Source organism: Eschrichtius robustus, chromosome 20 (genome assembly GCF_028021215.1).
Source record: "Eschrichtius robustus isolate mEscRob2 chromosome 20, mEscRob2.pri, whole genome shotgun sequence".
NCBI lineage: Eukaryota > Metazoa > Chordata > Mammalia > Artiodactyla > Eschrichtiidae > Eschrichtius > Eschrichtius robustus.
This window is the reverse complement of record NC_090843.1, coordinates 42150725-43284511: the sequence shown is the minus strand read 5'-3', so window position 1 is coordinate 43284511 and position 1133787 is coordinate 42150725. Positions and strand designations below refer to the sequence as shown.

At 37.2% G+C, this 1133787-nt stretch overlaps 10 protein-coding genes, 2 long non-coding RNA genes, 1 other non-coding gene and 4 pseudogenes across 26 annotated transcripts; 8 read left to right on the top strand and 9 right to left on the bottom strand.

The window, feature by feature from the left end:
- Positions 1 to 161511: 161511 nt before the first annotated feature.
- BRIP1 (BRCA1 interacting DNA helicase 1) lies at positions 161512 to 366184 on the bottom strand. Of its 5 annotated transcripts, XR_011071764.1 has the most exons (23): positions 362414 to 362498; positions 360709 to 360831; positions 358921 to 359032; positions 357122 to 357295; positions 351184 to 351311; positions 349508 to 349627; positions 300724 to 301014; positions 295424 to 295645; positions 293114 to 293313; positions 291073 to 291205; positions 282867 to 283021; positions 280134 to 280299; positions 279863 to 280003; positions 273377 to 273538; positions 226222 to 226381; positions 225092 to 225213; positions 195363 to 195475; positions 175841 to 175923; positions 173343 to 173576; positions 170958 to 171769; positions 168393 to 168472; positions 162726 to 162782; positions 161512 to 161554 (listed from the first exon to the last, which is right to left on the bottom strand). XR_011071764.1 is itself a non-coding variant. In XM_068529684.1 (21 exons), the coding sequence occupies exons 3-21, from the start codon at positions 360799 to 360801 to the stop codon at positions 171021 to 171023; spliced, it is 3558 nt and encodes a 1185-aa protein (XP_068385785.1). In that variant the 5' UTR covers positions 360802 to 360831; positions 364293 to 364401; positions 366095 to 366184; the 3' UTR covers positions 170831 to 171020. The 5 variants fall into 5 exon arrangements, 4 of the variants coding, with proteins under 4 accessions (XP_068385785.1, XP_068385783.1, XP_068385786.1 ...); XM_068529684.1 differs by lacking the exons at positions 161512 to 161554; positions 162726 to 162782; positions 168393 to 168472; positions 362414 to 362498 and adding exons at positions 364293 to 364401; positions 366095 to 366184 and having other exon boundaries at positions 170831 to 171769; XM_068529682.1 differs by lacking the exons at positions 161512 to 161554; positions 162726 to 162782; positions 168393 to 168472 and having other exon boundaries at positions 170831 to 171769.
- LOC137755094 (protein tyrosine phosphatase type IVA 1 pseudogene) lies at positions 275838 to 276396 on the top strand (annotated as a pseudogene).
- On the top strand, positions 320758 to 321138 carry LOC137754954 (LYR motif-containing protein 4 pseudogene; annotated as a pseudogene).
- On the top strand, positions 359549 to 359937 carry LOC137754953 (cytochrome c oxidase subunit 7C, mitochondrial pseudogene; annotated as a pseudogene).
- A 63-nt stretch (positions 366185 to 366247) lies between the features above and the next one.
- INTS2 (integrator complex subunit 2) lies at positions 366248 to 423167 on the bottom strand. Its single transcript, XM_068529681.1, has 25 exons — positions 422928 to 423167; positions 421640 to 422098; positions 420668 to 420806; positions 418326 to 418428; positions 417367 to 417480; positions 415583 to 415713; positions 415164 to 415337; positions 412107 to 412333; positions 410291 to 410416; positions 405736 to 405807; positions 405533 to 405647; positions 403651 to 403719; positions 401161 to 401295; positions 399834 to 400010; positions 398554 to 398662; positions 381264 to 381368; positions 378916 to 379080; positions 377669 to 377870; positions 374464 to 374589; positions 370790 to 370988; positions 368440 to 368691; positions 367978 to 368085; positions 367739 to 367844; positions 366581 to 366757; positions 366248 to 366477 (listed from the first exon to the last, which is right to left on the bottom strand). Exons 2-25 carry the CDS (start codon positions 421930 to 421932, stop codon positions 366308 to 366310), a joined length of 3594 nt encoding a protein of 1197 aa, XP_068385782.1. The 5' UTR covers positions 421933 to 422098; positions 422928 to 423167; the 3' UTR covers positions 366248 to 366307.
- An 8391-nt stretch (positions 423168 to 431558) lies between these two features.
- Positions 431559 to 527867, bottom strand: MED13 (mediator complex subunit 13). Its single transcript, XM_068529824.1, has 30 exons — positions 527643 to 527867; positions 525571 to 525805; positions 517006 to 517174; positions 500251 to 500396; positions 499225 to 499422; positions 497571 to 497765; positions 496842 to 497004; positions 496536 to 496646; positions 487302 to 487985; positions 476757 to 476970; positions 475683 to 475764; positions 473198 to 473319; positions 470946 to 471036; positions 470599 to 470813; positions 470125 to 470321; positions 468484 to 469400; positions 461577 to 461738; positions 457699 to 457922; positions 455872 to 456061; positions 454508 to 454970; positions 453097 to 453316; positions 452246 to 452437; positions 451482 to 451705; positions 449323 to 449465; positions 442959 to 443117; positions 442656 to 442841; positions 440824 to 440972; positions 438995 to 439168; positions 436249 to 436349; positions 431559 to 435598 (listed from the first exon to the last, which is right to left on the bottom strand). Exons 1-30 carry the CDS (start codon positions 527706 to 527708, stop codon positions 435466 to 435468), a joined length of 6525 nt encoding a protein of 2174 aa, XP_068385925.1. The 5' UTR covers positions 527709 to 527867; the 3' UTR covers positions 431559 to 435465.
- Positions 527868 to 539784: 11917 nt separating this feature from the next.
- On the bottom strand, positions 539785 to 668846 carry LOC137755398 (uncharacterized). Of its 2 annotated transcripts, none has more exons than XR_011072010.1 (3): positions 668773 to 668846; positions 667402 to 667452; positions 539785 to 539849 (listed from the first exon to the last, which is right to left on the bottom strand). It is a non-coding gene; the product is annotated as an uncharacterized lncRNA (long non-coding RNA). The 2 variants fall into 2 exon arrangements; XR_011072011.1 differs by lacking the exon at positions 539785 to 539849 and adding an exon at positions 551049 to 551209.
- Positions 668847 to 668926: 80 nt separating this feature from the next.
- RNFT1 (ring finger protein, transmembrane 1) lies at positions 668927 to 680622 on the top strand. The gene is made up of 9 exons (XM_068530738.1): positions 668927 to 669085; positions 670270 to 670727; positions 670920 to 670996; positions 672150 to 672250; positions 674468 to 674621; positions 675247 to 675405; positions 676072 to 676137; positions 678960 to 679061; positions 679719 to 680622. Exons 2-9 carry the CDS (start codon positions 670325 to 670327, stop codon positions 679851 to 679853), a joined length of 1197 nt encoding a protein of 398 aa, XP_068386839.1. The 5' UTR covers positions 668927 to 669085; positions 670270 to 670324; the 3' UTR covers positions 679854 to 680622.
- A 1877-nt stretch (positions 680623 to 682499) lies between these two features.
- RPS6KB1 (ribosomal protein S6 kinase B1) lies at positions 682500 to 719918 on the bottom strand. 2 transcript variants are annotated; one of them, XM_068529668.1, is made up of 15 exons: positions 719691 to 719912; positions 712044 to 712093; positions 710679 to 710799; positions 709405 to 709473; positions 701080 to 701227; positions 698949 to 699006; positions 697396 to 697496; positions 695151 to 695241; positions 694877 to 694967; positions 694262 to 694369; positions 693902 to 693964; positions 693630 to 693707; positions 690648 to 690755; positions 687268 to 687380; positions 682500 to 686342 (listed from the first exon to the last, which is right to left on the bottom strand). In XM_068529668.1, the coding sequence occupies exons 1-15, from the start codon at positions 719829 to 719831 to the stop codon at positions 686105 to 686107; spliced, it is 1578 nt and encodes a 525-aa protein (XP_068385769.1). In that variant the 5' UTR covers positions 719832 to 719912; the 3' UTR covers positions 682500 to 686104. The 2 variants fall into 2 exon arrangements, with proteins under 2 accessions (XP_068385769.1, XP_068385770.1); XM_068529669.1 differs by lacking the exons at positions 682500 to 686342; positions 687268 to 687380; positions 690648 to 690755; ... (4 more) ...; positions 695151 to 695241; positions 697396 to 697496 and adding an exon at positions 698229 to 698316 and having other exon boundaries at positions 719691 to 719918.
- A 336-nt stretch (positions 719919 to 720254) lies between these two features.
- On the top strand, positions 720255 to 743025 carry TUBD1 (tubulin delta 1). Of its 3 annotated transcripts, none has more exons than XM_068531586.1 (9): positions 720255 to 720335; positions 721156 to 721371; positions 722953 to 723100; positions 723895 to 724111; positions 724838 to 725069; positions 729743 to 729907; positions 738308 to 738448; positions 740184 to 740367; positions 742379 to 743025. In XM_068531586.1, exons 2-9 carry the CDS (start codon positions 721200 to 721202, stop codon positions 742485 to 742487), a joined length of 1368 nt encoding a protein of 455 aa, XP_068387687.1. In that variant the 5' UTR covers positions 720255 to 720335; positions 721156 to 721199; the 3' UTR covers positions 742488 to 743025. The 3 variants fall into 3 exon arrangements, with proteins under 3 accessions (XP_068387687.1, XP_068387689.1, XP_068387688.1); XM_068531588.1 differs by having other exon boundaries at positions 720279 to 720331; XM_068531587.1 differs by lacking the exon at positions 720255 to 720335 and adding an exon at positions 720342 to 720492.
- A 10767-nt stretch (positions 743026 to 753792) lies between these two features.
- Positions 753793 to 882307, bottom strand: VMP1 (vacuole membrane protein 1). 2 transcript variants are annotated; one of them, XM_068531589.1, is made up of 12 exons: positions 882202 to 882307; positions 855106 to 855207; positions 853065 to 853200; positions 851576 to 851666; positions 850255 to 850365; positions 827879 to 828046; positions 813599 to 813730; positions 783773 to 783853; positions 779273 to 779389; positions 774615 to 774676; positions 757394 to 757496; positions 753793 to 756260 (listed from the first exon to the last, which is right to left on the bottom strand). In XM_068531589.1, exons 2-12 carry the CDS (start codon positions 855179 to 855181, stop codon positions 756117 to 756119), a joined length of 1221 nt encoding a protein of 406 aa, XP_068387690.1. In that variant the 5' UTR covers positions 855182 to 855207; positions 882202 to 882307; the 3' UTR covers positions 753793 to 756116. The 2 variants fall into 2 exon arrangements, with proteins under 2 accessions (XP_068387690.1, XP_068387691.1); XM_068531590.1 differs by having other exon boundaries at positions 882206 to 882299.
- Positions 782095 to 782167, bottom strand: TRNAR-CCU (transfer RNA arginine (anticodon CCU)). Its single transcript has one exon. It is a non-coding gene; the product is annotated as a tRNA-Arg (tRNA).
- LOC137754951 (small ribosomal subunit protein eS1 pseudogene) lies at positions 803433 to 804253 on the top strand (annotated as a pseudogene).
- Positions 882308 to 882501: 194 nt separating the features above from the next.
- PTRH2 (peptidyl-tRNA hydrolase 2) lies at positions 882502 to 892861 on the top strand. Its single transcript, XM_068529840.1, has 2 exons — positions 882502 to 882613; positions 892231 to 892861. Exon 2 carries the CDS (start codon positions 892231 to 892233, stop codon positions 892768 to 892770), a length of 540 nt encoding a protein of 179 aa, XP_068385941.1. The 5' UTR covers positions 882502 to 882613; the 3' UTR covers positions 892771 to 892861.
- Positions 892807 to 957992, bottom strand: CLTC (clathrin heavy chain). 4 transcript variants are annotated; one of them, XM_068529838.1, is made up of 33 exons: positions 957639 to 957992; positions 938442 to 938649; positions 935474 to 935742; positions 934742 to 934903; positions 932783 to 932896; positions 932180 to 932353; positions 929138 to 929335; positions 928194 to 928394; positions 925609 to 925761; positions 924996 to 925118; positions 924023 to 924160; positions 923617 to 923781; positions 923294 to 923474; positions 921694 to 921857; positions 917339 to 917464; positions 916249 to 916391; positions 914540 to 914774; positions 911561 to 911683; positions 910375 to 910520; positions 909964 to 910147; positions 909574 to 909766; positions 908963 to 909120; positions 908601 to 908765; positions 908366 to 908473; positions 908116 to 908283; positions 907829 to 907978; positions 907606 to 907737; positions 907379 to 907489; positions 906267 to 906437; positions 905660 to 905881; positions 904366 to 904386; positions 900628 to 900703; positions 892807 to 892943 (listed from the first exon to the last, which is right to left on the bottom strand). In XM_068529838.1, exons 1-33 carry the CDS (start codon positions 957678 to 957680, stop codon positions 892909 to 892911), a joined length of 4959 nt encoding a protein of 1652 aa, XP_068385939.1. In that variant the 5' UTR covers positions 957681 to 957992; the 3' UTR covers positions 892807 to 892908. The 4 variants fall into 4 exon arrangements, with proteins under 4 accessions (XP_068385939.1, XP_068385937.1, XP_068385940.1 ...); XM_068529836.1 differs by lacking the exon at positions 892807 to 892943 and adding an exon at positions 897431 to 898476 and having other exon boundaries at positions 957639 to 957990; XM_068529839.1 differs by lacking the exons at positions 892807 to 892943; positions 957639 to 957992 and adding exons at positions 897431 to 898476; positions 956193 to 956269.
- A 10511-nt stretch (positions 957993 to 968503) lies between these two features.
- On the bottom strand, positions 968504 to 1019286 carry DHX40 (DEAH-box helicase 40). Of its 2 annotated transcripts, none has more exons than XM_068530272.1 (18): positions 1019103 to 1019286; positions 1018095 to 1018262; positions 1016923 to 1017068; positions 1015329 to 1015448; positions 1014902 to 1015129; positions 1014245 to 1014311; positions 1013144 to 1013275; positions 1004563 to 1004662; positions 1002684 to 1002770; positions 1002366 to 1002548; positions 997519 to 997599; positions 996150 to 996307; positions 981587 to 981701; positions 980824 to 980932; positions 980023 to 980117; positions 971513 to 971582; positions 970979 to 971207; positions 968504 to 969785 (listed from the first exon to the last, which is right to left on the bottom strand). In XM_068530272.1, the coding sequence occupies exons 1-18, from the start codon at positions 1019212 to 1019214 to the stop codon at positions 969646 to 969648; spliced, it is 2340 nt and encodes a 779-aa protein (XP_068386373.1). In that variant the 5' UTR covers positions 1019215 to 1019286; the 3' UTR covers positions 968504 to 969645. The 2 variants fall into 2 exon arrangements, with proteins under 2 accessions (XP_068386373.1, XP_068386374.1); XM_068530273.1 differs by having other exon boundaries at positions 1019163 to 1019284.
- A 108734-nt stretch (positions 1019287 to 1128020) lies between these two features.
- Positions 1128021 to 1133687, top strand: LOC137755234 (uncharacterized). Its single transcript, XR_011071982.1, has 3 exons — positions 1128021 to 1128078; positions 1129479 to 1130492; positions 1133354 to 1133687. It is a non-coding gene; the product is annotated as an uncharacterized lncRNA (long non-coding RNA).
- The last annotated feature ends 100 nt before the right edge of the window (positions 1133688 to 1133787 follow it).

Sequence of the window (1133787 nt, the reverse complement as noted above, 5' to 3'; positions counted from 1 at the left end):
TTCTCCCTCAGTGATGCCGTCTGTTCCCGACAGCTTCTTTCACCGACAAATGCCAATGCATCGCAAGTCTAATTTCACTTGCCTCTCCTGAGTCTGTCTCCTGGACGGTTCTACTTAAGAAAGGTCAGGATCTCCAACTACCCCTGTTCAAACTTGAACCCATCCTCACCCTCCAAACCTCCCCTTGCCTTCTACTTTTGGGTAAATGGAGCCACCAGCCAACGTCCCATTGCTCTACTCAGAAACCTGGGCTTCAGTGCTGACTCCCCACCTGCCCACCCCAAACGCTTGCTAAATTATGCAGATTCTACTTCGTAAAGAGCGCTTACATCCGCACAACTTTTCTCTCTTCCATCAGGCCCGGCATATCTGCCCAGCAGCAAAACCTTGGGTCTGGGCTGCCCGCCCTCTAGCGCCAGCCGCGTGAGGCTGCAGAGTTTTGGGCTGTTGTGAAGTGTCCATCACGGGGTGACGGCTGTTCAGACACATGAGTCAGGGAACTGCCCAAGCAGAAGACAGGCTAGGAATGCTGCCTCCACCAGGGACTCAGATTGCAGCTCGGTGTGGCCTGAGTCCTCTGCTCTGGCTGCTGTCACAGGTGTGATGAGGAAGCAGTGCACTCCTGCAGCTCAGCTTCAGGGTCACAGACCTGCTCCCGGGGTCCTGAGCTATCTGAGCACCTCCTGCCCTGATAGGCCTGCACCCAGAGCACGATGCTCTCTGTCGTCTTATCCAGTTGCTTCCTAGGGGCAAATAAGCCCCAGCGGTACTAGATTGGGGCTGTTTCCAGCAACTGCCTTCGATGTCCCTACATCTCTTTCTCCTTTGGGGATTCCAAACTATCCCCTCCCCCACCCCCTTCTGTGAGACCACTCAGCCTATGCCAAGAAAGGACTGGTCTTGTCTCTCTCTTAAGAAGAGAGAACCAAACCAAACCAAGGCAAGAAGCCCCCAAACATGGCTCCCTGTGTAAGCCTCTGGGAAGGGCGCATGCTTGGGAAATGATGGTGCACCCTTAGTCCTGCGTCCCCTCACACCTTGACCTCTCTCCTGAGCAGGTGCCTGTATGAGCTGTGGGACAGCAGCAGATGAGACACTCACCATCTTACCTGCACATAGGCTGTGGTGCTAGATGGGCTCCTCCATGTGCTCTAATGTGACACTTCTTCAGGCTTGGCTCTGAGGAATTGGGAGGCCCCTCTAAACATAATTCAGTGAATAACTTGTGGCACTTAGGTTTACGATTGCTTCCACTAACCACAGCCACCCCCCCACGCTGGGCCATGAAGTTGGGTTATCTGTTGCCTCCCAGTTGATCAAAGGAGGGGGGCTGTCATTGTATTAAGCCTCATCCTCTCCATGAGGATGGTCCGCTTGGTCCAAACTAGCAGAGTCAGTAATCCAGGTACCTCTAAAACAACTGTTTAAAGTGTCTGGGACATGGCCCGAAGCCCCACTTGGATTGGGTGGCAGAGTCAGGGTGATTTCCTTGCCTTTTCAACTCCTGGTCACAATGTGCTCCCTTGGGATGACCTGGAAAAGACGTGATTTGGAGTCAATTCTCCTTACACCAAGAATTCCTAGCTAGGGTACCTGAAGCAAGGGCTGGGGGTAAAATGACGTGGCTCCATTAGGAATGGTAGAAACTATGTGAGCTGCTTTTAATAGCATCAAATACAGCATAGCACAGTCTTCTTTCTCCTTAGAGTGCATGCGCTGATGACCTGGTGCATGTGCTCTGCGGCCGGGACTGAAAAGCCAGGGGCTGCCTTTTTAGGGCAGTTGATGGACCTGAATTTACTCCAGACACAGCACTGAAGGGTTAGGCATTGCGTTTAGGCTCTGGCCTGTCATGCTGGAGACCCCAGTGCATTTTCTAGCCCAAGAAAATGAACTTTTGGCTTCTATCTACATCGGTGTAGAGCAGTGAAAAGGGCTTGGGACTGGGTGTGAGGAAATGTGGATCCCACTGCCAGTTCTGTCACATGCTGGCTGTGTGACTTGCTCTCTTTCTGAGCCTCCTCATATCCTTTGCAGCACTGAAAGTCTATGATTCCGTGAATAACGCCTGCAATCGTGAATTCCCTAGTTATATTCCGCAATCTGTCTAAGTCTATAGCAGGACTCTCCAAAGTAGGGTAACAGAAGGAAATACTACAACTTCTTTTTCTATTTATTTTAATCTCATCCTTTTCCAAATATCTAATGTCTATGTTAGTAAGTCGTACATCTATATATCTAATAAATAAGTTTATAAATAATAAATAATATAAATATATTGGGAGTATGTGCTTTAAGACTTTTTGGTAAAGGGAGGTGAGATCAAAAAAGTATGGAGGGCTTCCCTGGTGGCACAGTGGTTAAGAATCCGCCTGCCAGTGCAGGGGATATGGGTTCAAGCCCTGGTCCAGGAAGATCCCACATGCCGCGGAGCAACTAAGACCGTGCACCACAACTCCTGGGCCTGCGCTCTAGAGCCCGTGAGCCACAACTACTGAAGCCCGCGCGCCTAGAGCCCACGAGCCACAACTACTGAAGCCCGCACGCCTAGAGCCCGTGCTCCACAACAAGAGAAGTCACCACAATTAGAAGCCTGCGCACGGCAACGAGGAGGAGCCCCCGCTCGCCGCAACTAGAGAAAGCCCGCGCGCAGCAAAAAAGACACAACACAGCCAAAAAAAAAAAAAAAAAGTATGGCGACTACAGGGTGATAGAGGAATTGCCATGAGGCTCTGATCTGCATGACCTTCCAGAGGTGGTTTACCAGAGCTTTGGATGGAGAGGCACAGGGAGGTAGCGGAGAGAGAGTGAGCCTGGAGCCCCACCACTTATTAGATGTTTGCCACATCTCCCCATGTGTTAATTAGGAGCAATGAAGTGCTACCTATCTTCCAAGGTTATAGAAAAGATTAAATACGATAATAGAGATAAAATTGTGCTCCCCTCCCCCGACATGGAATGCCAGTCTACACAGATTTTATTTTTGATGCTTAAAAGATGTGAGACTTTTTTTTTCTAGGAAATTCCTTTTATTGCTTTTCAGGACTTTATTGCTTCTCCTGTCTCACAGTTAAGCCTGCTTTAACAGATGCCAAAGCCTAGATCTCTGCGCAGTTAGGTATACAATGCCGGGGGGGTGGGAGGGTGATACTGGGAAGAATCCTGCTCCGTCTTCCCAGCCCTCTGAGCACCTCACAACCCCAGGGGTTTGGGGCTCATGCAGCAGTCAGGACGACATTCAAGAACAGTTAGGAAAGGGTGTCCCTGCAAAGGAGAAGTCGGCCATCTTTACCAGTGCCTCCAGGAAGGGACGGGTTGCGTTTTCTGCCCCTTCATTCAGAACCCATAGCCAAACTCAGTGACACTGGGAACTAATCTATTCCTAAAAGAAAGTCCCAACTCTGCCACTCTATTTTTGGAGGCCTTGGACAAGTCTCTCAGTCTCTCTTGGCTTCAAGGTCCTCATTTACAAAAAGATACGGGTAATACCTGTGCCGCCAACCTCCTAGGTTCGGTTCATGGGCCAAATGAGATGCTCTGCATAGAAATACTTAGTAAGAAATGGATGGGATTGCAATTATTAAGCTTCCTGTTGGTCTAGTGTGTACCGATCCATGCTCATTTTTCCATTTTCGTTAAAAAGAAAAAACAAACATCGCTTTTTTATAGACTAAGGAAGGGGAATGGTTGGCGAGGTATTGAGCAATCTCATCAGCTCTGAGGCGTGGATGATTTAGCATCATTACCTGCCTTATCATGATCCTTGTCTTGCCTGCATCCTCAGCTTTTGACGAGGTCAATTGCCGGCTGATGCGGAAAAGCCTGGGGCTGTGATCGGGAACAATCGGCCACAGCGCTCCTCTCTCTGTTGCTGATCCTTTCATTTCCTCCAGCCGACTCCTGCTGGGGACTAAGTTCTGAGCTTTTCGCTACTCTTTTGGACTCGTCCTTTACAACAGCCCTAGGCAGCCAGCCCCTCTCTCACGTTTGCTGTCCAGCTACCCCTCTGGCTGGCAAGATTGCTAGCCGGGACGCGATCCCAGCCAAACGGCAAGAAAGACTCAAGAAGCTGGTTCACTGGACCTTCAATATCCTGCCCACAACTTTACAGCTCAGGCAGCCACGGAGGAAGCATGAGTCATGAGGTGAGGCTGCTGCTTAGGGAAGGCCTCTGCAATGACATTTTTCACACTTTTAATAAACCGCTGTATTATTAGAACTCACCAAAGCTTCATTTAATGAAAGTGTTAGGCCCTAAGCCCTGAATTTTTCTTTTGTGTTGCAAAATGAAACCACCTGGTCCATTCAAATCAACCCCAGCGAATGCATAGACTTTGTTTCTTTCATTCTTTTTCCTTTCTCTCTTTCTTTTTCTCTCCCTTTCTCCACTCTCTCATTTTCAAATTTTGCTGGTGATTACAATCTATTGGAAGAAAAGGAACGTACAACAGGAAGACGAAATAAAATATGAGAAATATTCAGATAGTCACAAGTTTCTCTACAGGATTCTTTAAGGAAAGTTACTGATCAGTGACACAAATGCATACGAGAGTAAATACAAGGTCCCCTCAACTTGTATCAGAGACATAATCTGATTTAAAATTCAATTTTAGGAAAGCTCCTTCAATTAGACCTTCTAAGCATCATTTCATAACAGGCAGTTCTGTACACAACACTGGGTGCTCCCCAGTAAACAAACAATCACTCCAGAAATAATGACAAATCCTTTATTTCAAATTTCTGAGGCTGAGCCCTTGGGAACTACCTTGGCGGAGGTGGGTAATGAAACATGCAGCTGTGCACCTGGCCTTCAACTATTCAGAAGCTTGGGTGGCAGGAAATAGCTCTGCGGCAGCTTCCGTATTTGCAGGAGCTGGTGAAAAGATATCTTTTTTCCCCCTCACAGCTACGTTCACAAACAAATGTTCACTCTCCAACCCCTACCCCAGTTGGAGCATATTTATCCAAGAGAGTGGCCTTCAAATGCCTCCTTGACCTTTACAGAGCAGGTGGCACAAGCGCCCATGCTCCCAGCTTCGCGGCCTCTTTAGGGAATATGCTGTCGGCCCTTCCTGAAAACAGGCCAGCAGTCCTCCAGGGCCCGGACTCCCCACTCGAGTCACTGGACTGCAAAGTCACCCAAGATGTCGGCGAGGGAAACAATTTCAAACGCACTGCCTGCGGCATCAAGGGGCAGGCGGTAGAGGGGGACTGGGAAAAAACCTGGGTGCAGAGCTGCCTTTGTCTTGGCCAGTTCGTCCTTTTGGGGATCAGGCTTAGCTCCGATTCCTGCAGGGAAGTTTCTGCTTGGCATCAAGGCTGGCCTCAGGCATAAGATCCTAATTATTTGAATGGTATTTGTTTTCATAGCTTTCTCTCTCTCTCTCTCTTTTTTTTAAATGTATCCAGGTCGATGGCATTTTAATGCCTTATTAAATGGGGGTTTTACAGCAGTCTGTCTGTTCAGTCTCTGGGCCCATGCCTGTACTTTGTGTGCAGGGATTTTATCTCTCCTGCTGGCAGAAAATATTTTCCGAATTCCCTATAAAAGTTTTCGAGATTTCCTAAGACAAATAGAGCTCCACCAGCTCTAAAATGACCTTGATGCAGTCGGAATTACATTCAGACACATGCTCTCTCCCTTGTTTACACAAAGAACAGAACTTCATTAACTTAATGAACTTCATTAACTGAACTTCATTAACTGCCGTTATGAGCGCACCAAATTTGCTTCACAAGTGTGCTGGTGCATAAAAACACAACTCTACCTGGGATGGCTCCCCAGAATACCATCTTTTACTGGTTTCTTCCGTCCTCTCAGATGGCCGCCTTGCCTTTGAAGGCGGCATCAGTAAAGCCTGTCCTGGACGAGGGGTTTACATAAGAGCAGGCAGCGACACACAGCTGAGGGGAGCAGTCAGCCCTGCAACAGAACATGGCTGCTGTGAAGACCACAGAGCCGCCCGGGAGAAAATCAGCCCAGCCCTTTTGTTTCCTTGCCAGGGCTGAAGATTTTATGAAAATGGATTGTTCAGACGGAAGTTGAATGTAGAAAGTATTGAAATAAGCCACGAGTCAGGCAACTTAGTGTTATGGAAAGAACCTAGAATAGACGTGGGTTCAAATCTCATCTCCGGCCCAATATAGCATATGATCTTGGGCAAATAAAATGGGGGAAATTTTCTATATCTCTATCGATTTTTTGTTTTCTATATCTCTATCTCTGTTTCTATCCCAGGGTCATTGTAAGGACTGAAATGAAAGGATGTATATAAAACATCGAGGGCCATGGCAGACTCAAGTGTTTGTAAATAGCCATCACTACTACCTTGTGAGGGTCCTTAGGACTCAGACAGGCAAAAGCACCATCATCGTGTGTACAGTACTCAGGCTTTGTTAAGGGTTCTGGAAGTGGGAGGGGAAAGGAGGCCTCAGGGATTGGATGCCCAACGCTGGACCAAAAACCAGAATTTAAATCCAGATCTGACTCCAAAGCCTGGTTCCACTGTCCAGCTTGGGGAAATTAAATATGGAGAATTATGTCAGCTGCCTGCAACACAATCCAAGCCTGAATCAGCCAGATGGGACTTATTTTGCTTATGTGGCATTAACAACCCCCTCCAACGCTAACTACTTAGTCACCAGGAAATCTTCCTCTGAATTTCTATTTCTCTGGGTCATTTTTGAGCATGACCTTCTTGGTGGTGTTTCACTACAAATGCCACTTTTAACATTTAAGACAAATACCCTGAAGATGAATTGGGATGCCCAGCCCATTCCGAACATTTCCTGCTTATTTCATGTCTTCTGGTATTAATCATGTCACAACCAAAGATGAAAGGTTGCTTGATGCCTGCAGTTGGAAAGGACAATAATCAGGGGTCATGTTAATGCTTCTATGATTAAAACCTGTCATTTATTTAACTAAGACTTTCCACTTTCATGGAATCAATGAATACTCTCAATTTTAAGGAGTATATGTTTCATTCCTTGAAATTCTATTTGATTCTTCTCCAAGTCAGTTTAGTCTTTTCTTTAAAAGTATTGCTTTTTCTGTTTGTGTTCTCTTCTTTTTATGTATTTAATTATCTTAAACATGCTTTAAAATCATCTCTAGATGATAATTCTGTTATCTGAGGTTCTTGGGGAGGAGGAGCTAATTCTGCTATTTATTGGGTCTACTGATGTTTCACAACAAGCTTTTTTCTTCTATTGTTTTATAATTTTGTAAGAACTCATCCTAAACCAGTCTTTGCCTCCTGTCAGATCCCTTCAGAACAGTTTTGGTTTTGCTTTTGAAGATTACCTTTTATGTTGACTTTTCAGCTTGGGTTCTTAGACTATGCAGGAAGAATAAATTCAGACCGTGAAACCCAAAGGAGGGAAAAATTTGTCTTGTGCTGGCTGGAAGTTTTTAGGGTTTTAGCTATTCCTGAGTCTCAGTATCAACTTCTCTACTTTCCTATCCTTATATGTCAGTTAAAAGCTCAAGTCCCTTACACTGAAGAAGAATAAAACTAGAGGACTTATACTATAAGGTAAGGAGAACTGTCCTAAAACTAGAACAATTAAAGCAGTATGATACTGGTGCAAAGACAGATTTCATAGACCAGTGGAACAGAGCAGAGAGTCCAGAAACAGACCCACACATATATAATACCTGAATTATGAAAAACATGGCATTGCAGTGGAAAGTGATGGCGCTGTGTTGATTGGTTATCCATGTGGAACAAAATGATATTTGACCCCTGACTCACACCATACAGAAAAATAAATTCCAGATGGATTGTGATCGAAATATGAAATATGAAACAATAAAACGTTTAAAAGAAAACATAGAAGAATATCTCCATGACTTCGAGCTAAGCAAAGATTTCTTAAAAAGAACACAAAAAGCACTAACCATAATGGAAGAAACTGATAGACTGGTCTATATTGAACTGTAAACTTATCTTTTTTAAAAAAAAGCTGTAATAAGTGTCAATTTTAATAAGTGTCAGTTTCCACGATAACAGTTTTTTTTGTTATGGGATCCTAGTTCCCTGACCAGGGATGGAACCTGAGCCCCATGCATCAGAAGCACAGAGTCTTCACCACTGGACTGCCAGGGAAGTCCCTAAACTTATCTTTATCAAAAGGCTTCACTAAGAAAATGAAAATCTAAGTATAGAATAGAAGATATTAAAGGTATTTTTTGTATATATTTATGGACTCAACTCCAGAATAAAGAACTCCCATAAATCAATAAGAGAAAGGCAGACATACCAATAGACAAATGGGCAAAAGACTTGTACAGGCTCTTTGCAAAAAAAAGATATCCAAATTTCCAGGAAATGTATGAAAAGGTGCTCAACTTCAATAGTGATCAGGAAAATGCAGATTATGACCATAATGCAATACTACTGTACTCCCATCAGAATGGCTAAAACGAAAACGACAAGGGAATTCCCTGGCAGTCCAGTGGTTAGGACTGGGCACTTTTGCTGCGGTGGCCTGAGTTCAATCCCTGGTCGAGGAACTGAGATCCTGCAAGCCTCGAGGTGGGGTCAAAAAAAAAAAAAAAAGAAAAAAGAAAAAAAAAAAACAATACAGAGCGTTGGTGGAACTTTCATATACAGCTGGTGAGAATATAAATTGGCATAACTGCTTTGGAAAAATATTTGGCAGTATCTACTAAACTGTTTGTCAGTATCCTACAATTATGTTTTAGTAGGAACATGGGAACATACCAGATGGCTAAGCAATTCCCCTCTTAGGTACATACAGAAAAGAAATGCATGTGTGTGCTGACAAAAAGGTCTGTACAGAATCTTAACAGTCGCACTATTCATTAAACTCAAACGTGAGAACAACACCATCTCATCTGCAATAGGAAGAATAAACAAATTGTGGTATATTCATACACTGGACTATTACACAGCAATGAGAATGAAGGAGTGACAACTTAATGCAAAATTGTAGATATATCTTACAAAGATAATGTTAAAAAAGCCAGACTTAAATGAGTACATACCATGTGTTTTCATTATACATTGTCCAGACAGGCAAAACTAATTTGATGCTGTTAGAAGTTAGAATAGAGGTTTCCCTTGGAGAGGTGGGTAGTGATTGGCTGGGATACAAGGGAGGCTTCTGGAGTGCCAGGAAAAAAGTGTGTTTCTTGGTGTGGGTACTAGTTTACATGGGTGTGTTCACTTGTTACAATGCACCAAACTGTACAATTATGATTTGTGCAAATTTCTGTTATGCATGTTACACTTCAAAAAAGTTTACTAAAAAAGTTTATTAAAAAAAGAAAAAACACAATCCTTAACCAATTAAAAAGAGAAAAACTCAAGCCCCTGGGTTAGTAAGATAGGTTCTTTAACCCCAGGTAGTCCCAGCATCAGCTTAAATTTACAACTGACTGTTTCTAGCTCCTCTTACATTTTTCATTTTTGAGGGGTTTTCTTACTTTTTTAAAAGCTCAGCTATATATTTAAGTGAAAATTGCTATATATTTTTCTATTGGGATATAATTGACATTGTATTAGTTTTAGGTGTACAAATTAATTATTTGATATGTGCATGATTGCAAAATGATCATCACAATAAAGTTTAGTTAACATCCATCACACATGTAGTTACACATTTTTTTTTTCTTGTAAGATCCACTCTCTTAGCAGAAAGTTGCTACGTTTTATCCATCTTTCGAGAGGTTTTTGAGCTGAGGCATTTTCAGGTTAAGTCACAATATTGTCAACATCAAAAGTCTTCTGTGAAAAGGTGCTCAACTTCAATAGTCATCAGGGAAATGCAGATTATAACCACAATACAATACTATTATACCCCATTTGTTTGAATTTCCTTAAGCATTTTTACTTCTCAAGTGACTCTGTTCTAACTGAAGCAGGGATCTAGGCTCAGTCAACCATGAGGTTAAAGACCAGCGATTTAGAATAGTCTTAAGTTAAATGATTCTTCATATATCACCCTGGATTCACCTGGATCCCACCCCCACCCTGGTTTTATTGAGAGAGAATTGACACACATCACTGTGTAGGTTGAAGGTGTACAGCATGATGGTTTGCTTTACATACATTGTGAAGTAATTACCACAATAGGTTCAGCTAACATTCATCTTCTCATATGGATGCAATTAAAAAGAAAAGAAAGAAAAAAAGAAGAAAGGAAAAAACTTTCCTCCCTGTGATGAGAAGTCTTAGCAACTGTGCAGCAGTGGTAGCTTTAGTCAACATGTTCTACGGTACATCCTCATACTTGTAACTGGAAATTTGTAACTTTTGACCACTTTCATCTAGTTCTCCCTCCCCCCACATATGCCTCTGATAACCACAAGTCTGGTGGTCTCTTTTTCTATTAGTTTGGTTTTTTTGGCGGTTGTTGTTTTTTAGATTCCATGTATAAGTGAGATCATACAGTATTTGTCTTTCTATGTCTGATTTAGATGTACTAATTACCTTCCTTGTTGCTCCAGGTAATCTATCTGCCAGCAAGAAGGTGAGGAGAGAGAAGTGACAGGAGAGAGGAGACTCTGGTTTGAAAGAGTTTGCTTTCTCTTTCCCTTGACCCTAGTCTGTTTGAGAAGGCTGTCTTATGGTTATTCCAGCAGATTCTTTTTTAAAAGGTCTTTTTATAAAACGTACTTAGTTGAAGCAAAGAAAGTGAACAGGAATGTGGACACTAAATCTTGTCGTGTGGAACTGTTAGTTTTCAAGTTGGGGGAAAGGAGTTAGATGAATGATTTTGATATAGTGGTATTTTTTCATTAGTTCACAAAGTGGTTATTTCCTTCTGTTAAGTCTCTACTTGAAGTTTACGTCAAACTGAGAAAAATGCACAAAAACAGGATGAATAAGGTAGTTTCAGCCCTTTTCCTCTGTGTTTAGCTTTCTAGTAGATTTCAGATTAGAAACAGAAGGAAGGACAGGTCCTGTGGTCCAAAAGCTTGTGGTTTAACTGGGGACTCAGAGCTAACACACGTGCAGCAACAGCAAAAATGTGCAGTGTAATCTCCACCTGTAACAGGGACCATAAGAAAGGAGTTCCTTTAACTTTCTTCTTCTGCATCTCCAAATGCAGCTCTTTCCTTATTTTCGTTTTCATTGTATATGGTATTTATTACTTATCCATTATATTTTCTAAGTGGTTGTTTCTGAAAAAGAGTAGGAAAACAGTTTTTATTTCGTAAATAGATACTATTACTCTCTTGGTTCTAGCAGTAATTATTTGGTTCTCCTGGATTTTCTAGTTAGATAATCTTATCATTTGCAAATATTGATCATCTTCCCACCTCTCCCCCACAACCCCTTCCTTCCTTTCTATTTTTTTGTTGGATGGAATTAACTTTAACAACAATGATAAATAAGCGTAGGGATAGCAGACCTTCTTGTCCTGACCCTGACTTCTACAGAAATCCTCCTAGTGTTTTATCCTTATGTTTTTTATTATATATTTGATTATTGCATCTCTTCCCATTTGTTCTATTCTTTCCAGGAGCAGCATTTATCCATTGAGTTCTATATCTGTCATGGTCTCTCTCAATGTAGTTTTTCTCTTTTTCTTGGCATTCTGCATGACTTCTCTTATAGCTTAACTAGTGGCCTGTACACCAATGATTCCCAAGTCAAGAGACAATGGGCTTCCCTGGTGGCGCAGTGGTTAAGAATCTGCCTGCCAATGCAGGGGATACGGGTTTGAACCCTGGCCCAGGAAGATCCCACACGCTGCGGAGCAACTAAGCCCGTGCGCCACAACTACTGAAGCCCTAGAGTGCAGCTAGAGCCCGTGCTCCACAACAAGAGAAGCCACCGTGATGAGAAGCCCGCGCACTGCAACAAAGTGTAGCCCCTGCTCGCTGCAACTAGAGAAAGTCCGCGCACAGCAGCGAAGACCCAATGCAGCCAAAGATAAAATAAATAAAATTTTAAAAAAGAGAGAGACAAGTTACTTCTCTCTTGAGGACCAACATCTGCATTCCTATTGCCGTTTGAGCATTATTATCTGATAACTGAATATTTATCTGCATTGTTATCTGATATCTGATCGTATGGATACCTGAAGCTTGACATGCTCAAAACTGAACTTTTTTCCCCACAAAAAAAGTTCCTCCTCCTGTGTGTCCTAAGCAAAGGCTGATGATTTACCAACGACTTGGTCACCTAAGCTGGAAAACTTGGAGTGAAAGTCATCTCCTCTCTTATCTTACCTCTCCTTTTCGCATACAGTTGAAATGCAGCTGGTTTTGTTAAATAAGGCCAAAAGAGTGAAACAGCAAGATCAGAGCCTCTCATATGCATGATGCTATGATGTGTGAAAGATATGGTCCTCATGTTTGTAGTGATGTGAAATGACGCTATTAAAAAAATAACACCTGATTGCAGCCACTTCTACTGTAGGGAAGTTGCCAAACTGATTTTCAGGGTACATAACATTATTGTTTAGGAAAACTCTTTGATGGAACTTTTTGGCTGAGAAACGATCAGCCTAGATGTGCTAGACACAGAGAGAGCTGAATTTCTATGTGGAACAAAGAGAGAAGGTCTGAAATTCTGTAAAGCATCATTGTGAAAGAGATGGGTTGGGACCACAAGGTAGAGATGTCTGGAGAGATGAGGAGGGACTAGGGAGAAAAGAGGGCCTAAGAAGATGACAAGAAGCAGGAACCGAAGGAAAGAAAGTTCCTTTCTCTCTGGGAAAAATTCTCTGTAATGGGGATGGCCTGGGGCCTTTGGGACAGGGATGTTCACTTCTAAGTTGTTTGCTGTACTGCGTTGTTAACCTATCTGTGTCCCCCATAAAGATATGCTATCCATAACAGCCTGGCATAAGTGATGTTGCAGGAAACCAAGGGTGAGGGCAATAAAAGAAATGAAGTCTACTCCACATCACCCCCCTTGAGGCAGTGTGGCTGGTAGCAGCAGTGTGTAGAGGACAATTCAAGATTGTGCCCTTGAAACGAAACCCTCTTTCCTCAGGATATCAGAAGAAAGTGATCTTTAAAAGGGGGCAGCCAGGGAATTCCCTGGTGGTCCAGTGGTTAGGACTCCGCGCTTCACTGCTGAGAGCCCAGGTTCAATCCCTGGTCGGGGAACTAAGATCCCACAAGCCGCATGGTGTGGCCAAAAAAAAAAAAAGGGGGGGGGGGCCAGGCAGACATTTAGGTCGCACTTACAATCTAGAAGGGGAGATAACACAAGTAAAATCATAACTATGATACAAAGCGGTATAAAATACACGCTGTAAGAGTGGTATATACAAAGAACAGAATAGGAAAACAGAAACATTGAAAATCACCATATCAAGGGAGGGCTTTGATACTACTGAAAGTAGAATGAGATAGAACTATCTGAATGTATATGTAATAAAAGCACTGTGCATACCAACAACAGATAAATGTGCTATGAGTTACTTTAAACTGTAGCAATGACTTCTGCAATAGTAAATTTAAGAGCACATTTTTTAAAGTAAAACATAACACCCAACACATGTTGATTAAATGAAGAATGAATGAATGTAGAATTTGTTAAAGTAATTCAAAATGGGAAAGTGATAAATGAACCAGTGTAACTGATCAAGCAGGAAAGATTATAAAATAAAGGAATGAATGGCTTACAAAAAGTATCTGAGATCCTGAACTGGTACATTTACTAAAAGTTAAATTTGACTAAAGAAAGACTGAGCAGCATATATGCTAGGTCATCTCATTACCAAGATCACAAGCGCTGGTACTAGCCAGGGCAGGATCAATTGATGAAAAAATTGACCAAGGAGAAAGGCCTTAGAAAGCTTCTTAAATTCTGTGATAAAAAGTAGTAAAGGTGGAATTAGAAGCTTTTAACCAGAACACCACTGCAACTGCTCCTGAGTCATTCTGATCCTAGCTGGAGACAGAGAGAGAGAGAGAGAGACAGACAGACAGACAGAATATGAATGAAAGTCTATGTGGCATTTGTGAGTGGACTTTGTGACTGACAAAATGAAAATCAGAATGTCCAATTGTACTTTGTTGTAAGTGGTCCTCCCTAAGATTATGTGCTTATAAAAATAAAACTGGCTTTTCATTAGACAAATATATGGAACATGGTGACAGAGTTGAGTTGGAATGGTTAAGCACACGGTGCTGATATTTCTGAGTATTTAAAAACATAAGAGAAGGGGACTTCCCTGGTGGCGCAGTGGTTGACAATCTGCCTGCCAATGCAGGGGACATGGGTTTGAGCCCTTGTCCTGGAAGATCCCACATGCCGTGGAGCAACTAAGTCCGTGCACCACAACTACTGAACCCCCGTGCCACAACTACTGAAGGCTGCACACCTAGAGCCTGTGCTCTGCAACAAAGAGAAGCCACCTCAACCAGAAGCCCGGGCACCGCAACGAAGAGTAGCCCCCGCTCACCACAGCTAGAGATAAGCCCGCCCGCAGCAACAAAGACCCAACGCAGTCAAAAATAAAGAAAGCAATAAAGATTTTAAAACTAAATAAATAAAAATAAAAAATAAGAGAAGAATATCGGAAGCCCCAGACAACAATTATTTGTCTACTCTCATCTTCACGTAAGCCAAATGTGAGGTGCAATTTTGGCGAGATTAGTGGAGGAAAGGTTTTTGGCCAAAGATCACAGATGCGCTGAACAGGTGCACTGCTGTCAAAGGACTATGCTTCCTAAGGTGAAGGGAACACATTTCTGAGAGCTGTGTGTCACGTAGGCACTTGATCTGTATCATCTCACTGGGTCTCACGGGGGAGGAAGGCAAGTGTAATTGTCTTCATGTACAGACAAGACTGAGGCTCTGAGAGCTTACACAGTGGATAAGGATTGGAACAGGGTTTAGATGTCAGGTTTGGTGGCTCCATATTGCCACACCACCACGAACCCTAAGTAAGGGTAAGGATTCCTTTTTCCAATTTCTTACTGATTCTTAGGAACAGAAGAATCTTTCTGAGACTCTGATGGTTGTTTGACACTAAGCAGAATTCCCCCCCAAACAGGTGAAAGTTATCAACAAAAGCCTGTACTTTCTGAGAGCCTCTAGAGACATGCTCCTGCTTTGGAAAAAAAAACTGTGTAAAATAAACCGAATCAACTCCAGATCCATCCCAACCAATACTACCCAAGAGGGACTAGGGGAGCCATTCACTAAGGGTGAACTAAATTCCAGCTTATTTTTCCTCCTGTGAGAAGCAACCATGTAAGAAAGGAACAAAGATAGTAAAAACAAACTGTGTTAAAACTTCTGCCTATCAAATGTCAGCATAAATAAGTGAAAATATATTTGCAACACATCAAGTGACAAAGATAAAGCACATAGAAAGAATTTCTAGCAATTAATAAAAGACAAACAATCCCATAAAAAACCGGCTCACAAAAGAACAAATACAGTTGACTGATAAATATATGAAAAGATGCTTAACCTCACTGGAAATCAGTGAAATGCAAATTAAAATTGCAAAGGGATAACATTTCACATACATTAGATTGCCAATACTTAAAATGTCAAACAAAACCAAGAATTTAAAACCAAGAATTAAAAGGATATGGAGCAAGTGGAACAAATACACAGTGCAGGTGGTTGTGTGTAAACATTTGGAAAATAATTTGGAATTTTTTGGCATGTTGAAGATGTGCAAACTCTATGACCTGGCAGAAATAAATTTCCAGAGAAACTCTCGTCATGTTCCCCAAGGGACAGGTACAGTAAGCTTCAAAGCAGAATTGTTTGTGATAGCAAAACATTGGAATCAACCCAAACATCTAAGAGGACAATGGTTGGATATATTTTAGTGTGGTCAAACAATAGAATATTACACAGCAGTGAAAATGAATTTAGCCATGTAGATCAACATGGGTGAATATTGCAAGCATGTTGAATGAATGCAGTAAATTGAGGAAGAATACAGTGTGACACCATTTTTATGAAGCTCAAAAGAAAAAACTGAGCAGTGTAGTTTAGAGATATGTACTCACATAGCTGAGCTACATGCTAGAGAAAAGTCAAGGAGTAATAAACATGACAACCAGCATAGGGTAACCTCCAGGGAAGAGGGAGCAGAGTTTTAAATGGGGGAGGAGCGCACAGGAGTATTTGGGGGTATGGATGGTGTTCTTTTCGTAGCCTGTGTTTTGGGTATACCAGCATTTATCTTATTCTTCTTCTGCCTAATATATACTTTATATGCATTCTTTTGAATGCATAATTTAAAAATATAAAGAAAGAAAGAGTATGAAGGGCTTAGAAACACATTAGTTCTAACAGGAAGCTCACTAACTTCCCCTCCCTAATCAGTTAGTATTCACCAAACACTTTTACTTTGCCTTGATGACTCCCTTCTGAATGGAATTTGCAGTGGATAAAAGGATTAGACAGCAGTAGGTAAAACTGTTAACTGTTGGTAGATCTGCAGTTTGCTTTTGACATTTAAAAAGTAAAAGTTAAACTTCAGGTTTGACTGACCCCTAAATGTTCCATGGACATTTCAGTAGTGCCTCCGTTAATGAAGAAGATGTTTCTGAAAAATCCCTTTCTTGATAGAAAACTTGTTTCCAGAGATAGAAATCACATTGGCAGTTTGGGATTGGGGCTCAGAGCCAGGGATTCCTCTCCTGGCTCCCAGACCAGGCCCCACAGCCAGACATTCCCTCTCTCTCCCCTGAGGTTAGCATTGACTCCCCAAGTCTCTCAGCGTGTTTGGGAAGCAGGGTAACGTCCTGCCCAGGGATGGGTGGTCCATACAGTGGCTGCCCTGCTCCTGCCCTGCCCTCCCTCCAGTTGAGGCATCTGCCTCAGTGACTGTCATTGCTCCTCTTCCTCAGCTGCCAAAGTCCCAACACTTGAGAAGACCAGCCTCTTCTAACTTCCCTCCAATCAGGCTGACTGTTACAAGGAGCCGAAGTGCCCGAGCATTACTTACAGAGCTAAGTTATCTGATTCAAGCCCTCACAAGTCTTGGAGACCCCTGCCATACCTGTAGAATTATTAACTCCTAGTCACTTGTCTGATTTCTCAAAGATTGAGGTTTATAACGTCACTCTTGGGAGCTTTCTCTCGGGAATTTATTTTTCAATTTACCTAATATTTTGAATGTCTTTATAGCTTCAGGGGCCAGTGAGAGGTATTAGGGGAAGAGCGGAATGGGTGGAAATCTTAAAATGAAGAGGTTAGAGGACTTTTCACTCATGACTACCATATACTCATGTCTCTGAGTTACCAATAAGTTGCTACCAGTAAAGGTCAGTCTATTATATATCAGGCTGTGTTGACATACATTATCTTTTCTGTCTGTACCTAAACCTGCAAGGAAAGTCTCATTGAGGTGTAAATATGTATTAGTCAAGACCCAATAACTTGTAAAAACTGGAATCCATTGCTGGCTTCAACCCTCTACCAAACTGTCTCCAGTTGGAAATCCAAATGTCTTTTAGGGAGAGAACAGTTTTAGCCCCTGGTGGTGAGTGGCAGTGAAGGTCACATGACATCTTACTCTAAATATGCAATAACATTAGATTCCACTTACTTCCACTGCCCTAGTTCAGTGTGTAGGGAATCCATATTTCTGGTGGGACAATATTACTGTTTCAGAACAGATTTTCTGCATATTTACAGAGGCAGGCTTTCGCTGCATATAGGCCGACAGCTTAGAAACCCATTTTTATCAAATGAAGTTTTGGGGGTGTTTATAGAAGTCCCCAAAATGTATGAAACTGGAAACATCTCTGTTTTTGAGCACACAAGAACAGCTAAGAGACTGGATGCCAAACTTCAGCCCAGAGTGAATTTTTATGACTTGAGCTGTAAGCCTATGAAATTAAGGGTTTAAAATGGAAACGCTGACACAATCTTTGCACTTCGTAGAACGTTGAGTGCTGGTGGGGGTAGTGCTCTTCTCTTGCTGCTGTTGGCCTCTGCTGTGCTAGGAAACTTCCTGTCCAGCTTTCTTTGGGGCCTCTTGTTCTCCTCTCAGATCTCCCAAGCCTCCCTCTGGCCCAGCTAAGAAAGCAGCTCAGATGCAGGCCCATCTGGAGATGTTCAGTGTGAAGCCTGGCTGGCTGCAGAGCCCAGCCTGTGGAAGCCTTACTGGTTTCCAAGCTCTCTGGTGCCGCCCTGGGACTGCTCTCTACCAGGCCCTCCTAGCCTCAGATCTCCCAAGTGGCCCTGAGTGGTACTGCATCAAGCTATCATTCTAGGTCCAGCTACCACCTTCCTGTGAATCCTTCCCATGATGCAGAAGGGCACCATTCCTGAAGTATCCAGGGCTCCCCCTGATTCACCGATGGCTTTGGCCGGTGCTGAGTTTACATCCTCCTGAAAGAAAACGTCTATCAGAAGCTTTTTCCTTCATGGCAGCAAGAGTGACAGGTAATGATGCCTGCCTGAAAGATACCTCAAATCAGCATGGCTTTAAGCATGCAGACTCTGTCAGGCTGCCTGGATTCAAATACTTGCAGTACCTACCTCACAGGATTGTTTTGAAGATTAAATGAAGTAATATATGCAAAGTGCTTGACACTCACTAGGTGAGTATTGAGTGAGGGCAGTGCTCTTTCTTCCTGAATCAAGAGAGGGGATCAGGACCTACGAGGAATGGCTCTGGGAGGACTGCACGTGAGTGAACCCAAGGGAGAGAAGAGTGGAAATTGATGACTTCAAAACTGATGACTTATTTGCATGGTGCTTTATAGTGTATGGTCTCATAATTTAAGCAGAGCATCCCTATAAGGTAGGTTATCTCCATTTTACAGACTGAGCCAAGGTCATATAGCTAGTAAGTGAAAAGCTGGGGCTTGAACCATGTCCTGATCCTAAGTTTGGTGCTCATTTCACTACTCCATGAATTTTGTGGAACAAGAAAGAGGGGCTAGTGGAGATGGTAGAATCCTCATCACCTTATGGGTTCTCAGTTTAAAAGACTGATTTTATACTTTTTAGAAGACTCACTATCTAAAGAAAGCATGTATCATTTCTTTATTACTGAGAATCTCAGAAAGTACCTTGGAATTGGTGCAATCAAGGCTCAAATGAGCGTATAAGTTTTTTTGTTTGTTTGTTTGTTTTTAATTTATTTATTTATGGCTGTGTTCGGTCTTCATTTCTGTGCGAGGGCTTTCTCTAGTTGTGGCAAGCGGGGGCCACTCTTCATCGCGGTGCACGTGCCTCTCACTATCGCGGCCTCTCTTGTTGCGGAGCACAGGCTCCAGACGTGCAGGCTCAGTAGTTGTGGCTCACGGGCCCAGTTGCTCCGCGGCATGTGGGATCTTCCCAGACCAGGGCTCGAACCCGTGTCCCCTGCATTGGCAGGCAGATTCTCAACCACTGCACCACCAGGGAAGCCCTGCGTATAAGTTTTTAAAAGGAATTAAAACAAGTTGTCTAACTTAATTCCTTTTTCTTTTACACTTTCTCCAATTTTAGTTTTAGTAATTTTCTTTTCCTCAGAGGTTGTTGTATAAAACCTCTTGTTCCATGATCAGAATTTAATTGGAAAACAGTAAGGTAAAACAACAATAAAACAAAGGAAACAACTAGGAAATTTTGCATAACTCAGTAAAATGTGCTTAGATATTTGATGCTCCTGTAGAGATGGGCCTGAAATAATTAGACAACAAAACTCTGGTTTGTTACAGCCAGACTATCATTTCTTCTGCACAGTGGAGACTTTTCAAGTTGTTTCAACCTGGAAACTAGTCTCATCCTTAAAAGAAGAAACAGAGAGACACAGAGAGAGAGAGAACACAAACAAGCGAGGAAGAGCAAGAGATATCAAAGCTGTGCAAGATAAAGAGTGGACAGTGGTGGCATGCATTCTGCAAGGAGCACAGTGAAAGAAAACGAACCTTCATATGTAAGAGCTTTAAATGGTTCTGCTCAGGAGCAGATGCAAAACAGTTTTGCTAGTGCTATGGAAATACAGTTCAAAAGGATTGTAATTAAAGACTAAACTTTGAGCCATTGCAGACAGAGAAGCCTAAAATTCTCTGCGATTAGCTAAAAGCATTTGGACAAGGTCAAAAAGTGAGGACTGCAAGACAGCATGGGACACAGAAGATATGCGGAGAGTGTACTGCCAGGCAATGGAAGAAGAGGGTCTGAATAGGACCAAGAGAGAGCCATTCCACCAGTGCTTAATGTCAGAAATGTATTATTTATTACTATAGTTGTGTTTATAGATTTATGTTTAAATTAACTATTTGATAAAATATACTTCATTCTGTAATACATAGTTATTCTCAAAAGATCCTTTTAAAAGTCTTTATGAAGACTTGAGTTCAAACAGACAAAACCCTTTAACTTTTTTTTTTTTTTTTAAGAGAAGGGCTCTTTTTTTAAAAAATTAATTAATTAATTAATTAATTTTTGGCTGCATTGGGTCTTTGTTGCTGCGTGCGGGCTTTCTTTAGTTGCGGTGAGCGGGGGCTACTCTTCGTTGCTGTGCGCAGGCTTCTCATTGTCGTGGCTTCTCTTGTTGTGGAGCACGGGCTCTAGGCATGCAGGCTTCAGTAGTTGTGGCACATGGGCTCAGTAGTTGTGGCTTGCGGGCTCTAGAGCTCAGGCTCAGTAGTTGTGGCTCGCGGGCTTAGTTGCTCCACGGCATGTGGGATCTTCCCAGGCCAGGGCTCGAACCCGTGTCCCTTGCATTGGCAGGTGGATTCTTAACCACTGCGCCACCAGGGAAGCCCCCCTTTAACTATTGTTGCTACTCAAACCAACAGGATTCCAGTCAAGATTTTATGTCAAAAATTAGCAGAGAGGATAGTTCAGAATAGTGCCTGATTAAGGATGCAGCATCTTGTAACTGAATATATTGTACTAATGTTTGTGCTACTGATTTTTTGTACTATGGTCTTTGAAAAATTGCCTTATCATCTTGGCATTTTTCTTCCTTTTTTCTTTTATGGGTGCAAAATGATAGCCACACTCCATCTCTCAGCTTCTTATGGTCTTCACTCTTCTCTGGTCTCACTGCTACCCCTTCCCTAACGTATTCCAAAATTTATACCATTATATCTCACCTGAGCCAGTCAGCAACTTAATCTATCCAGAAACACAGTGAAAAACCAGGAAAAAAGGAAAAATGAAGGGTGAAGTAAAGAAAGAGAATGAAATTTTGCATATCACCTACTATGTGTCTAGGACTCCACTACATCGTGTGTGTATATATATATATATATATATATATATATATATATCTTCATTTAATCATTGTAATTCTATGATACAGGTTTTATTTTCTCTATTTTAAAGCTGATAAATCTGAGGTTCAGTGAGATCAAGTAACTTGCCCAAGGTCATATAACTAACAAGTAGAGGAGTTAAAATTCAGATTTAGGTCTTACTCCCAAACTCAGATTCTTTCCACTGTACACACTATTTTCTGAAAAGGTCTCTGAATAACCAAGACTTGTGTTACAAAGTATGAGCTCAAAATAGGTGATCATATATTTTACTCACATTAGGATTCTGAAACCCTCATGCAGAACTTGGTTGCTCTCACTTTACATGTAATTCTAAGTCATGGTTGTCTGGTGTCTAAGTCCAGAGCTGATTAGAAAGAAGTGGTGAATTAAAAGATGGGAGAAGGGTTTCTGTGAGCAAGTACAATGATTACAGTGAGAAGAGACCAATGACAGCTTGATGGTAAGACCACATTAGAAAGCAGATATAAGATTGGTGCAGCCACTATGGAGACCAGTATGGAGGTTCCTTAAAAAACGAAAAATAGAATTGCCATAAGATCCAGCAAGCCCACTCCTGGCCATATATCTGGAAAAGATGAAAACTCTAATTTGAAAAGAGACCCCCATGTTCATTGCAGCACTATTTACAATAGCTTAGATATGGAAGCAACCTGTGTCCATTGACAGACGAATGGATAAGGAAGATGTGGTATATATGTATAATGGAATATTACTCAGCCATAAAAAAGAATGAAATAATGGCATTTGCAGCAACATGGATGGACCTAGACACTATCGTACTAAGTGAAGTAAGTCAGACAGAGAAAGACAAATGTCATATGATATCACTTACACGTGGAATCTAAAAAAATGATATAAATGAACTTACAAAATAGCTGACGTAGAAAACAAACTTATGGTTACCGCAGGGGAAAGGGGAGGGAAGGGATAGATTAGGAGTTTGGGATTAACAGACACACACTACTATATATAAAATGGATCTATGAGGATCTACTGTATATCACAGGGAGCTATATTCAATATCTTGTAATAACCTATAGTGGAAAAGAATCTGAAAAAGTGTATATATACATATATATATATATATGTATATATACACATACATACATATATATATATATAACTGAATCATTTTGCTGTACACCAGAAGCTAACAAAACATTGTAAATCAACTATACTTTAATTTAAAAAAAACAGATATGAGAATAAAAGCACAAATATGAATAAAAGCTTCACATGAAGTGATGACAATACTAAACTGCTATCCTTTAAATATCAATAGTATCTACTACGTGTCAGGCTCTGTACCAGATGCAGTGACTTTTAAAACTCAGAGCATTTCCACTTTTATTTGTTCACAATGGGGCTCTGCGTAAGATTTCATTTGTAAAAAGAGTTTTAGGATGAGAAATACTTAAAAACCACTGCATTATATCACTTAATCTTCAAATCATCACTGTTAAGTTTCATTCTACCATTGTCATTTTATAAATGAGAAATTGGAGCTCAAAAACTTCGAGACATTTGCCCAAGATCACATAGCTATGACGAGCAGGAGCCAGTATTCAAATGCAGGTCTGCAGACTTCAGAGCCTGTGCTTTTTCCGCTGTCATGCTGCCTCAACATCCATAGGCCTGGCTCTGAGTCACTAAAAGAAGATTAACTTATAACTGTTTAAAAAGCCAGGGAAATTGCATTGGTTAAACTAATGGAAAAGTGTACTTAAATGGCAAGCGCCCAACTGCCTGGAAAACTTAGCTCTCCAGAATGACCACATACATAGTGACACAGGAGCTACCATATAACCAGGCTCCTTACACTTTTCCCAACTTTATGTCAGTGCAGTTTTATAGTTTTCATGTCTGTCTTTCTAGTAGATGATCTTATATGGTCCTCTCAGTGGACATTTTGAAGAAAATCCAAGCCAGGAAGGATTTTGTCATAGAAATCATGAGAACTGTATACTTTTCAGCTGGTGTAGGTGTTGTCCTGTCTTTGTGGCAATGAATTCATTGAGCCACTGTTCATTACAAGCACATAAATATAATTTATGGATTATTATTAATAAAAGCATATTTTTCACAAAAAATAATCTGTGGGCTGCAGGAACAGTATCTTTCATGACATCTTTCTAATGATATTGTTGGAGGGAGAAGGAGTAGTTATAAATCATCCCTCAAATCCCCTAAAGGTTGAAAGGTAAGTAGTAACAAGTCATCTTCAGAACTCACTGGATTTACAAGTTTATCCTTGAATAGGTTCGTGACTGAGAGTAAGCCTCGTTAATCTTAATCATATCAATCTGAGTATCCAGTAAAGTTAGCTCAGAAATGGCTGCTATCAGAGACAGTCAGGACATACTTCAGACAAGAATGCACTCACTTCTTAGACACACATACCCAGGCCAGATAACAGCCAGGGATTTAGGAGAGATTCACTGGAGACACAAATAGTCTCAATAACGACAATAGCTAGAGAGAGGATCCCAGAGCCAAACACACAGCTAATAAAACCACTGAGGTGCAGGGTCAGACCAGAGTTAACTGCAGAGTCATCCAGAACATTACCGGCTCTATTTAAAAAAAAAAAAAAAAAAAAAAAAAAAGCAACAGAAACCTTGTGTGAAACAAGTGGCCAGTTCGGGGCTCCAACAGGTAAACTATGATTGTCGTAGGAGATAGAGATTGCTATCATTAAGGTCAGGAAGAACTCTGCTCTGAGCCCTCCGCTTAGATGTGGGGAGTTCAACACGAGATGATGAAGGAAAAAGGGTAGAGGAAACGAGAAACCACATAATGCAGACAGACAGATTGTTGCATTTGTTGGAGGATCTGAACTCTAAAGTTTAGATTGACCTGACCAGACAAGTGAAAGAGAATCATCCATCACACAGTGTCATGAACATAACCAGTCGGGTTAGTATTTTTTCAATTTTTTAACCTTGTGAAACATGAAACTTGCCAGGAAACTTCAGGGTAGATATTCTCTCCTCCCTCCAGTTCTCCAGCTCAAAGAGCTTGGTCACTTACTCTGTCGAATCTCTCCGAGAGTCTGCAAGCTCCTGATGAGCAAGGAAATCATTTTTTTTTTTCATCTTTGTGTTTCCTACAAAGCCTAGAACAAAACATAGAGCAGGCTCTCAATTTGCCTCTGGGGATTTTAACCCCCCACTCCATGCCCCAAGAAGGCATTCTCCCTCTTCTCTCATTGTTATCACCAACTAAACCCTTTACTTCTTGGTCAAAAATTTTAAAAGAAGTGTGAAGAAACACAGGACCTGAAACTGACAATGGAAGCCCTTGTGATATACGGAAAGATCTCAACACATGGGGTGAGAACTTACGTTAGGTGATTTGATTTTAGCCAGCCTCGATTTTGTGAGCTTTCAGATTTGTACCTCACTTAACTTTTCTTTTTTCTTTCTTTCTTTTTTTTTTTTTTCAGATTTAAGCTTCGTTTTTTTTTTTTCGGCTGTGCCACACAGCATGTGGGATCTTAGTTCCCCGACCAGGCATCAAACCTGCGCCCCCTGCATTGGAAGTGCAGAGTCTTAACTGCTGAACTGCCAGGGAAGTCCCTAAGCTTCGTCTTTTTAAACACTTGGAAAACTTTTATTTGTTCCTTCTTTGTTTGGCCTAGTACTAACAGGAGTAGGTGCTCTAATTATAACACTCGCTGCCACAATTGCATTTTTTAAAAGCTTTTTTTGAGATATAATTCATGCACCATATAATTCACTTATTTAAAGTGTACAACTCACTGATTTTTAGGATATTCACAGAGCTGTCAACCATTACCATAATCAACATTATGGACATTTTCATCACCTCAAAAAAAGCCCTGTATCCCTTATACCTCACACACTCCACCTTAGGCAACCACTAATCGCTTCCTGTCTCTATAGATTTGCCTCTTCTGGACCCTTCCTATAAATGCAATCATACAATCCAACTGGGTTCTAACTCCAGCTTCTCTACTTACCAATAATATGGACTTGGAAAGTCCATTTTCTTTCTCTGGGATTCAGTTTCCCTATTTGTATAAAGAGGACCAATTTAGACCAAAGGACTTCTAAGGCTATAGGATTGATTTTAAATTCCAGTTCTCTCATTAACTTGAATAAATTCCTTTAATCTCTCTGAAGCAAGTTTCCTTTTTTCTAAAATGGGGACAATAACATCTTAATTTGCAGAATTGTCTTAAGAATAGAATAACATATGCACAGTCACAGCCCATGTTAAGCTCTCAATAAATGAGTTTTGTTTTTTAATGATGATAGTTATCAATTTTTCCTACAGTCCAGCAGAGAGATCTAGTAAACTCACCCTGGCAGCAGGGAGGCAAATTCTCTGAAGCTGTTTTAGGAGTTGGTTTGGAATCACTTGACTTTCTCAGTGGTTCAGGCCCATCATAACCCAGCAGGCTGAGTTCATCTCCCACAGAAACTTCTCTGTTTGGCCTTTGCCCTCCCAAGCCACTAACTGATATTAGGATCCCACATGTATAACATACTAGAAATGAGACCTCTTACGGTAACATCAATCTGAGCGTCAAGGAAACTTTTTTACACAATGATATTGACTATTTTGTATTTGATGTCTACTTTCCTCCTTGACAATCATGATGTTTCATAATTGTTTGCTTTACTTACTGGGTAGAACTTCTCTCATCTAGAGGGTGTACGATCAATTTTTCTAAGATACGTAGAAGAAGCAGCCAAAGAAACCTGGAACTCAGAGAAATATTAAAACATGCTAGGTCCTTAATCCAGCAAAAAACAAAAACAAAAACAAAAAAACCCTCTCATTTTAATAGTTTTGACAGCCAAAATTTGTAGGACCTATTTGTCTTTAGTCAATCGCTGAGAACGAGGAAAACAAGTAGACTTTGAAACTCGGCAGGAAAGAAAGAAGAAATTCCTGATCAGACCCTACACTATATGCAGATGTAAAATCTACCATTCAGTACTATACAATACATGTAGATACAAGAGGTTAAACCCGACAGTAGGACTTAGAACACCAAATTCAGAGATCTTATAAATACAGGGAGGCTGGGAGAGCGTAGGAAGCAGGGGAAGAAAGGTCATTACCCACCTGATGCTTGCTGAGATTACCTAGCTACAGATAACAGAGAAATCAACTCAAGTTTGAATAGTGAGTGACTGTAAGTTATACCTCTTGAGTAAAATTCCTGAAAACCCCCAGTGTGGGATACTATGGTAGAGAATGAATAGGAGAGTGGTAGGTATTACTCCAGGTGTTTAAAATATGTTTTTCTGATGAAATATGGTTCTCAGATGTGCCACAAAAGATGAATCTGTCACAATCCTAATCTGGGTGAAGAGTGAGTAGGAAGAACCTGTAGAAGAAGTTATCTCCACACTCTCTCTTTCTTTTCAAAGATCAAGTCTGTTAGCAACTCCAGTATCACAATTATTACAGGTTTTGGCAACACAGGAAAGCAGTCAAGTATAATTTATTCCTGGACAAGAACTTACCAGGAGTCTACCAGGTATCCCATGCCACATCCCAGAGAACAGCAAATTCACTGGAGGAATTGGCAGCTATTGTAAACCTCTCCACTGGACCAGGCCTCCAAACGTGTAGCAGCCACAATGCTTTCCTTGGACCAGCCTCCGAGCTTTTATTAGCTTTTTGCTGTTTTTCTAGGTTAAACCCATTGGAAATTGGATTCTCGTTAAAAAGAAGTCTATGTTGGTAGAGAATACAGAGCATGTGGAATAATCAAGTCAGGTAATCTCTGGGGCTTTGGATCAAGGATTCTCTGCCCATGATGCATCATATTTAGCCTTTATTTGGGGGAAAAGTTAGTCTAAGAAATGGTATAGAAAAATAAACAAACAATCACAACCTTTGGAAGATTAGAAATGATGTCTGACTTTTAGCTATTCAGTGAATCTTGAGGATTCTGGCTTTGTCCTTTTTGCTTGTTTTAAGTTGACAGGTGTTTCCAGAAAAAACGAGTCATGTTTGTTTAAGGCCAGTATTGGAAGCCAATAAAAAGGCTGGACTTTTTTGGCTCTCAGATACAGTGTGATTTTGGATTTTTCTTTCTACTACATTAACCACGCATTCCTTAAAGAGTACTTAGAGTCCTAGGGAGGATGTAAAATGTCAACACTGAACTAAGATCACAAAATTCCTGGAATCATAGAAAACATGTTGTTAGGGATCAAACCGAAGATGTGCAAATCAAAAACAATACTTTAAACATACTCTCAGCTTTTCAGTTTCTCCTAAAAACTCAACTCTTGCTCCCAATACAGGGTAACGACACCTCCCTCCCTTTCTAGGTACTTCTCTGAAGAGCTCAGAGCACTTTCCAGACATGACTTCATTCACTCTCCCAGTAAGGAACAGTGCAGGAGAAGGGAGTGAGAGCTGTTCTCTCTATATTACATAGTGAGGAAATGCGGCTTAGAAAAGAAATTAGGCTGGAGTCGCTTAGGAGTATAGACGGAAGAGTCTGCGTGCCTCTCGTATTCCCCTGACTTCCCAAAGCAAAGTCCATAGGATGTAAAAGCTAGGAGAAAACTTAGATCCCATCTAGTCCAGTGGTTTCCAATCTTTTGGATTTTATACAAGTAAAATTTCAAAAACAATTTTAAGGATTAACTATAATACTTGCCCCAAAAGGACATTAGCAAAACAATACCTGTCATATCATGAAAAAAGGGATATCATAACACCCTGAGACCAAAAATTGTGATAACTGCTGATATAGAGGGAGAAGAAATTTTGGACTTTTTAGAGCAGAAAGTAGTAGAATTTGTAATAATGGAATTAGAATTAGAAGTGGGTTTGAAGATGGTAGGCACTCAAGCTATGAATTAATATCGTAGAAGAATAACCTCAAAATAAGTGATAATCCTTCTCAATAAAGGACTGTTTACAACTTCATATTAATATATGCATACAAGTGCAATATATATTCCTAAATTTTCTTGTTTTACCATCAAAGGCCAGCATCAATACAAGAGTAGACATACAGGAGTTTCACCTGCATCTTCATTTTACTTACGAGAAAATTAAGACCTGGAAAAGGAAGTAGGGCTGTCAGAAAAAATGCAGGACACTCGGTTAAATATGAATCCCATGCAATATTTGGGACATTCTTATACTAACTAATTATTCATTGTTTATCTGAAATTCAAATTTAACAGAGCGTCCTGTATTTTTATTTGCTAAATCTAGCAACCCTGAAAGGAAGTGACTTCTAGTTACTTGACTTGAAGTAACTGTTGCTTAACGGTAGAATTAGGAGAAATCAGTTTTGACTCCAGTGATTTTTTTTTTTTTTAATACATTGTGCTATCTTGTAATACATCATAGTTTTGCCCTAATTCAAGACAATCCATCAACCATACTAACACACTGGTTACTTTTTTCTTTAAATCTCGAAGTTTCTTCTCTGTCTATATGAGCGGACCAAACTTTTTGGTCTCAGGACCCTTTACTCTTAAAAATTATTCAGGACCCCAAAGACTTCTTATGTATGTAAGTTATATCTATTAGTATTTACTGTACTAGAAACTAAAATTGAGAAAAATTATATATAGCTATTTATTAATTCATTAAAAAATAATGTCATTATATGTTAATATAAGTAAGATTTATTTTTAAAAAAACTATATTTTTCAAAACAAAAAGATAGCAGGAAGAGTTGTAATGTTTTATATTTTTGCAAATCTCTTTAGTGTCTGATTTAATAGAAGACAGGGGATTCTGATATCTGCTCCTGCATTTGATCTGTTGTGAAATGTTTTGATTGAAGTATACAAAGAAAAGCAGCCTCATACAGACCTGTAGTTGAAAAAGTGTTTTAAGTAGGATTTGGAGATAGTTGTGGCTATTTTTCTTTGATGCGACACGAAAAATTGACAAGTGGTAATTTCTTAAAGTTTAGTTGCCAGGTGGAATCTGCAACCTTATCAATGAACTTTTTGTACTCTCTTACATTAAAATCATTGGTCTCTCATGCACTTAGAATGGATCATTTACCCATTTTTTAACATCATTCGTTGGTAATTTGGAAAATATTGGTTCACTGATAATGTGATACTGACTGATATTGACAATAATGTGTCAATATTGGTTGACACATTTCATTATATAATATCAAAAAATCACACGTTAATATCACTACTGATGTGATTAAAAACATCTAAAATTTTACAAAATTTTCTTCTTGCTTGGAAGCTGGGCTTTTATCATTGGCAACAAATACTATATTAGTTGTTGAAATGACTGGCTCCCTTTTTTCATCATTAAGAAAATATCTGGGACTTCCCTGGTGGCGCAGTGGTTAAGAATCCGCCTGCCAATGCAGGGGACACAGGTTCGAGCCCTGGTCCGGGAAGATCCCACGTGCCGTGGAGCAACTAAGCCCGTGCGCCACAACTACTGAGCCTGCGCTCTAGAGCCCGAGATCCATAACTACTGAGCCCGTGTGCCACAACTACTGAAGCCCACGCACCTAGAGCCCATGCTCCGCAACAAGAGAAGCCACCGTAATGAGAAGCCCATGCACTGCAACGCAGAGAGCCCCCGCTCGCCACAACTAGAGAAAGCCCACGCACAGCGATGAAGACCCACCGCAGCCAAAAATAAATAAAATTTAAAAAAAGAACAAAAGAAAATATCTGCCAAATCTGAGTAACCACAACTTGTCTGTCAGTCATTTTTTCAAGTAAAAATAAGGTTCTGTGAAAAAAGCAGCTAGTTCAACTTGAAACTCAAACAAGTGCACAGTAATTTTCCTGGAGCTAGCCATTACATTTTAGTATGCAGCAGAAGAGCTTTATGCATTTTTTTGTTACACAGACTATTCAAAAAGTCCTGTACTTGAGTTGAGATTTAATAAAAATTAATGATTTTTACTGCTTCATCAAGGATTTCTTAAACAAAACTGGCTGTTTTTATCTGTTGCTGTTTCTTTGTGTGTGTGTGTGTGTGTGTGTGTGTGTGTGTGTGTGTGCAGTGGTGAAGAATGCAATGATTACTACTGCAGTTTGGTGTCAGCAGTTTTATCTACCGTTGTTTTGAAACATCAATGCAAATATCTACATAGCGGAAAAGGCAAATGATGTTTAGTATTGTTAAGAAAATAGTTTTGCCCTTGTGGACCCCATGAAGGGATCTTGGGAACTCCCAGAGGTGCGTCCAAGTTGAAGCACACTGCTTTACACGGCCTTTGTGCTGACACACCCACAACCAATCGAAATGCTTAGCAAGAAACGTAAATCCAAAACTCATTAAGAAAGTTAAACCCTTTGTTCCAACACATCACCATAGTACATAACCTGCAGGGAAGCCTCTGGAAGTCCTTTTCTCTATTAATTATCAAAAGATAGCTGTGGTCTACATAGAGAAACCTAGACTGTGAACTGTTCCCAAACACATGTTGTTCCTTGGGCCTGGAGTGTCCTTGGCCCTTCCCTACCCCTCTAACTACTACTTATTCTTCAAATTTCAGCTGAGTATCACCTCTTTGGGAAGTTTTCTTGAATCCCCTAAAACTGTATTCCCATAGCGCTGTGCTCCGCACCAGGAGAAAAGGTTAGCATGGGGGTAGGGAGAGAATAACATTATTAAGTACCTCCCATATTTCAGGTATCGTGCAGGATACTTAACATTTAATGCTTACAAAAACCTTGTGAGATAATTCTATAGATGAAGAAACAAAGTTTAGAGAGGCTGAATAACAAAGCTAGTCAGAGGTAGAACAGCTGAATCCAAAGCACATGTTCTTTGTATTTGATCATTAGTTAGTTTTCCATCACTCAGAGAAACTTGATTTAGTTAAAAATTTTCTCATCTTCATATCATTTATGAAGAGGTTTAAATCAATAATCTCTGATTCCTTTTAGCATTAAAATTTTTAAATAGCATTAAAAGTGTATGAATCTTGACTCTTTATAGAGCAACTGATCATTTATTTGGCTATCATCTGCATAGAGATAACCCTATTTTTTACATTTTTCTGGGAATCAGAGCAGGCAGAAGAAAGACTGGGACGGAGATGGAGTAGGGGAGGAGCAGAGGCAGGAAAGATATAATCTGTGCGTTTGTGGAAATGATCAGAAGCCTAGAAAAGGATATTCAAATAAAGTCCTACCATTAGAAAAGCAGGAATAATCACACTTTAAAAATCCAAGGACCTCATTTTGTCCAAGGACATCTCCACAAGGTGGAGAAAATTGTCCCACCCCAAATCAAGATTTATTATAAAGCTATAGTAATCAAGACATAAAAAGCATAAACTATAAAGAAAAGATTGATATATTTGACTATTTTAAATATTGAAACTTCAGCTTACCAAAGGACACACCACAGAAAAGGTGAAAAGAGAAGACACAAACTAGAAAAACGTACTTGTAATACTTAGAACCAAAAAAAGATAAGTGCTCAGGATATATTACAAATCCGTATGAAAAAGACAAATAATCCCCTTGCCCCCCACCAAAGGACAAAAGACATAAACTTATATTCCACGGAAGGTAAAACATGGGTGGCCAATAAACAAATAGATATTAAACCTCACTAAGTGATCAGGGAAATGAGCTGTTTCACATCCATCAGATTAACAAAATTAAAGTCTTATCATATTAAGTGTCGGTGAGATAGTGAAGCAGAACCTGCTGGTGGGAGCTGAATTTCGTTCAACCACTTTGGTGAAAAAATTGGCAATAAGTAGAAAAAGTGAATAGGCATTTACTTTGGGGATATATTCTAGAAAAATCCTTACATGTGTGCATAAAATATATGCACAAGAATATTCATAGCAGCAAGGTTAATAACAGCAAACAATAATAGGCTGAATGTCCATTGACAGGAAATGTCTAAATAGGTTGTGGTATAACCATGCAGAGTAATACCTCACGTCAGTGAAACTTAATGAGTCAGAGCCACATATATCAATGTGGACCAATCTCAGACACAAAATGTTGAAAGAAAAAAGCAAGTTTTGTAAGCAAGTAGGATAACATGTATATAAAGTTTTAAAAAATGGATATTAATACTAAATATCATTTAGGGATACATACATATGCAGTAAAAATATACAGAAATGCCTGGAAATGATAAACTCCAGATTCCCTCATCTAGAGGATTGGAAGGAGGATGCAATTAAGGAGAGGGGGCACACAGAGAACCTCTATTTATTGCTAATGTTTCATTCCTTAAGTTAGGCAGTGAGTAGAAAGGTGTTTGTTGTATTATTTCCTCCCCCGGTTTTGTACCTGTAACAACAATTTAAGAAAAAAAAAACAAACCTTAGGGCAGATGCCTGAAGAAAGTCATTCTTTAGGTATACCAAATATATATATCCAGGCAGCCAAGAACTTTTTTTTTTTAGTATTCAGGATATGGATTTTAACAATTGGATTGTTTTAAAGAATAGTTTTAGACAAAATAACACAAAAACCACATTCTCACTAGTTTAGTTTCACATTATGTGCTTTCTGGATTAAAATAATGCAATGCAGAATCCAGCTTATGTCATATGAGGTCAGGGGAAGAAAAAATAACGATACCTGGAAAATAGCACAGGGAAAAAGACGCTGTATGCACACAGCTTATTTGTTCAGGCTTGTAGCAAGGAGTAAGGGAAACATGAAAATACCTTGGTCATAAATTGTCATGTAAAAGACAAAGAGAAACTCTGGAGTATTATGAAATTATAAATTACTTCTGCTGAAAGGGTAGAATTTGCAGTATCCCCTTAACTGAGGTTTCACCTCCCCACTTTTGACAGAATAACTCCTGTTCTTTGGAGAAAAACACATGAAATACATGTAAAACCCGAGAGGGAAATCATCTAATATGTATACCACCTGCCTAATAAAATGACAATAAATTTGGCTTTTTGGCTAAGTAGATTTGCTTATGTTTTAACTTAGAGGCACAAGCCACGTAAATTACATATATATTTTTATTTCAAAAACCCAACATGAAGGGACGAAAAATAATTTCATAATGTTTAAATGATCTTGCTTTCAAAGCAGGCATCATACAACAGAATTCATGTTTATAAAATGAATAGGCCACCGTCTGCTCTTAGGTTAACATGAAACCATGTTCATTTATTAGCAACGCTAATGAGATTTCAATAAAGCTGGAGAAAAGGGAATATTGAAAAATGCTAATGAGTTTCTGAAACATCACTGCTTTGTCTCCAGCTCAGTCCTGGGACCTCAGACCTGCGGCGTAGACACCTACTTTTACTCCCAAGATTGCCAGTGCTTTAGTTCCTGAGCTAATGGCTGCAGGTACCAAACAATGACTTCTCAGAAGTAAACATCTCTACTCTTTTAAAACTCTCTCTCTCCCAAATCCTAGAAGGTGACAGACCTCATGAAGAGCTACCTGCAAAATCCTTCCTTTGAAGAAATACACAAATGAGTCAATCCCCCGTTAAAGGATTTGCTAAAAACAAAGGTCCAGGAAGCCACGTAAAAATGATTTGTGAGGCTGCTTGATGCCTGACATTAAAAACAAAAAACAAAAAAACCCTTCCTATGCCCCATTTCAAAAAATGCATCTGCAAGCAACTTGGCTGCTATTTAAGACTGAATGCTGGTCTCAGATGTATATGTGAGGCGTCTATTCAGTCTGGAGTTTACTACAGCCAAGATCTAAACCATAAAAATGGAGTTGGTAATGAAAACATGGAAAACTTTTAACTAGAGTCAGAGCCAGATCCCTATCCTGACTCCTCCAGCACCTTTCACTTACGAGTAGTTACTGCCAAATGGAGAGGAGGGGTTGCAGAGTGAACCCCCCTTCACTGGCCGATGTGACTCTCACACTAATGGAACACTGCAGTACCTTGGAGCTATTGGTTTTTGCAGCTGTGTTGGTAAGTTGTGAAGCTAGAACTTCAAAAACCCATTCTGAGCGTGTTGCATTGGCTCCATTCTATTCATTATATTGGGTGGTAGAAGCACAAATATATTTTCCAACATTCTGCATACTGTACAGGAGAAAGAATGGCCAATATCTGAGTGTCAAAATGGGCCGTCTTTTGAATACCAATTAGTAATTATTTTGATTATTGGTAAGAAAAATTACAAGAAAATTAATTCAATAAGCACTTACTGTGAATAATAAGAGCTATGATTTTTGAGGACTTACTTACAAGTTAGCCACTCTGCTTAGTGCTTTTCAGACATTGCGTTGTATAATCCCCTCAACATTCCTAGTGATACGACTATTTTATAAATGAGGAAACTGAGGCCCTGAGAGATTAAATAAAATGACCCAGATCATTTACTAAGTGGCAAATTTGGGATTTGAACCCACATCTAGTCAAACATTAAAACTCTTTTCACTACACTATAATTCTTCTTCAGAGTTGTTCTGTATGTGAACTACTAAAGATGCTATGAGATCAAAACATTAAAACACATCCTGTTCTGATGAATAATGTACTGCAGTGGTAGGTACCAAAACCTCTATTCTGTAGTGGGACTCCTAACATACGAAGCGGTTAGTTATTTAGTCTAATGTTACCCTGTAAGGAAGAGCTGTGGTCTGGACTTGACCCTTTGACTTTACTGGTCTAAGAAAGTTATAAAATACTCCTTATATGACTCGTCTTATTCTATTCCTGTGTTTGATCTGACAGTAATAGTTTACAAAACTTGCTTTGTTTCCAAACAATGTTAAATAATAGAAGGGGAAAATTACAGTTTCTTCCCCCGCAAAGTCATGCACAGATAAGTTGGCTAAAAATACAAAAAGAAATACACAAAACGTATAAGCTCTTTTTGGAATTAATTCATTGAAAGAACCATTACAGTATCTATATCCCTTTCCATCAGACTTCCCATCTGGAATTTATTTTTTAGGCGCTCATTGCTTCTCACAGGTTCAACGTTACCCATTTCACACCATTTAACTATTGAAAGCACTTGAAATTCCGCGCCCTAGAAGCAGAGCCAGTGTATTTCCCCGTGATGCAGCTAATGTGTCAGACTTGTAAAATAGCTCTTAGTGGCGGGCCTCCATTTAGAGAAAGACGGAAACTAGCTTTAAATACTTAGAGCTTTAATATCTAGTCCATTATACTGAAGCAGGGTCTTGTAAAGAGTCAATTATGGGATACTTCTGATTTGATCCACATGCAAGGGAAATCCGCTGCTTTGCCTTTAAATCCCTGTTGTAAGTGTCTTGTTTAAATAATTAGTGACACTTTTTCTTTGATCAAATTGATTCATATTGTTATTCTTCTATGCTAATTTAAAACTTAATCCATGTAAAAGTCTAAGGCAGATTTTAATCTCTCATGAAGAAAGCTTTCCCAAAGAACGTAGTTTTCCAGAAAACATTTTAATTTTTAAAACATTGTTAACTGATTGAAAATAAATTAATTTTTCTATAAGGGAATATGAGTCAATCACAAGCCAAGATGGTAATGTTATTTTTTTGTATGTAGAGTGATGTATTTCATACACACACACACAAAAACACACACACACACACACACACACAAATACATAATAGTTGCTTAATAGCATGTTTAAGCAATTAATATTACTGAGACTTCTAAAGGCAATCAAATGTAATCTTAGTTTACAGCTGGGGGCTAAAAAGTTTGTGTGTTTGCAATATACTGTCAAAGGGTTAATATCCTTAGTATTAAACTTTATTCATAATCAAAGAATTGATTAGCATGAATAAAAACAAATGCCAGACTTTACTTATTAAATTCATATTTTTTAAAATTGCAATATCCAGTGTTGGTCAGGGAACTGGGAAACTGCTACTCTTATGCACTGCTGGTGGGTATTAAACAGTAATTTACCAAAAGGCTTGTATAAATACACATCCAAGGCCTATAAAAGGCACATTGCATCTGATCCAGCAGCAACGCTTCCAGCAATTTAAGCATTAGTCTGAGGAAATAAAATCACAATAATGATTTAGTTAAAGAGGTATTTCAACACTGCAAAAAATTGGGAGAAATCTAAAAGTACAACAGAAGATTAATTAAATACATTATACTTTAACTCACGATTGTATTCCTAGTGCTTATTGAACAAATGAAGGGAAATATATCCTTTCAAAAAGGATATTGAGCACAAGTAGTTTTATATTAGGGAAGATGGTCACAATATACAATGCCATTTGCATTTTAAAATGCATGTATATGAATAAAATAATTTGGCAGGCTATACATCAAAATGTTAATAGTGGATATTTCTGGATTACAGGCTAATTTTTATTTTCCTTCTCCAAATTTTCTATAATAAACATGTATTACTTTTATAATAATGGTGTCATTTCAAACATTTACATAAATTTAAAATTATTTATGTAAGAAATATAGTCTCAGAAAATTTTTAAAAATGTGCAAGTGGATAGCATAAATATCAGAAAGTTCTCTCTTCCCATCCCTAGCTCCAATTCTACTCCCTCCCTAAGATATAACTACTCATAACAGTTTGGTATATCCTTCTTGACTATTTTTCTACATACTTATATCTTATATATGTGTGTTTATATATTTTTATATTTAGTTTTGTTTATAAGTGGGATCATATTCCATGAATCCATAGAGCCCTAGTCTACTTAGCTCTGGGAATATTTATGTTATTTCTCTTTTGTTTTTTGCTATTATAAACAAGGCTTCAATAAACATCCTCATATATATTTCAATACTTATAGGTGCAAGGATTTATCTAGGTTAAAAACCAAGAAACTGCAGAGATAGGTTGATGAAATGGTTGATGAGAACTTAAAAACACCTTTCAAACTCCACTAGTTCTCAGTGATTCATACAAGTGCCTACTGTTTACACTCATCAACAGTGGATATTACCTATCTTTTTTAAAATTTTGGTCAATCAGATGGGCAGAAAGTGGCATTTCATTGTTGCTTATGTTGGCCTTTTCCTGATTACTAGCGCATTTGAACATCTTTTCAGATGATAATTGGTCATTTTTATTTCTTCTGTCAATTGCCATTTTTACTCTTGTTTTCTAATTTCTCTAATTGCTTTTTATTACTCTATATTTTGAATGTTACATTCAATGAATTTATTACATATGCTGCAATTATTTTCTTCCTGTCATTTTTCTTACCTTTTAACAAAAATTGAGGTATAATTTACATATGGTAGGTATAGAGTTCAAAAGTTTTTATACATGCTTACACTTGTGTCGTTTTTTAAAAACTTTGTGTGTTTTCAGTTTCAGTAGTTTTCATTTACTGTCAATCTATTTTATGGCTTCTAGATTTTTCATTATGCTTAGGAAGGACTTCTACAGACCAAATTTAGAATATTCATTTACATATTTCCTGATATTTTTATTATTATAGCTTTCTAATTTATTTAGAATTTAGTTTTATATTTGGTGTGAGATTGTGATATGATTTTGTTTTATTTCTCTAACTGACAGTTAATTACCTCAGCAGTATTTTCTCACTCATTTAAAATACCATTTTTTTTTTTTGAAAAAAGATGTTTACTGAACAATTTTAATTGTCATAAAATGACTAAAATGGGTTTTAAAAATTAAGGCTCTTCTCTTTCTGTGGATTGCCAGAACAATGTAAAAATAATATCAATCAACCCTGCTGAACGCTTTGTTCCTAAAGTTAAATTTCATAGATTCCTAAACATTTTATGATTAAGATAAAAAGTTGGACTATAAATGACAATTAATGGCCGTTCGTATTGAACACACACTCTGATCAGGTGTACAATATTCTAATTGAGTAGTTAAGCAAAAATATTCCAGTTAAAGCAGAAATTTTAATTTTAGCATTTTAAAGTCATAAAATACCATTTTTATCATAAACTAAGTTTCTGTATATAAGTAAGTGTGTGTTGCTGAGCTCTGCATTTGTTCCATTAACCTAATTGCCTATTCTTGCACCAGTGTCAGAATGTTTTAATTATCATAGGTTTACAGTATATTTTCATATCTGGTAAGGCAATTCCCCCCTCATTGTTCTGTATCAAACCATCCTCTTATGGTCTCAGTCAGTTTCTCTTCACTAAATGAGAATCAGCTCGTCAAGTTCCATGAAAAATACTGGGATTTTGATTGGGATTGCATTAAACTTATAGGCAATGTGAGGAGAACTGACGTCTTTACAATTCAGGGTCTGCCAATACAAGAACATGGTATTTGTCTCCACTGATTCTTCTCTTATGGCTTTCATTGAAGTTTAGCAGTTTATATAGGTCATACACATTTCTTGTTAGGTTTATTCCTAGGAATTTATCTATTACATGTAATTTCTGGGATATAAGAAATCTATTGATCTTTCTATATTGATCTTTAGTTAGCTACTTTGCTATATTCTCTTAGTTTTTAGAGCGGTTGATTTTTCTAAGCAGACTCTCATGTGGTCTGCAAACAATGACACTTTTGTCTCTGTTTCCAATATTTATTATTCTCATTTCTTTTCCTTTTCATATTGCATTGGCTTTCAGTTATAACATTAAACAGTAGTTGTAGTGGGCATCCTACCTGGTTCCAGATTTTGAAGGGAATGCTTATATGTTTGCTGTATATTTCTTTTTTTTTTTTTTAGTTTTAATTTCTTTTTTTTTTTTAGCATCTTTATTGGAGTATAATTGCTTTACAATGGTGTGTTAGTTTCTGCTTTATAACAAAGTGAATCAGCTATACATATACATTTATCCGTATATCTCCTCCCTCTTCCGTCTCCCTCCCATCCTCCCTATCCCACCCCTCTAAGTGGTCACAAAGCCCCGAGCTGATCTCCCTGTGCTATGCAGCTGCTTCCCACTAGCTATCTATTTTACATTTGGTAGTGTATAGATGTCCACGCCACTCTCTCACTTCGTCCCAGCTTACCCGTCCCCCTCCCCCGTCCTCAAGTCCATTCTCTATGTCTGTGTCTTTATTCCTGTCCTACCCCTAGGTTCTTCAGAACCATTTTGCTGTATATTTCTGATAAACTTGATCAAGTTAAGGAAGTCTACTTCTATTTCTAATTTACTAAAAATTATTGGGTTTTGTTTGTTTAATGAGGAATCGTGCTCAGTTATAGTAAATGTTCTTTTCTGAGGTGGGGACTTTGGAGACTACCTTTTTTTCCTCTGTTAATCTGATAATTTATAGAATATTAAATTATTTTTGCATTTCTGAGATAAATATTAATTGGACACAATGCATTTACCTTTAAATAATCATTAGGTTTGATTTTTGAATATATTACTTAAAGTTTTAAATCTTTCATAAATGACATTAGTGTATATCTAAGTGTATACTGCCCTTGTCTAGATTTGGGTTCAGCCTAGGAGGCTGAGTTAGAAAGCCTGAACTCATTCTTTATGTTTTAGAGCATTTTATCCATCAAAAGAAACAGTTATTCCTTAAGGCTTTGTAGAATTCATCTATAAAAAACTGGGCTTGATGCTTTCTTAGAGGAAGACTTCTTCCCACTTTTATAATATTTTTATTTTTGATATATTAAATTGTTTATCTTGTAGAGTAGATTTTGCTAAGTTATACTTTTCTAGAAAGTCTTTCATTTCATTTAGATTCTCAAATTTGGGGTATGTAAGTACAACTTTAAATCTTTTCCAGTGAGTTAATTTGTGTTTTCTTTTTTCTGGATCAGATTTGCCAAAGCTTTGTATTATTTATTGGTCTTTAAAAAAAAAAACACCTCCAATTTTTGGTTTATTGATTTCTAGTTTGATCTTCCTATTAATTTCTGCTTTGGTCTTGATTAATTATTTCTTCCTTTTAGGGTTTTTTTTTCTTTAATTTTTATTTATTCATTTATTTATTTATTCATTCATTTATGGCTGTGTTGGGTCTTCGTTTCTGTGTGAGGGCTTTCTGTAGTTGCGGCAAGTGGGGGCCACTCTTCATCGCGGTGCGCGGGCCTCTCACTGTAGCGGCCTCTCTTGTTGCGGAGCACAGGCTCCAGACGCGCAGGCTCAGTAGTTGTGGCTCACGGGCCCAGCTGCTCCGCGGCATGTGGGATCTTCCCAGACCAGGGCTCGAACCCGTGTCCCCTGCAATGGCAGGCAGACTCTCAACCACTGTGCCACCAAGGAAGCCCTAGGGCTTATTTTATGTTTTTTCCCTTAGTTTTCTGAGTTGAATGCTTAATTAATTCATTTTAAATCTTTATTATTTCCTAATAAATGCAGTTAAGGCTCGAAAATTTCCTCCAAATATCACTTTGCCTAATCCACCAGATTTTGATATGTTGTGCTTTTATTGGTTTCTATTTCTAAATAGTCTGTGATTTGATACAATAGCATTTAGGACATTTAATTTTTTTCCATGCAGAGAGATTCGGGGAGGTATCCTTTAATTATTAATTCCAAATCATTATTTTTTTGCATTGTGGTCAGAGATTTGTAGAACATAGATTTTTCTATTCTAGTATCTGTTAAAATTTCTTTTGTAGTTTAATACATGGCTAAATTCTAAGAATCTTTCATGGATGTTTAAAAATAGTTGTATTCCATCTTTGTTGGGTATAATATTCTATGTGTATCATTAAAACAGAGCTGTTTGATTGTGTACTTTAAATCCTCCCTATCTACTTTTTGTGTGTGTACTTGATTATCTGATTTCTGAGAAAGGGTTGTTAGAATCTCCCACTCTAATTGTGAATTTGTCAATTTCTCCTTGCATTTCTATCAAATTTCACTTAATATTATATATTTCAAAGCTATGTTCTTAGTTGATGAAAGTTCAAAAATTTTATTTCTTCTTGGTGGACTGTACTTTCTATCAGTATGAAAAGTCCCTCTTTGCCCCTTTTGTTGCTTTTCACTTTTTTTAGACTGAAACTAACATTTTGTCTGAAATTAATATTCCTATATCTGCTTTCTATCTGTTAACATTTACATGAGATATATTTTTCCATTTCTTTATTTTAAACGTTTATCATTTTATATTTTATATATGTATATATATATATTATATAAATATATATATTTTTAAACAGCATACAGCAAGATTTGAGAAGCCCAATTAGATTTTTATCCTTTGATTGGAGAAGTTAACCTATTTACATTAATTGTGATTACTGGTATATTTGGACTTAATCTTCCTACCTTATTTTATGTTTTTTATTTACTGTGATTTCTTCTTTTTTCTTATTTATTGCCTTTTGTTGGATTGATTTAGTTCTCCTTTTTCCCTTTATTGTCTTGAAATCTATATACTTTATTTTTCTAATGATTACTCTAACATTTTAAATATTGATTTAAACATTTTAATTTTTCTACCATTTTTCCTAACGATTAGTCTATATATCAATACACCTCTTGTCCCCAACAACAGAAGACTCTTAGCAAGCATACATTCACTTCCCTCTGCTCTCATCTTTCGCCTCCTATTGCCCATACTGAAATTATCTGGCGTTTTAGTTCCAGGTTGTTGTTAATTATTTCTTATTATTCATGAGCATCATTAGACTTACTTAGGTTTTGTTTCTTTGCTGATCGTTTGTTCTTTATATCTCATATTCCTATGAATTCCTTTTTTGGGGGGAGGGGTTGAGTTACACTGTTTAGTAATTCTCTAAAGAGGAAGTTTGTGGGTGATTAACTTTCAAGTCTTAATACGTCTGAAAATGTTTAATTTTGCACCTCCACCCCACCCCCATTTAAATGTTAACTTGGGTGGGAATAAGATTTTAGCTTTAAAATACTTTTACATCTTATATTGAGATATTGTTTCATTGTCTTTTAGCATCCAGCCTTAGTAATGAAACATATAATGCCCGACTGATATCTATTCCTTTGTAGATAATTTGTTTTTCCTCTCCTTATCCTTGGTATTCTGAGATTTCTCTTCATCCTTGGTATTCTGATGTAAGCCCTTTCTGTCTGAAGGCTTCTGTTTTCATTTAGATCTAGGAAACTTTCTTCTGTTATTTCTTTAATTATTTTCTTCCTATTATCCTCTGTGTTCTCTTTTAGGTGTTCTTCAAAATATCTAATCTGATGAATTTTTCTTCCTTTAACAGATGTTTTCTTACATTTTACATGACTTTTTAAGAGAGGAAGTAGGCACATAATCAGATCACAATTCTAATCTAGCCTCTCTATGCATTATAAAGAGAATTTTAAAATGAATTTCAAATTACATCTTTGAATGTGATTGAATTTGGGCTCTGGCAATTTTCTCAAAGAATCTTATTTTTCCACCTTTGGATGAATTCCCTTCAGAGAATCCTATGAAATATTTTACTCATTGAACCATATTTATTTAGCGTATAATTCTGGTTGACATTGTTCTACATCCTGAGGATCCAAAGTTGAAAAAAGACGTAAGTTTATAGTCTGGCAGAGTTTCTCAGCCTTGGCATTATTGACATTTTTGATTGGGTAATTCTTCATTGTGGGAGATTGTTTTGGGCATTATAGGATGTTTAGCTGAGTCTCTGTCTCCTTCCCCACTAGATGCCAGTAGCACTCCCTCTCCGCTGTGTGACAATAAAAAAAATGTCTCCACACATTGCCAAATGCCCCCGCTTCTCCCCAGAACCACTGGTCTTGCAGGAGAAGTAACTAATATAATATGAGGAGTGTGTTAGTGGAAGAATATATACAGTAGAGTATTGGCACAAAGAGAGTAAGGGCTAACCCTGCCTGGGGTTTAGGAAAGGCTTTTCAAAGCAGAAGATACTTGGCCAGGATCTTAAAGGAAGAGCTAGGTGTTTGTCACGCAAACAAGGAGTGAGAGAAGAAAGAATAGTAGTATTAGAACAACAGCATGTAAAGACAGAAAGGTTGAAATAATTTGATGCATTTGAAGAACCCTAAGTAATTCAGTACATGGTTGGAACATAGGTTTGAAGGCTGTGGTGGAGGGAGAAGGAAGCAATAAAGCTGGAGAGGTAGTTAGGGGCAAGGTTATAAAAGAACTTGCAGGCTATGCTAAGAAAATTTGGGCTTTATTGAGTAGTGATGGCAAACCACTGAAAATGTTAAGCAGGGAAATGGCATTTCAGAAAGGTGGTTTTGTAAATATGCAGGGAATGGTTTAGAAGGTGAGATTGGAAATAGATTAGTTTGAAGACAGTTCCAATAGCTAAGTTAAAGGTGCAAGCAAGAAATGGTACAAGCAATATTCAGGAGATAGAATTGAAAGATGTACTGATTGTTTAGCTATGGAGAGTAAGGAATTGGGAGGAATTAAGGATAATGTCAGATTTTGGTGAAAAGAGAGGATAAGTGGGGTTGTTCTCAGTGAATTGTGTTTATGGGCAGTAAATTCAAGTAAAAACCCCTGGGACAAAAACAAAAACCAAATAATTTACCCCCTCCCTCCTCAAGGATCTTGTAGATACATAGTTCTTAACACAAAGGGCAATAAATAATTTGGCATTTTTTAGAAAACCAGAACTGGTAACCCCTAAACCGGCACACACCCCAATCATTGTTGTCCTTCATCTCAAGAAACTTTAAAGTTTTCTCTAAATAGTTTCTCATTGTCTTTCCAAAATTTCAAGAAAATGATTTATATATTTATATATAAATAAATTTTTATATATTATATATATAATAAATTTATGTATTTTTTCAAATACCCCACCATTGAGTCAACTCACTTTGACACATTTCAACTATTACAAAAGATTGTGAAAATTTAAGCCAAGATCAGACAATGCGAGCTGAAATTTTTTCACTTATTAATGACATAAAAAAATAGACACTGGTATCCACAAAATGACTTAAATTCCACAAGCACCTATAAATGCCAAATAATTCAAGGGTGGGAGAATTTTTCAGCATCTTAGTTGAAGAACTGTGGCACTGAGGACCTCTACTGTTGAGAATATGAATGGCTTCAACTCTAGGATTAAACATTCGGAAAAACATCAACCAAGCATGTGCAATCTGCAGCCTGCCAAAGTTTGGAAATAATTTTCAGAGGCACACGGATAGTTGTGTCACTGGAGTCTCTGCAGATATGCTTATAGAATCTCGGTCTCCTCCCAATTCCTGGAACTTCTTCTTCATCTCCAGGTGCCTGTCCTACTGCTATCTTCTGGCCGAGTCTGTATTGGGTCTGATTGCTATTTTTTTTCTTTTTTCTTTTTCTTTTTTTGAGGCTTACATCTTTTCTGAGGCTTTTATCGAGGCAAAATTACAAGCAAATTTAATGTTTACACAACTTAAATCCATTGATGCGAAGAGTTGGAAGTAATCTATTATCTTATGTCTCCCAGTCTATGCTTAGATCCCTTTAGAAAGGGGAGAGGGTGTTTTTTTTTTTTCTTACATCCATTCCTGCCTCTAGAGAAAAGTGCTCCATCTAAAATGGTTAGTGCTTAGAAATGCAAAATGGTCAATAGAAATAGTTCCCTTTTCAGATAATTTTTCCTTTACTCTACCCAGATGCTGAAATATGGACTGAAAACACCAGATTCTCTTACAATTTATTCCCCCACAAAGTCTGAATCCAAAAAATGTTTGATTCTTCCAAGCCATTGAGCCTCTGACACTCATTTTCCCTGATTTCTCATAGTTACCTCAGAAGATTTTAAAACAGTACAGTTATTTTTAAAAGTGGTGTTTTGTGAGAAGATTTCTCAACTGCCGCAACCTATAGGATTGGGAAAGATTTCTTTTGTGTTTATATTTAATATCTGCATAGGTACAGCTCTCTATATAGTGGCCTTTCTTTTTAAGAGCACCTTAGTTCCATTATTTCCATGCTATTCATCTATAGCATTTAAACTAACCAAGGGCCTCTCCGGTATAGTTTAGCTAATAACTATCAGACACACTAGGGCTTGAATTTGGGCTCTGCTATTTATTAGTTCATTACTAAGTAACTTGTCCAAGTCACTTAACCTCTCTGACTCTAAATTTTCTCCTCTGTTAAAATGGGAGAAAATAATGTTTATCTTGCAGGTTTTAGGAGGTTTGAATAAGACAGCATTTATGAAAACATACATGACAGAGACTGGCACAAAATCAGTGCTCAATGTATCTAAGTCTCCCTTCTCTTCCCTTCCCTTCCTTTACAAAGAACACATTAAATAATCACTTCAAAATAAGAGCTATCTGGAATATTACTTAGCCATTAAAAAGAATGAAATAATGCCATTTGCAGCAACATGGATGGACCTGGAGATTATCATACTAAGTGAAGTAAATCAGACAGAGAAAGACAAATATATGATATTGCTCATATGTGGAATCTAAAAAAAATTTATACAAAGGAACTTATTTACAAAACAGGGGAGTTCCCTGGTGGTCCAGTGGTTAAGACTCCGCACTCCCAATGCAGGGGGTCTGGGTTCGATCCCTGGTCAGGGAACTAGATCCCGCATGTCGCAACTAAGAGACTGCATGCCGCAACTAAAAAAAAATGCTGCGTGTCCAACTAAGAACTAGGTGCAGCCAAATAAATAAATAAATATTTAAAAAAAAAAAAAAACAGAAATAGACTCACAGACTTAGAGAACAAATTTATGGTTATGGGGGGAAAAGGTTGGGAGAGGGATAGATTGGGAATTTGGGATTGACATGTACACACTGCAATATTTAAAATAGATAACCAACAAGGACCTACTGTATAGCACAGGGAACTCTGCTCAATATTCTGTAATAACCTAAATGGGAAAAGAATTTTTAAAAGAATAGATACATGTATAACTGATTTCCTTTGCTGTACACCTGAAACTAATACAACATTGTAAGTCAATGATACTCCAATATAAAATAAAAATTAAAAATAAGTTAGAGTTATCTGTGTTTAAAACTATGCCTAGGTGGGGTTCTTTATCAACAACATATTTTCAAGCCAAATGTGAATCAAACCAAATTCTTCTCTTCATCAGATTGTGTTTTTATCGCTAGAAAGGCAGTTAAACAAAGGTTGATGCTGACCAAAGGAACTGGGTTTTAGAGGGTTTGGTTGTACATATAAGTACCAAAGGCATAATCCAAATTTTGTATAAGGAATTCGATAGAATTGCAAAACAGTTTAGTCAGCTCCTACAGTCACGTGTGAATATGTGGTTTGGTACAGGGGCTGATGAGGGAAAGAATCCAATGAAAGCTCAAAACAAGAGAAACTGAAGCCCCAGACATAAAAGAGGCTCCCGCCACCTCTAGCGTCATCCAATCACATTCACAACATGCAACATGTGTATTTGAGCAGCCTATACAAAGAAAGTTCAGCAGCGCCATGCCTCACCTTTGACGGCTCAAAGTCAGGTCATTCTGTCACAGACTTCTTTGTTACAAGGTATGTCAAGCCATATGCAGAGAACGGTGTGCTACAATACAGATTCAAGGTAGTGCATAGATATATTTCTGTTGTTTTCAGTGCTTGGGGTGAAACGTGAAAGCTGATGGCTCCGATTCACTTTGAAAAATGAAGAGGGACCAGCAATCTTGTTGGAGGAATAGAGGGTTAGCAATCAGGAGATCAAAAATCTAAACCTTGCTTAGGCCACTGCCTGTCAGTGGGACCTGAGACAAGTCCTCTAAATACAGTGCTTCAGTTTCCCCGTCAGAATGCTCTAAATAACAATTCTGGCTTATACCTCAAAGGGAGGACACAATAAGCATAAAATACTTTGCAGTCTTCCTTAAGACAGTGTTACATAAATCCCGATCATTACTACCACTAATACGCTAGGATGATAGTACCTGCAGGGAGGTAATCATCACCTTGGAGAGAGAGAGGGGGAGAGCTGTTAATCACCTTCAATCCCTCAAATTGTGTGTCAAGTCAAGGGCAAGTGAGAGATATGCAAACTATAGTGTTGGTGTCAGAATGATTTTGTATAGGCCTCAAGCCTTCACTGTGAACATTTCGCTTCTAAGAAAATGATTCTGAATTGCTATGAGAAGATATGATCTTGACTACTTTACCTCTCTTGAGGCTTTAAATCTTGGCAACAGTGCTGTGACTCCCACTTAAGCTGAAGTACATGTGCAGGAGACTGCTGTCAACATAACCAGGAGGAAAGACACTTACACTAACCAAGAAAACCATTTCCAACCCAGGATTATAAAATGTCTCCCTAAATCCAAACTGTAACTTTTATCTTGGACTTCGCCTCTAACAATATGGTCATGTACAGATCAAATGTCTAGATTGATAAATGTGGCTTACTTGCATAAGGGACTCATTGACAGAGCCCAGAATCCAAAGGTGATTAGTCGACTAAAGAGAGAAGATGAGCACCAGACAACCTTGTTTGTCATTTTGCCACTTAATCACATAAATCCCTTAACACGAAGTGCATCTGCATGGCAGGAAATTAAACACTGACAAAAATAAAACCAAAGCTCCCAAATCAGTTCAGACACCTGTTTCCCAAGAGTAAGTGTGATAAGATTGTCTGTTGGTAGCAATTTCTTTTCTGTAGACAGTCTTAACATTTGAATATTGACACACATACTTTAGGATTTATTTTCATAATGGTGGCTGCTTTTTCTATAATGTAGATAAGTGTAAAATTCCAGGAAAAAAGCAGACCAGATTCTAATCAAAAATAGAGTAACCTCTAACTGTGGTTACTAATTCAGAAACAGTATATTTCCTATTTCAGAACGAAGCCGATTTTGAGATTTCCTTTAAAAAACTCTAAAAGTGACTTACGTTTCTACACACACACTTATTTGATTCTGATCAAGATTTTCCTCTTGAACCTTACATTGCTTAAATGAATTCTTCATACAGGAGACTTGAACGTTTTAAAGTCCTAGTACATGAGAGTATTATTTAAAGATATTTTTACCCAGTTGAAAAATATCAATGTAAAGACCATATTTTCTTCTTAACACACACACACACACACACACACACACACACACAGAGCCACAGTCTTGTACCATCATTTGATAACTGTTTTTCTCCTATGTTCCATTTATTAGTTAAAACCACGGGTATAAAAACATGTGCATATCAGCTAAACCTTTAAGAGAGTATTAGTGAAAGCTTAAAGTAGAAAATCTTCTGAGAAAAATCTACCATTTACAGGCAGGGTTAATTAAAACGTTTTAAAATTTAAAAATGATTTAAAATAGAAGATCTTTAAAGAGTTAACTTTAAGCAGAAATCAGTTTTCTTTTAACAGTGCAAATGTGCAGAAAATCCCAGAGATGTTCAAATGCACCAGGCACCTACAGAGCAACCTCCAAGCAGATAAAACTCAGAAAAGATCCGTGGAGGGTTTTCACGGCTACTGGAGAGAGTCGGCACAGAGTACCAGAACTCTTTTCAAAACATACCAAAGTATGGAATAAAGCATTCCAAGCACAAAATGAGCACTCAACAAGAGCTGCAAACGAGTCTTTTACCTAATTAAAAGCTTAACTTTACAGAACTTCAGAGCATTGCCATTTCAGCTTAACTTTGCCAAGATAATCAAGCAGAATGAAGCAAAACAAATAGGGGAAAACAAGCCTCCCACTCTGGTTTTGATTTGCTGCCCATTACAGTGGAGCGGTTTGGCCTGCTTGGGCTAGACGGCTTTCAAACATCTTCCAAATGCCCTGTAATGACACCTAATTTTACATTTAACTCTTGAAGGAAAGAGTTGTTTTTCTTGCGATGGTATTTGGTCTATTTGAACATTATCAAACCATTTGTTCTAATCCATTAGAAAAAAACACAGTAAGGCTCATCTAGAGGCTTTTCTCAGTTAGGAGCGTGACTGAAAAGATTTAGGCCTTTAGCCTGTCTTTAAATCTTCTAAATGAAAGATGATTTACAATTAAGCTATGAAAAATGTGAACACACTCAAGTCTGGAAAGTGTCAGTCTGAATGTCGGTATCCCAAATCAATGCAGAATACTCTGTCTCACAGAACTAAATTTTACAAAAATCAGCCTCTATGCTCAAATCTTGTTAATAAATTATAAAGGGTTCATGTACTATGTTTAAGTTCAACTAGTTTCAGCTGATACACTATCAGTGTTTCCCTATAATGTGCCATGAAGAGAATAATAGGGCTTGCTTTTAGAGGTAAAATGACATAAAGTGCCAGACAATTGTCACACGAAGATCATTTTCCTTAGGAAAAAAATGATTACATTTCTAATAATTTGATTAATTGGAATAGGAAGATAAGATGTGTCAGGCTCTTCAGAAGACTTCTCCAGGTTTAGTTGCAAATTAAGGTCAATTTTTAAAATTTTTTAACAGTTGTGGATTATCAAGTTTGGGAGCCTTGTCAGCACAAACTTTTCGCTTTCCCTTCTCTGTACTCAACTAATGCCCTTGCCCTTGTTCAGAGATCTTATTTTCATTCCACAAGCAATGTAAATAGTAGAAGGACCATTGTTAGAATCCTAGATTTGGATCCAGGCTATATAACTTTAGGCAAGTTTTTTTTTCACCAGAGCTCATTCTCCTAATCTGGAAAACAACAGAATTAGACCAAGTATCTCTAATAATTCATCCCAGTTTAAAACCCTCTGAATTCTCAGCAAAGAAGGAGTACCAGACAATGGTGCCCACATATCACATCACCCAGGTCTGTCAGTAGACCTTTGGGTAAGTGTTATAAAATGACCCAACTAGCTATCTGAATATTGAAATAGGAACTAAAGGCCAAGAAACTAGGAGATTTGAAAAACATGATGGTTAGATAAAACCCACTAGAGAAAGAAAATTGCATAGAAAAAGTTATTGTAACAGTACCTGGTGCAGGTGTGCGTGTGAGTTACACTTCAGAGAGTGAAAGCAGACAAAGAAAAGAAAAAGAGAATACAAATCCAGGAAGAAGACTATGACATGAACACTGAGATTTACAAAACTGTGTCAGAAATGGCACTTCCCAAAAATGAATAAAGAGAATTTCTCAAAAATGAGGGCGATGTATTCAAACTTTTTTGTCTTAGAGGCAGTAGGGGTAGTGGCCAGAACTAGGACTCAGAAGACAGATTTTATTGCAGTTTAGACTCCGCCATTTATTAAGAATATGTGACAGAGAAGCCAATTCATCTGTCCAGATATCATTTTACTTATCTGTAAGAGGAAGGGGAAGAACCCTTTAAGGTCCCTTACAGATCTTCAATTTTATAATTAGATTAAACAAAAGCATTCTTCAATGAAGTTAGCCAGCTATCTAAGAAAGGCCTTAAAAGTTGAGATAATCATAATATCCACTCCATCCATTTTGGAAATTTTAATGAAACGAGAGAGTTTTGGAAGCTGCAAAATGCTGTACAAACAACGGTGGTAGTGGATATTATTATTTATTAGCATTTTAGAAAATCGAGGCGTTAATGTTGGTGAAAATTTCAGCAATGCCATGGTAGGTAGTCAAAACATACTTTCTGAATAAATAAACGGATTCAAAGTAACATGTCCAATCTCATGGTGAGAACAATTGATAAACAGATTTGCTGGTATAAGAAGGACAGCTCATCTCTACATTGTGGAGAATGTGGACAAATAGGAAGCCTAGTTCAATTACAAAGCAGGAGAATGTTTGGAAAGATGCTCCCCCTCACCAGAATTTCCACTTTGAAGATCCTTTGGTTTCAAAATATATTGTCAACCATGTGAAAGACTTTCTGTTAATTTCTTGAACATGGAGAGTATGTGTTCCACCATAAAGAAGGCAGTTCCTGCCTTCAAGCAGCTTACAATTAATTTGGGAGAATGACGAATATATACTACCTGTAATATAATATGACAAGTGCTGTAATAGAAGCAGTACTAGACCCTACAGAACCACAGAGTACGGGAAATAATTCTGTGGGGGAAGAATGGAGGGTGGGAAACAGAGAAAAGTTTCTGTAAGAGATAATATTTAATATTACTCAAAAGATGAACAGGATTTTATTAAGCTAAAAAGGTGAGAAAGGCATTCCAGGCAGACAACTGAAAGTGTCCCAGAGTGGAAATATAAGGGAGAATCAAAATCCAAGAAACAAAAATTGAGTGTGAGGGTGACCAAGCAATGGTTAAAGTTTTAGTTGTTTGAGCCATGTGAGAGAAGTCATCATTTTCACAATCATAATCCATTTTTTAAAGGGTGGTTTTCTTGGGCAGATGGTTTCATATAAAAGTATTGTTAACTCCAAAAAGTGTCAGCATGAGTACATGTGTTTTGCTGGGTATTTTACAAAGGAAATTAAAAAGATAAGAAACTGATCCTTTCCGAGCTTAAATTTAGACTTATGCAGTTTGGAGGGACGTCATTTAATTCAAACTCTAAGATGGACTTAAAGGCAACATTGCCTACCTATAATAAATTACACCAAAAATTATATAGCTAAATACATATACTTAGGGCTTGGACTCTTAGTCTAACTCAAATCACGTTTAGGAGCTCTCACTTCTATTTTTAAACAACATGAGGCAGGCAATGGAGCTAACTTTTCTCACCATGGCTCCAGCACATATCTTACTTATTTCCATCTTTTCCCAGTGCAATTTTTTTAGTTCCCTTCCAGAGAGGTGGCGTATATTTTACTCACTTTTCTGTCACATCTGACTGCTTGCTAATTAGTCTGGTTGAAATATCTTTCCAAACCTATCTTCACCACTAGTTAATCAACCTAAGTAGTCAATTTTGAGCGCTGCCATGTAAGGCATACTCTCCCTGACACATTCCCAGATCCTACTGGCTTAGGTCCAGAGTTTGGGACTGCAAATTCAATCAGAACCATGCTTTCCTATGGAATTTGACCTTATATTATTTTTAACACATACAGTCCAACAGAAACAAACAGCCATGAGAAGGAACTTCACATGTTAAGCACGTAGCAAGCCTTTAGGTAAACATGCCGTATTATACCAAGTATACAGCTGCTAGGGACAACATTAACCGGCAGGTCTCTCATGTAGGACATTCAGTTCGCATTTTTGCTGTTAGAAGATATAAGCCTATCCATCTGAGTAATACTAAAGCAGGTGGCCTGCTTGAGGGATCCTTTGGAGAAGCTGGTTCTGGAGAGAACCCGGGGGCTTTCTTTCAGTCCTTTTACATTTCCCATGTTCCACAAAGGTCAAACTACTCTTATAAAAGGAAATTAAATGTTAAAAACCAGCAATAAAATGAAATCACTCTATTTTGTCACCTAACCCCACTGACGTCAGGGTGTTTGGAACTCATATCTCTCTATTTCCACTAAGTAGGGGATCCCAATTTAGGATTTTTTAAAACTGTGTCTGGGTATTTCATATGCTATAATTCTTCAGAAGAGGATATAAGGCTGGTATTTCTTATTTAAGAGGTAACGAATTAGATAATAATGAACTGGAGACTTTGATTTCTAAATCACGATTGAATTTTTTGTTGATTTCCTCTACTGAATAAAACATATGCATAAGTACATTTAGTATATAATGTTATTCTATCTTTAAATACATGCCTTTTAAGAAGGTAAGCAAGTTATTTAAAGGTGTCAATCCTGAAAAGTCCTCACTTGCATGACAGGTATATTCTGCTTTGTAACACTTCCTTTTGGTTCCAAATGGAATAAACCCACTTTGATTAAAGCATATATAATTTCAGATACATGCAATGTAAATGGCAAGATTTATGTGACAAAATTCCCCTGTAGGGAGCACACAGCAAGTAATTTAAAATAACTAATATTTGAGAGGCAGCACAGCATTGCTGTTAAGCACGGTTGGCTGTAGACTCAGATTGCTGTGCTTGAATGCAGGCTGCATCACCTACTGCTGTACAGTCTTTCTTTGCCTTGATTGTCTATCTTTAGAGGAGATTACAGCAGTACCTGGGATTAAATTAATTAATACTATGTGTAAGTTTCTTTGCACTATGCACAACACATACTAGTGCTTCAAAAACAATAGTTATTATTATTTGCATAATACTATGTGCTTTACCAAGTGTCCTTACTGGCATCTCACTCGGTCCTTCTGAAAACCTTGCTCCTGTGTTGCAGCATAGTGCACTGTTGAAAGTCTGAATTCTGGAATCTGACTGCTTAGGCTGGAAGGCCAGCTTCCCCACTTACTAACTATGCAAAATGGTTAAATTTCTTTTCTTATGCTTCAGTTTGCTTATCTGTCAAATAGGGATGATAATAGTACCTACCTCACAGCATTGATGGGCACACATGCAAAGTACTTAGAAGAATACCTGTAACATAGCAGGTGTTTAATAAATATTAGCAATTATCATCTTCATTTTAAAGATGAAAAAACTGTTTCAAAGAGGCAAGTGATTTGCCCTAGGCAATTAGCTAAAAAATAGTAAAGCGATATACAAGAAAGAAAATACCTACTAAACTATTATATGTTTACTCCAGAAAACATACAAATGTATGCATTAAGTTCAGTATTAGGCACTGAAGACATAAAAGAGAAGACATAGCCTCTCTCTATATGTATATGAATGCTTTCAACATACATTATATGCTGATAGAGATTTTCAGAGATCATTATGGGATCACAGAGAAAGGGACTTTTAAGTTCAACCTAGGACCTCAGGAGAAAGTGAGGCCTGAATTGCAGTCTTAAAAGATGAGTAAGAATTAGACAAGCAAAGATTCATGGGAAGGGCAATCCAGGTAGAGGGAACATAAGAAAAAAAGGCACCAAAGGTATGAAATAGTATGTGTGTATATGCAACAATAAAGAAAATCCAGTATAACTAGAACATAAAAGTCTAGATGGAGCGATGCAGAAGAAAGGATTGGGCAATGAGGGGCCAGAGGTCTTCATGCACATTAAAGAACTTGGGCTTTATTCAGTTGGCAATGAGAAACTGCTGAAGTTTTAAGCAAGCAGTTGTAGGCAGATTGTTCTGGGTGCAATATGGATGACAGATTTAAGAGAAGATAAGATTATAGAGAGGCAGGAAGTCTAGCTTGTAGGCAAGATATGATGCAGGTTTGAATTAAAGTATTTGTAGCAGAGATGGAGAGCTTTGTCCTTAGGCTATGTCTATAGGGCCTTGACAAAACTTGGTGAAAGCATTTTGCAGTGGTGGTTCCTTCAAAACATGTTAATATATTTTATAGTTTTTTTTAAACGACTTTTCTAATTGTTGACAGTTTGGCTGGCTATTATTTTGGTGTCATGTGTATTTTTAATCCCGCACATACTATATTAATATATGTTAATGTCATTCCCTCAGATTGTAAGCTCCTTGAAGGCAGTAACCATTTCTTATATTTATCTAACACAGTACATAGTCCCGTCCTAAATATGTAATAGGAATACTATAAATACTTGATTAGTGCGCTTAATTATTATATTAATATAATGTGACCTTATGAAGAAAAGTATAATTCTGACTATATTAAAACTTAATATCAGTTAATGACATGACTAATAGCAGAAGTTAGTAAATTTATCTAAAAAGGAGAAATTCTAAAAGCAGAATGGCCAAAAATTTCTTTCCAAATTACTTTTATTGAGTTTTTAAAAAAAAAAAACTAATAATGATATCAAGAAATTTCCAGAAAGAAAAGCTATACCTTTAAGAAAAGCTGCTGCAACATATTTGGGAAAGAAAACCTTTTCAGAGATATGATCAAAGGATAACTGTATTCAGTTTAAAAAGGAACATGCACACCTGCTGAAATATTAGTTTTCTATTAATGTTTACATGGTACTAGACTCTTCAGTCTTTTACAGCTCTTCTATAGGATGGGAAGTTGACAAAAGGTTATTTCTTTGTACCTTTTGAAAAACTCTACTTTTGTCTAGAGGCTGAAACTTCTTTTGCGCCTCTCTTTTGTTCTATTGTACACATTCGTGGATTTTAGTTTAAGTGATTCGTCATTGATGCAACTTGTGAAAAGTTCAGCATAACTGGTAATTAAATGAAGGCATTTTGGAAAACATTACAACTTTTGTGTTAATGGGTGTAACCCAAAAGATGTCCCTAGAGAAAGTACTCTTTTATGTATTATGACTCTACCACATTAAAACCAGATGATAAGTAAACACTAAATACACTTTAAAGTGAAAGGCATTATCAAGCAGAAATCATTGATCTTGTACCTAACATGTTAACAATGATCAAACAATATTACCTATGAGTAGGAGAGTGCTGCATTCTATAGAAATTGTAAATTGTTTGAGCTCATTCAAAAGTATTTTCAACTTGCCTTGAACTTCCTTTCACTGGAAACAATTATTATTAGGAACTATTATCTCTATGAAAACCAACAATGAAGATGAAGCACAAACAAGCTGAAAAGTTCCTCAACGAACACCTATTTTTCTGTAGAGTTGGGAGGTTGTATGTTTTAAAGCTAAAAGAAGTTTCAAGGTTAATCTAGGGTGTTCCTAGATTAACACTGAAGTTGACTTCTCTACCCGGTTTTAAAACGTGTTGATATCCAGGACAAGAAGCTGCATGCTAATTGACAGGGGTTTCATTTCAACTGAAAGTTCAAAGAAGCACACTTTGGGAGGTATTACAAAGTTATGGTGACTAATTCTACCTGAGAACTATTAGGCATCTTTGTTTTCTTTTAAGTGTTTCACGTGCATATTTGTTACTCAAAAGCCAATTTTTACCTTAGATGTCTTGAGCTCTTGGTGGGAAGCATTCCCCACCAACCTCCACCTATCTTCTTCTTTTTTTTTTTTTTTTTTTTGCTTGCACACTCAATACCGCCCTCCCCCACCCCATGAAAAGAAGCCAGAAAGAAATATTACAATTGTGCAAGTCATTACTATAAGCACTGAAAATAAAGTGTTTCTACAGGTTCAGATTTAGCTCATTTATCTCCTTTGTGTTTACCTAACCACACCTATGTTGATATAATGATTCACAGGGAAAATTAAGAACCCATATTTAAGCATAATGATCAACAACAAAAAATACCACCCAGGAAAATACTGTTATTGAGGCAGATCATGCATAGCCAGAAAGATGCATAAATAAATTGCCAACCTAATGCTCAGGTACTGGAGGATATTAATTGGAGCCAAACCTCTGGTCCATCTTTGAGTTCTTGTAGCTGACAATAAGAGCACAATATGAGATGGGAGAGGGAGGAGAAGATCGGGGCCTTACATCACACTCCAGGTCAGAATAAATGTATTTCCTGAGCCAAAAGAGAGGTTGCCTTTGTCACATACTCAGTAATGAAAAATAGCCAGACTCCAGTGGGGTGTAGGGGTACCTGAAGGATGTATAAAACCAACAAACACCAAAGTTCACCGCTTGATAAAATTAGCTTCTCAAAACAAATATGGTTGAAGCTGAAGTATTGGTCTGAGAATACACCTTTGCAAGTTCTGATTTAAAGATACAAACACACAGAACCATGTGTGTTTGTTTGATATTAAATATAGTTATGATCTAGCCCATACTTTTGACTTTGTATGGTTATCTGCATGGTTTTATTGCCAAATTATTTGAATACTTTGAACATACTTACATTTCTCAATAGTGTTAATTTTTTAATAAATACTTGGATTACATGTATGGCCAATGTTCTCCAGAAGTTGAAATATAATTAAACGAAGATTCTTGGGTACTTGTTGAACCTGTTAACTATGATTTTCTTTGAATGGTTTATGTCTTATAGCTTAAATTCTGTAATTTTAGTTATAACAGAAAAGTATGTATAACATAGTAAGACTATTTTTGGACTACAGAATTGTTTTTTATGTCATATATTACCTTGATTCATTAGAATTTTCAACTGATGAAATAGTTAAACAGGGTTGCACTGGAGATAGTGGAACACTAAATGGAGGGAGACCAAGTTAGGAGACATTTGTGACAGTGTTATAATGTCTAAAAATTACATAAATTTTATAATATATTTAAAAAGTTGAGTGATAAAAGCAAAATGCAGCTGGATAGGTGTGATACTTTTCATATAAAGTTTAAAAATCACATCAAACAATACTATATATTGTTTATGGATTCAACATGTAAAAAAATATTAAAAAATAAATGGGATTGAGTCACACATACCAAGTTCAGGACAGTGGCTGTCTCTGGGGGCAAGAGGGAGGGAAATGGGATCAAGGAGGGATACAAAAGGGACTTCGCCTGTAATATTTTATTTCTTGAGAAACAAAACTAAAACCAACACAGCAAAATGTTAACATTTGTTGAATCCATTCATTAGTTGATGGATATTTGAATTATTTTCACATTTTAGTTATTATGAGTAGTGTTGCTTTGAAGATTTGTTTACGTTTTGTTGCTTTGAAGATTTGTTTATGAACACATGTTTTCAATTCTTTATTCTAGGACTAAAATTTGTGGATCATATGGTAATTCTATACCTTTCTGAGGAACCACCAAACTGCTTTAATATAAAATGGTGCAGCTGCATCCATTTATATTCACACAGACAAAGCACAGTGTTCCAATTTCTGTACATCCTTACCAACACTTATTATTTTCTTTTTCCTTTTTTAAAAAATTATAGCTATCCTAATGAATGTAAAGTGGCATTTCATTGTGGTTTTGCTTTGAATTGTCCTAATGACAAATGATGTTGAGCATCTTTTCATGTACTTATTGACCATTGTCTATTCAAGTCCTTTACCCATTTTGAAATTGAACTGTGTGTCCTTTGCTGTTGAGTTGTAAGAGTTCTTTTTTTTAATACCTTTTATTTTTATTTTATTTTATTTATTTATTTATTTTGTCTGCGTTGGGTCTTCACTGCTGTGCACGGGCTTTCTCTAGTTGCAGCGAGCGGGGGCTACTCTTCGTTGCGGTGCACGGGCTTCTCATTGTGGTGTAGTTGTGGCGCACGGGCTTAGTTGCTCCACTGCATGTGGGATCTTCCCTGGCCTGGGGTCGAACCTGTGTCGCCTGCAATGGCAGGCGGATTCTTAACCACTGTGCATCCAGGGAAGTCCTGTAAGAGATCTTTTTATATTCTAGATACTAGACGCTTATCAGATACATGATATGCAAATAATGTCTCCCATGCATTAGGTTGTCTTTTCATTTTCTTGACAGTGTCCTTTGATATACAAAGTTTTAAACTTTGATGAAGCCCAATTTATCTATTCTCTCTTTTGTTGCCCGTACTTTTCATGTCATATCTAAGAATCCATTCCCAAATTCAAGGTCATAAAGAATGACACCTAAGTTTTCTTCTAAAATTACGCTGTTCTAGTGCTTACATTTAGGTCTTTGATCCACTTTTGGTTAATTTCTGTATATGGTGTAAGGTAGGAGCGCAACTTCATTCTTTTCCAGTTGTCCCAGCACCATTTGTTGAAGAGATTATTCTCTCCTCATTGAATAGTCTTGGCACTCTTGTCAAAAATAAGTTTGACCATGGACACACGGGTTTATTTCTGGACTCTTAGTTCTATTCCATTAGAACTAATGTCTATATGTCTATCTTTATTCTGCCATGCTTTCTTAAACACACTACACAGAACAAATTGTAAATGCTTTCATAATGATACAGGATCATTACTCTTAGTAACAATTATATTGCATTATGTAGTAATAGTGCCACTCAAGGTACACTGAAATAAATTGGATGTTTGGCTCCACAGGAAATGGTCCCAGACTGGTATTTTTAGTTATTTATGTTTTATGTGGTTTTCTATCTTCCCCTTGCTGAGAGCTGTCATTTTTGCTAAAATCAGGATGCCTATCATAACTTGTAATCTCATTTTTCCCTTCCTAATTCATTATATATATATATTTTAAGGTAGTGAGAAAGTGGCCTGGTTTTATTTTATTTTATTATTTTTTAACTGCAGTACAGTTGCTTTACAATGTTGTGTTAGTTTCTGCTATACAATGAAGAGAATCAGCTGTATGTATACACATATCCCCTCCCTCTTGGACCTCCCTCCCACACCCCCCACCACATCCCACCCATCTAGGTCATCACAGAGCACCGAGCTGAGCTGTTACACAGCAGGTTCCCACTAGCTATCTGTTTTACACATGATAGTGTATAAGTGTCAATCCTAATCTCCCAGTTTGTCCCACCCTCCCCTTCCCCACCCTCATGTCCACATGTCCATTCCCTACATTTGCATCTCTACTCCTGCCCTGCAAATAGGTTCACCTGTACCATTTATCTAGATTCCACATATGTGCGTTAATATACAATATTTGTCTTTCTCTTTCTGACTTACTTCACTCTGTATGACAGACTCTAGGTTCATCCACATCTCTACAAATGACCCAATTTTGTCCCTTTTTATGGCTGAGTAATATTCTATTGTATATATGTACCACATCTTCTTTAACCATTCATCTGTCAATGGACACTTAGGTTGTTTCCATGTCCTGGCTATTGTAAATAGTGCTGCAGTGGACATTGTGGTATGTGTGTCTTTTCGAATTATGGTTTTCTCAGGGTATATGCCCAGTAGTGGGATTGCTGGGTCATATGGTAGTCCTATTTTTAGTTTTTTAATGATTGTCCATACTGTTCTCCATAGTGGCTGTATCAATTTACATTCCCACCAACAGTGCAAGAGGGTTCCCTTTTCTCCACACCCTCGCCAGCATTTATTGTTTGTAGATTTTTGATGATGGCCATTCTGACCTGTGTGAGGTGATACCTCATTGTAGTTTTGATTTGCATTTCTCTAATGATTAGTGATGTTGAGCATCTTTTCATGTGCCTCTTGGCCATCTGTATGTCTTCTTTGGAGAAATGTCTATTTAGGTCTTCTGCCCATTTTTGGATTGGGTTGTTTGTTTTTTGATATTGAGTTGCATGAGCTGTTTGTACATTTTGGAGATTAGTCCTTTGTCAGTTGCTTCTTTCGCAAATATTTTCTCCCATTCTGAGGGCTGTCTTTTCATCTTGTTTATGGTTTCCTTTGCTGTGCAAAAGCTTTTAAGTTTCATTAGGTCCCATTTGTTTATGTTTGTTTTTATTTTCATTACTCTAGGAGGTGGGTCAAAAAAGATCTTGCTGTGATTTATGTCAAAGAGTGTTTTTCCTATGTTTTCCTCTAAGAGTTTTATAGTGCCCCATCTTACATTTAAGTCTTTAATCAATTTTGAGTATATTTTTGTGTATGGTGTTAGGGAGTGTTCTAATTTCATTCTTTTACATGTAGCTATCCAGTTTTCCCAGCACCACTTATTGAAGAGATTGTCTTTTCTCCCTTGTATATTCCTGCTTCCTTTGTCATAGATTAGGTGACCATAGGTGCATGGGTTTATCTCTGGGCTTTGTATCCTGAACCTTTGATCTATATTTCTGTTTTTGAGCCAATACCATACTGTCTTTTTGTTTTTTGTTTTTTGGCTGCGTTGTGTCTTCGTTGCTGTGCGCGGGCTTTCTCTAGTTGCGGCAAGCGGGGGCTATCTTCCTTGCAATGCACAGGCTTCTTGCTGCAGTGGCTTCTCTTGTTGCGGAGCATGACCTCTAGGTGCACGGGCTTCAGTAATTGCAGCATGTGGGCTCAGTAGTTGTGGCTCATGGGCTTTATTTCTCCACAGCATGTGGGATCTTCCTGGACCAGGGGTTGAACCCATGTCCCCTGCATTGGCAGGCAGATTCTTAACCACTGTGCCACCAGGGAAGTCCCCATACTGTCTTGATTACTGTAGCTTTGTAGTATAGTCTGCAGTCGGGGAGCCTGATTCCTTCAGCTCCCTTTTTCTTTTTCAAGATTACTTTGGGGCTTCCCTGGTGGTGCAGTGGTTGACAATCTGCCTGCCAATGCAGGGGACATGGATTCGAGCCCTGGTCTGGGAGGATCCCACATGCCGCGGAGCAACTAGGCCTGTGAGCCACAACTACTGAGCCTCTGCGTCTGGAGCCTGTGCTCACAACAAGAGAGGCCGCGATAGTGAGAGGCCCGCACACCGCGATGAAGAGTGGCCCCTGCTTGCCACAACTAGAGAAAGCCCTTGCACAGAAATGAAGACCCAACACAGCCAAAAATAAATAAATAATAAATAAAATAAAATAAAAAAATGAACAGGTTTGAGAAAGCATAATTCTCAATAACCTGATTAATTTAAAAAAAAAAAGATTACTTTGGCTATTTGGGGTCTTTTGTGTTTCCATACAAATTGTAAAAATTTTTGTTCTAATTCTGTGAAAAATGCCATTGGTAATTTGATAAAGATTGCATTGAATCTGTAGATTGCTTTGGGTAGTATAGTCATTTTCAAAATATTGATTCTTGCAATCCAAGAACATGGTATATCTCTCCATTTGTTTGTATCATATTTCTCTCCATCTGTTTGTATTGATTTCTTTCATCAGTGTTTTATAGTTTTCTGAGTACAGGTCTTTTGCTTCCTTAGGTAGGTTTATTCCTAGGTGTTTTATTATTTTTGTTGAGATGGTAAATGGGATTGTATCCTTAATTTCTCTTTCTGATCTTTTGTTGTTAGTGTATAGGAATGCAAGAGATTTCTGTGCATAAATTTTGTATCCTGCAACTTTACCAAATTCATTGATTAGCTCTAGTAGTTTTCTGGTGGCGTATTTAGGATTCTCTACGTATAGTATCATGTAGCTGTAAACAGTGACAGTTTTACTTCTTCTTTTCCAGTTTGGATTCCTTTTATTTCTTTTTCTTCTCTGATTGCCGTGACTAGGACTTCCAAAACTATGTTGAATAATAGTGGCAAGAGTGGAAATCCTTGTCTTGTTCCTATCTTAGAGGAAATGCTTTCAGTTTTTCACCATTGAGAATGAAGTTTTCTGTGGGTTTGTCATATATGGCCTTTACTGTGTTGAAGTAGGTTCCCTCTGTGCCCACTTTCTGGAGAGTTTTTATCATAAATGGGTATTGACCTTTGTCAAAAGCTTTTTCTGCCTCTGTTGAGTTGATCATATGGTTTTTATCCTTCAGTTTGTTAATATGGTGTAACACATTGATTGATTTGCATATATTGAAGAATCCTTGTATCCCTGGGATAAATCCTACTTGATCATAGTGTATGATCCTTTTAATGTGTTGTTGGATTCTGTCTGCTAGAATTTTGTTGAAGATTTTTGCATCTATGTTCATCAGTGGTATTGGTCTGTAATTTTCTTTTTTTGTGATATCTTTGTCTGATTTCGGTATCAGAGTGATGGTGGCTTGTAGAATGAGTTTGGGAGTGTTCCTCCCTCTGCAATTTTTTGGAAGAGTTTGAGAAGGATAGGTGTTAGGTCTTCTCTAAATGTTTGATAGAATTCACCTGTGAAGCCATCTGGTCCTGGACTTTTATTTGCTGGAAGATTTTAAGTTAGTTTCAATTTCATTACTTGTGATTGGTCTGTTTATATTTTCTAATTCTTCCTGGTTCAGTCTTGGAAAGTTGTACCTTTCCAAGAATTTGTCCATTTCTTCCGGTTGTCCATTTTATTGGCATATAGTTGCTTGTAGTAGTCTCTTATGATCCTTTGCACGTCTGCAGTGTCAGTTGTAATTTCTCCTTTTTCATTTCTAATTCTATTGATTTGAGTCTTCTCCCTTTTTTTCTTGATGCATCTGGCAAAAGGTTTATCAATTTGGTTTAGCTTCTCAAAGAACCAACTTTTAGTTTTATTGATCTTTGCTATTGTTTTCTTTGTTTCTATTTCATTTATTTCTGCTTTGATCTTTATAATTTCCTTCCTTCTATTAACTTTGGGGTTTTTTTTTTTTTTGTTCTTCTTTCTCTAGTTGCTTTACGTGTAAGGTTACATTGTTTACTTGAGATTTTTCTTGTTTCCTGAGGTGAGATTGAATTGCTATAAACTTCCCTCTTAGAACTGCTTTTGCTGCATCCCATAGGTTTAGGGTTGTCATGTTTTCATTGTCATTTGTTTCTAGGTATTTTTTAATTTCCTCTTTCATTTTCAGTGATCTCTTTGTTACTTAGCAGTACACTATTTAGCCTCCATATGTTTGTGTATTTTACAGTTTTTTTCCTGTGATTGATTTCTGATCTCATAGCATTGTGGTCAGAAAAGATGCCTGATATGATTTCAATTTTCTTAAATTTTCTGAGGCTTGATTTGTGACCCAAGATGTGATCTGTTCTGGAGAATGTTCTGTGTGCACTTGAGAAGAAAGTGTATTCTGCCGCTTTCAGGGGGAATGTCCTATAAATATCAATTAAATCTATCTGGTCTATTGTGTCATTTAGCACTTGCGTTTCTTTATGTATTTTCTGTCTGGATGATCTGTCCATTGGTGTAAGTGGGGTGTTAAAGTCCCCCACTATTATTGTGTTACTATTTCCCTTTTTATGGCTGTTAGCATTTGCTTTATATATTGAGGTGCTCCAATGTTGGGTGCACAAATATTTATAATTGCTATATCTTCCTCATGAATTGTTCCCTTGATCATTATGTAGTGTCCTTCCTTATCTCTTGTAACAGTCTTTATTTTAAAGTCTATTTTATCTGATATGAGTATTGCTACTCCAGCTTTCTTTTGATTTCCATTTGCATGGTATATCTTTTTCCATCCCCTCACTTTCAGTCTGTATGTGTCCCTAGGTCTGAAGTGGGTCTCTTGTAGACAGCATATATATGGGTCTTGTTTTTGTATCCATTCAACCAGTCTGTGTCTTTTGGTTGGAGCATTTAATCCATTTACATTCAAGGTAATTATCGATATGTATGTTCCTATTACCATTTTCTTAATTGTTTTGGGTTTGTTTTTGTGGGTCTTTTTCTTCTCTTGTGTTTCCTTCCTAGAGAAGTTCCTTTAGCATTTGCTGTAAAGCTGGTTTGGTGGAGATTAATTCTCTTAGATTTTGGTTGTCTGTAAAGATTTTGATTCTTCCGTCAAATCTGAATGAGATCCTCATTTGGTAGAGTAATACTGGTTGTAGGCTTTTCCCTTTCATCACTTTAAATATGCCCTGCCACTCCCTTCTGGCTTGCAGAGTTTCTGCTAAAAAATCAGCCAATAACCTTATGGGGATTCCCTTGTATGTTATTTGTTGCTTTTCCCTTGCTGCTTTTAATATGTTTTCTTCGAATTTAATTTTTGTTAGTTTGATTAATATGTGTCTTGGTGTGTTTCTCCTTGGGTTTATCCTTTATGGGACTCTCTGAGCTTCCTGAACTTGGGTGGCTATTTCCTTTCCCATGTTAGGGAATTTTTCGACTATCGTCTCTTCAAATATTTTCTCAGACCCTTTCTCTTTCTCTTTTTCTTCTGGGACTCCTATAATTCATATGTTGGTGAGTTTAATGTTCTCCCAGAGGTCTCTGAGACTGTCCTCAATTCTTTTCATTCTTTTTTCTTTATTATGCTCCTCAGCAGTTATTTCCACCATTCTTCTTCCAGCTCACTTATTTGTTCTTCTGCTTCAGTTATCCTGGTATTGATTCTTTCTAGTGTATTTTTCATTTCAGTTACTGTGTTGCTCATCACTCTTTGTTTGTTGTTTAGTTCTTCTAGGTCTTTGTTAAACATTTCTTGTATTTTATCGATCTCTGCCTCCATTCTATTTCTGAGATTTTTGGATCACTTTTACTATCATTACTCTGAATTCTTTTTCAGATAGGTTGACTATTTCCTCTTCATTTATTTGGCTTTGTAGGTTTTTACCTTGCTCCTTTAACTGTAACATGTTTTTTTGTCTTCTCATTTTTTTTTTTTTTTTGATGGGTGGAGCTGTGTTCCTGTCTTCCTGGTTGTTTGGCCTGAGGCGTCCAGTACTGGAGTTTGCAGGCAGTTGGGTAGAGCTGGGTCTTGGTGCCGAGATGAGGACCTCTGGGGGACCTCACACCGATTAATATTCCCTGGGGTCTGAGGTTCTCTGTTAATCCAGAGGTTTGGACTTGGTGCTCCCACCACAGGAGTTCAGGCCTGACCCCAGAGTGGGAATCAAGATCCCACAAGCGGCACTGTGTGGCAGGAAAAAAAAAAAAAAGAGCCGAACAATAACAAAGAATAAAAAAATAAAATAAAATTAGAAAAATAAAAAATATGTTAGAAAAAATAAAAGTATAAATGAAACAACAACAACAAGGCTAAACAGAACCACAAGAGCAAAAAAAAAAAAAAGCCAGAAAAGGCCTTGGTTGGGGGCCAGGGCTTAGGTGGGGGGCGGGGCCTAGGCTCAGCCTGGAAAAAGAGGGCCCTGGAGGGCTGAGGTTTAGGCCTGGGACCCCAACAGGCTCTCTGGGGCTCAAGCAGTTGGGGGAGACCCTAGCCTCATTCCCCTCTGATCCCCTGATACCCCAAAAGCCTCTCCCCATCCCTGTTAATCCCCACTCCATGGGTGGGCCCCTCTGAGTGTGGGAACCCCACCCCTCCCCCGGCTGCCCCTCAGAGGTGCCGGTCCTATCCAGCCTCCTCTTTTCCTCCCCTCCTCCTTGGCCCCCACATCCTCGGGGATTCCTCACCGGTCGCTTGGGGATTCCTCCCATCACTTTAGGTGTCTGAGGTCCCCCACCAGTGCCTGGCAGGTGCCCTACTTGTGAGGAGAAGAGAACTCTGTGTCTTCCTAGTCCACCATCTTGACTCCTACCCTAATTCATTATATTTAATGCCTCTGTGAATTCAGATAACTGAGCTTTATTCATTCAATAAACATTCTGAGTGTCCAGCAGTTTAGTTTTTGAGGTACTGCTAATGACTTTCATACCCTAAGGTGAGCATGAACACACTCACAATTTAACAGGCATATATGTACACAGCTAATTGTAAAACAAAACACTAAGTGCACTAATAAAGGTGACAATAGTATTGTGGTAGTATGAAGAAGAACTATTAATTTAACCAGGGAGAGAGGGGAAGATGTCACAGGGTTGCTGACATTTAAATATGCCTTGAAAGATGAACTGGATTTTATCAGATCATATCAGATAGAAAAGTACACTTTAGGGGAAGAGAACATACTATGTTCAGGGAACAATAAATACTCCGGTGTGACAAGAGTCATGGTAAAAGGGAAGGGGATGAGATAGAGAGAGACACAGAGATGGGGGGTGGAGACAGAGGAAGAAGAAGAGAAAAATGGAGAGGGAAAGACAGAAGAAGTGGGAGAGACAGAGGGAGAAGGAGAGGGAGAAAGAGGGGAAAAGGAGAGGGAGAAGGGGAGAGAGGGAGGGAAGGAGAGAAAAAGACAGCTAGACAAACCCAGGTCTAAGTGAATAGCCTTGAATACTATGCTAAGGGGTTTGAACTTTATGACGAAGAAAACTGGAAGGCAGTAAAGGTTTTTGTTTGGATAATTGATGTGACTAGTTCTGTTTTAGGAAAATGACTTCAGTTGTATGCAGTGTGGTGCTGATGGTAAGACTGAGGCAGAGAGAGGAAGTTAATTTTTAATCTGTGTCTGAGATGTTGAGCAGTAGGCAATGGGACTGGATTTGTGATTTATGAAAGTAAACCACCAGAGTCAGAGTTCAAGGAACTTTCTTACGGGTGAAGTGCGTAGGAAGTCATAGTGTTTAGACTTAGCAATGCTTAACTTTTGGCTCCTATGAGGAAAGAAAGTGATGGGGTTCAGGACCTGCTACCTGTTGGCATACTGAATATCTTAAGCTAAAGGAATTTGAGATGCAGCAAGTACAGGAAGAACATTCTGACCTCTCCCTGAAGCAGGTCATAAGACCCTCATGTGAGAGGTTCTCCCCTCCAATACCTGGAGGAAAGGAGCATCCTTATCTCTGAAGACAGAGGGACACTGAGAGGACTCTGACCGAATAGGCCCTGCTAAGTCTCCCCCAGTTTACTACATTTGCCTTATACTCTTTTTGTCCTATCACATTCTCCCACGACTTTCCACTCTTCATTACACTTGCAAAAAATCATTCTTAGGGTCTTCATTTCCTTACAAAGCTTCCTGTGTCACATAAAACTCATATTAAATAAATTTGTATGCTTTTCTCTTGTTAGTCTGTCTTTTGTTACAGGGATCCCAGTCAAGATCTTGGAAGGGTAGGGGGGAAAAGATATTTTTCCTTTCCTACAAAAGCATAAGAAGAGCATGGGCTTTAGAGTCACTGAACCACCAACTCTGTCTCTACCTTTTCCTAGCTTGCCAAGGGCAAGTGCCTTAATGTTTTTAAGTCTTATCATAAAACAGGTACATTAATATTAATATCACAGAGTTAATGTGAAGTGTTGAGACAGCATGAATGCTATTCAAGAACTGTCAGTGTTCTTATTTTCTTTCCCCTCCCAGGGGAAACTAACTATATTTTTGATGGTTAAGGTTGTAATGTAAGTGTCCTTGAGATTTAGCATTATTATAATAGGTTTTAGGTTATAGCAAGGGTTGACAAGAAAATAGTGACCCTGATTCTTCCCTTTGAACTCAATAAAATTATTTTCTAAATTTTGCACTTTAGTATTAGAGCTAGATTATGTTATTTAATGTGCATACCATGCTGTCTTTGGTTTATGCTGCTCCTCTGTTTGGAATGCCCTTCCTCTATCCCTTCCAATTGGCTCGTCCAGCCTATAAGACACAACTGAAATATTTCCTTCAAGAAGGCTCTCTTCTCCTCTATCCCAGGTAAGATTTGCCTTCTCTGTGTTACCACATTACCACATATTACAACGTACTAAATGCAATGATAGACTACACTGTGTTATGTTATAATCTATGTGTGTTAGTTTCTCCCTACAAAAAAAGACTACAAAAAGGCAAGAACTATGTATGTTAGACTCTGCCAGTGTTTCCTCAGTTCTTATCCTGGGCCTGGAACATACCAGACGTTTAATAAATATCTATTGAATGAAGAAGCAAATTTTAAAAATCACCCACCTACCCATTCCAAGTGCTTACAAATTATACCCATTTTCCTGTTTTAAATCCCTCATGTCTTACCAATCTCCTCAGAGAAGCAGCTATAATGGCTCTGAAGAAACTGATCTGAGAATAAAAAACCTGTATTGCAGCTTGGCTCCACCACGATTAGATGTGAAATCTTGGGCAAGTCACTGAACTCTTTGCCCTTGCTTCCTTATGCACAAAATAAGAATACCATAGGTTTGTAACAAGGATTAAATGAAAATAAGATATAAAAGGGCCATACTTAGTATGTGCCACATAGTGAGTTTTCATCATTTGTTGATTACTTATTATTTTGCTTTTGTTAAAAACAAGTTTGAATATAGTTGGAAATGAAAAAGGACTTTTCACGAAAAATTTGGGTCTTTAATGCAATTAACTAGATTATTCCAATCATCCAGAGAACTCTGTAAAACTGCCTTTATTTTAGGCTATACTATTATCACTAGCACCGGAATGAACCTGTTAACAAAAATAAAACAAAGTAAAACACCCCAGCCTCAAAGTCATTGCCAGTCATAAATAACTTGAAAGTTATTTAAATGAAGATATATTACCTCTATAATGGGGTGCTGTCTATAAATCAGGAAGAAAAACAAACAAATAAAAGACCCATTAATGTGAAATGCTGACAAATCTGGGTTTTCAAAGGCCCTACAACTGGTATTTTCAGAAGCTCTAATAAAATACATATCCTTTGTGTCTGCCAAACCCCACAACTAAAGGAACACGCTCACAGCCTTGAGGATAAATCTAAATGTAGTGAATTCAGAGGTGGATGCTTGCAGAGTCAAGGAAAGTTTTCATCCTTGACAAAGAAAAATTGTGGCTGGTTTCTAGTGAATGAACTGTAGTCCTCCAGGCACCAGAGCTTTTAGCATCTTTCTCGCAAATTCGCCCTAGGAGGCTTTCGAATGGATGTGTTAGTGTGATGCTGCCATCTACAGCCAGAATTTTCCCTGGGCCTTGATAAAATAATAAAAAATAACAATTCTAGGCCTGTCCAGTCAGCATACACTTTAAATATTTTTGGTCGCTTCGTGGAGTAAGTTCCAAAACTCATTAGTTCCAAAAGAATTTTTGGCTGAGGTTTCTTCTGACTACCAAAGGAATCCATTTTAGTTTCACTTCAAGAGAAATCTCATACAAAAGATATTTCCACCTCATATGAGTTTTCCTGAATTTCCACAGCATATATTTCTATCAGATGGTATTACTAAAAAAATCTTTTAAAAACAATTATGTTTGTTACTCTAATGATGATGTGAGCTCACTTCAGAGTGAAGTTATAAAACAGTCAGACATAGGCAGATGATTCAGCCCATGGGGTGCTACTAACAGAATTTTCCAGTACTGCTCCCCAACCACTTTTCTTGGGTTTTGCCCTTTCCCTCCTATTTTGACAGCAAGCAGAGGAAATAAGATGACAGCAGAGGGCATCAGTCTTTTTTCTAGAGAACAATGCTGCCTCAGTAAGTAGCATCCAACTAAGATATAGATCCTATTTATAAAATACAGAACATTCCCAGAAATAACCAACCAATTTTACAAAAATGAAAATCATGCCCAATATTTCCAGTGTCTATTGTATCCAAGTTTGTTTTTTTCTCAGCTAAGTATTTGATCTCTGCTAACTGTCCCACACTTTTTCTGAATATTTCTTATGTCTCATTATGAGTCATTTTATTTTCTTCAAGCTAACTTTGCTTCTTATATATCTCAATGCTCACCTAAAAACTCAAGAACAAAAATCAATGTTTATAATGTCTCTACAATACCATAATATGAGTTAATTTATTTATACCCTTACAATGTTTCAGTGTATTTTAGATTGTGTTCAACTAGTTCCCCAAATACAGATAAAGGTATCATAGAAAACTTATAGTCATATTGAAAATATTAGTTTTTAATGTCTTTCTGAGGGACAAAATATATACAATTAGTTGACGTTATATTTTTGATCATCATAAGCAACCACCTAACTAGACCACTCTTCACTCTCGTTTGGTGGATGAGGAAAATAAGGCATGTGAATGTTAAATGACTTATTCAAGGTCATTTCAAGTAATTTGCATAAACATTTAGAGAAGAGGCTCTTATCATCACAGTCTGTCCTGAGGTCCTAGAAGGAATGTTAGGCCTCTTCTTTTTCACCTCTCTAGTGAGAGATTTACTTCAAATTTTCCATGCGTGAGAGAATTTAACAGTGAGAGAATAATTTATGACAACCCATTCAATTCTGAAGAGATGGGCTGGAAAAGAAAAATGAGATGCTACACTGGAGAGTTTATATTGGAGTGTTAAAGAGAAAAGGTTTTATCTACATTTACAAAGGTAGTATTGTGTTTTTTATAGCATCAGTAGTACAAGTTACTAAAAAGTCATTCGATGCAGTAGTAAGTTATTCAGCTTGTTTACAAAATAGTTAAGAAAATATTACTAGCAAGCTTATTGCAAAGGCTTACGTAAAAGAAAAATCTAGTTAACTCTTTCATAATTGATCTTATGAAATGTTTAGGATAAAAATATAAACGTCTCAGTTATTATTATTTATCACTTTGAATCATACCTATGCTTTCTCAAAATATAAGAAGGGTTTTGTTGTTCTGGGTTTTTTTCATGGCTTGAAAAGACAATTATTATCCCTCTATCACCTTCAGATGTTCCTCCCCTCCCCGTCCCCACCATCTCTGGCCTTGATATTTAATCATCCATTAGAATTCTAAGTCAACAGAGGGAGGCAAAATTTTTAAATGACTCTAAATATTTTAAATAAATTGAGAAACACATGAATCCTCCTCAGCCTCTTATTCACCTTTCATCGTATTGCAAAACCATCAGACAAACACACTTTCAATTTTTCTATATTATGTAAACAAAAGATTTCAAAGTAGGATTCGGTAGATGGTGGATTTTGAATTAAATTGAAAATGTGCCCACAACACAGCAATTATTTCATTAACTCTGAAGAGTTTAAATTCTTACAACTGAACCATGTCTTGAGTGAAAAAAAAAATCTACACGTAATACCAAATCCAATAAACAGAAGTAAGCAGTTGGTGTACTGTCTACACGCTTTCATTTTGTTTTAAAAACACATCGATGGTGATGGTTTTACAACTCAGTGAACATACTAAAAACTACTGAATTATACACTTTAAAGGGTGAATTTTATGATATGTGAATTATATCTCAATAAAGCTGTTATTTTTAAAATAATCTAGCTAAAAGTGTTCTGTAAGAAAATCCTCCTAGGAAAAAGATATATGATTTTTTCTTTGTCAGCATCATATTTAAGAGTGTATACAAAAGTGAAATAAACAAGATAAATGTTCACTGCAGCCCAGATAAGGTGTTGTTACTATCTTTTGAGACAGGATATCTACTGTGCTGTAGTCATGACTCCCAAATTCTAATCTGAGAGATCTGTATTAAATTCCCACTGAAACCAGTGACCATTATGCTACAAAACTTAGGAAATAATTTGGCACATTCTGCAGTATACTTACATTTTTTAAAGGATTCTTTGTTGTAACTTTCTTCTGTTTTTGTTTAACTGACAAAAGGATCACACAAAGGTTATGCTCTCATCATGATATTTCTTTAAAGTGAATTTGGATAGGAACATGAAAGTTACGCCAGTATAGACATATAGATTTGAACCCACTGAAAGGTTTTGGAAATAAATATTGCAGACACTCTCCACTTGGATTTCGGAAGGAGGAGTAGTTAGAAAGGTCATTCTTTTCTGGAAAAATGGTTTTGATAGCATCAAAGAATCTTAGAGTCAGAAAGCACTTTAGAGATAATCTGGTTAAATCCACTGCCCTCCTTGATGAAGAAATAAAGACCCAAAGAGGTTAAGTAATTTGTGCAAAAGGTCACACAATAAGTTAGTGCACGAGTAAAATAGAAAGTGGGTCTCCTGATTCTCTAACCAAAAATTTTCATCCCCTCCTTCCCTAAACTACTATCATCTGGAGAAAATAAAAATTTGTTAGGTGTTCCCTGTTAAAAAAAATACTTGTAAAAAAAAAATACTTGTCTGTAGAATAACCTCATGCACAGCAGGTGCTTAAGGGATATTTTTAAATTATGAGTTATTTTCCATTTATTTTTACTGCCTTTTCATACAATAATTTTGTGAAATATTTTGTAATTCATCTCATGATGAAGAAAATTGTACATGGAGAGATTAAGGGGGTTAAGGAAAGGGCCAAACTTCAATCACATCTCTTTCCAAATTCCACTGTGCCTCACAGAATCCCAAGAGAGTTTAAAAAGTCAGTCATTTGAATGAACCATGAAAATGAATAATATCACACTCTGCTAGAGAGAGTGTAAATTGAAACAACAATTGTTCTGGAAAACAATTTCACAGTGTGTCTCAAAAGCCTTTAAAATTTTTTTATAGTTTAAACTAATACTTCTATATCTGGAAACCAGTTTAATAAATATAAAGCAAGATCCAGAGACACAGCTTTGCAGAGAATTGTTCGTTATCATGAGAAGAAGTGGTAAACATCCATGATGGAAAGATTAAGAACATGCTAGTACTTTCATTTGATGATTATCATGGTAGCTAATAAAAGGAAATTTAGAATTTAATACGAAAAATATTATGTGATATAGTAAGTTTTAAAAGCAGAATACAAAATATTATATGTGGTGTATATTTAAACATATAAAAACTTCTGCATAGAAAAGTATATTGGTTGCCTTTGGGTAGTAAAAATATGGGTGGTTTTGCTTATAATTATCCAATTTTTAAATGAGAACTATGTATTGCTTTTATAGTAGAAAATCTTTAATAGATGTTATTATTCAAACAAACATAAAATGAGCCAACCAATCAAAAAACAATTCAGAAAATATAATTAGAATCTACCTTTGGAATGAAGTATTTATAGGCATTGGGTTCAGATGCCTTTCCACTCACTACATCATATTATCCAATGCCATCTTTTCTCATGTTGTTGCCAAGTGCTTTTCTTTACAGAATCACGTACGATTAGTATCTATCATAATATATCGTTCTTTGAGATTCTAAAGAATACCATTCACTCTAGATCTTATAAATACTTCATTCTTGTGATTTGCTTGGTCAGACCGCACCAATTAAAACCAAACTGCACGTCTCCCAAACTTAGTTCAGGTGGAGAGGCTCTCTGGCTGCTTCCTGAGAGGTTTCCTAATTCAAGTCAGTCCCTCTTTTACTGCACATGGTGAAGTCATGTTTTCTCTTTGTACTATGGCAGCATCCAAACTCACACAAAACCATGAGGGGCCATAATTCCTCATTTCGCAAGTTAATCGAAGTTGTCACATATAGAACTGGAAAAAGAGCGAACACTTTAAAAGTTATAGCAACCGTCTGAAAGGACAATAAAACATTGTTTTAAACAAGAAAACAGGTTCTAGTGAAAATGTTCTTCATTTAAGAGGAGAATTTGTTAAAGGGCATTTCAAAATTTCTGAGTCTCACCTTTAGAAAAATTCCCTCTGTTGCTTACACTTTGGAATAATAAGGCCAGATAGAAGGACCTTTTATTTTTCTGTCAGCATGATTCATGTCCCAACATTTGAAATGAAGAGGATCCTTTCCTGACTAGATCTCAATAAGACAAGCATGAAGGCAAAATGGCAACATGGGTTTCTGCTGTCAGAGGTTTGCACATCAATCAACGAGACTCCAGATGGCATCTGTTTTCAGTGATCATGTCACTTACCATCAACATCACATTAAATCCTTGCAGTAAAAATGGGTTCTTTTCCCCACATTCACAAGCAGATGATCTCTGATTTCATCCTCAGGCCTCTCATGTTGGGAAGAAAACAGTGCAACAGTGTCTCCTGCTGCCTATTAGTGTGGCGACACGTGTGCACCGGAGGGACTCGTCCTAGTGAAAAGGAATGAAGACTTAATCCTTGGCAGTACTTGACTTCTTTCCAATGTATACTTTCTCTACATTCAACTAAACTGTGCTTTGAATTTCACATTGCTCATTTCTAAGTGTAAGAATACCATTATCTCTGCTATTAGAGCTCTTCTATTATTAAGCAATTGCTCACGTTCTTTTAATTTTTCACATGTTCACTCCCATACTTGTCTGCTCAGCACTCCTCCCCTCACCTAGCAGAGGCAATACAGGATAATTTTATTCGGAGAACAGTTCTATCAACAGAAGGATCTGAATTTTGGATGCCAGAGAGAAAATTACTGTTGTCAGAATATATCCTTATTGTTTTACAGGTTTGGCATAACATTCAGTGGGAAATCATTCTGGATGAGTGCCGCTAAAACCCACACAAATACAAGTTGGCTTTTTGGTATTATTTCAGATCCTTGATGGAGGAAAAAATGCATGTCTGGGAGCAATCACACTCAAGCATATATCTTCCCCTGATGCAATTTTGTGAATCCAAAGTGATAAAAAGAAGTTGTGACTTTTGACATTACTGAATAAATTCTGAGGTACTGTTTGAATCAATCAGGTTACTTTTTCCCCTGAAATAAATCCAGTATGTTTACACTCTTACCATATGTTAAAAGAATGCATTTGAAAATCTCATGATGAGTTAATTTATTTTTTAAAAAGGCCGGGGGTGGGGGGAGCTCATGTAGAAAACGGCACAGTATTGCCTCAACTCTTTTTTTTTCCTCCAAGTTTCCGATCACGCTTCTAATTTTGAAGATCTGCTTCTGGGGAAAGGCTAGTTTTTACTGTCTCTTGTTTTGGAAAAATTTGACAAGCAGTGCTGCACCCATCTTAGATGCTAAAGTAACTGACTTTGAGTACAAGGCTAGTATGTTCCATATGTGTGCAGAGTTAGCTGAAGGAGGGCAATTACCTTCCCTGGTCTCAAAGTAACTACTGAAGTAGTTAGGGTGGAAGACAAAATCATGGTATATTAATTCCTCCTGTTTCTAAGAAGCAAAATGCTCTTTGCTCTAAGATAAACTATAGATCTGGTTTTCTCTACTCTGATCTATAGCATTTATTGTCTATTTTGGTACATAATCATGTCCAATCTTGAAGATTCCCTAAATTTCCAGAACGGCATATCTTACTTCCAAAACAGGGTTAATTTTAAGGGTGTCTTGAACGTGCTATAGTCCCCTCAACCCAAAGTACACTCATTGAAATGATCTCTTTTCTCTTTGCTTTAGAAATCTCAGGGACAACACTAACAAACTTTACAGAGTGTTACGGAATCAGTTTGTTAGTATTTGTGCAGCACTTCAGAAATATAAAGCACTAAATATTGTAGTGGATAGCAACTTAATAAGATAAGTAACCAACCATTTCTAACACAAAACTGTGTAAGTATGGACATGTTTAACTTCTGAATATTTCAGTCTTTCTTCGTTTTATTGGCTTAAGCATAATACCGAACATTCTGATGATTCAATTTGAGTGAAAGAAAAAAGGACATTTTTGGTTTGAATAAGAATTATCTTACCATTAAACAGCATCGTTTGCTCTCAGTGTACAGAATGTTTTTTCATTTTAACACGCCATTTTTTATGCCCTGAGTAGGACGACTGTCAGAGGTAAACACCTAGCTAATCTCTAGTTAGGAAAGCATTTGATCACCAGCTTTGTTTTACTTTTTGAACCAGGACACTGTTTAAGAAGACAACCAGCCCCTCCCAGGGTGGGAAGTGACTATTCATTTCTGTTTTATACACAGCTAAACCTTCTATTATGTATCCTATTAGTAATTATATTTGCTTTTGTAGTGTGTACCGTCTCCTGATCTCTGAGCTCATACCTATTATAATCCTCTCTAAATAAATAATATCCAAGTTCCAATCCCCATAGACCTGCTGGCAGAGAACATTTCCCTCCATTTTTCTAGTATCTTAGGACCCAAGTATACCATGAGATTCTAAAATTATTTTAAAGCAAACATTAGAGTGGAATAACAATTAGGAGTTACTAAAAACTCATATGCATTTACTGGTCATTTTTTTTTTCCTGGCAAGTTGTGGTGTTTAAACCATAAATAATTCTTAGCTTAAACTACATTGAAGACAGGAAAGCAGAAAATAAATGAAAAAATGATTTCAAATCCATAAGGAAAAAATAGAGAAAATCTTTAAGATTTTATTAAAATAATTTTCTCATTTACCTTGCTGAATATTAAGTTTAATGCTATCATTACTATAATATTACTCTTAAGAGAGAGTTCATTCTGTTTTGTACCCTCAGTCTTTTTTTTTTTTTAATATCTTTATTGGAGTATAATTGCTTTACAATGGTGTGTTAGTTTCTGCTCTATAACAAACTGAATCAGCTATACATATACATATATCCTCATATCTCCTCCTTCTTGCATCTCCCTCCCACCCTCCCTATCCCACCCCTCTAGGTGGACACAAAGCACCAAGCTGATCTCCCTGTGTTATGCGGCTGCTTCCCACTAGCTATCTATTTTACATTTGTGTACCCTCTGTCTTAACGCACAATGCCTGGAACAATGAAGGCATTTAATAAATATTTGAAAAATGAGTGAGAGAATGAATGAATGAATGAATGGCAAATGTACTCTAAATATACACTACAGTTTATGAATAAGTCTGTACCTTACCTTACCCACTGATGTTCAGTTTACAGATGTATCTGAAACAAAGATCTAGGAGGCAAACATAAAGAACCAGAAATCAAACACCTTTAACCCAGACTCCTTGAAACTAATCTTAGACTCTTTTGAGAGTATTTGGGAGGGGGTTTGGTTGACGAAGCCATTATGGAAGAGAAGAAAGGCAGAATCCTAGGTGTTTGGAAGGCTCCAAGTAGATTCTTAGGTTAAAGTTGGTGAACTTTATTGCCAACAATTCTTCAACTTTTGTTTTAAATAACTTCTAATATTATTTCACAAATCTCATTCAGTCCTATACTATATGCAAATAATATTTCTAAGTAAAGGATCATATTATTTCTCTAAAGTATATTTAATTTTTAAAGCCATAACCACAGGGGGAAAAGCACACGGAAAGTGATCTTGCAGAGAGGGAACACATTTGAAGTTCTCATTGAGATCAGGGCCAAGAAAACCCCCAGAAGTGTGTTTATTGAGGGCAATACAGAAAATCTTGGCATATGTTATCAATTTGGGAACAAGTACATGTATCTACATTGGCATCAGGCAATTTGTTAGATCCAGAGGCAGGATATTAAGTGATGTACTAACAAGGCAAAAATAAGAAAACCATTTAAAAAGCACATCATTAGATTCAGAATAAAAACACTACCTCAAATATTTTATACATAAAACACACCACCTTGCGGAATGAAAGATAAATACTTTACTATGTTCTGCCACTTGTGAATGATGTCATCACTGTGATTCCATGAAGAAGAAACTTCTTAGCTCCAGATGGTCACCATTCTCTCTCTCCGGTAGCCCTAGGATTCATATGTTAGTATAATTTTTGTTCAATTCAATTGTATAAAAACACATTGCCTTTTCTCACTGACATGGGTGGATGAGCACGCTGTTTTATCTTATTATTCACTTCAGTCTTTGCTAATGTGTTTTCGGCAGGATTTATTCTTTTACTGTAGTGATCACAAGCTTTGCCTAGATAACCAGAACAGACTCTCAGAAACCTCTTTTCTTTTAGTTCCTAAGTGGGGTCAGAGATTTTTTAAAAAAGGTTTATTAAATCCTCTTACATTCAAGCAAAGGTACTGCTTTACTTCCTACCTACATGATGAGGGGTACCCACTAATTAATGCAGAAAGAAAAAAGTGGATAATTTCTGTTTGTTAACATTTGTAGACTAAATTATCTCACACCTCACTATTCCCAAGATATTATGGAATTTAGAAACCATGTGGTTTAATATCTTCATTTTTTAAATTAGGAAACCAAGGCCTAGAAAGGTGAAGCAAATCACCCAAATTTACATTATCAGTTGATGGATGAGCTAAGCCCAAATCCCAGGCCTTTTATACTGTCTGTTGTACTATACGACACAATATTGCTTAGAAGTAGAACGAATTTTTAAATGGGTTCTCCAGATGGCAAAATTCATAATGCTTAGTAATAATGTTACTTATTCAAAAATTATCAATTTCTTGTGATTTTTATATTTCATGTCTTAAAAGTAATGCTAAAATTTCACTCTGATGAAAATAAAGTTATTTTATGTACTTCCTAACTGCAATTTTTAAAAAACATGCATTTTACTTTGAGATTTGGTTTGTTGTATGTGTATTTTTAAAACCAGGAAAACAGAGACACTTCTGATGTTTCCATTAGCTATAAAATCAATGTATATGCTTCAAGATGAGAATGCATTGTAGGTTTTTGATCTGTTGCACATACGAATTCTCCCAGATGCTTGGTTGATCCATGTTACATAAGTTTGATGACAACTATCTTGCAATTTCTAATTGAAGGAGCTTTAAGTAATTGTGCTAAAGCCATGTTCAGTGTGTGTAGCAATGAAGAAGCCCAGACACTAGAGAGGAAACTTTCACCAGAGCTGTTAATAGAATCCAAATTCCAGTTTGTAAAGCAGCCAGCTGCAATCCACTTGTGATATGCCATATGAAGAAGAACAGATGAATTTGACACAAATGATTTATTTGTGAAAGCAGAAATCTGATATTCAAAACTCACACTAGTTGATTTTTTAAAAAAGCAAATACATCTTTGCTTTTGGGCTATCACTAGAAATAAGAACAAGAAACCTAAGTAAAGACTCTTCGGCATCTTAAAAATATGGAACATCACTTCCTTCTTTGGAAAAGTTTTTTTGAAATGGAGTTAGCATACCATTTGTATCATGTCTTTTGTTTTAAAAATTGGGTATAAAATTCAGAAAAAAATGTTTCTTGTATGATTCATAGCTGGTAAACACAGTGTTCTACATTCCCAGATGAGTGTCATAGTAAAATATGAATTCAAGTACACTAGGTTTCTTTGGAAGAAAATGTACATAGTTGTCAGTGAGGGAAAAAATGATCATATTAAATATCTCTTACTAAACTTGACTTCGACTAACCTATGTCATCATTAACTTATTCCTTTTTTTTCCTCCTCCTCCTTCTTTTTCTCCCCCTTGGTAGATATGGACAATTTAAAGCAGTGATTTGCAAACTATGAATTTTCACCCATTTATTAGGTCCTGATCAGAATTTTAAAAAATGAAATAGAAATAGCATCAAAGGTGCATTACACATAGTGAGGGTAACTACTTTGAGTCTTAAGATAAAATGTAGCTGTTAATGTGAATCATGGTTTTAAAAGTTTGAAAGGCACTGATTTAGAGTAAAATAATTATGAAAATCATTACTAGTTTTCTTCAACATTTTGTGCATGTTTCTCTTCTTTGGTTTTCTTCTTAGTAACCCTTGACTCTTTTATTACTAATTATCATATGCTAGAATTTATTTTTCACACTTAAAGCTTTGCAGAAGGAAGAAATAGGTGTACTAACAGATAACATATACTAACATATATATTAGTATTCTAACGTGTAATAATGCTGTATACTAACAGATAACAAAGGAACATGTAGTTAAACCTCCTTAGAAATCATCTTATTTTTAGTAAATAATTAACTAGAAGTCAGGACGTCTAAATATTATTTCTATGATTGTCAGGAGACCTTGTACAAGTCCTGCTGTGATTTAGTTCCCTAGTATATTTGGTAAGAATAATTCCTGCTAATAAATTGCTTTCCAAAACCCTTGGAAAATTAATACTAGCAGACTTAATACTGTAGGCTGCTCTGAGCAAGAGTAGGATAAATATATGGATGTAGAGAACTGCTAAAACAGCAATTTTAAGATCCTTATTAATTTTCTTCATTGCATATTCTCTTTTTGACTGTTCCTTAAAAAAGTCCTTAAAAATATTTGTCTTAGGTAAGTTTTTTTTTTATGTGTGTAATCTCCCTATTACAATCCAAGAAACTTTTTGAGAATATAGAGCATGATTTAGAAGGTTCAATATCATTTTAAGGGCTAGAAAAGAGCTCTATGAACAGATGTGACTTAAGAGATGCTCATAATAAATAATTAAATCATGATGAAGGACAGATGAAGAGTTAAAATTTATGAGGTGCTGGAAACAGACTCTACTGACCTTAAAATAAATGCCATGAAATCAGTCAGGAATAGAGACAAGAGGAGAAACACAAAAAGGTGGGGTTAAAGTATGCTAGCTTGTAAATAGGTAAAAAAAAATATATATATATAGTTTGGTATATATTTGAATGTACTGCTGATTTTTATGACACAAATCTTTACTATTCTTTTCTAATTTCCTTTAGCTGGGTGTTTCCTCGTCATTGGGCACTAAAGGCTCTTGCATCATAGTCTTTTTGCTAGTTTTAAGCTAGAAGACAGAGATAATGTGTCAAGCTACCTATCCAAGACAAATACTTTTCTCCAAGGGTATCTAGTTAAAAGGGAGATCAGCTCGGTGCTTTGTGACCACCTAGAGGGGTGGGATAGAGGTGGTGGGAAGGAGATGCAAGAGGGAGGAGATATAGGGATATATGTATATGTGTAGCTGATTCACTTTGTTATAAAGCAGAAACTAACACACCATTGTAAAGCAATTATACTCCAATAAAGATGTTAAAAAAAAAAGTGGTAAATAAATTTGGTTCCATCTACATAATGGCACAATCGAGATGGAGATACGACAAAAATGTTATGACTGTCAATGTATTCTGTGGGAAACTGACAGTCTGTAGCAAGGTAAACATCCAAGTTGGAGTCTTTGCTTGGACAAGGTATAGACATCAGATTTAGTAACTGGAAATGTCCCATCAACCACCACCCCCATTTCCCATAGAAGACTCAATATCAGGTGGCAAGAAAAACCCCCAATAAAGAAGGATTGGTGCATTACCATTCTATAGGAAGCAGAGATCATGGAAAGTTAGTTTCCATAGGGCAGGTCATAGAAGCAGGATATGAGCCTTAGTAACGACTTTTGGGGCAATGAAGTTAGAAGTTAGGCACAATTCTTCAAAGACAGTTACTGAGAATGCAGTCAGAAAACACTCAATTTTACAGTAAAAAGTTGAGAAAAATATGCTTAATAGAAAACTCTTGATGCTCATTTTGAAGAAAGTAGAGGCACCAGAAGACTGAGACACTGGTGAGAAGATGGGCCACAAAAAGAATTAGAGTGATAGAGGTGGGATTTAAAATGTACTGTCTTTGCATATGATGTGGCCTTAGTTCATTAGGTACTTTGAGTAAAGTGGAAAGAACTGGGGCTTTGGAATTATGTAGATCACGAGTTCCCAGTCTAACTCTTCCAACTGCTGGATGTATGATAATGGACAAATTAATTAACCTCTCTTGGCTTTGGTTTCTGAAATGAAAAAATAATACTTGTATATGAAGTGCTTAATTTAGCATAATTTCTGGCACATAGTGGGGGATCTAAATGAGATCTATTATTTTTGCTTTTAATAGGGAAGATAGATTTATTTCTGTAGTTCTGGTCTTGCCCATGATTTCCCTTGTGACCAATAATACATATTTTTGAGAAGTCTGACCAGAATCTGAAGGCACCATCTGTGGCAGTTGGTCTCACTCATTAACTTCAATAAACTGAGCCAACCAAATCTCACAGTGGTTGGTACCCTTGAGAGCTATCTTATTTGGCAAAGGATTACTCTATATTTCATAACATTTTTGCTGGTGGAGGTAGTTAAGTATGTGGGCTAAAGTAGCTTTTCTTTGTGGTGATATGGGCCAAATTATAGTGATGATTAAATTGTAAGTGCTTTGCTCATTATTAAATGTTCTCAATAATGGTGATGATAAGTAACATTTACTTAACATTTTTGGGCTCTGTGTACTACTATATCATGCTCTTTCTGAAGCTTTGAGTAAAGTTCATACATTGGTAGAAATTGTATCTAAAGGAAACAAGAATTATTAAACAAAACAAAACATTCCTGACTGTATACATCTAAATGAGCAGTGCCCCCTGCAAAGTAGTTCCCTTGGGAAGCTATACAAACATTCTAACAATCTTGCCATTGCTCAAAACATTTTTGAAACTTCTCATCTGGAATTGCCTTAAGACCCAGTTTATGAGCCATACAAAAAAGTCAGACTCATTAATTTACAGTCATACATAATTTTTCACCTCTGATAGTATTACCCAGATTAATTACCCATCTTGGCTCTGAGTGATTTTGCTACTTCCAAAATAAGATCCAACCTCAAAGGGTAAATATTTGCCACTGTCTAGGGTATTTAAGAGAACATATTGCATTTCTGAAGGTAATTCCAAAAACTATTCCAGAATTACAAATACTTGAATAACATCTTCCATGTCAGTTAGCTCGCTGAGGACAATTCTGCTCCAAATAGAAAGTTGTAGTGTATTTTTTTAAACTGTTTCATTCAACAAACATTTATTGAGTGCTAACTATTCATTCATTCACTCACCAAGTATTTATTGAGTACCTACTATGTGATAGGCATTGGGTTATGGATCCAGCAGTGGGTAGGACAAACATGGCCACTACTCTTATAGAAACTTCATCTAGTCAGGAAGACAAATATTAAATAAGTAATTACAGTAAAGAGAGGTGTAATGGGAACATGTTTCAGGGAGATCTGTCTAGGGATAGGGTTAACTCTCCTGAGGAAATGACTTTAAAGCTCAGATTTGAAAGATGAGTAGGAGTGTTCCAGTTAGGGGGAATGCTTGAGGGCAAGCATGTGAATGCTTGAGGGCAAGGAAGGATGGTGTTCTAGGAACTGAAAAAAATTCAGTACAGCTAGAGTGTTTGGTGGAATAGCAAGAGTAGACTGGCAGAGGCCAGACCACGCAGAGCTTAATAAGCCATTTTACTAATTCAGTTGTACACACACTGAAGCTTGAGTATGCAACTTTAGTTGCAGAATAAATTGGTAAGAAGAGAGACTGGAGGTAGGGAGAACATTTAGCAGGTTATTACTACAAAAATTAGGAGAGAATGATGGTAGTAGAGATGGAGAGAAGTACATGGGTTTGAGAAATACTCAGAAGGTAAAAAAAACACAACAGGACTTGAAGATTCATTGGATGTCACAGATAAGGACAGAGAAGTGTTAAGAACAATTATTAGGTTGTTGGTTTGAAAATAAGGGTGTGATGGTGCCACTCACTGTGCTGGGGACACTGAAGAAGGAGCTCTAATCATTCAGTGGGGGAGAAGTGGTTAGTTCATTTTTGAATATGCTATGTTTAAGGTACCAAAGGGTTATCCAAGTGAAGATGTTAAGTAGGCAGTGGATATATAAGTGTGTGCCTCAGAATGAAGATTGGACTTGGAATTACAGATTTGTGAGTCATCAGCAACAGGAATGAATCAGATCATTTAAGGTAAGTGTACAGACTGAAAAGAACACCAAGCTAGGAAAAACACCTGAGATATACCAATGTTCAAGAGCTGGGCAGAAGAGGAGATGCCCACAAAGGAAACTGAGGAGTAAGCCAGAGAGAAAGAAGACCAGGAGAATGTGGTAGCATGGAGACCAAAGAAAGAGAGCATTAAAAAATACAGATGTCAATAGTGTCAAATATTGCCAAGAGGTCAAGTAAGGTTGGCACTGAAAAGTATCTACTGGATTTACAGAATATAAGTTATAGATTATCCAGAGTATAGTAGAAACACTTTTAATTAATGTTTTGTGAGTGGGACCTGGGAATTGGTCAATAATTCATTGAAAAAGTGATTAAATTGGATAATCATAAACAAAGTTACATTCTTTCACATGTTATTTTAATCTAAAACATATAACTGTACATTTATTTGCCAATCTTTGATATAGGGCCTAAACCTTTCTTTATGATCTGTTATTGGTATATGTGTATTGAAATCAGTCTCAGTTTTCTTGCATAAATAATATCCATAAATGCATTGTCTATGATTCCCTGTTTTGGGGAATTATTTAAAGTAAATCAAGAAATTAAAGATACTCATGGAGAGGATTCTGAGAAGACGGTGAAGTAGGAAGCACAAGGAATCTCTCTCCCATCTAGACAAAATTACACTGACAGAATCTGTTTAACTATTTTGGAACTCTAGAGTCTACAGGAGACTTGCAACTTCCAAGGGAAGGTTTGGACGGTAAATTGTGGTTAATCTTGATCAATTTCAGCTCTTAGCACAGTAGCATTTACCCATCCCCCCACCTCTCAGCTCCCTGGCAGGCAGCTGTGCACGTATTCCAGGAGCAGCTTGCAATGCAGCTTGCAAGAGCCAAGGTAGCAAACAGAACTCTGTCCACAAAATATCAGGGATCTGTGGCCATTGTTTTTGCACCTCCCCCAATTGTTGCAACCTCCATCCCTTTAGCTGAAGTGACTTCCAGGGGATTTAAAAGACTGGACCCTTTCTATCTCCCCTTCACTCTTCTTTCCCTTTTGGTAGCCAGACATTAAAAACTAGGACATTCAAAAGCAACTGCATATATGAGGGAAAACATAAGGTCATTGTGTATGGCCAGGGAAAGGCACAGGCTCAGAAAAGACCTGAGAAGAACTTAAACACCTCAGACTAATCCTTGGTACAGAGACACTAATAATAATAATAATAATAATGATGATAATAATAATAAACAAAAACAAAACTCAGCCAATTCTTGGGAAGGAGGAGAATCTGATTTCCAGAGTTACTACATTATTCAATGTCCAGTATTGAATAAAAACCCACAAGATACAAAGAAACATGAAAGTATGACCCATTCAATAGAAAAAATAAAACAACAGAAACCATCCTTGAAGAAGACCTGATAGTGGATCTACTAGGCAAAGACTTTAAGGGACTTCCCTGGAGGCCCAGTGGTTAAGACGCGATGCTTCCACTGCAGGGGGTGGGGTTCGATCCCTGGTCAGGGAACTAAGATCCCACATGCTGTGCAGTGCAGCCAAAAAAACGAAAAACAAAACAAAAACAAACAAACAAAAAACAATTCCCTTAAAGATGCTCAAAGAACTAAAGGAAGATGTGGAGAAAGTCAAGAAAACAATGTATCAATAAAATGGAAATATCAATTAAGAGATAGAAAACCTAAAAAGAAACTAAAAAGAGATTTTGGAACTGAAAAGCACAATGAATGACATTAAAAATTCATTAGAATGATTCAAAGGCAGATTTGAGCCAGCAAAAGAATCAGTAAACTTGAAGATAGGACAATGTAAATGATTGAGTTTGAGGAACAGAAAGAAAAAAGATTGAAGAAAAGTGAACAGAGTATAAGGGACCTGTGGGACACAATCAAGTGGACCAACACACCCACTGTGGGGTTCCCTGCAAGAGGAGAGAGATAGAAAGGTGTAGAGAGAATATTTGAAGAAATGATGACTGAAAACTTCACCAATTTGATAAAAGGCATAAAAATAAATATCCAAGAAGCTCAAGGAACTCCAAAGAGATGGATTCAAAGAGAACCACACCAAGACACATTATAATTGAACTTTTGATAGATAAACACTAAGAGAGAATCTTGAAAGCAAAAGAGGGAAGCAACTTGTCACATACAAGAGCTTTTCAATGGGATTATCAGCAGATTTCTCATTAGATACTTTGGAAGCTGGAAGGCAGTTGGCTGATATATTTAAAGGGCTAAAAGGAAAAAAAAGAAAAAGCTCAAATCAACAACCTAACTTTACAACTTGGAACTAGAAAAAGAAGAACAAATGAAACCCAAACAAATGAATCTAGCAGAAGGAAGAAAATAATGAAGATGAAAGCAGAGATAAACAAAATAAGAATAGGAAAACAATAGAGAAAATCAATAAAACAAGTTGGTTCTTTGAAAAGATGAACAAAATTGACAAATCTTTAGCTGGATGGGCTAAGAAAAACAGGGAGAAGAATAAATTACTGAAATCAGAAATGAAAGTGGGGATGTTACTACTGATTCTACAGAAATAAAAAGGATTATAAGAGAGTACTATGAACAATTGTACACCAACAAATTGGATAACCTAGATGAAATGGACAAATTCCTAGAAACACAAAACCTAGAAACACAAAATCATGAAGAAATAGAAAATCTGAATAGACCTATAACTAGTAAAGATATGGAATCAGTAATAAAAAGTCTGACAAAGAAAGTCAATGAACCTGATGTCTTCACTAGTGAATTCTATCAAATATTTAAATAAGAAGTAACATCAATCCTTCTCAAACTTTTCTTGAAAAATTGAAGAAAGAAAACACCCTAACTTATTCTTTGATAGCAAAGTCAGACAAAGACACTACAGGAAAAGAAAACTATGGTCCAACAACACTTATCAATGCAAAAATTCTCAACAAGATACTAGCAAGCCAAATTCAGCAGCATATTAAAAGGATTATACACTGACCAAGTGGGATTTATTCCTGGAATACAAGGATGTTTCAATGTATGAAAATCTATCAGTGTAATACACCACATTAACTGAATGAAGGAAAAAATCCACAGGGTCATCTCAATTGATGCAGAAAAAGCATTTGATAAAATTCAGCACCCTTTCATAATAAAAACACTACGTAAATGTGCTATATACATACAATGGAATATTATTCAGACTTAAAAAGGAATGCAATTCTGACATGCTACAACATGGACAAGCCTTGAGGACATTATGTTAAGAGAAATAAGCCAGTCACAAAAAGAAAAGTGCTCTATCATTCCACTTACATGAGATACCTAGAAGAGTCAAATTCATAGTTAGAATGCAGAGTGGTGGTTACTAGGGACTGCAAGAGAGGAGGGACTGGAGAGTTAGTGTTTAATGGGTATAGAGTCTCAATTTTACAAGATGAAAAGAGTTCTGAAGATGGGTGGTAGTGACGATAGCACAACATTATGAATGTATTTAATACCACTAAACTGTACACTTAAAAATGGTTAAGATGGTATATTTTATGTTATGTGTAGTTCACCACAGTAAACAAAAAAATTGGAAAAAAGTGATTGTAAAGCAATCTGAGTGCAGAACCCTAGATATGATTTTCCCCAATCTTCTTTTGCCCACCTCAATCCAATGAAAAATTTTAAAGCCATTTTCCTTTTATGAATTTTTCCAAAACATTCAATTCAATTTTCATAGAAATAACCATTTTCTTTTTCCTGTTTATGATTTCATATAACAATAAGTAATGGTTTACATAATAATCAACTTCCATAATTACCTAACATAAACAGATCGAATAAACACAACTGATTCTTGGTAAGCCTACCACTATCTAGTGAGAACAAAAATCCATAAGTATACTAAGCAGCAGCATATTACCCATATGCGTTCAGTGTGCTGTAGGCATCAGTTGGTATGTTTTATAAAGGTAATGGAGAGTACCAGTTAATTTGTATTTTGTTGGTTGAATGGAAGTTAGTTATGGGAATCTCTATTTTAGAGCCAGGAGATGATCAGGAGGAAGTTAGATTGCAGCGGGCTAAAGAGGAAATAGGAGTTGAAGGAATGGAAAAATTGAATTAGACTACTCTTTTGAGAAATTTGTGAGGGAGAAGAGTGCAGTAACTGAAACATAACTATAGTTGGTGGATAGATAAATACATATTATTCTTAAGATAAAAGAGACTTCAGCAAGTTTAAATACTAGAAGGAGTAGCTAAATATAAAGAAAATGTATAAGATGATCAACAAAGGCTCTGAGAATTAGGCAGGAATGGAATCCAATGAACACATAGAATAATTAATCTTGAATATTAGGAAAGGCATCTTTTTCCTTGTAATAAGAGAGAAGGAGGAAAAGATGGATATAGGTGCAAGTAGGTTTTAGGTTTCGAGGCACAAAGTCAAAGGAGTTCATATCTGATAACATCTATTTTTTTTCTGCAAAGTTAGAGGAACCATCTGCTGAAAGTAAGGGGAAGGCAAGACAGTTAAAGGTTTATGGACCATGGAAAATATTTGAAATAGTTGTTGCATAGGAGGGAGGAAATGATCCCTAAAGAAACACAGTAGGATTGTGACTCAGTGTTGAGGTCCCAGTTGAGATAGATAAGCACTGTGTTATATGTTGAGTTGAATAGAGTTGGAATGGAAGGGGGATGCAAAAATAGGTAAGACATAGTTCCTATTAATCAAATGGAATAGGGACATATAAACAAATAACTTTTAAAGCAGGGATCCCCAGCCCGCGGCCTGTTAGGAACCAGGCCACACAGCAGGAGGTGAGCAGCAGGTGAGTGAGCAAAGCTTTATCTGCCGCTCCCCATCGCTGGCATTACCGCCTGAACCACCCCCTCCCCACTTCCGCCACCCCCTCCCCACCCCCCCGTACCGTCCGTGGAAAGATTGTCTTCCACGAAACCGGTCCCTGGTGCCAAAAAGGTTGGGGACCGCTGTTTTAAAGAACAGAATGTATAAATTTTGGCATATTGTGAAAACTAGGGCTACACACAGTACTGTGAACAAATCTTAAAAACTTAATGTTGAGTGCAAGAGGCATGGCACCAAAAGTACATATAGTAAAATTACATTTCTATAAAGTTCAAAAACAGATTAAACTATATGTTTTAAGAGCGCATACACATATATGTGATAAAATATGAGGAAAAGCAAGTGAGTGATTTCCGTAAAGGTCGGGTCATGGTTACTTCTGGGAGAAAGGAAACAAGTGTGATCAGGAAGGGACATATGGGGGACTTCCTGGGTGCCAGTGATATTCTGTTTCTTGACCTGGATAATGGTGTATTTAGTCATAGTTTAATCAGGGAAGCAGAACCACTTTGGGTTAGAGAGAGGAATTTATTACAGAAATTGGACCATAGGTAATTGTAAGAGGAGCTGGGGAAGTGAAGTTCTTTAAGAGAGAGTTGGAGGATGGAAGCGTTACCAACCGATCTATCTATGAAGCCCAGCTCATCCAGCTGCTGAAATGTGACTGCAAAGAAATAACTAGTGGAGAAGTCTATGAGAAGCTATTGCCTCTGGGGGTCTGCAGCAAAACATCTGGTAATCAACCTGGGACCACTGTTGGGAAGAAGAGCTGCATGCAGAGCAGAGAAGAGCAAGGACAGGTTAGAACCAAAGGCTTTCAGAGAGTAATGGATGCTGCTTCACCTCCATCTCCCAAATCTCACACAAGATGCTCTTTTGGCCAACTCTATACCAGAGCCATTCAGGGAAGGGGATTCTGGGAAATACAGTTCCCAGATTAACAATCTGAAAATAAAATGGTCCAGCCCAGGTGGCTACATGAGTTTCACTTTATAATTATCTGTTATAATATACATTTATGGTTAAACACCTTTCTGAAGGTATTATAATTCACAATGAAAAGACCATCAAGTAGTCAATCAAGCAATAAAAGAACAAGAGTGTCATTTCAAATGCTATGTATGATATGTTCCCATAGTGCTATCAGAGTATATATAAAAGTGCTATGAAGCTAAAGGAACAACGCTGCCTGACAGTGTCAGGAATGGTTTTGCAGAAAAGGAAACATTTAAAAATAGTAATAAAAATAATTAGCTACCATTCATTGACCATTTACAATGTGTCAGACATTATAATATGCTCTTTAATTATATCATTTCATATAATTTTCACAACAATCCTATGAGGTAGATATTATACTTCCCATTTTGCAGATAAAGAAACTGAGGTAAAGAGAAGTAAATTAACTTGCCAGTGCCGCATTAGCTAACAAGAAACGGAGCAGGAATTTGAACACACATCTGATTTAGTCCAACCACTCTTAACCGTTGCTCTCTACGATCTTCCATCTGAGTCTTGACAAGTAGAGAATATTCCTGGCAAGCAGAGGGAATGGCATGAGCAAAGAACTGGCAATGTGAAAGAGTGTGGTTGCTTGCAGAACACTGAGAAGGCTGGTGTAGCTGATGAATGTCTGTGTGGGGGATGGTGAAAGAGGTGAAAGATAAAGCTATAAAATTTGCTGAAGGTTTTTTTATGCCATGACAAAGTATTCTGAACTTATCTTACAGTCAACAGGGAACCACTGGCACTTAATTAGAGGGAAAATAGCACAATCAGATTTACGTTTTATAATTCTGGCAGTAATTACTTAATAGTTATATACCCCTTTGTATATGGCAATGCATAGTATATTTGGACACTTCTTAACTCTTTACACAGAACTTTTAATCACATTATTTCTTTTGATTCTCACAACTAACTAGCCTATGAGGAATGCAGAATAGGTGTTATTATCCCCATTATATGGATTTTAAAGCTGAGTCTCAGTAAGGTTAAATAATTTGTCCAATGTCACTTGGCTAATAAGTGGCACTCTGAATGAGAACCCAGGTTTCTTTGACTCCTTGTTTTCTCTTCTTCTTCCTACAACATATTGCCCAATTTGACCTAGGCAAATGCAAAAGTAAGGAAAACAAAATGAATCTAAATCCCCAAGCGTTTTCCACTGAGCCATAGCCAGATCTAGTGAATTTTCTATTTCTTGTAAGAGAAATTACATCTTTTGAGAAATTAAATTTTCGTCATGGAATTTCTATTTGATTTAAAATTACATGACTCACAGATATACTTTGATTTAAACCTAACGACAGTAAATTGGTTCATAGTGGGAATATAATAATTCTGGACAAACATAAATTTTGTGCTTCAAAATGAGACAAAATTTTCTAATTTCAATGAGCAAGAGAATTTAAATTAGTCTCAACTGCCAAATGAGACACTGTGCCAGGAATTTCAAGAACAGAATAAAAAGAAAAAGGAATTGTATTCAACATGGAGGCCAGGGAAAAAATGCTTCCAGGAGGCTCTCAGACTCTCCACGGGAAATCAGTTCCTTTTGTTCCTTAAACTTCCATATCCATACATTTCACCAACACTGAGAATTTGCTCGATTTTCAAATTCCTCGTTTGGAATTCTGATTTCCTTTATTAAAACTCCTGTCATTGCTCTGAAATCTCCTCCTCAGTTTATAAAGTCTGAATTTATGAAGGTCTTGAAGATTTTGTTTTCCAATAGTATCAAGTTTTCCCCTTTCATGTAACCAGTGAGGAAGAATATAAACAAGGGCTGGACAGAGTCCACTGGCATCCAAAGAAATTGCACCTTTTTCTTTATCTCTTGCTTGTTGCCTTCCGGATCTCTGTCTGAGAAAACGTCAAAGTTTCTGTCCTGGTAACTTGCTGGGTCTGTAAAGGGACTGCTGATGTGAGGCTTCCCTGTATCCCTGAGAATGATTACAGTGAAATTCAGAACCTCACCAGAAGACAGTTTTTCTCAATTCATCACCCTTCCAATGACATCACTTTCCCAGAGTGAGCCACAGCAAAGCAACATGGAAAGATGCCACGTAAGGCTTCTGTCCCTTCCAATTTATCTAGTGGCTTTTTAGCTACTGTAAGTTTGCATTAATATGGTCTCTCCTTGCCAAATTGCTTAAGTCTGAAGATTTAAAAATAAAAACAAAGAGGGGACTTCCCTGGTGGTCCAGTGGTTAAGACTCCATGCTTCCAACGCGGGGCGTGCGGGTTCGATCCCTGGTAGGGGAAGTAGGATCCTACGTGCTGGGTGGTGCGGCCAACAAAATAAATACACAAAAAATAAAAACAAAGATAAATAATTATATGTTTGTTTTATTTGTTTTATATATACTTGTGTATATATAAATATATATGTGTATATATACACTCACTGCTTAAGTCTGAAGATTTAAAAATAAAAATAAATATATATATATATTTATTTTATTTGGATTCTCAAAGGATTCTTCTCCAAAGCCATCAAAGATAAATACATTTTCTTCCCATGCACTTAAAAATTGGGGATAAGTGTCAAAGCATCATGGGATTCTAGTATCTTATTAAAATTGGTGTTTTTACCTATGAAAACTTTCTCATTCATTATTCTCACTTGGCTTGAAAGATGCTGCTTTATACTCAGCCGAAAATACTGAGCATTTAAGTATTGAGTATACTGAAGTATGTGGTGCTGGCTTCACCAGCTATTGGCTCCCATTCATCAGAATTCAAAATGGAAATTGTACCTAATGAAGGTTTATACATAAATTCTGGGAAACCTCTCCGGATTTAATTTTTAAAATTTTAACCCTATTATTCATTTCATATACATAGTCTCAAAGAGATCTCCATAAGTGGCCAGCTTTAACTTATATACCTTTGGGATTCACAGCACTGTAAATAGAGGGGCTGGCCCTGGTCTTAAGATGACAGCCTGCTTGGTTACAGGCAGAATACCGTAGTTTGACATTAACCAAAATTAACAGAGCTATATATTCTACCTCCTGCTTATTTAGCTACCTGAAAGGTTATTTTAACTGCATCTGATTACATATACTAGCTGAACTAGATTTAATCCATTGTTCAATAGCAGTTCCTTATGTAGCAACAGACAAATTGTTTAAACGTCTTGTCTTCTCTACACATATAAATGGAGATTACACTCTTGCATTCTGTGATGAAATACTAAGCTCCTGCTTTTGTTGCCGCCACCCAATAGGTTAAGGATTCTTCCTGTGTTCACAGCTTGGAACTGATTCACAGTTTAAAGTTCACAGTTTAAATTGTCTGTAGCAACACACCCTCAAAATACTTATCTTCTTTGAATGGGAAAACATTTTTTTACTACTTACTGAGATTTATAAAAAGAAAAATAAGTATAGGTTGACATTATAGTAGGTAAAGTAGCTCCATAATCCAGCTTTTTGTAGCACAGGGAACAAACCTAGTAAAAGATCTTATTTCTGGGGCTTCCCTGGTGGCGCAGTGGTTGAGAATCTGCCTGCCAATGCAGGGGACACGGGTTCGAGCCCTGGTCTGGGAAGATCCCACATGCTGTGGAGCAACTAGGCCCGTGAGCCACAACTACTGAGCCTGCGCGTCTGGAGCCTGTGCTCCACAACAAGAGAGGCCGCGATAGTGAAAAGGCCCGCGCACCGCGATGAAGAGTGGCCCCCGCTTGCCGCAACTAGAGAAAGCCCTCGCACGAAACGAAGACCCAACACAGCCAGATAAATAAATAAATAAATAGATAAATAAATAAATAAATAAATAAATCCTTCCCTCTACTTTGAAAAAAAAAAAAAAAAGATCTTATTTCTGGGTACTTCTCTTCAGTCACATAGCCTACTTCTCCAATCAGTCTAATCTAGACCATTTAATAGTCAGTTTGAGAATGAGATAATATTAGTCCAACCTTCCTTTTTTACAGCTAAGAAAGAACTTATGAATCAGGCTTTTGGGCTTTGACTTATGCTCTTCCCTCTGTAGTTATATATTAAAATCCTACTTATATCTTTAAAACTGATATTTTACATGAGTAAAAATACATGTAAAGCACTTAGAACAATACATAGTACTATATAAACTTTTTTTTTTTTAATTCAAGACCCATTTATTCTCTAGTTCTGCCCACATGGAGACACCTCCTTGAAAAGGCGTTGAATCCTTCCGTTCACTTTAACACCTTGTGCTGAAAACACGTGTTCTGAGGTTTCAGCTATGAGATCCACATTCTTAAAGCACTGATTCTTAAACCTCATCTAGATTTCTCCCCTTGGATGGGGGAAGACGACCCAAACACAGCGAAGCACAGCTCAGAACTGTGGGCTCTGCTCGCCCAGAAGACCTTGCAGCTCCCCTGCCCAGCCGGCTGGAGCCAGGATTAGGGCCCTGAGACGAGGGGCGCCTGCTGGGCTGCCGCCACCGCCCCCAACTCCTGTCCTCTTCACTAGGCTGGCTGTCACCTTTAGTTTCCCAGGAGTTCGGGGATTCCAGACGGTCTCTGCTCACACTTCTGTATCCCGCCTGCTGCCTCAGCACTGCTGAGCCACACCAAGGGGGAAAAGCACACAGAACTGCTTTTCAACACACCAACGTTCCACACACAAGTTATTTTATAAGCCTGCAGGTTCTTTTTCATCAGAGGACATCCCCAAGGCCACGACTTTCCCGAGCTCCCCACTGTCCTTGCAGGCAGACTGGACGTGCATGGCCGCCACGCTGAGTCGCGCACACCCCCTGGCTCCACTCCGGCGCGCTCTCCTGGAGGACTGAGGACGGTGCCCTGGCCTCATCAGCAGGATCTGTCCCGAAGCCAGTCCTAGAGTGACAAGAGCCACGCCTGCAGGTCTCTTCCACTGACCAGCCGCCCAGGACCGAGCTGGGCCCACGGACCTTGGTCTGGACTGTGTCGGCTGGTCATTCTTGCCGAGGTTCACAGGCCAACAGCCAGTGTCCTTCCTTCCCTGCTCATCACCGCACCAGCGGGTCACTCCTACCTGCTGCCGTCACACACTTGGCAACCTCATGTTCCGGGGCCAGCCAAGAACTGAGACCCCAGCAGGCCCCTAGTTCCCAGCAGGCAAACTCCCCATTAAACTACTGCTGCCTAGCCGTGTTCTCGAGGCTTCTGAGCCGGGAGAGTGCGGAGAACACAGCAAGCCGGGGCGCCCGCAGCCCCGGACCCGCCATGCTCCGCGGAGGCGCCAGAACCTCGCTGCACCACCCCCCAAACACAAGCGACCTCTGGGCCCGCCTGTCCTGCGGACCTGGGCGCACCTCCGGCCACCGCGACCCAGGACGGAGGCGCAGGGTGCGGGGCTCGGCCGGCGACGGGCGGTGAGTCGGGCGGGGACCCAGGCTCCGGCCCCGAGGTCCCGCGGACCCGCCAGGCCCACCTCCGTCCCCGCCGCCCGGAAAAGCTATATAAACTTTTAATATAGTTTTATTCCAACTCCTTTGCGAAGTCTTCCTTATCCTCATCTGGCGACTCCTCCCTGTACAACCATGAGTTTCTTGGGCTTGTTTTCCTATTTCTATTTCTATTGAACTTAATTGTTTATTTTTCCCTCTCCCTCACTAGACAGTAAGTTATTTGAGGGCAAGAACCATGAATTTTCTTTGAATCCTCTCCTCCCCAGTGCCTAGTCTTGACCTAAAACAAGTAGACTTCCAGCTATTTCTCCAGAAAAAAAATAGATTTATTCAGGATCAACATAGTATTACAATTCAGGGTCTGCAACTTTGGCAAGCCACATGTAAGACCCCCACACAGCAAGGAGAGGAGAATTCTTTTAAAGAGTGCAAAGGGTAGTTGGGAGGCCTACAGTAAAGAGTCCATTGGAGGATTTGAGAGTTTGAAGTATAGTGGCTTTTCGTTGGCTGTGTTGTGACAGTCTCTCATTGGTTGTACTCTTGCCAGGCAAGAAGAAGAGGTCTTTCTTCTTCCTGTTGGGCTCTGCTATTGTTGTAGGGCATGAGAGCTCCCCCTCTGGCCTCCCAACTCCAATTTTGTTGTTGTTGAGGTCACTATGTGTGTGTGTGTGTGTGTGTGTGTGTGTGTGTGTGCGCGTATAATTGAAGTATAGTTGATTTACAAAGCCTGATTCTATTTTAATTGAGGTTTCTGTTTATTAACTTTTATACTAGCATATTAATTTTCAGGCATTACATCCTTAAAGAAGTGTTCATTGATTTAACTGTAATGATGACCTTCAAAAAGAGTAGGAAGTTATCAACCAGTGCAGGCGTCTCTGTTAGACCTGCCTGCAAATACTAATAGATACCACATTAGTTTCTTTATGAAGACAAGTTGGAGGTGCAGTAATATTAAGCAAGTGGCATGGTCAAATGGCAGGACCTGGAAAAAGGTGATTGCAAAACAACAACAGCAAAAGGCACAAACAACGGGATTAACAATGGGATTAATTTAGACTGGAACTCACTAAAGCAACAGACAGATTGAGACAAGATTAGGGACAAGGATAGATATAGGTAAGCGAATAGGGCAAGCTGAAGCATGGTTCAGACCCCATTTATAGATACGAAAGAAAAGCTGCAATCTTAAGAAAGCATCCAAAATGGCTTTCAAGTGTTGCATCAATAGGTGATCGTGGGATAAGAGATAAAAAGACTATAGTCTAATAACTACAAAGGATAAGTCTTTCATCATTAGTTCTGCCCACAAGATGTTTGTTAAAGGATCTTAGTTTATTAGAGTAATTCCCATTTACCCAGGTTCATCTTCATGACAATACCTCTCATAGCCGTGTCCAGATAGTAGTGTTATTTCTTCAAAGAGGATCAAATATATAATCATGACTTAGAGACCACTTCTAATTTTCTAAAGACTCCAGGAATTTCCATATGGAATCTGTTCTCTAGAACTCCTAATAACTGGGCTTTTGACCACAGTACCAATACTGTTCCCCCACCATACTCACCAAGTGGACTATCAGATGCATACATCTCTAGAGGTTGTTTGGTTGCAGATAGCAGGTCCCCAAATCTAAAAGTTATCCCTCTCAATAGAGTACTCCTAAGAAACATTGAATTGTGCAAACCTCAAATTCCACAGCATTGCTTACTTGAATCAGTGAAGGAAGAAAGGGAAGGGAGAAAGGGAGGACATTGTACAGGAGGAAATGTTAGGGGAAACACTGACTGAAACCTTCCACCCTGGCCAGGCACCACAGTAAACATTTGCATGAGTTATCTTAACAACAGCAGGTCCTGGTAAGGAACACGGAACTAATAAGCCACCACCAACCGGAAGAATTCAGGAAAGGTCAAAAGGAGACAGGAGACGCCAGTCCATATGTCCTCCCAGAATCCTCACTGGAATCCATGTTGGCTGAGCACGCCACCAGGAAGGACCCTGAGTCGGAATGATTGGCCAGAGACAACCCAGAAACTAATCCCATCACCATAAAACCCGAGACTGCGAGCCACGTGACAGAGCGGTCCTCCTGGGTTCCCTTACCCTCCTGCTCTCCACCTGGGTGCTCCTGCCCAATAAAGTCTCTTGCTTTGTCAGCACGTGTGTCTCCTCGGACAATTCATTTCTCAGTGTTAGACAAGAGCCCACTCTCGGGCCCTGGAAGGGGTCCCCCTTTCTGCAACAGAAAGATATTTAATATTTAGTTTGGCGGGACAGAGAAGAGAATAGGAAAACCGTGTAGACTTAAGGGTCACTAGGAAGCTGAAGTTAATTGTTTTGATAATAGGAGAACTCAATAAAATGTTTTCTAGTCTTTAAGAGGGTTAAAGAGGACTATAAGGACCCAAATGGTTAGAAGTACTTGGCCTCCAATCATTAATACGCCCTGGGGACTGCAGTTTATTCCCAAATTTGCTTATTTTTCCATTTGCAGAAGGGTACCCCTCGTTATTTTATATATATATATATATATTTTTTTTTTTAGGCTAGAGAGTCTGCAAAGAGTTCATGTCCTTGGGTGAAGAGGCCTTTTATGTCTCTATCATTTAGACCCTCTTAATACTTGAAGAGGGTTGTCAAAAAAAAAATTAAGCTGAGTAAATTTGTAAATCTAATTGCCTTTATTCAACAATTCATGAGTCAAGCAGCATCCCATCTAGCAACTAGAAGGGCACTCAGAGAAATGATACAAAATGGAAAGCTTTTGTAGAAAGGAGGGTGGGGCAAGGAAGTAATTAGCAAAAGAAAAGAAAGGATTATTTGGGGCTATGCATCTTCTTTGGGGGAGAAGAGAACTGGCAAGCGTTTTATCATGCAGATTGCCTCTTCTTCCTCTGGGGGGTGATGGAGAAGGCCCACATGACAGATTAACCTGATTGATGCTGACCAGAAAATTTCAACCTGATTAAGATTACATTTCTGGGGAAGGTGAAAATTGCAGTTAGCTTAGGTATTAAAGATCTAGGTTTGATATCACAGGTTTTAGCACAAGTGACATCATTTTGGGCCCGTGGTTTTTCTCTTTAACAGGATTAGCCAGACATGTGTGTTTTTTAAGTCTGAGAAAAGGAGTCATCCTTGCCGCCTCCCTCTCTGTGGTGTGCATCTGATATTTCTTTGGCTAACCCAAATTCAATTTCCCTTTCTAACAGCACCTTAGTTTTGTGGGTGGGGGTGGGGTGGGGATATCCTTCACTAAATTTTGTGCAATTTCGAGGACTGTAAGTTAAGGTAACTTGCCCTCCCTCTATGAAAGCTGAAGGGGTTCCCAGATTCAATCAAAGCTTTCTTCCACTCTTATTGTCTTGGTATATCAAAAGCCAGGCATACAGCTCATGCTCAGCTAGTTGGAGTGCCTTTTCTGGGATTCTGAGTTACAGGTGGAGTGATACAAAGATGGGAACATCAGTTAGACTTCGTTCATTCTGGTGGTGGTAGCCTGAAAAGACTCTCAATTAGTTCCTGCTGACCTTGCTCCATCATTTCTAATCTTTCAATTTTGTGGGTTGACCATAATCCTTATTTTCAAAATTCCCTTTTTGTTTTAAGTTAGTCAGAGTTGGTGTTTATATCTTGCAACCAAGAACTCTAACTAGCCATACGATCCTGCAATCCCACTCTTGGGCATATATCCGGAGAAAACTATAATTCGAAAAGAGACATGCACCCCCATGTTCATTAACAGCGCTATTTACAATAGCCAAGACACGGAAACAACCTAAATGTCCATCAGTATGTGAATGGATAAAGAAGATATGGTACATACAGACAATAGAATACTACTCGGCCATAAAAAAGAATGAAAATAATGCTATTTGCAGCAACATGAATGGATCTAGAGATTATCACACTAAGCGAAGTAAGTCAGAGGAAGACATACCATGTGATATCACTTATATTTGGAATCTAAAATATGACACAAATGAACTTATATACGAAACAGACAGAGAAAAGACTGTGGTTGCCAAGGGGGAAGGGGATGTGGGAGGGATGGATTGCGAGTTTGGGATTAGCAGGTGCAAACTATTATACATAGACTGGATAAACAACAACTGTATAGTCCCCTATACAGTCCCCTACTGTATAGGGAACTATGTTCAATATCCTGTGATAAACAATAATGGAAAAGAATATTAAAAAGAATATATATATATATATATATGTGGGTATATATATATAAAACTGAACCACTTTGCTGTACAGTAGAAATGAACACAATGTTGTAAATCAACTATATTTCAAAAAAAAAAAAGACCACTTAGATCAGTTACTGGGAAACCCTCTCTGAATTGCTGTCTGAGCTAAAATTGTGTTGAAAATGAAATAAAGAAAAAGGTTGCCTTAAAAAAAGAACTCTAATTAATTAGTATCCCTTTTCCCATATGTTTTATTCAACATTCAGTCTTGTTAATTCTATTTCCAAGATAGATCTAGATTCATTTCTATACAGCTATTCTGACATCACCCCTAATCTAACCCACAATCTTTTTTTTTCTTACCCAGACCACTGCGAGAGCTTTCATGCTTCCACTATGGTCATCCTCAAATCTAATCCATTCTTCATATTGCAACCACAGTGATCATTTTTTTGGCCACACCATGAGGCTTGCAGGACCTTAGTTCCCCGACCAGGGATTGAACCCGTGCCCTTGGCAGTGAAAGCACTGGAGCCCTAACCACTGGACCACCAGGGAATTCCCCCCACAGAGATCTTCTAAAACTCCAATCTGGGGACTTCCCTGGTGGTCCAGTGGTAAAGGATCCGCCTTCCAACGCAGGTTTGATCCCTGGTCAGGGAACTAAGATCCCACGTGCTGCAGGGCAACTAAGCACACGTGCCACAACTAGAGAGCCTGTGTGTCGCAAACCACAGAGCCCATGCTCCCTGGAGCCTGTGCACCACAACTAAAGAAGAAAAAACCCGCACACCACAACTAAAGAGAAGCCCACGTGTGGCAACGAAAGATCCTGCACACAATGAAGATCACACGTGCTGCAACTAAGACATGATGCAACCAAAAATAAATAATAAAATAAATAAATAAATAAATAATAATAAAAAGAAAAGCTACTAGAGAAAAGAAAAAACAAAAACAAAACTCCAGTGTGATCATGCTAGACCTCAGTCTAACACTCTTCAACTGTTTCCCATTTTTCTTAGGATAAAATTTAAAATCCTTAAGAGAGCTTACATGACCGTTCACAATCTGGTCCCTGATGACTTCGCCAATCTTGTCTTATAGCATTGCTCACTGAGCTGCAGCAACTCTGGCCTTGAATACACTAAGCTCTTTATTTTCTCAGGGACTTCAAACATGGTGCTCCCTCCACCTAGACTACTTTTCCCTATCAACTATGTGCCTGGCTGGTCTTTCCTTATCTCCTAATCTAAACTAGTTCTTGCTCTCCTCTTTCAGAGAACTTTGTTCCTTTCTTTCATGGTATTTACCACAATTTTTATTTATTTATTTATGCAATTATTTGCATAATGTCTGCTCCCCCCAATGCCTGTAAGCTTCATGAGGGTAGGAACCACATCTGTTTTGCTCACCACTGGATTGCCAGCACCCAGTAGGGTGCCTGACCTACAGAAGATCTTTAAGAATTATCTTTAGACCCAATGGTTAAATGAATGGATGAAAGACATCACATCACATTCTCTTCTCTTACCTTAACCATTATTTCCAACCTAAATCAATTACTAAATTATTCATTCCTTCAATTAATCTCCAAAATATGCCTCCTTTATCACTGCTACTGGTTTAGTTCAGGCCACCAACATTATTAACCTGAGCCTTTGCAATAACTTCCTAAATAGGCCTCTTGTCCCTCCCTAAACTATCTTCCACACTGCAGCCAGAGTGCTCTCTCTAAAGTACCAAACTTACCACATTTAATTCTCCACTTACAGTACTTTGAGAGCTTCCCATCACCTGCAGGATAAAGACCAAATTCCTCCTACAAAGCTCCAAATGCCTTGGTTCCTATCTATCTCTAACTTCATTTCCCAAATACTCTCTACTTCTAACTTTCAGTTCTCTTTCTTTCTCTTGCTGCTCCCTTTGGCCCTTTTCTTCACCTCACCAATTCTAATATCTCACAGTGCCCTGTGTCCTATCACAGTTTATTGTGTTGCATCTAACTTTATCTATTTATGTGTCTGCCTCTGCCATTACAAATGAAGCTCCTTTAGGACATGAACCTTGCATTATTCATATTTTTATTATCCTTGTATAATCTTTTCAACCTGCAAGTTGTAATCTATTACATGGCCATTAATCAATTTAGTGGGTTATGACTAATACTATTTTTTAAATAACATAGAAGAGAAAATATAAGAATGCAACACATGTAGTAAGCTAAATTTTTGTGTATGAAAACTTTTTATATGCACACACATATAAAATATGTATAAGTGAATATGCGTATTGGGTCTCCATGTACAATATATTACTTGCTGTAAGATTGTGGTAAAAATTAATTTTTTTGAAAAAACACTGCTTTAGTATTTAGAACATAGTAGGTACTAAATAAATGTATCTGTTTCAAATCCTTTTTGGAATTTTGTAGAGCGAAAAACAAGTGTGTTTGAATAAAGCTAATTGCAGTGAGCTCATGATTTCTCTTGCTTATCTGACATCTTACTTTCAAGGCCCAAATAATTTCAGTTCATTTCCAGAAACAAACCCACGCACTATGGTCAATTAATCTATGACAAAGGATGCCAGAATATGCAATGGAGAAGACAGTCTCTTCAATAACTAGTGTTGGGAAAACTGGACAGCTACATGTAAAACAATGAAATTCGAACATTTTATTTTTAGAATAATAAATTACATACACACACACACACACACACACACACACACATATATATACACATAAACTCAATATGGATTAAAGACATAAATATAATACCAGAAACCATAAAATGCCTAGAGGAAAACATAGGCAGCACACTTTTTGACATTAATCGTAGCAGTATTTTTTTGATCTGTCTCCTAAAGCAAAGGAAATAAAAGCAAAAATAAACAAATAGGACCTAATTAAACTTAAAAGCTTTTCGACAGCAAAGGAAACCATTCATAAAATGAAAAGACAACCTACTGAATGGGAGAAAATATTCGCAAATGATATGACCAATAGGGGTTAATATCCAAAATATATAAACAGCTCATACAACTGAACATCAAAAAAAAAAAAAAAAAGATTAAAAAATGGGCAGAGGGCTTCCCTGGTGGCACAGTGGTTGAGAATCTGCCTGCCAATGCAGGGGACACAGGTTCGAGCCCTGGTCTGGGAAGATCCCACATGCCGCAGAGCAACTAGGCCCGTGAGCCACAACTACTGAGCCTGCGCGTCTGGAGCCTGTGCTCCCAACAAGAGAGGCCACGATAGTGAGAGGCCCACGCACCGCGATGAAAAGTGGCCCCTGCTTGCCGCAACTAGAGAAAGCCCTTGCACAGAAACAAAGACCCAACACAGCCAAAAATAAACAAATAAAATTTTTTTAAAAACCCAATAAAAAACAGAACTCTTTAAAAAAAAAAAAAAAAAAAAAAGGGCAGAAGACCTGAATAGACATTTTCCCAAATAGGACATGCAGATGGCCAACAGGCCCATGGAAAGATGGTCAACATCACTAATCATCAGGGAAACGCAAATCAAAACCACAATGAGACATCACCTCACACCTGTCAAAGTGAGTATCATCAAAAAGAACACAACAAACGTTGGAGAGGATGTGGAGAAAAGGGAACCCTGATACACTGTTGGTGGGAATGTAAATTGGTGCAGCCACTGTGGAAAACAGTATGGAGGTTTCTTGGAAAACTAAAAATAGAACTACTGTAGGACCCAGAAATTCCATTCCTGTGTATATACCCAAAAAAAACAAAAAACAAAAATACTAATTTGAAAATATACACGCACCCTGATGTTCATAGCAGAGTTATTTACAATTGCCAAGATATGGAAGCAACTTAAGTGTCCATCAACAGATGAATGGATAAAGAAGATGTGGTATATATATATACATATATATATATACACACATACATACAATGGAATACTACTCAGTCATAGAAAAGAATGAAATTTTGCTATTTGCAACAACATGCATGGATGGACTTAGAGGGTATTATGCTAAATGAAATGTCAGACAGAGAAAGACAAATACTGTATGATATAACTTATATGTGGAATCTTAAAAAATAACCAATATTTTATAATAAATATAAATGGACTATAACCTTTAAAAAATAATTTCAGTTCATCAAGATGACAATCCTAAATGTTTCCAATTTATCAACAGAGCTCCAAAATACATGAAGTAATAACTGATAAAACTGAAAGGAAGATAGACAAACCTACAATTATATAGGAGATTTTGAAACCCCTCTCAATAATTGATAGAACAAGTTGACAGAAAACCAGTATAGGTACACAAGACTTGAATACATTATCAACCTTGGACATTCCAACCAACAACAGCAGGATGCACATGCATATCAAGTGCTCATAGAACATTTACCAAGATAGATCACATTCTGGGCCATAACACAAGTCTCAATAAATTTAAAATGATGTAAATAATACAAAGTATGGTTTGTGATCACAATGCAATTTAATTAGATATCAATAACAGAAAGACATCTTTACAAACCCCAGGTATTTGGAAACTAAACAGTATACTTCTAAATAACCCATGGGTCAAAGAAAAAAATCACAAGGGAAATTAGAATGTATTTTGACTAGAGAGAATTTTTTATTTTTATTAATTAATTAATTAATCAAATTTATTTATTTATTTTTGGCTATGTTGGGTCTTCGTTGCTGCCAGGCAGGCTTTCTCTAGTTGTGGTGAGTGGGGGTTACTCTTTGTTGTGGTGTGCAGGCTTCTAGAGCACAGGCTCAGTAGTTGTGGTGCATGGGCTTAGTTGCTCTGTGGCATGTGAGATCTCCCTGGACCAGGGCTCGAACCCGTGTCCCCTGCACTGGTAGGTGGATTCTTAACCACTGCGCCACGAGGGAAGTCCCTAGAGAGAAATTTTTAATACTAATAGCCTATACTAGAAAAGAAGAAAGGTCTCAAATAATTGACCTCAACTTATACCTTAAGTATAGAAAAGGAAGAGCAGATTAAACCCAAAGTAAGCAAAAGCAGCTAATAATAAAGAACAGAGTAGAAATCAATAAAAGAAAAGGAAGCAATAGAGAAAATCAATAAAACCAAAAGCTGGCACTCTATGAAAATCAATATAATTGATAAACCTCTAACCAGACTAATCAGGAAAACAAAAGAGAGAAGACACAAATTACTAATATTGGAATAAAAGTACATTGTTATAGATCCTACAGATATTGAAAAGATAATAAAGGAAAACTATGAACAATTTTATGCTCATAAATGTGATATCTTAAATTAAGTGGAAAAAATCCCTTGACTCAATCTACTAAAACTCAGTAAAGAATAAATAGATAACCTGAATAGCCCTATATCTAGAAACTGAAACTGTTAAAAACAATCCCACAAAGAAAACTCCACTGTGAATGCTACCTAACATTTAAGGAAGAAATAACATCAATTCTACACAAACTTCCAGAGAAGTGAAGAGTAGGTAAAATTTGTCAACTCATTCTATGAGGCTAGCATCACCTTGATACTGGAGCCATCAAAAATATTACAAGAAAAAACTACAGACTAATAGTCCTAACAAACATAGATGTAAAAAAATTATACATAAAATTTTAGCAAATCAAATCCATCAATATATGAAAAGGATATACATGACAGTAAAGTTGGGTTTCTCCCAGGAATGAAAGGTAGGTTTAACGTTCAAAAATAAATCAATGTAAATCATTTTATCAACACATGAAAAAAAGAAGAACTACATGATCATCTCATAGATACAGAAAAAGCAGTTGACAAAATCCAACATTCATTCCTGATAAAAACACTCAGCAAATGGGAATAAAGGAAACTTCTTCAAGTTGTTAAAAATTATTTACAAAAAAAATCTATATCTAACATCATACTTAATGGTTAATGACTGAATGCTTTCTCCCTAGAATCAATAACAAGACAAATTTGTCTCCTCTCACCATGCCTATTCAATACTGTACTGGAGGTTTTATCCAGTGTAATAAACAAGTAGAAGAATTTAAAAGCTTCTTGTTTGAGAGGAAGTCTTTATTCACAGATGACATGATCATTTATGGAGAATATCCATTGCAGCATACAAAGCTCTACTAGAACTAATAAGTGAGTTTAGCAAGGTTGCAGGACACACGGTAAGTGTAAAAAAATCAGTGATGTCTTTTTTACATACTGACAACATACACTCAGAAATTTAAATAAAAAAACAATAGCATAAAATATGAAATATCTAAGAATAAATGTGACAAAAGATGTGCAAGACCTATACATGAAAACTATAAAACAGTGCTGAGAGAAATTAAACAAGACCCAAATTATGGAGAGATATACCTGTTCATGCACGGATGATGCAATATTTTTAAGATGTCAATTCTTCCAACTGCAATCTTAAAATTCCTGTGAACTTATCTGTATAAATTGCCAAGCTGATTCTAAAATTCATATGGAAATGCAAAGGATCTAGAATGGTAAATTCAACTTCAATAAAGAAGAATAAAGTTGGAGGATTAACACTACCTGATTTCAAGATTTATAAAGCTACAGTAATCAAGACAGTGTGGTATTTTGAAGAGAGATAAATAAATAGATGGAACAAAATAGAGAGTTCAGAAATAGACCCACAAATATACAGACAACTTATTTTTGACAAAGCTGCAAAGGTAATCCAGTGGAGAGAAGATATTCATTTCAACAAATGTTGCTGGAACAATTGGATATAAAAAAATAAACTTGGACCCATATCTTGCACCATATACAAACATTACCCTAAAGTGCGTCATAGACCCAAAACTTCTAGAAAATGTAGGAGAAAAGTCTCTGCAACCTGGGGTTAGGCAAAGATTTCTTAGTTATGATACCAAAGTATGATCCAAAAAAGAAAAATTGACAAATTTGACTTCATCAAAATCTAAAGCTTCTGTTTTTTAGAAAAACACTGTTATGAGAATGAAAGACAAGGCACAGACTGAAACAAAATATTTGCAAAGCATATATCTGATAAAGGACTCGAATCCAGGTCATACAGAGAGAACTCTCAAAACTTAACAATAAGAAAACAACCCAATTTTCTTAAATGGGCACAAGATTTGACCTGACGCTTCACCAAATAAAATATATAGACAGCACGAAAACACATGAAAAGATACTCAATATCATTAATTATTAGAGAAATACAAAACAAAATCACAATAAAATACTACCACACACCTACTAGAATGGCTAAAATTTTAAAAACTGATCATACCAAGTGCTGGCAAAAACATGGAAGAACTGAAACTTTTATGCCTTGTTGGTAGGAATGTAAAATGGTACAATGACTTTGGAAAAGTTTGGCAGTTTCTCAAAAAGTTAAATATGCACCTAGCATAATATTCAACCCTTCCATTCTTACATGTTTACCCAAGAGAAATGAAAGCATATGTCCATACAAAGACTTGTTCACGAGTGGTCATAGCAGCTTTATTGGTAATAGCAAAAACTGGAAATAACCCAAACATCTATTGACATGTGAATAAATAAAGTTTAGTATATTCATATAATGGAACACCACTCAGCAATAAAACAGAATGAGCTATATTGTTATATGCAAAAACATAGATGAATCTAAAAATAATTATGCTAAGTTAAAGGAGCTAGACAAAAAAGAATACATACTCTATGATTCCATTCATATAAAATTCTAGAAAATGAAAACTAATCTACAGTGACAGAAAGCTGATCAGAGGAGGGACGAAGGGACTACAAAGAGGCATGGAACAACTTTTTGAGGTGGCGGATATGTTCATTATCTCGCTTGTGTTGATGGTTTCATGGGTTACAAGTATATCAAAACATGTCAAATTGTACACTTTAAATATGTGCAATTTATTGTATGTTAATTATATGTCAATTAAAAATGAATAGAAAGGACATAAATGGAACAAAACTATTGAAGCACTAGAAGAAAATAAAATATATTATTTTCATAATCTGGGTGAGGAAGACCTTTCTTAGCATGCACTAAAGCTAGAAACTATCAGTAAAAAGACTAACAAAATTGGCTGCATAATGGACCACAAATTGACACGTAACATCAATCAAGTTAAAGGATAAACTTCAACATATGATATACAGAGGGTTAGTATTGTCATTACAAGCCTCTTACCAATCAATAAGAAAAAGATGAATACTTAGAAAGTTAGGGAAAAGGCATGCATTTCCTGGTACTGCACAAATAAAGAAATCTAAAATTATCAATAATTGTGTAAGATGTGCTACTCCATCACATCTAATGGGCAAATATTAGAAACATGGACTGTACTCAGGGTAGGGGAGGGTGTGGAGTACTCTCAAACACTGTTGGTGGCACTGTAAATTTGTATATCGATCAGCATAACTGAGCATAACTGAGCATAACCTTCAGAGAGCAATTTGACAAGATATATAAAACTTTAAAATATCTAAACACTTAATCCAGTAATTTCAATTTTTAGAAATTTATTCCAAAGAAATCATTAAACAAATGCAACATTGTTTATAATAGCACAAAATTGGACACAACCTAAATGTCCGTCAATAGAGAGATTCATTAAATAAATTGTGGTTTACCTATAGGGAGTTAACTATCTCCAGAATACTATGTCATCGTTAAAAATTATCATTGCTATCTGTATTGACATGGAAAGATACCTATGATATATTAAGTGAAAAAGGCAGCTTGCAAAGTAGTATGCATAAGTATATTTTAAAAGTATTTTGTTAAAAAAAATCCTGGATGGATATACTGCAGAGTTTTAACAATAGTTTTCTCTGATAGATGAGATTATAGGTAAAATTTCCAGTTTTGAGATTTTTGTATTGCTTGATTTTTACAACAAAAATGTATTATTTTTAAGTGTGAAGAATCAGTAAAGTGTTTCCATTTTAGAAAAATTTCTGTTCTAATGTTATTCAATAATAATTTTATAATGAAATTATGAATAAAATTGACTCCTACCTAGGTTTTTAAATGTTCTCCTTTTGTTCACTGAAAGCTTTTAGAAAGTGTTTCTTCTATTGAAAGATCATGAGCAATTTTCTTGAATTGTGACTTTTAAACGTTTATAGGCAATTGTTCCTAACCAAACAGTTTTGAGCATGAAAAGTACAAGATGTTGGACTTGTATAACCAGTTCTGAGTAAAATACATCTACCATCACTTTGTGAGATGACTTCCCACTAAACAAACACCTGGGCTAAGAAAATTAATGGATAAACCAATATTGCAAGCCTGGGCTACATTCATATATATTGGATTAGTTTTCATTCACATCATTATTTCTTGTTGAAAAGTATCCCATTTAAATAGTTTAAAAAATCACTTTTCACAATATATTGTCACATTAAATGTGGCAATTAAATATACACTGAAAATGCTCTGGATATTGTTACACAAAAGCTATGAAACTCTGTAATCATTTTTAAAAGTAATCATATGTGCTATATATTTACACATGAAAACAAAGCATTATGAAGAACACCAGTTGTTAGAATAATGTGTCTTAAAATGAGCTATCCTCAAATTTTAAAAATTCACATTATGTAATGTTGGCAAGATTAAGGCATGATTAAAGATAATGATGTTATATACCAAATATGAATTGCATCACTTTTTTGCACCAAATTTTATCACTGCTGCCTATGACAATTTAAACAAACAAACAAAAAACTCAAGCACATTATAAATCATGCACCCTCATACACACTCTCTTAAGCAAAAACACCTACCAGGTATACAATCAAAACTGTAGGAGAGATTTATTAGTTTGTAGATGTTCCTAATTATCTGAAAAACTTGTCTTATGTTCAACAGCAACATCATTCAAGAGCACATTTCAATCTTAGAAGCTGGGATCAAATCATTATAAAAGTGATCATAGAGAGCTTTTATTGAAGTCACATTTCAGGGCAAGGCAAATTTTTGGCAAGTATTATGGGTTTTATTCTAAAATACACACAATAGTGCTGAGCCTTTGTTACTATCTAGCAAGATTGCTATGTATAGGAAATAGAATAATAGAATAATGTAGAAGGTATATTGGGGTAGGAGCAACACAGAGGGAAAGGGGGTAAGATTTATTACCTTCAATTATATTTGTTAAGAACCCTCCTCAGGGCAGAGGTACATAATATATTGTACTTTCCATTAGTGCAAATGTAAAACATATCTAAAAAACACATTTCATCCTTATAACATATTAAAATAACAAGTAGGATGTCATGACGTTAATTTGACAGATGGACTGTCATTTAGCAATGTTGTACGACATTAGTTAACAACAAATTAATATCATCATACCTAATTTTTCTTAACACCTGGAAGCTATCAGATTGGGAAAAGTTCTCTAGTAAGGTATCTTTGATTTGTTTACTAATCTAATAAGACAACATAGCCATCTGAAAATATGCAAATGTAATCCACATATAATTTTAAAATAGCTACTTTCAAAAAATTTAAAAACAAATGGTAGAATAATCGAAAAACTCTGATGTTAGCCATCCCTCCCAACTTTATCCTTCACTAAGGTATTGATTTCTTTTTTGACAAGTTCACGTGTACATTATGAGTTGACTCATAAAAATTTTCAGCATATTGTACTAGGTTTACTATAACCACCCTTACTATATATGAAGACCAATATCTTTTCATCAACACCAGCTGCTAAACAAACTCGAGTGACATAGTAGATTCATGATTAGTCCACACAAAAGGAAGCAAAAAGAGTGACATAAATTTAATTTCATTACACTTTGGCATCTAAAACCACATTTTATGTCCCACTGACCACAAATGACTTCTCTATTGTAAAACAATCTTGATCTATACAATTCTAGTTAATAACATTCACCAAATGGATGTTAATTTTAGTTTAAAGTTTTCATATTAAAAATTGATGTTTTCTGAAATAATTTTAATAGTTTTGGAATAACATGAGGAATTATTTCTTGAAAATTTATCTCCATTGATAATTTAAGTGTTTTTGTATGTACTTTCTATTGATATTTTTTTCTTCATCTATTATATAAAGGGGAGGGGCAAAAGAGAAAGGAGAACTTGCAGCCTAATATCAGGGATTGAATGAAAACATCAACTTAACTTTATCTGGTTCTTGAAGCAGGAACAGGAAGGGTTACAAAAACAAGGCTTTAAATCTTTAACAGCTACATTCTAGAAAAACAAAAAATAGTGATGTTTTAGCATTAAAATAGACCTGCTTCTCTGTAAAAGGAATTGCGGTAACCATAGTTTTAGGAAAGAAGTTATAATTTCCTAGTGAAAACAAAGAAGATCTGATTTCAGGAATGTTTGTATAAAATTTCAGGAAGGAATTTGCACGCTTTTTGTTTAAAACTTACAAATTCTACCTCATTGGAGAGGCTAACTCATTCCACACCAATATCATATAACTTACTTCTCTAGTTGTCTTATACACTTTAATTCAATCACTCCCTAGGTAGGATACACACACAGACACACACAGACACACACACACACAATACAAAGTATATAACATTTCTCCAAAATTTTATACTATTGGGTGGTCCAGTGGTTAAGACTCCATGTTCCTAATGCAGGGGGCCTGGGTTTGATCCCTGGCCAGGGAACTAGATCCCGCATGCTGCAACTAAAGATTCTGCATGCTGCGACTAAGACCCACCACAGGCAAATGAATGAATGAATGAATGAATAAATAAATATTTTTAAAAAAATATTTTTAAAATAATAAAATATTTAAAAAATAATAACGAAAATTATATACTATAAAATATATTATAATATATAATTGATTAGAATTTTATATATAAATAGTAAGTATACTTTGTTCCTATCTTATCGCCTTACAAGAAATCTAAAAAACTAAATAAAGACTTTTTTTAGGTTATCTGAAATTGATTTTTCCCACTAAAATCACTGATCCTCTCTTCTAATGGTTGGTCTACATTATCCCATAATACAGCAATAATTTCACTCAAATAATTCACTACTTAAAACATTTAATTTTATTAATTTATTGAAAACCGTGTGTTTTACTACATTTGTCAATTCCATTGGAAGAAAGAAATGGTTGTTACTGATAAAAGAGGATTTAAAAAAAAAATCATTCTTGATTTCTTCTCATGATGGTGTTAGCAGTCTTATCTCAACTTTAATGCTCAGCCATTCCTAGATTATAAATCCTCCTATCTTTCTGTAACTTATGATTGTTTTAGGAGAAAGAAGGTACATTTAGTATAGCAATTTATACACAGACCCGGAATTTAGTAGGAAACCTCAACTCAACTCCTACCCTTCTAAAATAAAAACAGCATGGTTGTTCAGTATCTATGTGTGTAAGATCTGAACACATTCATTCATTCATTATTCATAAGTAAATCTATTATGTCAATTGGAAATGATATTAACAAAAGTGTAAGCAGATAGCATAGGGGGTCCCTGGAGGAAGAGAACAGGAATGGCTTTCTTGACATAAGAGAAGCCATTTTTGGCCTAAGCCATTTTGTGGTCTAAGCCTGGTCACAGTGCTTGTCCTTGAACAGGTCTCAGTAATTCATGATCCTAAGGGAAGTGAGGGAAATCAGGAACAAAGGAAAAGTGGTCAAGAAACAACAGTTCAGCAATAAAACAGAGTCCTGGTTCCTCCTCAAGGGATGCACATAACAATCTGATACATGTCTTTGAGTTCTGCAGAAACTAAGGCCCCCTCCCAGGTGGAGGATGAAATGATGATGTTGACCCTCTTGACTTCAATCAACTAAAGCTTGGATTCTGTCGACCTTTGCCCCAATTCTATGCTGAATTTTCCTCTGCTCAAGCCCCTTCATGAATATGCATGTACCCTTAGCTTGAAACTACCCCAATTTTGCTGTTAAGGGAGACACTGCTTTGGGACAGATCCCCGGCATTCCTCTTGCTTGCTGCAAGTAATAAATCCTTCCTTCTCCTGCCCTTTGGCTTGGTTGTGTCTTTTGGCTTAACAACACCTTCCAAAAGGCGAACCCAGTTTTTTAGGTAACAAAAGGAAAATAAGATTTGGTAATGTGATACGTACAATGCAATATTATTATATCATGCTATCATCTGAACATCAAATTATTTTACAGAAAATTGTAGTTTAATAACTTGAATTATACTATGGATAAGCATTTTGAGCATAAGCTTATGGAAAATCAGTTTTCAGATCTGAGTTTCTGGCACTAACAACGTGTGTCTGAAGAAATAAACTGATCTTTATGTTAGCAAATTGCAATGACATGGATATCATAAACACAAGTTGCCTAATGATAAATAAAAAGTTTTCAGTGGGTAGAAACTGCATATTTCTAGTACCCTGAATGATGTTTGGCGTTTACTTTATGAAGTTTAAGTTGTCTTTTAAATGTAAGATTGTAATCAGAACATTATTTTCATGATTCTGCATCAAATAAGTAACCAGTTACAATGGATCTTTAAATCTACTTTAAATGTAGAAATAGAAATTAAAAACTTGCATCTCCCATAAGAGACTTACCTAGTGTGACGGCCATTAATTTACTGATTACCTCTGCATGTGAAATTCCATCAGAATTATCTTTTTAAATATCTCTTTGTGTTTTATCCCAATGACAACTATTTATAATTATGGCCATTATAATATGTAAGTGTAGTATAATTAAAACCTATATCTGAACTTTGTCCCTGGTTCTTGGCACAGAGTTTCAAAAACCCTGGATATTTCCTGAGTGATAGGAGTGTCTTTGTTATGCTAAGGAGGTTACTCAAGACAGGGCCCAAGAAAGCTTCAGGATAGGGTTAATCACCAAAAAGAAGAAGGTTGAGACTTTGGGCCAGCCAACCTTCAGGGAAAGGAGATAGGCTTGAACATTCAACCAGTATCCTCCGATTTGAGCAATTTTGCTTATGTAATTAAACTGTCTGGACATCCAGGCCCAGGGGAGCTTCCTGGTTGGTGAACATACAGATGTACTGGTGGCACACCCTGACTCCACAGGGACAAAAGCCCTGCACTCCAGGCACTTCCAGATTTTGCTCTATGTATCTCTTCATCTGACTGTTCATTTGTACCCTTTATAATAAAATGACAGTCATAAGAACAGCACTTTCTTGAGTTCTGTGAGTCATTCTATTGAATTATTGAACCTGAGGAGGCTGTGGGAAGCCCTACCTGAATTTGTAATAGACCAGGCAGAAGTTGGGTGTTTTGGTGAAAACACAAAACTTGTGACTGGCGTCTGAAGTGGGGGTAGTCTTGTAAAGGATGTTGTCCTAAACCTGTAAAGTTTGACTCTAACTCTGGGTAATTGGTATCAGGATTGAATTGAATTGCAGGCCACCAATTTGGTGTCAGAGAACTGGTGTTGGAACCCAGCAACAAACAATGTTATCTCAAGAATTGTAAGGATTTCCCTGGTTGCACAGTGGTTAAGAATCCACCTGCCAATGCAGGGGACATGTGTTCGAGCCCTGGTGCAGGAAGATCCCACAGGCTGAGAAGCAACTAAGCCCGTGTACCACAACTACTGAGCCTGCACATCACAACTACTGAGTCAGCATGCCACAACTACTGAAGCCCACACGCCTAGAGCCTGTGCTCTGCAGCAAGAGAAGCCACTACAATGAGAAGCCTGCACACCGCAACGAAGAGTAGCCCCTGCTCGCCGCAACTAGAGAAAGCCCACGTGCAGCAACAAAGACCCAACGCAGCCAGTAAATAAATAAATAAATAAATTTAAATTAAAAAAAAAGAATTATAAACTTTTGGGTTTATTTCCACCCTGCTCCCTTCAATATCTAACCAAACAATTTAAATAGTCTTTAAAGAAAATATGTCAGAGTGATATCACAGCCATTACTCCAGTTGCTTTTTCTAACTGTTATTTTCATCTTAAATAACAGAACAAATAAATAACAGCAACAATTTTTAAGAAACCAACTATCATCTACTAGTACATATGCAGAATGCATGGGGCATGAGAATAAAAGCCACTGTATATATATATCCAATGGTCTTTATTACAATTATTTTTTATACAGGTAAAAATTGAAGCCCAATAGCCTTTGATTTAATGGAAAAGCAAGAGCTAAAATGCCAAAAACCCAAAACATTAGGAATTTAAAAATATAAAACATATTGCAGTTGGAACTTTCTGTTTCATTAATATCTTTGTGAAACTGTCTTTGTTAACTATACAGTGTTAATTCTGCTATTTAAAATAGAATTTACATTAAACCTTAGATAAAAAGCATTCTAATTTTTGTTTTGCAAAAAAAATGCACTGCCATGAAAAAGATAGGATTACAAATTAAGAGTCCTTATATACAAGACTATACAGAGTTAAAAATCTTTGTAAACATTGGCAAATGCCACACGTTTTAAAGAATTATCAATTTTAGAGACTGATGAGAAACAGATCATGTACACAGTAAAGTTGCCACAAGGGCTAAGTAGAAGTCCTGGCTACTATTTTTGCCAGCATTTAATAGTCAGTAGCTCTTCTTAGAGCTAAATTTATTTGCTAAATTTACTCACTAGAAACTGAGGGATGTGGAGAGTTACTCATAAAGAAGAAATGCTAAAGATTCAGGAAAAAAATGTCAGTATCTTTATGATACAATGCATTTCACAATTAAAATAACTCGTCTGCTGGTAAAATCTGAAAAATACATTTTCCAGCACACCTATCCACTTATCATAGTATAGGAAAATAAGTGGATTTCAATTTGGTAATTTAATCTATAGCTTTAAATCTTTAATAAACAAACTTGAAATTCCAAACTTTAATAATGAAAAGGCCATAACTGAAATGATGTCAACCCTGGATATGAATCTCTTACTAACACAATGAAAGCCCCACTTGCAGAGCTGCCCTTCTGGTCAGCAGCTGCATTTTTGTTTTAATAAAAGGAGAAAGGGTGCCAGCACACCAATGCGATCCAAGACATGGTTGATACATAAGCAGTAGGATTAATTGCTTTTCCAGAAAGCCAGAGTAAGCTCTCCTTCCACTGTCCCATCAGGATCAGCTTCCATAAAATGAGTGTAATAAGATAATGTATTACATACGCCACTAACTCCTACCAGCAGTATTCAGCTGAACAAAGCCATCCATATTTATATCAATCAATAAAAACTTCATTGCTACATATATTTCAGGCATCACATTTTAGTTATGTCTTTTAGGTGGAGATAAGGTAGGCTATAAAGAAGCAAAAGTGTATTTCCTTACTCTCTGAAGAATCTGTCCACCTTTCCTCTAATATCCTCCTTGACTAATAAGATGAGGAAAAAAAAACATGTATCAGGGATTTTGAAAAAATAGCTCTACCAATATGAAGGCTCTGATTGACAAACATTAGAACTACAGACATTTTAATTGGCACCAAAATGGTCATACTAATCATAATTAGTATGATTTTATGATTGATAAGATATGGAGATGTCATTTGATTATACCAGATATAGCCACGAGAAGGTACATTTAGGTCGTGATGTACCTTGATAACTTCATAGGCTTGCACTATCCTTTGGAAGTAAATATAGAAGAGAAATTATTTCTAAATTTAAGAAAAGCGCAGAAGGAAGCATGACAAAGGTCACACTCCAGCCAGAAAAAGAAATCTTTTCTTCTGGTTCCACAGTCAGGAGCTTATCCACTAAATCATTTGGATTTCCAGACCACAACCTAAACGTACCTTCTTATGTCTATATATGGGGTAATCAAATGATCTCTCCAAAACCCATTAATCATTTTGGAAACTATTGGAGAGCCTAAAAACCACAGATTTAAGTTTGCTTCATAGGTAAAAAAGTTCTGAGACTATTCTTAAAGTTCTAGCCCATTTATGAAAATGACACAATATACTATATTAGAAATGGAAGGCTTCCCTTGAAGATTTTGTTTTGTTTTGTTTTTCTGTTTTTCTCTTTTTGTTTGTTTGTTTTAAATAAAGAAGATGGGTCTTTCTCTTTAGGAGAGCACATGGATTATTGTCATCTAATGAAATCTAAACCATCCCAAGAAAACCTCTTTTCTCAAATGGATGCTATCTGTTGAAATGGTATGAGAATAATTTAGGTCTCTGATTCAAATTTGAGCAAGAAATAGAGATAAAATTACGATTAAACTACAAATTTTAATCTTTCATACCTTCTTAATGCACGTGCGTGTTTGTGTGTGTGTGTAGCACTAAAAGTAGGCAAAAGCAGAAATAACTACTTTTACTCAGAAATACTCCATGATAGCTTTATGAACAATATTATTATTTTCAAAGCAAGCTATCAGCTGCTTAAGAGGTTTTAACCATATCAACCCAACATTTTCTAAATTCTTAATAAATTTTTTTGTTGTAGCCTTTACCTACACTGAGAAAAAACATACAGTACCATCATCCTCTATTATGATGTCTGTGATGATTTCCAAATGTTTCTTTGCTATGCAGCAGAGGTATATGATTTCTGATCCAGATGCTTTAGAAAGCAATTCTAACAAAGAAACTTAATCTGAGCTAAACTTGGCACAGATTCTAAAAACCTATAGGATGATGTTTTGGAAGCTGCTCAAACAAAAGTTGAAACAGAAATATGCATCCACAATCATATATCCCTGGCTGGTAGTAATAAATGAAGGATACAGACTTTTTCCATAAGTGTGGGTGAATAGAAGTTAATGCTTATAAAATACAAACTACCAAAACAGTATTTGAGATTGATGCTTCTTTTTTTAAAGCTGAAACATTCATTTAATTGACAAGAAGATATAAATCAAATAAAGAAAGATTATACTTACTCTTTTGAAAGTTATTCAAAAGCTTTGGTACCCATCTTAAGTAAGGAATTATTTTTGTTATAATATGCAACAAAATTATAGCATGATAGTCTAAAAAATATTAACATAGAGAGATGAGGGCACTTCTAGTCAATTTTTTCCAGTAAACATGGAATAAGCTGGGTACAAAAATTCTGAGACTTTTTTGAAGTCCTAGAAGGAGAGGAAAGGCAGAATGGGACAGAAGAAATATTTGAAGAGATAATTCCTGGGAATTTTCCAAAACTCACAAAAGTTGTCAAGCCACACTTTCAAGAAGTGCTAATACCCCCGGAGCAATAAATACAAAGAAAAGCGTACTAGGAATATCACAGTAAGAGTGTTGAAAACCGAAGACAAAAAAAAAATTTTAGAAGTAGCCAGAGGAAAGAAAGGACAGATGACATTCCAATGAAAACAATGGAAGTCAGAAGACAATAGACTGCTATTTCCAAAATGGTTCTAGAAAATAACTACAACCTAGAATTCTACACCCAGTAAAAATATCTCTCAAAAATAAATGTGAAAGAAGAGAATTTTCAGACGACTGAACACTGAAAAAATTCATCACTGGGAGACAAATACTAAAAGGAATACTACTATATAAAAATATAATTTACTTTTGTAATGATTTTGTATTGTAAGACCTCATTAAGCACACTGATTAGTTCCAGTAGCTTTTTTTTTTTTTTATATACTCTTTATGATTTTCTACACAGGTGATCATGATGTCTGTGGATAAAAACAGTTTTACGTATTCCTTTACAATCTGAATGCTTTACTTTTTTTTTTTCCTCATTGCACTGCTGGGCCCTCCAGTACAATGTTGAACAGAAGTGGTGAAAGCAGATATCCTTATTTTGTTCCTCTTAGAGAAAAGTGCTTAATCGTTCACCATAATTAAGTTTATTCCTGGTTGAAGTTATTACTAATATTATTAAAGACTATTTTTTTAAATAGCAGTTTTAGGTTCACAGCAAAATTGAGAGGAAGGTACAGAGATTTTCATTATACTGCCAACCTCCACACATACATAGCCTCCCCCATTACCAACAACACTCACCACGGTGGTACATTTGTTACCATAGATGAAGCTACAATGGCACATCATAATCCCTCAAAATCCATAGTTTACCTTGGGGTTCACTCTTGGTGTTACATATTCTTTGGATTTAGACAATTACATAATGACATGTATTCTTCATTATAACATCAAAAGAGTATTTTCATTGCTCTAAAAATCCTCTGTGCTCTGCCTATTTATCTGCCTCATCCCAACTCTTGCAACCACACTGATCATTTTACTGTCTCCATAGTTTTGCCTTTTCTAGAATGTCATAAAGTTAGAATCATACAGTATGTAGGCTTTCCAGATTGGCTTCTTATAATTAGTAATATGCATTTAAGTTTCCTCTGTGTCCTTCCAAAGCTTAATAGCTCATTTCTCTCTGGTGCTGAATAATATTCCATTATAACATTCCATTGACTGAATGTATCACAGTTTATTCATCCATTCACCTACTGAATGTATCTTTCTTTGTTATCTCTTGGTTGCTTCCAAGTTTCGGCAATTATGAATAAAACTGCTATAAGCATCCTGGTGCAGAATTTGTGTGGACTAAAATTTCAACTCCTTTAAGTAAATACCCAGCAGGACAGTTGCTGGATTGCATGGTAAGAGTATATTTAGTTTTGTAAAAAACTGCCAAACTGTCTTCTAAAGTGGCTTTACAATTTTCATTCCACCAGCAATGAATAAATTCCTGTTGCTCCACATCCTTGTCAGCATTTGGTGTTGTCGGTGTTCCTGATTTAGGCCAGTTTAATAGGTGTGTGGTGGTATCTCATTGTTTAAATATTCATTTCCCTGATGATATGGGATGTTGAGTATCTTTTCATATGCTTACTTGCCATCTGTATATCTTCCTTGGTGAGGTGTCGGCTAAGGTCTTTGGCCCATTTTAAAATTGGGTTGTTTTCTTGTTGAGTTTTTAAGAGTTCCTTGTATATTTTGGATAATGGTCCTTTATCAGATGCATCTTTTGCAAATATTTTCTCTGAGGCTATGAACTGTCTTCTCATTCTCTTGATATTGTCTTTCACAAAACATAAGTTTTTATTTTAATGAAGCTCAGCTTATCAATTATTTCTTTCATGGTGTTGTATACAAAACATCATCAATATACCCCAGGTAATCTAGGTTTTCTCTTATGTTATCTTCTAGAAGTTTTATACTTTTGTATTTTACATTTAGGTCTGTGATCCATTTTGAGTTAACTTTTGTGAAGGATGTAAGGTCTGTATCTAGATGATGATGATGATCATGATGATGATTTTGTGTGTGAATGTCCAGTTGTTCCAGCATCATTTGTTGATGAGACTATCTTTGCTCCATTATACTCCTTTTGCTCCTTTGTCAAATATCAGTTGACTATATTTATGGAGGTCTATTTCTGGGCTCTTTATTCTGTTCCATTGATCTATGTGTCTGTTATTTTGCCAGTACCACACTGTCTTGATTACTGTAGCTTAGTAAGTCTTGAAGTTGGGTAGTCTCAGTCCTACATATTGTTCCTCAATGTTGTGTTGGCTATTTGGGTCTTTGGTCTCTTCATATAAATTTTAGAATCAGTTTATTGATATCTACAAAATATCTTGCTGGGATTTGATTAAGATTGTATTGAATCTATAGATCAAGTTGGGAAGAACTTACATCTTGACAATATTGAGTCTTCCTAACCATAAACATGGAATATCTCTCTAATTATTTAATTGTTCTCTGATTTCATTCATCAGAGTTTTATAATTTTCCTCATATAGATCTTGTACATATTTTGTTAGATTTATAACTAAGTATTTCAATGAGCAATGTTGAAGAGGAGTGATGAGAGAGGACATCCTTGCTTTGTACCTGATCTTAGTGGGAAAGTTTTGAGTTTCTCATCATTAAGTATGAGGTTAGCTGAAAGTTTTCAAAAATAATCCTAATCGTGAGTGAGAGGGGGTGGCGTGTGGCCAAGATGGAAGAATAGAAAGATCATGAGCTCACCTCCCACCAAAATTACAACTATTTACAGAGCAACTATCAAAGACAAGAAGAAAAGATTTTCAACAAATAAAGAAGGAACCAACAAGATGGGTAGGAGGGGAGGAGACAGGGTACAGTCAAGACCCACATCCCTGGGTAGGTAACTCACAAATGGGAGGATAATCACAACTGCAGAAGTTCTCCTCAATGAGCAAGGGGTCTAATTTGGCTCCCCCATCCAGGGGTCTTGGACTAGGAAGACAAGACCCCAGAATGTCTGGCTTTGAAGGCCAACAGGTCTTGAGTATGGGAGAGCTGGAGGGCTGCAGGAAACAGAGAATCCACTCTTAAAGGGCTCACACAAAGTCTCATATATTGCGATACTCAGTGCAGAGGCAGTAATTTGAAAGGAGCCTGGGTTAGACCCACTTGCTGATCTGGAAGAGCCTCCCAGAGAGATAGGAGGCAGCTGGGACTCCCCCTGGCAATATAGATGGTGGAAGCAGCCATTTTGGGGAGCTTGTTCTATCATGAGGACACTAGTGTTGGCAACACCATTTTGGACTCCTCCCTTTAGGCTATTAGTTCCAGGGTTTTAGCCACCTACCAGTTGGTTGACTCCAGTCCTGGGACCCCCAAGGCCAAGCAGCAAGCCACACGAGAACCCAGCCACACACACCAATGAGCTAGCAGCCTCTGCACGAGGTAGGAACTAACAGCCACCTGGGTCAGGGGCCAGCCCTGGCTAACAGCATGCCAACAGTAGATGGCCCCACCACAATAGAAGGGCACATGCAGCCCACATAGAGGACACCTCTAGAGCACATAGCTCTGATACCCAGAGGGGAGGGTGCTGCTGGGCCCCACTGGATGTCTCCTACATAAGGCTACTTCTCCAAGATTGGAAAACATAGCCAACCAACTTAATACATAGAAATAAATGGAGAATTAGGCAAAATGAGGAGACAGAAGAATATATTGCAAATGCAGGAATAAGGTAAAACTCCAGAACAAGAACTAAGTGAAGTGGAGATAAGCAGTCTACCCAATAGAGTTCACAGTAATGATCATAAAGATGCTCAACAAACTTGGGAGAATAATGGAAGAACATAGTGAGAAGTTTAACAAAGAGCTAGAACATATACAGAAGAACCCAACAGAGCTGAGAAACACAATAACTGAAATAAAAAATGCACAAGAAGCAATCAACAGTAGATTTGATGATACAGAGGAATGCATCAGCAATCTGGAAGACAGACTAGTGGAAATCACCAAAGTTGAACAGAAAGAAAAAGAATTAAAAAAAAATAAGGATAGTTTAAGAGATTTCTACAACATCCAGCATACTAACATTCACATTATAGGGGACCCAGAAGGAGGAGAGAGAGAGAAAAAGGCAGAGATCTTATTTGAAGAGCTAATAATCGAAAACTTCCCTAACTTGGGGAAAAAAACCAGACATCCATTTCCAGGAAGCACACAGAGTCCCAAATAATAAAAATGCAAACAGATCCATCCACACCAAGACACATTGTGATTAAAATGACAAAAATTAAAGAGAAAATCTTAAAAGCAGCAAGAAAAAAGCAACTATTATAGTTATATACAGGGGGAAAACCCATACAACTGTCAGCCGACTTTTCATAAGAAATTTTGCAGGCCAGAAGGGAGTGACATGACATAATCAAAGTGATGAAAGGAAGAAACCTACAACCAAGATGACTTGACCCAGGAAAGGTATCATTCAGATTTGAAGGAGAGATAGTTTTACAGACAAACAAAAGCTAAAAGAGTTCAGCACCATAAACCTGGCTTTACAAGAAATGTTAAAGGGACTTCTCTAAGTGAAAAAGAAAAAAACAAACTAGAAATATGAAAATTATGAAAGGAAAAACAAAAACAACAACAAAAATACCCTGCAAAAAACACACACATGGAGGCTAAACAATATGCTAATAAACTTTGAATGGGTCATTGAAGAAATCAAAGAAGAAATAAAAAAATACCTGGAGACAAATGAAAATGGAGACAAAATGATACAAAATCTATGGAACACAGCAAAAGCAGTTCTAAGAGGGAAGTTTGTAGTGATACAAGTCTAATGCAGGAAACAAGAAAATTCTCAAATAAACAACCCAAGCTTATATTTAAAGGGACTAGAAAAAGAAGTACAAACAAAACTCAACGTTAGTAGAAAGAAAGAAATAATAAAGATCAGAGCAGAAATTAATGAAATAGAAACAAACAAAAAAAATCAATGAAACTAAGAGCTGTTTCTTTGAAAAGATAAACAAAATTGATACACCTTTAGCCAGACTCATCAGGAAAAAAAGAGAGAGAGCTCAGATAAATAAAATCAGAAATGAAAAAGAAGTTATAACTGACACCACAGAAACACAAAGGATCATAAGAGATTACTACAAACAATTATACACCAATAAAATGGACAACCTAGAAGAAATGGATAAATTCCTAGAAATGTACAAACTCCCAAGACTAAATCAGGAAAAAATAGAAAGTATAAACAGACCAATTACCAGTAATGAAATGGAATCAATAATAAACAACAAAAAACAACTCCCAACAAACGAAAGTCTAGGACCAGATGGCTTCACAGGTGAATTCTGCCAAACATTTAAAGAAGAGTTAACACCTACTGTTATCAAACTATTCCAAAAATTGAAGAGGAAGGAACACTTTCAAAATCATTCTACAAGGCCAAGGTCACCCTGATACTAAAACCAGTCAAAGACACCACACACAAACACACACACACACACACACACACGCACAACAGGCCAATACAATTGATAAACATAGATACAAAAATCCTCAACAAAATGTCAGCAAACTGAACTCAACAATACATTGAAAGGATCATACACCATGATAGAGTGAAATTTTGCCCAAGGATGCAAGGATGGTTCAATATTCAAAAATCAATCAATGTGATATACCACATTAACAAATTGAAGAATAAAAATCATATGATTATCTTAATAAATGCAGAAAAATATTTTAACAAAATTCAGCATCCATTTACAGTAAAAACTCTCAATAAAGTGGGTAGAGAGGGAACATACCTCAAAATTGAAAAGGTCATGTATGACAAGCCCACAGCTAACATCATGCTCAATGGTGAAAAGCTGAAAGCATTTCCTCTAAGATCATGGACAAGACAAGGATGCTCACTCTCACCACCTTTCTTCAACATAGTATTGGAAGCCCTAGCCACAGCAATTAGACGAGAAACAGAAATAAAGGGAATTGAAATTGGAAAGGAAGAAGTAAAACTCACTGTTTGCAGATAACATAATAATGTATACATATATATAGAAAACCTTAAAGACACTTAGAAAATCTTAAAAACTTTAGAACTAATAGATGAATTCGGTAAAATTTCAGAACACACAAAAATCTGTTATATTTCTATACACTAAAAACAAACTATCAAAAAGAGAAATTAGGAAAACAATTTCATTTACAGTTACATCAAAAAGAATAAAATAATACCTAGGAATAAATCTAACCAAGGACGTAAAAGACCTGTACTTAGAAAACTGTTAAGATATAGATGAAAGAACTTGAAGATGAAATAAGCAAATGGAAAAATATACCATGCTCATAAATTGGAAGAATCAATATTGTTAAAATGACTATACTCCCCAAGGCAATCTACAGATTCAATGCAGTCCCTATCAAAATACCAATGGCATTTTTCATAGAACTAGAACAAATAACTCTAAAATTTGTATGGAAACACAAAAGACATCAAATAGCCAAATCAATCTTGAGAAAGAACAAAGCTGGAGGTATCATGCTCTCTGATTTCAAACTATACTACAAATCTACAGTAATCAAAAAAAGTATGGTATTGGCCCAAAAATAGGCACATAGATCAATGGAACAAAATAGCCCAGAAGTAAGCCCATGCTTATATGTTCAATTAATCTACAAGAAAGGAGGCAAGAATATACAATGGGGAAGAGACAGTTTCTTCAATAAATGATGTTGGGAAGATTGGACAGCTACATGTGCAAGAATAAAACTGGACTAATTTGTCACACCATATACAAAAATAAACTCAAACTGGTTTAAAGACTTAAATGTAAGACCTGAAACCATAAAACTCCTTGAAGAAAAACAGGAAATATACTCTTTGACATAGGTCTTAGTAATATTTTGTGGGGGAGTATGTCTCCTCAAGCAAGCGAAACAAAAGCAAAAATAAACAAATAGAACTACATCAAACTGTAAAACTTTTGCCCAGTGAAGGAAACTATCAAGAAAACGAAAAGGCAGCCTACTGAATAAGAGAAGATATTTGCAAATTTTATATAGATAGTTAGATAAAGAGGTTAATATCCAAAAAATACAAAAAAACATATACAATTCAACATTAAAAAACCCCCAAACAACATGATTAAACAATGGGCAGGGGATCTGAATAGATATTTTTCCAAAGAAGACATACAGATGGCCAATAGACACATGAAAAGATGCTCAGCATCACTAATTATCAGAGAAATGCAAATCAAAACTACAATGAGATATCACCCCACACCTATCAGAATGACTACTATCAAAAAGACAACAAATAACATGTGTTGGTGAGAATGTGGAGAAAAGGATTCAAAATAATTTGTTTAAGGAAGATCAATAAGCAATAAGCAAACATAGACAAATCAACAAAATCAGGAAAAAAATATACATGAACAAAATTAGAAGTTCAACAAAGAGACAGAAATCGTAAAAACCAACGAGATATAAATTCTGGAATTGAAGAAACAATAAATGAAGTGAAAAAAATGCAACTGAGAGCATTAACACTAGACTTGATAAGACAGAAGAATCTATGAACTCAAAAATAAGTCATTGAAATGATCAAATCAGAGGGGGAAATAGAAATGAGAATAAAAAAAGAATGAAGAAAAACTACAGCATGTATGGGAAACCATAAAATACTAATATATGCATTATGAGAATCCCGGAAGGAAAAGAGAGAGAGAAAGGGGGCAGAAAGCTTATTTAAAGCAATAATGGTTCGGGGACTTCCCTGGTGGCGCAGTGGTTAAGACTCCATGCTCCCAATGCAGGGGACCTGGGTTTGATCCCTGGTCAGGGAACTAGATCCCACATGCACGCTGCAACTAAGAGTTTGCATGCCACAACTAAGGAGCTGGTGAGCCACAACTAAAGAGCTGGTGAGCCACAACTAAGGAGCCAGCAAGCTGCAACTAAGGAGCCCTCTAGCCACAACTAAGGAGCTTGCCTGCCTCAACTAAGGAGCCTGCCTGCCTCAACTAAGGAGCCCATGTGCCACAACTAAGGAGCTGGTGAGCCACAAATAAGGAGCCCATGAGCCACACTAAGACCCGGCACAACAAAATAAATAAATAAATATTTTTAAAAAAGAAATAATGGTTAAATACTTTATTGGGATGCTAAGTATCTCAAGATATTGAAGACATATTAGGAGGAGTAGAAGTAAAACGAATACATGTGAGAGGAGCATAGAAATGGAAAAGATAGAAAAATAAGAAATGATAACTTCTTTTTAGAAAAATGTACTTATACTGAAATAATAACGAATGAAATTCTTTTTCACTCATTGATGATTATGAACTGTGAGATCGATCACTCTTTAACTACTCGTCAAAGGATTTGGAAATCTAATAAAAAGTCAAAGTATCTATTGTTAGAAGTGCACATTGACTAATTAAATATTTTTTCATGAAAGATAAAAAAAGAAATAATGATTGAAAACTTCCCAAATCTGGGGAGGTAGATAAATATCCAGGTACATGAGACTCAAAGAGTCCCAAACAAGTTTAACCCAAGAGGGCTTCATGAGGTCACATTATAATCAAACTGTCAAAAATCAAAGACAAAGAGAGAATTTTTAAAGTAGCAAAAGAAGAGACTCATCACATACAAAGGAATCTCCACAAGACTATAAGGAGACTTTTCAACAGAAACCTTGCAGGTCAAGATAGAGTATGATACATATATTCAAAGTGCTGAAAGAAAAAAACCTGCCAACAAAAAATTTGCCCAGCAAATCTGTCCTTCAGAAATAAGGAGCGATAAAGACTCTCCCAGACAAACAAAAGCTGAGGAAGTTTATCACCATTCAACCTGCCTCACAAGAAATGCTAAAGTGAGTCCTCCAGGTTAAAACAAAAGGATGCTAATTAGCAATATAAAAAAAACGTGGAGGGGGAATTCCCTGGCGGTCCAGTGTTTAGGACTCCACGCTCTCACTGCCGAGGGCCCAGGTTCAATCCCTGGTTGGGGAACTAAAATCCCATAAGTCATGTGATGCAGCCAAAAAAAAAAAATAAAACAAAAACAAAAAACAAACAAACAAACCAAAACAAAAAACATATGGAGGTATAAAACTCACTGGTAAAGGGAGGTATACAGTCAAATTCAGAATACTCTAATATTGTAATGGTGGTGTGTTCATCACTTTTAACTCCAGTATAGAGTTATAAAACAAAAGTATTAAAAACAACTATAGCTAGAATAATTTGTTAATTAATACACAATTTTAAAAGATGTAAATTTTGACATTAAAAGCAAAAAATATTGGGGGGCAGGAAAAGTGTAGAGTTTTTGTTTGCAATTGAGGTTATCACCTTAAACTAGACTGTTATAACTATAAGATGTTTTAGGTAAGCTTCATGGTAACCACAAATCAAAAACCTGTTGTAAATATACAGAAGATATAGAAAAAGAAATAAAGGCTTACCACTAAGGAAAATAATCAATTCACAAGAAAAGCAGCAATAGAGAAAGGAAGAAGGAAGCTACAAAAACATCCAGAAAACAGTTAACAGGATAGAAATAGTCCTCACCTATAAAACATTAAATGTAAATGAATTAAATTCTCCAAACAAAAGACATAGAGTGACTGAATGGATTATTTTTTAAAGCAAGACCCAACTATATACTGCTTACATGAGATTCATTTCAGCTTTAAAGACACACATTGGGAACGACCTTCAAGATGGCAGAGGAGTAAGATGTGGAGATAACCTTCCTCCCCACAAATACATCAAAAATACATCTACATGTGGAACAACTCCTACAGAACACGTACTGAACGCTGGCAGAAGACCTCAGACTTCCCAAAAGGCAAGAAACTCCCCACATACCTGTGTAGGGCAAAAAAAAGAAAAAACAGAGACAAAAGAATAGGGACGGGACCTGCACCTCTGGGAGGGAGCGTGAAGGAGGAAAAATTTCCACACACTAGGAAGCTCCTTCACTGGTGGAAATGGGGGGTGGACGGAGGGGAAGCTTTGGAGCCACGGAGGAGAGCACAGCAACAGGGGAGCAGAGGGCAAAGTGGAGAGATTCCCGCACAGAGGATCGGTGCTGACCAGCACTCACCAGCCTGAGAGGCTTGTCTGCTCACCTCCTGGGGCAGGTGGGTGCTGGGAGCTGAGGTTCCAGCTTTGAAGGTCAGATCCCAGGGAGAGGACTGGGGTTGGCTGCATGAGCACAGCCTGAGGAGGGCTAGTGCACCACAGCTAACCAGGAGCGAGTCTGGGAAAAAGTCTGGAACTGCCTAAGAGTCAAGAGACCATTGTTTAGGGGTGCGTGAGGAGAGGAGATTCAGAACAGCACCTAAACGAGCTTCAGAGATGGGCGTGAGCAGAGGCTATCACCATGGACATCAGAGACCGGAATGAAACGCTAAGGCTGCTGCTGCAGCCACCAAGAATCCTGTGTGCAACCACATGTCACTATCCACACCTCCCCTCCTGGGAGCCAGTGCAGCCCACCACTGCCAGGGTCCTGTGATCCAGGGACAACTTCCCCAGGAGAACACACGGCATGCCTCAGGCTGTTGCAACGTCACGCTGGCCTCTGCTGCCACAGGCTCACCCTACACTCCGTACCCCTCCTTCCCCATGGCCTGAGTGAGCCAGTGCCCCCTAATCAGTTGCTCCTTTAACCCCCTCCTCTCTGGGTGAAGAACAGACACCAGAGGGTGACATACATGCAGAGACAGGGCCAAATCCAAAGCTGAACTCCAGGAGCTGTGCGAACAAAGAAGAGAAAGGGAAATTTCTCTGTGCAACCTCAGGAGCAGTGGATTAAATCTCCAAATCAAATTGGTGTACCCTGCATCTATCTGTGGGATACCTGAATAGATCACAAATCATCCCAAAACTGAGGCAGTGGACTTTGGAAGCAACTGTAGACTTGGGGTTTGCTGTATGCGACAGACTAGTTACTGATTTTTATGTTTATCTTAGTATAGTTTTTAGCGCTTGTTATCATTGGTAGATTGGTTGATTGGTTTGATTGCTCTCCTCTTTTTTTTAAATTACTTTTTATTTTAATAATATTTTTATTTTAATAACTTTATTTTATTTTACTTTTTTCTTTCTTTTTTTTTCTCCTTCTCTTCTGAGCCGTGTGGCTGACAGGGTCTTTGTTTCTTGGCCGGGTGTCAGACCTGAGCCTCTGAGGTGGGAGAGCCAACTTCAGGATATTGGACCACCAGAGACCTCCTGGCCCCATGTAATATCAATCGGTATATCAAACAATACCATCTCAATGCTAAGAACCAGCTCCACTCAATGACCAGCAAGCTCCAGTGCTGGACACCCCATGCCAAAGAACTAGCAAGACAGGAACTCAACCCCACCCATTAGCAGAGAGGCTGCCTAAAATCATACTAAGTTAACAGACACCCCAAAACACACCACCAGACATGGTCCTGCCCACCAGAAAGACAAGATACAGCCTCGTCCACCAGAACACAGGCACCAGTCCCCTCCACAAAGAAGCCTACACAACCCACTGAAACAACCTTACCCACTGGGGGTAGACAGCAAAAACAACGGGAACTACGAACCTGCAGCCTGTGAAAAGGAGACCACAAACACAATAAGTTAAGCAAAATGAGAAGACAGAGAAATAAGCAGCTGATGAAAGAGCAAAGTAAAAACCCACCAGACTAAACAAATGAAGAGGAAATAGGCAGTCTACCTGAAAAAGAATTCAGAGTAATGCTAGTAAAGATGATCCAAAATCTTGGAAACAGAATGGAGAAAATACAAGAAACGTTTAACAAGGACCTAGAAGAACTGAAGAGCAAACAAACAATGATGAACAACACAATAAATGAAATAAAAAATTCTCTACAAGAAATCAATAGCAGAATAACTGAGGCAGAAGAACGGATAAGTGACCTGGAAGATAAAATAGTGGAAATAACTACAGCAGAGCAGAACAAAGAAAAAAGAATGAAAAGAATTGAAGACAGTCTGAGAGACCTCTGGGACAACATTAAATGCACCAACATTCGAATTATAGGGGTCCCAGAAGAAGAAGAGAAAAAGAAAGGGACTGAGAAAATATTTGAAGAGATTATAGTTGAAAACTTCCCTAATATGGGAAAGGAAATAGTCAATCAAGTCCAGGAAGTGCAGAGAGTCCCATACAGGATAAATCCAAGGAGAAACATGCCAAGACACATATTAATCAAACTATCAAAAATTAAATACAAAGAAAAAATATTAAAAGCAACAAATAACATACAAGGGAATCCCCATAAGGTTAACAGCTGATTTTTCAGCAGAAACTCTGCAAGCCAGAAGGGAGTGGCAGGACATATTTAAAGTGAGGAAAGAGAAAAACGTACAACCAAGGTTACTCTATCCAGCAAGGATCTCATTCAGATTTGACAGAGAAATTAAAACCTTTACAGACAAGCAAAAGTTAAGAGAATTCAGCACCACCAACAGCTTTACAACAAACGCTAAAGGAACTTCTCTAGGCAGGAACCACAAGAGAAGGAAAAGACCTACAAAAACAAACCCAAAACAATTAAGAAAATGGTAATAGGAACATACATATCAATAATTACCTTAAATGTAAATGGGTTACATGCTCCAACTAAAAGACACAGACTGGCTGAATGGATACAAAAACAAGACCCATATATATGTTGTCTACAAGAGACCCACTTCAGTCCTAGAGACACATACGGACTGAAACTGAGGGATGGAAAAGGATATTCCATGCAAATGGAAATCAAAAGAAAGCTGGAGTAGCAATTCTCATATCAGACAAAATAGACTTTAAAATAAAGACTATTACAAGAGACAAAGAAGGACACTACATAATGATCAAGGGATCAATCCAAGAAGAAGATATAACAATTGTACATATTTATGCACCCAACATAGCAGCACCTCAATACATGAGGCAAATGCTAACAGCCATAAAAGGGGAAATCGACAGTAACACAATAATAATAGGGGACTATAACACCCCACTTTCACCAATGGACAGATCATCCAAAATGAAAATAAATAAGGAAACATAAGCTTTAAATGATACATTCAACAAGATGGACTTAATTGATATTTATAGGACATTCCATCCAAAAACAACAGAACACACTTTCTTCTCAAGTGCTCATGGAACATTCCCCAGGATAGATCATATCTTGGGTCACAAATCAAGCCTCGGTAAATTTAAGAAAATTGTAATCATATCAAGTATCTTATCCGACCACAATGCTATGACTAGATATCAATTACAGGAAAAAACTGTAAAAAATACAAACACATGAAGGCTAAACAATACACTAGTAAATAACCAAGAAATCACTGAAGAAATCAAAGAGGAAATCAAAAAATACCTAGAAACAAATGACAGTGGAAACATGATGACCCAAAACCTATGGATGCAGCAAAAGCAGTTGTAAGAGGGAAGTTTACAGAAATACAATCCTACCTCAAGAAACAAGAAACATCTCAAATAAACAACCTAACTATACACCTAAAGCAATTAGAAAAAGAAGAACAAAAAAATCCCCCAAAGTTAGCAGAAGGAAAGAAATCATAAAAATCAGAACGGAAATGAATGAAAAAGAAATGAAGGACACAGTAGCAAAGATCAATAAAACTAAAAGCTGGTTCTTTGAGAAGACAAACAAAATTGATAAACCATTAGCCAGACTCATCAAGAAAAAAAGGGAGAAGACTCAAATCAACAGAATTAGAATTGAAAAAGGAGAAGTAACAACTGACACTGCAGAAACACAAAGGATCATGAGAGATTACTACAAGCAACTATATGCCAATAAAATGGACAACCTGGAAGAAACAGACAAATTCTTAGAAAAGCACAACCTACTGAGACGGAACCAGGAAGAAGTAGAAAATATAAGCACACCAATCACAAGCACTGAAATTGAAACTGTGATTAAAAATCTTCCAACAAACAAAAGTCCAGGACCAGATGGCGTCACAGGCGATTTCTATCAAACATTTAGAGAAGAGCTAACACTTATCTTTCTCAAACTCTTCCAAAATATAGCAGAGGGAGGAACACTCCCAAACTCATTCTACAAGGCCACTATCACCCTGATACCAAAACCAGACAAAGATGTCACAAAGAAAGAAAACTACAGGCCAATATCACTGATGAACATAGATGCAAAAATCCTCAACAAAATACTAGCAAACAGAATCCAGCAACACATTAAAAGGATCATACACCATGATCAAGTGGGGTTTATCCTGGGAATGCCAGGATTCTTCAATATACTCAAATCAATCAATGTGATACACCATATTACAAATTGAAGGCTAAAAACAATAAGATAACCTCAGTAGATGCAGAAAAAGCTCTCAACAAAATTCAACACACATTTATGATAAAACCCTCCAGAAAGTAGGCATAGAGGGAACTTTCCTCAACATAATAAAGGCTATATATGACAAACCCACAGCCAACATTGTTCTCAATGGTGAAAAACGGAAACCATTTCCAATAAAATCAGGTAGAAGACAAGGTTGCCCACTCTCACCACTATTATTCAAAATAGTTTTGGAAGTTTTAGCCACAGCAATCAGAGAAGAAAAAGAAATAAAAGGAACCCAAATTGGAAGAGGAGTAAAACTGTCACTGTTAGCAGATGACATGATACTATACATAGAGAATCCTAAAGATGCTATCAGAAAACTACTAGAGCTAATCAATGAATTTGGCAAAGTAGCAGGATACAAAATTAATGCACAGAAACCTCTGCATTCCTATAAACTAATGATAAAAAATCTGAAAGAGAAATTAAGGAAACACTCCCATTCACCATTGCAACAAAAATAATAAAATACCTAGGAATAAACCTACATAAAGAGACAAAAGACCTGTATGCAGAAAACTATAAGACACTGATGAAAGAAATTAAAGATGATACAAACAGATGGAGAGATATATCATGCTTTTGGATTGGAAGACTCAACATTGTGAAAATGACTATACTACCCAAAGCAATCTACAGATTCAATGCAATCCCTATCAAACTACCAATGGCATTTTTCACAGAACTAAAATTAAAAATTTCACAATTTGTATGGCAACACAAAAGACCCTGAATAGCCAAAGCAATCTTGAGAAAGAAAAAGGGAGCTGGAGGAATCAGTCTCCCTGTCTTCAGACTATACTAAAAAGCTACAGTAATCAAGACAGTATGGTACTGGCACAAAAACAGAAATATAGATCAATGGAACAGGATAGAAAGCCCAGAGATAAACCCATGCACATATGGTCACCTTATCTTTGATAAAGGAGGCAAGAATATACAATGGAGAAAAGACAGCCTCTTCAATAAGTGGTGCTGGGAAAACTGGACAGCTACAAGTAAAAGCATGAAATTAGAACACTTCCTAATACCATACACAGAAATAAACTCAAAATGGATTAAAGACCTAAATGTAAGGTCGACACTATAAAACTCTTAGAGGAAAACATAGGCAGAACACTCTATGACATAGATCACAGCAACATCCTTTTTGACCCACCTCCTAGAGAAATGGAAATAACAACAAAAATAAACAAGTGGGACCTAATTAAACTTAAAAGCTTCTTGCACAACAAAGGAAACCATGAACAAGACGAAAAGACAACCCTCAGAATGGGAGAAAATATTTGCAAACGAAGCAACTGACAAAGGATTAATCTCCAAAATATACAAGCAGCTCATGCAGCTCAATAACAAAAAAACAAACAACCCAATCCAAAAATCGGCAGAAGACCTAAATATACATTTCTGCAAAGAAGATATACAGATGGCCAACAAACACATAAAAGGATGCTCAACATCACTAATCATTAGAGAAATGCAAATCAAAACTACAATGAGATATCACCTCACACGGGTCAGAATGGCCATCATCAAAAGATCTACAAACAATAAATGCTGGAGAGGGTGTGGAGAAAAGGGAACCTTCTGGCACTGTTGGTGGGAATGTAAATTGATACAGCCACTATGGAGAACAGTATGGAGGTTCCTTAAAAAACTAATAATAGAACTACCATATGACCCAGCAATCCCACTACTGGGCATATACTCTGAGAAAACCATAATTCAAAAAGACACACGTACCCCAGTGTTCACTGCAGCACTATTTACAATAGCCAGGACATGGAAACAACCCAAATGTCCATCAACAGATGAACGGATAAAGAAGATGTGGAACATATATACAATGGAATATTACTCAGCCATAAAAAGAAATGATATTGAGTTATTTGTAGTGAGGTGGATGGACCTAGAGTCTGTCATACAGAGTGAAGTAAGTCAGAAAGAGAAAAACAAATACTGTATGCTAACACATATATATTGGATCTAAAAAAAAAAAAAGGTTCTGAAGAACCTAGGGGCAGGACAGGAATAAAGACACAGATGTAGAGAATGGACTTGAGGACACAGGGAGGGGGAAGTGTAAGCTGGGATGAAGTGCGAGAGCAGCATGGACATATATATACTACCAAATGTAAAATAGATAGCTAGTGGGCAGTAGCCACATAGCACAGAGAGATCAGCTCGGTGGTTTGTGACCACCTAGAGGGGTGGGATAGGGAGGGTGGGAGGGAGATGCAAGAGGGAGGGGATATGGGGATATATGTATATGTATAGCTGATTCACTTTGTTATACAGCAGAAATTAACACAACATTGTAAACCAATTATACTCCAGAAAGATGTTTAAAAAAATAAAAAATAAAGACACACATTGGCTGAAAGTGAAGAAATGGAAAGAGATATTTCATGTAAATGTAAACAAAAAGAGACCGGGGGCAGTTCTTTTTAAATCAGACAGAATAGACTTGAAGTCAAAAACTGTCACAAGAGACAATGAAGATCATCTCATAACGATAAAGAGGTGAATTCATCAAGAGGCTATAACAACTGTAAATATATATGTACCCATCATCACTACACTTAAATATATAAATCAAATATTAACAGATATGCAGGGAGGAGTAGACAACAATACAATAATAGCAGAAGAATTCAATACTCCACTTTTAACAAGGTATAGGTCATCCAGACAGAAAATCAATATGGAAATAATGAACATGAACTACACTTCAGACCAAATGGACCTAACAGAACAATCCATCCAACAGCAGCAGAATACACATTTTTTTCAAGTGCAAGTGCACACAGAATTTCCCTAGGATAAATCATATGTAAGGCCACAAAACTAGACTTAAAAAATTTAAGAAGACTGAAATCTTATCAAGTATCTTTTCTGACCCAAATGATATGAAACCAGAAATCAGTAACAGGAGGAAAACTGGAAAATCCCAAAATATGTGAAAATTAAACAACATGTTCCTGAATAACCAATGGGTTAAAAAAGAAATCAAAAAAGAAATTAAAAACTATCTTGAGACAAGCAAAAATGGAAACACAACATAAATCTTGAGAGATACAGCAAAAGCAGTTCTTAGAGAGAAATTATAGCAATAAACATCTATATTAAAAAAGTACAGTGAGGGACTTCCCTGGTGGTCCAGTGGTTAAGTCTCCGCACTTCCACTGCAGGGGGCACAGGTTCGATTCCTGGTTGGGGAACTAAGATCCCACATGCCGCTCAGCCCAGCCAAAAAAAAAAAAAAAGTAAAATGACCTCAACTAAACAATTTAATTTCCCACCTCACAGAACTAGAACAAACAAACAAACAAAACCTAAACTCAAAGTTAGCAGAAGGAAGGAAATAACAAAGATCAGAGCAGAAAAAAATGAAATTGAGATTAGAAAAACAATAGAAAAGATCAATGAAAGTAAGAGTTGGTTTTTTTAAAAAGTAAATGATATTGACAAATCTTTAGCTAGACTAAGGAAAAAAGAGAAAGAACTCAAATAAAATCAGAAATGAAAGTGCAAACATTACTGCTGATACCATGGAAGTACACAGGATCATAAAAGATTATTATGAACAATTATATGCAAATTGGGTAACCTAGAAGAAATGGATAAATCCCTAGAAACATACAATCTACCAGGACTAAATCATGAAGAAATAGAAAACCCAAACACATGAATTACTATTAAGGATACTGAAGTAATAATCAAAAACTGCCCCACCTCCACCCAAAAAAATCCCAGCACCAGATGTTTTCATAAGTGAAATACACAAAATATTTAAAGAAGAATTAATATCAATTCTTCTCAAACTCATAAAAATTGAAGTGGAGGGAACACTTCCAAACTCATTTTATGAGGCCAGCATTACCCTACCAAAAAAGCCAGACAAGTATACTACAAGAAAAAGAATTACAGGTCAAATCCCTGATGAATATAGTTGCAAAACTCCTCAAAAAATATTAGCAAAATGAATTCAACAGCACATTAAAAGGATCATACACCATGATCAAGTGGGATTTATCTCTGGAATACAAGAATGGTTCAACATATGCAAATCAATAAATGTGATGCACAACATTAAGAGAAAGAAGGATAAAAATCATATGATCATCTCAATAGAAGCAGAAAAAACATTTGACAAAATTCAACATTCTTTTATGATAAAAACTCAACAAATTAGGTGTAGAAGGACTGTACCTCAACATAATGGTGGCCATATATGACAAGCCTATGGCTAATATCATACCCAATGGTGAAAATCTGAAAAATTTTCCTCTAAGGTCAGGAAAAAGACAAATATATCCACCCTCACCTCTACTGTTCAACATAGTACTGGAAGTCCTAGCCCAAACAGTCAAGCAGGAAAAAGAAATAAAAGGCATTCAAATTGGAAAGGAATAAGTAAAATTACTCTGTTTGCAGGTGACATGATCTTCTATATAAAAACCCTAAAGACTCCATCAAAAAAATGTTAGAACTAATAAATAAATTCAGTAAAGTTATAGGGCACAAAATCAACATATAAAGATCAGTTGTATTTCTACACATTAAGAGCAAACTATCCAAAAAAGAAATCAATCCCACTTATAACAGCATCAGAAAGATAAAATACTTAAGAATAAATTTAACCAAGGACATGAAAGATCTTCACACTGAAAACTATAAAACATTAATGAATGAAATTGAAGAAGACACAAATAAATGGAAGGATATCTGTACATGGATTGAGAGAATTATTGTTAAAATTTCCATACTACCCAAAGTGATCTACAAATTCATGCAATCCCCATAAAAATTCCAATGGCATTTTTATAAACAGAAATACAAAACAAAAAAATCCTAAAGTTCATATGAAACTAGAAAAGGCCCCAAATAACCAAAGAAATGTTGAGAAAGAAGAACAAAGCTGGAGGCATCACACTGCCTGATTTTAAATTATATTATAAATCTATAGTAATCAAGACAGTATGGTACTGGCATAAAATCAGACACAAAGGCCAATGGAACAGAACAAAGATCCCAGCAATAAACCCATGCATATACAGTCAGTTAGTTCTTTGGCAAAGGAGTCAAGAATACACAGTGAGGAAAGGATAGCCTCTTCAGGAAATGGTGGTGAGAAAACTGGATATCCACACGCAAAAGATAAAACTGGATCCTTATTTTACATCATACATGAAAATCAACTCAAAACAGATTAAAGACTGAAATGTATGACCTGAAACTGTAAAACCCCTAGAAGAAAACATAGGGGAAAATCTCCTTGACATTAGTCTTGGCAATAAGTTTTTGGATATGACACCAAAAGCCTAGTAAAATCAAAATAAATAAGTGGGACTGCATCAAACTAAAAGAGCTCCTGCATAGCAAAGGAAACAATCATCAGAGTGAAGAGACAACCAATGGAATGGAAGAAAATATTTGGAAACTATATATCCAGAAAAATATATAAGGAACTCATACTACTAACAGCAAAAACCCAAATAATCAAATTTAAAAATGAGCAGAGGAACTGAATAGACATTTTTTCCAAAGAAGACATACGAGTGGGCAATGGGTATATTAAAAGGTGCTCGACATCACTTATAATCAGGGAAATGCAAAACAACAATGAGATATCGCCTCACGTCTGTTAGGGCACCTATTATTTAAAAAATAAGAGATAAGTGATGGAGAGGGTATAGAGAAAAGGGACCCCTTGTACACTATAGTGAAAATGTAAATTGGTATAGCCAATATGGAAAACAGTATGGAAGTTCCTAAAAAAAATTAAAAATAGAACTACCATGTGATCCAGCAATCCCATTTCTGGGTATATATCTAAAGGAAATGAAATCACTATCTTGAAGAGATGTGAGTACTCCTGAGTTCATTTCAACATTATTCACAGTAGCCAAGATATGAAAACAACCTAAGTGTTGTCAATGAATGAATGGGTAAAGAAAATGTGGTGTGTATGTATATGTGTATATGTTATATGCATATATATTCAAATATGATATAAAATATTACTCAGCCTAAAAAAGAAAGAAATCCTCCCATTTGCAACAATGGGGATGAATCTGGAGGGCATCATTAAACTGAATGAAATAAGCCAGACACAAAATACAAATACTGCATGATCTCACTTATATGTGGAATCTAAAAAAGTTTAATTCATTGAATCAAAGAGTAAAAAGGTGGTTACCAGGGGTGGGGCAGGGAGAGGTGAGAAAAATAGAGAGACGTTGGTCAAAGGATACATACTTTCAGTTATAAGTTCTAGAGACTTAATGTACAACATGGTAACTATGGTTAATAATAATGTATTGCATTATTATTACTTGAAAATTACTCGAAATTGCATACTCGAAATTTGCTAAGAGAGTAGATCTTAATTGTCTCACCACACACACAAAAAGGTAACGATGTGAGGTGATGGATATATTAATTTGGCTGATGGTAGTAATTATTTCGCAATGTATCAGATATCAAAACATCACATTGTATATCTTAAATATACACAATTTTATTTGTCAATTATACTTCAATGAAGCTGGAAAAAAACCTCAGATGTATTGTAAATCTAAATGAAAATAGTAAAAAAAAAAAGGTACTAGATAATTTTTAAAGTGAATATTTTCACTCAAATAGGTACTATAGTAATAAATTTTACAGCCTATAATAATTGCTTTACTTATAAAATGCTTGACAATAACTCATTCTTAGTATAATTTGCAATTTATGAATTTGAGAGGATTCAGCTCCTTGATAAAATATAAAATAATAACTATTCTTCCCTAAAACTCACTGGTGAGTTTCCCTTTTCTCACTGGTGAGAAAAGATGAAAGACAATCACCTAATTCCATCTACTCAAAACATTTAAACCAGATTATAAAGCTAAGTCGACCTGAACCCTTCATGGGTGAGGATTTCATTTCTACGGCTGCAATAATTTCATTTGTGGCCAAGTCTCAGCTCCAGGAGCAGACAGATTACCAAAGATGTTCTAGATCAGTATGAAGCACATTCTGCATAAACCAATTATGACGAAATTGTCATATCACAGATGACAGCCAATTTCATGCATTTCATAGCCACTGAATTTATGTAATCACAACAGTAATAGAAATTGAACAAGAAAGATGTCATTACATATAATTCAAAACCTTAGACAGATATTTTACAAATAAAATTCTGTGGGTCAGCAAATAAGATTTTAAGGAAAATATGTTGTAGGAAACTGTAGAGATATAAATATATTGTTTAAAACTTATACTTTCATGATTACTTTTTGCTTATTTCTATCTCATTGTTTCATTTTAAGAGAAAACTAACATGTAAGTTTAAATAATATATTTAATCATTTTTCCCTCTATATTATTGCATTAATAAAAGTGGATGATAAAACATACCAAGGTAGAAGAGCAATGCTTACAAATTTCTCACTTTCATCCTGCTTTTAACCCATGGATTCTGAATGGTGTGCTATAATATACACAAAAGGAAACAGTTTAATAAACATAATTAGCAATTATTTCATGCATCTTTCAATATGAAAGCCTGTTACAAACTAAGAAGAATTCATATGAGCTTTTCCTAAGACTGTTGTTTATAGTGTGTTTGCAATAATAATAAGACCCAATCTGTTAGAAAACAAGTAAAGGACAAATTAATGACGTCATCGTTTTGGTCTAATGATGCTTAATGCAGTTTTAGCAATCTGCTCAAGACAAAAGGTGGCCACTCAGACATAACCAATTATGCATTTGTGTGGCAGATGAAATCTTTAATGATGGATCTGATTAACATTCAATAATAAACGTACAGGCTGAGAAAATGACCAAGCTACTGCCTCAAACATCAACTAAGGCTTTGTTCAGATTGAGGTCAGACTGGTATTCCAGAAAGGCACATAAAAATAAAAGTTTATCAAATGTGTTAACATAGATTCCCCTAAAAAAACACAAAATCCTTGTTACACAAAGGTCACCTTTTTAACAGCTGACTTGTCTGATCAGTTAGGAAAATAAAAGACCAAACTTCTTTATGAGTTGTATGTATTTAATTTTTTACAGAAGTTTAAAATCAATTTGGTGTGCTCTCCAAACACTAAAAACATGATAAAATCATGCCATCGGAGATTTAGTAGTCCTATTGCTTAAGTTTTTCTACCTATGGTCCTTTCTGAGCAACTTGAAGGGATTGTTTCACTCAGATTTATATTCCTAAAATGCCTTGGATCCAACGGGGTTGGATAATTGTTTCTTATCTATATAAGCACTAATTAATAAAGTATGAAAGAGATTAGGTGAGGATATCTCAAACTGTATTTTTTAAATGTTTTATTGAAGAATAGCATACCTATAGAAAAGTGCACAAATAAAAAGTTAAACACTCGATTTTCACAGAGTGAGCACACCCATTGACCAATAACTGGATTAAAAACACTAAACATCAAGAAACAGCATCCTAGGGCTTCCCCGGTGGCACAGTGGTTGAGAGTCTGCCTGCCAATGCAGGGGACACGGGTTCGAGCCCTGGTCTGGGAGGATCCCGCATGCCGTGGAGCAACTGGGCCCGTGAGCCACAACTACTGAGCCTGCGCGTCTGGAGCCTGTGCTCCACAACAAGAGAGGCCGCAATAGTGAGGGGCCCACGCACCGTGATGAGGAGTGGCCCCCCGCTTGCCACAACTGGAGAAAGCCCTCGCACAGAAATGAGGACCCAACACGGCCATAAATAAATAAATAAAAATTTAAAAAAAAAGAAAGAAAGAAAGAAACAGCATCCTAAAGGCCCCTTCTGGTCACTATATCTCTTCCTTCCAGTCCATTAACCTCACTTTAAACACCATACATTAATTTGGCCTGTTTTTGAACTTGTGTCTGGCTTTTTATCTCAACACTATATTTGTGAAATTCTTCAATGTTTTTGAGCACAGTTATAGTTCATTTAGTCTCATTGTGCAAATAGACCACAATATATGTATATCCATTCTACTATAATGGTAAATTTTGTATTATTTATCCATTCTACTACAGTTGCCACTTTATAGCTATAATGAATTGTGCTGCTACAAACAATCTTGTACATGTCTTTTGTTAAACATATATACACATTTCTGTCGGGCATATATCTAAAAGTATTTCTGGGGCTTAGGATATACATATATTCAATTTTATTAGAAACTGTGAAACAGTTTTCCAAAATGGTTATACCAATTCACATTCCCACTAACAGTGTCATGAGAATCTGGCTGTTCTACACTCTTGCCGATCCTTAGCATTTTGCTGCCTTCACTTTAGCCATTCTTATAGGTATATAGTGGTATTGCATTATGGTTTTAATTTGCATTTACCTGATGATGAGGTTGACATATTTATTGGCTATTTGAATATCCTCTTTTTGTGAAGTACCTATTCAAGTCTTTGGTCGACATTTTGCCTTCCAAGCCAAACTGCAACATATGCTGAAAGTGATTATATTAACCAACATGTAAATAAAATTTGAGTTTTTATTATATTTTAATTAATTAATTAATTAATTTTATGTTTGGCTGCATTGGGTCTTCGTTGCTGCACACAGGCTTTTCTCTGGTTGTGGCTAGCGGGGGCTACTCTTCGTTGCAGTGCATGGGCTTCTCACTGCGGTGGCTTCTCTTGTTGTGGAGCAAGGGCTCTAGGCTGTGGGCTTCAGTAGTTGCGGCACGCAGGCTCAGTAGTTGTGGCTCAAGGGCTCTAGAGTGCAGGCTCAGTAGCTGTGGCGCACGGGCTTAGTTGCTCCACGGCATGTGGGATCCTCCCGGGCCAGGGCTCGAATCCGTGTCCCCTGCATTGGCAGACGGATCCTTAACCACTGCACCACCAGGGAAGTCCCTATTCTATTTTTAAAATGTGAAAGGAATTGAAATATGTCACCATGTTTAAGTTTCTGAGCTTATAGTGAAACTGAAAAACAAACAACCAAAAATCATCAAAAATGTAGGATGCTAGTGAACCAACTCATTATAATAATTGTGGTAAAGGAAGATATCAAGTATTTACCCTGACTTTCCTATTTAAACTGTACCTCTGAGGAACTAAATAGCACATAGGGAGAAGTTCTTCTTCATAAAAGTACTCTGTATAATAACCGAATGAGAGAATATCACTATTTTGCAATCCCTAATGAATTAATGGCTCTAGGTGTTGAATATCAATGGATGTTAACACCATCAAAAGAGAAGAATACAATAACACCTGTGAAGTAGATTGTTAAAAAAAATAAAATAGGGCTTCCCTGGTGGCACAGTGGTTGAGAATTTGCCTGCTAGTGCAGGGGACACGGGTTTGAGTCCTGGTCTGGGAAGATCCCACATGCCGCGGAGCAACTAGGCCCTTGAGCCCCAACTACTGAGCCTGTGCGTCTGGAGCCTGTGCTCTGCAACAAGAGAGGCCGTGACAGTGAGGCCCGCACACCGCAATGAAGAGTGGCCCCCGCTTGCCAGAACTAGAGAAAGCCCTCGCACAGAAACGCAGACCCAACACAGCCAAAAATAAATAAATGGTAAAAATAAGTAAATTAAAAAAAAAAAAAAGAAACTACATTTAACATATCATCAGTAAGCAATTAAAACATTCTCCAACGATACAATTTAAAAAAAAATAAAAAAATAAAAAAATAAAAATAAAACACAACTAGGTATACTAAAAGACATAAACTTGTTTTTTTGAAGAGACAGAGCGTTAAAAGCAGACTCAGATATGGCAGAGATGTTGAAATTATCATACTGAGAGCTTAAAACATATATGATAAATATATTAAGGGCTCTAATGGAAAAAGTGGACAGCATGCATGAATGGATGGATAATACAAGCAGAGAAATGGAAATTCTAAAGATAATCTAAAGGAAATGCTAGAAATCAAGAACACTGTAATAGGAATAAACAATGCCTTGATGGGCTCATCAACAGATTGGAGACACAGGTCAGGAAAGAGTCAGTGAACTCAAAAAAATGTCAACAGAAACTTCCAAAAGTGAAATGCAAAAAGCAAAAAAGAATGAAAGAAAACAGAATATCTAAGAAACGTGCAATAATTACAAAGGGTGTAACATATGTGTAATGAGAATAGCAGAAGGAAAAAAAAGAGAGAAAGGAACAGAAGAAATGCTTGAAACAATAATGACTGACAATTTATCAAAATCAATGATAAACATCAAACCACAGATCCAGGAAGCTCATAAACTACTAGAGAGGAAAATTCCAGAAAACCTGCACCAAATCATATCATATTCAAACTTCAGAAAATCAAAGACAAATGGAAAATCTTGAAAGAAGACAAAGGAAGAAAACACATTACCTATAGAGGAGCAAAGATAATAAATACATTGGGCTTCTCTTCAGGAAATATGCAAGCAGGAAGAGAGTGGAGTGAAATATTTAGTGTTAAAAGAAAAAAGAAACAGACCTAGAATTCTGTATCCAGCTAAGTTATCCTTTAACAGTGAAGAAGAAATAAATACCTTCCCACACAAACAAAAACTGAGGGAATTTGTTGCCAGTAGACAACTTTCAGGCTTTGCAAGAAATGTTAGAAGAAATTCTTCAGAAAAAAAAGAAAAAAAATTTGCTCAGTGTTATGGGCTAAATTGTGTTCTCCTCAAAATTCATATTTTCCCATATTTTTTTATCTGCTTGCTTAGTGACTGCTCTGGAGATTACAATTAGCATCTTAAAACAATCTATTTCAGATTAATAGTATCTTAATTTTAATAGTATACACCATCTTTTCTCTGATATCTCCATTCCCCCCTCCTTTGTACTATTATTACCACTCAATTTACATCTTTATTATAAGCTCATCAACAGTTTAATAATTGTTATTTTATGTTGTTGTTATTGAAAAGAGGTAGATAAAAAGGATTATGAACAAACATACATTTACACTGTCATATATATTTATTTCTGTAGTTACTTTTACCAGTGCTCTTTACTTCTTCATGAGGATTTGAGTTACCACCCAGTGTGTTTTCATTTAGCCTGAAGGACTCCAGTTAGCATTTCTTGTTGGGAAAGTTTGCTAGTGATGAATTCTCTGTTTTTGTTCACCTGAGAATGTCAGAATTTCTCCTTCATTTAAACAATTTAAACCTTTTATTTTGAGATAATTATAGACTGATATGTAAGATATAGTAAAGAGATCCCATGACTTTTAAATTATTATTATTATTTTTTGTTGTTGTTGGCTGCATTGGGTCTTAGCTGTGGGATCTTCGTTGAGGCATGTGGGATCTTTCGTTGTGATATGTGGGCTTCTCTAGTTGTGGCATGTGGATTTTCTCTCTCTAGTTGTGGCACGCGGGCTGTGTAGTTTGTGGCATGTGGGCTCTCTCACTGAGGCGCGTAAACTCAGCAGTTGTGGTGCGAGGGCTTAGTTGCCCCACAGCATGTGGGATCTTAGTTCCCTGACCAGAGATCAAACCCGCGTCCCCTGCATTGGAAGGAGGATTCTTTACCACTGGACCACCAGGGAAGTCCCGATCCCATGACTTTTTACTCAGTTTCCCCAAGTGTAATATCTTGCAGAACTTGAGCATATCAAAACAAAGATGTTGACACTGAAACAGTCAATATGCAATATTTCCATCGTGACAAGGATCTCTAGTGTTGGCCTGTTATAGCCACACCCAATGTGCTCCCACCTGAACTTCCTCTTTAATCCCCCACTAGTCTGTTCACCATTTGAAAAGTTTAGCATTTCAAGAATTTAATATAAATGGAATCAAACAGTATGCAATCTTTTGAGATTGGCTTTTTACTCTGCATAATTTTCTGGAGATTTGTCCAGGTTGTTGTGTGTATCAATAACTCATTCCTGGGGCTTCCCTGGTGGCGCAGTGGTTGAGAATCTGCCTGCCAATGCAGGGGACACGGGTTCAAGCCCTGGTCTGGGAAGATCCCACATGCCGCAGAGCAACTAGGCCCGTGAGCCACAACTACTGAGACTGCGCGTCTGGAGCCTGTGCTCCGCAACAAGAGAGGCCGCGACAGTGAGAGGCCCGTGCACCGTGATGAAGAGTGGCCCCCGCTCACCGCGACTAGAGAAAGCCCTCGCACAGAAACGAAGACCCAAAACAGCCAAAAATAAATAAATAAATAAATAAATTTATAAAAAAAAATAATAATAACTCATTCCTTTTATTGCTGTGTAGTATTTCATAGTATGTATATAATGTTTGTTTAGTCACCTATTGAAGAACACCTGGGTTGTTTTCATCTTTTAACTACTATGAATAAAGCTCCTATAAACATTTGTGTACAGATTTCTGGGTGAACAGAGTCTTCATTTCTCTGGGATAAATATCCAGGAGTACAATTGCTGTTATATGGGTGTTGCACCCTTAGTTGTTTTGTTTTTTTTTAATAATTAAGACAATTTTTAGAGCAGTTTTAGGGTCACAGAAAAATTGAGAGGAAGGTCAGAGATTTCACATATATTTCCTGACCCCACACATGGATAGCCTGCCTCTTACCAACATCCCCCACCAGAGTGGTACATTTGTTATAAGTGATGAACATACATTGACACATCATAATCACCCAAAGTCCACAGTTTACATGATGGTTCACTCTTGGTGTTGCATTCTATGGGTTTGGACAAATGCATAATGATACTATAATAATTACATGTATCCATCATTATAGTATCACACTATACTATACTATCATTGCCAAAGAAGTCCTCTGTGCTCTGCCTATTCATCCTTTCCCACCATTCCCAAACCCTGACAACCGCTTATCTTTTTATTGTCTCCATAGTTTTGCCTTTGCCATAACGTCATACAGTTGGAATCACACTGTATGTAGCCTTTTCAGATTGGCTTCTTTCACTTAGTTATATGCATTTAAAGTTCTTCAATGTCTCTTAATGGCTCAATAGTTCATTTCTTTTTAGTGCTGAATAATATTCCGTTGACTAGATATACCAAAATTTATTTATGCATTCACCTACTGAAGGGCATCTTTGTTGCTCCCAAGTTTTGGTAGTTATGAATAAAGCTGCTATAAACATCCATGTGCAAGTTTTCAACTTTTTTGAGTGAATACCAAGCAGTGCAATTGCTGGATTTTATGGTAAATATATGTTAAATTTGTAAGAAGACTGCCAAACTGTCTTCCAAAGTGGCTGTACAATTTTGCATTCCACCAGCAATGAATGAATTCCTTGCTCCACATCCTCATCACCATTTGGTGTCGTCAGTGTTCCTGATTTTGGCCATTTTAATAGGTGTGTGGTGGTATCTCAGTGTTGTTTTAATATGCACTTTCCTAATGACACAGGATATTGAACATCTTTTCATATGCTTATTTGCCACCTGTATATCATCTTCGGTGATGTGTCTGTTAAGGTCTTTGTCCCATTTTTAAATTGGGTTGTTTGTTTTCTTCTTGTTCAGTTTTAAGAGTGCTTTGTATGTTTTGAATAAAAGTTCTTTATCAGATGTGTATTTTGCTAATATTTTCTCAAATATTAAGATAAATATCAAATATTTCTCTAAAAGTCATCTCCATACCCAAGGTCATCTAGGTTTTCTCCTATGTTATCTTCTGTAAGTTTTATAGGTTAGGTTGTTTATTTGATTTTTTTCTTGTTTCTTGAGGTAGGATTGTATTGCTATAAACTTCCCTCTTAGAACTGCTTTTGCTGCATCCCATAGGTTTTGGGTCATTGTGTTTTCATTGTCATTTGTTTCTAGATATTTTTTGATTTCCTCTTTGATTTCTTCAGTGATCTCTTGGTTATTTAGTAGTGTATTGTTTAGCCTCCATGTGTTTGTATTTTTTACAGAATTTTTCCTGTAATTGATATCTAGTCTCATAGCATTGTGGTCAGAAAAGATACGTGATATGATTTCAATTTTCTTAAATTTACCAAGGCTTGATTTGTGACCCAAGATATGGTCTATCCTGCGGAATGTTCCATGAGCACTTGAGAAGAAAGTGTATTCTGTTGTTTTTGGATGAAATGTCCTATAAATATGAATTAAGTCCATCTTGTTGAATGTATCATTTAAAGCTTATGTTTCCTTATTTATTTTCATTTTGGATGATCTGTCCATTGGTGAAAGTGGGGTGTTATAGTCCCCTATTATTATTGTGTTACTGTCAATTTCCCCTTTTATGGCTGTTAGCATTTGCCTCATGTATTGAGGTGCTCCTATGTTGGGTGCATAAATATGTACAATTGTTATATCTTCTTCTTGGATTGATCCCTTGATCATTATGTAGTGTCCTTCTTTGTCTCTTGTAATAGTCTTTATTTTAAAGTCTATTTTGTCTGATATGAGAATTGCTATTCCAGCTTTTTTTTGATTTCCATTTGTATGGAATATCTTTTTCCATTCCCTCACTTTCACTCTGTATGTGTCCCTAGGTCTGAAGTGGGTCTCTTGTACACAGCATATATACAGGTCTTGTTTTTGTATCCATTCAGCCAGTCTCTGTCTTTTGGTTGGAGCATTTAATCCATTTACATTTAAGGTAATTATCAATATGTATGTTCCTATTACCATTTTCTTAATTGTTTTGGGTTTATTTTTGAAGGTCTTTTCCTTCTCCTGTGTTTCCAGCTTAGAGAAGTTCTTTTAGCATTTGTTGTAAAGCTGGTTTGGTGGTGCTGAATTCTCTTAACTTTTGCTTGTCTGTAAAGGTTTTAATTTCTCTGTCAAATCTGAATGAGGTCCTTGCTGGGTAGAGTAATCTTGGTTGTAGGTTTTTCCCTTTCATCACTTTACATATGTCCTGCCACTCCTTTCTGGCTTGCAGAGTTTCTGCTGAAAGATCAGCTGTTAACCTTATGGGGAGTCCCTTGTATGTTATTTGTTGCTTTTCCCTTGCTACTTTTAATATTTGTTCTTTGTATTTAATTTTTGATAGTTTGATTAATATGTGTCTTGGCATGTTTCTCCTTGGATTTATCCTGTATGGGACTCTCTGCACTTCCTGGACTTGATTGACATTTCCTTTCCCATGTTAGGGAAGTTTTCAACTATAATCTCTTCACATATTTTCTCAGACCCTTTCTTTTTCTTCGAATGTTGGTGCGTTTAATGTTGTCCCAGAGGTCTCTGAGGCTGTCTTCAATTCTTTTCATTCTTTTTTCTTTGTTCTGCTCTGTGGTAGTTATTTCCACTATTTTATCTTCCGGGTCACTTATCCGTTCTTCTGCCTCAGTTATACTGCTATTGATTCCTTCTAGAGAACTTTTAATTTCATTTATTGTGTTGTTCATCATTGTTTGTTTGCTCCTTAGTTCTTCTTGGTTCTTGTTAAACATTTCTTGTATTTTCTCCATGCTATTTCCAAGATTTTGGATCATCTTTACTATCATTACTCTGAATTCTTTTTCAGGTTAGCTGCCTATTTCCTCTTCATTTTTTTGGTCGGTGGGTTTTTACCTTGCTTCTTCATCTGCTGCATATTTCTATGTCTTCTCATTTTGTTTAACTTACTGTGTTTGGGGTCTCCTTTTCACAGGCTGCAGGTTCGCAGTTCCCGTTGTTTTTGGTGTCTGTCCCCAGTGGGTGAGGTTGGTTCAGTGGGTTGTGTAGGCTTCCTGGTGGAGGGGACTGGTGCCTGTGTTCTCGTGGGTGGGGCTGGATCTTGTTTTTCTGGTGGGTAGGGCCGTGTCCAGTGGTGTGTTTTGGGGTGTCTGTGAACTTAGTATGATTTTAGGCAGCCTCTCTGCTAATGGTTAGGGTTGTGTTCCTGTCTTACTAGTTGTTTGGCATGGGGCATCCTGCACTGGAGCTTGCTGGCTGTTGGGTGGAGCTGGGTCTTAGCGTTGAGATGGAGATCTCTGGGAGAGCTCTCGCCAATTGATATTACGTGGGGCTGGGAAGTCTCTGGTGGTCCAATGTCCTGAACTTGGCTCTCCCACCTCAGAGGCTCAGGCATGACACCAGGCCGGAGCACCAAGACCCTGTCAGCCACACGGATTGATGATGTAGCTCCCCGGAGAGAGTTGCTGTTCTCTGTAACTTATAGGTTGGATTTAATGACAGGAAAAGACATCAGAAGCCTTGTTGGCCAGAACTTCAAAACACCTGCTCACCTCAACCGTTTCTCACTGTTGCACCACTGCCATCATCTCAATGACACTCAGAACCATCCTTGTCCACGTGCTATTTCATTCACATCTGCATGAAGAGGAGGAGGAGGATGGCTGTGGACCAGACGGGTGGAGAAAACGGCCAAAGAAGATAGCACCTGGTGACATCAGGCCAGCTCCCACTCAGGCCCTCTGCAGGCACTACACACCTTATTTTCTGATTTCAGAATGGAATGGCCGTTGGGGTTCGCTGGGGCCTTGCCCCTTAGCAGACAAGGGGTTGCACAGCAGAAGCCGCACAGCCACGGCCTTCTGGAATCCTGGTGGGTTGCAGAGTCTGTCCTCTTTTTTCTAGTTAGCCTGGCTAGGGGCTTATCAATTTTTGATATTTTCAAAGAAGCAGCTTTTGGTTTCATTGATTTTCTCTATTTTCTATTTTCAATTTCATTGATTTCTGCTCTAATTATTATTTTTCTTCTGCTCGTTTTCCTACTTTTTTAAGATCGAAACTTAGATTTAAAATTTTAGATCTTTTTTTTCTTATAAATGCATTCAATGCTACAATTTTTTTCTAAGCGCTGATTTCAGTGCATCCCACAAATTTTGATAAGTTGTGTTTTCATTTTCATTTAGTTCAAAATATTTAAAAATTTCTCTTGAGATTTCTTCTTTGACTCACGCGTTATTTAGAAGTGTGTTTCTTAATCTCCATGTATTTGGGGATTTTCCTGTTATCTTTCTGTTATTGATTTCTATTTTAATTCCACTGTGGTCTGAGAGCAGATATTGTACGATTTCTATTTTTTTTAAGTGTGGTCTATTTTGGTGAATGTTTATTCTTAGTTTTTAAAGAAAATTCCAAATCGTTTTTGAGAGTGGTTTTACTATTTTATACTACCACAGCAATGTAGGAGTGATGCAGTTTCTCTGCATTCTCACCATCATTTGTTTTGTCACAATTTAAAAATTTTAGTCTTTTATTTGTTTAATTTATTTGTTTATTTATTTATTTTTTGGCTGTGTTGGGTCTTCGTTTCTGTGTGAGGGCTTTCTCTAGTTGTGGCAAGTGGGGGCCACTCTTCATCGCGGTGTGCGGGCCTCTCACTATCGTGGCCTCTCTTGTTGCGGAACACAGGCTCCAGACGCGCAGGCTCAGTAGTTGTGGCTCACTGGCCCAGTTGCTCCACGGCATGTGGGATCTTCCCAGACCAGGGCTCGAACCCGTGTCCCCTGCATTGGCAGGCAGACTCTCAACCACTATGCCACCAGGGAAGCCCCTAAAATTTTAGTCATTTTGATAGGTATGTAGTGACATCTCATTTTGGTTTAATTTGCATTTCTCTAATGGTTAATGCTGTCAAATGTCTTTCCATATGCTTCTTTGTCATTTGTATATCTTCCTTGGTGAAATAGCTCTTCATGTCTTTTGCCCAAATTCTAAGTGGATTGTTTGCTTTTTACTGTTGAGAGTTCTTCATATATTTGAGATAGTAGTCCTTGGTCAGAAATGTGGTTTCAGATATTTTCTCCCACACTATAGCTTGAATTTTCATTCTAAGCGGGTCTTTTGCAGAGCAAAAAATTTTAATGAAGTCCAATTTATTAATTTTTTCCTTTTATGAATCATGCTTTTGGGGTAAAGTCTAAAAACTCTTTTCCTAGCTCTGAATCCCAAAGATTTTACTAAGACTTTTTTCCCTAAAGGTTTAATAGTTTACATTTTACATTTAAATTCTTGATCAATTTTGAGCTAAATTTTGTATAAGATGTGAGGTTTATGTCTAGGTTTGTTTGATTTTGCCTATGGATGTCCAATTGGTCTAGCCCCACTTGTTGAAAAGGTAATCTTTCTTCCACTGAATTTCTTTTGCATATTTGTCAAAAATTAGCTGGGCATATTTGCATGGATATATTTATGAATTTTCTATTCTGTTCCATTGATGTATGTGTCTATTCCTCCACTAATACCACAAGGTCTTCATTACCGTAGGTATACAGAAAGTCTTGAAATCAAGTAGACTGACCTCTTCCACTTTATTCTGCTTTTTCAAAATTGTTTTAGCTATTCCAGTGCCTTTGCCTTTCATACAGATTTTAGAAAAACTTTGTCAACTAAATCCTTGTTGGGATTTTGACAGGAATTGCATTAAACCTGTACATCAATTTGGGGATAACTGAAACTTTGCATCTTCCGATCAATAAACATGTTATATCTATTTATTTTAGATCTTTGATTTCTTTCATCAGCTTCTTTCATATCAGACTTTTATGCTGCATAGTTTCTAGCATACAAGTCTGATACATGTTTTGTTAGATTTACACTTAAGTTTTTCATTTTTTGAGCAATTATAAATGGTATTGTATTTTAAACTTTGGTGTCCACATGTTAATTACTAGTATATAGAAAAACAATTGACTTTTATATATTTATCTTGTATCTCATGACCTTGCTGAACTCATTAGTTTTAGGAGGTTGTTTTTGTTTGTTTGTTTGTCTTTGTTTTTGTTTTTTTAATCCCTTGGAATTTCCATGTACAAAATAATTTAATATTCAAACATCTCCATTTTTTATGGAAAGTTTGGCTGCATATAGAATTTTTGGTTGATAGTCTTGTTCTTTCAACATTTTGAAGACATTATCCCACTGCCTCCTAGCCCCCAAGGGTTCTGATAAAAAATCAACTCTTAGTTTATTGAGCATACATTGTATATGTTGTTCTTGCTGCTTTCAATATTTTCTCTTTGTCTTTGACTTTTGTCAATTTGATTATGATGTGTCTAAGTGTAGATCTTTTGAGTTTACCCTATTTGGAGTTGGTTGATCTTCTCAGATCTGTAAATTTTCAGATTTAGAAATTTTCAGCCATTATTACTTTAAATGACTTTCCTCTCCCTTACTAATTTTCTTCTCCTTCTAGAACTTCCATTATGCATATGTTGTAATACCTGATGGTGTCCCACAGGTTTTTGAAGCTGTTAATTTTCTTCATTCTTTTAAATTTGTTTTTTATACTAGGAATCTCTATTGACCCATCTTCAAGTTTGCTGATTCTTTTTTCTGCCAGCTCAAATGTGTTTTATTAAGCCCGTCTAGTGAATTTTTCAATTTATTGTTCTTTTTAACTCCAGGATGTTGATTTGGTTCTTTATTTTTCTAATAATTTCTATCTATTTGTTGATATTCTCTGATTTCATGGAATAATACTGCTATACTTTCATTTAACCCTTTAGACGTGGTTTCCTTTAATTCTATATATAGATATAGTAGACAAAGACTTTCAATTAGTATATATATATTATATATTAGTATATATATTATATATTCAATTGGTATATATATTTTATATATACTAATATATAATATATATGTATATTATATATTATATATATGTGTACTTTGTCTATATAGTAAAGACTTTCAATTAGTATATATATTATATATTATTAGTATATATGTAATATATGTTATAAAATATTATATATGAAATTATATATTATAATTTAATAATATATTATTAATATATATAATTACAATAATTATAATTATATATATTATGTATAAATATATCTAAACATTATATATATAATATTATACATATTATTAGTATATATACATATTTAGTCTTCATCTACTAAATCCAAAATCTGGGGCAGCTTAAGGATATTTTCTTGGCGCTTTTTATCCTGTGCATTTTGCCACAATTCCGTTCTTTGCATATCTAGTAATTTTTTGTTGAAAACTGGATATTTTAGGAAAGTAACAACTCTGGCATTTGGTCCATTCCTCCCTAGGGTTTGTTGTTGTTGTTGATTTGTTTAGTAACTTTTGTGGTCTAAATGTGTAGGTTCTGTATTCCCTGTCACTGAGTTCTCCTCTAGCTTTTTTTCCCCCCCCTTTTAAGTTCTTAAACTTTTTTTTTTTAAGCCTGGGTTCCTAGTAGTCACTTCTAGGTCACTAGAATTTAATGATCAGTTAGTAACCCATCAAAAGATTTCCTAAAATACCTTGACTTTTATGTTTTCCACCCTTTGCCAAGGGAATCTGTGTAAGAAGAGATAACTTCAAACTTCAGGCAGTTTATAAGACAGACCTACCTTTCACTTCCTTCTTGTGTAGGACCTCAAAGCCACCTAGAGATGATTGACTGAGGCTTTCTCCTTTCCCGTCTTTCATAAACAAGCACATAGACTTGTTCATGTGTGCAGCCTTTTAAATCCCCAGGAATACAACATAAGTTTTCAAAGTTCCCCATGGCTTTCTACTTCTCCAGGATTTCCTGCTAAATTCCTGGCTAGACTCTTTACTCCAACTGAAATCAAAGCCTTAGGTAGTTCTAAGGTTGCTAGAAAGTAGCTATTCTTTCAGTCATGTCCTAGAGGTAGGGATTTTTCGGTTTTGTTTTTTAATTTTCACTCATTTAAATCAAATAACTACAACACTCTGGGAATACGTATTTCCTAGGGATCTGGAAATTCAAACAAAATCTTCACTGTGCTGTGGGGATGTTACTTAATTATTATTTTAATTGTGGTAAAATACAAATAACATAAAATTTACTATCTTAACTATTTTTAAGTGTACAGTTTAGTAGTGGTAAATATATTCACATTGTTGTGCAACCCATCTTTGGAACTTTTCAGCTGGCAAAACTGAAACTCTATACCCATTAAACAACAACTCTTCATTTTCCCCCTCCCTCAGCCCCTGGCAACCACCATTCTACTTTCTATTTTCTAAGAGTTTAAGTGTAATCATAAGGCATTTTTCTTTTAGTGACTGGCTCACTTCACTTAGCAAAATGTCAAGGTAATGTGTCAGAATTTCTTTCCTCTTTAAGGCTGAATATTCCATTGTGTATATATACCACATTTTCTTTTTTTAACATCTTTATTGGAGTATAATTGCTTTACAATGGTGTGTTAGTTTCTGCTTTATAACAATGAATCAGCTATACATATACATATATCCCCATATCTCCTCCCTCTTGCATCTCCCTCCCATCCTCCCTATCCCACCCCTCTAGGTGGTCACAAAGCACCGAGCTGATCTCCCTGTGTTATGCAGCTGCTTCCCACTAGCTATTTTACATTTGGTAGTGTATACATGTTCATGCCATTCTCTCACTTCATTCCAGCTTACCCCTCCCCCTCCCTGTGTCCTCAAGTCCATTCTCTACATCTGCGTCTTTATTCTTGTCCTGGCCCTAGGTTCTTCAGAATCGTTTTTTTTTTAGATTCCATATATATGTATTAGCACGCGGTATTTGTTTTTCTTTCCAACTTACTTCACTCTGTATGACAGTCTCTAGGTCCATCCACCTCACTATAAATAACTCAATTTTGTTTCCTTTTATGGCTGAGTAATATTCCATTGTATATATGTGCCACATCTTCTTTATCCATCTGTCGATGGACACTTAGTTTGCTTCCATGTCCTGTCTATTGTAAACAGAGTTGCAATGAACATCGTGGTACATGACTCTTTTTGAATTATGGTTTTCTCAGGGTATATGCCCAGTAGTGGGATTGCTGGGTCGTCTGGTAGTTCTATTTTTAATTTTTAAAGGAACCTCCATACTGTTCTCCATAGTGGCTGTATCAATTTACATTCCCACCAACAGTGCAAGAGGGTTCCCTTTCTTCCACACCCTCTTCAGCATTTATTGTTTGTAGATCTTTTGATGACAGCCATTCTGACCCCTGTGAGGTGATACTTCACTGTAGCTTTGATTTGCATTTCTCTAATGATTAGTGATGTTGAGCATCCTTTTATGTGTTTGTTCATGTGTTTGTTGGCAATCTGTATAATTTCTTTGGAGAAATGTCTATTTAGGTCTGCCCATTTTTGGATTGGGTTGGGTTATTTTTTTATATTGAGCTGCCTGAGCTCCTTGTAAATTTTGGAGATTAATCCTTTGTCAGTTGCTTCATTTGCAAATATTTTAACCCTCAGAATGGGAGAAAATATTTGCAAATGAAGCAACTGACAAAGGATTAATCTACCACATTTTCTTTATCCATTCATCTGCCAATGGCCATTTATGTTGATACCACCTCTTGCCTGTTGTGAATAATGCTTCTATGATTAATGAATGTACAGCTATCTCTTCAAGACTCTGCTTTCAATTCTGTTGGATATATCCAGAAGAGGATGTGCTATATCATATAGTAATTCTAATTTTTAATTTTTTGAGGAGTGATGTTGCTTTTTAACTGAGCTTTAGAGAGGTCAGTCCTCTCCAATGACTCTAAAACTGATAGCTTTTCATGGCTACTGCACTACTGTGCAGGACAGGGGATGGGTATAGCCCCATGTTAAAATGTCACTGACACTGTTTTCTTACTGAGGTACAGTAATTTTTCTTGGATAGACGATTTTTTTCAGTTCATTCTGTGGCTTTGCTACATTTCCAGAGTTCTGTAGTAGCTGTAAGTTGTTTTGCTGGTATTTTCGTTATTTTTGTGGGAGAGTGAGTTTATCAAGATCCTCATTCCACCATTCCAGAAGTTGATCTCCTATATTGTTTTAATTATTTTTAACTTTGCTGTATGTTTTTAACATCTGTAAAGGTGAGATTCCTTCATTAGTTATTATATTTGAATCAGTTAAACCTATACTTTAATTTGTAAAGAACTGACATCTTCACATTTATTTTTCTCATCCTATAACACAGTATCTATTTAAAGCTGTTATCCTCAAACTTCTCAGCCTCTATGTCATTTACATATGTAAACAATTCCATCAGTAGTAGCTCTCATTATATAGAAATTCTTGGGAGTAGATGTTCATACTCTTCCTTCCACTTGAAAATCACTGCTTAAGATCTTTCAGAGAAGTTTTATTATTTTCATTACCTAGGTTCTAACGATTTCCTAAATTTCAATGGACTTTTAAAATCTTGCATGAGAAATTGATATTCCCAGTGTCTTTAACTACTCTAAAACATTCTTAAATAAAGGTAAAAGTGAAAATTATCTTGAATATTAGTTATTTCAGTTGTTTCGTTCTCAGATAGAAGTTATTTTAATTATGACTCTCATCACAAAAAAATCAGGACTTGCATTTTTTTAATTTGCTTTTTATACAGCAGGTTCTTATTAGATATCTATTTTATAGATATTAGCGTATAAATGTCAATCCCAATCTCCCAATTCATCCCATCACCACCACCATCTCCCCCCCACCCCACTTTCCCCCCTTGATGTCCATACGTTTGTTCTCTACACCTGTGTCTCTATTTCTGCCTTGCAAACCAGTTCATCTGTACCATTTTTCTAGATTCCACATATATGCGTTAATATACGATATTTGTTTTTCTCTTTCTGAAGGACTTGCATTCTTAAACATTTATTTATATACTCATTAAGAAAGATTTGAAATAATTAGTTTGAAATTATGGAGCTAGTGTGCAAGTTTAAGATTAAAATAGAAAAACTGAATCAGGCAATTATTTAAAATAATTACTAAAACATTTAAGTGATCAATTATAATATAGTTGCTTAATCATTTCACTAAAGATTACTAAGACTGTGTGAATGGTTTCTCAGGTGTATTAAAGTATATTCTAAACAGTCTAAAAGTTTACAAAGACAAATTCTAAGGATAACAACATTAAAGCTTTCTGAAGTTTTAATGAAATATGAGTAAAGGATGAATTAAAAAGAGCATTTTAAAATCATTCATTTAGAACTAACTCTTTTTCTTTCCTTAATACACACATACAAACCAAACTGGGAGATGTGAAAGAAAGCAGGTTTTTACCAGTTCCCTATGGACCATTACTCTTGTTGCTCTTTGAATGCAACTCGAGATTTTTGGTTCATCCTTCATTCTGCTTTAGAGATATTGCCATGGCGGTGATATAGTGATCCCAGGGTATGCTTAGTTCTTAGGAAGAAGTGCTATCTTAACTGAGGAGGATTTGTATGTTTTGGATTGACACAATGTTCTAATAGTTGCCAAATAGGATGCAAGTGCTTGCTATAATATTTTGGAGTTTTTTCCCTCCAGATTTTCTTACTCACCATTGAATTACTCTTGGTTTTCTAATGCTGTCCACTGAAATAAAGGTTTCAAGCTATATACATGTAGGTCTATAATCAAACCATATATGTGAACTGCAAAAACATTCCTACTACCTTTTCTATTGATGTAAGAGTGTTATACCACCTAAAACAGACAAGATATTCTTATGGTGTAATGTGATTTTTTTTATTGATGCAGTCATTTAAGGAGTACTAGTATGCAAGTACTAATTTAGTATAAATAGGAGCAAAAAAAGAGAGAAGGGTTATAAATAGGCATAAATGAGAGAAATAAGTCAATAAGAAAAAACAGATTAACAGAAAATGTTTAAAAACTAATATTATTCAGTGGGTGTTTTAAAGATAAAAGGAAAAAGGGAGATGTTAAGAATTGTAAATCAGAGAAAATGTAGTTTGTTTATCCTGCATGGTAATAAAAATATTAAAAAATACATCTTCTACAAGCTATTAAGGTACATATGATGCATCTGGGTTAAAAATATTAACGTCTCTAGAGAACATCTCATTTTCCTCAATAAGATGCCAACAATAGCTATAAAAACCACCCTCAGTAAAGCCAGAAACAGCAGAACTAACCTTTCATTTGCATGTAGTACATTTACACATACAGTCATTTCAGATTTTAGATCTCCAAATATCTTCAATGCTTAAAAAGAATCATTATATTAAAACAAGCAAAAAAATAATATCTGAATTTTGTTGTGCTACTATTAGGTAAGATTAAACAAGAGAATAAAAAGTGAGTTATCTCTCAGTAACACAGGTGATGGTTATGTTCGGTTAACATATGATAAATGATATAATTTTCTGACTCACTAATAAAGTGTGTGATATGGATAGATATGATATAGGCATAACTATAAAAGAGAAAGTCATATTTGAAAGTTAATCCCCAGTGGTCCCAACCAAAATAAGGTTATGCTTACCCTCCTGTCTAAATTTCTTATCAGGCAAGACAATGGAAAAAAACCTTGTTACAAAATCTTTATTACATTTCCAGTTGGGAAGAGTAAATTAAAAGAAATAAAATATATAACCCTGCCAGAACTTTTCAGTGTTCCCATATTGCCAATTTTACCTTCCTTTGAAGAAAGACTAGCTCTATTTTTTTCCCACAGAGAAGTATTAATTGTAAGGCATAATTCACCAGCCCACCAAGGAATAGTACTTAACTATGCTCTTCCTGCGAGCATTCAATTAACTGTATGCTTATAAATGGCATTTCCTCTGAATGTGTATTGAAACTCACCTTATAAAATCCACAGCAGTAGAGCATTTCTTGTTGCTAAGGGACTATGATACTATTTCATGATGCTAAAACAGGAACATTATAGTTTAAATTGTTCATATACCTAGCTATCATCAGACAATTTAAAAACTAAAATGGTAAATGTTCTAACCTCTAATTTTGATAATGCTGGGATAATGAATGATCTTGTTCTTTTTAATAACTAAAGACTTCTAAAGTAATATTAATAACAATAATAATATACCATTATTATCATTATGATTATTGTTGCATGAGCTCTTGCATCATCATTCCAGGCACCATTCTAAGTGGTTTATAGGAATTAACTCATTTAATCCTTATAACAACCGTATTGGCTAGGCATTATTATTTTCCCAGTTTTGCACAAAAATAAACTAAAGCACAGAGAAGTTAAGTAACTGGCTCTAGGTCATGGAGCCAATAAAGAGGCAGAAGTAGAATTTGATATCCAACCAGTCTCACTGCAGAGTTCACATTCTTGCCTGCCACACTATATTACACTAGGAAAATATTTTAAAAAATCATACTACACTTGGTTACCTGGGATTTTATTTTATTTTTTTAAGTGATGTTATTCATAGTTCTTTAAGAACATACTTAGTCTTATTCATAGAACATATTTGGTGAAAGTACTTCCATCCTCTGATGGAACTGTAAAGTCTATAACAAATTGCTTACATTACTATTACAACTTTGACTCTGCTTGGTTTAGGATGTGCGCTGGCAGTTTACCTTGAATTGGAAATCCGATCCTTATTTTACAAGGCTAATCTTTGGCTCATGTCTTTGTCTCCAATGTATATTTAATCCTGATTAGGCTTAAAAGAACAGATTAAAAAACACACAGAGATAAGAATTACTTTAATAACGCAAATTTTTAAAGTGGAATTTCACTGCAATATGGAAGCACAATGTGTCTAATTTTTCTATGCTGCCATACTAAATGGCTTTTTAGTTTTAGCTTTAATACTTCTGCTTTAATGCCAGATACTAAAGTACTATACTAGGAATAGCTCATCTTTAATAGTATACATATTTTATATATTTTTTAATTAAAAGAGAGAATGGGCCTTATTAATTATATTTATCATCAGCATAGCAGTATAGTTATGCATAAGCAGCTCCATATTAAATTTCAAGGACAAACATATATAAACTTACCCTTGATTCAGCAGGTTTCTAGGGTCACTTATTTCAGCACCAATTAAAGGACACGGGAATAGAGACAGGTTGATACAATTTCTACACTGCAGGTAGCTGGTTAAAGAACATTCTTCCATATTCCAGATGGCATTTAAAGATAAACCTGTCTCCATGCCTACAGAAAATTTAAAAAGGCCTTTCATAAACCCTGAACTACTAGATTCAACATCTCAATTTCACTTATAAAAGTCTAATAGAAAGTGAACGCATGTTAAGACTGGATAATGTTTTTGAAACCATTAGTTTAACGTATTCTTTTAAAAAAGGGAAAATTTTAACGTTAATAATCTTTAGTCTAACAGAGACAATTACAGAAAATAAGTTTACAAAAAGAGTCATTGCTTACACTTGCTAATGTCTATTGTGTAAATTCATTATTTAATTTTACTCTCATAGCAACTCTGAGGTAAGTATTATTGTCCTCATTTTATGGATAAGGAAACTGGGTTTCAGGGAGTATAAGTTAAAGTTAGAAAACAGTAGGCTGGGATTTAACATGTCCAAATCCAAAACCCATGCGCGATCCCTTCGGCTTAGTGCCCGCCTAAGAATCACAACTGTTTTCAAGAGAAAAATATAATTCTTTGCTTTCAAATAAAACCATGTATAATTGAGAACCCTATGAACAAATCTCTATAGTCTATTGTACAATAAGAATAATCTGTTTACATTAATTAAATGTGAAACGGTACCTCTAAAAATTTTAACACCAGTTAGTTTTAAAACAGAAATTTGATTATCACATAAAAATATGAGAATGCAATCTTTCCCATAATAGAAGCTATAACAGAAAATACATGAAGATTCATATTCTAAGAGAAGGCTATTTTAAAAGAATATTACTTTAAATGCAAATAGTTCCTCAGCAATTAGAAAAAGCAAAGTAATTTTGCTCAAGCTTCTACACTGTAATATGTCTGTGGGAGTAGCATTGTTCCTTTTACAGTACATTCATAACAATAATAGGTATCACCATTATACATCTGCTTTCAGGACAAAAAGTTTCTCCATATTCTTTAGTTGAACAATCCACCAAACAAACCTCAAATATGCAAGGACAATCTTTTATGTTGGACTGCCTTTTTAATAAAGTGAGTAAAACTCCAAGTTTTTATGAAGAAAGTGAGAGCTCCAGGGGTTAAATGAGCACTCGCTATCTTTGGTAGGAATTAATGGTGCTATACAACAGAGGTGTTCAGTTATGGCGGAGAGAAGACAATAGACCAAGAGAGAACCTCCTATACACTCCACTCTCCCAATCTCTTTTGGGATTGAATTGCATTTGTGCCTGGAAGTCACTGAAAAAAGAGTAGTGGAAACGGAGAATGAGGAGACATTGCATGATGTAGCTAAGAAAAAAAATTAACAACATAGCCTTTCACTTCAAGCTCAAGGGTATACAGATGAAATGGGAAGGATTTGTGTAACAATAAGACTATGAATCTATGCAGAGTTGTAGTTCTCAAAAAAACTTCTTATAGTCTTCCATATTGCACTAAGCCCAAAAGTTCTTAACAACCATATATTCATTTTTTGATAAATGAGTACATTCCCACAAGAAAGAATTTCCAATTCCAGGAAAAAATATTGAAATTGGTCAAAGCTGCAAAATACTAAAGGGAACATTATTAGAACCATATGATCTGACCATGTTTCTGCAGACATTTGTAACCTAAGTAAACATTCAGACTTGTCATGAATGGTCCACCTTTGAGGGGGTAGCAGCAGGGAAAATCCCAAGTTATAGTTTTAAGTGTTTTTTATGCTTAAGTATTGAATGAATGGATATTATCACAGAACTTATGACTCTCAGTTTTTAAATGGGTAGAAAAGAAAGTTTAGATGAATCCATTGATGTTGAAAATGGGTAAATAGATGCTTGGTTATCTGAAGACAGGACTTTGGAATAAAAGTAATGTTTCTCCTTGGCCATATTGCTTCTAGGAATGAGTGCAGTTTAGGATTATTTCTGAGTGAGTGCAGGGCCTGGGATAAATCATAATGTGTGGCCTAGTCCCTTCTACCCAACATTAAAAACAGGTATTGGAAGAAGAAAAATGAACATGATGAACAGCTTTGAAAGTGGCCAAGAAATTGTAAAAGGGCAGTAGGCAACCTGAGACTTATTTATGCAAAAGAAAAAGGACTTGGGTTTATAGGTCATTTGTTTGTATATAATAAGCATCCATCCCATTGTTTTTTAGGAAGAGCTGGCGGAACCCAGTCCCTTTTATCCTGTAGGTTGCTTCCATGAGTTACTGCCCATCCTTTACCCAGGTCAAGCCTGTTGACACATGCATGAGATCTGGATTTGTAGCCCTTGGGAATACTTTTTGGCAGTCATTATCAGACACAGATAGATCAATGCCTCATCTGTCCCAATGTGGCATTTCTTATTTATACATTTTTGTTTTGAACAGAGTTTGAGATTCTGTTTTATTTTTTCTTCCTTTGCAATTCTTGAGACAGTGGAACTTATTTTAAAAAGCGAATTAAAAATTGCTTTTCATTTTAGAAGTCACATGAAAATGAGAAAGGTGCCTTATTTACACTTGAAGGCTTTAGAAAACAAGGAAGCTATGTAGTCATTAAGTTTACCTTCATTATTCACTGAAGTCTGATAAACCATTTATGTGGCTTTTAAATGGTTAAGGGCAGCAATGTCATTGGTGACATAAAATACATTTTTTTCTTCTGATCTGTACTCAACTTTTGTACAATTTAACATTCAGAAAGATTCTCTGGAATCTCATCAGCATGGTATTCTTAGAAAAAGCTTTCCAAAAAAAATTCCTAAGAAAAGAATAAGATGAAAAACATTTAGGAAAGGCATAGCACACTAACAATGGTATTAGTTTCCTAAAAACAAACAAACAAACAAAAAACTACTGGATGCAGTAATTTATTAAGGTGTTTGTATATGTATGTTAGTCAATCAGAAGACAACTCAATGGAGAATTATTGCACATAGTGGTAACAATAAAACAAGTATATTATCATTAAAATATATTATCAGCAATATGTATTGCTTCTCATAAAAAACTCTTTAGTTAGATGAAGTCCAAAGAATGAGATTGAGGGGCTTTATAATTGGTATCTTAATTTTTAAATTCTTGGTTGTCTAAAATTGTACCTTTCTCTTAGACTGCCTTGAGGCTAAGTTAATATGAATTAAACTATGTTAAAAACCGTGTGGCGTGTTGCTATCAATGTCCTTTGCCTAGGTACTAAATCACTCTGGGCCTCAGTTACCTCATGTTTAATATAAGGGAAGTAGATGACTTCTAAAGTTCTGGCCTACTCTAGAATACTAAAACAGTAATAAAAGTATAATAAACAAATAAAGACAGTACCTAACTAGAAGTTGCCAGTCTCAAGATAACATGATTCAGTTCAGTTTGTGGAACTAAACAGTTCCATAAATTGGGTACTTACTATTTTAAAGCATGTACCAGATGCAAGAGTGCCAAAGCAAACAAGGTCTTAATTTGTACAAACATACAAGTCTGGTACAAAAGACAGAAGCAAAAATAAACAACTTAATGTTGAAAATACTATGTTGAAGTTGTGCACTGCAGGGGGGAGCAAGAAAGTTATGTGAAGTATACTTAATGCAGTTGGGAGGACATGGTAAGTTTTCAGAGGACTAATGCCTTAGTTGAACTTCTCAAGATGAGTATGAGTTTGTCAGATAAAGGAGAAGGGAACTCTGCACAGATGGAAGAACACTAGCACAGGCAATGGATGTGAAACAGCATGGTTTTGTTTTAAAAGCTATTCTTAAGTATAAAGTTAGCACAGGGTGCCAGGAGACGTTAGCAAAGACCAGATCACAAAAGTCTGGTATGTCTTAGAAAACAAACTTATGGTTACCAAAGGGGAAAGGGCAAGGGGATAAATTAGGAGGTTGGGATTAACACATACACACTACTATATATAAAATAGATAACCAACAAGGACTTACTGTACAGCACAGGGAACTGTACTCAATATCTTGTAATAACCTATAAGGGAGAAGAACCTGAAAAAGAACATATATGTATATATGTATTTGTATTTATATTTATATATATATTAAACTGAATCACTGTGCTGTACACCTGAAACTAACATGACATTGTAAATCAACTATACTTCAATAAAATGAAAAAAAAAAGTCTGTTATGTTTTCATGTAGAGTTTTGACTTGATCTTGTATATAAAAAGATTTTAAACAGGTGAGTGAAATGATTTGCTTTTTAGACTAGCTAAACGGCAACAAAGTAGAAGGGGGACTTTCGGGGATGGACTGGTGGCAAAGTGACTAGTAAAGAACTATTACACTAGTCTAGGACTTCCCTGGTGGTCCAGCAGTTAAGACTCCATGCTCCCAATGCAGAAGGCCTGGGTTCGATCCCTGGTCAGGGAACTAGATCCCGCATGCTGCAACTAAAAGATCCCATATGCCGCAAGTGAAGATCCAGCATGCCGCAACTGAAGATCCCACACGCGGCAACGAAGATCCCGCGTACTGCAACTAAGACCCGGTGCAGTCAAATAAATAAATAAATAAATATTTTTAAAAAAATAACCATTATACTAGTCTAGAAAAGAGATTATGAAGGTCTGAATTAATGCAGTCACTGTGAAGATGGAAAGTAGGGGATAGTTGAGCGATATTGCTCAACTCAAAAACTTGGATGAGCTGATAGCAGTCAGCTGGATGATGGGTCAGGAATCATTAGCAAGTAGTTCAAAACAGGATACGATTATCCAGAGGAAGCATATCAACTGGGAAGGGAGCTGGGGTGAGAAAAGAAGCAACATGTAAATTTAGTCCAGTTACTGGTGGGTTAGGGAAGAGAGGGGAACTACTCAGGGAAAATACATGAGCTGAAAAGCAATGCTGAGAATCCAATCAAGACTAGACGCCATCTACTGTAGCGGCACCAATCCACACTACTGTACATAAACTTCAGCAGTGCTCAACTTTCCAGTGTAGTAACAGCAAAGACAAACTGATATTAAACTAGGTTTGGGGATTTTGCAGGACTGGGATAGAATGACAAAGGTGGATAGGAGTTCAGGACACCAGCGGGAGAATAGTTCCAGTGACTGATTATGAAGTCCAAACTTGGAAGTAAGGAAGAAAGACTGACGGAAGGAGGCTGAAAAGCTGGGAGAAAACTGAGGAGTAGGTATAGGAGGAGGAATGCAGTAGGGTATAGTGAATGGAAAAGGGTAGATGAAATGGAGGTGAAATCATAGGAGTTGAAGTCAGAAACTGAGGCTTTGGTATTAGGTATGTTGGTAAGGTGTTAAGAATCTGGAATTGAAAGTTATGACACTTTGGTACTAGTTCTGACTCGAATGTCACTAGTTAGCTATGTTACCCAAGGTAATGTTAAGCTTTTTGAGTTGTTTTAAGGAGATTCTTTTTGTCGAAAAATATTTACTAAGTACCTACTATGTGTCAAGCAGTATACTATGCTCCTGGATGGTTTCTACCCTCAAAAAGCGAATACTCCTTAATGGATGTTAATGTACCTTCATTTAATATTATTAAAATGTTGTAAAATTATTCTGGAAAATGCCCCTTAGGATAAAAAGTAGGATCGTGAGACTTGCTTTCAGAATTCCAAGACTATACCTTTCATAGAGAGATTCTGGAAAACAAAGGTGGACTAATAAAATCAATACAAAGCACAAAAATACGTCAACCATGACCTTGATTGTGGTCTCATTACAATGTTTTATTTTCCTCATTTATACGAATGAGGATAATACCACCTGTGTTGCTGACTTTGGCAGGCTATTCTGAGAACCAAATGAACTAACAGTTGTCAAAGCTCTATGATACACTATACTACATGCTATACTCTAAGGCACTACAGATGTACTTGTTATGTTCTTGTTTTGTTCCGTTTGGGTAAGATAACACTCAATAATCCAGAATAGAGAGGTTAAGAGATCTGAAGATGGGAACTTCAGGAAATGTAGCATATCCTGAAATTCCTCAAGAATATATTTTAAAATTGTGAGCATTTTTCCATTAAAATTAAAACAAAAATCTGTTAAGAATTTTCCTGTGTAACATAACAGATTATGCTGTTAACTTACAGATCCTCTATAATCATAATTGTGCATAACAGTATGCATATACTCAACAAACACTGCCTTGCCTGTATTACAGCTCCTACCACACTGTACTATAAATAAGTAAGTGTTTACTTATATGTGAATTAGGCTGTGAATTCCTAGTAGATATATCCTCGTCATACTCATCTTTGGTATCCCTAGAGTATAGCACAGCTCTTAATACAAAGTAGGCTCTCAAAATACATCAGATGAAAAAGTAGATGAATGATTAAATGCCAGGTAATATGAAAAGTGTCTGGATTCTTAGGGGTCACAGTGGGCCAGAGAGACAGACTTCTCAACAATTAATTGCAATATCAAACAACAAATACTACACTGGGACAAAGGCAGGAAAAATTAACTTTGTCCCAGGGTCATAACGGGCTTAAAAGGTTTACAAAATAGCTGTATTTTTGGCTAATCAATTAGTTAACATGAAATTCAATTCCTATTTTAGAATCCAATGTGTCAGAATAGTACTGTTTATGAACATCTCAGAGAGAATGCACAAAAATCTAACATTCTTTGTAGGTTAAAATTGGTAAAATCACACCCTTTGGAAAAAGAGAAAAAGAAAAGACAATCTCTGGCCCACAGCTGAAGGATTAGAGAAAATGTAAGGGATTTAATGCTGTTAGGGTAAGAATAACAAATTTGGAAAGAGAAGGGTCACTAGTCTAGAAATTAGTCAAACGAAATAGGCATTTATGAGAGCCAAGTATCCATATATAAAGTCCTGATAGAAATACATTATTAATAGAATGTATCAATTAATTTAGTCAGTAAATATAGTGTTGGGAGTACAGCAGTAAACAACACAGACTGCCCCCACCCCCACCAAAAATCCCTGCCCTATGAATCGTACATAGAATGTTCTCAGTGCAAATTACAGATTTCAGTGTTCTGCTGATGACATTTTTGTTTGTAATGTGCACACATTTTAAGATATAAAAATGAAATGTAAAAAATGGAAAATACATTTTCACAATATTTAACTACACAGAATTTTTAATAAAGCTCAAAGTGCCTTTCAGTGCTTGGACCAAATTCTAACAGGTTTATTAGTCCTTTTGAAGGTGCAATTTCAGCATACTGAGATAACAATTGTACTAGATTATTGTTGCAGTTTCCTAACAACTACCATTTGGACAGTGGTCCAACATTTATAAAGTACTTTCACATATTGCATATCATCTCATTTAATCATCACGATACTTTTCTTAGGTAGATACTGCTCACTTTTTTCACCCCCAGAAAATAAAGCTGAGGCTCAATGAGTTAAAATAATATGACCAAGGCCACTCAGTAAATAGCAGGGCCAAAACTCAAACTCATACTTTTGACCCCCAATTCTGTTATCTTTCTCCTTGTCTGATGTTAAAAAAAAAAAGCTTTTATGCACTCTATTGCATCTGATACTCATAATGTTTGATTTATTTCTTATGAAATTATTTCTTAACATTTTAAGGTGAAAAAACAGAAGTTCAGAGAAGATAAGTAACTTGCCCAAAGTAAGTCAGCAGGTGGTATCAGAACATGTTTCCATGTCTAATGGTAACAAAGCCCATGTATATTGCCAATCAACTTTAAAGACTGAAATATGGAAATATTAATACATCAATCTACCTTACTGTAATTTAGGTTGGTCCATACTAAGGATGGCACAGAGTAATTTTTTATATTTCCTACTGCCTTCTGCTTTAGGTAACCACAAGCAATAAACTCCTGACTGGCAAGGTGGATTCCTTGGGTCCTTTTACAACAGATACAATAAAAGAGAACAATGTTTGAAAGGATGGTTAACATTTAAATATGAATACCATAACACTAATTTGAAAAAAAGGGAAAATATACCAAGACAATACTTGATCCAAAATAACAACAATCAGTATTTAATATCTCTAAATCTTTTCACTATATATGAATCAAACATAAAAGACGATGGCATCTAACTTAGTTTACATAAACGACATGCCACCTGTACAATTAGTACTTTGTAACAGAAAGGAGACAAAGGAAACCTTTTAAATTAAGCTTTGTAAATACAGATGTAAAATAATGTGAAATGGTGAAATTTTGGGTAAAAGCACAAGAGAATCAAAATCACACAAGACCAAAATTAAAAAATACAAACTATAGGGGCTTCGCTGGTGGCACAGTGGTTGAGTCTGCCTGCCGATGCAGGGGACATGGGTTTGAGCCCTGGTCTGTCTGGGAAGATTCCCACATGCCACGGAGCAACTAGGCCCGTGAGCCACAACTACTGAGCCTGCGCGTCTGGAGCCTGTGCTCCGCAACAAGAGAGGCCCGCGCACCGCGATGAAGAGTGGCCCCCGCTCGTCGCAACTAGAGAAAGCCCTCACACAGAAACGAAGACCCAACACAGCCAAAAAAATCATAATAATAAATAAATTTTTAAAAAATGTTTAAAAAATACAAACTATAAAGCATACTAAAATATGTACCTCACTGTGCCTTGTTAACAAATATTCCTTTTAATCAGAATTTACCATTAGATTTTCAAAGGTTAATTTCTGGGAATGCAATTTTTGTTTTCCTTGTAATACATTGAAACTTGTTTATTACAGAATAGAATTTGGTATAAGATGGGTTGTTTTGGATCTTGTCCAGGAGTTCAGTTACTGAAAGCACTTCATTATAAGATGGTTTCACCAATAAGGTGATCCACTGGCTCAGATCACATGGATATTATAACAAGGCCCCATTGTAGAGTACAGGAAGCCAGGCAGCTAATGGTCTATCAAATGAAACCTTAAGAAACAAAATGCTTTTTTTTTTGGTAGACATGAAAATTGTTTCAGGCTAGAGAATCATAAGCTTAGGTCATCTATTTAAATTTCTGTTTCCTGAAGTGATGTCTTCATGTTTAATCGCTGCACAGATACTTTATATTAAAGTTTTAGCTTCCTTAGACATTCACTATTTGATGTGGTGTTAAATTTATTTTTTATTATGAAAAAGTTCAGAAAAAAAAGTTGTTTTAATACTGCCTTTCTATTTACAAAAAATTGACTGCATTTGTCTATAAAAATAGACAAGACTCTACCACAAATTCGTAACGGTTAAAGTAAAATCTTGTGCAGCTTACTGATAAATCTGAGGCTAAAAAGATCATGAGCAAGAATAATTGTGCAGTAAGCAAATACCAAAATAATGCCATCAGAGATTAAATAACTACAATAACCAGTCTTTCAAGTGATTTTACAATAGGCGTTTTGATTTCATGAAGTTTTATAAGCAATTTCAAAGAATTAAATATTTTGAATGTGTTTTACTATAGGAACATAGCATGAGAAGGTCATATTGCAGAAAAATAATATGGAAAAGCATGTGAACTTAGAAACAATACAAAATTAAAAACCACGTAATAATTAAATGCAAAGTAGTAGCACAAAGAGTTGTCATTAATTTCCAACACAATTATTAAAGGTTTTAAATGATTCATGTAAACTTTATAAGTCAAGTCATGAAGCATCTACTCTTCACAATGTACCTTTCTTCCATGAACCAAGCCCTTTCTCCAGCTGGTAGTTTTCCTGGTTCGTGGCCTGTATGTTCTATGTATTTTCAGCCCTTAAATAAATTCAGTATTAGATGATTATTTCATATGCATGGAATGGGTAAGGCAAATTACTTGATAAACAATTTCTATCTTATATATCTCAGCCTTAAAAAATAAACGAGCCAAATAACTTACCCTTCCTACTATACAACGATTCTTTATTGTCAGTTTATCTCCTATCTATCTATCTATCATCATTAAGGAAGTCTTCATATAAAGCGAGAGTGTACTCCAGATACATGATTGATTTACCAAGTAATAACTGAGGGCTTGCCATGTGTCAGATACTCTTTTAAATGCTTTTACATGTTTTAACTTAAACTTTCTAAAACATCTCTTTAAAAAGTATTTTATCACTAATGAAAATGTTTTACCGCACACTCTTTATAAAGGCTAGACTTTACTTCTTGCAATACCATACTGGTCAAAGCTGTGATCTGAGGAGACTATATACCTGATTCAACCGTGACACCATTGTACAAAATTTTTGAAACACCTCTTGGAATTACTAAAAGCTTGTGCCACATCTCTATGTACATTCTCAGTAATGGAAATTTTTAGCCTCGGAGAGAATTAGATTTTGGAAAGAATAAATTATATCTAGGGAAAGGGATGGTATTTGAGATCAAGCTGGAAAATAACACTAAGATATGACTAAAAAATAATGTGTTTGATTTTTCTCAGGTAGTTTACCAATTCTTCTAAGGGCAATTTTAAGGATTCAAAAATATTTTAATTGCAGCACTGGTAAAATAAACACTTGCTTCCCAAGTTATTATGTACATATTCATACAATTATTCATGTTACCTTTTATACAAATGGTTTGCTTTATTTTAAGCATTTTGCAACCAAAGCAAATGAAAATTGATTCAGAATAAAATATCAACATATATTCCTTTAAATTATGGATTTTTAAAGCTGAAAGGGATTTGCATGATTTTATAGTACTAAACTACACATTTCACAGATGAAAATAATTCCCCAAAAGGCATGGTGATTGTCAACATGACTTAGAAAATTAGCGGCAGAGCCAAGAATAGAGCCCAAGTTTCTGGTCTTCCACCTGGTATTTTTTCTACTACCACACCACCCTTTATGTGTGGATTAAGAACTATTCCAAAGAGGACAAATGATTTCACCCTTTCAAAACAATTTAAACATTACCTTCTAATCCAGTGTTTAAAACTTTTTACTGATCACCTAAGAAAAAGATCTAATACTAGGTGAGACTGAATATATCCCAATCTGCAGATAAATTCTTTAACTGGTAAATTATCAATTTAAATTTCTTTGAACTATGCTTAGAGTTGTAACATCCAATGCTATAGAAACAACTAAGCTGTATTCAATATAAATGTCATCAAAATGAAAGTAAACATATGCATGTATAATAAATCATTGTTCCAAATGAATATAAAAGATACCTGACTGCTGAGAATTTTGACTTGAAAATAATAAACCGCATCAACAACTTGAACAGCTCATAAAATTTCAATTCAAATCACTCCAAGAAGCCTAAATGTCTATTGAGTAACAGATGTTTCTTGGAAAAGATTGGTGAATGTATTTTTGGAATGATGTCAGAGAAGAGCTACTTTTATAACCATTTTTGATCAGAAGTGTAGCTTCATTCACAAAAACAAAGAGTCAAAATTTACAGAAAAGTTTACTGAGCTATAAGGGAACATTTTTCAGCTACAGTTACATGTTTAGCTTTACTTATTAAATTTATATTTGAAGTTTTCTATCTTAGTTGCATAACTGAAGCCTTTATGCTAGAACATGTCACTTTTTTCCACAATGGTGATGAAGCTAAATAATTAGAATTGAAAATTTGCAGTCCTTCGTTTGGCATTTTACAATTTTACATAAATTTGTTTAAAACATGCTTGGTTTTGGTTTAACAAACAAAAAATGTAAAACAATTTCAATTAAAAATGCATGTAGTTTTCTTCCTTAATTCTTACTTATAAGTAGGCAGTTTAATACAGGAATATACTTTTCAAGAAAACTGATTTCTAAAAAAAAAACCTCAGACTGATCTGAGGTAAAATCTACAGTGAAACATGACTGAGGGGTGACTGGATTAGATTGCTATTAATTTCTACGCATCAGTATGAAAAGAAATGGATGAAGAGGACTACAAAATACAAATATTTATGTGAAATTTAAAGTGCCTTAGGAAACTACATATCTTCCGGATTGATTAATTTAATATTGCATTTAGCTAAGGAAGACTTGGAGGAAAATATTTTTTATGAATCAATTTATCAAAACTTGAGAATAGTAAAACTTATATTTCTAAACATAATATAGACTTTGGATTAAAGTGAATTATATATCTCAAATTAAAAAAAAGCTGTCACTTATCCAACATACAAATTATCATTTACAATAGAGTTTAATATAAGCATGACGACATGTTTTTTTTTGTTTTTTGTTTTTGTTTTTTTTTGACGACATGTTTTTATACCTTGACAGTTAAGTATTATTACCTAATACCAGGGAACACATCTTTATTTTTGGAAGGAGACTGTTTAAAGTTCTTTATATCCGTTTCATGAGTTTTTTCCCAGTTCCAATTCACTTATATGAGTCGTTTTTACATTACTACCAATGTCATCAACTTTACTTTCTTTAATATGCATGAGTCTATTCAACTTTGTGCCTGTGCAATCCTCAGCTTTCATTTCTCTGACTGAATCCACTCCTTTCATAGTTTTAATTTCAAAAAGATCTTCAGCTAAAATGCAATTTGAATTATTAGCCAACCTGTTGTCTCTATCAGTTCCAACTAGTTTATTCTTTTCTTCATTTGTATCTATGGGATCATAAAGTTCGGGTGTAAAATAGATAGATTCATCCTCCGCTTCTGTTTCAAAAGCTGTATTTGAAGTAGAAAGTTCAGCTTCTTCACATACTAGAGACAACTGAATGTCTGGATCTTCTGGATTCAGAAGAGTAGCATTAATCCTTATTGATGGAACAATGGTTTCTGATTGAGGGCATGGTCCAAGTGATGTGTTTACTGTCAGAGAGGAGGACTCATATTTACCAGTGAGGGGCAAAACTGCTTCACATCCCTTTTCTGTTTTGAAAGTGGAAGAATTAGAGGCACAGTCCTCTGATGACCTAAACTTAGGTGTTCCAGTCAGAATTTTACCAGTAAGATACCGTTCCAGAAAATTACTGCCAGACCAGCTAACTCTGTTTGTTTGTTTGTTGAAGGTTGGGCTTGTGGATCTGGAAATCACAATTTTTTCTGCTCCTACTGCCTGGGCAGACTCTTCCAACACTAACGGATCATCTACAAATACAAAGATATGAGTGTTAACTTTCTGCTCCTAATGTAATATTTGTTATATTAAAACAATTTTTGTTAGAAATACTGAAATAACTGTATAGGATACATAATTGAGAGCCCCATAACAAGTAGTAGCAGGACTTCCATCCTAGAATGGAAGCATTCTAAGCAATCCATCTTAAAGCACAACATGTTAACTCTGAAAGGAATCTTAGGTCTCCAGTGGTTCCCAGCCCAAGTTATAATGCTGTCTGGTAAACTATCAAATTCCACACCTCAGAAGGGACCTCAGAAGTGAACAAGAAAAGACAGGGCAAAAAGGAAGAGGAAGAGGGATGAGTAAAGGAGGGAACAGGCTGTAAAAATGCCTTAAAAATCCACTAACCAGTGATTGAGAAAAACTGACCTAGACTAATTCCCTTAAGGAAACTGACAACCACAAAGACTAAGTTATTTGTTTAAAGTTATAGAATTGGTTGGTAATCAGACCTGGACTAGAACCTAGTTTTCCTGATTATCAGTATAATGGCCTCGAATTCACTATGACATTTAGTTAGGATAGAAGCATATACTATAAAATAAATATTTAAAAAGTGATATATTAAACTACTATTATATATTAATTAAAATAATTAAAATGATATCCAATGATACAGAACAGTTTGGCAAACTTTTTCTATAATAGGCCAGACAGTAAATATTTTAGGCTTTGTGGATCACACTGTATCTGTTGCAACTACTCAATTATGCTGTTCTAGTGCAATACATACAACTACTCAACTCTACTGTTGTGTACAATATATAAATGATTGGGTGTGACTGTATTCCATTAAACTTTACTTACAAAAACAGCAGGCCGAATTTGGTCCACAGGCCATAGTTTGCTAATCCCTAATGCATTATATTCTAATATATTTTAAACTATATTTTAATTTTCTAAATTATATTTTAATCCAGTATATTCTGATATTTTAAAATATTATTTTTTATCATTTAGAATAAATGACTCTCACGTCTCTAAAATAAGAAATTCATGTAAGACAATTATCTATAAATCAGGTCAATTTTTAATATCACCTTTAGAAAAACATTACCATTTGCATAGTGCTTTACAATGTTGTGATATTTATCATCTTATTAGATCTTTACAAACCAACCTGGAGGGATAGGTAGGCAGATATCCCTTCTAATAAGACTCAAAAAGCTAAGTGACTTGCTCGGTGGTGGGGTGGCGGGGGGGGGGTCACAAAGTTAGTTAGCGGCAAAGCTTCTAAGTGGAAAACCAGAAAATATGTGTGGCTCTCCTGACAAAAATTTGTTCCCATTCTGATACATCATACTATTTCATTATTTTATGATAACACCTTATATTACAATAACCAACATATTTAAGGACATTAATCTGTAGCATAACAAATATCATTTCACTAAACACAATGAAAGACTTTTCTACCAAATGTAAATGGTTAGAACTTTTCATACTTTTCTCCTTTCTGGAGATGATGCCTCTTGGTAAAGATGGACTTTTATCTATCATTTTAGGATACTGTAGCTCTTAGACACATTTTTACTTTACCTTCCCTAGGATACTCTGGTGATAGATGGCTTGCTGCTTCTAATAAATAAGTTGAGGTATTATCCTTCAAACAAGCCACTGCAAGCGTAGACTCATTGTCCTGTATAGATTTTCTTTCTTCTTTGTATATATCATTGACCTTTTGGTGCTTTTTGGAAAATTCAGCCAAGGACTCCAGCGCACTCTCAAAGGTTGAATGGTGCTGAATCAGCTGCCGAACCCACTTAGAAAGTCCTAAGGCAAAAAGTAAACCCAGCAAAGAAACTTTGGTTATTCAGTGAAGATATCATGTATTAAGAAAAAAAAATTAGGTAACTTCTCTGGTGAGGTAATCTACTTTGAATTTACAGGATACAGGGTGGTTCTCAGCATTTTTCCTGCCTTTTTACCTTCATATGTACAATATGCTCTTGTATCAGTAGCATTTCTCTTTACATGCAGTGATTGCCAACTCGATGGAGGGAAGAGGCAGTGGGAGTAGAATGGAGATGGGAAAATGTATTATTTTTCAATTCAGAATAACTGGGGAATAAGGCAAATTTAATTTTATCATAATTCCCCACAAAAAATTACCTACCTTTTAATTGCAGAGAAAATACAAGTTCTAAACAACACAATCTTTTATTCCAACTTTTAAATTTGACTCCTTGAGCAAAAATAAATTCAAGATTACAGTCTCATAGGTTTTTTTGTTTGTTTGTTTGTTTGTTTCCCTTCTCCTTCCAATTCCAAATATATCAAACTATTCTGGGAGTAAAAGGAATAACACTGTTTTATGGGCAAATCATGTCCTATCTGAATATTTATTATATAATTATTTTTAATATATAAATAATCAAGTTTTAAGGGACAAGATTTGACCCTGTGACATGTGAAAACTGCATAAAAATAAACCATATTAACAGTATAAGGTGTTTCGGAGTATGACTCACTTCAGAATGAAATTCAGATATTTGGACTTTAGAAAATAAATATTCTCTGCTGATGTTACTAAAACTATCATCTTTTGGAGTAATTTAAAAAGTCACTATGGTATTTTAAGTTGAGAGAAAGGTAAGACAGGGCTTCAAGCAACTTGAACTATTATACTTTCATTTCAAATACATTCCTTTAGTTTTTTTGTTTAATGGAGCTTTTCTATCAATTATTCTTATGCGAGTTGAATTTAAACAAAAATTAGTCATCAAATGGAATTTGTATGTTGTTGTGCTGTATTGCCTAGATAAGATTTCAAAGTTTATGAGTCTCAGAAAAAATAAAAACCTTACAGAAAATAATGAAAAATACTTAATTCAAAAAAATCTCTCAACAAATCTGAACTACAAGGTAAAAATTTCAGTTCTAGATTTTAAAATAAGAAAAAAAAACTTAAAACAGCATTTCTTTAAAGTTCTTTATTTTTGTTTGCTTGGGGAAAATAATTATACCAAATAAGAATATGAAAATTTCCCAAATTGAAAAACTTAGCGTTATAGTTATTGCTTTCATTTTGAACTTTTTGTGATCAAAGAAAGCCTTTTCAGTGTAAACTGTCAGTTTACTTTTGAAAACTTGAAAGAATCTGAGCTCCACCTGCTGACTAAACATAAGCACTTAACATTTGTTTTTGGTTATATCTTGGCCTTGGCTTGCTTTACAGGGAAACAGAAGAAAAGACTAATAAGGCAGCATTTCCTGCTTCAATCCAGGTGGATATGTTTTAATATTGAACCAAATATAATAACTAGGCTCTGAAATATAAAAAGTAGAGTCCATACCCATAGACAGCTAATCTGAAACAAATTTTAAAAATTAGCATCTTTTCATTATAGTATGGTATGAACTTTTTAGCTCTAAAGATAACAATAAAAATGCAAGTACTTTCAACAGTTCTTTAATAACAGATGGATTCCTGGTATTGATTCGGATGAAAACTATAGGCACACAGTATTTGTTCATTTGAGTGGGGAAAAATGACCATGTACTTGATCTTGCAGCATGCAGTGGTGCTTTTTTTCTTTTTAGAAAATACTAGCTCTAATATAAACTCTGTAACAACTGAAGCATTTCTAAACAAACAAACAAACACACACACATACAACAATAAAACTCAAATAATCCAGAATGAAAGAATAAAAAGAATCCTAAGCACCAAAGGATTGCTTGTGTGCTTAAATGTAAAAACTTAATATTTCTTGGAAAACTCATTTCTGTGGAATAGCTTTTTCCCTGACAATGGGAAATAAATTACTGCTATGTTACTGAATCAAATTCCACATTCTGGTGAAATTGAAGGATCTTGATTGATTAATACTACGCCAGTAACCAGATTCTCCTCTATAAAGATTTTTTGTAAACACAGAAGCATTAAAAGGCTAGATTTCCAGTCAATGTGAATTTTTCCATGTTTGATCTAGTAATTCAAATTCTCTATCCAATTCTTTGTCTTTAAAAATAGAAGTCATTAAATACCAGAGATTGTTACTAATTCTTACTCTAAGCCCAGCTGAGAATCTTACCAGATATGTATCGACTTGGGTTACTCCTGAAGCGATCATCCACTAGAATAAGAGCTCCCCAATCATTTTTGTGTCGAATACACCTATAAAAAATAGGGAGAAAATGAAATAAATATAACAGTGAAAATAAAGCCACATTTCTAGTGGGACAGACAGAAGGTTGAGAAAATCAATGATGTGTCAGGTATCAAAATCAATGACATGTCCTTTAATCAAAGTCATTATTATGAGTAAAGTTTTTAGAAACTACTCAGTACAATGTACCAAAGTAGGTGTATAAAAAAACTCTCCTACTTTTGCCAACTACTGATAACATACCCAAAAATGTTACATGCATTCTATTTTGAAAGACAAGAAAATTATAGAAAATATTTCCCAAAACCTTCTTTACACACACAATATTTTTTTACCTTAAGTATTATATTAGCTGTAGGTTTTATGTACATAACTTTTATTCTGGTTTAACAAGTTTTTATCATAAATGAATAAGTTTGTAAAAAAATTTTTGCACCGATTGATATAATCATGTAGTTGTTCTTTTTAGACTGTTAATATGGTGGATTATACTGGCAAAATTTCAAATACTGAGCTTGCCTTTCTTTCATCCCTAACCACCATGGTCATGTGCATTATTCTTTTTATAGATTGTTGGGTTCAATTTGCTAATTTTTAAAATTTTAAACATTATTAAAATTTTTTAAATTTAGTGGTTTTTCAGTTTGCAGGGCAGAAGTTGAGACACAGATGTAGAGAATAAACGTATGGACACCAAGGGGGGAAAGCGGCGGGGTGGTGGTGGTGGTGGTGTGATGAATTGGGCGATTGGGATTGACATGTATACACTGATGTGTATAAAACTGATGACTAATAAGGACCTGCTGTATAAAAAAAAAATTCAAAAAAAAATTCAGTGGTTACATTTACAAGGTTCTGCAACCTATACCACTGTCTATTACAGAACATTTTTACCTCACCAAAAAGAAACCCTGTGCCCATTAGTCACTCCCAGTTACCCAGATTATTCCTCCTAACCCCTTGCAACCACAATCTACTTTCTGTCTGTATAGATATACCTATTTTGGACACTTCATATAACTAGAATCATATAATATATGTCATTTTGTGTCTGGCTTCTTTCACTTAGCATGATGTTTTCAAGGTTACTTGTATCGTGTATCAGTACTTTGTTCCTTCTTATGGCTGAATAAGATTCCATTATATGGATATACCATAATTTGTTTATCCATTCATAAGTTAATGGGCATTTGGGTTGTTTCCACCTTTTGACTATTATGAATAATGCTACTATAAACATTTGTGTACAAGTTTTTATATGGATACATTTTAAAAATTCTCTTGGGTATATACTTAGGAATAGAATTGCTAGGTTGTATGGTAACTCTATGTTTAACTTTTAGAGGAACTGCTACATTTTTTTTTTCCAAAGCAGTCACATAATTTTACATTTCCATTAGCCATGTATGAGATTTCCAATTTCTCCATAGCTTCACCAACACTTGTTATTGTCCATCTTTTTCAATAGATGTACCATAGGAGGTATGAAGTGGTATTTCACTCTGGTTTTGATTTGCATTTCCCTAATGAATAATGATGTTCTGCATCTTTTCATGTGCACAATGGCCACGTGTGTATCCTTTTTTGGAGAAATGTCTATTTAAATTATTGGTCCAAATTAAAATTTCATTATTTATATTTTTATTGTTGAACTGTAAGAGTTCTTTATATATTCTGGATACAAGACCCTTATCAGATACATGATTTGCAAATATTTTAGAAACCGCTGCCTAATCCAAGGTCAAGAAAATTTATACCTTGCTAGTCTTCGATCCATTTTGAGTTAAGTTTTGTATATGGTGTGAAGTAGGGGTCTAACTTCATTCCTTTCCAGGTGGATATCCAATTATCCAAGAATTATCTGTGAAAAAGACTATTCTTTCCTCATTAAATTGTCTTGACACTTTTGTCAAAAATCCATTCACTGTAAATGCATGGGTTTGTTTCTGGACCCTCAATTTTACCCCTTGTTCTACATGTCTGTATTACATCAATACAATACAGTCTTGATTATTGTAGTTTTGCAGTAAGTTTGAAATTGAGAATTGTCAGTTCTCCAGTTTTGTTCTTTTTCAAATTTTTTGTGGCTATTCTGGGTCTCTTTCAATTTCCATATGAATTTTAGGATCAGCTTCTCAATTTCTGCACCAAATCCAGTTGGAATTCTGGTTGGGATTATATTAAATCTGTAGATCAATTTGGGGGAGAATGCTATCTTAATAATAATGTTTTCCAACCCATCATCATGGAATTCTCCCATTTATTTAGAAATTTCTTTCAACAATATTTTGAAGCTTTCAGGGTACTTTCATTAAAGTTATTTCTAAGTATCTTGTTCTTTTTGATGCTACTGTAAATAGAAGTAACTTGATTTCATTTTTGGATTGTTCACTGATAGTATATAAAAATGTAACTGATATTTGTATAGTGAATATGCATCCTATAACTTTGCTGAACTTGTTTTAGCTCTAAACAGTTATTTATTATGGATTCCTTAGGATTTCTATGTAGAATATCATGTCATTTGCAAATTTAATTTTACTTCTTTTCCAATCTGGATATCTTTTATTTCTTTTTCTTGCCTAATTGCCCTGGCTAGAACCTCCAATACAATAATGAATACAAGTGGTGAGAGTGGCCATCCTATTTTATTCTCAAACTTAGGAGAAAAATGATGACTTTCACCATTCAGTATGATGTTAACTATTGGATGCATAGATGCCCTTTAAGGTTTAGGAAGTACCTGCTATTCCTACTTTGTTGAGTGTTATATTGTCAATTGCTTTTTCTCATCTTGAGATGATCTTGTGGTTTTTGCACTTTACTCTTATAGTGTTACACTGATTTTAGTTGAACCAATAAACTGGCAGGGTGTTGAACCACCTTGCAGTCCTGAGATAAATTCCACTTGGTCACTGTGTACAATCCTTTTAGTAAGTTGCTGGATTCAGTTTTCTACTTTTCTGTTGAGGATTTTTGCATCTATAACCATAAGAGATACTGCTCTGTAGTTTTCTTGTGATGTCTTTGATTACTCTTGGTATCAGGCAACACTGGCCTCATAGAATACATTGGTACATGTCTCCTGTTCTATTTTTCATAAGCGTTTGTAAAGGATCCTCTTTAAATGTTTGCTAGAATTCATCAATGAAGTCATTCTTTCCTGGGCTTTTCTTTTGTGAAATTTTCGTATTACTAATTCTTCCATCTCTCCACTTGTTATACATCTATTCAGACATTCTACTGCTTGAGTGTCAGTTTCCATAGCTGTGTCTTTCTATGAATTTGTCCATCTTTCTTTTTTTAAAATAAATTTATTTATTTATTATCTTTTTATTTTTGGCTGCGTTGGGTCTTTGTTGCTGCACGTGGGCTTTCTCTAGTTGCGGCGAGCAGGGGCTGGTGGCTTCTCTTGTTGCCGAGCATGGGCTCTAGGCACACAGGCTTCATTAGTTGTGGCATGTGGGCTCAGTAGTTGTGACTTGCGGGCTCTAGAGCACAGGATCAGTAGTTGTGGCACACAGGCTTAGTTGCTCCACGGCATGTGGGATCTTCCCAGGCCAGGGCTCTAACGTGTGTTCCCTGCATTGGCAGGATTCTTAACCACAGTGCCACCAGGGAAGTCCTGAATTTGTCCAACTTATCTAAATTATCTATTTTGTTGTCATACAATTGTTCAAGTATTATCATATAATGCTTTATATTTCTGTAAGTTTGGCAGTAACAACCCCTCTTTCATTCCTAATTTTAGTAATTTGAGTCCTTTCTGCATTTTTTCTTGGTCAGTCTAGTTAAATGTTGTCAATTTTCTTGATCTTTTCAAAGAACCAACTTTTGTTACCCTGACCTTTACCTTTATTTCCATTCTAATCTCTACTATTCCTTTGATCTGCTTGCCTTGGGTTTGATTTGCCCTTCTTTCCCTAATTCCTTAAGGTAGAAGGTTAGAGTACTGATTTCAGATTTTTTTTTTTTCTTAATATAGGCATTTATAAAAATAAATGTCTCTCTGAGCACTGCTTTCACTCTACCCTCAAAATTTTGGTACACTGTGTTATCATATTCATTTATCACAAGGTATTTTCTAATCTCCCTTTTGATTTCTCCTTTGATCCACTGGTTAGGAGTATGTTGTTTAATTTCCACGTATTTATAAGTTTTAAAATTTTCTGTCTGTTACTGATTTATACTATCATTCCACTGTGATCAGAAAAGATACTTTCTATGATTTTAACCATTTTAAATGTATTGAGACTTATTTTGTAGCCTAACGTATGGTCTATCCTGAAGTATGTGTCATGTACACTTGAGAAGAATGTGCATTGTTATTGTAGGGCAGAGTGTGATAAATACGTTAGGTTTGTAACTGTTGGTTTATAGTGTTGTTCGCGACTTCCCTTTTCCGTTGATTTTCTTTCTAACTGTTCTATCCATTATTGAAAGTGGGGTATTAAAGTCTCCAACTATAATTGTTGAATTAATGGAGTGAAAATTTTTTTAGAAAATTTCTAGTAACAATTTTTGTCTTAAAGTTTATTTTGTCTGGTATTAGTATAACCAAATTAGTTATCTTTTGTTTACTGCTTGCATGGTATGTCTTTTTCTATCTGTTTACACTTGATCTAGTTGTGTTTTTTAACCAAAGCATTTATCTTTCAGGCAGCATATAGTTGGATCATGTTCTTTTTAAAAAAATTCATTTTGCCAATCTTTTTCTTTTGATTTGAGTGCTTAGTCCATTTACACTTAATGTAATTACTGATAAGGTAGAATTTACTTAGCTATTTTGCAAATATCCACTTTACTATTTGTTTTCTATGTCTTTTTTGTTATTGTTCTTCCACTATTCCTTCATTACTGCCTTATTCTGTGTGCAATAGATATTTGAGTTATTTTATTAATGGTTGCTTTGAGGATTATAATAAACACCTTAATTTATAAAAATCTATTTTGGATTGATAGCAACTTAATTTCAGTAGTATACAAAAACACTGCTCCTGTATAACTCTGTTTCTTCCCCCCAACCCTTGTGCTATTACTTTAACGTAAATTATATCTTTAACATTGTACACCTGTGCAGAAAAGAGTTAACACAGCAGGCCAACTTGATTATCCCTAGAAAGGCCTGCATATAAGGTAAGCCCTTGGTTGGTGTTTAGATTTCAGGGAGGGTTCCAATCACTAACTAAGAAGAAAGTCTCACTGTGTCTACAATGTCTGTGGGAAAATATGGTTAATGCTGAACACCTGCTTTGCTTCTGAGAGTCTAGAGTTTGGGGAAATGTTAGGCAGAGGCTGCCTATACGACCAGCCCAAATAAAAAAACCGGGTGCTGAGTCTCTAACAAGCTCTCCCGATTGGCCATTATTTCACACGTTACCACAATTCATTGCTGGGAAACTAAGTGTGCCCTGTGTGACTCCATTGAGACAGGACCCTTGGAAGATTGTACCTGGCTTCCCCTGGAGTTTGCCCATGTGTCTATTCCCTTTGCTGTTTTTGCTTTGTATCCTTTCACTGTAATAAATCCTAGGTGTGCATACAGCTATATGCTGAGTCTATCACTGCTCCTGGTGAATAGCTGAACCTAAACATCGTCTTTGGGACTGCCAAGACAATGCCTATTACCACAGACTTAAGTTTATTGCTTTATGCAGTTGTTCTCAAAAATTAAACATGAGAAAAAGTTATTAAAATATAGTTATATTGTTTTTTATATTTACCTATGAAATTACCTTTACAGATGCTCTTTATTTCTTCATGTGGATATAAGTTACTGGTTAGTGTCCTTTCATTTCAGACAGAAAAAGACTCCCTTTAGTATTTCTTGTACAATAAGTTTTCTAGAGAGTAATTCTCTCAGTTTTTATTTGGAAATGTTCTACTTTCTCCTTAATTTTTGAAGGATAGTTTTGTTAGATATAGATTCAATTGACAGTCTTTTTCTTTTCTTTTGGCATTTTAAACATGTCATTTCACTGCCTTCTTCTCTCCATGGTTTCTAGTGAGAAATCTGCTTAAATTATTGAGGATACCTTGTATAATGAGTTGTTTTTCTCTTGCTGCTTTCTAGATTCTTTGTCTTTTGACAGCTTGATCATGACATTTCTATGTATGGATCTCTTTGAGTTCAAACTACTTGGAGTTTTCTGATTTTCTTAGATGTGTAGATTAATGTTTTTCATCAAATTAGAGAAGTTTCCAGCCATTACTTTTTCAAAAAAATCTTTGTTTCTTTCTCTCTCTTCTCTCCAAGACTCTCTTTATGTGTATGTTGGTATGCTTGATGGGTTGTACAGGTTCCTGAGGCTATCTTAATTATTCTTCATTCTTTTTCTTTCTGTTCCTCAGACTGGAAACAAATTCTTTCTTCTTCCTGCTCAAAACTGCTGTTGAGCCCCTCTAATAAATTTTTCATTTCATTTATTGTACGTTTCAACTCCAAAATTTCCATTAAGTTCTTTTTTAAAAAAATTCTATCTAACTATTGATATTCTCCATCTGGTGAAACATCATTCTCATAGTTTCCTATAGCTCTTTAGACATAATTTCCTTAGTTCCTTGATCATATTTAAAATAGCTTTATATACTAACTACAACATCTGGACTCCCTTAGGGATAATTCTTATTGACTGCTTTCTCCCCTGTGTATGGGGAATATATTCTTTGCACATGTCATAATTTTTGTTGAAAAGAGTACATTTTAAATAATGTAATGTGGCAACTGTAGAAATCAGATTCTTCCTCCCTCCCCAAGGATTTTTGTTGTTGCTGCTGCTGTTGTTGTTGTGACTTTTCTGAAATCATTTTGTAAAGTCTGTATTCTGTCATGTGTGACTATTGCTAGGTCAGCTTAGTGGTCAGCTAATGATTAGACAGAGATTTCCTTAAACATCTGGAATCCACAGTCTCCCATTCTTTGCCAAGAGGTTTTGCATGTGTTTTTGGATACATTTGTGAGCCTTGATCAGGCAGGCAAAAACTCTAGCTTAGTCTTCACTTCCTGCTTCAGCAGAGCCTCAAGGTCACACAGAGGTGAGAGCTTAGGACCTTCTCAGGTCTTATGAGCATGTGCACTTCCCTGGGTCATGTGCACAGTCCTAAACATTCCTACTAGAGTCTCAGGAATATGTCGGAACTTTTAAAGCCCCCATGGACATCTCATTTTCCAGCTTTTCTCTTTAAGCTTTTCAGTTAGTTTGTTATTTGTCCCAATTTTCATTCATTGTCTCAGGAAGCTGTGAACTTAAACAACTGCTTAAGTGAGCTCTGAGACAGGTGAAAATTTCCCCATATTATACTTTGAATGTCTGCAGGATATGTAGTAATATCACCTCTTTTATTCCAGATATTGGCAATTTGTGGCTTCTCTTTTTTTTTGTCAGTTTACCTATAAGTCAGTAGATTTAATTGATCGCTTTAAAAATGGATTTTATTGATTTTTTAGTTTCATTGATTTATATTCTTTTCTTTTTTCTGTTTGCTTTACATTTACTTTGTTCTTCTTTTCTAGCTTCTTAAGGTAGAAGTTTAGATAACTGATTAGAGATCTTTCTTGTTTTTGAAAATAAACATTTAATGATATAAATTTCCCAGTGAGCTCTGCTATAGCTGTGGTCCACAAATTTTGATATGATGGTTTTCATTTCTGGTGAGTTCACAGTATTTTCTAATTTTCCTAACACATCCTGTTTTTCCTATGGATTTTTTAAAGATGTTCTTAATTTCCAAGTACTTGGACATTTTTATGTTATCTTTCTGTTATTGATTTCTAGTTTGTTTATTTGCAGCATGGTCAAAGAACACACTATGATTTCAAATCCTTAAAAAAAAATTTAAGTTTATCACCCAGGATATTGTCTAAATTGGTGCATATTGCTTGTGTTTATTCTGCTATTGTTGGGTGGAGTGCTCTATAATGTCAATTCAGTCTAGTTGGTTAATAATATTGTTCAAGTCTTCTATCTCTTTATTAGTTTTCTGTTTACTACTTCTATCTATTACTGAGAAAGGAATTTTAAAGTCTCCAACCATGCTTGTGGACTTGTCTATTTCTCTATTCAGATGCCAGCTTTTGTGTCATGTATTTTGAAGCTCTATTTTTAGGTGCATACACATTAAGGATTGTTATGTCTTTTTGATAAATTGACCCTTTTATCATTATGTAATTTTTCTTCTAACACCCCAATAATTTTCTTTCCTCTGAATTCTTTGTCCTGATATTAATATAGTTATTCCAACGAGTTCATTGGTATTTTGAATTCTGGTCTTCTTCTGCAATCTGTCTACTATTATTCACTTTTCACGGTACTCAAATAGCTGCTCCATGAATTCTATCTAGCTTTTAAAGACAGTACAGAATGCACTTACTCCATCTTATCTAGAATTGAAACCTCCAGACTCTTTATTTTTTTAATGTTTATTTATTTTCTTATTGTCATCCATTTTATACACATCAGTGTATACATGTCAATCCCAATCTCCCAATCCATCACACCACAACCCCCACCACCTGCTGCTTTCCCCCCTTGGTGTCCATGTTTGTTCTCTACTTCTGTGTCTCAGTTTCTGCTCTGCAAACCAGTTCATCTGTACCATTTTTTGGGTTCCACATATATGCATTAATATACGATATTTGTTTTTCTCTTTCTGACTTACTACACTCTGTATGACAGTCTCTAGATGCATCCACGTCTCTACAAATGACCCAATTTCCCTCCTTCTTATGGCTGAGTAATATTCCATTGTATATATGTACCACATCTTCTTTATGCATCCGTCTGTCAGTGGGCATTTAGGTTGCTTCCATGACCTGGCTATTGTAAATAGTGCTGCAATGAACATTGGGGTGTATGTGTCTTTTTGAATTATGGTTTTCTCTGGGTATATGCCCAGTAGTGGGATTGCTGGGTCATATGGTAGTTCTATTTTTAGTGTTTTAAGGAACCTACATACTGTTCTCCATAGTGGCTGTATCAATTTACATTCCCACCAACAGTGCAAGAGGGTTCCCATTTCTCCGCACCCTTGCCAGCATTTGTTGTTTGTAGATTTTCTGATGATGCCCATTCTAACTGGTGTGAGGTGATACCTCATTGTAGTTTTGATTTGCATTTCTCTAATAATTAGTGATGTTGAGCAGCTTTTCACGTGCTTCTTGGCCATCTGTATGTCTTCTATGGAGAAATGTCTATTTGGGTCTTCTACCCATTTTTGGGTTGGTTGTTTGTTCTTTTAATACTGAGCTGCATGAGCTGTTTATATATTTTGGAGATTAATCCTTTGTCTGATGATTCATTTGCAAATATGTCTCCCATTCTGAGGGTTGTCTTTTTGTCGGTTTATGGTCTCCTTTGTTGTGCAAAAGCTTTTAAGTTTCATTAGGTCCCATTTGTTTATTTTTATTTCCATTAATCTGGAGGTGGATCAAAAAATATCTTGCTGTGATTTATGTCAGAGTGTTCTTCCTATGTTTTCCTCTAAGAGTTTTATAGTGCCTGGTCTTACATTTAGGTCTCTAATCCATTTTGAGTTTATTTTTGTGTATGGTGTTAGGGAGTGTTCTAATTTCATTCTTTTACATGTAGCTGTCCAGTTTTCCCAGCACCACTTATTGAAGAGACTGTCTTTTCTCCATTTTATATCCTTGCCTCCTTTGTTATAGATTAGTTGACCATAGATGTGTGGGTTTATCTCTGGGCATTCTATCCTGTTCCATTGATCTATATTTCGATTTTTTGGTGCAAGTACCATATTGTCTTGATTACTGTAGCTTTGTAGTATCGTCTGAAGTCAGGGAGCCTGATTCCTCCAGCTCCGTTTTTTCCCCTCAAGACTGCTTTCGCTATTCGGGGTCTTTTGTGTCTCCATACAAATTTTAAGATTTTTTATTCTAGTTCTGTAAAAAATGCCATTGGTAATTTAACGGATTTCATTGAATCTGTAGATTGCTTTGGGTAGTATAGTCATTTTCACAATATTGATTCTTACAATCCAAGAAAATGGTATCTCTCTCTATCTGTTGGTATGATCTTTAATTTCTTTCATCAGTGTCTTATAGTTTTCTGCATACAGGTCTTTTGTCTCCCTAGGTAGGTTTATTCCTAGGTATTTTATTCTTTTTGTCGCAATGGTAAATGGGAGTGTTTCCTTAATTTCTCTTTCAGATTTTTCATCTTTAGTGTATAGGAATGCAAGAGATTTCTGTGCATTCATTTTGTATCCTGCAACTTTACCAAATTCATTGATTAGCTCTAGTAGTTTTCTGGTGGCATCTTTAGGATTCTCTATGTATAGTATCATGTCATCTGCTAACAGTGAGAGTTTTACTTCTTCTTTTCCAAACTGTATTCATTTTATTTCTTCTTCTTCTCTGATTGCCATGGCTAGGACTTCCAAAACTATGTTGAATAATAGTGGTGAGGGTGGACATCCTTGTCTTGTTCCTGATCTTACAGGAAATACTTTCAGTTTTTCACCATTGAGAATGATGTTTGCTGTGGGTTTGTCATATATGGCTTTTATTATGTTGAGGTAGGTTCCCTCTATGCCCACTTTCTGGAGAGTTTTTATCATAAATGGGTGTTAAATTTTGTGAAAAGCTTTTTCTGCATCTACTGAGATGATAATATGTTTTTATTCTTCAATTTGTTAATATGGTGTATCACATTGATTGATTTGCGTATACTGAAGAATCCTCGCATCTCTTAGATAAATCCCACTTGATCATGGTGTATGATCCTTTTAATGTGTTGTTAGATTCTGTTTGCTAGTATTTTGTTGAGGATTTTTGCATGTATATTTATCAGTGATATTGGTCTGTAATTTTCTTTTTTTGTAGTGTCTTTGTCTGGTTTTGGTATCAGGGTGATGGTTGCCTCACAGAATGAGTTTGGGAGTTTTCCTGCCTCTGCAATTTTTTGGAATGGAAGAGTTTGAGAAGAATGGGTATTAGCTCTTCTCTAAATGTTTGATAGAATTCACCTGTGAAGCCATCTGGTCCTGGACTTTTGTTTGTTGGAAGATTTTAAATCACAGTTTCAATTTCATTCCTTGTGATTGGTCTGTTCATATTTTCTAATTCTTCCTGGTTCAGCCTTGGCAGGTTATACCTTTCTAAGAATTTGTCCATTTCTTCCAGGTTGTCCATTTTATTGGCATAGAGTAGCCTGTAGTAGTCTCTTAGGATGCTTTGTATTTCTGCGGTGTCTGTTGTTAACTTCTCCTTTTTCATTTCTAATTTTATTGATTTGAGTCCTCTCCCTCTTTTTCTTGATGAGTCTGGCTAATGGTTTATCAATTTTGTTTATCTTTTCAAAGAACCAGCTTTTAGTTTTATTGATCTTTGCTACTGTTTTCTTTGTTTCTAATTCATTTATTTCTGCTCTTTTATGATATTTTTCCTTCTGCTAACTTTGGGTTTTGTTTGTTCTTCTTTCTCTAGTTCCTTTAGGTGTAATGTTAGATTGTTTATTGGAGATTTTTCTTGTTTCTTGAGGTAGGCTTGTATAGCTATAAACTTCCCTCTTAGAACTGCTTTTGCTGCATCCCATAGGTTTTGGACCGTCGTGTCTTCATTGTCATTTGTCTTTAGGTATTTTTTGATTTCCTCTTTGATATCTTTAGTGATCTCTTGGTTATTTAGTAATGTATTGTTTAGTCTCCATGTGTTTGTGTTTGTTACGTTTTTTTCCCTGTAATTCATTTCTAATCTCATACCGTTGTGGTCAGAAAAGATGCTTGATATGATTTTTTTCTTAAATTTACTGAGGCTTGATTTGTGACCCAGGATGTGATCTATCCTGGAGAATGTTCCGTGCTCACTTGAGAAGAAAGTGTAATCTGCTGTTTTTGGATGGAATGTCCTATATATATCAATTAAATCTATCTGGTCTACTGTGCCATTTAAAGCTTGTGTTTCCTTATTAATTTTCTGTTTGGATGATCTGTCCATTGGTGTAAGTGAGGTGTTAAAGTCCCCCACTATGATTGTGTTACTGTCGATTTCCTCTTTTATGGCTGTTAGCAGTTGCCTTATGTATTGAGGTGCTCCTATGTTGGGTGCATATATATTTATAATTGTTATATCTTCTTCTTGGATTGATCCCTGGATCATTATGTAGTGTCCTTCCTTGTCTCTTGTAACATTCTTTATTTTAAAGTCTATTTTATCTGATATGAGTATAGCTACTCCAGCTTTCTTTTGATTTCCATTTGCATGGAATATCTTTTTCCATCCCCTCACTTTCAGTCTGTATGTGTCCCTAGGTCTGAAGTGGGTCTCTTGTAGACAGCATATATATGGGTCTTGTTTTTGTATCCATTCAGTGAGCCTGTGTCTTTTGGTTGGAGCATTTAATCCATTCACATTTAAGATAATTATCGATATGTATGTTCCTATTACTATTTTCTTAATTGTTTTGTGTTTGTTTTTGTAGGTCCTTTTCTTCTCTTGTGTTTCCCTCTTAGAGAAGTTCCTCTAGCATTTGTTGTACAGCTGGTTTGGTGGTGCTGAATTCTCGTAGCTTTTGCTTGTCTGTAAAGCTTTTGATTTCTCCATCAAATCTAAATGAGATCCTTGCCGGGTAATCTTGGTTGTAGGTTCTTCCCTTTGATCACTTTAAGTATATCATGCCACTCCCTTCTGGCTTGTAGAGTTTCTGCTGAGAAATCAGCTGTTAACCTTATGGGAGTTCCCTTGTATGTTATTTGTCATTTTTCCCTTGCTGCTTTCAATAATTTTTCTTTGTCTTTAATTTTTGCAATTTGATTACTATGTGTCTCGGCGTGTTTATCCTTGGGTTTATCCTGTATGGGACTCTGCGCTTCCTGGACTTGGGTGGCTATTTCCTTTCCCATGTTAGGGAAGTTTTCGACTATAATCTCTTCAAATATTTTCTCTGGTCCTTTCTCTCTCTCTTCACCTTCTGGGACCCCTATAACGCGAATGTTGGTGTGTTTAATGTTGTCCCAGAGGTCTCTTAGGCTGTCTTCATTTCTTTTCATTCTTGTTTCTTTATTCTGTTCTGCAGCAGTGAATTCCACCATTCTGTCTTCCAGGTCACTTATGCGTTCTTCTGCCTCAGTTATTTTGCAATTGATTCCTTCTAGTGTATTTTTCATTTCAGTTATTGTATTGGTCATCTCTGTTTGTTTGTTCTTTAATTCTTCTAGATCTTTGTTAAACATTTCTTGCATCTTCTCGATCTTTGCCTCCATTCTTTTTCCGAGGTCCTGGATCGTTTTCACTATCATTATTCTGAATTCTTTTTCTGGAAGGTTGCCTATCTCCACTTCATTTAGTTGTTTTTCTGGGGTTTTATCTTGTTCCTTCATCTGGTACATAGCCCTCTGCCTTTTCATCTTGTCTATCTTTCTGTGAATGTGGTTTTTGTTCCACGGGCTGCAGGACTGTAGTTCTTCTTGCTTCTGCTATCTGCCCTCTGGTGGATGAGGCTATCTAAGAGGCTTGTGCAAGTTTCCTGATGGGAGGGACTGGTGGTGGGTAGAGCTGGCTGTTGCTCTGGTGGGCAGAGCTCAGTAAAACTTTAATCCCCTTGTCTGATGATGGGTGGGGCAGAGTTCCCTCCCTGTTGGTTGTTTGGCCTGAGGCGCCCCAACACTGGAGCCTACCCAGGCTCTTTGGTGGGGCCAATGGCGGACTCTGGGAAGGCTCACGCCAAGGAGTCCTTCCCAGAACTTCTGCTGCCAGTGCCCTTTTCCCTTGGTGAGCCACAGCTGTCCCCCACCTCTGCAGGAGACCCTCCGACACTAGCAGGAGGTCTGGTTCAGTCTCCTATTGGGTCACTGCTCCTTCCCCTGGGTCCTGATGCGCACACTACTTTGTGTGTGCCCTCCAAGAGTGGAGTCTCTGTTTCCCCCAGTCCTGCCGAAGTCCTGCAATCAAATCCCGCTAGCTTTCAAAGTCTGATTCTCTAGGAATTCCTCCATCCATTGCCAGGCCCCCAGGTTGGGAAGTCTGACGTGTGGCTCAGAACCTTCACTCCAGTGGGTGGACTTCTGTGGTATAAGTGTTCTCCAGTTTGTGAGTCACCCACCCAGCAGTTATGGGATTTGATTTTATTGTGATAGCGCCCCTCCTACCGTCTCACTGCAGCCTCTTCTTTGTCTTTGCATGTGGGGTATCTTTTCTGGTGAGTTCCAGTGTCTTCCTGTCGATGATTGTTCAGCAGTTAGTTGTGATTCCGGTGTCCTCGAAAAAATGAAAGCATGTCCTTCTACTCCGGCATCTTGAACCAATCTCCATACTTTTTAAAAAGTTAATTTTAGCTTGTAAATTTTAATTTTTAATCAAATACACAAGCATAGTTTAAAAGTCAAATAGTATAATAGTTTTAATAAAAACAGAATTTTCTTTTGCCTACCCACACCACATCTCCAATTCCCAATCTCAGAAACAATTAATTGAAAATATTTTATAGTTCTTGTGGTCATTTGCCTCCATATTTCTAAATAACATTTATACTACTACTATTTCCTGGTTTTTTACCATTAGAAATCATTTACTGACTCTTCCTACAGAAGATGTTTATCTCACATCACTGATAACTTCACTACCTCTACATTCTTCTAGCAGCATTATATCACAATTCTTTTGTAAATTAATATTCAGTGGATTACCATTTAAAGGTGAATTACATGATCCACTATGATTACATGTCCTTTCCCATACAAGACGTTTTTGTCTGCCTTGGAGTTAATAACTCTCCCTTCTCTCCTTTTTTGCTTAATTTTCTCTGTTTCTATCATTAATTAATTCCCACTTTGTCACAGCTGTAAGAATTTTTCTCAATATGGGCAAAACCTTCCATCCTCAAAAACCAATCTAGACTAACTACTATGGGACTGCTGCACAGATTCATCCCAGAGCTTTCTTTCTTGGTTGTTTTGGGAATTTCACTTTTCTGGGTTGGAACTCCGGTTTCCTGCATCCTTGGTATTCCTCTTTCTGAATTTTCTCTTCTTTGTTGGAGAATAACTTTCAGTTGGATCCTGAGAAAGTGTGCATTTGAAGCAAATGTTTTAGGTCCTTTAATACTGAATACTGAAGGCTTTAGTCTGTCTTACAGTTTATTGATCATTTGGGTTGCTAAGAACTTAGATTGCAAGTCAAAAATATCCCTCAAATAATTGAAGATAATTTTCAACTGTCTTTCAGCTTCTAGTGTTGCTTTTAAGAAGCCTGTTTCAATATTGATTCTATATCTTTTGTATGAGAGTTATCTTTTTCTCTCTGGAAGGTTTCAGGACCTTTTCTTTACCTTGGGTACTTTGAAACTGCATAGTGAGGAGCTTTGTAGCTTTTCCCCCTTTACTGGTGCTTGAGTGGATGCTTTCATCAGGAAACTATGTCCTTCAATTCTGAGCATTTTTCTTGAATTATTTCTTTGACATGTTTCTTTCTCTATTTTCTCTAGTCTCTTCATATGGAGCTCCTATTTATCAGAAGTTGTTTCCTGCATACTGATCCTCTAATTTTCTAGTTATTCTTTCCCATTTTCTTTCTCTATGATTTTTGGATGTGGGAAATTTCAATTTTCTCTCCTAAGCCCAATTCTGCATTTAAAATTTGTTGCTACCATATTAATGTCTAGGAGCTTTTTCTTATTTTCTGTTCTTGTTTTATGGAGGCAATATCTTACCTCCCCCTATGGGTATTACTGATAAAATTTTTTAAAAGTTTTCTTCTATCCAACAGTTGGCAAACTATAGTCCACAGGAAAAATCTGGTCCATATCATGTTTTTGTATAGCCTGCAATCTAGGAATGGTATCTACATTTTAAAGGTTAAAGAAAAAACAAAGAAGAATGTGGATGCAGACTGTATGTGGCCTGAAAAACATAAAATATGTACTTGTCTGGCCCTTTACAGAAAAAGTTTGCCAACTTCTTTTCTATTGCACTGTTTCTGTTTTCTACAAGTTCTTCCACCCTGCTTTTGTTTTGTTGGTATTGTTTTGGTCTCTGTTTTTCATATTACAGACATTCTTTGAATATCTGGTGAAGACTCCATGCACTTATTTAAGAGTAAGGCACTAAAGTGCTGATTGGTAGCTTTGTGTACATGGGTGGGACTTATAGGCTGGAAGGCTTTGCAGTAAGGTAGAAACAGGGCCACTTTGTTACTATCTGTAGGCCCTTATTCATGGGGTGGTCAGTTTTCTTAGACAGGAACACTGTACTTTCTTGCCGTGAAGATATAAGATTGATTGTCAGCCTACTCAGAGCTGAGAAAAAGAGAATGGAGCTCTCACATTCAGTAGGTAGACTTTTCTTACCCCCCATCTTTAACACATCCTTAGCTGTAACTGTAGTTAAAGAATATACAGATGCTCTAGTTCATTCTATCCAGAGAGTAAACCTGGGTGGGGGAGGGGACTGCCTAACTACTACATATACTAACTTGTAACCAATCCTCTTTAGTTTAACAGTACTTTAACCAACACTTTAGAGTACCCCCAAGTCCTAAGCTTTTCCATGCTTGAATCTGGAAGATCTTGTTAGCTTTCATGATTACAGATTTAAATTTCAGCTTTCTCTTGCCTGCTAAGTCATTCAATTGTTATCTGTTTTCCAGTGTTCAAAATTTATTGACAGCTCATCTGTGATTGTCTCTTCTCCCACTCTTTTCAACTTTATAGGTTTGACATTTTTATTCCTTAACTATCATGGGATTTTGAGAGGGGGTGAAAATTAACATAAAGGTTTGATTATTCCATAGGGACATTAAAAATCTAAATTTTATATGATGTTCTTGTGTGATATTTTAAAGTAATCCATAGGTTCCGAGGCATCAGAACAACCATAAAATTGGGCAGGATAGGAAGATGTATATTGCCAATATCATATAACAGTGTTGAAAATCAATGCAAAGTCAGGGTGCTATTCTATTTTGGTTTATGTTTAAAGTGTCCTATGGCAGAAAGGCATTTAAGTTAACAAAACAGTTCAGAGAAAAAGGTTTCACCTTCTCTTTTTTCCATTGTTTTCATACTGCCTTGCTCAAATGAATTATGCCCACTTGAGACAAAGATTATACTTTAGTAAAGCAGACCCTTTAGGAAACTTATAGTGCAGTTGTAACCTGGTCACAAAACCACCTGGTACATTCCTGAAAGCTGCTATTACATTTTATGGACTTACATTACTTCAAATACTCTAATAGTCCCATGTGGGCTTAAAAAAAGATAACATTTTTTTAAACTCAATTTGTTTCTGCTTACTTTAGTCCTTCTAGACATATCCCTTATAAGAACAGTGCATTAGTATAAGCACCTTTTATGTCAATCAATACACATTATGAGTTTTATCAAGTGATGTAAAACATTCACTTGATTTTTTTTAGTGGATATTTCTTTGGAATAAGTTGCTACTTGTTGATACTGTTTCCCTGAAAATCAGTACAATGACAGTTGGGCTATCCACTTTTTAATTAATAAAACACTGAAACTATAGTATTCTACATCAATATTATAAACACATGCTTTATCTGAAATTCTTGAAAAGTATGTTTTGAAGCTCTAGAAGCTCTCTGGCCAATATGCTATAGCTGGAAAAGCACTGAACCTGGCATTTTTCACTAATTCAACAAGTACTTATTGTGCATCTATGTCCCAAGATGAGGCACAGTTGGTTGCTGAGAATGTAAAAATGTCTAATACATGTTTAGGGAAGGAGACAGATAAACAGGCTACTCCAATACAATGAGATATATGCTATAATAGAGATAAGTATAAAGTGCTATGGGTTTCCTAAGGAGTAAATAACTCTAGTTGGAGAAATAAAAAAAGTCTTCATAAAGGACATGACCTTTTCAACTAGGTTTTGATTGGTAAACTTGCCAAATGAATTGTATGGTAACTTGTATGCCAAGGCAAAGAATAATGAAAGGATATGGTACATTTAACAGTTTAATAGTGAGATGTTTATATTTAATAGTGAGAATTTTACTGGATACAGGTAGGCATAAGGATGAAAAAGCAAGTCTTAAGGTTTTAAATGTAGGTGGTGTCAAGACATGAAGGTGCATTTAGTAGCTATGTGACATTAGACAAGAAATTTCGTCTTTCACAACCTGTTTAATATATGTAGAAAAGGTTTATAAATAACAAAATAGGATACAAATGTACTTTTGCTTCAAATGGTTTCTTAAAATTCAAGGCATTAAGAGAAAAAATAATCAACTGAGGTAAAAATATTTATTTTCCTGAAATTAAGCCTAATGAACTAAAAGGCAAGAATTTTAAAACAAATATTCAGGCTCCCCTAGAAACTATTTGCTGAATATTAAAATAAAACAAACAGGTCAATCAACAGGGAGAGACAAAGTAAGTAGATGAAATGCTTCAAGAACAATTTCCAGTGAAACCTGATGCCAAGTACCAGTGGGATTTCTAGGCAGAGAAGGGCAGTAGGTTAAACAGAGAACTGAATCATTCAGTTTGAAGAGAAACAACTGCAGAATATCATTCTGAAATGATGGGGAGGGGAGTGGGTGATGTGTTCTAGGACTTAAATCCAGCTGTTGCAGTCATGTCATCAGCATATGTAAATCTGAACTCAAATGCAAGCTGGTCTGCTTATGTTTAAATGAGCTAATGTGAGTAAACAAGACACTTGAGAAAAGTCCAACTTCTAGATTGGTTAGGGCAGATAATGGTTAGCTGTGGGTCTTCTGGCTGAACTGAAAATCTGTCAAATGGCCATATTTTCATGATTTTACTCTTAACCTGTGTTCTTCTATTTGAATTATCTGAATTTTATTTGTACAGCTTCACAGGAAAAAACTACTATATGGTTAAACTAATTATAATTTCACAAATAGAGAACATAAAATGTTAAATTAGATTATAAATAATCTAATAATTATAGTGTTTATAAATTTAAAGTGTTGATGTCCTGTGAACTTATGGTATAAAATGGTGATTTAAAAACTAGTTCCACAAAGCACAAATCTTAATGGACCAGAATCTTTAGAAAAAAGAGTATTATAATTAAATATTACTGTTAGTTGGTGTGAATTCTTTAGTAGCATGAACACAGTTTGTTTTAACTCTTCTTAAATGGTTTGCTTTTTACCCATAAAATCATCATTTAGGTTCTGATGTTCACAAGATAAAATTTTATTGTTTGGTGGTGAGCTTCTATAAACATTTACTGAGCACTCTGTCGTACACTCACTGACCAATCATAAATCTTTAAACTTTAGCAAATATCGACTTTTATTTTGGGTTTCATTTATTCCATTGACTCTTTCAACTTTCACTTCTGACATCTATCACTGAAAATATACCAGTTCCCAGGGTTCTAGTGAAATAAAATTCCATCAAATTTATTATAAGGAATAAAGTAGCAAGACTAGCTCTACATATAGTCCTGGTCAGAGATAATATTACAGTAATATTACATTAAATTTCACTCCACTTACCTACCTAGGGCCTGGTTTAAGGCCCTGTATGCTTGAATTTCGTACCATTGACGACCTGGTAAAAGACCTCTTAATTTTGAATGCTGGTCATTATATTGTCGCTTTAGTTCAACCTAATAATTTTAAAAAATTAAAAAAATATATAGTAGATAATTAAAGCTCATTTAAAAACTCATTAACTTCTAACATTTTGAGTATCATTTAATTAGGGTAGAAAGATTTGTTTTTCAGTACTAAACTTTTTTCAGTTCATTTAAAACATTTCTATTCATCTTTACATTTCCTAAATGCCTACATGAACTTAATTAATTAGCTGTGTGATGTCAATCAGTTTTATTGAGAAATAATTTATATATGACAAAAATCATAAACTTTCAATGTACATGTAGATAAATTTTAATAAATGTATAGTCATGTAACCACCACCACAATCATAATTTAGAATATTTTCACTACCTAAAATCTCCTTCCTATCCCTCCTTCAATTTCCTTTATTGCTGACCCGGTCAACCAATGGTCTACTTTCTGTTTTGCCTTTTTTAGAATTCTATGTAAATGTTATTATACAGTATGTAATCATTTGTGTCTGTCTTTTTTCATTTAGCATAATGATTTTGGAATTCATTCATGTTGAAACATACATCAATAGTTCATTATTTTATGTTTATCCAGGCTGATAATCTCTGTTTTTTAATTGGGATGTTTAGACCATTTACATTTAATGTTAATTATTGTTATGATTTGGTTTAAATCTACAGCATAGAATACACATTCTTCTCTTCTCAAGTGCACATAGAACATTCTCCAAGATAGATTATATGTTGGGCCACAAAATAAGTCTTAAGAAATTTAAGACTGAAATTACATCAAGTATCTTTTCCAACCACAATGGTAAGAAATTAGAAATTAATAACATGAGGAAAATTGAAATATTCACAAATACATGGAAATTAAAGAACATGCACCCGAACAACCAATGGGTCAAAGAAGAAATCAAGAGAGAAATCAAATAGTATCTTGAGGGACATCCCTGGTGGTCCAGTGGTTGAGAATTCGCCTTCCAATGCAGGTGACACGGGTTCGATACCTGGTTGGGGAACTAAGATCCCACATGCCACAGGGCAACTAAGCCCGCGTGCCGCAACTACTGAGTATGCGCCCGCAACTAGAGAGCCCATGCTGCAACTACAGAGCCCATGTGCTCTGGAGCCCACGCACTGCAACTAGAGAGAGAAGCACGAGTGCCGCAATGAAGAGAACGCATGCTGCAATGAAAGATCCCACATGCCGCAAGGAAGATCCCACGTGCCACAACTAAGACCCGACGCAGCCAAAAATAAAATAAATAAATATTTTTAAAAAAGTATCTCAATACAAATGAAAATGGAAACACAACAAACCAAAACTATGGGATGTAACAAAAGCAGTTCTAAGAGAGAAGTTTATAGCAAAAAATGCCTACATTAAGAAAAAACAAAGATTTCAGATAAACAACATAACTTTACATCTTAAGAAACTAGAAAAAAGAACAAGCAGCAGAAGGAAGGAAACTACTAAGATGAGAGCAAAAATATATGAAACAGACCAGAAAAAATGACAAAAAAAAAAAAATCAATGAAACTAAGAGTTGTTTTTTTAAAGATAAATAAAACTGATAAACTTTTGCTAATTAATTAAGCAAAAAAAGGACTCAAATAAAATTACAAATGAAAGCATAGATTACAGCTGATACTACAGAAATACAATGAATCCTAAGAGACGACTATGAACAATTATATGTGAAAAAAATGGATAACTTAGAAGAAATGGATAAATTCCTAGAAACAATCAACCTACCAAGAATAATCATAAAGATATAAAATATCTGAACAGACCTATAACAAGTAATGACATTAAAGCAGTAATCAAAAACCTCCCAAACAAAGAAAAACTCCGGACCAGATAATTTCATTGGTGAGACTGAAATTCTACTAAGCATTTAAGGAAGAATTCACACCAGTTCTTCTCAAATGCTTCTGAAATACTGAAGAGGAGGGAACACTTCCAAACTCGTTTTAAGAGGTCAGCATTATTATCATAACAAAGCCATGTAGGGACTTTAAAAAGAGAAAATTACAGGCCAATATCCTGATAAACATAGTGGCAAAAATCCTCAGTAACAACAACAACAAAACTGAATTCAACAGCACAGTAAAAGGATCATACACCATGATCAAGTGGGATTTATCCCTGAAATACACATTGGTTCAACATACATAAATCAATAAATGTGATACACCACTATAACAAAATGAAGGATAAAAATCATATTATCTCAATAGATGCAGAAAAAGCACTTGACAAAATTCAACATCCTTTCATGATAAAAATTCTCAAAAATTAGGCATAGAGGAAACACACCTCCATATACTAAAGGCCATATAGACAAGCCCACAGAAACATCACACTTAATAGTGAAGAGCTAAAAGCTTTTCCTCTAAGGTCAGGAATGAGACAGAGATGCCCACTCTTACCACTTCTATTCAACAAGGTATTAAAAGTCTTAGCCAGAGCAATTAGGCAAGAAAAAGTAATAAAAGGCATCCAAAACAGAGAAGAAGAACTAAAATTGTTTGTTTGCAGATACATGATCTTATATGTAGAAAAGCCTAAAGAGCCACCAAAAAACTCTTAGAACTAATAAATGAATTCAGTAACGTTGCAGGATACAAAAATCAGTTGTGTTCCTACACACTAACAACAAACTATCCAAGAAATTAGGAAAACAATCCCATTTACGATAGCATCAAAAAGAATAAAATACTTTAGAATAAATTTAACCAAGGAGGTGAAAAATCTTTACACTAAAAACTAAGAAACACTGATGAAAGAAATTGAAGAAACACAAATAAAACAGGAAAGATCCTGTTTATGGATTGGAATAATTAGTATTGTTAAAATGTCCTTATTACCCAAAGTGACCTACAGATCTAGTAAAACCTCTATCAAAATCCAAGTGACATTTTTTACAGAAATAGAAAAAAGAATTCTAAAATTTGTATGGAACCACAAAAGATCCTGAATAGCCAGAGCAATGTTAAGAAGGAAGAACAAAGCTGGAGGCAACACATTTCCTGGTTTCAAACTATATTATAAAACTTTAGTAATCAAAACAGTACGGTACTGGCATAAAATCAGACACTCAGGCCAATGGAACAGAAGAGAGAATTCAGAAATAAACCCATGCATATATGGTTAACTTACCTTCGACAAGGGCACCAAGAACAGACAATGGGGAAAGATAGTCTCTTTAGGAATGGTGGTGGGAAAACTGGATATCTGCATGCCAAAGAATGAAACTGGATTCTTATCTTATACCATATATAAAAATCAACTCTAAATGAATTAAAGATTTAAATGTATGCTCTGAGACCATAACACTCCTAGAAGAAAACAGGAAAAAGTTCCTTGGTCTCAGCAATGATTTTTTTGGATATGACACCAAAAGCACAGGCAACAAAAGCAAAAACAAACAAGTGGGATTACATTAAACTAAAACACTTCTGCACAGAAAAAGAAACAATCAACAAAATGAAAAGACAACCTATGGAACAGGAGAACCATAACGTGATAAGAGATTTATATCCAAAATATATAAGGAACTCATGCAAAACCAACACCCCGCCCCACAAAAAAAAAAAAAAAGGAAAAAACAAAAGAAAACCTGATTAAAAAATGAGCAGAGAGAAGCAAGAAAAACTACAATCCTGCAGCCTGTGGACCAAAAACCACAGTTACAGAAAGATAGAGAAGATGAAAAGGCAGAGGGCTATGTACCAGATGAAGGAACAAGAAAAAACCCCAGAAAAACAACTAAATGAAGTGGAGATAGGCAACCTTCCAGAAAAAGAATTCAGAATAATGATAGTGAAGATGATCCAGGACCTCGGAATAAGAATGGAGGCAAAGATTGAGAAGATGCAAGAAATGATTAACAAAGACCTAGAAGAATTAAAGAACAACAAACAGAGATGACCAATACAATAACTGAAATGAAAACTACACTAGAAGGAATCAATAGCAGAATAACTGAGGCAGAAGAACGGATAAGTGACCTGGAAGACAGAATGGTGGAATTCACTGCTGCAGAACAGATTAAAGAATAAAGAATGAAAAGAAATGAAGACAGCCTAAGAGACCTCTGGGACAACATTAAACACACCAACATTGGATTATGGGGGTCCCAGAAGGTGAAGAGAGAGAGAAAGGACCAGAGAAAATATTTGAAGAGATTATAGTCGAAAACTTCCCTAACATGGGAAAGGAAATAGCCACCCAAGTCCAGGAAGCGCAGAGAGTCCCATACAGAATAAACCCAAGGAGAAACACGCCGAGACACATAGTCATCAAAGTGGCAAAAATTAAAGACAAAGAAAAATTATTGAAAGCAGCAAGGGAAAAACGACAAATAACATACAAGGGAACTCCCATAAGGTTAACAGCTGATTTCTCAGCAGAAACTCTACAAGCCAGAAGGGAGTGGCATGATATACTTAAAGTGATCAAAGGGAAGAACCTACAACCAAGATTACTCTACCCGGCAAGGATCTCATTTAGATTTGATGGAGAAATCAAAAGCTTTACAGACAAGCAAAAGCTACGAGAATTCAGCACCACCAAACCAGCTCTACAACAAATGCTAAAGGAACTTCTCTAAGTGGGAAACACAAGAGAAGAAAAGGACCTACAAAAACAAACCCAAAACAATTAAGAAAATGGTCATAGGAACATACATATCGATAATTACCTTAAACGTGAATGGATTAAATGCCCCAACCAAAAGACATAGACTGGCTGAATGGATATAAAAACAAGACCCATATATATGCTGTCTACAAGAGACCCACTTTAGACCTAGGGACACATACAGACTGAAAGTGAGGGGATGGAAAAAGATATTCCATGCAAATGGAAATCAAAAGAAAGCTGGAGTAGCTATACTTATATCAGATAAAATAGACTTTAAAATAAAGAATGTTACAAGAGACAAGGAAGGACACTACATAATGATCCAGGGATCAATCCAAGAAGAAGATATAACAATTATAAATATATATGCACCCAACATAGGAGCACCTCAATACATAAGGCAACTGCTAACAGCTATAAAAGAGGAAATTGACAGTAACACAATCATAGTGGGGGACTTTAACACCTCACTTACACCAATGGACAGATCATCCAAAATGAAAATAAATAAGGAAACAGAAGCTTTAAATGACACAACAGACCAGATAGATTTAATTGATATATATAGGACATTCCATCCAAAGACAGCAGATTACACGTTCTTCTCAAGTGCGCACGGAACATTCTCCAGGATAGATCACATCTTGGGTCACAAATCAAGCCTCAGTAAATTTAAGAAAATTGAAATCATATCAAGCATCTTTTCTGACCACAACGCTATGAGATTAGAAATGAATTACAGGGAAAAAAACGTAAAAAAGACAAACACATGGAGGCTAAACAATACGTTACTAAATAACCAAGAGATCACTGAAGAAATCAAAGAGGAAATAAAAAAATACCTAGAGACAAATGACAATGAAAACACGACGACCCAAAACCTATGGGATGCAGCGAAAGCAGTTCTAAGAGGGAAGTTTATAGCTATACAAGCCTACCTAAAGAAACAAGAAAAATCTCAAGTAAACAATCTAACCTTACACCTAAAGAAACTAGAGAAAGAAGAACAAACAAAACCCAAAGTTAGCAGAAGGAAAGAAATCATAAAGATCAGAGCAGAAATAAATGAAATAGAAACAAAGAAAACAATAGCAAAGATCAATAAAACTAAAAGTTGGTTCTTTGAGAAGATAAACAAAATTGATAAGCCATTAGCCAGACTCATCAAGAAAAAGAGGGAGAGGACTCAAATCAATAAAACAGAAATGAAAAAGGAGAAGTTACAACAGACACCGCAGAAATACAAAGCATCCTAAGAGACTATTACAAGCAACTTTATGCCAATAAAATGGACAACCTGGAAGAAATGGACAAATTTTTAGAAAGGTATAACCTTCCAAGACTGAACCAGGAAGAAACAGAAAATATGAACAGACCAATCACAAGTAATGAAATTGAAACTGTGATTAAAAATCTTCCAACAAACAAAAGTCCAGGACCAGATGGCTTCACAAGTGAATTCTATCAAACATTTAGAGAAGAGCTAACACCTATCCTTCTCAAACTCTTCCAAAAAATTGCAGAGGAAGGAACACTCCCAAACTCATTCTATGAGGCCACCATCACCGTGATACCAAAACCAGACAAAGACACTACAAAAAAAGAAAATTACAGACCAATATCACTGATGAATATAGATGCAAAAATCCTCAACAAAATACTAGCAAACAGAATCCAACAACACATTAAAAGGATCATACACCACGATCAAGTGGGATTTATCCCAGGGATGCAAGGATTCTTCAATATACGCAAATCAATCAATGTGATACACCATATTAACAAATTGAAGAATAAAAACCATATGATCATCTCAATAGATGCAGAAAAAGCTTTTGACAAAATTCAACACCCATTTATGATAAAAACTCTCCAGAAAGTGGGCATAGAGGGAACCTACCTCAACATAATAAAGGCCATATATGACAAACCCACAGCAAACATCATTCTCAATGGTGAAAAACTGAAAGCATTTCCTCTAAGATCAGGAACGAGACAAGGATGTCCACTCTCACCACTATTATTCAACATAGTTCTGGAAGTCCTAGCCACGGCAATCAGAGAAGAAAAAGAAATAAAAGGAATACAAATTGGAAAAGAAGAAGTAAAACTGTCACTGTTTGCGGATGATATGATACTATACATAGAGAATCCTAAAACTGCCACCAGAAAACTGCTAGAGCTAATTAATGAATATGGTAAAGTTGCAGGATACAAAATGAATGCACAGAAATCTCTTGTATTCCTATACACTAATGATGAAAAATCTGAAAGAGAAATTAAGGAAACACTCCCATTTACCATTGCAACAAAAAGAATAAAATACCTAGGAATAAACCTACCTAGGGAGACAAAAGACCTGTATGCAGAAAACTATAAGACACTGATGAAAGAAATTAAAGATCATACCAACAGATGGAGAGATATACCATGTTCTTGGATTGGAAGAATCAACATTGTGAAAATGAGTATACTACCCAAAGCAATCTACAGATGCAATGCAATCCCTATCAAATTGCCAATGGCATTTTTTACGGAGCTAGAACAAATCATCTTAAAATTTGTATGGAGACACAAAAGACCCCGAATAGCAAAAGCAGTCTTGAGGGAAAAAAACGGAGCTGGAGGAATCAGACTCCCTGACTTCAGAGTATACTACAAAGCTACAGTAATCAAGACAATATGGTACTGGCACAAAAACAGAAACATAGATCAATGGAACAAGATAGAAAGCCCAGAGATTAACCCACACACCTATGGTCAACTAATCTATGACAAAGGAGGCAAAGATATACAATGGAGAAAAGACAGTCTCTTCAATAAGTGGTGCTGGGAAAACTGGACTGCTACATGTAAAAGAATGAAATTAGAAGACTCCCTAACACCATACACAAAAATAAGCTCAAAATGGATTAAAGACCTAAATATAAGACTGGACTCTATAAAACTCTTAGAGGAAAACATAGGAAGAACACTCTTTGACATAAATCACAGCAAGATCTTTTTTGATCCACCTCCTAGAGTAATGGAAATAAAAACAAAAATAAACAAATGGGACCTAATGAAACTTCAAAGCTTTTGCACAGCAAAGGAAACCATAAACAAGACGAAAAGACAATCCTCAGAATGGGAGAAAATATTTGCAAATGAATCAACGGACAAAGGATTAATCTCCAAAATATATAAACAGCTCATTCAGCTCAATATTAAAGAAACAAACACCCCAATCCAAAAATGGGCAGAAGACCTAAATAGACATTTCTCCAAAGAAGACATACAGACGGCCACGAAGCACATGAAAAGATGCTCAACATCACTAATCATTAGAGAAATGCAAATCAAAACTACAATGAGGTATCACCTCACTCCTGTTAGAATGGGCATCATCAGAAAATCTACAAACAACAAATGCTGGAGAGGGTGTGGAGAAAAGGGAACCCTCTTGCACTGTTGGTGGGAATGTAAATTGATACAGCCACTATGGAGAACAATATGGAGGTTCCTTAAAAAACTAAAAATAGAATTACCATATGACCCAGCACTCCCACTACTGGGCATATACCCAGAGAAAACCGTAATTCAAAAAGACACATGCACCCGAATGTTCATTGCAGCACTACTTACAATAGCCAGGTCATGGAAGCAACCTAAATGCCCATCAACAGACGAATGGATAAAGAAGATGTGGTACATATATACAATGGAATATTACTCAGCCATAAAAAGGAACGAAATTGAGTCATTTGTTGAGAAGTGGATGGATCCAGAGACTGTCATACAGAGTGAAGTAAGTCAGAAAGAGAAAAACAAATATCGTATATTAATGCATGTATGTGGAACCTAGAAAAATGGTACAGATGAGCCGGTTTGCAGGGCAGAAGTTGAGACACAGATGTAGAGAATGGACATATGGACACCAAGGGGGGAAAACTGCAGTGGGGTGGGGATGGTGGTGTGCTGAATTGGGCGATTGGGATTGACATGTATACACTGATGTGTATAAAATTGATGCCTAATAAGAACCTGCAGTATAAAAAAGCAAACAAAACAACTAAAAAAAAAAAAATGAGAAGTCCTGAATAGACATTTTTTCAAAGAAGCCATACAAATGGCCAATGGGTATATGAAAAGGTGTTTAACATCACTAATCATCAGGGAAATGCAACTTAAAACAACAATGAGATATCACCTAATACTTGTTAGGATGGCCATTATCAAAAAGACAAGAAATGACAAGTGTCCGCAAGGGTATGGAGTAAAAGGAATACTTATACACTGTTGGTGGGAACGTAAATTGGTATAGCCATTATGGAAAATGGTATGGACGTTCCCCAAAGAATTAAAAATAGAACTACCATATAATCCAGCAATCCCACTGCTGGGTATATATCTAAAAGAAATAAAATCACTGTCTTGAAGAGATGTGTGTAGTTTTATGTTCATTGCAACATTCTTCACATTGGCAATATATGAAAACAACCTGTATTATTGATGAATGAATGAATGGGTAAAGAAAATGTAAAATATATATATACATACACACACACACACACGCATGTGTATATATAATGGAATATTATTCAGGCATAAAAAGGAAATCCTGCCATTTGCAACCACATGGATGAACCTGGAGTATATTATACTAAGTGAAATAAGCCAGACAGAGAAACACAGCCATGACCTCACTTATACGTGGCATCTAAAACTGTTAAACACATTGAACCCAAGAGTACAACAGTGGTTGGCAGTAGGTGAGGGGTGGAGGAAATGGGGAGATACTGGTTAAAGAGTATAAATTATCAGTGACTTTTGGTTATAAGATGAGTAAGTTCTGGGATTTGAACGTATAGCATGGTGACTATACTCAATAGTAATGTATTGTATACTTGAAATATGCTAAGACCTTAAGTGTTCTCATCATACGCTGAAAAAATGGTAACTATGTGAGGTGATGGTTCTGTTAATTAACCTGATCACAGTAATTTTACAATATATATTAAGTCACCACATTTTACACCTTAAATATATGGAATTTTTATTTGTCAGTTATATCTCAAAGAAATTGGGGCGGGGGGAAAAAAGAGGTCCATACAGTGTTGTGGCAAACTTTCTGCTGGCCTTGATCCTGGTTTTGGAAAGATGGACCTCTTATTTCCCTAGTAAAAACCTTTCATGGCCTCAAAATACCATAAATAACATTGAAAGCCAAATGAAAACCTGGAGAAAAAGTTCTGTTAACTAATACACAATGAACTCATACACAATCAATGACAAAATCTAACTACTAAAAGTAAATAATCTGTGAGAAAGCAAGTCATCAAAGATGAATGATAAATGGCTGGTAACCCACATGAAAAGATGCTCAACTTTACTAGTAAACCAAGAAATGCGAATTTAACATTTCCATTGTTTTTGTCTGTAGAATACTGACAAATATTTACCAAATGTATTTATATTTTCCAATAAGTACAGATAGATAATATGTACGAGAATATTCATTGCATCTTTGTATTGAAGAAAATTAAGAAACAACCTAAATGTACATCAAGTGGATCAATGAAATATACTACAATTATTCCGAGATAAATATTGGGCTATTATATAGAAAGAAATAGATCTATATGTTTTGACATAGAAATTTAGCCAAGATATAGATTTTAAATAAAAAATCAAGTAAAACACAAACACACAATACAAATGGCCAGGTGTCATGTTAGGAATAAGGACCACAATATAGAGCAATACCAATTTTAAACTAGCCCCCCAAAAGACTTAAACCAAACTCTAACAAGAACCACAGGGGAAACAGAGTTTAAAGACTGTACTTTGAGCTTTTCCCAGATCTCCCCTAATATATTGTCAAATCGTGTCCATATAAGTTCAAGATGATTACCTACTAATTGAACTGCCTACAAAAACAAGAGTATATTTTTGTTTCTATACAATAGAAATTGTATTGTATAATTTCTATACAATAGAAATTACTAGAAAGACGATCCATAATCAAGGAAAAACAGGCAGTCAATAGAAACCAATCTAGAAAGGGCTCAGCTATTGGAATTAGCAGACAAAGACTTTAAAGTAGCTGTTATAAATATATTTAAATAACTTAAAAACATATGGTTTAACGACTGAACTTTGGAGAATCTCAGCAGAGAAATGGAAATACAAAAAAGACCCAAATAGAAATTCTACAACTGAAAAACACAATAACTTAAAAAAAATTCATTGGATGGGTTTAACAGCATATTGGAGAAAGCAGAAGAATTAGTCAGTAAATCTTAAGACAGATCAATAGAAATAATGAAACACATCAACTGGAGCAAAATAACTTCATACACACCAAAGACACTGGTTGGTGTAAAAGAATCAAAGCATAAAAAAGCAGTCAGAGGGACTTCCCTGGTGGCACAGTGGTTAAGAATCCGCCTGCCAATGCAGGGGACACATGTTCAAGCCCTGGTCCGGGAAGATCCCACATGCCTCAGAGCGACTAAGCCCATGCGCCACAACTACTGAGCCTGCGCCCTAGAGCCCATGAGCGACAACTACTGAAGCCCGCGTGCTTAGAGCCCGTGCTCTGCAACAAGAGAAGCCACTGCAATGAGAAGCCCACGCACTGCAACGAAGAGTAGCCCCCGCTCGCCGCAACTAGAGAAAGCCCATGCACAGCAATGAAGACCCAACACAGCCAAAAATTAAATAAATAAATAAATAAATAGCAGTCAGTGATGGTCTAGACAAATTTAAATATCAGAGTTGAAACAGTGCTAATGCATTTGATACAATATTTATTGACTCAAATGCTCCACTGTTAAAGGACATCAAGAATTTCTCACTTTTCCAAGTGACCGAATCTACGTTCATTTTCTATCTAGGTAATAACACACAGAGACTGTGTTAAATTAAACTTCTGCTTCTTTTCTGGAACAGAAATCATAATAAATTCTGCTATCTAGTCCTTGAGTTTGATATTATAATCATATCCCTTTCAAAAAGACTCATAATTAAAAAAAAAAAAAAGACTCATAATTAATTACAGGGCATAAAACTACATTCCTATTAAAAGAAATGTCACACCAAAGGGTACCACATACCCAGCCTTCATCTGGTCTTCATAAAAATCTTTAAAATTACATCATCTCAAAAGTGAACTACTTTTATACAAGGTCAGAATGTATGGTATACACAAATCAGATTGACCTATTCAAATATATAAGTTAATGAGCTTTTTCCTGTAAAAAGCTCTCCTGTAAAAAATGAGTTGTTTTTTTTTTTTACTGAAGTATAGTTAATTTACAATGTTGTGTTAGAAAATGCAAGTTTTGAGTGAAAGAAAATTATGTATTATGATTTCACATTTTTCATACACTAACTGAATGAAAAAAGGGAGTTATGTTTTAAGCTGCTCTCAAGAATGCTATAGAGTCAATTATGCCTCAATAAAGCTTAAAAAAAGAAACTAAATAAAAAAGAATGCTATAGAAACATTAAAAATATGCATTTAAAGTATAAAAATTGATATAATGAAAAGAAGAAATTTTTGGTAACTTAAAAAAAATACTAATTCCATTCAATATTTATAGTTTTGGCTGTGTGTAAGGTATCTGTGATACGCACTAGGAATACAAAGACAAGTTGAAAATATTTTCTGCCCAGCAAGAGATTACAAGAACAGAAATGAATGAGTACAAATGGCCATCAAGTAAATATAAGTGTTAAAATATTAACTTTGATTACAGTGTATAAAAGTAAGAGGAGTTGAGAAACAAAGACATGCTATGAATTTGATACAAGAGTAATGAGGGCCTTACCTGGAAAGCCAAAGGGAATGGAAAAGAGACCCAGTTCATAACACATTGTGGAGTTACAGAACTTAAGTGACAAAGTAGATCTGGGTTTATTAAAGGGGGAAAAGTCAAAAATGACTCCAAAGTTTCCAGCCACTGAGAGAAGGAATCCAGTAACCCACCAAGAGAAGACAGAAAGAAAAGTATGTTTAAGGAAGAAGATAAACTTGGCTCAAGCCATGTTAAAGAAATAATTTCTAAACCAAGAATAGAAATTGATAATGAGTTAGCTAATCAGAAAGTCAAAATTGTAAAAGTGGGGAACCAAAGATCTTAATAATAAATGATAACAATATCTGTCTAGCTGCTATAACATTCCATGCACAGTGCAGTGCTTAATAGGTGTTATTATCTCATTTAATCCTCATAACAATCTTAAAAAGTAGGTACTGTTGCCTCATTTTACAGATCAGAAAAATAAGTTTAAAAAAATTAAGTGACATGTGGAAGGTGACCCAGTATGTAAGTAGTAAAGCTGGGATTTGAATCTAGTCTGTCTCCAGACCTTGCTCTCTTAAGAGTAAAAACCCCAGAGTCAGGACACCCTACAGCTTCTCTGAGTGAGATCTTAGGTAAGTCAATTCTATTGTGGCTTTCTCCTTATTAAAAATGGAATGAGTATTAAAATCTAATTAAAATAAAAAATGGTTCTCAAATTTAATGACAACAATTTATTCACATAACAAACTGCTAGCATTGTAAATTCACAAATTGACTATAATTCCTAGCAACTAGTTAATCCAATGTGAAACAGTAGGAATTGTTCTTTTCAGTCAGTCAGCTTTTAAAGATCCCCTATGTGGTATTCCTGGGCAAGTATTTATTAAATAGTATATTTTTGTAGTATAAGCCTAATCAAAGGTATAAAGTTATTTTCTTGAAAAAATTTCAGACTTTCAAGATAAATTAACAATTTACAGTTTTAAGAAGTTGTAAAACTACATAAGAGAAAACAAAATCTCTTCAAAACACTCTATAATACTATTAACCTGCTGACATATATATATATATAAGTACACTTCTGACAAGTAGCTTTCAAATTGGTATATAAGACATTTTATTTTATATCCCCTCAAAGAACCTGTAAAATTTCTAAATTAAAACTTTATAACTTGAATATAAAGTAAACTTTCCTTTAAGCGTCACAGAATATGCTTTTTAAAGTAGTATAGTGAATAATATGGCACCATAGGAAATATTAGGTAATATTAAAAAAATAATTTCTGACAATTCAGCAATAAAGTATATAAAATATTTAGAGATTAGAAGAATACTTAAAAATTCTATCCAACTATACATTTCCTACCTATCTCTCAAAATGTAACTAAGCATTTCTCTATATTAACATTATTTCCCCTCCCCCAAATTTGCATTTATCCTTTGTCAGACATAATAGCTTAAGGATTTTCAAAATTTACTGTACCATGTTGAAACAAATACTTTATAATGATCACTCTGCCTATGACAACAGTTGCTTTAGGAAATATTAGTTATAAATGAAATATTTGGAGGTAATATAGCAAATATTAGATTAAATAAACAAAATTCTCTCTCCTTGGTCTTTTATTTTTCATTAAAATGAATGAACTTTTATGTATGACTACATTATTTCAACTTCTTGCAAATTTTCAAATAATTTTTACAATCCAAATGGCCTTTAAAATACTGCCAATATTTTACCTAGGGAAATTATTTGAGGTAAAAAGTAAAGAAAAAACAAAACTTTTGAAAGTAAATATATATAAAGGCTAACTTTGAAATATATTTTATTATATAAAGAAGCAGATTTTTAAAAATAAATTTAAAAATTGTCTTTGGGTGAACACATTTAATTAGGGAAAGCAAAACTAAGGGTTTGGAAAAGGTAGAAAGACAGTACACCTCTTTTTAATGACATCAGAATCTATTTCATTGTACACTTAGGAATTATCAGGTACGAAAATCAATGCCCAATTTAAAATGACAAAAAGCATATGTGAAAAAGCCAGTTTCTCCTGCCAGCAAATAGCCTAAATGTTAAGTAAACCAAAGGCTAGAAGGGATTAGTTGAAATGTCAAAAGACAACATTTTACTTTTACCTGCTCATCCTTATAAACAGACTCTCATCCCTCAGGCATGCTTTCCAAACAAATAGTTTCAATGTGCAGCAGCAAAAGGCCCATGGCAAGCTCTGCCATCTTGTAACTGTCAAAGAGATTAGTCTTTGATCTATTTGGGAGGTCATGTCCACATTCACATTAGCTATACAGTCTAATAGCATTATACCTGTTGACCAATGCTTCTTTAATGCCTAATGAGACAGACATTTTATGTTATGGAAGTTAACTGTGAATGTTTTTTCTAAGTTTTGACAGAAAGTAAACACCATAAAGTAAGCTCAAGTGTGGTTTGGAAAGATGATCTTTTAAACCAGTTAATATTACTTTTCAAATACATTTTACAAGGCTTTCCCAAAATAGAAAGCTATATTTAATTGTACACTCTGGAAGGAGTTTAAACCACTTGCTCCCCATCCCCAATAAATTAGTGTATGTGTAATTTTGGAGGAGTATGTGAACAGCAGGGAGAAGGCAAACTATTTTATCAGAGGTTGCAAAGTGAAGGCCCATGCCAACTCTCAACTAGCTCACTCATTTAAATAATCTATTTAACTCCTGTAGCAGCTTGTGTTTGTAGCCCATTGGTTCAGATGCTACACTGATTCACAAAACTTTTTTTCATAACTGGAGTTCAACATTCACACAAAATGAAAAACACCCTTAATATGGTAGTTTCTAGACAGCTGAAAATATCTCTGCATCACAGGCTAACCTGATATAAGTAGAGATGAGATCCTGAATAGCAAAGATAGATAATCAAGACTGAAGTGGGACTTAGGGAATTATGTTAAAATACCCATATAGCATTCAAGCAGAAGTTATATGGGTTTGGATTCTGATTTTAACATTACAAAATGCTTGAGATCAAATAGTAAGTTCCTTAAATCCTTCAATGACTCAGTTTTATTGGAGACTGTATAAGTAGTATACTAATGATAGCAGTAGTATATATAAAATAACCAAAAGGATCATACTGTATATGTCAACAAAAAATTTAAGTCACAAGTTTGAATATTATTTTTTCCACTTAGTCAAACCCAACAGTGCTGGCTTTAAATAGGTCTGTACAAGAGTAGCCTCTTACAAGTTTCATAAGTAGCTTCTGAAGAAATAAGTGGTGTGATAAATATGAGCTGGAACTATAAATGCATCTCTTTACTACTGCCTCATATGAAAGACGGTGGAATTTGTCCCAATTCGTATACATATGTATTATGATTTCAGTAATAAATGCTTTCCTAAAAGCAATCAATATAGGCAGAATATACTTTTATTTTCTTGTATGTAAGCTTTATGACAAAAGTTCAAGCCTGGAAATAAGACTAAGAACAAATGATCAGCTAAACTTACTAATTAAAAATATTAAGAAAACTTAGCCTCAGAAAAATAAACACATTTGTCTAGCAAACACTCAAGAAGAACAGTTTTATCTTTAGCCAAGGTATAGAACCTAAAATGTAAACATTTATAGCAAACCAAATCTGGAAGACAGAGACTGTGCATTAGACATTTATTGCTCCATACCATCACAGTGTAAACACTTTTATCAGGGTATCACAATATAAATTCCAATGGTTAGAGTTCTAAACTCAGCGTAAGAGCTTGTATATGAAATAAGTTAGCTAGATAAAAGGAATATAGCTGGTTTTATTTCATCTGGCATATTTTCAAAATTTCTGAAACACCAAGTTAACCAAATATAGTATATATATTGTTTTAAATGGGGAAAAATGGGTTTCTGCCAAGAGTTAAGAAGCCAGGCTCCCTTTTAGACTTAAATACACACACACACACACACACTCGAAATGGTTTTCAATTGTTACTTACTCTCCTTGTTACACTACACTAGGAGGTGACCACAGTAATCTACCAAGAAATAAGAATCAAGACATAGTAACAGACATAGTAACTAATATAACTTATCTCACATAGGCTTGAAGGTTGCTTTCAATAAGACACTTTTTGCAGAGAAACCTGTTATACTTTGTGTCATAAATTGTCAGTGTTGAAATAAACAGCCTAAAAATTTCAAATATAAATAAAAGAACAAAATATATTCCCCTCAAATCAAGCATCTCTTGCTCTCAACATATTCAACCTTAAGTGGTTATAATAATTTAGCTACTAGCCCAGAATAGTTTATTGGTAACACAGTAACATTCAAGCAATTCTGAATAAAGGCTTTAGATAATAATAATGCAAAAACATCTGTCAGTATGGAGCATTAGATCTTAGTGGTTTTTTTTTTAATTATGAAAATAATTTGTCAAGATAAGAGCCCAGGAAAAAAGCAGAAATTAATATTTTTCTATTAAAAGAAAAGAAAGACAGTTAATACTTTAAGACATGCAAGAAACAACAATATATGCTTATTCTGTCAATATATGCTTATTCTGTAAAGGGTTAACTTTAAAATTTTTTTAAAGAAAAATAGGCTTTGTTGCAATTTAGTTAGGCTATCCATAATAAAATATTATACAGATAAACCTGAAAATGCTTAAATTATCATCTCTACAAAATACTATATATATGTATATATATATATTTTTTTTTTTTTGAGGAAAGGAGATATAATGGAAAAAGCACACGGCTTAGAGTCAAAGCTTTGACATTTATTAGTTGTTTGAACTTGGGTAAGTCACAGTACCCCATTTAGCTTTCTTTCTCAGTTTCTTCCTCTGTAAATGGAAGAAAATAATTCCTGCCCACATTACCTCATAGAGCTGGTTCAAGAAAGAAATGACAATGGACACAAAACTGTAAAGCATCATATGTTAGAGGTAAGCAGGCTGGAGAGTCATTACTTATCCTGCATTTCTAAAAACCAATATAGGTTTGGGTGGCATGCTGTTGTAATATATTGTTGCATGTAAATGAAAAAAGTCATAGGACTGACAGACAACGTAGGCCAACTACCTTAGAGTTCTGACACTTAGATCAACTCTCTCTGAAGGCGCTCAACCTATACTACTAAACATAAGGACACATTATTTTAGGTGACTTAAAAGTTTCTTCAGCTTACGGAGTGGCTACTTTTTCATCATATATCAATGAAAATATGTACATTGGCAGGACTCATAGAGAACAGTATTTAGTTTTGAAACATACCTTTTTCTAAATGACTTCTGCAATTGATCTTAAATTTTCTGAGAAATTATAACTAACATTAGCACTCTTTAATATTCTTCAAAATATTTTTTGACCACTTTGCAACCTATGAGCTGTATTTGAAGAGAACTATATAAAACATGTTAGTGGTGTGATCTACAGAATGAGTACATGATTGTCCTCTATTAGTCTAAATATTATTCCTTACATATATCTTACAATCTAGAGCTTCCCTTGTTAAAGTCACATACAAGAGCCAAATACTATGAATAAAACCCTTCTAGCAATAATAACTAACAAAATGAAATATTGTCTTACATAAGAAAGCAATGTGAGACTGTATATGGAACCCTAGGCTCTTGAAGGAATGTGCCAATATTTAGAGGTTTTGTTAAGCGGAATGAGTAGTGCTGTATTCAGCAAGTGATAAAGATCTGCACCTGCTCCTATACAACCCTGGAAGATAAGGAGGTCTCTCACGGAAGAGGCTTGTGGATGCGAGAAGATGTAAAACTAAGCACTGAGGCCCTGGGAGGACTCCACAAAAGTTTAGTGGCAATGGCAGGCAAAGAAAGTAGAAGCTAATCCTAGTGAGAGGAGGCTCAGACTCAGAGTTCACATGATTAAGTACCATTAAAAATGAACATGAGCAAGAGAAAATGTGTAAAAGATTACGTGAGGACTTCCCTTCTGGCGCAGTGGTTGGGAGTCTGCCTGCGAATGCAGGGGACACAGGTTCAAGCCCTGGTCCAGGAAGATCCCACATGCCGCAGAGCGACTAAGCCCGTGCGCCACAACTACTGAGCCTGCGCTCTAGAGCCTGCGAGCCACAACTACTGAAGCCTGTGCACCTAGAGCCTGTGCTCTGCAACAAGAGAAGCCACCTCAATGAGAAGTCCACGCACTACAACGAAGACCCAACACAGCCAAAAATAAATAAATAAATAAATTTATTTAAAAAAAAAAAGATTACATGAGTACTGGAAAACACTGAAAACATACTAAAACATACTTAAAACTATGTTTATTACCTCCACAGCCCAACAAATGAATTCTGATACTTTTGCCATCTAGATTTTTATATTATTATATCCAAACATCTTTCAAACATAAGTAAATGTTTGATTTTTAAAAAGCATTTGTTACTTTCTACCTTTGCAATATTATTGTTAGGAATGTTTGATTCAGAGCTTCTCAAAAGTGAATGTGTGAGCGTGGGAATAAAGCATGTGGGATCATAGCACTTCAAAGTCTCATACTTTATCTTAGAAAGTAATGAAGACTTCTGGTTTCAGGAAGGCAAAAAAAATTTTTTTTTTCTTTCCTTGCCTCTTAAAAACCGACCCCAAATTAAAAGATAAATAAGAAAGAGAAATAGTCTCTATCTTCAATTAAACTAAGACATCTGTAACCTTAAACCCAAATATATGACTGTGAAAAGCAGACTAAATGACTAAGCAGAGAGGAGAAAGTTCAAACCGAAGTACCCACAGAGCTACTGATGGGAAATAAGCCAGTTAGGCCAGCAGGAGTCCAGAAAGGCTGAGGAAACTGATGCATAGGGCAACTGCTGGAGGATATGTACCACAAAGATGAAATAAGAAACAAGAAACAGGAACAAGGTCTGAGATCCAGGAAACTTGGGACCCAACACAGAAGACAAGCAAATCAAATTCCTAGGATGACAGCAAAGGGAAATCTCAGGATATTGGCAGTTAAGTGAGTTTAAAGAGCAACTTAAGTCTTGATTGAAGCAGGAGATCAGAAGGCTCCAAAAGGGGTGTCTTCAGGGGGAGAAAAAGAACTGACCTATTATCTGACAGGTCTCATAGAAAAACTGTATTGAGAGGTGTTGCAGATTTATTAAAGATTTCTTTAAAGATATATATATTTAAAATATTTATTTATTTGGTTGTGCTGGGTCTTAGTTGTGGCAGGTAGGCTCCTTAGTTGTGGCTCACCAGCTCCTTAGTTGTGGCAATGCGAACTCTTAGTTGTGGCATGCACGTGGGATCTAGTTCCCTGACCAGGGATCGAACCCGGGCCCCTTGTATTGGGAGCACAGAATCTTAACCATTGTGCCACCGGAGAAGTCCCTAAAGATATTTTTAAAAGAAAAACTAAAAAAGTTAAAGGAAGGAAGGAAATCATTTGACTACAGTGAACAATATTTTCATAGTCATGATAATGTGAATATTGACTATGGATTTAATAAAAAATTGTGATTTAACGATATTGGGAGGATGTAAGAAGGGCAAGGCGGAGTAAGTGAGGTAAAATCCTATCTCATGTAGGAAGTAAACAGTTAATGTCTAAAATTGATTATATGGATGTAAATACCAGATGAAATAGATAAAAGAAGTGAAAGTCACTGCTTCTCAGAAGCAGGGGCTGGGAAAGGGGTAGAAGCCAAGAGATTGTTAATATAAGAAACCATCTAATGTTTTTAGTATAAATCAGGCTCTTAGTAAAAGTTTTATTGGATTTTTTTCAACTTGATAAAAAATAACTAAAAAATAAATGTAGATTGTTCATTTTAATTCATGACATACACTTGTATGTTTCACTATATAAAACAATGGTGTTCAACTGAGAGTGATTTTGCCTACCAGAAGATATTGGCACTATCTGAAGACATTTTTGGTTGTCACAACTGGTGAGGGAGAAACACTTGCTACTGGCATCTACAGGTAAGTCCAGAGATGCAGCTAAACATCCTACAATGCACAGGACATCACTCACAACAAAAAATTATCCTGCCCAAAATGTCACTACTGCCAAGCTAGAGAAACCCTGCTATTAAGTAATTTTAAAGAACAAATCTGGTCATTTTGATGTGATAGGAATTACACTATGACTTATTACGTAGCTTACTATATTCCTTGGCACACCGGGAGTATCTGTTCCAAAGGTAGAAAGCATAAATTGAACTCATTCCCAAGGTATCAAACCTTAATCTCAGTGAAAAACAGGGAAGACTGATGCTGTAAACACTGAACACTGATGTCTACTACAGTTTATATTATCTTTGACCTTAAGGCTTTATAATTGGGAAAAAACAAGTGACACAATTGCTTCTTTATTACTTTAAGTTCAACATTCCTCACAAGAGTGTAAGCTCCATGAGACAAGGGGCTATAATCTGTGAATGTATCACCGTGTCACCAGTCTATAAAGTACTTGGTACTCTAGCCAGATATTCAAAAAATGGTTGTTTCACTATTCTGAATAGTCTTAATAACTTGAATAGTTTTATAATCTGGCCTTTGATGAGGCCATTCCACTTGATCAAATGTTTGTATGTTTGAATCTCAACGTAGACAAATCTCATTTCTCTGAGATTTGAATTTCCACCTATTTTAGGCAAATCACTCAAAGTAAAAGGATATCTGGATGGGAGGTGAAAGGTGTTGCTCAACCTCACTTTCCCTAAGCATTGGAACACCCAGACCCTATCCAACCAAAACATCCTGTTACACGTTCAAGTACTTTACTAAATTATAGACATCATTAGAAGTAGCATCTTGTTTATTTCTGCACTTAACTGTATTTAGTACAAATCAGGCTCTTAGTGAAAGTTTGTTACTGAATGAATAAATGAATGCTAAAACACTCAAGATCATTAACACAATGATAAAAGAGATTCAAAAGGAAAATATGAATCTACTCAAAATTATTAGGAAAGGTTTTTGTTTCTGAAATCAAGTTGGTCTTGATATGCTATAATCCCTTGCATTCCCGCCTTCATTCATCTACTCAGGAATAGTCATACTGCTGCCAAAACAACAAGAATAATGAAGGAACAACATCAGTCTACTTAAAAAGAAATGTCAGATTCAAGAATTCTAATACTGCCATCATCTAATAATACTTTGACACTTGAAAGCACTGGTTTAATGTGCACTCAATTTTATTAATGCTGTTATCCTCTGGGGCAAGCAAGGGATAACAGCCCTTTTCTGAGGTTTATAAAACGCCAAGAATGCATGGTAGCTTATAAATTTATGTGTGTTTGTTATAAAGTCAATAACTAACTTAACAAAATTAAAATAGATGCCAGTATCTTTCAATCATTAATGTAATTTTTCAAAATTGATTAAAAAATAATACACTTAAATAGTCCATTATCTTCAGAGCTAAAAGAAGTTTCCCAAATGAAAAAAGGAATTCATAATGATTATCATATGCCAATACTGAGATAACTAATCAGATCACTATTGGAATTTTAAATAGTTTCCAAATGAAATCTATCTTGGTGACTCAACATACTATATTACTAAAGCAAAATAATACACAAACATAAAATTTACTATTTTAGTTATTTTAGTAATTGTAAGAGCTCTTCTGATATCGAATATTACCATCAAATTTTATTAAACCTGTTATAGAAATCTAAGATACCAACTGGAACATTTTTAAAGCATAAAAATTTTTAGGCACATGCCATGGTTTTATGCATTTTTCTTCAGAGGAAAAGGCACAATACCCATGAAGGGAGAATATTTTTATATACTACTAAACTGTGCTAAGGAATACAAATAAAATGGAATTTTAAACTCTAAATATCATACCTTACAACATCTCACAAATTATGCCCATGCCACCAACTTGAGATGTGGATGCCTGAATTATAAAGTTGAAGGCTGTTATAAGTTTTTATATCATACTAATTGGCCAAAGGATTTGTTTTAGACATCCACTAAAAGGGCAGAGTTGTTATACTGTGACTTAATTGCATTAAAAGAAAACAACTTTTCTTTTAGTTATATTTTTCCACCAACATCTAATCATATAAAGGCCTTGGTTCACTCTCCTGCCCCTCAAATACTTTGCTTTAGTGCACAGAAAGTTTTCTTTTTAGCTATTACACGATTAAGTATGTCCTTATAGAATGATCAGAAGCATCTGGGAAAGGTGGAACTGAAAAAAATCCTCACCAGCAAAGTCAGCTTAATGCTTGTCCTTCAGAGTGGCCCATTATCAACATTTCACAGTGGGTTTCTTTATTTTCAGGTCCCTGAGGTATGTGCAATAAATTATGACTTGAACTAAACAAGCCACACTTGGCTCCAAAATGAAATTTTCCTACCTCTACTTTCTAGTCCCCAAGGTGGGAAGAGGAAATCCTGGTCACAGCCAAACAAGTCATATTTTTGGCTCTAACATACATTTTCCTGCTTCTCTAAAAGCCTAACTCTGCAGTTGAGACTACAAGAGTCTTAAGTTAGTATTTTAAACTGTATTTTAATTTTTACTTCCATAATCTGTCTCAAATTTAAGAAAAAAATTTAGTATCATAAAATTAAGGTCATTGCCCTCTTTGTCCCACTCAAATCACTTTTCTAACTCAGACACTGACCTTAACTCCTTAAAACAGGAATTCAAATAAAGCAATAGAGAAAACAAGACAGAAATAGATTGTTTTGTTTTCATAAGATAGAATATTTCTGGTTCTCATTTATAAATAATTTCCACTTATTTTGCATGACAGACTGAGTACTAATGTAAAAGAAAACCGTAAAGTCCTAATTTATGGTCCAGTAATTTGAAGTATTGTTTTAGGTTTGGAAGAGCCACTTATGGAAATCATTTAGTTCATCAATTCATTTTATAGAAAACCAGAATATGGCAGACACACCCTGAGGTGACTCCCAGAGAGTCATGTCTTGTATAATTCTCTCACCTTGAGTGTGAGCAGAACCTGTGACTTGCTTCTAGCCAACAGAATATGGCAAGGGTGATGGGGTAGTCACTCCCTTGATTAGATCATGTTATAAGGCAAAGGTGTGAGGAAGTTACTCCTGTTATTATGTTGTTGTATGAATCCATCTTAGGAGACTGGAGCTAGACAGTATCTTGTTGGCCTTGAATAAATAACCTGCCATGCTGTGAGAGGGCCTGTGAGAAGGCCACATAACAAGGAACTCTGAGTAGCCTGCAGGAGATGAGAGCAGCTCCTGGCTAGATCAGTCCTACAACTATAAGGAACTGAACTCTGCCAACATCCTAAATGAACTCAGAAGAAGACCCCAAGAGCCAGATGAGAAAGCAGCCCAGCCAACAACATTGACTGCAGTTTTGTGGAAACGTGAGCAAAGGACCCAGCTAAGCCACACCCAGGCTCCTGACCCATGGAAACTGTAACATAAGAAATGTGTGCTGCTGCGCTTCCCTGGTGGCGCAGTGGTTGAGAATCTGCCTGCTAATGCAGGGGACACGGGTTCGAGCCCTGGTCTGGGAAGATCCCACATGCCACGGAGCGGCTGGGCCCGTGAGCCACAACTACTGAACCTGCGCGACTGGAGCCTGTGCCACGCAACGGGAGGGGCCGCGATAGTGAAAGGCCCGCGCACCGCGATGAAGAGTGGCCCCCACTTGCCGCAACTAGAGAAAGCCCTCGCACGAACCGAAGACCCAGCACAGCCAAAAATAAATAAATAAATAAATAAAAATAAAAGTAGCGACTAAAAAAAAAAAAAAAAAAAGAAAAAGAAATGTGTGCTGTTTTAAGCCACTATGTTTGTGGTAATTTGTAACACAACAATAGAACACTAATATAAAGAGTGACAGCCAGTATAATTAATATACTCTCTCCATTATTATGTTCTACTATGTATTAGGGTGTAAAATGCTATTGGAATTGAGCATTCCCTTCATAACTCCTTTAATGATTTATGATTGTAACAACATACTGTACTGCCTTATTATAAGTCATATTAATGTTTACTACTGTCCTAGTCATTATCATCAAATAATGATTACTATCATTATGATGCCTTAATTAAAGAGTCCAGGAATGGAGGGTTGTTGTTTTTTAATAACAAGGTCAAGTAAAACAAACAACAAAACCAAATACTATTTTGATAACTTATATTAAATATATTGAACTTTTAGTTTTATTTTAATTAATTTTACTTAATATTTAGTATATATTTAATACTTAGTTATATTTAAATATATAAGTATACATATTTAAGACTTTAAATATAAATATATTAAATAATAAACATATTTAATCATTAATTAAATCAATTTATTGAACACTCACTATATTCCAAGGCAATATTTAATTGTAGAGACAAAGGTACTTAAGAAATTGTCCTAATCCTTTAGGTAATCTAACAGATTATAAAACATATTTATAAACACTAAAATATAACATAATGAAGGCAGTGTAAGTATGTGCTTTAGGAAGTAATAAAAAACACTGGTAAAATTAACTATGTAGGTAAATATAAAAGCCAATATTATCATACTTTTGGTTTGTAACTGGTTGTTTTTCATGTGATTTAAAAGGCAAAAGCATAAAATGATAATTGTAAATTATGTTAATGGCACACAATGTATAAAGATGTAATCTATGACAATAACAATATAAAAAGGGAGAGACAGAGATTAACCCCAAGGTAACACTAATTCCCAAGGTAACACTAAGAAAATAACTGAAAAATATACACAAAAGGAAAGAAGGGAATCAACATAGTACATAGCAAAAAACAGCTAAACACAAAAAAGGCAATAATGAATGAACTGAGGAACAAAAAGCACATAAGACATGCAGAAAACAAATAGTTAAATGGTAAAACAAGCCCTTCCTTATCAGTAATTACTTTAAACATAAATGGATTAAACTCTCCAACAGAAAGGCAGATATTGGCAGAATGAATTAAAAAACATGATCCAGGGCTTCCCTGGTGGCGCAGTGGTTGAGAGTCGGCCTGCCGGTGCAGGGGACATGGGTTCGAGCCCTGGTCTGGGAGGATCCCACATGCCGTGGAGCAACTGGGCCCGTGAGCCACAATTACTGAGCCTGCGCTTCTGGAGCCTGTGCTCCGCAGTGGGAGAGGCCGCGATAGTGAGAGGCCCGCGCACTGCGATGAGGAGTGGCCCCCGCTTGCCGCAAACTAGAGAAAGCCCTCGCACAGAAACGAAGACCCAACACAGCCATAAATAAATAAATAAAACCCAAAAGTTAAAAAAAAAAAAAACAAAAAAAAAACATGATCCAGGACTTCCCTGGTGGCGTGGTGGTTATGAATCCGCCTGCCAATGCAGGGGACATGGGTTCGAGCCCTGGCCTGGGAAGATCCCACATGCCATGGAGCAACTAAGCCCATGTGCCACACCTACTGAGCCTGCGCTCTAGAGCCCATGAGCCACAACTACTGAGCCTGCGCGCCACAGCTACTGAAGCCCACACACCTAGAGACCGTGCTCCACAGCAAGAGAAGCCACCACAATGAGATGCCCGCGCACTGCAACTAAGAGTAGCCCCTGCTCGATTCAACTAGAGAAAGCCCACGAGCAGCATCGAAGACCCAACGCAGCCAAAAATAAATAAATTAAAAAAAAAAAACATGATCCAACTATATGATGTCTACAAGAGACTCATTTTAGATATAAGGAAGTTAGACTCATTTTACAACATATACAAAACTTTACTCAAAATGGATCAAATATTTAAATTTAAGAGCAAAAACTATGAAACTCTTTGACAAAAAACATTAGGGGCAAATCTGCATGACCATGGATTTGGCAATGTTTTCCTAAATATAACACCAAAAACACAGGCAACAACAACAAAAAATGAAGTGGGCTTTATTAAAATTTCAAACTTCGTATTTCTTTTATATCTTATAGAAGTGTACTATTATTTTCAATAACTTATTTGATCATTTATAAATTTTAAGAAATCCATAATGGTGCTCTGAGTTATTTCAGATACTCAGATATTTCAGGTCCTATTATATTCTGGTCATTTCCAGAAGATAAAAGTCCTTAATTATTATAAAAATTGCATATCTATACTCTTAAAGCTTATAAACATCAGTCTTTTGAATGAATGCTTTATAAATATCCTTTAGTTATTGAAAAAAAAGGCCAGGACTCCTTTTTGGAGTCCTTATTCTAAGCCCTTTGCCATGTGTGGTGGAAAATACCCCCTCCCCCCAGCCCCGCCACTGCTGTTGACTTTGGGCTTGCGCATGTGACATGCTTTGGGCAATATGTTGGTAGATGTGACATAAGCAGGTATTTGAAAAGTGCTTACACAGTCAAGCCTGCTCTCTTGTACCTCTGCCATTGCAATAACATGTTTTGGCTGGTCTGTTGGTCCACAAAGGATGAGATCCATCAGCAGAGCTGATCCAGTTGAGTGCAACCTATGTTGGTCAAACCATAGCAGGGTGACTGAGCCCAGGTGAAATCATCTGTTGCCCACCCCACCCTCATAGATGCTGACCCATAGTAAATGACTGGTATTTTAAGCCACTGAGCTTTAGAATTGTTTGTTAGACAGGAAGAAGTGATCCAGACATATGCAACAAGAAATACACTTCCAAGTCTTTCCAATAATGACTTTTCCTCTTTATCTGTCTGTCCCTTGATCCTGCAGCTCAGACTACTCTTGGGTCCACCCTACTTGTCCCTTTTAGGAACCACTAGGGAAACTCCTTTACAATCACCCTCCTCTCCTCCCCTATGCAGACCTCATTGAAGCTTCTGTTATTTTGCTGTTTTATACAACTAGAGCCATTGGAATTCAAATAAGCACAACTATGACAAGTAGGACCATTACTGAGGAATGTCAGAGCAGGTCACTGGTATCTTTTTTTTTAAGACAGACTGAGATGTTGCCTGGGAAGAACTTATCCTGAGGAAAGAAAGCATTAAGAAATCCAAGATTGGTGCAATAACAACACCCAGAATCACAGTTGTTGGGAATGACAGTAGAGAAAGTAGAAGGTAAGTGTAATTTTTTTTTTCACAAGTAACACTTTATTTAATTTTAAGGATTTTTCAAAGAATAACATAATAAACACCTGTGTTCTCCCCATATTTTCTTTAAGCTTGTTTTTTAGTAAAACAGCTATTATAGGAAAAGCTGAAGTCCCTTTTGATAACTACCCCCAATATCATTCCTTTCTCTTCTCATACATAATCACTATTATGAGTTTGATGTGAATTCTTTCAGGGCTTGTTACTTTGTGAGTGTAATATTTAGTACAACCTAGCTATGAGCCATAAAGCTCCTTTTCCAGCTCTGAAGGACTCATACATACATAGGTCCAAGAATGAAAGAAGATACAAGCAAAAGTTGAAAGAGCTAGTTTTAGGGGGAAAAATTTATATTTAAGACGTGGGAAGAATGCGGGGTAGAAAGTGTGGGGAAGAGATTCTCTCCACTTAAAAGCAGTGTTAGTACAGTAATATAGGGCCAAGGTAAAATGATAAGACATCAAAAAAAGACAGTACCACTGCCGACAGCAGGGCAATCTGCAGAACTCAGCTTCAGTGGAATGAGCACTAATGCTATTGATGGTGAACACAACAGTTTTCTTGAGTCGATGTCTACTGTTTCATCAGTAGTAGTAGTCAGAGGCAGCATCAGCCACTTTAGAATAGGAGCCCTGGGAATGGTCATCAGCACTCTCAGTGGTAGCACTGGTGGCTGGAGAAAGGCAGTAGAAGCCACCAAAGTTACTGTAGGCTGAAAGGATTAAATACCTCCTGAGGACTTTCAGAAATTTTGACAAGGTCCAGAGGTTAGGGAAGAGTAGAAGCTAACTAGAGAAATATTATTACTATTAATACTATATAATTCACAGTGTCTAGTAAAATATTATCAATAAAGAACATAACTGCCTAGGGAAAGAATTCTTGTTTTAGTATGAGATCCTAACAGGTTGTATCCTGCGAGGGATATGGATTATACTCAACGGAGTCAGCTCAGTGGCCAGAAAACCTCAAGTCTTGGTCTCAGGTTGCTAGGAACTTCAAATTCCTGCAGGAAGTGAAAGAAAATCCTCCCCTATAAAGATAACATCACCTTAGGCTTCAAATTATTACTCCAAATAATTTTTCAAGTATGTTTAGCAAACAATTAGCGATAATGAAGCAAAACTCCTGTTTCTGACCAAGGTAGAATACCTGGTTTAGGAATATCCCTCCCACTGTAAGTAACTGTAAAACTGGACAAAACAGATAAAGCAACTGCTTTTAGGGAGTAGACACCAGGCAGCCTAAAACTGTAATCTCATAAGATCCATTAGGTGAACTCTATGACTCTCAGCTCTCTTCCTAGGTATAATTTTCCGACAGTAGCACAGAGCACTGAAGTACAAGCAGAGTATGGTGTTTCTGCCAAGCTGAAGTGGAAAATATCAGAACTTGAAACAGCGAAAATCACTAAAATCTGCAGGGCAAGGCATGGCATTGGAGAGAAGGGAGATAGATAGAGAAAGGGCCCTAGAATTCCCCGGGGGCTCCCTGTCAGTCTGTGGCTAAGAGTTTGATAAAACACAAATTGCTGGGCTCTACCTCCAAAGCTTCTGATTCAGTAGGTCTGGATGGAGCCTGGAAATATATATTTCTATTAAGTTCCCAGATAACAGTGATGCTCCCGACCCAGGACCACACTTTGAAAATCACTCTTATTAAGCAGAAGACAGGGTAAGTTAAAAATAAAATAAACCCGTATCTCCTAAACCTTTCTCACTCATTCAGAGTCACCAGACCATTAAAATAAAATGTCTGGGGCTTCCCTGGTGGCGCAGTGGTTGAGAATCCGCCTGCCAGTGCAGAGGACATGGGTTTGAGCCCTGGTCCGGGAAGATCCCACATGCCGCGGAGCAACTAAGCCCGTGTGCCACAACTACTGAGCCTGTACTCTAGAGCCTGTGCGCTTAGAGCCCGTGCTCTGCAACAAGAGAAGCCACCGCAATGACAAGCCCGTGCATCGCAATGAAGAGTAGCCCCCGCTCGCCACAACTAGGGAAAGGACTGTGCAGCAACCAAGACCCAATGCAGCCAAAAATAAATTAATTAATTAAAAAATAAAATAAAATAAAATGCCTGAGGATACAAGAAAAATGCCTAATTAACCTTACACAAAATCAACAACTTCTGTGAGAAATAAAACTTCTTAAGGCTTTGCTGGCCTACCTGTAGATCTTTCACATTTGGAAAAGGAATTCCTATTGTTATGACAGCACGGGCGTTGTCATCTGAGAAATCCAGACCCTCACTCACTTTACCACGACAAACTGCCACCAGGAGGGCACCATCTTAAGCAACAGAAAATCAACATTTTTATAAGCACACTCAAAATTCCCAGAAATTCTTATTCTTGTCATTTTGAAAAGATCTGATTATTAATTATAATACCAAATTTTAAGAATCAAAATTAAAAACTATTATAAAGTTTTAAAAATTCAATGTCTTCAAATAAATAAAAGAAACAAAATTACATTTAGGTGCAACATGGTGGAACCAATTTATAAACTGTGTATCTCTCAGTTAAACTGTACAGAAAAACCATGTCAGAGTAGTAACTTGCATGTAAACTGAGCATCTGTGAACCAACTGTTTTAACTTTAAAATACTGAAAGTGAAATCATTACCTTTACCACCAGAATGTAAAGTTATCAGAATGATTTAAATAACTCTAATATATACTATATATCATATTGAATCAATATTATATTGAAAAGTATTTAAAACACACATACACAGAATACTCTGTGTATAATCTTACCATACAAGGATATTGACAATTATGTTACAATATCTTTATGATGTTGCACTGTTCATAAATTACTATTAGCCCTTTTTGTCAAACTTTTTATGGGCATTCTCTAACTTTGAAATTTAGCCTTCAGTTATGTTTTGAAAACTCAAGTTTACCTTATGTAATAAAATATAAGCACAAAGTATATTTTTTACATAAAAATGTAGGGCTCATTTGGCTAGTAAGGAAGATATTAATGCATACTCTACCTACCTTCTTTAACAAAACATTTTAGTTAGCGTAAGGAAGTCTATGGGATAATACCTGAACGCATGCCGTTTCATAAAACTGAACTGGCATCTTCAAGTGAAAATATTCATAGGAGAACAACTCCAAATAAAAGAATTTCTTTAACCTATTTTCTTTTCACTCAGGATTATAAAATATAATTTTTCTCAAGTGCAATTCATTTAAAAAAGATAACAAATAAAATTCTAACAGCACCAACTTTTCACTTTATGGGAAAAATTTTTTTTTCACTGACCATCGAATAATTTCCAATTACCTTTTTCTCCTTTGTACTTGATCGCATCATAGTACACCTGCAGTAATTCATCAAAATCAGTTTTTTCTCCTCTCTGTGGTTCTACAATGACTGTCTTCACCAACTCCAGATTGTGCCATACACCAGTGGAGAGCCAACGTTCTTTTAACTTTTCTAATAACTGGAAAGGGGAAAGAAAAAAAATGTTTTTTGTGTGTGTGTCCAACTGAACTTACATTTATTTGTTGAAAGACAATGTGACTACAATGGCAAGAGTATTAACCTTTCTGTGCTTGACTCCATAAAATGAGGAAAACAATTATATGTCATAGAGTTGTTACTGGGTAAATTCATTAACCGATACAGAAAGCTTTGAATGATGTCTGGCACACAGTAAGAGCTCCATAGATGTTAGCTGTTGTGGCTGCTGTTACCACTACTATTACTACTAACATTACTGCTGCTACTGCTACTACTTCTATCATTGCTATCCTAGGGATTTCAAAAGCAGGAAAAAATTACTTCTGTCAAAATTCATAAATTTTAAGTTACCTCTAAATCTAAGGTGAAGTTCTTAATATCTTTAACTAAAGATACTTTAAATGAAGATTCTTTAAGATCATTTTACCTAGTCCATAGGCAGCTATGCTGTTTGAAAATTTGATCATCATTAATAAACTGAATTGAGTAAATATATAAACAGAGACTCAGGTAGCCAACAAGTAGAAAATATAAAGGCACAAATGGAACATTTACAAAAATAAACATGCTAGATTACAAAAGGACTTTCAACAAATTTCAAAGAATCCTTACCAGATTAACCACATATTCTAACAATGCAATTTTAGATTAAAAGTCGATAATATAAAGTTAGTGGGAATAAACAAACATACAAGCCAAACACTAAAGATTGTATTCTTAAAGAGCATATGTGTTATATGTCAATTATATCTCAATAAAGCTGGAAGAAAAAGAAAATAAATAACAAAAAAGAACATATGGTTTACAATTTATTTTATTTTTTTGGCTGCACCACACAGCATGCAGGATCTTAGTTCCTCAACAACGGATCGAACCCGTGCCCCTTGCAGTGGAAGCACAAAGTCCTAACCACTGGACCGCCGGGAATTCCCAAGAACATATGGTTTAGAGAGGAAAACACAATAGAATTCATGACATCTTTAGATATGAATGATAAAAAAAGCACCCATAATTCAAAACATGCGGGATGCAGTAAAGGCAAAACTTAGAAATATGCTTATAACTTGAAATGTATTTATTTAAAAAATTTAAAACTAATGGAATTAAGCATTCTTTTTAAGAAGCTAGAAAATTAAACAGAAAATGCAAAGAAAGCAGAAGTTATTAAACATAAGAGCTAAAATAAGTTTAAAAAGACAAAATCCAGTAGTAGAGATTATTATGATTTAAACTGAACTGCTTTACCTACTTGTTTTATGCAGAGTTCTATGCAATATGAACCAATTATTACAATACAGGCAAGCACCAAGAAATTACTCCAAATTCTCTAGAGAACAAAAACTAATTTTTATAAGATGGTTTATTTCCTCAGAATTTTACCTTATCTATTTTCAGAAATAATCTTAATAAGATTGTAAGACAAAATTTTAAAAAAATCACTGCTATGGTCTAAATGTTGGTGGTCCTCCAAAATCATTTTTTGAAATCCTAATCCCCAAAGATGAAGGTATTAGGAAGTGGGGTCTTTAAAGGTGATTAGGTCATGAGGGCGGAACTTCCACAAATGGGATTAGTACTCTTATAAAAAAGATCCACAAAGCTCCCTTGCCCCTTCTACCACAGGAGGACACAGCAAGAAAGCCACTGGCTTCTGACAGGAAGAGGGCTCTCACCTAACCACGCTGGCACCCTAATCCTGGACTTCCAGCCTCCAGAGCTGTGAGAAATAAGTTTCCGTTGTTTACATGCTACCAAGTCTGTGATATTTTGTTATAGCAGCCAGAACACACTAATCACTAAGAAAATCACTAATTGCTAAAATAGTTCACTGCATATTATACATTGATCATGGTGTCCTGATCAATAAAAATAAAAATTCCCCATAACACCATGTTAACAGGTAAAAAAACATAGGGATATTATTAATTAAAAAATCTTCTTTGAGTGCCTCAACATCGGCTATTAGAATTTGCTTTTTGAATATGCACTTTCTGAATCAAAGTTTCTCACCATGCAAATTCTTAGTCTGTTCTGGCTGCTGTAATTCAGTTAGAAGAGTGTAAAAATACCCCAAGGATGTAAAACCAGATGAAATGTGTCATGAATTTGCATAATTGTTAATTCTTAGTAGAATGAAATTCAATGATGGTATACCTTTTTCTGAAAACATAGATAATATTTCAACTCTTTTTCCTTGAGTCTGAGATAATAGCAATTTCAATGTTTTGAACATTCAAGATCTGGAGAAATACCTAACACTTTAATTAAGGAAGACCATTAAGTTGATGATTCCAAAATATATTCTATTTTAATAGACTAACATCTATTTAAGAAGGGAAATCTGAGAAATAAGAAAGAAACTGGTTCAATGCACAAAATTCTCCCCAAAGAAATCCAGTAGGGATTTTTTTCCCCATTATACAGAACAGAATTCTGTATATACAGAATTCTATTTATACAGAACAGAATTCAGAATATCAAAGAGTTATACATGATTATATATACAGAACAGAATTATACAGAACAGAATTCAGAATATCAAAGAGTTATACATGATTTAGAAAACATCTAACTTTGTGTTTACAAAAGCTTAGAAAATTTTAAAGCAGGTATGATATATGCAATATTTCAAAATTTGTTACAAAAAAAGACATTTTATCCACTGATTTTGGATTCTAAGAACTTCAGAAATTTATGGACAATGAAAATGGTCACAGGTTTGTAAATAAATCGTGCGTATCACAATTAAAAAGTACGATATGCACTATCAATCACTTCAGAAAACGTCTATAGCAAATACAGATTAAACTGTCACATGTTACTGGGTCTTTAAAAAAATTTACCTGCAAAATAAAGCTGTTAAGCTTGTTGACATATCTGAAGGAACTTTTAGCTATAAAGTTCTTTGATTCTATTAAATTTTAAAACTGAATTGTCAGGGTACAATACTGACATATAAGATTACAATTTGGAGAATAGAAGACAACGAAAAGGAGAAAGGTGGGTCACTCAAAAACAAACTACTTTTTTCTAGGCTTGCATTAGATCTGAAAAACTTTATTGTTAATGTAAATTTTATAACTTGGGCAAAATTTTTTCCCTATATAAATCATTCAAATTTGCTTTCATTAAAAAAGGAAAGACTATTTAAACTATCTAAACATAGCTAAGAAGTTATTAATTTGTTTCAAGAAAAAATTAATGCAATCTGACACCTATTACCGTTTCCAAAGGTATATTTAGAGCCAGGTCCAGAGGTATATTTTGGGCAACTCTAGCAAAGCTGAGGCAGCAAGAGACAAAATATCGATCATGACTAGGAGAACTCTTATTCAGAAATCTGCTCTTCAGTTGTATCTATTTTTAATGTGTTGGTGAGAATATGGAGAAATTAGAACACTCATACACTGTTGTAGGAGTATAATATGGTGAGGGTGCTTGGGAAAGAAGTCTGGCAGTTCTTCAAAAGGTTAAACATAGAGCTACCATATGACCCAGCAATTACACTCATAATAAATATCCAAGAGAAATGAAAACATATGTCCACACAAAAACTTATATATCAGTGTTCACAGCAGCCTTATTCATAACATTCAAAAAGCAGAAAAATCCAAATATCTTTCCATTGATTAACAGATAAGTAAAACACGGTATATTCATACGATGTAATATTATTTGGCCATAAAAATGAAGTACTGATGCATGCAATAACATGGATGAATCCTGAAAACAACATACTAAGTAAAAGACGCCAGACACAAAAGACCACATATTGTATAATTCCATTTATACGAAAGTTCCAGAATAGGCAAATGCATAGGGACAAAAGTAAATTAGAGGTTGCCCAAGGCTGGGGAAGGGAGAAAATTTGGTGGAAGACAGGATTAAATGAGTAGGGGGCTTCTTTTAAGAGTGATGAAAATGTTCTAAAATTAGTGAACTTTGTAAATCTAATAAAAACCATTGAATTATACACTTTATATGAGTGAATTGTATGGTATGCAAATTATATCACAGTAAAGATATTTTATTAAAACAATGATAAATAGGATACAGAACTTCCAAACCACTAAAAAGGGAGGGGGGCAAAAAACCCAAGTCAATAGAATAAGATAAACAAGAGGGGAAAGGAGGTAAAAGAATGCACAAAATAAGATGGTAGAAAATAAGTCCAAATATGCCAAAGAATCAAAGCAAACATAAAGTTAACTCATTTATTAAAAATGAGACAATCAGATTGTTTGGAAGAAGGGAGGGAAGGAGGAGAGTGGGAGAGAAAAAAAGAAAACCAGCTATATGTTGTTTATCAATAGAGACACTTAAAATTAAACAACAAAGAAACCTTGAAAATAAAGATATGGAAAAAGATATGCGAGGCGTGTATTTATCAAAAGAAATCAGGTGTATCACAGTCATAAAAAAATAGACTTCAAAGTAAAAAGCTTTAAAAGAAGCATAGATATATATTCCATACACATAAAAACTGCATCCACCAACAAGATATAGCACTCATGAATCTCTATGTATTTAAGACATAGTTTGAAAATATGGAAAGAAAAAACTGGCAAGAAATACAATGATAAACTGACCAACTCCCTAAATACTACAGAAGACTTCAACATACCTAAGACATCTACAAATGAATTAGATGAAATTAATATGAATATGGAAGATTTAAATTTATAAGAATCATCAACCTTACTCTAATTATATATAGGAAACTTGGCGCTGAATGGAAAATAGTAATTCTTTTACATGTGGAACAATATACATAAATTCACAAAGGACATATCAATAAATTAAAAAAATCTGGAATCATATACAGATTCACTGGAAATAGATATTAACAGAAGGGTCATTCATACCAAAACAAAATAAATTTATCTACATAGAAATCTGAAAAAATTCCCATAAAATTCTAGGTTGAAGAGGAAAACAAAATGGAAAAAAAAATTACTTAGAAACACTAACTATTCTAGGTCCTTTGCTTTTCCATATGAAATTTAGAATCGGCTTGTCATTTTCTACAAAATGTCAATAGCAGCATTATTTAAACAGCAGAACATAAAAACAAATAAGAAGACTAGAAAGGTCTTAAAAATATTAAAGGTAATGTGTAAATTGTGCTATAGGAATACAATGGATTATAATAAGTAATGAAAATAAATGAACTTCTGTCATGGATTAAAAAAAAGCAAAATGGTAAAAATTATATACAATATCATGCATTTTTTAAAAACTCAAAAGAAAGCAAAACTAAGTAACATTGTTTAGAAATACATATGTATTGTGGAACACATGTGTATGTGGTAAAGCCACTTTAAAAAAATAATGAAAATTATAAACTTTAGGACAGCATTCCCCAACCTTTTTGGCACCAGGGATCAGTTTCGTGGAAGACAATTTTTCCACGGACCTGGGGGGGGTTGGGGGGGGCGGGGGGGGGATGGTTTCAGGATGATTCAAGCACGTTACATTTATTGTACACTTTATTTCTATTACTATTAAATTGTAATATATAATGAAATAATTATACAACTCACTATAATGCAGAATCAGTGGGAGCCCTGAGCTTGTTTTCCTGCAACTAGATGGTCCCATCTGGGGGCGATGGGGGACAGTGACACCTGAAGTGTGTTGCTTATGTCCATTCTACTCTGTAATCTCATTTTGGTTTCTGTCACTGTAGAAAACCCTGCTTCACAAAGATAGGATGTTGGAAATGGAAGCAGGTTTTTCTGTGCTTCTGTGGCAATCTCAGGATATTCTGCCTTGACTTTAATCCAGAATGTATGGAGATTTGAAGTTGTCTCAAACATACTCTTAAGGCCACTGTCACCTGCAATCTCAAGCAGCTGATCCTCTTCTAGCACAGACAAAGTCGATTCACCAGGCTTATATCACAAATGGGTCACAGGTCCATTCCTTCCCAGTTCGGGGGTCTTTTGTGGTTGGGAAATAATGCTCAAACTCTTTTGAAAGCTGAGACAGGTGGTCATGCACCAGCTGGGAGAAAGAAGGCCCTGGCTCAGTCTCTTTCAAAATCTCTGCTAATGTTTGAAACATGTCAAAAATCCCAATGTTCACTCGTCGCCCCCATAATTCCATTTTGCCTTGAATGCAGCCACTTTATCTGCCGACTTGAACACAGTTGTCGTTCTCCCCTGAAGTGACAGATTGAATTTGCTGAACAGGTTGAATATGTCACACAAGTAAGCAAGTTTTGCGACCCATTCTGTGTCACTGAAATGTGCTGCCAGTGGTGACTGTTTTTCTAAAAGAAATCTCTGGAGCGGCTCTCGTAACTCAAAAACTCTGGCCAGTGATCTACCTTTAGAACGCCATCTCACTTCTGTGTGTAAGAGAAGACGTGTGTGCTCTGCGTCCATCTCCTCACAGAGCTGCACGAACAGACATGAGTTAAGGGCATGTACTTTAATGTGGCTGACAATTTTAATCACATCCTGCAAAATGTTGTTAAATTCAGGTGCCATTTTTTGGCTAGCCAGCATTTCTCTATGGATGACACAGTGCGAAAACTCACATTCAGAAGTGACCTCTTCGACCCGAGTAGTCAGAAAGCCATCCAGTCACGGCAGCCACTCTGTCCGTTCATATACCAACACAAAATGGCCAATTCAGCTTTCCTGATACGTAATCATTCAAAGACTTGAATAGTTCTGCAGCTGTGGTGTTGGTTGGCAACAAAAGTGCACATAACATATTCTCATGTACATCCTTCTGAAAAATATATCGCACAAAAACAAGCAATGTTGCCTTGTTGTCAACACTGGTAGACTTGTCAACCTGGACTGCATACCACGGTGATTCATTAATCCTAACAATTGTGCCTCAATATCCTCTGCTATTTCATCAGTTTATCCAGTTATGGTGCTAGCCAAAAGAGGAACACATGCCACCTTTTGAACTGCAGCCTCTCCTAAAGTTCATGACAAATGTCCTTAGCAGCAGGCAGGATCAACTCTTCACCAATAGTAAAGGGCTTCTTAGCTTTAGCAATGCGGTTTGCCACTAAGAATGATGCTCTCAGTGCAGACATATTTGATGAAGTGGTAGCCTTCAACAGTTGCTTCTGTTCGTGTTCACGTTTTTTTCTTTTGAAAAACTCCAAAGTCTTGTCTTTTAATTCAGGGTGCTTGGTCTCCAAGTGGCTAAGCAGTTTTGAAGTTTTCATGGCTTCACTGGATAGCCTGTCACCACATATTATATACAAAGCGGGCTTGGAGAATGTGAATCACCTGTTGCAATGAACCCATAATTTAAGTAGGATTCTTGGTATTTTCTTTCAAATGCAGCTTTCTGTTGGCAGTCTTAGAGTATTCTGCTGTCTCATCATTGGGTCTTTCCCCTTTTTCAAAAAAGCTCTCCAGTGACATTTGTTTTTCAGTCATTTTGGCTAGGGTTAGCTTGTGGGCTTACCAAAACTGTGACTGAGACAAGCGTGCAGTGCAGGAAAGAGGTGCGGATAGAAGTGGTAAATAAAATAATGGGCAGGCCACGTGTGGACGAAAATAAGTGTCGGATTCTGACTTAAAGCCTGCCACCAGATGCAGCTGTACAATTGAAGTACATCAACTCACTTGCCACTATAAAGCCTGCCACCAGATGCAGCTTAATTGTCACTTGCCACTTACTGATAGGGTTCTGATATAAGTCTGCAAGCAACTGATTTATTATGGTCTCTGTGGAGTCAAACCTCTCTGCAAATGATGATCTGTATTTGCAGCCACTCCGCAGCATTAGCATCGCTGCATCAGCTCCACCTCAGATCATCAGGCATTAAATTCTTATAAGGAGCGTGCAACCTGGATCCCTCGCATGCACGGTTCACAGTAGGGTTTGCGCTCCTATGAGAATCTAATGCCACCACTGATCTGACAGCAGGCAGAGCTCAGGCAGTAATGTGAGCGATGGGGAGCAGCTGTAAATACAGATGAAGCTTCGCTTACTCACCCATCACTCACCTCCTGCTGTGTGGCCTGGTTCCTAACAGGCCATAGACTGGTACCGGTCCATGGCCTGGGGGTTGGGGACCCCTGCTTTAGGACAATTATTAATTCTGTGGGAGAGAACAAAGTGATGGGAATTTGAAGGAGCATCCAGATAGCTTTAACAGTAATATTTAGTTCTCAAGTGATAGTTTTGATGTTTTCATTTTATTAATATAATTTATGATTCATATATGTATATGATATATTATGTGATCTTATATAAATATGAAATATCTATTTCTTATTAATGTTTTTAGTAATACCAAGACAGTGGGGATAGAGGATGAAGATAAGAAAACAAACAAAAACAACAACAAAAAATATTAATCCCTACAATGTACCAGAAACATTAGAAATCTAAGAATAAAGCAGAGAACAGTGCAGAAAAAGTCCTTGCCTTCATGGCACTTATAGTGAGAGAATATTACATACCTAAAGATGCAGAATAAACATAGCCTAAAACTCCAAATTTTGTATGTATTTAAAGCCCCAACTGCTCCTCTACACGAATATTCGTATGTCCGATGGCCTAATAAAATTCACCAGTTAGATATCTCAAAGGCACCTGAAATGTTTCATAAAAGACCAAATTTGTACTATTCCAGTATTTTTTTTTTATCAACAAAGGATATCACCATCCACTGAGTTGCCTTGAACATTGAATCATCCGTAACAATTCCCTCTCCCCCCCATCACCCATATTCAAACTATTACCAAGCCTTATTAATTTCTGTCTTCCAAATAACTCTCCATATCCAAAGCCACCAGTTCAATCTAAGCTATCATAATCTCTTGAAGGTCTACTCTGATAGGTTCCTAACTGGATTTTCTGTTTCTTATCTATCACTCCTAGGTCTTTACACTTCAGCCAGAGCAATATTTTCAAAATACAAATCCTACCACTTCATCTACTCACATCTCCACTTTAAAAATTCAATAAGGGGTAAGTCAACAGCTTCTCCTTGCCTCCATGGAACCCCTGATTCAACAACAACACATGGACCAGTTACTGTTGTGAGAAATCCAGAAAACAGTTAAGAGCTTCCTACCTCCCAGATGAATATAAAACCAGCTGCAGTGAAGATTGTAGGAAAATTTGTGGCATAACTTTTGTCTTTATCCCCCCGCCCATCTCAGCATGGTGCAACTGGGAGAAGACTTCCAACTCCCAGCTTCTCCCTAAGGGAGTTAAAAGGAGATTGAAACATATGTCTAATGTGCAGACTTTTAGGGGGGCTACCCAGGGGACTGGTTTCTGTCTTGCCTGAATCTATGCACTAACAGGAAATGTTGCCAGGTTGGGGGCCGCTGAGTACAAAGGCAAAGATTTAAACTAGCATGCACTCACTTGCCATAGTCTCTTCCCCTGGTTCAGCACTTAACTACTGTGATAAAATCCCCAACTCCCAGCTTCTCCCAGAGGATGGAAATTATTGGACCATACGTCCAATGTTCAGGCAGGGAGCTGCCTGAGGGATTGGTTTCTGTGCCACATATCTCAGAGTACTGACAAGATCCAGCATACTCTAGATGCCAAGGGGCCACTGAGAACAAAAGAGAGCTGAGCAGCTTGCTGCCACTCCAGAGGACTAGCAGAAAGAGGCCAGTACAGCTTGGCGGTCTCTACCTTGGATGGGGACAAGAGAAAAGTGGAGAATGTACAACATTCCACCTTTTTTTGGAGGGGGGTGGGGGGGTGGCCTGAGGGACTAGTTTCTGCTTGCTCAACTCAGAGAGCTGATGGGACCTGGCATATTCTAAAGGTCTGCAGAGAACAAAGGAGAGCTGGGTGGCTTGCAGCAGCTCCAGAGAATCTGTAGTACCACAGACAAAAACCAGAGGGAACAAAAAATTACAAGCTCTTGGAAAAAAAAAAAAACTGGAAAATCCTTCTAATCAGGAATCTACACACTCTCAAGTCAAGAGAAGGCACATCCACAGAAAAGGTTTGAGAGGCCTCCAGAATCTGCAGCTGAGCTAACTGGTGAAGATCTTTCCCTGTACAAAGTCAGTTCATAAAAAACTGGGAGAGGTAGCTGTTTTTTCAAATGTGTAGATACAAACCCGAAGTTATATGGAACATGAAGAAACAGGGGAAAATGGTCCAATCAAAGGAACAAAATAAATTCCAGGAATCAACCATAAAGAAATGGAGGTATATGAATTACGTGAAAAAGAATTTAAAATAACCATCATAAAGATGCTCAACAAGCTCAGGGAAATGATACATGAACAAAATGAGAATTTCAAAAAAAAGAGACAAAACACAGAGCCAAACAAAAATTTCGGAGCTGAAGAATACAGTAACTGAAATAAAAAACTCACTAGAGGGGTTCAACAGCAGCATAGTCAATCAAAATAAAGCATCAGTGAACTCAAACACAGGTCATTTAAATGATCTAGTCAGACAAGTATAAAGAAAAGAGAATGAAAGAGCATGAAGAAAGCCTGGAGGATTTATAGGACACCCTCAAGCAGACAAATATACACAAATGGCAGTCTCAGAAGGTGAAAAAAGTGAGAGAAAGGTACAAGGTTTATTTAATGAAATAGTAGCCAAAAACTTCCTAAAAAGGGTGGAGGGAGGGAATGGATATCCAGATTCAAGAAGCCAACAGACAGCGAAAAAGGTGAATCCAAAGGTTACACTGAGACACAGTATAAACAAACTGTCAAAAATCAAAGATGGAGAGAATTTTGAAAGCAGCAAAAGCAAAGCAAAAAAGGAGTGGGATGATATATTCAAAGTGCTGAAAGAGAAAAAAAAAGTCTACCTGCCAAGAACACTATGTCCAGTAAAACTGCCCTTCAAAAATGAAGGAAAGATGGAAGAGGGAGGAGTATAGAGGCGAAGGGAAGGGGGACAGGTGGAGGAGGAGAAACACTTTCACAGAATAACAAAAGCTGGGGGAGTTCATCACCACTAGAGCTGCCTTACAAGAAATGCTAACGGGAGTCCCTCAGTTGAAATCAAAAGATGCTAGACAGTAACACAAAGCCATAAAAAATGGACTTTAAGTCAAAAACTGTTAGAGACAAAGAATAATATTATATATTGAAAATGTGTCAATTCATGAAGATATAATAATTATAAATATAGAAATGCATAAGAACAGAGCCCCAAAATATATAAAACAAAAATTGACAGAATAGAGAGAAATATAGTTCTATAATAATAGTAGGAAACTTTAATATCCCAATGTCAATAATGGAAAAAACAACCAGACAGAAATTCAAGAAGGAAAAGAGGACTTGAAAAATACCATAAACTAATTAGACCTAACAGACATATATAGAACACTCTACCTAACAAAGCATAATACACATTCTTCTCAAGTGTGTGTAGAACATCCTCTAGGATAGACCATAGGTTAGGCCACAATACAAGTCACATTTTAAAAGGATTGAGTGGTTTTTCTGACTATAATGAAATGGAAATAGAAATCAATAACAAAGAAAACTGGAAAATTCACACATAAATGAAAATTAAACAACACACTCTTTTTTTAAATTGAAGTATAGTTGATTTACAGTATTATATTGCTTTCAGGTGTACAGCATAGTGATTCAGTATTTTTGCAGATTATATTCCATTATATTACAAGATAATGGCTATAATTCCCTGTGCTATACAATATAAACAACACACTCTTAAATAATCCCTGGATCAAACCAAATATCACAAGGAAAATTAGAAAATACCTTGATACACATCAAAACAAAAATACAAACATATCATAACTTAGAGATACAGTGAAACAGTGCTATGAAAGATATTTTAGCTGTAAATGCAAACATTAAAAAAAAGAAAGATCTCAAATACCTAACTGTACATTTTACAGTATAGCAAATTAAGCCAAAAACTAGCAGAAGGAAAGAAAAAATAAAGAGCAGAGTAAATAAAATAGAGAATAGAAAAAATAGAGAAATAACATTTACAAAACTGACAAATATTTAGCTAGACTGACTAGGGAAAAAAGGAGAAGACTCAAATTACTTAAACCACAAAAGAAAGTGGAGATATTACTAGCAACTTTACAGAAATAAAAAGGATTATAAGACAATACTATGAACAACTGTATGCCACCAAATTGGATAATAATCCAGATGTAATGGATAAATTTCTATAAACACACAAGTCTTAAAAAAAAAAAACTGAATCATGAAGAAAATAGAAAATCTGAATAGACTTATAACAAGTAAGGAGACTGAATCAGTAATCGAAAACCTTCCAACAAAGAAAAGCCCTAGACCAGATGGCTGCACTGATGAATTCCATCAAATATTGAAGAAGAGTTAATATCAATCCTTCTCATACTTTTTCAAAAAAATGAAAAGAAGGGAACATTTCCTAACTCATTCTAGAGGCCAGACTTACTCTGATACAAAAGGCAGACAAAGACATTCAGGCAAAGAAAACCACAGACCAGTATCCTTTACGAATATCACTGCAAAAATCTTCAACATAGGGGACTTCCCTGGTGGCACAGTGGTTAAGAATCCGCCTGCCCATGCAGGGGACATGGGTATGATCCCTGGTCCAGGAAGATCCCACATGCCGCAGAGCAACTAAGCCCGTGTGCCGCAACTACTGAGCCCACACCCTAGAGCCCTCATGCCATAGCTACTGAGCCCGCGCGCCACAACTACTGAAGCCCACGCATCTGGAGCCTGTGCTGTGCAACAAGAGAAGCCACTGCAATAAGAAGCCCACGCACTGCAACGAAGAGTAGCCCCCGCTTGCTGCAACTAGAGAAAGCTCACGGGCAGCAATGAAGACCCAACGCAGCCAAAAAATAAATAAATTTAAAAATTGATTTTAAAAAATCTTCAACATATACTAGCAAACAAAATTCAGCAACATACCAAAAGTATTATATATCAGGACCAATTGGGATTTACTCCTGGAATTCAGGGGTTGTTCAACATATGAAAATCAATCAATGTAATACACTACATTAATAGAATGAAGGAAAAAAACCCATATGATCATCTCAATTGATACAAAAAAATAATCTGACAAAATTCAGCACGCTCTCATGATTAAAAACACACACACACACACAAAACAAAACAAAACAAAACAAAAAAAACAAAAAAACACACACACACACTCAAACTAGGAATGGAAGGGAATTTCCTAAACATATTAAAGGTCGTATATGAAAAGCCCACTTCAAACATCATATTCAGTGGTGAACAACTGAAAGCTTTTCCCCTAAAATAAAAGGTATTCAAATTGGAAAGGAAGAAGTAAAACTACCTCTATTCACAGATGACACAGGCTTATATCTAGAAAACACTAAAGAATCCACACATACACACACACACACAAACTAAAACAAACAAAAAATCACAGTTTTTAGAGCTAATAAATGAAATCAGTAAAGTTGCATGACATAAAATCAACATGCAAAAATTGGTTTCATTCCTATATACTAACAATGAACAACCATAAAAGGAAATTTCTAAAAAAAAAAATTCCATTCACAATATCATCAAAAAGAATAAAATACTTAGGAGTAAATTTAACCAAGGGATAAAACACTGAAAACTACAAAACTGTTGAAAGAAATTAAAGAAACATAAATAAATGGAAAGACATCCAATGTTCATGGACTGGAACATTTAATATTGTTAATGTGACAATATTACCCAAAGCAATTTACAGATTCAGTGCAATCCTTACCAAATAACAATTTTTTTTTCACAGAATGAGAAAAACATATCTTAAAATTCATATGGAATCAAAACGGTCCCAAACAGCCAAAACAATGTTGAAAGAAAAAGGACAAAGTTGAAGGACTAACATTTCCAAATTTCAAAACTTACTACAAAGATACAGCAATCAAACAGTGTGCTACTGGCATAAGGACAAACATATAGACCAAAGGAATAGAATAGGGAGCCCGGAAATAAACCTTCGAATATACAGTCAACTGATTTTCAACCAGGGTGCCAAGACCATTCAATGGGGAAAAAAAATGAGTCTTTTCAACAAATGATGCTGGGAAAACTGGATAGCCACATACCAGAAAAAAAAAAAACCAAGTTAACCCTTGCCTATACCATATATAAATTAACTCAAAATTACCAAAGTATAAGACCTAAAAACTATACAACTATTTGAAAAAAAAATAGGGCAAAATATTCAGGACACTGGATTTGGCAATGATTTCTTGGATACAACACCAAAAAGCTCAGGTAACAAAAGAAAAAATTGGACTTGATCAAAATTAAAAAATTTTTGTGCATCAAAACATACTATTAAGAAAGTGAAAAGGTAATCCACAGAATGGGAAAAATATCTGCAAGTCATTTATCTGGTAAGAGATTAATATCCAGAATACAGAAAGAATTCCTACAACTCAAAAACAAATAATCCAATTCAAAAATGGGCAAAGGACTTGAATAGACATTTCTCCAAAGAAGGTATACAGATGGCCAATAAGCACATGAAAAGATGCACAACTTCATTAATCATTAGGGAAATGCAAATCAAAACTATAATGAGATACCACCTCAAACTCATTAGAATGGCTGCTATCAAAAAAACAGAAAATTAGTGTTGGAAAGGATGTGGAAAAATTGGAATATTCATACATTGCTGGTGAAAATGTAAAATGGTACAGCTACTATGGAAAATAGTTTGGCAGTTCCTCAAAAAGTTTATAAACATAAAATTACAATATGATCCAGCAGCAATTTCCACTGCTAGGTATATCACCAAAAGAACTGAAGGCAGGGACTCAGATAGTTGCACATCAATATTAATAGCAGCATTATTCACAACAGCAAAAAGGTGGAAACAACCAAAGCATCCATCAACAATGAATGGATAAACAAAGTAGTAAATACATATAATGAAATAATATTCAGCCATAAAAAGGAATGAAATTCTGATACATGGTACAATGTGGATGAACCCTGAAAACATTATGATAAATGAAATAAGCCAGACACAAAAGGACAAATGTGATATGATTTCATTTTTATGAGGTACCTAGAATAGACAAATTCATAGAGAAGGTAAGTAGAATAGGAGTTGCTAGGAACGGGGTGGGGGTGGGGGGGGATGGGTGGGGAACGACGAGGGGAGAATGAGGAGTTACTGTTTAGTGAATACAGAGTTTCCGATTGGGATGATGAAAATGTTTTGGAAATGTTTAGTAGTGACAGTTGTACAACATTGTAAATCTACTTAATGACACTGAATGGCTAAACAGCAAGTTCTAGGTTATGTATATTTTACCACCATTTTGTAAATTGAAAAAATATAAACACACCCACACATGCATAAAGACAAATACTACACAGTAGTATAAATGAACAAATTAGTTAACAGTAGCATAAATGAATAAATTAGTTAACACATGTATCAACAAGGATGAACACGATCTATAGATGTTGAGTTAAAAAAGCAAGTTACAGATAATTAACATACAAATGATTTCATGTATACAAAGTTCAAAAACAAATCATGTAAGTGTATATAATATATATAATTATATAAACTATTTTTTAAAAAACAAGTAAAACTAATATCTCTAGAGATGGGAAGATATGATTGGGAAGGGGCGCATGCAGGCCTCCAACATATGAGTAATGTTCTGCTTCCCATGTTGGGTGGTGGATACTTGGATGTCCATTTTATTATTATTTTAAATGTGCATATTAATTTTATACACTTATATACACATTATATTTCACAATTAAAAACATAAAGACTAAACATTACTCTGGCATTAATATGGATGAGTTAGAACAGGGGTTAGAGTGGGTATATTTAGGCTACCAATATATTAATCCAGAGATGTAGCTTGGATTAGAAAGTAGTAAAAAAAATTACGCAAAACTTGAGAGTAAGGCCAAAAAAAACCCAAAAAACAACAGCATAACCTTTCAATTTCATATGGAGGCAAAGGCCCATCCAAGGATTACACAGGGAAATGCACTTTATTGAACTCACTGTTTACTGTCGATTAAGATCCAGACTTAGTGAAATTACATTTTAACTGTATATTTTTGTCCAGTGGAAATGCAAATTATTTCTGTCCAGGAGAAAAGATAACCCCAAAGGTTACAGTTTATTGACCTGTAGTACATGAACCAGATTTGTATTCAGGCCAGCAATCTTATATTCTATTCCTTTATTATACTGCCTTTAAGTACACAGCTCCTTAAATGCTCTCTGAATCAGCATTAATATCATACTCATTCCCCCATTAACCAATAAACTGAATAAACTCTTTGATAGGTGTTCACTTTATATTTACACATGATTCATGATTTCACCTTTTTGAAATTATACTGTAGAGAAAGAAAACTAAACAGATTACAAAAATATTTAAAATTTAAAATGAACAAGGTGTGATGTTAGATTGGATATGATAGGAAAAGGAGAAGAAGGTTCATAGATGCCTCCTGGTTACCTGACTAGCCCCAATATAAATTGTGGTACCATTCACTCATAAAGGCAACACTGGACAAGGACCAAGATTGGGAGGAAAGACTACAATTTTATTGTCTTTGAGATGCTCAGATTGATATGTTATGTAGCAATGTGTAAGGTTGTGATTTATAATAAGAAATACATATATATTTGGTCTTTGTCCCTGTCTGGCACAGAGCTTCTAAAACCCCTGGAATTTTCTGAGCAATAAGAGCTACAGGGGCATCTTTTGTTCTCAGTTCCTGAAATAGCTTCAGGGCCATAAAGGTGAAAAGATTTATTCACAGCAAGTCCCTTTCAACCACACCTGAGTGTAGGTTAATTAGGTGACTTTTGGACAGCCCCCAGGTAACCTAAGGACTGGTTGCCAGTCTGTGGCTGGTTGCCAGCAGAACTGCGATATTGTGATTTATAAGAAAAATATACATTTGGTCATTCAGGTAACCAAAATATATTGCTCATATATATTTGGTCTTCATCCACCATTCCTGGCTCACAGCTCCCCAAATTCTTGGAATTTCCTAAGTGTTGAGAGTGATAAAGATGTCTTTTGTTATACTAATGAGGTGACTTTAGCAAAGCAGCTTAGGATGGGGACTAGTTGTCAATGGGGCCAACCACCTGATTAGCGGGGTGAAACTATCAGTCCCAGCCTCTCTGTTGTTCAGAACCTCGCGCTGTGTATCTCTCCATCTGGCTATTGATTGATATTCTTTTATAATAAATTGGTAACCTAGTGAGTAAATGAGTTTTCCTGAGTTCTGTGAGCTGTTCCAGCAAATTAACTGAACCCAAGGAGTGGGTCGTGGGAACCTCTGATTTACAGCCAGTCTGTCAGAAGTATAGGTAACAACCTGGGCTTGTGACTAGTGTCTGAAGTAGAGGGTGGTCTTGTGGGAATGAGCCCTTTACCTGTGGAATCTGATTATATCTCTGGGTAGATAGTGTCAGAATTGAGTTGAATGTTCGCAGACGTTGCACAGGCTGGAACAGAGTTGGGAACCCTTTTCAGGAACCAACCATATGAAATTTTCAACCCCACCCCCAACCTCCAGGGAGGGGAAAGGGGCTAGAGGTTGAGTCAACTGCCAATGGCCAATGATTTAACCAATCGTGCCTATGTAATGAAGCCTGCATAAAACCCAAAAAGAATGGAGCTCAGAGAGCTTCTGGGTTGGTGAATGCAACCACATGCCAGAGGGTAGTATACCCCAGTTCCACGGGGACAGAAGCTCCTGTGCTCGGGACCCTTCCGGACCTCACCCTATATACTTCATCTGGCTGTTCATCTATATCTTGTATAATATCCTTTATATTAAACTGGTAAATGTAAGTCAATGTTTCTCTGAGTTCTGTGAACCACTCTAGTAAATTAATCAAACTTGAGAAGGGAGTTGTGGGAACTTCTAACTTATAGCCAGTCAGGCAGACACAAAGGTAACAACCTGGACATGAGATTGGTGTCCGAAGTGGGGGCAGCCTTGTGGGATGAAGCTCTTAACCTCTGGTATCTGATGCTGTGCTCTAGGTAGATATTGTCATAACTGAGTTAAACTGTAGGACACCCAGCTGGTGTCACAGAATTGCTTAATGTATGGAAATCCACACATCAGGTATCAGAAGTGAAGCTGTGTTGTAGTAGATTACTGAGAGTAGAGGAGACACAAAAAAGGTGTTTTTTCTCTTGACTATGGTACTTAAAGAGGAAAAGTCAGAAGTGAATTATAAATTGGGAAACCAAGACAAATAGACATAACTAAAAGAATGAACATAGATGAGACTGACCAGCAGTAGAAGACAGATAAAGAAAAAAGCCCAGCAAGAAAATCTTACTCCCTCTCTTTCTATCACACTGCACATCCAATCCATCAGCAATTCCTGCCAGCACTACTTTCAAATGATACCTAGACTCCAAACACCGCTACCACAGTGGTCCAGGCCACCACCATCTCTCACATGAGTTATTACAGTCAACTCGTACACAGTCACGTGCTGCTTCTTGTACTCTCTACAGTCCATTTCCATATAGCAGCCAGCACAATCCTTTTAAAATTAAGTCTAAAGCCTCCAATGGCTTCCTATTGCATTAGAATAAAATCCAAATCCCAACTGTGGCCTGATTTTACCATAGCTACTTCTCTGACCTCATGTTCTGCTACACCTCTCACCCCACCCCTACTCTGCTTCAGCCCAGGTAGCCTTCCTGTTGGTCAAACAAACCAGATACTCTCCTACCATAAGGTTCCCTCTGTCTGAATATTCTTCCCCCATAGGCCTTTACTCAATGTCACCTTCTCTGACAGGCCTTCCAGAACCAACCAATTAAAATTTGAAACTACCTCTATCCACTCCCCCAGGAGTCTCATTTCCCTCTTCTTTGCATTATTTTTCTATACAGCATTTACCGTTATCCGTACTAGTCCATTCAGGCTACCATTAAAAAAAACAAAAACAAAAACTAACAAAAAGCAAAAACAAACAAAAAACCACATAATCGTTTCACAATATATACACGTATCAACTCATCACATTGTACACCTTAAACTTACACATATATCAATAATATCTCAATAAAGTTGGAAAAAAATATACTGCAGATGGGGTGGCTTAAACAGAAATTTATTTTTCACAGTTCTGGACACTGGGAGGTCAAAGATCAAGGTGCTGGCTGATTCATTTCCTGGTGAGACTCTCATTCAGGCTTGCAGATGGCCACCTCGCTGAATCCTCACACACCTTTTCCTCTGTGCTCATGTTGTGGGAAGACAGCAAGATTTCTAGTATGTCTTCTTATAGGAACACTAATGTTATCAGATCAGGGCCCCACCCTTATGACCTCATTTAACCTTAATTACTTCCTTAGAGACCCCATTTCCAAACACAGCCACACTGGGGGTTAGGGCTTCAATGTATGAATTTGGGGGGAGGGGGACATAAACATTGAGTCCATGACACCATCTAATATATAAGTACCTTTCTATGTGTCTGGTTTATTTTCTGTCTCTCACCCCTGGAATATAACCTCCATAAGGACAATGATTTTTGTTTGTTTTGCTCACTGCTGACTGTCCAGTACCTAGAACAGTACCTTGACACATAGAAAGTAGGGAACAAATATTTGAACTAATTTAATAAATGAATAAAAAAGGAAGATTCAAAAGAATGGAAGGTCAGAGAGGGGAGTAAGGAGGAAAAAAAAAACCCTGTAAAATCAGGTGCCAAAGTCCTTAATAAAAGAAGAGTATTCATGTGATTTGTAAGATGTCAGTAAAGATGAAGGGGAAAGAATGACATGATTAAAAGACATGAGCTCAGAGATCAGAGTTTTTTTTTTAGTGAGTTTCTCTCTTTTTCCTTCTTTCCTTCCTTCCTTCCTTCAGAAAAAGGTGGAGAGGTTAAGGTTTAGAAAGAGCAATGGAGAGTAAATAGGATACCAAACCTGAGGTACTAGAGAGAAAAAAGTGGTCACAACATGAAAGGGCTGACAAGAAAATGACATGTCCTCTGGGTATATCCAGGTTTTAGTTCAGGTATGGAGGTACAAGGAACACTGTGAAAAAGGGGTAGGGGAATTTGGTAACTATGAGACAACATTCCCACAGAACACAATGTGTTTATTTTAACTGTTTCAGTGAAGATTTTTTTAAAGTAACTTAAAAGCCTTCTGTTCAGGATTATACAAGGGCTACATGCAAATCTAGAGTATAGCTCTACAGCAAAAACATACTGATTATTTTGGTGAAAATGGTCTGTGGCAAATTGTCAGTTTTCAGTTAAAAAAAAAAAATTTAGGTCTATAGCTTTTCCATTCTCATTACAGGTGACACTCAAATTGCACATCTATACATCTTAATTACTTCCCCCTTGCCAGAAAATTCATACAAAAAAACCACACACACACATACCTCAACTTCTAAAATTTTCTTAAGTATCCCAACTAGGCACCTAAAAATCAAATAACTTGAAGAAAGTACACTGACACAGAACCATCTCTCAGGTTTTAAGATTTACATATATGAAAAGTGTGAGGTACCTCTGTTATAAAATAGGTTATTTAGCTCATAAAGAGCAAATACTATTCACATACAGAGAGACTAGCCCACATATAGTGATCAGATGATTTAATCTACTAACTGATGTTCACATCACTTAGATTTGGTAAGTTCAGAATTTTTTTTTTTGAGTCAGATCTCAAAAATTAAAAGACACTTTGGAATGTTTATGCCTTATCTGGATATTGTCATTTTACTTTTTCAAACTTCTTAAAACCAGTTTCTCACTAGGGAGGCAGTAAGTTAGAATGCAACCTAGTGGGGAAATCCTGCATTTGCTCAATGTCTATAGCTTTTACACAGTTCCAGATGTTCAGTACATTAATAATGCACTAACTCAAAGCCTCTTTTTGAAACTTTAGAAAGTGCAAACTGCATTAAGACCTCTTTGCCCTCATTAATGGTATTGTTACAATCCCGGTCCTCTGGAAAATGTTTTTTTGCATGTGTTTAACTTTATAATATTGCCATTTACTCACTTTAATAGCCAGTACTCAAGTCTTAATGCTTTTAATAGGCTGCCTAAACAGACTACCATCTTTTGTAATCTTTTTCACATAATTTATTTCATAGGTAAAACCTGTCATACTTTTCCATCTGAAGATGATTCTTCACATTCATTTCATGAGGTACTAATATTTAAGAAATACCTACTTTCTTTTATGCAGTTGATATGTATCCATATGTATAAATTTTGGCACCTGATATACAGTTCCTTTTAAATAGTAATAAAAATGGAAAATAAGTGGTAGTGTACTTTAGAACATTTTAAAGGAAAAATGGGTACCTCCTTAATTCTTGCTGTATTCATATCTAAAACATGAGAAAACCAAAAATATTAATTTCTACTGAAACAACTTCCTATACTCTTAACTATTTGGTGATATCTCAAGAGGCTGGGTTATAGTTCAGGATCAAACATTCAATGAATATACATGCAGTCAGTAATATACTAGGAAGAATAATATGGAGGAATACTGTCCTGAAGTGAAAGTAAGATCACTTGTAGTTGTGGGCTATCTATATGGAAATGAAAGGCCATACAGTCTCTGACAAGGAATATTCCCCCTCACAAATCTGTTAAAAGAATGAGGACTATGAAAATGTTAGAGCTGCACTATTGATACTGATATGCTTATTTGGAGTCATTTATTGATATATTTTAATAAAAATATACAATACTTACATTGTAAAAATTTTCAAAGAAAACTGAATTTCAGAAATAACTCATACATTTCCTCACCGACTTTGTTGAAATCTCTTGAAAAGAAGATACTAAGAACCCAATAGCTATTTATGCACGGAACAAATTCTTAACTCTTTAAAACATGAATTCTGAATTTCTGTTGATTGATCAACATAGTTGGTTCATCAATGTCTGAAGTAACCATGTGGTTAAAAATTATGTATTTAACCAGTTTTGCTACTTTAGAGTCAAGAACTGTTGGCTTAATAAATGTTGGCTGAAATCCGAATCAATAAATTTATTCACACAAATTCATTTATGTTTCATTTCTTACCTGAGTAGGTTGATTATAGTTTAAAAGTGTGTGTGGGGGTGGGGAAGCAATTCATTTTCTATCCCTTTGTTAAAAGGCTAATAATTAAAGTAAACCAAACAAGGTCAGTGCTCCTGCACTATTAGAATCTAAGGTAGAATCCAGGCTGAGAAAAGAAAATGAGTAATAAGCAACCACTACAATGTTTCCTAAAACGTACTACTTCCAGGTATTGCCAACCTGAATCTGTTGTAAACCTGTCGTTATAAAACTTGAAGGTGAAATGCTTTGGAAAAAACACCACTTCATAATCTAGTGGAGAAGACCTAAAAGAAAAATGCTTAAAATACAATGTGGTAAGCGCTATTACAGATGTATATGGTTAGGCAGAGGAAAGAGTGACTAACTTTGCCTGTGGGTTAAGGATGGTTTAATAGAGTAAACCTTTGAGCTGGATAGAGAGTATAAAATTTCTGGCTAATAAAAAAGTCACAGAGAGTGGATTTCAAGCAGACACAACACTATGAACACTATTGCTGCATAACAAATTATCCACAAATCTAGTGACTTAAAACAAGACTCACTTTTTGAAATAATTTTTAAAATTTTGGTAAAATATACATAACATAAAATTTGCCATCTTAACCATTTTTAAGTGTATAGTTCAGTAGTGTTAAGTATATTCACATTATCGTACAACCAATTTCCGAAACTCTATTCATCTTGCAAAACCGAAACTATATCCATTAAACAACTCCCTTCTTCCCCCAGCCCCTGGCAACTTCCCTTCTACATTCATTCGGTCTCTATGAATTTGACTACTCTAGGTCTCTCACACAAATGGAATCATACAGTGTTTGTCTTTTTGTGATTGGCTAATTTCACTTAGCATAATGTCCTCCAGGTTCATCCATGCTGCAGCATAAAAACAACACCCATTTTATTATCTCAGTTTCTGTAGGTCAGAAGTCCAGGCATAGCAAAACAGATTGGATTCTCTGCTCAGGGTCTCACTGGGCTAAAATTAAGTTGTTGGCCGGGGCTACAGTTGTTATCTGGGACTTGGGGTTCTTTTCCAAGGTCACTGGTTATTGGCAGAATTTATTTCCTACTGGCTGTAGGACAATTGCTCCCATTTTTCTGCTAGTCGTTGGCTGGGACTGCTCTCAGCTCATAGAGGCCACCTGTAATTCCTTGCTATGTGCCCCACCCTCCCACCAGTCAGTTCAGCATGGATGTTGCTTTCTTCCAGACCAGCTAAATGTCATACCTCTGACACTCTCTTCTGCAACCAGCTTCAGAAAACTCTCTGCTTTTAAAGGGTTCATATGATTATATAAGAGACAGCTAAATAATCTCCCTATTTTAAAGTCAACAAATTTCATTTGAAAAATCCCTTCACAGTACCTAGATTAGTATTTGACTGAATAAATGAGGGAAGGAGTGTGTACACCAGGGGCCAGGAATCGTGGGGGGCCATCTTAGAACTCTGCCTACCACTTTTACGTAGGTATGAAAATACACGGCAGCTGAAAGCACTCATAATAATACAATATACCTTAAAAAAGGATATATATAGGATGGGGGAGTGCTAGGCATAAGGCTGAAAAATAACCAAGACTTCCAGGAAATGCAAAGGATTTTCTTTTAGAAAACCGGGGTGGGGGCGGGGGTGGGGGGGCTTCCCTGGTGGCGCAGTTCTTAAGAATCTGCCTGTCAATGCAAGGGACATGGGTTCGAGTCCTGGCCTGGGAAGATCCCACATGCCGTGGAGCAACTAAGCCCATGTGCCACAACTACTCAGCCTGAGCTCTAGAGCCCGCAAGCCAGAACTACTGAAGCCTGCACACCTAGAGCCCGTGCTCCGCAACAAGAGAAGCCACGACAATGAGAAGCCCACGCACTGCAACAAAGAGTAGCCCCCGCTCACCGCAACTAGAGAAAGCCCACGCACAGAAACAAAGACCCAACACAGTGATAAATAAATAAGTAAGTAAGTTTATTAAAAAAAAGAAAACTGGGAATTATTAAAGGTTTTTAACCCTTGGTATACCATTAGGGTCCAATGGATCCATTTTTCATTTCTGAACATTTCTAACTATTTGTAAAGATATTTCATCACTTTTTTCTCTTAGCACACTTCCAACAAAAACCAAGAGAAAATGTACTTTAATAAAATAGGATAAAACCTACTGTATCTTGCAATTACCATATGGGTTAACTGAACTCTTCTATAATTCTAAGAAATATTATGGGATCTTACTGACATTACTCTTCCTACATCTTGAAACATTCAGCTGTTTCAATATCCTAAAAATAATTCCATCATTACCCATTATTACTCATCAAATTATTCCTAATAATTCTAAAAAAACTAAAATAATAAGAGAAGAATGATGGAGTCACCTATGCTGATGCAATAATTATCTGCCATTCTTTCTTCTTACAGTATTGTTCAAAGTATTGCATCATCTTTCCAGAAAGTAGAAAAGAAAACTGAGGACACCATGTTTGTAAGCTGCTTTCAGCTTTCACTGAAGTGTTGAGAACTAAAAATTTTTCATTTATGTCCACAAGAGCAAAGAAAAGGAAATCAACAAAGGAAGATTTATCATAATTATTAGATGAATAAGAAGACAAAAGAGTCAGAGCAACACTCCAATTCTAGTGACAATGGTGAAACTGGATGGTGTAAGTGAAATCTCAGACTATGAATCTTCAGATAACAATATACTGCACAAAACTTCTCAAATTCAAGAATTGATATGTGATCAATACATATCTAAGGACAAGAAGAAACAATGGTATTCTCATCCAGTTAATTATTCAGCAGGAAGGACTTCATGACAATATTTTGTGACAGCAACATTGACTGTCTCTTCCCATCTCATTGTTGCTAAAAAGACACGTGACATTACTCTTTGATTTTTTTATATTAATACACCAAAATTTACTTCTACAAAGAGATTTTATGTCTAACCTCTTTAGTTTCTAATAATGTTGGCTTTTGTTTTTTACTATTCTTCTATTCTTACTTCTATAAATTATTCCTATAATGACTTAAAATATAAAAAAGAAAAATGACAAATGGTTATGACTATTTTTACTGGTTTACTGAGGGTTAAAAAGGAGAGTAATATGATGATCAATATGGGGGAAAAACTGGTGAGCGAAAGACTGAAGGGAGAAAGATCAGTTAAGAATAATTTAATTTAGAGATGAGGACCAAACCAAAGCTAACAGTAGAAACAGTATTTAATAAATGAATAAGAAAACAAGCCACAGACTGGGAAAAAATACACATCTGGGCAAAAGACACATCTGATAAAGAACCATTATCCAAAATATAAAAAGAACTCCTAAAATTCAACAATAAGAAAACAATCCAATTGAAAAATGGGCCAAAGATTTGAACAGTCACCTCACCAAAGAAGTATACAGATGGCCAATAAGTATATGAAAAGATGTTCCACATTTTAGGTCAGCAGGGAATTGCAAATCAAAAAAAACAAGGTAGCACTATACGCTTATTAGAATGACGAAAATCTAAAACACTGACAACACCAAATGCTGACAAGGATGTGGTGGGAATACAAAATAGTACAGACACTGAAAGACAATTCCGCAGTTTCCTATAAAACCAAACATTCACTTACCGTATGATTCAGCAGTTATGCTCCTTGATATTTACCCAAATGAACTGAAAACTTACATCCACATAAAAGCCTACACACAGATGTTTACAGCAGCTTTATTCGTAACTGCCAAAACCTTCAGTAGGTAAATGGATAAACTGGTACATCCAGACAATGGAATAGTATTCCACACTAAAAAGAAATGAGTTATTCAAGCCATGAAAAGACAGGGAGGAAACTTAAATGCATACAGCTAAGTGAAAGAAGCTAATCTGAGAAGACTACTTATTATATGATTCCAACTATATCACATTCTGGAAAAGGCAAAACTATGAAGTCAGTAAAAAGACCAGTGATTGCTAAGCGTAAGGGGGAGGGAGGAATGAACAGGAGGAGCACAGAACATTTTTAGGGCAGTGAAACTACTCTGTATGATACTATAATGGTGGAAACATGTCATTACACATTTATAAAAACTCATTCTATAAGTATTATAGAATATATAATAATAAGAGCAACCCTAATTTAAACTATGGACTTCAGGTGATAATGATGTGTCAATATAAGGTCATCGGTATAACAGATGTACCATTTTGGTGAGGAGTATCGATAATGTCCTAGGCTATGCATGTGTGAGACTAGTACAAAAATTCTCTGTACTGATCACTCAATTTTGCTGTGAACCTAAAACTGCTCTAAAAAAATAAACTCTATTTTTTAAAAAATTACATAATCAATAGACTTTTCTACATTAAACTGCTATCTGTAGAATTTCTTCCTTGATGATATTTTTCCCTTTATGATCTGTTATGTTACCATGATTTCCTAGTTATACCATCTTCAAGCTAACATTATCTAAATGAGGTAACTGAGGCAAATGTTATTTCTAAAAACTCTTAAACAAAATAGTACTCTGTACCAAGGCAAATACCAATGCATTGGTATGGGCTCTAACTATTCATTTACTATGTCCTATAGAAAATGCCGTATCTTTTTCTGAAAGAGTTTTAAAACGTGGTAACCCTTGAGAATCTGGCACCTTAAAATTGAAGGCAAGAAATTGAGAGAATTCACATCTGTAATTTGCATTTGTTGTAGTATTTGAGAATATTCAATTCTATTATAAAAGACAAGAAACCAAATGGATATGTGAAACTCGTAAGATGTTTAAACCATAGATAGAAGTTGGAAACCTATAAGGCATGTTAAACAGATAAAATAAGTACAGCATATATGTATGAACATAGATGGAAAGGGATGGTTAGATCAAGTAGACACTAAGTGTTCAAGATATGCTATATATACATGAAGCAATAGTCAAGATATACCAAATATATCTGAGGCATATGAAACACTCAATTATTCATGAAATCTTAATTCAGCCAACCATTGTTGACATCCATCCTGGCCCCATGTATCCCCCTCCCCAAGAAAGGCAAATAAAAGCCATAGTTGCTCAGTAGGCTAACTGGTGGGCTACAGCTGTGGCCAAGTACACCTGCCCCTGCTTTTCTTTAATAAAGTAAGACCGTGTCATTAGCCTTGAGCACTTTCCATCTACTGGGCCAAGCTGCTCAAACTCATTTCTAGTCTTTGTAGCTACAGTATCAGCAAAAAATGCTGATGCGGCAGAGAATGAAAGACAAGACACATGAACACTGCATAACCCAGGATTTAGGTAATGTGGTCCTTCCACCCACTTGTACCCTCTCCTAAATGTGTTAACTTACCCTCAACTCTTTCCTTTTACTTCTAAGTACGTGTTTGAAATTTATTTAAATAAACTTTGTGATTCAAGCATCTTAATTTGTCTGTTAGCTTCTCTGTCCCATTACCTTTGGGATAGCCTGCCTGATGAGCGTATTTAGGGGTAACCATTGCATCAAGGTAATTTCCCAACTGATGATACCCAAATCACCTAAATTCAAAAGCTGCCAATCTGAGAGTATCAGCCACAAGGAAAAATCCATTGGTCTCTTTTACAAAGATTAACTATAGATGGATATTAAAAGACTGTAACCAAGATGAATGCCTGGAGCTTCCAACTTTGTCTAGCCCACATCAAGTTCAAATAAATTGCTTTAATATGGAAATGTGTAGTAAATTAATCATAAGTTAAATTTAACCAACTTGCCTGTTATTCCCCCAAAAGTGCTTTCTCTAACTATGCTTTTATCCAAGGAATATACAGTTTAGAACCAATGTTGGGGAGTGAGGGATGCACAAGCAATTAGAATGAATACAGATTTATTACTTGATCCTTTGCCAAACTGTTACATGGCCATCCTTGACTCTAGTTTAATCTTAATTTCTCTTATTCTCCCTAGATTTTTCACTTAAAAATTATAACCAATAAATACATATTTTAAAATTTTTATTGGAGTATAGTTGTTTACAATGTTGTGTTAGTTTCGGGTGTACAGCAAAGTGAATCAGTTATACATATAACCAATACATTTTTATAAGGCTTTTTTGGAGCCAGATGTATGCATGTTATTTATAGACGAAGGGTATACATGACTCTATACATGCATATAAAACAAAACAAAGCAAAAAAATTGTTATTTAAATAGCTACTTTCCAATTACTCTATTTTTCAGAATATTTGATCACTTACTCATTGAAGCCGCTTTTCAACCTATTCCTTCAGAGTACCTCTTGTATCTATCTTCCTAACAATAACTGTTTATTTTAGCTCATAAGCAAAGCCAAATGTGCAAAGCAAATATACATACTGAAATATACCAATATGCAGGTATTTGTACACATGTGCATATTGTTATAAACAAAAAGTAATGGATCAAATTAATTTTATCAGATCAACTATATTTCATATATCAAACTCTAGAAATACTATTATGAAGACAGCATTGGACTAGAAAATCAAGAGTTCTAAAGCATGTACATTTACTAATCAAACATATGACCTTGGCCAAGTCATTTGAATTCTCTACCCAGAATGTAGTATGTGCCCAAGAAGTGTTTTTCAAATGAATACATTAATGAAGGAATAAACAAATGAGTGAATAAAAAAGAGCAGAAGTTCTTAAGAACTACTCCTCACTTCTCAGAGATGTACAACCTCCTTATCACCATCCCAAAGGCTTCAACACCATCAATATTCCTTTTATTTAACACAGTGGAAAAAATTCCTTAAAAAGGCTCAGTTGATCACTTAAAATAAGGCAAATCCATAATCTACCGAAACTTCAAGTGTCTAAACAAGAAAAAAGAAAAATGTTTTATGTGGAACAATTTGGTTTCTCCTTTAAATTAAATGCGGTATAGCTTAAAAATGAGAAACGTCAAACTAGTAGCATTGCAAATTTCTCAATATACAAGCTTAATATTAAACAATATTTATAAAAATTGTAACTAGAGACTGAAACATTTTGCATTTTATTCCTTATCTGACAATCAGTGGTGAAGGCAAAATGTCCCCTCAGGGAAAATAGTTTTTACTCATAAAGATGTAAAAGAAAATCAGAGTCTGAAATGTACAAATAAAAAGATCCAAGTTGCTACTTTGGCACCAGAGAGTCTCTTTTCAAAATGATTTAATGGAAACTTCTCTATCCATAAAAAGAGTTTAAAAACTCTTATACCCATAAAAATGATCTCTCAGAGAGTTCTAAAGCAGTGGTGCCACTAGTTAAATGACAATAGGGTCAAAATCAAATTTATCTTAGTGGAGGAATGGTATTCTTCATGAAACTATTACAATATTTAGTAACTTTAGAAGACTCTGAAAGAAGTGTGTGTGTGTGTGTGTGTGTGTGTGTGTGTGTGCGGGAGGGGAATCTAGAACGACAACTTTCTCATTTTTATCCTTACACAAATGCTGCAGTTTATAACAAAAGGAAATTCATTTCATTTCTCTCAGTAAAAGAGTAAAGTTTTGAGTAAATCATGGATTGTAATTATCTAGACATACAGGAAAAAATTATTTACCACTGCAATGTGTGATTTGAAAACTTAAATTTGTTATGTCCCAAATTTCCCCCGAAATAAATTCTAATGTAAGCTCTCATGTCTTCTGCATGTCCAATGTCTAACACCTTCAAAATGCAAAAGAGATGACATTCAATGACTCTAGCCACTGTAATGTGTAAGAGTTGACAGTGGTACAGACAAAGACTATTACAATGTGTTGGCTTTATCTTTTAAGTAAATTATATCTACATTCTGAAACTCAGTTGAAAATACATTTTTAAAGATAAAATTAGGACTTCCACTTTCAGCTCCAATATGTAAAGAACTCAGAAGTCATCATACACATCTTACACCAAGAAAAAAGCTAAACAAACTGAAAATCAATGACTTGGACACATCAGAGAACTGAGGTCATAAGGCAAACTGCTATCCTAAAATCTGGAGAGATAGTGAATACAGAGAATCACAGTCCAGAACTGCTACTGGGCGCAGAAGACACTAAAACCATAAATTGGTAGGAATGCTTAAATGATAATTTGGATGAACTGCTGGAGGCACAGTGTATACTAGTGTAATAGTGAGAAACTCCTAGGGGCCACATCCCTAGGCGGCCTCCATATTTTGTAGATACTACCTCCAGGAACATCCCCCCCAAAGTTATCACAGTAAAGAGTTAAGAAAAACCCTCCTTTTTCTGGCAGGGAGAGGGGGAAAACAACCATTTTGAAATATACTCTACGCATTCCCCATAACAAAGGCCAATCTCCCAGTAAGGGAGAAGACTTTGCCACAGCCTTATCCAAAATTGGGGAAAAGGAAAATTATCCAAACTTCAGCTCCCTCTAGACTTCCTGTCTCATGTAAGGAGATGAATAAAGAGCTGAGAAACATGTGAAGGTTACAGCCCAAGGACACAGGCCCACTAAAGGACTGAGACTTAATCAAAGAATTATAGGATGCTTTGCCTTTCCCAATACCTTGCCATCAGATCAAAAGGGCTCCATGATAATGACAATGGATTACAACTGAGAGAGGTACAAGGCAGACTCTATTTAAGAATGAGTGTTTAGAGACACTAGACAGTAACTAAAATCTACAGGAAGAATTAGAGTACTGGTAAAAGTAACAACATACGTAACTAAAAAAAGGCAGTATAAATATATCTTTTATTTGTAACTTTTTGTCTCCTGTATCATTTAGAAGACAAATGCATAAAGCAATAATTATAAATCTGTTTTGACAGGCATACAGTGTATAAATATGTAACTTTTATGACAAGGATAGCACAAAGAAAGTGGGACATAATATAGCTATAGAAGATCTAAGTTTTAACATACTATTGAAATTAAGTTAGTATCAATTCAAACTACATTGTATAAATTGTTTATTGTAATTCCCAGGACAACCATTAAGAAAATAACTCAAAAATATATAGGAAAAGAAATGCTAATGAAATTAAAAGAGCACACTAGAAAAATTTAAATGGCACACTAGAAAATATATATCTAACAGAAAAGAAGGTAGTAATGGAGGAATAGAGGGAGAGAAAGATAACATACAGAAAACAAATAGCAAAGTGGCAGATCTAAAAATTACCTTATCAATAATTACATTAAATTTAAATGGAGTAAACACTCTAAAAAGGCAGAGACTAGCAGAACAGACTTTTTTAAATGATCCAACTACATGCTATCTACAAAAGACAAACTTTAAATTCAAAGATACAAACAGATTGAAAGTAAAAGGAATATCATTCATCCATAAAAAGGAATAAAGTATTGATTCATCTTACAACACAGATGAACCATGAAAAAATTATGCTAAGTGAAGAAGCCACACACAAAAGGCCACATATTGTATGATTCCATTTACATGAAACATCCGGAAAAGGAAAATCAATAGAAACAGAAAGTAGGACATTTAAGTATGCAATGTTTATTATAATAAAGCCAGCACTTTTTAAATTTTACTTAAATTTTCACTTATTTAGAAAATGTACTTTTACTAGGAAGCTATGTTACAATTGTCATTTTTAAGATATTTTTACTGTTATGAGACAAAGTGAACATACACTAAAAAAAAAATGTATCTATGGTAAAATCAATAGCAGTGCTAGCAAAAGTAACTTTTGAAAATGAGTATCAGAACTGATACTCAAAGGGTATCAGAGTATCAGAAAGTAAAAAGATGCTTTTAAACAAGATTAAGATAAAAACCATTAGTGTACAAGTCATCAATCTGTCTACATTAAGATGTAAAAAGGCCTGGGACCTGTTATCTTATCAAAGACAAAGTATCCAACAAAGAGAAAAGGGCTAATGCCTATAAACTTCAGTTGATTTATCATCACAGCTACTGATGTTTCTATGGAAGCTGTTTACTATGTCACTGTAATTAGATATGTTTTAAAATTGTGAGTTATACATCTGTAAAGCAATAATAATACTTTATTGGGACTTCCCTAGTGGCACAGTGGTTAAGAATCCACGTGCCAATGCAGGGGACACAGGTTTGATCCCTAGTCCGGAAGGATCCCACATGCCGCGGAGCAGTTAAACCCGTGCGCCACAACTATTGAGACTGCGCTCTGGAGCCTGCGAGCCACAACTACTGAGCCTGCATGCCACAACTACTGAAGCCCACATGCCTAGAGCCTGTGCTCTGCAACAAGAGAAACCACTGCAATGAGAAGCACGTGCACCGCAATGAAGAGTAGCCCCTGCTCACCGCAACTAGAGAAAGCCCACATGCAACGAAGACCCAATGCAACTAAAAATAAATAATAAATAAAATAAATAAATTTTAAAAAACATTAAAAAAAATACTTCATCAATTATTCCCATTATGTCATAATTATGGATTGGTATCTAATATTAGATGTTAATAGCATTCTAGTCTTAATATTGTATATATAGACATATTATTCATTAATTAAAAATAGCATTTCATTATTTTGTTTACCATTTTAAAATCTTATAACATCTTTCCCTCCCTTTTTTTTTTTTTTTTTTTTTGGGGTTGATAATTTGCTTTAGTTGAACTCTTGCCTGCCTCTTGCACCTACATTATTAAACATTCTAGACTTCATGAAGGTGAAAGTAGAAGCTTGTTGGGAATATAAACTATAACGTAAGATTGATTAACTAAAAACTCATGGCATGTCAATTTGTATAAATAATTCAACATTCATTTTACAAGTGAATTTGAACTACATTCAAACACAGATTTTCATATCAAAAAGTTAATTTTTCAGCTATTTATTTACAGTAGAATACCAGCTAACCTAATGAAAAGCAGAATGTATCTATTTATGTACTTCTGTTAAAGGCAAAGTGGTAAGGGCACTGTTTCATTGTTGGTTTAACTACCTAATTTTACTGAAGGATACAAAAACAATGCGTAGTATAGACACACACCCTATTCCTGTGTGGGAAAATCCTATATTATCCTTTCCAGATAAATATATTTTAATTATTATTATTTTTTTTTAATTTCTGGGTGCATGGTGTAGCATGAGGGATCTTAGTTCCCCAACGAGGGACTGAACCTTTGCCCCCTACAGTGGAAGTGCAGAGTCTGAACCACTGGACCGTCAGGGAAGTCCCTATCTTAATTAAATTTTAATCAGATTTGCAATGAGAATTTTTATTTCTTCTGTTTTATTTGAGTTGATGTTTTGCTGTTTAGAAAAGCAATTTTATTGAGGTATAATTTACACATAACAAAATACAACCATTTTAAGCAAACAGCTCAATGAGTTCTGACAAATGCATGTCCTCAAGAAACTCCTACCATAATCAAAATATGGAACATTTACGTTTCCCCCAAAAGTTCTTTTGTACCCTGTTATGGGCTGAGTTGTTCTTCCCCAAAATTCATATGTTAAAGCCCTAACCCCCAGTACCTCAGAATGTGACTATATTTGGAGATAAGCTCTTTGAAGAGGTGATTTTAGTTATGTTTTAGCTTTTATGTTTAGGTATGTGATCACTTTTGAGTTAATTTTTATAAGGTTATAAAAGGTTATAAGGTATCAGTATTCATTTGATCCCAAATGGATATACAAGTGTTCTGTCTCTTGAGAAGACTGCCACTTCTCCATTAAATTACCTTGACATCTTTGTCAAAAGTCTGTTGACCATACATATATACATGTGGATCTATTTCTGGACTCTGTTTTGTTCCACTGATGTACACATGAACAACATGGGCTTGAACTGCTTCATACTTAAATATGCAGATTTTTTTCCAGTAAATACATACTACAGTACTACACAATCAGTGGTTGATTGACTCTGAGGATACAGGACCACAGACACGAAGGGCCAATTGTAAAGTGATAGCAAGTTTCTGACTGCTCAGAAAGTTGGTGCCCCAACCCCCACATTGTTCAAGGGTCAACTGTGTTGTCTATTCTTATACCCATACCCAACCCTTGAATTTTGTAGCTTTACAGTAAATCTTGAAACCAAGTATTCCACAACTTCTAGCTTTCTCTTTATTTATTTTTCTAAGTTAAAAAATCAAAGTAATTGCATTTTTGTGTGCATTATAGAATCGTTCAATTTCTAAAGAAAAAGCCTATTGAAATTTTTATTTTTATACTAAGATTGGCTTGAGTGTACAGATAAATTTCAGGAAAATAGACACCTTAGCAATACTGAGACTTCCAACTCATGAACATGGCATGTCTCCACATTTATATAGATTTTTATATGTAGGCTTTAATTTCTCTCAGCAATGTGTTATACTTTTTAGTGTTCAGGTCATGCATGTCATGCACATAATTTCATGCTTTTTAAGTGTTTTTAAGTGGTATTGTTTTAAGTTTTATTTTCCAATAGTTCATTACTAGTATAGACATACAATCTGTTTATGTATATTGACTTTCTCTAGACTGAGAGGTTGCTACGTTCAGTTATTAATTCTAATAGCTTTTTGGTAGATTCGTTAGGATTTTCTAAGTACACAATCACAATGTCTGACCAAAAACAATTTTACTTCTTTTCAAATCTTTATATCTTTTATTTCCTTTTCTTGCCTTACTGCACTGAATACAACGTTGAATGCAAGCAGTGAGAATGGATATCTGTGCCTAGTTAGGCAAAAAAGCATTCAGTCTTACAACATTAAGCAGGATGTTAGCTCTAAGTTTTTCACAGATTCCCCTTTATCAGGTTGTTCTCTGTTTACTAAGAGTTTACATCATAAATTGGCACTGAATTTGTAAAATGCTTTACCTGAAATTTTAGATAAACATGTACTTTTTCTAATTTATCCTGTTGTGGTAAATTATAATGCTTGATTTTTAAAGACTGAACAATTATTGGCTCCCCAGAATGAATCCCACTTGGTCACTATGTATGATCCTTTTTATATTAATGGATTAAATTTACCAATTTTTTGCTAAAGACTTTTAGGACTGTGTTGGTCTACAATTTTGTTTTTTGTAATGTCCTTGTTTGGCTCTGATATCAGAGTTATGCTTGCTTGATGAGTTGGGAAGTGTTCCTTCTTCCTCTATTTTTTGAGTTTGTGTATTTTTTTTTTAATATTTATTTATTTGGTTGCACAGGGTCTTAGTTGCAGCAGGTGGGCTCCTTAGTTGCGGCTCGTGGGGTCCTTAGTTGTGGCATGTGAACTCTTAGTTGCGGCATGCATTTGGGATCTAGTTCCCTGACCAGGGATTGAACCTGGGCTCCCTGCATTGGGAGCGTGGAGTCTTATCCACTGCGCCACCAGGGAAGTCCCCCAAATGTGTGTATTCTTGATAGAATTCAGCAATGAAGACATCTGAGCCTACACTTCTCCTCCTTGTTGAAAAATTTGAATTACTACTTTAATTTTTTCAACAGATATTTTATTTGAATTACCTGGTTCTTGTTGAGTCAATTTTCAAAATCCATGTCTTTCAAGGAATTTGTCTATTTCATATAAGGTGTTTAACTGCTTGGCATAAAGTTTTTTGTTTTGTTTTTTTAACATCTTTATTGGAGTATAATTGCTTTACAATGGTGTGTTAGTTTCTGCTTTACAACAGTGAATCAGCTATACATATACATATATCCCCGTATCTCCTCCCTCCGGCATCTCCCTCCCAGCCTCCCTATCCCACCCCTCTAGATGGTCACAAAGCACTGAGCTGATCTCCCTGTGCTATGTGGTTGCTTCCCATTAGCTATCTATTTTACATTTGGTAGTGTATATATGTCCATGCCACTCTCTCACTTCGTCCCTGGCATGAAGTTTTTGAAATTATTTCTCTATTATCTTTTTAACTCAACAGAATCTGTAACAATGTTCCCTCTTAATTCCTAATATTGGTAACATTTATTCTATTTATTTATTTATTTATTCTTAATTGTCTTGTTAAGTTTTTAATTTTATTAGTATATTTTAATAATGACTACAGCTCTTAGTTTCATTTATTTGTTTCTATTATTTATCAGTTTTCTATTTTATTGATTTTTGCTCTACTTATTTCCTCCTCTTTGTGTTTATTTTCCTCTTTTTTTAATAGATAATGTGGAAACTTAGATTATAATTTTAAGATCTTTCTCTTTTTTTTCTAATAAGCATTAAAAGCTATAAAAGCAAGCAAGAGAGAAACAACTCAACACATACAAGGATCCTCAATAAGATCATAAGCTCACTTCTCATCAGAAACCTTGGAGGCCAGGAAGCAGTGGGATGACATATTTAAAGTGCTGAAGAAAAAACTATCACCTGAGAATTCTACATCTGACAAAACTGTCCTTCAAATATGAGAAAGAAATTATGACATATCCAGATAAACAAAAGCTGAGAGAGTTCATTACACTAGACTTTCCCTACAAGAAATGCTAAAGGGAGTCCTTCATTATGAAATGAAAGGATTCAAGACAGTAACTTAAGACCATATAATGGTATAATAAACATCTCCAGTAAAGGTAAATATATGGGCAAATACAAAGCCACTATTACTGTAATTTTGGTTTATGACTCTATTTTTAATTTTCTACAGGGTTTAAAAGGCAAATGCATAAAAATTATTATAATCCCAAGTTATCAGGAACACATGTATAAAGAAGTAATTTGTAACATCAGTAACATAACGGGGAAGATGGAGCTGTCTACAAGTGGAGTATTTGTACACAAATGAAGTTAAGTTGGTATCAATTCAAATCAGACTGCTATAGGAACATGAAAAGATGCTCAGCATCACTAATTATTAGAGAAATACAAATCAAAACTACAATGAGGTACCACCTCACACCAGTCAAAATGGCCATCATCAAAAAATCTACAAATAACAAATGCTGGAGAGGGTGTGGAGAAAAGGGAACCCTCCTACACTGTTGGTGGGAATGTAAGTTGGTGCAGCCACAATGGAAAACAGTACAGAGGTTCCTCAGAGAACTAAAACTAGAGTTGACATATGATACAGCAAGCCCGCTCCTGGGCATATATCCAGACAAAACTATACTTCAAAAAGATACCTGCACCCCTATGTTCATAGCAGAACTATTCACAATAGCCAAGACACAGAAACAGCCTAAATGTCCATCGACAGATGAATGGACTAAGATGTGGTACGTATATACAATGGACTACTCAGCCATAAAAAAGAATGAAATAATGCCATTTGCAGCAGCATGGATGGACCTAGAGATTATCGTACTAAGTGAAGTAAATCAGAAAGAGAAAGACAAATACCATAGGATATCACTTACATGTGGAATCTAAAATATGACACAAATGAACTTATCTATGAAACAGAAACAGACTCACAGACATAGAGAACAGACATGTGGTTGCCGAGTGTGGTGGGGGGAGGGATGGATCAGGAGTTCGGGATGAGCAGATGCAAACTATTATATGCAGAATGGATAAACAACAAGGTCCCACTGCATAGCACAGGGAACTATATTCAATATACTGTGATTAACCATAATGAAAAAGAATATGAAAAAAAATATATACACACACACACACACACACACACACATAACTGAATCACTTTGCTATACAGCAGAAATTAACACAACACTGTAAAGCAACTATACTTCAATAACATAAATTTAAAAAAAAATCAGACTGTTATAACTTTAGGATGTTATAGGCAATCCCCATGTTAGCCACAAAAAAAAAACCCTATGAAATATACACGAAAGAATATGAGAAAAGAATCAAAATGTGTAACTACAAAAAAATCAACCGAACAAAAAAGATAATGATGGAGGAAATGTGAGGTACATAATAGTTGTAAAACATACAGAAAACAATAAAATGGCTGAAGTCTTTTCTTATCATTTATTACTTTAAAAATAAGTGAATTAAACTCTCCAATCAAAAAGCAGACATTGGCAGAATGGATTAAAAAATATATACGGTCCAACTATATGTTGACTACAAGAGATTCACTTTATTAACAGGTTCAAACTACTATATATAAAATAGATAAGCAACAAGGATTTACTGTTTAGCAGTACTAAACAGTAGTACTGTTTCCAGCAGAGTACTGGGAATTATACCCAACATCTTGTAATAACCTATAATGGAATATAATCTGTAAAAACCCAAGTCACTGTGTTGTATACCTGAAACTAACGCAATACTGTAAATCAATTATAGTTCAATTTAAAAAAGAGACAGAGATTCACTTTAGATCTAAAGATGTGAAGGTGAAAAGTAAAAGGATGGAAAAAGAGATTCCATGCAAATGATTACCAAAAGAAAGGTAGGATGCCATTACTAATATGAGACAAATACACCAAAACTTGTTACAAGGGACAAAGGATACTATATATTGATAAAATGGTCAATTCAGAAGAACATATAACAATCGTAAACAAAACCAAAACCAGAGCACCCAAGACATATGAAGCACACAATGACAGAGTTGAAGGGAGAAACTGATAATTCTACAATAACAGTTGGAGATTTCAATACCCCATTTCCAATAATGCATATAAACTGGACAGAGATAAATAAGGAAATAGAGAACTTGAACAACACTGTAAAGCAACTGGACCTAACAGACATATATAGCACCCCACCAAACAACAGAATACACATTTTCCCCAAATGCACATGGAACATTTTCCAGGAGAGACCACATGTTAGTCCACAAAACAAGTCTTAATAAAAGACTGTAATCATACAAAATGTCTTTTCTGATCACAATGGAATAAAACAAGTAATAAATAACAGAAAGAAAACTAGAAAATTCAAATGTAAGAAAATCAAACACACTTTTTAAGCAACCAATAGGTCAAAGAAGAAATCACAAGAGAAATCAGAAAATACCTTGACAAATATGAAAATGAAAACCAAAACATACCAAAATTTATGGGATGCAAAGAAAGCAGTGCTAAGAGGGAAATTTATATCTGTAATTGCACACTTGAAAAACATTTTAAATCAATAACCTAATATTACACCTGAAGGAACTAGAAAAAGAAGAGCAAACAACCTAAAACTAGCAGAAGGAAAGAAATTGGATAACCTAGACAAAATGGATGAATTCCTAGAAACACGATCTACAAAAACCAAATCATGGAGGAATAGACAATCTGAAGAATTTTAAAGCTAGTAAGAAGATTGAATTAGTAATTAAAAACCTTGTTGATGGGCTTCCCTGGTGGCACAGTGGTTGAGAGTCTGCCTGCCGGTGCGGGGGACGCGGGTTCGAGCCCTGGTCTGGGAGGATCCCACATGCCACGGAGCAACTGGGCCTGTGAGCCACAACTACTGAGCCTGCGCGTCTGGAGCCTGCGCTCCGCAACAAGAGAGGCCGCGATAGTGAGAGGCCCGCGCACCGCGATGAAGAGTGGCCCCCACTCGCCTCAACTGGAGAAAGCCCTCACACAGAAACGAAGACACAACACAGCCAAAAATAAAAATAATAAATAAGTAATAAATTAAAAATTTAAAAAACAAAAACAAAAAAAAACCTTGTTGAAGCCTAACAGAAAATGAAATTGTTCATTTACTCAACTGGGCAATTCCTGGCTCACTTTTTGTGATTGTGATTGGAAACTATAAATATATAAAAAGGTTTTCTTTCTTTTCAATTTTTTTTTATTGAAATATAGTTGATTTACATTGTGGTGTTAATTTAAAACATTTTCTTAATGTGCTGAGACCTTGCTTTTCTTTAATTCCAGGCTTAATTATTAGTTTTCCTTAATATAACTTTTGGTGTAGGTGTTCACACTCTGGAATAAATATTGCTTTGTATTAAGAATTTTGAATATGTATATGTCCATTTTTAGACATTCTTATTAAAAAAAAAACCTATGTGATTTAATTTCTTCTGAAAGTAATTCCTTCAATTTATCTACAGGAGAACTAATTTACTGCATCTTTGGCAAACAAAGTATGCGTCTTAGTCCCATTCCAGCTGCTATAACAAAGTGCCAGGAACTGGGTAGCTTATAAACAACAGAAATTTATCATTTACAGTTCTGAACACTGGAAAGTACAAGATCAAGGCACTGGCATGGTCATGTTTGGTGAGGGCCCTCTTCCTGGTTCATAGTGGGTACCTTCTCACTGTGTCCTCACATGGTAGAAAGGACAAGGAATCTCTCTGGAGCCTCTTTTGTAAGTCATTAATCCCATTCATGAGGACTCTATCCTCATGACATAAGCATCTCCCAAAGGCCCCACTTCTTAATGTCATCATCTTTGGGGGTTAGGATTTAAACATATGAAATTTGGGGGGAAACATCAGACCATACCAGTATGTAGAGAGAAGAAGAGCCAAAAGTATCAATATTCCCATTCAAATATATTACTTATGCTAATGTCCTTACATATATAATAACTTCCTATGAAAAAAGCAAAGGGAATGCCACTTCTCTACATTGAAATTTAGCTTAGATTTTCATAAAGTATGATATTACTCTCAGGAATTATATGTGCTTTTAATGCTTTGAGTATTAGGAGGACTAAAGTACAAGATATAACTCAATTTAACACAAGAAAATATTATTAAAACTCAGAGCGACTCTAAAAACAAGAAAAAAAATTTTTTTCTACTCAGATACATGAAGTAAAAAGACGGCCAACAGGAGGTGGAGTCAAGATGGCAGAGTAGGAGGATGCGGAGTTCACATCTCCTCATAACTAGGGCACCTACGAGGCACTGGTGGGGGAACCTCAGAAACCTAAGGGGATGGGAGGAATCCCCACGCGACCAGGTAGGACTTGGGGGGGAGGGAGGGGGGTGAAGTGCAGGTGAGACCAGACCGGTGCCCCTGAGGGGTAGCTGGGGCAGGGGAAGGGTTCCCGTGCTAGGAAGGGCCCACTCACAGTGAGGAGATCAGCGGGGATGGTGAGAGACCTTTGAGAGATCAGAGGACTGGAAGGGCCAGCATTTCCACCTACCCACTCGGACCCCAGGGAGCCTGCTGGGGTCCTGGGCCTGAACCTCCACCCTCTGAGGTCCCCTCCAGCTGTGCTGAGTCCAAGCCCCACCACCAACCCCCAGGACCTTTTCTGGCCACACTGGTCCTGAGCCTAGGCCCCACCCCCCACCTAAACTCCACTCCCCAACAGTCAAAGCATTTTCTGGTCACCCCTTTTATTTTTCCTTTTGTGGTTCTGTTTTGCCTAGTTATTGTTTCATTTATATCTTAATTTTTTCTAGTATATTTTTAACTTTTCCAATTTTATTTTATTTTTTATTCTTTCTTATTGTTCAGCTCTTTTTTTTTTTTCTGTGCCGTGCAACTTGGAGAATCTTGGTTCCAGGCCGGGAGTCAGGCCTGAGCTCCTGTGATGGGAGCGTCGAGTCCAAACCGCTGGACTAACAGGGAACCTCAGACCCCAGGGAATATTAATCAGAGTGAGGTCTCTCAGAGGTCCTCATCTCGGCTCCAAGACCCAGCTCTACCAAACTAACTGCAGACTCCAGTGCTGGATGACTCAGACCAAACAACCAGCAAGATAGGAACACAACCCCACCCATCAAAAAAAATGAGACGACAAAAAAATATGTTAATAGATGAAGGAGCAAGATAAAAACCTACAAGACCAAATAAATTAAGAGGAAATAGGCAACCTACCTGAAAAAGAATTCAGAGTAATGATAGTAAAAAAGATCCAATATCTTGGAAATAGAATGGAGGCACGGATTGAGAAAATACAAGAAATGTTTAACAAGGTCCAAGAAGAACTAAAGAAAAAACAATGATGAACAACACAATAACTGAAATGAAAAATACCCTAGAAGGAATCAATAGCAGAATAACTGAGGCTGAAGAACGAATAAGTGAGCTGGAAGACAGAATGGTGGAAATAACTGCCGAGGAGCAGAAAAAAAGAAAAAAGAATGAAAAGAAACGAGGATGGTCTCAGAGACCTCTAGGACAACACTAAACGCACTAACATTCGAATCCTAGGGGTCCCAGAAGAAGAGGAGAAAGACAAAGGGTCTGAGAAAATATTTGAAGAGATTATGGTCGAAAACTTCCCTAACATGGGAAAGAAAATAGCCATCCAAGTTCAGGAAGCACAGAGAGTCCCATACAGCATAAACCCAAGTAGAAACACACCAAAACACATAATAATCAAACGAACAAAAATTAAATTCAAAGAAAAAATATTAAAAGCAGCAAGGAAAAACCAACAAATAACATACAAGGGAATCCCCATAAGGTTATCAGCTGATTTTTCAGCAGAAACTCTGCAGGCCAGAAGGGAGTGGCAGGACATATTTAAAGTGATGAAAGGGAAAAGACTACAACCAAGATTACTCTACCCAGCAAGGAACTCATTCAGATTCAACGGAGAAATCAAAATCTTCACAAACAAGCAAAAGCTAAGAGAATTCAGCACCCCCAAACCAGCTTTACAACAAATGCTAAAGGAACTTCTCTAGGCGGGAAACACAAGAGAAGAAAAAGACCCACAAAAAGAAACCCAGAACAATTAAGAAAATGGTAATAGGAACATACATATCGATAACTACCTTGAATGTAAATGGATTAAATGTCCAACCAAAAGACACAAACTGGCTGAATGGATACAGAAAAAGACTCATATATATGCTGTCTTACAAGAGACCCACTTCAGACCTAGGGATACATAACAGACTGAAAGTAGGGGATGGAAAAAGATATTCCATGCAACTGTAAATGAAAGAAAGCTGCAGTAGCAATACTCATATTAGATAAAAGAGACTTTAAAATAAAGACTGTTACAAAAGATAAGGAGGGGCACTACATAATGATTAAGGGATCAAACCAAGAAGAAGATATAACAATTACAAATATTTATGCACCCAACATAGGAGCACCTCAGTATATAAGGCAAATGCTAAAGCCATAAAAGGGGAAATTGACAGTAACACAATAATAGTAGGGGACTTTAACACCCCACTTACACCAATGGACAGATCATCCAGATAGCAAATAAATAAGGAAACACAAGCTTTAAATGACACAACAGACCAGATAGGTTTAATTGATATTGATAGGACATTCCACCCGAAAGCAGCAGAACACACTTTCTTCTCAAGTGCACACGGAACATTCTCTAGGATAGATCACATCTTGGGTCACAGATCAAGCCTTGGAAAATTTAAGAAAACTGAAATTGTATCAAGCATCTTTTCTGACCATGACGCTATGAGATTAGAAATCAACCACAGGAAAAAAAAACCCATAAATACATGGAGACTAAACAGTGCGCTGCTAAATAACCAAGAGATCACTGAAGAAACCAAAGAGGAATTTTAAAAAATACCTGGAAACAAATGACAATGAAAACACGACAACCCAAAACCTATGGGACGCAGCAAAAGCAGTTCTAAGAGGGAAGTTTATAGCAATTCAACCTCACCTCAAGAAACAAGAAAAATCTCAAATAAACAATCTAACCTTACACCTAAAGCAACTCGAGAAAGAAGAACAAAAAACCCCCAAAGTTAGTAGAAGGAAAGAAATCATAAAGATCAGAGCAGAAATAAATGAAATAGAAACAAAGAAAACAGTAGCAAAGGTCCATAAAACTAAAAGTTGGCTCTTTGAGAAGATAAACAAAATTGATAAACCTTTACCCAGACTCATCAAGAGAAAAAGGGAGAGGACTCGAATCAATAAAATTAGAAATGAAAAAGGAGAAATTACAACTGACACTGAAGAAATACAAAGGATTATAAGAGACAATATGACAATAAAATGGACAACCTGGAAGAAATGGACAAATTCTTGGAAAGGTACAACTTTCCAAGACTGAACCAGGAAGAATTAGAAAATATAAACAGACAAATCACAAGTAATGAAATTGAAACTGTAATTAAAAATCTTTCAACAGACAAAAGTCCAGGAACAGATGACTTCACAGGTGAATTCTATCAAACATTTAGAGAAGACCTAACACCTATACTTCTCAAACTCTTCCAAAAAATTGCAGAGGGAGGAACACTCTCAAACTCGTTCTACGAGGCCACCATCACCCTGATACCAAAACCAGACAAAAATATCACAAAAAAAGAAAATTACAGACCAATATCACTGATGAACATAGACGCAAAAATCCTGAACAAAATACTAGCAAACAGAATCCAACAACACCTTAAAAGGATCATACACCATGATCAAGTGGGATTTATCCCAGGGATGTAAGGATTTTCAATATATGCAAACCAATCGATGTGATATACCATATTAACAAATTAGAGAATAAAAACTATATGATCATCTCCATAGATGCAGAAAAAGCTTTTGAGAAAATTCAACACCCATTTATGATAAAAACTCTCCACAAAGTGGGCAAAGAGGGAACCTACCTCAACATAATAAAGCCCATATACAACAAACTCACAGTAAACATCATTCTCAATGGTGAAAAGCTGAAAGCATTTCCTCTAAGATCAGGAACAAGACAAAGATGTCCACTCTCACCACTATTATTCAACATAGTTTTGGAAGTCCTAGCCATGGCAATCAGAGAAGAAAAAGAAATAAAAGGAATCCAGATTGGAAAAGAAGTAAAACTGTCCCTGTTTGCAGATGACATGATACTATACATAGAAAACCCTAAAGATGCCACCAGAAAACAACTAGAGCTAATCAATGAATTTAGTAAAGTTGAGGGATACCAAGTTAATGCACAGAAATCTTTTGCATCCCTATACACTAACAACGAAAGATCAGAAAGAGAAATTAAGGAAACAATCCTATTTACGATCGCAACAAAAAAGAATAAAATACCTAGGAATAAACCTACCTAAGGAGGCAAAAGACCTGTACTCAGAAAACTGTAAAACACTGATGAAAGAAATCAAAGATGACAGAAACAGATGGAGAGATATACCATGTTCTTGGATTGGAAGAATCAATACTGTGCAAATGACTATACTACCCAAAGCATTTTTCACAGAATTAGAACAAAAAATTTTACAATTTGTATGGAAACACAAAAGATCCCGAATAGCCAAAGCAATCTTGAGAAAGAAAAAAGGAGATGGAGGAATCAGGCTCCCTGTCTTCGGACTATACTACAAAGCTACAGTAATCAATACAGTATGGTATTGGCACGGAAACAGAAATATAGATCAATGGTACAGGATAGAAAGCCCAGAGATAAAAGCATGCACCTATGGTAACCTAACGTATGACAAAGGATGCAGATTCTATACAATGCAGAAAAGACAGCCTCTTCAATAAGTGGTGCTGGGAAAACAGGACAGCTACAGGTAAAAGAATGAAATTAGAACACTGCCTAACACCATACACAAAAATAAACTCAAAATGGATTAAAGACCTAAATGTAAGACCGGTCACTACAAAACTCTTAGGGGAAAACATAGGAAGAACACTCTATGACATAAATCATAGCAAGATCTTTTTTAATCCACCTCCTAGAGTAATGAAAATAAAAACAAAAGTAAGCAAATGGGACCTAATTAAACTTAAAAGCTTTTGCACAGCAAAGGAAACCATAAACAAGACGCAAAGACAACCCTCAGAATGGGAGAAAATATTTGCAAATGAAGCAACGGACAAAGGATTAATCTCCAAAATATACAAATAGCTCATGCAGCTCAATTTCAAAAAAATAAACAACCCAATCAAAAAATGGAAGGATGACCTAAATAGACATTTCTCCAAAGAAGACATACAGATGGCCAAGAGGCACATGAAAAGATGCTCAACATCACTAATTAGTAGAGAAATGCAAATCAAAACTACAATGAGGTATCACCTCACACAGGTCAGAATGGCCATCATCAAAAAATCTACAAACAATAAATGCTGGAGACGGTGTGGAGAAAAGGGAACTCTCTTGCATTGTTGGTGGGAATGTAACTGATACAGCCACTATGGAGAACAGTATGGAGGTTCCTTTAAAAACTAAAAATAGGACTACCATATGACCCAGCAGTCCCACAACTGGGCATATACTCTGAGAAAACCATAATTCAAAAGTCACATGTACCCCAGTGTTCATTGCAGCACTATTTACAATAGCCAGGACATGGAAACAACTTAAATTTCCATTGACAAATGAATGGATAAAGAAGATGTGGTACATATATATAATGGAATATTACTCAGCCATAAAAAGGAATGAAACTGGGTCATTTGTAGAGATGTGTATGGACCTAGAGTTTGTCATACAGAGTGAAGTAAGTAAGTCAGAAAGAGAAAAACAAATATCATATATTAATGCATGTATGTGGAATGTAGGAAAATGGTACAGATGAACCTAGTTCGAGGGCAGGAATAGAGACGTAGATGTAGAGAATGGACATGTGGACACAGGGAGGGAAGGCAAGGGTGAGATGAACTGGGAGACTAGGTTTGACATAAATACACTACCATGTGTAAAATATTGGGTTGGGCCAACTTAATAGATAGCTAGTGAGACCCTCCGGTATAGCACAGGGAGCTCAACTCCATGCTCTGTGATGACCCAGATGGGTGGGATGGGGGGAAGTGGGTGGGAGGGAGGTCAAAGAGGGAGGGGATATACGTATACATATAGCTGATTCTCTTCATTGTACAGCAGAAATTAACACAACATTGTAAAGCAATTATACTCCAAAAAAAACCAGGATGGGCAACAAAGAAAGTCTTATTCAGATTACTGAAACATTCAAATAGTGTAATTTATCAAAGTGAAAATAATGCTTTTTCCTTTAACCATGAAAATATCGACCTGCCCCTAAGAATAAAAATCACATATACAAAAATAGCTCTCTTATATAACTAACACTGTTCGAAGACCTTTAGTCTTTTCGACTTTCAAGTAAAACGGTGGTAGAACAATCAGGCAGCATCTTAATAAACAAGTAAAATAATATATGAAGTTTAGGAAACTGTAATTCCCCTGCTGCTTGTGGTGATAATGCCACATGATCTTTTAAAGGCAAAAGAAAAAATAAATATTCCTTTACCTTGTAAGATGGCAGGAAACACAAAATTCCTTGGCTCACAGTCTGGCACACAGATAACACAAGTGCTCCCACTTCATCCTGGAACTCAAATGTTTCCGTGTGCTGGAAGGTAGCACAGAGATTGCGACCCTTGGGGCCTGACCCAATGGTGCCAACCCAAACCTGGAATATAAATATGTCAGTATTAGAGTTATGCTTAAATGAGGCAGGCAAATTAGCATTTAATTTGGGAGCCTTAATTACGTGTATGTCAAAAAAAGATCAAGCAATGAGTTTAGAGAAAATTTACTTTTAAATTGTTGGGGATTTTTCCTATTATCTTTAATTAATTATATATAGATTTAATTTATGAAAGTTTTACTTTAGGCAGACCACTGAATTCTCTTAGGATGAAAGAAAAACAGGTTATATTTATGTATTTCCTCAATAGCTTTACAAAATTAAGCAGGTAACATTTTATTAGATGATAGGAACAAATGAAATGAATAAATCAGAAATGAATCCAAAATAAGAGATGAGGGCTGGTACGATCTGCTATAGTTAAGTCTCTAAGATTCAATTATGACAGGAACTACTGTTTCACAAATTCCCTGATGCTCAAAGATCTATAGTCAGAAAATCAGACCCACCAAATTTTACAGTTATGTGCAATTCCTCTACATTCACATAGGTCTAGCCTTAGTATAGCTAATTTGACTAAGAGAAAGTACAAATTTTATTAGTATTCTAAAGACAATACAAACACTTCAGATTGTTGAAAAATGTAATAGTCTTATATTTGGAAATGATATACAAGATTAGGTACATCTTGCAAGATGACATCTGATGGATACCAGTTTAATCAACTTTAAATCAAGTGATCAACTAGTAATAAGACAAACTGACAGTATGTGTTTCTTGATATGATACAATGGGAAGTAACAATATCACTTGTATAGTATTCTTACCAAACACTTTAACTTGAATCTTATCATGAGAAAACAATCAGAAAAATCCAGATTATAAAATATTCCTAAGGACAACTGGTGACTTGAATTCTTTAAAAATGTCATGAAAGACAGAAAAAATGGGCAAGAAAACTATTTTAAGGACTAAAGAGACATGAACTGGTGCAGCCACTATGGAAAACTGTATGGAGGTTCCTCAAAAAACTAAAAATAGAAATACCATATCATCCAGCAATTCCAATTCTGGGAGTATATCTGAAGAAAACAAAAACACTAATTTGAAAAGATACATGTACCCCAATATTCATAGTAGTGTTATCTCCAATAGCTAAAGATATGGAAGCAACCTAAATGTCCATCACAGATGAATGGATAAAGAAGATGTGGTATACACACACACACACACACACACACACACACACACACACACACACACACACACAATGGAAGAGTACTCAGCCATAAAAAAGAATGAAATCTTGCCATTTGCAACAACATGGATGGACCTGGAGGGTATTAGGCTAAGTGAAATAAGTCAGACAGAGAAAGACAAATACTGTATGTTATCACTTACATGTGGAATCTAAAAAATACAACACAAATGAATATAACAAAACAGAAGAGATTCCCAAATAGAACAAACTAGTGGTTACTAGTGGAGGGAAGGGCAAGATAGGGGTAGGGAATTAAGAGGTACAAACTACTATGTATAAAATAAATAAGCTACAAGGATATATTGTACCGCATAGGGATAATAGCCAATATTTTATAACTTTAAATGGAGTTTTTATAATCTATAAAAACTTGGAATCACTATGTTGTACACCTGAAACTAATATTGTAAATCAACTATACTTCAGTCTAAAATAAGAAAGAAAAAAAAAAAACTAAAGAGACTTGAAAACCAAATGCAATATATAATACTTGACTGGATCCTGAATCAAGAATAAGAAAAATAAACAGGTATAAAAGACACATTGGGAGCATTCGGTGCCCTGAGAGTGAAGCTACAAGAGTGGACCTTTCTTGGGATAACCAAACCTACGCCAAGAGAACAGGCTAGAGAGGCAGTTCTGTGGTGTTCTTGGTCACACATTTATGGAGTTTCTGAACGGCAGTGGAGACTACTGCCAGGCACAGCACGACCTCTATGCAGACAAGTGAACTGTAGAAATTCATTACTACTCCACCAAGAAGCCCCCATAAGAGTGGCTAACCTGGACACAGAAGTGTTGAATTGAAACCCACAGAGCATTTTTTACAAGAGTTCTGACCTGGATGGGGTAAACCTCAGTGCACTTCCTTTCTATTGCCTCAGTATTACTGGATTGAAGAATTGCTGCTTCTTGTTAGGAGGTTCATTTCATTTCCCATTACTCCCAACTTCATACTCGAAAGCACTAAGAATTTCAAGTGGAGTATATTGAAGTAGACTCAGTTTCTTTGCATCATTTCTGTATTCAATTTTTAAAATTCTTTCATAACCCTACCGAGTGTTTTTTAACTAAATTAACATGGCTCAAATGAACTGTCCAGCTCCTGTGGAAGTCACTTACAAGAACATGAGATTTCTCATTACACACAATCCAACTAATGCAACCTTAAACAAATTTATACAGGAACTTAATAAGTATGGTTACCACAATAGTAAGAGTATGTGAAGCAACTTATGACACTACTCTTGTGGAGAAAGAAGGCATCCATGTTCTCGATTGGCCTTTTGATGACGGTGCACCATCATCTAACCAGATGGTTGATGACTGGTTAAGTCTTGTGAAAATTAAGTTTCATGAAGACCCTGGTTGTTGTATTGCCTTTCATTGTGTTGCAGGCCTTGGGAGAGGTCCAGTGCTTGTCGTCCTAGCATTAATTGAAGGTGGAATGAAATATGAAGACGCAGTACAGTTCATAAGACAAAAGCGGCATGGAGCTTTTAACAGCAATCAACTTTTGTATCTGGAGAAGGATCGTCCTAAAATGTGGCTGTGCTTCAAAGACTCCAATGGTCATAGAAACAACTGTTGCATTCAATAAAACTGGGGTGCCTGATGCCATTGCTTGGAAGTGGAACCTAGACAGACGGAATTTGTCGTACATGTTAGCCAGCACGTTGCCTTGGGAAAGTCTGATGAAACTTCCATAGGAGTGTCAAAAAGCAGTTTTACCAGGCCACAAGCCTGGCAGAATTGCAACCTCTATGTTTGGGTTATGATCAACCTACCTAGCCACTTAGCAAAGGATTCTTTCTGTTCAGCATTTAAAATGTGCTTATCGTTTGTACCAAATGACCTTTCCTGAAATCATGCAGTACTGAGTCATGCCTTTAAATCTGTTTCCATGCCAGAATCTTAGCAATATATAAGAAATTTAGAAAGACTAGGTGCCAAAATACCCAGCACAATACTTGTATATTTTTAGTATGATATAGAACTAAAATCCCAGGAACTATGAAAACTCTGGACCTTATGTGGTTTATTCCTTCCAGCATTTCCAACATAGAAAGTAGGGCCTATGAGGTTATTTGCTCACGATATGTTTACATCTTCCACATTCATACCAGTATACATCAGATTTGCTTGTTTTTTTTTTTAATTAACCAAGTCTTACAGTGATTATTTAATGTCTTTCTATAAAACTCATTTTGTGCTGTTATAGAAAATCTACATTGTACAGAAGCACATGTCTTTAATGTCTCCAGACAAAAAAGCCTTACAGTTAATTTTAATGTTTGCACTTTGGGGTGTAACTTACAGGGAGGGCCTGAATAAAGAATGGGAGGGGGCTATTAAGTATTTTTAGTTAAATGTTGCCTTTGTCTTGTGCAGAACATGTAGAATATGTACTTTAATTTAGTAAATATTTTTTTAAAAGGTAGAAATACTTTGTTATTGTAGCTAAAACAATTCTTAATCATAAAATTTCTGAAATTCTTGTAATTTTTTTTCAAACTTATCTGAAGTTGTTTACCAACTTATTTTTGTTTGAAGTGTGATTCCCAACCTCTCTTGCCAAAAAAAAAAAAAAAGTGGGTTTCTGCTAATAAATTGAGCAGACATTTAATGTTTTATGTCTTTTGAGCTGTGTAACTTAATATGTGGATACTTGACAATTTGTTTTATTATATAATTGATAAAACGGTGATGAGTATTAACGTTACCTCAACCATATATTTATACTGTCCCGGAACATGTGGTTATAGTTCTGTGGGAGAAATAATTTGTCAGTGTTCACCAGCTTGTAAAAATCCAGTGTGAGAGCTTAAACATTAAATGATGAAATGTATTTATCATCAAAAAAAAAAAAAACAAAGACACATTGGGAATATCTGGAAAAATATAGATTCTATTGTATCAATATTAAATTGCTTGGATACGATCATGATACTGTGGTTATGCAAGATTATGTACTTGTTCTTGGGAGAAACATGCTAAACTAATTAAGGGCAAGGTGTCACTATGTCTACAAATTACTTTCTAATACCATAACCAAAATTAATGTAATCATCAACATTTTGCAATATTACTCTTCTCTTTCTTTGTCTCATATATATATACAGATGCAAAATGTTAAAAACTGATGAATCTAGGTTAAGGGTATAAAGATATTCACTATATTAATACTATTTTTTCCATTTTTCAAGTTATAATTTTTTAAATAAAAATTTGGGGTGATCAATGAATGAATGAACAAACAAAATGTGACACACACACACACACACACACACACACACACAACTGGAATATTAGCCTTAAAAAGGAAGGAAATTCTGATTCATGTTACAACAAGGATGAACCTTGAAGACACCAGGCCAAGTGAAATAAACTAATCACAAAAACCTTGTGATTCCACTTACATGAGGTATTTAGAATAGTCAAATTCATAAAAACAAAAAGTGGAATGGTGGTTACCAGGGGCTGAGAGGCGGGGGGAATGGAGAATTGTTGTTTAAGAATAGAATTTCAGTGTTGCTAGATGAAAAAGCTCTAGAGATTGGTTATATACAACAGTGTGAATATACTTAACAAAACTGAACTATACACTTAAAAATGGTTAAGATGGTAAATTTTACAACATGTGTTTTTTACCACAATTAAAATAAAAAATAAACTTTTTAAAAGTTGGGGGAAATATTATAACAGAATCCAGCTGAACTAGCATTATTATCATTGTTAATTATTATTTAGCGACATTACAGGTTAAACGGGCTTTTGTGCACTAGACTGAGAACATAGAACCTATAATAACATTCTTTTGAAAAAATACATGCTGAATTTACTAATAACTTCCCATATATATATGAACCTCTAAGGAAAATATCTTGAAAATGTGCAAAATATATTTTTCCTTTGCTATACTGCTTATAGCAATGTTTCTACACAGGAGCATTCTGGATTTTGGAAAGCACAATCCTTGGTTATATAGGAGTTTAGCATTCAAGGCTCTCACCTACTAAATGCCAGTAATTTCCAAAAATACTTCTTGGTTGAAAACTACAGCTCTTTATAAAGAACTAGAATTGTATTAGGCCCACAGGTGGTATTAAGCATGTAGCTAACCACTTTAAATTACTTCCTAAAAAGAAATAGCAGACTGACAAATGACAATTCAAACATTCTTAGGAAAATTAAAGTAACATTTACATGGTATTGTTATAAAAAATTAGAATCTGGGCTTCCCTGGTGGCACAGTGGTTAAGAATCTGCCTGCCAATGCAAGGGACAAAGGTTCGAGCCCTGGTCCAGGAAGATCCCACATGCCGCAGAGCAACTAAGCCCGTGCGCCACAACTACTGAGCCTGTGCTCTAGAGCCCACAAGCCACAACTACTGATGCCTGTGCGCCTAGAACCCGTGCTCCACAACAAGAGAAGCCACGACAAAGAGAAGCCTGCACACCGCAACGGAGAAGCCCCCGCTCACCGCAACTAGAGAAGCCCACGCACAGCAACAACGACCCAACACAGCCAAAAATAAAAACAAACAAACGAATAAATAAATAAATAAATAAATAATAAAATTAAAATCTTAAGTCACAGGACTCATAAGAATACTTTTAATTCATTTCAGATATTCAAACGTGCTGAACACTTGCTAACTAATACCAGGTATTAATCTAGGTGCAGTGGAAAGATGAGGATGTAAAAATTAGAATAAGGATATACCATAGTCTAATGGAAAAGAAAAACACAAATAATTAAACAATCAGGAACTACAGTAAAAAAAAAAGTTGAATTTTTGTTTTCTTTTTAATTTTCATTAAAAAACTTAAAACTTATTTAAATAAGGAAATTGCAATACAGTCTTTGCCTTGAAAGTGTATATTTTTACTCACTGGGCTGAAGGAATGCTATTTATTGGTATTTCCTTTTGTTGACACTACCAAGTAGCTGACAAATTTTCCTTTATTCTAAAACTGAAATGTTGACTTTCCTATCAGGATTTGTTTTGCCAGTACTTCAGTTACCTTTTAATTTGTTTATAATTTTACTGAGGTAAAAAGACTAAGAGCCTTCAAAAAAAAACAACAACAAAAAACCTAACCTGTGAGTTATTAATGACATGATTAGCCTCCAGTTGGATAGTAAATGTAACACCAAGTTCTGATGAAAAGGATTTCATTGGTGATAATGTCCCAGATGTCAAAACAATCGTCCAAACCTTGCCATTAATATCTGAAAAGGCCTAAAAGGAAACAACATTAGATACATAAAATCATCTTTAAAACAGTCAAAAAAAACAGTCAAGCACATTTATTTAATTGTTGGTATTGAGCAAGAAGACAGAATTCTCATTTACAGCATGATATGCTTACCACAGCTGGATTTAAGCACCAAAAATTCAGCACATGAACTGCTGTTTTCTCTCGTAAGCGTTTCTTATTTTTTGGTAGAACCAAGAACCCATTTTTATCTGAAGTATCAGTCTGATTTATCCAAGAATAAGTCTGTTGAATAGCGACTTTATAATCATCTGCAAATCTAAATGAAAATAAAATGGTAATTAAATGGGAAAATTTTAGATAACATTGTCCCCCACCAACAACCCACACCACTAAATTCAGTAATCCTGATAGAAATAAGGCATTAAACCTTAGAGTCAGTCCCCCCTTATAGAGGTTAGATATCACTTAAATATCACCCTTTATCACTTCCCATCCCTATGTTCAAACATTACATAAATCATGGCAGAGCCAGAATTAAAATGCAAGCCTCCTAACTCCTAGTTCAGAGCTCTTTGCATTCTATGATACATCATTAATTATAAAATAGTTAACAGTATTATTGTTAAAGAAACTAAAAAGTGGGTTAAACTTTTTTATTGCATGAGAAAATAGAAAGACAATTTTTACTGAAAGTTTAGGAAACTAATTTTTAAGTTCCTTTAAAATGTGGATCTCAGTCTTCATCTATTTTTAGTGAAAGTACTAAACCAGATGATCTCCATGATCCCATCCAGCTTATAATTTCTCTCAATAAGAGGCTATAAACACTTAAGCTTAAACAGAATGAAATTTGGTATTCTCTACCATGTCCTCACAGTAATACTGACTGTTAATTTTACCCTTAGAGAGATCAGAATTCAAAGTTCAAGTCAGGAACCCTGCACTATGTGGAGGGAATTTTATAAAAATACTGGGAGCTAGAAACTATAAAACTCTTAGAAGAAAACATAGGGGAAAATCTTCATGACATCATATTTGGCTATGTTCAATGGATCCCAAAAGCACAAGCAATAAAAGAAAAAAAAATCGATAAATTGGACTGCATCAAAATTTCAACTTTTGTGCATTGAAGAATACTATCAAGAGAGTGAAAAGAGAACCCACAGAATGGGAGAAAATATTTGTAAAGCAAATATCTGATAAAGGATTAATATGCAGAATAACTCCTACAACTCAACAACAAAACCCCCATTCAAAAATGGACAAAGGACTTGAGTAGACACTTCTCCAATGAAGATATAGAAATGGACAATAAGCACATGAAAAGATGCTCAACATCTCTAGTCATTAGGGAAGTGTAAATCAAAACCATAAGGAGGGCTTCCCTGGTGGCGCAGTGGTTAAGAATCTGCCTGCCAATGCAGGGGACACGGGTTCGAGCCCTGGTCCGGGAAGATCCCACATGCCGCAGAGCAACTAAGCCCATGCACCACAACTACTGAGCCTGTGCTCTAGAGCCCGTGAGCCACAACTACTGAAGCCCGTGTGCCACAACTACTGAGCCTGCGCTGTAGAGCCCAGGAGCCACAACTACTGAAGCCCGCGCGCCTGGAGGCCATGCTCCGCAACGAGAGAAGCCACCACAATGAGAAGCCCACGCACCGCAACAAAGAGTAGCTCCCGCTCACCGCAACTAGAGAAAAGCCCATGTGCAGCAATGAAGACCCAATGCAGCCAAAAATAAATAAATTAATTAAAAAAAAAAAAACCATAAGGAGATACCACTTTATACCCATTAGGATGGCTATGATCCAAAAAACAAAAAATAACAAGTATTGGCAAGGATGTAGAGAAATTGGGAACTCTTGTGCATAACTATGTGAATCTAGAATGTGCAGCTGCTATGAAAAATAGCACACTGGCTCCTCAAAAAGTTAAATACAGAATTACCATATAATCCTGCAATTCTACTGCTAGGTATGTACCCAGAAGAACTGAAAGCAGGGACTCAAACAGATACTAGTACATCAATGTTCACTGAAGCATGATTTACAATAGGCAAAAGCTAGAAACAATACAAATGTCTATCAATGTAAGAATGGATAAACAAAACGTGGTATATATACACATGGAATATTATTCAGCCATAAAAAGGAATGACATATGTTACAACATGGATTTAAGCTTGAAAACATTAGATTGTATGATTCCACTTATATGACACACCCAGAAAGGGCAAATCCATAGAGATGAAAGTAGGATAGAGGTTACCAAAGGCTGTGGTGAGAGGGAAATGGAAGATACTGTTTCATGGGTATAGAGTTCCTGTTTGGGATGATGAAAAAGTTCTAGAAATTGACAGTGGTGGTAGTTGTACAACAATGTGAACATACTTAATGCTATTAAAATGTACACTTAAAAATGGTAAATTTTATATTGTGTATATTTTACCATAAAAAAACACTTAAAAAAATACTGGAAGCAGGTAGTACTATAACTTAAGGAGTAGTGTGTGGGGAGTTGACTGCTTTTCATTTCCCACATTTCATTAAATAGAGGATTTACAGAATAAGAAAGACTTTCTGACACTGGAAGAAACATATCTAGATTATACTTAAAAGAAAACTTAAATTTAGTCTTAGAGGACTTTAATGCTGAATTAATTAATTGTATTTATTTACTGGTTTCAATACTCATTTTCATTAATAAAAAATAACATCAATTGACTGAGTCTGTGCCAGTAAGTAAGAGCAATATTTATACCACTTGTTTATCACTATCCCATGTACTCATATAAAATTAGTAGGTATTAAACACATGCTAGCACTCAATAAGGCTAATATTTTTATGAGGCAGAATACAGACCAGATTATCTTCACTTACCTGCTATTTTGCCTAAAAAGATAGTCAAGCACCATAAAAAGTCCTTTGAGCATTATTTGAGTTGAAGCACTAATAATAGGTACTTCTATTGCCTCCTCTTTACCATGAACTGATGAGACTTTTTCTTCTTTTTGAAGGATAGCAGAAAAATGTCCCTATAAGGAATTACCATATTAAGTGTACGGGGCGGGGGAGGGAAAGAGGGGGAAAACAAAATTCTTAAAACTGTAATAAAACCCAAATGAAATATACATTGAAATTTTAGTCAAACATTAATACACAAATGCTAACAATATATTTTTGAATTCCCATATATTCTCAAATTCTCTTCAAAGACTTATTTAAATAAGAAGTTACACATTTAGGAGGTTCATTACTTCTTCAGGCAATTAGGGTTTTATTCAGTGCCCTTCAAAAGCAATGAACTAAATAAAAATATACCAAATAGTTTTTAAAAAGCTTAAAAGATTTGATATTCCACTTAAATGCCTGAATTATTTCCAGGGAGTACTCTGATGCTGAGAATAATATGACTATGTGACAAGCAAAAGTAAAAGAACAACTCAAAGAAAGAATACATGCTAGATACAAAATGTATGCTAACTGGCTGATTAGTTTTTACATGGCTCATAAGCTTAAATACAAATAGAAGTATGGACATTAAGACAAAATAATAAAACAGAAAGGTATGTTTTCCCAGATTGTGAAACAGAAAACCCTGAATATTGAAGCAATAAAAGATACTGGTGACAACTCTGATGTTTGACAATAAAATGTGTGTTCAATGAAAATAAAATGGGGAAATAGTTAAGATAAATAAGACAGATAAATTTCAATATTCAGATATATTGTGAAATAATCGACATTTAAAAAAGTAAAATTAGTCTCCACTGAACAAAACTTCAAAGGATACAAATATATTTTTCAAAAAGAAACAAAGAACAAAAAAGACAACATGAACTTAGAAAAACATTCGGCACTACAAATTATTAATGATATTAATGAAAAACAAGTATTAAATTGTTCTTTTTAAAAAATCAAGTTCCCTGAGAAACACCTTACAGGAAGGCTACTATTCCTCTCCAACACTGGCAGACAACTGGCAATTTACTCTGTAAAACTACAGAACTTCTGAACTCCTGAAGGTAAGGCACTGGAATAAAAACAACAGGACTGAATGACATTCTACATATTGAACCATGAGACAACTCCAAGGCTACTTCCGGCTAGGTTACCTAAACAATGACAGCTGGGTTTATAGACAAATACAAAACTAAGCAAATGGGGAAACACACACATAGACACAGACAGGTAATTATCACTTCATAGAAACCTAGAGTTGTATTAAAAATTTAATCAAGTAAGTTACATGAGATGACTATCATAAACTATGATAATATATATACATAGCGATATGCACACTGAATAGTAATATAAATATGCTGAGAAAATGGAGAGTGAAGAAAGGGAAAGAGGGAGGGAGGAAAAGGAGAAAGGGAGGGACAGAGAGGAAAAGAGAGGGTGAGTATGAGAGTGTGTGTGTGTGTGAGAGAGAGAGAGAGAGAAAAGTGGGTGTGTGTAAAGGAGCTAAATCATCATCATACTTAATAGGAAGTCAATAGAGAATATCAAAAATTGAAAACTCGAAAGTAGCAGAATCCACATGTTATTTAGAAAATTGGGGTTAAATATCAGAGGAAGCCACTACAGGAGTTAAAAGAGCCACCGAGAATGAAAATTGGGACAGAGGAGTGGCGCAAATGAATGCTTTTCTTGATAGTAGTAACTGACTTTTAAATTATGTTCATATGTTGCTGTGGTAAAATTAACTTGTAAAAAATTTAGTAATCACAACGATGAATTTCTTAAGATCAAAGGAAATTTCCTTAACCTAATTTTAAAAATAACTAAAAATCCTACAGCATCTACGGAATGAGAAAAAGTATTTGCAAATCATATATCCAATACATTGTTCATATCCAGAATACATAAAGAACTTACAGTCAACAATAAAAGACAACACAATTTCAAAACGGGCAAAGGATTTGAATATAGATTTCTCCAAAGAAGATATATAAATGGACAATAAGCAGTTGAAAAAATGCTTGGCATTATGAGTCATTAGGGAAATGAAAATCAAATCACATGAAGATACCACTTCATTCCCCCTGGGAAGATTATAATAAAAAAGAGATAATAACAAGTGTTGGTGAGGATGTGGAAGAAATTAGAATCCTCATACATTATTGATGGAATTGTAAAATGGTACAGCCCCTTTGGAAAAGCTTGGCAGTTCCTCAAAATGTTAAACATAGAGTTACCATATGGACCAGCAATTCTGTTCTTAAGTATATACCCAAGAGAACTGAAAATACATATCCACACAAAAATCTGTCTATGAATGGTCATAGCTGCATTGTTTATAACAGCCAAAAAGTAGAAACGACTGATAATGGATAAATAAAATACAGTATATTCATAAAGTATAATATTATTTGGTAATAAAAAGGAATGAAGTATTGATAGATGAACCTACAACATAGATGAACCTTGAGAACATTATGCAAAGTGAAAGAAGGCAGTCACAAAACACCACATATCGTGTTGCCATTAACATAAAATGTCCAGAATAGGTAGATCCACAGAAACAGAAAGTAGATTAGTGGTTTCCAGGATCCGGGGTAGGAGGAAATGGGAGTGACTAATTGCTAATGGGTACAAGGTTTCTTTCTGAGGTGATAAAAATGTTCTGAAATTAGACAGCAGTGGTAGTTGCACAACTCTATGACTACACGGAAAACCACTGAATTGTATACTCTAAAAGGGTAAATTTCATGGCATGTGAATTGTATCTCAAACTGTTAAAAAAAAGTTTTTTTTTAAATACAGCAGACATATTGCTAAATGGTGTAATACTAGTAATACAGTCCTTTTAAAGTAAGCAACAAGATCAGGATGTCTTTTTACTGTGATGAACCATGTACTGAAAGTTTAAGCTAGCAAAGTAAGAAATGAATAAAATGTGAAGGAAATGGAAAGAAAGAAAATAGTCATATTCATAGACAGGATGACTGTCTACATAGAAAATTTAATAATCTATAGATGAACCTATAGGATAGTCCAACAAAGTGATTATAAGAATCAACTACCATCCTTATACACCAATAACAATTAGAAAATGCAATTTTTGAATTATACCATTTGAAGAAGAAACAAACTTTAACTTACTCAGGAATAAACCTAACCAAAAGTACCTAAAACTTTCAAAAATTATAAAATTTTATTGAAAGATATATAGAAAGAGATAATAAATTATTAGAATTCTATCTTGTTCATGAATGGAAAAACTTCATATTGTAAAGTCAATTCTTTCTAAATTAATCCGTAAATTCAACACAATTCCAGTCAAAATTCCAACAGAATTGTTCATAGAAATTTATAAGCTAAGTCTAAAATTCAGATGGCAGAGTAAGGCAAAGAACAGCCAGGATCATTCCAAAGGAAAATCATGTGAGGAGATACGCCCTACCATGCATCAGCATTTTTCTAATGCTACAGTGATTAACAAATAGGACAGCTTAGAGAAACAGAATCAAAGAACACAATAGAGTCCAGAAATAAGCTTATACATAAACGAAAATCAGATATGTGGCATTACAAATCAGAGTGAAGTGGATGGATAATTTAGTAAATGATGCTGAGAAAATCCATACAGGAAATAAAATGGATTACATATCTCACAACATAAACAAAAATGAATCCCAAGGTGATTGAAAACATTTATTAAAAAAAACTTTAACACTTTTAGAAGAAAATGTTGCATAGTGTAAGAAAAGCTTGCTTAAACTCAAATATCACAATTCATAAAAGAAAAAACAATAATACATTTGAATGCACTAAAATTAAAAAACTTATAAAAAACCACCATAAACAAACCATAGATACAAGAATATACATGTAATACAATAAGCAACAAAGAATTAATATTTACCATATATAATGGAAACAATCAGAGATACATACAAATATATATTTTCAAGGATGTTCATATCAGAACCTTTTCTTATTCTGGGAAAACTGGCAACAACCTGTATTTCAACTGCCAGATTAGTCAAATAATTTAGAATACGTGCACTCACAAAAACACTGCACTGCAACTAAAAATCATGCAAAAGAATTTCTATTAAAATAGGGAAGTACTCATATTACTAAATGAAGAGGTAAAAATAAATATGTATCATGTCAAAAATTTATGTTGGGGACTTCCCTGGTGGCGCAGTGGTTAAGAATCTGCCTGCCAATGCGGGGGACACGGGTTCGAGCCCTGGCCCGGGAAGATCCCACATGCTGCGGAGCAGCTAAGCCCCTGCTCCACAACTGCTGAGCGGCCCCCGCTCTCCACAACTAGAGAGGGCCCACACGCAGCAACGAAGACCCAGTGCAGCCAAAAATAAATAAATAAAAATAAATTAAAAAAAAAAATTTATGTTAAGCGAATATATGCATAGAAGAAGACATAGGTAGACACAAATCTAAAAGTTAATAATAATCATTTTTAAGTTTACGAGTTTTTTTTTCCCTCTGTACCCTTCTGTATTTTCCAAGTTTTTTCCTTTGACATATATTTTATTTGTACATTTTTTATAGAGTGCACTAATCTTAAGTGTATAGGTCACTAAACACAAGCACATACACACACACACACACGCACACACTTGTGTGTGTGATTTTTAAGTCAGGATTCAAAACATTCCTCAAATCCCAGAAAGTTCACTTGTGTCCCTTCTCAGCCCAAACTACTCCTTATCCCTGCACAGTGGTAACCAGTATTCTGACTTCTATTAGCATAATTATGTTTGTCTGTTCTTAAATTTCATAAAAATGAAATCATACAGTTTGTACTCTTTTGTGCTGGTTTCTCTTATGCAACTTTATGTCTGTAAGATTCATTCATATGGTTGTGGTGGCAGTGGTTCATTTTGTAAATTGCTGTATAGTAGTCTACTGTATGACTATCCCACAATTTATTTAACCCACTTTACTGTTGATATGAAAAGTCTTTAGAATGCCAAAAGTTTATGCAAAAAAATGAAAAAGTGTTATATGAAAAAATACTTATGATACATTGCACTTTAAAAATTCAGGGCAAAAATTATAAGTACAGTCTGATTAAAATATATTTTTAATACTCATATGCCCATAATGCTAGTTCATGTTAGCAACAGTTCTTACCTTTTTTGGTTCAAAAACCTCTTTAAAACTATATGAGGAAAACTATAAAACTCTGATAAAAGAAATCAAAGGTCTAAATAAATGGGGAGATACTCCATGTTCATGGATAGGAACACTCAATATTGTTCAGATGTCAGTTCTTCCCAGATTGATTTACAGATTTAATGCAGTCCCAATCAAAATCCCACCAAGTTACTTGGTGGATACTGACAAACTGATTCTGACACAGAAAGCTCGGTGTCTGTGCACCGTGCCAAACTGAATCTCGAAGACAAGAGTTTTAGGTGAAGTAGAAGAGGATAGCTTTATTGCTTTGCCAGTCAAAGGGAGATACAGCAGGCTCATGCCCCTGAAAAACTGTGTCACCCAACCCCTGAGGATTTGGTGAGGGGTTTTATAGCAATAGTTCAAGGATGGCGTTGCTGACAAGATTAGGGTGTGTGCAGGGCCTGTACTCCTTTGATCTCGTCTCAGGTGGTCTCCTCATCTTGATTAGCTTCTCTGGTTCCTTTAATCTTGCCTCCGGTAGTTTCTGGGCTTCTCCTCCCTTGTCTCTGTATCCCCTCCCTTCCCTAGCAACTGTTCCAATCTGCCCTTTGGAACCCAGGGAAGGTCATGGAGGCTGGAGTCTGTTCCCTATATACAAGAAATGGGGGACAGAAAGGCTTCCATGCCCAGGAGCCCCACGGGGGCTCAGTTTCAATTCTAAGTTTATATGGAAAGATGAAAGACTCAGAATAGCAAACACAATGCTGAAGAACGAAGTCAGAGGACTGACACTACCTGACTTCAAGACTTACTATAAAGCTACAGTAATCAAGACAGTGTGGAACTGATGAAGGAACAGACAAGTATATCAATGGAAAAGAACAGAGAGCCCAGAAATGGGCCAACACAAATATAGTCAACTGATCTTTTGTCAAAGGAGCAAAGATAATCCAATGGAGAAAGGATGGTCTTTTCAACCAATGGTGACAGAGTAATATCTACATCCAAAGAAATGAATCTAGACACAGAACTTACACCCTTCACAAAAATTAACTGAAAATGGACCACAGACCTAAATGTAAAATACAAAACTATAAAACTTGTAGAAGAAAAGATAGGAGAAAATCTAGGTGACTCTGGGTTCGGTGATGAATTTTTAGTTGCAACACCAAAAGCAGGATCCATCAAAGAAAAAAATTTGAACTTTATTAAAACTAAAAACTTATGCTCTATGAAAGACTCCGTTAATAGGATGAAAAAACAAGCCACAGGCTGGAAGAATATATTTGCAAACACATATCAGATGAAGCTCTTGTATACAAAATACCCAAAGAACTCTTAAAACTCAACAATAAGAAAACAAACAACTCAGTTAAAAAGTAGGCAAAATATCTGAAGAGATACCTCACCAAATAAAGTATGTAGATGGAAAATAAGCATGTGAAAAGATGCTCCACATCATATGTCATTAGGGAAATGTAAATTAAAACAACGAGATACTACTACATATCTATTAGAATGGCTAACATTCAAAACACTGACAACACCAAATGTTGGCAAGGATGTGGAACAACAGGAACTCTTATTCACTACCTGTGGGAATGTAAAATGGTACAATCACTTTGGAAGATAGTTTAGCAGTTTATTGCAAGCTAAACATAGTCTTACCATACAATCCAGCAATTGTGCTCCTAAGTATTTATCCAAATGAGCAGAAAGTATGTCCATACAAAAACATGCACACAAATGTTTATAGCAGCTTTAGTCATAATTGCTGAAACTTGGAAACCACCAATATGTCTTTCAGTAGGTAAATGGATAAACAAACTGTGGTACATATATACAATAAATATAGTTCAGAAATAAAAAGGAATGAGTTATCAAACCACAAAAAGACATGGTGGAACCTTAAATGTATACTGTTAAGTGGAAGAAGTCAGTCTAAAAAGACCACATACTGTATGATTACAACTATATAACGTTCTGGAAAAGGCAACACTATGGAGTCAGAAAAACAAAAAAATCAGTGGTTGCCAGAGGTTCAGCAGAGGAAATAAAGCATGTTGAAAGGATGAATAAGTGCGACACAGAAGATTTTTAAGGCAATGAAAGTATTCTGTACGATACTGTAACGGTAGATACCTGACTTTATGTTTTCATAACAACTCATAGAACTGTACGTACAACACAAAAAGTATACCCTAACATAAACTATGGACTTTAGTTAAAAATAATGTAACCAATATTGGTTCAATTGTAATAAATGTACTACTATTGCAAGATGTTAATAATAAGAGAATCTATAGTATCTGTGAATATGTGTGTGGTTGGGGGTGGTGGTATATGAGAATTCTGTCCTTTTTGCTCACTTTTTCTATAAACCTATAACAACCACTTTAAAAGTAAAGTCAATTAATATAAATAAATAAGAACAAAAAGAGAAAGTAAAAACATTCTCACCTGCAAAAAACACAAAAAAACAACCCCAAACAAACACTCTTTTGAGAATAATGTAAGTCATGAAGGTTCTATCCAGAAAAACGTACAAAAGTAAATACTCATAAAATTTTGAATGTAATTTCATAAGGCTCACAGTATCCCACAGCCCACCCATAATCTCTATATACCCAGGTTTATAACCTCTAAGTTAAGGAGAATAAAACATGAATTTCTGATCTTTTTATTTTCCAAATTTTTAACTTTTACAATTGACAAAATATTTACAACCTAAAAATACTGACTTCTTTTAGCTTTAAACAAAGCAATTAATTCCGTATTAATTAAGCCGTATATCCTTCAAACTAATAATGCTAGTTTTTCATCCATAATTTATGCCATCACTTAAAGATTATCAAACTTACATAATAAAATAAAATTTTGAAACAATTAATTGCTACTTTTTTTTTTTTTACTCTGGATTAACTATTCACTATTAAGTCATTTCTAATTCACTAAATAAATTTCACAGGTAGAAAAAAAAACTTACCTGCAAAATGGGAAAAGTAGCAGTGGTTATGCCCATTTTGTATAAATTTAAGAGCATTTCACTTCCACTCCATACCTTACAGGATGATTCATAACCCCTTTCCACAAGATGTTCAGAGTTTGCTTCTAACCAACTGGAATAAAATAAAACAATTCCATCAACCAGTATCATCCTTATGTGCACTACTTCAACAGAGCAAAGAAAATGTGATACATTGATCTGTATTCCTTGAAGCTCTGAGCACATATATGTAGATTAATTAAGACATTTTTAAATAGCATGCATGGGGCTTCCCTGGTGGTGCAGTGGTTGAGAGTCTGCCTGCCGATGCAGGGGCGTGGGTTCGGGCCCTGGTCTGGGAGGATCCCATGTCCCGCGGAGCAGCTGGGCCCGTGAGCCACAATTACTGAACCTGCGCGTCTGGAGCCTGTGCTCCGCAACGGGAGGGGCCGCGATGGTGAGAGGCCCGCGCGCCGCGATGAAGAGTGGCCCCCACTTGCCACAGCTGGAGAGGGCCCTCGCACAGAAACGAGGACCCAACACAGCCATAAATGATAAATAAAATAAATAAAAAATAAAATAAAAAAAGACAAAACTGTAGTTCCCAGAGGCTCTCATTATAAAAAAAAAAAAAATAGCATGCATGTTTCATATTGCAAAATAAATATACAGCTAAAAAAGTAAGCTTTTACTCAAAAAAGAGAAAGATGCGTGTGATTCCCCATTTGTGTTTTGTGGATTCACGCTGCTTTACTTGTCTGTCTCTCCAACTGACAGTTAGGTCTTAGGAGCTTATCCCAAATGCGCATAAAAGGAAATACAAAAAAGCCTAATAGGGACTTCCCTGGTGGCACAGTGGTTAAGAATCCACCTGCCAATGCAGGGGACATGGGTTCGAGCCCTGGTCTGGGAAGGTCCCACATGCTGCGGGGCAACTAAGCCTGCACGCCACAACTACTGAGCCTGTACTCTAGAGCCCATGAGCCACAACTACTGAGCTTGCATGCCACAATTACTGAAGCCCGCGTGCCTAGAGCCCGTGCTCCGCAACAAGACAAGCCACCTCAGTGAGAAGCCCGCGCACCACAACCAAGAGTAGTGCATGCTCGCCGCAACTAGAGAAAGCCCGCGTGCAGCAACGAAGACCCAATGCAGCCAAAAATAAAATAAATAAATAAAAATTTAAAAGCCTAATAAAAAGATTATAGTGTTAAATATTAATACAAAAAAGAGAATTACTAGAAAATATATTCATTTATACACACACACACACACAGACATTTGTACCTTCAATGAGTGCTTAAATGCCTATATTATGCCAGACACTATACTGGATAGTGGAAATACAGCAGTAAATAAAATAGGCAAGGTCCTTATTCTCATGGAAATTAGATTCTACTAACAGAGACAGAAATAAACTTAGAAACAAATCCATGAACAAGAAAATATCAGGTAGTGACAGTGATATAATGAAAATAAACTGGATTAATGTAATCTAACTGCTACTTTAATTTCAATGTCAAGGAAGCTCTTCTTGAGGCGACATATATTCTAACTGAATACACAGCCAAGTAAATAAATAAATAATTTTAAAAATAAATAAATAAAATGCTAAATCCATTATTTTACAGTATTGAAACCTTGGTTAAATGAAACTCATCAAACCAGAATCCTACTCAAACTGTAGGATAAAGCGATAAAATAAAGCCATGGTCCAGAATTTTAAAATATGTTAATTAAAACCATGTTTAGTTAATGTTCAGCCCAATATCCTACACACATCCTATGGGACTATTAAATTATCCTGCTAAATTAGGAATAAGATTCACAATTATCAATTTTAAAAATCAGTTACGTTCACTATATTCTTTTGAACAAGACAAACGTTTGGACTAGCCTATCTCTACCTTTAATGGGCAAACAACAATCCATTTCCCAAGTGGCCTGGTCAAAGTTTACTAATTGTAAAATACTTGGCACAATAAAACATGTTTTTAATACAAAGGCAGCACAAATGACACTGAAAGACAAATGTTCTTACTTAATGAGGCTATAGCACACAGCTCGCAGGGGTTCATGGTCTTTCTTCCTTATGTTATTGTTAACCAGACTATCTAGTTCATCCCGAGCAAACCGAAGCTGAACTTCCGTTACACTGTAACTTGCTGATTCCCGAGCACAGTCCTCAATGTTATGAGCTTCATCTAAAATGACAACCTGTTCTTTCAGACTGATATCCATCTATAAGATAAAAGAGTTTTCCTGTAAAACATTCAGCAAAATGGATTTAACAGCAATAGGCAAGATATTTCATTTAAAATTCACACTATAGGCCAATATCACAAGTCCAACTATATAAGCAACTGATTCTCAGTCTTACAATTTTAAAGCACTTAGGCCAACCAAATATCAGCTCAGCATTACAGTTTTCCATTTTTCACTCTCAAAATACTTGTAAACCTATCAACCAAAATAATATGTGTTAAGTGAGCCAGATCAACGTATGGCTGGTTACACAAAGTGGTATAAGGGATCTCCAACATAATATAAAAAGCAGAATAAAAAAAAAACAACCTTTAAAACTAAAATAACAACACAAGATTCAAAAGACTCTCAAAATACTAATACAATATAGTATGTATCTATTTCATTTCAGTCTCTTCTGCAACCCTTTTGAGAAGTGCTCTTCCCCAACTCCCATGTGATGTTTGCAGGACTGTTAATCTGTTAATCAAGGGACATCACCACTCTCACAATGTGGGGAGACTCAGAACCCAGGCTTGTCAATTAAATCAAGTATTCCATCCGTCCATGGTCACAGTGACTGCTTCAAGAATGGGTATGAGATCCAAGCTAGGCCAATCAGAGTAATTATGGGTGACTAATGTGAAATCATATTCTTTTTTCCAGGTTACCTGGCTGGAAAAAAGCTAGCTGATTATGGTTATCTTTGTTCCTACTGGGAAGAACTTGCCTGATTACAAAGTCATCACGATAAAGAGTCAAGTATTTTTTTTAAGCTCTATTGAAGCTGGGTTTGTGTCAAATGCAATTGAAAGAGTCCTGACTAATACAAAATGTCACAAAGCAATTGCCACTGAGTTATTCTGAGGAAATAATAATATACAGAGGGCTGTAGATGGCTGAGAAAGAACCATAAAAGAGTAGGAAATATACTGGGGTTTAAAAGATGAGGAGGATTTGGATTTGGATACACAAAGAGAGAGTAGGGCAATTCAATATAGGTGTAATCAAAAGCAGAGATACAGGAAAGAACAAGGTATCCTCAGGGGACCTTGAGGTAAGTTTTTGAAGAGTTCAAGTTGGGAGTATGTGGCAGAGAAGGCTGAAAAGGCAGATTCAGGTCAGACTACTGATCATCTTGGGAGTAAGCTTAAGAAATATGACTTTATCCCATGAAAAAGGAGAGATATAAGAGATTTTTAAGCAGAGGAAAGATGTTATAAAAGTAATATTAACAAGACTGACTTGGAATTGATATATACAGTTGCTCAAAGGAAAGAGACCTAGCTGAAAGGCAGCCAAATAAGAGGAAGGATAGCAGGGGTATTAAACATAATGCCTATTCATTTTAAACTTATAGAAATAGAAAGCTAATGAAAGTTGTACAGTCAGATCTAAAGAGAGGAATAACAACTGAATATATGAAGTTATTCACTTTTTGTCTTATGCTGTAACAACTGGATGTCTCTAAGAACCACGCAGATAAACACAAATGCTGTATCCAAATTCACTTATTCAAAGTTCACAGAGCATAATTTGCATAGCATGCATATTCTCCCAACGTAAGTTCTTCAAAACACAAGATTCTTTAGATAAATGTTTTAAAATAATTCTTTCTATTCATAAAGAGATCGCTATATAAGGGTCTCAAATGGGGGTAATTTTTTGTACCCCAGGGGATATTTGGCAATGTCTGGAGACATTTTTGATTGTGACAACTGTGAGGGTACCACTGGCACCTAGTGGATAAAACCAGAGATGCTAATAAACATCCTACAATGCACAGACAGCCCACCACAACAAGGAATTATCCAGCCCAAAATGTCATTACCGTCAAGGTTAAAAAACCCTGTTACGATTCCACTTCAGTACTAGGTCCTTAAAAGTACTTATTACTTTGGAAATCAAAATGACAATGTCTAAAATTCAGTTTTTAATACCCCCTAGAATATGTTTTCAATACTCTAATCTGCTTACACATTTCCATAAATTAAATATAAAGCAAAAAATAAAGTAAAAGACATTAAAACATCTAAAAGCTCTACATTCATCACTTATATCCCAATAGTAGGAAAACAGTTCTTTTAATTTTTACATATCTACTCACACTTTCCCTTATTTGTGCATCTAGAAGATAGTTGTAGGGACAAAATATTATGTCAGCATCTTGCATTAGTTCTCGTGCTGTGTAATATGGACATGCCTTTAGTTTTTTCCCCAAGCTGACGAATTCTTCTATATCCCAGGCCTTGCACATCCCTTGGAGAGTCTGTAATACGTGTTGATCACTAATTTTATGAACACCATGATAAAAATAGCAGGATTTTCCCTAAAAAAAAAATGCATAGCTGAAATATGAACCAATACTAGAACAGAAGAAATAAAACAAGTTTACCTCAGAATTTTAGAAACATCATTAAAGCCACAAAGTAAAGATTTAACAGAGGAGACAGAGTACATACACCACATCTATAATACAACCATTTGAAAGAACTATATTAGTTAACTCAGATAGAGCTCCAGATCAGTACAGCTGGAGATACCCCAAATTAACTTGAGAAACATATTTTTAAAAGTATGTTTGTTGTGACTTTGATTCTGATTAAAGTGATATTAGACAAAAATATTTCTGGAAGTACCTGGAAGGATAAACAAGAGCAATGGTATCACTAGTTGCTTTCAAAGATGAGAACCAAGTGACTTGGGGACAGGACTGAAAGACATTTTTCTCTATAGACACTTTTGTACCTTTTCAATTTGAGCCATGAGACAGTATTACTTAATCAAATATAAATAAGTAAAAACAAAGGAAGAATGGAAAGTGGGAAGGAGGGCAGGAGAAATGTCCTAGGGGAAAAAAAGAGTATTCACTACAAAAAGTTGGAAAATACAAGAGTACCAAAAAGCCCTAAATTACCTAAAATCCCATTATACAAAGAATGTACTATCAAGATTTTGATGTATTTCATTTCACATTTCTTCTGTACATATGTACTTGTGGATATATCTCTATAATGTGACCCAATTTTAAAATAATGAGAACAAAGCAAATTATCCCCAGGCACTGAGGATTAGTAACAATCTAGCCACTAAATTTTTTTTTTACAAAACTGGGATCTCCTGTTTTCTCTTAGCCTATTTTATTAAAAATCCTATCAGAAATATTTTTTCATATCACCAAGTGTTTTTTCATTGTTGCCTATATATGTACACTGGATTAATGTTCCATAGTTGATGAACCCGTTTATTACTGGACATTTAGACTGTTCTCAATTTTTGCTTTATAAATAATGCTGCAATAAGAATTTTTATGCTCATTTCTAAATATTTTCTTAGTATACAGTTTTAGAAATGGCATTATGGGATCAGAGAGTATAAATATTTTTAAGTTTCTTGAAAACCATATCACCAAATTATTCTCCAGAAAATGTAAAGCATTTTACATTATCCTTTTTCCACACCTTTATCAACATTATCTTTTCTTACCTTTGCCTATCTTAAAGGTAAAAATAGAAGACTGTTGTTTTGATTTGTATTTTTTACACTTTCTAGCAAGGTTTAACATTACACTGTATGAACATTCTAACAAGTTTCAACAGTAATTTGCATACCTTCTTTCATGTACTATTTACTAATGTCCTTTGCCATTCTATTATTGGAAGTAAAAAAATTTTATTAACATGCACCAATCAAACAATAAGATGTTTGATAAAATCCAGTCCTAGCAAAGGTGTGGCATATCCTATTAAAAGGTGTATAAAGTTAGAAGTATAAACTTCTACTTCCATTAGAAGTGCACAGGAAATTTGTCAGTAACTACCAAATAAAATTTCACCATTTAATTGTACATATACCACACTGTTTAATAGCCCCCCAAATTGGAAATAAACCAAATGTCTACCCACAGGGGATATGTTAAATAAATTGTGGCAAAAATTCATACAAAAGATATAGCCCTTTAAAAATAAGTTAGATTTGTCTATGTGCTGATGGGTTTAAGCTTTAAAAATAATCTATACACATACATTATAGAAAATACATATTTTAAATGTTTTAGAAGAATACCCACAGTAGTTCCCTTAAGGGGATGGAAAGAACTGGAAAGAGAGATCTTTTCATTTAATGCCTTTCTGTAATTTTGAGTCTCTAACCATGCATATGTTACTTTTCTTTTTCAATTGTCATTTGGGACTAAGTGGTGAAATAATGAGCCATTTTAATTCATTAATTTTATATATCGAAAAAAAATTAAATGTGATTTTGAAATCCATATTTATCTTTCCCAGTTTGCTGTCCTTAACCAGTGGGGGGATATGTACATAAATGTGTGTGTGTGTGTGTGTGTGTGTGTGTGTGTGTATTTTTATCTATGAACTATACAAAAGGCAAATCTATGTTTGCCTTTTGCCATACACAAAAATATCTAGACATTGCTAGAAATGGAGTAAATCATAAAAAGGTCATAACCTATAAAAGAATGTCAGCAAATCCAAGGACAAGGCATGATCAGCTGAGGACTGCTAATTCTCCTAAAGCTATGCTGCTTATTGGTCCTCCAAGGTATTAAAAATAAAAATTAGGAAGAAAGGGCTCACCTAACCTTCTTTATTTGCTTCATTTTTATATTATTTTCACTTACTTTGTCTAATCTCTACTACTCTTTTTTACCCCTCATGCCATGTCAACTTCCCCACACCATGATGCCATCTTTCGTTTTTGTTTCTAGTGTAGTGAAAACAGCAATGGTTAGCAGTTAGAAGACTTGCTTCCTTTCTTGCTAATTAGTTGTCTGACACTGGGCAAACTTCAGGGCCCATTTTTCTCATGTGACTAGGCATCAAAAGAGTAGTTGAATTAGAAGCCTTTTAAGATTCCTCTGACCCACTGACTATGCCATTTCTAAGGTTCCTTCTAGCTCTAAAATTCTATGATTCTGAGGTCAAGAGACAGTTGGAGATGTGCCAAGTATCTTTCATACTGAGCTTGATACAGATTGAGCTTAATAATATGACATTCACCATTTCTTCATTCCAAGTATCTTCCATACTATTCTGAAAGCTTTTATTTGTACAAAATGATCACTAAGGTGCCTTCAGAGTCTATGGTTATGGACTGTTAAATCTCATCTTAACAAAAAATAGATATTCTTCTATACCTAAAATAACTTTTTAGAGTTATTTCTAGGGCTAGTTAAGATTATTTTTTCTTAGTTGAAACAAAATTTAACTTTTAGCAGATAAGTGCATTGCTTTTCCAGTACAGGAGCATAAAAGAAACAGTGAACAAAAACACATGTGCCTTTGGATCAAGCCAAAAACTCAGAAAGTTTACACTTTAAGGGCACTTAGAATGACACTGCTGTGGAGGCTGATAGCAAAACCAGAAAAGCTCATCCACTTTAGCAGTGTAATATAACCCTGAGGGGAGTCTGTCAATGGAAGCGTTATCACACTTTAAACTCTTTTTCACTCAAACTGTCAGGTATCTATTTATCATTTCTCTTTGGTAATTCAGCCATCGTAAACATAGACACCTTTAGTGACTTTGTAATTGGCCCTCATTACAATACCAAATTACCCTGAGGGCTTGGAAACAAGAAAAAGAATGTTCATGTATGCCTATGAGCTAGGCATTCTGAGGCAGAATTAGGTCAAAACAACTACAAGCAGGTATCTTCAATTATTTATAATACTAATATTCAAAAATAAAAGAATTGTTTACTTGAAAACAGAACCTAAAGGCCAATGAAAAAGTCTATTGGATTTTTATTTTTACATGATTCAAACTTTGGAGGATAAAGACCAATCAAAAAACATAACCACCACTGCAGGATTCTAGAAGATTACATAAAATAAGATATTTGCTTTCAATACACAATCTTAAACTTTATAATTGTTTTTACTAACGGGATAACAAATACATAATAAATTACATAATAATTTCCTCAATAACAAGTAGTAAAAGATAATGACAACGCCAGCAAGTCTTCTTACATAGACTATTATAGCCAGAAAACAAATTTCAAGCATTTGAGGAATTTAGTACATCAGTTAGCCACTTACGGAAAGAAGTCTACTTAAATATAAAATTCATGGGGTTTTATCATGAACAGCCTTTTCTCTATTTTATTATTTTTTTAGCATTTGGATTTTTAGTATTTTTATCTCTTTGAAGAGAACTTTTTAAACATACAGAGTGAAGAGATTTCACAGTTCCTCAGTTAATTCAAAAGAACTTATATGAAAACAAGTATGATCACAGAATTTCAACAATGGTTTTGATTCAATTATTCTGTATTCTCTTCCTGGTTCTGAACAAGTCACTTAAGTTTTTCCAGTGAAGCCCCTTAGTAATTATACTTCATATTATCAGGTTTGAATATCTGTTGAAGCTTCTTTTGAATAACCCCAAATAAGGCTTGAATAAATTTCCATCTAATAAAAGAAAGCAATGACAAAGAAAAGCATAAAACAAAATAATCTATTCGCATTATATGGTAGGAGGTGATATATCAATTAAATGAAACTCCAGAAGCTGTAGCTCTTAGCCTTTTGTGTAGAATCACTTATGTTTGACAAAATACAGAAAGACAGAACTTTCAAAATATATTAAAATATCATTGGTCATTTCATATACTATCAGCTTATGCTTCACCAATAATTTCTGGGTATAATTCCATATTATTATACTTCCATATATTATTATAACTTCAATTTTAGAGTAAACTAGTTATCAAACTGGTACACAGACTGCCAAACTAATACTGCCAAAATATTATTAAAAAATCATGTCTTTAGTAAGAAAGATTTATCTACCTAGCCAAAATTCGTATTATTCTAGATATCCCCGGAAAATTTCAAAACCATCAACATATCTTCAGTTAATAATTTAACATAATTTTTTGAAAGAAGTTTGTACTAATCAGAATTATTAGACAGTATAGTCATTTCTCAATTAAAAAACATTTTAAAATTTGCTCAAAGAGAGGGCCTACATAAACTATCTTATTTTGAAGTTTTTAAATATGTTAAATACATTAATTAGATCTGGTTAGACTAAATCACTTAAATGTTTTTAATCTCCTCATATGACATCCATGTTTGACTATTTTGGGTAGAGAGATTTAAAAGAAGAAAGTATGAAGACGGGTGACTAAAATGAAAATTAATTTTCAAGGAAATAAATAAATATCCCCAAGCTTTAGGACAAAAACCCATTATTTAAAACTTGAATAAAGATTTTCTTACAGTAAAATTATTTTTAAAAAAATATCAACACTAGCAATCAATTTGATTTTCATAAGTTATTTGATTATCACTGTAAATGTACATATAAAATGAACACATTAAAAAGTAATTTTAATCTTTTCAGCCTAATTTTTCCTCTAAAATACATTAACTTACTCACATTTTTTCCATCTAGCAATTCCATGCACTTTTCATTCCTGTTGAAGTTACCTACTACTTCAGGATGGACACAAGTGTGATCCCTGCTGGAAAGAATAGTCATTGGGACCCCTGAGTATGCTGTCCTCCGGAGCTCTCTAGTAATCTGAGCAATCTGCTTGTGTGTGCGTGTCCCAAAATATATTTTGGGTATCTTGGACTTCCCCCCATGATCCTTCTTAGCGGTGTTTGAAGAATCTTGACTGTTTCCTTGTTTAGTAGAACAACAGCACCTAGAACAGTTACCAGGGGGCTGTAACAAAGGAAAGAAAAGATAACTAATGTCTGGACTACCATAAAATTGTTATCAAACCTCTCATGGAATCAAAACTAAAAGCAGTGAATCACAACTGTCAAATAAAGAGAAATTCATGATGCTATGATGTTACATCATCTAAAACTTGCCATTAAAGAAAAAACTACAAATTCAATTTCAAATTGGTTCTCCTTCATAAATAAATGATAAATGATAAACCATTTTTATCATTATAAATGATGTTACCATATTTGCATTGTTTTCTAACATACTACTCCAACTCTCAAATTCCAAATGTTTTAAGTATATTTTAATTATCCTCTTTCATAAATTATAAAAATAAGATAAAACAGAAGACAATTTTCATTTTTGCTTAGGCTTCAAGTGAAAGCCTAATATAAATTGTGATATTACAATTTAGAGTTGATAGTGCTATTTTTCTTCACAGCACAGTCCATTCAAATATCCTATAATATACCAATATCTTAAAAAGCATTTTAAATATGGCTTACAGAAGAATAGAAATATCAAGTTGAATCTAAAGCATCAGTCAAAAACAAGAAGAGAAAACTATTCTCTAGAAAAAGTATGAAAATGAATGCAAATTATTAATATTTAATAATGAAGGCAGGTTGCTTATGTGGAACAAGTATATCTGAAATTCAATTACCTGTCATGGAATGTAACTCCATCAGTAAAATTACCAGTCAGGATAGCTTTTCCTGGACAATTTTACTCAATTCAGTTTCATAATTAAAATAGTTATATAAAGGCACCATATGGAACATCAGGAGTATAGTCTAGTATTTAGCTGGTTTTTCTCTCCTGTTTCCAAACTCTCAAAAATAAAAAAATTAAAAAAGCTTAATGCTATATATTAGAACCCAAGGATTCTTAATAACTACTCCCTTCTCAACCTCAGTTACTATAAAATGAGACAGAATGCAGCCTCATTTAAGAGAAAGACTATGAAATGGTTAGTTTATAGGAATGGTCACTGATAGGGAAAAAAACTAAATAGCACAGTAGCTTAAGAGAATTTGTACTAGAAAGTTTTAGTTTAGTAGAACAAACACACCATTTAACTGTAGATTTTTTTAAAATTATAATCAGTAAGATTAGCCTTCATAAACAAATGCTAAGTCATAGCATGTTACACCACAATACTGGGGATCAAGCTGTCTTTTAGCCTCAACTCAGTGGAAAAGCAAGTTCAAATTACTCCCAGTCTCGCTCAACCTTGTCCGCCATTAAATATTACAATACGTGATAGAATGGATGTAAATGTGACCCTTCTGGAGCTGTCACTCACTGGGATAAAAGGTTCACTGATGTGCCAAATAAACAGTCAGTCAAAGCAGATAAAGTTACAGCCATGCTGGAATTGTTACATTCCCCTCTCAGGTTGCCAGTAACAGCAGATTTCATTACAGAGTGCTGCCACATTAAATAGCCAGTTCCAAATATCCTGCCTTCTATATTGAATAATTACTTATTCACTGAAAGGATAAAAAGAAGAGTTATGAATGGGGCTCTTGTCAACAGTGAGGCAGGAAACAGCTGACATGTGGTTTATGTTACATATGTTGCAATATCTAACAATTTATGGTCACACAGAAAATGGCATGCAAACTATATCATGATAATTCTGACTGAATTCCTTTCTAGCCTTTGCAAGGATCACACTAATTAATTAACTCAGTAAAAGAATTAAGGTAACTCTTGGTAGCAGAATTAGTTGACTTTTCCATACCTTCAATCTTTCACTCAATTATATTATATCTCTTCCCTATGATACAGTTAAATTCACTCTGAATATTAGAATGCTAGGGCTCAATGCATTGTTATATTCCACATGGATATATTATATACAAGCATAAAAGTAACTCAATAACGTGGCCTTTTTTCAAGGCTCGGAAAACCTACTTTTTGATATAACACTTTTCAACATGAATTCCACTTAAAGCTTTATCACCCACTCCTTTTATTTTAATTCCACTATTTTTCTAAACAAAAAATTCAAATGCTACAGAAAAATACAAAATAAGTCAACCACCACCACAAATAACTTGCAGACCCTTCTACATATAATTATATCTTCCATATTTTTTCAAATAGAAAGGGATGCTATTATATAGACTTGTAACTTGCTGCCTTGTATTCAAATGTTTTAATTTTTAAAAGGGGTATTTGCACTAATAATTTTAAAAAGGGATCTGCTTATCTTAAAATATTATGCTAGTAGCTGTACTAACAAAAATAAAAGATCAAGAACTAGTTTCAGAAAGCTCTTCCCACTAGAGCAGCTTTATTTAGGTAACTTAAATTTGATTTTCACTCCATAACTGAGAAAATTTTAAACCACTGCTAATTTTATACTAAAAATGGTTTTTGTTTGTTAAGTCTTAAAATGCTCTGAAGTAATTATACCATCTATGAACTCAAGGGTGACTCCTCAAAGAAGATGGTTTTTCAGTGGGTGGTTGCACAAGTAGAGTAGAAGATAGAAATTAAGAAAGGTGATTCTTATTTATTTGCAATATTAAAGGGAAATTCTTTCTTCAGAAGTGATCTTCTATTGGAGTTTCTATTTAAAGGATTTGGTATAATCATATTGGAAGATGGAAAAAAATGAATCTGGCAATAGAACAGAGGCTTAAAAAAGACAATTATTTAGTAACAAAAGAGAATTATTTGTACCAAAATCAGCAAGTTTCAATTCTGTAAGAAAACTAGAGAAAGAATCCTGAAACAGCAATGATAGGAAGTCATAATATCCTCCACTCCATTAATAGGCTAATATTTTCTGGCCTCTCTCTGAAACCCTTTGACCTAGGGGTTTTGAAACAATAGAGGAACAAAATTAAGTATTTTTCACTAAGCATTTCTCCTGCTAACAAATGATCAAGTTTATCTTTCATAGGGATGTCTTCCTTTTGTTTTTGCTCTTTAAATTTACAGAGACTGTATTAGGAAACTGGAGAATAAATTTAAAAATATTCTCTCTCATCTAATATATCTGAACGCCAAGAAGATAAAACACATGGGCTCCCAAAACCTGTAATCTCTAAGAACTGTAAATAGCTACACTGTATGGTAGAACCAAACTCTTTAAGAGATGGCTTCTTTTCCCATAGCTGGAAACTGTCTAGAGTTCTTTTACTTCAACAAAAGGCAAGAAAACTTAACCCAAATAACAGCAAAAAAATCTATTATCATTTAAAGAGAAACACAAGAGATACATGTGGGTGTGACAGCTCTATTATTAGTTCCACATGCAGGAAGTCAATTGTTTAAAAATACATCTCAAATTTACAGTAGCCAGAACTGTCCTTAGGAGGTCAGCAACCAAGGATTTTAGAAAATTTTGTGTCTAACAATTTCTATTTATTCTCTCTCTTGTCATACTACATAGAGACATAAATTGAAATTTTTTGAAAGGATAAAGAATATAACATTTGATCTTGAAGGCCAACTGCTGATTCCTTGCCACTATTCCTTTCACAAGGCTACAATCAGAAGTTTAAGTAGATTAAGATAACTACATCAACCTCTAAAGTTTCATAGCTCTCTCCAGCCTTTCCCCACAACAACAAAAATTACTATGCCTAAATACTTGGAAAAATAAAAATTAGCATGGTGACTATGCCTTAAAAAGGAAAATAATAAAGGAGTAGTTAGAAACTATTGCATTGTCAGAGATGTTACTTTGTAAATTCATAAGTCAGGGGAGTATCTAAAAGCAGTTTATGAACTGAATTCTAAAAGCAAGCATAAAAGGATATATTTAATATGAAAGATAAGTAATAAAGAAGTGGAGAGGAAAAGAGACCAAAAGGAAGCTTACTGGTATGAAATAAAGGGAAAACTAGGTCCATGAAATAGTAACATATGTGCATGCATTGTCTTTCAACCACACTCCAAATTCTTTGAGGACAGAAACTGTCTTACATTACTTCATCTACTCATTCATTGAGCATGGTGTTTTGCATATAACTATAACTTAATTTTTTTTAATTGATGGATTGTGACTAACGTCCCTAAACCAAATACTGTACCCATGCACCACATTTTATCTGTAGATGCTTAACTGATGCCCTAATTTGAAGTTCTTCACATATCAAAAAATTACCTCAAAATATAAAAGGTTAGCTTTTAAAAGAAAAAATACAGGACAATTTGTTATTTTTCAAGAACAAAAAGAAAAATCATCTTGTTATGCTAATATCTGGGCCACTTTAGTTGTGGGTGATAAACACATATCCTGATATATTCATTATTAATAGCTTTCATTTATTAAGGCTGCCCCTGTGCTAAGCACTCTACATGTACTCTCTCATTCATTCATTCATTCATTCAAGAAACGTTAGAATTCCTGATATATCAAGCCAAGTAGAAGACAATGACAAGGGTAATTTCACCCCACTGACAAAGAGGGCTTTACTTTTTAATTGTTCTACAAGGTGTGTTTATCAATACCAGTTTCACTCACGAGGTAAAGAACTGTTTAAAGTTGGTACTCTAAGTGCATTATTTCCGGAATGCAACTACAAAATATTCTTAAGGATAAGCTATACAATTTACTTCATAAAAACTATTTTAACTTATTATTAGTTGACATTTAAGTCAAATATTTTCTAACAAGATGGACATTATATTCCAAAAGGGAAAAAACCAAAAATTCTCAAATAAGAGACTCTTTAGAGCAAGTGTCAACAAACTTTTTCTGTAAAGGGCCAGAAAGTAAATATTCTAGGTTTTGTGGGCCATAAACTCTCTGCCCCTATACAGGAAAATATCTTTATGATCTCAACATAGGAAAGGATTTCTTAAACAATACACCAAAGGCACAAATGACTGAAAACACAATCTCGAGAAGACATGTGCACTGTATATAACCAACTGAGGATCATTAGTCACAATATATAAAGAATTCCAGCAAATTAATTTTAAAAAAAAAAACCCAATAGAAGAAAGAGCCCAAGAAGAAGAAAATCAAAGGAGAGAAAAGCGGAAAAGCCAATAAACATCTGAAAAGATGTGCAACCTAATGCTCAACCTCATTACTAATTAGGAAAATGCAAATTAAAACCATAATTAGATTCCATTTCACATCCACCAGACTGGGTAGAGAGGATATACAGCAACTCTCTCATATACTGCTGATCCAAGTATAAAGTGGCACATCCACTTTGGAGAACAAATTGGTGATCTAGTGAAATCAAGGATACATAGACCCTTTGATCCAGCATGACCCTGCTAGGCATACATGCCAGAGAAACTCTTGCAAATTAAGACAGATACAATAGGGATATTCTTTGCAGTACTGTTTTAATAGTGAGGAAAATAAGCCAAGTGTGTCAACAAAACAATGGATAAACTGTGCAGTTCTCTCAATCTGTGGAATATTGTATATAATAAAAAAATATGAACCAGAGAGTCCCATGTATTGACATAGATAAATATCAAAAAAAATTGTTGAGCAGGCTGAGTATGACTTAAATAACATTTTATTCTCCCCATAAACTTCCAAACAAATTGATGACAGGAATAAAACTATGAAAACTTTATGAAAAAATTAGGAATCCCCACTATGTTAGATAACCCTTGGAGCTAAGGACTGTAATAGACAATATACTTGAAAAATGCTAAAAAGTGCTTCAAAAGGAACCTAAAACAGCAAATACACTTGTTCCTCCTCAGCAGCTTAATACCTAGCAGAATAACTTTCATCTTAATCCCTCCTGACCAAAATTTTCAACTAATTTATTAGGAAATAGGTTCTTAACTTACATCCATGGACTGTTACAGAGGAGAGAGTTTGAGATCACCCAGAAACTACAAACACAATTTTGTATGCATTTTTAGAAAGTCAGTCCATAACTTTCATCATGTGCTCAAAGAAGATTGTGACTTATTTGGATGAGGTCTTTATTCCAGAATTTATGTCTGATTTTACAATGGAAATAAAATAGAAATAGCATTTTCTTAACAACCAACTTGGTTAGTCACATTAATTCTGTAAAGGAATAAACAAGTTGATAGTCCAAAGAAAATAATTTTATAAAGGTTCCTCTATTGCTTGTAAATTAATTTCTCTTTTAATGTTTGTTAATTACATAATGTTAACATAATTCTAAAACACTTAGTTCACTAATGTTTATTTCTAACTCCATTTTACAGATGAAAAAGTAAAATCTAAAGTTCTTCAAGTTGCTACAAAATTCATAATTTGTGAGAAGTTGGAAGTCATAACCTTAAATCTTAAAGCTTTAACAGGATCATTTTTACCTACCATTTAACTTGGCAAAAAAGCAAAATACTGCCCTTTTTTATTTCAAAACATCATGCACCTAAAGAGCTAGTGGTAAAAAAGTCAATGAATACCGAATTATACTTTAAGGCATGTGAAGGAGGGTTTACTGTTAATCTTTATCAACCATTTGCTGTTGTCCAAGCCATCTAAACAGGTACTGAATGCCTGTTGTGCAAAATCTCACATAAGCACACACTCTAGTAAGACAGTCAAAGTGACATAACTATACCTTTTCCACTATTCTTTTTTAAAAATTCAAACAGTAGTACTCTACTGCCAGTTTCATGATTAAACTGCACAAGGCAGCTGTTTATCTACTCACAGCAACCAGCAGGTGAACCTGATTCAATATTTATCACAGGCTTTCACAGATCACTGCTAACCAAGCAAACGTTTTAATTAAGCTGGAACTTGCTTCAAAGAGCTCATTCAAGATGTCAATCGGCAGGTAAGGGATCAGATACAGTGTCAGGTGAGAGTGTGTAATACAAATCCACAACTTTCTTCATCCCATTGCTGTAAATTAGCCTGCTCTAAAGTTCAGACTCTGATTGTAACAGACTGCCAGTCTCCTGGAATGTGTAACTGAAGTCACTCAAATTCTATTGTGAAGGTTGTAAGCAATATGTTAAACTGCAATGGGCTAGCACATTAAGACAGATCCTTTTCACGGTTGTTTTTTGATACCGTAAGTGTTTGTTACCCTACTCTCCACTTACTGTTTACTTTCTTGCCTAGTGTAAATGGGAATTCCTTAACACAGTTGCCTCAGATTCTGAAAAGTTTATAATCATGAAAAACCCAAAGTGGTATTTTTAATTTTTAATCTAAATTTATACTAGAACAATTATATTCTGTAAGACTTCTCAGTTTGAGAACAAACACATCATAAAGATGACCAACCTGTATAAAGCAAAAATTCTCCTGGTACAGTAGAACTTATACAGATGTGACTATAGCAATGAGTCTCAAAGTATAGTGATTAGTCACACTGACCAACTTCATGAGAAATACCTGGGGTATTTACAACAACAACAATAACAACAACAAAAAGGAAAAAAGAAGAATCAAAGAAAGGAAATGGGAGAAAAAGGGAAAGTTCTTCCTTAGAGAAGAATGCTAGCTAAAAATTATAAATAGAATGACAAAATTTTAAAAATCACCATTTTGCAACTCCCATGTAATAAGTGATTCCTGCAAGGTACATAAATGGATGCTAAAATCACTGGGGTGAAAAGCTGTTGGGAAACAAGATATTCACATAGTCTCCAAATATCACCCCACAGATTACTTATTAATTACAAAAGAAAAATGTGCCTTTATAATGGAGACCTGGTAGTCACCACTTCAACCAAATGGTCAATTTTAACATTAGCAGTAGTGAGACAAACTGGCATCATGTGCCTCTTGATGTGATATAATAAGAAATATATTTATGTACTATTCTTGAACAAAACTACATGATTATGAAATCCAAACAATCAAGCCATGAATCAAAAAGAACCCAGGAATAGAGAACCTGTGGTAAAAAGACATATATGTATATTATTTAGTTGGTGAAAATTAATCCAGCTGCACTCTTATATTTGCACTTGTATATTATACTTCAAAAATCCTATCCCTTGAGATTGCCTGACATTTTTATTTTCTCCTTTATTGTATAGTATTTTGGTATTTTTCAAACTTTCTTCAACGACCCTTTTAAAATGAGAAAACAAAGCCATCCTGTGACATCATCTTCTACATACTGACCAAAATGCTATAAATAAAACTTATACAAAATAGACATTTTTGCATCTTTCACCACTATTAAAAATTAGTAGACAAGTTGGGACTTTCCTGGTGGACCAGTGGGTAAGACTCCACGCTCACAATGCAGCAGGCCTGGGTTTGATCCCTGATCAGGGTACTAGATCCTGTATGCATGCCACAACTCAAGATCCCACATGCCACAATGAAGATCCCACGTGCTGCAACGAAGATCCTGCCTGCCACAACTAAGATCTGGCCCAGCCTAAATAAATAAATAAATATATTTTTAAAAATTTTTTAAAAATTAGTAGACAAGTTATTATCAATATACAAGCCTCTAAAGCAGCACTACCCAATAGAACTTTCTGCGATGGTGGAATGTTCTTTACCTGCACTATTGAATGTACTTGCCACTAGCCACATATGGCTACTGAGAACTTGAAATGTGATTAGTGCAACTGAGGAACTGAATTTTAATTAAATAGTCACATGCGGCTAGCAGCTACCATAGCAGAAGTGTAGATTTTAAATATTACCACAGGACTAAAGAGAAAACTTTGACTTAGACCAGTGTTCAGTCTGGTGCCAAACTTCCAAAGGAATTCAAATCCGCATAGTAAGAATTTTATTCATAGATGCTATCCTAATAGAGTAACCCTTCAGTTTGCTCTGTTCAACTCTCTTAAAATCTCCTGTTTCAAATAGCTATATTACTTGATGAAGACAATGTTAAAATTAACAATTAATTAATTATTACTGTGGGTTCTAAACTTAATCTGGAAAATAAACTAGTGAGAATAACGAAAAATTTTTAGAAAAAAGATGGTTAAAAATAGTATATATTCTCATATATGTAAGAATTTAGTATATATGATAAAGATGTTATACTAGACACCTCTTTAGACACATGTTCAACTCTTTATTCTGAAAACAGTTCATCAATTATAGCCCCTGCTGAAAAGGTAGACCCAGTATCTACATTAATAACACATGACCAAGCCCAAACACACTCCCAAATATAGCAAAACCAGTAAGATTCACTTTCCTAGGAATCTGTATTTGGGTCATTTAGACTGAGTTGATTAAACTACAGGGAACAGACCAGAACATTTCATAGACTTTAAGCCTTTCATTTTGAGATGTGATGGTAAGGTCGTATGACAGAGAATAAGTATCCAGAAAAAAACAATCTACAAGAAATGAGAGAACTCTGCACACAGAGGCAGAAAAGACACACTTGAGGCCCCAAAGAGAAGACAGAAGCTGCCTAAAAACCTCTGAGTTCCAATAAGGGCAGCTGTATATCTTGCTTGATCTTTCTGGAGTAGGCTTCTAATTCTTCAAAAGCAAATCACTCCTGATTAAGTCAGGGGTTGAAATATCAAAGAAATAACAAGAGAGAATTTCCCTAAATTGAAAACGTCTCTGAATCTTCAATATAATAATTAAACCCACTAAGTAAGTAGCATCGTAAATGAAAAAGACTCTCACTTAAACATCCAGTCATAGAGATTAGAAATTATAGAACAGCCATTCAAAAGAATGCAATGTAGTCATTAAAAATGATGTAGAAAAATATCAAATGACGTCAAAACACAGTACTGATCTATTATTACAAGGAGAGATAATTGGACATTATTTGCCTCCTGAGTAATGTTAACAGCAAGTATACAGGACTTGTGTTATTCTGAAAAACAAAAAAGCAAAAAACAAGGACAAAATCAAACCTGAATCTAATTCAACCTGTAGACCTAACTACCATTACTAGAAATATGGGGATAGAGGACTATCTTAAACGACACCAGGTGGACAAATTCAAACAAATCCTTAATATGAGGAATCCCACAGAACACATAACACAGTTTTTTCAACAAATAAATGGCACCTCTCTTAAAAGAAATGTCATGCACATACCTTGTTTGGATTCTGATATTTAAAAAGCCAACTCTAAAATGACATTTTTTAAGCAATCAAAGAAAATTTCAACCAGGATGGATATTAGACTAAGAATTACTGGTTTTTTTCCAGCTATAATAATATTACTTTTTAAATGTCATTGCTATGTTTTTAAAAGTATTTATCTGTTTTAAATACATAAATTGTTTTATGGGTAAATAGATATATGATGTCTGATAGTTGCTTTAAAATATTCTAGTCCCTCACCCTTTCCTCCACCGATTCCCCCAAAAAAGAAAAGAAAAAAATGGCAGGGGGTAAATAAAACAAACAGGGGAGGTAAAATATATTGATAATTGTTAAAGCTGAGTGATGGGCACAAGAAGGTTCATTATTCTGCCCTCTCTCTGCTTCGTGTATGAAATTTCCTTAAAAAAAGATTCTAAAAATAAGGAGCATTTACAAATACGTTTTTATAAAACAAATCCAACATTGATCCTAAACCAGATCTAGATAAACTTTCTCTCAGTTTATCTAGATTTGGTATAATATCACTAATGAATATTACCTGGCAGGCCAAGATGGCAGAGTAGAAAGACCCTGAGCTCACCTCCTCTCATAAGCACACCAAAATCACAACTAACTGCAGAACAACCATTGATGAAAATGACTGAAACTAATGAATTATTACAACAATGAATTCTAAATGTGATAGCAAATAGGACTCTTCTACACATACACAAAACACACACACACACACACACACACACAAAACCAAAAAGCCAAGAACAGAAGAATAATTCAGTATTAGGACATTTATCAATACACTTTAACATATTAAAAAATAAAATGTGAAAATAGATCATATTCATCTTTACAGTTTAATATTAATCCTTGATGAAAATGCTGAACAAAATAGGAATAAAATGACTATCAAGAAAAAACATATGATAAATATATAATTAAATCAATAATATAATTTATATGTCATTTAACATATAATGTATATATAAAAAATATATAACTTATATGTTTTATTATTATAACTTATATACATATGTAAAAGGTTTCAAAAGCCAGTATCATGCTTACTTACAGAAACTAGAAGCACTCTCATTAAGGCCTCAAATGAGACAAGGATGACCATACTTCCCAGGTGCCTGGGACTATCTGAGTTTATATGTGTTCTTTCAGCTTATATGATCATTCAATCTGTTACTATTAGTACACTTAACACTTTTTTCCTGAGATATTATAAAAATTGCAAAGAAGGTAAATGATCATTATTTACAGAAGATATGATTATATACTTAGAAAACCTGAGAAAATGTATTGAAACTATTACAAATAGAAGAAGTCATTAATGTGGCTCAGGAAAAAACAACAACAACAATAAATGTGGTTTGGGGGAAACAAAGAGAAATTAATATTCTTTATGTATAAAACTACAACTAATTAGAAAATGTAATAGAAGAAAAAATCTCAATTACACAGAAATAAAAGGTAAATTACTAAGAATCAACTTAAAAATTAACTTAAAAATACATTTAAGAAGTTAGTAAGAGGATGCTTAATTAATTAGATACGGGATATTCTTTCACGATCTACATGTATATCAAATCATCATGAGGTATACTTTAAATATCTTACAATTTTGTCAATCATACCTCAATAAAGCTGAAAAAAATTAATAAGAAAACTTTAAACATGACTGAAGGAAATAAAGAAAAAATCAGATAGAAACAAAGCACGGTCTTAAGTAGATGACTTACTATCATAAAGAAGTCAGTTCTCTTCCAAATAATCTATAAAATATATCAAGGATATTTTGTTAACTATATAGGTTAACTCTAAAGTACATATGTAAAAATAAACAAGCAAGAATAGCCAAAAGACATCTTAAATAAAAGGGTAATAAAGAGGAACTAGACACACAAAATATTAATGAACTACAATAATCAAAACAGTATAGATCAATGAAAAAGAAAATATAGAAAAGTCCAGAAATAGAACTAGATACATTAAGGAATTTGGAACATAAACATTATAAACAAAGTCAAAAGACCAAGAACAAATCAGTTATTTTTTTTAAAAAACGCTGTTCTGGAATTCATAACACAAATAAAGGCCTAATTTAATATTGAAGAACCCTGTAAAACAGTAAAAAAGAAAAGAAAAAAAGACCAACAACCTAATTGACAAAGGAGATAACCAGATATTTGAAAAGATACTCAACCTCCCTCATAACAAGAAAGAGAAGTATACATTAAAAGTATGAGATGCATTTTTTAACCAATCAGGCAGAAAAATGATCAAAGACTTTGATAACACACTTATTTGCAAGAGAGTAGAGACACATATGTGTTTCATATGAGTATGTACATGTACCATGTATAATTTGTCTGTATATTATATGTATATCCTTGCTTTTACAATTCTGACAGGATTCATAAGAAACCTATAACAGCTGCATCTGGGGCAGGAAAAAGAATGGCTGAGAAACTGAGTGTGGGAGACTTTTTAATACAAACCCTTTTGTTCTTGTTTTTTACACCATAGACATTATCACTTTTCAAAGACAGGTAAGCAAAATGTAAGTTTTAAAAATTAAAATACCAAATTGCCTTCCTCTGGTATTATAGATATACTAACTCCCTATAATGTTGATAACAATGTATACAGAAGTAGGACATACTGACATCACAATTTCATTCTCAAAAGAGAATGAAGACTCAGTGAACATTACTAATAGTAGCAACAACAGCAACAACAATATCACACTAGTTATAACTGCACAGGATAAAATTTTCTCATTGACTGAAAACTGACAGAAGAACCAATTATGTGACAAAACTGTGACTGGCAAAACTTCACCTAGAAATATTAAATATGTTAGAACAGTGTGGTACTAGCACAAATACAGACAAAAATAATCGAATCAAAGAGAAAAGTCAGAAAGAAACTCTCATACGTATAGTCAAATAACTCTCAACCAGGGTGCTAAGACCATTCAGTGGGAAAAGGACAATTTTTTCAACAAACAATGCTGGCAAAAATGGATATTCACATGCAAATCAATGAAGTTAGACCCTAACCTTATACTATATACAAAACTAAAAATGGATCAAAAACTTAAAAATAAGAGCTGAAACTATAAAACTTTACCAAAAGTATAGGCAACAAAAGCAAAAATAGGTAAACTGGACTTCCTGAAAATTAAAAACCTTTGTGCATCAAAGACACCACCAAACAGAATGAAACGCAATCCACAGAATGGGAGAAAATATCCGTAAAATCTAAAAAGGGGTTAATGTCCAGAATATACAAAGAACTCCAACTCAACAACAACAACAAAAAACAATTAACCCTATTCAAAAAAATAGGCAAAGGGCTTGAATAGACATTTCTCCAAAGAAGATATACAAATAGACAATAAGCACATGAAAAGATGTTCAACATCCCTAATCATTAGGAAATGCAAATCAAAACCACAAAGACATACCATTTCACATCCATGAGGATGGTTATTATTTAAAAAGAAAAGAAAACAAAATAGAAAATACAAGTGTTTGGCAAGGATGTGAAGAAACTGGAACCTTCCTGCGAATTCCCTGGTGGTCCAGTGGTTAGGGCTCCGTGCTTCCACTGTGGGGAGCATAGGTTCAATCCCTAGTCAGGAAACTAAGATCTCGCACACTGCAAGGCACCGCCAAAAACAAAAGAAAAAGAAACTGGAAACTTGCTACATTGCTGGTGGAAATATAAAATAGTATAGTCACTGTGGAAAACTGGATGGAAGTTCCTCAAAAAATTAAACAGAATTACCATGTGATCCAGCAATCACACTTCTGGGTATATATCCATAAGAAGTGAAAGCAGCAACTTGAACACATAGATATCTGTACACCAACGTTCATACAGCAGCATTATTCACAGTAGCCAAAAGAGGAAAACAACCCAAATGCCCACTGAAGTATGACTGGATAAACAAAATGTAGTATAGAGGCATTCAATGGAATATTATTTAATCATAAAAAGGAAGGGAATTCTGACACATGCTACAACATGGATGAACCCTGAAGACAGGCTAAGTGAAATAACTAAGACACAAAAGGACAAACATTGTATGATTCCACTTATATGAGATTCCTAGAGTAGTCAAATTCACAGAGACAGAAAGGAGAATGGTAGTTACCAGCGGCTGAGGCAAGGGGGAAAAGGAGTTACTGTTTAATAGTTACAGAGTTTCATAGATCAATGGAACAAGACAGAAAGCCCAGAGATAAACCCACGCACCTATGGTCAACTAATCTATGACAAACGAGGCAAGGATATACAATGGAGAAAAGACAGTCTCTTCAGTAAGTGGTGCTGGGAAAATTGGACAGCTACATGTAAAAGAATGAAATTAGAACACTCCCTAACACCATACACAAAAATAAACTCAAAATGGATTCGAGACCTAAATGTAAGACTGGACACTATAAAACTCTTAGAGGAAAACATAGGAAGAACACTCTTTAACATAAATCACAGCAAGATCTTTTTTGATCCACCTCCTAGAATGGAATAAAAAACAAAAATAAACAAATGGGACCTAATGAAACTTCAAAGCTTTTGCAAAGCAAAGGAAACCATACACAAGACGAAAAGACAACCCTCAGAATGGGCGAAAATATTTGCAAACAAATCAATGGGCAAAGGATTAATCTCCAAAATATATAAACAGCTCACGCAGCTCAATACTAAGAAAACAAACAACCCAATCCAAAAATGGGCAGAAGACCTAAATAGACATTTCTCCAAAGAAGACATACAGACGGCCACGAAGCACATGAAAAGCTGCTCAGCATCACTATTAGAGAAATGCAAATCAAAACTACAATGAGGTATCACCTCACACCAGTTAGAATGGGCATCATCAGAAAATCTACAAACAACAAATGCTGGAGAGGGTGTGGAGAAATGGGAACCCTCTTGCACTGTTGGTGGGAATGTAAATTGATACAGCCACTATGGAGAACAGTATGGAGGTTCCTTAAAAAACTAAAAATAGAATTAACATATGATCCAGCAATCCCACTACTGGGCATATACCCAGAGAAAACCATAATTCAAAAAGACACATGCACCCCAATGTTCACTGCAGCACTATTTACAATAGCCAGGTCATGGAAGCAACCTAAATGCCCATCGACAGACGAATGGATAAAGATGTGGTACATATATACAATGGAATATTACTCAGACATAAAAAGGAACGAAATTGGGTCATTTGTTGAGACATGGATGGATCTAGAGACTGTCATACAAAGTGAAGTAAGTCAGAAAGTGAAAAACAAATATCGTATATTAACGCATATATGTGGAACCTAGAAAAATGGTACAGATGAACCAGCTTGCAGGGCAGAAATTGAGACACAGATGTAGAGAACAAATGTATGGATACCAAGGGGGGAAAGCGGCAGGGGGGTGGGGGTGGTGGTGTGCTGAATTGGGCGATTGGGATTGACATGTATACACTGATGTGTACAAAATTGATGACTAATAAGAACCTGCTGTATAAAACAAAATAAAATTCAAAAATTCAAAAAACAAATAGTTACAGAGTTTCAGTTTGGGAAGATGAAAAAATTCTGGTTACATAGCAATATGAGTAGACTTAATGCCACTGAACCGAACACAAAAAATGGTTAAAACGGTAAATTTTCTTACATACACTGTATCACATTTTTTTTAAAATGAAGGGAAAGAAAAGCTGAGAAAAATCTGTTAGGAGCAAGCCTGCACTACAAATGTTAAACAAAGCTTTTCAAGCTAAAAGAAAAATTATACAAAATAGAAACGAACCTACGTAAAGGAATGAAGGGCACCAGAAGTAAGAAATAGGAAGATGAGGGAAGAAATAATTTTCCTGATTTGTAAATTTATTTAAAATAACGGAGGTAGACTTCCGGTTTCCATTTTTGAATATAAATAGTTTGGAAGTCACCACTCCATCCTAACAAGTAAAAAGCTGAAAAGACTGAAAAATCAACAACTTTTCCTGGGTTTGTAAGAGAGGGGAGGACAAACCATTGCCTTTAAGATTGGAGAGACAGACAGGTGAATACAGGGGAGTAACAGCGCACAGGAGCAGAGACACCAGTGGAAACCAGTGCAGGAACAAGTGCTGGGCTAACAAAACCTGAACTGTAAGTGATGAACTGCTAGAGGCTCAGTATGCATAACTCTCTGAGTTAAAAATTCCAGGGGTGCCCAGTCATGGAGGGCTCCCAAATATTGTGACATTTACGTCCAGGAGCCAGACCAGGTTCCTACAATACACATCAGAGAAATATACCCTCGTGCTCCCAGTAAGGGGAGCTGGAAAGGAACCATTTTGAAATACCAGGGCACACTGTTCTTCTTAACAAAGCCTGCCCTCAGGGGAAACTAGTTAACCAGAGCCTAACCAGCTGGGGTATTATCGGAGTCTAATCTAATACCCAACTCTAGCAGTCTAGCAGTCCTTTCTATATGGGAGAAGGGAAAAAAACAACTCCAGTCCACTCAAGCCATCCTGTCCCACCTAAGGGGGTGAAAAAACTGAGAAACTTCTGTGAAGTTCCCAGTCCAGAGGCACAGGCTCACTAAAAGACTAAGACCCAATCATGGGACTATAGAACACTTGCCCTCCCTGCCATACCTCACCACCAAATTACTAAAGGCCTGTTTATAGCAACTTTTTTTACCCAGTATGCCATGTCCAGCTAACAAGAAAAAAATTACAAGGCATACCAAAAGGCAAAAAACACAACCTGAAGAGACTGAGCAAGCATCAAAGCCAGATATGTCAGGGATGTTGGAATTATCATATCAGGAATTTAAAACAACTATGATTAATATGCTAAAGGCTCTACTGGATAAAGCATATAGCACATAAGAGCAGATAAGCAATGTAAGCTGAGAGACGGAAATCCTAAGGAAGAATTTTTTTTTTAATGCTAGGAATAAAACACTGTAGCAGAAATGAAAAATGCTTTTGATGGGCTTCTTAGTAGACTGGACATGGCTGACAAAGGACTCTCTGAGCTAGATACATCAATAGAATGCTTGAAAACAAAAAACCTAAGAGAACAAAATCTGAAAAAAACAGAACAGAATATCCAAGGACTGTGGGACAACTACAAAAGTTAAGATGTACATAAAGGGAATACTAGAAGGAAAAAAAAGAAAGGAACAGAAGACACATTTGAAGTAATAATGACCAAGATTTTCCCCAAACTGATGTCAGGCACCAAACCACAGATCTAGGAAGCTCAGAGAACACCAAACAAGATAAATGCCCAAAATATTACATGTAAACATATCATCTTCAAACTACAGAAAATCAAAGGTTAAAAAAAAAAAATCCTGAAAGAAACCAGTTACCCACAGAGGAACAAAGATAAGAATTACATCCAACTTCTCCTCGAAAGCATGCAAGCAAGAAGAGAGTGGAGTGAAATATTTAAAGCATTGACAGAAAAAAAACACCAACCTAAAATTCGGTACCCTGAGAAATTATCCTTCAAAAGTGAAGGAGAAATAAAGACTTTCTCAAACAAAAATTGAGGGAATTTGTTGCCAGTAGACCTGCCTTTCAAGAAATATTAAAAGAAGTTCTTTAGAGAGAGGAAAAATTCTTTATATACATAAAGTAAGGAAGAGCATGGAAAAAGGAATAGTAAATATGAATTTAAAACTTTCATTTGGGCTTCCCTGCTGGCGCAGTGGTTGAGAATCTGCCTGCCAATGCAGGGGACACAGGTTCGTGTCCTGGTCTGGGAAGATCCCACATGCCGCGGAGCAGCTGGGCCCGTTGAGCCACAATTACTGAGCCTGCGTGTCTGGAGGCTGTGCTCCGCAACAAGAGAGGCCGCGATAGTGAAAGGCCCGCGCACCGTGATGAAGAGTGGCCTCTGTTTGCCACAACTAGAGAAAGCCCTTGCACAGAAACGAAGACCCAACACAGCCATAAAAATAAATTAATTAATTTTTAAAGAAAAACTTTCAGGGCTTCCCTGGTGGCGCAGTGGTTGAGAATCTGCCTGCCAATGCAAGGGACACGGGTTCGTGTCCTGGTCTGGGAAGATCCCACATGCCGCGGAGCAGCTGGGCCCGTGAGCCACAATTACTGAGCCTGCGCATCTGGAGGCTGTGCTCCGCAACAAGAGAGGCCGCGATAGTGAGAGGCCCGCGCACCGCGATGAAGAGTGGCCTCCGTTTGCCACAACTAGAGAAAGCCCTCGCACAGAAACAAAGACCCAACACAGCCATAAATAAAATAAATAAATAAAATTTAAAAAAAAAAAAGAAAATAAAATGCTCCCTATTTCACTTACAAAATTAATTAAGAAAAAAAAAACTTTCATTTTTCTTATTTGACCTAACATATAACAGTTTGTTCAAAATAATAATACCAATAATATCAATAAATAATAGTATACAGTTGACCCTTAAAACAGGTTTGAACTGCACAGTTCCACTTAGATAAATTTTTTTCAGTAAATATATTGGAAATTTTTTTGAAGATTTGCAAAAATTTGAAAAAACTCACAGATGAACCATGGAGCCTAGAAATACAAATAAATAAATAAATAGGAAAAAGGTATATCATAAATGCATGAAATATATGTAGATGCTAGTCTATCCTTACATAGGCATAAGGTGAGTGATATTTAATACAAAATTAATGTTAGTTTTCTTACTGTTTTTTAACTTTCAAAGAATTACATTACCATACAATATTCCTCTCTGTTTCATAACTGGAGAAACTGCACATCAGCGTATCATCACAGGTAAGTGTTTTTTAAAAAAATGTAACAATGTTTCCAGTACCATATTATGAATATGACTGTAATACTTTATACCCTAAAATTTTAAATGATTCATTCATTCATGTATAGGTCAGGCTACTGTGAAGCAACTGTATCAATTACACTAAGTTACCATAAAGCAAACATACTGCAGCTTTTTCATTATCAATGTATGAATTTTTATACCTCTAAATAAATATAAATTTCTTTTTCACATCATCTTTTCATTTTTGATGTCCAGTGTTAGAAATGCATATAAAATCTACAGTGCTTTGTATCATATAAGATAATATTGATGTAGGTATTGACAGATGCTTCATCATCTTATAGATGATGTAAACTTACAGTATTGATACAGTACTGTAAATATATTTTCTCTTCCTTATGATTTTCTTAATAACATTTTCCTCTCTCTAGCTTATTTTATTGTAAGAATACATATAACATGCAAAATATGTGTTAATTGTCTTTATGTTACCTATTAGTAAGGCTTCTGGTCAACAGTAGGCTACTAGTACTTAAGTTTTGGGGGAGTCAAAAATTATACACATATTTTTGACCGCTGGGGGGTTGGTGCCCCTAACCCCTGCATTGTTCAACAGTCAATTGTATATGCTTATATATGCATGAAATAAATGACAGCAATGATACAAGGGATGGAGTGAGGAATTAAGATTACACTGTTACTATAAGGTACTCACACTACCCATGAAGTGGTATAGTGTTATGGGAAAGTACATCTGGATTTGCCACAAATACATATTGCAAAACCTAGGGCAACCAGTAAAAAAGAGGAAGGGAGGGAAGGAATATGATGGTTATGCTAGAAAGGAGAGAAAAGGGAATCAAATAAAACACTTATTTAGTGTCTGTGCCACTGCACAGGGCCAGAGCCCACCTGGGCCAGACCCTGGGCCACTACCTGGGCCAAGACACATGCGTGCGTCCCACTGGTGCTCCCTGCGGCGGCAGAAGTTTTGCAGGTTGCATGGAACTCGGGACCTCTGCAAAGAAGACCCACTGGGTTTTATTCGTTCCGAGATTGCAGCCTCCAGCCACGCATGAGTGCTGGATATGTACCAGGCAATGCTGAGGGAGACCAAGCACTTCAGAGCCAACAACTACAGAACTTACACCAGCAGGAGGATGAGAGATGTCTTCAGAGAAAATAAGAACGTAAAGGATCCTGTAAAAATTCAACCCCTAATGAATAAAGCCAAAAGAGACCCTGGGATAATCCACTGACAGGTCCACATTGGCCAACTGTATTTGACTGACAAGCTTGTCAGTTAGAATCAAGAGAAGCCCAGGACCTAGGGAGCTGGGACCAGCCACCACCAGCAGCCATGGACCACCTTCAGCATCCATTCTGCTTCGCATGGGGGCTCCCAGGGGACCACGAGTGGCCTTTGCATCAGCTTTAAATAGGCTCTTGCTGTGTCTGCCCTAAGAACTGATAAACTGAGTGAGGATTCCATTCTTCTGCAGCCTTAGTGACAAAGGATGGCTGTCTCTCCTTGGTTCAAGTGTTAGAATGAAGAGCTGGAGCTCCTCAAAAGACTGTTGTGTATTATTGTGTCTCCTCCACCCTACCCCATTTTTGTAGCTCCTCAGCACTTGTATAGAGCATTTCCAGATTTTGTTTCTTGGTCCTTGACAATAAACTACAAAATGCATAAAAAGAGTGGGAAACAAAAAGAGGAACACAGAACAAGAGCAAAAAATAGAAAACAGTCATAAATATGGTAAATATTAATCCAACCTTATAAATAATCACTTGGAACATCAATGGTCTAAATACACCAATTAAAAGACAGAAATCGTCAGAGAGGATCATAAAACAAGACCCAAATATTTGATGTCTAAAAGAAACCCACTTTAGATATGAAAAAACTTATAGACTAAAAGTAAATGAATGGAGAAAAATATACCATGCTAACACTAATCAGAAGAAAGCAGAGTACCTATATTAATTTCAGACACAGAAGACCTCAAAGAAAGGAAAGTTATCAGAGATAAAAAAAAAAAAGGGCATTACATAATGATAAAGGGGCCAATTCTCCAAGGGAAAAAAAAAACAATCCTTAACATGTATGTGCCTAACAACAGTGTGTCAAACTATATGGGGCAAAAACTAATAGAACTGCAAGAGAAATAGATAAATCCACTATCATAGGTGGAGGTGCTATCAGAAATGGACAAACCTAGCAAGCAGAAAATCACTAAGGACATAGCTGAACTCAACAATATCACCAATCAACTGAATATAACTGACATATATAGACTACTTCATCCAACAGTGGTAGAATACACATTCTTCCCAACTTCACATGGACCATTTACCAAGATAGACCACATTCTGGAGATAAAACATACTTTAACAAGTTAAAAAAAATAAAAATCATACAATGTCTGCACTTAGACCACAATCAAATTAAATTAGAAATCAATAACAGAAAGATAACTAGAATATCCCAAAATATGTGAGGATTAAACAACACATGGCTAAATAACACATGGATCAATGAAAAAATCTCAAGAGAAATTTAAAAATAGTTTGAGCTTAATGAAAATAAAAACACACCTTATCAAAATACATGGTAGGCAGTGAAAGTAGTGTTGTGAGAAGAATTTATAGCACCGAAAGCATGTATTAGAAAAGAAGAAAGATCTAAAGTCAATAATCTAAGCTGCTACCTTAGAAAACTAGAAAAAGAGCAAACTAAATCCAAATTAAGCAGAAGAAAAGAAATAATAATAATTAGAGCTTAAATCAATGAGATTGAAACCAGAAACTCAATGGAGAAAAATCAATGAAACCAAAACCTGCTTCTTTGAAAAAAAATCAATAAAATCAGTAAGTCTCTAGCCAGGCTCACTAAGAAAAAAAGAGAGAAGACAAAAATTACTAATATCAGAAATGAAAGAGCGACATCACTACAGAGCCTACGGATGCTAAGGATAATAAAAAAAAAATACTATGAACAACTCTATGCCCACAAATTTGATAACCTAACGAAACAGACCAATTCCTTGAAAGATACAACTTGCCAAATCTGACACAAGAAGAAATGGACAATATGAATAGGCCTAGATGTATTAAACAATTAAATCAATAATTAGTAACCTTCCAAAAAGAAAGCACCAGACCCAGACAGGTTCACTTGTGAATTCTACCAAACATTCAAGGAAGAAACTATACCAATTCTCTACAATCTTCTTCAGAGGACAGATGCAGAGGAAATGCTGCCAACTCATTCTATTAGGCCAGCATTACCCTAATACCAAAACCAGGCAAAGACACTAAAAGAAAGCTACACACCAATATTTCTCATGAACACAAATGAAAAAATCCTCAACCAAATAATAGCAAGATAATATTAACAAACTGAATCCAACAATGTGTAAAAAGAATTATAAACCATGACCAAGTGTGATTTATCCCAGCTATGCAGGTTGGTTCAACATTTGAAAATCAATTAATATAATCCATCACACATTGGTGGGCTAAGAAAGAAAAATCACATGATCATATCAATAGCTGCAAAAAAGGATTTGACAAAATCCACACATACATGATAAAACCTCTCAGTATACTAGGAACAGAGGAACACTTCCTCAAGTTGATGAAGAATATCTACAAAAAAATCTACAGCTAACATCATACTTAATGGTGAGAAACTTTAAAGATTTCTGAGATCAGGTACAAGGCAATGATATTCCTTCTCACCATTTCTTTTCAAGTGTATGTCCTTCCTTATGTTATAAGACAAGAAAAGGAAATATATGGTATACAAATTGAGAGGGCTTCCCTGGTGGCACAGTGGATAAGAATCCTCCTGCCAATGCAGGGGACATGGGTTCGAGCCCTGGTCCGGGAAGATCCCACATGCTGTGGAGCAACTAAGCCAATGCTCCACAACTACTGAGCCTGCGCACCACAGCTACTGAGCCCATGTGCCACAACTACTGAAGCCCATGTGCCTAGAGCCTGTGCTCCGCAACAAGAGAAGCCACCACAGGGAGAAGCCCGCGCATTGCAACAAAGAGCAGCCCCCGCTCACCGTGACTAGAGAAAGCCCGCGCGCAGCAACAAAGACCCAACACAGCCAAAAATAAATAAATAAATAAATTTATTTTTTTAAAAAAAATTGAGAAGGAAGGTATAAAACTGTCTCTGTTTGCCAATCGTCTTTGTAGAAAATTTGGAAGTATCAACAAAAAACCTCCTGAAACTAGTAAGTGATTATATCAAGGTTCCAGGATACAAGGTTCATTTATAAAGGTCAATTACTTTCCTATATACTAACAATGAACAAGTGGATTTTGGAAATGAAAACACAATACCAATTACATTAGCACCCCCCAAAATGAAATACCTAGGCATAAATCTGACAAAATATGTACAAGATCTATAGGACGAAAACTACAAAATTCTGATGAACAAAATCAAAGAACAACAAAATAAATGCAGAGACATTCCATGTTCATGGATAGGAAGACTCAGTATCATGAAGAGGTCAGTTCTTCCCAACTTCATCTATAGATTAAATTCAATCTCAATCAAGATCCCAGTAAGCAATTTTGTGAATATTGACAAACTAATTCTAAACTGTATATGAAAAGGTAAAAGATCCAAAATAGCCAACACAGTACTGAAGGAGAAGAACAAAATTGGAGGACTATGCCACCCAACTTCAACACTTACTATAATCAAGACAGTATGACAGGCAAAAGAACTAACAAATACATTGATGGAACAGAATATCGAGTCCAGAAATAAACCAACATAAATATAGTTAAGTGAACTTTGATAAAAGAGCAAAGGCAAAACACTGGAGCAAAGACAGCCTCTTCAACAAATGGCACTGGAACCACTGGACATCCACATGCAAAAAGAATGAACCTAGATCCACATCTCACAACCTACACAAAAATAAACTCAAAGTGAACCCAGACCTAAATGTAAAACACTAAAGTATGAAACTCCTAGAAAAGAACAAAGGCAAAAACCTAGATGACCTTGGGTATGGTGCTGACTTTTTAGATATAACACCACAGGCACAATCTGTGAAAGAAATAACTGATAATTAGACTTCATTAAAATTAAAAACTTCTGCTCTGTGAAAGACAAGGTCAAGAGAATGAGAAGGCAAACCTCAGCCTGGGAAACGAATACTTGCAAAAGACACATCTGATAAAGGAATTAACCAAAATATACAAAAAAGCACTCTTAAAACTCAACAAGAAGAAAACAAACAACCCAATTTAAAAATGGGCCAAAGACCTTAGACACCTCACCAAAGAAGACAAAAATGTAGCAAATAGGGGCTTCCCTGGTGGTGCAGTGGTTAAGAATCCGCCTGCCAATGCAGGGGACACAGGTTTGAGCCCTGGTCTGGGAAGATCCCACATGCCACGGAGCAACTAAGCCCGTGCGCCACAACTACTGAGCCTGTGCTCTAGAACCCACGAGCCACAACTACTGAGCCCGCGTGCCTAGAGCCCGTGCTCCACAACAAGAGAAGCCACCGCAATGAGAAGCCCTCTCACCGCAACAAAGAGTAGCGCCTGCTCACTGTAACTAGAGAAAGCCTGTGCACAGCAACGAAGACCCAATGCAGTCTAAAAAATTAAATAATTATTTAATTTTTAAAAAATGTAGCAAATAAGCATATGAGAAGATGCTCAACATCATATGTCATTAGACTAATGCATGTTAAACAACAAAATACTACCACACACTTATTAGAATGGCTAAAATCAGGAAAAATGACAACACCAAATGCTGACAAGAATGTGGAGATCTGGAACAAAAGGAATTCATTCATTGCCAGTGGAATGCAAAGTAGTACAGCCACTCCGAAAGAAAGTTTGGCAGTCTCTTACAAAACTAAACCTACTCTTACCATATGATCAAGCAGTCATGCTCCTTAGTATTTACCCACAGGAGGTGAAAACATATGCCCACACAAAACCTGCACACAAATGATGAGAGCAGCTCTATTCATAACTGCCAAAACTTGGAAGCAATCACTATGTCCTTCAGTAGGTGAATGGATAAATAAACTGTGGTACAACCAGACAATGGAATAGTACCTAGCACTAAAAGGAAATGAGCTATTAAGCCATAAAAAGACAAGGAGGAATCTTAAATATTACTACATACTGAAGGGCTGTAGTCTAAAGGGCTACATACTGTATGATTCCAACTATATATGCCATTCTGGAAAAGGCAAAACTATGGAGACAGTAATAAGATCAGCAATTGACAGTGGTTTGCAGGGAGAGAGGGAAGGGATGAATAGGCAGAACACAAAGGATTTTTCGGGCAGTGAAAATACTCTGTATGATATAATGAGAGATACATGTTATTATACGTTTGCCCAAACCCATTAAATGTACAGCACCCAGAGTGAATGGTAATGTAAACTATGGACATTGGATGATTATGACCTCTCAATGTAGGTTCATCAGTTGTAAGAAATGTATCATTCTGGTGGGGGATGTTGATAATGAGGTGGCTGGGGAAGGGCGTACATGGAAAATCTGTGTACCCTCCCTTCAGTTTTACAGTGATTCTTGAACTGATCCTTCATAAAAATAAAGTCTCAATTAAAAATTCATAATTAAAAAAATAACTGATGATTTAAGGGAAAAAATAATAATAAAATACTCTATGGTTCCCAATACATACAAAAGTAAAGTATATAACAAAAATTACCAGGGCGGAGTCAATATGGCAGAGTAGGAGGACACAGAGTTTGCGTCTCCTCACAACTAGGGCACCTACCAGGCACTGGTGGCGGACCACGGACACCTAAGGAGACGGGAGGAACCCCCGAGCAACTGAGTAGGACGAGGGGAGAGGAGAACAGGAGGTGGGATGGGACCAGCACCCCAAGGGGTGGCTGGGGGAGGGGATGGGTTCCCACACTCAGGAGGGGCCCACTCACAATGAGGGGATCAGTGGGGACAGGGAGAGACCCTCAGGGGATTAGAGGACTGGAAGAGAATAGGCCAGCATTTCCCCCACCCACTCGAGCCCCCAGGAGCCTACTAAGGTCCCAGGCTTGATCCTCTGCCCTCTTGAGGCCCCGTCCAGCCACGCTGGGCCTAAGTCCTGTCCCTGCACCCCCACCCAGGGTCTTATCTCTGCACTACACCACGGCCAGAGGTGTGTATTAGGTGGGGCGGGGTCTAGCCTCAGGACCCGCAGTGGCCAGAGGTGGCCACGCGGGTCCTGAGGCTAGACCCCGCCCCACTTAATCCCCACCCCCGCCTAGGCTCCGTCCCCCACAGCCAAGGGCTTTGCAGGCCCCTTTTTCTTTTTCCATTTTTTTTCTTTTTTTTTTTTGGGTTGTGGTTCTGTTTTACCTTGCTGTTGTTTCACATATTTTTCATTTTTTCTAATAAATTTTTTATTTTTCTAATTTTATTTTATCTTTTATTCTTTGTTATTGTTCTGCTCCTTTTGGTTTGATTCCCCCCTCTTTTCTTTTTGCTGTTGTGGTTCTGTTTAACCCTGTTGTTTTTGTTATGCTTATATTTTTATTTTTTCTAATATATTTTCTATTTCTCTAATATTATTTTATTTTTTATTCTTTGTTATTGCCCTACTTTTTTTTTCTTTCGTCACGCTGTGGCTGGCGGGATCTTGGTTCCCAGGCAAGAGGTCAGGTCTCAGTTCCTGTGGTGGGAGCGCCAAGTCCAAACTGCTGGACTAAAAGAGGACCTCAGACCTCAGGGAATATTCATCAGAGTGAGGTCTCCCAGAGATCCTCATCTCGGCACCAAGACCAGGCTCTACCCAACAGCCTAAAAATTCCAGTGCTGGATGCCTCAGGTCAAACAATCAGTAAGACAGGAACACAGGCCCACCCATCAAAAAAAAAAAAAAAAAAAATTAGAGAACAAAAGAATAAGTTACAGATGAAGGAGCAAGGTAAAAACCTACAGGACCAAATAAATGAAAAGGAAATAGGCAACCTACCCGAAAAAGAATTCAGAGTAATGTTAGTAAAAATGATCCAAAATCTCGGAAACAGAACGGAGGCACGGACCGAGAAAATACAAGAAATGTTTAACAAAGACCTATAAGAACTAAAGAACAAAGAGTGATGAATAACACAGTAACTGAAATGAATAATACACTAGAAGGAATCAATAGCAGAATAACTGAGGCTGAAGAACGAATAAGTGAGCTGGAAGATAGAATGGTGGAAATAACTGCCAAGGAGCAGAATAAAGAAAAAAGAATGAAAAGAATTGAGGACAGTATCAGAGATCTCTGGGACAACATTAAATGCACCAACATTTGAATCATAGGGGTCCCATAAGAAGAAGAGAAAGACAAAGGGTCTGAGAAAATATTTGAAGAGATTATGGTCAAAAACTTCCCTAACATGGGAAAGGAAATAGCCAACCAAGTCCGGGAAGTGCAGAGAGTCCCTACAGGATAAACCAAACGAGAAACACACCAAGACACATAATTATCAAACGAACAAAATTTAAATAGAAAGAAAAAATATTAAAAGCAGCAAGGAAAAAGCAACAAATAACATACAAGGGAATTCCCATAAGGTTATCAGCTGATTTTTCAGCAGAAACTCTGCAGGTCAGAAGGGAGTGGCAGGACATATATAAAGTGATGAAAGGGAAAAGCCTACAACCAAGATTACTCTACCCAGCAAGGATCTCATTCAGATTCAATGGAGAAATCAAAACCTTCACAAACAAGCAAAAGCTAAGAGAATTCAGCACCCCCAAACCAGCTTTACAACAAATGCTAAAGGAACTTCTCTAGGAGGGAAACACAAGAGAAGAAAAAGACCCACAAAAAGAAATCCAAAACAATTAAGAAAATGGTAATAGGAACATATGTATTGATAATACCTTGAATATAAATGGATTAAATGTCCAATCAAAAGACACAGACTGGCTGAATGGATACAAAAACAAGACTCATATATATGCTGTCTTACAAGAGACCCACTTCAGACCTAGGGATACATACAGACTGAAAGTGAAGGGATGGAAAAAGATATTCCATGCAAATGGATATCAAAAGAAAGCCGGAGTAGCAATATTCATATCAGATAAAACAGACTTTAAAATAAAGACTGTTACAAGAGATGAGGAAAGGCACTACATAATGATCAATCCAAGAAGAAAATATAACAATTATAAATATTTATGCACCCAACATAGGAGCACCTCAATACACAAGGCAAATGCTAACAGGGAAATCGACATTTTCCCATAAAAAGGGATATTGACAATAACACAATAATAGTGAGGGACTTTAACACTCCACTTACACCAATGGACAAGTCATCCAGACAGAAAATAAATAAGGAAACACAAGCTTTAAATGATACAACAGACCAGATAGATTTAATTGATATTTATAGGACATTCCACCCGAAAGCAGCAGAATACACTTTCTTCTCAAGTGCACACAGAACATTCTCCAGGATAGATCACAACTTGGGTCACAGATCAAGCCTCAGAAAATTTAAGAAAACTGAAATCGTATCAAGCATCTTTTCTGACCACAACGCTATGAGATTAGAAATCAATCACAGGAAAAACACTGGAAAAAACACAAACACATGGAGGCTAAACAGTACACTGCTAAATAACCAAGGGATCACTGAAGAAATCGAAAAGGAAATAAATAGTACCTAGAAAAAAATGACAACAAAAACATGAAGACCCAAAACCTATGGGACGCAGCAAAAGCAGTTCTAAGAGGAAAGTTTATAGCAATTCAATCTCACCTCAAGAAACAAGAAAAATCTCAAATAAACAATCTAACCTTACACCTAAAGCAACTCGAGAAAGAAGAACAAAAAAAACCCCCAAAGTTAGTAGAAGGAAAGAAACCATAAAGATCAGAGCAGAAATAAATGAAATAGAAACAAAGAAAACAATAGCAAAGGTCCATAAAACTAAAAGTTGACTCTTTGAGAAGATAAACAAAATTGATAAACTTTTAGCCACACTCATCAAGAAAAAAAGGGAGAGGTCTCAATCAATAAAATTGGAAATGAAAAAGGAGAAATTACAACTGACACTGCAGAAATACAAAGGATCATAAGAGACTACTACAAGCAACTATGACAATAAAATGGACAACCTGGAAGAAATGGACAAATTCTTGGAAAGGTACAACATTCCAAGACTGCACCAGGGAGAATTAGAAAATATAAACAGACAAATCACAAATAATGAAATCGAAACTGTAATTAAAAATCTTCCAACAAACAAAAGTCCAGGACCAGATGGCTTCACAGGTGAATTCTATCAAACATTTAGAGAAGACCTAACACCTATCCTTCTCAAACTCTTCCAAAAAATAGCAGAGGGTGGAACACTATCAAACTCGTTCTACGAGGTCACCATCACGCTGATACCAAAACCAGACAAAGATATCACAAAAAAAGAAAATTACACACCAATATCACTGATGAACATAGACATAAAAATCCTCAACAAAATACTAGCAAACTGAATCCAACAACGCATTAAAAGGATCATAACATAACACCATGATCAACTGGGGTTTATCCCAGGAATGCAAGGATTCTTCAATAAACGCAAATCAATCAATGTGATACACCATATTAACAAACTGAAGAATGAAAACTCTATGTCTCAATAGATGCAGAAAAAGCTTCTGAGAAAATTCAACACCCATTTATGATAAAAACTCTCCACAAAGTGGGCACAGAGGGAACCTACCTCAACATAATAAAGGCCACATTCGACAAACCCACAGCAAACATCATTCTCAATGGTGAAAAACTGAAAGCATTTCCTCTAAGATCAGGAACAAGACAAGGACTTCCACTCTCACCACTATTATTCAACATAGTTTTGGAAGTCCTAGCCATGGTAATCAGGGAAGAAAAAGAAATAAAAGGAATCCAAATTGGAAAAGTAGAAGTAAAACTGTCACTGTTTGCAGATGATATGATACTATACATAGAAAATCCTAAAGATGCCACCAGAAAACTACTGAAGCTAATCAATGAATTTAGTAAAGTTGAGGGATACCAAGTTAATGCACAGAAATCTCCTGCATTCCTATACACTAACAACAAAAGATCAGAAAGAGAAATTAAGGACACAATCCTATTTGCCATCGCAACAAAAAGAATAAAATACCTAGGAAAGAACCTCCCTAAGGAGGCAAAAGACCTGTACTCAGAAAATTATAACACACTGATGAAAGAAATCAAAGATGACAAAAACAGATGGAAAGATACACATGTTCTTGGATTGGAAGAATCAATATTGTGAAATTGACTATACTACCCAAAGCAATCTACAGATTCAATGCAATCTCTATCAAATTACCAATGGCATTCTTCACAGAATTAGAGCAAAAAATTTTATAATTTGTATGGAAACACAAAAGACCCTGAATAGCCAAAGCGAACCTTGTGAAAGAAAAATGGAGTTGGAGGGGCTTCCCTGGTGGTGCAGTGGTTGAGAATCTGCCTGCTAATGCAGGGGACACGGGTTCGAGCCCTGGTCTGGGAAGATCCCACATGCCGCGGAGCAACTGGGCCCGTGAGCCACAACTACTGAGCCTGAGCGTCTGGAGCCTCTGCTCCGCAACAAGAGAGGCCGCGATAGTGAGAGGCCCGTGCACCGCGATGAAGAGTGGCCCCCACTCGCCGCAACTGGAGAAAGCCCTCGCACAGAAACGAAGACCCAACACAGCCAAAAATAAAAATAATAAATAAATAATAAATAAAAATTTTTTTTAAAAAAAGACAAAAGTAGAAATCAATGAAATAGAAAATGGAAAAATCATTAAAGAAAAATCAACAAAAACAAAACCGTTTTTTAAAGATAATAAATGTATACATCTCTACCTAGATTGATCAAAAAATAAAGAGAAAAAAATGCGAATTCTGAGTATCAGAAATGAAGAGGGCATATCACTATAGATCCTATAGTTTTTTTAAAAAAAGAGAATGTTTTGAATATTATGCCAATAAATTTAAAAACTTGACCGAAATGGACAAATTTCTTGAAAGATATAATTACCAAAACCAACTCAAGGAGCAACAGAAAATCTGAATAGTCCTATATTTATTAAAGAAATTAAATGTGTAAGTGAAACCCTTTCCAAGAATAAGATGCAAGGCCCAGATGGCTTCATTGGTGAATTCTATCAAAAATTTAAGAATACCAATACTTCCAATTCATAAGGTCAGCATTACTCTCATATCAAAACCAGACAAAGATAACACACACACACAAAACACTAAAGACCAATATCTTTATTAGCAGAGATGCAAGAAATCCTTAACAAAACTCGGCAAATCAAATTTAGCAATATATAAAAAGGGTACTGAACCATGACCAAGTGGGTTTTATTCCAGCTTTCATTTGAATGTGAGATTGGGTCAGCATCCAAAAACCAAACAATGTAATTCAACATATCCATAGGATATAGGAGTAAAACCATATGATCCTACTAATGGATGCAATAAAATTTTAAATACAAAATTCAACATTCATTCATTACAAAACTTTCCACAAACTAGGAACAGAAGGCGGGACTTCCCAGGCGGTCCAGTGGTTAAGCCTCCAGACTTCCAATGCAGGGGGCACAGGTTCAACCCCTGGTCGGGGAACTAAGATCCCGCAAGCTGCACAGTGCAGCCAAAAAAAAAAAAAGAAAGAAAAAAGAAAAAAACTAGGAACAGAAGGAAACTTCCTCAACCTGATAAAGATCATATACAAAACACCTACATCAAGCATCATTCTTAATGGTTTCGTTTCCCCCTAAGATTTGAACAAAGCAAAGACGTCTACTCTCACCACTCCAATTCAACCTTGGCATATCCTAGCCACTGAGATAAAACAAGAAAACATATTAAAAGCCAAACACTAAAAGAAGCAAAATGTTTATTAGAGAATGAAAACATACAGCTCTGTATTCTTAGAAAGTCCTATAAAATCTCCAAAAATATCAGCTAGAACCAAAAAGTGACTTCGCAAATTTGCAGGTTACATGGTCAATATAAAAAAATGAATTCTATTTCTATAACAGCAACACAAAGGAAATTATAAGTGGAATCATACAGTATTTTTCCTTTTCTAACTGGCTTATTTCTCTTAGCATAATATCTTCAATCTTTGTTGCAGCATGTGTCAGAATTTCCTTCCATTTTAGGGCTAAATATTCCATGTATATACCACATTTGTTTATCCATCCATCTCTCGACAGACACATAGGTTCTTTTCACCCTTTGGGTCTTGTGAATAATACTGCTATGAACATTGGTGTACAGGTATGTGTTTCAATACCTGCTTTCAATCCTTTGGGATATATACCTAGAAATGGAATTTCTGGATTATATGGTAATTCTATTTTTAATTTTTTGAAAAACTGGGAATAGATTTTTCACTGAAAATTATAATAAGGAAGAAACAGAATGAACTCTCTGGTGTTGAACTGGAATTGGATGTACTGTTATAAATACATAATTTTGAACATATAAATAGAGAAAAATATAAATATATATCTGTAAGTATATATTTGTCTGTGTGTGTGTTTACGTGTGTATATACACACATATTACAGAGACACGCATTGCCTAGTTCTGTCTGCTGAAAGGGCCTGGAACAGCAACCCCAATAGCAATGGGCAAAGCCAATGCTGAAAACTTGGCTTCTATAAGTATTTAAAAGAAACCAGGGTTCTTTGAAAAAATGGATGAATCCAGGACTGGGGTGGGGAAACAACAAGATGGAGATGACCCTAGAACATCTTATTATGCCAGAAAGCAAGTAAGTGCTCTAAGAATAATCGATACATGTCAGAAAGACACAAGCAACTTAATTGAACCCTCACTTGAGCATTTAAACAAATCATATAGTAACAGACTATCACTCACTTAATAAAATGTAAAATCACAAGTCCATAAAGATAAATATAAAATTAATAAACTGAATGTTTGATGAGGACATGCTATTTATATAGTTTCAGAGTTCCTCCCTACAAAGTCCTCTTTAATTATGAAGGGAGAAAGATAACTTTACAGTGATGCCTAGCAGATATCATATTAATCAAGTTATCAAAGTAATCATCAGTAATGAAACAAAATGAAACTATTTGCCACCTCATAAGATGCAATAGGTAGAATGCAGCATCACTTCTGTGACATTCTTGCCAAAGATATATAACTTTAACCTAATGATAATAAAACCCAAAGTTGAGAGACATTCTAGAAAGGCTATAATCTTCTGAAGTGTCAAGGTCATGAAAGAAAAGGGAAGACTGAGGAACTGTTCCAGACTGAAGAAAATAGCAAAATGACAACTAAATGCAATGTATGATTCTGAACTGGATCTTTCTGCTATAAAAACTTCATAGAGACAACGTGCAAAATCTGATCTGGTTCTGAGTATTAGATAACAATGAATCAATTATAATTTCCTGATTTTTATGGTTATATTGAAGAATGTCTTTGCTTTAGGAAATAGACACTAAAGTATTCCAGGGTGATGGAGCATCACATCAATAACTTACTCTCAAATGGTTCAGGGGAAAAAAATATATATTTGTATTGTATTTCTAATTTTTGTATAATTTTGTGACTATGTGAAAATCTTTAAAAACTTTAATAAATAAATCTATATATCTATCTGTCTGTACTGGTCAGACAATTGGTCAATTAACAAAGTAGTTTCCTAAGGTAAAGTTATCTTTCCATACCGACTATCAATGAGTGAAAAGCTTCTAAAAGGCAATTACAGATTCTACTATCACTAAATAGGTACACACGTCAGCTAGATTGCTATACGTATTAAATATTTCTACAGATCAAGAAAAATAACTGTCAAAGCTTTCTGGAACATTCACCAAGTTCATTCAACATGATGAAGATTTGAAATTTTTGAGAATTATCCTTTCTATTTCCACTGTAGAGGTCACTATTATGTCTCTACAAGCTCTTAAAAAATCATAATTATTGGAGCTGAAGGAAACTCACTCAAGCAATTATTCACCCATTCTATCATCCTGCCCTTAGGCAAATTTTCAGATAAAGCAGGAGGTTCACACTAAGACCACCAACTTCTGGCCTCACTTACCAAGATTAAAATAGCATAGGACAAGGGTTGGTAAACTTTCTTTAAAGGGCCAAAGAGTAGGGCTTCCCCGGTGGCACAGTGATTGAGAATCTGCCTGCCAATGCAGGGGACACGGGTTCGAGCCCTGGTCTGGGAAGATCTCACATGCTACGGAGCAACTAAGCCCGTGAGCCACAACTACTGAGCCTGCGCATCTGGAGGCTGTGCTCCGCAACGGGAGAGGCCCACGCACCGCGATGAAGAGCGGCCCCCGCTCGCCGCAACTGGAGAAAGCCCTTGCACAGAAACGAAGACCCAACACAGCCAAAAATAAAAATAAATAAATAAATAAATAAAGGCCTAGGAGCAATGAACTGTAGTCCCTGATGGAAATTAAAAAAAAAAAAAAAAGTATGCATCAAAATAAGATTTAGATTTCTAAAAGCCTTTTCTATGACCATGATATATTAGGTGAAAAATAAATGCTATATACGCTATATACACTATAATCCAAATTTTGTTGGGAACTTCCTGGCAGTCCAGTGGTTAGGACTCCACACTTTCACTCCCAGGGCCCAGGTTCGATTCATGGTTGGGGAACTAAGAACCTGAAGTGCAGCTAAATAAAAAAAAATTTTTTTTTAATTTAGAAAATTTTTTTTAAAATAATAAATCCTATCCAAATTTTGTTTTTAAAAAAGTATATGCATAATGCATATTATATACATATATATTTTTAATGGCCAAAAATTCTTCTCATTTCTATATGTAAGCCCCCTTTGCAAGGTCACTTTGAAGCTCTTCTCACCAAGAGGTGAACTCCTTCCCTCGAATCTCGGCTTGGCCATGTGACTTGCTTTGGTGACTGGGATATTAGGAAATGTGGCATAAACAGAGGCTCAAAAGGTATTTTGCACATTGGGGTTTGCTCTCTTGCTGTTCCTGGAACCTTGGGGCCACCATATATATAAGCTGGGGTTAGTCTGCTAGACGATGAGAGATACCCACGCCATGGTCCCATGGTCCTAGTCAACTGCCAACCAACCCTAAGAAGCAGAGCCGCCTTGCTGACTTGCAGCTAACCTGCAACTGACCACGGATGCATGAGTGGACCAGCTGAGATCAGCAGAAGAAATGCCCAGCTGAGCCCAGCCAAAATTGCTGACCCTCAGAACAGTAAGCTAAATAAATGGTTGGTTTGTTACACAGCAATTGGTAAGAAATTGTGTGTGTGTGTGTGTGTGTGTGTGTGTGTAAAAGGATAGCAAGCAAAATAACAAGGGGTTGATACTAAGGGGGTAGTTGAATTAAAGATTAATGTTAATAACTTGAGTATACATTTTGGTGGTTTCCAAATTTTCACTAAGGAATAGATAATGCTTTTGTATTCAAAAAAGGTCAATGTCATTAAAATACATATAATAAAATTCCACATCAAAAAAGTATTTTTCATTATTTTCACTAAATATTGAGAGTCTAAAAAATATGGACATTCTTGACCTGATGCATTTGAATGAGTTAACAGATTTTAAGCTCCATCAGAATTTGTGGATAAATAGTTGCAGATATACAGAAAACTAAGTAAATGACAAGACAAATATTAAGCACTAGAAAAAATAAAACCTGGTTTGGGGAAAGAACTGTAATCATAATCTAACACTTGGCTCAGTTTTTAATGATATTTACATAATTACAATAATGTAAACATCAAACATTGTGAGGCTTGAGGGGGAAAAGTAATGAGAAAATTAGAAAGGACAGGGGACTTCCCTGGTGGTCCAGTGGTAGAGAATCCGCCTTCCAACGCAGGGGATGTGGGTTCGATCCCTGGTCGAGGGACTAAGATCCCACATGCCGTGGGGCAACTAAGCTTGCCCGCCACAACTACTGAGCTCATGTGCCTCAACGAGAGAGCCCGCATGTCGCAAACAACAGAGCCCAGGCGCTCTGGAGCTCACGTGAGCTGGAGTGCACGCCACAACTAGAGAGAAGCCTGCACATTACAAGTACAGAAGCCCATGCGCCGCAATGAAAGATCTTGCACGCCTCAACGAAGATCCTGCGTGCTGCAACTAAGACCTGACGCAGCCCCCCCACCCAAAAAAAAGAAAGGACAGTAGGAAGACAATAGAAGGAAGATGGAAGGATCCAAAACTGAAAATTCAAGAAAAAGGCAGTACATGCTTGTTACTTTTTTTAAAAAATAGATAAATATCAGAATAAACAGGTAAAATGATTAAAAGTTATTGACTTCAGATAGTGGGAACTGGTAGAGACTAGAACTAGGGCAGAGGTCTACTGCTTTTTGTTTGAAGCCATGTAGAATTCTTTGACTCTGACTATACATGTATGTTTTGAAAAAAAATAAAATTAAAAAAATAAAGGCCATGAACCAATCCAAGTATATATAGCAATTTAGTATATGATAACAGCAAAGGAAAACTTAAATCACGAAAAATTATTCTTTAGTTGACCCTAGGACAATTGATCATCTATTTGGAAAAGAATACAGTTAGAACCTGGCCTCATACATATATTAAAATAAACCCTATAAGTAAGAGGGTTAAATGTAAAAAAAAACAAAAACAAAAACAAAATTTAACTATAACAGAACTATGAAAATTTATCTGCTGTAAATTTATATAAAAAGATCCAGAAAGATTCTCATGAAAGTGTTCCTCTTGTTTACTTCTGCTAAGCAGAAAGGGGGATGGAAGTAATAGCTTAAGGGAGAATATTTAACTTTTTACTCTGTACTGGTTTATATTGTTAAAGGTTTTTCAAACAATGTATATTCCTCATGATTTTTTTTAAAATTTCAGTTTAAATCTTCCTTTGACTCTTTAGTAGGTAAAATACACAAAATGTTTAAGATAATTTAATCTTCCCCAACTGCAGACTATTTAAAAGAAAATATTTTAATGCCAGACATATTGAATAATAAAATCTCTTTTCTCTTGCCAAGTAACTTTGTTTTTTCCTCATCAGCCAACAGGAAAACAAAAATTTTCCCAGCCATTCCTTTTCTCTCCTTTCCATGAATCTATATTCAGCTCAATTTTAGAACTAGACTTAAATCACAGTTCTACCATATATCCGTAATTATGACCATTGTCAAATAATCTAGTATCTTTGGGCTCCAATTTTCTTATCTATAAAATGAGACTAATATCTGCTCTACTTTCTTCACAGAGTTCATGTAAGGATATATGAGAATGTACAAACTGCCTGGCACACGTAAACATTCCAAAAAGCTATCATTATATCATTATTATTAACTGTCAAAGAAATGCAAGTTATTGTTTTTAAGTGTTTGGCATATAAGAGTTTTCAAAAATTTTGCTGCCTTGAATAAACTATACTTCAACTAGATGGTCATATTATTTAACAGTGTGGTCATAGAGTAGCTACAGAAAACAAAAGTTGTTTCTAATCTTTTGTTTATATTAAGCACCGATTTACCTCTTGGTCCCTGAAATCATTATTTGATCTTTTATTTTTGTGTGCTAGTACATAAAAAACTACAACCAAAATGTACTGCAGAAGAAGCAAAAAAACATTTAAAAACCTGCTTTTAGTCTCCTCTATTTAACAGTACTGTCACACCTCTTTAAGTATATGGATCTGAGTAAAAGCTGTAAGCCACAAGAAATGGTGATAAAGAGTACATTTTCTTAACTTTAGCCATTTTTCCATTCATTTATTCAACAAATATGTGAGTACTTACTAAGCACAGGTCCTGTGCCAGATGCTGGCTATAAAAAAGTGAACAAGAGAGACATTACACTTGTCCTTATGGACAGCCTGGCAAGGAGGCAAGTAAAACCATGAAACCTATAAATAAATATGTAATCATAAGCTTTGGTAAGCATCATAAAGAAAAGAACAGGGTGTTGAGAGAGAGAGAGAGACTGAAAGAGGAACTAATATTAAATGAATTCTCTATATAATATTACCTGTGAAAGTAAAAAAATGAGCTATCTTTAATCTAAAGGCCATCGGGAAGAGTTTATTCAGAGGAAGAATAGTGAGGTGGTTGAGAGGATTAATTCTAGAGCCAGAATGCCTGAGTTTTAAACCAGCCTCTACTCATCAGCTTCGTGACATGAACTTAAACTATCTGTGACTCAATTTCCTCTTCTGTCATTGAAGAAAATATTAACACCTTCCTCATAAGGTTATTATAGGGATTCAATTAAATTCTTTTGTTTTATTTTGAAAACTGTCAAATCCACAGAAAACTTAAAAGGACCTGCAATAAGCATTAACTCACATGAACCTGTATTTACCAGGTAAATTAGTATTTCTGGACTATTTAAGAGTTCCTGAAACATAGTAAGCATTATTTCACTATACAAGCAGTATTTTAAATAAAAAGTAGAGTAAAACTATGAGAAAATGACTTGTAAAATAACAGCTTTTCAAAATAAATTGGTCATTTTCTCCTGAGAATATATCTTCAGCATTAAAGGGAAATAGGGAGGGGAAGAGGGGGAGAGAAAAAGAGAGACAGAGAGAAAAGAAAGTAAAGGTAGGGTTTAAGAGGAAGAAAAACAGCCCAAGGCTTTGCCCAACACCAACACTTTACCTGAAGATCAACAGCGCACTCTGCTGGACCCACCTCTTTTCTACACAGTAGGCAAAAATAAACACTACTTTTTCTAAAAGTATATACACAATGTTAGCACTTGTTTAATAAACAAACAGCAGGTATAAGCATAAGAATGTGTCTGTGAGAATACTTCACTCATTTTGAGGATTTGCTAAAAGAATTATGAGAATACATATAAATAAATTCTAGAGAAAATCGTTATGAGTGGTAAAACAAGGTAATATCAGAATGTTAACATTCTATTCTAAAATATAACGTTTTTTCTTAACTATATTTTGACCACACAGAGACTGATGCCTCACTAGATCCTTGACACATGAATTATCTGTATAAAAACATGAATCTAAAATGTAAAGAGGGACTTCTCTGGTGGTCCAGTGGTTAACACTCTGTGCTTCCACTGCAGGGGGCATGGGTTCAATCCCTGGTAGGGGAACTAAGAACCCGCATGCCGCATGGTGAGGCCAAAAATACATACATACATAAATACATAAATAAATACATAAATAAAATGTAGGCAGGCAAGAATATACAATGGAGAAAAGACAGCCTCTTCAATAAGTGGTGCTCAGAAAACTGGACAGCTACATGTAAAAGAATGAAATTACATTTCCTAACACCATACACAAAAATAAACTCAAAATGGATTAAAGACCTAAATATAAGGCCAGACACTATAAAACTCTTGGAGGAAAACATAGGCAGAACACTCTATGACATAAATCACAGCAACATCCTTTTTGACCCACCTCCTAGAGAAATGGAAATAAAAACAAAAATAAACAAATGGGACCTAATGAAACTTAAAAGCTTTTGCACAGCAAAGGAAACCATAAACAAGACGAAAAGACAACCCTCAGAATGGGAGAAAATATTTGCAAATGAAGCAACTGACAAAGGATTAATCTCCAAAATATACAAGCAGCTCATGCAGCTCAATATCAAACAAACAAACAACCCAGTGCAAAAATGGGCGGAAGACCTACAGACATTTCTCCAAAGAAGATATACAGATGGCCAACAAACACATGAAAAGATGCTCAATATCACTAATCATTAGAGAAATGCAAATCAAAACCACAATGAGGTATCACCTCACACTGGTCAGAATGGCCATCATCAAAAAATCTACATACTATAAATGCTGGAGAGGGTGTGGAGAAAAAGGAACCCTCCTGCACTGTTAGTGGAAATGTAAATTGGTGCAGCCATTATGCAGAACAGTATGGAGATTCCTTAAAAAACTAAAAATAGAACTACCATATGACCCAGCAATCCCACTACTGGGCATATACCCTGAGAGAACCATAATTCAAAAAGTGTCATGTACCCCAGTGTTCATTGCAGCACTATTTACAATAGCCAGGACATGGAAACAACCTAAATGTCCATTGACAGATGAGTGGATAAAGAAGATGTGGCACATATATACAATGGAATATTACTCAGCCATAAAAAGAAACAAAATTGAGTTATTTGTAGTGAGGTGGATGGACCTAGAGTCTGTCATACAGAGTGAAGTCAAAAAGAGAAAAACAAATACCAAAAAAAAAAAAACAATACCGTACGCTAACGCATATATATGGAATCTAGAAAAATGGTACTGACGAACCTAGTGGTAGGGCAGGAATAAAGATGCAGACATTGAGAACGGACTTGAGGATGGGGGTGGGGATGGGGAGGCTGGGACGTAGTGAGAGAGTAGCACTGACATATATACAAGTACCAAATGTAAATCAGATAGCTAGTGGGACACTGCTGCATAGCACAGGGAGATCAGCTCAGTGCTTTGTGACCACCTAGAGGGGTGGGATAGGGAGGGTGGGAAGGAGGCTCAAGAGGGAGGGGATATGGGGATATATGTATGCATATACTTAATTCACTTTGTTGTACAGCAGAAACTAACACAACATCATAAAGCAATTATAGTCCAATAAAGATGTATTAAAAAAATAATAAATAACTAAGTAAAATGCAAGGAAAGGGAAAAAGCAGGGGACATTGGAAGGTAATTCATTTAAGAGAGGAGGTACTGACACCATTTTCTGACCTGAAGAGAGTGAGGAAACTGGAGATGATAAGAAGGTAAAAAGACAACTACCCAATTCAATTCACAGGTTGGAAGCTAAATTATTTTCTTAAAAACTAAGAAGACTTAAAAACATAAAACGTTTAATGTCAAATTTAGAGGAAAACAGAAATCATTAAAATAATTTATCATTTAATTTATGGAGGAGAGTTTTCCAGAAAATAATACAACTGCAGATTTTAAATGTATGAAAACTGTAACATTTATATCTTTGTAGGGATAAGAGAACTAAGCCATTAATTTACCAATCCAAATAACTATTCTTCTAAAAAATAAATGTTCCCTAATATCATCTTATAAGGATCAAAATAGGAAAATTATCATTAGAATTTAGAGGTATCACAGCTAAATGGGATATAAGGTATATTAAATCTAGTCCCACCCTCTTTTTCCTCCCATTTGAAGGAACAGGTCCTAAAAAGAAATGTTTCTTTCCCATGTTCCTCAATTTACTTTATTCAAATCTGTAGATGATCTAGATTAAAATATGATACCTAAATATGAGGCATATGATCTGTCAACATAAGAAAAGTTCTAAAATATGGACTGCATTTCTAAAATTACTTTATCTAAAAGTTTTGGTGATAAACTCATTTCAGAAACTGATATAAAATAAATATTAAATATTATGAAACTACATTTTTCTTCTACTTTTTATGAAATCACCTATCCCAGAATTTACAGAAAATATTTTTTGTGATTTATAGCAAGCCACTTTGCAACAATTTAAAAATGTTATACAATGGGGAAAGGACAGTCTCTTTAATAAATGGTGCTGGGAAAACTGGACAGCCACATGCACAAGAATGAAACCGGACAACTATCTTACATTACCTACAAAAATTAACGCAAAATGGATTAAACACTTGAACCTCAGACCTGAAATCATAAAACTCCTAGAAGAAAACATAAGTGGGTAAACTCCTTGACAGAGGTCTTGGCAATACTTTTTTGAATCTGACTCTAAAAGCAAAAGCAACAAAAGCAAAAATAAACAAGGGGGACTACATCAAACTAAAAAGCTTTGGCACAGCAAAGGAAACCATCAACAAAATGAAAAGGCAACCTACTGAAAAGGAGAAAATATTTGCAAATCATGTATCTGATAAGGGACGAATATCTAATATACGAAGAATTCACACAACTCAATAGCAATCTGAACAAAAAATGGGCAGAAGATATGAAGAGACATTTTTCCAAAGAAGACATACAGATGGCCAACAAGTATATGAAAAGATGCTCAACATCATTAATCATCAGGGAAATGCAAATCGAAATCACAATGAAACATCACCTCACACCTGTTAAAATGACTATTATCAAAAAGACAAAAAACAGCAAGTGTTGGCAAGGATGTGGAGAAAAGGGAATCCTTGTGAACTGCTGGTAGAATGTAAACTGATGCAGTCACTATGGAAAACAGTACGGAAGTTACTCAAAAAAATTAAAAATAGAATAACCATATGATCCAGGAATTCCACATCTGAGAATTTACCTGAAGAAAATGAAAACAGTAACTCAAAAAGATATATGCACTCCCACGTTCACTGCAGCATTACTTATAATGGCCAAGGATATGGAAACAATATGTGTCCATAGATGGATGAATGCATAAAGAAAATGTGGTGTGTGTATATGTATATATACACAATGGAATATTATTCAGCCATAAAAAAGAATAAAATCTTGCCATTTGGGACAACATGGATGAACATGGAGGATATTATGCGTAGTGGAATAAGTCAGACTGAGAAAGGCGAATTTGTATGTAAAATCTGAAAACAAAAACAAAGCAAAAACAAAAAAAACAAGCTCACAGATGCAGAGAACAGATTGGTGGCTGCTAGAGATGGCGGTGAAGAGCAGAAGAAATGGATGAAGGAGGTCAAAAGGTACAAACTTCCAGGTACAAAATAAATAAGTCATGTGGATGTCATGTACAGGATGGTGACTACAGTTAATAACACTGTGTTAAATATTTGACAGTAGCTAAGAGAGTAAATCTTAAAAGCTCTCATCATAAGAAAAAAAAATCTTATAACTATGTAAGGTGACAGATATTAACTAGACTTGTGATCATTTCGTAATGTATACAAATATTGAACCATTATGTTGTACACCTGAAACTAACATATTAAATGTTAATTATACCTTCATTAAAAAAGAGAAAGAGAAAAAAAGTTGTACCAGAAACCAAAGTAAATTTCTAGCAGGGAAAAACATATTACTATACTCAAAGACTCGTTTCTTTAAATAAATTACCCCTACGCATAACCCCATTATTCTTTATTATATTATATCCATGGAAATGTTTAGCCCTGGTTCTCTGAAAAATGAAAAGTATTATTTACTGCTAAATATCCGTGTAAGATTTATTAAAAATACTACTATAAGCTTTTAAAATTAAGATGATAGCCTAAATACAAAAAACTACAGGTTTTCTTAACAGTTTACTAAAATTCACTAACAATTTACTAAATTATAAAAGGAAGGAATATTCACATTAGCTAAAACTTTACATTTTGTACTAATTATGTTTCTATTGTAACTGCTTACTCTATTTTTGTTAGGAACAAAAAAAATAACATTGAAAATACATATCATTTTACCTAAGTATTTGTGGGGGTTTTCATAAAGTTACTTATATTATATATTCATGCTTTTCACTATAGACTAACAAAAAAAGAACAAATATTAGAGCTCAGCCATATGGTCTTTTCTGTCATTGCAAAAGTACTCTGGTGTCTGACAAATTTACTTTATGCATGCTTAATTAGTATGGCATATATCACTTATGTCTTCTTACAAACAAAAGTTCTGTGTGACTAGTGAAATGTTATCATTTGAGTTACTAGAGTTAGTTGAGATTTAGCTTCTTCAATAAATCTTCAAACTTATAATTGTCAGAAACCCATACCTTTAACATTATGAGTAATAAATCACCCATCTATGAAAAATTATTGCATTTCTAAAGCAATGTAGACCTATACCAGCTAAAGCCAAGGAAGAAAACTTGTAACTTCTGGTTTAAAAATAAAACTGATATAAAGATATAGATACACATGTATAGATACAATTATACTTTGCCAATAAGAAGATCATAATAAATGATCAACATAGTACATAACCAAAACAAGAAATCAATCAAAGAACTTAGTTTAAAATTAAGATACCCAGCTAGGAGCACAGTAGCTCTGCTTATGGTCAAGTGGTCTAAATCCTAAACAGGTTGAGCTATAAACATCTTTAACACATATTAAAAGAATTTGCTAATTATAAACCTAACTCCTGAAAATTAACGTTATTAACCAATATTATATAATACCTTTTATCAGCAGCATACAAATATGTAAGTATTTGCTGCTACTACTACAACTGCTGCTGATGATATTTTTACTACCACTTACCACTTAATAAGCTCCAAGATATGCCAGGTATAATCTTAGCACTTTATAAGTATTAACTTGTTTAAGCCTCTAGCAGCCCCGTAAGATAGGTACTATTACCATCCCCATTTAACAAATGGGAAAATGAAGTAGCAATAGTTTAAAAACTTAATCAAGGTTACAAAGGTTGTAAAGAGCAGAACTGTGATTAAAACCCAGGCACTCTGATTTGAGCTCATTCTCTTAACCAGTAAAAACAAAATGAAACAAAAAAAATCCTTAAAGAAAAAAAAACAACTTTATCTTATTTTAGCTATTATCAATCATATTATTCTATACTTGATTTCTTTAGCCTTGAGGCTTCTACATATTTTTTCCCTTATCTTGGTGTTAGAATACTGTTTACATGGCTCCAGAATTTCTGAGAGGCATTTTAGAGAATGTATAATAAAGTAATTAGAGCATCTGCCAGAGCATCAGACTGCTTAGGTAGGATCTAACTCCACTATTTGCCAGCTTTGTGACCTTAGGCAAATTACTTATTTCTCAGTTTCCTTATCTGTAAGATGAGAACAACAGTAGTACCTGCCTCAAAGTCATTATAAGAATTCAATAAGATTCTACCAAAAAATATTTATTGGGCAACTAATATATGCCATACACTGTTCTAGGTAGCAGAGATACCCGTGAAAAAGATTGACATTACATTCTAACAGGGAAAATAGATAATAAACAAGTAGACTAATAAATTCAAATAGTAAGGGCTATGAAGACAATAAGGTACTTTGAAAGAAAATGAGCAAGAAAACACTGGCAAACATAAAGCATATATTTTTACTGACAACATTAAAAACTCCTGAGATGACTTCTCCAAACATAAGGCTTCTCTGAAGATAACTGACAATTCTTTTCCCCCACTCAGTATTTTCAAGAATTTAAAAGAAGACTCTTTGAGGGCAGGGATTATGGTATTCATTTACTCAGTCTACAACTAGGTTCCTGGCACTACGTTAGGTGCTTGAAACAAAAAGATGAGTAAAACAGTCACAGTCTTCAAGGAGGTCTCAGAGAAACTGGTGTTGTCCATAATGGAACTGATAGCCTGTGGAGAGGATATTAAGAGTAAGGTAAGTGTTAAAAACTGAGAAATAGGGACTTCCCTCACGGTCCAGTGGTTAAGAATCCGCCTTCCAATGCAGGGGATGTGGGTTTGATCCCTAGTCGGGGAACTAGGATCCCACATGCCACAGGGCAACTAAGCCCACGCACCACAACTACTGAGCCTGCGTGTCACAACTGGTACCCCGTGTGCCACACTACAGAGCCCACGCACTCTGGACCACACACGACACAACTAGAGAGCCCACACACCACAACTACTGAGCCCTGTGCACTCTGGAGCCCACACACCACAACTAGAGAGAAGCCCGCGCACCGAAACGAAGAGCCCGTGAGCCACAACAAAAGATCCCATGTGCCACAGCTAAGACCTGATGCAAAGAGGAAATAGGCAGTCTACCTGAAAAAGAATTCAGAGTAATGATAGTAAAGGTGATGCAAAATCTTGGAAATGAAATGGAGAAAATACAAGAAACGTTTAACAAGGACCTAGAAGAACTAAAGAGCAAGCAAACAATGATGAACAACACAATAAATGAAATTAAAAATTCTCCAGAAGGGATCAATAGCAGAATAAATGAGGCAGAAGAATGGATAAGTGACCTGGAAGATAAAATAGTGAAAATAACTACTGCAGAGCAGAATAAAGAAAAAAGAATGAAAAGAATTGAGGACAGTCTCAGAGACCTCTGGGACAACATTAAACACACCAACATTCGAATTATAGGGGTTCCAGAAGAAGAGAAAAAGAAAGGGACTGAGAAAACATTTGAAGAGATTATAGTTGAAAACTTCCCTAATACGGGAAAGGAAATAGTCAATCAAGTCCAAGAAGCACAGAAAAGTCCCATACAGGATAAATCCAAGGAGAAACATGCCAAAACACATATTAATCAAACTACCAAAAATTAAATACAAAGAAAAAATATTAAAAGCAGCAAGGGAAAAACAACAAATTACATACAAGGGAATCCCCATAAGGTTAACAGCTGATCTTTCAGCAAAAAACTCTGCAAGACAGAAGGGAGTGGCAGAACATATTTAAAGTGATGAAAGGGAAAAACCGACAGCCAAGATTACTCTACCCAGCAAGGATCTCATTCAGATTTGACAGAGAAATTAAAACCTTTACAGACAAGCAAAAGCTAAGAGAATTCAGCACGCCCAAACCAGCTTTACAACAAATGCTAAAGGAACTTCGTTTGGCAGGAAACACAAGAGAAGGAAAAGACCTACAATAACAAACCCACAACAATTAAGAAAATGGTAATAGGAACATACATATCGATACAATTATACTCCAATAAAGATGATAAAAAAAAGACCTGATGCAGCCAAAAATAAAATAAAATAATAAATTAATTAATTTAATTACATAAAATAAAAATAAAATGTTAATTAAAAAAAAAAAGAAAATGTTCTTGAGAAATACAAGGAACATTCCAGATGGGAATCTAACTCAAAATTGGGGACACCAAGGAAGGCTTCCTGAAGGATTAGCAGAAGTCAGACAAAAAAAAGTGGGAAAGAGGAGAAAGGGCAAAAGAATGCAAAAAGTTTATAAAGGCCTAAAGACTGTACAGGTAAATAGGAGCTTTATAAGCCATCTAAAGACTTCTGGAATTTGTCAATGAGTTGTTTCATCCCCTACCTGAAAAACTAAAAATACAGACAGACTATATGAAACAATAGTTTTTAAGATACAGGACATCAGGTAAGGAAGAGTGATCCCTGAGAGATGGGAAACAAATGAGATTAAGCCTTATGATTCTTTCAGCTTGCTGTCCTGAGAGTTTCCATGCTGTGGCATGGGGAAGGGGAACCCAGATATAGCCCAGCAAACCCAAGTTGAAGAGACACTGCTGAGTCCAGGGAGACCAAGAAGACTAAAGTTCACAGAGAAGAAAGCAGAATGGAGAGTGCTGCACAAAGAATGCACTCCAGAGATCTGCAGAAGGACCTCTCAGTATCTAGTAGAGTACTGATCAGCACATGCCAATGAGGAAACAATCCAAGATAGTGGCAAGAACCACCTGAAATGAAGAGACACTCACAGACAGCATGGAACAGTGCCTGTTCCCACCAGCCAGTCTGGAAAACTTCATAATTCATGGAGCATTAGGTAGAGGACTCAAAAGGAGCTAGCCTCTACTGAGGTAGCCCAAAACTAAACCCGGCTCAGGTCCTACCTAACAAATCCTAAAAGCAAGAACCAAAAGGATCAAGCTGATTCCAAGTAATTTAACTGCATCCCAGAGCAAAACTCAAGAGTACTTATAGAAATACAATAATATCCAGTACCCAACAAGGTAAAATACGCAATATTTGGAATTAAATAAAAAATTCCAGGCATGATTCCATTTATATAAAACTATATAAATGAAACACATTTCATTATACAATATCAAAAAGTCACATATATAATATCACCACCAATAAATATCATCAGAGTCTTTAAGTATCAGAAAACTGCTAAGCTCACAGTAGTATATACAATTTTTCAAAATTCTGATTTTTCACCGAAATCTCAAAGTTTATCAGGCTCACTTTGTTTATTTTCGAGAATTACCGAAGTTAGTCTGTCAGTTATTCTTTCAAGTAAAAACAATGTTCTGTGAAAAAAGTGGCTAGTTCAGCTCACAATCCAAACAATCCTCTAAGTGCTTTCCCTCAAGAAAACCATCCTACTCCTGAATGCAAAAGTGTTTTACGAAAACTACTCTACTCTTCACACAGACTGTTAAAAATCTCAAGGGTGAAGACTTAATAAAATTAGTAATTTTTACTGCTTCATCAAGGACTTAAGTGAAATTGGCTTTTCTTAACTGTGCATTAACGACGGTGAAGAAAATTACTATTAATACAGGTTGATGCCACTACCCTTATTGTGCTAAAGCACCAACAGTATTACCAACCTATGCTTTTGTACCATCAGTGCAAATGTCAAAGACACTAAAAAAAAAAAAAAAAAAGGTAAGTAACATCTTAACATCACTATGAAAATACTTTTGACCTCACAGACTATCTGGAAAAAAATCTCAGGAATCTCCAGAGCTCCCTGGACTACTCCTTGAGAACTGATGCCCTAAGGACACTGAAAGAACTTTAGGAAGTAGAGTTCACAAACATTAGAATGTAAAAGAGGAAAAAAACTTCCAGATCTTGTTCTAGTCCAATTCTCTTATTTTATAAATGAGGAAACTGGGGCACAAAGAGCATAGGTTTACCATCTCACACAGCAGAAGACATGTGACAGCACTTAGGACTTCTGAGTTGTTTTCTACTCTTCTTTGATTACACTATTCTTCATCTTTTTCAAAAATGGGTTTAGCAAATTCCACATTTTCCTTCTTTAAACTGAACAATGGCATAAATACATACATTGTGTGGAGAAAAGGAGTTTATCTTTCCTAATGGGGAGTTGAGTTTTGTGGTCTTTCCTGAAGCAACTTTTGCATCCAAATGGTGCACCTCCTTTTCAAAACAATGACGTTTTCTAATCTGTAAATATAGAACCAAAATAAAATTTATTGTAACTAGGAAGTTTGATGAGGCTAGTTGCTCTCAAAGATCAGAATAGCTATAACATATGCTTTCAGCATTAAAAAAATGACTATTTCTCACTGGCAACAATCAAAAAGTTTCTAAAAACAAATAGGCACCTTATTATAAGACTTAAATAAAACAGAATACAGTAATACCTCTCAAATTCTGACCAAAATAGCTTTAATTAGTGATGTGGCAAAACTATAGCATTGTAAAATGATCTTCCCATAAAACAGTCTCACCACATGGATACCAAGAATAGTATTATGGCAAAGTCTGATTACATATCTAATTGGAAAATAAAAGTAAATAAAAATGGAAACCTTATTCTAAATTGAAAAAAAAAACACAGAATAAAAACTTTAAATGTAAATATTCATTATTTCCTACCTGATGGAACTACTTGATTACTATTATTATATTACTTACTAGATATTTGATAATCCAAATTGTATTTGACTAAATTTCTTTTATAAACACCACTGTTTTCTTTCCAAGCTATCTATGCTTTTTCTTACTTGCCAAAACCTATTTACTTATAAAGAGGAAAAGAAGCATTTCTGTTGATAATTCCATTCCTACAAAAAAGAAATGAGAGCCAATGAAGTCAGGGAATAAATGCTATATGTTGAGCTCTACCTCACAACATCCAACTCTAAGTACACATTTTGGGGGAAAGAAATCTCTAGAGATACTTCATTTGTAATTGGTGATTTTCCAAACATAAAACTAGAAAACGATTTCATTCTATTTCTAAAAACAAGGTTTAATTATGGAAGTTAATAAAGATTATAAATGGAACAGATAAACTACATAAAAATGCAAACACCTTTTGAGTATATTCAATTAAAAATAAACAATTATCTACAAAGGACATGCTAATTAACTAATAATCTTTTTTATTTGTAACTAAGTCTATTAAAGTCCATCCTCCTTACCTCAATGCCATGAACTCTATGAGAAAACATTGTTTTCACCTATGAAAACATTTCATTTAAAATTTCTAGTAATTTAGGTTCTTCAATAATTTTTAGAAATAAACATATTTTATAATGTATTGATACTAAAAACTCAATAAATAACAGTAAACTTTGTCATTATATTAAAACTATCAATACCAAAAGTATCTATGACCTAAATATTCATATCAGAGGTATATTGGCCAAAACAAAATGCCATTATTAGATAAAAACAACAGAGGAGTTAAAAAGTACAAAGTAGCTCTGTTACTAATACATGCCTTAAGTAAATATTTTATTGTCAAATTCCTTATATATAAGAAAGCACCATTCAGTTTCACTTTAATGACATGCTACTATGAATAATTTACTATAATAAACTCCTCTGTAATGAGTAACTCTATACAATGAAATTATAATAATTTACCATTTAATTCACATCTGACACTACCCAAAATAATCTCTACAGATGCCACTGAAAAATGATTGATACTTGACTACCTTGTTCAGCTATAACTAACGGGATTATTCCACTGCCAATAAACTGTTTACCTGCTGTGTAGTCTCTAAGGGTCGAATTCTTTTCTTCTCTACTTGAAAATCATCATTTTCATCTCTGTACCTGGATGCCTGTTTCTTAGCAGATAGCTTTGCAGCCAGTGTAGTTTTTTCAGGAGAGTCTTATATAAGAAGCCATAAAAAATTAGTATAAATAACTTACATTTAGGTAATTTTTTAGAAAAAATTAAAATCAAGATGTAAGACTTTAATCTGTAAAAATACTGAATCACTATGCTGTACACCCAAAACTAAGATAATATTGTAAATAAACTATGCTTCAACTTTAAAAAAGACGTTAGGCCTTATTTCTAAAAAGTCATAACATATTTTAAAATAGGAAATGCTAAACATCTTTAAAAGCACTTATTTACCACTCAGTATACTTTAACAAAGACACAGCAAACATTTTTAGAAATATGCTTTCAAGAGGGAAGTCCATAAATGGTGCTGGGAAAGCTGGACAGCTACATGTAAAAAAATGAAATTAGAACATTCTTTAACACCATACACAAAAATAAACTCAAAATGGATTAAAGACCTAAATGTAAGACGGGATACTATGAAACTCTTAGAGGAGAACACAGGCAGAACACTCTTTGACATAAATCGCAGAAATATCTTTTTCAATCCATCTCCCTGAGTAATGGAAATAAAAACAAAAATAAACAAATGGATGTACACTACCAAATGTAAAATAGATAGCTAGTGGGAAGCAGACTCATAGATCAGCTCAGTGCTTTGTGACCACCTAGAGGGGTGGGACAGGGAGGGTGGGAGGGAGATGCAAGAGGGAGGGGATACGGGGATATATGTATACGTATAGCTGATTCACTTTGTTATGCAGCAGAAACTAACACACCATAGTAAAGCAATTATACTCCAATAAAGATGTTAAAAAAAAATAAAACGGCAGAAGACCTAAATAGACATTTCACCAAGGAAGACATACAGATGGCCAAGAGGCACATGAAAAGATGTTCAACATCACTAATTATTAGAGAAATGCAAATCAAAACTACAGTGAGGTATCACCTCACGCTGGTCAGAATAGCCATTATCAAAAAACCTAGAAACAGTAAATGCTGGAAAGGGTGTGGTGAAAAGGGAACCCTCCTACACTGTTGGTGGGAATGTAAACTGATACAACTACCATAGAAAACAGTATGGAGGTTCCTTAAAAAACTAAAAATAGAACTACCATATGACCCAGCAATCCCACTACTTACAATAGCCAGGACATGGAACCAGCCTAAATGTCCATCAACAGATGAATGGATAAAGAAGATGTGGCACATATATACAATGGAATATTACTCAACCATAAAAAGAAACAACATTGAGTTATTTGTAGTGAGGTAGATGGACCTAGAGTCTGTCATACAGAGTGAAGTAAGTCAGAAAGAGAAAAATAAATACTGTATGCTAACGCATGTATATGGAATCTAAAAAAAAAAATGGTACTGATGAACCTAGTTGCAGGGCAGGAATAAGAAGTAGACATACAGAATGGACTTGATGACATGGGGTGGGAGGGCAAAGCTGGGGCAAAGTGAGAGTAGCATCGACATATATACACTACTGAATGTAAAACAGTTGGCTGGTGGGAAGCAGCAGCATAGCACAGTGAGATTGGCTTGGTGCTTTGCAACGACCTAGAGGGGTGGGATAGGGAGGATGGGAGAGAGGCTCAAGGGGGAGGGGATGTGGGGACATGTGTATGCATATGGCTGATTCGCTTTGTTGTGCAACAGAAACTAACATGGTATTGTGAAGCAATTATCCTCCAATAAAGATTAAAAAAAAAAAAAAAAAAAAAAAAAAAGATGATCAACCTCATTAGTTAGCAGAGAGATAACAATTAAAATTCACAAGAACAACACACAGGCACCATAATGACTAAAACTTAAAAAGACTTGAATATCAAGTGCTAACAAGAATGCTGGGGGCTTCCCTGGTGGCGCAGTGGTTAAGAATCTGCCTGCCAATGCAGGGGACATGGGTTCAAGCCCTGGTCCGGGAAGATCCCACATGCCGCGGAGCAACTAAGCCCGTGCGCCACAACTACTGAGCCTGCGCTCTAGAGCTCACATGCCACAACTACTGAAGCCTGCATGCCTACAGCCTGTGCTCCACAACAAGAGAAGCCACCACAACGAGAAGCCCGCGCACTGCAACAAAGAGTAGCCCCCACTCGCCACAACTAGAGAAAGCCCGCGAGCAGCAACAAAGACCCAACACAGGCAAAAATAAAAAATAAATTAAATAAATTAATTAAAAAAAAAAAAAGAATGCTGAACAATGTAACTTCCATATACTACTAGACGTAGAGTGGGGGGGGGGTGATGAATAAATTGGTTCAACCATTTTGGAAAACGTTGGCAGTATCTACTATAGTTCAACATATGCATACACTATGACCAGCAATTCCATTCCTAGATCTATATCTAATAGAAAGTGTTTACCTATCTGTACCAGAGTGAACAAGAATGTTCATAATAGCTTTAATAACCAAAATTAGAAACCACCCAAATGTCTAACAATTGTAGAATGAAATAATAAATTATGGTATATAATTTATTATATACCATAAAATACAGCAATAAGAACTACTGCTATATACAACACAAATGAATCTGAGAAATATGTTAAGCAAAAGCTGACAGACACAAGAGTACAGATATAATTCCATTTCTATAAAGAAGCAAAACTCATCAATGGTGACAGAGGGAAGATAGCTACCACCTGTGGAGAGAATAGTGACAGGAAAAGAACATGAGAAGTGCCACTGGGGTGTCGGCTATGTCCTATTTTTCATCTAGTGGTAGTTACACGAGTGTGTTTACTTCGTGAAAATTCATCAAGCTATACACATAGAATTTTTGCATTTTTCTGTATTTAGGTTATGTTTTTAAAGAATTTACTTAAAAATGTAAAGAGAGCATCAGAATACAACCCAGATTTACCCCATCTGATCCTTGAAGAGACTACTCTAAACAACTCTAACTCACAATTATATTAAAATTCAAGTTTATTGAAAACTGATTTTTTACAAAGGCACAAAGGCAATGCAGCAGACAAAGGGTAGCCTTTTCAATAAATGTTGCTGAACAATTAGATATTCATACGCAAAATAAACGAACCTGGATCCACATCTCACACCGTATACAAAAATTAACTCAGACTTAAAAGTAAAACCTAAAACTATACTTGATTAAAAAAAGAAACTTGTACTCAAAAATATAAAAAGAAATCCCAAACTTAACAATAAGAAAAAAACAATAATCAGGCAAAAGATTTCAACAGACATTTCATCAAAGAAGATATACAAATGGCTAATAAGCACATGAAAAGATGCTCAGGGCTTCCCTCGTGGCGCAGTGGTTAAGAATCCGCCTGCCAATGCAGGGGACACGGGTTCAAGCCCTGGTCCGGGAAGATCCCACATGCCGCGGAGCAACTAAGCCCGTGTGCCACAACTACTGAGACTGCGCTCTAGAGTCCACGAGCCACAACTACTGAGCCCGCGTGCCACAACTACTGAAGCTCGTGTGCCTAGAGCCCGTGCTCCACAACGAGAGAAGCCACCGCAATGAGAAGCCTGCGCACCGCAACGAAGAGTAGCCCCCTCTCGCCACAACTAGAGAAAGCCCGCGCGCAGCAACAGAGACCCAATACAGCCAAAAACATATAAATAAAATAAATAAATAAATTTAAAAAAAAAAGAAAAGAAAAGATGCTCAACATCACAAGTCATTAGGGAAATGCAAAATAAAACCACAGTAAGATACCACTATAAGCTTATTAGAATGGCTAAAAAGATTTACCGTACCAAGTGCTGGCAAGGATGCAGAGAAATGGGAACTCTCATACACTGCTGGTGGAAATGTAAAATGGCATAACTACTTTGGGAAACAGTTTTGAAGTTTCTTAAAGTTACACATAAGTGATCCAGTCATTACACTCCTAGGTATTTACCCAGAAAAGTGAAAGCACATGTCCATAACGACGACTTATACACAAATGTTCATAGCAGCTTTATTTGTAACCGGAAACTAGAAACAACTCAAATACACATCAACAGGTGACTGCATAAACAATTGGCAGTATATCCATACAACAGAATATTACTCAGCAATAAAAAAGAACCAACTGTTGATACATGCAACAACATGGATAAATTTTAAAAGAATTATGTTAAGTGAAAGAAGCTAGGCAAGTGTACAAACTGTATTATTTCATTCATATAAACTCTAGAAAATGCAAACTAATCTACAGTGACAGAAAACACTCAGTGGTTGTTTGGGGAGGATAAATTATAAAATGGTGGAAAGGAGGGATAATAAAGAGGCATGAGAAAACTTTTGAAGCTGATGGATATATTCACTATCTTGATGTTAGTGAAAGTTTCAGGGAAATACTCTTATGTCGAACCTTATCAAAATGTACCATTTAAATATATAGAGTCTGTTATGTCAAGAATATTTCAATAAAGCTGTCTTTAAAAAAAAATACAGGTTGTACATAAACATTATAAGCCAAGAGTTCTTATATTAATAATTAGCTTAAAATCAATTCCATTCATTCATACAACAAATATTTATCTAGCTCCTACTATATGCCAGGCACTGCTAGATATGCAATGGTGAGCAAACTGACACAGTTCCTGACCTCATGGAGTATACAGTCTGCTAGGGGAAGCAGAGATTAATAAAAGATGCACACAGACACGTGGATAATACGAATTGTAACAAGTGCTATGAAGGAGAGGTACACAGTGAGATGACAGAATATAATAGGGAAACCAAATGTAGTGTGATGGAAAGATCAGTATGGCTGCCTTAAAGAAGTGATATCTAAGCTGAGAGCTAAAGGAAGAGCAGGACAACAAGTTGAAGATGGAATTTTCCTCAGAAGAGACACTAACACAAGCAAAGGCTCTGAAGGCAGCAGAAAGCATGACCCTTTTAAAGAATGGGAAGAAAGCCAAAAATGTTAAGGCTCAAAACCATGTAGACAACACTATTGGTCACCTCTCCGGCATCTATTCCACTTTCTCGTCTTCATTCCTAAAAGAATCACACTTCGGTTCAAGCAGCTACCATCCTCCACACAGTCATGTGCTTTAGAGGAAGACAACTCCATCCTTGATTTTAGGAAGTGGATACTGTTTAGACTTAAGCCAGGCATGGCAACCTCTTTTCTCCCTGCCAGTGATTAGTTAAGGAATGGCATGAGTGAAAGCAGGAAAGGAGTTATTACACGGTCTAAAGAACAAATGGTAGTTTGTACTAGGGAAGTTATCAGTGGAGGTGGAGATTTGCATGGAGGAATAAGGAAGAGCGAAGTGTACAGGATGTCTCCTAGGTTTCTGGCTTAAGCAAGTAATGGTCAATCTTTTCCATACAGTCAAAGCAAAAGAAATATTCTTTAAATTAATAATTTTATGTTATTGATAATATATTTCTCTTAAATAAATCTAGTAAGAACAGCTAAGGATCATATTTGAAACATACCTGATTCTCATATAGGATACTGGTCTCAGAAGTCCAGGCAAACTTATCAAGAATGAATGAGGCTAATTAGATTTTGCCTTACAATACAAATCAAAATGTTTTATAAAATTCTGACATATAATTAACAATACTGCCTACAAATAACATCAATTTCTGAATATCAGTTATTTTGCCTTGCCTTCTTCAAAAATGATTTAAGCTAGCAAGATGTCTGAATCAGTTAAAAGTGAGGCCAAGAATAAAATATTCCAAGGATTTCTGACCACTCTATGCATTATTCAAAATAATTCCAGAGAAATTAGGTGGAAATACATAACCAATTATGCTAACAAAATTTATCTACATTAGGTCTCATAACAGCAATAATTAAGACCCCTATTACAGATACCAAAAGACCCAGACAAAATATAAACTACCTTGACAAGTTGACAAAGTGCCATTTCTTTCAGAAGGTGGTGTACTTGGACTGTTGAAATGATATGAAGTTCCCTGGTTCACGTCATTGTTTGTAAAATTCTTTGAATGGCATGTACAACAACACGACAATGGTACTTCAGCTTTTTTACTTAAGCCTTCATCCACTGGCTTCCCTAAAAATGAAATAACCTCTATTTATAATATTTCTAATTAAAAAAACATTAATCTTCCTCTTCAGCTAGGGTGTGCAACCACCTTATTTTTTGCCCAGGATTGGGAGGTTTCCCAGGATTCAGAATCTCAGTTCTAAAACCAGGAAAGTACCTGGCAAATCTGGACAAGTTGGTCACCCATCCTGCAGCATTAAATTAGGACAGGTGAGAAACACTTATGCCAGAAACATTTATAGAGAAGTTATCAACAATTTACATGATTTACAAAAATCTAATAACAGTCAAAGATTAATAATGTAACAGAGGCACAACCACTTGAGTATTCATTTATATTGAAATATATTAAAATACCAAGTATACCTAAAGTATATTCTTAATTACTGCTATTTCCCTAAATGAAAAATTTGAAAGTTCAATATAAAATAATAATGTAAACACATAAGGGTTAAATCATTCCCACATTATACTTCTATTTCAAAAAACATGTTTCATGATATCATTTCTGATACATGTATCAAAATACATTTTAAAGTCAATATTCAAATTAAATAAAACAGGTAATTTTCAATACTTAAATATAATACAAAATTGTAACAGTTCTATGTGTGCCTACATTGTATAAATATACAATTCATAGATATATAAAAGCTAAATAATTTATTTTATTTTCTATAAACAGTACTGACATTATTTTCCCATCTGCACTACATAAATACTACTAATTTTATTTTCCAGAGTCTCCCATTAAAAATTTATTAACAGATAATCTCATTTTCCCCAAAGATAAACATCAGTAAGAAACAAAATGGACAACCAAAAGCTTATAAAATATTTACTCTTTATTTTTAATAGTCTTACCAGTAGCACAACTATTTCTTTTCAAAAAACATATATATGTGTGTACATATATATACACACATACATACATAAACATATACACCCATGGTTAACTTTAAAATCTCCTAATACTTTAGGACAGAGCCATCTAATTATGTAACTAAAATGTGACCAATATTGTATTTCAGATTCATTATGAATATTAGACAGTCTTTCACAAAAGTAACTAGACATTTGTTAGCAAATAAAGCTATGGGAAATAATATGAATTCATAAAAACAATATTACAATAAACTTCTGCTTATCTGGCATCCAAACAAGTAGAAAGATCAACTAGAATTTTTCTTTTTTATGTATTCCATTTTCTAATGTTGTGAGATAAGCAACTATATTAAAGGATTTACTCAAAAAAAGCAATTATTTGTAATGATATGCTATATAATCATGACAGCCCCATCTCTTGCAACTTTTATATACAAATTATCATCTAATTATTTTCATAATCATTATTATGAAAAATAGTAAAAATAAAATCCGAGATTCTTATATACACGCTGAATCATCAAATAAAGGACTATCTTATGTTCAAAATTATTTTAGGATTAACTGAACATATTTTGCTATATTGAAACTCTTTTGGAAGATATATAACTGATTATAAAGAAATATCTTAAAAGAGAATATTTAAATTAGCTAGAACATGGTTGAAGCATTCTGGGTAAAAAGTACTTTATTAGATTTTTTTCAGGTCCCAATAAGCAACCTGAAGACATCAAACAACTACTTACCACTAAGAGATTGTTGCCATGCTAAAGCAGAGCAAAGTAAGGCTAAGCTTTTCCCACTCCCTGTGGGGCTCTCCAACAAACAATGCTGCTTACTATTTAATCCTCTGACAATCTATGGACACAAAAACAATTTTAAAAAATCAATAAACAACTTACTTCATTAAAGTCTCTCTCCATACAACAACAAGTAAAGTTGCATGCACTTCAAGGAACAGAGCAATAGCAGAAAGGAGAACTAGAATTTAGTTAAATGTAGACTTTATTCCTTTATATCTCTCCCTAAAATTATGTTAGATTTAAACCATATCAAGCACAAAAGAAATGAAAAGCAATTTGTGCCTTACTTATGCAAGCACCATCATTTCTGTAAAACTAGATAGAATACACTAATATCTTTGATGAAAACTTAATGGGGGATACTGTTGGTGGGAGTGTTACAACCACTCTGTACAGAAATTAACAATTTCTAGTAAAGTTAACGATACTGAACTCCAGCAATCCAGTCCTATGTAAACACCCAAAACCTTTCCCACAGGAACACAAGGAAACATGTATAAGAAAGTTCATAGCAGCACTGTTTATAATTGCAAAATAACGTAAACAACCTAAATGTCTTATCAAGAGGAAAATGGGCAAATATAAAATTCTGGTATATTCATACAATGGAATACCATACAGCAATGGAAATGCGTTATCAATCAATAGGGCTACATCTTAAAAATGTTAGACAAGAGAACAAGGTCATGAGGAAAGGAGGGCTTGGTGTGCTGCTGCCATTTCTTCTGCCTTCAGTCTCTGCGCCTTCCACAGGCTTCCAACAGCGCTACGTTGGGACAGAGCATCTGGAGGTTCACAACCTCTGTGGGCCATAGGAGCCACTATGAGGAGGGTCCGGGGAAGAATTTACCATTTTCAGTGGAAAACAAGGGGCGATTACTAGTTACAATGACTTTGTACTTCTGATCTGGATTTGTTTCTCCTTTCTTTATAGTAAGACACCAACTGCTCAAAAAATAATCCATGAAACAGATATGAAGGGGAGCATTTTAAGAGGTGCAATCTCTCTGAAAAAAGGATCCAACTCTTGAACTCAACATACTAGGTACGTCTATAAATAAACTTATGGCATAAACCCTTAAAAAATAATAAGAAGAAGAATGTTAATATTAAGTAAAAAAAAAAAAATCAAGTTCTCCAGAAAGATAAGCATAATATCATATCATTGTGCAAAGTTATAAAAATGTAAAGTATACACTATATTGTTTATGGATACATACCTATGCAATAAAAGTATAAAAACATGGCTAGGAAAGAAAAATAACAAATTCAGGATATTAGTTATCTTGTTACTCATAAACAAGGTATAAAGTAAATATGGCAAAATATTAAGATTTAACAAAGCTGGTAAATTGGTTTACTCAAGTTTGTATATTAATTTTCTATATGATTGAAATATCTCAAAAAAATTATGGTGAAAAGTATAGTAGTCTGCGTAAAAGACAGTAAATACTTTCTATTTCAAAGTAATTCAGTAAAGTAAACAGAAGTTCTAAATGAGCTGAGAACATTTTTCAGGATGTTCTCCTTTACCTCCTAATCATAGACATATACAGTTTAGCAGCAATCAGTATTATTTTTCCAAAGGTTAGATGTTCTTCAATGAACCCAGCAAATATTTTCAATCCATTTACTACCTGAGAAAATGTAGTCACAGACTCAATGTATGTTATGAATTATAAGCATCTGTATCTTAATAAAGACTTAAAATAACTGCTGAACAATACTTACAGAATTCATCATAGCAAGCTGTGATGGATAAGCTTTACAAGGAAAGTTAATCTTCACCCCACCAATTGTATACTCAGAACATACTGAAGACATCCTGCTTTACTGGTTACTTCAGATTCCTAACTGCAACAGAAATGAAAGTCAATACTGAAACAAAGCCATTCAAAGAAAAACAGATACCTGAGACTAGGACAGAAGTCTAGAAACAAAAATTGGAATTAATAATGTATAAACAAAACAAATGGAAGTAAAAGGATTTCCTACTCTTATAAATCACAGTGGTTGAGAGCATGTCTTGGAATCTAACAAATCTGGATTTGCATCCTTATTCTGCCAAAGCTGTGGACCAGGAGTTAGGAAGTAGGTTCTACATCAGGTTCTGACAACAACTCAGATATGTTACCCTGATCATGTCTCTTCACTTCTCTAAACTAAGATCCTTATCTGTAATAATCCGTAATTTAAAAATTGTTCTGAGGAAGAAAGCGCCTTGGCACATGGTAGGTGCTCAGTAATTCTTACGTAAAGGTCAGTAGGGTATAATGTAAAGAAGATTGACTTTGAAGTAAGGCAAGCCTAAATTTGAATTCCACTGTGAATCTCACAGAGCCTGTTTCTTCATCTGTGAAATGGAGATATCCACCTGATAGGGTTTTTATGAAAATTAGCCAGGCACTGACTTAAGAATTAAATATGGTAATGTACAGAATGTGCCTCAACTCCAGCATCTGATACAGAGGAAGTGATCTACTTTAATCCCCACCTCTTGTAAACCACCTTTTCTTAACCTAGGATTCATAGATGTAATTGAAAGACTGTGATCTCTTGATACTGCATGCAGAAGTTTCTGCGTATGACTGCATTTGTCTGGAGAGAAAGTCCAAAGATTTCTCATTCCCAGAAATATATCCTAAGGAAATAACTGAAAACTGAGGGAAAATGATATACACCGTTATCAACTGAAAAATTATTTGCAATGGTGAAAAAAAGGTAAATTCGATCTGGGGATGGAGACATGGTTAAAATACCAACTCAACAGATTATGAAGCCAGTAACAACCATCAACAAAGCTTACGTGTTCCCAAAGAAGTTAAGAACCACTAGCCTAAGGTCTTTTCCAGTTCTAACATTTTGTGTTTCTGTGAAGCTCTGAGAATGAAATTTGGTGGAATCTCACCCCTAAATCTAAACCAACAGCTCAAGGCTGGCCTAGTTACTCAGATATAACCTAGAAACCAGTCGACCCCCCCTCCCCAGTTGCGGCTACAGACATCTCAAAATGGGGAAGCTTCCCCACACACTGAATAAAGGACAAACCAAGATCAGGCTCCCGCCGTCGCCCCCTCCTGCCCAGAGGTAACGCGGGGCCCGGGGCTAATAACAGGCCTCTGTTCCAAGGAGGTAAGCTGCAGTCTCCCCGCTCCCAGGTTTTCTTCCTCACATTCCCTCCTCCCTCGGCAAGTTGGAATCCCCGAGGCCCTGATGATCCAGTCAACCGACGGGCCTGCAAAGCGGGTGGACGAAAGGAGAAGGCACTCTCCTGGCCGACTTCGCGCCCTTCCCGCGAGACAGACTTGCCCGCCCTGAGGAAAACCCAAACACCGCCTACTGCACTCCCACTCACGGGAGAAAAGGAAGCTGAAAACTGCGAGCAACCACAGCGGAGCCCTGGCAGAGAAGAAAGGTCCTAGCCTCTCTTCCTCACCTGGCTGCGACTCCCGGGCCCGGTCGCGGGCTTGCGGCCGCTTTACCTTTTCTGCCCTTCAGCTCTCATCAGTCGCTTCCACAACACTCTCGCAGACGAATTCCCGCCGCCCACCCCCCTCGACTCCCAGCACCAATCGCCGGGCGAGCTCAGACAACCAATCACCCGCCAAGACGAGAAACCAAGCAACCAATCCCGGCTCGAGGTCAGGGGGCGCTCTGGCACCCAACGGAAGCCCCCGCAGTAAGAAAGGACCCAAGCTACTTGGCGGCACCGGAAGGCGATTGCCTCGAGAGTGATGGACTTCCACAGAGCCCAGGGATTTAAAGGAAAAGAGCCTTCGCCGTTGGACTTTTTGAAACCGGTGATTTAATCCGTGCCTCAGTTTTCTTGGAAACTCTAAGTCTCACATTTAAGGTCTGTAGACCAACGAAGAGGAGACACCGGTAAGCCGCGCCGAGCTCTCTCAGCATTCCTCGGGGGCACCCGATTCAAACTTCCGAACTTTCCGGAAGCCAGAGTATCAAAAAGACCCAGGAGGGGGGCTTCCCTGGTGGTGCAGTGGTTGAGAGTCTGCCTGCCAACGCAGGGGACACGGGTTCGAGCCCTGCTCTGGGAGGATCCCACATGCCGCGGAGCGACTAGGCCCGTGAGCCACATTTACTGAGCCTGCGCGTCTGGAGCCTGTGCTCCACAACAAGAGAGGCCGCGATAGTGAGAGGCCCACGCACCGCGATGAAGAGTGGCCCCCATTTGCCGCAATAGGAGAAAGCCCTCGCACAGAAACGAAGACCCAACACAGCCGTAAATAAAAAAAAAAATAAAAAAAAAAAATGCTGACAACTACCACAAACACCACACAATCCAGAAAAAAATAAAATATTAAAAAAAAAAAAAAAAAAAGACCCAGGGGGGAATTGCCAGAGTGCTGAGCCAAATTAGGCGAAAAGATTCGATGACAGCTGGCTACAGAATCTCCTGATAGTCAAGGCTTTCTCAGATACCACGTTCAACCAGAGAAACGCTCTCGAGGTCTCCAGTACCTCCTTTAAGGCTTGTCAGCCTTCTGTCCCTCCTAAGACCAATTTATTCTTTGCCAAGTACACTTCAGTTTCCTCAAAGGTAGGGAGTTAACCGTGATGTCGCCAAACTGTTGGGTTTTTTTAAACTCTAGCCTAAACTTGGCTCAAATACTAGTGCCCCCAAAAAGCAAAACCTGAGACAGTTTTTCACATCCTGAGAAACCAGTTTGGGACAGAGATTTGCTGCAGGTCGGAGCAGCAAAAGGCGAGTTGATTTGTTTGCCTCACTTTGTTTTACTGTATCTTCCCAAAATGACAAAACGTACAATCATAAAAATAAATTCTACCCTTTAATTTAGTAATCTCAGGCTCATAAATTTATCCTAAAGAAGTAATCTAAAAGTAAGAAAAAGTAGTAGTACCTCAGTTGATAATAGTGCCCATTCTGTTTGGAAAAAAATCATTAACTTCCCAGTCTAGTAGTAATAGGGAGATGGTTATATCAATTCAGTCATTCTGGAGCCAATAAAATAATTATAAAAACCAAACAACGTGCAAAAAATTTCCATATAAAGTTAAATGAAAAAAAGCAGATGCCAAACTGGGTATTATGGAATTCCATTATGTGAAAATACATATGCATAAGCAAAGATGAAGGGAAAGTACAAAAAAATGAAATACCGGTAAGACAGTGCTATGGAGGATAATTTATAAAAATAAATCCTTAAAAATACCTTCAAATTATTATTCTGCTTTTACAATTTTTTTTAAATATCAAAATCTTTTAAGTGACTGCTCCAGGGTAACTACTCTGATTTTCCTCTCCTGAATTCCTAAGGCTCTCAACTGACTCTCACCTTGTATTGCCTTTTGATGTATGTAGCGTAACAAAAAGGGATACACATAGTTTCTGGAGCCAGACAGTCCTGGATTCCAGTCCCTTGAACTGTTCCTTTCAGGTTAACACTGGTGAAATGAAACACAAAAAACTACAAGTTCATTTGATAAAGAATATGAATGTTTATAAACCAATATTCAAAATAGCTGCACACATCTGTTTTTCACTTGAATAAAAAAAAAAAATCACATTGTGACAAATGTTATAACCTAAACTTAAAATACATGAATATTAACATTTACTAATATATTTACACATTTTATTTACATCATCAACAAACGTGATGAAACACAGCATATGGTATTATTTTAACACAGCAGGTTTTGACGAGTCTTTGAAAATTGATCCACGAATGTGCACTGCATTTAGTTAGAAAACCTTTTCTGAATTCCTAGAGGTTACCTACTCACACAAGATATTCCAAAGCCTCAGTTTAAACAAAAGAAAACAAAACAGGAGCAGTTGTACTTAATTTTAAAAGGCTACAAAACTGCCTTGTTTAAAAATATGAAAATTCTTATAGTTTGTTTTTAAGTGTACGCTTTTATTTTTTGCATCAAAATTATTTAATTGAACTTTAAGCATCTAATAAAAGTTATAAATACTCTCCTCGATGATACTGTGCACTTCATGATTTGAAACAGATACAAATTAATTCTTATATAATACCCTTTATGAGGTAGGGCCAGCAGTAATCCCGTTTTACACAGAAGGAAAATAAGATGTGACTATTTGCTAGTGAAAAGGCTGAAATTAAATTTCTTTTCTTAAAAACCACAGTTTCTTATTAGCCTGCCTTATTTCTTTTATAAGTGAAGAGGTCTGTTTCAAGTGGGGCGGGAAGGGGGGGTTCATTCAGGTATATCTCAGAAAGCAAAGAGAAGTACCTTCTACACTGGATACTTCATTAAGAAAAAAAATGAGGATTATGGGTTATCTGAATGCATCTACCTAATCAATGGACATTCCTAAAAGAGGACTGCAAAATCCTTCCACAACACAGTATTTTCCCCTTTTTAATTTTTCCTGTGGTCCAAACACTACATATTTTTGTACTTCAAAATCTTCTAGAATTATGATGTGACTTATAATCCTGATGACAAACCAAGAACTTTTTAATCCAGTGGGCTTTATTGCTCTAAACTTTAATTAGATACCAACGTATTTCCCCCCTCTGACCATTATAAAAATAAACTTTAAAAAAACTAAATGAGACATCCTTTCAGGTTCTTCTCTGCACAAAGATGTTTCTGTAAACACTTTTAAACCAGTATCTTAAAATTCCAAATTATTCAAGTATCTCTTTAAACATATGGCTTCATATATTAGTAAAAATTGAAGCAAATATGTAAAATCTTAAAATCCTCATCTGTAATTCCATGAAAATCATTCACAAAAAGCTATTTGCCTTTTTTAAAGCCTTCTCAATACTATTTCTTGAGAAATGGAATTCCATCTTGCATTACTCTTACTTGCATTGCAAGTTTTAGACGTTTCTATTTGGGTATCTAAACTCCTAATTTTTCCTGAATTCTCCCTTCCCTTCTTCTCCCTCTCATCATTGCAACAATATACTCTGTTACTAGCTGACAGGTACATACTAGGGCTACCCACAGACTTATTTTTATAAGAAATTAAATTAAAGGCATGGCAGTTTTTCTTCCCTTCAAAAGCTTAATACAAGGCCATATTCACTTTCCAGTAATGAGTTTCTTAAATGTGCTCCCAACAGAAAAAGCTCAGCTGCTACAAAAAACATACCAGCAAAGTAGATCCAAAGAACTGCCAATCAAATACAAGCAAGCATAATTCTCAAGAGAGTTCTAAATTGTATTCATGTTGAATTGAATCGTTCTAGTGATTCCAAGACGTTACTGTTCCCATTCAGTTTAGCTGTTACAAGATGCAAATTCATGTTGGGTATATGCAGCAAAACAGCTTCATTTTTTTGTTTTAAGTTTTTTTTGTTTTTGTTTAAATTCCACTAACACTCATGTTTATTATTTCAATTATTGTGCTTTCAATACAATGACAGAGCTGTACATCAGGATCCATGCTTCCAGTGTCCCTAGGTCCATTTTTGTAAGATGGATCTTTACAGATTCCAGACCATCCACTTGGCTTCTCCTTTATTTGTTGAAGGCCTAAAAACATAAGGAAAAATAAATAAGGCAAGAAATCTGGAAAGGATTTGGGCCTTTCTGTTTGAGATATTAAAACAACTCTTGAAAATAAGTTACTACTTACGCGTAATAATCGGATCGATGTCTCTTGTCTGAGTGGCAACATCAGAGGCACAGACTTGCCCTATTTGGATCAACAAAGACATAATATCCTCATACAGTGGAGGAAATGCTCGACAAAAAGAGACCAAACTTGGCAGAGTTGGCATGAAGAAAGCATATCGCTTAGCCTGTGTTAAAACTGTTAGAAAGAAATAAAACAGAATTTTTCATTTTACAGATACAAATTCAACATACATGACCTATACAATATACTAAGCACCATGCTCTGTGCTGAGGATACTAAGTTTTCTAAGACACGGCCAGCCCCTGCCTTCAGGGAGCTCATAATCTAGTAGTCAGCCATCATCCAACACACAAATGCTTATGTCCAAACACTGTGATAGGTGCACTGCATGCATTGTTTCATTTAATTCTCACAATCTTATGAATGAAAAAAGTATTTCTATGATACCTATTTAATATATGAGGAAACTCTTAAATAAACCTTAGAGAGATTAAGAAGCTTCTTCAACTCCAGTTAGCAGTGGAGTTGGGATAGAACTCAAGCAGTGTAAGATCTTAACCACTGCAAATAATTATACCATGAAGTGAATACGATGGAAAGATAAATGAATACATTATTATGGGAGCACTGAGAAAGAATATGAAATTGACTAAGCCATAACTTTTAATGGTTGAATTATAGTTCATATCTTTTAGTTTATTTTCATACCATTTTACTTAACAACCTGGAAGGTGGTTAAAATGTTAGGGTATGTTTTAGAACTTAAGGAAACAACTTATATATTTATCTTTTATTTACACAGATGATTATATTTTTCTGGAACTCTAAGCATTTGTAATAGATTGTAACTTGTTTTCTATTGACATAATTATATTCAGAAGGTAGACTTGATTTCCATTTGTAAAATGTGGAATGCTTAGTATATTTACTATAAATCTATATAGTCATTCACAAAAATGAAAGATACAATTTGCCTACCTACTCATCTCCTCTATACTATACATCACATTTGTCATAGGAAAATTTTCAAAAAGAATAATTCAAAAGATGGCATAACTATTAGTGACACAGAAAACACGGTGTCACTAAATTCAGAAAAAATATGTACTACTTTATGTTAGAAATTTTTGTTATTGATGTCGGTTGGCTACACACCTGTTAGCAGAGTTCCCATGACATTGACAGCTAAGCGAGCCACACTGAGTGACTTTGGTAATGCATACTGGATACACAAGTGAGAAAGCAACTGGATAGCAAATATCTGTAACACAAAATCCAAATATTACATGTTTCTGAAGAAGGTCTTTAAGTATGAAAAATTGTAAAATGTTTTATATAACTAGCAAGATTAGAGGGAGATCAAAATTCTCCTTAAGTTCCAAAATGCTCATTACCTGTTTTTCAAGTTCTGGCTGTGCAATCAGCTCAGGTATGAAATCCAGACAGATGTGCATAGATGGAATACCTGCGACCGTCAGAGGCAAAAGTTCACATGGATAACCCTATCTCAACAAAAAAGGGGGGAAAAGTTAGAAATAAAACAGCTGCAAGTCAAATACAGATAAAAATATAAAGGAAGGTTTCACTTCCTTTATGTAACAGTTGCTCAGAAGGCTACAATGCCCTACATGTTTCCTGGCATTTTACCTCTCTGATGCACTAAAATACAAATAAATTATATGAACACTTTATTAGGCTGAAATCAAATTTTTAAAATCTGGATCTTTCTCCAGATTGCAAAGGACCATGATCATTTGCGTGACCTCCAGTTTCTAAATGATTCCTATTAATTTAGTACTTCAAAACTACCCCCAAAATAAAGTTCAACCATAAAGAATCATTCTTTGAAACCAGACCTGAAAGTGAACGAGCTTAGCAATGTTGGGATCCGCAATGTACATTTGGTGCAACAGGCAACAGATAAGGCACTGAACTTCTCGAAGGTTACAGAGCAAATTGTCTTCTCCTTCCTCCATTCCCTTAGTTGGAGTGCTGGCAGTAATAACGCTTTGAACATTCCTTAGCAAGCTGTCTGGATTGACACCCTTTGCCTTCTCATCTTCAGTAGGTAAGCAAATCTCCAAGAGAATCTGGACAGCGGCACTATCCTACAAGCAAATAAAACACAGTGAATTTAAGAAGTTTCTGAGAAGTCTGTTTGAAAACCAAATCTGATTTTGTTTTCACATGAACACATGTGATAAAAATAACAGTTCCTTTAAAAAAACAAAAAGCAAAGAGGTACTTCTAAGAGAAAAAGTGAACAATCTATAGGCCAGTGGTTCTCATCTTTTTCAGGGCCATGAACCCTTTTAAGAATCTGAAGAAAACTGTATACCCTCTCAGCATAAAAATTAACATATGTAAACAAAGCAACATATGGCATAATTTCAGAGTGGTCACACATCTCTAAGGCAGACACATGAACTCGAGTTTAAGAGCATCTACTACAAGAGTATTCTAATTCAGTGTCATCCAAAACAGGCCCTAGGGCAAAAAATGACTTCTAGGAAGGAATCTCCTTTCCTTCCTCTTAAATTCCTACTTCTCCCAGGACCCTATCTTGTATTCCCCTCTTTTTCTCACCTCTGAAGATGGTGGTTAATAATTAATGCCTAAAAGTCACTCCCCAAAGCTCGTTTTCCTTTTAATTTGAAGATAGGCTCTGGAAAGATTCTGCCTTACCATCCATTCCACCTGTACAACTCATTATTGCTCAGTCTACAAGCTTGAGTGCCATTTCATAGAAAAGTAGTTTCTTGAGGGGTGATCTACTTAATGCCCCTGCCTATAAAGGAGAGCTATAATCACTCGCATCTAGCAGGAAGAAGGAAAAAGAAAATGAATACATAACATGCATCTCTGAAAGACTGCCACTGCCTGGGATAGAAGAAAACAATTACTCCATCTACCTGTTTAATAACTTGATTATAAACTAAGGTTAACCTTACATTATAATCATTTATAAAGTAAACTTTAGTTTATAATCATTCTTGACGGGTTTTGGGTTGTTACTGTTTTATGTTTTGTTTTTGTTTTTTTTTTTAATAGACTCTGGAGCCAACCTCCCCGAGCCTGAATCCCAGCTTCCCCACTTACTAAATGTATAACCTTGAGCAAGTCACTTAACCTCTCTGGATCTCATTTTCCTAATCTGTAAAAATGGAGATAATACTCCATACCTCATAGGCTGGTTGTAAAGAGTAAATGAGTTAAGATACATAAAAAACTCAGAATAGCACCCACCATATAATAAGCATTCTATAAATGGTAGCTATTACCATCCTCAATCCCTTATCTGAAACTCTGAGGGTCAGATTTATTTTAGAACTCAGATTTTTTTTTTTTCTGTAATATGATATAACACCTCCAGCAGAGACTAAGGCAGTACATTGTAATCAAATGTATTAAGATTTCTGCAACAAAACATACCAACATTCACATCAAGTGGGATAAAGGCCATAAATAGCTTCACATCAATTCAGGTCAAGTTTTGACACAAACGAGGTCACATCAGGTCAGGTTTTTCTGCCAACTGAATTACCAAAAAAAATGCCTCAGTTTTCATAGCTTTTTGGATTTCTGTATTACAGATAAGGGATTGTGGACCTATATTATTACTCTAATTCCCCTTATTGCCAACGAAAAGATTTCAGAAAATATATTTCAAACTAAGAAAACATTTCTACTTTGAAGACCTCAAATTGCTTAACATTCAATCATCTCGCATGTCCTGCACTAGTCAAAAATTACTACCTAAGGCTGCAGTAAATTCTATATTGTTATAAAACTTTTCTAAATATAAACTTTAACTACTAGTGTTGTTACAGTATTTATCACTGCCTGACATTTTATTTTATATATATATATATATATATATATATATATATATACACACTTCTTTTCTTGTCTGTCTCCACCATTAGATTTTTTTCCACCATTTGATTTTAAGAAACAAAAGTCTTATATTTTGTTAAAATATAAATCTCACTAAAATAGCTATTAAATAAAGCCATGAAGATTATTCCTGATTTTAATAATACAGTCCATCTGATATTCAGAAGCAAAGGTAACACCACTATAATATACCTTCTGTAATAAAAGGAATGTATAATATGTCACCATTGTATATAGAAGGCCATCTATTTAACTGATTATATTAACAGGGAAGCGCTTGGCCTTTTTGACTAAATTTTACTTTATTACCTGAGCAGCCAGTAATGCATTTTTCAATTCCTCTCTGGTAACTTCTGGGCCATCAGTCTGTCCAACTAAACCTATTGTATTATTCTGAGAAAGCCTATCTTGCTCTGCTGTTTCCTTCAGATGAGCACTAAGGTAGGCTTTGGATGCCAGAAGATATCCATTCAACATATGTAGAGTAACATCCATCAGTGGGGGGCATCTAAACACAGAAAGAAGAAAAGAAAAATACATGAGAAAAAATATAAATTTATAAATTAGTCAGAACATGGTCAATCAATTTGAATAATTAGAAAAACCTGAACAGTACCTGAAAACATTGAAAGAGTAGAAAAGTAACACTTTTCCCACCAAAATATTCATTCTCAAAAATGAAAGCTTAATATATATATAATTCTCTGTATTTCAAGACTGTATGAATAGTATTATTTATTTCATCTTATCAACTAAAATCAAATATAATACATACCCTAGAAAAAAGGCATTCCTTTTTACAAAAAAATGGCACTACCATTAAATCTCTTAGATATGAGCCTGCAAGGCAGCTGTCCTCAAAGACAAATAGTCTAGGGACTTCCCTGGTGGTCCAGTGGTTAAGACTCCACTCTCCCAATGCAGGGGGCATGGGTTTCGATCCCTGGTCAGGGAACTAAGATCCTGCATGCCCCACAGCACAGTCAAAACAAAACAAAACAAAAAATGAATACAGTTATTCATTCCTCAATAATTGTTATAAATTAAATTTAAATGATAATAGATATAAGAATTAAATGTAAAAAAGGAAACCAAAAAAGATAAATCAGTAACCACTAAAATATTAAAAGCCAAGCCCTTAGAAAAACCGGACAATGCCACTTCCCAGCCTATCACAGACTGAGTATGTGCGCATAAACAGGCAGTACAGCTTTGGTTTTAACTGTGAAACACTGGAAATGTCAATACTTTTTCTGAAATGTTCAAATTTTCTATAGTAAACATGCATGTATTAATAGTGGAAAAAAAAACATGTCAATGGTTAAATAAACCATGGCAATATTCCCAAAACTGAAGATAAGAATCACCTGGAGTATTTATTTAAAAAAAAAAAAAAATCCTAAACTCCACCAGACATTCTGAATCAGAGTTTGTAGAGGCCTGTATATATGGAATACCATGTAGCAGTTAAAACAATGAGATGGAACTATGCATACTAATATGGAAAACATGTTGAGAATGGTAAGTTTTTCAAAAAAAAAAACAAAATAGAGCCTACCAAAAACCACTTAATGATTTTTTAACACCACCCAAAACAAAAAAGTAAATATTTGTTTATAAATTTGTAAATACACAGAAAGTGAAGCTACATATGACAATAAAGTTTCCTCTGGAGATGGAACTGGGATTGGTCAATAGTTCAAAGAGAAACTTTGCTTTAAAAATGGCAGCAGGGTAGATATGAGAGAACAAGACTTTTCACTGTACACCTTTTCCTTGTTAATCTTCTTGTTTGTGCACTTATTAATGTATATAATGAAAACTTTCATGCACACATAAAAAAGGGAATATTATAATGAACCTCTAAGAACTCATCACCCAGCAGCAACAGTTATCGACACATCGCTAGTCTTATTTCACCCATACCCCACCATCCACTTTCCCACCATCACCACTGGTTAGTTCAAAGCAAATCCAAAATGTCATATCTTTTCATATTGTTTGACATTTTTAAAAACCACCTAAATGATCACTTAGAAAAAATCAAATTTTAAAAAATGAACAAAATTAAAGGCAAAACAATAGAACAATAAAAGAAAAAACTGCACTCTATATACAAAGAGCTGATATCCTTTATACATAAAGAGCTCTTTAAATCAAAAAAGGTAAACATTCTAATACAAAACTAGGCTAAATGTAAAGAAGAAATACCAATAGCCAATAAGTATATTAAAATATTCAATCTAAGAAAAATATAAATTAAAATGGGAATCGATTTTTCACTTATCAAATTGGAAAAATTATATACAACAGTGTAGGAAAGTGTACAACATCAAACATCACTATAGGAATGTAAACAGGTTCAGCCATTCTGAGTGGCAGAATGAAAACATGAATCAAAAGACTTAAAAATGAGCATGTTCCTTTTACCTCAATAATTCCATTTTTAAGAATCATTTCTAAGGAAATACTCAGTACACAATAGTTACCACAGCACTATCAATAATAACAAAAAATGGAAATAAACAAAATATCCAACAATAGGGAACTGAATTAAGCATAGCATATCTATGTGGACTACTATGTAGCCAATTAACATAAGAATATCTATTAACACGAGAAAAGGTTCACAAGTTGTTAAGTGAAAGATCTAGGCTACAAAAACATTTCATACATTATGATACCATAATTTAACAGCCTCCCGAACAACTGCGGGTGATTTAGGTGAAAGGTTACCTACTTAAGTGGATTTTTAACACTGATAAATTGTTTTAGAAATCGCTCTTCTCTAGAAGTGTTATTTACTGTTGTTTTCTTTTTATTAAATAGATACTTAATGTCATTTATACTGTTTATTCTTCTGATTCCTCTTCCCTCTGAGACCTTGATCTCACCAAACCATATTTGGCTGATTCTGCAGATTTTGCCACTTCAAGAATTTCATCCCCAGGGTTAAAGACAGATGAGTATATTACTGTATCCTAGTTACTCTTCTTTACTCCAGTTTCTTTCCCCTCTGAACTATCTTGTGTGAACTGTCTCTTCGTAAGTTACCACCTAAATGACCTCTTCAGCCTAACATTCAAGGCCCTCCATAGCCTGACCTTAACCTAACATTCCAACTCTAAAGTGTGTTCTCAAAAACTAAGCCTTCCACTCAAGCCTTTTTCACTCTTGCTTTTACACTTTTGCTCACACTATTCTTTTCCTCACAATACCTTCCTTGACCTCTTACGCCCCATCGTTACAGTATCTGTTCATCTAAACCCTATTTCTATACTTCAAAATACTACTCAAGTCTCACTTCCTCCTGAAACTTTTAACACCATTCATTTACTGTACCATTCATCTGCACATGACCATATTATCTAACTTTTCAGGTATTTATCTTATTTCCCGATACAAGTGATAATCACTTTAAAGGCAGACCCCTCAACTTGTATATCTTTGTTACTATTTAGCTTAGCAACCAGAAATTCAAATATTAATGATGTGAATTAATTAATCCCACCTCTTGAGGTGAAGCTACTTCAAAGCAACTGATTAAGTTAAGCAATTGGCAAGGAAGTATAGACAAATGTGGAATCAATAAAGCTAACATCACAATTAAGGATTCCAAAAGGATCACAATTTTAATGCATGTAATGATTCATAATAAACCAGTTTTTTAAAAGCTTTTTTCAACAATGCTACGAGAAATAGTATCATTTTTCACTATCTTGACTCTGAGAGAAAGAATAGCCCACTATTGAGGGCTGCCAAAACCAAAGATGGCATTTTGTTAAGGCTAGGTTTATTAACCACATATTAAACTGAAGTTCATGAATATAGACAACCAAAAAAAACCCAAAAACCTCACAGGTCATACTGCCAAGTTACCTGCAAGAACACGAAGATATAAGTTTAAACTGAATTTAAACTCAATTTCCTTTGACTCTCCAAAGCATAACTCTATAGTAAAAACGAACTCAAATGACACATACCTGTACACCCTCTGGTCACATCTTAGCACAATGAGAGGATCTATCATCAGATCATTCTGAGTATACTTCTGCTGTCGTACAAACTTTATTGACGGTTGAAGTGCATTAACTGTCATTACCCACAGCCTGATGAGAAAATAATCATATGTTCAAAAATAGCTATACCATAATTGAAACCTGTAGCCACCATCCAGTTCCTTTTATCTTAGAACGATATAGTCAGGAAAAAAATTAGAGAACAGGTGTAAATGAACTTGGAAAAATTAAAACTACAGAAATCTAACCTATTATTATGTTTCTAAAACAAATGAAGATAAAACAATAAAAGTAGTTTCAAAAATCTTCACAGTTGTAAGGGAATAATCATGGCATATAAAATCAGAATCTGAATTAAAACCTCAGTTATACCATACTGGCTATATGACTCTGTGTAAGTCATGGAGCCTCTCTGAACTGTTTCCTCCTCTGTAAAATATGAATATAATACCTGTAAATGAAATGATATCCACCAAAGCACTTTGAAACTGTAACTGGCCCCATAAATTACTGTTCTACATTTATCATCATAGAATCTAAATACGAGATGCCACTTTGAGATTAAACATCAATAGACTATAAAAGTGGTTACTAACCTGACTACACATCAGAATTACTGAAGAATATGCCAGTATGTAGGGTGTCTGACCTCTTACAGCGAAGCCCAGGAGTCCACCAGCTCCACCTCACACACACAGCTTGCCCACTCTTCAATGAGTGGAGAGCCAACAATCATCAGACATTTAAAGAAAGTTTCTACTTTGAAAAAGATTAAAATATACAAACAGAAAGAAAGGAATGCCAAAGAAACAGAGAATATAGAGATGAGAAGAAAAAAACATTCTTAAACCTATAATTAATTTCCTTAAAGGACAGAATATTTCGTATATGAAACAAGAATAGGAGGCATTTATAGATTCTCAGATAAGAAAGAGCTCTTAGAAATTAAGATTATAACAGAAATATTTTAAATTCAAAGGAAAGATCAGAAGATATCATAGAGGAAATATCCAGAAAATGTACATAAAAGAGAAATTTAAAAATAGAGAAAAAAGGAGAAAATCAGAGTAAGTTCAAGAGGTTTAAAATCCAAATTGCAAAAAATTCCAGAAAACAGAGGGAAAGAAATTATTGCAGAAAAAAAAAAAAATACAAGAAACTGTCCTAGAAGTGAAGACATCAGCATTAGTCCCCTGACAAAAAAAAACGCCAACCAAGTGCCCAGCACCATGAATTAAAAAAGACCCAAACCAAAATGTATCATCATGAAATTTCAGAAACAATGAACAAGAACCTAAAACCTTTAAGAGAAAAAACAATGGTCACATACAAAGGATTGGGAATTGGTATAAGATTAGATTACTCAAAAGCAATCAGGAAAGCTCTAATTACTTAAATAGAATAAAGCTTTCAAATTGCTAAGAGGAAAAATAAGCTAGAATTCTACACCTAGCCTAATATCAGTCACATGTGAGGGGAAGAATAAAAACCTTTTCACATATGAAAGCCTCAAAAAAAAAAAAAAAAAAAAAAAAATTTCCCAAACACCTTTCCCAGGAAGCAACTTGGGCATTAGTTCCACTCACTGAAATAAGGAACTAAATCAAGAAAGAGAAAAACATGGACTCAAACCAAGAGACAAAGCCATTCCAGATGGCTACTGTGAGTGTCCCAGATTGAAGCCTAAGGGTGGAAAGATCTGAATGGAAGGTTTCCAAGGAAAAATGTTACCTGATGTGTTAACGACTAACTAATGTAAATTTCCACTCAATAATAGAGTTTGAGAGTGAATTGGTTACTGATACCAAAACAAAAAACAAAAAACCTGAACAAATGTAAAAAAGGCAAACAACTCAGGGTTTGTATGTGGGGTATGAAGGAGGGCAGTTGTTTAAGAGAGAAATTGTAATCAAAGGATAACATATATATCAACTATAAAAAACACTTATGTAGTCATAATAATATGCACACTGAATATTTCTTTAACCAAAAATTCTGATATAACTGTGTTGGGAGAAATGGAGGAAGGGAGAATATATGGAAGAAGAGGGACTCACAGGGGAAGCAAGTAAGAGTGCTAAACCTTCATCTTGTATGAAGGATTTTGTAGGAAGTCAAAAGATAATTTCTAAATTGGAAACTCAGGAAATCATAGTAATTATAAGCATATGATTGAGATACATGGTGGGACATAAATGCCAGAATTAAAAGATAAAGGAGCTGAGAATAATTGTCTCTGAGGATCAATAGTCTAAAATGGGAAGGCGGGGGAAGACCTTATACACTATTTAACTTACGTGCATTTATTAATTTGATATAAGTAAAAATCAAACTTAAAAAGTATAAATATTCCCAGACCTACTGAATCAGAATCTCAGGTAAGTCAAGTCCAGCCCAGCATTTGTTCCTAGAGCAGACCAAGTGTTCTTGGTGCAGTCTATGGAACAGCAGCAACCCATCTGACTAAAGACAAAATACTGAATCCAGGTTCCACTCTGATTTAACTGCCATGGGTTACAACTTGGGGATCAGGAGTGTTAAAAGCTCTCCAGGTGATTTTAATGTACAGCAAAATCTGGAGCCACTGCAATGATGCAAGACACAATGGTAATCTAAATCACAATTAGCCACAGATGACTCTACATGAGAACTCCCTTTTTTTTTTTTTTTTAACATCTTTACTGAAGTATAATTGCCTTACAATGGTGTGTTAGCTTCTGCTTTATAACAAAGTGAATCAGTTATACATACACAATATGTTCCCATTTCTCTTCCCTCTTGCATCTCCCTCCCTCCCACCCTCCCCATCCCGCCCCTCTAGGTGGTCACAAAGCACCGAGCTGATCTCCCTGGGCTATGCGGCTGCTTCCCACTAGCTATCTATTTTACGTTTGGTAGTGTATATATGTCCATGACACTCTCTTACCATGAGAACTCCCTTTTAAAGAACTTTCTCAAGTTGGAAATACTTGAAGGTTTCTCTCTGTTTATTAAGATAGAGTTTATTCTTTTCCTTAAAGTTATAACAACTCTTTAATTAGTGGTCTTCAGAAAGGATTTATATTGTCAAAAAGTTTTTAACAATTTTTTTCAACATTTAAGTTTAAGTTATTGTATACAATCACTGCTATACACTTATCTATTACATGCAACAATACACTGAAATTACCTTCTAGGCATCACAGTATTAAGAACCATCCATAGCTTATTGACCGTTTGAAGAATTCGCCTTGGAACCCCTGAATTCAACAGCTGATTCATATTGGATGTTAATACTTCTGCATATGGTATAAGTTCACTGGCAGAGAGTAGAGTCAAGTGTTCTAGAATCTGCATCACTTGTGTGTGACTTACTGGGACAGCTGAAAATGCTAAAAGGAAAACTTCACAGTCATAATCTAAATACTATACAGCTTACCAAATAGGAAGTAATATTGCTCTATCAAACTATAGGCGAAACAAATCAAGAAAACAGTATTGCTCTAAAAAAAGTAAAACTTTCCATTCTAGCCATAGTTGTGGGTATACTTAAAATTAGGCCCTTAAGAAAAATTCATGTTAAGTTGCAGTTATTTCATAAAGAACAAAAAATATCTCATTTAAAAAATCACATTAGTGAGAGTGACCCAAAGACAATGATTCACACTGATTTAAAAAATTGACTGAAACATGAAAATATACTGAACTATTGCTCTTGGTATTAACATTCATTTGAAAAATTCAAACTTCTTGACACCTTCCTTCGGGTAGCCCTTCATGGGCTGTAAGCAGCTGTTAGTAAAAAATAGCTAGAACCGTGCTCCTTCAATAGAATAGTCACTAACCACTTCTGGCTACTGAGCACTTGAAATGCAGCTAGTCCAAAATGAGACGTGCTGTAAGTATAAAAGACATAGACTTAGTATGAAAAAACAGTAAAATATCTAACAGTCTTTTTACATTGATTACGTGATGAAATCATAATATATTAGATATACTGGGTTATACAAAATAATTATTTAATTTTGCCTTTTTTTTTTTACTTTTTTAATGTGGCAATATATAGAAAGTTTAAAATTGTATGTGTGGCTCACATCATATTTCTATTTGAAAGTGCTGATCTAGCTTATTATCCATTAACAGCAGATACATTGTTCTATTCCACGGCACTTATTTCTGACCAGTTTCAGGACTTTCCTAAAACCACATGACCTGTTTAGTGATATAACCTAGAACCTATGAGGAAACAGATGCAAGCATGTCAGAAAAAAATGGTAAAAAATCCTTAAACTCAAAGAGAATTACTTTAAATATATTCACCAAAACGCTGTTATATCTCCAGGAAAATTCTGCGTGATTTTATGATTTTAAGATTTCCACAGGCCTAACACCTCTGTGTACCACTAAAGGGGTAAAAGGCATACCAACTTATTATACCTTCTTGAAGTTGTTTAGGAGAGTGGTTTTTGGCATTGCTAGTCAGGAGCATTCGTCTTAACAGGGCATCAGTCCCTGTGATTTCTTCTTCACAGATCCAGTCATCCACAATGCATAAATGTGGGTAGTTAGTTGCAAGGAGACGAAGTAAAGCAGAATGCAACCCTTGAAAATTTACAAGAAGTCAATTGGATTCTTCATTCTTAAACATCAAAATCTTCTCTCTCTTCTTTCCCCTCTCTCTTCTCCCTTTCATTTACAGCAAGCCAAAGGAATCTGCCCTTCTTATGCATGCATACTACAGCTTAAGAACTTCTGTTCAGTAGCTCAGCCAGGGAATCTGCTTAAAGATCGCCAAGTGAACTGATGCACAGGAAGCTGGAAGCCACTACTTTTGTCAAAAGTTCTCAAGCTTTCTTCCACCCTATCCCAGCATAAAAGTCTCCCATCAGGAAAATTTGTTTGACATAGCAGTAGTTCAAGAGTTGAGTGGGGAGGAGAAAAAGAGAAGGGAAAAGAATGTTCATTTCGGGGAGATCATATATGGTTTGAAAAAGGCCTCACTCAGAAATTCTGATAGGCTTGGTAATTCCCTGGCAGTCCAGTAGTTAGGATGCCGCACTTCCACTGCAGGGGCCACGGGTTTGATCCCCGGTAGGGGAACTAGGATCCCGCATGCCGAGCGGCGCGGCCAAAACATAAATAAATAAAAGTTTTAAAAGATTTTAAAAAAAGAAATTCTGATAGGCTTCTACAGGAGAACATGTCCTCTCCTCCAACCCAGCTGAGAATCATTGCTATAGATGAATGAAATTAAAGTTGCCCAACTTGAGTACCTAAATGTACACTTTATGTGCATTTCCTCATTTCACCCTAACATTCCTACAAGGTAAGCAATATTGTCTCCATTCTACTATAAGGAAACAGGCTGAAAGATATTTATTAACGTTCCCAAAGTCACACAGCTATGTCAGCCAACCCAAGCAGTACTGACGATACCCACAAGGGGGTGCATTTGTCTTCTTTTAAGAAGGGTTAAGGAAGCTCAAAAGGACCGGGAAACCCTCCTTTGACTAAATCTAAGTCTTGTTTCTAATCTTTTGCTTACAGCATAGTTAGAATACTCATTATTATTACTGTGTAATATTAATAATGAGAAAATAAATGATGATACTATAAAAATGCCTATTTAGATATATGAAGCGCCACTATGTTATTTACCTAATAAATGCTGCTGCTACTAAACAGTTATCATCATCTCCAAAGTTGCAAGAGTTAGCAGTAAGAGTATCAGTAGTAATAAAAGTACGTTAGATCCAATCAACCCCTTATTATGCAACTTAGATCAAATCAAACCACTGCTTAGTCCCAAGAGGGATAAGTATCTGTTTCCTTTCTCATAGAAAGTGCTTAAAATAAATGTTTCTGTTTGAAAAGGCACTGTAACAATCAAAAGTGGTATTAAATTTAATGCACAAGTATATGTGTAGTCAAGACTATCCCAAAACAGTCACAAAGATGACTGCTTACAATAGTGCAAATTAATCTACACTTCATAATCTCTTCAATAAAACAGGTTAGTTGCCAAAAGCTGCCAAATATAACATCATTTCTCTAGAAAGAGATAATGCAAAGATATAATAAATAAATGCAGACATCTGGCTAAAGATGATGAAGGCAAGCTCACGTCCATCCTGGAAACCAACCGTAACAAAGACAGAAAAAGAAAATCCCCAACTTCAAAAAAAAAAACCAAAAAGAAAAAAACAAACAACCCACACATTCAAACATTATAAAAAGGTGTTAATTTAAGAAAAAATTTGAATTTCAAAAAATAGTACTATATTTCTATTTGACAGTTTTACAGTAAAAATATTATAGTAATTCCACGCTAAGGAATGTTATGGAGCAATTAAAAACAATAAGGTAGATCTAGATGAAGTGACATGATAAGATTTCCAAGACTCAAAGAGAAAAAAGCAAATCTCAGAAGAGATAGAGTATAATACCATTTAAAGTTTAAAAGAAGAATTTTTTACTTGTGTGTGTATCTATTAGCTTCAACCATATGAAACTGCATTTTTGGAGGTCAAAAATAGTTGAATACCTGCAATTTCATATGGTTCACCCTATAGAAAGGAATATCTGAAATTACACACCAAAATGAAACTAGGGCCTTGGGGGTGAGGAGTGGTTTGCAGGGAGTAAGACAGCAAGGGAGGTAAAGAGGAATTTCACTCTTGAATTGGGCTTTAAACATTGAGCACCTATTACACTTTATAACATCATAAACGGTAGGTACTTTTTAACAATAAACGTTAGCATCAAAAAGCAAATAAAACAAATACCTCCCAACTCCTGCTGCAGTCCTTGAGCCTGTCGAATAAGAAATTTGATGGGAATCTGATCCATTAAAGAAGACGAATATGATTTGGGCTTTCTTTGCATGGCAGCTGTCAGTCAAAGATTAAAAAATGTAAGATACAGTGTCAGAAACAATAGAAATTTTAACCTTCAACACAAATGGGAACAAACACAATGTCAAATTACTTTTAATTCACTTAATCTGTGAATATAGTTCATAAAAGATGAAGAATCACTACCAAAATAATGAATACACAGGACGAGCAAGAACATACTTAAGGGCAATATCTCGGAAAATGCCCTGAAACTGAAACTAGGGGGAAGAAAAATCATGAGTGAGAGAAGCCACCTGCAGAAGTGCCCTGCACTAGAAAACAACAACAACAACAAAAAAAACACCCAAAGCTGAGAAGTCAGTCAAGACTCTCCCAAATCTAATTAGGAAGACCAAATGCAGTTATGCCAGCACGGCTTAAAGCTTCATGATGCCAATAGCCTTAATTTAATCATATTATATATTAGTGGTGACTCTTTTTGATGAAAATTGGGAAATATGAATGACTTCCTTCTCTCACAACTTCTACCTTCAACTAACAAGTACATGCTTTTTTTTTTTTAAACAAATCCATCTTAATTTCTGTTCTTTTTCTGCTATCCTAAATCAGTGCCTACTCATCATTTATTTAAATAACTATTACGGCTCAATTTCCCAGACTCCAATTTCTCTGGTCTTTGATCCATCCTTCACACTGCTGCCATAGTCCTCTTATTTAAATTGAGATTTGGCCAGATCACATGTCTCTGGCTCCATGCTCAGAAACCTTCCATGGATTCCCAGATCCCACAGAGTAAAAGGTCCTTGCAAATCAATGCTATCTTTCTTTGTCTCATCTCCACCATATGCTATATGCCTGACACCCTCATCTCATTCCAAGGTACTCTGCTTGTACACAACAAAACTATATGAGCATCTCAACCAGGGTGTCCATAGTTTGAAACAGCATTTCCAATATACTTTTTCTTTTCCAAATACAAGCTACACAGTGTAAAGCTCAACAAATTTTTATTGAAGATAAAAAGCATATGAGTGCAAGTGTTAGGATAAAGGTTGAGAATCATTCCCTAAACAGACCATATACCTCTTGGTTAGATATAATCCCCCTTGTAAATTAATAAATTAGCATCCCAGTTTTCCACACAAATCTTTTATGAACTGAGTAAGAATGTATCTCAAAACACAGTTAAAAAAAAACATAGCTTCCAGTGACAGTCAAATTCTGGTCCCAACACCATCCAGACTGAAAAGGAAGAAGTAAAACTGTCACTATTTGCAGATATGGTATTATACAGAAAACCTTAAAGACTCTATCAAAACACTGTTAGAACTAAAAAAAAAAAGGTGGTAAAAGCGACCAGTATTTCGGCCCACATAAGTGACTCTCATGCAAACGCTGAGGTGAATACGTGGGACCTCTACAGTAAGATGAGGGAGCTAGTGTTTAAGGAGCACCTTAGGGTACATGGCTTTGTGCCAGAACCAAATAATTTCCTAAAGAGTGAAGTAGAGTTGGTTGGTAAATGAATGGCTGAGGAGGCTTTTCTGGATGTCAAAGTTCCATAAAGGTAACAAGAATAAAAAAAAAGAAAGAAAAAACCTGTTAAAATTAATAAACAAATTCAGTAAAATTGCAAGATATAAAATCAATACACAAAAATCTGTTGTGTTTCTAATACACCAATAACAAACAATGAGAAAGAGAAATTAAGAAATCAACCCCATTTGGGGATATATGTATACGTATAGTTGATTCACTTTGTTATAGAGCAGAAACTAACACACCACTGTAAAGCAATTATACTCCAATACAGATGTTAAAAAAAAAAAAAAGAAATCAACCCCATTTACAACTGCATCAAAAAGAATAAAACACCTACGAATAAATGTAATCAAGGAGGTGAAAGACCTATATATTGAAAACTACAAGACATTAATGAAAGAAATTGAAGATAAAAATACATGAAAAAAGATGAAACTAGACCACTATCTTACACCACACACAAAAATGAACTCAAAATGGATTAAAGACTTGAGCCTAAGACCGGAAACCATATAACTCTCAGAAGAAAACACAGGTGCTAAGCTCCCGGACACAGGTCTTGACTGATTTTTTTGAATCTGACACCAAAAGCAAAACCAACAAAAGCAAAATAAACAAGTGGGACTACTTCAAACTACAAAGCTTCAGAACAGCAAAGGAAACCATCAATAAAATGAAAAGGCAACCTACTAAATGGGAGAAAATATTTGCAAATCATATATCTGATACGGGGCTAATATGCAAAATATATAAATAACTCAAGAGCAAAAAACCAAACAATCCAATTTAAAAATGGGCAGAGGGGATTTCCCTGGTGGCACAGTGGTTAAGAATCCGCCTGCCAATGCAGAGGACACGGTTTGATCCCTGGTCCGGGAAGATCCCACATGCTGCGGAGCAACAAAGCCCATGTGCCACAACGACCAAGCCTGCGCTCTAGTGCCCGCAAGCCACAACTACTGAGCCCGCCTGCCACAACTACTGAAGCCCGCACGCCTAGAGCCCATGCTCCGCAACAAGAGAAGCCACCACAATGAGAAGCACATGCACTGCAAAGAATAGTAGCCCCCGCTCGCTGCAACTAGAGAGAGCCCACACACAGCAATGAAGACCCAATGCAGCCAAAAATAAATAATAAATTAAAAATAAATAAATTTTTAAAAAATGAGCAGAAGATATGGATAGACATTTTTCCAAAAAAGACACACAGAGGTACAGCAGGTACATGAAAAGATGCTCAACGTCACTAATCATCAGGGAAATGGAAATCAAAACCACAATGAGCTATCACCTCATACCTGTTGGAAGGACTATTATCAAAAAGACAATAAACGTGTTGATGAAGATAAGGACAAAAGGAAACACTTGTGCACTGTTGGTAGGAATGTAAATTGCTGCAGCCACTATAAAAAACAGTATGGAGGGACTTCCCTGGTGGTGCAGTGGTTAAAAATCCTCCTGCCAATGCAGGGGACATGGGTTCGATTCCTGGTCCGGGAAGATCCCACATGCTGTGGCACAACTAAGCCCGTGCGCCACAACTACTGAAGCCCGTGCACCCTAGAGCCCACACACCACAACTACTGAGCCCACACACCGCAACTACTGAAGCCCATGCGCTCTAGGGCCCGCGTGCCACAACTACTGAGCCTGCATGCTGCAACTACTAAAGCCCGTACACCTACAGCCCATGCTCCACAACAAGAGAAGCCACCACAATGAGAAGCCCGCGCACCACAACGAAGAGTAGCCCCTGCTTGCAGCAACTAAAGAAAGCCCGCGCACAGCAATGAAGATCCAATGCAGCCAAAAACAAATAAATAAAAAATAAATTAATTAATTTAAAAAAAGAAAACAGTACGAGGTTACTCGAAAAATTAAAACTAGAACTACCGTATGATCCAGCAATTTCCCATCTAGGTATTTATCTGAAGAAAATGAAAACACTAACTTGAATAGATTATATATACCCGCATGTTCACTGCCACATTATTTACAATAGCCAAGATACAGAAACAATCTAAGTGTCCATCAATGGATGAATGGATAAAGAAAATATGATACACACACACACACACGCACACACACACATATATATATACATACAATGGAACGTTATTCACCCATAAAAAAGAATGAAACTTTGCCATTTGTGACAACATGGGTAGAACTGGAGGGCATAACGCTAAGTAAAATAAGTCAGACAGAGAAAGACAAATACCATATGATCTCTTTTATATGTGGAATCATAAAAAAACAAAAACAAAAACCTTCAAAGATACAGAGAAATAATTGGTGGCTGCCAGAGGAGCGGGGGATGAGGGGTAAAAGAAATAGGGGAAGAGCGTCACAAGGTGAAAAAAGAAAAGAAAAAAAAAAAGAAAAAAGAAATTCAATACTAAAAACCAATTTGAAACCACAACTCTGTGGCCCATCTTGATGGATATAAAATAACATTATTGTTTGTACAAAATAACATTAAAGAGGAAAAATGGAATATAAAATGGTATTACGATAAATAGATTGATTATAACTAGGCAAAATGCTAATATACACTAGTAAAGATAGATTATTTTGAATAATAAAAACGGATTAATATTAAATATATATAAGTTCCAGTGATGGTCAAATCCTGGTTCCAACACTTACAACTAAGGGAAGTCACTTAACTTCCCTGTGCCTCAGTGTTCTCACCTGTAATATAAAGACAACAACAGTACCTATCTCACAGAATTGTTGTGAGGGTTTACATGAGTTAACAGGTGTAAAGAGCTTCAAGTAGTGTTTGGCACATAACAAGCACTCAAATGTTAGCCAGTATTATTAAGATCTACAGTCCTCAAGATCAGCTTAGGGTAAAGCATCAACATTTAAGTTTCTGGACATATGAAACTGAAGACAAAATCCTGTTCACATATTAATAATTCCATCAAAGAACTAGCAGCCCATGAAGCCCTGCCTAAAGCAATTATTTCTCTTTAACATCTCTGAGAAATACAACATTAAGGATACTTAATCTTCCAGTAAAAGACTAAACTATAATTATGAAAGGCCTATGGTAAGATCATTGTTTTTATACATTCAACATGAGCAATCACACTTCCAATTTTCTTCCAACGTGTCGCTTTCAAAGATTCAAATCTAACTTTTTTTTTTTAATTTATTTATTTATGGCTGTGTTGGGTCTTCGTTTCTGTGCAAGGGCTTTCTTCTAGTTGTGGCAAGCGGGGGCCACTCTTCATCGCGGTGCGCGGGCCTCTCACTATCGCGACCTCTCTTGTTGCGGAGCACAGGCTCCAGACGCGCAGGCTCAGTAATTGTGGTTCACGGGCCCAGTTGCTCCGCAGCATGTGGGATCTTCCCGGACCAGGGCTTGAACCCGTGTCCCCTGCATTGGCAGGCAGATTCTCAACCACTGTGCCACCAGGGAAGCCCTCAAATCTAACTTTTAACCTCATCCTCAACGAAACTGTGGGAATGTTTTGAATACTATTTACATGGCCCCTAGTTTTTGTGACATTTTAATCCTTAAAACAATCCTATGGAAAACTAATTCACTTGTGAAATTAGTGTAAACTTAATACCAAAGCCAGAAAAAAAAAGAAGAAATGAAAAGAAAAAGGGAAAAAAGGCCAATTTCACTTGTTTACATACAGATGGAAATAAATCATATTTAAAAAAAAAAAGACGGGGCTTCCCTGGCGGCGCAGTGGTTAAGAATCCGCCTGCCAAGGCAGGGACCACGGGTTCGAGCCCTGGTCCGGGGGGATCCCACATGCCGCGGAGCAACTAAGCCCGTGAGCCACAACTACTGAGCCCACGTGCCACAGCTACCGAGGAAAAGAAAAAAAAAAAGACAAGCAAATCAAATCTAGCACCATGCTAAAAGAATAACATACCCAGAGCAAGTAGAGCCCACTCCAGAAATATACAGATATTAATTATACAACAAATTATATAAATAGACCAAACTATCCCAATAACTGCTGAAAAAGTATTCACTTGATAAATTTTAAAAAAAATTTTAAATGGTACTCTAAGAAATTCAGAGACTAATCCAAACTAAATGTCAATACCTTTCCTGTAACCAGAAATAACTTGTTAAGAAAAAATTATACAGAACCTACAAAAAATAAAATTTAATTGACATAAAAAAATAACTTGAATAAGTTCACTCATTCAAAAACATTTACTAAGTGGTTACTATGTTTCAAGTAATATTCTAAATGCTAGATACGGTAGCAAAAACAGATAAAAATCAACCTTCATGAATCTTACATTTTAATAATTTAAAAGAAAAAATTATTTCAGGGAATTCTCTGGTAGTCCGATGGTTAGGACTCGGTGGTTTCACTGCCGGGGCCTGGGTTCGATCCCTAACTGGGGAACTAAGATCCCACAAGCTGCGTGGCACAGCCAAAAAAATAAAAATAAAAAAGACTTTAAAAAGAATTATTTCATATTTCTAGCTGGAAAGACTACTGTAAAGATGTAAATTCTCTCCAAATTAATCTCTATGTTTAACATAATTCTAATCAAAATCCCAATACGATTTTCTTCTGTAGAATTTGACAAAATCGGGCTTCCTTGGTGGCTCAGTGGTTAAGAATCCGCCTGCCAATGCAGGCGACACGGGTTCGAGCCCTGGTCCGGGAAGATCCCACATGCCGCGGAGCAACTAAGCCCGTGTGCCACAACTACTGAGCCTACATGCCTAGAGCCCGTGCTCCGCAACAAGAGAAGCCACCGCAATGAGAAGCCCGCGCACCACAATGAAGAGTAGCCCCCGAGTAGCCCCCGCTCGCCGCAACTAGTGAAAGCCCACGCGCAGCAACAAAGACCCAGTGCAGCCAAAAATAAAATAAAATAAATGAATTAAAAAAAAAAAAAAAAAAGAATTTAACAAAATCATTATAAAGTTCATGTGAAAGATTATATATGTGAGAATGGACAGAAATATTGAACAAGAACAATAATGGCTAAAGGAACTGGAAATATCGAACATAAAAAAGAAAACCCAAAACCAGACATAGGTTTGTAATAAAACTTCGATACACATCAGAGCAACTTTCCAAAGTAATCGGAAAATGACATGTTATTCATTATGTGATGTTGACAAATAACCAATTATTAAAAAAAAAAAAAATGAATCTGCACCCCATACTTGACACCAAAATTAATTAAAGGTATACATAAATTTTAAAAGTGATATAATAATGTCCTAAAAGAATAGATAGGTGATGAGTCATATAATGTTAGTACCTCGCTTTCAAAGAGTTTCCTCTTTATAAAATTCTATAATTAAAACACACCATAAACAAATAACAGTCAATACTGCAAAAAAATTGGCACTCACATCTTATACAAATGTCTTATACAAAACATCTATAATGTTATAACCTATCTGGAAAGCAATATGGCAATTTGTTTTTTTAAATCTTATAATTCCAAAATCTTTGATTTAGTAGTTTGGTCCTAAGGACAGAAATAAGTATACCTGTATACAGAGTTAGCTCTAAGGATATTCATTCCACCACTCTCTATAATGGCAAAATGTGGAAATAATTTAAATGTCCAACAATAAGGAATTTGTTAAGTAATGGTACGTATTTATGAAGAAATATTATATAGCTATTAAAAATCATGTTTCAGAAAAAAATTTACTAAATAGGCAAATGTGTAAAGTGTATTATTAAAAAGGGTAGATTAAAAACATATGATTCCAACTTTGTGAAAGTTATCATATGTGCAAAGACTAAAGGGTTTTCTAGCAAAATTCTATGGTGATTACCTCTGGGCAGCAGAATTATGGGTGGTTTTACTTTGGTCTTTGTACATTTTTCACTTCCTCAATTTCCTCCAGTAAACACGCTTTTAATAAATGTTTTTATTTTAAAAGCCAGTTCTTTTGCATTAAGATAGGAAAGTAATTAAGTAAATAATGAAATAAGTTTAAGATTCTTATACTGTTACTCTACACTACAGTCATTTAACTCTTAGAACCTTTTTTGGTCAAACTTGATTTTACAGCACTGAAACTTCAAGCTGCCAAGAAAAAACATCCGCCAATGTTTGCTTAAAGGTTTCTGCATTTTGATAGAGGCAGAGTTAACTTTCTTCTGGGAAGAAAATAATTAACTATCGAGTGCAAAGAAAAACTTCAAGTTCAGGAATTCAGAGGCAGTAAATATTACAGTTTCCCAAATACCACAGTATGTGTCTTGTTCTGCTGCTGACAAAGAAGGAAACTTCACACGAAACGGGACAGAAGCAGAAAAGGCAGCCAGACCCTGTTTTTAAATGAAGTTAAGCTTGAGGGAGAGAGTTAAGCAAGTAATGCTTTTAGCTACTTAAGAGTGAGACTACAGCAACAGTCAGCTCTACCCACCACCAGAGCCTCCCATCGAGCCTCTTAGATAGCCTCAACCACCAGAGGACAGACAGCAGAAGCAAGAAAAACTACAATCCTGCAGCCTGTGGACCAAAAACCACAGTTACAGAAAGATAGAGAAGATGAAAAGGCAGAGGGCTATGTACCAGATGAAGGAACAAGAAAAAACCCCAGAAAAACAACTAAATGAAGTGGAGATAGGCAACCTTCCAGAAAAAGAATTCAGAATAATGATAGTGAAGATGATCCAGGACCTCGGAATAAGAATGGAGGCAAAGATCGAGAAGATGCAAGAAATGATTAACAAAGACCTAGAAGAATTAAAGAACAAACAAACAGAGATGACCAATACAATAACTCAAATGAAAACTACACTAGAAGGAATCAGTAGCAGAATAACTGAGGCAGAAGAACGGATAAGTGACCTGGAAGACAGAATGGTGGAATTCACTGCTGCGGAACAGACTAAAGAAAAAAGAATGAAAAGAAATGAAGACAGCCTAAGAGACCTCTGGGACAACATTAACCACGCAACCACATTCGCATTATAGGGGTCCCAGAAGGAGAAGAGAGAGAGAAAGGACCAGAGAAAATATTTGAAGAGATTATAGTCGAAAACTTCCCTAACATGGGAAAGGAAATAGCCACCCAAGTCCAGGAAGCGCAGAGAGTCCCATACAGAATAAACCCAAGGAGAAACACGCCGAGACACATAGTAATCAAAGTGGCAAAAATTAAAGACAAAGAAAAATTATTGAAAGCAGCAAGGGAAAAACGACAAATAACATACAAGGGAACTCCCATAAGGTTAACAGCTGATTTCTCAGCAGAAACTCTGCAAGCCAGAAGGGAGTGGCATGATATACTTAAAGTGATGAAAGGGAAGAACGTACAACCAAGATTACTCTACCCGGCAAGGATCTCATTTAGATTTGATGGAGAAATCAGAAGCTTTACAGACAAGCAAAAGCTAAGAGAATTCAGCACCACCAAACCAGCTCTACAGCAAATGCTAAAGGAACTTCTCTAAGTGGGAAACAAAAGAGAAGAAAAGGACCTACAAAAACAAACCCAAAACAATTAAGAAAATGGTCATAGGAACATACATATCGATAATTACCTTAAACGTGAATGGATTAAATGCCCCAACCAAAAGACATAGACTGGCTGAGTGGATACAAAAACAAGACCCATATATATGCTGTCTACAAGAGACCCACTTTAGACCTAGGGACACATACAGACTGAAAGTGAGGGGCTGGAAAAAGATATTCCATGCAAATGGAAATCAAAAGAAAGCTGGAGTAGCTATACTCATATCAGATAAAATAGACTTTAAAATAAAGAATGTTACAAGAGACAAGGAAGGACACTACATAATGATCCAGGGATCAATCCAAGAAGAAGATATAACAATTATAAATATATATGCACCCAACATAGGAGCACCTCAATACATAAGGCAACTGCTAACAGCCATAAAAGAGGAAATCGACAGTAACACAATAATAGTGGGGGACTTTAACACCTCACTTACACCAATGGACAGATCATCCAAAATGAAAATAAATAAGGAAACAGAAGCTTTAAATGACACAATAGACCAGATAGATTTAATTGATATATATAGGACATTCCATCCAAAAACAGCAGATTACACGTTCTTCTCAAGGGCGCACGGAACATTCTCCAGGATAGATCACATCTTGGGTCACAAATCAAGCCTCAGTAAATTTAAGAAAATTGAAATCATATCAAGCATCTTTTCTGACCACAACGCTATGAGATTAGAAATGAATTACAGGGAAAAAAACGTAAAAAAGACAAACACATGGAGGCTAAACAATACGTTACTAAATAACCAAGAGATCACTGAAGAAATCAAAGAGGAAATAAAAAAATACCTAGAGACAAATGACAATGAAAACACGACGACCCAAAACCTATGGGATGCAGCGAAAGCAGTTCTAAGAGGGAAGTTTATAGCTATACAAGCCTACCTAAAGAAACAAGAAAAATCTCAAGTAAACAATCTAACCTTACACCTAAAGAAACTAGAGAAAGAAGAACAAACAAAACCCAAAGTTAGCAGAAGGAAAGAAATCATAAAGATCAGAGCAGAAATAAATGAAATAGAAACAAAGAAAACAATAGCAAAGATCAATAAAACTAAAAGTTGGTTCTTTGAGAAGATAAACAAAATTGATAAGCCATTAGCCAGACTCATCAAGAAAAAGAGGGAGAGGACTCAAATCAATAAAATCAGAAATGAAAAAGGAGAAGTTACAACAGACACCGCAGAAATACAAAGCATCCTAAGAGACTACTACAAGCCAATAAAATGGACAACCTGGAAGAAATGGACAAATTCTTAGAAAGGTATAGCCTTCCAAGACTGAACCAGGAAGAAACAGAAAATATGAACAGACCAATCACAAGTAATGAAATGGAAACTGTGATTAAAAATCTTCCAACAAACAAAAGTCCAGGACCAGATGGCTTCACAGGTGAATTCTATCAAACATTTAGGGAAGAGCTAACACCCATCCTTCTCAAACTCTTCCAAAAGTTTGCAGAGGAAGGAACACTCCCAAACTCATTCTATGAGGCCACCATCACCCTGATACCAAAACCAGACAAAGACACTACAAAAAAAGAAAATTACAGACCAATATCACTGATGAATATAGATGCAAAAATCCTCAACAAAATACTAGCAAACAGAATCCAACAACACATTAAAAGGATCATACACCACGATCAAGTGGGATTTATCCCAGGGATGCAAGGATTCTTCAATATACGCAAATCAATCAATGTGATACACCATATTAACAAATTGAAGAATAAAAACCATATGATCATCTCAATAGATGCAGAAAAAGCTTTTGACAAAATTCAACACCCATTTATGATAAAAACTCTCCAGAAAGTGGGCATAGAGGGAACCTACCTCAACATAATAAAGGCCATATATGACAAACCCACAGCAAACATCATTCTCAATGGTGAAAAACTGAAAGCATTTCCTCTAAGATCAGGAACGAGACAAGGATGTCCACTCTCACCACTATTATTCAACATAGTTCTGGAAGTCCTAGCCACGGCAATCAGAGAAGAAAAAGAAATAAAAGGAATACAAATTGGAAAAGAAGAAGTAAAACTGTCACTGTTTGCGGATGACGTGATACTATACATAGAGAATCCTAAAACTGCCACCAGAAAACTGCTAGAGCTAATTAATGAATATGGTAAAGTTGCAGGATACAAAATTAATGCACAGAAATCTCTTGCATTCCTATACACTAATGACGAAAAATCTGAAAGAGAAATTATGGAAACACTCCCATTTACCATTGCAACAAAAAGAATAAAATACCTAGGAATAAACCTACCTAGGGAGACAAAAGACCTGTATGCAGAAAACTATAAGACACTGATGAAAGAAATTAAAGATGATACCAACAGATGGAGAGATATACCATGTTCTTGGATTGGAAGAATCAACATTGTGAAAATGAGTATACTACCCAAAGCAATCTACAGATTCAATGCAATCCCTATCAAATTGCCAATGGCATTTTTTACGGAGCTAGAACAAATCATCTTAAAATTTGTATGGAGACACAAAAGACCCCGAATAGCCAAAGCAGTCTTGAGGCAAAAAAATGGAGCTGGAGGAATCAGACTCCCTGACTTCAGACTATACTACAAAGCTACAGTAATCAAGACTATATGGTACTGGCACAAAAAGAGAAACATAGATCAATGGAACAAGATAGAAAGCCCAGAGATTAACCCACGCACCTATGGTCAACTAATCTATGACAAAGGAGGCAAAGATATACAATGGAGAAAAGACAGTCTCTTCAATAAGTGGTGCTGGTAAAACTGGACAGCTACATGTAAAAGAATGAAATTAGAATACTCCCTAACACCATACACAAAAATAAACTCAAAATGGATTAGAGACCTAAATATAAGACTGGACACTATAAAACTCTTAGAGGAAAACATAGGAAGAACACTGTTTGACATAAATCACAGCAAGATCTTTTTTGATCCACCTCCTAGAGTAATGGAAATAAAAACAAAAATAAACAAGTGGGACCTAATGAAACTTCAAAGCTTTTGCACAGCAAAGGAAACCATAAACAAGACGAAAAGACAACCCTCAGAATGGGAGAAAATATTTGCAAATGAATCAACGGACAAAGGATTAATCTCCAAAATATATAAACAGCTCATGCAGCTCAATATTAAAGAAACAAACACCCCAATCCAAAAATGGGCAGAAGACCTAAATAGACATTTCTCCAAAGAAAACATACAGACGGCCACGAAGCACACGAAAAGCTGCTCAACATCACTAATTATTAGAGAAATGCAAATTAAAACTACAATGAGGTATCACCTCACTCCTGTTAGAATGGGCATCATCAGAAAATCTACAAACAACAAATGCTGGAGAGGGTGTGGAGAAAAGGGAACCCTCTTGCACTGTTGGTGGGAATGTAAATTGATACAGCCACTATGGAGAACAATATGGAGGTTCCTTAAAAAACTAAAAATAGAATTACCATATGACCCAGCAATCCCACTACTGGGCATATACCCAGAGAAAACCGTAATTCAAAAAGACATATGCACCCGAATGTTCATTGCGGCACTATTTACAATAGCCAGGTCATGGAAGCAACCTAAATGCCCATCAACAGACGAATGGATAAAGAAGTTGTGGTACATATATACAATGGAATATTACTCAGCCATAAAAAGGAACGAAATTGAGTCATTTGTTGAGACGTGGATGGATCTAGAGACTGTCATACAGAGTGAAGTAAGTCAGAAAGAGAAAAACAAATATCGTATATTAATGCATGTATGTGGAACCTAGAAAAATGGTACAGATGAGCCAGTTTGCAGGGCAGAAGTTGAGACACAGATGTAGAGAATGGACATATGGACACCAAAGGGGGAAAACTGTGGTGGGGTGGGGATGGTGGTGTGCTGAATTGGGCGATTGGGATTGACATGTATACACTGATGTGTATAAAATTGATGCCTAATAAGAACCTGCAGTATAAAAAAACAAACAAAACAACTAATACTAAACTTTCATTGGGTTATTTGCATGGAAATATGTTAATATAAATGTTTCAGACATTACATGAAATTTCTAAAAATCTTATATTTGTATTTGTATGGAAATATGTATGGAAATATGTTAATATAAATGTTTCAGACGTTACATGAAATTTCTAAAAATCTTATATGTTCTGGTATAATGTTATAAGTAATAATCCTAGTTATTACTTTAAAATGTATATCTCAGAAATAACTAATTTTCTTGTCAACTGCATTATTATGAACTTTCATCAAATCTTTAACCGTGGTCATTTTTAAGTCTTTTGTCATTTACAGACAGTTCTGGGTGTACTCTGATGATTTTGCAAATATGTTCCTATAAAAGGGTTTCATCTTCAAGAAATTCATGGAAAAGACTCTGACAAGTACAGGTTTCTGGTAACTGACTGTACTGCTGAACTGAATGAATAAGCATTTTCAGAACTCTAATGAAAAACTGATGAACTCATAAAAGTGCTAACAAAAGATCAAGATGAAAAAAAAAATTAATTACATGGGACTGAGTGAACTGATGAGGATGAGTATAATTTTTGTGACTTTCTGTCTGAATTAAAAAAAAAAAATCCCACAAGGACTCAGAGGCAAAGAATATACAAATCAATTTTCACTGCAAAGTAAAGGAGCTGTTGCAGTGGAGGATTACTGGACTGAATGTCAATATTATGACATAGTATGAGTGTGTTTCATGTTTGGTAATTGCAATCATTGTTGCTTTTGTTGTGGTCATCCATGTACAATGCTTGGTGTCAGTCTATTTATCTCTTGTAAAAATAAAATACAGTGTGTGTGTGTGGAAAAAAAAAAAAAAAAAGAGTGAGACTGTGTTTAGGATCCCACTGGCTGCTTTAAGAGCAGATAAACAGTTTCTCATATGTTCAATATTCATTAGTATTGTTTTTACTTCAAAAGCATGTAAAAATAAACTTTTACCTAGTAATAAAGTCTTCAGATGTAATAAATAGGAAACACTCTTTTAAGTATAAAAACTGGAAATATAATGGTAATGCTCATATTTTAATTGGGTATTAGTACACAGGGATTTATTATATTATCATTTCTTACACATATTCTTTTGGATCAATACACTATTTAACTAAAATTAATATATACACATGTATTATAAATATTTTAAAATAAATCAAAAATATGCATATGTGAAAAAAGATGTATATATACAAACACATTTTTTAATGACTATGATATTCTAATACTTGGCTCTATCTCAAGTGTCAGAATTCCATATTTGAGCTTCTACAGCTACCTGGTGGCTGCTGATAATGTTTAATATAAAGGCCAAAACCACAGACCAGTTAACAAGGTACTGAAACTACGACAAAACTTCACAGGTAGGAATAAATTTGAGGAAGAATACTTATCTTTTTTGGCTGTGGAAAAGCAAAATTCTCTCATGTTGTGACATATTCTCCAATTATTTATTCCCTGTGGAGATAAGAAACTAGACTAGAAAAAAATCTCCTGAACTATGGGAAAAAATTCTCCAAGGAAAGGCTGATCCCTCCATTTGTCTTCTACATCCCATCTCCTCTCACCTATCAAGGATATCCCTCCAGGGATTCTCTCATCAGCCTTCCCTCTCTACTAGATTACGCCCAACAGAATACAAACATTCTCTTAGCTCTTTCACCTTAAAAAGAAAAGAAAAAAAAAAGTCCTCTCCTGACCTCATTTTCCTCTCCAATTATCACATTCATTTCTCTCCTTCTCTTTACAATTCCTCAAAAGAACTGTCTGTACTCACTGTCTCCAGTATATCTCCTCTAATTTTCTTTTGAATCCACTACAATCAGGCTTTCATCCTAAAAAAAAGTGTTAACTTTACTAATAAAACTGTAAAGGTCAAAGGACCTCCAGCAAGCTATATGCGGTCATCAGCTGAGTCCTAACCTTACTTGATCCATCAACATCATTTGACACAGGTGATCTCTCTCTCCTCTTTGAAACATTCTTTCCTTGGCATCCAGGACAACACATCCTCCTGAGTCTCCTCCCACACCTTCCCGTTTGGTAATCTTACTTAATGTCATGATTTTAAATACCATATATATGCTGAAGAATCTCAAAGCTTCAGTGCTGGTATCTCCCCTAAATTCTAGGCCAGTATTTACAACTGTTTCCATAACATCCCCACTTGAAAGTCTATCAGACATCTCAAACTCCACACGTCCAAAACTAGCTCCTGATCCCCCACAGACCTGCTCATTTATTTCAGTCTATAGCCATTTTATAGGTTAGGCCAAAAGCCTCCACATCAGCCTTGGCTCCTGTCTCTCAAACCTCATGAATCCATCAGCAAAACCTCTCAGCTCTACCTTCAAAATACATATACAGGGACTTCCCTGGTGGTGCAATGGTTAAGAATCTGCCTGCCAATGCAGCGGACACGGTTCGATCCCTGGTCCAGGAAGATCACACATGCCACAGAGCAACTAAGCCCCTGCACCACTACTGAGCCTGCGCTCTACAGCCCGCGAACCGCAACTACTGGGCCCACACGCCACAACTACTGAAGCCCACATGCCTAGAGCCCGTGCTCCGCAACAAGAGAAGCCACCACAATGAGAAGCCAGTGCACCACAACGAAGAGTAGCCCCCTCTCGCCACAACTAGAGACAAGCCTGCGCGCAGCAATGAAGACCCAGCGCAGCCAAAAAAAAAAAAGAAAAAAAAATACATATACACTGCTACCAGTCCAGACCACCACCATCTTTTGCCTAGAATCTTGGAAAAACCTAACAACTTTCCTCTAATCTCCCAGTTCCTTTTCAAAGACTCAATCCAGGCTGGGTTGTACTCCTAACCTAAAATCCTTAACTTTCCAATTAAGATCCATCAGACTATTGCATAAAGAACAGCAGCTTCACACGAACACAGGGTTGAACTGAGCATGTCACTGGGGACTGGGATACATAATCTTTAAAGGTTCTTCCAGTCCAAAAAATTCTGAGTGACCTGTTAATTCTGCATGGTATATACACAAAAGTTGGCTACACTAGTCTCTGTACTTTTCTGTATTAAGATTTTTTTTTTTGCTAGACATTAATTTAAACAAAAACTAAGGGTGTATCTTAGTCCTCTGCTACAGTATTAAAGGTCTGAGTTCTCCCCAGAATACCTCCTCGTAACTCATTCCCCTACTATCCATTAAACCACAAGTGTCATATTCCTTAACAGAATTCATTACATGTGGATAAAAGTGGGAGACTATTACCTAATGCTTATTATTAGCCCATCTTGTCCTGATATGACAAAGACTATAATTACAGTTGTGGTATATCATCTGTACAACCCTAACACCTGTAGTCAGAAAAGAAAGCAGCTGAGAAATTCACAGAATACTTAAAACACAATACTTCGGAAAAATAAAAGAAACTGATCTGCCACACACTGAACAGTAACTTTAATTTACAGCTTTCAAAAAGTAAAACCACTCAGCTATGACAAATTAACCTCCCTTAAAAGAATTCTCCCTGCATTATATACTCAATGCCTACGACTTTTTAATGACACTCTTTTTGTTTCAAATATGGAACTAAATACATTTAACAAGGCTAAAATACAGGTGAATATTCTTTTTCAAATAGAGGAAAACATACTACTTTATACTGATATCATCTATGCTAAATCTAACCTTCTGATATTATATGAAATAGCTAAGTCTGAAAGCCTAGTTCGGTGATAATTTCAATGGCAAAGGAAAACCTACTATTGGTTTTTTTCTATTGCTTTTAGATTGTTACTTTTCACACTAATGGAAGGAAGAATAGGGCACAGATTGAAATCAAGCAAAAATATTTCAGTTGCAGTTCCTTTAGGTTTATCTCTTAATTTACGTTTAGTTAGTAAGGTCACTAAAATTGTTAAAATACAGACAATTCAGTTATCCATTAATTCAGGCTGCTAAAAGCAGCACTGAGCCTTAAGTGGTGATTATATGCCTACACATACATGTATTTATGCATCAGAGTACACAATGCCTCCATTGCAAAGACTGTAGAATGATGCTGGAGCTTGTTAGAATATTTGACCTTATTTTCTCATACAGCAGCCTAGAAAGTAACAAAATATAAGCAAATAAGATGAACTATCACTAGAAACATTCGCCTATGGACAACTTACCTAAAGTCTTTGTGTTTGCTAGGAGAGCTTCTTCGTAAGACAGTGTATAATAAAGCACCAAAAGCTGTGCTGTGATACTGAAACGCTGATTAAGGCGGATGTTGTCACCCTGAAGGTAATATTATAAATACTTTAAAATACTGTTAAATTTCATGAGTGCTCTTTGATAGCAAAAGCATTCAAAATAGATTATTCAGTGTTGCTGCTCCCAAGCTCAAACAAGTTGAGAGAAATGTTGCTGCGTTCGCATTAAACTCAAAGAGACAACTTGAAGTCTAAGTTAAATTTGAGATGGCTTGGGAGATGAAAAGCAACATGCTTAACAGTTTTTAAGATAGGAAGGGGCTTCCCTGGTGGCACGGTGGTTAAGAATCCGCCTGCCAATGCAGGGGACAGGGGTTCGAGCCCTGGTCCGGGATGATCCCACATGCCGTGGAGCAACTAAGCCCGTGCACCACAACTACTGAGCCCACGTGCCACAACTACTGAGCCCACGCGCCCTAGAGCCCGTGCTCAGCAACAAGAGAAGCCACCGCAACGAGAAGCCCATGCACTGCAACGAAGAGTAGCCCCCGCTCACTGCAACTAGAGAAAGCCCACGTGCAGCAACAAAGACCCAACGCAGCCAAAAATAAATAATTTTTTTAAAAAGTTACTGTTTTTAAAAAAAAAAAGAATATAGGAAAAAAAAGGCAACAGCAGTCCCATCAGGCTGCTTCTCAAAAAGCTTTACAGGAGTCTCAAGTATTATCTGAAATTACCATGAAGAAAATAATTCCTAAAAATGATATTGTACAGTTAAGTATATTTGGAGAAAAAAGATTTTCTTCAAGTTTTCCATTAATAATCTAGGTAGATCTTAGATCCCCAGGAAACTAAACAAAGCTGGTTGAATGTGTTGAAATGTCATGTAGTCCGTTGTTAAACACACAACTTCCACAGCACTCCTTAAGCTTTAAAATGGAGCTCTTGGGACTTCCCTGGCGGTCCAGTTGTTAAGACTTCATACTCCCAATGCAAGGGGCACAGCGCGGCCAAAAAAAAAAAAAAGGAAAATGGAGCTCTTGAAAGAATTCCTCGAAAAGTGCCTATTCAACAAACTACTTGGAACTAATACCATTCTTTTAATATTTATAAGTGATCTAAAAAAACTGAATACCATCTTAAATTCAGAACCACCTAGAAGTTGTTCTCCTCTAATCATCAGGGAAAAAACATGGAGTCAGTCCAAAGAATAAAAGAAAAATAAGCTAATAAATGTAGAAAAGCCACTATTTTACCCCAATGACTCCTTGGAAAATATTGAGTATCTCCTGTTCTGTGACTGGCTGATTTGTGGCTTCTGGATTAGATTTAGATGCAGGAGTAAGTATAGAATTTATGTACACGTCAATCAGAGGAAGTAATTGAGGATGGAGTGGAGTGGAAGTTTCACAGAGCTGTCTATAAATCCAGTCCTAAAAAAGAAGGTTACAGGCACCAAATCAATTATGGCAATAAGAAAAAGCAAGCAAAATTTTAAAAGCACATATAATTTTACATGATTTATGAATCAGTGAAACTCACTATTAACTTTTAGCAGTTATTAAATATATTATCCAGTTTCACAGCTGTCTTTGATTTAAAAATAGGAAATACTTTTATACCCTAAAGTTGAGAATACCGTGAAGTGGAAGATAAATCTAAAATGATGAGTTTGAGTTTTGAGTTTGGACTTTGGGTTTTTAATCTATCAGTTTTCAAGTAGTGGGGAAAACACTGTTAAGTCCCTTCTATATCTGTATTTAGAGCACCATATGTGTTGCTGTAGAAGACCCCACAACAGAAAGAGATTTAGGGAGAGGGACAGTTCTTCACAACAAACCCTCAGACAGATTAAGAAAGTGACTCTGACAACCATTTATGGGAGATTAACTATCTACACAAATAGAGGCCAAGAAGAAATGCTGGGTGTGCATTTGGACTCTTAATTCTTATCTATTATATTGCTAAAAATATAAAGAAGCAGAAGGTACAATCAAGATGGAAAATAACTTCACTAAATCATGATAACAAGGATAATTAAATGTGATATATCAATGTATATATTGTTCATGGTTCTTTATAAATAAAATTGCCTCTTAGAAATGGTCCAAACAGATTTCTTTTACCTCCTGGGGTTCAGCCTTTTCTTTAGAGGACCTTTTAACTGTTTGGTATAGACAACTACATAACAAATTGAAAACATACCAAAAATATATTCAAGTTAGATGTTAGATGTCCTTATGACAAATGTACAAATACTGGTCATGGCTAACCAGCAACTTTCTCAGTTTGGTGAACAAAACCAAAGTACAGAAATGGCAATTTTTACTAAGGTTTAATGAAATAGCTAAACGATATTACTGAGAAATTAAAAGGTACTAGTGTACATTTTGTAAATAACTGAACAGTTATACTGCTTTAAAAGTCTGAAATTGAGAGCCTAATTACTATAACTATATAAACGACTAGTAACTAGACACACTTCACACACGAAACCCACAGTAAAGGTCTACAGACTGAAACAGAACTGGGAAGAAAGCATTAACTTAGGTTGTAGCTTGAAATATAAGTGTAAGGTCATACTTTTATTGATACTTTGTGCTTTGTAAAGGAACGACTCCTCAGAAGCTGGTAAATACAATGAATAGGCAAAAATCCAGTAATGTTGGCACTCAGGTTGCTGGTGACAGGGACACGAACTGCATGAGCTGTGACAACCTACAAGGGAAAAATAGTATTAATACATATGACAGAACCAAATATAAAATTATTCTGAAAGAGGGAGGATTAGCCAGGTAGACTGTCAAAACTTAATACAAATGTGGTCCTCAGGAAGGAATGATAAAAACCAATTATTACGTGATTTAATTATTTTTGAGTGATGAGGTAGCATCATACATTTAGGTATTTGTAAAGTTCTCTACATTTTAAAATTTGCTTTTGAACACAGATATGTTGACGGGGGTTAGAGTAAGATTAAAAAATATATAAAATTTGGAATCATAAAATCTGGGCTCAATGACTTTAGCTAAGTCATTTTATCTTCTGAGTCTATTTTCACATCTACAAAACGAGACAGTATTGTCTTACTTGGCTTCAAAAGGTTTTTGCGAGAGGGAAATAAATTTCTTTGGAAAAATATATGTGACTTATGAAGTATCACATAAATATAAACAGGAATTTTTATTGTTATTCTCATTGTGCCACTAATTGTCTTTCAGAGACCCTCCCCAAAGGTGTCTTCCAGTTAGTTCAAACTAAACACATGAAAAATAACTTATGAGTCTCCTACATCCTATGTGTGACTGTTATGTGGGAGTGTATGTGCATTGAGGGGAGAGGGCAGAGTTTGGTACAGGAATGAGAATTTTTTTTGGCTGCGCTGCACAGCTTGCATGATCTTAGTTCCCTGACCAGGGATTGAACCCACGCCCTTGGCAGTGAAAAGGCGGAGACCTAACCACTGGACTGCCAGGGAATTCCCGAGAATATTAATTAACCTAAAAGAAGCAACAATTACAGATCTATGAGTATTTTCAAATATTTCATTTTTTAAGATATACATATTTTTGTATTCTGAGATTTAAATTGATAAATGAACCTGGGAACTAATTTTATTTATTTGTTTTTTAAATTAATTAAATTATTTATTTATTTTTGGCTGCATTGGGTCTTCGTTGCGGTGCACGGGCTTCTCACTGCAGTGGCTTCTCTTACTGCAGAGCAGGGGCTCTAGGCACACGGGCTTCAGTAGTTGTGGCTTGCAGGCTCCAGAGCACAGGCTCAGAAGCTGTGGTGCATGGGCTTAGTTGCTCTGCAGCACGTGGGATCTTCCTGCACCAGGGATCGAACCCATGTCCCCTGCATTGGCAGGCGGATTCTTAACCACCACGCCACCAAGGAAGTCCCAGGAATTAATTTTAAATTTTAGCATAGTCTCCATCAAAGACAAAAACTCTAATTCAAAAAGATACACGCACCCCAATGTTCATGGCAACACTATTTACAATAGCCAAGACGTGGAAGTGACCTAAGTGTCCATCAACAGATGAATGGGGGGTGTGTGTGTGTGTGTGTGTGTGTGTGTTGGAATATTACTCAGCCATAAAAAAGAATGAAATAATGCCATTTTTATCAACATGGAATGACCTAGAGATTATCATACTAAGTGAAGTAAGTTAGAGAAAGAAAAATATTGTATGATATCACTTATATGTGGAATCTGAAAAACAGTACAAATGAACTTATTTACAAAATAGAAACAGACTCATAGACATAGAAAACAAACTTATGATTACCAAAGGGGAAGGACAGGGAGGGATAAATTGCGAGTATGGGATTAACAGATGCACAGTATCATATATAAAACAGATAAACAATAAGGATTTACTACATAGCACAGAAAACTATATTCAATATATTGTAATGAACTTTAATGGAAAAGAATAAAAAAAAGAATATAGATATATACACATATATATGTATAACCGTATCACTTTGCTGTATATCTAAAACTAACACAATATTGTAAATCATCTATAATTCAATTTTTAAAAAAGAAAAAAAAAAAAAAAGAATAGTCTCCATCACTGGAAAAATAAAATATCATTAGGATTACCCATGGACAAAAGTGCTGAAACTAAATAAGAACAGGTAAATACTAGAATAAGGAATTTAGACTCTAGCTTATCATCTAGTTAGACATGCACCTCACAGCTGAAAAGGTTTAAATAGGTTTCTGTTATTTTTCTCCTGACAATACCAGTTGATTACCCTATATGAGATTCCCTACCAAGAATATCTAAGACTATATTCTTAAGTGTCTATTCAGTCTCCAAAATATGTAAATATATTTATTACATGCTTTTGTATATAGTAAATAGCTTTAAAAGTAAATTTTAAATAGGATTATTCTTTACAAAAGTTTCTAAGATTAAATAAATCATCACTGGAAACTAAAAAGGAATTTTAAAACTATATAATGCTCCTAAACTGAAACATACAAGTTTTTCCCCAAAGAATGTTATAAAAGAAAGTTAAAGAAGTACCTAAGAATAAAGTTAAAAGAAGTACCTGCTCAGTAAAAATTTCCTGTGTGAAGATAGTCTTCATCCTGCTCAAGGAGCTTGGCTTAATTACAATCTAAAACAACCAAAAGAATTTCAACAGCATGTGAAAATAAAATATATAAAGCACAATTTTCTCTGGTAAATTTATTATCTAAAATGACTGTGATATATAAAATTAATGTTCAAATACTCTATTTCAGAAGTACTTCTCAAACCCAACGTTAAAATGTGGTTTTCCTCAGAAAATGAACCAACATATAAAAGTACTTAGTAAATATACCATTATTGGCATTTCAAGTCAGTGGGAAGAAGTGGATTATTCAATAAATGGAGGTAGGATAGCTATCTTTCTGGATAATACCTATAAAGATTTGCACATGACACCATACCCAAAATCAACTCCAAATGTATTAAAAATTTAAATTTAAAACATGAGGCCACAAAAACACTAAAAGAAAATATAGGTGACCGTTTCTATAAACCTAAGGAAAGAAAAACATTTCTAAGCAGAAAAACAAAGTAAGAACCACAAAAGAAATACTTACTATATTACACACATAGAAAATAATAATTTTCACATGGCAAAAAAGACTGGGAAAAATCAACTGCGACATATTATATTGTACTTCTCCAATTTTAAAGACAATAAGGATTATAAGATGCACCACAGATTTAATAGTAGCTTTTCAAGAAAAAAAGAGGTGAAACACTACCACATTAACATTACACTTCAACTGTAAAATGAATCCCAGTTTCAATATTGGGTAAAATATGTCTTGAAATCAATGAAATATTGGGTTGGCCAAAAAGTTCCTTCGGGTTTTTCCATAAGATGTTATAGGAAAACCGGAAGGAAATTTTTGGCCAACCCAATATGCTATATAAGGCATAACAGCATATCATTTACATATAAAGAGCCCTTCTGAATCAGTCAAAGGAAAAATAAATCAATACAAATCCCTATAGAAAAACTGGGACATCAACAAGTCTTTCACAAAAGATATAAACCAGCTAAAACACATAGATTTTTTAAAACTACCCAAAAAAACCTCTATATAAACTGTAACTATAAAAAATAATAATAATAACCATAGTTTCACTAGTAATCAAAGACATGCAAAATAAGTAAGACGATTTTTCACCATATTTGTAAAGATTAAAAAGAATGGTAATGCCCAGTGATGGTGAGAGTTTAGGAAAATAGGCACTCTCATTCACTAATAAGAACAGTTAAACTGGTATAATCTCTCTGGAAGATACTATGGCAATACACATTAAACAGCTTAACATCACCATACTTTTACTTAGTACTGCTTTCTAGAACTTCATCCTAATAATCCAAAAAGTGTTTGAAGATATGCATTTATGAGTGCCTGTGCATATATTTACATACATAAGGATATTCATCTAAGCATTATTCAGAAACTGGAAAATCTACATGGCAAATAAGAAAAGATCCATTAAGAATACCATGATCGGTCCATATGATGAACTACAATGCAGCCATTAAAAATTATATTGTATTAGAATATTTATGGATATGAGGAAGTGCTTATCATATATTGGTAAGTTCATTAAAATTACAAAATATGTATATCAATTTAAAGAAAGAACAGATACCAGACTATTAACAGTACCTGACATCTCTGAACATGGAATTACATCTTTCCCTTCTTTATTGTGTTTTCTAAGCTTTCTACATAGAACATCTATTATTCTTGTGAATAGTGTTTTCATAATGTATTTTTTTCTAAGAGCTCTTGATAGTTTCAAACTATTAAACAACTAAAATTATTTCAAAATGAAAACAATCTATTTACTTAACATTACAAGAAAGTGTCCAGCTTAGAAACACCATCTTTAGAAAGAAGATAAAAGGAAATTACCTTCATCCCCAAAGTAGAACAGACCAAGTCAATGATAGCACTAAGTTGGTTGCTATGAAAGTACATAGCAACCAATAATAACATCTCCCCAAAAGAAGCAGACACGCCTGAAGTACTGTTGAAACAGAAAAGAAAATATGAATTTCCAAAGAAAGGGATAAGAAAAACTTACTCAGCTAACTGAAACAAAAAAGTCATCTTACCTCTCAAAATAAGCTTCTTCTTTTATCATCCAACTTAGCCACACTACCATTAGCTGCTCCTGTTCAGGCGTACTATATAAAACATATCAGAAGTCACTGGTTTAAGTCAGATATACTAGCATAAGAATAAAATATCATTCTGGAATTATTTTTGGTAGAAATTATTTTTTCCTCAAAATAATGGCTTGTTGAATTGGCCATTAATTGTCATTGAGATATGAAGCAGTTCTACAGAAGAAGAATGAGAACCTTTACTTTTCTCTATGAATATGAATAGTCAAACCCTCTCAAAGTCTCAGTTACTGCATTTGAAGGTTGGAGAGAGTAAACGTCCTCACATTCCTTGGAAAAACAAAGGTCCTTTGGGACTAAAATGTTAGGATAGCTGATACTTATTCCATATAGAAAAAAATCTAGTGTTAAAACTTAATCATCAAAAAGTCACAAACTGAGTACAAGGACAGTAATAACTCAGACCATCTTCTACCTGGAAAATGAAATTTAGTTTATAGAAGCATTTTGAGCAGAACTCAAAATTACAGAGAAAAAAGTGATCACTATTCAAAAAGTAAAAAGAAACAGCCAGGGGCTCATCAGATATGAAAAATGGTTATAAAAACACACCAACAAGAATGACTTGTTTAAAGGGAATAATTTTGATTTGTAAAAATAATTTTCATTGATCTCCTTCTACTTCATTGCAGTGTAAACAGGTAAAACAAAAAGCAACCACAAAGCCTGCTACCCAAAGCTAAGAAAATTAAAAAGGTCATTCTCAACCACACCTAAGTCATTCCACTAATAAGAGACAGTGTTACGTAGTAGAAAGATTACAGCCTTTAGAGCCTGCCAGATCTGAGTGGGAATCCCATCTCTGCTAATCACTGTTAGTGTGACCCTGAACAAGAAATTTAAATAATCTTTTTGAACTTCAGCTCTCCTACCTATAATATAAAGATAAAAATACCCACCTTACAGAAGTAATGAGGATTAGAGACAATGCTTAGAAATTACTTCAGGTTTTATATATATATATATATATAACTGAATCACTTTGCTATATACCAGAAAATAACACAACATTGTAAATCAACTATACTTTAATAAAATAAATTTTAAAAAAAAGAAAGAAATTACTTCAGGTAAAGAGAAAAGAAAGTACTTCCTTTCACGTACTTAATTTCATACCTTCCTGAAACACACAATTCAAACTACATTAAAGGGATTTTTCTTAAAAGGCATAAATGCATAGGATGATGATGAGGGACAACAACACAAAATATTGGAAGCCAGAGCCAATACGGATGAGTGATAACTGACTTAGCAGACCCGAGAAAGCAGAATACTAAACTGACAGGTGGGAAAACCAATCTACCACTTATACCACAGAATCCCCAAAGGCCTCAGAAACTGACAGCTCCAGGCAGTTCTGGGAGTGAGAATGAAGACAGAGACTAAATATAGACAGTCTATATGAGCAGTAGACCTCCAAATCACCTCCATTCTACACAACTAGATGAATACCCATCCCCCAGTAGAGAGGAGACCAGAGATTTATTCTCTGGATATGGTAAAAGAGGGTGTCTCTGAACTGACGGACAATCAGGGATATCTAGAGCACCTTTCTGAAAGTAGAAGAATTATGTGAATGATTATACTGCAGTCTGAGATCTCCCAGCCCTTAACCCTCACTTTATTTATAACTTTGCTTATGGATCTCCTGTTAGGCCTCCACTCCCCAAGCAAGACAATAGTCTTCTCTAAGACTCTGAAAAGCCCAAGAGTTTCCCATCTACGCATTCAGAAGTTCTAACCTGCTTTTTAGTTTCCCACTCTTAAATATGAACAATCAAGAATTACCAAACCTCTGAAAAAAAGCTTCTAACTTGAAAAATTGAGAACAAAAAAAGGCAGAAAAAAAGAAACTTAGAGAAAAGAAACAGAACAAATAAAACCCCTTCAATCATTATGATTAATATCAGAGAAACCATGCCACGATGAAGCAGTAGACACTATAAAAAAGAAACGATCAGAATAAAAAAGAGCTCTTAGAAATTAAAAACTAAATAGGATTAGAGGACAAGGTTGAGAACAAATCCTAAAAGGCAGTATAGGCAGTATCTTTTTGAGGTGACTGAAATATTCTAAAATTAGATTGTGGTAATGGTTGCATGATTTTGTAAATATACTAAAAACTATTAAATTGTACACTTTTTTTTTTATTCAGGAGGCAATGTAAGTTGTACACTTTAAAATGGGTGAATTTTATGGTATGTAAATTGTGTTTCAATAAAGCTGTTTTTTAAAATGCAGAACAAGACAAAGATAAGGAAAATAAGAAAGAGTAAGAAAATAAGATGATAATTTCAGGAAGTCCAATATCCAAATAAGAGGAGGTTTCAAACAGAGAAAACCCATGTGGTGGACATTACCAACAAATTAGTTCAAGAAAATTTCCTAGAACTGAACACTGTGAGTTCCCAGGTTAAAAGGGCTAACTAAATACCTAGGATGAGGGCATTCCCTGGAGGTCCAGTGGTTAGGACTCAAGAGCTCTCACTGCCAGGGCCCCAGGTTCGACCCCTGGTCGGGGAACTAAGATCCCACAAGCCATGTGGAGTGGCCAAAAAAAAAAAAAAAAAAAAAAAAAAAAAAAAAAAAAAAACCTAAGATGAAAGACAAAACAGACCCATACAAAAGCATATCATCCAGAAATTTCAAAACCCTAGGGACAAAAGGCTAATCCTACATGACTCCACATTTAAAAAGAACAAGCCACAAAAAGGACCAGGAATCAGAATGTCACCAGATTTCTCAACGGTAACACTGGAAGTTAGAAGACAATAGAGCAAGACTTTCAAAATTCTCAAAGGGAATAATTTCCAACTTAGAATTCTATACCCCATCAAACTGTCAATCAAGTGTCAAAGCAGAATAAAGACATTTCAGAAATACCCAGTCTTAAAATAATTTACCTCTCACATACCCATTCTAAAGAAGCAAAATGAGGGAGCAAATGAAAAAAGATGGAGGGACTTCCCTGGTAATCCGGTGGTTAAGACGCCACGCTCCAATGCAGGGGGCCCAGTTCGATCCCTGGTCAGGGAACTAGATCCCACATGCTGCAAATAAAAGATCCCACATGCTGCAACTAAAAGATCTCACATGCCACAACTAAAGATCCCACGTGCTGCAACTAAAGATCCCGCATGCCACAAGGAAGATCCCGAGTGCCTCAACTAAAACCCGGCACAGCCAAATAAATAACTAAATAAATAAATAAAAGAAAAAAGTAAAAAGATGGAGACATAAGATGCAGGAAACAGAAGACCCAACAAAGGAGAGCTGAAGCAAGTCCCCAAAATAATAGTGAAGAGCAATTCCCGGATGAGAGCTATGTATCAGGTGCAGAGGTAACCAGTTCAGATGGGAGGTCAAAATGTTCCAGGAGAGATTTCCTCAAGAAAATGAAACTGGCAGAATATCTAATGAATCTGAACATCTTGAGAGGAGGTTTAGATTGGCAGAGAGTTTGAGATTGCATTAACGTAAGCACATAAAATACAGAGCAAGTGAAAAACAAAGAACAAAAACACAGGATAATTATTAATGGAGAAACAAGTTTTGCAAAAGAAAAGTAATCATCTACTGCTTGGTTGAGCTCCCAGTAGTGTAACATAAACAACTATGTATTGGTCAAAGCAAAATCATAATAACTGTACTGGGAGAATGGGAAGATAGAAAGGATGTGTAGATATGTTGACAGAGAGAAAAGAGAGAACTAATTCCTCATTCTCATAGTGGGAAGTCAACAAATACTCCTAAAGCGAACAATCAGGATGTAGTGAATACAAACATGTTAATAAAGATGTGGTAGTAAAAACCAAAAGAATCAGCTAAAAGAACTGAAAGAAGCTGCCTCTAGGGAAGGGGAAACAGGGAGAGGGGGGAATAAGGACTACTATTTGCCTCAAATCTTGAAGAACTATTTTGACTCCTTTAAACAATGTGTACATGAAACTTTGATAAAGATAAATAAAATAACTGGCATACAGGAGATGCTACTGATATCCTTTTATTTTTTTATTTTTATTTTTTTAAGATTTAATTCTTTTTAATTATTTATTTATTTATTTATTTATTTATTTATGGCTGTGTTGGGTCTTCGTTTCTGTGCGAGGGCTTTCTCTAGTTATGGCAAGCGGGGGCCACTCTTCATCGCGGTGCGCGGGCCTCTCACTATCGCGGCCTCTCTTGTTGCGGAGCACAGCCTCCAGACGCGCAGGCTCAGCAATTGTGGCTCACGGGCCCAGTTGCTCCGTGGAATGTGGGATCTTCCCAGACCAGGGCTCGAACCCGTGTGCCCTGCATTGGCAGGCAGATTCTCAACCACTGCACCACCAGGGAAGCCCTGATATCCTTTTATTAAATGATAATACCTATGTCCCTATCTTAGACCATTTTGTAGTAAGCTCCTAATTAATTTTATACACGTGTTTTAATAAATAAACAAAAGCAGACCTTGAGAAAATAGTACAATTATATAGTTGGGTACCTGACAAGTGTAGAAAAGGCCAGTAGCATACAAAAGGAAAGTGAAACAAAGCGAACCCCAGCTGGTGTGGCAGGAGGACGGCTTGTCATCAACTGCAGTAATTGCTCAGCTTCTTCCTCAGTTGGTCTAAAAAAGGAATACATTATTAGGTTTTACTTTTTTCAGTTGAGAGAAGGAAGAAGGGACTTCTCAACAGTTTAACCTTTCAGATACAAATCTTGAGCTTTATAATGTACCTCACTATTTATAAAATCTTTAATATCTTAAGATGTCAAAAGCAAAACTGTTGAATTCACAACCAGTGTTTTTCCTCAGACACAAATACAGGTAGTCCTCACTTTGCACAGTAGTGTGGGACCATAAAAATAACGATGCAAGCTGAAACTGCATCAAGATCTTAATAATCAATGGGGAAAATTACAACTGTTCCACGACTTTTAAAATTTTTGTCAGGCCATTAAAAACTCTGTTGGTTACAATGCATAGGGAAATTTTTTTAAATAGTAAAACTAATATTTATATAGCATTTTATAATTGGATATATTAGAAACATTGGGAATTAAAGTGTTTTCTTTGTAAAAGACTTATCAAGAGTGGTTTGAACAGCCCTTGCCACCTTCTCATTGTATAACTTATAATATGGAGTGAGCATCTTCTCTAAGCCTTGATGAACTGTCATACCCCCTTCGAAGTTTGGATCAGCTTCCAACATTTTATCCTTTGTACTTCCAGTCATGAAATATCTGAGAGTTCCTTTAATGTGAATATTTTTGCCAGCATCAGTCCTCTGGGCCTTCATCCTTTTTGTCACAATGACTTTCCTCAAGTTCGCCTTCACTAAGCTCACCTGGCTACGTATCTAGGGTCTCTCAAATGGCAGCACTGTCAACATTCTCACAGTCAGCTATTTCTTCTATTTACGTTTGGCTCAAATGTCACTTCCAGTGTTAACTACTTTGTTTCTTTGCTACATTTTCATTTTTATTGGCCAATTCCCTCTTTCAATTATCCATTTCTGTAAAATACCACATGGGTTTATTCACTGAGAGACAAGGAGATGACACTACTAACTCACTTTGCTGTCTGTTCATGAACTGAGTAATAGTTGTGCATTGACTAGTTACTGAAAGATTTTAAAAGAAATGATGTGATTGGTCACTGCTCACCATGTGCCTCTTTTATTTACACAGTGATGTGTGGCTTAAAAAGCTCTCAGCAAAGTTTGTACTTTATACAATAATTTGGTTAATGTATCATAGTAACTGATACATTAGTTGTTGAGGGAGCAGTGTTATTTAACTGAAGTGTGGTAACTGAAACTCATGTTAACAGAGACGTGCAAAGTGAGGACTATATGTATAACAGTTGAGGACAGTATTCAAAAGGATGTAGTCCAGTGACTAAGAAATCTCATGCTTAATAATCACATCATATCAATTTTAAACAATCTATGATCTCAGTTGTAAAAGGAAACACAGAACACGTTTACTTCAACTAGCTGCATGGGCTAGGCAAAGGATAACTCACAGATCACTCATGACAGTCATGTCAAGCTGTGGTAGAGTCACAGGTTTCTTAAACTGCTCTCGCTCCTCCCACATTTACATAATTCTATTTACAATCAGACCAAAATAGATGGATACATCCCAGCTAGGAATGTTTGCCTTAGGTCTTCATTCTTGATATAGGCGAGCTCACTACCTAAGCCCAATAGAAAACCCAAATCCTCTGAATAAAAGGCCTGTGGCTCACTTTCTTGGGATTAGAAATAAGAAAGTAAAATGACAAAAAGGTAAAATATCAAATTATTGAATACTTGAGTCCAGCGATCCCCATCAAAGCACAGTACAGACGTAAGAGTGCACTGGCTTTCACAACATGCTCTTCTTTCAGCCCCGAATACACAGATACATTGGGCTCCATCTCCACATCAGCTTCTTCCACAATGCGGGTACTTCTTACTGTGGGAAGAATGCCCATCAACTCCAGAAGAAGCTGCCTTCTCATTTGCCAAAGGACAGAACTACTGGTCTCTCTTTTTCTCTGTAAGGGAAAAATATGGGCCACAAAAGGAAGAAAGCATGGAGCACTTACTAAGTCAGAAGGAAGTTCAAACAAAGCTCTCCACTTAAACACTTGAAACTGATCCATTTGAGGAGGCTGAGGCTATCATAACTGCAGAATCTCATTTTAATCCATCGAGCAAATTCAGTGGATTTGACAAATACTCTACTCACCCTAATTTGGACTGGTTGTACAGAAAATACTAAATGAATAACAATTTGAGATGTAAAATATCACGTAAATGATGCTTTCAAATACATAATGACTAGTGGAGTCATATGTACAAAGTGCTCAGATTGTGAAGACACAAGGGCTTGGGTGGAAACAACAGCTCTGCTATTAATTGATTATGTACTTTTAGGCATATAAGTTAACCTCTCTGAACCCCTTGTCTTAAATGACAAGGAGATGAATATCTTATTAATAATATTTAACTCCCAGGAGTGCTGTAATTAGGAGTTTACAAGTCTACCACCCCCCAGTTCTTCAGGCAGGGATAACGTCCAGTCATCTCTTATTCAGCAGGGCCTGACATATTGTGCCTGACATATCGTGCCTGACATACAGCAAGCATTCAATATTTTTTAAACAGATGAATGAACGAACAAAGATAATAAATATGAAAGCAGTTCTAAACTGTAAAGGACTAGGCAAAAGTTAGTTATTATTTTTAGAGTGTTTCAAAGTAAAATATGGTAAGCCTGTTTTATTAATGATATAAGGTTCAAATAAGAAAAGTTTATTGCACACAAAGAACAATTACAAACAAGAGGATCATACCAAGTGCTTAGCACAGTGCCTGACATATAGAAGGAATACTAGAAATATTCACTTCCTTTTCGAAAGCAAAGTTTAAAATTAGTTTTCAAATGGGCTAGAAGTAAAGTAAAACTTGGATACAGAAAAGTATGGTGAATTCATGGCATAAAAAAAATAGACTGAAGAAGGATCTAAGCAGTACACATGTTACTGTCAAGCTCACTGACCTCAACAAGTTAAAAACCATTATGCATTAGCTTCTTTGTAGGAACAGGACTCTATTCACAGAGTTACCATGAGATGCTTTTTGAAAAAGTACAATATTTTGCAAGTTAAAAACTGTTGCAAAATATAACATATATTCATCAATAGATGGATGGATAAATGTAGTAGATACATACAATAAAATATTAGCCTTAGAAAGGAAGGAAATTCTGACACATGCCACAACATGCATGGACCTTAAAAACATAATGCTAGGGACTTCCCTGGAGGCTCAGTGGTTAAGAATCCGCCTGCCAAAGCAGGGGACACGGGTTCGAGCTCTGGTCCAGGAAGATCCCACATGCCGTGGAGCAACTAAGCCCACGCGCCACAACTACTGAAGCCCGCGCGCCTAGAGCCCACGCTCTGCAACAGGAGAAGCCATCGCAATGAGAAGCCCGCACACCACAATGAAGAGTAGCCCCTGCTCACCGCAACTAAAGGAAGCCCACACACAGCAACAAAGACCCAACACAGCCAAAAATAAGATAAAATAAACATTATGCTAAGGAAAATAAGCCAAACTCAAAAAGAGAAATACCACTTATACAAGGTACCTAGAATGGGCAAATTCATAGAAACAGAAAGTAGAAAAGAGATTACCAGGCGCTGGGAGGAAGGGGGAATGGGAAATTACTGGTTAATGGGTACAGAGTTTCTGTTTGGGATGATAAAAAGTTCTGAAAATGAATAGTGATGATGGTTGCACAACATTGTAAATGTACTTAATGTCACTGAACTGTACACTTAAAATGATTCAAATGGTAAATTTTACATTATGTATATTTTACCACAATAATATAATAATAATAATAATAATATACACACACACATATTAAAAGTACAGTCTACAATAACAACTTGTATTGATGACCTAATGTAGCAACCTAATGTAGCAGTTCTCACGTAGCTGACCCAGAAACCTGGAGATTACCAAAATACTCTTTTGGGGGTCCAGAAGGTCAAAAATATTTCCTTAACATTATAGACCTTTTTTACTCATTTTCCCACAAGTATACAGTGCAGTTTTTCCAAAGGCCAGACATAAAAAGACTTGCAAAAATGCACAATGATACCACTCTTTTCAGTAAATTTTTGTTTTGGAAAATATGGTTATTTTTCATTAAAAAAATATGTTATAGTCACATTTAATGAGATTATTATTGTTATTTTTAAATGAATTATAAATAAATATTCCCAAAACTGCAGTTTTCATTTCTAGTATGGTAAATATCAATAGATAAAAGCCTATACAGGGACTTCCCTGGTGGCGCAGTGGTTAAGAATCCTCCTGCCAATGCAGGTGACACGGGTTCGAGTCCTGGTCCGAGAAGATCCCACATGCTGTGGAACAACTAAGCCTGTGCGCCACAACTACTGAGCCTGCGATCTAGAGCCCGCAAGCCACAACTACTGAGCCCACGTGCCACAACTACTGAAGCCCATGCACCTAGAGCCCGTGCTCTGCAGCAAGAGAAGCCAAATCAATGAGAAGCCCACACACCGCAGCAAAGAGTAGTCCCCGCTCGCCGCAACTAGAGAAAGCCCGCGTGCAGCAACAAAGACCCAACACAGCCAAAAATAAATAAAAAAAAAAAAAAAAAAACAAAGCCTATACAAAAGCTCTTTGGAGTCCTCAATGATTTATTTTAAATGTTAGGAGGCCCTGAGACTAAGAAGTTTGAGAACCACGGGCTTAATGACATCATTCTAAAAGTGTTTCTTCCTCTCTTACTAACTACTAAAATAGCCTGATCCTTGGTCTATACACATATTTCTCCCTCACCTGCTGTCCATTTCGGATAAAAGTTCCAAACCAAGTCCGGACTTTCGCATTTGTTCCAAGAAGCAAGCCACTAACAAAACAAACCAAGTCACTCACTCCGTCTTCACTAGCTTCATTTTTAGTATGATCCAAGGTCAAAGCCACTCCAAGACCTGGCAAGTGGCATTCTTCCACCTAACAGAGCAAAGAAAACAAACTGAATTCAATATCATAAGGAAAAGGGCCAGGATGAGAGAATCTAAAGCATCTAAAGTTTAGGGGAGGACATAACACAAAACATAAAAACCCAGAGAGGAAGGTAATACATCCAGTCTATAACTATAATTCCAAATCTCTATAATATTCTAAAACCACCTTGAGAAGAGTTCCTGGTCCTAATATAAAGGCTTTTGTCTCAGAAAAATAGTAAGATCTCTTACCACCATGCCTCGGACCTTCAGGGCCTGAGAAGGATTCATTTTACATAAGAAGCGTAAGGCATCCGTCCTCCGCCTTCCTCCAAGACTCTCTTCATCTTGTCGTTCTCCATTTTTGATCAGGCCCCTACAAACTGAACATTTAATAGGCTCTATTACTTTAAGCTTTGTAAGTAGGATATCAGAAACAATTTTTTCAGCCTTGAGAATCGCTCATTTATGCAGATTAGACACTGCAGAAGAAGAGGATCAGGAAACTTGAAAACATAGCAATAGAAACTGATCAAAATAAAGCCAAGAGTGAAAAGAAACTCAATAAAATGAACTGTGACCTGTGGAACATCAAATAGTCAAACATACTTGTAATGTCTCAGAAAAAGAGAATGAAAGACAAATATATATATTTGAAGAAATTTTTCCAAACTTGATGAAAACTATAAACCCAGAAGTTCAATAAACCCCAAGCAGCACAAACACTAAGAAAATCATACCAAGACACATCATAATCAAATCCCTGAAAACCAGTGATAAAGAGACAATCTTAAAAGTAGCCAGAAGGGATTAAAAAAAATAAACAAATAAAAGTAGCCAGAGGAAAAAAAGGAACATGTACAGAGGAATAAAGATAAAAATTACCATAGACAACAGAATGACATCTTTAAAGAGCTGAAAGGTCAACCTAAACCTATCGTGTAATATTCAGTAAATCTCTTAGAAACAAAAGGGAAATATTATCAATACCTCCATTTTTCAAATGAGAAGTTAAGTACCTTGATGGAGATCACACAAAGAGTGAGTGACAAGGTTAGAAATTATGCCCCCCAGATCCAGCACCTTTTTCTGCTTGACTCTCAATTCACGAATTATCTTGCTCAATAAATGTAATTTTTACATCACTCAGACCCAAAGAAGAATCTTCAGTCCCTAGCAGTTTGAAATAGTGGTGAAAATTTCAGTTGATCTTTCTCAATTTCTACCCTATACTTTTCTGCAAGCTGACAGCATTAAGGCTAAAAACCAAAGGTCTGATTGCTGGTACTTCTGATTACATATATCTCGTATTGCTCTTTGGCTATTTCACAGATATATGTTCTCTTCCCTTTGTTCACTGAACACAGGGATTATATATTCTATTTCTTTAGTATTTTTTACTTCCCTATTATAGCACTGGTGACGAATGGCCAAAAAAAAAAAAAAAATTTTGCTGCATACTCATTGTACTTAAATCTGTAACCTCAAAACAATTTTAAATTCTCTAAACTCAGCATTTCTACAATGAATATGCACTAATAAATTTTCAAAAAATAAAATCTCAAATAAAACCCTATAAGTGTTTCTTCTTAGCTCAGAAAATAGGTCCTAGGGACTTCCCTGGTGGCGCAGTGGTTAAGAATCCGCCTGCCAATGCAGGGGACACGGGTTCGAGCCCTGGTCCGGTAAGATCCCACATGCTGAGGAGCGACTAAGCCCGTGTGCCACAACTACTGAGCCTGTGCTCTAGAGCCCACGGGCCACAGCTACTGAGCCTGCGAGCCACAACTACTGAAGGCCGCAAGCCTAGAGCCCGTGCTCCACAACAAAAGAAGCCACTGCAATGAGAAGTCCGCGCACCACAACGAAGAGTAGCCCCCACCTGCAGCAGCTAGAGAAAGCCTGCGCACAGCAAAGAAGACCCAACGCAGCCAAAAATAAATAAATAAATAAATAAATTTATTTTTTAAAAAAACATAGGTCCTGTACATGCCCAAGCAAATCTCTTCAATATCCCATTTTAAAATTACATTTACCTTCATTAAAACTATCAGGAACATTGGCCACCAACAGACACAAGAACCAGGCACCATTTCTAACATGGAGCAAGGCTTCAGCTACATCAACTATAGGAAGCAGGGATGGGAGCTCTATAAGAAAACAAAATCAGGGTTACTACTAAGGAGTGATATTTCATTATATTATACATTAAACATCTTTTGACATTTCACCAATGTCATTTAAAAGTAATTTAAATTAAAGTACTTTCTTTTCATAGTCTAGAGCTGAATTGTCCAGTAGGATAGCCACGAGCCACATGTGACTATTAAAATTAAAATTAAATTAAATTAAATTAAAAATAGTTTCATTCCTCGGTCACACTAGCCACATTTCAAGTACTCCATAACCACACGTGGCTGGTGGCTACTGTACTAGACAGCACGACACGGAACGCTGTCATCGCTGTGGTGGACAGTGTCGGTCAAAAGAGTTACTTTCATGACAATTTTCTCTGCGTTTTTATGTCCTCTATCTTTTAATTCTGATCATGCATACCTATTATAAAGAGTCCAGAAAATACAAAACGTGCAAAGAATAAAAATAAAATCAGCTCTAATCCCATCACTCAAAGTTAATAATTTGAAAGATTTTATTTTAATCCCCCTATGGGTATTACTTTTAACAAAACTGGGATTATATTCTACTTACCATTTTGCCATTTGCTTTTTTCATTTAACACATTGTGAACATTTTCCAAAATGATTAAATTTCCTCAAATACACCATTTTAATGGCTGTACAGTATGCTATACTATGGAAATAATATAATTTACTTAATCATTGTCCCACTATTAGTCATTTTTGACCTAAACTTTTAAGGCACATTCTTAATTAGGTGAACCTTAAAATAGCACAACACTCCAGGTTAAGAAGTTACACAGTATCATTTAACAAGAAACTGTATCTGAAATTTATCTTAGCACTCATTATAGTACCTGCTTGTAAAATACAAAGTACATCTGCAGCTTCCTCCAAATAGACTGGACTCTCAAATAGCTCAGATGACTTGAAAAAAAATTCTCCACTGGACTCAGATACCTTTAAAAAAAAAGAAAGAAAAAAGAAATGATGAACTCTCTTAATTTCAGGTAATGAATTAGATCCCTTACTACTTTTGTAATTATTTTTTGAGCTTACAGACCATGTCTCTTAATAAGTCATTAATATACTACAGTAGAATATGCAGTACTGGATGAATTTGTACCAATTTAACCACAATTAGTCAAGTCACATTATTATTCCAGACATGCAATATGAGTCTTGATAATTTATATCTATACAAATATTTGGAGACATCTGGAATTAAAGATAAGACAAGCCAAAGAAATGAACTAAGAATGCTACCTACATAAGTTGTAGTTCAAAAAAAAGCTAAAAAACTGTAAACTTAAAGCAGTATAACAGCTATAAATTCATGTTCTAAATGAAGTATGGGAAAAACAAAGAATAAAAATTTAGGTCAACAAAAGTACCAATTAACTTTTCTGAAAATTAGCTATAAATTCATGTTCTAAATGAAGTGTGGGAAAAACAAAGAATAAAAATTTAGGTCATCAAAAGTACCAACCAGCTTTTCTGAAAATTTCCTACAGAAGTTTCATTGCTACATTTCCCATATACTGAAGGGTGCTGAACTGAAAAACTGGAAACCTCTCAGGGGAGGCAGGTCACTTATTTCATTAGAGGCATCAAGTACAGTATTAAGAAAAAGATGTAGGAAAATATTAGTTAAAATTAAAGACTGTCAAGAATTCCCCAGTGGTTCAGTGGTAAGGACTCTGTGCTTTCACTGCTGATGGCCCAGGTTCGATCCCTGGTCAGAACTAAGAGCCTGCAAGCCACATGGTGTGGCCAAAAAAATAAGGAAAATCAAAAATAAAAGAAAAAGAAAAAGAAAAAATTAAAGATTATCAGTATAGTAGAAAAGAGCTGAAGTAAATAACTTCGTAATAGAAAAAAAAATTAAGATTTGTAACACATCTTAAAAACTATCTAGAACTAACTAAATCTGCCCCCCCCCCATCAGTATTTTCTTTGGAAACAGAATTTAAGTTTTTTTGGCCCACAATTGATAAAACTAAACTTTATTTATTATAAATTAACTAACCTTGAGATTCTCAAAGTAAAAAACATTTGCTTCTCAAACTCTGGGCCCAATCTTATATAAGACATCTTAATATGAAGATCAAATTTAGTTCTCTGTATGGTAACTCCTAACATTCACAAATTTAAAATTCAGAGTTTCAATTAACCATTATCACCCAAAAGTCCATGACCTAAAGTAACCTATGTACACCCGAAACTAATATAACATTGCAAATCTTCAATAAAAATAAATAAATAGGGACTTCCCTGGTGGCACAGTGGTTAAGAATCTGCCTGCCAATGCAGGGGACACGGGTTCGAGCCCTGCTCCGGGAAGATCCCACATGCCACAGAGCAACTAAGCCCGTGTGCCACAACTACTGAGCCTGCGCTCTAGAGCCCCGAGCCACAACTACTGAGCCCACGTGCCTAGAGCCCGTGCTCTGCAGCAAGAGAAACCACCGCAATGAGAAGCCCACGCACCGCAGCGAAGAGTAGCCCCCGCTCGCCGCAACTAGAGAAAGCCCATGCAGCAACGAAGACCCAATGCAACCAAAAATAAATAAATAAAAATAAAATAAAATAATTTTTTAAATTAAAAAATAAAAGAAAGAAAGAAAGAAAGTAACCTATCATTTTGCTGAGATGAGAGGTTGAATAGCCTTCTTTAGTATACAGGAAAAATTCAGTCATCTAGTGAGTGCAGCTAGTCAAATATCCCACGTTCAGTTCAGCTTTGATACTCCCCAATCACCGTTACGTATGAGGTACATAATTCAATCAGTATCTAAAGGAATCTCACACATTTTTTAGGAATCACGTACATATTTCACAACATTTTATGGGAGAAATTATATCCTATAGAGATATTTTCAAATTTTGTCACTTATACAAGTCTTGAGCTATATATCTTTCTAAATATCAAGAAGCCGTTGAATGGACTCCATACAGAAAAAAACCTTACGATAGAGAATGCAGAATAGGCATAAATTAGAGAAAAACAGTAATTAGAAACAGCCTTTAAAAGCAGGCATTTAATATCCTTTCAAGCCTTTGAAAGGAAGACACTTACATAACAAATAGAAATATGTGCACGAGAGGATGCAACCTGCCTGCCTTCTTGCCTGTTTCTACCTTCTATGTGTAGACATCAAGTCATGCATATTTTGAGCTGTGATTAAAATAGACGCACCTTGTTCATAATTGCCAAAAGTTCACTAAGCACAAGACGCAATCGACGAGGTGAATCACTGTGTTCAAACTCTAAAGTCAGTCCATGCTGCAGCTGTGATACCAGGATGCTCTCTCCACTGCCTCCTCCAAGTTTATGCCTAATAAAGTACAAACGCGTAAAACAATTGAGAACACTGGCACAGAAATAAAAGCATAAAAACGATCTTTTATAGAAATAATCTACAAAAGAATGTATGAATTCTTTTCATATATTTCATGAATGTATTACTTCTGAAATATTCAGTTTGTCTATTTCAGAGATTCACAACCTGTGTAAAGACTCCATTACAACTGACAGTTAACACCCACTTCCATTAACAACAGTGGCTCACTACTGGATCCACAATGGGGGAGGAAGGACAAAACAAATGTCCAGAATTTGGGGGACTCAGTACAAGCTTAACAAGCCTCCTACAGGACTTCCCTGGAGGTCCAGTGGTTAAGACTCCGCACTTCCACTGCAGGGGGCGGGGGTTCCATCCCTGGCTGGGGAACTAGGATCCCTGGTTGGGGAACTAAGATCCCTGGTCAGGGAACTAAGATCCTGCATGCTGTGTGGCAGAGCCAAAAAAAAAGTAAAAGCCTCTCAGGAGATTCCAATAAATCCTTCTACTCTAGGGGAACTTACCCTACCCCCTTCCCACTGAGAGTAATTGGCCTAATCAGTTTAGCCTGAGTACAACAGTGTGTAGAGCCAAAGTTCTCAGCACAACATTTTACAATATGGAATTCAAAAGACCCTAGAATTTTAATATAAATAAAGAATAACTTTAAAAAATGCTCTCCAAAGTTCAGATTCCCAATCTCCTCTTTTTTGGAAGAGTGCACTGCAATAAGAAGCCCTAAAATCTCCAAAAAAGTTTGATTCCCTCTTTTTAGGCAAATCCAAGTAAATACCAATCAATCCACATATTATACAGTATTACATTACCTAAGCTGTTGTTCTTTGCTGGCATCCTGTTCTAAAGCATGAAAGTCCACAGACAACAAAGCAACAATGGAATTGACAGCTTCCACTCCAGAGAGAAGACGAAGGATGAGTTTTTTATCCTGAGCCCAGCTTTGGCTCTGGTCAGCAGGAGCACAAAGTGCCATCCGCACCAAGCAGGGCAGGAGAAGTCTTAATTCTGGATCACTTAAAGATGCCAAACGAACAACATCCACCTTCTGCATTGCCTCAAAAGCAAAAGGACTGACAAACTGAAGGCTTGTACACTCGGTCATTATCACTGTTGATCCTAGCGGTTAAAAAAAAAAGTAGGGGTATAACTCCACATGTATGAGTGCCCCTCTTTTTAAAACCTCTGAAAAATGTGGTTTCTCTTTAACAGGCCCCGATGTTGGCAATATTCCTGGCACAATTAAAGGCTCCCTATGTTTCTACTGCCACCTGGAAAATGAGAAAGAAAACAGAGTATATTAATGTCTCTTTCAGACTTAGGGACCTTCTGTTCTAAGACTCCCACTTTGCAAAGAAGGAATATGAAACCCAGAGAGATTAAGTAACAGGCCCAGAGGAGTATTACTAGTCAGTGGCAAAATCCAAGGCTGAACCCTCATCTACTAAATCCCAGTCCAATACTTTCTCCACTGTACCAGTCCTATGAGTGCCACAATGCAAGTAAAAGAACAGCATAGTTAAGGACGCTCCTCTTTTGTACCTCTTTATTTTCACACGCCTACCCAACATATGTGAAGAACCATTAGGCTTCTCTTTCCCACCCTCCACGAGTCGGTGGAAGCACTGGTAAATCGCCTCACTAGTCAGAAGCTACGACAGATTCAACGCCCCGGAGACGTTAACACTATCCTATATCCCCTGTGTCACTAGTAACAAACAAACCAAAAAAAACAGCTGTGGAGGTGCAATTAGCTGTGGGAGAAAGCTGAGTACCACTTGGGCACTTCTCTGTCTTCAAGAGCAATCAGAAACAGAAAAAGCAAGTAGCAGGTCGCCAAAGCCATCCCCTTTGAGACCCACAGACTAGCAGAAACGTGGGTAACAGAGGGCTGGGCAGAAACGTTTTGCTTTTAAGCAAAAGGAGCTGGCCTTTTAAGAGGGGCGGGCTGATAGAGCCGAGGCGCCAAGACCTGTGTGCTCATAGGTCTGGCCCCGGGCGTAACGAGCACCAACCAATCCCCCCGGCTGAGAAAAGTCGGGCAGGTTGCGGACATGGACCCCGAAACGCTCTGAGGCCTGAGAAGTGAAAGCTTCATACCTTAAGATCTACCCTCCAACCTCCCGGGACCCCACGGGGATTCGGCGCCCTAGAGGCGGGACTAGAGGCGGGACGCGGTAGAAATCTAGAGCGCGGTCCGAAGTTGGGCCTAGGCGATAATCCGGATTCCCCAGCCCGGGCTGTGCCCTGAGTCGACCTGGGCAGCAAAAACCCAGTCGCCGGGACCAATCGGGCCAGCGGTGCGATGGGGGCTGGATGAGGACACCGCACAAAGGCACAGCCCGGACTGAAGGGAGGGGAAAGCGGAGGAGACTGTTTCAACCTGCACACAGCACCTTCATTCATCCCCAGCGTCTGGCTCCCGTCGGCCACCGTACTGGACTGAAAAGAAGGGTGGCCGCGAAAGGAAACCTGTAGACGTCGGCGATGATGCAACGGCGCGCATGGGCGGCTCCACCCCTTCCGCCGCCTCTGTGTGCTCTACCCAACTTCCCCCTGGGAGTTGTAGGATCGTGCAGTTTGCAGTCTCTTTCCCGGAGCATACCAGCTGAATCCTTTTAGATAAATCATTAAGTCCCTCCGAACTGCAGTTTCATCATCACAGGACTCCCGTGGCATTCAAATGACAACGTATGTAAAAGAAATGTTAAAGTTGGGACTTCCCTGGTGGCGCAGTGGTTAAGAATCCGCCTGCCAATGCAGGGGACACGGGTTCGAGCCCTGGTCCGGGAAGATCCCACATGCCGCGGAGCAACTAAGCCCCATGCACCAGAGCTACTGAGCCTGCGCTCTAGAGCCCAAGAGCCACAACTACTAAAGCCCCCGCGCCTAGAGCCCGTGCTCCGCAGCAAGAGAAGCCACCGCAATGAGAAGCCGGCGCACCGCAACGAAGAATAGCCCCCGCACGCTGCAACTAGAGAAAGCCCGCGAGAAGCAACGAAGACCCAAGGCAGCCAAAAATAAATAATTTTTAAAAAAATGTTAAAGTTGCCCCCACTATTCTTTGACCAGAACACTAATAGAACCAGACTGTACACATTTCTTTCCATCTCTGCCTATAGAACTGTGGTGCCCTTTCAGCACCAGTTTTATAATCTTAGGATTTGTTGGTGAATTTAAAACGTAATCTAATCCCAAGCCTTCTGCTCTCAACCTCAACACACAGTCATAAATTAAACATCTTCATTTCGGGTTCTCAGGAATCATAGATCCTTAGAGGACGATGGATGGAGTTTAAGGAATTCTCTAGAATCCGTGCAAAATTGTGGGTGTTTGACAGTTCTTCTGGAAAGAGGGTCCAAAACTTGCAACAACTTCTCAAAGGAGTTTTGATCACCCAGTAGATTGAGAACCTCTAGTCTCTATATATTTTTATATTATTTCTGGTTCCTGATTCAACCGATGTGTATTTAACACGTTCTGTTCAGCAGATATTATGCGAGGAGCTGAAACAAAAATATTTTACAGAGATACAGTACTTCATACTTAATAGTTTCTAAAGCTTTGACAAAGGGATAATCTCTTTAAAAATAAGGTCTGCTTTCAACACGAAAAATCAGCAAAGGAAGAAAAGAACAAATGTGTGTTGCAGTGTTTCTCAAACATTTTTCCACCTGGCCCACAGTAATACATTTCACATTGTGACCCAGAGCACAGATACACATGTATATCCACATTTACATGGAAACAAACGTTTTATGAAATAATACACACATTACATGTTATGTATTCGATTTCACTTCTTCAAATTGCTGATCACTGCACACTAAAATTGATTTCACAATCAATTTCACAATGGGTTACAAACCGTACAACATTGTCACTTTTTAAACTGATAATCTATTAAGGACCTACTTACTGAACACTTGCTAGGCACTAGTGCTTTGTATCTGTTATCTGATTTAACTCTCTGAGGTAGGTAATATTATTTCCATTTTACAGTTCTGGGAATCGAGAGTGAGAGGTTAAGCAATTTCATTCTCCCTGGATGATCATTTCACAAGAGTGAAGGGAATTCAAACACTGGTTTGGAGGATGAATGAGAGGAGGAGGTGGATATGAACTAAATGATTTTTAAGATCTCTTCCAATTCTGTTTATGATCCTGTAATCACTAATGGAGATACAACATGTACATCCATCTTGATCTGTAGAGAATAGCAAATCACATCCTACCTGAATGAGATATCTAGAGTGTAATGGTGATGAGTATTGATACTTATCTTCCTCCAAGTACCTTTCTCTTCCAATTTTTATCTCAGTGAATATTTCTAACACCCAGAGTTGCTCAAGCTAGAAACCTGGAAATCATCCTAGACTCCAACCTCTCCCCCTCATATCCACTTAGTCAACAAAAGTCTTTCAAATCTACATTGTAATGTTTGCCAGTGAAATCATTTTCGTAATCATTCTATACAACTCAGAAATCCTAGTGAAAAAAGATTTATTCATGAGCTTTTGAGTTTTAGATCGGCTTCTTCTGAGGCCTACTCCCTAACTATACTAAAACCAATTTTTAGACTTGGCAGATCAGATGTTTACTTAGGCAGATTCGGTAACTTCTAGAATGGTAAATAATGCTAGAAATTAACCTTTGGTTATCAAAGGAGTATCTTACCAAAGGATTATCAAAAGAGTATCTTATATAATTATGGCATACCTTTTTGTTATTAAATGTTTGAGGAAATAATCCCTTTTTAAGACCAAAGTGGTACTGAGGCTCATTACCATTTCTCCTCATGAAAAGATATGTTTCACCAATTCTATGATGACTTTTATTCACATTTTAACATCTCTGAAACTGGGACATCTTACAATTAATAGTTGTTAAGTTGTACTTGACAGCATTTTTTTTTTCTTAGTGGTACATAAAATGTTTTGCAATTACTGGTGTCTTAGATTTGATGAAACATGTTGTATAGTTCCTATACTTTAAGTCCTGGATGAAGTGAACATTCACCTCTGACTAGCTTACTTTGATTTATTCTTTCCTGCTTTAACTATTTGTCAATCAGACTAGGGGAAGAAAGAAAAAGAGAAACAAAAAAAGAAAAAAACAGTTATCTACTGTGTTTCAGGTATACTAGGTGCTTTTATGTAAATTATTGCCCAGGAAATGAGCTTCAACAAATTAGAAGACTTAGGTATTTAAAGGAGCACCAATGTTCTTTGGAAATAGAATCACGGAATTTCAAAAGTAAAGGGATCTCAGGAGATATCTAGCTCCAGTTTTCTCAACATGGAACTCTTTATAATTATCCTCAACAGTGTGTCTATTTTACAAGATTTCTTCAATTGTTTCTGCCTGTCAAGACCTTTTGGACTCTTCTTTTATACTGGCTATCTGCTTTGGCTAAACATATCATATCTACATTAATTTTATAGGTAAATTGTTGAGTACAATTGGGTTCAGCCAAGGTTCTGTAGCATAACATTAGAGACATCCCTCCACGTTGACATAGCTCCACCAATCAAGCCTTTTCGGGCATAATTGTTCAACCAATTATGAATCATCCCAACTACTAAAACACTTCCCTGCTTAGGGATAAAGTTCACTTCCTTTAAGGTGGCACTCAAAAGACAGTTTTTCTGTGGTCTGACTCCTCTCTAGCCTAGACTTCTGCCATGTCCCACCACGGTGCCTCCATTTTAGTCAGTTTGAACTGCTTGTTTCCCAAGTCCTTCATGTTATTCATGGGTCTTCTCCCCTACTGTTTCTTCTGTGTGGAATGCCTTTTATTCTCTTTTATGTAGTAACCCCCAAGTATCCTTCAAGTGTCACCTCTAGTGTTCCCTTGTAAGAAATCCTGTCCTGACAAATCACCTGTCTCTTCATTAGACTTAAGTACCCTTCTTCAGTGCTCCCAGGCCACCCTTTGCTTCTTTCCATCGTAGTACTTCATATAGTACCCTGTAATTGTTAGAATTTTTAGTCTGTGTCCCTCTCACCAGAAAGTAAGTACTTTGAGGGCAGGATTCATATTTATTTCTTTGCCCTTGGCACACAGTATGGCACTTACTATTGGCTTTTTAAATTAATTCAAGCATGAATTATGAAACCTTATTAAATAACCTGCTGGATGTGGATTCCCATGATCAGTTTATCAATGCTGTGAAAATAAAATATGAGCTTGATTTCAGCTATTCCCTCTTGTATATGCACTGTATTGTCATTCATACCACTTTAGAGGGCTTATCAAACTGTTTATACAAATATGTTTCTCAGTAGACTGAGGGCTTAAGGTCAAAGGTTTGTATCTCATTACTAGGGTAGATAATCAATTCGTTTATTGAACGAATAGTGCTTTATCCTGGCTTCTGGTGATCTTGTTCCTAGAGTCAAGTAAATTTGTTAGTAGTTTCTAGGACATAAGTTTTTTAAACTTTAAAAACTGGGCAAGTTGTACATTTCCACTCTTCCAGAACCCTTCATTTTTACAGTGTTTCTGAATTCATATCTGCAAGTTTTTTCAGCACTCAGGATGTAATTCGTTTGGGTGTGGAGACTTGAGACTCCTTTAAATCAGTTAACTGTCTCAGATTTTAACTCCATCATGTTATTTTACATTTTAGAGCCTGAAGACCCTTCAAGCTGATATCTTTTTAGTGGGGGTAGTTTGGGACAGAAGGGAGATAAAGCTTGAGTACTAAATACTTTACTCTGTATCTTTTCCATCCTTGCTCTTGCTAGAAACATTATTTGTTGTTGCCATTAAGCATCTTTTTTCTCTTGCCAGCCTTAGTTCATTCTGGATTTGACTCTTCTAGAGAACATAGGTATTATATTAATCATCCCTCACATTTGTATTTTAAAAATTTCAAAGTGTTTTTTGCAGTTTCCTTGGAGGTTCACGAAGCTGGTTAGGAAGATATGGTTACGGTTGAGTTCATGTACAAATGAGCAAATTGAGACTTCGAGTGGTTCAATGATTTGTCTGAAGTCACAAGCAAGAGGGTGGCAAAACTAGGAGTACAAGAATCCTAATCCAGTGATGCTAAACTATTTCTACTAATGTGAAAAAAGTTCCAAGTAATTAAAATTTTATAACTTCATTTAAATTATTTGCAAAACTCACACTAAAGCTAAGTTCTGTAATTTCTGGTATGTTACAAGAAGTCTATACGAAAAATATTACAGTGCCTTACTACATGCTAAGTGTTGCATTGGAACTGTATGCAAAATAGACCAAATTTCTGCCCTCATGGAGTCATTTGGTAGCAGAGGCAATCAACTATAAACTGCAAAAAACACTATGAAGTCCCCATATAATGTGTTACAATAAGAATATATAACAATAAGAGTATTTAACAAGGGGCCCTGATCTGAGGCAAGGGTATACGTGGTAATTAGGGGGAGGCCTTAAGGCAAGAATAACCGTGGGACTTTCAAAGAACTCAAATGCCTAGGAGGCTAGGAGAACACAGGAGAAAGGCCCATTCTGGGGCTTGTGGAGAAGTAGGCAGAGGACAGATCATCTAAGACTTCTGGTATCTATCTTTAGAGCAAGAAGCAGCCATAAAGGGTTTTAAGCTACCAAGTAAAGAACATACTGAAAGTAGAGAGACGAAGTTAGGAGGATATTGCAGTGGTCCGCCCAGATAAGGTTCTTTTACCTAATCACCTTTATAGCATTGCATAGTGCTAATTTAGACTAAGGTCAGGCCAATAGAGATAGAAATGGACATATATGATAGTAAATACAGAAGACCAACAGTTTTTGATGACTGGTTACAAGGAAGAGTTTGTGGTTTGCACAACTGAATGGATGGTAGTGCCATTCACAGTGACAAGGAACACTACTAAGGACCGGGTGGTTTTTGTGGAAGAAGATTGTTGATTTTAGTTAAAAGTAGATTTACTCAAGAAAAAAAAAAAGCAGAATCAAGACAAACTCAGGCATTCTGAATGCAAGCCTATAAGACACTACATGGTTTGGGGACTGTTGAAATGTATCACTAAGATTTTTTTTTCTCTGTAGCAGGGAGTGGCAAAGTAAGGAAGGTTTAAAAACATCAACCTTTTTTACCTTCACAAAAGGTCATTCCTGAAACAGTTCTGGTGGGTCGCTCTGAAAGAAAAAAAAACACCTCAAACAATATTAAGCATAATTTCTGGTTATAGCTATAGGACCCTGAGAATGAGGGTTCTTTAGTTTTCAGTCCAGGATTGATGTCTTCTAGCGTATACACAGGAAGATATTGGAAACTGTAGAATTAGTATCAGTATAGATGACTCAGGAATACTTTCACAACAGTTAAATTTATCTTTTACCATGAGCCGAAACCAGAGACTCTCTTCCTTTCTCTTTTGTTTTTGCTTACGTGAACCCTTCAAATAACCCAGTGTGCCCTTTGGACTTTTATACTCTTTAACTATATGTTCTTGGGGCCATGGGGAATTGACTTATCTGAACTAGTTGTTAGTAGAGCAATACACCCTGAATATCTCGTTAAGCAAAGCCTGAACATTTCACTTAACATGCCTGAGAATGGTTTCCATTAAATGCCCGTTTCCCTAGAAACTAACATTTCAAAGGTTATTTACTACAAATAGTTTGAATAGAGCTCAAACAGCATTTCTAACTTTATCCTGAAGTAGATGTTCTGCCTCGAGACTTCTTAAAAACCTACAATGACCCTATAGCTCCAAATATTTAATAATTCTGTAGTAACAATTTTGTCTCGGGCATATTTTGATAATAAAATCATTAAACAGAAAAAAATGTTAGAACATGTTGTAATTTTGATTCTAGAATTGTGGTAAATGTGTATTTGTACCTTTAGTAATAAGCTGATATTATTTCAAGTCACCTCATCCAGTTCATTAGCAAATACATACAGGTATACCTCGGAAATACTGTGGGTTTGGTTTCAGGCCACTGCAGTAAAGCAAATATAATGAAGCAAGTCACATGAAATTTTTGGTTTCCCAGTGAATGTAAAAAGTTATGTTTACACTATACTGTAGTCTATTAAGTGTGCAACAGTATTATGTCTAAAAAAGCAATGTACATACAATTTAAAAATACATTATTGCTAAAAAATACTATCATCTGAGCCTATAGTACCGGTAACATCAAAGATCATTGATCATCATAAGAAATATAATAATAAAGTTAAAAATATTATGAGAATTACCAAAATGTGACACCGAGACACAAAGTGAGAAAATGTTGCTAGAAAAATGGCACTGATAGACTTAACGCAGGGTGCCACAAACCTTCAATTTGTAAAAAACCCATTATCTGCCAAGTACAATAAAGCGAAGTGCAGTAAAATGAGATATGCCTGTATGCCTATGTAAATAATGTGCTACTGATATCAAGAGGCAAGGTCACTTGCATGTGCAATATACTCCTTGTAGAACATTTCAAAATGTTCACCATATTCCACGATTTCACCTCTCAATCTGTAGTTCTTAATTCATATGGAGAACTTGGCAGAAGTTCTGCAAGAAAAGATTCCCAGGGATTCACTACCATCTTGAGCTTTCAAGTCTTAAGATTTTGCCATGATGTAGCACAGTGGGTCACAATGTAAAAAGCATATTTGCCTAAGGTAGGGAACATGTCTGTCTCTAAGCAGCTTGAATTCTTAACAAATATTGAAGAAAAAATATCATTTCCTTCAGTAAGTCACTCAAAATAGGATTTTTCAGATTGGTTTTCAATACTTAAAACCACAAACAGTAAGGAAAGGGTGTATGTAGTTGGGCAACAAGTGAGTACCCCTCCCCCCAAAAGCTTGATTTGCAGTTATTTTTATTTTAAATTATTTATTTATTTGGCTGCACCGGGTCTTAGTTGCTGCACATGGGATCTATTTTTTTTAGTTGCAGCATGCAGGATCTAGTTCCCTCACCAGGGATCGAACCAGGGCCCCCCGCATTGGGAGCATGGAGTCTTAACCACTGGACCACCATGGAAGTCCCTGCAGTTATTTTTAGTTATACATAAAGTTAAATTGTTTTAAAAGTTAGAAAAAAAATCAGAGGTAATATAAACCATAAGACAAAAAAATTTAAAATAAAAGTTCCAACAACATACAGGATTCTTTGTTTTTACTTCTGCTGTCAGAAACGATTTTAAAATGACCACAACAGTTTTGGGATCTGTCCTTACTCAGCTTAAGTTTGGACAAAAATATTTTAAACAGCAGCTTATAAAAAATGCGCAGAGCTATTTTCAGTGTTCATATGTGAACAACACTTTTCTGGGAGTTCCCTGGCAGTCCAGTGGTTAGGACTCCGTGCTTTCACTGCCAAAAGCCCAGGTTCAATCCCTGGTCCGGGAACTAAGATCCCCCAAGCCGTGCGGCACAGCCAAAAAAAAAAAAACCCCACTTTTCTTATGTTTCAAAAACATCTGTGTGATTTAAAAAAATAGGACAGAACTAAGCTTTAAATATTTGAAGGTAACTTGTTTAGACTAGAAAACTGGTATCAAACCGATCAGCCTAAAAGGAATTAATACGTAGGTACATATACAATTTTCCTGTATATTATACACCAAGGTATGATTAAAATCTTTAAAAAAATAAAATACTTCAAAGAAGTTGAAACTCCATCAGTTTTTAGGTTGCCCCTTTTCATTTATAAGTGACATAAAAATACTACTACTTTTTACACAAATTTAAGACAGAAATATTTTCAACAGAATGAGACACCACAATGAAGGCTTCATGAATAATTTATTCCATTTGAAGTTTTTTTTTGTTTTTGTTTTTTTTAAAAAGTATAAACCTTTTCATTTCCTCAATCACAATTTGTACAACTCAGTGTTATGGCATTCGGCAGCAATAGTGTTTGTTCCTTCTTCTTTTTTTGTCGCGTTAAAGAAAAAAAAAAAAGCAATTGGACCATATTAAATCTCACTGCTAAACAACAACTTTAAAACGCCCCTTCATAAAGTGACCAAGCTATTTTGAGAGAGTTGATGCTGACACGTCCAGTAATGACATTACAATTTGTAGTTTAAACTCAGTAACTTTAAGGTCCACAAATCCAGTTTACTTTGAAAACTAAAGCTATTTTAAAACTTCATGAATACATCAACCTGAGGAGTATTTTAGGTCCCAAATCCAGTTTTTAAATTAATACGCCACAAAAAAGAAAACATATATATAAAAATTTAAACACAGTTCTGGGCCCATTAAAACACCAAGAAAAATCGAAAGGTTAAGATTTCTAGCAGATTTTTTTGAGGGGTGGGGGGAAACCAAAAAAAAAAAAGTATGTCAAAAACATTTTTCCTTAATTTAGACAAACTAAACTCTTAAGAGGAAACCCAGACCAAAACATCACTCATGCAACATTAAATGTATTAATAGACTGATATGCGATGCCATAGTGGATGAATAGCAAATTATATGATGCAACAGCATTTAAAAACTTCCTTTTAATGTATTCAATTTGAACATTTTAAATAATGCAACATAGTACTTTGATATTACAGTATTAACATAGTGCTTGATTAAAGATCTGCAAATCTTTGTAGTAACACATTAAGTTAAAAAATTACCTCAGAAGGTAAATATGAAGACGAAAGGAGAATATTTTAATACAGTAATCTGTGCCATACTGACAATTGAGTACGAATACAGCTGAGGATAGTTGACTAAGTAGTAAGAGCTTAATTTTAGTGGTTTAAGAAAAGTTAGAAAGATTTAAAAATTACAGCTACTTTAAAATTTAAGGATTACATATAAGTACACTTGGTGGCCTTCTGGCCAAACAATAAGGTGTACAGAAATTTATTCATACAGTGTTAATTCACAGTCCTGATAACTGAATGGCTTGCATAAGAAAGGTATGGCTAGATGTTTCTCACTGGCTGGAAGCAGACATTATATAACTAATCTTTTAAAATGCCAAAATATTCAACTCCCACCCTGCTTTGTAATGGACAACTGCACAAAAAACAGACATTAGCACTGTAACAAAGAAGTCAAGGTGTTGGTGATCAATTGGTATAAAGTATATTACTTTGCTTACCTATTTAAACAAAACAAAACTACCCATACTTGTCTGTGACAGTACATCAGTAGTCAGATCCATCATCCTGCATGAAAGGCTTAATTTATTTTTTTTTCCTGAAACAAATCTCCTGACCTTTTCTAATGGCTATTTAATAATTTTCTATTTGAGTGTGAATTTATATATGAAGGGCAGAAAAAAAATCTTAACAGTAAATCCTGTGTATTTGGGAACTATTCCCTGATTCCCAGATAAAAAGGAATTGTATAATGGATTCCTTCCTTATGGCTCCATATAAAAGAAAGAGTAATTTTTAAAAAATCTGTTTTCAAACTGAGGTGTGGTTACTATAGGCTAGTGATTTAAACAATTGAGAATACCGCTTTTATTTTAAGAGTCACTATTGAGTTAATAAAATATATAAAAAAGGATACTGTTTTAATAGAAATTCCAAATAAGCATCTTTCCCCTCAAATCTCAGACAAGTTTTTTTTTTAAGTACAGAAAAAAACATGCCAACATAATCTGTAGTGTGTTAGCATAATTTAAGAACAAATGCAGAGATGTGATCTTTAAATTTTAACTTCAAAATATGCTGACCATTGGGATTGCATTATAATTTTGAAGAAATGATCAAAAACCTCTGTCACCAATTGTTTTTTTCTATAGGAAAAACAAGACTTGCTAATGTTTCAATATACATAATTTGAAGAAATTATATTGTTCATAAGAAAGTGATATTTAAGCTAAGCATATAGTATTTACAAAACAAGTTTCAGTTAAAAAAACAAACAAACAAAAGCCAACCAAAAAACAACAAAACATACCAAATTACAGTTTTGTAAATACAATCAATTTTGTCCTTGTAGAGAATTAGTGAACATACAAATTCAAAATTTAGCTAGACTGCTTCCAAGAAAGACAGGTAGACTTGGCGACTGTGAATTCAAGTCAGCGACACAGGCAGGAGGCTAACTTGGACTCTCTTGTGAGCAGCACTGTAGAAAGGATTTTTTAAGGGGATAAAGCCTGCGTAGAAGCAGCTATCTTGGCATGTGCAAACAAGAAGAGGGAAAGCTGTATTGAAGGAAGGGGTGAATTAAAGTCCCTAAAATTCAAGTCCCTTCTTTAGGGAGGTGAGAACCTCCTTGGCATATGCCCTGCCTTAATCTGAGCTGTGTTTACAGGAAAGTACAGACTCTGGTGTTTGGGACTGCCATCTCCAAACCAAGAAAATTAAATAAATAAAAAGGCAAAAGGAAACAGGTTAAGTTTAGAAAATGGTTCTTTAACTAGTGGAATAGTCTGAATACCAGAATTCACTGAGGATCTATTTACACCACAGTTTGATTGCACTCACACATCCATACGTATGCAAACTCTCACACACATTCCCAATCTTTAATTAAAAAAAAAAAAAAAAAAAGAAGTCAATCAAGAGTGACTGCTCTTAAAATAATTTGTAAAATGCCTAGAGCTGGGCTAAATTTCAACCTTATAGCAGATCCTGAAGATAATTTTCATAAGTAATAATATTCCCATGCCTAGATGTGCCACTGTTAAAACAACAACAAAAAATGTAAGCATGTAACATTAAACACCAAAGTTAGTTTAAGCATTCAGTAGCAAATGTTTTTCTTGTAAAACTAAGTTTCTTTCACTGGAAATGGCCTGAAATATTAGTCATAGCCCTAAACCATAGTACAAAATATAACTGAAGAATTCTCATTTTATTCTAAGTTAAACCACCTAACAATATCACTTGTATATTGCCATCATGTTATTCTGTAAAGGTGTGACTGATATATAAAATGTTGTAAGACCCGGTACCTTTTCAATTTATAAACACAGTGAACTTCATTACTGTACATGTACTCTGCAACTACAGCTTAGCTGTAAATCCTCCACACACAATGGTATGGACATTATTCCCCCTCTATCCCCATTAAACTGTACATCAAGACAATACAAATTTACTGTCCCACCCACCCCCTTACAAAAAAATAATACTCTAAAAGCAACCCTACTGCAACTTTTTAATTAAGACGATTACATATATTTTAGACCAATTGCTTTAAAGCAAGAAGGCAGTATAAACCTTCTAGGAAAATTTTTATAAAAGAGGTTAAGAAATATAAGACAATTTATACATTTAAAAACTTACAATAAATAAGAGATGCAGGCATTTTGAATACTAGATACTATAATCCAATACAAGAACATCTTGATGTTCTGAAGCCATATGTTGAAATTCATTGTTCCTCATGTTTCCTTCTCCATGCTTTTAATATTCATTTAACATGACTGGGTACTATGGCTCATTACTTTTCACAAATACTGTGACTGGAAAAAAAAGGTTAATTTTGCTACGAAAATGTTATAATACGCTTTGTATGATCAGTCATCATCCTAAAGAGTTCAGTATAGTCAATGAAAAATAACAGGGTTATCGCCCATACCCCCAAGTCAAAACAATATTTGTTGAAGTAATAAGAATTAGACCCCATCACAAATGACTTTCACTGAGAAGATAATTGTAACTTAATCTTGCAGCGAAATATCTTTTTCCCTTGCTCTTTTCTTGCACAGTTCCATCAAATGAAGATCACAGCATATTCATGATAAAGTTATATAACTGATTCAGCACCACAAAATGAATTGGGAGACATGAGCGTCTGTCCTGGATTGCAGGGTCACAGGTTAGCCAGGAGAGTGCATTGTACTGTTCCAAAACAAACCTGAAAAGCAAGTAAACTATGTAAGTCATGTATTTACTTGTGCTTTAAATTCTGGAAGCAATTTCCAATGATGGCATCTAAGATTCAAAGTCAATTTAAAGAAAAAAGTGTAAGGTATGAAACAGAGAGTCATGGGGAGACTAAAGAGAACTGATTTTCATTAAAATTGTTCTCAAAAATAGATTACAGGGCTTCCCTGGTGGCGCAAGTGTTGAGAATCTGCCTGCCAATGCAGGGCACACGGGTTCGAGCCCTGGTCTGGGAAGATCCCATGTGCCACGGAGCAGCTGGGCCCGTGAGCCACAATTACTGAGCCTGCGCGTCTGGAGCCTGTGCTCCGCAACAAGAGAGGCCCGTGCACCGCGATGAAGAGTGGCCCCCGCTTGCCACAACTAGAGAAAGCCCTCGCACAGAAACGAAGACCCAACACAGCCATGAATAAATAAACAAAAATACTTAAAAAAAAAAAAAAAAGTAGATTACACGTGTTAGAAAGAAAAGCACTCACTCTGAATGACATATAATTCATCTAGCAATCCAAGGGTGCACAACTGTAAACTACCGCCAAAAATGAGAAAAATACATAAGGATCAACACTGTATTCTTGCAAAGTTGTTATGGAGAACTCTTAATGGTAAAAAGAGCTGTACCTGAGGACATCTGAAGTCTGATTTGAGTCAAGTGGGTGGGAGTGTTTACTGTGAAGCAGCTCGTCAGATTGCACTGAAGGCACGTGGAGGTGCAAAGAGGCCTAAAAAATAACAGGTAATCAGTCAGCCAAATGGAAAAAAGTCTGTTGGTTTTACCTTATTCTCGCAAGGTCTCTTCCTTGATGAAATACATTTTAGATCTATGTAATGAATGGGAGCCTCTATAAACATGTTCGACCTTCTTCTTTAATTCATTACATAAGTAATTTTTAAGTGTGTAACTCAAAACTTTTTCAGCTTTATTGTTTTTGAGACCGCATAATAATCCTGAAAAAAGGATCTCTAATTATTTGCTAAGTGTAACCTGCCTAGATGTGTAAAGTAAATGTTTAAGAAAGCACAAAATTGATAAACCTGAGTACAGTCTCTAGGTTACATAGACTATGCAAATTAACCTAGGTCTAGCACTGAAAAAAGTAATAGAAGTAAGCATATGCAAATATTTTACTTATAAAGCAATAAATCTTAAGCAGAGCTACCTCTGGTGGAATTGTGAGCACAGATGCATTCTTTTGCCCACTCAATTTCATAATGGAGGCTTAATAACAACTGGCACACCCATTTAGGTATGGCAGTGAAGAGTGAAAGAAAGGGATGTGGTACTCTTTTCACATGTCAGTTCCTCGACCAGGGATGAATGAAACCCGAGCCCCCTGCAGTGGAAGTGCACAGTCCTAACCACTGGACCACCAGGGAAGTCCCTGTAGAAACCCTTGACAGGTCTCATTCTGTATACTACTGTAAGAGGTACTATTTTATATTTAGGTGTTCTCTCCTCTACAATTGTAATATATGTATAAAATCTTGTTGTATATTCAGAAATATAACCAAAAATATGTTTCAACTGCCCATAAACTCTTGATTTGAGTTATAAGCAAAAGTCTCTCATGTGGCAGATCACTACAAATAAATGAATGTAATTAGTAACAGTGCTCTAATTTCAATGATAAAAAGATTTTTTAATCATCTAGGTAACAACCTATTTTTTTCCCAAGCCAAGAGAAACATACCAGATGGTTTTATTTGCCTATGGTATAGAAATAAAATGGGATGTATGAAAACAGAAGGTGAACAAAATTATGGTAAGTTATGCCTTACCTGATAATTCAGACCAGACCAGAAGTCCTAATCTTGTTACACTGTATCTGAGGGTGAATGCCCACTTTACACTATCCTCTCTGCAAATATTGAGTAGAAAAGAATCTGGATAGTCCCTTGGACTTTTTGTGAAGTGGTGTTTCTTAAAAATATGTTCTGTGAAACACTATTAATAGGTGTTACACAACACTTTTCCTGTGTATTAAAGTAAGTTTGGGAAATGGTAGGTAAACAATGTTATTTGCTGTTTTTCAGAGCTTTTAATGTGTATTCTAACAACAAAAGGGGCGTGGGGGCAGAAAGCACATGTAGCACTTCCGAAAGGACCAAAGAACCCTTTGTTTTGTAGAAACTCCAAGGATTACTATGATGCAGAAACCCCCTTGGGAATATGTTCTTGTAATGAGATCTGTATAGACCACTGCACAAAGAATAGACTGGTAGGGGAAGAAAAGTCATATGCTAAAACTATTACCTTGGCCGACACTCTCTAACTATATTACCTCACTAATAGTCAATTCAGATCAACAGCTCTTGTATTCTTCATGAATGTGCCACAGAAATTCATTGCTTAACCACAAATGTCACTGACTCAATGGTATGTGAGCCAAGGGAATCAAGATTTAATAGCAACAGGCTTAAAAGACAGCAACAAGCCTATTGGTTAAAGTACCCACTAAAATATAACCCTAAAAAACTAAAGCATACTATTCAATTTTTACCCTACAAATAAAAATCAGTTGGCAAGTATTCAGTTAGCATGATTTATGGACTAAATCAGTCAACTTCTGGTGGGTTTATATAAGTGAAATCAGATCTAAATCTGTTATTTTGGAATAGTAGAAGTAGCAGCAGGAACAAACTCTAGATAGGGCTTTCACATCTCGTTTTACCATTTTATGATTTATCTCAACCTTGTTATATCACTTGCTAATGAATTTGTTTCGATAAAATAAGTCACTATGGGTCTGAGAATCTCATTACTTGAAAACCACTCAATAGTTTTAAAAGCAATTTACACAAAGCTAGAAAGCTTTTTTAAGGAGGTAGTAAATGGATCTAAATATCAAATATTTTTACAAAGATTATGAAACCTTTAATTCCCAAAATAATGAGGCATAATAGGAGTGCAGAATGACATAATTCAAAGAATAACACTATATAATCATGAAAAGATGTGGGTTTTAATCTTGAGTCTACTACCAATTTATGATTGGACAAATGAGTTTTCCTGAACTTTTAATATGCTCACTGAGAAAATGAAGACGTTAGATTAAGGGTAATATAAGGTTTCTCCCAGCTCTAAACGTCTATACGTGCAGCTGAAAATAACTAAGAGTAAGGGTCCCAGAAATTCGATTTAAAGTTATTTAAAGGTTTAAACTTAATATGAATTTAAGAATTACAGTTGTTTCATAATTAGATTCATAATTCTCTCTGTAATCTTGTCTAGAGAGTCGTATACGGCAATGCATTTAAGACCTCAGGTAAAAGCTACAAGAGTTCAAAAAGCCACTTCTGTTTCTTAGGACTTAAGCCGTCGATTAGCATTACTTAGGAATTGGCAAAAAAAAAAAAAAAGCAATACCTTAAGAAAAAGGGGACACTGATATTGTGCTTGAGGACATGCTGACCAGAACCAGTCAGGTAACGGACCCGCTTTGGCAGTTGATACAAAGTAACCAAGGGCCAATGGTTGCTGAAGAATATTAGTTACTTCATCATGAGATTCTGTTGAAAGTAGCCGATCAGTACCCTGACCCTTAAAAAGACAAAATTAAAACTGTGTTAGTTCATTTGATATAGCTAGCACTAGCTATAAATACAGAATGGTTTATGGCAATCAGTCTCATTATTTTATTACTTCAATTTCAAAAATACTGAAGGATATTTTAGAAAGTCAATTGCTACGTATCATAATTCGCATTAAATAATGAGTTTTAAGAGTTGCATGAGGAAATGAATATACCAACTATTTAACAAGTTTGTATTATTATGTCAAGCCCGTGTTCAGTGTGTGTGTATATAAACCTTTGCATCTGACTGAAAAATACAAAATATTCAATGAACTTTCTTATTTCCTAATACGCCCTCAACTAATTCCTGACCATCACACCCCAATCCAAAAGGTGGATTAAATTTAGCTTTGTTTATCTGGCACTACCTATAAAATGCAGTTAGTAGTGTTTTGGAAAGAAATATGGCAACATGAAGAGACAACTATTAAGTGATGCTCATATCCTTTAGATTAGTCAATGCATTCTTTGGTATTTATTTTAAGGAAACATAAAAAGAAGAAAAATGATATACATGGAAATGCTCATTGCAATTATTACCTAAAACAGAAAAAAATAAAAGACTTAAATGTCCAACGTTTGGGGAATGACGTAACAAATTATGGTAAAGCAACAATGTAACATAAAAAAGCTGCTAAGGGAATTCCCTGGCGGTCCAGTGGTTAGGACTCCATGCTTCCACTGCAGGGGTACACGCGTTTGATCCCTGGTCGGGGAACTATAAAAAGCTTATACTTTTTGAAAGCTGCAACATGTGAAAGGAAGGTAATTTGCTAAAAGCAAAAATGGTTTCTGGGAATTCCCTGGAGGTCCAGTGATTAGGACCCCGCACTTTCACTGCTGAGGGCGCGGGTTCAACCCTGGTCTGGGAACTAAGATCTCGCAAGCTGCACAGAGCAGCCAAAAAAAAGGTAAAACTGATTTTAGTAAAGAGGTATGATTATTGGTGCTTTTCCTTATATATTTTTTCTTTTTTTCCCGTAATCTCATTTCTTTCCAGTTAAATTTTAAGAAAAAGGAGGAAAGGATGCAAGGTAAGGTTGGACAAAGATGCCTTTTTATTTTAAACTTACGTACATTACAATAATCAAATAACCACTATATATAATTTCATTCAAATAATGATGTTATTCAAATGAAGTCCAGTTAGTTTTGAGTTCAAATAGGACAAGACAGCCGGCTTCCATAGATGCTAAAAATAAGGGGGTGGGGGGGCACGCGAGGGTCAGTGTTTTTTCTGTTCTTATTAGAAAATTATTTCCTTTATGTTCCTTGTCACAGCCCTGATACGAATGGCAGCTCTTAGAGTAATATACTGATTCTCAGATAATATAATCCTACATCCTGCTATGGTGAAGTAGCAGGAAAACTATTAATATAAAAGAAGGATTAATGCCAAGTAGTCTAGAAAATACAAAGTCCAAGAAAGCAGAACCTTAGAGACTCTCTTAATAACGTACAACTCAACATACTGATGTCTCTAAGGTAGAAGTACATGAATGTACTGCTGTAATGTTCTTGCTAATTTTCAAGGAAAAAAAGTGTTCTATTTCATTGATATAATCCGTTACTAAGTTAATGAATGACATTTAGATAAACTGAACTTTTATAACAGGGTTACCTTGCCAGCATCACCTCCATGGGGGTAATGAGATCCTGGAGAATGAACAGGAGATCCCGTTGGAGATGCAGGAAGGATATTAATGATATCAGGGTCAAGATCATCTCCTGTGTCTAACAAATCAAAGATACCCATTCCATCTGCTCCATCTATACAGAAGGAAGAAAAAAATTAAATACTCCATTTTTCATATCCTATGGTCATTTACAGGAGAGAGTTAATGGATTTTAACCAAAATGAGTTAATGTAATCAACATTTACCGAATGTCTACCATGTGCCAACTATTGTGCTGGGAGCCAAATAACCAACTATGCATAAATAAGCATGTGGTAGTCTGAATAATGGCCCCCCCAAAGATGTCCAAATCCTAATCCCAGGAATCTGTGAATATGTTACCATAAAGAACTTTGCAGATGTGATCAAGCTAAAGATCTTGAGATGGGGAGATTATTCTGGATTATCCAGGTGGGTCCAATGTAATCATAGGGGTCCTAATAAGAGGGAGGCAGTACCATTAAGAGTCAGTGAAGATGTGACTATTCTAAACTGCTGGCATTGAAGATGGAAAAAGGGGCCATGAGAAAGAGATGTAGGTGGTTTCTAGAAGCTGGCAAAGGCAAGCAAACAGATTCTCCCTTACAGCCTCTAGAAAGAACCAACCCTGCAGACACCTTGACTTTATAGCCCAGTAAGACTGAGTTTCGACTTCTGACTTCCAGAACTGTAAGATAGTAAATGTGTGTTGTTTTAAGCCACTAACCATGTGGTAATTTGTTACAAATAGCAATAGGAAACTAATACGAATGCTGGGAATGAAAACATATTTAAAATGAGACTATTCACGACTAACTCCTTAATTCTTTACTATTAAAATATTCAAGTTACTGTATAACACACTAAAAGAGGAGAATAATTAATACCCATACTTGTGATTTTAGAGATATGCCATTTTCTAAGGTAACCACTCAGAGCAACAATGGAATATCACTTATTTTCTCTTCTACTAAAATGCAATCAATAGGTTCATCTAGAAAACTTACAAATTACTATATTATTCTGGCAAATCAAAATACAAAAGAATATGAAATGACCTGCAAAGTTCATGTACAGGTAACTCAACAGCACATACATAAACCTGTACAAATATTTTATGATCCATGTTGGCTTTTAAAATAAGTAAACATTTATGGGATAATTCATAGCACTAGTTCTGATATCAATAAGGTAGAAGAACGGTTGTATTAGTTTCCTGCTGCACTTCAACAAATTACCACAAACTCGTCGACGTGAAACAACATACATTATTCTCTTACAGTTCTGGGGGCGAGAAGTGCAAAATCAGTTTTATTGGGTTGAAATCAAAGTGTTAGTCATTAGGCCAAAATGAAGGTACTGGCAGGGCTATGCTCTCCCTTGAGGCTCCAGGGGAAAATCTGTTTCCTTGTCTTTTCCAGCATCTGGATCCATCTTCAAAGTCAGCAGCATAGTCATTTCTCTCTGACTTTGCTTTCCTCTGTTTCCACCACATGCCCTTCTCCTCTTTTGTATACAGTCAAATTTCTCTCTATCTCCCTCTTATAAGGATCTATAAGATTGCATTTTGGGCCCACCTGCATAAGCCAGGATAATCTCTCCATCTTAGGATCCTTAATTTAATCAGATCTGCAAGTCTTTTTTTTCGGGTGGGGGAGGGCATATAAGGTAACATTCACAGGTTTCAGGAACATTCACAGGACATAGATGTTTTGGGAGGTATTATCCAGCCTATAATCGGCCACAATCACCCACATTTATTTTATATTTGCAAACCTGTACAGAACAATCCACCTACCATTGTTGGGATTGAAAGCTAAGTCCAAATTTTCAGTGGTATAAGTAGCTGAAGCTACTTGCACAGAAGCAGAAGTAGGAAACACAAGTATATGAGTACATGATGTATCCTGTGGGGTATTAAGCTGAGACGTCTGCATGTTTAGAGTGGTGCTTCTTCCAAATACAGAACCAGTTGACACAGAATCTGGAAAGAAAATGAAAGGTATTTTTTCTTTTAATAAATGAAAAATCGATTTTACAAAATACTTAGAAATTTAAGTGCATAAAGAATTAAATCTGATATAAACTAAAGATAGCTAACCTGGCATAATAACAAAAGAGCCTTGGGGTTCCATTGCTACCAAGCAAGCACTGAGAATGCTGGGAGAGTCTGCAGCAGATATACCACACATTCTACACATGTCTTTCAGCCTTTTACTTAGAGACTGCAAGTTTCGACGACTCAGCAAACAGCTCCAATCTGTGGGTATCAACAGTAAAAACAATATCCAAAGTAACAGCATTGTTAACACTGTATAAAACAAAAAGTTAAAACATAATGGTTTTAAAATTAATGTATTCCTCAAGAGTCATCATTAAGTCAAAAACCTCTTATTGCTGACTTTACTCAACATCCTTTATCCCAACTTTAATGTACATCAGTATCAATTAGTATCTACTGAACATAGGATGAGTTGCACACTAAGCAGAAAGGGGGAAAAAATGAAAGATGACAAGAATAGTAGTAATAACACTGATATAAAGTTCCAATATGTCCTTTTAAATCTGAGTTAAGCCATTTGTGGACTGGACATATGTGGTTCCTCTTTAAAAACAAAACAAAAAACTAGATTTTTATAACCTTTGCATTTTATTTATTTATTTTTTTAAAAAAATTAATTTATTTTATTTTTGGCTGTGTTGGGTCTTCGTTTCTGTGCGAGGGCTTTCTCTAGTTGTGGCAAGCGGGGGCCACTCTTCATCGCGGTGCGCGGGCCTCTCACTATCGCGGCCGCTCTTGTTGCGGAGCACAGGCTCCAGACGCGCAGGCTCAGTAGCTGCGGCTCACGGGCCTAGTTGCTCCGCGGCATGTGGGATCTTCCCAGACCAGGGCTCGAACCCGTGTCCCCTGCATTAGCAGGCAGATTCTCAACCACTGCGCCACCAGGGAAGCCCCTAACCTTTGCATTTTATTCAGTACCTATTCCTAGATATGAATTAACATAAAACAGAAATTTACCATTCTCCTGCAAAGTACTGCTTACAAACAGCAGAAGCAAGAAGAACTATAATCCTGCAGCCTGTGGATCAAAAACTGCATTCACAGAAAGACAGACAAGATGAAAAGGCAGAGGGCTATGGTACCAGATGAAGGAAGAAGATAAAACCCCAGAAAAACAACTAAATGAAGTGGAGATAGGCAACCTTCCAGAAAAAGAATTCAGAATAATGATGGTGAAGATGATCCAGGACCTCGGAAAAAGAATGGAGGCAAAGATCGAGAAGATGCAAGAAATGTTGAACAAACACCTAGAAGAACTAAAGAACAAACAAACAGAGAAGAACAATAAAATACCTGAAAAAACTGCCCTAGAAGGAATCAATAGCAGAATAACGGAGGCAGAAGAATGGATAAGTGACCTGGAAGACAGAATGGTGGAATTCACTGCTGCAGAACAGAATAAAAAAAAAGAATGAAAAGAAATGAAGACATCCTAAGAGACCTCTGGGACAACATTAAATGCACCAACATTCACATTATAGGGGTCCCAGAAGGAGAAGAGAGAGAGAAAGGACCCGAGAAAATATCTGAAGACATTATAGTCGAAAACTTCCCTAACATGGGAAAGGAAATAGCCACCCAAGTCCAGGAAGCACAGCGAGTCCCACACAGGATAAACCCAAGGAGAAACACGCCGAGACACATAGTAATCAAACTGGCAAAAATTAAAGGCAAAGAAAAATTATTGAAAGCAGCAAGGGAAAAATGACAAATAACATACCAGGGAACTCCCATAAGGTTAACAGCTGATTTCTCAGCAGAAACTCTGCAAGCCAGAAGGGAGTGGCATGATATACTTAAAGTGATGAAAGGGAAGAACCTACAACCAAGATTACTCTACCCGGCAAGGATCTCATTCAGATTCAATGGAGAAATCAGAAGCTTTACAGGCAAGCAAAAGCTAAGAGAATTCAGCACCACCAAACCAGCTCTACAACAAATGCTAAAGGAACTTCTCTAAGTGGGAAACACAAGGGAAGAAAAGGACCTACAAAAACAAACCCAAAACAATTAAGAAAATGGTCATAGGAACATACATATCGATAATTACCTTTAACGTGAATGGATTAAATGCTCCAACCAAAAGACACAGGCTTGATGAATGGATATAAAAACAAGACCCATATATATGCTGTCTACAAGAGACCCACTTCAGACCTAGGGACACATACAGACTGAAAGTGAGGGGCTGGAAAAAGATATTCCATGCAAATGGAAATCAAAAGAAAGCTGGAGTAGCTATACTCATATCAGATAAAATAGACTTTAAAATAAAGAATGTTACAAGAGAAAAGGAAGGACACTACATAATGATCCAGGGATCAGTCCAAGAAGAAGATGTAACAATTATAAATATATATGCACCCAACATAGGAGCACCTCAATACATAAGGCAACTACTAACAGCTATAAAAGTGGAAATCGACAGTAACACAATAATAGTGGGGGACTTTAACACCTCACTTACACCAATGGACAGATCATCCAAAATGAAAATAAATAAGGAAACAGAAGCTTTAAATGACACAATAGACCAGATAGATTTAATTGATATTTATAGGACATTCCATCCGAAAACAGCAGATTACACTTTCTACTCAAGGGCGCACGGAACATTCTCCAGGATAGATCACGTCTTGGGTCACAAATCAAGCCTCAGTAAATTTAAGAAAATTGAAATCATATCAAGTATCTTTTCTGACCACAACGGTATGAGATTAGAAATCAATTACAGGGGAAAAAATATGTAAAAAACACAAACACATGGAGGCTAAACAATACATTACTAAATAACCAAGAGATCACTGAAGAAATCAAAGAGGAAATCAAAAAATACCTAGAGACAAATGACAATGAAAACAACGACAATCCAATACCTATGGGATGCAGCAAACGCAGTTCTAAGAGGGAAGTTTATAGCTATACAAGCCTACCTCAAGAAACAAGAAACATCTCAAATAAACAATCTAACCTTACACCTAAAGGAACTAGAGAAAGAAGAACAAACAAAACCCAAAGTTAGCAAAAGGAAAGAAATCATAAAGATCAGAGCAGAAATAAATGAAATAGAAACAAAGAAAACAACAGCAAAGATCAATACAACTATAAGCTTGTTCTTTGAGAAGATAAACAAAATTGATAAACCATTAGCCAGACTCATCAAGAAAAAGAGGGAGAGGACTCAAATCAATAAAATTAGAAATGAAAAAGGAGAAGTTACAACAGACACCACAGAAATACAAAGCATCCTAAGAGACTACTGCAAGCAACTCTATGCCAATAAAACGGACAACCTGGAAGAAATGGACAAATTCTTAGAAAGGTATAACCTTCCAAGACCGAACGAGGAACAAATAGAAAATATGAACAGACCAATCACAAGTAATGAAATTGAAACTGTGATTAAAAATCTTCCAACAAACAAAAGTCCAGGACCAGATGGCTTCACAGGTGAATTCTACCAAACATTTAGAGAAGAGCTATCACCCATCCTTCTCAAACTCTTCCAAAAAATTGCAGAGGAAGGAACACTCCCAAACTCATTCTATGAGGCGACCATCACCCTGATACCAAAAGCAGACAAAGATACTACAAAAAAAGAAAATTACAGACCAATATCACTGATGAATATAGATGTAAAATCCTCAACAAAATACTAGCAAACAGAATCCAACAACACATTAAAAGGATCATACACCATGATCAAGTGGGATTTATCTCAGGGATGCAAGGATTCTTCAATATATGCAAATCAATCAATGTGATACACCGTATTAACAAACTGAAGAATAAAAACCATATGATCATCTCAATAGATGCAGAAAAAGCTTTTCACAAAATTCAACACCCGTTTATGATAAAAACCCTCCAGAAAGTGGGCATAGAGGGAACCTACCTCAATATAATAAAGGCCATATACGACAAACCCACAGCAAACATCATTCTCAATGGTGAAAAACCAAAAGCATTTCCTCTAAGATCAGGAACAAGACAAGGATGTCCACTCTCACCACTATTATTCAACATAGTTTTGGAAGTCCTAGCCATGGCAATCAGAGAAGAAAAAGAAATAAAAGGAATCCAAATTGGAAGAAGTAAAACTGTCACTGTTTGCAGATGACATGATATTATACACAGAGAATCCTAAAAATGCCACCAGAAAACTACTAGAGCTAATCAATGAATTTGCTAAAGTTGCAGGATACAAAATTAATGCACAGAAATCTCTTGCATTCCTATACACTAATGATGAAAAATCTGAAAGAGAAATTAAGGAAACACTCCCATTTACCATTGCAACAAAAAGAATAAAATACCTAGGAATAAACCTACCTAGGGAGACAAAAGACCTGTATGCAGAAAACTATAAGACACTGATGAAAGAAATTAAAGATGATACCAACAGATGGAGAGATATACCATGTTCTTGGATTAGAAGAATCAATATTGTGAAAATGACTATACTACCCAAAGCAATCTACAGATTCAATGCAATCCCTATCAAATTACCAATGGCATTTTTTACAGAACTAGAACAAAAAATCTGAAAATTTGTATGGAGACACAAAAGACCCCGAATAGCCAAAGCAGTCTTGAGGGAAAAAAATGGAGCAGGAGGAATCAGACTCCCTGACTTCAGACTATACTACAAAGCTACAGTAATCAAGACAATATAGTACTGGCACAAAAACAGAAACATAGATCAATGGAACAAGATAGAAAGCCCAGAGATAAAGCCACGCACCTATGGTCAACTAATCTATGACAAAGGAGGCAAAGATATACAATGGAGAAAAGACAGTCTCTTCAATAAGTGGGGCTAGGAAAACTCGCCAGCTACATGTAAAAGAAGGAAATTAGAACACTTCCTAACACCATACACAAAAATAAACTCAAAATGGATTCGAGACCTAAATGTAAGACTGGACACTATAAAACTCTTAGAGGAAAACACAGGAAGAACACTCTTTGACATAAATCACAGCAAGATCTTTTTTGATCCACCTCCTAGAGTAATGGAAATAAAAACAAAAATAAACAAATGGGACCTAACGAAACTTCAAAGCTTTTGCACAGCAAAGGAAACCACAAACAGGACGAAAAGACAACCCTCAGAATGGGAGAAAATATTTGCAAACGAATCAACGGACAAAGGATTAATCTCCAAAATATATAAACAGCTCATGCAGCTCAATATTAAAGAAACAAACAACCCAATCCAAAAATGGGCAGAAGACCTAAGTAGACATTTCTCCAAAGAAGACATACAGATGGCCAAGAAGCACATGAAAAGCTGCTCAACATCATTAATTATTAGAGAAATGCAAATCAAAACTACAATGAGGTATCACCTCACACCAATGAGAATGGGCATCATCAGAAAATCGACAAACAACAAATGCTGGAGAGGGTGTGGAGAAAAGGGAACCCTCTTGCACTGTTGGTGGGAATGGAAATTGATACAGCCACTATGGAGAACAGTATGGAGGTTCCTTAAAAAACTAAAATTAGAATTACCATATGATCCAGCAATCCCACTACTGGGCATATACCCAGAGAAAACCATAATTCAAAAAGACACATGCACCCCAATGTTCATTGCAGCACTATTTACAATAGCCAGGTCATGGAAGCAACCTAAATGCCCATCGACAGACGAATGGATAAAGAAGATGTGGTACATATATACAATGGAATATTACTCAGCCATAAAAAGGAACGAAATTGGGTAATTTGTTGAGACGTGGGTGGTTCTAAAGACTGTCATACAGAGTGAAGTAAGTCAGAACGAGAAAAACAAATACCGTATATTAACGCATGTATGTGGAACCTAGCAAAATGGTACAGATGAACCAGTTTGCAGGGCAGAAGTTGAGACACAGATGTAGAGAACAAACGTATGGACACCAAGGGGGGAAAGCCGCGGCGGGTGGTGGGGATGATGGTGTGATGAATTGGGTGATTGGAATTGACATGTATACACTGATGTGTATAAAACTGACGACTGGGCTTCCCTGGTGGCGCAGTGGTTGAGAGTCTGCCTGCCAATGCGGGGGACACGGGTTCGAGCCCTGGTCTGGGAGGATCCCACATGCCGCGGAGCGACTAGGCCCGTGAGCCACAATTGCTGAGCCTGCGCGTCTGGAGCCTGTGCGCCGCAATAAGAGAGGCCGCGATAGTGAGAGGCCTGCGCACTGCGATGAAGAGTGGCCCCCACTTGCCGCAACTAGAGAAAGCCTTCGCACAGAAACGAAGACCCAACACAGCCATAAATAATAAATAAATAAATAAATAAATAAAACTAAAAAAATAATTGATGACTAATAAGAACCTGCTGTATAAAAAAATAAAATTCAAAAAAACACAGAAATTTAAGTATTAAATAATAAAAGCACAATTTTACCTTTTAATTCTCCATGACCAATCCTTCCTAGACGGCCAATTACAACTCTCCACGGCAATGAACTCATTTGTACAAGTCCTAGGCACCACTCCCAAAGTTTCTGTAGACCAAATCTTCTAGCAGATCCTTTTTTCCGACGGGCCCTGTTGTATGGAATAGAGTCATAAATATTTCTAAAATTCCTATGATGACATTTCAAAAGAGCTCAAATTTGTGAAAAACTGGTCCCCTCATTTTAATGCTTGATATGTTTTACACAAGTCCTAAGCAAGAATATATATAAAATCACAGGTTTGGCATGATAGTTTGTAGTTTGTTTAATACATATTAAAATATATACTTAAAATTAAAAATTGTCCAAGAAGCACCAAAATTCACCAGAAACACTGCTCTATACCAGAGATTGGCACACTTTTTCTTTAAAGGGCCAACATTTTAAGCTTTGCAGGCCATCAAGATTCTTCTGCAACAATTCAACCTGCTGCAGCATGAAAGCAGCCATGGACAATAATTAAACAAATGAGTGTGGCCAGATTTGGCCTATGGACTGGAGTTTGAAAACCCTTGCTTCATGCTTTATTCTTTTTTTTTAATAAATTTATTTATTTATTTTTATTTATTTTTGGCTGTGTTGGGTCTTCGTTGCTGTGCACGGGCTTTCTTTAGTTGTGGCGAGCGGGGGCTACTCTTCATTGCGGCACGCGGGCTTCTCATTGTGGTGGCTTCTCTTGTTGCGGAGCACGGGCTCTAGGTGCACGGGCTCAGTAGTTGTGGTGCACGGGCTTAGTTGCTCCGCGGCATGTGGGATCTTCCCAGACCAGGGCTCAAACCCATGTCCCCTGCATTGGCAGGCAGATTCTTAACCACTGCGCCACCAGGGAAGTCCCTTGCTTCATACTTTAAATTGAAGAATATCGAACAAAAACCTCCCACACTTCCCAGAACAAACAATGCTGTGTTTTCTGCATGCACGTCCTTTATTAGGCAAGTACATAACATTAAGTGCTCTGTGGCTGAGCAACAGTAGCTACCATTTATTGAGGACTTACTACGTACCAAGCAGTATGTCCAATCAATTTACATGTAATACCTCATTTCATCCTAACAACCCTATAAGGCAGATAAAATTATCCTCCTAATTTTACAGAGAAGTAAGCTACCGCTCAGTTGGATACAGTAATTTTGTCAAGATCCCACAGCCAATAAGTGGCAGGACTGGGATTTGAACCCAGATCTCTAAGACTCTAGAGTTGGACCTCTTAACCATCATCTCACTTCTACTTTCAGTGAAATGGCAATACACTATTTTTTTATTGGGAAGGTAGTATTATTCTTTCTCTATTCTCTTTCTCATCCTTCACAGATTAATGTTTCCATATTCTGCTTCTTCAGCGCCACTATAACCAAATAATCACTAAGTTTTTCTGCACATAACCAATTTCTGAACTTAAAAGAACAGAACGTTTAGATAATAAAGAAGAAAATAAAGAACAGAACCAAATCTGAAAATTAAAGTTACTTCATGGATTTTTCAGGTTCTCTTAGGCAGTGTTCACTAGCCTTGAAATACGTTATTAGAAGTGTCTATTAAGTGATAATTCAATATGAGGCTCATCTTTTGTGACCTATTAGTTACAGTCTTCATGAATAACTGGTCATGATACCTAACTACTATCAAGAAGAATTCTAAAAAGAAGGCCACCATTTTCAGAAGACACTCCAACATTTAAACGGGAAAATTTTTAGTGAAGAAAGTTAACTCAGTTTATTAGGGACTGTATCTTAGATGGTATATGAGAAAAGTAAATGTTCTAGGATGCCTTAGTGGATTTTAATTTGCAGATGGCTTTCTAGTTCCATGTTTCAAAATTTGTTAGGCTAAAATCATTACCTCAAGGTTTATTACACAGAATATAGGGGCTTTAACCTCTTTTGTCTATGTAACCGAGATAATCAAAATTATTTTAGAGTCCGTTAAATTATACAATATAAATATTCACTACAAAAGAAATGAAAAGCACCCACAATCCCAAGACTTAGTATTTTAATATATATACCTTCCAAACCATTTTCTATTCATTAAAAATGAAACATAATGTGTGTGTATGAATTTTTTTTCATGGGATGATACCATGATACATTTAAGGAAATAAAAGTACCTATTTGGGACATCGATGTTAATGATACAAGTTTCTAAAAGTTCTCCATACAGATCTGTGCAAGATGCAAGAATCCATCTTTGATCATGTGATAAACAGTAGCCCACGAAAAGAACATTGTATTTCTGTCCAGCTTCTCCAAATGTTTCTCCTAGCTCTGTCTGTTTATCCTTCACTGGAGCCAGAATAAAAGGAGGTGTATAAAGTCGAATACACTCTGGTCTCTGTAAAGTAAAAAATTAAGTTACTATGGTACTATACAATCACAGAAAAATCTTTTATTAAAAATAAAGACAGGGACTTCTCTGGTGGCACAGTGGTTAAGAATCCGCCTGCCAATGCAGGGGACATGGGTTTGAGCCCTGGTCCAGGAAGATCCCACATGCCACAGAGCAACTAAGCCCGTGAGCCACAACTACTGAGCCTGCGCTCTAGAGCCCGCGAGCCACAACTACTGAGCCCACGTGCCACAACTGAAGCCTGTGCTCCACAACAAGAGAAGCCACTGCAGTGAGAAGCCCGCGCACCGCAATGAAGAGTAGCCCCCACTCGCCGCAACTAGGGAAAGCCCGCGTGCAGCAACGAAGACCCAACGCAGCCAAAAATAAATAAATTAATTTAAAACAAAAAAAAAAAAAGAAAGATATAGTATATCTACCCATTATAACTGGAAAATGAGAGCTAATCAAAGACTTGCACTTAGTTTTGCATAAAATCATAAAATGTAGTCATTCAATAACTTTGGTAATGGAAAACATACTTACATCAGGACTTTTAAGAGCAGTTTCCATGGCTAAACCTGGACCAAAACCAGTCAATGTTTTCACATTGGTTGATGTTGGAAGTGGTCTCCGACACTGGGTAAAGGCCGAAAAAGCCAGGGATTTTAAATGCTGGGTATAGATTTGTCTATCTTCATGCTTCACAGGTTGCAACAGGTACTGACAGGGAACAATCTAAGAATTACAGGCAAATATTACAAATGTTAAACTTTCCACAAGAGAATAAAAAGAACAGTGAGTCTAAAACTCTAAACATTTTATTAGAAAATTTAAACAAAACCTAATTAAAATGATAATCTAAAGAATGATATTTTCTTATCTATTATATAGATTTTTAATGAATACTCAATTTTATTAATGAGCTATGTAAAAATCTTTAAACATTTCTACCTAACAGTTATACTGATCAATACTGCCATTGACTGCCATAGTCCTGTTGTAGTCTACAAAGAATAATTCAAATTCTCTGCATACAACTTAATACGGTTAATTTCTCTCTACTTCTAGTTTGTAACCTCTTATTTAGAACTCTAGCTTATATAAGTCCATTCTTTTCCCATTTAAGCTTATGGATTTAAAAATTATAAAAGTAACACGGGAGCGATATTTAACATACTTAATGTGGTCTTTTTATTCTCTATTCTTACTGTTGTATGATTGCAAGTTTATCTTTTATAAACTAAGATTTCTATTACAATATCATTTATAGTAAAGTCAGTATAATAGAACCTGGCTTTTAGAAAATCAATGTGGATACAGAATAGTAAATTTGAAACTTCTATCAACATCAACCGTTTTAAATAAATTTAACTTGTAACATTTATCATTCTCACCTGTACAGAAACAGTGCTCTTAACATGAGGAGGAAGAGTCTGTACCATTTCTAGAAAACATCGAAGTAACCCCAAAGTCCATACATTAGAAGAATTAGTGCTCTCATCTTTGTTTTCATATGTAAAAGGATCAATTATATAAACAACAATTGCAGGTGGATAAGTGATTGCATGTGAATCACCATCTGTGGGGATGCCCACTTTGTCCCGATCCATTGTGCTAAAATTTGAAGTAGAAATAAGACAGTTAGGGAAAAAGTTCTACTGTACCCTCTCGGAATAGCATCAAAGCAGGTTCTTAATACCCTTTCCCCTTTTTTTGGGGGGGGGCGGCGTGTGGTGTTGAGAGCCTCTCTGAAAATGAGGGACATCTTTCTCTCCAAAGAGAGCCATAAAAAGTTCACAATTTGATGGTGTACAAAGACCTTTCGCATTAAGAGGTCTTGCATTAAAAAGAAGAAACAGAATTCTTAAAACCACAGAGCATCAGAAACGTCAGAGAGCTTAGTGCTTAAGTGATAAAACTGAGACAAAGATAAGTTAAATGAGCTGCCCAAGATCACAAGGCTGGCTAGAAGCAGAGCTAGACCAAAAAGAAACCAATTCTCCAGACTTAGTCAATGTTCTATTACATTTTTAGAATATACATATTCATTTCATACTTCATAACTTCAATGGTGATTAAGCTTCATTCTTTGATGGTGATATGATTTTTTAAAACTCCAAATCTATTTAGATGTTCAAAATGGAAGATCTAGCTGGGTATTTAAGAGTTTGCTTTTAATCACATACAAGTATAACTTTGGGCCAAACTGCATCCGGGTAGCTGAAAGATATAACCAAGCTCAGGCTAACTTAACCTATAAATCGAAAAGGAATACCTTCTTCATAAAAGGAATAAAGAGAGCTGTCATCATCATTGTTGTCATTATAAATAACTTAAGTGGAAGCATTTTGTTAAGAGCATAATATACATTATATCCTATTGCTCCCACTCTACAGGTAAGTAAACATGCTCAAAAACGTTAGGTAACTTTCCTAAAGTGACATAGCCAGTAAACGACAGATTCAAATCCTGGTACAACTCTTATGCCTCTGAACAGGGTCATTCAATAGTGACTTCTAAATCACTGGAGTGATTTGCATAGGCAAATGTACTTGACAGTTATGTCACAGAACAGACTCAAACATCACAGGATAGTTAGACTAAATGGTTTTCAAGGTCTTCATTCCCACCCTGAGATTCTATGATAAAGACTTTATGAAGAGTCTTCATTATAATTTTATAGGTAAAATATTCGACATCATAAAAACTAAAATTTCAAGGATAAGACCAAAGGCTCTTTATGTTATCTGGACAAGAAGAAGCATATATTTATATTTCTGCAAAGGTTAGTATATTTAAATATACCTTTCAGACACATCAGGATGTGGCTGAGTGGGAATCGAAGACGACTCTCCAGAAATCCCAGCTGTTTGTAGAGCTGATGGCGGTTGCCCTCCTAGCTGGCCATTCTGAACTGTACTCGCTTGCGTAGACATGGATCCCGCAACACTACTGTTCATACTGCCAAAGGGTGGAAATGAAGGTAGTTTATTTGATGACATTCCACTATTCAAGTTGGAGGATGATGAAGATGAAGCTGAGGTTGTGGTCAAAGTTGAGTTAGCTGTGGCAACTGAAGAAGACACGGCAACACCTGAAGTCATTGTCACAGTGCTGCTTGCTGTAGATGCTAGGGTGGCAGATGGAGTATTAGCATTTCCAGTACTTGTCATCTGAGGTGGAGTAATCAAAGGCTGACTTGTAGGGGCAACTAAATTTGGCTGGGAAAGTAGAGAGCTGTCCAATGGCTGGGAAGCAAGGTAAGGACCTAAAGACAATAAAAACAGGATATTTGATTCTTTATTTCACTGATTGGTTCTTTATTTTATCTACTATCTGAATAATAATTTCTAGTTTATACTCTTTTGGTGATTACCCTCCCCCTAATTTGCCTGCTAACAGTGTAGCAAACACTAGCTTTCTATTTCCCCTACAAAGTGAAAAAAATTTTTAAATGGAATTGAAAAGTAAACCAGTTTATACAAAATAGTTTCCATGAAATATAATAAAATTCTATTTTGTAGGCATAATTAATTAAATAAAAATAACAGTATCTAGCAAATTTTCATTAAACCATTCAACAAGTTCCGAGGTCACAAGTTGAATAGTGACTATACTTGGGAGCTAATTAAATATAAAATGGAGGAATGTTATGGGGTTCAAATTATAGGAATGTCTAATGAGGTTCAATGTTTTGGTTCTGTGTCTCTTTGGATTAAGTCTAAAGTAAGTCCATTGATATTTAATTCAAGGGTGTTAAAAGCAAGTCTTCAATAGCTGTCATTTTCTTAATTCCAACAAAGAACTGTCTCTCTGTGTTGCAGAGGGAACTACAAGTTGTTTTACCTATCTTAACCATTAACAAATCAAAAATCTTAATTTTAATAAACTTAAATAAAAACACAAATCTTCCTACTTGATGGGATCCCTATTGTAGTGATCAACAAACTTTTTCTGTAAAGGATCAGATAGTAAATATTTTTGCCTTTCCAAGTTACACAGTCTCTGTCACAACGACTCAGCTCTGATCTTGTAGCATAAAAGAAGCCATAGACATCTGTAAATAAATGAGCATGGCTGTGCTGCATTAAAATATTATTTACAAAAAGCTGGTGGACTGGGTCATACTTTGCTAAAATGACCTTATACAGTAAATACAAATTCAATACCTAGGTCGTATCTGCAGACTTGCGCATAAAGCTTGAGTTTAGAAAATGCTTCACTGTTACCATCAGCTGCCTGAGAAAACCATTCTGCTACCAACTTTTCTGATAGTTTCTTTGATGCAGTAGATCCAACTCTCATGATCCCATCCGTCAATAGTCGAGAAATAGGTCTATGTTGACCCAATCGACACGACTACAAATACAGATACAGAAATCAGAATTAGTGAGTTTGCTATAGTTTTTTAGTTCATATCATAAAATAAAGGATTTAAGCTATTTAAAAATAAGCTTTATCATTTATAATTAACATTTGTAATAAAAATATCAAGGTGAAATGGTGCCACAGGTCTTTTTACTTTTCTACATTAGAAATCCATTGAATTTCTATCAAAATTAAAATATCTCCAATGAAATAAAACACCTAGATAGTAATGGCACTAGAACCACATAGTTTGAATAACGAAAACTTGCAGAATACAGAAATAACTGAGCATGAATATGCAGTCATTTTAAGTTGTACATCCATCCCAATTCATGTATATAAATGCATTATCCAGCTCTCCCTCCAATTCTGCAAGCCACTAATGTTTGTTTCAGGAAGCCCAGTCTCAAACAGGTTTGCAACACTGGATTAAGAAAGTTTAGACAAAGGATTTCTTTACTGTAAGACTTTCAAAGGCTTTAATAATCTAACATGTATAGTGAATCTCTAAAAGGTAAATAGATACACAATGTCTCCCCAAACCTATCTAACTATGGAACTTTTTTCTGGGAAGATTTTGCAGGACTAGTGTTCTAAATAACACTCTTTGGAAATATTTACTTTTACAAAACACACTACAGATATCTTGCAATTAAAGTTAAGTAGAACATTAATGAGGAGCTAAACCAGCACAAACTAACGATTCAGATTGTAAAAGAAACTAAATTTTAAAGACTAGATTTCCAAGCATTTGTGGGAAAAGGGAGATACCGTTGGCCCTTCGTATCCTTGGGTTCTGCATCCAGATTCAACCAACCATGGATCAAAAATATTCAAAAAAAAAAAAAAATCCAGAAAGTTCCAAAAAGCAAAACTTGAATTTGCCATGTCTGCCACTATTTACATAGCATTAGGTATGTAATGCTATGTAAATATCATCTATAAGTAATCTAGAGATGATTTAAAGTATAAGGGAGATGTGTATAGATTATATACAAACACTATGCCATTTTATATAACACTGAGCATCCATAAATTTTGGTGTCTGCAAGGGGTCCTAGAACCAACACCCTGAGGATATTCAGGGACGACTATAAAATGAAGTTAAGACTTTATGTTCCAGGGTACTTAAAAGTTATAATCATTGTACTCAATGATGGATACAACATGAGAATTATAACTTAAAAGATCAGCCAAGAATTTCAGAAATAAAATGGATCTTAGAGAGGCCTATCATAGCTTTATTTTACATATGAGGAAAGTAAGGCCTAGTGTCTAAACCTGAGGCCCTAGAGAATCAAGACTAGAATTTTTATAAATGTAATTTTTTCCTGGCCATTTACAATGCTACCCTTTGTTTCAGAAAAAGATTATCTTAAATGGGACATACATGCTCTCAACGGTTTTCCCCCAGTACGGCAATTTCCACAGTGACCCATGGCGCACACATCTAACAAAGGGTCTGGGTCAAAGCTGTAAAGAATGTAACTGGTTTGTACGAGAACTAAACATCTAGTCTGACATTGTTATTATTCTTTACCAATCAGCTGAAATATCCAGTATATTTTATATATAAACATACAAATCATAAGGTAGTTTTAAAACGACACCTCTTTTTAAGCACCTACCTCATATATTGCAGTAAGATCTCTAAAAAAGCTTTTGGCTCCATTTAACAAGGCTTCATTTTCTGGACATAGTACAACATAGGCTATATCTCTTTGAGATCCATAGGGTTCCAGCATAAGTCTCTCCCAATAAGGGAGAGCAAATGGAGAAAGCACCAGAAAATCAAAATCATAACCCAACAAAAACGTGGGGATTGGCAGTGGTTCTGGGGATTCATCAGTTCCTAAATAAGAAAAGACATATTTTAAGAAGAGATTTAAAAGAAGAACATTTATTTTTATATATTATTTTTAGAATATTTTAAAATTTTATATATTTTTGGCTATGTCAGGTCTTAGTTGCGACATACAGGATCTTCATTGCGGGTTCTTTCGTTGCAGAGCGTGGGCTCAGTAGTTGTGGTGCGCAGGCTTAGCTGCCCCTCGGCATGTGGGATCTTACTTAGTTCCCCAACCAGGGATTGAACCCGTGTCCTCTGCATTGGAAGGCAGGTTCTTTACCACTGGACCACCAGGGAAGTCCCAAGAGGAACATTTAAATGTCAAGAGTTAGTGTAGTCATTATTATTAGTAAAAATATTTAATTAAAGACAAAAATACCTAAAAGCCAGTGATTGAGACTTTCACAGTTAGGAATTTGCTAAATGACCTTTTATAAAATATGTGACTTATACCTTCACTTAAATGTAAAAAAATTAATTAGAATGAAAAACTTATTAGTACAAAAGAAAATATGGGAGGGTTTTTAAAAAAATTATATTAGTTTCAGGTGTACAACATAGTGTTTTGATATTTTTATACATTATGAAATAATGACCACAATAAGACCAGTTTCCATCCGTCACCATACAAAGTTGTTATAACATTACTGACTACATTCCCCATGTGTACATGACATCCCCATGATTTATTTATTTTATAGTTGGAAGTCTGTACCTCTTAATCACCTTCACTTATATCGTCATCATTTTATTTTGAATAAACTCAGACTGGGGAAAGCCTTTTTAAGCATAATGTAAAACCTGTCCATTTAAAAACTGATTAATCTGACAACATAAATTTTAAATTTTGGCATGAAAAAACACTATAAACAAAGCCAAACAATTAACAATAAATTGGAAAAAAGATTTGCAATGCGTATAACAAAAGGTTAATTTCCTTACCACAGAAAGGGGACCTATAAATCCATAAGAAAATGATCAACATCCTAACAGAAAAACAGGTAAAGGATATGAACAAAGTCCACAGAAACAGAAATACCTCTTATATATAAAAAGATGCTCAATCTCATTAAGAGCAAGGAATTTAAAATAATTAATAGCAAACAATTATAACATTTACTATGTGCTAGGTAATGTTCAAAGATCTTTACATGTATTCACTCATTTAATACCCACAAAAACCATGAAGCAGATACTAATATCAACCTTATTTTAGAGATGAGAAAGCACGAATAGAGACGTTAAACAACATGTCCAGTATCACATAAGAAGTGGCGGAGGTGGGATTTAGAATCTAGGAAATCTACTCTCAAAGTCTGTACTAGTCTACCTCTCAAACTATAATGAAACAAACCAGTTTCTCCCATCTACTCAGCACCCTACTGGCAAGGGTTTGGGGAAACAAGCATTTTATTGGTGGGAGTTTAAACCACTATCAGAGAGAGTAATTTGGCAATATATTTATTTTTAAATATACACATGCTTTAAGCCAGGGATTGTGTGCATTCTAGAATAGTTGTAATGATAATGATGCAAACAATGTATAAGTCCATAAACAGTAGACTGGTAAAATAACATATGTAAAGAACAATAAAATATATGCAGCCATTTAAAAAAAAAACAAAAAAACAAAAGCTCATATGTACTGAACAGTAAGGTGTAGAACTCTGTGTGTGTCTTCTATTTTGGTTTCAAAAAGAACGTAAAAATACTATAACAATAAATGCTGGAGAGGGTGTGGAGAAGAGGGAACCCTCCTACATCGTTGGTGGGAATGTAAATTGGTGCAACCACTATGGAGAACAGTATGGAGGTTCCTTAAACAGAACTACCATATGATCCAGCAATCCCACTCCTGGGCATATATCTGGAGAAAACCATAATCTGGAAGGATACATGCACCCCAATGTTCATTGCAGCACTATTCACAATAGTCAAGACATGGAAGCAACCTAAATGTCCATCGACAAAGGAATGGATAAAGAAGATGCAGCACTATGTACAATGGAATATTACTCAGCCATTTAAAAAAAAGAATGAAATAATGCCATTTGAAGCAACATGGATGGACCTAGAGATTATCATACTAAGTAAGTCAGAGAAAGACAAATATATGATATCGCTCATATGTGGAATCCAATTAAAAAAAAAACATGCAAATGAACTTATTCACAAAACAGAAACAGACTTACAGATATAGAAAACAAACTTATGGTTACCAAAGGGGAAATGTGGCGGGGAGGGATAAATCAGGAGCTTGGGATGAACATACACACACACTACTAACATGTAAGATAGACAACAAGGACCTACTGTATAGCACAGGAAACCCTACTCAATATTCTGTGATGATCTATATGAGAAAAGAAACTAAAAAGGAATGAATATATGTATATGTATAACTGAATCACTTTGCTGTACACCTGAAACTAACACAACATTGTAAATCAACTATACTCCAATAAAATTGAAATATTTTTTAAAAAGTAGAAAAAATATATATATAAAAATACTATAATTAAACTGCATTTTCCACTGAATATCAAGTTTTTTTTAAATAAAATTTAAATTATTTAGCCATTAATAAAAGGGTGGAAAAGGAAAATAGGAGCAAATCATCTACTACTTCTGTACATAATGCATTCTAAAACCATGCAAAAAAAGTCAAGGTCTTCAGTATTAAAAACTATTATTCCAAATATATTTTAAAAGTTCCAATTACATCCCACCTTTCAGAGACACTCATTTTTGTTTTTTTGGGGTTTTTAAAAATTTTATTTATTTTTGGCTGTGTTGGGTCTTCGTTGCTCAGTGTGGGTTTTCTCTAGTTGCGGCGAGTGGGGGCTACTCTTTGTTGCGTGCGCGGGCTTCTCATTGCAGTGGCTTCTCTTGTTGCGTAGCACAGGCTCTAGGTGTGTGGGCTTCAGTAGTTGCAGCACTCAGGCTCAGCAGTTGTGGCTCGTGGGCTCTAGAGCACAGGCTCAGTAGTTGTGGCGCACGGGCTTAGTTGCTCCGTGGCATGTGGGATCTTCCCGGACCAGGGATCAAACCTGTGGCCCCTGCGTTGGCAGGTGGATTCTTAACCACTGCACCACCAGGGAAGTCCCCAATCTTTTTTTTTTTTTCCCCAGAGATAATCTTCAACAGATAGTTCAAGCATTTTGAATGTACCTTCCATTACAGCTGACCATAAATCTACTGTCTACCATACTGAGAGTACTCATTTGCTACTCTTGTCACAACTGGCAAATTTCTGTCTTTGTTCTTTTTTTTTTAAGTGAAGACCTTGGGGCCTTTTATCACTAGTATTACCCTCTCTTTTTTACCCCATTTTTCATTCAATTTTATAAAACAGTAACTTACAAGAAAAGTAGTGTTTCAGTCTTTATTTGGCAGTATGATTCTTTCTTCACATAAAATCTTACTGGTCAGTAAAATATGTAAAAACAAGCTGTTCTTTCTGAAGTGGGATTGGAGAACCCAGTAAAGTGAATGTTGAAAACGTTCAAAGTAAGGAAGGCTAAGATTGACCACACCGGCCTTAAGTCAAGCATATGCCACCAAAATATTTAAAGATAAATGTGCTTATTAAAGCTGGGCAAAGAAACTGAGAAATGATATAAAATAAGTCAATACACATTACTATAAATTACTTACCATAAGAGCCTCGGCCAGCCATTTTATGAAATTGTTGCCAAGTGAGAGGACCTTGAACCCCCCAAGGCCTTACTGTTCTTTTTTTCTGAATAGCATCCTGAAGAACTGGCTGAAGAGATAGAAGCATTCGAAGTATATCTTGTGAGCACTGCATACTCACATCTACAACCATTTAAAAAAAAAAAAAAAAAAAGAATAAGAATTGCTATTGTCAACACAAAAATTTTTATGATAACAAGAAATACATCTAGGGAAGTTTAGCTCTTCATCACCAAGATTAAGCATCTGCTTGTGTAGAGAACTATAGTAAGTTCTATCTAAAATGATCTGTAGAAATGGTTTTTCTAGGTATTTAAAACCAAGAAGAGAAAATAAAAAAGTTACTGTAACTCATCTTCATAAAAAGTCATTCATTAGCTCATTGATCAATTTATAAATTAATCAAATAAATTTCTTCCTTTTTGCATTTATTTTGGTTGTTTTATCTATTCATTTATTTATTTATTTAGACCGTGCAGCTCGGCACGCAGGATCTTAGTTCCCCTACCAGGGATCAAACCCGTGCCCCCTGCAGTGGAAGTGCAGAGTCTTAACCACTGGACCGCCAGGGAAGTCCCTATTTTGGTTGTTTTTGGTGCTTATAGGTATCTTACTACAAAGAACTTTGCCTCACACAGAAATGAGTTATAAATTATGCACCTTAATTATCACCACTTTGGTAAAATGACCAGATGGACAAGACTGGTTACAATGATTAAAGCTTAATTTGTGAAAAATAGTAGACTGTAACAACTCTGAAGTATACAACTTGTACAGTAACAGATAAACTTGTTCACACTGCTAAAAAGTGTTGTAATATCCGAAGATATTTTATAAACCTAGACGTAATAGATTTACAGATTATCAAATTATTATGACCTACATTTCTGACCAACTATCAGTATGGATATGGAGGGTGTTGCTCTTAAATGTCAAATGGTTTTTTAAAAAAACCATGAAATATTACTGATATAAGTAATCTGTCCCTCCGTTGTGGTTCAGCTGTATCATTAAACCTGTTTGAGCACTCTGTTATGTTAAATCATTCAACTTTAATTCATTATTATTATTGCCTAACTTATTTCTTGTTTTAATTCCCTATATCTAAATAGTGTATAGAATCAGAAGTAATTTAATTTCAGATATACTGCTTAATAACTATTATGTTTAAATAAACTATTATATACATAATAGAATACTAGTCATTAAAAGTGATAACAAAGCTATTTGAAATGGACTAATGACTAATACACTAATAAATAAAAAAACAGGTTTTAAAACTACCTATGGAAGATAATTTTACACAACTAGAACTATGTGTATTCATATGTGACTATTTACATAAAATCTAGAAAAAGCTGTCATTGGCTAAGGTTGTTTATCATAATCAAATGGGGAACTTTTAAAAAACATATACACAGAGCTTACCCTGAGAAATTCTGATCTGAGTGAAGCTCAGGAAACTACAGTTTGATTTTAATTCAGAGAGATTCCCACAGATACTCTTTCATTCTTTAAAAAAATATATTTAATGAAGACCTACTATGGGTCAGGAGTTATGCTAGCTGCTGGGAATACTGTGTAAATAAATTCTTATTCATGTCTTCAGGGATCTTACAATCTTGTGGAGGAGAATGCATGAAAAATAATATAATTGTATATTATGACAAGTGCCAGGTCTCTATGCTGAGATCTGGTGGAAAGCAATGGTTTTTAGAATATATAATGATTTTTAAGAGTGATCATGAAGGACAGATATATAGATCAATAGAAGTAAAATAAACATCCAGAAATAAAACTTCACATTTACGGTCAACTGATTTTTGACAAAGGTGCCAAGACAATTTAATGGGGAAAGATAAATCTTTTCAACAAATGGTTCTAGGACAATTGGATATCCACATGCAAAGGAATGAATTTGGACCCCCTTCCTTATGTTATATACAAAAATTAATTCAGAATGGATTATAGAGCTAAATATAAGTGCTAAAACTATAAAACTCTTAGAAAAAAACACAGAAGTAAACCTTCATGACTTAGGATTAGGTAAAGCCTTTTTAGATATGAAACCAAAAGTACAAACAACAAAATAGAATAATACACTGAACTTCATCAAAATTAAAAACTTTTCTGCTTCAAATGATACCATCAAGAAAGTGAAAAGACAACCCAGAGACAGGAGAAAATATGTGCAAATCATAATCTGATAAGGAACTTGTATCCAGAAGATATAAAGAACACTTACAACTCAATAATGAAAAGACAAAACACCTAGTTTAAAAATGGGCAAAGTATCTGAAAAGACATTTCTCCAAAGAAGAAAGAGAAATGGGCAATAAGCACATGAAAATATGCTCAACTTCATTAGTCATTAGGGAAATGCAAATCAAAACCACAATGAGATAATACTTTACAACCCAATAAGATTACAATAATAATAAAACACACAAGGACAAGTGTTAATTAGGATATGGAAAAAGTGGAACCCTCACACATTGCTGATAGGAAAGTAAAATGGTGCAGCTGCTTTAGAAAATAGTCTTGCAGTTCCTCAGAAGGTAAAACAGAGTTATCAAGTCCACCCAAGAGTAATAAAAACGTATGTTTACACAAGAACTGGTACACATATGTTCACAGTACCATTATTCATATCAGCCAAAGAGTGGAAACAATCCAAATGTCCATGAACAGATGAATGGGTAAATAAAATGTGGATGCTCATAAATGGAATATTATTTGGCAATAAGAACGAGTGAAGTACTAACACATGCTACAACATGGATAAATCTTGAAAACATTATGCTAAGACAAAGAAGTCAGTCACAAAAGACCATATAGGATATGATTTTATTTATATGAAATGTATAAAAGAGGCAAATCTATAGAGACAGAAAGTAGACTGGTGGTTGCCTAGTGCTGGGAGGGAGTGGTTGGAGGAAAATGGGGAGTGATTGCTAATAAACATGGGATTCCTTTTGTGGATGATGAAAATGTTCTAAAATTGACTGTGGTGATGCCTACACAACTCTGTGAATACTAAAAACCATTCAATTGTACACTTTAAATGATCTGTATGGTATGTCAATAAAGTTGCTTAAAAATGAGTGATCATGGCGTGCTGTAATGATGGGGATGGGCAAAAACTGGGGGCAATTTTTACTTCTACTTTTCTGTATTGTTTAGATTCTTAACTTTCTTTTCAGCAAGTATGTATTTTTTATAATTGGAACAAAGCTTTTTCTGTCTTGAGAAAAATAAACATTACCACTAAATTATACAAACTACAGTTTGAAGACTTTTAATTCCTTCAAACAAATATTTCAACACCTTGGACACCTATATGCCAGGCACTGTTCTAGGTACTTGGACATATCAACAAACAAACAAAATAGACAAAAACCCTTTCTCTTAAACAGAACTTGCATAGGCTGAACTTAATGGAGAGATAATTAATCAATAAATTATACAGTATATTAGAAGGTAATAAGCAAACACTACGGGAAAAAAAAAAAAGGAGCAGGATGGAGATGACTTCTGACAAAATTTTAAAAGACAAGAGAGTTACCCATGTAAATACTTGGAAGAACAGTGTCCCAGGCAGAGGAAACAATCAGGGCAAAGGTCCTAATACAGGAGCTTGCTACTATTTTATGAAGCTGTTATAATTTAATGAGAAAGTATTCCAATATTGCCCATTTAGGTTTTGCAGCATTATTTGTTTAAATGTTGAAATTTTAAATTGAAATATAAAGATATTTCTTTTTTGTTTGTTTTGAATTATTTTCTCAATATAAATTCTTAGGATGAAATTTATCTTTATGGCTGCAGAGTAATCTGTTTACATCAATCTTTATTGTTATAGAAAAAATGCACACAAGGTTAACAACTCAATATTTTCTATTACTTGGCAAATAAGTGGATTTTTTTTTTTGAGGTATAATTGACATAACATTATATTAGTTTCAGGTGTACGAAGTGATGATTATGATTTGTTATTTGTATACACTGTAAAATGATCACCACAGTAAGTCCAGTTAACATCCATCACCATACACAGTTACAAAATTTTTTTTTCTTGTGACAACTTTCAAGATGAGCTGGATCTTAAAAACAAATAATAATAATAAAAACAAACAGAATACCACTAATGCTACTGCTGCTGCTATTTACTACTACTGTTACTACTGATAATATCTGAGTACTTTGTGCCAGGCACTGGTCTGTTTTATATGTATTAGCTCATTTGATCCTCTAACACTGAGGTAAATACTATTATTGACACTATCTCAAGAAATTGAGACAGAGGTTAAATAACTTGCCCAAGGTCATAGTATATAGTGATGGAGCCATGTTTCAAACCCAAGTAGTCGGTTCCACAGCCTATGTTCTTAACTACTATCTATGGCTGAAAATAATCCTGCCCTTTTTTTGAAAATCTATGATATTTATTTATACCTTTTTCTTTAAAAATTTGATCCGTGAGTATAGTGAGTTTGATGAATCATCAAACTATTATCATGAACAAAATGTAACCACTGGACCATGCATAGCCTTATCTTATTCACAAATTTTCTTAATAATATTATGAACAACTACGATCTCACTGCCCAAGAAGCAGAATATTACCCAATCTTATTAAGTGCTTCTCCCTATCCTATCCCTCAGCTTTTAAGAATTAACCACCAAAAAAAATTAAATAAATAAATAAAGAATTAACCACCATCCTGAATTTTATGTGCATCTAGAAAATACATTTAGTTTTGCCTGTTTTAGAACTTTATGAAAAAATATCTCACTATATACAATCTTCTGGGACTTGTTCCCTCTCCCTCCCCTCAAAACTTTTACCAAGATTCATCTGTTACAAGAGTTTTACTCATTTTCAGAGCTTATGTAACATTCTATCTGTACTATCATAATTATTATCCATTCTCCTGTCAATGGGCATTTAGAGTATTTTTACTCCAACCCTGCATTACAGTTTTAGTTCTCCAAGTAGTCTATGAGCAATTTAAATATGGGGTATCTTCCTATCTCCCAGAATACCAAGCATATTGTTTTGCACGTGTCCAAAAATGGCTGGATTAGCAAATGACATAAGGAACCAAATCAAAGTTATTAAATGGCATGTATCACCTAAGAACAAAAATTCTTAACAAAAACCACATTTTGAAGAAAGGCTAACTTTCTGCATAATTACCAAAAGTTAGAAAAAAGTTAATGAGTGGTATACTGAGACATCTTTTTAGAAATATGTTTCCCAGTGGCTATGCCTGAAAAAAAAACCTAAATGATGACTTTAATAATGGCAGCTTATATAAATTCAGTACTTGCTATGTGCCAAGGATTGTGTTAAGCAGCTCACATGTATTAACTCATTAGATCTTTATAACTACACACAAGTATTTGACATTGATGACATTTCTCTCCTTCTTCAAACATTTCCTATACTTAGCTACCAGCACAACACACTCTCTTGGTTTTCTTCCTACCTCCTTTGTTTCCTATCCTGGATCCTCCTCTTCTCCCCCATCTCTAAATGTCAGTTCCATCCTTGGACTTCTCTATCTACAGTCACTCTCTAAGTTTTTTCATCCATCTCCATATCTTAAAATACTGATAACTCACACACAACATTTTTTAATCTCTAGCCCCAACTACTCCTCCGAATTTAAAATTCATTTCTCCAAATAAGTACTTGACCTACTCCTCCAGTTGTTCCCCTCCTCTATAATTAGCACCATCATTCATCCATTCGCTCAAGCTATCCTTGATGCCTCATCTTTCCTTATATCAGCAAATCCTGTAGGTTCTATTTCCCAAATATGCCTAGAACCTACTACTCACATCTCTATTGTTTCCAATCTTGTCTAAGGTACTGTCATCTTTCACCTGAACTACTGTAACCGCCTCCTAACTGATCTATCTGCTTCTACTCTCACCTTCACCACCCACAACACAACAGCTAGAGTGACCTTTTAAAAAAAATAAACAGTAAAAGGATCATGTTACTTCTCTGCTCAAAACTGTCCTACAGCTTCCCATAACTCTTAGAATAAACTATAAAGGCCTTACTTACATGGTACATAAGACCCTACATGATTTTGGTGCTCGGCCATCTCTTAGCCTTCCAACTCCTACCAGTCTCCCCATCACTCAATTCATTCCAGCAACACTGCCTCCTTACTGTTTCTCAAACATATTAGGCACACTACTCCCTCACAGTCTTTGCACTACCTGAAAACACTCTTCTCTCAGTTAGCCACACAGCTCACATTCCCCCACTCTATGTAGGTCTTTGCTCAAATGCTGTCCCTCAGTAATATCTTCTCTAAACATACATCTACAGTAGCATATTCTTGTCTTTTTCCACTCCTTTACCCTGCTTTTCCTTCAAAGCACTTGTCGCTATCTGATATCATATAATTACTTATTTTTTTGTTTATTTTGTTATTTTGAGAATTACAGGCTCAAAAAGGGCAGGAAATATGTTTGTTTTAATACTGTACTTTGTAAAAGAACAGTGCCTGGCACATACTAGTTGCTCAATAAATAATGAGTGATAGAATGTTGAATAAAGCAGACAACTAGTAATTTTCTGCTAATTAACATGTGCAAAGTACCTTTTATAGTCCTACACAAGTACATAATTACAGACCTCTAATAACCATACTTTTGTTGGTGAAATTAAACTAAACTGCTAGGAAATTCTCCCTTAAAAAATATCATTCTTAAAGGAGTTTTAAGTCCAAATTTAAGTGTCTCTATCAGCTACATGGGAAACTGCCTTTAATACCTTTTCCTAAGAAAGGAAAGTCATACAACTAAAGGAAAATAAAGAGAAAAATTATTCCATTAGCATACTTACCATTTCTTTTGGACCAGGGGTGTAAGCATGAACTTTTCACAAGTGCTTCATCAACTTTTCCTCCTGACATGTTATCCATGAACTGACGCCCATGTTCTAATGCAAGGTAGCAGTCATTGCAACAGTCCCGCTCTTCAACACGTACCCAGTTGTTAGTTACACCAATTTTGGGAAAAGGATCTTGGTCTGCAGCTCCAAAAGGTGAAAATAAATTAGTGCACTGATCTTGTAGCAATAATATCAACTCATCAGGCAATTTTTCAGATTCCTTTAGTCCTCCATTAACATGTTCAGCAGAAGTAGCCCTGAGAGCTTCAAAACGTTTTTCTGCTTCTTTGCCACATTCTGTGTTGCGTCCTATGATATCTAGTTCATCTTCAAGAAATAATCCTGAATTGTTTCCAAATTTTCTGTTCATGACAGCACTGAAGCCACAGGTACACCTATACTGTGCTTCTTGCGTTGGATCTGGAATGTAAACTCCAACATCGGCACCCTTGATATTCATGTTGCAGACACAGATACAGCAACTATCAAAGTTACAGTCTTTAAACAAATTCATAACTGATTCTGAAAGAATGAGGTTTACATAAAGACTGTGTGCTTCAGGGATGGAAGGAACAGTTGCAGGTTCAACAGAATTAAGGGGTCTGCACGTGGATGGGGTGGAAGCTGGTGAATATAAGTCTGAATTTTCATATTTGACTGAACCTTGAGCACTAGCTGGTCCACCAGCTCCACGAGGAGTCCTTGGAGTCCTTGGAGTCCTTGGAGTTGGAAACCTAGGGGTAGATGGAGAAGGAAGAATTCCTGCTCCACTGTTACTAGGAGGAGCACTGCTAGGAGGCATCCCAAAAGAAGCATGAGTTTGAGGTGTATAAGCAGGGCCATATTCTTGATCCATAGTACTTCCATCACTAGTGTCACCAGGGCAAAAGAAAATCGAAAACACGCATAAAGGAACATATTAGTAACGTGAAATACAACTAAAAATGTCCCAAATGTTTTTCAATAACACCGAAAATTATGAAAATACGATTAGTGCAAAAATTACAAGTACAATTAAAATGTATTTTTGGTTACTACATCCACTCTAGGTGATTGTTGTGGGGTGAGACCCAACTAACTAGTTCCATTATAAATAAAATTTGTATACACTCTTCCACACCTAGACATCCACAATTACTATCTATATATTTCTTGTACTACAAATACCCATATTTCATTGATTCTAAGATGCCACTGTTTAAAAAAAACAAACCCAATTTTAGAGATATTTATGTGTAAAAAAAGGACAATGGCAATTCTAAGATGTTACGAATTATAAGACACCCCAATTTCAGAGATACTTAAATATAAAAAGTGTGTGAAATACGGCAAATGTACAAATAAGAGTGATTAGAATTTCAGACCAAAATATAAGGTGCTTCCAAAGACAAAGTTTATTGGTCTTAAGTGTTCCAATACTTTAACCATACCAAACAAACACCATTACAAGCTATTAATCAGAAAATGATTTTTAGAATTTTCAAAAACCAGTATCTTTTTTCCAGGTACCAACATACTAGGTGCTTCTATGAAAAAAATTAAAGCTATATAGGCATTCATATACTATACCAATACTATATATTTAAATCATACCCCTCTTTGATGAATGGCATTGTAGGCCCTGAAGGAAGCAATTCCAATTTTCCAACAGTCCAACTCTGACGGTAAATACATTCTTCTGACAATTTGATAGTAGGCAGACACTGGCTTGGTAGAGTTTTTAGAGGTGCAAACATGGAACATCCCACTAGAACTTGACAATTTTCAGGCTTATAGACATAAGAAAAATCCTACAATATAAAGACCATGACTTTTAGCATCTTATTTTCCAAGGGAAAAAAAAAAAAACTGACTCTAGTCCTTTTTTCCTGTCTTTAAACAAAATAATACAATGTAAATGTAATTCTACTCTTTTCTTAAATGCATTCTTAACAGTGTCACCATAATTCAAATTTGTTAATAACAAAATTAGAATCACTAAGAAAGGATTTTTGAATCTAGCAATAAACTAATTCTATACAAAAATATAGGAAGTGAATTATTTTTCTAGAAAAATAAAATACTTACTTTAATTTCAGAAGGTTTTGGGCTACAGAATCCTTCATCAACCTCAATTTTGAACTGTGCTCCTATACTAGAACTATTTCCTTCTAGAACAGTTCCTCCAGGTGTTGTATCCATACTACCATATTCTTTATTATTCATATTCATTGGGGAAAATCCCATAATATGTTGTTCCAATGATGGTGGTGTAGGATACATTTTATGAAGATCTGCAGTGCCTATATTTAATAAAACACACATTTTAACGTAAGACTAAAAAGAAGTTACTCTGTGCTTAAAACAAAGTGGTGGGGAACTTTGTTGAGATTAAGTTTGCACATTTATTTGGAACACAGATTTGGGAAGCTTACTTATGCAAGATAATGGGTCCAGATTTCCTGTCTTTGATTCCTTGCAGCCGGATTTATCATCTGATCCATTTGCCGATTTTTTAGATCCAGGCTATTAAAAAACACACACACACACACATATTTCTCTGAAATTTAAATCCAATGTGATCAAGATAGTAATCATTCAGATGTAACTTGAAAGTAGAGCCCATTTGTGCTAGAGCCAAATATATACGAGATACAATTTAAAGATACAAAACAATTTAAAGACATAAAACACATTTTAGGTAATCAATAACCCAGATTAGTTTTTCTACTGATTTGATAATGCTCCAAATAAAAGAGGAAAAAGTTCCTTCAAGAAAATGACCAATACTTTCAAAATACATAGAACAACCTATTACTTAAAACCTATTAAAAAAAAAAAAAGTAAGAAAACCTACTATAAGTGTTTGTAATTAACATCAGAATTGCCTCTTAGTAAGATACTCATAAAGCATTTGTCCCTTTAAATAAAAGACATTAAAGATTCCTACATAATCAATCACCCCTCCAAATTCTTGTTTACACTTTTACCTTGTTTAATAATTTTCTTGCCCTGCAAAAACGCTACAACAGGTAAAACTAAGCAAAACTTCAGAAAGATCTCATACGACAAAGCAATAGGATCCCTAACTAAAGGTAAGTTTTAATACATTGAACAAAACAAGTTTTAGAATCTCTAATCTGTCACCGGTGTTGTTAGAGCTGACAACTTGGTTCCTTGTCTCCTGTTAGCCACCTTGTCTTAGACATGTAGACTGAGCTCTGATTACAACCTTTGACCTCAGAAGAGCCACTGCTGATACGTGAATGGTAGAGAGAGAAAGTACAAAAGTATCAAAGTATTCAGGGATATATTCACCTAAAATATACTATATTACGGGATGTGGAGTAAAAGTTTATGCATAGTGATATCTGCTTTATGTCACTTAATTGACGAGACCAAATGTACTACAGAAGTTTCCAAGCTACCTTTATGCAGATGAAAAAGGAATTCCCTTTTATAATGCAGCACCCAATTCATTAATTTGCCAGAGACTTGACATTCTAGGGAATCTCATTTTAAGCTTTAATTTCTTTTATCTTCACCTTTCTCTGCAAATGGGTGTTAAAGATTAAGTATTACTTTTCCTTCCTCTTTCATTATTACAGTATGTAGATGTCTTATAATAATGGCTCTGAAGCCAAACAAATTCAAAAGAAGTGGTATTCCTTAACAAATTGACAAGGCATACAACTTTAATGTTAATTACTTATTATTCTCTAATTGAGCCAATTTTCCGGTCATTTCTAAAACTAGAGGATCAAAGATTAGGTTAATAATTCTGCTTCCTCGAAATTGAGTTATTTGTTGAGACGTGGATGCATCTAGAGACTGTCAGACAGAGTGAAGTCAGAAAGAGAAAAACAAATATCGTATATTAACACATGTATGTGGAACCTAGAAAAATGGTACAGATGTTCACCGGTTTGCAGGGCAGAAGTTGAGACACAGATGTAGAGAACAAACATGGACACCAAGGGGGGAAAACCACGGTGGGGTGGGGATGGTGGTGTGCTGAATTGTGCGATTGGGATTGACATGTTTACACTGATGTGTATAAAACTGATGACTAATAAGAAACTGTAGTACAAAAAAACAAACAAAAAACAACTAATACTAAACTTTCTTTGGGTTATTTGTATGGAAATATGTTAATATAAATGTTTCAGACATTACATGAAATTTCTAAAAATCTTATATGTTCTGGTATAATGTTATAAGTCATAATTCTAGTTATTAAAAAAAAATAATTCTGCTTCCTAAGGACTGGAGAAAAAGAACATATGGCAGAGCTCAAATTAAGCTTAATTAAACATGTCCTTCAAAGACAAAAAATAAAGAAAAAAACCCCTCCAAGTTTATAGGTGACATTATATCAAGAATGCTCAGGGAATTCCCTGGCGGCCCAGTGGTTAGGACTCTGTGCTTTCACTGCCGAGGGCCCAGGTTCAATCCCTGGTTGGGATCCTGAAAGTCAGGCGGTTCAGCCAAAACAAAAAACAAAAAACAAAAAAGGCTCAAACATGAGGTTAAAAAAGGACACCAATTAAAGAAATTTTATTCCAAAATATTTCCTATTGTTCAGGGCTAAAACATAGTATTCAAGTCACTTATCACTTCTGAAAAATAAACTTATATAAAACCAAAGAAAACAAATTATAATTGTAATCATTAATAGGATACTCACTGTCAGTTCATCTTCATCGGAATTAAAAAGATTATCAAGGTCAGTATAAGAGACAGCCAGGTCTGAGTCATAAATCAAACTGGTTGATGGAGGACGGGCATGACTAGTAGGGCGTGGAGCATCTACAGGTGTCAACCAGAAAAACAAACTCAAACATTCTACTACTGACCAAATGAGTATTATTCTATTTATTTAAGCTAGACATATAACTTTATAAGCGTGTTATGCAATAAGAAATGGTGACTTGCTTAAAATTTAGACTTTTTTTTTCATAGAAATAAAGTTTTAAATATATGGTCATACCTTTCCCAGGAAGCTCACCAAAGGCTATGTAATCCATAACATACCTAAGGAATCTACATTAATAATATGTCAAATAAAAATACAAACACTATCAGGACAACAGAATTAAACACACACACATTTAATTTTTCTATCTTCCTGAAATATAAAGGAAGCACAGAATAACTAAGTTCTCTGGCTCTTGAGTCAGACTATTAATTTGAATCCCAACTCCAACACTAACAGTATGACATGAATTAAATGTGACAGAATGTAGATAAAGCACTTTTGCCCACTGCCAGGCACTTAAGTACTCACTTAAGTACCTCTTAGTTAAGTTTCATTTCAGTTCTAAAATTTTATTTTCCTTTTTTTTTTTCTTTCCAGTTTTAGGGAAAAAAAATGACTACTTTAGAAAAAATAAAAATACAAATGGGGGCTTCCCTCGTGGCGCAGTGGTTGAGAATCTGCCTGCCAATGCAGGGGGCACGGGTTTGAGCCCTGGTCTGGGAAGATCCCACATGCCGCGGAGCAACTGGGCCCGTGAGCCACAACTACTGAGCCTGAGCGTCTGGAGCCTCTGCTCCGCAACAAGAGAGGCTGCGATAGTGAGAGCCCCGCGCACCGTGATGAAGAGTGGCCCCCACTCGCCGCAAGCAACTGGAGAAAGCCCTCACACAGAAACGAAGACCCAACACAGCCAAAAATAAAAATAATAAATAAATAATAAATAAAAAATTTTTAAAAAACAAACAAAAAAAATACAAATGAAAGTTAAATTCCTCTTACATTCCCACACAAGAAAGACAAAAAAAGCAGTTTGGTGTATAAACCTTCCAAAGCATCCTCCGAATGGTTAAACAACTTGAAATAGCCCTCCCTTTCAGAAAGGTGAAAGTCACTTTCCAAATGCCTCTGCGTATTGTCCTAAAGATTCACTAAAGCAGTAGTTCTGAAATTTTTAGAGTGTGTAAAAATCATCTAGGATATTTATTAAAAACCAAGATTTCCCAGTTTCACCTCAAAACATGCTCCAGAATGTGGCAGATGGTCCACATTTTGAGAAAGCCACACCACAGGGACAATTACACATTTCCTATATCCTAGGGTAGGTAAACAGGCTAAAAAACCCAAATTGTTAACTCACTTTAAGCTACTTAGAACCACTGACCACTAAATTTATTTCATGAAAGACCATCTCTTCCTTATTCAGATGGACTTTTTTTCTTATTCCTGTTTTTGGTTGCACAGAGCCTGACTGACCCTCTTTATTTACTCCAAATACTGAAACAAAACTTTGCCCCTAAAAGACACATACCAAAGGACAACTTCTTCTGCCTCTATCAAAAATTAAATAGATCTTGTAAAAGAACTAATATATCATGTCTCTCTATTCTATTCACAAGTAGCACAAGTCAGACACTTCCAAAGTGGAGTCTTCACCACTGTATCTCCAGTGCCGAGAACAGTGCCTACACATAACATGTGCTCAATAAATATTTGTTAAATTCATGACCTCAGCAACAGTTCTTCTAACCTGGGGAGAGGGGGAGAAAAGGACAACCAAATTACAGTAAAGTCTAATTCATACATTGAGTTTTTAGATCTGAGAGAGATCTCAGGCGATGATCTTATCCTATCTCCTCATTTTACAGCTGAAAATTATTTTTATTTGTTAAAAAAGGAGGGACTTCCCTAGCGGCAAAGTGGTTAAGAATCCGCCTGCCAATGCAAGGGACACGGGTTCGATCCCTGGTCCGGGAAGATCCCACATGCTGCAGAGCAACTAAGCCCGTGTGCCACAACTACTGAGCCCGCGTGCCACAACTACTGAAGCCCGAGCACCTAGAGCCCGTGCTTGACAACAAGAGAAGCCACCTGTGTGCCGCAACGAGGAGTAGCCCCCACTCACCGCTACTAGAAAAAGCCCACGCACAGCAATGAAGACCCAAGGAAGCCAAAAATAAAAATAAATTTTAAAAAAAAAGGAAAGAAGTTCCAACAATTCAAAACAGAACTTCTATCACCTAAACTTGCTTCTCCCAGTACAAGATAAACAATAAATCCATCATTTTAAGATAGGTCCCTTTCTATGAAACATATGAATTATGCAAAAAGGAACACTAAAAGTCCAACAATATCAGATTACTTTGGAGTAACAATCCTGGAATGCAGTATTTTAATTAGAAAATTAAAGTTTTACCTTGCTTGATAGAGGGACTAAATAATGACATAGCATCTTCTTCATGTGATAACACTGTTACACTAGATGGCACATCTTCTACCTGCATATGATATTACATATTAGACTGAAATACATATTTTACCAATAATAAAATATACCAACTATTGAGTAGCTATGTATCAAGCATTCTGCTGGGTGTAGTACAGACATCAATAACTCTCACAACTAACCTATATGATAAGGAAGTAGTAAACTCATTTTACAGACAAAAAATAGTTCTAAAGATAACCCAGGAAATACAGCTGATAAGTAGTGGAGCTGGGATTTCAACCTAAATCTGTCAAATTCCAAAGTCCATGTTCTTTCTACAATACCTACTGCCTTCCCAGATACTACAGTTTTCACATTTACAGAAGAACAAAATGTCAAGTACCTGGCACACAGTAAGGCTAAATAAAACTCTGTGAAATTAATTCTTTGTATTAAACATATTATTGGGTCCTTTTTGCAATTTTACAGCTTTCAATTTCCAATTTTGTATTTACGGCAAGCAGAGTTATCTTAATAGATTACTCTGTCCTTAATAGATCCTCAAATATTTGATTTTTAAAATTTTAATCAAGTAAGTATTTGTACATCTCACACTTTATTCACATAACATTTTACTTTCAGGGGCACTATAGGTTCTTGATTCACATATTCAAAATATCATATATTTTATAAACTCAGTGATGTGTATTTTACTGCATTTTTGAAAACTGGTAATTCACTTACAGCATAGTTTAACTCAGAATCAAAACAGTTCGTCTACCTAAATGTCCTGATTTCAATATAACAGAAATTAATGCACTCTTTCTCTAATCTCAAAACTTTTACAATAAACAATAAAGATCTTTTCATTATCAGAGACCAGCTATAATTTCAAGCCCATACAAGCTCTTAAATTATGTACAATGTGCCTGATTTACCTATTTTTTAAAAATGTTTTTATCAGTTAAAATGATGAATTTTTTTTTTCCAAATAGAAGTGTGGTACTATATGCAGAGCTACAGATCATCAGTGACACTTTGGTGTACTTTGATTTCTCTTACCTTGTGTTTTTTTCCAGCTTCTCTCTCATTATTTTGTCTATCTTTCTTATCAGGAAAAAGGAATTCCTCATCTCCTTCAACAAATGCATATGGATCAATTTTAGGTTCTTGTTCTGAATCAGATGCTATTGCTGAAAGATACTGATTTTTAATTTGATATTGCTGCACTAATTCATCAGAAACTTTTAAAGTTTTCTTACATTGCACCATTAACCTGCATAAAGAAATAAAAATAGAAAATTAATCATATTCTCCATAAAAGTATAACAAATTTCCAAAATGACTTAAGTATCATAAACTTTTTAGAATTATTTAAAAAAAAGAATTATTTAAAGATGATCTAATTTGCAATCCTTCATTTCACAAATGAAGAAACTGAGGCATAGAAAGGTTATGTGATTTACTGAAGTATCAAATTTAGCAATAGAGAAATGGAGCTAAAATCCTGGTCTCCCAGTCTTTCCACCAAAATGTGCTGTCTTTTGGTTATCCACTCTGTTCCCAAGTCCTCAATCGCATTAACTTGTCCAAATCCACTCACTTGAAAGGGATTCAAACCTAAACTGTTCCAGCACAGAAACTCTCAAAATGAGGGCTATACAGTGAGACACTACTTTTATACAATTTATACCTTTATACAATGAAAGTGATTATCCTTTTCCTACTGCCATGAGTGGATATATTTTAAGTTTAAAAAACTTAAGAGCATGACTTGTGTTTCATAAAAATAACATTATTAACATAAATCCAGCAAAACGTTTTACAGTGTCAAACAGTTTCGGCGCAAGTATCTCAGAGGTTTTTACTAATCACGTTGGAAAATCAATTATTAGTCTTTTGGTTCCACATGGTGAATGATAAATATATGTTTATACTCTCCTAAAATATCCAATAAAGTGACAAAGGACAACAGAACAGGCGAGAAGACAACACTGAAGTTAGAAAGGTAACTATTGGAAAGAGACCAGAGAAAGGTGAAATCTAAGGCTTAGAGAGGGAAGCCAGAAGCTGATCTGCACCACAGAACCCTGAAAATCATCAGGACTTTTACATCTCTGAAGACCAAGGTGCTTGGTGAGTGGGAAGAGAAATGATTCATTTTTGGTTTGTGTATGATACTTTTAGACTCCCAAATTCATGTTCTCTATGGTTTGCAAAGCTGAGATTCCCATGCTGCCATAATAATGGCAGCCAGGCTTCTAGTCAGATAATGCTCAAAATCCTGCAATGACTATTTTACCCTGAGTAAAAAACAAAGTCCTTATAATATCCTACCAAAGCTTTCCATGATCTGTCTCCTCTTTTCCCCTCCAACTTCATCTATTATTCTACTCCTCCCTCTCTTACTCTTCTTCCAAGGTCTTCCTTGATAATCCTCAAACAGGTCAGACAACTTCTGGCTGTTCTCTTTGTCTGGAACATTCTTCCTCCAAATATCTGCATGGCCAACTCCCTCACTTCCTTCAAGTCTTTGTTTAAATGTCACCTTATCTACGAGATCTTATTTAAAATTGCAATATGCCCACTGCCTCACCATTGATCTCCCTTACCGGGCTCTGTTTTTCCCTCCATAGCATTTATCTCTTAATATACTATGTAATTTGCTTATGTTCATGGTTGTCTGTCACTCCCACTAGACTATAAGCCTCTAAATGTCAGGGATCTTATCTTTGTTTACTGAACTATCCCAAATGCCTAGAAGAGTGCCTGGCACATAATAGGTGCTCAGTAAATACCTGCTAAATTAATACATGAAATCTAAAAGCCACACAGGATTGAGATACTGTGTTTGCATTAATAATTCTAAAATACAGTATGTTGTACTTTGAAATAAATCATCTTTATTCATTAGGAAGTGATACTGCTGCCGCTACTTGTCTGTCCTGAGTATCTGGACAAAACAATCATAAGAGAAGTAAGATTTGGAATCAGTAAAGGTATTTGCTAGTTTATAAATTCTTTGAATGACAGAGATATCGTATCTTGTTAATCTATTCACCAATGTCCAGCACTAGAAGCACTCTATACCCTATAAACTAAGGTTGAAACAGAGGTCATCAAAAGAATAACTGACATTTTCTAAACATGCTATCAAATATGATATATGTCACTGTTATTTCAATGTGCCTCAGATTTATCCCCAAACTAAAATCCCAAGTCTACAAAAACTTTCTTCCATAGGAACACATAACTGTCAATGGGCTATATTCCATAATTACCTGTTAGAATAGTTCTGGTCGATAAATGAATAAGCATTAATTTCTTAGAAAAAGCTTTGTACCTCACCATATTAGACCCTAAATGTTTCCTGAATTGTCTATCAGATACCAATGTGAATCTTTTCAAAATAGCATTTCCATCTACTTCGACATGTATTTTCTTATTTAATACTTAAAATAACATCATGAAAATAGGAACCAGAGGGTGTGCTCTCTGACTTTGATATGAAAATTATGTTGAAAGAAATGGTCACATGGTGGCAGAGTTAGGGCTGGAAAGATTTTAAGTATGCCAATTCACATAACTATTCATAGGCGAAAAGTATAAGAACCTACCCCCCTCAACCCCAGTCACTAACCTGAAAGACTACTCTGTGTTGAGGTGAATAAAACAACTGTTTTTCATATTAAGTTGTCCTCTAGCAGAAGCATAAAAACTGCCACACTCTTTATGCAAGTAGTTGTTAAGCTAGTAGGCAGTAACATTAAAAGGAAAAATCCTACTGCACAGGGCTCTACTAGGAATAAAAATGAGTAAACCAAATGCAATACCTAAAGACAACTTTTGGTTATTTTATTGAATGGTTCTCACAGACAGTGGGATATGCAAAGAATTTAAATGAAGTCAATAATATCAAGAGTATCGTCACAATAAATTAAAAATATAAATTATTTACATTACACATCCTTCTATATTTAAAACTGATAAAAATAGAAATTAAAATTGCTTTTTAAGAGATGCCAGATTAAAAACTCAAGTTAGCATTTCTTCACTCTCCAATTATATAGTATACATACACTTTTTGTGAATAGGAACAACACACCTCTCCTTTTCTAAAATGAACTTTCACATATAGCCAAATAGTTAACTACAGAGATAGTTTCAATCAAATATAAAGCTAAATACAGACAAACTGGAAAAGAATGATTAGGTACAGCCATGAACAGGAAGCTTTGTAATGCCCATAGCAAACTGAAATTACTTTTATATTATTCATTAACTATATCTCCTTCCTCTCACTGTGACAAAGTTACATACTATCCTAAAATGTACTTGTAGAGAATTTAACATGGCCTATAGCATATGCTTTTATGCCTTTATTCAATAAAAATTCTTCTGGACAAGGTGTGACAATATTTTAGAATCGGCAATTACAGAAGGAGATAAGCTACAGTTTAGGAAATGTTAATGAAGAAATGAATTCAATAAATCTCAAAAAAATTTTAATAGTAACTTTTCCAGTACCATCTCCAATATTCATAACCAATCCTTAAACTGAGTCAAGCTAGCTGTCAAAAGTACAGCTTTATTGCATTAAAGTAAGATATCAAATAAGAAAGACTTAAAGAAAAAAAATCTTAAAAAGAAAAATATCTTAAAAGGTTTAGAATACAATAAATCAAGTTTATTTCATCATAGACTTCTTTCTATGAAACAAAAAATTAGAAACTATCTTTTAGAGATCAAATAATGCATTATATAACTAGATACATACAATAAAAATCTGGTATATACATATTATATACAACGTAAGAGCTAATTCTATTGCGGGATATTACGGTTAAGATATCATGATGTATTTTTTATACTGAACAAGACATAATAAGAACTATGCTCAAGTACAGTTCTTTGTTTGTTCAGGGTTTAGAAAGGTTCCTTCTGAATCAGAGTTACAGATTGTTTTAGACTGGCACAAATTCTACTAAAACTAAGTGCTAGACCCTTGAAAAAATACATTTAAAAACAACTGTAATGTTTCTTGGCAGAAATTTTGCTTTCTTTAAAACTTACAAGGTCTTAAGCCACTATTCTAAAATAGATGTTATCATTAACTAATAAAGAAACTAAAAATAATTACAAGCAAAAAGAAAATAAAGATATTTGCCACAGGTGTGTATATCTTGTGTGGGAGATATGCTATGCTCCACCCTCAACCTCTCTCTCCCCTCCAAATAAATTCTAACAAATTAGAAAAGGAATTTTGCTTTAAAGTAGCTGCTAAAAAATTTGGCATCGACTGCTGCACATGAAGTCTAAGAATAAAGGAAATGCTTAGAAATGATGAAGTAATTACTCTGCACTAGTTAAGCAGCCACCACCATCCGAAACTGAAAAAGAGTACCTCTTTTCGTTTATCTACCTATTAGGAAAGCCTAGTGCCCACCCCTTAATACTAATCAATGGAAAACTTCATTTATTTATGCCAAATGGAAACCGAGTTGTCACTTAACATAAATAAAACAAAGGTCTAAATTTCTCCTCCATAATTTTCTAAAAAGGCACACATCTGTAGAAGTCAACTACTATAAAGAAACCATTTTTTAATTTCTACTGATGCATTCTTGCCCCTCTGCATTATATATCTAATTGGCCGTAAAGTTCTTTAGTCTACTCCACAACATCTATAAAATCTCTCCATCCCTACCATGTCTTTCTAATTTCCTAATGAGCCCCCTGTATCACCTTATAAATAATATTTTGCCACTCCATTATATAGCCCTACCCCACTCTTTAGGTCTCATTTCTCACCATGACACACCAAACCACTAAGCAGCACCCTATAATCTATCCATACAAAACTACATAAAGCTTCTGATCTCCATAAATGGAATTATTCTCCACTCTGGCTCTGCATCCCTACTATATCTTATATATATACCTGTATCAGAGAATTTAATGCTATTTTCCATTAGACTACAATTTCATTTAGGGCCAGGACCCAAATTTACTTTATACCACAACAGTGCCTTACAGTATCTTGTATATTATAGAAATTCCAGTTTTATTCAAACTGAAAAAGTGCATCTTTGAGGAGTATGAGTTAAAAAAGACAATCTTCCTAAGAAAGGAGAAAGAATATAGGAGTTGCAACAGCCGTCTAATTAACCTCATTAAAATTAACTGCTATATATTTTAAAACATTTTCAAAACTCAAAGCATGGAAAAAGATAATAGAAATTTACAATGACTGGGTAACACAAATTCACAAATTTTTTTATATAAAACAAACCAGGTTTTTGAATGGATTACTCTTATTACCAGAAATATGTTTGATCATATTACATCTTTAAAAATATAGAACGCTTCTACAAAGAATTTAAGATTGTTTAAATGACATTAAGAAAGCGTAATAGTAATTCTTAGAATTTATTTTTAATGACAAGAGACATCATCTGACTTTGTCAACTGGCTTTGCCAACTTGCTATAAGGAGATGACTGATCCTCATGATATCCCATCTCAAGTAATAGTAAGAGCAGGTACTTGAATTAATAAGTTATTCCAACAAGATCTTTTTAACTATGAGAAAAAATAACTTTTGTTTTAGCATAACATGAACACTGAAGACCATGCCAGGTATTTTACTGTGGTCTGGGGAGACTAAAACAGTATGGGAGAGAGCTCCCTAGTGAAACTTAATCATTAAACATGTTTGGCATATCTAATTTAATATCTTTTAACAGAAATTTGAACTCTAAAGTTATTTGTAACATTAAAGCACTTCAACATTACTAACATTTTGGGCTGGAAAATTCCTTGTTGTGGGGGACAGTCCTATACACTGTAAGATATTTAGCAGCATCCCTGGCCTCTACCTACCAGATGTCAGTAGCACACGCCCAGTTGTGACAACCAAAATGTCTCTAGTCATTGCCAAATGTCACCTGGGGGTGGGGGGATGGGAGGCGGCCAGAAACTGCTCCAATTGAGAACTACTGCCAGTAACTCCAGGAAGATAAAATAAAATCATCTAGATGATTAAAATGTAAGACCAAAACTTCTAACCTACCAAGTATAAAACAGGTGTATTCCATAAATATTTCTCAGTTCATATAGCAGCGAGGACTCTTGATGGTTGACCTTCTGTACTATCTACCCTATTCTAATCTAGTATTACAATACAAAAACAAGGATTCTATCTACAAGTAATTTGTGTCACAACACACATTTTAGTAACTAGCATAACCAAAACTGTATTCATGTTCAACTTTAAAAACAAAAAAACAAAAAAACCTCTATTCAATCTTTTATGTCTTCTTTTTATGAGGTAGAAAAAGATGGTGACCAGGAACAGGTAGAGGCATGTATTTTCTTTAATTTACATAATCATGACCCAGAACCATTCTACTCTGCATGTTACCTTTCTACATTATGCTTCTTTCTCATTCTTATTCAATGAGAAAAATGCCAAAGTAATTTTAGAACCAACTCCTAAGGTTAAGCTGTATTAACTTCTAAGAGACCTTCATTTCACTTACAGATGCTCATGCACACAAGCAGCCAGTACACTAAGTAAAGTTATGGCTAGAATTCTTAAACCTAATGAATATAATATGTCCATAAAAACTCACTCTTAAAGTTCTTAAAACTGAAAATATTCACATCACTACATTTTTACATACATTAAATAAGAAAATATAACACCTAGAAAGAAATGTTTTAAAATCATAAAGTAATCTAGGACCATACTGTCATTTCATTCATCCAACATCTACTGAATGTCTATGTGCCTAGGATTGTTCTGGGAAGGCACGCGCGCGTGCGTGCGTGTAAGTTGGAAGAACACAGTAGTACACAAGACCAAGTCCTTGCCCTCACAGAGCTCACATTCTAATAGGGAAGAGACCATTAACAAATATATAATTTCAGATAATTATATATATGGAGAAAATGAAAGTAGTACACAGGATAGGTTGTGACTTGGGGATTAAAGAGAGGTCACAGTTTAGGTACTGTGGTCAAGGAAATACCTCCTGAGAAGGTAACTTTTGAGTTCAACTGAACAGTAAGGGGTGAGGTATTCCCCCCACCCCGTAATCCAATTCTAAAGGCCATGAAGAATGACCTTAACTTTTTTGAAGGAATAGCAAGAAAGCTGGTGTGGTTAAATCAGGAAGCAAACAGGAGAGCAGTAAATACAAGTAAAGAACTAGGTATGCAGAAGATTGTGTAGAACCTTACAGATGAGGGAAAGAGTATGGATTTTATTCTAAATATAAAGGGAAACTACTGAAGAGTTTTAAGCAAATGAGTAACATTTAACTTACAATGATCACTCTGACTGTTGTATAGAGACTATATAAAGAGAAGTATAGAATCAAGGAGACCAACAGTTTCAGGCAAGAGTTGAAGTTAGCTTAGATTTTTATATTACATCCAGCACAGATAAGATTAAGATCTTTTAAGCCTTGTTTCCAAGACATCATTTGCTTTCAAAAAATCTGCTAATTTATTAACTAAGTTAGTCGTCTTCCATGATCATAAGGGTATTCTGAAGTCCCTCTATTTCAAGTCCAGATTAATTTTAATTTAAAAAAAAAAGTCATACTAGAATGCTTTTAAGATTCAAAGTGCTAGATGAAGCACACGGGTTTGTCTATTAAAATAATAACCGAGGAATTTTAAAAGAAAATACATCTCTAACAGTAGGGAAAATGAGAAAGAGGCTATAAATAGATCAGGAATTTTACTTAGTCTCAGGGAAGCTCAAAATCAATGAAACACAGCAGAGAAAGTTCATGGCTTACAATATGCAAGAGGGGGCTAAGGGCAAACTATATAAACAACAGGAGAGCCAAACTGCCTAAAAACCAGAGAAAATCTGGACTTACATCTCTAGACAGAAATGAAAAAAAGCTGAAAAAGGAGAAACAAAGTGTTCCTATTTTTTTATAACCATTTTAAAAATTGAAGTATAGTTTATTTACAATGTTGTGTGTTTCAGGTGTACAGCAAAGTGATTCTGTTTTGTGTGTGTGTGTGTATATATACATTCTTTTTCAGATTCTTTTCCATTATAGATTATTACAAGATATTGTAATATAGTTCCCTGTGCTATACAGCAGGTCCTTGTTGTTTATCTATTTTATATATAGTAGTGTGTATACATTAATCCCAAACTCCTAATTTATCCCCCTGCCCCTGCTCCCCAGTCCTGAAAGGGTTCCTTTTCTAAGAAAAATGAATAAACTACCTGGTGAAGGCACAAGATCCTTTTCATCCTGGAAGTTTAGGTACAAGGCCTCCCCTCCTAAACATCCCCTACCCCATTAACATAAAGCAAAGTTTCTGGAACTGATACACAGTTCATTCTAAAGTATTTGTTGAGTGAGTTAAGTCCTGCCAATCAACAAGGCTCTGCCTTTATACAGCTCCTCTATTCATTCCCTCATTCTAAAATGTGTAAGATGAAACAAGAAGAAGAAATATGGTGAGAATCAGTATAGTAAAGAAAAAGACCAAAATAAAGTAATTCTAAAGGAAAAAAAGTTACAGGACATTAAACAAGGGGTTGCTATTTAAAAAAAAAAGTTTAGAAATTTAAAAAAAATGAGAAACAAATATTAAGACTTTAAGAAAGGGGCTAGAAGTTGAGGAATACCCTCAGAAAAAAAAGATGGAAAATGAGAGAAAATACACAAGTTCAACATCTGAATTCTAGAGGTTCTGCAGAGAATGGGGGAAAAAAATGGAGATATTTTTCAAGAAAAGAGAAACTTCCCAGTGACGGGACAAAAAAGACTTCAAATTGAACCAGCCCCCCTCAAAAGTTCAGTACAAGGACTGAATAAAAAACCACAATGTATACACGTATTCTTGCGAAATTTCAACATTCTAAGCTAAAGACCCTAAAAGTTTTAGAGACTGATAGAGAAGGAAATGTAATCTTTGCAAACTACTTGGCCTTGCATTGATAAATAGGTAGACAGTTTTAATGAATATAAAGGTAAAATGAATATAATGGATGGTTGACTTTCACCTTTAAAAAAACACTAACTGATTCACTTTGCTTTACATCTGAAACTAACACAACATTGTAAACTATACTCCAATAAAAATTTTTAAAAACCCCACTATAGATAAAAATGCAAAAAGCCTGTGGGACAGATAATAAATATAATCAGAACAACACAGAAAGTAAAGGGAGACCTGAAAAAAACCCTATTTCTGCCCCAAAGTATGTCATACATATTGTGGACAAAGAAGGCAAACCACAGAACAGAGGAAGATATCTGTAGCACTTATAACTAATACAAGATTGATAGCCAGAATATACGAAGAATAACTAGGAGGAAAAGAAAAGAAAAAAAAATGGACTAAAAATGATATCCAAGGGGTTTCCCTGGTGGCGCAGTGGTTGAGAATCTGCCTGCCAATGCAGGGCACATGGGTTCGAGCCCTGGTCTGGGAAGATCCCACATGCCTCGGAGCAACTAGGTCCGTGAGCCACAACTACTGAGCCTGCGCGTCTGGAGCCTGTGCTCCGCAACAAGAGAGGCTGCGACAGTGAGAGGCCCGCGCGCCGCGATGAAGAGTGGCCCCCGCTCGCCACAACTAGAGAAAGCCCTCACACAGAAACGAAGACCCAACGCAGCCAAAAATAAATTAAAAAAAAAAAAAAAAAACTATAAAAAAAAAAAGATATCCAAGGCACATATAATTAATATAAGATTAATAACCAGAATATGAAAAGAATAAATCAGGAAAAAAAAGAAACGAAAATAGACTAAAACATATGATATACAGGCCTGTAAACACTTTAAGTGATGCTGAACCTCACTAGGGATCTGTAAAACATAGTAAGACAATAATAGGCCATTCTGCATGCAGCAGATTAGCCAAATTAAAAGTCTCATAATACCAAGTACTGAGGAAAATGTAGAACAGCTATTCTCATACTCTGCTGGTCGATGAGGGTGTAAACTAGTATAGTTTGGAGAGAAACTTGGCAACAACCCTTAATGTTGAATATCGACATACCCCATGGCCCAGCAATTCCACTTTTTGCTGTATTCCCTAGAGGAATTCTTATATATATAAGTATACAAGGAAATGTGTACAAAAAAGTTCACTGCTACATCCTTTGTGAAAAATTGAAAATAACCAACATGTCCATCTCAAGAGAGTAGATAAATTATGGCATATTCATAACAAAGAAATACTAGAGAGCAAGTAAAATGAATTAACTAGAGCTACATGTATAAAAACATGTATAGAAATGATAAATACCAAATTCAGGAAGTGGAAGGAAGAATGGAGGAAGAAAAATAGTACACAGGGGTTCTAACTGTATGTAAAATTCTTAAGTTTGTTGATGGATAAATGTTATTATTTTCTCCACTTTTTTGTGACTAAAATATTTCATAATAAAGAGGTTCCCTGAGGAAAAATCACAGTAAAGAAATTATGCAAAATTAATACTCAAATACTCAAAGGATTTATTATTGTAAATCCTACCCTGAAACCATTCTGGAGTCCTACTATTAAGAACCTACATCATTTCCACCCTTAAATTATAATAGTGACTATTAAAAAAAATACATACTCTGTAACTGATGTTACACTTTCCTGTCCAAAAGGTCCAACTGGATCATCCTTGAATTTATCACTTGGAAGTTGAGGTGGTAAAAACTCTAAATTTTTTTTCTTTGGGACCTTGTAATACTTCCAGGCTATATTAGCTTCATCTTCTTCCAAGTTTACTGCTGTACCAACATATATTGTAGGTTCTACAGCTTCCTGGAATTGAGCTGGGAAAGACTGAGATAAACTGTCTATCCTATCTTCAATTGGTTTAGAAGGAACCAAGGGATCCGGTGTTGGCATTTGATAAAAATGCTGACTTTGAGGAGTTGAAGGTGTTTTAGTCACTCCTTCATCAACCACGTCACATGGGTGAGGACTAAGTGGGGGTGGTTGAGGTGAATTTGCCATTTCAGTGCCATGCATCTGAGGAGTCTTTGCTACATCATTAGTTCGGATGTTTGAAAATCTCACTTGACTGTCTGGAGCAGAGATCACAAGTCTTTGGCTGGCTGAATCTGTGTCCATGCCAACATCATCGCTAACAGATACACGATGGTGAAAAGGAGTCAAGGGGCGTTTTTGTGGTTTTTCACTCTTTTCTTGCTTTTCATTGGTCTTGTGCTTCGGAAGTACTTGTTGTTGCTGACTTAAAGTTGGTGCCTGTCCTTGTTGTCCAGGATTTCTTGGTTTGAGATTTTTGTGCCTGAAAAGTTAAAAGAAAGGCTTATTTATAGTATAACTATTATATCAAAGTATACAAGTTAACAGCCTTAGAAATTTTGGATGTCATTTGTTTTTCACACATAATCCTAAAAGTAAAATTATTTGAATTTACATAGAAAAAAACATACTTTGTACAGTGGCCTAAAACTAAGAGCACACAGAAAGCTTCATAAAAGCCAATCTCTCATCCTCATTTAACATGTGATCAGATAGCCAAAGATGATCTGCCTTACCTAATCTAAATATCTTAGTATCTGAATAAATACAGAGATAAGATTCTAGTTATTTTAATATAAAAAGGTATAAAATGTCCTCAAATTTATTCATTTATGAATGTACCTGATATTTTACCATTCATAATTGTTATAAATCAATGTCAACAGCTTGGCTGAGCTCAATCATCATCTACGATCCTACAGCAACCAGCTAGGAAACTTACTCTACTGGACTGAAGTTAGATCAATCAAGATTGTAGTTATATCCACCTGGATAGTTCTGGAATTGACTGGTTGATGCCCCATACCATACCTACCTTCCTTCTCCCAAGGCTTACCAATACAGAAAGAATAAGCTGACTGGAAAGGAAAAAGAAAAGGAAGTACATAAAAGAATTTATTCCTCATGATGTGAAGCAATTCTAAATTGAAGAATTTAAAACTATATACCTTAAAATCTAATAATTTTATTCAAAGTTTAAGATTTCTTTCAGTGCAGTAAAAATACTGTGTACTTTGAGATTTCCAAACTCAACTGATATTAATGCATATAGAGTATTTTTTAAGTAAAAAACTAGAAAAAAAATTTGCAGCGATTTGGAGCTAAAGCATTAAGTATTCATTAGGTTTTCTTTGTTTTTTTTTACAATATATTTTATTAATGGTTTTGTTATATCAGAGGTAACTTGAAAGACTATTAAAAAGCAGTGGCAGGCACTTTTTCAAAGAACCCTCTCTACTGAGAGAACATGCTGAGACACCCTTTTGTACAGAGCCTGGGACCTCTTATTGTACATGAGGGGAAAAAAAAGCATGAAAGTTATCAAAGAAAACTGCAGTCATGTCAAAAGGACACAGGAGAAATCCATCATTACTCTGACACCAAAATCAAAGACATCATCAGAAAAGGAAATCACAGAACAATAATCCTTAAGAACACAGATGTAAATCATTAACAAAATATGAGCAAATGAGTAATATATAAACTGAGAATACATCATAACCAAATGGAATTTGTCCCACGAATTTAAGGTGTAACATTCACAAGAGAAAAACCAATATTATTCATCACATAACAGAATAAAACAGAAAACCATATGATTATCTCAATAAATATAGAAAAACATGACAAAATTCAACACCTATTCATATAAAAAGACTCAGCAAGCAAGTATTAGAACTTAGTCCAATGAAGGACGTCTATGAAAAACTACAACTAACATCATACTTAATGATGCAAGACTAAATATTTTCTCCCTAAGACTAGGAACAAAGCAAGAATATTAACTCTCAACATTTCAACAATTTTATTGAAAGTTTTAGGTAATGCAGTTAAGTCAAGAAAAAAAAAAAGAGATCAGAGGGGCTTCCCTGGTGGCGCAGTGGTTGAGAATCTGCCTGCCAATGCAGGGGACATGGGTTCGAGCCCTGGTCCGGGCAGATCCCACATGCCGTGGAGCGACTAGGCCCGTGAGCCACAATTGCTGAGCCTGTGCGTCTGGAGCCTGTGCTCTGCAACAAGAGAGGCCGCGATAGTGAGAGGCCCGCGCACCGCGATGAAGAGTGGCCCCCGCTTGCCACAACTAGAGAAAGCCCTTGCGCAGAAACGAAGACCCAACACAGCCATAAATAAATAAATAAATAAATAAATAAATAAATAAATAATTAAAAAAAAAAAGAGATCAGAGATTTCAAAAGAAGAAGAAAAACTGTCTTTACTCATAGTAAACATGATTAGAATTTTACAATGAAGGCATCAGGCTGATCACCACCTTCTTAGTTTTAACATTATTAAAAGTGGGATAACCGGGCATATGTCTCTTCTGATGTGACACCATACAAAGCAACACAGCACTGCCTATGTAGTATTCTCGCCAAAAATATTAAACCTAAACCTAATTAAGCCTCTAGATCAGCAGTGTCCAAAATAACTTTCTGTGATGATAGAAATGTTCTATATGTGGCTACTGAGAACTAGAAATGTGACTTGTGCAATGGAGGGGCTAAATTTTAAATTTTATCTAAATCCAGTTACTTTAAATTTAAATAGCCACAGGGACTTCCCTGGCGGTCCAGTGGTTAAGACTCCGTGCGTCCACTGCAGGGGTCATGAGTTCGATCCCTGGTCCAGGAACTAAGATCCTGCATGCCGAGTGGTGTGGCCAAGTAAATAAATAAATTTAAATAGTCACTAGTGGTTACAAACATAGCTAGTATTAGAGGACATGGCTCTACAGCTACCTTCCATTTACAGAAATGCAAGGGATAAAAGCAGTTAAATGACACCAAAAGAACAAGTTAAAATACATGACAAATTGAGAAAATCCATAATGTGGGACATTCTATAGAACAACTGACCTAGTTTCTCCAACCAAGTCAATGTCATAAAAGGAGGAAGAGGATTAAAAGAGAGACCTGGAAAACTTAACAATCAAATGTCTACTCCTTGTTTGAATCCTAGTCAAACCAACCAACTACAAAAAGATATTTCTGAGACATATCTGTAGAAGGTATCAGATGATACCAATAAAATACTGTTCCTTTTATCAGGTGTGATAATGGAATTATAGCTACGTAAGAAAATATTAACATTTTTTAGAGTTGCATACTGAAGTAAAGTGAAATGATGGTATTTAAGATTTGCTTTAAAAATCTTCAGCAAGAGTGCAGCACAGGTGACTGGCCAAATAAAGCACTGTATCTCGACAGTATCATGGAGTACTATGAATTTAAAAGAAAAAAAGAGAGTGGAACTGTATGTGCTAACAAGAAAAGATACCCAGGATAACTGTTTTTCAAAAAAAGCACGTTGAAGAACAGTATACACAGCATGATTCCATTTGTGGAAAAGAAAACAGGCAGGCAGATCTACATACATGCATAACAGGGAGAACTTGTCATTTTAAGTTTTATATTCATGTGCATTATTTAAATTTTTTAAATAGCATTTAAAAAAATTTAATAAAGTTATTGGTCATTAAAAAAACAAACAGTAGGTTCTATCCAATGTAAGAATAATCCCTTCTCTAACCAACCCCTCGTCGAATATTTTCAATGGCAAGGACCACATTACCTTATGAGGAAATGCAGCTCCTCCAGTTGTTAGAAAATAATATATTGACTAGAAACTTGTCTTTTCTATATCAGACATTTATATATATGTGTGTATGTATATTTTTTTCCCTATATCCAGACATTAGTCCTATTTTGAACTCTATTTCTAAAGCTGTGCTGTCCAAGAATGGTATCCAAAGTCACATGTGGCTAACTAGGCACTCAAAACGTGGAGAGTACAAATTGAGATGTGCTGTTAAGTGTAAAATATCCACCAGTTTTTAAAGGCATTTATGAAAGAAAGAATGTCAACTATCTCTTCTGGTTTTTTTTTTGGTTATTTTATGACATATAATTTTTTGTTTTTTTTTAATTTATTTTTGGCCGCGTTCGGTCTCTGTTGCCGAGCTAGGGCTTTCTCTAGTCGCGGCAACTGGGATCTACTCTTCATTGCAGTGCACAGGCTTCTCATCGTGGTGGCTTCTCCTGTTGCGGAGTACAGGCTCTAGGCACGTGGGCTTCAGTAGTTGCGGCACGTGGGCTCAGTAGTTGTGGCTCACAGGCTCTAGAGCGTAGGCTCGGTAATTGTGGCGCATGGGCTTAGGTGCTCCCCGGCATGTGGGATCTTCCCGGACCAGGGCTCGAACCCGTGTCCCCTGTGTTTTTGGCAGGCAGATTCTTAACCACTGCGCCACCAGGGAAGTCCTCTAATCTGTTTTTTGCTTTGGAAAATGTAGTTGATTTCTATAAAAGTATTTTATTCATGTTAATTTGCACTGGGCTTATGTTATTTTTTAAATAAATTAAGCACTGCTTTAAAATTTCCCTAAAATGATATAAATAGACGTAACCCACATAAATAAAAGCACGTTCGGATACCCTATAATTTTTAAGAGTGTAAATGAGTTTTGAAACCAAAAGTTTAAGAATTCATCAAGTTATGCAAGGCACTAAGGAGAAAAACGATCTCCAATAATCTGAGGTGAGCTATCTGGTTATATTCCAAGTATACAAGGGATATGAAAAGTAAACAGCCATACATTCCTTTATCCTTCCATAAGGCAAAGAGACTATTAATGTGGGCTATATACGAATAGCAGTGGCTCTCCAAAACTTTGGTAACATTAAATCATAGTTCCTTTCTTCTATACAGACCTTTTTCTAAAAGCTAGGCTTCTTTAGAGACAACTGAATTTCATATTAGAAGTCAACCAAGTTGGAGAATCTTTCTAAAAAAGAAGTTGTCCTGAAAGTATTAGAGTGATTCCTTTAATTATTTTTCCTATTAATTGAAGTTCCTAGTATTTTAGTATTAATATCTAAAATTTAGTGTATTGCTTTCTACTTATACAGCTTGCTAAGTGCTAATTTTCTTATGAACATTCCACCAGATTAAAGCCTAATATCCATAAATGTGCAGTTTTTAATCTCACTAACAACTGAAAAATGCCAATTAGAACAATTTTATGCTTTTCACTTACTATAATGGGAAAAAAAATAATTTTAAGGACAGTTCTCAGATCAGTGAAAGCGTAAGAAAAACCAGCACTCTTATATGCAAGAAGTGGGAGTGAAACTGGTAGAAGTTTTCTGAAGTCACAAGCAAAGTATTTAAATAGCCCCCTTGCCCACAACTCTCTATCACATCACCCACCTAATTTTATTTCCTTCTTAGCATTCACCACTCTTAAATTTTAAAAGGATTAAGAATTTTTTTTGAAAACTAATTATCTGCCCCACTCCCCTTAGCATGCAGGATTCACAACAGCAGGAGCCTTGTTCACTAATGTATCCTGAGCCTTGGACATCGTCTATCACAGAGTGTCAAAAAAAAAAATCTAATAAATAACTGATAGTCACAAAAGTATTATTTTTTAAAAAGTAAACACAAACAAAAAAACCTTTGGAAACAACCTATTTGTCCATCAAACTCAGAATGATTAAATACACTATGGTACTTCCATTCAATGGAAAGCCAAGAAGTTTTTTTAAAACAATAAAGCAGATCCACAAGTAACTAGAATGGAGAGATCTAAGGCACATGAAGTGAAAAAATAAACTGCGAAATACATCTGTATTATGTTTATGTGTTGGGAGGAAAAACACATATACACACAATATTACAGAGAAAAGCATGGAAGGATAATACCTAATTAGCAAGTAGTTACTTCTAGAGAGAGAGAGTAGGATTTGGAGAGTGGTCAAGCAGTACTTCAGCTTTGTTTGTATAATTTAAATTTCTTAAAATCACATATATATCATGCAAACTGCTGATATTTATGCAATTTTTTTTTCAAATCAATTTCTAAGAGAAGGGTCCAGTCCTATCTTTCACACAGAGTAAATGTACTACAATCATTTATCAAAAAAACAAAACAGAGGAAAGTGAGGTAACGGAGAAAGCAGTAACAGCAGGGAGCTTCAGTCACTTCTATGGCTGAAAGGACAATAAGATGAAGTAGTCTCATCAGATCACAGAAGCTTGGGATGGTGCTACAACCACAGCAGGAACTGCCCAATGGTAACTGGGACCACAGAAGAAGGGCCTGTTAATGGGACAAAGAGCTGCTGCTGGAGTTGGCTCAAAAAAGGGGTGGGGAAATACCCTGGCTTCTTCCCTCCTCTTATCAACCAATCTTCTCTTAGTGCCTCCAACTAGCCAACTCCAAAAAGCAAGTGAGCCTAATCAAATCATCACGCTGACATCTTAAAATCATACAATATCATTTGTCAGTTATATCGCAATAAAACTGGGGGGGGAAAACCAAAAAACACATGTTAAAAGCAAGGGAGCCTAGGAATTGTAACTCCCTGAAGAACAGAACAGAGCAGGGAAAATGTAGGGATAGACGTGAGAACAGACTGGCTGACTAGTACAGTCAGTTATCAATGTATGCGCTACCTCCTATATTCTATACCAGGAGAGGATACACATAATAGGGTGGCTCCAAGTCTGTTTCAAGCCTTACTTATGAACTAAAGAAGAGAACCAGATTTGGGGGGAGAGGCAGGGGTAGAGGAGGAATCTACAATATGCAGTAGTAAAAAAAATGAAAAATGAATGAAAAAAATAAAAAATAAAAAAGTAAATGATTAGAAACACTGTATTTACTTGAAGGGTAAATTTACCAAAGCTGGTCAAACATATAGATTATATGAAATTTCATATCAAACCTCTACATACCTAGGAGGAATTCCTGGAATTAGGAAAGAAAGTATGTTTTTAAAAATAAAAGTTCGGCTTAGAGCAAGAATTAAAACTTATGTTTACCAACATGCATTTTGAGTGTCTTCCTCTACAACTTAAAACCCAAATCTTTCAAAAAGAATAAAGAAATGCCTAGGTTAGAAACTAAAAAAGAAGAGCTGCTTGATAAAAATGCCAATACAGTGAAAGAAAAGTCTAATTTCATTTAAGCATTCTATTGGTCTTAGACCAGGGATTGGCAAACTTTTTCGGTAAAGGACCAGATGGTAAACATTTTAGACTCTGGGGGGCCATACAGTCTGTCTTGTAACCACTCAACTCTGTAAAAGCAGCCACAGTTAATATGTGTATGAACAGATGTGGCTCTGTCCCAATAAATTCTTATTTATGGACACTAAAATTTGAATTTCACATAACTTTCGCAAAATATTTTCCTTTCATTTTTTTCAAATATTTACAACTGTAAAAATCATTTCAGCTCACACGCCATACAAAATAGGTGAGCCAAATGTGGTCAACAGACCGTAGTTTGCCAACACCCTTGGTCTTAGACAAATAATGCACTGAAGCCCTGCATTTCAAGACTAAGTTTGGGACTTCCCTGGTGGTGCAGTGGTTACGAATCCGCCTGCCAATGCAGGGGACACGGGTTCCAGCCCTGGTCCGGGAAGATCCCACATGCCTCGGAGCAACTAATCCCGTGCGCAACAACTACTGAGCCTGCACTCTAGAGCCCGCGAGCCACAACTACTGAGCCCACGCTCCGCAACGAGAGAAACCACCGCAATGAGAAGCCCGCGCACTGCAGCGAAGAGTAGCCCCTGCTCGCCGCCAACTAGAGAAAAACCCACGCACACCAACGAAGACCCAACGCGGCCAAAAAAAAAAAAAAAAAAAGACTAAGTTTGGTTTTTTTCCCCTCAAGGTGAGTGTGGTTTTTACTATTTTAAACTGTTAAACGGGAGCTAATCTATCCATATTTTTATTCCAATCTCTCTGTCAACAACAGAGGCAAGTTTTTAACAAAGTTGCCAGACTTTAAAAAGTTGTACAGTCTTTAATCCAAAGAATCTATATAAAAGAAGACTTAATCTATGCAAAAACACATCAGAACACTTGAGAGTCTGTCATTGTACTCAATCAAACAGAGCTAATGTAAGAAAAACCTTAGCCCTAACCTGCAAGCACTCCATCCCTTTGGCTCACAGCCATGACAAGAAGGGGTGGCCAACTGTGCATTCGTATGTCATGGTTTGGGATGTCAATGCCATTATTTATTTACTTGACTGCAAAAACATATGATCTACCTTTAATCTGTAGAATAAAATAATAAACTCTAGACAACATAATCTTTATGCCTGTGATAAACAAATCTCATCAAAATCCCCAATACATAAAATAAATACCATTGCCTAAAGAATTCCAAGTACATCCATTCTTCTACTGACCTTTCAACCAACACAGTCTATTAGAAAGCCTGTATTTTTACAGTACAGCTTTGGTCCCTTGTAGAATCTTATTTTCTGAATCTTAGTTCAGCATTTCACCTACAGCTTGACCAAAGGGATGTTATCAGAAACTGCTGCACAAAACCCAATATTGTATTTACAATAAAAAAAGACTGAGAAAAATTTTATCTCAGTATATCATATATCATCTTTTTTATGAGAACGCTTGGGAGAAACTTCTCAAGCACAGTGCCATTTATGAACACTTTGCTCGAGACTTGTGTTCCTCTTACCTTATAGATGCTATATATTCCATAATTCAGTATAAAATTCTTTTATTTGGCTATGAATCCAAGCTTTCACAGTCCAGCTCTGGTAACTGTATAAGAACCTATGACATACATTTGTACGTCCTTCTACAGTCAGCTCCGTATTACTGAATTTTTATTTTCCTCATATTTTTTTCTTTTGGAAAAAATCTTAACAGTGTGTTTACGTAAGGTATCTCAAACAAAGTGGGGCCTAAGTATGCAACAGCATAAGAAACTACCACACATACGTGTATATACCGACATCAGTCAAATGGAAAAGAAAAAAACATCTACCTCAAACAGCTGCAATTTGTTCTTTGTGTAGCTTCAACAAAATCCCAGGATGCTACTTTATCGGCTGTCTCTTCTTCACATAGACCACCTGATGAAGCCGAATACTTCCTCCTAAGATTTGAAATTATAAAACTCTTTAGAATTCATAAAATTTTTTGTAACCCTGAATTAAACATTAAAGTTGAATTTTTAAAAATCCATTTTTTCAATTAAAATCATATGAATAACGGTTTATACTTTAAATATCTCTTATCTACAAGTAACTACCAACATGCAATTTTTAAACTTGAAGATGAAAATACATACTTGTTCTGTGCTCTGTTCAAATTACATTCTTGCCAAACTCTATCCACCACATGATTTGCTAATTTTCTGGGTATTTTCCCACCATGATGGCTAGTACTATCAGAGCTGAAGCCATCAGATACTGAAGAAAATGTGATCCATTTCTGGGCAGACTGAGGATCAACTGAAAACAAAAAAGAACAGGCTGTAGGAGAATAAAGGTAGGTTTAAAATAACATTATCTTGTTTTTGTGTTTTTAAATTTCTGATATAACTTGATCCAGCTATCTGGTAAGCCTACTTATATTTTGAGGCAAAAAAGCATGTCACTTTACTTAAAATACAGAAAGCCAAAAAAAAAAAAAAAATTTGAACAGGGAATGGGAACTGGATGATAGTGTTGTATCAATGTTAATATCCTGACTTGGAAGATTAAATGGTAGTCATATAGGAAAGTGTACTTAATTTTGGGAAACAGACTGAGTACTTAGGGGTGATGGGGCATCATGTCTGCAGCTTTTTCTCAAATGGTTCAGAAAAAGACCAGTAATAAGGAATGTATGCATAGACAGAGGGTGACGGAGCAAATGTTAACAGTTTGGGAATCTGAATGAGAAGAGTTCCTTGCACTGTACTTACAAACACTTCAGTAAGTTTGAAATTATTCCAAAATAATTATTTTTTAAGTGTTTACTGTATTCAAGATAACAGATTTATCACTAGAGCTAATGAAACAAACTCGTACAATACCTGTTTGAACTTCCTCAGGAGATGTAGGTGGTGTAAGAGTAACTGAAGACATAGCAGGATCTCTTGTGGAAGCAGGCACTTGGTGGACACCCAAGCAAGAAGCTGAACAGTGAGAGGATCCCACAGAGCTAGGAGTAGGAATGTCTGACTGAGGGACTAGAACAAAGCATGCTGGGTAGATCATTCGGACACCAGCTAAAATGAAAAAAAAAAAAGGATAAGAAAATCAATTACTATCGTGACTGTAGTGGGATTAGTTTCACTCAAAAGTGCAATAACGGAAAAGTAGATACAATATGATCACACTTGTTAAAATAAAAATACATTTAATGTACTTTTATAAATGTACTCTTTCTGGCATAAGGTTTTTCTTGAAGAAGCCACAAGAGCCTGGTAGTAGTGGTTACCTTTAGTGACAGAGACTTAGAAGAAAGCAGCTTTCTCTTTTTGCTTTTGGATTTTCTAACCATGAATGTGTATTTCTTTTAAAAAAAAAAAAAAAGATCTTTATTTGCAAATTTGACCAAATTTATTTTAAAACTTTTAACAAAGGTAACTGGCACTAGAAATACGGACCATTTTCTGTTTTCTTTTTTATATGCCTCTATTTAAAAAGCCAAATATATGTTTGTGTTTTGTTTTTGTTTTTGATACAACTACTCTGGTAATATATTTATTGAAATTGAATACTGATATTTCTTTTATTAAAAAAATTAGGTAATCTCATATATAACATTTACCATATGAATCCATTAAATACAGTGTTGCAAATTCTAATCTGCTCAACCAATTATCTGTTCACCCATACATTTCCCACACCTCCCATGTCTCTCTAAGGTGGAGTATACATCTTCACCTCATTGTTAAGCTGGGCTGTACAACTTGCTCTGGAATGTAAGTGCATGTGATAGATGCCACATCCCAATAGGAACTTCAGATGTACTTGCAGGATCAATGCAGCCTCTCCTACTTTATGTCCTCTGCCTTGTCTCTGCATGTTTCAAATATAGTTTACCTTATTAACCTAGGTCCCTAAGTAAGAAGATAAATATAATAAAGCCAACCTAAATAGTGCTGACCTGGACAAAGCAAATCAAAGCCATAAGTCCTTTAGGTATACATTTTCTGCCTTTTATCAGAGGCAACAGCTTTACCAAATGTTAAAATACTGCATCACACACGCTGTCAACTTTCCAACCTCCAAATATTATTCATTCACAATTATTTTCTTCCCACCTTTAGCATTTTTCCCTCTAGGTGGAATGTATTTCCTTGCCCCGATGACTTTGGCTTGGCCATATGACTAGTTTTACCTAATGGAGTGTGAGCAGATGCAACATACATCATATCCTAGCAGAAGCTTTAAATACACTTATATGGTTAGGCTCAGTCCCTATTATTCCTCTGTTCTTGTAAGAATAGTATGTCCCAGATACTTGGGTACTCCTTGAACCTAGGTTGCAGGATGAGAAGACACAAGGAGCCAAACCATAACCAAGCTGCAGCCCTTATGTACTGTAAGCAGGAAATAAGGAAGAAATAAATGTTTGCTGTTAAAAGCCACTAAGATATCAGAGTTTTTATTCAGCAAAATCTAACTAATACATATAGTCACATATTTCCCCCCTTAGGATTAAATACTCAGAATCCCTACCAACAAGAACTTCTACTGCAGCTAAAGAATCATCTTCCCAATCCATATCTTCCTGCTTTTCTTCAGACATCTCCTTCAAACACGATGAGACAGGATAGAACTGTTTCCATTCACCAATCAATTTTTTTGTAGCTGAATCGGACATCTTGAATGCCTGTCCTGTGAGAGTGCCATTTAGTCCAAATGGGCTTAAGATAACTAGAAACCCAAAACAGATATCAAATAAGTAACTAAAGATGATTATACCAAATAAGATGACATTGAACAGTATGGCAAGTAATTATGCAATTCCAAAAAAGGAAAAGGAAATCCATAATCATCAATTCCAGAGAAAATCAATTTATTGTACTTCATTATTTTGAAGATAAAGTACAACACTGAGTTTATTATAAAAACTTAAAATTTCGTCTACCCAAAAATCTCAGATGGATAGAATTCCTACATAAACTGGGAATATTTATATATCCTTCAACTTCTCTTGACTTTCCCCTAAGGAAAAGCAATTTGAGGAAAAATAATGTGTGTGTGTGTAAATAAATCTAAGTACTTATTATATGCTGCCATGTAAATTTTTAAAGAGCAAATACTAGGCTTAGAATTAAAACAAGAACATACTGCCAGTTCTTAAAAACAAATCATCAATCTTACAAAATATTTCCTCTAGAGTTCAACCACTTTCACAGTAAGAATTATATCAAAAGTTCTGTGTACCTATGTTAAAAATGGCTTATGTGACCTGATACACAAGGTAACTTTGAAAATATAAACATGTACACCATCTAGAGGCTATTTAAAGAAACACTTTAAATTACGCTAACATCCATGTACAAGAAATTTTTTAAATATTTGTATTAAAAAACTTATTTCATTGACTTAATACTCAAATGGGGAAGAAGTAAACTACATCAGATTCATCATTAGGCTAAAGATCGGGGGAAATCTCATTAATCGCTACCAATTTCAGTAAGAATTTTTTCTTGACACAAAAATAAAAGATCAAATGACTAAGCCAATAAAATAATCTACCTTGAAATGGGCTATTAGACTGTTGAGCAAGGGTGATATGTTCTTCACTAAGAAGGTATACAGGTTGATGTTGGTTAATTTCCACACTGGTACAAACATTGCTGTCTCCATGCAAGAAAAAGGTGAAAGAGCAGGACAAGTGTTCACTAATAAAGAAGAAAAAGTTATATTTTAGTAATGATTTATAGCCAAAAAGAAGTCAAGTTGCTTTTCTTTTTTACGAAGTTATACCACAAAAATGTACATTCTCTTTTAACCCAGAAATTCCACCTCATCATCTAAAGGGAAAAAAACCCCCAAAAACCACAGATATGAGCAAAGATTTAGCTATAAGAAATGTTCTTCACAGTACTGCTTATAATAGAAAAAGCTGCAAAGAAAGGAACCAGTTAAACAAGTTAGGTACACCCACACATACAATTATGATATAGCCACCAAAATAAATAAAGGTGGGGGAGTGGGTTTAATAGAAAAGGCAGGCTTATAGGTCTCAATTTTTTTTAAAGGAAAAAAGAAAGGTTACTTTGGTGAAAAAAAATCTAGGTGTACAACAGAATTAAAGATGACCTAATTTTTTTGTTTGTTTTCCCCTCTGTATAAAAAAAATTAAATACAAATATATTTTCTCATTTTACTATTTCTGAAATTGGGCTGAATTCAATTAACCAAGCATTTAATGTACTGCCTCCATCCCCAATGAATAGTTATTTTAAAGCAATGATGGGTCTTAACAACTGAAGGCATCCTAGAATCAAAGTTATATGCAAAATAGAACATCTTATGAAATTTAGATATGACTGGGTATACAAGTTGGAAAATAAAAGTTCCCAAGAGGAAAGTAGATGTACCCTTAAGATAAAATTTAGAAATGTCGAGTGGCCCAGAAGGGAATGAGATTATACACTAAGAAGAATTTACTTTCCTTATTCCTTCTCCACACATTTATCTTAAAAATCATCTTAAAGAACCAGTTCTTTAAAATATAACCACTAATAAGCTCAAAATCTGTTGCATATATCTATAAGCCCCTTGAATTATTTCTGGACAAGGCAAGGGCATAATGAATTAAAATTAAGTTACAGTAAAAGTAATACTATAGTTAACAAAAGTGGGGAAATAGAAGGTAGGAAAGAGGTCAAGAGTAATGCAGAGCTGAGAATTTCTTCATCATATATATGTCAACAAATAATGTCTAAAGTTGATAGAAGAAGAAACTGAAATTGAAGCGTATCATTCAAGTTAAAAGGATACTAACAGGGCTTCCCTGGTGGCGCAGTGGTTGAGAAGCTGCCTGCCAATGCAGGGGACACGGGTTCGAGCCCTGGTCTGGGAAGATCCCACATGCCGCGGAGCAGCTAGGCCCGCGAACCACAACTACTGAGCCTGCGCGTCTGGAGCCTGTGCTCCGCAACAAGAGAGGCCGCGATAGTGAGAGGCCCATGCACCGCAATGAAGAGTGGCCCCCACTTGCCACAACTAGAGAAAGCCCTCGCACAGAAACGAAGACCCAACACAGCCATAAATAAATAAATAAATAAATAAAATTTTAAAAAAAAAGATACTAACAAAACCTGAAAATAATATAACTAATAAAACAAATCTTTCATGGTGAAGAGTCAGTAGACACTGTCTAAAGTTGATCAATCAAGGCCTAGACGTATAAGCATCTCTGGAATTATGGCAGTAACCACCAGAAGAAGTAAACAAAAAATTAAAAAACAAAAATAAAAAACAAACAAAACCTGGTTACTTCCAGGGAACGAGACTAGAGTAATTAAGCAAGGATCTTTGCTTTTTCTAAATTTATGATACCATCTGTACTACCTGAATCATTTTACTCTTAAATTTTTAAAATTTATGAATTCCATACATTAATTAGTGATTACTGTATTCTTCCCCATGCCGGTAGCTTCTGTTGCTTTTTAAAAAGAAACAAACTTATTTTCAGAGTAATTTTGAACTTATAGAAAAGTTACAAAGATAGTATAGAAAGTTCCCATATACCCTTCACCCAGTTTCCCCTAACATCTTACATAATCATGCTACATTTGTCAAACAAGTAATTAACACTGGCACATTACTACTATTAACTAACGCCAGTCTTTTATTTCTTCACCAGATTTTTCCACTTATGCCCTTTTTATGTTCCAGAATCCAATCCAAGATACCACACTGCCTTTAGCAAATTTTTCTGTTCCTGCCTTATTGAGATATAATTGATGATTATAGAAAATAAAATTATTTACATTATTTAATAAATAAATTAAGCTTGTTTCCTGATTAAAAAACTAAGTCTATTGGAATAACTACGGTTGAGTAATTACAAAGACTACAGACATTTGCTTTGATATAAGAGTACAGTGGACCCTTGAACAACACAGGGGGGTTAAGGGGTGCCAACCCTCCCCATGCAATGGAATATCCCTATATAACCTAGTCCATCCTCCATATGCAAGGTTCTGAATCCACAGATTTGACCAACCATGGATCATGGGGTACTATACAGTATTTACTACTGAAAAAAATCTGCAGAACCCGTGCTGTTCAAGGGTCGACATATAAATCTAAAATAATCGCCAAATCAAGATAAGAGACTTGTTAACTAATACACTTAGAAAATCATCCATCCAAAGACAGACCATTGCTAATGCTCATTTAAAATAAACTCAATTTTATTATTGCTTTCCAGCAGTGGCAAGGAACCTATACTACAAAATAGACAAAAGAAAAAAGAAAAAAGTAACCAAACACAAACCTAACTCTAAATGCTTAAAACAAAACATACATGTCACTCTCCCCACCCACACACATTCAAAACAACTCTGCATTAAACTTAGTATTATATTCAGATCTAAATGCACTATATACTAAACCACCAAGTGAAGGCACGTGTTATTCCTTTATTCAAAAGTATAAAATGCTTTATTCAAAAAGTATTTTATAGCAAAGCACACGACACTATGCTAAGCACAATTATTTAATTACAGTTATGGTAAGTGCTGTAACAAAAATCAGGTACAGGATACTAAGATACGGTCTTAACAAGTCGTAGATAATGAAAATAAACTTTTAATTCCTGAGGGAAGAAGAATCACACTTGAGTAACATCATAAAAGTTATTCTTATTTCTTATGGTGCCTTACATCAGCCGACCTCCCAATACCTATTACTTCGCCAATCTCATTTCTTACTAGTCTTCCTCTAATACTTCCCCTTCTCCCTCAACTGACCTCTCTGCTGTTCCTTAAACACATCAGGCCTTTTTACCTACTGTTACTCCATCTGGAACACTCTAAATAGCTATATTCACCTTCATCAGGTTTTTGTTTAAAGACTTTCTAGGTGAGGTCTTCACTGATCACCCTACTTTAAATTGTCCCTCAATTCCTCTTCTGGGATTTGTTTTGGCTTAAAAAAATAATCACAATCTAACATATTATACAGTTTGTTTATTTCTTATAGTCACCAAGATTGTAAGTGCTACTGGAGGAGGAATCTGTTTCCTTTGTTCAACGTTGTATCCCCAGCATCTAGAATAGGTCCTTGGCACACCGTACTAAATACTGTAAAGTCCACATCTGAACCACCTATTTTTTCTACCCTAACATAGTCCTTTTCTTATCAAGTCTATATCTATATATAGTTGTACAAGCCAGAAATATAAATCATCCCAAATTTTTCACTTTCATGAAACCCCCTACATTCAGCTAATCCATCACCAATTGCTAGTGATTCTAGTTCTTAAATATTATTTTTTGTTTTTTGTCTTTTTAAGGTCTGAGTAGCTGTTAAAATCTCTAATTTATCTTTCTTTACACCACTGTCAGCTATCTAAAAATTAATTCTAATCATGTAACTGGGAGGCTCAAAATCAACAGCTCCCCAATGACTTCAGGACTAAGTCAAAAAACCCCTAAAACCTTAGCACAGCACTTTAGACCCTTCACAATCTGATACTTGACAAACTCTCTAGACAGACACTTAATCCACCAAGAACTACCCCTTTGTTTACCACAAATTTCTCTCCATTTCTTAATTATTCCTTAAGACTCCTTTAAGCATGATTTCTGTGCTCCCATAATATTCTATGCTTATAATAATATTTATCATAGCATTACTATTATTTACTAGTTTAACTCCCTGCCAGGTTGTAAATTCCTTGATAAAAGGAATCATAACTTTAGTATCTGTGGAAGACAGAGTTATTGGTCCCAATTCTTCACCCCTCTCTCATTTTTTTAATCACTGTAAAAAAACACAACATAAAATGTACCACCTTAACCAATTTTAAGTGTACCAGTCAGTAGTGTTAAGTATATGCATACCGTTGTAAAACAGATCTTCGAAACTTGATCATCTTGCAAATCTGAAACTACACTCATTAAACAACAATTCCCCTTTCTACTCCCCCCCCCCCACCAGCCCCTTAAAAGCACCATTCTACTTTCTGCTTCTATGAACTTGACTACTTTAGATACCTCACATAAGTAGAATCACACAGTATGTCTTTTTGTGACTGGCTTATTTCACTTGGCATAATGTCCTCAAGGTTCATCCATGGTGTAGCGTGTTAACAGGATTTCTTTCCTTTTAAGGATGAATAATAATTCATTTTATGCATATAACACATTTTGCTTAGCCATCATCCATCAATGGATATTTGGGTTGGTTCTATCTCTTGGCTATAAGGAATAATGCTGCTATGAACATGGGTGTGCAAATATCTCTTCAAAATCCTGCTTTAGATTCTTTTGGATACACATTCAGAAGTAGGATTGCTTCTTTTGGATACACACTCAGAAGTAGTAGTAGGATCACATGGTAGTTTCGTTTTCAATTTTTGGAGGAACCTCCATATCATTTTCCATAGTGACTGTACCATTTTACAATCCCACTAACTGTGCACATGGGTTCCAATTTCTCTGCCCTCACTAACATTTTTTATTCTTTATTTTTTCAATAGTAGCCATCCTAACATATGTGAGGTGGTATCTCACTGTGGTTTGGATTTATATTTCTCTGATTAGTGATGTTGAACATCTTTCATATGCTTATTGGCCATTTGTATATGTCATGCTCTTTGAAGAAACGTCTACTGAAGTCTTTTGCCCATTTTTAAATTGGGTTATTTGATATTTTGTGGAGCTGTAGGAGTTCTTTATAATGCTGGATATTAACACCTTATCAGATACATGATTTGCAAATATTCTCTCCCATTCCATAAACTGCCTTTTCACTGTTGATTATGTCCTTTGATGCACAAAGGTATTTAGGCTTGATATAGTCCCACTTGTCTATTTTTGCTTCTGCTGCCTATGTTTTTGGTGTCATAACCACAAAATCATTGCCAAATCCAGTGACATGAAGCTTTTCCACTATGTTTTTTCCAAGCAGTTTTATTAGTTATAGGTCTTACGTTTTTAATCCATCTTAAGTTATTTTTTGTATATAAGGGTCCAACTTCTTTCTTTTACATGTGGATACCCTGTTTTCCCAATACCATTTGTTGAAGAGAATATCCTTTCCCCATTAAGTGGTCCTGGCACCCTTGTCAAAGGTTATTTGAACACGTACACAAGAATTTATTTCTGACCTTTCTATTCTCTTCCATTGGTTTACATGTCTGTCTTTATGACAGTACCACACTGTTTTGATTACTGTAGCTTCGTAATGTTTTGTTCATCCCTCCCTTTATCCAGACTTTGTAGTCCCTCTTATTAGAAGTGAAATATACTTCCCCAACCTTTGACTTAGGCTCGCTTTGTGACTTGCTTTGGCCAAGCAGAAGCTTGAAATATGCTTATGCAATTTAGCTTGCCCTCTGGTGCTTCTTTAATTGCCGTAATAACATGCCTTGACTGGCTCACTGGTCTAAAGAGGATGAGAATCATACGGAATACACTTCTACCCACACTATGGTTTACAGTGTGACTAGACTGGCTAACCCCCGGCTAACCTGTAGGTACATTAGTGAGAATACATACCTGCTGTTTTAAACCCCTATGTTTTGGGGTAGTTTGTTACACAGCAATAGCTGATACAGAAACTGGCAAAAGGTGAGGGACTACCATGACAAAAACCTAAATATGTGGCATTAGTTTTACAATCAGAGGATTGGTAGCAAGGAATATGAAACACTGAAAAACAGTGAGGAGGGCTTCCCTGGTGGCGCAGTGGTTGAGAATCTGCCTGCCAATGAAGGGGACACAGGTTCGAGCCCTGGTCTGGGAAGATCCCACATGCCGCGGAGCAACTGGGCCCGTGAGCCACAACTACTGAGCCTGCGCGTCTGGAGCCTGTGCTCCGCAACAAGAGAAGCCGCGATAGTGAGAGGCCCGCGACAGTGAGAGGCCCGCGCACCGCGATGAAGAGTGGCCCCCGCTCTCCGCAACAGAGAAAGCCCTCGCACAGAAACGAAGACCCAACACAGCTAAAAATAAATAAATAAAAATTTTAAAATATCTATTAAAACAATTCTTAAAAAAAAAAAAGTGAGGAAAATGGTAACCCATGTTACATAATGGATAAATACTTCATAAAACTGTTGCCTGAAATAATCTGGAATGCAGAAAACATGCCTAAATGAACTTACAGAATTGGGGGAACACATCAAGTGAAAACGTAGTTTGACTGTTACTAGTTACACTTGATAAAGTACTAAAAGAAAGAGAAGAACTCAGAAAACAACTTGCTGGTTTGCAACCATAATTTAAAGGAAATATAAACAGCCCAAAAACTGTAGGGCTGGAAAAAAAAAAGTTTCTCAGCAAAGCGATGGTGTGGCCTATGTTATAACACAGCTCAAGAAAAACACTAAATCAAGAGTGTGACTCTCATACCTTTTGTTAATACCAAACATTACTCTTGATACCAGTTGAAACATTAGAATTTTTTTAAATTACTCATAAGTCTCATACATTTATTTTCCTCAAAGAATGCACCTAAAGTAAACAAACATATATGCAACTAATCTCATTACTAAATGTGGGAATGCCTATGAAGCCATATTTGTGCTTTTCTTTCGAGTGTCTTCTTTTCTGATAGAATTCTTCTATAACTGTTAAGGTTGAGTTACAGAACATATAAATACGTAACAATTTCTAAATAGTATTTTTATCTTAGCAAACGCTAGTGTTTAACTTCTGAGAGGGAAATGCCCATTATATGTATTGACATAAAACTGGCAGAAATCAATTTTCAAAGCATCTCTCTCTAAACAGCAAAAAAGGATATGAGAATTTAAAAGACAACACGCTAAAAAAGTTAAGAAAATTTCATATTAAACTGGTTAGAACGAATCTATATTTTTTAACATTACAAGCTTTTTACATGTTTTTCAGGTAACATTAAAAGATAAATTTCTTGGTAGGGGGCAAAATTTAAGAGTATAAAGGGAAATAACTAAAAATACTTTATGTCAAGGAAAACATTTATTAAGGAAGTGACTCAAGCAATAATAATCTAAACAAAGAGAAACTGTAATTTGATTAGTTTTAGGGATCAAGTAAGTATGCTCTCTATACAAATGATTATGAATGCTGTGTGCTTACTCAGTAACTCAATAGCAAATTCCAAAATCTAAATTGCAAATACTTCCAAGAACATCTGTAAGTTTATGCAACAACCTAAAACAGTCTCATGTTCTTTATCCTTAAAGACAAAGAGGCTAGGAGACCTGAACTTTATATTCTCATACTTAATTAGTGAACTAGAGTTCTTAAAAATACAGCTTTCAGGACTTCCCTGGGGGTCCAGTGGTTAAGACTTCACCTTCCAATGCAGGGGGTGTGGGTTCAATCCCTGGTCAGGGAGCTAAGATCCCACATGCCTCATGGCCAAAAAACCAAAACATAAAAAAAATATATTACAACAAATTCAATAAAGACTTTAAAAATGGTCCACATCTGACTTCCCTGGTGGTGCAGTGGTTAAGAATTCGCCTGCCAATGGAGGGGACATGGGTTCGAGCCCTGGCCCAGGAAGATCCCACATGCCGTGGAGCAACTAAGCCCGTGTGCCACAAAACTACTGAGCCTGCGAGCCACAACTACTGAGCCCGTGTGCCACAACTACTGCAGCCCGCATGCCTAGAGACTATGCTCCGCAACAAAGAGAAGCCACCGCAATAAGAAGCCCGCACACCACGACAAAAAGTAGCCCCCGCTCGCCGCAACTAGAGAAAGCCCGCGCACAGCAACGAAGACCCAACGCAGCCAAACAAATAAATAATTAAAAAAAAAAAAGTCCACATCAAAAAAAAAAAAATCTTAAAATACAGCTTTCAACTGTTTCATTTCATACATAAAATACTAGAAGAGAATAATCTCCCTGCTCCCAGTATTTATCTGCACTGCCCTACTTAACAGCAAGCTCTCACTTTCAGTTACCTATTTTAAGAAAAACATCACCTCCTATACTGCTAGCATATGTTTCCAATACAGTCTGATCTAGTTATAAAATGGTTTAAAATAAGGCAAGTTTGTGCATGATATAGGAGGAAAAAACTAAACATTCTAAATATGGGATAAAATTTCTGAAATTCTTACAGAGGTATACCTCGCTTTATTGTACCTTCGCAGATAATTGAGTGCTTTACAAACTGAAGGTGTGTGATAACCCTGCATCGAGCAAGTCTGTCGGCACCATTTTTTCAAGCATATGTTCACTTCATGTCTCTGTGTCACATTTTGCTAATTCTCACATTTCCAACTTTTTCATTATTATACTTGTTATGGTGATGTGTGATAAGTGATCTTTGATGTTACTATTGCAAAAAAATTACGACTTGCTGAAAGTTCAGATGATGGTTAGTATTTTTTAAATAAAGTATTTTTAATTAAGTTATATACACTGTTTTTTTAGACATAATGCTACTGCACACTTAATAGACTACAGTTAGTGTAAACATAACTTTTAAATGCACTGGAAACCAAATAAATTCTTGCGACTCGATTTATTATATGTGCTGTACTGTGGTGGTCTGGAAAAGAACCTGCAATATCTCCAAAGTATGTCTATATTAAAGATAATCTAGTCAGAAAATATTATAGGCCAAAGCAAATGTTAGGTAATACTGCCATACTAAATTCACAATGGCTTGTCTTTCAAGGAGAGAGATCATTTTATAACATCATCTAATTTTTGGTACTTAGCACTTAGAAAAGTGGAGTTAAAACAAATATGTGCAACTACAATGAGACTCCAAGGTACTGTTACGTTACTATAAAGTATTGTAGACAGTAAAATTGCTCTCCAGGAGCTTTTACTATAATAACCAAAACAAAAAGGCATGAGTGAGGCAGAATTTTACAGACGAAACCTCAACAGATAATCTTCTATTGTAGAAAAATGTTCCTTAAGTACTAATATTAAACAAAAGATTCTTTATTCTAAGACAGAAAATGAAAATATGCTAATAAAGTTAGCTGTTCTAATAATATAACAGTTATCTATACTGCTTTAGGAGGTACTATATCTAATCTATTTTTAGCACTTCTGTTAGGTAGTTACAGAAAGATGACATCCCATTTTGCTGGTAGGGAATTCAAGGCACAAAGAAGTTATGTGACTTGTCTTAGAATTATAAACGTAGTTAAAAGGAATGTTGACTTAAAATTCTAGTCATCGGGCTTCCCTGGTGGCGCAGTGGTTAAGAATCTGCTTGCCAATGCAGGCGACATGGGTTCGAGCCCTGGTCTGGGAAGATCCCACATGCCGCGGAGCAACTAAGCCCGTGAGCCACAACTACTGAGCCTGCGCGTCTGGAGCCTGTGCTCCGCAACAAGAGAGGCCGCGACAGTGAGAGGCCCGCGCACCGCGATGAAGAGTGGCCCCCGCTCTCCACAACGGGAGAAAGCCCTCACACAGAAACGAAGACCCAACACAGCCAAAAATAAATAAATAAATTAATTAATTTTTAAAAAAAAAGCTACAGATTCTTATCTTTAAAAAAAAAAAAAAATTCTAGTCATCCTAACAACCAATTAAAAATGGGTAAAGGACTTGAACAGACATTTCTCCAAAGATACATAAATAGCCACCAAACATGTGAAAAGATGCTCAACATCATTCATCATTTAGGAAATGCAAATCAAAACGACAATGAGATAACCACTTCACACCCCTAAGGATGGCTACTACTTTTTTAAAAAGAAAAGAAGTGTTGGTGAGGAGGTGGAGAAATTGGAATCCTCCTGCACTGCTCGTAGGAATATAAAACGGTACAGCCAATGTGGAAAAGACTTCAGCGATTCCTCAAAAAATAAATAAAAATAGAAGTACTGTATGATCTAGCAATTCCACTTCTATATATATTCCCAAAAGAACTGAAAGCAGATATTTGTCCACTAATATCTACAGCAGCGTTATTCACAATAGACAAAAAGTGGAAACAACCCAAATGTCAGATGCAGGTGAATGGATAAACAAGATGTGGTATAAAAATACAATGGAAAATTATTCAGCCTTAAAAAGAAATGAAAATGCATGCTGCAATCTAGATGAGAACCTTGAGGACATTATGCTAAGTGAAATAAGCCAGACACAAGAAGACAAATACTATATGATTCCACTTATGTAAGGTACTTAGAACAGTCAAATTCATAGAGACAGAAAGTAGAATGGTGGTTACCAGGGGCTGGGAGGGGGAGAAAACAGGGAGTTATCATTTAATGGGCAGATTTTCAGTTTAGGATGATGAAAAAGTTCTGGAGATAGATAATGTGATGGCTGCACAACAATGTGAATGTACTTAATGCCATGGAACCATACACTTGAAAAATGGCTAAAATGGTAAATTTTGTTGTGTCTATTTTACCACAATGAAAAAAAAAAAAAGAATCCTATTCTATTCATTGGATTGATAAAATTTATGTAACTGGTCCTATATTTCTATTTATTTTGTGTTATCTAATAGCAACATGTTATGGTGATACTTCTAAAATTATGCACAACTGTTCATAATCATCCATTTTAACATTATTTGAAATAATTAACATCCCCCCCCAAAAAAATCCTAGTCATCCTAATTCCTAGATTTTTATTCCATCAATTCAATAGTTTTCAAACCTGTCTTTCATTAGAATCACACAGAGATCTTTTAAAAATTCCAAAGCCCAGACCACACTCCCAGGTTAATACACAGGTTATTTTTTTAATCTCTCAAGGTGATTACACATCCAGACAACTTTGGGAACCACTGCATTAATCTGTATTTCTGTAGCCCTCAGAGTAATTTTTTTTTAAAGCTCTTTTTTTAAAAAATATATATATATTTATTTATTTTTGGCTGCATTGGGTCTTCGTTGCTGCACGCGGGGCTTTCTCTAGTTGCAGTGAGTGGGGGCTACTCTTTGTTGTAGTGCTTGGGCTTCTCACTGTGGTGGCTTCTCTTGCTGTGGAGCACAGGCTCTAGGCACACAGGCTTCAGTAGTTGCAGCATGCAGGCTCAGTAGTTGTGGCTCGCGGGCTCTAGAGCACAGGCTCAGTAGTTGTGGCGCACGGGCTTAGTGGCTCTGCGGCATGTGGGATTTTCCCAGACCAGGGATGAAACCCGTGTCCCGTGCACTGGGGAGATTCTCAACCACTGCGCCACGAGGGAAGCCCCCTCAGTAATTTTTATAAATTTCTTAAATTTATAAGTGTAATTTCAGTGTCAGGTATCCTTACCATATCTCAATGAACAAAAGATCTATATTAAAATCCAGAATAAAACACCTTATCTGTGATTTTGTACATACTTCTGCTCACTCAGTGAACACATTACTTATACAGTAAAGAATACTTAGAAAGCAATGACATATTATTCTGGTTTACAACTTCAAGTGCTCAGGAAATATAGTAACTCCCTAATATTTTTAATTTTTAAGTCTTCTGTTTTACTATTTCCAATAACTTTAAAAAGATGTAGGTACAAGAGATATAGTGGTCTACAGGGTCCACAATCTGTCTCATACTTTTCGTGCCCTATAATCCAGCTCCAATACCTGCAAGAAATACGACCTTGGACAAGTTCCTTAACCTCCCTGTGCTTCAGATTTATCAACTGTAAAACTGGAGTAATAGGTCTGTTTTGAGAATTGATTTAATACATATTAAGCCCTGCTTTCAAACACTGCTTGGCCAGTTATGCTCATTCCCTTCGGAAAAAAAATTTCTCGGGCTTCCCTGGTGGCGCAGTGGTTGAGGGTCTGCCTGCCAATGTGGGGGACACGGGTTTGAGCCCTGGTCTGGGAGGATCCCACATGCCACGGAGCGACTAGGCCCATGAGCCACAACTACTGAGCCTGCGCGTCTGGAGCCTGTGCTCCGCAACAAGAGAGGCCGCGATAGTGAGAGGCCCGCGCACCGCGATGAAGAGTGGCCCCTGCTTGCCGCAACTAGAGAAAGCCCTAGCACAGAAACGAAGACCCAACATAGCAATCAATCAATCAATCAATAAATCTTTAAAAAAAAAAAATTTCTCTATCATGGTTCATATCTAAAACCAATAGTTGAAAAAGACAGATGTGTATGAATCTCTAAGAATGATAGTAAGAAATGATAGTAAAAAAAGCTTAATGGGGAGGAAAAAAGAGAGAGAAAAAAGTCTTTCTTAGCACTTTATTTTTTTTCTCATTAATGTTTCTGGAAAGCATGAGAATGTGGAAAACTGACCATGCAAATCCTAATGGCTCAAGCATCATAGAGAAATTTCATGGGTCATAAGTACTATTATGTCATCACTTAAGACTTCAGAAATAGGATGCATAATAATCTTGATGACAGACATTAGTAATAGACTAGCACAGACAGGCTAAAAGGAGGAAAAACTATGCCCAACTTGGCAAATAGTGGATACCTTGACATAAGATGGAAGTTTCCCCTACTTTTGAGATTCTAGAGTGCACTCACAATTTAGCATACAATTCCAAGAGGGTTCATAAACCAGAGAGAAGAGATCTTTTACCAATAGGCACTACCAAGTCCAGCTGCGCTTCAAGCCCTAGAACTGTGCTGTTAATGCAAACCAATATACAAATGACTATTCAGCACTTGTAAATGTGACCAGACAACGCTGATGTGTACTCTAAGTACAGAATGTATATTAGATTTCAAAGACTTAGTTTAAAAAAAAGAAAATACTTCGTTCTTATCATCTTTATATGTAATTACATGCCGAAATATCTTAGATATATTAGGTTAAATATATTAAAATTAATTTCACTTTTTTAAAAACTTCCTTTAACATGGCTACTACCAGATTTAAAAACACATATGCGGGGGCAACTAGAGAAAGCTTGCCGCAACTAGAGAAAGCCCTCGCACAGAAACGAAGACCCAACACAGCCATAAATAAATAAACAAATAAATAAAAAATTTAAAAAAAACAACACATATGCGACTCACATTATATTTCTATTAGACAGTGCTACCTTAGAAGACAAGAAGAAAGGAACTGAGTCCTTAGAAAACATAACAGTGATAGCTCTTAGCTTCCCTAGAAGTTCAGGTTTTCAGAGGTATTGAGGAACCCAACCAAAGGACATCCTAAAGCTATATAAAATGGCTACTAATATACCACCTTAAATCTTGTGGTGCTTATATTTAATTAAAATGGAGATAAAGAGACTGTGTAAAAGCCACAGGTGTGGCAGAAGATAAACATAGCTTTATGGTGAAATTTAAAGTATAGTCTTTCATTTACTGCCAAAAAACAAAACAAAAAAACCTTGACTGACTTCTTTAGTGATGCTCCTAAGGTATTATTTTAATTATAAGTGTAAAGGCCCTGGTGTAAGCAATACCATCCAAAAGAACTTTCTGCAATTATAGAAATATTCTCTACCTACACTACCCAATACAATAGCCAGCAGTCATAAGAGCATTTGAAATGTGGTTTGCACAACTGAGGAACTGAATTTTTATTTTTTCAATTAATTGAAATTTAAATAGCTAAAACTGGCTGGTGGCTACTATAATAACAGCACAGTTCTAAATAAAAATGGCCAGGTTCCTCACCAATCACCATACTAAAGCCTGCAACTTCAGAGCTATTGACATACATAGGACTTCCAGTCAGCATTTTAGTGCCCAAAAGTCTTAAGAGTAGAAAAGGAGGTAATTCAGACATTCAGGATCTCAAAAATATTACTTCTTATGTACTTCAGGAAACTACAGGTAGATGGGCACTACCAAAACAGTAAGACGAAAAAAGAAAACATGAGATCCAGAAAATAAGGGATCCAACACAGACAAAAAGGCGAAGAGAATTCCCAAGATGACTGCTGTGAAACAGGCCTTATAGAACAAGAAGTCCAAATTGGAACAGAACAATGAAGGGCTCAAATAGTGATATTGAGAGAGAGAGGGAGGGAGGGAGAGAGAGGGGGGAGAGAGGGAGAGGGAGAGGGGGAGAGAGAGAGAGAGAGAGAGAGAGAGGGAGGGAGAGAGGGAGAGGGAGAAAGAGAAAGGGAAGAAACTAAAAGATTACACACACTCCTTAAAGGTTGGGAAGGGAGATTTATACTTCTGGTAGGTAGCCTAGGGGCAAATTACCAATAAGTACATAGATCAGGGCTCAGCAAACTTTATCTGTAAAGAGCCAGAGCAATATTTTAGGCTAAATATTTTAGGCTTTGTGGAGTCATCTGTCTCTTGTCACAACTATTCAATTCTGCTGTAGTGTGAAAGCAGGCATAAAATAATCCAAATGAAGGAACAGGGCTGTGTTACAATAAAAATTTTATTTACAGAAACAGGTGGCAGGCTATATTTGCCCTGTGTGGTGGTAGTTTACCAGCCCCTGACATAGATAATTAAGTGAAAAAAGAGATAATCATTAACACTGGGGAAAACAAAATTATAGAGAGGAAATGGAATGTAATCCTCATATACCAAATGGCTCACTGAAAATAATATTTATAAAATTATAGTAATAGAAACAATAGGTATTGTTTTTTACCAAATCTCGTAACTATACTGGCAAGATACGGGAACACAGAGAAGGGAAGAGGGAAAAGAGTATATAGGTATGCCGATGTCTAAGCATCTGGGGTAGTAAGATAGCTAAACCATTAATAGAAAGTCAATAGATTAAATCCTGAATAACTGAAATAACAGAAAACTCAGGAATCAGCACGGTATTTGCTTGTAAGTTTTTAAATACATAATTTAAAAGACAGTTAAAAGAATTAAAAGGGACTGCCTCTGAGGAGCACATCTAGTAGTTGGGCTCAGGATTATAGCGCTTCATTTTAAATCTTGGTAATCAGCTTGACTTCTTAAAACTATATAAATATATACAGTGAACACTGCTAATTGCCTACCTGATACTTATTCCCCTTCCTCTAATTAACTGCCTACCTAGTATCTATTCTCCATTTCTTCTTACTAACCAGAGCCTTATTTTGCTCAGAGTGGCAATGTTCCCATATAAAAAAATATCTCTCAGTAGTATAGCCAATTAAACGTCAGCTAAAGTTTCCAGAAAAGAATCTACTTTCTGATCCAAGGGTCACCCCTTCTCACTTCCTCCCTCCCTTCCTCTTCCTGCCTGGAATCCACTGTGAGTGAGGTTTGGAGATGCAACACTTACTGGGGCCATGAGGATAAAAGCCAAAGGCTAAAGATGAAAGAGCAGAAAACTTGAGGGAACCTGAGTTTTGATGACGTTATTGAACAGATTATCTACCTCCAGACTCCTTGCTATTGAGAAAAAGCAATTCCTACATAAGCCAGGTAGTTAGGTTTTCTGTCATTTGCAACTGAATGCAGTCCTAACTTGTACGATTAATTATTCTGTTGACAATAAAGGTTTATTTTAATTTTCAGAGAGAAAAAAATGAAAGAGTCTTGATTTGTCCAGGCTTACCTAGTCATCCATTCCACTGAAACTAATAAGGGAAGTATGAAAAAATTTCAGGTGTGCATGAAAAAAGATGTGCACGTGACATAAAAAAATGACATCTCAACAATGATTACAATCACTACCAATACTTCATATCCTCACATCTTTTAGGGAAAACTAATAAATTTCCTTCATTTTCTCTTCTTCCCACATCCCATCTTACCACTGTTTCATCTCTGTTGAAGTCTCACTAATTCAACAACTGCTTGGGACTAAATCTTCTAACAGATTGTGCCTTATATTATTTAAATCAGAGAACTGTAGTAACCTAAAGCTTTTAACACTACAGGTCTTAAAGTCTTCTGTGCATCTGCAACTATCCTACAAATTAAGTGTCCTAAATTTGCCTAATTCAAAGTTGAAGAAAATTGAAAAACACCCCAAAAGTAAACATGTCTTATATAGAAAATTACAAATTTAAATTACTTTAATTAGAGCAAAAACAGAGGTTTGAGAATGAGAAGGATTACCTCAACCCAAAACATGACTACAGATCACCATCAAAAACAAATATTAATACTGCTTAATTTTAACAGAGTACCATGACTGTATTTCCACTAGTACTAAAAAAGTATACTTCAATGCGTAAGTCTCTGCTTTCATCCCACATTTTTTCTATCATCCCAAATCAAAACTCAGGCCACTGCATTGACACACAGCCTATCCTCACTGCAAGAAAATTATTCAAATGTGTAAAAGAAAGAATGAAGGGGTCAAAGAAAACTAAATACTTATAGTACTTTGCCAAACTTAACCTCCTGAATATGTCTGCAAGATATTAGTTTGCTTTATCACACATTTTCTATAAAGTCATTAAAATTAACAAGCCTAAAGAAACATCAAGTAAGAGTTTAAATAAGACAGCTTACCTTTTATTTATAGGTTTTTCATCTTTTTCATAAGGCTTTACAAACCACTTGCCAATACGTACAAAGTTCCGGTTCATTAAACACCGTTCCAACAGATTGTGAACTGCTTTGAAAAGCAAAGTACGGCATTCATAGGAAAGTCCATTCTCCCACACTCCATCTTCCTCTTCTATAAAAGAAATGAAAGAAACAAAAGGTAACAGTGTGGCACTATATCTACTTAGAGCTAAGTAAAAAGTGTGATAGTTTAATCCCTAAATTCATAAACCCTACTTCACCTCAGAATATTGAGCTACAATCACTTCGGTATCTCTCTAGACATTAAAATATCAGGTTTCAAAGCTACTCCATAGAGAATAAAAGGCCAAAGTGCCATTTATTCTATTAAATTACCTGAAAATTATTTCTCCACCATATAAAAAAGCAACGATATATTGTAAACAGACTGATTTGGTTTCTGTATAAATGAAAAGGACATTTGTATAACCAAGGGAAATATTACACATTCTATACCTAAGATGCCAATTTCTAAGCTGGCTCACTTGTTAGTTACTTTACAAAACTGACCTTGCCAAAAAAACTAGACAGTTAATAATTAAACTCAAAATATTTTATGTCCATCAGCATTCTAATCCATGACTCAACTATAAAAATAAGTGATGGATAAAAAGGAAGCTTTTGGCAACGAGCCCAACAAGCAGCGCATTATCAGCCACCTTAGGTCTCATTACAACCAAATGATTCCCATGCTTACTATTCAGTACAGGATTCTCTACTTGGGGGGAGAAACTTAAAAATTTAAAGACAAATTTTAAATGGCACTTCTGATATAAAGTTATAGCAATCGTCACTAACTATACAGCCTCAATTTTTCCAGCAAATCTATTAACCACCCAAGTGAAGTTACCAAAACAAAAAAACCAACAAAAAAAATGCAGTCATTTTGATATAAGTATGGATGTAGTTCAGAAAAAAAAACTTTTTACTCTCTATCCATCTCATACCTATAACAAAGCATCCAAGGACTCCTACTATAAATGATAGCTACTCCCGTCAGCATTTTAACTTTTGTAATATTTTAAACTGCTATTTCAAATATAATTTAGTATCCTTCTGTAACTTCTATAACTTTATAAACATTTTATAAATATGGGTCTTCTTTCAATTTAAGTAAAAATAATCTTTCTTAATTAAACACTAAAAATGTATATAACATTCCAATAGAAAAATAATAAACTAAGATGCTTTTGAATAAAAGCAGAGACACATATTAAGAGTGACACATGGTTTATATTCATAACTTATACAACAAATGGGCAGAATAAACATTAACTCAAAAGCATGACAGTGGACTTTAACTGCACTAGAAATTTGTGCCACTACAAAGGTTAATGTTGATTTTATGTTGTTCTTTAAAGTGTTTCCTAAATTACAGTTGAAGTCTTTCAAATAAACTAATTGTGTTTTTTCAAAAAAGGTAAGCTCTTAAAAAATGAGGTAAGCTTTAGAAAATGACAATACTTGAGAGTTGAAATAATTTTTAAAAGTTCTTCACATTCTACTACATTACAGACAACCTTATCTACTTCCATTTAAAGCCAAAATTTTACAAGTTTCACTTTATTAAAGAAAACAGGCTAGAAGAAAAGGGAAGTGGCACATAGTGACTTCACTTTAATTATTTAAAAGGTCTAGATCACAAGCATATTTGTGAGTTGCTGAGAGAAAAAAAATGAATCTTTCGCAATCTGCTTTCAGCCTAATCAGGTTCTATCATTTCAAAATTAAATACCTACAACATTAAGAGTTTTATCTAAAGTTATGTGATTTATGATTACTAAAAGTACACATATTCTTAATTCCAAGAGAATTATGCCGGAATTCTTCACTTCTTTGTAACCTGTTTAGTGTACTTTTATTTTTATTGCCTTTTACCTCAAAAATCCTTACCTTCTAGGAAGCACAATGGAGTAACATTTGTCATACATAAGTAGCCCCTACCAAAATCTTTTTTCTGACTACTTCTAAGTTTTAAACCAACAAAGAACCAAGACACACAGTTACCATTACATTTCAAAGTTGTACAGTCACTATAAACTTCAAATATCAGAAAATTATTCACTTAAAACTTGAGACTGAATTTGCCTTCTTCCCCAAAAGAGTAAATTAAAAATCTTTAGAATAGTAAGTAATACGACTGTATTACATAAATACAATTTATATAAATTTTCACATAAAATTCTGAATATTCTATGGTTTTATTTTTAAAAATCGATTTCAGTTAAACCTATACTTAAATAGTTTAAGAATACTAAATATAGTTAAAAAATTAACCAGTATTAATATTCAAGCATTTCTCCCTCATTGCTCTAAATTTTTTTGTCTAGAGAAACTCAGGTGAACTTACTACTCATTTTACATTATACCCTCAAATGCCCACAATGCTCATTAACACTAAATGGGAGTTATGCATAAAACAAACAGACCACTTGTTAGGATTTTCTAAGGCCAACAAATATCTTGAGTATATCTTCACCTATATGGTAAGTAACTAAGCAACCATTACAAAAGTAACATAATTTCATTTTTCATTGCTGAGGAAATAATAAGAATAATTCCTAATAACATTCAATGAAAAGCTTGAAGGTTTTTTTTTGGTGGGGGGGGGGGTGTCACTTAGCAACAAGAAGCCTACTGAGCCAAGCTTGTATCTTGATATTATAACCATAATAAAAGTACTTCTACATGTTGTATTCAGAGATGTAAAAAGTGAAATGGTGGGACTTCCCTGGTGGTCCAGTGGTTAAAACCCCACGCTCCAATGCAGGGGGCCCGGGTTCGATCTCTGGTCAGGGAACTAGAACTAGATCCCACATGCCGCAACTAAAGGAGCCCACATGCTGCAACTAAAAGATTCCCTCGGAGCTTCCCTGATGGCGCAGTGGTTAAGAATCCGCCTGCCAATGCAGGGGACACGGGTTTGATCCCTGGTCCAGGAAGATCCCACATATCGGGAAGCAACTAAGCAACTAATGAGTCTGCGCTCTAGAGCCTGCGAGCCACAACTACTAAGCCTGCGTGCTGCAACTACTGAAGCCCGCAAGCCTAGAGCCTGTGCTCCGCAACAAGAGAAGCCACCGCAGTGGGAAGCCCTCGCACCGCAACAAAGAGTAGCCCCTGCTTGCTGCAACTAGAGAAAGCCCGCGGGCAGCAACAAAGACCCAACGCAGCCAAAAATAAAATAAATAAAATTTAAAAGTAAATAAAAGATTCCCTCATGCCACAACTAAAGATCCCGCATGCCACAACTAAAGATCCTTCATGCCGCAACTAAGACCCAGCACAGCCAAATAAATAAATAAATATTTTTTTTTAAAAAAGTGAAATGGTACAACTACGCCACCCAAGACATAGTGCTATGCACCTCTTACATTAATTAAAGTAAGTCCTTGAATCTCAACACCAGTATTATAACAGAAAAGGGAGGGAGGAGGAACACATGGCAAATCTTTACCTAGCTCTTTTGAACTTAATCAACCATAGCCTAATGGAAAAAGTCTGCTTAATGTATTTAAATAAATGTTTTCCTCCTCTTGTAACTGTATCCCCAGAGAAAACAGTTTCAATTCTGTGTTTTTAGTACTGTTCCATTACCCTTAGCATTAGAACTCTTAATCGTCATCGTTACTTGAAAAAATTTTACAAAGTATTTGAAGAAAACAATGCCTAAGTTCAAATGCTAAATTTGATTTCCATAAAAATTTTTTTTCTGAGGATACATATTATAGTGATGCAAAAGTATGTGATAGGTCATCAAAATAATTCTCCATGAGTGGGGGAAAAAAAACAAAAAAAGTTGATATACCTAGCACTTGTACTCAGTTTTCTCAAAACTGACATCTTTAAACATCTCCACAGTGGTAAGCCAGTAAAAAAGGAATCTTTTCCTAAGTAAGTCTGCCAAACTATTAAAATGCAACATGCACTAATGAATAATAAATGGGTCAAAAATGATCACTGTAGAAAATACTGTGTATTTCTTGAAAGAATAAAGAGAAATGTTTAAATGTGTAGCTCAGTGTCTGTCTTGAACAATAACTGCCCATTCATAAGCTATTCATTCAACAAGTATTACTGACAGCCTTAAACTGGCAGCATTATTGATCAGCAAAACCTGAAAAATTTTGGTTTAAAAGAAGCCTAATATGCTTACCTTTGATTTGAAGATTTAAAAGACAGACTTTCTTGCTCAAAATGGATAGTACACAAAAAAGCATGGCAAACAAAGTTGTCCCTAGAGACTAGCAAACATAAAAAGTTGGGTCACAAGTAAATTACGGAACAGAAGACAGAAATGAATTAACTCTCTTCGGCTACCTGGGGAACAAAACAATTTTTTAGTTTGGCTGACACTAAACTCCTATACTTGGCTGCTATTTATCTATTTGTCAAGCTTGTTAAAGCTGCCACTTGAGGTTAAATTCCACTGTAATTAATATCCTTCAGTAAAAGCATCCAAAATTAAATTCTAAGACTAAACAATGGCCTGTTTAGTTTGACACTATTTACAATGAAATTCTGTTATAATGAAAAGTATTTGGACATGTTGCTAAAATCCCATATATATACCACAGGAGCCAGGAAAAATAAATATTTTTAGCCCGGACTGATTCTATTTTTTCAGTTCTCAAGGTATCAGTTTTCTCAAAGAGTCTTATCACATTCTAGCTACTATGATTTTCTTTTTAAGATGCAAACCTCAGAGAGGGAGCAGTTGTTTTTATTTTTGTTCCAAGGGAAAAACTAAAAGCCAATGATGACAGCAATAAAATTCAAAAAAGGGTAAGGCACAGAATAAAAATACCCACAAAACTCTTCTCCTTCAAGAACACACTAATGATAATGAAACAACGCTGCTCTGAAGCAAACTAACAGTACACTTAAAAGAACCAATATAAAGACTTTTGACCAGAGGAATTAAGCTAAAATTTTCCCACCACCACATTTACATCTCTATCACACAACCACTGAACGAGGACTGCTACAAAGTTTAAATTCAAAAAAAATTAAAATTTAAAAGGTTGTAATCAAAGAGGAGTTCTGTTCTCCAATTCTTTTTCCATCAAAACATATGGATACCGATCAAACTATCCATTCTCTTAGAGGGAACAGAGCAAAAAGAAAGAGAAAAAAAAAGTGTTTGGCTTTGGGATTCAAGGGATATTATGAACAAATTATCTTTCTGGAACGTTAACAGGCCAGTACTAGTTAGCACAAATCCTGACCCAAAAATCATCAGGTCTTTGCAAATTACTAAATAGTATCCACTACTGCTACAAAACAAGTAACTGAGAGTTAAAGTATGTATCAAATCAGATCTGGTTTGCTGTAACAGACTTTTACCAATTAGCAATAAAACCAGTTTACATTCTATTTCTACATATCAGCAAATCTTGAAAGGAAGGTGACCCAAACATGTGCTACATGTAAGAGGCAGGCAGAAATTTAAACGGCACTATGGAACCTGACCAAACTCTTCAGAACTATCAAGATCATCAAAAATAAAGCAAGTCTGAGAAACTGTCACAGTCTAGAGCAGTTGAAGGAAACATGACAACTAAATGTAATATGGTATCTTTGATAAGATCATAGGATAGAAAAAGGACATTAGGTAAAAATAAAAGAAAACCAAAGAAAGTATCAATTTTAGGTAATACCAATGTATCAATATTGGTTCATTAGCTGTGAAAAATGTACATTTTGATGGAAGATGTTAACAATAAAAGAAATTGGGTGAGGGTTGTTATTCAGGAACTCTCTATACTATCTCTAACTTTTATGTAAATCTAAAACTATTTTAAAACAAAAAGTTACTTTAAAAAAATACGCTATGGATGACACAAAGGAGATTAAGGGGGTTAAGCAAAGGCAACTCTGTACTTTTATTACTGAGTTAATAAGAAAAACTGAGAATTCTAATCTGCAAAAAGGAATGCCTCCCTCCTTCCCTCACCAACAAGAGAGGCACCATTATCACCATAATCACAAATATTTCAGTCACAAGATGTGGTAGGTGCTGAAGCAAACAGAAGGACACTGCCTGTGAAGAGCATGCTGAAACTAAATTAACCAGCTTTTTGTTACCACCTGGGTCCTTCCGGTTCCCCTTTCCTCACTACTACACCTCCACTTGGAACTCAGGATTGCCTCCTGCAGCTGATGCCACCCCTACTGTCCAGCTGCTCTCTTCTCAGGGGAGCTTAAAGGAAGGGGATAGAGTGCCACAGATGGGAAGAAATGAAAAAGGGGTTAGCTAGAGAGACAGAGGCAGACTAATTACCCCAAAAGGGAGGCAGACGGTGTCCCTGGAGCAAACAAAAGGGCGCGACAAATATACTCTATCTGCAAAGACCTTATTATTCTCTAAGCTATGTCTGATTTAGGTAAAAACATTCTAAAGTAAATGACAAATTTAAAAAAAAAAAAAAGCTAAAACATTATAAAAATACCATTGGCTACACCACCTGTTTAAAACAGTACAGGACAGACTTAGAACAGTAAATATGATTACATACAACTACTAATATATTTTTCTTTACTACTTCAATTGCTTTCACTCTGATAAATTCTTAGTATTCAATGGCATTCAGCAAAATCTGACAAGCCTAATCTTCCAAAATTACTTTCATCATGTTCAAATCAATATTTTAAGGTGTCGGTATTACCATTTTTAAGAAAATATGCTAAAAAACAGTTAAACTAGAGAAGAAATTTTTTTTTATATAACAAGTTTCAGGAGAAAACATATTTAAACACATAACATGAAACATCGAAAAAAAATACCCACATAATATTTTAATATACATCAAAACAGCTTACATTTAACTTTAATAGGCTTTTAATTTTCAAAATGTTAGTCCTACTAAGGTAAGACATACTACGTATCTGTTAAAATTATCTCTGATTCCACAAAATGTGTTTCATGGACTCTGGGCCGGGGGTGGGGGATGGTCTGTTCAGATGCTCTGCCAACTTTACTGAGAAGACTGAAACCCCAAGTCAGCCAGGACAGTGTATCTATAGTTATCAACAACAGTAAAACAGCCTTCACAAATATTTCAGTAAAGTGGTTTTTATGACCACTTAAAGATTAAAGTAACTCAAGCATACCCAAGTCAATGAAAGAAAAAAGGAAGCTGGCAGGCTTAGCTTTTGGCATGACAATTACAAAGCGTCATCTTGCTGATGCTGTAAAGGAATATTACATCATATACACGTATATACACGTATATACAAACACATCATTTAACATATTTTGAACCACACTACATACTTAAAACTAAGGGCTAGACTCTCCAGCAGGATCTTATTAGGAAAGCTGGAAAAGCTGGAAAGCATTTATCATAAAAGAATTGCAAGCACTCTCAAAAGTAAGTATTAACACTGAAGGGTTTGTTCATTAGAAGGTAAAAAGCAACTATCAAAACAAATGTGACACACATATTCCCTCAAAAACGCTGGTCTTACTAAGTGCTTGTTTGAGATAGTCACCTGGATTACATTACATCCAAAAATAAAATAGGTTCTATAGGTCAAATGGTCAATAATAGAAACGTCAGAGTACTCGACTTCCAATAAGAAAACTTTTTTTAGTTATCTAAAAATCCTAAATTTTCCAGTCAAGAATCATTATGTTACATCTTGCTGAAGTCTTTGGTACCCTGCAGCAAACAACTAATCATTTACACTCCTATTATCGAAGATTCAATTAACATGGACTCTAAAGTAAACACAAGTTCAGTAATTACATGAAGAGCTATAGTTTCTCCTTCTAAAGTAACATTTGGTCCTAAATATTAAGAAAACAAGACAAGTAATTTTACTGATTTGCTCATAAAATTATTTCTCTAACTTTTCAGATTACGATCCCATGTCCCACTGTAAAAGCTAACAAGTTGGCACTGTTTCATATCAAAGACAGTCTTTGATGGAACAGTATCTAAAATAAAAGTATCACTTTCCAAGAATAAGAAAATTAACATATGCCTTCATATGTTAATAATGTAACAACCACAAATAAAAATAATAAAGTAACTATATGCCTGGGGAAAAAAACACGAGAAAGTTACAATACAACATTTCTAGATCCTTCTACAACTGTCTACACATTCATACAGAAGAGAGCAGTGGCAGAACCGACTCAAAGATCGAGTTACACTTGGCTTCCAAAGTATTTTATGACTTTGTTAGGAAATGCTCCCCAATTCCATTTTTCTTAAGTTAATTAATGTAACATGCCTTCCTTGGGCCCTGTCTGCCAGAAATTCATGAGAAAGCTAGGTGGTAAAAGAATAAAGTTATTCCAGGCTTAAAAAACCTGCCATAATATGCATAATTTTTAAGTAAAATAAAATAACCCCAGTGAAATAAAACATGAAGCTGAATTTTTATCTGGTTTCATACTCAACAATGTTCCACTAAAAAAATCTTAATTTTTAATACAAATGTTTTTAAGAAAAGTATACAACATTGCTATATCGTTAGTTAGAAGTAAGTTGCTTTCACCTGACAAGTCATGGTGAATAAGGTCAGCAAAATTGGGGTCTTCGCCCCACCAAAATATCCACAATTCTCTTCTTCCAGGTCTTTGATCTCGCCGCCAAACCCCAAGTACGTCTGCCTTAAGGCAGCGACTAAAACTGCTCAAAATGGGGTCTTCCTCTGTCACCGGAAACAGAATGGGGGCAGAAGTTGGGCCTTGCCATACATATCTTTTCCATTTAATTCCCGTCAAGTCAGCCTGAAGAAAAGAAAGCATGATTTTTTTTATTACTGCGTATTCACTCAAAATCAAAAGTACTCACTATTAAAGTCCCTTATTTCATTAAGACAGCACAATTTTTCAACACGTGCTTACGATATTAAAGCAGACTGACCAAAAAAAACAAAAAAAATGCTTATTCTGATAATTCAGCAACCAAAAATTAAAGGAAAAGAACAAAGACAGTTAAAAAATTAATACTGACATGTCACTGAATAGCAAGTCAATAAATACGTGTCCCAAGGAGAAATAAAAGAAACTTAACAATGTTAAATATAAACATGTACTTTAACGCTGCACACTGAGTAAACATTTACTCTCTGTCCTAAGTTCTGTTCTAACTGGTTACATCTGTTCCTTGGTGTCAAACTTATAACAAAATTAACTTTTAAAGATTCATCATTCCATGTTTATAGAAGTCATGGCTCTAACGAAATCTGAACTACATTTGAAAAAAACCTTGTTAAATCTTTACACATCCCTTTTAGGAAAAGTCAAATAGCTGCTCACAAAGAACCGTCAGATTTGTGCTAGTCTTATCTTCAAAGAACCTGATCCTAAAAGTACCAAAAATAGACTGAGTTGGAGAAGACAGAAACGTAAAGCCTGTTTGTCTTATTACATCTGAAGAGATGCTGATCAATGGATATTGTACAAGAAAACATTTTATAAGGCGGAAAGGCATTAAAGCGCTCAATTTAGCATCGTGAAAGAAATTCATCAGAGCGAATTCAGTAACTCTTTAATCTAACTTAAAGGTGCAAAGCCTAAGGTGCCAAAAATGAAACTGCTGATACACGACTGGCAGTTTACACTTGCCAACTAGTTGTGCTCCGCCCACTCAATCCACTTACCTATCACACACTCTCTTAATATTTCTCATAGGACAGGGAAAACGAAAAAAGAAAGTTACCGAAACTTCAAATCATTTATGAAGCTAAGCTACTATCTAGTTGAAGACTGAATTCTGCAACAGTTGGTACTTTTGAAAGTCTTTATTGGATGTTCCCAGACCTGGGCCAACCTACACAATTGTCTTCCCTACATCCAGCTTCCCCTGACTTTCCAATAAAAGGAGCAGCCGCCTCCTCAAAACATTCTCAAAACGCAGGCAAAACAGACAAATATAAAAACATTTAGTACAGAACCACGGCACCTCCTCCATCAGCCCGCTCCCCTCTCACACAAACATAATGTTCTAATAAAAGCAAGACGGCCAGAAATTGTCAAAATGGCAAACTCTTTTCAGAGTTTAAAACAGAAAACATATGAAATGGCATTTACTGTTTTTTACACAGAGTCTGAAGTCACCCAAGGAAGAAACTAACCCCCTACAGTTTGACTCATATGAAAAAACGCAAAACGAAAAGAGTGCTTAAGTTCCGGGGCCCTGTTTACTGGGAGAAACCAAATGAGCAGAGTGAGGTAGTGGGAGAACGGGCGATAGTGGAAAGTGGGAGGAGGGGGGTTCATGGTCAATAAGGAGAAAAGCAACAGTTAAGCAAGAAACACAGAGAGGGAAATGCCAGCGTCCTGCCAGATAAGGAGCCCAAGTTGAAGACAAGACTACGGTGAGGAAAAAAGGAGTCGGAAACAAGAAAAAAGGACGACACTCCTAAAACAGAGCCCAGGACGGCGGGGGTGGAACGCGTCTCCGGGCTGGTGCGGAGCTCGCCGCGGCGCCGGCTCCGGCTGGGCCTCGCCCGGGGACTCGGGCATCTGGATCCGACCCGGACCCCCTCCCCCACGGCCCAAGGGCGCACCGCGCGGCCCCTCCCCCACCGCCCGCTCGCCGCGGCCCCCGCCCGGCACTCACCAGGCAGAAGAGGTTACAGTGACAATCTTCCAGGCTGGCCCCGTTCGGCACGAAGGAGGAACTCATCGTCCCTCACAGCAGCCGCCGCCGGCGCCACAACCCACCATCCGCCATTACCGCCGCCTCCGACCAGAGAGAGAAACACAGACACCGGGGAGGGCGGGGGGGTGGTGGTTGGGGGGGCGGTGGAAGAGGAGGCCGCCGGGCCGCCAGCCCTCCCCACCCACCCCCCCGCCGCCGCGAGCAGCCCCCGCCGCCCGGCCGGCACCCAGCCGCCCGGGGCCGAGGGCCGGAGGCGGGAGGGTCGCGCTCGCCCGGCCGGCCGGACTGAGGCCGCCGCGGAGCCCGCGGACGCTCGTCCCTCTCTGGGGGACAGAGGGGATGTGTGCCCCTGCCACAAGAAAAAATAATAAATTACACAATAAATAATTAAAATCGAGTCCGAGAGGGCAGAGCCCAAGCCCTGGAGGGTTCTCCCGGGCAGAGAGGCGCCCGCAGAGGGGCGGGAAGGGCGAGAACCGGGAGAGAAGCCGAGGCCCCCGGCCCGGCAGCGGCGATGTCCTTAAGCCCAGAGTCTCCTCTGTGGCGGAGGTGGTGGCGGCGTCTGCGGGCTCAGACCATTCTCTGGCTGTGTCTTCGTGTCGTCCCTGAGCCAAGCCGGACCAGCGTCCGCTCTCCTGCGGCCTCACCGCCGGGACGCCGTAGTCTCCCCCATTTTGTGGGCCCAGCGGGCGGTGTTTTTCCCCCTTTAATCCGAATTCACGGGTTTTCCCTTCGCTTTAATGGCGGCCACAGGGACCAGCTCGCCCTCTCTGCTCGCCCATTGGCCGCCTGAAGGTCACATGGGTCCGGGCTCCGTGGGGAGGAGGAGAGAGAAGGGAGCGAGGGAGGGCCGGGAAGCTTTCAGCAGAGGCGGTGAGCCCAGGGGGACGGGGTAGCCAGCTGGTGGCCACTAAAATAGCGCCACCTGCTGGGTGCCCCGGCCAGTGTGAGATGACCCGGGCCCTGGCGCTATCTTTCTCCTTGCCGGAGAATTCACAGTACAAGAGGATTCACATCACAAATCTGAGAATTATGTTGAAATCAGTTTGAATTCTTTGGAAGAGAAAGTGTTGCAAAAATTACAAGCCATTCTCATTTATTCCACAAGGCCATGGGGTGCAGAGCAAACCCCTGGGCTTGGGAGTCAGATGATCTGAGAGAGGATTCGGTCACTTGAAAGTTGTGATGTTAAGAAACATAAACGAAACAATATAGCCTGTGGTTAACAGCCTGGGAGTTAGAGCCACCCTGCCCGGGTTCGAACTTCGAGCGAATCACTTACCTCTCTGTGTCTCAGTTTACTCATCTGCGAAATGAGGAAAACATATCCCCTACCTCACAGGTTGTTGTGGTAATTGAGTTAACACAAAGAAAGCACGTAGCCCAGTGCCCGGGACAGATGAACACTGTTTGGAGTTATCTATTATTGTTGTCATCATTAGGTGTGGCTATTGTGAGAAATAAGTGAACCAGTGTATGTAAAGTGCCCACTAGAGTGTCATCTCAGTGAGAACCGGGACTTACTTTGGTTTACCGCTGCATCGCTAGTGTCTAAAAAAGGTTCCTAGCACACAGTAGGTGCTTGATAGATGTAAATTTGCAAATGAATGAATGGTAAAAAGTAGGAGTCAAATAAAACGTTAGTTCCCTTTCCCACAAAACATTTAGTTCTTGACTGGATTACACTTCAACGTAGGAGTTCAAACATTTTTTGCCCAAGACTTTTAGCTGGGAGAGAAGGAGAGAGAGACAGAGACAGAAAGAAAGGAAGGGGGAAAGGAAGGAGGGAGGAAGAAGTAAAGGTGATTCAAAAAACTGGAGACATCAGTGAGTGAGTTAGGACTTTACCGATTTTTAATCTTAATTGCCTCTGTAAAATAATGGTGGATTCTTATATGTCACTTCTTCAGCCATGGATTAAAAAGCTTTCCTCCTCTACCTATATAGATTCACATATGGTGGTGAAGAGTCCAGATCTTGAAGCCAAAGGTCTATAGAAAAAGTTCTGTCACTTGCCGATCTTGGATCAAATTTGACTTTGATCCAAGAGCAAATTAATTTCTCTTACTCTCAGTTTTCTCATTGTAAAATAGGGATAATAAAAGTACTTTTCAGGACTTCCCTGGTGGTCCAGCGGTAAAGAATCCACTTTCCAATGCAGGAGACGCGGGTTTAATACCTGGTGGGGGAACTAATATCCTACATGCCACGGGGCAACTAAGCCCACGCGCCTCAACTAGAGAGCCTGCCTGCCACAAACTACAGAACCCTCGCGCTCTGGAGCCCGCGTGCCTCAACTAGAAGCCCTCGAGCCCCAAGGAAGAGCCCACATGCCGCAACTAAGACCCACCACAGCCAAAAATTTACAAATAAATAAATAAATAAATATTTTTTAAAAATAATGAAAGTTCTTTTCTCCTAAAGCGTCTGGTGGATGAAACAGTGCAGGCATGGGGCTTGCCACAGTATTTACTAAATGTTAGCTATTAATATATTTTTAAAAATCATTATTGAGCACCTGATGCTCAACTGAGTGTGTTCCTGGTCTGTGCTAGGCCTGGGATACAAATATGAATAAGATACATGCATATCCCTAAAGATTCCTGAAGCAAGGCAATAAAGGAACCATTTCCCACAGAATAAGATAAAATACAATGTAGGTAATTGCTTTAATATGTATGTATCAACTATGGCACAATAGGAGTGCTGGACGAGGAGCACCAAAGTCAGAGCAGGCATCTCAAAGTCGGTAGCATTTGAAATCAGATTTGAAGGATAAAATGAATTCTTATAAAGCCCTTTGAAACAGTTAAATCTTATTAAACCCAATTCAGATCCAAAGGCCACATATCAAAGTCAATTATACAACCAGGACTAATTCAATCCAGGAGCTCAAATCAACTAAGGTTCACATCCTTTCTGAGTTCCCACACTGGGAGACAGCAATCTCCAGGCCCAGTAAGGTAAGTGACCCTCTGCTCATCTCTGTTTCCCTGAGAGAATCCTCAGACCCTTGTTCCCACTGCTTTTGTCACTCTGAAAAGTCCTCCCCCACCTTTTATTTTATCTAAAACCATCCTCTTTAGAAGTCTTGCCCTCCACTGCCCACCCCCACCCCCCCACAACCTGAGCACCTTCCTCAGGACTCCAGAGGCAGATAGAATCTGCCTGAAACCCACCAGGTGGGAAGTAACATTTGATTGACTTTTCATTTGAATATCAATCTTCTCAGAAAGAAGGGAGATGGGGGGGGGGGCGAGGAGGCAGGAGGGAGAGGTGAAAAAGTAGAAGAGAGAGATTGAGAGAGAAAGAATTGAGAAGCAAAGTGGAGGAAGGGGACACCAACTGTGAGAGGACTGGAAACATGGGGAGGAGAGAAAAGGGCAATGTCGGCATACAGAGAACGTGTCAGCAGCCACCTACATTCTCTTAAAATGACATTCTGTGTGAGTTAAAGAATAAGGGAAGTAACAGTATATGTACGTTGTCAAAAGTTTGGAAGATACAGAAAAGCGTAAAGATGAAAAAATTTTAAATGTATATTACTCCCCCATATGCCCATGACTTTCCATATATATATCATATATATATATATATATATATGGTTGAAGTCATACTATATATACATTTTACTACACATATTTGTCATCTACAATGTGTCAGTCAGGTCATGTAAGGACAAGGTACAGGATACACAAGGAGCTCATAATCTTGCTAGATATGGCACTTGGACAGTTGGACAAACTAGGATGAAAACTCCACACCGTGCCTGCTAGCTCCCTAACTTCCATTTACTACTTTATAAAATGCATGTAATAATAGCACATATATATGTTAGCGTTGTTGTGACAATTAAAAGAGATAATCCAAGTAAAATAGGAGAGCCAACCAGGAATCTTAAGATGAACTGAGAGGTTGCCTTGAGTCAATAATCACCTATTGTCTTCCACTCTTTGAAACATGGATTCACTCAGTGATCTACATTTAAAACTGTTCTGTACATAGAGAATGGACTTGAGGACACGGGGAGGGGGAAGGGTAAGCTGGGACGAAGTGAGAGACTGGCATGGACATATATACACTACCAAATGTAAAATAGATGGCTGGTGGGAAGCAGCTGCATAGCACAGGGAGATCAGCTCGGTGCTTTGTGAAGACCTAGAGTGGTGGGATAGGGAGGGTGGGAGGGAGATGCAAGAGGGAGGGGATATGGGGATATATGTATATGTATAGCTGATTCACTTTGTTATAAAGCAGAAACTAACACACCATTGTAAAGCAATTATACTCCAATAAAGATGTTAAAAAATAAATAAAACAATAAAACTGTTCTTTAACTTCTTCATCCTTTTAAGGGCTCCATTCTGAATGGGAAAATGGAGGTGCCAGGCCTCCAGGAAGGGTGACAGACTTACATCACCTGAGACTGAGAAAGTCCAGGAAAGGGCAATGTTTGGCCTTAGGACTTATGCTCCCCTCCTGATCCTGAAAAATCCCAGGGTTTAGAGCAGCTCTGTCCAGTAGAAATATAAGAGCTAAATAAATAATTAAAATTTTTTCAGTAGCCGCATTAAAAGAGAAAAAGAAATAGGTGAAATTAATTTTAGTTATGTATTATATTTATCCCAATGTAACATAAATACTATTATTTCACATGTAGTCAACATAAAAATGTATTATTGGGATGGTTTGCTTTTTTAACCAAAACTTTAAAATCTGCATGTACTTTCACTTATAAGCACATTTCAGTTTGGACTAGTCACCATTTCAAGTGCCTAACAGCCACATGTGGCTAGTGGCTACTGTGTTGGAGAATACAAGTCTACAGTCAAAAGCTGAAAGCTAAGGACCAATTAAGCTGTGGAGTGAGTGGTCTTGAGCCCGGGGACAATATTGATTTCCTTAAAGTCATGTTAATGGTTTAATGTTGTACTTAATTCAATAGAAAACAAAAGGCTGAGGCATTACAAACCGTTTTATTTAGTGAATGCACAGACACTCTTAGTTGAAAATAGAAATAAACAGATAGTAAATTAGCAAGTTGAGACAGTAAGAACACTTTTCAGTTCTAAGCCTCAAATATCCTGAATTATCTTGACAGTTGCCCTGACTTGCCATTTTTCTTAGTAGTACAGCATCTACTCTCAACCTCATTTATTTCTCAATACATGTTTTATTTTAATATTAAATTTGAAGCCAGTTCCCCCTAATTTCCTCACTTTGAAATTTGGCTTGTAAACCTTCATAAGCAAATCAGATATTCCCCTCCCCCTACCTTTATTTTACTTGAGATAGTCGTTTGACTCCTCTGGATCTCTGTTTCCTCAAACATAATAAAGAGATTGGATTAAATCATTGGTATGATTTATCACCTAATATGTAATACTTAATGTATGTCAGGCCCTGTGCTAAGTATTTTGCATTAATTATCTATAATCCTTGACACAAGCTTCTGAGGTAAGTACATACTATATTATCCCAATTTTCTAGATTGGGATACTGAGATTTAGAGAGCAACTTGCCCAAGGCCAAAGAGGTCTGTAAAGTATGCTAATCTATTGTGAGGGGCTCAGGAGAAACTTCCTGGATGTGCAGTTGAAACTAAATCTTGAAGGATGAGTCGTTGGGTGGAGCTAGAAGATGCAGATGAGAGGGGAAGGAGAGGGACAGAAGGAATAGGGGGAGGACTGGAAAGCCTGGTGTTGGTAAGAAAAGATTTGGCTGAAGAAGTAACCCTCAAGGCCAAATCATGAAGAGTTTGGATTTCGTCCAGAAGAGGATGAATAACCACTGAAAACTTTAAACAGAGTGCTGAGCTAAGATTTGTTTTTAGAAACAAGATGCCAAGAGACTTGTTGGGGGCATTGTCGTAATCCAGGCAGGAAGTGAAGAGGCCTGAACTAATTAAGAGGAGCTTATCTGAAAACATCCTTTCTTTCTGTTTCACATTTATTCCCTCCATCAAGGTATCAACAAGGAAGATAGGGAAGTAGAGGAAATCACTTTTGCAAAATGCTGAGCATTCCTTTCTTATTGAGCAGATGATTTTTCGCAGAGTAGCCGAAGTTGAGAGAGGAGACAAGTGCAGTTTGCTGAACCTCCTCCTCCTGCTAAAAGGTTCCAGGCAGGACTTTGGTCACGTAGGATAATTACTCCTGCCAAGATACAAACCGGTTTGCAATTTTATTGTTCTCTTCCCCAAAGAAAAGGTTCAAAGGAGTTCAAAAGATGTGACCAGCCAAGAAAATAGGAAGATTATTCTAGAATCTCTTAGTTCTACCAAGAGTATATAAGGGATTTAATAGTAATATAGATGAAGGTAACAGAGTTTTATACCATTTCTATCACTGGCTTTGACATTCACTCATTCATTCACTTAATACCTACTGAAATTTACTATGAGCAAGGTTCTGTCCTAGGTGTTATGATGATGGGGCAATATGCAAGAGTGCATCAGACCTCCCTCTGTGGTCTCTCAGCTTCTGCTGTGAAGTCCTGGCTCTTGGGCTGGTGTGTTTGTTACCTATTGCTGCATAATAAATTACCTTGAAACTTCACATCTTAAAACAACAAACATTTCATTATCTCACACAGTTCCTGAGGTTTAGTAATCCGAGAGTGACTTAGCCAGGTGGTTCTGGCTCAGGGTCTCTCATGAGGTTGCAGTCAAGATATTGGCTGGGGCTGCAGTCATCTCAAGGCTAGAGTAGGGCTGAAGACTTGATTTCCAAGTTCACTCACATGGTTGTTGGCAGGACATAGTTCCTAGCTGGCCATTGGCCAGAGGCGTCAGTATTCTTCCAGGTGGCCTTCTCCTTAGAGCTGCATACAACATGGCAGCTTGTTTCTCCAATAGGGAGTTATCCAAGAGATAGAGATAGAGAAAGACAGAGATTCCAGAATGGAAGGTGCAGTTTTTTTAATAACCTATTCTCAGAAGTAACTTACCATCATTTCTGCTACATGATTTTGGTCACACAGACCAACTGTGATAGAGTGTGGGAGGGGCCTACACAAGGGTGTGAATACAAGGAGGGAAGGATAATTAAGGGCTATCTTGGAGGCTGGCTACCACAGTCCATCCTCTGATCTCCAATGATTCATGTCCCTCCCACATGCAAAATACACTCATTTCCTCCCAAAGTCACCAAAAGTCTCATCTCATTATAGCGTCAGCTTGAAGTCCAACATCTCATCCTCTAAATCAGGTCCAGGTACAGCTGAGGCTCCTTGGGTGTAGTTCCTTAAGTACAGCCCCTTGAGTACAGTTCCTCTCCCCCTGTGAAACTAAAACAACAACTTATGTGCCCCTCCATACACCCAACACACCATGGTGAGACAGGTGTAACAGGGTAACTGTTCAAAAACAGGGAAAATGGCGGGCACAAAGGAGTCACTGGTCCATTATAATTCTGAAAACCAGCTGAACAAATGTTGAACATTCCTTGATTAAGTCTCAAATCCTGGGAATAATTCTCCCTGGCTCTCAGCTCCATGTTCTGGAGTTTTGGATCTGACCCCTGAGTCATCCTCCCTTTCTCCCTTTTTTTGTTTTTTAATGAAAGATAGCCCATGTTTACCACTGAGAACTTTTCTCAGCCTACTTCTTGCCAGTGGAACTTTGAGGGTCCAAAGACCTCTTTTCATTTTGTACTGTCTCTAACCCTTTTGGTCCAAGATGGCAATGTTTCTGCATACATATCTATTTTTTAAATCTTATGAGCCTTCCATGAATGTTATTGGGGTCCACTCCATTAGATGAAAGCCACACCTACAAATATCTTTCAGATAAGCTCTTCTCTACCTTGGGCTTCTGGTGAGATAACTGATGGACAATGCCCTTAAGCTTCCTAGGTGCTTTATCATTTTATTGAGAGACTGTGTGACACATACCTTTAATCTCTTTAGAGGACTTTTTGTCTGGCCAAATAGCATTCTGATGCACAACCTTAAATCTTTCTGAGACTGTAACAAAAGATTTTACAATCACTCCCTTGGCTTCATCTTAGGACCATGTTTTACTAGCAGTGCCCTGGATTTGTAGCTCAGAAGCTACATCTTAATTTCAGCATTGTTTGCCATTCAGAGAAGGTAAGAATTTTCAAAACCATCAAATTCTGTCTCCTTTTTGTTTAAACTGTTAACAGTTCTTCCTTTAGTTTACCTCTCTCCTCTCACATTTTACCATAAGCAACAAGAAGAAATCTTTGCTTGGAAATCTCCCTAGCTAGATCACCCAGTTCATTAGACACATTTTCTTTTTTTTTTTTAATTCTTTAAATTTAATTAATTAATTTATTTATGGCTGTGTTGGGTCTTCGTTTCTGTGCGAGGGCTTTCTCTAGTTGCGGCAAGCGGGGGCCACTCTTCATCGCGGTGCACGGGCCTCTCACTGTCGCGGCCTCTCTTGTTGCGGAGCACAGGCTCCAGGCGCGCAGGCTCAGTAGTTGCGGCTCACGGGCCTAGCTGCTCCGCGGCATGTGGGATCTTCCCAGACCAGGGCTCGAACCCGTGTCCCCTGCATTGGCAGGCAGACTCTCAACCACTGCGCCACCAGGGAAGCCCTAGACATATTTTCTACCTTTTGGTTACTGCAGGGAACAGTGTTACTGAACTTTCTGCCACTATATAATAAGGACTGCCTTTCCTCCAGTTTCCAATTACATTACCTCATTTTTTTGCAAGCCTTCACCTGCAGCCATATAAAAGAGTGGGATACTTCTATTAACAGTTTCTTCAAGGTACTTTAGGCTTCCACTAACACTCTCCCCAAAGTCTGTTGTCCAGTTCCAAATTACTTATGCATCTTAGGATTTTATTATGGCTGAATCTCACTTCCAGGTAGCAATATCTATATTAGTTATCTATTTCTGTGTAACATATTATTCTGAAACTTAGCAGTTTAAAACAACAAATATTTATTATCTCTCACAGTTTCTGAGGCTACCAGATCTGCTTCTAAGGTGGCTCACTCACATGGATGGCAAGTTGGTGCTGGCTGTTGGCAGGAGACCTCAGAATCTTTTCACATAGGTCTGTCTTCAGGGGTCCTTGCATCCACAGTAGGTGGCTTTTCCTAGAGCAAGGGATCTAAGGCGCCAAGGCAGAAGTTACAATGTCTTTTATTATCTAGCCTCAGAAATCCTACACTGTCACTTCTACAGTAATCTATTTGTCACACAAATCAGCTCTGATTCAATGTACGAGGGGAATACCAACACATGAGGATCATTCTAGGTTATCTTGAAGGCTGGCTACCATAGCATGTTTTCTACCTTTCTAGGTTCCTTTGTTAATACTCTTTCCCTCAACAAAGCTACTTTCAAAATAGATATATCTTGGGCAGCCAAATCATGTATGCCGTATTGAAAAACATCATATTACCTGGTCAAATTTTAAAGAATTTCAGCAAAAATTAAGCCAACCTTCTGAATTTCTATCTTTAAAAAAAAAAATGTTCCTATTGCACAAGTTAAGCAAGTCAGGAACCTCTTAAGAATGAAGATTGATCCAAAGGCTGAAGAGTCATCATTGATGAGGAAATGTATTATCGTGATACCAGTTTCATTTCTCTGCTCGCCATAAACAAATTCATCCGTCTTTTTCTGGGACAGGTATGTGTAATATGGGACATGCTTGATTTTAGAAGGCTTCTTTTTAAAAAACATGAAAACTATGTAAATAATCAGTAATTTCTTTTTCTTTAATAAGCTCACTGCATTCATTCAAAACCTTTATCTTTCAATGTGGGATAAGTTACTAAATTATATGTCCAGAATAGATGTTACATTTCAATTAATAAAAGGACTTATATTCTTCTCATAGGAACCACCTCACCCTTTATGTAGTTCTCCCCTACGAGACCATTCCAAAGGTAAACTACCGTCCTTTCCCTCAGTGATTTGCCAAGCAGAGGCAGTGTGGTGTATGAAAAGCATAAGCTTTGGTATTAAAGCTCTGTATTCTGATTACGTTAGCAGTGTGACCTTGGGCAAGTTACCTAACTTCTCCAAACCTCTGTTTACCAATACGTAAAATGGGGGTAATAACACCAAACTGTCATAAGAATTAGATGATATAATGTAGTAATAATGCTTAGCACAATGCCAATTACAGTAAGGGCTCAATGAATGATAGTTATTATTAACAATTTGGGCAAGAAATGCTACCCATGAGAAGTTTCTTTTGCTCTTCAGTTCTTACCTACTCCTAGTTCTACACAGCATCCACGGTTAGTGATTTTCAAATGTTGAAATGAACAACTACAAAAATAACAATGATTAAAAAGCTCAATTTATGAGTGTGTTGCTCTTTAAAGTTTTCTCTGGATGCAAAGCAGTCCATTCAATACCCAATTCAAATATGAACTAGAAAAATTTTTTTAAATCTGCTTTTTCTTATAGTAATGAATTTCAAGAAAAATAAGATACTGCAACACCACAAAATGATCATTGGATTACCACTCTGGGCTTAATTTTCCCAAAGGCATAAATCTTTTCTTTTTTTTAAATAAATTTATTTATTATTTTTGGCTGTGTTGGGTCTTCGTTGCTGCGCGTGGGCTTTTTCTAGTTGCAGCAAGAGGGGGCTACTCTGTTGCGGTGCGTGGGCTTCTCATTGCAGTGGCTTCTCTTGTTGTGAAGCACAGGCTCTAGGCACGCGGGCTTCAGTAGTTGTGGCACGCAGGCTCAGTAGTTGTGGGTTGCGGGCTCTAGAGCGCAGGCTCAGTAGTTGTGGCGCACAGGCTTAGCTGCTCCGCGGCATGTGGGATCTTCCCAGACCAGGGCTCGAACCCGTGTCCCCTGCACTGGCAGGCGGATTCTTAACCACTGTGCCACCAGGGAAGCCCCAAAGACATAAATCTTGAGACATTTTGAGAAGTATTGCATGAACTTTGGAGGTATTCACCTTTGTTTAAGACTCTTTCCCTCTGTTTTTCAGATGGAAGGCGGAAAAGAACAATACTTTCCAAAGCCCTTTTTATATATTCAAATGCAGAATAGCCATGATCAAAGAGATGAATTACAAGGAATGATCGGGAACATAAATATGTACGTATATTGAATCAGTAGTAAGTGGGTTTGGCAGTTTTCAATGCAAAATAATTTCATACTTCATATATATTTATACCTTGACCTATTTGCATACTTTAAAAAACTTAAATACAAATGGCACTTAGAAAACACACAAAATGAGCAGGCCCGGTTTTAGAAAAGAAAATATGAGTAAACCAGATTAAGAATATATGATTTTTTTAAACTTAATTTACAAAGCAGCAGCAGATACTATTTTATTATTAAAAACAGTTAACACAAAGTATTAGTGTAGGCTAGTTTTCCTTCTTATGCAACTCAAAATGATGGTTTATAAAGGACCATAGCCTATATGGATATGATGGAATGCCATGTAGCTACCAAAAATGACAAGAACCTAGCTTAATGTCCATACATGGAAATGTGTACATAGAGTAATGTAAATAGAAGAGACACAAAATAGCATATATACTGATTAAACCATGTAGAAATATATGTATAATGTAAATATGTAAATATATGTAAAATGTAGTGTAGTGGAAAGAAAGAGAGAATAGAAGAGCTGAGTTCTAGTTGTGACAGGGCCTTCACTTGGCTGGGTATCCATATCTGAGCAATTTATCTGCTTGTTCTCAGTTTCCTCACCTATGAAATGAAGGAGTTGATCTCGACTGATTTCAAGGCCATTCTCAGTGCTAACGTTTAGTGATTTCATAGTTCAAAGGTTTGAAGTGACATAAATATAGTTTACTGTTTACTACCTTCTTTCCTGTAAAGGTGTTCAGTTTAATAATAATATTAAAAGGATACCACATGTCTTTAGTAAGACCTAGGAGAGAAATAATATTCATCAATAAATAAGATTCTGTGATAGATATATAAACTATTTTCTTTAAACTTTGTTTAAAAAAACAAAAAGGCAATAGGAAGTCACTGAAGGTTTTAGAGTAGAAAAGTGGCATGATAAAAGTTGCATTTTAGGGTGCTCACCACACACCAGCACCAGGTGCTATCACTTACACCCAAACCAGGGCTCTGACTGTCACGGCGAAGAGAGCGCAGGCTGCTGGGAGGCTGGTTTTTGCAGAATGTTGAGTAGACTTCCCCTTGCTGTACATCTCTAGGAATAAACCTACAGAGGAGGCAAAAGACCTGTACTCAGAAAACTATAAGATACTGATGAAAGAAATCAAAGACAACACAAACAGATGGAGAGATACACCATGTTCTTGGATTGAAAGAATCAATATTGTGAAAATGACTATACTACCCAAAGCAATCTACAGATTCAATGCAATCCTTATCAAATTACCAATGTCATTTTTCACAGAACTAGAACAAAAAATTTTACAACTTGTATAGAAACAAAAAAGACCCCAAATACCCAAAGCAATCTTGAGAAAGAAAAATGGAGTTGGAGGAATCAGGCTCCCTAACTTCAGACTATACTAGAAACCTACAATAATCAAGACAGTATGGTACTGGCACAAAAACAGAAATATAGATCAATGGAACAGGATAGAAAGCCCAGAGATAAAGCCACGCACTTATGGTCACCTAATCCATGACAAAGGGGGCAAGAATATACAATATACAATGGAGAAAAGACAGCCTCTCCAATAAGTGGTGCTGGGAAAACTGGACAGCTACATGTAAAAGAATGAAATTAGAACACTCCCTAACACCATACACAAAAATAAACTCAAAATGGGATAAAGACCCAAAGGTAAGGTTGGACACTATAAAACTCTCAGAGGAAAACATAGGCAGAACACTCTTCGACATAAATCACAGGAAGATCTTTTTTGATTCACCTCCTAGAGTAATGAAAATAAAAACAAAAAAATAAACAAATGGGACCTAATGAAACTTAAAGGCTTTTGTACAGCAAAAGAAAGCATAAACAAGACGAAAAGACAACACTTAGAACGGGAGAAAATATTTGCAGATGAAGCAGCGGACAAATGATTAATCTCCAAAGTATGCAAATAGCTCATGCAGCTCAATATCAAAAAAACAAACAACTCAATCAAAAAATGGGTGGAAGACCTAAATAGACTTTTCTCCAAAGAAGATATACAGATGGCCAACAGGCACATGAAAAGACTCAACATCACTAATTATTAGAGAAATGTAAATCAAAACTACAATGAGGTACCACCTCACACTGGTCAGAATGGCCATCACCAAAAAATCTACAAACAATAAATGCTGGAGAAGGTATGGAGAAAAGGGAACCCTCTTACACTGTTGGTGGGAATGCAAATTGATACAGCCACTATGGAGAACAGTATGGAGGTTCCTTAAAAAACTAAAAATAGAGCTACCATATGACCCAGCAATCCCACTCCTGCACATATACCAGAGAAGACCATGATTCCAAAAGATACATGCACCTCAGTGTATGTATTTAGGAAGCAACCTAAATGTCCATCAACAGAGGAATGGATAAAGAAAACGTGGTGCATATATACAATGGAATATTACTCAGCCATAAAAAGGAACGAAATTGTGCCATTTGCAGAGACGTGGATGGACCTAGAGACTGTCTCCATTTTTTAACATAACAAGCAGACCACACGCTGAGCCTCCTGCCTAGAATGTGGGGCACGGGAAAGGGTGTGCCAGGGACGCCTCACAGCTTCTATCTGCCCACTCACATTTCCCAGGCTCCCTTGCTGTTAGTGAGATCATGTGACTTAGTTGCCGTGGAGTCTGAGGCATTTACTAGAGGGTGGAGCCTCCACCAGTGCAGGTGAAACAAGGCCCACGCTGGCCCACAGCGGACATATCAAATAAGTGGTAAATAAATGTTCATGTGTAATAAACCATTGAGATCTGGGATTGTTTGTTCCTGCAGCATAACTTAGCCTAAACTCACCAATACAACTGTGTTGTCATTCCCTTCTCTCAGATGAGAAACCTGGGGCTCAGGGCTTCCCTGGTGGCACAGTGGTGAAGAATCCACCTGTCCGGCTTCCCTGGTGGCACAGTGGTTGAGAATCCACCTGCCAATGCAGGGGACACGAGTTTGATCCCTGATCCAGGAAGATCCCACATGCCGCGTGTGCCACAACTACTGAGCCTGTGCTCTAGAGCCCGTGAGCCACAACTACTGAGCCCACGTGCCGCAACTACTAGAGCCTGCAAGCCTAGAGCCCGTGCTCCACAACTAGAGAAGCCACTGCAATAAGCCTGCGCACTGCAATGAAGAGTAGCCCCTGCTCGCCGCAACTAGAGAAAGCTCGCGCACAGCAAGGAAGACTCAACGCAGCCAAAAATAAATAAATAAATAAACAAACAAACAAATAAATAAATAAAATCTATTAAAAAAAGTTGCATTTTAAATCGGGCAATGGTGTGCATCATGCCTGAAAACAAAGGGAGAATGTACGCAGAATGACCCATATTGGCGATTGACAATATGCTAGGCATGAGGTAGTGAGGGCTTGAACTTGGGAGGAAGCAGTCATTTATTCATTTATTTGGTTGGCACTTACGGACCCTTACCATGCTAAGTTCAGAGGGAACAAATATACTATGAGTACACAATTATTCTCCATCCCCTTTCCCAATTTAATTATCTTCACAGAATTTATCATTACCTGAAATTCTACTTAGATATTTGTTTGTTTATGTATTATTTTATTTTCTGTCTCACCCTCCAGAAAAGGTGTTCCACGAGGGCAGACAGACCATATGTATAAATACTCAACAAATACTTGCTGAATTAAAGAATAAGTGAAAATTATACTGAACCTTATAGACAAAGTCAAACATCTTTTCTGATACAGTTCTACAGCTTTGTAGCTTCAGGCTAATTTAGTACCAAAAGCCCCTACAAGACCCTCCTGCTGTGTTTACGATAAAATTAAATTATTGCTACAACTGCCCTCCTTTCAGCCTACTACTAAAGTATTTCCCCATAAATTTTGCTCCCTTTCTGTTCAGAAATTCTTCTTTCTCTGGTAGAAATGAAGCTAGGAGAGAGATGATTATCTATGCTTTACTCTCAGCACATCTTTCTGAATTACTTGTATCTAGATATTTGTTTATTAATTTAATACAGTGGTTAAATACTCATTAGCTTTTTCCTTGCAACTTCAGTTCACAAATTTAGTTGAATGTAAATAATACCAAACACTTTCTCTCTCAAAGCTATTGGGAAAAGGGACAGAGGTGAGGGTCAGAGGCGAGGGGTGAGGGGTGGCAGGGTTGGAGGAGGGCTCAGAAGGTCAACAATTAGCAATGGTTTTACTACCACCTCCCTGTGGGTTTTACAACTCCCCTCTCTCTTCAGCTTTAGCTGCTCACCTCAGTCATGGGGCTCTAACACCCCCCTCTCTGAGCAACACTTGAATCTGCTTCCCTTAAAAATAATAGCACTTCACATTTGTAGAGTCTTATAAGTCTACAAAATGCTTTTTACCTCTATGATCTTACTTACATCTTATTTAGTCTCTTTGTTCTCAAACAGATTATTAGTTTTTGTTTTTGTTTTGTTTTTCTCAGAGAACTAAGAGGAAAACTTGAGTAACAGAGGTGGGAAAAGGAAGTTCCTAGATAGTGAGTTATAAACTGACTAAATGCTAACCCTGTAATCATGATGAGACCAAAGCTGTTTTGATTGGCTCAGGTTCCTCACTCTGGACAGCATTGATTTATTACCTTCCAAGGGCTGTTTTTTCCCTTGTCCTCTGCTGTCTGGATCATCCATACTTGGTTGTGTTGGAAGGCTGATACTGCTCCAAAGGGAATGTAGGTCCCACTTGTCTCTCAGTCTAGTCAGTAGCTGGCTCTGTCTTCCCTGCAAGCTGGAAACTGGCAGCTCCTCACCTCATTCCCCTCCCAGGTAATCTCTCCATTAGCTTACCCTTATCACCTGTTAGGGGCCTACTGCTGACTCAGAAGTAAATGGTTCTTCCTTTGTTCTGATATCTATCCTCTAAGTTCTTTTCTCCAATTCATCTGACCTCAGACTATTTCTATTTTTTCTTCCTGTTGTTGTTGTTTTTCTGATACTTCCTGCCACTGCACTTGTTGATGCTCTTTTCATCTTGCACGTGGGCAGCTGATAACCTGTTCTGTCCCCATTATCTCAGGTTAACAATTCCACCCGCTTTCTTGGGTATTAATCACTCACGTGCCCTGGGAAACTGGGACGTCCCAAAGTCATCTCATTACGTTTTTACCAAGGCCAGCCCAATACCTTAGGGACCCTGGTAATAATAAAATAATAATTACCGTTATTGAGTTCTTACTGACACAGAGTGCCAGGCAATTTACATAGGTGATTTTACTTAATCCTCTACACAGCCCTTCGAGGTCAAGTTTGAGAGGGTGGGTCAACAGAGGCTTTATTTGAATGATTTAAATTAAACCACATACAAAAGATAGTGACTGGATATGTGGGGTTATGTGGCCAGTCCTATACACTGAGACCCCCAACTCTCAGGAAACTCTATGGAGATTGTACCATATGTAGAATAAAACTTATCCTGAGTCAGAAGAGAGGTAAATCCTGGTGTACATTTACTAAATCTAGAGACTGCAAATGAAACTGATACTAATACTTCTTATGGAAGTCAGTTACATCAGTGACCCCCAGTCAACCACACTTGATGGCATTCATATCCTTGTGTAGCCCCTCCCCTTGAATCAGGGCTGGACGTGTGACTTATTTTAAGGAATAGAAATGGCAGAAGTGACACTGTGTCTGTTCCAAGCCTATGCTCTAAGAATGTCTGGTAGCTTCTACTTTTCTGCTTGCAGGAGCCCTGAGCACCAGTTGATAAGTCCATGTGGAGAGGGAGAGGGGTCTTCACGGTGAGAAAGTGAGTTCTTGCCTTGCCAACATCCATCCCAGTTGGGTCTGGCCTTCTGGACATCCCTGACAAGGTGTCAGACCTGGAAGTGAAGCCATCCTGGAGATTCCAGCCCCAGCTGCCATCTGACTGCAGCCATGTTAGAGACCCAGATGAGACCAGCAGAAATGACCAGCAGAGCACCAAGCACTCAACCCACACAATCATGAGAAATCAATAACAACAACAACAACAAAAGACTGTTGTTGTTTGTTTGTTTGTTTTGGCCGCGCCGCACAGCTTGCGTGATCTTGATTCCCAACAAGACTGTTGTTGGGAATTCCCTGGTAGTCCAGTGGTTAGGACTCTGTGTGCTCTTACTACTGGGGGCCTGGGTTCAATCCCTGGTCAGCGAACTAAGATCCCACAAGCTGTGTGGCCAAAAACAAACAAACAAACAAACAAAAGCCCAAGATTGTTGTTTTAAGCTACTACATTTTTGAGTGGTTTATTAAGCAGTAATAGATAACCAAAACAGTACCAATATTAATAATGTTAAAGGTTATGGTTGGTTTGGAGTCCCATTAATTAATATTAGATCAAGAGGCTTAAGAATACCAGAATCCGAAAAGAATCTAAAAAAGAGTGGATATATGTATTCGTATGACAGATTCACTTTGCTGTACACCTGAAACTAACACAACACTGTAAGTCAATTATACCCTAGTAAAAATTAAAGAAAAAAAAGAATACCAGAATCCTACCTTAGACCACAACCATCCCCCCACCTTCCAGGTCTGGAGGGAGAACTATACACAGGAGACAGTGGCAGAAGAAAAATAACACCTGAATTTTAGTTAGGCTTACACTTTCTGATAAGGTGGTCTGAGGTCACATACCTAGAACTGGAGGCTTATAGGGCCCTTTTTCAGGGGCCAAATTAAAAATATCTAACCACTAGGACAGCTAGGACGCTGCCTAATCAAGATGGACACTGGCTGACCCAGGCCACACCTTCACAGTGTAACTACAACCTGCTGTTCCCTCTCTCTAAGCCTGAGCGCATGCCTGGGTTGGACTGTCACTCGGTCCCATGGGGACAAAGGGAGAAAACCCCGGAGCGATCCTTCTCTTGCGTATGATCCAACACATCATGCATGACCCTATCTGCTGGGGGAAATGGCCTGGTCAGTGTCTTGAAATCTAACCAACCAGACTAATCACTCCTCTCGTGGAGGTAGGGGAACACCAAGGGTGACCCCTTACATATTATCTCATTTAATCCTCACAGTAACTCTGAAAGGTAGATATTTTTCTTGCCATATTACCCATGAGAAAGTTAAATATTAGAGAGGTTGAGTAACTTGTTTGAGGTCACACAATTAGTATTAGGAATTACATGGTTGGGCCGGGGGAGGTCAGTAAGAAGAGATGATTTTTGAGTATGGCGCATTGTGAAATCACTCACATCGTCATCTCAGTTTCTTGTTCAAGTGAAAGACAAAAAGTCAAATGAACGTCCTGTACCGTTAAAGACACCCAAGGAAACAGGGCCCAAAGTCACCCTTTTTTGTGGCTTAATTATAGAACAGGTGGGAGGAAGGCATCTCTCTCTACTTCAGCAGAGAAGTGGCTGCACACCGGCTGTGGTTAGTGATATGAGTCAGTGAATAGCCACTCAGAAATGCATGTGAGACTTTCTCTCCCCCCTATATCCTTGAGAGGTACAGAAGGGACCTGTGGTTCCAGTGACCTTCTTGTGGAGGCTGCTTCTGTCCATATTATCCAACTGTAGTGTCAAACTAGAGTGGTCTGGAGAGATGTGTGTTACACAAACATTACATCTCTGACAGAAAACTCTGTATTTGTTCCACCCCCACATTCTCCATTCAAGTTCCCAGAAGTTTGCAATTATCCTCAAAAGACGTTTCCAAATAAGGCTTACTCAGCTTTGGTTTTCAGTAGGATGAGATTATTTTGTTTTGATTTTTTTTTTTTTTCCATTTCTTTTAACTTGGTTGACCATTCTAGGCTGGTGTATAAAAGCTGGTCATGAACCACACACCCATTCCCATTCACCTTTCACCTGCTTGTTCTTTCTCTCCTCATCCTGGATTCTTGGCCCTACATACCAGTTTGATGTAGGCATCTCCCTCTTTCTTTGTGTCAATCCCACTTCTTTCTTCAGGGGACTCCACTTTCTCCTCTAGGCCACATGGACTTTGACCTCTTGCTCAGTTTTCAGTTGTTCTAACTCCTCTGGCTTGGTATCCTATATTGACTTAGCTGAGATTCTTTCATACTAAGCCCTGGTATTGTGGAATCCCACCAGCCAACTGCAGCTGGGTGGCATCTATTTTCCAAGCCCTTTGCCTTGGACAGAAAACTACCTGACAAAAACAATGGCAGAGGAGAGGGAAGAGTTGCTTTTAACTCCCACTTGCTGGCACAGCCAGCCAAATTTCTGCTTGCCTCTGCACCCCTTTCCTTCTGGATCCAAGAGATTTAGGAAGGATAAAAAAATATCCTTGGTTACAACAACTTTGGAAAACTGTTTAGCAGTATCTGCTAAAATCGAACATGTGTGTATACTTTTACCAAACAATTCTACTCCTGGATATATACCCAACAGAAAGGCAAACATATGTTCACCAAAAGATATGTACAAGAATGCTCATAGCAGGATTATTCATAATAGCTAAAAACTGGAAACAATCCAAATGTCCAACAGCAGTAGAATGAATAAAGAGTTCATTCAATATGTATTCATATAATACTCTATATAACAATGAAAAAGAACAGACTACTGCTATGTGCAACAATGTGGATGACTCTTACAGATACAATGTTGACCCAAAAAAGCCACAAACAAAAGAATACATAATATATATTCCATTTATGTGAAATTCTAAAACAGAAGAAACTGATCAATGTTGTTAGAAGTCAGAAAAGTGGTTACCATATGGGGAGTCATAATCAGGTGGGGATATGAGAGGATTGGATGCTGATAATGTTTTGTTTCTTAATCTGGGTACTGATTAAACTAGTGTGTCCATTTTGCAAAAATTCATCCAGCTGTACACTTAAGATTCATGTACTTTCCTATATATGGTATATGTGAATAAAGTGAATGACAGAAAGAAAAATTTCCTTGCCTTGTCTTGAAAATGTCATTATAAAGGACACTCAAGGTTAGTGGCTCGGTAAATGGGTTTTCTGGTATTCTTATTTGTCATTCTGGAAAACCTAGCAATTCCTATTAACCTAAAAAGCCTATAGATTCCTCTGCTGTAATGGCAACATTCCCCCCAACCTCCACGTGAACGTCATAATATTTAGCAGGACATGGTCAGTGGTATGGCACACAGCCAACACTCTACAGGTTCACAGGTGGAATGGAAGGAACAACACTAGCTCTAAGAAGGATTCAGGCGGGTGTTCTGGGATGAGTTAACCAGGTTGGCTGGATAAGACAGCCTGCAGGCTGCAGAGCATGGGGCCATAGCAAATCTGGACATTGTCAAGGGCTGAAGCTGGAACAGAGGACCAAGAAGATTATCTTAGATTATCTTATCTTAGTGAATTATCTTACCTAGCCAAAGAAACAGGCAGAGCAGCAGAGGGTAGGTGCAGGAAGACGGGATAGAAATGGAGACCATCAGGACAGAGAAAGTGGATTTGGTAGAAAATGGAGCATGGGAGTGAGCAGCCACAGGCTGGCCATAGAGCCTTTACAGTCTTAGTGGATTGGGAAAGAATTGTGAAAGGGCTGATCTGTTTTAGACAAAAATGTTATACTCTTTCCACTGTTCTACCCAGCCTCCCTTTCTGGGCTCTTTGTTTGGGTGACATTCCTCACTCACATCCTACCTCCAAACTCTCCTTCTAGCTTCTAGGATTTTGGTTCCTTGAACATTTCTCAGCTCTGCTGGCTTCTATGATTTGGGCATCTCTCACTGCCTTGGGTGAGAAACTCCACACATTAGCCAACAACCTCCTGACCCCTCCCAGGTCAACCATACTCCTCTCCTTCAGTCACCATCACCCTAATAGGGGGTGCAGGAGATCCTTGATAGAAAGAACCAAACAAGCCTATTGCCTCAGAACTCAAGATCATTTCTTTGCTGCTGGAGCCACCATATACTGTCTCTTATTCTGTCCCTGTTCTAGTTTGGTCCCTTTCAGACTGTGTTATTGTACTTGGCAAATCCATGCAGGTTGACATGGGAGTCTTATAACAAAGTCCACTAATGTCTGCTTCCATGCTGGGAATTCCTCCAGGCTATAGTCCTTTCTGTCCCCTTTGCTTCTACTTATTCATTGCCTCCCCTTGTTTTCCTACCCATATTGGCTCCATACCTTGGCACCACTCTAGGACAGTGAGGGGACCAGGCACCGTACCCTCGTCCCTCTAGGATGCTACCCTACTTGGCCACCTTTGTTCCATTTTATCCTATCAGGAGAGGGTAATCAAAATTCCCTTTGTTTCTATGGTATTTTTTGCTGCTTACCTGGCTATTTGATATTCTCTTTCCTAAAATGTTGCAAACTAGGATCTGAACCAACAGCAGCAATAATGGGTAGTGGAAATCTGCATTTTGGAAACTGGTAAAACGGGGTTGAATTCCTGAATCTGTCTATCACCTGCTAGTGAGGAGACTTTGGACATGTTACCTGACCTTTCTAAACCTCAGTTTCATCATCTGTAAAATAGTGATGTAGTCTTGGAGAGTTGTTGGGAAGATGAAGTAATATTATGTGAGACTTATGTGAACTACTTACTAAATGCTTGTTGTTATTATTGGAAGATTTGTTATGAGAACAGTTATTATCCACCTTCCCAGTTACTGAATAGTGTTAAGGAGTTCAGCTGATCTGAAAAATAAAATGCATTTGCTGCGAAGTACACAAATGAATCCCTCTCTATGAGCGTCCACCAAGAGAAGCATACACAACAAGCTCTGCAAAGAAGCACATTCTGAGGTGCAGAAGAATGCAATTCAAGGATAAAAATTAAGCACCAAAATCACATTATGCATTAAAAAACACAAATAGTAAGAAAATGATAGACTCAAGAAAAAGTCACAGTCCTAAGACATTGCTGATCTCAATAAATGGCTGTTGACTGTGGAAGGGCCTAAGGGAAGTTGGCTCCAAAGTACTCTATGCTCAGTCTACCTATATAGAATTCTAGAGAGAAATAGTGTTCATGTTGAATGTGGCAGCAGGCTGAGGGTATGAGAGAACAAGGCAGCAACAAGAAATGCAAGGGTTTGAGCAGCAATAAGACAAAGGCCAATTAATCGACAGAAATCAAGAGTGAGTAAATAAATATCAGAGGGCAGAGCAAGATAGGATGACCAAAGTACATGCAAACAATCTGCAGGGAGGAGAGCTGTTGATCAGTCAAACAGTTGGCGGCAGAGAGGGTCACAGGAAATGTGGAAGAGGCAGAGTTGAAGGGAGAACATACAGTACCCAGATCCAGCAGAGAAGGACTCTCAATACAGAAGCAACATGCTCTCTTAGCCTCAGCAGCCATTATAGTCCTCTCACCCTGGTGAGAATGCATCTGTAGTGAGCCTGGTCTGTACTCTTGCTGGTGATAGTCACTGTATGACTAGGAGTGGGGGTGAGACTTGACAAAGTTCTCTGGAAAATTATTTCAGTGCTGTCTTCACTGACTTCTTGGAGGCAGGTTTATCTGAGTGTCATTGATGGAAAGAGAAGACTTGATTGGATCATGAATCTGATCAGTAAATCCCCATGGGCAGTCCTCAGGTCCACAGCCTTCCTGGTTAATAAAATGGCAGGATTATCCAGGGTGTCTTTCTGAGGAAAATATTTAATGTGCCTAGTAATTTTTCTGGTTTTACACCTCAGTGGAGAAATAGAGAGTATTGCCCTAGAAATATGTTTTCCTTTCAGATGTGCAATGCCAAGTACATCTTTAAAGAGTCCAAAAATGTCAATCTTAAAGCCCCTGAAGGAATCTTTTGTCTGGTGGTGTATCAATTTTTATATAGATGAGCTAAGTTCCACAGAAAATTTGGGAGGCCAAGTGACATAGTGAAAGTGCATGGGTTTTAGTATCTGACAAATCTAGTTTGAATTTCAGCTTTACCACTTAACAGCTATGTGACTTTGCACAAATTATTTAACCACTCTGAGTCTCAGTTTCCCCAACTATAAAATGGAGATAATAAAACATAAAAGAATTTGTAACTACAATGTGTAACTGCAGAATAATTGCTCCTCAAAAATGTCCATGTTCTAATCCCTGTAACCTGCAAGTATGTTGAATATGTTACCTTACTTGGCAAATGGATTTTGCAGACGTGATTAAGGTTAACACCTTGAGATGGGAAGATTATTCTGGACTATCTAGGTGGGCCCAAGATAATCACATGAGTCCTTAAAAGCAGCAAACTTTTCCAGGTAAGGTCAGTCAGAGGGAGATGTGACTCTGGAGGGTCATAGAGATATGATGTAAAGAGGACTCGACTCACCATTACTGGCTCTGAAAATGGAAGAAGGGTACCATGAGCCAAGGAACGCAGGCATCCTGTAGAAGCTGAAAAAGCCTAGGAAACAGATTTTTCCCTAGCGCCTCCAGAAAGGAATGAAGCCCTGATGATATCTTGATTTTAGTCCAGTGGGGCCCATGTTGAACTTCAAAACTTCAGAGCTGTAAGATAATAAATTTCTGTTGTTTAAGCCACTAAAGGTGTGGTAATTTGTTCTAGCAGCAATAGAAACCAATACATACAGGCACCAAAAATGGCTCAGGACCATGGGGATAATTGACGGCATGGCTGTCTAATTAACCAATTGATGACTCATAATAATCAAGCAGTAATTATTGATATGATGAAAATGATCTTCATAACTCATAAATATTATTCCAAAATAATACTTATTTTTTTCCTTCTAATCTTCCATTTTAAAATGCAGATGTGGCCAAGCAAATCTGGCTACCCTAGCTCAAGAGTGATAAGAGAGATTTCTTAAAATGTGGAGTAAAAAAATAAGATATGGATGGCAGGAGTTGTAGACTGAGCCTCAGCTCCACTCTGAATTCAAGCATGTCAGGACACTCCCATATGGGCTGGCCACAGAAAGGGATAATGTGCTTCAAATAATAACTGGATTCCTTGGAGCTCATGTACTATCCTCAGGCTGCCCAAAGCTGAGACCCACCAACAAATGGCAATTCACTCAAGTTACCTTTACTAATAAATGGTTTATTATAAAGATACATATTTATGGAAACCCAGGGAAGGATGAGCAATCAGAGTAAGGAAGAACAGGAATAGGAGAGTGGCTATGGATTCCAGGCAGTTCCAAGACCTCAGCCACAGATTTTGTGAATCTTTACTTTTAAGTGACTCAGCTACTCCCTGTGTGTCGGTCGCCACACTCTCCACTCACTACCTCCTGGCTTTCTTACCATCTACTCTGTGTCTTTTCTGCATAATAGGCTCTGCTTACTCATAACTTAGGTTACTCATAACTTGACTTAGTCAAAGCTTTGACTCATTCAAGTTTCCTCCTGACTTCCCCAACTTCTCTTAATCCTACCGCCTTTCAGCTTTATTTGTGCATTTATTCATTAATTTGAAAAATACCTATTGACCACCTACTACGTGCCCCCATGCAGCTTATTGTTTAGTCAGAAAGAGAGACATTCATCACATAATCACAAAAGTGCTTCAGGTGTATTCTAATTGCCTCAGTTTCTTTGTTCAAACCAGGCCTTGGGGTCAGTTGCTGGAAACTCTGTGGACCAACTGGCTGCCTTCAGGAGCAGCAGCAATAGGTTGTCATGTTTATTACTACGTCACTCCTCTTTCCCCAGACAGAGCTGATCAGACTAAGGGCTGACATTTGACTAAGGACAATTAATACAGTGGCTGGCCAGCAAACTGCAGTTTGACTCAAACTATTAATAATAAGCTTCCCATAGAAGGAAGAAATTATAGTGTAGCAGACACTATATAGAATTAACATATTTACCACTGGGGGATAAGCTTAGACTCCAGAGCAGTAATCTAAATGTGGAAGGATGTCATCCATAGGGAGCTTTCTCATTCATGAGATGGAAAGTTAGAAGGCACTTATTTGATTCAGGGACTCTGAGAAGGAAGCAGGGCAGAGAGCAGGAGTGGTCTTGAACATAACGTAAGGCAGAGTCCATCACTCAAATCATGGCCAGAGTGAGGCGTAGGGAAACTCTGCCATGTTCCTTGCTGGAAGGTATCATAGCCTTAGGTAGGGGTAAATCAGTGACAGTTTCCATGAGGTGTGCTTCCTAGGGCTGGCTGGAAGATGTGGCAAGAGCAAGAGGCCTTTGGATTCTCTGAGACAGTCCTTAGTCTGAGCCTAAGTGCCAAGGCTTTCAACATAGTGCTGGTTTTTATGCCAGACTTATGTCATCGTGTTTACTTTAGGCAGTTCTCAATGAAGTATTTTATTTTATTTTATTTTTTGTTTGTTTGTTTGGCTGTGCTGCACGGCTTGCGGCATCTCAGTTCCCTGACCACGGAGATCGAATCCGTGCCCCCTGCAGTGGAAGCACGGAGTCCTAACCACTGGACCGCCAGGGAATTCCCTCAATGAAGTGTTTTAGACAAGCCACGGTATGCAAAGGCATCATGGCCACAACTAAAGCGTATGACCCTGAGTTCCCCTGTAGGAACCCATAGATAGGAGTTTATGTGGAGAAATTCAGATGGAGGGGCAGCCCCCTACCTTGTTGATTGTGGGTTGGCAACAAAGTTGGCATGGCTCAATTGGCTACAGATGCTGTGCTGTGTTAGTGGTGTGACTGGAAAGGAGGTAAACCCAGGAGTACCGAATAGTAAGAGCATTCTCTAGAAGGCAGATTGACTAAAGGGCTGGTGGTTCCTGGGAGTTTGTGTATTTTGGTTTTTGGAACAAGATGTCGGCACATTTGTTCTGCTGTCTGAAGACAGGCTTGATTTTGAAATAAAAACACACAGAGGACTATAAAGTTTCTCTGGGACCATCTGGTATTGTGTCCGAAAACTGACTTAGAGAGAAGTATTTGATGTTGGTCCATAGTTACTTGAGGTTATGGTGGTTCATGCAGACCCTAGTCATGGTCCTGGAACACGGAAGCAGGAATCCAGGAACTGTAGCTCTGCCAGGAGCAGAACAATGACCAACCAATAGGCTATATTAGCATTCACTGTGAAAGCCCAGGGGTTGAGGAGAGACAGTCATGAAGAGTACTCAGTGTTTGGAAGACCTCTGGCTACCAGAGACCACTGGCATCCCCCATTCCAACTCTGTACTACCCTTCAGAGGCCATCTGGTTCAGCTTTCTTGTGTTACTGGTGTAAATACTGAGGCCCAGAAAAGCCAAATAACCTTGTCTACTTCAGTTAATGGTTGAAACAAGAACAGAACTCATGCGATGACCCCCCCTTTTAAACAAGGTCTGGTGGGGAATCATCACAGTCAGAGCTGAAAAGCAGGCAATGAAATGTCTTTCGTATGAGCATCATATTTACATGCATGCTGAGAATCTGTGTTCAGTGGTTTCTTAGCAAGTAGTAATGGTGTTGATAAAGTTGTCCTAGACCCTCATTTAATCATCAGGGGACATCATTCAATCATCAAGTAGGGCAAGCCAGAAATCTCAGTGGTACTTGGTCCCCAACCCATATCCAATCCAATACCAAGCCTTGTCAATACCATCTTCTATCCATTTCTCTTTTTCCTTTTTATTTTTCTTTTTTGAAAACTTTATTCATTAATTTATTTTTTGGCTGCAGTGGGTCTTCGTTGCAGTACGCAGGCTTCTCATTGCAGTGGCTTCTCTTGTTGCAGATCACGGGCTCTAGGCACGTGGGCTTCAGTAGTTGTGGCACGTGGGCTCAGTGGTTGTGTCTCGCAGGCTCTAGAACTCAGGCTCAGTAGTTGTGGCTCACGGGCTTAGTTGCTCCGTGGCACATGGGATCTTCCCAGACCAGGGACCAAACCCATGTCCCCTGCATTGGCAGGCAGATTCTTAACCACTGCACCACCAGGGAAGTCCATCTCCTTTTTCTCTATAACCACTCTAGTCCAAGCTACCATTTTCTCTTGTCTGGACTTCTGAGACAGCTTTCTAATGGTTTGCCCACATTTCCTCTGCCTCCAGTCTACTTTCCTCACAGCAGCCAGTGGTCTTCTCCCTTCGCCTTATTTATTTTTTATTAATTAGTAGACTTTATTTCTTAGAGCAGTTTTAGGTTTACAAAAATCGAGCACATAGAGCAGAGAGTTCCCTTATACCCCCTCTCTACTCTACTCCCAGTTTCCTCTGTTATTAATATCTTGTATTCGTGTGGTACATTTGTTACAATTGATGAACCAATGTTAATATACTATTATTATTAACTAAAGCCCATCGTTCATATTGGGGTTCACACTTTGTATTATACAGTTCAATGGATTTTGACAAATGCATATTGTCATGTATTCACCATTACAGTATCATTCAGAACAGTTTCACTGCCCTAAAAAAAGGCCCTGGGCTCCACCTATTCATCCCTTGACAATGGTCTTTTCAAAGTGCAGATCTTACCCTATCACTCCCCTCATTCAGCTTCCCCTGGCTCCACTCTCTTTCTAGTTTTCTGTCTCCAATCATATAGGTCTTTTTGTTTCATTTCCTCAAACCACACTCCATGCTGCCTCAGAGTTTTGCTCATGCTGTTTCTTCCTGAAATTCTCCTTTCTACCTCCTGGCTCCACCCCCAGGTCTTATCATGGTTTGTAATTATGTTCTGTGATTATTGGATGGGCCTCCTTCTTGACTCTGAGCTCCTCACTGGCAAAGCTGTGCCATTGTAGCCACAGTACCTGGCACATAGTAGGTATGTAATAAATATTTGTTGAATAGCATTAATGAGTAAATTAATAAATGAACAGAGTTTCACCTGATTGTGTAGAGCCTGGGACGAATAGTGAAGGTTTGTAATGATGGCCGGGGATGAAAGGGCAAGTAAAATGAGAAACAAGTAAAAAGCTTTATCCAATAAGCTGAAAACATAGCTGAAAATTTGTAGAGGCCTCAATCCATCAGATTGTGTCAGAGGAGAGAGCTGGACGGGTAGGCATAGTGATAGAGAGTTTACATTTTCCATGGTGGAACTGTACCGGTGGTGACAAAGTACAGGGTGTGGTCACAGGAGTACACTGAAGTAGACTGGGAAGTGAAGACATTGAGTTTGAAAGGTCAAGGAACTAAGAAGCTGGGACACTGAGTGGGTGTTCCACAAAGTCAGCAAAATCCCTCTCCCCACAGGATGAAGAAATGAGCCAGGCATTTAACAAAATGTGAGGGTGTAACCAGGTTGGTAGATGACAGGAGAGAAGGTGGCTAGTTGGATGGCACGGATCTCAGTGGGGCAGGTTTTTCATACTAGAAGAGAAGAGAAACTGCTCAATTTCTAGCTTCAGGAGCTAGAATGTTGCTAGTGCCTCTCTCTACGTGGGGCAGGGAGGAATAAATAGCTTCTACTTGAAAGGACTGCAGGGGAAGTGGTAACCTCAGGGGAAAGCCAGGTTTCAGTTCAGGCTAGAAGGTGGTGGGAGATTACCTAGGTCTCTAGTTGCATGTAACAGAAATCAACTCTAGCTATCTGTGGCCAGTAGGGAGTAGAGGGTTGGGGGAGGAACCATTATGGGTGAGGGGAGGTGCTATGAGGTCTTTGTGAGCTGTGGAGGTACTCCAAATTTTGTCTACTAGAGTTAATTCTGTGAAGAAGTTGAAGAAGTAGGAGAAATTGTTCACCAACAGACAGGAGTCCTAAGGACACAAGTAAATGTCTGGTGAGGTAAAGAGAAGCAGAAATAGAGAAGTATGGGGATTAGAGTGGTTTATGGACTCCAAATGGTGGTGTCAGGAAGGTAGTATCTAGAATGGTAGCTAAAGGAGGACCTGTAAGCACAAGGTGACAGGTGTCCCACCTGTCCAATGCCTGAACTCCAGTTTCATTCCAGATCTCTGTCTGCCCCTGATTCATCTTTACCCACTGAATCTGAATTTCTGACCTCCGCCATCTCATCTCCTTCCTTTGGCCCAGAACATCTCTTAGCTCCTCACTGCGCCACCAAACCCTCTACTCCCTCCTTAAGAAGCTTCATTCTGGATTATTTCTTAAACTAACACCTGGTGTACGGGTTTGATGCTGACCCAGCCTGCCTCTTGAGCCCTGTCAAGCCCCCTTTTATCTTTTAACTTACCATATTATATTGTAACTATCTTTGTATGTCCTCTCCTCTTCTAATCGAGGTTTCCTCAGAACAGGGCCATTTTTGTTGTTGTTGTTGTTCTTGTTTATATTTCTCCCCTCTAATGCTTGTGACCTAGACAGGGATTAATTTGTTGGATGAATGACTGAATGAATGACTGAGTGAGTGAATGGACTTTTATCTATTATTGCCCTGTTCCTGTAGCCTAGAAATATTGAACTCAGAGAGGTGGCCTCTCTGATGAGACTTTTTCCATTTTTGCCCACCCTTTCCTATGATTACTGATTTCCTGGCCTTGATTCCATGCTTGTCAGACATAGACCATCTGCCGGGCTAGACAAATCCGGCTCATGAGACACCCTGTCCTGATTCTCCCTGGACTGCCTTCCCTGCCTCCTTCTAGAATATGGGCCTGACACATACTGACTGTTTTCTCCATTTCCTAAAATTGATACCTCTACAACATGGGCTGAGTCCCCATCCCCAAACACTTGGATTAGGGCCAGGATGGGATGAGACCAGGGACAGGCCATAAGGGCTTCAACTATATAGTTCATACTTTGTTTCTGAAGATGGAGACATAAGCATTCATTATTCTTTATGCCTTTTTGTAATTCTGAAAAGTTTCCATTTAAAAATTTAGGATTAAAGGTACAGTTAGCCCTCGGTATTTGTGGGGGAACTGGTTTCAGAACCCTTTGCAGATATCAAAATCCATGGATGCTCAAATCCCATAGTTGGTCCTCTGCATCCTTGGATGCAGAACTCATCAATATGGAGGGCCGAATGTACTAAGCTTTTAACTTAGTGGAATGCCTGCAGGTGGATCTGGGGATAGAGCCTCTGATGGACTCTTGAGGCTATGAGGAATTCAATCAAAACATTCAGCAGAGAGAGGACAGAGGGGCAGAGGCGGGCTTCTGGGCTCAGAGCCAATATCTTAGACTACAGGCTGTAAGTTCATTTTGACTGTGAAAGCCTTATGAATCTATTGTGTTTACCAGTGAAAAGCCTCAAAATAGGCAATTCCCAGCTTATTAGTTTATTTGTTGGGTTGTTGTCTGGAACTGGGAACCAGTTTTCCTATAGAAACAATATTACAAATTGTGTCTCTGCCCCAAGGCAAGCCCTCAAAAGCTTACAGAACCCTAATGTACCTAAATATTGTACTAACGATACTAAAGACCCTGACCACTATTTATAACGGTATTTCTGTGGGAAAGTGCATTTAGAGTTTTAGTACCAGTAACACATATTCCTCAGCCCTGGGAGTCCTCTGGACTCTTGACTTTATTCCCACAGTGCTGATTCTTATCAGAATGGCCCCATATGCGGTGGAGGCAGATTAGTTGCTTTCTGTTGCTACAGGATTCAAGCTGGAGTTCCAAGTAATTCATCTCCACTGAAACGATCCCAACCCCCACCATGCATCCTGGCCCATTATCTAAGTTTAGCCTCCCCAGCTCAATATGGAGCCTCTTATTTGTACATGCCTTGCATACCCTACCACAAGCCGACACTTAAACTCTGTTACATTAAGGACCTCACTTGCACATCTCTGGGACATCAGCAGACACAACCAGGAGTCCTCATTTCATGAGAGAAGTGGCGTAGGAGACCTTGGGACTAATACCACCCCTGAAACATTGGGAGGGAGGATAAGCCTAGGAATACCTTTGAAGAGGGAATAGCATGATCAAGAAAAGAATTCACCCTGATGTTGGTTAGAATAAGATGAAACATGCTTCAGGTTAGGACACTGATGACTTTGGCAGGGAGAAGTATTCCTGAGTGTGATACAGAGGAGCGCACTCAAATATTCCCACTTGGGGAGCTCACTTGGGGAACTGAAAACTTTAGGATCCATATGGTATTTTGGGGGCCTAAAACCAGAACTATCATTTCTCTGTAGGCAAAATGTCTTGCCTGTTGGCTATAAAAGTTGTAATTGTAGGAAACCTTTTCATTACATCCAAAGTCCCAGCCACAGTGGTGGAGGACAATGACATGTGGTGGTCCTGGTGACCAGGAGAAGTGGTGAGGATTCAAATTTGACCCTAGGAGAGCTGCAGAAGCCACTGAAGGAGAGCAAGTCCTGGGGCACTCAGGATTAGAGCAACTGTGGACAGTTGGGTCTTGGAGCCCTTGTACAACACAAGGCTTATTTTGGAACAGCACTCTGATTGGGAAACTACCTTGCCCCCAGTGTGTATAGTCTTGGTGGGACTAAATCAAACTGCCTTGTTATCCCATAACCAAGGAGCTAGGCCAACAGGCTCTCCTGAGATGTGAATCTTTTTTTTTAAAATATTTTTACATTTTTGGCTGCGTTGGGTCTTCGTAGCTGTGCGCAGGCTTTCTCTAGTTGCGACAAGTGGGGGCTACTCTTCATTGTGGTGCCCGGGCTTCTCAGTGCGGTGGCTTCTCTTGTTGCGGAGCATGGGCTCTAGGCACGTGGGCTTCAGTAGTTGCGGCGCGTGGGCTCAGTAGTTGTGGCTTGTGGGCTCTAGAGTGCAGGCTCAGTAGTTGTGGCAGGCGGGCTTAGTTGCTCCTTGGCATGTGGGATCTTCCCAGACCAGGGCTCGAACCCGTGTCCCCTGCACTGGCAGGCAGATTCTTAACCAGTGCACCACCAGGGAAGCCCCTGAGATATGAATCCTGAATGATGTGACCTAGACACTGAAAATCTGGTTGGCACCCATTGTCCCACAGCTGTGCCCTTAGACTGTCAAGGACTTCCTGCCGTCTAAACCTCTAGAGATATCCTGGTTCCTGTCCTTCTCTAGGAAGATTCCCCAGCTTTCCCATTATCCTTCTAAAACATTTATTTTCTACTCAAATTTTCCAGAGTCTGTTTCTGTTGTGTACAACTGAGGAACTCTAACTAATATAGACCCTAACTGCAGAACGTTGATCAATCAGGGCAAATCTGCTACTACAACTTGTAAAGCAACTCAAAGCATAAATCTACTGAGGACATAATTATACCATGTCATCCCCACATACAAAAATAATAATTCATGGGACTTCCCTGGTGGTCCAGTGGCTAGGACTCCATGCTCCCAATGCGGTGGGCCTGGGTTCCATCCTTGGTCAGGGAACTAGATCCCACATGCTGCAACTCAGCGTTTGCATGCCGCAATGAAGATCTCGCATGCCTCAACTAAGACCCGGCACAGCCAAATAAATAAATAAATATTTAAAAAACAAAACAAAACAAAAAAACTAAAAAGAAAATGATAATTCATGTCATTGAGAAGTAATGGGCTCCACTTTTACCTCAGAAGGCCAAGGTGGGTGGATAGAGGGAAGGTTAACATAAACATTGCCCTGGGAGCAGGTTATCAATTACTAGCCCTGCACTATGCTCTATATCATGATGACATAATAATTACAATGGTTGTATTCAATAGTAACCATGGTTTTATCTCATTTATTCACAGAAATAAATATATTTATTTACAGTAACAGAAAGATGTTCAGGAAAACAGGCAAATTGCAGTGCCATTCCTTTGTCATCATTTAAAAGGACTGAATTAAGATTCAATGTTAAATTGAAAATAACAACTGAGACAAAGTGTGTCTGGAAGTGTGTCTGTTAATTAAACCAAACAATTGGCCAAATAAAGTGAGGTATGTTTCAACTCAGCTAGTTGACATTTTCTATTCGTTCCACAGCTAGCAGGCTGGGTGGCTGGGCTTGCCTGAAAAAGAGCAGGCTACTTTATCTATTGATGCCTGGTTCAAAGAGGTCCCATTCATCCCACCAGATAGTCTGCTGGACCTCAGCCTATGGGGTAGCCTGGCTCTTAGGCTCATGAAGGGACGTTTCACATGCCAGTGGAACATAGGTTTGTGGGTTCCAGTCTTTAGATTGAAACAATGATGGACTAAGTGGGTCAGACAGCTTTCTCTGGTCTAGCTGGTCTCTCTCCCACCTGATATAAGGCCACTGCAGCATGGATAGAAACTGGGGACATTCAATGTATGTGCTGTCCCTGGATTTCCGGCTCTGACTAGAGGCCCATGACCCCACCATATCCTGGAAAACCTACTCCCTCTCCTCACTGTCATATTTCTGCCATCATTATAGTCTGTGCCTCCCATCACCCCAGCTCCCATCCAAGCCAGATCTCACCCATGATCTCGGTTTCCAGAATTCTGGATGAGCACGAGACCTTCAGGGAAGTGGTTTTAGATACAAGTATAGGAGCCTCCCTACTACATAAGTGAGGCCATTCAACAGATCCAGCGTCCTTCACGTATATTCCCTTCAGAGTTAGAGTCAGAGACCTTCAGCAGTGTAACTGGCCACCTCCCTTGTGTGACAGTTTTATCAGTCTCTTCACCTCCTTCATCCCAGTCCCAGTGTCCTTTGTAATAAATACGGAATTCTGCCTCTGTAGAATTACAACTTCTACAAGTCCTCTATCTGAGACCACTATCTGATCCTACTGATCTCTGACTTCCGGCATAGGTCTTTACAAAATAAAAACTTTAAGCAACCTGCAACTTATCCCTGATCTGGAAGGAATATGAAAGAAAGACTGCCTACGATTGAGTAAGTCTAAATACGTGGCATTGCTGTGTTGCCTATGCATTGTCTTAATCATTTATGAACAGCAACTTGTACGACTTCCTGGAGGTCATGCTCTATCTGCACAATTTCAGGATATACTTCCCCAATCTGACATGAGCCCACAAAACAGGTTCTTTGACCACTGGCAGTAGCAGGCTGACTGACACCAGGCCAACTCCAAAAACTGTGTTAGAGAGCCTCATGGATGTCTACGTGGTGGCCTTGTACTTTCTACTCAGCCAGGTTCACCAAAGGCATTGAGTTATTCCTGGAATTCTCACAGGCCTCTGTCTTTCCTGGACCAAAATTAACCTTCTTAAAAGGAAGAAAAAGTTTCCCTCAGATCCAGAGTTAGATAAAGCATTCTAGCAGTTGATGACTTGCTTGTCTCCTTCCCAACTTTGACTTCCCTTGATCCAAACAGCTCTACACCCTTGAAACCAATGCCCTTAACAGTGCAGTGAGGGCCATGTTGCCCAAATATTATACAAGAGAGCTGTGGCTCTGGCAACAATCAATACACATGGAAGAAGCTGGCTTGGTTGATATCAACTACCTGATTTAAGAATGGGAATCATTTATTGTCACTGCTACCTTAGAGGTTTGAAAGCATCAAACTGGATACAAGGTATCCAGTATCCTGTGACAATGTGCTTGGACCACTAGAGCCTGGAACAGCTGAGATAGACCCAAGTGAACCCCCTTCTTTGAGTGTTCTGATTTTTCTATCTCTTATAAACTAGGGAGTGAAATGGCCAGGTGGGTTCCCTATTTCAAAGTACAAGGGAGTAGGGAAAACATTGGAAATCCTCCTGTGGCTACAACTAACAGAAGCAATCCAGTGTGTGATGTTCATGGTGCCTAGCATAGGCAACCAGCATAGAACTAGAGTCACCCAGGAGTAAGCCAGGGAGACCCTGAGTGCTATGAAGCTCCTTCACCAGGTCCAGTGGCTGTATGTCACAAGCACTTTGCTTAACTACAAGGGTACATTGACTCTCACCTTATATCATAGCTCAAAAGGAAATCCTGCTAATTTCAAGCATTAAATATAAGATAAAATCTTAAAATACTAAAAGAAAATGCAATAAGATTAAAAAGATAAGAATATTCATCTTATCTCTCAGGTAAGGAAAAACTTTATAATCATTAAATCAATAGATGAAATGCCAAATAATAAATAAACTCAATTAAATAAAAGATCTTCTTTAACCAAGGTATCATAATAAAAATAAACGCCAGGACTTCCCTGGTGGCGCAGTGGCTAAGACTGTGCACTCCCAATGCAGGGGGCCTGGATTCGATCCCTGGTCAGGGAACTAGATCCCACGTGCATGCCACAACTAAGGAGCCCGTGTGCTGCAACTAAGGAGCTGGCGAGCCGCAACTAAGGAGCCCTGGAGCCACAAATAAGGAGACTGCCTGCTGCAACTAAGACCCGGTGCAACCAAATAAATAAATATTAGAAAAATGCCAATTGTTAATATGACAAAAGGTTAATATACTTTAAAATCTTTATTACGTTTTATTTAAATAAATGCATAAGAAGAACACTGTGGTCCAAATTTAGAAGAATAGGTAAAAGACATAAACAGATAATTCATAACAGATGAAATATAAATGAATAAAAAAATATTTTAAAATCTACAGTTCTATTAGTATTGTTTATTAAAGACCATATTACTTAAGCAGAAAACATTTAATGTTGGTGAGAATGCAGAGAAAAATGTAGATTTGGCCAAAATTTCTGTAAAACAATTTGACCTTATATACCAAGAGTCTTAAAACACTCAGGCTCTTTGAACCAATAACTCTGTTTTCCAGAATAGCTTCTTTTTTGTTGTTTTAAAGATTTATTTTTTATTTACTTATTTATTTAAGTTTTTTTTTTGGCTGTGGTGGGTCTTAGTTGTGGCACACTGGATCTTCGTTGAGGGATGCAGGATCTTTCGTTGCAGCGCGCGGTCTCTTCATTATGGTGCACGGGCTTCTCTCTAGTTGTGGCGTGGGGGGTTTTCTCTCTCTAGTTGTGGCGCATGGGCTCCAGGGCGCGTGGGCTCTGTAGTTTGCAGCACGTGGGCTCTAGTTGAGGCGTACGAGCTCAGTAGTTGTGGCAAGCAGGCTTAGTTGCCCCGCGGCACGTGGGATCTTAGTTCCCTGACCAGGGATCGAACCCACGTCCCCTACACTATAAGGCAGATTCTTTACCACTGGACTGCCAAGGAAGTCCCCAGAATAGCTTCTAAGGAAATAATCAGAAATGTGAACACAGTTTTATGCACAAAAGATATTTATCATAGTATAATTTATAATTGAAAACAAAATATTCAGTAAGAGTGAAAGCGTGTTAAAGTAATTTATGGTACATCCACATGAAATTCATGGCTCCCATATGCAGTCATTAAAAATAATTATGTTACATAGAGGGATACTTGTAAAGTGATGGTAGGTGTAAAAGAAAGAATAACAAATTGAATATACTCATAAACTATATATTTAAAATAAGACTGGGCTTCCCTGGTGGCACAGTGGTTAAGAATCTGCCTGCCAATGCAGGAGACACAGGTTCAAGCCCTGGTCCAGGAAGATCCCACATGCCACGGAGCAACTAAGCCCGTGCGCCACAACTACTGAGCCTGTGCTCTAGAGCCCGCAAGCCACAACTACTGAGCCTGTGCCACAACTACTGAAGCCCGTGCGCCTAGAGCCTGTGCTCTGCAACAAGAGAAGCCACCACAACAAGAAGCCCACGCACCGCAACGAAGAGTAGCCCCCGCTTGCCACAACTAGATAAAAACCCGCACACAGCAACGAAGACCCAACGTAGCCAAAAATAAATAAATAAATTTATAAAAAATAAATAAATAAAATAAGACTAAAAGACCAACTAAAATTGTGGGAGTACAAATCACTTTTGTTTTATTTATACTTTTCTATATTTTCCATATTTTTGAAGCCCAATAAATGTTATCCTTTAAATTGCCTCTGGACTTCTGACTAGTAGCGCTTTCATTTTTTTCTACAACTTTATCCTATGATGAATTTTCTGATGGAGCATAAAGAACTGCAGCTTAGATAATAACTGGCAAATCCATTTTATGTATTAGATAATTACATATTAGATAACTGTGTTTTAATATCTATTATCTTGGAGCATGATTGAATTAATTAGCAGAGTTTACTTTAAGACTGAAATAATCATTCTAACAGTTTAGTCTGAACTGGTTTGATAGTTGCAGCAGACCTCACCCAGATAGCAGCCTAGATGCTCTTGCCCTCTGCTGACTTTGCCTTAGGTCATATCTCTAGGCTCCATCTTTGTCTTCTTCTTGGCCTTGGCTTGCCTTCTGTGTAGGATCTTCAACTCAAATTTGATTCTTAATCTCTCACAACCCTCTTGTCTTGATGTTTTACCAGTTCCCTGGTTTTCCGGCCTGCTCTCTTTGAGACTTGGTTGTTTGAGACTTCAACCCAGACCAAGCAGGTATAGAGATTTCCTGAGGCTCTGGATTTTCTTGTTCCCAGGTTTCCAGGGTCCCTGGCTGGCATGATACCTCCAATAAGCCAGTTAGGCACACACTTCTTTATTGGTCCTCTTTCCTTCTCTCGGCTTGTTCTCCACGAACAGTCTCCTAGGCCAGTGAAGTGCCAACTCCCCATCCTGACGATCTGGCACCCTCCGGTGGTCATGGATGACTATGCCTTGGCTAGCAGTGAGTTTCAGAGCTAAGTCCTACTTGAGAATCCCCAGGCCTGTTAGGGCCCTCCAGTGACAGTTAAAAGGAGCTGCTATCAGAATCTACTATCAGATCTTGGCAAACCTTACTTCTGACTGGTCCCTTGCAATTCAACCTCCTGCAACTTGCTGATGGAGAAATTTACCAAAGGTCCTGCCTTCCTTTTTCCTGTAAATGTATTTGTATCAGATGCTAAGATCTACATTCTCAAAGGAAAAGCCTTTTCTGGTTTTGCTAAGTACTAACTTAATTGAGTGTCAGATGCTGAGCTAGATGCTTTACATACATTATCACACATAATCTTCACAACAATGCTGGGAGATAGGCACCTACTTTTTTTTTTAAATTTTATTTATTTATTTATTTATTTATGGTTTATTTATGGCTGTGTTGGGTCTTCGTTTCTGTGTGAGGGCTTTCTCTAGTTGCGGCAAGCGGGGGCCACTCTTCATCGCGGTGCACGGGCCTCTCACTATCGCGGCCTCTCTTGTTGTGGAGCACAGGCTCCAGACGTGCAGGCTCAGTAATTGTGGCTCACGGGCCCAATTGCTCCACGGCATGTGGGATCTTCCCAGACCAGGGCTTGAACCCGTGTCCCCTGCATTGGCAGGCAGATTCTCAACCACTGCACCACCAGGGAAGCCCCAGGCACCTACTTTTTTTTTTATTGGGGTATAGTTGTTTTACAATGTTGTGTTAGTTTCTACTGTACAGCGAAGTGGAGTTCCCTGTGCTATACAGCAGGTTCTCATTAGTTGTCTATTTTATACATATTAGTGTATATATATGTTAATCCCAATCTCCCAGTTCATCCCACTTCCCCTTTCCCCCTTGGTGTCCATACGTTTGTTCTCTACATCTGTGTCTCTATTTCTGGATAGGCACCTATTTTTAATCTCCATTTTACACAGGAGGAAACAGAGGCTTAGAAAAGTTATGCAAAAGTCAAGGTTAAGCTTAAAGGTCAAGATCTCCCTACCAGTTGATGGCTAAGTTTGCATTCAAAACCACTCCACCTGACTTGGGTCCCATGTTCCCTAATCACTAAACCATACAGCTCTGTAGAAAACTGGGATGCTCAGAGGCCATGTTTTCTATCACGTAGAAGACGTTAGTCTGCAGCAAGGGGAAAAAATAAAAAAAGGAGGGAGAGAAGCAGAGACAAGAGGTAGAGCTAGATTCCAACAGGGCTTGAGTTCTTGGTTCCAGTTGTTCCTAAGGCTCAGGAGCATCCTTGTCCTTCTCCAGACTTCATTGTTTCTTCAGATATTTCAGTTCTTCCCATAAACTACCCCTTTTAGGTCAGTTTGATGTGGCTTTCTGCCACTTGCAATGCAGGAGTCCTACTAAAACAGGAAACAAGTAGGGTACTTTTGAGGATAGTCTATGTATTAACACCCAGAGCAGCATTTGACAGAATAGTGATGAACTGTCTGATCCATACTGGGTTCTTTTGTTTGCAAGAAACAGAGATTGAGTCAAGTTACTAGAGATAAGTTACTCATCACTAAGACATAAGTCAAAAGGAGGGTTTATAGAAAAAACATATATGTGCACTAAAACTTAAGTAAACTGAACCAGAAAGCCTAAGGAAGAGGTGGAACTGTAGCGACAGTACGCAACAGCCACTCCGTCATCCCTCTCAGGGCTTTTTGACCTCTCAGTGAATCAGCACCACTCTCTCTCTGGACCAGCCTTCTTCACTGACTCATCTTGTACCTGTCTATAAAAGTGGCCACTCTAGCCTCTATACCTTTATGGCCTTCCAGTTCCAGGATATACCAAAATTGTAGCTTCCCTTTGTGCCTCTTACTGTAAGTTCCCAAGGGAGAAGATTTGACTTCTTCTTTTCCTTTTAAACAAAAATACATGAGGCATATGTCACTGGATATAGTTTATGGTCAGGCCCTTGGACCAGGTGTCCAATTAGCCATGGTCATGGTCATGTGGCCCACAGACCACTCAGTAAGGTCAGTGGGTAGGGATTTTATTAGAAAGGGATGTGAGCAGGCCAGTAATAATTGGCATCTCTAATCAAGCCCAGTTAAATATAATTTGAACACTTGCCAATAAGAAAAATTAAACATGTTGCAAACATGGGCAACCCATTTCCCAAAGACTCTCTTTAGTTATCTCAAGTTGGCAAGAGAGTTCACCTTCTGGTGCTTTTAGGCTTGTGTGCCATCCTGTACCTCAGAGTGCACCTTCTTCAAGTTCCCAGTCTGCCTGCACCTACCCTAAACACTCCACAGTGAGCTAGACTACTCCACTCACTTGGGAGTCTATTAATTTTTTTCCCCCTTAACCACACAAAAGACTTTGCTTAGTAAAGCATTTTGAAGATTTAGAAAGTGACTGCTCAGTCTGCTTAGGATTTATATCCCAAACAGATGTGCCAAGAAGTCATAGGAATCAAACTGCTGTTCTGTGAGTAGAATAATATATTAACTTGCCTTTTAGTAGTTTCGATTACACAGCTGTACAAATTGCAATGGAGTCTTCATAGCTTAAGTTGCTTTTATCAAAAACACATCACTTCTTCAGGGTGGAAGTTTTAACATCGCAGGCATCTCTATGGGCATAGATCCTTGCAAAATACTTCTCATTACTTGAGAGAAAATCATCCAGAAAATTGAGATATGGCAGCACTTAACTTACTTCGAGGAATCATCTGCCCTTTAATATAACAACTGAACTGGATGTGATGAAAATAAGGAGCTCCTAAATAACAGTACCATCATCTTATACTTTTAGTCTTTCTGAGTCTCAATTTCCTCAACTGTTAAGTCAGGATATTAGTACCCATCTTATTGGGTTGCTGTAATCAGCCAATGAGAGCTTTATAAAGAGCTTATTAACAAACTGCCAAACATAGTAAGTGCTCAGTAAATGTTAGTTACTATAAATTATCATTGTATTTTGTTTCTCACTCACTATTTTTCAAGGTTTTTTCTGTGTTTTTGTTTTTTTTGTTTTTTTGTTTCTAGCACAGTTTCTCATTTTACCCTTACAACTTGTGGGTAGGTATGGTGGTAAGTATATCCCCATTTTATAGTACAACAAATGGAAACAGAGAGGTTAAATAATTTATCTAGGATAAGTGATTTTTCCCAAGGTAACATAGACAATAATTCACATGTATACTTTCAACTGAGTGTTCCTTTTGCACAGAACTTAAGTTCTGTGACAGGGACTTTAGTGAAAGGAGAAGCTTAATATTATACTAATGGAAGAATCCTCCACAGCTTTCATCCAAGAATTGTTACTCAGCTAGAAATGTTGTACAGACATGTATTTCTGGCAACTGGAAAGTTAAATAACCTGAAGGGCTATTAGCTATGAGACAGTTAAACTCTGACTTGAATCAAAACTAAAAGGCATTTAAAAGTTTTTCTGGGGGCTTCCCTGGTGGTGCAGTGGTTGAGAATCTACCTGCTAATGCAGAGGACACGGGTTCGAGCCCTGGTCTGGGAAGATACCACATGCCATGGAGCAATTAGGCCCGTGAGCCGCAACTACTGAGCCTGTGCTCTGCAACAAGAGAGGCCGCGATAGTGAGAGGCCTGTGCACCATGATGAAGAGTGGCCCCCGCTTGCCACACTAGAGAAAGCCCTCACACAGAAACAAAGACCCAACACAGCCAAAAATAAATAAATTAATTAATTTTAAAAAATGGTTGAATAACTATATAAAGGCCAAATAAGATTTGTATTTGTAAAGTCATTTCCCTTGCTCATTTAAAATGCACAATAAAGATTTGAATACATTAATATTTAATTTCATTTAAAAAAAAAAGTTTTTCTGGGGTTTCATGAAAGAGCTCAAAAAGAAAAAAAGTGAGCTCAAATAAGAACAGGAAGCAATAAGCAGACATAAAAGTCAGAGTTGCCATGGGCAAATGCCAGTACCAGTCCAGGACAAGGAGACGAAGCATGAGGGCACACTGCGAGGTATGAGAATTACACCTGAGATTCCTGCTTTGAGCCTGGTTCTGCAAGAGGAGCTTCAAAGATCTCTGATCAACTGCAACCCAGACCACTCCTCAGAATCAAATGTAAGTACTTTCTGGAGGAAAGCCACTCCCAATTTGGGTCCTTGGATTTCCATAAATTAAGTTCAATAAAATATGAGCTCACAATTTTAAAAAAATGACCAACACGTAAGCCACCATGAGTTAGGATCAACAGAACCAACAAAAAATAAATTTATAAGAACTGAAGAACTGGAATTGGAACTGTCATTTACAGATTATTAAATAACCTTTTCTGAACCATTTAAAGAAATCAAATATGGAATTAAATAGATAAAGAAACAAAAGACTATTAAAATGACCAGAAAAAAAAAATAAAATGACCAGAAAGATCAGTAAAAGAACCAAATAGAACTTTTTGGCCAATAGATATAGATTTTGAAATTAACAATTCAGTGAATGTGTTAAAAACAGAACAAAAACAGCTAAAGACAGGATTAGTAACCTGGTAACTATATCTGAGGAAATTACTTAGAATGCAGCACAGAGAGTACAGGAGATGGAAAATATGAAAGAGGGATTGAAAGACATGGAGGATAGAACAAGGTTTAATATATGTCTAATGAGAGTTCTAGAAGAAAAGAATAGAAAAAAATAGGAGAAAGGCAATATTGAAAAAGACAACAGCCAAGAATTTTCCTGAAGTCATTAAAGATAAATGCATAGATAAAGCACAGCATAGATCAAGTATGATAAATAGAGAGAAATCCACACCTAGACATACTGGGATAATGAAATGGTGTGACACCAAAAGTGAAGACCTTAAAAATCTCAGAGAAAAAAGCCAGGGCATCTACAAGGAACAAACAATAAACTACCAGAAGACTTTTTTAAAAGGAAGTATAACAATAATTTATTGTGCTCACAACAACCCTATGAGGTAGTTACTATTATTGTTTATATTTTAAGGTAATAAAACTCTGGCTCAGAAGGAAAGCCCAAGGTCACTCAGATACGCAGCAACAAGGATGTAGCTTAGAAACACAAGAATGAGTGGAAAAAGTAGGTCATAAAACACTGCTTCAGCTATATACAACAGCATATGAATCTTAGAACATAACCTTAGGATGAATCTTAGAAACACAACACTGGGTTAAAAAAAACAGGTGGAAGAAAACTACATACAGAATATCATTTTTATAAGGTACACAAACAAAACTAAGTAATACATTGCTTAGAAATACATATACATGATGAAATTATTTTAAAAGCAAGAGAGTAATTGCTATAGTCTGAATGTTTATGCTCCCCCCCAAACTCCTAAGGTGAAACCCAATGTGATGATATTAGGAGGTGGGGGTCTTTGGGAGGTGACTAGGTCATGACAACAGAGCTCTCGTGAATGGGATTAGTGCCCTTTAGAAGAAGCCTGAGAGAGCTCCCTAACCCCTTCCACCATGGTAAGGTTACTGTGAAGAGATGGCTGTTTATGAACTGGGAATCAGGCTTTCACCAGACATGGACCCTAACCATGTGAGCACTCTGATTTTGGAATTCCAGCCTCCGTTACTGTGAGAAACAAATTTCTGTTGCTTGTAAGTCATCCTGTCTGTAGTATTTTGTTATAGCAGCCTGAACAGACCAAGACAGGAAAATACACAATACTAGGCGTAGTAGTTACCTCCTGGGAGGTAGAGCAGAAGAATATGATAGGGAGAAGCACATGCTGCAAAGGCAAAGGTAATGGTCTAGTTCTTACATTGGGGGTTAGGTAGCAGGCACTCATTACCATTATATTTAGACATGTCACTTCTACTCTTTGGTATGCATCAAATGTTACATAATAAAAATAAAATAAAATAAATCACCAAAGGACTAATTTTTAACTGGATTTTTACAATGTATATTTAAAAGCCACTGGTTAATCCTTCTGACTGATGGGTGAGGAATATAATTAGCCTCTAGAGTTTAACTGCCAAATTTTTGTAGTGAATCTCAAAAAGGCTTCCTACATAATTACTCGAAGACAATAATGGAAGTCATTCCTGGCACGGGATTTTAAATTCCTGGTCTTGTATGTTCTCTCCAAATGGAGCAGTCTATTCACACAGCTCTAATAAGAGGTGTTTTATTCACATCATTTGTGTGCGTATCTTTAACCTAATATTCCAGATGGTAAGGAAAAATTTCTACATAGGAAAAATGTGTTTATAGGATAACTATATTAGAAAAAGCTAGCTTCATTTTGTGTTTGAGGTCATGTAATTAAGTTGATAACAAATTAAAAAATTTATTTTTTTGGTAGTAGGATTATAAAGCAAATTCACTTTCTCAGATCAAAAATTTTATGAACCAATTTGCTCAATTTTAAAGTAAATAAATACACCTGGGTTTCTATTGCAGCAAGAGAGATTTACTAGATAAACTCGATATAGATGTATTTCCACTGGACTAAATTTACATATTAATCAAGTTCTAATTTTTTTTAGCCAATTTTATGCAAATATATTTACTGCTATTTAAACATTTTTCAGAATGTTTGGAAAGTTCCCAAGCCAAAAACACTAATTAACAATTAGAAAGCAAAATAGTTTGATATTTTCATACTACATCTTAAGAGAGAGAACTCTTTGAAATGATATTGATGATACTGTCTTATTTTTCAATCCTTATACTATAAATTCAAAATCACTAGACCGATTTAAAAATTATTTCTCCTATTCTCTATATTTCCTGCATACCTTAATAATTTCTGATTATCACTAAAGTAGCTTTGAGTTGGATGACTTACCTGCCACCAACATTCAGTTTACTTGTTTTGTATAGGTGTGTATGTTTAATGCAATAATAGAAGTCTATACTATCTTTCCCTAATCAAAGTCCATAAACTTGATCTTCCTTCAAGAATTTCACCAAAAAAATCTCAACATCTCATACTATCTTAGTACAGGAGAGGGTTTAGTAGACATAATACATGCAATTTTCCCTTCATGAGAAATGAAGATTAATTTGTTTTAATAAAGGTAAACCAGCTTAGTGGTTTAATGCGTTATGAATTGGAAGGCATGATTTAGAAGATTTCTGTACAATTTTTCATTGCTTTGATTAGTAATACAATCTGAAATTTCTGAAATTAATACTATAATTTCCTGGAAAAGTAAAAAGGATTTTCCCATAGGTAATTAAGCTCTCAAAATGCAACCCTATTGAATCTGTATTTACTAGTATGCCAGGTCTCAAACACACCTTTTACAGTTTTTTTAGTTTTTAAAAGTGATATTCATTAGTTTAAATATGTTTGTGAACATAGAGTAGACTTTGACATTTGCAAGCCATTTGTCCAGAAGCCTTTATGATTCCCCAAATTTAAAACAATCAAACAAAACAACAACAACAAAAGTAAAACTCTGCAGCACAAAACTTGGTCTACGGAGAGAAAAATCAAGCTGTGCACAGAGAGGCAGACTACAAGAGAGCCAGAACCTTAACAATTCCCCTGTACCCAATGACACTTGTTTCCTAAAACCTGGCTGTCTTCCAGCCTGAGATAACCTTGAACTGATATAATAAATTCCCTCTTCAGCTTCAAGCTACTTTAAGTTGGTTTCTGTTACCTTCACCAAGAGTCCTAATACACATATTTATGCTGAACTATATATATATATATGTGTATATATATATATATGTGTATATATATATATATATATATATGTATATATATATATATATATATATATATACACACACACACACATATATATACACACATAATCCTTTTGATATCTTACTGATGTCATAAAGTTAAGAATCCTTTTGTTAAAGAATGGTACCTGAACCGGTTGGATTCAATCTGACTTTTGCAAACAAGATTTTGGGGCTCAGTGAACATACCAAGTAAGGAGCATCCATTACTGAAGGTGGCCCCTTCTTATCTGGGTGGTCCACATGTTATACTGTGCAACTAGATTTAGGAGGTAAATTAAAAGAGTAAAAGGATTTCAATATACCAGTTCTCTGCAATATAGGTACTATCTCTTTCTTTGAAACCTAACACTGAAACCAGATGCTTAGCTTTATGACTTCCTTCTCTTAATCAACAAGATAAGAAGAAAAACATATATAAGTCAGTTAGTGTTATCAGGAAGTGATTTTTAGTTTTGCTGAAAACATAACGCCTTTGGGGCTTTGAGTGAAAGTTCTAATTTAAACCACTCCTGGAATGAATAAATATTCAAAAAGAGTAGTACATAAACTTTGCTTGCCTCAGGCTAACGTAAGTATTTATGACTCTATCACGTGTTCTTTAGAATTTTCTTCTTTCATATGAAAAGTGATTCTTTCACCTGGATACCCTTTGGGAATCAAATTTAGATACAAAGCAGTCCTAGTTTGGATCTTGCCCTATGTATAATGAATCAATTGATGCAACTCCTTTCCATTAAGAACAGCTCACTAATAGCCAAGTAGGCATGCTTTAAATTAACCTGATATACAAGAGTTCAGTCAAGTCGTAAATCTATGGATTATAGTCTCACCATATCTAATTCTATGTTTTGCAAGAGCTCCTTAAAGAGGACATTTTGCAATTAACATTTTAGTAACATCAGAATTGAAATCACATGTAGTGTCTCAAAATACTCTGTAAGCTCCTCGGAGCAGGGATTATGTCTTTCTTATTTTCCTTACTCCCAGCACCTGCATGCTGGGGTGATTGGAGAGTTGTTTAGTTCTGTGTAGAGTTGGATTAATAACAGTAATGGGTGAGTTGGGCCAGGATAGAAAAGATGAAACAATATGGAAAGAACGTGGTATCAGACTTAGCAAATGGGTAAAGACCAACGGTAAAGGAAACATGGAGGACTTCGGCGCAGTGGTTAAGAATCTGCCTGCCAATGCAGTAGACGTGAGTTCGATCCCTGGTCCAGGAAGATCCCACATGCCACGGAGCAACTAAGCCCGCCAGCCACAACTACTGATCCTGCGCTCTAGAGCCCATGAGCCACAACTACTGAGCCCATGTGCTACAACTATGGAAGCCCACGTGCCTAGAGCCCGTGCTCTGCAACAAGAGAAGCCACCGTAATGAGAAGCCCATGCCCCACAACGAAGAGCGGCCCCTACTCATCGCAACTACAGAAAAGCCCGCAAGCAGCTACGAAGACCCAAAGCAGCCAATAAATAAATAAAAAATAAAATTGATTCTTAAAAAAAAAGAAAAGAAAACATGGAAAGGAAACGAGGGCAAGTATGAAACAAACTTTTGTTCACCCTGAAGTACAGTTATACCTAGGATTCAGAAACTGGCACATTTCCTAAACCCCACTCTTTTGGATTTCAAGATTAGATTGGACCTACTCAGTGAATCAGAGGGGAGGGGAGATAGAGGAGGAGGTGTTGCTATTAATTAAAGATCCATGACTCAACTGCTTGTGGTGAAGTGAGTATGTGTGTATCTCAACCACAAATTCAGGTGTGCGAAGGATGTAAGTTTATTTTCCTATAATACTTAGTTTCTCCTGAATGTTTCCATTCCATCAGGTGTATCAATCATAAAGTACTAAGAAGAGAGAAACCACTGTAGGTGTTTCAGGCAGGAGGGGATTTAATATGGGAAATAATATGCTTATAACTCCTCGGAAAGTGCTGGGGGAGCAAAGGTCATGGAAAACCACCAAAAATCCGAGGAAATAAGGAAATCTTAAAAGCTCTCTCAGCTACCTGCATGGCCAAGGAAGAGGGAATTCAGGTGGCCACTGCAAAAGTTCATTTTGCTGTCTCTTGAAGTTCATGTGCCTTTGATGTTGGAGAAAAAATAATGGCTTCTGCTTCTCTTCTACCTTCCAAATCTCCCTTGGCAAGGCTGTTAACATGGAAGTTTGGTGAAAGTAGTTGCTGGGTTTCCTTCTCCTACAATAAATGGTATTAGAAAAACTAGATAATCACATGGAGAAGAATTAAAATTGGATCCTTAGAAATCCCACTTGATCCTGGTGGATAATCCTTTTAACGTGCTGTTAAATTTGGTTTGCTAGTATTTTGTTGAGGATTTTTGCATCTGTGTTCATCAGGGATATTTGGCCTGTAATTTTCTTTTCACTTAGAAAAGTGTCCTTAACTGGCTTTGGTATCAGGGTAATGCTGGACTCATAAAGTGAGTTTTCAATTTTTTGGAAGAGTTTGAGAAGAATTGATATTAATTCTTCTTTAAATGTTTGGTGGAATTCACCTGTGAAGCCATCTGGTTCTGGGCTTTTCTTAGTTGAGAGATTTTTGATTACTGCTTCAATCTCCTTACTCATTATAGATCTGTTCAGATTTTCTATTCATGATTCAGTCTTGGCAGGTTTTATGTTTCTAGAAATTTATCCATTTCTTCTAGGCTGTCCAATTTGTTGGCATGTGATTGTTAGTAGCATCTCATGATCCTTTTTATTTCTGTGGTATCAGTTATAAGTTTCCTCTTTCATTTATAATTTTATTTATTTGATTCTTCTTTTTTATCCTGATTAGTCTAGCTAAAGATTTGTTTTGTTTATCTTTTCAAAAAACCAACTCTTAGTTTCATAGATCTTTTCTGTTGTCTTTCTAGTTTCTATTTCATTTACATCTACTCTAATCTTTGTTATTTCCTTCCTTCTGCTAACTTTGAGATTAGTTTGTTCTTTTTCTGGCTCCTTGAGGTGTAAATTAGGTTGTTTATTTAAAGTATTTATTTATTTATTTTTGGCTGCATTGGGTCTTCGTTGCTGCGCACAGGCTTTCTCTAGTTGCGGCGAATGGGGGCTACTCTCCATTGCAGTGTGCAGGCTTCTCGTTGCAGTGGCTTCTCTTCTTGCAGAGTACAGGCTCTAGGGGTGTGGGCTTCAGCAGTTGTGGTGCACGAGCTCAGTGGTTGTAGCACACAGGCTTAGTTGCTCCGTGGCATGTGGGATCTTCCTGGACCAGGGCTCGAACCCATGTTCCCCTGCATTGGCAGGCAGATTCTTAACCACTGTGCCACCAGGGAAGTCCCGAGGTTTTTTTTTAAGTGTAGGCATTTATTGCTATGAACTCCCCTGTTAGAACTGCTTTTGCTGTATCCATAAGTTTTGGTATGTTGTGTTTCTATTTTTGTTTGTCTCAAGATACTTTTTTATTTCCCTCTTTATTTCTTCTTTAACCCATTGGTTGTTCAGGAGTATGTTGTTTAATTTCCACATACTTGTGAACTTTCCAATTTTCTTCCTATTACCTATTTCTAGTTTCATACCATTGTAGTATGGTATACAGAAAATATACTTGGTATGATTTTAGACTTCTTAAACTTATTAAGACTTGTTTTGTGGCCCAATATATGATTTAACCTGGAGAATGTTTCATGTGCACTTGAGAAGAATGTGTCTTCTGCTGCACCTTAAACGAAATTACTCCTCAGGAAGGATTTCAAAGATACAAATCAAGAGAATCTTGTGAATAAATCCACCAAGTTTATTATGAAGGGACAACTGTTGTAATCATCATTCTCTCTCTTCCTCTCTCTCTCTCTCTCCCCCTTTCTCTTTTCACCCGTGTCTCTCTCTAATTTGCTCCACCTTCTCCAGGTGTGTCTACAGACACTATATCTAGGCTGAAAGGTCACAGAGCAGTGTCCCTAAGTCTCCTTGTGATGATGGCAGCAGATGGGGATGACAAAGTAGAGGTACGGCAGGGAAATTAGGAGAGAAGCAGAAACTCCAGACTGAGGGAAAGAGCAGGTACTTTCCTTGCTCTCATTTCAGAGGCTATTCCCAAGAATAGATTCTCCATTATGAGGCCCTGGGTGCCCCTCTATGCTCTGCAGGACAATAAAATTTTGTCATCCTGCCATGTCTCTTAGCATGCCTTCTTCACAGCTCCCCTATGTCTCTTAAGATCTATCCTCCCATTGCCAAGAACTCTATTCTTACCTTTAAGACTCCTATCCCTCCTGCTCAACCTTCAAGATCCAACTCCAAAGGCATGTCTCCTCAAACCTTCTACAGTGCCCTCTTCCTACCTCACCTCACTTTATCGTTCTTTCAGCTATCCCCCTCCCCTGAACTTCTCAAATATATCATTTACCCTTCTTTCACAGCATTGATCACCTTGAACCTTGTGACATACTTTAAGCAAATGCCTTCTTATCTCTCTTGATGGAGGTTGGTGACCAACAGCACTCTTTGGGCAGGATCCATGTCTGATTTAAATCTGTGTCCCCCATGGCTCCTAGTACAGTGACTTCGATATAGTAGGTGCTCCATCATGTCCATTGAATCAATCACTTGGCCCTTGCTCCACTACGACTGCCATTCTCCTGAAGCATGGGGCCCTGTATGCGCTCACTGCAACTCTCTTGCCTACTTGGGAACCTCCCTCTATCCCTTCCCTCCCTTTCTTCATTCTTTCCCTCTACAACAATTCTCATCTCTTACCCTCGCTTCGCTGCACCATCCCCTAGTTAATTCCAGACAATACTTCTTTAGGGACATGCCCTTTTGGCAGCTGTTGAGCTCCCTTTCTACCTCCTGCTCTTCCTGATGTTTACATCCTTAACTCTACTAGTACAAACTGCCCTTGAGGCTCACTCTAACCAGATTTCACCTGTTCAAAAACGATATGCAAAAAAACAAAAAACAAAACGATATGCAAGAAGGCCGCAAAGTATTGGGTTGGCCAAAAAGTTCGTTTGGGTTTTTCCGTAAGATGTTACAAATGAACTTTTTGACCAACTAATACAACTTGCTCCCAGTCTCACCCAGCTCTGGGGAGGACTCTTCTTGGAACTGAACCCAGCATTAATAACACGGTGAAAAAGGAGACAAGAGTAGCACCTGCCTTATAATTATGGTGCATTAGCGTTTTTATGTAAGTAGTTTTTCTTGTGGGAGGCAAGACCTAACTTGTTCTAATTATAAATCCACATAATAAGCCAGGTTCTACTGTAACATTTACCCATTTCCTGATCTCAAAATATTAAACTTGAAAGAAAAAAATATGCCTGTGAGGACTGAAAACTATGTTTGAATTTTTCTACCCAGTGCCTAAAATTCACACACCTAGACATACACAGCTTTTTAGAGAAATTTTTCTAACCATGACTCTGTGCTGTAATTAGAGGGAAGGTATATCTCCACATTCTACCAGTCAGTCTAGGGCTGAGAGAGGCTTCCAGGGCCTCCAGCAAGAAATTGAATCTGGCTAGAAGATCACTTTGTATAGTAAATGAACTTTCTTTGAACTCTCATCCCTCACTTTCTTATATATAACACTCAAGTTTCCATTTTTTTTCCTTCCTAGGAGGAAAATTTTCGTTAGACAATGTGATGTATGGTAATTATAATGAAAATTAACATAACTATAGCAAACACTAGTAGTTGTCTACTCCAAATATGTTCTCCTTCTTTCTAACTAACAGAATCCCTATGTTGTTGGAGGTATCAGTGTACACAGCTAAAAACCCAGTGTCCTTTAAAAACCATGTGGCCTCATGACTAAATTCTGGACAATTAGATAAAAGCAGAAATATGATGAGGGACTTGGGGACACACTCCTTAGAGGCGAACTTAATCAGCTGGGAGGTAGAGTCCTTTTGCCCTTCCTTCTTTTTCCTGTCTGGAATATGGACGTGATAGTTGGATTTCCAATAGCCATCTTGGACCATCACTAGCTATGTACTAGAATGGTTGATCTGTAAGGTAGAAGAAACCTGGTGTCTGATAACTCTGGGGCTGCCAAATCAACCCTAAATATCTCCTTCTAAACCTCTTTCATGTGAAAAAGAACTGCCTTACTTAAGCCATTGTTATTTTGAATTTTTAATTATGTTCAGCTGAATCTAATCATAACTAACAAAATAAACAAGCTTAGTAACACATTTTATTGAATTCTAAATGGACAAATTAGAATTTACTTAAATATCTTTCTTCTCAAATACGTTATTAAATGACTACAAGCCGATATATTTTAATTTTTAAATAATATTCTTTATCTTTGAGGGTGTAGTGACTATAAAGAGTCACAAGGAAGGTTCTAGGATGCTGATAAAGTTTGTTTCTTGATCAGCTTCAGTTTCTGAAAATGCATTGAGTTGTACTTGAGATACGCACACTTCTTTGTATATATTTTATTTATCAATAAAAGTTAAAAAATATATCCATTGTAAATTTGTCTTTTGAATGGAATTACTAACCAGTTTAATTATGATTACAGATTTTAAAAGGTTAAGTCCTCAGAGAATTGTTAAGATTAAATGATATAATGAATGTAAATTACTCAGTTTTAACCTACTGAGTCACACATCCATGAATATTTTTGGAGAACCTATTATGCACTAGGCACCCAGGGTCAGCTATTACTATTAGCCCTAATGTAATTGCCAATTTGTGTTCCTCCCATAGAGTATAAGCTTCATGGGGACAGAGACTATATCTGTTTCTTTCATGTTGTACACACAGTTGTTTAACACAGTGCCAGGCAAATAGTGGCTCCTAATGGAATGAATAACTGAGTGAATATATTATAGGTTAAATAACCTCTTGTGAAACACTAGGAGAATGCATTTCAGTTTCAAACAACTGACTTAGAAGTGATCTTTTGAAATTCATTTGTAAATTAAGGGCAATCTAGGGATCTTCAGCATGTGTATTAAATCAAGAACTACAAGTAAAATTTCAGGCAATTCTCTTAATGCTTCAGAAATTATGTAGTCAAAAACATAAGAGGGTGAAAATCATAATGCAATTATCACAAGAAACCATCAAAAGCTCTTAACTACACTAGTTAGAAAGAGTGGAACAGATTAACTTCTTGATATCATAAAGAAAATGCAAACACTATGAATAACACATATCATATCAAAATAGAACATTTTCATTGCATGACAAGAAAGAAAATACATCTGTGTTTTAAGTACTCAAAGAACAAAATTGAAAATGTGAGCAACTGGAAAATGGCAGCCCATAGAAATTCCCTGTTAAAATATAGTAAATGTATGACTATAAACTTTCTTTGTAATTTAGACTATACTCCTTGATGGTTTTAAAAATTGTCTACATTTCAAAATGAAAGAAATATCAGTTTGACATCTGTAGGAGACCTATTTTGGGGGTACATACCCAGCCCACAATCCTTTCTGATAAACTTGACTACTTGACAAAAAGATAAGCCTACACAGCGAGTTTTGTCACATAACACTCCAGCCACAGCTTATTGGACAACTGGAAAACTCTTGACCTAAGCTGAACCATTCAGAATCTTTCTCCTGAAAATCTAAATTAGTAGGCATTGAGTCCATAGTGGGATCCAGAACTTGAAGAGTTCCGACTCATCTACAGAGGGGCTGAAGTTTGCAGCATTAGCCTGGAAGACTTGTACCAAGGCTATCCAAAGTTTCACAAAAGCCAAAATTATGAGGGAGCAGAAATTATACATAAGCAAAGGAAGGTTATTTAAAAAAAAAGGAAAAATGGAACATTTATGCCAAAAAGTACAGAGGCAAGACACCATGGGTAGGGTGCAGGATAAGGGAATAAGCACTGTTCCTGAATTTTCATTTCCCATGAAGTCTGGCTGACTTTGTTTCTTGCTTTTTTTAATTATTAAAGTAATCAACTAACACCCCTGACCCTGCCCAGTGTCCCAACCCTGCTTTTTATTTGAACAAATATTTCTTCAGTACCTACCACCTGTCAGACACTGTTCTTTGTATGAGCAATATGGTAGTAAATAAAAGGGAAAAAAATGAAGTTATTGGGATCAAGTGGGATCATTATAATGAACATATAAACAGAGAATTATAACACAGGGCAGTAAATGCAATGACAGAGATAAATGCAAAATGTTATGGGAGAAGAATACCTTACTAGGCTTAGGGTGAGCCTCGCTCAACATTTTATTCAAAATAGTTTAAGTTCTGTATCTTGCAACCAAAAGAACAAAAGAACCCCTGCTTGAACATCTAATTTAAATTTATTTATATTGTTCATCCCATTCTTTCACCTCCAGCAAGTGGTTAAGAATGCTTTATAGCCTACCTAGGCTAGAGTTAGGCTTCACCACTCATTTGCACATGATCTGGCACATATTATGGAACCTATGTGTGCATCAGGTTTTCCTTTTACTTCATGGGATTGCTGTGAACACTCAATGACTAATTCATATGTAGAGCTTTGGAAGAATGCCTGACGTTTGATAAGTACTCAATAATTATTAGTTGCCATTATTGTTGTTGTTGCTACTGCTCTTATGTTAATCTTGTGTTCGTTGCAATTTTAAGAAGTGTCAGCTGGGAAAGGCTAGGTAGCAGTACTTGTTTGTACATATATGTATATATGTATACAAGTATACTAGTTATTTTATCACAAATAGTTATTTATTGTCAATAGGAAGTTCCTGTGAAGGTACTGGCTATAGTGCCTCAACTCTGCTATCAAAAATCCAAGCTGACCACTGTCGTCCATTAACATATTCTTTCTCTCTTTTTTTTTTTTTTTTTTATTAATTTTATTTATTTATTTTTGGCTGCATTGGGTCTTCGTTGCTGCGTGCGGGCTTTCTCTAGTTGCAGCGAGCAGGGGCTACTCTTTGTTGAGGTGTGCAGTCTTACTGCGGTGGCTTCTCTTGCTGCAGAACACGGGCTCTAGGCGCACAGGCTTCAGTAGTTGCAGCACGCAGGTTCAGTAGTTGTGGCTCGCGGGCTCTAGAGCACAGGCTCAGTAGTTGTAGCGCACAGGCTTAGCTGCTCCACAGCATGTGGGATCTTCCCGGACCAGGGATCGAACCCTTGTCCCCTGCATTGGCAGGCGGATTCTCAACCACTGCGCCACCAGGGAAGCCCAACATATTCTCCTTACAAGCAGAGTACAAGACTTTCTTTCTTAGTAAATACTTCAAGCCAAGCCTGCTCTCTGAGCCACCTTGATTAGGTTTTGGGTGTGCCCAACTCTTCAGTCTTACTTTAACAGCAGATTTCTTAGATCTTTCATTCCTGCTGATGAATGATCTCATCTATCAAAAGAACTTTTGAGTCTTCTAATTTTTTTTTAATTTTATTTTTTGGCTGCATTGGGTCTTTGTTGCTGTGCGCGGGCTTTCTCTAGTTGTGGCAAGCGGGGGCTACTCTTTGTTGTGGTGCATGGGCTTCTCATTGTGGTGGCTTCTCTTGTTGTGGAGCACGGGCTCTAGGCACGTGGGCTTCAGTAGTTGTGGTGCACGGGCTTAGTTGCTCTGCAGCACGTGGGATCTTCCCGGACCAGGGATAGAACCCATGTCCCCTGCACTGGCAGGCGGATTCTTAACCACTGTGCCACCAGGGAAGTCCCGAGTCTACTAATTTTATTTCTCAAAGGGAAATGTTAACTTCAGCTTTAGGGTGCACTGCAGTCATCCCCAATATGAAAGATCATGTCCACCATTTAAACATAACTTTATTCCATTTAAAATTACTACATGCTTTTGGTCATAATAAAATGAACTAATACTCCTTAAGACGAGTTGAGTCTAAAATTGTCTTCTTCCCATCTTCTTGGAATCCTTGCTATTTAGATATCTCCGGAGGGGCAACTGCTTAAAGCTTTGACTCATCTACATGAATGAGAGTGCTTGGCACTGAAGTATCCTTTCATAGCTATCACTCTACAGAACAGATGTTTGTGTGTTTCGTGGGCATCATAAATATTAAGAACGATGTTATATGGTTTGGAAAGCAATTCCCATTAATTGTTAATGCTCACTACGTGGATAAGAGAGGGAGATACCTTGCAGGAAAATCAAAATAGATTTTTATGTCTAACATTACTGTATTTCAATTTCAGGGCTGAGGGTGGAGAGAATTAGTGTCTGATTTCTTGAGTATCATGTGAAAGTTCTAATTAATGTAACTCTTGAGTGTTCCTTGTTCCGTATAGCTCCACAGTGAGATATGTAATGTGTGACTATAACAGGAGTTATGGTGGAATGAGAAGGCAGTGGTGGATTCAAAGGCCAGCTTCATCTCTTCCTGGCTCAGTGATTGTGAACTTACTAAGCCTTTCTGAATTCAGTTACTTAACCTATAAAACAGAGATGAATAACACCTACCTCACAGTGTTGTTATGATAATTTAACAAGAAATACGTGTAAAGATCCTAGGTCAGTACCTGGATTACAGTTAATTTTGCATTATATCAAATTAGAGATGGGGAGTGCTTAATGTGGACTATGCACACACACACACACACACACACACAAGACCAATGGATGACTAAATTCTCTGAATTTTCTGCAACTTAAGATTGCTCAGGGTTTCTGACCATCGTATAGAAGGCTCTGCCCAGTGAGACTTCAGATTTTTCATTGTCCCACATACAGCCCTAGTGCCTGTTAATCTTTCTTAGCTTCCTATGGCATTTATTCATTCATTTGTTAAGGGCTCACTAGTCATCATGAAGATAATATGGTCTCTCTCTGACCTAAGCAAGTTCACAGTCTAGTAGAGGACAAAGATATAAAAGCAATCGCAATATCATGCGATAAGTATCATCCCTAATCAAGGCAAGGTAGAGGGTTGTGGAAAGCCAGAGGGAGCACACAGCTCTGTTCATTTGAGGGACACAGCTGTATCGAGGAATGAGAGATCCAGGTACTTGTTTAGGCACCAGTACAGGATGCCACGAAAACCAGAAATGTGCTAGTTAACTCAGGTTTCTGTACAGAACTCCTTACCTTCCTGGTGAAAAGTAATTTGGTTTTGCTTCCACCAAAGACAATACTTTCACATGGAAATTAAAAAAACCAAAAATCAGGACTTCCCTGGTGGCACAGTGGTTAAAACTCCAAGCTCCCAGTGCAGGGGGCCTGGGTTCGATCCCTGGTCAGGGAACTAGATCCCACATGCATGCCTCAACTAAGAGTTGGCATGACACAATTAAGGAGCCAGCAAGCCTCAACTAAGGAGCCCGCAAGCCACAACTAAGGAGCCTGCCTGCCGCAACTAAGACCCAGTGCAACCAAATAAATAAAAATAAATAAATTTAAAAAAGAAGAAATGTCATGAAAAAAATTAAAATTGAAAAACCAAAAACCTCCTCTCTAGCGATGACCTATGTCTGTTAATTAGTTTTGCCATGAGCAGCTGCAGATGAAGTCAAACGAAATTCTGAAATCAAGTCATGCATAGCACCAAGCTGTTTTTTCTGGAATGAATTTTAAATTGTTGAACAAAGCTTAAATTTTAAATTCTTTGGTATGTCTCCCAAGTAGTCTGATTCAGGAAATTGCAAAAGAAAATAGAAATGGGAACAAGAATTACAGAAAAATGAGATTTCTCTTTTCCAGAACACTGACTCTACTTCAGGCAGTGGGAGTAGTTGAACATCTTTTTTCATATAATAATAAAAATATTGGTTTCTCCCTAACCCCACCAAATAGATGTTGAATAAATATTCTAAGTGCATTATTCTGAAGAGGCACCAAATTATTAGTCTGTCTGGGATACTCTGTGTCTCAAACTTTCCCTAGAATAGGAATGGAATGGTAAAGGCATCACAGAGGAGGGGACTTGTGGCTACCTCTAGGGATGAAGTTTGTCTGGGAGGAGGAAGAGGAGAAAAAGGAATGCTCCCTCCTCTTCCCCCAGATTCACTATACCAGGGTCTCTGATTTCTTTTTTTTTTTTTTTTTTACGTCTTTACTGGAGCATAATTGCTTTACTAATGTTGTGTTAGTTTCTGCTGTATAACAAAGTGAATCAGCTACACATATACATATAACCCCATATCCCCTCCCTCTTGAGCCTCCCTCCCACCCTTCCTATCCCACCCCTCCAGGTCGTTACAAAGCACTGAGCCAATCTCCCTGTGCTGTGCAGCTGCTTCCTACTAGCTATCTATTTTACATTTGGTAGTGTATACATGTCCATGCTACTCTCTCACTTCGTCCCAGCTTACCCTCCCTACCCCTGTGCCCTCAAGTCCATTCTCTACATCTGAGTCTTTATTCCTGTCCTGCCCCTAGGTTCATCAGAACCTTTTTTTTTTAGATTCCATATATATGCGTTAGCATACGATATTTGTTTTTCTCTTTCTGACTTACTTCACTCTGTATGACTGACTCTAGGTGCATCCACCTCACTACAAATAATTCAATTTCGTTTCTTTTTATGGCTGAGTAATATTCCATTGTATATATGTGCCACATCTTCTATATCCATTCATCTGTCGGTGGACACTTATGTTGCTTCCATGTCCTGGCTATTGTAAACAGTGCTGCAATGAACATTGTGGTACATGTCTCTTTTTGAATTATGGTTTTCTCAGGGTATATGCCCAGTAGTATAGTAGGATTGCTGGGTCATATGGTAGTTCTATTTTTAGTTTTTTAAGGAACCTCCATACTGTTCTCCATAGTGGCTGTATCAATTTACATTCCCACCAACAGTGCAAGAGGGTTCCCTTTTCTCCACACCATCTCCAGCATTTATTGTTTGTAGATTTTTTGATGATGGCCATTCTGACCAGTGTGAGGTGATACCTCACTGTAGTTTTGATTTGCATTTCTCTAATGATTAGTGATGTTGAGTATCCTCTCATGTGTTTGTTGGCAATCTGTATATCTTCTTTGGAAAAATGCCTATTTAGGTCTTCTGCCCATTTTTGGATTGGGTTGTTTATTTTTGGATATTAAGCCACATGAGCTGCTTGTATATTTTAGAGATTAATCCTTTGTCCGTTGCTTTGTTTGCAAATATTTTCTCCCATTCTGAGGGTTATCTTTTCGTCTTGTTTATGGTTTCCTTTGCTGTGCAAAAGCTTTTAAGTTTCATTAGGTCCCATTTGTGTATTTTTGTTCTTATTTCCATTTCTATAGGAGGTGGGTCCAAAAGGATCTTGCTGTGATTTATGTCATAGAGTGTTCTGCCTTTGTTTTCCTCTAAGAGTTTGATGGTGTCTGGCCTTAAGTTTAGGTCCTTAATCCATTTTGTGTATGGTGTTAGAAGGTATACTAATTTCATTCTTTTGCATGTAGCTGTCCAGTTTTCCCAGCACCACTTATTGAAGAGGCTGTCTTTTCTCCACTGTATATTCTTGTCTCCTTTGTCAAAGATAAGGTGACCATATGTGCGTGGGTTTATCTCTGGGCTTTCTATCCTGTTCCATTGATCTATATTTCTGTTTTTGCACCAGTACCATACTGTCTTGATTACTACAGCTTTGTAGTATAGTGTGAAGTCAGGGAACCTGATTCTTCCAGCTCCGTTTTTCTTTCTCAAGATTGCTTTGGCTATTCGGGGTCTTTTATGTTGCCATACAAATTGTAAAATTTTTTGTTCTAGTTTTGTGAAAAATGCCCTTTGTAGTTTGATAGGGATTGCACTGAATCTGTAGATTGCTTTGGGTAGTATAGTCATTTTCACAATGTTGATTCTTCCAATCCAAGAACATGGTATATCTCTCCATTTGTTTGTATCATCTTTGATTTCTTTCATCAGTGTCTTATAATTTTCTGCATACAGGTCTTTTGTCTCTTTAGGTAGGTTTATTCCTAGGTATTTTATTCTTTTTGTTGCAATGGTAAATGGGAGTGTTTCCTTAATTTCTCTTTCAGAGTTTTCGTTGTTAGTGTATAGGAATGCAAGAGATTTCTGTGCATTAATTTTGTATCCTGCTACTTTACCAAATTCATTGATTAGCTCTAGTAGTTTTCTGGTAGCATCTTTAGGATTCTCTATGTATAGTATCATGTCATCTGCAAACAGTGACAGTTTTACTTCTTTTCCAATTTGGGTTCCTTTTATTTCTTTTTCTTCTCCGATTGCCATGGCTAAAACTTCCAGAGCAGGTCTCTGATTTCTTACGCTGTGTTCTCTCTTTGGAATGGTATTTCCTGACTCTGACCATTTCACCACCATGAAGGTGAGGCATAGCAATTTGGTTTGTAAGGATCTCTTAGAAACTTTTCCAAATTGGAAAACCTACTAAGATAGCTGCCAAGATATTTCTTGACACGTTATTTTGACTTAAGGTTATTAGTTAGGATTCCCATGACGTATCAAATGTTTATTAGGCTCAGGCATGTTGGACCAATGTTTGGGAAGAAAATACAGCCTTTGGCACAGGAATTTAGTTTGTTGCTCTTTGGGGTACCAGGGAATAGAATCCAGGATCCTCTTCCCTTGAACTTCAAAGAAAGAGCCTCCCTTTAAATCCTGAAGTGGGGAAAGTACCTCCAAGTACTAGTGGCTCTAAGTCCTTTGCTCCATGTAAGGTAGCCAAGGACAGTTGAACAGGGCTGATGATCTGAGTGGGATCTCCCAGCACTTAGGCTCTGAGCCAAAGGGTGATGGTAAAAGCAAAGCCTAGAATTTAACTATAGCAATGCTCTTCTCCCACTGCAAACCAAGGGTCTGCATGGGGGGTTCATCCCACTCCACTGTGCCTTGAGACTCCCTTCATACCCTGGCTGGAAACAGAACTGGGTGGAGACAGAACTTTTTATACTATAGTTCCTGGAACCCCCCAAGTAGAGCAACTTCATATCTCTCTGACTCCTAAGCCTTTTCAACCCCAAATTCCTATGAGTACATCTGCAATCTCTGCACCTTAGAAGGTCAGAGTAAATAATAAAATAATAAAAAGTAGGTTTTATTTTGGCCTGCTAGGAAAATTGGGACAATGGAAGGGCCTTTAGAATCACAGAATATTAGTGCTTCTCAGAGAATGCTGTCCAGCCCCTTTATTGTACAGATAGATAAGCTAAGGCCCAGAAAGGTAAAGTGTCTTGGCCAAAGTCATATAGCTTCTTTTTCTGTTTGTTTGTTTGTTTGTTGCAGTATTAAGTAGCAAGAGTTTTATTAAGCAAAAGGGGAAGTATGCTCTCGAGAAAGGATGAGAGCAGGCTGTCTGGAAACCAGAAGTAAGTCATATAGCTTCTTAGTGAAGGCACTAAGACTAGTACCCAGGACTCCTCATCCAAATGTCCTTTTCACTCTTTCACTCTGACTTTCATAAAAAAATACTGGTAAAGGGAATTCCCTGGCAGTCCAGTGATTAGGACTCGGCGCTTTCACTGCCGTGGGCTCAGGTTCAACCCCTGATTGGGGAACTAAGATCCCCCACAAGCTGTGCAGGGCAGCCAAAAAAAAAAAAAAAAAACTGGTAGAACTCAGAACATTTTAAGAGGGAAGACTTATGAGGCAGGCTAGTATGGTGCAATGAGCCCATGAACTGAAATGGGAAGAACTGAATTTAGGCTCTAATCATAATTACTGGGTATGCAAGTCTCAGTTTCTTCATCTACAAAATGGGCTAGTTTTATTATAAGACTGTTGTGAAGATAAAAGTATTTTGTAAATCATAAAACATTATACAAACGAGGAGTTCTACATAAGGGATCTGAGTTAGGGGGAGGGCAGGAGGGAACAGTTTACAAGTTGGGCTTAGGGCTCTGAAACTGTGTGCAAAGTGTTTTGTTTCTGTGCATTTTTCTGGGAAGAAGATCCATAAATTGCATTAGATATTTATTTCTCGGAAAAGGTTAAGAAAAGCCACTGATGTTAGTATTCAACACCACTGTCATTGATCTGAGAACTGTTCTAGTTCTATAGAAAGATAAACAAAACTTAATTCTTGTGCTGGAGGGACTATTTTTGAGAAACTCATAGAGTTGCCAGATAAAATACAGGTTGCCACTTAAATCTGAATTTCAGATAAACAACATTTTTTAGTATGTCCCATGTAACATTTATCTGAAATTCAAATTTAACTGGGAATCCTATATTTTTATTTGCTAATTCTGGCAACCCTAGAAATTTACTCTATCAGCAGGGAAAAGGTGATGTGTTTCAGTGAGCTTGCCTTCCAGGTCTTGTTGTAACACTTTTCTATTGGCAGAGAGTTGGATAGGGATAATAATGTGTTCAAGAAGCAAAAATGAAAGTCAGGGCCCACGCTGAAGATTAGACAATTTAGGGATCATTTTGAATTAAAGCATGTCACTTTCTTGATGCCACAGCAGGGGCAGATTCAAGCTTTGTGCATCCTGAAATCTATAAACTGTTGGGGACGCTCTTTAAGAAGAAGAATGCAGGGACTTCCCTCGTGGTCCAGTGGCTAGGGCTCCGAGCTCCCAATGCAGGGGGCCCAGGTTTGATCCCTGGTCAGGGAACTAGATCCCACATGTATGCCACAACTAAACTAAGAGTTTGCATGCCACAACTAAAGATCCCACATACTGCAACTAAGGATCCCTCATACCGCAACAAAGATCCCGAGTGCTGCAACTGAGACCCAGTGCAGCCAAAATAAATGAATAAATAAATAAATGTATATATATATATAAAGACACACTCTACATTTAAAAAAACAAAGAAAAAGAATGCAAAGTTACAAGAACAAAAAGAACACTTTTAGGTGTAAAAGTATACATTTATTTAAAACGAGAAAAAAATTACAATAAACTACTAGATGTTTAGAACAGTGCCTGGTACATAGTAAGCGCTCAATAGCTTTAAAAAAAATTAAGAGAGTGGATTCTGGGAAGATGGCCGAGTAGAAAGCACCAGAAATCTGTCTCCCCATCTAGACAACAATGGTACTGGAAGAATCTGTCTGATGTAATTTTGGAACTCTAGGGGAAGGCTCACAACTTCCAGAGGAAAGGTGAATGCTAAATTGTGGTTAATTTTAGTCAATTTCAGCTCTTAGCGCAGTAGCAGCTAAGCAACCCCCACACTTCAGCCCCATTGCAGGTAGCTATGCATGTGTTCCTGAAGTAGCCTGTACACAGCTTTCCGAAGCCAGAGTGGGCAAAAAAAACCCTGTCCTCCAAATATTAGGGATCTGTGCTCCAATCACTGATTGCTGCTTGTAATCCATAGGTGCAGATAAAGAGGCTGTGGCCATTGTTGTTGCACACACCACACCCCTTGTTGTAAATGACCCCCACCAAGTGAAGTGATTTTCAAGGGATCTAAAGGGCCAGACTAGGACATTCAAAAGCAACCACATATACAGGAAAAATTAGAAAGTCACCATGCATGGCCAGGGGAAGCCCCATGCTCAGAAAAGACCTGAGCAGACCTTAAGTTTACACCTCAGGCTAATCCTTGGCACAGAGAGAGCCTGCAATAATCAAAAAACGAAAAACTAGAACCAAAAAGAGGAAGAGTCTGATTTCCAGAGTTATCATGTTATTAGATTCTAATTATTAGAGTGTAAGATTCAATGTACAGTTTTCAACAAAAAAACCATAAAGTACACAAAAACAGGAAAAGATGGCCCACTCAAAGGAAAACACCAGGGAGTTCCCTGGTGGCGCAGTGGTTAAAAATCTGCCTGCCAACGCAGGGGACACGGGTTTGATCCTTGTTCTAGGAGGATCCCACATGCCGTGGAGCAACTAAGCCCACGAGCCACAACTACTGAGCCCGTGTGCCACAACTACTGAAGCTCACGCACCTAGAGCCCATGCTCCGCAACAAGAGAAGCCACTGCAATGAGAAGCCTGGGTACCACAATGAAGAGTAGCCCCCGCTCGCCGCAACTAGAGAAAGCCCACATGCTGCAATGAAGACCCAATGCAGCCAAAAATAAATAAGTAAATAAATAACTTTATAAAAAAAAAAGGAAAAAAACAAAAAACAGAAACTGTCCCTGAAAAAGACCTGATGGTGAATCTACTAGACAAAGACTTTAGCACAACTGTCTTAAAGATGCTCAAAGAACTAAAGAAATATGTGGAGAAAGTCAAGAAAACGATGTATAAAATAAGTAACTCATGAGGATGTAACGTGCAGCATGTGACTATAGTCAGTAATATTATAGTGCATTTTTGAAAGTTGCCTTAAGAGCAAATCTTAAAAATTCACACCACAAGAAAAAAATTTTTTGTAACTTTGTATGGTAACAGATGGTAACTAGACTTATTGTGATCATCTCTCAGTGTATACAAATATTGAATCATTATGATGTCACCTGAAATTAATATTATATGTCAATTATACCTCAGTAAAAAAAAGAAAACAATGTATGAACAAAATGGAAATATTAGCAAAGAGATAAAAACCTTAAAAGAAACAGAAAGAAATTCTGGAGGTGAAAAGTACAATAATTAAAATGAAAAGTTCACTAGAAAGATTCAAAGGCAAGTTTGAGCTGGCAGAAAAAAGAAACAGCATAGTTTAAGACAGGACAATGGAATTATTGAATCCGAGAAACAGAGAGAAAAAAGATTGAAGTGAACAGAGCCTAAGGGAATTATGGGATACCATCCAGTGGACCGACATACACATCATGGAAGTCCTAAAAGGAAGAAAAAGATAAAAAGGCAGAGAGACTATTTGAAAAAATAATGGCTAAAAACTTATAAAATTTCATGAAATACCTGAATATAAACATCCAAGAAGTTCCATGAACTCCCAGATGAACTCAAAGAGACAAACAACAGGATACATTATAATCAAACTGCCCAAAGCCAAAGGGGGAATTTTGAAAGCAGTGAGGAAGCAACTCGTCACATACAAGGGATCCTCAGTAAGATAACCAGCAGATTTCTCATCAGAAATTTTGGAGGTCAGAAATCAGTGGGCTGATATATTCAAAGTGCTAGAAGAAGAAACTGTCAACCAAGAAGCTTATACTTGGCAAAACTGACCTTCAAAAGTGAGGAAAAAATTAAGACATTCCCAAATAAGCAAAAACTGTGGGGAATTTGTGACCACTAGACCTGCCTGCAAGAAATACTAAAATGAGTCCTGCAGGTTGAAACAAAAAGACACTAGACAGTGACTCAAAGCTATCTGAAGAAATAAAGATCTCGGTAAGGGTAAAAACATGGGCAGTTATAAAAATTAGTATTGTGTAACTCCACTTTTTGTTTTCTACACAATTTAAGAGACTGATACATTAAAATATTATTAACTTATGTTTTTAGACACACAATGTATAAAGGTATAATTTTGTGACATCAACAACTGAATGAGATAAAGATGGAACTGTTAAAGGAGCAGAGGTTTTGCATGTTATTGAAGGTAAGGTGGTATAAATTCAAATTAGAGTGTTATAACTAAAGTTACAGGATGTTAACTGTAATCCCCATCGTAACCACAAAGAAAACAGCTAAAGAATTTACAAAAAAAGGAAATGATTTAAACGTTTCATTACAAAAAAAATCAAACTAAACACGCAAAAAAGACAGTAATGTAAGAAATGAGGGCCAAAAAGCTATAAGGCACACAACAAATAGAAAAATGACAAGTAAATCCCTCCTTATCAGTAGTTATTGATACTTTAAATGTAAATGGATTAAATTCTCCAGTCAAAAGACAGATTGGCAAAATGGATAAAAACACATGATCCAACCATATGCTGTCTACAAAACTCACCTTAGGTCCAAAGACATAAATAGGTTGCAAGTGAAAGGATGGAAAAGAAAATCCATGCAATAGTATAATGGCTATACTAATATCAGACAAAATAGATATTAAATCAAAAAAGCTTATAAGAGATAAAGGACATTATATATTAATAGAAGGTTCAATACAACAAGAAGATATAACAATTATAGAAATTCATGCACCTAATAACAGACCATCAAAATATGTGAAGCAAAGATTGATAGAATTGAAGGGAGAAATAGTTCTGCAATAACAGCTGGAGTTCAATATCCCATTCTCAATAATGAACAGAACAACCGGATATCCACATGCAAAAGAATGAAGTTGGACCCTTACCTAACACCATGTACAAAAATTAACTCTAAATGGATCCATGGCCTAAATGTAAGACCTAAAACTGTAAAACACTTAGAAGAAAACATGGGACAAAATCTTCATAACATTTGACTTGGCAATGGTTTCTTGGATATGACACTAAAGGCACAGGAAACAAAGGAAAAAGAGACAAATTCAACTTCATAAAAATTAAAAATGTTTTACGTGAAAAGACACAGTCAAGATGGTAAAAAATCAACCCAAAGAATGGGAGAAAATATTTGTAATTATGTCTGATAAAGGATTAATATCCAGAATATATAGAGAATTCCTAAAACTCACACACACACACACACACACGCACACACACACACGAAAATGGGCAAAGGACTTGAGTAGACATTTCTCCAAAGAAGATACATAAATAGCCAATAAGCACATGAAAAGATATTCAAAATCATTAGGGAAATATAAATCAAAACTGCAAAGAGATACCACCTCACACCTATTAGAATGGCAACAATTAAAAAAAAAAACAAGTGTTAGCAAGGATATGGAGAAATTGGAACATTTGTGCATTGATGGGAATATTAAATGGTACAGTGTCTATGGAAAATGGTATGGAAGCTCTTAAAAAATTAAAATAGAATTACCATGTACCTAGCAATTCCACTTTGGAGTATATAACCAAAAGAATTGAAAGCAAGGTCCTGAAGAGGTATCTGTACCCCCATGCTCATAGCAGCATCATTCACAATAGCTAATACATAAAAGCAACCCAAGTGTCCATCAACAGATGAATGGATAAGCAAAATATGCTATATACATACAATGGTATATTACTCAGCCTTAAAAAGGAAGGAAATTCTGACATATACTACAACATGGATGAACCTTGAGGACATTTTGCTAAGTGAAATATGCCAGTCACAAAAAGACAAATACTGTATGCTTCCACTTACATGAGATACCTTAGACTAGCCAAATTCATAGAGTCAGAAAGTAGAGTGGTGGTTACTAGGGGCTAGGGGAGGAGGGAATGGAGACATTGTTTAAGGGGTTTAGAGTTGCACTTTTGCAAGATGAAAAGAGTTCTGGAGATAGATGGTGGTGAGGGCTGCACAGCAATATCACTGTATTTAATGCCTCTGCACTATACACAAAAACAGTTACGATAGTAAATTTTATGTTATATCTACACTACCATGATAAAAAAAATTGGAACAAAAAGTAGAAATCAATGTTTCCTGTCCATGACACATAACAAATACTACCTGGGTGGTCTAAAACTGCACTGTTACTTTGGATTTATGTAATTGATGAAAGCGTAATACCTTGAATACGAGGGTACTTAATAAATATTTGTTACTGAATGTTTCATTTCTTATGGGGATATTCTCCAGGAATGAAGAGCAGAGAAATGTCATGATAAGCTTTATGTCACATTTCTTGAATTAAGCAAAGAAGTTTGGGAAAAATATAAGATATCTATATGGATTTTTAGAAACAATATATAAGTTGTACCTTTTCTCAATTTAACTTTTGCTTTTCTTTTTTGAGCATTTTGGATTACAACTGCATGAAAGAAATTTAAAATTTAGAAATGCTGCTTTCCATATTTTATACAGCCATTTTCCTTTTTTCTTAAAATGAAGAGCCACCTGCCCTTTGAAATAAACTATCCACAGTAAGTAACATCCTCATTATTGATTCCAAAATTTACTGGCAGATATAATGCAGTAATTGTCCAGTTGGTCTTTGCATTAGATATATTGTTATAATAAGTGCCAGGATTATTTATTTATTCTTTTTTGTTTTTTTTGGCTGCACCATGCAGCTTGCAGGATCTTTGTTCCCTGACCAGGGATCGAACCTGGGCCCTGGCAGTGAAAGCGCCAAGTCCTAACCATTTGACCACCAGGGAATTCTCTGCGAGGATTTTAAAAAAAAGTAACTTATCTAATTTGTTTTTCATATATGTTTTATAGATGAAAAAAATTTTTTTTTTAGTTTTAAACTCTGCTTTTTTAAAAAAATTAATTTATTTATTTGTTTTTATTTTTGGTTGTGTTGGGTCTTTGTTGCTGTGCGCGGGCTTTCTCTAGTTGTGGCGAGCAGGGGATACTCTTCGTTGCGGTGTGCAGGCTTCTCATTGTTGTGGCTTCTCTTGTTGCAGAGCACGGGCTCTAGGCACTTGGGCTCAGTAGTTGTGGCTTGCGGGCTCTAGAGTGCAGGTTAACATAGTTGTGGTGCACGGGCTTAGCTGTTCCGTGGCATATGGGATCTTCCCGGGCCAGGGATCGAACCCATGTCCCCTGCATTGGCAGGCAGATTCTTAACCACCACGCCACCAGGGAAGCCCTAAACTCTGCTTTTAAAAATATAAACATGTATGGAATAAAAAGTCAGTTTTAAAATTTATTCTATTGTGGGCTTTTTGGCCAACCCAATATATTATATGCCATTAAGCAATAATAATAGAGAAATTCCTGACACAGTTCCTTCTCAAAGCATTTGAAAGATCATACAAATTTATGCATGGAAAACATATGAAAGGGTGCCTATCAAGATCTAGCAGTAATTTTCTCTCAGTGACAGTGAAATTATAGGCAATTTTTATCTTCTTTTTCCCATCCATATTTATTTTTCTCAAGTAAACATATTAAAATGTAGAGATAATACTTGGGAAAAAGAAAACTATTACATGAGAAATTATCTTTGGGATATTAAACTTGACATTTGGAAGTCTGAATTTTCATTTAGCATATTTTATCATCAGTAATGGATTGGAACTATAGCTCACCTTGCCATCTGTTAAATGTGAATGAAGGAACTACCTTCTTCACACAGTTACTGTTAGAGCAATAGAGAGCTTATCTAAAGCACCTCACATAATGCCTGGCATACTGTATTGTACTTAATCAAAGGTAGCTGTTGTTATTAGTAGTATATACTAAGATTATAAAAATAAACTCTCTAGGCACCTTTTAAGCCTTATTTAACCATATTTTCAAATCAACAGGAGGTAAACACTTTGATCCTTTAGAAAATCAAAACTAAGCTGCTTTTTTTTTTGTTTTCAAATTTTCAATTAATGAAATATTTCAAACATACAGAAAGTAAAAAGAGAAACCCACCCTCTTTCTTACTCTTCTTAGAAGTGAAATATTATAGGTAAAACTAAAGCCCTAAACTCTCCCTTCCTCTTTCCTCTCTCTCCAGAGATCATCACAGTCCTAAAGCTGACTTATATTACTTCCATGCACACTTTTGTACTGTTTCTACTTATATCCATACTATCCATATTTACATCCATACTTTATGTCCATAAATAATATATGTTTATGTGTGGGGAAACATGAAGCCCAATCAGAAATTCCTTCCACTTGAGATGCTTTTCTTCCCCATTTCCCCACCTTAAACAATAATTTGGTTTTTGTTTTATCAGTTTTTTCTTTTTTGTTTTCTTTTGTTTTTTGGCTGCATTGGGTCTTCGTTGCTGCGTGGGCTTTCTCTAGTTGCGGCGAGCAGGGGCTACTCTTCGTTATGGTGCACGGGCTTCTCATTGCGGTGGCTTCTCTTGTTGCAGAGCATGGGCTCTAGGCACATGGGCTTCAGTAGTTGTGGCATGCGGGCTCTAGAGCGCGGGCTCTAGAGCACAGGCTCAGTAGTTGTGGCTAGTGGGCTTAGTTGCTCCGCGGCATGTAGGATCTTCCTGGACCAGGGATTGAACCTGTGTCCCCTGCACTGGCAGGCGGATTCTTAACCACTGCACCATCATGGAAGTCCCAATAATTTGTTTTTAATAAAACTTTGCTTTATCAGTATGAAATGACTCCATTTATAAATCTTGCACTCCAGATTAATGCATGTTTAGCTTTAAACCAAATAAAATTACAGAAATATAAGCCAAACCTCTCTGAAGGCTCCATGTAGAATAGTTTGCAATCCACATTTTAATTATGACTTTTAAAACATAGAACTTAGAAAAGTAATTACATCTTAAAAAGTTTGTTCATTTATTAAATTGGATTTTACTCTAAAATATTTATGTTCTTATGTAAACAGATCTAATTAATCATGTCAACAAGGGAGTGCAGTTATACACAGAAATAAAATCTTTGTCTAAACCTTATTCAAATTTAAAGTGCCAAATCGTTGTTGGAACAGAAGTACTACTTCTTCAAATTATTGCCAATCCTATCCCTTCAAATATTGTTTTTCAACCTGAAAATATAATTTATGGAGAGCTGTTACTGCAAACTATTACACCTTATTAGTACACATACAGATAGAGGATTACTAACGAATTGATGTCAACTTGAATGGTGAACCCATGCCATCTCCCACTGGCCACCACTTCTCTTCCTAAATAATCACAAACCATCCACTTTAAAAGCCATTCTAGGATTTTGTCTGCACTGGCTGCCAAGCTTTTTTCTAGGATTTACAGAATTGAGCACCTGATTCATTTTGAAAACCAGCAAGTCTTCAGTCTTCCAGCATTTCTGTTGTTCACATTTCAATGAAAATGATGCGAACAACTGAGTTACTGCACCTGTAAAATCTTTCATTCTTAGCTATAATCCCTCTGGGCCAAGAGCTTTAAACTCATTGAGATCACACAGTATTCTCTATGCATCACCACCACCATTGCTTGTCTCTTAAACATCTTACCACCTTTTCTGATCAGTATACCATTTTTCTTGATGGCAGCAAAGTAGAATTTGAATAGATCCCATTCTTCGCTTTTGCTTTTCCCTTAACATTATTCCATCCACATCAGGGAGTCTAGTCACTGCCATTGTTATTAAAAGCAAGGAAAAGAATAAAAGAGCTGTGTTTACCTTTTTCTAGTTCTTCCTTCTGCCATTGAGAAGCAATTAACATTCAGCTTCCTCTTCTCTCCATACTTGTTTCCCCAATCATTGCCTCATAGAGAGATAGTCCCTTAGATTAGTGTAAGGGTTAAATATGGTAACATATGTAAAAGCCTTGGAACAGTGCTTAGCACATACAGAACACTCAACAAATTTTAGACAGTATTAATATTTACCCAAAATAACCTACAATTTAAAAGGAAAAATAAGTCTTCCAACAAATGATGTTGGAACAACTGAATATCAACATGCAAAAGAATAAAGTTGGACCCCCTTCCTCACACCACGCACAAAAATCAACTCAAACTGATTATAGACCTAAATGTAAGTGCTAAAGCTATTAAACTCTTAGAAGAAAATGTAAGAATAAATCTTTGTGCTTTGGGGTTAGGCAAAGCCTTCTTAGGTATGACACTGAAAGCACAACTGACCAAAAAAAAAGGTAAGTTGGACTTCACAAAAATTAAAAACTTTTGTGCTTCAAAAGATACCATTGGGCTTCCCTGGTGGCACAGTGGTTAAGAATCTGCCTGCCAATGCAGGGGACACGGGTTCGAGCCCTGGTCTGGGAAGATCTCACATGCTACGGAGCAACTAAGCCCGTGAGCCACAACTACTGAGCCTGCGCATCTGGAGGCTGTGCTCCGCAACGGGAGAGGCCGCGAGAGTGAGAGGCCCGTGCACCGCGATGAAGAGTGGCCTCCGCTCGCCGCAACTGGAGAAAGCCCTCGCACAGAAACGAAGACCCAACACAGCCAAAAATAAAGAAAAATAATAATAAATAAATAATAAATAAATTTATTAAAAAAAAAGATGTAAAGAGATAGTCCACGGAAGATGATATAGAGATGGCAAATAAGTACATGAAAAGATGTTCAGTATCATGCGTCACTAGGGAAGTGCAGACTAAACCCACAATGAGATATCACTACACACTTAATCAGAATGGCTAAAATAAAAAAATAGGAAAAAAAAAAAAGATACCATTAAGAAAGACAAAAGACAACCAACAGAATGGGAGAAAATATTTGCAAATCATATATCTGATAATGGACTGGTATCCAGAATATATTAAGAAATGCTTACAATTCAATAATAAAAGACCAGTAGGGGTGGGGGAAGGGAGAATTGGATGAAGGCAGTCGAAAGGTACAAAATTCTAGTTATAAGATAAATAAGTACTAGGGATGTAATGTACAAGATGATAAATATAACTAACAGTGCTGTATGTTATATATGAAAGTTAAGAGAGTAAAAAAGAAAAAAAAAAGAAAAAAGGACCAATAACCAACAACCTAAAAATGAATAAAAGATGTGGGTAGACATTTCTCCAAACATATACAATGGCCAAGAGCAAATGAAAAGATGCTCATCATTAGGGAACATTCAACATTATGTAAACATACTCATAACGTAGGGATTCTCAACATTGGTCATTAGGGAAATGCAAAGTAAAACCACAATGAGATACCACTTAACACCCATCATTATGTGAGTCAAAAAACAGATAATGACAAGTGTTGATGAGGATGTGGAGAAACTAAAACCCTTATTCACTACTGTTGGGAATGTAAAATGGTTCATCCACTTTAAAACAGTCTGGCAGTTCCTCAAAAGATTAAATAAACATAGAATTACTATGTGACCCAGCAATTCCACCCAAGAGAGATGAAAACATACATCCACACAAAAACTCGTATATGTATGTTTATAACAGCATTATTCATAATAGCCCTGAAATGGAAACAATGCAATGTCTATTAACTGATGAATGGACAAATGTGTATATCCATACAACGGAATATTATTCAGCAATAAGAAAGAATGAAAAAATGATACATGCTACAACATGGATGAGTCTTGAAAACATTATGCTAAGTGAAAGAAGCCATCACAAAAGACCATACGATTCCATTTATAGGAAATGTCCAGCACAGATAAATCTATAGAGACAGAAAGTACATTAGTGGTTGCCTAGGGCTGCTGGGGGTTGGGGTAAATGGGGAGTGCTTACTGGGTTAAATGGGCATGAGGTTTCTTTTTGGGGTGACAAAAATGTTCTAAAATTAGTAGTGATGATGATTGCATAAATCTGTGAATATACTTAAAAACCACTGAATGGTACACTTTAAGTGGCTGAATTGTATAGTATGTGAATTACAACTCAATAAAGTTGTAGGTAGGTAGATAGATATAAAGATGCAGGAATTTAGGAAATTCCCAATGTTTAGGAAATTTAAGAAAGTTAGGTTCAGCCCTCTACTTACAACCTAAGAATTAAAGTGAGTGATAATGGTCTATGCATGTGAGTAGGAAAAACTCACTCTTCCCTCCTGTGTGTTTCTCCTTTACTACTCACACAGAACACTTCACTTCTGACACTTCTAGTCACCAAATGTGTGGATGTTTTTCCACCACAAAGCTATCCTCTGTGACATCACCTGGGTGTCCTATAATTCAATTCTGAAACTATCTACCTGGAGTTAGCATCAAATCTCACAAGATTAGGGCTCAGTCCCACAAGACTGCCCTCCCCCCACACTTCAGATGCCAATCACAAGTCCTAGCTTGTCACCTGTACTTCTGACAGACTGGCTATTGGCTATAAATCAGGGTTCCCATGACCCCCTTCTTGGCTTTGATAATTTGCTAGACTGGCTCATAGAACTCAGGGAAACACTTATTTATATTTACTGGTTTATTACATAATAAAGGATATGATAAAGAATACAGACAACAGCCAGATGAGGAGATACATAGGAAGAGGTCTGGGAGGGTCCTGAGCACAGGAGCTTGTTTCTGTGGAGTTAGGGTGCATCACCTTCCAGGTACATGGATGTGTTCACCAACCTGGAAGCTCTCTGAACCCCATATTATTGGCATTTGTATGGAACCTTCATCACACAGGCTTTCTCGACATAAGAGAAGCCATTTTTGGCCTAAGCCATTTTGTGATCTAAGCCTGGCCACAATGCTACTGTTGAACAGGTCTCAGTAATTAATGATCTTAAGGGAACAAAAGAATGCAGAAGCAAATGGCTAATATCAGGGAAGAGAAGTAACAACACTTAATATATCAATTGTAAAGACTATCAGTTTTGTTTCAATGGTAAAGATTAGCCTGAAGTGCTCAACCACTAGATCAACTGGAACCTAAGGGATGATGATGTTGACCTTTTCTGATCCTTGTGATTTCAATCAACTCAAGCTTGGACTCTGTTCACTGCCCAAGCCCTTTCATGAATATGCATGTACCTTAGCTTAAAACTTCCCCAGTTTTGCTGTTTGGGGAGACACTGCTTTGGGAAAGATCCCCATAGTGTTCTCCCATTTGTTATTTGGTTTTTAAAATTTATTTATTTATTTATTTATTATTTATTTATTTATTAATTATTTGGCTGCACCAGGTCTTAGTTGCGGCATGCAGGATCTTTGTTGCCGTGGGCAGGATCTTTTTTAGTTGCAGCATGCGGGATCTTTAGTTGCGGCATGTGAACTCTTAGTTGTGGCATGTGGGATCTAGTTACCAGGGATCGAACCCAGGCCCCCTGTATTGGGAGCGTGGAATCTTAGCCACTGGACCACCAGGGAAGTCCCTTCTTCCCATATTTGGCTTGGTTGTATCTTTTGGTTCGACACCCACCAAGAGGCGAACACAGTTTTTGGTTAACAGAACCACCCAGCTAAAGTACTCCAGGATTCCTGACACTCTGAAATGTGTGAGATAATAATTGTGTTTTAAGTCGATAAATATTGGGGTAATTTTTAATGTAGCAACAGACAACAAATACAGGGATATTATAGATGGTTCAGGTATTGTGTTGGACTATTTTGTCTTTTATGATCCCTTTGGCTTTGAGAAACTATGATCAGGTATGAGACAATGTACTTGCCTAAAAGATTATTCCCCTATGGGGAGTTAATACTAAGCAGATGAAAACAAACTGCCATTGATATACATTATTTGGGGGCTGCATAAATAGCTTTGCTAGGTGGAACCTGACTTTAGTTGTGGTGATGAAATCATACTTCTGTAGAGTTGGTGTTAGCTGGAAGGTATGACAGGAAACATGCCAGTCTCAGAAGGCTTTGAGATTCTAGAAGTGAGAAGGAGCACTACTTAGAAAACTTGGGCACATAAAAACCATTCAAAGAATCCTGGACATCCACTCTGGGCATCGACTTTATTTCTTTTATGCTCTTTCTTGCTCTGGATCCATTTTTGGTTACCTGGTGAGGTTTTGGGTTTTTTTTCTCCAGGCATTGCCTCATTTAATTCTTTCAACAATATCTTGAGAGTGGTTTTATTACTATCGCCCTTTTATACAGGAGGAACTGATCCTGACTTTGTCTTTGTCTATCCATTCCAACTCACCACCCCTTTCTGGCTACCAGGTCTCTCTCTGCTCTTAGAATCCTTCTTACAGGTAGACCCATTATCCGACTCTTTACCATTTCCTTACTCTTGGTTCCACCCTTGCACCTCCATCTACCTGGGCCTGACTGACTGCACCTGTCAGAACTTGGGGGTCATTATCCACTCCTGACCATGTCCCAGACCTAGAAAGCTTCCCATTTAGCCAAACTTCCAGCCTGTCCTCTCCCTCCTTGCTGCCCTGGTCAATTAGTCCTAACACATGGACTCTGTGAGGTGCAGAATGTGTTAGTGTAAAAAAAATAGGTGGGAGTCTTTTTTGGCAGGCTTCAGAGCTATATCATATTTTGAACACTCTCAAGTGGGGCACCCATCAAGGCTCATTCTGTCCTGGAAACCTATATTTTTGTGATTTCTACTCTACATCTTGTTGTATACACTGGATCTTTCTTTTACTTAACATCTTAAATAATTACCCAAGGTCTCCTCTCTGACAGGGAAACAATGAAACAATCTTTGGAGATTCATTTAAATAATTTATTTATAAAATTTTAAAGATGGTCTTTGAGATACAGCACTAGGGATTGCCCCTAAGTCTCTCAATACAAGTTTAATAAAATAGTGATTTTTCTTAGAGTTATAGGGCTGGGGAAGAATAGAGGCTGAAGAAATAGTGGTAGGGAAATAGAAGGTATGCATTTGCCTGTTTTCCTAGACTCTTTTTTTTAAAATATTTATTTATTTATTTGTTTATTTATGGCTGCGTTGGGCCTTTATTGCTGCCCGCGGGCTTTCTCTAGTTGTGGCGAGCGGGGGCTACTCTTCGTTGTGGTGCACGGGCTTCTCGCTGCGGTGGCTTCTCTTGTTGCAGAGTACAGGCTCTAGGCACACAGGCTTCATTAGTTGTGGCACGCGGGCTCAGTAGTTGTGGCTCGCAGGCTCTAGAGTGCAGGCTCAGTAGTTGTGGCGCGCGGGCTTAGTTGCCCTGTGGCATGTGGGATCTTCCCGGACCAGGGCTCGAACCCATGTCCCCTGCATTGGCCGGCAGATTCGTAACCACTGCATCACCAGGGAAGTACCCTAGACGCTTTTACTTTTAAGATTTTTTTGATGTGGACCATTTTTAAAGTCTGTATTGAATTTGTTACAATATTGCTTCTGTTTTATGCTTGGTTTTCTGGCCCTGAGGCATGTGGGATCTTAGCTCCCTGACCAGGGATCGAAGCTGCACCCCCTGCATTGGAAGGCGAAGTCTTAACCACTGGCCCGCCAGGGAAGTCCCTGTTTTCCTAGACTCTTAAATTTTTTGTACAAACCAATGCCAACAACTGCATTAAAAGTAGATGAGAAAGAGTTATTTTGGATGAGTTTAGCACCTACAAAATACTCAAGTAAATTGCGACTACTACTTTCAGTCAAATAGATGATCAAAAACATCCTCTCCTTTTGATCCTAGTTGTTCGGATTCTATTGCTTTCCTCATCAGTAGAATTCACTGGGTGTACAGATAAAATCTGCAGAAACCTCAGCAATCAACAGGCAACTGCACAGCCTTTTAGCTATAGTGCTTTACCTTATTTTAGCACTTTATATTTCCCTACCACTTTACACCATGACATTCCTACACTGAAATCATTGTGTAAAATGAAATGTGAAGGGAAGCAGTTGTCAACCTTAGAAAGATCTGAGCATTTACACACCTGGATCCTTACAGTGGGCAGTTCAAAGGCAAAGCCATCTATCTAGTCAAAGAGGGAGGAGAGTTAAACTGAAATTATGACTATTCAGTGTCTTTATTACTTTGAAGACCAAAGTGTGTTTGATCCTTGCTCTGATACCTGCTTCCTGGTAACACTAGGGAGCAGATTGATGCGTCTCAGAGTCCACTTTAGCATTTAATTCTTGCTCATACCACCTTCCCACACAATCATGAGGAGCACAAAGAAGGAAAAGATTGCACTTAATAAACAAAAGTGACAGTGTGGGAAACAAATACTTACTTTTAAAAGTAGAGTTTTTAATTCATTTGGTCAATATAAAAGAAATACATCCTCATTATAGAAGATTTTGAGAGTGTCAAAAAGGAGAAAGAAAGAAAAAATCGTGTTTATATACCCACCATCCAAAAGATAACCATTAATAATACTTCACTGTATTTCCTTTTGGGCTTTTATTTATGTCAGTTTAAAAAAAAACATTGCTGTGATCATTTTATATATATATATATATATGGGGTGTGTGTGTGTGTGTGTGTCCTATTTTCACTTCCAATTATAACACAAGCAAAAATGCATACTTCAAAAGTTGCGAGTACAGAGTTTAGTAAAAATATGTGTTTCATTTGAACTGGAAGTCCAGATTATAATATCACTTTGAACATAGTAATACATATCTATTCATTCTACCACATCCTTTTGTTGCATTATTTAAGTTGAACATTATATCTTTTCTAAATTTTAGAGAGTGTTATCATTTTGCACAGTGAATATGATTGTTAGCAGTTATTATATTTTATGACAAATTAAAAATGTTTTAAATTTGTTAGATTGCACTAGGTCTGACATTTATATCACGGAATATTTTATTCAACTCATTAACATATTACCAAAGATCTAGCATAACCTTTGACAGGAAATAATTCTCTTTTTTATAAGAATAATAATAGACTTCTGCGAATCAATGATTTAAAAACCCCAAATTACAAATATTTATTAAACTCTTCAATGTTACATCAGTTTTCCTCCCACATACCCATACTGCAGTCCTGATATAAGACATATAAGGAGTAGCAATCAAGAATTAAATTTTTCTCTTTAAAAACTGTCAAAAGCTTGCTACACCAGCATCCAGCAACAGGAGGAGAAATGTCTCCAGTCTACTACACTCCCCCTCCAAGCCAGGTTTTAATTTGTTGAGAAGGGGGAAAAAAGCCTATAAAAATCTTGGCAAAATACAGAGCTGCTAATTTAATCAATTTTAGTAGTTAAAGCAGTGATTCCAAGCGCTAACGCAATCTGTTGAAAGAACTAATTTCCAAGGGGAGATTCATTTATTTCTACTTTTGTCTTGCCAGTTTTCCTATCTAAGGGTATGTGGGCAGCCATCATGCACCCACTGAGGGACACCCCCTCTCAAGATTTAGTAGGATTAGGCTCTAACTCAAACCCTGAAGTAGCAGAGAAATATACTCTCCTTTTCCCAGGAGAGGGTTTTCCAGATGCCAATCAAGTATACCTCAACTGATGCAGTAATAGATACCTGCCTGAGAGTGCAGTAAAAACTAAAATCAGACTGAACCAAAAGAAACAGCTGGGTACCAGAGGTGGGGAGAACGGGGAAAGAGAGAGAGACAGAGAGAGAGAGACAGAGAGAGAAGGGGATGCTCTACTTCTTACCTGGCACTGAAATCTTCCAGCTCTCATTGCCTCTTGTCATTAAATTTTTTATAACAGTATAGTGGCACCATATTTTGATATATTGACAGATATGTTTATAATTCCTGCTAGTTCATTTATACCCCCACTTAAAGCTATACTGTGAAGCACTGATTACCTTGGAGAAGAGCTGTTACAGCAGAAAAGGTTTTTGAATATGACAAACCCAAATCCTGAAGCTCTCCGAGCATGGACAACTTGGAAGATCTGTAGGTGCCACCTCTGAGACTAAATAAAGTTTACGTGGACTGGAAGATGCAGAGAGCAAATCTGAAGGAAAGAAGGAGGTTTAGACACTAGTGGGTTCCTAAGAAAGAGTTCAGGGTCCTTCTCCAATTCTTCCCGTGTGGTGTGAGGAACAGGGGTAGAGGAAACCTGTGGTGCATCCCCAGATAGAGCCCAAGGAGGTTTCAAGATACCAGAGTCCTCCTCACCCAGCATGGTGAGGGCATAGAGGAAATATCTGTGCCTTGGCAGGTGGGACAGAGGCAGCCTTGAAGCATCCCTCGGGCCTCAGTGTGGTGTGGAGAGAAGCATAATGCTTTCCACACACCTGAGAATAACACAGACTTGGGGCAGAAGCTTAGACACCCCACCTAGTTTTCTGCAGTCCAGAAATGGTGAGGGAACATGGAAGTAGGGAAAGAGAGTGTATCCGGAGAGGCTCTGCAATCAGGAAGAGAGACAACGGAACAGCCACTTGGGCCAAAGACAGAGGAACTGGACAGGATGTGGTACACTCCAGCAGATGCTAGCATAGACTGATGAACAAGAACAAGACACTACCCATCCCCACCCTGATGCTGTGGCACTATGTAAGGACCCAGATGTCAGAGGAAAAGAGCAGTGGGAACCCTAAACTGACTAGGATTTAGTATCTGTCACTTGGCAGAATGATACTAAAGAAAGAGAGAAATTAAGTTGTAGAAAAATGAAGAAGGGGGTCCCCTGGTGGCGCAGTGGTTAAGAATCCACCTGCCAATGCAGGGGACATGGGTTTGAGCCCTAGTCTGGGAAGATCCCACACACCGCGGAGCAACTAAGCCTGTGGCCACAACTACTGAGCCTGTGCTCTAGAGCCCGCGAGCCACAACTACTGAGCCCATGTGCCACAACTACTGAAGCCCGCACGCCTAGAGCCCATGCTCCCAACAAGAGAAGTCACCGCAATGAGAAGCCCGTGCACCACAACGAAGAGTAGCCCCCGCTCGCCTCAACCAGAGAAAAGCCCGCACGCAGCAACAAAGACCCAACGCAGCCAAAAATAAAATAAATAATAAAAAAGAAAAATAAAAATGAAGAAAGGTACATTTCTTGAAAAACTAATTCATATTATGAGATTTATGCCGATTACATGCATCCTGTAGAATTTTCAATAAATGTACACCACAAGCCAAACACCTTTCTAAAAATGTCATATTATTACACTTTGAATAAGAGTTGGACATCATGTAGGAGTATGAAGAAAAGAATATCATTGTTGTGTTCTGATCAATATTATGCTCAGATTGGAATCCCAGCTTTACCATATTTCTTTGGGGATGGGTTACCTATTTTCTTTCGTTTGTTCAAGAATGGATTGATTGATTCAACTGAAGGATTATGCTGTACTGCTAGCTTACACTAACGGCTCAGTTGGTGGACTGACAGAGCACTGTAATCATTTCTTCTAAATTCTTGTGGTGAAGTAACCCAGATGTCATTACCAGTGTCTACTTCTAATCAACTTCCACATCTCTGCTATGCCATGATGACCTGGGATAAAGTCAGTGGGTGGGGACAAGGGTTGTCAGAAGTCATAGATTAGACAAACCATAGGGGACTGAAAGAGAGCATTTATTTCAGTTCTTGCTTCTAACGTCTGCACCTAAATCATTCAAGAAGAATGATTATCTATTCTATTTTTAGATAGGAAGGAAGGCAATCTCTAATAACCTGTTTTGATATATAATCTATATTTTGAGAAGGTCCTTCCTTTTAGCAAACCTAGACCTAAACCCATCTCCTTTTGTTCTCTTCTTAGTGAATTGTGATAAAAATACATTATATAGTTCTGTTTCAAAATGTTTTTGGCTTAAATATTGGATTTTGACTTAAAGATAGCATTTATTCTGCTAGATATGTTGAGCCTTTTAGAAAAAAGTTTCTGGATTAAATGAAGATTTTATAAATTGTTCTCTCAGAGGCAGATTACCAATTGCTAAAGTGGTGATTCTATGCTGTATGAGAAACTAATAGCTGGGGTAGCTGGACTCTTCAATGAAATGCTTTTTCTCAGAGGCTCCTTGTTTGAAGATATCCTTACAGGACCATACAGAGGAAGGAGGGAAGAAACAAGAAGTGGAACCTGAGGCAGGACACCTCATTACTTAACCCAACCCCCAAACAGGGTCACTTGATGGGTAGTGACTGTGACAGGACAAGCCAGAGTAGACATTTGGTGGTAAAAATAGCCTCAAGTCCTGAAGTTTCTATGTGAACCTTGCAAAGGACATTACTCTGAGACAAGTATTTAAGATGAGTTAGAAAACAGAATTCCATCTGAGCCCAGTAAGAAAACCAGCAAAAGATTGTTAAGCGAAATAAAGGTTAAAGGTTAGTGGGAAATATAGTAAAATGTACTCAGGTGCTTATGGGTTTTGTTTAGCCCAATATTTCTAATTATATGAGCAATACTGAAATACATTCTCTTTGAAAAAAGCAAGCACTAGAATTATGGCTAAAGTCTCCTTTGGCCACCCCTTCCCCAATCCTATTAGTTTTCCTAGAGAGCTGGTCATTCCTCTGTGTTTGGGATATGACTCAGCTTTTTCTGGCCAGTATAGCCCCTTCATCCTGGGGCAAGCGCAGATGATGAAGCAGATGGTGGGGGAGAGTCAGTATTTCCTCTATTCTTAGACACTTAAAAGTTCAAAAGAGAGAGACACCTTCAAGATGGCGGAAGAGTAAGACATGGAGATCACCTTCCTCCCCACAAATACATCAGAAATACATCTACATGTGGAACAGCTCCTACAGAACACCTACTGAATGCTGGCAGAAGACCTGAGACCTCCCAAAAGGCAAGAAATTCCCCACGTTCCTGGGTAGGGCAAAAGAAAAAAGAAAAAACAGAGACAAAAGAATAGGGACGGAAAAAAAAAAAAAAAAAAGAATAGGGACGGGACCTGCACCAGTGGGAGGGAGCTGTGAAGGAGGAAAGGTTTCCACACACTAGGAAGCCCCTTCGCGGGCGGAGACTGCAGGGGGCGGAGGGGGGAAGCTTTGGAGCCACGGAGGAGAGCACAGCAACAGGGGTGCAGAGGGCAAAGAGGAGAGATTCCCACACAGAGGGTCAGTGCCGACCAGCACTCACCAGCCCGAGAGGCTTGTCTGCTCACCCGCCGGGGCGGGCAGGGCTGGGAGCTGAGGCTCGGGCTTCGGTCGGATCCCACGGAGAGGACTGGGGTTGGCGGCGTGAACACAGCCTGAAGGGGGCTAGTGCGCCACAGCTAGCCGGGAGGGAGTCCGGGAAAAAGTCTGGACCTGCCAGAGAGGCAAGAGACCATTGTTTCTGGGTGCGCGAGGCGAGGGGATTCAGAGCACCACCTAAAAGAGCTCCAGAGATGGGCGCGAGCTGCGGCTATCAGCGCGGACCCCAGAGACGGGCATGAAACGCTAAGGCTGCTACTGCCACCACCAAGAAGCCAGTGTGCAAGCACAGGTCACTATCCACACCTCCCCTCCCGGGGGCCTGTGCAGCCCGCCACTGCCAGGGTCCCGTGATCCAGGGACAACTTCCCCGGGAGAACACACAGCGCGCCTCAGGCTGTTGCAACATCACACTGGCCAATGCCGCTGCAGGCTTGCCCCGCATCCATACCCCTCCCTCCCCCCGGCCTGAGTGAGCCAGAGCCCCCGAATCAGCTGCTACTTTAACCCTGTCCTGTCTGAGTGAAGAACAGATGCCCTCAGGCGACCTACACACAGAGGCGCGGGGAAATCCAAAGCTAAACCCAAGAAGCAGTGTGAACAAAGAAGAGAAAGGGAAATCTCTCCCAGCAGCCTCAGAAGCAGCAGATTAAATCTCCACAATCAACTTGATGTACCCTGCAACTGTGAAATACCTGAATAGACAAGGAATCATCCCAAAATTGAGGTGGTGGACTTTGGGAGCAATGATATATATATTTTTTCCTTTTTCTCTTTTTGTGAGTGTGTATGTGCATGCTTCTTTGTGTGATTTTGTCTGTATAGCTTTGCTTTTACCATTTGTCCTAGGGTTCTGTCTGTCCATTTTTTTTTTTTTTTGGTATAGTTTTTAGCGCTTGTTATCATTGGTGGATTTGTTTTTTGGTTTGGTTGCTCTCTTGTTTTCTTTTGTTTCTCTTTTTTTAAATTATTTTTAATTTTTAAAATTTTTAAATAATTATTTTTTATTTCAATAACATTACTTTATTTTATTTTATTTTTAAATTTTTTTCTCTCTTTTATTCTCCCTTTTCTTCTGAGCCATGTGGCTGACAGGGTTTTGGTGCTCTGGCCGGGTGTCAGGCCTGTGCCTCTGAGGTGGGAGAGCCGAGTTCAGGACATTGGTCCACCAGAGACCTCCCGGCACCATGTAATATCAAATGGTGAAAGCTCTCCCAGACATCTCCATCTCAATGGTAAGACCCAGCTCCACTCAACGACCAGCAAGCTACAGTGCTGGACACCCTGTGCCAAAAAACTACCAAGACAGGAACACAACCCCACACATTAGCAGAGAGGCTGTCTAAAATCTTAATAAGGTCACAGACACTCCAAAACACACCACCGGATGTGGTCCTGCACACCAGAAAGACAAGATCCAGCCTCATCCACCAGAACACAGGCACTAGTCCCCTCCACCAGGAAGCCTACACAACCCACTGAACCAACCTTACCCAATGTGGGCAGACACCAAAAACAATGGGAACTACGAACCTGCAGCCTGCGAAAAGGAGGCCCCAAACACTGTAAGTTAAGCAAAATGAGAAGACAGAGAAACACACAGCAGATGAAGGAGCAAGACAAAAACCCACCAGACCAAACAATGAAGAGGAAATAGGCAGTCTACCTGAAAAAGAATTCAGAGTAATGATAGTAAAGATGATCCAAAATCTTGGAAATAGAATGGAGAAAATACAAGAAACGTTTAACAAGGACCTAGAAGAACTAAAGAGCAAACAAACAATGATGAACAACACAATAAATGAAATTAAAAATTCTCTAGAAGGAATCAATAGCAGAATAACTGAGGCAGAAGAACAGATAAGTGCCCAGGAAGGTAAAATAGTGGAAATAACTACTGCAGAGCAGAATAAAGAAAAAAGAATGAAAAGAATTGAGGACAGTCTCACAGACCTCTGGGACAACATTAAATGCACCAACATTCGAATTATAGGGGTCCCAGAAGAAGAAGAGAAAGAGACTGAGAAAATATTTGAAGAGATTATAGTTGAAAACTTCCTTAATATGGGAAAGGAAATAGTTAATCAAGTCCAGGAAGCACAGAGAGTCCCATACAGGATAAATCCAAGGAGAAACACGCCAAGACATATATCAATCAAACTATCAAAAATTAAATGTAAAGAAAAAATATTAAAAGTAGCAAGAGAAAAACAACAAATAACATGCAGGGAATCCCCAAAAGGTTAACAGCTGATCTTTCAGCAGAAACTCTGCAAGCAGAAGGGAGTGGCAGGACATATTTAAAGTGATGAAAGGGAAAAACCTACAACCAAGATTATTCTACCCAGCAGGATCTCATTCAGATTCGATGGAGAAATTAAAGCTTTTACAGACAAGCTTTTACAGACAAGCAAAAGCTAAAAGAACTCAGCACCACCAAACCAGCTTTACAACAAATGATAAGGGAACTTCTCTAGGCAGGAAACACAAGAGAAGGAAAAGACCTACAAAAACAAACCCAAAACAATTAAGAAAATGGTAATAGGAACATACATATCGAGAATTACCTTAAACGTAAATGGATTAAATGTTCCAACCAAAAGACACAGACTGGCTCAATGGATACAAAAACAAGACCCATACATATGCTGTCTACAAGAAACCCACTTCAGACCTAGGGACACATACAGAATGAAAGTGAGGGGACGGAAAAAGATATTCCATGCAAATGGAAATCAAAAGAACGCTGGAGTAGCAATTCTCATATCAGACAAAATAGACTTTAAAGTAAAGACTATTACAAGAGACAAAGAAGGACACTATATAATGATCAAGGGATCAATCCAAGAAGAAGACATAACAATTGTAAATACTTATGCACCCAACATAGGAGCACCTCAATACATAAGGCAAATGTTAACAGCCATAAAATGGGAAATTGACAGTAACACAATCATAGTAGGGGACTTTAACACCCCACTTTCACCAATGGACAGATCATCCAAAATGAAAACAAATAAGGAAACACAAGCTTTAAATGATACATTCAACAAGATGGACTTAATTGATATTTATAGGACATTCCATCCAAAAACAACAGAATACACCTTCTACTCAGGTGCTCATGGAACATTCTCCAGGATAGATCATATCTTGGGTCACAAATCAAGCCTTGGTAAATTTAAGAAAATTGAAATCGTTATCAAGTATCTTTTCCGACCACAATGCTGTGAGACTAGATATCAATTACAGGAAAAATTCTGTAAAATATACAAACACATGGAGGCTAAACAATACACTACTTAATAACCAAGAGATCACTGAAGAAATCAAAGAGGAAATCAAAAAATACCTAGAAACAAATGACAATGAAAACACGATGACCCAAAACCTATGGGATGCAGCAAAAGCAGTTCTAAGAGGGAAGTTTATAGCAGTACACTCCTACCTCAAGAAACAAGAAACAGCTCAAATAAACAACCTAAACTTACACCTAAAGCAATCAGAGAAAGAAGAACAAAAAACCCCCAAAGTTAGCAGAAGGAAAGAAATCAAAAATCAGATCAGAAATAAATGAAAAAGAAATGAAGGAAACAATAGCAAAGATCAGTAAAACTAAAAGCTGGTTCTTTGAGAAGATAAACAAAATTGATAAACCATTAGCCAGACTCATCAAGAAAAAAGGGAGAAGACTCAAATCAACAGAATTAGAAATGACAAAGGAGAAGTAACAACCGACACTGCAGAAATACAAAGGATCATGAGAGATTACTACAAGCAACTATATGCCAATAAAATGGACAACCTGGAAGAAATCGACAAATTCTTAGAAAAGCACAACCTTCCGAGACTGAACCAGGAAGAAATAGAAAATATAAAGAGACCAATCACAAGCACTGAAATTGAGACTGTGATTAAAAATCTTCCAACAAACAAAAGCCCAGGACCAGATGGCTTCACAGGCGAATTCTATCAAACATTTAGAGAAGAGCTAACACCTATCCTTCTTAAACTCTTCCAAAATATAGCAGAGGGAGGAACACTCCCAAATTCATTCAACGAGGCAATCATCACCCTGATACCAAAACCAGACAAAGATGTCACAAAGAATGAAAACTACAGGCCAATATCACTGATGAACATAGATGCAAAAATCCTCAACAAAATACTAGCACACAGAACCCAACAGCACATTAAAAGGATCATACACCATGATCAAGTGGGGTTTATCCTGGGAATGCAAGTATTCTTCAATATATGCAAATCAATCAATGTGATACACCATATTAACAAATTGAAGGAGAAAAACCATATGATCATCTCAATAGACGCAGAGAAAGTTTTCAACAAAATTCAACACCCATTTATGGTAATAACCCTCCAGAAAGTAGGCATAGAGGGAACTTACCTCAACATAATAAAGGCCATATATGACAAACCCACAGCAAACATTGTTCTCAATGGTGAAAAAGTGAAAGCATTTCCTCCAAGATCAGGAACAAGACAAGGTTGTCCACTCTCACCACTATTATTCAACATAGTTTTGGAAGTTTTAGCCACAGCAATCAGAGAAGAAAAAGAAATAAAAGCAATCTAAATTGGAAAAGAAGAAGTAAAGCTGTCACTGTTTGCAGATGACATGATACTATACATAGAGAATCCTAAAGATGCTACCAGAAAACTACTAGAGCTAATCAATGAATTTGGTAAAGTAGCAGGATACAAAACTAATGCACAGAAATCTCTTGCATTCCTATACACTAATGATGAAAAATCTGAAAGAGAAATTAAGGAAACACTCCCATTTACCACTGCAACAAAAAGAATAAAATATCTAGGAATAAACCTACCTAAGGAGACAAAAGACCTGTATGCAGAAAACTATAAGACACTAATGAAAGAAATTAAAGATGATACAAACATATGTATAGATATACCATGTTCTTGGATTGGAAGAATCAACATTGTGAAAATGACTATACTACCCAAAGCAATCTACAGATTCAATGCAATCCCTATCAAACTACCACTGGCATTTTTCACAGAACTAGAACAAAAAATTTCACAATTTGTATGGAAACACAAAAGACCCCGAATAGCCAAAGCATCCTGAGAAAGAAAAACGGAGCTGGAGGAATCAGGCTCCTGGACTTCAAACTATACTACAAAGCTACAGTAATCAAGACAGTATGGTACTGGCACAAAAACAGAACTATAGATCAATGGAACAGGATAGAAAGCCCAGAGATAAACCCACGCACATATGATCACCTTATTTTTGATAAAGGAGGCAAGAATATATAATGGAGAAAAGATAGCCTCTTCAATAAGTGGTGTTGGGAAAACTGGACAGCTACATGTAAAAGAATGAAATTAGAACACTCCCTAACACACATCCCAAATTCAAAATGGATTAAAGACCTAAATGTAAGGCCAGACACTATAAAACTCTTAAGGAAAACATAGGCAGAACACTCTATGACATAAATCACAACAAGATCCTTTTGGACCCACCTCCTATAGAAATGGAAATAAGAACAAAAATACACAAATGGGACCTAATGAAACTTAAAAGCTTTTGCACAGCAAAGGAAAGCATAAACAAGACGAAAAGACAACCCTCAGAATGGGAGAAAATATTTGCAAATGAAGCAACTGACAAAGGATTAATCTCCAAAATTTACAAGCAGCACATGCAGCTCAATATCAAAATAACAAACAACCCAATCCAAAAATGGGCAGAAGATCTAAATAGACATTTCTCCAAAGAAGATATACAGGTAGCCAACAAACACATGAAAGAATGCTCAACATCACTAATCATTACAGAAATGCAAATCAAAACTATAGTGAGGTATCACCTCACACCAGTCAGAATGGCTATCATAAAAAAATCTACAAACAATAAATGCTGGAGAGGGTGTGGAGAAAAAGGAACCCTCTTGCACTGTTGGTGGGAATGTAAATTGATACAGCCACTATGGAAAACAGTATGGAGGTTCCTTAAAAAACTAAAAATAGAACTACCATACGACCCAGCAATCCCACTTCTGGGCATATACCCTGAGAAAACCATAATTCAAAAAGAGTCATGAACACAATGTTCACTGCAGCACTATTTACAATAGCCAGGACATGGAAGCAACCTAAGTCTCCATCGACAGACAAATGGATAAAGAAGATGTGGCACATATATACAATGGAATATCACTCAGCCATAAAAAGAAACGAAATTGAGTTATTTGTAGTGAGGTGAATGGACCTAGAGTCTGTCATACAGAGTGAAGTAAGTTAGAAACAGTAAAACAAATACTGTACGCTAACACATATGTATTGGATCTAAAAAAAAAAATGGTTTTGATTAACCCTGGGGCAGGGCAGGAATAAAGACACAGACGTAGAGAATGGACCTCACAACAAGGGGAGGGGGAAGGGTACACTGGGACGAAGTGAGAGAGTAGCATTGACATATATACACTACCAAATGTAAAATAGATAGCTAGTGGGAAGCAGCTGCATGGCACAGGGTGATCAGCTCTATGCTTTGTGACCACCTAAAGGGGTGTAATAAGGAGGGTGGGAGGGAGACGCAAGAGGGAGGGGATATGGAGATACACGTATTCATGTAGCTGATTCACTTTGCTATACAGCAGAAACTAACACAACATTGTAAAGCAATTATACTCCAATAAAGATGTTAAAAAAATAAAATTAAGTTAAAAAATAAAATAGGGGACTTCCCTGGTGGTGCAGTGGTTAAGAATATGCCTGCCAATGCAGGGGACACGGGTTCGATCCCTGCTCCAGGAAGATCCCACATGCCGCAGAGCAACTAAGCCAGTGCACCACAATTACTGAGCCTGCGCTCTAGAGCCCGTGAGCCACAACTACTGAACCCGTGTGCCACAACTACTGAAGCCTGCGTGCCTAGATCCCATGCTCCCCAACAAGAGAAGCCACCGCAATGAGAATCTTGCACACCGCAAGGAAGAGTAGCCCCTGCTCACTGCAGCTACAGAAAGCCCGCGCACAGCACCAAAAACCCATTGCAGCCAAAAATAAGTAAATAAATAAAAATTTTAAAAATAATAATAAAATAATTTTTACCTTTTTTTTTCCCAAAAAAGTACCCTCTTAAGCCTTTTGGGAACAAATAGATAAGCAAATACAGTTAATCAGAACAGTGGATATTTGTAATTTGCCTCTCCAGCATAATAATAATTCCGTTTCCAAGTCACAGCCAGAGTTACTGCATACAGCTGCATAGGTTGTGCACCACACAACTCCAAGGGGGTGCCAATCACATTGCAGATTGTGTGAAAGGTAACCCTGGGAGTTGTGCAGCACACAACCTGCACAACATTCAAAGTAGACCTAGCCACAGCCGTAATTTTCCTTTGTGATTCACTGCTCACCTTGTCACAGTTAACATGATCTGACAGGATATCACTCTAGAGTTAGAGCACATGACCAGGCCTAGTACATCCCATTCCCCTGGCCCCTGGGTCAGTGGTGGGCACATGAACTAAACCCATACTAGTCCAATCAGAGTGGATCTCAGGGATCCTTGGGAATGTACATCCTTATGACATAATTTTCCAAATGAAAACCCCAACTTTTTTTTTCTCACTAATAGTCCCTAATGAAGACAGCAGCTATCAATTAAATGTGTCAAAATGAAGGACTTATTTTTTTTTCTTAGCAAGGATGATGGTATCTTCATTAACATAGTGACTCTCTTGTTTAGTCTCTCCTGTGCCCAGCTGACACCATTGAGATTGGGTTTCAAAGGGTCTTCTAGAAAAAAAGTTTTGTCTGAGAAAATAAGGCTGAACTGGCATTGCCATAATCCCTAAGTAACCAGTCAAGGCTAGAACAAATGGACCAAAATGTACTGGAGGTAGTGAGTTTCCATCACCACAGGTGATCATATCCAGGCTGAGTGACTGTTTAAAGCACGTAGTAGAGGGGATTCAAACATCCACTGGTGGCTTGGACTATCATATTGCCAAGGTGATGTCTTCAATGTGGTCTTTTAAATAGTAAAGATATTCAAACATATGCACACAAACAGAAACATGATATTCTAATAATTAAATAGACTGTGCTATCAATTTGCCTCCAGAAATCTTTGGAAGCGCGAGAGTGTGAAGATACTTTCCTTTGTGGGGTATCATTCAACTGAATTGTGAAGCCAGTATGTCAAGATTATGAACCAGATTCTTGGGTGGTTTTCTTCACAATTTTGTTGAGATAGTCTACTTCTTTCTGCATTACATTATTTTTATGTTACTAATTTTAAATTTTATGAAGCTTCCTCCTATATATTTTCCCCATGGAGCTATCTAAAAGCACATACACAACACAGTGACCAATTTTTTGTCATTTATGTCTTTTGCTTTACTAATTTATTTACAGATTTATGGTTCATTGACTTTCACAGTTTGAAAATTAATGTTAAATCAATACTTTGTACAAATTTATTACAGTTTTACTGTAAACTATTCTGCAATAGATTGACCAATGTGGCGTAAAACTCTGTTGTATATAAATGAACACATTAAGCAAGCATAAAATCAGCTAGCACTCTAATATAGCAGCTTGTGAGTATAAAACTATATAGCATTTTTATGTAGCATATGGGAAAACTGTGCAGCATGGGGGTTTTGAGTATTAATTCTACAGTTGTACTAAATCTAACATGACAGTCTCTATCTACAATCCAGCCAGATTTAAAGTGCTAAGTTTTCACTGATGCTGTGAATGCTGAATTATCTGAGTGGTGGTGTTCAAGAAAGTCCATCTTCATAAAGCAAGTTTAGACCCCTTAGCATCCATATATAGAAATCATCTTAACTACTGGGTATTCCAAAATGTACTTTTCTTTAAAATTCAGGAGTCTTTCCAAAATTGCTCTACTATATTGAGCAATCTATCATCTTTTAAGTGGAAGAAAATACCTATCAATATAATGTAAAGTAAAAAATATTTTTAAAATTTTGATCATCTTATTTCTCAGGGCTTAACTTTTATTCTTTTTTAATATAAATTTATTTATTATTTATTTATTTTTGGCTGTGTTGGGTCTTCGTTGCTGCGCGCAGGCTTTCTCTAGCTGCAGAGAGCAGGGGCTACTCTTTGTTGCACTGCTTGGGCTTCTCATTGCGGTGGCTTCTCTTGTTGCGGAGCATGGGCTCTGAGTGTGCGGGCTTCAGTAGTTGTGGCACGCAGGCTCAGTAGTTGTGGCTCGCGGGCTCTAGAGCACAGGCTCAGTAGTTGTGGCGCACGGGCTTAGTTGGTCCAAGGCATGTGGGATCTTCCGGAGCAGGGATCAAACCCGTGTCCCCTGCATTGGCAGGTGGATTCTTAACCACTGTGCCACCAGGGAAGTCCTTAACTTTTATTCATTACCTGACTATCTGCTTTTGACAAATCATTAACTGGAAACTGCACAATTGACTTACATAAGGAAGAACATGTACATAATAGCCACAGCATTTTTTAAAGGCACATATAAGTACATCTGAATGAATTTTCACAAAACAAACACATCCATATAATCCTCAACCAGATCAAGAAATAGAATGTTACTAACTCCCCAGAAGCAGCACTCAGACTCACTTCTAGTCACTAGCCACCACACCCCCCAAGATAACTACTATCCGCACTGCTAACTGATAGTTTTTCCTGTTTTTATACTTGATATAAATGGGATAACACATTAGTACTTTTGTGAATGGCTTCTTCCACCCAACTTAGATTTGTGAAATGTAGTCTCACTGTCATATATAGCTTGCTCCTTCTCATTGTTACATACTATTTCATTTTTTAAACATACCACAATTTCTTTCTCCATTATACTATCAATAGGCATTTGGTTAGTTTCTAGATTTTGGCTATTACAAATAATACTGCTATGAATATTCTGGAGCATATCTTTTAGTGAATATAAGTACATATTTTTGTTGAGTATATATCAAGGTACTATTTTAATTCTACACAAGTATGGTTAATACATCTACTCTTTATATAATTATGTACTCAGCATCATGGACAATGACACCTTTTTTCTAGTCATGATGTTTGGAAGGCAGCAGACAGTTTTTGAGATCCAAGAAAGACACTGCATTTCAAAACATTCTAGTAAGACATTGGGAGCATATTTAGATTTTTCTAGATTTAAGACCTTAACTCAGAAGTGCAAGAAATTAATTTTATTTTTATATCACTACACTTAATTCCTATTTTGAGCTACCATTCTGCCCAATGGGCAGGCACTTAATCTCAGTAAAAGCAGAATGTCCCTCCTACTTTTCCTGAGCTGCACCTAAATTCCAGAGATGGACATGATATTGGGGCCTCTAGTTGCCATCTATTCAAGCTGACATGTGTTCATTCCTACCTGGGCCCTGCTAGGTATTGGGATGCCTTCCTGCTTCTGACCTTTTTGGGTCTGCTGGCCCCTTTGCTGAGGTAGGCTCTCTCTCAGGCCTATTGCTTCACAATCCATGTTCACACTCATGAATAACATTCCTTTGTTCCCACAACCTTTTGGGCCCATAATCACTCTATTAGTCCAGAAGGGAGTAGGCAGCCTGGTTCTGCGTCTATTCTACCAAATACACTGCTCATGGCAAGACCTTTATACTTTGAATCTTTTAGGCTTTGGGTTTCTTAAACTTAAAAGTTCAGGTTCTTGTAACTCAAAAGCTTTTCACTTGTATCATCCTTTGCTCAAAGCACTGAATTCTGATAACTGCAGGGGAATGGGGAAGTAGGTGGAAGGGAATATTGTTCCACCACTTAAATATATATTTGATTCTGTTGCTCCTTTGAACTCCTTTCATAACTTAATTTAAAAAACAAATACCAGGGACTTCCCTGGTGGTCCAGTGGATAAGACTCCATGCTCCCAATGCAGGGGGCCTGGGTTCCATCCCTGGTTGGGGAATTAGATCCCACATGCCACAACTAAGAGTTCGCATGCCGCAACTAAGACCCGGCACAACCAAAATAAATTAATTAAAAATTTTTTAAAACACCAAATACCAAACAAACAAAACCCTTTTACATTACTACTGTATCATAATCACAACTAGATTTACATCAGATTGAATTCAGTGTACAATTTGGTAGAACTGATAGATATTTGCTGTTTCTGACACAGCTTAAAAATCCTAGAGAAAGAAAATTCAATAACGGCAAACTACTACTAGCTACCATTTATTGAGTACAAACTATATAACAGGTGCTATATATGTATTTCCTTATTTAATTTTTATAGCAACCTTATGAAGTACGGTATGATTCCTTCATTTTATAAATGAGAAAATTGGAGGCACAGATAGGTGAACTAACTTGCTCAAGGTCACAAAACTAGGATTTGAAACTAAGAGCTGCTATGATAACCACCATGTTATACTACCTCAGTGCAGAGTAAGGATAGAATTTGGTAACTTTTTACTGCTTTCTCCATTAAAACATGAAAGTCCAAGAAGAAGTGTCTTTTCAAACAAGAAAATCTGAGAGCTCCTTAGTACTGCTTTCTGGATCCCAGTTCCCACAGCTTATTTGAACCCGGATCTACCATGTAAATATGGTGAACTATTTGTTACAATTTCTAAGGTCAGTTTGCAACATACAAAATTATATACATGAGGAAAATTACAAAACTCTGATGAAAGAAACCAAATAACTAAATAAATTGAGAGATTACATGTTCATGGATAGAAATACTCAATTTTTTCAAGATGTCAGTTCTTCCCAACTTGATCTATAGAGTCAATCCTAATCAAAACCCTAGAAAATTATTTTGTGGACATTGACAAGTTCTTTAGTTTACATGGAGAGGCAAAATACCCAGAATAGCCAACTCAGTATTAAAAGAGAAAGACCCAGTTGGAAGACTGACACTACCTGACTTCAAGACTCACTACAAAGCTACAGTAATCAAGACTGTGGTATTTATAAAAGAACAAATAGATCAGTGGAACAGAAAACAGAGTGCAGAAATAGACCCACATACGGATTTCCCTGGTGGTCCAGTGGTTAAGAATTGCCTTCCAATGCAGGGGATGCGGGTTCAATCCCTGGTCGGGGAACTAAGATCCCACAGGCTGCGGAGCAACTAAGCCCATGAGCCGCAACTACTGAGCCTGCGTGCCACAGCTACAGAGCCCACACACTCTGGAGCCCGCGTGCCACAACTATAGAGCCTTCACACCACAACTACTGAGCCTGTGCACCACAACTAGAGAGAAGCCCACGCACTGCAACGAACAGCCCACACGCTGCAACAAAAGATCCCGCATGCTGCAACTAAGACCCAATGCAGCCAAAAATGATAAGAAATAAATATTTTTTAAAAAGATCATACCATTAAAAAAAAAAAGAAATAGACCCACATAAAAATAGTCAACTGGGGCTTCCCTGGTGGCGCAGTGGTTGAGAATCTGCCTGCCAATGCAGGGGACACGGGTTCGAGCCCTGGTCTGGGAAGATCCCACATGCCGCGGAGCAACTAGGCCCGTGAGCCACAATTGCTGAGCCTGCGCGTCTGGAGCCTGTGCTCCACAACAAGAGAGGCCGCGATAGTGAGAGGCCCGTGCACCGCGATGAAGAGTGGCCCCCGCTCGCCGCAACTAGAGAAAGTCCTCGCACAGAAACGAAGACCCAACACAGCCATAAATAAATAAATAAAATTTAAAAAAAAATAGTCAACTGATCTTTGACAAAGGAGCAAAAGCAATACATTGGAGAAAAGATATTCTTTTCAACAAATGGTGCTAGAACAACTAGACATCCACATGCAAAAAAAAAAAAAAAAAAAGAATCTAGACAAAGACCTTAAAGCCTTCACGAAATTAACTTAAAATGGACCACAGACCAGAATAGAGAACCCTCCTACACTGTTGGTGGGAATGTAAATTGGTGCAGCCACTATGGAGAACAGTATGGAGGTTCCTTAAAAAACTAAAAATAGAGTTACCATATGATCCAGTAATCCCACTCTTAGGCATATATCCAGAAAACACAAAAACTCTAATTCAAAAAGATACATGCGCCCCAATGTTCATTGCAGCACTATTTACAATAGCCAAGACATGGAAGCAACCTAAATGTCCATCAACAGATGAGTGGATAAGAAAGATGTGGGAATATATATACAATGGAATACTACTCAGCCATAAAAAAGAATGAAGTAATGCCACTTGCAGCAACATGAATGGACATAGAGATTATCATACTAAGTAAGTCAGACAGAGAAAGACAAATATCATATGATATTACTTATATGTGGAATCTAAAAAAATAAAGGAACTTATTTACAAAACAGAAATAGACTCACAGACAGAGAAAACAAACTTATGGTTACCAAAGGAGAAAGGTGGAGGAGGGATAAATTAAGAATTTGGGATTAACAGATACATACTACTATATATAAAATAGATAAACAACAAGGACCTACTGTATAGCACAGGGAACTATATTCAATATCTTGTAATAACCTATAATGGGAATCTGAAAAAGAATATATATATATACGTGTGTGTGTGTGTGTGTATGTGTGTGTATATAAACTGAATCACTTTGCTGTACACCTGAAACATTGTAAATCAACTATACTTCATTTCTGTTTTTTATTTTTATTTTAAAAAAATTTTTTGGCTGCACCAAGCAGCATGCAGGATGCAGGATCTTAGTTCCCTGACCAGGGATCAAACCTGTGCCCCCTGTAGTGGAAGTGCAGAGTCTTAACCATTGGATCACCAGGGAAGTCCCCAACTATACTTCAATTAAATATATATATATATACACATATGTATCTATCTATATATAAATTTATTTATATACATATAAATTTATATACATAAATTTTTGCATAGGAGAAAACCTAGATAACCTTGGGTTTGGCAGTGACTTTTTAGTTGCAATACCAAAGGCACAATCCAAGAAAGAAAAAATTGATAAGCTGGACTTCATTAAAATTAAAATTTTCTGCTCTGCAAAAGACACTGTCAAGAGAATGAAAAGACAAAGCATACACTGGGAGAAAATATTTTCAAAAGACATATCAGATAAAGGACTGCTATACAAAATATACAAAGAACTCTTAAAATTCAACAATAAGAAAACAACCCGATTTAAAAATGGGCCAACGACCTTAAGAGAAACCTCACCAAAGAAGAAATATAGGTGGCAAATAAGCACATGAAAAGATGCTCCACATCGTATGTCATCAGGGAAATGCAAATTAAAACAATGAGATATCACTACACACCTATGAGAATGGCCAGAACACTGACAACACCAAATGCTGGCGAGGACATGGAGCAACAAGAACTTTCATTCACTGCCATTTGGACTGCAAAATGGTACAGCCACTTTGGAAGATAGTTTGGCAGTTTCTAACAAAACTAAAGGTACTCTTACCATACCAATTCAGCAATCATGCTCTTTGGTATTTACCCAAAGGAGTTTTGTGTGTTAAGTCCACACACACACACACACACACACACAAATGTGCACAGGAATGTTTATAGCAGCTTTATTCATATTGTCAAAACTTGGAAGGAATCAAGATGTCCTTCAGTAGGTAACTGGATAAGTGAACACTGGTGCCTCCAGAGAATGGAACAGTATTCAACGCTAAAAAGAAATGAGCCACCCATCAGGCCATAAAAAAAACATGGAGGAATCTTAAATGCATATTACTAAGTAAAAGAAGCCAATCTGAAAAAGCTACATGCTATACGATTTCAACTACCTGACATTCTGGAAAAAAACATAACTATTGAGATAGTGAAAAGACCAGTATTTGCCAGGGTTTAGGAGAGAGAGAAGCATGATTAGTTGGAGCACAGAGGATTTTTAGGGCAGTGAAACTACTTTATATGATACCAAAATGGTGGATATATGTCATCACACATTTGTCCAAACCCACAGAATGTGCAACACCAGGAGTGAATACTAATGTAAATTATGAACTCTGGACAATAATGATGTGTCAGTGTAGGTTCATCAGTTGCAACAAATGTAACACTCTGGTGGGGGATATTGATAATGGGGAAGGCTATGCATATGTGGGGGCAGGGTGTACATGGGAAATCTCTGAACTTTCCTCTCAATTTTGCTCTGAACCTAAAACTTCTCTAAAAAATCGTCTATTTTTAAAAGAAGAAAAAATTATATATGAGCAAGCAGTCATTGAAACTGTTTGCAAAAGGCTTATGAACTAAAGTTGATAAAAGTTGTTCAACCATGTGCACACACACACACATACACACACATCCCTTACATAGCTGACACTCCCAAATGCTAGAGTACTTGAACAAATATCTGTAATGAAAATTAAGTTTAGTCAATGCCTTCAAAAATAAAGGCGGCTGACAGGATATATTGTACAGCAAAGGGAATATATCCAATATTTTATAATTTATAATTTTATAATTTTATAATAACTATATATGGAGTATAACCTTTAAAACTTTTATATCACTATGTTGTATACTTGATACATATAATATTGTACATCAACTATACCTCAATAAAAAAATAAAAAATAAAAAAATAAAGGCAGCTGGTTGTTTTATTTTTGTATTTTTTTAAAGCATTTCTTAATTTTTAAAAAAATTTATTTATTTTATTTTATTATATTTATTTTTGGCTGCATTGGGTCTTCGTTGCTGTGCGCGGGTTTTCTCTAGTTGCGACGAGCAGGGGCTATTCTTCATTGCGGTACGCAGGCCTCTAGATGCACAAGCTTTAGTAGTTGTGCTTCTCGGGTTCATTAGTTGTGGCTCACGGGCTCTAGAGTGCAGGCTCAGTAGTTTTGGCACATGGGCTTAGTTGCTCCGTGGCACGTGGGATCTTCCAGGACCAGGGCTCGAACCTGTGTCCCCTGCATTGGCAGGCAGATTCTTAACCACTGTGCCACCAGGGAAGCCCCCAGCTGGTTGTTTTAATATTATCAATGAGAAAGTTTTGATCTAAAAACACTGAATATGGGACTTCCTTGGTGGTGCAGTGGTTAAGAATCCACCTGCCAATGCAGGGGACACGGGTTTGAGCCCTGGTCCGGGAAGATCCCACATGCTGCGGAGCAACTAAGCCTATGCACCACAACTACTGAGCCTGCGTGCCACAACTACTTAAGTCCGCGGGCCTAGAGCCCGTGCTCTACAACAAGAGAAGCCACAATGAGAAGCTGGCACACCGCAACTAGAGAAAGCCCACACGCCGCAACGAAGACCCAATGCAGCCAAAAATAAATAAATAAATAAATTTTTTAAAAATTGAAAATCTTTAAATAAAATAAAATAAAAGCACTGGCTAGAATTAAGTCATTTTTATTTCACTACTTTAACCCTTTGCCCTGAAATAAGGGAACAAACACCACAGTTTTACATTTTGCTTCCTATTAACTAAGGGAATGCATGCTCACTACAGAACATTGAAACCTTAAAGAAATACACAATAAAGAAAATGAAAGTTCCCCCATAAAATTATCTCCCCAGAGATTATCACTACCAGGAATATGGTACATAATTTTTCAAAATTTTTTTCTATCCAAATATGAGATCAGCGTCTGTGTTTAAAAAACACAATAGCGGGCTTCCCTGGTGGCGCAGTGGTTAGGAATCCGCCTGCCAATGCAGGGAACACGGGTTCGTGCCCCGGTCCGGGAAGATCCTACATGCCGCGGAGCGGCTAGGCCCATGAGCCACAACTACTGAGCCTGTGCGTCTGGAGCCTGTGCTCCGCAACAAGAGAGGCCATGACAGTGAGAGGCCCACGCACCGCGATGAAGAGTGGCCCCTGCTCGCCGCAACTGGAGAAAGCCCTCGCACAGAAACTTAGACCCAACACAGCCAAAAATAAATAAATTAATTAATTAAAAAAAAACAAAACAAAAAAAACACAATACCAACTCCAAAAGCCTTGGAGAGCAACAGAGAGCTTTATTGCATCTTTGAGAAAATGAATAACATGAAAATTACATTGCATGTCATTGTAAAACTTCCGAAGTGTTCACTTTAGTTATTGTTCCTCCACCTCACAAAACTGCTCTGTGTCTCTTCCTCCAAACTCATAGCCACCTTTTCTCAAAACTCCTTCCTCTTCCCTGTCTCTTATGTTTCCCTTTTCTCAAGTGAAGCAGTTTGTAGGCTTTTCTAGTTTTCAGTCAGACTGATCCCATTATTAATTAGTCAAGTAAATCAAGGACCTTTCCTCCTCAGAAAGATTAGGAGGGCAGGAGCAGCAATGGAAAATACTCATAATTGAACATTTTTCCTTATCATACATCTGTGGCTTTATCTATTATATGAAGAGTTTTTTGAGTTATTTTAATAAAAATGAGATTATATTATACATTCTGCTTTGTGATTTGTTTTTCATTTAATATCTGTTAAACATCTGTGGATGTCAGTATAAATAGATCTACATCATGTTTTGTTGTCACTTAGCATTTCATTACATAAGTGTTTCATAATTTGTTTGGCCAAACCCCTACTGTGGGACATTTGGTTATTTCCAAACTTTTGCTACTTTATGTAATGCTGCAATGAATATTCTTGAATGAGTAGAGTAGAAGCCATCTCATCTAACTCTACTGGGACCAGTAGTTGCTTGGTTAATCAGTTCAAGCAAGGAATCATAAAAATTGATATAACATGTTTTAAACGCTTTAGATTAACTTAAGACACATAAATGTGCTCTTCTCCAATATTTTGACAAATAGTCAGGGTCTTTTATTTTGAGAATGAGTTCACTAATTACATGTAGTTTTATATCATGTTTCTTGCATAAACCATTGCCAAAACACAAGTTTTACAATTCCCCACTTCAGCTTTTTTTCAGTGTAAAGTTCAGTGTAAAGTTCAGTATCTGTTAGTGTACTTTAGAGAGGGAATTATAGTGTTGGTTATTCTGGGGAGTTGTTTAAGTGGAGACTGATTAAGAGAACTTCTACCATATATTTGGAAGATAAATTCTTAGAAATGAAATTAGTGGATTAGAGGGTATATGCACTTCAAACTTATACAGCTATTGTCAAATAGTTCTCCAGAAAGGTTGCCACAGTTTATATTCCCAAAAATATTGTGCGAGAGTTTTTATTTCTTAGGTATCCTCACCAATATTGGATATAGTGAACAGTTTAAATCTAACAATGCTATTTATTAATTTATTCAACAATATTTATTAAAATTTCTATGTATAAAATTAACTCAAAATGGATCATAGACCTAAATGTGAGAGTTAAAACTGTAAAATGCATAGAAGAAAACTGCTATAGACTGAATATTTGTATCCCTCAAAATTCATATGCTATATCCCAGCACCCAAAGTGATGGTATTTAGAAGTGAGACCTTTGGGAAGTGACTAGGTCATGAAGGTGAAGTCCTCATAAATGGGATTAGTGCCTTTATAAAAGAGAACCCAGAGAGCTCCCTTGCCCCTTCTGCCATGTGAGGATACGGTGAGAGACAGCAGTCTATGAACAAGGAAACAGGTCCTCACCAGACAACAAATTTGCCAGCGTCTTGATCTTGGACTTTCCAGTTTCCAGAAGAGTGAGAAATAAATTTCTGTTGTTTATTAGCCACCCACAAGTTTCTATTGTTCTTTATGATATTTTTGTTATAGCAGCCCAAACATATGAAGTAAAAAATACAGAAGTAAATCTCTGTGCTCTTAGTTTAGGCAAAGTCATCTTAGATATGACACCAAAACACAAGTGAAAAAGAAAAAATAGATAAATTTGACTTTATCAAAATTAAAAACTTTTGTGACAACACAGAGAATGGGAAAAATATTTTAAAATCATATATTTACAATGGACTTGTATCTAGAATATATAAAGAACACTTACAACTCAATTTTAAAAACAGAAATAACCCTATATAAGAGTAGGCAAAAGATCTGAATAGACATTTCTTCAAAGAAAATATACAAATGGCCTAAAACATATGAAAAGATGCTCAGTATCATTGGCCATCAGGGAAATATAAATCAAAACCACTGTAATATACCACTTCACATTCACTGGATGGCTATAATAAAAAAGATAATAAGTATTGGAGAGGTGTGGGCAAACTGGAATCCTAATACATTGCTGGTGGGAATGTAAAATGGTGCAACCGTTTTGGACAACAGCCTAGCAGTTCCTTAAAATGTTAAACATATAGGGCTTCCCTGGTGGTGCAGTGGTTAAGAATCCGCCTGCCAGTGCAGGGGACATGGGTTCGAGCCCTGGTTTGGGAAGATTCCCATGTCCTGTGGAGCAACTAAGCCCGTGTGCCACAACTACTGAGCCTGCGCTCTAGAGCCCTTGCGCCACAACTACTGAAGCCCGCACGCCTAGAGCCCGTGCTCCGCAACAAGAGAAGCCACAGCAATGAGAAGCCCGTGCACCACAATGAAGAGTAGCCCCTGCTCATGGCAACTAGAGAAAGCTCGCGTGCAGCAACGAAGACCCAACACAGCCAAAAATAAATAAATAAAATAAATTAAAAAAGGAAACACAGCCATACAAAAAATTGTAAACGAATGTTCATAGCAGCATTATTCATAATAGCCAAAAAGCAGAAACAATTCAAATACCCATCAACTGATGATCGAATAAATAAAATGTGGTATATTCATACAATGCAATATATATATTTTTTATATTTATTTTTGGCTGTGTTGGGTCTTCGTTTCTGTGCGAGGGCTTTCTCTAGTTGGGGCAAGTGGGGACCACTCTTCATCGCGGTGCGCGGACCTCTCACTATCGCGGCCTCTCTTTGTTGTGGAGCACAGGCTCCAGACGTGCAGGCTCAGTAGTTGTGGTTGGCGGGCTTAGTTGCTCCACGGCATGTGGGATCTTCCCAGACCAGGGCCCGAACCCGTGTCCCCTGCATTAGCAGGCAGATTCTCAACCACTGCGCCACCAGGGAAGCCCCAATGCAATATTTTTAAGCAATAAAAAGGAATGAAGTATGCATACATGCTACAATATGGATGAACCTTGAAAACATGCTAAGCCAAAGAAGCCAGTCATAAAAAACCATTTATTTTAGTATACCATTTATATGAAATGTTCAGCCTATAGAGACAGAAAGTAGATTAGTGGTTGCTCAGGGCCGGGAAGTGGACGAAATGGGAGTGACTAGTAATGGGCATGGGGTTTCTTTCTAGGGGTGATGAAATGTTCTAAAATTAATTATGATAATGGTTGCACAACTCTTTAGTATGTGAGCATACTAAAACCCATTGAATCATACACTTTAGTTTTTTTTTTTTAATTAATTTATTTATTTATTTATTTTTGGCTGTGTTGGGTCTGCGTTTCTGTGTGCATACACTTTAAATAGGTCAATTGTATGATATGTGACTTACACTTCAAAAAAGCTGTTACATTAAAAAAAATAATGTCTCGCAATGTTCTAGGCGCTACAAATACAGCAGTTGACATATGTCTTCCATTTACCCTTCCAGATTCACTCTCCACCCTTCTCCATTATGTGCTCTGCCCATAGGGGCTGATCTAACAGACCACATCAAAAGGGTTCTCAGGCCTTGGTTGAGTTTGGCCAACAGGGAGCCCAGGCAGGAGATCAGAGTGGGAAGGAAAGTGGGATCATGATATTTATTCTTTTTTTTTTTTTAAATGTTATTTATTTTCACTTAGCAGTATACCAACTTGATTTTTTTTTTTAATTGATTGATTGATTGATTGATTGCTATGTTGGGTCTTCGTTTCTGTGCACGGGCTTTCTCTAGTTGCAGCAAGCGGGGGCCACTCTTCATCGCGGTGCGTGGGCCTCTCACTATCGCGGCCTTTTCTTGTTGCGGAGCACAGGCTCCAGACGTGCAGGCTCAGTAGTTGTGGCTCACGGGCCTAGTTGCTCCGCGGCATGTGGGATCTTCCCAGACCAGGGCTCGAACCCGTGTCCCCTGCATTAGCAGGCAGATTCTCAACCACTGCGCCACCAGGGAAGCCCAATATTTATTCTTTCAGCTCCCTCATTGAGAGGGCACCTTGTGCCTGCTGTGTCTCTCCAATGAAAGTCACTGATCTTCCAAGAGAGGCAACTTTACATGCTGTCTCTTTTAGGTTCTACTAACTACTGTAACTATTCCTCTAGCCATTTTGGGCCTAAAGATGGTAACATCACAGCTGCTACCAGCCCCAGAATACTGTAGGAGTCTTTGTGGTTTCCCTATATTGCATCTTTGTAAATAACCCCTTAGTAAATAAATAACCACTTTGTAAATAAATCTTCCTAAAATTATTCTGAGCATATTACCTATTTTCTATTGAGACCTTTACTAAACCAGGCAGACAAGACCTCTGCTAGCTTAGAGTTTTCATTCCGATGATCAAAGAAGAGAAATTAATAAGAATATTCCAGGCAGAGGGAACAGAAAGTACAATGGTGCTGTTCCAGGTAGATGCTTGGTATGTTTGCTGTGTAGAAAGACCAGTGTGACTAATGTGCAATGATGACTCAATGGGGAGTAATAAGAAAGGAAGTGAAGAGGTGGGCAGGGCCAGATCATACAGAGTCATATGCATACTATTATATTTTTACTTGTCTGATATATTTAACTAAATATAGACAAAACAAGAATAAAAACACAACATTCAGTATTTGTAATATAATCTGTTATTTGCATCCTTGATTTAAAAACCTTATGCTTTGTATTATAGGATTGTCAAGTGCTTTCAAGGACAGGAAAAGCTTAGTTTCTGATTGTAAAATACAAATAAATTCAGGTGATCAAATGTATAGCCATGTCTCGAACTGAAATATATATATGCTATTAACAAAGATAAATCAGAAAATAAAATTCATGATATACTTTCTTTCCCATCACCTAGCACCTTAAAGAAGAAATCTTTTTCATTCAGAGCTCTGAGTCTTGTTTTGTTTCTTTCTTTTTTTTTTTTTACTTTGTTCTGTTTTTAAAAAAAGTAGTTTATTATTTAAGGAAAAGAAACTCCTTTGAAAAAGTAGAAATGTGGAACTGGCCAAGCTGTGTGGGGCGCCTAATGAAACAAAATCCTCCTGTGACAATGGTAGTACTTAAGTTGAAGAAAATTTGCCTATAAAATAAATCTTGCCATACACATACTGTTTTAGGGGTGAAAAATACCTACATTCTATATTCTCATTATAGCTTCTTTATAATAAAATATTTGTGGATGTTTATAGGCCTTCTCTCTGGAAAATCTGTAGGCAGCCTGGTAACTTTATATTTATCTGAAAGCCAAAGAACAAACTAGGAACATATCAGAGATGAGGAAAAGACTAAGGATCGTAACCAAAGAAATCAGTTGAGTTTTAAGTATAAATAAAGCACAAGTAACATTCTGTGGAGCAAAAATTCATAAAAATAAATATTCTAACTAATTGTTTCTTCTTACACCTTATAGATAAATCTTTACCCATGCCATGCATAAAGATTTTAAATAAAGACTTGCCAGAATGAGAGTCAAAATCCTCTAGCATAAATTCACCAACAAGGGACTGCTGTACAATCTTCTTAAAATTTTTATACTCAATGTATTTACTCTAAAGAATAGGGCACGTAGACGCACAATCTCTTTGCACCTTAATTTTTCCATCTCTAAAAAGTATAGTAGTGGCTTTAACTTCTTAAAATTCTAATTCCTGGTAACAAATACTTATGCACTTCCAGTTTCTGACTGATTAGAGCGCCCTCATGTGTGTCTTTGTTGTAATGTTTTAGATATCTGAAAAAGATAGTATTAATCTCAGCAGTAATACAATTATAAATGATTTTCCCATTTATAATGGCTTCAAGTATCATTCAGTAAATGCTAAAGAGTGTGATTAATCCTACCACAGTTCACTATCAAACTTTTCATATGCCAAATATTATTCTAAAGTAATGAAGTTATTATTTGTCTCGGTTCAAATTTTAATGACTTAAAGAGTTTTTTCCTTAAAACCTCTAAGATAAGTTTTTCACTATAATGTTATTTTATTATCATGCCTGAATGAAAAGATGTAGCCAATTAAGTTATTAATTATATGTGATAGCCTGACTACACATTTTCAGGGGTGGATAACAGCTCAAGGAGCCTCAGTTTTTCCAAATAAAAATTTACTTGTCTAAATCATTGCAAAGAGATTTCTTTCTACTCAAAAAGACTGTATTGGAGGGAGCCAAAAGAGAATTTCATTTTTTGGAACTGTACATAAAATAAAAAATCTCATAAACCTGATAATATTTTAAATGGCATTTATCCAACAAGTATCTATTGAGGGCTCCCACTATGCGCTAGGAATGAGATGTCAAACTGAGGAACCCAAAGTTACTAAAGTAAAGCAAAAAGTACTGTTTTTTTCTCCTTTTATGAAATGACTTAGAAATAAATGCCTCAACCAAGAGAGTTACTGTAAATATCTAATAACATGACATATGTAACCACATCTTTTAAAAGAGAGAAATGTTATTAAAATGTTTGCAAGAGAAACCTTGGTGATTCCAAGGACATATTTTAGGGGTTGCTTTGCGTGTGGAAAATCTTTGAACGTGAGGCTCTACTGACTTCTCTTTTGGGGGGGGCCGCACTGCATGGCATGTGGGATCTTAGCCCCAACCAGGGATTGAACCCATGCCCCTGCAGTGGAAGCGCAGAGTCTTAACCACTGGACCACCAGGGAAGTCCCCCTACTGACTTTTTTAAATTAAAATTTTTCTTCAAATTTTCATGACAGGAGAGAAAGTGGGAAGAGAGAATTGTGTCACCTAAGAAAAGAAATCTGAACTATTATTTTCCTCATTGCCTCTTACCTTCTTTTTCTTTTTAAGGCAGGGTACCAGTTAAGTCAAGAGGTCAGATTGGCTATACTAGACTAGCCAGAATGGAGCAATAATGCTAACCTGGCAGAGCCAGCATTTTCACCTTTCCAAAATCCCTGAAACCAAAAACACCAGCAAAACCATGATGTACAAATGTAGGTAGTATATGATATGATTCTTAGTGATTCCCTGATTCTAGGCCCTGTAGAAAATTGAATAGACTGTTTTGGGGTCCTTCCACCAAGGGTTAGAACCCATTTCCTACTTCCAGCTTCCCCTTTCCTATCTCCCACATACCACAGCCTTCCTTCCTGCTGTCCTCTACCCATTCAGAATCCACCATTGCATTAAAAAAAAAGTTCTATGTCCCACAATTCCATCTTCTCCATGCCCCAGTATAAATTCCCATGGTTTCATGTGGCCTATTATTCAATTGTTTCCAACCTTTTAAAGTTTGATGACATCCCCCTCTCCTCCAATTTTTAAACTTACTATGGAAATTATTTAACATATCAAAAGTAGGTAAAAAAGTATAATGAATCCCCCACATACCCATCATCCAGCTTTAACTACTGTCAACATATGGGAAACTGCAAGCATTTCGACTTGGTTAAAACAGCATAACAATGGAAGTTCCCTGGTGTTCTAGTGGTTAGGATTTGGAGCTTTCACTGTTGTGGCCTGGGTTCAATCCCTGGTCAACCTGAGATCCTGCATGTCCAAAAAAAAAAGGCACGAGAGTGGGTAGTAATTAGAGACTCAAACAGAATTTTTGAAACAAAAAATATAATATTTAAAAGTGCAAAATCAATGGAAAGATTAAACAGCTGAATAGTGACCTAGAAGATAGTCCCAAAGAAATTACCTAGAATGTACCATAGAGACAAAGAAATGGAAAGGATGAAAGAAAAATTATGGGTCATAGATGATAAAGTGGAAAGGTCCAATATACACCTGAAGCCAGAAGGAGAAAATGGCGAGAACAGAGGAGAGGTCATATTTGAAAAATTATGACTGAGAATCTTCCATAATTAATGAAATTCAAATTCTGAGTTTGAAGAAACTAAATGAATCCCAATCTAAATAAAAAGAAATCCACACCAAGACACATCATTGTGAAACTACAAAAAACCAAAGATAAGAAAAAGATCCTAAAACAACTAGAGAGAAATACAGCTTACCTACAAAGGAACAAACGAAAATAACAGGATATTTATCAGTGGCAACAATGGAAGCCAGAAGACAGTAGAATAGTATCTTTAAAGTCTGACAGGAAACTAACTGTCAACCTAGAATTATGTCCTAGCAAAACCACCTCAAAAAAGATCTTGAAATAATGATATTTTCAGAAAGGTTGTGGAAGATACCAGCAACTAGGAGGTCAAATACGCTAAAGGTAATTCTTGAACTTTCTAGTGAGAAATTCTGAGGAACTGGGGTTTGTAAAAGGTGTGAAAATGCATAGGCTGAGAACACAAAAAGACTAAGGGGACATTGGCTCTAACCACAACTACTACCAACCCCACCCTCACTTTTAATCTCTGGAACATTTTGGTTACACTGGAGGTATATGGTTTACTTTTGCAGATTTCAGGGAAGGGAACACTTCTGCTCCATCTCCTCGTGCTACCAACCCCAAAAGGCTTTCCTGGGCCCATAAGCTCTTTTTTTTTAAATTTATGTATTTAATTTATTTACTTTTGGCTGCGTTGGGTCTTCGCTGCTGCTCACGGGCTTTCTCTAGTTGCAGCAAGCTGGGGCTACTCTTCTCTTCGTTGAGGTGCACAGGCTTCTCATTGCAGTGGCTTCTCTTGTTGTCTTGTTGAGCATGGGCTCTAGGCGCGCAGACTTCAGTAGTTGTGCTTAGTTGCTCCGCGGCATGTGGGATCTTCCTGTACCAGGGATCAAAGCCCTGTCCCCTGCATTGGCAGGCGGATTCTTAACCACTGCACCACCAGGGAAGTGCCCCATAAGCTCTTAGGATGAGTGGTTAATATGACTGGTCAGAGTCCAAGGCATTTATTGGGCCTATTTGCTTCTTCTTCCTGGCTCAGGCCTCTCTTCTTTTCTGCCTGTTACTGGGGTCTCCTCTGAAGATTGTGCCATGTTAGTTTTGGAAAAGGGAGAAAAAGACATAACAGCTCCATATTGGGAGTTATTGCATTCTCATCCTTGTATGTAGTCCCTAAAGCTTCCTCAATCTGGGACATCAAAGGGAGGAGGGGACACAGGCATTCCTTGGTCTCTGAATTAATACCATAAAAATACCTCAGAACCTCATCTGTGTCCTCTAATATAGATGCTCATCCCTACCCTAAGGTAATGAAGACTAGCTGCCATCCCTGGGGAAAGGACAAGTGACTTCTCTGCCAAATCCAAACACACAAGAAATAACCTTTGCTAGGCTCATCCTCCTTATCTCAAAATGGAAGAAAAATACGGAATTCACAGGGAATTAAAGGTTAATCGTCTTGGTGAAATCACCTACTACTATAAAGAGGCTGAATGTTTACTGTATTAGTATAGAAACAGGACAAAGTGCAAAACCAAATCTGGACCCAAATACATATTGAATTCAATATATGATAAAACTAGCATTCCAGATCAGTGGGAAAAAGATGACTTATTCAATAAATGTAATGAGACAACTGGTTAGACTTTTTTTAAAAGCTGAATCATTACTTTACACCAAAATAAAGTCCATATGTATCAAAATTTAAAGATAAAATATGAAAGTATAAAAATACTAAGGGGAACATGGATGAATATTTTTATAATCCTGGAGTGGAAAAGGCCTTTTCAAGCATGTGTTACCAAATTCAGACTGTATAAAGAAAAAATTTTTATAAATTTTGGCTACATAAAAATAAAAACTTAGACCTTTTAAAATGACATAAAATACTACTTTAAAAAAAGGAGACATACCATGTTCTTGAATAAGAAGAATTAAACTCATAAAGATGTCAATTGTTCCCAAATTAACAATCCAACCAGAATACATTTATTTTTAAAAATTAACATATAAATGCAATTCCAGTCAGAATACACTGATTTTACATCAATAATGTACTGATTGATACATTGATTTTACTGGACAGTAACTTTAACATTCATATGCAAGAATACATGAGAATAGTTAAGAATATTTGGAAAAGAAGACCAGCAAAGGAAGACATGTCTTATGGTAATTCAACTTAAAATGAAGCTATAGTAAACAAAGGAGTATGCTATCGGCACAGGAATAGACAAATAGATCAGCAGAAAGTATGGAGAGTCCAAAATTGATTAAACTATACATTAGAATCCACCAAAGGACCAAGATGGTTTTATATATTACATGGTGCTGGAATAATTGAGTATACATTTGGAAGAAAATAAACCTATTTCTTATGGCAGACACTGATAGCTGCCTACACAATTTCCATTCAGAACCCTGACTTTGTTTAGGACAGCAATGTGTCCAGTCAAAACTACTGACCTCCCTAGACTCTCTTGAAAATAAGGGTGGCCATGCCCTACTCAATGAGACATAATTATAAGTCTAATGGGTAGAACTTCCAGGAAAGCTATTGTTTTCTGATAAAAAAGAACTTGCCTCTTACCCTTCTCCCTGAAAAATTCTTCCTGTCTATAACATAAATGTGATGCTTAGAGTATAGAAACTGTATTGCATGAGAAAGAAAATCATAATCTAAGGATTGTGGAACAAAAAGTGAGAAGCAGACTAGATCCTTGATGGCATGGTAGAGCCACACACCAGTCCTGATCTTTTGCTTCTATTCTTCATGTTACATGAAAAAAATAAAAATAAAAAAACCATATCTGGGGCTTCCCTGGTGGCACAGTGGTTAAGAATCCACCTGCTAATGCAGGGGACACAGGTTTGAGCCCTGGAACGAGAAGATCCCACATGCCATGGAGCAACAAAGCCCATGCGCCACAACTACTGAGCCTGTGCTCTAGAGTCCGCAAGCCACAACTACTGAGCCCGTGTGCCACAACTACTGAAGCCCGTGTGCCTAGAGCCCGTGCTCCACAACAAGCCACCACAATGAGAAGCCCGCGCACCGCAATGAAGAGTAGCTCCTGCTTGCTGCAACCAGAGAAAAGCCCACGCACAGCAACGAAGACCCAACGCAGCCAAAAATAAAATAAAAAATTTTAAAAAATACTTAAAACCCTATCTGATTAAGACATTGTAGCAGGGATTATATTATGTATAGCTGATTGAAAATTTTGATAAACTCAGCCTCTACCTCATATCATGTACAAAAATGAACTTCAATGAATTAGATATCTAAATATAAAATAATAAAAGTATGGAGGTGTGTGTGGGGAGACTTTAATTAAGAAGAATCATTGGTGCAGCCATTACAGAAAACAGTACGGAGGTTCCTCAAAAGACTAAAAATAGAATTACCATATGATCCAGCAATCCCACTCCTCGGCATATATCTGGACAAAACTATAATTCAAAAAGATACATGCACCCCTATGTTTATAGCAGCCTATTCACAATAGCCAAGACATGAAAAAAGAATGAAATAATGCCATTTGCAGCAACATGGATGAAACTAGATATTATGATACTAAGTGAAGTAAGTCAGAAAGAGAAAGACAAATACCATATGATATCACTTATATGTGGAATCTAAAACACGACACAAATGAACCTATCCATGAAGCAGAAACAGACTCACAGACATAGAGAACAGACTCATGGTTGCCAAGGAGAAGGGGGCTGGGAGAGGGATGGAATGGGAGTTTGGGGTTAGCAGATGCAAACTATTACATATAGAATGGATAAACAACAAGTTCCTACTGTAAGCACGGGGAACTATATTCAATATCCTGAGATAAACCATAATGGAAAAGAATATTTTAAAATGTATATATATGTATAACTGAATAACTTTGCTGTACAGCAGAAATTAACAAAACATTGTAAATCAACTATACTTCAATAAAAAAAACTTAGACAGTAAGATAGATAGATAGATAGATAGATTACCTGGGCAGGGGGAGAAGAATCATAAAGGAAAGTGTTTCACTACTTGCAAATTGTTTTTTCTATCATGGAAGCATAAATAAAATCAAAACAAACAATAGACTGGGAAAATATTTATAACATATGAGTTACAGTCCCTAACATACAAAAAGTTTCTACAGACTAATTAGAAACAGATGACCAATAGAAAAATGGAAAAGGGATACAAATAGGCAAGTTGCAAAAGAGGAAATTCAATTGTTCAATAAAAATATGAAAAGATATTCAGCCTCACTAGTCAGGAAAATGTAAATAAAAACAAGAATAAGATATCACTTGTCACTGATTGGCAAAAATCATAAAGAGTGATAATATCTGGTATTGAAAAGGATGAGTAAAGGAAACTCATACATGCTGGTGGGAATATAAATTACTTCAACAAATTTGGAAAATATTTGAGCTAACAGTCTCAGTTTTGGGGAATCTATCCTACAGAAATAAAGGCACCGAAATGCAAGATAAATACACTGAGGACACTGGGTATTACTTATTGTGGCTATCACAGATTGTTGTAGTAACTGCCTTTAACTTGTTCACACCTCCTGGTATGCCTGCCCTTTTTGCAGTGTGATTTGCTGCTCCTCCCACTGAGAGTTAAAGTCTATTTCTCTACCTCTTGAATCCTGGACTTGGCCATGTGACTTCCTTCCACCAATGGGATGATACAAGTGTGGCACAAACAGAAGCTTAAAAGTAATTGCAGGGACTTCCCTGGCGGTCCAGTGGTCAAGACTCCACACTCCCAATGCAGGGGGCCCGGGTTCGATCCCTGGTCAGGGAACTAGATCCCACATGCCGCAACGAAGATCCCGCACATGGCAACAAAGATCCCATTTGCCACAACTAAGACCCAGTGCAGCCAAATAAATAAATAAATGTTAAAAAAAAAAAAAAAGCAATTGCATATTGGAGCTTGCTCTTTCTTGCTAATAACCAGCCTCTTGGAGGATGAGAAATCATGTGGAGAAGGCCCTGGTTATCCCAACCATCCTAGTTGAGGCCCCAGATATGAGTGAGGCCATCCTAAACCATCTAGTCCCAGTTGAGCTGGCCCAGACTAGAACTGACCAGCCAACTCTCAGAATTGTAAGAAATAATAAATATTTGTTGCTTTAAGTCACTAATTTAGATGACTTGTTTCACAGAAAAAAATAATTGATACAGTAGTGAAACACACAAACAGATAAAACGAGCTACCAAAAATTTGGATGTAATTAATGGGAAATGGTGAATGAATTGCTTCACATCCTTGTTACAGACTATTATGCAACTATTAAAGTGTTAGGATCTTCATCTCTTCAGAGCAACACTGTCCAGTAGAAAGGTAATGTGAGCCACATGTGTAATTTTAAGTTCTTAGTAGCTACATTAAAAACAGTAAAAGGAGATAGATGAAATTAATTTTAATAATCTATTTTATTTAACCCAATATACCCCAAATATTATCACTATAACATGTAATTAATAAAAAAAATTGTGTGAAATATTTTACATTCTCTTTTTTTGTACTAAGTCTTAGAAATCTGGTGTGTATTTTATACTTCAGTCAGTTTAATTCAGACGAGCTACATTGCAAGTGTTCAATAGCTACACGTGGCTAGTGATTACAGTACTGGATGACAAAGGTCTAGAGGACAGACCACAATGCATAGAAGTTACAGATTCAAATATGTGATTCTCTCCACAGCTCCCCCCCATTCTTTTTTAAGAGAAAAGCCAAATAAGTGTACGTAAGTATGCAGAATGGGATAGAGGGATGTAACCCAAGTTGTTAAAATCATTTTGCCAGCCAGCCAATTGAGGTTGGAAGGAAAGGGAGATTATATCTCTTTATACATTCTTGTATTGTTTAGCTTCATTATAAGGGTATATTAATTTAAAAATTATTTTTAAAAGTTAAAAAGCATAAAATAAAATAAAACAAAAATAATGAAATAAAAAGGAGGACACATCAAAAGCTCCTAACTGAGGTGACTTTCTGGAGTCAGTATGAAGAAAGAATTTTACTTTTAATATAGGTCCTTTTTAAAAATATATTTTTTAATTTATTTATTTATGGCTGCGTTGGGTCTTCGTTGCTGCATGCGGGCTTTCTCTAGTTGCGGCGGGCAGGGGCTACTCTTCGTTGTGGTGCATGGGCTTCTCACTGCGGTGGCTTCTCTGTTGCGGAGCACGGGCTCTAGGCACATGGGCTTCAGTAGTTGTAGCACATTGTCTCAGTAGTTGTGGCTCTCGGGCTCTAGAGTGCAGGCTTAGTAGTTGTGGTGCACAGGCTTATTTGCTCCACGACATGCGGGATCTTCCCAGACCAGGGCTCAAACCCATGTCCCCTGCATTGACAGGCGGATTCTTAACCACTGTGCCACCAGGGAAGTCCCAATATAGGTATTTTTGCACTATTTGTATTTTATTTTTTAATATTTATTTATTTATTTTGGCTGTGCTGGGTCTTAGCTGCAGCATGCGGGATCTTTGTTGCGGCATGTGGGATCTTTGTTGCGGCATGCGGAGTCTTAGTTGTGGCATGCATGCAGGATATAGTTCCCTGACCAGGGATCAAACCTGGCCCCCTGCATTGGGAGTGCAGAGTCTTACCCACTGGACCACCAGGGAAGTCCCTGCATTTCTTAAATTTTAACCACAACAACACCTTACTTTTTTACAATTTTAAAAGTTACATTTTTATTTAAAATAAGGATTTATTTTAAATATTTAATTCCTCATACTAAATACTTATTAAGTATCAGCTCTGATAGGCCCAGACTCATCAAGCCACAACAATTTTTAACTTATAGAATGTGTGGAAAATATTTTTGAACATGGAGGACTTTTGGTGCTCCTTTTTTCTCATTCCATGTAAGGTCAATCTCCTACTGCCAATTATTATTCTATCACGGAATGAAATATATGCGATCAGCTTGCCACTTAAAAACCTAATGTTACTTAGTAGCCAAAAATGCAATCTCCTAACCCCTGTCTTACTTCAGCACTAAGTGGCATTTTTTTATGGGGTACATAATATGAAGATACTGAATATCCTAAATCTTTTGTCATTAGTTTACAGGACACCTCTAGTATTATTTGCCCAGCATCCATATTGTTATTGTGGGAGCAAGCATCTTGCAAAATGTAACCTTGCACCCCTGGCCATAATCAATTCTGGAAGTGGGCATCTGGGTGGATCAGAGCACATCTAAGAATATGTGGACTTTGGATCCAAAGAGTTGAGCCAGTCACTCTCCAGTAGCTGCTAAAGCTATAAGTAAAAAATTCTGGAGCTATCAGCAGTCTTGTTTCCCTTTGGGTGGAATAGGGAAGCAAAGGCAGTCAATCTGCAGAGATAGAAAGAAAAGAGAATTGCTCAGAAAGGAGCAGAGAAGAGATAGAAAGTGAGCTCTCATGACTTTTACACCCTTGATGCCAGGTTTTCCAGAGACTGATCTATATCTCTATTCTGCCTTCAGCATTATTTTTCTGTCTGTGACCCCTTTATCTTTCAATAAAAACTTCTTTTACAACTAAAGCCAGTTTAAATTGGGTTTTTTTTAACATAAAACCAAATAATTCTAGCAAATACAAAGGAAGACAAATGTATAATGACCGCAGTTGGTTTTTTTTTCCTATTTTCCATTTGTATTCTAGCATGACATTATACAACTTCCAAAATTTTTATTGAATCTGAAATTTGCCTATTCATGATTGAGGCATTATTGGTTGCATACTGAGCATTCATTCCTCTATTTCCCTTCCTAAAAGAAAACTTATTTGTTCAGGTATTCACTCCTTTCCCCCATGTAGCACACTAACTGAGGGAAAGATGGTCCATCCTATTGCCATGCATGGCATTTCCCTAGCAACTGTGTATTAAAACTAATTACACTACAGGGAAAGATTTTTATTCTATGGTTAGAGGAGAGGTTTTTATGTCCTTTGGGACATAAACAAGGAAAACTGCAGTTTTAGCTGCTGCTAGAAGCCAGCTCACCACCATGAAGAAAGCAAGCATGACAAAGCTGACAAATTGAGGAGGGCAAAAGCCAGGAGAAACACAAAGAAACAGAGCCAGCATCTCAATCAAATATTCCATGAACTCTACCTCTAGAATTCTTATGTAAGATAAGTAAGATAATAAATTCTCAAATTGTTTATGCCACTTTGAGGTGGAATTTCTGTTATTTGTAGCTTAAAACATCCCCATCTTCTTCATCATCAAACCTTATTTAATACCCATTATACATGGCAATGAGAAAGAAAGGAGGTATAAACCATTGTTCTTCTCTGAAGGGACCTAGGATCTAATTAAAGAGGACAGATTTATTAAAATATTATGTAATCATTTAGGTAACATGTTAAGTCCTAAATGAGCAATATGGATAAATAAATGGAGAAGATTCAATCCCTTCCATCGAAGTATTATTTTTTAACTTTAATGAAAATGTTTTTCATTTATAGAATACCTGATGCTTCTTTAAAAATCTGCCTGTTCTTTTTTCATAATATCCTATTCTTGCCTTGTGGATTCTTTTCCTTTCAGACCTTGAATAATTTAAACATAGTTATTTTAAGGCATGGCAATGGGAATTTATGATGGATTCAGAGAAAGATAAGCAGTGCAATTTGGTTGGAAACATTTGCTACTCCATGGATGAGAATCACTGGCATAACCTGGGAGCTTATGAGAAATGCAGAAACTTGGGCTCTACCCCAAACTTACCAAATCAGAATTTGCATTTTAACAAGATCCCCTGGTGATTGGGGTTATTCATATAAACGTGAAAGTTTGAGAAGTCCTGCTGTAAAGGAAGAGAAAGCAATAAAGTTAGGGAGGTTACTAAGACTCCTCTGCTATTTTAGATTTAAATTTTAGTCCTTTGTGGTAAATGAACACAACTAGTCTTCATAATCTCTAGTATAGGTTACTTAAGACTGAAAAAAAAGCACTTATTTAATTCAGAAAGTACTTCTACATTTACAAAGCTTCCAGATGATTATAACTACATTATTATTACAACAATTATAACTTCAATATAAACAAAAGCCAGTTATCAGAACTTTTTAGTGATATAGATAAGTGGAAATTTACTCATCCACAGGAGAATGTATAAATAAACTGTGGGCAATCCATACAATGGATGCTATACTCAGCAATTAAAAAAAAAATGAACTACTGATTCATACAATAGAATGAATGAACCTCAAAGAGTATGAATGAATGAACAGTATGAATGAATCTCAAAAACATTATGCTGAGTGAAAGAAGCCTTGCACAAGAGTATAAAGTTCTATAGCAACTAAATCCATGGTGAAAAAAAACCTGATTGCTTTTGGCATGGGTTAAGGACAGGAATTGACTGGGAGAGAGCATATAGAATTTTTTGGAGTTACGAAAATATGCTATACCTTGATAAAGGTTAGGGTTACCCTGGTGAATATATGTGTCAAACTCACCAGAATGTATACTCAAGATTTGTGCATTTCACTTTATATTAAAAAGTTGTAGAAAAATTGAACCCTAGTTAACAATACATATGCTGAAGTCTTTAAAGGTGAAGTGTACTGATAGCACATGCAATTTGCTTTGAAATGCACAAAATAATAAGATGATTTGACAGATAGATGGACTAGCTGGTTACAGATAGGAATGGTTAGTTATATGATAAAGTGAATACACCAAAATGTTACCTATAGAATATAGATTGGGGGGGGAGGATATATGGGTGTTCACTGTATGATTCTTTCAACTAATCTCCATATTTAAAATTTTTCATAATAAAATGTTGGGGGAAGGAAGAAAGTTGCAGAAAAACACATCACTGTAATTTTGTTTAAAAGTATAAAATGTGTTGAAGAGGACATATTTGTATATGCATAGATAAAGATATGAAAGCTATACACAATTGCAGAAATTGTCAAGCTGATCCTAAAATTCATATAGAAATGCAAGGGACCCAAAATAGCCAAAGCAGTCTTGAAAAAGAACAAAGTTGGAGGACTGACACTTCCTGATTTTAAAACATACCACACAGCTACAGCAATCAGGACAGTGTGTTACTGTATAAGAACAGACATACAGATCAACAGAATAGAATTAGAGCCCAGAAGAAAATCCTTACATTTACGGACAACTGATTTTCAGCAAAGATGTCAAGAAAATTCAATGGGAAAGAGAGAGTCTTTCAATAAAATGGATATCCACATGCAAAAAATTAACTTGAGCTCCTACTTCACACCACATATAAAAGATAACTCATAAAGGACTGCATGGACTTCCCTGGTGGCGCAGTGGTTAAGAATCCGCCTGCCATTGCAGGGGACATGGGTTCGATCCCTGGTCCGGGAAGATCCCACATGCCTCGGAGCAACTAAGCCCATGCGCCACAACTACTGAAGCCTGCGCACTTAGAGCCTGTTCTCCGCAACAAGAGAAGCCACCACAATGAGGACCACAAGCACCACAACGATGAGTAGCCCTCACTTGCTGCAACTAGAGAAAGCCTGTGCACAGCAACGAAGACTAATGCAGCCAAAAAAAAAAAAAAAAAAGATCACAGACCTACATGTAAGATAAAGCTGTAAAACTCTTAGAAAAAAATAGAAGTAAATTTTTGTGAACCTTGAGGAATGGTTTCTAAGATATGACATTAAAAGTACAAGCAACCAAAGGAAAAAAATAAACTGGGCTTCATCAAAATAAAAAATTTTAATGCTTCAAAAATGCCATCAAGAAAGTGAAAGACAACCTACAGAATGGGAGAAAATATTTGCAAGTCATATATCTGATATGGAACTTGTATCCAGAGTATATAAAGAAAATTTAAATTCAATAACAAGAAGACAAAAACCCCAATTTTTAAAAAGAGCATTTGAAAAGATGTTTCTGCAGAAAAGACATGCAAATGGATGATAAGCGTATGAAAAAATGCTCAACATCATTAGCCATCAGAGAAATGCAAATCAAAATCACAGTAAGATTCCACTTCATATCTATTAGGATGGTTATAATCAAAAAGACAGATAATAACAAATGTTGGAAAGGATGTGAAGAAATTGGAATACTCATACACTGTATTCCCATACACTGGGAATGTAAAACAGTACAGCCACTTTAGAAAACAGTCTGGCAGTTCCTCAAAAAGTTAAGCACAGAGTTACCATGTGACTCAGCAATTCCACTTCTATGTATATACTCAAGAAAAATGAAAACATATGTCCAATATAAAAACTTATACATGAATGTTAATAGCATCGTTATTCCTAATAGTCAACAAGTGGGAAACTCAAATGTCCATCAGCTGGTGAATGGATAAACATATTGGCATATCCATGTGATAAAATATTACTGGGCAATAAAAAGGAATGAAGTACTGACACAGGCTTCAACATGGATAAACCTTGAAAACATTATGTTAAGTGAAAGAAGCTGTCACAAAAGACCACATATTGTGTAATTCCATTTATGTGAAAAGTCTGTAATAGGCAAATCCACAGAGACAGAACATAGATTAGTGGTTGCTAGTGGAAGGGCAGATGGGGGAATGAGGAGTGACTATTAATGGGCACTGGGTTTCTTTTTGGAGTAAAGAATATGTTCTAAATTTATAATGATGATGGTTACTCTGTGAATACACTAAAACCTACTGAATTTTAGACTTTAAAAGGGCAAATTTTATGCTATGTGAATAATATCTCAATAAAGCTATTATTTAAGAAACACACTTAGAGTTTGTTGTCTGGTACACAGAGGTGACTTTCAGATCTCTGCCAGTAGCAAGAGGGGGAAAAACGGCAAGCGCAGTAACTGCTGCTAAGGAAACACCAGCAGTTTCTAATTTTATGCTGTCCTATATTTTGCTGTGACTCTCGTAGCTTTCAATAATGTTATACTTGAGGCCAAAACAGAAATGCCTTTCATATTTTATTATAACAGCTAAGCTGGGAAATAAACTCACCAATTGCTTTTTTAAAAAGGAAATGAGCTAAAAACAACATAGATGTAAGTGTAGCTTAAATAAACCTTTGCTCAGTAAGATGAATGTGTTCACAGGGGAAGGAGAGTTTGGTAGTAAAAATAGTTTAAAGTGTTGCATTATTTTATTTTATTTTTTAAAAAGCATTTTGTATCATTTACTGTGGATGGTCAAACATCATTTTTTTTTTTTCAAACATCATTTGAAAACAGATGGCAAATCTGTTGGATAGTAAAAAGAAATGACATCTTGTTTCCATTTTCCTATTCCTTCCAGTTCATCTCTTTATTGTAAATCATTTTCCATTGTTGGAAGATATTAAATTTAAATCAAATTGAAAGGAAAAAAAAGCATGTGGCTATATCCATAAATTCGTGTTTCTTAGCACTGCTGCCTTTTATAGCCATTTTATGAAGAATATTTCAAATTGATCTATTCTTTCTGGATCTGAACAAATTGAGAGTTTCTTTTCTTGATCAAACAGCTTTTTTTCAAGAAACCTATTTACGGGCTTCCCTGGTGGCGCAGTGGTTGGGAATCTACCTGCCAATGCAGGGGACACAGGTTCGAGCCCTGGTCTGGGAAGATCCCACATGCCACGGAGCAAGTAGGCCCATGAGCCACAATTACTGAGCCTGCGCGTCTGGAGCCTGTGCTCCGCAACAAGAGAGGCCGCGATAATGAGAGGCCTGCGCACCGCGATGAAGAGTGGCCCCCGCTTGCCACAACTAGAGAAAAAGCCCTCACACAGAAACGAAGACCCAACACAGCCAAAAATTTAAAAATTATTTAATTTTAAAAAAAGGTATCTCTAAAAAAAAAAACATTTAAAAAAAAGATTAATAATATGTTAAAAAAAAAAACCTATTTACAAAAAGAAAAAATATGTAATTATGATATATAAACATTTACATAAATTTTAATACTCTTCCATGAGAAAAGATCTGAAACTGGTAAACATTTAAGGAATGGTATTAAGTTTAATTTGTAACGATAAATAAATAAGATGTACAGTGCTTACCGTTTTCTTAGACTAAAGTGCTATACATGAGAGTGTGTATTTTGTATGCGGACATACATGCATATATGTATGTGTATAACGCTCACAATTATGTAAATGAATAAATAAAAATTCCTTACAATAGCTCATTACAATGAGGCAACAACGAAAGAGCAAGGTTAAGCAATTTCTCCAAGCTGAACTCAGGGAGTTTGGCACTACAGATGATGTTTTTGATAATTACTCTAGGTACATATCAAGAGCTCTGAAAACATTAAACAAACCAATAGACCCTTCCTATCTTCTATTCCGAACTGCCCTTTATAAAACACGAAGAGCTTCCTTTGGACATATGATGCATCTAAAGTTTACTGTAAAGTTCTACTTTAGAAAGTAACTAATTTCTGGTTTTGAACCTTCTTTGATCTGTGACAAAGCTCTCTAGGTTTGATAAATCCAAATAATTTTTCCATCTAAACCACATTACTTTAGGATCAAGTATAAATACATTTAAAAAGATGCATTGGGGATGTCACTGAGGGAAGACTGGGGCTAGAGGTGGTACCAGAAAGCCACAAAGGACCAGGAAGCACAGGACCAGAGTGGCTGCCCTGGAGGTCCTGCTCTCACGTGTAATGCTACCCCAGTCACCCATCCCCCTCCTGAACAGGGATCTGAGAATGTACCAAGAGTCCCCCCAGCCTTAGCCAGGGGACCCTATATATAGGGTCCATGTGCAATAGGGAGGGATGTCTTCTATTTTATGCTATCCCCTAGCCACCCACTGTTGGGGCAGAGGGAGAAGGTATTTTCAAGACAAAGCACAGGTACCACAAACAAAAGTTGTGAAGTTGCAAAAAAAAAAAAAATTGAAAATAGGTTAATAAATCTATATCTTTATTTTCCTGGAGGTAAAAGAGTGAGCCACATGATGGAAATAAATTTTTATATAAGGAATGTATCTACTTTGATACTTTGGACTTTTTAGCTTTAAAAAAGCAAAAGAAGACATACTTTTTAAGATTATAAAGATAATCAACTTCATACAACTAATTTCCTTGGAACAATTCCCAAAAGATATTTTTATTTTGGGAGAGAGACAAAAATTGCCTCCCTATACACAAGTTCTACAACCAGATTGCTCTATGACATTTTTCCTAAAAGCATTCATTTTAGGAAACATGGCCAACTTGTACCAACTTCAACTGAGTTATAGTTAATGCTTGGAATTTTGCGTTAAGAAGGAATCTTAGGATGAGCAAGAATGAGACTGATATAAGAGGTGGCCAAGAGGCTGAAGTAGGAGGAATCTGAACTTACCTCCTCCCACAGACACACCAAAATTACAACTACTTACATAACAACTATCTATGAGAACAACCTGAAGACTAGCAGAAAAGATCTTCCACAACTAAAGACATAAAGAAGGAAACACAATGAGATGGGTAGGAGGGGCAGAGATGCAGTATAGTCAGGACTCACACCCTGGGGGTTAGTGACCCACAACTGGGTAGAGTACTACAATTGTAGAGGTACTCCCTAAAGAGTGAGGTATCTGAGCCCCACATCAGGCTCCCCAGCCCAGGGGCTCTGCACTGGGAAGGCAAGCCTGCAGAACATCTAGCTTTGAAAACCAGGAGGGCTTATGTTCAGGAGAGCCACAGGGCTATAGGAAACAGAGATTTCGCCCTTAAAGGGCACATGCAAAATCTCGCACACTCTGAGTCCCAGTACAGAGGCAGTAGTTTGAAAAGAGCCTGGGTCACACCTACTTTCTGATCTTGAAGAACCTACCAGAGAGGCAGGAGGCAACTGGGACTCACCCTAGGGCTGGAGACAGTGGCAACACATTTTGGGGAGCTCCTTCTACCATGATAACACTATGCTGGCAAGCGCCATTTTGGAATCCTCCCTCCAGCCTATTTAGAGCCAGGGGCCCAGCCCCACCCACCAGCGGCTAGCACCAGCCCTGAAGCCCCCAGGCTGTGCAAACAGCTGCACAGGGACTTGGCCCCATCCTCCAGCAGGCCAGTACCAGTCCTGCACCTCCCCAGGCTACACAGCCAACCACACTGGAAGCCTACCTCACCTTCCAGCAGGCCTTGAAGCCACAGCACAAGGGATGACCCCATAGCCAACTGGGGAGGGGCCAGCCCCGCTTACTAGCACGCTTACAGCAGTCAGCTCCACCATAAGAGGAGGGTGCACACAACCCATTAAGGGGGCACTGCTAGAGCATGTAACTCTGGTGACCAAGGAGAGCATGCTGCTGGGTCCCATAGTACGTCTCTTACATAAAGCCACTTTTTAAAGATCAGGAAATATAACCACCCTACCTAACATTTAGAAATGAACAGAGAATTGGGCAAAATGAAGAGACAGAAGAATATGTTCCAAATGAAGAAACAAGATAAAACCCCAGGAAAACTGAGCAAAATGAAGATAAGCAATCGACTAGATAAAGAGTTAAAGGTAATGATCATAAAGATGCTCACCAAACTTGGGAGAAGAATGGATGAACACAATGAGAATTTCAACAGAGTTAGAAAATACAAAGAACAACCAAACAAGCTGAGGAATACAATAATTGAAATAAAAATTACACCAGAAGGAATCAAGAGTAGATTAGATAATAAGGAGAAATGGATCAGTGATCTGGAAGACAGAGTAGTGGAAATCACCCAAGCTGAACAGAGAAAAGAAGAAAGAATTTTAAAAATTGATGATAGTTTAAGAGACCTCTGATCAAGTGTACTAACATTTGCATTATAGGGGTCCCAGAAGGAGAAGAGAGACAGAAAGAGGCAGAGAACTTTTTTGAAGAAATAATAGCTGAAAACATCCCTAACCTGGGAAAGGAAACAGACATCCAGGTCCAGGAAGTAAAGAGAGGCCCAAAAAGATGAACCCAAGAGGTCCACACCAAGATACATTATAATTAAAATGGCAAAAATTAAAGATAAAGAAAGAATCTTAAAAGCAGCAAGACAGAAGTAAATAGTTACATACAAGGAAAATCCCATAAGGCTATTGCTGACTTTTCAGCAGAAACGTTGCAGGCCAGAAGGGAGTGGCATGTTATATTCAAAGTGATGAAAGGAAAAAACCTACAACCAAGAATACTCTACTCAGCAAGGAAAAAAACACTACAACCAAGAATATTCTACCCAGCAAGGTTATCATTCAGACTTGAAGGAAAGATAAAGAGTTTTACAGAGAAGCAAAGCTAAAAGAGTTCAGCACCACTAAACTGGCTATACAAGAAACGTTAAAGGGACTTCTCTAAGCAGAAAAGGAAAGGCCACAATTAAAAACTTGAAAATTATGAAACAAAAAAACTCACTGGTAAAGGCAAACATACAGAAAAGGTAGATCAACCACTTATAAAACTACTAGGAAGGTTAAAAGACAAAAGTAGTAAAATCATCTTTATCCACAATAAATATGTAAAGTATGATGTCAAAAACATTAAACATGAGGAAGGGGTAAAAGCAGTGAATTGTTAGAATGTGTTTGAACTTAAGACATCATTAACATAAAACAGTCTCATATATATACGTGTGTGTGTGTGTATATATATATATATATATATATATATATATATATGGGGTGAAGAGTTACATATATAAAACTCATGGTAACCACAAACCAAAAATCTATAATAGGTATACACACAAAAAAGAAAAGGAATCCAAACATAACACTAAAGATAATCATCAAATCACAAGGGCAGAGAGCAAAAGAAGAAAGGAACAAAAAAGAACTACAAAAACAACTCCAAAACAATTAACAAAATGGCAATAAGTACATACTTATTAATAATTACTTTAAATATAAATGGACTAAATGCTCCAATCAAAAGATACAGAGTGGGTAAGCGCCACAACTACTGAGCCCATGTGCTCCGGAGTCTGTGCGCCACAACTAGAGAGCCCACATGCCGCAACTACTGAGCCCGTGTGCCACAACTAGAGAGAAGCCCGCGCGCTGCAACGAAGAGCCCACGTGCTGCAACGAAGATCCTGTGTGCCACAACTAAGACCTGATGCAGCCAAATAAATAAATATTTTTAAAAAACCAAAAGATACAGAGTGGGTAAATGGATTTTTTTTAAAAAAGAACCATATATATGCTGCCTACAAGAGACTCACTTCGGATCTGAAGACACACACAGACTGAAAGGGAATGGCAAAAGGTATTCCATGCAAATGGAAACGAAAATAAAGCTGGGGTAGCAATACTTAATATCAGACAGAATAGACTTTAAAACAAAGATTGTTTTGAGGTAAAGAGACAAAGACGGACATTACATAATGGTAAAGGGAAACAAGAAGATATAACAATTGTAAATATATGCGCATCCAACATAGGAACACCTAAAAACATAAAGCAAATACTAACAAATGTAAAGGGAGAAATTGACAATAACATTATGGGACTTTAACACCCCACTTACATCAATGGACAGATCATCCAGGCAGAAAATCAATAAGGAAGCACTGGCCTTAAATGACATATCAGACCAACATCAATATAGATATTAATATATCTATTAATGCCATTAATGTAGGTATTAATAGATATATAGAGAACATTTCATCCAAAACAGCAGAATACACATTATTTTCAAGTGCACATGAAACATTCTCCAGGATATATCACATGCGAAGTCACAAAACAGGTCTCAATAAATTTAAGAAGATCAAAATAATATCAAGCGTGTTTTCCAACCACATGGTATGAAACTATAAATCAACTACAAGAAAAAAACTGCAAAAAAACAAAAACAAAAAAACAAAACAAAAAAAACCAAGTGGAATCTAAACAACATGCTACTAAACAATCAATGAGTCACTGAACAAATCAAATAGGTAATCAAAAAACACCTGGTGATAAATGAAAATGGAAACAATGATCCAAAATCTATAAGATGCCACAAAAGCAGTTCTAAGAGGGAAGTTTACAGTGAGACAAAGCTACTTCAAGAAACAAGAAAAATCTCAAACGATCTAAACTTACACCTACAAAAACTAGAAAAAGACAAACAAACAAAACCCAAAGTTAGTAAAAGGAAAGAAATAATAAAGATCAGAGCAGAAATAAATGCAATAGAGACCAACAATAGGAAAAAAACTGAATGAAACTAAGAGCTCATTCTCTGAAAAGATAAGCACAATCGACAAATCTTTAGCCAGACTCATCATGGGCCCTTGAGAGGGCCCAAGTAAATAAAATCAGAAATGAAAGAGGAGAGGGACTTCCCTGGTGGTCCAGTGGTTAAGAACCCACCTACCAATGCAGGGGACACAGGTTCGATCCCTGGTTGGGGAACTAAGATCCCACATGCCATGGGGCAACTAAGCCTGCATGCCACAACTACTGAACCCACAGGCTCTAGAGCCCACATATCACAACTAGAGAGCCCGCATGCCGCAACTACTGAGCCCGGGTGCTCTGGAGCCCATGTGCCACAACTAGAGAGAAGCCCGCGCATCACAACAAAGAGCCCACACACCGCAATGAAAAGATCCCATATGTTGCAACAAAGGTCCCGCATGATGAAACTAAGACCCAACGCAGTCAAATAAATAAATAAATAAATACTTTTTAAAATAGGCAAGCTATTTTATTAAAAAAAAAAAAAGAGGAGAAATTACAACTGACAATACAGAAATACAAATAATCATGAGATTATAGTTGAATAACGCAGGGGTACGGGTGCCAGCCCATCACACAGTTAAAAATCTGCATATAACTTTATAGTTAGTCCACTGTATCCACAGTTCCACATCCATGGATTCAACCAACTATGAATAGTGTAGTACCATAGTATGTATTTATTGAAAAAATCTGTACGTAAGTGAACACATGCAGTTCAAACATGTGTTGCTCCAGGGTCAACTGTACTATGAACAATTATATACCAGTAAAATGGACAACCCAGAAGAAATGGACAAATTCCTAGAAACATATACTCTCCCAAGATTGAACTGAGAAGAAAGAAATAGCAAATATGAACAGACAATTACTAGTAAGGAAATTGAATCAGTAATTAAAAAAACTCCCAACAAACAAAAATCCAGGACCAGACAGCTTCACAGGTGTAGTCTACAAAACATTTATAGAAGAGTTAACTCCTGTCCTTCTAAAACTTTTCCGAAAAATTGAAGAGGAAGGCATGCTTCCAAATTCATTCTATGAGGTCAGTATCACCCCAATACCAAAACTAGACAAAGACACCACACAAAAAAGAAAATTACAAGCCAATATCACTGATGAACATAGATGCAAAAATCCTCAAAACATCAGTAAACCGAATTCAGCAATACATTATAAGGATCATATACCATGATCAAGTGAGATTTATCCCAGAAATGCAAGGATGGTTCAATAGCCACAAATCAATCAATGTGATATACCAAATTAACAAATTGAAGAATAAAAATCATACAATCATCTCAATAGATGCAGAAAAAGCTTTTGACAAAATTCAACGTCCAAAGAGACTGGGTATAGCGGGAACATACCTTCACATAATAAAAGCCATGTATGGGGCTTCCCTGGTGGTGCAGTGGTTGAGAATCTGCCTGCCAATGCAGGGGACACGGGTTCCAGCCCTGGTCTGGGAAGATCCCACATGCCATGGAGCAACTAGGCCCGTGAGCCACAACTACTGAGCCTGTGCGTCTGGAGCCTGTGCTCCGCAACAAGAGAGGCCGTGACAGTGAGAGGCCCGCGCACCGCGATGAAGAGTGGCCCCTGCTTGCTGCAACTAGAGAAAGCCCTCGCACAGAAACGAAGACCCAACACACCCAAAAAAAAAAAAAAAAAAGCCATGTATGACAAACCCACAGCCACATCATACTCTAAAGTGAAAAGCTGAAAGCATTTTCTCTAAGAGCAGGAACAAGGATGCCCACTCTCACCACTTTTATTCAACATGGTATTGTAAGGGCTAGCCATAGCAATCAAACAAAAAAAAATTTTTTTTAATCCAAATTAGAAGTAAAGAAGTAAAACTGTCACTTCCTGCAGATGACATGATACTGTATAGAAAATCCTAAAGATTTTCTACCAAAAAAACTGTTAGATCTAATAAATGAATTCAGTAAAACAGCAAGATACCAAATTAATATACAGAATTCTGTTGCATTTCTATACACTAACAATGAACTTTCAGAAAGAGAAATTAACAAAACAATCCCATCTACAGTTACATCAAAAAGAATAAAATACCTAGGAATAAATCTAACCCAAGTGGCAAAAAGCTTATACTCTGAAAACTGTAAGACACAGATGAAAAAAACTGAAGACAATGCAAACAAATGGAAACATATACCATGCTCATGAACTGGAAGAATTAATATTGTTTAAATGACCATACCAAGGCAACCTACAGATTCAATGCAATCCCTATCAAAATACCAATGACATTTTTCACAGAACTAGAACAAACAATTCTAAAATTTGTATGGAAACACAAAACAATTCCAATAGCCAAAGCAATCTTGATAAAGAAGTACAAAGCTGGAGATATCATGCTTCCTGATTTCAAACTACACTATAAAGTTACAATTATCAAAATAGTATGGTACTGGCAAAAAAACAGACACATAGATCAACGGAGCAGAACAGAGAGCCCAGAAATGAACTCATGCTTATATGGTCAATTAATCTATGACAAAGGAAGCAAAAATATACAATGGGAAAAAGACAGCCTCTTCAATAAATGGTGTTGGGAAAACTGGACAACTACAAGCAAAAGAATCAAACTGGATTACTGTCTCATACCATATACAAAATAAACTCAAAATGGATACAGTCTTAAGTCTAAGTCCTTAAACCATAAAACTCCTAGAAGAAAACATAGGCAGTATGCTCTTCGACACTGGTCTTAGCAATATTTTTGGATCTGTCTCCTCAGGCAAGAGCAACAAAAGCAAAAATAAACAGGACTACATCAAACTTTTAAAAAAGTTTTTGCACAGTGAAGGAAACTATCAACAAAACAAAATGCAGACTATTGAATGGGAGAATATATTTGCAAATGATATATCCAATATGGAGTTAATATCTAAAATTTACAAAGAACCCATACAACTCAACATCAAAAACAACAACCTGATTTAAAAATGCACAGAAGTCCTTGAATTGATATTTTTCCAAAGAAGACATACAGGTGGCCAACAGACACATGAAAAGATGCTCAATATCACTTATCATCAGGGAAATGCAAATTAAAACCACAATGAGATACCGCCTCCTTCCTGTCAGAATGGCTATCATCAAAAAGGCAACAAATAACAAGTGTCAGTGAGGACAGGGAGAAAAGGGAACCCTCCAGCACTGTTTGTTTAGAAAACAGTATGGAGGGCCTCAAAAAATTAAAAATAGTACTGCCATATGATCAAGCAATTTCACTTCTGAGTATTTAGCTGAAGAAAACAAAAACACTAATTAGAAAAGATATATGCACACTCACGTTCACTGTAGCATTATTTATAATAGCCAAGATATGGAAGCAACCAAAGTGTCCACTGATAGATGAATGGATAAAGATATAGCATTGATACACAATGGAATACTACTCAGCCATAAAAAAGAATGAAATTTTGTCATTTGCAGTAACACAGATGGATCTGGAGGGTATTATGCTAAGTGAAATAAGTCAGAGAAAGACAAATACTGTATGATCTGACTTATATGTGGAATTTAAAAAACAAAACAAAACAAAATGAAAACAGACTCATAGATACAGAGAACAATCAGGTGGTTAAAGGGGGTAGGTGAGTGGGTGGGTGAGACAGGTGAAGGGGATTAAGAGGTACAAATCTCCAGTTATAAAATAAATGAGTTGCAACTGAAACTAACATAATATTGTATGTCAAATATATTTCAATTAAAAAAAAAAGAATGAGTTTGACATCAAGTGTTAATAAGCTGCCATAGTTATGGGCAGGTAAAGTGGTAGCACAAGTGCTATGTATCAATATTTACCATCCCTGAATTAGCAAATACAACTTCTGTTTAACAAAGATCAACTGTAGTTTATACCAGAGCTTAAAGTAAAACTGGGAATATAATATACATATGTCAAACCAATAATGGCCATTTTTAATAAAAATAATACCATCTTACTATCCCCCATAATGAAAACTTAACACTCCAAATTACTCTCCAAATGTTTAGGGAATGAACAGCTGAGGATCAGCCATGTCACATAAAGGTGGAAAAAAAAATCTGTGTTCAAAGGAAACAAGCTGGGGCCAAGATTTAAAGAAAGAGATACGACTGGACACGAGGAAAGGAAAAATCATTCTATGAGGGAAAGGGACAGATACAAAGGAAAAAGGAAAGTTTTCTTGTCTATTGTAAAGAGTATTAAGAAAAAATATCCAAAACTTGGACTACTGGGGTCTTTTCAATGGAATGCAGGATGTAATTTAGCAGACCCTCTGGAAATTATCTGATTATGTAGGGGTGTGCATCTTAATTTGACTTTCTATTGACTATTTTATGACTTTATAGGGTAGTGGTTAACTTGTAGGTAACATAACAAAGCAACTGCTCTTCCTATCAGAGAACAGTGCAAATGATTCCTGTCCTTAACAATACAAATACAAATCTCTTAGTAGAGATTTAATTGTTTTCCATCTGGTGAAAAACATAACCTCAAATATTATGTCTTCAGCCTTGTAGGAATTTGCATTTATTGATAAATTTATCTCAGCATTCCTTTGACTATTTAAATTCTATTCCTCGAATTTTTCTTCGAACCAGTCTTAATAGCTTATATGTTCTCTCACTAATGAGTGAATTGAATAAAATATTTGAAATATTTTTCTTTTGTTTGAATGAGTCATTTTTTAAAATAAATTTATTTATGTATTTATTTTTGGCTGCGTTGGGTCTTCGTTGCTGCACACAGGCTTTCTCTAGTTGCAGCGAGTGGGGGCTACTCTTCATTGCAGTGCACAGGCTTCTCATTGCGGTGGCTTCTCTTTTTTTTTTTTTATTAATTTATTTATTTGTTTATTTTTTTGGCTGCGTTGGGCCTTCATTGCTGCGTGTGGGCTTCCTCTACTTGTGGCGAGTGGGGACTACTCTCTGTTGTGGTGTGTGGGCTTCTCACTGAGGTGGCCTCTCCCGTTGCTGAGCACGGGCTCTAGGCACACAGGCTTCAGTCGTTGTGGCTCACAGGCTCTAGAGCACATCCTCAGTAGTTGTGGCGCACGGGCTTAGCCGCTCCGTGGCATGTGGGATCTTCCCAGACCAGGGCTCGAACCCGTGTCCCCCGCATTGGCAGGTGGATTCTTAACCACTGCGCCACCAGGGAAGCCCCGCGGTGGATTCTCTTGTTGCAGAGCATAGCCTCTAGGCACACGGGCTTCAGTAGTTGTGACACGCGGGCTCTAGAGCACAGGCTCAGTAGTTGTGGCGCACAGGCTTAGTTGCTCTGTGGCATGTGGGATCTTCCCGCACCAGGGCTTGAACCCACGTCCCCTGCATTGGCAGGTGGATTCTTAACCATTGCACCACCAGGGAAGTCCCGTGAGTCATGTTTTTAACTTTTTGAAAATTATATTCTAGCAAGAGTATATATAGGAAAGTAATAATAAGCTAGATAAGTACGGAAAAAGAGCTGTAGAGGACCTAATAACAGGTAACAAGAGGACAGCAAAGGAGTGCCACCATGCAGTTAACAGATATCTACTCTGTTCTAGGATAGTGAAGTGATGACTGAACATTTATTACTGAGGTTGTACTTATGCCTCTGTGGGCTGACTATGTAGGTGTCCCCATTTTAAAAGCATTTTCTGAAACCGTAAGGATCATAAAGAAGTAGCAACTTGCCTATAAAGAAATAAATGGTAGAGAAGTGGGGAAACCAGTAGAATATAGTAATATGGAAGCCAAGGGAAGAAAGAATCCAGGTGAGAACAATCCTTAGTGTAGAATGCTACAAAAATGTCAAGTAAAATAAGGTCTGAAAAGGGTCCATTCATTCACTTATTAAATAAATATTTATTGGCTATTTAGTATATGCCAAGAACTATATTAGGCATGGGGATACAGTAATAAACAAAATCAAAATAGTCCCTGCTGACATTGCATATAATGGTAGAGACAGACATTAAATAGCTAATTTAAGAAACACATATTTAGAGATTCCAGTGCCAGCCAAGAAGGTGTAGTCCACTAAAGCCTGTCCTAACTGCTGATTATAACTAAATACTCTGGATAAAATACAAAAAGCAACTACCTTAACAAAAAGTAAACAAAAGCAATATTGGGAAGAAGAGTCAAACTTGGAGAAGGGGCCCATACAGGAGTGAGTTTCCCCTTGTGTGTGTGTGTGTGTTTTACTTGAGGGTGGGTGCCCAAGTGAAGCTGTGGCAGTGGCAGCATGGGCATCTAAAACTCCTAGAGAAACCCTGTCTTTGTAGACAGAGGACTGAGAAAACAAGTCCCTGGAGTTCAGAGTTGTGGAGGAGAAATCTCCATTCTTTCCTCTCTGTTTTTCTCTTGCTGTGTCACAGGCAACTAAAATTCCTTAGAGAAACCCCATCATTCTAGCTGCAGAACAGAGGCAGGAAGTTGAGGAGAATCCAAGAGAGAAAAGAACTGGAAAAAGGGTTCTATTTCTGTGTATGAAACAGAATACATCTAGGGCTCATTTCAGAGGTACACATATACAGAACACCCCAAAGCAGCATAGCAAAGTCCTTGAGAACTGAACCACAATATAAAGCAAAGCACAAGTCAAAGACTAATCCCTGAGTAGCACAGATGAAGGACAGAATTGTCCTGACACTGGAACCCATGGGGAAAAAAAGGGCAAGATAGATTGCAGTCTCAATCCAACCAGGATGACTGAGTGCTGGGAAAAAAAAAAAATCAACATGCTTCAGAGGATTTTAATAGGACCCAGAGTATCCACAAAAAAATATTCAAAATGTCCAGGAAGGTGGTTCTTCTGATGGGCATTGACATGTCGTACCTTAATGTACCCCTCAAATATCCATAGTGATTTCCACAGAGTTGTGCCCCATACAGGCATCCCTTTAATAGATCAGGTTTCCATTGCCCTTCATTGGCCATCATCCATGAGTTGGTAAAGATCAAAACATAGGAGCTTTTATCATTGTTCAATTCTCCCACCACTGCTAGGAAAACAGTATGAAATTCAGCCCACCTAACTGATTTGTTTTTTACTTTCTTTGATCAGAGTGGTGGCCTTCCAAACAGGATGTTATCCATTTACCTTACAACTGCCATCCATAAACCAAGCAGCTCTTTGTTGGTCAGTTGAGAACTGTTTATAAGGCACTGTCCAAGTGATGACAGAATCTTGTGGCTCCTCACACAGTTTCAAAGTCAGTCCTAGGGGAAAAAAGGCTCCCCGCTTGTGAGTACATGATCCTTGCATTCCACAGGTAGCATGATGCTGTATAAACCATTTCCATTTTGTTATGGAACTCTTCTGTGCATTGCCCTCCCCGACAGACTGTTTTTCTGACATCATCCGAGACATCAAAGGCATTTCTGGTTTCAAGATTATTTTCTATCCTTCAGTCATAGGGGTAGTTTTGATTACTGTTTGACAGCAAGCTAGTAATTGCCCCTCAGATGGCAATTCGCTAAAGTCCTAGTACTCAATGCTAGGAGGTGCTCACAGGCTTTTGCTATAAGCCCCAATCTATGCTCCACACACAGCTATTGCACAGAGAATTTGTCCATGTCAGCACTCCAGTTTGTACTCTATACTGTTTGAACTCAGGCCATCTTATTGGTTCCCATTTAGCATATCCAAATAATATTGCTTGAAGGGAAGGTTCAAATGCATTCCGTTTTACAATACTCGGTAGGTGAAATGTCTATCCCCATAATACATGCAGCTATTGTCCAACCACTTCACATAAAGCTTGTTCAAACATACCAGTTCCCCTTCGAACTTTCACCTTAATCTCACGACCCTTACATTCCTAGCTGTAGCCTCCGTTACAACTTCATCAACAGATTCTGGTTTTACAATACCTCCCTGGGGGAGGTGTTCCCCAGTCAGACATAATATTCATTCCCATGAAACTTTCAGATAAAGGAGACACAATTTCTTTACATAAAACCTTCCAATTTTATAACCCTATCAACTCTTACATTTCTATAACTTCTCAATCTGATTAAAGTCCAAATTAGGGTTTTATAAATGGGTTTCCATGTCACAGTGTATGGGACTCTGTTGTAAAGGAGTCCCAGAAATATCTCCACCCGCTGACCACTTTACCCACACAAGTGCATATAGCCTTGGCAGTCAGGTCAGAAGACCTTGGCCCCTTGGTAAATCTTTACCTTGATTAATCTACCTAACCATCACCCCAGGGACTTGCCTGGCAGTCCAGTGGTTAAGACTCCATGCTTCCACTGTAGGGAGCACTGGTTCAATCCCTGGTCAGGGAACTAAGATCCCACATGCATGTGGCGTGGCCAAAAATAAATAAATAAAATAAAATAAGATCCATCACCCCAAGCAATTGTGGGTAAGAGTTCTCAGGGTAATTTATGCCTTTTGGCTTTTTAAATTCTTCCAGACTAAGGTAAATAGAGCAGACTTGTTTGGGGACTTTTAATGTTGGGGGACTAGCAGTGGGTCCCATTGATCCACCAGACTTGGATAGTGCGGTATCAACACTTTTGTTTCAACACCATCAATGTCCACCACATTCACCCCATTTCTCAATAACCATATAAAGACTTCCACTCTGCTGAGACAAGCCCTTTGACTCTCCCTTCTGTCTCTCCCCCATTTTCTTGTTAATTACTCTAATGATCTTGGTTTCAATAAGACCCATATTGGGAAGCTGAGATGGCCAATCTGATAGGACTTCTCAGACTACTGTTTGATTTTGCAGCAGTAAGAATGATATGCGGTGCCCATGTAACAGGGGCCCCCTTAATCACAGCATCTACCATAATGAGTAATGGGCATATTCAGTAGGTGAATAACCCAGTCATCATAAAGCCAGTCCCACATGGCTTGCATAAAGCATATCAACTGCTTCATCTGGGGTGCTCTACATGGTGATTATAGGGGGAGTTGGGTGGTCCACCTTCTCAGAATAAACACATTTTACAGTGGCTTTTCTCCAGTCCATGAGGCTGGTTGTTCCTTCCAGAATAACCTGTGTGTCTGGATCACATATAGCCATCTGTGATTGTTCAACTGTGAGCTTGGGTCCTGTATCAACCCAGACAAACTATTCTACTTTGTAGCATTTAAAACCAAAGTTACTGCTCCTAACTTAGCTATTCTCACAATCAATTTTAGTAAAGGTTCTTCAGAGAGCTGATGATACTGATCTACAAAATGAGACAGCTCCTTCACACTAAACCCCTTGGTCAGAGACCTTCAAGATGGCGGAGGAGTAAGACATGGAGATCACCTTCCTCCCCATAAATACATCAAAAATACATCTACATATGGAACAACTCCTACAGAACACATACTGAACGCTGGCAGAAGACCTCAGACTTCCCAAAAGGCAAGAAAATCCCCATGTACCTGGGTAGGGCAAAAGAAAAAGAAAAAACAGAGACAAAAGAATAGGGATGGGACCTGCACCTCTGGGAGGGAGTTGTGAAGGAGGAAAAGTTTCCACACACTAGGAAGCCCCTTCACTAGCGGGGAGGGATGCTTTGGAGCCACGAAGGAGAGCGCAGCAACAGGGGTGCAGAGGACAAAGCAGAGAGATTCCCACACAAAGTATCGGTACCAACCAGCACTCACCAGCCTGAGAGGCTTGTCTGCTCACCCACCAGGGCAGGTGGCGGCTGGGAGATGAGGCTCAGGCTTCGGAGGTCAGACCCCAGGAAGAGGAGTGGGGTTGGCTACGTGAAGACAGCCTGAAGTGGGCTACTGTGCCACAGCTAGCCAGAAGGGAGTGTGGGAAAAAGTGTGGACCTGCCAGAGAGGCAAGAGACCTTTGTTTCCAAGTGCGCGAGGAGAGGGGATTCCTGCCCAGCGTGCCCATTCCTTAGAAGGCAGAGCACCGCCTAAGTGAGCTCCAGGGACAGGCGTGAGCCATGGCTATAAGCTTGGACCCCAGAGACGAGCTTGAACTACTAACACTGTCACCAAGAATCCTGTGTGCAAGCGCAGGTCACTATCCACACCCCCCAGGGAGCCTGGGAAGCACAGCACTGCCAGGGTACCGTGATCCAAGGACAAGCTCCCCAGGAGAACACATGGTGTGCCTCAGGTGTTGCAATGCCATGCCGGCCTCTGCCTCCTCAGGCTAGCCCCGCATTCCAATTATGACTACCATACCCCTCCCTCTCCCCGGCCTGAGTGAGCAAGAGAGCCCTAATCAGCTGCTGCTTTAACCCCCTCCTGTGTGGGTGGGGAACAGACTCCTGAGGATGGCCTACACACAGAGGCAGGGCCAAAACCAAAGCTGAAGCCCAGGAGCTGGGTGAACAGAAAAAGGGAAATTTCTCCGGGCAGCCTCAGGAGCAGCAGATTAAACCCCCGCAATCAGCCTGATAAACACTGCATCTGAAGAACACCTGAATAGACAACGAATGTTTCAAAAATTGAGGCGGTGGACTTTGGGAGCAACTGTAGATTTGGCGTTTGCTTTCTGCATCTAATCTGTTTCTGGTTTTATGTTTTTCCTAGTTTAGTATTTAGTGCTTATTATCATTGGTGGATTTGTTTATTGGTTTGGTTGCTCTCTCTTTTTTTTTAAATACATATATGTATTTTTTCCTTTTACTGTTTTTAAGAATGTGTATGTGTATGCTTCTTTGTGTGATTTTGTCTATATAGGTTTGCTTTGACCATTTGTCCTAGGGTTCTGTCTGTTCATTTTTTTAAATTGTTTTTGCTTTTGTTATTTTGCTTTTGTTTTTGTGTTGTTTTGTTTTTTTCTATCTTCCTTTTCTTCTGAGCCGTGTGGCTGGCAGGGTCTTGGTGCTCTAGCCAGGTGTCGGGCCTGAGCCTCTGAGGTGGGAGGGCCGAGTGCAGGACATTGGACCACCAGAAACGTCCTGGTCCCACATGATATCAATCGGCGAGAACTCTCCCAGAGATCTTCGTCTCAACACTAAGACCCAGTTCCACTCAATGACCAGCAAGCTCCAGCGCTGGATGCCCCATGCCAAACAACTAGCAAGACAGGAACACAATCCCACCCATTAGTAGAGAGGCTGCCTAAAATCATATTAAGTCCACTGACACTCCAAAACACACCACTGGACGCAGCCCTGCCCACCAGAAGGACAAGATCCAGCCCCACCCAACACAATAGAGGCACCCAGTCTCCTCCACCAGGAAGCCTACACAAGCCACTGAACCAACCTCACCCATTTGGGGGCAGACACCAAAAACAACGGGAACTACGAAACTGCAGGCTGCGAAAAGGAAAACCCAAACACAGTAAGTTAAACAAAATGAGACAACAGAGAAATACGCAGCAGATGAAGGAGCAACGTAAAAGCCCACCAGACCAAACAAATGAAGAGGAAATAGGCAGTCTACCTAAAAAAGAATTCAGAGTAATGATAGTAAAGATGATCCAAAATATTGGAAATAGAATGGAGAAAATACAGGAAACAATTAACAAGGACCTAGAAGAACTAAAGAGCAAACAAACGATGATGAACAACACAAAAAATGAAATTAAAAATACACTAGAAGAAATCAATGGGAGAATAACTAAGGCAGAAGAACAGATAAGTGACCTGGAAGATAAAATAGTGGAAATAACTGCCGCAGAGCAGAATAAAGAAAAAAGGATCTCATTCAGATTCAACGGAGAAATTAAAACCTTTACAGGCAAGCAAAAGTTAAGAGAATTCAGCACCACCAAACCAGCTTTACAACAAACGCAAAAGGAACTTCTCTAGGCAGAAAACACATGAGAAGGAAAAGACCTAGAATAACAAACCCAAAACAGTTAAGAGAACGGTAATAGGAACATACATATCGATAATTACCTTAAATGTAAATGGATTAAATGCTCCAACCAAAAGACAGAGACTGGCTGAATGGATACAAAAACAAGACCCATGTATATGCTGTCTACAAGAGACCCACTTCAGACCTAGGGACACATACAGACTGAAAGTGAGGGGCTGGAAAAAGATATTCCATGCAAACTGAAATCAAAAGAAAGCTGGAGTAGCAATACTCGTATCAGACAAAATAGACTTTAAAATGAAGACTATTACAAGAGACAAAGAAGGACACTACATAGTGATCAAGCGATCAATCCAACAAGAAGTTATAACAATCGTAAATATTTATGCACCCAACACAGGAGCACCTCAATACACAAGGCAAATGCTAACAGCCATAAAAGGAGAAATTGATAGTAACACAATAATAGTAGGGGACTTTAATACCCCGCTTTCACCAATGGACAGATCATCCAAAATGAAAATAAATAAGGAAACACAAGCTTTAAAAATACATTAGACCAGATAGACTTAATTGATATTTATAGGACATTCCATCCAAAAACAACAGAATACACCTTCTACTCAGGTGTTCATGGAACATTCTCCAGGATAGATCATATCTTGGGTCACAAAACAAGCACTGGTAAGTTTAAGAAGATTGAAATTGTACCAAGTATCTTTTCTGACCACACGTTATGAGATTAGAAATCAATTACAGGAAACAACTGTAAAAAATACAAACACATGGAGGCTAAACAATATGCTACTAAAAAACCAAGAGATCACTGAAGAAATCAAAGAGGAAATCAAAAAATACCTAGAAACAAATGACAATGAAAATACGACGACCCCAAACCTATGGGATGCAGCAAAAGCAGTTCTAAGAGGGAAGTTTATAGCAATACAATCCTACCTCAAGAAACAAGAAACATCTCAAATAAACAACCTAACCTTACACCTAAAGCAATTAGAGAAAGAAGAACAAAAAAACCCCAAAGTTAGCAGAAGGAAAGAAATCATAAAGATCAGATCAGAAATAAATGAAAAAGAAATCAAGGAAACAATATCAAAGATCAATAAAACTAAAAGCTGGTCCTTTGAGAAGATAACCAAAATTGATAAACCATTAGCCAGACTCATCAAGAAAAAAAGGGAGAAGACTCAAATCAACAGAACTAGAAATGAAAAGGGAGAAGAAATAACAGACACTGCAGAAATACAAAGGATCATGAGACATTACTACAAGCAACTATATTCCAATAAAATGGACAACCTGGAAGAAATGGACAAATTCGTAGAAAAGCACAACCTTCTGAGACTGAAAAGGAAGAAACAGAAAATATGAACAGACCAATCACAAGCAATGAAATTGAAACTGTGATAAAAAATCTTCCAACAAACAAAAGCCCAGGACCAGATAGCTTCAAAGGCAAATTCTGTCAAACATTTACAGAACAGCTAACACCTATCCTTCTCAAACTCTTCCAAAATATAGCAGAGGGAGGAACGTTCCCAAACTCATTCTACGAGGCCACCATCACCCTGATACCAAAACCAGACAAAGGTGTCACAAAGAAAGAAAACTACAGGCCAATCTCACTGATGAACATAGAGCAAAAATCCTCAACAAAATACTAGCAAACAGAATCCAACAGCACATTAAAAGGATCATACACCATGATCAAGTGGGGTGTATTCCAGGAATGCAAGGATTCCTCAATATATGCAAATCAATCAATGTGATACACCATATTAACAAACTGAAGAATAAAAACCATATGATCATCTCAATAGATGCAGAAAAAGCATTTGACAAAATTCAACACCCATTTATGATAAAAACTCTCCACAAAGTGGGCATAGAGGGAACCTACCTCAACATAATAAAGGCCATATATGACAAACCCACAGCCAACATCATTCTCAGTGGTGAAAAACTGACCATTTCCTCTAAGATCAGGAACAAGACAAGGTTGCCCACTCTCACCACTATTATTCAACATAGTTTTGCAACTTTTAGCCACAGCAAATCAGACAAGAATAAGAAATAAAAGGAATCCAAATCAGAAAAGAAGTAAAGCTCTCACTGTTTGCAGATGACATGATCCTATACATAGAGAATCCTAAAGATGCTACCAGAAAACTACTAGAGCTAATCAATGAATTTGGTAAAGTAGCAGGATACAAAACTAATGCACAGAAATCTCTTGCATTCCTATACATTAATGATGAAAAATATGAAAGAGAAATTAAGGAAACAATCCCATTTACCACTGCAACAAAAAGAATAAAATACCTAGCAGCAAACCTTCCTAAGGAGACAAAAGACCTGTATGCAGAAAACTATAAGACACTGATGAAAGAAATTAAAGATGATACCAACAGATGGAGAGATATACCATGTTCTTGGATTGGAAGAATCAACATTGTGAAAATGACTATACTACCCAAAGCAATCTACAGATTCATTGCAATCCATATCAAACTACCAATGGCATTTTTCACAAAAGTAGAACAAAAAATTTTACAGTTTGTATGGAAACACAAAAGACCTTGAATAGCCAAAGCAATCTTGAGAAAGAAAAATGGAGCTGGAGGAATCAGGCTCCCTGACTTCAGACTATACTACCAAGCTACAGTAATCAAGACAGTATGGTACTGGCACAAAAACAGAAATATAGATCAATGGAACAGGATAGAAAGCCCAGAGATAAACCCACGCACATATGGTCACCTTATCTTTGACAGCCTCTTCAATAAGTGGTACTGGGAAAACTGGACAGCTGCATGTAAAAGAATGAAATTAGAACACTTCCTAAAACCATATACAAAAATAAACTCAAAATGGATTAAAGACCTAAATGTAAAGCCAGACACTATAAAACACTTAAAGGAAAACAAAGGCAGAACACTCTATGACATAAATCACAGCAAGATCCTTTTTGACCTACCTCCCAGAGAAATGGAAATAAAAACAAAAATAAACAAACGGGACCTATTGAAACTTAAAAGCTTTTGCACAGCAAAGGAAACATAAACAAGACGAAAAGACAACCCTCAGAATAGGAGAAAATATTTGCAAACAAAGCAACTGACAAAGGATTGATCTCCAAATTATACAAGCGGCTCATGCAGCTCAGTATCAAAAAAACAAACAATCCAATCCAAAAATGGGCAGAAGACCTAAACAGACATTTCTCCAAAGGAGATATACAGAAGGCCAACAAACACATGAAAGGATTCCTGGGTCATAAAACTCAGTAAAATATTTAAGGTACATAAATGTACTAAATTTCCAAATGTACTAAAATAATCAATGTACTAAAACATATTGATGCCTCATTGTGGTGGTAGCTGGATTATGTGAGATTGAGTCTCTTTTTTCTGTTTCCTAAATTCTCATAAATTTTAAAGTTTAAAATAAAAATATCCACGTTGTAGTTGGAATGATACAATATATCAATATTATACAAATAAGTCTCCTTGAAAAACTCATTACAGCCCAGAGCTTGGCTTCAGCTTTTGCTACAGACCGAATTTTTGTGTCCCCCACAAAATCCATACGTTGAAATTCTACCCCCGATGTGATAGTATAAGCAGGTGGGGGTAGATGATTAAGGCATTAAGACAGAGCCCTCATGAAGGCGATTAGTGCCCTTATAAAAGTGTTTCCAAAGGGCTCCACCACTCTCCAACCATGTGAGGACACAGCCGGAGACAACATTGTCTATAAACCAGGAAGCAGAACTCACCAGACACCAAATCTGCTGACACCTTGATCTTGGACTTCCCAGGCTTCTGAACTGTGAGAAATAAATTTGTTGTTTATAAGCCATCCAGGCTATATCTTACTGCAGCCCGAACAGACTAAGACAGACTTACTGACCCAGAAGCCTAATTTCTCGGGAAGACTTACATTAGTGAAGCTCATGGAGACATAAACAAACAAACAAAAAAAGTAAATATCTTGCAATATCTCAATTAACAAGGGGAAGCTGATCTAATACCGGTTGGGGGGGACTGGGGGAGTGCCTTTCCAACCAAGGGAAATGGTTTGGTAATAAAATTAATATGATTTAAGTACAACCTCAAAGTGGTTAATTCAGGTTAAACAGTGGATTCAGTTGTACTCTGAAATAGGAGAAAATAAGGTGCAAATAATTTCATGATTAAGAAGCCTCAAAATTCACACACCAGAAAACTAGCGCAAAGTTGTGAATGGTTCTAAATCAGTGACCAGTAAAAAGACAAAGTATCACTTTTCCCACTAGATATTCAACTCATGACATGGGTGTATATGTATGAAAATTTATCCTCTCTAGTGAGGGAAGATTGCACACCTCGAGCGTGGCACGGATTTTTAATTTCAAGACCTAACCACCAAGAGTTACTTACTTCACGTCAATTTCTAGAAATTAAAGGTAAAAAACCTGAGGTTCAAAATAGAAAGGCTATTGGTGGTTGTGGGAATGGGGAAGACTCATGGAATATAATTAAGTATCATTTAGAATATATTTTGGATAGAGACCAAGAGGCAAGGTTCTTTGTTTCTTTCGTTTAAACTTTTTCTTAATAAATCTTTTATTTTAGAACAGTTTTCGGTTAACAATTATAGCGAACATAGTACAGAGTCCCCTATACCCCATACACGACAAGTTTTTTAAACTCTAACTTCTACTTCCAACCCCCCCCCCCCCACCTCCCAAACCTTCCCCCACTTCTCTCCGATTCTAATCTCCTCAGGTTTCGGCAGGGCCTGGTTCTCACAGTGCAACGTTAGGATTGTAACGAAAACCCAGTTGAGTTCAAACTTCACCACCCAGCCACAACTAGGTCAGCTGAGCTAGCCGACACCAGAACGCTCCCGTCCCGCCCAGCCCTCTCAGAGGCGCTCCGACCCCTCGCCAACGTGGCTCCTCAAACTCAGGCCCCGGGAGACGCGAGCCAAGCGGGACCAAAGCGCTGGGCAGCCTCCAGAAGCCAGGCGAGCCGGGGGCAGGACCAGGTGAGCACCTAACAGCACGCTCCTCCCTCGAGGGCAGGTTCCGGAGGCTAAAACATTTTTAACCTCAAAACTTCCAGACCTCTAACCGGCGTGGGGCGGGTTACACAAACCTACGCACATTCGCTTATTGTTTAACGCAGACGCCTGCTGCCGCTTCTCGGCCGCAGCCACCTCTTCACAGCCAACACCCCCAGACGGCCTCTGCCCCGCCCCATCGTCGCAGCCAGTCTCTCGGCGCGTCGCGCGGGGGCGGGGCGCGCGCGCGTGAGGACGTCCGGGAACGCGCGCGCCGCCGCCGCCGTCGCGGAGCTGGGCGAGAGTTGGCGGCGGTGGGTCTGACGGTGATGGCCTTGACTGAAGGCCTAGAGGCGGCATCTCCCGCTGTTTCTGCAGTCGCTGCCCGGGACTCGGTGCGCTCATCGTCATGAGAGGTCAGGCCTGGGGGAAGCGGGCGAAGGAGACGAGGGGCCGCGGCGAAATGGGCTCTGGGGAGAATAACTGAGGCACTCGAAAGTCGAACGTGGGAGGAAAAATCTGTCCTGGAGATTCCGGAAGAGCCCTTTGCGTTTACTTTTCTTTCCTTTTTCTCCCCTTTCTTGCTCGTACTTGGAGGAAAGCGGGAGGGTTCTATGTTTTTATTTGTGGAAAAAGACGCTGAAATTCTCCCGTCCAGCGTCGGTCTTCAGAGGTTGGAGGAAATAAATAGCAGCCGTGGCGTTGGAGCATCAGTGAAAGCCTCTAGTGAATGGCACTAAAAACCAAACCGCCCAACAGTAACTGAAAAAAAAAAAAAAAAAAATTTCCAAACCTGGGAATGAAATAGAATGACACGGAACATGCCCTGACGTTAACCCCAGCTTCCTCCTACAGAAACGGCAGAAAGGCTCTGCGTTTCGTCAGCTGGATCCTCGACGGCTACCCACACTCGTCATTTAGGGATCTTTCCGTGCCAGTGTTCTCTTTCCTGACGCCCCTGCCCTCCAAGGTGGCATTTTTAATGTGCAGACTACGTAATTATCCTTATTCAGAATAAAGAGTCACTTAGCAATTACATGGTGACTCCCCATGTCTTCCTATTTTAAAGGTATTTAGGTAACACCCTTGTGGGGGAACAGGAAAAGGTAATACTCTTGGTATTAATTATTGGAAACTTTTTTATTAGCTTTGGGAAAGCTGTTTCAGCATAAAACGAAATTTGTAGGTCACCTAAATGAAATGTTTATTATTAGTTCTCCATGATGATACTTAATGAGGAGTTAAGATTTGATGTTAAGTGTTCTAGTATGATTACTAGTACTCATATTATTAACATCTGCTGAGCACCCATACTTTGACTATTTTGCCAGTTCCTTCTGTCATTAGAGAACTGGAGGCATCTGAAGCTAAACTTTTTTGGTAGCAGATGTTTCCTAAAGGATAGTTTGCCTAGGGCAGCAGAGCCTTCGCATAAAGGGAGAAGATGGAGGAGTCTAGTAATAAGCAATAGATAACCTGGAAATAATTCATGTACTGTGACTATCAGCCTCTCCTTTAGTGAATAAATTATTCCTAGTGAGCAATATATTGCCTGTACTTAACTGTTCACTTAGAATATTTTCTGCGCTTTGATTTTTAGGAGACAGAGCCCTGAAGCAAAGAAATCTGGATCACAGAAAAAGTATTCAGGGGTCATGCAAGCCAACTGTAGCCCACTGCACAGCCCTTCAGGAGCTGCAGGCAGTGAGGATGCCTCAGCCTCCCAGTGTGTCCAGACAAGATTGACAGGAGAAGCTTCCCGTCTTTATTCTGGAGATGTTCATATTCAGATAAACTCCATGCCTAAAGAATGTGCTGAAAATCCAAGCTCCAGAAATATAAGGTCAGGTGTCCACAGCTGTACCCATGGATGTGTACATAGTCGCTTACGGAGTCACTCCCACAATGAAGCAAGGCAACCTGATGATACCGAGATGGAGTCGGGAGATCATGGTAGTAGCTCCTTCTCAGAATTCCGATATCTCTTCAAGTGGTTGCAGAAAAGTCTTCCATATATTTTGATTGTGGGTGTCAAACTTGTTATGCAGCATATAACAGGTAGGGTATAATAAAACATTGAGCTGTTTCATTACTATATGCAGCTAATTTTCTTTCTTTATTGGTAATCTACTTTAACCTATGTATTTGTTTCTTATTTTAGTTTTTAAAATTGTATATGCTTCCTTTAAATTCATGTCGTGTTAGCTCTTTTTTTTCCCTTTCAATTAACTGGACCTTATTTTCTAACAGGAATTTCTCTTGGAATTGGGCTGCTTACAACTTTTATATATGCAAACAGAAGCATTGTAAATCAGGTTTTTCTAAGAGTAAGTATAACCAGCAACTAAAAAATCATTAAATGTTTCTCCCTGTAGAATTATATACTCATTTTTGAGAGAAACAGGAATAAACATAAGATAGTTTATTTGATAAATTTAAGTAGACATAATGTACCATCCATGATACATTAAATGTTGTTATCTAAATGACCTGGAATAAATGATCTGTCCTAATACTGAATTGATTCACCTTATTTTCTTTGTATATTGGGTTCCTGATAAAGAAAAACTAGACAGAAGGATTAAAAGGTTTACAACACACTATTTGATCTGACTTGTCAAGTGCTATCATGTTTTTAGTTTGACCATACTAAGTAATAATAATCATCATTAAAAACTTCACTGTTGTACTATAAGATTTAAAATAGTTAAATAAAACGTACACTGAATAAATGGGTCTTGAACTATTTATTTAGGTTTCTCTTATTTAAAGAAAACTAAACCCAAGAAGTTTTTCCATAAGAAATTATAAAAGATTCCTATTCATGTAAATTATTGGGAAAACAGGATTAGTTTATAAAATTTCACCTTCAGGCAACTTTAAAGGGTTATATCTGTGTAAAGGTTCATACATTTTGACCTGAAAATTCGTAGTTAGAACCTATCAAACCATAAAAGTTTAATTCAGGGTTTAAAACTAGTAAAAATTTTTAATTAAACTAGTAATTAAAACAATTATAAAACTGAGATTAAAAACATTATTTTATTAAATTCTTATTGAATTGAGAATTTTTAAAATTATATTTATAAACCCTGGTAACATAAATGCAGTTTTTAAAAGTCTGTTTTGTTGGGAAGGCAAAAATAGGAAGCTGCAGAAGTAAAGTTTTTATTTATGTAGGTCCTTTATGTCAGTTTGTAGAAGATTTGGCTTTGAAACATAGGTAATGTTGTTACACAATGAGGAAACTTGTATTTTAAAAATCTGTTTAAGTATGTGTTTTGTTTTCTTCACTAAAGGTATATAAAATAGAATGTGATGATGTACAATTTAACAAATATTCTATATTTTTATTAAGATAAATTAATCTATTAAAATGTTCTAAGTTAATAAATTAGTCATTAAAGTAAAATAGTTTAATGATATTTAAAATTCTGGCATAATTCAAAGTAACAAATTATAAAATTGTTTATTTTTCAGGAAAGGTGCTCAAAGATTCAGTGTGCTTGGTTACTGGTATTCTTAGCAGGATCTTCTGTTCTTTTATATTACACCTTTCATTCTCAGTCACTTTATTACAGGTAATTAGAGGTCCAAGTGCACAATCACATTTTTATGTAATCGTATACTCCATAGCACTTTGCATGTATCTTACTTGCACATACTTAGAGTTCAATTTTTACCTGTCTCCTTCCAAGATTGAGAGCTTAAAGTGACTTACTCACATTTTTATACCCAGTGCCTTGCCTCATAGCAAGTGCTTAATAAATACTTAATTTTTGATACATAAATTTTTACTTATATAATCAGTAGTTACTAAATACCATTAGGTTGTTGTTGGTGATCTTTTTTGGTTTTTTATTTTTGATAAATAAAAACTGTATATATTTAAAATATGCAACATGTTTTGATCTATGTATACATTGTGAAATGATTACCACATCAAGCTAATTAATATATCCATCACCTCCCTTAGTTACCTTCTTGTGTGTATGTGTGATAAGAACACTTGATCTTTGTCTCTAGAAGGAGAAGACTTGCTAAAGGACAGTAGTTGATAAGTTTCCATGTCAGATGGAAGTGTTCCGAATTTTCAGCTTTAATCAGATAATTAGAAGTCCTGGTTTCAGTGGAGTTGGAGAGATGTGGACAAATGTGGGATATAGTTTGTAGGTGTAGCCAGTACCACTCGGTTTGGATTCGGTGAGTAGGTAAGGGGGAAGAATCAAGGATGATACTGGGTTTTTTTAGTCTAAGCAACTGGCTGGATGGTGGTGCCATTTACTGGGCTGGGAAAGACTGGGGAAGGAACTGGTTGTGAGGGAAAATCAGTAATTTTGTTTCGAACATGTTAAGTTTGAGAGGCCATGTAGAACTGTTAAAGTGATTACAGATATTTGTCATGAGCTCAGAGTAGAGGTCAGTGCTGTAAATTTTGGTGTTATCAGCATATGGTTGATATTTAAAAACCAAGGAACTTGACAAGACTAACCAGGGAAAGAAAGTATAGACAGAGGAGAGGGCCCAGGACTGGACATGCCCACAATTAGCCAGAGGAGGAGCAGCAAAGGAGACTTAAGAAGGAACCATCAGGGACTTCCCTGGTGGCGCAGTGGTTAAGAATCCACCTGCCAACGCAGGGGACATGGGTTCGAGCCCTCGTCCGGGAAGATCCCACATGCGGAGCAACTAAGCCCGTGCGCCACAACTACTGAGCCTGTGCTCTAGAGCCCGCGAGCCACAACTGTTGAGCCCGTGTGCCACAACTACTGAAGCCCATGCACTGAGAGCCCGTGCTCCACAACAAGAGAAGCCACCACAATGAGAAGCCCGCGCACCGCAACAAAGAGTAACCCCCACTCACCGCAACTAGAGAAAGCCCGCACGCAGCAACGAAGACCGAACGCAGCCAAAAATAATAAATGAATAAATAAATTAAAAAAAAAAAGGAACCATCAGTCACATATGAGAACAACTAGAAGAGAGTGGTGTCAGAAGTCTAGGAAGAAAATATTTCAAGGAGAGAAGAGGGGGAAAAAGTGACCTTCGAATTTAGCAAGAGGGAGGGAGTTGGTGATCTTGACAAAAACAGTTCAGTGGAAAGGAGGGGTTAGACTCCTGACTGGAGTTGGTTGAAGACAGATTGGCAGATACCGAGTATTTGTGAGTTTTTTGGATTATAGGCTAGAAAGATATCAATCATGACAAGTTAGGAAGACTCGTTCTTTACGGAGGGAAGATTTGAAATTCAAACATTTAAGAAGTTTTTTTTTATAAATTTATTTTTGGCTGCATTGGGTCTTCATTGCTGCGTGTAAGCTTTCTCTAGTTGTGGTGAGCGGGGCCTGCTCTTCCCTTGCGGTGCGTGGGCTTCTCATCGCAGTGGCTTCTCTTGTTGCAGAGCATGGGCTCTAGGCATGTGGGCTTCCATAGTTGTGGCACGCGGGCTCAGTAGTTGTGGCTCGCGGGCTCTAGAGCACAGGCTCAGTAGTTGTGGTTCACAGGCTTCACTGCTCTGCGGCATGTGGGACCTTCCCAGACCAGGGCTTGAACCCATGTCCCCTGCGTTGGCAGGCAGATTCTTAACCACTGCGCCACCAGGGAAGTCCCTAAAAAGTCTCTTTAAAATAAGCAAAATGATCTTCCATTCTGTTTACATGAACTCTAGCATCTTGCCAAACTCTTATTTTTTACACATCAAATTAAAGTAAAATATTTGGTAGCAAATTTAGAACCCCCATTGACACTTTTATCTTTTTATGTTGCTCTGGTAAGTTTTGATGTTTTTCTCTTGGTAGCTTAATTTTTTTAAATCCTACTTTGGACTATTCGAGCTTCTGGGACGTATTTTGGATTGTTGGAATTACAGACTTCATTCTGAAATTCCTCTTCATGGGCTTAAAATGCCTTATTTTATTGGTGCCTTCTTTCATCATGCCTTTTAAATCCAAGGTAAGAAAGTAATATGTTTTATTGGAAAGATGTTAGCAGACCATATTAATGCTATTTAGTCTTTGCTTAAATGATTCCTTCTATAATTTTTCAGTTTGCTCAGTAACCTAATTTTAATTATCTATATTATCTCAGACTGGCAGCTATTTGGTCAAAGACTTGAACCTAAATATTAATCTATTCCAATAAAATCAATTATATTTGCTTTGGAATAATCTAAAAATGAGTCCCCACATCATATATGGGAAAATATACATTTATACTTCTGTTTTCCTCCAGGGCATTATTAATTGATAATTGATAACTGACTTAGGCAGTTATTCAGTGTTTTTTCATATTCAATGAAAACTTCAAATTTTTATAATCAGCAAAATGTTTTATTATACATAAAACATTTTCACTGTCACTCTTTAGAAATTCTTTGAAAACAGACCAGTGACTGTAATATCTAAAGAACCAAGTTGAGGTTGTCGACAAGTCATAACCATTACCATTATGAAGATTAATTTTATAGTTGTTATTGTGCCATATACCCATGATGTTCTCAGCCCAATATGAAGTATTTGCACTGTGCATGTGAGTACCTTGAGTGGCTCTATTTGTTTTCTTTTTTCTTCCTTTTTAGGGTTATTGGTATATGGTTTTAGAAGAATTATGTCAGTTTTACCTAACTTTTGTCCCCGTACCAGTTTGGTTTCGTTACCTTATAAGCTATGGGGAGTTTGGTAATGTAACTAGATGGAGTCTTGGGATATTGCTGGCTTTACTCTACCTCATACTAAAAGTAGGTAACATAATAAATCTTATCATTTATAATGATTCATATAATACTGTTTACATATTTTACGTATGACTGCTTTTCTCTTTATATATTTTATAGTTTATCTTCGTATCACTAGTTTGAAGTAATGGCAGATTCTGTATCTACTTAGAAATGGAGAAATGGAAATAGGTATCTTAATCCAGTGGTTCTCAGATTTTACTGGGGGAGTGGACCGCTAAGCATGGATTACCTAAGGTGGAGGGGAACAACAGAACGTACCCATCCCCTACAGTAGCATCTGTCATACACATAATTCTCAAACTAGTGGAGTATCTTGTCCTGTTCCCTCTATGACTGTTCCCCTCAATCACTTTATGAAACGTTAAATAGGTTAAGGACATGTGAACGAGATAAAATTGCCTTGCCTTTGATTTAGTTAAGTTTATATTTATCTTGACCAAATTGTAATTCTGGGCATTCAGATGTACTTCATTTTGGTTAAGAGTTGGCTGAAATTGATAAATTGAGTAAAATATTCCATAATTGGACTTTAAATATATTTAGAATGAAATGATTAGTTGTGATATGCAATGAGCATAAAATTAATATCAGTATTTGATATTAGCTTTGATCTCTTGAGTTTAGCAGATAAGGCTCTTTGAATAAATGAATGATTTTCTCTTTCAGCTTCTGGACTTTTTTGGACATCTGAGAACTTTCAGACGGGTTTTGCGAATATTTTTTACACGACCAGTATGTATTTTTTAATCAGAAAAAACACTTTTTATCTTTCTTTTTTCATTATAAAAATGTTTTAGTTCAGCAATTTTACAAATGCAGATTTCATAATTACATGGCTTTTTAGAAAAATTTCTTGTACTTTGGCACTTGGGGCTGTGATGATATAGAGGTTTTGTTTCTGTGATAAGTTTCTTAACTTGCACATTGACAACCACCTGATAGTTGATGAAGTACTTATATATTTGAGTTTGCCTCTTGCACTTACAAATCACTTGACGTTCTTAAGGGTTTATAAACATTCCCTTAAAAATCTTGAAGTTTCTCTTCCTTTTTTTAATCCACAAATAGTAGCTTTGTGTATTTTCATTAACTCCTATTCAGCTTCTGTGAAAGTGCTTATACTATAATTTATTGTGTATATGAAGAAAGCTTATTACCAAAAATCATGTCCCTTGAAATTTTCTTACTGGAAAAATTTCCCCAATACTCAGTTCTGTATGCACAAATAAGTTCATGACAATAACAGTAAATTTAACAATAACAAAACAATTTTAACAGTAAATTGAGACTCCAATGTCAATTATAACTTTATTATGTGATCCTACTGATGTAACAAACCGCAGAAAAAGGGTGTCATAGCACAAATGATAAATAGCTCATTTGGTATTTAGTAGCCTCAGAAGTTCTCAGTATATAAGTGTGATAACTGGATTTCAGAGTTTGATTCTCAGTTTTGCAGTCCATTAGGTACTTAACAATTATGTGGTCAGGACTCAGGGGAATCTGACGTACAAGAATGCCAATCTAATATGTTTAAAAAAAAAAAACAGGATTATACCGACAAAGTGGAGTAAACTAACTGGCCAGGGCACCCTTTCCTGAAGACAGTAATGTATTAAGTTTTGCTGCATCCTATTCAGACTTCTTTCTTTAGGTAAGATACAATAAAATTGAGACTTCAGCTTCTGAGTTTATTCAGTTGATTATGTATCGGCCACTTTGCTGTAGCAATTAATCTAGTAAGGCTTGAGATGAAATTTTTTTTTTTATAGTCAATTTTGTTTTTGTTTTTTTAATTTTATTTATTTATTTACTTATTTTTGGCTGTGTTGGGTCTTCGTTTCTGTGTGAGGGCTTTCTCTAGTTGCGGCAAGTGGGGGCTACTCTTCATTGCGGTGCACGGGCCTCTCACTATTGCGGCCTCTCGTTGCGGAGCACAGGCTCCAGACGCGCAGGCTCAGTAATTGTGGCTCACAGGCCTAGTTGCTCCGCGGCACGTGGGATCTTCCCAAACCAGGGCTTGAACCCGTGTCCCCTGCACTGGCAGGCAGATTCTCAACCACTGTGCCACCAGGGAAGCCCCAGACTTCTTTCTTTAGATAAGATACAATAAAATTGAGACTTCAGCTTTTGAGTTTATTCAGTTGATTATGTATTGGCCACTTTGCTGTAGTAATTAATCTAGTAAGGCTTGAGCTGAAATACTTTTGATATTCTTTCTCTGTGAAGCATAAAGAGACTATCACAGTCCACTCTGTTTTATTCCTGGGATTCTCATGTTCCTTAATGTTGCCCTGAAAATGGCAATCATCATCAGGATGTCTTCACCTGAAGGGAGTCTGCAAAGTGCCAGACAAGAGTGCTATTTTAAAAGCTTGTCAGCATACATATCTGCAGTGTACTCTGCTAAAATGACATTTATTGAAGGGAAATTGTCACCAAGATCATCCATCAGTATCTCAATTTGTTTCTGCAATCTTTAACATGACCAATCTCAAAAAGTCTTAATTTTCAATGTTTTTATCCTTTGAGTCATAGTTTGATTTTGTTAACCCTCGATAACAAGAAGTTTAGGTCACAGCTTCAGGTTGCTGAGTCAAGTCATGCTTTTGCTCTCGTTACCATGACTGAAACTTGGGTGTTCTTTCTTTTCCTCAGCCACCTTTTCCACATTATTTCTACAGAAAGCTGATCTCATTTGTAACATTTTGTCACATCTAGTTAATGACTAAATTCTACTGAATTTGGTAGGGAAGTTATTAAGATCTTAAAGAGATCAGAAACTTTTTTTAGGACTTAAGGAAATGCAAAGCTTTGTGTTATTATTCAGTTTGACAGTATAACTCTACCCAAGTGACATTTTGCAATTACAGTTCTTCTGTAAAATTTTACCATTCTTTCTTAGTACTAAATGCTCTGACTTTTGTGATAAGTAAGGATGATAATTAAAATTATTTTTAGATTTAGTGGCAGGACACCGTTCAGTGGTCCCCAAACCTTCTTCACATTGAACTCATGTTGAGAGCTTTCAAGAATTAGATTCCTGAGTTACATCCTGGTATGTCTGGACCTACTGAATCAATCTCCAGTGTGGAGCACAGAAACCTATTTCTAAAGTAGTCTCTACATGAGTTACATTCAGCCAGCCAAGCTCTGGATTGACTTTTTTGAACCAGTGTCATAGGGAGTAAGTGGGCTCAACTTGGCAGTACTGGGTCACATAGTACATGAATATAGATTGCATAACGCTGTGTTATATTTCAGATCGCTTAGTCTCTTAAGCCATTTGAATTTGAAGCACTGTCATTATTTGGGAATCCAGTGAATCTAACAATCTTCCAATATCCTATTATGTATTACATAGTGAGTTAACCTTGATGCGATCCATCCAGGCATCGTTCTGCATACATAGTTCAGCTCTGAAATGTTTATATCCTTTGGGAGAGTTTTCAAATGCCTAGTTCCTTGGAGATTTGAGAAATACAGTACCATCTATGTATTTTAAGAACAGAAAAGAAAGAAATTTGTGGGAACATAACTTCTTATCTTTATAGAGTTACGGAGTGGCTGCCAGCAAGAGACAGTGTTCAGACGTGGATGATATTTGTTCAATATGTCAAGCTGAATTTCAAAAGCCAATTCTTCTCATCTGTCAGGTAACTGTATTTTTAAGCAACCTGAATACAGCACTTCTCTGTGACCTGCAAAAGTCACATTTATGTTAACTTATAGGGAAATATACACTATTCAGCAGAAAGTAGCATTCAGGGCACATACTACTAATTTCTTACTTGTGATTAGGGGTTTGGTAGGTTAGCTAAATCTTGTCCCTTAGTTCTAATGATTTTTATGTAGAGGAGTGTATAAAGGGGAAAATAAAATTCAAATGGCAGACTGGATACCAAAGTGACTGGAAAACAGACTATTTTTAATAATTGAATACTAGTCTTTTAGAATAATACCAGCATTTGTTACTGGATTGTATAAGGCCCTTTCCTGTACTTTATTCCAGTAACCCTCGAAGACTTTATTAAGCTGTTAGTCATTATACTTGATCTTAAAGTTATCACCTGAGGATAGCTTGTATTTTATTAAAAGTGGTTAAATGGATAGTACAAGTCAGAATAATACTTGTGCCTCTACCACGAACACCGCTGTGTTCTTGAATGTTACACTTTGTTCTCACTTGTAAAATAAAGGGATCAGTGTTCTCCAAATTCCCTTTCAGCTCTAGAGTATGATTCTCTGCAATGTGATGGATTTAAAATTGAAATGTTATCAACTATAAAATCTAGTTCTTAATTCCCTTACAGCATATATTTTGTGAAGAGTGCATTACCTTATGGTTTAACAGAGAGAAAACATGTCCGCTGTGCAGAACTGTGATTTCAGACCATATAAACAAATGGCAAGACGGAGCCACTTCATCACACCTTCAAATATATTAAGTTCTAAACTTAACATTAAGGCCACAAACCACTAATTTTATTTGGTTACAGTGACTATTGGTAAAGACTTTAGAATGGATTTTCAGGGTTGGAAGTTAAGGAAGAAGATGTTTCCAAATGGTTTTAGAATATTATAATAAGACAAGTGTGTAGTCCAGCTTATCAAACGATTAAATGAAAGAACCCTATATTTAAAAATATATATAAGTAATGTTCAACATAATGCATATGCAACATTTATTCTATCCTAATTATTTGACAGATGATTGCAGCGTTAAATTGTAAATGTGTTTTCTTGTTAATGTTACCAAAATGACAGTCGGATAACTAGAACTAGTGGTTTTAGAGGAATTCAGGTATTCTTTCCTGACACTGTTTTCGGAATAAAGAATATTTTTCGTAATATTTTAAGATACACATTACCTGAAAGTAGAATTTTCTTTAACATTGACTTTTATAATTCCCATTCTAAAAATTCTGAAATTTTTCATAAAATTTGTATTTTTAAATGAAAGCTCTAAATGCTATATTTTACCTGTACAATCAGATTTTTCTAAGGAAGATTAATTTACTGAGGATGAAATATTTTAATATTGTATTATTCTCTGTAGTGTGATTAGCAGTCATTGGGAACAGATGATTTAAATTCCTTTTCTTTGTGGACTTCATACATACAATCCTGCCATCAGCTTTAATGTTCATGATCTTGCTTTTTGGAAAGTGCCATGGACTTTCTTGAATTATTAAAATAATTCACATGGATTACAAACAGCTGGCTTCACTGATGATTTGAATAGAGTGACAAACAAGACCAACTCAAACACTTAGAAAAGAATTCCTTGGGACTTCCTTGGCGGTCCAGTGGTTAAGACTCCGCATTTCCAATGCAGGGGGCGTGGGTTTGAGCCCTGGTCGGGGAACTAGGCTCCCACATGGTGCGTGGCCAAAAAAAAAAAAAGAAAAAAAAAAAAAGGATTTCCCCGTATAACTAGTCTTCTCCAGAGAGTTTTGGAATCTCATGCTTGAATCACCATTACTTGGGAGATTAAAGCTTGCACTCAGGCCAACAAAAGCTTTGGAGTGTGGTTTGTTTGCCTACAGGTATTTGTGCAGGGTGGTGGAAAGAGAATGAGGCACTTTCTCTCTCACTATGAAACCTCTAAGGGAGGATGGATCTATAACAGAAATCCAAAGGACTGGTTATTATCTACATTTAGATGCAAGGCCTCTGCCCATTTTCTCTTTTACCATCTATCAGTTTGCACACAAGAAAAAGATAGTGGTGGGAAGTAGAAGTTACGAGGTAGAGGTAGAAAACAAATTTGCAGTGCTGATAAGACAAAGATTAAACCAACCTGGATTAATAAGGATAGTGACCAACCAGATACAGGTTAAACCACTTTTCATGCCTTATGGCCACCCAAACTGACAAAAGAACATTAACCTGTAACTTTTCTCCCCCAAGTAAATATTGCTAGATTATAAGTGCAACTGTTTCTGTTCATTCAGGATGAAATACTTAACTATGTTACCTACTTTGAGAACCACTGCAAATACTTAAAAACAGGCTTACTTGGCCTTAAATCACCTTCCTAACTCTGTGGTGAAGCTAATAGTTGTTATTTAGGTACACAGCAGGGGATAAGTGAGAAAGACAATTTGAGATTAGAATTTGGGTGTGAAGGATATGCTGACTTCTTGATTAAAAACATAAGAATAACATCTTAACCACATGGGTTACTTCAGCCCTAATACAATACCTACTTACCACACTTACTTACCCTATGGCCATATGGATAGCTTTGTTTCTTAATATGACTGAATAACAAAAGAAGTCCCTGGTGGACAGTGGGGTTTTTTGTTTTTGTTTTTTTAACAAACAAGAAAGCAGTTCACATATGAATTTAAAAGGAGGGAAATGTAACAGGAGAGCTTTGCCATTCACTAGTAACATTGATGAACTAGAAGCATTTCTGTATTTTTATTCCTTCACCTCAAAAACAGGAATAGGGATTCAAACCCCATTTATTCTGTGAATTCAGATCACATCCTCTAAAAGACTGTTTTATCAACATCGAGTCACTACTATGTTTTATAAAAAAGTACGTTTGAGAACTTCTGTAGAGAAACCATCTTGGCAAGTGTGATAGAATTACCTCATAAATAAGAGGTGGTTTACACAAAACACCCATCTTACAGTAGAGATATTGAGACATTAGTTAAAAACAGATTTGTCCACTATGTTATTTTGTTCATACACATCAAGAAATGTAGTTGACAAATGTGGCTGGAAAAACTGTTGTATGTTAGCACAAGAAAGTCTTCCATTGTTTTTATGTGAAGCTGGCTTTCACATGAACTTTTTTTTTTAAGCAACCAATTCAATTCTACTATTTGACAGAACTTGGAAATCACAGATGTTTAACACCTAATATAAAATCAGTACTAAAACTTGTTATAAATTTAAATTGCTTCAATTTCTCCACAAAAACAGTTTTATGACTGTCATTCTTCACATATATAGTTTATTAAACATGAGAATCTGAACACATCTGGCATGTTAATGGGAAAAATTATTGAAACCACATGTGCACCTGATAGTTATTTCTTCCTATCTTAGGATAATAATAAAAAAAATCACTTCTATTTTATGTTCATTCAAATTTGCATTTAATTTCTATTTACATTCATTCAATCTGAAATCAAATACTTAATACAGTAAACTAAACACAAGATGAAAAGCAGAAAAGGTGTTACCCTCAAAGCACTCCTAATAAGGCAGCTGAAGAATTTACTCTGGTAGATGCAAAGCCAACTTGGGGTAGGAAAAAAAATAATAGTTTAAAGAGCAAACACAGATGAACCCATCTTTCAAATGTTACTTTAGATAATCCACTGATATAATACTTGTGCTATAGTGGTAAATTAAGAATCACACATGAAGAATTTTGTATCAATCAGCAACAGACCACAGGTCATGGTGGAACAAATACTTCATGATTATTTTGTCCAGCTTGCTAGTGTCTACTCCTATGAAAAAAGGTAGATGTTTGGACATTGATGTTTTTATTTGAGGAATTAACCATTTCCACAGCCTCAAAATCCATTCTGCATAAATTGAACATTTCTCATGAGAATAATCTTAGATCTAGCCCTTATAAGCTAGGAACCATATGACTAAGTAACCAAAATAGGTAGGTCCTATATTAAATATAAAATCCAAGGCTTGGGATATTAATACTATTGAAGATGCAGCTTATTTATAATCATTTATTTCTTAAAGAATGTTGAATTTATGGAGTATCATACATGCATTCTTCCCCCCCAATTACCTTCTATCTCAAAAAATAGTATGAAGAATCCTTCTTGAAGGATTCAAATTAGTTAAGACCATAAAGGGGAAAAAGAAATAACTGTTTTCCTAAAAATCTGGTTCAAGTTCAATAATTAATACTTTACATTGTTAATCACAGCTGGTTTATAAATCCCAGTTTATTCTGTAATGCTACAAACCTTATAAAATCAAAATTAGTAAACTTCAGCTCTCAATGATTATATTTTAATTAAAAAACAGCATGTATAAAATAAAAAAATATCCTGTAATAGCTGATTTTAAAGAAAATAATCAAGTGATGAAAGAAAAACACTTAATCTCTTTATACACTTACCTGGAATAATCATAAAGAACCTTCTTAGAAACTCAAGACTAGTATTATTGACATATATTTTTAAACTATGCTTGGGTTTTTACAAATAAATATAGGGTAAGCCATATTGCATAGGTGTGTGCTTTCTGTCTGTGACACTAAAGTGGCACTTAACATGTTTTCACAGTCATAGTAGGAATATCCATTTATGAAACAATTTCTCAATAAACTTGCCACAGTATAGAAAATTAACTTCACTGAATGTTAAGTTTGAAAAACATTTGTGTGAATGGTAAGTGTGCAATTAATACTTTCTATGCAGAAAGTTACAGTGTTTGCCACTATTGCTGGCAGTACTAATTATGAAACTGGTTTAACTATGGGGTGGTTATAGCCAGCCAATCACAGTGCAAATGTTACTAGCCAATAGGACTGAGGAGGAATATTTTGGTGTAAAACTTTCACTGGAATTTGGTCAGGCAGTCAACACTATAGTTAGTAAACACATTTGAAAACAAGTATCAGAGTAGTACAAGCCATTTACAGTCGGAAATGAAGCCTGTACAATCACCATAGCTTTTTGGGTTCTGTTTTTCAGACATCATAAACTGTCAGAGAACAAAGACCTGCACTTTAAGTACAATTTCTGCCCTTACCATTATTTAGTTTCTAATTTATTAGCTACAGTTATAAAGTTCTCAGTAGACTGCTGCAATAAGGGAAGAGGAGGTCTAGAGGGAATGATTTAAAAAAAAAAAAAGGCTTTCTGTCCGAAGATGAGCTGTTATCAATCGTTTCATTTATTGCCACAATTGAAAAGGTATACTTCCAATCATTTTTCATGGTTCTATTCTTGCTTAATGTCATAGGATTTCATCTTATCTCACTCAAACCGCCATTTAAATAAGCAAAGCTTTTTTCTGACTGAATTCAACATGCATAAATAATTTTATGGCTTGGATCCTATGGCTCAAAAAGGTTTGGAGAACATAGCAAGCAGCATCTATTTAAAAAAAATCGTAGGGTTGCAAAATATTACAAATTGACTTTGCACACTCAGACTGAAGACATTATAAAAGACAAACAAAAAGAGGTGGTAAGACTCAACTGCAACTGCATGATCATCTATTATACCAGTATGCACTGAAATAATATTTTTATAAAGCTCTGCAGATATTAAACCCTTTCACCAGCTAAAAGTCATGGAAACGCTCTCTTTAAGGCAGGAAGTATTTAAGAAAGGTAAAGTTACCTTTATTTTTATTCTTTGTACCTGTAAATCACTTATGTAGACTTTGTTACAATTTTCAAAAACATAGTGTTTTGTTAACATGTTTCCTAAATTAAGCCACTGAGTTTTATTTTCTGTGGAAGACATTCATCAAAAGGCCATCAAATACTTTTACAATCAAAAAATGTAGCCCCAATATAGGAAAAAAAATACCTTTTTTCCTTTTAAAACCATTGAGGAAAAAATGTAAGGAAGGCAGACACCAAAAACAGTAAAAAGAAGTGAAACTTAAAACCTTACCAATTTGCTGTAAAGAGATTAGACATAGAGGGTGGACCGTGGCAACACCCTCTTCCCCTGGATCTCCCTCCTCTCTCTCACTTTGCCGCCCTCGATATGCATTTTATCCTCTCTTCTGTCCTTCTTCAGCCATAGGCTGAACACATTTGACGTCTTGAACCAAATACTGGTATAAGGTGGCGATATTTTTCCAGTGCAATGCAGGCCCAGGATAAGGATGAAATGTAGGACATACAACTTATGCCCATTCCAAGGCTTCCAGTTAAGCTTAGCACATAACAGTACTGCAAGTAGAAATGATTAAATAGATTTTTTTTTTCTAGTATTACAGACAGGTATTGCAGCTGGGTTACTGAAAATAAACCCCAAGTCCACCCCAATCCCTCAAACGAGCCACAGCTGTGGTTAACAATGATTCATTTGCATTTTTATTATTTCACCAAGAGAAGAAACAGAAGTTGTCTGGCTTTCTTCACACCAATAATTTCGCATTTTAAAGTTTGGGATGTTTTCCATAATGAGCTGAATCAAAAATCTATTTGAAAAATATATATTTATATAAAAAAAGATTCAGGTTGTTTGCACGTAAAACATCAATTGTTAAGTTTCTTTCATCTTTGATTCCGTGTTGCTGGAAAGTTTGACCAAGCTTGCATGCTAATTTGTCCTTAGTTGCAAGTATTACAGGCAAACTCATACTTTGCCTAATGAAAGGATAACCCTTCTTCGACACAATCAGAACTCAACAGTGATTCAGAAGCAACATCCTACCCTTAATACTGTCAGTTTCGAGCCATCAACATGAAAATCCTTGATAGGTTGAGATGATGTTGCTAGGAATCAATTAATTGACGTGCCTAAGAGTTCCGCAGTACTATTTTCACTTAAGTTTTTTTGCACCATTGATTGATTTTTTAAAATCCATGTTTATTTTTCCTCTGTCCAATGTGTTCTATGTAATGACACTGACTCTTCGAGACTGTCATTTTGAGTCTTCTTGTTTCACCTTGCGGGATGCTCACACATCCTCTCCCCACCTTTTTTGCCTTAAATTCATTAAAAGCATTGCTCTGTCATAGATTCATACGCAGGTGTTCTGGTCGTTTGGAGATCATGGGAAAAGCTTGTTTTTTGTATGGCCCGGAGTTCGGCTGTCGTATTGGAAGTGGTGCTGAAGCTTCCCCACTCACCGTCACATCCATCTGCTCTATTCCACTTGTTTCCATTGGGTATTCCACAGGCGCCTGAGGATTTGCCGTGCTGGCTGAAGCACCTCTTCCCCAGAAATCCCCAGGAGAAAATTTGACAGGGCTTTAAGACAAGGAAGAGCTGTCATTCGTCTCAAGTACTATCTCAACAAGGAACATTTCCCTTACATTTAAAGGGAGTGGGGTAATGTGACTTTTTTTTTTTTTTTCATTTAATTTCATTTTTGTGTGGATTAGCACAAAAGCAGAAGTTGAGCCATTTCTCCCCTAGACTAATTGCTAGTTTCCTAACTCGTCCCTTTACCTCTCTACTTGCCCTCATAAAACCATCAATGATACTTAGTTTTTTAAAAAAATCATTTTCTCCCCCACTTAAAACATCTGCTCATTGCATTTAAAATATTTCTCCAAACCTTTGCCATTCTCTTCCTCGCTCACCACACTTCAGGAATGTTGACCTGCCTTTCATTTCCAAGAGAAAGGCCAAGTTTTTTCCTCCCTTAGGGCTTTTGCATGAGCTGTTCTTCTACCTGTAACATCCTTGTATTTCTGTATTTTGTATGGCTAGCTATTTCTCCATGAATAGGAGTCCCCTTGTTATTTTTTGCATTCTAGTACCACACTCTATTTTTTTTTTTCACATAGCATTTGGCGCTGCTTGTAATTACATATTTTATCTCCTTCTTTATTTTGACTCTGTCTCACTAAATAGTAAGCTTCATCAGGACAAGGACAATTCCTGTCTTAATCATGTGTCCCCAGAATGTAGCACAACCCCTGGTACACAATAAATGTTGAATGAATGGTTAAAGAGTACACTTTCCAGTGTAACAGCTTATTTTCAGGAGGGGAGGTAAACTATATAGCATATTATCATTGATCAGTCACAGACTAGTCACTTGCAATATCAGAAGGTGTAGATGCTGTGCTTATGTCAAAGAGAATGACAGATCTTCCATTTATGTAACTTGGCATAAATTTCTTAAGCAATGCTCTTCCAGGTTAAAAAAAAGAATAAGTCTGAATACCTGACAGGTGTTCGTGGGCTGCCAATAAATCTTCGAGGTGACCGGATTTTTGGTTCAAAGGAAAACTTTTCTTTCACGCTTTCAAGTACAGATGGAGCCACATATGTAAAACCCTGAAAGACAGTAACAGTGGACTACAGAATAGGATTTTGTCATATACATCAAGAAAATGTGGTGGTTCCATCTCTGACACACCAGGACAATGATGTACACCTAAAATCACCAATGTGGATATTATCCAATCTCCTCAATCTCATTTCACACCCCGTTACCTTCTTTCCAGTCACTTCTTGAGGCACAGACCTCCAGAGAGCAGAATTCTATTGAGCCCTATATGCCAGCAAACAAAATTTCACTCTACTGAAAGGAGTAGAACAAAACAGGAAAATGTAGGCTCTACATTAAGATGTTAAATACGAAGATAAATGCAAAGAAATTCTAGTGTTTCTAGCCACATGCATATAAGCAACTAAGATTATCACCCCCAAACAGTTTCTCATTATTAGGCCAAAGTAAAAATAGAATTCTCTAACTTGGCACATGTGATCTTTCTGGTCTTATACCAATGAATGGATAGATTCAGATTTTCCTGATGAATAAGGGTCGGCATTGTGAAAACTTAATTTTAAGAGACAGTAATGCAATTTTGTTAGCTTTAGTTCTTTCTTGGACCTTGCTATTAGGCTACCAGCTGTCATTTATCTTGCTGTTCATGTTTATCCCTTTAACAGTTAATCCTGGGCTTCCCTGGTGGTGCCGTGGATAAGAATCTGCCTGCCAATGCAGGGGATACAGGTTCAATCCCTGGTCCAGGAAGATCCCACATGCCGCGGAGCAACTAAGCCCGTGCGCCATAACTACTGAGCCTGTGCTCTAGAGCCCGTGAGCCACAACTACTGAGCCCACGTGCCACAACTACTGAAGCCCGTGCGCCTAGAGCCCGTGCTCTGCAACAAGAGAAGCCACCGCAATGAGAAGCCCGTGCACCACAACGAAGAGTAGCCCCTGCTTGCCGCAACTAGAGAAAGTCCACGCGCAGCAACGAAGACCCAACACAGCCAAAAATAAATAAATAATAAATAAATAAATAAATATTTTTAAAAAAACCCCAAAACAGTTAATCCTATACCTATCTTCCCTTCTATTTATTATTCTTGTCACTTATGAGTAGGCATTTGAGTTATAATAAAAAGATTCAATAAGGCTCTGGGTGAAGTCCTAAAGAGTAAGGTGCAATTCTGTAGAGCATATGCTTTGTTGTGACAGCTACATGTGGACTACGAAGGCCATTTCCCCACATGTTCTTGTGGGCTAAAGCTATAACTACCAAGAGGACCAGACTGTGCCTTAATCATCTTTGAATTTCCTTGAATTCTAATAGGAATTGAAATATTAATTGAACTGAAGTTACTACAGCCACAATCTCCAGATAAGTGGGCTGTTACTATTTTAAATTAATTTTAAAACAGATACACTTTGTGTACAGAATTCTGGCTACAACCTAACAAATGAATTGTTCTTGTATTCATTCGTTAGCCAATTTAAGTAATTAAGAAAAGCTCAACACGGACTTCCCTGGTGGTCCAGTGGTAAAGAATCTGCCTTCCAATGCAGGGGATGAGGGTTCAACCCCTGGTCAGGGAACTAAGATCCCACATGCCGTGGGGCAACTAACCCCACGTGCCGTAACTACTGAGCTTGTGCGCCTCAACTAGAGAGCCTGCGTGCCACAAACTACAGAGCCCTTGCACTCTGGAACCCACGCGCCACAACTACAGAGCCCACGTGCCCTGGAACCTGCGCACCACAACTAGAAAAGAGAAAACCCGCACGCCACAGCTAGAGAAAAGCCTGCATGACACAACGAAGAGCCTGCGTGCCACAATGAAAGATACTGCATGCCTCAACAAAGATACTGCGTGCCGCAACTAAGACCCAACACAGCCATAAATAAATAAACAAATAAAAAGATCAGCAATACTTTAAATGGAATGAAAGCTTAGATACATAACTTTTGCCACCACAACTCTGGATTTCTTTGTAGTAAGGTGTTTCTAGACTTTTTTTTTTTATGGGGGAAAACAATTGTCAAACTAGCTAAAACTCTGTAATGCCCAGTTGAAGACAAGGTCTGTATGTTAAATCAAAGGTATAAATTCCACATCAGTAGAAAACAAAATTCCACATCATGAGAGAAAAAAAGAAAGCAATGACACAATTAAAATGAATCATGCCTACTTCCCTAACTGATAAGAGATTGTACTAAGGGGGATACAGTAACTTTGCATCATGCTGACATAAATTTAACAACACGCGTTCATCTTTCCCTCTTATGTAATTAAAATGCTATAAAATTATATTTTGCATGTATGTTCTTATATCACCATATAATCATACATTTATAGAATTATTACTATTCAATGTTGTTTACTCAAAAGCATACTGTACTATGGTGACTTAACTGTTATTTTGCCCATACACAATTTTTGTATTCCATGCTAACTTTAGAACTGACCCTCCACCCCTCCACCCCCAAAGATACAACACTACTGTGGTGTGTTATACTGAGAGCATTATTTTTTAAAAAAAGTTTGAAAATTAAGTTAGTGACAAATCCAGTGAACTCAGAAATAAGGAAGAAAAAAAACTTCCAAATGATTACTTTCCCCATATTCTATTCTCCCTAGGGATAATCCAAAAAGAAATGACAAAGGTTAATGACAAATGACAAAGGAAACAAATGATATAAAATCGGGTAGATATTCACATGACATGTAATTATAGTAATAAAATAAGTACTAGGCAAATAATATGCAATGATGGTCATCAGATATAAACCTATCATTTCTGTTAATCAAAATCTAAAATTCTGTTTTTTTGGTCTGAGGAGACAAGGTATAAATCAATACAGATACCTCCTCCTTAGGATTAATTTGCTTACAATCACATATGAACCTATATATTTTGATGTCAAATATTCACAATCAACAGGTTAAAAATCCCCTACAGACAAAAAATCTTTAGCTGTTTCAGGAATAAAATAGTTACTATGAGCTCTTCTTCTCCTACTGCTATGACTGTGTGGACTTCAGTTCAGATGCTGAGCCAAACATTTTAAGTCAGTGGGCTATTCAAAAAAAAGGAATCACATACTCTGACTCTAATTGCTAAAATGGAATGCTGGATTATGAGAATGAGTTTTCTAACTTATCAACAAGTTACAAGGGGATAACTTTTAAAAAAAAAGCACCTCAGGTTATCTGCATGAACTCTAAAGCAAGCAAACTGAAATTTTCTTATTAAAAAGGCGTTTCTTACTGAAAAGGGCCCATCCTCATACTGAAATTTCCCATGGCTACATCAGAAATTCTTTCACTTACCAGAAAGACCTGGTTGGCACTTTCACTGAGAGTTGAGTCATCTGGGCTGTCAACAGGTGTCTGACGTGTAAACTTTGAATCAAACTGACTCACATCCTCTTCAGATTGCTTTATAAAAAACAAAATGATTAGAAAATGGTGAACAGACTACATTATACATATCAATCAAATGCATTACACACATTAGAGAAGGCGCTAGATAGACCTCTTTTCTCAGGGTTTGACTGTAATAAAGTAGCAAAATAGCCTTAGCAGGCACAGATTGAAAAATAAATACAGGTGGAAAGTATCAAAGGTCAAACTACATCTTTAGTACACAGTTATCATTCCTATTAAAAATCTGAATATCTTCCCTTCTCACAAAGCTTCAGTGTGGCTAGCCCACTGGTGAAATCCCTTTTTAGAGACAATTTGCACAGTTGGCAAATTTGTAATAAACTTGAAGCAGAGTTTAAACACAAAGCACATAATATGCTCTAGTTAAAGTTTCTTCCCATACCATATTTCATTCCTTTAAATTTCTCAAGGAGCAAAAGTAATATTCTACTCTGCATGAGTATATTTTCTTGTGGAGGAATATTATCACCCAGATCTAACCACCAGATCTGTTTCTTTAATTTCCTCTCTCTGGTACAACATCAAACCATGTGGTTGTGTCAAAAGAACCCAGCAACCGGGACTTTCCTGGCAGTCCAGTTAAGACTCCAAGCTTCCACTGCAGGGGGCACATGTTCCATCCCCAGTTGGGGAACTAAGATCCCGCATGCTGCGCCGCCCAAAAAAAAGAACTCAGGAACCTACACAAAGAAGCACCCAGTGTCTAAAGATGGGAAAAACCGAACATCAATAAAAATAACTGCAATGAATTGAAACACAAATATGTTAAACAGCATGAGTTCATAATTATACTAAAAAGAAAATCACACAATTCATTGGTCAATTTTGGAAGATGTTAGGGAACTAATTCATTATTTTGCAAACTGGGAAAGAAACATTTATCCTGCCTTTCCTGTATAAACTGCGCCTCAGGTAACCAAACAACTGATACAAGAGTATCTTTTTACAGAACAATTCCACCTAATAAATAAAGAATGAATAACAGTATTAGAGTAAGGCAATTTTGCAAACCCCTAATGAAATCTTGGAACTAGGCTATAGATTCTCAACCTTAGCTCTTCTGACATTTTGGGCCTGATGATTCTTGCTGTAGGATGTTGTCCTGTGCATTATAGGATGTTTAGCAGCATTTCTGGCCTCTATCCCCTAAGTACCAGTAGCACTCCTCCCTAAGTTGTGACAACTTGTCTCTGACCTTGCCAAATCAACCCTGGCTGAGAACCACTGATATAGGCAATAATCAATGACCACTAACATTTTTTTTTTAAATGTAAGTATACATATCTTCTGATCAAAATATATAGTACCAAAAGTTTAATGTGAATCAGATCTAAACTAAACCTAAACTACCAGTTTCCAGAAATACAAGGAAGAGATGAACATGGCTGAGGACAACATGGGGTTAAAATCAGCAAAATCAAAATGTGAGGAACCCTACAGGACAAATGGTCCAGTTTCTTCATTAAGTCCTCAAAGAAGGAATTGAGAGAGGATATCTATAGATGGAGAGACCTAAGAGACATAGTAACCAAACTACATAGGTCTTGATTGAATCCTTATTGAAACAAACCAACAGGAAAAAAAAGAAACAATTGGGGAAACTGTCATCTTTTTAGTTGTGATGATAGCACGGTGGTTATGTTTATGTTTAAACAAGATGACTTAATAATTTTTGAAGCTGGATAGTTGGTATATGAGGGTTAATTATCCTTACAGTTATGTACGTTGAAATTTTAAAGCAAGTCACCTTGTGCTCCAGGACCAAATAATCATCATCATTATCCTATTCCTTCTCCTCCACCATCATCTCAAGAAATAGAAAAAGAAACTATCTTTTCTCAAATTTTGAGATGGGAAAAAGACAAGAACTAATACGCTAACTCATTTACTCATAAACATATTGTTATGGTTTGAACTATGTCCCTCCAACAGTCATATAATGAAGTTCTAACCCCCAGTACCTCAGAATGTGACCTTATTTGGAATGAAGGCCATTACAGATGTAATTAGTTAAGATAAGGTCATACTGGAGTAGGGAGGGATCCTAACCCAATATGACTGGTGTCCTTACAAAAAAGGGAAAATATGGACACAGATCTACACACAAGGAGAACGCCACATGAACATGAAGGCAGAGCTAGGATGATGTGCCTACAAGCCAAGGAATGCCAAAGATTGCCAGCAAACCACCAAAAGCTAGGGGAGAGGCATGAAACAGTCTCTCACAGCCTTCAGAAGTAACCAACCCTGCCGACACCTTGATCCCGAACTTCTAGCCTCTAGAACTGTGACATAATAAATTTCTGTTTAAGCCACCTAGTTTGTGATACTTTGTTATAGAAAAGCAAATTCAAAACAGGGTTGGGTTAAGCAAAACAAAACAAAGCAAAAAAACACAAAAGTCCTAAGTACTTGAGACATTTAATCATCTTAGGCAACCAACTTTAAACTAGTTAATATAGCCATCAATTGCTGCTGGCAGTAGTTCCTGAAAAGACTGCACAGAGGGACTTCCCTGGTGGCGCAGTGGGTAGGACTCTGCACTCCCAATGTAGGGGACCTGGGTTCGATCCCTGGTCAAGGAACTAGATCCCACATGCATGCCACAACTAAGAGTTCGCATGCCACAACTAAGGAGACGCCTGCCGCAACTATGGAGCCCGCCTCCTGCAACTAAGACCCGGTGCAACCAAATAAATAAATTAATTAAAAAAAAAAAAACTGCACAGAATAAAGATTCTGAAGAGAGGATAGACCAAAGTTTTTGAACTATTAATAAATATAAATGTTTCTTACTGGTCTGATATTTTCTTATTGTAAAAAAGTGCCAGGTCCCTCAGATTATATGCTTTCATGAATACATACCAACAGAGGTTTAAAGGGGGGCTCTACCTTCCGAGCCAGCAGTTCTTCCCAGTTAATATGTCTGAAGAATGGATGAGCCTGGGGAAGAACAAAACAAAAGAGCAGGAAGAAAGGTTAAGGGGAACAGACTTCACTGGACTGACAAATTAACAGCCTATTTGAAGTTACCAATCACAAAATAAGCTATACTTATAAGCAACTACATATAACCTTCACAAATACATAAAATAGCATTATCTTCCCCACAAACCACCAAACATGCCAATCCCTACTTGAACTTCTCCAGCGTCCCCAGGACCAGCTCCAAGACGAGAAGCAGCATTTCTTTTCAGCAGCTTTAGAGAGGAAAAGAAACACAGTGATGAACCTTACCTAGTCAAATTGATTATTTTTCTTTATAGAATTTGCATGTGTATTTTGCCTTGCAAATGTATGATTTATTAATTACTTCTAAATATTGTTTGGGAATAAAAAGGAAATCTTAAAACAAATTTGTCCTTTGCCTGCAAAAACTGTAGGCTTTTTTGTCAACACCTGTGTATGATTCTGTAGTCAAAATGTATATTCAGTTCTATCTATTTGAATCCTAGTAGTTGAAGCTTATGATTTGAGTGCCTATTTTAGAACCCTACCTTTTTAAGCAGATCTCTGGCTTCTTGTGTGAGGTAGGGAGGCAAATTGAGTTTACATTTGAGGATTTTGTCAATTGTTTTCTTTCTATTCTCCCCAGTGAACGGGGGCTAAGAGTAGAAGAGAGTGAGAAAAATTAGCATAGAAAAAATCAAATTTTAAATAACAGAATTATCCATTTCCTGAATTAGTTACGCATAGAGATCAGAAATGTATGCTGTGATATAGGATGACTGCTAAAGACCTGTAGTTTTTGAGCAACGGCACAGAGAAAATAGCAAGGTCCTGGAAGGAACTGGGTTGCCACCATTAACTTGGTGTGATAATGGGTGAGCCATTTGATTTTATGCTTCACTTTCTCCATTTATAAAATAAGGGCAGTATCTGTTTTATCTCTATTTCACAGGACCACAGGCCATGACATAGATCATCTAAATGAAAATATTTATAAAAGTACAGAGGCCCATAATACTACTAAATAAAGCATCAGTAGTGTTAGATTTTTTAAAAATAACTTCATTGGTAACATTTTCAAAAAGCACAGGAAAGATCTCTTGCTGTAATAATAACTACTCAGCACAGACCATAATACATGCAGCTTTTAACTGTGCACCTACTGCTCCAGTCAGCATGTCATACATTAATGCTCCCAGACTCCACCAATCCACAGCACGATTGTGGCCACTTCTCATCAAGATTTCAGGGGCCCTATAAAGAGAAAAATAATATGCCTAAAACATCCATTATTTGCCTATCATCTGAATTAAAATTTTTAAAACAATATACAGAACCAAGTGCTGCTACAGAAAATTTAGCACACTATTATTTAAACCAGGTAAAAGTTAGCTATTATCCCCAAACCAGTAATATTTCTTTGAACATGCAGCTCACATGTATTCTATTGTTCCACAAAATGTGTGTGTGACTGTTCCGTCATGAATAGATTCTTTGCATAGTCCAAAATCTGTTAGTTTCACATGACCTACAATGAAAGATTATAAATGGTTATTCTGAGAATTCTATGTGCAATATTTGAATGTATCGTACAAGACAATAATCTATCCTTCCATTTTACTTTTTCTGCCTTAAATTTATTTTTTGAGACATCAAGAACTAGCAAGGTTCCATCCATAAATGGGATGCTAAATAACCCTTTAAGGGTAGGGCAAAATTATCTTTGCCGGGGCTTCCCTGGTGGCCAGTGGTTAAGAATCCACCTGTCAATGCAGGAGACATGGGTTCAAGCCCTGGTCCCGGAAGATACCACATGCCGCGGAGCAACTAAGCCCGTGCACCACAACTACTGAGCCTGCGCTCTAGAGCCCACGAGCCACAACTACTGAGCCCGCGTGCCACAACTACTGAAGCCCATGTGCCTAGAGCCCATGCTCCGCAACAACAGAAGCCACCGCAATGAGAAGCCCGCGCACTGCAACGAAGAATAGCCCCCGCTTGCCGCAACTAGAGAAAGCCTGTGCGCAGCAACGAACACCCAAAGCAGCCAAAAAAAAAAAAAAAATTATCTTTGCCAATGATATAATCTATCTAGTAAAGGTAAAACGAAGATGAGAAAAAGGTGAAAAACAGCTTGTCTAAGGCTTTAGCTTTACCTATACCAAGAATCCTTTACCATCCTGAGCAAGTAAGTCCTGGGAAAACTTGATGAAGTCTGGATTATGTACACAGAACATAAAAAAGATCTTCTGCATGTTAAACAAAGGTGTGACACTGTACTTCAAACATATAGCTCTTATCACCACGAACTGTGACCTGACAGTTCTTAAAACAGTCTTAGTCACTATAACAAGTTAGCTTATTCTGCCAATGCAGTTTGGAAAAAGAAATGAAACTGCTATATGGCATGGAACCATCATCTTTGATCCAGAAAGTGAAAAACTCATCACCTTACACAAAGAACATCTCAGTTCAAGTTTAGTTTTAATGAACTGTCATTAGCTATCCAGTGGTTCAGCAACCCCAGGGACCCTACTGTTCCAAGTTTATTTCGAGAAAAGAAAAGGCAATGGACTATTAACTCAAATGTAGGTGTGTACTTTACTCTGACACAGAAGAAGTATGACCTTTATTTTCACAGAGCCACCTGATACACTCAGGTTATGGATCAAAGAAGTTAACTAGTCACTTCCCTATCCTATTCCTTGCCTTAGAATTCACAATCAGAATCTAAATTTGTGGCAGTGGGGGCAGAACTGGGAGAGAGAGAGATACATAGATACCCGTGATGTATGTGGTTAAGTACATTTCTCCAAAAAAAAAAAAAAAAAAGGGGAAAAGAAAGGAAAGCAAGAAACCCCCCACTATCTGAAACACTTATTCTGGCATCAGTTGTCCATAAACCATTTTCTGTACAAGAATTTAAAACCATTAACTACCTCTTGCATCATTCGATAGACATCTAAGGATCAGCAGCTGCCACCAGCCCCCAGATACCCGAGTTGGTGGGTTGCTCCTTTGGGATGTGAGTGAATTGCCAAGTCTAGCCAGCCCAGATTACTCTCACATAAGTTGAACTGTCTGTAGCAGCATGCAGTAATGATCAAGGCTCACTTTGCTCTAGCTATAGCTGCACAGAATATTAATTAGTCTGTCTGATTTTTATGTCTGTTGTTGTTGCAGACAGCAAGAATAAACTGATGCCTACTAAACATTTCACCTCCAAAGTTATATCAAATATTTTGGTTCAATTCTAATCCTTTCCTTTTTTAGAGCATTAATAAAATTTATCATAAAAAATATTGCTTCTAATACTTATGTATTTCATCAGTAAAGAAAACTCAATTTATAAAGTTAAGATTCACTTTCCAATTTAAGGAACCAACCAAAATTAGTATTTGGACTGGCTTCTGGCTCACCACACTTTATGTAAGGATTTCAAAAGAATGACAAGCTATAAAGAGTAAGGATTAAACCAGAAAAGGTAGTTGTGGCCAGTTATCCTCAATTCTCTTTCAATCTCATCAACCATAAGTACAAGTATCATATGATGCTATAAATTCTGAGGGAGGAATGTATAATAACTGACGCATAAATATGGGGCTTTGAAAATGACCATGACCTGTGTGGGAAGATTTTAAGATGATTATTTACTATAGAATTGTTTACAGTATATCTCCACCTTGGTGATTAAGCATGATATTCTCCGGCTTCAGGTCTCTGTAGATGATCCCCTTTTGATGTAAATGCCCCAAAGCCATGGAGATTTCTGCCAAGTAAAAGCTGGAAACAAAAGTGATTTAATAAAATTAAAAAGAGTAATCTACTCAAAGCAGTTTATGTATGGAGCAAAATTCCTTGAAAGAAATAGACATGCACCAAAGACCAAATTAGTGGGAGTGGGGGTGGGTATGGGGAAAAGAGATGGCATAGGATGCTGCCAAAAGGCATGGAGACATTTACGTTTCACTCATTTAGTGAAACTATAAAATGTTTTATTTCATCATTAGAACATACTGCTAAAATTGCAAAGAAGTCCAGAATATGCCAAACTGTCACTGGTCGTGTTTTGTTCTGTCTATGTAGGAACTAGGCCAATAGTCATCCAGATCAAAGCAAATTTCTCCCACCCACCCCCAATTTTTAAATCCCATAGGAAACAGGAACTTTGTTATTCTCAGAGATCAAGTCTTAGTTTCAAAAATACCTTATAACCTGACCCTTAGAAGCCCACGCATCCCTTACTTAATACAGCTGCATATTTATATACAGCTCATGCCCACAGTATCTGCCCTCCCTCTTGCCAGCCAGCCCACAACTATAAACTGTGTGACACTCAAATTTATCTACCTCAAAAGAATAAAGGGCTGAGTCAACCCTGTCTGGATTCGAAAAGCACAAGGCACTGCAATACTGGCTGCATAACAATGTTGCAATCCTGCAGATTACTCCAGGATGGAGAGGGTGTGTCCTAGAGGACTGAGGCAGTTTCACAGCCAGCAGGACCACAAACACAGCCTCCAACATGGCTCAGAGAGCCTCCTCCAAAAAAGGGCACTTCATCCCTAAGGCTCTTAAGTGCAGCTTCTGTGTTAGAAAAGGCCTGAAATTAAACAATGGAATGCAGTTTGGTAATTAAGGTAGAAAAAACATTTAAGTGTTTTCTATTCAATTAATGTGTAGGATAAACTGATTTATTGTTACCCAATTCTGTCATCTCACAAAAGGGTGTGTATATTTTTAATTTGAAGCAGATGCCATCTTAAGAAATATGAGGGTAGATCCCATCCTGGCCGTTGAATCAATCCACAGATGATATGTGCAGGCTTATCACCTCCCTAAGACTGCACCTTGGGTACTGGAAAGTCTACAAAAAGAGGAGATGATTTCTGATACTTTCCATTGCTCCACACATAAAGTTTCACTGGAAAACCACACTCACCCAGAGCCAAGGCAGGCAGCTTACCAATTCAAGGAAAGAAAGCCCCAGTGAGAATGGTTCTGTTAGGAACTGGTGTGAAGAACGTTCCACCCAAAGCCTGGGGGCAAAGGAATGATGTGACCTCCAATAGCTGCCAAGTCCCAAAGCTGCTTCTCCCTCTTAGAGTCCTGAGTGACCAACTGGCTCCAGAACAATTTATTGAATCATCTGGCTGCCCGCAGTGGGACCAGGATTTTGCTTTTAATTATATGAATTATTACCTGAATCCATACAACCACAAAAATTTCACTTACCAGGCTGTGTCTTCCATAAATATTCCTTCTCTTTCTAACTGCATAAATAATTCTCCTCCTGTAAAGAAAAGAAAAAGACATTAGAAACAAAACAATCTTTTTTTTCCAACAATCCATTTCTAATGAGAGGGTTTGTGCTTTCCTTTTAGCCATAATTAAAAGACATCAACCCTTTAAAAATAAAAAACAGATCCTAAAAATTACAGGTTTAAAACTAAGTCCTCAGGATTCCATTTTTAGCAGTGTTCTTATTCTTATGTGAAATATACAAGTTTTGGAATTCTAGGTTTTACATCTATAAACTTCAAAATATTTACAGATTCCAGACCTGCGGTTAAAAAAAAAAATCTTGATTAAAGCTTCTCTAACATTTTACCGGCATATAGAAAAATGTTAGTATGTAATTAAACCATCCTTGCAAATTAGTGAATGCCCATATTCCACATTTTTAGAACTCTTAAACTGCATGAATTTGGCAATGTCCTTGTAAACAGTATGGCACTATTTGAATATCAAAATAAACAATGATAATAAAGTGTGATATCCTACTGAAAAATCTTAGAATCCATGCGTCCACAATGATGTAAATCAGTGAATAGATAAATGGAAAGCTCTTCGTTACAGCAGAATGCCAAATAATAAATGAAGAAGCCATGACGGAATAAGAAAAATCACTTGGCAATCATCATAGTTAATTGTTTCAGGCAAGAATCAATGGATGCTAAAACTGTATGTGAAAGCTTGATGAGAGATGAGATATTTAAATAATTTCAAAGTATCTCCTCAAGATACTTACTAATTACAAAAGGAAAATTTCACCAGAAAAAAAAAACTGGCAGACATCACCTTATACATATGATCAAAGTTAACATCAACAGTAATGGAACAAAGATACAAATATCATGTACCTCTTGCTCTGATACACAGAGAAGGATACAATGTCACTTCGATGGTCCTCCCAAAAATGCATAACCTGAATCTAATCCTGAGGAAACACCATATAAGCCCAAATTGATGCATTCTACAAAGTAACTAGACTGTACTTTTCAAAAATGTCAAGGTCATGAAAGACAAAGAAAGACTGAGGAACTGTTCCAGATTAAAGGAAACTGAGAGAGATTATTGTATTAATGTTAATATCCTATCTTGATAATTTTAGTACAGTTATGCAAGATACTGTCGTTAATTTCAGAAAAAAAATATACATTGAAGTATTTAGGGGTAAAGGGAAATCATGTCTGTGACACTCTCTTAAATAGTTCAGGAAAAAAATTATGAATATATATACACATATATGTGTGTATATATACATCTATATACACACGTACATATACAGAGAGGGAGAGAAAGAGAATGATGAAACAAAACAATGTGGTAAAATGATAACACTTGGGGAATCTAGGTGAAGAGTACTTGGGAATTCTTTGTCCTGTTCTTACCACTTTTTTGTGGAAATCTGAAACTGTGTTAAAATAAAGGTACAAGAAAAAAACAACAGTCACAAAAAAGTGACTAAACTCTGCAACTTTCTGTTCCATGTTACAGGCTATTGTGAAATCTGTTTTTCAGAAAACTCAAGTGTTTGCTGGAAATAGATACCTGTGATCTTGAAATGCTATGGGGTGCCACAAATTCCTAGGAGGGGGTAAGCCCTGGAAAAGGTGGGTGATTTCCAATGTAAACTGCAAAATCTATCAATAAGACTACATTAAACAAAAAACTCTTCTGTTTAAAGATGCAATACCAAAAATACTCATTACCTTAAACAACACTCTAAGTTTTCCATGTCAGTTTAGAAAAAAATAAATCAGTGGTTTATTTGAATTATATTATCTTACCCAAGTGTAGTCAATTTGATGGCTATCAATTAGCTGTTTGCTATTTTAATTGATTACAATGGGATTAAGATAAAATATTACAGATGGGGAAAAAGACTTAACCTTTAAAGTTTCCTTCACATTTGTGTGCAAAAAGAAACACTTCGTCACATCTGAATTCCTTATGTCAATGTATTTGTCAATTTTAAGAACTATTTGGTCACGTTGGGAAAAAGCATTTTTCTATTGGAAAAAAATGTTTTGACCAAGTTTCTGGAGCTAATGCAAATAATTACACCAAGCTGTGTACTGACCGCTGAGATACTCAAGGATGAGGTAGAGTTTTCCACCAGTCTGAAAGGCATAAATTAAATCCACAATGAAGGGATGCTTTACTTCCTCCAGAATATTCCGTTCTGCTTTTGTATGAGCTGTATCTTTAGCATTTCTTACTATCATTGCCTAAAGGAAAAGAGATGATCTATAAGAACAAAGTAGTAGACATTTTTATTCTATAGTAACTGGAAAATCTATTTTGTGCTTTTCTTGCCAACATTAAACTATTAATCATAGTTCCCACTGGAGACTGAGATGGGGTAATGGAAGACATTCACTTCTTATATACATCTGCACTGTTTGGATTTTTTGTAGTAAACATGTAAATGAAAACCTAAATAATCTGTTTTAATGTAAACAGATCAAATTTATTCATATATTCACTAACTGTTGAATGTCTACTATTTTATAGGCTCTTAACAAGAAAGCAGAACCAACAGAAGGAGTCTCTAGCCCACAGGAGCCCAAAGTCCCAGGGAAGAGAGATGAGTCAATGGAGCTAAGCACAAGGTGCCATGGGAACTACATCTGACCTGGCAAGAAGTCTTCCTGGAGGTGGAGATACCTAAGCTGTATCATAAAAAGTTATTAAGATGAAATGTAGGACTTCCCTGGTGGCGCAGTGGTTGAGAATCTGCCTGCCAATGCAGGGGACACGGGTTCGAGCCCTGGTCTGGGAAGATCCCACGTGCCGCGGAGCAGCGGGGCCCGTGAGCCACAATTACTGAACCTGCGCATCTGGAGCCTGTGCTCCACAGCAAGAGGCCACGATAGTGAGAGGCACGCGTACCGCGATGAAGAGTGGCCCCTGCTTGCCACAACTAGAGAAAGCCCTCGCACAGAAACGAAGACCCAACACAGCCATAAATAAATAAATAAATACTTAAAAAAAAAAAAAAAAAAGTAAAATCTATAAAAAAAAAAAAAAAGATGAAATGTAGAGGGTTAAAAAAAAAAAAAAAAAAAAGGCATTCCCAGTGCAAAAGAGACTTGACAGGACAGGACATGTCGAGAGGATCTATAAGTAGTTCAGTATGGTTAGAAGTGGTTAGGACATGTATTAGGCTGGACATATAGGAAATGGAAGGCCTGGGCATCTAGGCAAAGGCATTTGAATCTTATTTTAGAGGCAGAGGAGAAATGCTGAGGTAAGGTAAATGAATAACCTTTGGCTTTAAGAAAGACAGTTCAAGTAGCAGTGTGAAGTTTTAGGGAAGAAATTACACCAGTTAGAAGGCTAGTAAACTAAGCAAGAAGTAAAACCTGTAACTAAGAAAATGAAGGTGGGGAAAAAAAGGGGAAAAGTGCATCATTAGCACTCGCTGACTAATGAGATATGAGAAGAAATGATGATACCATGGTTTCTGTGTAAGTAATGGTGTCATTCAATAACAGGAAATGGAAACAAAGAAAAAAGTTTTGGGAAAATGATATATTGCTTTGGACATGCTAAGTCTTAAATTCTAAGTTCTTGTACACCTCTAGTAACATGAAAAAGCATATATACGTGGTCATTAGTTGCAATATTATTTGTAAAAGTGAAACATTAGAAACAACCTAAATGCCCATGCATAGGATACTGCCTGAAAACCCTGCGTAAAAAAGCTATAAAAAGAATGAGGAACATCTCTGAAAGCAAGGTGCAAAAGAGCATATATGGCACAGCAGTATACATAGTATGCTACCTTTTGTGTAAAAGTGGAAATAAGAATATATATAATAGGTACATGCTTATATCTGCAATAATGAGCACAACTAAATTAAGCCAAAAGCTAATGATACAGGGAATTCCCTGGCGGTCCAGTGGTCAGGACTCGGCGCTCTCACTGCCAAGGGCCCAGGTCCGATCCCTGGTTGGGGAACTAAGATCCCACATGCCATGTGGCGTGGCCAAAAAAATAACATAAGATAACATAACACAACATAAAACATCCCAACAAGAAACCTATTTAAAAAAAAAAAAAAAAAAAGCTAATGACAGTGGAAAGGCAGGAAAGGGAATGGGACCTCTGAGTAAAACCTGAAGGGTTTTATCATTAATTTCTTTTCTTACCTAAATCAAATATCATTATTGTGATTATTAAATTCTGAACCATGTTAATGTTTCATACATTTCAAAAATAAAATTAAATCTGGACGGGGGAGGGAAATAAAATTGAATACAAGAGAAATACATAAATTTAATTGACTATTACTTTGATAATTTTACCACAAAAGGAAAAAAAAGATATTTAAATAACTTTACACTGAACATTCTTAGTGACATATATGTAAGCATAGCAAAAATTGCAAAAAAATCTTAAACCACACTTAGTAGGTTTGTAGCTACTCATAGTATTGGTATTATAATTCTCAAACTATTCTGCATATATTGTACAACTAAGCAAATAAGTAAATGTACTGACGTTGTTACCAGGCTTTTCTCACTGTGGAAAAAGAGATGCAAATGTAGGCTGAGGAAAGAAGTACCCTACGGAATTGGACTGAAATTAGGAATATCAATATGAAGCCATGATTTAAAACAAAAACAAAACTTCCTAGCTCTGTGTACTGAAAAAGCCAGAAACAATGAGACTTCAGTAGCAAAAAGTATAGCTTGGCACCCAGATCTTGGTTTCTCTACCAAAAAAAACAGGGTTCCATGGAGAATCAGATGGTTCTAGGCCAGGGTCAGGGAAAGTGCAAGGTAAACCTGGAGCACGCTATTATACAGAAAGTAAGGAACTACTCAAAAACTAACAAGGGTATATGTTGAAAGGACACAGAAGCCATCTTAATAGAGCTCTCTCTAGCAAAACCTGGGAAAATCTGTGGACCAAAATTTGAATAATGAAAGAAATGGATAACACACTGAAAAAATGTCCGTACGATTTTAAAAAATTAAATTTAAAAAAGCAAGTATGAAAAGCTCTTCTTTACAGAAGAATGACAATATAGAAAAAAATGATAAAAATAGAAAAGTCTCCATTTTATAATCACCAGAGTATTATTTGATTTGGCTAAGAAACAATGGATAATAAAACCATTGGGTGTAGAAGATTATTAGGACACAATATTAACACAATCTCTAGCTTTCATTCCATAGATACTTTATAATTACAGAGGGAAAAAGTTATCAGTAGAATGGGAAGTTTGGTGGACACCACCTTAACAAAGTGATCAAACTCAGTCTCACCAAATAATGAGACAGACTAACATTATGTGCTTCCTGAGCCCATGAACTGAGGACACAATGCTCCTGTAAAATATTCCTGCAGAAAGCATTTAACCTAAATTTAAAATTTAAGTGTTTTCATGAGGAAACAATGAACCATATCCAAATTAGGGATACTCGGCAAAACAAATGGCCCAGAGTCTTCAAAAAATGGCAACGTCATGCACGACAAAAAAGTAAAGGAAACTAAAGTAAAAGAAACTAAAGACACAGGACTACTCAATGCAATGTGTGACCCCTGATTAAATCCTGGATGTTAAAAACAAAACAAAATAGCTATAAAGGAGATTACTGACACAACTGGGGAAGTTTGAGTATGGACAATGTATTAGAAAACAGTATAGTATATCAATGTTAAATTTCCCAAATGTGACAATTACATTGTAGTTATGTATGTAATGCCCTTACTCTTAAGAGATACATACTAAAGAATTTAAGGGCGAAGGGCCATGTATACAAATAACTTTCAAATTGTACACCAAAAAAATTAAAACTTTGAATATACACACACATACATACTGAGAGAGGAGAAACTGAGGGAGGGGCAGACAAAGAAAATATGGCAAACTTAACAATTGGTTATCACTGTACTATTCTTGTAACTCTTTGGAAAGTTTGAAAAATTTCAAAGATACATTATTTTTTAACTGTTCAGGAGGTTTGAATTTTTTAAATAAATAGTTTTGAGAAAGTCTGAGAAGAGGCCAAGAAGAGAAGATGAAGAAATAGTAAAGAAGAATCATAGAAGTCAAGGGAGCAGAGTTTCAAAATGCTGTGGTCAATAGCTTCAATTTAACAGAGAGGTAAATTAAGGATGAGTTAAGTAAAGACCACTGGATTCAGCAATTAGGAGATCACTGGTGATGTAGGGGACAAGCATTTCATCAAAATAGAGTTGTGAAGTCAAAATATAGTGAGTGAAAAAAATAATAAAACATGACTTCTCAAGAAATTCAGCTATGAAAGGCAGAGACTGGAAGCTACAGTAGACCTTGAGTGAGGAAAGGATTTGTTTTCTAAATATGGCAAAGACATGAATATATTTATGGAAAAAAGAGGCAGAAGTGACAAAGACCCTGAACAGGCAGAAAGTGATGGGATCCAAAACATAAAGAGAGGGTTTAGCCTTGGAAAGAAGGAGGAACACATCTCCCACTAAGCCTGGAGAGAGGGAAGTAAAGACAGGTGAAAATGTAGACAATATGGTACTGGGGACAAGGTTGTAAGCAACTCATTTAAGACAAGGGGACACCTGGTTTATTCTGAGTTCATCTTTAAGGCTAGAAAGAGGTATATTCTTACCACATACTCAGGTCAAGAGGGTTAGTACTCTGCTTCAAGGATAACAAAATCAAAAGAAGAAACTCAACAGGAGTACACAGTCATCTTACCTAGGGATTTAGAAATTAAAACCTTGGACCTAACCCTAGCAACCTTTTCACTTTCATTATGTTCTGCTGTAAGCTTGTTTTTAGGAACAGCAAGGAAAGAATGAGACAGTGTTCTTTGCTCAAGGAAAGAATCTAGGCAGGCTTGGGGAAAGCAAAAACCAACAGTGGGAAGGAATGGTAACTAAGCAAAAGGAGAGGCAAGCAAGTTAGGTTTTAGATGCCTGGGCACAAAAAGGAAGCCTGACAATTAGCAGTAATTAGGTCTATGGATTTCCCAATATACCATGCCCACTCACCATCAGTATAAAAAAAAACCCCAACACCCTCTTCTTTCCATTAAAGATACCACCCTCTTCTTTCCATTAAAGACACCAGTGCCAGAAACATACTTCACTTAAGATATAATTATGGAGACTTCCCTGGTGGCGCAGTGGTTAAGAATCCGCCTGCCAATGCAGGGGACACGGGTTCGATCCCTGGGCCGGGAAGATCCCACATGCCACAGAGCAACTAAGCCTGTGCACCACAACTACTGAGCCTGCACTCTACAGCCCGCGAGCCACAACTACTGAGCCTGTGTGCCACAACTACTGAGCCTGCATGCCACAACTACTGAAGCCCACGCGCCCTAGAGCCTGTGCTCCACAACAATAGAAGCCACCGTAACGAGAAGCCCGTGGACTGCAGTGAAGAGTAGCCCCCGCTTGCCACAAGTAGAGAAAGCCTGCGTGCAGCAACGAAGACCCAGCACAGCCAAAAAAAAAAAAAAATTAAATTAAATTAGGAAGTCATTTGTACCGCTTAAGTAAAAATCAGGAAAATAGGACCAAAATATTACAAACGCTATAATTTTTTTAAAAGTCATTTTGATTGTCTTTTAATATAGTTTTCTACTAAGATTTAAGAGAGTGAGCTCTTTTCAGAAATCAATCCCAAACAAAAAGAACAAGAAACCAAACATACATAATCCATCTTCAATAAAACTAAGAAACACGTGTAACTCCACATCTCAAAAGGTGAAGACAGAGTGGGGATAAAGCAATAGTGCATGACTTAGTACACTGGGGTATGATCAAACCTAAATGCCTGCAAAGAGGCATAACAAAAGAAGTTGAATCCATCTATAGAACCCTAGCAGGGTTGAAAAATTAGAAGCAAAAATAAAAGGAAAGAAAGGAAAAAAACTGGAATCATTAGGGACTGCAGAAGGCAGAAGGTGGAGCACTGAAAACAGAGAGATTATCTGAAAGTCTCTATAAGGAACAGACAGACCAACAAGATTCCCATCCCCACACTAACCAGCCAGGGAACTACCTCTTAGAGAGATGTAGTGTCCAGAAAAAAAAAAAGAGTGAAGTATACAGAGTACAGTGCTAAAGTAAAAACGTGACTTCATTACTTAGCCATAAAAAAGAATAAAATAATGTTATTTGCAGCAACATGGACGACCTAGATATTATCATACTAAAGCGAAGTAAGTCAGACAGAGAAAGACAAATACCATATGATATCACTTGTATGTGGAATCTAAAATATGACACAAATAAACTTATCTACGAAACAGAAACAGACTCACAGACGTAGAGAACAGACTTGTGGTTGCCAAGGGGGGGCAGTGCGAGAGGGATGGTTTGGCAGTTTGGGATTAGCAGGTGCAAACTAGTATATATAGGATGGATAAACAACAAGGTCCTACTGTATAGCACAGGGAACTCTAATAAATATCCTGTGATAAACCATAATGGATGAGAAAGAATATATATATGCGTGACTGAATCACTTTGCTGTACAGCAGAAATTAACATAACATTGTAAATCAACTATACTTCAACAAAATTAAAAACAAAACAAACAAAAAAAGTGACTTCAGTGAAAATCTGGTGTTGAAAGGTGAGATCTCCATCTCCTCTCTGTCATCCAGCTCCAAAATGCTTTTTCTAGGCAAGAGAATAGAGGATCTTTCTCAGTACCAACTGATCCATACCAGAAAAAAGACCTTCAGACACTGATATTTGGAGGTTCTTAGTCAATTGCCAGCTAATCTCATGACTGCACTACAGAGAAGCCTAAACACATACAACTTCTGATCAGCTTTTCAGAGTTCCACTCTTAAAGGACACCAGACATCTAAAGAAGGCCTCTGACATGGCAAAAAACCACTAAATCAAAGTCAAAGAAAATAGGAACTTAGAAAAGAGACACATGCATGGAACAAAAGAACATTTCAAAGAATTTATAATTAAAACCCTCTGAGGAATAAAAGAAGATACTGCACTCACAAAATAGGTTGCTGTAAAAAGAAAAAACAAAAAGAGCTTTGGGGAACCACAAATATGATAGTTTAAAAAAAAAAAATCAGTAAGGGAATTCCCTGGCAGTCCAGTGGTTAAGACTCCGCGCTTGCATTGCCAGGGACCCACGTTCGATCCCTGGTCTGGGAACTCAGATCCCACAAGCTGCATGGCACAGCCAAAAAAAAAAAAAAATCTGTAAAATGATTAGAAAATAAATTTCTAGAAAACTCTCAGAAAGTAAACAAAAAGATAAAGAAATGGACAAACGGAAAGGTAAGAAAAATAGATGATCAGTCTAGGAGGTCCAACATCCAAGTAAATGCAATTCCAAGAAAACAAACCAATAGGGGGAAAATTATCAGAGATAAAAGAAAATTTCCTGGAGCTACAAGACTGAAACTTCCAAGATTGAAAGAGTAAAAATAAATAATAAGAATCAAAGCAAGACACATCACTGCAAAAATTTAGAACATTAAAAATAAAAAGAAAATGTTAAATATATTAAAGAAAAATAGATCTATAAAGGATTGGGAATCAGAATGGCAAGGGACTCCTGAACAGAAATACTGAAAGCTAGATGAAAATGGAGCAAAATCCTGTGTGAAAATGATTTTTGACTTCAAAACTGCATCCATACAAACAAGTATAAGAATATAATAAGAAAATTTTCAAATATGCAATATTTCCCAAAAAATTTACCTTGATTCAGTTTCTCAGGAACCCACCAGTAAATGGTCACCAAAGCAAGGGAACGAGTCACAAACTAAGAAAAAGGAACATATGGAATCCAGGAACCAAAGATCCAACACTGAAGGTGTCAGGAGGATTCCAAGGACTGTGGTGCAGGGAAAGTCCAGTAATGATAGCTATGCCTAGATAACTATCAGTACAGGTGAGAACAGGAGGACAGAAGGTTCCTATGGGATGTCTCTAGGAAAATAAATGGAACTAGTAAATTATCTAATAAGTGTGATCATAGAACACTGGCCCGAAAGGTGTTTTACAGAGTTGATGGAAGGTGTGAGAAGACAATAGTAGATCGAAAGAAAATGAAGCAAGATGAGGATGGGAAAAAGGAAGAAAGGAGTAAAAAAGAATAAAATAGGAAGTCAATACATAATTCTAAAACTACTGAATTAAGTCATAGCAGAACTTGCTTATTACTTAGAAATACAGAGACCAGAACAAAGGGCTAAAAGAGTTACCTCAGAGGAGAATTGAAACAGCTCTCCTCTCCACCCTCACCAAGCAGAATAAAACAAGAATAACAATAATGAAATGTAACCCACATTCCAAGAAGACTTATAATTGTGTTAGAAATACATTTTTTGACTGAGAATTTTAGACCAAAGTATGGATTTTATAGCAATTAAGAATATAGTTGGGGGGGAGGGGAGAAATCACCTTTTTAAGCACCTTCATGGCAAATATTTTCCCGGTATTTGCTCCTGTTACTTTTCGTACTTGAAAAACCTAGATGAAAAATAGAAGTGTGTGTTATTAAAAGCTAAACTATGCTAGTCACAATCCCTTAATTCCTACTTACAAGAAACAAATGATATAGCAGTCTGTATTCTTACAAAAACTAGTATCATGAAGGACTGTGTACAAAAATGATGAGCTATGAGATTGTATTAAAGATTTAGTAGTGAAAAGTGTTACACAACCTGGGACTTTTCTGTCTGGTCTGCTGACATCTGGTGGCAAAGCTGGGCAATGACCATCTTATAACAAGCACTCCGTGTTACTTAAAAAATCCAAGTTTGCATAGAAAAAGCTATAATCACGTTTCCCAGACACACAGAAATTATAAAATATTTCATAAATTCTAAGGGATGCTTCACATATAACTATTTAATAATAGTTGACAGCAATTACCTATTCCTTAAAATGACTAGCTATAATACATCTTCATGCAACAGCTAAAATGTCTGATTCACAGTGCATGTGTTACACATTCAAGATGATTAGAACATATTAGAGTATGTCCTCAAGCCTAAGAATAAACTACAAATGTCATGTTTTGCAAAAATGAACACTACACAATAGCATAAATAGTTCTCAAGCTTAATCCTAACTCTAAAATGTTATCCAAATTCTGTCTTTTGATAGAGAATGGCAAGGTATAAATTTTCTTGGGCAGAACACACAGAGGTGAGGTCTTAAATTAGAAAGCCTCTGGCAAAACTATGAAACTAAGAGGTTCTCTTCATTTTTCTTCTCCCCTCTTATATTCTTCAGCTTCCCTAACTCTATTGCTCCAAATACTGCAAGTCAAAGAAAACTAATTTAGATTAAGGTCTCAGTAACAGATACCAATTTAATGTGCCATGCCTCTTGAAAGTAAGCAGTAGTTTGTTTGTTTTTTCTAAAGGATACCAACAGACGGTACCATTTAACCAAAGGAAGGAATGAATCCTCTAATAGCAGACTTTGCCTGGCACAGCTGCCTATTTATTTATTCCACAAATATTGACTGAGTGCCTACAATGTGCCAGGCTTTTAAGTGAATGGTGGTAGGAAAAGGAGAACTTCTGTATATCCTTCAAATAATACCAGGTAAGTGATCATACCCTTTGCTGATAGCTAACAAAGATTGAAGAGTACCGCTGGAATCAGGGTATAAAAATTAATCCACACAAGACAGACAACAGCTCTCATTTCAAAATACTTCCTACCTTTCCATAGCCCCCTTTACCAAGTACTCGAAGTAGCTCAAAACATTCTGGTCTGATTTTTTCTGGCCCTCTGTTCACACTAGTTTCTGAGATTTCAAATTTCTCACAATGCTCCATGCCACTGGGAAGAAAAGCAAAACCAAAAGTAAATTTGCAAAAAGTTAAATTACCTTTAGCATACTGTTAGAAAGAGAATTATAATCCAATTAAGTAAAAGGAAAAAGGTGCATGATAACAAATATACTGTCTGTGCTCTAAGTAAACTAATGATTCAATGACATGGTAGGTCAAGATTAGGGTGGCTTGATAACTGTTTGCTTATCTGCTTGTTTACAGAACATGCTATTGATTATTTACTTTCATAAGCATCAAGCATCCCCAAACTAAGATAAATTAGAACACGTTTATTAAGCTGACAAAGGGAAAAAAGTCTTCTAGTTATTCAAATTTAGTTCATTCAAAATGTCTATGAGATCAGCTATTATCCAACTTCATTTGGCAACTTCAGCAGAAAATGAGAACTTTCTAAAGGTACCCAATTAGTTCAAGTCTTTAGCTAAAAATTCTTGCTAATAAATTATATCCATGCATCTTTTCACATCTGCTTAAAGACTCCAAAAAGGGAGGCAATTTATCTGTCACTTAAATGCTTTCTATGAGTGATCTTCTCAGTCTCCCCACAATCCAAGGCTTTTTACTTGAAGATGGGGTACAAAGCAGACTAAACACCATACTCACCTAATGAAGCTTGCCTAAAATGACATAAGATTGCACAGATCTCTGTTTGGATGATGTATTACAAGCAAAACAAGAAGCATTTGAGGGACTTCCCTGGTGGTCCAGTGGCTAAGACTCCGCGCTCCCATTGCAGGGGGCCCGGGTTCAATCCCTGGTCAGGGAACATGCCACAACTAAGAGTTCGCATGCCGCAACTAAAGATCCCATGTGCCGAAATGAAGATCCCGCACGCGGCAATGAAGATTCCGCGTGCCTCAACTAAGACCCGACGCAGCCAAGTAAATAAATAAATAAGTATTAAAAAAAAAAAAAAAAGCATTTGCTTTGGGGAGCATTTCTAAAATTTTTATTTTTTCAGTAGGAAAAGGTGGTTCTCTATATTAAACTAATAAAAGTTCCTAACACACGCAGACTCATATTCAGTATACTCTAAATTTGAATAATCTTTTTCTCAAAATGCATACATGATCTCAAAACCCCAGATATGTTATTATATTGGTGCCAAACTCAATAAACCAAGTCTGTATATATGACTAAATATTTAAAAACAGGTTATTGAAATCACATAATGGCTATAAACTACATAAAAGAAAGACAGCACAGTGAAACCTTTTTATATAAACTTACAGTTCATATGGTCCAACTCCCCCATGGTCCATGCTTTCATTTAACTGACCCTGAAAAATATGTTAAAGTTTTAAAAATAAATAATCTCATAAACAAGAAATTACAGAATTTACTGCTTCACCCCATTACTGAAGGACAATGAACGAAATAAACCAGCTTACAAATTCTCTATACTTTAATAACAGGTAAATGTGGTGATGAACAAAATAAGGTACACAAACAATACTATGGGATTTCACTTTTATGTGACAACTAAGCTACAGATGCTACTCATCAAAGATCTACAAACAAAACAAGGAGATTGGGCTTCCCTGGTGGCGCAGTGGTTAAGAATCTGCCTGTCAGCGCAGGGGACACGGGTTCGATCCCTGGTCCGGGAAGATCCCACATGCCACGGAGCAACTAAGTCCGTGAGCCACAACGACTGAGCCTGCGCTCTAGAACCCAAGAGCCACAACTACTGAGTCTGTGTGCCACAACTACTGAAGCCTGTGCACCTAGAGCCAGTGCTCCACAACAAGAGAAGCCACCGCAATGAGAAGCCCATGCACTGCAACGAAGAGTAGCCCCTGCTCGCCACCAACTAGAGAAAGCCCGCGCAGCAGCAACGAAGACCCAACACAGCCAAAGATAAAATAAATAAATTTATTAAAAAAAAAAAAAAAGGTGATTTCTCCTTCAAAAATTACATTTATTCAAAATATGTATTTTGTATATTATGAAACTAAAGGTACTACATTCCAAGTATGAGTTAATCAAATGATTTACAAAAAGTGCTATTCTGATATGCTTTTGATAATAAGACTAACATAATGCTACAAACCTTATGTAACTACAGCCTAGCTAAGCCTAAAGTAACCACAACCAGTCCAAGATACTGTAGTGTACGATATGGCTGATCAAAGCAAAACAATTAAACAACACTCTCAAATTGTGAGGAGTCATGCTGGCCAAAAATTTATTCTGACCATAGTATAAATGAGTGCAAAACTTAATTAACCTTCTGTACACTAGCAATGAACAATTCAAAAATGAAATTAAGATAACTCCATTCACAGTTGCATCAATAAGAATAAAATACTTAGAAAAAAATTTAACAAAAAAAGTGCAAGCCTTGTATATTTGATAACTCCAAAACACTGCTGAAAGAAATTTTTGAAGACCTACATAAGTCAAAAGACATTCCATGTTCATGGATCAGATGACTTAACATTGTTAAGATGGCAATACTAAATAAATTGGTCTACTGATTCAACTCAATCCTATAAAAATCCCAGGTTCCTTTCTTGCAGAAATTGACAAGCTAATCCTAAAATTCACTCAGAAACACAAGGGGGCCAAAACAGTCTTGAAAAAGGAAAACACGGGGCTTCCCTGGTGGCGCAGTGGTTGAGAATCTGCCTGCCAATGCAGGGGACACGGGTTCGAGCCCTGGTCTGGGAAGATCCCACATGCCGCGGAGCAACTAGGCCCGTGAGCCACAGTTACTGAGCCTGCGCGTCTGGAGCCTGTGCTCCCCAACAAGAGAGGCCGCGATAGTGAGAGGCCTGCGCACTGCGATGAAGAGTGGCCCCCACTTGCCACAACTAGAGAAAGCCCTCGCACAGAAACAAAGACCCAACACAGCCATAAATAAATAAATAAATAAAAAATAAAATAAACCCCCAAAAAAAAGTTAAAAAAAAAAAAAAAAAAAAGAGTAGAAAAAAAAAAAAAAAAAAAAAGGAAAACAAAGTTGGGGGACTGACACATCCTGATTTCAAAATGTACTACAAAGCAACAGCAATTAACACAGTGTGGTACCAGCATAAGAACAAAAAATATAGATCAATGAAATAGAATTGAGAACCCAGAAATAAACCCTTCCATTTACGGTCAACTGATTTTTTACAAAGATGCCAAGAAAATTCAATGGGAGACAGTCTTTCAATAAATGGTGTTGGCACAATCAGATATCCACATGCAAAGATTTACTTTGGACCCCTATCTTCACACCATACATCAAAATGGATCACAGACCTAAATGTAAGAACTAAAACTATAAAATTCTTAGAAGAAATCTAGAAGGGAGTAAATCTTCACAATCTTGGGGTAGGCAACAACTTCTTAAGACAGATCACAAAAGGCACAAAAGAGTAATGAAAAAAGTCGATAAAGTGAATTTACTGAAAATTTAAAACTTCTGCACTTCTAAAGATATTATGAAGTGAAAAGAAAATCCACAGAATAAGAACATATAAAGAACTTCTACAACTCAATAATAAAAAAATAAATAACCAAATTTTTAAAAAATGGGTTTGGATCTGAATAGGCATTTCTGCAAAGACGACATATAAATGGCCAATAGTCACATGAAAGTATGTTCAACATCATTAGCCATTAGGGAAGGGCAAGCCAAAACTAAACTGAGATACCACTTCATATCAACTAGGATAGCTATAATTAAAAAGACAAAAAATAACAAGTCTGGCAAGGATGTAGAGAAATTGGAACCCTCATACACTGCTGGCAGCAATGTAAAATGGTATAACCGCTTTGGAAAACAGTTTGGCAGTTTCTTCAAAAATTAAACATGGACTTACCACATGATCCAGCAAATCTACTCCTCGGTATCTACCCAAGAGAAATGAAAATACATGTTCCACAAAGACTTAGGCACAAATGTTCATAGGAGCGTTATTCACAATAGCCAAAAAATGGAAACAACTCAAATGAACATCAACTGGTGAAATGATAAATGTGGTTAATCCTAACAATGGAATACTATTTGGCCATAAAAATGAATGAAATACTGATATATACCACAACACAGATGATCCTCACATCATTATGTTAAGTGAAAGAAGCCAGACACAAAAGGCCACATACTGTATAATTCCATATACACACGTTAGAAAAGGCAAATTTATAGAGATGGCAAGTAGACTAGTTGCGTAGGTTGCCTAGGGCTAGGGGTGGCAATAAGGAGAGACTGTAAATGAGCCCGAAGTTTCTTTTGCGGGCAACAGAAACGTTCTAAAACTAAATTGTGGTGATGGTTGTATAACTCCATAAATATACTAAAAGTCACTGAATTATAAAAAATAATTTGGCAGCAGAAAGTCAGTTATTTATATTACAAAATACACCTTTAAAATGAGTATTCTTAAATATAGTCTGATTATGAACTCTTTCAATTTATACAAAAGGCTATCACTTAATTGAAAGTAGGCTCTAAAAAATTAGAAGTTTAAAGTTTTTATTAAAAATTTTAGAATAATTCAAAAAATATTTAAGTGAACTCATCTTTCTTCAAAGATACCAGCACACAGTCAAGACACACAAAGAAAACTGACAGTATTCTTACACAATGGATGTTCAAATGACCCCTCAAAACACAAGTTTTTTAGTCAGAACTTGCTCACAGTGTAAACAAGTCAGGATGAAGTCTAACACCAAGGATGTATGTTTCATGATTAGACCTAGGCAAATGGAGGGGGCAGTATCAAGGGAAAAAAATTCTTGCAGTTTCAACTTGATACAGTTTCTTCTGTGTGTGGGGAGGGGCAGATAGGGGTGGTTATGGTTAAAGGGATTTTTTTGGTTTCTGGTGCTTCATACAATCACCTATGATGGCTTCACTTTAAAGACAAAAAGCTAACTTCTATAAAACTGGTATTATGTAATTGCTTTTTTTTTTTTTTTTTAATATTCGCTTTACTTAATTCTAAATTAAAGACCACAGAGTAGTTAAAACTGAACTATGACTCTGAAGCCACCTAGAAAGATATGCCCTGTGGCTATGTTTCATTTCCGGAGCCAGCCAGGCCTGTCTTACCACCTGCATCTGGGCTTATAACTACCTACCGTTACCTTCTGGAGCAGAAGCATTTTGAGGCACAATTCTTTTCTACTACTCAATGTTATCTTTAGAAGTCTTACACCAGGGGACTTCCCTGGTGGTCCAGTGGTTAGGACTCTGTGCTTCCATGGCGGGGGTATGGGTTCGATCCCTGGTCAGGGAACTAAGATCCTGCCTGCCACACGGTGTGGCCAAAAATAAAGAAGTAAATAAATAAAACCCACAACTAGAAGTCTTACACCAGAAACATCAAGCTACCATATAGGACATACTGACAATTCTCCTTCACAGGAAACTTTATTCAGATTTTTTTTTTTCTGCCTTAAGCTTTATGACCCACCCAATGTTTCTTGTGTGTGCCACTATGATTGACAAAGTAGAATCCTCCTCATCTAAGGTACTATACAAGATACACTGTTTCAAACTAGCACATCAGAATGACTATTCACAAAGTTTTAAATTAAAATTGTATATAAATTCAAGTTAATATGCCTTAAGTCCCAATGAAAGAGAGCACATTTTATAAAAACTTAAATAAATTGTTACAGAATGGGTGAAAAATATCCTTAATCCAAACATTCATTAAATCATTTATCTACTTGCCTGGCTGTTCACAGATATTTCCTTATAAAATAAGATTCAGTAATTCAGATACATTGGGAAAAAGGAGTAAACCTGGCCCCAAATCTTGGGCTATTTAAAAATACTTTAAGGTAAGTATCTATTAAAATGCAAGATAAGCATTGATAATGAGATATTCACAATCGTGAATATTTGAATACATATTATCTATTGAATATATAGCACTGTTTTTCAAAACATTAAAAATTTTTAAACTTTTGCTCTATAAAACTTTAATATCCCAATCTGAAATTCATGCTACTAGTAAGCCTCTGTGACTATTTCAAATTTTGAATTAGTAGAGTAAAAATTAAGGATTTTTTAAGTTGCATTCACAATTATCTATTACTCTTTTAACCTGTGCCTCCATAGAAAGCAGATGTTTCCAACATTTTCATAATCTAATGAAAATCTCTAGAGGAAAACTTTCCCTTAGTTTCAACTCTGTTCCCAAATTATATTATCACCAATGAAACAGAAAAACAAACAAAAAAACCCTTTCACCCATTGGTTTTAATACAGTATTTAAAATGTATTAATTCTCCTCATCTTTTACTCACTGAAGAATTAACTATGCTATGTAAACACATATATTTACTAATACAGATTCACTCAGTGTAACATACCTAAAAAGCATACAAACAAGCAAACAAACTACAGTTCTAAAAATGCAGCACCTCTAGTATAAGTGTATTTATTATTAAGTCTCTAGGCATAGATGAGGGTAAATTTGAATGACTGGTTCCTTGGCAATGAATTAACACTGACAAGCTATATTTCCATAAACTAGCTAACTACATAATGCGCCAGGATATTTTGAGAGTACTTTATATACTTTATCGCGTGTAAGCTTCATTTTATGGAGAAGAAAAAAGTGTCAGGGAGATTAAGCAATTTATTCTAGATCACACAGTCAGTGAGCATGGCTGGAGGGATCAGAATTCACTTTGACAAACCACAAACTGGTACATTACAAACAAAACTAGTAAATGCAATGAAGAAGCTATGCAATGAAGCTTGCTGACTTGAGTCAAGAAAATACTACCACTAGTTACCTCTGTGGTCTTGGGCAATCATCTCTCTGGCCAATGCCTCAGTTTCCTTACTATAAAATGAAGAAGTGAGGCTACTCCGACATGCACCAATGTTTAAAAAGCTTGGATATAAATTCACAGTGGTCAGATTTTCCAAGAATCTAAATTTCTCTCATTTTTCAGAATTTCAAATCTTACTTTAGAGAAACCTGGATGTCACTGAACCTCCTTGGGTGGCCAACCCAATCCCACCCCAATTCTTTTTGCTTGTCCAGCTTGCACCTCTTAGAATAACACACTCAAAAGAAACATTTTCAACTCCAAAAGCATTGCTAAGTAAGATATATTTTGCTGAAGGCTCTTCCTCAAAATCCTCTTTAATTACCTTTGCTCTTTCCCCAAAGCTCCTCTACCCAGGGTGATGGCCACATTTCTTTCTCTTTCTTATTCCCAACAATTTCTCTGGCCTCTTCCACACCCGTTCAAAACTCTCAAAATCCTATTTGCTTGTACCCAGCAAAACAAATGTCCAGGAGAGGTCCCAGTTCATAACAGGAATCTGAATATAGTATTTTACTGCCAACTCCTAATAAAACCATGGTCTGGAAATTCTATAAGTTCAACTGATGAAGATTTTATAAAATACCCTTCCTATCATTTTCTCCCCTGCTCTGCTCCAAAGCCACTGCCATATGGGGCCAATATAATCGATGAGTACGTTATTTCCAACGTAAGTAATCCTATGTTTGTTTCAAATTGTATTCAGTGTTATCACATGTTCCATTAAGAGGCTAACTGGAATTCCATATGCAAACATATTAAAAAGTACACATCTCAACACCCACCTTCCAAACTGTCTGATTTTGATTTAGACTCCTTTGATTATGAAAAGGGCCGTATTACTTTAGCCCACTTAGTTTCTTAAAGTGTTCAAAATTCTTTACATATAGCATCTCAATCTTTGGTCAACAAGCAGGCAACAAATTACTTGCCACAGGAGGAAAACAGGGTGAGGAAAAGAAAGGGAAGACCCTTCTGTAGTTAGAACAAACATCTGACATCAGTCATTAACCCACGTACTCATCTAGGCAATGGAATTTAGAATCTAAGTTACCGTGAGGTTATCACTGATGGTCATTTACCCAGAATCAGTGATTTAGCATGACAACACCATTTCTGAACGTCAGGTACAATCTGTGATTTTTCAATAAATTTATCTTGAGAAAAGAATCTTGAATAAAGAATAACAAACTACGAAGGCAGCAAAGGTAAAACCAAGCTATGCATTAGGAAAAACAATTCTAAATTTAACACCCTAAATTACAGCAAGAAAAGCCCTCACACCACCATTCACAAGTTTCAGTGCAACCAATTTATTTTTGGCAAGCCAAATCACAGCTGTCAACGCTGGTTTTTTTCCACCCCAAAATTACATCAAGTATTTTGAAAAAATGTAGACATCGTCAACTGGGGTAAAAGTAAGTTACAAATGCCGTGTGTCGTTATAAATGCTTTAAAAAAAAAAAACGTCACACGGAAGGGGGTTTTAAAAAAAAAAAAAGCAAACAAACAAACCCTGGAAGATGCAGCAGAGCCCCCTTGCTCCCGAAATAAAACTCCTGGTGGCTGTAACAGCAGCGGCAGCGCTACTCCCGACAGAAGTTTTCAGCTGTCACTTCTAACAGCTGAGCGCTTCCTAGGAGAGAAGCGACAGGCCGAGAGAAGCGGTTGTGGGAGGTCTGAAGATGGAATACTTAGGGAAACCCTTCCACACTTCACCTGCACTTACGGGCCACCCGGCAAGCGCAGTCCCCTCCCCCCAACACTCGCGCCCCGCACACTCAAGTCCAGTAGCTCCAGGAATCGACCACGCGCCCTTCCTCGTTCCCTCCACAAACAGACTGCTCCCGGCTGCGCCGGTCTGGGGCTATAGGGGCACAAGCCGCACCTGCAAGCGCCGCAGCAGCCTCGCACCTACAGCCAGGTCCGCCACGCCCGCCCCCCCGCTTCTGGCCGTGCAGCGCCTCGGCTCCTCCTGCAAACTACTCGCGCCCCCCTGGGTCTCCGCGCTCTCGGACGCGCCGCGCTTCCAGGGCGCGGGCCGCCGCCCCGGCCCTGTCACCTCGGGCCCCCCGGGACCCCGGGCCTCACCCCCTCCTCCAGCTCATCCTCAGAGCCCGCGTCCTCTGGCTGGTCCAGGTCTATGTCAAACACTCCTGCCATGTCCTCAGCTTCCCTGTCTCGGAAGTCCGGCGCTGGGTAAAAACCGTCCCGCCTCCGTCGTCGCCTCATGGGCCCGGACCCGCCGCAGCCTCCACCGCAGCTGCCGCCATCACCGGCTGCTTGGGCTCAGTGCGTCTGCGCCTAGGCCCTAGACTGGCTCCTCAAGTTCAGCGCTGGAGCATGCGTACAGGACTCTGTGAAGCCGAACCGTGGGCAATGAACATGCGTAGAACTATCGCTGGGAGCCAGGTACTGGCAGAAACATGCGCAGAAGCCCAGCCGAAGCCTCGCTCGGAAGCCGGATCATGCGCATTGTCAGCTAAAGCTTTTGAGGGACAGTGAGCATGCGTACCATATCCGAAGTTGATAAATTGAAATTGAACATGCGTAGTTAACCTTTCGGAATAGGGAAAAAAAAAAAAAAAAAAAAGCCACAACAAATCTCGTCGTCTGTGGAACATGCGCATTCGTTCTCTGTAATTTTTTTGGTATTGAAAGTGAGCATGCGCATAATAAGAAGGTTGCCACTCTGAAGTTTGAACCGGACAGAAACGGCTGATCCTGGGGCTGTCAGTGAGTGGGGTTAATGGAGAACTCCTGGGGCGGTGTAGAAAGGGAGAACTTGGCTTTGCTATTTACTAGTGCAGTGGTCTTGCGAAAGTCGCATAACCTTTCAGAGCCTCAGTTTCCTTCTCTGTAAAATGAAAATAACGATACCTGTTTTTGCAAGGTTGGTTGATAATTGTTAAGTACAGAGTCTGGCTTAACAGGCCACAGCTCTTTCCAGTGCTGCATAGAGCCGGTGTGAGGTCTTTACCCAAAATTGTCTCTTTTCAGTGTTAAAAGTAGTGGATACTTCCTCTAATATTTCATCTGGTCTTTTTCCCCCCAAGCTTCGTCTTCCTTGCTGTCCTATCTGAGCTAAATACAGAGACTTTCTTGTGTTACTGTAGTTACCAGAACAGAAAGGCGATTGGTGGAGAAAGTCATTATTTTGAAGAGAGAAAATTAATGTTAATTACATGTGCTACTGTTGAGCTCACTTCTGCATTCGCTCTGTCCCTGTGGTGTGAAGTGTACACTACGAATTCCTTTAACCAGAATTTGTTTTGTTTTGTTTTGTTTGTTTTAAATGCATGCTTAGGAAAATAGCGATTTTGGAAACTGTTGAGCTGTGTATGAATGGTTTTGGGTACAGTAATCCTGAATCCCGAAACAACTTCCTTGAATGATAGGCTCCTTAGACAACATAGCTATTGTGTCTATAACACCATAGACATATATAGTACTTACAAATTATATTTTTAGTGATGTATATTCACATATATGGCATTTTATTTGTTCTTTATTAGTAACGTAGTGGCTCTCAAAGACTCTATTTTTTCTATTACAGGTTGCTCACTGTTTTGAGGGAGTAAGCCTGGTTTGTGTCTCAGCATGTCAATAGTAACAGTGCAGCTTGGTCAGTGTGGCAATCAGATTGGTTTTGAAGTGTTTGATGCTTTATTTAGTGACTCACACTGTCCCCAGGGACTCTGCTCTAAAAGGGAGAATGAGGCATATCAAGCATCTTGCAAAGAAAGATTCTTCAGTGAGGAGGAAAATGGAGGTATGTGTGGTCCACAGACCTCTCCTTTACTCTGACATAACCAGCCTCTTCAAGGCCAGGCCCTCCACATGGTGTCTGAACCCCATCCCCTTCCGCCTTACTACGGAATGATTTTGCTCTCAGCCCTTTGTTTCTATGTTAATGTTTGCCTCTCCAGTGACATCTTCCCCTCAGCACGTGAGCATGCTCAGATCATGCCAATCTCAAACCAAACAAACAAACAAAACTTAGCTCTTGACTATAGCTTTTTTCCTTCCTCATCTCTTTGCCTTCTCATCTAAGATTCTCAAAGGAGAACCCTCTTTAACCAACTAAAATCCTACTTCTGCTCTACAATACCACTGAAGCTGTTCTATGAAAAATTCCCAATGATCTCCTAATTCCTAGAGCCAGTAACTGTTTTTCTTTCCTTAACTCACTTAACTTCTCTACCGGATTTGATAACATTAACTATAAAACTCCATCCTTGAAACTCCTTCTGCTTAGTCTCTGAACTTTTCTTCTCCAGTGGTTGCATCTCAGCCTCTCTTCTGTCCTCACTTGTATAGTTCTCTCTGGGCAATTTCAGTGACTCTCAAATTTTGCTACATCTTTTATACTAGTGACTCTCAAAATCTCTAGCCTAGCATCTCTTCCAAGCTGCAGACTGATTAGTGAACATCACCTGCGTCTCTCACGTGTCCCTCAGACTCAACATCTCCATACCCAAGGGCATTCATTATTTTTTCCTTTAAAACTTTGCTCTTACTGCCCACATACCATCAAACATCCAGATCTGCTTAGTTTACCTCCTGCACATCTCTTGAAACTCTTCTCCCTTTTCCATCTTCACTGTCATTGCCTTACTTCTGGCTCTTGTCCTTTCTCACCTGGACTGTTTCAAGACAATCCTCCTGAGTTTCCCTGCCTGGTCTCTTGTGTTTATCACATCTATCCTCCACACTACTGTATTAAAAAAGACATCTGACTATTCCTCCCCTGCTTGAACATTTTCAGTGGTTTCTCATTGCCTAAAAAGTAAATTTCAAGGTTTTTAGCATTGCATACAAGGACTTCCAACATCTGAGCCCTGCCTGCTTTCTCTCCCCATCCATCACTTCTTACACCCTCTCCTTCTCCATCTTCTGCTTCAATAATCCTGAGATGCTTTTTGTGCCCTTGGTATTTTTATACCTCTGAATAAAAATACCACTCTGTTAGTGTGGATTTGTTGTGGGTCATATCACATCATACTGTGATTAAGTGTTGATGTGTTTTATCTCTCCCACTGGTCCTCCTAGGGCTGGACTGATGTTGTCTTTATCTCTGTGTTCCCAGCACAGCACTCAGCAGATGTTTGTAGACTTGACCCAGTCATCATTTTAGCCCACGTTTATTCAACCTGCCGAGCACAATGCTAGGCATTATGACACATCTGCATACACCTGCTGCTGCCCACCTGAATTTCTAAGCAGAAGGAAAGTTCTTCCTATCCTCAATCTTTGATTTTTTTTTTTTTTTGGACCTAGAAGTTTATGCTCTGAGTTAACCCAAATACGCCATGTGCAATATTTTTCTTTTTATTTTTTTTTCCCTCTCTAGTTCCAATTGCTCGTGCTGTACTTGTTGACATGGAACCTAAAGTTATCAATCAAACACTGTCAAAGGCTGCCCATTCTGGCCGATGGAAATATGGCCAGCATTCATGCTTCTGTCAAAAACAAGGTTCTGGAAACAACTGGGCATATGGGTAAGAATAATTCCTCATGATTTTCAGTTTAGATACAGCTGCATAGTTGATTAATAGACAGTACAGTTACAACTGCACAGTTGATATACCAAACACATAATCTTGAAATTGCTGTTTTAAAATGTAGAGTGTGACTTCACCCAGAAGACGCTGATTCTGTCTCATGTATGTCTATGCTTCAGGTTCAGGTAATGATGAAACCAAGGATCTCTTGCAGCAGCGTTTTCCACTTCTTCACTGTTGTTCTGCCAGCTAACTTATTGTCAATACAATATCTTTGTCTGGCAGGTATTCCAGTTAATAGGAAATATGCCAAGGCAGTAGTATTGCCTAGGGTTCTTTGGAAAATTCCAATGCCTAGGGCTCACTTCCAGAAATTCTGGTTTAATTGGTTTCGGATGAAGTCTGAATGTCGGGATTTTTCAAAGCTTCCCTAGGTGATTCTAATGTGCAGCAGAGTTAGAACCACTGCTTTAGGAGTATTGTTATGAATACTGAATATTATGTTGTACCGTAAACTTGCAGAACTACCTGGTAATTGAAGTCTCCAGCCAAAGGAATGGACTATAAAAGAGAATTTTCTACTCTCAGTAAATTTACTCTCCTAGCAGTCCTATTCACCTGTTAAAAATATTTAACTTGTGTATCTGAAATTTCGTCAATCAGGGTACCTGTACCTTTCATAAGAGTTAGTTCACTTCCATAGGTTTAAAAAGCCTTCGCTATCCTATATCTTTCTCTGCATTCCATCTCTGGTTAAATTGAAAGGTGTTTGTTTCTTTTGCATTGCATAGATACTCTGTTCATGGACCCCGGCATGAAGAATCTATAATGAACCTAATCCAGAAGGAAGTGGAGAAATGTGATTCTTTGAATGGTTTTTTCATCATAATGAGTATGGCCGGAGGCACAGGATCAGGGCTAGGAGCCTTCGTTACACAGAACTTACAAGATCAGTACTCAAACTCTTTGAAAATGAATCAGATTATATGGCCTTATGGAACTGGTGAGGTATGAACATGTCAATTGAAAAATTTATATTTTGTATTCTTTGCAGTTAAATGTAGGTAAAAGATTGATCTCACCCTTTCTTTGGAAATGTTAAGTTACTGTGTCAGGAATGATTATACAATATGGTACTTTCATGTACAATTCATTTAACTTTGCCAAACAAACGAGGTGTCCTTATTCATAAAAATTCCGAAGAAGACAATTGTGCATCTTGTCTCAGGAACCCATTCCTGGTTCAGTCCCTCTGGCTACAGCATGTAAAGCAGGGACCTTGGCCTCATCATGCCATTGCCAACCTTCAAAGAATTTTCATTTCCTTCCATTGAAAGGAAATTTCTGTATAGGCCAATTTCCTGTTGATCACCCTAGTAGGAGAAATAATAAAACAGAGGTGAAATAAGTCAGTATAGGAAATGATGTAGGAAGAAAGTGTGATAGTAATAGTCATCATTTATTGAGCCCTTACTATACACAGGGCACTGTTCTTAAGTGCTTTACTTGCATTCTATCATTAATCCGTACAACTCTAGGAGGCTGGTATAATTATTATCCCCATTTTACAAATGAGGAAACTGAGGCATAGAGCGATTAAATAACTTGTCAAAGATCTTATAGCTAGAAAGTGAAAGAGCCAGGATTTGAACCTAGGCAGGATGCCCTTAGAGTCTACCCTGTTAACCACTGTTCTCTCCTGCCTTTCTTATCTTTGACCTTTTTTTCCTCCAGGTTATTGTTCAGAACTACAACTCCATTTTGACACTTTCTCACTTGTACCGATCTTCAGATGCCCTCCTTATTCAGGAGAATGATGCTGTTCATAAGATCTGTGCGAAACTGATGAATATCAAGCAGATCTCCTTCCGTGATATAAACCAAGTCCTCGCACATCAGCTGGGAAGTGTGTTCCAGCCTACTTACTCTGGGGAAGGCTCATTTCACTACAGAAGAAATCCACTAGGTATTTGTCCTCCTGTGTGTTATTTGTAGAGAAGTCTGATGTTCTGAAAGCCTGAAAGTTGTTCTGCTATGGCTCTTCCCCTCCGCCTAAAGATATACTCAGGTCTCCCTCATTTCAAAACCCTTGCAGCTTAGCTTTACTGAATTTGTTTCAATACTGCTTCTGTTTTATGTTTTGGTTTTTTGGCTGCGAGGCATCTGGGATCTTAGCTCCCCAACCAGGAATCAAACCCGCACCCCCTGCATTGGAAGGCAAAGTCTTAACCACTGGACCGCCAGGGAAATCCCCTTTTTTTTGTTCTTTAAAAATAACTTTGAGATATAATTCACATACCGTACGACTCACCCATTTAAAGTGTACAATTCAGTGTTTTCTAGCATATTCACAAAGTTGCACAACCATCATTTTCATCACTCCGTAAAGAAATGATTCTTTTTTCAGGTTATTTGTCAAGTGGTGCTTTATCAATTCAAATCATCTAGATGCAAAGGACTCCGTAATCTGTACCCCCAGTCCTACTCTCTTTCCCAAATAGTTGCCTATCCCAGTTTTCTTAGTTACCATCTGCTTCTTCAGATTTAGCATGTTCTGAATGGATTCATCATTTTTTTCCCTGTCTTCACTCCCCAGCCCCCTCTTCCTCAATTCCTGTCACCTGGATTTCTCCCACTGTCTTCATATCTCATCAGTATGCTCAGACCTGTTGGTGCCGTCTCTGCCAGCTGTCTGCATTCTTCCCTACTTCCCTATCTCTCTGATATTGGTTCACTTGGTCAGTATCTCTCAACTAATATTGCATACTCTCCCTGAATACAAAGTTCTCTTCATTCTCCTCTCCCTCTCCCTCTCTCCTTTTTTTTTTAACGAAAACCGAAGCTCACATCTACATGGACATTCCTGGCTTAAGGTGGTCCTATTCCTGCTTTCCTTCCTGTTGCCTGCTTCTTCCCCCTGCAGTCAATCCATCTTGCACACTGGCCCCAAATGAGCCTCCCCAGTGCACAGATCTCATCCTGTACTTTACTTAACCCTCATTCTATGGCTCATGCATTACCTGCCAGATTTGTCATAATTCCTTACGCCCTGAATCCTAACTTTCCGCTTTCATCACCTTCTGCCTCCTCTGTATAGATTCCCCACCTACTTTTCATCCTGTCTCCACTTTTTTCTTCAATCTGGTACTTCCCTGCCTTGGTCCCTTTGCTCAGTGTTCCTTCTTCTTAGAAATCACTTCCTCCTTCCCTTCTTCACCTCTACTGAAACCTTACTCTTCCTGTAGGGTCCAATTCAAGTGATAATTTTTCCATAGAGCTTTCCTACTGAGACCTTTACCCAAAGTAACCCTTTTTCTCTGAACTCCTGTGGCATTCTGTATCTCTTTTATGTCACTTAATGTTTTTTGCCTTTATTATTTCTTTAAGTGTGTTTGCTTACCTTTAAAAGTAACACACACACACTTATTCAAGGAGTACGAAAGAATATGCAGTCAAAAGTAAGTCTCCCTCTGGCCCCTTCCCAGATACTACACCATGTGTTTCCTCAGAGGATCTGTCGTATGCATGTTTTATAGTCCCTACTAATTTGCAGCTTCCTTGGGGACATGTGTCTTGTTAATTTCTCTGCATTCCACAGTACTTACCATATTGCACATCTGTTCCTTCAACCAGTATTTATTGGCTTCCTGCTATGCGCCAGGCACTATGCTACATGTTGGGGATCCAGTGGGGAACCAATGCAGACATTGTGTTCACATTAAACAAATAATTACACTAAGCACATATAATTAAAAACTGAGTTAAATGCTCTGAAGGAAAGGAGTACAGATCCAAGAGAACGGGTCACGAAGGAACCAGACTTAGGCTGAGGAGGCAAAAGAAGGCTGCCCTGAGGAAGTAACACATGAGCAAAAAGCTGGATGAAGACTTGGAGTTGACTAAGCAAAGGGAGGGAGAAGGGAGTAGCATGTTGGGGGAATAGCATGTGCAAAGACCCTGTGGCAGAAGGAAGCATGGCCCCTTTAGGAAGAGAGAAATCCAGTGTCATTGGAGCACAGAGAATGGTGTGGGGGATGATTGAAACCTGAGGCTAGAGCGGTGAGCAGGGGCCGACCTTGCAGGTCCTTGTAAGCCATTTAAAGGCCTCCTCATTAATCTAAGAGCAGGGGAAAGCCACTGAAGGATTTTCAGGAGGTCGTTGGCATAATCACCTTTATTTTTGAAAAATCCATTGCCTGTGGAGAGCTGATTGGAGGTTGAGTCTGCAGGCTGGTCCAGTTGTTCTTCGGGGAGATTGTGATGAACTCGGTCAACTGCCCTCAGAAAATCCAAGCCATCAGTTCCATGGGAGCGCTCTTGACTCCCACTACCATGTACAAACTATAGGGCACTGGGTCCACATTTGCCCTTCACCTTGTGTCACAGTGGGAGAAGTATCCTGCTTCTATCAAAGGCCAGCCTCTCACTTGGGTTCTGGGTCCCATTCCCTTTCTCTTCTCAGGGACTTAATTCCTCACTCATCTCTCATCCTCACATGTCATTAACCCTCTTTCCTGGGCTATTGCCATTACAACTGCTCTCTGGCATCTTTCACACCGAAGAAGCCCTCCCTTGACATCACCTCTCGTGATTTCCCCACTTATCTGTCTTTCTTTAGAACAACTGTCCTCAAAGGGGGTCTCCATTCTCCCTGTCCTCATTTCTTCACCATCTAGTCACTTTTCAACACACTCTGATCTAGTTTCTCTTCCATCACTTTTCTAAAACTGCTTTTCTTAATAGGTCGCAAGCATGTTCACATTGTCAAATTCAGTGGACCGTTCACTGTCCTTATTTTATCTCAGTAGAATTTGGAATGGCTGATCCCTTGTCTTCTAAGTCTCCTCTTTGTCTTTTGACAGCCCCTCTCCTGATTTCCCTCCTTATCTCAATGACTACTCCTTTTATTCCCTTTTTTTTCCTCCTTTTTTGGCTCCTCCTTTTCCTAAGCTCTAAATGCTGGTCTTGAACCCTCTCCGCAGGTGACTGACCCAGTTCCATGGCTTTAAACACCATTTGTATTCTCCAGCTGGCCAGTTTCTCTCCAACTCTGACCAATTCCCTAAGCTCTAGATTTCTATATCCAGCAGCCTTCCCAACATCTATGTGTACACATTCATGGTCGTCCCAAACATAATGTGTCTAAAACAGATCTCTTAGCTTTCCCCCAGAAGAAGCCTGTTTCCTCCTCGATCCTTCAATTGCTCAGTTTTAAAAACTTAGGTCCAGGGAATTGCCTGGTGGTCCAGTGGTTAGGACTCGGCACTTTCACTGCCATGGCCCGGGTTCAGTCCCTGGTTGGGGAAGTAAGATCCCGCAAGCTGTGTAGGAATATGCTATAACAAGAATTCCATAGACTGACCGGCTTATAAACAACACAAGTTTACTTCTCACAGTTCTGGAGGCTGGAAAGTCCAAGATCAAGGCACTAGTAGATTCAGTGCCTGGTGAGGGCCCGCTTCCGGGTTCACAGATGGCCATCTTCTCACTGTGTTCTCACCTGGCACAAGGGATGAGAGACCTCTCTGGGGTCTCTTTTATAGAGACCTCATCTCCCAAAGGCCCCACCTCCTCCTGATGCCATCACCTTGGTGGTAAGGTGATAAATTGTGGGGGACACAAACTGTCAGTCCATAACAGGGTTTGACAAAGTCAAGAATGGTTAAGATGAAAGTAGGTAAACAAGCTGGGGGGGGAAAGCAGATTTTAACAATTAATTTGTGCGTTAGTCCTCAGGAATTATTTGCTGACTGCTGTTTGTTTATGCGTGCTATGCAATAGAATTCAGCTCTAGGTATCTTACAGAAAAGGATTCTTATGTTTAGAGGAAACTCCATTAGCCATAGGATCAATTTGTGCAACATTTTGTAGATGTTTGTGTCAAAATTTGTTCTTAACATTAGGACGTAGGATATGAGTTTGCACTCAATGTTATCATAAAATTTAAATTTCATGTTATGGTAGAAGATTTTTCTTTCTCCTCTAGGTATTTTCTATAAATATATAAAAAATATATAAAATACATAAAATATATGACATTAAAAAGATAAAAATATTTTAAAAACATATAAAATAAGCTCTGAATGAAAAACAAATTAGCCTTTCTCCTTAATTCTGTTTCATTACAAATACAAGGTTCTAAAAATAGGTGTATTTCTGTGTTCAGAAGTTACTAATCCTGTCTTCTTTCCCAGTAAATTTTGATGTTAAGAGGTTCTGATTATTATTTAACCAGATAAAATAAATAAGAGATCTAGGAAAATTTCTAAGGGACTATTTAGTGAACACTGAATGACAATAAAAGCACATTAGCTCTCATGCTTATTTTGTTTTCCTGGGGTTTAGCTAAATATTTCATTCACATTTCCAGTTTCTTAGCTAAAAAGAAATTCTTGTTTCCTTTTGGCAAAGTGTGTTTTTTTCACTCATGCTAAAATAGGTGCCAAAATCAAGCAAATATGTGGTCTTTAATAGACACTGTCTCTGAAATTGTATTTACATTTTAAAATTTAAGCAATTTTGGCCTTGGAGGAGAAACATTTGGTTCCCCCCCAAGCCATCAAATCATGGTTGTGTATGAGTCAGTGGAAACAACGTGGAATTTAAAAATTTAGTTCAGATTTTTTTTTTTCTTTGCAGGAGACTTAATGGAGAATTTAGTTCCCCATCCAGAATTCAAGATGCTGGGTGTTCGTAACATTCCTCAAATGTCTGAGAATTCACTGGCATACAGCACATTTACTTGGGCTGGCCTCCTCAAGCATTTGAGACAGATGCTCATTTCTAATGCGAAAATGGAAGAAGGTAAAGGGTATTTTAAAAATATGCAGCCCACAAGCTGGGAAAAATGCCTGTACTGGAGTTCTCAATATAAACTGGCTTGATCCAGGTGAAATAATGGTGCCTTCTTCTGACCAGGGAGGCTCCTGCAAAAAACTCACCAGAGCATCCTGGGAGGATTTCTTAATCACTTCACAGTTTCATTTCTCAAAAAAATTTCAGATGAGTGTGACATTTATTTTTATTTTATTTTATTTTTATCAAAGTAATATATGAACATAGTTTTTTTAAAAAAATCAAGTAGTCAGAACTCACTGAAGTGTCAATTTAAATCTGTCCATTGCGTTGTATGTAAATTACATCTCAATTTTTTTAAAAAAGTCAAGTAATTGTCCAGTATGAGTTTATAATGAGGAAGAGAACAGCCTATTCCACACTTCCCCGCAGCCCAGCAGAAACTGCTTTCAGTGTTTTGAGATGTTTCTTCTGGAATTTGCCCCCATATTTCTAAATATCTTGCATATTCCACTATTTGTTTTACTTTCCAGGTTTAGATATTATCAGTTGCCTTCCTAGCATGAAGTTGAGAACTGAATCTTCTTACACCCCCTATATACACATCCACACACCTTTCCCTCCCTCCTCCCAGTCTAGTTAAAACATACTTTTTTTTTTTTAAATGAAACAGGGAGTCTATTTTTTTTTTTTTTTAATAAATTTATTTATTTATTTATTTTTGGCTGTGTTGGGTCTTCGTTTCTGTGCGAGGGCTTTCTCTAGTTGCAGCAAGCGGGGGCCACTCTTCATCGCGGGGCGCGGGCCTCTCACCATCGCGGCCTCTCTTGTTGCGGAGCACAGGCTCCAGACGCGCAGGCTCAGTAGTTGTGGCTCACGGGCCCAGCTGCTCCGCGGCATGTGGGATCTTCCCAGACCAGGGCTCGAACCCGTGTCCCCTGCATTAGCAGGCAGACTCTCAACCACTGCGCCACCAGGGAAGCCCCTAAAACATACTTTTGGGTTAGATCAGTTTTCATTGTTTGTGTTATTTTTGCTATGTAAATATTATTCACAGTTGAGGCATGTACTGTATACACAGATTACATTTTATTTCATGTACAGTTTATTTTTTCCTCCTAGAGTTAATAGTTACATTTATTTGGTTGATATTCTTTGTACCTATTACAAATCTACCCCTAAACTTTTCCATAAAAATGAAACCCTTCTCAGCATGTTCAGACCTCTCAGGTAATCGTATTCCTTCCATTATCTGCCTGGAGATGTCCCTTGCAGAGGACTGCACCCTCCTGTTCCAGTCTGCACTGCTTACTCTCCAGCCTTGATAAGCAGCCAGCGCTGGCATCTCTGCCTCCTTCTTTATTCTAGCCCGTTTCCTAGATTTCAAATCTTCCTCTTTCTGGGTTAATTCCCTCATATGGATAGTACCCTCCAGGAGCTTCCTAAGAAAGAGTACAGGGAAGGTAAAAATTTTAAGGCTGCAAATGTCATTATCCTACTTTTATATTTGATTGTTTGGCCAGGTATAGGATTCGAGGCTGGGAATCATTTTTACTCAGTGTCTTGAAAGCGCTGCTCGATATCTTCCAGCCTCCAGTGTTATTGCTCAGAAGTCCCACTTCAATCTGAATTCCTAATCCTGTTTTATTCTCTCTTGTATCTTTTAGGATTTTCTCTTTGTCTCTAGCGTTCTGGAATTCCTTAGTGTGGATCTTTCATTTATCTCAGTACAATGCAAACTTTATGAGGGCAGAGATTTTTGTTTTGTTTACTGCTGTATTTTCAGAGCCTCACCGGTTTAGCCTTTCCTGAGCAGAAACCTTCTTCTAGGATGGAGGGGGGGGGGCACTCCTCCTAGTGCAGGAGTGGGGAAGGGTCTGGGGCTCTCACTGCTTCTCATACAGATTTTTAACTAATCCTCCTTTAGAAGCGCCTGGCCTGCTTCCAGGACCTCCACTGTGGGCAGAAATTTCAGTTTTCCCTGGTTGCTAAGTCAGTAACCATTGGTTCATTTGCTTTCCAGCTTCCAAATTTTTGTTGCCATTATTTTTCTTTCCATTTTTTCTTGTTTATGGCTTTAAAAAAAAATCCCTGTGTTGTTAGTGAGATTTGGGGAGTAAACTGGTATGTTCAGTCTGTCACATTTAACTGGAAGTCACTACTATGTACTATTTTGGGAGCATCTATTTTACCACAAATTACAGTAAGTTAGGTTTCAATACTATGAAAGTGGATTTCCTCTACATTTACTTGTAGTACCTTACAGATTTTAGATCGTAGTGCCTGAGGTTTGGAGATAAGTAGAAAGTTCACATCTTAAGTAATGCTTCCTGAACTTTTTGGCCACACGACCTGTTTTTCTGGCAATGCCCATTATCAAGGAACACAGTGTTCCTCAGGGTACTGTAAGACGTGGTGCTCTGAGCCCTCTTAGGTCGATGAACCACAGTTTGTTTAGTCATTTTCCCATATGGGAATTTAGAGTGTCACCATTTTTTCACAGTTATAGATAGAGTTTTGAATATTTAAATGTTTTCATATACATATGAACATACGAATAAATATATTTATGCCACTAACCAGGTTGAAGGATGTAGTTTGAAAACTCTTCATATGTTATCAGAATGCTCTATATGAAGATTGACCCCATTAAGATCACCATCAGCAGTGTATCTGCTTCTGCATGTCCTAGCAACAGGAGGAATGAGTGGCCCAAGGGGGAGCAAGGCAGAAGTTATAGTGTCTCTTATGGACTAGCTTTGGAAGTCACATACCATCATTTTGCACCATCCTTTTGGTTGTTAAGGTCAGCCCTATCCCATGGGGAGGGGACCACACAAGGGCCTGAATACCGGGTGGCAAGGATCATTGGAGTTCATCTTGGAGGCTGGCTACCATCCTCTGCCCTCTGTCCCCTAATGAATCATGTCCTCCCATTTGCAGAATGTACTTAACCCTTTCCAGGCACCCCCAGAGTTAGCACATCAGCCTATTAGCACATTCCATTAGCACATCAGCCTAAAGTCCAGAATCTTGTCATCTAAAAGCAGGTGCAGGTGTGGATTTACATTCCTCAGGTGAGATTTCCTGGGTATAGCTCTTTAAGTATGCCCCACCCCCAACAGTCCATGGTGGAACAGGTGTAGTATTTTACTTATTTATTTTAAAGTTTTATTTACAACACCTTATTTTAAAAATTTATTAGTTGATTTATTTTTTCTAGTTTGGATCAGTTTATTCATGTGAGGACTAGAGATTCAAAGTTCTAAGGGTGTATATAAACAGACTTTAAAAAATAAAACTAGCATCACATTATATGTATTTTTTGTTCTGCAACTGTCTTTTCGACATAGTATTTTGTAGCCTTCGTTCCAATTCATTCATTTAGACATGCCTTATTCTTTTTAGTAGCCACATAGTTTTCTACCATATAGGAGCCCTAACTTATTATATGCACATAGATTAAAGAGCCAGGTAATTCTACGAAGCTGGTTGTTAAAACTTTCAGTCCACAACCTTCTTCTATTGTCTCCTTCCCAGAGGTAACCGTTTTTCAAAACTCTTTTGCTGTTTCTTTTACTGTTTTTATCGATTGCCATTTACAGATTTTTCAATGATTTAGGTATTACCTATTTACTTCCCACCATGGAGGGTTAGGATTTAGCTTTTTTCTAACACTGGCCCCTAAGCTCTAAAACACCCTCTAGACAGGCTTATCCTTCTGATATGGTAGTGTCATCATCGGGTTAAATCGATACTCAGCTTTACCTTATCATGACCAAGTAAATGCTATTCACAGCTGAGCAACAAAGTATCCTGTGATTACTTTTCCCTTCCTGTATAATTTTTTTGTTTTCTTTGGAGTTAATAATTACCTTGTTTTCTTGTTTGCTTAGTTTTTCTATGCACCTGTCAATTATTCAACCCTGTTTCTCTACTTATCTAAATTTTTTCTTGATATACAGGCATACCTTGTTTTATTGCACTTTGCAGATATTGTGTTCTTTAACAAATTGAAGGTCTGTGGCAACCCTGCATTGAGCAAATCTATTGGCGCCATTTTTCCAGCAACATTTGCTCACTTCACGTGTCTGTGTCACATTTTGGTAATCTCGCAATATTTCATACTTTTTCCTTATTATATTTGTTATGGTGATCTGTGATCGGTGATCTTTGATGTTACTATTGCAAAAAGTTGCTATTGCTGAAAGTTCAGATGACGGTTAGCATTTTTTAGCCATAAAGTATTTTTTAATTAAGGTATGTACATTTCTTTTTAGACATAATGTTATTGCACAATTAATAGATTACAGTATAGTGTAAACATAACTTTTATATGCACTGGGAAGCCAAAAATATTTGTGACTCACTTTATTGTGATAATTTACTTTATTTCGGTGGTTGGAACCAAGCATGCAAAATCTCCAAGGTCTGCGTGTATTCAAGTATTCTATCAGTTTCATCTTCTTTAAGAAATCTCCCCTAGAGCCTTCTGACCTGCTTCAATCTAGTTTTTTTGCCCTCTCCAGCCAGTGTACATTTGTCCTTCTGGATATTCTATTTGCCTGTCTGTTGTGTTGGATATTCTGCTCAGAGGGTTTACACAAAGCCCCAGTGATCTGGGGGAAGAGGAGGGAGAGACCTTGGTTTTCCTGGTTTTCACTTGACCTCTCTGGTTTTGGTATGTTTCCTGCCCTTACCTCTGCCTGGTGTTCTCCAGACTAGAGTCCTTCAGTCATATCCTCTCCAGAAAATAAACCTTTAGTTTTCTGCTAGGGTGGGGAAGAGGCAGTCCTCATGATAAACAGACAAGTTTAGCAAGATTCCTTAAGCAGGAGTCAAAGGTAGATAGATGTGCTTTACATGGTTGCAAAGCCAGTTTAAGAGCCAATGACTTAGTGTTTTCATGGATTCCCTTAAGGAATGACACACCACCTACTTTCTGGAGGCACAGAGCACAATAATGTGAAAACACATAGGCATCATTAATGCTGAATCAAAGAGTGATAAAGTCACTGAATGTGAAAAAGTTTTAGGAAAACCTTAACCAAGTTATTTTGTTACATATATATTTTTATATATGCTCAAGAATGATATATGATTTTTAAAAATATAAACCTAATTTACTCTAAAAGAACTCTTCAATAAGTGTAAAATTTAATAATCTAAGTGAATAATTTTTTTTTCTAATCAGTGGTGACTTGGATGGAAAGAAATATAATATTGTGGATTTATACCCCTTTTTTGTTACATGGATTATAAATATTTTTGTCCATCACTTTTGTCTTTTGTATGGTATTTTTCACTATATGGAAATTTTACATTTTTATGTGAGCAAACCTGTAAATCTTCCTTTATAGATTCTGAGCCTTGCCTACCCCAAAGATATAAAAATATTCTCTATTATTTCCTAGTATTTTCATAGTTTTATATTTAATATTTAAATTTTAACCCATCTGGGATTTATTTATTTATTTATTTATATTTATATTTATTTATTTATTTATTTATCGGCTGTGCCGCGCAGCATGTGGGATCTTAGTTCCCCGACCAGGGATCAAACGTGCCCCCTGCAGTGGAAGCGTGGAGTATTAACCGCTGGACCGCCAGGGAAGTCCCTATTTTTGTTTTAATAAATTTATTTATTTTATTTATTTATTTTTGGCTGCATTGGGTCTTAGTTGCTGCACGCGGGCTTTCTCTACTTGCGGCGAGCAGGGGCTACTCTTTGTTGCGGTGCGCCGTCTTCTCACTGCGGTGGCTTCTCTTGTTGTGGAGCACGGGCTCTAGGCATGTGGGCTTCAGTAGTTGTGGCACACGGGCTTAGTTGCTCCGCGGCATGTGGGATCTTCCCGGACCAGGGCTCGAATCCGTGTCCCCTGCATTTGCAGGCAGATTCTTAACCACTGTGCCACCAGGGAAGTCCCTTGATCATGTATTTTTTATTACTTCCCTTTCCATTTTAAAATTTATTTGCTTAAGTTTTCCTTTTTCATTTTTTGAACACCAGTTTTTTAAGGGCCCAACTTTGGATTGGCTTTCTTTTTTTATTTTTGAAACTTTTAGATAAGAGTTGATTACCTTTTGTTTCTCAGTAATATAGAGTGATAAATTATCTAACAAGTACAGCTTTGACAGCATCTCATGAATTTTTTAATAGTTTTACTGATGTATAATTTATATACCATATACTTCACCTATTATAAGAATAAAATTCAGTGATTTTTTTTTTTTTAGTAAATTTACAGTGTTGTGCAACCATTATCACAATCCAGTTTTAGAAACTTTCCATCACTCCAAAAAGTTCCCTTGTGTCTATTTGCAGTCAAGCTCCATATATGTATTTTTTTTTAGCCATGCCGCACAGCTTATGGGATCTCAGTTCCCAGACCAGGGACTGAACCCGGGCAATGGCAGTGAAAGCCCAGAATCCTAACCACTAGGGCACCAGGGAACTCCTGTCAATATCCATATTTATTTCTAGCCCTAAGCTACCATTGGTATGTTTTCTGTCTTTATTAGGTTTGCCTATTTTGGACATTTCATATAAATGGAACTATACAATATATAGTCTTTTGTGTCTGACTTTTTCCACTTAACATAGTGTTTTTGAGGTTGGTCTATGTTGTAGTATTTATCAGTAGTTGAGTCTTTTGTATTGCCAAATAGTATTCCATTGAATGGATAATACCACACTTCATTTATATGTCCAACAGTTGATGGACATTTAGGTTGTTTTCACTTTGTGGCTATTATGAATAATGCTGCTATGAACATTTGTGTACAAGTCCTTGTGTAGACACGTTTTCAGTCTCTTGGGTAGATACCTGGTAGTGGCATTGCTGGGTCAAAGGATAAGTTTATGTTTAACCTTTTAAAAAACTGCTAAACACTTTTCCAAAGTGGCTGCACCATTTTACATGCCTGCAAGCAGTTTAAGAGGATTTCAGTTTTTCCACATCCTTGCCAACATCTGATATTGTTAGGTTTTTTTTGATTATAGCTATTCTAGAAGGTGTGAATTTGTGTCTCCTTGTGGTTTCAATTTGCATTTTCCTAACAACAATGATGTTGAGCATCTTTTCATGTGCTTACTAGCCATTTGTTTATCTTCTTTGGTGAAATGTCTGTTGAAACATCTTTCCAATTTTTAAGTTGGCTTGTTTGTCTTATTATTATCAATGAGTTCAGTATGCCAATATTTTTGATTTGTCCTCTTTCTATTTTTTGCTGAAAATCAATCTGTTGCTGCACACTGAAAATTTTCCCTATCCTATGTATCATTTAAGAGTATTTTCTTGATATTTCCCTATGACTAGTCAATTTTCTTTTTTTTATACATGTATTCATTTTATTTATTTATTATTTTTGGCTGCGTTGGGTCTTCGTTGCTGTGTGCAGGCTTTCTCTAGTTGCAGCGAGTGGGGGCTACTCTTCGTTGCGGTGCGCAGGCTCTAGGCCCGTGGGCTTCAGTAGTTGTGGCATGTGGTCTCAGTAGTTGTGGCTCACGGGCTCTAGAGCACAGGCTCAGTAGTTGTGGCTCGTGGGCTTCAGTAGTTGTGGCTTGTGGGCTCGGTAGTTGTGGCTCGCGGGCTCTAGAGCGCAGGCTCAGTAGTTGTGGCGCACGGGCTTAGTTGCTCCGCGGCATGGGGGATCTTCCCGGACCAGGGATCAAACCTGTTTCCCCTGCATTGGCAGGCAGATTCTCAACCACTGCGCCACCAGGGAAGCCCTCAATTTTCAATCCTATTTTTGCTTTGTGTTTCTACATCCCTTAACGTTTTTGTATGTATTTTGTTTATTTGTTCATAGAGACATACAGAATGAAGTTCAGTCTTTCTAGGTGGATAGTTCTATGAATTTTGACACACTTAAACGGTGTAACCACCACCACAATTGAGACAGAGTATTTCCATGTTCCAAAAAGTTCTGTCACACCCCTTTGTAGACAGTCTCTTTCCTCCACTCCAAGCCCCTAGCAACTATTGATCTGAATTTTATTCCTATGGTTTTGCCTTTTCCAGAACGTCCTGTAAATGGAATCAAACAGGATGTAGTCTTTTGAGTCAAGCTTGCTTCACTTAGCATCAGGCTTCTGATATTGATCCACATTGTTACGTGTGTCAGAAGTTACTTTCTTTTTACTGCGTTGTAGAATTCCATCCTTTGCACCTACCACCGTCCTTTAATATTCGACGAAGAATATTTCATGCCTTTCTCAGGACTGAGTAGTTTGAATCACTTTAGGTCAACCAGATAAGAATGTTTACATTTTTAGAAGAACCCCACCCTGCCACAATTTTTACTTATAAAATGGAAATTTATATAAAATACACATACCGTAGTACATTTTTCTCTTCTTGTCAAGGTGATTTGTAAAATCTCTTGCTCTTCTTTTTCTTTTGGTAGGTATTGATTGGCAGGTACGGCCTCCTTTATCAGGACTTCCTACGCTTGGTAAAATGTCTCTCAACAAGGAGTTTCATTTTAACACTTCCATTGCTAACTTGGTCATCCTTCGTGGGAAAGATGTACATAGTGCGGAGCTGGGTAAGCAAAGTTAAGGTGAAAATTAAGATGTACATTTTGCACATGTACATGGTACGCATGGTAAAAAAAAAAAAAAAGAAGAAGAAGAAAAGAGAAAGAAAAAAAAGAAGTCCCTGAATTTATTTTTAAAGAAAGGAAAATAGGGCTTCCCTGGTGGTGCAGTGGTTGAGAATCTGCCTGCCAATGCAGGGGACACGGGTTCGAGCCCTGGTCTGGGAAGATCCCACATGCCGCGGAGCAACTGGGCCCGTGAGCCACAATTACTGAGCCTGCGTGTCTGGAGCCTGTGCTCCGCAACAAGAGAGGCCGCGATAGTGAGAAGCCCGCGCAACGCGATGAAGAGTGGCCCCCGCTTGCCACAACTAGAGAAAGCCCTCGCACAGAAACGAAGACCCAACACAGCCAAAAATAAATTAATTAAAAAAACAAAAACAAAAAACACGTACACACAAACACACACATGCACATACACACGCACACACAAAAGGAAAATAATAACTCTGTATTTTAGTAACAAAATGTAACCATTGTATCAGTAAGTGTGTGACTGGATACCAAAATAGATGTGGTGTAAACAAGAGGACAAGTTTAATTCTTTCTTCCTGAATCTGGTTGATCTGTCATCCTCACTTTGTGGCTTTGTCCTTAGTGCAAGACATCTGTTTGAACTTCAGCCATCAAATCACATAGGAATAAGCAAAGAAAGCCAGGCCTGGTCCTCCTAGGGTCACACACCACACTTGTGTTTATATCCCTTCGACTGGGACTGAATCATGTGCCACATCTAGCTGCAGGGGTGGCTATGAGCACAGTTAAAATTTGGTGGTTCTGTTACTAAAGAAGAAGGGGAGAACAGGTATTGCAGGACAACTAATGGTCTCTGTGACAAGCATTGGTACAACATTTTCAGGAGGTTGAAAGAGCAGTACTCTTCTTAGCTTTCTTTGTGTTTCTATGGCAAGTCTTTGGGATTATATTATCCTTGTCTGATGATTCCAGCAGCATCCAATTGGCTGCTTCTAGCTGTGATATAAAGAAAATCAATCTCATCCCTGTAATACCTCTTAAATAAAAAACTAGTAATAATTAAAAAGAGATCATTTCAAGTCAATCAGATGGTGTACTTTCTTCATATTCTTCATTTTAGATTTTAAAATGAGAAAATTAATAAAAGGATATATAAAGTAATCTAACCTCCAAAAATTTACCCACAGCAAATGATGCAGGTACACAGAGGTGTTCTTGCAAAGATATTCATTGCAACATCTTTCACACTAACAGAAATGTGGGAACAACCTAAATGCCCAACAGTAGGAAATATGTTAAAGAAATTATGGTATATTCATAGAAGCTTTTTAAAATATGAGTGATATTTACTGACACAGAAAAGAGGTTGACAACATATTGGTGAATGAAAAATGCATATTACATAAGGGCATGTATGTAAAATTATAGTACAAAAGAGGGTCAGCAGACTGTTCATAGTCTGTCTCTGGGTTGGTAGCATTTCAGCTGTTGAGTTGACTTTTAAATTTTCTTCTTAATACTTTTCTGAATGGTGTGAATTTTTTTTTTATGATGAATATGGATCATTTATCCGAAAGCAATATAAAGCTAGTTTCAAAGAGCAAAACAAAAGATTTCTGGTGAAATGGATACGAAAATATCTGTTTATTAATTTGTTTCAAAAACTAACGATTTATGATGTAAACAGTGTCTTGTTATTTTACCCTAGGAGCATTTAAAGATCCAGCTCTCTATACTTCCTGGTTAGAGCCTGTTCATGCTTTCAGTGTGTGGAAAACCCAGCGAGCCTTTAGCAAATATGAGAAGTCTGCAGCGTTGGTCGGCAATAGCCAGTTCTTAGTAAAACCACTTGATATGATTGTGGGCAAAGCATGGAATATGTTTGCTTCAAAGTAAGTAAAAAATAAATCTACAAACCTTTCCTAACCTTAAGCAGATAATATAATGTTAAAACACTAGGCAGGATCTGGAGTGTCTTAGTCTGTTTGGGCTGATATAACAAATATAGCATAGACTGGGTAGCTTATAAACCACAGAAATTTCTCGCATTTCTGGAGGCTAGCATGTCCAAGATCAAGGTACTGGCAGATTCGATGTCCAGTGAAGACCAACTTCCTGGTTCATAGGTGGTGTCTTTTTGCTGTGTCCTCAAATGGCAGAGGGGCAAAGGAGCTTTCATGGGCCTCTAATGCCATTCATGAGGGCTCCACTGTCATGACCTAATCACATCCCAAAGGGCTTACCTCCTAATATCATCACCTTGGGAGTTAGGATTTCAACATATGAATTTTGGGGGAACACAAACATTCAATCAATAGCATGGAGTAAGCACTTTGTAGGTATGAAACTTTGGGCACATTACTTCAGGTTTCATTTCCTTTTCTGTACAATGGATCCAAAAGAGAGGATATATGTGGTGAGGATTAAATGAGATGATAATGTAAAAAACACCTAGTACAGTGCGTGACTAGTAAATGCTCAATAATTGTTCCATAGTATTATTGTTGTTGTTGACTAAACGAGTAGTTTCTTTTTTTTAAATATTTATTTATTTGGTTGCACCAGGTCTTAGTTGTGACTCCAGGGCTCCTTTAGTTGCAGCTTGCTGGCTTCTTAGTTGCAGCACGTGGGCTCCTTAGTTGCGGCAGGTGGGCTCCTTAGTTGTGGCTCACCAGCTCCTTAGTTGCGGCACGCAGGCTCCTTAGTTGTGGCATGGGAACTCTTAGTTGCAGCATGCATGTGGGATCTAGTTCCCTGAGCAGGGATCGAACCCAGGCCCCCTGCTTCGAGAGCATGGAGTCTCATCCAGTGCGCCACCAGGGAAGTCCCTAAATGAGTAGTTTCTAAATGAAATGAAAGTAAAGTAGAAATTTCACTATAAGGCAAGGACAATAAGACAGCTTTCCAAAATAAGATCCTTGAGAATGGAAGAGATCCTGATCTTGCTCAGTAAGAAATATTGCAAGTTCAACTCCACTTGGTACTAAGAAATGTCTACTTGATTACCAAGAAATGTGTTATCCGGTTCCCTGACCTCTGCACAATTACTTAATGTTAAAGCAGAATTCCTCAAATGATCGGGTAAGCCTGTACTTTGATTAGCTAGGATTCCCAAGGGCCCCCCATCCTGCACATGGCCATTCCATAAACTCCTGCTCCTCAGGACTGTGAACTCTGTGTCCTTTTTCGGTATAGTTCTCGTCCCACTCTCATTAAATGGTAGCAGCTATTATTTCATCAATTTAGTTCATGTCTGCCCTTGATATTCTTTTTAACATGATTTCTCCTGCCTCAGAACATTTTGGGGGATTGGAGGTATGAAGAGGATCACCTGGCATTAGTGAAAATTAAGTGTTGTCTGAAAAACACTTGGGAGGCTTCACTTCATTCCTAGAGCTGGATCGATGTGTTTCTACAGTTTCACGCCTTAGATAAAACTTCTCAGGCACTTCTTAAGAGTTTATATTGAACACAGTCATCTCCTGTAGGATGCTGAATATGTGCTGGGTAGACAGCCAAATCTGAACATGCTTCTTTTTCCTATATGCTGCTGCTTTTTTTTTGGCCATGCCGTGCGGCTTGCAGGATCTTAGTTCCCCGACCAGGGATTGAACCCGGGCCCTGGCTGTGAAAGCACCAAGTCCTAACCACGGGACTGCCAGGGAATTCCCCTCCTATGTGCTTCTTATTGTCACTCTCTTGGACACTAAATAGACAGGGAGCTTGACACAAACTTTGAGAGTTTGCTAACCTTTGGAGTAAACATTGAAGCAAAGGTAAGACTTTTAAGAGAGTCTGCCATCTTCAAATGTTCATGAGCTAGGAAAGGTCTATTTATTATTTGATTTTGAGTTATTCGTTTGCCTGAGATTTTTATTTCATATTTTCTGTTTCTTTCACCAGAGCCTACATTCATCAGTACACAAAATTTGGAATTGAAGAAGAGGATTTTTTGGACAGTTTCACATTGTTAGAACAGGTTATTGCTAGTTACTGCAACCTCGGATTTTGAACAAAGGGGGAGAATTACCTTAAGTCATCTTTGGACTAAAATACTTGGAATACTACTTTCTCCGTAAGGTTTTTCAAATTCCTATCTGCTAATGTAACAAGGTTGAATGCTGATTCCTTCTTCATACTATAGCCACAGAAAAGGAGAAAAACCTTTCATGTTTTCAATGAAAACATCTACTTGAAATTTTCCTTTGTAAGAAAAAATATTGGTACTTCTTTAAAGAACTTTGGGAATACTTTGCTGAGATGTTAGAACTCTAGAACTATCAGAAAGGGAAACTTCCCTCTTTATTCCAAAAAGCGTTCACTAAATATGAGCTAAACTTTCATAGCACAATTTTAAGCTAAGAAATTGCAATTCCCTATTTAAATATATTCATCTTTGAAGTGAATGTTTTGAACCATAAGAGGGAGCTGTTGTCAAAAGCTACAGGGTGAACATCTATTTTTGAATATTTTATTCTAAAACGGTAAGATTTTCCACTTTAAGCAGCTATTTAAAAATAAATGTCAGGACTTTGTTAATAAATGTGTATCATGCTTAAATACAAAAGTAAATAAGCAAATGTTTACTTTGTTTGCTGTTCTTAAATTTTCTGGGCATCAGAAAATTGGGTTTTTCTTTTAGATCTTAGAATGCCAGAGCAGAAACTGATTTTATTCAACCGGTGCTTTAAAATTACTTACAGGTATTTAGCTGGTGTGGAAGATGGTTATATTCTTTTCAGTAAAAGGGGTAAAAGAGCTTTCACCAGAATTTCACTAAGTTGAGAAAATTATCACCAAGGAAATAGTGTCCTAGATGAAATTGACACATACAGATGTTGGTTTCATTCAGAAGGACAGAACACATTTGGAAATTGGCAACTGAGTTTGAGGGGAATGGTGTAGTTCAATAAAACACATCACATGCAGTGTATTAACAAATATAAAATGGCAAACAAATAGGAACATTTTGCCCTTTCTGCCAAATCTACCAGTGGTTTCTTCCTTTTCTTTCCATATGGAAATGATTACCTTTTTGCTGTTTTTCTTATCAACTGTTGCTATGATTTAAAATACTGAACCATATCTTATTTCTAAGGAATGTAAAAAGTGGTCTGTTCAGCTGCTAAAAGGCACACCCACTGCTGTATTTTGTTAAGCCAAGAATACTAGAAAATAATGAGATCGTAATTTTTACAAAATAAAGTTAAAAGTAATAGTTTAGCATTGCAGAGATCCAAAGACTGAAACAATTTCCCGAACTAAACCAGCATTAATGAAGATCTGTAACCGAATTACCTCACTAGAGGGTAGGCTGATTCTGAGGAACTTTGCTACAAGTTAAGCTTAAAGAAAGTTGTAAGTTGAAATCATTTTATATTTGAGAAAAGCATGCATGAGGTACCAAATGGGACAAATATATTTCTAATTTGGCAACTCACGAAATCAATGGCAGGTGACTATTGGAAGAAAACTCCAATTAGACAGAGCCGTGGGTTCATTCACTTATGTGAGTTGACCCTTTCTTATGCACATTATTGTTTAATGCACAACTGCGTTATTTGGTATGTGTGGATACCTAAATATTTGCAAAATTGTTTTAAATGTTTACATTGAAATTTTTTTCTTGTCTATTTGGAATAATATAAAAATTTTTGCTATTAGCGTTGTGATAACTTAAAAATTAACACAAAGAAGTTGATGCCAAAGCTTCGAAATAAGGGGTGGCATTGGAAATGTACTTTGATTTGTGTGGAGATAATGGCCAATCAGCCAGGACAACATTAGAATCGTAACCTCCTGGGCATAGAGAGCCAAAAGCTTTGAACATGTAATTTCTTAGATTACTGGGTAACTGGCGTACTATGTGTCACTCAGACATTATCCCACACAGCCAAGATGCACCCCTATAGGCAGTGAGTACAGTATAAATTCAAACTGTTTCTTATTTTCAAACCTTTTCGCTCTCCCCCATTTGTGCTTTTCTTAAGAGCTCTTTAAGCGGTAGAACCCGTTTCTTCCCATTCATTCCCTCTTGCTTCTAGCTTTGAGTACTCGCCCCGGAACCCCTCACCACTACTATTCAGTCAGCCAACAATCCCTTTCTCCTTTCTTTAACCTGCCACTTAGAACTCAGTGTGTGCCCATGATTCACTGTTCTCAGTCCATTCATTCATTCAACCAGTATCTATTCACTGCCAGGCACTGAACAAATGCTAAGTGTATGGGGATCAATAACACAAAGTCTAAATGAAGAAGCTTACAATGTACTTAAGTTTCTTTCCATGCCTGGTGCTACGATTCTAGCTTCCTAATTACTGCTTATTATCTGGCCCATGTCCATGTTCAGTTTTTTTTTTTTTTTTTTTTACAGTAAAGATGTGGTACAAGGTAAAGAACCGTGAACTGGGACCTCTAGTCTAGGCTTTAAATTTGTCTGAAGCCTCCTCACTGGCTCTGTAGACTTGACTGTGCAGTGTACATACCAGTGATTCTTCTCCTGACCACCGTGTTTATCACACTTGCATTCCTGTCCAAAATTTTGTTTTAAAACATGCTCCATATGTTCCCATCCCGCTATTCTCTCCGCATGAGCTCAAGGTTTGGCAGTCAACCCTTCCTTGTTCTTCCACCTATCTTCCAAATATGGCTTTGCCCACTAACTTGTCATTTTTGCAAATAATCAGTTATTTAATTTAAGAGATATTTGCTCATCTGTATCAATCACATTGTTTCCTATGGGTTTTAGGAATGTGAGCTAAAAAATCTGGCTTTATATTTTTAACTAAATAACTTCCTACTCCTACACTCTGAAATGTCTCAGACGATGAAATGTCAACCTTATTAATAAATGGAATCCCATTTCCACCGGCAGGAATGTTAAGATAAACAATGTAAATATTTTAAGTTTCTGGAGAACGGCAGTGTTGGGTCAGTGTTGCAGAAGATATGGCATTCAAGGGAGAAGAGGGAAAAGAGAGAAAATCCTAATCATTTAGACTCCAGGGAGCCAGTGAAGCAGGGGAAGAGATGAAAAGGAAGGTCAGGGGAACTGATCATGATCCCAAAGAACTGCTAATAGCTTACAAGCATTTAAAAAGAAAAACAAAAAAACTTGATGGTTTTTGAATTGTGGACTTTACCTAATGATAAAAAATCTAAGAATAGCTTACAAGAATAGCATGAAAAGAAATAAGAAGCTAAATTACATGTCGCTTAGCAAATAATTCTGTGTTACCTGAATTTATCTCCTTTGCCAATGATGGAGCCAATACAATGGATACTTTTATGGCTCTCTTGTCGTATGAATTTAATTATTTACATGGTAAGTACACAGAAATTCAAAGATTTTTGTCCAATCTTTTTGTCCAATATTGGCTGTCCAATAAGGTAGCCATTAGCCACATGTGCTTAGTAAGTGTAAAATACACACTGGATTTTGAAGATAATACGAATAAAATAATGTAAAATATTAATATCTTAAATTGTGGAAATGATATTTTGGACATAATAAGTTAAATTACTTATTCGAATTGGTATAATACCTGTTTTTTTACATTTTAAAGTATAGCTACTAAAATTTTAAAAATTAGATATATGGCTTGCATGATATTTCTATTGGACAGAGCTATTCTAGACATTTGAGGAGCAAAATCCCAGGAATTGTAGAAACTGGAGTTGAACAAAGCTTGTCCTTACTAGGTGAGAGTTCATGGGAACATGATAGTAAGAAACATGACATGAGGCAGAAAGATGGAAGTTTTCCTTTTCAAAAAAAAAAAAAAAAAAAGGGCCTTGCTTAAGCTCAGCTCATGTGAACAGTATGAAAGAGGCAGCGTATGAGCTTAATTCCACACACATCCATTGAACACCTGCAAGGAAAGACACTGTGCAGAGATGGGGAAATAAAAGAATGAGGTAAACCTGGCCCCTGCCCTTTAGGAGTTCACCATTTGGTATATTCCTTGCTGCAGAGCATACGCCTGGCTCATGTGGAGACTCTCTGTTTACTGAACAGATTAATATAAATGTCTGAAAAACTATGGAAGAGACGTAAAGCTGCAAAACTACAGACACACAATAAAGCCTATTAAAGGTCCCATATTAGCAACAGATCTCACAACTATTAGATGAAACTAAGGACCTGGAAATATAATTAAAAATATTTTGTTTCTGAAGTCATGTTATATAATTAAGAGCCACTTAAGGCAATATAAATTCAAACAGTATATTAAAAGAGAGTGTACAACTGCCTTTGTTTGCAAGTCCTTTGCCTAAAATCTAAATTCCTTGTTCTGGAATTCTAAGCCTTCTAATGTTTGGCCATTCCCCCTCTCCCACCGTTTCCTTTCTGTGTACTGTAGTAGCCAAAGCTGACAGAAATGGGTGTTAAATGTGGTTATGAGAAACACATAGATTCGTCTACATGGTTATGTTTGATTTTGTTCAGTAAGGACAGAGGTGGAGCTATCACTGACCTGAAGATACAGATGAGAGACACGCCCCAATGATCCTGCCTGCCCCAGCTCTGCCCCCACTGCTAGGGTCCCAAGACCAAGAAGAATGGGAAGCTCAGAACATTTTTGAGCAGGACTCAAAGGACACATGGCTAGATTTCATAGTAATTCCTTTGGGGTAATATCTTAGGGGATTTCCTTCTTTTTCATATTATGCATTTCTTTGGCTTGCATTTTTTTTTTTTTAAGCAAAGCCATAAAAACCCAACATAAAGATAAAATAACTCAAAAATGATTTTTCAAAGGATGTTAAGACCTGGAGACAGTTTGAAGAATGGAGGAATAAGTCAAATGAATCAGAAGGCAGCAACAAGGGGTGGAAGTAATAGGCATCCTCATCGTTCTGTAAACTATCACAGAAATAGGGTGGAGGAATTATAGGATGCTCCAGGTTCAGTCAAGGGCAGAGGAGGAAGGGAGAAATTAAAGACTAACTTTGGGGTCCTACTGTCTCAACATGGTCTTCTAATGAACACTGCCTACTGCAGGGAAGACTAGTAAATATATCAAACACAAAGTCTGGGAGCAGCCTGAAAAGAAAGAGGTGTATAAAGTAGGAGATCATTTATGTATGAAAGAACCTTTTATTTCCTCCTTGCAGAGACCAGGGATGTCTTTTATGCTCAGACAGATTATGTTTGAAGAAGAAAATGCAGAACATCCGCAAATTTCTTTGATCTCTACATTTTTCTACAAGCACTATTTTTCAGCTTCCTTTTTTTTTTTCTTCTAAAATTGTGCAAAGTACTCGCACACCTGTGCTTTTACCAGATAGGCATCTCATTTTGTCTGATGCCATCAGAAAGCCAGGAACAGTCACACCCCAATTCTCGAAGGCTTCAAAAACTGTGTACCTTCTTGAGAGTGGAATACTCAAGTTTGCGCCTCTCTTCTCTACCAAAGGATTATTACACAAGTAAATCTCTCTCCTTCTGAACTCTGGTGCTCCTGGTGAGTGGTATGATTGTGGTCATATGTCATTTTTTCTGAACTCCTACCCAGCCAACTTCAATAAGCGTAACTCACTTACTGAAACATGTAAACAACCCCGGCACCAAAGCAGCCAAATGGAAAGCCGCCTTTACCACATGCTCTAGAAGGTGTAATAAAGCCGTGATTCTGCCCTTTGGCTTGGCAAAGGCAGTTGGGAGGACGCCCTCGTACTTACTTGGGAATACTAATGACATCTGGGTTCTAGGCGGCTGCCACTGCTGTCTAGGCTAGCACTACTGGAATCTTGGACTCTGGTAGAAATATACAGGAAATCACATTGCCAAACTTTTCTCCTTATAAAGACAATCTATCCAGGAATTACCATCCTCCCATTTCTCAGAGGGAGGAGCCATTGGCAAAGCAGGCAGGATACAACTGTGGAGAGGAATTTTAAAGCAGTTTCCTGTGGCTCCAAGGTCCAGTCACAGAGCCATTCTTCAAGAACAGTGCTACATAACAAGGTGAGGCTTAGATGATCACTTACAGGAAAGTACAGAGGACATACTACTCTAGAGAATTCTCTGAAAAAGTCAGGTTTATTCTCCGACAGGGAGGGGTTTGAGGAGTTAGGAGAACTGACATACACCCCTATACTAGGCCCCACCCACCATTCATTCTATTGGTATCTTCCCTTCATATCTTCAAAATGGAATAGTGACTCTCTCTCTCAAACTTGGTCCTCCTCCTATATTCCTGGCTCGGTGATCAATGATTATTGCTGTCTTCTCAGGGTTCTGTGGTTCCTCCTTCATGTATACTCCACCTCTTTCACTCCACCATTACCTGGACTCTACTTAGGTAGCACCTCCTGCCTGCCTTTGAATCTCTGCTGCTGCTTCACCTGGGCTGTTGCAATATCCATTCAGCAAATACTGTGTGTGACCCCACCCTGTGCTTGGCTCTGAGCATACAAAGGAGAGCACAATAGTGCCTGCCCTTATGTGGCTTAGGTTCTAGTGGAGGAATGAGCAAAAACAAGAAAATAGACTAGTTGTGAATTACATGTACTTTAAAGGAAACAAAACGAAGCTAGGCAGAGAATAACAGAGGTAGAAGGCTCATTGGCCTTGTCTCACAGCTCCCTCACTGGCGCTTTCCTGGTGTCTCTCACAAGGGCTTTCCCTCACCCCAACCCCTACCTGGCAATTCAAATGCCACATCCTCATGAAACCTTTTCTGATCCTTCCTAGTCGGCAGTTTTCTTCCTCTTCCCGTTTTTTTTCTAACGGCCTTCATCTTACTACTCTACATTGTAGTTGCCTGCATATTTGCATAACCCCCAAGAAGACTGTAAGCTCCTAGAGGGAGATCATTTTTCAACAGCTTTGCCTCTTCCCTATAGTACTTTAAACTATTAGAGATTTAAAAAGTGAATAAGAAAAAAATTTTCCCCCCAACGTGGCTAATACCACTACTGGCCCTAACTGTTTCATAGGGTTGTTATGAAGATCAAATAAAACTCAAGATGTGACAGTGCTTTAAAAAAGAAAAAAGGTCTGTACCTTTGTACGGACTGCTTTGTAATCATAATTATAGCTAGCAAACATCACTCTGGGAACCTGCCCACACAGGATGGCTAAGAGCAGAGCTGGCTTTTCCAACCCCTGATATAGGGACACACAAAAGCTGTTCCTCTGTTTAAATGCAAAACTTTTTTGGCTGTGGCCTTGATTTTCTGCTGTCTCCCCTTTCCCATCACCTACCTTGTGATCACAAGATGAAACAAGTAACCAGACGCTTGGACTTTTGCACTGGACTTTTCTGCAGAACTGAGTGGCTAAGAGCCAGAACACCTAGGTTCGAATTCTTGCTCTACTTCCTTGCTTCCTCCAGCAAATCACTGAACTTCTCTGCCTTCATTTTCTCATGGGGCTGTTGGAAGGATTTAAAGATTAAATACAATACACATAAAACAACACTGGAAACAGTGCCTGGTACAAAGCAAGCAAGCAATCATCAAAGTTACAGTAAATCCACTGTGCTTCCTGGTACAGGGCACATCAGAGGAGGTTCCTGGGAGCTAATCTTGATTGCTGGTGTTGTGTGATTGTGTACAAAGAACATACTGTGGAGGGGACACGGCAGTGGGAAGGGCCTGGTGCAAGGGGCAGGATGGAGCAGTGCAGTCTGAAGAGCGTCAAGAGTGTGGCCAAACCATGTGAGGTTAGGCAGAGAAAGTCTGGCTGCTGTAAGAGGTTTAGGGCTGTCACTCAAGTGAAAGTGATTCTCAAGACACTCCGAGGTGCACTAAAAAAATGAAAGGCAGAGAAGGGCCTCCTCTCGTTATTTTTGGCTTTCATCTTTTTAAGGTGAAAAGAGGTTGAGAACAGCAAGGTTCTCTGGTGACACGGAGCGTTGGGCTTCAGCACTTACTGCCAAGAGAAGTGAACCTGAGCTGCTCTTTGTTTTCCAACACAACCTGGTGAGGAGCCAGAGAAAGACAAGAATAATCTGCACAGTCATTCCCCACCTTTGGGGAAAGGCAGAACCCATCCCTCTTTTCAAATTCGCTCCACAAAAACAATTTTTTCCTCCATCAGAAACAGACTGGGACACAATTAAGCAATGCTGCTGGGCTGAGTCAGTCAAAAGTGGCCTGAAGGAAAAAGCTGCTCATGCTGTTCCCTACAGGGGGATAGATGGCAACAAAGGGAAATGACGTTTGGGATTAGGTTGGGGGGAGAGAAAAGTGGCCGTCAGAGGCCTCCTTGAATAAACAAGGCTTTTCCCCAAAGGGCTTTGGGTGGAAGGCCATCAAAGCAAGCTGTCGATACTCCTCCCTGGAAACTCTCAAAAGGCCATGACTGTTAGCTTAGACAGGTGGCCCAGGGGTCCCTCTCGGCCAAAAATGCCCAGAATAAGCCAGAGCCTTCCCCTCAAGAATTCAGGAATATGGTTTCCAACACAAACAGATACTACATTGTCGAAATAGTGCTGGAGTGTATCCAAGCCTTCCCTTTATGTCCTTTGAGTCATTTGGAAATGGTTAACAAACGGGTTGAACACCTGGGCTGATTACCCCAGAAGGGGATTTCCAAACAGACTCTATGCTGTAAAATCATCTCTTCCCTTCCCAAAGCAATTCAGTTCCACTTTCTCTGAAGCGTGCCCTAAAGATCCCAAATTTTCTAACTACGATTGATTCTAGGCTTACTAAATGACAGCAGCAACTGCTGCTGACACAAAGAAACAAGGAGCCAAGCAACTCTGTGCTTTTTAAAAAGGTTTTCTTTAAATTAAGAGGAACAGATGTCCAATGTTTCAAAAAGCCACACATTTGTGGATTTGGCTGACAAACCCTCTAAGCTGCATTTCATTTCTCTTCCCAGAGAGTCAGCCAGCCACTTAGAACTGACTCACTCTCTCTGGGCCACAGTTTGGGCCAGTATCCCAACTACAGAACTAGAATCCCAGATCTCAAATAAATCCAGGGTGTTTGGGTAGATAGTGGGGGCCATCTAAGACAACTTTTTTTTTCCTTTTATTTTAATAGTATCAACACCCACACAGCAAACTGTGGAAGGCTAGTAGGTCAAAGAAAATGAGCAAACAGTTGGCACTGGCCTGTCCCAGCGCCACACAGTTCTAAAGGCAATGAGTAAGCAGCTATCCAGAACAGGTTTTTGTTAAAATCCCTCTTATGAGTACTGGTTAAATATGCAAATACATGTAGGTTATATGCTGCAATTCAAGTCCTCACCCTCAAGGCAAATTGCATTACCTTAGGCGAACTCCTGGCCTTGCTGGGAAGGGAGGGACAGGAACCCAAGCCCCTGACTACCTGATACAAATGACTCAACTGCTTCTAGAATTTTAAAGTACATTATGTGCTTTCTTTTCTTGCTGTCTTTGAGAATAAAGGAACAAAACACTTCACATGCAGCAGTTTTGTGTAGCATTTCATTTACTATGTTTTGTGAACACCAGAGAAGTTTTGATCATGTGAGTTAGAGACGGAATGTTACTTGGCTTTCAAAAATGGCTATTAAACTCCTGCTTAGGTTGTCTTAACTTTTTGTGAGCACATTAATACCTAATTATTTATCAATAAAATAAACCAATCTTGTGTGTTTTTGTAACAGGAATGAGACTTTCAGGTCTACTGAGTAAGACCTGGCGTGCCACCAAATCAAATTTTTCTTTTACTGTTTAAAACCTCTTTACACCCAGCAAATCTCACTGGATATTCCAGATGGAGCTTTTCCAACAAGGTATTAAAAGCTGATCATTCCCTTTTTCCTCATCTGGCTTCTAGTTTTTTTAGTATTAACTGTCTTTATAATAAAAATAAATTAGAAAATGGCAACATTTAAAGCTGGTAAGATTAGACAAGTATTTTCAGTTATTCATAGTAAATTTTGTGTATCTGTGCTTTGTACCTTAACTAGGCTAGCTGGGAGCCTATTTTTATTTTATTTTTTGATAGGTAAGAAGTGGATTTATTTAGAGAGATGCACATTCCATAGACAGGACACAGTCCATCTCAGAAGGCGAGAGCGGCCATGGGAGAAACCCACTCCACAGAGTGTGGGCCATCGCAGAAGCCGAGAGGCCTGGAGAGCTATTTTTAGATTTAAGAAGGTTTTGGTCTTACTAATCATTAGTTCATTAATTTCTGCTTTTCTTTTTATTAATTTGTTATCTTGGATTTAGTTAATAACTTCTTTAGACAGAGCGTATCTACTCCCAAATGAGGGCATATATGCAGACAGCATTTATTTATTTACTTATTTTTAAATACTTATTTATTCTTTTGGCTGCACTGGGTCTTAGTTGCGGCACACGGGATCTTCCTTGTGGTATGGTATGCGGGCTCTTAGTTGCGGCACGTGGGATCTAGTTCCCCGACCAGGGATCAAACCCCCGGCCCGTGCATTGGGAGCACAGTCTTTACCCACTAGACCACCAGGGAAGTCCCTGCAGACAGCATTTAAAATCCTACTTTTGTTTTTGAAGTGAGTAAATGCAATGTTGTAAAATTCTTACATGTGTAGCAAATGCTGTCTTTGATGAATTAAAAAAATTGGTGACATACTAACATTTACAGCTTCTTTACATTTTATCTGATCTAATCCTTAGGACAACCGGGCTATATATCTCTTATTTTTATAGATGAAATCTAGGCTCAGTTAAAAACTTTCTCAAGGTCACATTATGTTAGAGGCAGAAATCTAAACCATCATTAACAGACTAATGCACATGGAGGCAAACGGCGGGTTTCAAAATATATGGAAAGGTTTTTTGATGCTGAAAAGGGGACCCCATGAGCTCTTGACACACGGGTCAGTCAAAACACAGTTCACCGCAGTTTACAAGAGGGCAATCAGTTATTTTTTTTTTAGATTAATGCGTAATTTGTACTTAAGGAATCACTTTGAGTAACAAGCCTCAAGCTGTCCTACTAAAGCTACAGACAGCACTGAGCACTCTGGGAACACAGACTGAGTTTGTTTGTAAGGAGTACTCGCTACTATATACACTGAATTAACTAGTGTAATTCAGCAATGTCACTTCCAGCCTTGTCGTCCTCTGGATTTTTAGAGAATGGAAATAGTGGCCATTGTCCAAATGAAATTAAAAGTCTCCCTTCCTTCTAAATCCCACACTCTGGATTATGGTTATACAGAGAATACAGAAAACACTGCAAGTTCCCGCATGGCATTGCTTGAGGGAGGTGCTCCTCAATACTTTAGGGTATAAACCCTGATGTGTTGCACTGTATTGTGTTGCGTGTCAGTCACTGAGTTGAGACATGATAAAATGTTGCAGATATTTAAGGCACAAAATGAGACTTAAACAAAGTAGAGATGGAATCAAAAGAATTCCCAGGCCCTTTGTTTTATTTGCAGTAACATCAAACCAACCATTTACAAATTTTCTGGTCTCCAGTCAGCTGGAATTAACTAGGCATGTCTTTGGGATCATGTTGTTTGCGTCCACTTTGGTGGATAAAAGAAAGGAAGAAACCAACCGCAGGAACAGAAGGGTAGCACACTGCTCCAGCTGGAATCCAGCAGAATCACCTGAACATGTCACACCTGAACACTTAGTGGAGGGAAGGAGGAGAGCTGCTCTTCATTTGTTTTCAAAGCAAATTCATTTGAAAGAGTGAACAAGCCGTCATCACAAGTCAAATGTATTATAAATCACTTAGACCTTCAGCCTAAGAAACAAGTCTTTGTTTTTCTTATACTTTACCCTGAAATAAATTTACCAACAAATCTCAAAGATTTAGTTCAAACAGTACAAATCATATTTGCTTTCCTCTTTCCTTTCTTCAGACAAACATCAAATAAAATGCAGGTGAAGGAGATGAAACACAACTGGAAGCTGATTTAGAGACTTATACTAACGCTAAAGAATCTAAAAAATTATACTGGTTAATGTGAATCTATTTAAAATAAAGCATTTGGGTACTGCTTTTCATGTAAGTAACTGTCATACTGCTAGAAAGTTTCTGGGTGGGGGGAAAAAGATTGTTAAGAAGTAACCTTTCCAAAACCCACAAGGCACGTTGCTTGTCCTTTATTTATTTAGCTTTGATCACAGAGACTATCCCAATTTTCCACAGAATCCTCCTGATACTGCTACAATATCATGGCATAAAAGATTCAAAGTGCCAGTAGACATAAGGACCAGTTTTTTTAATCGTAAACCATGATGCTCGGTAATGTTTGAATGGGAACATTTGATATGGATGGTCAGATGAAAGATACCAAAATGTCAGACAGCCCATCGACTGCTGTTGCCATGAGATTCAACAGTCAACATCAGTCTGATAAGCTACCCGACAAGGTGGTACAGCCATGGAGATGTCACGACGGTAGGCAAAACAAGCAGACATTCAGGCAGGATTTGATAAAACAAACCAGGCATTTCTGGCCTGTTGAGATTTAAACCCAATTCTACACTCAACATAATGTCAGTACCAATTTTCCTAAAGGAAAAAAGTGAAACTGTTTATTTTTTTCCCAAGCAAAACAAAATGACCAAGTTCAACCAGAAACATCCCAAAGGAAAAATCACATAAGAACAAAACACTTACTGAAGAAAGGCAAGAAAATTAGGATACATATAAAAGTAAATTTCTGTCTGTTAAAATCAGAGTACGTGCTGGGCTAAAAATTAACAGATATAAGAAAGCCTGTTTTTTTTAAAAATGAGTCATTTTTCTCTCAGTGTCCTTTGATTTGTATACTGTCATCCCTCCTGTTTTCACAAGCCAAGAAGTCCCCTTGATATACCAGTCCCTAAGGTGCCATTTCAGCAGTGTGTAGCCAGCTGCCCAATTCCAGCCCAACAAAAAATGCTTTGGTGGTGGCCCTTTCATGCAAATAAATGAAGGCTTAAGAAACTGCGGTTGTAGGTGGATATGGCAAGGTTGCATTTAGTTGGTAGAAGCTAAAAGGAAGTAAAAATATCAAAACGCTCAAGAAAACGGACACAATTTTGGAATGATCAAAGATGTCTTTATAAAGTTTTTTCATGACTTCATTCTAAATATACAGAATAAAAAATGGTGTCAGCTCATTTGCGAGACACCAACAAGATTTTCCTTATACTGTCTCAAAATTGAAAGATCAGTTCCCAAGAGGGTGTGCAATGCATCATAAAATGGCCTTTTTTCAAAGGTGAGAGAGGAAGGGTTGGGCAGGATGGCATATTAAATTTTACCATGATAGACATGCAAGACTGTTATCCAATCTAGTATAATTTATATACACTTTTGATGACTTAGAAAAACAAAGAAGTCATTTGTGACAAGCCTAAAAAGCTTGACATATTTGACATACTTAGGAACCATTTTTTTTTTGGTGTCCGGAATTCTTTAATTGTACCATGTGGGCCTTTGAAAGTAACAAATAGAAGGCCAGTCTTTGTTAAGTTTGCTGCTTAATATCACATTCCACCCTAATAAAATACAATTTGGATTGAATTGACGGTGGATACCTTACCTTAACAAAGGAAGAGTATGTCAGTGCATGATATGGACTAAACTGCTTTCAGGGGGAAAAAAAAAAAAATTAAAATTGATACAGGTTGGAAAAGGGAATTTTCCTTCCTGGTTTGGAGTCCTCCCAATTTAAGGCAGAACCCGTCCATTTAAATTTTTGCAGTTAAAACTTTTCTGCTTATTTAGTTTTCTCCTCTGAGTTCAACCGCTGCTGGATTCGTTTGGCATAACTTTGTGCCATGGAGTTAATGATGGACAGGATGAAGTAACACACCATTACAACAACCAACTTCTCAAACATCCAGGACAACCAGTTTTCTCCCTGCAGGAAGAAAGGCAGAACAATCCACGAGAAATGCTTCATTAGTTCAGTAGTAAAAAGGGGACCACCTACCATGTTTTAACGAAAATAATGAGAACTTGGAGCTTACAACTTATGAAGCCTAAACAATTAAAAATGAAGAGTCTTGTGTCTTCAGCTACTGTGAAAACTACATTCAGGCCTTCTTATACCCAGCTATTAAGATTTCACTTTGTTAGATATAAAGTCAATGTTGATTCATATAGTTTAGAATGGGTTGAGTGTGAAGCCATCTCTTATCTTTCACTACATAAAGTCTTTGATTAAATCTTACTATATGAAGTCACCATGGAGATACTTGCAGAGAGTAGTGTCAAGATAGTTACATGTGTATATATTCTTGCTCCAGGATTAGGAGCAGCTTTTAAAATATAAATGTTATCTATTTCTGGAGTCATGTTTGTGGTCAACTGAGGGCAGCAAAGGGCCATGTAAAGAGTGTAAGGCCATCAAAAAACAAAAAACAAAAAAACCCCAACCAAACAAGAAAAACACTATGCTTCCTTCAAGTTTCCCATTTCAGGTTATTGCTTACTCATCCTCTTCTAGTCATTTCCTTTGCTGCAGAACTGTTTATAGAAAAGGCAGGCTTAATTTAATTAAGTTTTTAAGTTCAGTTATGTTAACAGCTTTGGTTTATATTAAAAAAAAAATTATTTTCCCATCTGTGAAAAGAAAAATAGAGCAAAAATGAAGGAAGATATTCAAATGAACTCAGTAAGTCCAATACTTTGTTATGCTATAAATTTTAACTTTTTAATCCACTTGGAAAGTATACTTGCTACTTATAAATAAATCATTTAAGATCAAGGTAATAACTCATTCTACATAACAGATCTATTATTTTCCATTAGCCCAAGGCTTGTTTTTGGGAAAAGATGTACAAAATAGAAGTTATCAATACATTTTCTGATCTAGACAAAGGCACATTTGCCAGTAGAGAGTAAACCGAGCCTCAAACTTCTGCTAAGACTGACAAACCTCACTCTATTTGCCTAAAAATGCCAGTGAGTGCTGTGAATGTAACTTCGCCCTGAAACTGTGGGGGGGGGGGGCGGGGGGGGGGAAGAGAAGAAGATAGAGGAAAGTCTCACCTGCGGCGCGCCTGTTTCGCTTTTGTGGTGAAGCTTCTGACGCTGGGCCTCCAGGTATTCCTGGAATGGCTTCTGCAGAGATGGACCTATGCCAGGGACAGCACTGGAAGCAGGGTACAATAACCCAAGGAAAAAGATACATTTGGGAAGAAAAGCAGGAAAAATGTTAAAGAAAAATCCACTTACCGCCTCAACTCAAAAAGCAGGGATTAGATAGAAGGAGGAAAAAAACCAACAACAATCAGCAGAGCTGGCGAAATCCTGTGAACTCTTTTCAAAGGATCAGAATTCATCCTTTCACAACCCCATAAATGAGAAAAAGCTCTCCCTCCAAATGTTTAAGAAGAAAATAGGAGCTGAGAGTCCCTTCTAGTAGAAGAGTTAGTTCTCAGAGTGAGGCCAGCTCTCAGCTGATGTTGTACACTGGTGTGGTACAAAGAATAAAATGAATGACTTCTGAGAAGTCTCACATTTATCACCACCAGTTCCTGTAAGAACTGGTTTGAACCGATTAATAAGGAAATGACTTATGCTTGTGTCATCCCTAGTTGAAAAAGAAACTGCCCGCCCTCTCTCTGACTTGTCCCATCTTCTCAGAGGGGGCGGTCCTTTCTCAATCCAAGTCCTTATTAGGACAATCTGTGCGTCATCCTTATCCAAAAAGAATGCATTAGCAAATTTGGGAGGCACCTCCCACTAGTCAGAAGTCAGTGATTAACAAAGGAACAAAGAAGGAACTATGAACCTTGAAATCACTTCGTGGTTTATGGTAGATGGTTTGCACAGAAACTACAGTACATTACTAAACAACTTGTTCTGAGATGATTGGGACAGTGATCTCTGATAAGTTTATGTACTCGGAGCTCCCTCTCACCTAGAATATGTGGAGGTAGTGCTGTTAAACCGGTCTGGCAACTGTAGGTACCAGGCTCCCGTTTTAGAAACGCTTGCAGGCATTTTTAAAAAATGGTAACTTGGGGCAACGTCGAAAACCAAACATCTCTATTTTCTATACCCTTTATTTTCTCATCTGATAATAATAGGGCTAAAAGCTAAATGAGCCCAGTCTTTTTCCTGGTGCCAGCAAAAGGTATTTTATGTATTTGCAACAGTGCCTTATATTCTCCTTTTTTAAGTAAATATTAAATTAGCTTCACTGCCCTTTTCCTAGAACAATTCAGTTGCTGCTTTCTGTAACAAAAAGCAGGAGTAGAGGAAGAGAAATTTCTTGCTACTATATTTACAAGAGGTGAACAAATACATAACTCCTGGCTGACACTTTTCTTTGATCCTTTTAATTATCAACCACCACGCCCTTAATGGAGTCCTTATTTTATATCCAACACTGTAATTGGTACTATGGGGAAAGAAAAAAACTGCAAGAAATAGTCTGTGTCCAAGAACTTAAAATCACTACAGGGATTCAAAACACACACACACACACACACACACACACACACGACCTGATTTGCAAACAAAAGAATTTATAAATCAATAATAAGTTTCTCAACTTTTTGGTACAGAAGATATATTCCAAAGAAACTGAAGGGAAAAAAGAGAGATCAGTGTGGGGTGAAGTTGTTTAAAAAGTCCTTTAATGAATACTGAAGGATATGTAAAAAGGCCTGGATAGACATATGTAGTAGAGGCAATGAGTGCATTGATGATTCCAGAAGACCCGTGTGACAGACATCAAAGATGGAGAAGTGGGACTTCCCTCGTGGTCCAGTGATTAATACTCTGCACTCCCAATTCAGGGCGCCTGGGTTCGATACCTGGTCGGGGAACTAGATCCCGCATGCCTCAACTAAAAAAAGGTCCTGCGTGCCGCAACTAAAGATCCCGCATAAATAAGTAAATATTAAAAAAAAACACACACACACACACACAGAAGGGAGGGAGACTGTGGGTTAAGTCCTCTCATAGACTTTTTTAAAAAAATTATTTATTTATTTATTTATTTATGGCTGTGTTGGGTCTTCGTTTCTGTGCGAGGGCTTTCTCTAGTTGTGGCAAGCGGGGGCCCCTCTTCATCGCGGTGCGCGGGCCTCTCATTATCGCAGCCTCTCTTGTTGCGGAGCACAGGCTCCAGACGCGCAGGCTCAGTAGTTGTGGCACACGGGTCTAGTTGCTCCACGGCATGTGGGATCTTCCCAGACCAGGGCTCGAACCCGTGTCCCCTGCATTGGCAGGCAGATTCTCAACCACTGCGCCACCAGGGAAGCCCCCGCCCCCTCTTATAGACTTTTACGTGGCCTTACATTAGTACGATAAACTAGAAGAGCTGTCTCGGAGCTCAGTTGCTGTTTATTAGTAATGATTCTTCTACAAAGGAGCAACAATAGTACAAACTTTCTCTTTAAAACAGATTTCCCTTGGGTGGTTCTTTATATAATGCATAAAGGAATGCAAATAGCTCATCCACTTACACTTGAAATAAACCACATGAATATAAAAAAAAAAAATCCAGTAAAATAAATGCACAAAAAGATTGGCTCTGAAGATTACAGATTTATAAGAACTTTCCTTCAGAAATTCTTTTGGCCGCAGGCACAGCTTGCAGGATCTTAGTTCCCCGACTAGGGATTGAACCCAGGTCCACGGCAGTGAAAGTGCCGAGTCCTAACCACTGGACTGCCAGGGAATTCCCAGAAATTGATTCTTTCACCCTTATATAACAATACCTTATGTCATTATTTTAAACTCCCAAGGATGGCTATAGTCAAGCCATTTTTTTTTTTGAAAGTTAAAAAAAATTATTTAGAGAGGCTGAAATGATTGTATGCTTATTTGAACAGCTAGGTTGTACAAGAAATGACTTGAAAATTCCCTTTTTGATGTCCTCCAAGAGTTGGGTTCCATTATGTGTCTTGTTCTTTCTTCAGACCTCTAACTTCAGACTAAAGTTAAGCAAAAATATGGCTTACAGTTTTCCTCAAATCATTCTTGGGCCCCAGGGTCAAGCCATTATTTAAAGAGAAAATTAAGAACCAAGACCCAATGGTAGAAAGGTTCTACTTTGCTGTTGTTGAGGGGAATGAGGAAGGGACTGGCAACAATCATTCTAGATTCCCTTCTAAATAACTGGAACCATAAATGATTTGCCATTGTTAAGTCCATTAAGACCTACTTTTTTAGCTGATAGAGAATATATGTCATTACACATTTACATGATGTATAACTTTCAAAGAATTATCTTGGGCTAATGCAGAGATTAATTTTTCAAGGGGCTATGGTGTTTGTTACACGCTTTAGAGAGTTTCTGGTGGTGGGATGGGAGATTCAGTTTTTCATAAGAGACTAGGAACAGGTGAAAATAGAGAAGTTAAAAGTTTTTACAGCAATATATTAACCAAAACTATTATGAACAAATGCCACATGATCTGAAAAAATCTAAAAAATTAACATATTTGAAATCTAGGTATTAAGTGTTACATAATGAATTATTTGTCAGGTCCTGTTAATTTTTTAAATATATTCATCAAAATTTTAGTTTTATTTTCATTTCTCCATGTCTACAAACAATGGCTTAAGGCCACACATGCCTCAGCTTATACAAAGCACTCTTATACTAAAGTTTTCTTAATTAACACGAAAGTTCTTTAAGTTCTTTAGATAAAAGTTGAAATTACAGCTTTCACTCTTAACATACATTTAAGGAAAACAATAACGCCACCTCACGACTTCATCCCTCAAGTTATTTTCAAGCAGCACACAGAAGTAAGAGTCCATTCTGACATTTAGGATTAATTTAAGGTACACACATGAGGAACGAATAACTTGCATCACAGTTCAGTGTCTTTTTATAGTTGGCTCAGGAAATAACTTAAATGCCATTTTCTGAAAGCCATTAAATTCAGAGTACCTTGTGCACCTGGCTAAGGACCCTCATCTCAACCCATGGTGGGTGGGTGAAGTTCTCCATCTGCCATTAGGTGCTGATTAAGTTCAAAGTATTAGAGTTACTATTTTCCAGTCAGTGGTTGGATTTAAATATACTTAAACTAAGCCGTAAACAGCCATTTTTTTCTAGGTGAGAAAGCCTTAAAGAAGAAAAGAAAAAAGAAAGGAAAACAAAAGCAAGAATAAAATTGATCTCATCTACTTTTCCTTGCTGTAGACCTTCAGCATAGTGGGTAAAAACATTTTTGTGGATAGTAATATCTTGATATTTATTTTCTTGGCACACACAAACATTTTTCAGATAATATAACTCATGAAGAAACAAATTTCCAACAAGTTATTCTAATGGCAATTTTTGAACTTTTGTTACTGACTTCAATAAAGAAAGAAACAAACAAAACACCTCAGAAAATGCAAACAAAAGAGGAGAAAAAAAGTAAAGAAAAAATTCCACAGAAGTCTAATAAACCCACCCAGAGCTCAAAAGTGGTTTCATGGGAACAATATTTTGCCATGCTTATATACCTAAGTATGTGTTAAGACAAAAACAAGACAAACTTCTTTGCAAAATTCTGTCAAGGGCCCTGACCATCATGCAAACAAAATCTATTATTTTTCTATGGTTTTTAATGCATCTGTGACTCTGTTTGTGGAAATCACTTATCTGATAAGAAATCTGTATTTTCAACTCTCCCCATATTGACTCATTATAAATAAAGGTCTGCATTGTGTTCCCACAAAAAGCCAGAAAATCTACCAAAGGAAGCATCACAATTGGCAGAGGTTGCATAGAGTGGGTGATGTGAGTACTCCAGTTTTTCACAATGCTTAAATTTTCATTTTATGAGCATACACCCATTCCAAAACATTCATCGGTCATTGTTATTCTGTTTTCAAGGGACTCCTTTCAAATTGTGTAACTCTCAAACAAATTGGTTCACCAGATATAAAAAACACACCATTTGATTTACTTTGAATCTCTTCTCCATCACGGACATAGTCATCAATCTAGGACTTGCTATTAAAAGACCTGAAATTTTCCTGTTCATGATTCTGTTTGGATTTTTCCACCCAGATGAGTGATTTTTATTATTATGTGCCATCATAAAACTGGGGCACAGTGCTTAATAACACAGAAGTAACATAAACTTTTAAAAAATTGATTTGTCTTGTTTAGCCCTACTTACACAGGGCCTATATAAAGGTTAAGCAGTTGAAATGCCTATGGGAATTAAACAGGTATTAATAAAGTAAATTTTTAATACAGGCTCTGCTTTCTTAACCACTTTTTTTGAAGATCTTAGCATTAATGTGATTGTGTAAGTCATATCATTGGCATTCCAGAAAACATACTGTCTGACATGGATTCCTAGTAAGGCTATAGGGCAGTAAGCCTTTATCTTTCTTAGGAAAAAAAAGTATGGGCAAAAAAAAAAATTTTTTTTAACCTTCGTTTCACTATTTGTGCAGTACTTTGAGGCTGATTTATTTAACATTCCTCTAATGATTAATCAGAACATGGAAATAACACTCTCAGGGTGTGGTTAGTTAAACCACGGAAAGCTTATGAATGTGAGAAAATGTTTTTAGAAGAAGATTCAGGTCAGGGGTAGTATTAAAAGAAAGGGAAAGGAAAGGTTTACTCAAGTCTACTGCTGCTATAATTCAGAAAGCATGATAGAGATATTTTGAAGTAGACTACTTTTTGATAGCACCAAAAGCAGCTTTTAAGGGCAGAGGAGCCTAGACCAATGGTGTGCAAACATTTTTGATATATGTCTGTTACTTATGCAAATAGTAAAATGTACAAATACAAATTAAAATGGATAAAATATGGATGAAATCTTAAAAATTTTTAAGTTGTTACTTTAAATGTCTTGCTAATTATGACGGCTTTCATGCTATCATTAGCAAATATTTCTGATTAATGGGACAGAAAAAACAATAAATTGCAGCATGCCCACTGTAAGCCCCTTTTGTACCATGGAACTCTTACTCTAACCCTAGCCTATTTTTATAATCCATGATTTGTGATCTTCTCACATGTGGATTGAGGGAGTGCCAATCAGACTGATGGTAAGCTCTATCCTCCATGTATGTATAGCCATATAAATTATATGTACATATACTACCATAATAATGTTATGTACATTACAAAAAATACACAAAAAAGAAAATAACAAAGATGAAAATAAATATAAATAGAAGTTCTATTTTAGCCCCACTGCAATGGTGAAAACCACTGGTTTAGACCAGGAAACTAAACCGCAAGGGGTACAGATACTATACCTTGTTCCCAAAAGGTCAAAAATATCTTAAGGCTTAGTTAGCAGACCAACTCAAGGCAAAACTGTTAGGTAACATATTAGAGAAAAGAAAGCTATTTCTACAAAGATCCAGATTAAGTGTCTCTTTTTTGCTCATCCTTCCATCCTTTATAGTGGCTCCTATAGGCCACTATAAAGAGGGCCTTTAAGAACCTGAATAGCCAAATCTCAAGAGACTGAAATCCCGTGCCCACAGTTAAACTTATATTTATATGTTTTAAATGAATATCAGGGTCTTTAGAATTTTCTTGATTGGGTGAGGATCATTGTATGTAAATCAATAAGTCATATTTATCCTCCGACTCCAGAGAATTCTATCAATTGAGATTTGGCCTGGGAACTGAGAAGTAAGTAGAGCCGTAAACAGACTCTTCTAGACTGAAGCTACAGGTTCTTCTGCTAAAGAGATTAAATTTTACAATTAAGGTACTGGTAGGATATATTTTCAGGGATGAAATAAAAGCCCCTCCCTATCCCACCTCCATTACATGCTGATCTGTCTTCTGAACAAAAGAGGCGATGATAGTACGGTAGGTAGACGTTCAGTAATAAGACAGACTAGCAAGCCCCTTTCTTGATAACAGTCTTATAAATAATTCTTTGTTTTCAGAAACGTGCACATGTTGGTCAAACACTGTAGAGTTAAACACCACACCGCCATAACCAACCCCACCCCCGGCCCTGCCCCCACTGGGCAGCGAGGCCAGGATCTAAACAGGCTTAACGGTTAGTACTTTAATGAGTTGTCATTTCCTGTCTGATAAAGATTCTCACAGTATTTAACCACCAGTTTCCCTGGGGCCCCGACCAATACTAGAACTCTATTCATAGTGACTCAGAATGGATCTCAGACTCCTGGCCTGATTCAACAATGATAGATTTCCCTGCAAATGAAAAAAAAATGTCTTTCCTCCTTAGGTAGACTGCTCAGGAGAAGAGGCAGGCAAGGCAGAGGGGAGGTAGTTTATCAAACAATCTTTCTGAAGAAGCCAAAGGCCACCATGCTAACATCCATTAATATTTATAGCCTTTCAGTCCTCAGAGATTAGAGAGAGAAAAAAGAAAAAAAGATACAAATTGATCCCTAATTAATCCATTAACCCAGGAATATGACAAGTAAATGAACTGGTGTTGGCTGCAAATAAACATATTTAACCCAGTAAAAATGGGATCCAGTAATCCTATGTGACTGAAATGAAAGAGTTAAAATCTAGGGCTTTCTCATATATACAAGTTTGAGTTGATAGTCTCTGGCACCATCTAAAATTCGTTGTGATTCAACCTCAGGATTTGGGATTAAAACATCTTGAATTTCATTCACAGCTGTGCCCCTTTCAAATTATTAAAACCTCTTTTGTACTCAAGTTAGTCCATTGTGCGCTGAGTAGAATTATAAACACATGACACCATCAGTTTCCTAGCGGCTGTGTAGAAGGAAGACCACTGCTTTATCCAGAAACATCAGGTGTACTGTTTCTACTGCCTCACAGCATATTTCTTTCACAGGCTTCTTTCAAAAAAAGTAACCCTCAACTGCACTTGCTTTTCTTTTTTTAAAAATTTATTTGTTTATTTTTGGCTGCATTGGGTCTTCATTGCTGTGCGCAGGCTTTCTCTAGTTGCGGTGAGCTGGGGCTACTCTGCGGTGCGCGGGCATCTCACTGCGTGGCTTCTCTTGTTGTGGAGCATGGGCTCTAGGTGCACGGGCTTCAGTAGTTGTGGCACGCAGGCTCAGTAGTTGTGGCTCACAGGCTCTAGAGCGCAGGCTCAGTAGTTGTGGCACACGGGCTTAGTTGCTCCACGGCATGTGGGATCTTCCCAGACCAGGGCTCGAATCATGTCCCCTGCATTGGCAGGCGGATTCTTAACCACTGTGCCACCAGGGAAGCCCTGCACTTGCTTTTGAACATTTGGAATTGTTTTCTATTAGAATTAGGATGAAGGTAAGACCTCCTTACAAATAGCACATACTCTTTGAAATACGCTACCATTAAAGGGAAGCTTTTGAAAACAAAACCTCATTTCAGAATTTTGAGTTGAGCAATGGACGCCAAACAGGCATTTATGTTAATGAATGAGGGCAGAGCTAAAGAAGTGGTCTATAAGAACCAAGTAAAAGTGATTGGCTGCCAAAACAAAACCCTGTTAAAAATCAACTGATTTCAGTTACAGAAAATGACAGACTGATGGCAGCTTTATATGGTGACAAATCAATCTGCGGCTGGCTGGATGACCCACTGAGTTCTAAGAAAGAAAGAAATCAGCAACAGGGACCCACAGGCCCAAAGGTCACGAATAAAGAATAGTTTGTGGAATTTCAAATTTAAGGTGAAATAGCACGGAAGCTCACTGGCCTTTATATCATTCAGAGTGGCTTGACTGTGGGTCAAAAAAGTGACAGTATTGAAAAGGAATTTAAACTCGTCAAGAAAAATCTAGTTACTCCAACCCTTAGGCAGAAACTCGCTAAATGCAGTAGATAACCTTAAAAACAAAAGCCAGGATCTCTGCCCTCAATGAACTTAATCTAGAAGGGTGATGAAAGGGAGAGGAAAAAAAAATGCATTTAAACCTACGGTACAAAACCCAGTAGGTTTCTCACAGTAACACCGGTAGTAACTAGTTTCAGCTGTGCCAGGTCAATACAAGTGTGAACAAGGAGAGTAGACAGAAAGAACTCATGCTGACTCCCTATCACATTCGCGAGGCAGCCATTTGAAACTAGCACTCTCGTCCAAATCTCCAACTTCAAGATTACCTCACTGACTTCTATAGCACTCTCTCAATGTCCCTCTTTTCCACCTCAAAAGATCTTGAAATTTTCATTCCAGTTTTTAAAAAATCAATCAATTAATTAATTAATTAATTTTGGCTGCGTTGGGTCTTCGTTGCTGCACGCGGGCTTTCTTTAGTTGCAGCGAGCAGGGGTTACTCTTCGTTGCAGTGCGCGGGCTTCTCATTGCAGTGGCTTCTCTTGTACAGGGTCTAGGCGCACGGGCTTCAGTAGCTGTGGCACGCGGGCTCTAGAGCGCAGGCTCAGTAGTTGTGGGCATGGCGTTAGTTGCTCCAAGGCATGTGGGATCTTCCCGGACCAGGGCTTGAACCCGTGTCTCCTGCATTGGCAGGCGGATTCTTAACCACTGTGCCACCAGGGAAGTCCCTTCATTCCAGTTTTGAAGGAAGAAGTGGTTAAGGAGAATAAATCAAACCACTCAGGCTTTTGATCCTATCTCCTTACAGCTCTTACCATTTACATGAATTTAAATATGTTTCAGTTTCCCCATGAAGACAGTGATAGTAAGTACCTTATAGGTTTTATTATGCATATTCATAAAAACAAATGTAAAGCATCTGGCACACTGAGTGCTTACTAAATGTTATATCCAACCCACGTCCTTCCTTTTCTTCATTTGTATTTTCCATCTCTAGCTTTTAACCAGAGTATTTCCCTCAGCCTAAAATACACAGAGGTCTCTCCTAATAATGAATAAATGAATTCAATTAGTCAACAAATATTTATAGAACACTTAAAATGCGTCAGGTATGACCTTGGCCTGACTTTTTCTTTACCCACTATGTAGGTTAATATAATTGGGTTTTAGTTTTCCTCATTCTACAGAAATGCTCTAATTATGGTTAATAGTAACTTCCTAATACAATGTCCATTTCTCACCCTTACAGTCTAACTCCAGAGTTCTTGCTTTAACCTTTAACTATTCTGCCTCCCAATATCTATAAGAAAAATACAAAGGAGTTAAGAGTCAAAAGAGAAGATAAGCTACAGGAAGAGGACATGAAAAAGAAGGAGTTTTCTACCTGAGTACAGAAGATTATATTAAAATCAGCATGTACAACTGATTCTCAGCAGCTGGGGTCTTAAAAACCTCTGTAACCTCCTCCGATTAATACAGTTATTTGTGTTTCACACTTCCATAACTTTTTCTGATTATTTTACAATGATCGAAAAAAGTCAAAGAGAATCAAATACATAAACCAGGTTTGTGTATTTTAAAATGAAAGGGTAGGGACTTCCCTGGTGGTGCAGTGGTTAAGAATCCACCTGCCAATGCAGGGGACATGGGTTCGAGCCCTGGTCCGGGAAGATCCCACATGCTGCGGAGAAACTGAGCCCATGCACCACAACTACTGAGCCTGTGCTCTGGACCCCGTGAGCCACAACTACAGAGACCACGTGCCACAACCACCGAAGCCCGCGCGCCTAAAGCCTGTGCTCTGCAACAAGAGAAGCCACTGCAATTAGAAGCCCGCGCACTGCAACAAAGAGTAGCCCCCTCTCGCCGCAACTAGAGAAAGCCCGTGCACAGCAACGAAGACCCAATACAGCCAAAAAAAAAAAAAAAAAAAAAAAAAAAAATAATAATAATAAAATAAAATGAAAGGATAGATTTTCTTTCTGTAGAAGAAAAAGTCCAGACCAATATAGCTCATTCTGACCACTTACAGAGTGAGGTACAAGAAACAACATTAAGATTCAAGCACTTAATTACTCAGTGGTTAAAATGATCTCTCTTGCCACAGGCAAGTCCGACTCTTGAGGTCAAACGTCAAGTTAACTTAGAAATAGGAGACAGCAAAGAAGAGCATGGAACATTCTGTATCTGGTAAAAAGTCCCTGCTCCAGCCAACCCCATCCCCCGAGTTCAATGACTGAGTTATGGAAATTTTCTTGTGTGGTAAAACTGGGGACTCTGTCTTCCAATAAGACTCTGGCAACCTGACAGTGAGCCAATGTTCTGCATATGGTTTGTTACGAGTCATATGCTTAATGTTATTTTCTGGGAATTCTCATCCTCTATTTGGTGAGAATATCAGAACATGTCATTTTAATCATGATTTTAAAGTTAGACTTGGTCATGCTCTTTAAGAAATATGTCCAGGTCTCTCTCATTGGAGAAAATCTAAAATTAAATAAAAATAAGTCTAAAATCTTAAAAAAAAGAAAGGAAGAAAGAAAGGAAGAAAGACTGCAACACATGTAATGCCTTTGAAGCTCTAAAGTTCCCTGGTTCTTTGGTTCTGTCCTCTGACTTACTTCAGCTTAGGATATCAGAGAGTGAAAAACTCCATTACATGCCTAATCTTTTTTCAGAAACTTTTCTCTGTCCTCTTGCCAAACATACCATAAACCAAAAGGCTTTTTCAAGGCTATTATCTGTTCTAACCTTTCAGAATATGTAACTGATTCATTACATCTATTCAGATTTTCATATATAACTAGACAAACCCTTTGATTTAGGAATAGGTAATTGGGATACCTTCCCCTAAACCCAGTGATACTAATGATTACTTTCCAGAACTGTCCAAGAAATAAATCTACAAATAATTATTTCTGGTCAAGGGAGGGGAATTATTTACTCTTAAAATTACAATAAATTTTGGAGGTAGGGCTTATATTCTCTCTGGGACCTTAGGACTGTCATACCATGATATACTATACTAAAAATACCACAGTCCAAAGGCACACTTATGTAGCTGGGCCATTCCATAGTAACACTGAGACTAGAAGCCGTTTGCGGAAAGGGGTATTTCTTTCAGTCATCAGTGTAGCATTCAAACCTGTATAAAACTGATCCTAAACCTCACCACCAGAGATGTAATGGTCAACACTAAATAATTCTTTCCCTGACACCTGGGGAGGTGAGTAGCCTGACATGGCAGGCCACAGGCACACCTGCCTAGACAAAATTTGACCCTAGGCAAAACTAAGTTAACTTATCACAATGAAGGGTTATCTTGCTTATGTCCAGTCTCTTTTTTTTTTTTTTCTTTCTTTTTTTCCAGTCTCTCTTTTATTCACCTTTTCCCTCTTCTGTGTTGTCCCTTTTATCATATTCTAGGTTCCACTATGTGCTCATCTATCTTGTACTAAGAAATGCTCACAGAAGCATTGTTCAAAACAGCAAAAAAAGGGACTTCCCTGGTGGCGCAGTGGTTAAGAATCCGCCTGCTAATGCAGGGGACACGGGTTTGAGCCCTGGTCCGGGAAGATCCCACATGCCGCAGAGCAACTAAGCCCGTGCGCCACAACTACCGAGCCTGCGCTCTAGAGCTGGTGAGCCACAACTACTGACCCCATGTGCCACAACTACTGAGCCTGCACTCTAGAGCCCGTGCTCTGCAACAAGAGAAGCCACCACAATGAGAGGCCCGCGCACCACAACGAAGACCCAATGCAGCCAAAAATAAATAAATAAAATAAAAAATTAAAAAAACAAGGAAGTAAACAGGAATAACAATTGTATGTAAAGTGCTCACTATGTTTAATAAATAGTACCCTCAAGAATTATTTGTATAATCTTTGATGAAAAACTTTGTCCTGATAAAAGGTGTTTTACTGATCAGAGAGTAAAGAAATGGGTACTTCCTTTAAGGAGAAGTAGGCCTTCCCTCAATCTTCTCTGAGGGCATACAAAGTAGTCACCTAGCATGCTACCTTTCCATTCACAGTCAGTAGAAACTTTGGAAAATGAGATGAGAACACAGGCAACATAAAAATTGAGAGGAAAGGCATTTAAAAAATCCACATGCCTTAGAATTTTAAATCACTTGATATGAGTACATTTCAACTAAACTGTAAGATATTTTGAGACAGGACATTTTACATTTTGACTGGAAGTTGGAAAGATTACCGGTGGCCTCCTGAACTGGGGAAGAAATGCTACTTCAAGAAAATATATTATTTGAGAGAACAGCAGCTAAAAGTGGATACAGAGAGGAAATAAATAACTGGCCTGTGGCAGAGTTTATATTCAAACCTAGATTGGTTTTGTCTAAAGCCTGTGTGTTCTTTTCATATTTCACTCCAGAGCTGTCCTTACTCTTGGGATTCATTTTTTCATTCTTCCTTGCCTTATTATCTCATAATTTTATTTTAAATTTGAACTGTTGCTGACTTTTTCTTGGTCTTTTGATTTTTACTCTACCATGGCAATTCATCACCCTCTTAATTGTGGGCACATAGTTTTAAACACCCTTCAAAAGGATTCCAGGACTTCCCTGGTGGCGCAGTGGTAGAATCCGCCTGCCAATGCAGGGGACACGGGTTTGATCCCTGGCCTGGGAAGATCCCATATGCCGCGGAGCAACTAAGCCCGTGTGCCACAACTACTGAGCCTGTGCTCTAGGGCCTGCATACCACGACTACTGAGCCCATGTGCTGCAACTACTGAAGCCTGCGTGCACAGAGCCCGTGCTCCGCAACAAGAGAAGCCACTGCAATGAGAAGCCCGTGCACCGCAACGAAGAGTAGCCCCCACTTGCTGCAACTAGAGAAAGCCCGCGCGCAGCAACAAGACCCAACACAGCCCCCCGCAAAAAAAGGCTGTATTCCAAACTTTCTAGTTTAGTTTGATGATTTGCCATATATATATATATATATATATATATATACACACACACACACCATTTATATCAGTAGTTTTAACAGCGTGAAAAGGGAGAACTAACAATCACAGGAGAATGTTTCTACAGCAAATTACATGTAGTATTTTCAGTTCAACTCAACAATGAGTCTAGGGAATCAGTTTGACTGTTCTCCTTCCCTTTTCTGAAATAAATTGCTAAGCTATTTATTATGATATAAAAGAACAAATTTAGGTCTTCTAAAAATTCATCCTCCTGGTTTAACTTAATTTTCAGTCTAGGTTTGGTGATACTATTTATTATCATTTATTATCATCTGAACACTTGTACAGCATTTCCTACTTCAAAATGTAGGAAAACAAACCATGTCAAGCTCAATTAGAGAATCTGATTAAAAGATAATTTTATTACAGACAAAGATGAAAAAGATACTCATTAGCATGTGGTAATAAGGAATTATTATTACAGCTAAGTCTAATTATTTATACCGCTTAATAGTTTATCTAGAAAAGAAGTTGATGGGTAATCCCTGTAGACAGTACTGGGGAAAAGATGAAGATATCAGGACATTGCAACATTTGTCTCTTGCAAACAGTTTTTAAAATATGACACACGCAAAACAAAACAAAACCAGCACCCATTCCAGTAGGCCTTGAATATCTTAGAATAACTTTATGCAAAACCATCTTTAAGAAGAATCACTGGAATTTTTTTTTTTTTTTTTTTGAGTGGCTGTGCTAGAGGAGATAGTTAAGGGGAGGGACTACTGATTTTTTAAAAAATTAATTAATTAATTTTTGGCTGCACTGGGTCTTCATTGCCGCGTACGGGCCCTCTCTAGTTGCGGCGAGTGGGGGCCACTCTTCGTTATGGTGCGTGGGCCTCTCACTGCGGTGGCCTCTCCTGTTGCAGAGTATGGGCTCTAGGCACGTGGGCTTAGCTGCTCCACGGCATGTGGGATCTTCCCGGACCAGGGCTCGGACCCGTGTCCCCTGCATTGGCAGGAAGACTCTCAACCACTGCGCCACCAGGGAGGCCCAGGACTACTGATTTTGAAAAACATAAGGAATAAGAAATTCTAACTTTAATACATTGGCCTAAGCTTAAAGATACGTTTACTGCTATTTACTGTAGGTAATTAATATAATTTATTAGGAACTCCAAAGGCTGGGGAAACAGAAGAATCTGGGCTCTACAAATAATTTGCTGATTCTTACTGACCAGATCTTTATTTGGGCACCACCTGTTAATTTATTCACCAGATATTTATCAAGCACCTGCTATGCGTCAATCAAGATGCCAGATGCTATGGACACAACAGCGAACAAAAATAGGCATGGCCTCTGCCATTAAGAAGTTTACAGGTTAGTTGTAAAAGGACAGTAATCATACACCCTCAAACATGAATGTAAAAATACAACTGTCAGTGCATGTAGTACATACTGCTGAGAAAAGAGGTCCCTAGGAAAGAGGGTAATTGTGACCTAGTCAGGGAAGGTGTTTTTGTGAATATAGTAGCTGAAATCTAAAGGACATTATCTAGGCCAGTGGTTCTCAATGGGATTGGTGGTGATAGTGGCGGTTTACTTGCCATGGAACATTTGGCAATGTTTGGGGACATTTTTTTTTGGGGGGGGGCATTTTTGATTGTCACAACTGGGAGACACTACTGGCATCTAGTGAGTAGAGGAAAAGGACGCAGCTAAATATCTTACAATGCACAGGACAGTCCCCCACAACAAAGACATCTTATCTGGCCTAAAATGTCAATAGTGCCAAGGTTGAGAAACCCTGAACAGGGCAATGGGAAAAGCCTGAGCAAAGACCAATGGTGAGAGACTCAAGCAGAGAAAACTATAGGGGATAGCTCATTCAAGGCTATAGAGACCCAGTAAGGAGTTTCAGCTTTATCTTAAGAATGAAGGGGAAAACAAGCGAAGGGTTTCAAGAAGTGGAGGAACTGGGGAGTGAGGACAGTGGTGGCGACAGGCTCAGATATGATTTTTAAAAGGTTACTAACTGCAGTATGATGAACTGATTGGAAGGAAATGAAACTGGATGTGGGTGTTTGAGATAGGTAGCTAACTAATGTAACTTCTTAGAAGCTCCAAAGGCTGGGGAAACAAAAGGTGGTAGTGGTGAGGATGTAGAAGTAGCTGGAAAACTTCCTTCTATAAATGTTCAGTATGGAAAAAGGAGAAAAAGAATGTAGGATGCTGCGTGCAAAGTCATTCCTACAATGTGTGGGTCTGTGTGGTTTGTGTGGTAGTCCTACACGTCCCTCAGAATTCTCTCAAGGTGGCACAATAATCTCTAGGAACGGATGAAATGTCTTCTTATTTTAAAAAAAGGGACAAGAATATTCCCTCTTTCTTTTCGAATGTGATATATGGTGACTTATAAACCACTTTTTTGGTAAGAATTCAGGCAACAAAAAACTGGAGTAATTAAAATTTAATTTACAAGCCATAATCCATATTTCTAATCAGAAGCTTAGGAAGTAATAAAATCAAGAGCTGCCTCCACTGAGTATATTCTCAAGAATATGTTTTTCCTCAATTATTACATTAATACCTAAGTAGAAAATATTAAAAACTATTTTATCATAGAATATATCATACATAGAAAAGAGTAAGTATAATATGTAGTGCATGGTTCAAAGAATAATAAAACTAATACTCACGAACTCACTACCAAGTGGCAGTTTTTTAATAGTGAAAATTTTCATAAAGGTCTTGTTTTATAAATGGCTTTTAAAATAAAGATTTGTGTTAAAACTACATAAAGGGCATTCCAACTTAACACTTTTCCACCATAGGGCAGTTATGCTATTAAATGAAAAGAAAACCTCTCACCTGTAAACATCGAATAAAAAATCATGTATTGAAAAAAAAAAAAAGGTTCATTTAATATCCGGTAGGATTCACATTCCAGTTGACATTAATTTGATTAACTAAACAGGTCTTTCTTTACTGTTTTATCAAAGTAAACTCCAAAAACTTTGTGACACTGTCATTTAAAGCGTATGTTAAAACTGGTCTTACTTCTTTAAACACAAAAATAAATGCTTTGGATAGTTTAGCCTTTTAAAATGGCCTAATTTTTCTCTAGTGAAGTAATAGATTCATAACACATATTTTGGTAATATCTTATCATGCCTTATTTAATGGAATATTAATATTTTATGTAAGATTTATATATAAATGAAATACAACTGTGTATCTGGCATCCAATTTTGGCTAAAAGTCATAGCATTGTATCAAAGCACCATTAAACTCTAACTATATACACATGTCTTTTACATAAAGAGAATTTCATACTTCTTTGGAGGGGCAAGTCTCAAACTGCAAAGCTTCTTTTAAATCAAGAATTATATGACTTGATACATGTTTGGTTTAAAATCAAACAAGGATAATCTGAGCTTCATCCTTCCCTGCTGTAGGGAACGAGGTTCATCTTCAATTTAAATAATAACAGGGCAAAAGATTTTTCCTTCTCAAAAAATAAAGAGCTATCACAAAAATTCTATACCAATAAAGTCTTTTTTATACATTTCCTCCCATTCAAACCATGATGATATTAATATTAGTCCTTAAAGAATTACTCACCCAATGAAAGCCACCATCTGCTCCACTATGTGTTTGCTGAATGTTATGATAACGAAGATTTTCTGTAAAGAAAATGCCAGTTAAAATAAATATTTCTCACCAAAAAAAAAAAAAAACAATATAAATTCACAATTCTGATAATAGTCTAAAAAGGTGACCATGCTGCTGCTAATTGCAATTTAAAAAAATTTTAAGAAACAAAACAAAACACCATTTGACAAATGCTATGTACTTTGTATTTTAAAGATGTTTTTCCTTAAGCACAGTTCTAGTCTTGCCAGGATACGTGACCATGTCTGAGGGAGAAATGTGAGTCATGAAACCCAAGGCTGGGTGGATGTTCCACATGTTCTATGTGTTTTATTTTATTTTATTTATTTATTTTTGCCTGTGTTGGGTCTTCATTGCTGCGCGTGGGCTTTCTCTAGTTGCAGAGAACGGAGGCTACTCTTCGTTGCGGTGCGCGGGCTTCTCATTGTGGTGGCTTCTCTTGTTGCAGAGCACAGTCTCCTGGCATGCGGGCTTCAGCAGTTGTGGCATGTGGGCTCAGTAATCGTGGCTCACGGGCTTAGCTGCTCCGCGGCATGTGGGATCTTCCTGGACCAGGGCTTGAACCCGTGTCCCCTGCACTGGCAGGCGGATTCTTAACCACTGCGCCACCAGGGTAGCCTGTTCTATGTGTTTTAGAATGGTGTATACAACTAAAGTCATGGGTTCCCATATAGCCTCCACCACTGAAATTAAAGCTGATCAGCCTGATGATAGGTGTCTGGGCTAAATCTAATCAAGAGGATCTTTGAAAAGACTATGTCCTTCCTGGAAAGTTCTTATAAAAGTATCATGAAAGTTCCATTCTCAGATCCTGAATGAGCTTGGAATTTCAGCCTTAGGGTACAAGCAAAGGCATCAACAAGTTTTGGGGGATCTTTAGCAGACCTGGGTCATTGTCAATTTGGTATTACTGAGGTATTCTTCATTAATTAAAGATGTTGATACTTAACTTACAAGTAAAGATGTCTTTAGGCTAACAGGTAGCAAATATTTTCAACTCAACAAATGTTACGAAAAGTACTTACTATGGATAATATAAGCATTATTAAGGGCTTTCAGGGAACACAAAGATGGGAAGAATACTTCTTCAATACCCTGAAGAAATTAAAAAATTTTTCTATACATAGTAGAAAGATGGTTAAGTACAAAAGATATACATATAAACTGTAAATGTCATTAGCAGTGAAAACAATGTGTTACAGAAGTTGAGAGAAAGAAAAGGTCACATAAGTACAATTAATTAGAGATTCAAGAAGGTGATATTAAGGTTTAGCTTTAAAGGACTGATAATAATTCTCTGAATAAATATGAGTAATTCTAGATTCTCTCTCCCAGTTCCTGATAACAAACTCTCCAGTGCTTTGTTACTGTTGTTAAATAGTAACTATAGCCTATGTAACCAAATGGGAGGGAAGAGAAATAAAATAAATAACAATAGCCTTCTTTTTAGCCATCCATTATGAATCTCAAGAAAGTGGCTAATTCAGACTAAAGCTCATTATTTCAGGTAGAAGACTAATAAGGCAATGATATTTTCTTAATGTCCTACAGTTAACAAAGACACTGGCAGCTGCACAGCTGGATATGTGTCAGGAAATAAGACTAAAAAAAATAAGTTCACGGTCCTTTTTGGTGTTTGTTTATGTATCTATTAATGTGAAAAAGGTATTTACCTATCTCATGAAAAAAGTAAGCACATATAGATATCAAACAATTACAAGATGGATGATGATTTATCAACAATCCTACACAAATGGTGTATGAAGATTATGAAGCTAATAAGACAATTACAAGAGATCATTTAGGGAGAAAAGCATTACTATATGGGGACTCTTCTAGTATCCATACTAAAAGCCAGTTAATTGGAGCTATAAATCTTTTACTAAGAAACAGAGCTAATGGTTTGCCTCTCAGTGATTTCACCACCATGTGTTCCCTACCATCATTTCCTAACATTCTAAATAAGCCAATGCCCAGATAATTGCACAATTTCGTTTCTTGAAAACAAAACAAGACTTTCTTCTTATAGATAACAGCTTGAAAATTCACTGGGCTGGGCAAGACATTTAAGAACATATGTCTCAGAATCATTCAGGCTTGAGGTCTGGGTGGGGATTCTACCAAATAAACAAAAGGCACAGATCCCCAAAGAGCCCACTCAACCATGTCAACCATGTGCACAGAGAAAATAAGGGAAGAGTAGGAATAATTAAAAAAAAGAAAGATATGGGGGTAGGGAACTAATGGTGCCAGAATGAACAAAGAAGAAACTATATATCTATAAAAGAAGGGTCCTCCAATGGAAAGAAGTATCTTAGACTGATTCATATATTAAATATTTACTGAGTGCCAACTACATGCCAGATGCTATTCTAGGCACTAGAATACCTTAGGGAGCCAAGAAACAAAAACCTCTGCCCTCATGGAGCTTATATTTCTGTACACGTGTGTGTGGCGGTAGGGGGAAAGTTGAAAGGCATAAATAATACACATGATAAGTAAATTATTTGGTACATGAAATATTACATGAGTATGTTGACTCCTTATTTTCTTCATCATTTAGGAGAAAGGAAATATTTCTAAGGGAACTTCTACAGGCTGAGGAATTGGAACTTGTCCAGTAGAAAGAGAAATCCTTAATTAACATTATTAGGTGGGCTGATTTCAAACTTCTAGGGGAGGTTTAACAGATAGCACGATTTTGGTTTGAATTCTAGTCCCTCCCATCTATGAAATGGGGATAATAACCACCTCACAGGATTGTTCTGAGATAACCAATGCAAACTGCCTGGCACAGGTCCTGATAAACAGCAGGTATTAAACAATTCAGTTTTCGTGATCATATAAATACAGTTAAGAAGGCATTGCAAAAGAGTGGAAAGAACACTGAACTTGAAGCTGACTCAGGTTCAAATTCCAGCTGTTAACTTATTCTTTTAGGCAACTATTACCTATTTCCCTAAGTTTGATAATTACAAAATGGGAGTAGTAATTTCTCTATCCCAGGATTATAAGAATTAAATCGGATGGCATACACTAAGTACTTTAAAGTGTGAAGTACTATATTAAAACATTAAGCATTATTATGATAACTTGAAAAATTCTACTGAGAATGTTAAAAAAATATACTATTTTTGAATATGCTATAATGAAAGGTCTGATACGTTACATACCCTATAACTATAGGGTACTTTTAGCATAATATATTTTACTGTATTTTATAGAAAGTTAGTACATAAAGCAGGATACATTAAGTTTATGGATTCCTAGAGAAGTTGCTGTTATAAAGGGAATTAAAATAATCTGTTATTGTTCCTTAGGTATTAATACTTTCAAAGGACTTCAAAAAGCTAAATGATTTTATCATTTGAAAAACCCTATTATAGTAATTTAAATCTTTCCCAAAGTAACTAGCATCAGTATTTAAAAACCCATAGTCATTGAACAATACACTTAACGTAAGTAGGAGAAATTATATTCCTTGAAGGAGGAAAAATAAAGCCTTGAAATTCTGAGTGATTAGCATGGCCAGAGAGTAGATGACAAGCTCAATAAACTCATCCTAAATGCCAAAGTCTAATATGAGAAACTGGGCAGGTAGAAGCAGCTGAAGTTTTCCTTTTTCATTCTTCTCTTCTAAGAACTGGAGGTAGAGAGGTGGTAAGCAGAAACTTGGGGGATAGACGTGCTTTTAATTATTAAGGAATCAGACCAGGGCATAGACATTACTCACTGTTCTTGCCCTTCCTTTGGTGAATGCTTCCTTCTTGCAAACCTCATTAATGAAGACATTCTTTCCACGTTAATTTTATTTTATTCTAGTAAGATTTGCCTTTTATACCACACGTATCGATTCGTATCACAGTCCTAGAAGCATATATCCATTTCCTCTCATTTAAGTTATTGGCCTCTTTTCTCTCCTCTATGTACACACACACACACACACACACACACACACACACACACACAGCCCTATCCTAAAGATTTTGTTAAGAGTGTCTTTGAAGACTAACAGATTCTCACATCTCTAACCAAAACCCACATCTCTTCGTCTCCTCAGGGCCCCCTTTCTTCCACATTGTCCACATTAACATCTGGCTGGTATTTTGTAAAGGATATTTGTGCCTTGAGAGGAAGTGTTAAATGTGTTAAAGAAAAGTAGAATTAATGAAAGGGAATACTTCCTCAGCCTATGGTCAGTAAAGATAAAACATCTTTGGACTACGTATGTTAATATGGTGTGCATTTTCCTATACAGGAACACTGTTTTTGTTTGGTAAAATTCTTGGATAAACAGTTTCACAAGGCAAAAGTGAAATAAAGAAAGAAAGAGAGAAAGGAAGGGAGGGAGGAAAAAAGAAGGAAAGAAATAAAACAAGGAAAAAAATAACAAAGGGGAACAACTTTCCAACAGGAGTAGGGAAAACCTGCCGGAAATCCACTAACTTCCAAACGATGTTCCGTGGCTGAATACCTAAGCATGCTACCAACCAAGAAGCAGAACCAAAATCTTGACAATTTGCCTTGGAGAGAGCAAGGGGAATATGTTTTCAGTGTCTTTTAAGGGGTTCATCATCATTAAACAGGGAGTCAAAGGGTATAATTACCTGGATATGCATTTTAATTATTGCTTTTCCAATCAGGGTTGCACCAAAGAAAGTCCAAAAAGGTACAAGAAAGTGTCCACATGTTATTCCAGCCAGATCAAACAGAGGATTTGGAATCTATTTAAAAAAAGAAAAAATTAAAATGGAACGTCCATATATAATCCAAAAAACAGTTTAATTTTACCACCTATAGGTGTGTGGAATTATGTGTTAAGCCTTGTCTACCACTGGAAAGAGAGGTATGGGTTCCCTGATCAGTACTAGACTGTCTGGATAGTTAGACAAGTATTCTAATGTCTCTGTAAGTTGTGTCACATATTCATCCCAGGCGATTGCTTAATTTGTTCAAAGCAAACACAGCTGTCCTTTTGCCTGCATTACTTATGACTAATGCCCCGTAAATATACTTTTTTTCATCACATTAAAACTGGATAAAGCCAATGGATCAACAGGAACTTAATCCCATTCAGTAGATACTTGACCATTTGGTAGCTGTTTTATAAGGTGAGGTATAAATGAAGAAAAAGATTATCTAGAAAGTACTCACATCTACAGAAAACATTCTTGTAAATTCACAAATACATTTATAGGTGGCCGTGCTTTCATTTCTCAACATAAAGTAAAATACAAATAATGAATTTTTTTAATCTATGACAGCCCAAGGCCATGGGGTCATGCGATTCATTCTAGGAAGAAAATCAAGGGTGGAAATACAAGAGCACAGATTCAGATGTGAATACTCAGTCCCAGACAAAGAAGTGATTCACAACAAATACCTTTTCTGAACATTCCCACATTTCAAGAATGCTAATAGATAATTTCATGTAAAAATGCAAAGAAACCACAAGCTCTTTTTGAGCACTTCATCCATTTTTCTCCCACAGAGGTACTCTTGTCCTTGTGTCTGTTGGTGGAACCATTTATAAGCTAATTAATTTATATAATTTTGTGTTTGGACTTTCAAATAAAAGCCCAGTTGTTTAAAAGATATTTGTCACAAATGTTCTTTCAAAAACAATGCCATAACTAAATCAGAATTCAAGTATTCTTCTGTTAATAACACTCAGATTCAATAGCTCAATTTTATTTTTCTTATCCAAATTCAAATGCTTTACACAATTTCATCTTACAACCATTTAATAACAATGTCACTTCCACATCCTTACAATTGTCACTTCTTATATTTTCTCATATGACTCTCACAACTCCATGAATTAGAATTTTAATTGTTTTCCTTTATTATCAGGCTCCACAGCATATTGAAATGGAAATTAAAGTATACAAGATATGTAATCAGAGTAGATAAAAATTAGAAGTTTTACGTTGGATACTCTCAGAAGAGCATAATCAATGAATTTGTTGTTACATATGCATGTTACTTATCCTTTTTTTCAATTGCTAACTAAATACACAGAAAGGAAGATTAGAATTAAAAGAACTATTAAGTAGCTTTTAGATTTTCCCTCAATTACGAGTTTTATCTTAGTTTAAATGTTAACAACAAAATAACTAATTAATAAATAAACTTCTGGGCTTCTCTGGTGGTACAGTGGTTAAGAATCCGCCTGCCAATGCAGGGGACACGGGTTCAAGCCCTGGTCCGGGAAGATCCCACGTGCTGCAGAGCAACTAAGCCCGTGTGCCACAACTACTGAGCCTGAGCTCTAGAGCCAGCGAGCCACAACTACTGAGCCCGCGTGCCACAACTACTGAAGCTCGCGTGCCTAGAGCCCATGCTCCACAACAAGAGAAACCACCACAATGAGAAGCCCACGCACCACAATGAAGAGTAGCCCCCACTTGCCTCAACTAGGGAAAGCCTGTACGCAGCAACAAAGACCCAACGCAGCCAAATATAAATAAAATAAATAAATAAATTTATAAAAAAACAAAAACAAACTTCTTCCTACCTTACCCTCTACTTACCTTCTTACCTTAAATCAAGTACACATACTTTTAGTACTTTAATGTAAGTATTAACAATTTCCTAGTAAAAAGTTCTTAGAGGGTCAAATTGATCTATTAATTTATGTTGGCTATTGACTATTCCTAGTCAAATATAAAGAAGATTGGCTAGTATAGAAAGTGGAATTTTAGCAGGGAAGACACAGGCATAGATGAGTGCCAAAGAATAAATATTTTTTGCTTTAATAAATCAAAGGTTCTTGTATTTTCCCCAGGAATAATGAAAGCTAACTTTTATTGAATTGTTAGGTACGTTTCTAAGGTTTCTACATCATCAACTCACTTAATTCCCAAAACAATGCTATATGATATTACATCCATTTTATAGATAAGAAAAGTGAGACAGACAGATTAAGCAATTTGTCCAGCATTAATGGCAGCAGAGCATGATTTCAGAATTTCAACCCAGGCAACATGGCTCTCACACTGTTCTCTTAGCTTCTAAACTAAGGACATTATCATTCTTCAGGCCTCTCAGCTTAATCCTATTCTGCTGGGCTTCCACAGCACCTTTTACTTATTATTGTATTTAAACTGTCTCCCTCACTAGACTTCAGGATCCTTGAGGAAAGGGAATACAGCTTTCACTTCTTTATCCAAGCGCTCAGGGGTTGATACAAAGCTGATGAATAACAATAAAAAATGGTTGAGCTCTTAGTTCGCCTTCCAGGCACTGTGTTGGTTCATATATATTATCTTAAATCCTCACATCAACCTTTGTAATGAGTGTCTTACTGTCTCATTAAAAAAAAAAAAATTATTTATTTATTTAGGCTGCACTGGGTCTTAGTTGTGGCACGTGGGATCTTCGTTGCGGCATGCGGGATCTTTAGTTGCGGCATACATATGGGATCTAGTTCCCCGACCAGGGATTGAACCTGGGCCCCCTGCATTAGGAGTGCGGAGTCTTACCCACTGGACCACCAGGGAAGTCTCTATTGCCCCATTTTAAACATTAGAAAACTAGGGCTCAAGGAGAGTAAATTGACGCTGAGACTACATAGCTAAGAGGCAAACCTGGTTTAGGAACCCAAGTAAGCCTGACTCCAAAGCCAATTCTCATCCCACTACATCACACTACAACATACCTATACATTGCTCAAATAGTTGAGATCAATATTGTGATAAAGAGCTTCTACATTGAAAAGAAAAGTTAGATTACAAAAATTTCTAGTATTGCCAGGGTCCAAAGATTGAGGCACATGTATATTTTAGAATATCTCTAGAATGTTGATATCACATTAGAAATTTTGGCACCAAATGTCTTCCCTTTTTGGCCATTTATTTTGCTAAGGTGAGGAAAGGGGTACTCAAGGATATATTCAAGTTCTAATACATAATGGATAAAGTAACTGTGGGTCAGTAGACAATAATTTTCTGAATTTTACTTATAATTGCAGCTTTTACCATATCAACTAGGTGCATCTAGTTATTCTGGTCAAATCTACCACTGAACTACCAAGAATTGTGTACAGACTACCAAAGAAAACTCTGACCAAAACACCGCATTTCAAATGTAACTGTATCTATTATATTAGAAAAGGACCAGGATAAACACCAACTCATCAAGGAATGTCAATTTCATAAATCTGCAATTTGAGACATTGTTTTTTTTTTATAGAGTTTTTTTTTTATATAGTTAGTAATTTTTTTCTTTTTTTAAATTTTATTTTTATTTTTGGCTGTGCTGGGTCTTCGTCGCTGTGTGCAGGCTTTCTCTAGTTGCGGTGAGTGGGGGCCACTCTTTGTTGCGGTGCGTGGGATTCTCATTGTGGTGGCTTCTCTTGTTGCGGAGCATGGGCTCTAGGCGCGCGGGCTTCAGTAGTTGTGGCTCGCGGGCTCAGTAGTTGTGGCTCGTGGGCTCTGGAGTGCAGGTTCAGTAGTTGTGGCTCGTGGGCTCTGGAGTGCAGGTTCAGTAGTTGCAGTGCATGGGCTTAGTTGCTCTGAGGCATGTGGGATATTCCCGGACCAGGGCTTGAACCCGTGTCCCCTGCATTGGCAGGCAGATTCCTAACCACCACGCCACCAGGGAAGTCCTAATTAAGTTTTTGACACAAATAGCTTCTTAATTCACTGTAGCCAAAGATGTCCTTAACCTTGCCACAGATGTTTCAATTACCTAGCTAGGTGTTAAAGTCACTTAAGGAGGTTTTATATGAATTCTTCCTTATAACTAATGCCTGAAGCTTTGGAAAAAGACTACCTATCTATAACTCTGGAAAGAATGAAGTCATTGTTATTTGCTTAAACGCACTTCATTATATATTCTTCATGAGAAAGATGGATTTTGTCTCTTTTTTCTTACTGAATCAAGCCATTCAGGTCTCAAGTCATCATGGTATGATGAAATGCTTGAAAGTCAATAAACAACATAGAAACCTATCCAACAGAAAACAGCTCATTTGATCAGTAAGGTGAATGATTAATAACATTGTATACCTGTTAAAAGTGATAACTTTTTTTTATTCAGTCATGTACCTTTAAAAACAAATTGGATCGAAATATAAATCTACTATTTAAATACAATTCACTTACCGAAGCACAGGCCAAAATTCCAAAAAATCCAACCTTCTGTACTAGGTTTTGAACTGCCAGTTTAGCCCGGGAGGCGAAGTCCTGTATAAAAGGAGGATATCAAAACATTAATGAAAAGTAGACAGAAGAAAGAAAGATGGCTCTTTACAGAGTTTATAATATCAAATGTCTCATAATCTGAAAGCATTGATTCATTTAATAAGATGAATGATTAAAAAAAAATCACAGCAGGGTGCACTGAAAAACATGCAAATAAAATCTTGATAAAACATTAACTACACACCCTTAAAGATAAACTTTTATCACATTTCAAGAATAAGCCAAAACACTGTTACTCTATTTTTTGGGTTCTCTCTGGATTAACTAGGGATGAACAAAATGTTATAAACCAACCATGAACCAACCCATTCTTTTGGAAATGCTAGTCTACCACATATCTCTTTCTCTTTCCTTTAATTAACTCATCAGACTTACTCCCTCATTAATATTAGGGTAGGAAACCACAGGAGTTTTCAAGATAGCCAATGAAGACACCTCTACTGATCATTGGCCAAAAGATGGAAAAAACCACTTATGTGGCAATAACTAACCATTCATTACCCCACAAAACAAAGAACATCCTACATTTACACAGTTTGTGCTAGTTATATAAAACGGTTTTCACAAACGTTTTATTGGAGCCCTTCAATAATACTCGGGTGTACGCAGAGTAGATACTTCAGACTCAAAAATCACTGCTCTTTTTATTTCATTCTTCTACCTCCCAGGCTGAAACATGCATTTGGCTGGCCAGTTTATTTCCACGATTTTCTTCTTCTAGCATGAGGATGCTGTAATTATATATATGTATATATTTTTTCTTAAAAGTACCAATCTGCAATTTGACTTTTCCTGTTTTCTGGTTTTGAAATGGTATATACTCCCATCAAAATTTCAATGAAAATCATTGATACGATTAAAAGATATTAGCTAACGTGTTGAATGTCTTTTTTAGAAGTGTTCACATGATAGAACACTCCTCTCTCTTTAGCTCAACAATCTTATAGAATGGTCATAATATAAATGATAGAAGGTTCCTTCATAGACTAGGAAGAGGGTTTAAAGCACTTCTCTAATCCACAACAGAAGTTGTAGATTCAAAAAACAAAAAACAAACACACAAAACCACTTTAACCCATAATATTATGTTTAACAGCTGTATCAAGGTACAACAGTGAATACTGAAATTAAAAAAAAAAAAATGACCTTCCTCCTTCTTACTTGTTGAGGATGGTGAGAAAGTCAAAGGAATTAAACCAATAATATATATTTGAAAAGATATTAACAGGGCTTCCCTGGTGGCACAGTAGTTAGTAGGAGTCCTCCTGTCAATGCAGGGGACACGGGTTCGAGCCCTGGTCCGGGAGGATCCCACATGCAGGAGAGCAACTAGGCCCGTGCGCCACGACTACTGAGCCTGCTCTCTAGAGCCCAAGAGCCACAACTACTGAGCCTGCGTGCCATAACTACCGAAGCCCACGTGCCTAGAGCCTGTGCTCAGCAACAAGAGAGGCCACTGCGATGAGAGGCCCGTGCACCACAACAAAGAGTAGCCCCCGCTCACCACAACTAGAGAAAGCCCGTGCGCAGCAACGAAGACCCAACACAGCCAAAAATAAACAAATAAAATAAATTTCAAAAAAAAGATATTAACAGATATTATCAGTTAATACAAATACTTTCAAGTTCAAACATATAGGAAAGTTAATCATTAACTAAATTCTACAGTGCAATTTTGTAATTTTGCAATGTATTTTCAAAGACAGAATTTTTCTTTTTGGGATTAGGCTTACTCGTCTAGTAAATAAAATATATCAGATTTAATATTTTTAAACAACTAAATTACTGCAGCAAAGGGTTCTCTGTATTTTTTTTTCGTATTTCTAACTGAAGATTTAATTTTTTTCTTAAATTAACATTTACTGCATTAAGAGTGAAATACTGATTTTATTGATTTAAAAACTGTTTAGGAATATATAATGAAATCAGTTTTCCTATATAACTTATTTTAAAACAAATTATACTTCCAATTGTCTTGAATAATTTACATAATTCACAAATTACTAAATTTGTAATTCATCAGAGCACTAAATAAAAACTGGCCATAATGAATAGAAATGTTTTGAGTTTTAAAAATACCAAACAATACTATTAGATTATAAATTAGTTATGAAATTTTAATTAATATAGCCCAAGAGTTAAAAATATAAATTCAGGAAAACGCCTTCCTTCACAGCTCTTGATATCTTCATAGCAAATCTACTTTAGTGAAAGATGGTACTCAATTGTGAAGAAAAAGTAAAACAAAGAAAATAAAAACTATACAAATTTTATTTTAAAGACAACGAAACTTTTTATAAACCTATTTGCCAAGTCAGACTAATGTGGGAACATTTTTCTATCTCAGCATTTATGCAGTCCTCAGTATATAAAATTACAAAAAATTAGTTTTTTGCATAAAATGGTGTAGACAAGATCAACAAAGTGTTGTATTTAAAAGGTATGCTATCCTGTTTTCCTTTATCTTAATTTCAAGGCTTTAGATTCTTATATTTATTTCAACCAAGTGACTATGATAGTGCCATCATTTTAAACTGATGGTATTTTTCTACTATAGAGATACATACACCCATACATTTAAATTGAAAAAGAGGTATGATTATACTAATTGGCTTATATAAAGGAAAAAATGTTTAACATTATGCAGATCAGCTAACATATAAACTAACAAAAATATTTAAGCCTACAGAAGTTCAAGGAATCATATTTTTTAAAACATCCTGAAAGTAAGGAACTATTTTATCCCTTGGCAGAATCTCTTTACTTAACAGAAACTAGACAAGAAAAAATTAAAATAGACTCCTTGTTCTTTCGGATGCCTGGGTGCCCATCATCAATTATCCTTAACGGTGCTTCAAGAACCTTTATTTGAAGGAAAAGAGTTACTCTACCCAAATAAGTATAATAGAAAGTTCCCTTTACTCTTTTTTTTTTTTTTAAATTAATTTTTAGCTGGCATACTTTACAAGGAAAATAAGTTAAGTGCCTTTTTAATGGGGAGTTTTACTTTTTAAAAAGTCTGAAAGTCATCTACTGAAAATGGATTTCATAAATCTTACTATGTGTTACACACACACACACACATATACACACCATGACCATGCTACTTTCACTTCCTATAATTTATTTTCCAGGTCTTTCACAATATTCTTGCAATTAAAATTACATTTATATATTAAATAATTCATAAAAGTTTATTTAAATTAAACTAATAAGTCTGCACAGTTGCTTTCATCACAAGAAACCAACAGAAGCAGAGTATGCAGCTAGAGGAATAATTTTCTTGATGTTTTTCCTTGCCAGAGTAATGAAAACAAACTCAAGGCAGCATTACACTAGTATTTGCACCAAATCTGAAATACTTTACAATGGTAAATTAACTCATGTTTAGATTTCATAAACACAACTATATTTTGTTGTTTTTATTTTAAACTTATTTCATATTTAAAGTCATATTCAAAACTTACTGATATGGCTTCAAAGGCTTTGTTAACATATTTATTAAAAACATCATTTTTTAATTGTCTAAAATGTTCTACATCTTAAAGGTAATTATATGTTCCTTGTTTGTTGCTCTGCAATTTTAGAAGTTCTTTATTTTTAAACAACTTCAGCACTTCATTATTTGCATTAATTTGACAGCTTTCTAATGATGTAAAGCTAACATTTTCTATGCATTAAAATATTTCTGTTTGTGTTTGCTTTTAAAGTAAAGAGAGAAAAATGTACTATAGGTGTAATATTAGACAATAAACCCAACTCTCTCTCACACACACACACGCACACAAAAACAGGAAAAAAACCCCTTCTTTTACTAAAGTTTAAAAGAACAATTTCAAACAAAACTTGCTATTCTTTTTAGGCCATCAGATAAAATAAACTAGCCAAGAAAAACTGTGCACCAATAATAATAAACAACAATAATTTAAAGGAAAAGTTTAACAAATTAATATGTGAGATTCAAAATTCAAGTTAAATATCAAAGGAAATTAATATTTCATTTTAATCGTTTTCTTTTTTTGCGTTTGTGGGAACTGTGTAGCAAGTTCAATTTGATTACTTCCTCAATTGTCATTCTTCATTAAAAAAAAAAATCTGTACAACTAAAACCAAATTCCTTTTAATAGTTTCATTTCGCTGGATTCACATTTCACAACGCTCACATATTTCACAATTTTAAGTGCCTGAGAGGGGTTTCATCCTCTAGCTCTATCTAAATAAGCAGCATGCATTTACAACTAGTAATCATATATCATTTTCTACTTTTTAAAAGTAAATAAACAAAATACAAGTAAATAAAATTATCTTTCCCACTCCCACTGATAGTGATTATGTATGTAACCAATCATGCTTCTGAAAGTAAGAATGAGAGACACCAGGAACATTTCTCCAATGACTACAGAAGGCAGATGAAGAAAAGTTACAGTAAGTCCTTACTACTGAGATTTCAAGGATTAATAAAGAAAAACAGACAATGCCTTCAAGTATGAATATTCCTGCACTACTTTCGTTTCACATTTCGTTTTCCTAATATATTTAAGATTAAGAGAAGAGAAACTGTACAGCTAATTATAATAATAATAATTAGCTTGCAAAATACTAATTTTTGAATTGAAGAAGTCAACTTAGATCTAAATATATAAAATAACGTTTATCTTCAAATGGTAACAGAAAATCTTTTCATTTTCGTGATAAGGGATCACATTAAATTCCAAGATTTCTTTCAAAGCAACAGATAATCCCTAAACATGTTAAATGAATGCATTATTACTGGAGATAAGTATGTATTCGGTTAATACCTTATGTTAGTTTGAGCTGAACTATCACCATCAGTGTGAGGTAACTGGTCAGCAGTTTTATAAATTAACTGCCTTCTTAACACATTATATGTTAAAACTTCTTTTTTTTTAAATATATATATTTTTAAAGGATTTTATTTTATTTTTATTTTTATTGGCTGTGCCGTGTGGCTCGCAGTTATCTTAGTTCCCTGACTAGGGATCGAACCCGGGCCCCCGGCACTGAAAGCCTGGAATCCTAACCACTGGACCACCAGGGAATTCCCTATGTTAAAACTTCTGCTGAGCTATTGCTCTTCTTGGGTTTGACACTGAAGTGGCTGCAAGGTCAATACTAAAAACCACAGAGCAACTGTTTCAATAATTTCTTGTGTATAAGAGGAATTTGTGTTAATATCTACTGTATTTGTGAAGTTCTTTTGGCATCTAAAAATGACTTGTTAATTCCTGTGTCCCAGTCAAATATGTTGTGTCATATTATTCTCTATTAACCAGAAATGGAGCTAAATGGTAATGATGACTTAATATTGTAAGCTGTTTCAGTATCATGGACAATCAGTCTGAAATATTAACTTGTTAAGATCCTAATAACCATGTAATTAAATATTTTCTACAATGAATAATATTTTACACATGGTAAAGGACACAATTAATGGGTACGATTAATTATCATCTTCACAGAAACTACAGTGAAACATAACTCATAATTTTTAAATCTTTCTCCTCTTAAAAACAGAGTAAAATGTTTCCTAACTGCAATTTCCTACCTGTTACCAGGACTCTTTATGAGCTGTTTTCACAGAAAGATATAGAGCATTAATTTATTAAATTCAAAGTGAACAAAATATTTTATTTTAGTGTTGACATCCTCCACAATATCATTAATGTAACTGATATGTTTTTAATATTGCATATTTGAGGTCTCCTTTAAATGTAGTATAATTTCAAAAGAGTCACATATCATCTTTTTTTTTTTTTAAGATTTTTTTTTAAGGTTTTTTTTGATGTCGACCATTTTTTTGGAAGTCTTTATTGAATTTGTTGCAACATTGCTGCTGTTCTGTTTTTGGTTTTTTTGGCCATGAGGCATGTGGGACCTTAGCTTCCCAATCAGGGATCGAACCTGCACCCCCTGCATTGGAAGGTGAAGTCTTAACTACTGGACTGCCAGGGAAGTCCCTATTCTTTTTTTTGAATTATAATGGACTCACACAAACTTATAAGATGAAGATTGCTAAGAAACAAACTCCAGAATTACAAGATAAAGTAGGGATATTAATTTGATGAAGTAAAGTGATTGTGACAATAGAAACTAATTAATAAATTTTTAATTCAGTACCTACAGGATGCTGGATTACAAAATACACACACATTTACCAAAAAGAGTGATCAGAACAGAGTGGTGCAACTACTTTTGAAAATGAAAGTTTCAATATCCAATTTATAGCTTTTACATTATTAAATCAGAGATGATCACTGGAATTCCTATTTAAATTGGAAATTAGGGTAGAATTCTATAATAGCGCAAATAGAATACATCATATAAACACATTTCAGGAAAGCAATTTTATTCTAGAAATAATTTACAGATTTAGAACTTTTAATAAGAGATTAGAGAGTTCTCATTCAGGATGCCAACATAGGAAGCTCTTGAACTCACCTCCTCCCATGAACACACTGAACTCACAACTCCCATCTTCTTCCTGTAGAGCGAAAGGCTTGGCTCCCCACAAACCCATACCTGATGACCCAACTTTTAAGACTTCCACCTGATAGATAGGCCCCCAAAACATCTAGATTTGAAAGTCAACAGGACTTGTGTCCATGAGACCCACAAGATTATAGTGGACTAAGAGATACCAAAATAAGAAAGTAATATTAACATATGTAAATGGAGAAATAGACAGCAATACAATAACAGTAGGAGACTTCAATACAATACTCCACTTTTACCAATGGATAGATCATCCAGACTGAAAATCAATAAGGAAACATTGGACTTAAATGACACATAAGACTAGTTGGACTTAACAGACATTTACAGAACATTCCATCCAAAAGCATCAGAATATACATTCTTCTTTAGCACACATGGAACATTATCCAGGACAGATCATGTATTAGAACATAAGACAAGTATTAATAAATTTAAGAAGACTGAAATCATATTAAGTATCTCTTCTGGCCACAGTGGTATAAAACTAAAAATCAATTTCAAGAAGAAAATTGGAAAATTCACAAATGTATGAAGATTTAACAACATGCTATTGAACGACCAATGGGTCAAGGAACTCAAAAGTGAAATTAAAAAAATATCTTGAGACAAATAAAATTGGAAACACAAAATAGGAAAACTTAAGGGATGCAGCAAAAGCAGTTCTAAGAGGGAAATTCATAGTGATAAATGCATACATTAAGAAACAAGATCTCAAACAACCTAACTTTATACCTCAAGGAACTAGAACACAAAGCACAAACTAAGCCCAAAGTTAGTAGAAGGAAGGAAATAACAAAGATCATAGTGGAAATAAATGAAATAGACTAGAAAAACAATAGAAGAAGTCAATGAAACTAAGATGATTTTTGGAAAAGATAAATTAGACAAAACTTTAGCTAGACTCACCAAAAAAAAAGGGGGCTTAAATAAATAAAGTAAAAAATGAAAGAGGAGACATGACAACTGACACCATATAACTACAAAGGATCATAAGAGACTATTATGAACAATGACATGCTGAAAAATTGAACAACCTAGAGAAATGGATACATTTCTAGAAACCTACAACCTGCCAACACTGAATCATGAAGAAATAGAAAATCTGAACAGACTAATTACTAGTAAGGAGATTGAATTAGTAATCAAAAATCTCCCAACAAAGAAAAGTTCAGGAACAGATGGTTTCACTTGTGAATTCTACCATATATTTAAAGAACTAACACCACTCTTCTCAAACTCTTCCAAAAAACTGAAGAGGAGGGATCACTTGCAAATTCATTTTAAGAGGCCAGCATTACCCCAAAACCAAAACCAGACAAGGACACTACAAGTAAAGAAAATTATTGGCCAATATCCCTGATGAACACAGATGCAAAAATTCTCAAAAAAAAAAGGAAAATCATCACACAGATTCTCAACAAAGTGGGTACAGAAGGAATTAGGCCATATATGACAAGCCCACAGCTAATATCATAGTCTTGTGAAAAACTGAAAGCTTTTCCTCTAAGATTAAGAAGAAGACAGGATGCTCACTCTCTTATCATTTTTATTCAAATGGGAAATGAAAAAGTAAAACCATCTCTGTTGGCAGATGACATGATGTTATATACAGAAAATCCTAAAAACTCCACCAGAAAACTGTTAGAACTAATCAACTAATTCAGTCAAGTTGGAGGATAAAAAATCAATATACAAAAATCTATCGTGGGGACTTCCCTGGTGGCGCAGTGGTTAAGAATCCGCCTGCCAATACAGGGGACATGGGTTTGAGCCCTGCTCCGGAAAGATCCCACATGCTGCAGAGCAACTAAGCCTGTGCGCCACAACTACTGAGCCTGTGCTCTAGAGCCCGCGTGCCACAGCTACGGAAACCCACGTGCCTAGAGCCCATGCTCCGCAACAAAGAGAAGCCACCACGATGAGAAGCCCGCACACCACAACGAAGAGTAGCCCCTGCTTGCCACAACTAGAGAGAAAGCCCGTGTGTAGCAATGAAGACCCAATGCAGCCAAAACAAACAAAAAAATCTATTGTGTTTCTATACACTAATAATGAACTATCAGAAAAAGAAATTAAGAAAACATTTGCATTTACAATTGCACCAAAAAAGAATAAAATACCTAGGAATACATTTAACCAAGGAGGTAAAAAACCTGCACACTGAAAGCTATAAGACACTGAGGAAAGAAATTGAAGACACAAATAAACGGAAAGACGTTATATGCTCATGGGTTGGAAGAATATTGTTTGAGTGTCCATACGACTCAAAGCAATCTACAGATTCAATGCAATCTCAAACAAAATTCCAATGGCATTTGTCACAGAAATAGAACAAACAATCCCCAAATTTGTATGGAATGACAGAAGACCCAGAATAGCCAAAGCAATCTTAGTAAAGATGAACAAAGCTGGGGCCATTATGCTTTCTGATTCCAAACTGTATTACAAAGCTACAGTAATCAAAACTGTATGATATTGGCTTAAAAACTGACACATAGATCAATGGAAAAGAATAGAGAGCCCAGAAATAAACCCTCACATATATGAAATATTAATTTATGACAAAGGAGCCAAGAATATACAATGGGGAAAGAATAGTCTCTTCAATAAACGGTGTTGAAAAAAATTAGATAGCCACATGCAAAAGAATCAGACTGGACCCCTATCTTACACCACACACAAAAATCAATTCAAGATGGATTAAACACTGGAACATATGATTTGAAACCATAAAACTCCTAGAAGAAAACATAGGGGATAAGCCCCTTGACCTTGGTCTTAGCAATGATTTTTTGGATATGACACCAAAGCAAAGGCAACAAAACCAAAAATAAACACGTAGGATTACATCAAATTAAAAAGCTTTGTACAGCAAAGGAAACCATCAACAACATGAAAACGCAACGTAACAACTGGGAGAAAATTTTTGCAAACCATGTATCTAACAAGGGGTTAATATCCAAAATATACAGGGAACTCACACGATTCAACAGAAAAGAAAATCTGATTAAAAAATAGGTAGAGGATATGAACAGATATTTTACCAAAAAGACGCACATATGGCAAACAGGTACATGAAAAGGTGCTCAACAACACTAATCATCAGGGAAATCAAAACCATAATGAGATATCACCTCACAACTATTAGAATGGCCATCATAAAGCAGACAAGAAATAACAACTGTTCGGACTTCCCTGGTGGTCCAGTGGTTAAGATTCCACCTTTCAATGCAGGGGACGCGGGTTCAATCCCTGGTCAGGGAACTAATATCCCACATGCCGTGGGGCAACTAAGCCCGCGTGCCGCAACTACAGAGCCACGCACTATGGAGCCTGCGTGCCGCAACTAGAGAGAAGCCCGCACACTGCAACGAAGAGCCCGTGCACCGCAATGAAAGATCCTGTGTGCCGCAATTAAGACTCAACGCAGCCAAAAATAAGTAATAAATAAACATTAAAAACTAAAAAAAAAGAGAGATAACAAGCGTTGGCAAAGATGCGGAGAAAAAGACGTGCACTGTTGGTGGGAATGGGTACAGCCAGTATAGAGGGTACTCGAAAAATTAAAATTAGAACTACCATATGACCCAACAATTTCACTTCTGGGTTTTGTTCCAAAAGAAATGAAATCACTATCTTGAAAAAATATCTGCAACCCACCCCCCCCCCCCAGGTTTATTGAAATATTATTATTTACAATAGCCAAGACATGGAAACAACCTAAGTGTCTATTGATGGATGAATAGATAAAGAAAATGTGGGATATATACGTAAAGATAGAAAGACACACATTGTAATATTATTCAGTCATAAAAAAGAAGGAAATCTTGCCATTTGCAACAACATGGATAGATTTAGAGGGCATTATGTTAAGTCAAATAAGTCAGAGAAAGACAAATACTATATGATCTCACTTATATGTGCAATCTAAAAAAAACACCCTGAGATCATACATACAGAAAACCAGGTTGGTGATTGCCAGAGGCAGATGGATGGAGGATGGGTGATACGGGCATAGGTAGTCAAAAGGTACAAACTTCCAGTTAAAAGATAAATAAGTTCTGGGGATGTAATGTACAGCATGGTGATTCTCATTAACAGGACTGTACTGTATATTTGAAAGTTGTTAAGAGACATCTCAAAAGTTCTCATCACAAGAAAAAAAAATTTGTAACAATATGTGGTGATGGATGTTAACTAAACTTATTGTGGTAATAATTTTGCAGTATATACACACATCAAATCATTATGTTGTATACCTAAAACTAATACAATGTTAGATGTCAATTATATCTCAATTAAGAAAAATAAGGATTCAGCAGTTAAAAAGAAGGAAAAAAAACCAATAAGGAACTAATGGTTCCTTAGATGGTTCACAGATGGGGCAAAAATCAAGACTGTAAATAACAAATATGAGAAATCTGTGTACTCCAATGTGTAACAAGTAAACATTTGTTTTATCTTCTTCGTATCCCATCCGGTACACTACTATTTAGGAAGTTAAAAATAATGATTATAAACAGTATTGGATTTTCTAGCTAGAATTATCTATTGCTTGCTTTTGTCATCTAAAAATGGGATATGGTTCCTTCTCTCTGACACATTAAAAATAAAATTGAAGAACATAAACACCATCTTTTCCCCTTTGAAAAAGGGGGGATTACACATAAAACATATAAATATAAAAATCAGATCACACATTAATCAAAATCTATGAAGTCATGTCTAAAAATGAACACAAAGAAGATCTGTGTATTTTCTGAAACAGTAAGAACCATTTATTTTGGCAACTAGCTAAATTTAATAAGTACTAAAAACCTGATCCATCTAGAAATCTGAAAATTCAGATTTTGCTCCTGTTCATATTCATACATTTCTATTATTTAGTGCAGTTTTATTAGACTGCATATTGTAAAAATTTAGTTGGTCACAAATAGCATCTTTTTAATGAACAGAATAAAAATGTGAGATCAGTACATGTGATACAAGTAAATACTGTTTCACAAAACATTATTTCAGTTACACATGCATAGGCCCTAAGTACAATCAATGTAGTCTGTAACATGGAGTATAGTAAAAAATAAAGGTCCATGAGTGACACACATTTCAGAGAGTTGTGCCTAAAATAGAAAGATATCAGCTATATAATTAAATGAATTTCTACATGTACTCGTATATTTATTACCAAATTTACTTTGGGGGAAGGGTGGTAAAACTATTTTTTTTTAGCTGTACAGCAGATACACAGTAATGTACATAAATCTAAAATATACATCTTGGTGAAATTTTACAAAGAACACACCCATGTAACTACCACCAAGATCCAGATACAGAACATTACCAGAACTCCAGAAACCCCACTGGTGGCACTACTAGCAATTACTTCTTCTCCCAAAATAACCACTATCATTGACTTCTTCTTTTTCTTTTTCTTTTTTTTTAACATGACAGGCTTGCATTCATGCCTCTTTTTTTTTAATTTATTTATGGCTGTGTTGGGTCTTCGTTTCTGTGCGAGGGCTTTCTCTAGTTGCGGCAAGTGGGGGCCACCCTTCGTCGCGGTGTGCGGGCCTCTCATTATCGCAGCCTCTCTTGTTGCGGAGCACAGGCTCCAAAAGCGCAGGCTCAGTAATTGTGGCTCATGGGCCTAGTTGCTCTGCACCATGTGGGATCTTCCCAGACCAGGGCTCGAACCCGTGTCCCCTGCATTGGCAGGCAGATTCTCAACCACTGTGCCAACAGGGAAGCCCCTCATTGACTTCTATTACTATAAATGTAGCTTGCCTATTTTTGAACTTCATATAAATGGAATTATACAGTAGGTCCTCTTTTATTTCTGGCTTCTGTAGGTCAACATTATGTCCATGTGATTCACTCCTGCTGCTGCACGTGGCAATAATCAATTTGCTGCCTTTGTATGAATATACCACAATTTATTTACTCTACTGTTGGTGGACATTAGGGTTGTTTCTAGTTTGGGGCTATTACAAATAATGCTGCTATGACTACTCTTGTCAAGTCTTCTGGAGCATCTTTCTTCTATGTATAAATCTACAAAATGGAACTGCTAGATCGTAGGGTATGTTTATGTAGACAGTGCCAAACACTTTTCAAAAGTGGCTGTAACATAAATTACTCTTAATATTGCTTCCATGTTGCCAGTTGATAATAAATCTCAATTGAAAAAAATCTAAACCTATCTACTTTCCTACAGATGGTTCTAATGAGTCTGTCTGTGGTAATTAGTAGCTTTGATAACTCAAACATATGAAGACTGAATAAATTCAAGCATGAGAAAAGAGGAGGAAAAGAAAAGCTTTAAGTGCTGAGTTTTGGGAAAACTACACATAGTTTTTACCCATACAGAATTTTAGAAGACAAAATTAGAACCAAAATTCTTATTTAAAAGCAATTAAATTCAACCCAAAAAAGCTGGTAACTACCATATATATATGGTATATGCATGCATGGTAATAAAGAATATAAAGATGAGGACATTGTGGTTTGACCATTAATTCTATAAACGTTTAGCAAGTGTTTACTACATGCCAAATGCTATTATAGGAGCAACGGATACAACACTGAATCAAATTGATAATCTGGATCCTCATGGAGCTTACAGTTTAATGGGAGGAGACAACAACTACAAAATGGGGTGGCAGGCAAGTTGTAATTTTAAATAGGATGGTTGGAGAAGGCCTGACAGAAAAGGTGACATTTGATTAAAAACCTAAAGGAGGTGAGGGAATAAGCCAGGCTAAGAATGTAGAGGAAGACTGTTCCAGCAAGTGTTTTCCCTTGAGAGATAAATAAATAATCTAGTGTGTATATGTGGATGGTGGGTGGGTTGCAATTGGTAGAGATGGGGAAAGAGATGACTAAGGAAACCTACAATGAAAAGGAAAGCATGAAAAAGAGAAACAGAATATAAGAACACCAATTCTACAGATTTACTGCAACATCAAATGATACAGCACCAACTTTGTTGTTTTCAGACTTCCCTGAGCCACAGTTTCTTCATCTTTTCTGCAAAATGATGATAATAATACCTATCACCATGATAATTAAGAGACAAAACTGATTACGGGACAAAATTGTTTAGACTGATATTACTTGACATTACTATCAAGAAAAAAACCCTGAGAACCAATGAAATAAAATATCTTGTCAGAATTCTTAGTCAGACACTATGTGAGCTCAGTTCTAGGGCGACATCACAAGTTAAGGGGATAAGAGGCTTTTGTTTTGTTTTGTTTCTAATTTCAAAAAGAGAAGAGCAACATGTTAATATCAAGGAAGGAAGAGGGCTATAAAGCAGGAAGGAGGAAAGGAAGGAAATGCATTAAGAATTGAAAATTTATCAAATCTGCCTTGCAGTGCAACCAATTAGTTTACCAAACACTCCATGACAAGAGGGTAAGATGGAAATAAGAGGAAATTCTTTAGTTACTTACATCTGTAATGGTCACCTCACCATGATTACTAATCGTAAAACTCACAAATCATCTATTAGACACAAAATATCTCTTGGGTAGTCTAGGAGCAAAGAAGAGATGGAAGAAATAAGGTTTCAGGAGACTTTCTCAGGGTCTGACAGTCAGCATTTGCTAACATTTTCAGATAAAAAGTAGAGCAGTATTTTTGGAAGTTCCAGATAACTATACAGAGTTTTTTTCCTCCTTTTCACAGTCCAAGTTACCAGCAGTAAAACCAGCCAGTATCTGCTGCTTCCTTTTCCTCTCTCTATCCCTGCTTAGTTTTCTGTTGAAAAGAAACCATATGGTAATTCCTAGGAAGGCAGGCAGGCCGGCATCCACTCCTATCAGTGCCTGCCTGGCCTCTACTTGAAATAACAACGAACACTGTAGCCCAAGAAGAACAACAGTGCTCTAGACACTCAGGGAAAATGTCTGAGTATGCAAGATTTATTAGAAATGACACATTACACAAGTAATGCATTTTTCTTTTCTTCTCTCTCTTCTTCCTGTCTGAAGCCAATATCTCCTCATGTGATCTTCTCATGTCTCACCAGAAAGGGTATTTACCAAATCTTAGTTAATGCTAGGGGGGAAAAAAAAATCACCCTTCATTTTTAGCATTTATAATTGATTGTAGTTTGGTTGTAAGTAACTAATGAATAACTTTTATTTCCAGATTAAAACTGGAATTTAAACAAAAAGCATATGACAATCTACTGTGTATGTAAGAACAATAATACTGTGAATGAAAAAAAGGGGGAAAAAAGTAAAAATGGTTGAGATGAACTCAGACATGCAAAGTTATGAAAACTAGGTCAGTACAGAATTTACAAAATTGTCAGGGACAGGAAACTTAAGAGACCGAAAACAAAGGATAAAGATAAATGGGATCATCTCTATGATGAGCAATGTAAATAGTGGGATTCTTTCCTAAGATAGACCCAATCATCCCCCTTAACAAGTTTATAAATGGTCCCGAAAAAAGGAACAGAGTTTAAGTTCTAAACCTACAGCTGAAATTAAAATTATAAAGTGCCAAAATCATGGCAATAAATTTAAAGATCATGTAAACTTGAGAGAGAAAATGGAAACGTGGAAGGTAAGTTTCAAAGTGGATAACAGTAAGATAACACATTTAGGGAAAAATTATTTAAATGTAAAATGATGGGGAATTCCCTGGCAGTCCAGTGATTAGGACACTGTGCTTTCACTGCTGAGAGCCTGGGTTCGATTCCTGGTCAGGGAGCTAAGATCCTGCAAGCCATGCAACGTGGCTAAAAAAAAAAAAAAAAAAAAAAATATATATATATATATATAGATAGATAGATAGATAGATAGATAAAGTGATGGGTTATAAAAGTTTCCAGTTATGAACAAAGGAAAGGGAACTGGGAGTGGTCTCCCAAGTAAACAGTTTATTGAAGTAAACATGAAGTAAACAATTTATTAAAAACATTAGCAAAATGCCTTGCCAAACAGGACTGTGGTTGTAGAAATCTGAAAAAACGCAAGTGCAGTAGTGTAGTTGTCCCTGAAAAATCATATGCAGTTCTGACAACTTCATGTCAGAAAAAATGTAAAAGAATTAGATAAAGATCCATGGGGGGAGCACGAATTAAAATGATCAAAGAGTTTGGGGTTATTAGATATAAAAAGTAAATGATTTTTTTTTTAGAAAGGCTGAAAAGGTAACTGACTAAAATCTATAAAGTTATGAACAGAGGAAAGGAAAAGTGTTTAAAAAAATCTTACAATACTAGAATGAGGGTAGCGCCCTTTATAACGTGAAAGAGGCAAATTTAAAACAAACAAATGGGAGCATGGCTTTAAATAACAGCCTATGAACTTACTGAAGTCTTTACCTCAAGGAGTAGTAAAAATAAATTTTTACAAGTTTTGATAAATTAATGGATGCAGACCCTTATCAGGGAAAGTGGACAAGGAAGTCTACAGTACCTGCCTACTTTTGAGGGGAGCACTGTATTAATTACCATGCCTACTTCCTGGTGTCTCTACATAGCCCTTTAGTTTAAAAGCACGATAGTCATGTTTATTACATGGTAAGGCCCAAGACAGGAAAACGGGAAGAACACTCTACCAAGAGAAATTTTCTTAAATACTCAGCAAGAAAGAACTACATATCTGTTATGACAAACCAAGAACCTTGACGAATTAGAAACAAAAACACCTTTTGTAATAGGAAATGAGCATAATAGTTATTCTGCTGTCCATGTCTTGCACTAACTCTGATCTTAGGCCAGGATCCCTAGGAGCATTCAGCAGTTACAACAGAGGGTGGATGTGTATTTAGTGTGTTACTGATTTGCAAACTCGAGCAAAAGCACAGCATACATACAGTCCGTTGGTCTAAGTTTCAATGAAAGGGGCCTTTCTAAAGGCATTTTACAAAAGGTGTTTGAAACACAAACCTGAGTAAAATCTTTAAATTAGTTTAACAAAGGTAACCTAATGCCTGTCTAATGCTTATCCCCTCCACCCCATAGCTGTAAACAGGTGTGCAAATGAGAAGAACGAAGCAGACATAAAACAAAACTATATTTTTCTCCAATGTCTAAAGCAAACTAACAAGAAAAATCTTAAACATTTATTACTTATTGCGCTTTGTAAATGAATGTATTAACCTCTTATTTTCATTTTTAAATCATCTAATTTCAATTAGAATGCTTCTTCATCAAAACTAATGTTTCTCTTCTATTTTAATTTGATCATTGAGAGTTTGTGAGCATTGTTAGAATATAAACAATTTTAAACTTCCATTATTCTGTAGTATTCTTTCCTGTGAGGAATACTTAGCTCAAAATTTTCTACCATGTTCTTTTCCCTAAATTTATTTTGTTACAAAAAAGGTAAGCAGAATAAAAATGATTTTAAGGAGGTTAAGTTTAAATGTATTCTTTAAATTTATTTTTAAAATAAAAGTCTGGCCAAGATGACGTGGTTAAATACAGAAATGAACGTGTAAAAATAAACGGGTTCAGGAGTGCACGATGAGCAGACAAGTTTCCCAGTGGCCACTGATTTGGCAGTTTGAATCAAATTGCGACTCTCTTTCCTGTTAATACTACTATAAGAATGGGTTAAAGAAAATGAGAAGAGTCAGAAAACGAAGAAAGATTAAAAGTCTGGGAGTGGAGGGGCAAGAGAAGAATTCAAAATAAAGTGAAATCTTCCTGAGAAAGCAAATAAAATGAGGTATTAAGAATTCCACCATAATTCATGCTAAGTGTGCTTAGAAACTACAACTACAGAACTATTTTAAGTGCTACCTTTTCTTGTTGAACCAAATGCAAGTAAGTGACCTTTGTGTACCAAAAGCTAACTGTGCTAGTAGTCGCAATATCTTGCAACAGAATCCTTCAAAAGAGACCACTTAAAATTGCTTAATCTTGATGGTACTTTGTGGTAAAATTATGAGCCAGCTCTGAAAGAAGATCTAGCAGGCCTGCCTTTTCAAAAACTTCGTTGTTGGGTGTGGTTGGTTGATTCTGAAAAGGGAAACTACAATAAGCCTTGGTAGCTTTGACACAGCCTTTAAGTGATAAATAAACGTGTTTAACATGTGTCTCTAATGTTCATTATGGTAAAGTTGATCAGTTTAACCCTTTGCAAACAAGCAAGAGATCTTGAGAACAGGAAGCTTTTCTGTGGAACTCCTGACGCAACACAAACCATAGCAGTTACTGCAAAGCTTAATGCAAACCCTCTAGAGTCCACGTTGACAAATTCTTTAACAAGCCCTGTGGTTACAGGGAAGCTGGTTTCACTCTGACTCACTCCTACTCAAACAGTTTACTGGAAATGAAGGGGAGGGGGAATTTTCAGAGAAGTCATGTGATGGCCAGACAAACCACAGCCAGTAAAGGTTCAACAGAGTCAAAAACAGGTCCCAGCAACAACCAGCACCCAGAGTGTTCAACTGGCACTAAATTATATGAAAATGAGTCCTGTTGGGTTTCTGATCATCCACACCATGAACTCTTTCATAAATCTCTGTATATAAAAGAACGGATACTTCACAGGAGGAAAAACCAGCAGGCACTGACATGGTGTGTGCAACTACAAACACTTCATAGGAAAATGTGCTTAACAAAAAATAGCATCAAAGGAAGGTTAAAGCACTTTAGCGAATGTAAAAATAATCATTATTAAATGCTTTCCCATTGTCTCTAAACTCAAATGATCAAACATATATTCTATCATTATCAAAAGAATGCCAAAAAAACCCCCCCAAAACCCCTTTAACTATCACCTTGTACTTTGGAGGATGTTCACTGGGTAATCTCTTCTGCATACAAAGAAAATGCACCATAAGAATGAGAACTACACTATATTCAATATCTTGTAATGACCTACAATGGAACAGAATCTGAAAAAGAATACATATATACACATATAACTGAATCACTTTGCTGTACACCTGAAACACTGTAAATCAACCATATTTCAATTAAAAAAAAGATATTACTCAGTATTCTAAAAAAAAACAAAAACTACATTACAACTGATGAACTTTTTTTGGTTCATCACTTACGTGTTTTCACTAATAAAATAATGTAAATAACTTGAAATTTCTGAATAGGAAATGGATCCTATTCAACCCCCCCCAAAAAGGTATTTTCAGCCTTAAATATATTTAATACAAGCTAGTAAAAGATATTAGTATTTAAACTTAACTTGGGGACTTAGTTTCAATAAATCAGACTAAGTGTAAGTGGCAAGTATTAATTAATTTAAATACTGCTGTCCTAAACAGAAGCTAAGAAACGCTCCCTTAAAATAAAATTAAATCCAGAAATTATAAAACAGCCTTTGAGGAACTAGTTAATCTAAGGTGGTGTACAGACTCATGAATTACACCCAACAGAAAGAAAAGCTAACCACTATAAATATGGAGGAAAAGACTGTACTATTTTAAAAGATGAGTTCTAGGAAATTTAAATTTCTTATTTCTAACTTAATTCTCAATTTTCTATAGTGATAGTAACTTTCACAGTCAGCAAGCTAATATTTTATGAAAAAGAATCCAAGCAGCTAGGTCACTTGGACAGATGTCATTTAGGAAAGCAAACTTATTCAAACCATATTCTTCTAAGTAAATATGTACAACATTCCTACCCTACTGTGTAAGTTTTAAACACAAAAATACAACCACCCATGCTCCCGTTCCCCATTACTTCAATAATAGTGGCTGCCCTAATCTTTTAGGGTACATCAAGCAAATAAGTTACTTTATTTTTTCAAACTCTTTTATTCCTCATGTCTTTAATTTACCTTTTTCTTTGGTTATACAGCTTACAGAATAAACAAGTCACCACAATAACCTTTATTTTTTTCTAAAGTATAGAACTTTACAAACATTATTTTACTCAATGTGAATTCAAAAGTGTAAGTCATTTAACTTAATGATGTCTACTATATTATCTTCAACCCTTGCTCTCAGATGATTTTTTTTTTTGAATGAAAGATTCTGTAAATTCTGTAGTGCTTTACAATCAGATGATTATTAAACTCAAAGATGCAAAACAGTTCAACCTTTTTTATGTAAGATGATTTCTGTGTTCACCGTATTTTATATTTTATTTTGCAGGGGAGTAAGACTGAATATTCCCTTTTGGCTGAGCAGCAACACAGCAATCTGCAAGAATAAGCACCTTACAAAAGGCAGCAAAAAGGGAGCCTAGAGGAAAGTGGTTGATCCATTTTCTAAGAAAGATCGGTATGATGTGAAAGCACCAGATATGTTCAATATAAAAATACAGGAAAAACTGGTCACAAAAACTCAAGGAACCAAAATCACATTGGATGGCCTCAAGGGTCATGTTTTGAAGTGAGCTTTGCTGATCTGCAGAATGATGAAGTTGCATTTAGAAAATTCAAGCTAATTACTGAGGATGTTCAGGGCAAAAACTGTCTAATTTCCGTGGCATGGATCTTGCTTATGACAAAATGTGCTCCACGGTCAAAAAATGGCAGCCCATGACTGAAGCCCATGTTGATGTCAAGACTACTGATGATTATTAACTTCGTCTATCCAGTGCTGTTTTTACTAAAAAATGCAGCAATCAGATTCAGAAAACCTCACTGTTAGCACCAATAGGTCTGCCAAAACCAGAAGAAGATGACTTGAAAGAAATTGTCAAAAAACTGATTCCAGACAGCATTGGAAAAGACATGGAAAAGGCTTGCCAATCTATTTATCTGCTCTATGATGTCTCTGTTAGGAAAGTAAACCCCAGGTTTGAAATGGGAAAACTCATGTTTCATGATGAAGGCAGTAAGTAGTTCTGGAAAAGCTAACGGGGATGAGACAGGTGCTAAACTTGAACAAGCTGATGGATAAGAGCCACCAGTCCAAAAAACTGTTTAAAATTCAGACTTGTAAGGGTGACAAATAAAAAATCTTATTTGTGATGTTAATACAAAAGACTGAATATTAAGTGAACATGTTTCATGTAATGGTACCTTTTCTCTCTTAACTGATATTTCTTAGTTCATTCAAAGTATCTACTGCGTGAGTAGTATGTGCAAGACCATGCAGGCACAGCCAAAAATACAAATATTTTTGTGGCCTCCTCTCGAGGAGCTTACAAACTCCTGGGTAAGATGAGAAAAGCCCACAGACAGTTCTAAAAGAAGGTAGAAAGTGATAAGTGACACAAGAAAGATACAGCAAGAGACAATTTCCAGGGACTGGGAAGATTTTTGAGCAGCAAAGTTCCATGACCAGAGGTATTTTTCAGAAAATTGTTTTTTGTTGCTTTCTGTGGAAATAGATTGGGGGGAAAAAAGGCTAGTAAAGAGGAGACCTATTAGGAAGTCACTATAAATGTTCAGTGGGGAAGTGATAAAGGCATGAACCAGCAGTGGGAAGGGAAAAGAGAGGACGAATTTGAAGATACTGTGGAGGTAGAATCAACAGGCCTGAAGAATGACTGGATATGAGAAGTGAGGAGGGAGTCAGATGATTCAAATTTTGACACCAAGTGATTATGAGGACAGTGATATCATTAACAGAAATCAGGAACAAAGAAGAAAAAGATCATAAAGGGAATAATTAAACCTTGCATGAAACAGTCCACAAAGCACATAACAGCTCTCTAGAGCTGTAACTCTTATAAATGATGCTAGAATTGTTCAAGGTCATAGGAAGCTACATTCATTCATGTCTACCTCCCACAGACATCTAGTAAAAACATGATAGAAAGCCAAGAGCAAAAGGAAGTCAGCTTAGTGGAAAAATACTGCCCAATCTCAATACTGTAGTCACAAAAATAAAGTAGGTACCTTAAAGAATCAGAATTCAAATAAATGCATTAATAATCTTTTTTTTCTCCCCCAAATACCTACAGAACAAAATCCAACCATCAGTCAAAACTGGAATTTAAGTAAATACTTAGCTTTAAAATTGTTACCTAGAAACAGTTTCCTAGTAAAAGCATATACACCCTTTAACCTAGTTGGAGAGCACATGGTAAAGCAACGAGAGCCAAGGTTTTTTTCACTCTTCCTGCTGATAAACTTATTCTACCAAAGGCTTTTACCTTCAAGAATAAAAAAACACATTTCCCACCCCGTTTCATTTTACTTAATTTGCTATTTTAGCTACAGTTGATCCAACTTTTTTATTGCTCTTGTCAAATTGGGGGGTTTTACAAAATACATGCATTTATGAGGAAATTCCAGCACCAAAGTCAGATAAACTTTTGGATCTTTATGAAACTGATTACTATAAAAACTTTTAAATCACAATCACAATCAATAAGCTATAACTAAAAAGATGTCAGGAAACTTATAGATTACCAAATAAAAACCTAGTATCTTTTTATATACCATTAATAACTATTTACAAAAGTATAATATCCAACTTATAACAATAAAACCTAAGAGAAAACTAACATGTTAAAATCACTGGGTAAATAGTGTTAGAACAATACACAAATAGGTAATGATCTAAAAAAGAGAAACTTAGATTCTTACATTATATGATTGGTAAAAATATTTTAACAGATAAAAGATTTAAAGGTAAAAGAATAAAACCATAAAAATACTAAAAGGAAATGCAGCAGAATATCTACTACAGAATCGTAAGGGTTCAGGAAGATAATTTTAGGCACGACTCCAAAAGGAAACATCTAAGATATTGGAATAAAGACAAAAATGTGAACTTCTTTATTCAAAAAACAAAACATAGTAAAACACACAATGAACAATATGGAAAAATTACTGGCAGCATATGACAAAAGGAATCTCCTTAAAAATGTCAATCAATAAGAAAATGAAAAATACACTAAATATAAAAAAATGGGTAAACTAACCAGTTAGACGAAAGGGTTTTTTTCTTTCTCTGTGGTTTCAACATTTTATACCATAAACATACTTTGTAGTCACAAAGAAAATTACTAAAAAAAAACCAAAGATGTGGAAAATATTTGATGACTGAAAAATGTTCACAGTATGTTTTTATATTCAAAACAAGTCATAAAACAATAAATAGAATATGATTCACTCACAAATATTTACAGAGAAAAAGAATGAAGGATGAAGGGATTTTTTTTTAAGTATACAAATGCCAATTTCCTACAATGAGCTGTACGTAATCACTTTGTAATAAGAACACAATTTTAAAAATCAGTATCAAATGTCTACGATATATATGTGAAAAAGGAATCTAAGACTAATATATATGGTATGATTTTAGCTTTTATTAAAAAAAAGTGTTCCATACACAGAAAACAGTCTAGAATATGGTGGTTATTATCCTACTTTGGGGAGTAGGTGTGTGTGAACTTTCACTTTTTACTTTTAATATTTCTGGAATGTTTCAATTTATAAGCACTAACATAATTTGAAAATATGCAAACCTGGAAAAAGTAACAGAGGCAAAGAGCCTAAGACAAATTTGTTACTAAAAACAAAAAATGTTTGCAATATCACTGATTTAGACATAAAATGACAAAACTGTTGTAAATTTATTTGCATAGTGAAAATGAAAAACAAACACAAGGATGCATCACAAAAGTGTATCAGGACAGCTGAGGAGGGACTTCCCTGGTGGTCCAGTGGTTAAGAATCTGCCTTCCAATGCAGGGGATGCAGGTTTGATCCCTGGTTGGGGAACTAAGATCCCACATGCCGTGGGGCAACTGAGCCCGTCTGCCACAACTATGGAGCCCACACACCACAACTAGAGAGAGGCCCGCTCACTGCAACGAAAGATCCTGCGTGCCGCAACTAAGACCCAACTCAGCCAAATTAAAAACAAAAAACAAACAAACAAACAAAACAAAACAAAAAAAAGCAGGTGAGGTATCTTACTTGGATATAGTAATATTCTACACAGTGTTAAGCAAGAACAGACAAAAACAAAAACCTTATATTTGACAAACTTATTTTGCAAAACTCTTCTTTGACTAATGAATTAAAACATTAGTACTCTCTCAGCTAATTTAAAATGTGGAAAACTGGGGCTTCCCTGATGGTGCAGTGGTTGAGAATCTGCCTACCAATGCAGGGGACACGGGTTCGAGCCCTGGTCTGGGAAGATCCCACATGCCACGGAGCAACTAGGCCCGTGAGCCACAATTACTGAGCCTGCACGTCTGGAGCCTGTGCTCCTCAGCAACAGAGGCCGCGATAGTGAGAGGCCCGCGCACCGCGATGAAGAGTGGCCCCCACTTGCCACAACTAGAGAAAGCCCTCGCACAGAAACAAAGACCCAACACAGCCATAAATAAATAAATAAAAAGACTTTCTCTCTAAAATGTGGAAAACTGGCAACAGCCCCCTCCCCAACCTGCAAAATAAATAAACAAAAGTTAAAAACCTCATAACCCCTTGTCTACACCTGGGAAAAAGTATGTAGGGATAAATAAACCTACATATACTGAAATCTATAATAAGCCACAAAACCGATGGATACTAGTGAAAAAAAGCATGAAAGGCAATAAAGAAAGAAAAGAAAATTCAAATCAAATGTAACAGAAAGAAAAAAAAATTTTTTAATCTGTTCTTCATTTTTGCATTTTGTTGCATTAACCTGGATGAAAATGTTGCTATGCTGGCTTACAGTAAGCAAAGCACTAATCTCAAAGTCAGAAAACTGGGTTGGGTGTTGGCTCTGAGATTCACCGGCTGTGTGTTCCTGAGTGTTTTTCCTATTCAAATCAGGCAAAATATCTTCTACTTCATTGTTTGTACCGAGGCACTTCATTCAAGTGCCTTACACACAGATTTTTATTGACCTTAGAAAGAAAATTAATAGGGAAGATGACAAATTTGTCAGGAATAAGTTACTCTTTTATTATATTATTTTCTAGCTTATATAAACAATTGACAGTACATACAATTGTAATTTGGGGTAAAAATTTTAAATAAAATGTTCATAAAGAGTATATAATTTCTGACTAAAGAACATGAAACAGAAGTGTACGTTTTGCTTACTTGATTTTTTAATACAAGCAAGTATGAAATTAGGGAATAAGAAATATAAAGTTTATCCTAAAACAGTGATGGTAATTATTGGCTTTATAGAATGAAAACAGTCAAACCTCATGACCATCAGAAGTATTGTGGGACCTCCCTGGTGGCACAGTGGTTAAGAATCCGCCTGCCAATGCAGGGGACACAAGTTCAATCCCTGGTCCGGGAAGATCCCATATGCCGTGGAGCAACTAAGCCCACGCGCCACAACTACTGAGCCCACGTGCCGCAACTACTGAAGCCCACGTGCTCTAGGGCCCACATGCCACAGCTACTGAGGCCGCGTGCTGCAACTACTGAAGCCTGTGCGCCTACAGCCCGTGCTCCACAACAAGAGAAGCCACCACAATGAGAAGCCCATGCACTGCAACGAAGAGTAGCCCCTGCTCGCCGCAACTAGAGAAAGCCCGCACACAGCAACGAAGACCCAACGCAGCCAAAAAAAAAAAATAATAATAATAATAATCATGGCCATAAGGGATGAAGGAAAAAGATTATTATCCTAATGGTAGATAAAGATTTAGAGTCTTCAAGATGTAAAAGTCTTCGAGAGCTCAAATTACACGTATAAGATGAAGCGTGATTTACTTCTTCATCAAATTCTAGGAGACCTGAATTTTTGGAAGTTGAGCTTTTAGATGGTAACAAATTTACAGAATGTATTATTCATAATCTAAGAATCAAAAAATTGTGAAGAATGAAATGAGTCATCCAGCTAATGTTCTACTCAATGCAGGGAGTCGCTATGCATGGATCCATGAAAGGTATCACACAGAGGGAGACAAGGAACTCATTCTTTTTTGAAATAGCAATTCCATTTGTACACAATTAAAATTTATAGGAATTTTTTTTTTTAATATTCAGCCAATGTGAGCCTCAGAAAACTTTCACTGGCTAATTCTAAGACAAAGTTTACCTCTATAGTTTCTCAGCATGAGTATAACTCATGAGTATAACAACTTCTGAATATGTGACAAGCTCATCAATTCCCCCTTTCAAGGAAACATGTCTAAATTCTTTTCAACAGTTTCTCACATTATATGATTTCAAGATCAATTACCATCTCATTCCCCCTCCTAGAGAAATTCTAGTTTGTATAGTAAGTGTTCTATTTCAAGATGACCAAATAAGACCGTTGCCCCTGTGATAGGTTAAAGATGGCTACAAATTCTTTGCTTACTCTCTCATTGAGAGGTGGGTCTAATTCCCCTCTCTGAATCTGGGCTGGCTTTAGTGACCTACTTCACCAACACAGTGTGGCAAAGTGACTGGGATTTCTGAGGTTGGGTTACAAGAAGCCTTGCATCTTCCAGCAAGGTTCTTTCAGAACACTTGTTAGAACTCAGGTGCCATGATATGAGGAAACCCAAGAAGCCCCATGAAGAGTAATCTGAGGTCCCAAACCAACAGTCCAACTGAACTCCAAACCAACAGACAGAATCAACTTGTCAGTTATATCAGCAAACCATCTTGGAAGTAGATACTCCGATTTACAGTCAAGCCATTTTGCCTAAATTGCACAGCTGTGAGCAATATAAACTCTTCTTGTTTCAAAGCACTAAATACCGGGGGTGGGGGGTTATTACTCAGCAACAGATAACTGGAACACCCTTTATCTTAATAATAACCCCAAACAGAAACACTGAACTCTGTCTTTGATGAAACTAGTATTAATAAATGAAGACAGGGGCAGATGGGAAGAAAAGATTATACCAGAGAGGCTGCAGTGGAAGATATAGAAGAGAAGCAAAGTGATTTGCACTACAGAACTCCACCAAGGATCATCAGCAGAACTGCAGAAGAAACTGGGGTAGGGCTGAAAACAAGGAGACTGTATACAGAGTACTTAGCACAGCCAGACAGCTTCCTCCCCTAGTCCCGAAAAAGACATCAAGTATAGTCTCTAGAAAGTATACCAAAGGTTCTGGACTCAGGATATCTTTGTGCAGGCATCCACGGACTTACCACAAGGTAGGTTAAGTGAAAGTCTACTCAGTAAATGAAGATCTCTAACTCGCCTTCTACAGCTTAGCTTTAGAATGTCAGCAGCAAGATTTATATTCCCAAGGCAAGGAACTGGAAGATCCATCACTAAAGAAACTGAACTACCCCAAAGGAAAGATGCACAAAAACTGATATACAGAGGTTCCAATAAACCAGGTGGCCTGCCACTCCTATACCTTGCCTCCACACACATAGCTTCCATTTGGCTTTTATGTGCCTTATTCTACAGAAAAACAAGGATCACCAGACTTTGAGGAAAGCTTCCAACAGGAAACAGAACAGACAAAGGGGAAAAATAAAAAGAAATGCCTGGAGTATTGAAAACTTAAAGAAACTAAATACCTTCAAAAAGATAGGATAAGCCATTTTTGGGGAAGTATAATACAAATTGCTTTTTGAAAATAAATATATGACAGTGGAAAAACATTTTAATATTAGATTATAGAATATAAAGTTGAGGAAATTGCATACAAAGTAAAATGAGATAAATATTAGGAGGAAAATTATAAAAAAAATGAAAATGACAGGTGTTGGAGTCCCAATATCAAAATGATGGTAATTCCAGAAAGCAAGAGTAGAGACCAAAGAGGGTAAACTGACACAGAAAAAATACAAGAATGCGGCTTCCCTGGTGGCGCAGTGGTTAAGAATCCGCCTGCCAATGAGGGGACACGGGTTTGAGCCCTGGTCCGGGAAGATCCCACATGCCACAGAGCAACTAAGCCTGTGCACCACAACTACTGAGCCTGTGTTCTAGAGCCCGTGAGCCACAACTACTGAGCCCGTGTGCTGCAACTACTGAAGCCCGCGCACCTAGAGCCCGTGCTCCGCAACAAGAGAAGCCACCGCAATGAGAAGCCCGCGCACCGCAACGAAGAGTAGTCCCTGTTCACCGCAACTAGAGAAAGCCCGTGCGCGGCAACGAAGACCCCAGGCAGCCAAAAATAAATACATTTATTAAAAAAAAAAAAAAAAAAAAAGGAATGTTTCCCGAAACTAGTGGACTCTAGGTTGACAAGTTTCCTCAGTGCCTAGCAGAATAAATATTAAAAAAGACCCATACCTCAGATAATGAATCTACAATCTTCTAGAGAAAAAAACAAAACCACCAAAAAGACTCCCTATAAAGAGGGCTCAGCATGGCATTAGGTATATCACTATCAACACCAGAAGCCTGAAGATGATTGAGAAATGCCTTCCAAATTCTAAATTAAAAAATGATTTCAACTTAGAATCCTGTATTCATCTAACTGATTAAGTGTGAATGAAGAATACAGCATTTTAAGAATTTTCCTTCTACTTGTCCTTTCTCAGAAAGGTACTGCAGAATATGTTCAACTAAAATTAGGGAGTAAATCAAGAAAGAGCAAGATAGGGGATCCAAATCAAGAGAGAAGCAATGGCGCAGAGCGCCAAGAAAACACCACGTACAGACTAGAGTGGGAGCATGGGGGAATCCAGAGTGATGACTCCAAGAAAAAAAAATAGAAATGATATTAATTTAAGTGCGTTACCAAGTGGAAAGTGATCTTGAGAAGTGTTTCACAGAGCTGGTAGAAAGAAGAGATTGAGGAAACTATGCAAATAAAAAAATATTAATTCCAAAACAAAAAAACTTTAAGGAAAATAATCACAATACATTAGTTGGCTTTAGTTGGCTTAATAGAGAAGAACAGTACTTATACCTGTTTGGTATCCAACCACAGCATGAAAATTTAAAGCTGCACACCATCTTAGACTGATTCTACTTCAACTTGCTGATTTTATATAGATGATAAAAGGTTTTGATATGTTAAATGACATGCATTAATTAGTGCCACAAATGACAGAGGTATCAGTTATCACAAATGGGGATACTCAGCCACCTATGTCTATAGATGGACATTGTTGCAGTAAATGGAATTTACCAGTGACACTGCCATTCTGAGTTCTGGTTCCAGCTCTACTTCTAAGCATGTAAAGCTTGGGAGGTAACAATTTCTAGATCTGCAGTTTTCTATAGAATTAGAAAAATGGTACCTTTCCATACTACCTCAGAGTTAACGCTAGGGTTAAATCAGATAGTGGACTTTAAAAAGCATTAAAAATAATTAAAAAGTATTATTAGTAATTATTAGTAATAATTATTAGCATTAATATAAACATTATGATGTGAGGAAGAAAGGCACAATATTTGGTTAAAACAAAGCACAAGGACAATTTGCCTCTTTCCATGCAGAGAGATGGCCATAGCTCTTTGACTGCTTTGTTTTATGTTTGGCTAGTCTACATTCATATTTGAAAGTTTGTTTTCAATTAAAAACTGTAACTATCCATAGTTGATTTCCATTTAATAACGTTTTTTTAAAAAAAGGACATCTGTCATTTAAAAAAAAAATGTTTTTCCCTCTCTAGGGGTAGTGGGTTTGGGGTTTCAGATTCCACTAAGAAAACTATGAACTCATTGAACAAAAAAATCTATGCGTACTTATGTGGGCACATGCACTTACAGACACACAATAATAAGACAATTTAGATCAAATCTGGGGAGTGAGATGTATTTTATATGAAAACTTTCAAGAATCTCTTTTATATCCTTTTTATTTATGTCTATGTTGATTTCTACTATCATCCCTAAGATGGAGACTCAATCAGTTAATAATGTTTGTAGGAATTTTCCTACAAAGAAACAACACCTATTTTGTAACACTAAGATACAGGTTGATATATAGTTTGTGCTCAGGTGTAAAAGGCCTCAGCCTTTCCCTCCCACCACCCCGCAACAAAGGATAAGTTTATCTTAATTGCTCCTTCTTAATTGGGAGTTAAGTTTCCTCTAAACATGGTAAACTATTTTGGTGTTATTTTCAAAAAATTAATTAGGAAGTTCTGTTATTTTGGATTCACAGCCTGGTCCACCTATTTATCCCCCTTACTTATTCACTGGTCTGCTTGGTAATACTTATAAACACATAATGGACAAATAATGTTTCAGCTCCTTAACGTCCCTGGCCACATGAATTTACCCTGGTTTAGTCTGAGTTGTCTCGTTGACTCTTTCTGTATTTCTCTATTCTAAGATCATGAGTATAATCATTTTCATATTTCAGCTTTTCTAAATATTTTATACTAAACTATGTGTTTACATTGGCAGTTTTCTTCTTCAGAGTAACTATTAAAAATTTTACCTTAATCATAACCTCTTTAAGGGATAATTAAAGTATTCTATTTTTTTCCCCACCGATCTTACTTGTGCAGTCTCTGCATGTTCCAGCATCTCTTCAAATTCCTGATAGTCTTCATCATCTGGTTCAGCACCTGAGAGGCGAGCTGCCCTGGCCATGAAATATGGAGGCAGCTCTCCGATCGCTGTACCGATACCCTACGTAAAAAAACCAAAATACTTACATGAGATTTTCTCAACATGGTGATACTAAGCGGATCAAATCTTTATTTTTCAATATCACTAAAAGCATGTTAAGATGCATGTATTAGGGAGGAAAAGCTATATTACACAATCAGGAGGACATGAGTTTGAATCATACCCTAATACTGACCTACACAATGCCAGGCCAGATGACATACATGAAACTCTTAGACAATCCCTGGTACGCTGCAGACACTAAATTAATGTTAGTTCTCTAGCATCTCTACTTATGCCCTCTGTTCTTACTTTTTACATCTCTTTTCATTTTATTAAGTTTAGAAATAGCAGGCGTGGGTGGGATGAATTGGGAGATTGGGATTGACATATATACACTACTGATACTATGTATAAAACAGATAACTAATGAGAACCTACTGTATAGCACAGGGAACTCTACTCAATGCTCTGTGGTGACCGAATGCGAAGGAAATCCAAAAAAGAAGAGATATATGTATACGTACAGCTGATTCACTTTGCTGAAACAACACAATATTGTTGTGTTGGGATTAAAAACCTACATTAATTTGAAAGCTAATAAACCTGTCAGAGAATAAGAAAAAAAAAAAAAACCACTAGTTTTGTTTTTTTTTTTAAACTGCACAGTGACATTTATTGTTTCAGCCTGGAAAAACATCCCTTTTTAAAATTTCACACAGCAAAGCAAGTTAAAAACTTCACTCGTCAAATAAATGATAATTTAAGCGAGAACTTGCTAAAGAAACAGCAGAAACTAACACAATATTGTAAAGCAACTATACTCCAATAAAAACTAAAAAAAAAAAAAAAAAAGAAATAGCACATGGTTTTCCAGACTTTTGAAATGTTATTTCTTTTTTTTATTTAAGTATAGTTGATTTATAATATAATATTAGTTTCATGTATAAAACAGTTATTCAAAATTTTTATAGACTATACTCTATTTAAAGTTATTATAAACTGTTGGTCTATTTTCCTTGTAGCTTATTTATTTTATACACAGTAGTTTGTACCTCTTAATCCCCTATGGCTATCTTGTTCCCTCCTCCCCACTTCCCTCTCCCCAATGGTAACCACTAGTTTGTTCTCTGTATCTGAAATTCTGTTTCTGTTTTGTTATAACCACTCATTTGTTTTATTTTTTTAGATTTTATACGTAAATATATATATATATATACACATACACTGTTATTTTTGTCAGTTCCCCCCCCTTTTCAGATATTCAAATGATTTGCTAATGAGCATTCACTAGTATACCTGTTAGATATATAGGAAATCTTCTGATATTTAGGATGTTGTTTTAATCCCAATACAACTTTTTTGTTCAGAGTTAAAGCTTTTAACACACTGTGGTCAGGAAGCCCCTTGAAATCTCCACATTAGGATGGATAAATTTTCACCACGGGAAAAATGTTGATTTCCTCAGGACACTGAGTGACTCATGTTTCAGTCACTTCGTGGATTCTTGTTTTTGAAGATAATTTTTTTTTTTTAATCAACTTAGAACATAAGGATGAAAACAACGGTAAAAGAATCAGGAACTTGGTTTGGACATATACAGCTTAAATACAGGATAGATAATAATGCAAGAGGCCTGTAGTCTCCAGGAGAATTCTTAACTTAGAGCCATGCTTCTCTGCCCTGAGTCATAGTGAATGAAAAAGCTTTGGCAGTTTTCAGAAGCAACTTTAGTCTTTACTGTTTGCTATGTCCTATGGCTCTGCCTGCAAATGCCTTGACAAGAATCCCCAAGGGACATTACGAAATCCAAACATTTTACAATCACAGCGTTATACTCCAGTGTGTGAAATCAATGATCTCCAAGTGTAACTGCATTATCCACATGTGAACCAAGAGTTATGAAAAGAACATACTTAAGTGCCAAAAGAATAAGACCATATTTAGTTAAAGAAGAGAGAGAAGAGGGAGAGGAGAGATATACATATATATACAAAGAAGGATATAGGAAGAAAACACAAATCATATTTTGCTAAACAAGAGAAGTTAATTTAGTCACCTTCAGAGGATGTTAGAGAACCAACTAATTATTTTAAAAACTGGTAAATAAAAAGAAACAATCAATTATTTATCCTGTCTTACCTATATGGAAGATATCTCAGGGTAACCAAATTGGTGATAAGGAGAAGTTTCTCTTTATAAACGTATTCCAGTCAATAACTAAAGAAAAAAATGATGCAACTGGAATGCCCCCATTTTATAAGCCCTAATAAAATAATGGACTTATATAATAATGGTGTTAATATCATAAACAGAAAGACAACCAGACATTATTGCACTTCGTGATAGAATACATAAGACTATAAAGCGTATTCTTGTAAAAATAAAAATTTTTTTTTCAAGCCTCTCAACCCAGCTATCAATTCACAGGAAACAGAGAAACATATTTAAATTACACCAACTGGAATACAATCAGTAAAATTCAGACCGTGGAAAACTATACTTGACAAACAATCCAGTTTCATCAACAAATATATTTGAAAAGAAAAACAAAGAAATAAACACAATCAGAAAAATCTGAACACTAACTGGGTAACTGATTTGAAGAGACTATTCCTGAATTCTCTTGGGTGTGACAATGTTTTTTAAGTCCTAAGGTTGATGTATTTACAGATAAAATATGATATGTTACCTGGAATATGCTTCAAGATAATTGTGAGCAGAGTGAGGAGGGGTCTAGATGAAAGTATTAGCCAGGAGTTAATATTAGCTGAAGTTGGGTGATAATATACTGAATTAATTATATAATTCCCTGTACTTAAAAAAAATTTTTTTCATGACAAAAAGTAGGAAGAAAAGTTAATTGCAACATTTTATTCAAAACATAAACTTCTCTTAAAACATGTTAAGTCAAATGTTCAATAGTTCTGAAAGCAATCATATGATTCAAACTCATGACAAGTTTCCCTAAAGTTAAAAAGGAAGTAATAATGGATTGAAATGAAATCAAGAGCTAAATACTGTCTTATACTTAGTTGACCATATTCATTGTTATATTTTAATTCTGTCCATGTTTTCCCATATTAGCAAGGAGTAAGAACGGTGATCATGAGCCAGTGTTCTATTTTTTTATGCATATAAATAAAAAGGAAATATAGTTATCCAGACAGGTCCCCACAAGACACATCATATTCCAGATACAGAAGTTTGTCTAGTCAGTTATCTCAAATTAGATACTGAAGTCCCATAATTTCATGATTATTGCAAAAACAATTTTATAATTCTTGCAAAATCAACATAAAAAAACAAAACTAAATTGTGGAACACTAAAAACTGTCAGCCCAAGTTTAATTAAGGGGAAGAAATGACTGGCTTCCTTATTGCAAAAGAAAGACAAGTGGTATTTAGCCAAGCAATAATTCAGAAAGCTCTTCTAAAGACTGTCCACTGCATATCAATTTATTACCCTGAAGTCCCTGCTTCTTGAATTGGAGAAGAGTTTAATATGCACAAAATATGCAAAACCAATAGAGAAACACAATATCTTACTGGAGTGTCAATTTTATTAAAAGATTTTGGGGAGGACAAAAATCCTAAATTTTTGTGCTTTCAAAAGTTTTGTCAACTGGATTCACAGGTAAATCACCAGCATCTTGCTTTTCTATGTTAGGAATTATAAGTTTAATGGTAAAAATCTGGGGAGTAGAAAATTTTACATATGCTGACTACTCAGAAATTACAGTAGTTTGGTATTATCAGTGTGTTAATCATCTTTAAAAACAAAACCATTTTCTATTAAATATTCCAACTGCAAACATGAAACAGAGGTTAAAAGCCAAAGTTTGGAGGGTAACTTGGAACCACTGAGAAATTCAAGGCTTTTACAGCAATGTTTAAAAAACAATTATCTCAATTCTAGTAAAATTAGCAGATTGTTTTACAAACAAAAAAAGAGAGAAAATGTGCTTCCAGTTTCCCTTAAGGTCAGTTTTAAAATGACTTCAGGAAGGAATGAAGTTCTGATACATGCTACAACATGGATGAAAATTGAAAACATTATGCTAGGTGAAATAAGCCTGACACAAACGGACAGATACTGTATGATTCCATTTATACTGGATATCAAGAATAGGCAAATTCATAAAGGCAGAAAGTCGAGAGGTTACTCTCTCCCCAGGGGCTGGGGAGAGGAGGGAATGAGGAGTTATTGTTTAATGGATACAGAGTTTGTTTGTGGATGACAGAAAAGTTCTGGAAGTAGATATTGGTGATGGTTACACAACACTGTGAATGTACTTAATGCCAGTAAATTGTGCACTTAAAAATGGTTAAATGGGGGCTTCCCTCGTGGCGCAGTGGTTGAGAATCTGCCTGCTAATGCAGGGGACACGGGTTCGAGCCCTGGTCTGGGAGGATCCCACATGCCGCGGAGCAACTGGGCCCGTGAGCCACAGCTACTGAGCCTGCGCGTCTGGAGCCTGTGCTCCGCAACAGGAGAGGCCGCGATAGTGAAGGGGCCCGTGCACCGCGATGATGAGTGGCCCCCGCTTGCCGCAACTGGAGAAAGCCCTCGCACAGAAACGAAGACCCGACACAGCCAAAAATAAATATAAAAATAAATAAATAAATAAGACCCGGTGCAACCAAATTAATAAATAAAAATATTAAAAAGAAAAAAAAGGTTAAATGGTAAACTATGTTATGTACATTTTACCACAATAGGAAAAAAACTCCCAAAAAACAAAACCATGAACTTAACAAATAATTGAGTTTAGGGACTTCCCTGGTAGTCCAGTGGTAAAGAATCTGCCTTATAATGCAGGAGACACGGGTTCGATCCCTGGTCAGGGAACTAAGATCCCACATGCTGAGGGGAAACTAAGCCTGTGCGCCACAACTAATGAGCTTGCAAGCCTCAACTACACAGCCCATGTGCTCTGGGACCCACAAGCCACAACTGCAGATCCCACATGCCCTGGAGCCTGCGTGCCATAACTAGAGAAGAGAAAACCCACATGCCACAACTAGAGAGAAGCCCGCGTACCGCAACAAAGAGCCTGCATGCCTCAACAAAAGGTCCCGCGTGCCGCAACTAAGAACCGACACAGCCAAAAATAAATAAAACAAATAAATAATAAAATAAGTCTTAAAAAAAAAAAAAGAAAATAATGAGCTTAAAAGGTGATGTTCTAAAAACCCACCAGACCTAACAAATGAAGAGGAAATAGGCAGTGTACCTGAAAAACAATTCAGAATAATAATAGTAAAGATGATCCCAAATCTTGGAAATAGAATGGAGGAAATACAAGAAACGTTTAACAAGGACCTAGAAGAACTAAAGAGCAAACAAACAGTGACGAACAACACAATAAATGAAATTAAAAATTCTCTAGAAGGGATCAATAGTGGAATACCTGAGGCAGAAGAACGGATAAGTGACCTGGAAGATAAAATAGTGGAAATAACTACTGCAGAGCAGAATAAAGAATGAAAAGAATTGAGGACAGTCTCAGAGACCTCTGGGACAACATTAAACACACCAACATTCGAACTATAGGGGTCCCAGAAGAAGAAGAGAAAAAGAAAGGGACTGAGAAAATATTTGAAGAGATTATACTCAAAAACTTCCCTAATATGGGAAAGGAAATAGTTAATCAAGTCCAGGAAGCACAGAGAGTCCCATACAGGATAAATCCAAGGAGAAACAGGCCAAGACACATATTAATCAAACTATCAAAAATTAAATACAAAGATCAAGTATTAAAAGCAGCAAGGGAAAAACAACAAATAACACATAAGGAAATCCCCATAAGGTTAACAACTGATCTTTCAGCAGAAACTCTGCAAGCAGAAGGGAGTGGCAGGACATATTTAAAGTGATGAAAGGGAAAAATCTACAACCAAGATTACTCTGCCCAGCAAGGATCTCATTCAGATTTGACGGAGAAATTAAAACCTTTACAGACAAGCAAAAGCTAAGATAATTCAGCACCACCAAACCAGCTTTACAACAAATGCTAAAGGAACTTCTCTGAGCAGGAAACACAAGAGAAGGAAAAGACCTACAATAATAAACCCAAAACAATAAGAAAATGGTAATAGGAACATACATATCGATAACTACCTTAAATGTAAATGGATTAAATGCTCCAACCAAAAGACATAGATTGGCTGAATGGATACAAAAACAAGACCCGTATATATGTTGCCTAAAAGAGACCCACTTCAGACCTAGGGACACATACAGACTGAAAGTGAGGGGATGGAAAAAGATATTCCATGCAAATGGAAATCAAAAGAACGCTGGAGTAGCAATTCTCATATCAGACAAAATAAACTTTAAAACAAAGACTATTACAAGAGACAAAAAAAGGACACTACATAATGATCAAGGGATCAATCCAAGAAGAAGATATAACAATTGTAAATATTTATGCACCCAACATAGGAGCACCTCAATACATAAGGCAAATACTAACAGCCATAAAAGGGGAAATCGACAGTAACACAATCATAGTAGGGGACTTTAACACCCCACTTTCACCAATGGACAGATCATCCAAAATGAAAATAAATAAGAAAACACAAGCTTTAAATGATACATTAAACAAGATGGACTTAATTGACATTTATTGGACACTCCATCCAAAAACAACAGAATACACATTCTTCTCAAGTGCTCATGGAACATTCTCCAGGATAGATCATATCTTGGGTCACAAATCAAGCCTTGGTAAATTTAAGAAAATTGAAATCGTATCAAGTATCTTTTCCGACCACAACGCTAAGAGACTAGATATCAATTACAGGAAAAAATCTGTAAGAAATACAAACACATGGAGGCTAAACAACACAGTACTGAATAACCAAGAGATCACTGAAGAAATCAAAGAGGAAATCAAAAAATACCTAGAGACAAATGACAATGAAAACACTACGATCCAAAACCTATGGATGCAGCAAAAGCAGTTCTAAGAGGGAAGTTTATAGCAATACAATCCTACCTTAAGGAACAAGAAACACCTCAAATAAACAACCTAACCTTACACCTAAAGGAACTAGAGAAAGAAGAACAAACAAAGCCCAAAGTTAGCAGAAGGAAAGAAATCATAAAGATCAGAGCAGAAATAAATGAAAAAGAAGTGAAGGAAATGATAGCAAAGATCAATAAAAGTAAAAGCTGGTTCTTTGAGAAGATAAACAAAATTGATAAACCATTAGCCAGACATATCAAGAAAAAAAGGGAGAAGACTCAAATCAATAGAATTAGAAATGAAAATCGAGAAGTAACAACTGACACGGCAGAAATACAGAGGATCATGAGAGATTACTACAAGCAACTATATGCCAATAAAATGGACAACCTGGAAGAAATGGACAGATTCTTAGAAATGCACAACCTTCTGAGACTGAACCAGGAAGAAATAGAAAATATGAACAGACCAATCACAAGCACTGAAATTGAAACTGTGATAAAAAAATCTTCCAACAAACAAACGCCCAGGACCAGACGGCTTCACAGGCAAATTCTATCAAACATTTACAGAAGAGCTAACACCTATCCTTCTCAAACTCTTCCAAAATATAGCAGAGGGAGGAACACTCCCAAACTCATTCTACGAGGCCACCATCACTCTGATACCAAAACCAGACAAAGATATCACAAAGAAAGAAAACTACAGGCCAATATCACTGATGAACACAGATGCAAAAATCCTCAACAAAATACTAGCAAACAGAATCCAACAGCACATTAAAAGGATCATACACTATGATCAAGTGGGGTTTATCCCAGGAATGCAAGGATTGTTCAATATATGCAAATCAATCAATGTGATACACCATATTAAAAATTGAAGGAGAAAAATCATATGATCATCTCAATAGATGCAGAGAAAGCTTTTGACAAAATTCAACACCCATTTATGATAAAAACCCTCCAGAAAGTAGGCATAGAGGGAACTTTCCTCAACATAATAAAGGCCACATATGACAAACCCACAGCCAACATCGTCCTCAATGGTAAAAAACTGAAACCATTTCCACTAAGATCAGGAACAAGACAAGGTTGCCCACTCTCACCACTATTATTCAACATAGTTTTGGAAGTGTTAGCCACAGCAATCAGAGAAGAAAAAGCAATAAAAGGAATCCAAATTGGAAAAGAAGAAGTAAAGCTGGCACTGTTTGCAGATGACATGATACTATATGTAGAGAATCCTAAAGATGCTACCAGAAAACTCCTAGAGCTAATCAATGAATTTGGTAAAGTAGCAGGATACAAAATTAATGCACAGAAATCTCTTGCATTCATATACACTAATGATGAAAAATCTGAAAGAGAAATTAAGAAAACACTCCCATTTACCACTGCAACAAAAAGAATAAAATATCTAGGAATAAACCTACCTAAGGAGACAAAAGACCTGTATGCAGAAAATTATAAGACACTGATGAAAGAAATTAAAGATGATATAAATAGATGGAGAGATATACCATGTTCTTGGATTGGAGAATCAACATTGTGAAAATGACTCTACTACCCAAAGCAATCTACAGATTCAATGCAATCCCTATCAAGCTACCAATGGCATTTTTCACAGAACTAGAACAAAAAATTTCACAATTTGTATGGAAACACGAAAGACCCCGAATAGCCAAAGCAATCTTTAGGAAGAAAAACGGAGCTGGAGGAATCAGGCTCCCTGACTTCAGACTATACTACAAAGCTACAGTAATCAAGACAGTATGGTACTGGCACAGAAAGAGAAATACAGATCAATGGAACAGGATAGAAAGCCCAGAGATAAACCCACGCACATACAGTCACCTTATCTTTGATAAAGGAGGCAAGAATATACAGTGGAGAAAAGACAGCCTCTTCAATAAGTGGTGCTGGGAAAACTGGACAGCTACATGTAAAAGAATGAAATTAGAACACTCCCTAACACCATACACAAAAATAAACTCAAAATGGATTAAAGACCTAAATGTAAGACCGGACACTATAAAATTCTTAGAGGAGAACATAGGCAGAACACTCTATGACATAAATCACAGCAAGATCCTTTTTGATCCACCTCCTAGAGAAATGGAAATAAAAACAAAAATAAACAAATGGGACCTAATGAAACTTAAAAGCTTTTGCACAGCAAAGGAAAGCATAAACAAGACGAAAAGACAGCCCTCAGAATGGGAGAAAATGTTTGCAAATGAAGCAACTGACAAAGGATTAATCTCCAAAATTTACAAGCAGCTCATGCAGCTCAATATCAAAAAAACAAAAATCCAGTCCAAAAATGGGCAGAAGACCTAAATAGACATTTCTCCAAAGAAGATATACAGATTGCCAACAAACACATGAAAGAATGCTCAACATCATTAATCATTAGAGAAATGCAAATCAAAACTACAATGAGGTATCATCTCACACCAGTCAGAATGGCCATCATCAAAAAATCTACAAACAATAAATGCCGGAGAGGGTGTGGAGAAAAGGGAACCCTCTTGCACTGTTGGTGGGAATGTAAATTGATACAGCCATTATGGAGAACAGTATGGAGGTTCCTTAAAAAACTAAAAATAGAAATACCATACGACCCAGCAATCCCACTACTGGGCATATACCTTGAGAAAACCATAATTCAAAAAGAGACATGTACCACAATGTTCATTGCAGCTCTATTTACAATAGCTAGGACATGGAAGCAACCTAAGTGTCCATCGACAGATGAATGGATAAAGATGTGGCACATATATACAATGGAATATTACTCGGCCATAAAAAGGAACGAAACTGAGTTATTTGTAGTGAGGTGGATGGACCTAGAGACTGTCATACAGAGTGAAGTAAGTCAGAAAGAGAAAAACAAATACTGTATGCTAACACATATATATGGAATCTAAAAAAAAAAAAAAAAAATGGTCAGAAGAACCTAGGGGCAAGATGGGAATAAAGATGCAGACCTACTAGAGAGTGGACTTGAGGATACGGGGAAGGGGAAGGGGAAGCTGGGACCAAGTGAGAGAGTGGCATGGACATATATACACTACCAAACGTAAAATAGATAGCTAGTGGGAAGCAGCCGCATAGCACAGGGAGATCAGCTCGGTGCTTTGTGACCACGTAGAGGGGTGCCATAGGGAGGGTGGGAGGGAGGGAGATGCAAGAGGGAAGAGATATGGGGACATATGTATATGTATAACTGATTCACTTTGTTATAAAGCAGAAACTAACACACCCTTGTAAAGCAATTACACTCCAATAAAGATGTTAAAAAAAAACAAAACAAAAAGGAGATGTTCTCTGTCTGAAAGTCATCACACATGCTTCCTCTCTTCTGCCCTGCCACCATCCTGCCTCCTCACTGTACTCCTTATTATCCTTAGATATCCATTGAAACACTGCTATTTCAAGGAAATCTTCCCTGAATCACAGACTAGGAAAACATTTTTGTGTTATGCAGTAAATTTATCCTTCATAGCACTTATCTCAATTTGTTTAAATATTTATATATATAATTTTTCGACAATACTTATATACACATTTTTCCATAATTATTTCCCTCACTAGAATGTAAAGCTCCATGAGGGTAGAGACTGTTAAGTTTTGCTCACTCTGAATCTCCAATGCTTAGAGGCTTAAAAACTATTATCGGAATTTATAACTGAAAAGAAAATTTGTGAAGCCTTACGCTAGTGATATAGTCAAATTGTGAAAGATGAAAAAGATACAAACTGAAAAAACCTACTTATCAGCAACACCAAACAATTCATTTTAATGGGCTCCAAAGACTTATGTGAACAAGTTGAAACTGAGGTTGACCCTGGTCTTTATCTTATAATTGGAGGTACTATGTATTTTAATGATTTTACTGATTTACTATATTTATAATGATAGTGAAGTCTGTAAAGATATTTTACTTCGCAAAGTACAAATTAGGTAAAAATTTAAAATAACATATCAGTTTTTAATCAAGCAAGATATTGCCCTGAAAAAAAAAAATATGGATGTGAACACAAGCGGGATCAATTTTATGAAAGGGTAAAAGATAAGAATCAAGGCCAATACACTCTAAATCAACATTTCTCAACTTCAGTAGTATTGACTTTTTTTTTTTTTTTTTTTTTTAACATTTATTTATTTATGTGGCTGCACCGGGTCTTTAGTTGTGGTGTGCGGGATCTAGTTCCCGGACCAGGGATCGAACCCGGGCTCCCTGCATTGGGAACACAGTGGAGTCTTAACTGCTGGACCACCAGGGAAGCCCCAGTATTGACTTTTTATGAGTGTATCTCAGTTAACCATTTTTAAATATAAAACTTAGCGGCATTAATTGTATTCACAATGTTGTGCAACCATCATCATTATATTTTCAATATTTTTCTTCACCCAAATGGAAACTCTATACCCATTAAGCATTAACTTCTCATTCCCCACCACCCTGGTAACCTCAAACCTACTTTTTGTCTCTATGAATTTGAATTGTCTAGATAGCTCACATAAGTGGAATCATACAATATCTGTCTTTCTATGTCTGGCTTATTTCATTTACCATAACGTTTTCTAGGTTCATCTATATTGCAGCATGTATAAGAACTTCATTCCTTTTTATGGCTGAATAGTATTCTATTATGTGTATATACTACTCTTTGTTTATCCATTTATCTGTTAAGAGACACTTGGATTGTTTCCACCTTTCTGATAATGTGAATAATGTTGCTGAACAGTGAACTGCAAGTTTCTGTACATATTAGAGTCCCAGTTTTCAGTTCTTTTGGGTATTTACGTAGGAATGGAATTAGAGGAGGGTCACATAATAAACCTATGTTTACATTTTTAAGAAACCACCAAACTCTCTTCCACAGCAGCTAAATCACTTTACATTCCCACCAGCAATCTATGAGGGTTCCAATTTCTCCACATCTTCACCAACACTTGTTATTTTTCGTTTTCTAAAAAAATAATAGCCATCCTCATCTGTGTGAAGAGGTATTTCCTTCTGGTTTGGATTTGCATTTCCCCAATGACTAATGATACTGAGAATCTTTCTGTGCACTTATTGGCCATTTGTATATCTTCCTTGGAGAAACGTTTATTCAAATCCTTTGCCCATTTTTTAATTGGGTTGTTTTGTCTTTTTGTTGTTGAGTTGTGTAGTTCTTTAAACATACTGAATATTAAACCTTTATCTGATATATGGCTTTTAAACACTTTCTCCCTTTTTGTGGGTTGTCTTTTAACTCTCTTGATAGTGTGTCCTTTGATGTACAGGAAGTTTTAATTTTAGCAAAGTTCAATTTATCTATTTTTTTCTTTTGTTGCCTCTGCTTTCAATGTCTTCTTTAAGGACCACTGCCAAATCACCACGCAGATTTGTTTCTGTATTTTCTTCTAAGTGTCTTATAGTTTTAACTCTTAAGTTTAGGTCTTTGATGAATTCTGAGTTAATTTTTACATATGGTGTAAGGTAAGGATCCAACCTCTCTCTTTTGCATGTGGATATTCAGTTTTCCCGGCACCCTTTGATGAAAGGACTGTCTTTGTAAATGGTGAAAACAAAAGAAACCAATTTAAGCATAACTTGATATGCGCTACCTTGTTTACATAACAAAAGACAGTTTCAAAGAAGGGAATATGAAGAACAAACAAACATTCAGACAATCAGTATTTATTGGTATCATTGAACTATGAGCAAAGCCTAATGCTGATTGCTGTGAGTAATAAATTTAAGGTACAGTCTGAATTTTTTGAGGAGCTTAAAATTTATTTGGGGGAAGTAAGCCACTACACCAGCCAGTTTAACTAATTTGAGGCATGCATGGAGCCAGGCCAAATGAGTGCTGCAGACAATAGACACTTTGGAAGAGGCAGTTATCACTGCCAGCTGGGATGAAAAATTTTCTTTGTTGGCATTAGTGTTAACCTAGCCACATAAATCATTTTTGAAAGAACAAAAGAACAACAGAAAACTGAAGTCTATATACATACTCCTTTTCTAGCATGTTCTGAGTATCTAGTTATCTTATTAATAGCTTTTCATCAAAATACAAATGTGTAAAGCAGACACTAACACACCATTGTAAAGCAGTTATACTCCAATAAAGATGTTAAAAACAAAAAGAAGACTAATGTGGTAAAATTTATAATACATATGCAACTAGTACAATGAATTTGTTTCCAGTATTTATAAAAGAGTAACAGGAAATATGACAATTTTTCCTGTCTTTCATATTCAACAAATTCAATATATGGCATTTCCCTTTTAATTCTTTTAAAACACGACATAAACGCTTGAATGTGTTTGAAAACTCTGCCTCTTCTGTGGGCATTCTATTCACGTTCATTTTAATTAAGAGTTTTAAGTGATGTGTTCCATATTTTTCATTTCATAAGAAACTGTTAGGGGAAAAAAAGTTACAGGGAACATAAAACTTACTGATTCCAAATGATGAATTAAAAAATAATTCAAATGGTAATAGGAAGTCTTTAGCAAATGAACTCTTCCTCAATGATATACACGTGAATGAATTTAAGCATATAAAAAATGCTTTGTGTGGGTATGCAGATTAAAATACATCTACCATTGATCATGTAGTCCAAAATCTCCCAAAATATATTAAGCAAGCCATAAAAAGAATAATTGGAACTTCTGAAAGTAAGGTCACCATATAGTCTGATACCTCCAATACAGCAAAGCTTAGGTTATTAGGAAATGTCTGAACTTACTTTAGTATTACAACAACCCAGAAAATGAAACGAGTCTTCTAAGAGTAAACACAGAGAGTATTTAAATCTAGCAGAGAGGCGTATAATACTTCCCTAATTTGGACGGATAGAGAACCATCTGCTATGTGTTTGTCAAGTTTTATAAACGTTAGGAAAACCTGACAAAGCAGTACAGTTGCGCCATCTATGCTCCTCTTCCCTGCTGTTGCCCGCTCGGTGTCAACGCTTCCTGGTACCTAAGGTTTCCTGCCTTCCTTCTGAATGTTACTCATGAACAGGAGAAGCTCTAAAGGTTTCTTCTACATGGAAGTTAGGTAGCTGGTCACTTTACGAATTGATTATCTACTGACTTGGTGTACGTCTGGCTTCAATTTCAGCGAGGCACAAAGAATCACGACAGTGAGGTTAGTTTTGGACAAATATGAGCACGGACATCTTACCCACATGCAGGCCTCAATCCTAACTTTCGAGATGATGCTCCACAACGAAATGGTTCCTTCAGTGCCCTCGTCATCTGGACAAATAATCTGATCAGGATAGGGTGGTTCAGGGAAATTGACTGAATTGCATTCATAAGCAGCTAACGTAACTGAAGCTATATGTGGACCCTACAAAAAAATATGAGAAACCTCTGATGAGAAATACTGAAGAGAAAGCAATTATTAACAGGCATGTTATTTTAATGGTACCTTGATCACTCTATACGAACAGGAAAATGTTAGCTTTTAAAGAACAAGAACCTACCTAACTAAATGTTTCAAGATGCAACTGATAATCTGAAAAAATAATCCTTTCCAGAATCTCTTCATGGTTTGCTTCCTTAAAAGCCAATTTCAAACTTACTGAGGTATAATTTACATATAGTAAGAGCCATTGTTTTAGGTCAGCAGTTCAATAAGCTTTGACAGTTATACTCAGTCGTATAACCATAACCTATCAAGACAGAGATACAAAACTGTCCCATCACCGCAAAAAGTCCCCTGTGTCCTTTTGTAGTCAGTCTCCTTCCCCCAACACTAGACCCTGGAAACCATAGGATTTCTGGCTTGATTCTTATTTTATTTATCCACGTATCTCATTTGTAAGAATGCCATCCCCTGTGATAAAAACCTCCTGTGCCCCTATTCCTTTAGGCATAATTTGAGAATACTATATTTTGTCCTTACTTAAAAAACAGTTGATGCAGACATAGAAAACAAACTTACGGTTACCAAAGGGGACAGTGGGGGTTGGGGGGGGGGGGCGGAAATTAGGAGTTTGGGATTAGCAGATACACACTACTACATATAAAATCGGTAACCAAGGACCTACTGTATTGCACAGAGAACTCTACTAAGTATCTTGCAATGACCTAAAATGGAAGAGAATCTGAAAAAGTATATATATATATATATATATATACACACACATATATAACTGAATCACTTTGCTATTTACTTGAAACTAACACAACATTGTAAATTAACTCTACTTCAAAAAAATAAAAATAGTTGATGAAGTAATTACCTCACTTATCTTTCCCACTGAGATCCTAAAACAAAAGTAAAACTCTGGAACCAGTATCAGTTAGTTTTTCTTTTAAATTAATTTTTTCTATGGAGCTTTTGGGCTGCTTTGTACCTTTATTTTGAAATATTACAAATCAATAATAATCATATAGATTAAAATGAATTAACATTTAGATGTGTGATAAAGGTTTAAACACACTGGTTCCCAAATGAACATGTATGCCAAGATGAGGTGTCTGCATAAGAATCAACTATGGACTTTGTTAAAAATATAAATTTCAGGGTCCCCTAAGCATAAGTTGATTCAATAGGTGGACATGGGAACCTGTATGTTTCATTTTACTTTATTTTTATTTTTTTTTAACATTAAGTTTTTTTTTTTTTTAAGATTTATTTATTATTTGTTTTATCTTAGGCTGCATCGAGTCTTAGTTGCGGCACGCAGGATCTTCATTGAGGCATGCGGGATCTTTCAGGATCTTTCGTTGTGCCATGCAGGCTTCTCTCTAGCTGTGGCATGCAGGCTTCAGGGTGCCTGGGCTCTGTAGTTGTGGCACACGGGCTCCAGAGCACGTGGGCTCTGTAGTTTGCGGGCACACAGGCTCTCTAGTTGAGGCATGCGAGCTTTAGTAGTCGTGGTGCGCAGGCTTAGTTGCCCTGAGGCATGTGGAATCCCAGTTCCCCGACCAGGAATCAAACCTGCATCCCTGCATTTTAAGGCGGATTCTTTACCACTGGACCACCAGGGATTTCCCAACCTGTATGTTTTATGTATTTATTTATTTTAACTAATTGATTTTTTAAAAAATTTATTTATTTTTATTTTTGGTTGCGTTGGGTCTTTGTTGCTGAGTGCAGGCTTTCTCTAGTAGCGGCGAGCAGGGGCTACTCTTTGGTTGTGGCGTGCGGGCTTCTCATTGAGGTGGCTTGTCTTGTTGCGGAGCACGGGCTCTAGGTGTGCAGGCTTCAGTACTTGCGGCACGTGGGCTCGCGGGCTCTAGAGCACAGGCTCAGTAGTTGTGGCACACGGGCTTAGTTGCTCTGCAGCACGTGAGATCTTCCCGGACCAGGGCTCGAACCCGTGTCCCCCGTATTGGCAGACAGATTCTTAACCACTGTGCCACCAGGGAAGCCCCCCAACCTGTATGTTTTAAACAAGCTCCTTTAGAGTTTCAAATAGGTTAGGTTCTAATAGGCTATTAGGTGTCAGAAAATAAGCGAACTCAGACAAGTCACTTAACCTTTCTGGACCTCAAGCTACTCTTCTGCAAGGCAAAAGAATTAGATTCATCTTATGTTTTTATCTAGCTCCAAAATTCAAAAACCCCTAACATAATCAAGATGTCAATAAAATCTATTGCTAATTTCCAAAGTTCTCATGAAGTATAAGCTCTAGAAGTTGGATATTCTTAACATGTTACTCTAACACACATATAAAGTACTAGGCTTAGAACAGTGCTGGGCATATAATAAGCCCTCAAAAAGTATTAGCCATTAGCTGTTATGAACAAAAGCACTGTATTTGTAGAATAAAATTATATACACACACACATACATATGTATGTATATATAGATACACATACAGTAAGTGATCTTTGGATATAAGAAAGTCTTTTTAAACCACATGGTGAAAGAATTTGTGGTTCAAAGACAAAGTGCATAAGACGTAGCGATGGAAATAAAACATTAAAGAACTCCTACTGCTACCTAGATAAAAGGTGACATTAAACAAATTTTTCTGTTGCATGTTAATACGAAAAAGAAAGACATTCATAAATCTAAGCTACATTTCTCCCTAAATATAGTTGCATTTTGTGTTCAACTAAAAATCTAAAAAATGAAATCCTACACTTAGCACTGAGTCAATTAACTATAAGGTTTTCTTCTGGACAAAAAAAAAAAAAAAGTCTATGTGAATTTTTAGTCTGTTCATCTTTTTCTTGAATTTTAATTCACAGAAATCAATAAATAGTGATAATAAGTTTAAAAAATGATTATGAGAATCTCTAAAAAAGGAACTTCTTTTTTTGAAAAGTTGTGATTAACCATGAAATCTACAACTGTTTCTTTGAATATTATGTGCACAAAAGAGATTTCAGTTAAAGAAAAAAGAATTATTTTGTGATCCTACACACACACACACCCAAGTTTAAAGTTTGTAGAATTCAGAGTAACTAAATAATTAGTGAAAAACTTCTCACTAACATCAGATGCAATTAAAAAAAAAAGGGGGGGGGGGACTTCCCTGGCGGCCAAGTGGTAAAGAATCTGCTTTCCAATGCCGGGGATACGGGTTTGATCCCTGGTCAGGGAACTAAGATCCCACATGCTGCAGGGCAACTAAGCCCATGCACGACAACTACTGAGCTTGTGTGCCTCAATAAGAGAGCCCACGTGCCGCAAAATTACAGAGCCCACGCGCTCTGAAGCCTGCGCGCCATAACTACAGAGCCCACGTGCCCTGGAGCCCGTGTGCCACAACTAGAGAGAAGCCCACACGCCGCAACGAAAGATCCCGCGTGCCTCAGTGAAGATCCTGCGTGCCACAACTAAGACCCATCACAGCCAAAAAAAATAAAGAAAATAAATATTTTTTAAAAACCCCTGTAACTTCCACATTTACTGTTTGAAAACACAAAAGAGAAATGTGATACTACTAGGCAAAACAAAAGAAATTTAAGAGTCTGTCCATGATATCCCTACAACTGTCCTCTAGAAATGAACTCTAGGTGAACAAAAATTGAACCGTCCTAGACACTAAAATAATAAATTTTCTGGGATTATATAGGAAGGAAAACCCTACATTTCTATTCCAGAAACAAAAATAAAATATGCACCCCAACAGATTAAACAGGTTATCCGACAAGATAAAAGACTGATTCATAGTTTTAATTTTAAATGTTCTAAAAAGGGAAATTTTCAGCAATCTGATGAGAATATTTTCCCTAAAGAAAGGATGGTTCACACAGTTAAACTGATATATACTTTCCATAACCACACTAATAGGTCATGATTACTCAGCCTTAGAGGCAGATGTGGTGGTTCCCAGACAAAATGAACATGAATAACTCAGCTTCTTGTCCTTTGTTCATTCTCAAGAGCCCATTTAACCTGTACCTTGACATTTTAGTTTAGACTGTGTTAACTGATAGGAAACCTCACAAGTTCTTTTCAACATTATAGGTTAATGGTTCCTAAATATAACAGACTTGACTGAGATAAATATTAGTTTACATGAAAAATCCAAACACAAAAACTGAAAAACAATCATTTTGATTAAGAGAATTTTAAAAGTTACACATATTCAAACTACCTTTTAAGTCTGTTTTCTATTTATTTATTTATTTACTTATTTATTTTATTTTTGGCTGTGTTGGGTCTTCGTTTCTGTGCGAGGGCTTTCTCTAGTTGTGGCAAGCGGGGGCCACTCTTCATCGCGGTGCGCGGGCCTCTCACTATTGCGGCCTCTCTTGTTGCGGAGCACAGGCTCCAGACGCGCAGGCTCAGTAGTTGTGGCTCACGGGCCTAGTTGCTCCACGGCATGTGGGATCTTCCCAGACCAGGGCTCGAACCCGTGTCCCCTGCATTAGCAGGCAGATTCTCAACCACTGCGCCACTAGGGAAGCCCTAAGTCTGTTCTCTAAAACCTACAGTTCCTACTACAATGTATCAAATATGAAAGAATCACATTTAAACCATACTAAATGAAGAAATGAGGGATAAAGACAAACAGCTACAGTATAAGCTGCAAAGTCTACCTGGAAAGATCCACTATAAAACATAAAAATAACACAATGTACTGAGCAGGATGTTCCAGCTCTCATGGGAGTATGCAAGTATTGATATGTATGGGCTAGAGATTCTGGCCTGTGGCTGAGGGTTTTCTGCCTCATATCATGAAGTGACTGGTAGAGACGTACACTCCTACACTAAACAACTGGAAAACTAAACAGAATACATGGAACAATTTTTTTCAGACACTGTACCACAGGCAGTATAATACTTCTGACCACTGAGAGAAGGGATACAAATGAGGAAGCCTTGTGATGACTCTGGCTTTCCACTTGTAGACACATTCTGTGTCAGCAGTAAAATCCATAGTCCAAAGACAAAGACCCTAAGCAAAGCATGGTGGTCTTGCTGCACTGAGAAGAAAATCTGAGTTCAGGGGGGCTGAGTGGTTGAAATCTGTGGCATAGAATACTAGTGAAGAGAAAGCTATGCAGAGAAAGGACTCTACATATGTGCATGGGGGTCCCCTTGAGACTCTGGCACACAAAGTTCCACTGCATGCTATGATGAGATTTCATAAGGCCAGGCAAAGTACAATTAGTGAGAAAAGAACAACTAACAGGGGGTTGTAAGCTGAACAATTCCTAGACTTCACACAGGGCTGGGAAACACCTGAACTTCATCTAGCTAGAGTGGAGAGACTCAACATTCAGGGAAGACCTTGGAAAGAGCCTACAGTAAAAGCTACTCTAGACAGACCATAATAGGGTTTTTAAAAAAACCTTAAATAGATCAAGTTGATCCACTGGTACTGCCCCCAAAACAAAAAACTGACACTCTGTAAAAGAAGATAACAAAATCCATACAATCAACAACTTAATACCACATTCCAGCATCCAATAAGAAATAACTAGATATGATGTGAAGCAGTTTGGAAAATATGACACATAAGCTGAAGAAACATTAATCAATAGAAACAGACCCAGAAATGTCAGAGATTATGGAATTAGCAGACGAGGACTTAAAAACAGTAAAAATAAATATGTTCAAGGATTTAAAGCAACAATTGCCAAACTTCAGCCCAGGGGCCAAATTCAGCCCACCACCAGTTTTATAAATAAAGTTTCAAAGAATGCAGCCATGTATATTCATTTACATATCATCTCTGGCTAATTCTGTGCTATAATGGCAAAACTGAGTAGCTCTGACAAAGACTCTATGGCCTATGAAGTCTAAAACACTTATTATATGGCCCTTCACAGAAATAGTTTGCTGATTCCTGATTTAAAGGAAAAGATAAACACAATGAGGGAAGAAATATAAAGTATAAAAAAAAACCAAAATGGAACTTATAGAGCTGAAAATATAATATACGAATAGAAAAATTCATTGGATATCAACAGATTAGATGCCACAGAAGAAAATATTAGAGAACTTGAAGACAAGGCACTAGAAAGTATTTGAACTAAAGGACACAGAGGGTAAAGGCTATGGAACAAATGAACCTCAGTAACCTGTGGAATAATACCAAACAGTCTAATATACATGTAACTGGAACCCCAGAAAGAGAGGGTGAAGTGTGTGTGTGTGCGCACACACACACACACTGGGGAAGGGATGGCCATGTATTTTCAAGATTTGATGAAAAATATCAATCCATCAACTCACAAATTTAAGAAATTCAACAAACCTCAGTCAAGATCAACATAAAGAAAATAAAACACATAATCAAATTGCTGAGAATTACCACAATCACATCATAATCAAATTCTATAATTCAGCAATATCAAGAATGTCTTAAAAGCAATCCAAGGGGATAAAAACACATTACAGGCATACCTCACTTTAATGCACTTTGCAGATATTGTGATTTTTACAAATTAAAGGTTTTGGCAATCCTGCGTCAAACAAGTCTGGTGGCACCATTTTTCCAACAGCATTATTTTAAAATTAAGGTACATATATTGTTTTTTCAGACACTTAATAGAGTACATTATATTGTAAACATAACTTTTAGATGCACTGGGAAACCAAAAAATTCGTGTGACTTGCTATATCACCATATGTGCTTTATTGCAGTGGTCTAGAACCAAACCCACAATATTTCCAAGTTATGACTGAGTCATCTACAGGGAAATACAGATAGGACTTCTCATCAGAAACAGACCAAAAGACAATAGAATTACTTCTCTAAAGTGCTGAAAGGAAAAAACAAAATCTGTGAATCTAGAATTCAGGGAAAATATATGTCAAAAATAAAGATGAAATAATAACATTTTCAGACAAACAAAAGCCAAAAGAATTTGTTCCAGGAGATAAATGTTAAAGGAGGTTCTCAGATAGAAGAAAAGTGATACCAGATGGAAACTTTAATGTACATAAAAGAGTGAAGAGCACTGGAAATAGAGAACACCTTTTTTCCTCATTTTAAAATCTCTTAAAAAAATAACTAGTTGCTTAAAGCAAAAACTATGACATATGTAGAAGTAAAATACATGACAACAACAGCATAAAGTATGGGAGGGAGAAAATGGAGTATAATACTGTAATGTGGTTACATTATATATACTAAAAAAAATGTTCAATTCAAAAGAAGGCAGGAAAAGAATAAAAAATAGGTGGGACCAATAGTTTGAGGATAGACTTAAACCCAACCATATTGACAACTACATTAATTGCAAATGAGCCAAACATACAAATGAAAAGGCAGAGAGTGTCACACTGAACTAAAGAGCAAGACCTCAGTACATGCTGTCCATAAAAAGCCCATTTTAAATATCCAGATCCAAAAGTAAAGGTAAAGGGATGAAAAAAGATAAACCATGTAAACATAATCATACAAAAGATAGAGTACTCTACATTAATACCAGATTAAGTAGATTTCAGGAGAGGGTATTTACTAGAGATGAAAAAGGACATTTCATAATGATAAAAGGGCTAATTCTCAGGAAGACAGAATAATCCTAAATGTGCAGGCACCTAATAACAGAATGTCAAAATACATAAAGCAAAAACTAATAGAACTAAAAGGAGAAATAAACAAATCCACAATTAGAGTTGAAATTTCAACACACTTCTCTTTTTCGTTGATAGAATAAGTAGACTGAAAACCAGTATGGATACAGAACACTTGAACAATATGGAACACTACACCCAAAAATAGCCAAATACATATTCTTTTCAAGTATACATGAAATCCAGTCACCAAGATAGACCATATACTGTGGTATAAAACGAATCTCAGCACATTGAAAAGAATGTGCCATGTGGCAAGGTAAGTAAAGATCAATACAAGGAGTACTTCTTAAGGAAAAGTAGCAAATGATAGTCCTCAAAGGTTAATTTTTCTATTTAAGGACAGTGTCCTTTAATCTATATAGTGGTAATCAAAGGAAGTTAAACAGCTATATACAGCCCAGGTTGTTATTCCCCAGCACAGGAAGCTCTATAAATTTCCTAGTTAGCAACCAGGTCATAAGTAACATTCACTAACTGCCCCTGAGAGTTCCTAATTACTGCCAGTGGAAGTTCCCTTTAATGATACGAAGGTCAAATTTTATGACTGTGATGAAAAGTTACACTCTCATCAGTGACAGGTATTTAGGGTCCTTTTTTGGGGTGGGTGGGTACTTCAGTATACTCATTCTAAGTGAAGTCAACTCAACAAGATAGTTCAGCTATTTGTGACATATCAAACATCTGGTTTTGCTTCAGTTCAAAGCCTCATATATCTTAGTCTCATGAGCTGTATTACACTATATTTTCCAAAGTTTTGATAATGGAATAATTTTGCTTTGTCCAGGATAAAAGATGTAGTGTCTGGGTGAGAGCAAAACCATAGTTAGATCAGGGGGTAGGATTCCTAATAAGAGCAGATATAGGTATTTGTGGAAAAAGTATTTTAACTTAAGACATTCTTTTAAGATAAATTTTAAAAGTTATACTTCTACAATTTACATTCATTCAGGAATAGTAAATATCCTACTAGCTCTGTCAAATTAAGAGAAATTTAGAATTAAAAAAAATTATCCTAGAGGTAAAATTATCATTCCTGAAATTATAACACACAAAAATATCCTAATCCGGTGGAGAAGAGAAGTTCTAAGGAGTGCCCTGATAATAATGTAGTACCTATGTAAGCCCTGAGAAAGCAGTCCTAGTGCCACAAATACAAATTAGGGTCTTTGTAAGAAACGTGTGGGACAGTCACACCTTAAAACCTGAAAAAAAATCATATTAGTAAATGACAAACTAGTCTATGTATTGCTGCTTCAGTTAAGGAAAAGTATTTTCTGGATTTTTAACTTTATTGTTCAGATCATTTGGGGGCCCTTTCTTCCAGAGACATTTTTTAAAAAGTGAAAACCTGAGGGCTTCCCTGGTGGCGCAGTGGTTGAGAATCTGCCTGCCAATGCAGGGGACACAGGTTCGAGCTCTGGTCTGGGAAGATCCCACATGCAGCGGAGCAGCTGGGCCCGTGAGCCACAACTACTGAGCCTGCGCGTCTGGAGCCTGTGCTCCGCAACAAGAGAGGCCGCAATAGTGAGAGGCTCGCGCACGGCCATGAAGAGTGGACCCCGCTTGCCACAACTAGAGAAAGCCCTCGCACAGAAACAAAGACCCAACACAGCCATAAATAAATAAATAAATAAATAAATAAATAAATAAATAAATAAAAGTGAAAACCTAAAATGATCATATTAGTTAATTATGAGCCTAATTTAGCCAAGCCTTTTTACCAACCAAGATGCAGAATATGTCACATTAAGAGCGCAGTATGTGTATGTATGAGGTTTTTTTGTTTTGGCAGCGCCCTGCAGCACGTGGGATCTTAGTCCCCTGACCAGGGATCAAACCTGTGCCCTCTGCATTGGAAGTGCAGAGTCTTAACCACTGGACCGCCAGGGAAGTCCCAGTATGAGGTGTTTTTTTTTTTTTTTTTAATACAGTGAAAGTCATGTAAGTTATTTTAATTAATTAATTAATTAATTAATTATTTTTGGCTGTGTTGGGTCTTCGTTTCTGTGCGAGGGCTTTCTCTAGCTGCGGCAAGTGGGGGCCACTCTTCATCACGGTGCGCGGGCCTCTCACTATCGCGGCCTCTCTTGTTGCGGAGCACAGGCTCCAGACGCGCAGGCTCAGTAATTGTGGCTCACGGGCCTAGTTGCTCCGCGGCATGTGGGATCTTCCCAGACCAGGGCTCGAACCCGTGTCCCCTGCATTGGCAGGCAGATTCTCAACCACTGCGCCACCAGGGAAGCCCTATGAGGTTTTTAAGGAAGATGAGCAGACAGACAGACAGACATTCTTCCACTCTAGGCGGCTCCCTCAGAACTGATAAAACATTCCTGAAGACTGGAGTTGTTTGCACATCTGTAATGTCAGTTCATAGCCTAATTCATCATCCACACACAGAAGTCAACTGAGATCCCAAAGGCAAAATTCCCAATTAGTTTTGTCTGGAAAGTTTAGGACAAAGGTAATAAAATCAGGAATCCTCTGCTGATTCACTGGGAAAACATTTGTTTGCCACACTCCTTCACTGAGGAACAAAAGGAGTCAGTGGTTAGTCTGGAATGTGATTCATTAGGAATATCTGGGTGATAAATAAATGAAAGGAGATGACAGATGGTTGTCTGTATGACTTGCAAAACCTTTTGTTTTCTTTAAGTCCAACTTTTAGGGGAGTTTAGAAATGCTTTTACAAACAGGAATTGTACTCTTCAAATACTTTTAATCATTGCTTTTCTCATCGCAGTCAGAAAACAACTTACCTAAGGTTATGGTATACAACAAATAATTCTAGAAGGCTAGAGCATAAAACTGTTGATTCCAAATGGGCACTGAGAAGTTTAACTAGTGTTTATATTCTTTTTGTGAAGAAGGTCCCGAGTTTACAAATTTAAGCCCCTGGTCCCTCCCTATAAAATGCAGTATAATATGTAAAAAAGCAGTAATTTGGCCATTAGTTAATGTGGATTTTAGTTTTCTAATTCTGTTAGTAACTTACTAGATGTAATCAGACTTCTATCTCACATTCCTCATTTGATGAAAAGCCTGAAAATAATAATGATAATAATGCCTGCACAACCTAGGTAACACAGCAATGTATGAGATTATGTAGTAAAAGTGTTACGATAAGCATAAAATAACCAAAACAAAAAATGTGTAAACTCTATAGTTCATGCTTCAGGTTATAAGGACCTATTTTTAAAGTCATTTTTATTATATTCAATCAATCCATAAATAAAGACATATTTCACTTTTCTTCTCTAAACCTAAGCAATTTTGATCATAAAGTTGGTTTAAGTGTTCAGGAGGAATGGACCACATATTTATAGAGAGAGCTTTTAAAAAGGTTATAAATTGTTTAAAATATATACCCAACAGAACAGACTTCAGCAAACTGAATCTTCTTAGCTTTCATTTAAACACACATTAATAAATAGTGACTTAAGGGCAGGAAGTCAGTCAGTCTGTGCATACCCTTCTGTTTGGTGAAAACCCAGCCCTGTGTCCTGGAGACCCTGGTTCCTACTTTTGATGTGGTGATGCTCTTAAGAGTTAATACATGAGTCATTCCTTAGGGAAAGACAGGGAGAATAGCTGATCATGCCCTCATCAAAAAAAGGCAAACAGACCTTTTCTAAGAAGGGCCTGTTGGTCTTCCCGCAAGAGCCCTGAGTCACTGCATGCTTATAGCCAGAGTCATTATACCTATACAGAGCAATATTAAGTCACACTAGAACCTTACTTTTGGCAATTTCTTCTCTTTTTTTGTCTTATCGAGGGATAGACACGTAAGCTATGGAGCAATAATCAGAAGTCAAGCAGGAAAAACAGTGAACAGGTTGGCTAACAATTTTTAAAAGAATTATTCCACCTCATGGCATTAAACAATTACTACAATAGTTCTCTTACTGAAACTGATTCGCTATTTCACTTCAACCTATGTCCATGCAGTTTTCCAAATAACACTTACTTTAGGCAATAAATAGCCAAGAGTCAAAAAAGTATAAGAAACAGCTTTATATATATATAAAACAGTACTATAAAGTATTATATACATACTATAAAGTACTTGTTCACTAAAGGAAACAGGGTGCTATAGACAGAGATGTTCTACAAACATTTGATAGTAATCAAGATGTTGGATTTTTTTTAATGTACAATTTTAACCCCATTTTAGTGATGAAATGATCCTAAACATTAAGGCAGAAACAGACCTCTGAATCTTACACAGGGGCAAATATCTCACAATTAACTTTCCCTGTACTTATTTTATAACAAACAGCCAAAAATTTTTTTTCCAAAATTTTTTTCTATTAAAATGGTCATTTTTGGGGACTTCCCTCCTGCCAATGCAGGGGACATGGGTTCGATCTCTGATCCAGGAAGATCCCACATACTGCGGAGCAACTAAGCCCGTGCGCCACAACTACTGAGCCCGCGAGCCACAGCTACTGAGCCCGTGTGCCACAACTACTGAAGCCCGCATGCCTAGAGCCTGTGCTCCGCAACAAGAGAAGCCACTGCAGTGAGAAGCCCGCGCACCCCTCTCCGCCACTAGAGAAAGCCTGCGCGCAGCAACAAAGACCCAACACAGCCAAAAATAAATAAATAAAAATTTTTTAAAAAGGTCATTTTTTTGTTTTTATTTTTAAGTAGAATTCTTTATTCATTTATATCTTATTTTTATACCTGATAACTGCATTCTGAACTTACAGTTTTATGGCCATGGTTTCTCATGGTACTTAAAACACTCTTGACATCTACTAACTTAATTCCAGTGAATTTAAACTACCAATTTTTATCTATAAAACTATATTCTTAATCTAAAATTGTCATATTAAACAAATGACTCATAAATACCATTCAGATAATAATGTCTTGATGTTATATCTTCTTATAAACCTTGATCTATTCTACAATGTAACTGAATAGTTCCCAAACTTTTCTACATACCAACTGCCATCTAGATAGGGCAGTTCTTATGTGAAAATCCCTACCATTTTGATCCCCAAAGGTGAGAGAATTCAGTGGTTAAAATATATGACAAAGAGAAGAATTATCTGCAAAATATATTCAGCTTTCTATTTATAGCTCAATATTTGAGTGCCTTTAACATTTTTTAATGATTGTTGATAGTTTTTGTTCTCAGAGTTCTTTGTCTAAGAGCTGGGCTTATTTTGAAAGGAATATAGGGCTTGGGAAGCCTTTCTCCGGGAAACTGCTCCACCTACTGTCAAAAACTGTTCATGTATCACATTATTTGTAAATTCCTGCCGAAGGACTCATTTCCTTTGTTACTGTCAAATAGAACAGACTTTATAATCATTAATGGCACGCACAGTTTACAAATGGCTCTCCTGTCTTATAACTTGAGGAATAATAATGTGAATGCATATAAGGAGCATGTCTGAGATATATTTCTCATTATGAAGTACCAAAGTTCCTGTTTTTGTTAAACTGGTTGTTTACCAGGTTATTATTATGAATATATTATGAATCAATCATATATTCTAGTAATGGGAAACAGTTTTAAGGTGGCTACTGAAATTACCCTATCACTTCTCCTAATTGTTTGTATCAATCTAAATGTAATCCACAAATTATTTATTTCTCAAAATGAGTGCTGTTGTAAAGACCGGTATTTAATAATTGCACACATCGACAGTTTAAAACATGAGATTAGAACTAAATCTTGCTGTCATCAGGCAGCTCATTTGGAAGAAATTCTTTTACTTTTCTCTTCATGAAAAGTTGTTTTTTCTTCCCCTTGATGGTCTTACAGACCACTCAAGCATTCACACAACTATATTCTCTTCTAAAACATCATGTTAAGTCTAATATTATGACCTGGGAGAAGTGATAATCCTTTTTTGGCAAATGGAGGAATCAAATGCATAACATGTCACGTAAAAATCCTTAGGGGGTGGCTAGCTCACTAAGGCTCCCAAGCTCAATATGCTTCTTCTGGTGTACTACTGTCATCCCATGAGTTAGAGCAACGGTTAGCAAACTACAGCCGGCAGATCAAATCCAGTCTGCTACCTCTCTTTGTGAATAAAGGTTGACTGGAAAACACTCACATTCATTCCTACACACTGTCCCTGGATGCCTTCTTATTACCATGACAGATCTGAGGAGTTACAAAAGAGATTGCATAGCCCGCAAAGCTTAAAATATTTATTATCCGGTCCCTTTTCAGCAAAAGTGCTGCCCCTGGGCTGCCTCCCCTTGGGTCAAATCATTATTAAGGTGAAAATTTTGACACATTCAAACACAGAGATACAACAAAGAGGTTAACAGCAGCCATGTTCTCTTCACTAACTTGTTTTCACTCTGGGCATTATTTCCACTAGTAAATAAGCATTCCTGGATGGCCTGGAATGGAAACCTGCTACATACATGCTAAGACTAAAATAAATTCGTTAATGGATTTCTGGAAATTAGTATCCAAGAGAAGAGGGCTTAGAAGGCATGATCTTAGAAAAATCTACCAGCCACAGAACCTTTTTTTGCATCTGATCTACTTACAAAAAACATAAGTAAATGAATGAAATCAGTAAACTTGCACTACTTGCCAGGCAAAATTAGCTCATGAATTAGACATCTATTACAGGTGTATTTATGCAAAATGACTTCAAAATTCTAAAACAAAAGAGCAGATGTACTAAAACAGAGTATTTATTTAAGTATAGTACATATAGAAAAGTGCATAATGTAAGCATCTTAATGAATTATTTCAGACACAGGTATCCTCTATCCAGATCAAGAAATATTAGAAACACACAAGAGGGACATATCTTATTGGTTGTCAAGATTTACTACAAAGCTGCTAGGATGAAAATCTTTTTTCAATTACTTTGTCAATTTCTACAAAAATACCTACTCAAGTTTTGACTGATATTACATTGATTATGTAAACAAAATTGGGAAGAACAGCTATAATACTGTGTCTTCTAATCCATGAAAATAATATATACCTTCTGTTACCTAAATCTTTTTGCTTCCAATAATATTTTATAATTTTATATAGAGGCCAAGCACATCTTTTGTTAGATTTATTCCTAAGTATTTGCTTTTCAAAAAAATGTTATTATAAATGATGCTTTCCAAAATTTTCACTCTCTAAATGTTTATTGTAGTATACAGAAACACAATTGTTACACACACGTTGACCGTATAGCCAGTAACTGTGTTACACTTCCCTATTCTACAAGTTTGTGGAAGTTATCTCCTTCTCTAAATTTCTGCCAAGTTCTGCTTTCCATAAGTTGAGTATATATTATTAAATACAAATTTAGAACTGTTATATCTTCCTGGTGAACTGAGTCTTTTATTATTACCAACGAACACATTCTATCTATTAACACTTCCTGCCTCATACTTTACTTTGATTTCAATATAACTACATGAGCTTCTTCTTGGTTGGCATCAAATGGCTCATCTTTTTCCATCCTTTACCGTTAATCTTTCTGTGTATTCTTTCTGTGTGTATTTTAGGTATGAAGGCTGGATTTAGCAAATAGCTGAATATTTTAAAATATTTATTTGGATAACTGGAAGAAACATTTATTCCATTTATTGATATATTTGGATTTAAACATACCACTGAATGCTTACTACTTATCCTGCCTGTTCTACGTTCCTTTTGTCTGCTTTCTTTCCCTCTTTTGCCTTGGCTTTTTAAATATTACTTGGTTTTTACTTGTGCCTATTAGCTTGATAGTTACATATTCTTGTACTGCTTACCCTAAAGATTATAATATAGATCTTTATTAATTAATGTCATATAAATTAATATCTTACCTTTTCTAGGGCAATGCAAAGACTTTAGAATAATTTAATTTCAATTACTCCACATGTGATTTGCAGATGATGTATTTTAATTCCCTCTAAATACTTTAAATCTCTCAAAACATTATCACTACATTATCATTAAAAACATAATGTCGGGCTTCCCTGGTGGCGCAGTGGTTAAGAATCCGCCTGCCAGTGCAGGGGACATGGGTTCGAGCCCTGGTCAGGGAAGATCCCACATGCCGCGGAGCAACTAGCCCATGCGCTGCAACCACTGAGCCTGTGTTCTAGAGCCCGCGAGCCACAACTACCGAAGCCTGTGCGCCTAGAGTCCGTGCTCCACAACAAGAGAAGCCACCACAATGAGAAGCTCCTGCTCACCACAACTAGAGAAAGCCCGCACGCAGCAACGAAGACCCAACGCAGACAAAAATAAATAAATAAAATAAATACATTTAAAAAACATAATGTCAAAAAAATAGAAAGACAAAACAAACAAAAAAAACCCATAATGTCAATCTTAATTTAAATTTACCCATATATATACCCTTTTCTTAATCTTTATTCATTCCTGAATCTGAGCTTCAATCTAGAATCACTTTCCTTCCATTCAAAGAACACTTTTTAGTATTTCCTTTAAAGCATGTTTGCTGGTGGCAAACTGCTCTGTTTTTCTGACAGTATCTTTATTTTATACTGTCGAGGGGACACTTTGAGTATCTTCTGTTGGTAGTTATTCTCTTTTAGCCCTTTAAAGATATTCCACTGTCAGCTGACTTTTACTCTACTCAGTGTTCTGTGGTGACCTAAATGGCAAGGAAATCCAAAAAAGAGGGGATATGTGTATACATATAGCTGATTCACTTTGCCGTTCAGCAGAAACTAACACAACATTGCAAAGCAACTATACCCCAATTAAAGAAAAAAAAGCTGATGCACTTGCTACTGCTATTGCTGTGAAAAATAATAAATTGTCCTTCATCTCTGAAAAAAAAAAAAAATCAATGACAGCAAATCAGTCTTACTGAAGTTTCTCTGAAGATAGTATGTCTTTTTCTCAATCTCTCCTTTCTTGTTCTGGATATTTTTCTCTGGCCGATTTTGCAGTTTATTAGTCCTGTCTTAGCTGCTGTCTACTGAAGTCCATTAATTGAGTTCTTAATTTCAGATAATGTTTTTTTAATTCAAAATTTCCACTTGCTCTCTTCTGTAGTTTTCAATCTCTGCAAAAATACTCAAACTTGTTTTTTACTTCCTTGAAACACATTGATTTTGGATTAAAGTACACATCTAATAACTTCATTAAATAGATACCCTATGGATCTGTTTCTCTTATTTCTTGTTTCGACCAAATTATCATGTTGCTTCAGATATCTGATTACTTTTGATTGAGTGCTAGACTTTTTTTTTTAATATAATGTGACGCCTACGATTATTTTATTTTCCTCCAGACTTAAGATTTAGCCTGAGCTTCAGTCCCTGTATGGGCTGATTTGTATCTAGTTCATCCTTATATTTAAAGTGTGGCCCATCAGGTTCCAATCCAAAGCCTGCGGGTTTATTAGGCCATATACTTGACTGGTTTCACCTCTCTGGGTTTCCCCTTTAATCTAGATGTTGGCCTTGTAATTCTTTGCTATCTTTTTATCTCTATGGTGCCTTTAAACAGATGTTTTAAATTTTTATCAACCTTTTTAAGATACTTTCACAAGCGAGTTGATCCAAACTGCCTAATCTATTGTCACTGAAAATGGAACAATAATCTGTGGTTTTCAACTATGGTATTACATTCTGCTACATTAAAATCAATTGTGGGAAATTTTGCTTATAGTTTCTTAAGAATAGTAGCTAAAGCATGAAAATTGAAAATGATTGTTTTAAAAATAAAATCAGAGCAAGAAAAATGACAATAATAATTATAATAGTTGCTTAACATTTACTGAGCACCTTATATATACTAGCCACTGAACTGAAAAGTGTACATGTTTTATTTCATTTAATCCTCCAAACAACCTTATGAGATAGGTACTATTATTATCTTTTCCATTTACAGTTGAATAAACTGAGGCTTAAAAAGTTAAGATATTTCCCAAATATCACAGTTAGTAATATTTGACTATGCATTCAAATCCAGCTCTGAATATGCCCTATTAAGTATCTCCCATAGGAATAAAAGATTTTAGTCCCATAACAAAATCACCCTTCATCAATTGCATATTCTTAAATATTAAAGAAAAAGATAGAATTATGGCATTACATCTGAAACTACGCATGCCACGGGAGTATGTCCTGCATGTAAATATATATCACAATGGAAAGTCTAATAATTGTGAAACTAATTAATGAATGTGCAAAACTATTAAGAAAACTTATTTTCATTCACATGCATTAACTGGCATTATGTAGTCATAAATACAGATAAATAATAGAATAGGCCTCTAATTTATTTGAGGGTTTCATATTTATCCAGAATAGAACCTGCAAATATAGTATAGTATATTGGTTGTATTAGCAATGCCACCTAGTGGCAAACTAATATAGCCATCGTTAGAAAAAAAAGTCCTATAAGAGTGGTTCTTAACATTTTATGGGTTACAGAATCTGGAGAATCTAATACTATAGGTCCTTTCTGCCAGAAAGATGCATATTTGCGAAGACACATAACAAGTATAGTGTTCAGGGAATTAACAGACCTCCTGAAGCCCATGTGTTGACTGTTAGAATTAATGGAACAAACCAACTAACCTAGAGGCCCAACCAACTCCCCTTCAGCCTTGAGAAGGAATCCATTCACTTCTCCCTTCATCTCTTCCTCTCTGGTTAGCAATCACTATTCCTGCATAAACAGTATCTAACTCTTCCTTTGTGGCTACATATCTGTTCTTGGCAAACTACTAGATTTCTACTGTTCCCAAATCAATTTACAAAATTTGATAGTAGTCATTTTTCCCTGTTGATTTTCACTAAATTTAATTTTTAAATTTAATCAAACAACTATTTTTACATCTAATGTTTAAAGAAGTGATGACAATTTTCAGGACATCTGAATTAAGTTAAAACCTTTCAATTATATCTAAAAATATAAATGAAATTGTTGATTGATAAACTTAAAAGTCAAGATAACTTTTCCCTTTTAAAGGCAGATATATAGGTATATAATATTTTAGGAAATATAGTAACATTTGTAGATCACCATTTAGTTGCACAATGAGTTAAAATTAACTAAATGATTACTTCCAAAAGAGGTTAACTTCCATGCTGGGAAGAATGTAATTGAGAAAGTCTGTCTATGCAGGAAAAATTTTCCTATTTCACTTTAAAGCCATAATTTCCAGTAAAGAGAACCATGATCAAGAATGAATTAAATCTTTTCCCTTTGTTAAACTCAGTTTCTTTTTCACCTGTTTTGCTGTAAATTATTGTCAAAAGAAGGATCATTTTTCTGACCAGACTTCTCTCCTAATATAGTTAATTGCTTTCTTGACTGAGGAGTTATATGGGTATATGGAAAGAGTGCCTATTTCATCAGCACAAAAATGTATGACATGAGAATGTTAACGTCACATCTCCCTAAGTGATTATGTAAGGGCTCATAAATGAAAGGAGGTGTAATTAGGACTTTCCAGATACAATCACATTTGACAAATATAAAACAACAGGAATGGTGATCTATAAGGATAAAACTGTGTCAACCATCTATCACCATGAAAATGTTACGTTTTAAAAATCTAACCAGAGATTATTTTGAATAGCTTCTTAAATAATAACAGAGATCAAATTCTTAAACCTTTATTTGATTCTGCTTTGCCTTCAGTTTCCTGGCTATTTTTCTCCATAATTGCCAAAGTTCACAAATGCACAGTCTATACTTACTCATGAAATTTTTTTACTATACATTTGCTACACTATTGGTTATTGACTACCGTGGCTCTTGGGAGGACTACATGAGATAATTCATAAAAAGTGCTGAGCAAAAAGCCTAGCATGTGGAAAACATTCAATAAATGTTAGCTAGTCTATCAGTCAGGATAGGTTATAACAACAAACAGCCCAAAAACCTCAGTAGCTTAAGACAACAAAGTTTATTTCTCCCTTACTCTACATATCCATCAGAGGCTAGCAAAGGGAATCTGTTCATCACAGTCAGAGACTCAGGCTCCAGGTGAAAGACAGTATGACAAACCTTGAAGCATCTGCCAGGAAGCAACACCTATCACTTATGCTCACATGTCAAAGCAAATCATATGGCTGGAGTTCAACAGGATGGGGATGCAACAACTCCCCACAAAAATGAATACCAAATATGGATAAAAAATAATAAACTGGGAAGTCCTTGGCGGTGCAGTGGTTAAGAATCTGCCTGCCAATGCAGGGGACACAGGTTCGATCCCTGGTCCAGGAAGATCCCACATGCCATGGAACAACTAAGCCCGTGTGCCACAACTATTGAACCTGTGCTCTAGGGCCCGCGAGCCACAACTACTGAGCCCGCATCCCACAGCTACTAAAGTCCGCACACCTAGAGCCCGTGCTCCACAACAAGAGAAGCCACTGCAATGAGAAGCCTGCTCACCGCAACAAAGAGTAGCCCTCACTCGCCGCAACTAGAGAAAGCCCGTGCACAGCAACGAAGACCCAACGCAGCCAAAAATAAATACATTTATTAAAAAAAAAAAACTGATCTCAACTAATATTACTCTGATGACAATGATGATGACAATGTTTGCCATTTTCAGTAGTAGTAGTAGTAGTAGCTATAGTTAACTTCTTGTAATCTGACTTCCATCCCAACCAGGTGATTGAAAATAAACAAAAACCAGTGACATCTTTTATCTTCCTTTTGCTTGACTTCCCTGAAAATTATTTTTTGCAAATGCTTGTTTTCCTTCATTTTCCCTGTTATACCTAGGGAATCCTGGAAGGAATCCTGTGTCCAAGAACTAACAGATCTAAGAACTAAAGATAATCTGCTCAAATGGAAATGGCATATGCTGGGTATCTATATTTCTTTTTAACATTAACATATTGCTCTTCAAGCCTTTACATACTGAATTTGTTTGCTATGTTGGCCTTTTATCCATTTTTGATCACTATTGTCTAAAAAACTGTTCTTTTGACAAAATCAACACTCATTCATGATAAAAACTCTCAAAAAAAAAAACCCCGAAAACAAACACAACTCGCAGCAAACTAGGAATAGAAGAGCTTTATCAACTTGATAAAGAACATCTACAAAAACCTACAGCTAACATGATACTTAATCAGAATTGAAAATGGTCAGTTAATGCTAATCCTTCTGAGGACACACGCTTCCATGGAGGTAGCAAGAAGTATGGAGAGGAAGAAGTATTTACTAAAAAAAAGAATATGCAGAGAAACTAAGCAGAATGAAGGCAAAAGGTGGCATAAACCTTTAATATTTCAAGAGAGTGGTTGGAGTGGCAGAAGCTAAAGGCTTCCCCATTAAGGTTGGGAACAAGGGAGGATGTCCCTCTCACCACTCCAATTCAACATCAGACTGGAAGACCTAGCTAATGCAATATGACAGGGGGAAAAAAAAAAATGAATGGGTATACAGACTGAGAAGAAGTAAAACTGTATTTGCAGACAACATGATTACCTATATAGAAAATCCTAAAGAATCGACAACAAAGTCCTGAAACTATTAAGTGATTACAGCAAGGTTACGGAATACAAGGCAAATACACAAAAGTCAATTGCTTTCCTATATATCACCAATTAACATACACGATCCACAAATCATGCCCCTAGGTATTTACCCAAATGAGGTGAATTCTTATATGCCCCTCAAAACTTGCACATGAATGTTTACAGCATCTTTATTCCTAATTGCCGTAACTTGGAAACAACAATGATATCCTTCAATAAGTGAATGGATAAACAAACTGTGATGGTACATCCAGAAAATGGAATATTATTCAGCAATAAAACGAAATGAGGTATCAAGCCATGAAGACACAGAGGAACTTTAAAACCATATTGCTAAGTGAAAGAAGCCAGGCAGAAAAAGACACATACTGCATAATCCCAACTATATGACATTCTGGACAAAGCCAAAATTTATTATGCACTGTAATGGAGAATGTTATGCATTCTCCATTACAGTGTCACATACCCAATATAAATGCTGAGCAGCCATGAACTACCACAAGAATATTTTTAAGAGTATCTCTCTCATTTCAACTAAGTAAAAAAAAATATTTTTTAGGAGGGGTACATTTTATACTTTGATTTAAAAGAGTTTAAGAAAGCATTAGTTGTACGCATGTAATACTTCATTAACTGCACTCAATAAGATTACCAAAATAACTATCCAGTATGTACATGGTGTTTGAGGACGTGAGGGAAGATACCATTTCTCATTTGCAGATTAACAGAGAAAATAACTGACCAAATTAATTCTAAGTCTTACATGGAATTCTGTACAATTAAATAACTTCAACTATTACAAAGACAACTGCATAAGCAAGAGAACCATTATTCCAAAATCTGGAAGGAAAAAACATTTCCTGGCTGAATTAATATAAGTAAACAATCTCATTTGCCTAAGGGTTCTTCCTCCCTTCTCTTTTTAAATTCTCAACCCAAAAGGAAAAACAAAACAGAATTCCAAATCACTGACTTGAGAATTAGAATACATATAAAACACAAAGGTAATTAAGTAAAAATCCTAGAATTTTAACTTCTGAAGTAAAAGCACCAATTAAAACATAATCTCTTTCAATCTTGCTTATTAAAATTATTCTTACCAGATAAAGCAGAAAGGTATGCAGCCCTGTTCCAAGCCCAACAGAAGACAAAATTCCTAAGCCTATCCAGTAGGCATACAAAAGAAACTGTTTCTCTATACGTTGCACATACTGAAAAACAAAAGGGATGAGGTGAAAACAAAATCAGAATTCTTAAGCAGAAATGTGGTATTTATCAACTATAGTAAAAATTAAAAAAACCAACTAAGTTTCCAATAGGAAGAAAGTATTAAGATTAAAAGCTCCTTGAAGAGTCCAAATTCCTCTAATATGTGGTCACAGAGATGGCAAAAAAAATCATGTAACTGTAATAAAGCTCATTTCTACATTCTAAAAGTCCTATTATTACAATGACATTTATACAAAAAATGCAAATTATTGATAACTATGAGAATAAAAAATTTAAAGATACTTAAAAGTTATAAAAATTTTGTTTAAGAAAGCATGATAGGGACTTCCCTGATGGCGCAGTGGTTAAGAATCCGCCTGCCAATGCAGGGGACACAGGTTCGAGCCCTGGTCCGGGACGATCCCACTTGCCGTGGAGCAACTAAGCCCGTGAGCCACAACTACTGCATTTATAAGTATAAAAACTTCTCTGATTAGAGGTAAAGTGCTGCTCCTCCCCATTTTTAATGCCATTTGTTGTTTTCTAATTTTACAGGCAATATATGTTTATTACAGACAACTAGAAATACATAAAAGCGTAAAGTAAAAAACAATTACCCATAATCTCCACCCCCTCAGAGATAATCACTATCAGCATTTTGATGCATTTAGAGGTAAACTGCTCTAAAATATGAAATGATACCATTTTAGAACTATTTCCTAATAGAATACATTAACGTTCTGCAATTTTATCAAAAGTTATTAACAAAATGTCCTATTTTCCTTTCATTTATGCTGTACAGATGACAGGCAAGTGAACTTCCCCCCACTTTGTACATATAAAACCTAACCTTCAATCTAGGATGAGTATATCAGCTTGGATGGATCACAGGAGTGTGTTATAAAAAATATGAAGACTTTGGTAGTGATTAAAGGATTCATGCTGCTTTGACTAAACACTGTTAGGAAAGTTACATTTAAATCCTTAAAGGTAAAAAGGAATGATATATACCCAATATAAATGCTGAGCAGCCATGAACTACCACAAGAATATTTTTAATATTTGGCCTTAAAAGTAAGACATTAAGATACCAGTTATGAGATAAATTAAAAAGAAAAAAAAAAATCAATGAAATCCACAAAAGCTCCATTTTGAAACTGTTTGGGATTAGGGAAGGTACAAGAATAGAAACAGAGGTGCTGAACCTCTTACCTGTTGATGTGCTCCTTCAACATAATACGTAGCTATAAGCACAGCAAGCAGCAGTAAAAAAGACATCACAACGCTTTGACGATGCCATAATCTTAAAAACAAATTAAAAAAAAAATGAAATATGTCACAGTCTCATTTTCAGGATTCATCACTCTCAAAACATTTCTTATTGAAGCAATTAGGTTACTTAGCTCAGCTTTAGAAGTTGTTCTTGCTGGATTGAGCTCTTTTTTTCTTAAACACTATGGTCTCTTGGGGTGCAGAAGGGGGTCAAGACCAGATACTTGGGTATAGAATCTAATTTCTTATTAGAAACCCCATCGTAGGGGCTTCCCTGGTGGCGCAGTGGTTAAGAATCCGCCTGCCAGTGCGGGGAACACGGGTTCGAGCCCTGGTTCAGAAGGATCCCACATGCCGTGGAGCAACTAAGCCCGTGCGCCACAACTACTGAAGCCCCCGCGCCTAGAGCCCGTGCTCCGCAACAAGAGAAGCCACCACGATGAGAGGCCCGCGCACGGCAGTGAAGAGTGGCTGCCGCTCGCTGCAACTAAAGAAAGCCTGCGCATCAACAAGGACCCAATGCAGCCATAAATAAATAAATAAATAAATAAATAAATAAATAAACAAACATAAACAACTTTATAAAAAAAAAAAAAAGAACAAGAAATTACATCATAGCCTTTCCCATACCCCAAACTAATCTTTTATATACACCCCAACTTCTAATTGGGACAGGCATTATGATATAATGGAAAGGGCATTGGCCTTTAGTCAGAGGACTTGGATCAGAGTCCCTTAAGTACTGTACTTTGAGTAAGACACTCAACCAATCTGATTCTGTTTCTTGTTTTTAAAATCATGATGATCATATACTTATTTTACCTTCTTCATGGAATTGCTATAAGGATCAAATGAACTAAAAAGTGTTACAAAATGCTTTATAAACTGTAAGTACATAAAAAGGTAAGATATTATTACAGATAACTTGGAAAAGTAAACCAGAAAATGATTAAGGCAAGTAAAAGTTCAACTTGCTCTTTATGATATCAGAAACAGGGCTTACAGGTACTAAATTTAAAGATAGAACACAATTTCCATGGCAGAGTCCTTTTTTATTGGCTCAAACTATCAGTAGTGCCACGTATCCTGAACCTTGACCTACTAAAGAATCAGTGTATCTAATGTACACAGGCCTGATTTCTCCCGAAGGTAAAGCCAGAAGAAAAAACTTCTCATGTTCATTGCTCTCCTCTGCATAAAAGATTCAACATGAGACAATGGTCAACTGTAACAATCCAGTGAACAAATAGCAACAAGTTTCCCTAATCTATTTTTCTTCAAACTACACATAAAAAGGAAAATAAGTATGTTCCTATAACATTCTAAATTTAATTAATCCATTTTGATAGAGCAGGTGGCAGGGAGACTGTTGAAGATTTCTAAAATTAGTAAATACAGTTTATATAAAAGGAAACGGAAGACTCTTTACCTTGAGGTCCATTCCTTCAAGATTACTAGGATTTCCAGAGAAAAATACTGCAAGGTAACGAGTGGCTGTCTCCACAGGACAATATTCTGCCTTTCTTCCCGATCCCTCCTCTTCTTTTCATTCACTGAAGAGGGATCTGAAAAACAGTGTAGAAGTTAAAACAGGATGTTCACTTTTTCCAGTCACTTTCAAAATTCACCTACCTTCCCATCCCACATTTGAAGGACTGTATATAAACCTCAAAAAACAAACAATCTGGTTCACATTGTGACAAGTCTAGGCTATGTCCTGCTGTTCTACTCTTACCATTATTTTTGGAATTATTTTATTGTCAGGACACAAGTTTCTTTTCTTATACATTACTGGAATGCTAAATTAGCCCACTTTCTATGAAGGGCAATTTAGCACCATATCATAGAACAAAGTGGTTTAGAGCTCAAAACGTGAAGGCAAACTACTTGGTTCCAAATCCTGGCACTGCCATCTACTAGTCATGTGATCTTGGGCAAGGTAATTAACCTTTCTATGCCTCAGTTTTCTCTTCTCTAAAATGAAGATAAAAATAGTACTTACTTTTCAGTGTCTTGTAAAGATTAAATGAGTTAATACATGTATGTATATGTGCAATTAAGGTTAGTTATTATTGGTAATAATAGTAACTCTCTCAGCATCATCTCTCGAAATTATAAATGCATATACCCTGTCACCTAATAATTCCATTTCTAAGAATGATTAGCTGTAAGGAGAAATGACTTTTGTATGAGTTTATTCAATACAGTGTTATTGGTTCTAGCAAAAGATTATAAACAAATGTTACCAACAGAGGACAGAGGAGCTATTAAAATATGATAGATTTGTACAATGGAATACTAAGCAGCCATAACAAAGAATAAGTTCTTCATGTACAATCTCTATGAAATATTAAGTAAAAAAACCCCAAACAACACACACCATGGTACAGAATAGAAAGTGTGTCATTCTAACATTAATTTTAAATTCCAAAGGGGTGGGCAGTAGTGGAAGAATACATAAACGTATGTGCTTGTTGAAAGAAAGGAAAGAAAAAATAACATGCAAAAGCTCCTAATGGGATGAGACTATGATATATGCAATGTCTTTTTCCGAATCCTGAAACTCCTGGTGAAACGATGCAAAATTTATTGACAACCAAAGTAACCCAAAAGTCAGTAAGTGCTGCAAAATACGTTCTGCAAGGCAATGCAGTGATCAAAACAAACAAATGGAAACTACTACTTCAGATAGCTTGCAATTCTTCTAATAGAAGAAAATTTCTATGATATAATATTACCATGCTGAAGTATTATTTGCAATGTGTTTGAGATGCCAAACGATTTAGAAGTTAAAAAGAAAACCATTATAATTAACAGAAAAGGAAAACCTTTCATTTTCTTTTAAACACAAAAAGGAAAGTTCCTACTTAAATCATCTATATAAGTAATAGCTGTAATTTTCAGGGTAAATGTGTGAATAAGAGTCAAATATAGTGAAATTTACCACAAATTCCTAGTTTGGTTAAAATATAAATTTATTTGTTTCAAACTAAAATTTAAAAATAAATCCACAATAATCACATTCTGACTTTTTGGATAATTATAAAATTAGGATTAGCATAATAAGTAAATTTATAATCTACTTCTAAAGTTACAAAATAGCATGATAAAACTGAGTGCCAAACAAAGCCAAATAAATATTTACCACACCACAAGATTAAAAAATAATAATCTTGTACCTAGAACACTGCTGATGTGACTACGGCCAGGCTGCTTCTGCTATCACTGTGAAAAATCACCTCATAGGCCCTTATATACCCGTAATTTAATTTACTATGAAGATGAAACAAAAGATAATCAATCTTTTACTAGATTTATAAGAATTTTATGTATCCTATATTATTATATAAGATATTATTTTGTTAACAAAAGATAATAAATATTAGATATAATATATTTCTATTTTATTCCAATGAAAAAGATATCATTTAAACCCGTAGATCTTCTCCCTCCAAACCACCATACTTCACCTGTGAAGTTTCCATTATATTGTTCCTTGTTCATTGCTACACGTCTCTGGTCACAATTTTTTCCATTCTCTGCCATTTCATAGATCAATAACTCTTGAGGAGCTAATAAAACAAAATAAAATCCAGTGATATGTTACATACTTCTGCTTTGCATCTGTGGCTGAATGAAACTGAATACAGAAACAACATGGGAGTAATCCCCACGTGCCATCTCAATAATGTGTTTATACCTTAATTTTCTCTTTTATAATCAAGATTTAATAATTTGTATAGAAACTGTAGTAGAAGTATTAAAAATATAAAAGCCATGTTGTTGTAATCCTTTTCCAAACAGTTATCCCAGTGATTTTCCAGATTAAAATTTGGAGGCAATTTGTCCACAGAAGGATATAAAATACTAGCATCTTCAAGTACTGATAACCTATAAGGTCTAAAGTCTTTCTAATTCAAAATTGAATATCATACATACTATCTACACAAATTTTACCAATCTTGCAGTCCTTTTAGCATTACTTTAAAAAAACGATTATATTATCAAACATGTCAAAAATGTTGCCACACAGATCCAAGATCAATTTTATTTAGGAAACAATTCTACTGAAAAAAAAAATGATATGGGCACAGAAGGTGAAAATTTAAAAAGTTTAAGATAAGTGAAATGTACTCTTTATAGCATGATTCATACTACAGGTATAGGTATAAATTTTTAATTTAAACCCCTGTATTACAACATATAAATTGTACTGACATAATTATTCTACACGAAAACACCAGATTACCTGTGCAGGTATCATTCTTTCAGGTGCTGGTAAAGTAAATCTTTCTACTCAAAAAGCATATCACTTCAAAGTCTCAATGCTGAGTCCTCTGCATGTGCCATGAGTCCTGCTACTCTTATACTCAGCTGATTAGAATATGACATGGTCATGGTTTCAATCTTCCTATGGTTTGTTAGCTGGAGCTATTTTATCCCTTGACTAAAATTCTAACCATAATTTAGGCCTCATAAAGGAAAATAAGTGAAAGACTATAAAGAGAGAACAAAGAGCATACATTCATCACTCCAACAGAAGGTCTCTTCTTTTAGACACAATCCATTTGTGGACACCTTTGTTTTGTTGCCTTCATTTCTCAATAAACAAACATATTAGGAAATAAAGTATAGGTTTCCATTAGCACAGATGGACAGCCTGGAGCAGATGATTATAAGTCTAAAATCTGGATTTGCATACCAGATTTGCCACTAACTAGTTGTGTGACCTTAAGCAAGTCTCATTTTTTCTAGATCTTGATTCTCTGGATCTACAAAAGGAGGACAAAAATTCTCACTTTCACAGGATTAATGAGGATGAAAGAGTGTGTGTTTGGGCATGCAAGGGTGTGTATAACTATAAATGGCAATACATGGAAAGGGTAGGAGGTATCTGACACAGTAAACCTAGAAACTGTCTATACTAGAGAAACTACTTCATAGCACATGCCTCACTGCTACCATATCAATGATGTCAGTGTCTTTCATTCAACACTCATTATAAAAGTTCTGGGGTCAGTAATGGGCACTGAAGATATAAATGTGAATAAGACAAGATCTTTCTCCTCCAGCAGGTCATAATCTGGTAGGGAAGCCAGATGAGCACAAGACTTCAATTATAATATAAAACAATGAAACAGATATACAGCAAATAACTTAGTGGGAAGAAAACAGGTTTTAGAATTGGATTCAAACCCAAACTTCACAAGTATATATTTTGAGCTTTGGGAAGTTTCTAAATCTCTCTAAATATCAGTTTCTTTCATTTGTAAAATAGAGATAACATGACACACAAAGGGTTACTCTGAGGATTAAATAACGTAATGTACATAAAATACTAGTATATTGTCCCACCTTTTATATGAACTCAATATATACTGGTTTATAATGATGATAAGGAGAAAGAAAGTACAGGAAAAAGTATGGGAGCTCAGAGGGCAATACATTCAGAGTAGTACTAGACGCTGAAATTTGATTCTGCAAATTTAAGTCAGAGTTCTGTGAAGATGTTTTCAAAAGACAAGCAATTACAAAAAAAGAAAGACGAAGATAAATTGTGAAAATCTATAAGATCAAAGCATCACCACAATAAGTTCACAAAATGTAAATCTATTCCACAAATCATGCTTTCTGGTTTTATTAATAAAATTAATAGAACATATTTGAAATGGACCATATAATAAAGGAGTTAAAGATTTTCCATCTTCCAATCATTCAACTTGAAGCCATACTTAAGTTCTGTAAATACTTAAAACTGTGCGAACTCATATTCAGCCAAATTCTATAGGCAATTCATTTTAGAAATGAACAGCCCTTCACCTACATCACAATAAATAACATTTAATTAATTTGTGATGAAAAGATATAAGAAGGCACAAAAGAACTTATGTGTTATGAAGAAAACACTCTAAAACCTTTCCCCTGCAAAACACTGATAATTGAGCTCATTTCCCCAGTTTTACTCCTTCCCATAGTATCATCTTTAAGAGACAGAAAGAGTTTTGTCCAAAACAACTTGGGTCCATTTAAGTTCTTACTTAATAACAGTGGTATTATGCAATTATTCAAAGATGTTTTTAAAGACATTTCAACAGGAATTTTTATTTGAGCAAATAATGTGTTCTTACACAATATGCTAAAAAAGAAAACAGTCTACAGACATTTCCTACTCAAAAAATTCTCCAGAAAAAAACATAGTCTGGAATTTTGTTTTGTGAGAAATAGCATAGGAGACTAAGTTATTTTCTTTTAATCCGTCTACTTCTTTACAAACAAAATAAATTCACAGTTTAAAAAACAATTTTGGGGGGCTTCCCTGCAGTGGTTAAGAATCTGCCTGCCAATGCAGGGGACACGGGTTCGATCCCTGGTCGGGGAAGATCCCACATGCCGTGGAGCAACAAAGCCCATGAGCCACAACTACTGAGCCTGCACTCTAGAGCCCATGAGCCACAACTACTGAGCCCATGTGCCACAACTACTGAAGCCCATGCGCCTAGAGCCTGTGCTCTGCAACAAGAGAAGCCACCACAATGAGAAGCCCGAGCACCGCAACAAAGAGTAGCCCCCGCTCACTGCAACTAGAGAAAGCCTGCACGTAGCAACGAAGTCCCAACACAGCCAAAAATAAAAATAAAAATAAAAATAAAATAGAGGAGGAACCAAGATGGTGGAGTAGAAGGACGTGCTCTCACTCCCTCTTGCAAGAACACCAAAATCACAACTAGCTGCTGGACAATCATCGACAGGAAGACACTAGAACTCACCAAAAAAGATACCCCACATCCAAAGACAAAGGAGAAGCCACAATGAGACAGTAGGAAGGGCACAATCACAGTAAAATCAAATCACATAACTGCTGGGTGGGTGACTCACAGACTGGAGAACACGTATACCACAGAAGTCCACCCACTGGAGTGAAGGTTCTGAGCCCCACGTCAGGCTTCCCAACCTGGGGGTCCGGCAACAGGAGGAGGAATTCCTAGAGAATCAGACTTTGAAGCCTAGTGGGAATTGATTGCAGGACTTCGACAGGACTGGGGGAAACAGAGACCCCACTCTTGGAGGGCACACACAAAGTACTGTGTGCATCGGGACCCAGGGGAAGGAGCAGTGACCCCAGGGGAGACTGAACCAGACCTACCTGCTAGTGTTGGAGGGTCTCCTGCAGAGGCGGGGGGTGGCTGTGGTTCACCGTGGGGACAAGGACACTGGCAGCAGAAGTTCTGGGAAGTACTCCTTGGCGAGAGCCCTCCCAGAGTCTGCCATTAGCCCCACCAAAGAGCCCAAGTAGGCTCCAGTGTTGGGTTGCCTCAGGCCAAACAACCAACAGGGAGGGAACCCAGCCCCACCCATCAACAGTCAATCGGATTAAAGTTTTACTGAGCTCAGCCCACCAGAGCAACAGTCAGCTCTACCCACCACCAGTCCCTCCCATCAGGAAACTTCCACAAGCCTCTTAGATAGCCTCATCCACCAGAGAGCAGACAGCAGAAGCAAGAAGAACTACAATTCTGCAGCCTGTGGAACAAAAACCACATTCACAGAAAGATGGACAAGAAGAAAAGGCAGAGGGCTATGTACCAGATGAAGGAACAAGATAAACCCCCAGAAAAACAACTAAATGAAGTGGAGATAGGCAACCTTCCAGAAAAAGAATTCAGAATAATGATAGTGAAGATGATCCAGGACCTCGGAAAAAGAATGGAGGCGGGCTTCCCTGGTGGCGCAGTGGTTGAGGGTCTGCCTGCCAATGCAGGGGATGCGGGTTCGAGCCCTGGTCTGGGAGGATCCTGCGTGCCGCGGAGCAGCTAGGCCGGTGAGCCACAACTGCTGGTCCTGCGTGTCTGGAGCCTGTGCTCCGCAACAAGAGAGGTCGCGATAGTGAGAGGCCCGCGCACCGCGATGAGGAGTGGCCTCCGCTTGACGCAGCTAGAGAGGGCCCTCACACAGAAGCGAAGACCCAACACAGCCAAAATTAAATAAATAAATTTTTAAAAAAATAGCAGATAATAATAACTCTTAAAAAAAAAAAAGAATGGAGGCAAAGATCAAGAAGATGCAAGAAATGTTTAACAAAGACCTAGAAGAATTAAAGAACAAACAAACAGAGATGAACAATACAATAACTGAAATGAAAACTACACTAGAAGGAATCAATAGCAGAATAACTGAGGCAGAAGAACAGATAAGTGACCTGGAAGACAGAATGGTGGAATTTACTGCTGCAGAACAGAATAAAGAAAAAAGAATGAAAAGAAATGAAAACAGCCTAAGAGACCTCTGGGACGACATTAAACGCAACAACATTTGCATTATAGGGGTCCTAGAAGAAGAAGAGAGAGAGAAAGGACCAGAGAAAATATTTGAAGAGATTATAGTCGAAAACTTCCCTAACATGGGAAAGGAAATAGCCACCCACCCAAGTCCAGGTAGTACAGTGAGTCCCATACAGGATAAACCCAAGGAGAAACACGCTGAGACACATAGTAATCAAATTGGCAAAAATTAAAGACAAAGAAAAATTATTGAAAGCAGCAAGGGAAAAACGACAAATAACATACAAGGGAATTCCCATAAGGTTAACAGCTGATTTCTCAGCAGAAACTCTACAAGCCAGAAGGGAGTGGCATGATATACTTAAAGTGATGAAAGGGAAGAATCTACAATCAAGATTACTCTACCCGGCAAGGATCTCATTCAGATTCGATGGAGAAATCAAAAGCTTTACAGACAAGCAAAAGCTAACAGAATTCAGCACCACCAAACCAGCTCTACAACAAATGCTAAAAGAACTTCTCTAAGTGGGAAACAGAAGAGAAGAAAAGGACCTACAAAAACAAACCCAAAACAATTAAGAAAATGGTCATAGGAACATACATATCGATAATTACCTTAAACGTGAATGGATTAAATGCTCCAACCGAAAGACACAGGCTTGCTGAATGGATACAAAAACAAGACCCATATATATGCTGTCTACAAGAGACCCACTTTAGACCTAGGGACACATACAGACTGAAAGTGAGGGGATGGAAAAAGATATTCCATGCAAATGGAAATCAAAAGAAAGCTGGAGTAGCTATACTCATATCAGATAAAATAGACTTTAAAATAAAGAATGTTACAAGAGACAAGGAAGGACACTACATAATGATCAAAGGATGAATCCAAGAAGAAGATATAACAATTATAAGTATATATGCACCAAACATAGGAGCACCTCAATACATAAGGCAACTGCTAACAGCTATAAAAGAGGAAATTGACAGCAACACAATAATAGTGGGGGACTTTAACACCTCACTTACACCAATGGACAGATCATCCAAAATGAAAATAAATAAGGAAACAGAAGCTTTAAATGACACAACAGACCAGATAGATTTAATTGATATTTATAGGACATTCCATCCAAAGACAGCAGATTACACTTTCTTCTCAAGTGAGCACGGAACATTCTCCAGGATAGATCACATCTTGGGTCACAAATCAAGCCTCAGTAAATTTAAGAAAATTGAAATCATATCAAGCATCTTTTCTGACCACAACGTTATGAGATTAGAAATCAATTACAGGGAAAAAAACGTAAAAAACACAAACATATGGAGGCTAAACAATACGTTACTAAATAACTAAGAGATCACTGAAGAAATCAAAGAGGAAACCAAAAAATACCTAGAGACAAATGACAATGAAAACATGACGATCCAAAACCTATGGGATGCAGCAAAAGCAATACTAAGAGGGAAGTTTATAGCTATACAAGCCTACCTCAAGAAACAAGAAAAATCTCAAATAAACAATCTAACCTTACACCTAAAGAAACTAGAGAAAGAAGAACAAACAAAACCCAAAGTTAGCAGAAGGAAAGAAATCATAAAGATCAGAGCAGAAATAAATGAAATACAAACAAAGAAATCAATACCAAAGATCAATAAAAGTAAAAGCTGGTTCTTTGAGAAGATAAACAAAATTGATAAACCATTAGCCAGACTCATCAAGAAAAAGAGGGAGAGGACTCAAATCAACAAAATAAGAAATGAAAAAGGAGAAGTTACCCCAGACACCGCAGAAATACAAAGCATCCTAAGAGACGACTACAAGCAACTCTATGCCAATAAAGTGGACAATCTGGAAGAAATGGACAAATTCTTAGAAAGGTATAGCCTCCCAAGACTGAACCAGGAAGAAACAGAAAATATGAACAGACTAATCACAAGTAATGAAATTGAAACTGTGATTAAAAATCTTCCAACAAATGAAAGTCCAGGACCAGATGGCTTCACAGGTGAATTCTATCAAACATTTAGAGAAGAGCTAACACCCATCCTTCTCAAACTCTTCCAAAAAATTGCAGAGGAAGGAACACTCCCAAACTCATTCTATGAGGCCACCATCACCCCAATACCAAAACCAGACAAAGATACTACAAAAAAAAGAAAATTACAGACCAATATCATGGACGAATATAGATGCAAAAATCCTCAACAAAATACTAGCAAACAGAATCCAACAACACATTGAAAGGATCATTCATACACCATGATCAAGCGGAATTTATCCCAGGGATGAAAGGATTCTTCAAAATACGCAAATCAATCAATGTGATACACCATATTAACAAACTTAAGAATAAAAACCATATAATCATGGGGGCTTCCCTGGTGGCGCAGTGGTTGAGAATCTGCCTGCCAGTGCAGGGGACACGGGTTCGAGCCCTGGTCTGGGAAGATCTCACATGCCGCGGAGCAATTAGGCCCGTGAGCCACAACTACTGAGCCTGCGCGTCTGGAGCCTGTGCTCCGCAACAAAGGGAGGCCGCGACAGTGAGAGGCCTGTGCACCACGATGAAGAGTGGCCCCCACTCGCCGCAACTAGAGAAAGCCCTCGCACAGCAACGAAGACCCAACACAGCCAAAAATAAATAAATAAATATTTTTTAAAAACCCATATAATCATCTCAATAGATGCAGAAAAAGCTTTTGACAAAATTCAACACCCATTTATGATAAAACCTCTCCAGAAAGTGGGCATAGAGGGAAACTACCTCAACATAATAAAGGCCATATACGACAAACCCACAGCAAACATCATTCTCAATGGTGAAAAACTGAAAGCATTTCCTCTAAGATCAGGAACGAGACAAGGATATCCACTCTCACCACTATCATTCAACATAGTTTTGGTAGTCCTAGCCACGGCAATCAGAGAAGAAAAAGAAATAAAAGGAATACAATTTGGAAAAGAAGAAGTAAAACTGTCACTGTTGGCAGATGACATGATACTATACATAGAGAATCCTAAGAATGCCATCAGAAAACTACTAGAGCTAATCAATGAATTTGGTAAAGTTGCAGGATACAAAATTAATGCACAGAAATCTCTTGCATTCCTATACACTAATGATGAAAAATCTGAAAGAGAAATTAAGGAAACACTCCCATTTACCATTGCAACAAAAAGAATAAAATACCTAGGAATAAACCTACCTAGGGAGACAAAAGACCTGTATGCAGAAAACTATAAGACACTGATGAAAGAAATTAAAGATGATACCAACAGATGGAGAGATATACCATGTTCCTGGATTGGAAGAATCAACATTGTGAAAATGACTCTACTACCCAAAGCAATCTACAGATTCAATGCAATCCCTATCAAATTACCAATGGCATTTTCTACAGAACTAGAACAAATCATCTTAAAATTTGTATGGAGACATAAAAGACCCCGAATAGCCAAAGCAGTCTTGAGGGAAAAAGCAGAGCTGGAGAAATCAGACTCCCTGACTTCAGACTATACTACCAAGCTACGGTAATCAAGACAATATGGTACTGGCACAAAAACAGCAACATAGATCAATGGAACAGGATAGAAAGCCCAGAGATAAACCCACGCACCTATGGTCAACTAATCTATGACAAAGGAGGCAAAGATATACAATGGAGAAAAGACAGTCTCTTCAATAAGTGGTGCTGGGAAAACTGGACAGCTACATGTAAAAGAATGAAATTAGAACACTCCCTAACACCATACACAAAAATAAACTCAAAATGGATTTGAGACCTAAATGTAGGACCGGACACTATAAAACTCTTAGAGGAAAACATAGGAAGAACACTCTCTGACATAAATTACAGCAAGATCTTTTTTGATCCACCTCCTAGAGTAATGAAAATAAAAACAAAAATAAACAAATGGGACCTAATGAAACTTCAAAGCTTTTGCACAGCAAAGGAAACCATAAACAAGACGAAAAGACAACCCTCAGAATGGGAGGAAATATTTGCAAACAATCAACGGACAAAGGATTAATCTCCAAAACATATAAACAGCTCATGCAGCTCAATATTAAAGAAACAGCAACCCAATCAAAAAATGGGCAGAAGACCTAAATAGACATTTCTCCAAAGAAGACATACAGATAGCCAAGAAGCACATGAAAAGTTGCTCAATATCACTAATTACTAGAGAAATGTAAATCAAAACTATAATGAGGTATCACCTCACCAGTTAGAATGGGAATCATGAGAAAATCTACAAACAACAAATGCTGGAGAGGGTGTGGAGAAAAGGGAACCCTCTTGCACTGTTGGTGGGAATGTAAATTGATACAGCCACTATGGAGAACAGTATGGAGGTTCCTTAAAAAACTAAAAATAGAATTACCATATGATCCAGCAATCCCACTACTGGGCATATACCCAGAGAAAACCATAATTCAAAAAGACACATGCACCCCAATGTTCACTGCAGCACTATTTACAATAGCCAGGTCATGGAAGCAACCTAAATGCCCATCGACAGACAAATGGATAAAGAAGTTGTGGTACATATATAAAATGGAATATTACTCAGCCATAAAAAGGAACGAAATTGAGTCATTTGTTGAGACGTGGATGGATCTAGAGACTGTCATACAGAGTGAAGTAAGTCAGAAAGAGAAAAAGATATATTGTATATTAACACATGTATGTGGAACCTAGAAAAATGGTACAGATGAACCGGTTTGCAGGGCAGAAGTTGAGACACAGATGTAGAGAACAAACGTATGGACACCAAGGGGGAAAACCGCGGTGGGGTGGGGATGGTGGTGTGCTGAACTGGGCGATTGGGATTGACATGTATACACTGATGTGTATAAAATTGATGACTAATAAGAACCTGCTGTATAAAAAAATAAATAAAATAAAATTTAAAAATTAAAAAAAAAACAAACAAAAAACTAATACTAAACTTTCTTTGGGTTATTTGTATGGAAATATGTTAATATAAATGTTTCAGACATTACATGAAATTCCTAAAATTCTTATATGTTCTGGTATAATGTTATAAGTCATAATTCTAATTATTACTTTAAAAAGTATATCTCAGAAATAACTAAATTTCCTTGTCAATTGCATTATTATGAACTTTCATCTAATCTTTAACCGTGGTCATTTTTAAGTCTTTTGTCATTTACAGACAGTTCTGGGTGTACTCTGATGCTTTTGCAAAAATGTTCCTATAAAAGGGTTTCATCTTCAAGGAATTCATGGAAAAGACTCTGACAAGTACAGGTTTCTGGTAACTGACTATACTGCTGAACTGAATGAATAAGTGTTTTCAGAACTCCAATGGAAAACTGATGAATTCATAAAAGTGCTAACAAAAGATCAAGATGAAAAAAAAAATTAATTACATGGGATTGAGTGAACTGATGAGGATGATTATAATTTTTGTGACTTTCTGTTTGAATAAAAAAATAATGTTAAAAAGAAAAAAAAGAATGGATGTCGAATTTTATTAGAGGTGTCTTTTTAATTCCTTTACTGTTTACTAACAGATTTCCCAATATTGACTACATTTCTACAAAATCAGTGTCATTTTTTATACTTTTAATGTAATGTTGGACTCTGATAGTAATTTATATTTACATCAATATTCAAAAGTGACTGTTTTTAGTGCTATCTTTGCTAGATTTTATCAGTGTTATCGTGGCTTCATAAAGAGAACTGGAAAACTTTCTGTGTGAACTAGAACAACTTTAATAGCAGATCCTCTTGAAAGTGGGAAAAAATTTACCCATGAAATAATGCGGGCCTGGAGCAATTTTTAAAGGAGTAGCTCTCTGGCAACTTTGTTTTGGCTTTCAAATTTATTTTGAAAATGGAGATAACCCAAAGGTATATCTGCGATTATTTACTTTTCTCATTCCGAATTTTGTATTTCTGTATCATCCCTTTTTTCCTTTATTCAGCTAGCATAGTTTAGTCTACCCTTTTGGTTTTCCCTTCCAAAGAACCAGCTCTTATAATTTCTGACTATTTTTTCCCTTTTAATATGTTAATATCAGTGTTAACTTTATTAAGTCTGTTTTCCATAGGTTTATTTCATTGTTTCCTTTTAATATTCTTAAGTAAAGTATTTAATTTTTATTCTTTTTAAGTTATTCAAGATGTTTTCTCATAAATCTGGCTTTGGCCACCTCCCATAGACATGAATATACATTGATCTCATTATGTTACTTCCTAGATAATATGTAACTGTTTTCAATTTCCTCTTTGATACAATAAAGTATCCAGAGTTGCAAAAAATATAATAAAATAAAATAAATAAAATTTAAAATAAATAAATAAAAATAAAAAACAATTTTTGAAAAACTTTTGCCAATTTCTAGCCCCACTCCCCTACACAGAGGTTGGGGGTTGAGGCTGAAAGTTCCAACCCTCTAATCACGCTTTGGTTTTTTTGGTGACTAGTCCCCATCCTGGAGGTAACTAGGGGCCCGACAAAAGTTGCCTCATTAGAAAAGAAGATGTTCTTATCACTCACATTACTCTGGAAAACTACAAAGGATTTAGGAGCTTTGTGCCAGGAACTGGGACAAAGACCAAATATAGATTTCTTATGCCACAATTACTCTGTAAGGAGAGAATATGCTAGTTATGGGCTGAATTGTACCCCTCCCCCATTCATATGCTGAAGCCCTAATCCCCAATGTGACTGTATTTATTGTTGGGGCCTTTAAGCAGGTAATTAAGGTTAAATGAGGTTCTAAGGGTGGGGCCCTAGTCAGATAGAACTGGTGTCCTTATAAGAGGAGAAAAGAGACACTCTCTCTGCATGCACACAAAGGAAAGGCCATGTGAGGACACAACAAGAAGGCAGCCATGTACAAGCCAGGAAGAGAGCTAGCACCTCAATTTTGGACTTCCAGTATCCAGAAATGAGATCATAAATTCGGTGCCCCAAAGCTGCCAATATGTCTATTTGAGGGCCAAATCAGGGCAAGCAGCATTTCACCTGTACTCCACACTCCAAGACTGAATGCATCCATGCTATTCTAATTCTGTTCACCTTCCCACCTGAAAGTAGTTTCACTTCTCTGGAGCTAAAAGAATCCTACCAACATCACTTACTAGTTGCATAGCCTTGGGTAAGTAATTTAAGCCTCTGCATTTGAGTTTATTTGTAAAATATCCCCATTCCTATTTTCATGCCATCCTTAAATGTCTTTTGTGTTGCTTTGGGGGACTCTCGGCTATTTATTTTCTCTACTTCAAAAAACAATTATATATAATTGTCCTGCACAGAGTCTGGCACATAGCAGGCACTTAATGTTAGCTTCTCCACACCCTTTCCATGAATGTCTCAATTTTCCAAAATAATCATAGTCAATACTACCCAAGTATTCACTTACAGACACTTGTTTTCCATATTTCTATACTACAGAAGAGACTGCACAACTGATTTCTACAGAAGCATCCACAGAAAAATCTTAGTTTATGTTGGATAACAAAAATAAATTATTTTTCATCAATGTAAACAGTTTGAAAAGTACCAAAAGGACAATCTGTTAAAAATTATTACAGGGTAGGGACTTCCGTGGTGGTTAAGAATCCGCCTGCCAAGGCAGGGGACCCGGGGGCGATCCCTGGTCCAGGAAGATCCCACAGGCCGTGGAGCAACTAAGCCCATGCGCCACAACTACCGAGCCTGCACTCTAGAGCCTGTGTGCCACAACTACTGAAGCCCACAGGCGTAGAGCCCGTGCTCTGCAACAAGAGAAGCCACCGCAATGAGAAGTCTGCACACTGCAACGAAGAGTAGCCCCCACTCGCTGCAACTAGAGAAAGCCCACGCGCAGCAAGGAAGACCCAACGCAGCCAAAAATAAATAAATAAATTTATATTAAAAAAATTATTACAGGGTAAAAAAGCTCTAGCCAATGTAGGTAGGGCAAGAGGAAATAATCATTTTTAAGGAGAGCCACTTTTCACAGTTTAATGAGGTAGCATGAATTTTGGAAATTTGTTATTAAACGGTGTCAGTCAGATTCCTGGATGTGGGAATGAATCCAAAGTATTACTAGCCTGTTTAAAAGACTGAAATCTCCTCAAAAAGGAATCTAGCACATGACATATTTTGACATTCAATGCAGCCTTGTAGTGAGACTGTTGTAATATCAATTTGAACAGCATGCATCTAAGTTAGTTTTGTTTCTAAGAATGAAACTGTTGAAATAAATTCTATAGGTCTGTGGATGGGATGAGAAGACAGAAATAGAAAAGAAGCATAACTCAAACATCAAATTATTTTCATTGTGAAGATATATCTAGATGCAAGAAATGCTTTAAAAGGCTGTAACTAGCAGATTTTAAATACAGCTGAAGCACTTAAAATCTAAGGTTGATATTAAAACATGTGGGGTTTTTTTGTTTGTTTCTGGCAGAAGTGCTCAGAAAATACTGCTAAAATCAGCTCACAAAGGTTCTTTGTAGGCTGTATATCCAATGTGCTAAGACTATAATACTCCATTCATTTTAAACATTAGCTACCCTTGTAATGCAAAAACAATCTAAGACTAAATTACTGTGAGTTCCCCAAAGCGACACAAAAAAAAACATTTAAGGATGACATGAAAATGGCAATTCACTGAGTAATATAAGAGTTAATGGAGAATTTACCAAAATGAAAAGAAAAAGAAAATATAGTGAAGCCACTGATTCTAATTTTCTTCATCACTGAATTCCAAAATAAAATGAACACACTTCCTTTTAAGAAAATCATGTATGGAATCTAAAAAAAAAAAAAAAGGGCTTCCCTGGTGGCGCAGTGGTTGAGAATCTGCCTGCCAATGCAGGGGACACGGGTTCGAGCCCTGGTCTGGGAAGATCCCACATGCCGCGGAGCAACTGGGCCCGTGAGCCACAACTACTGAGCCTGAGCGTCTGGAGCCTCTGCTCCGCAACGAGAGAGGCCGCGATAGTGAGAGGCCCGCGCACCGTGATGAAGAGTGGCCCCCACTCGCCGCAACTGGAGAAAGCCCTCACACAGAAACGAAGAGCCAACACAGACAAAAATAAACATAATAAATAAATAATAAATAAAAATTAAAAAAAAAAAAAAAAAAAAAAAGGGTTCTGATGAACCAAGGGGCAGGACAGGGATAAGGACACAGACGTAGAGAATGGACTTGAGGACACAGGGAGGGGGAAGGGTAAGCTGGGATGAAGTGAGAGAGTGGCATGGACATATATACACTACCAAATGTAAAACAGATAGCTAGTGGGAAGCAGCCACATAACATAGGGAGATCAGCTTGGTGCTTTGTGACCACCTAGAGGGGCAGGATAGGGAGGGTGGGTGGGAGACGCAAGTGGAAGGAGATATGGGGATATATGTATACGTACAGCTGATTCACTTTGTTATAAAGCAGAAACTAACACACCATTGTAAAGCAATTATACTCCAATAAAGATGTTAAAAAAAAAAAGAAAATCATCTATCCGAATGATTCTACTTTCTTGCAAAAATATCAATTCAGCTTTCTCAATCATACAAGGCATATAAAGATATCCAATTTGAGAATATTATATCTTTCGGTAACCTTTCTTGTTTTCAGAGTGTGTGTCCTTGGTTGGATTATTTAGTACATTCAGTCACAGACTGTTCCAAAATAGCTGTAGATTTCCCTAAAACCGTTAAGAAACTGCAACTTATTCTTGGAAACTTAATAAATAAATACTGTAAGCAAAGAGTAATATATCTTGACCAGTGCGGTTTTGATATAGTTTTCTGCTGTGCAGGAGTATAAAGACAAAGATAATTCCAACACCATGCACAGTATCAAAGTGATTATCAGATCACCTGGCTTTGAGAGCCAGAGAGTATCTATCACATGGTAGCGACAGTTTAACAATGTGTTCTCTGAAAAGTCATTACTTTAATGAGAATATATGAAAACATTCCTTGAATCTTTCTGAACTTTCTAAAGCTTTGGGAAATTAAAAAGTTAAAATCCCAAGTTAGGTAACAATTAAAAGAATTCAAAATCTCCATAAATCTCCTAATAATGGGTTAGCAGGTTATAAGTGTATATTTTTCTGGCCTAAAATGTCCCTCAACTTAATTAAGTATAAAGTATACTCAACTCATCATAGTCTAACTGTTGAAAAAGGCCACTGCTCCAGATCTAATTTTTTTTTTAAAGTTTGTGTGTGTTTTTTGTTTTTATTTTAATTTATTTATTTTATTTATCTTTGGCCGTGTTGGGTCTTCGTTTCTGTGCGAGGGCTTTCTCTAGTTGCGGCAAGTGGGGGCCACTCTTCATCACGGTGCGCAGGCCTCTCACTATTGCGGCCTCTCTTGTTGCGGAGCACAGGCTCCAGACGCGCAGGCTCAGTAATTGTGGCTCACGGGCCCAGTTGCTCCGCGGCATGTGGGATCTTCCTGGACCAGGGCTCGAACCCGTGTCCCCTGCATTGGCAGGCAGATTCTCAACCACTGCGCCACCAGGGAAGCCCGACCCAAGTCTTCTGAAGCTGGACTCCACTGTCCTCTCCACAATATTGTGTTTGTACAATGACAAGATTAGTACAAGGCACAGCCCAGGAATAGATACAGGCAGATTCTCAACCACTGCGCCACCAGGGAAACCCTAATTTTTTTAATTAGATAAAATTTTAAGTAAAAATCCAAATTTTGAAAAGATACAACCTGGAAGACACTTTAGGAACTCCCTTTTTGCGAGTCTGATAGGTTTTGGGGAAGGTTTCTTCATCTCTCACTTTCCAATATGTAAATATATCTTACGTTCCTATGCATAAAAACATGATTTTATTTTCGCAGGGAAAATGCATAACTTGTAAAATTACAACTTGAAAAATCCCATTTTTCATTTTCTCTCAATCTACTTCTTAAATATTCATTCAGTTTTTCATAACCAGTGCAATATCAGCAAAACATTTTTACCAAAAAGATGGGGGAGTAAGAGTAAGGTCAAGAAGTAAGGTAGTAGGCTTCCCTAGTGGCGCAGTGGTTAAGAATCCGGCTGCCAATGCAGGGGGACACGGGTTCGAGCCCTGGTCCAGGAAGATCCCACATGCCGCGGAGCAACTAAGCCCATGCGCCACAACTACTGAGCCTGCACTCCAGAGCCCGTGAGCCACAACTACTGAAGCCCGCATGCCTAGAGCCCGTGCTCTGCAACAAGAGAAACCACCGCAGTGAGAAGCCCGCGCACTGCAACGAAAAGTAGCCCCCACTCTCCACAACTAGAGAAAAGCCAGCGCTCAGCAATGAAGACCCAACGCAGCCAAAAATAAATAAATAAATTATTTTTAAAAAAGAATTAAGGTAGTAAAAGGAATGACAGTCTAGATTTGGGACATTCAGCTAACTGAGAGAACTTCGGAATGTCATTTCACACCCCTATTCTCCCTTTCCTCATCCAATTATCAGGCACATAGAGTAAAAGACTGCCATAATTTCCTTTCTCTTCTAGTAGTCTATGAATCCTACCCAGCCCAAGGCCAGGGTTTTGGATTTCTATAATAACAACTACTTCTGTATAGTGAGTTATAGGTTGCATATAGATTAGCTAATATGATGCTAACAACACTTTGTAGGAAACTGTTATTTTTACACTTGCCTTCTACAAACGAGAAATTGAGGGCTCACAGGGCCCCAAATAGCAACTCAGCAGCATATCAATGGCAAAGTAAGAGTTCAACCTCACTTTCCCAAGTCCAAATTCAACATTTCTTCTACTATACAAAACAGTCTGATGATAGTATTTTCAATTCTCACCAAGTAATTCTGGAGTCACAGAAAAAAAAAAAAAAAGACAAAAAAATAGTCCTAAAGGCTTAGCTTGTCCTAGTATTTACACATGTTCCCCATTACTAGAATTAAGAGAACACTCATCTCCATAGCTTCTCATTACTCAAACTGACTCATTTGTAGGTTATCACTGTTTGTATATTTCTCTGACAAAATTTTACATTCAGATTGCTTAATAGACCTCACTATTTTATTGCCCCTAAATACCTGAGGAATATAAACTGGTCTGTACAAGTCATTAATATGAAAAGTTAAGTCACAGAATATTTTCAAATGACAAAGGTACATGCTTCAGATTACTTACATCAAAATAAAGGATTTAATCCAGATAATTCTAAAATTTATGATTTACAAAACAGATTTTGAAATTTGGACAAAGGTATATAAATCAGAAAGAGAAAGACCAGAGCTAAACTGTTCTCAAGTTGGGGAGCATTGAAACAGTACTTGATAGAAACAAGTCCAAACAGGCCAAATATGTAAATAATCAAAATAAACATGAACAGATTAAACTCATCACTTGAAAAAGATTGCAAATTATATTTTTAAAAGTTCCACCCTTTTGGCGCTTCCCTGGTGGCGCAGTGGTTGAGAATCTGCCTGCTAATGCAGGGGACACGGGCTCGAGCCCTGGTCTGGGAAAATCCCACATGCCACGGAGCAACTAGGCCCGTGAGCCACAACTACTGAGCCTGTGCGTCTGGAGCCTGTGCTCCGCAACAAGAGAGGCCACGATAGTGAGAGGCCCGTGCACCGCAATGAAGAGTGGCCCCCGCTTGCCGCAACTAGAGAAAGCCCTCACAGAAACGAAGACCCAACACAGCCAAAAATAAATAAATTAATTTAAAAAAAAATTCCACCCTTTTTAAAATAAGGATAAAAAAAGGTTGAGGACTTCCCTGGTGGTGCAGTGGTTAAGAATCCGCCTGCCAATGCAGGGGACATGGGTTCGAGCCCTGGTCCGGGAAGATCCCACATGCCGCAGAGCAACTAAGCCCGTGAGCCACAACTACTGAGCCTGCGCTCTAGAGCCCACAAGCCATAACTACTGAGCCTGCGTGCTGCAACTACTGAAGCCTGTGAGCCTAGAGCCCGTGCTCCACGACAAGAGAAGCCACTGCAGTGAGAAGCCCGTGCACCTCAACGAAGAGTAGCCCCCGCTCGCCGCAACCAGAGAAAGCCCACGCGCAACGAAGACCCGACGCAGCCAAAAATAAATAAATAAATTAATTAATTAATTAATTTTTAAAAAAAGGTTGAAAATAAAACAAAAGACAAAAGTCATTATTAGGGAAAGAGAACAATGATAAAAGGTTCAACTCACCAGGAAGATACAACAATTCTAAATTTGAATTCACCTAATAGAATACAGCATCAAAATTTACAACATAAAAATAGATAAAGGTACACAGATATATGAATAAATCCAACATTATATCGGGAGATTTCAAAGCAACTGTTCATAACTCATATTTCAAGCAAACAAAAAACAAAAACAAGACATTCAATAAGATAGAAGATTTTAACAATAAAATTAAGAAATAAAATATAAGGGGGATATGTATAAAATTCAGCACCTAACAATTAGAGAATACATATTTTTTCATAAGCCACTTATCATAATTAAGCCAAGAAATAAGTCACAACCAATTCCAAACAATGGGCATCACAGACCACATTCTCAACCCAGAAATTAGGTCAAACTTCAGCAACAAAAATATAAGATTTGTACACAATTAGAAGTTAATGCACACAGTTCTAAATAACTAGGGTCAAAATAAGAGAAAATTGAAAAATGCTCAGAACTACTAGAACTAATAAGTGAATTTTAGCAAGGTCACAGGTTAAAGGTCAAAATCAATACTCTATTATATACTTGGAATACACAGAAAGTTAAATTTTTTAAAAGTTCATGTAGTCCCCAAATTGCAGTTTTATGAAAGATGCCAAAATATTCCTTGCATGGTCATTTCAACATAGGCTTTTGGCAGAAGTCTAAGGACATAATGTTAAATAGATTTCTATGAAAGCAGAAGAAATGTAGATTAATTTTGTAATTTGGGGGTGATGGTAACATGAACAAGGATAGACTAAATAATTGCTATGCCTTTTAGAGTGTCCACTTAGCAAACAATGAAAGAAATATTGAAGACAACATGTTGTAAGACTCACAAACCTCCTGAGATCTTTTGTTTTCATTAATTCAGAAAGTATTTATTGATGTCACAATGTATATACTTGTTCTGCATGTGGCCTAGAAATATTCATGAATATCTCATTTTTAGATGATCCTTAGGTATTTATATATGATTTATATATCCATTTGGTTCTAAGGAAAAATTATGCTTACTGTCAATTCAATCTCTGAGGTATATAAATATGTGTGTATATATATATAATTATGTTTTCAACTACTGTTTTTATGAGATTTATATTTAGATTTTCACCTATACTAAGGTGAGGATATACAGTTAAAAAGAAAAAAATTCAATAAAAATATTCTGTGGGTCTAAAAAACAAAGTTCATGTACTTAGAGGGACTTAGAGGTAAGTTTGACAAAATACATACAAGACCTATTCTAAAAAAAATTTTAAAAAGAAATCACAGAGGGCCTAAATAAATAAGAAAATACATATCATGTTCATCATTTGGAAGTCTCAATATTGTTACTATGTCAATTTCCCTCAAACTAATGTATAGCTTTAATGCAATCGCAACCAAAACTCAAGCAGGCTTTTTTAAAAATTGAAAGTGACAAATGGATTCAAAATTATATGGAAATGCAAAGAATTTAGAATAGCTAAAACAATTTGGATAAAGAATAGAGGTGGAAGACTTGCACTAATTGATTTCAAGTCTTGCTTTACTATAAAGCTACAGTAATCATGACTGTGGTTTTGGCAAAAGGATAGATATAGATCAATGGAACAGAACAGATAATACAGAAATAGACCCACATACATAGGGTCAATTACTTTTCAACAAAAGTACAAGGCAATTTAATGGTGAAAGGAATGTCTACTTCAACTGAATATTCTTATGAAAAAAGTGAACATTGACCCTCTCTCATATGTAACACCTGATTTGAAATGGATCATAGATCTAAATGCAAGAACTAAAACCATAAAGCTTCCAGAAAAAAAAAAAAAAACAACACGGGAAAAATCTTGGTGATCTTGGGGTAGACAAATATTTCTTAGGATTTAAAAAGCATGCACCATAAGAGAAAAAAATGTATAAACTGGACTTTAACAAATTTAAAACCTTTTGCTCTTTGAAACACACTGTTTAAAAAAAAAAAAAAGGTAAGCCACAGAATGAGAGAAAATACTTGCAATACACGTATCCGACAAAGTTCTCATATCCAGAGTATATCTATCTCTCTGTACATATGTTAGAGTAATAAATAATGAAGATGTGTTTTATAGGTATGGCGATAGACAAACTGACCAAGAAACAGAAAATGTGGCTTCTCAAAAGATTCTTGTATATTTGGAACTCTACATGACAGAGATGGCAAGACAGATAAATCAGTGGGGAAAGGAGAGACTGTTCAAATTGATTATCCATAAAAGAAAAGAAAACCTGGATCCCTACTTTGAACCACGCACAAAATTTAATTCCAAATGGGCTGAAGATTTAAAGGTCAAGAAGCAAAACCTTCAGAAGAAAACATAAATGCCTTTCTGCCTTGGGGTAGGAAAGGATTTCTTGAGATGTACGCAAGAGCTGATCATAAAGAAAAAGACTGATAAATCGGACAACACTGAAATTAAAATTTAAATTCATCACAAGATATCTTAAGTGAGAAGACAAACCACAGAAACATATAACTGAAAAGGACTAGTAGGCAGATAATAATTTTTAATTATTGAGAAAAAGACAAATAATCCTACAAAACTAAAACAGGCAAAAGACAGGAAGAGGTATTTCACAGCAGAGGATCTATTTGACCTCACTGACATCCTAAAAATATAAACCAAGATCACAATGAGGTATCATTTGTATCCATTATCTTTTTTTTGTAAATTTTTATTGGAGTATAGTTAATTTACAGTGTTGTATATCCATTATCTTTTGCTATGTTTAACAACGTAGCTCCAAAACTTAGCAACTTAAAAAAATCATTTAGTATTTCTCATGATTCTGTGAATTAGGTTGGGCAGTTCTGCTCTGGGCTAGCTTGGCTCTTAAGCTAGGCAGGTCTAAACTGGGATGCCTTGTTTTGGTCCAGCTAGTCCTCTATGCCCCAGTACATTAGCCTGGGCTTTTTCCACATGGTGGGCTCTGGGTTCAAAAGAGCAGTAAGAGAAGACAGGACCCCACGTGCAAGTGCTTTTCAAGTCTCTCCTTGTGTCACACTTGCTGATGACCCTTTGGCCAGAGCAAGTCACACAGCCAAGTACAGAGTCAAGGGGTGGAATAAGAGACTCTAGAAGTAAAATCATATTGCAGAGGGGTATGCATACGATGATGAGAAGAATCTATAATCCACTACATCACTCTTTACATGCATTCTTTGGCAAGAATTAGGAAGGACGACAAAAGCAGAGTTTGGGAAACAACTTGTAAAGCTGAATATTGGCATACCCTTGTTAGAATTCTATGCCTAGGTATATAGCCAAAAGAACCTCTTGCACATGTGAAGAGCCAATATGTACAATATTATTTTTAGCAACATTGGTCTTAATAGCAAAAGCTATAAACTACTCAAATGTCCACTGTCAGGAAAACAGATAAATAAATTAAGGTACAATGAAATATTACACAGCTGTGAAAATAAATTTTTCATTTACTCATTTAACAAATATTTACTGAGTACATACTATGTGCCAGGCACAGTGTGAGATGCTAGAGACACAGCAATAAACAGACAAATATTCAAACATATCATCAGATAGAAGTAAGTACTACAAATGAAAAATAAAGAAATTTGGTATGTGTGCATATGTATGTGTTTGTGCACAATATTTAACAGGGTGGATAGAGAAGCTTTCTCTGAGAATGTGACATTAGAAAAGGACCATGGAAAAATATGGGGAAGAGGCACTGTAGGGAAAGAAAAAAAAGAAGTCCAAAGACTTTGAGGCAGGAGTCTGTCTGGCATGTTCCACTTACCAATAGTTATTAAGGTTACTGATAAATTCAAACACTTAAGTTTCTAAAACTTACGGTTTCATAGATATAGAAATACTATAGATACTCTCTGATTATTTAAAAAAATTAAAGAAAATTCCTCTGCCCCAAAGAATCAGAACTAAAAGCTCCTCTAGGGAATTCCCTCGCGGTCCAGTGGTTAGGACTCCATGTTCTCACTGCCAAGGGCCCAGGTTCGGTCCCTGGTTGGGGAACTAAGATCCCACTTCCGCATGCCATGTGGCGTGGGCACCCCCCCCAAAAAAAACCAACAACTAAACATGCAATTATCATACACCTACCAATCATACTCTGTACTATCTCTGCAACTTCCTATAATTACTTTAAAGTAAAAATTGAAAAATATGTATAAAAAAATAAAAAATAAAATCTCTTCTAAATAGATCTTAAAAACTTATAAGGAGCAGAAGAATCTTGTATATTCGCTTGATTAAACGCTTTTCAAATGTGGTGACCTGAAAGTTTCTGGAAGGAACCAGACTCAAATGATGAGATTAGAAGTAGCTAGTCAGATCAACCAATTCAACCTTACTGGACTTTATTCTGTCCTCATATAGACTAGAGAGCGGCATTTGACAGACCTGACCATTTCTTAAGAGAATTCTGAATAAGCAAAGACTTCCACATGCTCTAAAATATAAAATTTTTAAAAAATGAAAAATCTTGCTCCCCTCTGTCCCTCATCTGCCTAGTACTCTCTAGGTGGAACCACTTTTATGAGTTCTGTGTACCCCATCATTCTTTCTTTAAACACTCCTTAGTCTCCTTTGCCAGCTCTCTTTTACCTGACCTGGGACCGCTCCTCTTCCCTGTTTCCCCCAAGTGACTTACCTAGCTGCACAGTTTAAAATACTAGCTTGAATTTGTATTTTTCGTCCTGACCTCTAGCTTGGAATACCTAATAGCAGCACTTAGATGATTCCTAGGCACCTCAAATTTAACACGCGCTTTTTTCTCCCTCCCCAGCCCTCTTCCAGTAACAAACCTGGTCCTCCCCAAACCTTCCCTCTCCCACTACTTGGCACAACCATCCACCAAGTTACTGAATCCAGAGGCACAGCCATCCTTGACTCTTCTCAATTCCTTATACCTCACATCTAATCCAGGACCAATCCTATTCCAGATATATGTAGCATCCACCCACTGCTCTCCACTTTTTTGCCACCACTCTGGTCCAGGCCATTTTCATCTCTCGCTTGGACTACTCAATGGACTCCTAACGTCTCTCTCCATTTCTACTCTTGTCCCCTTCAATTCATCCTTCACACATGAGCAAGAGTAAACTACTTATAAATCATACTACTCTCCTACTTGAAACTGTAGAATGACTTCCTAACTACACTCAAAATCAAATCCAAACTCATTTCCATGGCCTGCAAAGCTCTACATAACCTGGACCATGAATGTTTCCTATCTTATCTCATGTCAGTATATTCTAGGTGTGCGATACTAGAGTCTTAAACAAGCACATATCCACATTAACTCTCTCTCAGACCCTTGACTGTTTCTTTCATAACATTTATTACACTGTGCTTATTCTTTCATTTTTGTATTATTTTTTTTCTCTCTGTCAGGCTCCTAACTAAAATATCTATTAGTTTTTGTTTCCCACTGTTTTTCCCAGAACCTGGTAAAAGGCTTAAGACACAAGATGTTTGTTCACTGATTGGATGAATGAACAGATAAATATGACAATAGATATCACAGCAAAATAATCTTCTCACGCAAAGAAAGTAAGTGCTAGAAGCCATTGTTAAATATCAAACCCCCAAATTTCAATTCTCAAATTCTGTGTTGTGGCTTACACATATAATGTAAACTGTTAATAACACAAAAAGGTTGAGATAATGGCCTACAAGAACGACTCATTTGGTTAAGAATCCCGCATATGTTGTAAAACATTCACGAAATGTGAATATATCCATATATATATTTACTGAAACTTCATTAATAATGAGCAAACAATAATCAAGTAAGCAGGAACACAAAGATATGCTTTAGAAAGAGGGCTGGAAAAAGTTCTTAGCAACTGCTCAGTAGGCCACATGATAATGATGACATAACAATCATGGTTAACTATATGCCAGGCGCTGTTCTAAACGCTTTACTTAAATCTATTCACTTAACCCTAACAATAAAGGTGTGTACTAACTTCAATATCTAGGAGGAAACTGAGATAATAAGAGGTTAAGTAACTAGACTAGCCCAAGGGTTGCACAGTAGTAGACCTGGAATTTGAACTAAGGCAATCTAAATTCATAGCCTAGGCTCTTAACACTATCTACGTAGTCCTTCCAGGAAAATCTATAAAGACCAAGATTTTATTAATGAACCTCTAGAACAAGAGAAAACACCACGGTGACCTACTGAAAAGATTTTTTATTTCTGGAATACTGAGAAACCCTTTAAATTATAGTCAGAGACTAAACAAGTTTTGTGAAATCAATGGAAGCAAAAGGATTCTCAACAAGACAAAAACTAAACTCTTCTACAGTGGCTATTTACCCAGAATGAAATAATTATATTAAAATTACAAATAGCTTGGGAAAATATTTATCAGGAGCAAAGAAATTATTATAGCTTCCTCCTACTCGTTAGCAACGACACTCACTTAGTAGAGACATGTGTTACAAAGATCCTCTGTCTTTTCCACTTGCCAGAAAGAAGACACCTTGATACCTGATAGTAATGAAGCATGAACTCAGAATAACTATTCTGAAGAAAAGAACTAACTTTTTTCTATCCTTATTCCATTCCACCACAAATTTTGCCAAGCATAGTTTTTGTTTTCCTATAATTTACAAGACTGAAAATAAGGTAAAAAGGGGAAAAAATGTACATACGCATATAGATCCCTTTAATACATAAGAAAACCATTTTCATGCAAACCAGGAAATACCGTGAAACCAAATAAAGATGCCTGGAGATAACCTTAGCAGAAAGAAAGAACACTTGGGACCTCATTTCCAGTTCAGGCTCTGGCACTACCTAAGCCATATGACCTCAGGCAAGCCAATTACTGATTGTTTCTGGGCCCTAATTTTCTCCTCTGTTAAATGAGAAGAACCTAACTCTGTGTTCAAAGAGGTTGCTTCTAATTCTAAATATTGCTTTCAATAGGTTTCAGTAAAATAATGTAAGTAAGTAAGGCTTTAGTTAACTATATGTAAGCGCCCAAAAGTTCAACTTCCTCTGCACTTGGAAATTCTTAAGTGACAATACCTGATGGCCAAAAAAGATCAAATTTAAACTCCCAAATGCAAAACTAAACTCATTCTGAAGTCACCTACTTATAAACCAAGGTGACTAATACAGTGGATTACAGTTTCAAACTATTCCTGATTAGCTTTTATTGCGTTCAAAAGGAGGGCAAAGATCATCTCAGAAAAGTGTGTGACAAATTTCAGATAAATAACACACTTAATATAAAACATCAAATTTTGAAATGATGCAAAGTAACAGTATTCTGCACTGATATATTTCCTGCTTTCAGAGTAAAATGACAATATCACCAAATTTTCATTTACATAGTGATTTCACATTTACTATCTCCCTTCATCACTGTGACAATCCTATGAAGTGAGCAGTACTTTAATCAACACAATTCAGATCAGCTCAGAAAGTTAGGAAACTTGCCAACCTATGCTCAGTAAGTGTTGGAGCCCAGATTCCAATCTAGGTCTTCTGATTTAAAGTTTAATGATGTTTGCAATCCTAAAAAGTGGTAATTCAAGTCAAAGGCAGGAAGAAGTTGGAAAGTGAGAAAATTTGGGTAATCAGTCCCTGGATAACTGGACTGAACAAAAAGAATATAAGACCAGGTGTGGCAGTTATAAAGTAAAAAAGCAAATTTACCAGCTGTTAAAAATAATAACATCTAATTTATATAATTCCACATCTCAAAAATCTTGTTGCCTCGTTTCAAAGACAAGTGTGAAAAAATTTTCTAACTCAAAAATAAGAACAATATGTAAATAAACAACAAATTGATTAAACTAGCTATAAAGCATTAAATTGCTAAAGGTATTAAATCATTTACTGAAGTATTTCAGAAACTTGGTTATTCTGGACTGTGAATCAAGGAATTAAACTATATTATCAAGTAGGATATATTCCTCAAAGGGGAAAAAAATGCTCCAGTGTTTTAAAATAATATAAGCAAATAAGTAAAATATAAAAGATTTCTACTGTAGAGTCATTTCACACCTACACAAATTGGCCACATTTGTCTGGATACCACCACCTCTTCCAAAGGTCAATAAAAAAATAATCTGTAATGCATAAAATGTTGCCTAGTAAATAATAGTTTCTTACTATCATCATTTATGCTAAGAATACACAACTAAAATCAGGGCTGATGATAATACAATTAATAGGTAGTAGCAGAACATTAAATTCTCTATCATTACAACATTAGAAATACTTGTCCGAACTTCTCAAAAGGATCAGTTCAATCCGTCTACAGAATTTCTGACAAGCTCCAAACAAGAATTGAAAGACATTAAAGTTAGGAAAAGGAGCTATGTTGTCAAGACAGGTAAACAGTGCCAGAGCCTATATGAGAGTTTTGCATGAATTTGCAGGAAAACAAAAGACAACAGTGCAAAACTTACTGGAGGTCACAAATCTTAAGCAGCGTGACATAGGATCACATATGGCTTACTGAAAGTTTAGAGGTTAAACTAACCTTCATGTTTTATTGCAAATACCTCCACTGTAAAGAAATACATGGGGTCAGGGATTTGGAAAAGGCAGAGAACGCTATTCTTCATGAAAGTAGTGGGAAATAACGTGAAGGTCCTCTGCAAGAGATCTACGGAGGGAAGGCCCCACTCCCTTGGCCACCAACGCTTTAGAAGGCACTTGCACGTCTGAATTTTGTTTAGAAATGGATACAAAATAGAATCATGTGCTAGTGGTTGGCGGGGGGCGGGGGGCAAGAAACCAACTGACAAATGCTGAGAAACAGCTTGGTCATCAGCAGGGAAGACCTTCCTCGTTTACTCTAAGGTCCTAGACACCCGGAGAGGAAGAGGAGATGGGTACTCTACAGGAGCTCAGAACGGCTTCCAAGTTCGCCGCGATGAGAGGGAATGGTTGGGAGTCCAGTACGGCTGGCCAACCACGGGGAGGTGCCCCAAATAATCTACTGCCAGACTGAGACAGAATCAGCAGCGCTCTAAAGCACTGCTTTAAGTCGAAATCACGGTGCCCTAGATCTGCACCGTCTAAGTGCAGAAGAAGCTAAGCTCTGAGGATAGCCTCAGGCGTCTGTCCCCAATTCCCCGCTCTCGCTTACCTACCCGCTCTGACTCCGGCTTCTCCGGATCTCCGGATCTCGGATCCTGGAAGCGGCTCGCGACTGACTCTCTCACCCGCCGCAGGGCTCCGGCCAACCGGAACTAGCTCACGTCACTTCCGGTCCGTTTCCCCTCCGGGAGACCGCCTCCAGAAGAAACGTTCCCCCCTCCTTTCGGCCACCTCAGCTGATACTCGCGGGATTTCAGTTCGAGTCTGGGTTAGGGAATTGTGGGCGGGGCAAGAGGAAGAATGACTGTTCTCTTCGCGGTTCTTGATCCGGAACTTGTTGTCAAGGAACCCCGGAAGGGGTAAATCGCACGAGGGAAGCGTGTTCGCTACCCAGAAGTGAAGAACGCAAAGCCGCGAGTGAGGCGGAGGAGAGGTATTCTAGGCAGGTCATCCTCTCACAGGTAGGGGGATGTTCTTCATTCTGTCTCCAATTGGAATGTTTCTTCCCATATAATTCTATAACCACCCCCTCACCCTTTCATCTTCTCCTTCGTAAACTGTCTTCCGCCCAGTGGCCGCCGGAGCCACTGTTCCGGTTCGGCCAGTCGTCTTTTGGAAGAAAGGACCAAGCTGCTGGGGAGGGGAAGGACCCAGAATTTCTAGTTCCCAGGCAACGCCTCCATTGAGGCAGCATTGATGGATTCGCTCCGAATGTGAGAAAGTACCGAGCAGGCCTCACACTCTGCTGAGTATTTATTGAGTACCCACAGCGTAGCAAGTTGTTGAGTCCTACGAGGAAAGAAAAGCCCTCTAAGAATATGATGGAAAAATTGCCTCCCTGTGTCACAGACATAATGTCTAAAGGAGTATTTAATCCTTTAACAATCCCAGGCACTGTACTAGACATTGAGAATTATGCTCTACAGTGGTTATGTGTTATTGTTACAGCGGCTCTGGAAAGTAAATAATTAAGACTGACTGGGGGGTGGTAAAGACTTAAAAGACAGTTTGGTTTGAACTACACCTTCATGGGTGAAGAGGATTTTTTGTGTGTTTAAGTGGAGAAAATTATTTCAGGGAGAGATTGCTGCTTGAAAATACCTAGTCATTTGGTGTGGCTGAATAGTACACTGTGTAGCAGGAGAGGAGGATAAAGGAGGTTGAAACCAAATTGTGTAGTTCTTTGAATTCCTGCGAAGGGGTTTATGTTTTATTGTTACACTACCGAACTTGGGTCCACTCACCCAACGGGTAGCAAAGGGGTACCCAAAGGGTACTGACACCGGGTTGTGGTGAAAGAAAGCACAGTCTTTATTGCAGGGCCCCAAGCAAGGGAGTGGGAAACAAGCCTCAAATCCACTCCAGCTTGGTGTTTGAGTTAGGGTTTTTTTAAAGGGGAAGAACAAAGAGTCTGGAATTAATCATCCTGTAACATTTCTGTGACTTTCCTTAATTGTAGTTTCAGGAGTCAGGATGTCTCTGGTTTATGATTCTCTGGCCAGGTGGTCTATGGCTCGAGGTCTGTTAGCTCATCTTGCCCTGGAGAAACAACCTGAGTGGTAGATGATATCTACAACAGCAGTTTTAGTGTATTGACAGTGTTATTGACAACAACAATTTCAGTCATCAACTCTGGTTGGTTAGTATTCAGTTAGTGCAGGGTTGAGGTCACAGCGGACAAGAAAGGGGATAAAGTTTTGGATAGAGAGATTAATCATAAACTCGGTAAGGGACTCAGTTTTAGGGGGACTTGGTTTCCTTATTCCTTAGGCTTTTATCCAGTGATTTTCTAGCAGAGAAATTACAGGATCAGATTTGTGCTTTAGAAGTACAATTAATTATAATGGCAGATGGACTAGGATGAACTAGGGCACAAGTGAACCAAATATGGAAAGATTACAGGAAGTTTGAGAGGGAAGGGAAGATGCTGAGTTCAGTGTAGGACACAGTTTAGACCACTTCATAGACATCCAAGTGGTGAAATCTAGCAGAAGCTGGAAGTTCAAGTGTGGCGCCCAGGAGACGCTCTAGGAATCCTCAGCATTTGTTGATTCAGGAATGAGTGAGATTCTTCATCTCACAAACTATTTATTGTCTGTCTCCTCCTACTACATTGTTCAGTGCACTTCTCCAGGGTCCAGAAATGTGCACAATAGGCCCTCAGTAAATATTGATTGATTAATTGATTGATTGAATGGAAAGAGAGTATATAAACCAGCACCGTCCAATAGAACTTTCTGCAGTCATGGAAATGTTCCGTATCTCGCTAACTCATAGAGTGGCACCTAGCCACTTTTAAGTTGTTGAGCTATTGAGCACTTGAAATATGGTTAAATGTAACTGAAGAACTGAATTTTCATTTAGTTTTAATTTAAGTTTAAATGACTACGTTTGGCTAATGGTTGCTGTATAGGACAACGTAGGTACAGACTGAAAAGAGGGCCAAATGTGTAAGCTTGGGTAATACATACATCAGGGGCCAACAGAGGACATATAGCCAGAAAAAGAGACTGGAAAAAAGGTATCAGAAAGATAGGATGATAATAGGGTGAACTTTGGGTTAAAGAATTCAAGGGAAGAAAGCTTAAAGAAAAGTTATCAGTGAGTGGTGCAGAAAACTCAAGATGAGGCCTAAAAAGAGGCAACTGCATTTGGCAATTAGCTAGTGTCTGATTCCTTAGCAGTTTCAGTCGAGTGGGGAAGGGAGACAGGTAACTGAAGAAGTTTAGAGATGAAGGGAAGAGGAAAAGTGAGGCAGTGGTTTAAGGGTCAAAGAGGAAGGATTTTTAGGTTGGAAAAGGCCAAGGGGCAATAGCCAGTGGAACAGGATAAATGGGGGTAGCATGCTTCAGAAGGTAATGGAATCACAAGCATTGGTGAAAGAGGTTTAATCTGGCTGAGAAATTAGAAGGCACCAAGAGGAGGGTTTTATAGGACATGTTCGTTTGGCAGTGCCGTCATTGCCCGGGATTGTCTATGAGACTAAGGTAGTTATTTTTACCTTAGTCTCAAGCACTGGGTTTATTGATATATGTCTATAATAGATATGCAGAAAAGGGGACAGGCTGAAACACTTTTTACAGGAGTTAGATGTTGATCTGCTCAGGCTGATAGGAGATTAGAACATCCTAAAGAATAGAGATGCTAGTATTAATTTCAACATTTTAGAATTAAGAGACCTCATAAGATACGGGACAGAAGTGATAAACAAGCTTGGTTATTTCTGGAACTTTTTCTGCTTTCTGTTTATGATGACTCTTACTGGTATATCTGGTTTTAAATAAAGCTGAGAAAATGAGAAACTTTGCATCATGACCTTTTAGATGAGTATATTCAACAAATACTCTATGTGTAGTTCCTTTCTCCAGATAGTACCTGAGTCTGGTATGTGGGATATTTGGTTATTTTGCAACCTAGAAATTGGTGCAGAGAATCCTTCTAATTCTTGACATAGAAGTTTGTGTGCGTATATATGTATTTTTATATATATATATATTTTTATATATATATAATTGAATATTTGTTCTATTTGTAGTCTGGTTGTTAGATTATCAGAGAGAAGTCCTGCTGATATGTAAGCATCATGTAGTAACTAAATGATAGATGCATTGTGAGATAATGTGGGTTCTAATAAGAATTAAATTTTATTTTCTTTTTTTGTGGCTGCAAAGGCATCTAGAGCCTTAAAGTACCATGTCAGTACAGCCCTGTCACCATTTTAGGCACACCAGTGAAAGAGGACTGAAACTAGGTGCTGATGACTTAACCATTTATGACCCTCTGGTCATTCCTTGTCATTCTCCTTTTATCCCTAAATGCTTGTTTCCTCAGGGTTCTGTTTAGCCATTTCTTCCCTTGATATACTTGACCCAGTGGCCTTACCCACTTTCATCACTTCAGTAACCTCAGTTGTATGTTAATTTCTTTTAAATATGTATTTCTAGCCTAAGCTTATCTTCTGACCTCTTAAATGATATATCTTTTTTTTTTTTCCTGGACATCTCAACCGGGGTGTCTTTTGGTCAAACCAGACGTAATATATCTAAAACTGATTCTAGTATCTTTTACTTTCAAACCTTCTCTTTCACCAGAATCCCTTCATCAGTAAATAGTATACTTCCAATCTCCATTTGTTCAAATCTAGGTGTCATTCTAAACTTCTCCATTTCTTTTATCATCAGACTTCCAGTGAGTCACCAGATCATACAGGTGTGCCTCAGCCACTTCTTTCCTTTCCCATTGTCACTCCTCTTCTCTGAGTGACTGTCTTCTCATCTAGACTACTGGGAAAGGCAACAGAGTAGTGTTAAGAACACAGGCTCTGGAGTCAGGCTACCATTTACTAGCTTTCTGAACTTGGGTGAGCTACTTATATTCTCTGTACCCCAATTTTCACATCTGAAAAAATGCAGATAGTAATTCTGTATTTACCTTAAAGGACTGTTGGGAACATTGAAGGAGACAATTCATGTAGAGTGTCAATACCTAATATATACCTAATATAAAACCTAATGTAGCAATTATTAACTGTTACTATTATTACATTATAGCAGTCTCCTGATCAATCCCCTGTATCTATTCTTACCAGCTTCTAATTCATTCTTTATACTGAAGTCCCAGGTGATCTTTTAGAAAACAAAAATCATTTCCCTGCAGCAGCTTCTCATTGTCCTTAGGGTAAATTCCAAACCATCTAACATGGCTTACAAGGCCTTCTGTGATCTGCCCTTCTTTCTCACTTTGTTCTCTGCAGCTCTTTCTCTCCATCTTCCAGCAGTCTGGACTGCTTTCAGGTCATTTGACATATTGTATTTCTCTCCTCTGGCCTGCCCACTTGGTGTTCTTTCTGCCTGAAATGATCTTCCCTCCTCCTATCTTCTTACTGATCCTTTGTTGCATTTTAAATATTTCTTCAACAAGGCCTTCCCTGACCTCCTACACTGAGCTAAAGCACTTTATGTACTCCCCAACACCTTTTTTAAAAAAAATATTTATGTATGTATGTATGTATTTATTTATGGCTGTGTCAGGTCTTAGTTGCGGCACGTGGGATCTTCGTTGCAGTGCGCAGGTTCTTCGTTCCGGCGCACGGGCTCCTCTGTAGTTGTTATGCACGGGCTCTCTAGTTGTGGCATGTGGGCTCAGTAGTTGCAGCTTGCAGGCTCTCTAGTTATAGCATGTGGGCTCCAGAGCACATAAGCTCTGTAGTTGCGGCACGTGGGCTCAGTAGTTGCAGCACGCAGGCTTAGTTGCCCCGCGGCATGTGGGATCTTAGTTCCCCAACCAGGTATCGAACCTGTGTCCCCTGCGTTAGAAGGCAGGCTCTTCTTTTTTTTTTTTTTTTTTGGCTGCGTTGGGTCTTCGTTGCTGCATGCCAGCTTTCTCTAGTTGCGGTGAGCAGGGGTTTCTCTCTGTTGTGGAGCACAGGCTCTAGGTGCATGGGCTTCAGTGGTTGTGGTGCGTGGGCTCAGTAGTTGTGGCTCAAGGGCTCTAGAGCACAGGCTCAGTAGTTGTGGCATACAGGTTTAGTTGCTCCGTGGCATGTAGGATCTTCCCAGACCAGGGATCGAACCTGTGTCCCCTGCATTGGCAGGCAGATTCTTAACCACTGCACCACCAGGGAGGTCCCGGAAGGCAGATTCTTAACCACTGGACCACCAGGGAAGACCTCCCTAATGCCTTTTCATAACATTTACCAGCCATGTAATTATTTGTCTTCTCCTCCACTCATCTGTGAACTGGCAGTGGCCTGTATTGTTCACCGTATTCCTAGTCTAACAAAGTATGTATCTGGTACATAGGAAGTCAGCAAACGTTTGGGTTTTTTTTAACTTCTCTTTGCCTTAGTTTCCTCATTTTCAATGTATAGAATTAATGCTAACTTCTTACAGTTATGTGGATCAAATGACACAATACATTCAAAGTACCATTGAAGCTTTGAGCTATGACAGTATGAAGTTTTGTTAAAATAAAATGAAAGAAATTCAAAATTAGGACTGAGTCATCTCTAAACCACTACCAGAACATAAGCTCCATGACAGAAGGGACTTTTTCTCCTTTGTGTGCTCTTGTATTCCCCCAGATCCTAGAGCAGAACCAGTTAATATTTGTGGGAGGAAGGAGGCAATATATCATAAAAATAAAATAATTAAGAAAGCAGATGAGCTTAATGACACACTTCTGACTATAATTCAGATAACCTATTTCTGTAGCTACACTCGGGACTTTACATCACGTTATAATGTTCCATTTCCAAACTCAAAACCCCAGACATCTCTCTCTAACCACAGCCATCTGCCTTTCCAGCTTACTTCCGTCATACCTTTTCTTAATAGCATGTGCATATCCTCTGTCACCTTCCTGTCCTTAAATCATTTTCTAAGAATGTGGATTTCATGGCTTATCATTTCAAACATTCTTGGCCCTCACCCTAAATTCCCTTATGCCCTTGTGTCTTGGTGCTTACTCTTAGTAGAATTCAAACTTGGATAAATCCAACTATCTGTCGTAGATGGGGAGGATGAAGGAAGAATATAGGTGCAGCAGATTTAGTTTATATGTTTGGAGGCAGTGATTATGTGGTTTTAGTCTTCTGGCTTCTATTTTCTCTGTGAAGTATGAAGTCATCTCTTCTACATTTTTACCTATACTCAGGCTGCTAAGTACTGCTGGAGAAGATTATAACTGGTAGGTATGGTACCGTTATAAAATCATTACTAATCCTAACCATATTTTCAATGTTCCTCTTCAATCCTGCTGTGTTTTGCTGTAACTTTTATTTCAGTCTTCCTCTTCTCAACTCCAGCTTGACTTTTCTACAAAATAACTCCCTCCAAGGAACAATTTCCTGCTTCCAAATCCACAGCCCTACCTGCATCTAAACCTGTCACATTGGGCAAGGTGTCCCTTCTTTCCAAGACCAAATCTCTTCACAGGAACTTAGGTGCCTCCCACCTACTGCTTTGTATTAATTATTCTTTCCCTATCTTGAGCATCTACCTTCCTTTTCTCTGGGTCCATCCATTAACATTTAAATATGCTCAACATTTGTATATACTCATCTTTCCATCCTAAGGGAAAAAAAAACCTTTCCTTTTTCTTCACAGCCCCTTGTATCTGTTGCTTTTTCTTTCTGCTTGCTTTCACTTTCTCTTTCTTGACCCCGCCTCAAACTAGCTTCTGCCCCACAACTACCCCACATTAGTTTTTTGCCAAAACTAATGGACAGACTGTCTCAGAGTGCTATCAACTTCTGGAAATATGTTCCTCACCACATTGTCCTGGTATTCCTGCCTCTGTATCTGTAAAAGTTGGCCATTTAAGAAGGCAGCTCCAGGGACTTCCCTGGTGGCGCAGTGGTTAAGAATCCGCCTGCCAGTGCAGGGGACACAGGTTCGAGCCCTGGTCCGGGAAGATCCCACACGCCGCGGAGCACCTAAGCCCATGCACCACAGCTACTGAGCCTGCGCTCTAGAGCCCACGAGCCACAACTACTGAGCCCACATGCTACGACTTCTGAAGCCCGCGCACCTAGAGCCCATGCTCTGCAACATAGAGAAGCCACCGCAATGAGAAACCCATGCACCACCATGAAGAGTAGCCCCCTGCTCGTGCAACTAGAGGAAGCCCATGCGCGGCAACGAAGACCCAACCCAGCCAAAAATAAATAAGTAAATTTAAAAAAAGAAAGAAGGAAAATAACAAGTGTTAGTGAGGATATGGAGAAATTGAACCATTTAAAAAAAAAAAAAAAGGTAGCTCCAGACAGGGTCCAACTAGAGAAGGAGATGCATGAACTACTATAAAATGCAGAGTTTTTTTGGTAGGTGTTTCAGAAAGTAACTGAATAGTAAAGGATTCTAATGGACTCCAAGGAAGTGGAGATACAGGTTTTATAACATTAAGTAGCAATTTCAGGGAAATTAGCTTTGTTCTGGGGAGGGCAGGGTTTGAATTTGAGATTGCAAATGTGGGGATATTGGGTTGTTTCAATTTTTTATTAACTGTACGTTTGACTTAGAAAAGCAAGATACACAGTATAGCAGTGTAATGTGTTAAATTATATTTTTATAGTTTGGAGACAAAAGAATTCATAGTCATTTTCTTTTCCTTCAGATATTAAGTGTACTCCATCATTCTCTAACAATTACTGAAGGTCTGTTAGCCTGGTTTATCTCATAATCCTCCCAATCCTTCTTTGAGATCTGGAGACAGCCATGACTTATATGAAGATCTGTTTGCAAAGGCATTGGTTTTTTTGTTTCTGAATTAGAGACTTGAGTCATAAGGCACTAGAGAAGTGGCTCTCAACCCTACCAGGCCCAACACACAGTTTTTTTAAAATAAAGTCACTTGCAACGAATGTAAAATGGTATAGCCATTTTAGATAATAGTTTGGCAGGTCCTCAAAGTTAAAGAGTTGCTGTATGACCCAGCAGTTAGACTTCTAGGTATAAGGCCAAGACAAACGAAAACAAATGTCCACACAAAAACTTGTATTTATAGCAGCATTATTCATAATAGCCAAAAGGTAGAAACAACCAAGATGTCCATCAACTGATGAATAGATAAATAATATGTGGTACACCCATACAATGGAATATTATTCATCAGTAAAAAAGGAATGAAGTATTGATACATGCCACAGTGTGGATGAACCTTGAAAATATGCTGGATGATAGAAGCCTGAAACAAAAGGCCACATATTGTATGGTTTGATTTATATGAATGTCCAGAATAGGCAAATCCATAAAGACAAAGTAGATCAGTGGTTACCAGAGACTGGGGGAGGGAGAAATGGGAAGGGACTACTAATGGGTGTAGGGGTTTCTTTTCGGGGCAGTGAAAATGTTGTGGAATTAGATAGTGGTGATGGTTGTACAACATTGTAGATATATTAAAAAACACTGAATTGTACACTAAAAAGGTGAATTTTATAGTATGTGAATTACATCTCAAAAAAGTTTTAAGATTCCCTATATTATTCTCATTTTAAAACATTTGATAACATTGCATACCTTGCCTACCATATAATTTCAAAAACATTAATATGTTCTAATTTTAACAAAAAAGAGAATAAAAAAGAACTTTATGGTAAAATATGTATTTCCAGGACTGCCATCTATGCCACACAGATTATGCACTGTACAATTCCAAGGGCACCACTTGTAAGTTCTACAAACATGATGGCCCCATGTACTTCAATGTATAAATGCTTAGATACTATTTATTCCACTAGAAGAAACTGATGACTGTTTGTGCCTGTACACTGAAGCGTCATGAATCCAACAGCCTCAAATGTAGACTGATATAAGTGCTTTATTGATGATTCAAATACCATGAAGAGCTTTGCTGGGGTAATAGGAATTTCTAAAATAATAAGGATAAAGGATCATCTTCCTTTGATTCATATGATAGTTATACTACTGGTAAATTGAGTGTGTCAAAACTATGCAAAAAATACTTTGTGTTCGTATGCAAAATGAAATTGGGTTCTACTCTCAGACGTTAATAGTTTTTCATCTACAGTAATGTCCAGTGGGACAGATCTTCACGTATAAGGCTTTTAGCATTCCATGCCAAGGTTTAGTAAATGTCAGCAGCACACCTCACTCCAGGTCCGTTGTTGTGACACCCAGGAACTTCTCTGAGGGGTTGGTAGCATCCCCATTAAGAACTAATGCAGTACGAAGACACAAGTAAATAAGCACTCACTATATTCCAGAAAGAGTGAGTTAATCTTGGTTTCTCTAGATCCTTTAGGCATCTTAGTAAAACAGAACATTTCCTTTCTCCACCAAGACTTAGCAAAAATTGAGGAACGGAGTTTTGTTGTATCCAAGAAAGAGATGTACTCCTCACATTGAGATTCAAAATGACCTAAACGGCTTCACCTGTATTCTTGAACCTTTTCTAGTACACAGGGGAGAAAAAATAGTACATGCCTAAGATCCAAAACATATTTTGCCTTTTTTCTGGATGAATTAAAATACTGCTGCTTATATACTGTCAGGATGTTTTATCTGATAAGCCTGTAACTTTCCACTGCTAGATAGTGACAGCTTTCTTTTCCTTTCAGATGCTCTCCAAACCCTTGGTTATGGAATATTTGACTAATCCTGGTGCGCTCAGCTTGGCTGCCGGAGTTGCTTGTGGCATGTGCCTGGGCTGGGGACTCCGAGTACGCTTTGGAATGATCCCCAAGAGCTCGGTGAGCGAGACAGACACTGACACCAGAACAGAAGCAAGCATCTTAGGAGAGGGTGGGGAGTACAAAATGATTCTTGTGGTTCGAAATGACTTAAAGATGGGAAAAGGGAAAGTGGCTGCCCAGTGCTCTCATGCTGCTGTTTCTGCCTACAAGCAAATTCAAAGGAGAAACCCTGAATTACTCAAACAGTGGGAATACTGTGGCCAGCCCAAAGTGGTGGTCAGAGCTCCTGATGAAGAAGCTCTAGTTGAATTATTGACCCATGCAAAAATGCTGGGACTGACTGTAAGTTTAATCCAAGATGCAGGACGTACTCAGATTGTACCAGGCTCTCGAACTGTTCTAGGAATTGGGCCAGGACCAGTAGACCTAATTGACAAGGTCACTGGTCACCTAAAGCTTTACTAGGTGGAATATTGTATGATGATGGTCATCCCACCACCACAAGGGTTTGAAACTGTCAAATTCTAACAATAAAAGCTGAATTTCTTCCCCCCAATTTATGTATTCTTGAGATGAAAATCCGTTCCTGTGTTCTTCTATCAATCATGTACTTGGCCTGGTTACACAGTTATCTTGGGCTGAAAAAAAAAAAAAAAGTTTGGTTAATAAATAGTCCTGGTGGTTCAAGAGATGGATGCTGAAACAAGAAATATTTAAGATGAGAGGCAAAGGTCACAATAAAATTGGATTACGAGGTGGGAAACAGCATTTCCTATGTGTGGTTCGGTCCCTTTGTGTGTTAATAGCTCTTCTATTACCCCCCTTGGAGGATCAGGGGTCAAGGGTACTACCATTAGGTGCAAACTGTAGTTTGTTTTTCCTGCCTTCAGTTTTTGGATGACTGCCTATCTTATTAATAGATCATGGGTTTAAAATCTAACTTTGTGGATTTGTCTTAAAGCTGAGGTTTTATAGCACTGATATAACCCACCCGTGCTGTGTTTCATGTTCATTCCCTGACCCACACTGGCTAAAGTTTCTCAGCAGCGGTCCTTCATCTCTTTAGTTCCCCCCCTTTCCTAACAATGAAGGCATTGAAACTTGCCCAGTGACTTGTATGGACCTTGAAGGTGATAATGGGCCCACGTAAGAATTTATGGTGATTGTAAAGTGAATGTAGCTTATCCCAACATCCCACTATTTCTTTACGTAGAACTTAAGGAACTGGACAGTTATTTAAGGGCACCTTATTTCCCTTTTGATCATTATACACCTAGCATGACATAATTCCAATAATTACTGTTATACCAGCTGCCCAGAATATGAAGGTTCCAGCTCCCAAGAGCCACATAGCTTCCTGATCTCTTTTTTGCGAAAAGCCATTTTTCTTGAAAGCCTTCTTTAGGGGGATCCTGACAGGATTTCTAAATTCAGTATATCCCTAAGAACTATGATGATGTCAGGGAGAATTTTGGTAACAGGCACATGTTAAGTGACTGCAGCTCTCCATGGTTAACTTCAGCAATTAGCATTAGTTAGCAGTTAACTTCAACATAAGCAGTAATATAGCACAACTGCAAGCTCTAAGGTCAGTGGAGTCTGGTTAGAACACTAAAGAAGACTACTGCAGCCAGTCTTAAAGGTTCTATTTTGTCAGTTTTGTAGTTTACACTGGCATCTGACAGCACAGAAGAAATTGCAAGTGTGAAGGATGCCGCAATAGCAACTGTTTCTAAATAGAATGTTTATACTGGATTTGAAAGTGATGCAACAGCATGTAACTGAGCTGAAGAGAACCCAATCCTAAATGTATGATTCTGGCTCCGGTAATTTCTGAGGCTTGCCTCAGACACTGACGGTTCTAGGTTCAAAAGTGCATTCCCAACAGGATGGTCTGCCGTGGCTGATAGAAGTAATTTTAATAAATCATGGCATATCTACTAGGATGAATAGTACACAAATTCTGGTAGTTATGGAAACATCATGTTTGTTTTCTAGCTCACCTGTACTTTCATATTTATTTTATAGGGTTCATAATCTTGTGGTTCACAAAGTATGCTCTGCACAGCCCTTGGGGTCTTTAAGACACTTGCAGGGGGTCAAAACAATTTTCCTAATACTAAGACATTCTTTTCCTTTTCCACTGTTTTGACATTTGCAGTGATGATAAAAAAGCAATGGTGGGTAATACTGCTGGCACCTTTCACAAATCAAGGCAGGGGCACCTACCTGTACAAGTAGTCATTGTAGTTTTCACTGCCCTACACTTAGTTTAAAAAAAAAAAAAATTCACTTCATGTCGTTGATGAAGCAGTAAAAAAATTACTAAATTTGATCCTTGACTGTTTGTCTTTATATTTTACGTAACATCAAACACTTCTGGTACACACTGAAGTGTGACTGTCATCTTGAGGAAAAACACTTGTGGCTGAGTCCTGAGCTGAACTAGCTGCTTTTGTCATCAAACATTTTTACTTGCAAGAACTGACAAAATCTAGTTAACCAGACCTGGGTGTTTGGCAGATACAACTACAAAAAGTTCATCTTCATGATTTCAGAGTCCACATTTCAGCTAACCACAAGTATCTGGAAAGGCTATTAAAATACTGCTTCCTTTCCTTATTAAATATCTGTATGAGGCCAGATTTTCTTCATATACTTCAAAACATAACAGATTGAATGCAGAAGTAGATATGAGAGTCCAGGAGTCTTCTGTTACAACAAACTTTAAAGAGACTTGTAAAAAATAGTACAATGCCATTCTTCTTGCTTGACTTTTGGTTGGGGAAATATGGTTAATTCGTTATTGCTTATGTTAACATTCAATGAGTTTATTAGTCATATTTAAATGGTTAATAGCTTAAAAAAATTGTTTTAACTACTAAAATACAGTAAGTAGGAATAGATAAAACCCCACATATAAACTAGAGCTCTTTGGGATCTTCAGTAATTTAAGTATAAAAAGGATCCTCAGAAAAAGTTTGAGAACCGCTACAGCAGCGGTCCCCAACCTTTTTGGCACGAGGGACTGGTTTCATGGAAGACAATTTTTAAACGGACTGGGGTGGGGGCAGGGGGTGGTTTTGGGATGATTCACGCACGTTACATTTATTGTGCACTTTATTTCTATCATTATTATATTGTAATCTATAATGAAATAATTATACAGCTCACTATAATGCAGAATCACTGGGAGCCCTGAGCTTGTTTTCACTTGCCACTCACTGATAGGGTTTTGATGGGAGTCTGCAGTCAGACCTCTCTGCTAACAATAATCTGTATTTGCAGCCGCTCCCCAAGCACTAGCATCACCGCCTCAGCTCCACCTCAGATCATCAGGCATTAGATTCTCACAAGGAACACGCAACCTAGATCCCTTGCATGCGCAGTTCACAGTAGGGTTCATGCTCCTATGAGAATCTAATGCTGCTTCTGATCTGACAGGAGGTGGAGTTCAGGCGGTAATGCGAGCAGTGAGGAGCGGCTGTAAATACAGGTGAAGCTTCGCTCTCTCGCCCACTGCTCACCTCCTGCCGTGAGGCCCCATTCCTAACAGGTCCCCAGGGGTTGGGGACCCCTGCACGACAGTGAGAATATCTGCATGACTAAATCAATTTATGGAAAATTAAAACAGCCCTACTTGGAGATCATCAGTCTCTTGCTATTGTACTAATGTCTGTTGAAATGACTGTCAACAATTACCACGTTTTTTGGGGTATAATGTCTGTATTTGGATACTAGGGAGGATGAGGAAGAAGTGTTCTTCCTAGGGAGGCAGATAACTGAAAGCATGTTTACCTCCTGAAAAGTTTCCTATGAATCTCTTTCCCCCTCTTCCCTCCTGTTTTAGTTACCTTTAGAGAGTGGTAAAGAACTCTTAGTACTCTTGGTTTTCTGTTTTTAGTTCCTTCTCCCAGACCATCGACCATCATCCTATTCAGAGGAAAGTTAGGGAAGATCCCTTAAATTAGTTTATTACCAATTCATTCTGTCTCTTATTGTACAACACTTACTACGGCCCAGTACTGACCTAGGTGTTCTGTAATTTAAACATACTCCTACAAATAATCCTGAAAATTACTCATAGTGTTAACATACAGGTGAAGGAACAAGCTCAAAAGTTCAGCTTGCTCTCAATTTGAACCTAAGTTATACGCTGCATCAGTTTCTCTTTCTACTGTAGCCCATTATGGATGGTTTTAAGGGGCAACTCAGTATCACAGACATAGCACCAGATTAAAACAAGGCTTTAAAAAAAAAACCAAAAAACTCTTAAGTATGCTGTAAGAAAACCTTTACTAAAGTATTTTAACTTGTTTCTATTAAATGGGAAGGGAAAAGAGAAAAATCTCTTGATTTTGACAAAGATGAAGAAAGGGGGCTGAGATCCAGGAGAAACAACAGGACGCCCAGGACCTGAGCAGCAAGATGTTTTCCCTACGACAAACCAAGAAAGGAAAAGGGATTTTTCCAACTAATACTATAATTTCCTATAGGAATATTGGGGGGTTGGCGGGGAGGTGAAGGTGGGGAAAAGCAGGAGTTCTAAGTTTTAAAAAACCATTCTGTGGAGTTTATGGTCAATGGCTTGACTTAGAGTTATAGAGCAATACAAAGCTAGGTAGGGGGCTCTCTAACTATTGAGAATTAACAGTGAAATGAACTTAGAGTAACATTCTCAGCCATAAGCAAAAAAACTTGAATTCAAACACTGGTTTAAAAGAAATCAACTTAAAATACCCACAATTTGGGGGCCTTTACAATTCATGCTGAAGAACAGCATGTTAACTACATGCTTGTATATTCTTACTTCAAGTTAATACAATTTAACATCCATGATCTCTTCATAAATGAAATGCTTAGATAAACACCTAAAGTGCCCCTTGGTTACAATGATGGAGGTAGTAGAAGTGTAGCCCACTTCAGCACTGACTGGTTCTTTAGACAACTGCATGTACCTTATTAACTACTGGGATGCACGCAGTGTAATGCAGTGTTTCCACACGTCCCAATCCGCATTCCACGTCTGCTCTCATGCCTTCCTATACTGCCTCAGCATCCAATATGAAACGGTTCTTTTGGTTTAAGTTTGAGAGATATTTAAGTAAAACTGCCATTCTACATGTTATTTCCACAGTCCAGTAATTTATTTTAAATTTGAGTAATTTCAAATTCCACAAACAAAACTGAAGAACAGCAATATTTTGTTTGAATTCTTTCTTCTGTACACTCAGTGATCTAAAACACCACAATATCCAACATACACAAACCTCAGGGAAGGGTTAGTAAATACACACAGATTGGAATCATGGTGCTCTTTGTTCCTGAATGGAATGGTCCCACAAAAAAAGCACAGGATACAGCACAACATAAGGGCACCTGTTACATATGAAGTGAGCAAAAACACACTAGCATTTTCTATGTGTGTAATGAGGAAACCTGCATAGGTTAGAGGGCCTTTTACGCTCATTTAAAAGTCAGGCAAGTTGTCTGTAATGCATTTTTCAAATAATTTGGAGAGCACTGCAATCCAGTGTAGGATATGCTGATTAGTGTTGTCTTTGTTGGTACTGACAGTCTTGCATGGTCACACACCAATATTTCTGCTTTAGCTTTTCTTTGAATAAAAGAGATTTAAATGCATTTAGACAATACATACTGTAAGCTGTTTACATACACTAAATTTAAGAGATTCAATATTAGAGTTTTGTTTTTTTTTTCTTTAAACACTACAGAGTGCAAATCAGGTTCTTCACAACAGATTGAATATTAAGCACTTCTTCAAAGAATGAGGGGGAAGAAAAAAAGCCCAAGTGAATAAAACACTGAAACTATTCCCCTTTGAAAATAAATTCTAAAATGATGCGGAATGTGAAATAAGCTTTTAACATAGGTGATCCAAGTTTACAGTTAAAAACAAAAAGTAGTCCTTCATGAAATAAAGGTTACAAGAACATGTGCCTGTTTTCCCCCGTTATAAACTGAGAAGCGGGTAGAGACGATGTTTCGGTACGAAAATAGGCGACTACAGGATCAGCTTTCCGTCTCACATGCTGTACCCAAAGCCAGGCTGTGGCTGCCCATAGGGTGGTGCAGTATAACCATAACCAAAAGGTGCCTGGGGAGGGACTGCAACACTGGGTCCTGCTGTCAGCATCAACTGGGGCTGACCTACAGAAGAAAACAAAAAGGAGCAGGGGTGGGGGGGCAAGGAGGTGGGAGAAACTGTTAGCATCGTAGGATGATCACACCCCAGTCTCCCTACTCTAGCAACATAATTCATTCTACTTTGAATGAATTTTGTGGGGGCACTTCTGACTGTCTCAATTTCACCACGACAGTCACCCTGAGAAGGGTCCTGCCTAGACAGCCAACAAAAACCGTGCAGGGCCGAGGGCCAGAACTGTAACAGTGATTATGTTACTTCATACATCATTTAAAGCAATAAGCACATGCATGCTCGACATGCTTAGGCAAGACATCTAGCAATAAGCCTATCACCACATGGTGTTTGCATATTTTATTTGGTGACAATATAATTAGCACAGGAAAACAATTTTTTAACAGATATATTTTTAACGCAACTGAACTTTTAAAGTTAGATTTAAATTCCTGATTTAGACATGTCTAAATGGTAACAAAACCAAATGCATTTCTAGCAAAGTATCCAGTACTAAAAAAAAAAAAGAAGTCAAAGACAAGACATATTCAAATATGCATTAGGTGTGAAATACATTAGAGGATACAACCTCTTTCGAATACTAAGTTAACACTCTCATGAAGTTTAAATAGTTATTGACACATACAGGAAACGACCTGTTGAGAACCTGGCTTATTTAGAGGGAGAATACACCTAACACCTCTCCCTACCCCCTGCAAAAGAGGTACTACTCTTAATCTCCCACTGTAACGTAAACCTAGGGCGAGATTTCTCCCGCAAGTGACCTCGTGTCTCTCCTTTTTGTGAATAACAACCAAAACCGTCTTCAGTGAGTGAACTCTTTAGGAACCAGCAGTTTATTAAAAAAACACTTCTAACCTTGACAAAAGGTAGACATCAGTCTACCTTGAAATTTCAACCCCCCCCCCTTTTTTTTTTAACAACATAAGCATTTTATTTTTTCATTAAGCTTCTTAGTTTCTTAGTATCACAATGGAATGATGAGAAAACAAGAACAACAAAGAAAAACCCCATGAGTCTGCAAATCTCTGACAAACAGCAGAGACTTCAAGGCAATTGAGGGGGAGGGAAGGAGAGGCTTGAAAGAAATGCCAAAGTAGTTCCAACATCATGCCTCTCCTTAGCTGGCTGGGCAGGTGGAATGGTGAGAAGGTGGCACTGTCACAGCTGTCCTTGGCTCAACCCCATTTTCAACTGCCTACAAGGACTATGCATTTAAATACCCTGAAGATAAGCCAAATTCAGTAGATGCCCCCCAATTATTACACCCACCCTGTTTCTGTTTCTACTTTGTTTCCTATATCAAATATGTCAAACATCTTGCTCCCATCTCTAAGAATTTACTTTATGTTCTCCAACTTTATCAACACTACGCTGTCCTCTAAATTCCCAAAGTCCTTATCTATAGTAAAAAGGAGATAATGGCACAATAGATTTGTATACTATCATTTCCTTTAGCAGGTTGAGATACAGCAGCCATAATTTTATACCCTCCTCCCAACACCACCTGGTTAAAGTGCTGTAAACTATACCCTTCAAATTCATTGCTCAAATCAATCTGTTCACCATGAGTGAAATGGAAAGGGGAAGTATTTCAGAAAGGCACATGTAAGAAGAAATTAAATTGCCTTAAATATTCACTGAGAGTCTGAAGATCCTATCTCTCTGGAATGTTCTCAAATGGAAACGCTATCCAGTTCTCTGTCCTAGTCAGAATTTAAAGAGATGTACTATTACTGTAAAGCACACTTAAGATGACCTTGGCATGTTCTCTCACCTTTTGTACTTCTGAAAATTGAGCTCACCAACACGGCTTTCTCAGTAATTCATGAATAAGCAATCAGTGACCAGGCATTAGGTAAATTAGGTTATGATCTCAACTGACTGTTTTTTGAGATTACCTTTGCATTTAAGATTATCTTAGCGAGTAAAGCAACAGAAAAAAAAAAAAAAAAGATCATCTTAGTGAATAATGTCAATGCCCGCTTTAAGACTGTTTTCAGAAAAAAATAATAGACTTATTCCTTAACTCAGTGAGCCTTTTGTACTTTAGAGCTTACTACATTTCTGAGATAGAATCTCCACAGAATGAACTGTTTGTCTACTGTATTTCTGTGAGGTTAAAGAGAGAAAGAGATTACCATAAACAATAGGTTGAGTCTCTGTAGCTTGTTCTTCTTCTTTTCTCAGTGATTCTGAAGCATCTAATTTATCCACCTGGAGAAAAACAGGTAATGGTAATTAGCACCTCAAAAGTATTATAAACCTAGTTTATGGCAGAAAGTGGAAAAGCCTTAGTATGTTAAATTTTGTCAAAATAAAACAGACTAGAGTAGAAAGAACATTCTCAGGCCCCCTCAAATTCAATGGCAATGTTCATACTTCAGTCAAGGTGATTTTTAGCACTATCATTATAAACCCTCAGGAAGGAGGGATTTATAAATGCCATAAAAGCTCACGCCAGGCTAAAACTGGGCATGCTAGGATGCAGCCAGCCTGAGGGAGGGAGATAATGAGAAGGAACCACTTTCTCAAATGAAGTTTAAACCCTATCAAAGATGATGATAGTGAACTCATGACCTGGCAAGACTTCCCTCCCCAAAGGAAATGGTATTCAAAAAAGTGAAATGAGTCTAGTGACTGGATAAGTACTTGTGCAGAATGAGCTCTTTTGCCAACTGTGCACAGCTTCTGTCAATATTGATTACGTGCGGACTGAAGTTTAAGATTCAAGTGGCTCCATATTCAATCTTTTTATATAAAGACAGGCTGCATGTGTTGATGCTCTATTTTCTAAGAAGGAACTAGGAATGCCTGATTCTCCCCCAACTTCTTTGAGGAAGACATTTTTTGCTTTTAATTAAGCCAAAGAAGCAAATGGCTACTATATGCTAGCCACTCTAAGTAAAACTGGATAGTATCAGACAGAAATAATACTGTAGAGGAGTCCAAATATATTAGTGGAAGAAAAGAGCTGGAATACATAGATCCTTCCACTAACTAGTTGTGTGACCTTGGCAAACCATTGCACTGACCCTCAAATTTCCTTGTCTATACAGTGAGTCAGTTGAATGAGATAATCTACAGAGTTCCTTGTAGGATTAACATGATTTGAATCTGGAATTCTGTGAAGGACTGGGGAGAATGACATTAGGACACTGGGATTAGGGAATCTCCACCGTACCACTTCCATTTACCTTTTAAACTGTACTATATTTGTCTCTTAGACTGTATTTAAAATTAAAAGTCTTATAGTTGGTCTATCATTATACTTGAAGTAAAACTAAACTTCAAATCTCAATGTTATCTATTATAGTGGCTGTCAAAGTCCTAAGTGTGCTGAGATGGGGAGGCAGAGTGCAGGAAAGAACTTTTTTATGAATGTTCACTGCATGTTCTTCAAAAAGGCCCACAGTGAAAAATCACTCACAAAAAAAAGACATGCAGACTTCAGTGAAAAGGCTATTATAGACTGGGTCCCAGAAAGCTTAAAGCAGCGCCTAGTCTCTATTTGAAATTATTTAAAATAGTGTTTCAATCCTCACATAGGCCATTAAGGTTAGGACAGTAATTTATACATATTTTAATTGTTTCATATTAAATACCATAAATGTGGGTCTAATCCATCCTAATTTGTCAGGGAGCAAAATGTGAGAAAAGTAAGCTGAGGTAGACTCTAGACACCTTCAGATAAAATATGGTTTTTCTACCCTAGGAAGATGGGTTAGTTTGCTTTTGTATACCATTTTTCTATTTTATAACCTAAGTGCTCATGTGTTACAAATTACCCCAGTATCAAATTAAAGACTACTATGCAGTATAAGTACCATGAGAAACTCCCACTGTTTGGCACCCAAACTTAAAACAAAAATTACTGCAGCTTTATAATTTAAAGCACAGTTTGTGCCATCAAGGGCAGTCAGATGGGGTTTTGTTAACCTAAATAGTTATATAAAACTATAAGTATAGCTAAAGAGGTTATACAAAAAAAAATATGGATGAGTGTACATTAATAACTTCTAAGAAGAAAAACCAAACAACAACAAAAAACCACCACTGCATAATACATTTCCAGACTTTCAAGGAAAGGAATCTAAAGTGAACACGTGTCTAAAAGTTAATGTCTGAGTCAGATGTTGAAGACAGAAGTCCTATTACAGAAGTACATTAAAGACTTAGAAGAGCTAGCAATGTCACAATGCCCAGGCACAGACATAGGCAGGTTGGGCACAGGGACGAAACAAAAAGTAACAACTGTGAAGGAGTAGTATCGAGCTAAGCAAAAAAATTTTTGATTTTTCTATTTAACGGGACAGCCTCTGGCACAGCAACATCCAATTATTGTTTCCACTGACCCAATTTAGACTGCTCAAAAAAGAAAAGCAGAGAAGGCTTTTATGAACACAAGCTTTTGTTAAGAGCTGTAACAAAAGTTTCTGATCCTTGGATTAAAAAAGAAAAATTACAGGTAAGCATGTCACTGAGTTCAGTTATATCTGTACTACTGAAAATTCACTATAATGTAAAAGGCTTTTCCACAAAGACTGCAATATGCTGCAGAGGAAAAGTTAACATGCAGTCAGTTACTTTGGTGTATGTGTGCATGAAAAAAAGGCAAAAGTACTGAAGCAAGAAGTGAGATCTGAAGATGACTGTTGCTATACAGGCTCTCAAGAAACACACACAGCCCACAGCAATGCTTTAAGAGTTTCAAAAGTAGTATGATGTAATTGCAATGACTGTTGTACATGCTTGATTTAAAACAATGCATAACACTGCAGTTCAATTACCTATTTTTCACACACACGCTTTCTAACTGCCTTGCTTACTAGCTGCTGAAGGGCCTCACACACAATGCATTTTACTCAGGTTTGCCCTAAGTTCCAATGGTGACTCCAGTTTGGTTCAACATAATTCCAAGGCACTGTCCCCCCTCCAAATTCTTTTAAATTGTTTCAACTGTCCTTTACCTTCCCACCCTTTTCTCACCACAATTTGATACCAGATGTAACTTTGTAAGTTTGTTTCATTTATACTGGGATGGAGACAAGCCAATGAGGGAAGCAGTGACCAAAAGGTACCTAAATTTGACCTTGGACAAGCCAACGGATGAATAAGAGCAAATTTGTAGCTTCAGAGATGTACCTTATTACAGAAAGTATAAGTTAATATTGTTTCATTATATACAGAAATAATCCATGTTGCTTAGCAACAATTACAGCAAGCCAGTCTGATGATTTTTAAAGTTTTGATTCCTCTTGAAAATGGACTAGCACCATAAGAACTGGACACCTGGAGAAACATGAGGAAAGTCTCTTCGGAAGCAGCTAGTATCTCTCATATCTACTTTCAGCAAAAAATTAGTAAGAATCAAGAGATCAGAAACTGGATCACAGTCCTTCAATACCAAAAAAACCCCAAAAAGCCTTTTAGGGCATGTATATACATATATAAATTCAACAACTGTCAGGCACGCTTACAAAATAAAACCAGAGGCTGTTTAATTTTACTTAGAGTATTGAGAAAATCCTATTATGGTCCAGATACCCTGACAGGGAAGAGAAATTTCCTGAAACTTTGGAATTAATATGGAAACTCAACATGCTCAGTTTTTAATAATATATTTAAGAGAGACTGTGAACCAACTACTGATTAGCCTCCTGCCCTTCCTAAAGCCTATTAGCCGATTAGTAGCAAACATCTACTAATGTCCTAGAGCTCTATTATAGTTATGTCTCAAGGGACTTGCAGAGGCTTTAGTGAAAATTTATCGGGGGAAAAAGCAGCAGCAGCAGTGTAGAAAAGGAAGGAAAAAAAATCATGCAAATTCCTTAGACTTAGTCCTCCAGACTTAAAGATGGAAAAGAATCAACTTTCACCTTTTCCTTTATTGCATCAACCTGCAAAGGAATTCAGAAGGTGCAGCTTAGAAAAAAATCAAATTCCATATTGAGCATAAAAAGGTAGAATCAGCAACAAAGGTTTAGGGGAGAAACATCTAACCACTAAAAAAGGTATGAGAAAAGTGAAAATAAAGGGCATACGGGAAGCAAAACTTAGAATTTTTTTTTTTTTTTTTAACTTCAGAGCTTATTGCAGAAGAGTTTATGCTAGAGTCAGTGTGAAAGAAAGCAGCTTAATCACTAGTAAAATTTACAGCACTTCGGTTAACAGCAGCTTAGAGCCAGGTCTCACAAGTTGGCATTATGCATAAGAAAAGAAGCTATTCTCATCTATGGCTAAGACAAGGCGAATGTTTTTCCTCTTACACTGGACTTTAAGCAGTTTATACACAGAAAATGTTAATTCTTAACAAATTATAACTAACACAATGATATCTAATTAGATGGTAGCCCAAGGAAATATTCAGTTATACTGGGGGTTGTTAGTAGTGCTTTTTCCCCCGCTTTAACTCAGGCATGCTGAAGAGATCAGATATGAAACTCTGATTTTAATAAGCATGTTTTGCTTTGACAAAATGGATTCTTTAGGACCATTTAAATATGTTCTATAGCATGAAAGCTAGTAACTGTTGAGGACAGGGTAAGTAAAAGACATCTTAACATCAAAAATGGACATTAAGATGAATAAGTGAATTTTATAAAATGATTATACCCATACCCCCAGCTTGTTTAATGCACTTTTAGGAACTGTGTCATTAATTGTTAACCTCCTACAATACTTTTAAATAAGGGGTTAAGCTATCAAAATATTGAGAAGATTAACAGGGTATTAAGAATATACGTGTAGCTTCCCTAGGGGAAATAGACATACATATTAAAGTCAAGAACCAACCAAATAGAAGGGAATCTACACTGCTACGTTATGGTCGTCTGGGTTACAAGAATTGATTTGAGGAAGACATTATTTTGACAAAAAGGTTTCCATCAAACGTTAAAAAAAAAAACAACAAACCCATACAACATGGACATAATACTGTTCGCCCCTCAGAAATACATTCTGAGGTATTCTGAGGGTAAACATTCTGACAAGTTATGTTTGAGTTCCCTTTCCATTCAATGTCATTTGTCAGATATTAAAAATTACTGGAGGATAGGAATATTTTATGATCAACTAAATTACTTCTACTAGAGAAAAAAAACATTTGAAACAAAGTCTGTACATGGAATTTTACATATCCTCAAGATAATTAGTTCTCAGAGGTGCCATTACCTTTGTCAAGTATTCCTTCATGACCTGGATGAAATAGGGCATGGCAAAATCCATGATATTGTGCCTCCATGCAGTTTCCAGGACAACATCTGGCCTTAAAAGATCGTAACAAGTAAAGAGACAAGCTCCAAAGCACTCTCTTTTTTCTTCCTGCAAAAACCACTGTAGGAGTTCTTCAGCCAACTCAGTATCTTTAGATTCAGAGGCATACTGCATTGCATCCTATTTAAAGGAAAGGATGAAGGTCAAACATTAAATTCAAATACACTGAACTGGTAAACTAAGTAATACAATGGGGAAAAAAACCTCACAGTTATATCATTTAAATTAAGGATTTCCTGAAAGAAAAGGAAAAGACAGGGTAAAGCTTTTCTTTTTTTTTTTTTTTTTAAAACAGAGAGACGTTTGACATAAACAGAAGACAGGCTCCAGAATCAAGAAGTCGACTTAATTATCATCTCCTCAAGCAGGAGCTTAAAGGCAGTTCTCATACTTGCAAAAACTAATACTTTTATAGGCCATAACCCCTTATAATATACCATTCCAGGGTTAACACAGATCATCTAGTATTTGCCTTAAGAGCCCCACCCCCACCAACTTTATTCACCTTGTACAGGCTATCTTTCTTGCACAGCTCCACACTCTGTTTCCAGCGATTGTTGCCTTTGAAGAGATAAGCAGCAATTCTTCTGAATTCAATGAGTTCATGTTTTTCCAAACGCTGAGCAAGCGAGATATTGTCAAAGTTGTCATAAGCATCTATCGATGTTCGCAGAGCCTTAAAAAATAAAACAAAGCCATTCAAATGCCAAACCAGTATTTCATTTTAGTTTAAATTTTATGTCCCATCATTCTTGATCAATGAGCCATTATTGTATATGACTGTATGTAATATGATCAATATCTTACATGATATATATGTATAATATGACTTGATCAATGAGCCGTTATTGTAATATGACAGCCTAGATTCAAGAATCAAACCACAAAGTTGTAATATGAACAAGTATCAACATTCCTCAATCTAACTGTTTAACAATAAAGTCCTTCAAGGCACTATAAAATTTCTAAAGGTACAATTTTTTTCTCCAAAGTTTTCAGTATCAAGGACTAACTTGAATGGTTATGAAATTGGAGGGATCTGTAATTTGGAGGGTAAGATTTTATGCTCTAGGTAAACTCCTGATACAACTCAACATGATATTCAGTCATAGAGATCAGCATGGGATCTGAGACTGAAAGAAAACCATGTTGACAGTAAGAGAAAGACAAAGGCAACTAGCTTAATCTTAACTTTAATTTTCTTTTTGCAAAATCCTTCACAAGGGAAAGTTTACTAAAAGACAGTACTAATATGCTCTTGGGCAAGAAAAAGAGTGACTAAAAGAGTTAATACTGTGTAAGTTTTATGGACTAGTTTAAGAGCTCAAAAACTTTTTCAACTCAATCCACAGTCTAGATGTTAGGTATTTGTCTAAAGCATTAACTTGGACAAGATCTAAGCAGAATTCTGCAAACTTGGCATTTAATTAGGAGACATCAGATTTACCAATCCTGAAAACTTCACTAAATTTAGATCCGTGGCACTCAAGCACCTACTATTTACAGTCCTAAGGGATGATGGGCTTTTTTTTTTTTTTTTACTGCAGAACATACCAACTTTACAACTCAATGATAACCTGAGTTTTGAGAATACATGAAAGAACCAAAAAGTTTTACCTGATAATCTTCTTCTGTAATAAAGAGGTTGTTCAGTGATTCATTCACAGATTTGTTGTTGTGGTTCTGGACTGAACGCAAATATGGTTTCACCAGTGGTAGCTGTTTAACCTTTAAAATAAGAGTTTGTTACAAATGTAGTACATTGCTAAAGTTTCATGGACAAAAGTTATCCAAGAATGTCTTAGCTCCTTGCTATGAAGTTCTGAGGTTTTAAAAATTATTACCTTGCTGAAATAATTGACTGCACGAGTATGATCCAACCGTGGAGACAGCACCATCAGCAAATCATTTAACAACAGTGGCTTGAATTCTAAGTAGAATTGTATTGCTCTGTAGTATAGTTCCACATTGGCAACCTAAAACAGCAAAAATCCATACATGAGGTAGAGTTACTTCCTAATGAGCTTTCTCTTTCTGAAGACTTTCTCTTCTGAAGAAGGTACACACCTTGGTAATGATATCTTTGAACTGCCCTTCTTTCCACGCATCAGTCGGATGATTCATCATGGTAATTATGGCATTATCATATTCTTCGTACTTGTCATACAAAAACACCAATTCTGCCCAAAGGTGAGCTTGTTCTGCAGCTCTTAGCACCTGCATAAGAAAGATTTAAGTGCTTTAGATCGATATGGGTCTCTAATTCTAATTAATAGCAAAAAAACCTTTTTTTTAATTAAAATTCAAGTATTAGTTTTAGCTATAGAGTTGCCTTACAATTAAAGGTTGGTTACCTTAGGAATATTCACTCTGGACCAGAAGAGCTCCAGGTGCTCCCTCATTTTCTGTGGCTTAAACTTAGAATACAGAATAGCTAATTCGGTGAACATCCCCATATGAGCTCGCTCAAGTCCCAGTGCTGCTTCCAACATGGTTATCAGCTCTTCAAAATATCCACGATCCTAAATAAGAGAAAAATGCAATTAAAGACAAGAATATCTGTGGCAAAAGATCTCAGTTAATACAAAAGACTCAGTTCATTACCTGATAGTAGTTGATAAGTTCCTCCAATTCATCTGCATGTACTACAATATGAAGCCCACACATTTGAGCGAGACGGAACTCTTTCCCATCTACACAGGCAAAGCAGACCTACAATTTAAAAAATTGCAATTATGTGAACTCAAGTGTAAACATGGCTGGTTAACTCAATTAATCAGTTTAAAGAACATTCCTAAATAGCATCTTAATTCTTTACTCAAACTGTTGTTTAGATTACCTCTTTCCATGTTCGAGTACTGTTAGCTTTCCTAGCTCCATCAACAGCTGCCTGATATTCACCCAGGTGAACCAGAGTAGAAGCCAAGCGTCCAAAATTGGAAACATTATTGTACAACAACTTAGCAGCATCATACATTTTTTCATCATAACAGCGGTCACCAACCTGAAAAAAAAAAACAAAAACCATTTTCAGTAAGCCTAAACTCAATCTTCTTTCCAAAGTTACAACTCAATTTAATACTAAGAAACAATATTTTTCCTTAGAAACTTTCAGTTGCCACTTGTTGATCCTACTAAGCTAATGAAGCTGCTCAACTATTTTTACACTCCTAAAAAAAAAAATCGGAACAGGAAACCCACTTGCTGGATATGAGCGTTATTTGGCCCATTGATGAACTCTTCTAACTCTGCAAGGCGGTTTGTTTTAGCCAGTGCAAATATCAATTCTGTCTCCACATAGGATTCACGAGCCTTCTTACGCGCCATCTGCAAGTACTTCACCAGTTCTTCCCAGTTTCCTAGGTATAGAAAAGTAAGTAAGTAAATCCAAACACTAACATACCAACATTTATCTTTTCACTGAAGCAAATGAGAATTGCTATTAATTTCCCTTTCAAAGAGATAGTATAGAGAATAACAAATACAAACAGTGAAAGGCATCAATCAAAATAGTGAAACTTCTATTATGCCTCTGTATTATTACTGACCAAATGAATAGCTGAATCCCCTTTTTCCTTAAAGTTATCGGATTAGAGATAGATGAGAATTTTGAGACTTCAAAACAGAAAATTAAACTTCCCCATGGAGCTTTTAAATTCACAAAACACAGACTCTCTTTATCTGAACTAAGACGGAGGGCAAACAGCCATGCAGTCTCTAACTCCTACTTAGTACAGAACAGACATATAACTTAATGCTTAGCTTAGGCACATTTTCTGAGGTGGCAAACACATAAAAGTGAGAAGTCATACCACTAGTATTGGCAGCCTGAACAACTTCCATGTAGGATGAAGGATCATCTGCTTTGATGTAAGAATCAATGGCTTCTTTCACCATTCCTTTCTGCAGCTGGGCTTTTGCGAGCTGACTCCAGACTGCAGGTTCATTGCAGCGTTCAGCAAACTCATATGCCCGATCTAAGTTTCCAATATGTTCGATCAAGACCTAGGCAACCAATTTTTAATCAGAGTTACAGTACAATGAATCTTACCACACAGCAATTACACTTAAACGGTTAGGATTTTATTGCTCTTCTATTGCCACAGCAATAAATTATGCCCATTCTCACAGGACAATACATACATTGAATCAAGAGAAGGTATTATATTTAGTAAATCAACTCAGGTAATCTGTAGATTTACCTGCACTGCTGAAGTATTGACGTCAAATTTCCGAAAAATGGCAAATGCTTCTTCAAACAGCTCATTGCTGATGGCAATATTGGCAATATCTGGGGCATCATAATTATCCAGGCGGTTAATATATTCCATAACACGGGTACGGTCAGCCTTGATTGCAGTGAGGATGAGGAGGTTTTGCAGATTCCTTTAAGAAAGAAAGATTTGAATGCAATGTTGGAAAAGCTCATTAGTCATAAAGAATAAACACTGCAGCTAAAGAGTATTTCGCCTCAGGAGGTAGGGTGATAAGAGGGTATTAGAAAAGTGAGAATTCAGACAACATTCTCTAATCTTTGTCTCTGTTCCTTCTCCAAACTGACAGGCTATAAAGACTAACTCTAAAGAGCCAATAGACCCCTCTTCACAGGATACCTGTGTTCACTGAATACAGAGTTATCAAGGACAATTTTCTCCAGCAGTTCAATGAGTTCATTAGGAAGGTCTGCAGTCATAAAAGCCTTGACAGTTACTGACACTTCTTCAGGGTCCTGAGTCTCAGACAAGGCTGTCTGTACAACCTGCAGAGGATATACAGGGAATAAGTACTGAGAGTCAAGGTGGTTTTGATGATATTATCTAATAAGAATAAGCTGGCCCCAGTAGAAAATGAAATAGGCAGAGAAGAAGGAACGAGATAAAATACCTTTAAATTTACCACCCAAAGGTCTTTTTACATAAATCCACATATACCTGTAACATGTATACTTTTGTTCTCTTGAAAAAAAAAATCACCCTAATTACAGAATTTCTATCTTTTCCCTGATTAAAATATTATCCGTAATAACCACTCCTCATTATCACTTTAATGGTTACATACAATTCAACCATACAGATGTGGCATTATATACTCAGTAATTCCTCTATTTTTGGCTATTTGCATAGTTCCCAGATGCACCAATGAACATTTTTTCTAGGAAGCTTTGTATTAACTTGGAAATTTTCCTTAGAAATGCTTCCTAAGAATGAAAAATTAATATTCTTCAATTTATTCTCTTCTATATTTATACTTCTACCAACAATTTAAGAACCATTATTAACAACCCTCAATTTTTAAGGTTTTCAAAAATGTTTTCAATTTTTATATAGATATAAACCCGCATCTCCTTTGCAGGTCTATGCTTACCCTATTGAGATTTATTTAACATTTACCCACTAGGTCATTTGTATTTTCTCACGAATTCTTATCCTTTGCTGATTTACCATTGTCTTGAATGTTTCTAATCAACTGAGTCACTTCTCAGGTATTAATAAATCGCAATTCTTACTCATTTTACTAAATGTTTAATTTACTGTTATCCTTTTAACTATGATGAATTGAGGGAGTCTTATATAATTAAATTCTCTCTTTTGGGATATATTTTCTTGGAGAAGATATATTTCACTTTTGTTAACATTTATGATATATATACATTTTAGTACAATTTTTATTTTCTTCTACTTTTTACTGTCATCTCTCATAGTTAAATATGATCCATTTGAGTATATTTGGTATATGATAAGGCAAAAGGTTTTACTCATAGTTAAAAAGATGAGCCTTAAACACATTTGCCAGTTTTACCTGATCAATGAGGGGTCTCCTGTAAGGATTGCTTTCCAGCAGCACACTACCCCACAGTTCTGGATCCTTTCGCCGTACCAGATAGCGGGAAAGACTTTTGAAGAGGGAATTCTCATTGCAAACCTAAATGAGATATTAAAGATTAATTTCATGGTAAAAGATAAAACCTTTTTATAGACTGATTTTACTTTTTTTTTTCTTTTCTGACTTTAAAAAGGGTATTTCCTATCATTATACCCTGTTTATTTTTTTATAGCAAAAACAAAAATCCATTACTTTTACATGTATCTTTAATAGGTCACAACCATATTTTTCTTATTAAAATTCAATCAACAGAAAAAACATACTTATTAATTTTTGGAGGCTTTTAAAAAGCACCCTGATGTGGGATCTATATTTGGACTTCATATTCTACTCTACTGGACTATCTATTCATGCACCAGGATGCCAAGTTTTAATTATAGAGGCTCTGTAATGTGCTTTAATAACTGGTAGGGCTAGTGCACCTTCATAGCTTTCTTTTCAGTGTTTTACTAGCTATTCTTGTGTGTTTATTTTCCCATGTGTATATGCATACATATATTCATATATGAATGTGTATGTACATAGATGCATTATTTCCTAGCTCTGACCACTGAAAGACCCTAGAAGGAAATATACCTAGAGCCTAGATCTGGGTTTCTAATGGTACTCCCCACTAAAAGGGATCAAAGTTCCCCAGAAAAATGAATGATCCAGGGCTGGGGAGGGTATAAAATGAGCATAGTATAACTTGTTGGGCCAAGAAACAAAGAGTGCTCCGAGAGAAATGACAACACGACACAAAGTCATGAGAGGCAGGTTGATAGGGTTTTTATCAGTCAAAACTGGAGTAATTTGAAAATCAAAACAATGGATTACAACCCACAGAACTCATGAGTGCACGAATATATGCATGCTGACTGATAAATGTAAATGTGGAGAAAGGGATAAAGTTGGAAAATTGTTATTTTGCAACCAACACATTAAGAATGGTTGAATAAGAATCAATAGATTCAAAACTGGGGGGCAGGGGAGCCATACATGCGCGCGCACGCGCGCGCGCGCGCACTCACACACAGTAGGATACTCGCATTGTCTTAAATGTCTCTTCACAAACTACTTAATATCTGCAAGGGGAAATATATTTATACAATAGGAGAAATTGACAACTTGATAAAAAGTGACCCCCAAAATGAAGGACAAGAGGACATTAATTAGGTGCTTCTGCATGTTACAGCATGAGAAAAACAAAACATCACTTAAGTAATAAATTTTGGATGGAAACGTACAATCTAAATCTAATCAGGAGGAACGATAAGAGAAACTCAAAGTGAAGAACATTCTATTTTTTTAAAAAAGACTTCATTTATAAGAAATATACAGAATAGGTGAATCCATGGAGACGGAAGGCAGTTTGGAGGTTGTCAGGGGCTGGAAGGAGGCAGGGAATGTGGAGCAACTGCTTACTGAGTACTGGATTTCCTCATGTGGTGATGAAAACTTGGAACTAGAGAGAGGTGTAGTGATTACACAACATTGTAAATGTACTAACTGCCACTGAATTGTTCACTTTCAAATGGTTAATGTAATGTGAATTTTACCTCAATAAAAAGTTACAAATAGAGAAAAAGACTATTTTTACAATTATGTCTGTCAATAAAAGACAAAGAAAGTGTGAAGAATTGTTTCGGATTAAAAGAGACAAGATAGATATGACAACTACATGCAATATGTAATCCTATACTGGAGGGAAAAAATTTCTTTTAAAGGACATTATTGGGTCAATTGACAAAACTGGAATAAAACAGACTGTAAAAAGTATTCTACTGGTGTCAGACTGACTGAGGTTGCCATCTACAATGTGGTTATGAAAGAGAATATCCTTATTCTTTTTTTTTTTTAATATCAATTTTTTTCTTTATTTTATTTTATTTTTCTTAATTATTTATTTATTTTATTTATGGCTGTGTTAGGTCTTCGTTTCTGTGCGAGGGTTTTCTCTAGTTGAGGCAAGTGGGGACCACTCTTCATCGCGGTGCGTGGGCCTCTCACTATCGCGGCCTCTCTTGTTGCGGAGCACAGGCTCCAGACGCGCAGGCTCAGTAATTGTGGCTCACGGGCCTAGTTGCTCCGCGGCATGTGGGATCTTCCCAGACCAGGGCTCGAACCCGTGTCCCCTGCATTGGCAGGCGGACTCTCAAATCACTGCGCCACCAGGGAAGCCCCTTATTCTTAATAAATACACAACAAAGAGGTATAAGGCCATGAGGTATGCAATTTATTCTCATATGATTAAAAATTTAGATGTGTCTATACATACATACACATATATATAAACATATATACATATATGTGTGTGTATACATATGAGTGTATGAGAACATAAGTGATAAAACTAGTGGGGTTAAATGTTAATGGGTGAATATAAGCTTAATCAACTACTTTGGCCAGTTTAAGTTCATAATTATCAGCAAAGTATTTTTAAAAAAGTTATGTATCTTCCAAAGATGCTCCGTATTACCTAAAACCACTCTGAAACTCGCAAAATTCACTAATCCAACATGATATAACAGGTTTTTAAAAAACGCAGTCTTGGGCTTCCCTGGTGGCACAGTGGTTAAGAGTCCACCTGCCAATGTAGGGGACACGGGTTTGATCCCTGGTCCAGGAAGATCCCACATGCTGCGGAGCAACTAAGCCCATGCGCCACAACTACTGAGCCTGTGCTCTAGAGCCCGCGAGCCACAACTACTGAGCCCGCGTGCCACAACTACTGAAGCCTGTGCGCCTAGAGCCTGCGCACCGCAACGAAGAGCAGCACCGCTCGCAGCAACTAGAGGAAGCCCGGGCAGCAACGACGACCCAACGCAGCCAAAAATAAATAAAAAAATTTATTTTGAAAAACAAAACAAAACAAAATGCAGCCTTCTCTGTACACGTTCAGCTAGCAGTACTCACATTAATAAGTTCCAGGTCACACTGGCCACGTTCATAAGCAACACAGGCTAGATGTGGATCTCTCTTCTCACAATACTTTCCAACAACACGACTGTCATAATAAGGATTTTCCCGAAGAAATCGCTCTGGGTTGTTATTACTGTCTATGTAGATTTTGGCTAAAGCATTGTGAGTAGCAGGCTCTTCACAGCCCTCATGAATTCTAGCCTCCAGCCAAGGCAGAAGCAGTTTCAATCTAGTAAAAAAAATTTAAAAAAAGGAAAAGAAACACACAGAAAAACCCCACATATACACATATTATATTATAAATAGCACATTCTTGACACACTACGTAAGTACCTTACGGTCTATAATGTACTTTCCCATACACTATTTTGAATTCTCAACACGCCTACTACAAATTACGAAACTAAGACTTTGAGATGGTTAAATGATTTGCCCAAGATTACACAGAAGGTATATATAAGACTGTCTTTCATACTCTCCCAGATCTATCTGCTACATTATCTAGACAGGATATAGAAAAAAAAAGATTATAGATTCATAGATTGTTCTTAAAACTGGACAAAATGGCTGGACTTCAGATAAATTTTGTTTAGGAGTAGGACAGACATGTGGTATGAAAAAATAGGCCTGATTATCTGAGGTTCCTTTCAATTTTAACGCAAGTAACATACAACATTACCTAAAGCCAAAAGAAACAGTACCCTAAATATATACTGGGAACAAAATCTGGTAGCTTTAGAAGCTCTAGCTTTAATACCTCTAGCAGTCATACAATCACTCCACCAAGGGCCATGGTTTTGCTAAGTTATAGCTTATATTTCAATGGTCCAGATGACCAACACTCTTTTACCATGATTTAAATAACAAAATTGCTACAACCTATAATCACTTTAGTCTCAAGCTTTATAAAAATCAGTATTATATTCTACATCTCCATTGTCCTTAACTGCAGAATTTCTCAAACATTTTCTGAATGTTTGAAACATTCAGATATAAATTCTATGAATACCATTAACAGAACACCTGTACCACCTCAGGTTAAAATTAAACCCCATTCTTGATAATCTTTTCATAGCTAGAGTAACCTCCTACTATTATACCAACCTCCTACTATTATACCAATCCACTAACCTCATTTACTACGTCAGCACTTTCTGAACACAAAATGTCCCAGCTAAAAAATGACTTCATGGTATAAGTATTAGACGCACTCACACTATGTTCTCCTCTACTGGAAATTCATAATTCATATTATCATATCAAGGTTCAACTTAAAAATGAGTTTAACCCAGAGTTACACAGGGAACTCTTTTGTCATGCTTGAGAAGAATTTATCAGAGAAGAATTAGTTATTAAATATGGTGGTATCATACCTAACCTAAAGGAGGCTTTTTACATAGTTTACATTAAAAACATATAGCTACGTGGTTTGACTCTGTGTATAAACATGCAAAGAAGGTGATCAACTAGATTAACAGATATTCTATATGACATCTGTAATAGTTCAGAAAACAGATTTTTTTTCAGAAATAGAGCAAGCTACAGCTAGCTTATCACTTCTAAATTAGGTATCTCCAGGGAATTAAGGTCCATGAGTTACTGAGTAGCTTTTAGGCAACTGACAGGTTATACTTCTATTCATTACCAAGCTAGAAGAGACTAATAATTTATCTTCAGTTATGAAGATTAAAACAGTACTACACCTGTTTCTTTTTTCAACCTCAGCGACAAGCTCATCAGTAGAGAATTGACCTCTTACAACAAGAATCAAGTTTTTAATGACATCTTCAGAGCAATCAACATCAAGTAATCCTCCAATAACCACAGGAAGTCGACTTGGATTCACCTATGGTTTAAAAAAGAGAAGAATGTCATTACGTTACTAATAAGCAAAACCAAAAGGAGTTTTAAAAAATAAAACTCATTTCCCTCTTCAAGCTCAGTTTTAAAATTCAGTAATAAACTGAGTCTAAATTTACAACTAGACAAAGAAATTTAGCAGGGAGTCTGCCTTGGTTAATTAATTACTTCAGCATTGCTCCAAAGGACAAATAAGTCCAAAGAAGCTACAGTCATAGAATGACTGTGAAAACATTATCTGGTAAAAAGGCCTCCATCATAGCAAAACTGCCTTTCTATTTCTGGAGTTAGAAGGTAAAGTTTCTAATATCTTTATTTAAGATGGTTTTAATACTATGCTTTGCAGCCTATGGCCTCCACATGGATACCTCAGGGGCTATCAAATAAGTAGGGTGTAGGCCATTCAATTTTTTCAACTACAGCAGCTCTGTTTTGTTTTACCTACTTGGAATGCATGTAAAATTTTAACCAAAGAGGGCTTCCCTGGTGGCGCAGTGGTTGAGAGTCTGCCTGCCAATGCAGGGGACACGGGTTCGAGCCCTGGTCTGGGAAGATCCCACATGCCGCAGAGCAGCTGGGCCCGTGAGCCACAACTGCTGAGCCTGCGCGTCTGGAGCCTGTGCTCCGCAACAAGAGAGGCCGCGATAGTGAGAGGCCCGCGCACCGCAATGAAGAGTGGCCCCCGCTCGCCTCAACTGGAGAACGCCCTCGCACAGAAACGAAGACCCAACACAGCCAAAAATAAATAAATCAATAAATATTTAAAAAAAAAAAATTTTTAACCAAAGAAAGGATTCTGCTGGAAAAAAAAAGTTGAAAGCCATTGTAGCAGACCACTCTTACTGGACACAGAGTTTCAAAAGGATGAAGATTTCCAGTGTGAGAAGTAAAATCTACAAGATTATATTTTAAAGTTATCTAAGTATTACTTACCTTCTGTACATATATCTCTATATACTTTTGAAGATTATTTCTATATAAATAGAGCACCAAATCATGGACAAAGTCAAATCGATCACACACAATGATAAGTGGTAACTGATCTGTTAGCTTTGCTTCCTGGAAAAAAAAAAAAAAAAAAAAGGAAACCTTAATTTTCTTCTTCTTTGAGGTTATCAATGTAAAATATGAGAATCTGTTCTACACTTGTGGGAGAGGCTCACATAAACTTGGCTATTCTTAGAAGTGCCCAACCCAGTTTCCATAAATTTTTATGAAGTGATACCTAGAGTCACAGCAAAATACCAGGTCCTTCCCGCATATAATCCTTTACAAAAAAAAGTAACAAGATTTGTGAGCCATCAGTGGGACTCAGGATATAAAATCATCACACTGGGACTTTCATTAATAGTAACAACTGAATTTGTAGTTGATTTAAGAGCTAAAGTCACACTGTCAAAATTAGGCATATTGGCTCACATTTGTTTCAAACTGATGACTTGTTTTTTTACCCCTCCCCATTCCAATCTATATGGCCGTCTTCTAACACTGTTATAATAAAGCCTACAAGGAGTAGCATGATAGTGATGGCCATGAATTTAAATATACCACATGTTGCTATTAAAAAAAAAAAAAAGGTTTAAAAGATAAAAAGCATTTCAAGCATCTTTAAATTGCCAACTGCTTTTACCATTACAAATACCAAGCTATAATCCTACTTACAGATTGACATAGATGTTATAGACAGGTAGGTAACACCTGTAACTGGGCATTTACCTGATACATGTCCTGTTACATTCCACAGACATTAGGTACAGCACAAAAAACAACAGTTTCCATCAGGAATTCATTTATACACAGTGAAACATTCCTCAGTAAATGATTCCTCTATGGATTGTCTACTGAAGAAGAAGAACTAAGCAGGACAGGACTTTCCTCAATGACAGCCACAAAAAACGTTATTTGCAAGGTTAGAATAAATCCTAAGTCTAGCACTTATAAGTCACCCAATTATAAACAATTATAATTAGTCTATGAAGTGTTCAGAGAACACTAAACTAAATCTGGAGTCGTAAGAAATCCTGAATTTAAAAAAAAAAAAAAAATGGCTGTAAATCTGAAGTGGAAGTCCAGCTGCAGATTTTTCACATCGAGGAAAGTCTAAAGCAAGTATTATTTAGCACCATGGAAACTAACAGCTGCTATAATCATTTCTAAAGGGAATGTTCGATCTACCTATGCAAAAGATTTTAGCAGGCCAAGTTTTTCCTACTAAACGAACATCAACACACTAATCTTCTTTATCTTGTTTAATATACATATAAAATATTACCTTCTGCATTTTACCACTTAGGGAGAAAACATACTTGGCAAGTAATCTAAGATTACTTAGGTATTCTAGTCTCACGCGTGGGTGTTCAAGATTTCTGCTGCAAAAGACAACTATTCGTATTCACAAAGAAAATTTAAATTTGAAAAAAGCAGACAAAAACTGGGATACTTTCTTGATTACCTAAATTTGCATATGATTTCATATATGAAAATAATGCTATTAATATTTTAAATTTTTATTTAAAGGTTACCCTTTAGGTATTATGATTAGAGATTTCAGGATCAAAATTGCAATTATATGAACATATTCAGGTTTTCTTAAACATAAAGTTTGGAGATATAGCAGGGAACAAAGTAAGCATTCCCCAAAGAGACTTACATTCTAGTGGGAAGAGACAATGCTTAGTGTTATAAAGAAAAAGAGAACAAGATAAGGGGGAAGTGAGGATGGAACAGGAATAGATTTTATTTTAGATAGGGTAATCTGAGACATCCTTTCTCATGACATTTGATTGGAAATCTGAAAGAAGGTAAGGGAGCAGGTCATGAAGGTCTGAGAGGAAAGTGGGAAAGGGCACAAGCAAAGGCCCTGGCGCAGGAGAGGGTTTGGGGAGTTCCAGGAGTAGCAAGCAGGCCAGTGAAGAAACAAAACCTGGAAAATAAGATCAAAGGTAGCAAGAGGCATGGGTCTGAAGAACAGTTTTACATTTTCTATGCAAGGCTACAGTTCCACAAAGTTAGGGCACGAGCCAAATAATGCTACTGACACCATTTCATCCTGCTTAACAGGCTACTTTAAAGGAGAATTCATAGTCTATCAATCTCTGTATTCCTGGTGGTTAGCATGTAATTGGCACTTGTCTAATGTTCAAGATTAGATTCAGAGAAGTATTTTTCTTATTATCACAGTTTACATACAACACCACTTATAATACAGCTAGTAACTCCAAAATGAAGTTTAATAACAGTGATGATGAAATGTAGCATGCCGCTACAAACTACAGATCAATAAGGAAAGTGAGTAAATGGTCTAGTATGTTCATTCTCATTACTGGGGTGAAAGGCTGAATATCCAATAGTAGCATATTAGCACTGAGCTCCCATCTCAGATTATTTAATGATAAGAGACTAGGTTTTTTCCTCTAACTCAGGCTGGTATTAAAATTCCTTCAAGGAGTCAGGAATAACTTAAAAGCAAAAAGAAACAAAACTTGCCTGCTAGAAAGTCTGACAATACCTTATTTCCAAGGCCCACCAACACAGCTTATTAACCACGGTTATCACTTGAACACCTATGGCATACAAGGTACTTGATAAATACAGCTTGTGGTTGAAGAAACCAAGGCTGAGGCACCTTAGTTAACTGGCCTGAGGTCAACAGCTTTATAGAAAGAGAAGGAATTTGAACCAGGTCTGACTTTTCAAAAGGCCATAATTCACATCCACTCTCCTCTATTAGACTTGCATCCAATTCACAAGTGTGGAGGGGGATTCCTCATCTAATTAGATCTCATGGGCTAAGCAATGTAAGACTGTCACATCCTAGTTTCCAGAGGGTTTTTTATGAAGCTCAAGATCATCATAATTAGGTGAAAACAGTTAATTTAGTCCTGCTTTACATATATATGATAACTCAAATATTACAACCCAATGCTCAAGAAATTACAATTGAAGCATAAAAGCTGAGAGCTTAATGAAAACAAAAAGAAATCAGTGTGGATCTGGTAGTATTTTTAAAAAAAGGAAATAGTACTGTTACGCAAACGAGGAACTGGACTGGTGTTATGGGTACACTAGTCAAGCATAGAGTATCAAATCTTTCTCATTTGGATTTTTTTTCTGACACCAGGAAGTCATGGGTCCAAACATATACTAGCCAGGCTCCTCAGAATATTCATGATGGCCAAGACATTATAAAGCTATACTTCTGGGGAATGTTTATCTTTTAATCTAAAACATAGGGCAACTTCAGCACTTTAACTACATCATTACACTAAAACACCTAAGGGTGTAGCTATCTAATCTAGGTATTAAGTTCTTCAGAAGAAGAATCAGCTAAAACAACTATAGATTATCTAAAAATGATCAGTGTAGGAGTAAGAAAAGCCTGTTTTTTCCTACTAAATTGCACAATGAACATTTTGGTTTTAGTTTCAATCTAAAATTCTTCCAGAAGAAAAAAATACTTAACAACTTTATATACAATCTCTGGAATCATATAATATATTTTTAATATAAATGTAAAGTATGTAAATATGTATTTTGGGGGGATCTGAATGTTCTGAAGTTTTCCTTATTTTTGTAAACAACTGCCAATTTTAAAGTCTTATCTTCCTCACAAAGTAATTAGTAGGTATGAGAATAAAGCTAAAGTTAAGTTAACCATTAAACAAAAATTAACTGCCCTCAGGTATGCTGTAAAGGTCTAAGAATCTTTAAACCATTACTCTTCATTCCAACGCAGGCAGTTCTTACTTCTCCATAACCAAATTCGTGTCACAAAGCTGAGGGTTTTTTTGTTCAATTGTACCTTCAATTTATGAATTACACATGATTAATATTTAGTTTCTAGAGTTAGGCTAATCGATGACAGATATTAACCTATGTCCTTTACACAACAGAACCCTTTGCATATAATACAGGCCCCTTAAAATAACACTGAGGGCAAGCTGATCTTAATATTCAAAAAGAGCCTAAGTGATATTCTAAAACACTGAGCATCTACAATCACTTTTCAAAAATTTTCTTCTAAAATTAAAGTGAAAGAAAGGAAATTCCTTAGATAGTGTTATTTTTCTCTTCATTTAAACAGATGGTCATTCTTAAGTATTACTTACCAATTTCCTTCCTTATTTCAAAGGAAACCACAGAATATTAAATTTGGAAGAAATAATTCAACATACAATTTGAGAATGCTAAGAATTTCACTTTTAGGGGAAAAAAATATTTTAAAACTGTGAGCAAACCCTTGCAGAACTGCTGATCTTCAACCCAACCAGAAAATGCATTACTCTTACCTTGAGAAAATTCTTGACTCGCTCAGGATCATAGCAGTTGCTTTCTCTGCAGATTCTTTCTACTTCTTTGATCTGCCCCGTCTTGCAAGCTGCCTGAATATATTTAAAGTGCACATCTGGGTCCTGACTAAAGTTAACAATGGATCCCAGAAAATAAAAAAGACCTTAAAGAAACAAATAATTGAAATTAAGCACAGGTGTACCTTTGAGAACGACAGACCTGAAAAATGCTTAAGCAATTAAAAAACATTATGTCAATTATACCTCAGTTTAAAAAACAAGCAAAAAGAAAACCACACTGTTATACTGAATAGTCCCAAATAAAAACTGGTTGCTCAAAAAGCTCAGTAAGAATATTAAATAGCCCACTAATCAGTTCAATAAATGGATTTGTACTTTAATCCCTACAGAACAGAAAATTCAATGTTTTCTAGTAGTTGAGAAATAGGAGACAGCTACTTAATATCAAAGCTAATTATCATACCATATTCCATATGAGAAATTTTAAATGAAGTCCACTATAGCAGGTGTTTTTCTGTATGCAGTTAATAGGAAACACACAAAAGTAGCTTAAAAAGAATTTAATGCAGTGCCATTCAACAGAATTTTCTGCAATGATGCAAATATTCTATATCTACACTATCTAATACAGTAGCCACTAACCACACGTGGCTATTGAGCACCTGAAATGTAGCTAGTGTGACTGAAGAACTAAATTTTTAATTGTATTCAATTTTAATTACTTTAAATTTACATAGCTACATGTGGCTAGTGGCTACTGTACTGAATGAACAGTATAAATGTAGTGCACAGTTAACACAGAAACTGAAAAAATTAAGAAAACTAGTAGGAATCGCTTATTCCTTCTGTCTAGAGCAGTTCTACAAGAAGAGGGAGGAAAAGGTAAGTAGAGACCAGATATTTAGCTAATGAACCTAAAAGCCACCAACAGTGATTACATTAATACTCAGCACAACAGTGGTTCTCAACTGGGGGCAAGACGGTTTTCTTCCCAGGAGACATTTAGCAAGGTCTGGAGACATTTTAGTGGTCACAACTGGTGGAGCTGACGCTCCTGGCATCTAGTGGCCTGAAGCCAGCGATGCTGCTAAGTATCCTGCCTGCATACAGAAATGTACCCCCACCCAACAAATTATCCAGCCCAATGTGTCTGTATCGCTGAGGCTGAGAAAACCTGCTACAGGGACAAGTCACAAAATTTCCTTGGCTAGAATCATTTGCCATTATTAAGAGTCAGACAATATAAACACAATCATTACATACCTGATCATTAGTATTTTCATCTTATACAACTATGACAAAGCTACTACATGTATTTGTATCTTAAAATTTTGCCTTTAATTCACCTATAAAATATCCATGCAGACAGTCTTCTTCACTGCATGTCCCTGGAACCTGGTACAGAATATGCCTGACAACAGTTACTGAATAATAAGACTTAAAATATCCCATCAAAGTAAGCTTGTAGAAAGAATTTCCAACAGCCTATGACAAGTCCATATAGCCTATGACAAGTCCATATAACAATACCCCTCTTGGCTACCTTAAATAATTTAAAACAACTCAAACTCCTAATTACCTTCAAAACTCTTGAAAGATTCAAAAAGTTCAATCAGAGACTGAGTGGACAGTTGTTCGTGATACTTAGAAGCCACTTGCACACAGATCTGTAGATTCTGACGAATATTGGCAGATAGCATGGCTCTGAGGCATTCCAGGGAGTCTTCTACTGATAAGGACCCAAAGTAATTCACTAACCACTAGAGGACAAAATAAATAAGTAAATAAATAAATGAAACAATGTTAAACCTAATGGTGGTATGAAATTACTATCATTCAGTAACACAAACACATTTTCCGTATACCAATTAATCATAACTAATAGGTAAAAGCCTAAAATACCTCAGGGTTAAGAAGATGGGTATGAACAACCGCACGCTTTATATCATATAAGTCAGTGAAGTGTTCTAATGCACGCTGCAGGAGGCCAGCCTTCTCACACAGCTGAGCAATATGAGCCCGGTCATAATGCGTGAACATCTGATTCCCTAGAATAGCATCTGCGACCTATAAAACCATAAAAAGGATGAGTTTATCTTACTACTCCATTTATATCAGTAACTCCATATGCAGATTACATATTAAGATTCAACAGTGAATTGCTAAAGGAGAGAAAGTACAAAAGAATGTTAGCTGAATTTTCTAAAACGAGGAATAGGCATCTCAGTAGCTTCAAATAATCTAAGAAGCTCTGAATAACTACAAAAACAGTGTTGGAAACATGCCTAAAAAGCATGAAAACACGTACTTGAGGTGCATGCATAAGGTTCATCTCAAGCAACCTTGTCTGTAAAGGACCTTCAGATGGGCGATTATTCTTCAGTGCATCAAGCAAGAATGCAGTACACTGCTGAATTAGATTGTATTCCATAAACACATCGACAATCTGCAAAAAAAGATTCAAAGGAAATTGTTTTAAGATACTTAAAAACTGCTTTATGATACTGTTGACAATATATGTAAATGAAAGGAAATGAAACATTATCTCTCTCTTCACATATAAAACACTGCCAGATCAAATCCCAGATTTAAAGAATATTATTTGGACAGCATAACCTCGTAATTTAAGAGTAAGTTTTTGTGTTCTGGAGTTACTTTTGTTCTAGTAAAAACAACCACAAAATATTTCAAGATACTATATAATAGCAGAATATAAATTGATAGATTTAAAATTTTGATGACTGATTTATGCATGCATGCATGCATGCATGCCACGCCACACGGCATGCAGGACCTTAGTTCCCCGACCAGGGATCGAACCCGTACCCCGTGTGGTGGAAGCACGGACTCCTAACCACTGGACCGCCAGGGAATTCCCTGATGAACTATTTAAAATATACAAAAGCATAAAAATGAAAGAGTCTGTGACTCCCACTTCATATATGCATCTCTTCCCTCTCCCTTCACCTAGTGGCAGCGGCTATCCTTTGTGTTTTATTATTCCCATATATTTTTCATATTTTTAACACATATACCACTCTAAATGAGATGGTATTTGTTCTGCATGCTTTAGAACTGTATATAGATGGTATCTGACTGTCCACTCTTCTGCAACTTGCTTTTTTTGGTAACGTACTTAAGGTTTATCCATGTAGATCAACACAGCTCTAATTTCTACAAATAAAAAAGTTAACCCTTTCTTCTCCGAAGTTGTTTAAACTCAGATCCCCCCCATTCTCTATTTAAATCAACTTCTACAAAATACATTTTAACTCCTTTACCTGTGTGATATCAGCAAGAGGTTCTTCATCCTGAACTAACATTTGAGCAAACTGCTGCCCCTGATCTGGACTGATTCGCATAACATTTCTCAGCAGAAAGATCCAGTCTGGAGTATATCCAACCTACAAAGAGACAAAAACTTAAGCCCTGCTGCAAAGTTCCATTTTTATATCATTTAAAGGCTTTTTCTGCGATAGAATCTTGCTACTACAGACCTAATGGTGAAAATACAAATTCAGTTTTAACTTAGATGCTCAATTTGATCTTGGTTTATATAAGACAAATAGACACTTTGGTGATAACATATTTGAACAAATAGCTATAAATTTTTATAATTGGCTTATTCAGTCTCATCGACCACCAAAAGAATCTGTTCTAACAGGTTAAACATGCCCTAGCAGCTTAAATTCTATAAGCCATGCAAGAGTAACTGTCTCCATTTTTGAAGTGTAATTCTATATGCAAGAGCCATAACAGCATTTTTATACTTTTCCAAGTAATTATAAAAAGTTAAGGAAATTCACTATTAAAGTCACTGAGAGTTACTATAAGCTAATTTCTCTCTTAATGTTTTAATGAATTTATGTGGAGAATCTGTTTCATTGAACTCACTTTTTTAGCATATAAAACAATCTTCTGGACTTGACCTGTTTCTGCAAAGCACTGAATGACTTTATTTGGCACATTAGCCCTTAGGTACACACTAAGTGCCAATGTAGGGTCCACGGATTTCACAAGGTCTCCCAGTTCTTCAGAGCATTCCAGCTGTCCAAAGGAAAAAGAGACTGTTTAGTAATCCATGAGCTGTTGTATAAATCAGCAATTGACACTACTTCCACTATAAATAATAACTAACATGACAGGCACTTAGTTACTCAGTTGTCCCAGAATGTATTATAAATATGCAGGGGTTGTGGTTATAAAGACTCTTGATTTTTCTTTTTTAAAATTAATTAATTAATTAATTTATTTATTTATTTTTGGCTGTGTTGCATCTTCGTTGCCGCGTGTGGGCTTTCTCTAGTTGCGACGAGCGGGGGCTACTCTTTGTTGTGGAGCACGGGCTTCTCACTGCAGTGGCTTCTCCTGTTACGGAGCACGGGTTCTAGGCGCACGGGCTTCAGTAGTTGCGGCTCATGGGCTCTAGAGCACAGGCTCAGTAGTTGTGGCACACGGGCTTAGCTGCTCCGCGACATATGGGATCTTCCCGGACCAGGGCTCGAACCCGTGTCCCCTGCATTGGCAGGCGGATTCTTAACCACTGCGCCACCAGGGAAGCCCAAGACTCTTGATTTTGTATTCACAGCAATAACTCAGAATTCTCCACACATTCTACTTAATCAAGGATAAAAACCCACCAAGACTTCACACGTACAGATACTACCAATTATCTTGTTAGGAATATAAATACTTAAAAAGCAGAATCTTGCACCTCTAACTATTAAGACTACTCAGATATCAGACCCACATGGTCTTAATTTTTCAAGAATAATGCAGCTCCTAATGTAATGTTATCAAATGAAAATCTGATATTCAAGGAGCCAGATGAGGCTTACCATAAAGACCATTACTAAAATTAGGGTATAATCTGTATGTCTGAAGGATCTAAGCTTCATTATCTTCTTGATTTTTGGATTTAAAGTTATAAAGCAGGACATTAATTTCAAGAGGTCAAACAGATAAAAATTTTAGAATTTTTAGGTGGTATACATGCAGATACCCTCCTCTGTACTATTCAGCCTGCCTTAGTCAGCTGCCCAATCTGGAAAGCAGCTTCTCTAAAAGAGTTCTGCTTTAAATACTAGAGTTGATTTTCTATGATTATCACTGACATTCAATGAGAAGTTCTATCAGAGTCTACACCTCTCAACCGAACACGCTAACTAATGAAGAGTTGACCAGTGTCCTTTTTACCACAAATGAATCCTATGTGACCATTCACCAAAAAAGGTAATGATACCCAAAAAGCTTTCACACTGTTATATTGGTCAACTCAGTTACCTTGGCTATTCCCACCCTCCCTTATCTTAAACAATTAGGACGGACCTCAAATACTCGCTATGTGGCTAGTAACTATTCTTCAGCAGACTCCTGTCCAAGCATCCCAACTCTGAAGTACTATCCTCCAATATCCTATAAGATTGCCAGAAGCTGGGTCAAGAAACAAGGACTTACAATTAGTAATGTAAAAATATAACCAACATAACACTAAAGCCAAAAGGTCTAACATTAAAAGTTATTCACTACTCAGAGTGCTGTAAACAGTACCACCTCAGTTCTTGACACTGGCATAAGAAATGACAACTCAATATTGCCACTTTGTGGAGAAAGGCTTTCTATTTCTTTCTAGGAATAATACCACTAAAGGATTGTTTAAACTTGTTAGTTGCCTTACAAATAAGCAACATTTTCCATAATGTGCTCCAGAAAACATAATACCATTAGATACTCTATGTAAAAAGAAATTAGTAAGTACTGAGTGAATTTAAAAGGCATAGAGAAATCCTACAGTAAAGAAAGCTGGTTAACAACAGTTTTTAAAGATTTATATTTAAATAATTTCAAGAAACTAAGTTAAATATTTTTTCATGTAATGCCAATTAACATTCTGTGAAATCTCTTTGGGAATCTGTATCACTGCTAATTAGACAGCCCTGCTGTCTTGTTAACATATTTCCGAGCCAACATTTTATATAACATGTTTCCCTTGCACACCCAAACATGGTTACTAGCAGCAGATATCACAGTTTTGATACCTGGGAAGTTCTACAAGAAAAGATATGATGTTGTATGGTTGAAACTACTGGACATATCAAGTGTGGGATGTGGGAGAAAGGAATACATTCTTAGGTCCAAATGAGTGTTACATACGTTGACAAATATGAATGCGCAAAGCATCTCACACTAAGCTTTTCCTAAAGCAAAAGGATAGCAATTTGCTTCCAGATTAGTAGTTTTAACCACCAAGCAAGTAATCCTGGATTCCATTTTAAAACAGATATCCTACCCTCAACATGCCACAAGATAAATACATTTTCAAAAGGAAATAAGTTTATGCATCTCATGCAATGTCTATTCTTGTTCTATTCCTACAAGCAATAAATAATGGATGGAGATGTTCTGGCACAGCCTATGTTTTTAACTTGTTAACATGGTATTTAATCAAAGCAAAAATATGTTAACAGAAGTTAATATACCTTATCTTCTTTTAACCATTTCTCCAAAAGCTGTTTCCGCCCTTGCTGAAGTACAGGCCTACACAGTTCTAAGGATTCATATTTGTTTAGCTGGCCCTGGTCCAAAAGGATTCCAAAGTACTGAAGTAGGGGAGAAGTTTGACCTGGCTGAGCTGGGACACTCTGGAACCGACGGATGGTGTCTGGGGTACGAAGGATTCCCTTTAAGAAACAGAAATGTTACAGACTCCTTTTAAAGATGGTCCAACATCACACTAATAACTCCATGGGTCTCTTAAGTCAATTTTAAAGGCATGATTCCATCTACTAAAACCAAACCTCAAATCTTCAATATATTGAATAGTAAAAATTCAGTCACACTTCTGGTTCAATGTTATGAGATTATTCTGAATCAGGAACATACCAACCTAATTATAATGTCAATGTGTAAGACAACAACAGTTACAACTAGCTATTATTCCAGGTTCACATTAGGTTAAGTGGAAATTTCATTACACTGGTCAGGGAGTAAGGTGTTAATTCAGTTCAACATAATACAAAGGTGATGAGGATAAATTCAGCTCAATTTCAGACAACTCTTCCTACCATAAATTGAACAGGATCTGTTTAATCTTCAACTCTTAGAAATAAAATCAGTAGCTATCACAGATAAGATCAAACAGTATAACAACTGAGTAACTAAACAGTATTACATCTATGTAAATCAGAGCTTGTTAGATCTATATATCATTCTGACATCCTGAGTTTTAAAAAGCTAACCAAATCTAGAGCACAGAAAAGTAATTAAATCTAGAGGTACTGACAAGTAACTCATTCTACTGGAAAACATATCCTAAAAAAGATTAGTTTCTCTGTGGAAAGCTGGTTCCAGTTCTAACAGTATTAGAAATAGAGCATATTAGCATTAATCCAATCATGGCAACTTCACTTTCATAACTATTTACCTTTGGTGCATTAGCAGCCACCTTTGCTGCCTCTGAGTAATTTCCCTGGGCAAAAAGAGCATTAAATTTCCTGGCAAAGAGTTCTTCAGCGCCAGCCAAGTTGTTACGTACAGCCATTCTCAGGGCCAAATCAGGATTTTGTAGGACATTGGTGATATAAGGAATTATGTTTTCTTCTTCCACACATACTGAGAGAACCTGCAATTTAAGATCTAATGAATAGCTGCAATGTGTTCATGTGAGTATCAGTGACACCAAATCCATTTAGAGCTGATGACTACTGAGTCACAAAGGTAATAAAACTGTGACAGCTGCTTTCTTATTGCCATTAAAAAAAAAAAGAAAAAAAAGAGGGCAGAAAAGAGAAGACTAAAGGGTACTAAGCTATTTGCGGGTTCCTAAAATATGGCCATCTTATAATATAAATAACTCCCCACTTCATACTGTTCAAACTCTAACTGCTTTGCTACCATTCATTCATTCTTAACATGGTATGAGTTCACCTGGAAGAAGTTTAAGGTACATTCTTTCTAACTCTAGTATTTTTCAGTAATTTTAATTACATTTACATTCCCAGAGTCCAGATTATGTACTCAATAAGGGGAGGACCACTGAATCCTCAGGCACCTTATATACCACAAGGTATACAGTAGGTGCTTAATAAGTGTGGCACCAGTGAAGAGGAACTTCTAATTGCTTCTTTTTAAAGAACAATTACCTACCTTCAGTCCTAATAAGTCACAGAACACTGCTTAAAAGCTGAATTCCTGTCAGTTGCCAAAGAGAAAGGGAGCCCTTCACTATGCATCCATTCCTCTCCCCAACACCAGAGCTGGTATACATCCCAGTAAACTACTTATATTACCCCCAACAGCAGTTCTCGTACTATTATTTCTCATCTAAGTGTTTCTCAGTCACTATTCCACATGAGGAAAGGGACTTATCTTTGTTTACTTGTATTATTAGCACCAGGCAGTGTTTAGCACGAAGTAAATGCTTAATATTTGTTAAAGAAATGAGAACTCAATAACAAAACAGATAGGTAATATCTATTTGCCCGTTCTATTATTCCTTTTGAGGAAAGTGAAAAAATTTTAACCTCCGAAATTCTTTCATTTCTACAGATCTGACCCCCATCGCCAAAAGCTTAGGCCATCCTATATCTGCAACGTGTCACTCTACTCCATATTAAGACACACCTTTTAAAAAAAGGAAGAATTACTTTCTTTATAGTCATTTGCATTCCACCCATCTTTAATTTAATACTTACCTCCTGGGAAAAATAAGGGAGATGAACAAACCCGCTTCTAACTATACTTTCTGTAGTCTTCCCCAAACACCAAACCATAGTTTCATCTTTATCCTATTTTTAGACTGTACCAGCAGATTTTTAGAAACCAGTACTTAAGATCTACAGGGGACAAAGAAGGTTCCTGTACCTTCTAAAGTACTCAGTTCTATCAAGTTCAGAATGTAAGCTAGATATTCGCAACAATCTCATCTTGATCACTTTTGATTTTTCAACCAACAGAAACCACACACTCATTCCTTCAGGGCATAGGTCCAGCTATAGTTGGCTCTGATCAAAAGAGTAAAGCCTTGAAGCCTAAAGGTTACTGTAAACATTCATCTTCTTATTCAAAGCAGCTGGCACAGAAAATTTGTGGGGGGAAGGGGAGGAAAACAATCAATAAGTTCCCAGAATTAAAGTTATGAATATTAAATACATATGGTAAAATTATGCAAGATACTTTAGTTCAAATAATAGTCTCCAAAAAAACCCTAAAAAACAGTAGTCTCTGGCTTAACAAATTTATCATTATAAAATTATCACTAACCTAGTTCACCAAAAGACCCATTCATTCTTGATTTTTCCAAGAGAGACACATGCAACTGAATAAATGAACGCTACTAAATTTTTAAAGTAGCTTTTGTGCCAGACACTGACTGGTGTAGAAATACAATTAAACAAAGAAGAGCCCCTTTCCTAAGGGAGAATAGTGACTGAAACAACCGTAATTCATTGTGGTGAGTGCCATGAAGAGGGCTACCTAAGATCTAGGGACACAGAGCAGAAGCACCTAAGCAGGTGTGGAATTGAGGGAGGGGATGGGTAAATAGGGAAAGACTCTCTTTCTCTATAAAGTATTTCTCTCTTCATATACATACCATTTTCTGGATATTAATAGAATAAAGGAGAAAAAACCTATCTACTTCTTTTGCTTACCATCTAGGAAAAATACTAACTTGGAGGAAAACTAGTAAAAGGCAAGGCCAGTAACAGTACTGTTTTTGAAAGTTTAACCATTTTTTTTTTAGGGAAAAAGATACCTCCTGGTATAATATTTTAAATTACATTAAAACACTAAAACACAGAAAAAGGATCACTTGTGTTAGGTGGTATGAGGAGGTATGTCAAATGTGACAAAGTCAGAACAGCTAATATACTCCCTAATTGGATAACTTTTCAAATACCCCCACTGAACATATCATAGCTACTGTAACATATCACCTTCCAACATTAAACATTTAATAATAATTAAAGAGGTAGGGAAAAAGATGTAAAAAGAATTCTTTTCTTTGTAGTTGATAATTTGTCTTAGAGAGATCATAGGAAGAAAACCCCTATAAAAAGTATACAATCTGGGAATTCCCTGTTGGTCTAGTGGTTAGGACTCGGCGCTTTCACTGCTGGGGTCCGGCTTCAATCCCTGGACAGGTACCTAAGATCCCACAAGCCGTGAGGTGCAGCCAAAAGAAAAAGTACCGTCTATCAAATGTGACCCTATTAGTTTCTTTGCATGAAGAGTTACTTCTCTTGATAACAGAGACACACACACAATCCTAGGTGGCTATACTGTATGCCAAATAGTTTCTCTCTCTGAGACAGTGTTAAAGAGAGACTGTTATCATATGCTTCTGCATTTTTAGGTATATATTATTTTCTGACATCCAAAGTTACCCTTTACTTTTTGAAAAAAGCTAACACTAATAAGTGCTATTTTATTTTATCACTTAATTTAATTTTCAAGGTTTCCTTACTTGTCCCTTTCTGTTTACTCCAATTATTCCAGCTGTGGCTTCATGAGGTGCAGTGACAAAGATTGTTTCTCCACTGATTCTATTCATGTAGATGCAGGTACCAGTCTCAAGATCATACAGGTGGATATAACCATACTTAGTAATCAAGAATACTACGTCATGCTTTTCACTGATCTGTATAAAGAAAATCAACACTTCAGTAAAATAATGAATCTATAAACAGAAAATTTAGTCCAATTCCATTTTAGAGATGGTGAAATTCTAGAACTTTGACAAGAGGCTTATATGAAAAATTAAAAGCTAGTATTTATGGCTTCCTCATTTTTACAGCAAATTCAAATATGGGATATCCCAAGTTCTTACATAAAACACAAGAATATTAATAAATTATATAAGATAAAAGAGAAAAACATCATTTTGAACAACCTGGGATAACCCAATTTATATATTACATCAAAGAAAGAGTATTACTTTACAAAGTTTCACTAACAAACTATTTTTGAGTAAAGGCACCACTTAAATTATACTGACTATCAGTTGTAGTTTTTGAATTAATTGTGTTAAGAGGAGAGATTTTAAGTTCATCTGTTTTGCTTAAAGTACCTGCATTGCAACAGGAAAGTCATTTTGTGCTTCTGGAGGAAAGAAAACATCCACTGCCTTCTTTGGAAAGGGTTGGTTCCCTGTAGGTGGTGTGCCAACTTCAATGATATGTAACTGTTCAAAAGAAAATAAAACTTATGATCAAATGCTAAAAGGATCATAGCAGCTTTATTTGTAGCCCCAAACTAAAAACAACCAAAATGTCCTATGATAGGTGAACATTAAACTATATGGTACAACCATACCATGGAACTCCTCAGTAATAAAATGAACGTTCACGGACACAATGCCCAGTGGGAACACACAAAAAAAGGGCACTCTCAGAAGATCACATACTATATGATTCTATTTACACAGCATTCTTGAAGAGACAAAATTCTAGTAATGGAGAGTAAATTAGTGATTTTCAGGGGTTAAAGATGGTGAGGGAGAGGTAAGTGGTTGTGACTATAAAGGGGTAGCAAGAGGGAAATCTTTGTGGTGATGGAATAGTATGTATCTTGAATCTATTCATGATAAAATGACACAATTATACAATTGAACCAATGCCAACTTCTGGTTTATCTACTGTACTACATCGCTATATAACCTTTGGGGTAAACTAGGTAAAGGGCATGGGATCTCTCTGTACTGTCTTTGCAGCTTCCTATGAATAATATGTATTATTTCAAGACAAAAATTTTAAAAAGTCGGTTGAATAGCTCAATCACACCTCAATCTGCTTTAAATTAAGAATGGTAAAACAATACCCACAAAAGGGCTTTTGATTATAATTTAGTTTTTCCAAATAGAAATCTAACTTAAGTTGTTAAATTCTTCCCTGCCCACACCTACTCTAAACACAGATAAGTATGCACTTAAGCTGAGCTGTCGCTCTCATCACATGCACCTCACAAATTTGGATGAGAACATTCTGATTTAAAATGTCCGATGCTTCACATCAGTGAGCGAGGCAAGAGAAAGCAAATAATGTCAATGAAAGAGTATTATATATTTTGCTTAGTCATGTCAGGAATGGACTAAACCAATAAATAATTCCGTTTCCAAGATATATAACCACATGAAAGTTATTAGGGTGGTCTCATCCTTAATTAGGATGACTAGCCATCCAGCTTAAAGGTTATCGATTACCATATTTTAGGCAATCTCTATCTTGATTTTTAAAAACTACTTAGCATGGAAAAATATTAAGACTTCAGAGATTCTGCTATGGCAATGAGAAAAGCAGTCAAACTGAGTTTCCAGGGGCAGCAGTGCTAACTGTGGTGCAATCATAGCAGCAGCAGGCCTGCAGAGTTCTGTGTCAGGACTTTTGGCTGCTGCCCATTCTCCCTTATTCCTCCTAATTTTCCAAGCTTGGTTCTTAACCTTCCTAGCTATTGAAAACTATCCACTATCCTTTCATTCAATTTTTTATGCTCTGATCAACCACACCCTGTTTCTGTTGTCTGTAACTAAGAACCCTACAAAGTACTTCAATTTGTCCAGGTGATTTCAATGTATAGCCAGCGTTGAGAAGCTCTGATTTAAGGCAATGGTACTGAAATTGTGGTCCACGTTCCATCTAGTCACCTAGAGCATTTAAAATGCACATTATGAGCTCCACTTACTGAATCAGACTCTCTAGATGGAAGGCACACAAATGTACATTTTAGCCACCCTAGTGATTCTTATGCATGGTAAAGTTGAAAAACATCAAATTAAGGCCTTTGGTAAAGGCAGTGAAAATAGTCTTACTATAAAAAGCTGATACAAATAAGTTGTTAAAGAACATTCATTTTAGACAAGTGTCACTAGAAACAGAATTTAAACAAATTAAGTCACCACAAATCTGATTGTTAAAAACAAATTAGCAAGAAAGGGAGAAGACTATTTTGAAATTAGGTAACAAATTAATTAGTAACAGAAAGACAAAAAAGATAAGTTCTCACTAAAATAATTTCCAAAGGCAAAACTTACCTTCCCTCCGGCTTGACCCCGTACTGCAAAACAAAATAACGTCGACTCTTCTGCATTTCCTTCCATCTTAAACTGTGCGAAGCTAGCCGCATGTCCTTCAATGGGCTGAGACACTTTCCTATCTACAGAATATAACTGCATAGCTCCTACCACACGATTTTGCTACAAGAGATCAAGCAGAGTAAAGTTTGGGGACCCAGTAACTCCCAGATTCAACAACTACTGAAATAACTAGAATGCTTTATCATCTTTACAAGGATTTACAATTCCTTGTTAGTCTCTCAATGTAGATTTGATACCTCTCAATTTAAAATTTAGCTGCAAACACTCTCTTATTAAAGCGTAACATGAATGTTTAAAATGTGCCTCATATACAACCATCTCTTTACACTATCTTTTAAAAAAGAAAGATATAAGAGTACTCATCTTCTGCAGTAAATATCCACAATAAATTCCAAATCAGTCATACAGGAACTCATTATCTACTCAACCTGCAAATAAGACCTAAAAACACCTTGGTAAGAGTACTCTGAACTGTATGTTAGTATAAAGGCATTAAGCCAGCAACCTCTATTTCCTAAAAACAAAAAAAAAAAAAAAAAAAGGAAGGAAAAAAACCAGTCTTCCAAAATAAATCAGATTTGCAAAGATAACCTAATTTCAAAATAAACTGCATTCTGAGCCCATTAATTCTCTAAACCTTTTCTTTATTAAGAACTAGAAAAATGTTACCTGTGCAGATATGCCAGTCAGAAGTAACCACTTTTGCTTTGCATCAGTACGATAATTGATAATCTGGCACCCTGCAAGGCTAGAATGGCGATCAAACATTTTCACTGGCTGAGACTCTCCTTCCATACTCCAATGATAAACTGCATTATCCGTAACAAGAGCAACCGTATTCAAAGAGATCCATTTCCAGAAGGTGACATCATCGGTCATGGTATGGGCCTTCATTTTACTTTTCATTTCAATGTTAAATATCTGAAGAGTTTTCCCAGCTAAAAACAAAATAAGAATTATGAATCACTAAGAAAGCAAAGTTCAGGATAAATTAATATCTAGCTAGACTAGACTCTGCAGCAAAATCTGTAACTTCCAAACAAAATGGTTCTATCATGAGACTAATAACCAAATACAGAAGTCACACTGACAGACTAGCAACCATTGAAGAGACAGCTGAAACTGAGCAGTCTACACCTAACTGTGAAGCAAAAACTCTATCACCTCTAATCAAGACATTTTAAACAGACAGTATGACTTCCAAAGAATTCTAAATCTCAACTAAAAATGAGTCTAAAGAACAGCTCACTTAACAATGGAAAACAAGTTGTAATCTTCATGCTTAATTAAGAATGCTTACCCATAAACTGAGTTAGTGGTAGGTACACAGAACAAAGCAAATCTGATTCAAGCACATGGGGAAAATGTCTACTTTTTAAAAGGCAGTCATCCCCGCCCCCCCGCCCCTGCCGCCCCATTCAACTAAATCTCGTGGAAACTTCTTTTTGGAAGAGGATCTACTTCAACTCTATCTTGTACCACTAGCACGTAAGAGAAGTGCATGCTACGTTTAGTTGGTTTAAGATACAAAGGGAAGGTAGGGGTGCTGGAGAAAGGAGAGGGAGACAAAGGAGGACAGTTTCAGATGTTAATATACTAGAGATAAGAACAAAATTCAAGCTTCATCCAATTAAGATAGCATTTAGTAAAAGAAGGATGAAATTTGCCTTGAATGTTAACAGTTCACTGAGTCAGATGCAAAGGCTTGTACTTATAATTTGAAATCCATCACAGTCCGAAAAGTGATTTGGTTTAAATTACTAGAGGTCAAAAGCCCACGGCTGACACTAGGCTATCTAATTCAGATTAGTCCTTAGAAACTAAGGAAAACTCCATTACTGAGCCACAGAGAATCTGGCTCCTGAAGAACAAAAATTATAAGATAGTATGGGGGTGGGAGTGGGGGTGGAGAGAGGGATGGGACGGGACACAAAACATATAGCTTTGTACCACGACCCTTCCTAATTACTACATGGGTAAAAACTTCTTCCATAAAATGAAGAGTGTTATTCCCATCCCACACAATATGTAAACCACAACCAGACTTGAACAATTGTGAGAGTTATAGTCCTGTTTATAAAAAGAAACCAAGGGATTTGAAACTGGATTCAGAGGGAAGCAGTATTTGGGAATGACGGACTTTCCTTTGCTGTCTTCCCCAACCCCTAGTTAATTACACGTTTTACTCTTTACATGAAAGGGGTTGGCGGGGTGGTTTCGGGAGGAGGGCAAGGGATGACAGCTTAACTCTGTAATGTAGACATACAGGCACAAATCTTTTCAATTTATTCTTTTTATAGAACAGGACAGTAACTAATACAATCTAATTTAAGATAACTCACCATCTGCACACATAAGAAAGCATTAAGAAATGTGATAAAATTACAGTAACATTAAAAATAGCAAAGAATTTTGAGAAAATTAAAACGATGGCCTTTTTATAGAGGTGTGAGAGCTGCTAAGCAGTTGAATTTAAATTCTTTAAGGAGGCTGAAGGGAGCTTAATACCTTCAAGTATAATATGTATTGTTTAATGGAAGCAAATAATAGATCACTGCCACAAAACAAGTATCCCAGGTAAAAGCTGGACCATCTTTCCTTGAGATGAGATCAACTCCTATCTTGGATATGTAATGGAGACTTGTTTGAATATGCTTGCCCCCCAACCCTCAGCCAACCAATCTGATCTCCAACCAGAGTTACTACTAAATACAAAGTATAAATCATGTGGGAAAAAAATGTATTTAAAGGTCTATTTAAATACTTCAGCACCTCTAACAAGTCACCCACAAATTCATCAAGAAATTACTAGGAATCTGAACTCTTCCTCCTACAACCAAGAAGAAAAACGACAAAGCAAAAAATAGGCAATTAAATGTGCCTTTCAGATTCAGCCAGTTTGTTACCTAGCCCTCCTAAAAACCTGTTTTAAATGGTGAATTACACTCAGTCTACATAGTTCAAAGGAAAAAAATTAACATAGACTCCCAGAGGGTATGAGGTTCCCTTGAACTCTGTTTAGATTGACAGGCTGTACAGTTCCCTGTTGTGACAATTAAAAAGTTAGTCTGAATAAACTCTAACACCGTTGATTCCAAAAATTTAATACCCACCTATACACACACACACACTTTTAAAAATGAGTGTAAATTCAAGCCATTTTTAGAACTTGATAATCTAAATGAAACACAAGCCTGAAGCATAAAAAAGGCACAGCATGAAGAGCAAGTTTATCATCACAACAAACTTCTGCAATGTTTAGGTGCTAATATTAGTAAAGTATATTTTATTCCAGAATATGAATCACTAATTTCTTATGTCTTCTGTATATGGAGTTATGTTTTCAGTACAATCTTATCACACTGTAGGTATAAAATTTAAATTCATTTAATCTAAAACTTAAAATTTTCCAAGTAGATCTTATGAGTAGAAAGTAAGACATCTCACAGAAATATGCCAAATAAAAGTCATGAAAGTAGTTAAAAATCAAATACAGTAACAGCTTTAACTTCGCAGATCTATTTAACCAAAATTAATCAATATACTAAAAAAATAGATCCTAATTATTGTATTTGAATAAATTATACATAGAAAAGAGTTTTAAGAAAAAAAAAAAAAAACCACAATCTTTTTATACCTTTTAGTGCAATTACTTTGCTGGCTGGATTCATGATGGCGCTGTCTGCTGAAATTGGTCTTCGAATTGGATTACTTGGGTCATTCATATCAATAATTACCACCTGGGCCTGCTCCCCTACTTTCTCTCTAATGCAGATGAATTTGTCTGACTCCATAGTCAGGGTACTGAAGCCGATGTTTGCTGGGTTTATACCCAGGTTCTGGAGCTGAGGGAAAAAAACCAAAAAATATTAGTAAATCATATTACAAAGCGAATTAGAAAGGCTTGATATTCATGTATTGTTATCATTACAAATCCTCACTTAACCATTATTGCTTCAAGGTCAACAGTGACAACTCCATTGATTCAAGTGAGGCAATTACTATAATGGACCTTCTCTCTTCCAACAAATATGGCATTCGATTGTTTTGTTATAACCTTGTAGTTGTAACTTGAGATGTATAACCCTCCGGTTACAATTAAGAGGCAGAATAAATAGATATAAAGATAAAGGAAATAGCTACATCTGAGAGCTAGCCTTTATGGGTCAAGGGACCTGAGGTAATCCATGTTTCTTGGTTTAAGATCTTTGAACTATTATTGCATCTGTCCTCTCTAATCCCCTTTAGCAATTAGTAAATTACTTGTTCATATGCATTGGACTTCAGGAATCTGAAAATTAAATTACAGCATAAAATGAGAGATTTAAAAATTTCACAGGGTTCTTGGTCTAAAGGAACTTGGATTAGCCAGAGCAGACAAACAATACTTTGCAAAATGTGCCAAAACAAAGATACGAAAGAGAGATCCAGTCAAAGGAGGCCTACAGGCAAGGGAATGAACGTGAATGCTCAACAGAAGGAAGAACAAATGCTAAGGCCTAGAGAGATAGAAAAGTGTGGTCTGCTAAGGGAACTGTAAGTACTTTTGTAACACTGGGAACATAGACCATGAAAGGCTTTCGGAGTAGAGAATTAAGGTTATAAACACAAGCAAGGGCTAGACTGATAAGCTAAATGTACCCCAGTAAGAATCCTGAATTTATTCTATAGGTAAAGGAAGCTACTTAAGGATTTTAACAAGGAAAATAATGGAATCAGATTTGCTTTGTGTACTCAGAAGCTATTAAAGTATTTGCTAAGCAAATATATAGGATCTAAAGATGGCAGGTCTTTGAAAACTAGTTAAGTGTGTAAGAACAAAAGGCACTTGTTAAAAGAAGACTTCTACCAGAGTGGGTCATTTCTCTGAGTGACTAAATGTAGTATAATAGACTAAGTACCACTCAAAGGCTATCTGAAGGCTTTCTTAGCTTTGACCAGCCTAGGGTTTTTTTGTTTGTTTTTTTCCTTTCCTCCAATAGATAACAAATTCACATAGAAAAAAATCAAACAAAAATTTTAAAGCACAGGAAGAAAAAAAAAAAAATCAAGTCTTCCTCCTGCCTTTGTTCCCCAGATAGCCAATTTCCCTTCCCAGAGACCATCACTGTCACTACTCTCTTGTGGACCGGCTGAGCCAAATTAAATATATTTAACTTAAATTCTTTTGTCAAACTCTTCTGCCAATAGTGCTTAACTATAACCAGACCAGGATCTCAAAAAGATACAACATAAGATTAAGAGACTACATTTTACTTTCACTTCCCTCTTATACCTCAATGACTGCAGGCACAACCAATTATGAAGTATAGTTACAGTAACTTAGTCACTGAATACCAGGGCAAGGAGACAAGCAATTGTCTAACTATTAACACAAACATGGTAATAAAGTAGAAGATGAACTAGTTGTACAAGCTCAAGTATATGCTGCAGTGCAAGGCAAATACACAAGCTGTGAGATATGTAACTTATACATGAGTTTGGTTACAACACAACTTTATGAATTATCAATTTTCATTTCTTCCTAACTTTAACTTTTAGTGACTTTTAGTTAAAGAACTAATGCAGGAAGATAAATATACGTGGTCCTCAACAATATATGAAGACACTGTGTGTGGGCTTAAAGGAAGCCTTGCACAAACCAAATTGTTCGTCTAATTTCAAGGGAAGTGGATACATTCGTTTTTCTGAGTAGACCAGTCCTCTGACTCTTAAGCTTAATTGATAGTTACCTTTCCAATAATTAAAAAAATATTCCAGTAGATCCTAGAGCTCCCAGAACTATATACGTAAAAGCAACAAGTTATCTTCTAGACTACTCTGTAAAATAAGAATTCTATGCTTCTAAGTCACTACCAAGCATTCACCTAAGGCAATTTTGAGCCCCAACTGTCACAGCTTAAATCCTACAGTGTCTGAGAAAGTAAAAATAGTGTTAGTCAAACAGTAAAATTAAAAGTAAAACAAGGATGCAAACCACAAACACTACTAATTGAACCCATAAATGATTCGAATAGATTCCTTTTGACCCCTCCACATAAGAGGCAGGTACAAGACAACTGTAAGAGAAGAAAACACTATTAGAAAAGGCAGTAAAGAGGAGGAAAAAAGGTAAGTCAAGAAATATGTGTTTCCTATTCCCAGGTAGATCTCCAGATAAATGCAGCAAGAAACGCACGTGTCAAAATTTAGCACTGACCTTCAGCCTCAGAGCTGTTTTATTTGCAGAAAAGGCAAAGAACTGGTTCAAAGGGGGTGGGGTTCCTGTACTCCTCACAATTTATGTAATCCTTATATTCTTTTCTCATTAAACACATTCTACCAAGAAAGCTATGCATATATATTTTTCATCTTCTCTATCAAGAGTGTACTCCATGTGAAACAAACATACACCCTTTATTTAAAAAACAAAATTAAACAAGAGGTAGATGGCAAATTCTCACCAATCCACATATTTAAACATTTTACGGAGCATACTTAAGTAATGCCTATTTATACAACTAAATAGGAAACTTCCCTTCCTAAAAAGCCTATCCCAGTTGTTAGGATAAGTGACAGAACTTCAAGTGACCTATTCCTATCAGTTAACAGAAAGTTACATTTGTTCCCTTCTCTTCAAATAACGTCAGTAGGAATTTTTCCTTACTGGTGATACTTTTCAGTGAGAATGCCCAGAACGCTCACCAATTCTTCCCATATTTTCCTAGGATATATTCAAAAGGGAAACATCCCAAAACAGTCACAGGACAGGTCACCATCATTAATCACAATTCTGGGTTAGATGCACTCTTAAAATAGGATCATATAAAAGGGTTACCATACTAGATAACTGTGTCTCGCAATATTCATACAGATTAAAACTTTAAAATACAACATAGGGAATTCCCAGGTGGTCCAGAGGTTAGGACTCCATACTTCCACTGCTGGAGGCCCGGGTTTGATCCCTGGTTAGGGAACTAGGATCCCGCAAGCCACTCAGCGCAGACAAAAAAACCCAAAAAACACCGTAATGTTTTTAAACAGATTTCATTTTCAAAACAGCATATACTAGCCATAAAATATTCTAGTCAATCATAAAGGTCTGATGGTGTGTGAGCTATCTACCACAGAAACTGAATTACAGACTGTGGAAGAAACCACTAATAAATTCAGAGACCGTTTAAGCATCTCCAAACTTGCAGCTATTTACAGAGAATATACAACAATATCAGAATTCTGGCCATATTTTTTATCCTCTCAATTGGCAAAGTGTTGCTACTGTTGAAGATGGGGATATTCTATTTTGAGATATACTTGGAAGTTTCTATAATAAAGTGGTTTTTTTTTTTTAACTTCAAATAACTTTTATTTTGCTGTTATAAAATAAGAATATGGAGTCAATAAACTTAGGCCCAAGAAAAGGGATTACTTTTTCTGAATAGTTATTACACGTACATGGCAAATAATTCATACTATACAAAAGGGTATATACACTATGAAAAGTCACCCACTCCATGTTTCCAGTAATACCTCTCTCCCCCCAGCAATGAGATACTTTTCCATCTTAGATTATCCTACGCACAGATGAAAGTATGTATTTCCATTCTCCCTTTTAAAAAAAATTAATGGCACATGCACAAAGGCACAAAAACTATCAACTGCTCCCCCTTTAAAGAAAGCCACCCAAACTGTGTAATTCGTTTAGTTTCCAGGCTAGATTTTGGACACTGGTCTGTAAGAGGCAATACTGTAGGACTTGACACCTAAGTCTAGTTCAGATTCCAAAAAATAAGTACAGTTGCCCATCCCTCAGTATCCACTGGGGATTGATTTCAGGACCCCTCGCAGACACCAAAAATCCACAGATGCTGGAAAGTCCTTCATATGGACGGGAAACCACAGATATGGAGGGGAGGGCTGACTGTAAATATTAATAGATTTACTGTTAATCAGCACACCCAAAACTCTGGAGTACCCTGGAATTACATTTTACAAACGATACAAAAATGATTCCTTTTCCCTCTCCTCCCCTCCTCACCCCAATTTGGATTAACATGCCAAGAGAAAAAAGTGAGACACTGCATTCTTAGTTTTGAAGTGAAAAATAGTATTTCAGATTCCCCATAATCTAGAGAACACAGAGGGTTCTTCATTCAAGCAGACAATTACTGTACAAATGTATAACTCTGATTATAAACTACAAGTGCTATCCAGAATTCGTTCTGTGGATTCCTCATAAGAGCCAAAATGTCTGGGTTTAGCCCTAGTTTTGCCACATAAATAATCATGGGCGAATCAATTATCTCTGTATATCCATTTTCTCACCTGAAACATGTGAGATGATAGTACATATCACACAATTGTGAGGATTTAATGTGAAGTGCTTTCAGAACAGTGCCTTACACATAGTAAAACTTCAATAGATACTATTAGTACATATAACACATCAGTACTTAGGCCAGCTCAAGGTTAGCTTTTTTTGTATTTGCATTTTATCTGCTTAATACAGCTGTCCTAGAAGTTGGCTGAAATTCTGGGTGTGAATTTCTTTTGATTACTGATAAAAGATTACTGGTCTCTGGGTGCTTAACTTATTAGACACTGAATTTTTATTTGTTTTTTCTTTCAAGAAAAGGAAGTTACTCTTTAAAATTTCCAATTCTGCTCTTTAATTTGCCTAACTAAATTCAGTCCCTGGCAGTCCAGTAGTTAAGACTTCACCTCCCAATGCAGGGCATGCAGGTTCAATCCCTGGTCGGGGAGCTAAGGTCCCACATGCCTCACAGCCAAAAAAACCAAAGCATAAAACAGAAGCAGGGGCTTCCCTGGTGGCGCAGTGGTTAAGAATCCACCTGCCAATGCAGGAGACATGAGTTCGAGCCCTGGTCCGGGAAGATCCCACATGTCGCGGAGCAACTAAGCCCGTGCACCACAACTACTAAGCCTGCATGCACTCTAGAGCCCAAGAGCCACAACTACTGAAGCCCGCGTGCCTTGAGCCAGTGCTCCCAACAAGAGAAGCCACCAAAATGAGAAGCCCGCGCACCGCAACAAAGAGTAGCCCCCGCTCGCCGCAACTAGAGAAAGCCTGCGTGCAGCAACGAAGACCCAACGCAGCCAAAAATAAAATAAATAAAATAAAATAAATAAATTTATATTAAAAAAAGAAGCAATATTGTAACAAATTCAATAAAGACTTTTAAAAATTTATTTAAAAAATACAGTTAGGTAGAGATCAGAATCTTCAAAATCACATAACATGGAATCATGTAACATATTCATGCTAAGTAACCCTATTTTATTTCAATTCTTATTTTTAGGGGCACCATGGAACAGTATTGCTAAGGCTTTCTAACAAACTTGGCAAATATGTCTCCTACACCTTTGTTTAGGGAGCAAGCGGGGAAAGCTAATGCAAACAATAGGCATAAGGTCAGTATCATAAAAAATTCTTTACTGTAAAGAGCTCAAGGCTAAGAAATAGAAGGTGAAATGGAAAGCAGGCTCAGCATTTCTCCCCTTAGTGTGCAGAATAGTTGAAACTACCTGGTTCAGAGACACATACTCTGCCTCTTTCTCTCCCCTCTACTATACCTTTCCAAAACCAGAATTTCCCAACTTTTCCTAATCTGCCCATGCCCCACAATTTCAGATCCATTTATCCAACTAAACCTTAAGCTCCTCAAATAAAAGAACTTTCTTAAAGAATGAAAGCCTCTCCCATCTCTTCTTTTCAATATGCCTAAAATTCTGGAGGCCTAAATATTCTTACACAGAAGGACAACATTCCTTTACTCTATGTATACTGCTAATTACTTTTCAGGACAATTATAGATTAAAAGAGATTTATGAAACCCAGGAGTCCACACTAATATAAATAATATAAATATAAAAGGAAAAGTTGTTTCTTAGAGAAGAAAGCTAACTTAAAAATGGTGAAAGACAGCAGAAACTAACACAACACTGTAAAGCAACTATACCCTAATTTAAAAAAAAAAAATAGTGAAAGACCAATGGAATTCTTTAAAAGTCAGTATTTTGCAGTCAACACAATAATTGATTTGGGCAACGATCATCAATGGATATTAAATTAATGGATGAAATTTTGAGGAGTAACAGATATTTACAAAGTCTCAAAATGTCTCCCCACAAGATACTTATTACAAAGGGAAAAAGAGATTTATAGTGAAGAAACCTGTTATACATAACCTTCACCAAATGATAAAAGTTAATGTAACTAGCAATGGGTCAAAGTGACAGCATATGCTTCCCAGTGAGATGCATTACAAAGAACACATCACTCCTGTAGTATTCCTGCCAAAAGTATACGACCTATCAGATAAACACAAATTGAGGAACATGCCACAAAATAAGTGATCTGTACTCTTTAAAAATATCTATGTCTTGAAATACAAATAGAGTTCCAGACTAAAGACAACTAAAGAAACAGGACAACTCAATGCAATTCATGATCCTGAATTTTCTTTTGATATAAAGAACATTATTGGAACAACTGATGAAATCTGAATAAAGCCCGAGATAACAGTATTCTGTTAAAGTCAATTTCTTCACCTCGATTTCTGCAGTATGGCTACAGAAGACCATTTTGTTATTCTTATTAAATACACACTAAAGTATGCAGTGGCAAGGCGACATCACATCAGCAAACTACTTTCAAACAGTTCAGTAAAAAATGTACGTAGAGAGGCTAAAGAGGATAAATCAAATGTAAAAAATTATAAGAACTGACACATCTGGGTAAAGTGTACAAAGAATCTTTGTACCATTCTTCAAACTTTTCCATAAATCTCGAACTCTGTATGAATAAAATGTTTCTTACAAGAAACTTAAGAGTCGTAACTGAAAGCAACATGTAGATCTTGCTTGGATCCTGCTTTAAACAAACCAAGTAACATTTGGGGTCAATCTGAATTCGGGCTGGTTTTTAGGTACTGAGGAACTGTTAACTATTAGGATGCTATAATGATATCGTGACTGTAAGAAAGTGTCCTTATCTTCTAAAGATGCATGCTGGAATATTTATAAAATGTCATAATAGCCTGAATTTTAAAAAAAATGTTTAATTAAAACAAGAAAGCAAATACAGCAAAATATTATTAAAAATCTAGATGATTGGGTATATGCTCTTCCCAGTATTATGAAAACTTGCAAATTTATTATTTTTTGAAGTTTTAAAAAAGGGATGAATCTCTGCTCTTATAGGTTACAGAACTTGAAAATTAAATTGTAATTGTAGGGATTAGACTTTTATTAGGCAATCTACCTATAGGGCAGGAAGGAAGAATACAACTTCAAAAGGTAAAGATGAAAATCAAACCATTCAAAGAGTGACATAATTCCAGAGCAAGAGTTTATGCTCTGTAAAGGAGCTGTATAATGTCTGCCCTATCAGAACTGAGAGGTTTGCTACACTGTCCAGTATGGCAGCCACTGGTCACATGCAGCTATTTAATTTTGTTCAGTAAATAAAATTTAAAATTCAGTTCCTCATTCACATCAATCTCATTTCAAGTACTCAACTACCACATGTGACTACTGTATTGGAAGGCACAGAATACAGAACATTTCCATCATTGCACAGTTCTACTGGAGACCACTGTTTTCAGAAGTTTTTCTTGGGAATCCGACAAGGAGAAAGGGAGAACTTCTTTTACATTAAACTCTGGCAAAATATAAAGGATAGTTGGCAAAGAAACACTTTCATCTTATATAAGGATTTCTGACAAGGAGAAGCGGGAAAACTAGAATTTTCAGGTTTCAAAGTCCAGATATCTGCAGGAGGCTTTGGGGAAAAAAAATCTATAAAGTTTAATGGTAGCACAAGTAAGAGCCCAAGGAAGAGCCAACCTCAGTCTCGGTGCCTCTTTCAAGAAATCACTAAACATCCAAATAGCTAAGGCCCAAGTTATAAGGGACTGAGAAGGACTGAGAAGGTGCAGATAATAATAAGATGTAATTCCTTCAGAGAACATGAGAAAAGAAAGGCCCATCTCTGCGCTTGAGAAACTACCACTGCCTCAGTTTCTAAGATGCTCATCAATATCATAAAGCTTTTGGGGAAAGAGTATACAACTGTAAGATGAATCCCCAATTTCAACAATGTTAACTGTGAAAGAGATTGTATTAAAATTAAAGAAATATGGTAAAAAAAATTTTTTTTAACTTCAGCAATATTAGATTCAGAAATCTAAGTTACATGCTCATCAGTTTTTAACGCTTTAAGCTTTGTTTTTTCTTGTCTTGGTTTTGAAACTGCACTTGATTTAGTTGTACATGTGGCAAACAGAAAAGAGAAAGTGTCCATCCCTGTTTGAGGGGGAGCAAGGCATGCCTAGGTGCTGCATAAAAGGTTTAAGTGATTTAACATACAGCAAGCACCTAGAACACTGTGGGGGCACATAAGCACTCTATTTTAGGGATTTCTATCCTTTTACAGTTATTTAGCTCTGGGACTATGGTATCGTGACAAACTATTCTAAAACAGATTGGCTCTGATGTCATGCTACTAACACTACATAGTCAAATCCAGGGAAGGCCAACTTGCTTTTTTCAAAATTCTTGTTACTAAAGACAGCTAGCAAAGCCTTCTTATATCAAGAAATCAGGAAACCCACTGATGGTGAGTCATTATCTTAGTAGAATACATTAGTGATCAAACTATGAAAATATTGTTAAAGGAACCAAATGGACTCTCTCTCTCTCTATATATATATATATATTTAATCCAATAGTATACATGTATTAAAAAGGGTAGACGGACTTCCCTGGCGGTCCAGTGGTTGGGACTCCAAGCTTCCACTGCAGGGGGTGCGGGTTCGATCCATGGTCGGGGAACCAGGATCCCGCAGGCTACACTGTGCAGCCAAAAGTTAAAAAATTAAAATAATAAAATAAAATAAAAAGGGTAGAAAATTCTGGCATATGACAATGCAACCAAGGAAAACCAGACTACTTTTTCAATGCCCAGTTCTCTGACTGGCTAAAGATGATACTCTCCATCAGCACGTCTGTCTCAGCAATCAATCACAATTGTGTCTGTGCCTACAAATATCACATTATTCAAGGAGTAATAAGTTTGCTTTGAGCCTACTAATTTCAACCAGTGCTTATTACATTTGATCAGATAGGAACACTCATTGGAAACAGGCTTATTTATAAGCACACCCGGTAAGTATGCTTCCTAATGAATGACCAGTAGACTCAGAACAGAACTCATTTACCAGCTGAATCAGCTGAAATCAAAATACATTAAAATTTGTGTTTATGACAGCATTATTAAGGATTATGTTTCACAATTAGTGCTTGGCTTTACACTTTCCAGTTCCTTCCTCCTTGTTTCATCTGAATAGTTAGAATGTAAAGGAACCATATACAGCTACTGTATTTCAGACAAGGCAATTCTGTGCTGTGCTCTATGTATAATCCTATTTCAGTTACCTTTTCTGTAAATGAATCTTGTATCTTGATAAAGACTTAAGTGTTACTGCTACAGAGTTAAGAGGTCAACAATTTTCGAGTCCTGCTGATACTTGGATGTTACCCAATACAGGTATTTTTAGGTGCTTGAAGATGTGGTTAACTTCCTACCCCAAGGATATCACTCAGCATAACTTCCTTTAAAAGTTCCAAAACATCCTCTACCTTCACTAGTATTAATCACAGTGAAGAAAATGCTGACAATAGTAACTTCATTGAGCCCTTCCAGGAAACTAGCAGAATGTCAAATAAAAACTGCAGTTTCTGTCTTCTACAGGAAATAAATTAAAATGCTGAAAGTGCAGCATTCCTTTAATTCTTTCATCCACAGTATACCAGCCATTGTTTTCTATGCGCTCCACACATTTTAAGCACCAAATAAAAATGCCCTTGTGGACCCCACACTTAAACATATAGATTTATTTCTACTCCATTTTAGTCTTTGAGGTAATCATTCTCAGGAGAATTTTTTTACTCTGGTCACTCCGTATTGTTAAGTAATACATTCAGGAAGGAACCACAGTTGGAGACAGGAACTATAAGACTACTAGCTTTGGTAAACTATCAAGAGACTCAAAGAATTTTTCCTACTTGTAGCCAACTACTAACTGGAAAATTAAAAACCTTTAAATGTGACTCGTTCTTTAAAAATAATAATCCAATAATTTGATGAAATGTCACATATCAATTCTGACCAAGCTGCAGGGAAATACAGGGAAGTTTTTACACCGCAAACCTTGCAGATAGGTATGACCCCCCGAGGTTATGTCCTTTCCTGTATAAATGCCGTTCAGCTGGCACAAAACAACTGAATGCTACCCAAGCTATGACTGGTTATGGAAATGCAACCGAAAGCAGGACACACAATTTAAGGGAGGGCAGAGCTACAAAGATTGGGAGAGAACACATGGAAGTAAAAACACCAAATAGGGTATTCATTTTCCCAAGTAGACTATTCCCTGGTCATCCAAAAAAGCTTTTGATAACTGCTGGAGAGAATGTGGAAATACTGGAACTCTCATATACTGCTGGTGGGGATGTAAGGTGGTGTAGCTGCTCAAAAAGTTAAAAAGTTAAAATATAGAGTTACCATATGACCCAACAATTCCACTCCTCGGTATATATCCAAAAGAACTAAAAATAGGTATTCAAACAAAAACCTGTACATCAATGTTCTCAGCAGCACTATTCACAATAGCCAACAGGTGGAAAGAATCCAAATGTTCATCAATCGAAGAAAGGACAAATAAAATGTGGTATATCCATTCAATGGAGTATTATTCAGCCATAAATGAATGAAGTACTGATACATACTACATGGATAAACCTCAAACAGTATGCTTAGTGAAGGAAATTAGACACAAAAGGTCACACATTGTATGATTCCATTTATAGGAATAGATAAATTCATAGAGACAGAAAGCATATTAGTCGTTGCTGGGGGATGGGAGGAGGGAGGAAGGAGACTGCTTAATGGATATGGAGTTTCCTTTTGGGGTAATGGAACGTTTTGGAACTAGATACAGGTGATGGTTGCAAAACACTGTGAACGTACTATATACCACTACATTGTTCACTTTAAAATGGTTAATTTTAATTTTAGATATGCTTAATATATAATTCATGTAGTCATTTGACAGTTTATATAGACATTTAAAATTATAAAATAATTAACTCGGAAATGTTTTTCTACTCTTCATACTTCAGAAACCATTTTAAACTCTTCATGCGCATTTTTTACATCAGTGTCTTCATTAGCAGTGGAAAGTCATCTGCATTCCATCAAAGTGCTTTTTAAAAATTCATTACGGTACCATCATAGGAGATTTATAACATGCCTCAAATCTCTATTTCTGTATTAGGAGAGTTGTTTTTACACTTGTTTTTGGATTACAATCTCCAGAAACACCTCCCTAATGGACTGGTTTTTGAGTGAAATTTAAAATGTTTGCTTACAACATCCAACAGTTGTAATTGTGAAGCCATACAGAGAGGAATAATTATTAGGTGTGTTAAATTTACCTCTTACCAATCCAGCTGATTTCAAGTCCATGGTAGCCTTCCCTGAACAGTGTTGTAGTATTCAATTCAAACAGAAGCAACTGTAAAGGACTCAGTAATACAGACACTTGGTAAGACTTTTCATATAAGGAAACTCTTTCCTGCGGAATATTTTATGGTTAAAAAAAAGACACCTGCCTTAGATTTGCACAGTTCAATAGAAAAGAATGTAAAGTACTGTACAGAGTTGGGAAAGAGATGGATTTTGTAAACCATGTTCTCCCTATAGGTTTTCTTCCCTAATTATTAATCCTCAAATAATGAGATCTACCCAAAGTTAGTTTTTTGCCAAGCTGAGCATATGTGGATAGTCTTTGGCTTCCCGCGGTCCACTTTAGTGGTTTTTAAGTCCTCTTTCTCAGATGAGCAGCTGGTCAGAAATAGATGAAGGCAACTCTCAACCCAATTCTCAACCCAATTCAACAGACGGGGGTCATTAAACACTGCAATCACCTTCCCTACTTCAGAAATGGACTGGATGTAGAAAATGAGAAGGAGGAGAGAGTCTGGTGTAACTCCAAGATCTTGTCTTCAATAACTGGGTAAATGGGTAATTTTTTCCTTGAGCATAGCATATATGTTCAACTCAACTGGATAGAGACTCCCCTCCAGCATAGGGGCTAAGGATTAATATTTGGGTGTCTGTATGGGCTAAGTATCATGATATAAATACAACCACATACTATAGGCTAACTTTACAACTGCCAGAAAGTATTGTCTTAAATATTTAATAAAAGAGGAAGTTGAGAAAAGCTAAAAAGATAGAGCCCGGATTAAACATGTGAAACAGTTTCCACAACGGTATATTGCAGAATTTAAATTTTTTAACGTGACCATATGGTTTTAAAGGACCCAGTTCCTATTCTTTCAAAAATAAACTTTAAAATCTGCCGTACTTCAGGGGACTTCCCTGGTGGTCCAGCAGTTAAGACTCCGCGCTTCCAGTGCAGGGGGCACAGGTTCGATCCTGGTTGGGGAACTAAGATCCCGCATGCTGCACGCCGCGGCCAAATAAATAAATAATAAAATCTGCTGTACTTCAGAACTTAAAGAAAGGTCCTTATTTATCTAATGATTCAGAAAAGGAAGTACTAGTATTACTGGCAGTTCTGTCTCCAAAGCACAATCCTACAAATGTGTAACCATTTTCCCCTCTACGGTTATGCTATTCAAACTGAGCAAGCATGTTCTACTGCCACTTTTCCCGTCCTCCCTCCCCAAGCACAACAGTCTTCCTTGAGTTCTATTCAAGTTTTACATTAGAATAAACACAAAAACATAAATAATACAGTAAAATAGAAAGCAGAAGTTTCCTGCTTTCACAAGTGGCTTCAGACTGGAACATATTCACTCTCTTGTCACTAAGGAAAAGTCTAAGAGAAATTTGAGAAGTTCAGCCTTATGACAGGGATATAGATAATCTTCGTTATTACAAGTTAACCTGATTCCAATCATTCTGCACAATTTTTTAGTGGGAACTTGGATAAAGCCCTTTAAAAAACATCATCTCAACACCCGTTTAAGGCACAGAAAATCAGATGTTGGTTCACTGGCCCCTAATTTTCTCATAATATAAAAACTACTGACCTAAAAACATACTAGTAGAATGTATACGTCAAAGACCACCACAGCATACATACAAATTATACAGATCATTCACCAAACGAGGCAATGTGCCACAATGAAAGAAGAGCAAATATTACCACCCACTCACTAGCTGTGTGACTCTACAGGTTAACTGCTATGAACTTCAGTTTCCCCATCTGCAAAATAAGGCTAACCGTACCTACCTGAAGGGATGTTCTTGCCAATCAAATGAGATCACGAACATAAAAGATTTAGCAGAGGTCTTGGCACACAGTAGGTGCTCAAATAGCTATAATGGTCAATTTATTTTGATCTTGTAGATTTCAGGACAATTAGGATTTGATGAATAGTTATTCCCTATGAACTAGGATAAACTATCATAAATTATGTAAACTATCTTAAATTACGTCTTTCATAACACAAAAGAACAGACACAAAAATCTGAGTCTGACAGATGGGTTTTGCATAATACATTCAGATCCAAGCCTCCTGCCACCCCCTGAGTTAAGAGCATTAGCCTCAGGCACTTGGCCAAGAACGGTGGGGGGGGAAAAAAAAAAGATACCTAAGAGCTGGAAACTTTGCTACGGCTTACAATTTGATTTTATGAAATAGCTTTAGCATGGCTATGTAAATAAATTTTAAGAAACAGCCTTGCTCTAATATGAAGGGCTAAAATATCAGCTATGAACTCACTTCCTATCTAAGTGAGAACATACACTTCTGCAGTACCATCTTATAGGACATATAAATAACTAACAAAGGCTTGACTGGCATTCCAGGTGGGTATTTTATCAGATGTGGTTTATCAGGAGTCTGACCAAGGAACATTAATTAAAGATGTACCAATGGCACATGTGAGCACTCATGGGATATTATAAAAGATTAATTAGAATTTTTCCTTCCTTTTGGGCAGTTTCAGAGCAGAATCAATTTTGTGTCATATGAATATTTGTATTAAATCCTGCACAATATCAAACATTCAATAACATCCATGGTTACAATTATGTGTGGACAGCCTCTGCCAACTAATCAATGCAAGCACAAATGCAAGCTGCAGTCAGTTTTGTTCACCACCTTGTCCCTAGTGTAACATAATTGTTGATATATAGTAAATATTCAAATCTCAGGTGAGTACCAAATATTTATAAACCATAAAAATCTAGGTCTTAAATCTGCAAAATAAAATGTTGTCACTGGTTAAGAGATACCTGAATAAAATATACTGGACAAAAATTATATAGCTAACAATTAATACCCTTCAAGTGCTACACCAAGTACTTTCACATACATGATCTCAGACCTTCATGGTAACTTTGTGAGGTAGTACACATATTTTACAGAGAAAAAGGAGCAAGAGGTTAGTCTTAACCTGCCTTCTCCAATACTGTAGCGACATTTCACAAGCCACATGTGGTTCTGAGAACTTCAAATGTGGCTACTCTGACTGAATTTTCAAGTTTAAGTTAATTAAAATTAAATAGTAACTGATAATTGAGTCAATTATGGAAAACTTAGGTTTGGAACAACCTACATATGCAAACCTGCTTTTCCAACTGTAAATTTTATGAAAGCTAAATACAGGTCAAATACATCCAATGAAAATAGGGTCTGAATTGAGATGTGCTCTAAGTGTAAAATACATAGCAGATTTTGAAAATTCAGTACCCCCCCAAAAAGGAATGTAAAATATCTCATCTGAAAAGTTTATACTGATTGCATGTTGAAATTATAACATTTGGGTACACTGAGTTAAATGAGACATTAATTTCACCTGTTTTTTACTTTTAATATGGCCACTGGAAATTGTAAAATTACAGATGTGGCTCATATTTTTCTACTGGATGGAACTGGTCTCAACAACCTCCAAACCCCTGATCTGTCTACTATACCGCATCATTAACCACACGTTAAACCAGAAGAGAAGTCACCTTCTCAGGGCAAAGTCCAACAGATAAAAAAGCACACTAGGATACTGATAACTTCTCCTCTTAAGGCCACTCATTGTTTTTCTTCAAAATATTTAGTGTCAGAAGACCTAGGTTCAAATCCCACTTTGACAGGTTCCCTCGGGCACTAGTTTGAGTCTCACTTTCTCCTACTGTTTAAGAAGGATGTCTGGGGGAATTAGGTGAAGACCTGGACGCACCCAGCCACATTCATAGGACACAACAGACTCTCACAAGAAAGGAAGTCTGCTGCTCCTTCCATTCACTAGTCACTGTTCGTCATCACTTCCCAAAAGAGAGAGTAGTCAACCAACACTTTCTATTAATGAATGTTTTAATTTTAGGTAACAAAATGTTCTAAACATATAAATATGGGTGGCCAGATAAATCTTCACTCTTACAAAGCACATCAGAATGGCCTGTAATTGTGCAGTCCAATGTCGTAGTCAATAGCTTCATGTAGCTATTTACATTTACATTAATTGAAAAGAAATAAAAGTAAAAATTTAGTCCCTCAGTCACAATAACCACATTTCAAGTGCTCAATATGCCTATGTAGCTAGTATAAATTTTCATCATGGAAGAAAGTTCTATTGGATAGTAACTCTCAAAAGGCAAAAGCCACGCAGTAACAATGACAGAAAAACATCCTGTTAAATATAATTCAAATATCATTAAGTTAAGGTTCCTGAAATCATGTATTTCACTGCACACCAAAATGAAAATGATTGTGATTCTACACACACAGTTTCATGCCTTAAATTACTTCCTAAACAGAGTGAAAGCACATTCACTAGAATTAGCCATACCCCTTTAAGTTGAGTAAATTGACCATTAGGAAAATTCTGAAAACCTTGATACATCTTAAACTTGGAAGCTATTCCTAAAGTAGACTGCCACATAATTCCAAGCAGTATGCCTCTTCCAGGCAGTACGGTTAAGCATATAACATATCCCAGTAATACTCAGCCTTGCTTTCTCTTTGCAAATTAAAATAATCATAGCAAGAACCCCTACCATTGAATTCACAACACATTTATGGATCAAAGGGAAAAGAACAGGGTTGGGAGATTTTTAATTGCATACCCGAAGAACCTGGGAATACAGCAGAATATGTCAATTGGCATAAAAATACTTAATGAGCCAAGAAATCAGAGTTGCAGGCAACACTATAGGTAGCCTAGGATTTTTTTCAGAACCTGCAATCCTAGCAAAATCTTGCTCAAATAGGCACTCATCTGTTCACTGCTATCAGCCTAAACATCCTAAAAAAGAAAAAAAAACTCCTTTACAACTTAAAATATTAAGCTTCATTTGATGTAGTTCTGAGTCCTTGATGACAGACCCTTCAGTTGGCCAAAGTAGTTCCATGGTATAAAAATAAATTCATTTACAGTTCACCCTTCGAAGATTTCACAGGTTAACTCTACACGCAAGTTCCTCAATTCTTGTTCCCAGTTTTTATCCTAAGTGTTTCAGAAAGTTTTCTGCTACTTAGCAAACTGGCAGGGGCTGAGAGGTCAAGACCTAAGATGCCAATTAAAATAATCCTTATTAATTTTTACACAGCAAGGGATAAAAATGAAAAGTCAGGAATTATATTATCCTGGAAGAGGTTGGTGACTGGGGCTCTGCACAATAAATAATCATTATCAGCTTGAGTACACAGCCACCAAAGCAAGCTTAAACTTAGTCATGGCATATATACTACTCCAAAAAGTGAATGACTGAATTCGTCAAGTTTATTTGCAAAGCTACTTTATACTCAACTCTTCAAAGTATTTGAGAAGGAAATGGCTTCACTCAAGTGTTTGCAAAAACTCTGAACCACTTAGAAATCAGACCCATATTAAATCTGTCTTCAATCAGTGACATGGTTGGAGTCCAGTCTTTGGGATTATTCAACAATCTTGTCTCCTCATTAATAGAAATGCAAAACTATTGCTCAAACCACCACCAGTCAAGAAACAAGATTTACTAGTGGGCTATACCTGTTTTGTAAAGTAAACAGCAACTATAACTGCTTTTCTTGTGTATGATTTTACATACTTTTGTCTGCAGGAAGATTATATTCCAGAAGCACTTTAGTGTGAGGACAAGGTTGTGTTTTCCCCTCACACTCAAAAACATTATTTTCCTAACACTCCACATTCAACAGAAGTAACCACAGCAATACAAATTTGGATGGAGCATAAACAAAAACTTCTGTGCCCATTCGGTCACAATGTTTTTGAACCTTTTGTAAAATAGTGTTCTATTACATCAGATGAGTTATCTGAAAACCAAAAATGACTGAATAAAGTACATTACTTAACTCATTTTTTGAGTAAAGATTTATAATTCATTACATTTCAAGACAAAGAAGTCTTGCTGATGCAAGCAAAGGTGATACCTGTAAAAAAAAATGAAATCACGTTGATAGCCAGAATATTAAACCTTTTAATTAACATTTATTTATTGTTATAACAATGGCAGAAAGTAAACAGCCTTCAATGGTAAAGTGTCCAAGAGGCCACTAATATTAGTGTCATGTCAAACCACTGGCATCTCTTATCATTACGAATTAGTCCTTCAAATGACTGAGCTGAGACAGACCTCTTTAAGGAGGTAATTAGAAAGAAAGCATACTTTATGAATAAATTATTTCAGTCAAAGTAAAACCAGGATTGGTGAACCGGGAAAATCAGAAGCTTAGAAGAGACTTAATTCAGTCAAGCCCTCCAATGATCACCTGCCTGGACCCGCTATGGGCAAGCTGCCAGATAAGACAGTCTGTTGCCTACAGGATAATGCACCATGGGGAAGAACTCTAGAACCTACTAAAGAAAACCAATTACAGACGAAATAACCTTGCATATCTCAGGGCAGGTGTGCTCTATCCCCAGGGGTCGTTCAATTCCATGCAATCCTGAGGGAAGTACTCACGCCAAGCCAACTAGCTGCTAGACTCCAGCAGACCCCAAGATAACCTCTGAACAACTCTTTTCTCCCTTCTAGAACCGAAGAGGGGATAAAAGCCGCACCATTCCCAGAGACATCAAGAAAGTGAAAAAAGGCGAATCCCCTTAGGAACCTTGACCCCACGCACTCTGAAATTGACACCGCCCTGAGAAATACTTTCCCCTATTCTATCCTCTTTCTTTTCCTTCAGTGAGCTTCCCTGTTCCTACTGCCTCGGGGAAGGCAAGAGAGGAGCCACTGCCGTTCTCCGCATGCCCGGGGAAGGTGCCTTTCCCGTTGAGAGCCGCAGAGGGAGGAAGAAAAAAGGTTGCCTCTCCCCAACCCACCCGCGCCACAACTCCCGGGTGCAGACACGATGGGGGAAAGGGAAGAGAGCAATGAGAGGTGACAGCCTGCGCTGGCCTAGGGGAAGAGAATTCTTGCTCCGGGAGAACCCCCCCACCCCCCGCCCCGCAACGTACCCAAATGAATGAACTGAATAAAACCGGGGGTGGAAGGGTTATTATGCGCAGTTCTTGCCATCCAGGAAGCGAAGACAGAGAGGCCTTCAAACCCAGGTATGGCCTCACTGCCCTATGCACCCCGACTCGCTTCCTTTCCACCCAAGCCCCACATCATTTAACCCTTCAAGCTTTCCAAGATAGTGCCCCATCCTCCATCTACCCCAGGAACCGATACCACCACCACCACCACCACCACCCCCCACCCCGATTCTCCTCTTTTTGCTTGGGCTCAGACTCCAGCTTCTTCCTTCCTACCTCCCTCTCTCCACAGCCCTCACTAGCTCGGGCCCACCGCACCTGAAGATGCTCCTGAAAACGAATTGGCAGAATCTGGGCCATGGCGCTGTCGGGGGTGTATGGTCTCCTCCTGTCACTGGGGCTGCGGGGCAGTGGCTGCCCGGGCTCTCCAAGGGAGAGGAGGAGAAGGGGGAGGGGGGAGGCTGGGCTCAGCAGGAGAGTCTCCGGGGACGCAGGAAACTGGCAGGCAGACGAAAGAACTCAGGTCGGGGGCGGAGGCTCCAGGGTCCGCGAGAGCCGCAATGGCGGAACCGGGCGCAGCGCAGACTCCGGAAACGGCTGAGCCCTGCGGAAGGATCCGGGCGACAGAACTCCGCCCAGGTCACCTCACCCCCTCCGCCTTATGTACTCCTCCACGGAGCGCCGCGGTGCATCGGAGCGCAGGAATTCGGGGCGCGGGGCGCAGGGCGCTGAGGGCCTCGCTTACTGCTGCGACAGGGAGATAAATAGAGGAATCGGAGGGACTACTTTTTGTCTCATCACTTTCCCCAGCCGCCTGCTTTTCCCTCCCCCCCCCCTTTTTTTTCGCATTTTGCCACATCATGCGACTAGGGGCGACCAACGTCATTTCCGTGGGCGCTTTAGGTCCCACCCACGTACTTCCGGGTACACGTGACGCTGGTCAGGAAAGGTCTGCTGATTGCTGCCGGAATGCAGAGCGAGTTCTAGGGAAGTGCGGCGTCTCCTGGGAATGAGGTGGCTGTTGGGCCGCCTTGAGGAATGGCGGTGCTGCTCTCTTTCCCAGTGGGCCCTGCCTATTTAAACGTAGTCCCTTACGAAGAGGACGTGGCGTGGGCAGATGGGCCCAGCCTCCCGCCCTCTCCGTGACTCAGGGAAACGGCCCCCCTGCAGAGCGCTCTTGGCAGCCGGCTGCAGCGCTCCTCCCCCGCCTAGTCTCATGTGGTGGGTGGTTTGTTACATCCCAGGGAGGGGGGCACTGAAACACTGAAATGGGGTTTAAAAATCCTGTCTGCCCTTACGCACGCCCTTCTGACGGTTGGAGAAGCTGACGCTTAGGTTCTAACAGAACTAGTAGTCTCTTGGGACGTTAAAACAATTGACTCAAAGGGCAGTGAAGGCTATTTATGAGGTATCTCAAACTGGCCTTGTGATAGCCTTTCTTAACGTTTCTGCGGACATTTTGGCGGACGTATATATGGGTCTAGCTGAGTAATAAATTTGGTGAAGAATTTGAGTGTCATAAATACGCTAAAGAATTGGACTAAAATTGTAGCAGGAGGGTTTTTTTTTCCAGCCATATCAAATAATTAATGAGCCTCAAAGATTTAGATAATTAGGTTAAAGATGGTTTGTAAAACCTTAAGGTGTTTCCTCGGTGTGGCTAAGGTACACTCTTGGAGAAAGGGATTAACTATTAGCGGTGTATTTCAGTGGGACCGCCTCAACGGTGAAAACTAGTAGTGTTTGGGAATGCAAGCGCTTCAAAGCTGGGGCATCGTGTCTTGTAACAGCATTAAAGTATCTGCGGTATTCATTATCGATTAATAACCTTCCCAGTACTTTATTGCTAAAGTATAAGCTGTAATAATATTTCATAATAGCACAAATACAATAAAGCATAAAAGAATTTCATTCCGTGCTTTTCATCTTAAAGAGATGTGATTGCTTTTCCAGAAAGATCCTGAGGAAGAATTCAAGTACACTTTATTTTTAGTAACCTTTTCAGTTAAACAGAAAACTCTATTAGGTATACAATAATTTTGTGTGTTAAGCAGTTTTGCTGAGAATTTGCTTAATCATTTAAATTGCTTTTAATGTTTTCCCAAAGTATACCTCACATACTGAGGGTGAGAGAAGAATCTTTGGCAGTTAAGAGAGCAGACAGAGACTGTTCTGCAAGAAAAGCCTTGCCACCATGTCATCAGAGTGAATATTTATGCTTGGCAAAATTTCATTGTTTTGTTAATACAAATACTTGAAGATGTTCTGTATTCTGCAGCATTCGAAATGACCTAATACCACTTTAATAGTATAGCTACTTTGAATCTTTTTTGGAAGTATACAAATTCTAAATTAAAAATCTAAAGGAGTTACTGTTTTATTACAGTTAAAGCAGTAGCTTAATCAAGTTACATTTCCAATCTCAGAATCTGGGTTACAAGAGCTATATTATGAACTGGCCACCAAAATTTTCTTTAATAACTGTCTTGCATTTTCAGACCTGTAATTTTAAAGACGTTTAGAATCCCCAAAGCAATTGATTTTAGCTTGGATATTTGGTGTGGAGTATCTAACCAGAAGTGCACTGAGATTCTGTTAAAGTGACTGCTGTGTCATCACACAGAAATCTAATGAATGCATTGTTTTCAGAATCATTTAGAGGGAAGAAAAATAGATTACAGTATACCATTTCATTTTGAACACTGTCCTTCAAATCAATAAATCCAAAAATTTTCAAGAGAAAAAAATGTACTAGATGATAAACGTTAAAAAAAAAAAAAAAAAAAAAACCAACCCAAAACCCAAACCGATGCTTTTTAAAGATTAATGATTTTGGCTGAGGTAATGAGAGAGCTTTTTATGGTAGCACACTGTTCTTGCTAATGGTGTAGAGGCAGGACAAAAGGTTGTCAGTACTTGGTTTAGAAGCCCCGAAGACTAAGTCAGTGTTAACGGTTACCTGAACAGTAACTGAATGGCTTTGTTTTCAGGCACTACCTTAAGTTAGAGAGGATAGAAGAAAAAAAAAGTTTTCTGGTTTATTAGGTTATCCAACTATGACAAAGTCTTTTAATAAGACTATAAATGTATTATCATCATGGCTTTTGGTTTCAGAAAATGTTTTAGTAAAGTAGCCATGTTAATAAAATAAATCGTCAAATTCTTTGAATTTGAAGGTATTTTTAGCAGAATATTCAATAGTAGGTCCTTGCTCTGAGTCACAGCAAGTGCCATTAGCAAAAACTGCATTGCTCATCTGCTATTTTGAGGAGTGCCAGTTTCTCAAAACCTATACAAGAAAACTTTGTGTCCCTAATTTTATATTTTATGCCAGGACCTGTTTTACATATATATACATATATATATCCTCCAATGGGAATGACACATCAGAAGAACTTTTCATTGTAGGATTCTTCTGTAGTTTTTCATTTTCAAGCAACCCTGGATTTAAGGCCCCTGCCTTTTAACTTGACCTTTTAAAAACAGCGTGAACTAGCTGCATTGCAAAAGCCACAAGGTAAAGGTGTTTCTCAAACATTAAGAGATTAATTTTAAAGCAGAAGTTTAAACCCAACCCACTGTACCAAATATTTAAAGTTCAGATTTTAATGAAACCAAGAGGGATATACTTTAGCATTACCTAAATGAGTGGTTTTGCCATTTAAACGGCAGCTTTGAGAAACATCTCAGCCCCCTAGGGCCACTGATATGAATCCCAGCAGGATTAGATAAAGACCCTATCACAGGCCAATAAGTGGCTCAGGTATCAGTCAACATAAATAACCACTTTATTTTGGTCCTGTACAAGGCACTGATTATAGGCAAAGCTCACCCAAAAAGAACATTTACAAAGCAAGAAGAAAATTTTCACGGTCTTATTTTAGTATGAAATGGACCTTAACTTAAACTCAATTATCACTCACTGCTCAGGCTTGTGCTAAACCTAATTGTACAGACAGGTTTTATAATGTGTCATGGACAGCAATAAGATCTGTAGTGAATCTATTCTGTGTCAGGATCAAGCATGTTCCAAGTGAACAGTCAAGACTAGCCCTGTGGAAATACAATCTGGAATCTAGCAAATTATATAGGCCCCTCCCATGTTTTCTAAAGGTTAAATCAGATCGCAGCAGAGGAATGAAATAGCTCATAACATTACCTTAAAAAGTCATCTCAGAAAAGTTGGTTCAAATATAGTGATACACAGAGCTTTGGGGAAAGAAAAACCAGAAGAGTTATAACACTACTGATCAACAGATGCTAGTCACAACATCCCTTTCAAATGGAAAAAAGGTAAAAGAAGCTTGAGAGGATCTACAGAATGAAAGGGCCATGAGGGCCAGGATGTGGGAATGATTGTTATGGGCTCCCCCCCACCTCCGCCCCCCGCCACCGGCTCCTTTCTAAATATGTAGAACTGTCTCTTTTTACCTCCTGGAGTTACTACTGTCTCCAAAGCAGGGTAGAACCCACAAACATGTTCTGTCAGCAATCTTAAAATTCTGTCACACTCCAGGGATAGATAGTTCTACAAGTAGCAGTGCACCTATGCAGCCTTGTTATGGTGATAAACTCCTCCTCAGAAGACAATATTAAGGACTGAGATTTGGTAAACAAAGTTTTGTTTAACTCAATAATAGCAAAGTCAAGGAAATATAATTTACTCGGTCAACAAGCACTTCAGTACATAACAATGAAAAGTTAAATACTTAATGTTAAAATCTTTTGAAAGGCTTTAAAAAATATTTTTATATGGGGAAATAAATTCTGAATCTTAAAGGCCTCATGTTAATCACTGTGAAGTTTTGGTATACTACTCTTGCTAATGTAGCCTGATCTGAATATGTACCAAATATAGGACACACGAGAAATTACTGTTTTTTAAATGCCTCATACCTCAATGTGTCACGGCCGATAAAAGTGCATTATGTAAAACAAACCCAAAGCCTGTTTACTTCCTTTTCCTTGTTGCTCATATTCCAAATAACTGAGTTTAATGTTGTACAGTATACAGCCATGTAATTACTGTTCATTCCATGACACTCCAGTAATGAAAAATATACCGACCTTATTTTTTCCCTACATCATATTTACTGATTTAAATTTTATTTTTCTTTTCTAAGCCAGCCCTATTAGCACCAAAAGGCATGAAAAGGTTTCTAGGTTACGCCACTTAATATATAAAGTTGGTCACTCAAATATAAAGCTTTCCACAGGGTGAGAACTAACCTGATAAAGACAGTCCTTTATGTTCTCCATATTTTGGGTCTATCAAGCTAAGCCATCAGATCAGATGTAGAGATAAGATTATACTCTTCATTACTGCAGAGGCCTTAAAAATACCACTTCTTGAATGGGAACTAGATGGAGTAGCAAACTAGCACACAATGGCAGTCTGTAAGTGCTGCACACTGTAAAAAGAAAACCCCAGTCCAAGCTGACTTTCAAATTTTTCTATCTGCAAGAATGAGTGGCACTCAAATTATACTTCATATGACCTATTTAGTGTTAACCCTAGTTACAGAATTGGACACCTCAAAACCCTTCAAAAAAGCCTTTCTCAAGGTGACACTGATAATCTTTCCACTGTTTATCTCTTATTCCTCTCTCCAACCACACAAATTGTCTCCTTTTTCATCCTAGTCCAAGTCCTACCCTTACTTAAAAACTCATCTTAAAATCTATTTACCCTACTTCTTAAGCTATTATAGCATTTATCAACTATACTACCTATTTAATTTGAAGCCCAGGCCAACTTATGTTGTTAATAATCACACCTGGAGTTAGCACAACAATCATTCATAAATACCAACCATATACAAAAAGCACCAAATTGTGCTAGGCTATATTTTGGGTTATCCCATCTTATTTCTTATGATTTAGCTGAGAACCAAGTAATATTAGGTTGAGAAACACACGTTAGATTTTATCTGAATAATATGATTTTTTCTTTGAAAAATCTTCAATAGCTTCACAAGAGTTTTTTGGGTTTTTTAATAAATTTATTTACTTATTTATTTTTTGGCTGAGTTGGGTCTTCGTTGCGGTGCGCGGGCTTTCTCTAGTTGCGGTGAGCAGGGGCTACTCTGTTGCGGTGCGCGGGCTTCTCATTGCAGTGGCTTCTCTTTGTTGCGGAGCACGGGCTCTAGGCACACGGGCTGCAGCAGTTGTGGCACAGGGGCTCTAGAGTGCAGGCTCAGTAATTGTGGCAAACAGGTTTAGTTGCTCCGCGGCATGTGGGATCTTCCCGGACCAGGGCTCGAACCCACGTTCCCTGCATTGGCAGGCAGATTCTTAACCACTGTGCCACCAGGGAAGTCCCCACAAGAGTTTTGTATTATTCATATTTTCAGGTTAAAGGAACAGCGAACAAGTAATACAGGGTACTTTGAAAATCTTTGGGAGAATACAGATTACAAATTAAATTTTTTGATTCCTGACATGTTCAATCCTGTCAGCTCTGCTGTAAAGAAAAGAAAAAGTTGGGAATTCCCTGGCGGTCCAGTGGTTAGGACTCGGTGCTTTCGCTCCTGTGCCCCGGGTTTGATCCCTGGTCAGGAAACTAAGATCCCACACACAAGCTTCATGGCGTGGCATGCATGCATGCATGCATGCATGCATGAATAAATAAATAAAAGAAAAAGTAAAAACCAAAAAAATTCAGTATTTCATGAAATTAAGATCTTTTCTTTCAATTGAAATAATTTGAATTAGAATGGGTTCGTGAAAAGTAGCTTTTCTGGAATAAAGTGCAAGTGGTAAAAAATAAAATCAAAAGAAGAATATTTCCTGATGTGAAAATTATATGAAATTCAAATTTCAAATTTCATTGTCCATAAAGTTTTATTGGAACACAGCCATATCCATTTGTTTATGTACTGTCTATGGCTACTTTTATACTACAACAGCACAGTAGCTGCAACAGAGACTGTATGCCTCGAAAGTCTAAAATATTTACTATCTGGCCCTATCAAATTCAAATCAGTTAATTTCATTAATTTCATTTCTTACAGACAATTTAAGGAAAAAGAGCTGAATATCTAAATATGTAAATTAACATAATAATGAGGCACTTTTTTGTCTATAATTACAAAAACATTTTTGAGGGACCACAAGACAGGTAAAACAGTGTTCTTTACAACATTGCTGTTAGGAATTTAAAGTGGTTCATCTGTTCTGCAGAGTAGGCAACAGGAGTCTCAAAAATCACTTTCACTGATGTAAAGAATTCGACCATAAGAAAATATCACAGTTTCATTTCCCTATTGATGGCTATGTATATAATTTTCAATTTTTTACTACTAGAAACAATGAAGTATATAACATTTTTATAAATGCCGTACGTAACATAAATCATCAAACTGATTCTAAATCTATAGGAGTCAAATTTTACTAGAAACAGAATATTTTATATGCTCTCAGAGAGTTCCTAGGATATAAATTTAAAGTTGGGCTTGCTGGGTCACAGGTTGTGCACATCTTCACTTTTACTAGATATTGCCAGAATGTTCTCTAAAATAAGAGCAATTTATCCTATGACAACACTTTTCAGGCATATATTAATTGTTGCCAATCTGATGGATAAGAATGGCATCTCACTTATTTTCAACTGCATTACCCGAATTACTAGTAAGATTCAGTATTTTATTTATTGACCATTCATGTTTCCTTTTATAAAATGACTGACCATGTCTTTTGACCATTTTTCTGTGATAACATTCATCTTCATTTGTTTCTTTTTGTTTCATTTAGTAATTTAAAGGTGAATCATTCTTTTAAGAACAGACTTTTCCATAATCACTACCTTTTCCTCCAAGACTCCTTCCACCTTCTTAACTGGATCCAGTATTCCTCCCATACTACTTTTCTCACAGCCCTCTCAGTGGAAATCAATTCTTCTTATCAACACCATTGTCACAGGGCTTCCCTGGTGGCGCAGTGGTTGCGAATCCACCTGCCAATGCAGGGGACACAGGTTCGATCCCTGGCCCGGGAAGATCCCGCATGCCGCGGAGCTACTAAGCCTGTGTGCCGCAACTACTGAGCCTGTGCTCTAGAGCCCATGAGCCACAACTACTGAGCCCGTGTGCTACAACTACTGAAGCCCGCGTTCCTAGAGCCTGTACTCCGCAACGAGAAGCCACCGCAATGAGAAGCCCGCGCACTGCAACGAAGAGCAGCCCCTGCTCGCCGCAACTAGAGAAAGCCCGCGCGCAGCAGCAAAGACCCAACACAGCCAAAAATAAATAAATAAAATAAATAAATTTATTAAAAAAACAAAAAAACACCATTGTCACAATTACCTTTAAGATGTAATGATGTCATTCCCCTCCAACAAATTCATATATAGTACAAAGTTAAGTCCAAATTCCATAGTTAGGCTTTCAAAGCCTTCCATAATCTGTCCTCAACCAATATTTTCAATCTATTATTCTCCTATTTATACTCAATGCACCAAATAAACTAGACTGTTTGCCACCCCTCTCAAATACCCCCTGGGCTTTCTAATTCTGTCTTGATTTATGCTGTTCCTAGCAACCAAGTGTTTATTGGAAATTCTTCTTCAAGGAAAGCTCTTCCTTACAATATAATGTCAACAAATAAATACAGTTGACCCTTCAACAACTCAGTGGTTAGGGGTGCCCACCCTCCCAGTATTCGAAAATCCTCGTACAACTTCACAGTCAGCCCTCCATATCAATGGTTTTGCATCCTCAGATTCAATCAACCACAGATCATGTAGTACAATACTATACTACGTATTCATTGGAAAAAAAAAACAAACATATATAACTGGACCCACGCAGTTCAAACCCATGTTGTTCAAGGATCACCTGTATAGGGAAAAAAAAGCACCATTTTGCAACCATAAGAATAAACTGATTCAGACAAGAATCATCAGTTGATGATAAATCCAGAGGGTAATAATTTATAAGGAACAGGCTATTTCACATAATCTCAAAGTATCCCTCCCACAAATTACTTATTAATTATAAGAGTAACTAGACTTGGGACTTCCCTGGTGGTGCAGTGGTTAAGAATCCGCCCGCCAATGCAGGGGACACAGGTTCGAGGCCTAGTCCAGGAAGATCCCACATGCCGCGGAGCAACTAAGCCTGTGCGCCACAACTACTGAGCCCGCATGCCACAACTACTGAAGCCCACGTGCCTAGAGCCCGTGCTCCACAACAAGAGAAGCCGCCACAATGAGAGGCCTGTGCACTGCAAAGAAGAGTGGCCCCCCCACTCACCGCAACTAGAGAGGGCCTGAGCGCAGCAACGAAGACCCAATGCAGCCAAAAATAAATAAATTAATTAATAATAATAAAAAAAGAGTAATTAGACTGAAGAAATCAAAAACACCCTAACCAATTAATCAAAATTAATATCAGCAATAAGGGGCAAATACCGTGTACCTCCAGATTTGATGCCTTGGGAAAGACACTGTATCACTTATGCAGTATTCCAGTCACAAATGCAAAACCATGAGGAAACATTAGAGAAATCCAAATTGAGGATATACTATAAAATAAGTAACCTGTATTATTAAAAAATGTCAAAACTGTTATTCAAATATGTTAAATGTGAAAGACAACAAACACATGTAGGCAAGGACATGGAGAAAAGGGAACCCTTGTACACTGTTGGTGGGAATGTAAATTGGTGCAGCCACTATGGAAAACAGTATGGAGGTTCCTCAGTAAGTTAAAAATAGAACTGCCATACACCTAGCAATTCCACTTCTGGGTATTTTTCTGAAGAAAACACTAATTTGAAAAGCTGTATGCAACCCTATGTTCATTGCAGCATTGTTTATAATAGACAAGATATGGAAGCAACCTAAGTATCTACTGATGGATGAATGGATTAAGAAGATGTGGTATATATATTTACAATGGAGTATTAGCTATAAAAAAAAAAAGAAAGAAAGAAACCTTTCCATTTCCAACAACATGAATGGACCTAGAGGGTATTATGCTAAGTGAAATAAGTCAGAGAACGACAAATACCGTATGATTTTACTTATATGTGGAACCTGAAAAATAAAACAAATGAACAAACATAAAACAGAGAGAGTCATAGATACAGAGAACAAACAGGTGGTTGCCAGAGGAGAAGGAGGAGTAGGGGGATGAGTGAAATAGGTGAGGGAGATCAGAGGTACACTCTTCAGGTCTGTACCTTCAGAGGTACAAAATAAATGAGTCATGGGGATGAAATGTACAGCATGGGGAATATAGTCAATAATATTGTAATATCTGTGTATGGTGACAGATGGTAACTAGACTTATTGTGATGATCATTTGGTAACGTATAGAAATATCAAGTCACTATGTTGTGCACCTGGAAATAACACAGTGTTGTAGGTCAGTTTACTCCAGTTTACTTTTAAAATTAATTTTTAATTGAAGTATAGTTGATTTACAATGTTTCAGGTGTACAGCAAAGTAATTCAACTATATATACATACATATATATTCTTTTTCAGATTCTTTTCCATTATAGGTTATTATAAGATACTGAATATAGTTCCCTGTGCTATACAGCAGGTCCTTATTGTTTACCTACTTTATATATAGTAGTGTGTATCTGTTAATCCCAAATTCCCTACACTTCAATTTTAAAAAATGTTAAATGTGAAAGACAAAGACAGAAGACCTTTTCCAGATTAAAGGAGATTAAATACAATACACGATTCTTGACTGGATCCTGAACTGGGGGAAAATGCTATAAAGGACATTATTGGGAAAACCGATGAAATTATAGATATAGACTATAGATTTAGAATGTGTGCTTAATAAAAACTTACTGAAATAAAAGAGCTGTCATTCCAAGAATCCACATACACCCCCACCACGTCTAAGGAAATGCACTGATACACACCTGAGAAGAGAAACTGATAGGACTAATGTGCTGAAACAGTGTCTTGAGGACTGAAGATTAGAAGAACAAATTAACAATGCTAGGAATGTTCCGAGAAACCATCACCACTCACCTTACTTCAAGAACAAACATGGATTTGGGTCCTCATGTGATTTTTCAATAAAGGCTTCAAGTTTCTAATACTGAACAGAAAATTGTTTAGATGCCAAAGGAAGTAACTGCGAAAGAGTGAGTTATCTATTAAAATTTTAGATTCTTAATTTTTACAGAAAACATCTAAAAACACACATTATACTGCCTTTTGAATTTGAACGACACTAATAGCTTTATTTAACAAACATTGACTACTATGTGCAAAGCACTGTGCTAGGTGCCATGAAAGATACAAAGATGAAAAAGACATAGTCCCTGCCCACAAGGAGCGTATAATCTAGTGGGGGAGACAGACAAATACACAAATAACTAGAATACAAGGCAGTAAACAACAGAGTGGACAAGTGCTGAGTGTGGCCTGAGTGTGATACTAACTAGCCTCAAGGTTCCAATTTGAAACACTGGTGATGTAGTGTTGACTGCTTTGAAAATCCCATTTCAAGATCGGCATAATAGATGTTTAAATGGTCCTACCCAAGCAGCTGGAGGCAAGAGAGTAGGCCAGGTGGAAGGGCTGTTTGAAACACTGTCACACCTACATACATGGTGCTGATACAGGTATGTAGGGACAGCTAAAAAGAGAACATATATATATCATCTGTCCTTTGGTTAATGGCTATAGCTACTGTTTTAAACAATATACTTTTATATAAAAAGGAATTTGTATAATCCCAGAAAAATCAACTTAAGGATTAATATTAATTCAACAAAGAATCTTGCCATAGGCAATTTTCTTATTTACTAATTAAGTCTTTTCTCTAAATATCTATAAAGCTCTGTAGCAATTAAAGGGTTAGACATCTAAGTATTGCTCAGTAAAAACCTCTTTTATGTTCAGCCTTCAGAAGGAAATGGTCACATACCTGATAACCTGATATAATACTATTCTAATAGCAACAAGAAGGCCTTAAAGAGATTTAAGGAAAATAATTTTTAATGCTTCAATGCAAATGGAATACACACTGATTAAATACAATTCAATGTTCTTTGAAAATATCTCACTGACAGCATTTGATACCAGTTAAGGCCAGCAAAATTGAAGTGAGGAAAATATCACATATATTGTCTTTCATTGGTTTCATATATCATTTCCTATGACTATGGCAACTCAATCTTTACTTTGAAAATTCCATTTATTGGTACTGATGAACTTTGATTTGCTTTTAACTCGTATGCTAAAAACAGCTGCTGACCACTTCCTCTCGGTAGTGCTGTCTGACATAAATGGCAAAGCAGAAGCACATTTTCTGGCTCCTTTTCCTACTTCCTGAATTGGAGGGTTCACTGCTTAGCCTGTTTCCTTCAGGGTGTCACTGTGATCCTGGGACCTCTGCTGCTTTCTCTCAAGGAAACGAGCACGTGCGTCTGATATGGATTTATCATCATTTCTTCTTTGCATTTTCTTTAGGACTTCTTTTGATATTCCATCTGAAAACATTACAAATTAATCCAATAAAATTTTAGTTTTGAGTTTCAGTATCAGAAATGTTAAGAGAAAGAGATGCTCTGATTTTTAAATGTTAAGGGGAAAAGAAGGAAATTAAATTTTGCCCTTTCAAAAGAAATGATATAGTCTATGGATAAAAATAAGAGCATAAAAGGACTTCCCAACTGGTCCAGTGGCTAAGACTCTGCACACCTAGTGCAGGGGGTCAGGGTTCGATCCCTGGTCAGGGAACTAGATCCCACATGCTGCAACTAAAAAGATCCTGCGTGCCGCAACTAAAAAGATCCTGCGTGCCACAACTAAGACCCGGCGCAGCCAAATAAATGAATGAATGAATAAATAAATAAATAAATAAATAAGAGCATAGAGGTCTGAGGAGTCAGAAAAATTGACCCTAAGTCAAGCATATAGTGTGGTTATACACTACAACAAAACAGAGTAGTTAACATTTCCAATGACCTTGGGCAAAATTCCCCACCATTCTATTTCTCAGTGATGTTAAATAAGGATAATACAATTTGCTCCATCAATCAGCCTCAAAAAGCTTTACTGAAAAGCTCTTTTTATTTGTGAGCTGAGAATTAAGCTTTCTGTCCTAGTTCAGTACCACAGCAGTTTATGCCTCACAACTAGGGACCTAACATTTCACGGAAAAATCTCCTGAAAAAAAAAAAAAGATGTTCTGCGGTAATAATTCACAAAATTTTATAAACAAAATAAAAATAGTAAAGCACTACTGGGAAGCAATATGGCATAATAGTTAAGAGTAGAGGCCACGGAGTCAAATTCCTTGGATTCAAAATTCAGATTCACCAAATATTAGCTTTGGGATTTTCAGTAAATTATTGTATACTGCTAAGTATTTCCTCATCTATAAAGTAGGGATATGCAGTTACTTCACAGAGTTATTGTGAATATTTAATGGGGTAATGCAAGTTGTTAGCATGTGGCAAAAAAGTTCAATAGATATTGTTATTAATAATGTTGTTGAACAGAGGGGTTAAGGAAAACATGATTAACTGGAAGGAAAGAAGGAAGTCAAAATAAGTCTGAGACTCATGACAACTCTTTGCTTTTCTGAGGAGACAGAGCCAGAATCTAAGCTCTGTAACAGTTTGTCTGTAATTATATGAGAATTTGGACACTTATGCTCTAGAACAAGTGATTCACTCACCCTTTAGATGCTTTACATTTTCCTTATTGGTCCACCTCCTTCTTGCATCTTCTCTCATTTCACGTCGGGCCACACTGCTCAAATCGTGTGCATTAAATTCATGCAACTTGGGTAACAAGTCTCTCACCCATTCATAACGGATTGGACACACAATTCTTGCGTAGACTTTGGTGGTAACTAATACCTCATGGAAAATGATCCATTCAAGTTTGGTTTCCTGTTCATGAAGCTAAACAAAAGAGTTCATTTAAGGATGATAATTCAATAACCTGCCTTATTGCACATTAGACCAACCAAATACCAACAGCCCAGACTCTTCTGAATTAATTTCTATATTCTTCAATCAAACAGGAGGCATGGGCCAACCAATACCTTTATGTAATATAGATATATACTAAACTTATCCTCAAAAGAGAAAAGTAGAAGACGTCTGTATATTATCTATTCCTATACCTTTACAAAAGGAAGAAATTCCTACACCTTCCTTTACAAAAGGAAGAAATTTCTTCCTTTTATTAAAAACAAGGTACTTACTGCTGAGGAAGGATGAATGTGAACTGGGCTTCCCCGCCCATCCATTGTGCAAAACGTTCTCCCAACAGACCTAAGAACCAAAAAACCAAAGGATAAAGACAAGAACAGTAAAAACAATGAAATAAGTTTACAGCACTAAATAAGTTTCATCGTACAGCACTAATGACGAAAAATTATACGTTCTACTACAAAAATTGCTATAAGCAGAGGTTTATATTTATTCAACTGTCACTATAACTTCTCTACCAATTGATCTTTTTTTCTTAATTAATTAATTTATTTTTGGCTGCATTGGGTTTTCATTGCTCCGCGCAGGTTTTCTCGAGTTGCGGCGAGTGGGGGCTACTCTTTGCTGTGTTCACGTGCTTCTCTTTGCGGTGGCTTCTCTTGTGGCGGAGCACAGGCTCTAGGTGTGTGGGCTTCAGTAGTTGTGGCATATGGGCTCAGTAGTTGTGGCTCATGGGCTCTAGAGCACAGGCTCAGTAGTTGTGGCGCACGAGCTTAGTTGCTCTGTGACATGTGGGATCTTCCCGGACCAGGGCTCAAACCCGTGTCTCCTGCATTGGCAGGTGGATTCTTAACCACTGCGCCACCAGGGAAGTCCCCTCTACCAATTCATCTTAAAACTAATGATACAGGGAATTCCCTGGTGGTCCAATGGTTAGGACTCTGTGCTCCCACCGCCAAGGGCCTGGGTTTGATCCCTGGTTGGGGAACTAAAACTCCACAAGCTGCATGGTGCAGCCAAAAAGAAAAAGAACTAATGACACAACTTAAATACTCATTTTAATTAAGTATAAACATTTCTGGTCAATAAATAGCAATATTAACAATAATATTGTATTTGTGCTTGAGAATTTCCAAAATGCTTTCATAATAAAACCTCAAATAAGCCTATGAGTTTTGAGAGCCAGGTACTTTACTAAAAGGTCAAAACTGAGATTCAAATAAATTAGATAGCTTTCTCAAGGTCACAGAGCTAACGTATGATGAAGCAAGTCCTAAACATAGGTCTTCTGACTTAAATACAGTATTCTTTACATTATATTATGCTACATCTCCTTTCAAGGGTATAGGTAATTTTCACTATTCTAAAATACGATAATTAGAGCAGAAGCAAGAAGAACTACAGTCCTGCAGCCTGTGGAACAACAACCACATTCACGGAAAGATGGACAAGATGAAAAGGCAGAGGGCTATGTACCAGATGAACGAACAAGATAAAACCCCAGAAAAACAACTAAATGAAGTGGAGATAGGCAACCTTCCAGAAAAAGAATTCAGAATAATGATAGTGAAAACGATCCAGGACCTCGGAAAAAGAATGGAGGCAAAGATCGAGAAGATGCAAGAAATGTTTAACAAAGACCTAGAAGAATTAAAGAACAAACAAACAGATATGAACAATACAATAACTGAAATGAAAAATACACTAGAAGGAATCAATAGCAGAATAACTGAGGCAGAAGAACGGATAAGTGACCTGGAAGACAGAATGGTGGAATTCACTGTTGCGGAACAGGATAAAGAAAAAATGAAAAGAAATGAAGACAGCCTAAGAGACCTCTGGGACAACATTAAACGCACCACCATTCTCAGTATAGGGGTACCAGAAGGAGAAGAGAGAGAGAAAGGACCCGAGAAAATATTTGAAGAGATTATAGTCGAAAACTTCCCTAACATGGGAAAGGAAATAGCCACCCAAGTCCAGGAAGCTCAGAGAGTCCCATACAGGACAAACCCAAGGAGAATCACACCAAGACACATAGTAATCAAACTGGTAAAAATTAAAGACAAAGAAAAATTACTGAAAGCAGCAAGGGAAAAACGAAAAATAACATACAAGGGAACTCCCATAAGGTTAACAGCTGATTTCTCAGCAGAAACTCTACGAGCCAAAAGGGAGTGGCACGATTGTGATGAAAGGGAAGAACCTACAACCAAGATTACTCTACCTGGCAAGGATCTCATTCAGATTCGATGGAGAAATCAAAAGCTTTACAGACAAGCAAAAGCTAAGAGAATTCAGCACCACCAAACCAGCTCTACAACAAATGCTAAAGGAACTTCTCTAACTGAAAAACACAAGAGAAGAAAAGGACCTACAAAAACAAACCCATAACAATTAAGAAAATGGTAACAGGAACATACATATCAATAATTACCTTAAACGTGAATGGATTAAATGCTCCAATCAGAAAACACAGGCTGGCTGAATGGATACAAAAACAAGACCCATATATATGCTGTCTACAAGAGACCCACTTCAGACCCAGGGACACATACAGACTGAAAGTGAGGGGATGGAAAAACATATTCCATGCAAATGGAAATCAAAAGAAAGCTGGAGTAGCAATACTCATATCAGGTAAAACAGACTTTAAAATAAAGAATGTTACAAGAGACAAGGAAGGACACTACATAATGATCAAAGGATCAATCCAAGAAGAAGATATAACACTTATAAATATATATGCACCCAACATAGGAGCACCTCAATACGTAAGGCAACTGCTAACAGCTATAAAAGAGGAAATCGACAGTAACACAATAATAGTGGGGCACTTTGACACCTCACTTACACCAATGGACAGATCATCTGAACAGAAAATTAATAAGGAAACACAAGCTTTTTTTAAAATTTTTTAAATTTTTTTTGAAACACAAGCTTTAAACGACACAACAGACCAGACAGATTTAACTGATATTTATAGGACATTCCATCCAAAAACAGCAGATTACGCTTTCTTCTCAAGTGTGCACGGAACATTCTCCAGGATAGATCACATTTTGGGTCACAAATCAAGCCTCAGTAAATTTAAGAAAACTGAAATCATATCAAGCATCTCTTCTGACCACAATGCTATGAGATTAGAAATCAATTACAAGGAAAAAGACGTAAAAAACACAAACACATGGAGGCTAAATAACATGTTACTAAATAACCAAGAGATCACTGAAGAAATCAGAGAGGAAATCAAAAAATACCTAGAGACAAATGACAGTGAAAACACGATGATCCAAAACCTATGGGATATGGCAAAAGCAGTTCTAAGAGGGAAGTTTATAGCAATACAAGCCTATCTCAAGAAACAGGAAAAATCTCAAATAAACAATCTAACCGTACTAAAGGACCCAGAGAAAGAAGAAAAAACAAAACCCAAAGTTAGCAGAAGGAAAGAATTCAATGAAATAGAAACAAAGAAAACAATAGCAAAGATCAATAAAACTAAAAGTTGGTTCTTTGAGAAGATAAACAAAATTGATAAACCATTACCCAGACTCATCACGAAAAAGAGGGAGAGGGCTCAAATCAATAAAATTAGAAATGAAAAAGGAGAACAGACACCACAGAAATACAAAGCATCCTAAGAGACTACTACAAGCAACTCTATGCCAATAAAATGGACAACCTGGAAGAAATGGACAAATTCTTAGAAAGGTATAACCTTCGAAGACTGAACCTGGAAGAAATAGAAACTATAAACAGATCAATCACAAGTAATGAAATTAAAACTGTGATTAAAAATCTTCCAACAAACAAAAGTCCAGGACCAGATGGCTTCACAGGTGAATTCTATCAAACATTTAGAGAAGAGCTAACACCCAACCTCCTCAAACTCTTCCAAAAATTTGCAGAGGAAGGAACACTCCCAAACTCATTCTATGAGGCCACCATCACCCTGATACCAAAACCAGACAAAGATGTCACAAAGAATGAAAACTACAGGCCAATATCACTGATGAACATAGATGCAAAAATCCTCAACAAAATACTAGCAAACAGAATCCAACAACACATTAAAAGGATCATACACCATGATCAAGTGGGAATTATCCCAGGGATGCAAGGATTCTTTAGTATAGGCAAAACAATCAGTGTGATACACCATATTAACAAACTGAAAAATAAAAACCATATGATCATCTTAATAGATGCAGAAAAAGCTTTTGACAAAATTCAACACCCATTTATGATAAAAAACTCTCCAGAAAGTGGGCATAGAGGGAGCCTACCTCAACATAATAAAGGCCATATATGACAAACCCACAGCAAACATCATTCTCAATGGTGAAAAACTGAAAGCATTTCCTCTAAGATCAGGAACAAGACAAGGATGTCCACTCTCACCACTATTATTCAACATAGTTTTGGAAGTCCTAGCCACGGCAATCAGAGAAGAAAAAGAAATAAAAGGAATACAAATTGGAAAAGAAGAAGTAAAACTGTCACTGTTGGCAGATGACATGATACTATACATAGAGAATCCTAAAGATGCCACCAGAAAACTACCAGAGCTAATCAATGAATTTGGTAAAGTTGCAGGATACAAAATTAATGCACAGAAATCTCTTGCATTCCTATACACTAATGATGAAAAATCTGAAAGAGAAATTAAGGAAACACTCCCATTTACCATTGCAAAAAAAAAAAGAATAAAATACCTAGGAATAAACCTACCTAGGGAGACAAAAGACCTGTATGCAGAAAACTATAAGACACTGATGAAAGAAATTAAAGATGATACCAACAGATGGAGAGATATACCATGTTCTTGGATTGGAAGAATCAATACTGTGAAAATGACTATACTACCCAAAGCAATCTACAGATTCAATGCAATCCCTATCAAATTACCAATGGCATTGTTTATAGAACTAGAACAAAAAACCTTAAAATTTGTATGGAGACACAAAAGACCCTGAATAGCCAAAGCAGTCTTGAGGGAAAAAAACTGAGCTAGAGAAATCAGACTCCCTGACTTCAGACTATACTACCAAGCTACAGTAATCAAGACAATATGGTACTGGCACAGAAAGAGAAATATAGATCAATGGAACAGGATAGAAAGCCCAGAGATAAACCCACGCACCTGTGGTCAACTAATCTATGACAAAGGAGGCAAGGATATACAGTGGAGAAAAGACAGCCTCTTCAATAAGTGGTGCTGGGAAAACTGGACAGCTACATGTAAAAGAATGAAATTAGAATACTCCCTAACACCATACACAAAAATAAACTCAAAATGGATTAAAGACCTAAATGTAAGACCGGACACTATAAAACTCTTAGAGGAAAACATAGGAAGAACACTCTTTGACATAAATCACAGCAAGATCTTTTTTGATCCACCTCCTAGAGTAATGGAAATAAAAACAAAAATAAACAAATGGGACCTAATGAAACCTAAAAGCTTTGCAAAGCAAAGGAAACTACAAACAGGACGAAAAGACAACCCTCAGAATGGGAGAAAATATTTGCAAACAAATCAATGGACAAAGGATTAATCTCCAAAATATATAAACAGCTCATGCAGCTCAATATTAAAAAAACAAACAACCCAATCCAAAAACGGGCAGAAGACCTAAACAGACATTTCTCCAAAGAAGACATACAGATAGCCAAGAAGCACATGAAAAGCTGTTCAACATCACTACTTATTAGAGAAATGCAAATCAAAACTACAATGAGGTATCACCTCACACCAGTTAGAATGGGCATCATGAGAAAAGCTACAAACAACAAATGCTGGAGAGGGTGTGGAGAAAAGGGAACCCTCTTGCACTGTTGGTGGGAATGTAAATTGATACAGCCACTATGGAGAACAGTATGGAGGTTCCTTAAAAAACTAAAACTAGAATTACCATACGACCCAGCAATCCCACTACTGGGCATATACCCAGAGAAAACCATAATTCAAAAAGACACATGCACCCCAATGTTCACTGCAGCACTATTTACAATAGCCAGGTCATGGAAGCACCCTAAATGCCCATCGACAGACGAATGGATAAAGAAGATGTGGTACACATATACAATGGAGTATTACTCCACCATAAAAAGGAACAAAACTGGGTCATCTGTAGAGACGTGGATGAATCTAGAGACTGTCATACAGAGTGAAGTAAGTCAGAAAGAGAAAACCAAATATCATATATTAACGCATATATATGGAACCTAGAAAAATGGTACAGATGAACTGGTTTACAGGGCAGAAATTGAGACAGAGATGTAGAGAACAAACGTATGGACACCAAGGAGGGGATAGCAGCGGTGGGGTGCAGGGGGGTGGTGGGATGAACTGGGAGACTGGGATTGACATGTATACACTAATATGTATAAAATGGATAATGAATAAGAACCTGCTGTATAAAAAAATAAATAAAATAAAATTCAAAAATTCAAAAAAAAATACAATAATTAGAACATTTCATCTGCATTTTTTCTAACTCATGTTAACTTTAAATTCTTATCCTCTTCTATACTTCCCTACATATATGTAAGTCCAAAAACTTGTCAAAATTATACCTTAGAGCTCAATCATCACAACTGATTTCCTACAGAACTTTACATATATTCCTATTATAACCCAGATCAGACTGCATTATAATTATTTGTATATATATATCTACAAGGTACATATTTGGACAGTACAAAAATCTTTTTTACTTGAACCATTTGAAAGTTAGTAGCCAAACTTATGACCCATCATCCCCAAATACCTGAGTGTGCATTTCCTATAATCAAGAATATTCTCCTATATAACCATAATACAACCATCAAAACCAGGGGATTAACACTGACACATTACTAGCATCTAATCCTCAGAACCCAATGAAGTTTACCAAATGTCCTAATAATATCCTTTATAGGCAAAAGGATCCAGTTCAGAATCATTTATTGCCTTTACATTTTATGGCCCCTTAGTCTCCTTCATGCTGGAATACTCCCCAGTCTTCCTTTGACCTTCATGATCTTGACACCTTTAAATTATCAGCTAGTTATTTTGTAGTATGTCCCTCAATTTGATTTTGTCTGTTTTAGGATGATTAGATTCAGGTTACAGATCTTTGGCAGGAATATCACAGAAGTGATGTTGTGTTTTCATTATATCCTATCAGGAGGAACATGATTTTGATTTGTTGCCAGGCTTCTTCACTGAGAAGTTACTTTTTCCCTTTGTAATTAACAAGAGTTTTGTGGAGAGGTGCTCAACTATGTAAATAATTCTATTTGTCATTAAACTTTTAATTTACTCATTTATTAATTTATATGATTATAGACCCATGATTTCACATTTTATTCAATGGGTTATATAATCCATTACTATCATTATTTATTTCAATGCTCAAAATATCCCATCTTTGATCAGCTGGGACCTATTCAAGCTGGCTCCTTTGTACTTCTGACATGGTCTCAACCTTCACTGATCACTACTTTGCTTGCTGGCAAAATAAGATGTTTCAGGCTCATCATGTACTTTCCCAGCCCTATTTCTCCAAAGAGCCCTGGGTCTTTCATGTGGCAGATGGTTGTTCCAAGTCAAGATCTGGGCACAAAGTATATTCATTCCTATTATAGTGTCATTGCTCCCAGTCCATCTCATAGTCAGGTTACGTATTTACATACATACAAATACATATTATAAACACACACACACACACACACACACACACACACACACACACAGTACCATCTATTTTTATTACCATATCAATCTATCCATCCATCTAACTATAGTAAAAACTGTATACCAGACTTCCCTGGTGGTGCAGTGGTTAAGAATCTGCCTGCCAATGCAGGGGACATGGGTTCGATCCCTGGTCCGGGAAGATCCCACATGCCGCGCAACAACTAGGCCCGTTTACCACAACTACTGAGCCTGCACTCTAGAGCCCGTGAGCCACAACTACTGAGCCTGCGTGCCACAACTACTGAAGCCCACGCGCCCACAGCCTGTGCTCCGCAACAAGAGAAGCCACCGCATGAGAAGCCCGCGCAACACAACGAAGAGTAGCTCCCACTCGCCACAACTAGAGAAAGTCCGTGTGCAGCAATGAAGACCCAACGCAGCCAAAAATAAATAAATAAATAAATAAATTAATTAATTAAAAAACCCGTAATACCTGAAGTTCCAATCAACACCACAGGGCTCATTCTTGTTTTCTCCCTTTCAGTATTTCTAACTCCCTTCACCATTTGCCTTAATACATTCAATTATGTGATCAATTCCTCTGTATATAACGAATCTCCCATCACCACCACTCTTACCCCTTTCCCTACAAAGATGGCCTCCCTCCCTACACTCAGACTCTGACACTAAATACCAAATAACTCCCACGTGAGTACCTTCCCCAATCCTGCTCAAGCCCTGACATTCCACACCAAACTACCCTTCCTCAGGGATGCCATCCTCAACCTATTTGGCTTTCACACTCCAAAAAGAGCCACCCCTCTGCAAGAAAACCAGTGTCACTCAACTTAGGCACTAATACCCCATGCTGGACAGCTGTCCTACAGACTCCCCTCCTGCCCCACATGAGCTTCAATATCTTGCTCTCAGCCACTGCAGCTCCCCTTGCACAAGTGACAATTATGAAGAGGGTCACTGTAATTGATGTCATCATAATCACAGAGTTTAAATCAAACTGTCTTTAATATTAAATATTTAATATTGTCATCAAATACGGTTGTATTTCTCTATCCCTCTCAAGCTCTTACTGCTTACCTGCGAGCTACATTTTTGAAATAACCTGCACAAAGACATCTTCGCAGTACTTCATGTTTAGGGCCTTCAAAGGTCTCTCTTGGGAAGTCACTTTGCTATAGAAAGAATACATGTACAGTGGTAAATCTCACAGAACAATTTGAAATAATCTTTTAGTTTGAAAAATCCACATTTCTAAAGACTTCTGTTTCTGGCCAATATGGAGTAAGAGGGACCAGATTTACCCTTCTGCTTGAACCAACCAAAAAATGGACAAAGCATATGAAATAATGATCTCCAAAACACTATATATCAAGCAATAAAGGACAGTGACCTCTGAGAAATAAATGAAGTAGGGAAAATAAATGAAGTAAGTCCAACAACTGCCCCAGCTTACAGTCAACCTTGAGAAAGATTCTGGACGAAGGTGCAGGAAGGGAAAAACCCAACTGGAACCTGGAGAACTCCCAGACTTAAAGAGACAGAGCTGAGAATCCAGGAAGACCAGGATGGCTAGAGTTCCCAGGCCAGAGTTCAGGAGAGAAGAGATCTGCATAGAGAACTCCAGAGATATGCAGAAGGGCCTCAAGAGTTCAACTGAGTACTGGTAAGCATATGAATGTGAGGAAATTACCCAAGGCCAGGAAAAGGGCCTCCCAAAAGGATAAGGGATAACAGAGCTGTGTGCTCGCACAGGGTCAGGAACGGTGCCTGTTCCTACAAACCATTCTTCAACACCTTATAATACACATGGTTTGGGGTAGAGTACTCAGAAGGCCTTGCCAAAATGCTACTCAAGGAAAAAAACATTATAGCAATCACCTGTTTAAGCTTCCTGATCAGTTCTCTAAGTTGAGCTTCAACACGAAATGCAGAAAATAAGCACCTCCAATGAATCCAATGTTTCTGGCACCACGAAGCTGGAGCTCCACTGCAAAACAAAAATATTGGTGTCTCAAATATATCTTCTATGAGTGAAAGACAGTCGAACATTCTCATTTCTATTACACAACTAGAAACCCATAGGCATCTGTCAGCTCTTTTATGAGACCTGTCCAATTAATAAAAAAGCACTTTAAGGAATTTGAAAAAACAAATTAATGCAGGTGCCTCTAAGTGAATTAAAACACGATTTGTAAATGGGTTCCTTTTTATTCATATATGCTTTTAACAAATATCCAATCATTTTCTCAACTAACCTACTTGTACAGAGCCAAAATTCTATAAGGTCATTTTTCAGGAAAGGTTTAGGGAGAGAAGAAAGAAGAGAACTAATGTTACGCAATAAATGACTACTAAGTCATAGTCACCTGACAGAGAAATCTCACTAATGTTCACAAAAATACCTAAAAATACCTTGAGGTCAGTATCATTCCCACTGAACCTTACTGTCTAAAATCTTATACTATATTGAAGATATATTTCAAACTAACACTTTCCAGTACGAAGAACTATCTCACATACCTTGATTTGCACTGTTCAAAGATGACAGCTAAAGTCACAAAGTCATTAAATCCTCCAGCAGACTATATTGAAGATATATTTCAAACTAACACTTTCCAGTACGAAGAACTATCTCACATACCTTGATTTGCACTGCTCAAAGATGACAGCTAAAGTCGCAAAGTCATTAAATCCTCCAGCTTTAGCTGCCAATTCTCGATGTCTCTGTTCTGCTTCCTTCTGGTACTCTGGATCAACTAAAACGACAATTGGAAAGGCAGTGTAGTTCTACTTTACATCAAGTGCCTATATTCACTTTGTTTATTCAAGCTCATTAAAATCTGCCTCGCCCTCTGAGGTGGAATAAGGGAGAAGTACATTAACTCTTCTGGGGGGGTCTCTAATTACTCCCACAATTCCTTTTCTTCTTTAATCACACTTTGGAGATTTTACCAGAATAGCAACATTACTCCTCCCAAATAGTATTTAGAATTTACTATTGGTTTTTACCGTAAGAGTAACCCATGCTCACAGTAAAAAAAACTTACGTAAAAGTTCAATGTTCCCCACTTTGTTACATTACCCATAAACCAATCCTCAAGGCTAACCACGGTTAATTATTTAGTGTGGGTCCTTCAAGATATTTTCTATATATATACAAGCACTGTGTATAATGGTTTATTTTTACATAAGTGGGATATACCTTCTGAAATTTCCTTTATTAGTAACAGCTTAATGTAAGTACATATAGAATTATTCATTCTCAAACATACCTACATTGTATTTCTCAGGGGTATAAGGAACATAACACAATTTAACCAGTCCCTATTTATCCAATTCCTAATTATGGACAATTAGGACCATCATATATGCAGAACTGAACTACTACAAACTTTTCTTTTTTAACTTTATATTGAAGTATATCATGCATACAGAAAACTACACAGGTCATAAGTGTACAGGTCAATGAGTGGTCACAAATATAACATACCAATGTACCCAACACCCAGATCAACAAGCAGAATACTACCAGCATCCCAGAGCCCTTTTTTTGCTCTCCTTCCAATAACTACCCATTACCGTCCACAAGGATAACCCATATCCTGACTTCGAACCCCGAAGAAGTGTTTTGCCTGTTTCTAAACTTAACCCCCCCCCTTTTTTTCAAAAGGTCCTAGGGCTTCTTCCCTCATTGTAGGGCATCAAACCCCCACCCTACTCGTTCAGTATGCCCATCGCAGCGAGATTTGGCAGAGGCACCATGCTGCCCAATTCCAGGCAGCAGCACTTAGACAGACTACAATGTGAATGTGCAAAGCATCAGTTCCAGGTATTAGGAAGAAAGCAATCTGATTAAATGAAACACTCACGAAGATATAAAGTCTTCTATCCCAGGCTTTAAGTGGCTTCCACCTATGTGACCTGGGTAACAACTGAAGGAAGCAGCTAGAGACAAAAGGAGAGCAAATATGATTTATCACAGGCCATACAAATGGCCCTGCCAAGGTGAAGATATAATGCCTATCTCTTGAACCAGTCATGGACATTGATTTGTAAGCCAAAACATCTAATTTCATGCACCCAAACACCATTGCCCAGAAGGTACTATGCCAAAAGTGGAACTGCACTAGACTCAAGCATCAACCCTGTCCTGGCTCCAACACTAAGAGACAAGCCTACCTATCAGCCAGGGGCTCCTGCATCCTTGAATTGTGGTATCCCTGCTATACAAACGTAAAGTCCCAGCCTCCTCCGACCTCTGGGCTATGAAGCCTCAGGGAAGCTTCCTATTATGGTTCAGTTCTTCTCTTCTCTGCCTCCTGCTGACCCTAGAAATGGTCAATTTAGCTGTAATACCTACTACAACAATTTACACAAATGGCTTACCATCTCTTATTAAAATGTCATAATAACTACAATAAATTTTAGTGGATTACAATTCTAAACTCAGTTTATATTTTGTAAGGATTAACTCCGCATGGTTAGTGTTGGATCTCTGCTGTTTAAAGAGTGGCTACCTGCTCACACTTTAAAAAATGTAGAGAGCACACTGCTTTTCTGGCTGTCCTTCCCACATTGTCACTACCTTCTCTCTGTCTCTCTCTCTCCCCCTGTTATTCTCAAAGTCAAGAGAAAATACAGAACATATAGAACATATTTTTGTTCCTTTTCCCTAACTCTTCCCTCAAAAATAACCTAATTAATTGAAACTAAAACTGGCAGAAGTCCCACAGTAAATTCAGGATTTCTATAGGAAAGTAAAAAACCATATCACACACAGTTCCTACAATCCCAGCAAGTTTATACTCTGACTAAACAGTAGTTTGACTATCCATCTTTAATTACTTTCCCAGCAGACTTGTCATTTTCTTTAATTTATTATCTTTCCCCAGATTGAAATTCTATTATCAGTTTTAACTCATGCAAATAATGCTACTGAGGCAAAAACTAAATAAGCTGAAGCAGCAACACAAGGCTGTATCAGCTGAACTTCTCTCTTTGGGAAGATAAGTGAATACTTTTCTATATAACAACCAATCAGAAAATAAAACTATTACACAGAAAGGGTTTTAATAACAACAATCCGCAGAGCTGAAGCAGGGGAGTAAGGCTGTAAGTGACACATACACATAAAGTATGATTTATTTCTAAAAATATCGCAGTTAAAATAATTAAAAACTTTAAAACCAACACAATGTTATTTTAAATTTGTTCCATTTTAAGGCAATGCTGTGTACCACCTTAAAAACATTTAAGAGCCCTCACTCCATTGTCTGACTTCTAAAGCAATATCTATACTAGCAGACATTGTGTACACAGTTTACTACAGCAAAAGAGCTATTACTAAAAATGTTGACAGTATCATCATTTTGATGTTTAAAATCTTTATTCAACGTTAGATCTGAAAATACTAGTCAGTTTTACCAATAAATATATAATAAACTAAATTAGGTGATCTACAATGACTAAGACGCGAGCCAGAAAGAACTGCTTAACCTATAAAGACTATATATGCACTTAAAAGCAGTTGGACAACGAAAACTTATTTTAGGGTGTAACAAGATCTCAGCAAGTCACATGCTCAAAAACTGAAGCTGCATTTTGTAACAGTTGAAGCCTTGATGATCCAGGTTTAAAAATTAAGCCTAGGGGCTTCCCTGGTGGCGCAGTGGTTAAGAATCTGCCTGCCAATGCAGGGGACACGGGTTCAAGCCCTGGTCCGGGAAGATCCCACATGCCGCGGAGCAACTAAGCCCGTGCGCCACAACTACTGAGCCTGTGCTCTAGAGCCCGCGACCCACAACTACTGAGCCCACGTGCCACAACTACTGAAGTCCGCATGCCTAGAGCCTGTGCTCTGCAACAAGAGAAGCCACCGCAATGAGAAGCCTGAGCACTGCAATGAAGAGTAGCCCCCACTCGCCGCAACTAGAGAAAGCTGTGCACAGGAACAAAGAACCAAAGCAGCCAAAAATAAATTAAAAAAAAAAAAATTACGCCTAGGTCATATATGTACATATAGCAAGAGTGTCTCTTCTTTAAGTATGAATAAGAAACTGGTAGCAATTGTTGCCTCAAGGAATCAGACCTGGATGATGCCAAGGAATGCACTTGCCAAGGTGCCTAACTTTATTTGGATCAGACTATGGAGCAAATTATGCCCCAGGGCACTGTCAAAAACAACAGCTCAATCAGCCACCAATCCATGGAGAATGACAGCTTGGTGTAATACCAATAGAGGCAGACCAGCAAAAATTGCAGTAGAGAAGCCAAACTATTTTTATTGAAGTATGGTTGACTTACAATATCATAATAGTTTCAGGTATACAACACAGTGATTCAATATTTTTATAGATTATACTCCATTTAAAGTTATTACAGGGACTTCCCTGGTGGCTCAGTGGTTGGGAATCCACCTGACAGTGCAGGGGACGCAGGTTCGAGCCCTGGTCCCGGAGGATCCCACATGCCACAGAGCAACTGGGCCCGTGTGCCACAGCTGCTGAGCCTGCGCTCTGGAGCCTGCAAGCCACAACTGCTGAAGCATGCGTGCCTGGAGGCCGTGCTCTACAACAGGAGAGGCCGCCGCGGTGAGAGGCCGCCGCGGTGAGAGGCCCGGGCACCAAACGAAGAGTAGCCCCCACCTGCTGCACCTGGAGAGGACCTGCGCGCAGCAGCAAAGACCCAACACAGCCAAAAATAAATAAATAAATTTATTAAAAAAAAATAAAGTTATTACAAAATAATGGCTATATTTCCCTGTGCTATAAAATATATCATTGTTGCTCATTTATTTTATACATAGTAGTTTGCATCTGTTAATCCCACACCGTGATCTTATCCATCCCCCCTTCTCTCTTCCCACTGGTAACCACTAGTTTGTTTTCTATATCTGTGAGTCTGTTTCTGTTTTGTTATGTAAATTCATTTATTTTTTAGGTTCTACATATAAGTGATAACAGAGTATTTGTCTTTCTCTGTCTGACTTATTTCATCCACATTGTTGCAAATGGCAGAATTTCATTCTTTTTTACGGCTAAGATATACCCCATTGTGTGTGTGTGTATATATATATATATATGTATGTATATATATATATATATATATATATATATACACACACACACATATATATATATGTATATATACATACATATACATATACACACACCATATCTTCTTTAACCATTCATCTGTTGATGAACACTTAGGTTGCTTCCATATCTTGGCTATTGTAAATAATGCTGCTACAATGCTATAACTGGGATACATGTTACCTTTTCAAATTAGTGGTTTCATTTTCTTCAAATGTATACCCAGAAGTGGAATTGCTGGAGGATAAGGTAGTTCTATTTTTAGTTTTTTTGAGGAAACTCCATTCTGTTTTCCATACTGCATGCACCAATTTACATTCCTACCAACAGTATACTAGGGTTCCCTTTCCTCCACATCCTCGCCACCATTTATTATTTGTAGACTTTTTGATGATAGCCATTCTGACAGGTGTTAAGGTGATATCTCATTGTGGTTCTGATTTGCATTTTTCTGATAATTAGCAATGTTGAGCATTTTTTCATGTACCTGTTGGGCCATCTGTATATCTTCTTTGGAATAATGTCTATTCAGGTCCTCTGCACCCCCTTTTTTTGCTGCAGGGCTTGTGGGATATTGTAGTTCCCCGACCAGGGACTGAACCCAAGCCCTCGACAGTAAAAGCACGGAGTCTTAACCACTGGACCATCAGGGAATTCCCGGCCCATTTTTCAATCAGGCTGCTTGTTTTTTTGATATTTAGTTGCAAGCACTATTTATATATTTTGGATATTAACCCCTTCTCAGTCATATCATTTGCAAATATTTTCTCCCATTCAGTAGGTTGTCTTTTCATTTTGTCAATCATTTCCTTTGCTGTGTAAAAGCTTTTAAGTTTAATTAGGTCCCACTTGTTTATTTTTGCTTTTGTTTCTTTTGCCTTAGGAGACAGATCCAAAAAAATATTGCTATGATTTATGTCAAAGAATGTTCTGCCTATGTTCTATTCTATGAGTTTTATGGTTTCAGGTCTTCCATTCAGGTCTTTAATCCATTTTGGGTTTATTTTTATACATGGAGTGAGAAAACATTCTAATTTCATTCTTTTATACATTCTTTTTCATACATTCTACATGTATATAGCTGTCTAGTTTTCCCAGCACCATTTATTGAAGAGACTGTCTTTTCTCCATTGTATATTCTTGACTCCTTTGTCGTAGATTAATGGACCATAAGTGCATGGGTTTATTTTTGGGCTCTCTATTCTGTTCTGTTGATCTATATGTCTGTTTCTGAGCCAGTATCATGCTGTTTTGATTACTGTAGCTTTGTAGTACAGTCTGAAGTCAAGGAGTATGGTACCTCCAGCTTTGTTCTTTTTTCTCAAGATTGCTTTGGCAATTCAGGGTCTTTTGTGGTTCCATACGAATTTTAGGATTATTTGTCCTAGTTCTGTGAAAAATGTCACAGGTATTTTGAAAGGGATTGCATTAAGTCCATAGATTGCTTTGAGTAGTATGGACATCTTAACAATATTAAGTCTTCCAACCCAGGAACATGAGATACCATTCCATTTCTTTGTATCATCTTCAATTTCCTTCATCAATGATTTATAGTCTTCACAGTATAGGTCTTTCAATTCTTTGGTTAAGTTTATTCCTAGGTATTTTACTCTTTTTGATGTAATTTAAAATAGATTAGTTTCTTGCTTTCTACTTCTGATCGTTCACTATTAGTGTGCAGAAAATCAACAGATTTCTGAATATTAATTTTGTATCCTGCAACTTTACTGAATTCATCTATTAATTCTCATAATTTTTTGATGGAGACTTTAGGGTTTTCTATGTATAGTATCATGTCATCTGCAAATAGTGACAGTTTTACTTCTTCCCTTCCAATTTGGATGCCTTTTATTTCTTTTTCTTGTCTGACTGCTGTGGCTCAGACTTCCAATACTATGTTGAACGGACGTGGCTAGAGTGCACATCCTTGTTTTGTTCCTGTTTTAGAGGAAGGGTTTTAGCTTTTCACCACTGAGTATGATGTTACCTATGGGTTTGTAATAAATGGAACCAGCCAAACATTTAACAGAAATATCAGAGAAACCTGCAAAAACCATAGTTTGTCCTGATGCTCTGGAAGACTGTGCAGATGCCCAAGAAGCAAAAGGAGAGGGAACATCTGAGCCTCTGGTCTTTGGCTGAACACAGGACAAACTCATAAACTCCCTGAACTGTGAAAACAGTCTTCAAGCCACACAACATAAATCCAACAGTAAAGGGTGCAAACACCAGTGGCTTAAGGGGGTTAGGAACAACCTCCAACCAATCAGTGGCTGACTGCTGACGTGGAAATGTACAATAAACAAAATGAAAACTTCGCTAAGTGGGGCTCGACAGTAGCTTTGGACTCACAGGAGAAAGAATCAGCAAAATATAGATCAAGAGAGATCGGGCAATCCAAAGAGTCTCAGAGAAATATGGGACATCATTAAGCACACCAACATATGCATAATGGGAGTGCCAGAAGAAGGGGAGAGAGAAAGGGGCAGAAAAAATTTTGAGAAAATAATGGCTGAGAAATTCCAAAATTTGATGGAAAACATTTATCTACACATTCAAGAAGCTTAATGAACTCCAAGCAGGATAAAAGCAAAGTGATCCACAGACATATAATAGCCAAAATACTGAAGGGAGCAAGAGAAAATTTACTTGTTGTGCACAAAAGAACTTCAATAAAATTAACAGTCGACTTTTCAATAGAAATGATGGAGGCCAAAAGACTGTGGGATGATATAATGCTCAAAGAAAACCACCATTAACTAAGAATCTTATATCCAGCAAAACTATCTTTCAAAATGAAGGCAAAATAAAGGCATTCCTGGATAACAAAACCTGAAAGAATTCATTGCTAGCATACCTGCCTTACAATTAATAATAAAAGAAGTTATTCAGGCTGGAAGGAAGTGACACAAGATGGTAATCTGAATGACACTAAAAAAGAGCACTGGTAAAAGTTAAAATGTAGGTTAATTTTTTAAAAGAGTATAATGATTATTTCTTCTATTCCCTTATGTATTTAAAAGAAATTGCATGAAACATTATCTATAAAATTGTATTGTTGGACCTATAACATAGAAATGTAATATATTTGACAATAGCAACACATGTATTACCTACCTTTTTTAAAAAGGGCCTAGGTCAGTATCTAAGGAAAATAAGCTTAATCTTAAATCTGACAAGACAATAGACAAGGCCATTGCTTTACAGTTATGTTTTCATTGTGTGGAATTTAGAAACACTGATAAATCTATGTGTTACCTGAGGGCTTTCAGGGTAATTCATGCTTCATATCCATTAACATCACTGACATCATGTGCTTCACAAAGGCAAGACTTACTCAAAAATTTCCCATCAAATCAAAGCACAGAATACAAGACATATTCCTATTGGCTATTATCTCAATATTCTAAAGAATTAGACTGACCTATGTCCATAGATATCTAAGGCCAAGTATTAGGCTAGCAAAGGAAAGTCTCCCTTTTCCTGGAATTGCTAAAGTGTAGATCCCAAATAAAGGCCTTCAAGATACCAAAAACCACCTCAAGGACTTAATAAAAAAAAAAAAAAAAAGAACACATAATCAAAACTTAAGACCTGAACAACCTGAAAGGCTAAAAAACTGAGTCAACAGTCTACCCACAGATAGAGGGTTCTAAATAAGAATTTAAAAACTAACACCTGGACTTTTACTTCTAGCTATGGAAAAGACTTAATTTTTCTTTTCTTCTCTTAACTTCTTTCAAAGACATATGAAGGTTTAAGGGAAAAATTACAATACTGTATTGTGGGGTTTATAATGTATGTAAATATAATATATATGACAACAATAGAGCAAGGATATGTTAAGAAATGGCAAAAGCCAGCAAAGGTTTCAATACAATCTCTATCAAAATTCTTAGCAGGCTTATTTTTAAGAAACTAATATGCTGATTTTAAAATTTATATGGAAATACAAAGAATATAGAATAATCAAAACAATACTGAAAAAATAAATATTCTGCTTCTTTTTCTAGCTGACTTCAAAATTTATCATAAGTTATGTAATCAATACAAAGTTGGCACTGACATAAGGATAGACAAATAGATCTATGGAATAAAATAAAGTCCAGAAATAGACTATTACACATATACTTTCCGCAAATTTTTTTTTAATAAGGTTTTTTTTTTTTTTAACTTCTCTTTTTTGGCCGCGCCACACTGCACAGCATGTGGGATCTTAGTTCCCCGACCAGGGATAGAACCCGTGCCCCCTGTAGTGGAAGTATGGAGTCTTAACCACTGGACCACCAGGGAAGTCCCCCTACTTTCCACAGATTTTTAACAAAGGTGCCAAAGCAATTCAATGGGGGAAGTAAATCTTTTCAACAAATGTGCTGGAACAAGTGGATATTTACAGGAAAAAAAGTAATCTAGACCCCTACCTCACACCATATACAAAGCTTAATTTCAGATGGATTACTGTCCTAAACTTAATGGCTAGAACCTGTAAAGCTTCTAGATCGAAGTATCAATAGAGATACAAGAGAGAAGCATATTTTTACTATCTTGGGGCAGGAAAACATTTCTTACCACGCAGAAAGCAATAACCACACACACACAAAAATTGATATACTAAGACCTCTTCAAAATTCAAAACCTCTCTCATCAAAAGACACTGTGAAAAAAGCAAACAGAAAAGCCACAGGCTGGGAAGAAAATATGCACAACTCATACCTAACAAATAACTTGTACCTAGAATAAAGAGCTACCAGATTCAATATATATATATATTTTACTTTAAAACATGGGCAAAAGACTGTAGTAGACACTTCACAAAGACAGATAAATGATCAATACTCACACGAAAAAGTGCTCAAAATTATTAGTCATCAGGAAAATGCAAATTAAAACCACAAAGAGGTATCACTAATATATAACAGAATATATAAAATGAAAGTGATTGGCAACACCAAATGTTGAAGAGGACACGTAGTGCAAGCTGCACTCTCAAACACTGCTGATGTGATTTTTAAATGGTAGAGCCACTTTGGGAAAAGAGTTGGCAATTTCTTAGAGTTAAACTCAATAATGCAGCTATTTTTCTCCTAGGTATTTACCTCAGAAAAATAAAAATATATATCTACAAAAGACTTGCACAAGAATTTTCAAAATAGCTGTATTCATAAATGGCACCAAACAAGAAACAATTCAAATGTCCATCAATAGGATAATGGATAAGCTAATTGTAGTATACAACAGGATACTACTCAACAATAAAAAGAACAAAGCATTGATACATACAAGAACATGGGTGAATCTCACGTACAGTATGTTGACCAAAAGAAGCCAAACACAAAAAAGCACGTACTGTATAATTCTACTTATGTGACGTTTCAGAAGGGGCAAAACTAACCTGAAAAAAGTCAGAGAAGTGGCTTGCTGGGGGGAGGTAGGATGGAATCTGAGAAGGGGCACTGAGAGAATTTTCTGGAGTGATAAAACTGTTCTATATCTTGACAGGAGTGTAGGGTACATTGGTAAATGTATTTCACAAAATTCACTGAATTATACACTTAGGATTTATACTTTTCACTACATGTAAATTTTGCCTCAAAAAAAAGGAAAAAAAAAAACCAACTATAAGCAAATACTGAACTCTACTTATACAGGACTGCCTTTCACAGTGGTATAGCTTAGCAATTCTGAAACTACTTTTGTATACTCTAGGGACAATGGACAATTTGAATATGGACTCTGGACTAGATAACAGCATTGTATCAGTTAACTTTCCTAATTTTGATAAATGTACTATGGTTAAGTAAGAGATTGCCCATGCTCTTGGTAAACATACATATAAATGTTTTGTGGTAAGGGAGCACAATGTTTCCAATTTACTCTCAAATGATTCAGAAAAAGAAATAAAATGCATATTTATAAATACATATATGTAGGGACTTCCCTGGTGGTGCAGTGGTTAAGAGTCTGCCTGCCAGTGAGGGGGACGTGGGTTCAATCCCTGGTCCAGGAAGATCCCACATGCCTCGGAGCAGCTAGGCCCATGCGCCACAACTACTGAGCCTGCGCTCTAGAGCCCGCGGGCCACAACTACTGAAGCCCGTGCGCTCTAGGGTGCATGTGCCACAACTACTGAGCCTGTGTGCTGCAACTACTGTAGCCCACACGCCAAAGCCTGTGCTCCGCAACAAGAGGAGCCACAGCAACGAGAAGCCTGTGCACCTCAACAAAGAGTAGCCCCTGCTCGCCACAACTAGAGAAAGCCCACACACAGCAACGCAGCCAAAAAAATAAAAATAAAAAATAAATAAATACGTATATGTATACATGCACAGAGAGAATAATAAAGCAAATGCAGGAGAATGTTAAAAACTGCTGAAACTAGATAAAAGTTTTAAAAAAATTCTTTTACTACTCTTTCAACATTTCTGTAAGTTTGAAATTGTATTACAATAAAATGTTATACCCCACCTCCACACACACGAAAAAATGTAACACCAGACTAGTTTCATCTATTTCAATATTCCAACAAGGAAAAACATTTCCTTTTTTCTGGCATTACAAGACTGTTAGAGTTGGATCACCTTAATCCAGCTCCCTGGTTTTACAAATGAAGTCCAGAAAAACTAGGCCAACAGTCAGATAATTAGGTAGCAGTGAGTCAGGTTAGAATCCTGATCTCTTGACACCCATTTCAATACTCTGTAATAGTTTTTAAAAAGAGTATTTTTAGCTTTGATACTACCTAATGAAAGCCAGCCAACCTTATTTACTGCATATAGTATTATACTAGAAAAAAAAAAAAACCCTGCAATTAGGGTACTACTAGAATCAAAATTCTGACACTTAAAAACTACACTGCAATCTATTTGGGATAGGTAGCACACTAATTAAACTACAGAGTATTTTTATAGAAAAACGTATCCTCCATTATAACCATCACAATAATAAACCAATCTGGACCCAACACTCACAGTCATAAGGGGATGTGGCCAGTGAGATAGCACACTATTGTTAGTCTTGGTTGCAGGTAAGATATACTATCTACTCAGAAGCTCTTTGGAAAAAAAAAATTGTGACCACCCCCCCCCCCACCGACCCCCGCACTAGAAGAAAGCAAAGCTCACATGTGATGAACCAAGTTGTATCCTGTACTGACACACTAAGAAAGGAAAGAAGCAGAAGGCTAAAGACATGGAAACTTCAAAACAATTCTCTAAGTGTACAAGGGCTGACCTACCTTTTTTTTTTTTGATTGTAGGGAAAAAAAAAGGTTAATATATTACTAATGTATTATAACAGGGCAAAGGTTCACCATACTATCTTGCTTTACCAGTGAAAGGAAATTAACTTTCAGCCAGGAACGTTATATACTCCCTATTTCAAAGAACTAAGTTAAAGAATAACAAAATGAAAAAAATTGTTTATCTTCAGTTTCATGTTCCGTAGGGCTAGTTATATGCTAATCAAAAAAATGTTCAGTGAATTACTGGAGATCTAAATTAACAGATATTCCTTGTACATGGATAGGAAGACAATACTGTCAAGATGTCACTTCTTTCCCATTTGATCTATAGATTCAATATAATCTCAATTAGGGGCTTCCCTCGTGGCGCAGTGGTTAAGAATCTGCCTGCCAATGCAGGGGACACGGGTTCGAGCCCGGGTCCAGGAAGATCCCACATGCCGCAGAACAACTAAGCCCGTGCACCACAACTCTGAGCCTGCACTCTAGAGCCCGAGAGCCACAACTACTGAGCCCTCGTGCCAAAACTACTGAAGCCCGCGTGCCTAGAGCCCGTGCTCCACAACAAGAGAAGCCACCGCAATGAGAAGCCCGCGCACCGCAACAAGGAGTAGCCCCCACTCGCCACAACTAGAGAAAGCCCGTGCATAGCAACGAAGACCCAACGCAGTCAAAAATAAATAATAATAAAATAAATATTTAAAAAATCTTATTAAAAGATATATAATCTCAATTAAAGTCTCAGAAAGTTATTTTGTGGATATCAACAAACTGGTTTTAAAGTTTATATAGAGAGGGAAAAGACCCAGAATAGTCAAAACAATACTGAAGGGAAAGAGAAAAGCTGGATAAATGATTCTATCCAGGTTCAAGAGTTATTATAAAGCTTCAATAATCAAGACAGTGTGGTACTGACAGAAGAACAGGAAAACAGGTCAATGGAACAGAATACAAGGCCCAGAAATAGACCCACACAAATTCAGTCAAATTAACTCTGACAAAGGAGCAAAGGAATTATACAATGGAGAAAGGAGTCTTTTGAATAAATGGGGCTGGAACAAAAGGACATCAACTCCTACAAGATGACACAGGAGAAAATCTAGATGAACTTGGGTATGGTGATGACTTTTCAGATATAACACAAAGGCATGACCCATCAAAGAAATAATTGATAAGCTGGACTTCATTAAAATTAAAAACTTTTGCTCTGTGAAAGACAACGTCAAGAGAATGAGAAAACAAGTCACAGACTGGGAAAAAATATTTGCAAAAGACATTTCTGATAAAGAACGGTTATCCAAAACATACAATAAACTCTTAAACCTCAACAATAAGAAAACAAATAACCTGATTAAAAAAGACTGGAACAGACATCTCACCAAAGGAGATACACAAATGGCAAATGAGCATATGAAAAGACAGTTAACATCATATGTTATCAGGGATCTGCAAATTAAAATAACAATGAAATACCACTACACAACTATGAGAATAGCCAAAACCCAAAACACTGCCAACACCAAAAGCTGTTGAGGATGTGGAGCAACAGGAATCTCAGGCTCATTGCTGGTGGGAAAGCAAAATGGTGCAGACACTTTGGAAGACAGTTGGGCAGTTTCTCACAAATCTAAACATATTCTTATCATACAGTTTGGCAATGAGTTGACAATCAATGTTCACACAAAAACCTGCACGCTAATGTTTAGAGCAGCTTTATCCATTACTGCCAAGACTTGAAAGCAACCAAGATGTCCTTCAATATGTGAATGGATAAACAAATTGCACACAATGGAATTTTATTCAGCAATAAAAAGAAATGAGCTATCATGCCACAGAAAGACATGGAGAATGGTACATATATACAATGGAATATTACTCAGCCATAAAAAGGAATGAAATTGGGTCATTTGTAGAGATGTGGATGGACCTAGAGAGTGTCAATACAGAGTGAAGTAAGTCAGAAAGAGAAAAGCAAATATCATATAATAACGCATATATGTGGAATCTAGAAAAATGGTATAGATGATCTTATCTGCAAAGCAGAAATAGAGACAGACGTAGAGAACAAATGTATGGATACCAAAGGGGAAAGGGGTGGGGTGGGAGGAATTGTGAGACTGGGATTGACACATACACATTTTCAGTACTATGTATAAAATAGACAACTGATGGGAACATACCATATAGCACAGGGAACTCTACCTAATGCACTGTGGTAACCTAAATGGGAGGGAAGTCCAAAATGGAGGGGATATCTGTATGTGTATGGCTGATTCATTTTGTTGTGCAGTGGAGGCTAACACAACATTGTAAAGCAACCATACTCCAAAAAAGAAAAAAAAGAAAAAAAAGGACATGGAGGAACCGTAAAAGCACATTGCTAAGTTAAGGAAGTCAATCTGAAAAGGCTACATATTGTATGATTCCAATTATATGGCATTCTGGAAAAGGCACAACTATGAAGACAGTAAAAAGATCAGTGGTCAATTATACTCCAATAAAGATGTTTAAAAAAAAGATCAGTGGTTGCTAAGGGTTTGGGGGAAGGGATGTAGGAATGACTAGGTGGAACATGGGAAATGTTTAGGGCAGTGAAACTATTCTGCACAATATTCTGATGGTGAGTATGTGTCATTACAGATTTGTCAAAACCCACAGAATTTACAATACAAACAGCGATCCCTTAGTTAATAATAATGTATCAATATTGGCTCATTAATTGTAATGAAGGTACCACACTAATGAAAAGATGTTAATAATAGGGAAAACTCTGTGTTTGTACTTTCCCTCAATTTTTCTAGAAAGCTAAAACTGCTCTAAAAAATAAAATCTATTAATTAGAAAAGAAAACTCATCAATAAACTTCTTACCAGGTCTAATGAAGACATTTTCCACAGACAACATTGCTGCTATTGGAAGTAATAGGTCTTCACAGTCCAGAGAAGCAGCCTTTATTACTGCACATGTCAGATGTGGAGGGAGAGGAAATTCTACCATAGACAAACCCAATCTGGTCACATGGCCACTCCTTAATGGAAAGAAAAAGTTTTTAAGTCTTTCTACCTTGGAAGAGTACAAATGAAATGTTTATCATTCAGAATAAGTCAGATATAATTTAGATTACCTTAAATTACCTCCAGAAATTCAATTCAAGATAAGAAATATGATACGCTGTGGTCATTGATAAGAGAAATATAAAGATGATAAATTCCTTGCTCTCAAGGGCCTATATATCCAAAAAACTAAACAATGAGGCAGAATAAAGTAGTATAATAAAAGACACACAATGCTACAGAAGCATGGAAAATGTCCTTAAAGAAATGAGACAATGATAATTACCAAATCTTTTCCCATCACACAATCATGAGAACAAGGACTCTGGGTCTCATCATTTTGATGTACCCAGCATAATGCCTGGCACTGAAGCGGTACTCAGAAATTACTTGTTAGGGAAAAACATAGTGTTATAGGTCAATTATACTTCAAAAGCAAACAAACATACAAACTTATAGAAAAAGAGATCAGATTTGTAGTTATCAGAAGTGGGTGAGAAGAGAGGGGGAATTGGATGAAAGCAGTCAAAAGGTACAAAAAAAAAAAAAAAAAAAAAAAGAAATTACTTGTTAAATAATACCAATACTAAACAAAAACAGTTTTATGGTACAATTTCAGAACTGTGGTGAAGAAAGACTGAGGACAAATTTTAATTTCAGGGAAAACAATCCATTCAATTCAAACAAATCACTTACTAATGATAAAGGAAAGTATTAAGAACCCTATTTTAGGGCTTCCCTGGTGGCGCAGTGCTTGGGAATCCGCCTGCCAATGCAGGGGACACGGGTTCGAGCCCTGGTCTGGGAGGATCCCCCATGCCGCGGAACAGCTGAGCCTGTGTGCCACAGCTACTGAGCCTGCACTCTAGAGCCCACGAGCCACAACTACTGAGCCCGCGTGCCACAACTACTGAGCCCGCGTGCCACAACTACTGAAGCCACGTGCCTAGAGCCCATGCTCTGCAACAGGAGAAGCCACTGCAATGAGGGGCCCGCGCACCACAACAGAGAGTAGCCCCCGCTCGCCACAACTAGATAATGCCTGTGCGCAGCAACAAAGACCCAATGCAGCCAAACATAAATAAATAAAAAATAAATAATTAAAAAAAAAAAAAGAACCCTATTTTAAAAAGAGATTAACATCTATTGGGGTTGGTTTTGTTTTTGTTTTTTGTTTGTTTTTTACCTGTCAATAGCATCACACTGGTAGAGTTGTTTAAGAGCTTCCAAAATAAGTCTCTCATTAGGTGGATCCAAATAGGGAAACCTGTGTGTTTAAATGAGACATAAAATGAGATTCCATTCCTTGAACACGGCAAGATTTTATACAGACTTGAAAATTCCTTTAAAAGGTTTTACTTCTGTTTTACAACTCTTTCTTTTCTCTGTCTTTTTTTTTTTTTTCAAAGCATTCTATGATTGAGATCAGCATTCAGCAAAGGAGGAAATTTTTTTCTGAATCACACTCATACCATTTTATAAAACAGTGAAGGAAATTAACTGAAAGTGGCTAAAAATTACAAATTATTTAATAGTACCTCAAAATGGTTTTTAATAAAATGATAAATATCTTCAATTAATTTAACCAATTTGCTTTATTGTATGTATGGATATGTATGTACTTATTTTCTCCTGAACTACCTGCAAACAGGTTGCAAATGTAATGCCAATTTACCCCCAAAATATTTCAGAGTGCATCCCCTGAAAATAAGGACATTCTCTTACATACCACAATATCATTTATAAACATAAAACAATTAACAATATTCACAAAGGACAGTATGACTATTGAGATGCCTCTAGAACATGGATCTATTTCACACTTGAAAATAAATATTTCTTTAAATATGGAAAAAAATAATATTCACAAAGGACAGCAGAGTGGCATATAACCAAGTGTGAATATATATCCCCCCACCCCAGGAACAATAATCACTTAATATTATTCTGCACTGGATTTTTTTTTTCCCACCATTAGTTTTGAGATGCTAAATAATCTACTCCAATTTCTCACCTTGAAAAAGGTACAACAGAGGACAAAAGGTCTAATACCTTACACAAAAGTCCATTCGAGGATTGACAACTCTATTTAAAAACAAACAAAACTCTGGTAGACTGTTCTACCGTCAGCTTTCCTACAACTTGCACCAACAAGTCCTGGTATCTGCTACAGCAAGAGTTGGCAAGCACTTTCTAAAGAAGGCCAGATAGTAAATATTTTAGGCTTTACAGGCCATATGGTCTCTGTCACAATTACTCAACTCTGCTGCTGAAGCAAAAGCAGCCATACATTAATGAATGGGCATGGCTGTGTTCCAATAAAATTTTATTTACAGAAACAGTCAGTGAGCTTGGACCATATTTTGCGACCCCTGTCCTAGAGTAATACCAGATTAGTCAGCTTCCTCTTCTAGATAAGAGCCATTTGAGATTTGTAAAAACTACAATTATTTCTCTCCCTTGATTATACCAATTACCAATTCTGTCAAACTTTCCTTGTATTATTTGGTTTCTAAGAGACCCACCAAACATATTTAGCATTTTTTAGAAACAATCTAGTTCGTCAAACTCCTAATAAAACTCGATGACATGCAAAACTGAACTCCAAATGTACAGTGACCAACACAGAACAGGAATGCTATAATTCCCAATCACCTGGACACTGTGGTTTATTAATATAACCAAAGTTTATGCCAGTGGAATTTTTTAAATTGTTCTTTAAACAGAATAATAATTGCAAGCTCATACTAAGTTTGTGGTGATCTGATAATTTCAGATATTTTCCACACTGAATTTCTTTAATGTGCAACCAAAACATAAGATTTAAGATGTACCCCTTCAGACTTTTACCTTGTTGATTTTTGCCCAAGGTTCTGGCCTATTGAGACCATTCTAAAGCTTGGTTTTAATCATCTACCCATTAGAAATGAAGATGTTTTCCAAAAATCTGGTAATCATGACTTCAATATCTTTATTTAATATTTTCATTAAAAATGCTTATCAGGAAAGAGTGAAATTCAGCATACTACCAGTAAAACCTTCATCAAGGCTTGGTGAGCAATTAATCAGTACTTTCTGGATTCGGCTATTTGGCAAATATATCCTAATTCAGCAGTACTGTCACATCTTATTCACAAATACGTCAATGTAATCTTGTTAAATATTGTGTTGAAAACAAGAGACATTAGGTTAGCAATCAATAAATTCTTGTGGTGCATCCATTAAGCGGATGGTCCTGCCTTCAAACTGAAAAGAAAATGGTTTATGATAACATATTCTTTGTGAACCATTTTGATTCACACTGATGATTACAAATCAACATTGTATTCTCTTAGGGACTTTCCTGGTCGTCCAGTGGTAAAGAATCCGCCTTCCAATGCAAGTGACACGGGTTCGATCCCTGCTCAGGGAACTAAGATCCCACATGCCACAGGGCAACTAAGCCTGTGCACCACAACTATTGAGCTCGCGCACCTCAACTAGAGCCCACGTGCTGCAAACTACAGAGCTCACACGCTCTAGAGCCCACTCCACGACTAGAGAGAAGCCCACACACTGCAAGGAAAGATCCCACATGCTGCAACGAAGACCCAACACAGCCAAATAAATAAATAAATATTAAAAAATATATATTATATTCTCTTAAACCACTTTCCAATAAACTATGCTAGAATTTGCAAGAATCAACGTCAAGCTTATTGGGCAGTTGTTTCTATAACCTGCCCTTTTCTTAAATGGAAAATTGATTTTTGAGTTTCTCACATTTTCTAGTAACCTGTTCTGCATAATTTCTCAGAGACGACCCACGATACCTCTGACATTATATCTGCAAGTTCTTCTGGTACCATGGAAATAATGTCTAAAGCCACAATACAAACTCATTTATGGTCATTAGGTTTTCTCTCATTATTTCCTAATCGATATTGGTCATCAATTCCTTCTTATCTAGATTTGTTCTTATCTTTTCAGTTTTAAAATCATTCCTAACGGAGGAGAAAGGGGAGGCAAAATAATAACTGAAAAGTTCCATTTTCTTTCTGTCACCTACGAATACTATACCACCTATCCCAAATTCTGGTTGTACCTGCCCATATTCTGCACACATTTTTTTTTTTAAAGTATTTTTATTTATTTATTTATTTATTTATTTATTTATGGCTGTGCTGGGTCTTCGTTTCTGTGCGAGGGCTTTCTCTAGTTGCGGCAAGTGGGGGCCACTCTTCATCTCGGTGCACAGGCCTCTCACTATCGCGGCCTCTCTTGTTGCGGAGCACAGGCTCCAGACGCGCAGGCTCAGTAATTGTGGCTCATGGGCCCAGTTGCTCCACGGCATGTGGGATCTTCCCAGACCAGGGCTCGAACCCGTGCCCCCTGCATTGGCAGGCAGATTCTCAACCACTGCGCCACCAGGGAAGCCCTGCACACATCTTAAAAAGAGCAGGGAGACACAACATGATAAATGTAATCATCACTGCTGTATGTTATATACGAAAGCTGTTACGAGAGTAAATCCTAAGAATTCTCATCATGAGGGAAAAAATTTTTTTCTATTTCTTTATTATTTTATCTGTATGAGATGATGTTCACTACACTTATTGTGGTAATCATTTCATGATGTATGTAAGTCATTATGCTGTACTCCTTAAACTTATACAGTGCTGTGTATCAATTATATCTCAATAAAACTGGGAGAAAAAAGGGGTGTGGGAGAGAAGTCTTTTTTTTTTTTTTCTGGTCTCTAGCATTTTAAGAACTTTCATTACATTCTAAGTCTTAAAACTTAAGATGAAAAAAAACTCAGTGCAGATGACATTGAGTAATTATTGTTCCTATTTTTCTAATATATATTTATTCTTGATTATATGCTGCTCTGTTAGCCTTTATAAATATTATTTTTAAATATGGGTTCATCTGTTTGGCCATTTAGATTTCTTTAAATGGCTTTTCTTTCTCATTAGTATCATTTATGATAACAGTTAGAATTTTACATATTTGCTTTCCTCTTTCTAGGATTTATATTCTCATCTAGAAAATCTCTAGTCTCGGGACTTCCCTGGTGGTCCAGTAGGTAAGATGCCACGCTCCCAATGCAGGGGGTCCGGGTTCAATCCCTGGTTGGGGAACTAGTTCCTGCATGCATGCCGCAACTAAGAGTCCACATGCCGCAACTAAGAAGCCCACATGCTGCAACTAAAAAAAGATCCCGCGTGCCACAACTAAACATGCCGCAACAAAGACCCGGCACGGCCAAAATAAATACATTTTAAAAAAAGAAGAAGAAAACCTCTAGTCTTATGATAATAACTATAAAAAAAATCGTAGATGGCTTTCTAAGAGTATACAATACATATTTCGATGCACCTAGTAATTACTTCCTTTCTTATTATGAATTTAAAGAATGCATGGTCACCTTCTCCCAAGGTTCCTCACACTTTAATATTCCTAATTAAGACCAAAATTAAAACCAAGATAATACTTTCTTTCATTATTTCTTCTACCATAAATTTCATAATATGAAATTTCAAGCCCCTACAATATTCTGTCCTATACTAATTATATTCTTTAACATTTAACTAATTTAACAGTTGTTCTATTTTTTGCTTCATGTCGAATCTCATTTCCCCATTATAATTTAAGCTTAGTGAAAGCAAAAACCTACTAAAGAGTATTATTCTGTCTCTCATCGTACTTGGTACCATGCTGGCCATACAAAAGATGCTACCAAAAAAAAAAAAAAAAGAACAACTCAACAACACTTTCTGAGTGGCATTAGGGTCATTGTACACCTTTCATTACAGATAAACAGTGGTCATTAAATTATCCAAATAAACATCAGCACGAAAACTCCATTAAGCCAAGGTTAAAATACGAGCAAGGGATCAAATCCCAGTAAAGCAATGCAAAGAAGCTCTTTATTTGGGTTTAGTTGAACCTTGAAATGTAGGGACATACGAGTCAAATACTTCAAAAAAATTTCTGAGAAATAACATGACTCCCTAACAAATTTTTCTTTGTTTCAAGTTGTCTACATACCTTATTACATCGTGTATGGCAAGGCACTTTAAGGTCAGAACTACAGATGTCAAACTAGTTCTCTTAATCTCAGGGATCACATGGTCAGGCATACACTGGTTCCAAAAATCTTTACTATAGATGCGAAAGCATTTTCCTGAGGAAGTCCTGCCAGCTCGGCCACTTCGCTGTAAGGCCTCACTCCTTTAGAGGAAAAAAAAAACAAAGTCCCCAAAATGTTCTGTGACTTTTCTAAGTAATTCACTTCCTTCCCCAAACCAATTAGAAATTATCTAATCAACTGTTCTTTGAACAAAAAGGCTTAACACAGAGACTTACTTTGAAATTGGAACCACCTCTAGGATGTCCAATCCTAATCTGGGATTGTGATTTAACTGCTTCACAAAGCCACCGTCTACCACATATCTAAGTATAATGAAAAAAAGGTAAGTTTCTAGAAAACAAGGAAAGACTTGTTAATTTTTAACCACTTTGGGTACTCCTTTTCTACCAAACTAACAACTACGCAACAACTTTTAAGTGTAAAACTTGAAAGTCAAGAAATTGGAAACCCCATACACTGCTACTGGAAATGTAAAATGGTTCAGCCAATGTGGAAAATGGTTTGGAGAGTCCTCAAAACATTAAACATAGAATTACCATATGACCCAGAAGTTCCATTCCTAGGCATACACCCAAAAGAACTGAAAACAAGTACTCAACAAATACTTGTAGACATATGTTCATAGTAGCACTGTAAGAGGACTATAAGAGCCTAAAGGTGGAAACAGCCTAAATGTCCATTAACCATTAAGGGGCGAAAGGATGAACAAATTATGGTATACACATGCAACAGAATATTATTCAGCCATAGAAAGGAATGAAGTACTGATACATGCCACAACACGGACGAACCTCAAAAAACATGCTGAGTGGAAGAAACCAGGCACAAAAGGTAACATATTGTATGATTCCATTTATATGAGATATCCAGAATAGGATATCCATAGAGACAGAAAGGGGTGGTTGCCAGGGGCTGGGGTGGAGGCGCCAATGGGGAGCAACTCCTTAAAGTGTACAGGTTTTTATTTGGGGGTGATGAAATGTTTTAGAACTAGATAAAGGTGGTGGTTGCACAACATTATGTATGTAATAAATACTACTTAATTATTCACTTTTCAATGTTAATCTTATGTTCTCCCATTAAAAAAACAAACTTGAAAATCAGCTCTAAACCATTCTAACAGGTTCAGAATCTAATTCCAGTTAGCCTTTAACTATACCACTTTAAGCCAACTAAATGGAGAACAAGTCAGGTAAAAAACTGACTTGGAAGGAAGAGTAGTAAGTCTATCATTCACTTAGGGAACATTCTGAAACACGCTATTTAATGACTTTTGCCTTTGCTGGAACAGAAAATGGCAGAGGTTAATTTACTCAAGAGAGCTGCTTGCCTAAGCCTTTATTGAAACCATTATTTTTAAAGTAAAGAGAAAAGCAGAGGAAATTAAACTTCCTCTTAGATCTGGATGATGATTTTACCCAAAAGAAACATATAGGATCTCTGGGTCAGGTCCAGCCTTCCTGTGGCAGAGACAGACTTAGTTAAGGACATAAAATATATTGGGTAAAAGATAAATATCCGGAAGGAATGTGGTTCAACAGTCTGAAAGAACTTCACATTAGCTATCAGTCTAGACTTAGACTGATAAGTGTTTCTCTACAAAATTTACCCAAAAATTTGATGGCATCACTGATTACATTGAAAAACAAAAGTCCATTTCACAAAAGGGTGAAAAGCAAGCAACAGTACCTCCAGATAAACACTTGGATATACAAAGCTTACTATGTGAAATGGAGCTGACAGGTAAGAAGGGACTATCAGATCATCTTAGGTACCTGCTGGTAATGTAATATAGAGAAACAGGTTTGGCTTCCCATTTAATGAAACCCATGAAACATCACACATAATCTTAAATTTGGGAAGAGAAAGCTACATGTTACCAAGTACCAGTATTTAAAAAGTGTGAACAGAAATACTATGCGCACCTCCTACTCCATTTCCTATTCAGAGCAATCGATAATTACAAAAAATGATAGGTGATTACAAGTTAAAAAAGTGAGAAGGGAATTAGTGGAGGGCACAGAGACACAAACTTAATGTTTTATGATTAGCTAAGTGGCTTCCTCAGCTTTAAAAGGAATTTTAAAGTTATACCTGATTCCATCTATTGTCAAAGATGTTGCAGAAATATTGGTGGATATGACGCATTTTCTAATTCCAGGTGGAGGTGGCAAAAATATTCTTCTCTGTTGATCTAAAATATATGTAAAGAGAAAATACTAATTTACAACATGCATTTGTCAAACTCAAGTTTTGAAAAACTCATTTCTTTTCATTAAAAGTTGTTTTCTTCACCTCTTTAATTATCTTGAATTCAAAATATAATAGCAAAAACTATTTTTCCTCATCTTTCACTATTAAGATCTCTAGATCCATGGAATCACAGATGATTATCGCTAAAATAAACCCTACAGCAGAGTCCTTTATATAGGTCATAGCTCCCTTAGAGACTATTTAAAAACTGTGGGCCTCATCTCCATTAAAAGTCACATATGTACAGACACAAAAAAATTTTCAAACAATAACAGGGTGTTCAGGACTCTGAAGTCTATCCACGGACAACAGATTAAGAACCTCTCTATGCTTTAAAGATTGATTAGCTAAGGCAGTTTTTACTTTTTCAGGTGTCTGCCCAATTCATCACTCCATCTCTAAACAAGTAACACCACCCTTATTTCCACCATCCACACATTCTGAAGGGTGGGCCTCAGCAGCGATGCTTATAGTATGGTACCTTGCTCCTCTGGCCATAGTTTGTGGCACCAAGGATAAACATCTCCCATCAACTGGGCCAGTCTCATTCTCCTGTGAATTTGGAATAACGTCCAAGAGATGCTCAATTTGATTAAGCCAGTTTCTTGCAAAGAGAAAGAATTAACTTGTGAACCATAGGGAAGTGACTAGTGTATATGGAAAGCGAATCTAAAGAGAATAAAAATAGAATCATCCATGAGAGTTCACAAGAGAGTATTTCTGGGTTGCTGGCAATTCTCAGGCCTTAGTGTAAAATAAGCAGAAAGGTGGATTTGACCAGACTTGCCCTCCTGCCAGGTTAAGCAGAGAACACAAGAGAGTTAATGTTTGCAAGGAAATGATTACGGCATAGGCAAAAGGAGATAAGTGATAAGACAAATCTCGATGCAATCTGAAAATTGTTGAATTAGGAACAGAAGAGTGAGCTGGCAGAGACAGGAAGTAATCATCAGAAAGAGGTTTAAAACTGAGATCAGAAATGAAGATAATGACAAAGTCTACAACGTTAAATTTTTGAAGGGGTGGCCGTGCTGGGATGAAGGAAAAGATCACTTAAGCTAGAGAGGTCAAGCAAGGGATTTGGGTAGATCGTCTATTTTAATGACATCCAAAAATTAGGAGTAATCATTCCAGGGAGTATACAAGTCAATCGATTGGGGTATGAAAAGAAATCATTAGCATGTCTATTTATATTTCTCATAACATCTTTTTAAACTTTTTATTTTATATGTGTTTACTATTTTATGTTACATGTTAGAACAGTAAGTACATATGTATCCTTTAAAAAGAGAAAAATTTTAAATGCCTGGCTGCAATTTCCACAAGATATTTGGAAATTTGTCCAGAAAATTCACTCTTTCTACCTGAACAACCTCAAGTTCTTTTCTTTTCAGCAGCCAAGAAAACCTTAACCAAACCTGTTTTTAAATAAAGTACAAAACCTGTTTCCAAAGAAAATCTTAAAAAGATCCATGTATCCGCAATATATAAAACAGACCAAAGTTGAACTATTATGAAGGGGAAAAGGAGTGGCACAGACAAGCACAGTTTTAAAATTATGTTACTAGGCCAACTATCTCATTTTATAGATGAGAACACTAAAGGCCAGAGAGGTCAAGCAGCTTGCCCAGGATTTACATATAGACAGGCAAGTTTAAAACCAAGTCAAGTATTGCTGCTATTCTTCTAAAAATCATTCTGAAATTAATTTCACAAGTAAAAAAGTGCTAGAAAGGCAGCTTACACATAAGTGATAAAAATTATTTTTTAGGAGTTTCTTAGATTTAGGTAGCTCAGATGGTTCAAAGGAATCATATACTACTTTGCAGTTCAAGTTATATGTTTACACATTTATTTATTATTTATTGTCTATCTATTCTACTACAATGTAGCTCTGTAAGAATAAGGACTTTCTTTTATTGTTTGTGGTGGTAGTTACACAGGTATGTACATTGTCATTGTAGGTACCTACGCCCAGTACCTACAATGGCTGGACCATAGAAAGTGCTCAGTAAAGTTCAATGAATTGATCAATTTAAAAATGCATGATATAAATAATAAATTGAGATCCTTCTACCTTTGAAATTCCACATTACCCTAAAATTTTACATAAATTAGAAATGTCCATTCTGAGCATATTTATGAGTAACTCTGTTTTTCAATTAACCCATGTCTAAAAGTACCTAATTTTAGTCTTCAGTTCAAGCAAAATTTCAGTTTATCATTTTGCTCACTACAGTCAATTAAAAAGTCCTGAAACTGCTGTTTTGACAAGACTCACGTTTGTTTCACATTTACATTTTACCCACATACTTTCACCATATTCCACAAGTATAAACATATGCCAATTTTATGTTTGTTTATAAAGGTTTGGGAAAAAGTTAAATACATATATCCTAAAGCACATTCTCACTTTCCACAAAGAAAAAGGGAAACTGAATATTTTCATTAAGATGTAGCAATTCTCCTGATTACCTCCATGCAGCTAATAAGGTACTAGAATATAAATTAACGGTGGCGGGGGGGGGGATTGGCAAAGAGGCAGAAAGATGCTCCAAAATCTACCAAGAAATAAGGATACTGAGGAGGGACCACTTAACGCTCTTAATGGAGTAATGCTCCTAAGATACATGTATGTGACATATTATATGTTAAGGCCAACTGAAACGTCCTCATAGAATTTCTTATTCCAAATTGATCCCACAGCAGAAAAGTGTTTGAGAGAAAGTGTGTGTGTGTGTGTGTGTGTGTGTGTGTGTGTGTGAGAGAGAGAGAGAGAGAGAATATGTACATAAAAGGAACATAAAGCTATAAACAGAAATTGTCAATCAAAGGGGGAAAAGAGATGATTCTGGAACAGAATAAAAGAGGTACAACACTGCTCAGCTCAAACTCTACCCCTCCCCCGAAGTCATTTTTGGGTAAGTCAAAAATATCTTGAGAATTCTCACTAACACAGCTGAAAATCAAACTTCTGACACAGAGAAAAGGCTTGAGATAATCAGTAAATGCAGTTGAAAAGATAAAGTAACCAGAAGGGAGCTAAAAAATATGGAAGACATGCAATCCAACATAAGAATAATTGGTATCCCTGAAGTAGGAAACCAATAAATAGACAGAGTTATATACAAAGATATAACACAAGAGAATTTCCTTGAAATAAAGAATTGAATTTGCAGATCAAAAGAGCAACTAAGAATAATTTATCTTGTTTGTGGTGGTAGTTACACAGGTATGTACATTGTCAAAACTCACTGAACTATATACTTAAAGCAGGCACAGTTTATTGTATGTAAATTATACCTCAATAAAGTTGATTTTTAAAAAGAGCACATAAAATTCCAGGAAAATTTTACTATAAAACACTCAACACCAAAAAATATTCTAATTAAAAACTATTGAACTTTTAAGGATAAAAATAGAAATTTTCAGGCAATCAGACAGAAAAAGCAAATCACTTACAAGGAGGGGAAAAAAAATCAGGTTGGCCTCAGACTTCTCCGCAGCAACATTCAATGCCAGAAGACAACTGGACAACGTCTACCAAGTTCTAAGGAAAAGAAAGTGTGACCCAAGAACATAAAACCCAGCCAAGATGTAGCTCAAGTATAAAGGCAAAAGCCAGACATTCTTAAACAAAAGAACTACAAAAAAAAATAACACCCAAGAGCTCTTCTATTAAAAAAAAAAAAGGTTAAAATCTAGCCAATCTAAAATTAACCAAAAGTAACTTAGGAATGGAAAAACCATGGTAAAAGGATTGACAGTAAATACTGAATACAACTGAACAATGTAAAAATAACTAACAAAAATCAGAAGGGGAGGATATAGAAGAATATCAGTACTTAAGTGCTCATCTTTCAAATCAGGCAACAGATAAGATCTCCAATCAAATATAGTCTAAAAAGAAGATATTAACTTCAGCTTAATATTTTTCATCTTTTTAAACTTTAAAGCACTCTTTTATAAAATATTATCTCATGTGGTAAAGAAAGATATTCTTGAAGTTAACAATTCCTTCAAGTAAATTCAAGTAAAATTAAATACTTTTTAAAAAAGCAGCTAATAGTAAAATCTCACTCTTAAAAAAAGTATTTCTGTCAAACTATCTAACTACTTACTTATCCTTCTATACGTACACACATACATATACACACACACACACACACACACACAGATCTGAATAATGTTTTTTCTAATGTTAAAGATGGCTATTTCTGGATGGAGTTTGAGGTGATTTCTTTACTTTTACCTTTGTAAAACTGTACACTGCTTGAATTCTTTATAATGAAACTGTATTATTTTCCCTCAATTGAGTAATTTTTCTTAAAAGAGAGACACCAACTATTAGTTCTGCATAGTGGAAAATGGATTTTTTTTTTTACTTTTCTATACTTTTAAAACTTCTACAAAGGGCAAAAAAGAAAAACAAAGGAGCATATGTAAAATAAACCCATTTTTGTTAAAAAACAAAACACTAAACAATAAAATATATCTAAATGTATAATTAAAAGGTCAGAACAATATGCCTCAAAATATTAATAGTGATTATCACTTAATCATGTTGGTGGCATCTGAGTAAGTTTATTTTTCTTTGCTGATTTTATGGTTTTTAAAAAGTATATATTTCTTTTTAAGACAAAAGAAAATTTTTCCCATTTGGGGAGACTCCACATAGACTAAAAGTTTTTATGTGAAACTCACTAGCCTTATTCCCCCACATCTTTAATCTTAACATTTAAGGAAACTATCTTAGACACTTGGTACTTGCTATATTGAAGTAATATCTTTGGTTTGCAAGCAGAAGAAAGAAAAAAAACTATTTTTGGATTTATGCAATAATCTAAATGAGTAGGTTTTCCCCTTTTAAAATGTTGTACACTAATCCAAGGTAAAGCTCCTCTCCTTTTCTTCATCTATTCTGGAAACACATGTACTGTTAAATCCTCCACTACTGAATAAATAACCAGTTATCAAATGTAGATTCACCATGTGACCTCAGGAACATCACTTAGCCTCTATCTGTAAAATAAAGAAATCTGATTATGCAAATATATATATATGGGTATATGTGCATTTTTCTAGAAAAACAGCCAGGCTTTCATTACTTAAAAATAAAAATCTGAGATCCCCACCCTCCACAAAAGGCTAAGAAGCACTGAATTAGATAATTATGTCAGTGCTAAAAGTGTCTAATTCCATGCAAATAATTGTCACTTATGAAGTAACAGGTATATTTCAGTTCATAAATTTTTGTGAGGGTTCAGCTTTCCCTAAATGCATGACCAACCTGAAGGAGTGTAAGACCTAAACAAAAAGGGGGAAGTCAGAAGAGGGAAAAGGTTTGAGAGAAGCAAGAAAAAGGTTCAGACATAGTGTTTGGTGCAAGACATTAATAGAATATCCAGCAGAAAGTAAAAAATCTGGAACTCAATTTAACAAATACTTCGTCAGGACTTTTTCAATGTTTAGTACTTGTCCTCAGGAAGTTCACAATCTTATAGAGAGGATGAGACAATCGTAACACAAGATAAATGTGTTAAGTGCCACAAGAGATACAGTAAAGCACAATGAGGTTCAAATGAAGAAGAGATAAAAACCAGCTGTGAGGAAGGAAATCAGGAAAGGTTTTTATGGAGTTGGTTGCACTTGTGAAACAAAATAGCATAATTTCAACCAGTGAAAGGGGAGAATAAAAGGGAAAGGAGGAGTACAAGTTCAGGAAAGAGCAAACACAGAGTCACAAAAATGTTGTGGGAAGAAAAGGAATCAAAAATATCTCTTACATTTTGCGTTTGAGTGAACATCGCAAAGGGTGGGGTTTGGGGGAGTTCAGCCCAAGGAGCAGGGTCATATAACCCTGGTAGTAGAAGGGATACCACAGCACCTCTTCACATTTGACAGATGAGAATTTTTTATGTCAAGTAGGGAGGTATTTTAAGATGTCCCTTTAAAACAGTCAGCCACCCTCATGGCTAGCCCAGAAATAAGAGCAAATATAAAATATCCACCTCATAATTTTTACTTATTCACTAAACCTAGGTCCATTTGTACCCCCTCACTCCAGGCTATAAGCAGGAAACTCTTCTTCCCTCTCCTCACTCCCAAGTGCAAGTTTTCTGTTCCTGAAGCTAACAGAAAATAAAGGAAATAACATTATAATGTTATGTGTCTCTCCCCACAACCCAAAGTAGCAATAATAAAGAAAATAAGTGCTATATTGTATTTACCAGGCTTAGAAAGAAAGCCTTAGATCCCAGGAACCTGCCACCCTGTCCCTACTTCATCCAACTCCACCTCACCCATTACTTAGTACCTCATCAGCTCCATCTGAATGTCTCTTTGCACTGTTATAAACTGCTACAATAAATATCGTTATGATCATAATGGATCACCAGTAGCTCACCCTTACAGTGTCCTTGGAACCGGAAGGGAAACTAAAATAAACAAACAAAACCCTTCAATAATGGCTCTACTCACACCCAATCCCACATCTTTACCATTTACGCATATACACCAACAAAGAAAATCACATACACTGGGAATTAGGGCTGAAAGCTGGTTGAAGTCATACTGGAAGGATAATGAACACCAAGTTATTAAGTTGGCATTATAATTCAGTTGGCGATAGGAAATGGCTGAAGGTACCCAACAGGAGACTGACACAATCAGAGCTGTGCTTTTGGAAGATTATGTTTATCATGGCAGGTAGGATGGTACATTAAATCAGGGAAAACAAGTTATCAGGATATGTTAACAGCTCAGGAAAGCAAACTGAGGATCCCAATTCTAATGATGACAATGAGGAAAAAAAAAAAAAAGAAAAATGAATGATCTGGACAAGATAAAGGTAAAAGAAAACCTGTAGGAGTTGTCACTTGTTTGGACTGTATGATCTAGGATATGATGCACAGACCAGAAAGCCCTGTGAGACCCAGCAGGTCTAGAGTGCAGGAGACTGAACTAGAGACAGCTTTCAGGAGTCATCACAAAGTGACAGGTGAATCCTAGGAGCCAACCTCTCCAAAACAGAGAATTCTAAGAAAACAGCAAGCTAAGGATGAAACCTTAGGGAACAGTCACCTTCAGAGGGGAACAAAGGCCAGGGAGGGTGGGAAGACTTATAGAAACAGTGGTCAGGAGAACCAAATAATTATCCTAAACAACAGCATTTAAGGAGACTTATATTAACTCAAAATCAAAATACAAGTAGAAAAAAGCCATGGTATTTGAGGAATAGGAGGTCACTAGCAACCTTTAATAGTACAAAAACTGTATTTCAGGAAGATAATCAAGAAGCAATGGCAGATAGAGAACATTATTTTCAATATGGCAGTAAGATGGAAAGAATGAAATTATTTACTTTATATAGAAAAAGAAACAATATATATATTGTTAATAGTTAACAAAGCAACTATAACAGGTTTTGAATTATCTTATCAGTTATAAAGTAAATTACAAAAGTTAGTAGATAAAATCTAAAAAAAACAATGAGAACATTAAATATCTAATAATGACCCTACAAATTCCCTTAAAGATGTAAAAATCTAAAATAGATCTCAGTGTTGAGAGCAAGGGCCCAATATCATCACAAAAGGGATTTCCAAAATAGCACATGGTCTATGGTTATTTACCAACACATATATTCCTGAACTTTTTTCGTTAATATAAGGATAAGAACCACCTACTCAACAAAAACAAAACTACACGTAAAATATAAAAACATTTAAATGCTTCTTGCATTACATTAAATGGTAATCCCAATCAAACTTCAAATAGGAGGCTGCAGGTTATAACTTCCCTTTGCTTTTACAAGTCAAATTCCATAATAAAATAGTTTTATAAAACAAATTCTAAACCTCATTCAACAACATTTATTATGAACAAATAGAATGATAAGAGTTTGCATTTGCTCTTTGAACTTAAAAAAGAACAACGTCGCACTTGAAAAGTAGACTAATGTGTGTAGCCACGTAAAAAGAAAACAATCCACTGGTTTGTTTCAGATATATCTGGATATATAAGATTTCTAGAAATTCCACGGCAGTGGCAAATTAGATTTGACTTATGGTACTACTATCAAGGAATTATAGCCTTAATTTCAAAAAATTACCAACAATATTTTTGTTCTGCTGGGAGAAGACATAGCCCACTCTTAACAATAGTAAGGGGGACAGATGCCCAAGGTCTTGAAAAAGTGAATGTGAAAAGACTTCAAGAAAAAAAAATCACTTCTCTCAAAGGGATGCTGGTTGGTTCTCCTAATGCTCTGTTTCTTCATCTGGGTGTTGGTTACAAAGGTGAGTTCACTTTGTGAAATTCACTGACCTAAACACTTAAGATCTGCACACTGTTCTGTATATATGTTATTATTCAATGAAAAGTTTTAAAAATCAAATTTTCTGTTCTAGTGAGGAATTACCTGTTGTCATGGATCCATAACACGGCAATATTAGCAAGCCATCTAGAGTGGTATCTTGGACATCATAATCATAATCAACAGACTCTGCCATCTGAAAAAGTAACTCACAACTTTTCTCGATTTCAAACTGACCTGAAATGAGGGGAGAAAATAATGTCAGCAACCGAACAGCAAAATTAATTTAAGAATAAAAAAACAAAACCCTTCTAGATTAATATTGGTTTTGCATAATAGTTATTGTAAATCTCTCATTTGATCTAAGGTAGATGAACACGTAAATTGTACTCAATCTCAACAATAATAAAATTGAAGATAGAAGAAAGTTTCCAAGGAATTTAAATCTCTAGAGGAATAAAAATGTTTATAATCCTTAAGCCTTTCATCTTGCTAATATGGTATATTTGAGGAAGGCTCAATGAAGTTAATCATTACCATAGCGGAGGCTAGTCCAGGAAATGGTACATTTAGGTGTATGTCAAAATACTTAAGTACCTCAAAAAGGCTAAGAGATCGTTACAATGTCTCACTTCTGACATGGGTACAAGGCAGTGTAGGAGGTGAGCCATGAAGTTACTCATATCTGTTAGTAGGATGCTGCTACTTGAAAAATCACACTAGTCTGAGATTTACCTATTCTATTTTTGACCTCCGAAAAAGGCTTGTCTGTGAGACATGGATTCCACACCTTATGTACTGCTACCACACAATACCATCCCACCACTCAAAGAAGAAAGGAGATAGTAGCATGTCTTTTGAAATAATGCAATTAATCATTCAGATCCAGGACTGTTCAGTGTGGTTAACAGCTCTATATAAGATAGAGTAATAAAAATATTAATATTTTACCATTTAATATCTTGCTACTAAAAGGTCAGTGTATTTTACCTATGTTTACTAATGAGACTAATAGTTTTTAGGGCAGTGTAGAATTACCTGATGTATCTTATAATAGATATAATATCGAAAACTACTCAGAAAATCATAAAAGCCTAGGATAACATGAGTAGAGCCTAGATTTTCCAACAAAGGTAACACTCTATCATGGTGCCCCACTCCCTCGTACAAATAGTAAAATTTTTAAACCTGGTACTGAATGCTCACCAGTCAGAAAAACCAAGATGTCTCCAGCCATTTCATTCAAATGGATATCCATGGTCACTTTCACAATCTAAAGCAAGAAACACAGCATAATATGCTAACGGAAATACAGTCCCCCCACCACCACCACCACCTCCCCTAGTTCCACAGAAAAATTAAATTTGGTTCTCGAAAGTCCTAGGACCTGGGACTTCCCTGGTGGTCCAGTGGTAAAGAATCCGCCTTCCAACGCAGGGGACGCGGGTTCGATCCCTGGTCAGGCAACCAAGATCCCACATGCCGCGGGGCAACTAAGCCCGCGTGCCACAACTACTGAGCTTGCATGCCTCAACTAGAGCCCACATGCTGCAAACTAGAGAGCCCACGTGCCCTCGAGCCTGCGTGCAAACCACAACTAGAGAGGAGTCCGTGCACCACAAGGAAGAGCCCACACGCCACAACGAAAGATCCTGCGTGCCTCAACGAAGATCTCGAGTGCTGCAACTAAGACCCGACACAGCCAAAAATAAATAAATAAATAAATAATAAATCTTAAAAAAAAAAAGTCCTAGGACCTATGAGGGCTGCCATTAAAATAATAGAGACAAATGAATTATCAAACTACTCAATCAACTAGAATCATAGATACAGAAAAGACATAAAAAGGATGCCAAGTAATACCGCTTGAATATATGCAGTATTTTCTCTATCTCGTGGACCAATCAAATTGCAGAATTTTTCTCTGACCGGATAAAGCCTTCCAGGTATATCAAATATTGGACAATTTCCAAAGAATGCAGAGAGCTTGGCTAATTCCATAGTTGCTGACATCACTACGACCTTTAAATGCTCCTTTCTATTAGGAGACTTTTCCTGAAACAGCTTCTTCAATAAACCAAATAAGATGTCCTGAAAGAAAAGTAAATTTCTAATAAGTCACAAGTGTACATAACAACCAATTTATTTTAAATATTTTGCTCTCCTAACCAAAGGATTCCCATTTGAATAGATTAAAATGTAAGTAAGAGAAGGCAATTCACTATAGAGTACAAAGCTACCCAAAAGAAGTGAACTGTCTAATAAGTAACCAATACAGCAAAATACTCACTGTAGTTAGAGTTCTCTCATGGGCTTCATCCAGTATAATGACGCTGAACTTGGTAAGATTTGGATCTCCCAGAATATATTTCAGTAAACATCCATCAGTCATGTATTTGATTGCTGTTTCCTAATGTTCAAACAGCAGAGTACATTAACATATACATAAAAATAAAATCACAGAAATTCATCCCTGCTTTGCAAACTAAATTTTCCCCCTCAGATGTACAGATACTAAGTGACCAAACTAATCTGATGAAATAAGAGTACATAAAATAGTCTAATAACATGTCTAATAACATGGATGGTAAATTACGAAACTTGTGATCTATACAGAGACAGGGATAAGGAACTAAGGTGAATATTCTGGGATAAAGCAAACGAAAGTGACCAATAAGGAAATACAATGAAGTCAGTGGAAAGTGGTTAAGATAATGCAATGACTTCAGGTGAGCAAGTTGTGGGAAAACAATAATGAAATGGAATTCATCTCCCTGTCTCAGCTGCTATTTTAGAGGACTCAGGAGAAAAGGTAGGTGCACCATTTCTCTCACTCTCTTCTTCCTTGACCACTTTCCTGTTACAAAAATAGGGTCAGTCGACTGGAATTAAAACAAGGTGAGAGTAAGGTCCAGAGGAGGAATTAACAGCAATGATATCCATAAAACAAAGGAAGAAAAAAAGAAAGAAAAATCCCCAGCAGTGACCACTAGGAAGGCAAAGACAGTATTTTGGGGAGTCATTCTTTGCCACTGTTGATGGTCATTCCTATCAGGGACCATAGGCAAATCAGAGAATGTTTTGTATCTGGTACAGGATTAAGAAATCTGGAAGGAATGTAAATTGTAGCTATGAACTATTGCCATGAATATAGAAGATGCTCAATAAATACTTGCTCAATGACTTTGTTCATTAAGCTGTCAGTTTTCCACTGACTTCAAGAATACAACCATACAATATGGATGAACCTTGAAAGCTTTAGCTAAATGAAATAAGCCAGACACAAAGGACAAAATATTGTATGATTCCACTTGCACAGGGTACTTAGAATATGGAAATGTATAGAGACATAAAGCAGAATAGAAGTTACCAGGGACTAGGGGCGGGGAGATGGGAATGTGGAGTTACTGTTTAGTAGATACAGAGTTTTTGTTTGGGATGGTGAAAACATTCTGAAAATAGATAGCAGGAGTGGTTACACAACACTATGAATGAACTTAATGCCACTGAATTGTTCACCTAAAAATGGTTTAAAAATAATACAAATGGTAAATTTTATTTTATGTGTATTTTACTGCAATAAAAAAAATTTTTAAAGAATACAGATGTAAGTTACATGCTAAGGATCCTTACAACTAAAATACATGTGAGTCCTGTGAAAAATCAACATAACTGTCACATAAACTAATTGAGAAGGGAGAAAATGGGATGAATTAGACATCCCAGGACTAGAGCATTAACAATGGGCAACACAAATTAATTCTAATCTGAGGCTTTGTTTCTTTAAAATATAAATGGAATTTTGAAGTCAAAATCTTTCATCACTTTCTCACTCTTTCTATAAATTTACGGTACTTAATTAAATACAAACAAAACTTTTGTACCTTAGAGCTGCAATCATCAAAACGAACTTGGTATCCTACTTTGGATCCCAAAGTGCATTTCATTTCTTCAGCAACCCTCTGAGCAACAGATATGGCAGCTACTTTTCGTGGTTGAGTCACACCAATCATACCATGTTGTGAAAACCCTATCAAAACCAGAGGTAAAAAAACACAAAAATGTTAACAATTGCTTCCCATTAGAGCTAAATTCTTTCTGGTCAATCAATACAAACTGTGCAAGTGTTTCTAAAAGAAAACTCTGCCAATTAACAACACACTGTATTACATTTGCACCATGGAAATTTAAGTATTAATTAAAAATAAGAATACATATTAATAGCTGTTCTAAATGTATATATTTTAATTAATTTTTTTCAATTTCAGTCTAAAGATTTACTCTAAAGAGTAAGCCAAGAATTTTTAACCCCTAGGAATCCATAAAATTCCACACACTTCCTAAAATGGATTTAACTTGGCCACAGAAGTTTAAATATACCACTTTTCATAGATTCTACAAACATATTTTACTATTTTAATATCTTCGAAAGGGAGATGCATCTTATAACTGATGGCATTTTTTTAAATTAATAGTATGTAAAATAGTGGTATGTTTTAATAGACGGCATCTTAGATTTGATGCATTAGAGTAAGGTAATATACACTACGAAATTTTTATAATATCCAACATAATTTTGCTCTATACCAACCTTATGATAGAAAGTTTTACCGTATTGAAGGGAAAGACACCGTAAGAATAATTTGTTAGCTGGCTTGGTGTTAGGAGAGTCAAGGAATAAATAGTTACCTGATAACACTCTGGAGATAGAACCAAGAAATACTAATGTCAGCAGCAGATATCAGTATATCCCTTCCCTCTGAAAATTATTTCAGTATCCAATGGTCAACAGTCTACTGCAAGACAACCTTATTTTACAGCACAGAATCAACATCTACCTATAATTCTATTTGGAATTATTATGATAACTGAAAATGCCATTTCAACTAATCTTTAATAAGACCGTAAAAAAGCAAGGAAGATGTAGGGACAGTGTGCCAAGAGAAGAACTGGGACTGTAAAACAAATGATGGGCATTTGCGTAATACAGAAGTCCTATTAGCTTTTAAGAGGATATTTTTAAAGTACTCCCAATATTTTCCCAGAATAAAATTACCTGCTTCATATAGATATTTTGGGAGTTGAGTTGTTTTACCACTTCCTGTATTTCCAGTAACAATAAGGAATGAATTGTCCCTCACAGCTTGAATAAGCTTTTTTCTTTGTTTTTGAATAGGAAAAGTTGGAGTAGTTCCTCCCTCCTGTGATGTGCATCCTTTATCTTCTGTAATGACAGGGGGAAAAAATTGTGCAATTCAATGGCCTGTAAAGATATCTCTGATTCAATCTCCCAAAACTGAAAAGGAAATGACAATAGAAATTCAGGGCTGGAAATAATCAACCCATGACTCCTCAGTTAAATCACCTACATCCAATTTGCAAGCGAGGGTTTATAAACCCAGAGCAACTTTTTAGTGAAATCAACTTGAGCATTTGCTAATGCATGACTCAAAGTAGCTGACAAAGTTAAGCCTAGCACAAGGCAATGTATTTGCAAGCATACCTATACAGAAGTACAACACCCAATTTTATTAAACAATAGACCAAAACCTGGAACACAGCAGAAAAACTCTCAGCTGAATTAAAAGCCACCTGTGTTTGCTTCTGATTCACGGTTCAAGTTAGGTCCCTGTTCAGAGTGACTGATATCCCAGAAGGCCAAGTGGTGGGTAACCATGGAAACTGGCTCCTGGAAACTGGCTCCCTCATACCGTACCCAAAGGCAGGCTGGCGGCCCGACGAAGGGGCGGAGGGGGGGAGGGGGGAATGGATGGGTAGAGAACAAAGGCTTTATGAACCCATTTAAGGGCAGAACGCGTCTCGGCGTTGGGGTTCACTTTTTTGTCCCCCAGCAGGGTTTTCACCCAACTTGGGTCTGGGACCGCCCCCCTCTAGACCAAAGTCCTCACTGGATGCAAAGTTCGCCTCCGGCTTGGAGAGCGACAAGAACGCTGCGGCCTCCCCCCCTCTACTCTCCTCTGCCTGCCTAAGGCGGACTTTTATCCCCCCCAGAACCCCCATGCCATAACTCCCACAGGCCTCCGTAGTGTCCCGCGGACCGCACCTCTATCCGCGATGGGAACTGCCGAAGGCCGCTCTTCTTGGAGGTCTCTTGATTGCTCACCTTCCTCCTGCCGCCTTGGCGCCCTGCCCGCGACGGCGGGAAACCGGGACATAGACCTGGCCCGGAGCGGAGGTGAGCACGTCCACCGTTCTGGGAAGATGGGAGGGGAAAGGCGAAGACGCGCCCTAATGACGTCAAGGTGTTTACTTCCGCGCGTGCGACTCGAGCGAGGGGAGGAGGAGCTATTCGATGACGTGGCGCGAGGCGTCGGGAGAGCTGTCTAACTCTCGCGACGCGGCCCCGAGCAGAGGGCCCACCTTCGAGCGTTTCCCGCCAACCGCCGGCGTGCGCTGCGGCTCCGCCGGCGAAGGCAGCCCAGAAGTCCCGAAAGGACCCCTCCTGGTTCTCCTCTTGTGCGCAAAAGGGCCAGGCGACACCTTTTTTTCTCAATGGTTACTGCAAGCCTATCCTACCTTCACACACCTACCGTGATGTGACCCTTTGCCAGGAGCTGGAACCATCCTAGAGTTCGGCGTTCCACGACATTCTCACCTTGCTCATCCTGAAATGACCTGTTCAAGGCACACAGCTCATGAGTTGCGGAGCTGAACTTCTAGTTCCGTAGTGTCCAAAACTTAGGTCCCCCACGCTGTCCAGTTCCTTCATAGGACCCTGCATTTTAATTTATTTCCATGTTTATTTTCTTCCTCTTTCCCCCAACTAGACGCAAGGGCGGCAACTTTAGAAAATCATGGTACATGGAGCACAGCAAAGTGATTCAAACTGGACCGCCAATATTTTTTGAATTCTCTGATGGATGAATGAATGATTGATCTCCAGAGGAGTTAAGCTCACTTTTAATGGTTGTGGATTCCTTGGAAACCACAAGAACTGAAAAATTAAACAGATATACAACAATCGGGGTGGGGTGAATTTTCAGAAAAGGTACTTTGGGAAGCAGGTCTTTCTGTTATAGAACCTTACAATTTTGTAAGTAGTGCCAATCGTAACAAAATCCATGCAAGAAGATTGTTTCTTGGACTTTTCAATCATTCCTGCTGTTAGAATTAACCAACAGTTACTCCCAAAGAAGACAGCTCAAGTTGTCACTTTAACTAAAGTTCACTATTCTCCTATCCAACCAGGCTTCAAAAGATGTCATTGGACCCCAAGATTTTTCTGTGCTTATTTAAAATATATGTAAACCAACTCCTTTTAAATGGGACTGATTAACATCTCCTAAAATGCAAGTGAGTGAGAGCAACTTGCTAACAACTTTATATCTCCAAACCTGGGAGCTACAGGAATAAATGAGATAATAGGAGAACATCCCAGATTTCTCTCATCCATTGAAGGAATCTCCCAACATCCTGCATTCTGTTAGAATTCAAAATATCACAACTCAGAAAAACCACAAAAAGAGCAAAAACATATTTGTAGTATAGGCAAGGTATTGGTGAGTACAGGGCATGGTAGTCGCTTTTAAGAAAATGAGCAGAATCATTTCAGACCAATGACAGTTACCATTTATTGAGCACTTAGCAGTCAAACATGTAATATAAATTTTTTCACTTATTCTTCACAAAAACCCATAGGTTTTTATCACTAATTTTCATATATGGGAATCAAAGCTCACATATTTGCCTCAAAACAGAGGTAATACAACTAGATTTCAAAGTCACACTAATACCACTATATTGTAATGGGAGATGGAATTATCTAAATCTTGGTGGCTAATATATTTTCTTCCAATGTTTGTAAATCAACTATTATAGAATGACTCCATTCTCGTATGAGAACCACATAGTGGAGTATCCAGAATAAAACCTGCAAGCCAAGAATAAAGAAAAGTAAAAGTGAAAAACTCAAATGTTGTTTAACATTGTTGATTTTAAAACCAAGGACTTTAAAACATGTCACCATTAATAACCATGTGCTCAGAGCTATTCCATATTGAAAGAACAACACCCATTTCCTGCTCAGTGAGTTTACAAATTGCAATGGCAAACAAGATACAAATATAGAATGAAAATAGAAAATACATGGGTTTAATCTGAGAAGAAAAGTCAGTGTTCTCAACAACACTGAATCTATTTCCTGTTTTCTTTGGGTCACAAGAAAAAGCTGAAGGAGGACTTCCCTGGTGGCGCAGTGGTTAAGAATCTGCCTGCCATTGCAGGGGACACCGGTTCGAGCCCTGGTCCGGGAAGATCCCACATGCCGCGGAGAAACTGAGCCCGTGTGCCCAGAGCCCGTGCTCCGCAACAAGAGAAGCCACCACGTTGAGAAGGCGGCGCACCGCAACAAAAAGTAGCCCCCGCTCACTGAAACTAGAGAAAGCCTGCGTGCAGCAGCAAAGACCCAATGCAGCCAAAAATTAATTAATTAATTAATTAATTTAAAAAAAAAACCCTGAAGGAAATGATATTCAAAGACGTGTGAAAAGTATGACTTGCACCCTGCTGCTATTGCTTCATAAGGCAGTCTTTCAAAATGTTCTTGAATCTAAACAATCTACTTCAGAGCATCCAGAAGACAGGAAAGAGGCTCAGTATTAGATTTTAAAAAATGGAGTAGAATTTTAAGTCCTCTTCAAGAAAGAAAGGAGAGTATAGAACCACTGTTATATAGTTTAACTGGGGCAGAAAGGAAAATTATCAAAGATATTCATACAACGAAATACAGAAAGTCAAAAACACCAGACAAATGGCAGCATGTAGAAAGCTAATCATAACAGGAAGTCAACGGAGTGAGCAATAGTGTCAAATTTCATGGATTTTTTTTTTTAATGCATGAATTTGACCAAAACGATAGTTGTCTGGTAAAGAGAAGCAGATAGGAGCCAGACTATAAGTGGGTGGGAAGAGAAATAGAGGGCAAACTGAAAAGGTACTTAATGCATTTGGAGATGTATGGTTAGAATCAACTAAGGTAAATGAAAGGAGAGAAGAGAATAGCCAGAAAAATGTGCTGCTGCTACAGTGTATGTGTGATGATTCATGGTCAATGGAATCATTGGGGTATAATTAGAAGGTGTGTTTAGGAGACTTGAAACACAGAGGTACTGATGAGGGAGAAAAAGCAAGTTCACATTTTGAGAATGAATGCAGGACCGGAAGAGAGAGAACAAACTTTTAGTCAAAGTAGGTATAATGAATCTGCATTTGTGACAGATTTGTATCCCAAAATATGAATCTGATTGTTCCTCCCTATTTCCCTCCTTTATTTCTGTCTTACTTGTACACTAAAGACCTTTCTTCTGTCCCAGCCCTCACCAGAGCAGAAACAAAGATCCAAGGACACTGCTAACCTAAATGCCAAGAGCCTCCTGTGCATGCTTGAAGAACTGGTCATTGCCTCTCTCAAACAGATAAGACTGAGCCTAGAGAGGGCAGAGAGAAGGGAGGATGTAATAAGAAAGGAAGAACTGATCGAAGGAATAAGGAGCCCTCAAAGTAAGCAAGAGAAAGAGAATCTTTCGTTAGAAAGTTCTAGTGGGAGGCATTCAAGAAGATAAGCCATCTGAAGTGTGGACCATTCCTCCTTTTGAAAATAAATAAAAAACCAAAACTGTGACCAGTTAGTCACTTAGCAGTCCTAGATACCTGTAAGCCTGGAAAGAGAGAGGGGAGCTTGTACGTTCTGGAAGGAATGGAAGCATGAAGAACCTCACTCCCTAACCAGAGTTAGACAGAAACAATAGGGAATTTTCCTATGAGTGAGGTAGTGGACCCCATGCTAGTTACATATTCTATTGACATGCGTGTAGGATGTTAGCAATTTGGTGGAAAATATTTAGATGGCCATACCATAGAACTTAGAGAAGTACCCACGTTTCAGTTCAAAAGTAAAAAACAACATCATCCTACTTTCTTCTCTTTTGTTTTTGTTTTTTTGGTGTTCAGATATTACGATTTGAGTAAGTAGCACAAGGCCACTTACCAAGCAGGCATTAATCATTCATCAGTAATATTATTTAATTGAGAGGTTAATAAAAATTGAGACACTTTTAGTCATTATCAATGAAAATTGATTCTTTACACATATGCATATAATCGTGCATGAATGTGTGGCATTCCCATTATTCTATCAGTAAAATAGGAACTTTCAAATAAAAGCTCAATGGGTACTCTAACTTCCTATTCATTCATTCATTCATGTGTTCATTCAGTAAATATTAGAATGCACAACCATATTATTCACCCTTCTTAATAGCCATAAAGAGGCATACAAATATGTGTAAGAGATTATCACTACCTGCAAGCAGTCAAGGAGCTAAATATTTAAAGGAGGAAAAACTAGCTAGAGTGATGAGGAAAGACTTTTTGGAGTTAATGGCATTTGAACTGAGCTTTGAAAGTTGGAAAGATTTCAGTAAACGCCAGGGAAAGATTCTGGATAGAGGAAATCTCACAGACGCTAATAGGGTGACCAAGATATTATTAATTATGGATGATTGAGAAATCTGCAAAATTGATGTTCTGTCGCTGGTGACGGTCTCTGTAAATCTTTCATTTGCCTGAAGGTGGCAAGCTGGGTTTATTTGAGAAACTTCAGCATCAACATTATTTGAAGGAAAAATGAAACAGTACTATTTCTCTAGAAAAAAAAAAACAAACTTCATTGACATTTAACTTGTAAAATCAAAAAGATTGAAATTACTAGCAAGTAAATACCGTACATATTTAATATTACTTATTTCAAAGCATACAGATTTTGTATTGCAAGTATTTTACATTTAAATTTTTAAATTTTTATTGTCCTTATTGATTTCTTACTTATGATACAATTTTCTCGTAAGAGGAAGAAAGGAGCTTATACTTTCAAGTATGACCATTAAAATCTGTGATAGAGCCTGTGTATAAGTGTTTGGGGTTGTGGTAAGGTTTATTGAAGCATAATTTCCAAGTAGTAAAAAGCATCATTTTTAGTGTATAGTTGTATGCATTTTATGAATTTTGACAAGTGCATACGATATGTAACCACCACTATAATAAAGATATAAAACAGTTACATTATTCTAACAAATTCCCTTGTGCTCCTCTGTAGTCAATCACTTCTTTCACCTCTAGGCCCTGGCAACCACTAATTGGTTTTCTGTCTCTTTAGTTTTGCCTCTTCCAAAATGAATGGAATCGTACAGTATGTACTCTTTTCTGATCTGGCTTCTTTCATTCAGCATAATTACTTTGGTATTCAGCTGTAGTCAAATACAGTTGTAGTGTGTATTAAAAATGTAATCCTTTTTATTGCTGAGTAGTATTCTGCCGTATGGATGTACCACAATTTATCAATTCATTAATTCAGGGACATTTATGTTGTTTCCAGTTTTTGGTGATTATGCACAAAATCACTATAAACATTCATACAGGGCTTCCCTGGTGGCGCAGTGGTTGAGAGTCTGCCTGCCAATGCAGGGGATGCGGGTTCGAGCCCTGGTCTGGGAAGATCCCACATGCCGCAGAGCAACTAAGCCCGTGAGCCACAATTACTGAGCCTGCATGTCTGGAGCCTTTGCTCCGCAACGGGAGAGGCCGCGGTGGTGAAAGGCCCGTGCACCGCGATGAAGAGTGGCCCCCGCTTGCCACAACTAGAGAAAGCCCTCACACAGAAATGAAGACCCAACACAGCCATAAGTAAATAAATAAATAAATAAAGCATGACACAAATTAAGCAATGTGAATACCATCAAGCTTTCATAATCAAAATAAAAATAAAAATAAAGTGTTCAATCTTAAAAAAAAAAAAACAAAAAAAAAACATTCATACACAGTTTTTTGAGTGACCATATGTTTTCATTTCTCTTGAGTAAATGCCTAGGAGTGGAATTGCTGGGTCGAATTATAAATGTATGTTTACAAGAAACTGCCAAACCCTTTTTCCAAAGTGGCTGGTCTATTTTGTGCTTCTACCAGCCATGTGTGAGAATTCCAGTTGCTCTGCATTCTTGCTAGGACTTGATATTTTCAGTTTGTTTGTCTGTTTGTTTGTTTTACCCATTCTAATAATAGGTAGTAGTGGTATGTCATTGTCATTTTAATTTGCATATCCCTATGACAATGATTTTAAACATATTTTATGTATTTATTTGTAGTCTGCATATCTTTGGTGAAATGTCTGTTCAAATCTTTTGCCCACTTGTGTGTGGGAGGGAGAGGTTACTTATTTTATTATTAAGTTTTGAGAATTCCTTATGGATTCTGGATTCAAGTCCTTTATCAGATATGTGTTTTGCAAACATTTTGGCCTAGTCTGTGGCTTGCCATTTAGCTTTCTTTTTTTTTTTAAACCAGATTTTATATTTTATTCAAATCACATTTATTTTTTTAAATTTATTTATGGCTGTGTTGGGTCTTCGTTTCTGTGCGAGGGCTTTCTCCAGTTGCGGCAAGCGGGGGCCACTCTTCATCGCGATGCGCGGGCCTCTCACTGTCGCGGCCTCTCTTGTTGCGGAGCACAGGCTCCAGACGCGCAGGCTCAGTAATTGTGGCTCACGGGCCCAGTTGCTCCGCGGCATGTGGGATCTTCCCAGACCAGGGCTCGAACCCGTGTCCCCTGCATTGGCAGGCAGATTCTCAACCACTGCGCCACCAGGGAAGCCCCCTTTTAGCTTTCTTAATTGTGTCTTTCAAAGAGAAGTTTTTAATTTTGATGAAGTCCAATTTATCAGTGTTTTTTCTTTTGACTGTGTTTTTGGTGGTACCTAAGAAATCTTTGCCTAATCCAAGGTCACAAAGATTTTCTCATGTGTTTTCTTCTAAAGTTTTTATAGTTAGGTTTATAATCCATTTTGAGTTGATTTTTGTATATGTACAGGTATGGGTCAAGGTTCTTTTTTTCATATAGATGTCCAATTGTTCAAGCATCATTTCTTCATAGGAGAAAAATGTAGCAGAAGTAGAGACTTACACTTTTAAATTATACAGTTAAAATCTGTGATAGGTCCTGTTTGAGAGTTTTTTTCAACTTTTTGTTTTTCAATTTTTTCACTTTACTTTCCAATTATTACACCCTATTTAAAAAGAGCAGTTTGGATAAACAACAAGATCCTACTGTATAGCACAGGGAACTATATTCAGTATCCTGTGATAAACCATAATGGAAAAGAATATGAAAAAGAATGTATATATATTATAACTGAGTCACTTTGCTGTACATCAGTAATTAACACAACATTGTAAATCAACTATACTTGAATTAAAAAAAAGTTTGAAAGCATGGACGGACCTTGAGACATTAGGCTAAATAAGTCAGACAGAGAATGACAATTACTGTATGCTATCCCTTATATGTGAAATCTAAATAAATGAAAAAAGGAAAAAACTGAAAAAATATATAAATAAATAAAAAGAGCAGTTTGTGTCTCGGTTTTTCTGTCTCTCATTTCATTCCATTTAGTAGTGTCAGAATTTTGAGGTATTTTCCTATGACACTATCTATCTCTGCACTACCTAGAATTATGGACTTTTAAACTGTAGAGAGTGCCAGCCCCCCTTTTAGAGATGAGGAAACTGGGACCTTAAGATCTCCAGTGACTTGCCTACGGTCATACAGCTAGACAGAGGCAGTGCAAAGTCCAGGGTACAGCTTTCCAAATCTCAGGCCATTGCTCTTTCTGCCAACTGTTTGTGGCCTCCTTATTGAATGTGTCACTAACTTTATTTTTATTAAAACTTTACAAATGTTTTAAATTATTAAAAAGATTTTAAAAATAGATCAATAATGAAACAAGAGAACATTACAAAAACAAATAGGAAGGTTTATAAAAATAATAAAATTAAACATTAAAAAATTAAAAATATATTCATTGAAATTAAAAAGTCCATGGACAGTTTAAATAAGTCAAGAGAAAATCATAAAGTAGAAGACAGAGCGGGCTTCCCTGGTGGCGCAGTGGTTAAGAATCCGCTTGCCAATGCAGGGGACATGAGTTCGAGCCCTGGGCCAGGAAGATCCCACATGCCACGGAGCAACTAAGCCCGTGTGCCACAACTACTGAGCCTGCACTCTAGAGCCCGCGAGCCACAACTACTGAGCCCACGTGCCACAACTACTGAAGCCCGCGCGCCTAGAGCAAGTGCTCTGCAACAAGAGAAGCCACCGCAATGAGAAGCCCGCGCACCGCAACAAAGAGTAGCCCCCGCTCGCCACAACTAGAGAAAGCCTGCACACAGCAACAAAGACCCAACGCAGCCAAAAATAAATAAATAAAATAAATAAATTAAAAAAAAAAAAAAGAAGACAGAGCTTAGGAAATCACTCAGAATGCAGCACATAACTATGAAGAGATGGAAAATATGAAAAAGAAATTAAGAGATATGGAGACTAGAATTGAGAAGACCCAATATATATTGAAAAGGAGTTCCAGAGTGATAGAATAAACAAAATAGGAAAGAAGCAATATTTGAGTAGATAATCACTGAGCCAAAAACAGGAAAAAATAAAAATGATATATACCTAAACAAAGTGAAACATAGAACACAACAGAAGGAGAGAAAATCTTAAAAGTAACAAGATAAAAAACATTTCCTACAAGGGAAAAATAATACATTATCAGCAGATTTCTCATCAATAAAAATAGAGGAAAGACAATAGAATGACAGGTATTGTTAAGGGAAAATAATCAAGAAGTCTATACTCAAAGTATCATTTGAAAGTGAGACTGAAGTTATTTTCAGACAAATACTAAAATAGTTTAATAGTAATAAATTGTTGCTTAAAATATGCTCAAGTATATACTTCAAGATGAAGGACAATGAAGCCAGGAAAAAGCATTGGCTATAAGTACTAATTGTGGACATAATAGTTAGTAAAAAATACTGGTAAATCTAAATTAATATTGAGTGTTAAAAAGAAATATTGATACTTATTTCTAAGTTGAGAGGGTATTTGAAAAGGTGAAACCAAATTACTATAATAACATGAATGGGGCTTCCCTGGTGGGTGCAGTGGCTAAGAATCCGCCTGCCAATTCAGGGGACACTGGTTCGAACCCTGGTCCAGGAAGATCCCACATGCCGTGGAGCAACTAAGCCCGTGCTCCACAGCTACTGAGCCTGTGCTCTAGAGCCGCGAGCCACAACTACTGAGCCAGCATGCCACAGCTACTGAAGCCCACAAGCCTAGAGCCCATGCTCCGCAACAAGAGAAGCCAGTGAAATGAGAAGCCCGAGCTCTGCAACAAAGAGTAGCCCCCACTTGCGGCAACTAGAGAAAGCCCGCACCCAGCAACAAAGACCCAAGGCAGCCAAAAATAAATAAATAAAAAATAAAATAAATAAATTTAAAAAATAAAAAGATGATGGGAGGGTTGAAGCTTCTAAGATTGTATATTGTTCGAAAGAGGCTGACGATAGGCTTGGTTGAGTGTGCATGTTATAAATTTAAGGGTAAACACTGAATGAATAAAAAGAAAGAAGTGTATATTGTTATATAAATGTAAAACATAAGCAAAGTTAAGTTCTTGTTAGTTTTACTACTATGAAAAAAATATACTTGACAACCATGAACTTCTCACCAAAAGAGAATCCAAGGAAAAATAAATAAAACAAAAAAAAGTTTAAAGCTTATATATAATTACAGTGAAGAAAAGATAGATTTCAAAATGTGTAAGCCTATAAGAAAATAGCATAGTTTGTTTTCCGATACTTTTTCTGTATCACATAAATGTTTATGTAAATAAATCTGAAACCCCACCTGCTTACCAGAGAAAATCCTTTTTATTCCCATAATAAATAAAGGTTAATATTTTTTAAGGTGTAATGTTCAAGCCAGTAGAAGTGGGGAAAAAGATAACTCAGTAACTTAATAGAAGGCAGGAAAGTATAGAAAAGGAAGTAAAATAAAAGCATGATAAATAGAAAACACAAAATAAGAAAGTAGAAATAAACTCTACTATATTAGTAAAGTTGCAAAAGTGTACTTACAGCATGATAACATTTAAATAAAATTTTAAACACAAAAAATAATAACATTGCTTATGGACACATATCTATGTAGTAAAATTATTTAAAAAATGGGATACATACTAACTTCTGGACACTGGTTGCCTGTGGTAAGTAGGAAAGGGAACGAGATGATGGGATGGTTGCTTCAACTGTATTTTTAATTTTTATTTCTTTTAAAAGGATCTGAAACAAATATGGCAACATGTTAAGATTTGCTGTTAAGAGACTTCCCTGGCAGAGCAGTGGTTAGGACTCTGCTCTTCCACTGCAAGGGGTACGATTTCGATCCCTGGTGGGGGAACTAAGATCTCACATGCTGCTTAATGCAGCCTAAAAACAAAACAAAAGAAACAAAAAAGATTTGCTGTTCAGTACAGAAATGCTTATCATGTTATTTTCTATACTTTTCTATATATCTGACATATTAACTCTACATTAAAAACTCTCAAAACATTTCAGAAATATCTCAATAAATAAGCCTATTTGTGCAAATCAATAATTAAATATTTATAAACATCTTACTGGTTATGAGGACATTGAAGGAGACAGCAAAGTTGTCTTTTCCACATCAGTTGTGAACATAGCTTATAGGAGAGACAATATACCATGTCACATGTCTTCCTGGTTATCCCTTTGACCCTCTACTGCAGAGAAGTTGAAGGTAGAAGATCCTTGAGATCCAAGACTGCATTTCTTTTTTTTTAAATTAATTAATTAATTTATTTATTTATTTATTTTTGGCTGTGTTGGGTCTTCGTTTCTGTGCGTGGGCTTTCTCTAGTTGCGGCGAGCGGGGGCCACTCTTCATTGCGGTGCGCGGGCCTCTCACTGTCGTGGCCTCTCTTGTGGAGCACAAGCTCCAGATGCGCAGGCTCAGTAGTTGTGGCTCACGGGCCCAGTTGCTCCGCAGCATGTGGGATCTTCCCAGACCAGGGCTCGAACCCGTGTCCCCTGCATTGGCAGGCAGCTTCTCAACCACTGCGCCACCAGGGAAGCCCCCCAAGACTGTATTTCTGTTCATATTATGATGCATCCAAAACACTCTCCTCACAAAGGTTCAGTAGTTTTCAAAGGAAGGAAAGAAATAGAAGCACGTAAAAGGTACACACTTCCTACGGGAACTTTGGTGCTTCCATGTTTTTGTTTTTCTGACCATCCATAGGTTCAAGGCAATTGTGGGTCTTTTGTCATTGGGAGAGTTAGATGAACCTTTGATGCTGGAGAAGACAGAGAAGAGAAGAAAGGGCCAAACAAAAAAGAAATGGGATTAAAGTCCTCCAAATAAGAACTGGAATGCACTCTTCTTTAAAGTAACCTATCTCAAGGTTCAAACAGAAATTTTTTGAAAGTCTTTTTGAAATTCTGTTTTCATAAAAGGCTTAAATAATAAGCAGCCTAAAATATGAAATCACAAATTTCTTTTGTCTCTCCTAGGTGGTCATAATTTTTGAACACTATGGCATATATAATTAAGGAGCATTTGCCATGCTTCTTCAAAAAGAAATTGGAACAATATTTGGGAAAAATAAATATTTTGTAAACCCCCAGTTCCCAATTGTCTTGCAGGGGAAGACAACTTAGCCTATTAGGATCACTCCTGTCTGCCATTAAGATGGAGCCATCCAGTGCCCACCTCCTTCTAGCGAAGCAGGAGGATGTAGAGAAAGCCTGTTCAGAGAGAGAGAGGGAGTGGAAGGTGAATGGTGGCCCTGAAAGGGGAAAGAGGAGTTAGTCCCCTGTGTCTTGAGTGCCCTGCATGCAGTGTATAGAGCAAATGGCCTAAAACACAGACCCAGTGATGATACCAGCACACTGCCCAAAGGCCAGGTGAGACCCGCTACATCTCAAAGGGGCCTTCAATGGCCACCAGTCAACAGAGATGCTGTTCTGCCACAGGGACAAACTTGCATCCTGAGACCGCACAGAGATCTGAGGCCTCCCCTCTCCTTGCCACCACTAGGTCACAAATCCTTCTATACATCTAGACACTATTTTGAAGAGAAGCAAGGGTAAGGGGAAAGAAATGTGAAAGATTTTTGCACCTACCCAAAAGAAAACATATTATTCAAAAGTGACTATTATTTAAACTGGAAAAAAAAGTTACTTTGAATTGACAAGCTTAAAGTTTTGGGGGTTTTTTCCCTCCCAGTATGGAAGTTTGCAAGGAAAATTAGGTCCATCAAAGAAAATAAAGAACAGCGTTTTCTGTGCATATTGAAATTATACTGCGGATAAAATTTTGACCCCTCTACACACATCTTTAAAGGATTCTTTTTCCAGATTGTTTTTTCTCCTGATGTTAATACCTCTCCTCAATTTGCATGTATTACCGCTTTTGAAATTACCTGTAGTCCCCATTGTATTGGCCAAGGAGGCTCCAAATGCAAATACCAGCTTCGCCTGTTCTGGAATTGGCAGGTGTAAAGCGGGAAGCAAGGGGCAGTAAGGTTAAGGATAGACTCGGTTCTTTGTAATCACAAGAAAATGCCCACCCAGCCGTTCTGCCCTTCTTTTTAATTTGTTCCTTTCCTCTGGTCTAATTGCACTTACAATTAGAACCATAGAAAGCCACGTGCACTGAGACCACCATTCCTCACCACTGTGACCGTTCCCCTGGGTAACACGAAACATTTAATAGGGCAGTCCCAGCAACTAATAACAAAGGAAAACCACGTGGCAGATCACAATAATGATTTTGTGTCTTTCTGTAGTGATGAAAGAAAAACCCTATCCTGCACAATAATCGCTTTGTTACTCATGGAATTTAACTGGCATTTCCTCATGAATTTTAATGTGCCATCCATTTTCTCCATTCATTTTGCCATCCCACAATTCTTTGTGAGCCTTTGCAGAACATTATTCTCTTATCTCTTTCTTTTTTTCAACGATGTAATTATCCTACCTAAACCAAAAGGCTTTAGGATGTTGCCTTTTTACTGCATTGGTCAGAGAGTTGGTCTAGGTTGACATTAAATAACCTGGAAAGATCAAGCTGCACACTTACGATTTCTGCACTTTTTTCTGGTATGTTTGTTACTTAATTTTATTTTATTTTATTTTTAAAAATAAATTTATTTATTTATTTATTTTTGGCTGCGTTGGGTCTTCGTTGCCCTGCACAGGGCTTTCTCTAGTTGCCATGAGCGGGGGCTACTCTGCGTCGTGGTGCACGGGATTCTCACTGCGGGGGCTTCTCTTGTTGCGGAGCACAGGCTCTAGGCACACGGACTTCAGTAGTTGTGGCACGCGGGCTCAGTAGTTGTGGCTCGCAAGCTCTAGAGCGCAGGCTCAATAGTTGTGGTACACGGGCTTAGTTGCTCTGCGGCCTGTGAGATCTTCCCGGACCAGGGCTCGAACACGTGTCCCCTGCATTGGCAGGAGGATTCTTAACTACTGCGCCAACAGGGAAGTCCATTTGTTACTTAATTTTAAAAACAATTTACTTTTTAATAATTATCTGGATCATCATGCAATCACAAATTTGTGCCTTTTTAAAGAAATCATAATTAGTGGCATTCGTGAAGGTACCTGTTCTCATTCAGTGTTCTAAAAAGTAAGGGAATCATTTGCAATATTTGTTCTTCCTATTCCTTTTTAGTAGGCATACTACTAAAATTCAGTCCCACATTATTTGTAGACAAGTAATCTCAAAATTACATAAAACTAGACTAGATTTTAAGCTATTTAAGGACACACACTGTCTTACTTATCTTTGTATTCTATGAAGTGTCTAGCTAAAGGACTTCCAAATAGAAAGACTTCATAATTATTTGCTTAATAAATGCAGAGTATCTTTTGCCGAAAACAAATCCGTGGTTGCCAGGTCTGGAGGTAGAAGGATGGAACTTCCTGCAAAGGCGGTGTAAGGGAACCTTTGACAGTGATGTTAGTATTCTACATATTGTTTGTGGGGGTGATTACACAACTGTATGCATTCTTCAAAGACTATACGCTGAAAATTGATTAATTTTATTGCATAGAAATTATACCTCAATAAAGGTGATTAAAGAAAGAATCTTGTGAGAATATCATGGTTTCATTATGGGAAATAACTAATAACAAATGCTGTTAACAAAAAACTAGCACATTCTTTACATGATCAAATAACCTGGTCTAGATTAACCTTGAAAATTCCTTATATCTTGGTTACCAAAAACTTATTAAACACTACCATGTGTCTGGTCCTATCCTAGATGATTTATGTTCCTTTTTTAATTCTTGCACCAACAAGTTCTGTGAAATAAGAATTATTATTTGTATTTGCCCTACAGTACACTGAGGCTTAGAGAGGTTAGGTAAACTGGTCCAAGACCACATATTTTATTTTTTTAAATCAGTGCATGCATAAATATAGTTTCAAAGAGGCTAAACTAAACATTTATTTGTGATTTAGGAATTTTAAGAAGTCAGATGATTTTGTCCCCAGTAGTACTTATGGTAATAAAAATAAAAATTTAAATTCGACAAATAAGTATTTGCTGACTCTGTGATAGGCACCACACAAGGTATTTCAGGAAATATAATGCCGGAAATATATAGACTTTGCTTTCAAAGTGTATATTATTTTACATGGATATGAGATGCATAAATAAATAGCGATAACGGGGCCAGAAAAGATTAGAAACAATCTTGCAGTGAAGTATCTTCGACTTCTAATAAGTTGATTAATTTAAAAAAAACAACTAGCCACCAAGAGGAATTTAGAAGAGGTTCAGGCTTAGATAGATGATTTTGAGATAAAAAGGAAAGGCAGAAACTTCTCCTTCCCTTACTCTGTTTAATTTGTTCTCAGTTCAAAGCTAATCTAACAAATAGCTTATGAGCATGCAGAGCTGGGTGCCAGTCCTTGCAATTTCCCATGCATCCCTCTCTGACTTCATGAAAGTCTCTGCTTAGGTTTTCTTCACAGAGAGGCCTTCCCTGACCATGATACCTAAAAGAGTATTTCATTACTCTCTATCCATCCCCTGCTCTTTATTTTTCCTCATTTCATTTATTACCATCTGACATTACATCTGACAAATATTATATTAAATATTTCTTTGTCTATCATTTGTCTCCTCCAGTAGTATTTAAGCTCCTTGGGGAAGAAGAGTCCATATGTCTTGTTTGCTACTGTATCTCCAGCACCTAGATTAGTACTTTATATTTTTTGTTGAGTGAATGAATAAATTTTAAACAAGTTTTTCTGGCTACAATAACTCATCTCCATGTCTTTCAGTCTTCATTTGAAATTCTACCAATTTTTTACTTTATGGTTATTTGACTTTTGCTAGATAGTGTCAACTACAAACTGGCACTTGCCATTGGCACTTGCCTTCTACCTCTACAAGGATTAAATCATATGCTGCTGCAGCTGCTGACTGTCAACACCCCCTGAAAGAAGTTCAGGTGGAGAGCAGAAATGAGGCCCTCTGTGCTCTGGGAAAAATTGGCAGAACAGGTCTTCAGATAGATATTTTCAGGAGCTAATTTTATGAGCCCAATTCTTATATCTCCTCATATCTAGAAAAGCACTAAAATCCTTTATGGTGACCACTGCTCCTCGGGACTGGCAGAAACCCTGTACAAAAAAAATATGTGCTCGATTGCATGTACTCCGCCTTCACCAAAATCGCATATATACTGACCTTCCCCCGCTACCTCTTTGGAGCCGTTTCTCAGAGCTATCTGAAATGCTGTCTCCCGGGCTGCAGTCCTCATTTGGCCCCAAATAAAACTTAACTCGCCACTCTCACATTGCGCATTTTTTTAAAGTCGACAATAGTAATATTTTAACTATTTTGAAGTTGAAACATACTTTCCTTGCCATAAGCAGCACAGAAGGACTTGAACGCTAAGACATGTCTATGGTTTAGTGTAATCTTTTTGAAACTGAATTATGACAAGTACTCCCTCTTCTTTATGGCCTAGCCTGGGTTTTCTAGAAAACAAAGCCTGAGACAAAGCTTAGCGAGTTCATTTTTATGGCGCATAGGGTACGGGTGGAGAGGGGAGTTGAGTGCAATTCCAGGGAAGGAAGAGTAAGGAGGAAAGGGCCATAGCTTCTCAAAGAGACACAACTGGTTGCTTGGTTGACTGGGACCTCTCTGGAGAGGACGTATGGGCCTCAGAACAATCTGTTGAAGGACAGGAAAAACGGGCAAACAATTAATCTCCCATGCATTTCTGAGTTACCTGCTTTTCCAAGAGACCCCTGGGGAAACTAGAGCCTGCCTGGGTCCAGTCAGGTGGAACCAGCTTCCTGAAACTGCTGTTGCACCCCACTCCTCACCCTCAGGAGGCTGCCTTGCCCCATTCCCATGGTTATAAAACCCTGACTCTGCTAGTATCTCCTAAAAACCTCTCTGGCAAGGAAGCAAGCCAAGTGGCCGAGCCCCAGGGACAGGTGAAGCCAAGAAGATCATGGATGGCAGAAACTCCCAGAAGTTATTCAGGGCAATTATTTCTAGCAACCAAGCCCAAGCTGCATGTGTGATATATAGCTATATCTAGCCTGTCCCCAAGTGCTCACTCCTCCGTGGTATTTCTAGTCAAAATTCCCTAATTCCGCACCTCATTTCTTCCACATGTGTACATTCTCTTCCAAAGTAGTGGGTTGTTTTGTGTGTGTGTGTGTGTAACTTTGAGAATTTTGTTTCACAATTTGAAATGACAAACTGCATTAAACCCTATACACGATATAGTTAATCTTGAATATATCCTTTGTTCTATAGGTTGGGCATCACTAATTTTATCAACAGATATTTATTATGCCCCTACTATGTGTTAAGCACTTTTCTAAGCACTAGGACTACAACAGTAAATAAAACAGACAAAAATTCCTGCATTAGAGAGCATGCATTTTTTAAATTTATTTATTTATTTGGCTGCACCCTGCAGCATGTGGGATCTTAGTTCCCAGGGATCAAACCCACGTCCCTTGCTTTGGAAGCTCAGAGTCTTAACCACTGGACCACCAGGGAAGTCCGGGAGCGTGCATTTTAGTGAGAGGAAACATACAATAAATCCTGGGAACAAATAACATTTATTATGCTGGATGATAATAATTGTTATGGAAAAAAAACACAGTAGGGAGGGTTTTTTTAAAACTCTGTGCTATGGGGCTTCCCTGGTGGCGCAGTGGTTAAGAATCTGCCTGCCAATGCAGGGGACACGGGTTCGAGGCCTGGTCCGGGAAGATCCCACATGCCACGGAGCAACTAAGCCTGTGCGCCACAACTACTGAGCCTGTGCTCTAGAGCCCGAGACCCACAACTACTGAAGCCCGCACGCCTAGAGCCCGTGCTCCGCAACAAGAGAAGCCACCGCAGTGAGAAGCCCGTGCACCACAGTGAAGAGTAGCCCCCGCTCGCCGCAACTAGAGAAAGCCCACATGCAGCAATGAAGACCCAACGCAGCCAAAAATAAATAAATAAATAAAATAAATTTATTAAAAAAAAAAACAAAACAACTCCGTGCTCTTTTGAATAGACAGCTATGACGACCTTCAGGAAGAAAGAGAAAGAAGATGTGACTGGGGTATTTAGGGAATGAACATTTCTTTAGGATTAGAACTCCAGGTCAAGCCTGTGGCCAGGGAGTAAAGAAGTAGCCTGGGAGATGTAGAGCATTGTGGCTTCTCTGAGCAAGACACAACTTCTGATAACAAATTTCTCCAAGCAAATTATAGGCAGGACACATTGTACAGAGCATTGTACCCCTGGGAGATACAATTGATGTTAATTCAGCTTTACTTCCCAAACAGGTTTCATGAAGTACAGAGAGCCGGCAGTTCCTTCTATATAACTGCCTGTAGACTACTCCTCATGCTTACAAGAGGTATACAAGCTACAGAAATGAATGAGATTCAGAGAAGAAAAATTTTATTCTCCAAGAAGATTTCACGAAGTTACATGCTGCACAGAGTTATGTTCCTTCTCTATGTCAGATACAAATACTGGGAAGTGAGCCCTCATTTCTATGTAGGGTGTCCTTAACCAGGGGAAGAACTTGGAAAGTCTGAAAAGGGACCCTGGCCAAGAGAGCTCAAGAGGAGAATTCTCATGTGGTAAATATCAGGTTGAAATTATGTAGAGATGAAAGACTTCTCAGAGAATGAGACAGCAGATGTCAATTATTGATGATTATCTTGATTGATAAGACATCTAAGAATGAGGATCTCCAAATAAGATTTCACTTAACCTGGACAGGTATTTGACCCCAGAATTGAAGAGTTGAATGGTCTTCACCGGGTTAGGTGGTCAATTCTTTTTTTTTTTTTAATTAATTAATTAATTAATTTTATTTCTGGCTGCGTTGGGTCTTCGTTGCTGCGCACAGGCTTTCTTCAGTTGCGGGGAGCGGGGGCTACTCTTGGTTGCGGCGCCCGGGCTTCTCATTGCAGTGGCTTCTCTTTGTTGCGGAGCACGGGCTCTAGGTGCGCGGGCTTCTGTAGTTGTGGCTCGCAGGCTCAGCGGCTCACGGGCTTAATTGCTCCACGGCACGTGGGATCTTCCAGGACCAGGGCTCGAAACTGTGTCCCCTGCATTGGCAGGTGGATTCTTAACCACCGCGCCACCAGGGAAGTCCTGCATTGCTCTTTAAAGTGAACTTTATAAGAAGCCTTTGTCCTTCAGTCTCCATCTCCTTTTTTTTTATCTCCATCTCCTTTTAAAAGCCTTGTTTATAAGGACATCCAGCCCTTGCAACTCTGAGGTCGCAACCCCCAAAATGTGGATAACCAAATGTTTTTAAATGGTTTTGCCTGCATTTTTACTGATTCCAACAGAATATCTCTACAAGCATCCAGCATTTAATGAGGTCATTTCAGGCTGATGTGTGTTCCTTGAACGGTATTTTATAGTTTTGAGTAAAATCATTGAGAAAATATACCACAATATAAGAGATTTTCTAAGAACTTAAGTGGAAGGTGGTTTGCCCTCTTTCTGGAAGATTCTTTAAGAAAAATCTTGCCTTATACTCACTCATATATGTCACCTACTTACTATGGATATTGTAAGAATGTGGGGATGCAGTGGTGAAAAATACATAGTCCCTGCTCTCACAGAACTTATATTCTAGAAGGGGATGCAATTGGAATAAAATATAAAGTACTAAAACATAAGAAGTACAGCAGACTAGGGACTTCCCTGGCAATCCAGTGGTTACAACCCCACGCTTTCACTGCCGAGGGCCCAGGATCAATCCCTGGTCGGGGAACTAAGATCCCTAAATGCAGTGTAGTCTCCTAAATTGGATCCTGGAACAGAAAGAGAACATTAGTGGAAAAATTAGTCTGTAGTTTAGTTAATAGTATCGTATCTGTTTTCCTGTTTTAGTTTTGACAAACGTACACTATTATGTAAGATGTTATTATTAGGGGAAGCTGGGTGAAGGGTATATGGGAACTCTACTATCCTTGTAAGCTCTTCTATAAATTTAAAATTATTTCAACATAATAAGTTTATTTTAAAAAGAAGAGGCAGGGTTGGCCTCTAGTGGGGGCACCCAACCTAATTTGAGGTTCAAGGAAGGCTTTCAAGGGAAGTTATATTTAAGTTGAGAGCTGAGGGACAAATAGAAGCTAACCAGAAAAAGAGATATAGGAAGAGATGTCCAGAAACTGTATGCAGAATATTTAAAGGGCCAGAAGCAAGAGAAAGCATGACAACTTATAGGAACTGAATAAATTTCAGTATAGCTGGAGCTTAGAATAGATTTGGGTGGGGGTGAGAAGGAGCGAAGCGGTGGAAGATAAAGCCGGAGTGGGAGGACACAACGGTCTTAAAAACCATAATGAGAAGTTTGCATTCTGGGGCAATTCCAAAAAATAAAAATAAAAATGACTAATAAATATATATTGTTTAAAATTTCCTTTACCAGTAGTCAAAGAAACATAAATTAAGATAAATGGATAACATTTTAACTTATTCAACTACCAAATTATTTTTTTTAACAGCTCTGATTGCCAAAAACTTCTTGTTTTATTTTATTTTATTTTATTTTATTTTATTTTATTTTATTTTATTTTATTTTATTTTTCGGCTGCGCTGTGTCTTCCTTGCGGTGCGCGGGCTTCTCATTGCCGTGGCTTCTCTTGCTGCGGAGCACAGGCTCTAGGTGCGTGGGCTTCAGTAGTTGCAGAGCATGAGCTCAGTAGCTGTGGCTCGAGTAGTTGTGACGCATGGTTTTCTGGTCTGATTTGTCCAGACCAGAGATCAAACCCGTGTCCCCTGCATTGAGAGGTGAATTCTTAACCACTGTGCCATCAGGGAAGTCCCCCAAATATTTTTAAATTATAATATTTTTTGCTGTTGAGGATATGAAGAGGGAGTTTCTTACACTCTTCTGGTAATAGTATTCTTTCTGGAAAGCTATTTGCCAATTTAAATACAAAGTTCCAAAAATGTTCAAATCTGTTTATCCCTTCAGTTTTACTTCTGGGATGTTATTTTAAGGAAATAATTAGAAATACATTTTTAAAATAATATAAAAAGATGTTCCTCATCTTTATTTATAACAGTATAAAATTTTATACAATCTAGGTACCAAAAATAGGAACATAATTAAATAAGTGATTATGTTTCCATATGATGAAATATTACTCAAATATTAAAAATAACATTTGCAGGAACTTCCCTGGTGGTTCAGTGGTTAAGACTGTGCTTCCACAACAGGGAGCACAGGTTCGATCCCTGGTTGAGGAACGAAGATCCCGCATGCCGCGTGGTGTGGCCAAAAAATTGCAGTGGGATGAATTGGGAGATTGGGATTGACATATATACACTAATATGTATAAAATAGATAACTAATAAGAACCTGCTGTATAGCACAAGGAACTCCACTTCGCTGTACAGTAGAAACTAACACAACATTGTAAAACAACTACACCCCAATAAAAATAAAATGAAATAAAGTAACTATACTCCAATAAAAATTTTTAAAAAAGAAAAAAATTGCAAAGAATTCTAGAATTTTAATGACAGATTATAAATATATTGTATACATGCATGTAATATATGTATATGTATATACAATCAGTGTGTGCATAAACATTTATAGACAGAACGGGCCACATAATTTGCAGGATCCAGTACAAAATGAAAATGCAGAACCTGTTGTTCAAAAATTATCAATAATTTCAAGATAGGAACAGTAGAGTCTTAAGCCAAATGTAGGACCCTTCTGAACATGAGTCCTCTGTGACTGCATAGGTCTCATGCCCTTGAAACTGATCCGATCTGTAGAAAAAAGACTGAAAGAAAATATCCCAAAATGTCAATAGTCATTACTTTTGGGGTTTGGGATTACTGATGATATAAATTTTCACAATAGATATATATTTATTTTATAATCAGTGTAAAAAGTGTGTGTCTTTAACAAAAAAAAAAGATTCAAATTATACTGAAAACAGCACTACAGTGAATTGCAGTCTATTTTGCTTTTTTTTTTAAAATTAATTTATTTATTTTTGGCTTCGTTGGGTCTTCGTTGCTGCACGTGGGCTTTCTCTAGTTGTGGCGAGCAGGGGCTACTCTTCGTTGCGGTGTGCAGGCTTCTCATTGCAGTGGCTTCTCTTGTTGCAGAGCACAGGCTCTGGGCCTCGGGCTTCAGTAGTTGTGGCACGCTGGCTCAGTAGTTGTGGCTCACGGGCTCTAGAGTGCAGGCTCTGTAGCTGTGGCACAGGGGCTTAGTTGCTCCGAGGCATGTGGGATCTTGCTGGACCAGGGCTCGAACCCATATCCCCTGCGTTGGCAGGCGGATTCATAAGCACTGCACCACCAGGGAAGTCCCTGCAGTCTATTTTGCTTTTAGACCCTTTTAAATATCCATTTGGGGCCACTGGAAATAACAGATAACTCTTTTGAAAGTTTCTATAACCTATGTTTCTAAGTCACTGTAGAGAAAAGAGCAGGATATAAAAATGAAATCAGTTCTGTGCTGTCAAAAAAAAGCAAGCCAAGCTGAACCACAAATAACACATTCCATCTATTTTTGTCCCATATAGAATGAGCTCTTGGTTGGACATTAATCATTTGTTTGAATGGTCTGAGTCTGAAAATTTCTTCTCCAGTGTCCTTAGACCTACATTCCTGTAATTGGTAGCCCACATTGGCAAAAGGAAGGAAGACGTGCAGGAGGCCTATTGTATCTCAAGCACTTACTAGTTCAGTGAAGGATTTAGTAATACATTTTTTTATTGGAAAAAAATTGCATCTGGAAGACAATAAAAGACACCTTAAATGAGAAGGGATTAAGTGAGTTAATCATACAGAGGTTATTTGTAATGCATTCTTTTAGAAGTTATGTTACTGGAAGGGGAACCCCTTCCAGGGCCCGAGAGTGGGCTCTTGTCTAACACTTGGAAATGAATTGTCTGAGGAGACACACATACTAACACACAGAAGACTTTATTGGAGAGGGGTGCTCAAGTGGAGAGCAGCAGGGTAAGGGAACCCAGGAGAACTGTTCTGCCGCGTGGCTTGCAGCCTCAGGGTTTCTGGTTAGCGGGGTTAGCCTTCCCGGTTGTCTCTGGCCAATCATCTTGCCTGGGCCCATATTTGGTCCGATTCAAGGCCCTTCCTGGCGGTATGGGCATCTCTCAGTCAAAATGGTTTCCAGCAGGGGGGTTTCTGGGAGGTTGGCAGGACATATTATGGGCTGGCATCTCCTCCTTCCTTTTGACCCCTCCCAAATTCTTCCGGTTGGCAACAGCTTGTCAGTTCCCTGTTCTTATCGGGACCTCCTGTAGTGAGACAACTCACGCAGTGGTTATTATCATGCCTGGCCAGGGCAGGCAGTTTTGGACAATGGTTCCCTAACAGTTACACAGAGAAGCCTTACCTGTTGACCCGTTAATGACTTATAAACTAGCCATTTTGGCATTAATGAAGTACAAAAGCCAAGACAAATCACTTAATCCTTTTAGTGCCCAACTGACGATCCATTTGGTACAAATGATTGTCCCTGTGGATCCCTTAGGTGCAGGCTTCATATTTCGTTGTTTTCTCTACTGTATTGCATACTCAATTTCTCACTTTTTGCAATTTCACACAGAAGGAATATGAAAAAGAAAAAGAAAACGAATCAGTTATTTGCCATCCCTTCCTCTCTCCCATCTTCTATTAAGGATGGAAAGCCTTCAGAGTACCTACTGAGGAGGTAGGGATGTCAACTGAAGAAGTCAAAAGAGGGCCACTTGGGGACTTCCCTGGTGGTGCAGTGGTTAAGAATCCGCCTACCAATGCAGGGGACACGGGTTTGATCCCTGGTCCAGGATGGTCCCACATGTTGCAGAGCAACTAAGCCTGTGCACCACAACTCTGAGCCTGCATGCCACAACTACTGAAACCTGTGAGCCTAGAGCCCGTGCTCCGCAACAAGAGAAGCTACCACAATGAGAAGCCTGCGCACCGCAACGAAGAGTAGCCTCCGCTCGTCGCAACTAGAGAAAGCCCGTGGGCAGCGACGAAGACCCAACATAGCCAAAAATAATAAAAATAAATAAAATAAGACAAAAAACAAAAACAAAAGAGGGCCACCTGTTCCACTCTAGAAATGGGAAGAGACCCAAAGGCAAAGAACTTGGGGAGAAAGAGGAGAAGAAGGAGAAATGAGAGTGTCAAAGGCAGGGAGGGGGGACTTCCCTGGTGGCACAGTGGTTAAGAATCCGCCTGCCGATTCAGGGGGCACAGGTTCGAGCCATGGTCCGGGAAGATCCCACATGCCTTGGAGCAACTAAGCCCATGTGCCACAAGGGTGGCAAGAGAAGCCACCGCAATGAGAAGCCTGTGCACTGCAACGAAGAGTAGCCCGGCTCACCACAACTACAGAAAGCCCGCGCTCAGCAACGAAGCCCCAGCGCAGCCATAAATAAATAAATAAATAAATAAATTTACGAAGACAGGGAGGGAGGTTGAATGGATTTGAGAAAGAGAAATGAGAAAGACAAGAGACTGATGCCGGAGAAACTTCAGGGAGAGAGAAGTGTTCAGGTAGGTATTTAAAAGATGCTGCTGATAGTTAGGGAGTTAGGGATTGACACGTATGCACCTGCTATATTTAAAATGGATAACCAACAAGGACCTACCGTAGAGCACAAGGAACTCTGCTCAGTATTATATAATAACCTAAATGAGAAAAGAATTTGAAAAAGAACAGATACATGTGTATATATAACTGAATCACTTTGCTGTACACCTGAAATTAACACAACATTGTTAATCAACTATACTCCAATATAAAATTAAAAGTTTTTTTTTTTTAAAAGATGCTGCTGTGGTATATTACATAACCACCTCTCTGTCTCCCATGAAACCTTCGGTAAAAAATTATTATTCACCAATATTTTTGCAGTGGGATTCCTGTTGTTTGGATGAGATGACATTTGAGAGTGGCCTCCCAGGGGCCAAGGAATGTCAAGTATGCTCATGTTACAGGTTGGAGAGAGAAAAAGGGACTCTTTTCTTTTCATGTTTATTTTTCACAAGTGTAGGGGAGGAAAAAGTTTTCCTCAACCTTCTTAGGGTCTCCTGCTGGGTCTGAAAATTAAACTGACAAAGACAGATTAACAAGAGAAAGGAATACAAATTTAATATAAGTTTTGTGTGACATGGAACCTTCATATGGAAATGAAAACCCAAAAAAACCAGACCTGTGTATACTTATGCTAGGTTTGATGAAGTGTGGGCAGTTGTGTAGAAATATGATAGGATAAGGAGTATGAAGTAAGGGTCGTAAATTGAGCAAAAATTAGCAAGTTCTGTCTGTTAGGAGTCTTCTTCAGATCGCTTTGTCTCAAGAGGTAAGGATGCTCCTTTCCTCCAGGTACAGGGAGTGTAACCAAAAGTGCGGTCCGGCTGCTCGCTGCTCAAAAGCCAATAAATAGGCAAGGTTGGTGGAAAGGAAAGTTTGCTTTATTTTGGTTGTGGCAACTTGGGGGGTGGAGGGGTTGGACTCCTGTCCAAAGGCAGACTCCCCCTCGCCCCCGACAATCAGGGGGCAAGAGCGATTATAGACGGAAGGAGGGGGCTACAGCAGAACCACAACAGTCAGCTCTGACAGTCGTCTTGAAATTGGTCATGCAGTGGTCTGACCAGCGTCATTTTGATTGTTTTAAGTACAGTTAATCTTCAGTTCCAGGGTCGGTTTGTTTCCATTTCTTTGAGGCAAGTTCTCGGAATTGTGGCAGCTTATGTCATGGCTACAGTCTGGTCATCATGTAGTTAACTCCTTCCACCTGGTGGATGTTTCAATAACTGTAAAACAACTCACAGGATATGGCTCAGAATATTATCTATAGCCCTTGAGAAGGAACTAAAGGTCCTTGACTATGCTTAATGACTAAACTATTATTATTTAGTCTTGTTAGACTGTTTTTATTTGCTTCTGCATTTTCTCATTTCTCTGATTAAACTTATTCTTTGGCTAAAGTTTTTCCACAGACAAAAGGCAAGTGGAGGATGTGGGGGGCAAGGACCATAGGGTCCTGCTCCGTTTCAGGAGGGCATCTCTTACCTGAGGGTTTTCTGACAAGTTTCAGGGGAGAAGGGCAAGGGGAAGGTCAGTGTGACCTTACTGCTTCTGCCGTTTTTCTCAAACCCCTTCAGTTTAAAATATTCAAAAGCCAAGGTGCCACATTTTGGGGTAACTTGTCCTGAATCCCACCACAAGAAAAGAGGAGATTCACACTAATTTTTATTTAAATGTATCTACTCTATAAATGGGCACACATTTAAATTTTACTCACTCACTTATTACTGATTAATTTAACAAATATCACGGCAACTCCCACTATTTACCAGGTACTGTGCTAATTTTTCCTGGAAATAAGTAATACAAACCTGGTCTCTGTCCTATTGGAGCTTACAGTTTCACAGCTTATGGTCTAGTGCAAGGAAAAGACCAGAAACAAGTTATGAACAAATATAGCACGTAAAGATACTATAAGATGTTATTTATTTTATAGGAAAATAGGTTAATCATTTTTAGATCGAATATAAAAGAATGTTCATTTAGGTCACTCTACTCAGTTAAACTGATAGGTGACTGGTTTTTCTAGAATAAGTTCTAACCAGTTAAATTTTAAAAAACTCCTTAAGCATTTTATTAGGAATGCTAATTTCTTCCCCATCCAGGTTTGGGACCATTTTTCTTTTATAGTGTATTTTTAAAAGATATGTCAATGTACTTCTTCATCTCATTTTTAGCAGTAAATATATTCTATTTTCTTACATCAGTTTATATGTAAAACATAGTGATCATTTCTTTTCGTTGTAAAATAAGGGGCTGAGATGGAGATCATAAGGAGGGTCTTAGCTTCAATAGAACTGTCAGGGAAAACCTCTCTGAGGAGCTAATCTTTAAGCTGAGGAAGCCATATTTGAGGCATTGACCAAAAAGTTAACCAACAGTCGATCTAAGAAAAGAATGGAGGGGCTTCCCCGGTGGTGCAGTGGTTGAGAGTCTGCCTGCCAATGCAGGGGACACGGTGTTCGAGCCCTGGTCTGGGAAGATCCCACATGCTGCAGAGCAGCTGGGCCCGTGAGCCACAATTACTGAGCCTGCGCGTCTGGAGCTTGTGTTCCGCAACAAGAGAGGCCCCGATAATGAGAGGCCCGCGCGCCACGATGAAGAGTGGCCCCCGCTTGCCGCAACTAGAGAAAGCCCTCGCACAGAAACGAAGACCCAACACAGCCATAAATAAATAAATAAATAAATAAAAGAACGTGAATTTCTTTAAAAAAAACGAAGACCCAACACAGCCATAAATAAAAAAAAAGAAAAGAATGGAAAATTTTATTCGAGCCAACCTGAGGATTATAACTTGGGAGACAGTCTTTTAGAAAGCTCTGAGGACTGTTCCACCCATTAGAGGTCAAAGCACAGTTATACATTTTTGAGACAAAAAGTTATACATCAAATGACATATTGTCAGTTTACACGATCCAGATCTGCATGTACAAAGCAAGTAATGGGTCATCATGACCCTTTACAAGATTAAGAGGGAATGGTATCTCCTAAGGAGATCTGGTAAACGTGAATGCACAACACACATTAAAGGGGAGGGAGGAGGCCTAAACGGGCAGAGAAAAATTTTATGCTTAAATTTTTGTCTTGCCGTAAAATATGAGTTTTATTTCATCAGAGGCTTAAAGAAAGACAAAAAGCTAGTCAAATGAGATGGCAGGGAAAAGCATTCCATTTTGAAGGTACAGCTTGTATGAAGGCCCTGAGGAAGGAGAATGATTTTGAAGGTGGCATTCTCTGAGGAAGGGGGCATAGAAGGTTGTAATTCTGTTCAGAGAGTCAAGAGACGAGCTCTGATTGTTCCATCCTGAGCCTTATGCCAACCCCTGTGGGTAAAGTACTATGAATAACATGGGAGGAGCTAGGGCAAGGTGCTAAGGAAGGGACAGAAGGACCCAAGAAGGGGAGTGACTCTCCTTCACACTCCAGAAGAAGAAAAACTTCTGTAGAAATTGATTCCCTGAGAGCACCATCCTTTTCTGCACCATCAAGTAAGAGTGACTTATGTAATTAGTGACATCAAGACAAGCCATTGGAAGCAGGAACTCTGCACTGAAAAGGGGAGTCCAGAGGCTTCACTATTAACTGTGGTTGTTATGCTGTCTGTTCTGCAGGTGACAGGATTTGTGAAGCAGGTCATGACCCTAAGCACCGCTGGTTGAGGGAGTGTCTTCCTTGCAGACCCAACTCTCCCTAAAGATGGGTTGACAGGCCTAGATAAGTGGGGAATTGAGATTAGCCCTAATTTAGCCTCAGGCTAAAGCCAAATTACATTCACACAGTTTATTATTATTATTATTATTATTTTTGGCCATACAATGCGGCTTGCAGGATCTTAGGATCTTTGATCCCTGACCAGGGATCAAACCGAGGCCCATGGCAGTGAAAGCCCAGAGTCCTAACCACTGGACCACCAGGGAATTCCCAACACAATTTATAAGGAAAAAACTCTCCCTACATCTCCTTTCCACTGGGTTAGAACTTGAAAGGGAAGATAGTGGAGAGATTAGCTCCCAGACCTCCAGCAGATGGGTTTTGGTTAGATATGTGAATATCTTGAAATAGAGTTCTATTAGTTGGGACTCTTAATTATAAAGACAAAAATTCAACTCAAACTAGCTAAAGCCAAAAAAAAAAAAAAAAGGCGGCTAGCTGGTTCACATACTGGGAAGAACAGGAGTGTGTGTTAGAAGTTTCCATCTCTCGTTTCTCATCTCTACTTGGCTTGACTTTATTCTCTGACTTTGTATCTTCATATCTTGGCTTCACCTCTTCATTCTTGGTGACTTCAGCCTTTTTCTGCATGGTGGGTAAGACAGCTCCAGTAGCCCCAGGCTACATCACAGCACAACTACCCAACTTTTCTCTCCAAACTTGAATACATCAAATCCTAGGGAAGGTCTCTCTGGCTGGCCAATCAGGGGAAGGGACTGATCCTGGTTAGATCATGGCCAGGTCCTGGCCATGGGTTAACCCTTGAGACAAAGACTGTCAGAGTTCTGTGACTCAGTCCTATGAAACGGGAAGGGTCAGTTCCCCAATGCTAAAGATGCTGGAGAGACAAAAACAACAAAATCCAGAATGGTAAGGGAAGTTAAGGATAAATTATTTTTATGAGTGTAGCACAAAAGAAGTATAAAAATTCCTACAATCCAGCTTGGGCTTCTTCTCCAAGCACCCAATTAAATTTTTCTTCTTAAAGAGTAACTTCTTCATGAAGTGAAACTCAGGATATTGAGAAAATTGCAGCAGGATAGGAAATAATCTTGCTCTCCTCAGACGTATAGAGAAGGGCTGTAAGCGGGTTCCCCCCACGGAGGTAAAATAGGCATAGAAAGGGAAAGACAGAGCAACAGAGGCTGAGACTAAATCTACCTCTGGAAGGCTCAGTAAGAGACAGCAGGCTACAATCCAGGAAAGCATGGGCCCAACACAAAGAAGCTGGAAGGTCTCAGATGGCAGATTTTTTTAAAAAAAAATCTTTATTGGAGTATAATTGCTTTACAATGTTGTGTTAGTTTCTGCTGTATAACAAAGTGAATCAGCTATACGTATACATATATCCCCATATCCCCTCCCTCTCGCTTCTCCCTCCCACCCTCCCTGTCCCACCCCTCTAGGTGGTCACAAAGCATCAGATGGTAGATGTCTAAGGTTTCTCTACATAGATCTCCAAATATTGACAGTCACCTATCTATCAGGTATTCAGGCTGAGGTTATGGTGCTGTAAAAAATTAATAAACAGAAATCTCAATTGAGTTGGGAGGCCAGAATGCCGAGATTCTCACATCCTGTGCCAATAGCAGAGCTCAACAGGAGGAAGAAAGACTCCTTTCCTGGCAAGGACTCAGCCAACAAAAAGTCATGGGCTCTTTGTTTACCACAGCCCTCCCACCTTCCTTTTCCCCTCTATAAAAGCGTTCTCTTCCCTGGCTGTGTGGGGACTTGCATGTGGCTCGCCATGGTTGTAGACCCTGAATTGCAATTCCCTGCTGATTCTGAATAAGCCCATCTTTGCTGAAGAAATATCTGGCAGTCTATTTGTTTCAGATCAACAGTGCATACCTTCAGTCCCTGGTATGAGAAGAACAGGGAGTGATAAGAACAAGGCAGACTCAGACATAGAGAATGGACTTGAGGACACGGGGAGGGGGAAGGGTAAGCTGGGATGAAGTGAGATAGTGGCATGGACATATACACACTACCAAATGTAAAATAGATAGCTAGTGGGAAGCAGCCGCATAACACAGGGAGATCAGCTCGGTGCTTTGTGACCACCTAGACGGGTGGGATAGGGAGGGTGGGAGGGAGACGGGAGAGGGAGGGGATATGGGGATATATGTATATGCATAGCTGATTCACTTTGTTATACAGCAGAAACTAACACACCATTGTAAAGCAATTATACTGCAATAAAGATGTTAAAAAAAAAAAAAAAAAAAAAGAACAAGGCAGACCCTCCAGGTCTAGAGAGAATGTGATTTTCAGCAGGTTTCTAAGTCAGGGATTCTGGCACAGGAAACAGACAGAGATGTAGTTACTAGAACTGATAACCAGAAAGTGTGGTCTTGGAGACAAGTCAGAAGCCCAGTTACTGAAGCATGAGGTCAGAGCTAGTCTAGCAGTGAGTACAACTTTGTGTGCCAAGTCCCTGGGCAATGGGCAGGATGCCTTCCAGAAGCTGAGGTTTATTTTAGGGGCTAGATAGTTGGTATCTGTGGGGAGAAGGAGGATATAGAAGTTGGAAGTCAGGCAGGTTCTGACAGAAACAAGAGAACATGATTTACTATGCAAGTTTAATAGAATGTGTTTTGGTCAGATCAAGTTCCGGAGCTGTATTAAACTAGTAGACGGCAGATATTTTTAAAAAGAGGAAGAGTCCACATTTGATTTGAAGAACCCAGGGCTGTGAGAATATCATGACCAGCAAATATTAGGTACAATTTTTGGGCACATTTGAACAGGAATAGTTTGAGATTTGTATTCATCTCCCAAGATGTGCCTCTCTGTGTGAAGTTCTTTGGATAAAGATGTGGCTTCGGTTTCAAACTAGAAACCTGGCACCATTTACTTACAAATTAAAAATACAAGCAAATCTTTTACATATCTCCTAGAAACCAAGGATGTTATACCTCCAGTAATCTGGATAATATTGTGGGTTGAGTTTTTTTCTTTTTTAAATTCTAATTAAGCCATCCATCACTTCAAGGTGACAATTTTCTCAAGTATGCTCTTCATAAAACCATTGAGTTTTATTTAGTCTCCTATAGCATGAAGAATTTTGACTCCTAGGGGAAAATCTCATGTAAGTGGTCATCTGTTACTTTTGGGGTGGTGGGTATGGAGGAATCTTCTCCCATTCTTTCCTTTTGAAAGCTCTCTCCATTCCACTCTATAGGATTCTGGTGGGTCTGTCAGTTGCATGGGTTTATGAACCACGCTGCCCAATCAGAGTACTTAATTCTCCTAGACACACACTCGGTCCAGGAGCGAGCAAGTGACATAATGTAAGTTCTTTCCAAAGACTGATGCAAATGCTGGGGCAGCAAAAGTTGCACTCTTATCTTTGGAATGCTAGTTGTGTGAATAATGTAAGCCTGGGCTGTTTGGTGGCTACCTTTGGTCCCATGTGGAGACAGCCTGCCTGAAAATGCAGCCACACAGAGAAAAATAGAAGCAAGAGGGAAAGATGCAAAGAGAAAGGTAGAAGGAGAGATCTAATGATGAGATTTGCACCCTTAGATCCAGTTATGCTAGAAGCAGGACCCACTCCTTGGACTTTCTATTTCCTGGAACATTCTCTTCATTGCTAAAATTAGATTGAGTTGAGGTTCTATCATTTACAACTGAAAGGGTCTGGACATTCAAAAATCAACAATCCAGACATGTGGAGCCTCGTGGCACTATCACTAGCCCTGGTCACCACATGAATACTAACCAGAGATAAGCATTATTAGTTTTTTTACTTTATTAATGAACATTTGAGAATCAATTCTGTGTTGTATAATTTCCACTTTTTGCCTCCATTTTCTACTTGTTGCAGTTGCATACAGTGAGGGTACATTCGATAGATTGAATAATTAACGGGTTTAATTTCAATATGGCACCACGGAATTATATCAAGCCACAAAACTTAAGACGTGAACTTGCTTTTCATCTTTGGTGACAAAATTTTGAAAGAATTTAGTTCAGTTTAGTTACTTGCAAATAGGGACTAATTTTACATGATATTAAAGTAGATTGCTCTCTGTCATTGGGCATGAATGAAATAGGTTTCTCTGAATCATAGGACATTTGAAAGAATGTATAAAAATCACATGATGATGACTCCTAACCAGTGTCTGACACAGTTCCTGCTTTGCTCTTGGGAAGTTCAAAGCAGCTCCGATTCTTGATCTTTTGCATGGTTTTTTTCCCTCCTCCCTGGAAGTTTTGTCTCTGATGTTCCAAAGTTTCACAGTCATGTATCTTGATGTGGGTCTTTCCCCATTCCTTATGCTAAGTGGATCTTTTTCACTCTGGAAATTATGCTGAGAATTTTCTTTGATAATTTGCTCCTTTCTACTTTCCCCGTTCTTATTTCTTGAACCCTTTTCATTAAAATATATATATATTGAGGACCTACCCTGTGTCTGGTTTTGTCCTAGGCAATACACAAAACATAAAAAATCCTTGCCTTGGAGGTGTTCACATTTTAGGTAGAAATTGGATGTTCTGCAGTGATCCTATACTTTTCTTTTCTTCTCTCCAATTTCCATCTTTTGGGTTTTTTTCTTCTTTCTGGAAGATTCCTCAACTTTTTCTTCCAAATTATTTATTGAAATTTTTGCTCTTGCTACAATGTTTTCAATTTCCATGGGCTCTTTATTATTTCATGAGTGCGTATCCTCCTTTATCTCTCTGAGAATGTTTTTAATAGTTTTATTTTTGATGTTTTCTTTTGCTTCTAGAAGTATCTCTATGCCTCTAAATGTCTTTGTCCTGTTTATTTGTTTTTCGCCTCTGTTTTTCCTGAAGAGAACTTTCTTTTTCACCTATTCATATTTTGTTCCATAATTGAAACTTTAATTTTCATTTTAAAAGCAATTACATGCAGTGATAGCTTAACTTTGATGGTATGGTATTTAATAGCTAGCTGCCTCTATCTTAGATGGAATTGCATTTTTATCAGAAAACATTCTCAGTGCATACCTTGATCTTTTAAACAGGAAAGCCAATTTGGGGGTTGAATATTTATCTAATGAGTTCAATGGAGCCAATTAAGATAATTTAGGTCAATAGAAAAAAATAATATATGTTTCTCACTTAGTTAATTCACAAAGTTGACAATCACTCATCTACCATAGTTACACCAAAAAAAATCCAGAGAGAATTCAACTTTCTCAGAAAAAAAAATGTTATAAATTTTACTCAGAACTCTTATTATATTTTTAAATATTTATTTATTTATTTATTTATTTACTTGGCTGCGCTGGGTCTTAGTTGTGGCACGCGGGATCAAGTTCCCTGACCAGGGATCAAACCCAGGCCCCCTGCATTGGGAACATGGAGTCTTAACCACTGGACCACCAGGGCAGTCCCAGAACTCATATTTTAAAATTTCGTTAATTATACAAAATAAACTGAAGTGGCTTTATCTATACAGATTTTAAGATTATCTTCTCAGCAAGAATAAAGATTTGTTACAATGTTTCTTTACAGACATTCACCTCCTTATATGAAAAATTAATGTATTGACGGCATTGTCTCTCAGGCAATAGCTAAAATAAGAAGAGATATTTTACTAGACAAAATACGTATTAAAATGAGAGACTGTTGCAGAACCCAAAGCGCATCTTTTCATAAACATAGATTTATTCAGAAATTTTCTCTCTGGAGAAGATTTTTAAATTAAGTTAATACCTTACTTACAAATGTGAGAACTTATACATGGAGGATTAAATTTTAATGTTGAATTAAAATTATTGCTGTATATTGCATTTATAACTGGAATGATTTTAATTGACTAGAAATACAGAGGATGGTAATAGAAAAGGTAATATTTATTGGATGCTAAGTATATGCCAAATACCCTTCCAAGCACTTTATATGTTTCTCACATTTAATCTTCACAACAACTCTTTGAGACAGGTACTACTACTAGCTCCATTTTACAGATGAGAGACTAGTAAGTGATGGGCCTAGGAGGGAATTTAGGCAGCTGAACTGCAGGGCTAGACCTTCTCAGTGATGAAATACATACCTCCCTTGGGACAGCACTAGTGCCGCAGAGAAAACCTAAAGAAATAAACATCTTCCCTAACTTCCAATGGGATCCATTCACATTCTTTGGTTGCAAGAAATAGAAACTCATTCTGGCAACTCAAGCAGAAGGGAATTTATTGGAAGTTAGGTGACAAGCTGACAGAATCCATGGGAAGGCTGGCAAAGCCAGCTTGGATCCAAGCTGGAAACAGGGCAGATCTGGAGGGTCAGGGACTAGAATTGAGGAAAAGTTCATGGCACAGGTGGTCTGTCAGGATATCCCCTCAACCAGGATGCACAGACTCCAAACATTTGCACCCTTTTTTTCCCGTGACTTGAGACAGGAATTATGGGGAGGGAGTGTTCAACTGGCCTAGGATGGCCCAGCTTGGATCAGGGGAGAGGGTGAGGGCCCGGTGACTATCTCAGGGGGTTCTATCCAGTAGAGAAGAGGTCACGACTGTGACTTCTGGAATTTAATATTGGCTTTACCACTGACTTAGTGGGCAACATTGGTAATTTATTAATCTCTCTGTGGCTCAGTTTATACATTTGCAAAACAGGCATAAGAATAGTACTGATCTCTTAGGGTTGTTTAAGGGGTAAACAAGTTAATACACGTGAAACTCTTAAAAGAGGGCATGGCACATGGAAAGCCTAAGATAAATGTTTACTTTGATTATATACAAATTAAGTACTAACAGATATATTAATTAGCCATTAAATAAAAAGAAAAGGCAAAACAGGTTTCTTTTTCCCCCTTCCTCCACCTCTCAAAAAACCTTTAGGCCTTTTGACCAGAATCAAGATATGCCTCAGGAATGCAACTGGGAACACTGATCTTACTAATATTTTTCCATTTGTGTCTGCAGTCTTTTACTTATGATAAATTTGCATTCTCTGAACTTGCAAAGATTTTCATCTGGGCCCCACACTGAGAACTGGTAAGCTTTTCAGTCATAAAAAATACATAATGCCAGTAGGAACAAGAAAATATAAAACTGTCTCTGATGGTCACATTGTACGGAGTTCTGTACTAAAAACGAAAATGGCTCTTATGTGTTCCTTTGGGCTGATCTGGGACGTGTATTTTTCAGAACTAAAGTTTTTACAAGTTATAAATGCTCCAATTTGAATTTATTTAGAGAAACATAAAAAAGGATATGCATGACTCTGAAATATTAAATGTAGTTGTAGAAACTAAAAATCTCATTGGTTGAGATGAATTGAGGGGGGTACTCAAGTAAAAATTTATTTATTAAAGATTTAGGAAGTAAAAGATTTAATAAAGGAAAATAGTTTATTATTACATAAAGGTCTCATATTGGATAAGATAGATCTATTCGTAATTAACAGCACTTCTTACACGTTCCTCATTAAAATCAGTAATTTAGAGAACAAGAAAAATGAACAATTTGTCCTTCAAACCTAAGTAGTTTAAATATCACCCTTCCAATATCGTTTTCTTGAAAGGCTGTTCAAGAGTATTACCCCAGTCTGGGTGACGTGATCACAAATTATGAAAAGGGGGAATTTAGTTGTCAAGATTGTTACCTGTGTCAGGAGATGATAAACCATTTTCATCGAGAAGGTCAGCCCCAGTATGCCAGTTGTAGCGACAAAGAGTGCTGTGTTGTGCAGCATTTCAAGACCCTGCTCAGGGTCAATGGGAAAGAGAGCCATGATCAAGTAGTGATTTTTGCCAAGCTGGGCAGGAAGATGTGGTGCCATCTCTGCCAGAAGCCGCTATCCATTGAAGAGCTCACAGGCCCTACCTTAGAACTCACAGAGGGAAGACTGGAATAAAAGAAGTGAATATATGTGTCTAAGCCAAGAAAATAAGCATTTGGGGAGTAAAAAGTAAAAAAAAAAAAAAAAAAAAAGAGGAGTAATGAAGGGGTAGAAAACTGATAAAAAGAGAAAGGGTATAGTAGTTATTTTGATGTGTAAAGCAAGGAGAAGATTACAGGGGTGTTCAAAGTCTCCCTACCAGTGGATTAGTGGGCAAAAGAGTATCTTCTTAGGTACTATTATTTTAAAGGTATAATTCTTTTTTATTATAGAAGTATTCCACGTTCACTGTATATTTTCAGAAAATACAGAAGAAATTTTTTTCACCTAACACCTAGTCATTCTGCAGGCACCAGTTTGCTTGAGAATGTTTATGAGAGGAAGGGGGATGAAGGCAATGAGGAAGCAGAGTGGTCAGATAGGGACAACAGCCTAAATCTCTAAAATATCTCCAGATGTTTAAATCTCGCCAATCAAAGGCCACCAGAAATACAACTGTTGTCAGATGAAGTTAGGTTTATAAGCTTGCTACTGCAACAAGGGGGAATGCACACTCCAGGACCTGGGGGTGTCTAGGTTAAGAATGAGTAAGGAGGGTCTTATTAGGATTTGGACTTGGGCTGGTTGATTTAGGAAGAAACAAGGGTTTGTTCTAGATTTGAGTTCTGTCAAGAAGCAGGGACAATTCGATGATTGGGGATCTTAATTTTTACCTAGGAAGTAGGTAGGTAATTCATTCATGTAGCTAGAATAGGAGAGTGTTTGGATATTTTTGTGGTGGCTTAATGCCCTTATTTCTGTCTGTGTTTAGATATGATTATGGTGTGGTCTTTTTCCACCATTATTGTGTGATAATTGTTACTCTTTGAAACTGTTTATCTTCAATAGGGGAACACTATGGCCAGTTATCAGCTGTCAGGGGTAAATTTTTTTTTTCCACTTTCTCCATCAGTTGTTGTTGTTTTTGCTTTTTTAAAAATTTATTTATTTTATTTATTTATTTTTGGCTGCGTTGGGTCTTCGTTGCTGCGCGCAGGATTTCTCTACTCGCGGCGAGCGGGAGCTACTCTTCTTTGCGGTGCGCGGGCTTCTCATTGCGGTGGCTTCTCTTGTTGTGGAGCATGGGCTCTAGGTGCACGAGCTTCAGGAGTTACAGCACGCAGGCTCAGTAGTTGTGGCTCGTGGACTCTAGAGCGCAGGCTCAGTAGTTGTGGCACACGGGCTTAGTTGCTCCGCGGCATGTGGGATCTTCCTGGACCAGGGCTTGAACCCGTGTCCCCTGCATTGGCAGGCAGATTCTTAACCACTGCGCCACCAGGGAAGTCCCCTCCATTAGTTGTTAATCTTGGATTCAGACTTGTGCTTGAGTTTCCACATGGGACTCTAGAAACCCAGGTGACAAAGTGTGACCAAGAGTATGGAAGACGGATATTCCCCTGTTTCTTTATAGTAATTGCCGTGCAGCACTTTGAGAGTTTGCTCATCCAGAAATGCAGTTGGGGGACTTCCCTGGTGGCACAGTGGTTAAGAATCTGCCAGCCAGTGCAGGGGACAGGGGTTCAATCCCTGGTCTGGGAAGAGCCCACATGCTGTGGAGCAGCTAAGCTTGTGTGCCACAACTACTGAGCCTGCACTCTAGAGCCCATGAGCCACAACTACTGAGCCTGCACTCTAGAGCCCGTGAGCCACAACTACTGAAGCCCGCGTGCCTAGAGCCCGTGCTCTGCAACAAGAGAAGCCACCACAATAAGAAGCCCGTGCACCGCAACGTAGTGTAGGCCCCGCTCACCACAACTAGAGAAAGCCCATGAGCAGCAACGAAGACCCAACGAAGCCAAAAATAAATAAATAAAATATAAATACATTTATTAAAAAAAAAAAAAGAATCCGCCTTCCAATGCTGGGCACGCGGGTTCGGTCCCTGGTGGGGGAACTAAGATCCACATGCTGCGGGACAACTGAGCCTGTGTGCTCTAGAGCCTGTGCACTCTAGGGCCCATGCCACAACTAGAGAGAAGCCCATGCGCCACAACTAAGACCTGCCACAGCCAAATAAATAAATACATATATATATTTTTAAAAAGGACCATACTTCTCAATTATCAACCTTAAAAAGAAAGAAAGAAAGAAAAAGAAATGCAGTTGGCCTGACTGGGACTTACTCCAGGACTGGGGTAAGGGGTGGGCATGAGCTGCTGCCCTCCAGTGGCTTCCCAAGGAATTACATCAGTGACTATACCCCAGCTCATGTAGGGGTTTCTTGAGGACTTTCAGGAACACCTCAAACAGGGCAGATTAGGAGGAAGGCAGATTTGCCTGGGAACAAGAGGCAGTAAAATTTCAGATACTATTGTTAATGTGGCCACATCAGTACTCTCAGCTTGGTGAAACCTGGAGAAATATGGATTATATGAATTGTAGGTTTTGAATGAGTACATATTGCTTTTGTATTCAGAGAAGGTAGATGTGTGGGATAGAAGAATAAGAATCTGAACATTTATGTTGGGCTGAAAAACAACCATGCAACCTGGAAATGCAGAATAATTAAAGATGAGGTGGTTAGAAACTTCTTAATATCAAGGGTTATATAAATAAAGGTTAAAATTTTACTTAAGTTGGAGAGTATTTGAGAAATTGGAACCCCTGTGCACTGCTAGTGGGAATGTAAAATTGTGCAGTTACTATGGAAAATAGTAAGGCAGTTCCTCAAAAAATTAAACACAGAATTACCATATGATCCGGCAATTTCACTTTTAGGTATATACCCAAAGAATTGAAAGCAGGGATTTGAACAGATATTTGTATGCCCACATTCATAGCAGCAGCATTATTCACAATAGCCAAAAAGTAGAAACAAGCCAGATGTCTATGAACAAATGAATGGATAAACAAAAGGTATATACATGCAATGGAATATTATTTAGCCTTAAAAAGGAATAAAATTCTGACATGTGCTGCAACATGGATGAGTCTTGAGAGCATTATGCTAAGTGCAATAAACCAGAAACAAAGAACAAATATTTTATGATGCCATTTATCAGAGGTACCTAGAATAGGCAAATTAATAGACACAAAGTATAAAAGATGTTACCAGGAACTAGGGGAGAGGGGAAAGGGAGTTAATGTTTAATGGGTACAGAGTTTCTATTTGGGATGATAAAAAGTTCTGAAAATAGATACTGGTGATTGTTACACAACACTGTGAATGTACTTATTGCCACTGAATTGAACACAAAAACGGTTAAAATGGTAAATTTTATGTCAAGCATAGTTTACCAAAATAAAAAATTTATATAAGTAAAATGAATTTATTATTTTGTCTTTAAAGAAATATGACATGTTCCTTTTGTTTGCTTTTTTAAAGTTGTTTTTTAGACTCTTGGAGGATTTTTATTACACAAAAGTACATTTTAAGGGCACAGCTATTATATACTGTAAAATAAGGTTATAATTTCATGGCCTTAGGCATAAAGTCTTTGGATTTTTCCTATGGCCAGATGAAATCAAATTGAAGGCTGGAGGTTTCCCACCCATCTTTTAGAGAAATAGCATTTTAAGGCTTTTCTCTTATTTTTTTATTTACCAGGTAGTTCTTGGTCTAGAGGGTAAACTTAAAGTTACTGTAAATCAGCTATTCTCAACTAAATTAATAGTTTGGCTTGATTCATGATTACTATATTCAACTTTGATTATAATTAGAGAAAGTAAAATGATTCTAAATAGAACTCTAGATAAAAGCATATTAAAAATTGGTTCCCCAAATAGCCCCAGAGTCTAAAATACTATTTTACTGTTGTTGAAGTTTGAAGTTTTTCAAACACAAGGAAAGGGTGTATTATAACAGGGCAACCTGTGAAGCTTCCAAGAGTTCAAATTAGATGTGAGTCCCAATTTACTCGGCCTTGTGTGAGGTTAAGTGTACCCAGCACAGTGCCTGGAACATGGTAGATGGGCAGAAAGTACGTGCTGAATGAGAGGACAAGTGAATGTCACTTCCTCTCTCTGAACCTCTATTTTCTCCTCTGAATATAAGGAAGGAGTTGGATGAAATGAGTGGGTCTCAGCTCTGGTTGCACATTAGAATCACCTGACGAGCTTTTATTTTTCAATTTTATTTTATTATTATTTATTTATTTATTTTGGCTGCATTGGGTCTTTGTTGCTGCGCGTGGGCTTTCTCTAGTTGCGGCGAGCAGGGGCTACTCTTCGTTGTGGTGCACAGGCTTCTCATTGCGGTGGCTTCTCTTTGTTGCAGAGCATGGGCTCTAGGCGCACGGGCTTCAGTAGTTTTGGCACTTGGGCTCGGTAGTTGTGGCTTGTGGGCTTAGTTGCTCCACGGCATGTGGGATCTTCCTGGACCAGGGATCAAACCCGTGTCCCCTGCATTGGCAGGCGGATTCTCAACCACTGCGCCACCAGGGAAAACCCTGGGGAGCTTTTTTTAAAATACATTTATTTATTTATTTATTTTTGTCTGCATTGGGTCGTCGTTGCTGCCCGGGCTTTCACTAGTTGCGGCGAGCCGGGGCTACTCTTCTTTGCGGTGCGCGGGCTTCTCATTGCAGTGGCTTCTCTTGTTTTGGAGCATGGGCTCTGGGTGCACAGGCTTCAGTAGTTGTGGCACACAGGCTCAGTAGTTGTGGCTCACGGGTTTAGTTGCTCTGCAGCATGTGGGATCTTCCCGGGTCAGGGCTCGAACCCGTGTTCCCTGCATTGGCAGGCAGATTTATAACCACTGCACCACCAGGGAGGTCCAACCCTGGGGAGCTTTTAAAACTACTGATGCTACCAGCTTGAAAAGGAATGCATTCTGATACATGCTACCATGTGGATGAACCTTGAAGACATTATGCTAAGTGAACTAAACTAAGCCAGATACAAAATGATAAATATTGCATGATTCCACTTATATGAGATACCTAGCATAGTCAAATTCATAAAGACAGCAAGTAGGATGGTGATTACCAAGAGCTAGGAGGTGGAGGGAATGCGGAGTTAGTTTTTAATGGGTACAGAGTTTCTGTTTGGGAAGATGAAAAAGTTCTGGAGGTGGATGGTGGTGGTAGTTGCATAACAATGTGAATATACTTAATGCCACTGAACTGCACACTTAAAAATGGTTAAGATGGTGAATTTCATATTTTGGCTATTTTAACACACACACACACTCATATTGATGCTGTGCCCCATGCCAGAGCAGTTGAGTCTGATGGTTGGGAGATGGGAGGCAAAGTGTTGCGGCTTGCATATGGGCATTTTTTAAAGCTTCTCAGGTTTTTTTTTTTTTTTTTGGCCACGCCTCGGCTTGTGGGATCTTAGTTCCCCGACCAGGGATTGAACCCTGCCCCCAGCAGTGGAAGCGCAGAGTTGTAACCACTAGACTGCCAGGGAATTCCTTCTCAGGTAATTCTGATGCACAATAAGTGACGGGAATCCCTGACCCAGATGATGTCTAAGAATCTGTTTTACTTCAATCATCCATGATTCTAAATGAGATGGTCCAACAAGAGAAAATGAAAACTATCAACATTTTGCCCTGATTTCATAAGTGGAAACAACTATTTCCTTGGATAAATTGCCTGAATCCAAATTGCTAATGGACTCACAGGTTGTTTTTTTTTTCCAAATATTTTTTTCTGTTTAGTAATTTTACTTCTTTTCCTAAAATGAATTAACTTTTTCACAAAAATTCATTGGACAGATGTACAGTTCTCCACTCAATTAAGATTTGTATAGATAACAGTACCTTCTAATACATATTGTTCTTATAGAGAACACATGTCCACATTCAGCATGATATCTCTTCACCAAAGCCAATCTTTTCTGAAGCCTGACATTTTCATGTCACATGTTGTATGTTTCAGTTGTCACAAATATCCAAATAAGTTTTTAACCCAAGGCTTTATTTTAAAGTAATAATTGTAAAATAATTGGTTTTTTCTAGAAAAATTATTTTAAAATAATAGATTTGTAACCATTAAAAGTAAATGGAAAGTTTTCAATAATGAAAATTTGAAGTGACCCAACAAAAGAAAAAAGCATGGGTCCTTTTTCTATAAATCTAATTGTTTTACAAAAGAAGGGTTGTTTTGAAATATTTCATTGTGTTGATACAATAATCACAGGATACTGAGCCAGTCTAAAAAATCAGGGCTAAACCAAATTAAAGATGAAATGGAAACTATTTTTAAATGTTTCCCATCTAAAATGAGAGAATTGATAACGTGAAATACAAAATAATAGCTTTCTGTTCTGGAGTTTTTATATATGTTACATATAAATCTAATGGGTTTTGAGCGAAAATTGTTCTTAGCAAAAAGCATAAGTGGGTTAAAATTCTAGAAGGCAATATTAATTTTTTGCCTTTCTCTCCTTTAGAACTTCTGACTTGAAATGTCCTCCTTAAAACATACCTAACATTATATGTGATCTGTGAGCAGTGTGGCTTAAATGTGCTATATACCAACCCTAGTTCTGAAATTACTGCACAAATTCATACTAACAGAGGAGCTGCTATCTGTGCTTTTAAACCACATCAAATACAGGCTTCCCTAAGTTGTTGAGAAAAAGCATTTATTCATCAATTCAGTTCAGAGTAGTCAAAAGTCCTGATAATAATATGGTTTCAAAGAATAAACACAGTATTCTTTCTCTCTCTCTCTCATTCAATCTCTTTTTCTTTCATTCAGAAAAACACTAACTCGGGCTTCCCTGGTGACGCAGTGGTTGGGGGCCCGCCTGCCAATGCAGGGGACGTGGGTTCGAGCCCTGGTCCGGGAGGATCCCGCATGCCGCGGAGCAGCTAAGCCCGTGCGCCACAACTACTGAGCCTGCGCTCTAGAGCCTGTGAGCCGCAGCTACTGAGCCCACGTGCTACAGTTACTGAGGCCCACATGCCTAGAGCCCGTGCTCCGCAACAAGAGAGGCCACCACAGTGAGAGGCCCGCGCACCGCAGGGAGGAGTGGCCCCCGCTCGCCGTAACTGGAGAGGGCCCGCGGGCAGCAACGAAGACCCAACTCAGCCAAAAATAAATAAATAAAATAAATAAATTAAAACAAAAACAAAAACACTAACTCATTTTGTGCCTTTGCTCATTCCTATGGATACAAAGACAGACAAATAAGCATGTAATATGCAATAATAAACATATAAACAAATAAGGATATAATATGCATGTGCGATACGGTTAGGCCCACACAGGATATTACAGAAGCCCGGAGGAGAGGCGCCTGAACTAGGGCAAGGCAGAGGAAAGAAGGCAGAGAAGGATTCCCTGGAGCAGGGGACATCTGAGCATGCAATAGTCCTTGGAATTAATATAGAGGGCTCCTTATCCTTAGTGATCAAATATACATTTTTAAAAGCGCTTTTGGATTTCAGTATTTTATGCCTAAATGTTCAGATCTGGTTTCATATAGAAAACATCCAGTCTTATAAAAGCAAAGTAGAAAATTCTCTTTCGGTTTGAACACAGAAGCTCTCAAGAGGGAGGAGATGCCACTCCAGTCTTTCCCAGACCTTTTCCCTGTGAAGCCCGCCTCTCTATCTTGGTTCTCTCATGTTGGTTCCCTCCCCTAATCTGACCACATCTGCTCCCAGCAGCCTGACTCTTCTGCTGAGGACCAAACAAACAAGTCTCTCATTCCTCTGTCATGCACCACCAAGTCTTGTCTAAGGAAAATTTAAAATGGATTAATTTCACTACATAGAAAAGCTATAAATGTAATAATATATCCTACTCTAATAATATATAAATATTAGGTGAATGGTATCTAATATTAATACATACATATACAAACACTGTGCAACTATTTTATAAACACTATATAATATCCAATTATTATAGGTGCGATATGAACACAAATAATATAAATATAAAAATGTAAAGTATATAAAGGCTGAGGCAGTCTAAAAATCATCTCTTAAAATCTAAATTTCTTCACATGGCATTCCAGGATCCTCATAATCTGGACTCCAACTTTCTCCCCCGTCTTACCCTTTGCTATTTCCCTTTCTGTCTTTTGTGGTCCAGCGGTGTCTAATTGCTGCCAGCGTCCTAGATAGGTTAGTGCTTGCTCTCACTTCCATACCTCGGAACACATGGGTCCCCTTGCTGAGGGATGGAATACCCCCTTACCCCACACCTCCTCTTCAGTTGCCATCTCCTCTGTGAAGCCATCCTTAGCGCCCCAGGCTGGGAAGACACCCCACCTCTGATCACTCAAAATACTTGGGCACACACACAAACTTTCCTGAATCTAAGACTCAACTATGGTGCTTGTTAAAAAGCATAATCTAGGACCTCAGAATTTCTATGGGAGAAGGCTGATAATCTGTATATTTAACAAGTCACCTAGGGGATTCCTTCAGAAAAGTCTTGGAAACATTGCTCTATATTATAGCACTTATATTATTAATACCATTATTTGAATTATCTGTCTTTCAGTAGCCTGCAAACTGCATTTGTTCATTATCATATTCCCAGTCCCAATATAGGATCCAACTCACTGAAAGAAGCAAAATGTGAATGAATAAAAAATCTAATGTCGGGGGGAGAGGCATAAATTAGAAGTTTGGGATTGACATACACACTACTATATATAAAATAGATAACTAACAAAGACCTACTGTATAGCACAGGGAACTCTACTCATTATCTTGTAATAACCTATAATGGAAAAGAATCTGAAAAAGAACATATACATATATGTACAAAAAATATGTGTATATATATACAGATATAACTGAAGCACTTTGCTGTACACCTGAAACTAACACAACATTGTAAATCAACTATACTCCAATAAAAAATTTTTTTAATCTAATGTACATGTTTCTTTTCATAAGAGCCCTGGAAACATTGGGAAAGCACTTTTCTGAGCTCTGCACGCTCTTGTTCCATGATAACTACACTCTAGCCTTTGTTAAATGCTCTTAACTGTGTTTGTTTTTCCTTCTCAGCACCTCAGCTAGTCATTTATTTCCCACTATCCAGATGCTGCACATCACAAAGGTCTTACTGATACGGGGATTAAGCCTCAGTTTTCCTTGTATGAAGTGAGAATGTTAATAGTGCCGATCTCATAACGTTTTTCTGTGAGAAGTAAATGAATACTATATGTAAAACAGTTAACACAATGCCTAATATTAGGAAGTGTTAAATAAATGAGGTAATAATAATGACAAAGACCAGTGAGATTTAGTAACTTAGGAGATGTTACTGCCCTTATGAAGCCCAAGTACAAAAATGGAATCCACAGTGTGATGCTTTGAGCCATTTCCATGAAGGGAACACTAAGTCTTAAAAGTCTTTTTTCTTATTGCCACATTTTGACATCCTTTCTGAGTCAGTCTCTCTTCCCCTATCACTAATAACCCACATTTCACAGCAAAAGGTAGTATTATCAAGAGAGGTAGAAGACTTGGCATGCTAATACAAACTCTGTCCCCATTTGGAAGTTTACCCTTGGAGGTTTTCTCCAAGTAATTTGTCTTTCAAGTTCTTAGCATCTTGTAATGGCTAGCACCTGTCCATTAGCACTAATTTCCAAAGAACCAGAACTTCAGTCATCGCCACCCCAAGATGTCCAGTATCAATACATCAATACCAAAATGTCATCCATTCTGGGCATCTACTAAGGGTACGGTGTTGGCCAAATATTCTAGGTCCAAAGGGACTTCAGGTTATCACCTGTTGACTTGTTTAACAGACAAAGAAATGCAAAATGACAGAAGGCTATGTTGTTGCCTAATCCTGGACAACAAGGGAAAAGAAATATTAACCCAAGAGATTTGGCTGCTTGCCCAGGCTGCTTAAGTGATAATCCAGAAGAACTTAACTCTGACTTGTTATCCCTCCTCTTCACTCAGCACATTTTTCCCCTGCTAAAGGCCAATCTCTTTTAAAATATAATCTTTACTTACTTTAAACCTACAAGATCCTTTAAGAACTTCCTAGTTAACCTTTTAAGGTTAATGCTTAGATCACAATGAATTTGCAGTTTTTCCAAGCCTTGGCATCTGCTCTAGCCAACTCTTTGCCTTCTTTAAGATCCAGATCTGGGCAATCTAGGGAAAGGTGTAGGTCTAGAGGAAGTGGCCTTACCAAAGTCTACCCATCATAGATCTATAGTGTAATGGTACTTGAACTATAGAATCTACAAGAAAAAAGTGCAAAAAATAAAAAGCATCAAAGCTATTACATTTCAGTGTTAAACAACCATAATAGCAAGACTAATCTCAATGTATTATGGCCCTTATCTCATCCTGAGACACACGCAAATGCTTTTTGTTGGACATGCAACCTACTAGCAACATTTCCTTTTTTCAGACTCCTCAAATAAATGAAACTTCCCATGTCAAACAACTTATTTATCTAAAATAATTTGCATGTCACTGTGTTCTGGTCCATGTGACCCCTTCAGATTTACAAAGCATTAATTGAGTACTTAGGGGACATTTTGGGGGGTACATTCTCAAACATATTATTATCCCTCTCCTTTTATCAATAAGCAAATAAAAGCTTAGTGAGGTTAAATCCCTTGCCAAATTTTCAACATAATTCAAAATCTAATGCTATACCATTACTTCCTCTGTCGAAATATAAAATGCAAGCTATCTATGTACAAAGAGGAATAGAGAAAATGCAAGTTTTTCTTGTTTTTCACATTTTCCTATTCAAGAGATACTTATTGAGAAATATTTGTTGAGCGTTTACCATATACCAGGCACTATTAGGCACTAGGAATGTAGTAGTGAACAAAACAAAATGTTGCAGAGGTTACATCTAAATGGGAGGAGATAAAAAATAAACAAATGTCAATTGATAGTATGCAAGACTGCAGTAAGTGCTAAAAGCTCCACATTGCTCAATCCAGTAATAAATTTCCGGCTCTCATTTTCCTTGTCCAGCAATCAGTACCTTTTGTACCTTCCTACCGCTGATCACTTCCTCCTTAAACCATTTTCTCCCGGGTATACAAAAGCAGCTGCTGCAATAGCCGTTCCTTCTCAGTCTTCATTACTGGTTCCTCCTCATCTCTCTGAGCTCTGAACACGGGACTGTCCCACGACTCAGCTGTCATATCTCTTCTCTGTCTATACTCATGTTTCATTCAGTTTCACAGCTTTAAATACCATCTATGCACTGGGACCTCCCTGGCAGTCTGGTGGTTAAGACTCCACGCTTCCACTGCAGGGGGCGCGGGTTCAATCCCTGTTGGGGGAAATAAGATCCCGCAAGGCAGGCGGCACGGCCAAAAAAATATATGTATATATACCATATATGACTGATGACTCCCAAATGTCTATCTCTATTCTATGCCTCTACCCTGAATGTCTCGGCAGCAGACCTTGGGTATCTCAGGCATCTCAGACTTAATTAAAAAAAGACTGCAATTTTATCCCAACTTCCAGTTGCTCAGGCCACAAACGTTAGAGTCATTCTTGACTCATCTCTTTTTTTCCATCCTCACATCCAATTCATGAACAAATCCCGTCTGCTCTACGTTCAGAATATACCCCATGTCTGTCCACTTCTCCATGTCCCCTTCACTACCCCTCCCTAAACCACCATCATCTCTAATCTGGATTACTGCAATCTCCTACCGAGATTCCGTGCGTCTGCCCTTGCCCCCTCCGTTCAACACCCAAATTAATTCTTTGAAAATATGTTAGCCCATGTCATTCCTTTTCTTAAAACCCTCCAATGGATTCCCATCACACATGATGTAAAACCACAAAGCTCCAACAGCTGGTGAGGGCTGGATGGTTTGAACCTGATACCTCTCTGACTTCATCTTCTACCCACACCTCCTTGCTCACCACACTCCCAACACTGGCCTCATTGCTCTGCAAGCAAACTTCCTCCTTGGGACCTTTGAACTTGCCGTTTCCTCTTCCTGGAAACCTCCTACTGCTTCTCTCATGGCTCTCTCCTTCAGCGTATCTTAGGTCTCTGCTCAAAGTCACCATATCAGTGAAGCAGTCCCTGAGTCCCCTATAACATGTCCTTCCCCTTACAGAGCTTCATTTTTCCCACACAAAGCTTATCACTAATCGACATATGTCTATATATTTACTTTTTTCTTCTTCTTCTGTTCTTCCCACAAGAATGTAAGTTCCAGGCCAACAGACAGTTGCCTGTTTTCTGTTGTTTCTGAGTTTCTCTGTTTTATAGAGAGTTGCTATATTCCTACACTGGAACAACGTCTGAAATGCTGAAAATGTTCAATATTGACTGACTAAATGAATGACTGTCAGAAGTTAGTTATTTCCAAGTGATAGAAAACCCAGCTTCAATGATCTAAAAGAAGAAAAAGGTATGTATTGGCTTATGTAACTAAAAAAGTCCAGGAATATGCTGACTTCAGGCGTATCTGGAGTCAGGGGCTTCAGTGATGTTATCAGGACCACAGGTCTCTTGATGTCTCTGCTTTTTCTCCCTCTGTGCTGGCTTTATTCTCAGGCACACTCTCATTTCATGGTAGGAAGATGGTGACCAACAGTGGCAGGTTAATGTCCTTAGAGCTCCAAGCAGAAGAAAAGAAGACTTCTCATTCCCTTTGTAGCTTATAAACAGGCCCTTATTCTGCCAAGGGGGGAGCAGAGAAAGCTGAAGACCAAACTGCAGATTTAATCATTAGAGTTGAAGAGCTTTCTTTTCTTCTTTTGAATTTTTGAATTTTATTTTATTTATTTTTTTATACAGCAGGTTCTTATTAGTCATCACTTTTATACACATCAGTGTATACATGTCAATCCCAATCGCCCAATTCATCCCACCACCACCCCCACCCCCCTGCCACTTTCCCCCCTTGGTGTCCATACGTTTGTTCTCTACAACTCTGTCTCAATTTCTGCCCTGTAAACTGGTTCATCTGTACCATTTTTCTAGGTTCCACATATATGCATTAATATGCAATATTTGTTTTTCTCTTTCTGACTTACTTCGCTCTGTATGACAGTCTCTAGATTCATCCACGTCTCTACAAATGACCCAGTTTCATTCCTTTTTATGGCTAAGTAATATTCCATTGTATATATGTACCACATCTTCTTTATCCATTCATCTGTCGATGGGCATTTAGGTTGCTTCCATGCCCTGGCTATTGTAAATAGTGCTGCAGTGAACATTGGGGTGCATGTGTCTTTTTGAATTATGGTTTTCTTTGGGTATATGCCCAGTAGTGGGATTGCTGGGTCATATGGTAATTCTATTTTTAGTTTTTTAAGGAACCTCCATACTGTTCTCCATAGTGGCTGTATCAATTTACATTCCCACCAACAGTGCAAGAGGGTTCCCTTTTCTCCACACCCTCTCCAGCATTTGTTGTTTGTAGATTTTCTCATGAGGCCCATTCTAACTGGTATGAGGTGATACCTCATTGTAGTTTTGATTTGCATTTCTCTAATAATTAGTGATGTTGAGCAGCTTTTCATGTGCTTCTTGGCCATCTGTATGTCCTCTTTGGAGAAATGTCTATTTAGGTCTTCTGCCCATTTTTTGATTGGGTTGTTTGTTTTTTTAATATTGAGCTGCATGAGCTGTTTATATATTTTGGAGATTAATCCTTTGTCCGTTGATTCGTTTGCAAATATTTTCCTTTTTTAAAATATTTATTTATTTATTTATTTTTGGCTGTGTTGGGTCTTCGTTGCTGCACATGGGCTTTCTCTAGCTGTGGCAAGCGGGGGCTACTCTTGCTTGCGGTGTGCATGCTTCTCATTGCGGTGGCTTCTCTTGTTGCGGAGTACAGGCTCTAGGTGCTTGGGCTTCAGTAGTTGTAGCGCATGGGCTCAGTAGTTGTGGCTCATGGGCTCTAGAGCGCAGGCTCAGTAGTTGTGGCGCACGGGCTTTGTTGCTCCGTGGCATGTGGGATCTTCCCAGACCAGGGCTTGAATCCGTGTCCCCTGCATTGGCAGGTGGATTCTTAACCACTGCGCCACCAGGGAAGTCTCGCTTTTTCTTTCTTTCTTTTTTTCTTTTTTTTAAAAAAAATATTTATTTATTTGGCTGTGCCAGATCTTAGTTGCGCCCTGCCAGATCTTTAGTTGTGGTGTGCAGGATCTAGTTCCTTGACCATGGACTGAACCCAGGCCCCCTGCATTGGGAGGGCGAGTCTTAACCACTGGACCACCAGAGAAGTCCCCATTTTCTTTCTTTCTTTCTTTTTTTTTTTTTTTTGCCGCATCATGTAGCTTGCAGGATCTTAGTTCCCTGACCAGGGATTGAACCTGTGTCCTAACCACTGGACTGCCAGGGAAGTCCCGAGTTGAAGAGCTTCTAACATGATTGAAGCTGAGTCTGTTATGCCATGTTATGGTCTGTTATGGTCAGGGCCCTGGTATATGAAACCTGGGACCCTGACACATGAGATGAGAAGATCTGGAGTATACCCCTGACTATTTTGACTCCCTTGACTCCACTGAACCCTCAGAGACTGCAGAGGTGCTCCCCTCCCTACTTAGAGCGAGCACTCCCAGGGGTAAAAAGACACTGTAGAAGCCTCAGCCTCACAAGAAAACAGGGATCTCTCTCAGCATCTGCCTCGCCTCCTCTCCTGGCTGAAAGGTCCACAACTATGTTAAGTTGCAGCATAATTCAGCTGGGTCTGAGAAGAGAGAAAAGGGACTATCTCCCAACAGAGCTGCAAAAACAAGCCAGCATGTCCCAGTAGGAGCCAGAGTACTGGTGGGACTGTATTTTGAGGGTGCGTGACTAAGGGTCCCAGAACATAACAGTGGTGAAAAAAATTTCTTGAAATCCTATATCCTTATTCTCCCAGCATATGGGATTTAACCCTTGGCAAGGGCCTCAGAGGAATGGGAAAACTCACTGCTGAGGTGGCTCTTCGAAGTACGTCCACTCTCAGTGAAGTCAAAATGTCTGCATTTCCCTGACAGATGGCAGAGGAAGGAATAAAGAAGCTGAGAGAGGGGAACTTCCCTGGTGGTCCAGTGGTAAAGAATCCACCTTCCAATGCAGGGGATGTGGGTTCGATACCTGGTCAGGGAATGGGATCCCACATGCATGCCACAACTAAGGAGCCACTGAGCCGCAACTAATGAGCCCAAGAACTGCAACTAAGGAATGTGCCTGCCGCAACTAAGACCCGGCGCAACCTAAATTAATTAATTAATTAATTAATTAAATAAACTGTACAGTGTCTTTAAAAAAAGAAGAAGAAGCTGAGGGAGGTAGGCATGTTCAAATAGATATTTTATGTGAGGCCGAAAGACCCACTAGAAGATTATGTTACACACATAGGCCATGGATCGAACCAGATTGAACCCCACATACACTTCATTTGCCAAAGCCTTCAGGAATATGGTAGAGAGAGGGACACCAGAACAGTAAGAACTTCAGGGACGGCTAAGGCTGCCAGTAGGAGAGATTGTCACAGAGCTTGGCTTACTGATAGAAATGGGCCTCATGGGGCCTTGAAGCACTAGAGGTCAGGGGGCAGCACTTAACCACCAGGATCCGGGGGGTCACATTTACTGTAATGACCAGCGGAACAGCAGCCAAGGGGGCTTGACCCAAAGAGAACTGTGGAGATGGTCAATAGAATATGACATCCCGGGAATTCCCTGACGGTCCAGAGGTTGGGATCCTGCGCTTTCACTGCCGAGGGCCCAGGTTCAGTCCCTGTTTGGGGAACTAAGATCCCACAAGCTGCAAGGCACGGCCAAAAAAAAATAATAATAAGAGAGAGAATATGACACCCCCCTCGAGCCCACCCAAGGGTACCGAAAAAAAAAAAAAAAAAAAAAGAATATGACATCCCAAGGGGCATCCCAAGGGGCAAAATAGATGGACACCTAATGTGGGTATTGCTCAATATATAGTCAAAAGAAAGCAAGAAGCAGGAGGCTGAGATCAGTTGCCCTAATAAAAAGTCATGAATGGAGAACCAGCAAGAGCTCCATTTGATCTACAAGCCATGGCTCCTTCTTGGGCACTTTTAGTTCCTTGTGTCCACGGACAAGCAGGCAAGAGGAACAGTCACCCTCTTGGCAAGGGTAATGGCTCTGATTAGTAGGAGGAGGAGGGTTGTTGTTACAAAATAGGGGCAAAGAAGAATATGTATGGAACTCGGGTGACCCATTTGGGTGCTTTATGGTACTCCCTTGCCCAACTAAGAATGTACACGGACAAATACAGCAACCTCAGCCTGAGAAAGGTATGATTACCACTGGGTCAGACCCCTCAGAAATGAAGGTTGTGTTCCACCACCAGGTAAGTTGCTGAAACAAATAGAGATGAGAGCTAAGGGCAAGTCAATTTAGAATGGTTAGTGGAGAGAGGAAAGCACGAGTACCGGTTGTGGCCCCAAGACCAACTTCAGTGATAAGGACTATAGTTTATCCCACTAACATCCCTCTTCTAAGTTTCTCTGCAAGAAGAAAGTTGCACTGGAACCCTGGAGGAGCTGCTCCCAAATGTGAAAGAAGAAGTGGGGGGCTTCCCTGGTGGCGCAGTCGTTGAGAATCTGCCTGCCAACGCAGGGGACACGGGTTCGGGCCCTGGTCTAGGAAGATCCCACACGCCACGGAGCAACTAAGCCCGTGAGCCACAACTACTGAGCCTGCGCGTCTGGAGCTTGTGCTCTGCAACAAGAGAGGCAGCGACAGTGAGAGGCCCGCGCACCGCGATGAAGAGTGGCCCCCGCTCGCCGCAACTAGAGAAAGCCCTCACACAGTAACGAAGACCCAACACAGCCAAAAATAAATAAATAAATAAATAAAAATTTAAAAAATAATAAAATAAAATCTAATAAAAAAAAAAAAAAAAAAAGAAGTGGGTCTGCATGGTGCCAGGGGGTAGACTGTGGCCGTCAGAAAGATGCACCACTTGGATCTCCCTTCCAGAAGGTACTTCCATCCAGCCAGCTGCTAGGAGAGCATTTGGCTTGACAGCATCCGGCTGCAGCATCTTCAGAATGTACCTCAGTTTTTTTTTGTTGTTGTTGTTTTTTAATTAATTAATTAATTAATTAATTTTTATCTGTGTTTGGTCTTCATTGCTGCACACGGGCTTTCTCTATTTGCGGCGAGCAGGGGCTACTCTTCGTTGCGGTGCGCGGGCTTCTCACTGCTGTGGCTTCTCTTGTTGTGGAGCACGGGCTCTAGGCGCGCGGGCTTCAGTAGTTGTGGCACGCGGGCTCAGTAGTTGTGGCTCGCGGGCTCTAGAGCGCAGGCTCAGTAGTTGTGGCGCACGGGCCTAGCTGCTCCACGGCATGTGGGATCTTCCCAGACCAGGGCTCGAACCCGTGTCCCCTGCACTGGCAGGCGGATTCTTAACCACTGTGCCACCAGGGAAGTCCTGTACCTCAGTTTTTGAGCTGAGGCCACACTCTTCCTGAATCTCCCCTAGACAATAACTGAACATGGTTGTTTAACTAGGGCCTGAACTATTTCTGCCCAACATGGATCTCCTCTAATTGGCAACCTTCACTCCAGAGCATCCCACTGAGTTGGTCAAAACTTTGCCACATCTGCACTGAGTTCCGAGTCACTCCTTGTTCAATCCTGTTTCCTCCCCACTTTTCTTTCACAAGTGTCAGATTTGAATCATTGCCCAAAGGCTTTCCTTATCTCATTCTGCTTCCTCCCTATTTTTTATTTCACAGGCATTTTACCCAAATCAACTCCTTGCACTCTTAGCTTCCTGGAAGACACAGCTGACACAGATGGTTACAAGAGATGACTTCCTCCCTGCGTGATTTTGGGCAAATAACTTAAACTCTCTAAGCTTCAGTTTTCTCAGTATAAAATGAGGCTATTATTACCTCTCTCAGTGGATTGTGGGGGGGCTTAAATATATAAAATATTTAAGATTTTTATGAGAATTAAATGAGAGAATGCATGTAAAATGTTTAGCAGACACCCTTGCACATCTGGTAAATGTTAGCTGTTATACTAATGAAGAGATAAGGCAGACTATGAATGGGAATTCTTTAGCTTTCCTTCATCCTGGTGGATATGTTAATTTGCCTAGCAGTAGAGAACCGTTATTATCTTTTTTCCCATTACCATTAACATCTCCACCTATGCCAAACCAAGAAGGTTTTTAAAAGAAACAATGCAAGTACAAGTAATGGTAATGGTTTCTAGAAATGTGATTTTGTATTGATATGATAATAACCATCAAAAGTGAGATGGAGGGCTTCCCTGGTGGCACAGTGGTTAAGCATCTGCCTGCCAATGCAGGGGGCACAGGTTCGAGCCCTGGTCTGGGAAGATCCCACATGCCGCGGAGCAACTCGGCCCGTGAGCCACAACTACTGAGCCTGCACTCTAGAGCCCGCGAGCCACAACTACTGAGCCTGTGAGCCACAACTACTGAAGCCCGTGTGCCTGAAGCCCATGCTCCGCAACAAAGAAAAGCCACCGCAATGAGAAGCCCGCGCACTGCAAGGAAGAGTAGCCCCCGCTCGCCACAACTAGAGAAAGCCCGCACACAGCAATGAAGACCCAACACAGCCAAAAATAAAATAACTAATAATAAAAAAAAAAGTGAGATGGAAATTGAATTGTGATTATGTAACCAAATGTAAGCCTACACGTTAAGACATGAGGAACAGTATACATTTTCCATATTTAAAAACTCTATTACAAGGGTGGGTAATTTATCCTCCACAATGGGTTTTGATGTAGCATTCACAGGTCCGTTACTGTGATACATTTCAGTTTTCAATAATATGTGGTTTCCTTTTAAAATCAACACTTTTCATTTGATCTCATTCTCATGTATAAGCATGTACACATCTACCTGGGCTAAAGTTTTCATAAAGGTAGAAAGAAGAATACCATTAGGAACTTTATCCAAAAGGTTAGAAAATTCTAACTCATCAAAAACAAGAAAACCAAAAAACACTTACCAGTCCAGTGCTTATAAACTGTCTATGATGAGGCTTATGCTGACTTTGTCACATCTGAACTAAATTTATGGTACAGGACATTTATTAAAGTACTTATTACTTCCTCTGGTGAGTCCTTCAGCTACTGGAATTTTAAAAGACATGTAGGGGCTTCCCTGGTGGCGCAGTGGTTGAGAGTCTGCCTGCCAATGCAGGGGACACGGGTTCGAGCCCTGGTCTGGGAAGATCCCACATGCCGCGGAGCAACTGGGCCCGTGAGCCACAGCTACTGAGCCTGCGCGTCTGGAGCCTGTGCTCCGCCACGAGAGAGGCCGCGACAGTGAGAGGCCCGCGCACCGCGATGAAGAGTGGCCCCCGCTCGCCGCAACTAGAGGAAGCCCTCGCATAGAAAACGAAGATCCAACACAGCCAAAAAAAATAATAAATTTAAAAGACATGTAACATGAAGGATTTACTTAATTATATTCTGCATTTGATTTTAATGGAGAAACTAATCATTACAGTGCAGTAAACCATGAAATAGAAATAACCATCCTTTAAGAGAGAAGCTGACACTCTTTTATGTTTAATTTGGTAATTTTCTGACAGCCATGCCATTTTCTGCCTCTGTTGCTTTTTAAATTAATTTTGAAGAAATTTCCTTACTGTAGGTGGACAGCGTGAGGATGAAAAATTCTCACTTCGTGGAAGCATCCAAAGTACTTTATTTAACCTTTTCACCAAGAACTCACCCCCCAACTCAGATGAATGAATTCACAAATTGTAATGCACATGCTCTTTCTGAAAAAAAATTTTTTAAATCTCTGTTGATCTAGTCAATTAGAATGAAAATGATTGTTCTTCCTGTTTCTTAATATATCACCCTAAATTTCTCTTACAACCAGTGTCCTAACAATCTCCTTGATGATCAGTTGAATATAAAATCATGAAGACACACCTGATCCAAAGTAACAAGCACATTGCCCCCACATCTTCTACTTTAAAAAGACATTAAAGGGACTTCCCTGGTGGTCCAGGGGTTAAGACTCTGTGCTCTCAATGCAGGGGCCTGGGTTCGATCCCTGGTCAGGGAATTAGATCCTACACGCCACAACTAAAGACCCCGCATGCTGCAATGAAGATCCCGAGTGCCGCAACTAAGACCCGGGGCAACCAAATAAATAAATAAATAATTTAAAATATTTATTTATTTATTTGGTTGATCCGGGTCTTAGTTGTGGCAGGTGGGCTCCTTATTTGTGACATTCAAACTCTTAGTTGTGGCATGCATGTGGGATCTAGTTCCCTGACCAGGGATCGAACCCAGGCCCGCTGCATTGGGAGCTCGGAGTCTTAACCACTGCACCACCAGGGAAGTCCTTAAATAAATAAATATTAAAAAAGAAAAAAAAAGAATTTAGGTAGGTTTTTCTTAAAAAAAAAAAAAGAGAGACATTACAGCTTAACATTATATACGTAGTCTACATATTCCATACCTAGTCATTAGTTGCTATTTCACAAAAGTAAAGCCACTGGCCTGTCATATAACATTTCTTCCTGTTCCACTGCTACTCCTGCAACTGGTTAGAAGCTCTTCCTATCCCATATTTGCTTCCAACATTGCACAAATTTTCTTCTCATGCTTAAAAATAAATGTCAAGTTCCTGATCTTTTGTTAAAGATTCATTGCCAAAGATGGTTTCACAGCAGGAGCCTTCTTAGGGAAAGAGTTGGCTCACATTCCTGCTAAGAACGTAACCTGGGAATGATGGAAAAATAATTATAATCAATGTCATAGAGCATATGGGTTTCTGCCGAGACGCCTGCCAAATAGGACCTGCACTAATCTTTTCCATCCACTATCAGTCGGTTGACTCTAGCAAATAAATTCCTCATATTTGGATAAATGAAAGCCCAAAGCTCACACATATTTCTCCTATATCTGAGAGACTTCTGAGAGAAACCAGTGAATGCCTTGCATTTCTTAAGCTTAGTTTCCATAAAACTACAGTTACTGTGTTTTTGTGTCTATAAACATGGAACTGCCTTATTTCTACTTCATCCCTCATCCTGGGTGACCCATTAAGGTCAGCCCACAGATAGTGAAAGAAATGAGGCTATATATATATATATACATATATATTTATATATATATATATTTATATATACATGGGGGGAGAGAGAGAGACAACACATTTTAAAAGCATTGTACTTTATGTTGATGTGTGTTTCAGCTGGATACACCCCAACAGTACGTGTCATTTCTAAAAGAGAAACAATGCTGAGCTGATTAAATGGAAGCAGAAACACCTGGTGCATATCATTATGGAATAAGGTCCTGGGTGATTTAATTAAGATCTTTATTGTTATGAAGTGGCTTTCCAAGTGTTCTTCCGCTGAGCTTATATTTCATTCTACCATCCACCCTGCTTTGCTTCTCTCAGGATATGTGCCAGGTGGTATGTAGTTCCTTTAGGAGAGAATTTTCTGTCTGTGGAATCTCAGAACACAAGGAAATCAGAGGCAGATTTGATTTTCCTTACAAGCCTCTGTGTTTCAAGCATTTGAGAGCTTAGAGCAATTTGACTCTTTTCTACATTTTCTACACAGAGGGAAGATAAAATGCAGCCTCTCTTAAACTAGCATTCTATTACTTTCTAAGCACAAATTAATCAATAAACACAGTAAGTATATTTTATGCTTTCTTGTTACACAATGCAGAGTAGACAAAGGGGGGACATTCCAATTAAATATTGGTAGTTTTTGCTTCCAATATTTAGAACATTTTAAGCAAAGAGAAAAATGAATTGAAAATGAGGTTGCTGTTTGCTACTATGATGCTGCATTCACAGATCTAGCACTTAATTAACAAAGATACAGCAAATTGGGCAGCTGCTTCTCTGTCCTAAGACCTTTCTGCTCCTATTTAGACATTCAATATAGCTGTCTCAGTGTTCAAGTCGTACTCTAAAATAAAGATTTCTAGAGAGACGCTGTACATTAATATTGTGATTCTCCCCAGCTATACAACCCAGCTCCAGCTCCGACTGCTAGAGTTATAAAGATAAAATGACTTTCTTCCCCAAGCAGCATTATCATCTTTCAGGAAGACTTGCTTCTCACTTCTTATTTTTCCCCCAGCATATGTCTGTAAAACCTTACGAAAACTCCATGACCAATATCCTTAAAATCAGCTGGGTACAAATATTACTCAGCCGTAAAACAAGAATGAAATAATGCCATTTGCAGCAACATGGATGGACCTAGAGATTACCATACCAAGTGAAGTAAGTCAAAGACAAATACCATATGACATCACTTATATGCAGAATCTAAAATATGACACAAATGAACATATCTCTGAAACAGAAACAGACTCAAAGACATAGAGAACAGACTTGTGGTTGCCAAGGTTTGGTTGGGGAGGGAAGGACTGGGAGTTTGGGAGTAGCAATTCAAACTAGTATATATAGGATGGACAAGCGGCAAGGTCTTACTGTATAGCACAGGGAACTACATTCAATATCCTGTGATAAACCATAATGGAAAAGAATATGAAAAAGAATATATATATGTATAACTGTGTCACTTTGCTGTACAGCAGAAATTAACACAACTTTGTAAATCAATTATACTTCAATAAATTTTTTTTTAAAAATCAGCTGGGTGCAATTCTGTATTACTCTGGGTGCAGAGTAAAATGAGTCAGAAATGGACATTCTCACACAACAACTGTTCAGAGCAGGATGGAAACTAGAATTCAAAGACTTAAAGCTTTTTGCCTCAGAAAAAAAGTTGTAGCTACATTTTCTCTGTAATTGGTTTGAAAGAAACTAGAAATCAAATTTGCCAAATACTGGTCCCATATATTTTGTGAGGATACTATGGATAGCACCAAAATGCTCCATAATTTGATTTATAGGTAGCCAGATAAGATTATAGGAGTTTTCTTTTTCTGAGTAGGCTGTGCTGTGCTTATTAATAATAAAAACAACTCACCCACTCATTCACTCTAAAGGCAGGCTCCGTTGCCCTAGTGAATTGTGTTCCCAAGTTTATTACTTAGTTGGTTGTTTCGAAATCCACATTTTTTTCCTTAGGCATAATAGTATAAGTGGTAGTTAAATTCCAAGCATAAACTCCAAATCTGATTGACCTCTACCTCAATAGGAGCAAGACCAGCCTGAGTTCCAGCTGCTAGAAGACAACATCTGTGCTGATTATTCTCCATTTATCACCTGCTCTGTGCTCTGGAAGACTGGGCTACAAATGGATTCAATTTATCTGGGTTCCCTTGCTTGGCTTTGGCCAAGGAGGGGCATGGATCAGAGACAAGCAAAGAGGAGAGAGAGGATGGGGTGTTTCTTCATCTGTCCCTGTCTTGCTTAGCTGCTGCCAATCTGGCAGGGGCTACATCTCTAGCTGGGCAGCCCCTCCTCCACATCTCTAGTTCTTACCGGGCTCTGGGAACATCATTCATTCACTCCCCTTCCCTCCCCACCTCCATCCCCTCCGCTTGTCTTGGGGGTATAACCTCTCCCTGCTCTTGCTAGTCTTTTGTATCTCAGCATCCTGTGTTGGTTCTCTTAACCCCACCCATGCCTCAGTTAAAAATCTCTTCATTAACATCTCTTCATTTGTACCATCTGAGTGGAATTCCATCCATCAATACCCTGACTGAGAGAGGGAAAGAAGAAGAGGAAAAAGCGTTTCTTAGTCCTTCCTGGGTGCAGAATTTCAGGCAGGATGCTTCACGTATCTAACAGATATTATGTTCCTGCTATATGCCATTGATTGTGAATAAAACAGACCTAGTCCCTGCCTTCAACAAATTTATTTTCCTAGTTGGGAAGGCAAACTTAGTAAATACACAAATGAATAAACAAAAGAGTTAGATGTTCTGGGAAATATTATGTAGGAAATAAACAGGGTGTATTGATAGAGGATCATTGGTGGGGAGGGTAATTTTGGATAGGGTGGTCAGAGAAGGCCTTGCTGAGAAAGTGACATTTAACTTAGACCTCAAGGTTGAGAAGGAAATAGAACTGTGCAAAGAGCTGGCAAAGGGCAGGGGGAGGGCTTCCCTGGTGGCACACTGGTTAAGAACCCACCTGCCAAAGCAGGGAACACGGGTTTGAGCCCTGGTCTGGGAAGATCCCACATGCTGCAGAGCAACTAAGCCCATGGGCCACAACTACTGAGCCTGCGCTCTAGAGCCCGCGAGCCACAACTGCTGAAGCCCGCGTGCCTAGAGCCCATGCTCCGCAACAAGAGAAGCCACGGAGATGAGAAGCCCCCGCACTGCAAAGAAGAGTAGCCCCCGCTCGCCGCAACTAGAGAAAGCCCGCGTGCAGCAACGAAGACCCAACGCAGTCAAAAATAAAAATAAATAAATACATTAAAAAAAAAAAGGCAGGGGGAAATGTGTTTCAGGCAGAAGGAGCTGAGAATGTAAAGGCTGAGAGTTGAGAAAAGAGTTTGGTGGGAAAACCAGGACTATGGCAGCTGTTCGACTTTGGAGGAAATTAAAGACAGATATTTGCAAGGCACATGGGGAGCTGAAGGAAGGAAAGTGTGAGTGGAGTGGGGGCCAGGTGGAGAGTGGTACCCGATGAGGCCGGACAGTTGCTCAGGGAACTCAGGGCAGGGCCCTGTAGGCCAGGGTGAAGAGTATGGATTTTATTCCCAGTATAACGGGAGGCACAAAAAGTTTTAAAGAGCAAAGTGATATGGTCTGAATTTATCTTTTTCAAAGCGCACTCTAGCTGCTTTAGGGAGAAGGGCTTTGGGGAAAAACAAGTAGAACCAGAATGCTATTATAATAAAATAACCCAGGCAGAAGATGACTACATTTTGTTCTAAAGAGGTGGAGTGGAGATGCAGAGAAGCAGACATCTTTGAGTTTTTGTAGAGGTAGAGCCCATAGGATTTGGGAAGGGCTAGGTATGGAGGGAGGCAAGGGAAAGGGAAGAATCAAGGATGACTCCCAGTTTTCTGGCTTGGGCCACTGGCTGGGTATTGGAGCTGTTTATAGAGAGGAGGAAGTAGAGGGATGGAGAGATTGATAAGATGAAGATGAGTCAGATGGCAGGCAGGTGGCTACCAGAGCCTGGGGCCCAGAAGACAGATTTGAGGTGGAGGATCTTTTTTCCAGTCTCTCAGTGGTCAAGCAGGTTTCTCAAGCCAACCTGGCTTAGGCCTAAAGGGATCTCCACCAGGCCTGGATGTACTTACTAGAACTGGGGTTTAGATGTGAAGTCCCAGTTCGTAAAAAAGCATTCCTATACTTTGATTTGTCATTAGTGCACATATTTTCTTTGAAGATCTCAAAGAAAGAGATGACCAGTTGAAAGAAAGACTTGAGAATTCTTAGGTCTTTGACTAAATACCATCATAATCTTGCCTCTAGAGTTCCAATTTCAACATGACTTAATGGTATATTTAAAGAACAGCCCCTAGAATCCAGTTTGGCTGATGTACGATAATGTCCTTATAGGGAGGCACATACCCATAGTAAGAGATAAGATTCTGAGGCTTTTCCATTCCAGTTGTCATGGCAACAGCAACAAGGGCCCTGGAGGTAGAAAGAAGGAAGAGAGAGGAGAGAGGAGAAACCAGAAGCTGTGGTGGCTATTAGTCTTCGGAAGATAATTAAATGCAGATATTTGTAAGCTGCATGGAGAACACACCCTGCAAATCCAGGGCAGTTATAAGTACACAGTTTGTTAGTGGACAATTTGTTCATTTTAAGAACCAGAGATATACATGAAAGCTTTATCAGACTCGGGGGCTAGGAATACATCATGCATCTCTTTTACTCCCGTGCCCATTGCCCTGCCTGGGTTTCCAGGGACTTGAATGAATGAACAAATGAGATCCCAAAAGAAGAATCTCCTTATTTTGTATGGGTTCTAAAGTTGCTAGGTGGACAGATTCTTTGGTTAAAGATTCTATTTTATGTTAAAACCATTATCATTCAGTGATTATAGGGTGACAAGCCAAACCAAAAGACCAAGTCAGGAGGTCTCACTCTCTGGGGTTGATTCTGACAGCCATTCGCTAAACATGGATGGGATATTATATAACTATATACTTCCCACGAAGATCCATGGTAGAATAGGCTTTGGATTAGATTCTTGAGGTGATTAAATTTCATCTCTAAACTGAGAATCCTCAATGCATCGAAAGTTGTGGCAGTGAGGAAATGTGACAGTGAGATAAAGAATAAAGACAGGACTCCCCTGGTGGCGCAGTGGTTAAGAATCCGCCTGCCAATGCAGGGGACATGGATTCGAGCCCTGGTCTGGGAAGATCCCACATGCCGCGGAGCAACTAAGCCCGCGAGCCACAACTATTGAAACCTGCGTGTCTTAGAGCCCGTGCTCCACAACAAGAGAAGCCACCGCAACGAGCAACCCGCGCACGGGAATGAAGAGTAGCCCTCGCTCGCTGCAACTAGAGAAAGCCTGTGCTCGGCAACAAAGACCCAACGCAGCCAAAAATAAATAAATAAAATTTTTTTTAAAAAAAGAATAAAGACAAATCGGGACTTCCCTGGTGGCGCAGTGGTTAAGAATCTGCCTGACAATGCAGGGGACACAGGTTCGAGCCCTGGTCCAGGAAGTTCCTACATGCCACGGAGCAACTAAGCCCATGCACCACAACTACTGAGCCTGCGCTCTAGAGCCCGTGAGCCACAACTACTGAGCCCACATGCTGCAACTACTGAAGCCTGCGTGCCCAGAGCCCGTGCTCCGCAATAAGAGAAGCCACTGCAATGAAAAGCCCTCGCACCGCAATGAAGAGTAGCGCCCGCTTGCCACAACTAGAGAAAGCCTGCATGCAGCAATGAAGACCCAACATAGCCATAAATAAATAAGTAAATAAATAAATAAAATAAAAACATTAAAAGTAGTTACTACAGCTTATTTTTTTAAAAAAAGAATAAAGACAAATGGACAGTCAACCTTAAAAAAGAAGGAGACCTGGGGACTGAAAATTTGTTCAAGGAAGGGTAGTATATCTGTTGCTCACAAATATCCAGACACTCAAAAGGGAAAATCCCCAATGGTGTGGCCCCTTCGGTAGCCCATGTAAAATATCCCTCAAGACCTTTCATTTACCTTTGCTCTAATTCTGTTCTCACCAAGCAGCCAATATTTTAATTACTAATTCTGTTTTCTTTAGATGCTGAAGAGAGTACCCTGGATGAGAAACATGCATGTCTGATCACTGGAAAAAGTATTTCCCCCTCTCTAAATTGCACTGAGCCAAAATTCAAACGCGATCTCCAGCCCTCAGGATGGGGCCCCTGCTGATTTCTCTGACCTCAATTCCTGTCATTCTCCCCCTTAACTCTAGGTTCTAGTCATGTGGCCTTCTCTCCGTTCCTGAAACACCCCAAACTTTCTTCCACCTTCCAGTTTTACCTGCCAGCAGCGCTCTTCCTCCAGCTCTCCCCATGGCTGCTTATTTCTTACCAATCAGGTCTCAGCTCACATGTGCCCTCTCCAAAAAAGGGACTTCCCTGACCTCTGTGCTTGTGGTTGCGACCTTTTCCCTTTGACGTCCACCCCTCCCCACCAGCAGTCATTAGCTACACTTAGCCTGTTCTATTTATCACTATATAATATCTTATTTGTTGATTTGTTTATTATCTGATTCCCAAACTAGAATAAAAGTCCAACATAGCTGCAGCCTCAGCAATGAGCAGAGTCAATACTCAATATATATTTGTGAAATGAGTTGAATGTGAGGAAAAAAATGAAATATGAGTTGCTCTAGCCTAGAGAGAGGAGATACAAATAGAGAGAGCAATCTGAGGTATATGGAACCTTCACCTGGGCCCACACTGTTACTTTTCAAAGCACCATTAAAGTACAGTCATTGTATATATTTTATTTTTGTTTTTGTATGTCCCTTTACCCCCACTCCACTTTAGACCATGAACAACTTGGGACAAGGACAATCTTGTTCATTTTTACATCTCCAATGTCCAAATAAATGCTCATAGGATCTCTCAGTGCCCTGCTGATGGAAATGGGCAATTCAGAGAATAATTAGAGACTTTCTGTTGGGTGAGCTTAGCTTAACTGGCTGGACAAGTGCATGCCAGAATAAGCAGTGTCTATAAGACAACAAACAGGTATATACAGGTAGTGACAGCACCAAAAGATAGCCTAGGGTGAGCTCTTTAGCCCTCCCTCCTCTGTAGTCTCCAGCACACCCTCCAAGTAACCCCCCAAAAGATTCCAGGCAATTCCCCAACCAGATTGCTGCCCTGAGCTCTTCCTGCTTAGAAAAGCTAGAGCCATCTCAGTATGAGGGAGTCAGACAGAAGCAGCTCCCACTTGACACAAGTCCAAAAAGAGACTTATGAAAACAGACCAGCTGAAAGTAAGGGTGCACAAAGGAGGCACCAGTAAGGACCAGCGTCCAACAAGGGATGACTGGAAAGAACTGTTTAATGTTTTAAACATTGCCAAGCTGAGTAACATGACACCGAACTTGTTTTTTAGCTCAACTATATATAGTTTGCATCCTGGAATTCACTCATACTATATATAGTAGAGTTTTATTCATGCACTCGAACTGATTATGTGTCCTGGACTGAAGTGTTCCTGCAGTGCCAAAAATGAAGAGAAAATGGAAATCTTCCCCGGACCTATGGGCATCTTCTTTACGCCTTTGCCGTATTCACTAATGCGTGGCGGCACAAAGCTAATTGAGACCCGCCATGGAATAACAGGGCAGAGCCTCCCCTGGAAAGAATGTCTCCTTTCAGTCTTTCCCTTGTGGAGTATTTATTTATCTATTAATTTAAAAACTGGCTATGGTCATCATTCAGAAATAATACACATTAAAAGAGGGTTTAAAGGCCCAAATAATTACCCAGGTTTCATAACAAAAGAATCACACAAAGAGAGTTTATTGTCTAACTCAAGAAAGACAGCTCTATTAAACTGTTCATCGTGAACTGTTTCATAAATTTCAGTCTTTGGGATATAAACAATTTTTATTTAAATTTTGCTCTTTCTTGATTAACACAGCAATTTTTCTGACCTGGTTTGAAAAGTGAAATGTTATCTGCATAGCCTAATTCAGGCTGAGAAACTCATTTTAATGCCGGAGTCTCAAATCTCTTTTAAAAAGCTACTTTTGGTCATCTCTCCAAAGCGGGAGCTGTCTGGTGGGAGTGAGCACTGAGAGTCCCTAAGGGATGAGGAGTCTTTCTGAGGGCGTGCTGTGGGGAACTGTTTTTTTTTTTTTTGCTGCATTGCTGCGCGGGCTTTCTCTAGTTGTGGCGAGTGGGGGCTACTCTTCGTTGCAGTGCACGGGCTTCTCATTGCGGTGGCTTCTCTTGTTGCGGAGCAGGGGCTCTAGGCACGCGGTCTTCAGTAGTTGTGGCTCGCGGGCTCTAGAGAGCAGGCTCAGTAGTTGTGGTGCAGGGGCTTAGTTGCTCCGCGTCATGTGGGATCTTCCTGGACCAGAGCTCGAACCCGTGTCCCCTGCATTGGCAGGCAGATTCTTAACCACTGCGCCACCAGGGAAGTCCACAGTGAACGTTTTGACTGCCCAGCATTTAACATCCTTCCTGACAGTATACCCTGGTTTCACTATGGGGGATTACTCCTCTCCTTCTCTGTACCTAATGCACTTCAGATGAAGCTCACTTGCTCCTGCTCCCACAGTGGAACATGTGACCTAGACTAAGCCAATGATGCAAGCCAACTAAGCTATCATTTTGGTTACAGTGATTGGTTGGGAGATGGACACATGATTCAACAGAGGCCAATCAAAACCCATAAGACTTAATTCTGGGACTTTTATTGGAGCATTAGAGGAAAAGTATAATTAGTTGTCGTGATTTTGATAGCCTGTAGTGGCCAGGGACCATTCCTTGGCAACTACAGAATAGAACTAATTCTGAGGAAGTATAATACAACAGTGGATCCTAGTGTTCTCTAGTTTAATGCCTGAATCAAGTTGTGCCTGAAGATCTATGCCTGGACTTTTTGGCTTACCGCAGTCAATAAATTCCTTTTTTTGCTGAGATCAATTTGAGTTGAGTTTTCTGACACCTGCAAATACAGGTGCAGAAAATTTAGTACTTGAGCAAGAGAGAAGAGTAAGTTGAGGATTCATGGGGCTGGTGGACGCAATTGGCATGAGGATCTGCCCGGGACAGCCTAAATATAACTTTATAGATCCCAATCTACTGATTGGGGATCCTGATCTTCCAGGTAATTTTTAATTTCCTATTTCATGATTCAAAAGTCAAACTAAATACAAAAATGTTCTTTTTTTTTTTGAAGTTTTGGTTAATTTTTTTTTTTTTTTTTTTTGGCTGCATTGGGTCTTTGTTGCTACACGCGGGCTTTCCCTAGTTGCGGCGAGCGGGGGCTGCTCTTCATTGCGGTGCGCGGGCTTCTCATTGCGGTGGCTTCTCTTGTTGCAGAACACAGGCTCTAGGCGCTTGGGCTTCAGTAGTTGTGGCGCCAGGGCTCAGTATTTGTGGCTCGCGGGCTCTAGAGTGCAGGCTCAGTAGTTGCGGCACACCGGCTTAGTTGCACGGCAGCATGTGGGATCTTCCCCGAGCAGGGCTCCAACCTGTGTTCCCTGCATTATCAGGTGGATTCTTAACCACTGCGCCACCAGGGAAGCCCACAAAAATGTTCTACACCTTCCCTTTTCCCCCTTCAGCTCTTTTACTTCATGGGTAATAATTTTTATTGTTTTTTGTTTATTCTTCCAGTGTTTCGTTATGCAAATATAATCAAATATGAATATATGTTTTTTAATTCCCCCTTTTTGTTATACAAAAGACAGCATGCTTGGCTCTGTTTTACATGCATTTTGTTTCTTCAATATAGGTTCATTCAGAGTGCCTTTCTTTGATATTCTATAGTGCCTTTGATTATTCCTGGTTGCTTTCCACATAATATTTGAAATAGCTCAGAGCCTTATTTAGCATATCCTACCACTTCTCTGCTCTGTTACCCTGGAGACATCTTAGTGTAATACTGGAGAATCCTATCTTGCCAGAATTAGAGAATTCAAATCAAGGAGCCAAAATAAGGGTCCAGCTCTAAAGTTAAAAAAAAAAAAAAATCTAGAAAGTCCAATCTGAATACTAACAAACAGACTATTGCAGGTGGTAGAGGGGGGGATAGCTATGAAAATTAAACTGCCAAGAAGTCTAAATTTTTAGACCAAAAAGAGAATTTACCATTGACAAGGACATAGGCAAATATTCCAGAAAGAATAGTATATATTGCTACCAAATGATTCATGGTTTTGAAAAATGTCAAATTTAGTCCTCTTGGTTGGGCAAAAAACCTCTGATCAAAGTAATACACTGACCTACAAGATCTTACATTCACGGATATCTTACTAAACTTTTCAACACACAGTGGCTTAAGCAGGCCCAACAGCCTCAGAACTCAGCCCTGAAAAAATAGAATAATTTACTTGGAACAATGTGAAAGAGAACATTCTCAGATTAAGCCTATACGGTGGAAGATCTGAAATTAACCTTTTTCGGGAATTCCAGTGGTTAGGACTCAGCGCTCTCACTGCTGGGAGCCCAGGTTAGATCCCTGGTCGGGGAACTAAGATCCCACAAGCAGCTCAGCACAGCCAAAAAATAAATAAATAAAATTAACCGTTTCCTAAAAATCATACTTAGCCTTCAATATGAGAGAAAAATGTCTAAAAGAATATGAATTTCAAGGAAACAATGGGTGAAAATGAAAGGCTATCTACAGATACACTTATAATTTCACTGCAGAGAGACACGATAATTCACCTTATTCTATTAGGCATTTGACACTTGGATAGACAGAACACAGTGCTTGGCACACAACTGAATGCTGAATAACTGTGGGTGAATAAAGAAATCAATTTCTCTGCACAGTGTGTTCATTATTGTTTTCTCCTAATACGTAGAGGCAAACCACCATCTGTGGATGTTCATTTGGGTACTCATGTATTTAGTAGAGGGAAATTATTTTAAGAAAGGGACTAACCATTGGATCTTATTTTTGGGGTCACTTTTTCTTTTCTTATATTACAAAACTGTGTATTGACACACCCAGTGAGGGCTGTTTTCTCTGGATTGGTTAGCTTTTAAGTGGGTTACATAAACACATTTCCGCTTTAATGGTTTCATGCAGACCTTAATTAGAAGTAAATGAGCCAGACATTCTGTTCTTTTATCCTTTAAAAAAATCAGCATCTATTGCTTACTTTCCTTTTGATCTTCTAAAATTTCAGTTGGGCAGTTAGAAGAGTCATAAGAAAAAAAAATTTTTTTAATCTTTAGATAAATGTATTTGCCACTGTGTTTTACCAAACCACAAACCCCAAGGAATAAATGCAAATTCAAAGCAGACATTCACAAAGAAAAAAAAAGAACTTAAAACAATATACTATAGTTTCTGTAAAACATAGCCTTAATAATTAAGTGTTAAAACTTCATCTTTTCAGTCCTAAAAATGAAATATTTGTTTGCTGGTCAGGTGATATTGTGAATGCATTTCCAGATGCTGGAATCTCAGGAAACAATTACTGAACATATTTTATGCTTAAATATGTGTTATTATTAATTAAGGTAAATGTTTTATGCTATTGTCAAATTTCACTAATTTTGTTTTTGGTGCAATAAGGCAACCAAAGAACCTATATTTTGGAGCTAATGCTCTTATTCTAAGAAAGCACATTTTATAAGAGCTAATTCAGCATTAAACTTATCCTAGTCATGAATCCTTAGGCTCAAAATGTGATTTAGCTCACAGATTTACACTTGTAAAATTAGCAAGCTTTCAATCAAGAGGTTATGCCTGAGCATCAATTAATTTTTGCCCTGGGGCACCTACCATTTTCTACCTAATAGAAAACACTTTATTTTCAAGGTTTTATTTCTTCACTAACACACCATGTGTGAAAAATACATTCTTGGCACAATATATTATACAATGGAGTTTGACTGCTTACATATGTTTCTGACGTTTACAATACCTGCATTGTCCTCAGAAGGTAGTACAGAGCACATTGGGCCATAAACTACAAGCAACAGAAAAGCAAGTTGGTTCACAATTTGAATAGACAGGAATGTGTAACCAAAGAACAATGGAAACACTCCTTTGTGGCTTTTTTAGAATGTAGTAAACAACTGTCTTTCATGTACTGGTCACCAACCAGAAATTGCTACAAAACAAAATCTTTAGGAAACCTTGCAGAAGAGAAACTAGTCTATTAGATGACTAAGACAAAGAGAAAAATAAGGGAGACAATGAAATCCACAAGAAGATTTGGCCATCAGGAAATCTGAACTTACATACATTTACCTCATACTAAAGGCCTTTGATTCTATCATGATGCACACCTAAAGATCAGTGGAATTAAAAATGAACAACTACAAAAATTACAACCATCCTTTGTTTTTCTTCTAACAGCTGACAACCCCATTACAGCTCCCACTTCTCTATCTTTGCTCATCGAGGACTTTTGATTCACTTTTACTCTTTATAAATTTAATTGATAATGATGCTGTTATAAATATCAAATTACTCTTCATGAAACTGTCTGCTTTATAATGACTAAATGTCACCATTAAATTCTAAATCTACTTCGCTTACAAAAATGCATTTATAAAATGAGTCATTTTTCTCTCAGGGGTTCTTAGAGCTGAGAACATCACAATTTTTAAAAATAGTATCAGAGCACAGATCTTCTATGTCTCATATCATTTTATTGGGTGTTGAAGTCTAATGCATTTGTGCCTTTGTCACATTTGTGTGTCATGGCTATTGTTTGTATTAGACCTGAGGTTTTACAAAGTAATCAATGAGGGATTAAATTTAATTTAGGTCAGGCTTTTAGCCACTGGCTATCATGGTACATTTTCTACCATGTGCGTTTCTATGTACAGTATTTCCAGAAATACTGTTTACTTTGTGCTGTTTACTTTGTTGAATTTGCAACTCCTTCAATTACCTTATTTTTTTAATCCTTAAAACAAGATTAAATTGCTTACATTAAAATATATATAATACATATATTTAAAAATAAATATATACATTATGCCACTTTTGGAGAAAGAAGGAAGAATTGCAAACTAAACTCAAGGAGATTTGGAAATTTCTTTGCCCTGGATTAATTGACTTACAACAGAGAACTTTTTGTCCGCGTCTGGTGGCAAAAGAGAAATTCTCATGATCAATATTCCACGAGATTCTATCCACCAAGTCTGAATTGGGTTGCTTTTTTTGAATGTTGTTTGCATAGTTTAGGTAAAAGAGGAAATGTCTAAAGAGGAGGGGTGGGGGAGGAGATAAATTCTTGTGATGTTAAGTTCGTATACATGCACTTTAACGATTTAAACATTACTCCACACACATGCTAGTCAGCTCAAGTTGCTAACTGAATGTAGATCCCAGGAGATTAATAAGTGTACCTATCACCTTTGGAGAACTCTAGTTCCCAATCAGCCATTTCCTCTTCCTGTCCCTGCCTCTCAATAAGTGACTTCTGTTTCACATTATCCAGAGTGGCCAAGTCCAACTTAAGTAAAACATCATGGCTCTTAATGAGAAGAGTTTCAAATGCATCTTGCCTTCATAGTTAGCTTTCAGTGAACAGCCAGGGCTAAAGAGCTGCTCTTAAAAGAGCTATATTTTCTTTATAGCCAGTTCTTGCCCTGAGACTAAAGCATATTTGGTTAAGGATACTAAATTGAGACAGGCTCCTTCATTAAAAAAAAAGAACAAGTTCTGCAATGTTTTTATAATAATTCAAACTGAAAGCAAATGAATGTTCCACTTTTTAGGCACATACCAAAATATGAGTGTATGTTTCATCCTATTTATTTTTTCAAGGTATCGCCAAGAAAAGGCCGCTTTTTTTTTGGTCGAGCCTTGCGGGATCTTAGTTCCCCAACCAGGGATTGAACCCAGGCCACGGCAGTGAAAGCGCTGAATCCTAACCACTGGACCGCCAGGGAATTCCCAAGAAAAGACCGTTTTTTTACACAATCCTGTTTGGATTGGGTCTTTGGGGCCCAAAGAAATGGATTATTTGTCTGAAGAGGGACAATGCTACATTCAAGAAGAAGAAAGGACTGAGAGGGATTGATGAAACTGTTAGTTGCTCAGACTTGAAGGGACTGTCCCTGATTTGAGACATACTTTAGGATATGCAGTTTCTTAAAAACTGGCTGTTTTGGTGATGTTTACCTTTCCTAATTTTCTTCTCTGAAAACTTGCACAACCAAATTGAATTATTATTTTTATTCTCACTCTTGAACAGATATGTGTTCCCTTCCCCATTCCCTTTGCCTTCCCTCCACTTCCTCTAATACTTGGCTTCCTCTGTCTGCCCATTTCGCCCTCTCTTTGCTCTTTCTTACCCTTCCTCCTGAACTCTGCTTATTTACTAAGCTGTGTTTGCAGGTTGCCTGCCATGTACCAAGCACATTGCTCACGAGGTCTCAGGCCTTTTCATCTGCCCACCACGGGCAGCCTATGTACCTACTGCCCAGTCCTTTTATTCTGAAGCCCTCTTGTTCTATTCATCCCTTCTCAAAAGATACAGCAAGGAACTCTAACACTGAGAACATATCCAACCAGAATGAAAATGAAAGCCAAAGAAAATGTCCCTGTTTCCCCTTCTCATGGTTATGAGGAAATATATGATGTGGGTCTACATCTGTGTTATCTCACTTAGTTTATACAGTTCGTGAGACAAAGAGATTGGATTCCTGGCTCTGCCACTTATTGTCTGGGTAATCTTGGACAAGTGACTTAACCAGATGCCTGAAGTCCTTTCTGGAACAAGGCAATGGTATAAATAAATGATCCTGCTCAGCCTTAATTTCCTAATTATAGAGGAAAGATAGCTTAGAGGTTAAAAGCACAGGCTTGACTTAAATATATTGGGTTGGTCAAAACGTTGGTTCGCTTTTTTTCCATAAGATGGCTCTAGTAGCACTTAGTTGTCTTTAACCTCATTCGAAACAATTTTGTTAGGTTGTATTGTGACAGCTGTCATTTTAAAAAAACTTATCAAAATGAGTGAATTTTTGTGTAGCCATTTTCATATTGAAGATGGAAAAAAAAAAGCAACATTTTCAGCATATTATGCTTTATTATTTCAAGAAAGGTAAAAACACAATTGAAATGCAAAAAAAAAGATTTGTGCAGTGTATGGAGAAGGTTCTGTGACTGATCGAACATGTAAAAAGAGTTTTGTGATGTTTTGTGCTGGAGATTTCTTGCTGGACGATGCTCCGCTGTTGGATAGACCAGTTCAAGTTGATAGTGATCAAGTCGAGACATTAACTGAGAACAATCAACATTATACCAGGCGGGAGATAGCCGACATACTCAAAATATCCAAATCAAGCTTGGAAAATAATTTGCACCAGCTTGGTTATGTTCATTGCTTTGATGTTTGGGTTCCACACAAGTTAAGTGAAAAAAACCTTCTTGACCATGGAATTCTCTACTGAAACATAATGAAAACATTCCATTTTTAAAACAAATTGTGATGGCCGATGAAAAATGGATACTGTACAATAATGCGGAACGGAAGAGATCGTGGGGCAAGCGAAATGAACCACCACCAACCACACCAAAGGCTGGTCTTCATCCAAAGAAGATGACATTGTGTATATGGTGCGATTGGAAGGGAGTCCTCTATTATGAGCTCCTTCTGGAACAATTAATTCCAACAAGTACTGCTCCCAATGCACTCGATGAAAAGCGTCCAGAATTAGTCAACAGAAAACACATAATCTTCCATCAGGATAATGCAAGTCCGCATGTTTCTTTGATGACCAGACAAAAACTGTTACAGCTTGGCTGGGAAGTTCTGATTCATCCACCGTATTCACCAGATTTTGCACCTTCAGATTTCCATTTATTTCAGTCTTTACAAAATTCTCTTAATGGAAAAAATTTCAATTCCCTGGAAGACTGTGAAAGGCACCTGGAACAGTTCTTTGCTCAAAAAGATAAAAGTCCTGGGAAGATGGAATTATGAAGTTGCCCGAAAAATGGCAGAAGGTAGTGGAACAAAATGGTGAATACGTTGTTCAATAAAGATCTTGGTGAAAATGAAAAATGTGTCTTTTATTTTTACTTAAAAACCAAAGGAACTTTTTGGCCAACCCAATACTTGGGTGGGAGTCTGGGACTTTCCACTGACTTGATATAAGTCCTTAGTGTCCTTATTTATGAAATGCGGCCAATAACAATATCAACCTCATTAAGGTTGTGGTGAGCTTTGAATGATATTATGCGTAGAAAGCTTTTAACATAGTGCCTGGCACTCCATAACTGTTAATTATTATTATCACTGATGCTACTATTTTTAATAAGGTAGCATCATGACAGTTAAAATCTTGGAGGCTGTGTCACAAAGTTAAAAGTGAGATACCATTTTATAGAAATAATCTACTGTGAAATAATACTGCTCCTGGTTCTTGGCATAGAGTTCCTAAGATCTTTATAATTTCCTAAGTGATAGGAGAATCTGACACCGATCCTCTAAATCCTTTGAAATTTCCTGGGTGATAGGAATGTCTTTTGTTCTAACGAGGTGACTCTTGGTGGGCTCCTGGATGGGGGCTGGTCTCCAGAAAGATCATGCCATGAATAGAAGCTGTAAATTTCATCTCCCTCTTCCCACATTTCTCCAGAGAAGGGAGCGAGCCTGGAAATGGAATTAATGATCAATCATGCCTATGTAATGAAGCCTTCATAAACATCCCAATAATACAGTGTTCACAGAGCTTCTGGGTTGGTGAATGCATCTACGTGCCAGGAGGATGGTACACCCAATGCCCCAGGGACAGAAGCTCCTGCACTTCGGACACTTCCAGACCACATCCTATGTATCTCTACATCTGGTGTTCATTCATATCTTTTATTATATCCATTATAATAAACCAGTGACCATAAGAAAGTGTTTCCCCGAGTTCTGTGACGATTTTTGCAAATTTTTGAACCCAAGGAGGGGTGCATGGGAACCCTGATTTATTGCCCGTGGATCAGAAGTACAGATGATTATCTGGGACTTACTTGCAATTACAATCTGGAGTGGGGAGAGTCTTGTGCGATTGAGCCCTTAACCTGTGGATTCAACAGGTTAAGGTAAATCCAGGTAGATGGTGTCAGAACTTAATTGAATTGTAGGACACTCAGCTGGTGTTGGTAGTTGCTTGATGTGTGGAAAACCCACACATTTTTTGTCAGAAGTATCGTGTGGTAACATTGTGAGAATCAAGGAGAAACACAGGAGTGTTTTTCCAACTCACCTGCATTAAAAGAATTCCAAGCGGGCTTCCCTGGTGGCGCAGTGGTTAAGAATCCGCCTGCCAATGCAGGTGACAAGGGTTCAAGCCCTGGTCTGGGAAGATCCCACATGCCACGGAGCAACTAAGCCCATGTGCCACAACTACTGAGCCTGTGCTCTAGAGCCCGTGTTCCGCCACAAGAGAAGCCATGCAATGAGAAACCCGCACAGTGCAACGAAGAGTAGCCCCCACTCGCCGCAAACAGAGAAAGCCCGCACGCAGCAACGAAGACCCAACGCAGCCAAAAATAAAAAAATAAAATTTAAATAAAATTAAAAAAAAAAAAGAATTCCAAGCACATTTAAGTAATATTGACTCTACTTTTACTTATGAACACTCCTTTTTAAAATAAATTTATTGTCTTTTCTGATTATAGAAGTGAAAACACACTTGCTTGCAAATGTTCTATTTTTTTCATTTTTAATTCATTAATTAATTATTTATTTATTTTGGCTGCGTTGGGTCTTTGAAGGCTGCTGCCCGTGGGGGCTACTCTTCGTTGCAGTGTGCGTGCTTCTCATTGAGGTGGCTTCTGTTGTTGTGGAGCGTGGGCTCTAGGTGCGCAGGCTTCAGTAGTTGTGGCTCACGGGCTCTAGAGTGCAGGCTCAGTAGTTGTGGCACATGGGCTTAGTTGCTCCTTGGCATGTGGGATCTTCCCAGGCCAGGGATCGAACCCGTGTCCCCCTGCACTGGCAGGCGGATTCTTAACCACTGCGCCACCAGGGAAGTCCCTCTATGTTTTTTTAAACTTTTAAAATATATATATGTTGTACACCTGAAACGTACATAATATTGTACATCAACTATACCCCAATTTAAAAACATTTTAATGTACATATATGTATTTATTTTTAGAAAACTGGGATCATACTGTATACACTATTTATAACTTGCGCTTTTTTCCATTTAACAGTACATAATGGACATATATCCATGTAAACAAATATGAGACTACATCATAATTTCCAATGGCTGTAAAGCCCTCTAGTATGGCTATATAGTCATTTATTTAACCAGTTTCCTATTTTTGGACAATTAGGCCATCTCCAACTTTGCTATTCCAAGAAATAATAAAATAACCAACTATCTATATCTTTGCTCAATTAACTAAATTTTTTCTCTTAGAAAAATTCTTAAATGTGCAATGTCTTGATTGAAGAGTATGTCCTTAAAAATATATATAAGTATATATCTTAGTGTACTATCAAATCGACTCCCAGAAAAAGCTGAGACAATTTATTTGCAGCAGTCATGCGTGAGAATGCCTGTTTTCACACATCTACACCAACAACGGGTATTGGTAAACTTTACATCTTTGCAAATCTGATCACACTAGATCAACCAAGGAGTTGTCAGATGACCCAAGCTGGGGCCAGCCAAACTCTCTCCAGGACTTTGAATCTTGTCTGGAGTGACCCAGGAAACCATAGGGGGAGATAGTTGAGCAGTTCCTTCTTCCAAGACATCCTGGAATTGTCAGCCTCTTTTCTGTCTTCTTCAGTCTTCTCGACCTCTCCTACTATAACCTCACAGTTTTCCATAAAATTCCCTTTTCCTCAGGCAGTTAGAATTAGTTTATGTAGCTTGTAACCAAACTGAAATATCAAGCAGGTTGTTGAATATATAAATCTGGGGCTCAACCAAGGGGAAATCTGGACAGGAGATATAAATTTGGGAGACACCAACAAGACTATCAACTCCAGACGTCTCTGAAGTTAAATCTCTAACTCCTAACCTACTTCTAAGTATAGCACTAATTTCTTTAGAATGAATTTGATTTTTAATTTACCTTGCAGAAAGCAGAGAACAGATTAACCATATTGATTCATCTAAGTATTATAGACGTGTTTATAATGAAAAAATTTTACACACTGATATATACATACACACACACATACATATACATACATACACACTGGATTAACATTATAAAATTAGTGGGGATGTTTTAATGAAACCACAGTAAGCAAACAAAATTTTTGAACTGGAGCCCAGGTTGACCTTGGACATTTCTTTAAAATTCAAATTAATTTCTCTTAGGCCCGAATTCTCATCATTTGGCCTAAGCAAAGAAGACATTAACTTATCATTTCATTTAGCTCTTCTCATTTCCAGCCTAAGAACAAAGCCCAAACTCCAAATGTCAGTCCAGAAATGTACCGTAAGATTACCAAACAGCACTGCATAAAATAATATTGTTATTTATTTTTGTAGCAGTTTTGCCATGGAACTACCTAGAATTTAATGCCAATTTCCTCCATATTTATGTACCCAAGCCAATTTCCTTGATATTTATATACCCAAATGAACAGAGTTCAGTACTGTATATGGTAATTTCTGAATAAAAAGGCCTTTTCTTCAGAAAAGATTTTTAAAAACATGAAAAGAGTGTTTCAGTGCTGACTCTAGTAAACCTGCAAAAACACGAAGGAGGTTGGGGGGAAGGGGCAATTGGGATGTGGACCAGTTTCTCTGCTTATGCCATGCCTAAATTTGGATCAACAAGTTCCCTTAGGAAGTGGAGGGGGGGTAGGGATAAATTAGGAGTATGGGATTAACAGATACACACTACCATATGTAAAATAGATAAACAACAAGGATTCACTGTATAGCAGAGGGAACTATGTGCAATGTCTTATAATAACCTACAATGGAAAAAAATTTTTAAAAAGAATAAAATATATACATATATATGTATAACCAAATCACTTGCTGTACACCTGAAACTAACAATATTGTAAATCATCTATATTTCAATTTAAAAAAAAGGCCAAGTTCCCTTAGATGATGTAAGAACAGTGCCCAGCGCTTAGCAACAGTGTCTGAGTCAGATATTTGTTGAAAAATTTAATAAATGATGCTGTTTAAGACTCACAGATATAGAGAACAGGCTGTGGTTGCCAAGGGTGTGAGGGGGTAGTGGAGGGAAGGAATGGGAGTTTGGGATTAGCACGAACTATTATATATAGGATGGATAAACAACAAAGTCATACTGTATAGCACAGGGAACTATAGTCAATATTGTGTGACAAACCATAATGGAAAAGAATATGAAAAAGAATATACATATATATGCATAACTGAGTCACTTTACTGTAAAGAAGAAATTAACACAACATTGTAAATCAACTATACTTCAATAAAATTTTTTTTAATCATGCTGTTTAAATAAAAGATAAGTGAAAAACTGGATGAGTAATGTAAAAAAAAATTTGTTATTACTGATTAGAAAATTCTAGAACTAGAAGGATTCTTAGAAATGACCTAAGTCACTTCCTATACCTCAATTCATAAGAGAAAATATGGATATCCAAATAGATTAATGACTCTTTCAGACACAGGACTCATGTTTTCAAAAAGTGGATCTGGGTAGCTGCTAGAGCCTCTGTCTTCTTGACAGTACCTGCTTTCCAGAACTCTACCTCTCAGCTTATCAGAAGTCAGGGGTGGTAGTCTTTGTAATAAAATGAGACATGGAAAAGAATACCCAGCAAGGGAATTCTTGGCGATCCAGTGGTTAGGACTCCACTGCTTCCACTGCAGGGGTCCCGGTCTGGGAATTAAGATCCTGCAAGCCACGCAGTGTGGCAAAAAGAAAAAAAAAAAGAAAAACTCAGGGGGAAAAAAAAAGAATACCCAGCGAGAGGCCCCTATGCACAAACCCAGCTTTCCATTTCTTTATTTTGCAGTTTTAAAGCTCCCTGCCCGCCCCCCCCCCCCGCCACCTTTTCGAATATTCCTGTGGAAAGTTCTTGATTCTTGAGCCTGGGGGTTTTGTCTGTTTTTCAAAAAGGAATATATTAAATCATAGAGGTTTAGCCACTGTACATGCTAAACTATAAGTTACGTTTCAAGCTCTGGGGGGAAAAATTGTTTTAAAGACTGAAATAAAACCTGAAAAAAAAAACTCTCTCCAGCAAGGTGGTCTCACAGTTGTCAGACTACTTAAATGGTGGCTGACTTCCCACAGAGCCGTGTCCCGAGAGAACCAGGAGGAAGCTGCAGCACCTTTTATGACCCAGCCTCAGACGTCACATACCATCACTTCCTCTGAATTTTATGGGGCAGAACAATCACAAGTTCATCCAGAATCAAAAGGCAGAGAAATAGAAGCCACCACTTAATGGAGAGAGTATCACAGAATTTTGGGGCTGTGTCTTCAAAATCACCACAGCCAGGTTGATAATTTGGGGCATAGTCAGCTTACCCTTTATAAGATTTTTCATTTAGTTTGGATTATAACTACCTCAAGGTTACATTTTAAAACTTTTTATTATAGAGAATTTCAAACATATAAAAGCAAACTGAATAGTACAATGAACTCCTGTGTGCCCATTACCCAACTTCAAAAATTATAAACTCAGAAATTCCCTGACAGTCCAGTGGTTATGAATCAACGCTTTCACTGCCATGGCCCGGGTTCAATCCCTGGTTGGGGAGCTAAGATCTCATAAGCCACGTACTGCAGCCAAAAAAAAGAAAAATTATCAACTCATGGCCAACTTTGTTTCATCTATACCTCCACTTGCTTCCCCAACTCCCGTATTATTTTGAAGATTAACAATAATCACTTAATATCATATTTAGTTGGCATTTAAACTTCCAATATCTCATAATGTCATAATTTTCTTTAATATGTTTAAATCAGGATTAAAATAAAGGTCACATACTGCAATTTGTCAATATGTCTTTAAAATCCCCTTAAATTTTAAAATCCCCCACCATCCCGTTTTTCTAATTTTTGCAATTTATTAGTTGAATAAACTGGATTGTTTGTCCTATAAACTTTCCCATAATCTGGATTTTGCTGACTGCATCCCAGTGGTGCAATTTTTCCTGTTTGTTTGTTGTTTTTGATCTGTATTTCCTATATATTGGTAGTTGGATATTGATGTTAATCAGATTCTAGTTTGATTTTTTTGGCAACACACTTTCAGAGGTGGTATTGAGTTTTTTCATCGGGAGGCACATAATATCTGGTTGTCTCTCTTTTTGTGACATCAGTGGTCATTGATGCTCAAAGCCTAGATCCATTAATTTATTAAGAATTACAAAATGGTGGTATTTTATTTCAAAGACTCTTTTTTTCACTTGTTATCTGGAAGAGCTCCATAAAGAGGAATCTTTCCTTATCTACATTTGGTTACCCAAGGATACAGTTAGAATAGGAAAAGCAGAATGGCAGAATAATGCTTGGTTCATTCCCTTTATTTTCCAGTATTCAAAATAGTTAGTAGATTACTTTATAAAATTCAAATAGGAATTTATTATGCAAAAAAAAAAAAAACTTCAGAAGGTATAGTGTATAAGCATCAGTGGTTTTTTGTTTTGTTTTTTGCTTTTTAATGACATATAAAAATAAAAGGCTAGGAATTCCCAAATCAGCAGCTGTGTACAGCCCAGGAGAATATTGTGCCCAGACAAGAGCACAAAGGAAGATTCTGGGAGAGAGCTGGGAAAACTATGGAAGAGGCTTGTGTGAATATTTGGGAGGCATTGTTGATACGTAGATGACAGAGGTATGAACTGCTTGGGGGAATTTGGATGGGTTCATAGACAAATAGGCAAATGAAAAAACATGGCAATTTTTAACATAGGAGAAATGAAGATTGTATGAAAAAGGAGGTGTGGTTGAGAATACTACTTGGCTTGTCTGTCAACAATATTTGCTTGGTCATAATAATGTAAACACTAACTTTTCAGGCACCATGCAGTTTGCAGGATCTCAGTTCCCTGACCAGGGATTGAACCCTGGCCACAGCAGTGAAAGCCCGGAATCCTAACCACTGGACCACCAGGGAACTCCCTAAACACTGACTTTTGATGTAACAAAAAGTATTGATATGCTTATGCAGAGAACGTGGGAGAAAGGGAAATGGGAAAGGTGGTATGGAAAAGCGAAACCCTCATCTAGCACGGTGGAAAGTCAATAGATTATATCTAAAATCAATCAGTCAAGAGGTTGAATAAAAGCATATCATTTAGAAAATGGCTGGAATTCCCTGGCAGTCCAGTGGTTAGAACTCCGCACTTTCACTGCGGAGGGCCTGGGTTCAATTCCTGGTGGGGGAACTCAGTTTCTGCAAGGCATGCGGCATAGCCAAAAAAAGAAGAAACAGCTGAAAGAGCTGAAGTGATTGCCTCTGGGGAATAGAACTGGAAGGTACGTAAAGATCAGCCAGGGACTGACTTTTTTTAGAAATCTTTAGGCAATGTTACCTTTTTATACTGTTATATACATGTATGTATTAATATTACATGTATAAAAATAGAAATTAACCTAAAAATAAAGGGATAGATTGTCCATGCAATATGAAAAATATAGAAAAGAGAGAGCTGACCTTACTCTAAGGTCAGGAAAAAAACACGCACAGAAATATTTCAGCTTATATTTTACCCGTGGATGATCTCTTTCATCCACTTGCAGTGGCTTTCTACTGCCTTAAAAAAAAAAATCAATATTTTTTCCTTTATTTCCAGTATATTCTCAATCATAATCACTAGCTTCCACTTCAGTCCTTCACAGATTATTCCAAGTCGCTTTATCTTATCATCTCATTCCTAACTCTAAACGTGATTTCAAGCTAAATCCTCTTCTGGAAATGGCCTATCAATTGCATTCATCTCAATGGACTGCCCCAATCCATTATGAAATAGTGGTTAAGGGCTTGGAGCTCTGGAATCCGGCAGACCCAGCTCCATCCCTGCCGGCCCACCTGGAGATTAAATGGCCTTGGGGAAGTTGCTGTCTTTGCCTCAATTTCTCCGCCTGTTCATGAGGATAGTAAGAGTACCTATTCCATAGGTGCAAAGGTTAAAGAGATAATATTTGTAAACAGGTAAGTCTTCTAGGTAAATATGAGTTATTATTGTTAAAGAGCAGGCAGGCATGCAGTCAGAGGCAACTCTCCTAAGTCATCTAAAAACACTAAATGGGGACTTGCTTAGTGGTGCAGTGGTTAAGAATCCACCTGCCAATGCCGGGGACACGGGTTCGATTCCTGGTCTGGGAAGATCCCACATGCCACGGAGCAACTAAGCCCGTGAGCCACAACTACTGAGCCTGCGCTCTAGAGCCCATGCTCCACAACAAGAGAAGCCACCGCAATGAGAAGCCCGCACGCCACAACAGGGCAGCCCCTGCTCGCCGCAACTAGAGAAAGCTGGCATGCAGCAACGAAGACCCAACACAGCCAAAAATTTTAAAAATTAAAAATATATTAAAAAAAAAACAAAACAAAACACTAAATGGTGCCCCTGTGCAGGGGGATCTGGAGAAGTTCATTTACAGGATGCCTGTGAGACACTAGCACATGGTAGACACTGGAGGTAGAAGATAAATAAGACATTACCCTGCCTTCAAGGGGCCTAAGACTAGAGGAGGAAGCAGACATATAATGTGGTAGGTGATAGAATAAAGGTAGGATGGGGAAGATGTTCACCATGACTGACGGAGTGGGGCCACCACTATTCTCCATGTGGCAACTGTTGTCTTCTGCAAGAGCATTTAGAAGGAGGCTGTAGTGGTCCAGTAGTTAGGACTCTGCACTTCCACTACAGGGAGCACGGGTTCGATCCCTGGTCGGGGAACTAAAGTCCTGGGCACGCATGCGGCTTGCCCAAAAAAAAAAAAAAAAAACTAGAAGGGGGTCGTGAACTCTCTCCCTAGTGACACAAAAAGGAACTTTTTTGTAAAGCGGATTTTTTGGTAAACTTTTGTAAGGTGGATTCAGACATGGGATCTGCTAGCACAGTGACAGGGATGGTGGTTGCAGTGGTTGAATCTTGCAGTGGGTAAGATCTGCTAAGCTCACTACAGATTCCATCAAATATCTCCTTAGCCTCATTCCAAACTTCGGCAGACACGTGGATGGTGATAACCCTGGGCTGGCCAGGAGAGACAGGACTGGTGATATAGCCAAGGGGGTCTGATGGATAATAAAGAACAAAGCAGCTGTGTAATGAAAAACTAAACTTACCCAAGAAAGGTCTGGTTCTCTGTCTTTAGCTATAGAAAGGTAATCTCTAGGCCGCTGGAATGTCCTGTCTGACAGGAGGAGTGTTTTTGTTTGCCTAGAGGCTTTGGTCATTGGATAGTCTAATACTGTGTTTTATGGTGAGGGTTTTGGGTCACAGCATATCAGTTCTGATCTCCAGAAGGGGCTGGAGACTAAAGGTCAGCCATGCGGGCAGTATGTGACCAAGCCCCAATAAAAACTCTGGACATCAATGGCTTGCGTAAGCTTCCCTTGTTGGCAAGACTATGAGCATATTGTCATATCGTGGTCAGGACTCCATGCCTCCATGCAGAGAGGATGACCAGAAACTCCACATTTGGACCCCTCCTGGACTCTGCCCTTGACTGATTTTGATAAAACTGCAGTCATGGGGCTTCCCTGGTGGCGCAGTGGTTGAGAATCCTCCTGCCAATGCAGGGGACACGGGTTCGATCCCTGGTCCGGGATGATTCCACATGCCACAGAGCAACAAGGCCCGTGCGCCACAACTACTGAGCCTGAGCTCTAGAGCCCGTGAGCCACAACTACTGAGCCTGCGAGACACAACTACTGAAGCCTGCGCGCCTGGAGCCCGTACTCCACAACAAGAGAAGCCACCGCAGTGAGAAGCCCGCGCACCGCAACAAAGAGTAGCCCCCGCTCGCCGCAACCAGAGAAAGCCCGCGCACGGCAGCGAAGACTCAACACAGCCAAAAATAAATAAATTAAATTAATTAATTAAAAAAAAAACTGTAGTCTTAAGGATAGCACTTCCTGAGTTCTGTGAGTTTTTCTAGCAAATTATAAAAGTTGAGGCGGTCGTGGGAACCTCTGATTTTGTAGCCAGCTAGTCTGAAGGGAGGGAGGTCTTGGGAACCCACATATTTACAGCCAATACCTGAAGCGAGGACAGTCTTGTGGGGACTGTTCACTCAAAATGTACAGTTAGCTAAACTCATTGCAGTAACCAAACACTGGGGAGTTGCCAGGACAGGAAAGATCACATGGGAACTGAAAATCCTTACAGGTGAGTATCAGACCTTGCTTAACTCTCTAGGCTGTGCTGTGGCCCGCTCCGGTCTAACCACAGGGCACCCACCTCAGGTTCAGCGCCTCTTTCCCGCAACCCCGAGTCTTAGAAACCAATCCTACCCTTAGATTGCGAGGGTTTAAAGAGCACCGACCCAACACTCCGGGACTCAACTCCATCACACTGGCTGGGAATCGGGAGAAGCATGGCATACAGTTAAAGGCAAAGCCTTCAGCAACAGACAGACCTGGTGGAGCAGTCAGGGTCTCCCTAGAAAGAAGACAATAAAGAAGGACTTATTATAAAGGGGTTTCCTACAAAAGAGTGGGTACAGGTAACCACAAGGGATTGGGCAGTAGCCTGGAATAGGGCCCTAGACTGAAAGACCCCAGGGGAGAAAAAGGAAGAAGAGGATTCTGTACAGACAGCACAACCAGACAAAAGCCACCCCTCCTTACTTCCCCCTTGCCGGTGGGGCGTCCAGTAACAGACCTAATCCGAGCCAGGGGGCTGTTGATGCAGCCCATGCAGGTCAGTCTCTGGGGTGGAGAAGAGCAGAAAGTGGGTCTGGAGGGATAGATGGGAGATACTATTCAGCACTGGGGTTCAAATCCTTGCTCTGTAACTACCAGCTATGTGATCTTCAACAAGTCCCATGAGCTTAGTTCCTTCATTAATAAAACAGAGGGCTTTAGTAAACAAGGACCAAAAGGTGGTAATGCCCATGAAGTGCTTGGTGTAGCACCTCCTGAATAGGAAGGGGCTCAGAATCTGCCAGACAGTAGTACTAAGTATGACTGCTGCTCTGCCTCTGCCTTGATGACCAGCTCTAACAACTAGGCTTCTGACTTGCTTCTGAGACCCAGTTGCCCCTGGTATCCCATGCGGATCATTGGATCCAGGTTATTTTCAGTGTGCCAGAGGCCCTGTCTTTGTTATTTGCCTAATGCTGGAGCCTCCTAGGAATGAAACCTTGCTGCATGCTTGTGGGTAACCATGGAAACCCGCTGCCTTCATCAGGTGGCTGGAAGCAAGTTGGTAACAGCCTGATGAGAATGACGGAGAGAGAGGCTGAGAACAAAGACTTTTAGGATCCAGATTAAACAAAATCCATGACTTGGGGGTGGAATACTTTAATCCCTCAAGAGAGTTAGCACCCAGCTCTACATCTGGGGCCCCCTCCTTCAGGCCATAGCGCACATAAGACAGAGTGTCCTCCAAGTGCAAGGCAGGGTTGGAGTTCTCCACGCCACTCTACCTGCTGACTTCCAATGAGCTCTGCAGACCTTGCAAGCTCTGCAGGAGGCATTTTGTTTGAAACGTTCTCTTCAGAGCCACCGACTCTGAGGCTTTGGTTCAGGAAACCGGGAAGCAGAGTGGAACCGCTCTATAATTTTAGAGAAAGGGAGTGTATCCGTTTTCTAGGGCTGCTGCAATAGAGTAACACAAACTGTGTGGTTTCAGCAACAGATATTTATTGTCTCACATTCTGGAAGCTAGAGGCATGAGACCAAGGTGTTAGCTGCATTGGTTCCTTCTGAGAGCTGTGAGGAACATTCTGTTCCATGCTAGCTTCTGGTGCTTTGCTGGCAATCTTTGGCATTCCTTGGCTTGTAGAAGCATCACCCTGATCTCTGTCTTCATCTTCACATGACATTCTTTTTGTGTGTGTGTCTCTGTGTCAAACTGTCCCTTATAAGGACACCAGTCATATTGGCTTAGGGTCCACCTTAATGACCTCAATTAACTAATTATATCTGCAAGGATCCTATTTCCAAATAAGATCACATTCTGATTTACTGGGGCTTAGGACCTCAAGATATGAATTTTGAGGAGACACAGTTCAACCCATAAAAGGGGATACAGGTGGGGAAAGGCCATCCCATGACACCTGTCCTGTATTCCTAATCTGCCAGTACTTCTTCTGTTTACCTGAGTGGACTTCCTCAGGCCTCACCTCAGGGCATGTGCTAATCCAGGCCCCTGCTTTTTTAGCTGTGCCCCACCCTCTGCAGGTACTGGGGCTACACCCAGCTGCATCCTGAGGGAAGCCAGCAATGTTTTTTTGGTTTTTTTTGGCCACGGGGGTCTTAGTTGCCCAACCAGGGATCAAACCCACGTCCCCTGCAGTGGAAACGTGCAGTCTTAACCACTGGACCGCCAGGGAAGTCCCAAGCCAGCAGTGTTTGAAGTTCATAGAAGTGAGGACATTTAGAGCCAGACAGGCAAGGTTCAGAACCAGGTGGGAGAATGCACAGGTAAACAGAGTTACAGTGCAACTTGGTAGATCTAAGTGTGTTTATTACTGCCCCTTGTACGGACAACCTGGGCCTACAAGGCTAGACTATGGTCATATAAAGGTCTGCAGATGAGTTGTGCCCCAGAGTAAAGCAGGAACAGTCTGGCAATGGTTATGGGCATGAATTTTGCTCATTAAGCCTCAGCTTCTGCATGCATAAAATGAGACCCATAAACCAAATGTATCTTATGGGATTTTTGTGGGAATTAAATGAATAATGAATATATAGCCTTAACCCAGTGCCTGGTAAAATGTGAACATTCAATATGTTAACTATGGGGACCATGATGGCCACTTTAGACATTTTACTGCTTCCACAAATTTCCATGATGTTGCTGACTAAGTAGTTTCTGGGTATGACATATTAGAACTTCTGCTCCTTTCTTCTTGAAATTAAGCACCCATACAAAATTACACAAACTCTTGGGGAAATGCTGGTATTCTCTGGGATATTTCTACACAACAGTACAGCTGAGTTATGACCACTGACCCAGGCTAGGGCTATCAATTTGCAATCTACCCAAATATTTTAAGTAGCTTTTCTGTAATGAGCAGGGAAAGGATAACAGAGATCTTTTCCTTTCCCTCCAGGGAGAGAAGAAGTTCTGTGGGTTCCTGAGATTTCAGCACTGGGCTAGAACTAGGTCCTCTGAGTGCTAACAATTATCCTACACACTTCCTAACTTAGCTCAAAAATACCCACACTCTCTCGAACAGGGTCAGAAGCACCTTGATCATTTTGAAAAGATAATTTCCTCAGATGAGAAGTGAACCACTTAAGTAGTCATTATGTGCATCCCCTCCTGCCCCTCCTCCAAAGCCAAAGTGTGATTTAATGTATTTTAGGAACTAAAGTTCAAAATGTGAATTTCCTGTGTAGAGAAAAGTAATCTGTCAGAAAGCACTTAGGAAAATGCAGAGCAGACAGATTAAATATGTTCAAAGATCTGTCCTTGGCCTCCTTTTCTGTTTTCCTTGACAATGTCATTCAAACTCTAGCCTGTGATGGAGGCCACTCCCTGCTTGTGTCTGTGACCTTGCTCTGTCTCTGACAGCCTGGGTTCTCCATCCCTAGTGCCCACTGGAAGGTCCACCTACAGCACTGTGAAAGCAATAGATATCAGAGGGAAGCGATCATCTCTACTCTCTTCCAGCCAACCCACCTCCTTATTTCTTGCCTTGGGACCTCTTTTTCTTGACCACTACTGCCATCCTGCTGGTCATCTGGGCTTGAAACTGCTCAGCCAGTGGCTCCTAGCCCTTTTTGAAGTGTCTACCTTTGTGATTGGATTGAAGTTATGGATTTTCTCCTCCAGAAAAAGAAATCTATGGCTATTCCCACAAATATTTACTCCAAATTTCAGGGGTTCTTTAGGTTCCCCTATCTAAGCAAACTTTATTCTTCTCTTTTATTTTCTAATCATATCTGCTCAAAAATCTTTAGTGACTCCTCACTGTCAATAAAATAATATATGTCCATATTTCCTGGCCTGGCACTTAGAACATACCACAATCCAACTGCAGCCCATTTTTCTAAAATAATGGGTTAATGGGGCTTCCATGGTGGTGCAGTGGTTAAGAATCCACCTGCCAACGCAGGGGACATGGGTTCAAGCCCTGATCTGGGAAGATCCCACATGCTGCGGAGCAACTAAGCCCATGTGCCACAACTTCTGAGCCTGCGCTCTAGAGCCCACAAGCCACATCTACTGAGCCCGCGTGCCATAACTACTGAAACCCGTGCACCTAGAGCCTGTGCTCTGCAACAGGAGAAGCCACCGCAATGAGAAGCCTGTGCACCACAACGAAGAGTAGTCCCCACTCGCAGCAACTAGAGAAAGCCCGCGCACAGCGACAAAGACCCAACGCAGCCAAAATAATAAATAAATAAACAAACAAATAAATAAATAAATAAAATTTAAAAAAGAAAAAAAATAGGTTAATGCATGCAAAGCACAGAACGTGGCACAAGGTGAGCACTATGGAAGTGTTGGCTATTATTATTATTATTATTATCCTTTGTTTCTGTCCAACTAATCTCTCAACTTCTCCCTTTACCCTTGGTGTCCCATGTTTCATTCCTTTTGTGTCTTTTTATTCTCTCCCTACCAGTAATTTATTCCCCATGTCCCTAAGCCCTCCAGCCTTCTCAGATCACAATTTCCTTAACTCAGGCCCCCATCCTATAAGAAAGTCAATCTCTTCCTCAATAATTCTGAATCCACCCAGGGCTATTTTATCTTCTTCCAGCTGGGGCTTATCACCTCCTGCCCCAAACCCCTGTCCTGGCTTTTTCTCTATAGGGTCTGGGTGTTGCACAGCTGTGGCCACGCCCCACACCTCATCACCATAAGCATGGACATAGCCCCCCTTCTTCATGTCCCCACTAACACCATGTTGATTGCATATAACCCAGCAGCCAGAGCAATCTTTCTAAAATATCAGTCAGTTCATGTCATTTAACCAAAAACTCTTTAATAGCTTCCCATCATACCTAGAAGAAAATCCAGATCCCTCCCTTAGCCAACAAAGCCAGACCTCATTTTATACCCATGGGCAGATTTAGGTTTTGTGGAACCTGAAACTTATACAATTTATTTGGGGGGAAGGAGAGTAGCCTCTTTAAGAAAAAATATAAAATCACAAATAAAAAATTAAATTGAAAGCACCTGATCAATATGTGCACTAATTCACAATTACTGAAAAATAATATGTACTTTATTATGATCCTTATAAAAAAATTGTCGTTTTAGCTACACTTTATTATTATAAAGTAATGAACAATATTATATATTCTAACTCTTCTTGTCTGATAATAAATAAATAACTTATACTAGATCTATACCACTTTAATCTGAATTTAAATGTTTTTGTTAATCCATTTCACATAATACATTCAAAAAGTTGGGGTTTTTTTACAAAAAAAATTAAATTGAAAATGAATAGTTATTTAGAATCCGAATGGAAACTACAATAAATTTCAAACTTACAAAGGCTTACAAATATTACAGATATCACTGAGTTCAGAAAAATAACAGAATATGATGTTTTCATGAATTAACTGATTAACACAACTATAATACTTTTTTCTACATTTTTGGGCTACCAATTCTTTGTCCCTTCAAAAGATAACAAATTTTAATATCATCTTGAATTTCATTTCCTAAAGAGAGGATAGAAAGATAATTCATCCTCCAGCTTTGTTGCTCAAAATTTGTTTTTTATCATCATTTAGAAGAGCTTTTTTCAGCTTCACGACTCATTATTATGTAAAGTTTTAGGACTGATGTCAAATTTAGCAGATGAGCTATAAGATTTCAGGCCATTTCATGCTTTCTTGTTAAAAATTAATCTTAAGTATTCTTTGATTTGACAATAACCATTTAACCGGTTTGCTGTTTTTTATTTGTTTGTTTTTAATTAATTAATTTAGTTTTGGCTGCATTGGGTCTTCGTTGCTGCCTGCCGGCTTTCTCTAGTTGTGGCGAGCGGGGGCTACTCTTCCTTGCAGTGAGTAGGCTTTTCATTGTGGTGGTTTCTCTTGTTGCGGAGCACAGGCTCTAGGTGTGTGGGCTTCAGTAGTTGTGGCTCGTAGGCTCTAGAGCGCAGGCTCAGTAGTTGTGGCACATGGGCTTAGTTGCTCCGCGGCATGTGAGATCTTCCCGGACCAAAGCTCAAACCCGTGTCCCCGGCACTGGCAGGCAGATTCTTAACCACTGCGCCATCAGGGAAGTCCCTGGTTTGTTGTTGAAATCCTTATTTTAGTGGTAAATTCCGAGTGTTATGTTACTTTCATTGACATTGATATTTCGTATCAAATCAGCAAGAACTCAAAATCTTTTTTTGATGGGTTCTTACGAGCCCTTCATTTTCTTTTCTTTTTCTTTTTAATATTTATTTATTTGGTTGCACCGGGTCTTAGTTGTGGCTCCCGGGCTCCTTAGTTGTGGCATGCGAACTCTTAGTTGCGGCATGCCTGTGGGATCTAGTTCCCTGACCAGGGATCAAACCCGGGCCCCCTGCATTGGGAGCGTGGAGTCTTATCTACTTCTCCACCAGGGAAGTCCCTCCCTCATTTTCATTAACTGGATTATCAAACAATCTAGGAGTTTATTTATATCTTCTATTCAAGTTTTGTCTCTTCCTTCTAACACATTAGTACTTTCTGTAGAATCTATAATTTTTGTTGTTTTCTACTTCATTTCTCAATGTCAGAGTATTTACTATTGAATTATCATCTTTATCACTTTTCTTTCATATTCTACTAATTTTTACTCTGGATTTTTTTCAGTCTTTTAATAACTAAATGTAAAAGATTTCAAAAGAAGATGCCTTTCATATCCAAATCAGAGGTCTGTAACTTCTCACTAGTTTATTGTAATGTTGCAAAATGTCATTCCGTTGACTTCACGGTAAATCGACCTCGGATTACAGTGTGTGCTCCTCAGCCTCCCCTCATCATGCTCCAGCCACTTGGCCATCTGGTTCTGTGAACAAGCCAAGCTTGTTCTAGCCTCAGGTTCTTTGCACTAGACTGAGCTCTCTTTCCTCTGATCTTCACTTGCCTGCTTCTTCTTCTTCTTTTTTTTTTTTTTTAATTAATTAATTTATGTATTTATTTTTGGCTGCATTGGGTCTTCGTTGCTGCGCACAGTCTTTCTCTAGTTGTGGAGAGCAGGGGCTACTCTTTGTTGCAGTGCACGGGCTTCTCATTGCAGTGTCTTCTCTTAGTTGTGGAGCACAGGCTCTAGGCACGCGGGCTGCAGTAGTTGTGGCATACGGGTTTAGTTGCTCCACGTCATGTGGAATCTTCCCGGACCAGGGCTTGAACCCATGTCCCCTGCATTGGCAGGAGGATTCTGAACCACTGCACCACCAGGGAAGTCCCCACTTGCCTGCTTCTTGCTTGTCATTCAGGCCTCAGCATAAAGTCGTCTCCTCAAGGAAATCTCTGGCTACCCTGTGTTGAGTAGCCACCAACACTCTCTCTCATATCAACCTGCTTTAAAGCTTTACGAATGGCTAAATAAATACAAATTTTATTATCTCATTATCTCATTAATCCAGTGAGGTAGGTAATATTATCTTCATTACAAAGGTCACTAAATAGAGGTCACTCAGGGTATAAGTCATGGAGCTGGAATTTAAACCCAGTTTGGTCTATTTCCAGAGCCCTAGTTTTTTGGGGTTTTTTGACTATGTAACCATTATGTCTGTACAAGAATAAAGATTTTAAAAGAAAACAAGCAGACTCTTGTAAATGGATATTTTATGATAAAGGCATTGTTTGTACTTTTTCTTGATCTGTTTAGAAATTTTTTTGCTTGAATCTAAGTTTGGCTAAATATACATAAAACCAGACTTCCCTGGTGGCACAGTGGTTAAGAATCCGCCTGCCAATGCAGGGGACATGGATTCGAGCCCTGGTCTGGGAAGATCCCACATGCCGCGGAGCAACTAAGCCCGTGCGCCACAACTACCGAGCCTGCGCTCTGCAGCCCACGGGCCACAACTACTGAGCCCGTGTGCCACAACTACTGAAGCCCACGTGCCTAGAGCCCCTGCTCTGCAGCAAGAGAAGCCACCTCAATGAGAAGCCTGTGCACCACAACGAAGAGTAGCCCCCACTTGCCACAACTAGAGAAAGCCCGTGGGCAGCAGCAAAGACCCAACGCAGCCAAAAATTTTAAAAAATAAATAAATTTTAAAATATATATATATATATATATATGTATACATAAAACCATAATATGTGCAGTTTTCAATCAATTATCCCAGATAATCAACTATGAAATTTAGCAGATGGCCCATCTCCCAATTCTCTATCCTCCCCAAACCCACCCCCATTCCAGAACTCCTAGCAATGGCTGAAATGTAGAACAGAAATTCCTACCTCTTGTTATTGGAATGGATTCAGGGGTACACTGCCTACCTAGATTCCCCCTTTCACAACTGAGCACTCAATCCTCCACCTGCTGGGAGAGTTGGCCAACTGCTCTCAGATGAGGGTCTCTCTGAGAATTGCCCACCTGTCTTGTCCAAGATCATGCCCCTGTCCTTGGGGGTGTAGCCACTTCTAATGACTGGCCAATGATGGGAGGTGGGGTGGCGGGGGAGATCCCCAGTCTTTAGGTGCTCAGTGAGCAGACTGTGCTGGGCAGGAGTGGGCTTCGGGTTCCAAAGAAGCTAAAGATTCCAGGACAGGTCAAACCTTCTTCCCCCCAAGCCGCACCAGCAGCTGCAGGCATTCCGGCCCCATTGCTCAGCCTCCCCCACAAAAGACAGTGTGTGCCTGGGAGTGTGTGGGTCACTACCGAGGCTGAAAGTGGAGAAGAGGGCCTCACTGACTTCACAGTGCTGGGTGATGCTGGCTGAAGTTGCTTGCCTTCACCTCTAACTGGACAAATAGAAGTTGCAGGCAGAGGTATTTTATGACTCAGGGCTACGTGCCAGGAACGGTATCATTTAGCCATTATGAGGCCAAATAGCTCAATTCTACAAGATGTTTTAGGTTTTGTTTTTATTGTGGCTTTCTTACTAAGAGCCAGACACTGTGTGTGCATTATCTCATCTAATCTTGACAACAGCCTTTTGACACCAGGGTCATATCAAATGATTAAAAAACTGAAGTTTAGAAAGACTAAGGAATTGCCCCTGGGACTCAGAGCTAGTAAAAAACATTTAGCAAGTGGGAGCCAGTTATATCAGGGATTTTAGTTTGACTACTGCTCTCTGCTGACTCCCCATGAAGTTGTAGCCCACCATAATCTTTGTCCAAAGAGCTTGTGTGATCAGGGACTTCCCTGGTGGTCCAGTGGTTAAGACTCCACACTCCCAATGCAGGGGGCCCAGGTTCAGTCTCTGGTCAGGGAACAGTTCCCACGTGCATGCCACAACTAAGAGCCCACATGCCGCAACTAAAAAGATCCCACATGCTGCAATGAAGATCCCGAGTCCACAACTAAGACCTGGCGCAGAAAAATAAATAATATTTAAAAAACAACAACAACAAAGAGCTTGTGTGATGAGCTTAAAAAAATCCAGCAAGGATCTTCCTATCAGCAGTGCCTAGCACAGTGTTTTGTACATAGAAATGGAATTGAATTGAAAGGTGCTGACAGATTTCTTTAATACCAGATGTCAATGTGATAGACACCACAAACATACTGAAAATGGCGAAGTTGACGTTTTATTCATGCCATGGAGGAGAACTGAAGTTCCATCCTCAGTTATCAGAGCTTTCTTTTCCTGTGACAAAGCAGAACTCGCAAAATAAGGATCCCAAGGTGATGTGATTTTCTCTAACTAAAAGTACAGATGAGTCAGATGCTGTCATTGCTGTTTCAGACAAATGGTTAGGTGGGCTCATCTGCCTGCGTGAACAACCTTCTGAGCAGTTCCCCTGCTGTGAAGGGGGAGGGGGCCTCAGCTGCCTGCTTTGGCTCCTCACTGTATCCCCAGCTGCTGACACAGTTCCTGGCACAGATGAGGCTCTGGGTAAATCTGTGTTGAAGATCAATGCACATCTCAGGGTACAGGGACCAGGAAAGAGAATTAACCTTTATTGAACACCCACAGAGCATGCTAAGCGCTGGGGTACAAAGGTGGATTGAGGACAGCTACAAAATTTGCAGAGCCCAGTGCAAAATGAAAATGGGGGTGCCTGCACCTTGTTCAAAAATTATTGGGCTTCCCCGGTGGCACAGTGGATAAGGATCTGCCTGCCAATGCAGGGGACACAGGTTCAATCCCTGCTCCGGGAAGATCCCACATGCCACGGAGCAACTAAGCCCCTGCACCACAACTATTGAGCTTGCGCTCTACAGCCCGCGAGCCACAACTACTGAAGCCTGCACGCCTAGAGCCCGTGCTGCACAAGAGAAGCCACCGCAATGAGAAGCCCGCGCACCACAACAAAGAGTAGCCCCTGCTTGCCGCAACTAGACAAAGCCCGCCTGCAGCAACGAAGACCCAACACAGCCAATAAATAAATAAAAAGAGAAAAAAAGCTCTATAAAAAAAAAAAAGAGCTAGGCATTAAAAAAAAAATTATTAAGAACTTCAAAACAAAAACAAAACAAAAAACACCAACAACAAAAAAAGAATTTCAACATGGTGACAGCAGAGCATTCAACCAAATGTAGGGCCCTTCTGAGTATGGGATCTTGTATGACTCACAGGTTGAACACCCAGGAGCTGGCCCTGGGTGAATTAGAAAGTTGTTATTATCTAAGGGCAAGACAAAGGCATACTGAGTGGTGATTTGATATGATAATGTGTGTTGGGGAGGGTGGCATGAGGTGTTATAAGAGCAAAGACTCATTTAGATCTCACACAAGTATTTCAATCTCCTTTTTTTAGCCTAAAATATTTTAAAATTATTATCCATTTGGGAATTCCCTGACAGTCCAGTGGTTAGGAATCAGCGCTTTCACTGGAGAGGGCCTGGGTTCAATCCCTGGTTGGGGAACTAAGATTCCACAACAAGGTGCAGGACATGGCCCCCTCAAAAAAATAACATAGAGTTACCGTATAACTCAACAATTCAGCAATTCCACTCCTAAGAATAGGCAAATCGGGGCCTTCCCTGGTGGCACAGAGGTTAAGAATCCGCCTATCAATGCAGGGGACACAGGTTCAAGCCTTGGTCCGGGAAGATCCCACATGCTGCGGAGCAACAAGCCCGTGTGCCACAACTACTGAGCCTGCACTCTAGAGCCCGCGAGCCACAACTACTGAGCCCACGAGCCACAACTACTGAAGCCTGCACATCTAGAGCCTGCGCTCCGCCGCAAGAGAAACCACCGCAATGAGAAGCCTGCGCACTGCAACAAAGAGTAGCCCCCGCTCATGGCAACTAGAGAGAGCCCACACGCAGCAAAAAAGACCCAAACGCAGTCAAAAATAAATAAAGAAAGAAAGAATAGGCAAATCCATTGAGAAAGAACGCAGATTAGTTGTTGCCTAGGGCTGTGGAGAGGTGGAGGAAAATGGGGAGTGACTGCTAATGGGCATGGGGTTTCTTTTTGGAGTGATAAAAATGTTCTAAAATTGGGAAGTTCCCTGGTGGCCTAGTGGTTAGGATTTGGCACGTTCACTGCAGAGGCCGGGTTCCATCCCTGGTTGAGGAACCATCCCGCATGCCGCCAAAATACGAAAAAAAAAAAAAAGTTCTAAAATTGATTGTGGTGATGGTTGCCCATCTCTATCAATATAGTAAAAACTATTGAATTTTACTTAAATGGGTGAATCGAATTGTATGGTATGTGAATTATATATCAATAAAACTATTAAACAGGTAATTTTTTTTTTGGCTGCACCTTGCGGCTTGTGGGATCTTAATTCCCCGGCCAGGGATTGAACCTGGGCCCTCGGCAGTGAAGGCGTGGAGTCTTAACCACTGGACCACCAGGGAATTCCCGGAAGCTTTATGTTACTGAATTTTTAAAATAACAGCTTTATTGAGATATAAATAATATGCCACAAAATTTACCCTCTTAAAATGTACAATTCAGTGGTACATTTACAGAGTTATATGACCACTAATATCTAATTCTAGAATATTTTCATCACCCCAAAAAGAAATCTCATACTCCTTAGCAATCATTCCCCATATTCTCCCTCCAGGCCCTGGCAACCACTAATCGGCTTTCTGTCTCTATGGATTTGCCTATTTGGGAAATTTCATATAAATGGAATCATACAATATGTGGCTTTTGTGTCTAGCTTCTTTCACTTAGCATAATGTTTTCAAGGTATATCCATGCTGTAGCATGTAGATAATACCCTTTGTATAGATGAGGAAGCCAAGACTCTGGGAAGCTAAATGATGATTTGCTCAAGGTCACATAGGTGACACAAGTTGCAGAATGGTTGGGATGACCAGCCATTCCAGTTTGCCCAGGACTGTCCCTATTTTAGCCTTGATTGTCCCATGTCTCAGGAAATCCCTGTCCTCTCTGACATACACACACACACACACACACACACACACACACCATACTTCTTTAAAAAGTAGGATGCAGCCATCATGACACTCACCCCTAAATATCTCCATATGGATCTCCTAGAAAAAGGACATTTTAGCAAATAAGCACAATACCATTACTATCACACTTAAGAAAATTAACATTAATTCAATAATATACTTTAATATCCTATCTATATTCAGATTTCTCCAGTGGTCTTTAAAATTTATTTTACAGTTGGATTTTTCGCTCCTAATGCAGAGTCTAATCAAGGTTTACACGTTGCATTTGGTCGTTATCTCCTTAGTTTCTTTTAGTCTAGAAAAATCTCCACCTTTTGGTGTTTTCCATGACATTGAACTTTTCAGAGAATCCAAGCCAGTTGTCTTGCAGATTTCTCCAAATTCTGGGTTTGCCTAATTGTTTCCTTCTGTTTAGATTCAGGTTAAGCATTCAAGAATTCTGCATAGGGGGTATTGTGTACCTCTTAGTGCATAAGATCAGAACACTGCCTGTTGTCTTACTATTGATGATGCCAAGTTTTAGCTCTTGGTTAAGATGGTGTCTGACAGATCTTTCCGTGGTAAAGATACATTTTCCCTTTGGAATTATTAATTGACCTGAAGGATGTTACTTTGCCGCTTCAATTTATTTTTATTTATTTATTTTTTTGGCCATGCCACGCGGCTTGAGGGATCTCAGTTCCCCGACCAGGGATTGAACCCAGACCCTTAACAGTGAAAGCGCAGAGTCCTAACCACTGGACCGCCAGGGAATTCCCAATGTAGGATGCTACTTTGAAACCATATGATTATCTTGTTCCCCAAAATCCTTTCACTCAAAGGCTTTAGCATTCATTAATGATCCTACCCTGAATCAATTATTATATTGGCAGTTGCAAACTCTAATTCTATCATTTGTCTACATTTATTAGCTGACATGCTTGTGAATCACTGTGGATTCATAGATTTTTTTTTTTACTTTTCTTTTAATGTGTTACAATCTATTACCATCACTAATTTTTTTTTTTATGCTGAAATTGTCCAAAATTTGGCAACTGGGAGCTCTTAAAAACCAAAATTTGAAAGGTCTTTATAATAATCTGATGTATATGTCATAAAATATGATGGTTTTAGGGGCCATGAAACTTTAAAATGTAAAATATACTCATATATTTTAACTACTTTTTGGATGATTTCTTGGCATAAAATATTTGCTACCTAACTAGTTCAGAAAGAATCTGTTGACACCTTTGATTTCTTAGAAGCTGTATTATAGAACATTTTCTTTGAAGTTGATGTTGATGTATTATAATAGGACTTCCTAAGAACACCAATGAATTTTGATCATTACATATTATTTGGGTTTGTAACAAGATTTCAAATGTCTTTAACCCAACTCTTTAAAGCGACATAGGAAGAGTTGGAGAATTAATACGACTACATTGGATGCCAGAAATTTCATATCCTGAGCAATGGTGATGAAGTATGAGGATAGAAAGAAACTCTAAATAGCCCCAATTATATAAGATTGGGTTGGGTTGCAAGTAATAGAAAACCAGATAATAATGGCTTTACCCCTCAGGGACTTTTTTTTTTCTTATGTAATAAAAAACCCGGACTTCCCTGATGGTGCAATGGTTAAGAATCCGCTTGCCAATGCAGGCGGCACGGGTTCGATCCCTGGTCCGGGAAGATCCCACATGCCGCGGAGCAACTAAGCCCGTGCGCCACAACTACTGAGCTTGCACTCTAGAGCCCGCGAGCCACAACTACTGAGCCTGCATGCCACAACTACTGAAGCCCGTGTGTCCAGAGCCCGTGCTCCGCAGCAAGAGAAGCCACCGCAATGAGAAGCCTGTGCACCACAACGAAGAGTAGCCCCTGCTCGCCACAACTAGAGAAAGCCTGAGTGCAGCAACGAAGACCCAAGGCAGCCAAAAAAGATAATAATAATAAAATAAATAGAATAAATTAAAAAAAAAAAAAAAAAAAGAAACCCAAAGGTGGTCAGTTCAGGGCTAGTGGAGCTGGAACTTCCCTGGCGGTCCAGTGTTTAGGACTCCGCACTTCCACTGCAGGGGGCATGAGGTTAATCCCTGGTCGGTGAACCAAGATCCCGAATGCTGCATGGCACAGCCAAAACAAGAAACAACAAAAAAACAAAGGGCTAGTGGAGCTGCTCAGTGATATCATCAGACCTTCCTCTTTCTTCCCACTCCACCATCCTCAGTGTGTTGCTTTTATCCTCATGGTTTCAAAATGCTACTGAACTGCTAAGGTACTGCATCTATGTTCTAGATTAGGAAGAAAAGAGAAGGGATATGAGGTCAAACTGAATCAGTCCCTATTAGGAAACTTTCTTTGAAGACCCCAGCAGGTACTTGGATTTATAACTTGTTGGTCAGAATTGGAATATATGGTCTCCTTACCTGCATGGGAGTCTATAGTAGAAGAAAGCAAAGGAGAAAGAGGTTACAAATACATTTCAGTAACCAATACACAGTATCTACAGCCGTATAAACAGCTAGGCATCTTTAGTTGATAGTTCATAGAAGTTACATCAGAAGAAATTAACTTGGCCACAATCTGTATGCCTCCCATTTATAAAGCAAAAAAAATTTGAGCATCTTCTATGTACTATTACTTCATTGAGAATATAAAGATGAAAGTGATATATTGCTTCATTTGTCCTCTTTAGAACATACTTATGAAAGTTCCAAGTAGTAAATCCTAGGACTCAGGAAACAAACAGGTGTGTTCAGCTTTGTGTTGCCTCTTCACAACAGTTTCAAATCCAAAAAAACAGGCATTGAATCACTCCACTGAGGTAAGTGGCTCAGTCAAATATTCACTGTTCTCCTATGTAAATGGTCCTCTTTATGAAGAATTATCCTACATTAAATTCATATTCAGACAGCCTTGCCAAACTAACTTCAGTAGCTAGGTAGGACCAGAATTATTTCCAATGTTTATAGTAACTTGCTTATGTTTACAGAATAGTTATGATAGTTTGTCTTATACTAAACGATCATAGAGAGCTATTTTGGGCATCTTACTTACAAAAATAAGTTTAAAATCATAGTGATACCACCTTAAACCCGTGTCTTAATAGGTAAAGCATGAACATGTAGGACTCCTTAAAGAAAACTGTTGCATTAGGCTGCAAGCTCTCAGATATTCTAGATCAGGGATTGGTAAACTATGGACTATGGGCCAAACCTGAACTACTGCCCGTTGTAAATAAAGTTTTTTTGGAAAACAGCCATACCCATCTGTTTATATACTGTCTAAGTCTGCTTTGCAACTCTAATGGGCAGAGCTGAGCAGTTTTGTGGGGGACTGTATGGCCCTCAAAACCTAAAATATTTACTCTCTGGCCCTTTACAGAAAAAGTTTTATTTATCATTACTTAGCACATATTAGGTGCTCAATAAACGCTTCGATTTATTGAATGAATACACTCAAGGCTTTCCAGCTGGATATGAAAAATTAACAAATGAACAAATCTAAACACAAAGCATTTTATACTTCCCCAATTTATCTGGTATTTGCTTGTTGGACTGTAGTTTGCTATTGCTGACAGAAGACCACATGCCTTGCCAGGAGCATGTTAGTGCTTTAAGATTCCAGAATGCAAGTTGCTCTAGATCCAACTTTTCAAAGAGCTGGACTTTGGGCTAAATATGTCTCATCAACATGTTTTATTTGGCACACACAACGCTGCTGTTTGTTTTCAAAGCAGCATTAGCGGCCAACATTAAAAAATAAGGAGACTTCACTAATAATTCCAATTTCCTGCTTCTCTTGAAAATTTGAACTATCAGGCAATATGGGTACACATTTTGGTTAGGGCCATAACCACCTGGGGCTGAGTAGCTGTTACCTCCTTAGATGGGGTAAGTGCCCTCCAATTCACCACAGTCCCCACTACTCCCTATAGCCTGACCCCAGGCTGCCTCCATCCAGGTACCTTATCTGCCTGGCATTTCTGTAGACATTTGCATCTAGAATCCTTACTCTAGAGGAGTATCATTTGCTACAAAGGCCCCTAAACTACAACACTAGCTATACATTTGCTTCGTTTCCTGGGCTTGAAAACAGACTGGTACATCTGAAGACAAAATAGGAAAGAACAACAATGCTATTAAGACCGTTACCTTCATTCCAACTAGAAGGCAAGTTCATTCTCCCACCCCCTCTTTCCTTTTTCAAGCAAGGCTGAGGACTCAGCCTGCTTTCCTTTCAGCTATTCAGCTCCCTCCACCCACTCCATCTCCTGGAGTTGTTTACCTCAAACCCTGGAGTTCAGTTTCCCCAGTTCCCTGCTTCCTCACTGCCCTTGAAAACAAACACCTTGGCCCTTTTTGTTTTTCCGAGTTTTACTGCTAATCACTACAGGGAAACAGACAGGAAATAACAATAAGGAGGAAATGACAAAGTTTAAAAATCCCTTAGAGTTTTTACAGTCATGGTCCCTGATTCCCTGAATGAGATGGCACCTGGAAGTACCCTATTTTTATTCTCTCTGGTTGATTCTCATAGCTGATGGATTATGTATAAAAGAGCCTAAAGATTGTACAATATCCAAACGGTGCTGAAGAATCACCTGGATAGAACAGGAACCGTTAGGTGGCAGCACAGGGCGTATCTTTTCCAGTCTTTCTACAACAGGCTGGCGGATGTGAGGCACCAAATTGTCTAGGAAGGGATAACTTAGCACCATCTCAGGGCAAGCATTTGGGCTGAGACCAGGCAGAGGAGAAGAGCCAAGAGGCTCCCGGTCACACTGTGCCCTCAAGTAGCCAGGTGTAGAATTCTTGTCTCCTTCTGTGCCTTTCCCTGATATGCTGATTAGAATCACAGACTTTAAGGGCTGATAAGAATCTTCCAGTCCAACACCTTGACTCTATGACAAGTAAACCGAGGCTTTGAGAGGTTTGACTTGAGTCCAGGTAGCTGTGTCTTTGCACTTTCAGTGGTGCCAGCTTATCCTTCTGACCTGTCCCTCTGGTTAAAAAGCATTTCCTGAGGTCTGCTTAGACTAGTTAAAGACTAATTTTCCTAGTTTCGAAGGTGAAATGAAAAGGGGCATATATAAAATAGATAACTAATAAGGACCTACTGTATAGCACAGGGAACTCTACTCTATACTCTGTAATGGCCTATATGGGAAAAGAATCTAAAAAAGAGTGGATATATGTATATGTATGACTGATTCACTTTGCTGTATAGAACATTGCAAATCCACTGCACTCCAATAAAAATTTTTTAAAAAAGAAAAGGGGTGTCTTTGCCTGTAACAGAGCAGGACTTGGGAAACAGAGACTTACCGGACACAGGTAAACACTGCTTCTACCTACCTAAACCACTGGGGAGAAAATTCAGGGCCCCTATTCCAGAAGGGGAGTTACAGCTCTCAGCACTCTGTACAGGCTGGCATGTGCTCCTTTTTAAGGGACCAGATAGTATAATTGTGGCTCTTATCAAGAGTGGCCTAGCTTGGCAGGGCTGGGCTATGTATACCCAAATAACTCACCAGGCCTTTCAAATTACATGAGTAAAACGGCTCATATTCCTAGAATTTAAACACAAATCCAAACTGCACTATAATAAAATCATGTCCTCAGGCTTCCATTGGTTTAGGGGACAGTCTAGTGATCAAAGGATAAGGCCTTATTGCAAGGTAGCATGTGCTTGAAGGGGTCAGGCCCCAGAAGAAGCATTTTCCCAGAACTATTACCAAGAGAAAGTGTTACTTGTTTATTTTGAAGCACCTTACTTGGTTTTATAGGGCCTTGCCACTCAAACTGTGGTCTTCCAACCAGCAACAACACCTGGAAGCTGGTTAAAAGTGGAGAATCTCCAGCCCAACCCATTCCTGCTAAATCAACATCTCCATTTTAGCAAGATCCCCTGTTGATTCCCATGCATGTTAAAGTGTGAGAAGTGCTGCTTTAGGACATCCTAGAAAAAAGGCCAAAACCAACAACAGACAACACCTTCCTCTCCCCAAATAGTCCCTACCTCACGGAGCTTATAGATTGTTTAACAGCTCAAGCCACATTTTTCATGAAAAATGTCATGCAAATGACCATTAAGAGATGTGTTATTGGGACTTCCCTGGTGGCACAGTGGTTAAGAATCCACTTGCCAATGCAGGGGACACGGGTTCGATCCCTGGTCAGGGAAGATCCCACATGCAGTGGAGCAACTAAGCCCGTGCCACAACTACTGAGCCTGCACTCTAGAGCCCACAAGCCACAACTACTGAGCCCGCGCGCCACAACTACTGAAGCCCGTGCACCTAGAGCCCGTGCTCCGCAACGAGAGAAGCCACCGCAGTGAGAAGCCTGTGCACCACAACGAAGAGTAGCTCCCACTTGCCGCAACTAGAGAAAGCCCGCGGGCAGCAATGAAGACACAACGCAGACAAAAATAAAAAGTAAAATTAAAAAAAAAAGAAATGTGTTATTAATGCCATGTGGGCTGCCCTAGGACACATATTTTGAGAGCGTGCAGAAGGATGATTACGGTTTAGAGGGGTCAGCCTGGGCAGTCTTCCCACGAGCGGTGAAATTTTGATAAGTATGTATGAATGGAGAGGAAAAGGCCTTTCTTTGGGACAGATCGGGGCAAATTGTAAACTCTAGGCAGTGGCCTATAGATGCTTTATTATCTTATGCCTGTCTCCGGACTCTCACTGGATCCTTCCAGCATGTCACAGGTTGCTGTGGCTGCACACACATATAATCTCATCTCATGTTACGTATTTTGGTTTAATCAATGGTTTTCATGGGAATTCTTCAAATGTTCTCACCAATACGCAAACTTTCTTTCTTTTGGATTCAAAAAGGCAGGAGATCCTCACCCCTTTCTTGGGTAGTTGGCTGTGATTTCTAGCTCTTCTTTTATAACTGGGTAAAAGGAAATTCCTTACATGTGCACTCTCCCAAATTGCTAGAGCCTTTCTGACGTGGTGCAAATCTTTTCTGTAAAGCTCTTAATCAGATCTCATAAACGATTAGCCCAAATATGTTTACAGTTTCTAGGTAAAGTTAATCATCCTTGAAGGCCAGGAATTAACATGAAAATGGAGGACTTAGTGGTTCCCCTGTCTTTACGTCTAGATTTAGTTTGCAAAGCAAAAGTGATTGCACAGAAGATGAAATCCAGAGTTTCAGTGTTCATTTTCCAAATGAGCTGGTGTGATTGTAACCCTCTCCTCTTCACAGGCATATGGGATAAACCAGAGTTGTTCCAGGGATGAAACAGTGGGGATGAAATGGAGGGTTATGAGAGCATCCCCACTGGATGCCTGTGGGAAAGCATGCAAGGAGCACCTGCCCCCCTCGCCCTTTCCCCCACCCCAATCCCCAGCTTCCTGAAGTGGCACAAGTAAACTGGAGACTCCAGAAGAGAAATATGATCATGATGAGGAGCTAATACGCTTTAAATAATTCTTTAGAATAGTTCCACCGTAAGCTCAAGGACTCTTCCTCTTATCTGAGCCCTGGTATGGGTCACCGAAATCAGGATGGAGCCCTGAGTCTGTCTGGGTGGGCATCTACCCCTTGGCTTCAGGGCTGCAAGTTCCTCTGCCCAGCAACACTCTGGCAGGGAAGACCCAGATTGCCCAGGAGCGCTGACTGTTCATCTCTGTCAGAGCCTATCATCAAGGAACTTGTCACCAGCTGCCCAGCACACCCAGGGGAAAAAATGGTTCCTATAGTCACAGAGATAATTTGGGTTGATAGGAATAGCATCAGGGAAGAGAATGGCTTCACCAAATCGATACTTGAGCTTTACAAATTAATGCCTTGGCTCTGACTCTCAGTTTGTATTCAGGAGGCCATTGCCCCCAGACAGAGACGCTAAACGGAACAGACATTTCGCTCCAAACAAACAACAGCAAATTCCCTTTTCTTAATGAGGAGTCAAATAGAGACTTGACATATTAAAGAAAATTCATTTAGAACATCCATTAACTGTGAATTTTATAGTGTTCCTTGTGGTATGCTTCTAGAAAATAATGTGGATAAGCTGGAAAAGGAGAGCTGCCTGCCTGGCATGAATGCCTGGTTATAAGAATGAATCTTTCTACATCCATGTTCATAGCAGCATTATTCACAATAGCTAAAAAAATGGGAAAAACCCAAATGTCCACCGATGGATAAATGATAAATAAAATATGGTATATACATATAATGGAATATTATTTAGTCTTAAAAAGGAAGGAAATTCTGATACAAGCTACAGCATAGATGAACATTGAAGACATTATGCTAAGTGAAAAAGCCAATCACAAAAGCACAAACACTGTATGATTCCACTCATATGAAGTACCTAGAATAGTCTACCTCATAGACACAGAAAGCAGAAAGGTGGTTGCCAAGGGACATGAGGTGGGGGAAAGGGGAGTTATTGCTTAGTGGGTACAGAGTTTCAGCTTGGGAAGATAGATGGAGATGGATGGGAGTGATGGTTGCATAACAATGTGAATGTACTCATTGCTACTGAATTGTACACTTAAAAACTGTTAAAACGGTAAATTTATGTTATGTTTATTTTGTCACAATGGCGCGAAAAGATGAATCTTTCACCCATCAGCCAGAGGGCAAGCCCTTCATTTAAAGGGATCTCAACCTCATTGACTCCAAGGAGATTTCTTGGAAATGTTTAGTGGAGTACAAACAGTTTAACCCCTGATTGAGTTTACTTTTGGACATAAATCATAATCATAGGGGTTGACAAACTGATTACATGTCACTTAGCCCTGCAAAAAAACTTAAGATTGCAACATTGTGACAAGTTCTACCAGCTAAGCAGTTTTCCTATCTTGTAAATCAGGACTTTTCAAACTTGAATGTACCTGGGAATCACCAGGGCATCTTGTTTTCTTTTTGTTTGTTTTTTTAATATTTATTTATTTAATTATTTGGCTGCACTGGGTCTTAGTTGTGGCTTGCGGGATCTTCACGGCGGCTCACAGGCTTCTCTCCAGTTGTGGCACTTGCGCTCTGGAGCTCACGGGCTCAGTAGTTGCCCCGTGGCATGTGGGATCTTAGTTCCCCAACCAGGGATCGAACCTGCGTCCCCTGCATTGGAAGGCGGATTCTTAACCACTGGACCACCAGGCAAGTCCCCGGGGCATCTTGTTAATAATGCAGATTCTCATTCAGGTTTGGGGTGGTGCTTGAGATTCTATTTCTCTAACCAGCTCCCTGGTGATGCTGATTCCGCCTGACCGGGGACCTCATTTTAAGCAGCAAGAGTGTAGACCTCTCTTCAGTTAAGTTTCCTGTCCACACCTTGGAGGTAACAGTACCTTTATTAAAACCGAACACATCTCCAGATTTGACTGGAAGGAAAGTCTCTAGGTGATATGAATTATTTCTGGGATCCTCTCACTCTGTTTGCCAACAAAGGTCAGGACTCAGGGATCTATAACTCCTTTTTCTCTAGCCCAAGCATGGACAAATCATAAATAATGCCCTTACTCTTTAGGTATAGGCCAGATCAGCTGCAATTTCCAAAAGCATGCTTGTGGGAAGGAGGGAAGGAAGGAAGAGGGGGAGGGAAGGAAGGAAGAGGGGGAGGAAGGGAGAAAGGGAGAAAAGGAGGGAAGGAGGAGGAAAAGAAGAAAAAGGAAGGGAAGAGGGGAAAGAGGGAGAGAGGAAGAGAAAGAGACAGGGAGAGAGAATGGGAAATAAGAAAAATGTCAAAAGCAAAAGACTTACTTTGAAGGCCTCTATAAGAATCCTTCAGTGGCTCTGTTGCTTTCAGGCTAAAAGTTCAGACTCCACAGAAGGGCTTCTAGGGGCCTAATAAAGTCCTTGCCGACATCTCCCAGCTCATCTCTTGCCATTCCCCTCCATGTAGTCTATGTTCAGCCATAATGAATTCTGTTCTTCCTTGCCTTTACAGTTGCTGTCCCCTTGACCTGCAACCTGACCTCCTCCTTGTATCACATGGCCCAAGTGTTGTCTCTTCTGGAAAAACTTCTCTAACCATGTCACCACCCTCACTTCCTACCCTCTGTGTTCAGTTGTCCTTCTCTGTCTTTAATTGCATACGGTGCTTACCTCTATCATAGCACTTCACAGTATATTTGAATTGTATTCCCTTCTCTATATCCCCCTACCCACCTCTACTGGACTGACTATGAGCTCTTTGAGGGATGGGAAGATGTCTTTTGTCCCTAGCACAGCATCTAGAACATGTGAAGTGCTCAATGTTGGAAGAATGAGTAAATGCAAAAGAACTGTTAACATTGTATGACATTTTTAAAATTAGTTAATTAATTAATTTATTATTTTTGGCTGCATTGGGTCTTCATTGCTGTGCGCGGGCTTTCTCTAGTTGCATCGGGGCTACTCTTCGTTGCGGTGCGCAGGCTTATTGCAGTAGCTTCCCTTGTTGCGGAGCACGGGCTCTCCAGTTCCTCCCCACAATAACCCTTCCTTCAGACCGCTGCCAGAATGTCTTTCTAAAGCCCAAACCTAATATTGTCCTTCCTTTACTTAAAGTCCTTCAACAAATCCCTTTTATCTGTAAAATAAAGTCCAAAGCCCATAGCGAGATCTATGCATGCAGCTCTGGCGACTTACCTCTTACCCCACCTACCTTTTCAACCTCCTCTTCTGACACTCTCCCTCCATACCTCAAGATCCCTCCATACCAAACTATTTCCCATTTCCTCACACACCATGCTGGCTCCTCCTTCAGGGACTTTCCAGATAATCTGGAATTTCAGCCTAGAAAACTCCTGTTATCTTCAAGATCAAATGTAACCTCCTTTGTAAAGACTTCACCTCCAAGCACTCAGTGCATGCTTCTGTTATGGTACCTCTCATGTTATAGTTATTTTTTTATATGCCTCCTCCCCTCCTGGACTGAGTCCCTGGAATGTAGGGGCCACATCTCACTCTGTTTCGTACACTGGCCTTTGACACTGTACTTGGTGCATAGCAAGCCTGCCTTAAATGTTCAATGAGAGACTGACCGAATAACTGAATGAATAAATAACTGACTGTGATACGAGTCAGAATAAGAACGATAAGAAAGGTGCAAATAAACTGTTGCTGTTGGGTGTTCAAAGGACTGAGACTGTAATTGATTGCAAGCTTTCAATGTAACCCTATATATTTGTTTATGTCTTAAAACAAGATTCACTTAAATCCAGCCATGGCCCACTCCTTCTCCAACTTTCACCCCCAAATGAAACTAGTTTTACATTCTGTCTCTGGTATAATAGTAGATCTTTAGATCATTTTAGCTTTGCATATAGTAATCTGGTTTCTTATGATAATTTACCTATTTGAAAATGGAGATTCCTTCTTTCTTCCAAGAAGGATTTAAGTGGCAGCCTCATAACTGATTATGTGTTCTTACAGTAGCTTCTTGTATAGAAAGTACCCAAAAAATGTTCATTGAATGAGGAAGTAAAGGATTGCTTAGGCCCCAGTGATACTCTTGAGTTGCTTGGCAAGTACTGAGACCTCTTGAGAAGTAGCTGGGTACTTAGCTGGAGCACTCTTCCTACCCTGCAGGTTTGATGTCATTTCTGTCTGTTTTCAACTCATTTGGGTTATATTTTGTTTCACACAGATCTTTTGAACTTAGTACACTGAAGTCCTGTGGCTCCTATAGTGCTAATCTGCTCCAGTGTGGTTAATGTCTAACCCCTAAACCGCTGGCTGAATGTCCATAAATCTGAAAGAATAACAAGCAGAGGCCAACAGATAGCTTGGGTTTATTTAGTGACAGGTGCTTTGTGGCTATCACCTCAGTCCTCTCAGGCACCTTATTCTCCTTTCCATAAAGAAAAAGGGGACCACAAAGCAGGAGAATCCAACTGGAGGGCAGTTCCTAAGGGGCCAAATCAAGGAGCAAAGTCTATTAACCTCCATGACTTAAGGGGCCTGTTGTGTAATGGGGCCCTGCACAGAATTCAGAATCCAGATCTCTGATTCCTAGGCCTGTGCTTGACTCACCAGGTAATAACGGGATATCTGTGTTTTCTGCAAGCTGAATTGTTCCCTCCGAGCAGAATCATTTTATGTATTTTCTTTTCCTTCTACAATATTATGGACAGTTATTGGTTGCTGCCCTTTCTCTCTTCCTACTAGGTCCCCAAATTTTTCTTCCTTCCTTCCCTCCTTCCTTCCTTTTTTTTTTTCCTTTTCTTTTCACACCCACGGGAAGGGGGAAGGGAGGACACAAAGCCTGAAGCACGGGCTTCCCTAGTGGCACAGTGGTTAAGAATCTGCCTGCCAATGCAGGAGACACGGGTTCGAGCCCTGGTCCCGGAAGATCCCACATGCCGCGGAGCAACTAAGCTGGTGCACCACAACTACTGAAGCCTGCGCGCCTAGAGCCCGTGCTCCCAACAAGAGAAGCCACCGCAGTGAGAAGCCTGCGCACCGCAACAAAGAGTAGCAACCAGAGAAAAGCCCGCGTGCAGCAACGAAGACCCAAAAATAAAACATAAATAAAATTTAAAAAAGAAAAAAAGCCTCGAGCACTCCCTGGGGCCATTCCCTCCCACGCTGCCTCGAGGAAGGCCCTTGGGCCCATCCCATTCCTAAGCGGGCCCTCCCAACCCTCCGGCGGCCCCAGGGGCTCCTGAGACCCCCCTCCGAGAGCCCCCACAGCCCAGCCTGAGCCCCACCACCGCGCTCACTACGACGGCGGAGGGCGCTCTGCTCGCAGCCGCCTGGACGCCCGCTGTCTCCCCGCGCCCGCAGCTCTTCGCCCCCTGTGCCCGGCCGCACTGAGGGTAGGGTCCACGAATTTCTGAGTCATGTGGGATGGGCCCCACTGGGTTTAAGCCCATCAGTGCATCCCATCACACTGAGCCCGGTCGTTGCTTTAAGGATGGCCTGTGACCTAGAATGGTCTCGTCAGAGTGGACCTCAGAGGTGTGCAGGGGATGCTGGGACTTGAGCTCTTCTCAGGCCAGTTGGTAAATGACGTATCCTATTTCCGCTGCAGCCATAGTGGGAAGGTTGAAGCCGCCAGGAGAGGGGAGGGGTTCCGTCATGTGGCAGCAAAAGAACGAATCCTGCCCAGGGGAAGCAGAGCCAAGGAATGGAGCCCTGTTGTTTGGTTCCTGGATCAAATTGTGCCTGGATCCCCAGTGAGCCAATAATTTTTCTTTATTGCTTAAGCTTGTTTGAAGTTGTTTTATTTCACTTGGAACATTAAATTTCTAATTGATACACCCTAGTTACATTATAAACGGTGTGACAACAGAGAGGGTCCATCTTGATCACCCTTGGCACGTAGTAGACATTCAATAAACAAAGTTTGAATGGACGCATTTCAGCTGGAAGGAACACCCTATTAACTCCCCTTTACTCATCTGACAGCTAAGGAACCTGGTGATCTGTAGGAAAGTAGTGATGTGGATCTAGACACCAGGATCTCAACCCAACACAAGGCTTTTTCTAACTACCAGGAAGTCTCCCAGTAAATGTTGGGGGCTTCGAGGAGGCCCCAAGATAGCAATCACCCCCTTTTCTCTGCAAGTTTTTGAACTAAATCAGAGGTAAGATAACAGTAAGCTAGATGAGGACCAAAAATGCCCTTTATAACTAATAAACCTGATATTTAGAGAATGTGGCTTATATTGTCAGGTACATGAGCTTCCCAATACTCAAACTCAGCATTAGACAGACCTGGCCACTCAGTGACACGCAGCTGGGCCAAAATGGGCCACCCCCTCCCACCCTGCAGGAGCAGTGTGGGCTCCCAAGAGAAAAGGAAGAGGAGATGTTTAAGAGGCACAGATTCTCCTTCGAAACTCAACAGTCCTATTAAACCACTCCTCCTTCCCAGGGAAGAATGAGGGGGTGCAGAGCAATCGGGAGTGTTATGCTAATTGGGCTTCTTTCACCAGGAAGAAAACAGCAAGAGTGGAAAGACGACGACGTCTCTCTAGCACAAGTCAAGTGTGGTTTGGTCAGGTCAGTTGATTTCTGCTTTCTTTTCAATCAAAATGGGTTCTTTTTCAAAGTGATGAAGTATGTTTGCTGTCTAAAATATCATTCTCCATGGAATTACCTCACCCACCACAGTAATATCAAGCTCCCAAAGGAGTTAAAGATCTTCATTTAAAATCATGCAAAGTTCAAAGGAAGAACCAAGAATTCATGATAAAAGTACACAATCGAGGGCACTAGATGGCAATCATCCTTGTGTTCGCACACCATGCCCATCAAAGGCGTTTCAAGAGCACTGAAATCTCACACACTTCCCACGCCGACTGTCAGTTTCTTTCTCGCTGATCTCAGAGCCACACGGTGCCTATTAGTCACCAGAGAGCAGAGCCAAAGTTTAACTCCTTGGTGGCGTAGGGGAAACGGCACTTCAAATTGGATTCCAGGAATCTAGGGAAATATTTGACAGGAAGCCTGTTACAGTGTTCCCAACTTGCCCAATGTCAAGGCTGGAGCTGGAAGCATTTTTCGAAACAAATGGTCAGTTTAGCAATATGACTGTCTGCACATGCTTTTCGTTTTATTCACCAGGGCACTTCTTCCTGCTCCAGGTTTTTTTGTTTGTTTCTTAAGGTAAACATTTACCATTCAGGCTTCAAGAGGCATTCCAAAAAAACCCATTGTTTGTAAATTTGAAGTTTGGTGGACAAAAAAATTACCACATCAACTGGACAACAATAATCCCCCAAATTAGCCAATAATACATGTAAAATTCAGCGGGTTTTACTGCAAGCGGTGGTGTTGGCTGTTTAATGTGACTGAGCACAGTTAGGGCCAGAATGCCCTGAACCCAGCATGGATCTCTTCTGGTCTGGCTGCTAAGACAAAGCTTTGATCTCATCCTGAGAAGCTCTCTGGCAGACTTCTTGCTGGAGGTCAGGAAGCAGGTTTCATTGGCCAGTCCTCGAGAGAACCCAAGCTAACAGTGGAAACCCAGATTGAAACAATATGTTCCCATCCTCTCTTCTCAAATGCAAAGCTGTTTTCTCATCTATTACCTGCCCCTATTTTTACCATGAGAAGCTCTCCAATGTCACTTTAGCTATCGATAATTGGCAGTGAGTTTTGCAACTAACAGCAGCCCAGAATCAATTTCAAGGAGTTACATAGAAACCATTTCCAAAAAAGCACATTTGGGGATTACTCACTGCTTGCCTTTCCTCAATCCTTTTCTTACCCCACACATCATCTGCTGGAAGAACCTGAAACTTGAACCATGTGCCTAAATGCCCAGTTCTGAGTGTGTGGTAGATCTTTGAGAAATTCTCTGATTGATGTGTACCTAAGGAAAGGAATGGGCAGTTCCATAAGGAGTTGCTGTGTAATTCATAACAAAGAGCTGACTCATAACTCCTTTCTAATTTCAGACCAAAGCCCTCAGGGAAAGATTTGGGTAAAAAACTTGGCCTCAGAGAAAAGCCACTGAAGTTTATTTGTTCCCCCGAAGAAAAGCAATAGAGAATTGCCAACTGTGATGGGCACATCTCAGTCTTTGCTGGTTTATCTTGCATCAGCCATACCAACGATGGCCCTCTGTGAAGCTGAACTTCCCACCCACCTCACCCAAGCCACGTGGCGACATAACCCAAGGCTTTGGTGAGTTTCTGAGCTTCTGCTCACACGTGGCATGGAGGGAGCCAGCCCTCTCACCAATGCCCTCTAAATGACACTTCCAACACTGAAGACTGCGGGGCCTCCAATCACTTGAGAACTGGGAGGCGGATATTTATAGAGACATTCTGTCATCTGGGCAGCCTCGAGTGGATTTTTTTTTTTTTTTTCTATCTTTCTTCAGTCCTGATCTGGTGGGTTTGGGGCAAGAAAGCCTCCAAGGGCAGCAACCTAGGAGGAAGTGCTTGCTAATGCAAGAGGTGGGGCAAGGGGGCAGCCAGGGGGAGCCTGGAGCTGCTCAGGCTCCTGGAACCCTCAGCAGCTCAGGCCAAGACTTCCCCTCCTGATTCCACATCAAGCTTCTTTAAATCAGCCTCAGCCGAGCAGCTGTCACGGGGCCTGGTGTTTACAGCCGAGCCCGAGACAACAGAACCACGGAGATGCCGCCCCTGTTTCTATACTGACCCAGTGGTCAAGGAATCATCCCCTGGGCCCGAGGACAACCTTTGTTGTTTCCTCTCTGCAAAACACCAGAATGCCTTTGCCTTGAAGAGGTCGACTCTGTTGTCAGCTGTGGGAAAAAACAGCCAGAGCTGCTATTTACACCCTGAACTGCAAGCTGGGTAAAAATAGCACTAGCAGCTTGGTCCAGCTTCAAACCCCGCTGCAGAAAGAGATTATTTCTGGAAGAGAAGATTTTCCTCCCCACCCACAGATCTGAAAATGGTCACCTCCCTGGAGGAGAAGAGGAGAGACAACCCCACGCAAAGGTGAAATATACCCACTTCTCCACCCCCCCTGCCAAGGACAGTGCACCAAGAGCCAGACTAGAAATGCCCTCCCCTGACAGCCAGGTCAGGCCCCAGCACAGACCCGCAGGTGACCTAGTTCAAGGTACAGTGGGAATTAATTAACTTTGACTACAGTGAGAGGAGGCGCTCTCTGAACCTAGAGGCTGCCATCATCCTGTTGACTGTTATTGCTGGTAGGCTACTTGTTTGCCTTTCCAAAAAAGGAAGAAAAAAGAATTGACCAAAAGAGTACATAAGACCCCAAAACAAGAGCCTAGATGATCTACTGCCTGAGGGCTTGGAAACTACCAAGCTTGTTCTGGTCCCACCTCTGTATTTGGGGTGCCCTGACTGCTGGGGGCTGAAACTCTTCCCTCATGTAAGTGCTAGAGTTTAGGACCTGGTGTTTGGGATCCCGGAATTTCTTTCAGGTTCAGGAAGTGGCCCCTATGACGATCAGTGGAAGGAAAGTCACTTCTTTCTTTTCTATGAAAAGGTATTTTATAGATACATATAACTGTGTAGATTATGACGCCTTTGTAATTTTAAAGAGATATACACATATGGATAGTTCCTAGGATACATGAAAAACATCAGAGAAAAATACCAGATCAATGGTGTCATTCAATTGTCCTATAATCTGAAAGTGCCCAGGCCACCCAGAGCTGAGCCCAATAGGTGCTTAATAAATATATTTAGGAAGGAAGGGGAAAAAAGTCTCCCACATCCTATCTGCATCTGAACCTCCTTCTTCAGAGATCCAGGAACCAAAATGAATCTTCTACTTTGAGGAAACATACCTAGACATGCCTAACCAACTAAAGGAAAGGTGAGAAGATTATAACATATTACTCCCCCACTTCTCAGCACCTCCCAGCAACACACATACAGACCTTTACCACCTTGAGCTCAGCATGAGTACTGGAGTAGCAACAGAGGGGAGACAGCTGGGTCAAGGTAGAAGAAGCAGAAAAGATAGGGATGTGCTTTGGGCACAAGAGCTGGAAGCCTGGCTTTTCCTCTGGCCTCAGACAGACCTAGTTTTTAGTACGATCTTTGTCAGCTACTGTGTGACCAAGTCACTTTACCTTTCTGAATCTCACTTTTTTCCCCTTAGAAGAGGGGTAATAATCCCCCCCTGTGGGGGCTGGTACAGACTAAATGTAGCAACATATGCAGAACATGTGTTCTTTCAGTGCCTGGTACAGAGTAAGGGATACGCTGAACCCAGCATCCAGGAGCAGTTCTATTTTTCCTGTGGCATGCCATGGCCAGATTTTGGAATCTATCCTGCTTCCAGCTGCCAGAGGATGGCAAGTCTACCGAATGGCTAAAGTCTTAACTCCCTGAAGAAGGCATTACATCAACAGAAATTACTGAAAACTTTCTCCCACATTATCAGGCCCTTCTGCACCATGCCCTTCATCCTCCCCTTGCACCTTTCTGTAACACCCACTTCCCCAAGCCTTATCAAGAAGCCAGAAATAGAATCTCCCTGCTCTGACGTCTCTGCCAATGGGAAGGTCTGGCCAGCCAAGGGCTGGGTCAGCACTGGCTTCTCAGTTGAGAGAGACCACAGAAATGTAGCTCCCGCACCTTTCCGAGACGCACTGACTGATGACATCGTGAGGGAAGCGTGGCTGCTCTGCTGAGTCATAGCTATTTATTTGTTCTCAGGTCTCTGAGACACCCCAAGGACCTGGGAAAGACAGCCGTATATCCCTTTGATTAGGGCTGCTTCAGGTTTCTATTTCCAAAGTTGAGAAATCCAGACAGAAATCCAGGTCCTCTGGCCCAGGAACGAAAAGAGCTCAGGTCTCTCTCTCTCACTGACCTCTGACCAAGGATTGTAGGCCAAGGTGGCCAGGTTCGCCCCTCCAGTCTAAGTCAGCTTCCTCCTGAGTCAGCTTTCTTCACCTCCCTATTAATAGCCACTGCTTTGGCTGGCTCCTTTCACAGTATGATTACAGTTTAATCATACATCTCAAATAAGGAAGCAGCAAACTTCCTGGAGCTGGGCTGCCGAGGGCTGGGAGAGCTCAGGCTCCATCCCAGAAGGCAGAGGCAGAGGCTTGTCTCCTGCAGAAGGATAGAGATCCAGGTGACTGGTCTCCGAGACAAGACACTGCTTTGGGGTTTCTGTCTTGCTGAGCTGCCTCTGGTTTAGGGCAGGAGACAATAATACAGGCTAACTTTCATTTTATTGGAGCTTTTATCCCCGCAGATATTCCTGGGCAGATATTCCTGGACTGAAAAAGTATGGTTCTTATCCAATGATGCAGATCCTTCAGCTACCTTGGATGGAAGTTTGGGCCAAGTTAACATTAGTCCCTACCGAAGTCACCTTTTCTCTGACACTACAGTAGCAAGGTGGCCTACTTAGAGAGACTCGGGTTGTCTGGACGGGACAGGGTGCCGAGAGCAGATTGAACCCCAGCAAAAGAAAAATGCCCCCCTCCTACCCCTCCTCTGTCACTCCCCAGTAAAAGCAAACAGCTAAACAATCTTTAGTGTTAGATTCATACTGATGAGTAATGTATTTGGGTTACCCTGTAATTTGTTCCAGCATTCTTGTTCTTCATGGGTCCTGGATGGGAAGAACACACAAATTTAGGAGCCAGGCAACCTGAGTACAAATTCTGACTCAGTCTCTCAGCTGAGGGGCTTAGTAAATTTATTCTATCTTTCTGAACCTCCATCTTCTCATGTATATAAAAGAAATAATAATCTATCCTGAAATGGTTTTATACCAGTGAAGTGAGACAACTTTGGAAAATATGCTTAGTACAGTGCCTGGAATATAGTAGGTGATCAATAAACAGTCTTAACTTTATTTCCAGAAAATAAAATGTGGGGCTCCCCTGGTGGCGCAGTGGTTGGGAATCCACCTGCCAATGCAAGGGACACGGGTTCAAGCCCTGGTCCGGGAAGATCCCACGTGCCGCGGAGCAACTAGGCCCGTGCGCCACAACTACTGAGCCTGCGCTCTAGAGCCTGCGAGCCACAACTACTGAGCCCGCATGCCACAACTACTGAAGCCCACGCGCCTAGAGCCCGTGCTCCGCAACGAGAGGCCACTGCAATGAGAAGTCCGCACACCGCAACGAAGAGTAGCCCCTGCTCGCCACAACTAGAGAAAAGCCCGTGCACAGCAACGAAGACCCAATGCAGCCAAAAATAAGTAAATAAAATAAAATAATTTTTTTTTTAATTAAAAGAAAATAAAATGTGAGGGCAAATCAAGGTCATCCAAGCCCCTCACACTAGTGGGAAA

Bases quoted from the DNA above. Each gene is read 5' to 3' on its own strand.
- BRIP1 (XM_068529684.1), bottom strand. From the start codon at position 360,801: ATGTCTTCAGTATGTTCTGAGTATACAATTGGTGGGGTGAAGATTAAC. The intron at 226,382-273,376 runs GTAAAGGAATAT...TCCCCTTTCCAG, and splicing joins GTTTCCTGCCATCTTACAAG to TTATTAGAAAAGTTAAAAGA. The intron at 175,924-195,362 runs GTAAGTGGAGTG...TATTTTTTATAG, and splicing joins TTAAACCAGGCCCTAGGTAG to GTGTATTCGACACAAAAATG.
- INTS2 (XM_068529681.1), bottom strand. From the start codon at position 421,932: ATGACCGAGTGTACAAGCCTTCAGTTTGTCAGTCCTTTTGCTTTTGAG. The intron at 377,871-378,915 runs GTATAATAAGTT...TTTTCCTTTTAG, and splicing joins TCCTAAACAACTTCAAGAAG to CATTTTCAGCTGTCCCAGTA. The intron at 370,989-374,463 runs GTATGTGTCATT...TTCTGTGTTTAG, and splicing joins TGTGACCAGAGGGTGTACAG to ATGCCCCCCACTGATGGATG.
- MED13 (XM_068529824.1), bottom strand. From the start codon at position 527,708: ATGAGTTCCTCCTTCGTGCCGAACGGGGCCAGCCTGGAAGATTGTCAC. The intron at 500,397-517,005 runs GTAAGCTGTCTT...CTTCTTTATTAG, and splicing joins GAAAAACCTATAAATAAAAG to TGAACACTTGTCCTGCTCTT. The intron at 454,971-455,871 runs GTATTGAATTTG...TATTGTCTTTAG, and splicing joins AGTCTGCAGATACGACCTAG to GTCCTTACCTTGCTTCCCAG.
- RNFT1 (XM_068530738.1), top strand. From the start codon at position 670,325: ATGCAAGCCAACTGTAGCCCACTGCACAGCCCTTCAGGAGCTGCAGGC. The intron at 670,728-670,919 runs GTAGGGTATAAT...ATTTTCTAACAG, and splicing joins TGTTATGCAGCATATAACAG to GAATTTCTCTTGGAATTGGG. The intron at 676,138-678,959 runs GTATGTATTTTT...TTATCTTTATAG, and splicing joins GAATATTTTTTACACGACCA to AGTTACGGAGTGGCTGCCAG.
- RPS6KB1 (XM_068529668.1), bottom strand. From the start codon at position 719,831: ATGAGGCGACGACGGAGGCGGGACGGTTTTTACCCAGCGCCGGACTTC. The intron at 694,968-695,150 runs GTGAGCTGCATG...TTCTCTTTATAG, and splicing joins TGTGGAACAATAGAATACAT to GGCCCCTGAAATCTTGATGA. The intron at 693,965-694,261 runs GTAGGGTTCTAA...TCCTCTCTAAAG, and splicing joins CCAGAGATCTGCTTAAAAAG to CTGCTGAAAAGAAATGCTGC.
- TUBD1 (XM_068531586.1), top strand. From the start codon at position 721,200: ATGTCAATAGTAACAGTGCAGCTTGGTCAGTGTGGCAATCAGATTGGT. The intron at 721,372-722,952 runs GTATGTGTGGTC...TTCCCTCTCTAG, and splicing joins CAGTGAGGAGGAAAATGGAG to TTCCAATTGCTCGTGCTGTA. The intron at 738,449-740,183 runs GTAAGCAAAGTT...ATTTTACCCTAG, and splicing joins TGTACATAGTGCGGAGCTGG to GAGCATTTAAAGATCCAGCT.
- VMP1 (XM_068531589.1), bottom strand. From the start codon at position 855,181: ATGGCAGAGAATGGAAAAAATTGTGACCAGAGACGTGTAGCAATGAAC. The intron at 850,366-851,575 runs GTAAGAGGTTCA...TTTGTTTTTCAG, and splicing joins TTGAAGGAGCACATCAACAG to TATGTGCAACGTATAGAGAA. The intron at 783,854-813,598 runs GTAAGATCGGTG...CCTTTTATACAG, and splicing joins AACATGCAGAGACTGCACAA to GACTTCGCCTCCCGGGCTAA.
- PTRH2 (XM_068529840.1), top strand. From the start codon at position 892,231: ATGCTCTCCAAACCCTTGGTTATGGAATATTTGACTAATCCTGGTGCG.
- CLTC (XM_068529836.1), bottom strand. From the start codon at position 957,680: ATGGCCCAGATTCTGCCAATTCGTTTTCAGGAGCATCTTCAG. The intron at 914,775-916,248 runs GTGTAGTACTGT...TTTTTTTACTAG, and splicing joins GAGGTTGAAAAAAGAAACAG to ATTGAAACTGCTTCTGCCTT. The intron at 908,766-908,962 runs GTGGGTTTCCTG...TTTTTTTTTCAG, and splicing joins ATAACGCTCATATCCAGCAA to GTTGGTGACCGCTGTTATGA.
- DHX40 (XM_068530272.1), bottom strand. From the start codon at position 1,019,214: ATGTCCCGGTTTCCCGCCGTCGCGGGCAGGGCGCCAAGGCGGCAGGAG. The intron at 980,118-980,823 runs GTGATTGCTATA...TTCTTTCTATAG, and splicing joins TGATCAGGAAGCTTAAACAG to CAAAGTGACTTCCCAAGAGA. The intron at 971,583-980,022 runs GTAAGCAGTAAG...TTTGGTTCTTAG, and splicing joins TTCAAAAATGTAGCTCGCAG to GTCTGTTGGGAGAACGTTTT.